General features: G+C 39.4%; 2 protein-coding genes and 2 pseudogenes across 8 annotated transcripts; 1 reads left to right on the top strand and 3 right to left on the bottom strand.

Moving 5' to 3' along the window:
- Positions 1 to 2,342: 2,342 nt before the first annotated feature.
- Aoah (acyloxyacyl hydrolase) lies at positions 2,343 to 217,345 on the bottom strand. 2 transcript variants are annotated; one of them, XM_047562947.1, is made up of 21 exons: positions 216,884 to 217,341; positions 188,563 to 188,658; positions 173,415 to 173,481; positions 148,323 to 148,422; positions 120,349 to 120,408; positions 115,197 to 115,267; positions 111,937 to 111,997; positions 110,553 to 110,623; positions 109,596 to 109,644; positions 106,755 to 106,803; positions 104,745 to 104,839; positions 86,157 to 86,248; positions 66,098 to 66,180; positions 36,567 to 36,603; positions 35,741 to 35,815; positions 29,709 to 29,881; positions 22,922 to 22,980; positions 22,740 to 22,799; positions 21,374 to 21,470; positions 13,011 to 13,087; positions 2,343 to 4,250 (listed from the first exon to the last, which is right to left on the bottom strand). In XM_047562947.1, exons 1-21 carry the CDS (start codon positions 217,023 to 217,025, stop codon positions 4,122 to 4,124), a joined length of 1,743 nt encoding a protein of 580 aa, XP_047418903.1. In that variant the 5' UTR covers positions 217,026 to 217,341; the 3' UTR covers positions 2,343 to 4,121. The 2 variants fall into 2 exon arrangements, with proteins under 2 accessions (XP_047418903.1, XP_047418904.1); XM_047562948.1 differs by lacking the exons at positions 2,343 to 4,250; positions 13,011 to 13,087 and adding an exon at positions 17,929 to 18,032 and having other exon boundaries at positions 216,884 to 217,345.
- LOC124991977 (rRNA-processing protein FCF1 homolog) lies at positions 166,269 to 166,818 on the bottom strand (annotated as a pseudogene).
- Positions 217,346 to 376,706: 159,361 nt separating the features above from the next.
- Elmo1 (engulfment and cell motility 1) lies at positions 376,707 to 942,178 on the bottom strand. 6 transcript variants are annotated; one of them, XM_047560130.1, is made up of 23 exons: positions 941,892 to 942,178; positions 839,728 to 839,878; positions 816,355 to 816,395; positions 815,310 to 815,382; positions 774,509 to 774,559; positions 763,156 to 763,325; positions 753,592 to 753,627; positions 742,394 to 742,493; positions 735,184 to 735,335; positions 732,878 to 732,956; positions 728,460 to 728,504; positions 727,360 to 727,410; positions 723,902 to 724,024; positions 721,954 to 722,085; positions 651,824 to 651,928; positions 623,418 to 623,526; positions 534,898 to 535,034; positions 418,745 to 418,908; positions 410,868 to 410,980; positions 401,849 to 401,956; positions 394,469 to 394,551; positions 383,788 to 383,865; positions 376,707 to 378,077 (listed from the first exon to the last, which is right to left on the bottom strand). In XM_047560130.1, the coding sequence occupies exons 2-23, from the start codon at positions 839,803 to 839,805 to the stop codon at positions 377,877 to 377,879; spliced, it is 2,229 nt and encodes a 742-aa protein (XP_047416086.1). In that variant the 5' UTR covers positions 839,806 to 839,878; positions 941,892 to 942,178; the 3' UTR covers positions 376,707 to 377,876. The 6 variants fall into 6 exon arrangements, with proteins under 6 accessions (XP_047416086.1, XP_047416087.1, XP_047416089.1 ...); XM_047560131.1 differs by lacking the exon at positions 941,892 to 942,178 and adding an exon at positions 941,700 to 941,885; XM_047560133.1 differs by lacking the exon at positions 941,892 to 942,178 and adding an exon at positions 941,513 to 941,531.
- Positions 799,600 to 800,486, top strand: LOC124990291 (60S ribosomal protein L6-like; annotated as a pseudogene).
- Positions 942,179 to 1,131,690: the final 189,512 nt, after the last annotated feature.

Genomic DNA, 1,131,690 nt, shown 5'->3' on the forward strand with positions numbered 1-1,131,690 from the left:
AGACCACATAGGAACCCCACACCTGTCCACCAGGTGTGCCTGGAGAGAAGGGCAACTTCTTAATGGAAGCTTTTCTCTTTTTACCTTTCTTACCACAAGGAACATGATAATTCAAATGTGTCAAAAAAGAGATCAGTTTTCTTAATAAAGCAAAGTATAATAAAATATGACCTGGAGAGCAGCACTCACTCCCCATTCCTTCATTCAATACTATTCTCAAGAACTTGTGGTGGACCAGGCATTGATGCAGAGGCAACAGACACAGGAGTGCATGTGACTGGCCAGGTTTCTCTCCCAGGCAGCTTTGATTCAGGTTTTGGTGAGTCTCACTCCCAGAATGGGGAATAGTGGGGAGAAGGGTACATGCCACCCAGCAAAGCCCTTCAGGTGCCTCTCAGAGGACAGCATTCACCCACCTTGATTCAAAAAACTCAAGGCGGAGGACAGTGGTTTATAGCTTAGAAGTGTGGGAAAAGAGCTATTCCTCCACAATTAGCCTATAAATTCTGGGCACCTAGAAGTTATAAGAAGTACTTAGTGAATCTATGGAATCAGAACACTCCCAAACCATGGGGAGAGATGGTCAAATTTCAATGGAGGAACGTGTCTGGGTTGGTCAGGAGTATAGAAAATAGAGACAGAAGTAGATGGGTCCCCTCATGGCTCCTGACCAGGGCAAAGGGTCTGACTTCAGCCTCCAGTTTTCCTGATGAGAATGTTGGTATTTATTATTTATTTGAATTTAGTACTTATTTTATGCTGTACTGGTGTTTTCTCAAAAAGTGAGGTGGTTTGCCCTTGTTTCCCTTGATTACTTGGTGCTATGCTCTGGGAGTAGGGCCAGGGTTCAGGACTCAGGCATCCTCCATGAGCCTGGTCAGAGATGGAACTGGTTTGCTGTAGATTGGATGCTGAATGTCTCCCAAGGGTCCATGTGTTAAAGGTGTGGCGTTCAGGGTGGTGCTGTTTGGAGGTGTGAAACCTTTGATAAGCGTGGCCTAAGTAGGAAGCATTTAAATTGCTGAGAATGTGTCCCCAGAGGGGAGTTTGGGACCTGGCACCCTTCCTCTTTTTCTCTTTTGCTTTCTGGCTGTAAGATGAGTAGTTTTGTTTTGTCATCTCCTCCTGCCATGATGTGTGGCCTCATCACAGGCCCAAAGCAGTGGGGACAATCAATCATGGACTAGAACCTCCAAAACTGTGGATAGAATTCTTTCTAAAGTAATATAGTTTTAGTGCAGTGTTCTCTGAATTCATTGAGACTGAATGATTAAGATTTCAGAGTAAAAACCATTATTGGTATTTTTGGTGCTTAAAAATAACATGAGATGCTGAAACACCAGAGTAAGTTACAATTACTAAGATCCTGGGAAGAGGACACATCCCTCAGGAGGTGGGTATGCAGGGTTTCCACAGCCCAGCACCTCTACACCTCTCACTCTCCAATTCATTCTCCTTGTTTTTATTTTCTGCTTAAAATAGAAACCTCCTGACAATGTGCTAGTGTCCTTTGTCAACCTGCCTCCGGGGGACTTGTGCTGGTTATGCTGAATCAAGAGTGCTGCCCATGTGACCGAAATGAATGGATGCACCTTTTAAGTCTGCCAGCCCACCAGTCCCCCAAATTGAAGCTGACATACCACCTGGCAAATTAACCTTTGAGTGGAGGTGGATCTACCATAAGTCTAATGAAGTCTTAGAGTATCTTCCAAAGTTGGGAGAAAGAAGCCCCAGAAATGTGTCCACAAGGCCTTATGCTTTGTGAAAGTTGCAAAAGAAAGATATTTTAAACACAACTGCTTTCTCTGTCATATTTTCATGTAAGTGGTCATGGAAATTTTGGGGATTCTGTCTTTGCTTAGCCAATCAGAAGTCAAAATGGAGATCCATGTAGATTGGTTTTATGTGTTAGTCTCCTTTTTATTACTATAACAAGACACCTGAGATTATCAACTTAAAGGGAAGAAAGGGTTATTTTAGCTCATAGTTTCAGAGGTTTCAGCTCATAATTAGTTGGCCCTGTTGCTTTGGGCCTGTGGTGGCATAGTACCTATGGTGGGAATATGTGGCAGAGGAGGGCTGTTCTCTTGGCAGCAGGGAAAGCAAAAAGAGAGAGGGAGGAAGGAGCTGGAGTCCCAATGACCCCTTCAAGGCCACACCCTCAATTACCTAACTTTCTCCCACTAGGCTCCACTTCTTAAATCTTGCACACTGTCCCAATAATGCCATGAGCTGGGAACAATCCTTTAATACATGGGTCTTTGGGGTACATTCAGGATCTAAACTGTGGCAGTTGAAGATAATCTTTGTGTGGTTTGTGGTTATTTCTGTGTACAGTTAAACTATTGCTAGATAATGTCCACGAGTATCATAACAAAGGTGACCAAAGGCCAACAGTCCTATTGCAGTGTAGAAATATGTGGCTCATGGAGGAGAAATGAGACAAGAGATGTATAGAAGCCAGTCAGTGGCAATGGCTTCCCTTTATCTGATGTGCATGGTGAGCAGGAGATGGTTTGCTCTGGTGCTCAGCCTTTCACAGTCAAGAATATATTTGATGATAAATCATCTGCAGTCAGCACTTGGTATCCACGGGTTCCACACCTGTGATTCAGCTAACTACAGGTCTGACCACTGGCAGATTGTGTACTGTGTACTTAGGTCTGTGATGATTGTGTCCACCGTGAACATGTATAGATATTTTTCTTGTCATTATTCCCTAAATAATACGGCCTAAGAATATTTATGTGACATTTGCATTGCATTAGGTATTATAAATAATCTAGACATTGAAATATACTGAAGGATGTGTGTAGGTTCTATGCAATTCCCTTTGAGGGCATGCTTCCAGTGACCGAAAACCTCTCATTAGGACCCACTTCTTAAAGTTTCCAGTGCTTCTCAATAGTGCCAAGCTGAGGTCAAAGCCTTTAATGCATGGCCTTTGGGGGACATTCAAGATCCAAAATATAGCACTTATAATACCTAATGCAATGTAAATGCTATGCAATAGTTGCTATACTGTACTATTCAGGGAATAATGACAGGAAAACAGTCTGTACACGTTCAGTACAGTTACAACTTTTTTCAAATATTTTTGATCCTCAGTTGAGTGAATTCACAGGGGCAGAACCTGCAGTATGGGGGGTCAACCATGCTAGAAATGGAGAGTGAGTCACAGCTTGCATCCAAAGAAACCTGACAGATATCTTCACACTGTGATGACAATCCTGAAGATTCATACAACTTTGCCACTAACGATTTATGTAGCTGAAAGAAACTCTTTTGAACTATCAATGATAAGCAACAAATTTTAGTTCATAATTCTTTCTGTAGACAATGACATCACAAAATCATTGTTGTAAGGAAGAGACAATCAGATTATGCAGCTTTAGAAGGCAGGGAAAGCTGGACTGGAAATGTAGCTCAGTGGTAGAGCCCTGGTCTAGCATGTAGGAAGCCCTCGGTTCCATTTCCAGCAGAAGCTTCCAAAGAAAAGATTTTTTTATCATTTTTATGGACTTATGGTACTTGTTGACTTTTAAAAGTTCTTGACTTGCTCTGATTTCTTTTCTCCTTCTAAATAAGTATTCAAGCTTATGCCTAATTTTGTATTTATGGTTTTGCATGCTGGTTTTAAAAAAGGCCCATGACAGTTGAATTGTCCCTGCTTGTTTAAGTCCTTGGCAGCCATCCAGCAGCCTTTCTAGGAAAAGCCTCAGCTTGCTGGTCCATCTTTAAGTCACCGACAGAGACAGGGTCAGGCCCTGACACACCAAGATCATGAGCAAATTGCTGAACATCACTGGGTGCTTCATGTTTTAAGAAACCCCCTTTTTAAAATGATTCACTGTTGAAGGGCACAGAATACTTCCTTGCTGGAAGTGATCCCCAAAAAGTTTTATTAAGGGTTACGTCAAGAAAAGTTGGAGGGAAATTGGTCCTAGAAGAACACAGCGCCACACTGTTATTCAGCTGTGCTCTTGGGGAAAGAATTTTGCAAAGATGCTGCTGCTGAGGGTCCTTTGGGCCTGTGACACAGGGACCTGTAACAGGCTGCTGATGAGCTGATCCAAGTTTCTGCCTCCTGTGCTTCTCAGGTGTGTATGTGCTTGAGACACTCAGTGTCCACCTTGGTCTCCAAACACCTGCTCAATCTGGGCGTTGAATGGATTCTCCTTTCCCAGGACCTGGGGCCACTGGAGCTTCACCTTCTTCCAGAAATTCTCTGCCAGCAGCAACGAAGACACCTGCAAGAAAGAACCCAAAGGAGGAGGACAAGAGAAATTATAAAAGGGAAATAACTGACCTGCAAGATTTACTTTATTTTTTTCTGTGGTGGGCAGACCCTAGAACAAACCAAGTGAGTGTGAACACAGTTCTTCTTTGGTGAGTCTCCAGATGAGAACATGGCCTGGATCACACACCTTGATTTTAGTTTTGTGAGATCCTAAGGAGAGGACCCAGCTAAGCTATGACATACAGAGATGGCAAGATAATGTGTGTATTGTTTTGAGTTGCTAAAGTAATTTGACATTTGATAATAGATAACAAGGACACATTCTCAGAAATCATTTATGCATTTATCCATGGACAGTTAACATTTGCTGCAGGCCTGAGACTTGGGTTTGGAGATGATTATGATGAAGCCTCCCTTCCAGGAATTCTGAGCCTAGGGAGGGTCCAGGCATACAAAATGACACCACCAAACCCCTAGGATGGGCTGTGATGATGAGGGGCACACCAGAGGGGAAGGGTACCAACCCTGCCAAGTGGGAAAGGGGCATGGCCTCTTGCAAGAAGGTGATGGCTGAGCTGAATTTTCAAGGAGGAGGTTGCCAGAGGCTGCTGTGGGTAAATGGTGAGCGTGGAGGAGGACACAGCCTCTGCCAAGGCCTGGAGGGAGGGAGGGAGTGGCTTGTCAGGGGACTATGGGTGCCTGAGATGAGGCTGGGCAGGGCCCCTGCAGGGATGGGCTCCTGGAGGAGGCTGTGGGTGTGGGCAGTCCAGCTGGAGGGCCTGGGTTGGGGGAGTCCTTGCTTAATGCCTAATGGGCTATAAGCTCTGGCTCTCCTGCATAATGCCCACTCTCTGATTCTGTTGCTGCATGTCAAATTTCCCTTCATCCATGTTAGCAGGATCCTGTGTTGGTTGTCCAGCACTCTGGCGTGTCATCAGCATCCCTTGGAAGAGGAGGCTCTTTCTCTACAGATAATGCCCTCATTTGGCAAATGAGACCTGACCAGGCCTCTGGGTCCCAGATGAGTCCATCTCCACAGTGAATCTTTAATGCTGAATAACAAGAGAAACATGATTGCTGAAGGCCTTAGATGGGAATGCACTGTTGTGGTAAGGAGGTGTCCCTGACTTTATTCAAAAGCACAGGGACACTTGCCCTACAGAGGGGTTGACAGTTCACCATTTTGATAGGCAGGGTTGTGTGACATTGAACATCCCTCTTGGACTCTCTAGGCCCTAGCCCTCTTATTTCCACAGTGAACGAGGTGGAGTCATTGATCTAAAGTCCTTCCTAGGTCTAAATTGTGTGTAATATTTTAGTAGTTGTTAGAAAAAATAGAACTGATTTAGTCACGGCATTAAATATCCTCAGTGTTTTGATGTGTTCCTGGGCCTTCTGAGGTAGACCTAAAATTTCCTCTAATCAAACACATAATATCCACATAGTATCTAACACCCTGTACTCCCTCTACACATAAGCACATACCATACATACTACACACCAGCCCAGCCACATGCTATACTCATATAACACCTGCACAATATACACAGTCCACACACACATACAAACACATCCACACACCCACACAAGCACATTCACACACCCACTTACCACATAGCACACACACCATATACACATCACAACACTGCCCAACAACACAACACCCCCCCACCATACACCACACACACACACACACACACACACACTTTGTGCTTAAAAGCTGGAGCAAGTCAAAGGCTGCCTGTCAAGCTGGTCATGTTTTTCGGGAAGGGTCAGATCTTCTCCCACACAAAGCAATCAGTGTCTTCGAAGACAGAGGCCTGGTCTTGTGTCTGTTTTCCCTGTCATTTCTCAATGAAGGAGGGTGCCGCCAGGTCTGTGGAAAGTGACCAGTTCCTCTGCTTTTGTTTTTTTTGTTTTTTTTTTTTTTTTTTTTGTCTTTCAACTTGATACACCTACGCTGTCTTTCTAAGAAGTATGACATGCCAAGGCATCTGTGGGCATTTATTTCATCTCTGTGTTCATAAGGGAGGAGACGGAGTGAGGATAAGAAGAGGAAAGTGAAAAAGCTCAGATTTGAGCACGTGGCAACTGTTTGGTTTGAAAGCAATTAGTGGGCTGTCACTCCAAGAGATTATAATATTTATGAATGTGCATTGCTAAAATATCGGGTCTCGAATGACAGTGGCTCATGATGAAGTGATCCGCTATAATCGTTCCTTCATCCCTTCATGTGACTCACGTTTACTGAGCACCATGGGGCTTCTCACGTGAGCAATCTCCCATCACGCTCCCATGGTACACCACACAGGAGAGGCCCAGCTGTCCTCTGCTCCCTTCCTTCCAGATCAGTCCTTCTTGAACACTGCTATTTTTTTGTGCTTCTCTATTCACTTTAAAAAAGTAAAACAATATCTATTCCTTCTAGGAAAATTGAAGGAGAAAAATCAGCACAAAGAGAAAAAAACAGACTAAAAAGTTATCTGTAATTAAAATAGAGGTAGCTTCTAGCATTGGGTGTAGGAGCTTGACTGATTTTACACACACACACACACATAGTGGATCCCTCTGTGAATATCATTTTAAAATCTACACACACATGCAGTAAGGTGAACTGTTTTTGGTGACAGATCACACAGTTGTATAACTGCCTTACAATTTTATTTGCTTTGCTATTACCAATGTATTTGTTGGTATATTATCATCATAAAGATAGATCTGCTTCATTGTTTTTATTTGATGTGTGGTATTCCATCAGGTGGGTGCAAACTCATTTATTTTACAGGTGGAAGTATCTCCATAGCATTTGTCCTAAGGCCAGAGGACAGAGACACCTGCTTCTGCCTGTGCACACAGCATTCTGGAGCAGGAGGGGCTCATAGGCTGCCTGGCTTGCTTGCTTACCCCGCTGCACACATGCGTGGAGTGCAGTCTAGTCCAGCAGAATGCCAGGGAGTGGGGTGTTCTGGTTACATGAGGTCTTTTGGCTAAAGGAGTTAGGCCCTTCTGGGTTTCTTCCTTGAGAGCTGAAAGTCCTTCAGGGTTCACTTTCTTGCTTTCTTGCATATAAACATGTCTAGTTCATAACCATAGCTTCCAGAAGCAGCTTCTGAGTTCATCAAGTCAGCTTCTCATAATAGAGCCTGACGTTTTATTTAATTGCTCGGTGATTTGGAATTGTGCTGAGCCATCTTTCTATTGGTCTGTGACCACTGTTGAGAATTTGAGAGGAGATGGGTGGACTCTATACTGACTCTAGGATGCACTTGAGCTGGATTTCTTGAGTGAAATCTCTTTGATAAAAGAATTTGCCTTGTAGTCCTCTTTGTTTGGTCTTTTAGATTGTTTTTTTTTTTTTTTTTTTTCTTTGCACTGGGGATTGAACCCAGGAATACTTTACCACTGAGTTATATCTCTAACCCTTTTCATTTTTTATTTTGAGACAGGGTCTTGCTAAGTTGCTGAGCGCTTCATTAAGTTGCTGAGGCTGGCCTCAAACTTGCAATCCTCCTGAGTCAGCCTCCTGAGTCACTGGGATTACAGGTGTGCCCTACTGCACTTGGCTACATTAAAAAAGAAAAAATGAGCCTAAAGATCTTACAAGAATTTTTTCCCTCTTCCAGAACAAACTTTTCAATGGCTGCTTTTTCTTTTTACTGGGATTACAGCAGTGTTAGTTAGCATTATATTTCCCAATCCAACACCTACATGATATCACTATTTTCCAATGCTTCACACATTTGATATTAAGGGTAAACCTTTACATCACTGAGCATGTTCCCTGGACTCTCCCACAGCCCATTGGGTAGATCTGAACAAGGAGGCAGGGAACATACATTTTTACAGCTCCTCACCCTCACCCCAGGCACAGTACTGTTTGAGCACTACTTCTTATGACTCATAATGTATTTCTGGGTACTAAATCTTAAGTTCTGTGAAGCTAACATTGGTGGCTTTTATTCGATTTAGTATGTTAGCTCAGTTGATGGACCCATTTTGGCTGTGAAGACTGAGAAAAGTAGGAATGATTGAAGATTTTGCAGAAGCTCAAGCTTCCTTAGGCACCTCTGCTGGGGTTAGAACAAAGTCCCTGGGTAATAAGGACACTATTTCATGAACTCAGTTGCTCTGTGCTCTTGCAGAACCTCTGCCACAGGGGCCAGGTGGCTGCCTCATGGCAATGTTCCTTGTATCCTGACACCACTCCCATTTCTACCTGGTGTGGCCCCTTCCTCCAGGGAAACCATGTCTGACAGCCGTGGTACCTCTGTGGGGCATCATCTCCACACCTGTCTGCCACTAATCTGAAGCCAAAACCATGTGGTGGTCACTGGTCCACTGGAAACTCTTGGCTACTCTTTAAAAATCTTGTAGAAGAAGCTATAAAGCAAGACAACTTAAGACCATGTTGTCTTATTTAAGATTTTTGTGGAATGCCTCTTTCAGTTTTTATTCACAGCCCCTGATCTCCCCAGAATGGGGAGAAGAATGGATAATCATGATGTGGCAAAGTTTCTTGGCTGGGCCCTGGTCAACAGCTACTAAAATAGAACTCCTTAGTGGAAGAATCATAAAAACAAATCCTAAATAAGAACGAGCTTTCTGTAATCTTTTAAAAGAGAAAATGCAATTTAGGACAAGATTATACAGATTTCACCAAAAACTTAGCATGGCTTTTGATACCTTTTAAGTTGAACTCTTGCTAAATTTAACTCTGGGCTTCTACCAGACCAAAGGTATAAAATTCGTTCTGAATGTATTTCTCCCACAGGAAGCATGCTCCAGGGCTATCTTGAGAAGACTGCTTTTAAACACCTGCGGGAAGCCCTAACCACAGGAAGGCAGAGCGCTCTTCCTCTGCCCTCCTCATCTGCACAGGAGAACAGTCCACTGAACTTGGTTGTTTGGTCTCAATTGATTTTAAATCTGCAAACTGCAAACTGCAAACATGACAGCGGTGTAAGATGTACTTAAACATTAACATTTAAGGAAAAATATCAATTCCCTATCAGCTCTATCCCCTTGTGCTGACTTGGTGGGTCATTACCAATGGTTGCAAGTTGGTACATAAAGGAAATTAAATAGACATGGTCCCTGCTCTGAGGACAGGACCAGCCTGCAGTGACTGTTTGTGAAGCACATTTGAAGGTCTCCTGGGTCAGACTGTTCTCCCTTCTGCCCTGTATCATTGCCAATGTTCTTTCTTCTTCATCTTTATTTTTATCTATTTATTTTTTTTAGGAGCTCCATAAGTCTTCCCAGGGCTCTTGTTTCCCAGGGGTTTACAAGTTGAAACAAACAGAAATCTGGAGGCTATTAACCTCTTTGAAACAAATCCATTGATTATATGTGCAATGTCTGTCTCCAGCAGCATACAGGGTTCAGGGCTGAACCGGGAGGAGGGAATTGATTCATGGAAACTTCCTTGCTTGCAGTAAGAGTTTGAAGAGGATGGTTTGAGTTGCTGTCGGCATCATGAGAGGAGAGGAGGTTATTTTGCAGGGAGCGTGGCTCCAGCGAAGCTTTCAAGGCAGGAGGTGTCAGGGATGTTGACAGGTGGTCCCCAAGGAGCCAGGGTAACAGTATTTGATCTCGGTCTGTGACTCTTTTAACACTTTCTGTTTCCTGTTGTCTGATTTTAGGCCTGGAGATCTTTTAAGTGATTCTTCAGATGCCTAACTTTACAGAGACTGGAAAAAGTAGATGGGTAAACAGGTAGAATCCTGTAGCTTCCAGGGACAATGAATCTGGGTCTTGGGTCTTTGTAATATTGTTTTTCGCTTAGACAAAATTTCTTTCCATTTTTCCCAGTCCCCTGATCTGATCCCACCAAAGTATTCCTCACTCTGCTACTATGAGTATCTTTTAAGACTATGAGTTTATTTCTTGCTTAAAACCTGCAGTGGCTCCCCATTCCCTGCACAAGAAAGGCCAAGCCCCATGCAGACTTTACAGGGTCTGGCTCCTGATTTCTTCCCTCTCAATCCTACTCTCCTGCTCCATGTCCAGATAGTGCCAAAGCACTTTAGATCCCTCCGCGGTGCTGGGATTTCTTTCATATTCAGGTCTGTGGTCACACAGTTTCCTCTGCTCAAAACACTTTTGCAGTCCGTGTCCACCTCTTCCCTTCACTCTGCTGGTTCAAGATCTTAGTTCTGACGTCACCTGCCCTGGACAACCTTTTCTAACACCTTTTCCTGTTCCCATGCTGCTCCCGGGGCATTCTGTGCTTGCATGGTTGGAGGCATTTACGACATTGTATTTGTTTCCTCATTGTTCACCTACTTTATACTCTAATCTTAAATAGCAGGGGCTTTTTGTTTGCTTGTGAATTCTCACGCTGCTTGACGACTGGGGAGGCACACAATAAGTATTTTTGGATGGAAAGTTGCCAATGTGGACTTTTCAGTTCACCATAGGGCATGATAAACTTTCAGGTTTGGGCCTGGCCATCCATGGTTGCTCACTTTAATGTGGCTATACATCCGCTGCCCACTTTACCATTGGATACCAGCGTGTGAACAAATCTTGCAGGATACACGTAAGCAGCTTCAGCCTCTGACTTTTTTTGGCAGCCAGGAATAGCAAAGTTGTTTGAGCACAAGCTAGACCCACAGTTTGACCCAATATTATTTTAAGAGTCAGGGACAGATTGATTATTTGATAGAGTAGACGAATATGTCTTGAGGGACAAAGCAAAGCTGTCTTTGACAGTTTTTTTTTTTCCATTTTGTTCCTAATTTACACATTACCTATCTTTTCATATGCGCACTCTCTACAGAATCCAAATTCTATTGTGTGCAGAGAATGATGAGAACTGCTATCTCAGCCAGGTGTAGTGGTGATGTGCCTGTGGTCCCAGCTATTCCAGCAGAGCCAGGAATTCCAGAGCCTGGGCAACAAAGCAAGACCTGGTCTCAAAAGAACCACTACCTTTTTCTTCATTATTGGCAGAAAGAAGGGCTTTACATTCACTGTTCTAAAACCAAAGACAACGGTTTTTGGCAGCCAAATCCCTAATATGTAACCAATTTCCAGCTAATCATTCTCCAATCAACTCATCCATTTGATGCACAGGGAAGTTAGATATTCTGAGGTTCTTAGATTTAAAAAAAATTTTTGATTATTTTAAACAGTGAGGTAGGCAATTAATATCCACTTTAAAATTTACCCTACATTTCCTTTGTGGAGTTTCACTGTTTATTCTTCTATTAGGAAGCACCCCTGCTTTTTTGAGAGAATTCTTATCTGTGCCCCCTGGCACTTGTGAAGCGTAGAGCTGGAGAAAGATGAGCTGTGGTTCCATCCAGGATCTCAAGGGGATGACTGACCCTCTCTGTGGCCCAGCTGACCATGGAAACTGAGGCCACCAGGGGGGCACCTCCAGGAGTGCTCTCAGGTTTGTAGCCTTATTATTGCCACACCAAATTTTCCAAAGCCTGGGTCAGAAAGACGAAGGATTGCCTGCCCTGGACAGCCTGTTTCCCCTGTGGAGGACAACTTTCAAAATTTTGCCAACGGCCAAGTACTCCCACACGTTTTCCTCTTCTTTTTTTAAAATAAAGAAATGTCAGGACCAAGTCCAGTATACCTGACAGATGAAAGTGGAGCTCCTCTGATGGAAGCCAGGATAATAAGCTGGGTGGGGACAGGAGGAAAGGGTCCTGCCCTCCAGCTCCCTTGCTTTGTGAAATGGCCTGACTGGAGCTGCTTTATAGAGCTGCACTTTGGAATGCAAAATGAGAAATAGCTCTGACTGCAGGATACTGATAAGGACATTTCCCCTTCTCCTACGGTATCCTTTCTAGAAGGATCCATGGAAGAAATTTCAAACAGCTCTTGCTTTTAAGAATCATTATGCTGGTGGATTTTTTTTTCTAAGTGGTTGGTTTATGTTTTACCTGATGGAGGTCATGACTATCTTATGGAAGCCTTTTGCCCTGGTTGCTCCACAGCCCTGAGTGGATGTTGTAGGTAGGCCTCATCTGGCAGTTTCTTAGGCCTGTCCCACACAGATTCTATGAACTGTAGAAATCAAGTCAGGAACCTGGGTATGATTTCTACCTTATTTTCCTTTGCCCCTAATTTTCACTTCATTTTGATTGCATTTTCTTATACATGTGTGTACATTACCTCAAACCCTTTCTGGAACAAAACAGAAGAACAATGAACACATGCATGATTAAGTTTATAAAAGAAATAACCAAACAGATAGATGTCAGATCTGTGCTTACTGTAAGGTATGGAAAGTGACAACCCCGAAAGAGTGTGGCCTGGGAAGAGGGAGCGAGGAAGAAGGCAGCACATTGATAACACTGATCCTTTCCCAGTGCATCCTTTCCCAGTGACAGGAAAATCCCTGGGAAGGAGACATCCACCAAGCCTAGAATGTCAGGCTCTGGGAGGAAACCAAAGCATTGATTCTTCCCCAAATAAATCCTTCCCCAGTGACGGTGTAATGGGACTCTGAAGGGAAAGAGATAAGCACTGAACACTGACCCCAGACCCTCCATTCTTCCTCAAGTAAAAACATTGTCCAATAAAAACAAATTTCCAAATTCTCACAAACCTGTTTCCTGAGTGCCCAAACTGACACACTCTGTCAATAATTAAGTCACCTCTCAGTGGAACCTATATAAGCACGGATTCCTCCTTTGGCCAGTGGCTTATTTTCTGTCAGGAAAGTGTGTCCACCAAATGTGTGAGTCCACTGCTGAATAAAGGCTTTGCTGATCTGTGAAGTTTGCACCTGGCTTGTGGTAACACTTACCTCATTGGGGTGAAATCCATCCACAGGTTCAATGAGCTGCCAGGGCTGTCCGCCTCTCTTCCGCCACTCCTCTATGACTGCAGAACACATAACCAGAGGGTCACAGATACACTTCCACAAGCAATGGTCAATGCCAAGGGCAGAGACCACATGAGATGTCATCAAGGATGCCCCTTCCCTTCCAGGCCATGGCAGCCTCTCAGCCCTTGTCTTGGGCTGGGAGCTTTCTGAACATAAATGCATGAAGGATCTTCCTATGGTGTGATTTTATTTTTCTAACTCCAAAAGACAATGTGTGAGCTTGCTGGATGAATGTGGTTTGTGTAGCTGGTGTGCAGGGGGAAAAGGGAGCTCTAAAATATTCAGCAATTTAAGTCCATCTCATTTTTCAGTGGACAGAAGCACAGCAGTGCAGGGAGGGAAATTTAGCATTTTGTGAACATCTCTTTTCACAGGCTGCCATTCGCAGATGCTGCCTCCATGCATCAAGCCATCACCTTGAACAATCCTACAGCGTGTCAGAAATACAATTACATAAAATTATCTCAACATCGCTTTTAGAGAGAGTATGGCTACAGCGAAAATATTATGAGCCCCAAAGTGATGAAAAGCAATAAAACTGTCCTTCAACAAGGGTGAGAGACCAAGAATGTCGGTGGCTCCAAGACAACAGTGTAGTTAACTCTGTGTTGTACCGTCACAAAGCCAGTAAGAACTCCTGAAGGAAATTCCAGATCCCTGGAGAGCCTCCAAAGAGACTTGTGCTTCCTGCATGTCACCGCCCTTGTTTCCTGGTGTCCAATGAGGGCAGCTAAGATTCCTCTGGTTCTTTTCTCATCATCCCCCAGAAAACACAGGGCAGAGGTCTGCCCCTCTTTTTCTCCCTCTGTTACTCCAGGGAAGGATGGAGATTCTATTGGGGGCTTTGACTGGACAAGGGAAGCTGGACTTTCCCAGGGCTGAATCAGTACACTGCTGCTTCTGCAGTTACTCCAGATATCACAATTCACCGTCCTCACTTATTATCCAATCTCTGTCCCCTGAGAGACTGCAGATAATGTTGCCCTTCTCAGAGTTTAGGGAGACATTCATGCCACTGGTTTGGAGTCCTACACACTGGATCATCAGTCCCTGGTAGTATTTCCTGGTGGAATGGCCACCACTGAACAGCTCTTGCATGATATGCTTCTAGGTTTTCCTGGAGGCTGATACAAGAAGCAGCTCTCGGTAAGTGGGAATTTGCATTTCTTAACAAAACGCAGACTGAGTTGTCCACTGTGTCACTATGTCGTGTCCCCCACATGAAGCCTCAAGGGAGCATTTGCTTCATGGTCCCTCTCTCTCAAGGAATGGTATGCATCAGCTCCTCTGATATAAAGCTCAGAGCTGTGTTGACACTTGTTCCACTAAGCCAGCTTGCAGCCCTCGACAGTTTCTTCCCTGTCCTGGCCACAGTGTCCTATAAAAGGCAGAGTCTCAGGGAAGCTTATTTGCCTCAGTTCCCAGTTTGCCTGACCTGTTCTGCTGTTTTAAGGGCATCGCCTTGAAATCAGACCTGCTTCAGGTTCAATTCTATCTGCTCTGCCCTTTCCTCTGTATCTTGCATTTCAAAACTCCTGTGTCAGTCCCAGATTGCCATCCCTGGTCACAATGCTGGCTCTGTCTGCTCTGTGACCATACTCTAGCCCATCCCTGGCTCTGACTGACTCATATGCCCTGACATTAACTTATGCTCATTTCAAACTCTTTGTTCTCCCCGTTGTCTGGGAGAGGATAGAGCAGTTTCCTCCTCCTCTATTGGGTCCTCCTTTTCTAAAGTCTTTTTTTTTTTTTTTTTTTCTTTATTCGGCACTGTGGATTGAAACCAGGGACACTTTACCACTGAGCCACATCCTAGTTCATTTTATTTTTTTGAGACAGGGTCTCACTGAGTTGCTTAGGGACTTGCTAAGTTGCTGAGATTGGCTTCAAACTTCTGATCCTCTTGCCTCAGCCTCCTGAGTCTCTGGGATTACAGGAGAGTGCCGCCACGTCTGGTTCCTGCTTTTCTATTTTCTAACTTTATGTTGGCTCTTTATCACAGCCACCTGCACTCCAAATGTCCAACACGTTGCCCTTAAAGGAGAGTCAGATATTTAGAAGGATTTTTGCAAATATGGAGCCAAAGTCACTTCTGTGGAGCTCCCTCCATGCCCTTTGTGCTCTCATGGTATTTGTCTCCTCTCTCCTTGCAGTCCCACGAAAATCAACAAGGACGAGAACAGGCCCTGCCTGGGTCAGATGTCGGCCTCCCAACCAACCCCTCAGAGACATCAGAGGCAACCTTGCCTCCATTTGCCTGCATGCCTTTCTCCTTCACCCAAGTTGTCAATGAGATTTTTAAAATCCCCTTTCCTTCATCCTTTTTATTTCTAGTTTGGTTTTTTAAATTATGCTGTACAGATGTTAACAGAAGAATAAAAATAAACAAAATCCCAACTGTGTCCCTCCCAAATCACTATGTTGAAATCTTTGCTCTCCACATGATGATTAGGAGGTGGCCTTTGGGATGTAATTAGGCCATGAGGGTGGAGCCATCATGGATGGGGACCCCAGAGAGCTTTCGCACCCTTTCTGTCATGTGAGGATAACAAGGAAGAGTTGGTGGCCTGCAGCCTAGAAGAGTGCTGTCACCAGAGCCCAACCATGTGGCACCTTGATCTTGTAATTCCCACCTCCAGAAGTGTGAGAAATAGAGCTCTGTTGTATAAGCTATCCAGTTTATGGTCCTTTATTATAGTGGCCTGACTAAGACAGATGTTAAAAATTCCCAAGCGGTGTTAACAAGACCAGGCCAGTGGGAACTGAGCCCAACTAAGACCTCAGATAGAGCCGGCCAAAAAGTTGCAAAGAATTGGATGAAGAAGACCCTAGGCAGAGGTCTCTTGTATTAAGTAGATCTATAGCAAGTCATGGGCTGACCAGGTTCACCCTAGCATCCTATGATCCAGTGGGATAGGAAATCTCACACAAGACTTTTTGACTTTCTGTGTTTACAGAGAAGGTTGAGTGACAAGTTCAATCACAACCTGTCAAAATTCAGAAAAGAGTTACAGTGATCAGGAGGCTTAGAAACTGCACAGTGGAAAGCAGATTTGAGCCTGTTAAGGAAACACAGCTTAAGCCCAGGTTGTGTTCCATGAGAGAGAGGCTTACTTGGAGCCTAGTATGAAAAAAGGTCAGATTTGCTTATACACGAGTTTCCTCCAGTGTGATTCAGTTTTGGCAGTGTGATTAGTTTATTCTAAGCTATTTCCATTTTGAGGTGAATTTTATTTGTTTTACTAACTACCAAACTAGAAACTATGGTCCTTAGAGAAGGGAGAGGTATTGATAGATATCTCTAAGGAACAGCATAATTCAACCATCAGCGATGATTTTCAAAATGAGAAGAGATGGCCATTCCCTTCTGCTTCCTTTGCAGGTTTGAGCAATTCCATAATTGTGGAGATTGTGACAGAAAAACTCAGGAATAAAAGCATAAAGAAAAGGGAAAGAATATTTACTTGTCAAGTTTTTCCAGGGAGCAGATGCATACCCTATGTGGGGTCAGTGGGAGAGGGCTGATTTTTAGTATCACCAAACTTGGATATCAATTATAGCCCATTCTTCACTACCAGGAATCTTGTTCCTGTCTCTAAGTCTCTCTCCTTTGTATCAGTAGCCACTATGAGGGAGTCTAGCCTTCAGAAAATCTGACTTGCCATATAAAATAATACAACAGGTATTAAAAGAAAATGCCATGAGGTTACCAAGGCTATAATCAGTCCATTCACAGTAGAAAATATCATTTTCTCTGTGTCTATGTGGGAGTATTGGTCACCACATAGTAGTAGACATCAGGATTGTAAAATTTAGAGGTAGCCTTAGAAACTCAAAATCAAGAGTATAAGGTTTTAGTTGTACTTTGACTATTCCTAGACAGACTGATACTTTAAAAAAAAATCTTGGGAAGAAATTCCTCAGGAGAAATGCAATAGCAGTCAGTAGACTTTATTTCTTTTCTGATTGATTTCAGAGTAGGAGGTGCATTTAATCAAGGATAACAGTAAGTTGGTCAGTTTCCTTCCTATCCAGAACCATCATTCAAAATAGGTAAATGAATTTCTAATCATTCTTCAGAAGACATGAATTAAACTGGAAAGATCATGGACCATCTGCTGGGATTGGGTACATGATATGTCTTTAGCTGTGAAGTCAGAGGAAGTCTACTAAAGATCAGCTTTTCAAAGATGTAATAGAGATAGTGGAGGAAGGCTCATGAGACTCTTGGGGGCTCTGATGAATAGCAACACTAGCAGGCATTTTAAAGAACTGGTTAGCATCATGGAGTCACTGGCAGATTTTACAGAAATATCCAGGGGAGTGGGGAACCAAAGACAAGATTTACTGGGATTGAGTTGTCTTGGAAGCTGAGGGCAGCTGGAGGTATATTTAAACTGTTGGTGTAAAAATGGCCTTATCAGCCAGCTGGCATTTCTTTCCTTTGCTGGAGAGGTGTGTTACAAAGAAAAAGGACATCACCTGCTCAAGTTGGCATTTCCTGAAGGGAAAAAAATTGCTTCCTCTGCTTAGTTCACAACAAGTTGGAAAATGAGTCAGCAAAGGATAAAAAAAAGTCTTTGGAGATGAGCAGTCATCTTTCAGTGCTGGACTGGGGCTGTCAGAGTGGAGAACAAATAGGTCTTATGCCTACCCTCAAGTGACAGGGGTCCTCAAGGGCAATTCGCTCTGTCACCAAGATGTGAAATTGTGAATTTTGGAGTCAGGAGAAATGAGGATATTTGTGATGTAATAGTCAGCTCAAATATAGTACTGAAATGAGAAGAGGGTTTCATGGGACTGTTAAGACTGCATATTTAATAAGTGACTATTAGGTATTTATTTCTGATACAGAAAGCAGTGATGAGAAGCTGCATTTCTACCTGTCTTCCGCAAAGTAATTCAACAAATCCTCAGGCATGAATGGTGATAGGCGTTCAGCTGGACAGTGAAAGAGAATAAACATGTATTACCCGGGAGAATGTAGGAGATGCTTTATAAAAGCTGATGACGGAGACAGGGGGAGATGCTGGTTAACAGCCATTGAACCTTATGACTTTATAAGCTTTGTCTCACTTCATCCTTACATAAAGCCTATGGTTTAGTTATTGCTAACTTACATAAAAAGAAACAAAATTTTATTAGTTGTTTAGTTTGCTTGAGTGTATGGAGCTACTCTCTCTGAACTGGGGTAAGAACACAGATGTAAATTTTGGACTCTTTCTATAATAGCATACTACACCCACGTGAAGTAGATTTCCAGGCTGATGTGCTATCCAGGTCTCGTAAGTTACCCACAGAAATGAATCTGAGTGGATGATCCTTCCACTTACTCTGGAAAATGCTAACATTTCAATCTCCAAATGTTCTTGGGCATAAGTCATTGTCACAGTTCCTGAAAACTAGATCAAAATTCTAGCTTTTCCAGAAGTAGACATGGTAGCACCCATCCACTCAGGGTGGGCTGCTGTATCAGATGTTCACATACGCAGGTCCAGAGCACCACTGTTTCCACTGTTTTTCACTCTGTCCATGAGTCTTCCCTAGTGGGGTGCCTACTTACTTCACATAGAGAAGATGAAGAAGGCCCTGCACCAAAATGGAATCTTCACAGTTATTTTTAACAAATGGCAAGAGATTGCAAAACAAGAAATTCCTTGTACTGTTGATGGGAATTGCTAAGCAAGGAGAAATACCTGGGAAGTTGTTATCATGGTGATATAGAATATTCAGCTCAGTTTAATTGAGATATCTATTTTTGTTCTGCATTTATTGTTGCCATGAAGACAGGAAAGAGCTGCTGAGGTTTTACTTCCAAGCTTCCTAGTTCACCACTGGAATGCTAGGTCAAGGATTAAGCTCTTCTCTCTATATTCTCATGGAGATAATTCTGTTTGGTTGACAATGATATTCCAAGCATCTACACAGCTCTTGGCACAGAGAGAACATTGTAAAAAAAAGAAGTCTGATGATTGAATGACAAAGCTCTTAATCTTGGGGTGTTAGAGACCTTCATATAGGTGACCTGAAGATTGTGATTAGGTAGATCTGGAGTAAAGCCTGGGATTTTGCATTTGCAACTAGCTCCTAGGTGGTGTTCATTTTGCTCATCCGGAACCACACATGGAGTGGCAAGGGCATAAGACCATGGTACTCTCTCCTGGGAACAGGTTATGTAGCAAGCATAGCATTACAAGCATGACACATTTTACATAGCCATCACAGAGATTGTTAGGTAGATATGGCATCCCCCTTCCAGGTCTAGAAAGGGACTCTGAACATCTCTAACAAGACATGTTCTGAGAATTGACTATGGTCCCAGAGATAATAAATGACAGGGCTAGGGATCACCCTGGAAAATATAAAAGTCCCATGTGAATGTTAGATATTATTATATTTTTAATAACTTTATTTATATTCAAGGTTGGTGATGATCAAAGATCACTTGGTGGTGCATTTGTTTACACCAGGAATTCATTAACGAGTCTTTAACTCTGCATTTTAATGAGAGGTTATTTATCAAAATGTCTCTCCCCATGAGAGAAATGTGTGTTATGCAGGCAGGAAATCTAGTTAAGGGAGATCAGTCTTGTTGAAAAGATGTTCAGAGTTGAAGTACTAGAGTCTGCAATGCACAATGTGTCAGCTAATGTAATATTTGATAATTCATGATGGCCATCTGCTCTATCCCAGATGCTTGGGCCGGGGGAGGGGTGGCTGGTGGTGGGGGATAGAGATGATAAACTCTGGATAAGAAATCTTCCATCCTTTGCATACACGGTAAAGCTTTTTCATTAGCATCATCTCAGCTGGCAGTCAATCAACAGGGGGCTTTCTCTTGTATAAAAATTGCTTAGCAATGAAAATGAATTTGGAAGGATTACAATCAATAAATAATACTTTTTTCAGAGTCAAGATGTAAAGGATAAATCAGTAGCTCTAGTAATCATGCCTGTTTTTGTGGAGCCTCTCATTAGTGACTTCAGTGTTTGGACAGAACACAAGAAAAGGAAGTTGATATTCTTTCCATAAAGTTGGGATGTAGGTTGTTTATTTCCCCCACACACAAACTCTTTGGTTCTTCCCTTAGAGATTCTGATTAGGTTGAGGATAAGGTTCATCCTGTCTGGGACCTGGGAATCTACACTGCCACTGAGTCCCTAGGTAACCTGGTGCCTCACTTGCCTCACTGTGAGAGGTATGGCCTTACCCCTCATTTCTGTTACACCCATCTTTAGTCTGCAGGTAAGCAGGGCATTGCTGAATTGGTAAGAACAGGTTAGGTGATTCCATTAGCTCCAAGGTTCCCAGTTCAAAGCTTTCTCCAAAGGTCACTGTTTCTGTTGCTTTCAGGATTCTGATGTGATGGCAAGAGTCAGAATGGCAGTCATCAAGAGTACAAACAGAAATCAATACTGCAGAGGATGTGGAGGAAAAGGAATCCTTTTACACTGTTGGTGGGACTGTGAATTAGTACAACCACTACCGAAATCAGTATGGAGGTTCCTCAAAAGACTAGGAATGGAACCACCATTTGACCCAGCTGTACCACTCCTTAGCATTTATCTTAAAGAATTAAAGTCAGCATACTATAGTGATACATGCATACCCATGTTTTAAGCAGCACAATTCACAATAGCCAAACTATGGAACCAGCCTAAGAGTCCATCAATGGATTAATGGAAAAAAGAAATGTGGCATATATACACAATGGAGTTTTAATCTGCCATAAGGAAAAATGAAATTATGTCATTTGAAGGAAAATGGAGAGAATTTGAGACCATTATGTTAGGTGAAATAAGCCAAACTCAGAAGGTCAAGGGTTGTCTGTTTTCTCTTACTTATGGAAGCTAGGCGGGGAAAAGGAAAAGTGTAGGGTGGAAATCTCATAAAAATCAAAGGAGGATCAGTAAAGGAAAGGGACAAGTGAGGGAAGGGTTGGGGAGCACTATTGGCCAGATTATATTGTTATATTGTGTGCATGTATGCATATGTAATAACACATCCCACCATTATGCACAACTATAATGCACCAATAAAAAATGTGGAAAGAAGAATAAAAAAGAAAAAAAAGTGATGAGGGCGTGATGGTGAGCTCTAGCCTACCCAGAAAGAGTCTCACGCATTATCTTTTTTCAATGTGGAGAGCTATTAGTGTCAGAATGGGCAGCAGTACCCTGCCCAACCTGCTGCTTGCTGCTTTATTAACTCAGTGCTCCGGCAGGCTCTCCACTGTAGCTGCTATGTCTGTCCTCTGTCAATACCTAAACCAAGCAACTTACTTTCTTGGAAGGCAAAATCCATGTGGAAAAGATTGAAGTTCGTAAATTTCTCACTGGTTGCAATGTTTTTCAGTGTATTGGAGAGTTGTTCCGCTCTCTGAATAGGAGGGAAATAGGGAGAATTCCATGACACGGAGACTTTGACTTTCATGAGACAATTCAGGCAGAAAAAAGAAATCGATCTTCCCCTCCCCACTCCACCTTCCTTTCTCCAAGCCATCAGCAAAGAACAGCTCTGCACATTAAATTCTATTCATGTGCAAATGACCAATGAGCATATGAAAAATGTTAGCATTCATTAGGAATCAAATCAGTGCAAATTAAAGCAATAAGATAACACTTTTCCCCCATGGGACTAGCAAAGATGGGATGAAAACCTTGAGAACGTGAATGTTGGGGTAGGTGAATGAGAATGCTGGTTAGTTTCACCTTTCTAGAAGCAATTTGATATATGGGTCACATCCTTAAACATGGACATGCCCTTTGATCCAACAAATTTTATAGGAATTTATCTTAAGGAAGTAGAGATGTCCACAAAACATACATCTTTATATGTATAATTATTCATTGCAATGCTATTTATCATAGCAAAGAACTGGAAACAACCCATATGTCAAACACCAAGGGATGCAATAAATCATGGTATATTGATATGTTGTATATTTTAAAGTGGTTGTATTATTATGATGTGGAGAAATAATACATGAACGTTGGAATGCAGAAAAGAATGTGTATGCTCATACTATGTAGGTAAAACCCCAAAGCTTATTTATGGAAGTGATAATGAAAGACATATACACATAGTAACTTTGAATGGTAAAATTTTGGGTGATTTTTGTGGTTGTTGTTTGTGTATTTTTATATTATTCGTGTACGAATTGAAATATTTTTCTTTTTAAAATAAGATTCAATAAGTCTGTTTTAAAGAGGTAGTTCACTATCCATGAAAGTAGTTCAAATCAGTTTACTTGAGCAATGGGTTCCCTCACAGATATCAGGAAGTCCTCATTGACCTCAAGAGAACTCCAGTGATAGACGGGGCTAACCTTGCTCGACTTTCCACTTCTATGACTGTATGTAGAGCTGGCTATGTGTGTGTGTGTGTGTGTGTGTGTGTGTGTGTGCACATGCATGTGTGCACACGGGAGTGAAAATGACCTTAAGACACAGTGAGAGATCCAGACCCAGACAGAGGCAGAGAGCCACCTCAAGTTCTCTTGGTGCCTCCAGCACCCTGGCAGTTTGGTTTCATTACTCATCAGCTTGATGACCATCATGCTTCTAGAATCCCACCCCCAGTGAAAACTGTAGCATAAACAGGAAAAGAACGATCCAAGATGGCATCAAAAGACTGTGCCAGTCTTACCTCTGAAGTGAGAGTCCGGAGCGTCTTGTTGGAAGTCATCCAGCCACTGCAGGGGCTGACCTGAGAGCAGGAAAATACCACTTTGATTAAAAGGGAGCAGCAGTGGGTAACAGGTGTGTGTGTGTGTGTGTGTGTGTGTGTGTGTGTAGATGTGGCCTTGCAGCAAGTGTCTGTGAGCTCACCTGGAGGCAGTTCAGGAAGGAGTACAGTTGTGCATAAGTCACATCTTTATTAAGCTGGCCTGGAAAACAGAGAGGTTGGATATGTTGTATGTGTACTCACACAGCAACACTTAGAGACATTCATAGGTGACTCAATGTCCTGTGTAGAGGCTGGTGCTACCAAGGGGACTTTCCCTGACTTGTCATTTATCATTGCCCATGAAGTTGAAAGCCAGTCTTAGCACCTTGGCGAGGCCCTAAGCAACTCAGTGAGACCCTGTCTCTAAATAAAATATAAAAAAGGGCTGGGGATGCGACTCAGTGGTAAAGTGCCTTTGAGTTCAATTCCTGGTACACCAAAAAAAAAAAAAAAAAAAAGTCTGTGATTTACTTCTTTCTGAGCCCCTAGGGATTCCAGGTTGGGGAAGGGACCTAGGGATTCCAGGTTGGGGAAGGGACTCTAGGGAGTTTACTCCCAATGGAGAGCTCTTAGGATGGGTAGGGTCAGGGCTGGAGGGCTGGCCTCATCTAGACTTCAGAGAAAAGGAATCTGTATGACCCAGAATACCTTCAACAAAGCACTCTGCAGTGCAGAGGCTTTCTCCTGGCAGTGGTATGAAAGGCTAAGTTCCTGTGGGGCACAGGGAACATTCCAGATGGTAGCTGACTGAATCCTCCTTTCCAAGTTTATGAACTACTCAGGTCTGACTCAAGTGTCCCATGCTGAAGACCTGACAGAACATTCTGAGTGTCTGAAGCTCTGACCATGGAGTGTCCTGCGGATGAACCGAAGGCCTCCCAATACACTTGGGGGGAATGGGGGAACCCAGCATATATTGTCTCCCTTCATGGCACTGGGCTGAGGTTTTCCCAGTGGGTATCTTATTTGAGTTCTAATTAGTACATATGCCCTAGGCTTATCTTTGGGTGCAGGTTTCTAATTCGCGTACAACCAGAGAAACCATAGTTGTACCCCATTTGTGTACAATGAATCAAAATAAAAAAAAAAAAAATGAAGGGAAAAGTGTCATATGGGCCCATCCAGAACCTTTCTGAATATCCGCCATAGACCCAGAATCTGGGGGGATTATTTCTCTTCCAACACTCCCCTCTCTCCCTCCTCCCAGCTTATCCACCCCTACAGGCAATCAACTTTCATGCTATGGCAGACACATAAAATCTACTTCCCCCCTCCCCAGTTCTCTGGGGTGAATGACTGATGCTGTATCCATTAACACTTCTCACACTTTTGAAAAAACTCGAAGAAGATAATAGGACATATCTCTGAGTGAAGAGAAAGATTGAAGGTGATGGAACACAGCCTTATTTTTCACTTATACCTCGGATCAGTTAGACCGAAAGATAAATTCAATTTGCTTGTCATAGAGGAAAAATATATTCTGTCTCTGTGTGGGTGAGTGAATCTTAGGACCAGAAAGCCATAGACTTATTACTGCCATTAAAGTCACAGTGACCCGCTAGCTCTCTCTTCAGCACAGGCTCTGCCTCCTCACATTTTAGATGAATCCCAAGCCTCTGGCTTCATTGCATTGGCTCAACATGGAGCTCCTGAGCTCCCATCTTTCCCCAAGTCTTTGCTTCCACCCACTGAGGCCTCTTTTCTCTCTCCTTCTCCCCCTCTCTTTGGGCTTTTTGCAATTTGCCCCTTCCTCTGTGTCCCAGCCTGTCTCAGCCCAGTGCAGTCCAGCTGCAGAGACTGAGGGAGACCTGCAGCTTCCACTCCCCACCCTGGTCTTCCCTGTGCCTCAAAGACTTGGCTCTTCCCCCCAGGGAGACTGCCTCTGAGAAGCAGCCTTACCATCTTGTGCTGCCATCCTGGGACCGGGTTTCCTAAGTAGCTTTGCTGAGGCTCTGACACCTTGCTGTGTCCTGATGTGTTCCCTGACTTTAAGGGATGACCTGCATCTCTTTACTCTGCTCAGCGGCTGAGGTCTCTGAAAGGAGGGTCCACCAGTAATGCTCCTGGACCCTCCCCACCCACTCCTTCAAGATTGGATTGCTTTGACATCCCAAGGGACTGGAGTTTGTCCTGTTCTGTGGACACTGGAGATCTAACCAGTGGATGTTCTTTGGGGGTCAAGCCCAATCACAGCCTGGCTCCACCCTGCTTTACTCACCTGTCCTGCTGTTCTACCCCTGTATCCCAAGGTCCCAGGTACCTTGGGATGAGACCATGGCACGGATCCTCCATCAGGACCTAGTGAAGTTCCTCTCCCATTCCCTTCTCTCTCCCCACTATTTTGGCACTGGCTCCAAATGAACCTGGTTGATGAACGGATAATCCTTAGTGTGAGTAGCTTGGCCTGCTGGTGTATTAGGAGTAATAGAAGTTAATGGAAATGTCAATGAGTCGCTTTCCCATGTCTCTGGGAGGGTGACTCTGGGTTGGCCACATGGAAGGTTGGTTGTGAGTGCTTGTGATGGGCTAATGACTTCAAGGAAGGGAAGAGGAAAGATGACACTTATGCTTTCTCCCTTTACTGGCATTGCCAGTTGGTCATTCACTCTTTCTTTTGGGGGCACTACCTTTAACCCTATTGCTTTAACGCAATTTTTGCATGTTGAGGAGCCTTGGTATAAAGACAGATCCTACCTATATGTTGTACCTATAAAGAGGTTCTGTCTGTGACCCCCTGGTTAGATAATCAAGCCAGTTAAGAAAGCTGATCAAGAAAGCCCAGTGCTGAGTGGTAGAGCACTTGCCTAGCACATGGAGGCATTGGGTTTGATCCTCAGCACTACATAAAAATAAATAAAGAAAATAAAGAAAATTGTGTCCATTAAAAAAAAAAAATGCCCAGGAACAAACAGGGGAGAGGGACTTCACACAGAGTCCAGGGATTATCAGGGGTTGAAGAATTACAGTGTGTGTGTTTGTGTGTGTGTGTGTGTGTGTGTGTATGGGAGAGAAAGCAGTGAGCTGGCCCAATGGCTGCCATATGCTCTCTCTGAAGATTAAAAGATGTGTTCTACTCCAGCTGGCTAGAAGGAGCAGTTCGTGTCTCAGTAATTTTTAAGTTCTTGAGGATAGAATCTTTGATATTCGTTTAATGCCAGGAACATATTTGAAATCTTAGGTACTATAAAAGCTTAGTACCAACGAAGATCAGTCTACCTCCATGAAATACTATCTAAATGTATTTAAACTACATTCATTCAGACTGGGAAGAAGCTGGCAATGTAATATAAACTACAAGGTATTTTTAAGAGACATTGGTTTCAAGTTGAAAAGTAATGGGGCAAGATGGACTTCCTGGCTTGTGGAAGAGACCCTTCAGGGAAGGCTCACAGGCGATTTCTTGGTAAGCAGCACCCTGACTTCTTAGCCACTCTGACCTTTTGGACAACTCCCAGAATACCCATGACTTGCAATGCTGTCCTTGGCACTGGTCCTTGTTGCTGTCAGGATCTATATGCTTTCTCCCTGGTGGGGTTGTCTTTTCTCACTCATTTGAGGATAAGGACTCCTTCTTATGTCATCTTTTGGTCATTTAGAAATATGTATTTCAGACATATTTCTAGAATGATTACCTTCCTCCTATACCATGGCTGAGAAGATTTAAGACCGGTCAAGCTTGACTTTTCTCAAAAGCTCTATGCAAGCAGAATCCTAATATGTGACCTGCTGGCTGGCAACTCCTCACAAAGACAATGAACTCTCACCAGGAATTTCAATTACTGGTGGAGATCGTGGGTTTGTCCCAGCTCTTGGCTGCTAGTCATTGACTGGCAGTGACTCCTGAACATGGTTGAAAAGGAGAGTTGCTAGGAGGGATCCATCACTCCTTCCTCTCTGGCTGTTGTTCCCAGCCTCCAACCCCTGCTACTTGATGCTGTGGCATTTAACCTTTGCACAATGCTCAGACTGTGTTCTGTCTGACCTATCCAGTGGGAAAGGAGGAAGTAGAGAATGTATCATTGACCAGGGTTTCTCTCCCTACTGCTCTGCTGTCTGAACTCCCCTAATCCTTAAGGGGTGGTTAAGGCCAAGTCTATAGACCCATCACCATGCTTCTAGACTCAGATATAGAAATGAATAGAATTCCTTTCCCAACCACTGTTTTTTGCTGTGCACAAGTCTTGGTGCAGTATCCCAGGAGCTGGACTCCAGTGATTGACTGTTGAGTAGGATGAGATCTGCTCTAACCTGGAAAGTGACCAAACCTGGAGGCTGGTTCAACTTTAACCCTGCTTCGTGGCTGGCTCATATCCAGTGGGAATGGATATGCAGAGGTTGAGTTGGAGAGGGAGTAGGGAGACAGCTGGACCACAGTCCTTCCTTCAAGCCTCTCATCTTATGTGAGTTGTGAGCCCTGTCGAAGGAGGACTGGGGAGGCTGCAAGAATTCCATCTACCTCCGCAGTCTTTCTAGGAAGGACCCTGTTGCTTCTTCAGGAAATTTATAACTTATTTCCCATGGCAACCAGGCAACAGGGATAATTTGGGATGTGAATAATTACTTAAACATATTAAACAAATTTTAAATGGTTTTAGCTTTTTCCCTAATTGGATTTTTTTTTCAAAACTGGGGTTTTTATAGAAAACACTTGTTCCACCTTTTCCTTATTCTTCTTTTGTGCTATGAAATGCCACTGCATGATTAGTGGCCAGAGAGAGGCTAAAATTTCTCACTCTAGGTGCTCCTAAAATTCTTGGTTGTGGGGGGCTGTCTTGCATATTTCAGAATGTTCAGCAGCATCCCTGAAGTCTATGTCTTAGATGCTATAGCACTCTTTCCTCAATCCCCCACCGTGACAACAGGTGGGGATGGGCGGACAGTCCCTGGTTGAGAACCTCTAGCTGACATAATCCACAAAGGCGAATGATTAGTCTCCCAATCATCCTTTTTTCTTCCACCACTCCTTTCCAAATTGCAGGGAGTCATCATTATCTACTGTTGTTAAATTGAGTGAATCATAATGGCGCATCCAAAAGAGTTTATGGAGGTAATTTGACGAGAAGTTTATGGAAAGAGAATGCGATTTGAAATCAGAAAACCCAAAGTCAAGTCCATCCTGGTGTGATGAGGTAAATTGGGAGCATGCTTTCCCTGTCCCTAACTTCCCCTCTCCAAGCATTTCTTAGTATTAAAGGAATCTGCTGGAGAGACTGTGATTTTCATAGCTGTTGGCTCAGACACGTTTTTAGCCTGTGTGATTGTCCTTTAAGCCTTCAAGGCAGCCTGGAGTGGAGCAAAGTCCCCCCAGGTGTGTTCACACTGTTGTTGCTAAGGAATGAGGGCAAAACTGTGTGAACAGGAACACTATGCTTTCCTTAGCTGGAGTGGAAGGGTATCCTGCTTGGATAATAGCATGTGTGATCTGCTTGAGGATGTCAAGAGGAGAGTGACTTCATCCTCAGTGATGGGGAGTTGAAATGTAGAGAGTTAACATTTCCTCCCCCATGGAGAGTCTAGAGCTCTTTGAGAGCTGGTTAAAGGATACCTGCTGTTTTCTCGTGTGGGCAAGGGTGGAATTTTCTGAGGGAGGAGGTGGGGAGGTTGGCTTAAACAGGGCTGCAGAAGGACAGGGAAGATGGAAATGACCCCAAATCATATACACCAGGGCAAGCTCTTGATGGCCTCAAGTGTGAAATCCGGCTCTCTACTTCGCTCTCTCAGGAAGCCACAAAGGAATGTGTTGTGGGTTTTTCCCTCTCAATTGCTCCCCTGACTCATAAGAAAGGGCTTAGATCTCCAGCACAGTTTAGCTTGGGTTGGTCTTGGGGGCAGGAATGGTAATATGGGGGAAGGGCAGCCCTTTCTTCACTATTGCTGGACCCAGGTTGCTGTCAGTGTGGAGCTGAGGACCGGAAACCCAGACTTCTTGTAGACGCTCTTCAGAGAGGGCTGAGGCCACCACTACCAGCCCTCTTCCCTCTTTAATTTTCCTCCTGTGATGTTTATCACTCTTTAACATGCTTTTGGAGTCTTTTCCCTTCTGGAATAGAAGCTTTACGTAGGCAAGAATTGAGAACTATTGTGTTCATTGCTGGTTACCCAAGTACCTAGAAGTGTGCCCTGACACATAAGGGGCACTTAATAAATAGCTTTTGAAAGCACATTCTCCCTTGAAATACAGAAAACAGAGTCCTGCTACACCCAGCTTAGTATACATTGCGCTATGCAACATTTGGTGAGCTACCTAACCTCTCTGAGTCATAACTGTTTCATCTATAAAATGGAATTAGTTAATGAAAACATCTACCTCATGGTTTTGTTTTAAGGATCAGCATGCCAACCTTTCTTAATGGGAATGATTACCACTTTTATATTGTTTGTATAGTATCTGAAATGGTAAGGCTGCCATTAGAAGTTTCTAGGGACTTTAAAGTCTTCCAGAGCCTACGAGAGAGATGTAGATGTAGGGAGTTAGCAGCCCAAAGGTCTGTGTTCTACAGAGTTCTAGAAAACTGGTCACCTGAAGACACCTATACTGAAGTTTGGAAAACTCCCTCTCTGACTCAGGGCTTTCTGTCTCCTGTTTGGACTTCTTCAGTTCATCCTACATTTTTGCCTCTGTCAAAGGAGTTTCCTGATTTAAACTGTTACCTTTCAATTCCTCCTAATTCTTCGTGAACCACTTCTGCCCTTTCTGGCTTTGAATCTGACTCTGCCCACCTGTGGATAATGACTGCCAGATACTGCACAGGAGGGCTCTTCTCCTTCATCAGTTCTAACTCATGTTCTGCACTAGCATTTTAGGCACAATCCTGCAAGGTTTTAATTATACGTACATTGAACCATATATACACTGTTAAAGAGTAAAAAGTATTTGCAAACCAATACCGAGAGGATGATATCTGTTGTGCAAATTATCCCAGAGAAATGTGCCATCTGGCAAGCCATATAAAATAACATGGCTGCCATTGGGCAGGTGGGAATTTAGATATTTCAGAGTCTGCATGACGTTGGAGTACAACTTCTCAGGAGTGGTCATTTCTGGAACTGGGTCAGTCTTTCTGTTGGTGGAAGAAACAGAAAATATATTATCTAAGGAGCAATGTGTACAAATACAAGATAAACACCCCCACACACAACGTGGTTATTATTGGTTCCATTTTTCAAAATAATCCTGGCTTTCCATCTTTTTGGCACATGTTCAAATTGTACTTCCTGACTCCCTTGTGGGTGTGTATATCATGTGATTGGTTCTGGCCAATGAGTTGTGAGTAGTTTGGTGGTGTGAGAGTCTCTAGAATGGTCTTTTCTTTACCATAGTTGTGGGCAATGTTCTAGATATCTGCTTTACCAATATGACTCCTGAAGAAGAGTTACACAATGATACCTGATGGACATGTAGTGCCAGAGTAAAGTAAATGTAAATGTTGGTTTATGTTACTAAGATTTTAGGGGATGTTTGTTCCTGTAGCATAGACTCATCTATCCTGTCTTGTGTCATTGGTGTGGTCGCCTGTTAACTTTCGCCTTTCTGCTTTCTCTCTCTCTTTTTGTTCTGCTGACACAAAAACACTTTGGCGCAAAGCAATTATATTGAACTCACCAACCACATAAAGGTAGGATGAATTAAGATGGAGCAAAGTCTCCCAATCTCCCTATTTAATGATTATTTTTTTTTTTTTGAGTCGAGGCACAACGTTGATGATACACAAAGAATCTGAGCTCATTTGTACCACTTATGAAAGGGTACTCCCCCAAATTAAGCAAGCATAATCAAAATGGCTAATTGCTAAGTGAGATCAAAATGGAAACCCTGGTATTGCTAATGGAGCATTTCTCAGATATCTTTGTTCCGTACTCTAGACTTGTGTAATTTATCGTGTGTCAGTTAAATCCTTTACCAGGCATGGCAAACATCAACCAATTCTGAATTAAGGTCACCCAGGCCATATGCATGAAAAGTACTTCTGGTTTCTGTCTCTGAAAAAAACAGTATTGCCAGGTGTGATGGCACATGCCTGTAATCCCAGCAGCTTGGGAGGTTGAGGCAAGAGAATCTCTAATTCAAAGCCAGCCTCAGCAACTTAGCAGGGCCCTAAGCAACTCACCAAGACCCTGTTTCTAAATAAGACGTAAAAAAGGGCTGGCTGGTGATGTGGCTCAGTGGTTAAGTGCCCCTCGGTTCGATCCCTGGTACCAAAAAAAAAAAAAAAAAAAAAAAAAAAAAATTCAGTGCCATTTGATCCGTCTACTCTTTTTCTCCTGGGTGATTTTGGGTAGGGGAGAGTAATTACTATTATTTTGGGGACCAAAGAGTGCGAGTGGTTAGGAAAAACCTCATAGGTTTCTCTTGTCTGCTGAAGGTTTAAGAGGCTTAGCTGAAGATGCTTAATGCTTTTCAACCCAGGTATGTGCAGTGCCATGTCAGGGCCAGCTGGATTTCCCTGCCCACCCCAGTGCATGGGCACTCCTCCCCACACACTGATGAGCTCAACCCAGACACTCAAAGACGGGTGAGAGATTGGGAGTGCACAGCTAGAGAGGAGACCTGTGAACACCAGTCCAGGAACACGATGATTACACTCGGGGACGAAGTGACACCGAAGTCGATGCACACTGTTATATACTCTGGCACATGTCAGGAACACATGGCCAGACTGGGAACAGCTAAAGAGCCTCACCCCTTGGGGTGGCTCAGAAGCCTGTCTTTGTCCTAATGAATTGTGCCTGGTCATGCAAAATAAGCCTGTTTACTTGGGTGCAAGGCTGGCCACAATCATTTCATTATGCTGTCATGTATGCCAGCCAGATTTCACCTGGCTGATGCCAGAGAGAGGTTGCCCCCTCTTGAGGAAGAAGCCAGTCAGTTTCTACAGAAATCCAGCCTCTCAGCACAGAGCCCTTGCCCCGCAGCCCATCACGATCAAGTGGGCCGACCTAACACACAGTTGGCACGTATGCTTTTGCATCATCCAACTGAGATGGTGGCAATTAGGCGATTTCCTTCATACCAGCCACTTGCAATTACATCACCAGGCCCCCCACCCCCTCAAGGAGGCATCATGACACAGACTGAGAATGGGGCGGGGTCTGCTTGGCTTACACTGCCCGCTGCATGGAGATAAATAAAAAATTCCTTAAAAGCAGGCGTGGCCTGGAGAAGACTGGCTGGTTGGGAAATTCCTTAATCATTCCCTTCCTCAGTCATGCCTCTGACTCTGAGAGCACTGCTCCGAGCAGCAGGAGTCCTGTCCATTCCCTTTCCTGCTGGTCTTCCTACCATTTGAATGGACAGCATGGTTTACCCAGTAGCCCGGGTTCCCTGGGGCCTGTGACCTATCAGTTCCTTGGTTGCTTCTCCTCAATGCAGTGCCTGTCACCCATGTAGTGGGCGTAACCTGATGCGTTGGCATTGCAGAAAAATAATGATTGGAGATGGGGGAGCACAGACAACCTGTGTGGGTTTCCTGGCTTTCTCCATTGGATGCAAAATGCACCATTTATATACTCATACATGGCTGATGGGACTGCAGATTGGTGCAACCACTCTGGAAAGCTGTATGAAGATTCCTTAGAAAACCTGGAATGGAACCACCATTTGACCCAGCTATCCCACTCCTCAGTCTATACCCAAAGGACTTAAAATGAGCATACCTCATGCAGCCACATCAATGTTTATAACAGCTCAGTTCACAATAGCTAAACTATGGAATTAACTTAGGTGTCCTTCAACAGATGAATGGATAAAGAAGTTGTGGTACATATATACAATGGAATATTACTCAGCCTTAAAGAAGACTAAAATTATGGCATTTGCCAATAAATGGATAAAACTGGAGAATACCATGCTAAGTGAAATAAGCCAACCCCAAAGAATCAAAGGCTGAATGTTTTCTTTAAGATACGGATGCTAATTCACAATAAGGGGAGTGGTGACTAGGGAAGAATAGAGGTACTTTGGATTAGAAAGAGGTGAATAAAAGGAGGGGAGAGGGTGTGGGAATAAGAAGGAGAATATAATGAATCGAACATTATTACACTATGTGCATATATGATTATATGCCTAGTGTAACTCTACATCATGTACAACCAGAAGAATGAGAAGTTATATCCCATCTATGTATGATGTGTCAAAATGCATTCTACTGTCATGTATAACTAATTAGAACAAATTTTTTAAAAAGAAAAAAATGTACCATTTATCATATCTATGCCCACTGAAAAAAAATGGAGCCATGACAATGTGTGTGACTAGTGTCAGATGCTTGTAAAATTCTGTCTCATTTCCAGCAATTCCAATGCTCTTTCCAGAGATGTCCCGTTAGGATGTTGGGTAAAAGCTGTCATTGGCCTTTTTGATTTGAGGCTGTAAGTCCATTTCCATTTTCCCATCATTGTCTCCACTACCCAAATGTTCTACTGCTGTAGCTCACCCCCATTTGCTGTTTCTGGGAATTTTTCTTCTGTATTACATTAAATAGCTTTTGAGGGCAGTGGTCGGTAAAGCGAAGGAAACCGAGTTAGCATAGGTAAAATTAAATATTGTTACGAGAAAGTTAAATATGCTTGTATTATCTTTCTTTTTGAATTTCTGACACTAGAAGCTATCCTCCAATCATGACCTTCATTCATTTAGCTAATATTTATTAACAAAATGAGTTTAGAGAATTGTGAAAGAAGTGCAGAGCTGCATTATTTCAGTAAGAACTGACCTCATCATAAAAGAAAAATAAAAGAAAAAAGACTAGCAAGTATCCTAGAACTTGTTCTAGGACAGAATTATTATGCAACTCCTGGCTGGCTTGGGCTTTATATGAAATCCCTTTGCTCGTTTTGGGATATCTATTCCACCTTGACGTTCTGGCAGATGGGGAGGTATGTTGCCATCTGTCTTTATTTTTCTAACCCCTCCATAGGACACCACAAAGTGGGCACTGCAGGGACATCTCACGCTGCCAACTCTGTTCTTTCACCCAAATGCTTGCTGCTTCTCTGCCCAGATCCCAGGCAAGGGAGAGGCTGGCACAGGACTCTGGCTGATGTCTTCCTGCTCTTTGGATATTTGGAAAAGAGAAAGCAGGACAGGGCTTGGGGGTCCCCTGGGTAAGCAGGTTGCTCTGGAAAAGTACAATTTCAGGAATTTTGGCTTTTGGAGTGAGAGCCTCTTTCTGCAGGTGCTTTTTTACTCAGTATAACCCATTTGCTCTTTGTTTCTCCCTGGAGGACTATAGATGGGGGCTAGAGGGATAAGGATCTGACCATGGGTTTGTTTTCTTTTGTAATGGGGTCCAGGGGCTACAGTTCATGCTTTTCTTTCTGTGAGTTGATCGAGTTCAGGAACTGTGACAATTTTGCCATTGAATTCAGAGCTTGTCCCAATGCTTGGCATATGGTGGGTGCTCAACAAATATTTAAAAAAATTGAGTAAAAGGAAGCAAAGAAGTTCAGTGTGGACAATAGAAAAAAGCACAGAGTATCATCAGAGTTTGGCATGGATTCAGTCTTGCTACTTAATAGCAGTATAAGCAAGTTCCTTAATCCAGTGAATCTCAGTCTCCTTATCTGTGAAATGTAGGCAGTTCTGCCTGCCTCTTAGGACAGTTGTAGGGATGAAATGTCAGAGTAGCATAGCTCTTGGCTCTGGCAGGCCTTAGTAACATTTGCTGTGTACTGGAAAGCCCCAGGTGACTCACCACACAGGTAAGGACCTTGGATGACTTGGGGTTTTGGGGAAAAGAGCAAACAAACATGGGGAGAGGGCAGGGTTGGCCCATCATCTCTGGATGATGAAGTGGTTTCTATTGTCCTGAACTCATTTCCCTGACTGTGTCTATGCCTCCTTCACCATCAGAGTTCTACAGAGGTATCTGTGAAGGAAAACACATTTTAATATTATTGAACATGGTTTTTAGCACAGGCTTGGGAAAGTTGGTGAGTGAATTAGGGCAAGCAAAGGGTGGGCAGTGAGCAGGGTGGCCCACTTCCTGCTCTGTCATTAATCAATCTGTGTGACCTCAAGTGCCTCATTGAACCTCTGTTGGTCTAACTTCTCTGTTTACTAAATAGTGGGTGGGCGGCCACGGGGGAGTTGCTGTAGATCCTATCTCACCTTTTATTTATTTTTTTGGCCACAATCACAGGCCAGATGGCATTCACACATGCAGCATATTCTTAGGGGAATATGCATATTTTGATAAACCTCTCCAAATGTTGAAGGGGAAGTAAGTCATTCAACATTTTGAAATCATTATTGATATTAACATTTTAACAAAAATTTCCTTTTTTTTTTTTACTCCAGGTTATGGGCATAAATAGGATTGGCTATGAGTTATATGCTACCTTCTTTGCAAATGCTGTAAGTCTATGCTCTATCTTCCACACAAGAAAGTAATCAGAATATGAGTGAGACAGGTGTTCTTATGGGGTAACTATGCTTCATTATATTTAAAAAGTCATCAGTTTTCAATCTTGGATTCTTGGTTAGGAGAATCGTATTTCTTGTGATGTAACTCACGATTGATTCTGACACACCAATTTGCTGTCATCTCAGAATTGTGAATAAATGGATCGGTTACAGTACTTTCAAAAGAGGCTCTCAGCTTCACAGGTTGTTTCTATTGATTTCACATATCTAGGACTTGCTTTTAAGATAAAGAAATTTGGGGCTGGAGTTGTAGCTCAGTGGAAGAACTCTTGCCTAGCATGTGTGAAGCACTAGGTTCGATTCTCAGCAGCACTACGTAAAAATAAATAAATAAAATAAAAGTATCTTGTCCATCTACAACAAAAAAAAAATTTAAAAAAAGATAGAGAAATTCATTAATAGCAAGCCACAAATAGTGGAGTGGAGTTGGTGTTAAATGGGGTTGGGACCAGGGGACCCAAAAACTTTTGAAAAATCTTCTTTCTCAATAACTCACCCATTGCAGACATCATTTCCAATCATGGCATATATGACGATGGCTGGATGGTCCAACAGTTGATTCCTAGACAAGCTGAGAAGCCACAGATAGATAGAATCTGAATGCCAGACACTTGGAAATCCAGCTTTGCAACCAGTAGCAGGCTGGGGCTGGGGGGAAATCTTTGTATGACTGCTTTGGTAAGCTTTCCTCTACATCTCTTTTATTCCAGTATGGTCAATCACTGCTCCTAAATTCCTTCTTCTCTACAATTTTTAGCTCACTTCTCCAACAGGAAAATACCACAGAAATGCATAAAACTGAAGAGAGTGCGTTGAAATCCCAGATAAATAGGCACTACACCATCTTCTTAGCATCTTTCACTGCCCTTTGTCATTAATAAGCACATGAGCAACCTGCGTGACTTATGACCAGGCTCAAGGACATCCCAACAGTTGTGGTCTTGTAGTCAATGTCAAAAGGTCAAGGCTTCCTAAGACTTCTATTCAGGGCCTCACTTCTGAATTTTAAGCCTAAAACGGACACAAAATATTTTCTTACTCATAAAGTAAGAATATGACATAATCTTTTTGTCTTTTTAGTTACTTCTGTCAGACCTAAGTTTTATCCAATTTGTATGCATTTTTATGTTCCTCTTTGAGAAACCTACATAAATTAATCACTTCCTATGCTCACTGGTCCGAGAAATGATGAACTTGTGTTTGGATAATGACTAATGAGTTATTGATGCTCAGTAGAAATGATTATCAGGTAACAGAGAGTTTTCATTCCTTTTTCAAAATGAGAAACCAAAAGCAATTTCTTAGATCCATTTTCCACTTACCTTTCTATAAATCGCTCCAAGTTTTTAGAAGATGCACCTGAATGATTAAAATTAAGAAAATAATAATTGTTAGTGAGTTCAATTTAACACTATGGAATTGAGTATGAGATCTAATTGGCTGAATTCATGGAAGCAGCAGCATTATTGTACAATCTAAGATCAACCAGATCATCACACTGTGCTTCTGGTGAATTTCTGTAGTGTTTTATCCTGTAACTCTCCTTCAGGAGTTTTCTATTTATTTTACATTATATTAAGATCACCAAAATCCCTGTGGATTCATGGGTCTGAAGACATTTCCTAAACATGATTGAATAAACATTTCAGTAGATCTGAGAAAGAGGTGTATATCTACCATCAAAGGGACAAACTATCCCAAATTAAGTAAGGAGTTGAAGGACCGGAGGAAGAGTGAAAAGGATTCTTTGAGAACTATGGATCTCCCTGGAGAGCCCCATTTAAACTCCTCCTAGCATTTCTGCTCACTCCTGAGGTTCCTTCAGGATATGTGGTGAGCGCAAGCTTCAGATTATAGAGTTCCTGTAATGACATGTGACCATCAATGTATCTCTTACATGAGAATCATGTTTAATGAATATTTACTTATTCTTCATACTGTTAAACACTTAGTTCATTTGAGCATCAGAACAATTGCGTGAGTTATGCACTAAATCATTCCTATTTTTAAATTTTTAACTTCTTTTGGTACAGGAGATTGAACCCAGGGGTGCTTAATCACTGAACCACATCCACAGCCTTTTTAAAAAATATTTTATTTAGAGACAGGTTCTCACTGAGTTGCTTAGGTCCTTTCTAAGTTGCTGAGGCTGGCTTTGAACTTGCAATCCTCCTGCCTCAGCCTCCAGAGCTGCTGGGATTATGGGTATGCACTACTGCACCTGACATTATTCATATTTTATAGATGAGGAAAATGAGGGTCACTTGTGACTTGCCCAAAGTCACACAACTACTGATTTGGAGAAATACAATTCAAACCAGACCCTTCTATCTTCAATGCAGAACTCTGGTTTCCTGTGGAACATTGCTCCTCATCCAGGAGGAGTGAACACAAATAGGTTTATTGCCTTTTGTCTCTGGGGGTTTAGTTTGCAAAAGTAAGTGAGTAGTCTTCAATGCAGTGGATGAGAGTTTGAGAAACAACATCCAGTTGTCCCTTTCCATGGGAAGTTTCTCCTATAACCTAGGTCTTTGGAAACTTGGGAGTCAGGTGTGAATACTTATAGATCCACTTGGATAAAAGGGCCATGCACAGCCAGGAAGGGTGTGCCCAGCCAATGCACCCTTAAAGCTGTGTAACCATTCAGTGGTGCCCTCATTATCACATAGAATTAGTTGCAAGTTGTATAAGCAATGTTAATGTTCTCTTGACTGAATCTGGAATATTAACACATTAAGTACCTTCACCTTGTTGTATACCCATCATTGCTATCCAGCTCCAGAACTTTTCTATCATCCCAAACTTAAACTCTATAGTCAGCCTTTAGTGACTGATAGCTCCTAATCAATACCATTTTCTCTCCATGTCTCCAAAGTTAACTATTCTAGGTACTTCATGTAGGTGGGTCATGCAATGTTTGTGTTTTCTTGTCTGGTTTATTTCACTTAGCATAATGTCATCAAGGGTCATCCATGTTGTAGCACATATCAGAATTCCTTTTTAAGGCTATATAATATTTCAATGTAGACCATATTTTCTTGTTCCACTGACAGACATTTGGGTTGTTTCCATCTTTTGGTTATTGTAAATATCAGTTCAGATTTCTGCCTTCAATATTTTGGGTATATTTCCAATTGGAAGTGCTCATTTATTTATTCATTTACTTTTTTTTTTTGAAGACTTCCTCTACTATGTTCTTTATTTCATTTTTGGAGTGAAGCAGTAAATTATTACAAATGCACATGGTCATATAAATTAAGGGTAGTCAGTGCATCTCAGCATACCTGCATTCCTTCACTCACTCCATTCCTTTGTGAGCATTGGCCACATGCCTATCATTTAATAGGGGAGTAAGAGAGGTGTTGGATGCAGCCTCTGTACCTGAGGAGTAGTATCTATGGGGGTAGACACATAATAGAGTGCTGGGGATGATTCTGAAAGGCTAGTTCAAAAGCTTGAAAAGAGAAAAAGTCCAGTGTAATTCGGGGGGGGGGGCAGCTATGATCTCCGCTGGGAGAAGGTACCTGATATTACAACACTGATCCTAAATGTACAGACTCAAAGTATTTCTGGATGTTCAATTGCTCTCTCTTGTCCTCCGGAGGTAAGAGGCGGGTAGTCCCTGCGAGCCACTGTGGTATCCTGTAATGCTCACTCGCCCCAGGTCCTCATTCGGTTCCACTCCTTGACTCTCCACTTCCCATTTTCAGTAGGATAATAAATCAGGAGGTGTTTAATTCTCACTCTTTGATTTTTCTCTTAATGAGAAAAGGAAACTGATGAGAGCTCAAGCCATGAGTGGGAAAAAAATTATAGGACCTGGTTGGGCCAATAATTTTCCTCATTATCCAGAGTGCTGCTGGGAATTTGAGGTGCAGAGCACCCACAGAGCTGGAAGAACATAAAATGGAAGACTGTCAGGGCACGCCATCTCCAGCATCACCTGTGTCCCTTTGCTAATCCAGAGAAGGACAGAGACCAGTGGCAACTGGTTGCAGTGGATTATAAAAACAATTATATATAGCCACCCAAGAAGCAAGGAATTGCCTATTATTTACCAGAGCGACTTATTTTTTTCTGATAGGCATCCTCACTGTGAGCACAGAGTTCTCTTTGCTCCAAAGTTCATTCACCTTCCCTTTCCTTTGGGAAGTCTTGGTTTTATGAGATTATCTAACTTGTTTGTTACTGTCTTATTACTCTTTTATTAATTACCTTTTTCCCCCCTGGTAGTTTTACTATTCTTTTGTCAGACGCATGGACAGTTTTTCTTTCTCCTCCCTAACTTCTCTTGTCCTTCTTCTGCATATAATCTTCTCCCCAACTGCTGATTTTGCTTTTGCTGCTGCCATTTGAGAAAATATTGCAGTAGTCAGAACTGGAGGAAGTGAGCAGGAAAGAAAGAGAGCTTCTAGGCTCTGGGATGTGGCAAAACAAGGCAGACATTTGAAGAGCTCACAGAACTTGTATGTTGGTCTCTACAATTATAGTTCAGAGAAATGGAAAAGGTTTGACCTTAGAATAGGGGCATGCAATTTATTTGTCAAGGTGGTCCAATGGAGAACTTATCTGTCCCCAGTTAAGGGGGAAAAAATGGCGTATGTCAGCCTTTAAAGTCTGACCTCTGGCCCTTTCAGTCTCTTTTAAGTAGGGCACAGCACATTGCAAGCAAAGAAGGGTCTCCCGTGATCTCAGCATTGGTTAGCCCTCTGTAAATGAATTTCAGCCTCCATTTCCACTGCTGGGTCAGTGCTGACCATGCCAACAAGCACCTCCTATTTTGTGCATTCAAATCAATTGGTAAGACAATTTCCATGGTCTTCTAAATGAGCTTGCAACTTTCAGTGCTTGGCTTAGAATAGGCACTAAGGCTCAAATTCTTCATGGAAAGAAATGGGGAATATTAAACATAAGTATAATAAGCCTTCATAAATTAATTCAGTAATATCTGTTAGGTACTTACTATATGCCAGGCATTGTAATAGGTGCTTTGGACACACAGGTATGTAGAAAAGACTTGGGTTCTCTTCTTAGGAAGTTTACAATTATTAAACCAGTAATGAACATAAAGTTTTGGAGTAGCCCTGAAGAAGGGGTGTGTTAAGCTGAATCCCAAAAGGAATTCAGGTGTTTCCTAAAGTCCTAAGACAAGAATTTGTTAATTAGTTCTCAGTGAAATACCTGATGCTGTTTACACAGTGCTTAGAAACAAATTTCTAGTTTAATACCATAGTTGTTATAATTTTCTGTATAGAACAGGGCACATCCAGGTTTTCTCAGTTCTTGTGCAATTTGATGGATTCTCTTAAGAAAAAAAAAATACAAAACAAACCCTGACATTAGCCAGGTGTGGTGGCATTATGCCTATAATCCGAGTGACTCAGGAGGCTGAGGCAGGACGTTTGCACTTCAAGGCTGGCCTCAGCAAGTAAGAGTCCCTAAGCGACTTAGTGATACTTTGTCTCAAAATAAAAAAATAAGAAGGGCTGTGGATTCAGCTCAGTGTAATGCCTCTGGGTCCAATCCCCAGAATCGAAACAAAACAAACAAATATCAGAAGCAAGTCTTGACATTAGTCAGAAGCCAGAGTGGAAAGAAAGGGATCACAACCAATTGTGGTAAAAATATCTTATGTCTGAAAATTTATGAATACATATGGTCAGCAAGTAATTGAGGAACCTTCAAGCTTTAGCATCATTCGCTTCAAAACTCTGCCTCCTAGCACTCTTTACAGTCATGGAGCTTCTAGAACATTAGCCCTGGTCCCATTTTACAGATGAAGCCCTGAGAGGGAAAGAGACTTTGTTGTGATCTTATAGGTATATCTTGGGCAATGTCTCAGCTAGTGATTGATTTCAGAGAGCAATTTGATCATTGTGATGTCTGTTACTAATAGATAGTAATGAGCAGAAGTAGATTATTTTAGTTCTTACAGAAGAATCTGGGAAAAGAACTATGAGACACATTTTAGTTTATTGACTGCAAATGCTCAAACAAGCCATGAAGTGGCCTGAAGCAATGATCTGGATTAAAGATAACAAGCTCAGACACTTGCAGAGCTGGCAGGTGAGGTACATGATTAACCCTGTCTAGAAAGAGCAGCCACTACTCAGTCCCGATAGATTTGTGCCATTCAGAATGGAGGGCCAGCCTTGTCAGGTTTTCTGATTTCACAGTGGAAGGTGGGAATCTGGGACTTCGTGTGAAATCTCTCTATTTTAAAATGTTGGCATCTAATGCTGAAATTATAAAAACTGTTTCGAGTGCTCAGTAAAACATAGCTATGGGTCATGTTTGCCCTTGACCCAATTATGCCCTCTCATGGACAGTATAACATGCAATTTACTCATTAAAAATAAATTTTGAATTTTCCTTAAATTTTTGTTTGAGGATCACAACAGGGTATTATGTAAGATTTTAATAAATTTTTAAAATTAAAAGGTTTTCATTTGATGAAAATTATTAGCAGCATTTTATGATTTGTGTTTAGATCAAAATCAAAAAGCAATAGAATTCAATGATTGATTTTCTGATTCCTCCTCTCCCTCTCCTTGCTTTTTCTTCTTTCTGATAAGATGGTGTGTGCGTGTGTGTGTGTGTGTGTGTGTGTGTGTGTGTGTGTATACAGATGAAGGGTATAAAATGAGAAAAGAAAAAGGAATCAGGAAAATGAGGCAAGACCTTTCCTCTTTCTTTTTTCCCTTCAGCATCTCACTTATCCACCCCCAGATCTCCTCAGGGCTTATCTTCTGCATAAACATGTTTCCAGTTTATATAAGTAAATACTAATTTTCTCCTTTTCTTCATGATTCATAATACTTATTTGGCCTATGCCCTTTGACTTCTGACCCTAGTCTATATGGTGCTTTCTTGTTTATTTATTGCTTATGGTTTTATTTTTTGCTTATTTTTATGTGTGTATGAGAGGTCCTAGAATGAAGGAATTCCTAAAACACTAAGCACAGGATATGTGTTATTGTTTGGATGTGAGGTGTCCCCAAAAGTTCATGTGAGAAACAATGCAAGAAGGTTCAGAGAGGAAATGCTTGGGTTAGGAAAGCCTTAACCCAATCAGAGAATTAATCACTTGATGGGATTAATTAAGTGGTAACTGAAGGCAGGTGTGGTGTGGCTGGGGGAGGTGGGGCATTGGGAGTGTGGTTTGGGGTATATATTTGTATCTGGCAAGTGGAGACCTCTCTCTCTCTGCTTCCTGATCACCACGTGAGCTGCTTCCCTCTGCCACACTCTTCCACCATGATGTCCTGCCTCACCTTGAGCCTTGATGAATGAAGTTGCTGTCTATGGATGGATACAAAATAAATGGTTCCTCCTCTACAATTGTTCTGATCAGGTCACTTAGTCACAGCAGTGAAAAAGCTGACAAAAATGGTATGTGTTCATTAGTGAATTTATTTGGCACTGGTTTAGAAAGGAAACTAGACAAAAGACACTGATGATTGTTTCTTGTGAGCTATTCTCTTCTGTTGTCTGCTAATGGTTTCATGCTTTTTTGGTTCCTCTTAACTCTGATCAAAGACATTCTTTGATCCATTCATCAGTGACCTTTCATTAATTCTCCTGCATACTTCCTGTTCTTCCTGACCCAAGCTTCCAACTTTGACTTTTTTTGTTCATCCTAAACCTTACTACTGGGTCAGACCATTTAATTCCATGATTTCAACTAGAGTCTATATGCCCCTGCTTTCCAATATTCTTATCTGAGCCCAGACTGATGCTTCAACACACTACTCCAAAGATGTCCCTCAGAATCCTTAAATGGAACATGGTCAAAACTGAATTCCAGAGAGATTCAAGATGGCGGACTAGAGGGAGGCTGCTTTCCTTGTTGCTCCGAAACTCGGGTTTCAAGCAGAGGAAACCTGTTTCCCTATGAGGCAGTCTTTGCTGCTTATCAATCCCCTGCTGTTTACCCCATTTGTCCATCTCATCACCTGCAGTCTGCCAGCATGTCGACTACTCTTTGAGGGTAGATTGCTCACTGACTGCCGCCTATCATCCGCCATTTGCCCGTTTACCTGCCTCTTCCCTCCCATCACCTGCCTTTCACCTACCCATCACCCACTGCCTGAGGTCCACCTGCCGATCATCCACTGGTAGCCTGCAGACTGACCGCAGGATGCCCATGGATTGCCAACTGCCTGTTATTGCCTGGAAGTCCACTATCACAATAGCCACAGATTTGGTTACACATGGTTGCCACCATTTTGAGACAACAGTCAGGACCTGTAGGACCCCCCCAGTTTGACTGACAGAGCCCCACCTCCAGGACCCCTCAACCAGACTGTTCATACCCCACCTCCAGGACCCACGATCTGATCATGCCCATGCCCTGAGCTGCAGCTCACCAATTGCTAACACGTTTGAAAGTCAGTGTAGCCATCTTGAATTATCCTGGAAGTGGAAGTTCCCATCTTTAGGTGGGGAAAAATCCCATCTTGAGACGCCTGCTGGAGACTGGAAGCTCATTGTCAGGTACCTCTCATGCATTAGGCTACTGAAGACTGGAAGGTTTGAATACTATATGACTGTTATACTGTAGAATTTTTCTTCTCCTTTTTGAAAATTTTAAAATTTTTACTTCTTTATTTTTTACCTGTTTCCTTAGAGTCTCTTTCTCCCTTTTTTCATGCTAATAACCAACTTCTTTTGATTACACTTTCACTCTTTCTAAGATCTAGAACTTCTATATACTCTTTTCCTATCCCACTAATAGTTACATCCTACACCCCTCCCCATCCTCTTTGTCCTCCATTAGACACTGCAGACCTTATTGCAAATCTATTTGTTATACTGTAGATAATAAATGAACTCATTATCTTTATTATGACAATATTGTCAATGTCTTCATAGGGGCTATTTGGCTTAGGGCTGCATATTATCTGTACTGGGTGCTGATAATATTGATCTTCCCCTTAAAGAAGAGGTTTTAGAGACCTGTAGGGTCAGTATAAGCCATAGGTGGGAAACTGAAATACCCCAGATCTGCACTGCTAGAAGAGAAGATACATGAATAACATGATTACAAAGGGAAGAAATTTTTCCAAACAAACCTAGATTCTATATTAATAGAATCCAGTGACAGCATGGTAGAAGAAATGTCAGAAAAGGAGTTCAGAATATACATAATTAAAATGATTTGTGAAGCAAAGGATGATAAGAGAGCAAATGCAGGCAATGTATGATCATTCCAAAAAGCAGTTGAAAGAGCAACTGCAGGAAGCAAAAGATCATTTTAACAAAGAGGTAGAGAATCTCAAAAAACAAAACAAAACAAAACAAAAATAACCCCAACAAACAGAAATCCTTGAAATGAAGGAAGCAATAAATCAAATAAAAAACTCAATGGAAAACATCATCAACAGACTAGATCACTTGGAAGACAGAACCTCAGACAATGAAGACAAAATATTTAACCTTGAAAATAAAGTTAACCAAAGAGAGAAGATGATAAGAAATCATGAATGAAACCTCCAAGACTATGGCACACCATGAAAAGACCAAATTTAAGAATTATCAGGATTGAGAAGGGCACAGAGATACTAACCAAAGGAATGAACAACTTATTCAATGAAATAATAGCAGAAAATTTCCCAAACCTGAAGAATGAAATGGAAAATCAAATATAAGAGGCATACAGAATACCAAATGCACAAAATGACAACAGATTCACACCAAGGCACATTATAATGAAAATGCCTAACATACAAAATAAAGATAGAATTTTGAAAGCTGCAAGAGAAAAGCATCAGATTACATATAGGGGAAACCAATATGGATATCAGTAGATTTTTCAGCCCAGACTCTAAAAGCTAGAAGGGCCTGGAACAACATATTTCAAGCTCTGAAAGAACATGTTGCCAACCAAGAATCCTATAGCCAGCAAAACTAACCTTCAGATTTGAAGATGAAATAAAATCCTTCCATGATAAACAAAAGCTAAAAGAATTTACAAATAGAAAGCTGGTACTACAGAACGTTCTCAGAAAAATATTCCATGAGGAGAAAATGAAAAACAACAATGTAGATTAGCAAAGAGAGGACGTACCTTAAAGGAAAAACCAAGCAAAGGAGATACCAAGTCAAGTTAAACACCAAAAATAAGCCCAAATGACTGGGAATAAAAATCATATCAATAATAACCCTGAATGTTAATGGCCTAAACTCTTCAATCAAAAGACATAGACTGGCAGAATGGATTAAAAAGCAAGACCCAACAATATGCTGCCTTCAAGAGACTCATCTCAGAAAAGGATACCCACAGACTGAAGGTGAAAGGATGGGAAAAAAACATACCATGCACACGGACTCAGTAAAAAAAGTGGGGGTTTCCATCTTTATATCAGAAAAAGAAGACTTCAAACCAAAGTTAATCAGAAGGGATAAAGAAAGACATTTCATACTGCTTAAGGGAACCATAAATCAGGAAGACATAATGATCGTAAATATTTATGCCCCAAACAATGGTGCATCTATGTACATCAAACAAATCCTTCTCAATTCCAGGAATCAAATACACCACAACACAATGATTCTGGGTGATTTAACACACCAGTGTCACCGCTGGATAGATCTTCCAAACAAAAACTAAACTAAGAAACCACATAACTCAATAACACAATCTATAACTTAGACTTAACAGACACATATATAGAATATTCCATCCATCAATGAGCAAATTCACTCTCTTCTCAGCAGCACATGGATCCTTCTCAAAAATAGACCATATATTATGTCACAAAGCAACCCTTAGTAAATGCAAAAAAAAATAGAGATACTTCCTTGTGTTCTATCAGATTATAATGGAATGAAATTAGAAATCAATGACACAATAAAAAAAAGAAATTACTCCAACACCTGGAGATTAAATAAGATACTATTGAATGAAAAATGGAGAACAGAAAACATCAGGGAGGAGATAAAAAAATTCTCAGAGGTAAATGAGAATGATGATACAACATATCAAAATCTCTGGGACACTATGAAAGCAGTACTAAGAGGAAAAACCATTGCATGGAGCACATTCAAGAAAAGAATAAAAAGTCAACAACTAAATGGCCTAACATTACAGCTCAATTCCCTAGAAAAAGAAGACAAAAGTAGTAGAAGATAGGAAATAATTAAAACCAGAGCTGAAATCAACGAAATTGAAACAAAAGAAACAATTCAAAAAATTGACAAAACAAAAAGTTGGTTCTTTGAAAACAAAATTGATAAACCCTTAGCCACACTAACAAAGAGAAGGAGAGAGAAGACTCAAATTACCAGAATTTGTGATGAAAAAGGAAATATCACAACAGACACCACTGAAATACATAACATAATGAGAAGCTACTTTGAATATCTATATTCCAACAAAATAGAAAATATTGAAGACATCGACAAATTTCTAGAGACATATGCTCCTCCCAAACTGAACCAGGAGGACATACACAATTTAAACAGACCAATATCAAGCAATGAAATAGAAGAAGCCATCAAAAGCCTACCATCCAAGAAAAGCCCAGAACCAGATGGATTCTCAGCTGAGTTCTACAAGACCTTCAAAGAAGAACTCATTCCAATACTTCTCAAAGTATTCTAGGAAATAGAAAAGGAGGGAACCCTACCAAACTCATTCTATGAAGCTAATATCACCCTCATACCCAAACCAGGCAAAGACACATCAGGGAAAGAAAATTGTAGACCAATATCCTTGATGAATATAGATGCAAAAATCCTTAAGAAAATTCTAGCAAATCACCTACAAAAACATAAGAAGATAGTGCACCATGATCAAGTGGGGTTCATCCTGGGGATGCAAGGTTGGTTCAACATCCGGAAATCAATAAATGTAATTCATCACATCAATAGACTTAAGGTTAAGAATCATATAATTTTTTCAGTAGATGCAGAGAAAGCATTTGACAAAATACAACACCCCTTCATGCTCAAAACACTAGAAAAAATAGGGAAAGTAGGAACATACCTGAACATTGTAAAGGCTATTTATGCTAAGCCCATGGCCAACATCATTCTTAATGGAGAAAAACTTAAAGCATTCCCTTTAAAAACTGGAACAAGACAAGGATGCCCTCTTTCACCACTTCTATTCGACATTGTCCTTGAAATACCAGCCAGAGCAATTAGATAGATCAAAGAAATTAAAGGGATACAAATAGGAATAGAAGAACTCAAGCTGTCACTATCTGCTGATGACATAATTCTATATTTAGAGGATCCAAAAAACTCCAGCAGAAAACTTTGAGACCTAATAAGTGAATTCAACAAAATAGCAGGATATAAAATTAACATGCATAAATATAAAGCATTTTTATTTATAAGTAATGACTCATCTGAAAGGGAAATGAGGAAAACAACTTCATTCACAATAGCCTAAAAAAAAAAAATACTTGGGAATCAATCTAACAAAAGGGGTGAAAGACCTCTACAATGAGAACTACAGAACACTAAAGAAAGAAATGAAAGAAAACCTTAGAAAATGGAAAGATCTCCCATGTTCTTGGATAGATAGAATTAATATTGTCAAAATGGCCATATTGCCAAAAGTGCTATACAGATTCAATGCAATTCCAATTAAAATCCAAATGATGTACCTCATAGAAATAGAGAAAGCAATCATGAAATTCATTTGGAAGAAGAAAAGACCCAGAATATCCAAAGCAATCCTGGGCAGGAAGAGTGATGCAGGAGGTATCACAACACCAGACCTTAATCTCTACTACAGAACAATAGTAACAAAAACCGCATGGTATTGGCACCAAAATAGACAAGTAGATCAATGGTACAGAATAGAAGACATGGAGACGTACCCACATAAGTACAGTTACCTCATACTAGGCAAAGGTGCCAAAAACATATAATGGAGAAAAGATAGCCTCTTTAGCAAACGGTGCTGGGAAAACTGGAAATTCATATGCAGTAAAATGAAATTAAACCCCTATCTCTCACCCTGCACAAAACAACTCGAAATGGATCAAGGATCTAGAAATTAGACCTGAGACTCTTCACCAAATAGAAGAAAAAGTAGGCCCGAATGTCCGTCACGTTGGCTTATCCAGACTTCCTTAATAAAATCCCCATATCACAATAAATAAAAGCAAGAATCAATAAATGGGATAGATTCAAACTAAAATGCTTTTTCTCAGCAAAGGAAACAATCAATAATGTGAAAAGAAAGTCTACAGATTGGGAGAAAATCTTCTCCACACACACTTCAGTCAGAGAACTAATCTCCAAAATGTATAAAAGAACTTAAAAAACTTTACGCCCAAAATACTAAGTACCCAATTAATAAGTGGGCTAAGGAACTGGGCAGACACTTCGCAGAAGAAGATATACAGGTGATCAACAAACATATTAAAAAGTGCTCAACATCTTTAGTAATTAGAGAAATGCAAATTAAAACCACCCTAAAATTTCATCTAACTCCAATTAGAATGGCTATTATCAAGAACACAAGCAATAAGAACTGTTGGCTTGGATGTGGGGAAAAAGGCAAACTCATACATTGCTGGTGGACTTGCAAATTGGTGCAGCCACTCTGGAAAGCAGTGTGGAAATTTCTCAGAAAACTTGGTATGGACCCACCATTTGACCCAGTTAGCCCACTCCTTGGTTTATACCCAAAGGATTTAAAATCAGCATAATCAGTGACAAAGCCACAACAATGTTCATAACTGCTCAACTCAGAATAGCTAGATTATGGAACCAACCGAGATGTCCTTCAGTTGATGAGTGGATGAAGAAACTGTGGTGTATATAACAATGGAATATTACTAAGCCATAAAGAAGAATAAAATTATGGCATTTGCTGGTAAATGGATGGAGTTGGAGATTATCATGCTAAGTGAAATAGGCCAAGCCCAGAAAACCAAAGTCTGAATATTTTTTCTGATAAGTGGATGACAATACATAATGGGGGCAGGGTGGCGGCAGAGGGGAAGAGAATGAAGGAACTTTGGATGGTGTAGAGGAAAATGGGGCAGGAGAGGGTGTGGGAAGGAAAGATATAGTAGAATGAAACAGACAGTATTATCCTATGTATATGTATGATTGCATGAATGGTGTGAATCTACATTGTGTACAAACATAGAAATGAAAAGTTGTACCCCATTTGTATACAATGAATAGAAATGTAATCTCTAAAAATAAAAATTAAAAAAAAACCCTGAACACCATTTTCCCCAATCCTAGTCAGTTTTTCTCCACCCCCATACTTTATTCCTGATTTTGGTAATTTGTCTTCTGCCTTTTTGTTGTTAGTCTTGAGGTTTATCAATTTTATCTGTCTTTTCAAAGGGTCAAATTTTGGTTTCATAGGTTTTCTCTATTATCTTTCTGTTTTCAAATTTGATTCCATTCTTACCTTTATGATTTCTTTTTCTACTGCTTGCTGTGGACTTATTTTCCTCTTCTTTTTCAGTTTCTTGAGGTAAGAACTTAGATTGTTGATTTAAGACCTTTTTTTTTTAATATAAGCATTTTAATACTATGCATTTCCCTTCAAGCACAATTTTAGCTGCATCCTAAAAACTTTGACTTGTTGTATTTTCATTTTCATCCAATTGAAAATATTTCTAAATTGTTTTAAGACTTCCTCTTTCACCTGAGTTTATTTACAAATATATTGCTTCTTTCTAACTGATTGAAATGTTTCTATAATTTTCTATATTGAGATCTAGGTTAATTTCATTACAGTGATAGAACAGAGTATGTATAATTTCAGTCCTTTAAAATTTGCTGAAGTTTATTTTATATGACCCAGAATATATTCTTGGGGAATGTTCCATTTGAAGCACATATGCTTAGTTTTTGCTGAGTAATGTGTTTTATAAATGTCAATTAGATCCAAGTGGTTGACAGTTCTATATTGTTATTGATCCTTTGTTTCCTTGATCTATAGATTACTAATGGAGGAATGTTGATGTATTCAGTTGTAATTATAATTGTGTCTATTTCTACTGTCTGTCTTCTTTGTTTTTGTTTTTTTGTTTTTTTTGGGGGGGGTACTGGGGATTGAACCCAGGGCCTTGTGCTTACAAGGCAAGCACTCTAGTGACTGAGCTATCTCCCCAGCCCCCTACTGTCTGTCTTCTTTTGCCTCATGTATTTTGAAACTTGTTGTTAGGAATATATATATATATATTTTTTTTTCAGTATTGTTACATTCTTTTGATGAATTAATCCTTTTATTGTCATGTAATATCTCTCTTGGTTACTGGTAATTGTCTTGGCTTGGAAGTTTATTTTGTCTGATATTAATATAGTCACTGCATCTTATTTGATTAGTGTTGGCTTGGTATATCTATCATATCATTTAATTCATGTATAGCATGATATTTGAAATGAGTTTCTTGTAGACAGCATCATTTGATTTTTCTTTTTTTTTTTTTGGTGTTGGGTATTGAATGCACATACTAAGCCAGTGAGCTCCACCCCCAATTCCAAGTCATTATTTTTTAATCCATTCTGAATGTTTTTAATAGATGTGTTTAGACAATTTGCATTTATTGTAATCACTGATACATTTGCATTTAGATCTATCATTTCATTATTTGTTTTATGTTCATTTCTTGAGTTTTATTCTTATTTCTCTTTTTGCCTTGTTTATTTAAAATTCATTTTTAGTATTTTAACTTACCCATTGTGTTTTTTTACTATGTCTTTGCATTTTTTAATTGTTTGTTCTATTTAGTTATACACAACAACAGAGTGCATTTTGATTCATTGTACACGAATGGAGTGCAACTTTTTGTTTCTCTACATTGTACACAATGTAGTGTCACACCATTTGTGTAATCATACATGTACATAGGGTAATGATGTTTGTCTCATTCCACCATCTTTCCTTCCCCTTCCCCCACCCCTCCCCTCATTCCCCTCTACACAATCCAACATTCCTCCAGTCTTTCCTTACCACCTACCCCCTTTATGTATCAGCATCCACTTATCAAAGAAAACATTTGGTCTTTGGTTTTTCGGGATTGGCTTATTTCACTTAGCATGATATTCTCCAACTCCATTCATTTACTTGCAAATGCCATACTTTTATTCTTCTTTATGTCTGAGTAATATTCCATTGTTAATATATACCACAGTTTCTTTATCCATTCATCTATTGAAGGGAATCTAGATTATTTAATTATACTGTAGTTATAACATCTATATCACTTTGGAATTGACATCTATTTTCTTTTCTGATGTAAGCAGAGATTTTTCTGGTTTTTCATATGCCGAGTAATTTGAATTTCATCTTGGTCATTTTGAATATTCTAAGACTCTGAGTCTTGTTTGAAAACGATAGGTAATATGAATATTATTTCCTTCATCGTCAACCCTGTTAGGTTCAGATGGCAGGTTCTAACCAGTCTTGTGTGAGGTCGTGATTATAATGTCAGTTCTGTTTTTAAAACCTTTGCAATGTTATTTCAGTTTGCCTCATTTGCGTGCCAGAGAAGCTACTCTAACCTGGGATGTTGCCTCAGTTCAGTTCTCATAGTCTTTGGTATGCTTTTTAGCATCAGATCATGCATGTGTGGTTCAGGAGTTCATAAACAACTTTATGCAGTTACTTTCCAGAGAGGCTCCCTCTCCATGATTTCCCTGGTATTTTCTGGTTCCCCGGGGTTCCCTCTGTGGTCCTATAGTTAGAAAGTTGGGACTTCAGTTATCCTACTCAGTTGTGCTCCTTGTACGAATTCAGTCATGATAGAACTGCGTGATGGGGAGAAAGGCAATGGGGGTTCCTGCCATCTCTGTGACCACAATTCTTCAGTTAGAGGGGCAATATCCACCCCAACCCTTTAGAATTTTAGGCACAAACAAGTCTCCACTGTGCTTCTGTCACTGCCAGAAGACACCTTTCCTGTGTCTATACTGATAGCAGAAGGTTTTTTTTCTGAAGTGATCCCTTTCTGTATCACTGCCTACTTTTGGGTCTCAGTCTGCCTGGAGTCCAGATTGAAGATATGGGAGGATAACACAATGTTAACCTCACTGCTGGTTTGATGGAGATCCTAATTCTGGTTTTCTTCTGCAGTTGGTAGACTCTGTTTACTTTTTAGAGTCCTCCAAGATCTTCCCTATATTCTGTTGAAGTTTTATAGTTGCAGTTGGTAAGAGAGACCGCGTGGGTTGTGCATTAACTTTCCATCCATCGTGTGACAAAATACCTGAGGTGATGGAAGTATAAGGAGGAAACACTTATTTTGGTTCACGGTTTCAGAGGTTTTAGGCTGTGGTTGCTTGGCCCTGTTGTTTTGGGCCTGTGGCAGCATAGTACATTATGGTGTGAGTATGTGGCAGAGGAGAACTTTTCACCTGTTTATGATCAAGAAACAATAGAAGAGAGGAAAGGCTGGAGTCCAATATTCCCTTCAAGGGCATCCTTGAATGATCTAAAACGATCTAAATTCCTTCCACCTGGACCCACCTTCTGAGGGTTCCAGTAGCACCCAGACTGGTGACCAAACCTTCATCACAAGGGCCTTTCAGAGACATTAAAGAGCCAAACTACAGCAAGTGTGTTTACTCCATTGTATCTGGAACCAGAGCCCTGAGAACATCAGGGAGTACAAAAAATTCATGGAGAATATAGTGTCATAGTGTCATATGCTGACCTAAAATAAACCTCATAGGATTTAACATGAATTAGATTTAAAATAATGTATATTTTGTTTGCCAATTCATAATTTAGAAAGCATTTTCAGGAGAATGATTTGTATAACTCAGTTGAAAAAAATCCATCATGAGAAATTTAAATTCCTTGTTTTCTCTAAGAATGTTTGCTTGCAATGAACAGACTAATACATTGACCTTGAGTGCGAATAGTAGATATTTAATAATTGTTTGTTGTGACAGTTTCTGATGGTGTTTCTACTACCGAAAATGCTTTTAAATTCAGAAGTGTGATTCCAAATTTTAACAACAAACTAGATAAATGATTCCCAAAAACATCATTTTAAAAAGAATGGAAACGTCTTCCCATTGGGGCTCTACACTACCTCCCAGTCTCAAAACTTGACACAGCCCCACAAGTATCCTTCAGCTATGCTAGGTTTTGCAATCCCTCTTTCCCAAAAAGTAGGCTCTGAGGTTTTGTCCTTGGAGCCTCTGTGCCCTGAGTTACCATCTCTCTGTAACTTTTAATTTCTCCAGGGTTCTCTGCTTACTTATTTCTCCAGGGTTCTCTGCTCAAGCTTTAACTTCTCTATGAAGTCTTCCTCTACTTCTCTGGGCAGAATTAAGTGCCTCTCCCCTCCAGAGACCTCAACCTGCTTCTACCTTAGTGCCACTTTAATAGGACCATAGCTATTTCCTTATTTGTCTCTCTTTCCCTTCTGGTTATGATCTCCTTGAAGGCAGGGGCATTGTCTTACTCAACTTTCTATTTCTAGCACCTATTGCAATACTGAAGAGGAAGAAAAAGAAGACCAGAGGCAAAAGCCACATCCCAGAATGCTTTGGAGCTGATATAAATACTAAGTTCATTTAAGTTATCAATACAAGTAGTGGGTAACTTTCCCCATGATATCTTTTATCTGAAGCTCTAAATTAAAGAGATTATTGAAGGAAACCCCTTAGGATTCAGGAGCCAATAGCTTTCTCTCAGCAAAGGAAACTATCAACAATGCGAAGAGAGAGCCTACAGAGTGGGAGAAAATCTTTGCCAATCATACTTCAGATAGAGCACTAATTTCCAGAATCTATAAAGAACTCAAAAAACTCTACACCAAGAATGCAAGTAATCCAATCGACAAATGGGCTAAGGAAATGAACAGACCTTCACAGAAGAAGATGTACAAGCAATCAACAGACATATGAAAAAATGTTCAACATCGATAGTAATAAGAGAAATGCAAATGAAAACTACCCTAAGATTCCATCTCACCCCAATTAGAATGGCGATTATCAAGAATACTAGCAACAATAGGTGTTGGCAAGGATGTGGGGAAAAAGGTACACTCATACATTGCTGGTGGGGCTGCAAATTAGTGCAGCCACTCTGGAAAGCAGTGTGGAGATTCCTTAGAAAACTTGGAATGGACCCACCATTTGACCCAGCTATCCCACTCCTCGGCCTATAACCAAAGGATTTAAAATCAGCATACTACAGAGATACAGCCACATCAATGTTCATAGCTGCTAAATTCACAATAGCCAGATTGTGGAACCAATCTAGATGCCCTTCAACAGATGAATGGATAAAGAAACTGTGGTATATATATACAATGGAATATTACTCAGCCATAAAGAATAATAAAATTATGGCATTTGCAGGCAAATGGATGAAATTGGAGAATATCATGCTAAGTGAGATAAGCCAATCTCAAAAAACTAAAGGACAAATGATCTCACTGATAAGTGAATAATGACACATAATAAGGGTAGGAGGGGGGCAAGAATGGAGGAAGGAGGGACTGTATAGAGAGATAAGAGGAATGGGAGGGGTGGAGGGGAAGAAAAAAAATAACAAAACAAATCAAAAACTATTACCGTAGGTAAATGTATGATTATACAAATGGTATACCTCTACTTCATGTACAGAGAAACAAGATGTATCCCATTTGTTTACAATAAAAATGAATTTAAAAAAATGTATGTTACTTTATGTATTCATCTGTTGAAGGGCATCTAGGTTGGTTCCATATTTTAGCTATGGTGTATTGAGCTGCAGTAAATATTGATGTGTCTGTGTCACTCTAGTATGTTGATTTTAAGTCCTTTGGGTATAAACCAAGGAGTGAGATAACTGGGTCAAATGGTGGTTCCATTCCTCTGAGGAATCTTCATACTGCTTTCCCACCAGCAATGTATGAGTGTACCTTTTTCACCACATCCTCGCCAACATTTATTGTTGCTTGTGTTCTTGATAATCGCCATTCTGATTGGAGTGAGATGAAATCTTAGGGTAGTTTTGATTTGCATTTCTCCAATTGCTAGAAATGTTGAACATTTTTTCATACATTTGTTTATCGATTGTATATCTTCTGTGAAATGTCTGCTCAGTTCCTTAGCCTATTTATTGATTGGATTATATTTTTTGATGTTAAGTTTTTTGAGTTCTTTATATATCCTAGAGACTAATGCTTTATTTGAGGTGCTAGATGCCCTTCAACAGATGAATAGATAAAGAAAATGTATACATTTGATGGAATATTAACTCAGTTTTAAAGAAGAATGAAATTCTGGCATTTGCTGGTAAATGGATGGAGTTAGAGAATATCATGCTAAGTGAAATAAGCCAAACCCAAAAAAACCAAAGCCAAAATGTTTTCTCCAATATGCAGATGCTAATTCACAATAAGGGAGAAGGATAGGGAAGAATAGAGTTACTTTATATCAGGTAGAGGGGAGTGAAGAGAGGAGAAGGGGTATGAGGGAAGGAATGACAGAGTGAAACAGACATTATCACCTCATGTACATGTATGACTGCATGACCAATGTGATACCACAATATGTGTAATCAGAAAAATGAGAGATTATACTGCATCTATCAAAATGTGTAAATGCATTCTACTGTTATGTACAACAAATTGGAACAAATAAAAAAATTTTAAAAATGTAAGATACTTGCTTCTGAATTCTCCTTCTGTGGTGTGCTGATTGAAGCAGCACAGATGAACACCTTGACAAAACAGAGATCACAAGTCCACATTCTTCATATTATAACCACTGTCATGGATCCTACTCTGACCTGGATGGGTTGCATGAATAAATCCTAAGATACAGTCCCACTTGAATCAGAATATCTTCATCATTTAGCAATACTTTGAATTCTAAATCTTGTAAGAATGAAAGATGGGAATAATATATAAATAATAAAAGGGTGGCTTGTGTCACTCTAGATGAGGTGAGTCATATTGGGATATTTATCTTTTTAAAAGCTTCTATTATAATTATACACTGGATCTTGGAGATAAATTTGATCCTGATGAGAAATAGCAGCTTTTGACACCTGTGGGCATTGAGTGTGTCTATATGCATTTTCTTTTTAGATCAAGCATTTCAAAAATTGTTCCTAAAATCTGTCTCTGTCACTGTGACCACACTGTGTCAAAGCTCCCCAAACAGAAATGTCCTAGTTGTTCTGTTATAAATAATTCTGTCATCACCTCTCAAGGTTTTGGTTTGAGACCAAATACTCAACCCAGTAGTTGGGCTCACCACATACTTTCCAAAGGCCTACTTCAGCTTGACAAAGGTGACTTCTATGCTCCTCTCCAATGCTCCCTGCGGCTCTTAAAAAATCGTTTAAAATTTTTCATTTTGATGTAACTGCTAAAAGTCTGGAAAAATAGAATAAAGGATTTGCACATACCCTTCACCCAGATTCCCTAAATGTGGATATCTGTAATAATCATGGTACAATGACCTAAATCAAGAAATTAACATTGGTATTACTGTCTTATCTATAGACTTCATTTAATTTTCATTAATTGTCCATTAATGAGCACTTTCTCAGAATCCAGGATCTGATCCAGGATTGCATACTGTATTTAGCTTATGACTTTTTAATCTCCTTTAATCTGGATTGATTGCTTAGTCTTTATCTTTTGTGACCTTGACACTTTTGAGTAGTACTGTCCAATTCTTTGTGTAAAATGTCTCTCAATTTGAGTTTGTATTGTGTGTCCTCATGGTTAAACTCAGGTTTTGCAATTTCTGGTGAGAACACAATGGCACAAGCTCAGTTAGCTTGTAAAAGGTACAAAATTTGCTTTGTTCCAGATCCAGATCAGGGGGATGTCTTAAAATAACTGAATTCAGCTAGGCCTGGCTTAGTATATTTTTTTCCAGTTCATTTGCAGTTTGTCTGTTCACTATTCTTTTACTTCTTTTTCTTGCCTCTATTCCTTTCCAAGGAGACAAGACCACTTTTGATGAAGAAAACTGGCATAGAACACTGGGTTAAGGTGTCTCATTTTGACACTCAGCTAAGTCCGGGACAGGTGTTGATTGCTCAAGGCAGCAAGCAAGATGGTGGCTTTTCAGGCCAGAACCTGAAAGAGGGACAGTATGGCATGGTTAGGACCATGGCCTTTAGCATAAGACATATAGAGTTTAAGGTCTGCTACTGATGGGCTAGAGGACTGTAGGCAAGTTACTTAATCTTTCAAGCCTCAGTTTCTTCATTTGCAAAATGGAGTTATTTTGTAGGTTAAAAGTGGGCAAAATATGTAAAGTACTTACCATAGTGTCTTAGAGAAAATACTTAGTATAAGCTAAAATATATAAAATATATATAAAATATGTAAATGTGATAATAATAATAATAGTAATACTCATATATCTCTCCAGTTGAATTCACCCACCCTGCTAAGAATGACCCTAGAGAGTTGGATCCTAATTCATGGTCTCTGGCAATTTTCCTGGAAATATATGATTAACTGTCTAGGTCCTGAAAGGACATCGACCTGTTTTTTTCTGGCGTGCAGTAGGCCTGCATAGTGGTGTTTCTGTGCCCTGGGCTAGCTCCTTTGACAGTACTCTTGCTCACTGTGGAAGCATTATCCTTTGTTAAGTTTCTTTAAGTCTAGCAGTAGGGTGCACTGCTCCTTGCTTTAGTCAGAAGGCTTCCAGAGGCAACTTCTCTCTTTCTGCTGGACACTGTGGGGAAGGGAGAAAATCTCTTCCTGAACTCAGTTCAGGTTCTCCAGCTGGGGCCTTGTCCAATCTACTGGACAAAGACAGATTCACAAGAGAAAATAAGCAGATGTTTATTAACATGTGAACTGCACGTATACATGGGAGCACCCAGAGGACTGGTTAGAACTTGGGTTTATGTACCATTTTAGGTTAAAGGAAAAAGGATTGGTGTTGGTTGGTGGAGGTGGCAAGTTATGGGAAGGTAACCAGGAAGAGCTGTACTTAACTCTTGTTATGTAGGTTTTAGAGGAGGTCTGATAAAGGTTGTTAAGAGTCCTCTTAATGAAAATTTCCTTAACAAATGTACATTTCCTTTGTGTGAGTGTGTGTGTGTGTGTGTGGTTGTCAATGGACCTTTATTTTATTTATTAATATGCAGTGCTGAGAATTGAACCCAGTGCCTTGCACGTGCTAGGCAAGCGCTCAGTCACTGAGCCACAACCCCAGCCCGTACACTTACTTAAGGAAAACTTATGCATTGCTTTAGACTTTTATTTGGTCTGCTAGTTCTCAAATGGCCATTAATTCAAAATAATCCTCATGCCAAAGAGGCACATTTTGGAGTGGCATATCCAGTACCCTCAACTCCCAGGGTCTGGTCCACTCTCTAGACTTATCTTCACCCTTGGAAGCTTTTCTGACTTGCTGGTCCAGAAGTTCTTGTCCTGCTTTCACTTGAATAGCTTCCAGTCACTTTAACTTGTGAGAGGGTTGAACATTCAAGTGACCATGAGACCAGACAGTGAGGTGTACTTGTGACAGCAGAACAGGCCTGCACAGTACACACCATACCTAAAGGGAAACCCACTTCCCAGCTCCTGCCGATGGTTGCCAAGCAGGAGTGTGGCCCAGTGTTGCCAGAGCTTATGATATTTTAAGATGAACAGAAAGCTGAATTTTTAGTAACACTCTTAATTTTTAAATGACAGCAACAAATTAAATTAAAAAGCAAAAATGCATTGTATGAGCCTGTGGCTTTGCTAGCTTAAAATATTCTGACTTAGAAATTCAAATTCATAGACCTTGGATGAAAGTTGAGACTTATCAACTTTAAATCCTTCATTTTACACATAGGGAAACTGAGAAAGAAGAAGAAATGACTCACAGAGTTTATAGAATCAGCCAACAAAAGGTCAGGACTTGAACAGAGATCAATGCATGTATTGACATTAGACAAAAGTCTTTTAATCATCTGTGCCTATTGCAGTTACTGGTGTTCAAAAATATTAGCAGCATGAATTATGCTATAAAGAATTAATGAATTTAGGGCCTGCCTGTCCCCTGATTTTTCACTGGAGAGAGATAAGAGTGAGTCGTCCTATGTTGTGGTTTACAGATAAGGTAGTGTAATTTATGCCTGATGGAAACCTCCTCTGCTGGTAGTCTCCTGTGGCTTGTGATCAGAGCAGTGATGTGTTGGGAAAACAGTTCAGGCAGCCATCAAAAAGGAGTACTGGTTCGATCCCCAGCACCCAAAAAAAAAAAAAAAAAAAAAAAAAAAAAAAGGAGTACTGAGCTGTCCTCACTCAGTCCCCCATTCACGCAGAATCTCCTCTGTTCTGTCTTTCCTTCACTCTGATTCTGCTCCAGGGCCTCCTACTCCACCGGCTTAGAAACTCTCCTTCGCCCTTGTCTGCTCAGGTTTCTCTCCCGACCTTTTCCCCTTACTTAGTCTTCCCGACTGTTTTCTGTACATGACCCAATTACGTATTTCCTAGACGGTCCTGAAATTTGCCTCTTTCCCCTAGTTTCTCTAGGTCTGTTCAATTCTCCCCATTCTCCAGATGGTTTAACCCAAGTCTGAAGAAGGGAACAAGCCAGATGAAGTTTTCTCAGAGGGTGGAGTGCAGGGCCGGAGGAGGGTGAAGAACCTAAGAGGTTCAAGACCAAACTTGGTTTGCGGCAAGGGTCTCAGGGGTGGTACGGATAAGAGGGTGAGGCTGCAAACACGTGCACTTCAGCAGAGTGTTGCAGTTCCCCACTCCTCGCCTCTAGACACCTCAAGCCAGTCCCCTGCCCCCGCTCTCCTTGTAAGTGGGTGCACAGAGAGGGGACGCCTTTCTGTGTGCCGGGAAGATTGGTCCTATGAAAAACATGCCCTTACATGCTTTTGAATTTCTGAAACAAATCCTCTCCCCAAAAATGTTAACGAAACATTTTGCTAAGCTTGCAAAAACAAAATGGGGAAGGTTGTCAGTGAAAAGGCAATAGATTTCAGTGAAGTCTCGTGTGGAAACTAGGGTGTCCGTGCATCCTAGAAACCCACCACAGCATCTTACTCTGCAGACATGTGTTGCAGTGATGGAAGTTCAGGAATGGGGTTTGCTTGCTTTTAAAAGCAGATGAGTCTTATTTATTTTGAAAGGATATGCTTATGGATTATTTTCACTTATTTTATTTATATCCCATACCATTTTGACATTTGTTTTCCTTCTCACCCTTTATTTTGTCTTTTTGTCTTATATTTATCTACTTATTTTTAATTGATTGTGGTAAGAACAGTTTACAAGGGAATCACCCTCTTAACAGATTTGTTAAGTGCACACTACAGTATTGTTACCTGTAGTCATGTTCTTGCACGGCAGCTGTCTAGAACCTATTCATCTTGCATAATGAAATTGCATACCCATCGAATAGCAACTCCCCATTTCTCCTCCTAGTGACTGCCTTTCTACTCTTTGCTTACATAAGTTGCACATCTTTAGATGCCTTATAAAAGTGGAATCATGCAATCCTTCTCTGACTGGCTTATTTCACTTAGCATCATGACCTCAAAGTTCATCCATGTTGTTGCGTATGGCAGAATTTCCTTCCTCTGAAAAGGCTGAATAGTATTCCATTTTGTTTACATACCACATTTTCACTATTCACTTATTTGTTGATGGACAGTTTGGTTGTTTCTGCCTCTTGGCTATTATGAATCATGTTTCAATGAACTGAGAGTGCAAATATTTCTATAAGATCCTCTTCTCAATTCTTTTGGATTAATATTAGAGGTAATATTCTTGGATCATATACTAGTTCAATTTTAAATTTTCTGAGGAATCACTATATTGTTTTCTAAAGTAGATGTACTTTACATTCCCACCAACAGTGCATGAGGTTCATTTCTCCATGTCCTCAGCAACACTCATCTTTTGCTTTTTGGTAATGGTCATCTTAGCAGGGTCAAGTGGATATCTCATAGTCATTGTGCACAGCACTGGGGTATTTAGGTTGGCAAAGGATGAATTATTGTTCACATTTTATTTCTCCACAGAGCTTAAATGTAACCCCTGAGAAATATTCAGATTCAAAAGATGTGTGACCCTACTATGTGCATTAGGTGTTGAGCTGAGGGTTAGAACTACAAATGTCAGCCCCATGTGGCTCCTGTTCCCTGTCCAGTTGAGAAGCCAGTCTTAAAGCAAATAACTCAACCACGAGTTCAAGAAAGTTCAAGAACACAGGCATGAACAAAGGGTCTGGATGGAGCAGTTGGCTCTGTGACTTTGGGAATGATGGAGCATTAAATCAGGCTAGGACAGGGAAGGTAGAATAAGAGCTCATATTTACTGAGTCCTCACCGAATATGAAGCTCAAGACTAACGCCCAGGCCCCAAAGGGCAGAACATGTCGCTCAGGTGTGAGAGACGGTTTAGGGTTCCCGTTGGCCCTGACAGCCTCCTAGGTGGACTGGACGCTCTCTGGCACTGCCTCTTTCACAGTCTGGTCTCTGGGGGTGAGCATCTTTGCTGAAGAGATGAAGACCCTCATCTGCTCTTCCTCCACCCTTGGTCCCCAGCACAGTCCAGAGCTCCCAGTTCAACCAGCCAAGGTTGTCCCCCAGTCTGTTCCAACCCTCAGCTCCTTTACCATCACAGATTCAGCATTTGCTCCTTCCCTCCTTTATCCTGCCCTTCCCTTTGGTTTCTTTGGTTCCTCCAGTGGAATCCTAAATGCCCCAGTCGGCTGCAGCTATGTCCCACTACCCAGGGCTCCCTTCCCTGTCCTCTGCCCCAGCTTCCTCGTCAGTCTCAGTACTGCCATTGCCAGCTTCCATCACTTCTCACTCCTATCCCAGCCCAGCCTTTACCTCTCAGAGGGAGCCCCTTCTTGCAAGATACTCCAAGTCCACCAAGTACCCGCCACTCATCCTGGTTACCTTCCTGCCTGCCATTGTCCCCAAGGGTCTGGATGCCCAACTCTTGATGTCATTCTGCTGCCCTTAAGCACTGGGAGCTGTGACTCTTCCTACTATTCACATGTTCTTTAAGTTTATTTTGTTTCTTTAAAAAATAATAATAAAGAAAAAATGACTCATTTAAAAAATTCTGAATAAATAAAATTTCAGGTAGTAAGAGGGAGCTTGCAACAATTGTTTCAGTGGCACCCCAGTGATGGACATTTAGGAAGCCCTGTGTCTTCTCATTCTGTCTACAGCAGCCCCATGCTGTTCAGGTACATACTGTTATTATCCTTGTGTGTGGTGGCCCCGTCTAGGTCTACGGTTTTGGGATGCATTCACAATGTCCTGTGGCATAGTTTAGGGAACCGGCTTTAACAGAGTAAGCCTGGGTTTGCAAAAGAGAGGGCAATTGTTCCTCCTGTTCCCCTACTCAGTTTGGTGCAACCTCTCCCCCAGGAGGTCAAGTTGAAGAGGACCGTCTCAAGCTGGCTTGTTATCTAGGCAAGCCAGGTGGTCTTTGGAAACTGTGCTTACTGAGCCCGGATCCCCATGTTACAGATGCAGAAGCAGGTTAGAGAGAGTCAATGACCCACCCAAGACACACACCCATTCCAGGGCCTAAATTCAAAGCCAGTTCTATTTTATACTTTAAGAAAGAAGACTTTATGAGGCAATAGGAGAGGGAAGCCTTTGCTCTCTGTTCTCTGGACTTCACATTCCATCTCTGGGAGGTAAGGTGATGCTCTGTGGGGAGTCAGCCAATTCCACAGCATTCCGACTCATTTCCCCTTCAGTGCACTGGCTGCCTCTTGCCCTGGGCTATTTTGTCCTGTTGGAAACTGTAAGAGCCACTGCCAACCATCTCCTTTGCTGATCATAAAGATAACTTGGCAGGAACCTGATCAATCTTAACCCCCATGCCAGGAAATTATTCTCTGAATTAAAGATGACTTCTATATTTTACAGTTTAAAATGCTCTATAATCCCTGACAATGGTTCTCTACATAGAGGTATCTATAGAAATTTTGAGATCTCTTATATAAAGGTCAAATGAAAATAGGAGCTGTTTCCTTTAATTCTTACTATGCAATTTTAAAGAAACGCTTTAATATTCCATTCAATTCTTTCTTCCCTTTTTCCTCTTTCTCTCTGGCTGGTTCTAAAAAATCAGTGCAGCGCCATAAATATGCAGAATGTGGAAAGCTGACTTTTCCTATATCTAATAAAAACCTTGGGGAGTAATTGAAATAACTTGGCGTGGGTAGTCAGGTTACATGCTGCATAATATCAAAAGAAAATCCAGAGCAAGGAAAGCAACAGAAAATAGGAAGAAGGGCTGGAGAATGAAACCAGGGCATCAAATAATGAGTAACTATGAGAATCTAAGAAAATAAAAAGAATCCTTTTAGAATTACATTCTTAGGAAATAAAAAAGTCAAGAAGCATCTTCAAAGAAGTAATACTAGACAAGGTGCACATTTTCATACATTTCTAAAGGTTGCAAATTCAAAGAAAAGGAAAGAAATACCCCCTCCTCCCCTGGCATCTATTCATTAGACGAAGTCTGGCAGAAGTCACAGGTATCCATCACATTTTTGACATATTTTTCAAGATGAGACTGTCCTCCCATCTCCCTTTTTCCTTTCTGTCTCAGTTAGCAGAATTTTAAAGGAATGTAGTCAGGATGGCAGGTCACACAAGGAGAACCCTCCACTCTCAATTGTCCAGGGAAGCTTTTGGAGCATCTTGCTCTGGTCTTTATGATTTTACAAAAGACTGCTGCATTCATTATGGGTAGGAAAGTGACGCTGACATGTCTGGGTCTTGGGAAGGAGAAATGCTTGTATGGAAGCCGTGAGGAGGGAAAAGAACGTTCAGTCTGCGTTTCTCACAGAATCTTCTGTCTCAGTGTTCTGCACTAACTAACCAGCTTGTAACCCTGAGAAAGTCTATTACTGTTTCCAGACTCAACTTCTTTCTAGGAGTTTAAAAAGATTATTGCTACAAATAAATGAAAACTTTTGGAAACAGAAAAGTAGGGGAAAAGAAAGTAATCACCAATAATTTATTAAACATAATGATATTGGTGTATTTTCTATCAATCTTTCTTCTTAGATACAGCTGGGTTTTGTTATTGTTGTTGTTGTTGTTTTGGATTTTTGGGACTGAACTCTGGGGCCTTCAACCACTGAGTCACATCCCCAGCCCTATTTTGTATTTTATTTAGAGACAGGGTCTCACTGAGTTGCTTAGTGCCTCATTTTTGCTGAGGTTAGCTTGAACTTGTGATCCTCCTGCCTCAACCTCCCAAGCCACTGGGATTACAGGCATGAGCCACTGTGCCCAGCTAGGATTTTTTGTTGTTGTTGTTTTTGTTTTTGTTTTCTTTTAGTGTGGCAGAAATTGAACCCATAGTACCAGTTTTATATCCTGAGGTTTATTTTGGCAAAATTTTATCCTTCTAAATAAAAAATAGACAATTAGTCAATGCTTCTAGAGCTGCATAATATTCCACACAGTTGAGCTTTTGCTTCTATGTTTGTTAGTCTGCCTTGAAAGACAATGTTTGACAGCACTGGGAGCTGTTTTAGTTTCTTAATGGAAAAGAGAAAGTACTGCCGGGGTTTGAACCTATAATGATTCACAGCCAGGTTCAATGGTAACTGCCCACTAATAATTGGCTAGAGAGGTTAAGGTTGACTTCTTTCTAAGGAGCATCTCAGGTCATAGACTAGTGGTTGATTATCTTTGTCTGAGTTGAGTTAGACAACTGGGATAGAAGACCCAGCCCTATAACTTACTATCTCTGTGACCTGGCACAAGGTTCCCAGCCTATCTGTGTCTCCATTTCCTCAGCAGCAACAGTGTGAATACCCTTCTGATTCCTCCTTTCTGAGAAATAAGCTTTAACACATTCGATAATTGGGTTGAGTTCTGCGATCAATGTGTACATTGCAATTTTTTCTTTCCTTTGTCCTCCCTCAACACTCCCCAGTGCTCTGACAATCAATGGTGTCTTAGTACTGAGGAAATATAATACTACTTGCCTGACAGTGTTTGCGATGGAAAGTATTAACCGAAATATACATGGAATGTTCTCAGTACTTGGTAGGGACTCAATAAATGGCAGCTACTATTTATTAGTTTAAAAAAATCTGTTATTCTTAGAATGGTAGAACATTTATTCTGAGGAGAATATTTATTTTAGGAAAGACATTAGTTGAAAGTAGCGTATTTAGTTAAAACTCATGCTGCTTGGAAAATTCCTCCACATCTTAAGTTAATTAGAGATGGCACAGGATGGCAAATAGGTTTAACTTCATGTGCCAAGTCTAATCTGTTGATGATGATTGTCAGACATGCCGCGTCATGAGACCTGCTTCAGCAGACTCTGGGTGTAGCAGGCAGGAGTGCCAAGGTTGATTAGTAATGTGTTCCCCAGGCTCAGCAAGACGGAGTGGCAATGCACACACTGTTTGCCGTCTCTGTGTTCTGATGTCACAAAACATTACATGGCAATTCATTAGCATTAGCTGGGCTCTGGTTTTTAACTCAAGACCCTGCAGCAATAGACCACCTCTAGGTCCAAGGTGGGACGTGAAACCCACACGGGTAAAACTTAAAACTCCATCCTCAGCAGACATACAGGGAACTTTGCACCAGAAAGTAGAGTTTTAGCCATGATCTTGACTTTGCTCAGCCTTTGTTTTGCTAATGCTCATTTAGGTCTTGTCTGCTGAGCTTTGTATACCCTGCACCTTGGCCTTTCTAGAACATTGCTGTTGAATTGACTGAACTGCCCCCGAGTCTTCCCCTTGACTGCATCTTGTGCTTGTCCTCCTTGGCTGTAGATGGCTGGCTGTAAGCCCAGGGAACTTTGCTCAGAAAGGGTGATGGTGTTGGAATGGAAATTGTTCATTTTATCCTTATCTAATTCTCAGCTTTTGTAGCACCTACAAAGTAAAACCAATGATTACAGTGCTTTGTTGAAGGCTCACATGGAAAGCCACATACCATTTCTTGAAATATTCTGGTAGTCCCTGTGGTTGCAGTGGTTTCTTCTCCGTAAACGAAGATAAATAGATTTTTCTTCAATTCTGAAACAAATAGATGTATTTATATATTTAATGTCAGACATTTAATGGTGAAATTCAAAGAAACATTATTTTTTGGTACTGGGGATTGAAGTCAGGGGCACTCAACCACTGAGCCACATCTCCAGCCCTATTTTATATTTTATTTAGAGACAGGGTCTCCCGGAGTTGCTTAGCTCCTTGCTTTTGCTGAGGCTGGCTTTGAATTTGTGATCCTCTTGCCTCAGCCTCCTGAGCTGCTGGGATTACAGTCATACACCACTGTACGGGGCAAAGAGACTTATTTTTGACATGATTTGTAAAAATATGGTGAAAAGGAACTCAGAAGATCAAAATTTCACTAACATGTTTTTTTCTAAACTATGAATGTCTTATTGGGAGTTATGAGAAGCAATTCAATGAAATGAGTGCCATCAATATGGTAAGAGTATTGCTGAAGATATCAAATTTCTTTTGTATGAACCTTTGGAATCACCTCTTTCTAATCTTTGTACTAACAGCTGCAATATTCTTTTTGAGGAATTATTCATCTTTATAAATTCTTTTGTTTTGAACCTGACCATATTCTCTTTTTCCCTCTGGTTGCTCTGAAGAGGTGGCGGACTCTTGTGTTCAGATCCATTCTCCCCTTTGTTCATTGTAACAGTTTTAAGCAGGACCTGTGTGTGCTCAGAATGATGACTGCATTCCTCAGCTTCCCTTGCAGCTAGGAGCAACCATGTCACCAAATTCTGGATGATGCAATGAAATTAGAAATATCCAGTGGCAATTTCTGGAACGTTTCTTAGAAAACAATTGGAAAGTAACGCTTGCTCTTTCTTTGACTCATTTCTCCAACCTGGAATAGGAATGGTACCATCTTGGACTATGGGGAGAAGTCCATGTTGGAAAAGCAGAGGGGTCAGTTGGAAGAAGCCTGGATCCCTGGAGAGTGGGTAGAGTTGAGCCCCTATATCAGTTTCAGACCGTGTATCTCTGTACTTTTCTATGTAAGAAAAATAAATTCATGTACTACTTTATTTATGCCACCCATATGTTGAATCTGTTTTACTTATAGTTGAATCTAATATTAATGAACACAGAGCTGGAGACAAATTTGATGAGAGTATCTGGCTATAATTATACATATTTTAAGCAATTTTCTTGGCTTTCCTTTGCCTCATCTTTGATTTTCTAATTTCTTTTGCCAAGCTTTTAATTTAATTTAAATGTAATTTAATGTTATGCTGTCTATATTTTTATAGATTTCCTAAAATTCTTTTTGAAACAAGATCAAGTATAAACTAATGAATAATAATTCAACTTATAAATATTCCATTACTCTTCAAAGGTATCTTTTCTTCATTCTGATAAACTCATATCTCACAACCTTAAGTAAAATCACCCTCTATTTTAAGTATTATGAAAATCTTAATAATTGTATTAAAATGCTTGGCAACTGTCTCGAATATCTCAGAAAGGTAAGCATGTATATGTTTGGGCATTTGGAATGCACTGGTGGTAGAAATATTTTTGAAGTCTGAGAAACTAATGATAACATTTCTTCATAGAAGACCAAGATATCTGAGCAATATTTTAAGTATGAGATTTTTGCTTTGTGATAGAATTTTGAAGTGAATGATATATTTTGTTGTTGTTGTTGTTGTTGTTATCATTATTATCTAAGCTACCCATGCACATAGACTTAAAAATCAAATTTAAGAGGATGTTTGTTGAGCATCTTATATGGTCCAGGTGCAAATTATTGCAGGTAATTGGGTTATATTGGCAAATGAAAAAGACAAGATTCTTGCCTCTGTATTGTTGACATTCCAGTAGGAAAAGAGACGTCAAAAGCACAAAACATTCTAAATAACAAAACTACAGAGTATTCTAGCACGTGATAAATTCTATGAAAAAGGAGGGAAAAGGAGATTAGGATTAGAGTGACCACAGGAAGTCTCATTGGAAGGTGAGTTAGGATAAAGATGAGCCTTATAGAGCCAAAGAGTTTGACTAGTTAAGACTCGTAATGATAAATAGCAATCTCATACTTTACTTCTTTCCTAATTCCCAGAGGCACCCAATTTTAACCTTAATTGACTGAGTCTTTTGGTATTGGGGGAGGGGTGAATTTTTCTCTTTAAGTAACATGCTTAAAAAATTTGATTGGTCTTTTTAAATTCCCTTTGCTTGATTTTTTGTATTTATCATTTTTGTATTTATCATTCACCCTCTAATCTTCTATACTTGTTTGTAGAGCATAATGATCTTTTTTTGATATGCTCCATATGTCAGATTATTTATTAATTTTGTTATCTTGTGAAAATGTCTCCTGGAGTCCGTGTCAGTTTGCTTCAGTTGGACTTGTCATTACCCTGGTGCACAGTGGGTAGCCTGAGAGCTCCCTTCTCTATCCTACTGGGTTGTTAGACATCTGATTTCCTGGAAGGCTATACTTTTCTTATTTTGAATGGAGAAAACTTTTATGTAACACTGAGAGGTGGATGGGACGTAGTTTTATATTTTTAGCAATTGCATATCTGAAAACGCTTTTATTCTTTGACTTGCTGGTGAGGTGTAAAGGTAGGTCTGGAAACATAGCTTACACTGTAATATGAATGTTAGTAGGATTAATGGAATTTGGTGGGAAAAAACAAAGTGAAGAAGTAGCAGAGTTTACCTAGTCCCTAACTCTAATCTTATCTAAAGGTGTCCTAGGACACAGATGAATTAGACCTCTGGGACAAGAACCCCGCTCTTTGGCATAATACATATTATTCAGGAAAAAGGATTGAAGTATATCTAAGTCACGGGGATGTTGAAGATGATGACCATATTGATAATAACAACTATCACCAAGATAATAATAGATTTCTTATGTAGGCTATTGCTTTGTTAAAATGGGGGTCCCTCAAACATGATGGACCAGCTTCTTGCCAAGGTACCCAAAAGGTGAAGGAAATTAGCTTCCAAAACCATCAGAATTTGGAATTTGACTATCTGACTTATGTGGCAGTTTGAAGATGGTCATATTATTCTTAACACTCTACCCTTGAATCTGAGCTGGGCTGGTTTCTTCAGCTAATAGAGTATGGCAAAGTGGCACTCTGCTAATTCTGGCTCTTAAAATTCCTGGCAGCTTTTGCTTTGTAGAGTCCTGAGCTGCCATATGAGAAGTCTGACTATTGTGCTGGAAGCTCTATAAGGAGATCCCACTTTGGAAGAAACCAAGATGTTCCTTGGTAGGTGAACAGATACACTGTGGTATATCCATACAATGGAATAGTCAGTGATAAGAAGAAATGAGCTGTTAAGCAATGAAAAGATGTAGAACTTTAAGTGCGTATTTTAAATGAATATAGTCAACCTGAAAATACTGCATACTATATGATTCCAACTACAGATGTTCCTTGATTTACGGATGAAAACATGTACCAGCAAACCCACTTAAAGTTGAAAATATCATAAGTCAAAAATGGATTTAATATACCTAACCTACCAAACATCACAGCTTAGCCACACAGCACATGATAGGGCATTGGTTGTTTCCGATTGTGATTGTGTGACTCATTGGGAGCTGCAGCTCATTACTGTGGTTTAGCATCACAAGAGAGCATCAAACCACATATCACTAACCTGGGAAAAGATCAAAATTCAAAGTACACTTTCTGTTACATGCATTTTACTTTTGTACCATTATAAAGTTGAGGAAAATCACAAGGTGAAACATGGTAGGTCAGGGACTATTTATTTATGACATTCTAGAAAAGGCAAAACTATGGAGATAGTAAAAAAGATTAGTAGTTATCAGGGATTTGGGTGGGAGAAGGAAAGATGAATAAGTGGAGCACAGTGGATTTTTAAGGCAATGCTAATCTGAATTAATATTGGCTCTTCATTTTTAACCAGTGTACCACACTAATACAAGATGTTAATAATAGGGGAATTTGGGGAGGAGGTGAAGAGGTATGTAGAAACTCCTTGTACTTTCTGCTCAATTTATCTATAAATCTAAAACTGCTAAAAAAGTAGTGTCTTAACTTTTAGTTGCTCCTTCCCAGGCACCAGTCATGTGAATGAATCCTCTTGGATACTCCAGTTCATTCTGGCTATTAGGCGGAATCCCATGGAGTAACCATGGTCAATATCATTTGGACAGGAAGCATTGGCTAGCTGAGCTCTTGAATTCCTGACCCTCATAATTATAAGATAAAATGAAAATGGTTATTTTATTTGAACCACTACAGTTTGTAGTACTTTGTAACATAATGGATAACTAGAAGAGTTTGGTTGTAGAATTTGGTTAAGACAATTTTTTCCAGGGAGGTTTGAAGGAATTAGTTTGTCAGCTTCTAACCTCCCAGTGTTGTCTGAAGCCATTCAGTGTCTTGATGTTTTGAAAGCCTATAGTAGCGCTTTGTTCCAAATGTTCTTGTTATAATTTAGATATGAAGTGTCCCTCAAAAGTTCACATGTTAGACAGTGCAATAAAGTTTAGAGGTGAAACAATTGGGTTATGAGAGCCTTAACCTAAACAGTGTATGAATTCACTTGAATGAATTAACAGGGTGGTAACTGTAGACAGTTAGGGTGTGACTGGGAGAGGTGGGTCATGGAGGGTGTGCCTTTGGGGTATGTATTTTGTCCCTGGTGAGCTGAGCTTACTCTCTCTTGGCTTCCTGGTGGCCATGTCCTGAGCTGCTTTCTTCCACCATGCCCTTTCTGCCTTGATGTTCTGCCTTACCTGGGGCCCAAAGTAATGGAACTGGCCATCTATGGACGAAGTCTCTGGAACCGTGAGTGCCAAATAAACTTTCCTCTAAAATTGTTCGTGTCCGGTCTTTTGGTCATAGTGGCAAAAAAGCTGACTAAACCATTCTGAAATGTTATGATAGCAGGCAGTCTAGGTGTGGTTCTATTTTCATTCAGTTTTGGGCATTTGATGGAGTCTTTCACCTCCGAAGTTCATATTATTCAATTCTGAGAGATGTTCTTGAATTATTTCATTGATGACATCCCCATGTCTTTTTTAGAACTATTAGTTGGATATTGAGTTATCTGAACTGGTCTTCCAGTTTTCCTAGATTTTCTGGCCTATTTTCATTTGTCTTTTTCCTTCGCTTTTCTGGATGATATGCTCCACTTAATCTTCAACTCTCCATTACAATTATCTGCTATCTTGTATCAATTATTCAGGAAGCAGAAATATTCAACCCAACAGCCACCAGAGGCATGGCATCATCACTGCACATTCAACTTATGAAATCAATGTGCTCTCACAAAAATGTGAACCTGTGAAAATGTTATTCTATTGGCATTTTCATTAAAATAGGAATATGTTTCCTTTAGTACATCCAAGGAGAGCCCACAATCTTCAATGATTTTGTCTATTAAAAAATTATCTGCTATCACTAGCATAATTTCCAAGTATTCTTTGTTGTTATCTGAATATTCCTTTAATCTTATCATAGGTTCTTATTTTATGAATGTAATCTTTTATATTTTTGAAGATAATTATAGTTATTTTTGTAAGTAGGCTATTAATTAGAGGATTTTTTCCCCCCTTTGGTACTGAGGATTTAACTCAGGGTGCTTTACCATTGAGTTGCATCCGTAGCCCTTTTTTATTTTTTATTTTGAGACAGAGTCTCATAAAGTTGCTGAGTCTGGTCTTGAACTTGTGATCTTCCTGTCTTAACCTCCCAAGTTGTTGGGATTACAGGATATGCCACCATGGCCCTAGAGCATTTTATATTTTTTTAGGTCCCTCACCCCTGCCACCTTCCCACGCCCACCAGTACCTAGTTTTTCTCTCATTTTTTTGTTTTTATATGGTTTTTATGTTGAAGGTTTCCCTTAGGTGTCTGATGATCTGATGGTCTTGGGTTATTGGTTTAAATTTAAAATATTTAAAAAAATTTTTTTGTTTAGTTGTAGATGGACACATTTATTTAATTTTATGTGGTGCTGAGGATCGAAGCCAGTGCCACGCACGCACATGCTGGGCAAGCACTCTACCAACCTCAGCACCTATATTTAAACATTGAAATTGCACACTAACAAGCTGATTTGGAACTGGGCTGCTGGGTGTGCTTTTTGAGTATGGTCCTGGCTGTAGGGTGAACTGGTTGGGCCTTTCTCAGGGAACCCTGCTGTTAGAATTTGGGGTCTCCTTTTGGGATGTTTGCATTCGGGGGGTGGGGGCGGTGGGGAAAAGTTGTCTAGTCCACAGCCAGGAGAGTACCTGCCAGGGCCCAGAACTTGGCCTGGGCAGAGTTAGGGGTGTGTTCCTCAGTGTTCCATATGCCTGTGCTTTAGTAGGACGTTCCTCTCTTATTTTATGTCTAGTGTCTCCTAGTCCAGACACTAAAAAGTCACTCTTAGAGAATAGACCTCTAGTCTTCTTCCAGGGGAGGTAGAGTGTGGTGGTAAACTTAAGGGATTAGAAAAACTAACTGCTTTTTCTGCAATATTTTAACCAATACTTCTGTTTTTAGCCTCACTTCCATTTCTAGGTCCACTCAGTCAGTCCTCAAGTCTTTTGGGGGTTCTGTAGTGTAAACTGGGTTGTTGATGAGTATTCCCTCCCACCAGCTTGGGATACAGCTATCCTGAATCTGCCATCAACTACAGCTTGTCTTTCTGCTTCTGGCTTCCAACATTCTGTGGCTGTTGGCTCTTCCTGTTCTCTTTGTCCTTGGGGAAAAATTCATTTACTATCGTTTAAGTAGGGTTTTCTCGAGGGAGAGAAGTAAATGCTTCTGTTAATATGCTATTTTACCTAGAAACCTGATACAAATATTTTACACATTGCATGGTTTACGCCCTCTGCCTTGACTATTTTATTATATTTTGGAAAAGCAGATGGGAAATGGACATTAGATCTGAGTTCAATACTGAAATAATTTCATGGTCAATAAAGAAGGTTTATTTTCCTTTGGGAAAGTAATTGTTACCAATACGTGGTCATAAATGTATTTTTGATAATTCTAAAAATGGAATTTATGTACTGAAATATTGTTTTGCTCATGACCTGCTCCTGGAGAGTAAATAGCATGGGTATTAATCTTATAGGTACAGCTTGTTACACTTTTCATTGCAAGAATATCGACATATTTACCAATTGACAATGGATTCATTAATATTTCTGACTAGAAATAGCACCAGAGGGCTAGGGATATAGCTCAGTGGTAGATTGCTTGCATAGCATGCACAAAACCTTGAGTTCAATCTCCACTATTCCCTTTCCACCACAACAGCTAGAATTTGGGGATTAAATTCTTCTGCCAAGCACTAGAAGTATTTTATATAACCAAAACACACTGTTTTCTTTCATCCTCTTCCCCAATAAATAATCACATTTTAGGAATCGAGATCCCATGGAGTGCTCAGGAATCCTGAGCCTACAGAGGATCAATGGAAATTTTGAGATGCCTACGCATTCAGAGGATTACTCAAGAGAAAGTGAGGGTCTATATGCAGGGTCAGTTGGGCTACATGCATAGGACCATCTGAGGATGTCAGGACACACTGCTAAGGAAGTCAAACTATAATGATTGTTCTGGTCTCAAATCCCCCTTTTGTTCACTTATCTCCACTTGGTTTCAAGTGTCCCAGTGTGATCTTTTGTTAGTCTCTTTTCCTTCTGTTGCATAACAAAATCCAGACCAATGGGCCTATAGAAGAGGTGACTGCTTCAACCTGCACTTTGTGGCATGCAGAGTGAGGATACTTGAAAGTTCTCTTCCACACCTTGGTCTGATGCCTAAAGTACTCATATCCTCAACACCAGAAGCAGGCTGGCTGGAGGTTTATCATGTTAAATTTCTGGTTTTATCAGCTCTATCTACTGGAGGGCTCTGGGAAACACAGTTACTGTATGTGAGGACCCACTGGTCAGATTTTGATTACTAGCCAAAATTCATAATTCAAAATATATCTCAACTAGAATGGCTACTTATTGCTTTACCCAACACTGGTTCATATACTACAAAAACTACTGTCTCTGAGAGCCTTCTAATACCCCCATTTCATTAAAACAAATCAAAACAAAGTAAAATAAAAAATGGGTCTCAAGAATAATAATGCAGACAAATTATGAGTTGATTTACAACTAAAATAAATGGTTGCCTCATGTATTGGCTCAAAGGAGAACCTACTTGGAGAGTTTTCCCAAAGAGTTAGTAGCCTGTCAAAAGTCTTCAGGATGAATTGAGTGTGATATGCTTCAAGCAATAGTGACATATCATATTTTGGTTTACTTTCTTAGACCATTTCTGACTCTCTCCAGAGGCACATCTAGTTTGGGCATAAATTCTGAGGTCCTATTAAGTTAAATTTTAGGAAATAAGTCACAGAAAAGAGTGGGGCTTGGAAGGTTAGCAGCAGGGTGGTGAGAGATAAATGGTAACATTTGATGTGAAGGTTTAGGGCAGGGCAGTAGATTAGGATAAAATTGGATAACTTACAGACTAGACAGGCTCTGTCTAGGGACCTTTCCTTCTAGAAAGCTTTGAGAAAAGGGTGAATATTTTTCTTTCTGATGAGGATGGAGTTCAGGCCAGCATGGGGCCAGGGAGATGGATTAAAGACCTTTCAAATTTTCTTCTAGTCCTTTGTTAGTAGCTGGAGCCCTGTGTAACTCCGAACGCACTGCATCATAGAATAACCAAGATTCAGCCTCTGAGAGTGATAAACATGCAGATTGTGACTTGTGTATTCAGAGAGACCAGCGGTGTGCTAATTTCATAGGGTGAGGATGACTGTATCGAGGAGGTCCTGGGAGTTCAGACATGCAAAGATTAGCAGGACAGCATGATAAATTTTGAATTTGGAGCAGGAAAATAGTGTGGGGAAATAGACTTCATGGGCACTGTGTTCAATAATTCATGAGCTTCTGGACTTAGTCGAGGCTGTCTACCTGTTAGGTTTGCCTCTCACTAAGACAGCTTCCTCTGCTGTTCTTTGAGGGTGGAGTGATTTTAACTCTCTCCATCCTGGCTGTTACCAGCTCCAGATTTGATTCTAGGCCAGTGTTTTAAGGTGAACATGACAATGTGATAAAACTAAGAGATTTAAGAAAATGAATGCTTATAAATTTGAAAAAGATCAGCTGTGACATAGAAGATCATTTTAATAATCTAACAGCATTTCTCAAAGGATGCTCTGTGAAGCACCAATTTCTGAAGATCTATCTTTTTCATAAAACACACATACAGAGTCCACATAGTTCTGCAGTGAAATAAGTTTAGGAAATGTTTCATAATAGCAGCAAAAAATGGACTAAGACAATCTTGCACCTCTTTTTTTTTGGAGATATAAAAGCTTTTTGGCATCTAAAAGCTCTGATAAGCCTTACACTGAATAAACTTGTTTCCCTTTATTTAAATTAGCATTTACTCAACTTATTTGACTTTATGAATCTTTTAGAAAATGTGTATAATACCTTTTAACAGTTTGTGGAACTAATAATTCACAGAAGAGTTTTTGAAGAAAATTGATGGATTATCTCTGGGATCTTTGTTTGAAAATTAAGATGTTCTAAAATCTCATGTCCTGTTGGTTATAAGAATTCTGCTAAAGACATTTGGAGGGAGTTCATTTGCTTTGGTCAACCTAGGTTGCAAAATTACATCATTCTGTACAAAAAAAAAAATCACTGGAGGCTTGAATTTATCTATTATTGATCAAATTTACTTACTAGCAAATCTTTCCTTTGTTTTTATTCTTTGTACTTGGCTACTAGTTACTAATTTTCTTTTAAATTCATCTTCTCCAATTTGTTGATTGTAGGATGAATATTTTAATATTGATCTTGTGATTTAATATTTTAGTGAATTTTGCTAATTTCTTGTAGAACAATGACTATAGGACACACTTAGAAATCCAAGAGTTTGTCGTGCTGATTTACTTTTACACGTATCATATCATGCAGCTGGAGATTCAATTCATGCTGTTTATATTCCTCTTTCCTCATCCCTACCATTTCCCGTGAAATGTTAGTTCCTGCAAATCTGATTTGATTTGGGCAATTTGAGAAAATGTATATGAAGGAGGTGTGTAGATTGTAAAGCACTCTAAAATGTAAAATTATATAATGAACTAGTTCAGCAATTCTTTTATTGAAGACCTGCTGTTGTGCTGGGTACTCAGGCCACAAGTCATCTGATCACACTTGAGATGCTCAGAGTCTTGGTGCAGAGCAGGTGGAATGGAAGATGGTGAGTAAGCGGCTATGATAAGTGAGTTGACTTTGGTACCAAAGGACACAGTGAGAGATCAGATGAGAATCATTCAGCTCAATGGAGGTTAGTAGGAAGAGGTTGTCTAGAGAACCTGATACCTGAGCAGTGGGTATTGACCCACAGCAGAGGGTAACTAGATAAAACACAGATGAGGATAGATACGTATGAAGAGATGCTTAACTCAAAATGATAAAATACTGTTAGAGTGGAAAAAAAATTAAAAAGGTGGACAATGTCTAATGTTGGCCAGGATGTAGTGAAACAAATATTCTCACACACTAATTGTGAGAATATAAATTTGTCTAGCCCATTTAGAAGACTTATAAAAAATTAAGATTATATATATTTTGATCAACAATTATTTTTCCAAAGAAATCCTTACACATATTCATAAAGATATAGTACAGAATGTTCATTGTAGTGTTATTGGGAATAATGAGACTTTGGAAATAAGTTGAATGTCTACTGACGGGAAAGAGAAAAATCACACTGTGAAATACTTTGCAGTATAGCACAAGAATAGAAGGTGCCCCAAGAGTCATTGCTAAGTCAAAGCATAACTTTTACTATGTTAAGCATCATGTATGACTTATTGGAGAATCCCAACAAAGTGTTTATTTCATTAAGTACTAATACATGCATGGAATTACCTAGAAAGGGTCTGGGTGGAATCAAGTTAAAATGTGAAATTGGGGGGCTTTGGCAAATACACCACTATTTTTGTAAAATTAAAATATATTCATAATTTGAGTAATTAAAAATATAAAAAATGTAAAATAACTAGAAGTAAGGGGGAGTCAAAAGTAAATAGAAGCAAGGGGAAGTCGTTTGTTAGTATTTGGCAGGGAGACTCTTGTCTTCCAGGAGCCACGGAATCTATAGAAAGTCTTGCCCAGGGGTGGAGCCTCTGTGTACTTGAATTCCATCCTTTCTTGCCTTCTCTAGGGTCGTATTCCTCTCCTTCATCCCTTTTTTCTCTCTCTGGGAGCATCCCATCACCATAGCATGCTGTAGAATTTCTCATTGAAAAATAAAGTCTTCTAGATCAGTTATTCTCCTCCAGCTTTTCTCTGATAGCAAAACTCATTGGACGAGTTGTTCATGCCCACCCGCACTCACTTCATCACCTCCTGACACCTTCTCTCCAACCAGCTTCCATCCCCACCACTCTGAAACATGTCTGGTCTAAGTCTCTCCATGGTCACCTTCTTGCACACCCATCTATCTTCCTCAGCTCTTGCCTTCCTCTGCCTCTGGTAGCATCAGGCCAGACTTCTCCTTTAGAAATACTTTCTTCACCTGCCTCTAGCATCCTAAGCCATTCTAATTTTCTATTTTTTTCAATTAAAAAAAATTTTTTAGTTGTTGATGGGCCTTTATTTAATTAATTTATTTATATGCTGTGCTGAGAATTGAACCCAGTGCCCCACACGTGCTAGTCCAGGGTTCTACCACTGAGCTACCACTCAAGCCCTCTAGTTTTCTTTATACTCTCAAGACTGTCCCTTCCCACTGGTCTCTTCCCAGATCTTTAAATGTTGGAATTCCCCATATTCTGTCCTTGTTCTCTCCTTAGAACAAAGGTCATGAAATTTTGAATTCAGAACCATTCTTAAAATTATTGAGAATCATTTAGAGCTTTTGTTTATGCGACTTAGACCTATTACATTTGTCATATTAGAAATTAAAATGAGGAAATTTGAATGGACATTTCATTATTAATCCATTTTAAATAATGACTCAATTACATATGAGCTTGACTTTTTTTTTTCTGAAAAAGGTATATATTTTCCAAAACCCTCTTTACTTTATATATATATATTTTTTTTTTTTCAAAATCTTAATAGAAGACAGCTGAATTTATCTGCTTTTTTTAGTTTTTTTAACTTTAAAAAAATTTTAAATTTGTTCTAATTAGTTGTACATGACAATAGAATGCATTTATACATTTTGACAGATCATACATAAATGGAGTATCTCTCATTTTTCTGATTATACATATTGCAGGATTGCATTGGTCATGCAGTCATATATGTACATGTCTGTTTCACTCTACTATCTGCTTTTGTATTTAGTCATTGCTATATGTCATTTTGGTGGAAGTATGTAAAGAAACTGGCTTTACACATACATGTAGTTGAAAAGGGAGTAACATTTTAACATACTTTTTGAGATAATTATGGATTGTATTCTCTGATTGTATACCCAAATTCAACCAGTAGTTCCCTAAAAATTGATTAGTTGCAATGTGTACTCTGAAACTGTATCAATGAACTCTTTGTACCTTGTTACATTAAGATGTATTGGTCGATCTTGAACTTTTAGGGGATCTTTTACCCATACATGATTTTATCATACACTTGTCATTTAGAAAAAAATCTGTTATGCAGATTGAATCTTGAAAGTCCCCCAAAGACCATGTGTTGAAGACATAGTCTCTGATAGAGCAATATTCTGAGTTGGAACATTTTTTGGATACAAGGACTCTTAACTTCAAAAGTGGATTCAAAAGCTCATTGATGGATTAGTTATTTGAATGGACTGTTGGGAGGCAGTGGAAAATGTAGGAGGTAGGACCTAGCTGAAGGGAAGGAGTCCTGGGGGGTGTGTCCTTGGAGACTATATCTCATCCCCAGTCCTTCCCCTCTCTCCCTCTCTGCTTCTCAGATGCCATGAGGTAAGCAGCTTTCTCCTGCCATACCTCAGGCCCAGAGCAATGGAGCCAGCTGACCATAGACTAAAACCTCTGAAACCATGAGCCAAAATAAATCTTTCCTCCTTTAAATTGTTCTGTCTCAGGTATTTTGTCTCAGTGATAAAATCTAACTAATATGGCTACATAGTGAAAAGAAAAGTGATATTTTAGTATTGTTGTGTAAATAGTTTTTACCTTGTGGATCCCCTGAAAAGACCTTAGAGACCACCCCCCCTCCAGAGCTACATGAATCACATTGGAAAAGCAGATGGTTTCTATCCCACTCCAATCAGTTGCACCCAGCTTCAGATGATCATCTCTCTGGTTTATTATTTGTTTAGCAAAGTATAATTATGATAGGACTAATCATTTGCAATTATGTCATGTGTAATTTGTGAATAATAGATTTAATAAGGTTATTAAACTCATTAGTGTTTAGTACTTACACGTCTTTTTTTAAAAATATGAAATTAGGTTAAAAAATCTTAGCAGCAAATCCCTACTCTCCAATTTTCTTGTTTTAATGCCCCAAGTGACTTGGTTTGGAATACATACATTGCTTTTCAAAACTCATCTTTCACATAACATCTACTGGGTGGGAGAGAATAGATAACCTTTAACACTCAGATTCTAGGACACCTCTCATCAAAGATGTGTTAAATGTCCTTGAATAGTTTTATTGTGCCACTTATAACAATGGGTTTGTCTAAAGTGTTTGCTGTTTCTGTGGCCCAATATAACAAATTTAAGCCAAAGGCAAGAGGGAGGAACATTTAATCTAGAAATATCCATCTGGTTTGCATTCACATGTGTCGACCTGTTGATCTCACTCCAACCTTTCCAGCTTGATATGGTAACTTTGGTAACTGTTTTTATTTCTTTTGAATTTTATGACTTTTTATGGCTAACTTCAACTATTTTTTAAAAAGCTCTGATTGCCACCCTATCCCCTCAACCCTCCAACTGTAAAGAACCCATCATATTTTTTCTTTTTTTTTATTGATACATATTGCATAATGGTGTGTTTCCTTGTGGGATACTGGTAAATGCATCTAACATTATTTTACTGATTTCACTCCCCAATAACTTCCCTTTCCCTCTTTTCTTCCCTCCCCTGATATCCTTTCTGTATCCTAATGGTCTTCCTTCTACTTTCCTCCCCCTCCCCGCTTTTTTCCCCTGTTAATTTCCACATGTTAGAGAAAACATATAATTCTTGATTTTTTTCCTTCCTGAGTCCAGATTATTTTGTTTAACATAATGCTTTCCAGAACCTGTTTGCCATTTAGCCCTGGCTTGCAGAACTTCCCTGACGGCTGACTCCAGGTCCTAACTTCTGAGGAAGGGGATTTAGACAGCTATACGTGCTCAGTTTAGATATGGTTGGTTTAGGTGGCTATTTTCATTAAGGATTTAGGCTCCTCTGTTTTCCTCTCTGGGATGAAATATTATACACAAGGGACAACAATAATAATAAATAGTAATAACAATGAGAGGATACTTTTATTCACTCACTGGTCAGACACCCAACATCATACAATGGGGGTTCCCTGTGCATGAGGCCATCTGGCACACTAACTGCACTTTGGCCACATGTGGCTCTCTGAATGCTTCAGACTCTGAGCCATGAAATTAGTCTGTCTTGTATCAAAAGGCAGGCTGGTTAAGGAGTGGAGAAAGGCATGTTTAGTGAGGAGAAAATTGCAGGGGCTTCTCTCTCCTAGAATTTCTCCAGTGCTGCTAAATCAATGTTATGGTTTGGATATCGGAATGTCCCCCCAAAGATCATGTATTCAAGTCTTGGTCCTTAATGCAGCAATTTCCAGTGGTGGGACTTTTGGGGACTGATTGAATCATAAGGGCTCTAATCTTATCATTAGATTAATCCAAATGATAGATGTATAATTTTAATGGACTACTAAGAGGTGGTAGAAACTGTAGGCAGGTCGGGTAATGGCTGGAGGAAGTAAGGCACTGAGGAGCGTACTCTTGTCCTGGGGTCCTTTCTCCCTCCCCCTCCCCTTCCCCCTTTCCTTCCCTCTCTCCCTCTCCCTCTTTGCTTCCTGGATGCCATGAACTGGGAAGTTTTCCTTCGCCATGTCCTTCCACTATGATGTTCTGCCTCACTTCAGGCCCAAAGCAATGGAGCCCACTAACCATGAGACAAGTTCGTTTGGCCCAGGCATTTGTCACTGTGAAGAAAAGCTGATTAAGATAGCCAAGTAGTACCATAAAGTAGGGTCACATCACTTTGTAATCATTAAACTTGAACATTGGAGGGAACTTCAGAGATCAGCTAGTCCACCTCAACTTTACCTTATGCATAAGATCAAGGGATGCTAAATGTTTCACCTAAGGTCACACAGAATGAGTTTCCTCATATCTGTAAATACAGACATCCTCTCACTCCACTATGGGGGGTGCTGTGGAATTTTAGATACTACTTTCAAGTGAGAAGTCTCTCCTCTCTCATTGAAGTTTTGGTATGGTTTCTCAACCTTCTGCCAGTGATACTAGAACTTGGTTACTTAAGAACAATTTTCCTGTTACACGAATTGCTTTTGAAAGTGACCTGAACATGAAGTACTATTTTTAACCTTTTAAACATACATTTTTCTTTCCATGTGCAGTTAGAGTTCTCTTCTTCATTGTCAAGCTCCCAACCCCAATGGAGCATATTTTTTTCTGCTTTGACCTACACAATGCCTTCCTTAATCATATTGAAAAAATATAAAAACACATTGTTTTAAGGGATATTACTTATTGAATTTTCTGAAGCTCAAGAGTCAAGAACAGTTTTTGTTAGTGTTGACTCAACTGAAGGAACTAAAGGTTTGTAGAGCCACGGGGTCATGTTTATCTTTTGATGAGTGCACATAATTTCAATTAGTGTTATCCTCTTCTCATGCAAGAAATATTAATTTTGAGAGGCTGAAGAGTATAATCAAACAAAGGAAGGAAAAGAACCATCATCTCTCCTAAACTGCATCTTTGTGCTTTCATGAAATGCATTTTCTGAAGAACATTGCTCATGCTTATGCCGGGAGGCTGATCCCAGATCCCAGGCAGTACATTCTAGAGGTCCAGTTGAATAGAGATATTCACCAGTTCTGTCTTGTGCCGAGAAGTATCTGAACACAAGGAACATCTGCTCAAAATGCCTGTGGGGACTGTGTACACGCCTCATAAGTGCTGTTCCAAAGGCCTATATTCTTTTCATTTTCCTGATTTCATAAGAGGACCTCTATCATATACTAGTTTTGCTCTATTATTGATATACCATATAAGTTTTATTCTCTTAATAAAGAGATTGTCCTAGTATATGTTATCTTCAGGTACAAGTCACATGATGGTATATGAGATGGCTTAATAGTATGACTGATCTGAGGGACATGTTGCATGGTGACATGTAGGGAGTGCCATACCACCTATGCCTCTGCTTAACAGGGGGATCATTGCAAGTCATATTCCAAACAGAGAATTTCCTTTTCTATCAGAGAAGTTGAATATAGTCTTCTGCCTTCCAGCTGAGTGGCACAGAATACAGGCATAGTACACAGAAAGAACTGACAAAAAGATAGCTCAGGGCCCCACAAACCCATAGAGAGAAAAGCCACAGGAAGGTGAACAATCAGTTGTGGTATGCTCCACACCTTAGAAGTACAGCAGATATCTAAGGCAATCCTTAGAGTGGACTGGAGTAAGTTGCATAAGCAGACTGAGCTTTCTGAAAATAGCCATACATAGCTTAATATGGAAAGGTGCTCAGTCAACACAGACAAGTTCAGAACAGGGGATTTTCACATAAGCCACACCTCGGTGACCATTTCCTCTGTGAGACAGTGCTGTGGTTTGGATGGTTCATCTGTTGGAAACCTGATCCCCAAATTCATATGTTGATGGTATTTGGAGGCCGACCTTGGAAGATAATGGAGGGATGATGAGGTCATGAGGGTAGGACCTGTGATGGCATTAGTGGCTTCAGAAGAGGAGGACAGACCTGAGCCAATAGGCTCCTTTGCTATAGGCACGTGATGCCAGCTGACATGTGAGGATTCAGCAAGAAGACCCACATCAGATGCCAGCACCTTGACATCACACTTCCCGCCTCCAGAACTGCAAGAAACAAATTTCTTCTTTTTAAAATAAATTATTCCATCTGTGGTATTCTGTTATTACAGCATCAGAATTTTTCTGCATAATGTTTATGAGTTGCAAATCAGCTTTTCCTTCTTGCTTCTAAAGAAGATCCTGCTGCCCAGTGGGCTCTGATTAGGATGGAGGTGGAAGCTGCTGAATGAGTGGAGAGCTAAAGACCTTTTGCTCTGACCAGGGAGCAAACCCAAGTGCCTAGACAGAGGCTCAGATGCAGAAAGGAAGTGGGAGACTGGCTCTCCCTCTTGTCCCCTAGTAAAAATTAAAAACCGCTGAACAGAGTTTCCTTGGGCACAGGAGCTAACTTTGGGTAGAATTTGGGGGAAAAGTAGACTGAGGAGAGGTAGGACAACTACTGGTGTGTGTGAGCTGTATGTGGAAGGAGAGGAGGAGATAAATTCTCATCAGTTTTTCTGGGCATGGTGAGTGGATTCCTTTTGCATTCTTTGGTAATGATTCCAGTAAAGATGTAGATTACTTGGTCATGAATGTTAAAAGTCAGATTGGATTTCCTTCATGATGTCAAAAGTGGCCAAGATTTATAGGATTCATATGTAAATTTAAACTTCATTGAAAGGTCAGTAAACTGCATTCCTCTCATTTAAAATTCTGCTATTATCAAAATAGCTGTGATTGAGAGAAACTTCCAGATGTTTTTATAAATGGATAACTGGATAGTCATTTCCCTATCCCTTAGGTACGTGCTGAAACAAAGTGGCAAAGGCCAGAGGGAGGCACATTCCTGCACACTGAATGCAAACAGCTTTGGTAGGAGGGCCCTCACCCATTGTGTCACTCTCCTTGTTACAGTTGATCCAAGTTCCATGAGGACACATTCTACCACTTCTAATTAATTACACTACTTGGTCAAGTTTCTTAATCTGTTGACTTAAACTTTAGATTCCTCAACTGCAAAGCACAGAAAATAACACCACTTACCTCACAAGGAGACTGAACGACATCATCTCTACATGACACTCAGTACAGTGCTTGGCATAGAGTTATTTCTTATTTTTAACTTTACTTCATACTCTACCTATTCTTGATAGCATTAGCGTTTTTATACTAAAGCAAGGACTGGCTTTTCAGTTAAGTTTGAAAATGGGACCCAAACTTGAAAACACATCTCTTCTGCTTTCCCTCTATTCACAGATGATTTCTATAGAATTATGAGTATGTTTTCTCGAAGGTTCGTTATCTTTTCCAGTTTCTTCTTTACCCCCTTTCCTCACTCCAATCTCCTAGACACTTTGGGGTTTGGACCCCTTCTCTTATACCCCAAAAGGAGAGGGCTGTTGATGGCTTCAGTGAGTGCCTTCCCTAAGAGCCTGTGGCTCTGTGTGAGGCCTGCCTTTGGCACACCTACGTTATCATTATGAGTACGTTTATCTGGTCTGCCTTACTTGACAGGAATTGACTGGAGAGACAGGGCAAATCTTATTCACCTTCAAAATACCTATGCTTTTGTGATAAGTATTTAAAAAGTTCTTTTAAAGTGAGTAAAGATAATAACCACAAGATTATTTACTATTTGCAATGTCTTTTGTTAAACGAGACAGTTGCATGTTGAAATTCCAAGTGCTTCTCCCTTGGGAGTTCCAACTCTTTACCGATTTGGGTGTCAGGCCCTGTGCACAGTTGCCACAATTTCCATGCTCATCTCATGGTACTTCCTCTCTGTAAGGTGTAGCTACCTGTGTCAGAGAAGGTGAGCTCTGTCCTTTCTTCTGTTTTATACAAGGAAGTCATTCTTATGCCATACTCTTTTTGCTTATTAGTTTTTATACATATTTAGGGGATGTTGAAAGGGGTATTCCTCTCACCCTGTGACTTTCTACCATGTTGGAACACTTCAGAGTCTCCCCAGCATCACAGGTGTGCCTGCTGGGTGCAGGCCCTGGGTCAACACCAGTCCAGTCACACATTACAAATAGACTCTTCAGGTGCAGTCTGTTCACAAAGCCAGAGTATTAGAGCCAGGATGATTCCAGGACCTTGAGACTTTCCAATTAATTTTAACCATTACCTTTGTAAATATAATTTCTGAGAGCAAAAATCAAGTAAACTTTCTTGTTGCTGGAATCAAAAAAACAAACAAACAAACAAACAAACATCGGTGATGTCTTGGAGTGTTTTCCATTAGCAGTAAACCACAGGTCTCCCCTCTCCCCACAGGAGGAATAGTCCCTTCTCACCAACACTAACATATGATGTATGTTAGTGCATGAGAGATGGACTTGATGCCAGCAGTAGATTTCATTACATGTCATTCATATTCTACAAGCAATTCATAATAATTCTCATTTCAACATCTTGGGAATGAGTCTCATCTCCTGTTTTCTTTCATACAGTGTCGGGGTTTCCAGGACCCCCAGCCTTGGGCACGGTCAAGATGGCGCCTGACGCTGAGCCAAAAGCGGCCAGCTATACAGTAAACAACCAGCGAATTCCAATGATTGGCTAGTTAATGATGTGATTAGAGCATGCCCCCCTCGTGTACCTATTCTATGCTTGCAGCTGTCCGCGGTTTACCTCGTGTGCCCCCCCCTGATTGGTTGAAGTGTATATAAGCTTGGTGGGTGGGGGAGTGAGGGGGCGAAAGAAGCTGAGGGCGGCAGAAGCTGAGAGCGGCAGAAGCTGAAGCTGGGAAGCTGAAGCTGGGAAGCTGGGGCGGAAGAAGCTGAGGGTGGAAGAAGCTGGGAGTGTGCAGAAGCTGAGAGAAGAAGCTGAGAGAAGAGAAGCTGGGAGTGCGCGGAAGCTGGGAGTAAGAGAAGTGTAGGAGACGGACTGTGCATAATAAACTTCCAAAGCTTCAGACGTTTGTCGTGTCTCTCTCTGCGGCCAGAGGGAACGCGATAATACAGTGATATATGGAAGTGTTCAGTAGTATGCAAACACCATACCCGTTTGTGGAGTCCAGAAATCCAGTAACACCAGAGAGTTGGGGCCAGTCGAGCTCATTGGTAATTGCCATTGGCAAATTTAAGAAGGAATTCTAAAGAAAAAATAATAAAGTAGCAATTATCAAATGGCCATTTTTTTTTTCTACAGGTAGTAAGACTAACCATGACCTAAGTTTTGTTGTGTAGCTATATTTCTATCTCTCCTTCTCCTTAAGAGCCTTTGGCATTTGAAGCAGATGGCTCAACTTTGATTTTCACTGGAGAGTTCACAATGATCAGTATCACCCATAAACTGACTTTTAGTCAGTTTCTGGGAAACACATCTGGAGTCTTGTACCTTTGAGAAGGATGCTTCACTAGACAGGTAAACTTCCCACTCTTAAATTTTCTGAGTTTTCCCCCATTTTTCAGTTTAGATCATCAGATGATTGCTGGAAAAGTAATTACCCTGAAGAATAATACCCAAGACCCCTGCAAAAATGCCTTTCCAGGATTTAAATGTGCTCTTGGTCAATAAGGTGGTGCCCCTGCCATTCTTGACAGCCTCAGACACTTTTGAGAGTTGAATTATGGTTTATTTCCCCATAAAGATGCACCTGTAGACTCAGTATGGCCTGTAATTTCAGGAGGTTCACAAAGCCTGCTATGGTTTGAATATGGTTTCTCCCCTCTGAAACTCACATTGGGGTTGAATCCCCAGAGAGAATGGAAATGTCATCAGGCTATGGTGCTTAGAGGTGGGGCCTTTGGAAGGTCATCAGGGTGGAGCTTTGAGGAGCTCTGTGATGGAATACTGGTGTCTTTATAAGAAGAGGGAGAGATCACATATTTCCTGTCTCTCATCAGGGGATGCCCTACACTCCCTCAGGAATCTGCAAAAGAATGACATTAGATATAACCCCTTAATCTTGGATCTCCAGAACTATGAGCCAAAATAAACTTCTTTCTTTATAACTGTGGAATTGTGTTATAAGCAACAACAAATAGACTAATGAATACCCCCTGCAACTAATGCACAGTGTCAAGAACCCCTGACTTGGAGTGTTGACAACAATAGGATTCATGTAAGTCACATTTCTATGACTGGTGCAAAACCACAGGAGAAAAATGTGGTCAGCTACAACTGTATATTGTTCCTTTTATAAGTGCCTTCTGGGACAAATCCCTCCTATATTCTAATTTTTTTAAAACTTATCTAAACTGGTGTGCTTGGAACAGGCTTGTTAGAAGTAGTAAATAAAAGTACAGCATGCTCAGTTAAATTTTGCTTTCTGGCAAACAATGAATAACATTTAGCAAATGTATCTCTCGTGCAATAGTTGGGACACAGATATACTAAAAAGTTTATTTGTTTCTTATCTAAAATTCAAAGTTAACTGGAAGTTTTCTGTTTAATTGGGGAATCCTACTTTGATTAAAAACCCTGAAAGTCAATATTCTGTTTTTGTTTTGACTAACAGGAAACCTGCATCTCTCAACATAAAAAAACCTGTTCTTTTCTGGCATAAACATGAAAACCTAAGTCCTCCTTTAATGATATTTTAAGACAAATCACAGATTCCTGTCTCCTGCTCTTTTCCTTCACTCATGATGATTCTCACCCTGTCTCCTATAGAGACTGTGGAGGGAAAGTAGAAAAATGCCTCTTTATAGTTCTTTCTGATTACAAAGAAGTACACGTCTGTTATAAAAACTCAAATATTATAGTAATTTACAATGCAGAAATGAAAGTCCTTCATTACCGTTCCCAAGAGGTAACTATTGTGAGATAGATACTGTGAAGTGTGTGTCACATATATATAAAATAAAATCAACTATAAGTCTTTACACCTGGAAAAACTCAATTTTCCTACTGGAGTGTTAGAGAATTAGAACTCCAAGTAAATAAAATAAAAATTTTTACTTCTTAATTGTGAACTGTTATGGGTTAAATTTTGTCCCCTCTCCCCCAAAGATACTTTGAAATCATAAGCCCAAATACCTTGGAACATGATCTTTTTTTTGGAAATAGGGTCATTGTAGATGTAATTGGTTAATACAAGGTCAATCTGGAATAGGATGGGCCCGTAATCCCATATGACTGGTCCTTATAAGAAGATGAGGAAGAAACAGAAATGAAGACATTTAGAGTCATGTTTTGTGAAACTAAGGAACATGGATTGCCAGACATCGCTAAGAACTGAAGAGGGATGGAGTAGATTCTCACTCAGACCCCTCAGGAGGAACCAACACTGCCGGCATCCTTGTTTGGATTTGTAGCCTCCAGAATGCAGAGACAATGAGTTTCTGGTGTTTGGAGCCACCCAGATTATGGTACTTTGTTAAGGGAGTCCTAGGAGACCACCTGAATTGGACAATTCACTTCTAATTCTTATTATCCGGGGAACTTCAATTTGTACCCTTCTATTATGTTGATTTACTTGTCAAAATAAGTCATATAACAAATAAATGTGTTCCAACGTAGCAGTTATCTGTAGTGCCCGCAAGACCTCCTTGGGTCTCTGAGCTTTCTCTGCTTCTCCTTCCTGGATTGACTCCTCCTTCCGCATGAAGAGATCTCCATCCTTACCATTGTCTGAAGTGTGCGTTCCAGCACCATAGGGGCTGGAGGTGGGAAGGGTGTGGTCAGGAAGGATGGCTTTTCCTAGGAGACACCTGCATAAATTGTGACTTCTCCCCTTCAAAGGAGAGGAACAAACTCTTTGAAAGGAGGCTCAAAAGTGATTTCAGAGGTCCATGGAGTCCCAGTGACTGTGCCTTTCACCCCTTTGCAGTTGGCACCCACCACTATCTGCTCAAAATTCCACCTAATTGTTGTGGCTCAGCTCCTCTCTGTTCTGGTTCTTATTTTTCCTGCCACTTTTCTCTTCCCTTTATCTTACTCCCCCCGCCCATCTTTCTGCTTACAATGTGTGTTTGCTGTAGGAATAAAGAATATTCAATTCTGCTAGAGAAGACAAGAAAAACAAATAGAATGGATAAAACTCATAAGCTGTGTTAGGCAGAGATAGTGAGTAAGCAAGAGGCTTGCGAGGTGTAGGCAGAATTTATGAGCTGTGTTAAGTCAGTCAGTGACTGGTAAAACATGTTAAAAGTTAGGAGAACAATACACTCCTTCCCCACCCAACTCCCGTACCCACTTCCTCTTGTCTGTGCAATGGTGGCTGCAGACTTGGAAATCAGGCATGGAACTAGGGTTCTGATTCTGGATGGGATTGTTCTTTCTACAGGAAGAGGTTAGACAAGAACTCTGCTGGCTTAGGGAGGCATGTCTAAGTTCCTCTCTAGCCTGAAATATTAGTGGTAGTTCTGAAATATGCCAGTAAAGTAGGGAAAGGAATCAGATCTGTCCTTCACATCAGACTCTACAAGTACAGTAAAACTTCATAATTTGGACACAGCACCATTGGACATGGGCTGTATTCTTCATGCAGCTCCCATTCTCAATTAGGTGAGTGATAAAGTTCTTGTCTCTGGTGGTGGAGGGAATGTTGAGGGGAGGAGGGAATTGCCTCCAGTGTTTTCCCAGTTCAATCTCTCTGAAAGAAATGAGTCTTGATTAGCTGGGAGATTCCTGGAAGCCTTGCCACTATCCAGGAATTCTCAGTCAGTGCTGGAAGCTTCCCTGGAGTAGGATTTAAACTGTACTGGACAACGGCTGGTGCTGAATTGCAGCTGGGCCCAGGGTGAGTATGCATTCTGCAGCTGTAGCCCTGGAAGGCCTGAGCGGGCCAGCTGCATAGGTTTATCCTGCTGATTTGATTAACTTCAAAATAAGGCAAAGCTGTGTTTTCCTGATTGAATGTCTTAGATTTCACTTACAGTGTCATGGTGAGGTTTTACTGTTTCTAGCTGTGCATATCAGGGAAGAGGGAGCTTTAACAGTATCTCAGTATCTCTTATGACTACAGGAATGTTACCTTATTTACTTCAATAGGACTGTTGGGAAAATCAAAAGACATAGTCAGCAATGGATTGACAAGTCAGAAGCCCTGTACTATGCAAAGGATTGAGGTTAAGATGGACCATCTAGTGTCCCTTTCCACAAAGATTGTCCTCAGTTTAAGAGGAGTGAAGTTTATGGTCAGATAACAGAAAAGATTTGAGCAGACCAATGGCAGCCTTGACATATTTTTTCTTTCTTAGTAAAATCAGTAGATAAAAATGAAAAGTAGCAGACACTAATAGCAAATGTTTTGTAGAGCCTAGTTAAAAAGAAAAAAAAGAATGTTAAAGTCATATTACATTAAACACTAAAAGACTTATTCACGCAACATTATACCCAAGATATTTCAGGCATTTAAGGCAGGAAAAATGCAAATTAAGATTTCCCTGATCAACTCCTGCTTATTCCTCTTGAGCACTCATGTTTTCTGGAACTCAAATGTATCTTAAATGTACACATGTGGAAAGATTTAATATTTACCTAGAAAAATTTTCCAAGCTTAAAGAGCCTAAGCAACCCAAAGAGGGTGAGGTCAACTATTGCATTGCTTCCATTTTTTCCTCTTTTATCAATGCCATAAATGTGTTTTTATGTCATAATTAGCATGTGTATGCTATTTTGTGAAATATTTTCCTTTAATATGTCTTTGTGTATGTGTGTATGTATATCCATGCATTGAGAAAATCCACTGGCGTTCCCTCGTTCTCTCTTAAAAAATTTTTATTTTTCAGTCCTGAAGGCTGCAAAGTCCAAGGTTGTGGGGCCCATGTCTAGTCAGTCTTCTTGCTGTGTCACCCCCCGGCTCAGTCTTGTGGTTTAATGAATATCTAGTAAATAAAACATTTTGGAATTTGAATATTTTAAGTCATCACTTCAGCAAGCAACTGATGTTTGGGTCCCTTAAAGCTTTGTGAGGTGAGAGAAAGAGTAATGGTATCAATCACACAGTCACCGGGTTGTGCCAGTCTTCCAATGAAAAAGGGAAGATCCTTGGTGGTTTTATTTTACTGTTTACATTTGGGCCCTCCCTGTCCAGAAACGCTATGGAAAATTTGCACAGTGTATTCCCTTTTCTAATACACTTAACTGGGTTAGATCTGAATTGATTATTTCCAAACAGTACAAAGTCATTTGGAGGAATTTGCTGGTAACTGTGGTTGGAAAAAGAAATGAAAAGAATCATCCTCAGTTAAATAAGTCATTTTTATTTATTTCTCAGGAATTAAACTCTCAAAGAATGTAGGGGTACTGTTGTTTTGCTAAAAGAAGAAAATATGTCTTGGGTTGGTGTTTGTATAATTCTGCAAGTCTCAAGGCTGGGGATTCAGAGAGAAAGGCTGGTGTTGGGACTGTAGATCTCCCAGTTCTGCTGCTGTGCGACTCCTTCACTGTCCTGCAGGTGGCGCATGTGAGACTTTCCTGCTGTTTCATGCCTTTCAGTTCTACAGTGTCACATCATGACCTCTTGCCTGCTCAGGTCCTCTTCCCACCCACCTGTCCACATTTTACTAGCTTAGTGCCTTTTCTTTCTTTTTTAAAATGTTTATTTTTTTAGTTCCTTTTAGTATATGAACATCAAAGTATGAAACTTTAAGGACTTTCCTTGACCTTCACACAAACTTTCCTGCCCTGGTCTATTCCTTTAAGCTTTGCTATGGAAAATTATCCTAAAATAAATTTATACCCATTGGTGATGCTTGAAAATGCTATTTCCTAAGTAACTTTTGCATTTTAAGCACAAGTGGGGAGGGGAATCAATATTGAGTTCCCCTTATGTGCCAACCACTGAGACAGGAAGCTTGCACACATTGTATAACTTCATAACCCAACTCTGTGAAGCAAGGATTTGTCTTCGTCTTTCCCTTCTTCCTTCTCTGCTTTCTATAAGCACTTTTTAAGCAGCCACCATTTATCAGATGCTGGATATTACTTCTTCAAAAATAACAACCACCTTCACTTCAGACAAAGGGCAGTAAATTAAATAACCAAAGCCTTAATCCAATGAGAGCTATGGAGAGAGCCCGGTTTATCATGGGCATCTCTGGTTGCTGGATCTGGCCTGAATAGGATTTCTGTACTTTACACTGGTGGAAGAATCTCTCCACCAGAGCAGTGCAGGGCTCAGAAAAGCGCTGTTAATAGAACTCAGAGGGAGTTTGGTTGACTTGTTAAGGTCACAGAGCTGTAAATAGTGGGGCTGGGATTTGAACCCAGGTTCTGGTGGAACTAGGAAGGGAAAGGCTTGGAACAGCCAGGATCCTCATCGTCCTTTACCTTTAGCAGCCCATTTGTGTATATCTGGTTCTTGTCCCCCTACCGCCAACTGACAAATCCCACAAAATCACAAAATTGGCTTAGCTGGGTTTGCTAGTTGTTGAAAATGAGACTTCTGATTGCCTGTTTAGGGGATGATCTCCTAGATATTACCTAGGATAAGAAGTTCAGAAATATGCAAATAACCTGAGAGTTGCCACTGTCTTGTCTTTCTTTGTTTCTTTTTTCTACAGAGGCACTATCTAATGTATAAAAAATGCAGAATGAGTATTTTGGGGATAAATACTGAGGCGATGTGTAACCCTACATAGATACTCATATACACAGTCCCCTCTCAGAATGCCTGGGCCCCTTCTGACCTTACATACACTGGAAAAGACAGCACCTGAGGGTTGCCCACTGCCACTGTCCCACAGGACTGGCAGACAAAGTTCAGGAGAATAGAGAGAGAATAGGTCATCTGGAGTTGGCCAGTGCAATCTCAGGCCTAACTAGATTAGGCAGCACAGTTCTCATAAACTAATGCTTTGAAATAGAAAACTTCAAGAGAGCAATTTAACTCTGTGAGTTTGATTCGTAAACCTTGTAATCCCATGTGGATGAGATGAGTCTCACATTGAGGGAAGATTCCTATGGACTTATAAGTTACAACTTATACATGCATGAGTGCGCGCGCACGCACACACACACACACACACACACACAAACATACAGAGATACACATGGGGAGGGAGAAAAAGAGGGAGAGAAACACATCAAAGACATCAAGGACGAAAAAAGGATTAGTCTGCCCTGGGCACTCTGTTGAATATCTTTCAAATATTGTACCAGGCAGCCCGGGACTTCTTTTTCGTGGCGTTCACAGTATAAAGAGGCACAGACAATGAACGATCCCAACCAAATGGCCTTGAAGACATTCCTTGACCCCTCTATGCCTCAATTTTATTATCCATAAAAATGAATTAATAATGAAACTCATCTCATTGGTTGGTTGAAAGAATTAGAAAAGATAATCCATGTATAAAGTTTAGATTGTAAGTGCTCAATAACAGTTGACTGTTTATAGTATTAACAGGGAGCCCCAAGGTGCTATGGCAGTACATAGAAGGAATACCTAAGTTATATGTGGAGATTTGTGGAAGAGATCTTGGGAAAAGTATTATCTAATGAGAGTGCTGTGTTGGAAGGTTTGTTTCCCCTCAAAATTCATATGTTAAAGCTTAGTACTCAATGTTGGTAATTTCAGAAGTGTGGTATTTGGGACATGATTAAGACACTCGGGCTTCATCCTCATGAATGAGAGCAGTGCTTTTATAGAAGATTCTGGCAAACTCCCTTCCCCCTTCTACATAGCTAGAAAGTGTCATCTTTGAATCAAAGAGCAGAACCTCACGAGGCACTAAATCATTTGTGTTTTGATCTTGAACTTCCCGTATCCATAACTGTGAATAATATATTTATGTTGTTCATAAATTACCTAGTCTTAAGATATTTTGTTACGGCAGCCAGAACATACTAAGACAGTGAGTCATGTAAGGCTAGTAAGAAGAAGCCAGGTCCAAGAGCAATAGGGTGAAAGTAGTTCAAACATTGTAACACCACATACAAAACCCCAAGAATGAAGTCATCCTATTATGTCTAAAGAAGACCAACAAACACTAAGCACATCAGTTATCTACTGATACATAACAAATCACCCTAAATTTAGCAACTGAAAACATGCTACATACAAGCATACGATAACTGCTCAGCTTCTGTTACTATGCACATTTGATGCACATTTAAACTTCAGCTTGAGCTAGATAAATAATTTTGAGGGAAAAGGTATAGCATCTTATCTTTGACCCTATGCCAGTCCACAAACTTAAAAGGCAATGAGGAAGTAGTCAAATAAAGAATTCTAGCAAAATCTGGCCAGTAAATACAGAAAGAATGGCCAGCAAAGCTCAATCTTTCATCATCTTGCTTTCATACAGCTTTTTAATTTTTTTTTAACCTTGTCAGCTCCTTTTAGTTTCTTCCTTTCCCCTCTTCTATTATTTATTACTTAAGCTCCAAACCTATGATTTATTTATTCAAGGAATGAGTCAAGGGATGCATTTATCTAACTGCCTCACATAAAATGAGAACACATTGTGCAGTTGGACTCTTTCTACCGCTTTCCATTTCTTCCGTCACTTTTTTCCCAGAGTGGTCGGAGAACTATATCTAAACTCAGGAAAGAAAGAAAGAAAGAAAAAAGAGTTTTAAATGTCTTGCTTTTGCACAAAGATAATCACAAGTCAGTTTTTTCATGGGGCCAGTGAAACAAATTTTGCAAACAGAAAAAAAAAAAATCCTCCAAGGGCCACAAATGAATTAGGAAAGGTGAATATCGTAAGTGTTGACCCTTCAGATTATCTTTGATTATTTAAAGGTTTGGTCATTTCTAAAGCAGTCAGACTGTGATTTGTCTGGGGTGTGGGTAGTTTTTCTTTTCTGGGAGATGATCTCTGGAACTTGATACCAGATGAAACCCAAGTTCACAGTCAAGTTACAGAGGTGAGAATGGGATTACCAAATAACCAAGCCCACACTGCATGCTCCCTCTCCACTGTCTGGGTCATAAGAAATTATTCCATTTTCTTCTTCTCCTTATCTTCTATCAAGAGGTTGTCTTGTTAAGCCTTGTTGCCAGATGTGTACTTATGGTGGCCCTGGGTCCTTGCAACAGCCTCTGGTCCTCCCTCCTCACTCTCCTCTGATCATTTTCAGCACCATGTCCTGGAATCTCATGGAGAACTTCTTTAAAATATACAGACTGACTCAGTTGGTTTGTGGTGGGGCCCTAGATTCTGGTCAAGTTTAGGAAATGCTGATCTACAGGCTACTGTAGCTATGCACTGTCATGTCCCACATGACCCTCCAACCCACTTCTCCAGCCTGTCCTCCATCCCTACTCCTACCTTACTCAGGTCCCCTGAACCTACCATGGCCCCACCAGACCTCTAGTCCTTGTCACAAGCTCTTCCTTTTACTCACTGTCTTTACTTGCCAGCTGGTCCTCATGAGTCAAGAGCTAACTAAATCCTAACTTCCCCTCTGGAGGCCTTCCTTGGCAGACTGCTCTCCTCTGTTAGGCATCCTTTTTCACATTCCCTCTCTGCCTCGTGCATGTTTAGCTAATTGCACCTCATCTGCTAGCTTTAGGACAGAGTTGGACAGCTTTTTTCTGGAAATGGTCAGATCATAATTTTTTTTAGGCTTTGCAAGCCCATTTGGTCTTCGTTGTGGCTACTCAGCTATGATGTAATATGAAAGTGACAATATGAAATAAACAAACATGGCTGTATTCAATTAAAACTTATTTGAAAAAAAAATTGGTGGAGAGAAGTTGGGTCAGAGTTTCTGACCGCTGCTCTGGGTCCCAAAGACTCAATTTATATTTGGGCTCCATGTTTAACTCTATTACCTTGGTTAGGTTAGCCCATCTTTCCAAGTCTGAGTTTCTTTATTAGATATACATCATAGTAGAGACTTTTTAGTATTATCTTTGCTTGGGCTACTATAACAAAATGCCTTAGGTTGGATAATTTATAAAAAACAGGAGTTTATTGCTTGTTCTTCTATAAGACGGAAGTTCAACATCAACGGCAGTAGAAGATTCAGTGTCTGGTGAAGGCTCCCTGTTTGCTTCATAGGTAATGCTTTATTGTTGGTCCTCACATGGCAACAAGGCAAAGGAGCTCCCTGGAATCTCTTTTATAAGGGTGATAACCCCTTTTATAAGGGTGGAAACCTGATGAATTAATCACTTCCCAAAGATTCCCACCCCTTAATATTGTCAGCATTGCTTATTAACTTCCAAATATGAGTTTTGAGGGGACACCAACGTTCAGGACATAACATGCATTAAATGAGATAATGCTAAACACATTTGGTAAAAACCTGGTAATATTTGCTTTGTAACATTATTATAATTGTGATTTTGCTTATTTATATCCCCAACTAGACTGTAAGTTCCTTGAGGTTAGAAACTTTCACCATGAAAGTCCCAATTGTCCATTCTTATCTACATTCTTTGTCCAATAATAGAGTTGTGATAGTTGGGCATGTGCCTTCCAAGTGAGGGACTGTACTCAGTCTCTGGTGCCACCTGGTGTGGTCATGTGACTAGGTCCTGGATAATGGGGAGAGAGAGAAAGAGAGAGAGAGGGAGAGAGAGAGAGATGATGATGACGATGTGGTGGGAAGACGGGGAGAGAGAGAGAGAGAGAAAAGTGAGGTGCAGGGAGAGATAGGTAGGTAGGATTGTGCCACCTCTGTGCCAAGTTCTCCCCAGAGATGTGTGTCTTTAGTTGTTCCCTTTTCTTACTTCGGGTGGGAAGTGGCAGAAACAGGAGCAGCCAGTTTAGACCCAGGGCATCTTTAGTAATTGTATTTTGGACTCTTTGTTATGGTAGCTGAGTCTCTACCCTGCCTGACTATCACTAGTCTTTTTGAGAAGGGCTGACTCGAAAAACCTGACTCATCCACTCATTCTTCCTGGCTGTCACATACAAGTTACCAACATGAGCTCATGACCTCTTTGCTACTTCCTGATCTATTTTATTGAGCTATCTATTAGGCTTTAAGTTCTTAACATGGTGTTGCTGTCCTATATTTCTGCCTCTGGAATCTTTAGACCTTGTGCTTCATACATGCTCCTCTTGATTTTCCTCTAGGAATTATGGTCTAGCCCATCCCTCTGACTAATCCTCAACCCCTTGCATACCTAAGAACTCTCCAGGAAATCATGCAGAAGCCAGACATTTGGACTAGAGCTCTTCTCTACCTTCCACACCTCCCCAAGGAGTAGCGCAGGAGGAATTAGTTGAAAAAAAAAAACCAAAAAAACCCAAAAACTAATGAATTACAGGCCTACAGCAATCAATTCTAACCATTCCATTTTATTTTAAAATGCCAGTATGTTTCCTCTTTCCACATTCCAACAGACTTGAGATTCTAAGTGCTTACCCTGTGATGAGTTAGTTCCATGTGACCCATTTTATCACTAGCATGGGAAAGAGTGAAGCAAAGTGATAGATATGATTCACCAGAGGGCAAGAGATTATCCTCCAGGTGTTCCAGCATGTGGGGCAGCACAGTTATGGGTGAACTCTTGCTGCCTGCTGATGTAGAACTCTCCGTCTAAACTGCTGGGCAGGCAGGTGTGTGGGCTGGGTAATTATAAATGCCTCTCAGAAGTATGGGGCTTAAAATAATTTCATCTTGAAGTTTTTCATAACAATGGGTATTTGAGTTTTTAATTATTTCCAAAGACAGTGAGGGCTAAAATGATGGATGTTTTCAAAGAGAGCTTAGAACTGCACCCCGCTTTACTGGCACCTGGAGTTGGACAAGAAGGGAGTTAAGTTAATAAGAACTCAGGAAGAGCCTGTCTTGCCTGTGTTCGTGAATAGGGAAAGAGAAGAAAAGAACATTCTGTCTCTTGTGGCCTGAAAACAACAGGAGGAAAGAATTCACCAGTGTGAACACAACTCCTTTTTCCTGATAGAATAAATGAGAAGCAACTAGGATGGAGATTTCTCTTCTCACCAAGTAGCATCTTTAGCCTGCTAGCCTGCGAGGTATACCGAGGAGCAGAAAATGTAATTTTGTCTAGTTTTACCAAACAATAGACTTTCCTCATCTTAAAAAAAATAATAAAAAGTACGCTAATGCTTAAATATTTTTGGAGTTAACTCAGATATAATTTCCATATTTTATGCACTCCACAAAAATCTGCCTTTATGCTTAGTGGAAAATTTAAGTGCCCTGATAAATCCAGAGAGTGGGAAGCAAGACGGGTTAGTGAGAGTAGATTATAGCTCTGATCCTGCCCGTGCTGTTTGTGGGTAATAAAGAGTAGCCGAACCTGATAGAATCATCTCAAAGAGGAATAGGGGCTTGAAAGACGAGAGCTGCTTTGGTCTCGGGTGAATATGCATTTTCTGCCGCCAGATTAAGGATTCATTTTGTCCTTGACACAGCATGAAATTCAATCTGTGCCTACTTACCCTACAGACAACAGCCTGCCAGGGGTCGTGCGAAGATTTTATAATAGGACAGGCAACAATCTTCAGGAGAAAAAATAAACATTTGGGAAATTGTATTTCAGAATCGCTTCTCTCCCTCTACCTCCTTCCCCAACCCATCATGCAATTCTGGTTCAGTGAAATGCGGCATTTAATATTTTGGAAATCATTCTCGAACAGATGGGGGAAGAGGCAGGAGGCAGCATCCGCTGCTGTCCTTCACCGTCTCTCTACCTCCCCTTCTTTTCAACAAAGCAATTCAAGCAGCGACTGTTTCTCCTCTGAAGTGGTGGTGGTGGGGGGGGCAGTGTGATTTACTCTTGGCTTTTCTTTGAGACCCTTCTAAGTTGAAGTCTTCCACGGAGCTCCATTGGAATCTGACTCCTAAGGTTTAGATGTTTGGAGAGAAGTGAAGTAGGTGGGGACAGGAACATCTTTCTGTCCCTAGCAGAATGAGACTCAGAAACCCTGGTTTCTGTGGAACCATGAGAGTGACTCTTCATACTCTCTTTCTTGAACTACAAATATCTTTCCAGATGAAGAAACTCCTAATCGAATTAGCTGTAACCAGGCCTCTTGGGTGCCACACTGTTTAGCTAGAAGATGGCAGGAGCAGGAGAGAAGGGGCTGCAGAGGGGGAAGATGCCCACAGTGATAGATTCCTTTTCAGTGGATGTGGTTGGGATGGGGTAATGGATTCATATTCTTTGTGAAGATGTTGGGTAGTTTCCGACTGGGGGGTGGGTGGTTGGCCTATGATGAACACTTGTTTTTCCATAGTGTTTCCTGTTCCTTCCAGGCAGCATGATCAAGTTCTTTGTGTAGCAAAGAAATACTATCAAACTTGTTTCATTATCCTGAAGGGTCTTGATTTATAATGTGCTTCCCCACTGTCAGACCTCTCTGCTAAGACCACATGGCCTAAGTGTTTGCCTTGGAATAGGAGGTCAGTCACTGTATAGTGCTTCTTGGTGTGGACATGAACTTGTGGAGAGATTACACAGAGTGTGGCGGGAGGGCTCCTTCCTAGTCTCACTACAGAATCCGTATGCAGAACCTGTATCTATGGAAAAGGTCAGGACAAGGTCAGAGGGCCTCATTTTAAAAGATGGCTTTAGTTGGTTGTACTCTTCTGGTCTGTTTGGAAAGGTTTCCTAAAGGATTTGAGGAAGAAGTGAGCTCATTTTTGGCGAACAGTGGCCATTTTGGAGTGAGGCAAATCCCAGGGTAATAAGGTCATGAAGAAGGAGGCTATAATTGGACTGAGGACTTGAGGACAATCAGCCAGGCCTCAGATGCCCACAGGACCACAGGCTGAGTGAGTAATTGCTGCCCTGGACAGCTGTCCCCAGGCCACTTTCCCAAGTCTTTAGCCACCTAACGTGACTGGTGACTCTTCCACCGGCTCTACCTCCCTCTTTTCCGGAACCCAGCGGTGACACCAACAGGCTCCAGGCTCAGTCTGAAAGGGTTATAGCTGCTGGTGGTGCGTAAGCAATCATCTCAACTCTAAGCCTGCAGCTTTGCTCAGTGATACTTAGTGGATGTTGCAAACTACATTTCCCAGACCCTCTGTGGGACACACCTGCCAGTGGAAGGTCCAGGAGGGAGATGGGAAAGCAGGTGGAGGAGGGAAGGGACTATTTCCTGTCTTCCATTCCAGGGCCCCATCTCCTTTGCCCCTCCTGGCTCTATCTCCTGGTTCCCTCTGTGATCCCAGCAGCAGTTGACCTGGGTGCCCTTGGCAGTCAGAGCAGCAGCTGCTAAACCATTATGATTGAGAGTCTGCATAGCACCACTGAGAATGGGTAGAACCAACAGAGAGAAAAGAATGAACATTCATATGGTGCTCAGGGTCTGGCACATTCAACCAGCAGTAGCTGAAGAGCTCAGTGAGAGGGTGACTTTGTTCTTTCCCCACTACCCACTCAAACTGCAGTGTTAACTCATCCCCTGCCCCTGGAAGAAGTCCAGGTCATCCTGATTATGCACGTGCTCATTTTCAGATAACACACATTTCTCTGGTTATGTGAAATTCCATTTCAGGAAATAAAAATGTCCAGTTCTGGTAGTACAGTTTTCATAATTTTAAATAAAATTCCTTGTTCCCAGCCCATTTCCAGCTTAAGGCTGGATAACTGTGCCCAGGAAGGGGAATATGGTCCATTTCATCAGTCTTTCTTTGTATTTACTGGCTGAGGCTTCTGACCTGTGGGGATGGTGGTGGAGGGAGAAGAGGTACATTTGGGGTGTGTGCCTCGGACTGGGTAGATGCCTGCGGTTGGCTGTCTGTAGTGTGAGCTGTCCTAGGGATCTTAACAGAGGCTCCCCTGGTAGAGTTGGTGCCTTCCCTACACCCCATCAGTCACTTTACTCTGCTGTTTCTTCCCTGGTCAGTTGAAGGTGGAGCCCTGTGAGGTCACCTTGCCCTGCAGGCTGTCTTCTCTGGACTGTCCCCATCCTTCCATGTGGTCCTATTCCTTGCCTGGGGCACACTCTTTCTGCTCTGCTGCTTCTGTCACTGCCTTTCCATTCCTCATGGGGTGTCACACATCAGCCCTCTTGGCTGCAGGCTCTGGTCACTGCTATCCAGATCTCTCAGTGGCTTCCTTTTAGTGGTGGGGGGAATGCATCTGCACCTCCCTGACCAGGAGAGCTTTTTCCTAATGCCATCCTAAAACTGGCTGTTCCTAGCCTCAACCCAGGTGGACCTTTGAGGAAGGACTTAAGCAATGGGCTGCAGACCTGGTTTCATTCCCTTCTTTTGCAGGTCCTAGTATTTTGTAGGTGCTCTAATATTTCACTTGGAAGAAATCAGATGGTTAGAGGGTGGGAATAGTTGGTCCTCTATTTTGGGGGCCTCAGATAAAACTTAGATAGAAATAAATATTTCATTTTTTAACATCTGTCATAAAAATTATCCTTGATTTCTGAGAAGGTGCCCATCATTATTTATATTTTATAGAGAAGGAAATGGAGGATCAGAGTAAATAAATAAATGTAAGTGGCTAAGCCAGGATTTGAACCCAGGTTGGACTCAGAATTCAAGATGATTATACTTACAGGTATGTTAAGGACTTGGACTTCCCCTCTGGGCTCTGCTGCTGATTGTGGAATCAGCTTGGCACCTGACTCTCAGGCTGCCAGTGGGGTAACTGTATATTCAGATTTGTCTGGGCTGGTCCAGGTTGTCCTGGTATTATTGCCAGTTGTGATGCCTCTCCTATCAAACTGCCCAGTTTGGACGATAAATTAATTTTGTGCTCACCATAACGGTTGGGGCTTGGGGAGTGCCATTCGGAGGGACCAGAAGCACCAGAAGACCAGAGGTTTCTTAGGGGAGATAGACTATTTCATACTCTCCAAAGCTTGGGTTAAACTCTGTGGGGGAAGATCTGAAGTTGGGGATGAAGTTTAGGCAGCCTCCTCCAGATACAAAGACGCCAGGGGATAGCCCTGGGTCAACCCCAAGCCCCAGCTTGGTGCTGTTGGGACGTTGGAAACTAAGAGGAGGTCCTTAGGTCATTGAGAATGTGCTTCTGTGGTACCCTGGCATCTTCTTTCTTTCACTTTCTGGCCATGAGGTGAGTACCTTTGCTTTGCTCTTTCCATGATGTGCTGCCTCACCGCAGGCCCAAAGCAGCAGGGCCAATAGATCATAGACTGGAACCTCCAAAAATGTGAGCCAAAACAATGCTTTTTCTCTTTATATGTTAATTATCTCAGATATGTCATTATAGTGATGTAACTAACAGTGGTCTCTTCAGCAACAGTCATAAAGGACAGAGGTTGAGGAGGGTGTAAGAGATGTGTGTCCACTCTTGATTCTAGATGACTTTTGTGGTTGTCTATTTTTTTGCTTCCTACTATACTTTTCCTAGTTTAGGACATTTTAACCAGAATTGTAACAACCACCTTGAACTTAAGAACCTTTTATTTGGGGCTGGGATGAGCTCTGTGATAGAGGACTTGCCTAACCCGTGAGGCCCTCGGTTCAATCCCCAGCACTGCAAAAAACAAAAGCAAAACTTTAATTTGAACTTGAGTTATGTGAGTGAGGTCCAACAGGAGAACAGAACCTGTGTGAAGGAGGGAGTTGGAGACTGGCTCATACTGGATCCTGCCTCCAGCCACCTCCCAGGGATGGGTTCTTGGCTGCTGTGCCCTCCAACTCAGTGTCAGCTAGGGGGCATCAGTGAGGGAGGCTTGTATTCCCTCTGCCCCCTGTAGGAACCACAGACAGGGAAAGATTGGGGTCACGGATGTTAGCAGCTGTCTCCTGCCCCAGCTGGCAGTGCTGGCACTTGGTGAGCAGGGTTGGTGAGCTCCGGCCCCTATTCAAGTGTGATGGAAGACCCTTGGGAGTTGTCTTTTGGCAGTGGGCTGGCGGGTGGGCCCTGCACAAGGGAGGTGCCTGGTTGGACTGCAGACCCATTGAGAACTGGCAGGAGAACCTCAGCAGCTACCCAGTCTCAGGGTGGGAACCCCAGTTCCTGTGAAGGTCGGCACTTGCCCCAAGTCGCCCGTCTGAGGAAATATTTAGTTTAGTGATTCCACGCCTCAAGGAAACCTCCATTTCTCCTTCCAGCATCACCTTTCTCTCTTCTGGGTAGCTCAAAGCAACCTCTAGGGACAAGCTACTAAATAAGAGTAGTAGAATTTCAGTGGTTCCATTTATGAGTTCAGTGCCCTGAGAGTTGCATGTAAGACTGGCATTGTATAATACAAACATGAACATAATCTTCATGTGGGTTATTTAAATTTTTAATTTTTTTAGAATGACAGCAAATGGCGAAGAGAAAAACACCTTGACAAGGTGAGAGGAGACTGCTGAAGGGAGCAAAAAGCTTTATGTTTTAGCACCTTTCATGGAACTTCCCCCTTGCTTTTTGAACAAGGGCACCTGCATTTTTAATATTAGCTGGGTTCTGCCAATTGTGTAGCTTGCCCTGAGCACAGGTTTTGGTGCAGTCCCTTGTGACAACTTGTAGCCTCAGGTAACTGAAGCTGCAGATGATCCATCTGCCACTGCTGTACCCCCTGCTTGGGTGTGTGGCATTCAGACTGTTCTTTCCTATTCTCTCCCATGCTTTGCCACATCATTTCCCTAGGTCCTTGCAAAGTCCAAGGGGAAGACAATGGCCCTCTTGATGCTGTTAGGTGTGTTCTCTGATGATGAACTGATAACCTAGAGTTGCCTTCATACTTCCACCCCATACAGTCACTGCTCAGCATCTTTGGGGGATTGGTGACATGCACTCCATTGGATCTCCAAGTCCATGGATGCGCAAGTACCTTATGTAAAATGACATAGATTTGCATATGACCTGGCTACATCTTCTGATGTACTTTAAATCACCTCTAGATTACTTACAATACCTAACAAATGTAAATTGTAGGTAAATAGTTGTTATACTATATTGTTTAGTGAATTATCACAAAAAGTCTGCACGTCTTCAGCACAGATGCAGCCATAATGGGCCTAACTATGCTTTCTATCTGCAGTTAGTAGGATTCATAGATGCTGAACCTGCTGATATGAGGGGTGACTATATATACGTTCATCATCTGAGTAATACACTCGAATCCCTCTCATAGTGCCGGATGCCTGATAAGAGTCAATAAAAGTTGGCTTCCCTCCCCTTTCCTTGCCTTCCATGAGTCTGTCCTTGTGATTCTGCCTTCATTTGTTCACATACACATCTTCCAGGGGCTGGGGCTGTAGCTCAGTGTTAGAGCACTTGCCTAGCATGTGTGAGGCTCTGGGTTTGATTCTCAGCACCACCATTTTATTTATTTATTTAAAAAAATAAATAAATAAAATGAAGTTAAAAAAAAAAAACCTTCCGCACAGTCCCACTGTCTTCAGGGAGGAATGGGAGGCTTGTCTGTCCCCCGCTGCCTTTGGTAGAGCACACTGATGGCCAACAGGAGCCAAGCAGTCTGCTCTGCCCAACCCCATCTTGCTTCCTCAGACAGAAACCCAGCTGGAGCAGCCCCAACCTGCTCTTTGACTTCCATGAGAAGCCACTGTCTGCCTGTGCCCTCTCTGTGCACTTGTCATTTCCTTTTGGACTCTCACCTGCCATCTTTAGGGTTCTGGCAGCAGCCTCACTGAAACTCAAGAGTAAGAGAAACCCTTTGCCTCCATTTGCCTAGAACTAAAATGGTTGGGGATGTGCCTTTCATGGCAGATTTTGCTGATCAGGGAAATCTGCACCTGTTTGGAGTTGGCATCACATTTAGAGAGAGCAAGGGAAAACAGAAACAAAGGCCAGCACATCCGGAATGATTACTGCCAAAATTACTTACCAAAGACATCTGCGAAGCCATGAGCCATTCGGGAGGGATGTGAAAATGAGCCCCAGCTGAGTCTCCCAGCAAAATGATTCCCCTGGGCTGTGAACCTAGGCAGCACAATTTATTTACATTATTTATGCACTCAAGTGGTTGGGAGGCTCCAGCTTGGGTAGTTATGAGAGCAGATAGCCTGGTGTTATTTCGTGCACAGTGCATTGTAACAGTGATACATTGCCACTTTTTGTATGTCAGAGGGTGTGCGGGGCACAGCACTTAGGATCTGAATGAAATTTCTAGGCCATTGGAACTGCGAGCTAAGCTGTACAAATGCAGGTGTGCTTCCCAGCTCAGCATAAAACCAACTGGTCCACAACATCCTGAATGCATGATGGATGAATAAATGAATCAAAACTTCATCTGGATTCAGAAATATGTCCTAAATTTTGGTCCTGGAGATGGCTTTCTTGGAAAACACGCCAATTTCTGTTACAATTCGCTTTAAGAGTTAATGACCTCATGGAGCAATTTTGATTTTTCAAAGATGTTGTGGTCTTTTAAAGCCCTTAATCCATATACACAAAAGCACTGGATGGACGATTCTGGCTGATTAATGGAGAGATGGAGATAGAAAGGTCTCCATGTAGCCTGCATGTCTGGAGGTAAGAATCACTTAATCTGATTCTGAGGCCCATTCACACAAATCATTCATCTATGGATATACTCCTCTGAATCCCTTAAGAGGCTGGGAGAGTCAATTGATGTCTCCCAGTGGCAGAGAGGGAAGCTTCCTTTTCCACCCCAAACCCCTCCAGGGAAGCTAGAGGATAGCCCAGTCTTACAGTGATGGATCCCTAACCTGGGCTTCCATGGAAACTGCAACTTGGTCATACAGATGGGAACCGAGAATGACCAGGACATCCAGAAGGGAACAGGGGCGTGGGATGTGGGAATCCAAGAGCTTCCTTCAGTGGCTCTGGAAAGTCTAGCGTTTCACCTAGATCTGCATTATTCTTATTATTCTTATTATTTTCTTTTTCACAGTGTTGGAGTTTGAACCCAGGGCCTCATGCATGTTAGACAAGTGCTCTACCACTCAGCTACACCCCAGCCCCATATTCATTAATTTATTTGTTCATTGGTTCTTTGATCCATCCAACAAATATTTCTAAGTTGCATACATATGTCTTGGGCCTTTACATTTGCTACCCTCCTTTCTGCCCTTCTGAGAACCTAAAGACAAAGGTGATTGAAGGTGAGGACTGTGTGTTTTTTGCCATGGAAACTAAGCCAAGTCTAGCCCTTGGTGTGTCACTGAAATAATCATCCAGGAAATACTGTGGAATGCATGAGTGGGTGAATGAGGGAGTGAGAAGCTTCTGAAAGTGGGGAGAAAACACTTTTCAACAGTGATGTGACCTCAGGGTCTGTTTCCAGGAACATGTGGGTGGTGAGTTTTCTCCCAACAGTACTGGTGGCCCAGATATTTGTGGCATTTGGGCATTTAGAGTTTAGAGCTTTTGCTCAGCTATTTGGGAAGCTCCTGCAGGTTAGAGTTTGGCAGTCCTCCTCAAGTCATTCAGTGTGCATCTTTAGCTTAGTGGACACAAGAACTTGTTCCATCAGTACAAGTCACAGTGTCTGAACTTGTGGTCCATTGAGAAGGACATGCAAAGGATGAAACATTTCAGTTGGTGCCTCTTTTTGTTTTCTTATTTGGAAAAAAATTCCAGATTTCCATGACTCTTATTATCCATCCTGCAGCCTCTTATAACATTATCATTACAATTTCTAATCTCCAAGAGTCAATGAAACAAATTAAGTTTTGCATTTTATAGACTGCATTCTTTTCTATTTCTTTCTCAGGTCTTTTTCTGATGTGTCATGAAAACGAATGTAAATTGATCACCTTAAAGTAAGTTCTAGCCTCCTCTTTCTCACAGAGATGGTCTGTGCACTTTGACTTCACTCAACCAGAAAAGAACATTCTATTGTGATAAGCACACCGGCTTTTATAATTCATACCTTCACAGAATTTCTTCTCATATGGAATTCCATCTTTGGGATCTACACCCTTTAAAAAAGAAATGATGAGATTAGTAATGTTGTTTTTTTAAAGTTAGGAGAAACCTACACTAAATCCTTCCCACCTGACTTTTAGAAGTACAAAAGCAAATCGATAAAGCCCTTTGAAGTCTCTTATTTATTTATTTTTTGTTCTTTTTAGATATACATAACAGTAGAGTGGATTTTGTTGTATTATACATGCATGGAGTATAACTTATTTTAATTAGGATCCTATTCTTGTGGTTAAACAGATCAAGAACCTAGACCAAAGACCCTGCACCTACTAGAAGTAAATGTAGGCCCAACTATCCATCATGTCAGCCTAGGAAATGATTCCACTCCAAGACTCCTACAAGAAGTAAAATCAAGAATCAATAAATGGGTTGATATCAAACTAAAAAGCTTCTTCACAGCAAAGGAAACGATCAAGAACAAGAAGAGAGTCTACAGATTGGGAGAAAATCTTTGCACCTCAGATAGAGCAATAATCTCCAGGATATATAAAGAACTAAAAAAACCCAACACCTTTAAGGTCTTTTGAGACCCTAATCCAACATAGCAACCCTGTGTGAGTGAGCTGAGTTTAAGAGGAATGGGGGGTGGGAATAAGAAGAGATCCAGAAACTGGGTCTCCTCTTTCAGAGGACTGAGGGCAGTTTTTTGGGAGAGATGCCCAGGCCAAGAGTCTCCCTCCTTGGAGCACTGAGGGCTGACAAGTGACTGTGACACAAGGTCAGGTAGGTTCTGCAATCCCTGAGCTGGAGACCTAAGTGTCCAGGCATCTCCAGCACCTAAATCGATGCTTCTAGAGCTGAAATTTTCAACCAGGGCTGATTTTCCCCAATACATTACAACTTCACACTCAACCCAGGGACAATGCTAATGTCTGGAGACAATTTTGGCTATCACAACATGGGGGGAGTCCCTCTAGGATCTAGAGGGTCAAGGCCAGTGAGACTGCTAAACATCCTACAGTTTACAAGACAATCCCAATAACAAAGAATTATTTCAAATGTCAATAGTGCCAAGATTAAGAAACCCAAAGGGAATGTGGGTCTGTGAGGGGGGCACTGAGTTGCCACAGCTGAAGCTTCTTAACATCAAAAGCTTCCTAACATCCCCTTGCAAAGGACATAAAGAGTGAATATTCTAAAAGAGAAGTGCTTGATAGTCAGAGATGTGCTGGAATTAGCATACCCACTCTCCTGGTCTTTGGGGCTCCCAGTGCATATTAAAACATTAAAGATGCTGAATCCAGAAGGAAAGAGAACTGTTTGACTTAATTGGATCCCATGCTCCCTAAACTTAACAGGATGATGGAGCTCCTCCCTCCATGCCTATTACCACCACACTCAACACCTTGGTCCTGGAGACACAGTTTGGGCAATGTTGGCTCTGAGGGTTGTAAAGTCGCCCCCTTGTTCCTGATTTTGCAATTCTGTGAGTCATTTTTGCTGCAGAAGGGATAGGTAGGAAGGTGAGGCATCTCTCCCATTACTGATGATGAATGCTGAGTTTTGCCTTCCGGAGTTCACACTGGGTTTCCTCTGGTCTTTGCATGGCCCTGTTCCTTATGTAGGGTGGCATGTGGTGAGAACATGGAACGAGGATGGTAGCCCTCCTTGTCGCCCAACATGAGAATGAGACTTGGTTTTATTTGAGTAAGAGTTAAGCTGGGGTTCTTGACCCCTTAAAACTCTCAGGGAGATGTCTTCTCTTTCTCCATGAAAAAGCAATGTGACTAAGGACAGGGTGGCAGACGTGGACTGTGGTATAGTCATCGCCATGCCTTCCACTTCCCAGGAGCCACAGGACTGGAATACACATAGTAGGTGATTGCAAGCCTGGACCATTCATGTCCTGGGGAGAAGGAAATGTTTATGGGAATGTTCTCTTCCTCATCCAAGCAGGTTTCCTTTGAGACCAGGGAATCTTAAGCTTCATGAGTCCTTGTTTACATAACTCCTATCTGTGAATGTTGGGAGTGACTGGGAGCTATAGAATGTTCTAGGTGAAGAGAGGAGGCCATGCTATAATCAGGACACATTTTCGTGTAAGCACTTCTGGTTGACTGGAAAAGACTATCTCAAAGGGACTGTAATTTCTAAGACTTCTGTAATCTTTTAGGATTTCCTTTATTGCACAAAATAATTATTTCCTTTCACAGTTCATTTTATATATGTAAGTTGGGACTTTTTTCCTTCACAAAGATCCCTCAAACTGTGTAAATTAAGACTGCATAACTTGAGTCTTCTGCCATTGCTGTTCAAGGATAAGTACTTGGATGGTTTTCCACCTTCCTTCCCTTTTCTCTACCTGGGAGCTGCAAACCCATTATTCACAGGGAACTGAGACACCAACATCAGGTGCCTTGAAGTGTGGGTAGTGAGGTAAATACAGGGTGATTTTCACTCTGCCTGACTGTGCTTATGAAATAGATAAAAATGGCTGCCAAAAAATGGTGACAGGATGTGATTTACTCCAACAGCTGTGTGGGTTGCTGTAAAACTTTGTGAACACCACTCGTTTCATTTCACGATGTTTAGACAGAATGAAGGGACTAGACATGGTGACCAATGAGCAAAGCTGGGAGGGTTGTGACTGTGAGAGCCTCAGCCCTCATCACATCACGGCTGCTCTTCATGTGTGATGCAAATGCTATACCCTCCCCCAGGAAGCAGGAAGAGTAACTGTGGGCTGTCCTCTCCTTCCTTACCTGTGACTAAAGCAAATGGGCCGTGGGCTTTGGGGGGAGGCAGAAAGTAAGAGACAGTATTAAACTTGAATTTTATGGCTTACCCAAATGCCATTACAATTTGAATCCCGGTGCACATCCCAGCTGTCTGGCCTAAAAAGAAAACATCAGCATTGGTCTTGGTATATGCTTATCCCTCAATGAATGTTAGATTTCATGACTGAATGAATGAATGAAGGCTACACAAAATGCCACTGAAAGTCAACCGTGTTCGAGAGCGCCCCCTACCCCTGGTTGTTGTGACACAGAAGCCTCCATGGGCTCTCTTGCATTATTAACCCTGGATTAGGGTATTTACTGGGAATCCTGAAACAAATTCAGTCTTTTTCATGATTGACTCTACTCGTGGACTGTATTCTTTTGGAATGGCGCTGGTGAGCATAATGAACAAATCTGCAGTCCATTTTATTTAAGTAGTTGAAGCTGTTTAAATAGTACCTCAAAAATGCCCAAACATCTGGTTAATTCAGTCCTGTGGCACTGTAATCACAGTACAAGTGAAGGTTGGCAGACCCATTTTTGAAGTCAGAGAAGTGATTGTGAACATCAGCCCAGGACCAAAGAGTGATGTGATCTCCACTCTTTACTCCAGTGGGGACAGACCCCTATTCCTGGGCCCATCTTGCATGTAGAACTCATGTGGCAGGCTGCATAAATGTCCACATCATCCATCTACTTACTTGGTTCTCCCCCTAGACTGAAAGCACTGTGAGAAGGGATGGATATATATATATATATATAGGAATATATATATGTATATATATTTCATTTACCACCTAACATGATACAAAGTACTTTGCAAATCTTAGGTGCTCAATAAGGATTTCTTGGACAAATCAAGATATGAATGATGTTTTTTTCTTTTCACCAAGCTTTACTTCCATTGAGCATGAGGTCCCTTCTGCCTGAGGGTGGGAATCCCTTAGGCTCCAGGAAGGAATTATGCCTCCTGCCTCCTTTTTGAAGGTCACTTTTAAAATCGGTGACTAGTGGAGAGTTACCTTCTGCCAGGATAGGCCGTCTTGTCATGGTCGTTACAGTCTCTCCCTCGCCAGTGATAGCCCCGCAGCGTCTGCAGTTGAAGAGCACACATGGGAGGGGTCAGGCTTGCTTTGATGGCACCCACAGCAGAGGTTAATCAGAGTTATCTCAGGGGTTTTGACTTCTGCAGTTTTTAATTCAAATAAAGTCATGGAACACTAAAGAACATTAAGAAAATCAAGATTAATATGAGAAGACATGCTATATGAGGTGAGTTATAACACCAGAATCAAAAACAGGTGGTACTGTGAGCTTATATGAATGCGTGTGTTTATGGGTGACACTGGATGTGTGCCTGTATATAAGTATGTTGAGGAGCATATGTGTGCATGTATGTGTATACATGGGGCATGTGTACATGTATGTATGTGTTTCAGATACGCGTACATGTGCATGTGTTTGTTTGTGCACATGTGTTAATGTACACCTCCAGAAACAACAAGACCAACCAACTTCCTAAAATTCCTCTGTTAATCACCAATCTTTTCAGGTTCTAAAATAATTCATTTATTTAACCAAGTGGTTAATTACTTTATTGGACAATTTACAAATAACATAGCTCAACTATTAATTATTTAATTTATATGTTTGATTTGACCAATTTGAAAGGATCAGGAGGTACAATAAACCTGGCACTGGTAGCATACACCTGTTATCCCAGCAACTCAGGAGGCTGAGGCAGACCGATTACAAGTTTGCCAGTTTCAGCAACTTAGCAAGATCCTAAACAATCACAAGAATTTGTTTCAAAGTAAACAACAACAACAACAACAACAACAACCAAAAAAGGCTGGAAATGTGGCTCAGTGGTTTAAGCATTGCTGATTCTATACCCAGTCTCCCCCCCCCCAAATAAATAAATAAATAAATAAAGAGTTACGATTATGGGCAATAATGTTCTTATGTCCTCCATTCTCAAGTGGAAGAGCTGAGAGTCCCCACACTTTGAGGAGTTTGTGACATGTCACTAGCTTGTTTGCTTGACATCCTAAGAGTTCTCAACTGAACTCACACCTACACATACTTTCAAAGAGTAAGTTAAAGTAGGTTCAAGGGTTTCCAAAAAGTGTTTCACAACACTCCTCAGAGTAATCGTAGTCCCATGGAAAATTCCAGCTGGCAATGGCAACAAAGGAAAACAGAAAGCCTGGTCCTACGACTTGCTTTGATGTCCTGTGTATTGTCACAAAGCCAAAATGTCCTTACAAGTCATGAAATGATGGATTGCTCATTAAATTAATAATGCATTCAAATGAAATTCTGCCTTATCTTGTTAAAGGGAAGAAAATTGCAGGACGTGATGTAATATTCAACGAACATCTGGTTATTCTTAACAATACTTACTGGGAAAACACTGTATTTGTCTGAATCCATATCTTTGAATGGCACAGAATTTGATATAGATCTAGAAAAAAGAAAACAAAACATCCAGTGAGCTAAGAAAAAAAAAAAAAAAAAAAGAGGTTTGTGAAGACAAATGGAGACACTTCCAGACATGGCTGTGTTGAGTTTATGTGACAGAGGGCTAATTTAAGAAAAAAAAAAAATTCAGGGTCTGCATGGTGTATCAGAGTGCCAGCTAAAATTTGCCAATCTCTGCTCTCCATTCAAGAGACTGTCTTCTTTCTGTTATTTAATGTGACCCTTATGGAAAGTGAATAACTGAGTTGAGGTTGTAGCAGGGGAGACATTGATGTTGACATTCCCAGGAAATAGGAGACCGTGCTGTGGGTCCAGTCAAGGAACTCAGCATTTCACATTGAATTTGTGACATTTTACACGTCCAGTTCTACAGGCCTTTCCTTTGTGTTCACTCTTCTCAACCACTTATTCTGAGAATCTTGGGCATTTATTGTCATTAGTTGGCAGCTTTCATTTTCTGTTGTAAGTCTGGGTAACCAAGGAACCTGGGGATGACAGTCTGATTCATGGTAAAGTTGAGGACATTCCTCAAGGGGGCACATCCCTGTGCTTTTGCTCCCTGACCCTTCCCGGTTCTCATTTAGGAAAATCACTTAGAGCGTAGCTGAGTAATGTAGTCATGGGGCGGGGTAGAGTGCTTCTTCTTCTTGGAACTTAAATTTAGAGTTAGTAACGAGGCCCTGTCCAGGATTCACTAAATGGTGTTTTGAATCAAGGACATCTCAGCAGTTCTGAGAACCTCAAGGCAAATGAATACAGCCCGAGACATTGGGTCAGGCATTTAACTTACTTACTCATCTAAAGAACAGGACTAAAAGTCCAGGGGGTCAATGAGAACCAGGAGCTGGGTCCAAAGTCAGATTTACCCATCACCAGCTCTGTGACCTTGAGCAAATAGCTTTACCTCTTTTGAAAGGGGATAGTAATGATGCCTGCCTTATAAGATTGCCCTTATGACAGTTTTCTGTGCATAGACACCAGATAATTTTCAGTCATCATTATTATTACTGAGCCACGGGTTGTTTCTATAAACAAATGAGGCTGTCTGTAAGTGTATTTTGTAAATCATAAAGCACTGAGCAAACTGTGATCCAGTGCAAACTACATTTGAAGCACAATGATTTTTTAAAAGAAGGAAAGCATGCTGGTTTTGCTTTTTTTTTTTTTTTTTTTTTTTTTTTTAAATAAAAGAATAATTTTCCTTTTAAATTGGGCCAAGAAAATCCCTGGCCACAAATATTCTTGAATTCAATTTTTCAAAGGTGGTTCAATTAAAGAGTTGTCACTGTGGCACTGTTAAGTCCTACTTGCCTAAGTCTAATACAGGAAATTCAGTGATGCATTCATCAAGGAGGGGACAGCGGTCCTACTTCAAGGGACCAAGACATGATGAAATGATGGGGGTGCCTGGGCAGCTGGCTGCACCTCAGCCTCCCAGTATCTTTGTTCATGTCTGAGATTTCCTCTCTTCATCCCACATTCTGATGCCTCTGCATCTGCCCCATTCACAACAAGGGGTACTGGGACTCTTTCTGGGATCTAAGCCAGCATTTTACACAGCTGGCTGCTGAGGCTCTTGCTGGCAGATGAACCAGGAAAAGTGTGTAACTCATTGGTCCCTAAGAGGGTCTGAATGTGGGTCAGAATCACAGCTGTTTCCTCCTCATATTTTCACAACAGACTCGAGATGTTCAGTGGATTTAGCTCCCATGAAGCTCAACAGGTAAAGGCTGGCAGAACATAGAAAAAGTATTTGCATGAGTTGAATTAGGTTCACCAAAAGAGAGATGTTGACGTTCTAATCCCCACTCCCTGTGAATGTGGTCTTTTCTATTTGGAAATAGGATCCTTACAGATGCAATCCAGTTAAGATGAAGTCATTCACATTCACATTGGGTGGGTCACAATCCAATATGTTTGGTGTCCTTATGAAAGGAAAAGACAGACACCCAGGAACCATGGCCATATGGAAGATGGAGGTAGAGGTAGGACTGAGGCTCATGTAGGAGTTTCCTTCTACATGAAATGGGAACAATAATAATCCCTACTTCATGAAATCGTGAGAACCAAATCAGGAGATGTATTGAAAGTTCAGCACTGGAGACCCAGAACAGCGCCCCTAATATCTGGTAGCAGCAGCAGCATGTTAAATGTAGCTGAGGCTATAGTTTGGGTCCAGAATGTCCCCCAAAGGCTCTTGTGTTAAAGACTTAGTCTTTTGGAAGGTGGAAAATCATTAACGGGTAGGACCTAGTGGAAGGTTTTAGGTCACTGCAGTTGCACTCTAGCAGAGGATTGTGGGGCTCTGGCCTCGTCCTCCTCTTTTTTTCTCACTTGGTCATGCACTCAACAGGTTTCCTCTACCCTGACGTATTGTTCTCCTACCACGATGGACTGGGTCATTACAGGCTCAAACCAACAGGGCCATTTGATCTTGAACTGCAATTTCCAAAATTAACTTTTTTCTTTTTAACCTGATTATCTCAAGTTTTGTTACAGTAATAGAAAGCTGACTACCACACTAGGAAGGGAGAACAGGTGCTATCTTTTACTTTTTGTCCAGTGTTGCTCTCAGGTCACTGTTTGTCTCTTAACATATTAAACAGTGATTCTATGATATCTAGCTTAACTTCAGATGCTGAATGGAGCTAGAATATGGGATTCAAACTGAGATAGTGGTGGTGGGGGGTGTTGGGGAATTGTGCCAGTGTCTTTCTATTTGGAATCCTGCTCATACATATGAGCCAGACTTTTCAGGTTGAACTCTGTGTAAAGCAGTTCCCTTCCAATTTCATGAGTGCCTTGCAACAAAAGATGCTCAAAGACTTCCACCATGACCAATGGTTGACCTACTCTCTATCTTCCTGACAAGAAGGAGCTGTCCCTAGGTGTCATGCAATGAGTTTTAGAGCTGCACAGGAAGCTTCATTGGCACCCTGCATTCTAGCGTGAGATAAAAGGCAAGCTTTCAGATTGAAAGGTACTGGTCAATCCAATCTATTTCTAAAATGGTTTTGTTTGGTGCTAATTTGTCTTCTGGTTTCTGTGCAAGGCATGTTTTGAGTAAGAAACACTGTCACCTTTGGGAAGATGACATTTAAATACGAAGATCATGTTAATCATTAGAAAACAGAGATAAGCAAAGATGTTATATGCTTGGGAGGTAGAAGAAGAATACATACAATTTAATTTTCTGACAGATCTTGGCCAAAAACGGGAGTGAACAAATATCAGAACCACTTCCAGGATATTGCTGGGGAGAGAAAAACAAACAAACAAACAAATGATAAAAAAGACTTGTTTAATTCAAGGAATTGTTCTCCACCTAAGGGCCCTTCTGTAGCCCAGATTTCTGGACCTTCCTTCTAGAATCTGCTGCATTTCACTTATCTAGATTTACCTCTCCTTCCTATCTTCATCCCCCATTTTCATCCCACCTCCTATGCCTTGGTCAGCCTGAAGGTGTCCCCCTTCTAAGCTTCCAGCCAGTCATGCCCACCTTCATGGCTACCTGTTCTTCACCTTTTTCCAAAATTATCTAGTTCACCTCAGTTGGTTCTACAGGAACAGTATTCGTTTGCCCCAGTGCTTTGAAAAGGTTTTGAAAAAAAGAAACACTTTCAAATAAAATATTGCATCCTATAAAGGGGTAAATGAAGACTAAGGAGAGAGATGTGCCTGGAGGCTTGCAATGAAGAAAGGCCCTTTCCCAGAGGAGCCGTGAGTTATAAGAAGCAGGGAATTTTAGATAGTAGTTTCCATAAGAATCCAGAAATGCGATAAATAAAAAACCCTGACTTTTTACTAAGCAGTACTTTTTGAAATATAGCAGTTTCCATGATGATGAAAGAAAGAAAAGGCAACAGGGCGGAAAATGTTGGGAAAATGTTGGGAACGAGCAATTATCAACGAAGGAAAGACGAGTCAATTACCACCAGCCCAAAGAAAACTTTAGATGGCTCTGGGGTGTATTATGGGCACTGGGAATACTCTGCCCCTGGCAAAGGAGAACTGGCAACCTTTTCAGAATACAAATGGAGTATGTAAAGGTCTTAGAGATGCCTGCCCATCTTCCAGGAACAGAAGCAATCCTGACTAGGCCCCCGTCTCTGTGCGAGGTTCAGAGACTTTGTCATCGGCCCAGCATCAAGTAAAGGGTCTGGGGTGTCCCAGCTCTTGGCACTCTCTATGGGGTCCACAGAGGTGGAGGCATTAGCAGGGCTCCCCAGAAACCTGACCCAGAAAACCCAGATAACCCAGAAACGAGGAAGGAAGGAGGCAGGTGGGGAGTAAGACACAAATGCCCCAAGGCTTTGCAACTCCAAGTGCAGCCCACAACCTTGGCCTCAGTGGCCTCCCTCTACCCCCAGATCTACTGAACCAGCAAACCTGGGGTAGGGGTCCCCCCAGTCTGTCCTCTCACAGCCTTTCAGGTCATTCTGAGGTCCACTCTCCACTCCCAATTACCACTGAGGTTTGAAAACCACTGCTGTAGGTCCCAATTGCTGAAGGTGTGATGGTGGACTAGGAGCTTTTAGAGATGCAGAGTTACCAGGTCTCCTTCCCCACCCTCAGACCTACTGTAATGCAACCCCTCTTTCAACAAGAGGGCACACTAAAGCTGGAGAAGTCTGAATCCTGGCAGTGGGAACACCCTGCTCAATGTTGTGGAGGTTTGAGAAAGTCTGGCATCTTTCTTAGGGGATAAACAACATTTCAGCCTGGATGGAGCATTTAAATCACGGAAGAAAGGAGTCATTATGACAGGCCTAGGATGCACCTACAGGTTACCCTGAGGACCATGGGAAAGCCTTGAAAGCATCAGGCAGAGCGATTACATTAGTATCTCAAAAGGATATCTCTGCCTAGAGGTGAAGAGACAGGACAGAGCAGCCCATAAGAGATAAGAGACCGAGGCCTGATCCCAGGGTTCCTAACCTCAGCACTATTGCCATAATAGTTCAGTCTTTGCTGTGAGGCTATCCTGGGTACTGTTCGTGGTCCTCTGACTCTAGACTTTGACAAATGTCCCTCTTGGAACCTTTGAAGTAAAATGGGGTGACAGGTAGAGACAGTGGGAAAAAAGGGTGTTTAGAAGGTTAAATTCAAACGCTTGGGATCTGATTGAGATCAGGACTGTGTACACACTGTAAATCAAACACAGCATTCAATAATGCGAAACATCGGTGGTAGTTCATAAGTACAGACATATTCTGAGTCTCAGACTCCAAAGTCAGGTTGCATTTGAATGTTCAGGCTACTTTTAATATCTACTCCGAAAGCCTTGGTCTAATTAACCTAATAACAATGTAGATTTTTAACACTGATGATAACCAACACAGAAAAAACTATGAACGGCCTTATAATTACTATACAAGGGTGCAATAGAATAAAATTTTATAATTGCACAGCTGTTCACTGTCAAAATCCAGCCTGAGGCTGTCTTTGATATTCACAGTGCAGAAATTGGGGTTAGGATGTAGGAGAAACATAGATAAGACAGATGATGTAGCTTGCTCAGGGACCCCCTGGAACTCCTTCTGTTTAGACAGAGGTTTGGATTATCTGGTCTTTTCTTCACATAGAAGGGGAAAGGCAATTGTCACCAAGCCATACTCCTCTCTCTAGACAATTTACTTGCAAAGCAAACCAAGATGGATCCAGAGCAACATTGCAGAAGTCCTTGCTTACACATTTGCCAGCTCCCTCTTTTCAATTTGAACTTTGTTGGACAATCAAAATATGGGTTGTTATTAACTCAAGAATGGATTTAAAATATTGCATTTAGCTGCATCTGATCCCATCTAAAATGAAACTCTAACCTGGGCTGTCCCTGGGACAGGTGTCCTGCCCCATCTTCACTTTGCAATCTATTTAGCCAGCTCCACTTGCCTCCTGAGCTTCCCCACACATCAGGAAGGTAAATGAATGCAAAACAACAAACAAGGTTTGAATAAAGAAAATTAGTGTGAATGGCATAAATGGAAGGTCAAAGGGGGAAAGTTAACCTGAAATTGAATTTCTGCGTGGTGAAGTGCCTTTCAACCTCTTTTTTTTGTGTGTGTATTATGTTATCTGGATTTAATCGGTCTAGGCTGAGGTTTGGACATCAGCAATTTTTAAAGTCTTCCCATAGGATTCTATTGAGATTTGTGATCAGGGCCTTCATAAATAGCTGCACAGGTTGTTCCCTGAAAGATTCCAGCATCTACACCACCTGTGACCTGACCGATGCTCCCTGAAGTTCAGCCCTGAGGAAACCTGATTGGAGCTATTGGCACAGTAGAAAGGATATTGATACCTAGCTCTGGATTTAAGTGATGGTTTTCTCACTTACTAGCTATGCGAAGTGAGCAAATTACTGAGCCTCAGTCCTATCATCTGTAAAATGAGATTGATAACAAAACTACTTTATGGAAGTGAGAATTAAATAAGATGACTCCATAACTCAGGTGCTCTGACCCCTTAGAGACTTGGTGCTCTTCAAAATCCAGAAAAAGCCCTGAAGAGCCTGTTAGGGCCTTGCTGAAATCAGATCTTTTCTGGAGCATTTAATTCCCTTCAACAATACATAACTTTTCTCCAGTTCGGATTCTTACAGTCTGACAGGCTGTGCTGAAAAGATGTGCAACCTACTATGTGTTGCTTTATATGTCCTGATCAGTATGCACTTATATCAGTCATCACATGGAATTGATTGCAGCCAGTATTTTCTAAGCAGTTTTTCAGAGACCATTATTTGCATTTTGCATTTTCTGATATTTTTCTTAATAGTTTTAATCTGGAGAGTAAATAAATTGAGGGAGGCTTCTAGAGAGGTTTTATTTTTAATTGTTGAATCGTTTAGTAGATTTTTTTTCTTCTTGGAAGCAATTATTGGAATCTTGCCTCACAAATTATTCTTTCAATTCTGGTGACAGAAATAAAAAAATTGTAAAATCCTAATTAGCCTTTGAGTTAATGCCAAGGCAGTTTGTGTTTATAAAATAAACAATGCTCTGACAATAAATTTTTAGATTCACATTAAGAAGAACAAAATACAAATTCTCTTTTTCTCCATTTCTGCTCAGAGTTCTGAAGGTGGTTGAGGGTTTCTTGTGGTATTTCAATTTCTTCTCCAACAATTTAAGCAGTTAGCTGAACTGGCTACTGTCAGCCCTTAATTATTCACTGAATTAGATAATGACTGGCAAAGCAGACATTGTGATGGATTAATCAATTATGTAGAAATGCCTGCATGTTGCCATTTAACAAGAATCAGTCTTGTACATCAAAACCCATATGACCCCCACGCACAGGGCTGCCAGATAAAAATATTGTACCCGACATACTTACACTAAAAATTCAGTCATTTTTCATCTGCAATTTAAATTTTACTGAACATCCTATACCTTTATTTGCTAAACCTGGTAAACCTCAATGTAAGGGATTTTCCTCCCCTTTATTTCCATGTTGCCAAATCAGTAATAATACCTTCAATGCATTCATTGGTGAATGATGATGAGCAGGCTAGCAAGCAGAGGGAGGGACAAGGACCAGAACCTCTGGCTGCTGACCAATCTTTCCTTACTGCCAGGGTCTCCAGCATTGAGGATGATACTCTTCTTTAAAGGTATCCTTTTCTCTTCCCTTTTCAGCGAGGGCTGATTTGCCACCAGAGCCTAAGTCAAATATTTAACTCTGCAACCATTTCTTTAAGTATTCTATTTGCTGAATAAGCGTCATTACAAGGAGGGCAAATTAGGGGGGATGAGTAGTAATGGTGATGGCCTTAACATTTATTGAGTACTTGGTAAGTAACATTTATTGAGTACTGGGGATGGAACTAGGTGCTTGGCATACCTCAACTTGATTAGTATCCCCATGAGAGGACACTATCACCCCATCTTACAGACAAGAAAATTGAGGCTTAGTGAAGTCGAGCACCTTGCCTGAAGATCACATTGTTAGAAAGTAGAGGAGCAGGAGAATGCAACCTCCAGAGGACACTTGGCAATGACAGGAGGCATTTTTAGGCATCATGGCTGGAGAAGGAGGGATGGAGCTGCTGGCCTCTAGTGGGTAGAGGACAGGGATGCTGCTAGACACTACAAAGAGCATAACAACCCTTACAACAAAGGATTATCCAACCCCAAATGTCTGAGGTTGAAAACCCCTGCTATAGAAAGAAGGCAGGAGAAGAAAGTGGAAGGAGCTCAAGTTCCTTCTTCCACCCCAGGGCAACGTAGCACGTGGTGGGCTTGTATCCAGAGTAGCTTTTGGGTTGTGAAAACAGGGCTGTGAGAGGTCAGAATGGCAAGGGAAAGGCTGACATTCTACCCTCTGGTTGCTTACCACGGTCGAGGATTTCTTGACAATTTGTCTTGCCTTCTCTAGTGTAAATTTCCATGCCTCCTATAAGAGAAAAGTTAGATAATATTAAAACTTCTTTCCTAAAGTAAAAATTTTCAAGTCCATAAGTTTGCAATAAATAAATTATTCCATACATTTATGATAAAATAATTCACAAGAAAGCAAATTCATGTCAATAGGCACCTTTATTAAGGACTTTAGTCTATACCAGATGCTGCTCTAAGTTCTTTGCAAACATTATCTTTCTCAATCTTCACAGCAGCCCCAAGAGATAGGACTATTTTATAGATGAGGAAATTGAGATGCAGGAAAGCTAAGAAACTGGCTCAAGGTTGAATAACTAGAGTCTGGCAGGGAGGTAGTCTGAACCTCTGCTGCCTACAGCTGTGCTACACTGATCTCTCTGGGTAGCCTGTTCTTGTGTCTAACAGCCCCACCAGCCTGCTCCAGTGTCCTGTGCCTCCGCACTGAAGAATGGCTATCCAGCTCACACTCATCTCTCACTCACCTCCCCCTTTCCTGGCTCAATATCCTCAGTCCTCTTCCAACCATTTCCAGAGCATCTTTCAAGTATGCATACATTGCAAGTATAAACAGTTAGCTCATTATTACCAATAATGTTTGCTATGAAAAACTCTAAGGACCACTGTGTTTGTGTACTTGCAGAAGGTTGGGACAAAAGTAACCCAGGAGTGGGTTGGGACTGGGGAGGGTTGGCTCCAGCACTGCTTCTCAGAGCTTTTATTCCCTACTCAGTGCACACATAGCAGAACTGTTGTCCCTCGTTGGCCTGCTGCCTGTTAGTCCTAGAGTAATCCCCCTGATAAATAATTGATAGATACATTGGGAAACTGCTTTTTAATTATTTTTTAAAAAATATTTATTGCTTCCTTTTAGTTTAGTAGAATCAATTGTGACATAATTATGCAAGCATGGAATATATTTTATTCTAGTTAGGATCCCAGTCTCATGGATGTACATGATGGTGGAATTCGCTGTGATGTTTTCATATATGTACATGGGAAAATTATGTTGGATTCATTCCACTGTCTTTCCTTTTCCTTTTTAACCTTTACTTGTATCTCCCCCAAATAAGTAGGGAAGCTGGGATTTGGGGTGAATGCTCTAGTTGTCACTTCAGGTAAGCTGAGAATGTTGTCCCTGTACTTTGCACACATCAACTTGATTAGTCCTCTCATCAACTTGATTAGTCCTCTCATCAGAGGCTGTTTTCCAACCAGCACAGTAGTGTTTCAATGTTCTTAGACGCATACCCTGTACCAGGGCATCTGGCAACCAAGTTCACCTAGAGAGTGTCTGAATGTAGGAATGGGGCTTTTGAGATAGAGGGTCATCAAGAGAAGGTCTCTTGGGAGATGTTGGCCTATGCTGGTGATGGATGTGTAGGACTCAGGTCTTTAACTCTTGTCTGTTTCTCATCCTTTGAGCTTTCTTTCTCTGCTCTGGAGCTATGGTGCTCTGATAATATCATCCATGTTGAATGAAAATGTCAGAGGAGTGTTAGGGTTTGGACATGAGGTGTTTCCCCTAACAGCTCCTGTGTTAATGCAGAAATGTTTGGAGGTAAAATGATTAGAGACCTAACTTAATCAGCAAATTCAAGTTTGAATAGACTAACTGGATGTGACTGTGGGTAGGCGGTGCATAACTGGACAAGGTGGGTCATTGGAGAGGTGCCCTGGAAGGGCTCATATTCCCTGCAGCCCTTTCCCCTTTCTCTCATGCTTCTTGGTTGCTGTGAATAGAGCTGCACTCCTCCACCATGCCCTTCTGCCATGATGTTCTGCCTCATCTTGGGCTCAGAGCAATGGAGTCAGCCCACCATGAACTGAACCTTTGAAATTGGGAGGCGAAACAAACTTTTCTTCTTCTAAGTTCTTGTCAGGTATTTTGGTCACAGAAATGAAAAGAAGACTAAAATAAAGAAAGGGGTGACTGCCTAGTGTGAGATGGAGTTGGAGAGAATCTTCCAGAAGGAGATTCTTGAAAGAGGGCCTCAGAGTCAGCCTCAGCTCATCCTCCATAGCAGGCTCTGAAATCATCTCAAATTATATTCCTTTTGTTCAAGCTCAAAGGAGCAGGTCAAAGGCAGCAGGTTGGCTGATAGCCAGAAATGTACAGGAATACTGTGAGAATAGAAGATATTCTCTCCAGGGGAGCTGGTTGCCAGGATGCCCTGGGACAGGGTTTATTTTTTTAGAACATTAAAACACTGCTGTGCCAGTTGGTGAACAGCTGTGTCCCTGAGTCCCTGAGTGTCCCCCACCATTTCCCTGACTACCCAACTTCTTCCTAGGACTTCCTAACCTCTTTGTGATGGTTCAGCTAAGGGGTCAGTATGATGATACCACACACTGGGTGCCTCTAGGCTGGGTTCCAACACAACATCCAGCATCCTTTCTGATCTCTTGGCAGCAGGTATGAAAAAAATTGATGACAATCCTCACTTTTAAAACTTGGATATCTTTAACAGAAAGTCTGTTTTAGGGATTGGCCCCATTCACAAAACTATCTTATCAATTATTTTGACTTTTTCTGGAAATTCTCCTGTTGTATAAAGTAAGCCTCTCTGACATGGACCATGTAACAGAGACCAGATAAAGAGTTAATTTCTCTTTTTGGCTACTTTTGTTAGGCTCCAGCTCATTCCCCACATATGGGATCTTGAAGGGTGGTGTTCATTCATCTTTATTATGTGCCCTTGCCTTTCTATCTCAAAAGGTTCCCTTGCATTCTAAGGCCCCACTTAAACATCCAGTGTCCAGTATAATCCCTGATATATATATATATATATATATATATATATATATATATATATAGTAGGTGCTCAATTTATATGTAAATAAAAAGTGAAAGAAAACATATATGCTATTACCTCAATTAAGGAAAACAGGCCACCAGATTTTATACATCTAGGAAGAAGAACAACAACAAACTTGCAAAGGAATGTGCCATACAAATTTTGGGTGATAATTTTTTCCTTTTTGTTCTTTTCTGTGTTTTCTAAATTTTCAAGAATGAACACCATTTCAAAGAATGAACACTTTGGTCTACATGAAAGGAAGACCATTAGAGTAGAGGAAGGGGATTAGGGGGAGGAAGGAGGGAAAGGAAGAGGGTGATACTGGGAACCAAAATGGAGAAAACTATGTTACTTGCATTTATGAATATGTCAAAATGAACCCCATTATCATGTGTAACTATCATGCATTAAAAATAAAGAAGAGAAAAAATACTTTTGACTTTATCCACGTGGCTTTTATTTCTTATTGATAAATAAAATTATATGCCTACAGCATATACAGATGTACCAGTGAAGGCCCTGGAGATGCCGTGGCGAAGGGCACAGACACCACTGTCCTCCCTAAACTCGTCTGCCAGGAGACTGTCCTTGAGCAAGCACAGAAAATAGAAGTGGGATGACACCAAGAGAGGACCTCAGTATCATCTTCCTTATAGAGGCTGCCTGGATCCCTTTGAAAGAATACATTTGATTTTAACCAGCTCAGTTCTCTGGGGCTCAATGTTTGTTAGGGAATGAAGACAAACCATAAAAACACATCAGGGCAAGAACCACCCTGGAGGCCTTGACCTATCCTTAGTGCCAGGGTGTGATGGGCTCCCTCTGTGGTGGTCCTCCTGATAAGTAGCAGACGGACAAGAGCCATTGGGCATGAGGTTAAGGGGATGATTCTATAAATTGAGATATAAGTCAGACCTCCATACATTTTCTCTTAAAAAAAAAAGTAATTTATCCTAAAAGCAATTTACCTAAGGCCACTCTGGCCCTGCTCTGGCTTAAATCAATGGGATATGCTACATCTCTCGGCAAACAACCTGATATCTGTGCAGCTATTCTCAGGGTCAAGGAATGGTGGTTCAAAGATTCCTTCCTGCCTATGAGGAGAACACAGGTTACTCCGAAGGGGGACTTCTGTGACCTTTATATAGACCAAAGACTCCATGGCTCAGGAACACAGGATAACCAAAAACAAAGCCCATGTGAAATCTGTAAGAACAAGTTCCAGTTAGAACCAGAGAGCCTGGGTCAGAGCAAACTAGAGTAGCCTTTTAATCTTTAGCCTTTTAATCTTTGTCTTTATAATAAGTAAAATTCTGCTCTGGCCAATGGGTTTCACTAGGGTACCTATGGGTAAGACCATGCATAGTAGGAACTTAAAAATCTGAGGCAATCTTACTGTCAGTCAAGAGTGGAGCAGTCGTACCTGGGCAGAACTCTCTAGAAACTTCCCATAGAATCCCCAATAAAACTGGGGAACAAAGGGGAACCAGATTGCTCTCGCCTCTTAGAGACAGCCCACCCTCTCCCTTGAGGGTGTTTTCCTTTCTCTTCTAATAAACTCTACTATACTTCTGCCACATTTCATGTCTTGCCTGAAATTTTCTCCTGAAAGAACACAAATACCAAAAGATGCAACATGACCCCTGAATTACCCTGGTAACATTCCTAGGAGGCTGAGGGCAGGTTGGTACATGTGGGGGAGGTGTGGGGAGCAGGGGCTGGAGCTGCAGGGAAACACAGGTCTTTGCGAAGGAGGGAGTCAAAGCATCCAGGAACAGGAACGGCGTCCTGGACCCAGATGGGGATCCCAACTCACCCATGTACTGAGTACCCACTTACATATTCCAATTACAATGGCCAGAAGGAAAATCTAGATTTCTCTGAAAATTACAGAAGGTCAGGACGGACAAACTAGAAAATTGAAAGCATTTCTGCAAGATGTAGTTTGGGTAACACTAAAGTGAAGCAAAGAGGGAGTGGCTAGGTTTTCAACACATTGAGCGGGGGTAAGTGTGTCACCATTAGGGGGCCCAAGGAGGTCTCCGCAGAGACAGAGGAGATGGCTACTGAAATCTTCCAGGCTTTAGACATTTGCAGGAAAGAATTTAAGAACACATCACACATTCACTTTATTAGAAAGTGAAAGGCAGAGATTCATATGCTCAGAACAGAATGCGGGCTATCTCCAGAGTGAGAAAGAGTGCTTTTGGGGTCTCAGGTTCCTCTTTTAAAGGAAACTTTGTAAGGGGTGGGCATGGGAGGGTATGTGGGAATGGCATCAGCCTGGTGATCACAAGATGATTTACAATGGTCTGGCTGCTCTCAGTAATTTTGGTTGACATAGTGGTCTCTACTATCTGATCAAAAGACAATGGTGGGAATGTACTCCATGTTATAGGTTTCTTTTTACTTATTTATTTATCTTTTAATTTTTTTTTTTTACAGATTGCATTTTGATTCATTGCACACAAATGGGGTACATCACTTCGTTTCTATAGTTGTACACGATGTAGATTCATACCATTTGTGTAATCATACATGTAATGATGTCCGTCTTATTCCACCATTTTTCATATCCCCCTCCCTCTCATTTCCTTCTACATAATCTAAAGTTCCTCCATTCTTCTCTCCTGCCCAACCCCCCCCCACCCCCATTATATATCATTCTCCACTTATGAGGGAAAACATTTGACCTTTGGGTTTTTGGACTTGGCTTATTTCACTTAGCATGATATTCTCCAATTACATCCATTTATTTGCAAATGCCATAATATTATTCTTCTTTATGGCTAATAGTATTCCATTGTGTATATATACCACAGTTTCTTTATCCATTCATCTGTTGAAGGGCATCTAGGTTGGTTCCACAATCTAGCTATTGGGAACTGAGTTACTATAAATATTGATGTGGCTGTGTTACTATAGTTTGCTGATTTTTTAAGTCCTTTGGGTATAAACCGAGGAGTGGGATAACTGGGTCAAAAGGTGGGTCCATTCCAAGTTTTCTGAGGATTCTCCATACTGCTTTCCAGAGTGGTTGCACCAATTTGCAACTCCACCAGCAATGTAAAAGTGTGCCTTTTTCCCCACATCCACACCAACATATATTATTGTTTGTGTTCTTGATAATAGCCATGGAGTAAGATGAAATCTTAGAGTTGCTTTAATTTGCATTTCTGTAATTAGTAGAGATGTGGAACACTTTTTCATATATTTATTAATCATCTGTGTGTCTTCTTCTGTAAAGTGTCTGTCCAGTTCCTTGGTTCGTTTATTGATTGGGTTCTTTGTATTTTTGGTGTAAAGTTTTGTAAGTTCTTTATAAATTTTGGAGATAAGTTCTCTATCTGAAGTGCGTGTGGAAAAGATTTTCTACCACTCTGTAGGCTCTCTCTTCATGTTCTTGAATGTATCCTTTGCTGAGGAAAAGCTTTTTAGTTTGAGTCCCTCCAATTTATTGATTCTTGCTTTGATTTCTTGTGTTTTGGGAGTCTTGTTGAGGAAGTCTGATCCTAAGCCAACATGATGAAGATTCGGGCCTACTTTGTCTTCTATTAGTTGCAGGGTCTCTGGTCTAATTCCTACGTCTTTGATCCATTTTGAGTTGAGTTTTGTGCAGAGTGAGAGATAGAGGTTTAATTTCATTTTACTGCATATGGATTTCCAGTTTTCCCAGCACCATTTGTTGAACAGGCTATCTTTTCTCCATTGTATGTTTTTGGCTCCTTTGTCTAGTATGAGGTGACTATTTATGTGGTTTTGTCTCTGTGTCTTCTATTCTATTCTGTACCATTGGTCTGCCTGTCTATTTTGGTGGCAATATCATGCCTTTTTTTTTTTTTTTTTTTAACTATTGCTCTGTAGTATAGTTTAAAGTCTGGTATTGTGATACCTCCTGCTTCACTTTTTCTACTCAGGATTGTTTTGGCTATTCGAGGTCTCTTGTTCTTCCAGTTGAAGTTCATGATTGATTTCTCTGTTTCTATGAGGAATGTCATTGGGATTTTAATCGGAATTGCATTGAATCTGTATAGCGCCTTTGGTAGAATGGCCATTTTGACAATGTTCTGCCTATACAAGAACATGGGAGATCTTTCCATCTTTGAAGGATTTCTTCAATTTCTTTCTTTAATATTCTGTAGTTTTCATTGTAGATGTCTTTCACCTCTTTTGTTAGATTAATTCCCACGCATTTCATTTTTTTTGAGGCTACTGTGAATGGAGTGGTTTTCCTAATTTCTCTTTCAGAGGATTCATCACTTATGAATAGAAACACATTAGATTTACGTGAATTGATTTTATATCCTGCTACTTTGCTGAATTCATTTAATAGTTCTAGAAGTTTTCTAGTGGAGTTTTTTGGATCTTCTAAATATAGGATCATGTCATCAGGAAATAGTGACAGCTTTAGTTCTTCTTTTCCTATTTGTATTCCTTTAATTTCTTTGGTCTGTCTAATTGCTTTGACAAGTGTTTCAAAGACAATGTTGAATAGAAATGGTGAAAGAGGGCATCCCTGTCTTGTTCCAGTTTTTAGAGGGAATGCTTTCAGTTTTTCTTCATTAAAAATGATGTTGGCTGTGACCTTAGCATAGATGGCCTTTACAATGTTGAGGTATGTTCCTACTATTCTTATTTTTTCTAGTGTTTTAAGCATGAAGGGGTGCTGTATTTTATCAAACACTTTCTCAGCATCTATTGAAATAATCATGTGATTCTTAACTTTAAATCTATTGATGTGATGAATTACATTTATTGATTTCTGAATGTTGAACCAATCTTGCATCCCTGGGATAAACCCCACTTGATCATGGTGCACTATCTTTTTAATGTATTTTTGTATGTGATTTGCCAGTATTTTGTTAAGGATTTTTGTATCTATGTTCATCAGGGATATTGGTCTAAAGTTTTTTTTCCTTGATGTGTCTTTGTCTGGTTTTGGTATCACAGTGATACTAGCCTCATAGAATGAATTTGGAAGGGTTCCCTCCTTTTCTATTTCCTGGAATACTTTGAGGAGTATTGGTATCAGTTCTTCTTTAAAGGTCTTGTAGAATTTGGCTGAGAATCCATCTGGTCCTGAGGTTTTCTTGGTTGGTATGCTTTTGATGGCTTCTTCTATTTCAGTGCTTGAAATTGATCTGTTTAGATTGTGTACATCTTCCTGATTCAGTTTGGGATTCATATGTCTCTAAAAATTTGTCAATGTCTTCGATATTTTCTATTTTGTTGGAGTATAGATTTTCAAAGTAGCTTCTAATTATGAATTATGTATTTCAATGGTGTCTGTCGTGATCTTTCCTTTTTCATCACAAATTCTAGTAATTTGAGTTTTCTCTCTTTTTCTCTTTGTTAGCCAAACTAACAATTTTGTTATCAATTTTGTTTATCAATTTCGTTTACTTTTTCAAAGAACCAACTTTTTGTTTTGTCAGTTTTTTGAATTGTTTCTCTTGTTTCAATTTCATTGATTTCAGTTCTGGCTTTAATTATTTCCTGTGTTCTACTATTTTTGGTGTTGATCTGTTCTTCTTTTTCTAGGACTTTGAGATGTAATGTTAGGTCATTTAGTTGTTGACTTTTTGCTTTTTAACGTATGAGCTCAATGCAATAAACTTTCCTCTTAGTACTGCTTTCATAGTGTCCCAGAGATTTTGATATGTCATTGTTTTCATTTACCTCTAAGAATTTATTTATTTCTTCCCTGATGTCTTCTGTTATCATTGCATCATTCAATAGCATATTATTTAGTCTCCAGGTGTATGAATATTTTTTGTTTGTTATTTTATCATTCATTTCTAATTGTATTCCATTATGGTCTGATAGGATACAGGGTAGTATCTCTATTTTTTTGGTATTTACTGATGGCTTCTTTGTGGCATATCATATGGTCTATTTTGGAGAAGGATCCATGAGCTGATGAGAAGAAAGTATATTCGCTCAATGATGGATGAAATACTCTATAAATATCCATTAAGTCTATATCATTGATTGTATTATTTAGTTCTATCGTTTCTTGGTTCAGTTTTTATTTGGAGAATCTATCCAGTGGTGAAAGCAGTGTGTTAAAGTCCCCCACTATTAATGTGTTTTGGTCTATTTGATTCTTAAAATTGAGAAGGATTTGTTTGATATACATAGAGATGCTCCATTGTTTGGGACATAAATATTTAAAATTGTTATATCTTGATGTTTTATGCTTCCCTTAAGCAGTATGAAATGTCCTTCTTTATCCCTTCTGACTAACTTAGGGTCGAAGTCCATTTTATCTGATATGAGGATGGAGACTCCTGCTTTTTACTGGGTCCATGTGCATGGTATGTTTTTCCCCATCCTTTCACCTTTAGTCTGTGGATGTCTTTTTCTATGAGATGAGTCTCTTGAAGGCAGCATATTTTTGGGTCTTTCTTTTTAATCCAATCTGTCAGTCTTCATATTTTTATTATTGAGTTTAGGCCATTGACATTCAGGGTTATTATTGAGATATGATTTGTATTCCTGGTCATTTTGGCTTATTTTTGGTTTTTTACTTGTCCTTTGATTGGCTTTTCCTTTAGGGTAGTTCCTGCCTATGGTGACTTGTATTGTTGCTTTTCACTTCCTCCTCACAAAATATTTTGCTGAGAATGTTCTGTAGGGCAGGATTTCTATTTGTAAATTCTTTTAACTTTTGTTTATCATGGAAAGATTTTATTTCATTGTCAAATCTGTAGGTTAGTTTTGCTGGGTGTAGGATTCTTGGTTGGCATCCATGTTCTTTCAGAGCTTGAAATATATTGTTCCAGGCCTTTCTTGCTTTTAGAGTCTGGGTTGAGAAATCTGCTGATATCCATATTGGTGTCCCCTTACATGTAATCTGATGCTTTTCTCTTGCAGCCTTTAAAATCCTATCTTTATTTTGTATGTGAGGTATTTCATTATAATGTGTCTTGGTATGGATCTGTTGTAATTTTGTGCACCTGGTGTTCTGTAAGCCTCTTGTATTTGATTTTCCAGTTCATTTTTCAGGTTTGGGAAATTTTCTGATATTATTTCATTGAATAGGTTGTTCATGTCTGGTTTGTATCTCTGTGCCTTCCTCAATCCCGATAATTCTTAAATTTTGTCTTTTCATGATGTCCCATAATTCTTGGAGGTTCCATTCATGACTTCTTAACATCTTCTCAGTTTGTTCAACTTTATTTTCAGGATTAAATATTTTGTCTTCATTGTCTGAGAGTCTGTCATCCACGAGGTCTATTCTGTTGGTGATGCTTTCTATTGAGTTTTTAATTTGGTTTATCATCTGTTTCATTTCAAGTATTTCCATTTTTTTTCAGAATCTCTATCTCTTTATTGAAGTGTTCTTTTGCTTCCTGCATTTGCTCTTTTAACTGTTTACAGGAATGGTCATGCATTGCCTGCATTTGCTCTCTTATCTCATCTTTTACTTCACAGATCATTTTAAATATGCAGATTCTAAACTCTTCCCATCATTTCTACTGCCATGCTATCATTGGATTCTATCACAATAGCATCTTGGTTTGTTAGGGACACTTTCTTCCCCTGTTTTTGCATATTGTTTCTATATATTCCCCTCTAGCAGTGAAGATCAGAGATACTGAAGTTCCCCCGACTGCAGGCTTATTATGACCCTGCAGTTTTCCACTACCTCTCCTTTGAAGGGGAGATCAATACCAGTCGCACTCAATACAGAGAAAAAGCAGCCCTGAACCAGATAGCCCCTATAAAGACTTTAACATTATTAAAATAAACAGGATCAGTTCAATTACTACTTACAGTATTTCTAGTTGTGAACAAGAGGATGGGAAAGGGTGTAGGATGTAAGTGAGTAAATAGACGTACCTGTCAAAGGGCCTCCAGTCTCCTGTAGGTGTCTCAGGAAGGGAGCCACCCTTCCAATGATGATGGCCACGCCCTCAGGAATAATTCAAAATGCCTGCACCAGCCTCCAGAGAAGCTGGGGAGCCCCAGTGAGGGTGCACTGAATCAGCATGCAGGCAGGTGCAGCATCCCTCAGCAGTAGGGGAGCAGGCGGGCAGGCTCAGCTACGACTTCTGTCCTTGGTGTGGGGGCAGGCTGGGGGGCTCAGTGCTCAGTGCCAGTCTGTCGGAGGTGGGGGTGTCCCTCAGTGACAGTGTCAGACTTTGGTATGGGAGGCGGGCGGGCTCAGCGCTGGCATCCAACCTCCCATGTTATAGTTTTCTTAAGCTATCATATTTCCCTTTGCTTATCTATTCTAAAAATATATGTGTTAGCACATTGCATAGGCTAATTAACAGTGTACAGGGCGATTCTCCTAACAGAACAAATTTACAGTAAAATTTAAGATTTACAGATTTCTTAAGGATCTGGGAGCAACAGGCCTGGGAAGAAAAGAAGAGGAACTTCAGCAGAATGCTTTCAGATCAATGCTTTTTCTTCCTTTTGTCCCCTTCCAACCCATCTTTTATTTCTTTTCTGTCCTACCTCAGGGGAAGAGTCCTGTTAGCATTCCTAAGACTGGAGATGCACATAGAGAGATGTGGGGTGCACATCTCCATGGTGCAGAGATGTAGAGGAAGTCTCAGACCCAGAGTCTGCTGCAACCAGACAACTGTGGCACTCACCACTGGCCCTCAGCAGAGGCTGTCCCTGGTATTCTGGAAGGCAATAGTAATGAACTTCTCTTGCAGTGGTTTCTATGTAAGATTGAGAAAGTGGCAGTTGACTTTATCTAGCAATGAAGTAGGCAGTGTAGGGAAGCACCAGGGCCCCCTGGCCCCACCCCTGCTCATCACTTAAAGCTAGAAAGGGCTCCTGCCTGGCTGGCTTGAAGCTGTGGCAGTAGCTTAGACAAGGACCCTCAAGAAGCTCATGGCCTTGAAGTGGAGGAGGCTGGGTGAGGAAATCAGTGATTAGATTCCAGGTGTAGAATAGCAGTGGGCAGGTGCTGGAATGACTATTTACCTCATGTTGGGGGCTTAGGAAAGCTTCTTAGAGGTCCTGCAGCTTAAGCTGGGCTTTTGCTCACCTCTCATCAGCCCCAGAAATTGCACATCCTTCCTGTTTTAGAGCAGCCTGCACTCAGATGCTGGGCAGCTCACTTAAGATCATTCAGCTAGTGGCAAGTCTGGTCAGGAGTGAAGCCCAGAGCTTTCAGTCATCAAAGGTTATGCACTTTCTCCCTTTTCTATTGTAATCTCAATAACAAAAATGGAGTTTCTGGATTTTGAAACTGAGGGCAGATCCTGGATTCAGAGGCACTCACGGGAGGCACCCCACTGAATAATTTTCCAGCTGCAACACTGATATCTTATATCCTCCCTGTCTCTGAAGCTCCTAGGAGCAGGTACTCAGGGCTGTCATTTTAGGGTCTCAGTGGTACAATGTCCAGGTTAGGGAGACCAGGACCTGCAAACCTGAATTCACAGATTACTAAAATGAAGATGACTAAATGGAGACCAGGAAAGGGCTCTTGTTTTCAAACATTTCCTCATCCTGTCGACCTTTCTACTTCCAGGGCAGCATGACCAGTACCAAAGTAAGGAGTAGTACCATTCTCATGGATACCGTGGAGAAACAAGACAGGCACATGCGGAGTATATCACAATGAGGAAAGGAAACAGGAAAGGAAGGCTCTACCAGAAAAAAGGGAGAGTTGAGAAGGCTCCAGGAGAAAGCAATCCTTGTGCTGGGCTTCCAGAGGCAGACGTGAAAGGAAAGGGGAAGAACATTCAGGCAGAGGGGACAGCATAAGAGTCTAGATATGCAACCTTTGGGCCACAGTGTGATGAATAATCCAGACATTCTGGCTTCACAAAGAGAAGCCTGAACAAGTGGTTGATGGTCAGAGAGTGGAGGGTTGGGGCGCCATGATAAAAGAGTGGTCTTTATTTCAAAGGTAGCTGTTTGCTATTAAGAGCTTTTGAGCCAGGGTGTGCCGGGTTTAGTGACAAATACAAGTTAAGAAAATTAAAATTGAAGAGACATCAAAGTACTGTTTCCTCCCACAGTTACTAATTCAAAATGCATTATTACCAACATAAAACAGAAAATATAGATAAAAGCCTCCTCATTTTTTCCCCCAGAAGGAAATGAATGTAAAAACTCAAAAACATTTGGAAAAATTACTTGGTTTGCTTGTCTTAGTGATGAGCACTTTGCAAGAAAAAATAAAAATAATTGTTATCTTTCCTTGGTAATCTTTCAATATTGGCAACTTGATGTTTGTCTTCATTTATAAGGTCTGAGGACTATTATTTCATGTTATAAAAAATAAAAATTTCAGAGAGGAGAGCGTAATTCTAATAAGTGGTTGGAAAGTTTGAGAATGGACTGTGAGCTGGGTAGAAAAGCCTTGGTGCCTGGAAGGTAGAATGATGTTTCCGACCCAGCTAAAGCAAGGTTCTGAGGCATAAGCAGTTTTTCCACCAATAATGAGGGACTTGGTTCTGGAAGCTTCCATGTGATCCTGCCGTTTGTTAATGCAAAATCTTTTCATAATCTCATTATTTTCTTCATTTGATTATCATGTTTCCTTATTCCATCTTAAAATCCTCTTTAGAGTCTACTTACTTCACATCCTTATGTGTGGATCAATGAGAAAGTATCACACAGGTTTATGCCCTCAGCCTTGGGCTTTATGGTCCAAAGAACCATATGTAGATTGAATGTCTTCCAGTCAAGTCAAGAGCTGGGAACATGCCCAAAGGTCCCAGCAGTCTATGAAAGAGAAAGAAGATCCTTTGCCCTTTACCAGTAGCATGTAGCCATGGAAGCATGCTCAAACACTTTTGTCTAGAAGGATTCAAGCATCCATCCAAACAAGAGACATACCAAAATCTTCAGACAAGAGGAGACACTTACTGACTACAGACTGATATTATAGGTTGACGTGTGTCTTACCAAAACTCAAATGTTGAAGTCCTAAACCCTCTGTATCCTAAAATGTCATCTTATTTAGAAATAGAGTCATTGTAGAGATAATTGGTTGAGATGAGGTCATCATACTGGAGTAGAATGGGTCCTAATTTTCTCTGTGACTGATGTTCTCATAAGTAGGACATGTGAAGAGAAAAAGACATATATCAGAGGAAGATGATGTGAAAATACAGGGACATGCCACCTAAAAGGAACACCAAAGATTGCCAGAAGACTACCAGAGTAGAGAGGCACAGAGCACCTGCCCTCTCAGGGAGTCCTGGAGGCTCACTCTGCTGATGCTTTGATCTTGGATTATAGCCTTCAGAACAAGGAGACAACAAATTTCCCCCAGTATGGGGTGGTAGCCCCAACAGACAACCTCAACATCTCTCACTCCATGGTTCTTGACTCTGACCCAAGAGTAGTTTGGATGATGGAAGAGCAAGGGCTAAGCATGTACTGCTAATGTTTTCTTGGGCAAAGGGTGCCCTTGTGGGGTTCATTCTCTGACAAGCATCAGCCAAAATGGCAGCTTACGGAAAGGAGAAAAATCAAATCTAGAAGTTCAAATGTGGATAAAACTTCCATCTTCAGTTGAAACTCTTAAAATACTATATTGATCATTAGGTCACAGTCTCCACCATTACTTGTCGTTTAAAATGAATTTGGATCACAGAGTACTTGTTTGTGAGTTTGAGTCCTGGCTTTATCTTTTATTAGCTGTGGAACTTGGGGCAAGTTACCTGAGCATTCTTAGCCTCAGTTTTCTCATCTGTGTAATGGGGATGAGAACAGCATGGTAGTGAGATTTGAACAGGACACTCGTAGAATAATGTGCTGCATATAGCAAACTTGGCATTAATATTCACGATAATTAGTGTTTTTATTTATGGTTGTTATGTTACCAATATACAATTGGCAAAATTACAATAAAATACAACATCAACCTACACAAATACATGCTGTTTTTCAATGATCTTGAAAACTGCCCTGAGAAGAAAGTTTTATTTTCCACACATCAAAGATGAGAAATCCAAAGCTTGGAGAGATTATGAAATTTAACCAGAGCTTCTCTGCAAGCAGAGCCAAGGTTGATACTCAGGTTATTAGATCCCAGCACATTTCCCACTGTTGTCACACTGCAAGAATAAAGTAGACCTGACATTTTGACCCAAACAAGAAAATATGACCTATGATGTTTCACCAGAGCCCTAGAGAATGGAAAGTATACCTGCCAGGGAGTAAAAATGGTTTCATGCAAAAGGTTGGACAGGGAGAGGTGTGGTCCTGATGTCAAGAGGCCAAGCACCTGAGCAGAGAGTCAGGTGCCCTGGGCACAGGTGTGGTAGCAAGCACAGGATTGGTAATGAAATGAGAAATACATGTCCTTTCCAATAGTCATTTCTTTGCATGACATTCATTCCCAAGTCCTTGTTGAGCATCTTTACAGTGTTGCTCAATGTAGTCTTTGTTAGAGGCATAGCAGTGAATGAGACAGCGAAGATTTTTATAATCAAGGTAGAGAAATCAACAGTAAACAAATTAGAATACAGCGTGGAAAGTGTTAAGTAGTAGTTACTATTACCCCTCTTTTATAGATGAAGTAAGCTGAGGTTCAGAGTGAATAAATAACCTTGCGTAAAGTCGCAGTCAGTGAGATTCAATTCAGGCATGTTTGGCACTTGATCCAGATTTTTAACTGTGGTCTGGGAGATGTTAAGAAGTGCACTAAAAAAGAAATCTTTTTTTCTTTTTTTAAAGTTAAAAATGTTTGTAAACTCTGAGAACTAAACCTGCTCTGGGAGAGCCACAATACACATGAATATAGTCAAGTCTTTTGGCCACTTTGTGGGAATGAATATTATTTAGATTGAGCATTTCTCCCAAACCCGAAGGTTTCAGTCGAAGTACATTAAGCTCTATTGACTGATGGGGGAGCATGAAATGAATGCAGTACATCATGTACAGGACATCTTAGGGACTCATTATTATGTCCCTTGACATTTTAAGAGTATTGGTGAAGTGGGCAAGACTCATGCACTTATTGGTCCTTGGGTTCTCTGATGTTAAAGAATTGAATTCTGGTACATTTAGAGCTAAGGAAGAATAGAAAAATAGTGTTTTTAGGTATGGGTTTCTACAGTGAACAACTTTTAGTGATCAAGTTCTCTGCTATCAATTATAGCAGCAGTAGATTTGAAAAGTACAGAAACTGCCTTCTGTTCACTTCACGCTTTTGACAGCAGTGACAGATTTCCACAAAGGAGAAAGCCCCTGGGAAGTGAAATGATGATTTGAGATGGGTGGGGTTTCTTTCTTTCTTTCTTTTTTAATCATCAAAGAGCAAGTATGAATCAGGGTGGGGACGATTGCTCATTTATTCTGGATCTTTAAGTTTATGAGGATAGGCTGATCCTTACCTTCAAATTAGATGATACAAGCTGATTTTAGAAATGGTGTAAGATTTGAAAAATTCTATCTCCAAGCACTTTACTGTCCCATAGAGGAGATGATTGGGCATATTATTAATGATATAAGACAGTGCAAAGAATTCAATGTTTGTGTCCCCCCCAAATTTGTATATTGAAACCCTAACCTCAGTGCAATGGCATTTGGAGGTGGAGCCTTTGGGAAGTGATTAAGACACAAGGGTAGAGCTCTCATGCTGGGATTTGTGCTCCTCTGAGAAGCCAGTCAGCCGTCTCTTCTCTACATGAGAACACAGTGAGAAGTTGGCAGTCTGCAACCGAGAAGGGAGCCCTCACCAGTCCTTGACAATGCTGACACCTTGACTTGTATTTCCAGCCTCCAGAACTGTGAGAAACAAATGTGTAAGGCACCTAGTCTCTGATACTCTGTTACAGCTGTCCAAACTGACTCAGTCAGGCAGACTGGAAAATGCCATCAGAAAAGGGGCTTTGAGACGGTTTCTATTTAAGTAGAAAGACAAAGGCAAGAAGTTCTGCAGCTTACGAGTTTCTATCAAACATTGGCTTGTCTGGCCTTCGGGTAGAATTTGTAGGTCTGTTTTTATATCTGTGTTCCACTGTATCTTACAGTGACTGTTTCCCAATACCTAGGATTTAGCTGTATCAAAAGTCCAATTTGGTTTTCATGTTCTGACATTTTCCAGCTCCAATGACCAATTATGACTTTAAGTCAAAGGAAGAAAATGAAGTCAAGTTCATGTCATTTTCATCTTTGAAAATGAAAAAAAAAAAGTAGTAAAAGAAAAAAAAAGTCACTCCTTTTATATGCGTTCCCTTTTATTGCTGAATCTCTCTTCTTCACGTGTATTTTAGCACTAGCTGCATTTTCTTCTTTCCTTTTCTAGGCTAATTCTGCACTGTATAGCTATTAATATCATCAATACATTTAATCACGTTATGCTATTTTCTTTTTTCTAGGCAACATCTTTTTAAAAATCTTATTTTATTTATTTATTTTTTCTTTGAACTTTATCTTTTTAGTGTTTTTTTAAAAAAAATTTTCAATGTGTTCTAATTTGTTGTACATGACAGTAGAATGCATTTATACATTTTGATAAATCTTACATAAATGGAGTATAATTTCTCATTTTTCTGTGTGGAGGATCACATTGGCCATGCAGTCATATATGTACATGAGGTAATAATGTCTGTCAGATCTTGCTAAGTTGCTTAGGGGTAGCTTTCTTCATTGCTGTGACTAAATGAACCTGACCAGAACAATTGTAGAGAAGGAAAAGTTTATTTGAGGGCTCATAGTTTCAGAGGTCCCCATCCACAGACAGTAGGCTCCATTCCTTGAGGCTTGAGGTGAGACTGAACATCATCACCCAGTGTGTGGCAGAGAGAAGCAGTTCACATGGTAATCAGGAAGCAGAGAGAGAGAGAGACTCCACAGGCCAGATACAAATATATACCCCAAAGCCATGCCCCAATTCCCACCTCCTCCAGTCACACCCTACCACTTCAGTTACCACTCAGTTAATCCCTATCAGGAGATTAAAGGACTGTTTTGGTTGAGACCCCTACAATCCAATCATTTCTCCTCTGAACTTTCTTGCATTGTCTCACACGTGAGCTTTTGGGGACACCTCATACCCAAACCATAACAGAAGGATAATAGAATGAATCAGGTATTATTACCCTTTGTACATATGTGATTACATGACCAGTATGATTCTACATCATATACAACCAGAAGAATGAGAAATTATACTCCATTTACATATGATGTTTCAAAGTGCATCCTACTGTCATATATAACTAATTAGAACAAATAAAAAAGAATAAATATCTAGCTTAAAAATTCCCCCAAATGTTTAGCCTTTAGTCCTATGCATTTGAATAATCCAGTGTTTTACTACTGATTTGAAATGCTATTTTAATACAAAATGATAATCTCAAATGCATTAGGATTTATTTCTTGACACCACATTCTGTCCCATTTTAAGCTGATTTTCTATATCTAAATGGCTATATTCCTCTGTCATTTGTTTAATTGTTCATAATTTCCTCAGATGTTTAAAGAGGAACTTTAACAAAAACATTGTCAATTAAAACAGCTCCATAACCAACGATTTGCTTGAATTTTTTTTTCTCATCTGTAAAATTAGGATAATGGAATAATCTTGCAACTGTGGGGGAGGATATATGGACGCCAAGTACTTAGTTCCATTTCATGATGGTTGTCACTGCCTTTTACTTTCCAACCCCTCATGTGTCCCTATCATACCATAATAGCTTAGTAAATGTATATTACAAGAATAAAAGAATGACTGTTTTTGCCTAAAATGCCTGTCAGTTTCTCTCAGGACCTTTTGATTAGTGCCATTTGTGGTCATCTTCCAGGCACAGTCATGGGTTTAATTAACGGGGGCAATTTGGAAAACTTCATTAACTCTTCCAGAATATGAATGTTTCAAATAATGTTCCAAAGCTGTAGATTATTCTTTCTTGGATATATGGTCTCTTTGGAAATAGCATCTGATTTTCCAATGGCTTACGAAGTCATACTTGAAATCAGTCATCATTCAACAAGGAAATTTCCTTAGCCCAAAGCTCTGGGGAACACACAAATGGCTTATATCTTATTTAAAAGTTTGTATTCTTCAGAGCCTGGAGGTCTGAGGAAACACTGCTTACACACTCCCCCTAGTTAAGGTGAAGTAAGGTAAGTTAAGAACAGGGGTAGGACACACACAAGCTGGGGAGGTTGATCAGAGGATCAGAAGGGACAGAGAAACTTTGTTTTTCTGTCTAGTTTGGGTTCTGAGCTACCATTTTGCTAAAATTGTGCATAGCAGAAACTATGGAGGCTCCAATGTAATAGATGATGACGACAGAGGAAGCAATTTCCTTTCTTTGACATAAAGAGTCTGCTAAACTGAGAGCACTTATTCATTTTGATTTTCTGTGTGCATGTCACAATAAAGGCAAGTCATAATTACAGGGCTGAGAGGACAAATGCAGACTTCAGAGATTTGAGTCCTAGAAAACAGACATGGGTTAAAGAAATTCACTCAAACACACACACACACACACACACACACACACACACACACAGAAGAGAGAGAGAGAGAAATGGAAACTGGGACGTTTTATTAAGAACAAAAGAGAACAATTGCTGGTTACTATAGAGAGAGCATTGGTTTTAAATAGAAACGCCTTTGGACTGGAGTCTAGACTTCAATCCTAAACCCCAATCCTCTTGCCAATTCCATATTACTTTTTATTCATGGATTCATTTCTTTAATTATCATTTATTGAACATCTACTCAATCCCAGGATCTAGGGAGACTCTGAGAATATGCTTCCAGAAAGTTCTCACTAAAGTGCAAGGCATTTAGTGCACCAGGAGCTACCTCAACAGGTGAGGTGATTAGCAGATCTGTTTCTGGGGAATAAGTACATCCTTGATCAGAAAGGAGGATTGCAAAGGACAGAACGGATACTTACGATGAGATGAGTTTTCCATAAGATAAACAGTGAAGGTCTAAGTCTAGATAATTGGACCAAAACATCTTTAGGCCCAGTTTGAGTCTGTGAAAAAGATAAAGAAGGGGATGTGCTAGGAGTACAGACAGGTGTTATACAGCTTTTTCTTGCTGGGAACAGAATACTTGACAGGAGCCACTTAAAGGAGAGATCTGTTTTGGGCTCAGAGTTTCAGAAGTTCAGTCCTTCGTCGACTTACTCCTTTGCTCTGTGCCTGAAATGAGGCAGAACTTCATGGCAGAAGGGTGCTGTGGAGGAAAGTTGCCAGGCTTGTGGCAGTTAGGAAGGGAGAGAGAGAGAGAGAGAGAGAGAGAGAGAGAGAGAGAGAGAGAGAGAGAGAGAGAGAACGCAAGCGCATAGGGCCAGCGACAAGATATAATTCCCTATATACCCATTGATCTACTTCTTCAAGCTGTGCCCTGTCTACAGTTACCACTCATAGCCCATTCAAATTATTAATCTATCAAATGGATTAATCCATTGATGGATTTACAGCTTTTATAATCTAATCATTTCACCTTTGAACATTTGTGCATTGTCTCACCCATGAGCTTTTGGGGGTAACGTCTCGTATTCAAATCATAACAAGATACAAACAAGTTTTGAGAAAGAATGAAAAGATTAGGTGTATTATGAAGGCATTCCTATCCCTATTTTATGGGTAACACTGGGTTCAAATGTAAGCCCTTTTATTAAATGCACACTTACATGTCATCTTTAGTGTGCTAGCCCCTAGACCAGGTAGTAGGAACAGTCAACTGAGCAGGTATAGTCCCAGCCTTAAAACCTCATAGTCAGGAATTTGACATTTAGGAGACAATTGATGTCCTTAAAGGAGAGACTAGAAATCTAGTAACAGAATTCAAGTTCATGAATCCATCAGGAAAGGTGTGGAAATCAAGGAATGGTTAGAAAAAAGAATGGCATGAGAGAATAAGTAGAGCTATGATTTTTAGGGTTTCTGGGAGGTTACCAGATGACAAAGAGGCCAGTCACAGAAGGGACAATATTTTCAGGTTTGTTGACAATAGCTTTCAGACTTACTGCAAACTGCTTCACACTATAAAATAAGCTAAACATTCTGAACTCTGGTATATTCCATTGAGACCAGATACATTTCCCAAGGTAAGAGGTAAAGCAAGCATATTCAGCAGTGCCTTTCACATCTGATCTCTCCTTCAACAAATCTTATGAGGCCCCTACTGTGTACCCAACCCAGGAAATGAAGGTGAGCAAGAAAAATGTGGTCTCTGCCCTCAAATGTTATGAAAGACACAAAGAGCTGTGAGAGAGAAGGGAGGGAGACCTTCTTCAGACAAGTTGGTCAGAGAAGGCCTGGGCAAAGTGGAGACCCTTCAACAGAGACCTGTAAGAAGGGGAGGTGCTGACCAAACCAACAGCTGGAAGGGTTCTAGGCAAAGGGCCTGGGCAGAGTGCTGAGGAGGCAAGGTCGGAGTGCTGGGCCGGTTCTTATTCTCTGAAAGATACATGGGAAGGCTTAGTAACCACCGCCACCACTGTTCTCCCTGGGAGATCTCAGTCTTCTTCCCCTGCGATTCCTGTTTCTCCTGGAGCCTCCGTTAGCACACTTGTCTCTTTGCAATCATTTGTTTACAAGCCTGCCTCCCTGATAGAATCACTATTTGCATTGTTTTTGCTTGCCACAGTCACTGGAATACTGTTCTACATAATTCATTCTACATAAATATTTGCTGGCTGCAAAAAGAAAAACAATTATTTTGTAGAAACTATGGGACTTATGAGAGAGAAGCCTTCAGTACTCTAGAGATTAGTAGTCCTGTTTATACAACAGTGGAGTCCCATCCTTCCTACAGACTCGGAATGGGATCATTTACTTGGGGAACCTGAGTGTGGGTTGGCATTTGGTAGACTTGCAAAAAAAAAAAAAAATGTGCCTTGAGGCATGATTAAGTGAATGAACGGATACCTGGTTTAATTGGTTCTGAGAAAGTTGGGATACTTGTGCAAGATTCTTGGAAATTAAGCTTTTCAGTCAGTTTCATCAAAACTCTAAAACCAAAGCTGCCTTTACTTCCCATTAGCTCTGAGAAGGGGCTACTCCAAATAGGCTCTATAAACTAAGCACAGGTGGTGCTGATGTGAAGAGGACTGAGGTTCAAGGCCCTGGGTTGAGTTCGGTTTCTACTCACCAGTTATGTGGCTTGTATCAGGACCCTAATTCTCAACTGTAAAATGTGTTTGATGGTGAATATCTATAAAAGAGGGTTTGACTCTGTAGGACTGAATTAAAATCGGACATCATTATGAACTCATGTCCGCGCACATACACAAACACACACACACACACACAGACACACACACATGAGATGAAGAGACACAAGCCAACTAAAAATTCATGTGTACATGTGAGTTGTGTACATACACACTTTACTTAGCCCTACATTAAGAAGTCCTGGGAGCAATGACATCCCAATAGCAATGAGCACTCCAGTCCACCTCTTGGTTTCTAAAAACCATTCTCCAATAAAAAGAACCATAGTTCTATGGAGAAATGGTTGATTCTAGGGTTGGGGGGAACAAACAATAGGACACAACAAGATGAGCCTGGATCATCTGCTGGTACCAGAAAGGAAGGAAGTGCTTAAAAATAAAAGATGGAGGCATGACAGAGGGACACAAGAGCCTATCCAAAAGACTCCCAGTGGTAGCAAAACTGGAAAAGTTGGAGCAACAAAATAAATGATGTAAATTTAATTATAACTCAAAGCATAAAGTACACATGTATGAGTCCATGCTAACATAAATAAATGATTCACTAAAGAACTAAAGGGAGAGAAGAGACACAACTTCTTTATAGAATTCCAAATAATATCCAGGAGGTAGGGCATGGTTCTCCCTGGCCTCCCAGGATGTAGGCTGGACTTAGAGACTCACTTCTAGGGACTGGAGTACAGGAAATGGGGAAATAGGGACTTTACAGTGGGGAACCCATCAAACACCACCTTAACCAAGGGATGAAGTATGACCTCACCAGTGATGTCACGTGGCATTGTGTACCCTTAACAGGCTGTGACAAGAAGGGCACTGCCCATTTGGGGTATTCTTTCCAAAAACCCATTATCTAATCAAGATAAAAACATCAAGCAAGTCCCAACATGATAAATAGTTCACAAATATATTTAATCCAGTATTCCTCAAAACTGTCAAGGTCTTGAAAAACAAGGAAAGATGGAGAACTTGTAACCCACCACAGGTCACCATGGAGACATGACAACTAAATGCAGTGTGGAGGTCCTGGAACAGCAAGAGGACATGGGTGGACGAACTGGTGACATCTTAATCAAGCCTGGAGTTCAGTTACTAGTAATAGATACAAATTAGAAGTGTTGGATTTTAAAGTTTTTGGCAGGTAATGTGAAGATGTTAACATGAAAAAAACTAAATTTGGGTAAAGGGTGCACTCTGCTGTATCCTTGTGACTTTTGTGTAAATGTAAAAATTACTGCAAAAATTTTAAAAGTTTATTAAGAAAACCAGAGTTTGGGGACGATGTTATGATAGCATCTGAAAGCATGTTATGAGCTCAGAGGGCTAAGCACACCATGATGAACACAAGGGGACTCTCACTTGTACAGAATGAAACTTAGTGATTAATGAATTTTATAAATGTTCAATTTCCTCTCCTCTGTGATGTTTTTCCCCTCAAGCCTTGCTACCTGAGACCTTGTATTAAAAGAGATGCCAAATATTTTATTTGATGCCTGACGTTTAAAAAAATAAAAGTAAATTCCTGAGGTCAACTCGTTTATTTCCCAGTCGAACATGAATTTGTCACATGTCACTTTCTCATAATAAGAGTACAAACCCACTCATCCCAAGCTCATTTATGTTTGCTTCTAGGGAGTTTGGATTCCAGGGAAATGAATGCAAAGTCTCTGTGCATATATACACTCCCACACACTCAGCACCAGAGATCTGGGTTCTGCAGAAACTGAATTCACCATGGGAAAAGCTGCTTCATGGTCTGGTGACTTTCCTAAGACAGCTGTTCTCCCTCCCAGCAGTTTAAGTGGGTTGGAAACCCCAGAGAAATGAGGAGAACCTATCTCCATGCAGAACCTACGTTCTAAATATAAATCTCCTTTAATATGGATCAGAGTGTAAGAAGTCAGTCTTGAGGGTGCCTTTGCGATGCTGGTAAACACAGCATTCTCTCCAGCATATTCATTGTTAGGAAGGGAATGTGTCCAAAGTTTCAAGGTCTACCTGGGGATCTCAGGGTTAGGAAACCCAAGAAGTTCCTGCATAAAGTCAAGGAGACTCCGGGATGTTCCTGAACCAACCAGAGCTTTTACCTTGTGACACTAGGATCCCAAGAAGACAGGTTTAAAGAGCCATAGGTATACATAAAGGAGCTGCACTCAATTTCAATTTGTGAATGGTGCTTTTAGAATCCTGCTTTTATGCATATATGTACACATGCAGTGTGCACATATCAGCATCAGTCAGTGTTCTGTGTGCAAATGAGGGGAAGAGTGGTTAAAAATAATTCCTCAAAAGGTAAGTAACACAAAACCATCCAGATGGACTTTGTAATGCTGGCCTGCTGATTTTTTTTCTCTTCCCACCCCTCATCTCCCTCTCTCTTCCCATGTGCTTACATCCGAAGAAGGAAATCTACATAAAACCTTTATATTTCTGTACTTCATTGTCCTCATCTATAAAATACAGACAACAATATCAACCTCATGAGGTTAAATGGATTAATAAATAGAAAGCATTTAGAAGAGTATTTGCACATTGTAAGTACTGAAAAAGTAATTTTATGATAATGGTTGACAGGAGATTTAACATTTTATTGGGAGAGTTAGGAATTGTTTTATGGAGAAGGTGGCAGTTGAGATGAGCTTGTAAATGCATTTACTGCATCTAACCCATCAAACATCATAGCTTAGCCTAGCCTACCTGAACATGCTCAGAACTCTTACACTAGCTTACAGCTGGGCAAAATCAACAAACACAAAGCCTATTTTATTATGAAGTGTTGAACATCTCATGTACACACAGATGGATGTTTGTAGACATGATGGGATGTGAAAACACAATATCCCCAAACACTGGCAATGCAGCTTATTACAGAATATATTCCTGTAGTATGTTTCCCCTCATGACCATGTAGCTGACTAGGAACTGTGGCTCCCAGCTGCTGCCCAGCATCTCAGAAAAGGGTACAAGGTTATATCAAGAGTTATGGAAAATTAAAAATGTGATTTCTGCTGAGTGTGTATATCTTTTGCAACATTGTAAAGTTGAAAAATCCTAAGTCAAACCACCTTAAGTTGGGAACCACTTGTATTGTATAATCCTACTCACATGAAGTTTGAGAATAGAATTTTATATAAATGAGCTAATCTATGGTGATATTTCAGAAGAGTAGCCACTTTGGGTTATTGACTGGGAAGAATTCTGGTGGGTTGGAAATGATTTACATCTGTAACTGTATGTTTACCTACATTTATTGAGTAGGTAGTTCATAAATGCTTTGTAGAAGTGATTTGTATGCTGTGGAAATGGAACAAAAAAACTTCACTATATACCACTTAAACATATATGCTCAAAATGTAAGATTAAGGAGGAAAAGCAGGGCATAAGATTATAAGTGCAACATTATCATAGAAACTCAAAACAACCATGAATGCAACGTAATCTATTTAAAAATTAGGAGAGTAATGAACATTTGAACATTGGTCATTTCTGATGGGGGGATTTCAGCTGACTGTCCTGAAGGGGTACTCCAGAGTTGTTTCAGAAACACTGACTCAATGGTAAGACCCCAGCCAAATTCTCCGAGCACAGCAACAGGGATGCCAGTTCCAGTTCTTTCCTAGGGGAGTAACTTCCATCAAGTTGCCTAAACTCTTCAACTCTCAATTTTCTCAACTTGCAAAGCAGAGTGATACTGATTTGTATACCCCAGGGTTGTATGGGGGACTGAAGATGAAGCATGAACCTCTGCCCAGCACCTGGCACCCAGAGTGCTCAGGACGTGCCAGGTATTGCCATTGAAGGAAATATGGAGGCAGAGGAGAGTGAAGTTGTCCAGGTTCACTCTGACTGTCCCTCTTTTCTGGATCATCTGTAGAAATGGAGGCTGGCCAGGGAGATTTAAGGAGAGGGGGAAAGTCCAAGGCAATCCCAGAGGAAGTGAGGGGAGTTGTCGAGGGAGCAGGTGCAGGCCCACCAGCAGCAGTGATGCTCAGAAGCTGAACATTTCCAGGTGAAATCCTGCAGCTCCCTCTCAGTCAAAGAGGATGGTTGAAATATTCATGAGTTGGGAGTTGTAGTGTAAAGTCCAGGAAATGAAATGTGGGGTATAAACTCCAGAGAATGTAAAAGTAAAGAATACCATTTTAATTGTGAGAGTTTAAAGTTGAGCATTTTGTATGTATATGGCTGGGGTTATTATGTGCATAAAACATGACACTATTTATGAAAATCACAGAAACCCAGATCACTGGCCTTCCTACACAAAGAAACACTTCCTCCTTGTGATAACAAACAGTGATTATTAGAATACAATATTCACATACCACTGAACACAAAAAATGTTTTTTTTAAATTCTAAAAAAAATTAAAATTAAAACTCTTTTAGAAACCAGTAGAGTTCACAGTTTCTCAGGTAGAATTAGGGGAAATTTAATTGGTAGTCAGTGATTGAGGAAGCATGAAATACACACATACTCCAGGCATTTGAATCCTTTCTTCCTGCTTAGGGAGATAGGCTTATGATATTTAACACTGTCAGTCAGTGAAATCATGTGCATTGGTTAGACTGCAAAGTATTAGAATTGACTTCATTTCAACGTGAACTAAAAAGAAAATTATAATTAAAATAGAAACAGAAATCACAATGCTGGGAAAAAGAAATAGAGAAATTTTTCTTATAGGAAGTTTGTGAAAATCAATATTGTGTGGTCTAATAGGATTTCATACTATACTTTCATCTAGAGTGTGGGGAGGGAATTGTGTCAACATTTATAGCCTTGACTCTGACTGCAATCCAATTAAAAGTTGCTCAAAATGATATAATGCACTCAGGGTGTTCTGAACAGCTGTCCCTGAATAATAATGATATTTATAATAATCCTATTAGCTATCATTTTTATTAACACCTTTTTATATAGCAGGCAGTGTGCTAAGTACTTTATGTTCTAGCTCACTTATTTCTCAATGATAAATCTATGAGGGAGGTATTTTATTTTACACATTTTATGGGCAAGGACAATAAAGTTCAGACTCGGGTGACCAACTGTGCAAGTTTTCCCAGGTTGTGGAACTACGAACGTCCCGGGCAACCTGGAATGAGCTGGTCATTCTTTAAGAGTGGCTTCCTTGGTCTATACCCAAAGGACTTAAAATCAGCATACTACAGTGATGCAGCCACATCAATGTTTATAGCAGCTCAATTCACCATAGCTATGGATCCAACCTAGGTACCCCTCAACAGATGACTGGATAAAGAAAATCTGGTTTGTATACACAATGGAATATTACTTAACCTTCAAGAAGAATGAAATTATGGCGTTTGTCACAGTAAATGGATGGAGCTGGAAAATATACTAAGTGAAATAAAACCAAAAACTGAATGTTTTCTCTGATATGCAGATGCTGATCCATAATGGGGTTGGAGGCTAGGGAAGAATGGAGGAACTTTGGATTGTGCAGTGGGGAGTGAGGGGTGGGGAGCGGGTGGTAGAGGAGGGGTGGGAAGGATGGTGGAAGGAGACAGACATCATTACCTTATGTGCACATATGATTGCAGGATCAGTGTGACTCTGCATGGTGGAGTACAGCCAGAGGAATGAAAAGTTGTGCTCCATTTGTGTACAATGTGTCAAAACGCATTCTACTGTCATGTATAACCAATTAGAACAACAACAAAGAAAAGAGTGACTTGCTTGGTTTTTAAGTGGTAGAGAAGTAGATTTAAACTTATTTTCCTGGGTTGATTAACTTTCCTGCCGACTGCCAGCCCAGATCAATATTACTGTCCACAACAGCTAGACAGCAAAGACATCCTTTGGAGCATGAAAGGAGGGGTCTAGGTGGAAACTAGTGAATATTATTTCACATGGAGTAATTGAAAATGTCATCTTACGCTCCTGTTCCCGAACCTCGGAGCAAGTGAAGTTGAACAACCTTGATGACATTTCCAAAGTCCCTTCATGTTACTATAAACAACGTTCAGGATGGAGCCCACATACCTTGGGAAGCGGATAGAGATGGCACTGTGGTTGGCCAGTCTTCTGCTTACAAAATTCCAGAGTGTGACATGCCACATCAGCATTCATACCTGCCTCAAGCCTAGAGGGAAATGGGGCAAAAGCAAAGGCTATTAATATCTCTCAGGAAGGAGAGATTAGGAATCAGAAGCTATTTCAGAGAAAGGTAGTCTCCAGAATGGATTCTAATACCCTCCACTTGGGGCAGCCTGGCCTTTGAAAGCCCCATCCAGGGTAGCTTCTGGATCATAAGAATTTCCAGTCATTGTTCTCTACTTCCATCTAGAATAAGGTCTTGGGGGCAGGGAGGGCATGCACAGCCCCGAGTGGAGGAGTCAGTCTCTCTCACAAGCATTGAGATTCTTTTTAGATGAAACAACAAATAGAATTAGAAAGGAAAAATGGTCATGGTTGCAATTTGATGGGAACAATATTTTGAAATTTACTGGGCCTTATAGCAAAGAATCACTTATGATATAGTCTTAAGCACCTAAAATCATTTTCTTAGATATAATTCAAATCATCTCTTTTCCTTTAAAGTTAACGTACTTCTTCTTATCAAAGAAAATATAAAACAGATTGTTTCTTTCCTTACATCTCTCCCTACCTAACCATTAAAGTGATGACCTCTGTGACTATTAGTATAACTGCCATCTTTTTATCCCTCTCCCTGACCCTCCTCTTCTTCCTCTTGTTCCTTCTTCAAAATCAAGGTCAAAGAACCAAATACCAATAAATAGATGAGTGAAAGGAAGTCTAGTAGGGCAGAGGAAGGAGAACAGGGGAGGGGAGAGAGGACAGGAAGGAAGGAGGGAAGGAAAAGAGGGGCCATGTACTGAAATCAAATTCCATGCAGGTATGAGTTTGTCGGGATGAACCCAACCACCATGTATAACTATAAAGGTCAAATTGAAAAAAAGAACCCAAGGTCAAGTTGTTTCTGTTTCTGTTTCTTGCAACTGCAGGCAGTCATGGTCACACGTGGGCCAGCCCTTGAGAACCAATGGTTAGCAAGGGAACACTTGGCCAGGGCCCAAATGTAAGTTATTGAATCTGCTCTCCACCTCACACCATCACTGCTATATTTCCCTTATACTCATTTCACAGACTCAGGTTGTCTACCCTTCAAAGGAATTTTATACTGGAATGTGCAGAATAAACATCGAGATTTAAAAAGGTAAAGCAAAAATAAAAGCAAACAAAACATTCTGGTTTTCACTTAGTGAGAAGCACTTTTAAAAATGGTTGTTGAACACCATAATTTTTAAAATCTCTAATCATTTTATCTTTGGACTACCACCCCTTCAAATGCTGGAGTGAACTTTGGAATTATTTATACCATGCACCCTCCTGTAGACAGAGCTGCCCTGTATTAATGAAAATGTGTCTTATCAAAGCCCATCAAAGAAACAGGTCCACCTTAAAATAGGCCCACCACTACATGAAGACAGGTTGTGACCATAAGCCTCCAAATTTCATTCCAGCTGGATGAGACCGGCAACATGGTTGGCATGATGGTTTAATCAACCTTCTGTGTGTCACAGAGTTAAGAAGGAAAAACTGTTCATCATGGTTCATCATGAAAGTCACCTGCTTAGCCCCAGAGTCCCTTCATTCGAGGTGTTAAGTGTGTGGGATGTAACTCGAAGTGGAAAAGGAACCAAGTCTTCTAAGCAGCCGGCTAAGCTGTTTGTTATAGATAAAGTCAATTGCCAAACTAATGTCTACTGAGGGTCAGTAAATCAGGAGAGGGTGGCTGTTTTCACACATCTGTTCTCAACTTAATGGTTCATTTGTTTAACTGATGACTGCTGTCTTTACAGGGGTCTGGTATTTAGTGGACTCAGGAGAGTGATAGATGGGTCTCTGCTTAATCTTTGTTTTAAACCAAAGGCCAATATTCCATCTGTGGCAATCCTGGACCATCAGAGCCTACTCATCGTATGGTGTCCAAGATCTATTCTCCTTTTCCCTGCAATAGAGCAAAGTTTCAGGTGCATGAACTTGAATGGGGGAGTGGAGATGGAGACCACTCAGTCAGAGAGGGAGGCTGGCCCTCTCTGAGCTGGAGAATGGGAGAGGGGAACTGGGCATTGGTGTACCTTCAAGATCCTCTAAGACAGGCCTTCATTATCAAAGACTTAAAGTGAGAAGTAATCTTCTTGACAAAAAGAGAACATACTGAGCCCCATAAATCCACACAAAGTTAAAATCATTATAATGTGCAAGACTCATGAAAAGTAACAAGGTAGCACATTTGCTCTTAACTAATCTTGGGACACAATGCATAGAGTACACATAATGCATGATATCTTCAGGAAACATCCAAACTCATGAGAACTATTTTCACCTAACACTATTTCCTTTTTTTCCCAGAGAAGCAAGTAAGACAAAAATGGTTGCATTTTTTAAAGAACTATTTTTAAAAAAAAGTTTTTTGGCTCACAGAAAGTTTGAGAGAAAGTTCTAGAGATTTCCCTTGGCCCCTCCTGCTCTCACACATGCATAGCTCCCTCATTTTCAACATCCACTGCCAGTGCATTTGCTATAATTCATAAACCTACATTGACATTTAGATGGCATCATTATTACCATCATTATTATCTAAAGTTCACTCTTAGTATTGTACATTCTTTGGGTTTGGACAATTGTATAATGACATGTCCAAAAAATCCTTTGTGCTTGCCTATTTATCTCTCCCTCCTTCCTAACCTCTGGTATCCACTAAGTTTTTGCTGTTTCCATAGTTTAGCCTTTTCCAGAATGTTGCATATTTGGAATGTCAAAAAAGAGTTGGGAAAGATATACACCCTTCACTTTGCCTTTTTTCCTTAGTAATATGCATTTGCATTTCCTCCTTGTCTTTTCACGAATTGGTAGGTTATCTCTTTTTATAGATGAATAATAAATATTCCATCGCATGCTTGGTACTGCAGGCTTAAAAAAAGTCCTACTGGACATTATGGTTTGCTTCTAGGTTTTGATGATTATGCATAATGCTACTATAAACATTCATGTGCAGGTATTTACATGGACATAAATTTTCAGTTCAGTTAGGTAAATATTCAAGAGTAAGGAGTTATAGGAAGGGAGAGGGGCTAGGAATAGAAAAGACAGAATGAATCAGACATAACTTTCTTATGTTCATATATGAATACACCACCATTAAAACTCCATATTATGTACAAGAATGGGATCCTAAATTAGAATAAGTTATATTGCATGTATGTATAATATGTTAAAATATACTCTTAACATGTATATCTAAAAAGAACAAATAAAAAAAAGAGAAGAAAAAAAAGAGTGTAATTGCTGGATTGCATGGAAGGCTATAGAAAGTTTTTAAGGAAACTCATTGTTTCAGTTGTTTCAAAATGTGGTCATTCTATGGTGAGTAATGGTATCTCCCTGTTATTTTAATTTGCATTCCCTTAAGAGCATATGATGTTTGGCATCTTTACACATACTTATCTGCTATTAGTATAGCTTCTTTGATGAAATATTTGTTAAGTTCTTTGTATCATTTTTAAAATAGAGTTTTTTTTATTGTTGAGTTTTAAGAGTTGTGTTTGTCATTTTTGGTCACTATAACAAAATGCCTGAGATAACTAATTCAAAAGGAGGAAAGGTTTATTTTGGCTCATGGTTTCAGAGCTTTCTGTCCCTGGTCATTTGACCCTGATGCTTTGAGCCTGTGGTGGCACACTACCATCATGGTGGGAGTATGCGACAGAGTAGACCTGTTCACCTCATGGCTGCTAGAAAACAAGAGAGAAACAAGAAGGAATTGGGTTCCCAATAGCCCCTTCAAGGGTGTTCTCCCAGTTACCTTCCTTCCACTAGGCACCACATCCTGAAGGTTCCACCACCTTCAAATAGTGCCACAGGCTAGAGACTAAGCCCTTAACTCATGGTCTTTGGGAAACATTTAAGATCCAAACCATATCAAGAAATCTTTGTGTATTTTGAATAATAGTTATCAGATTTTTTTTTTTGCAAATAGTTTCTTCATTTATGCGAACAATCTTTTTGTTTTCTTGGCATTATCCTTTGTAGAGTAAAAATTTTAATTTTAATGATGTCTGATTTATCAGTTCATTCTTTTATGGCTCATACCTTTTTAGATTCTCAAATTTTATCACCAAACCCAAGGTCATCTAGATTTTCTCCTACATTGTCTTCTGGGAGTTTTATAAATTTGCATTTTACATTTAAGTCTGTGATCCATTTGAGTTCATTTTTGTGAAGTCTGTGTCTACTTGTTCAATCCTTGAATATAGGATAGTAATTAACTTTTTTATATTAGCCTTATATTCTGCAACCTTGCTATGATTGCTTATTAGGTCCTGGATTTTTGTTGTTGTTGTTGTCATTGATTCTTTTGAATTTTCTTTCGGGAGTGGTGACTGCTTTGAACTTTCCTGTGACAAAGGCAATCCCCTTCTGGAGAACTCTCTGCATGAGGGTGTTGATTTGAGATTGCCTAGTTGCTATGGCGATGCCCTGTTCAAAGGAAGATTCTGTGCCAGCCACAGAATTTATAGTTCTTAACCTTGTGTCCAAACTCCAGCTGCCCTGGGGTAGATAATTATGGGTGCAAGCTGATAAGTTTTAATTGGGCTGTTTATAGCTTCAACTTTTGTTCCATATATATTGAAGAAACTTTCTCACAATGAATCCTTTTGATATTTAAGCCTATATAATAAATGTGCTGAGCTTGCTCATGGTTAGTCTTCCCCCATCAGGGGTTGGCTGAACCACCAGGACCCAGCTTTTTTCTATTTGTGTGTCTGTTTGTATTTTCTTCATCCCCTCATGGACCACTCTGGTTAGCCCTGAATAAACTGTCCTGCAGGTCGTGACAATTTTCAACATAGAAAAGCATGTTGCCTGAAAACAAAAATGATTTTATTTCTTCCTTCCCAATCAGTATGCATTTTATTTTCATTTATTGTCTTATTACACTGTCTAGGACATCTAGTATGATATTGAAAAGTATTAGTGAGAGGGGGATCCTTGCCTTGTGCCTGATCTTAATAGGAAAGATCCTAGTTCTCAGCATTAAGTATAATGTTAGGGGAGAGTGATATTGGCCAAATTATATTGGTATTTTGTATGTATATATGAATATAGAATAATGAATCCCATCATTATGTATAGCTATAATGCACCAATAAAAATGGTATAATGTTAGTTGTAGTTTTCTTGTAGTATTTACCAAGTTGAAGAAGTTTCCTTTTAATTTCTAGTTTACTGAGAGTTTTATAATGAATGGATGTTGGATTTTTTCAAATGATTTTTCTGCATCTGTTAATATGATCGTGTGAGTTTTCTTCTTTAGCTATTGATGTGATAGGTTACATTAATTGATTTTTGTATGTGAACCAGCTTTGCATGCCTGTAATAATTTCTACTTTGTTGTGGAATATAATTGTTTCCCCATTATTAAATAGGTTCTATTTGCTAATGTTTCATGAAGATATTTTTCTCTATGTTTGTGAGAATGGGAATATTATTCTGTAGTTTTCTTTTATTATAATATCATGGTCTGGTTTTGATTTTAGGGTGATGCTGGTTTCCTCTAATGAATTAAGATGCATTCCCTTAGTTTTCTCTTCTGAAGAGATTATCAGAATTGTTATGACTTCTTTCTTTAATGTTTGATAGAATTCACCAGTTAGTCTATCTGGGCCTGGTGCTTTTTATTTCAAAGGTTAAATATCGATTCCATTTCTTTCATAGATGTAGTCCAATTCACATTTTCTGTTTCTTCTTGTGTAAGTTTTGGTGGCTTGGGGTTTTCAAGGAATTGGCCTACTTCATCTTGGTTATCAAATTTGGGGGCATAGTGGTATTCATAGTATTTCTTTTTTGTTTTGTCAACTTTTTGAATTGTTTTTGTTTCAATTTCATTGATTTCAGCTCTGATTTTAATTATTTCCTGTCTTCTACTACTTTTGGTGTTGTTTGTTCTTCTTTTTCTAGGGCTTTGAGCTGTAATGTTAGGTCATTTAGTTGTTGACTTTTTATTCTTTTCTTGAATGCGCTCCATGCAATGAATTTTCCTCTTAGTACTGCTTTCGTAGTGTCCCAAAGATTTTGATATGTTGTATCATTGTTCTCATATACCTCTAAGAATTTTTTTGTCTCCTCCCTGATGTTTTCTGTTATCCATGTTTCATTCAATAGCATATTATTTAGTCTCCAGGTGTTGGAGTAATTTCTGTTTTTTATTTTTCATTTTGTCATTGATTTCTAATTTCATTCCATTATGATCTGATAGAACACAAGGCAGTATTTCTATTTTTTTGCATTTACTAAGGGCTGCTTTATGGCATAACATATGGTCTATTTTCAAGAAGGATCCATGTGCTGCTGAGAAGAAAGTGAATTCGCTCACTGATGGATGGAATATTCTATATATGTCTGTTAAGCCTAGGTTATTGATTGTGTTATTGAGTTCTATGGTTTCTTTGTTTAGTTTTGTTTGGAAGATTTATCCAGTGGTGACTGCAGTGTGTTAAAGTCACCCAGAATTTTTGTGTTGTGGTCTATTTGATTCCTGGAATTGAGAAGGATTTGTTTGATGTACATGGATGCACTGTTGTTTGAGGCATAAATATTTATGATCATTATCTCTTCCTGATTTATGGTTCCCTTAAGCAGTATGAAATGTCTTGCTTATCTCTTCTGACTAACTTTGGTTTGAAGTCCACTTTATCTGAAATAAGGATGGAAACCCCTGCTTTTTTACTGAGTCTATGTGCGTGGTAGGTTTTTTCCCATCCTTTCACCTTTAGTCTGTGGATGTCTTTTTCTATGAGATGAGTCTCTTGAAGGCAGCATATTGTTGGGTCTTGCTTTTTAATCCATTCTTCCTGTCTATGTCTTTTGATTGATGAGTTTAGGCCATTAACAATCAGGGTTATTATTGAGATATGATTTGTATTCCCAGTCATTTGGGCTTATTTTTGGTTTTAATTTGAGTTGGTTTCTTCTTTGATTGGTTTTTTCCTTTCTTTGCTAATCTACATTGTTGTTTTTCATTTTCTCCTCAAGGAGTATTTTTCTGAGAATGTTCTGTAGTGCCAGCTTTCTATTTATAAATTCTTTTAGCTTTTGTTTATCATGGAAGGATTTTATTTCATCTTAAATCTGAAGGTTAGTTTTGCTGGGTATAGGATACTTCGTTGGCAACATGTTCTTTCAGAGCTTGAAATATGTTGTTCCAGGCCCTTCTAGCTTTTAGGGTCTGGACTGAAAAATCTACTGATATCCGTATTGGTTTCCCCCTATAAGTAATCTGATGCTTTTCTCTTGCAGTTTTCAAAATTCTATCTTTATTTTGTATGTTAGGAATTTTCATTATAATGTGCCTTGGTGTGAATCTGTTGTGATTTTGTGCATTTGGTGTTCTGTAAGCCTCTTGTATTTGAGTTTCCATTTCATTCTTCAGGTTTGGGAAATTTTCTGCTATTATTTCATTGAATAGGTTGTTCATTACTGGTTTGTATCTCTGTGCCTTCCTCAATCCTGATAATTCTTAAATTTTGTCTTTTCATGATGTCCCATAGTTCTTGGAGATTCTGTTCATGATTTCTTACCATCTTCTCTGTTTGGGCAACTTTATTTTCTTTCTTTTTTTTTTATTGTAAACAAATGGGATACATGTTGTTTCTCTGTTTGTACATGGCGTAAAGGCATACCATTTGTGTAATCATAAATTTACATAGGGTAATGTTGTTTGATTCATTCTGCCATTTTTTCCCTTTCCCCCACCCCTCCCACCCCTCTTTTCCCTCTATACAGTCCTTCCTTCCTCCATTCTTGCCCCCCTCCCTAACCCTAACTCTAACCCTAACACTAACACCTCCCACCCCCCATTATATGTCATCATCCACTTATTAGTGATATCATTCTTCCTTTGGTTTTTTGAGATTGGCTTATCTCACTTAGCATGATATTCTCCAGTTTCATCCATTTGCCTGCAAATGCCATAATTTTATCGTTCTTTATGGCTGAGTAATATTCCATTGTATATATATACCACATTTTCTTTATCCATTCATCAATTGAAGGACATCTAGGTTGGTTCCACAATCTGGCTATTGTGAACTGAGCAGCTATGAACATTGATATGGCTGTATCTCTGTAATATGCTGATTTTAAGTCCTTTGGGTATAGGCCAAGGAGTGGGATAGCTGGGTCAAATGGTGGTTCCATTCCAAGTTTTCAAAGGAATCTCCACACTGCTTTCCAGAGTGGCTGCACTAATTTGCAGCCCCACCAGCAATGTAAGAGTGTACCTTTCTCCCCACATCCTCGCCAACACCTGTTGTTGCTTGTATTCTTGATAATCGCCATTCTAATTGGGGTGAGATGGAATCTTCGGGCGGTTTTGATTTGCATTTCTCTTATTACTAGAGGTGCTGAACATTTTTCCATATGTTTGTTGATTGCTTGTATATCTTCTGTGAAGTGTCTATTCATTTCCTTAGCCCATTTGTCGATTGGATTATTTGCATTCTTGGTGTAGAGTTTTTTGAGTTCCTTATAGATTCTGGAGATTAGTGCTCTATCTGAGGTATGATTGGCAAAGAATTTCTCCCACTCTGTAGGCTCTTTCTTCGCATTGCTGATAGTTTCCTTTGCTGAGAGAAAGCTTTTTAGTTTGAATCTATTCCAGTTATTGATTCTTGCTTTTATTTCTTGTGCTATTGGAGTCCTGTTGAGGAAGTCTGGTCCTAAGCCGACATGTTGAAGCTCTGGACCTACTTTTTCTTCTATAAGATGCAAGGTCTCTGTCTGATTCCGAGATCCTTAATCCATTTTGAGTTTAGTTTTGTGCACGGTGAGAGATATGGGTTTAGTTTCATTCTGTTGCATATGGATTTCCAATTCTCCCAGCACCATTTGTTGAAGAGGCTATCTTTTCTCCATTGCATATTTTGGCCCCTTTGTCTAGTATGAGAAAATTGTATTTATTTGGGTTTGTGTCCGTGTCCTCTATTCTGTACCATTGATCCACCTTTCTATTTTGGTACCAATACCATGCCGTTTTTGTTACTATTGCTTTGTAGTAGAGTTGAAGATCTGGTATTGCGATACCCCCTGCTTCACTCTTTCTGCCAAGGATTGCTTTAGCTATTCTGGGTTTTTTATTCTTCCAGATGAATTTCATAATTGCTTGCTCTATGTCTGTAAGGTACATCATTGGGATTTTAATTGGAATTGCATTGATCTGTATAGAACTTTTGGTAGTATGGCCATTTTGACAATATTAATTCTTCCTATCCAAGAACATGGGAGATCTTTCCATCTTCTGAGTTTTTCTTTAATTTCTTTCTTTTTTTTTTTTATTGTAAACAAATGGGATACATGTTGTTTCTCTGTTTGTACGTGGCGTAAAGGCATACCATTTGTGTAATCATAAATTTACATAGGGTAATGTTGTTTGATTCATTCTGCCATTTTTTCCCTTCCCCCTCTCCCCTCCCACCCTTCCCCTCCATCTATACAGTCCTTCCTTCCTCCATTCCTGCCCCCCTCCCTAAACCCAACTCCAACCCCAACACTAACCCTTCCCACCCCCCATTATGTGTCATCATCCACTTATTAGTGATATCATTCTTCCTTTGGTTTTTTGAGATTGGCTTATCTCACTTAGCATGATATTCTCCAGTTTCATCCATTTGCCTGCAAATGCCATAATTTTATCGTTCTTTATGGCTGAGTAATATTCCATTGTATATATATACCACATTTTCTTTATCCATTCATCAATTGAAGGACATCTAGGTTGGTTCCACAATCTGGCTATTGTGAACTGAGCAGCTATGAACATTGATGTGGCTGTATCTCTGTAATATGCTGATTTTAAGTCCTTTGGGTATAGGCCAAGGAGTGGGATAGCTGGGTCAAATGGTGGTTCCATTCCAAGTTTTCTAAGGAATCTCCACACTGCTTTCCAGAGTGGCTGCACTAATTTGCAGCCCCACCAGCAATGTATGAGTGTATCTTTCTCCCCACATCCTCGCCAACACCTGTTGTTGCTTTTATTCTTGATAATCGCCATTCTAATTGGGGTGAGATGGAATCTTCGGGTGGTTTTGATTTGCATTTCTCTTATTACTAGAGGTGCTGAACATTTTTCCATATGTTTGTTGATTGCTTGTATATCTTCTGTGAAGTGTCTATTCATTTCCTTAGCCCATTTGTCGATTGGATTATTTGCATTCTTGGTGTAGAGTTTTTTGAGTTCCTTATAGATTCTGGAGATTAGTGCTCTATCTGAGGTATGATTGGCAAAGAATTTCTCCCACTCTGTAGGCTCTTTCTTCGCATTGCTGATAGTTTCCTTTGCTGAGAGAAAGCTTTTTAGTTTGAATCTATCCCAGTTATTAATTCTTGCTTTTATTTCTTGTGCTATGGGAGTCCTGTTGAGGAAGTCTGGTCCTAAGCCGACATGTTGAAGCTCTGGACCTACTTTTTCTTCTATAAGATGCAAGGTCTCTGTCTGATTCCGAGATCCTTGATCCATTTTGAGTTTAGTTTCGTGCATGGTGAGAGATATGGGTTTAGTTTCATTCTGTTGCATATGGATTTCCAAATCTCCCAGCACCATTTGTTGAAGAGGCTATCTTTTCTCCATTGCATATTTTTGGCCCCTTTGTCTAGTATGAGAAAATTGTATTTATTTGGGTTTGTGTCCGTGTCCTCTATTCTGTACCATTGATCCACCTTTCTATTTTGGTACCAATACCATGCCGTTTTTGTTACTATTGCTTTGTAGTAGAGTTGAAGATCTGGTATTGCGATACTCCCTGCTTCACTCTTTCTGCCAAGGATTGCTTTAGCTATTCTGGGTTTTTTATTCTTCCAGATGAATTTCATAATTGCTTGCTCTATGTCTGTAAGGTACATCATTGGGATTTTAATTGGAATTGCATTGAATCTGTATAGAACTTTTGGTAGTATGGCCATTTTGACAATATTAATTCTTCCTATCCAAGAACATGGGAGATCTTTCCATCTTCTAAGGTTTTCTTGAATTTCTTTCTTTAGTGTTCTGTAGTTCTCATTATAGAGGTCTTTCACCTCTTTTGTGAGATTGATTCCCAAATACTTTATTTTTTTCGAAGCTATTGTGAATGGGGTAGTTTTCCTAATTTCTCTTTCTGAAGATTCATCGCTTATATATAAAAATGCCTTAGATTTATGTGCATTGATCTTATATCCCGCTACTTTACTGAATTCACTTATGAGATCTAAAAGTTTTCTGGTGGAATTTCCTGGTTCCTCTAAGTATACCATCATATCATCAGCAAATAGGGATAGTTTGAGTTCTTCTTTTCCTATTCGTATCCCTTTAATTTCTTTGGTCTGTCTAATTGCTCTGGCTAGAGTTTCAAGGACGATATTGAATAGAAGTGGTGAAAGAGGGCATCCCTGCCTTGTTCCAGTTTTTAGAGGGAATGCTTTCAGTTTTTCACCATTCAGAATGATATTAGCCATGGGTTTAGCGTAGATGGCCTTTACAATGTTAAGGAATGTTCCCACTATCCCTATTTTTTCTAGTGTTTTGAGCATGAAGGGGTGCTGTATTTTATCAAATGCTTTTTCTGCATCTATCGAAATAATCATGTGATTCTTGACTTTAAGTCTATTGATATGGTGAATGACATTTATTGATTTCCTGATGTTGAACCAACCTTGCATCCCTGGGATGAAACCCACTTGATCATGGTGCACTATCTTTTTAATATGTTTTTGTATGAGATTTGCTAAAATTTTGTTGAGAATTTTTGCGTCGATGTTCATTAAGGATATTGGTCTGAAATTTTCTTTCCTCGATGTGTCTCTGTCTGGTTTAGGTATCAGGGTGATATTGGCTTCATAGAATGAGTTTGGAAGGGTTCCCTTCTCTTCTATTTTTTGGAATACTTTGAGAAGTATTGGAATGAGCTCTTCTTTAAAGGTTTTGTAGAACTTGGCTGAAAACCCATGTGCTCCTGGACTTTTCTTTGTTGGTAGACTTTTGATGACTTCTTCTATTTCATTACTTGAAATTGGTCTATTTAAATTGTGTATGTCCTCCTCGTTCAGTTTAGGCAATTCATATGTCTCTAGAAACCTGTTGAAGTCTTCGAAATTTTCTATTTTGTTGGAGTATAGATTTTCAAAATAGCTTCTAATTATGTTTTGTATTTCAATCATGTCTGTTGTGATATTTCCTTGTTCATTCCGAATTTTAGTGATTTGGATTTTCTCTCGTCTTCTCTTTGTTAGTGTGGCTAAAGGTTTATCAATTTTGTTTATTTTTTCGAAGAACCAACTATTTATTTTGTCAATTTTTGTATTGTTTCTTTCGTTTCAATTTCATTGATTTCAGCTCTGAGTTTAACTATTTCCTGTCTTCTACTACTTTTGGTGTTGTTTGTTCTTCTTTTTCTAGGGCTTTGAGCTGTAGTGTTAGGTCGTTCATTTGTTGAGTTTTACTTCTTTTATTAAATGCGCTCCATGAAATAAATTTTCCTCTAAGTACTGCTTTCATAGTGTCCCAGAGATTTTGATATGATGTTTCTTTATTCTCATTTACCTCTAAGAATTTTTAAATTTCCTTCCTAATATCTTCTGTTATCCATTCATCATATAATAGCATATTGTTTAATCTCCAGGTGTTGGAGTAGTTTCTGTTTTTTACTCTTTCATTTATTTCTAACTTCAATCCATTATAATCTGATAGAATACAAGGTAGTGTCTCTATCTTCTTGTCTTTGCTAACATTAGCTTTGTGGCATAATATATGGTCTATTTTAGAGAAGGATCCATGTGCTGCTGAGAAGAAAGTGTATTCGCTCTTGGTTGGATGGCATATTCTATAAATGTCTTTTAAGTCTAAATTATTGATTGTGTTATTGAGATCTATGGTTTCTTTGTTCAATTTTTGTTTGGAAGATCTGTCCAGTGGTGAGAGAGGCATGTTAAAATCACCTAGTATTATTGTGTTACGGTGTATTTGGTTTCTAAAATTGAGAAGGATTTGTTTGACATACATGGATGAGCCACTGTTTGGGGCATAGATGTTTATGATTGTTATGTCTTGCTGATTTATGCTTCCCTTAAGCAGTATGAAATGTTCTTTATCCCTTCTGACTAACATTGACTTGAAGTCCACATTATCTGAAATGAGGATGGATACTCCAGCTTTTTTGCTGAGTCCATGTGCATGGTATGTTTTTCCCCATCCTTTCACCTTTAGTCTATGGGTATCTCTTTCTATGAGATGAGTCTCTTGCAGGCAACATATTGTTGGATCTTTCTTTTTAATCCAATCTGCCAGTCTATGTCTTTTGATTGATGAATTCAGGCCATTAACATTCAGGGTTATTATTGAGATATGATTTGTATTCCCGGTCATTTGGTTCATTTTTTAAATTTCATATATTTATTTATTTTTTTGACACAGCTTGGTTCCTCCTTTATTTGACAGTTCCTTTAGGATAATTCCTCCCTTTGCTGATTTGCTACTTTGTTTTTTATCTCTTCCTCATGGAATATTTTGCTGAGAATGTTCTGTAATGCTGGCTTTCTTTTTGTAAATTCTTTTAGCTTTTGTTTATCATGGAATGATTTTATTTCATCGTCAAATTTGAAGGTAAGTTTTGCTGGGCATAAGATTCTTGGTTGGCATCCATTTTCTTTCAGGGCTTGAAAAATGTTGTTCCAGGCCCTTCTAGCTTTTAGGGTCTGGATTGAAAAATCTGCTGATATCCGTATTGGTTTCCCCCTGAATGTAATTTGGTTCTTTTCTCTCACAGCCTTTAAAATTCTGTCTTTATTTTGTATGTTAGGTATTTTCATTATAATGTGCCTTGGTGTGGGTCTGTTGTAATTTTGTGTATTTGGAGTCCTATAAGCCTCTTGAACTTGATTTTCCATTTCATTCTTCAGATTTGGGAAATTTTCTGATATTATTTCATTGAATAGATTGTTCATTCCTTTGGTTCATTTCTCTAAGCCTTCCTCAATCCCAATAATTCTCAAATTTGGCCTTTTCATGATATCCCATAGTTCTTGGAGATTCTATTCATGATTTCTTACCATCTTCTCTGTTTGTTCAACTTTGTTTTCAAGGTTAAATATTTTGTCTTCAATATCTGAAGTTCTGTCTTCCAGGTGTTCTATCCTATTGGTTATGCTTTCTATGGAGTTCTTAATTTGGTTTATTGTTTCCTTCATCTCAAGGATTTCTGTTTGGTTTTTTTTCAATATCTCTAACTCTTTATTGAAATGATCTTTTGCTTCCTGAATTTGCTCTGTTAACTGTCGATTGGTGCTATCATTCAATGCCTGCATTTGCTCTTTCATCTCATCATTCAATGCCTGCATTTGCTCTTTCATTTCATCGTTTGCTTCCCTGATCATTTTAATTATGTACATTCTGAACTCCCTTTCTGTCATTTCTTCTGCCATGCTGTCATTGGATTTTATAGATGTATCATCTAGATTTGTTTGGGGCATTTTCTTCCCTTGTTTTCTCATATTGTTCAGGAATCTGTGGGTCATTAAGATATTGCAGATTTCCTCTATTGACTTATAATGTCCCTGAAGATTGCTAGTATATCCCCTCTTATCCTTCAGTAGCCTGCATTCTTGGAGGAAGTTGATAATGCAGTGCTCCACAAGGAAGCTGCCTCTCTAGGGTTGGTGACCCTCAGGTGGGGTATATTCCCTGATAGTGGGCAGAGGTGCTTCCACTAGTTGACCAATGGTCATCCAAAGGGGAACTAGGCTGCGGGCTGAGGCAAGGCCTGTTTGTGCCTGTGTCTCTGGTTTTACCGACCTTGTGGGAAAATCTCACCCGGCCGGGAAGACTCACCTGGTGGGGAGGTCTCGCTGGTCAGTTCCCCTCCTAGAGGTTCCCCTCAATCTACATCTACCGCCTGGGCTGGGCTGTCTTCCTCTGCAATGTTCCCAGGGGCCTGGACCTACCTCCTGGGCCTGGGAGCCTCACCCTTCGCAGACGAGTCTCCTTAGGCTGCTTCTCCTCAGAGAATCTGCTTGCAGTCCTGGAAACTTCGCTCTGCCCCTAGGCATGTCTCTGTGCAGCTCTTCCAGCAAGAAGCCACCTAGGTCCTGGGACCCTGCTGTGCACCTAATCACCTGGCTATGCGGCTCCTCCTCTGAACCGCCACCTGGAGCCCCGTACAATAGCTCCGAGACCCAGAGACCCACCACACACCTCTTCCTCTGGACAGCCGCCCGGTTTCTGACGCAGTCACTAGGAGTCCAAACAACTCACTTCGTGTCTCCTCCTCCCTCCAACCGCCCGTAGCCCTAGGCAGTCACTCGGAGTCCAAGTGACCCACCCTGTTCCTCCTCCTCCTGGGGGAAGCCCCCCGGGTGTTCAGGAGTGGTCGCTTTTAGTACAAACAACTCACCACTCGCCTCCTCCTCTGGCAACTGCCTGTGGCTCTGATGCAGTCATTCCTAGACCAAGCGACCCACCCCGCTTCTCCTCTTCCTCCTGGCAACCCCCTGGTGTTCAGAAGATGTCGTTCTGAGTCCAAACAGCTCACCACGCAGCTCATCCTCTGGCAGTCGCCCGGAGCCCCAGTGGTTGCTCCGAGTCCAAGCGCTGTGCTGAGCCGCCTCCTCTACGATGATCCCAGTTGTCTGTGTTTACCGCACCAGTGGGGGGAGGGGCGTCTCGCCGAGCAACTCTACTTCACAAAGTTCCCTGCGTTCCGGGACTACCGCCCCATCCGGGATGCCTCCCCAACAGGAGAGACTTACCCGGCGGCTTTGAGTTGGTCCCAAGTCTCTCATTATCTCCTCTTTTGAATCCTGTGTCCTGGAGCAACATGAAATGCAGCCGCCCTCTAGTTCGCCATCTTGAAAACCTCTGCAATTTTATTTTCAAGATTAAATATTTTGTCTTCATTGTCTGGGGTTCTGTCTTCTTCTCCGTGGTCTAGTCTGTTGATGATGCTTTCCATTGAGTTTTTTATTTGGTTTATTGTTTCCTTCATTTCAAGGATTTCCGTTTTTTTTTTTTTTTTGAGAATCTCTATCTCTTTGTTGAAATGATCTTTTGCTTCCTGTAGTTGCTCTTTCAACTACTTATTGGTATGATCATTCATTGCCTGCATTTGCTCTCTTATCTCATCCTTTGCTTCACGAATCAGCTTTTATAATCATGTATAATCTGAAGTCCTCTTCTGACATTTCTTCTACCATACTGTTACTGGATTTTATTAATATAGAATCTATATTTGTTTGGATCATTTTCTTCCCTTGTTTTTTCATGTTGTTCATGTATCTTCCCCTCTAGCAGTGCAAATCTGGGGTATTGCAGTTTCCTCCCTATAGGCTTATATTGACCCTATAGGTTTCCAAAACCTTTTCTTACAATGAGCTTCCAGTCTCCAGCAGGCATCTCAGGATGGGATTTGCCCCACCTAAAGATGAGAGATACAGCTTTCAGGATTATCCAAGATGACCACTCTGGCTTCCAAATGTGTTGGCAAATGGGGAGCTGCAGCTTGGGATGTGGGTGTGGTCAGTTGGAGGTCCTAGAGGTGGGGTGCAGTTGGTCAGGCAACTGGAGGTGGGGTGTTGTTGGTCTGGTTGCGGAATCTTGGAGGCAGGGTGTAGTCAGTCAGTCTGGGGGTCCTGGTGGTAGTGGTCAGTCGGTCTGGGGGTCCTGGTGGTGGGGAGCAGTCAGTCAATGTGAGGGCCCTGGTGGCAGGGAGTGATCGGTCGGACGGAGGGATCCTGGAGACGGTGCTCAGTCAGTCTGACCAGGGGTCCTACAAGTCCTGGCTGTTGTCTCAAAATGACAGCAGCCATGTGTAACCAAACCTGCAGGTACTGTGACAGTGAACTTCCAGGCAACAGCAGGCAGCTGGTGCTCCACTGGAGGTCTGTGGTCAGTCTGCTGACTGCTCCATAGTATTTCTTACTCATCCTTTTAACAACATGGGATCTGTAATTATGTTCTCTCTTTCATTTCTCCTATCAATAATTTGTGTCCTCTCTTGTTTTTTTCTTAGTTGGCATGGTTAGAGGTCTATAAATTTTATTGATATTTTCAAAGAGCTAGATTTTGGTTTTATGGATTTTTTATTTTAATTTATTTTTAATTTCACTTTTTGCTCTAATTTTTAAATTTATACTCCCTACTTGCTTGAATTTAATTTGGTCTTCTTCTTCTCTTTCTCTAAGGTGGAAGCTTAGATTTTAGATCATTCTTCTTTTCTAATATTTGTACTCAATGCTATCAATTTCCCTGAGGTCCATTTTTTACTTATTTCACAAATTTTGATAACTTGTAATTTCATTTTACCTCCTTCAAAATATTTTAAAATTTCTTTTGAAATTTTTTTCTTTGATCTGTGTGTTGTTAGAAGTATGTTGTTTAATTTCCATATGTTGGTATTCCCTGTTTTTTTTTTTTTTTCTTTTGTTGATTTCTAGTTTAATGCCACTGAGGTCTGAGATCAGTCATTTTAATTTCTATTCTTTAAATTTTGTTAAGGTGTGCTTTTTGGGTCAGAATGTGTTCTGTCCTGATGAATGTTTCATTTGAGCCTGAGAAGAATGTGCAGTCTGCTATTGTTGGATAAAGTAGTTTTGGGATGTTTTTCCTTGCTTTGAAATATGTTCCATCTAAAATTAATATAGCTACTCTTGCTTTCTTTGGATTAGTGTTAGCATGGGATAACTTTACTCATTTTTTTGTTTTTCAAAAATCATCAGAAAGAGTATTTTTAACCATACTCAAATCATTATAGAACAAAGGGATGAATAGAATAATTCACAGCATATTTACTGAACTGGCAGCAGAGAAAGTGGGTCAGGGGAAGGCCGAGGAACTTTGTCTTGCAAGAATCAGAACCAAGAGGCTCTATAACCATCTGGCGATCACTTTATGTTGTATCTATAGTTAGAAATGTACATGATAAGAACTCCAGGGATCTTCTAGATCTTTGTTTAAGGTCTGGGTCAACTGTGGCCACGATGCAACATTTGTGCCGAGTTAGTCTTTGTATTAAGCAGTGGCCTGCATAGGTTCCTTTGTGTGTGAATGGTCACTGCTCAAACTGTGGATCCTTGGTGACCTTATACCCACTCAACACTTCTGCCCCAATTTCTCAATTCCAGCTAGTACACAATTCCAGCTTATGTAAGGGATAGACTTGGCATACAGTTCATTGTTGATTACATTAAGTGCAGTTTGGCTTTAATGGAAAAATGGATAAAGTTGTTATCAATCAGGATGTGAGAAGGTGGAAATGTATTATTCTACATTAGAAGAATGTGCAGGAAGGGTGTTGGGGGACTTCCCTTTCCTGCAGTACACTGGGATCTTTCTTCTGTTTCTTTTTAGGTTTTAGTCTTCCTTTTCATTAAGGCTCTCATCTCTGAGACTGAGCATTCATGTCATGGTCACATATATCCTTGCTTTCTTTTGCTTTCCTGTGTTCATGATGCATACCCATTTGTTCCGTATTCCTGTCTATCCACTTTTCATCTACGTGTGTTTTTATATTTATAGTGACCTACTCGTAGATAACATGTATTCGGGTCTTGGTTTTGATCCACTCTGACAATCTCTTTTAATTGGTGCTTTTAGACCACTGGTGTCCAAAGTGTTATTGATATAGTTGGATTAATATCTATAATATTTGTTACTATTTTCTATTTGTTGCTTTTGTTCTTTGTTTTTCCTTTTATTTTCCATCAGTTTTTTCTGCTTTTGGTTGTTTTACTTATTTTTATTATTTATTTATTTATTTGGTACCAGGTTTGAACCCAGGGGTTCTTAACCACTGAGCAACATCCCCCAGACCTTTTTATATTTTATTTTGAGACAGGTCTTACCAAATTGGTTAGAGCCTTGCTAAGTTTCTAAGGCTGGTTTTGAACTTGTGATCCATCTGCCTCAGCCTCCTGAACCACTGAGATTACAGGTGTGAGCCCCCACACCCAGTTCTTTTTGTGGTTTTAATTGAGCATTTTATATAATTCCATTTTATCTCTTCTCTTAGCATGTCAGTTTGTACTTCTTCTTTTTTCCCTTTCTTAATGGTTGCTCTAGAGTTTGTAATAAATGTTCACAACTAATCCAAGCCCACTTTCAATAACGCTATACTACTTCAGGGTACTGTGATTATGACATAATTAACCCCCCTCCAAATCCTAATTCCTCCTTCCTGTACCTGTATCATTGCTGTCATCCCCCCCACCTCATACACAAATACATGCAAGCATACATAATTTAATATATTGCTGCTATTATGATTTTTAACAAACTGATCATTGTTAGGTCAATTACGAATAAAAAAATGAAAGTTTTTGTTTTGCCTTCAATTTTTCCTTCTTTGGTACTGTTCCTTTTTCTATGTGAATCTGAGTTTTTGACCTATAATACTTTTCTTCTCTCTAAATAACTTCCTTTCACATTTTAGGTAAGGCAGGTCTATTGGCAACACATACTCTCAATTTTTTTAAATTTATTTTTTGTATAAGAAATCTTTATTTCTTCTTAACTTTTGAGGACTTGTTTTTTCAGGGCATGGAATTACATGTTAGTGGATTTTGCTCTTAAAACTTTAAATATTTGACTCCTTTCTCTTCTTGTTTGCATTGTTTTGGAGGAGAGATCAGATGTAATTCTTGTCTTTGCTACTCTGTGGGTAAGATATTCCCCTTGCAGGATTTAAAAAACTCTTTGATTTTCTATATTTGAAAAATTTTATATGAGCTTCCTGGATCTGTGGTTTGGTGTCTGACTTTGATTTGGGAAATTCTCATTTTTTCAGATAGTTTTTCTGTTCCTTTTTCTCTTTCCTTCTGGTATTCCTATTACACATATTTTCACAGTACTTGAATATTCTGTTTTGTTCATTCTTTGTTTCCTTTGCTTTTCAGTTTGGGAGATTTCTATTGAGACATGCTCAAGTTCAAAGATACTTCAATTATTTCTAATAAAAATCCTATCAAAAGCATTCTTCATCTTTATTATTATTTGTTTGATCTCTAACATTTTAAAATCTTGTGTAAGCTTTTCACTGTTGTGACAAAATACTGTTGTAGGGAAAAAATACTTAAAGGAGGAAAGATTAATTTTGGATCATGGTTTCAGTCTATTATCAATTGGCCTCTTCATTTCTGGGCCTGTGGTGATGCAGAACAACATGGTGGAAGGTCGTGGAGAAGCAAAACTGCTCAGCTCATGGTGACTGAGAAGCAAAGAAAGAGCAGAAGGGGCTTGAGGGACAAGGAATACCCTTCCAGAGTATTCCCTCAGCAACCTACTTCTTCCAGCTAGTTCCACCTCCTATAGCGTCCCATCACTTCCCAATAGTCCATTCAATTATGAACTCATCAGTGGATTAATTAATTCATCAATGAGATCAGAGCCCTCATGATCTAATCACTTCCTGCCAACCCCACCTCTGAACATTGATGCACTGGGGACCAAGACTTCAACACATAAACCTTTAGGGGACATTCCAGATCCAAAGGGTAACACACCCCCATGAGGGTTACCTGTGGAGTCATAACTCTCATACTTGACAACATCACGCATGGGGTCAAGTATAGTTCAGGCTTTTGTACTCCTGCACTTGTTTCTGTGGCAGTTTCTGTTCCAGGAAGTTGTGATTCTCTATATTCACCTCTCTCTCTCAAGTTTTGGAGCCAGTGGTTTGCCCAGATATCTTATTTCTCTTAAGAATCTTAGATGTACTGTTGATTTCTTAGTTTATTCAAATTTTTACTTGTCATAAGGACCAAGAAGTAACTTCTAAGCTTCATACACATGGAAACACATCCCATATTAATTTAGTTCCTTTTACTACCTTTACAGAGTTGCACAGGAGTGAGGTATGCAGGAGGGGAGGCTTCCACACATTTGGTGGAGATAATTGACAGGTTTAATTAGGATTGTGGTGAATTATATTGATGATGATGATCATTATCATCATAAATCTAAAAAAAGAGAGTTGGGGTTTCCAGATGGGCAAAGTAACAGAACCTACAGAAAGGATTAGGGGATAGGACTTTTTTTTCACTTGAAAATGCTCAAATTCATACTTTTAACATTACTCCCAAATGAAGCTTTATATAGTAATAATAAGCAAAGAGCATGTCAACAGAATTGAAAGATCTTCCTCATATAATTTAATATTTTATCCCATTTCTGTACCACATTCCTTAGAGGATACTATGAACTTAATAGTTTCTATAATTATAATTATCTTGTGAATAACATAGTTACATTGCTTTGTATTTTTGGTGTTTAGAAAAGCCATTAGTTATATTTAAATTGTACCATCAGTGTTATGAGTCCTGCTTTGCATTATTCTTCTAAAAATGTTAATAATTTAGGGTTTCCTAATCTCTGAGAGTTACTGGTCTTGGGGCTCAAGAATTTGTGATTTAGAGGAAAACATCAGTAGATAACAAGAAGCAAAGTGAGATTGGCAGTTTTTTTTGTGGCCACACTGATAACAATGGAGGTCAGGACCAGATACAGAGGGACCTGGTACAAGGACACTGGCTAGAAGTGGACTGCTTCTTATCTAGTCCCTCACCGCCAAAACTCATGCTGAAAACCAATCCTCAATGCAGGAGTATTAAGAAGTGGGGCCTTTAGAGGCAATTAGGTCATGAGGGCAGGGCCTTTATGACGGGATTACAAAAGAGGACCAAGGGAGCTTATCTGCCCCTTTGGCCATGTGAGGACACAGGGAGAGGGTGCCTTCTATGAGCAAAGAGTAAGCCCTCACCAGACACAATCTGCTGATGACTTGATCTTGTACTTCCCAGCTTCCAGAACTGGGAGTGATAAATCTCTGTGGTTTATAAATGACTCCAGTCTGAGGTATTTTGTTATAGTAGTCTAAGCCCACTAACACTGCATGACCCAGGTACTTGTGGGAATGCCTGAGTTTTCAGGTGTCCTACTTCTCTGTAGCATCCTGCGGTTCTGCCTGTGGGTAGGGAATGTAATTGCTGCATAATTAGTCCATGAATTATTGAGAACTGACTAGTGTGAAATAATAGGAACGATGCCCTCTGGGTTAGAAATACATTTAATATTTTAAGACTGATATTCAGGTAAAACTAAATCATGCGATGGTTATTTTCAGGGCCTACATTGACGCAGAGCTGTATCTGATTACTTAAAACATAAGAAGAGCAAACCATATGAAGAGATATTCCTATTAGCACATAACTAATATGGGTACTGCAACATATGGACACAAAAAACAAGTAATGGACAGACCACAAAAAGGATTAATTTATTGCAACTGTTTTACTTAAAAATAGCCTACCTGGTGCTCACGAGAATTATTTATCCTAGAAAGGAAAATAATAACTTCTCCCTTCCCCACCCTACTCAGGAGTAGTTCCTTCTTTTGATATCTTCTTGGGCTCATTCTTTCTTAACAAACATGTATGCTTGTCTGTAGTACAGTTCACCAACTGTAATGCTTGCATCTGCAATACTTAGTACCATGCGTTTCATCTTTCTGAGCTTGTTTGTGCTTAACTGGTTCTCACACTTGCTGCTCTACAGACTGCTGCAGGAGAATACCAGGTTTTTGCATGGCAGCTGCTCTTTGGCACCCCTTCTGGCCATGGGCATGTACTTTTGTACTTCCTTTGGCTTCAGTGCCTGTTTCCAGTTATCTGTCTGGTGCCTTGATCTTGGTGCCCCAGGGTTTCTCTGCCTAAGCTATGTTTCTTCCAACAACTCTGGCTTGTACTAAGTGTGTAAACAGATTCATTGACTAGGATTAAAGGTGTATTTCTATTTTTATATTTTAATACTACTATCAAATGTATTTTCTTTGGAGCAATCTGGTTGCAGCTCATTTGAAGCAATACTTTTATTTATTTAAATAATTTATTAGTTAACAAATATGAGTTGAAGATTTTATATACTCAAGTATTACATCAGATCCTGGAAATGCAAAGTTCTCTCCTCCTTCCTTAACTCCCTCCTCCTTTGCCTCCCCTCATCCCCTCCCTCCCCTTCCTTCCATCCTTCCTTCCTTCCTTCCTTCCTTCCTTCCTTCCTTCCTTCCTTCCTTCTTTCTTTGTATAGTCAATGTTTTGTTAAGTACTTGGAGATGTAAAAATGAGTAGAATGTAGTCCTAGTCCTCATAAAGCTTTCAATCTAGTAGCAACTCAGAAAAGTAAAGGAATAATTAAATTACAAACAGGTGTAATAAATGCCATACTAGAGGTCTGCATTGGTACTAGGAGATTGTACATGCGTGTATGTGTGTGTGTGTGTGTGTGTGCCTATTGCCTCTGTGTGGTGGAGGTATGTTCATATTAGCCTACTTTAGCTTCCAGAGGAGGTGACTTGGATCTGAAGTCTTGGAGTAGAGGTTTTGGCTATGCCAAGCATTGGAAACACCTCCCACAAAAGTCTTAAGGCAAAACCCTCCTGATGGGTAAGGAAAACCATAAGTGGAGTTACTAAAACGTCTTAAGGCAAAACCCTCCTGGTGGGTAAGGAGAACTGTAAGTGGAGAGTGTCCTGTGGGGTAGCAAGGAATGAATCTGGAAAAGTCCTCAGGACCAGTTCATGAAGAATTTTGTGTACAAGGGTAGGATTCCTGACTTTGAGGAATGTTATGCAAAGGGAGAGCCATGATTAGGTTTGCATTCAAAAGACAATACTATAGAAATAGGGTAGGTTATGGAATCGCAGGGCAATGGGCAAGCCTGCACATCCGGGTTCTGGTTAGAAGGCAGTGGCAATGATCAGGGTATTAACTAAAAAGACTAGGTCCCTGCACCCAAACACACTCCAAGGCCCATGATAAACCACTACAATGGGGCAAGGTGAGTACTGGTAGAAGCAGGGACACAGCATGGCAGAGTATTTTTTATCTCCCTTGTCTGTATGATTTTCAGCTCCTTCTGATTTTAAAATTCTGTGGCTCTAGTCTACCTGTTGTGGAGGATGATGCTGTCATCTGAGCCTTTTTACTCTAAGGCTAATGGGACATTGGCGAGGAACCATGTGAGAATGTGAGTACTGCTCACAGAGGGGACACAGGAAACAACTCAAGCACCCACAAATGGGAGAGTGAGTAAACAGAGACACAAAAAGCAATATCATATACAGTTGGAGTGAGTGGACAACAGCCATGACACAAATATGGAGGGGATCTAAATGACAAGATCCAAAAGGTATATAAAATGTGATGCCTTCTCCATAAAGTAAGGAAACAACTAAAAGAACAATATATGCTTTTAAGGGAGATACGCGACATACATATCATGTAATTTACATTTTTGTTTATTAACTAAAGAAAGAGGACAGTAAGAGAAGGATGGATAGAGAATCTAGGATGATGTTCACTTGGGTGGGAAGAGCATAAGAATGAAGGAGAGAGACCACATCATTAGACTAAGTGATTGTCAAGGTTCTGGACTTCATTTTGGGGTGCTTATTACATTATTCAAAGTAGCTAAGTAAATAACTAGATCTCATATGTAGGAAAGCCACATAGGGATCACTGGTAAGAAAGTGCCACAAATAGGAATATGGTTTAACTAGTGCATGACCCTGAGATGAAGACGGAAGAAAGGTTAAAAAAAAAAAAAAGCAGGTAGTGATAATGATGAGGGCGAGGGCCTGGAAGATCCAGAGTGGTCCAGGAAACCAGTCAGTGTGAGGAGAGAAGACCCTGGAGGGGAGAGGGTGGAAGGGGAGGGTCGGGCTGGCACAGGCTGGGGAACTCAAGGGCAAGGGGCAAGTGCTTGTGTCAGTCAATAGAATAGGGTCATCTGTAGTTGGTATTTATGAAATTCCCTCTGAAAGGGGAGGAACTGACCACCTTGCCACACTGCAATTGAAGGGGAACCAAGTGATAAAGGAGCTGAATCAGGTTTCAGTTTTCTACTATTATCAAGACCTGGAATAACAGTTCAAGTCCTTATCTAGTAAACACATAAAACAAAGTCTCTGTCTCCCAGTTTCCATGAAGGCCCCAGCAACTGACCCAGACTTCAATGCCAAGCCATGACATACTCACAGTTTTATGATGTCTGATCCAAACTTGTGAACCATTATGTAGCAGGTGGTTTTCAAGAACAGTTTCTCTAAGAAAAGATAAAGAGGGCAAACAGGATGCATTTTATTATGATGAACTTAAAGCATAAGTCAGTGATGATCTTAATGAGGTACTAAGGTTGACTAATTAATTAATGATGAATGTGAGTATTTAATTATAAGGGTTTGATAGTTTTAAAGTTAATATATTGGTTAAACTATCATTTCCATTTCAGGTTTATGTGAATTCCACTTTATCATACATGCCGAAGATCACCAGTTTATTATGAAGACAGTTTCACTTTGGATTTTCATTTTCTTTTTTGACAACAAGGAATATCTGAATGTTGGCTTAGATCTCATTTATTGAAATTGAAAGAAACATAACTTGTGTGAAAGTAAATAATCTGGAATATGGATCTGACAGGGATATTCTTCTCTGGTCTTCGTTTTGGGGAGAAGACTACACCTTGGCTAGTTAGCTTTTGCTGTTAGTGTCCTGGAGATAAAAGGATACCAACTGTTAATAGGTGTCCCTGCACAGCCACCTGCATCCTGAACACAGACACACATGACAGTTACACCCCTCAACGAAATGTCTTAGGAGAATTCTGGGATGTTTGTGGATTGATCCATCTATACAATGTGACCAGTCAATTCTGGTCCTGTTTCTCCATTTTGTGAGTCTGTTGTGGAGCCCTGGTAATTCAACTTAGGGTCTCAGCATAGTTAGGGCCAGGTGAGCTGTCCTGGGAGGAGAGGACAGGAGAATTGACCTTGCCATGCTCAAACCAGGAGACCTAAGACTTGCTTGGAGGGTGAGGTGCTGGAATAACAGAATAAATATAGGGAACTCTCCCTGTTTCTTCAATTTTGGTTACTGGTAAGTAATGTTAAATATTATTTTTATATAAAATAGATATATTATATGACTTTTAAAAACTAATAAAGCATGATATTTCAAACATGTTATGCCCCTGGAATGGGCAATTAAAACTGTATCACCACATTACTGCTGAACTTAATGAAATAGTGAGTTATAAGGAAATACAATTATTAACTGTGCAGCAATAAATTAGATAACATAGATGAAATGGGGAAATTCTAGAAAGACACCAAATGCAAACAATGACTCAAGAATAACAAGTAGAAAGATTAAATTAGTAATAAAAAATTCATAAAGCCAAAGACCAGAAGGTCTCACTGGTGAATTCTACCAAACATTTAAAGATTAATACCAACTCTTCACAACTTTTCCAAAAAATGGAAGAGAAAGCACCATTTCTTAACTTAGTCTGTTATACCTGTATTACACTGGTACAAAAACCAAGCACATCCCTCACAAAAGGGATAAACCAAATTTTCTTATAAATATGGCCACAAAGATCCTCAACAGAATACTAGCAACATAGAAAAAAGTTTTATACTGTAACCATGTAAAATTTATCCCTCAAATTAATGATTCATTTAACATCTGAAAAATCAGCAAATATATTACATCATATCAACAAAAGACAAAAACCATATGATCATTTAATAGATGAGCAGATATTTGACAAAATGTCACATCCCTTCATGTTTAAAAACCAACAACAGAAAACAAAAACAAACAACTCAGAATAAAAGGGAACTTCTACAAACTGACAAAGGTTATCTACAAAAATCCCACAGCTGACATGATATTTAATGGCAAAAGAATGAGTCATTTCCTTCCAAGACAAGAAAAGAACAGGAATGCCTGCTCTCACCTCTTCTATTCAACATTAATTCGGAAGTTCTATGCAGAATAATAGACAATAAAAAGAGATAAAAGGCATCCAGATTGGAAAAAATAAATAATACTATTGTGAAGATGATATATCATCTTGTATCATCCTAAGAAAAAATCCTAAGAAATTCATTTAAAAGCTATAATAACTACTAAATGAGTTTAGCAAATTGTGTGGCAGGATACAAAGTTTTAAAGCAAACTCAACTATATTTCTGTACAGTAGAAATAAGCAAATAACTGAAATTAAGAAAACAATTCCATTTATAATAGCATCAAAAAGAATTAAAAATTTAGGAATAAATTTAACCAAAAAGGTGTGACACATATTCTTTGAAACTCTATGAAGAAAAGAAGTTAAAGAAGACCTAAATAAATGGAAATACATTCTCTGTTTATGGATTGGCAGACTTAAGGTTGTTACGGTAGCAACAGATCCCAAATTGGCTCACAGATTTAATGCAATCTCTATAAAAATCCTAACCTCTTTGTAGGTACTGATAAGATGATCCTAACCTTTATGGGGACATTCAAAATTCAGAATAGCTAAAACACTTTTGGAAGAGAAAAACAAAGTTAGAGAATTTATACTTTGTAATTTCAAAATTACAACAATAACCAAGATGGTGTGATGATACAGACCAATGAAATAGAATCAAAAGCCTCAAAATAAACCTAAAATGTATAGTCAATTAATTTTTGACAAGGGTGACCAATTTCAATAATGGGAGGGATTTAACAAATGGTGCTGGACCAACAGGAGCAAAAGAATAAATTCATCCCCTTACCTCATACCACTGTAAAAACAATTCAAAATGGATTAAAGACCTAAATGTAAGAACTTAAACTATAACAATCTTAAAAGAAAATATTGATATAAATTGTTGTGTGTTTAGATTGGGCAATAATTTCTTAAATATGATACAAAAATACAAGAAAAAGAAGAAAAAATGTCAAATTTGATCTCATGAACATTAAAAAAAAATTTTAATATGCCTTAAAGGATAGCATTGAGGAAAAAAAATACAAACCACAGAATGAGAGAAGACTTTTATAAATCAGACAATAGATGATCTAGCACAGGGTACTAGAATATATAAAGGACTATTAAAATTTATATCAAATTCGTGGAAGGCAATTGATTTCCACTAGGCTCCTGCACCAATCATCGAGAGATTAAATCAGTGTCGAGTTTAATTGCAGCGACTGAGCATTGGTTAAATGCAGAAGCCTCCATAACCAATTAGCCATTAAACTGGAACCAATTAAGTTGTTTCTATGACACACTTCCTTCCGTTTTCTATAATGCTGTCAGATCACGTTACTAGCTGGGTTCCTCTTGACCTGCTTTTGTTCTGGAGATTGTCTGATTTATGAGGTTTTTTTTTTTTGTTGTTGTTGTTCTTTTTCTATTTGTTATGTATATAATTGCTCAAATAAGCTCTCCTAAAAGGCAAAAGCCTAAGGATTCTTTCTTTTAACAGATTTTGCATAGTCAGCAGGATCCAAAGCAGAACTCCAGGGGCCTCCCAGTAGCACCAGATAGCCAGAGGTAGGCAACTACTGAGTCTAAGATGCTTACTGTTTTCCTGCTGCATCTGGGGATCATGGGTAAATTCTCTTGAGGATTCTGAAGCTGCCCGGATTTGTGCTTTGAGCAGAGTTTCTTTGAGCAAAATTTGGGTTTGGAAGTTGATTCTAGAATCATGAATAAAAGTGCATTGAACCCAAGTCCAAGGTTAACTAACTTGGGCTGTGAGAGACCATGTGACCCTTGGAGTCTGTGGTGGTCAAGCGGGTCAGACAGAAACTAAATTGGGTTTGTTAGGAATAGGTTTGGGTCTTAGGGAGACTCCTTAAATGTCTGACTAGATTGGAAAGAAACCCGACTAGATATATATCATGATTTCATCTGAGTTTGAAGAGTCCAGAACTCCCTGTTTCCCGAGAGAAGGAATTATGGGTTCATCTGGATCTAAGGAGTCTGGAACTCCTGAACTGTAGTCAATTTTCTGTACAGAAACAGCCATTTCCTAGAGAAATGAGTGAGACTTATTGTGGGGTTGCAGTGGCCAGAGAGGAGAGGCAGTAACTCCTTGTGGGCCAGCAGATGCCCAGTGGGTAACTAAAAGCAGGAGGCTGTTACTGGGCAGCTCCCCCCTCCCCCCCGGGGGGAAAGAGGCTGGGTCATAAATACTTGCTGCTCCAGAAATAATCACAAACTGGTAGGAAAATTGGTTTCATTCAAAACCACCTTTGAAGGAAGATAGAAGAAACTTAATTGTTTTGAAGGTTCTGTCTCTAAAACTCCTGAAATTGAGCTCAACTTTTGAAGAAGAGGCAGGGGCCAAGAGACTGCGGCAAGGAAGAGAGACAAGAGGCAGAACAGAATGTGTGCCTATGCAGAGCTAGTCAGCCTGCCTCAGGTAGGCCTGAGGGGGCGTCTCTGCCCCCATCCTCTTTGGAACCCCCACTCCCTGCACCCCCACTCTCAGCATGAGGAAGTCATTTCCAACTTCAGATGGGGCCCCCCAAATTCAGTCTGTTTCAACACAGTGTCACATTTTATCTGTCTCCTTTATTACCTTAAACCTTGTGACCTGCTCAGCTCTACACATTCACATGTTAATCATTTAAGGAGTGATCACATAAAAGCTAGTAGTACACAGTTTATTAGCCCTAAACTTACCTATCTTGTTCCCCTTCAAGACTGAGATGAGATTTTCAGGACCTTTGACTGTTAGCTTTTACAACATCCTGTTTCACGTCCCTGGAGGGGCATCTAGGAGTCTTCAGTCATTGTCCTATACCTTCTAGGAAATCACCCTGTGAGGAGACTGCCCCGCTGCCACTCAGGCAGGAGCGATCATCTCATGGGAACTGAAATACCCACTTCCAGGATCATAGGTCTGACAGATAATCATCCTGAATAACAAGTGGAAATTGCCACCTCAAGCAAGAAGGCTTTCTCTGGACCCACCTCACAGAACCAGAACTGAGAGATGATCACCCAGACCACAGTTTGACCAAGACCACTTAATCAAGCAGACCCTTCACCCTTGCTCCCATTCTTCCTCTTTTTAAACCTAATGCTCCGGTTATCACCCCCAAAGACAGGGCTGAGATGCTGGATCTCAGTTTGCCTTCTTAAGATGGCCGCATCCCTACTTTTTACCATTATCTTTTCTGTTTGGGATTTGGGGCAAAAGGCTAGACCTGGTTGGTTGGAATCCCTGGAGTCAGACCTCTGGCCTAGGACTCTGGTAACAGAACCCTTCCCCTCAAACTTCTGCTGGCTGCTCATACGATCAAGTGCCTTATGATCAAGATCCTGGTCTTGGCTCTCTCCCCCAAACTCTTCCTTGGTTGTAAAAGAAAGAAGTTTACAAAGGAAATCTCCATTTTTAAGGGCAACTCTCTCTCTCTCTCTCTCTCTCTCTCTGATATATATCAGATATATATATATATATATATATATATATATATATATATATATATAAAAATAAATATATATATATATACACACACTGTCCAATACACACACACACACACACACACACACACACACACACACAATCAAGGAAAGGGAAGATCAGATCATTGGAAGTTTTTTCAGTGATGAAGGCAAAGACTTCGTCTGTTGTATAAAGCTTTGCCTTTGACCACTTTCATAACAAGTCTTCCTCTTGGTGCTTGTCATTGTCTTGGCAGATACTGAAGCCTGAACTCAGATTATAATGATCAACCCAGTTAATGCTGATTTAGAGCAATTTTTAGACAGGTTAGTCAAGAAAAGAGTAAGAGTTCTTTGACTCATTCTCTCTTGGAAATAAATAAGGTGATTAGGAAGTTTAAGAAAAAATATTCAGAGTAATTGGTTTTGGGAGAATATGAATCGACCCTTAGAAGAACAGATGATTTGTAACAAGGTCTCTCTGGGTGTGGTCAGTCTTTGTAACTCTAATTCCTTGATAAACCTTATTTTTTCAGGGGATCAATAACAATAAAATTCCTTTGGAGGATTTTTGTTTTTACCGGTAAGGGGAATTCAAGGAGCCTAGCTCTGTTTACCTAGTTTTATTAATATACTACAGTGACATATTTTAGGGTGATATTTCCTGAACTCCTTTAATGGCTAGCTTTGTTTGATGAGCAATTGAAGCAAAATTGTTAAGAAGTAGCAAATTAGTTGACAATAAATTAGATTAAAGTTTGTGGATGAACTTTGAATATAACTCAACGATAAAAGGGTGTAATCTAATTTTTAAAAATTGCAGAAGATCTGAATAGGCATCTTTCCCAGAAAAAATATACAAATGTCCAATAAGCACCAGAAAAGGTGCACCATATCATTAGCTATCAAGGAAATACAAATTCAAACCAAGATGAGATATAATATCATGCTGTCATTGACATCGTAGGCCAGAGGCCTGACTCCGGGGGTACCAACTAACCAGGGAACCACTATCTCCAAATAACAAACAGAGAAGGCTATGGTGAAAAGTAGGAAAGGAAACTTTAATCAATATGACCACATTGGGAAGGCAAAGTGAGATCTTATCTCTGGGGTGCTGACAGAGCTTCAGGTTTAAATAGAGGAAGAATTGGGGCTGGAGTTCAGCATAGTTAACTGTCTTTGTCACATTGTGTTCTGACTGATCATTCTCCTAGTTCTGGTTCTGCAAGGTAGCTCCAGAAAAGTCCTTATCACTTGCAGGAGCAACTCTCCTTGCTCAGGATGTTTATTCATTCACTTCTCATGAAAGGATGGCTCCTGTTGCTCCTGGAAGGGGGTAGGACAACAACAGAGGATCTCTAGTGCCACCGCAGGGGTCTGGAACAGGATGCTGCAAATCTCCTTGCAAATCTGGCCTCAGTCTCAAAGGGGGATGAGGGGTTAGGTAAATTTAGTGCTAATAAACTCATATTAGTAGTTTTAAGATAAACACTCCTTATATGATTAACATGCCTACATGCAGAGCTAAGCAGGGACTTGACCCCAAATTTAAGGTAATAAAAGGAGACAGATTCAGAATGAAGGCAGACATGTCAACCTTATCATTTCACTGTTACCTCTTTCAAAATATTTAAAAATTTCTCTTGAGACTTGTTCTTTGATCTATGTGTTATTTAGAAGTGTGTTGTTTAACTTCCATTACGTTTGGTATTTCCTGTTCTTTTTTCTTTTGTTGATTTCTGGTTTAATGCCACTGAAGTCGGAAAGCAGTTACCCACTGGGCATCTGCAGGTCTAAAGGAAGAGTCACTGCTTTTAGCAAAGGTAGCCTCTCTAAGTCCTGGTTACAATACCTTCTATGATATCCTCTAATAAAAAGAGCTCGTAAGTACTGAGCATGTGAAAAAATTATAAGTTTCATACAATGCTGGTAGGAATACGGTATGGTAACCAGGCTAGCAATTCCTCAAATTGTTTAGCCTATGGTTAAGCAATCTGCTATATGATCCAGCAATTCTTCTCCTACATCAAAACCTGAGAGGATCTTCACACTAAGAATACCTTCACACAAAAACTTGTGCTCAAATATTCATAGCAGCAATTGTTTATGCTAGCCACTCAAGTGTTCGTCAATTAATAGACTAATAAACAAAATGTTAATATACATATAATGGAATATTATTCTGCCTTGAAAGAAATAACGAAATTCTGATACATGCTACAACATGTATTCACATTAAAAACATCTTAAGGACTGTGGTTGTGGCTTAGTGGGAGAGCACTTGTCTAGCATGTGTGAGGCACTGGGTTCGATTCTCAGCACCACATGTAAATAAATAAATAAATAAATAGGGCTGGGGAGATAGCTCAGCTGGTAGAGTGCTTGCCTTGCAAGCACAAGGCCCTGAGTTCGATCCCCAGTACCGCAAAAAAAAAAAAAAAAATAATAAATAAATAAATAAATAAAATAAAGTTTCATCAAAAAGCAAATTCAAAAATTTTTAAATTAAAAACAATCTTAAAACCTTATGCTATGTGAGAGAAACTACTACGCTAAGTGAAAGAAACCAATCACAAAAGACCAAATATTGTATGATTCCATTTACAGGAAATGCCCATAATGGAGAAATTCATAGGGACAGAAAGCAGAACGGTGTTTGTCAGGGAATGGAGAGCATGTGTGTTTGCGGTGTGACAGCTCATGATTATGGAATTTCTTTGGGGGGCAATGAAAATATTCTAACATTGATTGTGGTGATGGAATATACAAATTGATTATGGTGAATATACAGAAAGTCACTGAATTTTACACTTTTTGTGGGTGAACTGCATAGCAATAGACCTGTCTAAAAGCATATTTCCTCCCCTTGAATGACCCCTTTATAGGGGTGCTATTGAGGAGATCATAAAAAAAACTCTCTGATGTCACAGGATTCTGAGACCCCAGTTTCAGTGACAGCTCTTTGACCTCTGACCTTGGGAAAAGTACTTCCCCTCTGTGGACTTCAATTTCCTTAAGTGAAAAATGCTGCAATTATATTTGGTCTCCTTTATTATAGCACCTTGTAAGTTTAGAGAGTCTTGTATGAGACATTCAAAATTAAATGATGGAGCGAGGCAGTTTGGAAGCAAGTTTAAAGTATTGCTAATGTAGAACTAGCATAGCCCAGAGCAGAGCAATTTAAAAAGCGACATTAGTGTGTTCTTTGATTAACTTACATTACCAACTGAGAGGCAGAGAAAATTCATCTTCTTTCTGGTAAGATAAGAGATATTTGTGTGTGTTTCTTAGAATTCTGTTTTTCTCAAGTCAAAGTGAATGACTACAGGGTTCTCCTCACTCTCAGAGCAGGGCCATTTGAACAAATCATTTTCCTCAAGTGGATTCTGTGGTCTTTAGCTTGAGAGGCCCCTGGAGCAAGGGTGGATGTAGGACCTGAGTTGACCTTCTGAGAGCTAAATTCTAAGATCACATGGAAGGGTGGAGAGCAGAAAGATACAGCCTCTGGAAGGAGCAGATATCCCCAGTCAGTCATGATCAGATAGCAACCTATTATTGATACCAGTGAAGAAATGATTGGCATTAGGCTATTGATAGTAATTTATCTTCCATGGTTGGGACATGGGCACTGAATGTCATGTATTGGAAAGTCAATTCTCCATGTGAGAGTGTTGAGAGGTGGAGCCTAATATGAGATGGTTGCTCTCTTGAATGAACTCATTTGTTATTGCAGGAGTGGGTTAGCTATCCCGAGGGAGGGTTTGTTAAAAAAGCAAGTCTGGGGGCCCTCTCACTAATTATCCTCTCTTGCCTTTCTGTCCTCTGCCATGGGATGACACAGCATGAAGGTTCTCATCAGATGCCAGTGTCATACTCTGGGAATTCCCAGAAATAGATTTCTGTTCATTATAAATTACTCTGTGCTATTTTGTTATAGCAGCACAAATGGGCTAAGACACTATCTAAAGTAAAAATTATACTGTTAAACACTGCTTGTGACCGGGAAGGTGCTATAGTATTTGATTTTTACAGATTCAAGAGGACTTGCAATAGCATAGGAAGAAAGAAAAATTTGTCCATTCCAAAGGGCAAAGGAGAGTTCAGAAAGGGTCAGTTCAGTAGTCATCATACATTAGGTGTACACACAAGTGTGCAACAAAACTCAGGACATTTCCATTTTTGTCACCTCCATGTTTACCATTGCTTCATTGCACCTAAGATTCTTTTGAAGGTGTAGCTCATTCTATAGGTGAGAACCTTGAGTCTTAGCTTAAATCACATACATATTAAATGGTTCAGCTGAGGTTAAAGTCTTTTATTCCAAGAGCCAATGTTATTTATAGTGTTCATTTTGACACACTTAGGACATTTTGTTTGATGACTTATCTATCTCAGGTCAAGCAGGTACTGTTATACATTAACTATTAAAGAGAAACTTGAAGCACAGTGCGATCAATTGATCACATAACTAGTTTTGAGGCTCCATATTCTAGGATGCATGAATTACCTTTCTCCTTTTAAGTCTCCAGAACTTTTTAAGTATCATATTCCACAGAGATGAGATTTCTGCATAGGTGACCCAAGGAAGTTCTGGCGAGACACTCAGGGCATATGATTCTGTTGACCCCTAGTGAGAATGATTTCATTAATCATTTTTTCCATTAACAATTCTGAGATTCTTCCAAGGTGTTTACTAATGAGAGCTGGAGGCAAAAGCAGCGGGTGAAATGGAAGGTCAGAAACACTTTGCACAGTTTGAAAAAACTGTCTTCCCAGGTACAAGAAAGGGCAACATGATTTACTGAGTGATTATTCACAAGAATGTAGCTTACATGCTGTCTCTGCTAAGGTTATGTGTTTTATTCTCAGTTTACCTTTAGAGGGAAAAGGAACATTTAAACATAGTTTAAAAACTAATTTTGTGTTTATGCACATAATTTCATCTCCTTCTGGCCCCCATTCTTGTGGCTTATCAGACAGAAGATAATACTGGGGTCAATGAGGCATTGTGGGCCAGGCCTATTATGCTAGGAGAAACCTAAGCTAGGAGATAGTCTATCTTTTTCATCCTGTATAATTCATGTAACCATTCTGGGCAATGTTTTCCATATCCATAAAGTGGGAACCATAATGCTCACCTCCCTTTCCATTGTCAAGGGTAATGAATGACCTTTCAACCTGTGCTGAGTGCTTGGTTTCCATCTGCAGGTAAAGCAGTATTGATAAAATGAAAATAAAACCAAACAGCCTTCTTAGTTTATTAAAACTGTTCCAGTTGAAAAGGAAACCCACCATTGAAAATCCAACTATCTGCCTTGCTTCCCTTAACAAAGTGCCAACTTCCATTTTGTCAGAATTGGACTTTCAGCCTCTCATTTTACCTTGGCAGACAGAAATTTCCTGTTCTGTGTTAGAAGAGTCAACATGGTGCCTGAATACCAGATACCAGTAATCTTGTTTTGGGATGTTTTGTATTTTGCTATGATAGGAAAAAAGAAGGGATAGTTAGAAAATGAGATTTTTATTTAGTCTTTCACTTTGGACAACACAACTTTGTCTAAAAAAGAGAAAACTCAAACTCAATGTGTAAATGATTAAATTTGTCAGGTCTATTACACAGAAACGGCAACCAATTTAAACAAGGCTTAATGATAATTGTGACTTTTCCTCACTTTTTTCCTTGTGTGAAATTGTTATAACATTTTTCCATTTTTCTGTGACTTAGAGATGTAAAAATATAAAGTCAGTGAATTCTTTTGTTTTCTGTTGCTATAACAAAATACTTGAGGTTAGATACTTCACAACAGAAAAGAGGTTTATTTAGTTATCGGTTTGTGAAATCACCCAGAAACCACTCTGGACGTAGGAACTCACACAAGAGATTTTATTAGCAGACAAACAGAATGTCTGCCCTTAAGGGTGAAAGAGAAAGAAAGAGAGAGTGAGAGAGTGAGAGTGAAAGTGAAAGAGAGAGAAAAGAGACCAAATACCAGGGGAATTACCCTTAAATAGTAAAAACCCGCAGGCTAATTGGACCAATGACTGACAAGAACGTTAACAATGTAGATTACAAAATGGCGTGTGGGAAGGGGATAGAATCAGGGGAGAAATAGCTGCAGCTTCTTTCCTTAAAGTTTGAATGAGAGGTTGAGTGTCCAAGATTGGGTGGCCCCATTTGTTTGGTTTCTGGTGAGGACCCCCCCACCCCACTTCCTTGGCTGCATCACAACATGAAAGAGAAACATACAGAAGGGAGAGAGCAATCACATGGTTAGACAGGAAGCAAGAGGAAAACAGGGGCCAGACTTTTTTTTTTTTTTTTTTTTTTTTTTTTGTCTTTTAGGTGGGGTCTAACTCTATTGTTCAGGCTGGTCTTAAACTCAAGGCTCAAGTGATACTCCTACCTCAGTCTCCCAAGTAATTGGGGTTATAGACATGTGCTATCTGCCTTGCAAGCTTGCTTTTTGTAAAAAAATAAAAATTTAAATTGGTACATTATAATTATACACAATTCTGGAATTTTTCGTGAAGATTTGCTCTCTAACAACTTGGTCTCTTCCACTAGACCAGCATTAACTCCTTCCCAGAGGATGCTCCCATGACCCAGTGACCTTGGGCTGAGCCCCACCTTTTACAGATAGCAGTAAGATTTAGAACAGATTGTGAATGTCCAGTAATGGGGGATAAGTCAATAAAATACAAGACATTTATATGGTGATGAACTATAGGGTAATTAACAGACTTGCATTAGGTCCATATGTCTTCTTGTGGTATAGATCTTAAAAACAATGTTGAGTGAGAAAGGTAAGCTTCAGAGCAAAGCATCCTGTTGCCCACTGGTGTAAAATTAAAGGCTTCACAAAGGAAAATGATAGAAGGATGATGGCGGAAGGAGCAAAAATCCCACTGAATCTCCACATACAAGAAAAGTACTTGGATAGCAAAAACCAGAACCCACAGACAGCAGTTACAATAAAGCAAAGTATCTTCATGAACCCCAGGGACTCTTAGATAAGGATGGACATTCACAACCACAAGTCCTGTGGCTTATCAACATCTGTACCAGAGGAAGTAGAGGGAAGCAATTGATGTGAGATAAGCCTAGGAAAAGGTGAATCCCCAAAGAGCTGCCAGGCATGGACTGGACAGCAAGCATGGTGGGCCAATTAGAGTACAGTAGCTGAGACTGGAAGGGGTTTTGCCTACAGCAATAGCAGGTGGGTGCCAGGGGCTTGAGGTCAGAAGGACTAAGGGTTGAGAGTCTTTTGGCATCTACAGGCTCTAGAAACTGACCCATCAAAGCTGCCTTCCAGGACAGGGCTCACACTGAGGAGAAAATGCTAGATATGGAATCAAAATTGAGCTGAATAGAAATTAAGTATAAAGAAGCTCCATATAAAAGTGGGCAGGGGAGAAGAGTCATAAAACCTCAGAAAAGAAGCTCACCTATGTTTTAAACACTATGCAATGAGAAGAGCTCCGTGTATTTAGAAAAACTATCCTCAACCACCTCTTTCTGAGAGTTCTTAAAAACTAATGTCATATAAAAATGAGCAAGAGAAATGTATCTAGGTCAACTCCCATACAAAGTTACTATAAGAAAAAAAAGAAGGAACAGAATAGCAGCCCTACAGATAGTAAAAGTATGCCAGGAAATCAGGCAGAGAGAGAGAGAGAGAGAGAGAGAGAGATTAAAATATAACATTATTTCAAAATGAACTAAGAGGCATTAATAAAACGACACAAGACATAAAAGAACAGTAGAAATGAGAATTAGAATAAAACTCAGAGGTGGAATAAAAGAACTCAGGGAAGAATAAAAAATCATCAAGAAATGAATTTTAAATGGAATGAACATAAGAACAAGTGAAAACAATAGATGATGTCTTAAGAGAACTAGAAAGTGAAAGCAACCTGGTGCGGTGGTGCACGCCTGTAATTCCAGCAGCTGCAGAGGCTGAGGCAGGAGGAGCTCGAGTTCAAAGTCAACCTTGGCCAAAGCAAGGAGCTAAGCAACTCAGCAAGACCCTGCCTCTAAATAAAATACAAATAGGGCTGGGGGTGTGGCTCAGTGCTCCAGTGCCCCTGAGTTCAACCCTTGGTACCCTGCCACAAAATATTCAAGAGACAGGCAACAAGGATCCAACAGATGGGTATAGAAATCCCAGAAGAAGAAAACAAACCAAGAAGCTGAAGAAATATGAGAAATAATAAAACTTTTACTGAAATTAGAAAATATGTGATTTAAATGACACATTGAGAGAGTAGTGCCTGCCCAACAACATCAAAATTCAACAATTAACACCAAGACATTTTCTAATTAGATGGCTAACCTTCAAAGAAAACAAAAGAATACTATTCTTTGAACTTCTAGGAGGAAAATCAAGTGACTTATAAAGGAAAAGAAAATTAGATTATCATTAGGCTTTTTAATAACATATTTAAGATGTTCAGGGAAATAAATTATGCCAAGGATTTTAATATCCAGAGAAATGCTGACTTTCAAGTATAAAAGGCATAGACAACCTGCTCTCAACATGCCAGAATTCAGGGAATATTGTTCCCATGAGTCCTTCCTGAGGAATGAACTTTAGATAGTAGCTCAGCTAGAGAGACATTCCGCGAGAGCTGGGGTTAACATTAATCACAGTTGCAGATGGAATTCAGACTAAATGAGGTGAAAAGGGAGTGGGTATTCTATATGCTTAGGAAAATAGAGCTTAGGTGTGGTGACACATGCCTGTAATCCCATCAGCTAGGGAAGCTGAGGCAGGAGGATGGTGAGTTCAAAGCCAGCCTCAGCAAAAGAGAGATGCTAAGCAACTCAGTGAGACCCTGTATCTAAATAAAATACAAAGTAGGGTTGGGGGTGTGGCTCAGTGGTTGAGTGCCCTGAGTTCAATCCCGGGTACCAAAAAAAAAAAAAAAAAAAAAGAGCTCAATGATTTAGAAGGGTGGAAAATGGGAAAGTCATATAAACATAATTTCAACGGCTCTCAATAATTATGAAATATGTTAATGATGTTAATATTAGAACTCAAGTCTGAGAAAGTTTTGGATGTACTAAGGGATAGGTAAATGAGCAATTATGGGCTATTTTGATTCTATCACTTTGTCTTTGGCAATTAGGACTTTGTGTGGCAAGAGGGACTTTGGAAAGAAGGAGACACAGATAGGATACAGAAAAAAAAGCATTCTGTAGTTTTGGTTTTGAATTTGAAGTGTCAGATGAACTCATTAGTAGTAGAAAAATCTTCATCTTTGATGAAATTGCATTAAATGAAAAAAATTTCACTCTCAAAAAGTATTCACAAAAAAACGTATTCAACGTTGTTCAAGGAACAGTATTCTGTAAAGGAAATCGAATTTTCTTCCTTCGAGACTGAAAAACATTCAACTCATCTGAACCACTGATCAGTTCTTTCTTTTGCAGGGTAGATAGGGAACTTTATTGAGATCCATTGGAAATCAATGAATGTTCCAGATTATTTTCCCATTTGGGGTTTCGAGGTCAGTCATCGTCCCAGGTATTAATGGGGCCATGTGCGTGTCTGGGTATGTGTATACAAGTTAACATAAAATCATTGAAAATTATCCATTATTTTGATTTCTTGGTACTTAAGGCAATGACCCGCAGGTGGGCAAATCCTTAATGTGACACATAGAACAACCCTGGCCATTTGACATTTTATTCCTTAAATGTCCACAGCAATATCATCCTGCCATGATGGAAAATGAATGACAGGGAGAAACTGCCTAGAGTGCCATTTTTATTTTAATTTTTATTAGCCCCATAAGAATATTGACCTGCAGAAATAACACAATCAGATCCCACTCCATAAGCATATGCAGGGTGTAAAGATGACAAGTGGATACACAGCAATGTGGGTGGCTCTCCATACTTACCAGGCAGGTAACTGCACAGTCGCTCCATTGAGGCCTGGACTGTAGAGTTGTGGACTTGAGCCAGCTGTTTGATCACAGATACTACCAGCACACAGCCTGCAGGGAGGAGAAGAGCCCGTCAGTAGTGCACACAGAAATCTGGGCTGGAGGGTGAAGCAAAGGAAGGTGTGCCTGTCCTTGAGAAGACCAGCTTTCCAAAAAAGAAAAAAATTTTCTTTGCTTTTTGCCTTTAAAAATCTGCTGTGTGCATAAATGCACTGTGAGTCCTAGTGAAATGTGAGGTGTGGTGAGAAGATTATGGGGTTCGGGAGTCAGAAAGTCTGGGGTTATTAGTTGTAAGTTTTGCCACTTGTGATCTATGTGACTTTGGGGAAACAATTTGATTTTGCTTAATTTCTGCTCCTGTCTGGTCATGTTGGAGAAAGAGATGGTGTTTAAATGAGATAGTTCAAGAAATAACCCATACAGAGCAGAAGCTTAATAGATATTAGTTCTTCCCTCCTCTCTTTCTCTTTCCCTCCCTTCTGCTGTGGATGGCTTTATTATACAGGATCATCCCCATCCCATGCATTTTCAGCCTGTAACCCAGGGTTAGATTTTTAATTTTGGAACAGTGGTAAAAATTGCCTAGAAGACCTGTCATTAGTTTGACCTTGTAATCTTGGACTCACCAACCCATATTTCTGAATCCTGGCTTCCTCTTTACAAAGTAGGTAATAAAATGTTTCCCATAGGGCTGCTGTGGTGATTAGATGAAATAATAATGCAACTGAGTGTGCCTTGGAAATCACAACACACATTGTAAAATATTTTATCTCAAGCTACAAAGCAAAATACTTGAAAAAGTGTACTAATGTGATAAGTATCTAGATGTAAACTTGGGTTAAATTAGAAATTTAAATTAGGAATTAGAAATTTAATTCCTTTACCTCCTTTGATAGGTGATAAGTGTGAATGCCCACATGTGCTCGGCTGACAGTTCTAGAAGTTTCTATCTTCTGAATCACTGAAAGCCCAAACCTCATTTTTCCAAGGGAAAGGGACTCTCTTGTATACACAAGTATCATTGTTGGTCAAAGATCCATAAATGTGTGAAAATAAATCATTAGATCCCATTGAGATAAGAGAAGTGGGCATTGTTTTAGGCAGAAAGAAATAAAACTTTATAAGTGAGAGATTACCAATAAAGAAATGAGAGAGCTCTGCCTTTCTAGACATTGCAATGCCTAATGATACTTTCTTCTAGATTGTTCTGTTCCTTCTATTGGGCAAAGAGGGGCTCATGATATCAGAGGTAGTGAGGTCTTGTTATTCATGGTCTTGCTGGGTCCTGAGGTTACATATTGCATTTATCACTGTCAACCATGGAGGTTGATTGGCTGCTTTTAACTTAATGCATGACTCTTGAGGGTGTAGCTGATACTTACTAGCACTTTATGGCCTAAAAAGCATTTATATATATATATATATATATATATATATATATATATATATATATATATTTACTTTATATTAAAAATAACTTTTCAACAATATAAACACAGTGCAAATCCATTTTAGAAAATGTTTTAAATATAGAACAGTAGAAAACAGATCATAAAACATTACTCACCCAGATATAACCAATTTTGCTTTATTTTTAATATATTTAACAAATATAAATAGTTCAAGATTTATTATTATAAATATTTATTTTTATACCCTGAATTGTATCTCTAATAATCATTTATTAAATTAGGTGGAGTCAAATACATTTTAACAACTGCAACTGGAAAACAATAAGTCATGCTATTGCAATGTGATAAGAGGATGCAAGGTGGCTTAGCAGGAAAGGGAGAAGCTTTGAAAAAAAGACCAAAAAACTTGGGTTTGAACCCTGGATCATTGAAAACTTTACCAAACCACCTAGAGTAATTACGCAAATTTTAACAGGTTACCTATTCCTCTGAAAATTCCTTTTTAGGAATTCAGAAGAAAACCATAACTTCTCCGAGTTTCACCATCTCTAACTTCAAGTGCCTGAACAGAGGCGAAAATGGCCTGAGGTGAGCTCACTCAAAAGCCACCCGTGTGACAGTTCCTTTGTCAATTGTGGGGGTCTCCCTGGGAGCTGGCCAATGGATCTGCCTACAGTTGCTTCCTGGCTCTGTTATCTCACTAGGGTTGCTTCCTATCTCCACTTGTGGACATGGTCCCATTTCTCATTCTGTGTGAAAAAACCAGGTCCATTCCTTGAGCCAAACAGCAGATTCTGTAGCAAAGGGTCATAATGTGCAGCTCACAATCAAACAAGAGCACAATGGAGACTGGCTGAACCTGCATTGCAATTGCTTCATGAAGCATCTCACCAGTGAGCTTCAGCATTTGGGAAACAGGTGGATTTGCAGGATGGTAAATTTAGGGATTTGGAAGTAATATTAGGAGACCTGGTACAGTCACCAAGCAGAGAAGATTCTCTTAGGAAAAACACCTGACATTTAGCCTGTTACTATTATGATTATAGACACCTTAAAAACAGTGGGAAACCATTATTACTCCAGACCTAGTTTGGTACAATTTTCAATTATCCAAAAAACTTTCAACCTACACCTTTATAGGTGGAAGCAAATGACAGAATAACTGAGGTGATGTAAGTGACTGATAAGGAATAGGAGCATTTAGGAGGTGCCTAGAATAGTCCCGTGTATTGTGAAGGTAGGGTAAATATATGTCAAAGGAACAAAGTCAGGGAGCATCTTGGGGTGAATTAGACCAGATGCTATTTTCTTGTTGATAACAAGATGATGAAGGAGCACACAAAACCAATTACAGGTGGTCACACTGCCCTCGTTCCTCTAAGTGATCAATCTTGGAAACACTGCATATTTGGAGGATCAGAATTTAGCAGATGTCACTCTCCTCAGAGAAGTACCCCACACTGTGTAGTGAGCTCATTTTATCCATCACCCCCTCAAAAGGCACTGGTTTCTATGTGTTCTTTTCTACCTTCCCCCCCTTTGCTGATGATTATCTGTGATTCATTCAAGATGCCCTTCCACAGATGAATGGATAAAGAAAATGTGGTATATATGTATAATGGCATATTACTCAGCCATAAAGAAGAATGACTTTATGACATTTGTCAGCAAATGGATGGATTGGGAGACTATCATCCAAGTGAAATAAGCCAGTCCCCAAAAGTCGGAGGTTGAATTTTTCCTCTGATATGTGGAAGCTAACCCATGATAAGGGGGTGGTGAGGGGAAGAATTGAAGTTCAGTAGATTAGACAATGGGGACTGGAGGGAAGGAAGGGGGAAGGAAAAGGAAAGACAGTGGAATGAATCTGACATAATTTCCCATGTATATATATGAAGATAACACAGTGAGTCCCACCATCATGTTTATCCATAAGAACGGGATCCTAACTAGAATGAGATATATTCCATACTTCTATAATTATATCAAAATGGATTCTGCTGTCATGTATAACTAAAAAGAACCAATAGGTTTTAAAAAATCTTAGAGACTACAGAAATATAATACGTAGTATAAAAGAAAAAAATGAAAATTTCCCTGAATTTTCCTCCTGGAAGGTAAAAACTTCTAAGATTTTGGAATACTATGTTGTTCTTTATTGATTTCTCTGCACACTTAACAAGTGAATATGTTTGGTCCTGAACAGAAATGGTGTATGTATAAAAACAATAACTTGGTGGTAGACAGTATCATTATCTTGTTGTCTTAATTAAATAAAAACTAAACTTCCATATACTCAAAAATTTAAAAAGGAGGCTGGGTTTGTAGCTCAGTAGTAGAGCACTTGCCTAGCATGTGTGAGGCACTGGGTTAAATCCTGAGGACCATGTAGAGAATAAATAGATAAATAAATAAATAAATAAATAAATAAATAAATAAATAAATAAATAAATTGATTCAATTAAATAAAGCTATTGGTGTCTATCTACAACTAAAAAAAAAAAAAATCCTCCTCAAACACCACAGTCCTTGTGAAACCTTACCTTCTGTCAGAACTCAGGGTACCCTCTTCTCCCTTGCCCCAGTACTGTATAAAGTCATCCCTTGGTATGTAAGGGGAATTGATTCCAGTACCCTCTGCAGATACCAAAATCCACAGATACTCAAGTTCTACATAATACAGCATGGTATTGTCAGCATATAACCTCAGTCTACACTCCTGTACCCTTTACATCATCCCTACGTTACTTCTAAACTTAACACAATGTGAATGCTATTGAATAGTGTTATACTGTATTGTTTAGGGAATTCAACAAGAAGAAAGTCTGTGTTTTTAATACTGACAAAAATTTTTTTCAAGTACTTTTGCTCAGAGTTTGGTTGAGTCCACACTTGTGGAACCACAGATACGGAGGCTGACTATATTCATCACTTGAACTAGTTTTAAATCCTACTGTGATTTCCTCCCTCATGACACCACCTTGGAGAGCAAAATCAGTAGCATTCCCTTCCACTCCAGGTCTAGCTCTATGCTTGGTCCAAGAGCTCTGCCCACATTTAGTATGTGGATAAGTGGAAGAAAGGCTCACGGAAAATATGCTCTGTGCTCTCGGGGAATGGGACTGTCTCTTCATAGACACATGCATGAAGGTAACCACATAAGGCTCTGTGTGCAGTTACAGAAACTCTGACAATTTCTCTCTTTTTTCCCTCTTGGAGCAAATCCTCATATAGATTGCCTGGATGTCAGAGGAGTCTTACAACATTGATTTTAACAAAGGAAGCATGTGTTCAACCAAGTTATGTGGAACTTCTTCTTGACAAGACACTGTGCTAGGCTTTGATATGATCCCTGTCCTTAGGGACCTCACAATCTGCTTCCCAAATTCACACAAACCAGATGGTAGGTACTAGTCAAATGCCTGGTGAGATGTGACTTTGCAGAGACTCTGGCAGAGCAGGTGGGAGAAAAGATGTTCCCAGGAAAATGCTTTTAATTAGGGGCAAATTTACTTTCTCCTTGGTAACTAAAATAATAGCTCTTGTAAGGAATGGCATAATAGACAGGATGAGGTACAAAAAACTGGATGCTTGTATTTTGTTTGGTGTAGCAAGAATAATGTGTGAACAGGGGACATAAAGTAGCCCTCTTGGAATTTGACCTGGTGCAGTGTCCCTTCCAGTGACCCTTCCAGGGATCATGGTTCCCTTTCCTGAAAAGTCTCCTCCAGCACACATTTGCATATGTTTTAATCCATTCCTTAGAAGGATGGATGCAAAGAGAGCTGGACTGCTCCAGACTGATAGGCTTCTTTGTACTTAAATATCCAGGCTTTTCTTTTGAGTTTTACTCAGAGAAATACCATCAAAGATTCTATGACTATCGCGGCTCCTTAGTACTGCTGGATAAAACTGGGAAATCTTTAGGCAGATTAAAAAAAAGCCAAGAAACAAGCCAGCTGTCTTTGAAGACCAGGTGAATCTTACCACTGTCACCACTTTACTTAGTGAAGAGTTATTGTGATCATAAGGACCCCTGTGGGAAAGCAGGCAGCGGGTTTGAAATTGTGAATGTCCTGGTTGGGCTCAGCTTTGATTTGGAGTCTACCTCCACCCTTTTCCAGTGGGCTCAACTCCCCTTCCTGTTGAATTCTTATTCCAGGGTCTGCAGCGAGATGTGTCTTGAATCCCTTAGCAGCAAGAATGGAGGAATTGACTTTTCTACAGTTTCTAACAAGAAGTTTCACTGCCCTGACAGGAAAACATTTTCCCTGGGAGAGATGCATGGGTTAACTCCTCTCATTACAGATTATTCTCTGGGTGCTAATAAAAGGCAGGGATCTGCTAAAGTGAGTTTGTCCAAGCTGCTGTTCATTTAAGAAGTGAAGAGAGAGTGAGAACTATGCATTTTGCTCAGTAGTCACCATCTGAAATCTCACATATGGAAAATCTCTTCTCACCTGGTATCTGGAAATAATAAGTATAATAGAAACAGACACTCCTGAGAGTGTAGGGAAAGAAGCAAATGGGCCTGAATAGAACCACCTGCCACAGGGATCTGCTTCTGGCCACCTACCTCAGGTGGACTGCAGACTGTGCCATGGAATCCTTTTGAAATAAAACAGAACTCTTGAAACTAATTATAATCCTATCTGTGCTGGCTGGAAATGCAGCCAACTGCAGAGAGCAGTCTATCAGATTCCCCATTGGTCCGAGGCCCACGCTTCATTGAAAAGCCTTGAAAACAGCTGCAGTTGTCAGAGCCAGAGTCAGCGTGACTACGCTTCCTTTTTGACCCTGAGTAGGGACATAAATAATTCATCTCATTGCTAGGGTACGTGCTACAGTTTTCAAAGTGCTTTTGAATACATTATTCCCTCATTCAAACTTCACAGCAGCTCACGGATGTAGGAATTATTAGTCTCATTTTACAGATCAGTGTATGGAGGCTTAGCGTGGTGAAGTGCCTTACTGAGTTTATGTAGCTGATAAGCAGGGAAGCTGGGACTTGAACACAATATTTGGTGAAAACTAATGGAAGTGAGCAAGAAAAGTATGAAAATGACCCCCTAAAGTTTATCCTACTACCAGTCTTGTCTCCCTGAGAAACTAGTTACTAGGCAGTGATGATAGCTTATGTCCCCAGTATAGGTCACAGTGTACCTCTGCACTTTTATTTTATATCCTCTTATCATATTCTAAACATAGATAGGGCAAGAGAAGGAAAGAGAATGGAAGGTAGGAAAGAGAAATCTACCTGAGATGTGAGGGTATAGTAGGGAGTAGGATTTGGGGGTCAGAGAGACCCAGGCTCAAATTCTGTTTCTATTATTTATAAACTGGTGTATTTGCCAAAATAGTTAATCTCTCTGAACCTATATTTTTGGTAACCTCAGAATGGAATAATAAGGTCCATTTGCATGATATATTAAAAATGTCTGCAAAGTTTTTGCACTCTCACGAAGAGTGATATTTCCCCGAATCTGACTGTTTGACTTATTTTGATCAGGAGAACATGCAGGAAGTGATAGTGTGTAGGATCAGAACCCAGTCCTCAAGAGGCTTTGTAGCTCTGTCTTTTGCCCTCTTTAACACTGCAATATGAGCCTGAGCTAGACTGGTAGGAGAGGTCCCATGGAGGGAAACCAAGGTATCCCCAGCCAATAGCCTGCGGATTACCAGATTTGTGGCAGATTGTTCATCCCTGCCACTCTATCCTCTACCAGCTGAGTGCAACTGTAGAAGTGAGCCCAGGGGAAATCAGCTGAAGAACTATTCAGCTCTACCCAGTCCATAGAATCATGAGCTCATAAATGATTGTGTCTAACTAGGGGTGGCTTGTTATAAGGTGCAGCCAGCCCATAACATGCACTTGGTGCCTGGTGCAGTGTAGACATGCAACAAAATTTAGTTCCTCTCCTACCCACTGAGGCTACCACAGGGGAGAGATATATTCTTCATGAACACTTTTGAATAAATAAACTCAGAAACTCATTTTTGAAAAATGTGTTGCATTATCAACATTGTTTTACTTTTTCTATGGTTGAATTTTCTTTTATTGAGGTGTCTAGTATTTTTTCTTCATTTGGGTGAATTAGGCTCTGTGGCTTAATGTAAACACCACTTGGAATATGATTTTTAATGAATTGCCAAATTTGCCAAGAACATTGGCAATGAGGAAAGCACCGTATTAGGTAAATACTGGTGAAGATGAGGGCGGAAGGCATTGGAAGGCCAGCAGAACCCAAGCAAGGCAGTGAGAAGAAGTTAGTAGGCTATGTTGAAAGACAGAGGAAGACAGTGTAGCTAAGTAGAAATACATCAAAAATTAGTCATAAAGAAATTGGAGTGAAGATGCCAGGAGCTACCAATCCTGTTATTCATTCAACAAATACTTGTGCTCAGAAGCTGTAGGATACAAAGGTGAATAATAGAAGTCTGAGATTAGTAGAGAGGTCTGATGCCTAAATCAGCAGTCCCAGCAACCTGTATATGTTAATGCAGAGATGATGGAAGAAATTAACTCTACTTGGGGTGATTAGAGAAGACTTCTTGGAGGAGCTGAATCTTAAGGGATGAGAGGACCTCATTAATTAGGAGAAATGGGACAGATCTTCCAAGGACAGAGTCATAACATGTTTTAATACTTGCAAATGAGAAAGAGAAGAGTTGACCAAGTGTAGAATTCAGGGTTTGTGGGAAAAGGAGAGTGAGAGAGGTAGGAGGGCTGGATCCCCAGGATCCTTGAAGTACTTAGTATAGAGCTCAGGCAAATAATTTGCTCTATATCCCCTAAAAGAAATTTGAAAAACTGTGTTTTCTTCTATGTTTCTTTCACATTTTAATGGCTATTAAGAATTATTAATGAATATCAATTTAAGAAGTTGCAAATGGTATAAATTTGGGCAGATTGTAGACATTGCAATAGAATTGTTAAATTAATCATCTGTGTAATGCTATAGTGATTTATACTCACTGTCATTCACTTAAAAATATATATGATTGTTATGTTTAGATATGAGGTGACCCAAAAAACTCGTGTGTGAGTTTTGAGGTGAAATGATTGATTATGAGAGCCTTAACCTAATAAGGACATTAATTCACTTGAATGGAGCAACTGGGTGGTAACTGTAGTCAGGTAGGGTAACTGGAGGAGGTAGGTCATTGACTTTGGGGCATATATTTTGTCCCTGGTGCTTTCTGATTGTCAATGTACTGAGCTGCTTTCTTTTTTCACCATGAGTTTTGCCTTACCTTGGGCCCAGAGCAATGGAGCTGGCCATCTATCAACAGAGGCCTCTGAAACTATGAGCCCCAAATAAACTTTTCCTTCTCCAAAATTGTTCTTGTCAGGTCTTTTGCTCACAGAGGTGAAAAAGATGACTAAAATAATTTTATCTTGATAATTCTTCACCCACCTTGTATTGTTTTAGTGAAAAGTCTACTTCCTTGAATTCTTCCACTAAATGATTTTATCCCAATGTAATGTATTTTTATGGTTGAAAGTATTTTATTGATTACAATATATCTCAGAACACTAAAAAAATTCTAAATAAAAATGTAAATTTCCTATAAACACAATGCTCTTAAATTTTTTCTGGATAGAGTTTTCTTTATGGGTAACATTTAGTTATATAAACAATATACTGCCAATTTGATGGCCTTATTGAAAGATGAAGGTTACATTTTATTGTAATCATACTTCTTAATGAAGTGTTTGGTTCTTTTAAAGTAGAACTACATCTTTTTAAGATTGCTTATTCATGCATAGGTACTATATACTCAACATCACTTTTGTTTTCATTTTCAAAAATGTAAGTAAGTTCTGAGATGGGTCTGGTGGTGCACATCTGTAATCCCAGGGATCCAGGAGGCTGAGGCAGGAGGATTTCAAATTCAAGGACAGCCTGGGCACCTTAGTGATAGCCTGTCTCAAAATAAAATATATAAAGGGCTCGGTATGTAACTCAGTCATTAAGAACCCCTAGATTCAATCCACGATACTGCAAAAATAAGTCAATAAATCTGTGCTGAGAAATGTGTGTGAGAAATGGCAGTACTTTCAGTAAAGCAATATCTTTGAACTCTAAAAATCTTAAGAATGATCAATTTTTGCATTGAATCTGTATAGCGCCTTTGGCACTATGGCCATTTTGACAATATTAATTCTGCCTATCCAAGAACATAAGAGATCTTTCCATCTTCTAAGGTTTTCTTTCATTTCATTTTTTTAGTGTTCTGTAGTTTTCATTGTAAAGGTCTTTCACCTCTTATGTTAGATTGATTCCTAAGTATTTTTTTTTTTTGAGGCAATTGTGGATGGGGTAGTTTTCCTAATTTCTCTTTCAGAGGATTCATCACTTATGAATAGAAATGCATTAGATTTATGAGTGTTGATTTTATATCCTGCTAACTGCTGAATTGATTTTTTAGTTTTAGAAGTTTTCTTGTGGAACTTTTTGGGTCCTCGAAATATAGAATCATGTCACCAGCAAGATAGTTTGAGTTCTTCTTTTCCTATTTGTATCCCTTTAATTTCTTTGGTCTGTCTAATTGCTGTGGCTAGAGTTTCAAGGATGATGTTGAATGGATGTACCTTATAGAGAAAAAAATCATAAAATTCATTTGGAAGAATAAGAGACCCAGAATAGCCAAAGCAATCCTTAGCAGGAAGAGTGAAGCAGGAGGCATCACAGTACCAGAACTTGAACTACACAACAGAGCAATAGTAACAAAAATGACATGGTATTGGCACCAAAATAGACAGGTAGACCAATGGTACAGAATAAAAGACACAGAGACAAATCCACATAAATACAGTTATCTCATACTAGACAAAGGCACTAAAAGCATACAATGGAGAAAAGATAACCTCTTCAACAAATGGTGCTGGGAAAATTGGAAATCCATATTCAGTAAAATGAAAATAAACCTCTATCTCTCACCCTTCACAAAACTCAACTCAGAATATATCAAGGCCCTAGGAGTTAGAACAGATACCCTGCACCAAATAGAAGAAAAATAGGCCCAAATCTTCATCATGTTTACTTAGGACCAGACTTCCTCAACAAGACTCCCAAAGCACAAGAAATAAAAGCAGGAATCAATAAATGGGATAGATTCAAACCAAAAAGCTTTTTTCTCACCAAAGAAAACAATCAACAAAGTGAAGAGAGAGCCTACAGAGTGGAAGAAAATCTTTTCCACACACACTTCAGATAGAACACTAATTTCCAGAACTTATAAAGAACTAAAAAAATTTCACACCAAAAATACAACTAGATCAATAAATGGGCTAAGGAACTGAGCAGACACTTCACAGAAGATGATATACAAGTGATCAACAGATATATGAAAAAATGTTCAACATCTCTAGTAATAAAAGAAATGCAAATCAAAACTACCCTAAGTTTTAATCTCACTCCAATTAGAATGTTTATTATCAAGAATACAAGCAAATATAGGTGTTGGCGAGGATGTGGAGGAAAAGGTACATTCATACATTGCTGGTGGAATTGCAAACTAGTGCAGCCACTTTGGAAAGGAGTATGGAGATTCCTTAGAAACTTGGAATGGAACCACCATTTGACCCAGCTATCCCACTCCTTGGCTTATACCTAAAGGACTTAAAATCAGCATATTACAGTGATGCAGCCACATCAATGTTAATAGCAGCTCAATTCACAATAACTAGATTGTGGAACCAAAGTAGATGCTGTTCAACAGATGAATGGATAAAGAAACTGTGGTATATATACACAATGGAATATTAGTTATAAAGAAGAATAAAATTATGGCATCTGAAGGTAAATGGATGGAGTTGGACAATATAATGCTAAGTGAAATAAGCCAATCCCCAAAAATCAAAAGCCAAATGTTTTTTCTGATAAGTGGATGACGATACGTAACAGTGGCAGGAAGAGTATGGGAAGAGTGGAGGAACGTTGGATTGAGTAGAGGGAAATGAGGAGTGGGGAGGGGTTGGGGGAAGGAAAGATAATTAAATGAGACAAGCATTATTACCCTATGTAGTTGTGTGAATTTTACAAATGGTGTGACTCTACATCGTGTATAACCAGAGAAATGAAAAGTTGTACCCCATTTGTTTACAATGAATCAAAAATAAATAAATAAGAGTGATTATTATTGAAAATTATTTTAAATGATTTTTTATTAAACTACCTTTAATTTTGTTGAAAGCAAAAAACTAAAACTCATCCTCCTTACAAAAACGTTATGAATGAATTCTTTCACTTTTTCAATTTTGATAAATATACCCTCAGATTTACTAATGCTTACCTTTTAATTATATCTATTACTATTTCACTTATACTCTGTTAAAACTAATATACTAAGAAAAAATAAGAGAATTGAAATATTGTTCTTTTACATTCATTTTTGCCTAACATTATTTTAAATAAAATTCCTTTATTATTTATTTATTTATTTATTGCATTGTTTGTGATTGAACCCAGAGCCTTCCATATACTATGCAGATTCTCTACCACTGACCTATACCTCTAACCCATAAAATGCTTTTATCTTAATATATACTGTGTGTGTGTGTGTGTGTGTGTGTGTGTGTGCGCGTGTGAAATGTTGGAGATGCAGATTCAGTTCATTCAAGTTTTGATAAATGTCCTTGGTATAAATCTAATTGCAAAGCCAGAGCCTATCCTTAAAGAAATTAAGCAAATCATATTTTTTTGCTCAAAACTGTGAGTTGGTTTTTCAATTTACTTCAATATTTGTATTCTAACATAGAGATAGTTATAGAAGGTGGACAGATTGGGTGAATAGAAAAATGGATGAGTAGGTGGGTGGGTGAGTGGATGAATGAATGAATGGATAGATAGGAAGGATAGACAGATGAAGGATAGGCAGGTAAGTAGGTAGATAGGTAATTAGATAATCTTAGGCTTTTGCCCAACATTATTCAATCTTTATTCACAAACCTCCTTCCTAGCTTAAAATGTTTGCCCCTGCTAGCAATGCTTACTACTGCCAAAGTTCTTATAAATATTTTGTTGAAAGAAAAATATTTGTTTTTAGATTGTCTATTTAATCATCCAAAGTTAGAAATAAAACAAGATCCAATTCCATAAACATATATCTAGGCAAATCTAAAAGGAAATAGGCCAAAATATGATTATGATCATCTGGGTTTTAGGACTACAATTGATTTTACTCTTTAATAATATTATTTTGCATGTAAAATTTCTATGAGAACCATGTTTTTTTATGGTCAGGAAAAGCTAATTGTATTTTATCAAGCAGTTTCTTATTGACTAAGTGTTTAAGAACTGTCTTCTACCTTGGTAAATTTTAGGAAGCCATAAAATGACATTTTTTAGGAATACCTTCTGTGTTTCAGGGTCTCTGCTAGGTGCTATACAAACTATGTCAGTTAACCCTCAAAACACCCTCATAAGGTTTAGTACTTCCCATATTACAGATGAGAAATATGAGATCCAGAGAGGCTAATAAATACACTTAAAGCCTTTCAGATAAGCAAGGCTGAATGGTGATCCGTATCCAATTTATTTTACCTTGAAATTTATATTCTTAGTATCATACTACATATATTAAAACATTGTTGTTTGAAAATGAAAATTATCAATCATATTAATTAAATTATCATTGACATACTGAAGTTCATATGATTTAAAGTGAATGCTTCTCAGTCTGTGATGGTTCTTTTCATTTTCTAATGCTGTTTTCTGGAGAGCAATAGTGTTTGAATTTCATAAAGTATAGCTTTTCTCTTTTGATACTGCTTCTTATGTCATGGCTAAGAAACTGCTTAATCCAAAATTGCAAAAATTTACTTCTAGAAGTTTTATAGTTGTAGCTCTTACATTTAGAACTGTGATCTATATTGAATTCACAATTGTATGTGACTTAAAATAAGGCTCTAAGATTTTTTTCTGTGTTTTTCCTTCTCCTCCTTCTCCTTCTTCTTTTTCATATAGTGATCCCATTATTTCAATGTCTGTTTTAAAGACTACCCTGTCCTCACTGAATCACTTTGGAAACTTGATTGAAAATTATCCACAAATGTGTTTTATTTCTGGGCATCCTATTTTGTTCCATGTATCTAAAACTAGCCTCACACCAATATTACAGTGTTTTGGTTACTGTACTATCAGAGTAGGTTTTGAAATCAGGTAGTGGAAGTCCTCTAACAGTATTCTTCCAAGTTGTTTTGACTGTGGTAACTTCTTTTCATTCCTATATAAATTTTAGGATCAGCTCTCCAATTTCTACCAAAAAAGAAAAAGGAAAGCACATTAGGATTTTGGTAAGAATTGAATTTCATCTGTAGATCCATCCTGGGAGAACTTCATCTTAACACTATGGAATCTTCCAAACCATCAGCATAATACATCTCTCCATTTCTATAAAGCTTTCTTCAATTTCTCTCAGCAATGTTTTGTTGTTTTCAGTGTAATTATATTTCTGTTGTCAAATTTATCCCTAAGTATCTTCATTATACTCCAAATTGTATTGTTTTCTTAATTTCAATTCTTGAAAGTTGGTTGCTAGTATAAACAAATATGATTGGTTTTTTATGTGTTACTTGAATGTATTACATGTGTTAAAATTTTTTTTGTATAAGCTATGATTTGAATTTTCATGTGTTGGAAAGGTAATCCTCAAATTCACATTTTAATGGTATTTGTAGGTGGGGCCTTTGGAAAATTATTAAGATTAGCTGAGATCATGAGATCGGGCCTCCATGATGGCAGTAACTCAACGAGAAGAGGAAGAAGATTCAGGTTAGCATGCTTGCTCTCCCACCATGTGAAGTCCAATATGTATTATGATGCAGTAAGAAGGCCCATTTCAGAAGCTGATGCCACACTCTTATACTTCTTAGCCCCTAGAACCACGAGCCAAGTAAACCTCAACTCCTTATAAATTAACCTTTCTCAGATATTTTGTTGCAGCAATAGAAAACAGACTGAGTATGTTAATTTTGAAACTGAAAACTTTTTAAACTCATTTGTTCTAGTAGTTTATTTTTTATAACTACCTAAGGATTTCCTATATTTAGAATCATATTGTATGAAAATAAAGTTTTATTTATTTCTTTCCAATCTGCATGCCTCTGTTATTTCTTTCTTTAGTCAATTAGATGTACTATGTCTACAATACAATGCTGAATAGAAGTAGTGCGGCTGAACCTCCTTATTTGTTCTTGACCTTAAGAAGAAAGCATTACTAAGTCCTTTATTTTAAGGTAGGATGTTAGCAATGGGGTTTCATAGATGTATTTTATCAGTTTGAGAAAGTTCCCCTTTAATAATGTGTTGAGAGATTAACATGATGGTTTGAAGACTTTTGTCAAATAATTTTCAAATTCTATTGGGATGATAATGTAGTTATGGCCTCTATTCTACTAATTCGATGTATTCTGTTAATTGATTCTCAGATGTTTAAGCATCCATGCATTCCTGGCATTAAACCCCATTTGGTCATAGTGAATTATGAATTTTATATGTTGCTGGATGAATTTTGTTAATATTTTATTAAGGATTTGCTTCTTGCTTAAAAAAATATTATTCTGGGTTGCAGTTGTGGCTCATGGTAGAGCACTTGCCTAGCATGAGTGAGGCACTAGGTTCCATCCTCAGCACCACATAAAAATGAATAAATAAAATAAAGGTATTGTATCATCTACAACTAAAAAATTTTTTAAAAATATTGTTCTGTTAATTTCTTTTCTTGTAATGTCTCTGGATTTGACTCTAAGGTAAAACATAACACAAAGTGGAATAAATGCCTTCTTTTTCAGTTTTATGAAAGAAATTGGTTGAATTGGAATTATTTCTACTTTAAGTGTTTTACAGAATTTACGGAGTATTGGAATGAGCTCTTCTTTAAAGGTTTTGTAGAACTCGGCTGAGAACCCATATGGTCCTGGACTTTTCTTTGTTGGTAGGCTTTTGATGACCTCTTCTATTTCATTGCTTGAAATTGGTTTATTTAAGTTGTGTATGTCCTCCTCGTTCAGTTTAGGTAATTCATATGTCTCTAGAAATTTGTTGATGTCTTCGAGGTTTTCTGTTTTGTTGGAGTATAGATTTTCGAAATAGCTTCTAATTATGTTTTGTATTTCACTCGTGTCTGTTGTGATGTTTCCTTGTTCATTCCGAATTTTAGTAATTTGAGTTTTCTCCCTCTTTCTCTTTGTTAGTGTGGCTAAGGGTTTATCAATTTTATTTATTTTTTCAAAGAACCAACTATTTATTTTGTTAATTTTTCCAATTGTTTCTTTTGTTTCGATTTCGTTGATTTCGGCTCTGATTTTAACTATTTCCTGTCTTCTACTACTTTTGGTATTGGTCTGCTCTTCTTTTTCTAGCGCTCTGAGCTGTAGTGTTAAGTCGTTTATTTGTTGATTTCTACTTCTTTTTTTGAATGCACTCCATGAAATAAATCTTCCTCTAAGTACTGCTTTCATAGTGTCCCAGAGATTTTGATATGATGTGTCTCTGTTCTCGTTTATTTCTAAGAATTTTTTTATTTCCCTCCTGATATCTTCTGTTATCCATTCATCATATAATAGTGTATTATTTAATCTCCAGGTATTGGAGAAGTTTCTGTTTTTTATTCTGTCATTTATTTCTAATTTCAATCCATTATGATCTGATAGAGTACAAGGTAGTATCTCTATCTTCTTGTATTTGCTAACAGTAGCTTTGTGGCATAAAATTTACTAGTGAAACTATCTAGGCTTAGTATTTCTCTACTGGTTGAATAGTGTCTTCCAAAGCATGCCCTTCCTAGAATTTCACAGTGTGAAATTATTTGGAAATAGTGTCCTTGCAGATGTCATTAGTTGATATGAGGTCATACTACTATGGTGTGGGCCCACAATCCAAGATGACCAGTGTTCATATAAGAACACACACAGAGGAGAAGGCAGTGTGGAAGACACACAGAGAGAAGATGGCCATGTGACAGTGAAGGCCGGGATTGAAGTTCCACAACTATAAGCCATGGAAGGCAAAGGATGGCTGGCAGCCCCATAAGCCACGAGAAAAAACTTAATACCTAATTTAAGATGTCTGGTCTCCAGAACTGTAAGAGAATACATTCCTGTGTTTTTTAAACCAACTAATTTGTGGTAGTTTTTAATGGCAACCCTAGGAAGCTAATACAATTTCTAAATATTAATTCAATTTCCTTACCTGATATAGGTCCATTCAGGTTTCCTGTTTACTCAAGTCATTTCTGGACATTCGTACTCTCTTAAGAAGTTGTCTATTTTATCTAATTTCTCTACTTTCTTGATATGAAATTGTTCATAATATTCTCTTACAATCCTTTTTATTTCTTTTGGGATACAATGGTATTTCCTTTTGCTTTATTCTTGATTTTGATTATTGTTCTTTTCCTTTTTTCTAAAGGTCGATATAGTTAATGGTTTATCCATTTTATTGATCTTCTTAACCGTATTTTGGTTTTGTCAATTTTCTCTATTGCAATTCTATTTTTTAAATTAATTTCTGCACATATCTTTAGTCATTTCCTTTCTTCTACTTAATTTGGGTTTGAATTATTTTTCTTTTTCTGCATTCCATAGTTTCTGCTTTTATTTTCACTTAGGCCAACTATTTTCTAATTTCTCTGACTCTTTCTTCCTTTGTATTCTTTAAAAAAAAGCATTTAAATTTACTTTTACATATTTTGACTTTCCCAACTTTTTCCAATTATTGACTTTTTAAAAAGTATTTTTAGTTGTAGATGGACACAATACCTTTATTTAATTTATTTATTCTTTTTTTTTTTAATGTGGTGCTGAGGATTGAACTCAGAGCCTCACATGTGCTAGGCAAACACTTTACCACTGAGCCACAACTCCAGTCCTTATTATTGATTTCTAATTTCAGAAATATTTGTTTGATTTCAATCTTTTAAAATGGATTGATACTTGCCTTATTGCATAATACCTGGTCTATACTGGAGAATGTTCCACAAGTTCTTCAAAATAGTGTATATTTTGTTATTATTGGATAGAGTGTTCAATAGATATTAGCTAGGTCAAATAAGTTGTCTGCATTGTTTGGAACTTTTATATCCTTTATTGTCTAGTTGTATCAATTACAAAGATAGGAGTACTGAAAATTCCAATTACATTGTTGAATTGTCTATTTTTCTTTTCAGTTGTCATTATTTTGTCCTATGTATTTTGAGGTTCTATTATTATTTGTATACATGATTAACATGAACAATCATTATAATACTAATATATAATGTAATAATTCTTACTTGTTTATTGATATAGTGACCACTTTATTATTATAAAATATACCACATTGTCTTTAGGATTATTCAATATCTTAAAGTACATTTTGTCTGATATTTTCCCCTCAATTATCTTACTATTCCTCTTTCTATGGCATATATCTTTACATCTTTTAAATTTTGGTCATCTGTAGCTTTTTTTTTTTTTTTTTTTTTTGTGCTGGGGATCAAACCTAGGGCCTCGTGCATGCTGGGCAAGAACTCAAATACTAAGCCACATCCCCAGCTCCCTTTTGTCTTTAAATCTAACATGTATCTCTAGTAGGCAGAATGTAGATGGATGTTGCTTTTGTGAAACTGCAGTTGATTAGCTTGTCTTGATTGGAGCATGTAATCCATTCACATAAAATGTCATTTTGAGATTGTTCAATTTATATTGGCCTTTAACCTTTAACTATTTCTGCATTTCTTATGTTTTCTCCCTTTGTCACTGTTAATTGTTTCCTTTTGTGAGAAACAAGTTTTTTTTAAATACTATTTTTTTCCTCTGATGACTTTTTCTTTGATTATCTGTATTTTCAGTTGTTGCTGAGATTACAATGTACAACTTTAACCTGTCAATATCTATTTCAGGTTAATACAATATTTAATAATAGCAAAATCACAATCTTGCTTGAATACTCTTTCACTTCCTCACCTCTCCTTTTGGTTGTTTTGCCTTACATTTTTATCTATGTGTGTAGTAAATCACATAATACAGTATTATGATTATTGCTTTAAATAATTTTTAAATAAATTAAGATAAGTATGTGTGTGTAAATATATATTCTTTTATACTTTCTTATATAGGTACAATTTCAGTGTTTCTCATTCTTTCTTATGGACCTAAGACACCATGTAGTGTATTTCCTTTCTGTCTGAAGGGATTCTTCTATTAGTATTTTTTCATATAGCAAATTTGCCAGTAATGAATCTTCTTAGTTTTGTTTACCTGGAGATATGCTTATTTCAACTTCATTTTTAAATGATAGCTTAATTGAATAGATCTTGATTGATAGCACTTTTAACTCTTTTTAGCACATTAAACATGTCTTTCTACTCCCTTCAGGTTCCCTGAGTTTTGATGAGAGGTCAGATGTTGTCACATTATGTTTTCTCATATTTCTTGTTGCTGAATTTAAGATTTGCATGTTGTGTTTGGTTTTCAGAAGCTTGAATATGAGGTATTGAGACTTCCTGTGTTTATCCAGTTTGGAGTTGGTCAAGGTTCTTGTCTTTACCTTCCCCTTTATTTCTTTCATCTCCTTCTAAAAATCCATTTCACAAATGTTGAGATACCAAACACTGTGCTACATGTTTCTGAGGCTCTGCTAATTTTCCCTCAAGCTCAATTTTTCTCTTTCCTTGGTTTGAATAATTCCTATTGACCTATTTTCAAGTTCACTGATTCTTTGCTCTGTGAACTCAAATCCTCTGTTGAGCCTCTTCAGTGAATTGTTCATTTTCATTATTGTTTCTCAAGTTCGAAATGTCTATTAGCTCTTATTATTGCTTTATATCATTGTTGAAATTCTCTATGCTTGTTCAACATTGTCATAATATTTTCCTTTAAATCTTTTACTCTGGTTTTCTTTAGTTCTTTGGATATATTCATAGTAGTACTTTGAAGTTTTGCTAGACTCAGTCAGATTCAATTTCTGTTGATTACTTTCCCCCCAAATTTACTCTATTTTCTGTTTTGTTGCATGTCTAGTAATTTTTTCATAGAAAACTGGATATCTTAAGTAATCTACTTAGTAACTCTAGATCCTATTTTATTTTTCTAAGGGCTTTTAGCTCTTCTTTTCTAGTAACTTTCCTGCTTTCAGTTGTAGATTTGTTTTCCCCAGAGCAGAAAGCCTCTGATGTCTGTTCATTTTTCATTTTTGGAGTTGTTTGGTTCACACCTGTGTCTGTGTAGCTTAGAGACAGTAAGCCATTTGACTGTGCTGAAGCACCTCAAGCTCATAACCCCATCCGCTGTCCATCAATTCATGTTTGGGTTAAAGAACACATCCAAAGTTGCAACCAATTTCCAAGTCTCCCTTGGCTTTTACTTTCTGCAGGGTGCTTTCAGGTCTGCCCTACATATTTATGAACAAAAGGTATAGTATTGGAGCATTTTGTTTTCTTTCCACATTCGCAGAGTATGAAGTTCATGATGAAAAACTTGCACATGTAAAAACAACAAGAAGAACAACAACAAAATACAAGCCCAAACAGAAAACTTATTCAGTCTGAAACTTCCTCTTCATCTATTAATCTCCATTATGTATTCATTTCTATTAATGTTTATCTGGTGAATCACTTTGGGACTTAGCTACAGAAATTCTCTTGCAATATTATCAGAGTGTTTAATTTGATGGCTCTTTTTCCTTTTCTGAGAATTTCTATGCATGGTAGGCAGAATTTTGAGACTTCTGCCTCCTGATATACATGTCTTAGTGAGGGTAGAACCTATGGCTATGGTTAGCTGTCACTTTCCATGATTTTGTTCCATTATATGACAATGACTAAAGAAATTTTTCATATATAATTAAGGATTCTAATCAATTTACTTTGAGCTAATCAGAATTTTCCTGTGTGGGCCTCACATAATTGGGAAAGTTCTTTAAATGTAGTTTTATCATGCTGGTGTTGAACAAGAAAGAAATAGCACACTATTTCCTATTTTGCTAACTTCCTGTGCAGAGAGGCAGCCTCTGCTCATGGGACCTCAGTCTTGCAGCTGGGAGGAGGTGGATTCAGCCAACAAACAGTGAACTTTCAAGAGGACCAAGTCTTAAATCAGTTGCTGCCCCTGCTGACATTTTTATTTCAAACTTGTAAAATCCTGAACAGAGATCCCCATGACGTTATGACCAGACTTCTGATCTGCAGAAACTGTGAGATAATAAATTTGTGTTGATTGAAGCTGGTAAGTGTGTGGTGATTTATTACATAACAATGCAAAACTAAGTCATGGTGAAATCTTTATTTATAAATGAATCTTCCCTTAAGACATCCATGATTTGAGAATTTGTTTTTACACATGATATAGATTGGCATGTAATCATTCAGTTACTCAGAATGCTTTGCTTTGCAATAGGTTTAATTTCAGGACTTCTAGAACACAATTTCAGTACATTTCTTTCCTGATTTCCAGAAGCATAGATAGTCATCACCTCTCTGAGTGCTTATGATGAACCCAGCACAGTTCTAAGTCTACCACATGTATTTACTTGTTCAGTCCTCCACCTCACCCTCCAATCTGACTTTGCAGATTAGGAAAAGGAGGTGCAGATAGAATTATGTCCCTAATAGGAACAGGGTGTCAGAACCAGGGTTCAAACCCAGGCCATCTGACTAAGATCCCAAGTTTCATCACTCTTAAACTTCATGCCTTACTACTGCTTCCACAAGAAAATATGGAAAATTCATAAAAATACTGAAAAGGAAATACAAAATCACCAGTAACCTTGCCATTCAGAGATAACCTTAGCATCACTGTCAACTAACATTTGGGTGTTCATTCTATTTAGGAAGATAGCTACATGGATACAGAGTTGGCATATTATAACTTAATGAGGATTTTACTCTGCTTAATGCTTTTTCATTTTCCACAGTACAGAACGTTTACAAAAAGAAAACAATTATTTACTTTCTTCCTGAAGAAGAGCATGCTGTTATCCTGGATGCTTCTGATTTTGCTCACTGTGCCGTCTTTGCCTAGTCACAGACCCTCTCACCTCTGCAGTGTCTTTATGGTCTTTCTCGACCCCAAGACAATCCAGGAAAGAAAGGCAGATGGAGTGCAATAAATTCAGATGATCAGAAAACTACCATTTGTGCTAAGGTTGGGGTTAGATTCAAGGATAATTTAAAAGTAAACATAAAAGATTGTAGAGAAGAGAGTATGTAAGGACACTGCCTAAGTGAAGGGCTAGTGCAGAGGTGGCAGCCAGGGAATTAGGTGGCCCATCTGGACCTTGGGGATCTATCTGTAAGGCAAATGAGGGTGGAGATAAGGACGATTGAAGGAGATTGTCCAGGTCACTCCTCTCTACTGAGAGGAGTCCAACAGCCATGATACCTCAACTGCAACTGTGGTAGCTGAGAGAGTGGGGACAGAGCCCACTCTACAGACCAAGAGCTGTGACTATCAGGGTGATACTCTGCTCTGTCTGAGGACAGAGATCCGCCCTCAGAGGAGGCAAGGAAGAGGAGAACCTGAGTTATCCCAAGGAAAATAAACTTAAACATATAAATGGCAAGATGAAATGTTTTCTACTATCACAGAAACCGTGTCTTATGAACGAGTGCTCAGTTATAGGAAATAGAGAAAGTGAAATTTTTATCTAAATTGTGATCCTAAATTTGCACCCTTCTGTGCTGGGTTTGTTTAAATCTTTCCTATTTTTAGCAGAGACGTCACTTTTTTTTTCCACTCACATAGACTTGAAACTATAGACCACCTTTTTGTCTTTATCACTCAAACCCTGGAATCATCTCTGACTACTCTGGGGTATATGGCTGGAGAGAGGTATAACCTGACTCTAAAAGCATTTTATACATTTAACATAAAATGAATGAAGGGAAGAATGTATTTTTAACCCTTTAAAAAATTTCCCAAGTGCTTAAAAAAAACCCCAAACTTGATGGATCAAGTTTAAATGTCAATGACTGAGAAACCATAAGGATTACTTTCCCATAAATCATCCATGTAAAGAAAATAATGCTTTACAAAAATAAACTTGCCTTATTATTGAAAAGTGTCAGAAAGGCAAAACCTGCCAAACACAGTGGAATCAGCACTTGTTTAGTGACCAAATGGGATGACCAGCTTGTGGTTATAAAAAGGGGAAACTGGGGAACTGGGATTTCCATAGGTCAGTTCTGATATTGGAATATATTCAAGACCATGTTCTCAGGTCTACTGGTTGGTTCCTGGCTGCAAGGCTTCTCTGGGACTGGAGCTGGGATTGTTTATTTGCGATGGGATTTTAACTCAATATCCTGATAATGTTTGTGGTGGCTCCTTTTGGAGTATCTCTCCAGTCACCAATCTTCACCTCCCCCACCATTTTGGGGAGCCATGTGTAAGGAACCCGGCCTCCCAATCACCTGTCAATCTGTGCTACGCCAGCCTCTCCCATTACAGGAATTTCCGGCTTACATTGCCGTAACCTTCCTGCCTCCCACATTACGTTCTAATATGTCACTGGTCCATCAGTCAGTCTGTAATAATACTCCTCCGGGATTGGTTCCTCCCAGCCCCCGAAATTCCCATAACTGAGGAGAAACCCTGCGCCATTTTCTTCTTTTCCTTCTTCCCTTCCCCCCGCCCCCCAGCAGATGTGAATTGTCCGCATAAAATAAAGTTCCTCGTGTGGGACCTATGTCTGCGGAGTGTTTTTCTGGGAGTTATCTACGAACCAAAACTGCTCCTAACATCTGACCTAACACCATGTATGTACCTTGAGCTCTCCTCATTTCCACCTGCCTCTTACTCAGTGATATAAACACTTCTCCCAGATTCTTTCAGCTGGTAAGTTGGAATTGGCAAGAGAAGATAGGCCAACTCTGAGGGCTGCACTATCCCATGCAAACTCAGCACTGTGGGAATCAATAGGGACTAAAGTGTGGAGAGTAGTAAAACCAGCTCATCTGTGGGACAGAGAGGAGCCAACACTGATAGTCCAGAAGTAAGGACTCCCTGGATTCCTGGTAGTCATATGTCTTTGGCTCCTGGCTTGATTTTTAGGAACAATTATTTTTCCACCTTTGACTCTAAATTTCACTTCTCATATTTGACATGAATGCACAAGAATGAAAAACTAAATAAGACTTCATCAAAATTATAAAATTTTGCTTTTGAGAGGATACTATCATGAAAGAGGAGAAAGCCCATGGAGTGGAAGAAAATATTTGCAAATTGTTTATTTGACAAAGGACTTGTATCTAGAATATATAAAGAACCTCACAATTCAATAACAAAAAGATAAACAACCCAATTAAAAATGGGCAAAAGACTGAAACGGACATTTCTTTTAAAAAGATATGCTAGTGGCCTGTAAGTATGTGAAAAGAAGTTCATCATCACTGTCATCTAGGAAACACAAATCAAAACCACAATGAGATTCCTTTCCACTAGTCACTAGCATGGCTATAAGAAAAGAAATGGTTAATAACAAGTATTAGTTAGAATGTGGAGAAATTGCTACCCTCATACACAGCTGGGAGAAAATGTAAAATGGTACAGCTGCTTCTGAATAATTTGGCAGCTCCTTGAAATGTTAAACATGGAGTTTTCATATGTCCTAGAAAGTCTACTATGGAATAATTGGTATGATGCCTGGAGAAAGTAATAATTGGCATTCTTTTGGGAGTGATAAAATGTTCGGGAATCAGATTTTGATAATCAATGCACAATACATGAATATGCTAAAAACTACTTTATTTTATACTTCAAAATGGTGAACTTTATAGTATGTAAATTAGATCTCAGTAAAGCAGTTTTAAAATATATGAGGAAGAAATATATCGACCTGACTTAATTACTTCAAAAACAACATATTCACTATTACAGTGAGAAATAAGCCAAGATTTAACTAACTGCATAACCTTGAACAAGTTACTTATTTCTCTCCGTTGTTTTATTCACCTAACAAATGGGGATAATAACATCTATCCCATAAGGTCATTGCAATGATTAAATGAGTTAATACATGTAAACCCTTTTGAAGACTGTTCATCACACTGCAAGTGATCAATACATGCTAATACTTACTATAATTATTAACTTATGAATATAATTGGATGGCTAAAGGACACTTGGATGTAATAATTGCTTTTAATCATCATTCCAACTAGCTCAAATTCAACTCAGCAAAAACCTGGAGGGCACCCCACAAAGAAGTGTCGGGTAGTTGCAAATATGACTGCAGATCAGTAGCCAAACAAACTTCATATTTTATGAGTACATATGTGTGTGTGTGTGTGTGTGTGTGTGTGTGTGTGTGTATAAAATCACTAATTGCTCATCTTCAATAAATGGATGGAACTGAATAAGTCAATTGAACTTTTTGAAAAAGGGAAAGAACGACTTCCATGTGTGGAGAAGGTGACTATAAATATTTTATTTCATTATGATATTCATCAAGGCAAGGGCATAGCTCTAGAATCAATGTAAGTCTTTGTATTAGAATGGTGGTTAAGAGATCGAGAATAACTAACAAAGGTGAACCTTTCTTGCTCAGTTGGAATGATAGACATCCAATTCCCTAATCAATGTTTGCCCAACAAGGTTTTGTTGCTGAGGATCTTTCAGGAAAGAGTTGCCTGCAACAAAATCTTGGAGAAAAACAGATGCTTCCTTCTTTTACTGGACATATTTGAGTAGAAACATTTCTAAAATTCTGAAATATAACATATCTCTATCCCTTTGACTCAGGTTATAATGGTGACTTTATAAACATACTATTATCAGTGACTTTGACATACCACCATCAATTGTCTCTTCTAAGCTGTCTATCTTTGACCTGTGCTTTAAGACTCTCTGTCAACTCTACCATTGGCATTGCAGTTTACAGGGTTCTGGAGAAGGGGGTTATTATCAACTTTAGTAAGCTCCTAGTTTGTCATTTATTTCATTTATTTATTTTTATTTTCATTTTTTCAGTATTGGGGATTTAACCCAGGGGTGATCTACCACTGAGCTACATCCCCAGCCTCTTTTAAATTTTATTATGAGATAGGGTCCCACAAATTGCCTTGAATTTGCACTCTTCTTGCCTCAGCCTCCCAAGTCATTGGGATTATAGGCACACCTGGCTTATCCCTCATTTTAAAGGATTGTAAACCAAGGATTCTTGGTTTTTTCTGAGTTGGACAGTGACTTTTAAATGCCAAGACAGGCATTTAAAAAGTTGCTATTATTCATCTTTGTATTTTTGGCCCAGGGCACAGGGCCTGGCATATGGTGTCCATTCAATGAGGTGTGATTGCATGAATGTGTTCTTGAAGAGGTACTTTTCTGCTGTGAATTTAAAGCAGAAATCCTACTTCTTAAATAGAAGGCTGTTAGGGTGTGAACAACAAATGTACAGTTAACAGAATCCCAACCCACAGCTCCATCTCTACTCTGGCCTCCTCCATGATGTTCTTCTTCTTACCACCAGCTATGAGTGAGCTTCCCTCACTACTTCTTAAGACACTGCCCACATTTGGGTCTTTTAGTATGTACAATACAGGAAATCCTTTAAGAGAAACTTGACCCCTCTCTCATTTTTTTGAGTGTCAATCTGAAGGGTCAGATCCTGGCTTCCTTTTCAGGACTTGCCTCCATGGTAGGGAGACATCTCAGACAAAGTTCTGGCACCATCTGTAGAGTCAGTTCATGGGTTTGGGGGTGGTAGTCCTAAGCCTGGACCTAACTCAAGACAACTCTGAAGAGCCCTTATAGCACCAGAGCTCTTCTCTTGTGGCTGTATGACAGACCTCCTCTCCTCCTTCCCCATGCAAGAACAGTCCTTGATAATTTCCCCTGAACACAAATTTGAGTGTAGTTCCCCATGGAACTAACTTCAATCAGTGAGACACCAGCTTGGACCATTTCCAACACCTGGCTCAGTGTACAGTCAGTGCTCAGTAAATGTTAACCACATGCATGGACTCCTCTCAACCCACCTTTGCTACCCAAAGTCACCAAAGTAAGTCACCTAATCATAATTAGCCTGAAGATGTGAGTTGTGGGGGAAATGGAATGGCAGACATGCCAGTTTCTAGATCCAAATCTTGAGAGACTGGTGGCTACTAGTTCCTGCCCTTTGCAATTCTTTCTCTAGGGTCCTTGAGCTACACTGGCACTGCCATGGGTAGGCACTATGATGTATGTTTCACAATGAACCAACCTTCTAGCCATCTCCCATCCCCAAGGTGCCAAAATATAAAGTTGTCTTGGGAAGTTCCAATTCATGGATCTGCCATCTAAATACCACCTAGTCACCTTGGTCATCCCCACATGGTGTAGAAGAATCACCATCCAGACTGAACAAATTCTTGACTCACAAAAACATAACAAAATGGTTATTATTTCAATTTGTTATGCATCAGAAGAAGAGCAGAACACTCCATCCCAGAATGCCCTCGATACCTCCTACTAACTCTCTGTGACCTCGCTGGGAATGAAGCAGGGAAGGGAATAAGTATTTCATGTTCATTTTACCAAGGTGGAGATGAGAGGATCTCAGGGTAGATAATGAAACTAAATCCAAAGATTTAATTAGCAACCAGCTTAGAAGTAGAACTGATTTTACTTGAGCCTTTCTCAAGCATATTTCCATTTGATAGGCTTTAAGGTTTGGTTTTGAGAAAACAGAATGCTAGGAAATAATTACTTCAGGAGAAGAAATACTGAGAGAAGATGATCTCCCAAGCATGGTTCCAAAAGGGCTCCAGACTTCAGTTTCCAGTTTTCTGGAAAATAGATTCCCAGGGACTCTGGATCTTTGGATTTTAATTTAAAGGCGATTTTAGAACCAGAGGTGTTTTCCCTAACAAGTATAATGACCAGAGAGCTTGGGTTTTGGAAAAACAGGGCTAATTTGGCTATTTTCCCATTCTGTTTCCAGAGGGAATTCATGAGTGTCAGAATCTGCATCCACCTTTTCCATTTGTAGCAAGAGTATGACCACCATACTTATGCCGAGACTTCTTTTTCTGGATTCTCAAGCCAGGATTCTATTTTCATGTTAGCTTATTGAACAACTGCTACTCAGTGCTGAGTCTTCGGTGGCTCCATGAACTGTCTAATCTGAACTTCCACCATTGTTACAGAGGCACCAGGTGAAATATGTACATCAAAGATCTCACCCCACCCCCAACTCTCCTCCAAAATAAATAAAAAATCCTAAATCTAAACAATTTTTTTTTTTAAAACTTGGAAAAAAAAAAAACCACTTCAATAAAATGAACCAAGAAGCCAGTTGTTAATCTTGTTTGAGATGTTCATTTGACCAACAAGTCTGGATTCCCCGAGAGACTGAAGGAAGCTAAGATAGTTGAGTCCTTACTGTGTGAAAATACCAAAAATCAACATGAACATTTCAATTCTCACAGTATCTCTGAATCCCCATGAGGTAGGTATTATTAGCCCTGTTTCACAGATAAAGACACAGAGGCCTGGAGAGGGTTAAGTAACTTACTCAAGATTCCTTCCATAGACAAGAAGAGGAGGACATGGGCAGAAAAAACAACTCAGATGTCTGAGGTCAAAGTCCATGAAAAAGAGTAAGAACGTCAGGCTATTATAGTTGTGAATCCGAGAGGAAAAAAATCCAATCACAAACAAGGCAGAAGACTTCAATGACTAATTCAACTCAGCAACTGTATTGTCATACTTCTTTGCACACAGAGGCATATAGGGTGAATGCTTACCCATAGACTCAATATTTGTCTATGTCTGTGAGGTTATCAGTGCCTTATTTGAAATCTCATAACTATTATGTCACTAAACAAGGAATATATTATGCAAGAAAATTATTAGATCCCATTGTTTTGTTTACATAAAAAACATAAAAATATTTACATACCTACACAGGTGTGGCCATTGGAATAACTGGTGCTGTGTTGGTCATTATAGGCTGCAGAGGCCCAGGAGTGAAGGAGCAGGAGAACGAGCAGAGGAGCTGTTATGAGGGCTTTCCAGGGGGACTTCATCTCTGAGCCGTGCATTCTGAGTAACCACTTGGCTGCAGAGTCTGCTGACTAGCTGATGATGAAGCTCAGTCTGCAGAATCAGTCTCTCTCCCCTCCTCTTCCTCTCTCTTCACCACACCCTCCCAACATGCACCTACACACTTTTCAACAAGTATGAGGCAAACAAAAACATACACAAACACTTAGAGGTCCACAACTTGCTATTTCAAAAGGCTGAGAAAGCTGCATGGACCTGGGACTGGGGAGAGTTGGAGGGAGTTCTTGGTTTGCAGTTCTTCTGAGCTGAACACAGCAGGAAAAGAGAAAAACTAAGCTGCACAGTCGTGGTAACAGCACTTCCGCACTCCCTGGCTGAAGTGAGTGACCTTAAACCACAGACCCTTGAGTCTGCCAGTTATTCTGTTGGGTTGGTTAGGAGGCCTTTCCCCTTTCATTCTTGCAAAACAAAAGTAAAACCAATCCTGAAGAAGGAAAAAATTACACCACAAACACACAACTCTTCAGCAATTTATGATCAGCAATGCCCACAGTGTGGAAATTATAATTTGCATATCCAAAACTTAGTTGTGCTTTAAATGGCTTTATATGGTGAAGCTGGGTTCCTTGTTTTGTTTTTAAAGGATATTCTGATCAAGTAGTTACTTTCCTCTGGAGAAGTTGGATTATTTCCTGAAGGGTCAAATTTTCTCAAGGTCTTCCAGTTGGTGTGCAGAAAATAATGGGCAGTTAGTCAGCAGGACTGGATTTTAAATTGAGTGAGAAAAAAAAAAGTGTTAGAATCCACCAACTTGTATTTATTGTGCAGGATGCATCTTTTTCTCCAGAATTTCAAAGTGCATTTACATTTCCCACCTGTGGATATTTGTTCATTTTTAAAAGACTTATTTTCTGCTTTGAAGGTGAGAACTGAATACTACTTTTCAGGGAGAAAAAAAAATCTTTAAAAGATTGGAGAAAGGAAAAGACATATAATTTGAATACTTGGTTCTAAAATAGGATACAGCAGTCATATGCCATTCTCACACAAGATCAGAGGCCAAGGTCAAAGTACTACAGTCTAGATAAGTGTGAGAAATCATGCAGTTCTTTTTCTCCCTGCTTAGGTTTGAAGGAAAGCTTATTACAGACTTTGAAATATTATGGATGCTATCTAAATTGGTAGCATTTGAAAAAAAGAATAACATTTTAAATAGCAGATAAAATTCTAGAATTGTATCCTTTCCAGGGTGTTGGATGTACCAATTTTTATGGTTTGAAGATTTCTTGGGAAGGTATTAGTTTTACAGATGTCAATGGGGCTAAAATTCCCAAATCTGCAGCATAGATGGCCCACATCAGGGTGTTTCTCTCATTATGCCCCCAGCACAGGTTGGGTCAATGAATGCCATGGATAACTTTGAATGTTCCTGGTCACCCATAAACTGCGACTTTCTCTGAGGCTAAGATGTTGCTGCTTAAGGTCAACCATCACAGGAATGGAGTTTAGAGAAGTTCCAGAGGCTTCCTGGGGAGACTGGATAATGGAGTGAATAAGATGGAAGAGACATGTTCAAATCTTGTATCTATTGTTTCTGAGTCATGTATTAGACCAGTGACATAAACTGTCTCCTTTATGTTTCCTCTTTTATACAGGCTAATGATAGTATCCCAAAAGAATAGGCTATATCCATATACAAAATAAAATATCTCCTTTATAGGGTTGCCGGAAGGACTTAGGTAGATGATGTATCCAGATTTCAAAGCAGCCTGCCTGGCAAGAAGTAAGTGCTTAGTAAATGGAAGCTCTGGCTATTTCCCCAGTGGGAGTATGATGAACCTGTGCCCAGTTCAGGCTTCTAGAGAATTTCAAGGTGCCCATGGTGACTGCAGTCAAGCAATGCTATGTGTAGAAGTGGCATGGTTATTAAGGAAGCAGCATTTACTAAATACCTTCTCTGTGCCCTGTGTAATTCCAGGAGTGCATGATCTGCTTTGTCCAGTCAGAGATTGATGAGGGCATCTTCTGAGGGCTTCCAGAAGAGCATCTGGCACAGGCTCTGGGCCTCCTGAGAATCTCCTGGTCTATTATATAGCTGTACAGAATTGGGAAATCTTAAAATGTGGGAACTTTCTTACTGCAGGCTGTTTGCTGATTTTATACCCTCTATCATGTATATGTGAGCCAAGCAGTCCCACCCACAACCATTCCAAGAATGGTAATCCCTGACAAAATCTGTCATGCTCAGATTTGGGTTGGCCAAGAGAATGTCACTGGTTTAGCTCTACAGCATTGAACCTGTCCCTTACTGTTACCAGGGGTGAGACTCCTCCATTGGAAAAGGAGATAAGATAGCTACTTCCCAAAGGTGTGTCTTGGTAACACTTGACACATAGTAGATTTTCAATAAATGGAAGTGCTTTTCATGCCTGGAGTGTGATTCTTACTGGGCAAGGACTTCCTTACAGAAGTCAGCATGTGACTTTGCCAGCTGATGCTGAGAGCAAAACCAAGGCATGTGCCCATGGAATCTTGGTCTCCTGTCTGTCACCTCAGTGGGGTCCTTCCATTTGCACAGGTGTCTGCATGCTGGCTGATGTCAGCTGCAGGAGAGGACTGCCTTTGTTCAATGAATACTGAGTGCAAGTGACCTCAGCCGTCTGAACAGACTTCTGAAGAGCCCTGCACCCACCTGTGCTTTGTAACAACCAGCCAGACCCTATATGAGTCCCCAGAGGAATCCTGCTGTCAGACCCTCCAATTTTGACTTTCTCAAAATCTCTTCTAGAGGATGAGATTCCTTCCTGGAAGCACTTTTTTTTACTTTGCCCATAGAGTTCAGATTCCAGCCACAGCCTTTCTCTCTGCAGTGGGAGGCTAGGGATTTATGATTCCCAAATGTTCACCTGTGGTTCTGGCTTGTTTAGTCGGAATCCGCTTCCTGATTACTTTTTGACCTGCATTGGCCTCTACCATCTCATTCACAGCAAGTTCCTTAACCAGAAAACAAATTAAGAAAAGAAAAAGACCTGGTGACAAAAGACACAGTAAAAGTTGGCACTGTCACGGAGGTGCCTTGAGTCTTGGCTCGCTCCTTTTTCTAATGCCTAAGTTCCTGCTGCTCTCTCCTTGCTCCTGGAGGCTTTCCAGGATTGTCTTCTGCACTCATCCATTCCAACCTAGCAAACCCAGGCCCTTCATGGGCACACTCCTGGTGGCTTCTTATTCAAGTTCTAGTCTCATTCTATTTCTAGTCTATCCTTCCTCTGCTAAGGAAATGGTAAATGAGTCCATGAGAAGAAAGAGTTCCAGGGTTAGGAGGGGAAAACCTACATTGTTATTAATGTACATGATACATGTACCTTGTACCATGGTTCCACCACTGTTGCTGTGTGTCCTAGGTCAACCTACTCTCCCTCTCTGAATATCAGTTTATTTAACTACAAAGTGGGGTGTATAATGTAATATCATAGAAAATTGTGAGAATTAAAGAGATATCATGTGTGGAAAAAACTAATTAAATGCTAGATAAATTTAAAACTAAGAATGTAAAATGTCCAAGGTGATATTTACACCAATTATTCTGACCTCATCATTATAAATTGTATGTATGTATTGAAATGTCACACTGTACTCCATAAATATGTACAATTACTATGTGTCAAATAAAAAAATGTTTAAAAATGTCAAAGCTAACAATGAATTAACATTATCTTTCTCAAGTGACATTGGATTTTAATATGTTTCACATTATATATTACCTCAGAACGCTTAAATGGATTCATTTTAGTAATGAAGTCACATACATACAAGGTTAGAATTCACAAAACTCCAGAGAAATGACATCATTTTTCAATAGGTGGAAGTGATCTTCATGCTTGGAAGGTGAGGTCTTTCTGAACAGGCTCAAAAGATATCAACCATGGGTACTGTTATTGGTGGAGATCTAGGGAACCCATCTCCTAAGTACACTAGCTGCTTACAGAGGAAGAACCATACACCAGTACCTGCATGCCTTATTATTGCTCCAGTAGATTGCACAGCTTGCAAAGTGACTAGCCAGCAACAGAGCTGAGCTCCAATGCTCCAACTCCCACCTGTTCCACATCAAGTCATTCCTGAGCTTTGAGATGCTTGAGATTTGGGGGAGATACATCTGCATCTACTAAGAATAAAAGTCTTAGGACACTTTTATTCAATTTTCAGAAACATGCATCAGAAAAATAATGTCATTTCTAATACAACTACCTTCTAAAGAGGGTGAATTCTATGAAGTAGAAGTTCTTTTGTCTGCCGGGTACCTGATGGTTGGGAGAAGGAACTGTGCAAATGGCTTTTTGTAAGTCAGGCAGAAGAATCGGACATGAGAAGTAGTGGAAAGAGAGAGAGAAGGGGAAGGCAGGGACGGGGCAGGGATACTGGGTTCTTACTTTCTAAGGAGCCACGAGAGAAGTGCTGTGAGGTGGGTGGCAAAAAGACCTGCACTCACAGGACAGTGTGATGGGGTGGGTAAGTTTGTTGGGCCCTTGTGGGAGAAAAGGTACTGTGCCCAGATCCTGAATGGACTTTTGTGGACACCAATGAGGGGCTGCAGTTCATGTTTGGATCAAAGTAGGGCAGAGCTAAGAAGGCAGGTAGAAACAAGTGCACAGGCGGGGAGGACTTCAGACTCCCATTTGCTATAGACTGGGGACGTGGGGGGTTAACCACTCTTACCTAGACCTCCGAGGTGTAAAGTTAAATCTGAATGCAGGTAAGAGAATAAAACAAAGTAAATATAGTTTAAGCAATCATGAAGTTGGCTCATTCATTCATTTGCTTTTAGATAGGAGAAATCCAGAAGTTGGCAGTTTAGGCCAATATGGTAGCCCAGTGATGTCCTTGGGGACCTAAGCTCCTCATTTCTTCTACTCCTCTAGAACTGACTTGCATCTTCAAGATAACTAAAGGTCTAAAATGACTGCTAGAGCTCCAGTTATCATATCTATGTTCCAAGCCTTCTGTAGAATGAAGCAGAGGAAGTCCAGTAGAGCTCACACCTTCCCTTTTGAGGAGTCTCCTCCCCGAATGTCTCTTCCAGCATTTCTAGATGCTGGAAAATAATTTTATGTCACTCCTGACTGCAAGAGAAGTTGGACTGGGTTTTTTAAAAAGGGAGAAAATGAGACATTGGGAGTCAACTGTCTACCAGGTATGTACTGAACTCAGTGTGTTTGGTTACCTTGTATTATGAATTTTTGGAAGGTGAGAGAAGCCTGTTCTTCCCAGTGGGGTTTTCCTCAAATAATGGGCATAGAGATGTCCCCTAAAGTCACATTTCCACCAATCCCCTTGTCCTGGATTGCTCAGAGAAACAATGGTGACAAAAGCCCCCTGAAAATCTCAGCTGAGACTTAGATGAGTGGGTTCACCTGTGGTTGTGGGGGCTACTGTAAGACAGGCTCCTGCCTTATCAGGGTTTGCAACTACATTTTTCTATTTAAAAAATTATGGATTAGCTAAATCTCTTCTGGGGATATTTTCACAGAGGAAGCCCAAGTAACAGGCTGTATACTGCAAATTAGACGTGAACAGAATGCTGAAAATGGCTTCATGTTTCAGGAAGATAACACAGAACACTGAAATTGCATGCAATCCTCATGGGATATGACCAAACTAAGGTGTTCCAGGTCGAATCGTCTGAGAGATGAAGGGGCGAGACAAATGGTGTTTTAATCAGCTTTTCCTCACTGTGACCAGAAGAACTGACAAGAACAATTAGAGGAGGTAAAGTTTATTTTGGTTCACAGTTTCAGATGTCCCAGTCCAAAGATGGTCAACTCCATAGCTCTGGGTCCAAGGTGAGACAGAACATCATGATGGAAGAATGTGGGGAAGGGAAGTAGCTCAGAACATGGCAACAAAGAAGCAGAGAGAGCTCTGCTCACCCAAAGGTACAACCCCCAGTGACCCACCTCCTCCAGTCAAACCCTACTTGTCTACAGTTACCACCCAGGTAATCCATATCAGTGGATTAGTCCACTGATTAGGTCACAACTCATAATCAAGTCATTTAAACTCTGAAAATTCTTGCATTGTCTCACACATGAACTTTTGGGGGACACCTCAGATCTCAGCTATAACAAATTACAGCCCTGAGACCTTGCCTCACCTTTGGTGGACAGTGACTATTTTACTGCATGGACAGGGAGGATCAACTCCTTAGCTGCCCCAGATGCACATGTAAGCTCATGCCAGTAAATTACAGACTGCCGTGCAGTTTCCATATTGGGACTGAAGTTCTCTTCCTAATATTCCAAGTCATCGCCTCAGGAGTTGGGGAAGAGACATGATAAGGGGAGGGGGGGAACGTCTTGAAGTTGCTTCTCATGGTGCTTAACACAGTGCAAGTGCTCAAAACATGGAATCTGAAATCCACACCTAAACACTGCCCAAGTTATTTCCAATGAGAGATGATGGGAAGGAAGTGAGGGTGGGGATGGTACATTTTTATAGGTTTGGGAAATTCAATAACCAAACACATCCTTAAATGACCTTATGTTAAGATAATATGGACTTTCAGAAAAGAGGGAAGCCACAGGAACATCAGTAAAGATGAAATTAAAGTGAAAGAAAAACAGTAACATTAGCCGAACACAATGCACTATATCACCCTCTTACATAAGATCTGTCAAAGCTCTCCACTACTCATCAAATCAAGAGTGAAATCCCCAAAGTCTTCACAGAGCTCTTTGTCATCTGGAACCTGCTCATTTCTCCAACCAGATTTCTAATATTCCCCGTGCTCTGATTGCCAAATTACCTGGGACGTCCCTCAATATGGCCACATGTTCATGCCACAGTGCCTTTGAATGAGCTTTCATCTGTCTGGAATGTCCTTCTCTCTGGCTTCCAGGAGAAGGCCTCCTTTCCTTTCAAGGCCAACACTTCTCAGAAGCCCTCTCCATCCCTTGCCAAGCGCAGGGATTTCCTCTGTCCTCTGTCTTCTAGGACATTTGGGCATCAGTGGGTCCTTCTTCCTCCCCCGTTGACTGTGGGTTCCTGGAGGACAGGTTATTCAGCACCATCACTGTAGGGCATGCAGCTAACTCATGGCAGATGCCCAGTAAATGTTCATGGAGTGGGAGAATGAGGAAAACAAAGCAAAAAGAAAATATGTTATACAATGTTATAACAGTACAGTGGAGTAGGTGAGGATGTTTTGAAAAAATGTTCTTGGAGTAATATGTAAGAGAAATGCATCAGGAGCAATAACTCTGTGACTCAGAGCAAAACCCTAATGCAAATGCTGAGGAATCAGGTCAGCAAAGGATGGAGTAATAGCTGAGCACTGAGATTGGAAGCAGTCCCTGGGCCGGGTAGTGAGAAAACAGGAAGTGAGAGTGTTGTACTTCCAGGATGGAAAGTCTGCAGTTGTGTAACTTCCTCCAAGTCTGTCACAATCTTTGTAATAAGATGGCAAAGTTTATTTCTCTAAAGACTTTGGACCTGACTTGACCCGGGGGAGTAGAGAAGGAAGCACTGATGTCACCTTGCTGAGCTCAGAGCCCCAGTGATGGCTGCCCTGAGGAGTAGGAAGGAGGTGAGCGGCTAGATCCCTGATCACCTGCCGGAGAGAGAAGTCAAAGAGGTCGTGTTGTTTGCTCCTACAGCTGCAGGTCCTCTTTCAGCAGCTCAGGGATGCCTTAATGACCCTTCGCTGGGCCTTTCAGGAAGATAACACAGAAAACTGCCACTGCATGCAATCTTCATAGGATATGGCCAAACTAAGGTGTTATGGGTTGAATGGTCTGAGAGATGAAGTGGTGAGACAAATAGTGTTTTAGTCAGCTTTTCCTCACTATGACCAGAAGACCTGATGAGACTAATTAGTGGAGGAAAAGTTTAATTTTGCTCACAGTTTCAGAGGTCTCAGTTCATAGATGGCTGACTCCATAGCTCTGGGCCCAAGATGAGGCAGAACACCTGTTGCTTCATGCCATGATTAGTGATTAGGCATCAGGTGGGAGGAGAAGGGCTGACTTAAATGTGAATGATAGAACTGGCAAAGGGAATTGAGCAGGTGTACCTGGTAACCTGCTCAGGGCGTCAAAGCAGGTGGGGAATGAGTTCCACCCACATCCCAAAGAGTACTTCCAAAAGTGATTCTCTATCATCTTGCACTCCCTTTTATCATATAGAGTTTTATAATATGAGTGTGTGTGTCCATTGTCAAAGGTAAACAGAACAAGACACTTGTTAAAACATAAGGACAGATTGGAATCGGCAAGGTACTATTTCAACAGGGAGGAGAGTTCAGTATGAACTGGACTCAACCCAGGGTTTTTCATTTATCCTGAGGCATTTTAGAGGGAGAATGGGGACTAGAGGGGAATGACAAGGGCTCAGAGAGCTCGAGAAATGAAAACAATTGCAAAAAGGGGATGAGGGGCTCATCCGGGTAAAACCCATGGGGTCTGCTTCCTGGCACTGCTCAAATTCAGGCTCCTCCCCTCCCACAGAGACTGGGAGGCTGGGACCCTGTCTTCAAGTGTCATCTGGCACCAATCTTCAATTCTTTGGGCATCCTGGAATTTTCTCAGGCAAGCACTTACTTAGTGGGGAGTCAGGGTCACCCCAGAAATGTGGCACTTGTTATGGGGTGCAACTTAAGAACAGACTGTTCACCACTGAGAAGTCCAAATTTGAGAGTCTTTATTAAGCTGGCCGGCTGACTGTCTCACATAATGTCCCAAAAATGGCTATTGGGAGAACAGCCCGGACCACAGGGTTGTAGGGGTTCTTACACCAAAAATTACATTAATCATAAGTGTCTGTTGCTATGATTCGAAATTACACATTAACATCATGAGATCATCGATAGAGGGAGAAGTGGGTCAAAATGACCCTTACCTAGGTACAAACTAAAGAATGGTTACTAACATCCACACCATCACTGTTCACATGGTACATTATTTAGAAGCAATAGGGATCAGAAGAGAGCAATTTTTCTTTACGTAGGAATTATCATTCTGTATTGTTACACATGTCACATTAAGTAACTGATGATGGGCACAGAGGCAGGATGTTCCCATGGGAGAAATTTATTTCCTACATAACATGGAGTCTCAGGGCAAAATGGAGTCTGTTTAGTCATTTCCCTTAGAGTCTGGCCTATAACATTCTCATGGAGCCAGATCTGTCAGCCCATCACACACTGAGCTTAGAAACCATGTTAGCATTCATTCAAGTATTCATAGACCAAGGTGGGACCTTATTTGAGAAGAGGTCTCAGAGGAGCCTGGCTAGTTTCTCACTGTGTGTGCTTATGTTGGATTAAAGATGGTCCCAAGTTCTTTGACACACCCACCATTGGAAGGTAAGATTTATTTGTCCTCCTTTGGAATCTGGGCTGGCATGTGATTGCATCCCTGGGCTAGTGCCAGGTCCATACTGAGAACCAGAGAACTGGTTATTTCTGCCTTGGTCTCTTAGAGCCTGAACTTCCATGTAAGAAGTCTGATTCCTTTGCAGCAGAGACATTGTTCAGACCTTGAGACCACATGGGGAGGCAGGAGGACCTTCCAGCTGTCCCTGAGAAGGCAGCTGACATGTGACTGAGCCCAACTTTGACCTTTCAGACCTGAGTGAAGCCACCCCTGACCCTCCAGACTAGCCCAATTGCCAGCTGAATTCCATCAGGCCCTCCAGTTGACGCTGCTTTGAGCAAAAGAATCACCCAGTTGAATTCTGCCAACACAACAGAGAATAAAAGGTTGGTTTTTGAAGCCTCTAAGTTCCAGGGTCATTTGGAAATTAGGGTATGGTTGGCCAGTCTGTGTTATGTAGGTTGTTAAGGGTTTTGGCCAATGTGACCCATTTTTTGGGTACTGTACTTGGGGGAGCCTTATCATTCATTTTGTATCAAACTAAACCAAAGGTGCTGGGTTTTCCTTGTGATCAGAGGTAATTGATGTGTACCCCTAAGAAATGACAACCCAGACTTAGGAAAGAACCATGTGAGACCTTTAGAGATAAATGTCTTTGAATAGGAGGCAATGGTCGTATTTTCTGACTCACCTTTCCAGTCTCCTGATGATACTTATGCTACTTATTGAGGGATGTGGGTCCAATTACGGTGGAGACAGGGGAGGAGAGCGGGAGGAGGGTGATGAGGTTACCTGTCCAGGGTTTGCAGGGCCTGTTGTAACTGGAGGGGGGACTGAGGTTGTGGAATCTTCTGTCAACATTTGCTCCTTTGAACTGGGTTCGGGATCAACTATTACCTACTCTTTGCACCAGGAGGTTGATAAAATCTCTTTAGAGCTGGCAAGTGAGGCTTCTTCTGCCTTGATTCCTTTCTCCCCAGAAGTCAAGGCTCCCAAATCAGGTTAGAAGCAGTAACACACAGAACATTATACGAACAGACCCCAGCTGTCCTAGCTTGTCTGGGGTCCAAAGTCCAAGGTGGAAGCCCATTCACTGATTCTGAGCCAGAACCCTTTCTGTTATTTCCTTTCACATTCCTCTAAATGCATTTGTCTCCCATGTCTTGCTTTCAAGGGGCCATTACCATATTCATCATTCACATTTTAATTGAATAAATATTTTGTAGGAAGACATAAAAGTAAAAATAAAGAATGTTGGTTGAATAGGAATCATGCGTCAAAATAAAATCAGAATAAAATAACTTTGCTTTAATAGATCTACAGAGCTATTAAATCCCCAAATTTTAAAAATCACTCACGTTTTTGCTAAAACAATGACTCCTTTCTTCTGCTTTTGTATACTGAAGCAGCAGTTCATAAGATAAGGATTTGCCACTGAGCAAAGGTCCAGATGAAATTGGCTTCCGCCTCATCCCTTAGATAGGTCTGGATTTGGCTGAGATCTTGAGGCCAACCCAGATGTTCCAGGGGAGTTGCTCCAGGTTGATGGGGATTGGAGTTCCCTTCTGCATGTCAAATCTTTTCTAAGACTTTTTCCTAAAGAGGCAGCTTCTCTTAGGTCCTCCTCACCTAATTTAATTCAGAAGAGGAGGTATGTCAGTTCTCTTCGGCTGAAGAGGTCTGAAATGAGGAACTAGTCTCTCTCAGGGCTGTGTGCTTCAAGGGGAGCCTGATGCTGTCTATGGTCCTGTGCCATCTGTTGGCTCAGCTCTGGGGACTGATGGTTTCAGTCCCCTGTCACACTCTCTGGGTCCCCATCTGATCTGATTCCCATCCAAGACTTATACATACTAGGCCTCTGCCACCAGCAAGCTCTTGCCCCTTCCATGGAGCTAGAATTTTCCTCAGTCCCTACCTCTCAGATGGCAGTTGGAGCCTCACTGGGGTGGTGAGATTTTCCAGACCATATCTCACTTGTACACCTGACTTGGCATATTCCCTGTTGCTTGCATCTCAATTATACCCTGATTCCTGGACCAGACTTTCAGGGTTATTAGTGTCTGCCTGAAATAAAACCAGATTCTTTGTACCCTGTGGACCCTGAACGATGAACTGTGTTATCTACCCTGATTAGGCCAACCTCAGTAGCTGTGTTTGGGTTACCTCGACTTTGTCCAAGGTCTTGTGACCTTTTCCACCTTCACTGGGCTGCAAGGCTGAAGTTCAGGTGGTTTTGTAGCAGAGGCCATCTGAGTTAGGATGTCCCAGGCTTGAAGTCATTCTAAGGTGGAATCAGAATTTTGAATCTTTCCAAGGCCTAATTTCACTCTCTGGAAAAGATGTAAATGCCATGACTGTAATGAAACCTAAAAAGTAAGTTAGCACCTTGGGTATGACCCAAAGTTACTAATTGTCATTATACCACTGCTACCTGTCCAGTTTGCTCCGACCGAGAATGACTTTGTCTTCAGACCTTAATACCTTGATCCCCAGGAACTAGTCTCGCATGGGTCAGTCAATAGACCATCTACTGCCCCTGGCACTCTGTGCTTTGCTGGAATGCATTTCAGTATGTTTGCACTTCAAAATTCTTGTTCCATGGCTCCACTGCCTCTGCTGTCTGAAAGTTTGAGCCAAAAGACAATGGGATTACATGGGTATTTCCTGTAACCTGATTCAGGGAGTGTCATCTCCCTGCAGACTGAGCCAGGCAGGTAAAATACCCAGCCAGCACCTCACTTCAAAAGCTCTGAGGAGACTTCTTTCTTGGAGGGGGAGGAAAATCTCATGGCTGCAGGCCTTGATATAAGAAATCTTAATTTCAGATTCAGAAGCGTTCCTTCCACTCTTTGATGTGAGAAATTGCTTAGACTTCAAAACAGACCTGTGGATTGAAATGCTGCTGTTTGGTGGGCCTGCCTCAAGATATGCACATAGAAGTAATGCATGCCAGGCTTCTACCAGGTGCACCAAAGACCACCCAATCAGCAAATGACACCTGGAATGACATACTTGAAATCTACCGTGGAGGGAAACTGTTCGTTCCCAAACAGCAACAGAAAGAACTTTCATTCTGTCGTTATTAACTCTGAAACTTAGATATTTTATTTCCATGGGGTCACAGGTCCTAAATGATATGATTACGAGTGGAAAGAATCAGGTAGTGTCTTTTCCTCCTCATTTTCTTTCATATGTGAATTTTTCATATAAATACAAAAAAATAGTACATTGATGAAGGTCAAAATGTTTCAGTGAACAGCTTTCAGACTTTCAGCACTACAGCAATTATTAATGAAATTTATAACTTCATGTTCAATGCTAATATATGACTTTTAAATAAAATGAAATGCATTTCTTCCTAATGGTAAAATAAGCTAAAAAGTCAGCTTAATTTAATTGCACCAACAGTCTTGATAGGGGGCTAGAAAACTCTTATCAATTCATGCTTTCAATGCAGATTTCTGGATCATCTGCAGTCAGGCACTGTTGTAGGGCTGAAAGTTAAGAATATTTCATAGATTTCTTCCTGCTCTGTTGACTGGCCATGTCACCTGGTAAATCAATTTATTTAAATATGTTAAATTGCTTTTGCATTTTGTCATTATTCATCCATATGATCACAGCTGACACCTGTTTGCACAGCCTCTCCTTGGGAAACTCACAAACCCACTATTGCTGTAAGACAGAGAGATGGACTCACACTGCCATGCCCTTTGTGTGGTTGCTGAGGCTGGGATGGGCCTGCATATAGGTGGGTCCCCATGATGGTGACTATTAGCACCTTCCAGGATAAAATGAAACAACTTCTTATACAAGATAATAATGACATTGGGACTTTGTTTGCAGTTGATCACCTTGTATGAAATACCTCATATTAGAGTCACAGACCCCTGTTGAAAATATGATGAAAGTTATGTGTCTTCTGATGAAAAAAAAGTACACAATACAAGCACATTAAATTTGATGTATGAAACTCATGGATTTGTAAAAACCACGAGCACTCCAAACCTATTTATTTATCTTGTAGTGGTTCATGGCCAGTCAAGAACCCATGGCTTGGAAGACCTTATTTTTCTGCTCTTCTTATTCTGTATGCCGTATATATGAAACTTCTATGAACTAAAGTTCTCTTTAAATTTAGCTGCTTGGATGAGACATTGTGTGGGAACCTTGGATCACAGTATTAGCGTGGTGGTGTAGCCCTTCCTGTTGAGCAAGGCCATTGGAGGAAACATTGTGCTATCCCTGGTCCAGATGTTGACATGAGATGATGTATGGGAAACTCCAGTGCAAACACTGGTCTTCTGCCTTCAAGTCGGGAACCACATGCTGGTTTTCATTTCTTCTTTTTAGTTTGTGGCAATAAAACCTACATTCCTTTGCATATTTGCTTTACATCTTTGAGCAAGTTTTTGTGCAAGTTTGTGCTCCTATTTTGCCTTTGACAAAATCCACTGAACATTGCATCTTCACAGTTCAGAGAAAGAACAGGTGGACACCCACCTCTACCAGGGTGGGTTGTCATCATTTCCCTGGCCATAGAAGGAATGCTTTCAAAGGAAAAATGGTGACATTCATTTAGAATTGGTTCTGAAAATCATTGTTCAGTGTGGTAACCCGCGTAGTGGCTCCCCAAAGATGTTTATGTCCTGATCCTGAGATCTGCTGACATGTTATCTTACATGGTAAAAGAGATTTTGCTGATATTTAGATTAATTTATGTATCTTGAGATAGGGAGATTGGGTTAATCAATCACAATGGTCTTTATCAAAGAGAAGTAGAAGGGTTTGACTCAGTTATTCCTACTCTTCAGTATATATCCAAAGGACATAAAATCTGCATATTACAGTGATGCAGTCACACCAATGTTTATAGCAGCTCAATTCACAATAGTTAAGCTATGGGACCAACATAGATGCCCTTCAACAGACAAATGGATAAAGAAAATGTGGTACACATACACAATGGAGTACTACTCAACCATAAAGAAGAATGAAATTACGGCATTTGCTGGTAAATGGATGGAACTGGATACTATCATGCTAAGTGAAATAAACCAATTCTAAAAAAGCCAAAGGACAAATATTCTCTCTGATACATGGATACAACACACAATGAGCGGGGATAGGGGGAGGAAATAGAAGTTCATTGGACAAAGGGGAATGAAGGGATGGGATAGGAAAGACAGCAGAATGGATTGGACATAACTTTCTTTGTTCATATATGAATACACAACAAGTGTCACTCCATATCATGTAAAACCACAAGAATGGGAAGCTATACTCCATGTATGTATGATGTGTCAAAATACATTCTACTGTCATGTATACCTAAAAAGAACAAATTTTAAAAAAAGAGTATATGTGACTGTGGAAACATACAGTTGGATGGGTAAGAGGAAGGGTCCATGAACCAAGGAACGCAGAAAGCTGGGAAAGTCAAGGAATGGATTTTCTCCTGGAGCCTCCAGAAAGAAGGCAGCTCTGCTGGCACCTTGATTTTAGCCTGCAAGACTCATTTTGACTTTCTGAGAATCAGAACGTAAAATAATACATATATGTTGCTTTTAAACACCATTGTAATTTGTTATAATAACAATAGGAGATGAATGTAGTCGTTAACCATTTCATTAAAAAGCAACAGAAGGACAAAGTGGAAGCAAGATCAGAATTCCTAAGGAACCTGCATTTTCTTTGTCCCCTAAAACGTATAAGATAGGACACACTGGAGTTCATTTGAGGGTATGTTGATGTTACTGTCTATGGACTGACTCTAGATTGCTATTCTCTCATAGCCCTTGCTCTTCCTTTCTCCCCCTCATTGTCTTCCTGCAGAGAGTTTGCATGCCTCCCTGATCTCATTTGCTACCTTTGATCTGCCACAGGCTAAATATCAAACAAATTATGATTGACTTTAAAAGAGAGAAAAAAAGCCTTTGAATGGGAACTGAGAATCCCTTATGAAAAGACCACATGATCTTTAAGGGTTGTACTGTGGCATCTATTTTGACCCTGAAGACTTTAATTATTTATCTCATCTACATTCTCTTTCTCCTTCATGTTCAGAATAGTTGGGTGTTCTGGATAAGCATTCCCCAAATAAATTGGGTTATCACCATATTGTTGTTAGATGAAAATCTCACAAATTTTGTTATGGCAATAATTTTATAATGGGTCCATGTCGTGTGTAGGAAGGTTAATTAGAAGACCGCTTACCAGTTGAGTAGCTTTGTGCATTTTGATGCACCCTGCCTCAGTTTCCCCCCTTGTAAGAATGGGCATCACAGTGCTTGCCCTCTCTTCTTTGTCACTTGATCCTCCCAAGGAACAGATGAGATAGCACATGAAAGTGCTTTATTTTTAGCTCTGAAGCATGGTGACTAACACTTGTCACAGTGCAAGTTTTATTTCTCTACCATTGCCTTGAGATACCAAAGATTCTTTATTTTTTTGGTAGAAATCCTTCACCCCTTTTTTCTTCATATGCTTATTCAGTTAGTTGAGCATGTTCCAAGTGCCAACCAGGGCTGTAGAGGGAGCCCAGACGCCACCCGGGGGTGGTGTGCTGAACGGAAACTTGGAAATGATGACACATTTGAGTCTGAATCCCGCCTCTGTGCAGGGTAACCTGTGATCCTGGTTTCTTCATCTTCAAAATGAAACTAAGGATACCTATCAGGTAAGCCTGCTATAAAATATATAAAATAATACATAACATACAACTAATTAGAATAAAATAAAATTTTTTTAAAAAGATATAATTATTCATTAATTATAAAATATATAAAGCACCAGGGCATACTTGGCACTCAATAAATGTTTAATAGTTATAATATTTGGGGACTGTTAAACCAATGTATTTTCATTTGGGGTCATCCCTAACTCCTCATTGTCCTGCAGCTTTGGTATTGATTGATACCTGAGGGATTTAGCACACGACCATGTCCGTGGACCTTTTGCTCAGGGCAGTTAGGCTTGGAGATTTATTGACTAGATAAAGAGAAGGAAATGACGTAGAGTTTTGGTCAGACAAAAAGGGAGAGGGAAGCATGTCCCTTTGAGCCAGTAACATGGAGGAAGAGAAGAGGATCAGAGACAGTGGTCCAAGAATCTATTATGACTTCTCATCCTGGTCCAAACCAATGATCACAGGTGTGAGAAGGCATGAGCAGAGCTCCAGAAGCAAAGGGATTTCCCCCTTGCTTTCTGCTTGGGACTCTGCATAGGGAACCTGCCTATAGGGCAGAAAGAGTGGCGAGGCAGATCTGGCAGGGAGAGGTCCCGAGTTAGCATTCCCAAGCTTCCCTTGGCTGAAGCATGGTCTCAAAGGGGACTTACAAATTTACACTCTGCCTGTGGAAGAAGCAGAAGTGGGCTGGTGAGGTTTGCCGTCATAAGGACAAAGAGATCCCATACACAGACTACTCAGGTTGGAGCATCAGTTAGGGCCAAGTGGGGGTCAGTGCTATGGGGAAGGCTGCAGGGCTGAGATGGAGTCCAGAGACCAGCAGTAAATGCACCAAGTACACACTTCAGCATGGTGCAGGAGCTGTCCTCCTGACATGCAGGTTGCCAAACAATAACCTTTGTTTGGGGGAATCAAACAAATGAAGCAGAATCTACTCCTCTCCATCGCCTTGAAATCTGTCTGTCTTCCACACACCACAGGTCATCTTGAAAAGGAAGGGATTGTAGACACCTGAAAGTTTGAACACTTCTCCAAAAGTGACCTGCTTGCCTGAAAGAGATTGTTCCAATTTACAGAAGCTGAGATATTATTTACTAAATGGAAAGTTTATAGTGTAACCCCCATGTAGGCTTTTAACAAGAGGAAAGGAAGATTCCTACCATAAGTAGAAAAAAAAGAAATCAGTGTCCTGTTAACCTTAGTGATCTGGCAGTGTGTGCAGTTTTTGATTCCAACATCCATGACAGCTACAACCAGAAGAGCAGGGGCTATGAGGAGGATCACTCAGGCTTGCTCTCAAGTAGGGTCTCTTGGTCAGACTTGTGACCAAGTCTGAGACCAAGGCTGAGAGGCTAAGGGCTATGGCAGAAGCATGTTAGGAGAGGCAGGGAGCACAGAGTCAAGGGAGACAGGCTCAGCTCAGGGAGGAGAGAGAACTCCCCAAGGAAGGTAGTGTTGTGAACTGGGCAGGGAACAAGCTCACCTTTTATAGGAAGTAAAGGTCTCCTAGGCCATGAAACTGAGCTACAGAACCTGGCACTTTCCTTATGGCTGCAAGTTATAGAAAAATACTGGAGCTGGCTTGGCCAAACCTAAACCACAACAGGGTACTGCATAAACCCGTGGATTCCAAGAACAGAGAGATCATGGGGCTAGGGAAGGCACAGGCCAGGGGGAGCCTGTAAAGTATCCAAGAAGGTCAGCTTGGATACTAGCCTGCCGTTTCCAGTAGGGAAGGCCTGAGTTGACATGTTGCAAGGTCAAGATTCTCTGTCTTGGTTAAAATTTCTCACAAAGGGACTGCTTTGCCTCCTCTACACCCATTGACTCTAGACTTGAGAAAGGGAGGTCAAGGGTACAAAACTTCATCCAAAGCAACTTTGTGGGTGGTAAGAGAGGGATGATTTATGAGTAAGGGATAAAGGCTCCACCCTTTCAGGCTGCTCAAAAGGGCATGGCATTCTTCTCAGTCCATTAAGCAAATTCTAGAGAGCAGGGCATGATTTGGGGAAGGTGATTGGGAGTAGGTAGAAAATAGCTCTGTGTTTGCCTCCCCTTGGACTTGAGCCAGCACTCTCCTGATCATAAGTCAGGAAACAGGGGAGCAGGGGTGGCTACAGGCTCACCTAGTTTTTTTTAAAAAAAAATTTTTTTTCATAATACCACCTTAAGAAAATTAAGTAAAACTGCCATTAAGTAAAAAAAAGATGGTGGGGATATTACTCAAAGGTAGAAATTGTTTAGACATTACACTGGGATTTCACAACAGGTGGAGATACTGATTTTCTCCCAGTTCTTTAATAAGTCTTGGGTGGGGGATGCTATAATTTTAATGAAGCATTGATTGCTTTATTCTTGGTTCAGCCTGAGAAGTTTCTTGTGACATTAAAATTATTCATTTTTACAAGAAGCTTATGTAAATAAAAGTGTAAGTACTGGGATGTCAGATATGAAGTTTTTGGAACTTGGAGAAAGGGGAAGGAGCAGATGAAAATAAGGGAAACGTGGGAGGTGTGCAGAAAGAGTGGCTTTGTTCATTTCCAGAATCAGGGCATTACGGAGGGCTAACTTTAGGCCTCATATATAATTTGATGTTTGCCTATGCCCTGCAGCATAAGACCACCTGGGACACACCTGTAGTCAATAAAGTTAAACTTATTAATACAGTGGACACTTATTAATGCTACCTACCATGGTGGAGTCAGGGGCATCTTCAAAAGGAAGACTAAGGAAGGGATATTCAATATGGTTTGGGGTGGGGGTTGGAGTTAGTTACTGGATGGTTTTGGCATGATTTGTTCAGATTTTGTAAACTAGGATGTTCCTAGAAAAGCACATGATCTCATCTTTGGGGCACACAAGTCTGTATGGAATTACCATTAGATTAATTTCTCTGTGACCCTGTCTTGGAATAAATGGACCTATTGGGGCTGGTGTTTTGAAACTTGGATCTTAGATGGTCTGATGCACAGTGTGGTATAGTCTGGCACAACAAACCTGTTTTGTGAGCAAGGTTTATGCTTTGAAAGTTGTAGTTTCTATTTCAACTAATTCTCAGTCCTTCCCCACTTTTACCTCCAGTCTCCCAGGCTAGCTGTCAGCAGAGTCCTTTTTCACTGACCCACTGTTTTTTTATTCCCCAGCTCTAGTTATTCTACTGGCTTGATGCATATGTAACATAAAGGGACCTAAAGTCAAATAACCTCCTAAAAGATGACTTCTTCAGTTTCCAATGGAGAGTTGAGAATGGTGTTCACTCACAAAACCCTAACACTCAATTCGGCAAGTTATTTTGTTCAATCACTCCCTCCTCACAGATCTATATCATAACTACATGGCAGATGTTCTGTTTCTTAGGTTTAGCAAACAATTCAACTTAACAAATGATCATAGCAGAAACCTATTAAGAGTTATAAGAATTATCTCCCCTTTCTCCCTGGAGCCCTGGCTAGGACTCTCGTATGGCAAGCTGCTTCCTGGGACTGGATCCTGTGGCAGGTGAGCTGGTCAAGAAATTTGCCAGAACAACAATGAGATACACCTCCCACCCGTTGTTGGGATGGCTACTATCAAAACACCAGAAAAGAACTGCTGATGTCAAGGATGTGAAGAGATTGGAGCCACTGTGCACTGTCGATGGGAATGTCAAATGGTCCGGCCACTGCAGAAAACAGTGTGGCAGGTCATAAGACAAAAAAAAAAAAAAAATAGAATCACCATATGCCCAGCAGTTCCATTTTGGGGTATACCTAAAAGAACTGAAATCAAGGCCTTGAAAAGATATTTGTGTAACAAAGTATTATCCAGTAGCCAAAAGGTGGGAGCAAACTAAATATCTATTGATGCATGAATAGGTAAACAAAGCATGGTATATGAATACAGTGGAATATTATTCAGCCTTAAAAAGCAGATAAACTCAGACATGGTAAAACATGGATAGACCTTAAAGACATTACACTAACTAAAATAAGCCAGTCATAAAAAGACAAATACCATGTGAATCTACTTACATGAGGTACCTAGAACTATCAAATTTTAGAGACAGAAAAATGATTCTTGGGGGTTGGGGATGGGCAAAGGGGAGTTATTGTTTTAATGGAAGTAGAGTTTCATTTTGGCAAGAAGAAAATGTTTTATAGATTAATGTTGGTGATGGTTGCACAATAATGTGAGTGGCACTTAATGAACTGCACACTTGGAAATGGTTAAAATAGTAAATTTTATGTTATGGTATTTCATCACAACTTTAAAATTTTTCAAAGCTTAAAAACAGATCAGCTGAGGGAGTTTCAAGATGGTGGAATAGAGAAGTTCACTTTGCTGGCTGCTCCATGGCATGAAACCAAGAAGGCAAGCAGACAGTTTCTCAGCAAGGTAGGTGAACAAAAATAAGGAGGGGGAACTTTACTGGAATTTAATACTGGGACACTTAAAGCAGATTGGGTTCTCAGGAGGCTGGATATAATAAGTAAGAAATGTTCAGCACCAAAGCCTTTGCTGCAACTAGAGTCACCTGAGGTGTGTCTGGGTTTGGAGACTTTAGAGATCGAAGACACTGCTTGACTAAATGGAAATGTGCACTACACAACATCCTTGTATGGGAAAGAAAACTGCTTCTCTCCCAGAGTCCTGTGGAAGATAAAGGAAGGAACCATTCTGCAACTGTGGCATAGGGGCCAGCAGCTGAGGGAGCCAATTCCTGGCAAATCTGAGTCTGACCTGAAATACAAACCTGGTAAACCCACACTGTATGACATGGAGTGTGCCCAAGTGACCAGGAGAAAATCAAACATGGAAGGAGGTTTACACGAGAACAACTGCTTGTGGAAGCCCACCTGGCTCTCCCCTGCCTCTCCAATCTGGCTGCTTACAGGACCAGCTGGGAGAGATGTGCCTGCCAGGCATTCAAAGGGCAAGGGTGGAAATGACTGAGTTTGAAGACTAAACCCAAGACTAGAAAATGTGGGGTCCACAGGTGACTTACTGGAATAAGAATTGGCTTCTCCATCACATGAGTGGAACCCAGGGGAGATTCCTGGGGTGCAGTCTTTTAGAGTGAACCAGCAATTACTGGGTCATGGAGATGCTCTGATTTAAAATCTCCAGACCAATTGGCATCCAGTGAAGAGCCTGGAGCCTACCTAAGCTTAAATCCCACCTCCAGAAACTCTGCCTATGGGATTACCACTCTCACTCTGGCAAACCCACCCTAAGGGTAGAGCTAGCATCATACTACAGACAACTCCCCAACACTGCTGAGAAGGGAAGTTGAGAATCCTTTGAACTCCAATGGAAACAATTCTCTAATTTTTCATTGAGATCTTTTTTTCCCCTTTTTTCTTTTCTCTACTTAACTGTAACCTTAATGATGTATGGACATTTATACATATTCATATTTGGTTTTTTTTTCTCTTCATTTCTAGTATTTTTGAAACCAGTTATTTTTCATGGATCAGTTTTTTGAGGACTAGGATATTTGATTAGGATATTTCAGTTTTGTTTTATATTCTTTATTTTATTTTTAATTTTTAAGATGTTTACTTTTTATATATACTTTTTCTCACTTATTTGTTTCCTGTGATCCTCTTTATTTCTTTTCTTCTGCTAACAGCCAATCTGTATTGTTCTGTTTTACTCTTCATTTAATTTTTTTGCTTCTATCTTCTTTCCTCCTTCCACATAATTATCACATCCTACATCACTTCTGTTCTCTCCCTGTCTACCATTTGAAATTGTAAACCATTTTGCCAACTTACTGTTTTTATTGTAGGCAATAACTGGTCATATCGTTTCTATTTATTAGGACAACATTGTAGATGTCATAACCAGACTATTTGGCTTAATGCTGTATATTGTTCACATTCATTGTCATTATTATTTGTTTCCCCCTAAATGTTAAGGTACTGGAAAATTTCAGGGATTCTATAAGTCTACTGCCTCAGATCCATATTGTTAGATGGGTAAACACACAAACAACATGAAAAAGGAAGGGAACAAATCACCCCAAACAAACCGAAATACTTCAATAACAGAATCCAGTGACACCACAGTGGAAGAAATGTCAGAGAAGTACATAGTTAAACTAATCTGTGAAGTAACGGACAATGTAAGGAGTGAAAACAGAGAAAATACAGGAAGAGAAAGATCACTTCAGTAATGATTCTGAAAAAAATCAAGCAAAAATCCTCAAAATGAAGGAATCAATAAACCAAAATAAAAATTCAATAGAAAGAGATCACTTGCTGACCACTGCTTATCATCTGTCATTTGCCCATGTCTTAGTCAGCCTTTTTGCTGCTGTGACTAAAGGATCTGACCAGCACAATTGTAGAGAAGGTTTATTTGAGGGCTCATGGTTTCAGAAGTCTTAGTCCATAGAAGGCTGGATCCATTTCTTGGGGCTTGAGGTGAAGTGATGTAGAACATCATGGCAGAAGAGTGTGGCAGAGGAAAGCAGATTGCACCATCAGGAAGCAGAGCAAGAGACTCCACTCTCTAGATACAAAATATATATGCCATAGCCACACCCCCAATGAACCTCTCCCTCTAACCACACCCCACTTGCCTCCAGTTATCACTCAGTTAATCCCATCAGAGATCAATTAACTGATTAGGTTAAGACTCTCACAACCCAATCGTTTCTCCTCTGAACTTTCTTGCATTGTCTCACACATGAGTTTTTGGGGAACACCTCATATCCAAGCCATAACCCATTTGCCCACCTCTTGCCTGCCCATCACCCACCATCCGATGTCCACCAACTGATAGTTCGCTGTTAGCCTGCAGACCGCCCACAGACCACAAGTGGATTTCCTTCTGTCTGCTGTTGCCTGGAAGTCCACTGTCATAGTACCTACAGGTTTAGTTACATGTGGCTGCTGCCATCTTGGGACACCAGCCAGGACCTGCAGATTTGCTACTGCCATTGCCACCATCTCCAGGTGTAGCCACCTTGGTCTGGGGACACAGGTCAGGGCATGGAGATACACTGGGGTACCTGCAGTTCTGGTTGCACCTGAGGTCTTTCTGCTTGGTGTGGTAGTGGCTGCCATCTGGCTGCCTCTTTGCAGGGTCACTCCTTTGTGTGAGCACATCCCTGGTGGTCTCTCTGCAAGTTGAAAGGGCATTGAGATCTTGGGACTGTAGCAAGGCAGGGCCTGGGGAAGCTGAAGCCCAGATCCTTTGGATTGCAGCTGGGTTTGCATGGCCCTGTCTGGGCCTGGCAAGCCTTCAGAAAGCTAGAGACTAGGAGCAGTTCCCTGCAGAGAGCATAGGTTGAAGAAACTGGAGAAAAATGGACTCTCTCCAGCTCAGTGAGTCCTGAAGTGTGCAGGGACGGAGGGGGCCAGCTACAATGGGTGGGAAGACTATAAGAGGGTTTGAGGGCATCTTGCTAGTGGCAAACACGCCCAACCAGTCTGGCACCCACTGGGCTGGAGCTAACGTTAAACTTCAGACAACCCCACATATTGGTAGAGAAGGGAAGCTGAGAAAACTTTTGAAAGCCAAGGAAAGCATTCATTCAATTTTCCATTGAGACTTTCCTTTTTTATTTCCACCCTCTCTCTCTTACCTCTACCATCTTTGAATCCAAATATTTTTTATGCATCAATTTATTGAGGAATGGGATGTCTGAATAATTTATTAGTTTGTTGCATATTCTATATTTTTACTTTTTTAAAAAAATTCTTTAAATATTTTTTTCTCTTACCTATCTGTCTCCCTGGATTCTCTTTTTCACTTTTCTCATACTAACAGCCAGCCTTATTAATTCCTCCCTCACTCTTACTATAAATTTTTACCTCTATCTTCAATCCTTCTCCCTCATAAATATAACATCTTACACTACTTCTGTTCCCTCATTGTCCATCATTTGAAAGAGTAAATCGTTTCGGCAAACTTACTGTTTATATTGTAGACAATAATTGAATACATCATTTCTGTTTATTGTGACATATCTGTAAATGCTGTAATAGGGGCCATTTGGTTTAAGGTAGTATACTGTTTGCATTGAGTGCTGTTAATATAGGTCTCCCCTTCAAAGGTGAGGTACTGGAAACCTTCAGGGACACTATAAGACTACAGGGTAGAATCTGTATTGCCTCAGATCCATACTACTAGATGAGAAGACACACAAACAACATGAGAAAACAAGGGAAAAAAACAACTCAAACAAACCAAAATGTTCCAACAATAGAATCCACAGACAATGCGGTAGAAGAAATGTCAGAGAAGGAGTTTAGAAAATACATAGTTAAATTGGACTTCAAAATGAAGGATGATATCAGAGAGAAAATACAGGAAATGAAAGATCACTTCAATAAAGAGGCAGAGATTACAAAAAGGAATCAAGTGGAAATCCTCAAAATGAAGAAAACAATAAACCAAATTCAAAATTCAATGGAAAGCATCACCAACAGACTAGACCACTTGAAGACTGACCCTCAGACAATGAAGACAAAATATATACTCTTGAAAATAAAGTTGACCGTGCTGAGAAGATGGTAATAAACCATGAACAGAACTTCCAAGAAATATGGAATAACATGAAAAGACCAAATTTAAGATTTACCAGAATGGACAAAGGCACAGAGATACAAACCAAAGGAATGCACAATCTTTTCAATGACATAATATCAGAAAACTTCCCAAATCTAAAGAATGAAATGGAAAATCAAGTACAAGAGAGTTACAGGACCCCAAATGTACAAAATTACAGCAGACTCACACCAAGGCCCATTATAATGAGAATGATTAACATACAGAACAAGGATAGAATTTTAAAGGCTACAAAAGAAAAAAAAATCAAATTATGTATAGGGAGAAACCAATTCAGATTTCAGCTGATTTCTCAACCCAGACCTTCAATGCCAGGAGGTCTTGGAATAACATATCAAGCCCTGAAACAAATGGATGCCAACTGAGAATTTTATATCCAGCAAAATTAAGTTTCAGATCTGAAGGTGAAATAAAACCTTTCATGATAAACAATAGTTAAAAAAATTCACAACTAGAAAGCCTGCACTATAGAACATTCTCAGCAAAATATTCCATGAGAAGGAATGAAAAAAAAAAAAAAAAAAAAAAAAAGAAAAGTGAAAACCAGTAATGGGAGGAACTACACTAAAGGAAAGGTCAATCAAAGGAGAAACCAAGTCAAGTTAAAAATCAAAAATAAAACCAAAATGACAGGGAATTAAAATCATACCTCAATATAACCCTGAACATTAATGACTTAAACTCATCAATCAAAAGATATAGACTTGCAGAGTGGATTTTAAAAAAAAGACCCAACAATATGCTGTCTTCAAGAGACTCACCTCCTAGGAAAGACATCCACAGACTGAAGGTGAAAGCTTGGGGAAAAACATATCCCTCACATGAACTGCAAAAACAAGTAGGGGTTTCCATCCTCATATCAGACAAAGTGAACTTCAAGCCAAAGTTAGTCAGAAGAGACCAAAGAAGGGCATTTCATACTGCTTAAGGAATCATGCATCAACAAGACATAACACTCATACATATTATGCCCCCCAAAAAGGAGCATCTATGTACATCAAACAAACCCTTCTCAATTTCAAGAATCAAATAGATCACAACACAAAAATGATAGGTGACTTTAACAACTTGTTCACCACTGGATAGATCTTCCAAACAAAGAAACTATAGAATTAATAATATATCAATGTTATAGACTTACTGGATTTATATAGAGTATTTTATCCATCACCAAGTGAATATACTTTCTTCTTAGCAGCACAAGGATCCTTTTCTAAAATAGACCATATGTTATGCCACAAAGAAACTCTCAGCAAACATAAAAACATAGAAATACTATCCTGCATTCTATCAAATCATAATGGAATGAAACTAGAAATCAACCATAAAATAAAAAATTGAAGCTACCCCAACAATTGGAGACTAAATAGCATGCTATTGAATGATGAGTGTATAAAAGAAGAACTTAAGGAGGAAATGAAAATACTTAGAGGTAAATAAGAACACTGATAAAACATATCAAATTTCCTGGGCCACTACAAAGGCAGTTCTAATAGGAAAGTTCATTGCATTGAGCTCATACATTAAAAGAATAAAAAGTCAACAAATAAATGACCTAACATTACATCTCAAAGCCCTAGAAAAATCAGCATCAAAAGCAGTAGAAGACAGGAAACAAAATCAGAGCTGAAATCAATGAAATTGAAAAAAGAAAAACCATTGAAAAAATTGACAAAACAAAGCATTCATTGAATAAAATAAATAAAATTGATAAATCCTTAGCCACACTAACAAAGAGAAAGAGAGAAAAACTAGTACTACCCTGATACCAAAACCAGACACATGAAGAAAAGAAAACTTCAGATCAATACCCCTGATGAACATAGATGCAAAAATTCTCAATAAATTCTGGCAAATTACAGTAAAACATATGTAAAAGATAATGCACCACAATCAAGTTGGGTTCATCCAATGGATGCAAGTTGGTTCAACATATGGAAATCAATAAACATAATTCTCTTATCAATAGACTTAAGACAAGATCACATGATTATCTTAATAGATGCAGAAAAAGCATTTGACAAAATACAGCATGCATTCATGTTTAAAACACTAGAACATACTAGGGATAGTGGGAACAGACCTCAATATTGTAAAAGTTATGTATATTAAACCCCAGGTCAACATCATTCTAAATGGAGAAAAATTGAAGGCATTCCTTTAGAAACTGGGACAAGACAAGGATGCCCTCTTTCACCACTGCTATCAATATCATCCTTGAAACCAGAGCACAGCAATCTCTGCTGATTGCTGGAGAAAATCTTTGCCACCTGAACCTCAGATAGAGCATTGATTTCCAAGATATACAAATAACTCAAAAAACTTAGCACCAAAAAAAAAAAAAAAAGTAAATAACCCAATCAACAAATGAACAAGGGAACAGACAAGACACTTTCACAGAAGAAGAAATATGAGTCAGTCAACTAGTATAAGAAAAACGTTCAACATCTCTAGCAACTAGAGAAATGCAAATCAAAAGTGTGGGTTAATCTCGCTCCAGTCAGAATGGCAATTATCAAGAATACAAGTAACAATAAATGTTGGTGAGGATGTAGGGAAAAAAGGCACACTCATACATTGCTGGTGGGACTGCAGATTGGTGCAACCACTATGGAAAGCAGTATGGAGATTCCTTAGAAAACTAGGAATGGAAAAACTATTTGACTCAGTTATCCCACTCCTCTGTATATACCCAAAGGACTTAAAATCAGCATAGTGTAGTGATGTGACCACATTAGTGTTTGTAGCTGCTCAAGTCACAGTAGATAAGATATGGAACCAACCTAGTTGCCCTTAAACAGATGAATGAATAAAGAAAATGTGATATATTATATACACAATGGAATATTACTCAGCCATAATAAGAATAAGATTATGGCATTTGCTGGTAAATGAATGGAACTGAAGACTATCATCATAAGTGAAAAAAGTCAATTTCAAAAAACCAAAGGCTGAATGTTCTCTCTGATATTTAGATGCTAAGGCACAATAAGGGGAGGAGGATAGGAGGAATACAAGTACTCTGGATTAGACAAATGGGAATGAGGGAAGGAAGAGGGGATAGGAATAGGAAAGACAGTAGAATGAATGGACATTACTTTCTATGTTCATATTGAATACACAACCAGTGTTAACTCCACATCATGTACAACCACAAGAATGGGAAGTTATACTCTATGTATGTACAATATGTTAAAATATATTCTACTGTCATGGAAAAAGAACGGATAGAAAATTAAAAATAAGACAGTTCAGCTGAAGAAGATCCTACCCAGCATAAACTGAAAGTCCTTAGATGATGCTGAACACTAGAAGCGAGGAAACCACATTTAAATGCCAAGTGGGACCCAGGGACTGAAGTCAGGAGCTGGTTGACTTAGGACAGGATCATTGGGATGCTCTTTTGGCTGGATAGCTCAGTGTAGTGTGAGGGTGTGTCAGGCTCAATGAGGCAAAGACAGAGCAGGCAAAAGTCAACGTTTTCTTCTTTGATTATTCCCTTTAAGAATGTTTTTTGAATTTGGGTGTTCATCCAAAGGAACTGAAATCATTGTGTCCAAGAGATAGCTGCACTCCATGTTCACTGTTCACCTGCAGCATTATTCACAATGGCTAAGATATGGAACAACCTCAGTGTCCACCAATGGATGAATGAATAAACAGAATGTCGTCATACACATAAAGCAACACTACTCAGCCCTAAAAGGGGGGTGGGGTATCCTGTCAGGTGACAACATAGATGGCCCTGGATGACATTATACGAAATGAAATAAGCCAGGCACAGAAAGGCAATACAACATGATTTTACTTTTGTGTGGAATGGAATAAGTTTAATACAACAGAAGGAAGGAACAGAATGATGGTTACCAGGGAAGGAATGGGGAATTATTGATCAAGTGCACAAAGTTTCATATAGACAGGAGGAATAGGTTTTTGCACAGCAGGATATTACAGTCAGTATAATATATTGTATATTTAAAAATAGCTAAGAAAGCAATTTCCAAGTCTCAACAAAAAAAATGATAGTGAGGTGATGGATAAGTTAGTTTGATTCAATCATTCCACATTGTATGCACATGTCAAAGTCTCACGAGGTACCCTTTTAGTGATATAATTACCATTTATCAATCAAAAAATGTTAATAATTTTTTAAAAGTAGATGGACACAATGCCTGTATTTATTTATGTAGTGCTGAGAATCAAACCCAGTGCCTCACACATGCTAGGTAAGCGTCTACCTCTGAGCCACACCCCAGCCCCAGTAATACATTTTTTGAAAAGAAAAAAATAATTGAAATATTATATGTTTAAAATTGCTAGTTCATAATCACACCAATAAAAAATTTTATATATGAAAAAAATATTTAGTGGAGATTTTAGCCTACAGTTTTCCAGTAAAGTGGATTGGTAGATAGGGTTTATAGACTCTATCCTCTAAGTGCATCAGACCTTCTTGAGACATCATGAGCAGAGCCATATGCAAATGCGGCATCTGTTAGTGGAAAGCTATTGGTCTGCTTAGGAGATGGCCGTGTGCTCGGCTCCCATTTTCCTGGTTAAAGGCATAGACGTTGACATGCTTTAGATCCTAAGCATGCCTCCTGCTAGTTTCTATTACCTGAGACCAGTGACTTATCCTCTCTACACCCCAATTTCCCCATTGATACAATGGGAATGATATTATAATTTATTTTATCAGCATACAACCTCACTAAGCAGCATCTTCTAAGTATTCAACAAATAGTAAATCTCCTTCCACGTTGGCAAGGTAGTTTTTCATAAAATTGAGAAATAAAAGTAGGCTGCATCTTGTGACTGTCTAACCAATTTTCTGCTCATGCCTGTTTACTCATTGTCATCTGGAGAGACTAGTCCTGGGAGAGTTTGCTTCCAGAGTGTACATCTGGGGCCACGAATTTATCATCTGGAACAGCATGCCTTCCAGGATGACCACATGGTACCATGTAGTTTGCATTTTGGATCAGAGCCTGTGAGTTTGCATCAGTCTGTGCAGGTATCAGGGGAGAAGAGGGAGGGAGAGAGGAAGGAGAAAGAGAAAAAAAAAAAAAAAAAAAAAAAAAAAAAAGGAGAGAGGGAGGAGTTGAAGGAGGGAGGAGTTGAAGAAGGGAGGAATGAAAATTGTATTTATGACTTAATTTTTTTAAAGCTTCCCTGATTTTTTGAGAAAATCAACCATTCACTTTTAGCTATTTTTAAACAAACTATTGTGCTGTTTTATTTATTCAGCATTTCCTGCAAATCTGTTCAAGTTTATCACATAAAGTACTATCTGACTATAAGCAGCCATAAACCCAGGGTGGAAGGACCTGTGGTTTCTTGAGTTCTGAGACACGAAGGCAAGATACTGAATTTGCCTGGGTTATCATGTGTTTGCAAATTCCTATGACATGCAAAATTGAAGTGATGGCTGCCTGCATCCATGTCATGATGGAGAGCATTTCAGAAAACTGTCTCCTGTGTGGGTCTCTGAACACAGGTAGGGGCTCCAGGTACCTAACTTCCCCAACCACTCAGCAGTTTGAGGGCCAGGTCACTGTCTCCTCAGCCAACCCAGGAGAAAGTGGGTGAGGCACTAAAACCACAGGAGTGTGGACATGTGAGGAAAGTGCTTTAAGCTCTTGTTGGAGTTGATGTTCTCTAAGGTCTGATTTACACTCCAATCATGCTGGAGCTTTGGTCATTGCTAAAAGTAGCAAGTCTGCTTGTGACCATTATCGGAACAACTGCCTCCATGTCTCATTTAAGTCGTTACATTACATACTGAGAAAATGCCTTTTTTATTGTCCATATATGGATAAGTTGAATGTGTTGTGTTGCTGGACAACACAACATCTTGTCCCCATGATTAGTAAATGTACTGTTGAGATAAATATATTTTCTCTTGTGGGTCAGAGCTGGGTCTGCATCTGCAGGAAGCTCTATTTCCCAGTATAGTACCTGTGTGCATATGTGTACCTTTGATCATATCTATGAAAAAACTCCAAGCATAAACCTGGGTAAAACACTGACCTGCTAATTTTCCTCATAGAGATTTTTAAAAATAATGTAGTCCATTGCCATTTTAGATATGTATCTTGAGCCTCATTTGGAGGGATTTGATTAGTTAACATCACAGTACCAGTGCTTGAGAGGAACTGTAGACTGACCAAAGTCAGAACAATTGCTGCAGTGGTTGGTGGGGTAAACAGAGGTCAAAAACAAATGCATCCAGTCTCACTCACATTCACTTCACTGAGCATCACAAGGGAGTAAGTGCATCCATAAGCCACAGAGAAGTCAAATGTGCATAGAATATGTAGATGCATGGCTTGGTATGCAGAAAGCAGGTGGTCCATACTAGGTCTATGTTTGTTCATTTCCCTTTTTTGGAGGTTTAATGAATGTGTAATATACATAAAGTGAAATCCACGAATCTTGGCTCTATGAATTGAATTTTAACAAAATGAACACATCCTGGCACTTACCACCCACAGTGAGAACACTATTAGCATTCAAGAAGGTTCTCTTGTGACCCATCTCAGATGCTACTCACTCTGAAGATAACCTCCACTCTGACATCTATTACCCTTGATTAATTTGACCTGGTTTGAACTTCATGTTGTTAATAAAGCAGTAGTTCATTACCTTTCCTTCACATATAGTAGTAAGTATTAAATACACCTATCCTTTCCAGTGTTCCTGATTATTTAGATGATTCAAATTTTTAACTTTGTGAATAGTGCTGCCATGAGAAATCTTATTCAAAGCCTTTGCTGCACATATGTACACATTTTTGTCGAATATCTGGAAGAGGAAATGCTGGATCATAGGGAATGTACATAGATATTGCCAGTTTTCCAAAGCAAAGCAATTGAAACCTATTTACAATCCTACCTGAAGAATGTGAGAGCTCCATCTACCTCCTTATCGATTCCTGGGTTTATCAAGTTTTGTTGTTTAATTTTAGTAGTATGTCGTAGTCTTCCCTCCCACCCTGCCCCAAAGAGTGGTGATTTTGTGCACTTCTAAAATTCTCATTCAAATACCCTCTTTTGTGATATATCTAACCAAGTGTTTTCCCATTTATTGGTCAAAACTTTTCTTACTAAGTCATAGGAGCACTTTTTACATAATCATGTATCACTGAAAACCTTGAAAAATGACACTCTGACTGTCCAATGTTGAGTTTTAGTGAAATCCCTCTTTCACCCACCTCACAGGAGCTGCTTGAATCCTGTGTCACAGATCAACTAGGAATGCAGCCTTCTTCTAGCCCACCATTTTGAAACTCTATCCTTGGGAGATCTGTAGTTGTGCGAACATCATAGATTTTGTTGTTGTTGTTGCTGTTTTTGTACCAGGGATTGAACCCAGGGGCACCAAACAACTGAACCACATCCCAGCTCTTGTTGTTGTTGTTGTTGTTGTTGTTTGAAACAGAGTCTCACTAAGTTGCTTAAGGTCTCTCTAAATTGCTGAGTCTGACTTTACACAGAATGAGTTTTACACAAACCAAGATGCTACAGTGCTATAGGTCAATTGCTCAACATGACCTTTAGATGCAATCCTAAAGACATAACAAACATGAGACACTGGCATAACATGGCATACCCTTTTACTATAAACTTTCTTTTCTTGTATAAGTAGAAGTACACTCTAAAGTAATGATAAAAAATATAGTATAGTAAATATATAAGCCAGTCACACAGTCATTTATAATCATTATCAAGTATTATGTACTGTACGTAATTGGTGGTGCTATACCTTTAAACGTCGGGCAGCCTGAGGGTTTGTTTACACAGCATCACCACAAATACACATAAGTAATGGTTGCATGGTGACAATACTGAGTGCTAGGGATTTTTCAGCTCCATTATAGTGTTATAGGACTATCATCATGTACTGGTCAGTTGTTGACCCAAACATCATCATTATGTGGTATATGACTATATTCTTGTTACAAATCCTTTGTTGGGTGTATGTATTTTAGGGATTGCCTTCCATTTGATGTTTTCATTTTCACTTTCTAATAATGTCTTTTGGTGAAAAGTTCTTAATTTTAAAGGAAGTCTAAGTTATCACCCTTTTCCTTTATGGTTAGCACTTTCTGTGTGTGTTTTTGTGGAAATATTTGTATATACCAAGATCATGAAAGTTTTTTTCTTTACCTTTTCTCTTGAAAATGAATTTTGTTTATGTGAGGAAAAAAAGATAATTTTTAAATTGTGAGTATTCATATAATCCAATATCACTTACTAAAAAGATGTTCTTTTCATAGTTGATTTGCAATGGTACATTTATTAAAAATAGGGTGCTTTTATGTGCAGGCCATGTAGCCCATCTCGTAGAGTGCCTGCCTCTCATGCTGGAGACCCGGGTTTGAGTCCCCAGCATTCTGGGGATTGTGGAAATAACAAACAAAAATAGGGTGCTTTTAGACCTTTATTGATTTATCTATCTTTACATGAATTCCATAGTTTTTAATTAATGTAGTTTTATGAAAAGACTTTATTTGTTAGCACAAGTCCTAAATATTTCATTCTTCTTCAAGAAAATTATCTTTGTTATTCTTCAGCATTTGCATTTTCATAAAATTTTACAATCATCTTTTCACTTTCCAGATACAAAACATGCACAACCACTGAGATTTTGATTGGGATTGCGCTAAATCTAAAGACCAATGTGGGGGAGGATACACATCTTTAAAACATCTTCCAATCCATGAACATTGTATAACTGCCTGACGTTTAGATTTTCTTTATTTCAGGAATATATTGAAGAGATATTTCATGTATTTTTTTTATATTTAGTCCTAGATATTTAAATAATTTTTGATTCAGACATATGTGCTACTCCTAAATTTCATTTTGTAATTTTGGTGAAAGTACAATCAATATTCAAAATTTCTACTCTTGTGTCAGTTTTGGAATATTGTGTCTTTCAAAACATTCCATTTTATCTACATCTAAATTTTCTGTTGGTGTAAAGTTGCTCATAGTAATCTTTCTTATCTCGGTAACATCTATTGGATTCATAGTAATGACCCATTTTTCATTCTGGATATTATTAATTTGTACTTACCTCCTCTTTTTTTCTTTATCAGCATTGCTAGTTAACCATCAGTTATATTAGTCTTAAAAGAACCAACATTTGACTAACTGATTATCTTTTAGAGTATTCTTGATTTTTATTTCAGTGCTTTCTACTTTTATCTTCATTATTTACTTTGGAAATGTTATTCCTGGTTAATTTATTGTTCTTTTTATAGACTTTTCTGAAAAATAGTTACTCATTGGCTTTTATTTTCTTTCTTAAAAAAATTTTTTGTAGTTGTAGATGAACAGCATGGCTTTATTTTATTTGCTTACTTTTGTATGCAGTGCTAAGGATCAAACCTAGTGCCTCACACATACTAGGCAAGTGCTCTGCCACTGAGTCACAGCTCCAGGCCTATTTCTCTTTTCTAATGTAAACTTTCAAGTCTACTGATTTCCCGTTTAGTGACATTCTATAAATTTTAATGCTCTATTTTCCTTATAATCACTTACAATATTTATAAGTTTCCATTTTTATTGATTTATGGATTATTTATAAGTATGTAGATACATTTACATATATGTAGGAATTTTCTGATTATATTTTTATTGATTGATTTCTGCATTGATTCAACTATGGTCAGAAAACATACTTAAAATAATTACCATCCTTAGACTTTATTGATCCAGCATCTGGGTATATTTGGGCTGATATTCCCTGGTGTACTAAAAGAGATTGTGCATTTTTTTTAGATATTGGTGCCCTATTTTATATGTCAATTAGTACATATTTTCTATTTGTTATGTAGAAGTTTTATACATATGTGCTAATTCTTTGGCTAATTGTTCTGTTAACTGAGTGAACTATATTAAATTCTCCAAATGTTAATATGGCTTTATCTATTTCTCCTTTCAGTTACATTGATTTCACTCATGAGCTTTTGAGGTCATGTTACTGAGTGCTTAAAATCTTAGTGTTTTTATATATTTTCTCTCCTTAAAAAAATAACCTGTTTTATCTCTAGAAATATATCCTGCTTCAAGCCTAATTTATCTGTTACTAATATCGTTATATCAACTTCTTTTAGTGTATGTTTTCATGGCATATTTCTTTTTATCCTTTTATTTTCAATCATTTTGTAACTTTATAGGAAAGTCTGTCTGTTTGAAGAAGGATATACATAAAAACATCCCTTGGTATCCATAAGGGATTGGTTCCAGGACCTCTAGAAGATACCAAAATTTGTAGATGCTCAAGTCTCTTATGTAAAACCACAGTATTAGCATATTACCTGGGGTACATCCACCTACAGACTCTAAATTACCTCTAGATTACTTAAAAATACCTAATATAACATAATACTGTGTTATACTGTATTGTTTAGGGAATAATGACAAGGAAAAATGTTTGTCCTAGATATTTTCAATTTGTGATTGGTTGACTCCACAGACGTGGAACCACAGATACAAAAGTTCTGACTTAGATAAGCTTTTGGCTTTTAACCCAGTCTATCTGTTAACTAGAATCCTTAATCTATTTACACTTCATGTAATTACTGATCACATTTTGATACGAACATCTAATCTTTGTTTATATTCTCTTATTCATTATTTGTTTCTTCAAAAATCCTTTCTAGTCTTCTGAATTAACGGATTATTCTGTATTACACTTATAACTTCTTTTCGTTCATTAGCCATGCATGTAATTATTATTGTTTTAGTGGCTACGTGTAGCAGGATTTCTCAAGCTATTTGTTGATAAATGATGCTTTGTGGTGAGGACTCTTCTGTGCATCGCAAGATGTTTAGCAGTATCCTTGGCCTTTATACCTCAAATGCTAGTTGGCAGGCTACCAACCTGCCTTTCACCACTGAATGTGACAGTCAAAGATGGCTCCAGACACTTCCAAATTCCTCTGAAGACCAAATTACCCTTGGTTGAGAGCTACTTTCACCCCTTCTTATGTAACATAAGGACTGTCTAACACTTTAATTCCATTTAACTCCTCCTTTTGTTCTAATGTTTCAAGAATTTCCATTATATACTGTATTACACATTGTGTATAACCGAACTGCATGTAAATATATATATATATAATATGCTTGTAATTATACATATTAAATTCCACAGATGTTACTCTTTTATTGTTTCAAATAGTAAACATTTGATTTATCTGAATCTGGTTTCCTTCAACCTTTCCTTAATGTACTTCCTTATGAAATCATTTTTATTCTGCCTGAAGAATTTTCCTTAATATATATGAATCCGCTAGTGTCAAATTCTCTCTATTTTTGTGTGTCTGAAAATGTTATTTTAATCTCCATTTTGGGGGAAAAATTTTCTAAGTTGGCAGTTACTATCTTTCAGCACTTAATGATACTGTCCCATTGTGTTCTGAATTCTATAGTTTCTGTGAAAATGGCCACGGAATGATTGCAATTCATTTGAAGCTAATGTTTCTTTTCTTTTCTCTAACTGCTTTAAAGATTTTGCCATGCCCTTTGGTTTTAGCAGTTTAATTATTGTGCAATGAACTGGTTTTCTTTGTATTTGTCCTACTTAGGACTTGCTGATCTTTTTCAAGCTGACTTGATTTTTTTATATAAGTTTTGGAAAATTTTTCAACCATTCCTTCAAATACTGTGTTTGCCTCGTTCCACTTGGTTCTTCACTTTGGATATTAATTATGTACTTTCTGTGTCTTTTTTGTTCTTTTCTATATTTTTATTTCTCGCCTTGTTTGTGTTCAATTTAGATATTTTCTATTCACCAACTTCCTGGTAACTGTCTCCTTCTTCAGTGCCTGCTATGCTGTAAAATTCACCTACTGAATTTCTAATAGAATTTACTACTTTTTCCAATTCTAGGATTTCTATTTGACTTTTTCTCAGATTTCAATTCTTCTGTAAAATTTCCACCTTTCATAATTTTTGGCATTTATTAATTATAGTTAAATTTAGTATTTGATGACTTAAATATTTGTGTCTTTCGGGTATTCTAGTTTCTGGCTATTGGTCTCTTAGTTTTCCATGATTTCTTCCTATTTCTTGCCATATTTCTTGTCATTTATGCTTGAATAACAGAAATGTGTAATAAAAAAAACAGGGAAGTTCTGCTTGATGTTATTTTCTTCTGGCAGGCAGATAAGAAATGAGCAGATTTTCTGGGACCAGTTGAGTCTGGTCTGTTTTCAAGAGTTTCAATTATAAGCCTGGAAGTTTATCATGGCCCTTTCTATTGTGCAAGTCCTCAACTTATTCTTTTCTTTCTCCAGTACTTCACAAACTTAAAATTTCTATTGAAAATTTCAGTGCCTGCTTTGTTACTTGTCTCTCATTTAGCTCCACACCAGCACAACTGATGGGCAGAAAATGCCTTGAGGGCTACTTCAGCCCAGAATGACCAGCTCAGTGGGTTTCCCTTCTCTGCGGTATCTTCTCTTTGTCTTTGGAAACTTCACTTTGTCAAGGACACTCAGCTGTCTTGGTATCTCTCTGATGCCTTCAAATGGTTCTTCTTGTGGTTTTATTCCACCCCACATTACAATTGTTTCTGTGGGAGGTTCATCTGCTACAACCCACTCCATCAATTTTAAGTGGAATTACTTTGTGTTTAGTTTTAGTTGACTCAATATAGTAGACTTAGAGACCCATTAAAAATTTTAAATAAAAGCCAGGTGTGGTGATGCATGCCTGCAATCCCAGGGACTGGAGAGACTGAGGCAGGAGGATGGCAAGTTCAAAGCCAGTCTCAGCAACTTAGCAAGACCCTGTCTCAAAATAAATAAATAAATAAATAAATAAATAAATAAATAGGACTGGGGATGTGGCTCAGTTGTTAAGTGCCCCTGGGTTCAATCCTCAGTGTCAAAAAGAAAAAAAAAAAAAAGACAAAACCAAGATATTTTGTGTCATTTTTTATGCAAGTTTAAGGTCTGTCTTCATGTTTTGAGATATGATTGCATACAGCAAAATGTGCAGATCTAAATGTGTAGTTGATGACTTTTGACAGATGTTTATACTTGCATAACTGTGATATTTTATTTTAAATATATTTTATTTATATTACCTAACTTAATCAGCACTAAAGTAGCTTTAGCATGATAGTCAAAATTCATAAATCAAAACCAATTTTCATGAATTGGATTTTCACAATGTTTACTTAAGCAACTGTGTGAATTACCACTTTAATACATCTCTCCCAAGCACATCTCCATGTTGGCTGTTGGAAGGTGAATAAGTGTTTTCTAGATTGAAGTAAATTGCTGACTTTATTTTAAAATTAAGTTGCTCAAGTCTTTGCTTTCAATAATAAACAACTTTAAGCTTAGCAATTTTGTTCGAGTTATTTTTTAAACTACTTTTTACCATAGAGTAAATCATTTTATTGTTTTAAAATGGAAAATTATAGACAGGATACCCCAAAATTTCTTCACCAATAATCTATTTTATAATATAATTAATATTTACAATTTGACATATACCCTTCTTGTTGTTTTATGTGTAGACATTTTTTAAAATAAAAATACTGTACATAAATTGTGTATTTTCCCTTAAAATTACCAGTAATAATTGTCTCATATCAGTAATCATACTTCCACATTTTCCTTTTAAATAGGTTCAAAGAATCTATTATGTGCTTTTAAAATATCCCATTGTTAGAACTTTGAATTGTTTCTAGTAATTTGCCATTAAGAATTGTGCTGTGTTATGCATCTCCAAAGGGAAAAAATTTCTGAATCCACTGCTTATAGCCTTAGGATAAGTTCATGTCAGTTGAATTGCTTAGTTAATATTATGGCACATTTTAAAGGATTCTTTTCATTAAGGCTTCTCATGAGAAATTGTTTGCCAATTTGTACTTCACACTTCACAGGAAGGTCTTGATTTCCCTCACTTCACTAACACAGGCAGAAAATTTTAAATCATTGTTTTAGAATTTATAAATCTATTGTTACTATTGAGGTTGGGTCTCATATTTATTTGCCTCATGTGTGTCATATGTATATTTTTAGTGCCTATTTACCTCTTTTATCCTTTTTGGATGTTCATGTTTTTCTTATTGATCTACAATAGCTCTTTATATATTAACTATTCGAGTTTCATATGTATTACAGATACTGTCCTCTGATGTCATTTGTCCTCTAGTTATACTTGAGTTTACAGTGCAGAATCCCAAGTGTGAGGGTAGATTAGGAGGACCTGAGTGGGCCAAGGTTGGAGGTTTAGTCTTAGACTTGGTCACCTAAGGGCTTGTTGGTCCATACAAAGGATTGAGGAAGTTCTACTAAAAAGGGAGAGATTTTTAAATATCTAAGGGGTAAAGTATTTGGGTTATTTTGGTTGGATAAGGAATACGTGAGAGAAAAAGTGGCACAGACAATGCCCGGAGTCTTGACCTCAACAGTGAGGTGGACTTGTTTCCTTGAACTAAATGTGGTTCACCAGGTAGAAGCTGCTTTGGAATGAAAATGATGAGCCTGAGGGTCACTGTCTTTGCAGTGGCATAATTGGCCACCAAAGGCACAGCTGAGTAGTCCCTGGCACAGAGTGGATTGCCCAGAAAAAATTGAAATGAACTCATTACCAGTTTCATCAAGTATGATTATTATGTTCTTTTCTATTGTGACTTTTTTCAATCTCTGGGCCTTATTGCACAAGCAATTGAAATAATTTCAGTTCTGCTTCTTAGGAACCCATATAGAACCCCCAAAAGAATGAAGGTCACAAGTGACATACTCTCTATGTATAATAGATGACCAAGACTTCCCTGGGATCCTTTTTCTTTTCTTTCTCTACTATGGAGTTTGTGTGACTGATAAGGCAAGTATTTCTACATGAATTTCCTTGTAGACTCCAACAAGTTGCTTTCAATCATGAGCAATAGTTATAACACTCGTGGTAGACTACTCTCAGTCCTGGGTGACTCAGACATCATCCAGGAAGGCATTGCTCTGATCCATGGTGGAAATGAGACACTTCTGTCACACAGGCTGGTTTGGGAGACTGCAGACCATCCTGCTGGAACTGGTGGGCAAGAGAATGTTCTAGTTCTGTGGAAAACAAAACCAAGGGATCTTTTGGATGTGCATGGGGAAGTAGTGGATCAGAGGGGGTAAAAAAGTGAAGGATCTAAACAGAAAACCTTGAAGAAAAGTCAGAACACAAAACCCACCTTGCAATCCTATGGTTCTAACTATTTTAAAGTTCCCCTTTGGGCTAATTCCAGAAGTAATTAATCATCTACTACTAGTTGTATTAGACTTGCAATCACATTGGAGCTCCACAAGCAATTAAAAAATTCTCCCTTGGAGAAGTATGGGGGAAGGAAGGATAGTAGAGTGAAACAGACATTATTACCTCATGTACATGTATGACTGCATGACCAATGTGATCCTGCAATATGTACAATCAGAAAAATGAGAGATTACACTCCATTTACGTATGATCTATCAAAATGTATAAATGCATTCTACTGTCATGCACAACTAATTAGAACAAATAAAATTAAAAAAATTCTCCCTAGCATGTAGCCTGCTCTAGTTACAAATCTCAGGAGGGCAGCCATGTAGAAGAGGCTGCTGCATCAGTTCTTTATCTGAGATACCTGGAATGCAAGAGTGCATCTGATCTCTACTCATCCACTCCATGAACACATCTGAAGATTCTGCAGTGACCTAAGCAAACATTGCCCTGAATTGAAGGTAGAGTAAGGAAGTAATATGGGATATCCATAAGCAAATATTTGCACCCCTCTGATCTTTCATTCTATCTCTTCTTTTTCATTCACACTTAAAGCATTATCAGACACCTTCTTGGTGTCATACCATGCAAGGCATGGATAGTTCAGAGATAAATAAACCTTCTTTTCTTGGAAGCCAATGGGCAGGTACATCAAAATTATCTACTTAGTGTTCTTGTTGTCCTACAGATGCAAGCACAGAATCCTGTGGGCCGTGGAAAAGTGCATGTGAAACTGTGTGGTAGGGTGTCAGAAGGGTTTTGTAGAGGGAAGATCTGTGCAATGCAAAAGGAATTTAATGTAAAAGAGATTTCAGCCAGGGTAAAATCTGAAAGAACGCTATGAAGCGAAAGGAACGATCATGTATACAGAGGCACAGAGGATTCCTGAAGATAGTGGCTAGAGCAGAAGCTGGCAGAGTTGAAACTGGAAATTCAGGAAGGCTACATCTTGGAAGAGGTAGGTGCCTTGACTGCATTTTCTGTGGATCAAAAAAAATAAGCACTTTCCTTGGATTACATGAGGTCGCATGTGCAGCGGTGGGATATAGAAAGAACTTAGGCTCTTAACTTTTAATTCAAACATGTTTTCCCATGACCCCAAATAAGAAGTACATTTTATGCTCTGACCCAGAACACATATGAAAAGTTTCATTGAGTAATACAGAGATGCACTCCAATATTTTATATCCTATTATATATAATTTTTAAAAACTGCTGGTTGCTGACCTGTAAATTGATTTCATAACCCACTGCTGGCTTTAAAATTCCTGCCTTCCTGTATCTTTGAGGAGGAGATGTAGGTGGTGGATAAGACTGAAGATGAGGGTGGATGATGGAGTAAGTCGGTAGAGAGGGAAGGGCACTTTGCACAATGACCACAGTAAATTCCTATGCTGAAGGAAGGGCCTTACTAAAAATTTATTTGCCCAAATGAGAAGGCAATTTTCTAATGTCTGGTAAAGGTATAGAGGAGCATTGACAAAACTGTTAAGTGGAAGATTTTGAGATAATAATAGGTATTCCTTTAAAAACATGGTTGAGTGGTAAAATCTGTTTGGGCCAGTCCCGGTTGTGCACACCTATAATCCCAGCTACCTGGAAGGCTGAGATAGGAGGATCACAAGATGGAAACCAGCTGTGGCAACTTAGTGAGATATTGTCTCAAAATGAAAAGTAAAAGGTTTGGGGATACAACTCATAAGCAACCCTGTGCTCAAACCCCAGTACTGCAAAAAAAAAAAAAAAAAAAAAAAAAAAAAAAAAATTAGTTTGGCAGCTGCTAAAATTTGTATCCCCGATGTGGAAGGTCACAATACATATTTAAGGAGTTGAAAACATTTGCAGTAACAAAATCCCTTTTTAAAATAATGATCAAATTTATTTGACTATAGAGCCTTTTTCTTTTTAATTTGGTATCAGACATTGCACCCAGGGGCACTTAACCACAGAGTCACATCTCCAGCCAAATTAAATATATGCAGATATTTTAGTTTGAAGACAGGGTCTCACTAAGTTGCTTAGGGTCTTGCTAAATTGCTGTGGCTGGCTTTGAATTTAGGATCCTCCTGCCTCAGCCTTCTAAGCCGCTGGGATTACGGGCATGTTCCAGGTTCTAAAAGTTTTTTTTTTTTCTTTGAAATACATGTACCCATCTTGTGGAGCACAAGTTGGGAAATTCAGGTATAGATAGTTCACTATAGAAGACAAGTTTGGGGAGAGCTGTCAAGTGGGAGTTAGGGTCTGTGGGAACCTCCCTCCATGTGAAGGGTATCATCAGGCTGGGCTTTTCCAGTCATTGTTCTCTGCTTCAACTGCCCAACCCTGCCATTGTAGTGTGAAAAGCTTTAAGAGGATGCAGTAAGGGAGTGAGCGTGCTATATTCCAATTCATATTTTCAACTTCGTTTATGGAAACTGGAGAGTTAATTGTAATTTGATGTTCCTGTATCAAGAAATCTTATTTTTCTTTGATGTTTTCCCCAAACATCTAAAATATAAAAGTTATGTTTAGCTTCTGGGTTGTGTAAAACTGGTGGTAGGCTGGGTTTCACCCACAGGCCATAGTTTACCAACCACTGGTCTAAATATTGAAGTACTGGCCTCTTTGCAACTCAAAGGGGAGTCCAAGATAGCAGACTGTTCCTTCCCTCCTCCAAGGCAACACCCTACTGAAGTAGCCCGCATCCCGGGGGAGGAAATCCCCACAAGTCTAACCTGTTCTTGCCAGAAGAATTTCAGCTAAGTTTTCAACTTTTTTCCCCCTTTTATGCTGGTGAGAGACCGTGGCTTAGCCTAGGAAGTCTTTGGAAAACTTCCTTGACCCCAGAACTGGTTGATGCCCCCCGCACCTCATCTATCTTTGACCTACGGTGTGTCTTGCCACCCCCTCGTGTCCTGCACCCTATGTCTGAAGCTGCTCTGATGGGCAGCCACCTGGGACTGCTTCTTAAAAATTTCCACCAGAGCCAGAGGGAATATTACTTGGAGTCTCAAACTTTATCTTAAAGAGAAGTTACTTTTCATTTTACATTTTCTTTTATGATACTTACCCTAATATTAAAAATAATTTTTTTTTCTCAGAAAAGTATTTTAGTTAAATCAAGACTCCATGAAGGGCTCTGCTCACTTGGCTTGACTATCCACCCCTGACAGTGCCACTCAGTCTTTTTGTGGCACTTGCCAAACAGATCTAGTTCCAGCCTATCCTCTCGGATTCACCTTCCAATAATTTCTCCCTGTTTACAGATGCCACATAGGGGGCAGCCCTCCAGAAAACTCTCAGGAGTTTTCAAGCTGATGTGAGTTTGTTTCCCATGGATTTTGACATTCCTATTTCATGTTATTGCATGTTTTTTGAAATTTTTAAAATTTGTTCTAATTAGTTATACATGACAGTAGAATGCATTTATGTACTTTGAAATGTACATAAGAGGGGAATAATTTCTCATTTTTCTGATTGTACATGTTGTAGAATCACCTTGGTCATGCAGTCATATATGTACATAAGGTAGTAGTGTCTGTTTCATTCTTCTCTCCTTCCTATCCCCATATCCCCTCCCTTCACTCCCTTCTACCTAAAGTAACTCTATTCTTCCCTAGTGCACCCCCCCTTATTGTGAATTAGCATCCATATTTCAGAGAAAACATTTGGTCTTTGTTTTTTTGGGGTTTGGCTTATTTCTCCTAGTATGATATTTGCCAACTCCATCCATTACCGTCAAAGGCTGTAATTTCATTCTTCTTTAAAGCTGAGTAATAGTCCATTGATATATATCACATTTTCTTGATCCATTCATCTACTGAAGGGCATCTAGGTTGGTTCCATAGTTTAGCTATTGTGAATTGAGCTGCTATAAACATTGACCTGGTCACATCACTGTAGTATGCTGATTTTAAGTTCTTTGCATATAAACCAAGGAGTGGAATACCTGAGTCAAATGGTGGTTCCATTCCAAGTTTTCTGAGGGATCTCCATATTACTTTCCATAGTGTTTGCACAAATTTGCAGTCCCATCAGCAATGTATGAGTGTACCTTTTTCCCCACATCCTCGCCAATATTTACTGTTGCTTGTATTCTTGATAAATTGCCATTCTGACAGGAGTGAGATGAAATCTTAGTTTTGATTTGCATTTTTCTAATTACCAGAGATGTTGAACATTTTTTCATATATTTGTTGATTGATTGTATATCTTCTTTTGTGAAGTATCTGTCCAGTTCCTTACCCCATTTATTGATTGTGTTATTTGTTTTTTTTGGTGTTAAGTTTTTTGAGTTCTTTATATATTCTAGAGATGAATGCTTTATCTAAGGTGCATATGGTAAAGATTTTCTCCCACTCTGTAGGCTCTCTCTTCACATTATTGATTGTATATTTTGCCAAAAGAGGCTTTTTAGTTTGAATCCATCCAATTTATTGATTCTTGATTTTACTTCTTGTGCTTTAAGGGTCTTGTAAAGGAAGTCAGGTCCTAGGCCAACATGGTGAAAATTTGGGCCTATTTTTTCTTCTAGTAGGCACAGGGCCTCTGTTCTAGTGCCTAAGTCTTTGATCCACTTTGAGTTGAGGTTCATGCAGGGTGAGAGATAAGGGTTTAACTTCATTTTGTAATGTGTGACTTTCCATTTTTCCCAGCACCATTTGTTGAATAGGCTATTTTTTCTCCAGTGAATGTTTTTGGAACCTTTGTCTAGTATGAGATAACTATATTTATGTGGGTATGTCTCTGTATCTTCTATTCTGTACCATTGGTCCTCATGTCTGTTTTGGTGCCAATACCATACTTTTTTGATTACCATAGCTCTGAAGTGTAAGAAAACCATGCCAGACACGGGAAATCACATAAGGGAGTTTATTAAGCAAACAGAGTGTCTCCCTGCAGGGTAAGAGAGAAAATGAGAGGAAAAGAGAAAGGGCGTGCACTAGAGAGAGTGGAAAAGTGAGGAGGAGAGAGAAAGCAAGTGAGTAGGAGAGAGAGAGCATGAGAAAAAGATGGTGGAATAGCTACCCTTAAGCAGTTGAATTCTGCTGGGCTAACAGGGGACCAATAATGGAGAAGGATACTTGCAAGCTGACTGATGAACCAATAGCTAGCTGGCATGTTTACAGACTGACAAGTAGTTGGGAGGTGGGGAAAATGGCTGCACGGGGCAGAGAGTAGCTTTCATACTGACAAGCTAGGTTGTGATGCAATGGAAGGGGCGGGGGAGCAGCTTTCTATTACATGTAATGTAACTTAAAGTCTGGTATTATGACGCCTCCTGCCCCACTTTTCTTGCTAAGGATTGCTTTGGCTATTCTGGGTCTCTTATTTTCCAAATAATTTCATGATTACCTTTTTAGTTCTATTAGGAATGTTGTTGGAATTTAATTTCATTGAATCTGTATAATGCTTTTGGTAGTACGGCCCTTTTGACAATATTAATTCTGCCTATCCAGAAGCATGGGAGATCTTTCCATCTTCTGAGATCTTCTTCAATTTCTTTTTTTTTTTTTTTTTGAAAGACCAAATTTAAGGTTTATTGGGATACAGGAAGGTGTGGAGATATAAACCAAAGGAATGTACAACCTTTCAAAGAAAAATTATCAGAAAATTTCCAAACCTGAAAAATGAAATGGAAACCAAATACAAGAGGCTTATAGGATGCTAAATGTACAAAATTACAACAGAGCAAGGCATATGATAATGAAAATGTCTGGCATACAGAAAAAGTATAGAATTTTAAAGGCCACAAGAAAAAGTACCAATTTACGTATAGGTTGAAACAAATTCAGATCTCAGATATTTCTCACCTCAGACCCTCAAAGCTAGTTGGAACAATACATACCAACTCTGAAATGATTTTTTTTTTTGCATTATCACTCTTAAAAATAATCCTCTTTTTTTTTCTTTATTTTGTTTATTATTGTACACAAATGGGATACATGTCGTTTCTCTATTTGTACATGGCATAAAGGCATACCATTTGTGTAATCATAAATTTACATAGGGTAATGTTTGATTCATTCTGTTATTTTTTTCCCTTCCCCCACCTCTCCCACCCCTCTTTTCCCTCTATACAGTCCTTCCTTCCTCCATTCTTGCCCCCCTCCCTAAACCTAACTCTAACCCTAACACTAACTCTTCCCAACCCCCATTATGTGTCCTCATCCACTTATTAGCAATATCATTCTTCCTTTGGTTTTTTGAGATTGGCTTATCTCACTTAGCATGATATTCTCCAGTTTCATCCATTTGCCTGCAAATGCCATAATTTTATCATTCTTTATGGCAGAGTAATATTCCATTGTATATATATATCACAGTTTTCTTTATCCATTCATCAATTGAAGGACATCTAGGTTGGTTCCACAATCTGGCTATTGTGAACTGAGCAGCTATGAACATTGATATGGCTGTATCTCTGTAATATGCTGATTTTAAATCCTTTGGGTATAGGCCAAGGAGTGGGATAGCTGGGTCAAATGGTGGTTCCATTCCAAGTTTTCTAAGGAGTCTCCATACTGCTTTCCAGAGTGGCTGCACTAATTTGCAGCCCCACCAGCAATGTATGAGTGTACCATTCTCCCCACATCCTCGCCAACACCTGTTGTTGCTTGTATTCTTGATAATCGCCATTCTAATTGCGGTGAGATGGAATCTTAGGGTGGTTTTGATTTGCATTTCTCTTATTACTAGAGATGTTGAACATTTTTCCATATGTTTGTTGATTGCTTGTAGATCTTCTTCTGTGAAGTGTCTATTCATTTCCTTAGCCCATTTGTCGATTGGATTATTTGCATTCTTGGTGTCGAGTTTTTTGAGTTCTTTATAGATTCTGGAGATTAGTGCTCTATCTGAAGTATGATTGGCAAAGATTTTATCCCACTCTGTAGGCTCTTTCTTCGCATTGTTGATAGTTTCCTTTGCTGAGAGAAAGCTTTTTAGTTTGAATCTATCCCAGTTATTAATTCTTGCTTTATTTCTTGTGCTATTGGAGTCTGTTGAGGAAGTCTGGTCCTAAACCGACATGTTGAAGCTCTGGACCTACTTTTTCTTCTATAAGATGCAAGGTCTCTGGTCTGATTCCGAGATCCTTAATCCATTTTGAGTTTATTTTCGTGCATGGTGAGAGATATGGGTTTAGTTTCATTCTGTTGCATATGGATTTCCAATTCTCCCAGCACCATTTGTTGAAGAGGCTATCTTTTCTCCATTGCATATTTTGGCCCCTTTGTCTAGTATGAGAAAATTGTATTTATTTGGGTTTGTGTCCGTGTCCTCTATTCTGTACCATTGATCCACCTTTCTATTTTGGTACCAATACCATGCCGTTTTTGTTACTATTGCTTTGTAGTAGAGTTGAAGATCTGGTATTGCGATACCCCCTGCTTCACTCTTTCTGCCAAGGATTGCTTTAGCTATTCTGGGTTTTTTATTCTTCCAGATGAATTTCATAATTGCTTGCTCTATTTCTGTGAGGTACATCATTGGGATTTTAATTGGAATTGCATTGAATCTGTATAGCACTTTTGGTAGTATGGCCATTTTGACAATATTAATTCTTCCTATCCAAGAACATGGGAGATCTTTCCATCTTCTGAGGTTTTCTTTAATTTCTTTCTTTAGTGTTCTGTAGTTCTCATTATAGAGGTCTTTCACCTCTTTGTGAGATTGATTCCGAAGTATTTTATTTTTTTCGAAGCTATTGTGAATGGGGTAGTTTTCCTAATTTCTCTTTCTGAAGATTCATCGCTTATGTATAGAAATGCCTTAGATTTATGTGCATTGATCTTATATCCCACTACTTTACTGAATTCACTTATGAGATCTAACAGTTTTCTGGTGGAATTTCCTGGTTCCTCTAAGTATACAATCATATCATCAGCAAATAGGGATAGTTTGAGTTCTTCTTTTCCTATTTGTATCCCTTTAATTTCTTTGGTCTGTCTAATTGCTCTGGCTAGAGTTTCAAGGACGATATTGAATAGAAGTGGTGAAAGAGGGCATCCCTGCCTTGTTCCAGTTTTAAGGGGGAATGCTTTCAGTTTTTCACCATTTAGAATATATTAGCCATGGGCTTAGCGTAGATGGCCTTTACAATGTTAAGGAATGTTCCCACTATCCCTATTTTTTCTAGTGTTTTGAGCATGAAGGGATGCTGTATTTTATCAAATGCTTTTTCTGCATCTATTGAAATAATCATGTGATTCTTGACTTTAAGTCTATTGATATGGTGAATGACATTTATTGATTTCCTGATGTTGAACCAACCTTGCATCCCTGGGATGAAACCCACTTGATCATGGTGCACTATCTTTTTAATATGTTTTGTATGCGATTTGCTAAAATTTTGTTGAGAATTTTTGCGTCGATGTTCATTAAGGATATTGGTCTGAAATTTTCTTTCCTTGATGTGTCTCTGTCTGGTTTAGGTATCAGGGTAATATTGGCTTCATAGAATGAGTTTGGGAGGGTTCCCTCCTCTTCTATTTTCTGGAATACTTTGAGAAGTATTGGAATGAGCTCTTCTTTAAAAGTTTTGTAGAACTCGGCTGAGAACCCTTCTGTTCCTGGACTTTTCTTTGTTGGTAGGCTTTTGATGACTTCTTCTATTTCATTACTTGAAATTGGTCTATTTAAATTGTGTATGTCCTCCTCGTTCAGTTTAGGCAATTCATATGTCTCTAGAAACCTGTTGATGTCTTCAAAATTTTCTATTTTGTTGGAGTATAGATTTTCAAAATAGCTTCTAATTATGTTTTGTATTTCAGTCGTGTCTGTTGTGATATTTCCTTGTTCATTCCGAATTTTAGTGATTTGGGTTTTCTCTCGTCTTCTCTTTGTTAGTGTGGCTAAAGGTTTATCAATTTTGTTTTTTTTTTCGAAGTACCAACTATTTATTTTGTCAATTTTTTGTATTGTTTCTTTTGTTTCAATTTCGTTGATTTCAGCTCTGAGTTTGACTATTTCCTGTCTTCTACTACTTTTGGTGTTGGTCTGTTCTTCTTTTTCTAGGGCTTTGATCTGTAGTGTTAGGTCGTTTATTTTTTGAGTTTTACTTCTTTTATTAAATGCACTCCATGAAATAAATCTTCCTCTAAGTACTGCTTTCATAGTGTCCCAGAGATTTTGATATGATGTTTCTTTGTTCTCGTTTACCTCTAAGAATTTTTTAATTTCCTTCCTAATATCTTCTGTTATCCATTCATCATATAGTAGCATATTGTTTAATCTCCAGGTGTTGGAGTAGTTTCTGTTTTTTACTCTTTCATTAATTTCTAACTTCAATCCATTATGATCTGATAGAATACAAGGTAGTATCTCTATCTTCTTGTATTTGCTGACATTAGCTTTGTGGTATAATATATGGTCTATTTTAGAGAAGGATCCATGTGATGCTGAGAAGAAAGTGTATTCGCTCTTGGTTGGATGGTATATTCTATAAATGTCTGTTAAGTCTAAATTATTGATTGTGTTATTGAGATCTATGGTTTCTTTGTTCAATTTTTGTTTGGAAGATCTGTCCAGTGGTGAGAGAGGCGTGTTAAAATCACCTAGTATTATTGTGTTATGGTCTATTTGCTTTCTAAAATTGAGAAGGATTTGTTTAACATACATGGATGAGCCACTGTTTGGGGCATAGATGTTTATGATTGTTATATCTTGCTGATTTATGCTTCCCTTAAGCAGTATGAAATGTCCTTCCTTATCCCTTCTGACTAACATTGGCTTGAAGTCCACATTATCTGAAATGAGGATGGACACTCCAGCTATTCTGCTGAGTCCATGTGCATGGTATGTTTTTTCCCCATCCTTTCATCTTTAGTCTATGGGTATCTCTTTCTATGAGGTGAGTCTCTTGCAGGCAACATATTGTTGGATCTTTCTTTTAATCCAATCCGCCAGTCTATGTCTTTTGATTGATGAATTCAGGCCATTAACATTCAGGGTTATTATTGAGATATGATTTGTATTCCCGGTCATTTGGCTCATATTTAAAAATTTATTTATTTATTTATTTATTTTTTGACACATCTTGGTTCCTCCTTTATTTGACAGTTCCTTTAGGATAATTCCTCCCTTTGCTGATTTGCTTCTTTGTTTTTTATTTCTTCCTCATGAAATATTTTGCTGAGAATGTTCTGTAATGCTGGCTTTCTTTTTGTAAATTCTTTTAGCTTTTGTTTATCATGGAAAGATTTTATTTCATCGTCAAATTTGAAGGTAAGCTTTGCTGGGTATAAGATTCTTGGTTGGCATCCATTTTCTTTCAGAGCTTGAAAAATGTTGTTCTAGGCCCTTCTAGCTTTTAGGGTCTGGATTGAAAAATCTGCTGATATCTGTATTGGTTTCCCCCTGAATGTAATTGGTTCTTTTCTCTCACAGCCTTTAAATTCTGTCTTTATTTTGTATGTTAGGTATTTTCATTATAATGTGCCTTGGTGTGGGTCTGTTGTAATTTGTGTATTTGGAGTCCTATAAGCCTCTTGAACTTGATTTTCCATTTCATTCTTCAGATTTGGGAAATTTTCTGATATTATTTCATTGAATAGATTGTTCATTCCTTTGGTTTGTTTCTCTAAGCCTTCCTCAATCCCAATAATTCTCAAATTTGGCCTTTTCATGATATCCCATAGTTCTTGGAGATTCTGTTCATGATTTCTTACCATCTTCTCTGTTTGTTCAACTTTGTTTTCGAGGTTAAATATTTTGTCTTTAATATCTGAAGTTCTGTCTTCCAGGTGTTCTATCCTATTGGTTATGCTTTCTATGGAGTTCTTAATTTGGTTTATTGTTTCCTTCATTTCAAGGATTTCTGTTTGGATTTTTTTCAATATCTCTAACTCTTTATTGAAATGATCTTTTGCTTCCTGAATTTGCTCTGTTAACTGTCGATTGGTGCTATCATTCAATGCCTGCATTTGCTCTTTCATCTCATCATTCAATGCCTGCATTTGCTCTTTCATCTCATCGTTTGCTTCCCTAATCATTTTAATTATGTACATTCTGAACTCCCTTTCTGTCATTTCTTCTGCCATGCTGTCGTTGGATTCTATTGATGTAACATCTAGATTTGTTTGGGGCATTTTCTTCCCTTGTTTTCTCATATTGTTCAGGAATCAGTGGGTCATTAAGATATTGCAGATTTCCTCTATCGACTTATAATGTCCCTGAAGATTGTTAGTATATCCCCTCTTATCCTTCAGTAGCCTGAAGTCTTGGAGGAAGTTGATAATGCGGAGCTCCACGAAGAAGCTGCCTCTCTAGGGTGGTGACCCTCAGGTGGCGTATATTCCCTGTTAGTGGTCAGAGGTGTCTCCACTTGTTGACCAATGGTCATCCAACGGGGATCTAGACTGCAGGTTGAGGCAAGTCCTGTTTGTGCCTGTGTCTCTGGTTTTACCGTCCCTGTGGGAAAACCTCTCCCGGTAGGGAAGACTCACTGGGTGGGAACGTCTCGCTGGTCAGTTCCCCTCCTAGAGGTTCCCCTCAATCTACAACTACCGCCTGGGCTGGGCTGTCTTCCTCTGCAATGTTCCCAGGGGCCTGGACCTACCTCCTGGGCCTGGGAGCCTCACCCTTCGCAGACGAGTCTCCTTAGGCTGCCTCTCCCAGATAATCTGCCCGCAGTCCTGGAAACTTCGCTCCGCCCCTAGGTGTGTCTCTGTGCGGCTCTTCCAGGAAGAAGCCACCTAGCTCCTGGGACCCTACTCTGCACCTAATCGCCTGGCTATGCGGCCCCTCCTCTGAACCGCCACCTGGAGCCCTGTACAATAGCTCCGATACCCAGAGACCCGCCACACACCTCCTCCACCGGACAGCAGCCTGGTTTCCGACGCAGTCACTAGGAGTCCAAGCAACTCACTTCGCGTCTCCTCCTACTGCCAACCTCCTGTAGCCCTAGGCAGTCACTCCAAGTCCAAGTGACCCGCCCTGTTCCTCCTCCTCCTCCTCGGGGTAGCCCCCCGGGTGTTCGTGGGGGTGGCTCCGAGATCAAGTGACCCACCGTGCTCCTCCTCCAGGCAGGCCACCAGTGTTCAGGAGCGGTCGCTTTGAGTGCAATCAACTCACCACTCGCCTCCTCCTCTGGCAACCGCCTGTGGCTCTGATGCAGTCACTCCTAGACCACGTGACTCGCTGCGCTTCTCCTCTTCCTCCAGGCAACCCCCCGGTGTTCAGGAGCGGTCGTTCTGAGTCCAAACAGCTCATCACGCAGCTCCTCCTCTGGCAACCGCCTGTGGCTCTGATGCAGTCGCTCCTAGACCACGTGACCCGCCGCGCTTCTCCTCTCCTCCGGACAACCCCCCGGTGTTCAGAAGCGATTACTCTGAGTCTAAACAGCTCGCCACGCAGCTCCTCCTCAGGCAGCCGCCCGGAGCCCCAGTGGTTGCTCCGAGTCCAAGCGCTGTGCTGAGCCGCCTCCTCCTCGATGATGATCCCAGTTGTCCATGTTTACCGCTCTTCAATTTCTTTCTTTAGTGTTCTGTAGTTTTCATTGTAGAGGTCTATATGTTTTAAGCACAACTTACAAGGTTTATGCCTCATGCATGTGGTATTATGACCTTTGGTATTATGGAAACTTATTTAAAAAGATTTTATGTGTGCATGTGTGTAGTTATGTTCATATGTGTGTTTGTGTGTGTAAATTTTTTTTGATAACTGCAGAATTCTCAGCAAATGACTTAGTCTAAACCTCTGTTCTAAGAGACCACCAAACTCTACAACGGCTTCTAGCATTCCATCCCCAGCATGACTCTAGATCCCACTTAAATGCCTGCTAGAGGAAGCCCAAAACTGCCAGAAAAATGTGCTATTCTTTGTAGACAACACCTGATATAGGCTTAACCACTCTTTCTTGGAGCATTCTAAGCATAAAAAGGGCCTAGACTTGATCATCCTGCATGTACAACATGAGGACTATGGTTAATAACAGTGTATGGTATTCAGGATTCTTGCTAAAGGCATAGATTACAGCTGTTCTTGCCAGAGGCGGGAAAATGGGTAATTATGTGAGATGATGGATATATTAATTTGTTTCACTATGGTAACCTTTTTATTATATATATATCATTATGTACCTTAAATATACACAATAAAATTTATTAAAAAGAGGAAAATAAATTTTAAAAATATAAAATAAAAAGCTTACACTTGTGGAATATGTATGTCCTACGATTCTGAAACATCTTTCTCAAGGACCTGAAAGTCTTTCCTTGAAATGTAATTATCAGGAGGGCAGGACTTCTGTCCTTGGCATGAGTAGGAGGCTAGAGGCTTAACTTTGATAATGAGCAATCCACAAACAACTGGCCTAATAGCATTCCCATGGGCCAGCCCTTGGTCATTTTTCACTTCCCTCCACCTGCTCCCTCCCTGCTCACCCATATTCCCTTTAAAAAGCCCAACTAGGCATGGAGCTCAGCTCTTGCCCTTGTCTTAGTGGTTCCTGAATAAAATATGTTTGACTTCTTTAACTAATGTCCAGCTGTGTTTGTCTTTGACAACATGTGTGTGGGTGCTGGTGTGTGTGTGTGTGTGTGTGTGTGTGTGTGTGTGTGAATGATATGCACATGATTTTAAAGGAGACCAGAGGAAGGGCCTTCCACCCCTGACCCCAGAGAATTGGGACTGGGAAAGACTCTCGGGTCCTTAGCCTTGTCAAAAAGTTCTGTTACCAGAGAACCTAGGAGAAAAACAATTACGTAAATGGCGGCCGTCAAATTCTTTAAGAAAATAAGCCACCTCTTTGTTGGTTTGTTTGTTTTGGATGTTGTTTTGCTCAGCAAATTATTTTGATGGGACAATTTGGCCTATAAGGACAAGTGACCAATTAGAAGTGATTCCAGGAGGAAATAATTGTTCTTCAAATAAAGAAGAGAATATTTTGCGTTTCCAAAGGTCACTCAAAAGGAAGGATTAAGGGAGGTGGGAGCAGGCTGAATCCGAGAAGAAATGAGATGAGGCAGGTAAAAAGGAGGACTGAAAGAGGCAGAAGGCTGGGAGAGTCCATATCAGGGAAAAGTCCTCAGAGGCAGCCAGGTGTGGTGGCCCACGTCTGTAATCCCAGTGGCTCAGGAGGCTGAGGCAGGAGGAAGTCAGCCTCAGCAATTTAGCGAGACCCTCATCAGCTTAGCAAGACCCTGTCTCAAAATAAAAATATTAAAAGGGCTGGGGATGTGGCTCAGTGATTAAACACTGCTGGGTTCAATTCCTGGTATCAAAATAATAAAAAATAAAAAAATACTCTAGAAGCAGGTTGGTAAAAAATGTTAAAAAACAGGAATTCATTATCCAGCTTGAAGTTGTTTGTTGTGTGAGAATTGCAGCCCAAACCTGCAGGATGTGACCAATGCCCCAACTTCTGGTTACACTGTTGGCCCTCATCAGACCTAAAGCATGATTTAGTACTGAATCACATCCCTTCAGGGAAAAGCAACCTCATAAACATCATCTACAATTTCAGTAGAAGATCAGAAAAGGGTTTCCCATCCTGCACTTTTTCAACCCTTCTTCAATCCATTCCTTTTTCTTCAGAACTCACTCAAATGCTTGGCCTGATGGTGACAGGAGGGGAGGAGAGGTGTCTTTTTCCAGGGCCAGAGTCACTGCCCCATGACCTGTGTAGTCACAGAGGGCCCCAAACTAAAAAATGTGAGATTTAATGTCATGCTTACTTTCTCCTAAAATCATTAATATTTTAATCATTGAACTCTGTTTCGTGAGTGAAGCCCACAGAACAAGGTAGCATATGTAGGATCACAGGTGATGCATGTAGTATGCACATCAGATGTTCTTCCTCTGCATTTCCATGGAGCATTGCTGGACACCATCAGGTCCGGTACACCAGGGACCCTCAGTGAGGGAGGTTAGGAACATCAAAGTGAATGCAATAATGTGCATTACAACTACTGCTGATTAAGCAAGGCACCGACTGGCACAGGAGACACTTCTCATTCACATCAGAGCTTGAATGCAGCATAGCAAAAGTCGATGAGGCACTAAGACACACAGATGACCAAGGAATTCTCTCATACTCTTTTTTTTACCTGCACGATGTCAGAGCAAGATGTGACCAGGAAAAATGCAAGGCCTTCTGGAAACCAGGTGTAGGGGCAGAAATGGGAGGAAGAGAGCTCTGAAATTTCCCCTAGGTATTTTCCTTCATTTCGGTCTTTAAAATTAAATATCATGAAACAGGGAGCCTCCAGCTAGAAGATATCTGAGAACTTAACATAGGGGTTGCAGCTGTGTCACAGTCCCCAGAAGGAGAGGGAATATTTTTGGGGGTAGTTGAATTAGTTATGGTAACACTGGCTGCTGAAACAACCCTATAGGAACATAATAAAAGTTCATTTATTACTTGGGTAAAGTGCAGACTAGATGGTCCTGATTTGTATCAGGTGGCTCTCCTCCAAGTATCTATTAAAGAACCTAGATTGTGTCCTTCCTGGGGCCCTATCACCTTTCTTCCATGGCTTTCATGATTGTTCTGGTTATTCTAGAAGAAGCATTGGTAAGAGGTTCTTATGGGTCAGGCCCAGAAGAGGCTGACAATACTTCTGCTCATATTCTATGGCTAGAACTCTGTCACATGGCTACACCAATAGCAAAGAAGGATGGGGAAATGTAGTCCTTTCTGTGAGGAGCAGAGGAAGAAGAAATGGGTTTGATGAATGCCAGCCAATGAAGAAATAGGGAAGGCATTCCAATAGAGGGGGCAGGGAGGGAAGACTGCTGTAGCATCGACAGGGAGCTACAAGCTATTGGGCATTGTCAGAAGCTGTGAAAAAGGCAAGGTTAAAGGTGGAAGGCCCACAGTATAGCATGCAGCCTATCTCCCTGGTGTGGGACTAGCAGTGGTCGGAGCATTGACTTTGAAATCTGAAATGAACACAGATATGAGCTGCATAACAACACTTTAGTCAATAACAGATAACATGTAGGAGGATGGTCTGATGGGATTATAGTGAAACTGAAAAATCCCTATCACCTAGTGGTGTCACAGCTGTTGTGAGGTCATAGAGCAACACATTCATCACATGTCTGTGGTGATGCTGGAGGAAGTAAACCCACTGCACTGCCAATGGTATAAAAGTATATACCACAGCACATAATTCTTTATAATTATCATAAATGCTAATGTTACTGCTCTCTATATTTTCTATTCTATATTTTTATCATTATTTTAGAGTGTACATTTTCTACTTACTAAAAAATGTCCACCATGCTACACTGACAGTAGCCTTGTGTATCTTGTGCTTACACATCTCTTGATTGCATCAAGAGGCCAGTTCAGGTAACTCACCTGGACCATCAAGGTTTAAGTCCATGTTATGATGTTCACACAACAACGACATCATCTCACGATGCGTTTCTCAGAATGCATGTCCATCATGAATGGACGTATGGCCAGGGGAGGGGTAGGAACAAGTCTCTTTTCTATTCTCTTCCCTGCCTTTAAAGTAATAAGTAATAAGATGAGGAGCAAAGGGGGTGCAAGGAAGAGAAGGATGGAGTAGGGTGATCAGGCTGCCGTTGAACTAAAGGACTCTGCACCACCATGTGCTTCCTGACAACTCACCACTCTAGTCAATCAGAAACTCAGAGCTGACACTCCAGGTATAAAGAAGTAGCATTTTGTGGGAGTTTTTATTCTAATTTTCCCAGGAATTTCGTAGGCAGATGTGACATGTGACTGGACCCAGGAAATGGAGGCACAATTCCTATTTTAACATGATCACCAGCAGGCATGCTACTAACCTGACTGTTCTCCCAGGCACACTCTCCTGCTAATGGCTTTCTCGGGCTCTTATTGCACTGCTTTATCTCCTCTTTCAAAATGCCTCAAGAAAGAGCCCAAAGCCTTCTAGGAAATCAGTGATATCCTCCTGAGAATGTAGTCCATGGCGGATGTGAGGTGTATTAAAGGGTAAAGGAATCAGCCATCTGCATTAACTAAGTCTAGCCAAGGAAATTGTTTCTGTCTGCCTGGGCTTGACAAATCAATTGATCTATTACACTATTCCCTGGGTTTCTTGAGAGCAAGCACTCAGCTTTTCCGCACAAATATATCCCAATATTGAACTCAAGTAATAGACGGAAGGTTATCAGTGATGATAAGAGAACAGAACCTTTCTCGAACATCACTTCTTAACACTAAATTGCTCTTAACCAAGCCGTTTTAAGGGAGGAACCTGCCTCTTTGCACCAAGCATCCCTTGTTTAGTCATGCTGTCCCTGTTGTCCCTTGCAGGCTATACAAAGCATACTGCTAAAGGACACTAGCTAATGTCGCCACCTTTCTTCCAGACTACTTTTCCTCTTCCTGAGTCCCCCTTAATAATGTTCATGCAACTTCTCAGCCTTCATCCCTGCCCCCATCAAGTTCTGAAGAAATTGTCCCAAGGTCACATGAACCAACCAGTGGTTCATGCACTCATGGGCAAGGCTAACTACCTAATTTGCAGAGCCCAGTGCAAAAAGAAAAGGTGGTTGAAATAGGAGGGGAAAAGTAGCATTAAGTTACTAAAATGAAGACTTTTATCTTTTCTCCACAGTTTCTCTCTTGTTTGTCATGGTGTTTTGAAAACTATTTGTGTAATATTATCTTGAGTAAAGAGAAATTGAACTTCTCAATTATTATCTTGAATTTTCCTGTTTACATTTGTATTGTGCAACATAATTTTTTAATTTAAATTTTTTGTTCTAATTAGTTGTACATGACAGTAGAATGTGTTTATACATCAATATAATTTTAAAAGCAATTATAAGTTTTAAATGCAAATGTAAAAACACTTAAACCAATAAAATTAAAAAAATAAAAATAACATTTAACTCTTATGTGGAATCACCCAAGTCACACAGTTCATATTTCATAGTCTCTGTAAGTGTATATATTTTCATTTAGACCCCCAAAGTGGAAACACTGCACAAAATTAGAAACCAATAGAAAAACCTCTCTGTTTTTATTTCACTTCTTGAAATGCACACATTCTACTATTACTCCCTACCTTCAGCAAACTGATGAGAAAGGAAGGACTGAGAGGAATGAGAACTGTGGTTGCCCATTTTTTTCCCCTTTTCTTCTAGGTCATAATTTTTTAGTATGTGGTCAGCTGCCACAGGGCACTAACAACAGTAGGAAAAGACACGATAGGATTCCTTGGCAATTCATGTTAGAAAGCTCTTGCCTCTTTTCTACATTCAAAGCAAGCTCTGGTTGGAACAGAGAGCAGGGCTGTCTGCACCTCACTCACTCAACACATTTATTTTGAACTCCCATGCATGTGGCCCCACCAGGATTCTAGGCTCATGGTGCATCTCAAAGGCTAGCTGTGCACAAATGGGGCAGCAGGGCTCCGTGGAAGTGCAGGTTGCATGTGTCTCCTCCATTCCTTGCCCAGGCTCCAGAGTCCCGTCAGGCTTACAATACACAGGATCAAAGAAAAATATAATAAGAATTTCAGAATGGACATAGCAGAGCATGAAACAAAGCATAGAGTCCTTCTGAACTTGGCTCTTGATCTCCCACCCTGGAAGCCAGCCCTGATGGGAGAGCATATCCAGAGAGAAATCAACTGCATGTGGAAAATCATGCCTGCCTGCCTGATATTCCCCACCAGAATTTTGGCAACAGTTACTTAAGGCATGCATACATCTTACATTATCTGGTGAATTTTAAAAATCCTTGGACCTTGTGGAGACACTAAAGTACAGGACATGAAAATCGTGAAGTTACAATACTGTTAACTTAGTTGTCACTGTTTTCAACACTCCTAAAAGACCATCTGAGGGGTTTAAATATTAACTCCAGCAAAGAACTGGTGAAAAGACTTAGTCTAGAATTACCTAGAGAATGATCGTGTTTGTTCCAAACTGTGTTTTGGTCTCTAAGGCCCGATCTGTTCTCTTTCTGCATTGGTTACTGGGAAGTTATTTAGATAACCTGAAGGTTAATAACTGGAAGGTTATTTAGAACATGTGTTCCCTCCTCTCCTCCTTTTACACACTGGTTAATTTTCTAGGATTCATCATTCAAACCATACTTTATCTATAAAGAAATTAATTCTTGGAGAGAGGTTGGATTGGGGGGGGAACCTTTTTCATTTTTAGGATGCTAGAGAGTCATACGTAAATTATTGTTGGTATCAATTCTTGACTGGTTAATTTAAGCAAAAGCATAAAGAAAAACTATTGTTACAAAAGGCAGGTAGCTCATTAAATTGAAGGAAAAGCTGCCCAAACAGACTTCAGAAGGTGCAGGAACAGAATCACTTCTGTGGATTTAATAGGGAAGGTCAAGTTTAGGTGGTGCTATTGCAGTGTTGGCTACACCATCCTTTTTCTAGAATTAAAATTCTAGAGGAATAAAAGAAAGAAAGAGAAGACATTGGTCTAGCTGGATGAAGTAGTGGGCTTGGCTTAGGATGTGGGGATGTCTTAGCTTAGGAGTGGCACTGATTTTGTCATGCCACAAGTCATGGGAGAAGTTTAATCTCTACTAGGGACACTATGACAAGATGCCACACTTTGACTGGCTTAAACAACTTTTATTTTCTCACAGTTCCGGAGGATGGGAGTCCAAGATTGTGCTGTTGACAGGTTTGGCTTCTCCTGAGGCCTCTCTCCTTGGGTTGCTCACCCTCTTCACATGGCCTTTCCTCTGTGCACATCTCTGGTGTCTCTTCCTGATTCTTAAAATATCAACAGTTGACCCAAATTGGGACACCACCCTCATGACCTCAGTTAAAGGCCTTGTCTCCAAATACAATGACATTGGGGGCTGATGTTAGGGGTCGCTGGCTCAGTTTTGGCTCCCCGATAGCTCCCAGAAAAAACCCTCCGCAGACACAGATCTCACGCAAGAGACTTTATTTATGCAGACAATTCACGTCAGCTCAGAGGGAAAAGAAGGGAAAAAAGAGAAAGATGGCGTATGGCTTCTCCTAGATATTGCAATCTCCCGGGCTGGAAGGAACCAATGGTGGAGGAGAATTCTTACAGGCTGATTGATGAACCAATAGCATGTTAGGACATAACGTGGGAGGCAGGAAAATGGCCACAGCTAAGCCGGAAAATCCTCTAAAGTAAGAGGAGGGCAGAGGGCAGATTGACAGGTGGTGGGGAGGCTTGAAATTCCTGTAATGGGAGAGGCAGGCAGCTTTATACATTACAGCTGGTACTTAAGATGTGGATTTGAAAGAGGCACAATTCTGTTCCTAACACCCCATGATAAGTATGCTATTGTCACCAAATGAAGGGGAAGGACCTACCAGGTGGGCAAGAGAAGCAGGTGCCCTTCATCTTGCTCCTCTGAACTGTCACGATAAACACAAAGGTGCTTCAATTTCCTGTACTTTTTTTGTTATTTATAAAATGATAATTTTGTTTTTTAATGGCATAAATGATTTCTGGTTGAGGGAGAAAGTTTAGGAAACTAAAGGAGTTAAAGCTTCCTCCCAATTAACCTCAGCTTCATTCCAAACCCACATCCCATTTCAATATTGTGAACAGAGCAAAGAAGAAGGAGGCATTGAGCACAGGGACACTCAGGGGAAGTGGGAGCTCAACAAATTACACCAGACTGAGTGACCCTTCTCAAGCGCTGGCCAGTTTTCTTTAGAGAATCCTCAAGTTAAATAATATAGTAATACTCTTATGACATTAACTAGAAACAAACATCTTCACTGGCTCTCTCTCCTTTTCTGACATAAACTCTCTCAGTGCCTCCCTCTTTTTCCACCATCCCTTTTCCTAACTCCTACAACACCTGGAGGATTGGAGATCTGTCATGAGCATGTCAGCAATTAGGTTTGCATTATTCTTTATCTCTTCATCTTTTTTTTTTAATGTTTCCCTCCCAACTTTATTAAGATATAATTGACTAAGGAAAATCATATATAATTAAAATATACACGTGATATTTTGACATATGTATACATTGTGAAATGATTAAATTGATCTAATTAATGTATCCGTTATTTTATTTTTTTAATTTATTTTTAAACAAATGGGATACATCTTGTTTCACTGTACATGAAGTCGAGGCATACCATTTGTGTAATCATACATTTACATAGGGTAATAGTTTTTGATTCATTCTGTTATTTTTTTCCTTCCCCCCACCCCTCCAACCCCTCTTTTCCCTCTGTACTGTCCCTCCTTCCTACATTCTTGCCCCCCTCCCACCCCCCCATTATGTGTCATCATCCACTTATCAGCAAGATCATTTGTCCTTTGGTTTTTGAGATTGGCTTATCTCACTTAACATGATATTCTCCAATTTCATCCATTTGCCTGCAAATGCCATAATTTTTAATTTTCTTTATCACTGAGTAATATTCTATTTTATATCTATATCTATATCTATATCTATATCTATATCTATATATCTATATCTATATATATATATATATATATATATATATATATATATATATACCACAGTTTCTTTATCCATTCATCAGTTGAAGGACATCTAGATTGGTTCCACAATCTGGCTATTGTGAATTGAGCAGCTATGAACATTGATGTGGCTGTATGTCTGTAGTATGCTGATTTTAAGTCCTTTGGGTATAGGCCAAGGAGTGGGATAGCTAGGTCAGATGGTGGTCCCATTCCAAGTTTTCTAAGGAATCTCCACACTGCTTTCCAGAGTGGCTGCCCTAATTTGCAACCCCACCATCAATGTATGATCCTCGCCAACACCTATGTTGCTTGTATTCTTGATAATCGCCATTCTAATTGGGGTGAGATGGAATCTTAGTGTAGGTTTGATTTGTATTTCTCTAATTACTAGAGATGTTGAACATTTTTTCATATGTTTGTTGATTGCTTGTAGATCTTCTTCTGTGAAGTGTCTGTTCATTTCCTTAGCCCATTTGTTGATTGGGTTATTTGTATTCTTGGTGTAGAGTGTTTTGAGTTCTTTATATATTCTGGAAATTAGTGCTCTATCTGAAGTATGAGTGGCAGAGACTTTCTCCCACTTATCTCTTCATCTTTGTCCATAATTCATGACTTTCATTCATCTGGAAATGGAACAGATGAAGCTACCTCTGCTAGAAGAGCTTTCTAGAAGGGGTTAGACAACATACCATAACATAAATGTAGATATATCACAAACAGTAGATGATGAGTGCCATGGTGGAAAAAGCAAAGTGGGGTAAGGAGGATGGGCAGTGTTGGAGGCTGGGGACATGTTGATATGCTAGATCTGTTAGGGTGGGCCCTTTGAATCGTCTCCAGTAGACCCTCAAGTTCCATTATCTGCTCTTTGCTCTGCTCTGTGCCCTATGTGGACTACTCAAATAGGCCCTCTTGGGTTGACCTTTGCCTTCCCATAGGATTGAGCTAATGGATGACACTAGCAAGACAATGGAAGACAGTAGCACAAGAGATTAAGTAGCACAAGGTATCAATTCTAGCACTAAACAGTCCCTGCCATTAAACTTCTTCCTTGCTACACTCAGGTCGTCAGTGGCTAGAATCCTTATTGAGGGGTACAGTTCTTTCTGAGCGCCAATAACTATTCCCTCAACCTTGAGTTCCAATAAGTGCCTCCCCACTATTGCTGATCCCTTGGTGTTCCTGTTTCTATTGATTTCTATTAAGTCTGCCCACGCTTTTGTGAAATGCCCCTTTATTACATTCTCCAATTACCTCATTTGAATGTACAATGTGTTTCCTGCTGGAATCTTGACTTACATGGTAATTAGTCCTGAGATAAGTGGTCCCAGGATACAGCCTTCTTCTATGATTGGGTTGCCCATATTTGAGGAGTGTACAGCCTAACTTCTTTGGGAGGAGGAAGATATATTTCATGCCATGAAAAAGTGTATCCTCTTACTTGGTTCTTATGCTGCACTTATTTTTCCACTCTCCCAAAATGTAGTAAAAACTGATAAACTCAATGGACAGAATACTTACATTAGTTCCTTATCCCGTGTAGTGAGGATTATATTGATAGGAAGAATCAAGTGGAAGCTACAAAATAATAAACTCAAAGCAATATGCTCTCTCTGGAGTATTGCAAAGATTAATGCCATGAACAGAGACTTGGGAGATGCAGGGGTGATTATTCCTATCACATCTCCATTTTGCTGGTCTGTTTGGCTGGTGCAAAAGCCAGATGGGTCTTAGAGAATAATTGTGGATTGTCACAGACTTTATCAGGTGGTTATGGCAATTACAGCTGAGGATTCAGATGTGATATCTTCATTGGAGCAAATTAATAACCACTTTATCAGCAGGTTTTCAGCTATTGGTTTGCAAAAATTCTTAATAGACAGGTGGGAAAAGTGACTGTCAACCAGCCTCCTTCCACAGCCACAGTGATGTTTGTTCAATGAGCTTTTTTGTCCAGAGTGGTGAAAGAGACAGAAATGGTGGCTTAACATAGACTTCTCATCCTCAAGGCTGACTTGACTAGAGCCTCAACTAAGTCCCTCATAAAGCACCATTCCAGGAAATGGGCAGCAATTCATCCTCACGGGAATAGATATATATTCTAAATATGCATTTGTGTTTCTCTTTCAGAATTCTTCTCCAAGCATTCCCACGTATTGACCTATAGATGCCCTGTCTTGACATGTATCTCACAAAATGCTACGACTGTCTAATCCTCTTAGCTGGTGGCAATGAACTTTTGACCTTTTTGCCTTTAACTCAGAAACAGATGGATTTACAGATCATCAGAATGGCCTGATGAAGATAATTATAAACTTATGTCTTAAACCAGCAGTCAATAACTGGTGCCATCTTCCTTGTTATCAGAAATTCATGGGCCTAGGAACCAAGGGAAATAGAAGTGGTCGGATGAATGGTGTTAAGCAAAGATCTCAAGATTTGTGCCCTACCAGAAAACAGAATCAGCATTTAACTCAACTGAGTGTTGAGCCTATTCTTGGTTCATTTTTTATCTTCCTGCCCCTGACCTAACAAACAAGAAGGTGGTGGTCACTTTACTGGCTAGGATAACTGGTATAGTGAACCTGTCAAATCAACTTCTAAAAATACTGTAATAAGTTTATAACCAAGTGAAATAAAGGTTTAAATAAACATAAACCACCAACATACCACAAAAGAAGTGGTTAAATGCAAAATTTTAAAAAGATTTCTCCTTCTTAAGAGAAGCAAAGGGCAAAAGTCCTATCTCTTCTCTACCAAGGACAGCATCTGCCAAGATGTCCTCCCATCCTGGCACATATTCTTTGGAATCTGCAAAACTTCCATAACCATCTCTGTAATTTGTTTTTCATATTCTACATAATCTTTATTCATAGACACATCAGTGTTTTATGATTGGCCCATAAAGTGAGCTTAATGCCAACAGCACACAAGCTTTAGCCAAGACTAAAACAATTGCCAGCAATTTTTGTTTGGGGAAGAAGGCAATGTTTTTCCCTATTTGCAGCAATTTTTTACTCCAGGATGTTTAAAGCACCGTGATTATGCAATAACACTGTGCTGACTGGACATTAACAGAAATGACTATCAAAATGCCTGGCCTGTTGTGTCTTCCAGACATAGTGTCATTGCAGTTCAGTAATGTCAAGGTCACAGGGTCAGGAGTGGGGAAGCAGTAAGAGCAAAGAAACAATATGGTTTGTTAGTTGGGGTGCTGTCCATCACCAGAGGCAGAGAGGCTTGGCAAGGGAAAAATCTGGCTGTCCTTTGTCTGAGGGTAGAGAATGGCATCCAGAAAAATTTCAAAGCTGCATTGGAAACTAAAGACAAATGGAACCTGGGATTATACCAGCTAGAATAGAGACCTACAGGTGCAGTGGTTTCAATAGTCACCTGAAGGCTACTGTCAACTTTTAAGAAGAAGGTACCTGGAGCTGGGGTTGTGGCTCAACTCTCAGGTTGTGTAGAGTGCTTGCACAGCCTATGTGAGGCACTGGATTTGATTCTCAGCACCACATATAAATAAATAAAATAAAGGCCAATTGACAACTGAAAGTAATAATAATTTAAAAAAAGATAGAACTACATGCTCAGCTTTACCACAGTGAGCCAGATGCTCCGGGTTTAAATGGCCTTTACCAATTATACCCTCACTGCTCACATCTTCTAATAAAGGCAATCAATGTTGCCAGTTGGTTAGAGCTTGGGTAAAGAGTATAAATCTTAATTCTATCATCTCTTAGCTGTGAGACCTAGGTCCATTCGTATACCTTTTCCAAATTCTTAGTGTTCTCCTAAAGAAAATGTGAATCATATCTACTTCACATGGATGTTATAAGGATTTGATGAGATTATGTTTGTAAAGCAACTTAAAATATAGTTATGCTTATCAAGACTCAATAAGTAGTACTGATGTTGACGTTGTTGTCATTGATGATGATGATGATGATGGTGAAGGCAATTTCTCCAAGGTCCAGAGGAACAGAAGAGTCAAAGTGTCTTGGAGCTATTCTCCTTTGTCATGCATTTTTCATTAACTGAGCTGGGCAAAAACTATACGAAGAGACACCAACATGGTAAAAATGAGAAGTATATATCAAAGTCATCGGCATTAAGTACAGTCAAAACCGGGAGAATGGAAGAGTACCTATATGACAGGAGGAAGAAGTATAATACATGGGAAGAATAGTCACAGGAAAATGATGAGCTAGTGGAACTAGGAATGGAGAAAAATAGAGATTGGTGGGGGTTCTTAAAGCTATTTCCAAATCCAAGAGAGAAGTGATTTAAAGAGGGGATATTTGTAGAGGAGTCATATGGAATGAAGACTGAGAATGTTGTTCGAGTTGGAAGGCAGAAAGTCTCAGTCTCATGAAATGAGCAGTGTCTGTAAGTGGCAGCCTGTACCAGTCAGAACTCAGAGAAGCAAATCCAGTAGAAGATGTACGCGGATTATACACATTAATTATACATATCAATATATTAATTTGTATTAACAATATTGAGGGATTTATTATAGGTAATTGACTTGCACATTGTGGAGACTGGTTTGGCAAGCCAAGAGACTGTAGGAAGAGACCACAAGCAGGCAGGAATCCCACAGGCATGAGCTGAAACTTGTCCATAGTCAGGTCTTGGAAGTGGAAGGTCCAAAGGGAATGGAGAGCCACTGCAGGGTCAGTAGCTGTTTGCTATCCCTACCTCAGAAGGCCTATGCCCTCTTTAAAGGCTTCCACTGATTAAGTTGGGTCTCCTGAGGTTCATATCCTTTTTGATGAACTTAAAGTCAACTGATGAGACAGGTGACAGCTGAAAAATCCCTTCTCTGCAGCATGTAGATTAGTGTTTGATTGTGTAACAGGGAGAACAGTCCACCCAATTCCCATGAAAGAGTGTGCCTTGTAGCCTGCCCTAAGGGGGAACATACTAGAGATACCATTCTGGAGACTAGCTTAGCCCAGTTGACACATCGCAGAAGCATCACACAGCGACTGTGTGTAAAATTTTCAGGAATAAAGTTAAAGAGACATTTGCAGCTAGAAAAAGAAACAGTTAGAAGAATGGTTCCAATGGAGAATAAATGAATAAAAATGTAGTTGGAGAGGATAAGTAGGCATCAAGGTCAGTATTGCCCAGGGAAGGACTTGGTGTGGGAAGAAGTAATCTACTATGGTCCCTGAGCCTCCATACACATTCTTGTTGGGTATGACCAAAATGCAAGGGCCTGGCTGGCCACTTTCTACCTGGGCTGGTTCTCAGAGTTGTGTATGCAGTAGGCAGTCTTGAAGGATCAGGTAGCATCTTTTTTTTAAAATATTTTTTATTTTTACAGACACATTTAGCATCTTATGCAGGCAAAGAATGGGCTTGCTTTTGATTGCTACAAATGCAGTGAATTCCCCAATTTCGATGTTCCCCTCCTGCAATGCAGCTCACCGATGAGCAGGCACACATCATTGGCTCTCTGTGTCATCCTCATGGGACTTGGAGGAATGAGGGTGAAGAACCAACAGACACAAACCAACATGAAGCTATGGCTACTCTTTGGCCATAAAATCTTTTGTCTCTGGCTTGGGAATCTTATGTCTTCTACTAGCATCCATAAAATAGCATCCTAGTTTATTAGTTTCTTAAGCAGGGGAAAATCCCAGACCCTTTACAATTCTTGACACTGGTAAAGAGAAACAACTTTTTAGTAACTACTGAAAGCACTAGACTTCAAATCTAGCAGAAAACTATACACAACTATTTTTTTCTTATTTGTTTGTTTGTTTAAATAAGCTCTGACTTTCTTCAGAACACTGTTGTTTGGTTCATACAATCTAGAAAGAGAACTAAGCATATTTACATCTAATGCCCAAATTGGAGTATCAAATGGATGATATGGACAGTGATAGTGTGGTGATCCTGTTTTAAAATCATAAGATCTGGCCTTGAGATATTGTAAGCTGTGTTCCTTATTTTTCTCAAATGAAGTAGGGACAGTAACAAGTGACTTTTGTAGTGTTGCCTCATGAATGAAGTGAGACAGCACATGTAATACAAAGGGCCCAGGATACGGCAGTCTCCTTGTAAATGCTGGACGTCCTCCCCTCTCTTTCTTACCATTTCTACCTCATACACAGTCTTAAAATTGTTTTCTAGGTGTTATGTGTGTGTTGAATGCATTTTTACTCCAACCAGCAACATTCAGTACAAAGTCTGCCCTTTAGATATTTTTAAAAAGATCCAACCATTGGTTGATTTCCATATTCCTCTCTCAAGATTTCAGCTACTTCAATTCTAATCTTTTCCCTTTACTCTGTTTCAATCCATACTTTGCTTAAATGTGCTGCTTTTTGTGTGCCATTTTTAAGTACTTAACATTTTATAAAGAATACTCACCTTTATTGTCTTAGGTGAACTTCCTTTAATGCACTGTTACATATGGCAGCAATATCATACCCCTCACTCTGCAGACTATGGAACCCAGATTCTACTGCTATGGTTTGGCTCTTACGTATCTCCCAAATGACCATATGCTAAAGGCTTGGTCATAAGCCTGTGGTACTATTGGGAGATGGTGGAAGCTTTAGGAGGTGGAGCCCAGTGGAAGAAAGTTAGGTCATGGGAGGCATGCCCTTGAAGGAGACTGGTCTGGGGACCCTGGCTGCATCTTATCTCTCTTTTTTCCTTTTTGGCCACCATGCAAATGCATCCTCCTCTGCCACATATTCCTACCATGTTGTGCTGTGTTGACACAGGCCCAAAGCAATGTGACCAAGGGACCAGGGACTGAAATCTCTGAAAGCATGAATGAAAACTGAACTTTCCTCCTCATAAGTTGATTATTCTGGGTGTATGTCCTTGTGATGGAAAGGCAACTAATACAGTTTTGGTATCACCCAAGGTCTCATCATAGGTAGATGGCAGAGCTAGCCATAGATCCGAGGGCCCTGACTCTGAGCTTCTTTCCCTTCCCACTTCACCTGCTGCCTGCTCTATCCATTTGTCTTTTCTGCCCCTGTTTTCCCCATCTCTGGGCTTGTTTTTCCAAGGTCTTTTTCTGACATTTTTGCAATGACCCTGTGTTTTTGCTGAGGTTCTTTCCACTTCCAGGGACAGAAATCCCACTCTGAAGAGATTGATTGGCTCATGTACAGAGAAGGGGGAGGTGTTAAGTGGTGCAGGGCACAGCTGGGGCTGAGGACTCAGAGCTGTCAGGGTTTTTTCCTCCTCTGTATTTCTCAACCCTGTCTCTTTCTAGTTTGGGGCTTTCTTCACTTCCTGCAGATGTGTTCCCTTTTTGTGGCAGAAACAGGCACCACATACATCTCCACAGCTTGATATTCCAAAGGAAAGAGAGAAAAGCATGCTCTTCATCTGTCCTTACAAATGAAAGTAGCTCCATCTGGTCTGGGTGTCCACTGATGGGCCCGATCACCAGCCAGGGTCACTGTCACAAATCTGTTCCTTCAATTAAGGTGGGGTTCTGTGTCTGGCAGCTCACCAGAGTCACCTGATCAGGATGGGGGAAGCATGCCTCTGAGGAAAAGAGCAGGGGAAGCGCGGCACCTGACAGTAAAACAAACCAAGACAAAAACCCATAGGCATGCCAACCAAACCTGGCCTGCTCCATTGTCTCCGAAAATTCAAATTCTAAATATTATAAAAACCAGTGCAGATTTTCCTGAAGTTTCACATGAAATTTTATTCTTCACAGTACAGACTATGCACTAAAATTCACGTGATTTAATTTAATACCTGTGAAAGCCTTTTCATAAAAATAAATTTAAACTGAGGAGGGGAAGTATTTGTCAGACCACACGCCCTGATTTGGAGTTTGGGAAGTGTGGGTAAGGACAACAGAGTCTGTGGGCAGCTGTGTGTCTCTTGTTCCTACACCTGCCCACCTACAGGGCTCCATGTCTTGGCAGGGGAGCCAGACTGCTTGAGCACTCATGAATATATATTTAATAGTGCAACATTTTTGCAATGTCAAGGAGATTTCAAAATACTAAATTTAAAGTAAACCTTAATAACTAAAGTAAGAGAGAGAAAGCAGAGGAAATGAAATTCTCAAGTTAAGAAGATACATTACAAAAGTGCTGAAGTCAAATATGCCTACAGACTTCCAAAACGGATGTTTATTGTTTTATATTCTCTCTTTCTCTGTCTCCTCCTCCCTCTCTAATCTAGATGTACTAGGAAAATTAGTGAACAGTGGTAGTAAATGACAATGCTAATGATATTATTATTACTAAGAATAACCATCAATGGAGCACTCATTATGTGCTAACATGTGTATTTTTAAATTATGTAATATCTCATTTAATTCTTATAATCACAGAATATAATCTGTAAATTATAAGAAGAGACTGATTTAGGGACACTAAGTATCTTGTCCATGTTTATTCAATTGATAATACTTTTATTAGTTTCCTATTGCTGCTGCAACACACTACCATAAATTTCATGGCTTAAAAATCAATACATCTATTATTATACAGCTCTGGAAGTCAGAAGCCCAAAACAGATTTCACTAGACTAAAACCAAAGTGTTAGCAGGACTACTTCCCTTTTTGGAGGCTCTCGGTCAGAAATCATTTCTTCGCCTCTTTCAACTTCAAAAGGATGTCCACATTCCTTGACTAGTGGCCTCCTTCCAATATCAAATACCTGACTGAATCTTCTCACTTGACCATCTCCATACTTCTCCATCTTCCACCTCCATCTTCCACTTTTAAGAATCCTGTGATTACATTGGGACTTTGGGAGAGTCCAGGATAATCTCTTTATACTAAGGTCGAACCTTAATTCCATCCACTCCATTAATTGTCCATTGCCATGTAGCCTTACAAATTCTCAGGTTCTAGGGATTAGGATTTGGACATTTATATGGAGCCATTCTGCCCACCACAAGACTGCCCTGGATTACCCTTCTCTTGCCCCTTTTGGTTTCTCCCTTTCTCCTGACCTTTGGACTTGATAATTGAACCCCTAGCCCCAGCTTTACCCTTCAGCACTCTCTAAAGATTCTGGCTATGCTCCCAGCACCTGCACCTGCACCTGCATTTTTAGGCTCCTGATACTTCAGTTAAGACGGCTCAGTCCCAGATGCACATACCTTTTATTTTCTTTTTATGTGGTGCTGAGGATCGAACCCAGACCTCACATGTGCTAGGTGAGCACTCTACCACTGAGCCACCCCCCCAGCCCTCCAGATGCACATACACATATTCATAGATAAATACAAATAAATGTCCTCCAGGGAACCTCAGAATAGCGTGAACTTCTCTGGTTCTTTGTTTACTACACGTGTGTTGTGCCCCAACTACATGTCTGAGGTTAAAGATAGTCCCTGCTATCAAGATGTTCACAAAGGCAAACCAGTGACCTTGTGATAATGCACAGGACCTTGTGATAATGCACGGGGTGCTGTGGAAGGAAAGAGGAGTCGGGGTGGGAGAGGGGTATCTTAGGGAAAGAACCAAATAGTGGGGATGCCTCACAAGATTTCTAAGGTGTGGATAGAAGTTATTCAGGCAGAGTAGAAAGGGGACAGACTCTAGACAGCAAGTGCATGAACATGGAAGTTGAGTGTGCAGCATTTGGAGACTGCAGCTGCCCGGAACGGAGGGACCATCAAGACCCAGTTGGAAAGGGGGCAACGGTGGCTTGAGGAGAAAGCAGGCTTACTAGTTAGGGCCAAGATGAAAATATTAAAAGACTCCAAAATGCAATGGCCCAAAGAAGATAGATTTTTATTTCCTTTCTTACACTTCCTGGCTGACCTGGAGTGGCAGGAGGTTTGCTCTAAAAATACCTGAGAGTCATCTTGTTCTTGTACCTTTACCCAGTAGAGGATGGGGTCACAGCCATTTCTGTGTCCCATGTTCAGTGAGTAGGAAAATGAAACCCCAGTCAAGCAATTTTTTATTAAGCAAATGAAGTGCAAACTTTATCATGTGGCCACCCTTAAACTTATGGGAAATATGATTAATGGCTGAACAATCCCGAGAGAATCAAGAGCAGATTGGACATGGGTGTGACAACAAAAACTGCCACAACAGGAAAGGAAGGCAGGACTGATTAGAAGGATTAGAAGGATAGAGTTACTTTATATTAGGTAGAGAGGAGTGAAGGGAAGGAAAGGGGTATGGAGGAAGGAATGGTAGTAGAGTGGAACAGACATGATTACCTTATGTACATGTATGACTGCATGACAATGTGATCCTGCAATATGTATAATCAGAAAAATGAGAGATTACACTCCATTTTTGTATGATCTATCAAAATGTATAAATGCATTCTACTGTCATGTACAACTAATTAGAACAAATAAAATATTTTAAAAAATTTAAGAAAGGACACTGTAGGTTATGTAACAGAAGTTCAACTGTATCTTGAAAGCAATGAGACATCATTAAGGGGTAACTGATTTAATTTCAAAAATGCAAATTCTAACACAAACAAGGACAGTACACTGGAGAAAAAGCAAAACTAAGAAGTAGGGAGCCCACATAAGATGCATATGTGATGGAGAAATTATAGGAAAAGAAAAAGAGTAGATGGAACTGAGAACTATTTGGGGAATGTATAGACCTTGTGACTGCCTTGCTGTGAGGTGAGGGTAGAAAGAGGAGTTCAGGATGATTCTAAAGTTTCTGAGCAAAAAGAGTGAATGGAAGAGGCACTCACCAAAATGTCTAATATAAACAGAGAAATATAATGAAGCAATCAGATGTATTCTTTAGAGCCCTAAAGAATAGTCTACCCTGAAGACATAGATTGTACTGTGCCCAGTATGTGACTGGTCCTTGAGACCCTGAGAGTCAATGAGACATCTCAAGGAGAAGGGATCAAGTGAGCAAAGGCTCAGAGGTCTGGGGGGAAAAGTAAGAGCCAGCAGTTTGCACAGAGACAGCGTCTTAAATGAGGATGTGCTAAACTGTTAAATACCACAAAGAAGCTGAATAAAATATGCATTGCAAACTCATCCTTTGATTTGGCACTCGAAGCTCATCCATAGATCAGTGTGGGGAGAGCAGTTTCAATGGGGTGTTGGAGTCAAAGCTGGTGGAGAAGTGCAGATAAGGAGTACAGACTGTCAAAGAGTTCCAAGATGTTTGACTATAAGGTGGTGTCTGCTTTTTTTTTATTATTATTATTTAATATGGAAAAGTTGGAGAGAAAGGGGTTGAAGATAAATGAGAGTGGAGAGTAATTACCTAAGAAAGTAGTTAAAAGGAGGGAGAGAATGGGAAATCAATTCAGTGACAGAAGACAGACCCAGAGCCATAAAACAGCATTTCAGTCTTCAATTGAGAGGCATAAAGAAAATGCCAGAGAAGAGGTCAAGCATCAACATAAAGATAGAAGACAGGGGGCAGTAATGCCCACTGTTGGTCCAACGGTTTGAAAAGGTATTGTTAGATGCAGGACATAGACCAAAACCCAAAGAGTCGGGAAAATTTTCTAGGATTAGAACTTAACCACAAGGAAAATTACAATATGAATTGAGTCAAATTATTACTGTGATATGTAATTAATGTAACTAATTCCCTACAGGTACAACCAGAATTACCAGAACAACCATAAAATGATGCACTGAAATGAGGTCAATTTGCTTTCTTCCATTATCTCTCCCCCAACAAATGTATCCCCCTGAAAGAGATTCTGTACTAAATTATCCTAATGATGGACCTGCCCTGACTTGGGTTTTTCCCTCTTCCTGTGGTCTTATCTGATTTCCTAACTCACTGAGTTCCACCTTGTGTCTACAGTATTCCCCTGATGACATTTTAGGCATCTACATCCTAGCTTCATTAAAGTATCCTCACTATACTTTTGCATTACATCAATAGTCTGTTCATTCTAGACTTCTCATTTGGTAGTAAGTTAATTAGTATATGATTTTGAAAGTGTAAATACAAATACACTCCACAAAGTGCATTGGAGTTGAAAGAAGAAAAAAGCAGTTTGTGTTTGCCTAAAGCTGAAAAACCACGCAGTATGCTAAGCATTGAATCTATAAAGATGAATTCAAATTGGTTGCTGCTCACCCAAATGATATATGTGAATTTCCCAGTGCAATGCTTGGTTTATTACAGGTACTTAAATGCTGGTTCTCTCTCTTTCTTCACAATCCTTCACAGACTTCACTATTAAGTGAAGGAGACAAGCATAATTCAATACTTATAAATGAAGAGGAAGTGGACTTTAGAAAAAAATGGAACTTCACATGTGAAGGAATATAGGCACAGAAAAGCACAGAATTCAAGGAAGAATGACAAGAAGCAAGTTCACACTGCAATGTTCTCCAGGATCTTATTAATGACCACATTTATATTTTGGGAAATTACTCCCTCAAATTGTTTGTCTTGAGCTTTCATTTAATAAGAATCTAGGCTGAGCCAGGCACTGCAAGCCTGTAATCCTAGAAGCTTGGGAGGCTAAGGCAGGAGGATCACAAGTTCAAAGCCAGTCTCAGTAATTTAGGGAGGGCCTCATTTACTTAGTGAGACCCTGGCTCAAAACAAAAAAATAAAAAGGGCTGGAGATGTGCCTTGGTGGTAAAGCCCATCATACAGTACAACAACAACAACAACAACAACAAATTTAGATTGAAACATTCTCAAGAGAAGGCAATTTTTTTTCTGCATAATTGCTCTAGCATTCCCATTTGACTACTAACTTACAAAAATTTTAAAATTTTAGTTATCATCTTTTTCAGTTATAAATTTTGAAAATTTGATTCTTTATACCTTTCTACTTCTCTACCTATATCTCCTCTCTTGTAATTCATTGTTTACATAATTTTTTTACTTCACAGAACTGTTATAAATGGCTGCTTCAAGCCCTTTTTTGCTAATTCATATATATGAATAATCTCAGGATTGGTCTCAGTTGATATTTCTTTTCTCTTGAGAATGTGTTCCATTGTTTTGGCTATTTGTAATTTGAATAATTTCTCATTGTACCCTGGACATTGTGAATATAAAGTCACAGAGATTCTAAGCTTTGCTTGCTATTTAGCTTCAATGAGGAAAACCATTAAGTGCAAACTATTTGGAGTGGCTACTTGTGTCTCCATTAAAATCTTTTGTTTTTATTTAAGCTTCTTTTAATCCATGCTTACAATGTGGTTCAAGGACTGGCCAGAGTTGAAGGCAGGCAAATTTGAGAATCCCCTCTCCTTTCCCTTCCTGAATTTTCTTTCTTTCCTATGGCCATGATTTCCTTGGATTTAAATTCTCGTTCCCTAGGCCAGAAAAACTGTGATTTTTTTCCTACTAGGACTCTGACACCCTGTGGGCCACTCCAACTATATTGGTCTATAGGTGAAAAGCTGTCCCTATAATCCCCCTCCTCTGAGTATGTATTATTCCCCCTGAATCTTCTCATTTTTCTTACACTCAAAGACCTGGAAGCTGCTTCTTGCATTATGTCCAAAACTTAAAATTATTCTGTTCAGAAAGGTCAGTTTGGGAAGATCTTATTCAACCCTTATCAGAAGCAGAAATAAGAAAACTGACATTGATCCAGTTGGATTTCAACCTGGAATTAGCATAATCAATTGCATTAGTCATGTTTTCATCACTGTGACCAAAATATGCAACAAGAACAACTTAGAGGAAGAAAAGTCTATTTTGGCTCATGGTTTCAGAGGCTCAGTATATGGTGGGCTGACTCTATTGCTCTGGACCCAAGGTGAGATAGAACATCGTGGTGAAAGGGTGTGGTGGAAGAAAGTTGCTCAGTTCATGGAAGCACAGAGAGAAAGCGGAAGGAGCCTCAAGAACAAAGCTTTACAGGCAAAGTCCCCAGTGACCTACCTCCTCCAGCCATGTCCCACCTGCCTATAGTTACCACCCATTCAAACTAGGAAGAACTGATTAGGTCATAATTTGATCATTTGCCCTTGAACATTCCTGCATTGACACAAGAGCTTTGGGGGGACACCTTATATTCAAACCATAATGACAATGAAAATGGAGACAGAAGAAGTAAGGAGCCTAGCATTGTCTTGCCATGTGCCAATCTTTCCAATTAAAGATTCAAATTCTCATGAAAATCAAAGAGAGATCAGTACAGGAAAGGTACTGGGGGTGGGAGGAGTGGAAGGAGGAGTGAAGTGCTGGGGAGCGATATTGACCAAATGATATAGTTATACTGTGTACAGGTATGAATATGTAACAACAAATCCCATCATAATGTACCTTTGCAATGCACCAATAAAAATGTAGAAAGAGAAAAGACTCTTACAATTATCTGTGAGGTTAGTATTTCCCCCATTTTATAGTGAGAAAACTGAGCCCCATTAAAGGGAATCACCCAACTAAGAAAACACACAGCTAGGAAATGGCAATGCTAGGAATTAAATATAAGAGTACCAGGTTCCAAATGTTTGTGGTTTCCATTATACCACGCTGCATTCCATTCTTTACAAGTCCTATGAAGGTATCAAGTGAAATTTGAACATTTTCCTTTTTTCCTGAAATAGATGATAATTACCTCTATTTTCATAGTAAAAATTAGATTCCCGAAAGATAAACTACTTTGACCAAATCCCTAAAACTTTGTATTGATAAGTTCTCCAGTTCCATTTTAAAGAGATATTTTAAATCCTATACAAATTAGATTTAATTGAACTAAGAAAGCAGAGAATCAGAAAATTATGGGAAATAGAATCCATCTTTCCTCAGATTCATTTTGGGTAGAGCAACCAAATTGAAATACAAAAGGATTAGGAAGGCCAAGACAGTTTCTCAAACATGGTCTCATGTTCTATTTCTTTCAAAGCACTATATGATGGAGTGCCTCATATGTGCTTGCCAAGATTCCATAGGGTTAAAATTCTATGTTTTGTTTATCTTTCCAGTGAATTCCTGCATAGGTGTCTTTCTGTTTGGGCTTCAGATAAGGGCAGAAAAGAATGCAGAAGAAGGTGTTCCACACCAATCAAAGGCACAAAAGAGAAGAGAGTATCTCTCATGGTATTGATAGAATTATGAAATCGTCATACACATAATTCTATACAGGTTATTTGGATTGTAAGGAGCACAGAACTGCTTAGGGCATCCTAAAAATTGCACAGGTAAGTGAATAAACAGAGGAACTTGTCTTAGAGCACAGCTTCAAGAATTGGATCATCCTTCAGTTAATTGTAGCAACTCTACTATCTTCCTGGCTTACCTTCTGTCATTTTTTACTTCTTGGTCTTCTGCCAATGGCTTGAATATGAATAGCTGTGTTAGTCAGCTTTTCATTGCTGTGTGACAAATACCTGAGAAAAACTACTTAGAGAAAGATTTATTTTGGCTCACAATTCTAAAGGTTTCAGTTCATAGTTGTCTGGCTTCAAGACAGAAACATCATGAAAACTTGGAATGGACCCACCATTTGACCCAGCTATTGCACTCCTCAGTTTATACCCAAAGTACTTAAAATCAGCACACTACAATGATGCAGCCACATCAATGTTCAGTGCAGTTCAATTCACTAGAGCTAGATTGTGGGACCAACCTAGATGCCCTTCAATTGACGAATGGATAAAGAAATTGTGGTATATATACACAATGGAATATTACTCAGCCATAAAGAAGAATAAAATTATGGCATTTGCAGGCAAATGGATGAAGTTGGAAAATATCATGCTAAGTAAAATAGGCCACGTCCAAAAAACCAAAGGCTGAATGTTTTCTTTGATAAGTGCATGGCAATATATAGCAAGGAGGGGGTGGCAGAGGGAAGAGAAGAATGAAGGAACTTTGGGTGGTGTAGAGGAAAATGGAGTGGGAGAGGGTGGGGGACAGAAAGATAGTAGAATGAAACAGACAGTATTACCCTATGTATATGTATGCTTACATGAATGGTGTGAATCTACATTGTGTATAACCATAGAAATGAAGAGTGGTACCCCATTTGAGCACAATGAATCAAAATGCAATCTGTAAAAATAAAAAAAGATTTTAATAAAAAATAAATAAATAAAATAATTTTAAAAAATAGGGCTGGGCATGTGGCTCCGCAGTGGGGTGCCCCTGAGTTCAATCCCCGGTACACCCTCCCCCCCAAAAAAAGTCACTTTATATAGTTTATAGGTGAGAGTATTATGAAAGAATTAGAAAAGAATGCCTCTTGCTTTCATTTTGCCACTAGTATTCATCAGGAAGAGAAATATTAAGTAAAATGTTAACTGATTACCCAAGTTCCCAGGCCAACATTGCAGGATGTGGGCAAAAGGACTTCTCAGGTGCCAGGAGAATCAAGGCTCCAACAAGGGCACTAAGTTGGATAAGCAGGCCCTAGTCCTTAAAATTCAATAGCTACTCAGATCCCTATATGCTCTGACCACAGTCATTCCTTCAGTTGTAAGAAGCCCTTTAAGCAAAGACTACTTCTGTCGTCCCCCGCAAAATACCTGTGTTCTTTCCTAGACAACTGTTATGGTTTTTCATCCGTAGGTTCATTTTGCCTGAAATCATGTGATGTATATTATTTTTGGTCAAATGTCTCAGCACACATGTTTGTGAGAGTCAGCCAGGGTGTGTGCTTCAATAATATGCTCCTTTATATTGATGAGTACTGTTGTATTGTATGGATACACCACAATTTGTTCATCCATTTCACTCTTTTTTGAAGGTTTTATGGCTGCATTTGTCAAAGTTGTGGAGTTAATATTTATGACAGTCAATATATGTACATCTGATCTCACCAAAAGATAAAGTGAGTCTGGGCTAGGGAATGGAGAGAAGCACAGAAGACGTGAAAATGGCATGTAATCAGCAGATGTTGAATCTGTGTGGCAAGTATATCATACTATTCACTTTATTATGTATATATATATTTAAATTTCATATAATGAAAAGTTTTCATAAAAATTAAAAAATAAATAAAATGAGTAAAATGGAAAAAAGAAGCCCTTTAAATTTAAAATATCCAGATAATAACAATAACCCTACCACTGAAATAGTGAGGAATTATAAAGATATCTTTTAAAGCATTATTGAAAGTGAAAAATATTGAAAAGACTCTAAATCCCCAACAACAGGGAATAGGGTAGATAAACCATGACAAATTCATACAAATATTTTCCCAGATATAAAAATGATGATGTAGAAGAATAGGCAATAACCTGGAAAGATATTAAAACATATTATTAAATGAAAACAGCAAGTTAAAAAACATGCACATTCGATTAGATTTTCCCTAGGAAATATCCACCTCTCACCTCTTCACTTAGCTAGTCGTCAATCATCCAACTATTGAAGGACACACACCAAACTGCTGAAACTGGTTATCTCTGCGTGGAAAGATGGTGGGTCATTTTAGGTTTTATTTTCTTTTGGCTTATCTTTATTTCTACAGTATTTTTTCCTCTGTTGGATACTTTTTACTTCTAAAGTAAGAAAACTGTGGTGCATTATAATGAGCGAGGGCGAGAGGGCAAAAAGAGCAAATGCCAGCATGCTAGGGCAAGTGTCCCCGTGAGACAGAAGAGATGGTTCTTTTATAGTTCATTTATAGCTCGCCCGGACTCTCCAGTGGTTAGTCATCCACCTTAACCCTGATGATGACTCTAGCTATCAAGCTACCTCCTAAAGTAAAGTGATTCAAGCCAGGTGTTTTAATAGATCCTTTTGATTATCAGCTATCTTTAAATTGCTCATGCCTGTCACTTGAAACCAATCCATGCCTGTGTCTGAGCCCCACTTAGGCTCTACCTCCCTAAACCCATGTAGTTACAATAGAAAAAGATTTTTGTTCTTTGTGAGAAGTTGGACCACAGATGATGTACCCAGGCTGCATCTATCCATTTTATAAAATACTGGCACTCTTTTGAAATACATATACATACATACATGTACTAAGTTTCTACTCTATAATGCATGTACTAGCTAATTGCTAGTTTTTAGTTATCAGGCTCTTAGTAATTTTTCATCTTGAAACCTAGCTCAATTTTCTCAACTACATTACCTGCCCCTGACTACTAGCATATTTTACACAAAAATAAAAGTCCTCTTTGCCAGGCATGGTGGTGCACACCTGTAATCCCAGCAGCTCAGGAGGCTGAGGCAGGAGGATCGTAAGCTCAAAGCCAGCCTCAGCAAAAGCGAGGCACTAAGCAACTCAGTGAGACCCTGTCTCTAAATAAAATATGAAAAACGACTGGAGATGTGGTTCAGTGGTCCAGTGCCCCTGAGTTCAATCCCTGATATCCCTCCCCCCAAAAGTACCCTTTTATTATTATAACATATTTAAATAAAATGTCAGCAATTCAGATTTTGTTGCTTTGGAAAATGAATTTTATGTTTACAGGTTTATTTCTTAATGTTATAAATAATACTCCTAGAAATCACTTTAAATCTGGCTTTCCAAATCTTTTCATAGAGATAACTATTTCATCTATCTATTGTATTAGAATATCTGGCAAAAAATAAAATATAACTCATCTGGTTCACCAGAAGGGTTTATCAAAGGAATGATTTACTGAGATGGGAGTGAGTTTGAAGAAACCGAAAATAATGTGAAGACAGACTGGAACCTATAAGGTAGGAAGCTGTTACTAGGCCTAGAAATAAAGGGGAAAGAAGATCAAAGGATATTCCTGGGACTGAGGGAGAGGAGGCACCAACGAGGAAGGTGTCACCCTGTGGGTGATGCTGTTGGTCAAAACCAGGCCAGAGCAAAGTGCAGAAGCAAATGGTAATGGGAAGAGATGCCCAAAGTGTGTCTTTTTCCACCTTCCAATTTCCCATTGTGGTAGCCTGCAGGTGAACTGGAATGATGTAGTCCCCCAGGACCAGGACAGAGGTGAGCAGGGGAGGATGGATAGCAGAGAATGAATGGCAAAGGGGGAAATGAAAATAGTTTATTAACTCAACAAATATTTTTAAAATGATTGCTGTGTTTCAGACATGAGGTGCGATATACTTGACTCGAGGAGCTTTGTTTGGGGTTTGTAAAAAGATCTATTGGGCACAGCCCTTGAGGCAATTTCTTTTTTCTTGAATATTATTTCTATTTACAGCATTTCAATAGGGACCGCTCTGTGCAGAGTAGACTGCCAATGAGGTTCACTACCTTTGGCGTCTGCTTGCTGTTCTACATAATGGTGCATTTTGAAAAGCCATCTATAGAATAGGCACGACTTCTTATAATTAAGCCTGGGGTAAAAACACAGTTGAATTTTAGAATTTTACATAAGGGAGTTTTCTGGGCTCTTTGTTGGCTTTAAAGGAAAAGCACAAATAAGGTAGCAGAACACGGGAGAGGAGACAGGAGGCAGGAACAAAAGCAAATAACTTAATGAGCTATTCAAAGGGAAATTCACAAACTGTGCTTCCTAGAGCCTTGCTTAAAAAGGTGGAGGCAATCAAGTGAGCAGTTCATATTATTTCTGGGAACGTGTCATAGGGAGGCAGGCAATGGATTACCAAAGAAGGGTTCTGATAAAAATTCGAGGTCAGAAATTGCAGAACATGTGTCTTAATTCAGAGCTTCATAACCCAGTCAGGCTACGAAGGACTCAGTGGTTTACATTTCCCTCTTCTACCCTCTGGCAACTCTGATGGCCATTTCTGGTCTCAGGACTTCCCTGTGCCTTCCCTTCACAGAGGCCAAGCAGAAGAATTTTAATTGTGCAAAGATATCTTTCAGCACACAGGAGGTGATTTCCTTTACTGTTTTATACAAATTGGGCATTTCTAAATGAATATAAAGGCTGTTGGGAACTGGAATATCTGTCTATCAATTCACCTGATTCTCCAAGACCTTTGTGACCCTAAAAAGAAGTATGCAAACCAAATCCTCCCAAGTCCCAAATCCTATTTTGGACTTGAAACTTCTACAACTTTGGTTGTGACCAAGATTTCAGTCCTCTGTTTTTCAGTTTTTCCATTTGTGAAATTGTATTAGTTATGGCAACTAGAGGTGTTTTGGGATTTAACGCAATAGCACCCATTAAATGCTTAGATATTATTAGCAATAATAATAATAGCATCCTACTTTCTGGTTGTCCTGATTATTATGTTTTGTCACATGTGATCCTCTGAATGATTTTATATATAGTTATTCTCATTTGTTAAAGAAAACATGGTGGTAGTCTTATGGGTGAAGTGACATGCTCAAGGGCATGTTTGGTGAGTGAGAAAGTTGGGATTCAGTTTATTCAGCCCCATGCACAAAAAGAACTCTGCCTGATCTCATGTTCTTACCCTGGGTGCCTGTGAGGGCTCAGGCTGTGTGTCCTAGGTATTAGGAGTTTTATATAGTAATCAGGGGTTTATGCAACCTTTGGAAGAACCTAAGGTGCCAACGGCAGAAAAGAGGCCACCAAGGTCTTGTCCAGAATTGCTAGAGCCGGGGGTTCTCAGGAGGACCTGTGAAGCTTCTGTGAAGCCCCATCTGCCCAGGTGTCTAGATTTAGAACTGTCTTCACAGAATAAAGACCTCTGGTCCTCTTCTGCCTTCCAGACTCCTCTCCCTGACATGGCTCCTTAGGGAACGGTCTTCTGGAAAGGTCTTTCCTGCTGTCCCACTGGAGAGACCTCGATGCATCTTGTAAAGATGCCAAGTCCACACTGGAGAACCCAGCACATGTCCAGGGGATTCATTTGGTCATAGCAGACTATAGGAAGCAAAGCAGTATATGGCAAATGTTCTGGGCCCTGGTGCCTCCTTTGTCACCTGCAGTTGTCAGTAGACAAGTCACTTTATCTCTCAGGTTCTTTGCCTGACAGGATCAAATAAACACTCTCTAGATGATTCTCAGAGCATCTGGAACACAGGGCTGCTCAGTCAGTGCTGTTGGCATACCTCCAGCTATAAAAAGACAATTGCATTTTTAAAAATTTTAATTGACACATAACAATTGTACATATTATGAGGTGCAGTGTTATTTTAATACATGTATACACCAGTCAGGGGTATTCTGAGGACTATTTGCCTGCAAGCTCTTGAATATCCTGAAGCAATGCTTTTGTGCGAAGATTGCTGATTACCCCCCAATATCCACTCTTCCTTTCATCCATAGAGACAGAAGTCTTGAGAGGACCCAACTGAAGACCACATTTCTGGCCACTTTTGAAGCCAGGTGTGGCTACATTCTCACCTGTGGCTGTGGGCGAGGTGATGCATGCACCTGCTGGTCTCACTTCTAGAGAAAATGGCCCCATCCTGCACTTCCTTTCTCGCTCTTTCTGGAATAGTCCACATTGATGGCAGCCAGGGAGATGTTTTGGACCTTGGATTGAAGGCAGCACAGCAAAAAGCCAGATGAACAGGACTCCTTATCCCTCTGGGGCCACAGTGTCATCCAGTACAGCTTAGTCTCAGTATACTAGGTAAGTGGGAAATAAACTTTGGTCTTGTTGCAGCCACTGAGGTCTATTTGCTATAGTAGCTCGGTTTGTATTCTAACTTATACCACTGGGTTCAGAAATTCCTACATAATTACACTATTGATGGCATTTTCTTGTAGGGATGTGAACACTCGCTTGAGACAGATTTCAAACCAGAATGGCCAAGATCATACTCAGTCAGTTAATTTTATTTTGAAAGACGGGCCTGAAAACAGTGGGTAAGCAAAACAAGCAAAAGAATATGAAATGGTATGAGCCTGAGGCTCGGACTCTAAACGGAGCTCAGACACCCTTCTGGGGAAGAAGGCAGCTTTGGAAAGCAGCAAGGTGTGCAGCTTGAGATGACGGAAGGGGTGATGGAAAATGCTTCGCATGCAGAAGCCAGTGACATTTCTTGGCTTTCATGAGCATTGCTAGTATTAAAAGCAAACAAACTTGACAGATAGAGCAATGCTTCCCACCACCGATGCCTGGGCGATCGTGCGTGTTGAGCAGAGCTGTGTGCGTGCTTCCATCAATAATCATAACTTAAGGAGTCCAAGCTATAAAAGCTTCACACTGAAATATCTTCCTGCCTTCACCGCAAGGCTGGCTTCACAGACACAAAGCACTGGAAGGTACCGGCCAGTCGTTGGGATCTTGGCATGCACGTTTATTGTGGCATTTACTATGTCGTAATCTCATCAGTTGTATAGATGTCCTTTCTCGACTGTGAGCCCTCTATGAATTATTTGTCCTTGTACTTTCTGCTCCTGGGATGATCAATGAATATTTAAATGAATGAGCCTAGCTCAACCTCTTCACTTTGCAGGGACTTGTCCAAAGTCAAAATTAATTAATAATAAAAAAAAATTTTGACTTTTTTATTCCTAGTAAGTGGAGAGTTCTGATTTTTCCCAGGGCCCAGAGGGTTAAGACAAATCTTTTACCAGAAATCCTATAACCCAGGTCCACATAAGCACATAGATACCAAAGAAAGACCATTTACATATATGCACATATAGTTAGAGACACAATTATGAAAGCACATGAGAAAACACAACACACATAACCACACTTATGCAAAATACACACTAACAAACGTGTTACACATTTGAATTTTAGGTAGCAATGATTAATTATTTAGTGTAGATAAATCATAAGCATTGCATGCACAAACACACATGGGATGTATCTATACTACAGAAATCATTTGTTGCTTTTAAACCAGAAATTCAAGTTTAGTTGTGCATCCTGTATTTTCATTTGCTAAATCTGGCAACTCTCATGCAAACACAAACACAAAGACACAGAAAGACGCAAGCTCATACATCCAAAATGCACACAAACACATTCATACCCTAAATTTAGTTCCTGATAACAGATTCTGCTGCTACCAAAACGTTAGAATACCAGTTTTAGCTTTCACTCAAGGAGTGGGGTAGATTATAAAATAGGGTTGGGATATAGGGGTCGATGCAGTTTTAAAAGGTTCCAGAAGGCTGATTCTTTGCCTGAAGTGGTCCTGTGTGGCACTGGAAAAGGAAGCCCCATTCTGGCATGACATGAGGAGGTGCTTTGGAAGGGCACGCTCCTCCCCCCACACCTACTTACCTCAGCGTCTGCAATCACAACCAACACCGTGAACACTTCCCTCTTCATGATTTTGTGAAGAGATTCAGGATCCAGGGAGAAAGTTCTCTCCCTGGAAACTATGATACTGAGTTTACAAATATCCTTGGTAATGAATGGTGGAGTAGGTTTGCATGAAATTCTACCTCTGTGTAAGGGACAGCCGTGGACCCTGAACAGCATTTGGGTAATTCCTGGCCCTACTTTCTTTATTGCCCCTTTCTATGACCCTTTTCCTTTCCATGCCCACCAGTGTCTGTTGAAATCACCAAAAAAAAATTCTTAGATATGCCTTTCACGTTCATGCTCATGGTCACTGGTCACCCTTAGCCCCTCATCATCTCTCTCCTGGATGGTGACCTCATCTCTACTGCCTCACTCCAAACATATCACTTCATTCATCTTCTGAGATGTGACCAGAATGAGGTGTCCAATGTACAAGTTTGATCACGTTCTCCCCTTTCTTAAAGTCCTTTGATGGTGACCCATTTTCTCCCCAAGAAGTCCAAAACACCTTAGCGTGGCCTCTGAGGCCCTTCACTATCAGAACTCATTGCAGTGACAGTTCCCATCTTTTCTCCTTTGAATTCAGTATGGTTCTAACAAAATGAATTATTTTCCCCACAAAAACCCAGCCGCTTCCATAGCTCAGCCTTTCTCACATCATTCTCTATGCAGGAGGCATCCTTCACCTCCTCCCCTGCCTAGCAATTTAATTATCCTTCAGATCTACTTCAAATATCCTCTCCAACTCCATCTCACACTGCCTTCCACTCCTTTAGAATTAATCACTCCCTCCTCTGTGTACCCACAGCGTTTTGCATAAACTTCTTTCTCCCTTACCATTATCGTTATTTATTGACATTTGTGAGCCTCTCTTTCCAACAAGCCTGTGAGCTTTTCTGCAGCAGGGTTAACTCATATTCATGTATGAACCACCAGTGTCCAAAACAGTGTCTCAGAAAGAGATCTTAAGAAGTGATGTTGTTAGAATTTTACTGGTAGCAGTGTACATTGGGGCTAAGAATAGAGACTTTGCTATCAGACAGATCAAGATTCAAACCTAAAAAATTCCATTTAGTAGCTCTAAGTTATGTAATATCTCTGTGGTAGACAGAAATAATGGCCCCCAAAAGATATTCACATCTAATTCTCAGAAGCTGTGAATATGTTGCGTACATACAAGAGGCAAATTAAGATTGTAGGTCGAATTAATATCACTAATAAACCAACCTTTAGATAGGGAGTGTATGCTGAATTATCCAGGGGGACTGAATGTACAGTTGTCCCTCTGTATCCATGGGAGATTGGTTCCCTGACTTCCTGCAGACACCAAAATCTGTGGATGCTCAAATCCTTATACAAAATAGTGTTTGTGTATAACCTAAACACACTTTCCTAAAACTTTAAATTATATCTAGATGACTTACATTACCTAATACAATGTTAATACTATATAATTGGTTGTTACACTGTAGTGCTTAGGAATAATGATGAGAAAACTCTTAAAATTGTTTTTGATCTTGGTTAAATTCACAAGATGCAGAACCCACAGACGCAGAGAGCCAAGTGTAATCACAAAGGTCCTTACAAGTGAGAGACTGAGATTCAAGAGATTCAGGGTGATGGGATATGAGAAATCAACCCACAATTACTAACTTTCAAGATGGAAAGAGGTCACAAGACAAACAGTGTGGGAAGTCTCTAGAAAGCTGGAAAAGGTAAGGACATGTATTTCTCCCCCTAGAGACTCCAGAAAGAGATCTTCCAACCTTGATTTTAGCCCAGCAAGGCTCATTTCAGACTTCTGGCTTCCAGAATTGTAAGTTATTAAATTTGTGTTTTAAAACATTAAGTTGGTGCACCCAGAAAAGAAAAAGACAGAAACTGAGGCCAATCTGAGTTTTATAAGCAGGCTCTGCAAAAGGATCTTCAAGAAAGCCTAAAGAAAAGGACGGAAAGGAGCTCCTTCATACTTCATATAGATATACCTAGTATAAGAAAAAGGCCCAAAAGGAGCCTCTGGGTACACTCAACAGTGAGAAATTCACTTAAAATTGATGATATAATGATAATGATAAGCAGATAGGTCAGGCTCAAAAATCCTGTGCTCCAATCATTTGAATGCAACCTGGGAGAAAAAGGATTAAGGCATAAGTTTTTGTATGTGGTGGCAGATTGTGTAAATTAAATGCACAGATAACATTCATAAGGATTGTTTCAGAATGTAAATTTAAGAAAGTGTCTGAAACTAGAGCAGATAAAAGAAAGTTATAGGTATGAAAATATATTCGTACAGAAAATTAGAAGGTAAAAGAAATGCTTCTGGATGAGAAAGTATTTTGTCTGGTAAAGTAATATTCTTGTGCTGAAGTCCAAGATGAAAGAGAGCAAAACTAAGGATGTTAACAAGTTGTAAATGTCTAAGTAAGTCACAGAAGGTTTGTGGAAGGTAAATCTCAAAAAGTTTGTGTTTGTGATTAAATTGGCTATATTTAGCACAAAGTTATTTGAACGTTAATGTGCTGATATGAAGCAAAGTCTGAAACCTTGATCATCTCTTAACTATCAAGATAATTTCTTATATCTGTTAGGTTTTATTACTTAGGGAAACTAAGTCTTAAAGGAATTAGGATTTGTACCTGTTTTAAAGTCTTTTAAATGATTACTTTGTAACTAGTTAAATAAACAACTTATTTTAGGTTATTACAATATAGCTGACACCCCAAATATATGTGACTTGATATATGTATGCATCTGAGATCTATTATCTGTCTAAGCTTTGTCTAAGTGTTATGTAAAAGTTTATAAAATGCAAGTTTATGTAAGTGTTCCAGCAGTGTAACTAATAAGTTCTCTCTTTTACACATGGTATCCAACATAGAAGAGCCATATTGTCACTTGAAGACCTGTCTTATATGTTTGTTTTGACTAAGTTGATTTCTGATTATTAACATTGTTTCCTAAAACTATAAGAGATTTAAGGCTATCCTTTGATTTTTGCTAGTTCTGCTAACCCATGCAGAGCTGTGATTATTATTATTATTGTACACTATGGGTTCTAAATTATACTTTAAAAGTTAAACTTAACTAAATGTGAAGCTTTGGGGAGAGCATTTTACCAAGTTGGTGTTCTCCAGACTAAAATTATCTGTTGCAATTAGTCTCAAATTTGTATAAAATTAATAAATTTGGTTAGTATTTATTCATGTCATTTGATGTTTACAGTTGAATAAAGTAACCTGTTGTCAATAAGTTACATATACAACTTTGTGTTTCTCTTCACAGTGGAATAGGAATTTAAATGTATTTTTGGAAGGTAATAAGGAAAGCCTGATGTATTTAAAGGTGGCATTGTAAAACATGGAAGCATTTTGCGATTTTTTTCACAAAAAGAAAGTTAAAAGCTCTCTTAGCTATTGTTTGATTCATGTTTCAGATATAATGTTGTATTGTGTTATTTGTCAACAGTCCCATTTTACCTGAGATAAGGCTCTGCCTCTCACCTTATCCCATGTTAGAATGACTACAAAATAGGCTAGACTTCAGTTCATTTAAAATTGTGTTCAGAAGATCAATTTTTGTTGTGAAGATTACTGTGATCCCAAAATAAACAGGGGATATAATATATAACTAAGTAAAGTTTTAAGATTATAAAAATCCTTTTTCTTGGTTCATAGCTATTACACAAATTGAATATTATTTGCTTAGTTAATTTCATTTTGTATTTTTCTAGTAAACTTTATAACTATTACCTATGTTAGTGTTTTGCAGAGATACTGCTTCTAATAAAACAATTTGAGTCAATTTGAGATACTAACCCATCACCTATAAGACAGATTGTATATAATGCTAACTTAGTACTAATATTGACCCCAATTAAATGAAAGGAGTAATGGCAAAATTACAGATATTAAAGTTATAACCTGTTACTCCCACTTTAAGACTGGTGAAAGTGGCCTATTGGTGAAACTAACCTCCTGCATTGATAAATTCACTGATAATATTATGAGCTACTGTCTTCATGGTTTTCAGAGACTGGCTGAAATACTAATTGCTCTTGTGCTAATTGTTTACAAAAAAAGTAATGCTTTGCTCTCTTGGTTATTGTTGCCTTAGCAAGATCTCTGCCCTACATATTGCCTTGCCACTGTGGACCTCTGAACTGTTCTGATGCTGAACACCCTTAACTGTCCACACCCCACCTGATAGAGAAGAAGGCATTTGGGTTAGTTCACCCAACTTAGCCCTCTTTCATCAGGAAGCAGCTTGGGGATGTCATTGCCCATTTTTTCCATAGAAATGGAATGTAGAAATTGACCATGGGTTTAGTTTCATTCTGTTGCATATGGATTTCCAATTCTCCCAGCACCATTTGTTGAAGAGGCTATCTTTTCTCCATTGCATATTTTTGGCCCCTTTGTCTAGTATGAGAAAATTGTATTTATTTGGGTTTGTGTCCGTGTCCTCTATTCTGTACCATTGATCCACCTTTCTATTTTGGTACCAATACCATGCCGTTTTTGTTACTATTGCTTTGTAGTAGAGTTGAAGATCTGGTATTGCGATACCCCCTGCTTCACTCTTTCTGCCAAGGATTGCTTTAGCTATTCTGGGTTTTTTATTCTTCCAGATGAATTTCATAATTTCTTGCTCTATTTCTGTAAGGTACATCATTGGGATTTTAATTGGAATTGCATTGAATCTGTAGAGCACTTTTGGTAGTATGGCCATTTTGACAATATTAATTCTTCCTATCCAAGAACATGGGAGATCTTTCCATCTTCTAAGGTTTTCTTGAATTTCTTTCTTTAGTGTTCTGTAGTTCTCATTGTAGAGGTCTTTCACCTCTTTTGTGAGAGTGATTCCCAAATACTTTATTTTTTTCGAAGCTATTGTGAATGGGGTAGTTTTCCTAATTTCTCTTTCTGAAGATTCATCGCTTATGTATAAAAATGCCTTAGATTTATGTGCATTGATCTTATATCCTGCTACTTTACTGAATTCACTTATGAGATCTAAAAGTTTTCTGGTGGAATTTCCTGGTTCCTCTAAGTATACAATCATATCATCAGCAAATAGGGATAGTTTGAGTTCTTCTTTTCCTATTCGTATCCCTTTAATTTCTTTGGTCTGTCTAATTGCTCTGGCTAGAGTTTCAAGGACGATATTGAATAGAAGTGGTGAAAGAGGGCATCCCTGCCTTGTTCCAGTTTTTAGAGGGAATGCTTTCAGTTTTTCACCATTTAGAATGATATTAGCCATGGGTTTAACGTCGATGGCCTTTACAATGTTAAGGAATGTTCCCACTATCCCTATTTTTTCTAGTGTTTTGAGCATGAAGGGGTGCTGTATTTTATCAAATGCTTTTTCTGCATCTATCGAAATAATCATGTGATTCTTGACTTTAAGTCTATTGATATGGTGAATTACATTTATCGATTTCCTGATGTTGAACCAACCTTGCATCCCTGGGATGAAACCCACTTGATCATGGTGCACTATCTTTTTAATATGTTTTTGTATGCGATTTGCTAAAATTTTGTTGAGAATTTTTGCGTCGATGTTCATTAAGGATATTGGTCTGAAATTTTCTTTCCTCGATGTGTCTCTGTCTGGTTTAGGAATCAGGGTAATATTGGCTTCATAGAATGAGTTTGGGAGAGTTCCCTCCTCTTCTATTTTATGGAATACTTTGAGAAGTATTGGAATGAGCTCTTCTTTAAAAGTTTTGTAGAACTCGGCTGAGAACCCATCTGGTCCTGGACTTTTCTTTGTTGGAAGGCTTTTGATGACTTCTTCTATTTCATTACTTGAAATTGGTCTATTTAAATTGTGTATGTCCTCCTCGTTCAGTTTAGGCAATTCATATGTCTCTAGAAACCTGTTGATGTCTTCAAAATTTTCTATTTTGTTGGAATATAGATTTTCAAAATAGCTTCTAATTATGTTTTGTATTTCAGTCGTGTCTGTTGTGATATTTCCTTGTTCATTCCGAATTTTAGTGATTTGGGTTTTCTCTCGTCTTCTCTTTGTTAGTGTGGCTAAAGGTTTATCAATTTTGTTTATTTTTTCAAAGAACCAACTATTTATTTTGTCAATTTTTTGTATTGTTTCTTTCGTTTCAATTTCGTTGATTTCAGCTCTCAGTTTAACTATTTCCTGTCTTCTGCTACTTTTGGTGTTGGTCTGTTCTTCTTTTTCTAGGGCTTTGAGCTGTAGTGTTAAGTCGTTTATTTTTTGAGTTTTACTTCTTTTATTAAATGCGCTCCATGAAATAAATCTTCCTCTAAGTACTGCTTTCATAGTGTCCCAGAGATTTTGATATGATGTTTCTTTGTTCTCGTTTACCTCTAAGAATTTTTAAATTTCCTTCCTAATATCTTCTGTTATCCATTCATCATATAGTAGCATATTGTTTAATCTCCAGGTGTTGGAGTAGTTTCTGTTTTTTACTCTTTCATTAATTTGTAACTTCAATCCATTATGATCTGATAGAATACAAGGTAGTGTCTCTATCTTCTTGTATTTGCTGACATTAGCTTTGTGGCATAATATATGGTCTATTTTAGAGAAGGATCCATGTGCTGCTGAGAAGAAAGTGTATTCGCTCTTGGTTGGATGGTATATTCTATAATTGAATAGACACTTCACAGAAGAAGATATACAAGCAATCAACAAACATATGGAAAAATGTTCAACATCTCTAGTAATAAGAGAAATGCAAATCAAAACCACCCTAAGATTCCATCTCACCCCAATTAGAATGGCGATTATCAAGAATACAAGCAACAACAGGTGTTGGCGAGGATGTGGGGACAAAGGTACACTCTTACATTGCTGGTGGGGCTGCAAATTAGTGCAGCCACTCTGGAAAGCAGTGTGGAGATTCCTTAGAAAACTTGGAATGGAACCACCATTTGACCCAGCTATCCCACTCCTTGGCCTATACCCAAAGGACTTAAAATCAGCATATTACAGAGATACAGCCACATCAATGTTCATAGCTGCTCAGTTCACAATAGCCAGATTGTGGAACCAACCTAGATGTCCTTCAATTGATGAGTGGATAAAGAAAATGTGGTATATATATACAATGGAATATTACTCAGCCATAAAGAATGATAAAATTATGGCATTTGCAGGCAAATGGATGAAACTGGAGAATATCATCCTAAGTGAGATAAGCCAATCTCAAAAAACCAAAGGAAGAATGATTTCGCTGATAAGTGGATGATGACACATAATGGGGGGTGGGAAGGGTTAGTGTTGGGGTTGGAGTTGAATTTAGGGAGGGGGACAGGAATGGAGGAAGGAAGGACTGTATAGATGGAGGGAAGGGGTGGGAGGGACGGGGGGAAGGGAAAAAATGGCAGAATGAATCAAACAACATTACCCTATGTAAATTTATGATTACGCCATGTACAGACAGAGAAACAACATGTATCCCATTTGTTTACAATAAAAAAAAATAAATAAAAGAACATATTTTGGCACAAAAAAAAAAAGAAGAAGAAATTGACCATGGGGAAATGCAGTAGTGGTTCACTCTATGCTTTGAATATACCCCTCACTACTCTGCCACTGCAAAAACACAAACAAACAACAACAACAAAGGACATTAGGTTGGAAGTAATTTGTTATAGCACTGATAAGAAATTCATCCAAGTTATTCATCTGTTTCTCATCTGGAAGATGAAGCCAATAAAGCTCCTAGTCTCCCAGGGTGAACATGAGAACCAAGCTTAATCAGCTTTGCATCACTGTGACCAAAATACCTGAAAAGAAAAACATAGAAAAGGAAAGGTTTATTTTGGGTTCATGGTTTCAGAAGTTCAGTCCATGGTCAGCTGACACCATTGTTCTGGGACTGAGGTGAGGTAGAAGGACATGATGGAGGAAAGCTGGTCAGCTCATGGCAGCTAGGAAGGAGAGAGAGAGAGAGAGAGAGAGAGAGAGAGAGAAGTTAGGAACAAGACATAATCCTCAAGGACACACCCTTATGGCCTACTACAGTTACCACCCAATAGTCCATTCACATTATGAATCCATCAAATGGGTTAATCTGATAAGGTTGTAGTTCTCCTCATTAATTAAAAGCACCACCTCTGAATCTTCCTGCACTGGGAATCATACTTTCAATACATGAGTTCATTTTAAAAAATTTATTTATTTATTTGTTTTCATTAACTTTTTTTAACAGTGATAAATTTTTTGAAAAAATTCTTTTCATACATGTATGTATATAGGGTAATCAGGTCTGTCTCACAATCTATCATTCTTCCCCTCCCACCCCACCTTCCCCTCATTCCCCTCTGTACAATCCAAAGTACCTTCATTCTTCCCTACCCACCCCACTGATGGATCAACATTCATTTATCAGAGAAAACATTCAGTCTTAGGATTTTGGGATTGGCTTATTTCACATAGCATGATATTCTCCAGTTTCATCCATTTACCTGCAAATGCTATAATTTCATTCTTCTTTAAGGCTAAGTGATATTCCAATGTGGTTATGTACCACATTGTCTTTATCTATTCATCTGTTGAAGGGCATCTAGGTTGGTACCACAGTTTTGCTATTGTAAATTGAGCAGCTATAAATGTTGATGTAGCTGCATCACTGTAGTATGCTGATTTTAAATCCTGTGGCTATAAACCAAGGAGTTTTTAAAGGGCCATTTCTATACCAAACCAGAGCACCAAGTTGACTGATCATGTAATTCATTAGCAGCATGCTTTGCACAGCAGGGACTCTGATAAAGACTATAATTGAATGGAAACCTATAGCAATAGTCATCCTAGTCACAATAATATTGTTGCTGTTTTAGGTAAGCAGGAGGATATGTTCAGAGTTCAAAGAAACACCTGGGGAGCAGTAGTCTGATTGAATCCTTCATGAGCAAGCAGTGAGTATGGGGGAGGAAATGAAGGGTGGCTATATTGGGAAAGGGGTTTCAGAAAGAGGAGTAAGGCATCGACCCGTGAAGTCATCCACATCTGCAGCTAAGTTGTTGCATGAGCTCAGGGGATGGGGGAGTTGGCCTCATCCCTGCCCTTCCACTGAAAGTTCCCTGGTTAATCCTGCATGGTTCTATAATGTTAACTAGGAAAAGTGGCCAGGGTCAGAGAAGGAAAAGGTCAACTTTCCGAAGGTCCTAATAACTAGGCCTCTGGGTCCTTTTCTATCTATTCTGTATAAATCCTAAGAGACTTCTGGAATGACATCAATAAAAAACCCATCTTCACTGGTACAGATCAGCCCCTTTGACTCAGAGAGAACTGTTTTTGAGATTGGGAACCCAGGTTTCAAACCAGATGGGGCTCTTGACCAACTGGTGACCTTGAACAGGGCAACCTCTCAGATCCTTGCTTTCCTGGCAAAGGAAGATGTGAAGAGATTTATGGTTTCCAATCCCTTCCTTCCTTCCTTCCTTCCTTCCTTCCTTCCTTCCTTCCTTCCTTCCTTCCTTCCTTCCTTCCTTCCTTCTTTCTCTCTCTCTCTCTCTCTCTCTCTCTCTCTCTCTCTCTCTCTCTCTCTCTCTCTCTCTTTCTTCTATCAGGGATTGAACTCAGATGCACTTAACCACTGAACCACATCCCTCAACCCTTTTTTGTATTTTATTTAGAGACAGGGTCTCACTGAATTGCTTAGGACCTCACTAAGTTGCTGAGGCTGGCTTTGAACTCATGATTCTCCTGCCTCAACCTCCTGAGTTGCTGGGATTACAGGCATGCTTCAATCCATGTTTCTTAAGAGGCACCTTAGGGCCTCCCTTTTGTGGGAAGCCTAATTGAGTTTTCTGGCTCCTGCTCCCCAATTTTAACCCCAAAAGCCATTGCATCTCATACAAGTCAGAATTTCACAGATTTAAAGGCATTGGGGGAGATGCTAAAAAGTACTTTGAAGACCACCAGAAACAGATTGTTTCCGGCCTAAAACTTGATAATATTGGGTCCAAACACATGTTGAAGACAGATGACATGAGAAGAGAATCAAGCAGTCTTTTTGGAAGGGGTGAACTATCACTCTTATGTCAGAGAACAAAAGGTGTGGTCAGGAGAAGATATTTTTTTTTTCCCAGAAAGCTTCTGTCTGGAGTTTTACTATCTGGAGAAAATTGTCCTTTAGAATGCAAGAGACTTTGCAGAGTCACCACCTATGGGAGTGACAATGACCCTAGGCCAGTTCTTCCCTTCCCCACCATATGGGAAATGCTGGCAGGTCACCAATGACTGACTTCTCAGGTCCCAGCAGCTCCTCCAGCCTGGATCCTGTCCAGGTGTGTTCCCCATTTAAAAGGGAGATGGAGAGCCCCAGTTCTCAGTCCTGGCTGTGCATTAGAATCATCTAGAGAGTCTCAAATTTTCTGATGCTCAGGCTTTTAGACCTATGAAGTCAGAACCTCTGGTTGCAGGACCTGCCACGGTAATTCAGTTGAGGCGCACTGCCCTGGTACACGAGAGTAGGCTAATCCAGCAGGAGACGGCTTGCTCCCCACAGGGCCCTAGTCTGTTGCCCTGGAGATGCCCCAGGACTGACTCTGGGATTTCAAAAATGTTAAATATATTGCCACTCCCCTTCTCACTCAAATTCTAGCATAATGGTAGTTGTGCATCTGTAGGGTGTCTTAAACACATCACTCATCACATCAGCTTGTAGCTCATCAGATGAAAAGCTATTTTTCATTTCTCAGTGATTCTTCTCCTGTGATCATTTTACTGGAGAAATGTTTTAACTGTCATTTGAGAAAACTTAGCCTCTTGCATGTGATATGTGTCAGGACCTCAAAAAAGTGAAGGAACTTGAAAACTGACTTCAGTTCAGTGAGAGACACTGTATAAGTTGAAAACCATGAACTGCATTATTATTATTTTTATTATCACTCCACAGGAAGCAAAATCTCTGTACAGGGAAATAAGCCAGATTTCATTAGACAGCTTACCCATCACGTATTTGAAATAAACTTAGTATGTATTGTCTTTAATATGACTTCTGAGATTAAAAGTCTTTGTCAAAGTCAATGCCAGGAGAAAACAAGAAAACGAAGACAAACACACAGCTCTCTTGAAGGATTTATTTTCATTAGAATTTGCATGACTATGCCCCCCAGGCTCTTCAGATACCCTGACTTGTAACCAGACAAATACATGGCTTGTCAACCCTTAGACAGAAGTTTGCAGATGGGCAGATATGTTTATGTTTAGGCAAAATCCATACCTCTTAGGTCTGTATTTAATATTTAGATCCCACTCTCACCAATGTGTCAGCCTTCTTAGCCATAGTCATAGAAAACTTTGTTAATGTGGGTTTCCTGCTCTTTCCCATTATCTGTCCCAGTCTCTTTTGGAGGAATTACTGAGCAATGGAGTAACCGAAGGAAGCAAGGAAAGAAAACAGTGAGGGAAGGGTGGAGGGGATGTGAACAGAAAAGAACAATTGTGTATCAGGCTCACACTTTGCAGATATTGACTCTATTGAAACCTCATAATGGCACTGTAAGTTAACCCCATTTTCACACAGCATACTGTTGAACTCTAAGCCCCAGGACATATCTAGTTGGGTTCATCACTACATCTCCAGGGACTAACGCATGTATGCCTGTCAAGGTGACTCCTGTGATTTGGTAAAGACAGTAGTCAGGAAGAGAGCTGAACTTTGAACCCAGGCCCATCTGAAGCTCAAAGCACATGAGCCCACAGCAACTGTGATCTAGACATCTGGACTTCCCAACTGGGTCTGTACGCATGACAATCACACATACCACACAGTATGGGAAGTTAGGATATAAAGTGCTCTTTCCAAACATCTTCAGTCATGGTACAAGTGTGTCTGTGCGTGTTTGCAATAGGCTGATAGTGGGAGAGAATGGAGACATCTTGGAGGTAGAATCATGAGTCCTACCTACCTGCCTCTTTCACTCAATACACACATCTTTACTGGTGTGTGACATTTCTGTCACCATAGGAACATGCGACATCTCAGGACAAATTGAATGAATCTCAGCTCCTAGTTCCTTGCAGGTATGCCCAATTACTACCAAATGGTGCAAGATGAGGGTGCAGCAGGCTCAGCAGGTAGAAGATACTGCCAAAGGAGTGGTTCCATCACTCAGCACACATAGGTATGCCTCGCAACCTTCATTAGCTTATGAGTAGGAAGAATACATTAAAGAGAAATGTCTGGTCCACAGCACAGTTGTGCCAGAGGAGTAGAGTAGGTTGCAGACAAGCCAAAGAAATTGACCTGAGACAGCATGGGGGATACATGATGTATTTGGAAAAGTTTGCAAGAGATCAGCGACTCCTCCAAAAATGGCAGGAGACTCAACAAGTAGCACCTCTGTCCCTCACTGTGCTTCGCCAAGCAGTCTGCTCTCCCTCACAGTGTTTTGTCCAGCAGCAGTTGGCTTGATGAAGGACATATCCTTTCTACATGCCCCAGTTCCACATCTGTCTCCACTCAGAGAAGAGCTTTTATATTTGGCTACAGAAGCAGTAGTATCATCAGTCTTGGCTTGCATAGTGCTGTATCACCAGCATTGCAAGGAGCAATTGCCCTGCTGTATATGCAAGAAAGTAGCTTCCAGGAGATAATGCTAACTTGCCCTAGTTCCCAGTGTGCATAAGAAGAAAGCTAGTGTCCCTCAAGACAAGATGCCCAGGTTCGCTCTCATAGTTTTCTTAACTTGGCTAGGTTTGGGGAACAGAAAGGGGCAATCAGGGACATGGTATTTTACTGTCCCCCTTTGCTTTGAAGATACAAGACGTTAGGGAACATAGGAACTTAGAAATCAAGATCAAATCAACTGTTATGCATTATATGACCTGAGAAGGATGAAAAAATAGGCAAGTAAGTTGGTTGTGGTTGTTTACCTGGGATTTTGTGAGTTTGCAATGAAGGGAGGAAAACTTAGAATAACTCAATAATTTCAGGTTCCCTCCCAAGGTATATATTTATTTTTCACTAGTAAATTAGAGTTCAGTACTGAAAAACTCAAATAAAATCATATTGAATGTTTTTAAATTAACAGATAAATCACCAAAATGGACACTACTGAGTAATCACATTTGAAATTGTGGTGAATATGATTGTAGGATGTGTGTCTGCATGTACACACACGTCTACTGTTATAAACATGGGATTAAAGTGCATATAATATTGTTTAATTCAGGATTACTTTGATGGAGAAATGCAGTCCTGCAATATTTATAGGTTCTTCTCCTCAGTAATATAACATGGATAACCTTGACATTGATTTTTCTCCTTTTGCTCTTCAGGAAAAAATTGGTTTCTTTAGAAAGGTTTAACACATTTCTGATTCAATCTCATCTTCAGAATTTTACATTTGGGTGATGATAGTACAGCTTTTCGGTTATATTTTCCAAGAAGTTAGTGATGGTTTTGTTGATTTGTAGGGAGGCTATGTATTTGTTATTATTATTTATTACTGTTTTAATTAGCTCTTGCATTAGTTCTAATAGCTTTCTGGTTGATTTGCATGAGTTTTCCAAAAAGGCAATTATATTTTCTGAAAATACTGGTAAATTTGTCCCCCAAAGCCCATTGTTCTTACTTAATTTTCTATTAATGCTGCACTCTCAGAACAATGCTCACTGACAGACATAGGTGATTGGGGGCATAAATGTTTCCTGCCTCCCTCTGACAAGTTTCCTTTATTATTTCAGTGTTAAGTATAATATCAAGTATTTGACCTAGGTACTTGGGTGTTTGTTTATCATATTAAGAAAGAAATCTTTCTGATTTGTTTTTTAAAATATTTTTTAGTTGTTGATGGACTTTGTTTTATTTATTTTTTTATTTACATGCGGTGCTGAGAATTGAACCCAGTACTTCACACATGCTAGGCAAGCACTCTTACCACTGAGTCACAAACCCAGACCTCTTTTTGATTCTTATCTGTTAAAAAATAATTTAAGAAAGAATGAATACTAAATTTTATCAAATGCCTTTGGAAGTCTGTTGGGACTATTATATATTTTCCCCTCCCCTTTAGCCTGTTAATATAAAAATTACATTCAATTTTCCTGATGAGAATATATTTTATCCATATATTCCATGGTGATGTAAGTGATAGGAGGAAGGGGGGAGAGAGAGAAAGAGGAGAGGAAGGTGGAATCAGAACTATAATTTCCAGATGGACAGAGGTTCATCTGTGGGGAATACTGGCCTTGGAAGTTGATGAAGTGGAGAGAGAACATTACTGAGGGATAAGAGGACAATTAATAGGATTCCTCATCTAAGTATCCTCATATTTTTAGTATAGTAAGTAAAATAATTTGTTTTTACTAAGGTAAATGTTCAGTAACAACATAAAACAAACAATGCAATCAAAATTCTTGTTAAAAATGGAAAAGAAGAAAAGGGATATTGTTATGTGGCTGGTACTAGATGGCTGGTTAGAGTCAGTAAAGGGACAGAAGCCCAAAGAAATAAAGTCCAAGACTTATAAGAATGCCTTTATGAAGCCCCACAAGCAGTAAATAGAGTCCAAATTCATGAAGAGTAGAGAGGTCTTAATTGATGTGTAGGTTACCAGGAGATTTTTCCAGTTGAACTATCCTTGCATGCCAACCATTGATTTTGCTCGTTTACAGTGCCTTATTCTATTAAGACCCTGCTGGATTCAGTTTGTTAGTATTTTATAAACAATGTTTGCACCTACAATCATAAAATTGATCTTATGTTTTTATTTTTTAGTATTACTGGTCTCAAGTTTTGGTATAAAATTTACATTTTTCTGGTAACATGAATCACAAAATTCTTTCTATTTCTTAAAATAGTTCAAATAAAATGGAACTTACATGTATCTCTTTTTATAAAAAATTCCTATAAAGTTATTTTGTATTTTGGAATAGATGTAGTTCAGTGATTTTGTTTTTCAATTCTTTAGTGACTACCATTCTATGTAAGTTTTCTACCATTTCTTGGAGTTCATGTTCTTCTAGAAAACAAACAACTCACATTCTCAAATTTATTTATCTTTTTATCTAAAGTCTTTTGAAGTTTTAAAAATCACATCCATTTAACCATAGTTAAATGTTCTTTAATTTCAGTGTTTTTATTTCTTTCTCCATCCTTTCTTTTTCTTTCTCTTTCTCCCCCCCCCCCTTTTTTTTAAGGCTGAACCCTTTAGAACCAGGGTACAGGAATAAGAGGGGTTAGGAAAATGAAAGTTGCAGTTGTATTAATAAAGTAGAAACTCTCTTAATTTGCATCTACTGATGGACTATATTCACCAAGGTTTTCATTCACCCTGTAAAATTGATGCCTGATCTGCTGTATCTAGAATGTTCACAAGGATTTCACCTCCAATAGGTTTCTGACCCTTTCCACCAACTGAGTTATAGGCTTATTTGAAATTTGTTTATGTCAGTTATGAATATTTTTGTAACTACATTATCTATTTAAATATTGTAGAAATCACTTAATATGAACTTGTTTTAAAAAGTTGTATGAAAACTAGTTTGAATGTTTTAAAGTCTCCATATTTCAAAAATGACTTAGGTTTTGCTGTTGAATTAGGTGTAGGAGAGACAACTGTTAAAATCTGGAAGAGACCTGCCAATTACTAGGATTTTGTTTTCATATTGCTTCTCAAGAGGTGTTTCAGTTCTTTTCCTACTTTGAAGAAATTAAAGGTAGTAATCAGAGAAGATGCATTATGGACATTGTTGATGTGAGAAAGATGACGGAGCACTCTAATTAGTAGACCCTACTAAAGAAAAACTTCAGTCCCAAAAGATTGGAGAATAACAGTGTATTTATATTTTAGGTTCGAATAAAGTATATGTTAATTTGAATGATCCCTGGCTCTATTTGAATTTTTCAGTTAATTGCTCTTGATTGTGGCAAGAATAGAATTTTTATTGGCATTAAGTACTCTTAATTCTCTGTTTACTTTCCTGTGGTTTATTTTGTTGTATTTTTCTAGCTCTGAAATGGAATGAAGAGTGTAGTGAATAGATCTCCTGTTCCCTTCCTTCTTTTTCCCTCCCTCCTCCTTTTCTTTTTTCGGCTCAGTGTTTTGTTTCTTCTTTAAGAAATGGTTCTTTCTTACACCACCTGTGATTCTACTAGCCCTAAATAATGTGATCCCAGCTTGCCTGGATGAGGTTACCCAATAGAGTACCTTAAAACCTTCTCTTTTGGAAAGTTCAATCAGGCATGGCAACATTCAGAGATGAATAGCAGTTATAATCCAGTTCTCTCATTCAGCATCTTGAAAAAAAAAGGTTCATGAATTCCTGAGGCTGAGATCTGACTTCCCTTTTGTGCTTTTTTTTCCTGTGACCTATTCCAGTGGGAAAATTGGAATTCCCAAATGACCAGGTCATAGAGGACCAGGGGATCTTTTAAATACATTCCATGATCAGTATTTTTATTATTGTTTTTGTTTTATTTATTTTTGTGATTAAAGGAACCTAGCAGACACTTCATTTATTTATCTTAAATCTTGCTTCTCTAATAATAAAATCATTAAATGCTAAGAATTTCCTGAGTACAATTCATTAGAATATAATTATCATTAATATTTTGAAGTAGCATATAGTTGCACTTAGATTTATTCTTTGATTCCAGAGTTATTTTGGAGAAATAGTTTTTGAGTTCCACAAAACTCAAAAGCATGAATATTTTTTTCTGTTAATTTTTAAAATGTTTTTAAACTAAAAAAATATTTTGGCACTATCATTAGCACCTAGCTTATTGCTTGACAACTCAGAGGTTCTCAGTAAATATTGAATGAGTGAATAAATCAGAGAGAATGGGATCTAGAATTTTTATCCTTGAATCAGTTGGTGTTGCATTTGTAACCAAGTTTGGTAAACCTTTGTAAGTGTTTCAGGAATAATTCAGAGTACATTTTGGGGTTATGGTAAACAGGTCTATGTTTATTACAGCAATGTAGGTGTGTATTTCAAAGCCTCTATACATTTTTATATTTTTATTTGATTTCTCAGTTTATTAAGAAAATAGTTCAAAAACCTTATATCATGTTTTAAATGTTAAAAAAAAGTGGAGATGATTACTTTTCTGGATGAGGCTATATTTTGAATCCTTTAAAAACAATGAGATGTTTGATGGCTTCAGAAGACAAAGCTCAATCAATGCAAGACAAGATGAATCAATATTCAGATTTTACCCAAATTGCTTTTATCCTTCTGCTAAGAACAAAATAAATAAAGCTTTTATTCTACTCCCATGTGTCCCACACTCTCGTGTTAGTCTAGTTCCATTGAATTCAAGAGGGACAGTCTAGTTCCATTGAATTCAAGAGTTTGCTTTGACACAAGGACTCAGGTTGATGGGTACTTCCAGGTGGCTGGTTCCAAGGGAGTTGTGTTATGTCCCCTTTTATCATTTCTCCTGGGGTGGAATCCAAGTTCCTAAGGATGACATCAAATCAGAAAGCTATTAGATTTGAAAGGCTAAGGGACCATCTTTATTTGTTTGTTGCTTCTTTTTTTCTAATAGAAACATTAAACAGCAAGCAAGCATCATTTCTAGACAGACAGTGCTCGAAGGAACTTTGCAAACATTACATGGTCTCTCTGGGAAGGAATATGAAGCTTGGAAAAACTGCCACAGTTTATTAATTCCATTTGTTTTCTAAGAGAATGATGTTTTTTTCATACAGCAGTGCTAAAGAGCCCCAGTCCATGAAAAGAGGTTTTCCAAGGATTTTTCTTAAGTGGGTCACAGTTGTGGTCTGTTGTTTTTTCTTGTCTTTCTGTCTTTATTTCTGGACTATGTTATTTGACATATAAAGGTGCATGGTTGCTATGTTTACAAATCATACTCTTACCATGAAAAATAAACTTTTTGGTTTTATTTAATGCTTCTGCCTCAAATTCTACCTTGTCAGACAATATTGCTACCCTCTCCCTTTTTATATATATGTGTATTCACTTAGATCTCTGCCTCCTCTTTGATTCAAAACTTTCTTCTTGTTTGCTTTTAGATGTGTCTCTTGTTAAAAAAAAAACTTACATAATCTGAGGACATTTGTTTTATAGTAGGAGAATTTAATCTATTTATAGTCTTTGTTTGATCTCCTTCCTGTCATCTCTAATCATTTAATGTTTTCTTTTTCTGTACTAATATATGCTTTCTCATTCTTAAGGTTGTATATTGATGTTCTGTATTCTTTGTTTTATTAGTTAACCTTATCAAAATTAAATCTTTTTATTTCTTATATTAATTGTCTTGTTTTGTATATTAATTGTTCTAGTTCATGAATTTCAGTTCAGATATTCCTTTTCTTGTGTTAATATTGGCAAGAGCATGGGTTATGCACTTTTATTCTTTATGAAATGTCTTTGATATAACTTTGTGCACCATTGAAATGGGAGGTTCAGTCTAGCCATTAGAAACACTTTATAAATCATCCTTAATTGCTGTTTCAATTTCTCTTTGATTTTACTATTTGGTGCTTTTTTTCTGTTCCCAAGTAGAATTTTTAAAAACCATGTAGTGTTAATTTCCAATTTTTTGCACTGTGGTGAAAAATCTAGCTAATACAATGTCTCTTTTAGAATTACTGAAATTTGCTTTGTTGCCTAAGAAATTGATTTTTATAAATATTTTATGGATGATCGTAAAATATTCAATTCAAAATAACTAGCTAGAGATTCAAGTTTATTAATCACATTAATTTTTTATATCTGTGGTAATTTTCTCTGCTTACTCTATACTAAAATTCTCTGTTGCATATATTTTTTTATCAATGTCCTCTCCTATTTCCAATATATTTTCAATATTTTGATAATATACAATTCATTGAATAGATTCAACCATAATTCATACTATTATATATTTATAAGAGACATTATTCAAAATATAAAGAAACCTACTTTGTTCTATGTAGTGATTATGTTTCTTTATCCCAACTTTATTTGATATTACTGTTCTGGTATCTATTTGTTTTGTTTCAATGTCTTTATCCATCTCATTATTTTTAAATTTTCTTATTTACTTGAATATCTGGGAAAAAAAACACATATAAATGAATTTTTATTTAACCAAAAAAAGTTTTTTCTAATACTTCCATTTAATATATTTATATTCATCTTAATAATTGATTTCTTTCAACCTGATTGTCAAATTATTTTGTTCTTTTAATCATTTTTCTCATATTTTACTGTTTCTTTTCCTTGGTTTTTATTACACTGGCCAGATTTCTATAATTTTTTCTCCTTTCTATAGAAATTTAATTTTAATCTACCAAGATAATTTTTTTTTGTTGGTTTTTTTTTTTGGGGGGGGTTGGTACCAGGGATTGAACCCAGGGATGCTCAACCACTGAACCACATTCCCAGCCCTTTTTAAAATTTTATTTAGAGACAGGGTCTCAATGAGTTGCTTAGGGCCTTGCTAAGATGCTGAGGCTGTTTTTAGACTTGAAATCCTCCTGCCTCAGCCTCCTGAGTCTCTGGGGATTACAGATGTACACCACTTTGCCCAGCCCAGTGATAATCTTGAAACTGAAAAAAAAAAATATGTCTCATGAATACATCCGTAAATATGAGAATTAGTGACTCATACTTCCTCCTTCCTTCCTTCCAAAAAATAGCAGTGATTCTTTTTTATGTTGTAAATCTGAACAGAGTTATTGTTGACAATTGCATTTTCACTTGAAGCTAATGTTAGTTACTAAGGGTAATTCAAAATTTTACCCATTTTATAACTTCTCATCATTAATTTCCTGTCTGCTGTGCTTTAGGAGTGGTTTTTCCCCCAGGGTTCATGTCTGGAAACTTGGTCCCCAGTAAGGTGGTCCTGAGGTGGTAGAACCTTCAAAAATTGGAATCTAGTGGAAGATTAGGTCATTGGGCATGCTGACCTCGGCAAGGAGTTATTGTAGTGCTTGCAGGGTGAGTTAATTCTCATGAGTTAATTTCTCAATGCCTGTTAAAATTTGACATTTTCCATGTCTTTTGAGTTTATAAATTCTACCATATAGGTGTTCATTTCTTTTTGGATATTTTGTCTGGTACTTGAAGACTCTTTTGCTCTGAAGATTCCAGTTCTTTTCAAAGCAAGCAATTTTTATTCCATTATTCTCCTTTGTTCTACTTGTTTCTAGAATTTCTCTTTTGTGTGAAACACACATGTAATCCTCTAGACTCACTTTTCATCTTTTTTTCCTTATATTTCCACGCTTGGTATTTATTTATTTATTTGTTTATTTGCCTGTGTTTTGGGAGACTCAACATCATCTTCTTATGAACTCATTTGTGTCTATAGTATCTCATAAATTCTGAATGCTGCTTCCACTGTATTGTTTAAAAAATTAAAGTAAGTCGGTAGACTTACTTTAATAATGCAAATTACTGATTGATCCATCTTATTGACAAAAATTAAAGTAATTCAATAAAAACTGACCTGAAGATCTTTCTCAACTTATTTCTCTCTCCTAAAGAAAAAAAGGTATATTCTATCACTCTTTTGAGTATTTACACACATATAGAAATGTATACTTTTGCTTTTTGTAGTTATTTACCTAGAAAACTTTATATTTATACTGTTTTGCAGTTTTCTTTTTTCATTGAGCAATAGGTAGTGGAGGTCTTTCTGTGCTAGCTCAGGTTAGGTTTCCCAGGAAACAGAAGCTGAGTTGGAGATTTGTGTGTAGGAGGTCCATTGGCCACAGCTCTTAAGAATGACACCTGTGGAGGAGTAGTGGGAGTGGGCTTGATCTGAAGGAAAAGGTCTATTGAAATGTCACCACAGCAAGAGGTGTCTTTATCCCTACATGGGTTTGAAAATGGGCGTGAACCAACCCTAGGGAAAGGCCATAAACTTGCACAAGGCATCTTCCCTGGGCCTAGGATAGTTCCTGGGGAGAGATTCAGCTTTTGAGACATCAACAACCCTCTGGGAAACTGGGAAAATATTTTCTTTATCCTGAAGGATGGAGCATCCCAGCATCTATCACACACTAGTGCCCATAGATCTCCTCATATGAAATTCACATGTGATGCATTTCAGAGAAGGTCCAAAAATGAATATTCTGTTCCCAGGCTGCCTATTGTGAGTAGTGTATTGTATGGTGAAGATGATGTCCACTTTGACTGAAGTGTCATGATCATAATAAAATAACTAATATGAACATTTCAAATATACTAAAGGATAGAGAAACTAGTATGATAAACATCCTATAAAGGACTTAAAATCAACATACTACAGAGATACAGCCACATCAATGTTCACAGCTGCTCAATTCACAATAGCCAGTGTGTGGAACCAACCTAGATGCCCTTCAATTGATGAATGGATAAAGAAACTGTGGTATATATATACAATGGAATATTACTCAGTCATAAAGAATGATAAAATTATGACATTTGCAGGCAAATGGATGAAATTGGAGAATATCATGCTAAGTGAGATAAGCCAATCTCAAAAAACCAAAGGAAGAATGATTTCGCTGATAAGTGGATGATGACACATAATGGGGGGGTGGTAGGGGTTAGTTTTAGGGTTAGAGTTAGGGTTAGGGAGGTGGGCAAGAATGGAGGAAGGAAGGACTGTATAGAGGGAAAAGAGGGATGGGAGGGGTTGGGGGAAGGGGAAAAATAACAGAATGAATCAAACAACATTACCCTACGTAAATTTATGATTACACAAATGGTATGCCTTTATTCCATGTACAAATGGAGAAACAACATGTATCCCATTTATTTACAATAATAAAAAAAAGAATTCCTATAATTTTATGTTTCCTGAAGCAGGCCTTGCTCATCCTTGATGCTTTCTGTTATTCCCTCCTCCCAATTCCTCAGTGTAGTAGATCTATATATCTGCCTTATGTAGTTGCCTCCTGGTCCCATGGCTAGATATGGCCATCTCGACTCACTGATACCTGCATGTCACTGAGACCACCTCTCAGTCCCAATGAGAACTTGTACCAGCTTTCTTTACACCCACCAACTAGAACTCCACATGGGAAAACTACCTGGTTTAATGCCCTAGTTCCAGTGAAGGCTGAAGCACTCAGGTGTCCCACCTTTTCTCTCTTCCTCCCCACATGCTGGTTGAGAATGTATGTGTCCAACAACTTCTCCATCTTTGATGGCCTACAAGGCATGCTACCTTCTTCTCTCCAAACTGTATGTGATACACTGCTTCTGTTATTTCATGTGTTTTATTGAGTAGTCTTCTCTGTTTCTGCTGACTGACACATCTGAAGATAACTTCTTTCCCCATCAGGGCTCCCCTAGATGGCAATCTTGGTAGAGATAAACCAGACACAGGTCAGACAAGAGCCTCAGTGGCATCTGCCTGTATAATCAAGTTTCCTATGAAGGGCTCATCTGTTCATGGTTAAACACTTAGACATTAGGCCATTCACTAGGATTGCTGGTTATGGTGGTGCATGCTTGTAATCCCAGCAGCTCAGGAGGCTGAGGCAGGAGGATGGCAAGTTCAAAGCCAGCCTCAGCAACTTGCAAGATCCTAAGCAACTTAGTGGGACCCTTTTGCAAAATAAAATATAAAATACAAACTGGGGATGTTGCTCAGTGGTTAAGTGCCCCCCCGCCGGATTCAATCCCCAGTACCCCCCCCCCAAAAAAAAAGACAGAGAGAGAGAAGTATCCCATCAAAGACACACTATAAACTTCCACTACTACCTCCCCTGGAGAACCACAGCACAAGGATAGAGTTCATAGCTACTCTGCAGAGAGAGACCTCAAGACCAAATCAGAAGAAAAATGTAACATTCCCATACCACCAGCATCCAGATTCAACAATAATCAAGCTTTTGAAACACTTTATTTTTCTCTTTTTTTCTCTTTCTGTTGAGATATTTTAAAACATTCTGAGACATTCTGTCGTTTCACCCCTGAACACTGAAGTATGCATAACTAAAATAAGATGGATATTTTCTTACATGACCATCATGCCACCATTACACCTAGTTAAACTAAAAAAAAAAAAATTCCTTAGTATTACATAATATTCAATTTTGTAATCAAGATTTTCTAAACTTTCCTAAAAACATCTTTTGCTTTGGTTTGATTGAATTGGAATCAAAGCCCCTACCTCATAATTGATCTCTTTTTTCCTTCTAAGTTCTTTCTATATTTTCCCTTCTTATTTTTTGCTTTATGACAGCTGCTCATCTTATAAAATGTCCTGTACTCAGTATTTGCAGAACTGTGGTAGCAATTAACATGTCCGTCTTTCCCTCCTCTCCCATGTTTTCTATAAATCGTTAACTTCAAAGATTTGACTAGATTCCGTTTCACCTTTTCTGGCAGGAGTCCATCAGCAGTGGGGCTGGGTGCCTCCACCGCATCACCCTGACAGAAAGATGACATCAGGATGAACTGCCTTTGGTGCTGCTGCTGATGCTAAGGTGATACTGGTAACAATAGTGATGACTTCAGCCTGAGCTCTCTCCAAAAAGTCCCCTTCCTCTAGTGTTGACCACTACTGACATCATCATTTGAATCATTTCATGCACTTAAAAATCTATTTACCAAGTTTTTCACATTCAAATAATCTTTTCTCTCATCATTTTGATTTCCTTTCAAGGTATACCTTCAAATCCTGTTAAGATGCTAACAGCTTATTTTTCAAATACATTCTTTGTATTTATTTGTCCACTGTTAGTCTGTTGTGTAGGATGAGCTTTTTTTTTTAAAATGTATTCCTTACATAAAGTTCCTTTCTTCTGAACCACTGAGACTTGTCAAATGTTTGGTGATTTTTCTGCGTTTGCTTACCATTACAGAGAAAAGTCTTTCTCAAGTATGAATGCTTACTTGATTTCAGTGCAACAAAAGGGACAGACATTTCAAAGGTGGCAGGGACAAAAGCTGTTATTGGGAGGTGAACAAACGACATTCTTCCTACCAAGTGTTGGTAGCCTGAGAGTTACTGCCTCCTGTGTGCCCCAGGTACTGTCCTGACTTCTGGCTCCTCTCTGCCAAGATTGTGGGAGCTGCAGGGTTCAGAGCAAGTCCTCTCCACCTTCTAGGCTGTTCCCTAATTTTTTATTTCTTTGTCATTGCAATTAAGGAAGAAAGGGAATTAAATACAGGATCTTCCATGTCTCATCAAGTCTAAACAACAAGATATTTATACAAGTGAAACTGAATTAGTGAGCCATCATTTTTACTACAAGGCCATGCAATGCTACAACTAGAATATGTATCAAAAAATTAAAAACATTTTGTTTTAGACAGTTTTTTTTTTTTCACTACACTGACTAAAGGACCTGACCAGAACAATTTTAGGGGAGAAAATGTTTGGATGATGGCTCAAGGTCTCAGAAGTCTTAGTCCATAGAAGGCTGGCTCCATTCCATCATGGCGGAAGAGTGTGGCAAAGGAAAGCAACTCATATCGTGACCAGGAAGCAGAGAAAGAGTCCACTCGCCAGATACAAATATATACTCAAAGCCACCCCACAATTCCCACCTCCTCCAGCCATACCCTACCACTTCAGTTACCACTAAGTTAATTCCTATCAGGGGATTAAATCACTGATTGGGTTAAGACTCTTAGAACCCAATCACTTTTCCTCCAAACTTTCTTGCATTGTCTCACACATGAGATTTTGGGAGACACCTCATATCCAAACCATAACACATCTCCTGTGTACAATAAGTTACATTGATAAGTTTGAGCTTTGCCGTTAACATATTTGCCTATTTCATCTTTCTGCCATTTGCAGGATTTTCCCATAGATTTGTCTCCTCTATAGTAAGATGAACTTTTACTGTGGAATGGAGGTGTCCATGACCTCCTTTATATATATTTATTCCCACTGAGCTCCAAAGTCTTCAGTGGTTCTGACTTTTTTCTTTCCCAGTAAGCAGCATGACCTGAAACCAGAAAGTCCGTCTTCCCAGGTCACTTTTCCCATCTACCCAGTGTTTTGTGTGATAACACACAATGCACATCTCTGACTGCTCCTAATTTAGGTTTTCAGTTTCATCTTGGTAACAAATATAGCATGTTAATAAAAAAAAGTCAGATCTACCTATCTTAAAATATTTTGAAACCATTCATAAAAATGAAATACAGATTTCACCAAGTTTCTACCATCGTATTATTGTGTAGGTGCATCCACTGGAAATTGATTTTTAAATGGGTTCTTTTTAGTTATATATAACAGAAGAATCCATTTTGAATAATTATAAAAGCAAGGAATATATCTTGTTCTAATTCAGTCTCCAGTACCTCTCCTTCCCTTCGCCTCCCCTCCCCGCACCCTCTGTTCCCCTCCCTCTACGAATCTTTCTGCCATTTATCCATAGTTTTTTTTTTAAATTAATTTCCTGTGGATATACACTATAATGAGGTTCACCATAGCATATTCATATATGTACATAGGCAAGTTATGTCATGGGAATATTGTGTCTTGGAAATTGATTTTAAAAACTATTTTTGTAAGTACTTAATATGTGCCAAGTTCTATTTATCTTAGGGTAAAGGTCTTACTCCACTTAATTTAAGACAAACTTAAAGTTGGTATTATTATAATTATCCCTGTGGAAATGTATGAAGACCACTCCATGGAGGACACACAGAGACTATTTGGGGCTTGCTATGGCAAAGGAGTCAGTAACCATCTCTTGGTAGGTACTCAAAGGTGAGTGCAGGAGCGGGAGGAGTCTTGACAGGCAGCTTGGCTTTCTTTGGTTGGAAGGGTGTGTGATTGAGGCAGCTACCCATCATTGCCCACATCCTGACTTTCCTGGACCAGTTGCTCCAAAGACTGTGGTTTGACTTCCCAAGCTGTTGCTGTAGAGGTACAGTGTCAGAGTTCTCTTGTCATCTAAGGTATGTATGGCTATTGGCCCTTTGGATGTTCAGTCTTTTGTCTCCACATTACGGGTCTGTCCTTACTGGATACAATGCTGTAGGCATTGTTACTTAAGATGTCTGTGACCCAGTGTCGTCAGCTGGAATGCAATAATGAAAGACTGACTATACAAAAAGATGATGGCCCTAGACTTAGTGCTCCAAACCACCAGGTGACACCACAACTTCTCCTATCAGACTTGGCCCTCCCAGCACCTTCCCTTCCCTGGCCAACCCTAGGACCCAGAGCAAGGGTCTTCATTCTCTTTGCCTCCCCTTTTTCATCTAAAAGAAGATAAAGGGGATAGGAGTCAACTCTCTTAAAAGGTCTTTTTTTTTTTTTAAATAAGAATCAATGAGATAAGGGTTGTAAAGTACCTGACACAGTTGACCCCTGAATATGCGATGTTCATTTTTTGAGAGAACAAGAAGTCATTTTGTTAAATATACATTGCATTTGCAAGTCCAGTTGGTAATTGGACATCCTGTTACTAATTTACATTTCCAAATTGTGTGTTTTTTTTTTTTTTTTTTTTTTTTTTTGCTTGTTTTTGACAAGGAGATTGGAGAAGTTTATTTGAAAAAAATATTTCAGGCAGCTTTTCTCAGAGAAAAATAAAGTGTTATGGCTGTACCCGCCTCCTACTAAATATAATAACATGTCTAAAACCTTACACATTATTTCTTCAAATTCCTTTCATTGAAATTATTACAGCTTGAAGTCATTTCTGCTATTTTCCTTATTCTGGCAGCCCCCATAGTGGCATCTGCTTTCTATTTACAGAGCCAAACCTACAGACTGTCAGTCGGTCTGATTAATCAGAAATTGCCATAGCAGGATGGACTCTCTTTCTCCTCTTCCCAAACAGAACAGTGAATCTTTTTATTCAGCTTATGTCCCCCAAATTAAAGCATGTGGCCTTCACAGTTGGCTTATTTCAGGCCTCATCAGAGATTGATATCTTGCCTGATGATATTTCTGGTTACTGGAGGGGCTCCATGAGTTACTCTGGGGAGTGAATGACCCAAACTGAACTTTGGAGAACCAAAGTGGGAGAGCTGAAATACAGGGAACCTTAACTGATACTTACTAGGAGCTAGTCCTGAGCTCACAGGGACAAAACACCAAGCAACCAAGGTTGGGTGAGCCATTCAGAGCAGAGTTCTACTTCTGAGTCTGCACACACCTACCGTGCAACCTGTGGGTGGGTTACAGGCTGAGAGGATAGTGCTCACCTTCCAGGGTTACTGTGAGCAAGAATGGTATACTGTTTTACCAACAACCATCTTACCACACTGTCAAACAGTCCATAATTGTAATAGATTTAACTTTAATTATTGTCAAAAGACTGTTTGATGTTGCAGAAAAGAAGAATGACATCAGGCCTTGAACCCTCAGCTGCTTTTCACGAAATGCCATCAGGTCCATCTATCAGTTGCATGAGCCAATGCCAATGGAAACAGGGAGCAGGCTAAGATCAGGGAATTTGGAGTCTTTGCCTGACTGTGAGTCTAAGGCTATACAACTTTTCTTTTATTAGTACATTACAGTTATACATAATAGTTGGATTCATTTTGACAAAATCACACATGAATGGAATTTAATTTACTCCATTTCAGTCCCTGGTTTCCCTGCTACTTCACTCACCTCTTCCCTCCTCCTATTCTTCTTCCTCTACTCTACTGGTATTCCTCTCACTCATTTAATTAATTAATTTATTTATGTGTGGTTGGTGATTTGTAAATATTCACAAAGGGAGAATTCATTGTGGTATGTTTATATGTCCACATAGCATAGTTTCATCTACTCCATTCTTCATTTCCTCCCCATTCCCGTCCCTCCTCCTCCCTCTTGATGTCTTTCTTCTACTCCACTAATCTTCCCTATAGCTTTATGATCTCTGATCCCCTCTTTTTTCCCTGTATTTTGCTCTAGCTTCTGTATATGAAAAAAGACTTTCAACCCTTGGTTTTCTGAATCTGCTTACTTTTCTTAACATGATGTTCTCCAGTTTCATTCATTTAATGGAAATGCCATAATTTTATTATTCTTCATGATTGAGTAAAACTCCATTGTGTATATGTATCACATTTTCTTAATCCATTCATGTATCAGTGGGCATCTGGGTTGACTCTGTAACTTGGCTGTTTTGAATCAGTGACTGTATCAGTATAGTATGCTAACTTTAGTTCTGTGGATAAATATCAAGGAGTGGGATGACTGGTTCCATTTCTAGTTTTTTGAGGAATCTCTATGCTGCTTTACAGAGTGATTGTACTAACTTATGAATCCGCCAACAATGTATGAAGGTACCTATTCCAGTGCATCCTTGCCAGTATTTATTATTGTCTGCCATTCTAACCAAAGTGAGATGAAATCTTAGTGTAGTTTTGATTTGCATTTCCCTGGTTGCTAGAGATGGTGAACATTTTTTCATGTTTTTGTTGGTCATTTATGTTTCTTCTTTTGAGAAATACCTGTTTAGTTCTTTTGCACATTTATTGATGGGATTATTATTATTGTTATTATTTTGTGTTAAGCTTTTTGAGTTCTTTATACATTTTGGATAATCCCTTGTCAGAGGAGCAACTGGCATAAATTTTATCCCTTTTTTTTTTTTTTTTTTTTTTTTTGTGGTGCTGAGGATTGAACCAGGGCCTTATGCATGCCAGGCAAGCATTCTACCAACTGAGCTATATCCCCAACCTGATTTTATCCCATTCTGTATGATTTCCCTTCATGCTTCTAATCATTTCCTTTGTTGGGCAGAAGGTTTTAAATTTGATGCCCTCCCACTTACTGATTCTTGGTTTTATTTCTTGAGCTTTAACAGTCTTTTAAAAGAAGTCAATGCCAGCACCTACATGATGGAGTGTTGAGTCTATATTTTCTTCTAGCAGTTGCAAAGTTTCTGGTCTAATTCCAAAGTATTTGATTCATTTTGTGTTGATTTTTGTGTGGGGTGGGAGATAGAGATCTAATTTTATTCTTCTACATACGGATATCCAGTTTTCCCTGAACTGTTTGTTAAAAAGGGTATCTTCTCCCCAAAAGCATGTTTTTTGGCATCTTTGTCAAACATCAGATGACTGTAAGTATTGGGGTTTGACTGTATCTTCTATTCAATTATGTCTATGTCTTTATGTCTATTTTGATGCCAATACTATGCTGTTACAAGAGCTCTATATTATAATTCGAAATCAGTGTTGTGATGCTTCCAGTTTTGCTCTTCTTTCTCTGGAGTGCTTTGGTTATGCTGGGTCTTTTATTTTTATGAATGAATTTAAGATCTGTTTTTTCCAGTTCTGTAAAAAATGTCATTGGTATTTTGATGGGGATTGCCCTGAATCTGGGCTAGACAATTTTTGAGAGTCTCACAATAAAAAGTCCTATGAGTTTGAAAACCTGTATGTTACAGAAAAGCAAACAGGTTTGTAAAGGCTGAATGAATGTCTAAATTTCAACTTGAACTCACAACTAATTCCTCAAGTTCATAGGCTGTGACATTCTGACTGAGAGGGAATCATCTGATCAAGCTTCAGAAAGAGCAACCTTCTTTTTTCTTTTTTTAAATTTTTTAAATTTTCTCTGTTTAATTAGTTGTTCATGACAGTAGAGTGCATTTATACATTTTGATAGATCATACATAAATAGAGTATAATTTCTCATTTTTTGGATTATACATATTGCAGGATCACATCAGTCATGCAGGCAAACATGTACACAAGGTAATAATATCTGTTTCACTCTACTATCAATCCCTCCTCCATACCCCTTACTCTTCTTTCTCTCCCATCTACCTAATATAAAATAACTCTATTCTTCCCTATCCTCCCTACTTATTGTGAATTAGCTTCCACATATCAGAGAAAACATTCGACCTTTGGTGTTGTGGGTTTGGCTTATTTCACTTAGCATGATATTCTCTAACTCCATCCATTTACCAGCAAATGCCGGAATTTCATTCTTCATTAAAACTGAGTAATATTCTATCATACATATGTCCACATTTTCTTTATCCATTCATCTGTTGAAGGGCATATAGGCTGGTTCCATAGTTTAACTATTGTGAATTAAGTTGCTATAAACATTGATGTGACTATGTCACTGTAGTATGTTGATTTTAAGTCATTTGGGTAAAAACGGAGAAGTGGGATAACTGGATCAAATGGTGGGTCCATTCCAAGTTTTCTGAGGAATCTCCATACCGCTTTCCATAATGGTTGCACCAATTTGCACTCCCACCAGCAATGTATGAGTGTATCTGTTTCCCCACATCCTCACCAACATTTGCATGCACCTCAGATAAAGCATTAATCTCTAGGATATGTAAAGAACTCAAAAAACTTAACACCAAAAAATAACCAAATTATCCAGGTAATAAATGGGCTAAGGAACTGAAGATATACTTCACAGAAGATATACAATGGATCAATAAATATATGAAAAAATGTTTAACATCTCTAGCAATTAGACAAAGGCAAATCAAAACTACTCTAAGATTTCATCTCCCTCCAATCAGAATGGCAATTATCTTTTTCCTTTTGTGTTCCCAGGCTCTTCCACACTTTTTCTTTAATCATCACCATAACCTTACAAGGAAAGTGGTTCTTCCTGGTTTTATAAGAGCTAGAACTGCAGCCAAAAGGGGTTAATATACTTCCCCAAGTCATATTGCAATTAAATGAGAAAGACAGAATCTGAAGCCAGGTCTGTTGGCTTCCAAAGTAACTGCATCTTTTAATTACATCACATGAAACCAGGAAGTCTGGAAAGTGATATTCACTCTGCTCAAAGCCAAAGGGCTTGAACTCTTGGCTACAGCAACTCCCAAGAAGAGGGACTGGCAGGGGAGAGAGGCTGGCAGAAAGCTCTCATTTGGCCCTTGGTTATATCATCTTTTGCCATTTCTGCTCTGACATTCTCTTTTGCTATTAATTTTTCACATATCATTGCCCTGTTGAGCCTGTGAACTCTTGAGCCGGGGAATGTTCTTTTACTTCTCCAGGAATCCCAAATGCATAGAAAAAAACCTGTATACATAAAAAGATTTTGGTATTGAAATTCAGATAGTGATGCATGAAGGGCTATCTCCATAAGCCCAGCAAGTTGTCCTCCAAGAGTGATCACAAGGAGAAAATTGGAGAGGGGGGGGATTTAAACCATCCCTCAAGCTTGGGGGTCTGGTAAAAGATCTGGATTAGTGGACAGACATAAAATGTGATGGCTTCATTTCTCAGAAGCTGAGTCACATAACCACATTTATGAGGTCAATTTATTGACTTAAATGAGAACTCCATGTTGCAGGTACATGAATACTTGATGCTAAGATTCTCTGCCCTTGGATAGAACCACCATTAACTGAAGATGTCCCTTTCTATGCTTCTTTGTCAATTCATTCTTGTCCTAATGGACTGTGTCCCATCTTGGATGTAATTAATGCCTAATTTTTAAACTTTGCTGACCAGGAAGATACTCTTTATAATTTTAATGTAACTTTACATATCTTCCATGGGGCAATTAGGTTTTGATTTTATATTTATATCTAATGTCCATTTCATTTATAAGTTATTGGTGGAGCATCAGGCTGTAGGTTTTATGCACTGACAACACTGAGTACTTTTTTAAATAAACGAATCAGGTTTTAAATAGACCCCACCATCCTAATAGAATTATCCTTGACATTGTAATCAGTGACCACAATGCTGCTAAAACTGTTGATTAATTATCAGCCCCAATCTTATTTGACTAAACAGCATTTGACAAAACTGCTTGCTCTTTCTCACTTGGTTTCTTTACTTGTTTGCTTTATCAATGGTTCCAACTCCTTGGGCCTCTTTCTGCTGCTTTCTTCTTTGTTTTTTCCCAACTTTTTTTACATGGAGTGTCACAAAGCTAAGACTTTGGTTCTGTTCTCTGCCTCACAGAGGGGGATCTTAGTGTCTTGGTTTTAAATATCATATATATATATATGGTAACACTCTCACATTTGAATCTCTAGCCCAGAACTCATTTTTGAATACAAGACTCACAAATGCATTACAAGGGAAATTAGAAAATAGCCTGAAGTAGAAAAAAATACCACAACTTATGGAATGTAGTGCTCGATATATTTTAATGAAGTTCCTTCGTTACAGACCCTTTTTAAAGATAAGATCTCAAATCTTCTTAAGGGTGAGAAAACGAGGAGAAAGCAGAAGGAAATGATAAAGATTAGAATATAATTTAATGAACTAGATAATAGAAAAACAATAGAGAAAAATTAATGAACCAAAAATTGATTCTTTATGAAAAGTTATTTAGCTTTAAAAAAGGAAGGAGATTCTGTCATTTGTGATAACATGGATGAATCTGGAGGACATTATGTTAATTGAAATACTCCAGGCAAAGGAAGACCAATACAACATGATTTATTGCGAAGAAAGAAAGAAAGATTAATAAAGAAAGAATTTTTAAAAACTCTTAAATATCTAGAAATTAAACAAGTACCTAAAATTTGAAAAAAAAATCTATTTTACTGAAAGACTACTTTATTGAAATCTACTTTACCAAGCAAAAATCATTTTTTGAGAATATCAAAATTGAGAAACCTTTATCTAAACTGACCAAGAAAAAAGAGAAAAGACTCAAATTACAAAAAATAGGAAAGCAGGGACATTATTATCAATCTTACAGAAATCAAAAAGGATTATAAGAGGGGCTAGGGAGATAGCTCAGTCGGTAGAGTGCTTGCCTTGTAAGGACAAGGCCCTGGGTTCGATTCCCAGCACAAAAAAAAAAAAAAAAAAAAAGATTATAAGAGAGTAATATGAATGACTTTATGCCAACCAATTAGGTAACCTAGATGAAATAGAAAAACTCCTTTAAAAACACACAATCTCTTGAAGTTGACTCAAGAAGAAATAGAAAGCACAAATAAACCTATAATAAGAATAGCAATTGCATCTGCAGTAAAAGGAAAAAAAAAACTTTTTTGATAAAGAAAAGGGTCAAATTGATTAAAGAAAAAAACCACCAATTATACTAAAACAGTTTCAAAAAATAAAAGAAAGAAATACTTTATAGTTCATTCCATGAGACCTGTATTACACTAGTAAGAAAACACAAAGACATTAAAAGAACAAATAAAATTACAGGTTAATATCCTTTATGAATCTAAGTGCAAATTTCTTAACAAAATACTAGAAAACAAAATCCAGCAACATATTCACAGGTCTATAAATCATGACAAAGTAGGAATTCTTCTGATAATTCAAGGATGTTTGAACATAGGAAAATTAATCAGTGCAATACACCAAATTAGTAGGATGGAAGGAAAAACTCCTCAAGCATAAAAAGAATTTGACAAAATCTGTGATAAAGGACTCAATAAAGTATAAATAGAAGAGACTATCCTCAACTTGATAAAAGGCATTGATGAAGACCCCAATGATAGCATCAAACTTAGTGGTAAAAATACAAAGCTTTCCTTTTCCTTTCCTTTTCCTTTCAATATCAGAAACAAGACAAAATATCCACTTTTGCTACTTCTATTCATTATTGTGTTGGAAGTTTTAGCCAGAGCAATTAACAAGACAAAGAAATAAAAGGTATTGAGATTGGAAAAGAAGAAGTAACATCATCTCTATTCATAGATGACATGACCTTATATATAGAAAACCCTAAAAGATCTTAAAAAAAAACAGAACTAATAAAAATTCATTAAGTTTGTGGGATACAAGATAAATACACAAAAATTAGTTTTATATCAGCTTTATACTAACTGAACAATTTGAAGATGAAAATATCTTCAAAAAGAAAAAATTCCATGTACGATCATTTAGAAATAAATTTAACCAAAGAAGGACAAAACTTACAGAACAAAATTGTAAAGCATTGTTGAAAGAAAGGGCCAAATTTGAAAGAATGTTATGTTTGTGGAAAAATCAAGGTTAGAATGGCAATACTCTCAAAATAATCTGCAGATTTAACAATTCTCTCTTCAAATTCCCACTTTCTGATATCAAAACTTACTTAAAAGCAATACTAATCAAAATAGTGTTTTACTAGCATAGGCTAGACATATATGTCAATGGGATAGAATTGGGAGTAAGGAAATAAGCTTGTATGTCTATATTCAGATGATTTCCATCAAGGATGACAAGATAACTCTATGAAGAAGGAATAATCTTTCAAAAAAAATGATGTAGAAAGAACTGTAAATCCACATGAAAAGAATAAATGTAGACCACTTCCTACATTATATACAAAAATTAACTTGAAATAGATCAATGACCTAAAATTGAGAGTTAAAACAATAAAACTCCTAAAAGGAAATGTAGATGTAAGTCTCTATGATCTTAGATCAGGCAACCATTTTTTAATTATGATGTTAAAAACATGAATAATAACCAAAATTAGATGAATTGGATTTCATTGAAGGTTTTAAAGTTTTCTGTGTCAAGAATACTGTTAATAAAGTTAACAGCTAATCAACAGATGGGAGGAAATATCTGATAAAAGTCGAGTAATAGAAGAAATAAAGAATGCTTGCATTTCAAAATCAAAAAGACAAACTACCCAATTAAAAATGGACAAATGATTTTCATAGTTATTTTTCCAAAAAAGACATACAAATGGTCAGAGACACAGGAAACAATTCTTAATATCATTAGTCATGAGAGAAATACAAATCAAAATCACAATGAGTTACTACTTTACTTTAATAAAGAAACAAAAGAAAAGAAAAAAAACAAATATTGGTAAGAATGTGGAGACTAGAGCTCTTGTTACAAGTCTTGCTGGTTGGAACGTGAAATGTTTCAGCAGCCATGGAAAATTGTTTGGCAGTTCCTAATAGGGTAAACACAGAATTACCATAAGATCTAAGAATTCCACTCCTGTATATACCTGAAAGAACTAAAAAGAGAGGTACTTGAATGTACATAGCACTGTTACTCATACTAGCTAAAAAGTGAAAACAATCTGAATGTCCATCAAGTGAAGAATGGATAAAAAATGTGGAAAACTATTCTATTATAAAAAGAAGGAAATGTTGATACATGCGCAACATGGGGGAACCTTAAAATCAGTACGACATTATGCTGAGTGAAAGCAGATGATCACAAAAGGCCAGATATTGAATGGTTATGATTACACCCTACGAAATTTCCAGAATAGGCAAATCCACAGACTCAGCAAGTAGGTAAGTGTCTGCAGGGACTGGAAGCAGGGCAGAATGTGAAGTGACTCCTCAGTGGGTAAGGAGTTTCCTTTTGGGTGTGGAGACATCCTGGAATTAGTGCCCTGTGATGGCCACACAACAGTGTGAATACACTAAACTGCACACTTCAAAACTGCAAAAGTGATAAATTTCCCATGATCTTCAGTTTAATGAAAAGGATTCCAAACTTAAGGTGAAAACCTAGAAAACAGAATGTAGGGGATCCAGAGAACAGGAGATACAGTGGATATAGAGTTGAGAATTCCCAGAAAGCTGATCTGGGCAGGTGGGGCACAGGTTCCTAGCACCATACAGAGTGCTGTACAAGAACATCTGTCAGAAGATGAAATTGATGTGTTCTACAGTATGGAGGGGAGATTGAGAGATCTGGGAGTGAATCTGAGCAATTCAAAGGAAACCAAGTTTAATAATCTGGGTTGTCCGAGAAAGAACTGATGGGCGCAAGAGATGGATAAACATACAGACACAGATATGAGGTTTACTATAAGAAACGGGATTTATCAAAATGTATAAATGTGTTCTATTGTCATGTACAACTAATTAGAACAAATAAAGAAGGAAAAAAGTTTATAATATAAATATCTACTTTTACAACTGCATACAAAAGTAAAATTATATGTTACATAAAAAAAAAAAAAAAAAGAAAAGGACTTACATGGCTACATGGTTCTGGACACTTAAATATGCAAGCTCTGCAGTCAGCAAGCCAGAGACCCAAAACAGCAGGTGGTATAAGGGCTAGTTCAAGTCTGACTCTAAAGGCAGAAGACCAGAGTCCCAGCATGAAGGTGGTGAGGTAGAGAGCAAACTCTCCCTTCCTTAGCCTTTTGTCTTGTTTAGGCCTCCAAAGATTGGAGAAGGCCTATCCACATGGCAATCTGGATGATTTACTCCACCTATTAATTTAAATGTTAACCTCATCCAAAAACAACCTCATGGACAAATAATAATATTTAACAAAATTACTCGGCCCTCATGACCCAGTCAAGTTGACACATAAAATTAACCTTCACTCTGAGTAAATTTTTTAAAGAATCCAGTTATTAATTTCACAGAAAACAAATAGTTGTGCATAGTCTATGTGGTTCAGTTGAGTAGAAGTTATCATGTCAATGTGAAATATTCAAGTAATCAAACTTTTGACGTAGGATAACTGGAATTTGAGAGGGAATAGAGGGAGACAGAAAGAGAGAAAGGAGAAAGAGAGAAATAAAAAGATAATAATGGTGAGAGGAAGAGTGAAAGAGAGCTAAATGCTTACCTTCCACCATGGGGAATCATCTTAAGCTGCCAAATACTGAAAAAGTTTAAGTATGCCAAAGGAGTATGTTATTTGTTGATAGGAAGGTGGAAAATCAAGAATAAAAAGTGTCAAAAAGTAGCCTCTTAGAAATAGAAACTTGAGATTGTGATGGGGAACAAAAAATGGTTTTATACTTTGTTTTGATTTTGAGTTTGTTAATAATTCTGATAAAACTATTTGAGTCAATATATGCATATGTAATTTTTTTATTGTAAACAAATGGGGTACAACTTGTTTCTCTGTTTCTATATGAAGTACAGGCATACCATTTGTGTAATATACATTTACATAGAGTAATGATGTTTGATTTGTTCTGTTATTTTTTCCTTCACCCCCCCACACCCCTCTTGTCCCTCTACAGTCCCTCCTTCCTCCATTCTTGCCTCCCTCCCACCCCCCATTATGTATCATCATCCGCTTATCAGCAAGATCACTCATACTTTAGTTTTTTGAGATTGGCTTATCTCACTTAGCATGATAACCTCCAATTTCATCCATTTGCCTGCAAATGTCATAATTTTATTATTCTTTATGGCTGAGTAATATTCCACTGTATATATATACCACAGTTTCTTTATCCATTCATCAATTGAGGGGCATCTAGTTTGGTTCCACAATCTGGCTATTGTGAATTGAACAGCAATGAACATTGATGTGGCTGCATCACTGTAGTATGCTGATTTTAAGTCCTTTGGGTATAGGCCAAGGAGTGGGATAGCTGGGTCAAATGGTCATTCCATTCCAAGTTTTCTAAGGAATCTCCACGCTGCTCTCCAGAGTGGCTGCACTAATTTGCAGCCCCACCAGCAATGTATGAGTGTACCTTTTCCCCCACATCCTCGCCAACACCTATTGTTGCTGGTATTCTTGATAATCACCATTATAATTGGGGTGAGAGGGAACCTTAGGGTAGTTTTGATTTGCATTTCTCTTATTACTAGAGATGTTGAACATTTTTTCATATATCTGATGATTGCTTATATATCTTCTTCTGTGAAGTATCTGTTCATTTCCTTAGCCCATTTGTTGATTGGGTTATTTGTATTCTTGGTGTAGAGTTTTTTTGAGTTCTTTATATATTCTGGAACTTAGCGCTGTATCTGTAGTATGAGTGGCAAAGATTTTCTCCCACTCTGTAGGTTTTCTCTTCACATTGCCAATAGTTTCCCTTGCTGAGAGAAAGCTTTTTAGTTTGAATCTATCCCAGTTATTAATTCTTGCTTTTATTTCTTGTGCTATGGGAGTCCTGTTAAGGAAGTCTGATCCTAAGCCGACATGTTGAAGATTTGGACCTACTTTTTCTTCTATAAGATGAAGGGTCTCTGGTGTGATTCCAAGTCCTTGATCCATTTTGAGTTTAGTTTTGTGCAGGGTGAGAGATAGGGGTTTAGTTTCATTCTGCTTCATATGGATTTCCAGTTTTCCCAGAACCATTTGTTGAAGAGGCTATCTTTTCTCCATGAAATGTTTTTGGCCCCTTTGTCTAGTATGAGAAACTGTTTTTATTTGGGTTTATGTCCATGTCCTCTATTTTGTACCATTGATCTACCTGTCTACTTTGGTGCCAATACCATGTCGTTTTTGTTACTATTGCTTTGTAGTAGAGTTGAAGATCTGGTATTGCAATACCCCCTGCTTCACTCCTCCTACTAAGGATTTAATAGCTGTAGCTATTCTGGATTTCTTATTCTTCCAGATGAATTTCATAATTGCTTGCTCTATTTCTGTGAGGTACATTATTGGGATTTAATTGGAATTGCATTGAATCTGTATAGCACTTTTGGTAGTATGGCCATTTTGACAATATTGCTTCTGTCTATCCAAGAACATGGGAGATCTTTCCATCTTCTAAGGTTATCTTTAATTTCTTTCTTTAGTGTTCTGTAGTTCTTTTGTAGAGGTCTTTCACCTCTTTTGTGAGATTGATTCCCAAATACTTTATTTTTTTCGAAGCTATTGTGAATGGGGTAGTTTTCCTAATTTCTCTTTCTGAGGATTCATCACTTATGAATAAAAATGCATTGGATTCAGGAACATTGATCTTATATCCTGCTACTTTACTGAATTCACTTATGAGTTCTAAGTTTTTTGGTGGAATTTTCCAGTTCCTCTAAATATATAATCATGTCATCAGCAAATAAAGATAGTTTGAGTTCTTTTTTTCCTATTTGTATCCCTTTAATTTCTTTGGTTTGTCTAATTGCTCTGGCTAGAGTTTCAAGGACAATGTTGAATAGAAGTGGTGAAAGAGGGCATCCCTGCCTTGTTCCAGTTTTTAGGGGGAATGCTTTCAGTTTTTCACCATTTAGAATGATATTAGTCATGGGCTTACATAGATAGCCTTTACAATGTTAAGGGATGTTCCCACTACCCCTATTTTTTCTAGTGTTTTGAGCATGAAGGGGTGCTATATTTTATCAAATGCTTTTTCTGCATCTATTAAAATAATCATATGATTCTTGACTTTAAGTCTGTTGATATGGTGAATGACATTTATTGATTTCCGGATGTTGAATCAACCTTGCATCCCTGGGATAAAACCCACTTGATCATGATGCACTTTTTAATATATTTTTGTATGCAATTTGCTAAAATTTTGTTGAGAATTTTTGCATCAGTGTTCATTAAGGATATTGGTCTGAAATTTTCTTTCCTCAATGTGTCTGTGTCTGGTTTAGGTATCAGGGTGATATTGGCTTCTTAGAATGAGTTTGGAAGGGTTCCTTCCTCTTCTATTTCATGGAATACTTTTAGGAGTATTGGAATGAGCTCTTCTTTAAAGGTTTTGTAGAACTTGGCTGAGAACCCATCTGGTCCCGGACTTTTCTTTGTTGGTAGGCTTTTGATGACTTCTTCTATTTCATTACTTGAAATGATCTATTTAAATTGTGTATGTCCTCCTGGTTCAGTTTAGGTAATTCATATGTCTCTAGAAAGCTGTTAATGTCTTCTAGATTTTCTATTTTGTTGGAGTATAGATTTTCAAAATAGCTTCTAATTATGTTTTATATTTTAATCATGTCTGCCATGATATTTCCTTGTTTATTCTGAATTTTAGTAATTTGAGTTTTCTCTCTCCTTCTCTTTGTTAGTGTGGCTAAGGGTTTATCAATTTTGTTTAATTTTTCAAAGAACCAACTATTTATTTTGTCAATTTTTTCGATTGTTTCTTTTGTTTCAATTTCGTTGATTTCAGCTCTGATTTTAACTATTTCCTGTCTGTTACTACTTTTGGTGTTCTGTTCTTCTTCTCCTAGGGCTTTGAGCTGTAGTGTTAGGTCATTTATTTGTTGATTTTTTCTTCTTTTATTGAATGCACCCCATGAAATAAATTTTCCTCTAAGTACTGCTTTCATAGTGTCCTAGAGATTTTAATATGACATATCTTTTTTCTTGTTTACCTCTAAGAATTTTTTTATTTCCCTCTTAATGTCTTCTGTTATCCATTCATCATTTAATAGCATATTATTTAATCTCCAGGTGTCGGAGTAGTTTCTGTTTTTTATTCTGTCATTTATTTCTAATTTCAATCCATTATGATCTGATAGAATACAAGGTAGTATCTCTATCTTTTTGTATTTGCTAACAGTAACTTTGTGGCATAATATATGGTCTATTTTAGAGAAGGATCCATGTGCTGCTGAAAAGAAAGTGTATTTGCTCTTTGTTGGTTGGTATATTCTATATATGTCCATTAAGTGTAAATTATTGATTGTGTTATTGAGATCTATGGTTTCTTTGTTCAATTTTTGTTTGGAAGATCTATCCAGTGGTGAGAGAGGAGTGTTAAAATCACCTAGTATTATTGTGTTATGGTCTATATGATTCCTGGAGTTGAGAAGGATTTGTTTGAGGTACATGGATGAGCCACTGTTTGGGGCATAGATATTTATGATTGTTATCTCTTGCTGATTTATGCTTCCCTTAAGCAGTATGAAATGTCCTTCTTTATCCCTTCTGACTACCTTTGGCTTGAAGTCCACATTATCTGAGATGAGGATGGATACTCCAACTTTTTTGCTGAGTCCATGTGCATGGTATGTTTTTTCCCATCCTTTCACCTTTAGTCTATGAGTATCTCTTTCTATGAGATGAGTCTCCTGCAGGCAGCATATTGTTGGATTTTTCTTTTTAATCCAATCTGCCAGTCTATGTCTTTTGATTGATGAATTCAGGCCATTAACATTCAGGTTATTATTGAGATATAATTTGTATTCCCAGTCATTTGACTCATTTTTGTATTTTGACACAACGTGGTTTCTCCTTTATTTGGCTATTCCTTTAGGCTAGTTCCTCCCTTTGCTGATTTACATCGTTGTTTTTCATCTCTTCCTCATGGAATATTTTGCTGAGAATGTTCTGTAGTACCGGCTTTCTTTTTGTAAATTCTTTTAGCTTTTGTTTATCATGGAAGGATTTTATTTTGTCATAAAACCTGAAGGTAAGTTTTTCTGGGTATAAGATTCTCGGTTGGCATCCATTTTCTTTCAGAACTTGAAAAATATTGTTCTAGTCCCTTCTAGCTTTTAGGGTCTGAGTAGAAAAATCTGCTGATATCTATATTGGCTTCCCCCTGAATGTAATTTGGTTCTTTTCTCTCACAGCCTTTAAAATTCTGTCTTTATTTTGTATGTTAGGTATTTTCATTATAATGTGCCTTGGTGTGGGTCTGTTGTAATTTTATATATTTGGAGTCCTATAAGCCTCTTGTACTTGATTTTCCATTTCATTCTTCAGATTTGGAAAATTTTCTGATATTATTTCATTGAAGAGATTGTTCTTTCCTTTGGTTTGTTTCTCTAAGCCTTCCTCAATCCCAATAATTCTCAAATTTGGCCTTTTCATGATATCCCATAGTTCTTGTAGATTCTGTTCATGATTTCTTATCATCTTCTTTGTTTGGTTAACTTTGTTTTCAAGATTAAATACTTTTTCTTCAATGTCTGAGGGTCTGACTTCCAGGTGTTCTATCCTATTGGTTATGCTTTCTATGGAGTTCTTAATTTGATTTATTGTTTCCTTCCTTTCAAGGATTTTTTTTTCAGTATCTCTAACTCTTTATTGAAATGATCTTTTGCTTTCTGCATTTGCTCTTTTAACTGTTGATTGGTGTGATCATTCAAAGCCTGCATTTGCTCTTTTATCTCATTGTTTGTTTCTCTGATCATTTTAATTATGTACATTCTGAACTCCCTTTCTGACATTTCTTCTGTCTTGCTGTCATTGGATTTTATTGATGTAGCATCTAGGTTTGTTTGGGACATTTTCTTCCCTTGTTTTCTTATATTGCTCGGGCATCTACCCCTCTAGTAGTGAAACTCTGAGATATTGCAGATTTTCTCTGTTGACTTATAGTGTCCTTGTAGATTTCCAATAACTCACCTCTTAGCCTTCAGTAGCCTGAAGTCTTGGAGGAACTTGATAATGCAGTGCTCCACTAGGAAGCTGCCCCTCTAGGGGTGGTGGCCTTCAGGTGGGTTATATTCCCTGTCAGTGGGCTGAGGCGTTTCCACTTGTTGACTGATGGTCAGCCAAAGGGGGATTAGACTGCAGACTGGGGCACGTCTGATCTGGTCCTGTTTCTCTGGTTCTACCACCCTGGTGGGAAAGCCTCGCCTGGCAGGGAAGACTCACCCGGCGGGGAAGTGTCGCTGGGCAGTTCTCCTCCAAGAAGTTCCCTTCGATCCAAGACTAACGCCTGGGCTGAGTGAGTCTCTAGCTGGGCAGCCCTCCACTGCTACGTTCCCTGGGGTCCGAAACTATTGCCTGGCCTGGGGAGCCTGACCTTGCAAGGGACTCTTTCGCTGAGCGACCCTCCTCTGTGACGTTCCCTGGGGACCAGACCTATCGCCTGGGTCAGGGACCCTCGCTCTGCACCCAAGCCTCTTGCTGTGCGGCCCTCCTCTGCAATGCTCCTGGTTGACTGGGTACTCGGCTCCAGCAGGGGAGTCTCACTGGGCAACTCTACTCCACGAAGTTCCCTGCGTTTAGGGACTACTGACCTGTCCAGGGAGCCTGACCCAGTGGGAGAGATTCACTTGGTGGCTCTGAGTTGGTCCTGAGTCTCTCAATATCTCCTCTTCTTGAATCCTGAGTCCTGTCAAAGGGCCTCCAGTCTCCTGTAGGTGTCTCAGGAAGGGAGCCACCCTTCTGATAATGATGGCCACGCCCTCAGGAATAATTCAAAATGCCTGCCCCACCCTCCAAAGAAGCTGGGGAGCCCCATGAGGGTGCGCTGAGTCAGCACAGAGGCAAGTGCAGTGTCCCTCAGCAGTAGGGGGGCAGGCGGGCAGGTTCAGAGATGGTGTCCGACCTCGTGTGGGGTAGGGTGGGCTCCGTGATGGTGTCGGACCTCAGTGTCTGCATATGTAATTTTGATAAAAATAAAAACTGATTTTAAAAAGTGCCTGTATTTTCTCTTTGATTTATAGATGCTTCACAGAAGAAAATATACAAGTGATCAACGAATTTATGAAAAAATGTTCAACATCTCTAGCAATTAGAGAAATACAAATCAAAACTACTCTAAGATTTCCTCTCACTCCAATCAGAATGGTAATTATCAAGAATACAGGCAACAACAAATATTGTCAAGGATATGGGGAAAAAGGTACACTCATACATTGCTGGTGGGAATACAAATTGGTGCAACCATTATGGAAAGCAGTATGGAGATTCCTCAGAAAACTTGGAATTGAACTATCTTTTCACCCAGCTATCCCACTCTTTGGTTTATACCCAAAGGACTTAAAATCAGCATAATATGGTGATGTAGTCACATCAATGTTTATAGCAGCTCACACAATAGCCAAATTAGCTAAACTATGGAACCAAACTAGATGCTCTTCAACAGGTGAATGGATGAAGAAGCTGGTACATATACACAATGGAATATTACTCAGTCTTAAAGAAGAATAAAATTCTGGCATTTGCTGATAAATGGATGGAGCTGGAGAATATCATGCTAAGCAAAATAAGCCAATCCCAAAAAACCAAAAGCCAAACATTTTTCTGATATGTGATTGCTAATGCACAATAAGGAGGGCCTAGGGAAAAATAGAGGTCCTTTGGATTAGGCAGAGGGGAGTGAAGGGAGAGGAGGGGATTGGGGTAGGAAAGATAACAGAATGAATCAGACATTATTACCCTATGCACATATATGATTACATAACTGGTGTGATTCTACATCCTGTACAATCAGAAGAATGAGAAATTATACTCCATTTATGTATGATGTGTCAAAATGCATTCTACTGTCATGTATTACTAATTAGAACAAATTTTAAAATATTTTAAAAATTGACTTTCACTCTTAAGCAAAATAAAAAATGTATGGTATTTGGATCTGGAGAAGATCAATGGTGATATCCTATTTTTTTCCCCTGGTTACTTATTGCTCTGTATGGACTGCAAAATTGATTAGGGGAGACAAATTCATTCTGCATGTGGTCACATGAGTATGTTGTGTGTATGCACACATGCGCATGTGTGTTCATGGGTGTGCAGAGTTGTGCTTGTTCATTTACATGTGCCAAAATTAAGGGAGATAACATTCATCCATATTAATGTAGGCTGGCTTATAAGTAGCAGAAAAATAAATAATGTGAAGCTTATAAGAAAAGATAAGAGACAATCTAAAGTAATGGGATTCATTAAACAAACCATAAGCCGACATTACTTTTTTCTTTAAATCTAACTAAATTGTTCTTCTTTAGAATGTAGGCATTCCCTAGATGAAATAATTGAGGATATGGAAATGACTATTGCTTTTTGATTTGTATTCATTTTCTATTAATAGAGAAATCTGATCATCATCATTGTTAAAAACAATCTATTATTCATTATAAAACTTATATAAATGCAATTAACAAGTTCTTGACAGTTTCTGGGGAAAAAAGTCACTGAAAGAAACATTGAATGAAGTAAATCTTTAAATGCCATCTGATTTCTTAAAAATAAAATTTGTATTCAAAATATATAAATTTGGTCTATTAAAAATTAACAACTGTTTTAGAAAGATTTGTGCAGTAGCAAAGCACTGGAGACTTGCATGCTCCCAGAAGAAGGAAATAAGATCTGTCAAGATAGAATTCTGCAGTGGAAAATAATGCACCTGATTCTAACCCTGGAGTTGTAGCTTGCCCTGTCTGCTAGCAACCGTCTAACTCAGAGAATTTCTATTACAATCCTTGGAGAAATGGTTTGGTTCAGACTTAATAGAGATGACCAGGGGGCTACTTGAGAACATCTGGGCCCACCCCATTAGTGAAATCTACATATGGCTGACATACGTGTATGCCTATGTACAATAAGCAAGGGAAAAAAAAACAGATAATGAACTCTGGTGCATTAATCTCTGATTCCTTTTCTCTGAGGGTGTATTACAGCTGTTCTTAGCCTGTTCCTTTCCTGGGTACTACCGTGTCCTTAACTTATAAAGGAGATGACCAGTTGTCTGTCTTTGTTTTAAAACTTGGTTAAAATATCTGAGTATTTGTGCTTCCTAACAGAACCGTGTTTATTCTGAGTATTGCCAATGTCTAGGAAGGACATTCTTTGCTTCCAATATGCTTGGCCAGCACTGGCTGTAGATGTGGATTCTGTGATTTTCTGTTCTGGTTGCTCTGCCTGGCTGGCACTCTCAGCTCTGATGAGTGAGTGCTTGGCATACTAGAACAAGCTGAAGGATATTTTAAATTATTTTTGGAGGGAAACATCATTTGTAGTTTGAAACTAGAGCTGAAACAATCCCCTATTGTGTGTTAACACAGGCACCAAGATATTTTCTCTGCACATCCCTTCAGGAGCAAGGATTGACTAGACCCTGGACAATCATTCCAAACTCACTATCAGCTAACTTTCAAAAGAGGCCTAGGGGGGTAGCTTACCCTGTTCTCCTTCCTCTTTTCAGGTTGAATTGTTAAAGTCACTAAATGGACTGATGAATATATAATGCCAATGTTTGGCAATTTCCCCATGATGGTGTGCTCAGGTGTCCACCTGCATTTGTTTGTCCTGTTCTCCATCCCTCCTCTTCTGAAGAAAAAGAAAAAAGACAAAAACAAACAAACAAACAAAAAACCCCAACTCCTTGACAGTGGAAGAATACATTCCATGAGATTTGGGAAGTCTGATTTCCCCAAATCCTTACCCCTGTTGAGAAAGAAAATATTAGGAGTTTAGGAACAGGGGAGATCCAGTGTGGCATGGGAATTCATTCTCAGGACTTTGCCTAAGTAAGTTATAGAAACAGAGAGCATGTCATTTGCTTCTAGAAGCTCTTGTTAGCACATATGAAATTCTGATATGACTTTAGTTGAAGGTCTCTTTGCCATTTCCTTATGTTAGCCTACCACAAGTGTTTTCAAACTCTGATCATCAGAATCACTCAAGGAACTTGAAAAAGAACATTAACAACCAACCTGAATATTTTGAAATCATATATCAGAAATGGTTTTTAACAGAAGCTACCCACATAGTTCTTCAGATCAACCAAGTTTGGATTTCACTGGCCTGCCTACCTTGTGGCATTCATTGCTTAAACCTTTGGTTAAATGATTAATTCTCTGATCACTGCAAAAAGGCAAATGTTGGGCCAAGTCTTTGTGGTGTTCCACAGCATCCACGTGTTTGCTTTGAAGAGCCTGCTGCTTTCCAAAGAGGGCAGGAGAAACTCTACTTCCCACTCCACAGAGCAAGCTGAAATTAGGACGATCAGTGATGGCACAGAATAGAGATGCTCCAATTAGAGAGCAGAGAGGCTACATCCTGCAAAAGAACCCACTTTAGGACTAAAGTGATCAGTGGCTGATGCTTTTGTAGGGTCTACTTGAGTGACGTACAATTTTTGTATCACTGAAAATGGATATAACTAAAGTGAAGAGGGAACTAGTTCAAAAGCTTAGGAAGAGGGACCCTGCTTCTAAACAGAGACATGTCAAGACAGATAATCCAGAGCAAGAAGAGAACAGGACCTCCCATAATGAGCTGCAGATCATAGACTATCAGGACACACCAGGGAACCAGACCAGAATGGAAAGGCCTCTCTTTGCCAGTTGGGGAGCCAGCCTCCAAGGCAGCCACCAATGATCCCTGCCTCTGGGTATTTGCATACTGGCATGGTCCCTTCACACATTGTGTGTAGTTGGTCTCTAGGCATGTGACACAAGTGGTATGTCCCTCATGAGATTAGGTTGTAGAAGACTGCTTTCTGTTTTGGGTAGCCTCTCATTTGCCTGTGTTCTCCCTCTTGGATTACTTGCTCCACGGGAAGCTGTGTTGTGAGCAGTCCTATGGAAAGCAGCCACATGAGTGAGCTTGGACACAGTTCCGTAAGCCTCAGTCAATTATTTAGCAACTGTAACCCCAAAGGACAGCTTGACTGCAACCTCACACACTACCCTCTAGCTTAGACAGTCCTGGGTCCCAACTCCTCAGAAACTGTGAGATAACAAATGGTTATTATTTTCACCTGTTAAGTTTTAGAGTCATTTATTACAAGGTAATAGATAACCAATGTACCACTCCAACTTCACAGTGTGGAGGTCTGTACATTTATTATCAGAAAAGACTGTGTCTTCAGAACTTGCAATATATTGATGCTTTCATTGTCTTAGTGTGTCATTAATATTCCAGAATGTTGGTCAGTAATTCTTACCTAGTTGTCACTGTCATTCATTTATGTCACTAATAGTTAATCACCCATTACACCAGCTCCAGTTTCAGGCTCCATGAATATAGCAGTGAACAAGTGTCAAAGTCCCTCTCCCATGCAGGGTTTATTTTATTGTTGACAGACCATAAAAGACCATAAAAGGGAAACCAACACTTAAAAAGGTAATTGCATTTGGTGATAATGCACATGGAATAAATACACAGCTGACCTGAATGAGGGTAACTAGCTGCGTGACTGGGATGAGGTAACTTCCCTTGATTGGGTGGTCCAGAAGGTCCCTGTAAGGAATGGCATTTGAGCTGATATCTGAACGGTGAGAAGGAGCAAGCTCTGGGAAGGGATTGGGAAAAGAAGACAAGGCTGTTTTCATCAGCTTTTTTCACTGACCTGACTAAAAGACCCAACCAGAACAAGTGTAGAAGAGGAAAGGTTTATTTAGGGGCTCACAGTTTCGGAGGTATCAGTTCATAGGCCAGCTCCATTCCTCAGGGCTCCAGGTGAGGCAGAACATCTTGGCAGAAGTCACATACATGATGATCAGAAAGCATAGAGAGAGAGAGAGAGAGACTCCACTCTCTGGGTACAAAATACATACCCCATAGCCACGCCCCAAGGAACCACTTCCTCTAGACACACACTACCTGCCTCCAGTTACCACTCAGTTAATCCCTATCAGGGATCAATCCACTGATTGGGTGAAGGCTCTTATAACCCAATCATTTCTCCTCTGAACCTTCTTGCACTGTCTCATACATGAACTTTTAGGGGAAAACTCACATCGAAACCATAACAAAGGCAGAACACAGTAAGAGCAAGGTCCAACTGGTCCTGGCAAAATGGACCAGAAGGAAACTCCTTCCATAAGGAGCTCCTTTCTGAACTCTGGTTCCTACCAGACTAAGGCTCCCCAGACATTGGTGCCAGATAGGCAGCCTTCCCTTCATTGTTTTACTAATTCCAGATTCTGCCCTCCAACATCCCTGACCCTTTTTTTTTTTTTTTCTGGTTCAACTCTGGACTCTGGGAAGTGAAGGGAAGGCCAAGACATGGGAACTCAGAAACAAAACTTGGCTGGTTGTTCACTTTCTCTCTGCACAAACTTCTATTAAAATAATTAAGCCCCAATTAAGCCTTGCATGACTTCTGAGCCCATCACACATAGTAATTGTGGAGGGAGAGGGAAAGTCCTCCCTCAGGGACTGAGGTTCTATAGGGCTTTGCTTCTCCCTGACAGGTGTCAACTGTGACAACTGGAGTCCTGGTGGTGGTTCATGGTAGGTAAGAGCTCCACAAACCCAGAGGGTACAAATGGGACCTGGGAAGCTGCCCCTTGTCAGAAGGACCAGTGCAGAGCTTGTCTGAAGCACAGTCACCCAGGTGAGTGGACCTATGGGTTCTAGAGTCCTCATGGTGCCAGGTGACATTTCCTCAGCAGCACAGACCTTTCTCTCTTTGACTAAGGAAGGGAATTGCTGAAAGGGTCCTGAGCCTCAAACTTTTCCTCTTCCCCTGACCTTTAGCCAAGTTGCTGAGGCTAGAAAGATGGAGGGAACAATTTACTATAAATTTTCCTCCAGAAGGTTCAGGTGTCTCTGTCCCTGAGTTCAGGATCTGATGCCACCAGAGAGCTCAGAATGGGTCTTCATAAAGTTACTTCTTTAAAGATCTGAATGTTTCTTTAAAAATGTTGTTTTCTTCAGCGTCCAATTTCACCTGTATTATAACTCCATCATCATAACTTGCTACAATGATATTAGCACATTTTTGTATTTCCAGGATGGACCAGTGATTTTTTTAAAATTTATTTTTATTGTAAACAAATGGGATACATATTGATTCTCTGTTTGTACATGGAGTAAAGGCATACCATTTGTGTAATCATACATTTACATAGGGTAATAGTGTTTGATTCATTCTGTTATTTTTTCCTTCTCCCCCCACCCCTCTTTTCCCTCTATAGAGTCCCTCCTTCCTCCATTCTTGCCCCCTCCCACTCCCCATTATGTGTCATCATCCGCTTATCAGTGAGATCATTTGTCCTTTGGTTTTTTGAGATTGGCTTATCTCACTTAGTATGATATTCTACAATTTCATCCATTTGCCTGAAAATTCCATAATTTTATTATTCTTTATAACCAAGTAATATTCCATTGTATATATATACCACAGTTTCTTTATCCATTCAACAATTGAAGATATATGAAAAAATGTTCAATATCTCTAGTAATAAGAGAAATGCAAATCAAAACTACCATAAGAGTCCATCTCACCCCAATTAGAATGGTGATTATCAAGAATACAAGCAACATAGGTGTTGGCGAGGATGTGGGGGAAAAGGTACACTCATACATTGCTGGTGGGGTTGCAAATTAGTGCAGCCACTCTGGAGAGTAGTGTGGAGATTCCTCAGACAGTTTGGACCATTTGACCCAGCTATCCCACACCTTGGTTTATACCCAAAGGACTTAAAATCAGCATACTACAGAGATACAGCCACATCAATGTTCATAGCTGCTCAATTCACAATAGCCAGATTGTGGAACCAACCTAGATGTCCCTGACCCTTTTTGAACAGCAATTGAAAGCACTCTTGTTGATTATTTTATTGAGATTCTGTTTTGTTGGTTAGATTATTACCCATGCTAACCCCCTCCCTAACCCTTTATACATGACAGTTTTTAAACAAACATTTCTTATACTCTTAGCTTCTTATTCACTGCTTCCTCCCAAACTTTGTGAGAATCATGTGTTTGGACACAAGATCATGTATATTCTGTCACATCGTCCTAGGCTGTTCTCTTTCCCAGCCTCTGGGGAAGTGATCCCAGGGGGCACAGTCTTAGTGTGCACACCTGCTGTGTGAATTCAGGAGTACCATCAGTGTGAAGGCATGCCATTTTGATGGTACCTCCCATTCTCTTGCTGTCTTAATCTTCCCAGTAGCCCCATTTTGGGAGTCTTGCCATACTTAATGAAGTTTCAGACAATTTCCCATTACTGTGAAATGCAGGTACTGTCCTCTGTGAGGGCACCAGACCCTCTGATGCACTGTCTAGCTGTTCTGAGCGCCCATGAATCAATCCTTCCTTGAAAATTTAGTTGTGCAACTTTGTTTGTACTTAACAGCAATTAATTTGGAGGAAGTTAATTAATTGGGGTTTGCATTTGCAATGTGATGTGTACTATCAGAATTATTCATTGCCATTAGCTCAATGCCAATGCTGTGTTTATTGGGATGAGTTGAGGAAGGTACTGTGACCCTTGGAGAGAAGTTGGCCTGTGTGCAGAATTCTGTTTCATGTGACAGTGCAATGTCATTGCAGATCAGGCTAATTTCTACTTCCTGCAATATAAATTATGATGATGCTCAAAGTGTCACCAGATTGGTAATGAAAGAATGCTTGGCATCTTCAAAAAGGGTTCAGATGGGGAGATAAATCTAAGAGAACAATGTAGAGCTGTCCCTCCCATAAAGTTCCTTACTCCTGCCTGGACTGGTTATAAACTGACTTAAATACAATCATGGAGTGTGGTTTACACTTAGCTGAAAAGACAGAGATTAATGAGTCCAAACTAATTGTCACAAATGAGGATGATGTACAAGTTGGAAAGAAATTAGGGTTACAGCATAGAACTTCAGTTGAAACAACTCTGAATCATGTCCCTTGAATGGCTACCAGGGAAGAGCCTGCAGATTCTGTGAGGTGTTGGCAAATCACATGACTTGTCCCTTTGTTCTTTTTTCATTCACCATATCTCTAAGACATTGTGCCCATAATGGAGGTTCATTCGCCTTATAGCATGGGGTTGAGAAGTAGTAAACATTTCAGTGTCAAACACAATCTCACGACCCTGGGGGAGGAAAAGTTCTCTTAAACATAGTATTAAAAAATCACTAACCATAAAGGAAAACATTGGTAAACTGGATTACATTCAAATGAAGTATAATTTCATTTGTGAAACTAAAAACAATCAAAATGGACCTATGGAGTTAGAAGTGGGAGGGTGAGTAGGGACTGGAAAAGGTCTGATGGCCTTTTGAGATTCTGGAGATGTGCTTTTTTTGGATCTGGGTACCGGTGGCTCACTTGGTGAGAATTCATCAAGGTCTATGTTTATGACTGGCATTTTTTCTGGATGAATTTCATATTTAAAGGCTCTACATTAAAAACTTTCCCTAGATGATGGGATGGCCACAAAGATGAACTATTCATATAATAAAGTTTACTCAACAATAAAAAGGAGTGAAGTACCTGATAATGCTACAACATTGATGAACCTTGAAAACATTATTCTAAATGAAAGAAGTCAATTACCAAAGGTCACATATGAACTGTCCAGAATCTGCTTTAGTGGTTGCCAAGGGCTTAGAGGGGTGGAGAACGAGCCAGGGTCTGGTAATGAGTATGGGGTTTCTTTTTGGAGTGATGACAATATTCTGGAATTAGTGGTGCTCTTTGTACGACGTTGTGGGTATTCTAAAAAACAATGGGATTTTATGGTTTAAAAGAATGAATCATATGATATATAAACTATCTCTCAATTTTTAAAAACCTTCCCCAAAATAGTATATTATATGCAAGACCCTGCCTTTTAAAAATCATCAAGACACATACATTCTTTAGTTTACCAGTTGACACAGCCCTGCCTGGATCATCTGAATTGTGTGTTTCACATTGATTTGTGTATCCTGGGTCATGAATCCTCAATGTCACGCTCACATGACATTGCCATTGAAAGCTTCATGGACTACAATGAACAGTTTTAAACACTTTAAGCCAAAGTAGTAGACTTGGAGAAGAAGTTTTATGAACTTCAAGCCCAGTTATTTCTAATAAGTTGTCACTCGTGTGCCTATAAAACATGTCAGTTATAGAATACTTGTCTCTAATAGGTCATCCATCAGAAAAAAGCTAATATTTCCCTAATGAATGGATGTGAATCGAGGTTCTCAAAGTTGTTCATGTTCTTTGACTTAGTAATTAATTCTACTTCAGGAAGTCTCTCCTAAAGAGACAATTATTGATTCTTATCCAGATACATTTAAAGGTGATGTTTGGCACCAGGTTTTATCAGTGAAACACAAGTGCCTAAATGATAAGGGATGAACAAAGAGGAAAGGAGACAGGGGCCTCCTACACTGGAGGGTGATCCTGGGTGCAGAGTCTAGGGCAGTTAACCCGCCTGCTTCCAACACAACACCCCATATACACACACTTCCCACAGATCAGAGGAGTGTTGATAATGGGATAATATAAATCCATATATGCCCAAGGCACTAGGTGGTCCACCAGATTTGTGATTGCAAATTTCCTCTGTATCCACCCTTTTCAGCTCTCTCTTCCATTTGTCTTTCTTACCTCTTTGCCCAGGTCTTGACCCAGGCTAAAATCCCTGGAGAGAACACTGATCAGCTTTTGGCTTTGATCAATTAAATTCTGCAGGGAAGCTTTGATCTGGAAACAGCTCCAGAAGTGGCATGGGGCTGTGTAAATAAATGTTGAAAGTAGGACAATGAAAGTAGTTGGGGTGTTAAAACAAGGACATCCTCATTCACTCGCACCAATGAGTTCTCTGCCAAAGTGTTTGATCTCTATCCTGTAGATGTGTTTGAGCTAAGTGAGAGGAGGGAAAGGGTAGAGAAACTGGGCCACCTTGCCTCTCCTTGATTAGCTTCCAGTTCTTTGAAGAGGAACATGGCAAGGCCAGAACAGTGTGTTTCCATTAGTGACTCTCAGTGGAATTCTAACTTCTGTCCTCATGTGGCAGGAAACAGCATCCCTATTGGAGCCCATGTTCTGGTAACTTGTTCAGCTTTATATCTTAAAGTCTGAAGAGATTCATACATCACAGGAAGACATTCAAAGGGATTGCATAATAACACTTAAAGATCACAATTAAAATCTCATTAGAAAAGTGGTACCTGCTTATTATTCAGAAAGTGATATTGGTTCCTATCACTCTATCCTGCTCCATGGAACCATCATATGTAATAACTTCTATGTGTTTGCACAAATGTATATACATAGACATGTTTAAGGACAGTAAAGTAATCGTTCTCAAACTTTAGATCATGTAATCATCTAGGAAGCTTGTTAAAAATGCAGATGGAATTCAGATGATTTTGACAAACATAATGATGCACATGATCTGCAGACCAGTCTCCAATGTGGCCCCCATAATCCTTCTATAATCCGCAGATTATGTCAGATACAATGAATTGTGACTTCTGCAGCAAGATTGTAAAAGTCAGTTAAAGGTCTACTTGATGTTCTGTGGGATCACCCTTTCTGGAGGGAGTCAACTGTCCTGAGGACACAGGTGTCCTGTGGAGACATTGCTGTGGCAAGGAACTGAGGCCTCCTGCTGATAGCCAGGGGCAACTCACTCATGGGAGTGAGTCGCGTGGGAAGCAGGTCCTTGGCCCCAGTCAGGCTGGCAGAGAACTGCAGCCTCAGCCAGGATCTCAACTGAAAGCTCCATGAGGGACCCTCAGCCACACGGCCCAGCTCAGCCCTCCTGTATTCCTGACCCACAGAAATGGTGTGAAATGATAAATGTTGATTAAAGGTAATCACACTAAGTTTTGTGGTGATTTGTGAGAGAGCAATAGATAACTAATGAATACTGCTAATAAAGTACACCATTGATCCCATCAGCCACTCTTTAAAAACAGTTCCATACACAAGTTTGTGTCATATATATTATACCAGAGATGATGTTTGGTGACAAATTAATGTCCAATATTATAATATAATATTAATGTCCAATATAACAAGTTTCTATAGAAACCTCCAAATGTTAGTAGTACTAAACATTAATAACTTAAGAAGGGATCATTCTTGCTTCTATTTAATAATACTATAGTTCTCTATTCAAAATTAAGCATAGATCTCAACCTCCAGAGGTATTTTTATTTAATTTTTTAATTAAAATTTTTTCAATTTAATTAAAGCAGCCAGTGATTGAACCCAGGATCTCACTTACATGGTAGGTAAGTACTCTACCACTGATCTATGCCCAAAGCCTAAGGAATTTTTTAAAATGTCAACAATAGGGCTGAGTGTATCTATCTAAATAATTCACTAAGTACTGCCAACCCACCATGTTGGGAATTTACTAATCTTCAATCCTTAGTGCTCTTCACTAGTTATTATTCTTATTTTATAGATGAGAGGACTGAGATTCAGAGAGATGGATTAAATACCTATATACCTTTCAATTAGTAAGAAACAGAGTCAGAAACTTGTGATTTTCAAAGTATCAGACCCATTTCTTGTTATTGACTTTGATTTATGACTCCGGTCACAGCTCTGGGTCAGAGTGGAGATAGGTTAATCTGCACTACAGTGTTCCTTATACATATAGCAATCAGATGGTCAACAACTATTTTGAATGTTCCCTGTGTGCCAGACACTATTCTGAGTGCTAAGAAGTTAGTGGTGGAAAAGTGAACATGCATGGACCAATTAACCAGAATTTATCCTTATTTCAGTGGAAGTCACAGAGGTTAAGAATCTCTTTAATAGCAGATGCCTGATACTTGCAAATAATGAATACAATAAAATGATATGAAGTATTTTAAAATAGCACACAGGGTACTTGGAACACACCTAGCACAACCATCTTGTCTTATAGAAAAATCTGAGGCTCTGGTTGAGGGCTGAGAGGGGAAATGGCTAATGAAAAGGAACTTGAACCTAAACCTGTGTGAGAGACAAGGTCAGAGCTCCTTCCACTGCCATCCAGTAGCTTTTCAAATCCCTAGGGGCACGAGGTAGTCACCCCAATTATCTAGCTTTGTATGACCCTGGAGACTGGATGACTGCTCACCACAAAAGGGTTTTGCACTGTGGTTCTTGATCCTGACCTTCAAAATCCCAAAGCCCAGGATGCTCCGGGAACAATGAACTGAGAATCTCTAGAGGAGAGCCAGGCGTCTAGGTGATTCCACAGTGCAGTCAAGTACAAGAACCCTGGACTAAGATCCTGGTGACAGAGTGTCACAGGCTCTCACAGGATGCTTATCCTACTTTGCTTCTCATATTCTTTGGGTTCAAATAGTGCCCCCAAATTGCTATTCTTCCCAGAATCTCAGAATACAACTGTATTTAGAAATAGGTTGTTGCAATGTAATTAAGAGGAGGTCAAACTGGAGTAAGGCAGGCCTGTAATCTAATGTGACTAGTGCCATTGGAAGAGGAGACTCAGAGGTGCAGGCACAAAGGAGGGTGCCATGTGCATTGTAACTGCCTGGAGGGAAGACAGAGCCTGAGAGTAGAGTCAAGCTGCCAACTGAGGAAGACCAAGGACTCCTGGTAAGTACCAGAAGCTGGATGGAACACAAGGCTCTGCTGATACCTTGTTTTAGGACACTTGGCCTCCGCAAATGTGAGGAAATAAATTTGTGTTGAGTTAAGCCACATAGCTCCTGGTAGTTTGTCATGACAGCCCTAGGAAACTATCCACACTTCAACCAACCTGGGGCTTCCCTGTATGCCATCTCCCACTTTCATGGTATAATTCCAGCAGACCAGGCCTCAGTTCTCCAACCAGTCCTACTGTGGCCCCCTGCCCTCCCTCATGTAGCTTCTCTCTAGTTCATGGTGACTGGTGCTTCTTCCTTCCATTCATCTCCCGATTGCCCTGGCAGCCAATACACCTAGGGGAGGTCCCCTGTCCCTGATTTATAAAATCCTTCAATATTCTAAAGTGCCCTGATCCTGTACTTGGAGAATATTTTCCACGTTCCACTTTTGGATCTCCAAGCTCTCACTCTTTCACCTTCACCCATGGAGGGAGGAGAGGACAGTATTTAGAGCATAGACTTTAGAATCAGAGAGAACCAGTTCATTTCTTGGCTCTATCATTTAGTGTCCATGTGGCCCCCTTTTTTTTTTAACTTTTTTGAAACTCCATGAATTCTTTAAACTGCTGTAAACCTTAGTTTTCTAGTGTATATGGTGTCTGATAGTGGAGGATAATACATTCCACACAGGGTGGAAGCATAGGATGAAGGAGATCATGTCTGCATAGCATTTAGAATGGTGCCTTTTGACTCAGAAGGGGTTTAAGAACAGCTCCCTCACTCTCCAGCTGCTCTTTCTAGTCAACCTTAACTTTGCATTCATATCACCCCCATTGATGGGTCCAATTTCCTATTTCTTACACTCAAGGCATGCATTCTCCCTGAACATGACTAAGGCCTATGGACTTTCTTCTCTTCCATTGTTCTTTGAATTCTTTGGAGTCAGAAGTGAACCCCCACCTCCTCAAGTGGTGAGGTGACACTAGTCCTTTAGATGTGCTGTTGGTAGAGGCAGATTTACTGTTACAGAAGTTAAGAACTGTGAATGTGAGCCCGTGTGTATGTGTTTACACTCGGTTTTAGAATTAATTTCTAAAAATCTATATTGAAAATGTAATGTACAAAGCTGCTCCCCCGCCCTTTCTGGTGCAGCCATTTTCCCCACTTCCCAACTTCTTAATCTATGAACATCCTAGCTAGCTATTGGTTCATCATTCAGCTTGCAAGTATCCTTCTCTGATATTGGTCCCCTGTTAACCCGAAGAATTCAACTGCCATCTTTCCTCTCTTGCTTCTCTCTCCTACACACTTGCTTTTCCTCTTCCTCGCTTTCCACTCTCTCTAGCACGCACCCTTTCTCTTTTCTTTCTCTTTTCCTCTCATTTTCTCTCTTACCCTGCAGGGAGACACTCTATTTGCTTAATAAATTCCCTTATGTGATTTCTCATGTCTGGCGTGGTTTCGTGGGATTTCCTTACAGAAAAATCTATTGGGACCATCCAGAGAGAAAGAGACAGAGTACTCAGCTAAAAGGGGGGAAATGCTTTGTCTCTTTGTGGTGAAACAATTGGGGGAATTGCATTCAAACCCTTAAAACAAAGGCCTACCTTACTATATAATGTGAACAAACATAGCAATAACAGAAGACTGGGAGGAATAATAGACTTAAAGTAAAAATAAATAAATAAAAATGGTATTAAAAAGAGATAAATTAGTAAGATGAGGGTTGAGGGATACAGGATACAATCTTTTTTTTTTTTTTTTTTTTTTCGGTGGTGGTGCTGGGTATTGAACCCAGGGCCTTGTGATATGTGAGGTAAGCACTCTACCAATTGAGCTATATCCCCAGCCCCTACAGGATACAATCTTAAGGGTAAGAATTTTGAAAAACTTTTAAAAAAAAGGAACAGAACTTTCCAATGAATTAATTTAAAGATTTAAATAAAAAGAATTTTAGTAATTGAAAGATTCAATGATTTAAAAACGGTCAATTAAAAATAAAACCTGAAGTTCCAAAGGTAAAATGGAAACCAAAACAAGTTCACATTTACATAAGAAAATGAAAAACAGAATGCTAAAAATGAAAACATGAACAAACACTTAAAAAGGAAGTCCTAGCTCTATAACCAAGAAGGTTGAAGATCAAATGGGAAAGTGGTTAAATAAGACTAGATATGTCAGAAGAGAAAAAAAAAATGTTTTGGCAAAAACATTAAAAAAGATAAAACATACTGTAAAGGCGCGGTAGAAAGGCATTTTAAAGTTGAGATGTCAAAGACAAAAATGTCAATAAGGAAAGGCTAAAAAAAGCCAAGTTAGTTGCTCTTTACAGAGGCTGTAGATTCTCAGAGACCCCAAGGTTCTTCAGGGCTGAGGTCTGAGTCCTCCAAACTGAATCTGGAGATCACAGCTGCAGTCACTTTTCTAGAACTTTAAGGGTTGGTCTGCAATAAAAACAAGAAATCAGTAGCTTCCTTCCACTCCCTCTACACTGCCAAAATCTTATTGTAAGATCCTGGCTTGCCATTTCCCTTAAGGCCCTGCTATGGTTTGGTGTTTTAGTTTGTTTTTTTCACTGCTGTGACTAAAGGACTTGACCAAAACAACTGTAAAGGAGGAAAGGTTTATTTAGGGACTCATGGTTTTGGAGGTCTTAGTCCATAGAAGGTTGGCTCCATTCCTCAGGGCTCAGGGTGAGGCAGAACATCATGGCAGAAGAGTGTGGCAGGGGGAACCAGCTCACATGGTGAACAGGAAGCAGAAAGACACAGATCTCCACTCGCCAGATACATATATATACTCAAAAGTCATGCCTGCAAGGCCCACCTCCTCCAGCCACACCCCACCTGCTTTCAGTTACCACTGAATTAATCACCTGATTGAGTTAAGGCTCTCATAACCTGTCAGGGGCGGGCTCTGAGGGCCCCAGAGCCGCACCCTGGCCTCATCTCTAAGATGGTGCCTTGCAGCTTGCCAGACATAGCTGCACTCATAAACAAGTTTTAGGAAGTAACTCTGGTTGGCTGTTGTACATGAGGCGATCCTGGTATCTGCCTGGAGACAGTTCCTTGATAGGCTGACTTTCCTGGTAGTCTACTCTCTGATAGGCTGATGTTCTTGATGTAAGTCTGAGACTTGCGGAATAAACTCCTTTTGGTTCCTGTGATCAAGAAGAGCGTACGCGTTGTGATTGTCCCCGTGGGCGGTGGGCGATCATAATAACCCAATCATTTCTCTGAACCTTCTTGCAATGTCTCACATATGAGCTTTTTTGGTGGATACCTCACATCCAAACCATAACATTTGGACATTGAAAGCTCCCCCAAACCACTCTGGATGCGGGAGCTCACTCAAGAAACTTTATTAGCAGACAAAGTGTCTGCTCTTAAGGGCAAAAGAGAAAGAGCGAGAGTGAGAGAGAAAGTGAAAAGTGAGAGAAAAAAGAGAGCAAATAGCAGGGGAATTTACCCTTAAATAGTGAAAACCCGCGGGCTAATTAGACCAATGACTGACAAGAACGTTAACAATCTAGATTATAAAATGGTGTGTGGGAGGGGGGCAGAATCGGGGAGAAATAGCTACAGCCTTGTTCCTTAAAGTCGTGGTTTGTCTCCCAAAGGTCTATGGCTGGGAGTTTGGTCTACAGTGTGCTTGTATTTAAGTGATGGAAACTTTAAGAACTGGGGCCTAGTGGAAGGTGACTAGGTCATAGGGACTCCACCCTCATGAGTGGCTTAATGTTGTCTCTAGGGAGTGGGTCAGATCTATGGAACTGGACTAATTCTTGGACAGCATGTTACTGTAAATAGGTCAGCCTGGTCCCTCCCTGGTGTCTTGCATCCTATCTCACCATGTAATATTTCTCTTTTGCACACACTCTTGCCATGTGATCCCATCTGTTGATGACATAGCCAGAAGGTTCTCATCAGAAGTCAACCAGATGGGACTGCCTGATCTTAGACTTTCAGCCTCCAAGAACTAAAGAAATCTTTTTTAAAAGTTCCCAGCCTCAGGTATTTTGTCATAGCTACAAAATATTAAAATAAGGTCATCTTCCCAGTTAGAAGAAATCTGAGTAGACAATGAGGCAGGAATCTTGTGAACCGGCAGAACAAGAAGGCAATGAAAGTCATTGCAGGAAAAACTTTACTCCTCTCATTGTGTATGTTTCCTGAAATGTCCCACAGGTGCTTAAATCCCCATGACCTAAATTAAGATAACCGTTTTCTCCAAGATCTCTTCCTCTAACCTCACCCCTACCCATCTCTTGTTTCTTCAGGTTAATGTCTTGTACCATTAGCCTCATCAACCAAGCAGACGGCCTCTGAGCCACTCTGAACTGTTCCCATTCCCACAGTCAATGGGCCACCAGGTGCTCTCTTCTAACTTCCCAAATCTCTCTTCCATCTTGGTCAACTCTGCACTTTTTGTAGCTTCACTGAAGTGAAGTGGATTTGAAGAGAGACACAGGACTGTAACAAGAAGGGCTTTCACTTTCTGGTTATAACACTAGAAATTTGTGTAAAAGATAATACTTTACAGTGGTATGTTATATCTCAAGGGCAAGCTGTACACAGAAGCTGGGGGAAATTGACATTCAGAAAATGGTTGGTTAGCACCAGATCCAGACGGACATATGAATTTTGGAACTACTTTGATGGCATGGGGCCTGCCCTGTGCTGTTCCACTTGACATGAGTTGGCACACATATCTGGACATGGTACCATCTTCAGCTCCTTCACTGGTGGAAGTGGGTCTGCAGAGACCAGCCTTCACAGTTCCTGTCTTGCTTAACATACATTTTATTCAAATACAGGAAGATCTGAGACAGTGAAAGGCTTTGGGACCAAGAGGCTTTTTAATAATCCGTGTCAATCCCTTTCTGCCTTTATCCCTCCACAACGGAGCAGAGGCCACACATGCCATGTCTTATTGTTATTAATACAGGAGGATTCAAGTCAAGTGACCTCAGACCAGGACCCAAGAGTCTTTTCTCTCACTAATCTGATTAGACCCTCAATCTTCTGTTGCTATCTGATTCAGGTCAACACTTGGACGTCTCGGCATGGCCAGGCTCTTAAGAGATGCACTGGGGCTTTCTTTGCATGAAGGCACTTTAGCTTAACACACTGTGAACTCAGTGGTGTCTGAAGGGGCTTCCAGGGCTGAGAGAGGACTCTGTGCCAGCAGAGACTTCTGGTAATACACCCTGACACTGATATCTCTGGGAAAAATCACTGCTGCTTGTTTAAAAAGCAGCTTCAAGTGGATGCCATGCTGACGGTAATCAGAATTTAAAATTAGCCCTAACATGTCTTCATCAAGGGAAGCTTAATTGCAGGGTCCAATCAGTACGCAAAATACACCAATGACAATTTTGCTGATGAAGTGATTCTAAACAAACTGAAAGATTTCTAAGTGGGTAAAATCTTCTCAGTGAAATGAGTCGGTTTTTGGTGTCACAGAAACCTGTCTCCCTGGAAGCCCATCTCTTCATGTTCCAGGTTTTTTTTTTTTTTTTTCCTTTCTTTGTTTTAATGGACATACAATTATATTTACAGGTTTTTTTTTAACTTAACATAGGTCACAGGTTTTCCGATTTGTAATTTATATACTTAAACTTTATGAGATTTGCTTACTCCTAACTCCAGGAACTATTATTTTTTTCTGGCCAGATATATAATTGCATAGCAAAGTGCTCTGCTTTTTAGCTGCTGTGTGGTCTTGGGTAAGTTACTCATCCTCTCTGAGTCTCAGTTTTCCCTCCTAGAAAACAAGGGAAGTAAGTTCTAATTTGAAGGGTTGTTAAAAGGATTACAATAAATGAGCTATCGTACATTTTTATTTCCCTTCTTTTCCCAAACCCAGACAGCTATAGCTCCTAAATCACTCTTAGCTCTAGGGATTTTTTATTTTTTTGGTGGGGGGAGGAGTAGGTACCAGGGATTGAATTCAGGGATACTCAACCACTGAGCCACATCCCCAGCCCTACTTTGTATTTTATTTAGAGGCAGGGTCTTACTGAGTTGTTCAGTGCCTCACTTTTCCTGAGGATGGCTTTGAACTTGCAATCCTCCTGCCTCAGCTTCCTGAGCCACTGGGATTACAGGTGTGTGCTATAGCACCTGGCTGCTCTAGGGATGTTGCTGCTGAATTTTTTTTGTGTGATTTTCACATAGAATCATTCACATATCTAGTTCAGTGGTTCTCAACTTGCTTCCCAAGGGATATTTGGCAGTTCCTGGAGAAATTTTTGGTTGTCATAACGAGGTGAGAGGGTCTACTGGCATCTAGAGGGTAGAGGCCAGGAATGCTGCTAAACATCCTATAAAGGCAGGACAGCCACCACCACAAAGGTGACCTGGGCTTACATGTGATAGTACTGGAATTGAGAAACTTGGCCGAACATGGTACATTATCACTCACAAGTTCCTTGAAGGTAAGATGTGTTCCTTAAAGCTAAGATGTGTACCTTGTACAACTTCCTCTCTTGAAGGAGGTTTTAAAGAGGATTGGTGGGAGCTGGGGGGGCATGCAAGTGGGATTGCCGTGCACTCCAATTACTGAGCATAAGGGGAACGGATCTAAATTCAGCCTCGACTGAGATTCTAAATCCAGTATCTCTCTCCTCTTTGTTCTTCAAGCTGAAGTCTGTTAACGGTTTTCTAACATCCTGCATTGTCTCATTTCCTTTTGACTTAAAGTATTTCCTTCAACTTTTCCCCATGTGATATGTGGGATTTACTTAATTTTGCTGCACTTCTCGTGTATTAATACTTGACATTGAGAAAGAAACCCAGAGACATTTGGGAGATCCCGAGCCCTGGGAGATCAATAGGATCACCAGATGGAATCCCAAGGAAATCTGGTGAAACTGAGGGCAGTGGACTCATTCTCTCTGGCTGATGCCATTCAGTTGGTTATACAAAGGCATATAAATATACAATATAGTCTCAATTTTGGATACCAGAAAGGGGAAGATATTAAAATATTAATGATGTTTCTTTTTTGAATAGAAATATTTTTTCCCTGCGAACATGCTTTTGGATTTTTTCCAAATTATCCGAGTGTTTTATTTATTAGAAACAATAGACCTGATTTTAAAAAAGATATAAAAAGACATTTTGAATACATCTGCCTAAACCTCATGTTCTGAGGATTTCTCCTCCTCTGAAAGTCGCAGGTTAGGTGTTGGCAAGCTGCTGCTAAGAGATAAATTGCTTTCCCACCTCCCCAGCTGAGAGTCACGTCTGGGTAACAGCTGCTTCGATAATGACTTTATTTGTTGATAGATGAATTCTTGCTTTACAGATGCTGAAATGACTCAGGCTAAATGAAACTGCATGTATGACTGTTCATCTCTCCTCTCTCCACTCACAGCAGGTGTCAAGAATAAATGGCCCCAAGACAGGGTAGGAGAAATGGCGTAGCATCGCTCTCCTCTTCACAGGGGCAAAGTCAGCCCTGGCACAGGCTCCTGGGGAGCTCCATGTACGGAGCTGGAAGCACAGCAGTGTAGCAATACTGTTCCCCTAGCCTGGGAGACTGAGTTTGAAGCACGTCCCACACCGGGCCCTCACTCTCTCTTCCCTTGCATGTGGTGGTGATACCTATCACTCTTTCCTAAATGTAAACAGGACAATGCAAAATTCAGTCTTGAGAAGGGAATGTTCTCACTTCTCAAAGAGCCACTGAAGATGCTTCAAAGCTGCTGATAGGAAGAACGGTGGATGCTCTCTGTCCCAAGGGAGCAACCCACTGGAAGTCAGAAGGCATGCACAGTACTTTGGAACTACAACATCCACTTATACATTTTCTAATCTAACCCTCTCAAAGAGCTATCCTGACAACTTTCAAAGACCACAAAGAGACTGGAGAAGTACCTGAAGAAGTTAGCCAAGAGCAGATACAAAACAGACAGAAGGATAAAAGGAGTGGGAAAACCCCAGATAATCAAGGTTCACAGGGAATGTTGAGAACAGTGAGAAAGTTATTGTACAACTTATGACCAGGTTACAGTGCTGTATGAGACCTGGAGCCCAGGGGCCACACAGGGATTGCAGGCTCCCATGGTATGGGGCACAACTCACAGGGCTTGAAGGCAATGGGTCAGAAATAAGTGGTTCCATTAACAAAAAGAGATGACCTGCATCCCCAGTGCAAGACAAATAGGAGGCTACAAACTTAGGATAAAAGAGAATGAGTGGCATGATCACCAATGGGTAAAAGTCTACCATAAATGGTCTTTTTGAGCACAGTAGTGCATATGGTGCCAGAGAAAGTCTGACCAGGTGAGCTTGGGAAGTGCCCTAAATTTTGACTTTTCAACTGGGAAGTAGGTAACTATACCAACTGCCTGGGGGATTTCAGAGAGGAAAATGACATATAGTAATCCTCCCTCGTCCAGTGGGAATCATGGTATTGCCCATAAGTTAGACCTTCTCTCAATAATTAGTAATTATCATACACATAACCCATGCACACAACCAAAATTAGGTTGAAAGACATTCATGAATTATTTACTACTTTTTACTCTCTTTTGTTCTTTATCATTTTGTTTGTTACTATTTTATTTATTTATTTGTATGTGGTGCTGACGATTGAACCCAGTGCCTCAGCTGTGCTAGGCAAGCACTCGACCACTGAGCCACAACCCCAGCCCATGTCCTTTGTTCTTGAAAATTATTATCATCAAATTTTGCCAAATCTCTCAGTTTGTGGTTCACAATGTTACCTGGTTCCGAATATGAAATTAAGTGAAACAATAAAACAAAAGTGATTGTGTTCTTGTGCTTTAATCTTTGCAAATTAAGTAAAGTCTGGTTTGTGGGACAACCAGAAGGTACTTAGAAAACCATTGGTTTCAAATGGTCTATTTTAAGTGGATCATTGTCAAACTGGAATTGATCCACTGGAGGTGAACAACAAGCCGTCACATAGAAAGGGCTGAAAAAAAAAAGAAAAAGAAAAAGAAAACAGGAAAAGAGAGAACTCAAAAGGGACATAATGTTGCCTTCAAGTATTTAAAGGTTTTATGAAGTAGAAGGATTGAGCATATATATCTATGTGACCTCTCTATGGGGTGCACATGGAATTGTTCAATGAAAACTACTAAATGGAGCAAGTGTTCTGATATTCTTGTATATATTCAGGTTATTCTGTGTTAGGAGCATTTTTAATGACTAGTTGGACTTTTGGCACCATAATTTCCTCACTGACTTGAGGATGAACTTTTTATACTTGGTGGTAGGTCAGATTAATCACTAAAGTTCTATTACCAAGAGTCTATGAAATCTCATCATGAAAATTGAGACTCTTCATCATTGTTGGAAGGTTTGTAAGAATCTAGGATGGACTATCTAAGGATGGGAATAAGGGTACCACTGCCATAGGCTAGGGAGGGGCTGGTCAGAGAAGGGGGAGATGAGGGAAGAGGTGATGAGGTCAGAGGTCGAGTGGAGCCAGTCCAGAGGGCCAACTGTGGGTGGTAGAGCATTGGGCATAGAGAATCAGTGGAGGTAGCGACAAAACAGGAAGCGGGAGTACAATGGGCAGAAGGCAAGGTGGGAGGCCAAGTGGATAAAGGTAGTCTAGAATTGAAGCTATTGACATTGGATTTGAAAACACAAAGTGTTATTTTAAAGTAAAGGAATGCTTATTATAGAAATCTGAAACAATTTTAATTAGAATCAGGCAAAAAAAAAAAAGATTCCCAGAATTCCACCCAATTGGAAAAAAAATTAAAAATATCTCAGTGTATATTCTTCTAGATCCTTCTCTAGGCAAATGTAATACACACATTTATAAAAATACATGTCTATCTCATACTGTTTGATGATCTATTTTTTTCAGTTAACCTCTTTCCCTTTAATGAAGCATTTCATATGATTTTGAATGTTGGTCACATGGGTCGTGGTGTAAATGGGTGTCCCACAGTTTATTTAGCCTGAGGTTTTAACAATTTACTTTAAACACTCTGCTCCTTTTATAAAACAGAATCATACACAGGGGCTTAGCATGTGAGCAGATAGAACAAACCAGAGCTGCTCTGTTTGATGAGTAGAATCGCATGTCAGTCATATTTTGAAAACTGAACGTGTTACAAAATTTTCCTCCAGAGAGATGTGACAGACTGTTCCTTATCTTTCTACCTTCAGTGAACAAGTTCCTTAGCTGAAATTTTGTCTTGAGATAGTGATGTGCTTTTATTCATTTATTTTTAATTTAATTTTTTATTTGTTCTAATTAGTTGTACATGACAGTAGAATGTATTTATACATTTTGATAGATCATACATAATGGAGTACAATCTCTCATTTTTCTGATTATACATATTGTAGGATCACGTTGGTGATGCAGCCATACATATACATGAGGTAATAATGTCTGTTTCATTCTACTATCATTCCTTCCCCTGTATCCTTTCCCCTTGCTTTACTCCCCTCTATCTAATATAAAGTAACTCTATTCTTCTCTAACCCCTCCACCCCATTGGGAATTAACTTCTGAATATCAGAGAAAACATTTGGTCTTTGGTTTTTTGGGTTTGATTTCACTTAGCATCACATTTTCTAACTCCATCCATTTACCAGCAAATGTCAGAATTTCATTCTTCTTTAAAGCTGAGTAATATTCCATCATATATATATATATATATAATATTCCATCATATATATATATATATATATATATATATATATATATCACATTTTCTTTACCCAATCATCTGTTGAAGGGCATCTAGGTTGGTTCCATAGTTTAGCTATTGTGAATTGAGGTACTGTAAACATTGATGTGACTGTCACTTTTTTATATCATTCATAACCTTGTACATTTCCTTTGCTTATTGGTTTCATGGTTCTTTGAGAATTTATTTACTATCTTATATTCACATTTCTTACAGATTGTTCTGCTTTTATTATTGATGTTTAAGACCATATCTACATTGAGAAATAATCTTTATATAGTCATATGGCAATTTGATAGATTAAAAAGATATCTTGTTTTAATCTGCATTTCTTCAAATTTATGATGGTGAATATTTTTGTATCCTGCTTAGCACTTTGTATTTCCTAATCTAAGAATTTATGTTTCATTGGCAGGTTCTCAGCCATTATTTCTTAACATACTGCATTTTTATTGTTCTCTTCTTCTGGAATTCTTATTAATTCTTACCTTCATGATACCTAGCCAATTTTTTTTTTTTTTTTTTTTGTGGTGCTGGGGATTAAACCCAGGACCCTGTGCTTGCAAGACAAGCACTTTACCAACTGAGCTATCTCCCCAGCCCACCAATTTTTTTTTTAATCTCTAATTTCTCAGTGCTGCTTTCTTGATAGTTTACTCAGATCTAACTTTCAGCTCACTGACTCTCTCTTTAGTTGTGTTTACCCTTGTTTAACATGTCCCTGAGTCCTTTTTTCCAATGATTATATTTTATTGCTTTTGACATTTTTATTATTGGAGTTCCAATTTCTTTTAAAAAGTGTATTTATTTTGTTATGTTCATGTTTTTATTCTATTTTATTGATTCTGGGGGTATTTAATCTCTCACTGATTGTAGATCATTTCCATACGTTGCATTGCTTTGGATTGTAATTGTTTTAGTCAGCCTAAAAGACCCAACAAGAGCAATTAGAGAAAGAGAAGTTTATTTTGGTGCTCACAATTTCAGAAGTCTCAGTCCATACAGGTGACTCTGTTCTTTGGGGCCTGAGGTGAGGCATAACATCATGGTGGAAGAGTGTGGCGGAGGAAAGCAGCTGGTGACATGTCACAGAGAAGAAGTAGAGATAGAGAGTGATGAGAGAGAGAGAGAGAGAATACAGCGGTCTGCTCCAGGACAAAATATATACCCCAAAGGCACACCCCCAATGACCCATCCCCTACAGCCACACCCTACCTGCCTACCTAATCCTATTGGGATTAATTCACTGTTTGAGCTAGGGCTCATAACCCAATCATTTCACCTCTAAACATTATTGCATTGTCTCGGCCATGAGTTTTTGGGAGATACCTCACAACTAAACCATAATAGTAACCAGGACTTTTTAATGGTGTTTGGTTTTTCTGTGGAAATTTCTTATAGCCTGGCTTATAGAATCATGCCTGGTATTTTTTTTTTTTTAACCAGGAATTGAACCCAGGAGTGCTTAATTACTGAACCACAACCCCAGCACTTTTTATTTTTTTATTTTGAGACAACAGTCTCTCTAAGTTGCTCAGGGTCTTGCTAAGCTGCTGAGGCTGGTCTTGAACTTTCAATCCTCCTGACTTAGCCTCCTGAGTCACTGGAATTACAGGTGTGTGCCACCACATTTGGCTCTAGAATAATTGTTTAATTCACTTTTGCCAGGATATCCAGCTTTGTGCAGCCTAGGACCTCATGTTATAATAGTCTCTAAAGTGGACATCCTAGGACATATGGAAGTGTTGTAAATTTGAACCTGTAAACAAGTCATAGGCCTAAGGACCTCATGTTATAATAGTCTCTAAAGCATCCTAGGATGTATGGAAGTGCTGTAAATTTGAACCTGTAAACAAGTCATAGGCCTAAGGTATCAAAATTTCAGGCAAGTCTTTTTTGATATAGAGCTTTCATGTTATCTTCCTATGCCAATGGAGAGATATTCTTTTCCCCCCATATAACCTACAACTAAGGCTGTAGCCTTTTAAGGATCCTGGCATTTATGGGAAGACCAGAGTTCTACCGCTCTTCCACTATGCACATGGGCTGTGTTCTCCAACCTCACATGGACATGAGAGTCCATACCTCTATCAAGACTCTGAACATGTGGAAGAGAATATAGTCTTACCTACAAGCCTATAGGTATGGATTTCCATACCTATTGCTGGTACCTGTGGATTTCCTTATTGCTGGTAACTGTGGATTTCCTTCTCTTTAAGAAAATTAAGGTTAAATATTTTAAAATCACTTTTATTGTATCAACATGCTTTTGCTGCATTTAAAATGATTTTTGGAAGAGAATGTTTGAGGTACTACCATGGAACCAAAAATCCTTTATACTTTATTTCTACTTTAGGATGTAAATATTTTCTTTGTGGTTAAATGTTGTGAACATATTCCTAAGATCCATAAAGAATGTACAGTCTTTGCATATATTAAAACATCTATTGAATTCAGTTTAATAATTTTGTTAAAATATATGTGCTATTATTTAAAATTGCTGCCTGAGGATTGGTACTCATCGATTCTCTTGTACATGTGAAAGTTTTGGTTTATATTATTTCAGGGCAATTTTATTTGGCATGTAGATGTTCTTGTTAGTCATAGTACCATGGTAAATTATATCGATGTATATAGATTTAAAAAAATCTTTCTTTCCCATGCCTTTTCATCTTCAGTTTCACTTTGCTTAATATTTATTTTCCTTTCATGTCATCTCCTTTCTTCTTCACCTACTCTACCTGGACTTGGTATTTGCTGGCATATCTTGCTTATCCTGTTTTTTTCAATGATGCTGCCTCATTTTGTTCTAGGTGTCTATCTTGTAACCACCGTTTGTCCAGATTTTGCTTTTTTAGCCCTCTGAGAAAGAATTGGTCTTGTGTATATTTCTGTAATTATATGTTAGATTTTGAAAATCCACCCTTTTCTCTTTTTATTTTTCTATATTTCATGATGATGATTAAGTCTCATCTTTTTCATTGCAGCATCCCATAGACTGGTTGAATAACCCTAATCCAAAAAATTCAAAATCCAAAATGCTCCAAAATCTGAAACTTTTTGAGGTTAACATAATGCTGTAAGTAGAAAATTCCATACCTAATCTCATATGATGGGTCACAGTCAACAGATGCTCAGAGGCATCAAAAAATATTGTATAAAATTACTTTCAGGTTATATGCATAAAGTGTATGTAAAACATACATGAATTTCTTATTTAGACTTGGGTCCCATACCCAAGTTATCTCATTATGGACATACAAATATTCTCAAGTCTGAAACTCAAAACACTTCTGGTTTTAAACATTTTTGATAAAGGCTGCTTAACTTGTGTAATAGATGTTGGCCTTCTATTTATTTTTTTATTTTGGTACTGGAGATTGAACCCTGGGGCACGCTACAATTGAGCTACTTCCCAGCTCTTTCTATTCTTATTATTTCTTAAAAATTCTGAGACATAGTCTTGCTGATTTGCTCAGGGGATTACTAAGTTGCCGGGTTTGGCCTTGAACTTGCAACCTCCTACCTCAGCCTCCCGAGTGAAGCACCCTTGACATATGGTTAGCTTGGACTCCCTGCCTCCAGTCTCACTCATCCTAACCAGTCTTCTGTGCTGCTGCCAGTGTGATGGTGGTGATCTTAAAAAGCAAGTCTGCTTATGCCGCTCACCCAAGCAAAATGCTAGTGACTCCTGGTCACATGAAGGATACACTTCCAACTTTTTGACATGTTATTCAAGGTTCTTTGCCCTGTTCTCTAAGCTCACCTCTTATTTTGTATCTCCCATACTCCTCTATGTTTCAGTCATAGAATTCTGCTTCTGACCCCTTATGCTGTTAATTCTTCCTGAAATGTCCTTTATCAATTCATTTAGAAAGTAAGAGTTGACCCTCTGTATCTGTGGGTTCTGCTTCTGTGAATTCAACCAACTATGGATCAAAACCACTTGAAAAAGAAATCATGTCTGTATGGAACACATGCAGATTTCTTTTCTTGTCATTATTCCCTAAACAAGACAGTATAACAACTATTCACATAGCACTGACATTGTACTAGGTATTATAAGTGATCTAGAGATGATTGAAAATATATGGGAAGATGTGCACAGGTTATGTGGAAATACTCTGCCTTTTATATAAAAGGGACTTGATACCAAGGGACGGCTGTATCTATGGAGCACCCTGAGTGCTGGTATTGTGCTGAACACAGTGCAGGAGTGGTAAGAACAGCTAGATTAGTTCCTGCTCCCAGGGAACTCACAACTAGTGAGAAAGGCAGTGAAATAGTCCATCAGTTACAACGTGGGTAAGTAAGTGGCTATGGAGGCCCTCCCTTGACTTTGATCCAGAAACACCTGGCAGGAAACGGGAGGACTGAACGGAGCCTCCACGGGTGAGTGGTGAGTAAGCGTGGCCACACCCACCAGCAGCCTTCTTTCCTCCGCCCCAGGGGTGTGGTTCCTGCTCATCCTGCCAAGTCAATCAGTCCTCCGTCAACCAGGCAGAGCAGCCACCTTGTGCTCTGGGTGCCAAGCCTTTGTACACTGTGGTCCTTTTAGCCCCGCATTGCATGTATCTGTCTCCAGTTCCTTGAAGGGAGAGCCCACTTCTTATTATTTTTGTGTTCTGGGCACTGTGCCTAGTGCATAGTGAGTGCTCAATGAACGTCCCATTCTTGTCTGCTCTTTGTTCTCCTGTCCCCTGTTCTCTCTGTGCTCAGTACCTGTCTTCTAGCCCTGGAGACACCCATACATTTCTGAACCTCTTTCTCCACCCAATCCTTTCAGACTTCTAATTTCTGATTCTTTAATCACTTGGTCCCTAAATTCACTCTAGGATTCTAATGTCTCCTTCTCAGTTGCCTTTAAATTTTTTTTTAATCCCTCAAAGGGCTGAAGGGTAACATCTTTCATTCTGCAAAGTAGAACAAATAGCACCTTCTGAGAGACAGCTAATGAAGGAGGTAAGTGCTTTCAATAGCTAACCTTCTTCATCATTGGGTGCCTGAGAAAGAATAATTTCTTATGAGGGAATGAAACATTTTTTTAAAAAATAAGAGCTACATATCGCAATTTACTTCCCTATTTACATGGACTTCCAGGAAGCCCAGATTTAGGTTTAACACTCAAGTGTTGCAACTATCTTTATGTCATGTTTCTTGAGGAATTATGGAATTATTTCCCTCCTTCATCTGAGTGTGTGCTTGTTATTTTTCTGAAAAAAAATTTAAAAAGCACTTAACTTGATGTGCTTATTTTACATATATACCATCAGAAAATATGTAGTTACATTAAAAGAAAGATTTAGGGTATAATTATACATTCATATGGGATTATGCCACATACTTCCCTCCTGAATGTGTACTTAAATTGTGGTTTTACTACATTACCTCAAATCCTTAGTTCAAGAAACATGTTATAATTCTTAATTTTTCCATTCTTCCACTCCCTCTCTTAATTTTCTTCCTCATAAAACAGGCTGAATGGGTCGAAATATCTCGTTTAGTTCAACTGTGCTAAAATCCTATGCTTAAACCACCCTGGGTAACAAAAGAAAGGCAGGGAAGGGAGGGGACTCACTTTCTGAACACTGACAGTTTCCAGGCGCGCCATTTACAGCCCCCTCAAGTAATGAGAATTCCATTTCATAAATGAAATAAGAGGCTCACAGTGGTTAAATGACTTGCCCCAGATCTTATTTTTCTGTTTGGAGGAATCCAGCAAATGCTTACTACCTCATTATCTGATTTCATTATCGTTTCCTAAAATCTCCCGTTCCTCCTCTCTTCCAGAATTTAGGTAACAGCTCTGTTATCTCATTCTGCTTACTCACCCATTCCAGAAACTCTGGTGCCATCTGCATTCTTCTCTCCTCTATCCCCTGCTTAATTAGGTTTCTGCTTCCAGCACATTCTGCTATTGTAATAACTTTATCCTCCTTCCTATTTCCATGGCTGATACCAAAGTCTGGGCCCAAATGGTTCTGATTTGGGACTATTTCAATAATCTCTTTGCTAATATCATTGCTTCCAATTTTCTCCTTCTCTAATCTTTGTCCCACATGGCTGTTTTGTGTTATTGCTGGATGGCAAATTTGACATCGCGCCTCTTAATGCACTCTCCTTTCCCCTAAAATAAAAGTCTCTTGCCAACTGGCCTGATCTGTGCCTTCTTCCTCTGAGGTATCATCACCCTTTTTTCTTGCCTATGCATCCTACAACAGCTACACGGAATGGTTCAAGATTCTTGAGTGGCTGCAGGAAGCTCCAAGCTCTGTTTGTACTCTCTGCTCTGCTTGGAAGGTTCATCTCTTGGATGGAAAACATCTCCTTTTCAAGACCTCACTGGATGCTCTACTCCTCTCACTTTCCCCTTACCCCACTTTTGAAAGTGGGGGTCACCACCTCCTTGCCTCTGCTCTTCCTCGAATGTACTTATATAATACTATCTACCATGCTAGGCTGTAATGTTTTAGTTTGATATTTGAGTAAATGACTTAATTGCCATTTCACCAATTTTACAAAATTATGTTCTTGTTGTACTCCTAATAGCTGAATTTTAAGCATGCTTTTTATTATGGATATTTTGTTTCCTTAAAGGTTTATGTTAATCGTAAAATATTTTTATAAACTAAAACAAACTAGATGAGACATATGTATGTCACAGGGGCACCAACTGCTTCACTCATCATTAGTGCAGGTAGGTAGAACATGCTTGAGTTGATCATTGGAAGATGGTTTGGAATGGACTTGCAAGGAGATCGAAGAAACATTCAACTTTGTGCTTTTTCTTTTGCAGCGACCATTAGCTTTCCCTGCCTGTGATGGTTTGGATATGAGGTGTCCCCCACCCCCTGCAAAGCTCCTATGTTAATGCAAGAATATCCAGAGACGAAATGATTAAATTATGAGAGCTGTAACCCAATTAGTTCATCTTAATTTGGTGGACTGACTGGGTGGTAACTGTAGGTAGGTGGGCTGCGGCCAGAGGAGATGGGTCACTGGGGTGTGCCCTGGAAGATTGCTCTTCCCTGTGACCCCTTCCTGTGCCTTCTCTGATTCCTGGCTGCCATGAATGGAGCTCCTCTACCAGGTCTTTCCACCATGATGTTTTGAGTCACCTTGGGCCCAGAGCAATGGAACCTGCCAACCATGGACTCCACCTATGGAACCATGAGCCAAAATAAATTTTCTCTCCTCTAAGTTGTTCTTATTGTTTATTTTGGTCGCACTGACAAAGAACTGACTACCACACTGCCCTTAAAAGTAGTCACAGGGGTTGAGAGGCCCAATTATTTATCCTTTCTCCTATGAGTTCTGAACAAGAGTAAGATAAGAAGTAAAATATCAGCAGATTCAAATTAAATGATCAGTTTTGTTTTTAGGTAAAGCTGAGTTGGAGAACATGACTTAAGCTTAATGACAAAGTCAGGTTTCCTATTTCACTTCTGCCCTGGATGTGGCTGATTTGCTGAGGCTTAGAGAAGTGTGGGAAGCAAGAGCTCAACTTGGGGAGCTGGGCTCACTGCATGCAGAAAAAGCCTTGGGTGCCTCAGGACAGAAGCTGATGTGTCCAAACATGGGCAGCAATCCTTCACCTCATTGCCACAAAAAGAAGGAATACTGAACGAACAACAATCACACACTCTTAAGATCTCACCAGTCTAAGGAAATGTAGGAGAATGATTTCTTTAACAGGTATATTCCCAAAGGAGACATAATCAGCACCTACACTCCCATATTTATTGCAGCACTAATCACAATAACCAGGATATGGAATTAAAAGTCCATCAACAGATGAATAGGTAAAGAAAATGTGTCATATATACATAATGGAATACTATACAGTCATGAAAGGGTGAAATCTGTCACTTGCAGCAACATAGATGGAACAGGAGGACATACATTAAGTGAAATAAATCAAGCATACAAGGACAAACACCATATGACCTCACTCATGTAGAATCTAAAAAAAATTGATCTCATTGATGTTGAGAGTAGAAGAGTGGTTACCAGAGATTGGGGAGAGTGCAGGAAGGATGGAGAGAATTTGGTCAATGGGTACTATGTTACAATTAGGCAGGAAGAATAAGTTCTGGTGTTCTATGGCATAAGGTGAATATAGTTAGCAACAATGCATTGACTATCTCAAGATAGCTAGAAGAGAGGAATTTTAATGTAATGTAATGTAATGATTACATGAAGAAATAATAAAAGCTTAAGGCAATGGATATTCTAATTATCCTGGTTTGTTACCTATTGTATACATTAATCAAAACATCACATGGTATCTCATATGTGTACAATTATGTGGCAGTCAAAAAAAAAAAAAGTCCTGAAAGTGTTCATTTTTATTTAATGAACCAAAGTAGGAATACTAGAAGACCAGGAGAGAGGGGGCAATTCTTCCCATCCAGGGTAGACCATTCTCTTAAACCCAGAGTCGGATATTTCGGTCCAGGGAATTCTCCTTTTCCTGAATGGGTTCTTGTACCCCTTAAGTAAAAAAAAAAATGTCATGACTCTGTGTGTTTTTGCCTACTGTTTATTTTATCATGATGCTGGCTGGGTAGAGCAATGATGTTTTCAACATCAAGGACATGTATGATAACAACATAGAAGTTTAATGATAGAACAGTTGGTGACTTGACACTCAGGTGTGAATGCTCCAATGGGAAGAATGGCCCTGTTGGAATGACTAGGAATTATAAGGGACTCGTTCCTGCAATTTCTGGAGTGCTCTGGACCATGTCATCTCAACCCAGGTCAGTCTGTAATCGTACATCCTGATGGTGGTGAAGAGCGGTCACCTGGATGCACCTAAGAGCTTGTGCTGGGAGCTCAGTGGCTCGTGCTGCCCACGCCGAGTGCTGCATGCTTGGACCCTTGGGTCATCCCTTTCAGCTCATGGAGTTTATGATCCAGATGATGCTTCTAGTGGAACTAAACTAAGACGATACTAGGCTGTGCTCTGACCTGTAATTTATTAATTCAGTTAGATTTTAGTTCTGACTTATTTCCGGTCTGTGGGTTTATATTCTTTTTCATTGCTAAATGTGTTCCCTAAAAATTGGGATTTGTTTAATTTGACCAGTTCTAAAAGTTATAATGGTAAAAGAAAAACAAAATCAATTGAGAAAGTTATGGTCAGGAGGCAACAATGTAAAATGAGTAGATCATATTTTTACACAGCGAGTCTCTTTTTCTAGGTGAGTTAAGGTGATCTTCTTAGAAGTCACATCCTTTGCAGAAGCTCGGAGTCTACAACGGCCTAGCAGTGGAAGAGGGTTGGTCCTTTAGACCAGTGCTTCCCAAACTAATATGCACACAAATCACTGACTCAGCAGGGCGGGGTGGGGTCTCAGGTTTTGCATTTCTAAGAAGCTCCCAGAAGATGCCAATGACTGAGGAGACGGAACCCAAGTTATCAAATCAAAACACCAGCTCCCAACTCATCATGATTAATTTTATTCCACAGCATGTTTAAGGGAATGTTATTCTCAGGAAGATGTTTGGGATTAAAATAATTAAAAAAAAAACTGGAAAGTACACACATTTATGTATCTCTTCTTTTCATTAAATATATATCTGTTTGGCAAAAAATGTTAGACTCTTTTGTACAAAAACAAAGCAAAAAAAAAAAAAACCTTGCAAATTGTAAATACCTGTAATAATTACAACGATGTAAACTTGGATGTCTGACAGCTTGACCATCCCGTGGAAAACCTGTGTTGCAGCAGGTCCCCCAGGAGAAGGTGACACCAAACCCTCGGATAGTGACAGCCCGTCATAGAGGCATTTAGGTTTAGTCTATTAGAGATGGAGTGTGACTACTGATTTCATTTGTGCTTTCAGCTAAGAGGCTGGGAGCATGTGTGGAAATGAGGAAGGCAGGTCTGGGCCGGGGCAGGGAGAGGAAGCCCGAGACTAGGTAGGCGCGGAGGGCAGCGGGAGGCTGGTCACGGTCACAGTGCAGATGCGGAGTAGGCGTGGGCTCTGTGGACTGTTTGGGAGACCCAGTACTGGCGAGGACTACTATGAGGCTACTGCTGCTGCTCTTGGGACCAAATAGGACCAGGGCAAGGCCAAGTCAGGAAAGGGGGAGAGAGATCCCAAAGCAGATCTCAACTCAAATGAACCTGGTGACATAGCTGACCCTTGAGAGAAAGGAAAGGAAGGCGTGGTGTTTATCTTCTCATCAGTAGCTGGGCCATTTCTTCCAGGCACAGACCATGGGGTATTCATTTCTTGTGGTCTGGGGCAAATTTGAGGGCAGTCTGGGGCTGCTGGCTTTCCTACTCAAGGAAGGAAGGACTGGCCTGCCGTGGGGTAGGATAGAGGTGCCAGGTGGCTCTCTTGCTAGCAGTGGTTTTTGCTATTGTCCCACCAGTGAACTGCAGCGATGGGAAGTGATCTAAAGCAGTGAGTCCAGAAACAGATCCAAGGAGGTGGAAGGGGCCAAAACCTGTTAGGGTTAGAGGTGACGCCAAAGGAAGGATGATCTGCAGCTTCCCTTTACCAATAGATGATTCCAAAGCGCGAGTATGCTTTCGTTCCTCTCTCCTGTTAGCTAGATTTTCCAGTTTGGGAGGGGTCGTGTCTGAGCCCAGCCACTTCAGTTACAGTCATAGACGAAGTCATAGTTGCTGGGCTCCTTGGGGATTGGTGGAGGCGCATCAGGGATCTGGATGTTTTCCAGGTCCAGGAGGCGGAGCTTAATTTCCATGCTGAGTAGAGTATCCAGGTCGTTCCGGGTCAGGTCGCTCATCATGTCTTTCCCAAGCAGCGCATTCAGACCATCCGTCCAGATACAGTACTGGAAGGAAAAGGAGGCAATGGCGATCACTACTGTTGGCAATTATAAGAGTAGTAAAAACAGCTAAGATCTAGTGAATACGCGACATTGCTAGGCTCTGCACTAAGAGCTTTGCCGCTCCTGCCATTTAACATTAAATACCTCGCTATACATTTGACACTTCTATTATCATCTCTGTTTTACAAGTTAGAGAATTGAGACAGAGGAATTAGGTAAAGGAGTAGTAGGTGGAATGGGTGGGATTGGAACTCAGGCAACGTGACTCTAGAGGCTTTGCTCTTCCAGGAAGATCTCCCTGGGTAGCAGCTGAGGGTTTGCGTTCTCCATGACTGTGCAGCACAGTATTGCTAACAACCCACCAGTGAGTTCCTGGCTTTGAGGTATGGTGGGATATATTCCAGCACTCCTGGACTCAGCATCATGCCAAGCTTGCTTCTTTCTTAACTCCAACCATAGTTCCTAGTCCAGTAGCTAATGTCTTCCTGTCATGATTCTTAGCAGGCACAATGCCAGCTCCATTCCACTCTACAAAGATGGTCTTATCTGTGTTTCTCAGCAAAAGGGCTAGGAAACAGCCTTCAGCTGCCCAATGTCACATTGGCTGCCCAATGTGGCCAAAATGACTAAAATTATTGGGTGATCTCAATGGGAGGTGGGAAAGAGGATATCTGGAGAAGGAGTCAACTTCTATTACCAGCATCTCAGAAAACTGCGTAAGTTGTCCCTGGTCCTACACAAGGTTCTACAGTAGCATTTGCTCTGCTTCCTGCTAGACTGGTCTTCCTTCTACCACATGCTCTAATTCAGTCCTTTATAAGCTTTACTGGGTCAAGTTGCATTTCCAGATCCTGATTAGTCTATCCTTTGATAGTGGCTACCTGGGCTATAGCCCAGAATATTCAAGCAGATCTCAACATAGCACTAAAAGACTGCAAGCGTTATATAAATCTTAAGTCACTGTGATGGGACGAAAATCTGTCATGATGCATGCCCCTGACATCACATTTTAGGCTGAAGTGCACCCCTGTCTGAGGAGTGCAGCAGTGAACTGTTGGGCTTTGGTTCTGTCAGGGCTGTGTGATCTCAGCCAAAGCATTTAACCCATCTAAACATAGGTTTAGTGCTAAGGGATTTCTGGAAGCATTAGTGTCCTCATGAATACCTCAGCCAGATTCCAAACATGTCTAACCATCTGTTTCCTCACAAATAACCTTGATAGAAATAGATACCTAGTTTCTACACTGAAGATCCTGATTTTGTTGATCTGAGGTGAGAAAACTTTATCTGTAAAAGCTTCCTAGATCATTCTGATGAATATTCAGGTATGGGTACCACCAAATGCCATGTTCTCAAAGGTCACTACCAGCTCTGACACTGTTTCATGGGGAATCTCCAAGTCCTGGGGATTACTGCTCCTATATACAACTTTGCCAGTCCTGTCCAGATTCCTGGTACAAATTAACCCAGAGGAACATTTTTTTGTGAAGCAACCTACAAAGAACATTTTATTAAAAATGATGTTGACTAATAAATTAAAAATCCTGCAATACTTACTTTGAGTTGGACCTATTAGTATAAACTCATGATATATTTTATATCAAAAAAATCATAACTCCTAGTTTTGTCCTCCAAAAGACCTAAAGATAATGACCAAGTGTTAATAATTTCCAGATTCTCCTAGCTACCATTTCGTATTATAAGTAACCAAGGGTCTGGAGAGAAAAGGCAAGAAAGAGGAACCTGGTGTATCTTGTCATAGCAGAATATTATAGATAGCAGAACATTATAAAAAATATAAGGTCATGTCATTAGGATCTATAAGCCAACTTGATGGTGTACCTACTTGCCCCAGATAGAATAATTTGGATGCTAACAATGGTAATAATTGCAACATATTGAGACACAGACATGTTTAAATCTATAACTTCATAATGATACTCAGACAACAAATACACCTCATTGGTCCTAAGACATGCTTATTATTTTGGAAAATGGTGATGAGAATAAAGTATTTGTCCTGCCTATCTTATATTTTATGTAACTTTAGGGAAACCAAAGAGTTGATGAGGCCAGTTTCTCTTTCTATATCCCACTAATAAATGAAGAAGGAATAACAGGATTGGATTGAGATATCAACCTTTTGCAATCTCTGGTGGATTCAAGGATCTGGACAGTGACCATCAGTGGTTGCTAACATTTAAAAAAGAAAGGCAAGAAGTAGAAAATGCTACCTCTGCTGTTTAAAAATTGAGCCTGACTTTGGTTAGTCTTCTAATCACCAATTTATAGGAAATATTAGGAAGAGATGGATATATGAAATGATATTGCAGGCTATGGAGAGCTCTGCTTTTGAAGATGTTCATATCCTATTTCCTGGACCCAGTGAAAATGTTAGGGTATGTGGCACAGGGAATGAAGGTAATTACGTGGGTCCTCAAAAGTGAGAGAGAGGGGAGAGGCAGAGGGAGATCTGACTACAGAAGAACAGGCTGATTTGATGAGAGGGCTCAAGGGGCCATTGCCCCAGATGGATGGATGCCAAGGAATGCAAGAGGAATCTAGAAGTAAAAAAGAACTTGTATTCTCCCCTGAGTCTAGGAATGCAACCTGTGCCATGGTGGTAGCTCAGGCACATCCAACTTTCAACCTCCAGAATTCTAAGATAATAAATTTGTGTTGTTTAATACCAACAATCTGTGGTAGTGATGCAGTAGCAACAGTAACAAATACATGGAATTATAATCAGCACAATCTTAGATTATTGACAACATTTTGAGAGTAATGACCTGGTATCTTCAATAAGTAACTTGCAAGGAATAAAGAAGCACATGCACATTATTGTGAAAGAAGGAGAAACAAAGAAAGGGACCTAAAGATTCAGAAAGACCTAAAATTTGGCAACCAATTACAGTGTATGCATCTGAGTTAGATTGTCATTTGAACAAAGTGTAAAAAAAAAAAAAATGCGACTGTGGCAATCTGAGAATTGACTGTGCATGATGATATTAAAAACTACCACATGAGTAATTTCTTTAGGTGTGATGATGGCATTGAGGTTATGTTTCACATAACTCTATTACTCTATTACTGAGAGACACATGTAGGAATATTTATAAATAAAATGATGTGATCTCTGGATTTGCTTCAAAATAATCTGGGGGAGTGGTGACAGCTGGAGGTGGGGTGGGGACAATCTGGATGGGGACATCAATGAAGCCAGATAAAATGCTGAAGCCAAATGTTTGGACTGGCAGGAAGTGCTGAGCTCAGTCCTGGCTCTGTCCCTCCAGTGTAGGGGTTACTGAGAAAGGGTTTCTGGAACAGGACTGCCAGTGTTCAAATCCCACCCAGCTCTATCATTTACTTCTTGAGTGACCTTGAGAAGTTTCTTTTTTTTAAATGTTTTATTTAGTTGTAGATGGACACACTACCTTTATTTTATTTATTTTTTTAATGTGGTGCTGATGATTAAACCCAGTGCCTCACACGTGCTAGGCAAGTGCTCTACCACTGAGCCACAACCCCAGTCCGAGAAGTTTCTTAACCTCTATATGCCTCATGTCTATTTTGAAAATAGGAATTCTCTTAGTTTGTTTATTGTAGAGTCATATAAGGATTGAGGTGATCCACACATAAAATCATCTAGATATGTATACCTATATATCGATGTGTTTATATCAGTATCTATAGTATCTAATAGGGCCTGGCACAGAATGAGTGAGGCTAGTTATAATCACTATTATCCTTTCTGTTGTTGAGGTCTTCAGTTTGGAAAATCTTTCTCCCTTCATTTGATAAATAATATCTGTAATAGAACTTTCCATTATAGGAGTTATTGTGAAAACAAAATGAGGTAATCAATATGCAAGTGTTTTGAAGAAATTATAAGCATTCATAAAAGTATGCTCTCTCTCTCTCCTCATTGCCTCTAAAAGAAGTGACAGATAGGAATAAAAACCTAGCAGTCCTAGAGCATGTATTCTTATCTGGAATTAATGTACCCACACCAGGGAAAACAGTCTTGTATTGATTTAAATAACAGTCAATGTTCTACTATTTTGAGTAGTTTTCTTTTCTTTTTTTTTTGGCGTATACTTCACATACATTACTTTGTTACATTTTTTAAAAAATCCTGCATGGTAAGTATTATTGTTCCATTTACAGATGATAATCTTAGGCTTTGTGAGATTAAATCACTTGCCCAACATTGCACCACAGAATCCATGGAGTCTGGTTCCAGAGCCCATTGTCTTTGTACTGTGCCAGGTAGGACTGCTAGATTGAGGTTGGGACTTTGTTTGGTGGCCTGTGTATAACCACTCTTTTATTTAAAAACAGAAATAGTAGGACACAGTATCTATTTTCAGAAAGATGAAGACAACGTCTTACCCTTCTGCAAACTAAATGTCAAGTGACACAGAATTATATTTAAGCACCATTTTAAATGCAGGATTTGTGTCTAATCTTTCCTCTTTCTTTGGGATGTACAATTTTATTCAAAAGCTTCAAACCAGTGAAAACCAGATACTAAATACCTTCTAAATGAGCTACATCTCCTAGGGGAAATGAGGAACAAAAGTCAGATTCTACTAAAATGTTCCCTTTCTAAAAGCTGTTTATGCAATGAGATGCAAAACAAAAACTTGAATGGTCTTGACTAAAAATAAAAGTTTCAAGCACAATGTTGGGTTCCAGTTTACAAGAGAAAAAGTTAAATCAACCATAACTGCTACTTTGTCTTACAAATGCATTTTCCTAGATTTATGCTAAATCTTTTAAATATAGCTGACAGTGTGCTTCAAGAAGAGAAACAAATTATACATATAACAAGATGTCAAAAAGGAATAAAAGCATCTTGGAAATAAAATTCCAACAGCAGAGACAGCCCTAAACCTCTTAAAATAGCTTAAAGAAACTTGGACAGAACCTATTCCATCAGATGTTTTAAAGAATAGAGACTAGTTTATCTTGGGAAAATCCAGACCCAAAACTAAACATTCAATGAAAACCAAAGCTCTAGCCAGGGCTGCTTTTTCCTCTGGATTAACAATTATGCCTTTGCTAAGTGAAGCATTTGTATATCCATTTTCTTTACCATTATGCTATAATTTGGACCTCCAATGTCGCCCAAAGGCTCATGTGTTAAAGATTTGGTAGCTGGCCTATGTGCTATTGGAAGGCGGCTGAACCTTTAGGAAGTAGGGCCTAGTTAAAGGCAGTTAGGTAATTGGGGGTTGCCTTAAAGGGGATACTGGGACGTTGGCCCCTTCTTCTTCTCTTTCTTGAACTATGAACTAACCATGAACTAAAAATCTTCCTTTTTCATAAGCGTACTGCCATGATGTTCTGTCTTACTAAAGGCCCAAAGACAATAGATTCAACCACCACAGACTAAAACCTCCAAAACCTTGAGGCAAGATAAACCTTTCTTGCTTATAAGTTGATTATCTCAAGTATTTTGTCATAGTAATGGAAGGCTGACTAACACACGTGAAATATCATTCAAACTACTAAGAAATTGGACTTGTTGTAATTGGCAATATTTTAAGAGGTTTCTATTCTACTTCAAGACAATAAGATTTCCCTTTCTTTATGATTTTTTTCAGTCAGACTTAAAAAAAAATTCTTCCTCCCCAGTATTTTTCCTTCTGCTGTTTTTCTACAGACAATATAAAATTTTGTAATAAATTAACCCCACTGAGACCCTTACCTCATGCTTGTCAGGAGCAATGAAGTTCAGTTGGCAGTTTGAGTCATACAAGATGGAGAAAGCAAGTTCAAGCACCTCCTACAAAGGATTCAAGAAAACACTACATTAAAGAAGATTGGCATGTTCTTTTTATAACTATAAATGGCTGCAGTTTGAACATGGAGTAGGGCTTGCTGCCTGTCTGGATAAGAGGAGCAACAATGGAGTTAACGGGAAGAAGGGGCATGCTTCTCAAGGTTTGTGGCATGAATGCCCCTCTCTATTCAGGAGAGGTCTGTGGGAACCACCTGATCTCTCATGACAGCCCATGTGGTAAGTGCTGTCACTGTCCTTATTTGGGGCAGGGTATAGAGAGGTTAAGGCCTCATGGTCCCAAAGCCGTTCTCTTCTCCTTTCTGCACTATCTCCCTTCCAGGTAGCCATGGTAAATGCTAGACTCTCTCACAAGCAGCAGCATTAAGGGCTGCTCAACCTTCTATCACCCCCAACAGGCAGAGGTCCATAAAGGTCTGACCTCCCCCAAAACACAGAGACTATATCCAAGGCAATGAAGTTTCTGGGTGAACCCACAACTTCAATGTCTATCCTTTGCTCTTTGCATGACTGTGGAGCAAATGCACACACAGATTTTATCTACTAGAGGCTGCAGGATATAAAGGAAAAGCATGGGCACAGGTGACAGACCTGGACTCATTCACTGGTGAGCACCTGTTGAGGGCAAACTGTGGGCCAGACCCAGAGTTCCAAGAACCAAGTGATATTTTCATTTCACTGCAGCTAAATGACTTCAATCAAGGTACTCAGTGTCATGTCTAAAATTAAGTTAAAAACCACTTCTCCAGTCATATGTGCTGTACCAATATCAAGCACCACCATCATCCTACTGGCCTGAGCAGTCAGCAGGGTGGAGCCTCTGGAAGATGAGAGTCCTCAGCATATCTCAACACCCGTGGCTCCAAATCTGGAGGGGAAGGGTCAAGTGCATCCATACCAGCGCTCTGCAATGTTGTAACACACGTGTTCTAGCACACCTTTCTCTATGCCTTTGTTAGGCACCATTGAAGGCTGCCCCTCTCCCTTCGTATGATCTGGGAGCTGCACTGCTCAGTAACTGACTCCCAGAACATTCTTTCCTAGGGAGCCAGACCTCTCCACATCATTGTCTACCTTAATATGTGTCACAGGATTTGTCTTTGGTGAGTGACCCATAGCACAAATGTTGCAGAAAGAAGATGGAAGAAAAAAAAAAAAAAAGAAGTCAATGTCTCCAGATTTTAGAAGAATTAAAGAAGTTTTCCAAAATGTACTCTGAAGATTTATTGTTAGCTGGATCCTCTCCCAAGAGGGTCCTCCAACAAGCTATTTCTGGCTCTCATGGAGTTCTTGTGGCTTGCCTTCAGCTGCCCCTCATTGAGAAGGAGCAGCTTTTGTTCTGCAGTCAGACCTTCCGGTATCTCACACTTGAATGGCTTCCCTCACCAGAAATAGAAACACTTGAAGGAAAGAAGGCTGTCGTGGAATGGGAGCTATTCTGAAGAAACACTCCTCTCTTCATTTTTTTGTTCTTTTTCTTAGGATTCCATGCAGGTCTCTGTCCAGTGAAGATGATGTGTAATGAAGGAGCTCACCAAGACCAATAACAAACAAACAAGCCTGATTTCTCATTAAGTTTGGCACCTGTTTCCATAACCATATCTCTCGGGTCTTCTAATGCATAATGAAATCATTGTGGCTCTACAGTGGTAGTGTAAGTTGATATTATCCTTTAAAAAAAATAAAGCAATACATATTAAGAACCCAGGATTCTCCTCCTGGGGTTATTTCTAAAAGAATATTCAAAAGCAAGCTAAAGTTACATATTTATTATCTGTAAGAAAATAATGACAAAATTAAGTATCTCTCCCTCCTTTGGGAATTAAGGAAATCACAAAAGAGCAACTGAAAGAAATATATGTGGTCAGCCACTCACTAAGGTAATTACAAACACCTTATATTAAGGGGAAAGAAGCAAGAGAAATGAACACTATGTACATACAGATCATAATCATGAACAACTGTAGACAGACTACTGGAAACCAGTCTGTGAAATGAACATTACTTTAAGGTGCTGGGATGATAAGTCATTTCTCCTCAAAAATTTTTTTTACAATGAATCAAAATGCAAGTATGTAAAAATAATAAAAATAATAATAATAATAATAATTAATAAATAAATAAAAAAGGAAAAAAAAGCCAAAACCTTAAACTCTAATCTCATAAATTCACAAAAATCGTTGTTGGGTAAGGAATGTCGTGTAAGTGACTATTTCTTTACTCATCGGAGAGTCATTCATTAGGAAAGCTCTGAGTCATCCCTGAGAGACTAGAGAGAAGGGAGGAGATGGGTTTTGCTTTTGGACAACCAGTCTGGATATCAGAGCAGCATGAGGGACTTTTTCATGGTAAACAAGACAAGGCGAAACTCATCAAGGTCTCTCTGGTTGAGCCTGGATGACAACTGCTGCTTTGCTCAGGGAAATGACATGGCCAGTCACCCCTTGTGGCAGCAGCTGGTGTGAACACCACCACCACGAGGGCTGTGAGCTTCTGACTAGGTGCTGGAGTCTCCTGAGACCAGGGTGTCATCAAGGTCAGCACTGTGACCCTGAAACATTTTCTCCTCTGCAGAGGGATGGATAAGGAAGAGAGAAAAAGGGGTGTGCTGACTCTGGGCTTTGCCCTTCTATGCCTTGCTTAGGACACAAATGATCAGAGCTCTCCTGACCTAGATTGCTGATAAACACAGGCAGGAAATGGGAAATTTGTGAGAATGTCAATCCCCATTTTAATTTCACTCAGGCTGCCTGGGAGGGTGGGAGGAATGAATTCTCTGAACCACAGGCCTGTGTGAAAGAGTGCTATCACTTATAATGGGTTTTATTGACGTCTTCGGCTTGCTGTCATTGAATCATTGGTGGAGGTCAGCTCTGCAGCACTTGGAGCAGAGAGGCTGCAGAGCTGGGAGCAAGGGCACCCTGCAGGCCAACACTCTGGAAGATGCCACCTGTCCAAACTGCCTGTGAGGGAGAGAGGCGCCAGGTGGTGGCTGAGTAGGCTGTCACAAAACTGGGGCAGTGTCCCCCTCAGGGGCTTCCTGCCACGGACCACAATATTCACACAGACATCTAATGCTCTGGGGCTTTGCTGCTCACTTCTGAAGGCCTTTCATTCCCTCTGGATTTAAGTCAGCGAAAAATCACACCCAGGAGCAGCTTATCTCCTCCTGATTTGCCGACACACACCTGCCAGCCTGCCACATTGGAGGAAGGTTCTGGATGGGCTGAGTTCTAGGGAGAGAGGCGAACATCCCTTCATATCGTCAGATCTCTGACTTTGCACTCAAGCCTCTGGCCCTGAGATCAGTAACAAGGCACCCTGGGTCAGGGATGTTCAGAGAAATGGCACCTTGGTGCAGAAAGTATATGAATGTGCATTCTTCTGTGAGTCATGTGATGGACTGTCAATGCAAGAACAGAATCTTCTATGACTTATTTTCAGGGCACAGTGTTGGTTTACACTGCTTTAGGGTGACACAACATATTTGGCCATTTTATTCAGCATTCCCTTAAACAAGTTGGTTCTCCATCTATCCAGGTCACCTTAAGGGCAAGGTATTCTGATGAAAGGCACAGGTTAGAATTTGGCCTGTGTGTGGGTATTAAAATGGCCACAGAAATAATAGCAGGCTTCATAGCTAGGGTATACTGCTGCTCACCTACACACTTGTGAACTTCAGTTTCTGTTTTAAAAAAGGCAAACAAATTCACTCGTAGAAGAGGCCGCCTTCTTCAGGCAGCCATCACTTCCAGGCTCCAATCCAACTTAACAGCATTCACTTTGGTTCTCCAGCCCATTTTCTTCTCCCTGTCCCCGGGTATCCTAGGGTTCGAGTTCACTGGTTCCCAGCCAGAGAATGCTCTTTCACACATGGAGAGGTCCCTGGGCCTTTTTACACGCTGTTTCCTTCTCCTGGAAAGTTTCCCCCTCATTTCTCCATCTGGCCAATTCCTTTTCAAAATCCAGCTCAAGTGCCATTTCCTCCATGAACTGTTCTTTACTCCTGTGTTTAAAATATTTTTTGGCACAGATGATGAATTATAATTGTATGTTTGTACACAAATCATATCAGTGGACACTCAGGGCCCAGGATCAGGTCATATTTACCTTTGGATTCCAGCACCTGCCTAAACAGATGAGGCTGAATGGGAGATGAGTACAGCTAATCTGAATACAAGGTTTTTTACTTAAGACTGAATGTTTCAAGCTGACTCTGAGACATCACCTTGTAGGAGAATCTGTTTCTGATTTAAGATTCAAGAATTTCACTACAAAAAAAAAAAGGTGGGTTCTGGAACATTGGAAGATGGTAGCTTCCTTTCGACCGAATATTGTCCTATCTGAATCAGGATGCAGTGAGATCCGCCCTCTGGTGATTACATGGTGACTGTCTAAGCCCCAAATCCAGTGAGATGAGCACTGAATGCCCAACTTAAGCCACACAACAAGAAGTCAACTTATTTTTTATAAATTATGGAGTTTGAATGTAGAATCCTTAATCCTCAAAAATTGAAAGTCTTACAATTGAATTTCCACCCACCCATGACAATTCCTTTCAAATCTCAGTCAGAAATTTTCCACTCTCTGCAAAGAACCTGGCATTTGTCTCCACAGAGACTTGCCTATTGTACTGACTTTATTGGACACTTTAGATTAAGCTCCAGGAGGCTGGGCCATGTCTTCCCTGTTTGCCACCCCATGCCTAGTGCTGATCAGATCTCAGGCACCCAATTCTGAATGACTAAATGTTTGAATAAATGCCTCTGTAATAACTCAAGGAAAAGGGCCAGATTGCTTCATCTTTCTATTTCCAGGTCAGGGACATTAGTAAATGTTAAATGGGTGAGAGGACTGCTAGTCACTAATATTTTTCTATTAACAAAATGTCTCTTTTGTGGATTCTACTATGTCAGTTTGCCTTGTTCAGCAATTAAGCCAACCAAGTCTTGAGGTACAAAATGTCAGAAACTACAGAGTTTCTGAAGATTCTGTGGGAAGGGCCAGCAGCAAGACTGGGTTGTTGCCAATCCTGTGCCTAAAGATTTCCTATGGACAGATTTTGGTTAACTCTCCTTTGAAGCTGCTGATGTCCCCTCTCTCACCCAGGAGTCCCAAAGGGGTCTTGGGAGAAGGACTATGGGGAGTTGAGGAAGAACTGTGGTTTTCCTTTCCAACTTTTGATGTTTTGCCTAAAGAAGTAGGTATATGAACAAAAAGTTACCGGACAAGTAATTTTCATGAACAAGCAAAGGAAAGATCTAGACTAATGGAGATACTACTGCTCTCAATCAAGTCAGACTGAAAGAAGACAGTGGGTGGATAAAACATCAGGGCCACTGAGTTCCAGGAAGCAACCTCCATTTGCAGTCTAATTTATGTGTTTACCACAGTGTACTCCATCCATCCATCCATCCATCCATCCATCCATTTCTTAAGAGTGCCATTGACAACGATAATAAAGAAATGTTTAGAAAACTTCATTTACTATGTTAGTCTCCTTAAAGGGAAGAGAGTCAGAAGTAAGAAGACCAAATCCACACACATATATTATGCTCAAACAAGATCATCCTCTCCACAACTGTTCTGATCTTGGCGACTTGTGTCTTTTTTTGTTAGGCTAGAAGAGAATCAGTTTTTGGCTTTATTGATTTTTCTCTACTATTTTCCTGTTTTCAGTTTCACTGATTTCTACTTTAATTTTTATTATTTCTTTTCTTTTGCTTGTTTTAGGCTTAAATTGTTCTTCTATCTCTAGTGACATAGGGTAAAAATTTAAAGATTTGATATTATTATTCTTTTCTAACATACACATCTAATGTTATACATCTCCCTACAAGCACCATTGTTACTGCATCCCACACATTTCAATAAGTTGTATTTTTATCTTATTTTGTTTAAAACATGTTATAATTTTTCTTGAAACTTCCTCTTCAAACTATGGGTTATTTAGAAGTGAGTTGTCAGATTTCCAAATATTTGGGGGATTCTTTTTTTCTTTATCTTACTGCTACTGATTTCTAGTTTAAGCATGTTTTGAAAATATACATTGTATGATTGTTATTAAGTTTAAAACAAATTTTATGGCCCAGAATGTGGTCTATCTTAGCAAATATTTCCTGTGAGCTTGAGAAGAATGTATATTCTGCTGTTTCTTGGGTAAATTATTCTATTAATGTCAATTAGATCAAGTTGATTAATTGTGCTATCCAAGACATCAATATAGTTTTTGATTTTCTGCCTGCTTGATCTATTGATTACTGTTGAAGGAATGTTGAAATCTCCAATATAATAATGAATTTGTCTATGTCTTCTTCCAATTCTGTCAATTTTGTGACTGGTACTTTGAAATTTTGTTAGATTCATATGTGTGAGAAATTGTTATATCTTCTTGGAAAATTGACTCCTTGATAATTTGCTTTGTTCTAAAGTTTGCTCTGCCTGAAATTAACATAGCCACTCCAGTTTTCTCTAGATTAGTGTTAACATGGTATATCTATCCTATCCATTACTTTTAACCTGTCTTAGCCTTACACGTAAAGGGATTTCCTGTAGACAACATACAGTTAGGTCTTACTCTTTTTAAAAAATTAATTTGACAATATCTTTTAATTGTTGCATTTAGACCACTTATTTTTAAAGTGATCATTGACATAGCTAGATTAGCACGGACATGTTGGTAACTCTTCTTTTGGTCGACTTTGTTCTTTGTTTCTTCCTTTGTGACCTCTTCCTTTTTTACTTATTGCCATTCATTTCATTTCACTTATCCACATGCTATAATCATCAATACATGTTTACTATGATGATCTTAAACAATGAATAGTTATCTTTTAGATGTATTAACAATAAAAATGAATATTTTTATTTTACCTTCATTTGTTTTTGTCTGATATTCTATCCTTTAAAATGCAGATTCAGGTTTCTGATCCTTATAGTTTTCCTTCTGATTGAACCAATTCTTTTAATATTTCTTGCAGAGTGGGTCTGCTGACAACGAATTCTTATCAACAAGTTGATCTCAGTTTTCATTTACCTGGGGGAAAAAAACCCTTTGGTTTCCCTTCTTGTATATGGTAACTTCACGGGATTTAGAATTCAAGGTAGGTGGGCTTTTTTATTTCAAACTTCTGCTCCACTCTACTCTCCTTGCTTGCACAGTTTCTTACGCAGTCTTCTCTAATTCTTATCTTTGGTTTTAATGAGTATGGTGTTTTTCTCCCTACAGCTTCTTTCAAAAAGTTTTCTTTGCCTTTGGTTTTCTGTAGTTTGAAGATGATATGTTTAAGTGTGGAGGGTTTTTTTTTTTTTTTTTTTTTGTATTTATTCCCCTTGGTGTCCTCTAAATTTTCTGGATTTGTGGTTTGATGTTTATTTTAGAAAGTTCTTAACCATTATTGCTTCAATATGTCTTCTGTTTCAATCTCTTTCTTCTCCTCTGTTCTTGCAATTATAAGTATGTATGCCTTTTGCAACTGTCTTATGGTTCTTTGATATTTCATTCTGACTTTTTCTTTTCTCTTTTCAATTCAATTTAGGAAGCTATATCAACTCAATCCATCTTCAAGCTCACTGATTCTTTTTTCAACCATATTGTCTACTCATGAGCCCACTGAAAGCATCCTTTATTTCCATTACAATGTTTTTAATTGATAGATTTTCCTTCAGACTCATAAATCTTCCATCTCTGTGCTTACATTACCTCTCTGTTCTTGCACATGATCTACTTTTTTCCATGAAAGCCCTTAACATTTTAAATCAGTTATTTTAAATTCCCTACCCAACAATTTAATATTTGTGTCATTCTGGAGTCTGGTTGTTATGACTGCTTTGTTTCTTCAGAATTTTGTTTTCATTTTCTTTTGGCATTTCTCTAATTTTTTGTTGAAATCTAGACATTTTCTATCAAGTAATAGGAAGTGAGGTATTTAGGCCTTTAGAGTGATAATCTATGCTAATTTGGCAAGGAACTGGGTTATGGTTATATTTGTTGTAGTTATTAACTATTAGAGGCTCCAAAGTCTTTTAGTGACCTCGTTTTTGTGTCCTTTATTGTCTCTGGTTTCCCTAAGTACTTCTCTTCAGAGAGTCAGTATCTTACAGATCTTCCATCTACAATTCACTGTTATTATTCTGGAGTCTGATGATGTGGTGGTGGGGTACAGGGAAGATACACAGAATTCTAAAATTTTCCAATTAAATCTCAATCTTTTAGGGGCTCTGTGTCTTGGGGCTGTCACCTTTCCAAGAGTATACCTTTATTCCTCCTGCGACCTCCCTTTTTTCCCAGCTACAGAATTTCCAACTAAATTCTTTGAGACCCTGATTAATATTTTTAACCTCCAACCCCACAGTTGAGATGGGGGTGCTAAAAGGGGTTGGACTCAGATGAATTCCTTTCCCCTAGATGGAATAAAGGCCTGTAGAATAGGACTTTTTAATGAAGACAGCTCTGGAATTTTTCATAACTATTTTCCCCCATCCCTTGCCATAGCTGTGAGGGATCTTTCTCAAATCTTCACTGTGAGAACCTTCTGAGGTTTCTGAAATCCATGAAAGCATGTCCCCCACTCACCCAACTAAAACCTTCAGGAGTTTCTTTCTCTCAACACAAGTTTACACTTAGCTGAAGAAATTCATCTGAAGTATTATGAGTGTTCCTACAGTTTAGGGCTCCAGTGGGTTTGGTTCCAGATAAGCATATCATGGTTGTGACTCTCTCGATGACCCGGACTTCACATTTCAGGGTGATGGTTTGCCTGCATCTTCAGCCCTCTGACAGGTTCAAGAAAAGTTGTTGATTTCCATTTTGCTCAACTTTTTTTTTTAGTTTTTTTTTTTACTGTAAGGATGGGAGTGACAATTCTCAAACTCTTTCCATGTTGGGGATGAAGCAGGAAGTCTCTCTGATTTATTTTACTTAATTCTTTGTCTCTTTTCAGCATGCTTGAGTCTTGGCAGCCTGCTCCACTGCCAGTTATAATCCTCCTGGTCTTCTGTGGGTTAGACTCCCATTGCTGCCAGTTTCCTCTAGTTTTCTGCTCAGCTTCAAATGTTATATAACCAGGGTCACTTGACTGGCTGAGCAGAGCCAGTGCTCTCTGAGATTGTGGAAGGAACACCTGATGTGCACAGCATATGGTAATCCCTACTGGTGTTACAGGAAGGCAGTGCCACAAATCATGAAAGCAAGGACTTGCCGTACAGGTAAGGACGCTTCTTGGAATCTGATGAACTGCACACTCCCTGTTGTCTCACATCATGAAGTGAGACATGGGAATCCCAAGGGGTGCTATATAACTGATAATGTGCAGACCCTGGCCTCTGAGACCCTTGCATCATTATGCTTGCCATTTAAGTTCATTATATAATAGTTCTGATGGGCTTGCCAAAGAAGGAATGCACATCAACTTGAGACGAGTTACACATGGAACATGAGAAGCAAACAGTTTCCCTGGCTGCATTTCTACCCTTCTATCAAACTGAACAATAATTCCATTGTAGTTTTGTTTTTCTTAAGTATAGATAAGGGCATCCCACAAAGACCTGGATTCTCCTTTATCTGATAACATTTGAAATTACAGAACAGGGACTATTTATTTTAATTCTGATTGATACATAGAATGTATGTAATTTTATTTTCTTCTTAGATACTGATGCTGGAAATAAAGAAGCAACCTATTGATCCACGTGACATTTTTGACACCAATGTGTCTAGAGCAGCTAGATAAATCCGGATACTTTTGTTCACCTATTATATATATAATAAATATATATATATATATATATATCACAATAATATATATATATATATATATATATCACAAGATATCAAAAAGAATAAGCAAAGAATTTGCTCTTTGATGACCCCTCTGAGGGTAAATCCATCCAAACTGGGAACAAAGAAAATTATTCTGTCTTTCCAAACAATGGCTTCTCTTGTACCTTCTGTAATGGAATGAGGACTGGTTAGCAGACTAGGGGGTGGGGTGGCCAGAAATGTGCAATGGGAAGCAAGTTTTAGCAATATACAAGCGGCGAAATTTTCCTCCCTTAATCTGGGTTTGAGATTTTTCCAGACCATTTTCCACAATGCTGAATGATATCAAGTCCTTATAGTTTTCTGTACTTCTTTGAATTAGCCGGGCTCTGCCTTTTCTAGGTCCCATTGACTGCCCCCACCCCCAGCAAGGTTCCTGTGGAGGCAAGTGGGGAAGGGAGGGAGAAAGAACACAAACAAAACTTTAGAAGAGGCCCACAGAGTGAATGGGGATGCGGGAGGAGGCTGAAGACAGGACAAATGAGAAGAGCCAGGACAATTCCAAGGGTTGGAAGTCGATGTGAAGTGAGAGAATGGAAGAGACGGTGGGCATTATAAAAGTGCTGGGGGAGAGAAGGAATAAGGGTAAGAGATACAAAATGAATCAGGAAAGGAAAAAGGAGAACTAAGACATGTGGCCCTACATCTCACACACATACACACACACACACACACATACACACACTGCTATAAAGGAGGACTGGGACTATCACAGTCACAGACTGCACTGTGTAGATAGAGCTATTTGCAATAATTTGGAAATCATACCTTGTTTTGTTTAAGGGCACCTTTCTCTTTCATGTGAGGGCAGTCCTTTCCCGTCACCACAGCTTTGATATCTGCCACCGGCACTGCAATTCATAAAAGAAAATGAAAGTAATGACACCATTGAAAGCTTCGACATCAATAAAGAAGCAGGACTAAGCACTGAGTCTGCTTCCATGTTTGCCATTCCCAGAAACAATGGCAAAAATAGAGAAGAGTGCTGAAAAAAGAGAAGTCAGGTGGGGTCCCAGGACTAGAGACTAAAATGCATTCTTATATTCTGGTTTAAAAAAAAAAAATATCTGGGAACAGAGTCTGGTTCACTAAAACAAAGACATTAAAAAAAAAAAATCCCATCCTAGAAGTGTTGAAGTGATGGCATTAGAAGCAGCAATAGATAACAGTGAGATCAAGGCATCAGTGGATGACTACAGTCCCTACAGAGGGCTTCCGTGTGCCAGGGACAATGCCAAGTGCTTTCTCCATGTCAGTATCTCTTTATATAGCATCTGCATATATGTAGTCCCTAAGTTTTGGATAAAAAGGGAAAGCAGCCCTATTTTAACAAACTTACCTGACTTCCAACCATTCAAAACTCTCATTCCCAGTTTCTCCCTCTACCATCTCATTATTTCTTGGGATAATTCTGTGAGGTAGATTAGATTATCCCTACTTTACTGACAATGAAATTAAACTTAAAGGAAAACTTAATTTCTGATAGGGAATTCTGAAAATAATGCTGTCAGATAAAATGATGTTATCTCATGTCTTAGGAGTTGGAGGATGATAAGAAAAGATGTGAAAAAGTTTTGGCATTTAAAATTTTTGTTAAGATCAACCAAGAGGAGATAGTAGTAGGATGGTTTGAAACCTTAAGGTAAAAATGCAAAGTCATCCCTCCCTCTTCAATCCCTAATCCTTCAGTTCCACGAGACTGTGAGTCTATGGGTACATGCAGACTAGCTTGACTTTACAAAAGGTGGGAATTTAGGATCTCTGAATAATCTATTCCTTACACTCCTTCAAATCATGAAGAGAATGAGAGATTTCACAGTTAAAGATTGCATAATTTTATTGAGAAAACTGGTTGTAAAGTTGATAGATAAATATAAAATTAAAGAACATAACAGAATGTTGAAACAACTAAATAGGAAGACTTATGTTTTCTGAGTAAACTAAAATCAAATCTGCTGACAGCCCTTGAGCTCTCTCTAACTGTAAGAGGACTGGGGTTGTAGAAGCCCTTCCATCTCATGTGTTCCTCCATCTTGCAGTCCTGATTCTAGACCCTTTTGGTAGACATTATTTGCTCTCTTCTATCTGCCTTTCTGATTCTTTTGGCTACCTGAAAGACTGCATTTCCCAATAGCCTTTATAGTTAGGTGGGGTCATGTGACTAGCTTTGGCCAATGAAATGTAAAAGGAAGTGTTTCTTTTCTAGATTGAGCCAGTAAAAAGGTCACATTCTCTATTCAGTCCTCCCCAGTCCAGGAACTGAAGGAGCACATGTTCTATCCCAAATGGTGCAGCTATGGATGGCAAAGCAAGCATTGGCTTGTGTTCCTGAGTGACCAACCCATGCAAGTTAGATAACATGAGTGAGAAACAAACTTTTGTTGGGTATAAGCCACTGAGATTTGGGGATAGTTTGTTCCTACAGCACAATGTGACTGTGCAGTCTGTCCAGACTATTACAACCCTTTACTTCAGATGCCTATTCTTTCTCCCTGCCTGGACCCCTTTGGACTAGCATCTTGCCATAGATGGTCTATGGTTCCTGAACCTACATTTAACCATAAATACTGACTTCAGTTCTCCTCAAATCCATTTTTGTAATGAAGAATCAGCTTTATTGCTCTAAGTAGCTGATCTGGCTGCCTAATCAATACTCTAAAGAGGGCAGATTCAGATACTTTGGGAAGTTGATTAAATTTTCAATGGGCACCATGAAGTGAATTTTCAATATGACTAGCACACCAATTCAATAAACCTCAAGATTCATATGAAGTTTGGATTACAAGTACATCATAGAAAGTCTTTGTATAATATGTTACATGGTCAATGAATTACAGAAAGGATCTATGATCTACAAATATTAAGTTACCTGTTGGTTTGAAAACTCATTGTATGGAATGGGACAAGTTTAAAACAAGTCTGTCATGGAGTTAGTTCTTCTCTAATCGAAAGACTTCAGGGAAGAAAAGCTACTTCTCCAGTGGGTTTTGTGGCAGCACACTATTTTATCTTTTAAAATATGTATTGTCCCTTGTTAGGGAGATAAATTGTTTTCTCACTCATAGGATTATGAAACTCACAAAAGAAAATACAAACTTCTTTAAATGCAAAGTAGCTTTGCCTTTTGCATGATTTTTCTCCAGACACCAGAAGATTAAGCCTAGGAAGGTGTGAAAATACCATCCTCACTAGTCCTAGGGGCAGAAACAGAAGGGTCAGCCTCATGCTTCTTGAATCTTGATGACTTCAAAGCCACGCTAGCGTTTTGATCAGATCTTTTTATGTTGGAGCAAAATGAAGAGGTGGGGCCCAGAGATAAGAGAACCAGGAAGGTCACCACTGAAAGGAACACCACCCTACTCTTAGCCTCTGGGACATGGCCTCATTGCTTAGAATTATTCAGTTCAAGTTGGATTGAGATGATCTTAATTCAAAATTCCCGTCTTACAGATGGGAAGACTGAGGTTTCAAGAGAAGAAATCACTTATATAATGTCACACACCTAGTGGAAGACAGAGCTGGGCTTAGTGCTCCATGCTCCTGTGTTAAGCCGTGATTTCTTACTATGGTTAGAAGATGCCAGTACCCCAAATCATTTGGAGCACTGCCCCAAATGTACATGTCACTTCAGACATGTTTAGGAAACTCTTTGCTAGTATCTGTGGAAGAAACTTTAATTGTGATTTAAGAAAAAAATATCACAGAAAAAAAGTAAATGTGGCCAGCATGATCAACAGAATTTCAGTTTTTACTACTGGGAATGGAACAAGGTAAAACTGTCTCCAAGTAGTCGGTAAGTCTTGAATACTTGCTTGAGTACATAGCTCCATAGGAGAAGCTCCCCTGGGTGGAGAAACAGAGAAGGGGCAGGATGATTCAGGAGATCTGAGTGCAGAATCTGGTCTCTCCAACCTGGTAGGCTGGCCAGCAGCTTAGGATGATGGGAAGAGTGTGCCCTGGGTTTTCAGAAACCCAGGGTTTGAATTCTAGATCCTTTTACTGTTCTAACACTTTGGGCTAAAGTTCTCAAAGCCTCAGCTTCCTCATTTACAAGGTGAACCTATAGCATTATCTATCTTAGGGTTGCTCTGAGAATTAACTCCTAACTCTGGAGCCAAGATCAAGGATGACTTTTAATCTAGTCAGTAGAGAGTATGGAGAAAAAATCTGGACCATGATGTTGGATGGTTGCATTTGGATCTTTGCCCTACTATTTATTTTTTATTTATCTTTTAATTTTTTACAGACTGCATTTTGATTCATTGTACACAAATGGGGTACATCATTTCATTTCTATGGTTGTACACGATGAAGATTCATTCCATTCGTGTAATCATACACGTACATAGGGTAATGATGTCTGTCTCATTCCACCATTTTTCATACCCCCTCCCTCTCATTTCCCTCTACATAATCTAAAGTTCCTCCATTCTTCTCTCACCCCCACCTCCCCACCCCCATTATATATCATCATCTACTTATCAGGGAAAACATTTGGCCTTTGGTTTTTTGGAATTGGCTTATTTCACTTAGCATGATTAATCTTGTGATCTTTAACCAAGATGAAGAAAAATAAGGATGGTAATATCTACTTCTTTGTGTGTAAAGAAATTTATGTAAAGCTCTCAGCACAGTGCCTGGCATATTATGTGCACTTAACAAAGGTCATTTGAGATTATTCCCATTATCAGTAATCAAAGTTCATTCTCTCTGTAGATGGAGGGACCCAAATCCTTCACTGTGCTTCCATGACCCAAATGTACCACTTTGCCTGGTCCTGTCAGTACTGTCCTCACCCACCATGACAGGCTTAATCTCCTTCTGGGAGGGCATCAGCCTGTGCTTGTCTGCCTGTCCCTTTGATGTGGGAGTGAGGAGTGTTGGCCTAGATTCTTTCAAAAGGAGGCTGTGAGGGGCCTGGGGCATGGTTGGGAAGCAATAGAACCCCGTGTCTAGTGCTGACAATGACATTCTATAAATCCTGCCCCCTGGGGAGGGGGGAAGGATAAGAGGGATATAAGGACATATGGATTTGCAAGGACCATATTTCCTGGCAAACAAAAAGCTATGAAAAGAGAGATTTCCCAAACCTTTAGGGAAGAAGACAGCCAAGGACAGGCCCTCAATCTTCGCTAGTGCTAGCTGAATTAAGAGGATTCAATTACACTATTGGATTCATCAATATCTCAATATTCAGCCCTGATTAACTCAAGGGGCGGAAGACAATTTTCCCCTTGGTTTTAAGAGAGGGCAATTGTACGTGGCAAGAGCAATGGCACTTAACATTAATTAAAGGAAAGTCTCATTCTCCTAGTGGAATAAGTTTTCTGACTTTTAAGGGCTCCAAGAGAGTAGCTATTTTGCTCCAGGCAGAATGCAGAATTGGAGTGAAATGCAAACCAGGACACTGGTGTGTGTTTTCATAAGGCTAATTTATTCATCAGAAGGGACTGTTCTTTATTCTAAGATTAGGTCCTTCTTACCTACTATTTTGTAATAAAGCGTCCTTTGTTTTGTGAAGAAAACTATGATTTGTAACTTTTGATGTAAATTTTTTAGTTATATTTATTTTTTAAATAAAATATGCATGCTTGAAGCAGCAAAGTTCAGTAACCCAGATCAGGGAAACAGGTGTACACAGATAAAAATCTCACCAACACACACACACACACACACACACACACACACACACTCCCACATGCACAGACCCTCACAACTTCTCATTCTCAACCTATCTTGCAATGGATGATTGTGTCTGTGGAGCAGGCTTTGAATTTCACATTACTGGATTTCAAAGGTAGCAGAGAAAAGGAAGGGACAAGGGACAGGAGTTTTGAGGCATTGCCAGGAGGGACTGATGAAACCTCCCAGAACCAGCATCATTCCATGGCCACTACCAAAAGCTGTGTGGAGATTGGCAGCTCAGGCCTTGCTCCTCTGCAATCACTCTGGCAGGGTGGTTCTTCCTGCCATCGGCATTCCTGGCTCCCAGCTAGTCACTTCCACCCTGGGTTCTTGGAGGTAAAGCCTTAAGTAAAGTGGAAGGGCATCGGCTTGTGTGCAAACCCAGGTAGTGCCAGCACATAGGGCTTCAGTGTTGTTCATAACTGAGAACCTGCTCCAGGAGCAGGGTTGCCAATTGCCTGAGCAACTGGCCAGCTGGAATGGGTGTGCTGCACCTGACAGCTGGCAAACCTGTCAGTCACATGACTACTTTTAGGTTGAGAAGTGAATTTTATCTCTATAATTATGGGGATATATAACATGCTCCCTGAGTGGAAGAGCTGATTCACTGGGCCACATGGAAGGAGTGAAATAAACTGGCTTTTATGTCCAGATAATTTTTTCTGTATTTTGGACAGGTGAAGACTGCCGGTGGGGAATCCTCCTAGAGGGCCGCTGGTTGCTCTGACCTCTAATAACCTCTAACTCTATCGAACCACTGATGAGCAGTGATTCCAAAGTACCAGCCCTGGATGGTCCCTGGCTTTCACCGCTGAGTTTTCATCAATTAATAGTAAGTGGGGGAAAATTAGGACATTCATTTGCATAAAATTAATTTATTCAGCAGAAGGGACTGTCTTTTATTCCAAGATTAGGTCCTTCTTTTTTTTGTTGTGATCAAGCATCCTTTTTTTGGTGACAAAAATTGTGATATGAAACTTTAGTTAGATTTTAATTTTTAACATTCATTTTTCCCCAAATTAAAAGTTGGCAACACACTATCCATTTACTAAAAAAAAATTACATATTGGTGAAAGCCAGATTTGGGGACTCACTATGTGGAGTATTGGAAAATATCTAGCTCAGCAGTTCTCAAACCTGTGTGGGCATTAACTACCTGGAGGGTCTGTTTAAACAGAGTTTGCCAGATCCCACCCCAGAGTTTCTGATTCAGCAGGTCTGGGGGGTGTGGGTCTAAGAATTTGTATTGCTAAGAAGTTCCCACACTTAGAGAACCACCAGCCTGGATTTTTGAACTCTGATCAAAGGGTCCTCATCTATAGGCAGAAACCCAGGACCCCCTAGACAGGTATGCAGAGATACAGCCCCAGAGTCTGCAGTAGATTTCAGATTTCTTTCTCCCTGCTGTTGAGTGGCAATGATGTGGTCCCATGGAAGGAAAATAATTACATGACACTACAAAGCTCAGAGTTCCCATTTTTAAACTGCAGGAAGAAAGAATGTTCTAGGCTATCTGCCTGAGATGTCAGCCCAGAGTCTGAAAGTGTCAGGAAGTTTCCCACTCATGGTTTATTTTTGTCTTTGATGGCCATGTGCTATAAGGAAGGTATTCCAAATTCAACTTCCATGGGCCCTGGGGTGACAAGAGGAAGGAGTGAGATTGGGGGAGGCGGGATAAAGAGTCTGTCTGGGACATGCTTATCTGAACACTGCAGGGTTAATGTGACTTCTAAAGGGTTATGTAAAAGTGTCCTGACTGCAAAGAGTTTGCTTTTTCTACCCAGTATATCCTCCAAGGCTATGCTCCCTTTTTCTCATTTCTCTTCCAAATTAAATCATCACCCTTGTGTATTTTAATGTTTCTGTAATGCTTTGTTTAAATTCGCACTTAACACTGAACTTGCACTTGGTTTGATATAGGGCTAAAAGAATCCTTCCTATAATCCCTCTTCAAAAGCATGCATGTTAAAACAGAAAACATACAAAAAAAAGCAAATAAATATAAGTAATATATATCTTGAGGAATATTTAGCAAATAATAGAATGTCACTGATCATAAATTTTCAAAGAATTTGAATTACTTCTTTGAAGCAAGTCAACCATACTTGGATCTGCCATTGACTCTACATTATCATTATAGGATACATTAAACCATAATGAATAAATATGGTAGAGATCAAGCACATAAGTTATGTGAAATTCTTTTGGGTCATTAGTAAAAGACAACTGACAAAATTAGGCTCCCTGAAATAGCATCTGGATAAATAATATGAAAAGCAGATATCAGAGCTTCAAATTTATATCTTTCAGGAACAATGTCAGCATTCTGTTTACGCTCTGTAGATGCGCCAGATGAAGCAAGTTCAAAGGGTTTATTTGGATAGTTTTGTAGCAAGATATAATGTGATAAAGAAACAATCAACCAACCAAAACTCAGGTATCCTACATGAGAGAGCCACTTACATTTGTCCTGCAAGGAATCGTGGGGCACTTCTCCCTGAGGGCTTTCTTCCAAGTCTCCATAATGTAGGACCTTGTGATTTGGAGAAAGCCGGCAATACCAAAACTTGTCTGAGGAGAAAAACACAAGTTAAAAAGGTGATTCCAGTATACAAAAATATTGGCACAGTTATTTCCTAATACTCTAACCTGGAGGAACAGGTAAGAGTTACAATTCCTTTGATTTTTAAGTCTTGAGAAAGCATGAATTCTAGTGCCCTGGGCAGTAAAACCTCCTTCTGATTTTGATATTTTTGTATCACCTGCCCTGCTTGATATGTATTTGGTAAGCATTGGTAAAGTTATCCAATCCTCCAAGCCCAGAAGATTTTCTGCAGTGGTGGTTTCTAGAGGGTATTTAACCAGTATCTGTAACTGCCCAGGGGACTATTCCTTAGGTCTGACAAAAGTGGATAGGGAGCTGAGTGCAATGACATGGCCTGTAATCTCAGAACCTTTCATGGCAGCTACTTGGGGGTTGAGGAAGGAGGATCACAAGTTCAAGGTCAGGTTGGGCAATTTAGTAAGACCCTCTCTCAAAAATTAAAAAAAAAAAAAAAGGGCTGGGGGTATAGCTCAGTGGTAAAGCATTGTCACGTGAGGCCCCGGATTCAGTTCCCAGTCAGTACCACCACCATCACCAGCACCACCACAGCAACAAATTGGGGAGGAAGATGAAAGAGAAACAGCTTTCTTAAAACTTTTTGACTTCTACTTTCCTCTCTGAGGGTTTCAGACTGCTGAGATAGTTGTCTAAGAGGTCACATCTTGCTTGAACTAACAAACCCCACCCCTCAGGGGTTCATGCACACAAAGACCAATGAATGAATTACTAGGGACTAGTGATACACACAGGTGGCAGGAATCATGAGAGGATCATTTGAATGATCTCTTCCCTAATATCTTAAGTTTAGCTTCCTGAATGGGTATGATCTGGACCTTAGGATTATTCTTACAAATGATTTCCTCAATTTTACCCCCTCAACCCCTAAAGGTTATTAATGAATAGGTCTGTGAGACTGGGAGAAGGAGGTAAGAGCACTTTGTATAGATCTACAGATGTATAGATAAGGAACTTGAACTGCAACATTCCTGTTGCTCACACCACCTCCTCTAGGAAGGCTTCCCTTGATCATTTCAGCAGAAGGGCCTCTCATCCTCTGAACTGCTCCAGCATGTTCTTTGTACCTGAACACAGATTGGACTGGCACTACTGGTGCCCTCATGTTAACCAGCTTAGTATTTCCCTGCATCTGCCATGGTGTTAGGGAAGCAACTCGCCCTAGTAGGTGTGCTGTGAACAATAACAGAAGGGAAAATTGGCCCTGATGGTGTGTAGAAGTCAGGGTCTCTCTGCTGAGAGCCACTGTCCTCATAATTGCAATGTTCCAATCCCTGGGTGCAGGCCTGGCACATAAATGCTTCATAGTTGGTGTTGGCTAAATTGATCAGTGAAGACCCAAGGGGACAGGTTAGAGCACCACAGGGAACATGGCGTCCTTTATCTACAAACCTTTGAAGCTTTACACAGCGGTTAATGCTATGGTTTTGATCAAGTCACCTCATTACTGTGCTTGCAATTCAAATTGTTTTGAAACCACTCTGACAAAAAAGCTCTCTGCTACGTTTTAAGAAAAGTGGAATTACTTTCACTGCAAAATCATGTTTTAACGATATTTCCTCTAATAGTCAAAAACATTTTAAGAATGGAAGTCAAAGCCACAATCAAGGAAAATGCCCCGACTTGAGCCACAAAATCTAAGGGCCTCTGTGATTCCTATCCTCCCTCATCTGCAAAGAGGGCTTGAGAATTCCCGAGCGTAGTCAGAATATGGCAACCCACATATTTAAAGGAATCTGACCTCTGTGGAAAAAATTTGAAATGGTGGGGAAGGTCATTTAATGGCTAGGAAAACATATGGAATTGCTCAGTTTTCAACATTATATATACACAAAGCTTGGGGTTGTTTTTCTGGGAGAGTGCTTCAAAGGGAGAAAAGTTATTCCTGGAGTATCTGACAGCCATTTTCATTAGGCAAATGGGCGATTACTGGTTTTCTGTAAGGAGAACACATTTGGGAATTTGATTTGAAATTCTCAATACAAATTGTGGATTCCAAAGGAGGATGCCATCTTCTCTGAGCATCCAATGTGCTCCTGGGGACCTGGCATGACAGGTTGTGCTGGCTGTCTCCCCACAAGGACTTTTCATCTGGTCTCCATGCCCCATGAGGACCATAATTTTCTATATGGGGTTTTCCCTCCTCTGCTACCTCTGAGGTGGGATTTTGGGCTAAGTGGGTGACAAGAGTAACAGAAAGCAGGAAGTCAGCGAGACATGACACTTGGACAAGGTGATCGTATGCTGAATAAGGTCTTAGTTTGTTCTTTTAGGAATCCTCTTCTCAAGCTGGGAGGGCTCAAGGGTTGTTGAGCATTGGTACTGGAAGACAAGGAGTCAATAAGGCACAACAATCAAAGAAGATTATTTATACTCAGAATATTTTAAGGGGAGAAAAGAAATTTAACTGGCACACACAGTTTAGTACATATATGAGTAAATTGCACAACATTCATTTGTAAGATATATTCATTTGTGAGACTTTGAAATATTTTGCTGCTTATACGTTCAGGAGAAATGTATTTATCCAACAAATAATTGCAGGGTAGCTGCGATGCAGACAGCATTCTACTGGGTGTAGCAAGAAATCATTAGAATGAATGGCAGACATGAGAGAGAAAATAGAGAAGCTCCAGGGAAAGGAGTTCCCTCAGTTCTTCATGGTGGCTAGGAGAAAGATGGCAGAAATACTGGTTTCCCAGGTCTGGGAAGTAGCGATAAAGACAAATCAGGAATTTGGGATGTAGTATATGGAAAATTAGGAAAGACAGGATCTCCCGTGCAATATCTTCTTGTGTTCATAAACTGTCAGGGAACAGTGACTACTTATCAGGGTTCCAGCAGGCAAACAACCATTTTCCCTGCAAAACTGCCATGGACGCTTAGTTAAAAGAAACACAAAAGTCCGCCTGGAACTCTGCCATAACCATCTGGTATGGCATTGACAGAATATCCTTCCAGGAGCTTAAATTCTCTTGATTTATACAACACCACTCTCCCCTGGGTTCCCTCCTACCTCTGGCTAATTCTCTCATCTTATACAAGTTTCTCTTTCTCTGTCATCTTCCAAAATGCATCACCAACATAAGTGAAGTGTTCAGCTCCTCTTCATCAAACAGGAAGTCTTGGAGGGATGACAGAATACTGGAAGAAGGGGCTGCAAGGCTGACAAGCTTGCCTTGACTAGTAATCCAGTCAGCTAGCATGGGGGTTGAAGGCTGGAGTCCAGCTTCGGAAGGTTCAGAGGCATCATCGCCATGCATTTCTACAGAAGGTGGGACTGCAGGAGAGCCCAGCTGTCAGCTACCACCAGCACCGCACACTGACAGGTTGGTGGAGACAACTTTGGTGTCAGCCACCAGCAGCAGCTTGATTTGCAGTTTCTTTTATGGTAAGAAAAATGTACTTTTTCCTTTCAAAACCCAGCAGGATGTTACTAGTTCCTCAATCCCTCTGGGCAATGAAAGAGTGGATTCCGTCACTAAAAGCAATTAGTAGGAAGTGATGAGAACATTATCAAAGATTGTTTACTAGTGTTTAAGGAGAAAATAAGCATTAATATGGAGGTCTTCTAGTCAATTACGAATGAGAGTATGTTAATAGCCATCTCTTCATTCTGAAACTCAAAAACATGGAGACAATTTTGTACTTCAATCTTTTCCTCTGTGTGTGTGTGTGTGTGTGTGTGTGTGTGTGTGTGTATGGAAAGGATCAAAAGAAAAAACTGGTTTCAAAGTTCACAAACCTGGTAAGAAGGGATAATTAAAGCTACCCCCAAAGTCACATAGATTATTATGGAGCTAATAAACATTGACAACTAGAATTCTTGCAGCGTTGTCCAACAGAACTTTCTGCAGTGATGGAAATTCTCTATATCTGCTTTATTCAATAGTGAGGAAACACATTTCAAAATTTCCTTCACTTTAATTAACTTTACATACAGGTAGCTGGCCATCATCAGGTCTTTAGGGGAGACTGGCAATAGCTCCCATTGGTGAGGGTAACATGCTGGCCATTCTGTGAGGCACAGAGCACAGCCAGAATTGAGTCCTGATGGATTCTGCTAGGGAAGCAGAGAACATCCTTGTCTTGGACATAGAGCTCACAGTTGGCAGCTGGCTACTGACCCAGAGGGCCCCTAGAGTCCTATGTTCAGGAGGCAGAGGGTTTATTCAAACTACCTTCTTAGAGCACTTTCACTAGGATTTCATGTTTATCCTAGGCTGACCAAAAATGTGCCAAGTTTCACTGTGTTTAGGAGAAGGTCTGCTTCCTGCCTGAGATAGAAACATTCCAAGTCATAAAATGGGAAGGTCTCAGCAATGCCTTCAAAGGAAAATGTCACCTTCCAGGTGATGAGATGTGCAACTTCTCTGTTGGTCCAGTAAAAGAGAGGCGAAAAACCAAAAAACAAACAAACAAAAAAAACCCACACAGCTTTAGATAGAGATGAAGGTCAGCATACCTTTCAAATCTTTCTCACTTCACTGCATGTTCAAAATCAGAGAATATAGAACTCATTCTCCCTAGAGACAACTGTCTCTTCTCACAGCTCATGAATTCAGAGGCACAGAATACATGCAAATATGACTTGGGATGCCTTGAAATCACACAGACCTGGGTTACACATCTGGTTCCAATACTTATTACCTAGAGGTCTTGGTCTAATTATAAAAATGCCCTGCTTTTCATTTATTAAGTAATGGTCATAAATGCATGAATAAAACACATGTAAAGTACATATGAAGTCATAAATACATGAGTAAAATTCATATAAAGTATCCATCAAGCATCTTCCACAGGGCTGGCTGGTTGGCTCTCAATAAATCATCAAGTCTTCCTGCTTTTCCATTCAATGGTGGTCTCTCTCATCCACACTACAGGTCCTTCCACATTTGAGAAACAGAGGTTATTCATTATTTTGATTTATTGAAAAGTACCCCTTTCCTGAAAATGAACTAGCTTTTTACTTGAAAAATATGCATTTATTTATATCTACCTTTTTGTTAAAATGAGTTACAGTTAGGTTTAATAAAATATTTAAAAGAAATTTCAATCAAAGATAGAGGAAGAAATAGTCTGATGCCCCAAGGGTTTATATGGTACTGTGTCTGAATATCCCATTGAGTTCCAGGTTTTCTGACTGGGCCACAGAAGTCAGGTAAGGAATATCCTGTTGGCACAAGTGGGGAGGCAAGCCTGTTCTTTGGGGGTGGGATGGGGCAAGTTTTATCCAGTGTTGAATTCCAAGGTCATTTTGTCATGCTGCTCACTGAAATGAACAGTGTCCTGGATAAAAAAACAACTTTCATGTTATCATTTCATGAAATGACTCTTAGTGTTTAGACCTCATCTCTCATTAAGACCATTTCAATGCAAGTGATTCTGAAAGACCATAATTTCTGAAATATAGAAAGCAGAAGGCAAATCCCGAGACTACAGATTCTCATAAAGCAAATAATGGCCTCAACACAGACATCTCCTGGGATTTCTTTTTTGCTCTCTTCTATGGGAGTACAGGGAACACAGAAACAAGGTAGAGCCTTGGATTCCATGGTAAGGACAGTATGGGGAATTTGGTATGTGACATCCAAAGCCACTCTGCCTCCTGTGTTTAAAAGTCTATATTCTGAGTTACAACAAGTTAAAATTAAGAATACACATCATTAATGAATGTTTGATTAATGGGTCAAGTACCATACTTAGTGCAAAGGATGTATAATTTTATTTAACCCCTGAAACTATTTGATGCTAATCAGAAGTATCCCTGCTTGATAGGAGAGGAAACAGAAGCACAGAGATGAGAAGCTTGACCAAAGCCACCCAGCTCTTGAGTGAGGAGGCAGGGACTTGAATCCAGCTTCACATGGGTTACTGCCTCCCATTTCTAACATGCCTAGTATTCCCAGAAAACCAGATTTGTCTTGTTTGCACCAAACCATTTAAGCAGCAGAGCTGTGGATGAGAAGGGTAGAATGATGGACAAGAATCAACCAAGGGGTCTCCCTCCACATGTGGCACAGGAAAGGACCCTCTGCTTCTCCCCTTTCCAGGGGCTGGAAGCTCCTTCATACTTTCCTCTATGAAGTTAATTACTTAAATCCACTCATCTGTGTCCTCCTCACTGTTGGACAAGCTTAAAGGGAGAGTGGGAGTGAGGCCCTGGTTCCTACACAGGCAGCACCTGTTCTTTAACTTGTCCTGACTCCTGGCAGGGAGGTGTCCCTCCCAATGTGAGATCTCCTGCGGAAGCAAATTTCTCTTAAAGGGATTAAAGTTGATTTTATGTCACATTCTCATTAATCTGTGTAAATCTAAATGGAATGTTTCGATGGGTGATAGGAAACCAATTTCAGCACAGTCTATTTTGAATCCCTATTTTTAAGCACAGAATCAGTCATCCATTTTGAAATCCACTTACCAAGCATTCAAAAGCCTCCCTTTCTGCATGTGGAAGGATGATCTTGTATTAAACACAGATGGTTGTGTTCCCTAGGGAGCTCAGCTAATACATTTATCATGTAGATGCTAATTTTTGTTGTTCATTAGGTAGCTCATTTCTAGAAAGTTGAAAAAAATTTTGAGATAAGGACTGAACGCTTTTATTTAAACAAAAAAAAAGCTGTAATTATTTCATCTAGAAATAGGATTATTCTGGTAAGTCTCACAGTGAAGCAGACTGGAAGGTTAAATTAAATTTTAAAAATTGGGATTTAACCTGGGCATCAGAGGAGGTGACTATTGGTATTGTTCTATTTGCTATCTCTCATTCCCAGACTTCTGTGCTCTTTGCTCAATGTCAAATAATTAAAAACTTTCTAAGTCACCTTGATGGGAGCCCTATATCCTGAATATTGCTCTTTCCAAAGGCAATATAATCAGGGCATATAATGGACTATGTAGCTGACTGAGTTCTCTGAGCCTCTAGTGCTATCCTCCCTATAGATGGGAACTTGTGGCCCCGAGAGGTGACATGTCCTGTTTGAAGACACTGAGGTGGTTAATTGAAGAGCAGAGAAGTCTAGAACCAAATCTATTCACTCTCAGCTCACTGCTTTTTCCCTTCCTAATCTTCCAGAATAATAGTGGCTGCCTTTTGTGTTGTTTTTGAAAAGTGACATTCGTGAGCACCTTTCTTCCTTGCAATACCCTTAGGAGATGGGTATGATTATCTAAGGTAAAAGGCACCCAAGTTCACATGGCTGGACAGAGGTGGAGGCAAGCCATATCACCTGGTTCCAGTGTCCTCTTCTGGCCACTGTGCCATCTGTCTTTTTGGAACACCAGTTACTCTGACGTGATGCCCAATGCCAGGTCTGCAGTGAGTAAGGAGGGCATGAACTCATCCTTTGGTGGGTGCATGGGAGAGGTGCACCCCCTTCCACTGCTCTTCCTAACGTGAGCCTTTCTTGTCCCAGCTGTAACTTAGTCCTTTATTATTCTGCCCCTTTTTCTCTCCTGTGGCCCAGCATAAGGCTCACTCTGAATCTCACAATTTCCTTCCTCCAGGAAGCTCTGCCTTTAGAAATTCCTCGATGTGATTTTTAACGGCGGCATTAAAATATTTCAAATGTACTTAATATTCAGTACTGAGAAGTTAAAGAGAATGGCCAGGGGGATGGGTTGAACACAAACACAAAACATTGATTGTCATTAGTTGTCAGTTTTGTGTCTGAGCAGGGCATCCGTCGGGTTTCCAAAATATCTGCCAGAGTTTCCCCTGGGCTGTAACCGATGTGCCTCCTTAGTACACCTGTTAATGCCTTCATGCATTCCTGGCTCTTCGTCCATCTCTTTACCTCTCCCCAAAACTTATTTTTCAGTTTTATTTTCTGGCTGCTTGTTTCTAGGGCAGTTTGATAGGGATAACTTCCATTATACAATAAGCAGTACGTCAAGAGAGCAAGAATGTGTTCAAGGTGGACAAACAGCTGGAAATGCTTCCCAGCTGTGGGATCTCATCTACCGGCACCATTTTTACTGGACGTTTTCGGGTCAAGAGATTGTAAAGACAATTCACAAATCAGTCTTGAAAATTATGGAAACTAGTTCTACTTCCCCTAATTCATTGTTACTCATATTCCAAATAAAAACCTCTGATCTGGAAGAGAATCAGTGTTGGGTATTTGAGAACAAGGGCCATCTATGCTGAAAGCTCTTAGTTCCAATTCACTGGTGGGTGCCAACTTGCCTGATAGCACACATTCATGGTAAGGACGGACCATGGAGCTATGGAGGACAAATCCTGCTCTTCTGTGACTTTGGGCAAGTTACTTCACTCCTCAGTGCTAAGTTTCCTTATCTGTAAATGCAGCATTATCACAATAGCTACTACATAGGGTAACTGTGAAGATTGATAGCATTAATACAGTTATGCATTGCATGATAATGGGATATATTCTGAGAAATGTGTTGTTAGGTGGTATCATCATCATGTGAACCTCATAAAGTACGCTTACACACAAACTAAGATGGCTACAATGTTGCCAGTTGATAAAACCTTATGGGACCACCACTGTATAAATGGATCATTGTTGACTGAAATGTTATGAGGCACATGACTGAATAAACAACATGTTTTGAGAGAAGTGTGGCATATGGTAAGCGCACAGTACACATTAGTTATTGTTGACACCAACAGCTTTCTGTCATTAAATGACAAACAATGGTTGTTCAGTTCCATGGGCCTTTTGATAATTCTGAACTTGGTTCTCCCCAGGTGGGCATGGAAACAAGGACTTACCTGGACTGCTATTCCTGTCCTGAGAACAGTACTGCTAAACCAATATCATGCCCTTGTGATATCCCAGGGAGTAGACCACTGTTGACCCAGTTCAAGCGTAGAGTGTCCCCAAACACTACCTTGCCTCCGCCGGGCGTTGAGTTTCCTAAAGCAGGTCCCTTCCACCAGACGGTTCAGGCGTTGTTGTTTGATCAGCTCTAAGATTTCTGGCTGGATCTTCTCCTTTAATTCCCTGTTAGAGGATAAACACATGTTCCACCATGTGCCTTGAGAAAGAGGGATGGTCTGATTGGCCTCACAGGAAGATGGGCAGAAGAGTGTGAGCCTCTCCCTTTCATGAACCCATCCCAGACCTGCCAACTTGGTGCTTTAGAGAATCATTTATTAAGTATCAGTGGCCAGGGTTATGTGTCACTATGGCACTACAGAGCCTCTGACATTTACAGTCTATCCACAAAAGTGCCAATGACTTTAGTGATGTTTTTCCAGAACAAAGTATTCCGTGAAATGCCTTCTTCTATTTTACAAAGGCACAGATATAACTAATGCAACAGTCCAGGACAGTAAATCCCTGGCCATTTTTTTTCCCTTGCAGAAAGTTAACACCTAGATTACATTTGTGATCTGATCAAACAGGATTATCAAGAAACTGTGTGATTGCTATTCCACAGCAAATGTAACTTAGGTAAAACATGGGATTACTTTTTGCTTTCCATTCCATCTCTCACAAGTGGGAACCACATATTGTCCTAGATTCTAGTCCACAGAGATTGAGATAATAATGGGATAAATTAAACATTATTTGCATCTCGTCTCAGGCTAATAGGATGTAATTTAGTTTCAGATGCACTATGCTACAAAGATATTATGAAAGAGTGCAATGGGTTTCCTACTTTTAAAGAGGTTTTTATTTTTCATTTTTTGTTGGTTCGTATTAGTTATATATAGCATTAGGATTCATTCTGACATAAATTATATGTATGGAATATAATTTGCTCCAATTCAGATCCCAGTACTAACCCTTCCCCTTCCCCCTCTCTCTCTCCCTGTTCCCTTTCCTATATGCTATTGATCTAAAAGAGATTTTAAGATAGGAAATTCTATGTATTTGAGCCTAATAAGCCAGAGATGTTCTAGCTGAAGCTGCACATGGAGACACAGAGTCCAACCCTCAGAGCTATGCTGGAAGTATTGACTGGAACATAGAGATAGAACTCAGAAGACTAGAATTATAGTCTAGGCCATGCCCATGACTAGGTTTTCACGTAGCTCATCTAAATCTTAGTTTTCTTATTTGTAAAATGGGGCTAAGAATCTTTCCTGGAATCAGACATAACTTTCCTATGTTCATATATGAATACACAATCAGTGAAAGTCCACATCATGTACAACCACAAGAATGGGATCCTAATTAGAATAATTCATACTCATACTCTATTTATGTGTAATATGTTCAAATACACTTTGCTGTCATATACACCTAAAAAATTAAAATATGATACTTTAAAAAATTAAAAAAAATAAAGGAACATAAGGAGGAAAAAGTTTGAACATAATGTTTACTAACATTCTGAGTTATTTTCATTTTTACTGTCATTATTTATTTCATATGCTTATGCTTAAATTTTGCATTTTTGTTGTCAATATTTTATTGGAACCTATTTGTAGTATTCTATCATGTGAAAAATATAACTGGAAAAAAAATAAAAAAATAAATCTTTCCTGGGAAACTGCTGTGACTCCCAGAGGAGACGGGGTGAATGTGGTGTCTATAAAGTCTGGGTGGGAATGCAAGACATCACTGATTTTGCTTTGGTGATCATCTCTCCTTTCCTCAGCTGAAGCACTCCACATGCCCATGATACACTGGAGTAGAGACCCATTATGTTCATCAGTTTTAGCTTTGACTTTGTACTGGATTACAGACAACCTGTGTGCCTGATGCCCTGCCCAATGAGGAAGGCAATGATGCTCTCCAAGCACCTTCCCTGAGTCTGGTAACATGTTATGCAATCTAACTGACACACCCTAAATAAAACAACTTTTGAGGGCAGGTATTAATATCATCATTCCCATGTAACCAGTGGGGAAACAGGTCATGGAGTTTAAGTGTAGGATAGGGTACAGACTCAGGTCTGCCTCATGCAAGTGTCTTCTCTTTAAACATGAGCTAAAAAAGATAAGATTTACATGAAAGGATTCAGCCATCTAACAGGGTATTCTAGTACTGCACTAATACATATTTGGGAGCTGATTCAACCCTCCTATCATTTGATGATGTTCAAAGTGAATACTTATAAAGCATAATATGAAAATTCTGCCCTAGTAATAATATAGCTTGGAACATTTGTAAAGGTTTCTCTACACAGGTCTCTTAGGGTCTCATCTCGGGCTTTCAAATAGCTGAAACTATTTATCATCGGCCTTCAGCTTTTGTAAAATGGACTCAGTAAATTGCAGCTTTGATGAACCCTGCACTGAATGGAGAAGAAGGTGAGGAATCGCCTGAGTAGTCACACACAGCAATAAATCACTGCTGCTGGCTTCTAAGTCCGGGCGACTGGGGTGGAGGGGAGAGGTAGAGATGGGACCCGCAGATGAAACCACAGAATGAGTTTTCGAATTTCAGCAACTCTTAGGTTATAAATGTGTCTTTAAGTAATAGTTTCACTAGGCTGGGTTGACTTTTTAAAAGGGAAAGGAAGATGCAGAGACTAGAGGAGGAAATTCTCAGTAATTTTAACTGATGGGTAAGACTCAGATATTCTTGTCATGGCATGCTTCATTACAGAACCATCCTCAGGGGATAATACTATCAAAAGTGAATCTGCTGCTATAAGAGTTACCAGTTTTTTTTTTTGTTGTTTTTAACCCCAAAGTCTCCAAAACCTGATTGAGCAATGAGGGAAAATGAGCTAACATTTCTTTTTCTAATGGATTTCTTTTTCTTTTTTTGTGATTGGACTCAGAACTATAAAATTTGCACATACTAAGAAAACAGTACTTCCTACACTATGCTTCTGTGGCTGAGATCTGACCTCCCGGGTAACTCAGGTAATAACAGTATGGGCTGCAAATGAGTTTTGAAATTCTTAGCTTGGGGTTGGTGAGGCTAGGGTCATGGGTTCAGTGACTCTGCTTTGATAGCTACTCCTCTAATTCTACCCAAAGAATTTGTAAATAAAAAAAGGAGAAGGGGGGATAAAATAGTGTATGAAGAGAAATTCAATCTAGCACCATTTCTGGAAAAGAGTTACAAGTCCAGGTCCAAAGAGGTCACTGCAATACACAGAAGACAGATAGCACCATTAAAGCAGTGAATTCCTTCCTCGACCTGGAGTATGTTCACTGAGCTACTACCCACTGTTAACCTAGAACAGGGGTTGGCAAGTTTTTTCTGTTAAGGGTCAGACTGTAAACTCTTTAGGCTTTGTGGGCCATATGGTCAATAAGCAAATAAAGCTTACTTTACAAAAACAGGTGTGGGCACATTTGGCCAAAGAGCCAAATGAGTTTGTGGCTCCTTGGTCTAGAAGCAGTTTGCATAGACTTTGGGCTGATTGACAGTGTCAGTTTCATAGAAATTGATCTGTTTTTGTCTTGATACTGAAGGGACTCAGGATTTGGTCCTTGAACATCTTTTGTTCTTTCTATGTCAGACAGATGACTTTAAATACCAACTTCACACTGACAGCTTCCAAATTTATTTTTCTAACTTAGACCTATCTGATGAACTTCAGATTCATTTGTCTGACTGCCTGCTTAGTTGTCTCACAGTTTTGACATGTGCAGAGCTGAACTTCTGATCCCCTTGTCCAAATCTGCTCTACTCAGTCTGTCTACTCACTCTGTCCTTTAGTTATTCAGGTCCAAACTTTGAACTCATCCTTGACTCCTCTCTTATAACTGCATCTAATCCATCAGGAAATAACATGTCTCTTATCTTCAAAATATATCAAGTTCATAGTAAAGATTCTAATCACTTCTCATCACCTCTTGCTTGGATTATTGAATGAGCTTCCTTAGATCCTCCTATTTCCAAACTTGTTTCTTTACATCTGTTCTCAGTATAGCACATCATGTTAGTCTTCTGCTCAAAGCCCCTCAATGGCTTCCAACAAGACCCTGTGTAATCAGACTCCTGACTACCTTTTAGAGACCTTGCCTCCTATTTCTCTCCTCCTTGCCCATTCTGATCCAGACACATTGGCTTCTTTGCTATTCACTGAACACTCAGATCTGATCTGATCTCAGGGACTTTGCAATGATGGTTCTTTCTGCCAAGAATATCCTTCTTCCAAATACCAACATGGTGTGCTCCCTGAATCCCTTACCATCCTAATTAGACAGATCTACTCTAACTTGTTTTCAAAACTCAAATTCTCCATTCCCCTTATACTGCTTTATTACCCAATGAATGAATTCCTTCTTAATATGATGCATCTAATTTAGCACATGTGTTGTCTATTTCTCCCCATTAAAATATAATCTACATGGGGCCGGGGGTTGTGTCTGAATCATCAACACAGGGACGAGTGGCTGGCATGTGGCAGACCCTTATTATCAGTTGAGTGTTTAAACACTGAACATTGTATACCTGACCAGACCATCAGGTCTGTGTTAGTTATGGGTGAGAAGGGTGTTGGGAGGATGCAGATGGGCAGCATAGGCATTAGCTGTATTTCTGGCTCTGTTTGCTTTCACTTTTCTTAGCTCATCTATGTGTACTGTGTTTCTGAGACAAGGTGAGGTATGTACAAATAAAATCACGGTATCAATTTTACCATTTACAAGTTAACAGTATCACAACTTGTTAAATTTTTATTTAAATAAGAGTGATCTTTCCCTTGAGTGGATATTACATGCTTTGCATGTGCTAAATGCTTTTTATACACTACATTATTGAATCATAATAATGCAATGATGTAGACACTTTTACCATCTTCATTTTTAGAGATGAGGAAAGGAGGCTTAGAATGGGGTAGGTAACTTGCCCAAAAAGACACATTTGTAAATGATGGTGTTGGAATCTGACCACAGGTGTGTCAGCTGCCTGGTCCAGGTTTCAGACATTTTCTTTCCCAGTGTCACTGGTTGATTGTCATCGCCTCTTACTTGCCTCCATAACAGTGTTAAATGATCTATTTTCAGACTATTCAAGCTTTTTATCTCCATTAGTTGGATTAATTGGGTAGATGGACTTATCTTCTCTATTGAGTTATACTAAGTAGGTAATAAAAATATCTCCTCTTTAAAGTAATTAATCAAGAACTAAGAAATAAAACAGAACTTCTTCAACACACTGAATATATATTCCCCAAAGAGTTGTTTGCATGGAGTTTACACTCGTTTTTAGGAGACATACTGTTTTTATAAAAATGGAATGTGCGCAAAAGGGATCTGATGGGGCTGAGATTTGCCACTGTGCTTGCTGTGTGAGGCACACAGAGGCAGCCATGCTAAGGGCAGAACCCCGTGGGGATGAGGTAGTGGTGTTCTGCCCCATGGCCAGTGGAGTTCCACACTGTGTGCTCTGTGGAAACCCACCTATGCTTCCCAGAATCAAGCACTGAGCAGTTTGTGATAACCTTCCTCACCTCCATCCCCCACCCTCAGCTTTTAAAGCCTGGAACAGCAGAGGACCAGGTGTCTCTGGGTGTCTGCCTGACCCCAGCACCTTGGGCAGGGCCTGGCATGGAGAAGTTGCTGAATACCTGTTTGTTAAAGGAGTAAATGAACAAAAGCATGCATGATCTCCCTTCTGTCTTGGGTATCTTGGATTTATCAGATGAGCCATGTTGGCAGCATTTAGATTTTATCCACAATGAGTTCCTATCTAGTAGATCACTGAAATAGACAAAACATACCCTGGTTCTTTCCTGCTGGTTCCAGAGACTGGGAGAACAATCCCTGGACTTCCTGTTTGTGCTACAGCTTCTATCACCTCTTTATTATTTTACTGCAGCTGTATATACCCAGAGATCCAGTGGGGCTGTGGTGCTTTTCAGTCTCAGAGTCAACTAATGATGCAAAAGCCATCTGTGCAGATTTCCTCTCTATTTGCATCATTTCCCCTTACAGAGGCAATGTAATGGGAGTCTAGTAACAAAAAGGAAAGAAACTTCCTAATGTGACAAGTGGAACCCTGGGAACCGAAGATATAAAGGCAAAGCAGAAGCCAAGTGTTTACTCTGGACACGCAGCTGACATTCTTCCTTGGAACCAAGTCATGGTCAAACATTAATTTGGAATCACTTGGCTTTAACTGAAGTGATATTAATTTAGAATCACTTGGCCTTCACTTAAGTGATTCCTCAAGTATCCCTTTAGGTTTTAAGAATTGTTGTTGAAAGCAAAATAAAGTGTCCTTGTGTATGTGCATCTGCTGAAACAGACACTGTGAAATGCAGCATTTCAGGAACGTGGGGCCTAGACAGGCAAAGGCACCACCATCCCTTCTTGCAGGTAAAAAACCCACAACTGCAAGGGGACAGTAACTTATTCCAAGTGTTTCCAGCTGTTGCCATCTTCTGACTGAGGGCCAAGGCAATATCCCAGCAGCCTAGCCTCTGCTAAGGCTGGCTGGCACACAGCACAGGTGTGACAGGGTTTACAGTGATGCTAGCCAAAGCCCTCTGGAAGCATTTCCTGCTCTCTGCTAACTAATGTCCTGCCCTCTAAAGTCTGTAGTTCTACTCTGCAATTTTTAACGGTGCTTAAGGTTTGGAACAAACATATACCTGATATTATTACTGCTTGGCTGTTGTCTTTTCAGACCTGTGTACTTTCTTAGCTTCATTTCAGTCTCACACATGGCAAAGAAGTTCTGATGGGGCAAATGAAGTGGTCGTGGAGAAATTAGCAGACTTGAGTTCAAGTCCAGGATCGCCACTTGTTAGGAAGGCTGCCACCTCTGTAGACTATATCTGAGACTCTGAATGGGAGCAAGACCCACCCATCTCATAGGGATGCAAGGAAGTGAAATAGCATGAAGAACGCTTTGCAAAATTCCCATGCATTAAACAAGCCAAATATGAGAGGAAGAAATACATGAGGTACAGAAAGAGAAGGAAACAGGAACAGAGAGTTAAGGGTAGGTTGAAGGTGGGCTTCTGAATTACACCTATGTTATGAGTTGGCATATATATATTCATATTCATATTCATATATATATATGTTCAGAAGAAGCTGGGCTATTCTGAGGACAGATGAGAATTAATGTCAAACATCTTTCCCCTTTCCCACCCATTCTCTATTTTCTTTTCAATAAAATATAAGGGTAACAAAACTGAGTTCTTAGAAAAAAACATGGCAAGAGATGAGGCAAGCAAAACAGTTCTCATGTTGGAGGTTCAGAATATTTTAAAGATGGAAGTACATGAAATTTTTGTACCAGCTGCTTGTTACATTAGATGAAAAGTCCTGTACAAAGGAGATCTGTTGCCTTCCACTGTGAGCCTGTAGGTTTAAAGCTACAGAGTGACATAAGATGCTCAATGCCAACCAGGCACGGGGAGGGTGGATCTTTCTCTGCCTCTCATGCTCTCTCTCCACTCACTCACACATGCACTACTTTGGGGTTCATTGCTTTAATTATTGGTGGGTTTCACTCTGACTGGGTTGGGATATCTTGCCACTCAAAGGGCACCTATGTAAAATACAGTTTCACAAGCAAACAAATTTGTTCCAAGTGTTGGAAAAGGTCTAGAACTTCTCAGCTATAAATCCCTGGAGGATTGCCAGTAACTGGGCCAACTCCTGGTTTAGATCCATTCTGCCAGCACCTGGTCCCAGCATTCCCTCAGCTCAGCCCACCTGCTCAGCCCTTCCTCAAGGGGCTGCCAAGACTGCTTTACAGAATTGGAGATCATTTGGAAGGTTTTCTGTTGACCTTCCCTAGTGAAGTCAAGACAGCTCATTTGGGTGATAGGCATTCACTCTAGAAACGGTGTGTCAGTGCCTTCGGGGACAAGGATGTCAGAAGTGGGAAACTTACAAAATAGGGCGAGACTGGAAATCTTCCTGGTTCATCCTCTCAGACTGGCGGATTTTCAGGATCTCAGTGTAGCTCAGGTTCTGCAGTTTGCTCTTGAACTGGTCCAGGGAGCTAGGCTTGGTTGTAAGTGCTCTCATAACCTGCTCCTTCACCACCTGCATTACCTGCAGATGAAAAAAGAAAGATCATCACTTTCTTGGGGGCTGTTGTATACTGTTCAGAAATGTCCTCAGGAGTTGATAGCTAGCTTACTGCCTCTCCGCAGTCACTGCCACATGGACTCTCAGCCCCAGCCTTAAGTGTGCTTTTCCAAAGAGTAAACTTCCATTATGTGCATCTTCCATATTACCTTGTCTTTTTTTTTTTTTTTTTTTTTTTTTTTTTTTTTTTTATTAACCACAAGGAAGGAAATGGACTGATTAACTTTGAATGGAGGAGTTGTTGGTTGGAGGCTTGGGAAAGGGGGAGTGCTCCATATGTTCCACACATTATGTGACTGCTACTGAAACACCACTGTAAACAACAGAAACTCAAGAGTCAGAAATGAGCAAAGGTCAAACCATAGCTAGCAAACCTGCCTGCTAACTACTTTTTACAGGAGAAAATTGCTGAGACAAATAACGGTGGAAGTTTGGTTGACATCAGTTGCAATAAATGTGTACAGATACCCACATCTTCCAGTCCTCTTTCCCCATGTTGTTAGGGCCTGAGTGTTCATGAAAATTATGCGGTTGGTTATATGCATGTGGTCTAAACAAAGAGGATTATTAAATTAGAATAGGCAAATCCCATTGGAAACCTCAAGAAAAAAGAAAATGGTAATTTGCTGCCTCAAGACAGGTCTAACTCACACAAAGGCAATTAACCATTGCCTTTATGAATGTGGATTAATCTTCAAGATTAATACAAGAAAGGGAAAAAAAACAGAGAACACACAGGGCATCCACGGAATTTGTAATCTTGTGTAGATCTTTTGATCCTTCATTACAGATGAGACAATTGTTATCCTTTATAAGATGTCTACTATGTGCTGGATGCTATGGTACACACACACACACACACACACACACACACATGCTCTTTGTTTACTCAAATCTATAAGGTGGATATCAACATCATCTCTACATATGAAGAAACTGCTTTGGAGCATTAAGAAATTAGTTAAAAATCACATGGTTGGTATGTGGCTGAGTTGGGATTTGATCATAGATTTTTAAACATTCTACCTACATTTCCACTCATTCCACCATTTTTAATGTCTTTTGGAAACTTAAAAATTAGACAAAACCAGGAACTGGGGTTGTGAGTCAGTGGTAGAGCACTTGCCTAGCACTGGGTTCAATTCTCAGTACCACATATAAATAAATAAAAATAAAGGTCCATCAACAACTAAAAAATATTTTTAAAAATGAGACAAAACCAAATATGTACCTCTTATCCACTGAGTTGTGTGCCCAGCACTTTGCTATTCATCATCTCATATAATGGACCAGGGGTGTGTGATTACTATTTTAAAGGTAAAGGACTGAGAAAAGATTGACAACTTGCCTAAGATCACACATCCTTGAATCCTAAGAGATCAAGTAGCCCAGATGGATACACCACAGACTTGATGTTGAACAAACATGAATGAAGTATGGTCCTTGCCTTCTGTGAATTGATGTTCTAATGAGAGATGAGGGCGTGGCCACAGATCATGACAGGGGAATATGGAAAGGACAGAGAATGATGGATTTTGTTGGTGGTGGGGGTGGGCATTTCATTGAAGATGACATTTGATATGGGTTTTAAAGTAAGAATGGGTATTCTGTAGTGTGGAAATAGATGAATTCCCTGGAATGTCACCACACATTAGCTACTTTGAACCTGGGCTACATTTAAATTGGAACCAGTTACATAAGCATCATTTCATGCTCTCAGCAGAAAGGCATAAAGGAAAATTCCCAGTTGACTTTCCCCAATCTGCTTCTTTTTTTACTCAAGCAAAATGCTAAATTTGGGATGCATGACAAATTTTGAAACAGTGACCATCTTACACCACGTTGCTTAAATGGTGTTCACTGTAGTCAAGTCTGAACTATAACACTTTGCCATCTTATGTGAAGGGCACCACAGGGGAGTCCCTTTCCCCATTTAGAGAGTCTCAGAGTTGAGGAAAAAAAGGTCGTTATTGCTTCCCAATGTTATTTGACCTTCTGGTGAGAGGGAGAACATGTAATAGAGATAAAGAAAGAGTGAAAGGAAGAAGCATTTTTAAATATCAGATTAATATTGAGAGAGCTTTTGAACGCTCCCCTCATTTTATAGACAAAGAAACAGAATTTCAGAGGGCCAACTGATGCCTTCACTTCACAGGTTTCTTAAGGGGTTGTCGCAGGGATGACAGTTTCCATGAATCTAGACTCAGCAACAGGACAAATAAGTGAGCCTGTGACTTAAACTGACTAACTCACATGCTTGCTCAGACTGCTCTGACCTGACCTGAGATGAAAGTATGCTTTTTCCTCCTCAGATTGAGAACTATAAGACCATGTCCCTTAATATAGGGGGGAGTGGAAGATAAGGAGACCAATGCCAATAGAAGAAGATAGAATCAGGATCCTGAGAAAGTGTTCTTAGGTTAAACTTTAACTATCAGGTCACATGAATCTTTTTTTTCCCCCCCTAAGATAGTTTGAATGGGATTCCTGTCACTTGAAACCACAGTAACATATATGCAATGAAGTCCAAAGGAGCACCAAATTGTGGGGCTGAGGTTATCCAGACAGAGGGAGAAATAGGGGGAAGTTGGATAGAAACAACAAAGTACCTCGTGAAGAAAACACCTTTTAAAAAAATCACCTTTTACTTAATGTGTGCCTGCTTGAGTCTTTGCATGGAAAAGATGATCTGTTATGGAATGTGGGGAGCACAACTCCTACTTCTTCTATCTCATGCTTAAAATCCACTCTTAGAACTTCATCACTCTAGCTTAAGACTTTGATCCCTGCTAGATGCAAGAATGCATAGTAGAGAAATCCTTAAATCCCACTAAATCACACACACTTCAATTTGAGGAAAGTATAGAACCTTTCCTAAGAATAGGTTGGGTGATTGGGAGAAGGGACTACACCACCATCAGGTCCCAGGGGTTGGGGGAACTAGCAGTGGGTCTAAAGCACAAAACAGAGGCTAGTGGAATCCAAAGATAACTCTGTATGTCACTTTCCAGTTTTGCTTGGCACTAACTTTGAAAAGGTCTATTGTTACTCTGTAAGCTAAGGAAAGTGACCTCAGTGAAAGATGTTATCGTTTATTTATTTTTAAAATTTTTTAGGTGTTGATGGACCTTTATTTAATAATTAATGTATTCTTCAGTGCTGAGAATTGAACTTAGTGGCTCACACATGCTAGGCAAGTATTCTACCACTGAACTACAACCCCAGCCCTCTGTTATTGTTTATTTTAAGAAAACAACACAGTGTTATGTAAGTCAAACACTCCTCTGTGCCTTTGCAAAGTAATTTCTACAACTCTTATAATAAATGGTGTTAAGTCTCTGTGAATGTTCCATGTGTACAATTTAAATCAAGACATTCACAACCACCATCGTTAACTTTGTCCTCGGGAAAATAGCAGACTTTTTACTATTTGTTTGAAAACCCTGCAGAAGGTGTTGCAGAAGTGTCAGCAAATCAGCGGAGTTATACTTTGTAGTTACAGCATGTGCTTTACCATAGACATCAAAGAAAAGAATGCTCTTAGAATCTGCACTTGCTAGTGGTATTGACGCTTTCTTCAAGCAAAGTCTGCAACATACCAGCGTATGCTTCTGAACTTTTCTTAGTACATGTGTGTCTCTGTAATAATGTCATATGTTACAAAAATGTAGGATTCCCACAAGATGTTTGCACTTCAAACAGAAAAATTTTGGCTGCCTGGAAGACTGGATTAGAGAATGGAATCAAGATTGTTGCTGGCAAAGTAGTTTAACTGTGCACCTGGTTTCATTGTTGTTCTTTTAAATGTGCTCTTGCATCTTATTCCAAGATCAACTGAGCCTCTGTATGTTCCAGGTTTAATCACTTCCCTGATCCGGCCTTAATGCTCACAATCTTCATTCAGCATCATTCATCCATTCATTCAACAAATGTGTTTCCAGCTCTTACTTGGGGAAGGGCACTGGGCGACACAGGGAGACTTGTATGGAATGAGCTCCGAGTCTGGGAAGATGGCTCAGACACACATGGCCCTTACCCAAGGGAGGAAGGGATGTCACAAGGGAGCAAGAGGCTATGTGTTCATTCCACAAATATTGAGCCCCTCTCAAGTGCCAGCAGAGCCTGGGAACTTTGGCTGTGGCTTGAGGAAAGGCCACAGGTAGACACATTGAGGTGGAGGGGAGAGGCCATTCTTGGGAGAAATATTGTGGTCAAAGGCTTGGAGGGAGGAGACACAACTGCGAGTGGGGAGGGGTGCATGCTGTTCTCCTTTGGGTGGAGAAATGAGGTGGGGCTCCAAGGTGTAGCTGAAAGGCAGGCTGGGCCACACGGACAACTATGATGAAAAATTTGGAATTTTTGTTTTCTCTAGGTTACTAGAGGATTTAGGGTGTGTGTGCAATGAATTCATTCAAGCTGGTTAGGTCACCTATGAGATAGTCATTATTTGTGCTCGAGTTGGGGTAAGGAAGCGATGTTAGAGAAGAAGTTTTCAAGGCTGAGACAAAATTCCTGCTGAGAGTTGGAGGATAAATGGGAGTTACTCAGTGAAGGAGAGGGAGAGAATTCTAGGTAGAGGGAGCGGTGAGAGCAAAGTTAGGCAGGTGGGGAGTTCATGCTCAGGTATTAAAGAAAATACGCTTTTTGGAGTCTACACCAGCAGCTTTCCACAAACGGTGGGTTCTGGTTGCATAGGACTTTTCAGTCACTGGAACCTGCCACATTGGCTTTTGAATAAGGCTGTATGTTTCTTGAAGTTGTGACCTTCCACAGGATACTCAAACTCTCCAAGACTCATTGTTACCATCTGTAAACTAGGAATACTAACAATGTAGAATTCATGGGATTGTAAATGAAATGATGCCTGACACTTTAGCCAATGCCATTTCCCCCTTCCTCACTGTATTTAGCTCACTGTAAAGTGGTAGTAATAATAATATGGAATTATTAGAATTATATAACAAAGAATTACTGTGAAACGTAAATAAGATATTAGATGCAAAGTACCTCATACATCGTGGAGAATATCACACACCCAATAAATATCCATTCCCTTACCCTCCCAGAAGGAAATTACTTAAATCAGAGGTTTTTCCTATAAAGATACCTTCTGCAGGGTGTTCTTAGATCACATTTGCATCACCTGTGAACCTGCTAGAAATAAAACTTGTTGGGCCACCTAGACCTGCTGAATCAGAAGCCCCAAGTGTGATGTCCAGCAATCAGTGTTTTAGCAGTCCTCCAGATGATTCTGATGCTCAAGTGTGAGGACCACTGATTTCAGCAACATTCAGCTCCTTGTCTGAGCCTTCAGTATGACATTTATGCCCTGGAGTGATTTTGGGTCATATTCTTCTCATTTACCTTGTCAGAAAGTAGTTAAGTTTATTATTGGTGTGCCCTTCACCCGGTCTAGATCTCTAAATCCCCAGAGTGTAAGATCTGTTTCCTATTTGCACTGTGGCCCATAGTTTTGAACACAGTAACTTCTAGACTAGAATAATATATATTATATATTTAATGTCATTAAAGACTATTTAATGTCAAAGACTCATCTAGAGAATTAAACAACAAATATGTCCTTAAAAGAATGATAAGACGGTTGAGAAAGTTTTGTAACATACTCTTGCAAAGCCCAAAGAATGGTGTCTGTGGCTTGGGGAGGGTATGTTAGGGTACCAGAGGTCATTGTGGACCTCCAAACAAGACTGAGCAGAAAGGGAGTGATGTATGGTTGGGCAGAATGCTTCTGGGGAAGCCACATGGTGTACACTACTGGGTACTGCCATTAATGGGTGCAAAAAAGTATAATTTATCCCCACCTCAGAGGTGCCCATTAAATTGATTTATCTTCACAATGAAGAGAAAAGGTTGTCTAGTGGAAGACAGATGCCAACACAGTCCAGCTTAAAAACAGCTCATGTGGGAGACAGTTTTCAACACTGGACCATTTTTCTTCTCAGGAATGTTCCTTCTACAAAACAAAATGATAAAAAAAAAAAAAAGGAAGAATTCTGCTTGGAGAGAATTCTGGGGGAAGGAAGACCCTAAATGTGTAAAGGATAATTTCCCAGAGGCCGGGGATAATTTGGGGGCTATACTGTAAGTGTGGAATGTGAAGAAATTGCCTTGTTCAGAAAAAGTACTGAGAAATTAGGATAAACATTGGTGAGTCAGCTGGCAGGGACAATTATTGACCCAGAGGCAGGCTATCCATTGATTCCTCCCTGCCTCCCCACCTCCCCAGAGAAATCTTTAAAATGCAAGCTTATTATCCCAGTGACTTAGGAGGCTGAGGCAGGAGGATCACAAGTTCATGGCCAGCATCAGCAATTTAGCAAGGCCCTATCTCGAAAAAAAAAAAAAAAAAAAAAAGGCTGTGGATGTGGCTCAGTGGCTAAGTGCCCTTGGGGCCAATCCCTGGTACTCTCCCTCACCAGCTTCTGGAAAATCAAGGTGGTGTCATTTTGCAGTTTTGCCACCGTTAGGGAAAGGTAACTTAGCCAGGCCCTGTATGCAGGACATTTTGCTAAGTGGTGTCAATTGCATTACAAGGAAGGAGAGCAAAAATAAAAGTGCTCTCTGGACTCAAGAGAAGCATTGGAGTTTTCAGAATTTATTTTGGGGCAGAGAGGCAGAGGGTAGGAGTGGGGGAACTTCTTCTGTTGAAGGGCAGGTTGTCAATATTCTAGGCTTTGCTGGTTCTATGGAGTCTGTTGCAACTTTGATGTGTCAGAGTGAAAGTAGTTGCTAGCAATGAGTAAATGAATAGGTGCAGCTGTGTTCCAATAAAACTTTATTTACCAAACACAGGTGGGGCTGGATTTGGCCTGCAGCAGCAGTCTTGCCAGCCCTGGTTTGAGGAAAAACATGGCTTTGGAGTTAGTGTTTATACTGAATTCTAGCTCTGCTACACACCACTGGGCAAATGGCTCAGCTTCTCTGAACCTCGGTTTCCTGATTGATACAGTGGAGGTGGTTATCTTTAGTTAGGTTTAGGAGATGCAGAGCATTAAGTCCAATACCTTATGAGGTTCCCTCTTTAACCACAGTCCTAAAGACAGCTCATCTAAAGAAAATAAACTTCCTTGAAGCTCGCAAACAAACCTCACATTCTCACGTAATGACTCCATGTGTTCATGGAACACACAGGGCAATTCATGATTACGTGCAGGTTCCATTCAACAGAATTGGTTCCAACAGATTACAGAGTTATTTTCTTTAAACAGTATTCTTAACTCTCACCCTGAATAGTTTCAGGGTTTTGGCAGGTCCATGCTCCCTTCTGCCACACATCCTGTCCTGGATGACCACTGCAGTCTCCTGGTGCAGGGCCCAGCTTGCTCAGGGCCCTGTGGGTCAGGCTTAATGTAAAAGAAGAGAAACTGCTCTGAAATCACAGAGGGTCAGTTCAGCTGGTGCACAACCTCTGACCCCTTCTCAATTTCACAATGTGTCCTCAATTATACCAGATGAATTTGAAACATTTTGTTCATTAATAAATGCAAAATAGCTTCTCTGCATTTCACAAAGGACAGGGTCTCATCTAGTAATAAGACTTAGCAAGTCATTAAATTTCTCTCTGCCTCTATTTCTCCAGTGCATCTCTCATGACCTCTGTGCCCCCAGGTCCTGTGAGCATCTTTCTGAAGGATCAATGAAGCCTAAGTCAGAGCTAAAAGCTAGTGCTAGGCTTGACATGAGTAGAGAGGTCCTTGAAACTCTTATTCTGAAAGATGGCATTCACAGCCCATTAAGTGCTAAGCTTGTAGCACCTTATATCAAGAACTAAGTATGACAAGTTGAGAAGATAACAGTTAGCTGCAGCTGGATCTTTCCAATGGTTTTACTCCTCCTAAATTAGAGTTCTGAAATGCAAACTGCTGACAATCCAAGGCCCAATCTCTGGATGCCATATACCTGCCTGTATTTGTGGCCATCAAGCAACCCTGAAAGGTATCTTTGGAGAGTGCCAGTAGTCTGTGCAGTAATGATTAAAGTAAGGGGACCATGTGGGCTTGGGAACTACATGTTCACGAAAGCTAGGAATTTTGCTCTGCAGATCACAGTTGTCAGAGGCAGTGTGGTGGAATGTTGGCTGTGTCTCTTGAGTACCTGTTCCTTCTGTTTACTTGATGTCATTCACACTGACTCCTCCTGGAGCTACTGCCTCATCACCCTTCCTGGTTTACTCAATAGCCTTAGAGCTTCCACTCTGTTCCTCCTCATCTCTCCTCACAGAAGTCTCCTTATTTCAAACTCATGTCAAACATCATTTGCCTGCTGAAAACGTGCACTGGCTCAGTATTGATTTTGGGGTGCAGACCAATGTGTCTAATATGTGACCTTCCACTTCCCCCTCTAGCAGGTCCATACTTACTGGGCCCAGCCTAGTATCCCATGATCTTGCCATGAGAACTTCTCAGTGCCTAGAACTTCATTCTTGTGCCTTCATGTCTGCTCCTCCCCCCACCTGTGACTAATACTTTCCTTTGGATACCTGTTCACTTGTTGTGTCTAAACTTAGAAGCTACCACCCTTGATAATCATTACCTGACCTTCTGCCCTACCTGCAAAATAGGGGTTCATTCTGCCATCCTCCCATGACAGCACTGACTGTACCGTAATGGAATGACTGGTGTACTCCTTGTTTCTGTTTTATCTCTGGTCCCTGCACAGTACAAGCACACAGCAGTTATTGGGAAAAAAAAAAAATATATATATATATATATATATATATATATATATATATATCTGTTTAATTTGTGACTGATGGGCTCATTGATTGATGGAAGGATGAAACAGCCTCCAAAATTAGTAGTTCTCAACCCTCAGAGTAAAACGGAATTTATGATGTGTCTTTGTGTGCCTTATCCCTGGGGAATAGGTTCTGGAAACAGGTCATATTTTACCAAGCTTCCCTGGGGATGCTAATGTGCAGCTGGGCTTGAGGAACACTGGTCTTGCAAAGGCACAAGGAGGGAGAAGGAGAAAGTACTGCAGATCCATGGAAAAGGGAGAATGGTCTGCTCCTGGCTTCAGGAGCTTCAGAAGGGGTTGAGTGTGACCTACAGATGACACCAGAGGAGACAAGTCCTTAGCTTCCTGAAGCATGGACAGGATCTGTGCTCTCACCAGGGTCATCAGAAATACATTTGGAGGACTGTGCCTGCTCTCAGTCTGCGCAGGCAGGTCCTTGGGTGACCTTCCTGCACTGGGGTCAAGACTACTCTCCCTGGGCTCCTCATGGAGATGGTTCTTGCCTCCATGCAGAAGGCATCTGTCTGCTTCTACTTGGATCAGGGACCACTTTACCAAGGGTGACCAACGTCTTCCAGAGTAGCCCATGGTTCCTTGGGCAGCAGTCAGGATCAGACACCTGATTAGAGCAGGGCAGCAACTTATGTGCCAACCTGAGTGGGCAAGCCTGTAGTTGGCAGGGTCCAGACAGGGCCCAGGAACCCCAGAGAGGGCTGTTATGAAAGAGGATCAAAGGTGACTTTTCAAGTGTGCCCTGAGAGAAAAACAGACGACACCAATGCCATGGGAAAGGGAGCTGCTGCCAAGCTTGGCCACTGCCTTGCTCTGCTTTTGACTTCTGATAAGTCTCAATGTTTGGGCAACTTCAGGAATCCTGAGAATCTGACCATGATCCAAATGGAGACTTTTTAGGACCTTAATGTTAGTTCCTAAAATAATATGATAACAAAATAATATAATACATAATAAAATAATAATTCATCATATAATTCTTGACCCTGGAGTTCAGTATAGGTGCTGCTAACCAGGAGATGGGACAATGCAAAAGCTAAAAATGTAGGCTTTACCAGCTGCCCTGTTCCTCCCAAGATAGTATTTTCATTTAAGGCTTAAGACATTTTTATAGTCATTAAAAAAAAAAATCTTTCAACAAGTGATTCATCCAAGAACCAATTAGGGCTGGATTTGCTGGAGAACAATGGATATACATGCAACATCCTTCTGCCTTCCTTTTGCATCTGCAGGAAGCCAATCCAAAAGAGGAGACAGGAAAGGTGAGGTTTGGGATCACTGCTTTCTTTTTTGCAGCCTGGCCTCAAGGGGAGAGAGATCAGGAGGCAAACAGCTGTGTGACAAACTGCTCTTCCCCACAGAAATGGGGAGCCAAATTAATACAACAATCAGACTAAATTTGCTGGTTAGCTAATTGAAGGCCCCGGTCGGACCACATGAAGCTATTTTCACCAGTGTCTCTTGGAGTCTGCCTCAGGCAGACAGAAGTCCGAGCAAATCACATTAGCGGGTGGCATTTAATCCACAGCTTTAAATAAACAACATGTCAAGTAAGTCAGTCAAAAGATGTGACTCTGTGTGTGTGTGTGTGTGTCTGAGATGGGGGACATTTATTCTTTTTCTTGCACCCTCTCCTGTAGGATTGGGGGTCAAAAGCTTACACATTTTGAATAATCACACTACTTGTTGGTCTTCTAAGGCTAGTTCAGAACATTTTTCCATTCTTTTCCAAGCATGGAGGCTGAAAGTAGTCTTTTCAAAGTTACAATGACCTTTGCCAATAGAAGTTCTCCCAAACTGGAGGAGCTAGTGGGGTACTGGTCTTCTGATGCTATGGCTGCCTGATTATGGGGAGTGGAGTGGGGAAATGATGATCTGACTTTACCAAGAACTCCCCAAAGTCAGGAGAGGAATTTAATTGAAGAAGTAACTGAGCTTCAGTGGATTTTTCTTTTTTAACTTCCATAATCATTGTCTCAAAATGGTGCTAAGAAAGATGAGTGCTGCATTGTCTTTGCTAATGAGTAAACGGTATTCAGTGTCTCCTTTAAACATTTTATGGACTTCTTGCCAACTCATCTGAGAACTGATCACTTGCCCCTTTGTCACTCTCTTTATCAGTAAAGCCTAGAAAAGGAGCAAGTGGTAACTGTGCTGATTTCCCTTAGTATGTGCAAACCTCTCTGAAGGTTGGAATTTACCTACTTCATCTTTATGTTTCCATTATTTAATATCATTTCCTACACATTAGTGTACTGAATGAATGAAGGATCAAAAAGCAAGGTGAAGAAGAGGAGCATTGGTGAGGATAGATAAGTGAGCCTCAAATGATTCCAAGATTAGTCCTTATTAAGAAATAAATGAAATGCCTCTGGTCTCATTTTGAGGGTAAAACCTGAAGCCCTGCATGTTTAGATTTCTCAGCCTATTTCAGATCCATTATTAAACAGTGAAAAATGAAATGGGACAAGTTGCCCCTATGGAAGTGAGATTTAATAAACTTTGCTTAAGCAAACTGCTCAGGCAAGACCACAGGGAAAAAGACTGGGAGGAGCAAAGAGCAAAGTCTGACTACCATGAACCAGCTCATCAGGCAAGGCTTCCCAACCCAGAGCAAATCTGGACAGCTGTTTCACCAAGTACCTCCTCAAGAAGAGAGCAACCAACATGCGACCAAAGGTGGATGCTACTCAGCACACAGATCAGACTGGGGAGATGGTCACATGGTCAGAGCCCTCTGGTCAAAACTCTGACAGAGAGAGTCATCTCTTGGTATCCACAAAGGATTGATTCCAGGACCCTCATGATACTAAATTCAAGAGTGCTCAAAGTCTCTTATGTAAAATGGTATTTTCAGATCACTTCCCCACATCATCACATGTACTTTAAATCACTTCTAGATTATCATACTGAATATAATGCCAATGGTTGGCATTAAGTATTGTTTAGGAAATGATGACAAGGAAAAAGTCTTCAAATGTTCAACACAGAAGCAATTTTTTTTCCTAATATTTTCCACTTGTAGTTGGTAGAACTGGTGGATAGGGAATTCACTAATATGGAGGACTGACTGCCAAGAAAAGGCTGTTATTGTCTCTACCTTCCAAATACTCTCACCCTTCTAGCAAACACCAGACTTAGTATGAGATATCAAATGGTCCATTGTTTGTTGGCACAGTGAGAACACCATGATATGCATTTTAATTTCCAAATAAACATAGCTGAATTATCAACAGAATATCCTAAGAATAAATATGTTTTGATTTTCTAAATTTATCTGACAAGTATTGGTTCCTGTTATTGCCTTAGAGGTTTTAGAAGTATAATCAGTCCTGCATTTGCTCAGCTAACATTTACCTAGCACCCAACATGCTCATCACTGGGTAAGGTGTTGGCAATGCAAAGACCAGACCCAGTGGCCACCCCACAGAATTGCAGACAGCTAAGGGGAACTTACTGTGTAAACAAAGAATAACAGTGGTAAGCACTATTATGGGGATGGACAATCAACAGAATTTGGGGGCAGGGAAAACAAAGTGATTATTAAACACACCACTGGTTTTTTGCTCATATGAATATGTTCCTATTATTACTCTATAGTTTCAACGATCACATTTCTCAGAGTGTATTGAAATTACTTACTCACTACTCCTCTCCCCAGTAGGACCTTTAAAGGAAGGGACCATACTTCATTTGTCTTTTGATTCGCTAGAGGATTTAAAAATCTTTACTACCTGGAAAATATCCCCCTCAGTCCAGCAAACTGAAGGTCAACTAGATGGTGTTTCTAAAACTACACGTTAAAAAAAAAAAATGATTTCTGGCAAGTCTTTGTGAAGGCCAGGGAAAAATTCCTGGGATGGTTTTAAGCAGAAGGAAAGAGAGGGTTTACAGCAGGAGCAATGATAGATTAACTCTGGTTAACACACTGTCACGCCAGCGTCCTGCTGTAATTCTCCCAGATGGTTGAAAATTGGGACACTTTATAAATCCCCAGGCTTTTCCTCTCTCTGGCCAGTTATTACAGTGTCCCAGGGCAGAAGAGCACTTTCCAAAGTAAAATAATTGCAAGCCATTTATTATCTTTAAAGGATGACCTGTCACCCACAAAAGCCACAAAGCTCAGACAATTAAAACTGCACAAAGTGTTCTGACTCTGCAAAACCTGGACAGGCACTTGGTAGTTTAGAGCCAATGAGCCCGAAGGGATCTGAAATGGTTCTGTGTTTCTCTACTTAACAGCCATGCCTCTCACAGCTGTGAAGCTAGCTGTTCCTGGGGTTCCCCCAAGTCCATTGGTATGCCCTGCTTTTGCCTGAATGTGATCCCTTTCTTTACTTATGTGTCCATCACAGCAAACAACACAGTTGGCAATTGGGTGACATACATACCACCATTCCTCCCTCCCATGACAATCTATCACAGCACATTTTTCTGCTAAACCAGGAATCTGCCTGCAAGTAACTATGACCCATCAATTGAAGGTGACATTCACAGTGGCACCCATCCTCCATTTCTGGTGTTGGTGAGCACTAGTTAACTTTACTTAAGGCAAAAGACTGGTCAATAACTTTGGATTAAATTTTCTTGAAAGTCCCAATGTCCACTACCCAAATTTTCTTGAGGATCAACCCAAGTATTCTTAGGACTTGGACTTCTGTTCAACTTTGTGTCCTCGTGAAAGTTGTTCAATCCAATAGCTAAACAGAACTTCTACATTGCTAACCATCTTGGACATTCAAGCCCACACATACCTCTGGAAATGGTGTAATGTTTTTGGTAAGGACAAAATCATGGGCACTATAACAGTGCAAAGCACTCAAGAGCAGCTGACAAATGTTGTTGACTAAAAGAAACAGTGGGCAGATGTAGGTCAAACTGTAGACCTTCTGACTAAAGTCTGGCATGAACATCTTTTTATTTCTTTTAAATTTCAATGATTTTGTTAATTAAAGAAAAATTACTGACTATAATCCATCTCTAAGGAAATTTATTGAATTTATAATTTGAGTGAAATTAACTGAGGATTTCTTTTTAGTAATAATATTTATTTAGATAATAAAAATGCTCTTCCTATTTTTTAGATCAAACATAAAGTTTCTAAAAGGATTTAACTTGTTTTAGAGTTCAGTTATATAGTCACAGATGAACCACATATATGACAAGGTTCCTATAAGGTTATGTCACCTAATTTTATCAAAGCCATCTTAGTTTGTCAAGTACATTCTATGATATTCACACAGTGATGAAATCACCTAACAACACATTTCTCAGATGCCCCTGTTGTTAAGCAACGTGTAACTCTGAGTCAATGTCACGTTAGGTTTTGTTATGTTTTACAAAGAGAGTGTGAAAGAAGGCAAAAAAAAAAAAAAAATTAAAAAGCATGTAACATGAAAAGTGACAACTAAAGCAAGCTTCATAAATAAATAAACATTGAACTAGACTGTGGCACAAATAAATATATGTTAAACAACACCAAGGCAGTTCTCAATTTCTTTTTTAAGAAAAGTATACAAGTTACGTTGGACCTTTCCATGCATCTCATTCTTGAATTAGAAAACATACTTTTTAAATGAAAACAAATTCAAGTCCCACCCAATGTGGCACATTCATAAAGGTCAAATGAGATGACAGCATGTGAAGTCCCTTTTCTCTGCAGGCAACAGTGCAATGACTGTTCACGTCTCCTGGGCACATCCTAAGTACAGTTTAGGCTTGGCTTCTCTAAACTCAATATATTTTCACCACAATACTAACAAATAGAGACTAGCTGCTTCTCTCAGTTTTAGAAACCAAGACTCAGGAAATTTATGTTGGCAAATGACAGGGGAGGTACAGGAATCCAGATTCCTGTGCTTTAGACTATTACAATGAAAATCTTGAGCTTCAGTTGATGTCAGAATTTGAGTGCTGAATGAAAAACGTGTTTCACTTTAAGGTATAGCTAAAGAATACCACTGCACTAGGTAGAAAGACCAGTGAGTAATACAAATCTCCTAGTGAGTAGTAGGCACTCAAGTCGTAATCAGTCAAAAAGAGTATATTATAAATAAAATGCTTTCAACATTAGCATTTAAATTTTTTTTACTATTATTATGAAGGGGTTCACGAATTAACATGAACACACATCAAGTGGAAATTGAAGTCCAAAGAATTTGTGGTGGGGCAGAGACATAAAGATGACTTCTGCTTTGCATATGGCACCTGCAGATGGGATACATGGAATAGCCACCAACTATATTGAATGACTGAGCATCTTGCTGGAGCTAAAAGTGACCAAATGAACTAAAGGGGGACAAATGTCACTGAAGGTGATATGGAAGGTGATATTCTCTTGTAACCAAAATGGAACCTGGTGACTTGAATTAATTGGCAACCATCTATTTTTCTATGAAGGTTGGTAACTATGGGCTTGTACATACAGGTGCCTGGGGATTGGTGAAATGCTAAAAAATCTTTGATGCTGAAAATGTCACGAATTTCTTTTTCTGAGATCTCACATTATAAAGTGACTTCCTTATTTGTTTTGGTTATTAAAAAAATGGAAAGTCCTTATCCTTGAGGACTTAATCCAAACCAATAATTATATTTTTCAAAAGCAGAAGTAAGGCCTCCAGAAGATCTCACAAAAGATCTGGGGACGTAACAGGAAAATTCAATGGCAGCAGAAAATACAAGAATGATTAACTAAATAGACAAATGAGCAAATAAATGGGAGTGAGTTAGAATGGATGGGTGAAAGTCAAGTTCTATCAGCAACACTCAATTGTCCCCTCTTCTGCACAAGGTATTCTACAGGACAATGGGAAAGTAGGGAGAGGTGGGTACAAGTGAGAATAGGACTTATAGTCACTGGCAATTATATATATATCACTTATAGTCACTGGCAATTTTATATATATATATATATATATATATATATATATATATATATATATATATATAATAAAATAACCTTAGAATCCTGGAATTTTTTTGGCTGGGTGGAACTTCAGAGGTCAGGTTGCAATATATGCCAAGACAGAATTAAGTGACTTACTCAAAATCACCTACTACATAGTGACAGAGCAGGGATTGGAACCTAAAGCTCATGACCCCTGCCTGCTCCCTGATATCTGCTCTAGTACTATGTGGTTCAAAGGAGGAAGTCCCAGTTTGGGTGGTTAGAAAATACTGTATGACAAAAGTAGGTTCTGGGTGGGTTCTGAAGGTGGGTATGGTTTAGGTCTAAAGGGAAGTATGAGGGGTTAGAACTTTCTAGGTCAATGGAAAGATAGCTACCTAAAATTCTTTATAGAAAAGTTGAAAGAAAAAATTATAGTCAAAGAAACTGGGTTTATCCTTGGCTCTCTCACTTAGCACCTGTGTGTTCTTGGGCAAATGTCTAAACCTCTTTCTCCGATTCCCAATAAACCAGAGAGTGCAGTACAGGTCCCATAGTGTGGGATATGGAGCCAAAGAGAGGTGTCAAGAGCTTCAATGGGACTAGACATAAATAATGACTGCTGCTTATTAATTTAGTAAGAGGCAGGAGGTAGAAGTCAGGTTGAGATCAAACTGAGGGCATTCATACCTGCCAAAGGGAAGAGTTTGAATTGTATCTAGCACAAAGTGGGAAAATGCAAGACCTTTGCATGGAGAAATTAAATGATTCAATCACAGATTACCAGCTAAGCCAGGACACCTGGTGCCTACCTGGCTTCCCATCTTGCTGCATATTCTACCTCTTGCAAAACCTTTGACACAATTCTTTTCATCCTTCCCAAATGGTTTTGTAACTTGTGACTTGAAGATTGTGGGTGGGCTCTTGAGTGACCCCCCTCCAAACAAGAACTTATTTATCTTTAGGGAACAGATGTTCCTAAAGTTTCTGGCCAGGAGTTGCCAATGGAACTTAAGACCGAGAAAGGTGTTTCTGCCAGGAACAAACATCCACATGGTGCCAGAGAGAAAGAGACTATTCTGGAAAGGAAATTAAAAAAAAAAAAGTTCTGGACTCAGTTTTGGCATATTGTTAAAAGGATAGCACCCCAAGCAGAACTTAGACATTTTCTCTACATTTTCAAAATCTTTTGCTAATTGCTCCACCTAAATAATAGAAAGAGGCACAAAGGAGAAAATTTGTGTAAGGAAATGGGTACCAAACAAACACAGTGCAACAGGTGAATGAAAGGAGGAAGGAAAAGGAAAGAGGAAATGCTTAAGGCAAAATGGGACCATACTGAAACATTTCTCAGTGTAAAATCCATTTGGTAGAGAAAAAGCCAGGCTTTCTTGGCATAGGATATCTAAAGTGAAGCGTCAAGATACTTTACTGATTCAAGTGCATTTTGTCTCAGGGCATGACTGGGAAATAGGCAGTGTCCAGTAGTAAGTTTACAAATGGTGAGACCCAAAGTACAGAGATGTGATACATTTTAATGTATATAGATGTTCTCTAGCTTATGATGGATTGGCTGTTATTTTCTGACTTTGAGATAGTGCAGAAAAGAATATGCACTCAGTAAAATCTGTATTTCAAATCTTGATCTGCTCCTGAGTTCATGATATGTGATATGATACTCTCTCTTAATACTAGGCACTGGCAAATAAACCACAACTTCCAGGTACCTTCACGGCCATGAGAGTAAATAATGGGTACAGTATAGGGCACTGTGTTGCTAAGCTATGGTGTTTGGGTAGGTTAGTGTATTAAAATGCTTTTTTTTTTTTTTTTTTTTCTGAGATGGGATTTCATTATGTTACTAAGGTTGACCTCAAACTCCTGGGCTCAAACAATTCTGCCTGAGATTTCTGAGTAGCTGGGAACACAGGTGTACACCACCTTGTGCACCACCTTGCTCAGTTAAATGCAGTTTGACTTTTGATGTTTTCAGTTTACTGTGGACTTATTGGGACATAACCTCATCATAAGTTAAGGAGCATCTGTACCAAGAAATCAGATCCGAAAACATCGTCTACTATAGAACCTGTCCCTTTCACTAGTTAGGATACCCAGAAATCGTATTGGTGTCTCTGAAGGACTCCTCTTTTGTAGAAGCCCCCTCAATAGCTGCCAGCAACTGACTTTCAGCTATTTATCTTTGGCTAACTGGGTTTCTAAGGTAGCTCTGCAAACTGCATGTTCCCTACACATCATTAATCAGTGCCAAACTAAGCAGGCTCCAGGCCCAGCTGAGAATACAGTGGCTTGGCTCATCACCCCAACACCTCATGAACAAACATGAGTGATGACTGTTGGGTAAACACATTCAGAGAATATGAGTCAGCTAAATGAGTATTGCTTTAGATGTGACACCAAGGAATGCTGTACGGCAAATATTGATATCCAAGTTGTTTCAGACATATAGTAATTTTCCAATGCATTGAAGCTTGCTGACATTTATTTAGAGTGTTAAATTGTGAGAAGGATAAAATCTGGGTCATTTAGTGAGTACATCCAGCAATTTCTGTGATACTAAATAGATATATTAGAGCTGTAATAATCCTCTTCCAGTAAAGGAAGCCACCAGGGTTGGTTTGGTAGCAGTTTTGTTAAAAGGGACACAAGAGGCCCTGAATTACAAGAAAAGGTGTCTGCCATGTCTGTGTCTCAGTGGGAGATACTCATGCTTTAGGGAAAAAGATGGTGGCCCATGGAAAATCACCTTGTAAAAGCAGCATGGTTAATTATCCCTAACTAGAATGCTATCAGGGATTGTGTAAATCACAGGAGAAGACAGAGTTGCTTGTCCATATTTAAGGGATTTCTTTTTTGAAATTACCAGACTATTCATAATAGTTAGAGCTATAGAGGGACAAGCCCTAAGGATGTTCCAGGGTGTATACTTACCTGTACTGAGAAGGAGAAAAGAGAGAAATTGAGAAAAATCTGGAACACCCAGTTGTAGCTAAATGGGTCAAATTCTTTTTCACTTTAATATTTTTCTATAGCATTTTAGTGATATAGAGTAGAAACAGCATAAGGTTTAGAAATAAGGAGATCCTTAGCAACTTGTTTATTACCTCTGAACCTGAATCACCTACTCTATGATATGGGGACAACTTCTATCTCAAAGCCTAGCTAGGGGTTTTAAATGAGATAATGTAATGAAAGTACTAACAATGATTCCTGGCACATAGCATGTGTTCAGTAAACATTAGGTTCCTCTTTTTTCCATTATTTGGCACGTATCATTTGTCTTTCCATTATAGCATATTCTGTATATACTGTATAAGTGCTTCAAAGTTAAGATTTACTTGAGGATCTGTCTCTGAAGCACCTGGCTTGCTTCTCAGGAAGTGTGTAACATTAAAAAATGACTAAGTAACATGGACTATCAGGTAAGGAACAGCACGGCATGGATATTTTGAAATTCTAGGCCTGCCTCTATGTCAATTATACTGTGTACAACATATGAATTACATATTTGCCTTCCTTCATCAGAGTGGATTCTCCAAGGGACACTAGTACTTAATAAGTAATCAGTAAATACACCTTTGTATCTGGGGACTCCTGATCTGAAGGACTACTTATTGCATTAGGGGAGAGGAGTATCAAAAAAATACCTTTCTTGTTGAACAGAATGTGTGAAAAAGCTTATTTCAAGGGAACATGTGCAGAGCTTGTAGAAAAAAAGTCAAAAGATAAATGTGAAAACTACAGAATGTTTATATTCTTGTGTTAAGAAAAGTTAGTTGAGTTCCATGTGCATTCTGACTAGCTCAAGCAAAGGGCAGAATGGATGGTCAAGTGTGTGCACACCCTTCTTACTGTCCTCACAATAGAATCCTGCCTTATACAATGAATTGGGACAAGTAAGACTATTGAGAAGTCAGTGATTAATAAAAGACTGAACATGGGTTCTAGTGTCCCCACCTTGGAAGGAAGTCTTAGAGAAGTTTGTAAATCAGACCAAGAGTAGGGTCATTAGGAAAAGTTTTGGAATAACGTATTGCTGAGTTAAAATGAGGCTGTATGCTATAGTTTCTGGGTACTACAATTGTTTGCTAATCTATGGTCTGCTGTTGATAATAAATCATAGGGCTGAAACTAGACTCCTCCAGTCATATAGCAGTGGAACCAGGTCCTTGACAGTCTTTCAATATTTAACTTGGCAGCTCAAAGATTTGTTTGGAATTTTAAAACTCCATGCCCCATTTAAAACAAGAGTTATTAACTTGAGTTCCAAAAAAACACCCTGAAATTGTATCATATTTATGAACATATACATGTGTGTTTTTCTACCTCCAGAGTTTCTGGGTGTTTGAAATTGGCCAAGGGCAGCTAACTATAGGAAGCTGAAAACAAAACAAAATAAAACAACAACCTTTAATTTCTTTCTTTTTGCCTAACTGCTCTGGCTAGAGTTTCAAGAATGAGAAGTAGTAAAAGTGAGCATCCCTGTCTTGTTACTGTTTTCGTAAGGAATGCTTCCATTTTTTTCTCCACTTAGAATGAGGGTTGCCTTGAGTTTGTCATATATAGCTTTTACAATGTTTAGGCTTTTCTGCTTCTATTGAGATGATCATTGATTCTCAGTTATGAATAGGAAAAGAAGAACTTAAACTATCTCTGTTTGTTGATGACATGATTCTATATTTAGAAGACCCAAAATATCCACCAGAAAACTTCAAGAACTCATAAACAAATTCAGCAAAGTAGCAGGATATAAACTTTAAAAAAATTTTTCAAGGATATAAAATTAACATCTAGGAATCAACTGTATTCCTAAACTCCAATGATGAATCAGCTAAAAGAGAAATTAGGGAAACAATCCATTCACAATATCCTAAAAAATAAACAAATAAAATGCTTGGGAATCAATCTAACAGAAGAGGTGAAAGATCTCTACAATTCAAACTATTGAACACTAAATAAAGAAGTCAATGAGTATCTTAGAAGATGTAAAGACCTCCATGTTCTTGCATAGGTAGAATGAATATTATAAAAATGGCCATACTACCAAAAGCACTATACAGATTCAATGCAATTCTCACCAAAATTCCAATGATGTCCTTCATAAAAAACAGAAAAAGCTGTCATGAAATTCATTTGGAAAATTAAGAGGCCCAGAATAGCCAAAGCCATCCTAAGAGAGAAAAGTGAAGCAGGATGTATCGCAATACTAGATCTTAAATTATACTACAGAGCTAGAGTAACAAAACCAGCATGGCATTGGCACCAAAACAGGCAAGAAGACCAGTGGAACAGCATAGAAGACATAGACAAACCCACAAAAATACAGTTACTTCAATATGAGATAAAGGCTTCAAAAACATACATTGGAGAAAAGACAGCCTATTCAACAAATGCTTCTGGGAAAACTGGAAATCCATATAGTAATAGAATGAAATCTAATCCCTATCTCTCATTCTGCACAAAACTCAACTCAAAGCTTAGTTGACCTGAAATTCTAGGTCAAAGACCTAGACATTAGACCAGAAACCTTGCACCTACTAGAAGAAAATGTAGGCCCAACATTCCAATATATTGGCTCAGGAACTGGCTTCCTTAACAAGACCCTTAAAGTGCAAGAAGTAAAATCAATAATCAATAAATGAGATGATATCAAACTAAAATACTTCTTCACAGCAAAGGAAACAATCAAGAATGTGAAGAGAGAGCCTATAGAATGGGAACAAATCTTTGCCATCTGCACCTGAGATAGGGGGTAAATTTCCAGGATATGGTAAAGAACTAAAAAATTTTAGCACCAAAAAAGGAACCAAACAGGCACTTCTCAGAAGACAAAATGCAAATGGTCAACACATATATTAAAAAAATTCAACATCTCTAGCAATGAGAGAAATGCAAATTAAAACTACTGTGAGAGTTCATCTCACTCTAGTCAGAATGGCAATTATCAAGACTACAAGTAACAATAAATGTTGGTGGGACAGCAGATTGGTGCAACTACTCTGGAAAGCAGTATGGAGATTCTTCAAAAAACTAGCAGTGGTACCACCATTTGATCTAACTATCCCACTCCTCAGTTTATATCCCCAAAAGCTAATATCAGCATACTACAATGATTCAGTCACATCAATGTTTATAGCAGCTCAATTCATAATAGCTAAGCTATGAAACCAACCCGGACACTCTTCAACAGATGAATGAATAGAGAAATTGTGGTATATATTCACAATGGAATATTACTCAACTTTAAAGAAGAATGAAATCATGGCACTTGCAGGTAAATGGATGGAGTTGAAGACTATCATGCTAAGTGAAATAAGCCAGTTCCCCCAAACCAAAGATTGTAGGTTTTCACTAATAGGTGGAAGCTAACCCGTGACAACAGGGGGAAGAGAAGAACAGATATTCAGTAGATTAGAAAAAGGGAAATGAAGGGAAGGGAGAGGGGATAGTAAAAGGAAGGACAGTGGAATGAATCAGAAATAATTTTCCTAAGTACATATATAAATACACCATCCTGAATTCCATCATCATGTACATCCATAAGAATGGGGTCCTAACTAGAATAAGATATATTCCATGCTTGTATCAGAATGAATTCTCCTGTCATGTATGACTAAAAAGAAACAAACAAACAAAAAAACCCAAAATAACAAAAACAACACACAACAACAACAACAAAATGTAGTTCCCAACTAAAGACCTGACTTCACTGAAGAATGTATAGACCTGCTTATTTTCATGAATCCTGCCCCTCTGACACGGACCTGCGAGTCAGTCAACTAAATAACAATTTGGTCTTATCTTAATTTTTCATACAGATCAACTGTCCCAAAGAATACTATAATTTTTTTATTCATTCATCAACAAAAGAGATGAATTGCTTGCATGTGTTAGCCCAGGTGACTTTGCTGAATCCTCTTATGCCTACATTTGTTTTTTGAAACTAATGCTCTATTATACAGTTTAAGACTTTTTGCATATGAATTTGCTTACCTGAAATAGGGATGATAAAATCTATTCCACATAGTCATTATGGCAAAATAGACAATGTACATGAAAGCACTCCATAAATTGCAAGCTGCTATATGAATGTACATTTTTACTCTCCAATGACTTAGAATGATCAGAAACATTTGAGTAAACAACCTCCTGGCTGTTTAAAATACATGATAGCCTCAGTTCAAGTTGTGAAATTCAGGCAGATTTCACTTAACAAAGCAGTTTCAAAAAGAAAAGAAAAGAAAAAAGACTAAGTTTAAATGCACCTATTTTTGGTAACTCCTCTGTTATGCTCAGGACATTAGTCATAATACAGGCATATTTGAAACATAATTTTTCAGCCATGTAATTCAATATGTTTGTTCATTTACTTAAGATGGGAAAAGGAAAAGGTGATTTCATACCTTGAGGGATTTGAGTTGGAAGAGTGAATGAAAACAAAGATAACCACAGATGAGAACACAATGAGCCACTGTTTTGGGTCCCAAAGATGTACCCACGTCAAGGAAGGAAGAGCTTTTTATTCTCTCAAACCTCTTCAGCTTGAAGTACAAGAAGAATTTATGAATGAAGAGAGAAAGCCAAGGAAAGACAACAACTTGGTAAACCAGAAGACTGAACTGCTGCTTTTCAATCTTCCTAATCCAGGCAAACTAAAAATAGCATGGGTTTGTGTTGGCAACCCAAGAAATCAAAGCAGGAAAGATGCTACCAGCTGAGTCATGGCAAGTGACCTCATCTATGAGGAGGATGAATGCAGCTGTGAGTGACAGATGATGTGGCTCGAACCTGGAGCAGAAGGTACTGGAAGCCTGGAAAGGACTGAACTATCAACATGATGCCCAGTGTGAGCCAGAGCTACTTATAAAGAACTTCCTTCCAAAATAGCAGTTTTTTCAATAAAGTTCTTGGGAGGCTTATGTGGAATTATCATTGTGTAGTGGAAAGAGCTCTGATTTAGGGGTTGGAGAGCTTAGGGGGTGGATCTAAGCTTTCCCATTTCACCTTCACCAAGTTCAGTTTGGTCATCTTTACACTGGGTCCAGTAATCAATCTCTCCCAAAGCAGCTGTCAGGATTCAATGAAATGAGGCACTTGTCAATGTGACTACACCAAAACAGGCGTTCAGTGAGCGTGTGAAGTCCTTCCTCCCCAACCCCATCAGATGAGAGGCTTAGTTGAGGTTTTGATATTAATTTCCAATCATCTTCAGATTTTTATAACATCTTTGCACAATCAGGGAGACTAGAGATCACCTAGTCCCATCTTCTACCCAAGCTGGGGAGAATCTCTACCATGCTCCTGATATCTAGCCTTCCGGCCTCTTCTTGGAATAGATTCTGTTATTCAGAGCTTTAATTGTGAGAAAATTTTGCCATAGCTGCTAAAATATGTCTACCTTTCTAGGTTTTATAAATTCAAATAATATAAAAGTGTCTTTTTAAAATGTGAAGCACTATATAAATGTGACATAACCAGGAAGATGGAACTATATCAGTTTATATTAAGTGGTCTAGTTCTCTAAGACAGTGCTTCTCATCCCCCACCCAGGGCTTTGCAGTAGAATCCCTTTTCAAACATCTTACATTTCTCTAATATACAAAACCAATAATGGAGACATTTGTGTGGGTTAAATGGAGGAGGGGGTGTGTGCTCAGCCTCCTCTGCAGTTCCCATTTTATTCCTGATTCCTCTTACACGCTCCACCTCCCAGAACTCCTTAGAGAAAATACAGCTTGAGATCCCTTCCTAAAGAGAGAGGAAATTCTGCTATCGGCCTCGTACTTTCCTCGACAAGGCAGAGACATTGCAGAAAAGGGACTGGTTTACAGTGTTATTTGAGTGAAATGACTCCATTTGGATACAAGTAGTAATTAGCTTAATGAAGGCCAAAGCTATAATTTTGACGAGCCTGGTTGCAATGCAATTTGAGACATTTTACAAGAATTTAGGGGCAGAAAGGAAAATTCAGTGAAATCTGACAGAAGTTGCAGGTTGAAATTTTTGAGAGATCTCAGAATAAAATTCAGAGAATTGTTCAAAACATGTTGAGAATATTGTGATTTCATTAATTAACAGCTAATGATTAATAGTTTCAAATCATGCCACAACAGAGTAACCTTAGGCAATAATACTAAATAAGGAAGAATTTCCTCATTCACAAAAAAAGAAATTGAAATTCTTACTTTGGGTGGGAAATTATTTCATAAAAGAGTCCTAGAATTGCTAACTATAATACAGTAAAAAAAAAAAAAAACCTGTTGGAGTTACTTCATTTAAATGTAAGGATATTTGTTTTAAAGAAGAAGAAATTACTGTTAAGTTATCAAATTACAAACTGAGTTAATTGTTACAGCATCTGAAACGGGTAAGGGTTAATACTTAGATTATAAAAACAAAATTAAAAAGTTGATAAAGGACATGGAAAAGTTATTTGCAGAAGAGAAAAGTGCTCACACTCACCAGTAATTCACAGTACAAAGATTAAAACAACAATGAAATGCTAATTTCTGACATTGAAATCACCAAAAACTTAAAGGTTTTTCTTCTGAATATTGGTGGGGAAGTGGGAGATGAGAATTTTCATGCACTGTTTCCATTCAGGAAACCAATCTGAAATTAAATATGCATATTCTGTGACCTCAGGTTCCACCTCCTGGGCACACATCCCAGAAATTATTCTACACAGGTCCCCATGGGTCACAGATGAGGATGTTAGTTGCAGAACTCCTTGTGGCAGTGAGGAACTGGAGGTTTCATGGGTGTCTATAAACCAGGCAAGATATAAATAAAATGGAGTGAATGCAGACAAGGAAACACTAGATAAGCATTGAAAGTCTACACAGCAACATGGATACATCTGAGAACATAATACTGAGAGAAAAAGTTAAAAATGTTCTTACTTTTTATGGTCTATTTATATTATAGAGATTTATGTAAATTAAAATATAGAACACACACATGTATTTTATAAAGACATGCTGATTTCAGTTCCAGCATATTTAGGTACCATCTATGGAAGAAAGGAAATAGATGTGGGGAACAATGACAAAAAAGAGGAGGGTCATACACAGACTTGCAATGATAACCAGCTCTAAAATAAGAAGTATACACAGTTCCTTATCTGTGTGTTACTTCATTCCTTAAGTGATTCTTGTGAAGATTAAGTAAGATCCGTCAGTCAAATTTCCTGGCAATGGAGGAGCTGCTCAACACCTATAGCAGGGATGGAGTTTCCTTTTCTTATTTTTCCCTTTTGTTGTATTGGTGAAAATACAAGTCTCAAGAGAATGAAGCATAATTAGTTTTCAAACTGGGGTGCAAATCAGAATCACCCAGAGGATTTAGTAAACAATAGACAACCAGGTTCAACCCCCTCCCTCTCTCCTTATGACAGAGTGGAACATTATCCCTAGAGTGAGAGGACCTAGGTTGCAGGGCCAGGGTCAGCAGAGCAGAATTTGAAAGGCACTAGCATTGTGCCTGAAAGTCCACCAGCATCTCAGTCACTCATGTTCTTAGGATTGTTGCTTTTGAAACTTTCAGTGGCTTTTTGCTAAATAAAGCAGCACCAATTTGCTCAAAAAGAAATACATTTCAAAATATATGACTAGTGTATACAGTATGGTACTCCATCTGCTCTTCCAAAATACTTGAGTTTTAGAAAATAATGTGTAGATAGGTCTATAAATTGCTACCTCCCACAAAACAAAGTAGACTCACTTCAAGGGGTAAGGGAAAATATGTTTTCCTTTGGTTTGCCTGTAGCAAGAGAGCTAATCTATAAGAGTGAGCTAGTATGCCTTCATTCATTCAGTCAGCCGACACCTGCACTAACATCAAGTACTTTATTCTGAGATTGGTTCAACTAACTTATAGGAATTCAGCAAGATAACCTGCATGAACTTAGCAATTTTCTTTCTCACAGTTCAATATTCAAACAAGTAACTGTGTGCCTTTGGTTGGAATATTCTAGATGGCTGAGAATGTAACTCTCTGCTAGATGTCACTATGAGTTCTATGGAATTCAGCTTTTAGTTAATATTAACTAGGACAATCATTCACTTCTGTTAAATTTTCCATGGCATTCAGTACCATGTCAGTTTCTGCCTTTTCTAGTGCTGCTCAGATGCAGGCTGGAGACCCTGGAGACTTAAGGCCATTCCTGACAAGTTCCTGAACCAGTCTTTTTGGTCAGCATTTGGAGCTTAGATTGTTTCAAGGGAAGCAGCATAGTAAAACAGGAAAATCAGACACTTTGGGGTCAGATGGTTCTGAATTTGAAGCCTGGCTCCGTCTCTTACTGAATAAGTCTCGGTTTCTCTATCTATAAAATGGGACCATGGCATCACTGTGCTGGGTTGCTGTGACAATCAGATAATGTACATATAGTGCCCAGAACAGAACAGAGTGGGTTTGGACACTGTGGACACCAAGTTGCAGCTGACCCAAGTGTGTTGCTGCAAACCCAGTATTGATTGAGTCCTTTTATGAAAAGCCCTGATGCCCACTGCTCACAAATTTCAATTCAAGTTTCCATGATCTGTGATGAATGCTTTGCTCATGTGGAGGAGATTCTGCAATCCAAAGCTCCCATCAGAATGGGAGCCCTTCCTGAATCCCATTGTCAACCTGGAGGCAACTGGAACAATCTATTAAATCATTTCCAGTTCCTGTTCCTTAAGTCCTAGCCCCTGCATCAATAAATTTCCAACCAATGTCTGAACTTACTGCTTTCAATTCTGTGGACTATTTAGAACTCTAATGTGTCACTATTAGGAACTCTCAATGGGATATCAAAAGGTTCACCCCTTGGACATCAGCAGTGGCTTAGGCCAAGGAAGCTTTGGTCTTTTCCTTTGGGCATTCTAGTATGGACTGATGTCTAATAGCTTTCTCCTCCAAAAGCTAGCCTTAGACTTTATCCCTCCAGCCTGGTCAGCAAGACCCAGCTTTATCTCTTCTGCCCTGAAGTAATATGCTCCTTGGCCAAGGCACCCAAGGGCCAACCTATGGGGCTTGGGACCTACTCAGAAAGTATTTGTGGAATAAAAGAGTCAATGAGTCCATGAAAATGAATGACTGAGTGAATGAAACGAGTCACTCCTCATCTCCGAATGAGATTTGGATTGATTGGCTAGCTGGACGGTTGCCCAGTGCAGGCAGCCGCTGTCTGGCTCTACCTCTAGAGAGAGGCTGACCTCATAGAGCTCCAGAGGGTTTATGTGTTCTCATTCAGCTGATTTGTAGATATTAAAAACAATTGCCACAGTGTCCAAAATTACATGGTTCTTTAAAATTTAATCATAACATGGTTTCTGGTTTATATTCTAAAACATAATCTCTCACCTGATACATTAATTTACACATCTACATAATGGAATTCATGCATATATATGTGCACATATTTTAATGAATCTCAATAGATCACTATGGCTTTATGCATAAAATATCTGGCATAAAACATATTCGAATTAAATCATTGTCCAAAATCATAAGAATGGAATTTTTTCATGTTATTTTCTACTGCTGACTTAATTTTTTCCTTTTAGACTGACCATCTTGCCTCTCCTGAAATGTCATCTTATTCAAGGAGTCCTTTTTGACTCTCGCATGAGGCAGTCTACTCTCTATATACCCCAGATATTTTTTATAGGTCTTTATGTGCACATTTTAGGATTAATTTCAATGTCTGTTAACAAATTCATATGGAATGCAACAGTATTAAGAAGTGGGGACACAGTGGAACAGTCTGTAATCCCAATGGTTCAGGAGGCTGAGGCAGGAGGATCATGAGTTCAAAGTCAGCCACAGCAACTTAGTGAGGCCCTAAGTAACTCAGCAAGACCCTGTCTCTAAATAAAATATAAAAAAGGGCTGGGGATGTAGTTCAGTGGTTAAATGCTCCTGGGTTTGCTCCCTGGTTGCCCATCTGCCCCCCCAAAAAGAAGTGGGGTCTTTGGGAGGCAATCAGGATGGGATTAGTGCTGTTATAAAAGAGGCCAGAGGGAGTGTGTTAACCCCTTCTGCCATATAAGGATACAGAAAGAAGGTGCCATCATCTATAGATCAGAGAGCAGCCCTCATCAGACAGAGATTTGCCAGCTCCTGGGTCTTGGGTAATAAATTTTGGTCTAGGAGGGTAATAAATTTTTGTTGTTTATAGATTACCCAGTCTAATATATTTTGTTAAGCAGCCTGAAGGGACTAAGACAACTTCCTTGAGAAGCAGTGTAGCCTTGTGGTCAAGAATAGGCCCAATGGACCAGAACTTCTGCCTTCAAAACTAGTCTTACTAGTTAGATGGTTTTGGTAAGTTACTTAGCATCTCTTGGCCTCAGTTGCTTCAACCATAAAATAACATCTTTCTACCTTAAAGTATTGTGAAAATGGTGGGGTGTGATCTGCAGTCATTTATGTTCTGGCACTAAAAACAAAGCTGCAAGCATAGTGACAAATGTTGTTATTGTTATGTGCCTTGTTTCTCACCTTGTTTGTGGCTTCCTTTGCACCCAGAAGAGGATCTCTTTTTTGCACTTTGCTCAAGAGTCAACTATTAACTGTTGATATACTACAGATATTTGATATCCTTAGAAACATGCCCTGGAACTCCTTATTTAACACACAGAAAAGATGATTTTGATGTTTTTTTACCCATTAAAAACAAAACAGGGCTGGGACTGTAACTCAGAGGCAGAGCACTTGCCTCACACACATGAGGCACTGGGTTCGATCCTTAGCACCATATAAAAACAAACAAATGAAATAAAGGCATGCCGTCCATCTACAACTACAAAAACAAAAGAAAAAGAAAAAGAAAACAACAACAACAACAAAAATAATTCACTGCAGTTCTGAATTCAAGGAGGTGCCTAGAAAATTTCCCAACCAACCTCCTTCTCTGGGGAAGGCCTCACCAATCTTAAACCCATGTGTAATTCTCTGCTGCTGTGGAGTCAACCAGCACATTTTCCAGAAAGGCAAATCCTAAGATTTTTTTTTTTTAATGGAGAAAAAATTGAGATAGGACTCAGTGCACAAATTCCCATAATTATGGCAGCTTTTTATCTTCCAAATTGTAAATCTCCTGAAAGAGTCCCCTGAGAAAAGAGCACATCTGGGGTACTTTCTGGACTTCAGGTATTAAATCAGGTAAAGTCAAATCACTCCAAAGAGTAATGGACACTCTGCATATGTTTGGTTGGCATTGTGTACATCTCTGTCGCTCTCCCCATTCCCCTTCAAACACTTGAAATTCTAAACATTTGCTCCCTGCTAATTTTTAATTTTTAATTGCCTTATGGGAATGAGACAAATTTTAGGGAAACAAAGTATGGTACCTATTTATAGTAAACTGGTTAAAAGTTCTAATCACAATAAATAGGTACCCAGTTGTCTGACAACTTTAACATAACATAAAGTTGTTAAATAGTAATTATTTTTAAAAAATAAACTGCTTTATGTTAAAGAGCAATTTACCATAAAGGAGAGAAAGCCAGTTGAGGGATGCAGATTTTGAAAGCAAACCTATAGATCCTTTCACTATTTTACTATGAATATATTTTCTGTCAACCTCCAAATTCACAAAAGCTCATGAACTTGTATTATTATTTTGCTTTATATCCTTAAAAGTTTTTCCATTTCCCCCTTTTAAAGCCAGGTATCATAGATATAAAAAAAAAAATCCCCAACTCAATAGAGTTTCTTTTATCAGCCTCCTCCACCAGGCACCGTAAGAGACATTTTATTTATTCCTGGCTTTTGGAGAAATTTCAGACCACAGATTGTCATTTTTCTCATTTTGATCAATTTGTCATTATAATTAGTTTTATTCTTGGATCGTGGAATCTTTTCCCTCTAAAAATTAAGAAAGCTTCCCCAAAATGACAGAGAAGGAAAAGGAAGGAAAACAAGTGAGACAAAGAAAAAAAAAATAATGAAAACCTCCCTGTATAAATGAATTTGACTTGACAATTAACCACTGCTTGGGAATGTAGCAAGGGGAACCAGTGGCTGAGTTCCAGGTAGTAGTAAGTACCTTCGTTGCGGATGCTGTCCTTGGTCGCCAGCACTAATCAAGGTCTCAGAACCTCCACTCACCTTTATATTCCATGATAACTTAAAAAATCAGCCGAGTGCTGGCCTAAAACTTCAATCTAATGGTGCATTTCCTATGAAACATGCTCTCGGAGCCCCTCAGTGTATCTCTTGTCTTTTTTTAAAGGTGATAATGAGTAGGAATGGCCATCATTCAAAGTAGGTTTGGAAGGATGAATGACAAGGCCTGAATCAAGATGCTACAGCACAGGCATGCTGCCAAAAAAGAACCCTTGTGCTGTGGGTTGGCTCCACAGCAGCAGAGAAATATATGTGGGTTTAAGGTTGGCGAGGCCTTTCCCAGAGGAAGAGATTGGGTAGGTAATTTCCTAGGCAACTCCTGAAACTTCAGTGATTGATTTAAAAAAATATATTTTTTTTTCTCCAGAATGGTACACCCTGAATTTTCTTTTCTTTTCTGTTTTAACTTTTAAATATTACTTTATTTTATAGGAAGCCTAGACAACATCAAAAATCACTTGCAAAACTTCAACCTTGAAAATTTTTCACGTATTCATTAACAAAATGGTTATCGTGTATTTATTTTAGAAGTTGGACACGCATAAATTTATAAATTTAATTCAACAATTGTTGCAATGAATTTTTCTTACACAGTGTTATATGTATTAAGTTAAATAGTTTAAATTATTTATTGTCCCCTGAATCTTCTTTATGGGATCATGGTCATGTCTTAATTCATGTAATTAAATTGAGAGAAAGTCCACTTTGTACCAAGTATTGAAAATTCAGAAAAGAACACAAACAAATAATGCCAATATATCATGAAAAGAATTAGAAAATGCCATAAATAATAGGCAGGGAGGTAGTACCAAAGAGATGTTTGAATTGGGTTAAGAGTAAGTAGGAGTTTTCCAGGCAGAAGAGAGGGCAGGGACATTTCAGGCAACAGCATAAATAGTCTGGCTTGTGTGGAACACAGACAATAAGAGTCATGACCAGAGGAAGACTGGCCAGGACATATGCATGGGCAAGTCACAGAAACCTGCACTCCAGGCCAGGGAGGCCAGATGCATCCTGCAGGAGCCACCAAAGAGCTGTAAACGAGGAGAATTTGGTCACGGGAGCCATGAATTAGAAGAACTGCTCTTAATTCTATTGGTTCCAGTCAGCTTCAACTTCCAAATTTAGAACTTATTAAACATTTAGATCTTGGAGTGTTCCCCAATAGCCTTTGCCTTGATTTCATGGCTTATCTCCCCTTTCTTAGGAAAAATGTCTCTCTTCCTTCTACCTGGGTGGCGCCCATCTGGGAGCAAGAGGCTACAGGAGGGAGGCTGTGCCCCGCTCACTGTACACCACCCTGGTTATATGACATGTAGGTGCTTAGACATGAGGGCTTTCTGATGGAAATATAGCTCCCTGCTCTCCTTCCAGGACTCAGAGTATTGGGAAGATCTAAAAGGAAACTAACACTACCAAAAACCAGAACCACAGAGACCTCAGGATGAATGCGTCCTCTTGGCGCTACCTTTAAAAAACACACATAAACAAAGCCAAATGGAAACACTGAGTGGAAATGTGTTTTCTCCTGCTGAAGTAGCACATTTGGCAAACTTTTACTTAAGGAAATATATTTGGTAAATATAATGCAAACATTTCCCAACAAGAACAGTGTGCACTACACTTGATATATCTCATTGGGGCGGGGGAAGGGTGGAATGCATATCATCTGATGGGGGAACAGTGCCCCATGGGAGGTGGCACAGGATGACTGGAAGGAGAGAGGACACCAGGGAGGCCAATTGCCTGAGTGTGCAGCTGAAGACTGCAGAAAGCAGTGCAGGGGCTGGAGGGAAGGTTTCCTGTCTTCACTTTGCATTCTGTTGAGGACAGAAGGTTAATGAAGTTAGAGCCAAGATTTCAACTTGGGATAACCTTGTGCCTCAAGGAATAATGGTAACGTGTGGTCATCCCAACCCGAGGTGTGGGTGCTATTGGCATCTGGTGGGCAGGTGCCAGCATGCTGCTACACGCAGGATGGCCTCCCACAGCCCATCCAACTCAAAATACCAGGAGTGCTGAGACCATCACACCTTTGACACCTCAGGAAATCCCTGCCAGCGTCCACCCTCAGATGCACTATTCTACTCTCCATGGCTGCCTCTGAAGACAACTGTCAGCAGATTAGAGAGAGAGAGAGAAAAAGTAATATCTAAAAATAAAACCATTTTTATACTTCAAGGAACAAACGGAGTGATCATTTCTTCGTGACTCTCTGAGTGCTTGAAGGTTCCCCAAGTCTGGGAGAAGCAGCTCTGCAATCTATACTTAGCTCCTAGCCTCAGATCCTCTCTATTGGTGCCTCAGCACCCCACCCCCCCGGGCTAGCTGCTGCACAAAAGATAAAACCTTAATTTATGAAAGGATGCTATTCTCAGCAGGAAATGGCCAGAAACATCCAGTAAAGATTTCCTTCCTTATGATCAGAAACTCTCTCGTCCCATTATTCAATCCCCAGCTTGCCCCCGACTCATTTCAATTTTCATGGGCCCCTCTGCAGGCCTCAAAAGCCCAGAAAGTGTTTGTTCCCTTTCATTTTACTCTAAGTCCTCCAACTGATTGTGAGGATAGGGTGAAAAAATGAATTTTGTAATGAGCAATTTTTAAAAAGGCAAAAGGTCTAAATGCCGTTAAGAATCCAGCACCCAGCCTGGCGATTACCTCAGACAAATCACCTACTCGTAATTTTCTTCCAACAAATGTCTGTGAAGGCTGCCAGGCTGCAGCCTAAATTTGTTTAATGACAGTCTCTGGAAAATTAAACACTCTGAGCAATGGTGATGGATGTGTCTCCCCTCCAGCCCCACCCTGGCGGCCTCTTTTCCAACCGCAGCCCCAGCAGCCACACAGAGGGCTGAATACAGATGAAGGCCCGCGGGCCAGAGGAATCAATCTCCATTTTACGTGCCCTCTGCTCCTGCCCATTTCCCTCCACGTCTCTTCATCTTCATTCCTCCATCCCCAGAACCCAGCATAGTACTGGCTTGGCTACAGTTGTCGGGTAATATTTTTACCTTCCTGCCCTCCTTTTACTGAACGTGTTACATAAGGACGATCCCAGCTGCCCAAGGCAAGGAGGTGGAGAGAGGAAGCATTCCAAATTCCATATGGAGCGTCCATTTTCATCTCTCCTCTGTTTTGTAGTCTCAGCACAATTTGCCATGGTCAGGACTGTCACATGCTGTCCCCCTCATTTCATGGATGAAGAACCAGGTTTGGGCCCAAATGACCTGCTCAAGGTCATGCAGTGACAAGGTCAGAGCCCAGGCCTCACAGACTTCTATTCCTCTTTCCCATAATTCACAGGATGGCTGAATTTTTAATATGGGGCAAGGTGTGGGTCAGTTACCTGTTTTCCTGGGTGGATAGAATGCCCTGGGGAAGCTGACCCACTCAAACCAAGGTTGGAATCCCAGGTTTGGACTCTTAACTTGCAACACTGCTCAGAACTCTAGTTAACTCACATGATTAAGCCTTTCCCTTCCTCCTTCTCCTCTTAGCAGGAAGGAAAGGAAACCTAGCTACGCAGTGCCTTGCACTCCCTGTGAGGGAGGATGCTGTTATGCCAGCTCTCAAGGTATGCAGTTGCAAACAGGAGCACATGATCTGATGCTGGAGCTTCCTTTCACCACTTGTTACTGAAGCTCAGAGGCCCGCGCTTCGAAGTTCCCAAAATATTACATTCAAATTCCTGACTCTCATAATTTGTATTTTTCTATATTTATAATGCAAATTAGTGCTAGTAATTTATCATGCAATGGAATTCCATAATTTTAGTGTGCTTCCAGCTTTTTGGAATTAATTTTGTCCTAATTACACATATGCTAGAGGAAAAAAACAAGTTCTATAACTTATTTTAAAGCAAACAATAGATATGTAGCCCTGAAAAAAAATTGCTTCCTATGGGAGTTGTCAGTAGGTGCTTAGTACCATTTGAAAAGATGTCCAGCCTTACAGTTTCAAAAATTATAAAATCCATAATATTAACACTTACAGTGTACTTAACATGTACTGCCCTCATCTCTAAATGCTTTAGAGAGTTACATTCACTTAATTATCTCAAAAACCCTAGGAGGTAGGTACTACTATTATTCCCCACTTTACAGATGAGGAAAACTGAGGCACCCTGCCAAGGCCAGACAGCAAGTGAGAAGCTGAGTAGGGATTTGAACCCAGACTGCCTGGTTTTAGAGTCTTTAATCAATATACTCTCCTGCATCAAGAGATGGTCTTTCCCAAATGGGTTTAAAGAACAAAGAGGGATACAAGGGATATACTATAGATTTATAAGCAATTAGCAAATTTGAGATTCTTTGCTTAAACTAGAGTTTCTCAAGTGGGTTGGCCCAGAACACTTTGATGTGTTTTTTAAAAATACCTGTTAACATCCTTGGAACACATATTCCATGGAATCTAATTTAGAATTTGGTGCTCAGGAACAATCCCATATATAGGAATCCTTGTTTAAATTAGTGCCAGGAAAGACCTAGAGCCTTTCTAGGCTGATTCTCACACTAACATGAGGGAGTGAGCTATGATAATCTTTCCTTGAGAGAAATCTGAGTAGCAAAGTTAAAAGCTTATAATTCTTGAGGTATCCCAGAACTGGGGACTCCCCACTGGGGTAACAAATCTTGTTCTACTTTTTGGGAGACAGTACCAAACTATATCCTTTTTTTCCCTTCTCCCCAAGCATTTAGCTAACTCTTAGCTTCAGACTTGAACTAGTTCATGCTATGAATGACTGACAGTGGCCCAAGGCCTATTTACATACTTTAAGAAATTGGTTACTTCCAAGAACTGTTATTTCAACCACTATAACAATAGTGAGAGAGTCAGGTGGAAGAGATTTGGGGGGCTGAATAGCATAAAATAGGTGACTCATCTCTTAATGGTTTTGCGAAGGTAGACTTTCATTTAACCTTAATAACCATGCCAGTCAACCTTTATTCAGACACTCAAATTTTGTCTCTGTGTTTATAATTTACCTTGGGTATTGGTAAACCTCTGAAATATCTCAAAAGGCAAATAAGGGAAAAGAAGATGTGAAAGTCCCCCTGCCACCCTTTTTTTTTAATACCACTCCCTAACCAAGAAGATAAACCCCTTTGATTCAAGTGAAGTTTCAGGATTAACTTCAGTATTCTTAAATGCGCTTCCCTCTGCTCCAGGAAAGAGAAAGCTGGCTGTCTCTACTGCCTGCTCTTCTACCCAAGAAGAGGATTATTTGAAGACATTCTGGATCTCCTCCCCTTCTTTCCTGCAGACTCCATGGGCTTTGACAGCAGTGCTTGCCCTTCCCTATCCAATCAATAAGACTTTAAAGAAATCATTGAGCGTAACCAGTCAACAGGAACCCTCTGGAACTCAGGTGCAGAAGGCGATTACAAGAGCCTCAGTGACACACAGAGGACGACGCTCTTTATTTGAAAAGCCAAGATTCTAAGAATGACATAATGTGCCATTTTTTTTTTTTTAAATCCCCATCCAGGAAACACTGACAAGAAAAGACAAGGGGCAGCGACATCCCGCAACAATGAGTGAGTGTAGACATCTATCTCAGGCCCTGCTTCTTCTGCAGCCTGGTGAGCACTACTTGCCACTGGGGAGTCAACCAGGCATCCCCCAGCTCCCTTCCCAGTCCAGACTGTAAATATTAACTGTGGTCGAAACTGCAGTCAGTCATGCCGCCCACTGAGTTTGTTTGAAGAGGCCCTGGGGAATCAGACAACCCTGCTGCTGGAGTAGGGGCCTCTCTAAACTAGACTGAGTGTGAAACAGTTTTTCTGAATGAGAGGAATGTTCCAAAGTGCTCTATGTGATGCACACTGAGCCTCACAGTGGGCACGGTGCACACGCGTGGAGGTTCACGAGGGGCCAGAAAGACAGGACTGACGGCAGCATCATGGCCGCCATCTAAGGAATGTTTTCTCTAGTCAGTCACTGAGCTAAGTACTTTATCTGCCCTACTACTGGCAAGAAAGAGCAGTTGAGAGCGGTTAAGCATTTTTGCTTAAGGTCACATGGCCTGTAAAGAGCAGACAGGATACAGGAGATAATAAAGACTAGATTCTCTGCTGCTGCCTCTGACAGGGTGACCTCGATCTGGGCACTACAGACTGGGGTGTGGACTCCTGTGGGTTCACTTCCTCATGTCCACAGGCTGGTTACATTGCCAGTTTTGTACCAACTCCTTTGTTCACATGGAGGTGGGATTGAGCTCTTTATCCCTTCCTGTGTGGATTAAAGAGTTGGTATTCTCATCTTCTCTTAGTTCCATAGGGTCACTCCTCTTGTCTCCCAAATCTGAACTTTTCAATTGAAGGCAGGTGATTACATATCAAGATGCTGGATAGAAAATTTCCCACTCTAATTTGGAATTAATACGATCATAACCTACTTCTTAATGGGCCAATATATCATGACCCTCAGCATCAGCCTCCAAACTTTTGTTAAATACCCTTAATGGTCCTCCAGTTCCATGTTCAGTGTGGTCCATCCCAGAGTGGTCAGCACTCAGAAAATACTTGTTGAATGAATGAATGCTGAATGGCTCAGTTTGTCCTGGGCTCACTGTAATGGAACAATATGAAAGTAGCTAGTGACATGCACTGAAATATGAAATATTAAAGTCTGTGATGGTCAAATCTATCATACTGGCTTTCAAATGCACTAGAACACCATCCCTCCCAAGTGAATCTCTTAAATACAGACCAGAGCTTGTCTGGTCAATGAGTTGTTCCCAAAGTTTAGGTAAGGAAGTTCATCAGCTTTGCATACTCTTTTGGGAACAATTGAGAAAATGAACAGACTCCATGAGATCCAAGTGGCCTAATGAAATAATGCACCTCCACAAGGACCTAAATTATGTTTAGTGAGTATTTTGCTCATTAGTTAGTGTCTCTGCAATGAGGAGAACTGGTCAACCCAAAGCAAAGAGAGGCAGACAACACACGCAGTCACTGAGCAGCCATGAGCTGTCTCTACATCATGTGTCTGAACCAACTCTTCTGGTGTGCCCATGCCCCAACTCATGGGCCAGTTGCTATTGACCAGGGAATAATTATATCCTCTGGATGTGTCTAGAAATTCTAAGGTGGCTTTCTGAGCCCAAGGCAGGTATGTTAATAATATCAATAGCAGGCCAATTTTAGGCTAATTCAAAAGCTATATTTTGCTTCCAAATTACAGATTCAGTGAATTTTATTCCACATGCATATATTGTAATATTTTAGGATGTACGTTTTTAAGATGAAAAGAGTAGAAAGCCTAGCTTCGTGCAATTCCCCCATGTTAAAGCTAAAATTTCCTAACCTTTGAAGGTTCGTTTCTCTTAGGCTGTCATTTAAATTACTTATGCCTTTAATTTTCTGGGTTTCACTTAGTGAGAAGCCTCCCAAGATGCATGCCGTGCTCACTCCTGTGTGACTACTCACTCCTGCACTCCAGGGGCATCACAAGAGTAGCCATAATTGAAATACCCCTAAGATGTGAGAAAAATCATCTTCCACAGAACATGCTCAAGTACATCATTTTTTAACATTGTATTTTTAGACAACATGTGACTGATTTTTAAAAAATAAACTTGACTTTGCTTTCTTCCCTTAATGAGCAAGTTTATGGTTTCAACCATGTCATGTTTCCAAGGAGGCAAGTGAAAAAAAAATAGAAATCAGAGCATGTTGTCTAGGGTGGAAAAGACATACTTCTTCCTCTTTGCATACTGATGGTTTGCAGGAAAATCCAGTGGACTTGTGAAGGATCACATGTGAGTTGTGACTCTGGGTCTCCTCAGCAGCCTTTCTCTCTCTACCCACATCAGTCTTTGAAAAGGGAAAGAATGGAAAAAAAATTTCTGGCTTTCCTATTACCCTTGATCCATTAGTGTCATCTTGATAGTTGAGGAACTTAATCTTAAATAATGTAGAATTTAATAAGATGAAAACTTTGGCCACTGCCACACTATTGAGCACCATGTTATAGAGAAAAGGATGGATGCAAATTTGGAAAAAAATGCTTCTTTCAGATGTTTATTAGGTAGAGTTTTGGTTTATTAGGTAGAGTTTTGATCCCAGAGGATCAATCTTCCAGAACCAATACTAGCTGTTTGAGCTGTAATGGATACTCCTGGAAAAGAGGCCTGTCATTTGAGAATTTGTAGCCTTAAATAAAATTCACTTATTTTCTTATGACCTCAATTTCATAATCTCCTTAAACCACAATATGAATATAGACAAGCAGAGTTGTTGTAGGATTAAATTACAAACACACAGACAGCACCCAGTGGTACACCCAACACCTAGTAAGTCCTTAATTTATGATAACTGAACACAAATCCCAAACTTGAGTGATGTGACCTTGGGTCGTGAAAAAGGAGAGGGTATTACCTAGCTCACAGTGTTCTCTTAATGACCATTTGAATTTATACAGTAATTGAACAAATTTTATGTGCCAGGAACTTTTGCATATATATGTGTGTCACTCTTTAAGGATGTGCAAAAAAATCAAAAATTTCTGCATCATGTAAGGTTTTGTTTGACTTAACCACAAGAATTTACATGAGCCCAGATGCCAATGCGCATGGGCTGAAATGTAAGATGGCATGTCCTTTAGGGGGTAAACTTTGGCCATTCATTCATAAAGCATCTGTTGTAGGTGTGTTAAGAGGCAAGCAAGGACCTACTGGATGCAGTTTCATGAGACATGGCTCCCGTGCACAGGTTCCCATACAGTACCTAGCTCAATGTCCTTTATCTGAAGTATGCGTTTTCTTTTTTTCTCTCTCAAGAAGATCCCTGGTTAACTGGGCTACAAATTAAAATCAATTCAGGATTGGATGATAGGTGGCAAAAGAGTTAAATGTACTTAAACACTCTTTGGTTACTTTCAGTTTGATGAATGGAGAAAAAGGTATGTTAGGATTCAGGAATTTATCTATTTACTAGTTGGAATCTTGAAATGCATGAATAATATATCTCACAAATGCAGATCCCACTAATTGAAAGTCTTTGTAATTCAGGAATTGACTAACATTTGCTTCCTCTTGTAGAGGTAAGGGATTGGGAGGGATAGAGCACTAGGAAACACTAAATGAAGAAAAGTTGGTTATGTTTTGTTAATGGGAGAAAGAGCAGGCTGAGAAGATTCAGAGAGAAGAGACACAAAGGACAAAGCCAAGAGCTGATTTCCTTCTCTCTGTGCCTCTAGCTTCCAATAGCCTCATAAGATGAGCTCCCCATAACTCTCCAGTTCTGTCAGGCTGGCAACACCCTCTGTATGTTCCATTCATCACCAAGTGCCCAGGCTCAGTGCCTGGCACAGAAAGGGCTCCATAAATGTTTGTTGAGGCAACAGATGAATGGGAAATGCCTGCTCCCCACAGCTGGAATCCTCCTGGTGCTACAGAGACAGTGGGTGGAGAAAAGCCTTCCCAGAGCTGGTGCTCTAGCCAGGACTCAGGGATTCCATTCATATTGGCATTGAAAAGACAAGAAGAATCAGTTCTGCCCATTCTTAACAGCAACCCAGCACTACAGTATTAGGCAACGAAGTGTCCTTTGACTCAGTTAACTCTTGCCTTAAAGTGGCTCAGATTATGTGGGGCTAGGAAACATCAGCTATGTCATTCATTTCTCCTTTGAGGAGACTGTGGAACTTCAGGATGCGAGCTAGAAATGACTGTACCACAATATACTCAGATGTGACAATGCCACAGATTTTCTATAGGCCGCAACAATGATAGTTACAAGAACACTAACTCATTTGGTCCAGGGAACCCCAGATAGGAATAATGTGTTACTTTCTTCCAGAAACTCTGCAAGGGCTCTTAAGTCTACATTCTTCTCTTGGTACTTGAATGTGGAATAATGAAGGGTAGCTCCTGCCAAGCCTCCCAGTTGAGAAAGGAGCTGTGAAATCACGATTGCCTGAAAAACACTTTAAAAGCTCTGTGTGGAATACTCTGGGTGCTTGGGGTGCCAGAATGAGAAGCGTGCAACCAACACAAGCCCTTGGAGCACAAGAAATCCAGGACCAGGGCAAGCAGAGGAGAGCAACACTTTCCTGCCAAGAAATTCTGCCTCTGTGGGAAGAAGGGCAATCCAATGTCACTCTCCCTGACACATGGAAAAATGGAGAGGTTTGAAGTGTTCGGCAGGGAGGTGGGGGCTGCAGAACAGAACACAGGGACAGGTGGGAGTCCCAGCCAGATGGGCAGCATCCTTGTGGCTCGAGGTCTGTGATATTTCACAGTGTTCAAAAGAGGTAGAGGGATTTCAAAGAGGAGATGTGAACTGAGGGCTCATCTCAGAGGACCAAGTTGCCCGCTAAAAGCAAACTAAAGTTCTGCTTTTTTTTTTCCTTTTGTTTGGTACCAGGGATTGAATCCAGGGGCACTTAACCACTGAGCCACATCCTCAGCCCTTTTTATTTTTTATTCTCACACAGGTTCTCACTAAGTTGTTTAGGGCCTCACTAAGTTACAGAGTCTGGCTTTGAACTTGCAATCCTCCTACCTCAGCCTCAGGAGGCACTGGGATTATAGGCATGCACACCGCCCCCAGTTAAAGCTCTGCTTTGAACTCGCTTACTGAGTTTCCCCTAAACCTTTTTTTGAAGAAAGTGTTTAGCTGAGGAAACAGCCCCAAATTGGGCTGATATAGGTTTTGCTGGCCGGATCCCCAACTTTAGTTGGCTTTCAGGCATTGGAGAGAACCCTCCAGAAATGAAGCCAAGAAGAGGCTTGGCCTGAGGACAAGTCTTGACCTGGAGAAACTGTGGAGCAGCAGGCAGGGAGGTGAGGTTTTGATGAGGCTGGGTCAATGTGGAAGCAGCTGAATGTGGAGAACTGAGGGCAACACCAATGATAAGTCTCATTCCTGGTGAATTTCATCCAGTCTTTCCCTGACCAAGACAGTGAAAACAGGTTGCTAAAGCACTTTCCCAGCAGGCTGAGGAAAGGAAAGGGACATGGGGGCCAACCATAGCTGTCTGTTTTCTAGAAATTCTGCAGGTCAGGAAGAGGGCTGAACTGGATAGTATCCAAACTCGATTGCATTGTTTTGCACACACATGTGACACCAAACCTGGAAGAAGTGCCTTCCAAGGTGAGTGGGAACCTTCAGGCATAGCAAGGCTGAGACAGGTATACCTAATATATAAAGTTAATATCATTAGTGCTGTTTCTGTTTTGGATGCAAATAATTGAAATGATTGAAATGGAAATGAAAACATGTGCTTTGATGATAGGAGATGAAAAAAGAAACAATTAGTGTGAAGGTTAATAATGGTTTTCTTTCTTTCTTTTTTTTTTTTTTTCCTTTTCTCCTTGACAAAAAGTCAAATGTTGATAAGAGGAAATGTCCTTGAAAAACTTTTGGGTGTTGCAGTCTTCCTCTGGTGACACTAGAAAAAGCTTTAAATAGCCGAGGGCCAGAGAAATTCTGAAGAAAACACCTGAAAAGAGTTCAACTCAGGGTTAGAACAAAAGCCCAGGCTGCCCCTAAGGTTTCACTTGACTAAGATGACGGTTCAGGAGGAAATTTCCTCCCACCTTGGAGTATTCCTGTTTCTGCTCAACAATACTGTTAAGAGTACCACTGCAGGCTCCAGAGGCTGTTCATGTCCTGCCTTTTATTCTTATGAAAAAAGACCCATAGGAACTAACTGCAAAGTTGGAGAGACTACCTCTCCTTTTGTTGACATCCTTACCTTGTGAAACAGCCTATTTGGTAATCTTTACCAAAGAGCATTAAAGTACAAAAGGGAAGATAACAATAGCAATTCTATTGAGGAGGGGGAGCTTCCAATCACAAGCACCCCCAGAATTCTCTTGCTACACTCAATGACACTTCAACAGCACAAAATGAGGCTCTTTGTGCTCTTACTAGGAAATGCATGGTCAAGGGTTTCCACAACCAGATTTCCAATAAGCTGAGACTGTGTAACTACTCTCCCCGACCCCAGGAGATGGCTAGCCACTCTGGTACCAATGTCCACTCAGAAACATGTCATGGAAAGAAATCAGGTAGAAACCACACAATTTAAACCACTTGTCTTTTAGAGAATTGAAACTGCTACCAGGTGTCCAGGTTTAGATTGCTAAAAGTCTAAGATTTCCTCTCTAAAGCTTTTATTTGCTTTGTATAGTTATATACGTGACAGCAGAATGCATTTTGATTCATTGTACACAAATGGAATACAACTTTTCATTTATATAGTTGTACACAATGTACACAATGTAGAATCACACTATTTGTGTAATCACACACATACATAGGGTAATGATGTCTGTTTCAATCCACCATCTTTCTAAGTCTTTTTTTTTTTTAATGGAATGAAATGCAGCAGTCAGATAAATAAAGAAGATTAAAACCGGAGCTCATAGAGTTGATGAGAGGTGGGGAAATTCAGACTTACTTCCAGTTCTCTGGGGTAACTTCTGAGGCCTCCTGCCACAGGACCCCCAGGGTTCCCTAGCATTCATGTGAGGAACACTGTCTTAGGGGTTACAAATAACATGTGCTGATGGCCACATTCAGGAGTGCAGTGGGTGTTCTCTTAACTCATTGCCACGTAACTGACATGCTAGATCAGAAAAATCTTTAGTTCTTTCTGTAAAATGTACTGACTGAGGCCCAAGCTGACACTCTAAGCTCACAGTCAAATTGCTGGAATGCTCCCACACTTTTGCTTCCACCAACTGAGATGTTAGATTTAGGAGTCTCTGCTTCCAAATGTATTTCTGCCAGTTACACTTGTTATTGTTATTATGTAATTTGGTTGTGTATTATATACACTGAAGAAATAGGAATGTAAGAGCAAGGCCTGGTAGTGCATGCCTGTAATCCCAGCAACTCGGGAGGCTGACGCAGGAGGATCGAAAATTGAAAGCCAGCCTCAGCAACAGTAAGGTGCTAAGCAACTCAGTGAGACCCTGTCTCTAAATAAAATACAAAATAGGGCTGGGGATATGACTCAGTGGTTGAGTGCCCCTGAGTTCAATTCCCAGTACTAAAAAAAAAAAAAAAAAACAGGAAATAGGAATGTGAAAAGAAAGAGTTGTAAGTTGAATGCTTTTAAAAGACTAGATAAAGACAAGTTGCTGAAACTAAACCAAACCTGCTGTCAACCCAGGTTTGGGTGGGTCAATCACGAAAAACTAGAAGATTCTGTATGTAGGTTGCTTCCAAAGTGTCTTTAAGATCTCATTCTACTTGAAGAAAAAAAACTGGAAGAGACAGATGACATCTTTTAAGCATGGTTTGGCTAAGAATGGTAATTAGAAACTCCAATCAGCAAACCTAAGAAAATGCCTGGGTTCTATAATAAAAAGTGACTGCATAGGCATTTGGATATTTTTAAGTTAAAATGTTTAATGGATGCATGTATCATGCTATAATTAAACATAATCATTACTATGGTTGAATATGGTTAGTTCCCTCCAAAACTCATGTCAAAAATTGCCATTATGGTGCTGTTGGGACATGAGCTATTTAAGATGAGGATTAATGATTTTCTCTAGTTCTTGGAGCATCCCAGACTCCAGAACTGTGAAAATAAACATCCTTTCTTTATAAATTATGAATCCTTGGGTATTCTATTATAGCAACAGAAAGCAGACTAAGACAATCATTTTATTAAATATTCAATGTGCTAAGAGGATCTCTCTTGCAGTTACTTCAATTTGGATGCTGTGTTCCTGGATGGGCAAAGCCATTTTTTTCCCTACCTGAGTTGTCAATATGTCATTTAGAATGAAAGTTCCATGAAGGAGAGTGTTTGTTTTATTCAGTGTTATTCATTTTTAAAAAACATATTGTTTCAAAATTATATTGTTTCATTATATACATTGTAAATTTTATAAAAATGAGAATGCATTTGTCTGTATGATTTTTGAAGCTACTGATACAAAATAACCCATAATTCACCTTCTCATGGATATAATGGTACATCTCAACACATCGCAGAAATGTCTTTGTTGATTTTCTAGTCATATCATATCATAGGGCAAATACTCAGCCACTACTTCCCAGCAACAGAAATTAAACCTGCTCTAAGAACTAACCCAGTCATCCTTGGGGGCCTGAGTACTCTTAGAATATCCTTGTGTAGACTCTGCATGTTTTACCTTTTGCAGATAATGGCCTACAGACAGCAGACCGCACACCAACTTGTGTTTCTGTTTTGATTTCACTCATATGGAGCTGTGTTCTCTCAACGTTCTGGGATGAAGTGGGGGGTAAAGAATGCCAGCTGCATTCCAGTGGTTCCTGCTGTGCAGTGTGCAGACAAGGGTCCCTAACCCTTCAGGTTACAGAGAAATCCTTCTCCTGAGAAGGTGCTCCTGCTCTCAGAAAGCCAGACCAAGAAGCAGAGAGTAGGGAATAATATAATATCCCATTCTCCTACTTTACTGCTGTGGGGACTGTGAGCCAGAGGGGATGAGTGATTGACCCACAGCACACAGAGTAGCATTTGACCCAGAGCAAGAAGTCAAATCTCCTGCTGAACTCATTACCATGCTCTATGCCCTTAATAAAAGCACACCAGGAAGAAGAATCAAAATGAACATGAATGAGTTTGTAATGCCCACCCTGTCTTAGAGGTGGGGCATGTGCTCAATAAATACTGGTCGGTTTGATTTCTGAACTCCACAGGTGGCCATGGACTGAATTTTGGGTATGGAAATCATGAAGACTTTGGAAATGAGAAGAATCTGGAGTGGCATATGTTGTTGGCATCCTCCTAACCCCATTAGCAGCTGGGCAAGTGGAGTGCAAACAGAAAACCATCTCCCAGTTTGGAGGCTGTTCTCCCTGGAGGGACTCTTTAAACTCGAATGCTGCCTAAATTGGCAATTAACCCAAGCTTAACAAGGGCTTACAGTCACAGCAGGGCAGATCTGGTGAAAGCAACCTCAGATAGAATAGGCCAAGGAGAGGCTTCCAAACTCAAACTATGTGAGAAAGAGAATAAAGTGCTAGTGGTCTATGAGCCTTTCATTTCTGGGAGTGATTATCTCTACAGTGGGACTTAAGGGGAATGGAGACCCACAAAAGTTCTTCTGAGGCCACTCTTGGGTTGTGGGTATTTATGTATTCTTTAGTCCCTAAGAGGGCAATTTAGTAATTTGTAACAGACTCAGTGAGATACAGCCGTAATCTGTAATAATAGTTATGATACTGGGCAAGACATTTATAGCTTTTTAATGCCTCAGTTTCTTTATTTGTAAACTGAAGGGAAAAGAGTATCTATTTCAGCCTCGTGTGGGGGTGCACCCCAGTGATCCCAGCGGCTCAGGAGGTTGAGGCAGGAGGATTGTGAGTTCAAAGCCAGCCTCAGCAATTTAGAGAGGTCCTAAGCAACTCAGTGAGACTCTCTCTCTAAAATATAAAAAAGGGGCTATGGATGTGGCTTAGTGGTTAAGTGCCCCTGGGTTCGATCCCAGGTACAAAAAAATAAAAAAAAAAAATCAGAGTTGTGTTATGAATATCAAATGAAATAACTCAAAGTGCCTTGCACATACATAAATATAAGTTAATGAGTAATAACAATAATAATGGCAGCTAAGAAAATTAAAGGGAACAAACTCACTGAGTGAGCCATTTGAGTGTCTAGCACATGCAAGTTCTCTGCTGGGTATCATGGAACTCCATGATAGGAGTTTCTTCATCAGTTAGGGAGATAAGCCATGTATGCAATTAGCTCTTGTATGATGGGAAATCATAAAAGCATGAGATACAGAAAAAGTGTGATAAATGATTAGGAGAAAGAAAACACAACTTCTAGCTGAGGAGTCTAGAGCAGCTTCATGAAGGTGGTTTTGGCTGTCAGTTATGTGTTTTATGAAATATTCCTAAGCAAGGTAAACTGAATTTCTAGTTAGAAATTCCAATTAGAATATACATTCTTTGAATAAGTTCTACCACTTCTTATCCTTAATGGTTCTAGAAAAAAAAAGTCAATTACTGAAATTTCAGTTGAACAAAGAATGTAGGAATAAGAGGCTTAGTGCTTCAATCACCTTTACTTACTCCTCTGTATATTCAGATGTTACACATTTTCTCTTGTTTTAAAAAAATTATTTCATTTTATTTGTTCTAATTAGTTGTACATGACAGTAGAATGTATTTATACATTTTGATAGATCATACATAAATGGAGTGTAATCTCTCATTTTTCTGATGATACATATTGCAGGATCACATTGGTCATGAAGTCATACATGTACATTTTTTCTTTATGTAGTGTTTTGTATTTGGCTTTATTTGTAATACAAGTCCTTTGTCCTAGCACAGATGATCAAGAGTTGGTAGTCACTTTAGGTTTCCTTAATCAGCATTTTTCAGAGTATGGTCTGGGTTGCATTAGTTCCACGATACACTGTGTTGGGTAGGGGAAAGAAAGGGAGTAGGAGATGGAGGGAAGAATTTTAAGATGTAGAGTTTTGAGAAAGTCCATTTCTTACCCTCCTCTTTTGGAGGCTGACTATGATATTAGCATACATAAATCAGACCTACTCAATTTCTTAAACTTAGTACACCACAATCATGTTTGTCCTAATATCTCTTAGAGGTTCATAGATATTAAACTTTCCAGTACCTTGGAAATTGTCACCTTGAGTGACTGACACAGCATTGCCAAAGTGTGATTAGCATGGAATGCCAAACCTAAAGCCTTTCTGTCAATCTAGAAGGTTAAGTCTATGGCGTCTGCCTTGAGACTGTTCCTGGATTAATGATCAAGCATATACTTCCAAAAGATTGAACTCACCTTCTCCCTTTGGAAGACACTATATCTACTCCTCCAGACACCCTATGTGTCCTGCTGTGTCACCCGCTCAGGTGGGCCTTATTCCTTTCCTTACTGGTAAGAAAACTGGAGCTCAGAGAGGAGAACCAACTTGCCTACCATTATACAGCTGGGAAGTGACAGGACTTGAATTGTTTCCTTATTCTGCCTGGTTGCTCCACCCCTGCCCTCTTGATTCACAATAGTGTTGGGAAGCTACCATCACCTTGCCTCCATGCTGGGTAATTCCAGGGAGTAAGAATTTGCGGGGAGGAGGTAAAGACAAACATTAATTTGTAATTTACATAAAAACTAATAGACTATACAGTCATCACCTAACCAACAGCTATATATAATTTTTTTAAAGGAACAACAGCCCAAAGCACTTCCTTATTGGACCAGATCTTTACACACTGATTCACAATCTGATGGACACTGACCACAGAACTGTATAGGTCACTGAGCCAGACCCACTAAATAGCTCCCTCCTCTCTTCCACAGCTAGAAAATCTTTTCTCTTCTACCAGAAAGTGCAGCTGCATGCTACTTTCAAGACCCCTCAGCTATATCTGGAAGAAACAAAATGATTTTACCAGAGCATGTCAACAACCCTTAAAATAGAAATCTGAAGTAATTACAAGTGACAACTCTTGAATTGTAGAAAGACTCAAAAGCAGCGCTTTCTTTGTCTCAGGAGACAGGTTGGTGCTGCCTCCCTCTGAGGAAGCTTACAACACAGGATGGGAACGTCAGGTGAGAAATGGAGAGCACGTTTTCTTTGATGTAGACAATGAATTATCTCAGCTGCATGAAAACCACAGATTTTACACTGTAAAGAAAGAAATCTGGACAAATGGCGTGATTTATTCCACCTAAAGGAAGTGCTCACTGTGATGACAGATTCACTGTTTTTTAGTTGGAGGAATTATAGCTTGAGATTATTCTTGGTTTTGCATGCTAATTAAGAGACTTAAAGCCCCAGCCTGGACATTTTTTAGATTTTGTGAAAAAAAAAAAAAATCTACAGCTATGATGAACACTTCCTAAGAAAAGGAATTCATAGTACAGGAAGGCCATGAGTCCTTACGTGAGTGATAAGATGCTCCTAGGAAGGAGAAGAGATGTCCAAGGAGCTAGAGGGGGGAAAGGCAGTCACTACAGCATGCTACTGACCTGTCATAGTCCAGAATGATGAGAATTAAATTATGATTACAGAAGACTATCAGGTAATTCACTCAACACAGTAGGCACTCACTAAAGATGAGAGATTCCAGACTTCTGATGAAGCAATAAATCATCAGGTGGACCACTTCAGAGCATGGTGGCAGCAGATGGCACAGGGGGTGGCAAACTGTGGCACAGATCACTGCCACCTGTGGAACATGAACCCACTCTGAGAGGACTCCCTGTGAGTGCTTTGCCCTCATTTTATTTGAGTTCCAGTTTCTTTACCTATACAATGAGGTCACACTGACCCCTGCAGTGGTCAGAGGAGGATCCCCATACAAATGAGAAGGGAGCGAACTCACTCAAGTGACTACTATGGGTTGAATGCATGTGTTCCTCAATCTATGTTAGAACCTAATTCCCAGTATGACCCTATTAAGAGGGGGTGCCTTTGGGGAGATGGTTAAGTTCTGAGCACTCCACCCTCATGAGTGAGTGGGGCTGTTGCTCTTATAATAGGTGGGGAAGAACATGCCCTAGTCCCTTTGCCCTCTGTCTCTTCTGTCATGAGAAGATACAATGTTTCCCCCTTCTGCCATGTGAGGATGCAGCAAAAGGTGCCAACTTGAAAACTAAGATTTTACCTTTGCCAGGCACTAAATCTGCTGGTGTCTTGATCTTGGACTTCTCAGCCTCCATGAGAAACAAATTTCTGATGTTTATAAACTATGTAGACCATAGTATTTTGTTATAGGAATGGATGAAGAGGCTCCTTCCAGTCAGGTACGGGGGTGCATTCCTGTAATCCCAGCAGCTTGGGAGGTTGAGGCAAGAGAATATCAAGTTCAAAGTCAGCCTCAGCAATTTAGTGAAGCCCTAAGCAACTTAGCAAGACCCTGTCTCTAAATTAAATATAAAAATGGTTGGGAATGTGGTTCAGTGGTTACACAGCCCTGTGTTTAATTCCTGGTAAAACAACCAACCAAACAAGCAAACAAAAAAGAATCTTCTTCCATTGTACATGTTCATTATTACTTATTTACTTTGACTATGTAGTTCTGGCATTGTCCACAATGCCTTATCTTCTATTGTTGAAATTAAAAAAAGAAGAATTCAAAGTGAAATCAGTGTTTATTCACCATTTAAGTTTCCCCGCTCCCACCTCTTCTGTTGAGTTCTACCTCAGCTAAAGTACTACACTAGTCCTAACACAAGGCTAATTGCTTTCCCCTTTTCTGTACTCTCCCTGTTGGTATTCTGGATATTTACTCATGCATAGTTCTTTGTTCAATTGCTTATATCACTAATTTTCATTCATTGACTTTACTAATTTGATTGGAATACTAATTTGATTGGAATTTCAGGGGCAAGGATAGTCCTGCTATTTCTAGCCCCAGCTCCTGACCCAAGTGTACAATTACTATATAAGAAAGTTTGAATAAATGAATAATTGGAGTATTTATCTTTCATCTTGAATTCATGAGATTTATTACATATCTCTGAAGAGTTTACTCCTTACTCAATAAACATGTTTATTAGTTTAGCTTTACAGAACACTTTGCACTGTTTTTCCATTGAAGAAGCTATTTTCACAAAAACAAAGAGAAATAAAACCTTAACCATTATTCTGAAGAACAGCATACATTCTTTTCTCTCCTGGGGCCTCAAGAGTTTCCTTCTTGGCTTAGCATGGAGCAGGCACAAGGTTCCCTCACAGAGAGGCAACGCAAAACTAAAGAATATTGTGTGCAGTCCTTTAATGAAAATGACAACAATATCCAAATCTGATGTTCCAGAAACTGAGAGGGAGGAGAGCACTGGAGGCAGGGCATCTCTTTTCCAAGACATAAGGACATGCAAAGCACTCGTGTGCCACACAGTTCTAAGAGGTGGCACACATAACTTTCTTCACAGAAACTCTCCTCATTTCATTTTCAATGCTGGGGACTGAACTTGTGGCCTTGCACATGTTAAGCCCAGGCCCACTGAGCTACACCTGCAGGCTCCACCCCATTTTGAACATGATGACAATCAAGCACAGAAAGGTTCAGTAATTTGCTGTGGATTACTCACCTAGTAAATGTCAGAGCAGGGATTTGAACTTGGCAATGCAGCTCCAGAGGCCCTGCTTTGCAACTGTAATATTTTATTAGCTCTTGGATATGACAACCTTGAGAGTTCAGTTATTATTATCTGTAGTGTAAAAATGAAGAAGCTGAGATTCAAAGAGACTCAACGTGACAAAGTCCATCAGTTCACATGAAGGAATGCACAATTCAAATGGAAAGTCTGCTTGATTTCAAAGCCTACATGCTTGTCATGATACTACTGGGGCCTCCTGCACCATCTTTTCTATCCTTCTCACAAGTTTAGTGGAAGATGATTCATTATTTTCTATGCTGAGCATGTTGCTCAGCTCTACTATAGAACATGGGGCTGCAATTTTACTCATAAAGAATTTCTCTGGTCTCTTCTCCATATGGAAATCAGATTTCCAGATAACCAGAGCTCACTGAAGTCATCTCCACAAACATGATCTGTTGTCTGCTGGATGCCAGGCACTGTATAACCCACAGTGAACTCAATGTAGACCTTCCATAAGGTTTTCTCAGCCCTTGTTGAAAACACAGGCCCTCAACCATGGAGATAGGACTTGAAGGAAAACCCTAAATTCCAGAGCCCTAATATAACAGTGGTACTTCTGAACATGGAATTATAACTAGAAGGCAATATCCTGCCAGAAATGCTAAGAAGTCTGTGCTAATGGTGATTAGTTGCCTAGGAGTGGGAATTAAGGGTCTTGAATTCACTCCTTGCGCACAGAGGACTAGGAGATGTGCTTGCTAGACAACACAAAGCCTGCTGACTCACATCAGCTCAGCTGTCCTCTCCCACAAGGAGGCCAAAGAAACCACCAGGACCACTCTGTGTGAGGTGTGGCCCCATCATGACTTCATCGTTCACATGCTATCTTCTGCTCTAGTTCTCAACACTGTGTTCCTTCTAATTTTCTACTATGATATTCTAATTACACAGGGTCTATTCATGTCATATGTTTTATCAAGGCACTTGTTGAAGGACAAAAAATAATACATTTTTTGTTACTATTTGTATCTTACGAATCTTATATAATTGTTTGACTTGTCTTTATATATCTTGTCTAGTTCCAAAAGGGGCGGAAAGGGGCTTACAATGAAATGCATTAAATCAATGAACCCAAAGAAATAAAGAGGAGCAGAAAATAAACATTAAGGAGGAAGGGGAGTCTAGGTGTAACCCAAATCAGAGCCTGGCCCCAATAATAGAGCACATAATTTGGCACAAAGCTTTGTGGACATCCCTAGAGTGATTGTTTAGAAGGCTATCACCTCACTCAGCTTTACTCCAGTTATAGGTTCTTAACTCAGCATTTGAAAAATAAGAATGCCCCTGTGGTTTTTTTTTTTTTTTTTTAACAGTGGCTCATTACACTCCCTTCTCCCTGGATGGGGTAAGATGGCCCTTGGGCCAACTTCCCTGCTGAGATGACCTGCTGATGTGAGGGGCTTCCTGCCCTGTACCTTCCCCACAGGTCAGAGTCCATGATGTGCACAGACACAATGTCTGTCATTCTTCCCAGAGCCTCAGAAGCCCTATTATTAGCAGCACAGCCATATGGCATGCAGACCAGAATGATTGTCTCATCCCACCTGATTTTCTCTTCAGTAGGACCAACCTTAATTAAAAGAGGACAACAAATCCCCAGATCAGACAAATTCCCACTTTGACTATAAAACCTGAGGAAGTGACATTTTTAAGAAACCTTTTGGGATCCTGGAATGAAAGGTAGGTTATTGAAATGATTGATCTCCACCTGCCCTCAACTCCTCCTGCCAAAGGAGGACGGGGCATGGAAGGTCCGCAGCATAGCAGAGGCGGCCTGGGCTCGGAACAGGAACAGCAAAGCTGACAGCTGTGCTTTTCTGCACCAAGCTCCCTGGGAAAAATCAACGCCTGGGCAGCCCCGCTGCCATCTGTGGAGTTTCTGCTGCAGACAGGTTATTTATAGAAACTTGTTTGTGCAAAGCCAATATTTACCTGTCGGGGTTGTCAAAATTTACAATTCATCTGTGCCATTAGCCTGCTGTTTCCCCGTCAATAATGGAAATTTTCATCACCAGGAAGGGAGACTGGGGGCACCTAGGAGGACCACGCTCCCCTCCCAGGAGGTGAGAGGATGAGGGGTATGAATGGTTACAGGATAAGTGTATCTGTTATCCAAGTGGCAACTGGCCACTCCCACTGTGCTCCTTAGATGAAGTCTTGTCAGGATGATAAAATGGAATTCTCCCAATCATTTCTTTGTGGCTGAAGCTTCAAAGACACACCTAGCTAAAACCAGGATGACATTTTCTGTAACAACCTCTGTGTTGTGTTTTTCTATGACTTCCAAAGGAAGATTGTTATTAGAGTAAGCCTGAGGGGCCAGGTTGCTCCCCCATAGAACCCCACTTTCTTCTGAAGCCAGGAGGAGCTTTCATTTTCACTGCAAACAACCATCTTGTCTACCTCTCTGATTATCCTTGTGAGTCTTTTGTGAGTCATTTTCTTCTGTATATTTATGTCTTCAATGCAGGTGCACAGTGCCAGGCCTTCCTTCCCCTCTCCCTCTCTACCTTCTGTCTCAATGTTGCCATTATTCAAAAGACTTATCATTTTACCTAATACTTAAGACTCCAATTTGTATCTCCAGCCCATCTCCCTCAGCTTTCCTCTGTAGACTCTCTAGCTTTGACCAAGACAATATCTTCTATTTGGACTTACTAAAGCATCTCCCTCAAGTTCATATGCTGAACTCATCTTCTCTTTCCCCAGTTCTGGTTTTCTCCTACTTCTCTATTCTCTATCTGTAGATAGAGGCTGACTATCTCTTATGAGGCACTTGTGACCAGAAATGTATCAAATTTCAAATTATTTGGATTTTGAAGTATTTGCATGTACATAATAAGATATCTTAGGGATGGAATCCAAGTCGAAACACACTATTCATTTATGTTTCATTTACACATTATACACATAGGTTGAAGGCATTTGAAACTTTTTAAGGTACCTGTATTTTGATTTTGACCTGTCACATGAGGTCAGGTGTAGAATTTTTCCACTCATGGCATTATGTCAGCTCTCAAAAGGTTTTGGAGATTTTAGATTTTCGAGTTTAGTTTATGGATATTCAGTGTACACCAAATTTCATCCAGAAATCATTCTGAATTTCTTATTCTCCAATTCAATCTCAATCACACCTGAATCTATTGAGTCCACATTCTAACCAACTATTGACCCCATTCCCATTTGGGATTATAATTGATTGAGGTCTCTATCATCTCAAGCTTAGATTTGGCAATAGCCTCCTCAATTGGTCTCTCCTCAGTGATCTTTGTTTTATCAAAGTATTCTCTTTCTAAAGCACAAATCCGATCGTGTCTCTCCTAGGCTTAACATGTTTCTGTGATCCTCAATGACCTCAGGTCAAAGCCTGAACTCCACAGCACATTATATAAGGCCCTTCCCACTCACCCCAGCCCCTCACTCACTCACACTCTGACCAGTGACCAGGAAGTGTTCTCCATCTCTCTGGCTTCCACAAACAAGGCCACTGTGCTATGTCTGCCTGGAATGTCCATACCTGCACCCTTACCTGGAGATTCTTCTCATGGCTGAACCCCCTTCTCCTTTACGATGTGTCCCAAATACATTTAATTAAATAATATGGCAAATTTCATGAAGGTAGAGATCAAAGTACAGAAGATGAGCAAACACTTGTCTATAAAACATTTGTCTATGTCAAGTGAGGCATTGTACATTCTTTGATTTGTTATCCCCAACTTCAATGACAGCATGCAGAAGATGCTCAATAAATGCACTTGGAATACAGAAGTGGTAAAAAACATAACTTAAATCAACAGGTAATTTATTCTATATGAAATATTCATCTTAGATCAGCTTATAAGCACATTAGTGGGCATATACTTTTTTCTTAAAATTGGTAAGATGGACAATGGAAGCTGGGGTTGCTTCCTTGTACTTATGGGGAAACTGAGGGATCCAGAGGCAACATGCTGGACCTGACTTCACATAAGGGTGTGCGGAAGAAGCCAGACTCCTTCAGCCAGCTCCTTCTGGCGTAAGGGGAAGATTCAGTATTTGGTTAGTATGTCCGTCATGCACTATGCACTTTGCATACATTATAATTTTATCCTTACAAAGCTTCTACAAAGCAAATGATTTTATCTCCCTTGTGCAGATGAAGAAACAGGTTCAGAAAAATTAAAATAAATTTTATAAATGTGAGCCACATAGTGACTAGCCTTCTTAAGAACAATAACTTCATCCATAGAAATATAACATCTACCATTTATGGAGCACTCTGTGCTAGGAGCTGTTTGAACCACTTTAGATTATCTCATTTTTTCCTCAGTGTAATTCTATGGATCTCTGCTATGAAGAAGGAAATGGAGATCAAACTCAGTCCTCACTGCTCCTAACTTGCACTCTTAACCATGACTCTACATCAAGATGGAATTTATATCTCACATTTCCATCACATTGCAAGCCTCTAGCACATGTTCCCCATAGAAGACCCTGGTCACTCTTCAAAACCTCTCAAGACAGGGTTTTTAACTCCTTCGCAGAGAGGCCTATTTTAATCTACCGTATATGATGGGGACTCCACCACTGAACTATAAGCTCCCTGAGGTTGGAGACCACCTGATTCCCCTCTGTCTTCCCCACATTGCCTTGCCTTGTAGCTGGCCTGCAGATGAAGGATGATAGACATTTGCTGATTTTCAGAAAGACTTACACAAGAGCTGGAATTTCAGGTGGGATTTTACCTCATCTCTTCATCTAGTTCCTCTGATGATGTCAAGCAGAAGAGCACCCTTTCCCCACATGTATGGCCATCCCCTCTTTTAATGGCAGGCATCAGACTATGCTTTCTGGATCTCTACTCCTCACATGGTCTAGCCCAGCATTCCTCAATCTTGGCAGTACTGATCTTGGCAAAGGTAATTCTTTGTTGTGAGGACTATCCTATGCATTGGATGATGTTCAGCAGCAACCCTGGTCTCCACCCACTTCCTGTCAATGGCCCCCTCTTTCCACCCAGTTGTGATAAACACAAAACCATCTTCCAATATTGTCAAATATCCTACCCCAGGTGAATCCTTTCCCTTATTTCTGAATTACTGGTTGTTTTAGCCAGCTTTTTAGCTTCTGGGACTAAAGGACCCAACCAGCATAACGGTAGAAGAGGAAAAGTTGATTTGAGGGCTCATGGTTTCAGAGATCTTAGTCTTTAGAAGGCCGGTTCCATTCCTCAGGGCTCAAAGTGAGGCTGAACATCACGGAAGAAGAGTATGGCAGCTCACATGGTGATCAGAAAGAAGAGAGACTCTACTCACCAGATGCAAACATATATACCCCATAACCATGCCCCAATTCCCACCTCCTCCAGTCACACCCTACCACTTCAGTTAATCCCATCAGGGATGAATTCACAGATTAGGCTAAGGCTATAACCCAATCCTTTCTCTTCCAAACCTCCTCACATTGTTTCACATGTGAGCTTTTGAGGGACACCACATCTAAACCATAACACTGGTCTAGCCTCATTCAAAACACCCAGATATCATGAACATCCTTCCAAAGCAAATCCTCAGTCATACTGGCTAAGTTGGTTCAACTTCTTTAGATTAGTTCAAGGCTCTTTGGATCAGAGTTTCCATGTTCTATGTTTTCCCCATCTCATTACATTTGCCCTGTATGGCCCCCATCTATCTCACCACTTTTCTCAGATTTACATCTAGAATATGCAGCCTACTGATATCCCAAACATTCACTGTAAACAAGGGACAAGGAGCTGTGCAAGAGGCACCATCAATAAGACATTCTGGACAGTTGGAGATGGCAAACTCCTGACTGAGTAGACTGACTGGTATGCTCATTCTTGATGGGTATGAAAGACAGAGGGGATGTTTCCTACAGCCTCATAAGCAAGACTCAGGAACTGAGCAGTCCACCTTCTCTGCAGGAGAAGAGGAGAGTTTAAAAATCTGTTTTCTTCCCTATTCCCTCCTGCAGTTCACTCTTCACAGTGGGTGATTGCTCGAAGGGTCACTCATCACAGAGCTATAGATTTCTCCAATTTCCTCTCCCCTCTCCTGCCCCTGGCCACTCTTGTCTTCTGCTTCTGTTTTTTTTTTTTTTTTTTTTTTTTTGGTTCAGACCCCACTGAATTCTTGGGCTGTCCGTGCTTCATGGCTCTAGGCAATTTATCTCTCCTTTCTACTTTTATCCATCCTACAGTGAAAATAACAATAGACACCTCAGGCAAGGCTGGGACAAACTCAGTCCTTTCTGAATAGGAATGCTGCTCTTCATACAGACATGAAAATTTAGGTATTCCTCAAATTTCACTGCACAAGACACCATGCTATATAGGGACAGAGCCCTTATAGAATCAGTCCAGGGGCTCCCTTGCTCAGGGGTCTGAGATGGACAGAGGATGTAGCCTATGAACAAATCTGAGGATGGGCTCCAAGAAGCTAATTCCAGTTGGATTATAACCTGAACACATTAGGGAAATTTGAGAGACAGGGTCCTCAAAGCAGAAAATGATACCTCCATCCACCCAGTTACTCAAGTCAGACATGAGTCTCTCTTCAACACCACCTCACCTATTTCCAATCCATCAATGAGTCTTTTTGAACTTCTTTCTAAACAATCCAAGGATTACTTTCTTACTTCTTTTTATACTGTAGCCACTTGGACCAGAACACCAAGATCTTGGACCATGAATTTGCCTCCTAAAAGCCTCTTCAACTTATTGTGGAATTACCAAGATCATTTTAGACCATGGCAGAGCATTGCTTAAAACACTTCAACAGCCTCTCACTTGAACTACGTTAGGTAGTTCTATAAAAACATGTATGCTATGGTTGGGTGCTGAATATTCCTCAAAGGAATATAAAGACTTAGTCCCTGGGGTGGTGGTATTGGAGGGTGTTATGTGCATTAAGAGTTGGGGTCTTATAGCTCATTGGGGTGTGCCCTTAAAAGGGATTGGGGGAACCTGCCCATACTTTGTCTCTGATTCAGATGTGAGGTGTCCCCCAAAAGCTCATGTGAGATAATACAGAAAGGTTCAGAGAAGAAACGATTGGGTTGTAACAGTCTTAACTCAATCAGTGAATTAATCCCTGATGGGACTAATTGAAGTGGTAGGTGTGGCTGGAGAAGGTGGGAATTGGGGCGTGGCTATGGGGTATATATTTTGTATCTGGAGAGTGGAGTCTATCTGCTTCCTGATGATGCAAGATGCTTCCCTCCACCACCCTCTCCTGTCATGATGTTCAGTCTCACCTTGAGCCCCAAGGAATGGAGCCTGCTGTCTATGGATTGAGACCTCTGAAACTGTGAGCCCTCAAATAAACTTTTCCTCCTTTAAAATTGTTCTGGTCAGATCTTTTAGTCACAGGAGTGAAAAACCTGACTAAAACACTCCCTCTGCTCTGGTTCAAGGTGTGACTATTCGTTCCTACATCACTCTTGCCATGATTTTCCTCTGCTTGCTGCCCTCACCAGAGGCAAACCAGTGGGACCACTAATCTTGGACTCTGAACCTCCAAAACTATGAGCTAAATGAACTTTTTTCTCATTATAAAGTTAGGTGTCTTGGGTGTTTCATTGTAGTAATGCATAACTGACTAATATACCACTTGATTTGATAACTGCATCACCACCAATATCTTCTGCCACTCTCTCCACCCACCCAATATGGTCTTGTTTCAGTTTCTTGAGCAAGCCAATTTCTTTCCAATCTGTTCTTCTGTACTCTCTGCCTGGAATGTACTTTTGTACTTATGTGGCTGCCTGCTTCTTATCATACAATTGCAGCCTGAATCAGTGACTCTCAAACTGGTGTGGCCACTAGAACTTCAAGGGCTCACATAGACTACTGGGTCCCACTCCAGGGTCTCTGATGAGTCAACAGTTGAACAGGTCCAAGAGTCTACATTTTGAACAAGTTCCCAGGCTCTGCTGATGGTCCTGGTCCAGGAACAAAAGTCTTCTCTGACAGCACTATTTGAAATCAGATCTGTCCATCCCTAATAATCTGTCTCTGTACCTTTTTTGTTTACTCATAGCATTTCTTATACTTGAGGACTTGTTTACTCTTCTGTTGTGCTTTTGCATCTCTTCTCTGCTAGAATGTTGATTTCATAAGGGCAGTACCATACCTCTTTCATATCGTGTGTTCCCAGATGCTGGTGCAGGTCCTGGTACATAACAGGTAATCAATAAATGTGTATTGAAGAATGACTGAATGAAGGTTAAAGGCAAAAGCAAAGAACTAAACTCAAAGATTTTTATGTGGAAATTGGTAGGACATGAGAAAAGGAGATGGCTGGAAATCAGGCAGGAAGGTCTGTCACCAGCAGGATGTCCCCAGATGGATGGGGGGCAGTGACTGATGAACAGGGCTGTCATACTGGCAAACCCACTCCACACAGATGCTTGGTGGCATGCTGAGGCCCATTTTCACTCTGGGGGGCTGCCATTTGGCTCAGTGTGGAGCACAAATCTTGAGAAGAAGCTACCAGATTTGAAAGGAAATCAGTCAAAGAGGACATCTGAGGGCCTTTAATTAAATGTTCTGCTTAGTAACCTCTTAGTGATCTTTCCCTGCACCCAGTAGGGTAAACACAGCACCTGGCCATGGGAGGTGAGAGACAGTGAGGGAGCAGGTAACCCGAGCAATGGAGGCATTCTAATGAAAACCACGGGAGAATGAGCTGGGTAGGGAGAGGACAGCAGTGAAAGATGACACTAATGAATCTCACCCAGCTGTGTAGGTTTACGTGATTAATGCCCAGCACAGAGCACACGTTTGATTAATAAGGCAGCACCTCCACATCATCAGCTAACCTTCTGAGGCTCCCAGGTAAAAGTGGGCTCTTGACAAAGGGATGGGGACACTTTCAAGCAAGGTTCAAAGAAAGAGAATCACTTTAGACTCAGTTATGAAAATAAAAGGAGGGAAAGTGGGAATTGTAATGATGCTTTAAAAAAAGAAAGAAAAAAAAGAAAAGAAAAACCTCAGTACATTGTTTTCTATCACAGAAAGTCTTACCAGAGGTCAACTTCCATAAGAGAAATTCTATGGGTGTGTGGACAGCTGGGGAGGAAATAAACACACAGAGGACCCAGGAGGCCTGGAGCAGCTTCTGTTCTGAGAGGGGACAGATCTTTCTGTTGTTCTCAAAGCATTTCTGAGGGGGCTTACAGGAAGGTGAACACCCCTGAGAATGTCTCAATATAATGACATCAGGGTGCCAAAGGATGGAAGATACTGCTCTCTCGATATAGAGAAGACATCACACAAAAGCCCCCAATTAGCTGGGCAAATATTTTTAGGGCTGCAGCTAATGTTTAAAAGTTCCAACTGTTATAATCGATTAGACCTATGTGTTCATCACACAAGTAGGTTAAATTCAATGTAATTAAATTAGAATGAATAGATATGCAATATTTTTTTAAAATGATCTCTAATTCTACTATTTACAGAAAACCACTGTTAAAGGTTTTGGTGCTTATCTTCCTAAGTTTTTGTAAGCATAGTTTTAGTATCATATGGTACCTTTTGTTTTTAAACTTTTTAATGTAACAACATAAACACATTTTCTTATATAAGTTATGATGCTTACATATCATTATCTTTTAAATATAACACAGTTTTCTATGTATGGAACTGTTCTCCTATTGTTGAACATGTAGGTTACTTCCAATGTTTGCCTGTAGGAAATGAACCCACTGTGAGACTTGCAGCTCATAGTGTGTATGTACTGCACATCGCTGAATGAATGACCCTTCCATTGCCCATTCCTGTTGCACATTCACTATGATGTGGTGTTGTGTGTATGTTGTTCATTTCGATGGAAATTTTAAAAGGAAGAGAATGAAATGTTATGATCCAAAATTACCTTCTTTATTCAGAAGCTAATGTAGTATTCTCCCCTTATCTGTGGTTTTGCTCTCTGTAGTTTTGAGTTACCTGAACCAACTGCGGTCTGAAAATATTAAATGGAAAATTCCAGAAATAAAAAATTCATGAGTTTTAAATAACTTTCTTTACAATACACCATTAGAATGGTTCTGTTTTATTATTAGCTATTTTTGCTAATCTCTTATTGTTCCTAATTTAATTTATAAATTAAACTTGATCATAAGTGCATATGGAGAGGAAAAAACATAGTGTATCTAGAATTTAGTGGTATCTATGATTTCGAGTATCCCCTGGGTGGGGAGGGGGTCTTGGCATGTATCTCCTGAGGATAACTGTCTTTTAGTGAAAACTTAAATATGGCTTTCTGCCGTCAACTCCATGCCTACACCTCAGTCCCTTCACTTTGACTTCTAGACAGGTTTTCTAAAGACACTATTGTTCCTCAGAAGTGCATCAGTGCACAAGTTCCTGGGAGACCAGAGCTCAGCGTGGTCCAGACAGCAGACCCCACACAGCAGGCTCACACAGAGCATCAAGCTCCCTGCCACAGGGCTTCATCTTCATGGCAAAGCTGTGAGTTCCATATGTCATCCTCATTTACAGTTGAGAAAACAGAGACTTAGAAAGCAAGGGAATTGCCGGAGGTCCCAGAACCACTAAGTATCAGAATTAGAATTCAGGTAACTTCCACTGCATCACAGATGTTTCCTTCAGGCAAGAAGGAGGAGGAGGCAGACGGAGGAGAGGCTTCAGAAGGCAGTTAGATGATTTCCACTCAGGGACACTGCTGACAAAGAAGGGTCCATTGGATGGGATGCAGCAGCTGGGAGCTGGAGGGTCCAAGCCTATGCAGCTCTTGAAAAGGGCTGGGAAGCTAGGAGGAAATCACGTCTTTAATCCTTTACACACACACAACCATAGGAGTCAGGAAATGTGCATGCCCTCTTCCTTTGGTGCAAGATAACATGGCTAACCTCAGCTGTGAAGCCCATCAAAGAAGACCCTCAAAAGTTAAACAGGGGTGTCCGCACTTCCAGAAGGCAAGAATCCAAGGTCTCCTAGGTCCAGCAATTCTTGGCCTGATTTTACCGAATGCATATATCCTTGAAGATCTTTTAGGACAGTTTCTTTAAAAAATTCCACCTACTTTGGAATCTCATGGGATGCTTGCTAAAAATATAGATTCCTAAACCCTATCCTAGTCCTACTGAATCAGAAACCCTGGAGGTGGTTCCCAAGATTTGACATTTTCACGAGCTTAACAGGTAAGAGATGTTTTCAAAGCTTGAGAATCATTCTTAAATTCATCCCACAACCTGTGACTCTGAGGCTATAATAAAGCAGAGTTTTAAAAGTACACTGAGAGATTAGCATGATCATCTGCTCTCATTTCTATTGTGCTTTATGGCACATCAAGGGGTTTTCTCATGTTCCACAACATGAGAAGGGCAACAGATGAGCCTCAGGAAAATTTGTCACCTCCCCTACACAGAGAAAGGAATGGGCCCCAGGAGGCCAAGAGACTTGAATCTAAGGGCACATGGCTCTTAACTGGTTCCTTAGGAAATTAACCCTCCTCTTCTGACTCACATCTCTGCTTCTTTTTCTACACCATCTTATCTCTCTTCCTTTTCATTATTACACCCTTTGATCCCCATTCACCAAAAGTTGGAGAATCTATTTTCAAGAACAAAGTCCAAAGTAAACATCCTTGGAAAGACAAGGAACTAAAGAAGTATAAAACCTTCCTTTACAAAAATATCCACCAGATGAATTACTTCATCATGGAAAAATGGTCCAATTCCAATATTAGTTCAGTATAGTAATCTAATATCCGAATGGTTTAGAGTGTGTAAGTAATGAACAAAAATCAGTGTCCTCCATAATATCTTGAAAACATATCTATTTTAAAAAGTTCTCTCTAGATGTGTCAAAGGTAGGGTGCCAAGAATTAGTCAGGATCTTTTCCAAGGATCCAGTTCACCAGGGACTTCTTTCTGCCCCTTGCTACCTCCCCAGGTTCCCAAAGGCCACCTTAGTCATGCTGTCACTCCTGTGCTCAGGCTCTTGCCTCATCATTGAGTTCCCTTTCTGATGCTCTCTGCCCTGTTCTTATACATAATGGATGACAAATTATTCAATTATGTCTGAAAGTCCGGTTCTAACATCTCAGTTCTTCCTAGGTTCCCAGCTCTTCCTCCCACCCATCTCCCACCCACTCTGCTTCCTCATCAAGGCAACTGTTTCCAAGTCCTCTATTTAAGTCTCAGGCTAACTCAACAGGGTTAATGGATTACATGTCTCTCCCTCTGCTAGACTATTCCCCTTAGATAAGATTCTTTTTTATACCGCTATCTCTTATCACAGTGTCTGATGCACAATAGGTGCCCAGTTCAAATTTATTTATCTCCATATCTGCTCTTTCTAAAAACCTTCTCTTATCTAGGGTGTCCTTAAGGCTATAAACATTTCTATTCAGGAACAGGTCAGGACAAAATCTATACTTCTCTTCAAATTCTGAATTTGCCTTCTTCTCTTTTGAATGAAAATCATTAAGTCAGAAACTTTTGAAACAAGGCCTTGTTCTCTCCTATATCCAGAAGTAATTTTAGACCCAAATGCCATCAAATCAATCAATGTGTTATATGTTTGTAAAGGACAATTCTGAAATGGGCTAGATTGCATATAGGAAAAAGGTCACTTTGTTCAACAAGTTTTATTTTACAGCTCCAAAAGTCACCCAGGCGTACAAGAAAACTAATTAGACTTTAAGACTACCAAGTGAGGCTATCTTGTGACAGCCAGTAGTGATAAAGTCTTTTAGTAGATGCTGAAGAAACCACCATCAAAAACATGTTTTTCCTACATAAAATTCATCAGTTGGGCAATTTTTCAATGACTACTTTGAAATGGAAAAAGCAAGAAAGCTGAACTTATAATAGGTAAGTAATGAGTGGTCTATGGATTTGATTATAATGCAGGAAAAAAAATGGCAAGAAATCATTAGCTGAAGCAAGTTCCCTTCATAAGTATTGCTTCACAAGTAAGCAAAGTATTGCCCTTACATAATAACTATTCCTCTGGTAGTCTGAGTTTCCTGAGTCCAAAATGTTCAGTGGTGAGCAAAGAAAAATATCATTTCCAAGTTATGTTCCATGGTAATGTCGATTTCCCACCAACTGTGATCTCCCAATGAGATAGCCAAAGCTATTTAAGTGCTGTCAGCCTTGTTTCTGTGGAGAGGATGGCACCAGCTCTTTTCCAATGTAAATGCGAAGTGCTCTCCATGAAAACAGTATTTGTTGAAGCATTCAACCAACCTAGTAATTCTGAAATACATTCAGTCTAAGACCCCAGTCACTGCATGGTGATTTTCCAATCTAGAGAAGATAATGGACAATTGAAGAAGCATGGTTTCCGGAAACCTTAAGGTTGCCCTTGACAAAATTGAGGCATTGGCTCTGCAGTCCCTGACAATCATTAAGAGCTCTGCAGCCCCTGCTAGACCCCCTCTCCCTGGCCACCAGAAAGATTACATCCTGCCCTTGCTTCTGCTGCAATTCCTACTGTCTCTCCTCCAGAATTTTCCATCTCCTTGCGAGAACCCACTAAGCAGCTCCATTTAGTACCACGTATTCCACTCTGAGACCTCACCAGAATCAGCTTGTCCTCCATTTCCTGTATATTTCAGCCAGGGGCAGGAGGCCAGGACTCCATCCAGCTCACTCTACAGCACCAATTCTCACAGACCTACACTCCCAAAGACTCTGCTTACTCCCTCATCTAAGCTCTTCTCCCCTTTTCTCCACTATCACCAAACCTTTGCAGGATGACCTCTGGGACTCAGGGCCTGTCCTCAGTAAATTCTCCTGCATGGTCTCCAAGCATTTGCTTCTATTTCTTGTCCTAACAGAAACCTGACTGACTCTCCAGGTGATTGCTGTTGTCTCTCAGTCTTCTCAAGATTTTCCTCCCACACCCTAGTTACTAGTGATCTTGGAAGTTGTACCGGTGTCCTTACTCTTCATTGATCCTTCCAAACCACCATCATTTCTACAACCCAGCTGCTTGCCAGCAGACTTTTCTATCCATGATTCCTCCTTATGTTATATAATCTTCTTTTAATTATAACACAATTCATTGAAGATTTTCTTGCCTTTCCTTCTTGTTATCAAGATTATTAATTTCAGTGTCCTCCACAGATGATCCCTCCAAGGTCTAGCTTCTCAGTTCCATAACCTCCTCCACTTGCCCTTTAAAACTTCCTTCACCAACCTTGGCTGCAACTGGATCCTAAACACTTATTTCCAATACAGAACTGTCATTAAAGTTTCAGGCTTACAACCACCGCCTCATGTCCAATTCACTCTTTCTAGTATCTCCACTGCAAAAAAATCTTTGATCCTAATGATCTGTGCTGTCACCATCTTTTCCCTTGCCCTTCACTTCATTCATGTTTCCACTTTTTTCTTTACCTAACTTCTATTCTATTCTAATCACTCCTATTATATCCACTCCCAAATCCCAGCCCTGCAATCCTTCATATTTGCCTAGTAAAACACTGACCTTACTTAAATCCTGCTCTCTGCCTCCCCTCATCTGAACAACTGAACAAGGCTGAAGGAAAGAATACGATGGTGCCGTCTAGTCTCATTTTAAGTTTATGACCTGAACCACCAAGTGTGTTCTTCATTTGTTCAAAAATCTTACTGTGTTTGCCTAGCTGATTCACTCTTCAGATGATCATGTCATGGCTTCTGCTCTGCTCACAAACCTCCAGGGCCCTGCCTTCCCTTCTCATTTTTCATCACGTAACTTTGATTCTCATTTCACCAAGAAGCTAAAACTGATCATAAGGGAACTCCTCTAATCAAGCAGTGAGTGAGAGCTGAAACTGTTTTAACCATGGGCACAAATGACCTCCCTGAGACCAAATGTGGCAATTCCGATCTTCATTTTACAATAGCCCTTGAAACTGCCTCCTCTTACAGAGGCTTCCTTTTTATGGCATTCATAACACCATGTATTTTCTATTTATTTATTTTTGTTATTGTTGTTTTTATGCTTTCTCCCCTCAGCATCTCCTTCTCAGTCTCCTTTGCTAGGTTTTCCCTCAGCTCTGAGGTTGGTCCTTGGTCCTCTTCTGTCTTCACTCACCCTTTAGGTGATCTGACCTACTACCATCTATGTGTTGATACCTCCCAGATTGCACCTCTAATCCCAAACTCTTCCTTGTATTCAGATTCATGTATTCCACTGCCCTCTCAACATCTGCATTTGGATGTCTATCTATCATCTCAAATCCAACAGCTCTAAACTTGACTCTTTCTTCCTCTTGCCTTGCCTAATCTCTTCTCTTTCCAACTGTTCCTTGTTTCCATTAATGGTGCCATCAAAACCTTGAGTCATACTGACTTCATTCATTCTCTCCCATCTGGCACTCCATCTATCATATCCAGTTAATACAGCCTATCAGCTGTACCTGTAGAAAGCCTCACAATGTAACCCCTCATCATCATCTGTAATCCTTCCACGTTGGCCTAAGCCATCATTCATTTCTCGCCTGACCTGCAGCAACAATCTCTTCTGCTTCATTTCATCCTTACTCCCCTGCAGTCACAGTGTTCCATAGATCACGGCATTTCTGATACTTAAAACCCTCCAAAGGTCCCCTTTCTCACTCAAAATGAAAGCTAGAGTCCTTACCATGCCTTATAAGGCCCTGCAAAATCTGGCCCCTGGCTAGGTATTTGACCCACTTCCCAATCACTCTACTCCTTGTTCACTGCCCTCCAAACACAATCACTAATTTGCTTTTAAATTTTTATTAATTTTATTTTAACTTTTGCCTTGCTTTTATAAAAACAAAAAACAGAAAAACAAAAAACAAAAAACATTATGCTCTTTCCTGCCTCAAGTCCTTTCCAAACATGCTCTTTCTTTCAGGAACACTCTTCTCCACCTGGGTTTCTGTAGCTCTTTTCTCACAGTTCAAGTTATTACCTCCCCCAGAGAAACCATTCATGAGTCTTCTGTCTCAAAAAACAACTTCTTCATTTTTTTCCCATGACACTCTTTCTACCTGACATAATATCTCTCTGTCAAGTTCCATTAAAAAATTCCTTATATCTTAAGTTTTTTTAAAAAAAAAAAAAACATTCAACAAATTGAAATTGACTCCTTAAAAAGGCAATTTGGAGATTCTTTGGACTTTGACAAAGATCAGTACCTATTTAATGCCTAATTATAGATTAGTGATAGTTCATGAACAATTTGAGACAAGTTTACAAGAAGAACAAGAGCTTGCATAAGAAGGCAAGTAATTCACTGCTTCCTTCATCTAGAAAGTCTTAGCAGGAAAATGAAGTGGACTGAACTCAATAGTGCTTGATCACACACTTGATTTACATTTGGTGCAAGATCCTTATTCTGTTACAGGTCAGTCACAAAGGACTTGCTGACCAGCATTTTTAGTAACATTGATGTAGCTCATCTAGCTCTGTCTTCCCTGCAATTCTTTACTATATTTTTGAAAACTATTTTTTAAAATTTCTCAACATGGCTGGAGACAAGTGTAAGAAAGCATGGTTTCCTGACCTCAACACACACATACACATATGATATACATGTCAATGAAAACTTTGGGATACGTGTATTGATGATATGTATGAAGGGTGATGAGAAAAGATAGATATGAAAGAAGAAATAGATTTTCTGTTGAAAAGTCTATTTTCCAATGTGCACAGCATGATAATGATTTGATAAAACAGGCAGGTTAGAACAAAAGGGTGTTTTCTGCTACTATAAGCTTCCTTCAGTTCCAGGATTCAATTTCTCCCTTCTGTTCTTCCTCCTTGTAGGAATATGCTATCATTCACATGGCAGATATTTACCCTGTGCCTACCATGGACCAAGCACTGGGGACATACTGTGAATAAGATAAGAGACTCTGTTTTTGTGGAAATTATATCCTTGTAGGAGGAAAGACAACCAAATTGTTTTGAAATCTCATCTCTATTATTTTAGAATGATATTAAACAGTATTAGTGACCATATAGGGTGTACCCAGTACATGATAGGAAAATTAGGGAATTTCAACCCATCAAATGACTTCAAGATTAGTGAGAAAGATGACAAAAGTAAAATAAAATGTTATTGTTGTAATATCCTTTTTAGTATCTCTCTCTCTCACACACACACACAGACTTTTCTAAAAATGTCACCATTGATCCCAAGGAAATATACAACTGGTCAAAAATGTTTTCTTGATAGTTCGATGGTATTTATAAATTCCCTTTCATAAAAATACAAAGAATTTCAGGTTTTTTTCCTAAAGAACCAAAAATTTAGATGTCTTAATTGAAAAATATTAACATAATGCTTCAATAGAATTTAAGTCAAAATACCCTTTGCCCTTCTGCCCCACAAAACAATCCTCTCTGCTCTGACCTTTGTTGCAGCCTCGCAGGACTGTAGTATTCTGCTGGAGCCAGTTTCTAATTTCAACTACCTGCTTTACTTAGCAGAGAGGCAAAAAAGATCCTGACTCAGCAGGAAAAGCTTTCATACCTCAAAAATTGTGTCACTTAATTAAATTAGGCTTCCTAAATGGAAATGATCTTCTAATCTATACTTGCAAACATGCTGCTCTTTGGCGGAATGCTTTTGAAATTTTTCCTAAAATAACCACATTGTACTGGATAATTTAAAGCCCTGGCTGAGGGAAGTTTCCATCTGTAGCTGGCCTGCTGCCCTTAGAGAGTGTTCCAAGCAGACCAGGGTGTCCACCATGCCCATCTTGGGATCTGTGAAGGGCCAAGCTGCTTGCACTACAATCAGAGAGGAGGTTTACAAAAATATAGATTGTCAGGTCTCAGCCCTGCAACTGGATCCAGAAAGGAAGGCCCAACATGTAAAGCTGGGGAGTTTGAAGTTTATCTAGAAAGCAAGTGGGAGCCACAAAAATTTTGAGGCAGATGGACATTAAAAGGAAGTACAGAGGATGGATTAGAGTGGGAGTCAAACACACATAGAGGACAGTATTCAGGAAATTCTGTAGTGACCCAGGGTAGGTGATCAGGGCCAGATGAAAGGTGTGGGGAGAAGGCTAGCATGTAGAATCAGGACATTTTGCAGGAGGCAGAGCTTAAAGAACTCAGTAACTAATTGGACATAGTAGGTATTGCATAAACAGGAGGAGCTGAAATGCCTTCCACGCCCTGGCTTGATTTAAGGGAATTAACACGGACCCTGGGAGGAAAAAAAGAAAGGAAAAGCAAATGAGAACCTAAACCTGATGAACTCATTAAATGCTTTGAAGTCCTTCCTTCTGTAAAAAGGCTATAGCTTAGCATTGTTTGCAGTTAGAGCCAACAAGCGAAGGTCTGAAATAAAAGCTTTGGATACGTGTGTGACTCATAAGAAGTAGGATCAAAACCCTCTGTTCTACTTCTACATAAGTATTAGAGAAAATTGGAAAAGAGAGAAGAGATGTATTCTAAAGAAGGTTCAGCCCACCATTGCATCTAATAGTGCAATGCTGGGAACAACCTACATGTCTACTCTTGAAGATTGCTGATCCACTTATTAACTAGTGTGTGATGTAACAACTAATAGTGGCACCTTCAAACCTCATGACTCCATGTGAAAACAGGTGAGAAAAGGGTCACAATTGAGATGGAGTGACAATCCCCCACATACACAGAAAAGTGTCTGAGAGCCTATAGAACAAAGTATCAGCAGTGTTTTTCTTGGGGTGGATGGATTACAGATATTTTTCCTTTCATAATACACACATTTAAATATTTTCACCCATAGCATGAATTGACTCAATATAAAAGATGTATTTTAATAGGAAACAAAGCCCATTATTCAAGTTTCACAGTGTTGATTTGTCAATATCCAATGTCCCTCTAATTAGCCATGCAGAATACCTGCCCCAGGATCTTCACAGAGTATAATGTGAATTGAAGGAGGATAAGCTTCTGCATCTGAGACAAGTGATACCAGTGGGTGAAACCCAAAAGAACCTACCCTTGTGCCCTGCCTGTGGGTACTGTGCATTAAGTCCCTGACTACAGAAAAAACATAAACCTGACTGGCTACTTTCACCTCTCCTCATGCTGAAATGTCTGAGTCATGCTTTAGCACTACCTCTATGATTGACAAAAAGTTATATGAAAGCCCATCTCTAGATACTCTGAAAACTAATCTCATATTTGTACTGCCTGCCTTGTAGTAGGGTTATTTGTGCATGTTCGTTATATACCCTATTAAACTACAAACTCCTGGAAGGTAGAATTTATGTCTGATTAGGGTTTGTATTCCCTGAAGTGCCAATAGTTTGCATATATTAGGTATTCAATGTTCATAAAGAGAATTATTGATGTTTCTTATGTAAGACCCAGTGGAATAGGTTATATTTAGAATTTAGTGCTAGCCATTCCTTCCCTTAAGAATGGAGAGCCTTCCTTTATAACTAATCAAACTTATATAAGTCATCATTTTCTTTTCTTTTCTTTTTTCTTTTTACCTGGGCTTTGCAGAACTACATTTTAAATCCTCCATCTTGCTATCTATAACATCCTGCTTCCTTCTCTCTCCATGGTCTTGAGATATCACTTGAATGAACCTGTGGACAGACATACTACATGGGAGTTACCTCAAAGTCATTTTGCAAGTTGATGGGATAAACAGAGAGCTTAGTCACAAGTAATAATCTGACAATTAAAACAAGATTAAAAGTGAATTTTCAATAAAGTGAAGATACCGACTTTTCATCACGGCATGTGGAGGCTCCCTCAGCAGACTTGCTTACCTGTGACCTCTTGTCCTTCCCTAACCCCAGAACTTTCATGTCCTCGAATAGGCTCTGGCCACTTGGCTAGTCCTGGAATACTTCTGTCTCAGGGCTTTCAGGACATTTCTGTGCCTGAAACACTCTTTCCTAAGTTCTCTCCAGCATTCAGGTTTCTTACCCAGGCCCTGCCTGCCCAGTCTCCCACATGAATGCCCTCCCAAGGGTCCTTCTCTGCACTTCACCCTTCTTCACTTTCTCCAAGGCACCAGCACCTGGTGCCTCTCTGGGACCTCCCTGAGGACAGGCACCTCATCTTTCCTCTTCACAGTCAACCCTGTGCCTAGATGAGGGTCTGGCATATAAGGGGCATTGAATAAAGATTTGCTCCATCAGAGAATGAATGAATGCTTAACACACTCCTGCACTAGGTCACAGAGAGAAACCTTGTTCTTTTTCAGCATGACCAAGGGGGGAGTGAGGGAGGCCCTGGGGTCTGGGGGTGGGGTGGGGTGGGATAGGGTGGGGAGGAAAGCTCAGCAGGGGAGTGGCTTAGACCTCCCACATGGTTTCCTTAGCACTACATTCTCTATACATGGCTCCTCTCTGATAGAAAGGTGCGGCAGCTAAAAGAAAATGTGAAAAGCAATGATTGACAGACGATATGCCTGCAAAAGAACACTCTCTCTAGTCAGCACTAAAAATTTGAATCAAGTTTCTATTAAAAACCCAATCCTGATCACTATATGTTGTAGTCCATAAAGATGACAGTGGAAAGGTACAAATTGGACCCAGATCCACTCAAAGCACCGTTTCCTCCACAGCACCTAGAAGATTTGTTAACATTGCTTGGGAGCAGCATGTTTGTCTGTATGTTATGGATTTAACTGGAAGGATGCCTGTCCCCCCATACAAGGATACGCACACCCGATATAATGCTTGCTTTCTGAAGTCTTGATCTCCCCAGACTGCCTGTGTTCCAGTATTTTATTTTTTTCCTTCCTTACAGAATGTCTTTAAAGCAAAACTCTGAAGGAAAAATGAATACACTTCATTTATTTTTAAACTCTGCCAAATCATCACAGGCAGGCAATAGAAAGGAAAAGAGGAAAGTGCGTGGTGTAATAGAGCCATATTTTTTCTGTAGCTGCTTCATTAATTCTCAGGACCTCTGACCGCCTTCCTTTCGGAATGCGACTCCATTCAAATCTTACATTATCTTGCCTTCTTCCAGCCATTCATTATTGCACAAATCATGCCACCATGGCATTCTGCCAACATGAGTTTTAATGTCACTTTTATATCACCTAACTGTAGACCTTGGAAACCATTTGTGAGCTGGGAATCAGACCTGTTTCTAGCTCGAAGGTTATCTATATTTGGAATACTTTGTGTAGCAGCAAACATTAAGACCATGGACTTTTAAATGAAATCCTGAAAACTTGGTCTATATATGCTGATCTCCATCCAAGTAATACTGTTTCATATGACAAGGGCACTCCTTCCTGAGGCAGAATCAGCAATGGCAAGAAACTGTCTATCAGTGATTCCACAACAGAAAATCTATTTCCTTGCTCATTCAATAATACTGACAAACCTAATTTATCAAACTTTACATGTAAATGATAAATGATTGGGGCAATGTGTTGATATCAATATGAACGGTCTCTTTCTTCTTGCAAGTATGACTAACATCCATGAATTGAATTAATGCACCATTTGACAGTTTTGAACATAGAGGTAAAAAGAAATCACAGAAGATGACGGAGTAATAATGAAAGAGGAACTTTGACCATAAAACAAATTATTCTATAAAAGAGACCAGAATAGAAACCCAGTTAGAATTAGGGCCAGTTTTATTTAAGAGACCCATTAGCCATCTGGAAAACATGATAAGCAGCGTGTTGATTACATCAGCAGGCTGTTTCAAATGGGACTGGCTGGCTAGCAACCATCGAGAAAATTCAAGGTGTAGAGGATGTTTAGAAATGTGCATGGAGAACAATAAATCATCAATGCCCTGCTGCAACTGGCTTGTTTGTAATTGACACGTCTATACATTTTTAGGAGCATAAAGTAGTAGCCAGTGTTTCCACAAGTTTTTATTGCAGGAAATTGATATAAGCTAGTGTATGAGAGCCTCCTTATCACATTATCTTCTTTTCTAAAATACATAGGAATATATAATTTTGGTCAACAGAAAACTTGAATATTTCCATCATAACAGGCTTCTAGCTAAAAAAGGTAACATACTTCTAAGTCACATTCCTGAGTTGGATCCCATAATGTGTCATATTAACCATCACCCCAATTATCCCAGGCTGGCCCCAGTTCTCAGCCCTGGCTTGGGGTAGGACATTTTAGGAGGTTTCCTAATCTGCCACTAGGGGGAGTGTTGGCCAAACGTTGTGCTTCTGGGAAAGGGAGGGTACTGCTGACTGCTTCCAGAAGCTCAGACTCACTGAAAAGAAGGACAGGGAGACAAAATGAGGGGGAGAAGTCATGGTCTCTGAGTGAGTAAAACCAAGAGGCACTTCTGGCAGCAGTTCAGGTACCTGGCAATGAACATCTGACTGACTTATTAGGGGTTAATGATAAAAGACTCAAAAGGGTTACCAAAGACCTCAAGTTTCTGGAAAGAGAATGTGTCCTAGCTAATATCTGCCCCCTCTGACTCTCAACCAATATTCCTTCCAGGGAAGTGGAAAGTACATTAACCACTCAGGGAACATCTGGATATTTTGGTAACCTGAGTCTTGATATTACATGTACACATTCTTTTCGTATGTGCTTTTCCTGTTGTTATAACCCTTCCATTGATTTTATATTTAACTTTCTCTGTATTAGCAATTTTACTGTCCATTTCAAAAATATTACAATTTAATTGAAGCATATTTGGAAGATATACAAAAATACAAAGAAGTTAAAAAACATTTGTGATCCTTATGCTCTAAGAGTTAACGTGATCATACAGTCTTCCAGAATTATTTCTGATTTTATAATTGCATGTTTTTTCTAGATGAAATCATTATGTTTGTCTTATGTTTCACCACAAATGTTAAAACCATTAGCACACTCCCATGACAGTAGTCTTCTTAAGTACCTATCTCTTAAAATACCAGACTGTTTATTCTGAGTTTCTGATTTTTTTAGGATAAACTCCTTGTTTTGGGACCAATGATCAAAGATTGGAGAAACTTAAGTCCTTGATACCTACTGCCATTTTCAGGAAGACTCTACTAATCTGTACTTCAAACAGGAGAGTGTGAGACTGCTTTATTAGCAGTTCATATGTTTTTTCCCGAACTCTGAAGATTCACAAGTAGTCTATAGTTATTTTGCTGTGTGTGCACTGATCTGTGTATGTACTGAGCTCATCAAGCACCCTGGCATGCTGACACCCATCACAGCCATTAATAATGTTTCAATCTCCTCTGTTTTCAGATAATTTAGTTAATTCATGTTTCCTCTATATTTGATCTGAGAAATATGTCAATGGTTTATCTTCATTGATTTGTTTAATGAAAATAGTTCTTGGATTCACTTATTGGTTGAATCATTTCTTTATTTTCTAATTTATCACTTTTCATTATCTTTCCTCTTGTATTCTTTGGGTGCTTTTGTGGTTATTTCCTAATATGAGTTAAATCCTGAGTTTATTTATTTTCAGGCTTTCTATGAATAATTTTTAAATGACTGCAGAGCTATAAATGCATCATGTGAAGGCGGCTTTGGCTGTACCCCATAAGTTTTTTTTTGGTGGTACCGAGGATTGAACTCAGGGGCACTTAACCACTGACCGAGCCACATCCTTGCCCCTTTTATATTTTTATTTAGACACAGGGTCTCACTGAGTTGCTTAGAGCCTTGCTAAGTTGCTAAGGCTGATTTGGAACTTGTAATTCTCTTGTCTCAGCCTCCTGAGCTGCTGAGATTACAGGTATGTGCCACCATGCCTGGCTCCCATAAGTTTCGCCATACCATGTTTCAATGTCATTGTTTCTAGATAGTCTTTAATTGTATTTTTGATTCAATAACAAGTCTGTTATTTTCAGAATTTATTGAGGGCCTTTAGCCATATAAGATATACACCTTTTTTCCAGTACCAATGATTGAATTGAGGGTCTTTGGTAGGCAAGTGAAGTGCTCTATGGTGATTGATCCCTTCTTTAAAGTTGTATAGATATTGAAGCATTCTCTCAGTGAAAGGTACCAACTCAATATGAACCTGTTAGTTGACCCTTATTAATAAAATTATTAAAGTATTCTACATATTATTTATTTTTACTGTATGGTATATTGAACACAAGGGTGCTCTACCACTAAGTACTACCCCTTTTAATTTTTTATGTTGAGATAGGATCTCACAAAGTTGCCAAGGCTGGCCTCCAACTTGCAATCCCTCTGCCTCAGGCTTTCCAAGTTGCAAGAAGTACAGGCTTGTTCTACCATGTCCAGCTATATATTATATTTTGACATAATATGGCAATAATGTAATACGTCATCACAACTATGTTTTTGTTCTTTTCTTCTTGCATTTCTAGCCACCCCCCCATATTTTTTGATGATACTGGGTTAAGAATAAAGATTCACCATTGTTCTTTTTCTTATAGTTTGAACTTCTAATCTCTAAAATGACTCTGTCACATTTAAAACATTTTGGCTTCATGATGTGCATATCACCATTCCTACTTTCTGCTATTTTCATTTGTGTGCAATAACTTTCTTTTAATTTTTTTTCTACCATTGAAGTTGTTGTTTTGAGTGGTACATGACTGTATATTTTTAAGTTCAATTTGAGATCTCTGTCAACCTCACAAGAAGTTTAACTCAGTCTGATTATAGCCACAATGTGTTGTTTTTATCCTTGACATTTCCTCTTTAGTGCTATACTATAAGTTTGTGCATATCAGAATCAACCAAGGAACTGTAATTGGTAGTGGTTTATTTGTATAGTATGTGCCATGTGTGTTATTTTTAAACACACTTGCTTAAGCTTCACTACTCTTCAGTTTAGAAACTCTGGGGTGATTCTGGATCTAAGGCTCAATAAGTGAGTATAATGTGCTGCAAAGGATGAGAACACTGCTTTAAATATTTCCAAACTCTTCATTATATTTCTTTAATAATCAAAGTCAAGAGTTAAAAGAGTTCCCTCAGCAAACCTCTCCATTCACTTCCTTATTGTTAGTAATATTGTAAGGGATTTTGTTTTCTTATTAATATTCTAGAAAAAAATTTTAAGAATTCATGTTGATTAGAGTTATTATAGAAGTTGATACACACTGATAGTAAAAGTTAGTACAGAACATTGGATCTTACACATCTACCAAAGGTCCATGTGGTAAAGGCTTGGTCCCCAGTCACAGTACTATTGGGAGGTATGGAATCTTTATGAGGTGGGCCTAGTGAGAGGTCTTCAGGTCATTGGGGGTGTGCCCTTGAAGGGGATGGACCCTGACCTCTTTTTCTCTTTGTTGTTTTCTTCCAATGAAGTCAGTAGCTTTGCTTTGTCAGGTAATCCCTGCCATGATGTGCTGCCTTGTTACAGGTCCAAAAGCAACAGGGCAGACTGATCATGGAGTGAAATCTCCAAAACTATGAGTCATATAATAATCCTCTAGATAATTGATTATCTTAGGTATTGGTCATAGTGTAGCAACCTAACACAAATATACTAAAAATTAAAGTCCTCTCTTGATTCCTAGACTAATTCTCCAACATCCATCCTTACTAGAATTATATTCCTTTTCCAGACTTCCTACATATATGAAAACACATGCACACACAAATATATTCATATACTTAAAACAAGTATACATACACAACACACACAGATCATATATGGTATATTGTCCTACAACTTTCTTTGTTCAAAAATTATTTCTTGGCAATATTTCCATATCAAATATACAGAGATGCACTTCATTCTATGCAATAAATTCATATTATCACAATTTATTTATCCAGATGCCACCATATAGCAGACATGATAACATGGAATCACCATGCAAGCGTGGAGCATGGTGCTTCCAAATGTGGTTACAGAACCCTGTCCTTGGACTTAATCCATTTGAGGTTTAGAACTCTATGACTTAACTAGATAATATTGCTTTCTACCCTCTAAGTTTTCACTGTTTTCTGACATCTTTGGCAGCAAAAGCAGAATCTGTCCTGAGCACTTAGGATGTACCTGACCACAGTTTTATTGAATCAATGATCATTGATAACAATGTAAAATGACCACACTTTTACTACTCTTCTGAAATAAGAATTAAATAGTTTACTCTTTTCTATCCTCCTCAATGCAGGAACAAAAGACAAAAATCTGAGTTTCTTAGGTTGTGGTTGTGCAATGTAAGAGCTGGTCACTCGGTCTGGAATTCCTGCTCCCCGAGAACTCTGATTTGTGGAATCAGGAAGAGGTGGAGATCATTCAGAAGAACTGTTGCTCAGTGTAAAGCTCTTCAGGTGAGGAGATATTGGGGCGAGGTTAGAAGCTTCTGTTGACCAATAGGGCTGGATACCAGAATGGCCACACCATTCTCATTGCTTTTACCAAGGGAATCCTGGCTCACTGGTGAGGCAGTGTTTATGAATGATTTCAGCTGGAGGGGAGCTTGAAAAGGACTACCTGGAAAGGTCTTTTCTACAAAGAATTTAAGGTCTAAAATTATTGAGTTTCCCCAGACTCTATGAAGACATGGTAACTATCTACAAGTACTTAGCAGGCGTAGGACCAAGGTGAAACATGAACTGTTTAAGGAACTTTGCTTCTTTGTGAGAAAGTCTTGGCAGGTAGAGGTAATTAATTTAAGAAAAATGGCATTGTAGCTGGGGATCTAGGGAAACCTCCCTTTGAAAGAGATCTATTAAACAAGGGTCCCAAAGGACACACTTAAGTCATTAAACTGGGCCAGTTATTTGAGGACATAAGAGAAGAAATAAAGAATTTTTTTTTAATTTTTATTTTTTTAATTTAGATTCATTGTACACAAATGGGGTACAACTTTTGTTTCTCTGGTTGTACATGAAATAGAGTCACACCATTTGTGCAAATCATACATGTACATAGGTTAATGATGTTTATCTCATTCTATTATCTTTTTCTTCCCCCCAAAAATAATTTTAATAGGGGTGGGTGATGATAGGAAGGGTACAGAACGCTGTTTAATTAGTTACATTTTTCCTATTGTTTTGGAAGAGTTGTAAACATGGAGTTTCCATTTCTTGCTTGGATTCCAGTGATTAGAAAAACAACATTACCAAGAGATCTAAGCCTGGCATTATTTGCCCACCAAATTTACTCTTTGCAATGTGTTTGGTCAGCTGTGCTTGGCCTCTGTGACTAGCTGTATTTGTTCAAAAGCTAATTAGCTCGAAGGGTAAAAAGATCAGTGAGTTAATCCATAATCTCGAGTGACTGATGAGATCTAACTGCCAAGTGATGCTGGAGCAGACCCCCCCATTTTCTTTTAAAGGATTAATAAAGGATGCTAGCTATTCTCAAATATTAGCCTTTCTAAGAATAAGGCAGGATAAAACAAGAGAAAAGACAATCAGAGATTTTTAAGTACCACCCCCCCATTTATATAGTAATTTTGCCAATAAAACTTCTAGAAACTCAGGGTAGTATGCAAGCCATCCTTGCTGGGTCACTCTGGGGTCTGGTGTAGATTTAAGCAGAGGTGGCTTTTTGTTTCCCAATAATTGCAATGAAGTCTTCTTTGTTTGTGAGCACAGACTGTGCCAAGCACTAAGTGTTTTACATGTTATTAACTTACTTGGTGCTCACGATAATCTAATAAGACAGGTATTATTCTTTGATTTTGCAAATGAGGCCATTTAAGCCCAAGGTCGCACAGTAAGATTTAAATCCAAGAGCTCAGGCTCCAGTCTTGATCTTGACTGCCCTTAGGGGAAGGAAGGAGGGAGACTGGGGGCCAAAACAAACTTGTCCTGGTAGACATTGCCATGCAGTAGTTTCAAAACATACTATAGTAAAAATAAAGATGATTGGGCTTTGGAAAGTTCATTAAAAGAGCCTATGCTTTTGAGTGCACTGTATTAGGCTGCTAGAGCTGCTATAACAAAGACTGAATGGTACAAACAACAGAAATTCACTGTCTCATAGTTCTGGAGGATGGAGGTCTGAGATCAAGGTGTCAGCAGGATTGGTTCCTTTTGAGGGCTATAAGGAAGAATCTCTTCAAGTCTTTCTCCTTGGCAGATAGATGGCCATCTTTTCTCTGTGTCTCTTTATATTAGCCTTCTATGAATGTCTGTCTCTCCAAACAAATTTTTTTTTCTTTTTCTTTTTTTTATAATAAAAACATCAAGTCATATTGAATTAGGGCTCATCTAATGACCTCATTTTAACTTCATTTTCAAATAAGGTCACATTCTAAGGTGGGACCTTTAGCCTACCTTTTTTGGGAGAGACACAATTCAACCCATAACATGTATCAAGGTTACCAAATAGGATTAAAAAACATCCATTTCCATGATATAACCCACAGTCAGGGTGGCCACAGCACAGTGCAAGTTCCCTCCAGCTCTGCAAGCACATCCTGTAAGGTCACCCCTTTGTCTCCCAAAAGGCACTGCTGTTCTTTATCCCCTTAGATGGCTGATGGAAGGGCCAAGCTTTGAAGGGTTTCGCTGATTTCTATGACTGAGCTCACAAGTTGGAAACAAGTCTTTGACAACATCTTGTTAGAGTCTCTTATGTCTATCAGCTTCCCCTCAGGTTGCAGTAGAATTGCTTTAGTGAGAGCTGGGACAATCAATTTGCTCTATGAGAAAGGAACAAGCTCTCTCCCATCCTTAGGATGATCTTGAACTGTGGAGCCACGTCCTAACCTTGTCTTCTAGAGTAGAAGTTTCCCAACTCTCTATTTTTTTAAATCTCTGAACCCCTCACATATTTTTAAGTGGACAGGTGAAATTTTTCATTGAAAGTTTCAAAGAATATAATATTTAGCATATTACAGTATTGGCACTTACAAAAGAAAATGGTCATGTCACTCTTTTAAGTTTTTTCAAAATTTGTTGTAACTAGTTGCTCATGACAGTAGAATGAATTTATACATTTTGATAAATCATACATAAATGGAGGGTAATCTCTCATTTTTCTGATTATACATATTGTAGGATCACATCAGTCATGCAGTCATATATGTATATGAGGTAATAATGTTTGTTTCACTCTACTATCCTTCACTCTTTTAAATGTATCCTTGCATATACATATAGTAATGATATTAGTTCCATATTTACTCATTTAAAAACACAAATAAGCTCTTCTTAAGAGTTGAAAATTTTACATCATCATTTTCCTCCTTGAATAGGGGTCAGTAATTTTTTAATGAAAAAGTTCCAAATCTAAATAATCTAAAAGCAGCCATAGATAGTACATAGATGAATGGGCATATCTATATTCCAATAAAACTTTATTTACAAGAATAGGTAGTGGGCCAAATTTGACCTGCAGGACATTATCTGCCAATGTCTATCCTAGAATGCAAATCACCATCCTACTTTCTATTTTTCCTCTCCTCTCTTGATTCTACTTGTACAGAATTTTATCATATAATTTTATGTTTAAGAATCATCTATTAATCATATCATCATACTTCCCCGAAACAAAAATATGCACATACTAAAATTTCTTAAAATGCATCTCCTATAAACAGAAGGCTCTAACAAAAATTTTCTTCTTGGGCTGGGGTTGTAGCTCAATGGTAAAGCACTTGCCTAGCATGTGTGAGGCACTGGGTTCGATCCTCAGCACCACATAAAAATAAGCAGAATAAAGGCATTGTGTCTATTTACAACTAAAAATATATATTAAAATTTCTTGATTGCATTCAATAGTACAACTGTTAGTATGAACTAATTAAAATATAAGTACATGACATATTTTGATAAATAATTATTAAACCAAAAGAAAGTTCTCCCTGGGCATCTATCTCTTAATGAGATGAAGATCCATGTATGGATCCTTATTTAAAGAATTCACCAAACATCCTTTGTTTGGCTCTCAGTGAAGGTTTACCTACTTTGGGCAAAAAATACCTTAGTAATATCTACTGGAGGTGAGAGGGGTGTCTTTCCTTTGATAAGAGGAAAATGTGTGACTGGCAAAAGTCATTGAGAAAACCCCAGGTGGAAGATCGTCAATTTCAATGTGCATGTGGAAGCTGATAAACTGTAGATGGATTACTTTAAAACTATCCACATCTGCCTTTCCAGTGAATAGTCTCAGGTTGAATGCTACTTATCTAGTGCATTAGCTACCAATTAAAAAACAGGTGGTGTTGAAATGGAGTTTTAGACATCAGTAAAAACATGAACTTGGGAATAAGATGCACTTGGATTTGAACTTCACTGTGCCACTTACTAGGTGGATAATAAGGTAACATTCTAGGTGTCTGTTTCCTTATCCGCAAAAGGGGATATAATGCCTTTTAATATTGCTTTTAACACTACAGAAACTCTTAGGAAAATAAGAGAGACTGAAAATTAGAGTCTTCTTGATTAGAGCCCTTCGTCCTTTGGATATAAAATGCATTCTTTCATAAAACTCGTTTCTTAACAGACTATCTCATGTGGTAATTTAAAAATAATAGGTACACTAAGAATTAAAAACATAATTTAGGAAATTGCACTAAAGGTTTCTTTGAATATGCAAAGTGCTTAGCACACTACACAATTCTAATAGCTATCGGTATATGCATTTCCAAGTTAGGTCTGACCTTCATAAGCAAGTCAGCTTATGAAGGACATTATACTAGGATGCCAGAGAGAGATGACTTGCCACACAGAGTTGGTTGGGTTATTGTATTTAGTTGCAGTGCTCAAATTCGGGGACAAGAGACTTTTATATCCATTATCATTTAAACCTCTACCCAGGAAACATGGAAAAGCAGCAGTTGTAGATTGCCATAACTGCAAAATCTTTCTTCCTTGACAATTCTAACTATTCAGAACCCTTTCAAAAAGTAGAAAAAATTTGGTTCATCCAGACCTGGTCTTGTAGGTTGTTATACAGAACTAGGATAGTGTGCAGTTCTTGAGCTGTCTGTTACAGTTCAATTTCTCCTAGGTATTCAAAGGGGCAGGAAGGCAGAGGGCAAGGACAGTTATTGGCCAATTTGTTTTCATCAGTTACTTTCAGTTTGTTTTCAAGATACTCTTAACAAAGGCCCTGATTTTTTAAAGTGGGTAGTTTTTCTTCATTTAAAAGGGCATGAAAACAAATGCCTAAGTATGCATGCAAATGATTTAGTGAATATATAAATAAATGTGGTTTGTTGGGATGTTTTCTTATTAGAGCCTCCATATTCTGGGAGATTCTAACATTGAGGCTAATTATTGTATAAAAAAACATGCAGGCTAACTCATAGATGTTCACAACCTGTAATCCTAAAGCTTAGAATAGTAACTGATATACTAGGCCTTCAGAAAATATTGTTGAATAAATCAACAGAGCAAGGAAATGGGAATTTTGTCCCTTGTTAGAAGTGGCATATTAGCAAGTCAATTAATTTTTCTGAACTTCTCTTTCTTCCCCAGTATTACAGTAACTACACTGTACTACTGTACTCTTCCTGTCCATGGGCCCACTGGGTCCAGTTATAGAGCCAAACGCAGTCACCGCCAGTGGACCAGGTCATTTCCAGAAGGAATCTATCTGCCACCTCAGGACTCAGATTTCAAGTTGTTCTAGGATGCTATGGGTTTATGTTAAATAGATTCCCAGATGTAACAAAGGAAATCACCTTTTCTCCTGTCTTGACAGAATGTGTAATTCAAAGGTGTGATGTATGTGGGCAGTGCAGGGGTGGGGAAGGAAGCCATCAAGAAAGGGTTGGGAATCTGCATACAGAAGAACTAAAATGTACATGTTTTTCTATGCCTTTATCATGCCTTCACAAAGAAGGAAGACTAGAGCTAGTGTAGAATGACTAGAGCTTGGCTATCCAGAAAGATGTATGGGCCCTTGCAGAGACCAAGAACATCTTGTGACATACAAATGTAAAAGTCACCAATTACTTATGGTAGGTCATAGCCTTTCTGAAGGGTACAGGAAACTGCCTAGAAGCACAATATCATTTGATCTTGACTGGTTTCCAAAAGCAAGAAGGCATACATCATTACCCCGAAGCTTCTGGTACCCTGGCTCCAGAAACAGATTCCCAATAACTCTTCCTCAATAAATCAAGATCGAGTTGTTGAAGATATTAGATTTGGAATGATAAGAGTAATATTTTACTTTACAATTCACAAAGCCTATGTGATAATGTGTGCTCACTAAACATTTCTACGTGTCAGCATAGACATTATCAATATTTCATCTATGAGGAAAAAATATTGAAGATTAGAGAGACAATATGGTGAATCTCAACTTTTTCTTGGTGGCTAAACTTGACCACAGGCTCTTGTCTCTCTCTCTCTTTTAATTTGGATGGTCTCCAGTGCTAGGAGGTCCAGGAACATTGCTGAAGATGTAGGAAGGAGAACCATATGAGAACACAGAAACCCTTTCCTAGCAAAAGAGTAAACTTAGCTATTCTGGGAGATCTGGAAAAAAAAAAAAAAAAGGCTTCTACCCAAGAATGCCATCATGCCATTCTCCCCTCACATAGAAGCTTATTATTTGCTAAATGCTCACACAGACACCATTCTTAATTTTCATTCTTCCTCAGTCCCATGATAAATGTATTTTCACCTCCATTTTTACAGGTGAGAAACTAAAGTTCAAAGAGATGAGGCAGTACATCTACTCAGCTCTAAGGAAAGTTTAAAGGGGGCATAAGGGTGACCATAGGGTGTTCTTTGCAAAGCCCTTGGTGTTGACTCTGCAGAGTTGTTTGAGCCAGGCTCACAGAATCAAGAATGAGTTTTTATGCCTTGACTCCTATTATTCTTTAAAGTCAAAGGGTGTGTCCTTACTTCTACCATTGTGGGTTCTAGAAGAGTACGGAAGGAACCCTTCACATTATGTCATCTTGGTCTAGAAGCAGTACCAGTGTCGCTGGCTTCCAAACCACTTCCTGCCTTGATATCACTCTTTGTATTATGATCAAGCTTCTGAAATGAAGATTTCACAATGTTGGCCCATTAGAAAGGAGTCGGCTCCATTTTGCCTGCTGAGACCATGGCCTGACTGATTCGAGTTAGAACTGAGTTGCTCTGAGTGGATCCTGCTTTGATCTACCAGTGTGAAGGCCCAAGTTCCATTAACTGATGAGTGCTTCTTTCCAACCAGGCAAGTGAATGCTAGAATTGCCCCAGATGCCATCTTAAATGTTGAGCTGCAAGAATTCCAACTGAGTCGGAATGAAACTTTATTTCATTATGCTTCCAGGTCTGGGAATGATGCCAGTGAACAGCTCTCCTTGACAGGTCTCTCATCACTTACAGCTCAAAGGAAAAGAAAAGTGAGCTCCCAAAGTGCCAGGCTGCAGCCCTCCCTGTCAGATGGCAACACCTCCACGGAACAGCTGAGCAAGAGGAAGGGTAAAGAGCTGTCGCTGCCTTATCGCTAAAACCCTGCACACTGATGATAATTCCCTGCATGGTCCTTTTCAAGGTCTTGCACAAGGCACAGAGCTGAGGAAAGAACCTAGGAGAGGAATGAAAAACCAGTTTCAGCTGTAATTCAATTCTGCTGTCTCAGTTGTGCCTGACTTCATGCTGAGTTAGGAAAGATTCTGAGGCCCTATCTGGACACACTGGCAAAGAATGTTAGGATCAATTGAACATGGGCCCCAGTGGGTAGATGGCTACATTATTCAGAAGTTTGAGATATATATGACATAGGAAGCCACCATGTCTAAACTCTTCTTTATAAATGTGAAGATTCAGAGCACAAAAGTTTAGTAACATACAAAATGTAGTTGCTAAACTAGAAACAATAACCCAAGGCCTTAAATTCTAGATTAATTCTCTGTCATCCATATGAATTGTGGAAGTTTCAGATTCCTAGAATATTATAGATTGCTTGAAATAGACTAGCAAGTTAGTAGGTGTCAAAATCCTGTGGTAATTCAAAAGGACACATCATAATAACAACTTTACTTGTGTAATGTACAGATATCTCCCAGTGTCTCTGCACTCACTGAAATCCCAAAGACTTCTTTCTTTTCATGATTGAGGGTATTGGTCTTTGGGTTGACCAAATATCAGTATCTCACAGTTAGATTCAACCTACCCATGGTTTAATCAACTTGGTCCACCAGTGTCACCTTAGTAAAGATGATTACATCATGCTGTGCAAATGAAGGAGTTGTAAAGAACCCTCATGATTGACTCCAGCAAAATATCTCTTGAGCACAGGAGGCATTCTCCCTGGGGATTCTGTCCAAAATGCAGGACATGGGGACCAATGGACCAGGAGGCATCCCTGATATTATAGATGGTATTCCATCACAAAAAATTTTTCTCTCTCTCAATGTTTTTGATAATCTCTGGAAGGAAGATTTAAGAGAACTGAGCTTACAGTGAGTTTCATCTTCCATTTGCCAGATTTGGCCCCAACTGTCCATTTGGGACCTCTTTAAGAGGCTGAGAGTGGATGTTTCTAAGAAGCCTTTGTAGCATAACTTTGATTTAGTTTCTAAAGAGATTGCTTACTCTTGAAGGTTGGTTTTACATGAAAAACATCTTTTGGGCAATAGATAAATAATATGCTGTCAGGTGCTGAAAGTAAAGATTTTGAGACCAAATATTTTCTTGCTAAAATATTTGCAGAATTGAACAAAATAATAGCAATTAAATTGTCCCTTATCCCTAATTTATACTTATTTTCATGTTTATGATAGAGTTACCTTCCCAATCATGGTCTGTTTATTGTTAAAATTAAATTCATGTTCCATGCTGAGTTGAGAGATGCTATGGTTTGAATGTGTTCCTCTCTCCAAAGCTCATATGTTGGAAACTCAATCCCCAAATTCCAAATCTTGATGGTATTTGCAGGTGGGACCTTGGGAGGTAACCAGGTTAATCAGATGAGGTCACAAAGGTGGGGCCTGGCAGGAGTGATGGCTTTATAAGAGGAGGAAGGGAGAATTGAGTTTACACCCTCTCTCATTCCTCAGCATGCGATTCCTCAGTCTTTCACCACATTCTGATATGGCAGAGAAGTCCTTGCCAAATGCTGGCACCTTGACATTTGACTTCCCAGTCTCCAGAACTGTGACAAATATGTTTCTTTGCTTTATAAATGATCCAGTCTTTGGCATTGTTGTAGCAGGAGAAAATGGACTAAGGCAGGGAGGTGGCTTCAAATCACACTAAGAGGCAGCACCAAAATACCTAGGGACTGAAAAATGCCACAGAGATGACAATTGACTCTCTACAACAGGAAGAGACCCACTGTTTCATTTCCCATATCAAAGAGTGTAATGGAGAAGTCAAGATTTAGCTACATGTTGTATTTGCCATGTGCAGTCGTAAGGGAAAAGGTTTGTAAATATTAGCATTTCATTTCTGTTACCAGAGCATTCTTCCAATGACAGAGATAGAGGAGCAACTTGCCTAGGGTCTGAAGAAAGTTCCTTGAGAGTCTAGCTCCACATTGTCCAGTGGAACAACCCCCCAAACATGGGGCTATGGAGGCCTTGGAATGTGGGCTAGTGTGACTATGCACCTGAATTTCAAATTTCATTTAATTTAGGTAACTCGAGTTCAAAAATTGATATTCAATTCAGCTATTGGAAAACTTTTAAGTATGTGTGGAACAACTTGAATATGTGAATCTACTTTTTTAACTATAAATTTTATGAAGTCTAAATACAGATCTTCTGTGAAAATGCAGTATCCAAATCGAGCTGGGTTGTAAGTATGAAACACATGTCAGTTTTCAAAGACTGAGCATGAAAAATTCAATGTAAATATTTTGTTAATAATTCTGCAGCTATATGCTGAAATGATAGCATCTAAGACATAATGGGTTAAGTTACATACATTGTGAATGTCAGTTTATAAAACAGAAGTGGAGATGCTAGCTCAATTCATAATAGTCAACCTATGGAACCAACCTAGGTGCTCTTACAGATGAATAGATAAAGAAAATGTGGTACATATACACAATGGAATACTACTCAGCCACAAAGAAGAATGAAATTATGGCATTTATCAGCAAATAGATGGCACTGTAGTGAAATAGGCCAAGTCCCCCAAAAAAACAAGCTGAATGTTCTCTCTGATATGCAGATGCTAACACACAATAAAGCAAGGGAGGGAAGAATAGAAGTCTGCTGGATTAGACAAAGGGGAATGAAGGGAAGAGAGGGGGAATGGGAATAGGAAAGACAGTAGGATGAATCAGAAATAACTTTCCTATGTTCATATATGAATATACAACCAGTGTAACTCCATGTCACGTGCAACCACATGAATGGGATTCTAATTAGAATAAATTATACTCCATGTGTGTATAATGTCAAAATGCACTCTACTGTCATGTATACCTATAAACAAAAAAGAAGTGGAGATGCTAGGATTGAGTGGGGCTGCTGAGTTCCACATTACATTAGTAGCCCTCAATTTTCTCTAGAACTTTGAGGAGTATGGTCTGAAAATCATTTCACCCAATAATTTTCAAGACCAATCTTCTGTGAGCCTTTGGTTGCTCCATCAATGTGTGGTCACTACAATGAACCAATTTCTAATCTGAGCCTCACTCCTGCTCTCAAGATCTTCAGAAAGCATGGCAGCCCTGACAATTTCTGCAGCACTGTGGTCACGCACACTCCCAATTTGGCTGCCCTGTTGTTTGTCACAACCTTAGCCACTGCTCTGGCTACCTGGAAAATGCAAGCAAAGGAGAGATGTGCCATCCCACCTCTCTCAGATGACCCAGCAGGATTGATCTCCCTATGAAAATGGATCCACTTCATACCAGTCAAGTAAACAGCATGGAATGAAGTTGCCTGTCAGGCAATAACACAAGGAGGTAACCAAAGGGGCTAAGAATTTTGATGATGATTCTTAGCTTAAACCTGTTTTCCTTAATGGCATTATTAATAATTTAACCATCCACTCCAGAATGCCTTTGATTTGATTTTAGTTATTGTAATGATTATTGATTTAACTAAACGTGGCCTGACTTCACTACACAGACTGGTAAGCGGATGAGAACTCTTCCCCATCCACTCACACTCCTCCCATCTACAAATGTGCACTAAAATCCACATATGTGAAAGCCCAGGTTCTTGCCAGTTCCTAGCTACACCAACGTGGGTAAGTTCTTCAACTGTTTGGTGATTCAGTTTCCTTATCTGTAAAATACCAAAATGGTCCTGTTAGGTCCACCGTGAAAATCAAGAAGTTATTACCTCTACATATAAAATGTGTTGAACTGTGCCTGACAGAAAAACTCAAGGCACATCAGCTATTCACGTTGTGATTAATTACATTCCAATTACTGGAAAAACTGGGGAATTTTATCATTCAAGCACTTGACACTTAATTTCAAAGACTGGATTCAACAAATTTATATTCTTTTTGACTTATATGGGGTAACCCTGATGTGCACTTGAAAATTTAAGGGAATTCATCTTCCTTTGTCTTTACATTTGTCTTTTCAATATGTCCCACATCCTACAAATGCCAGGAGGAATCGGTGAGGAGAAGCCTTCTCTTTGAGGAATGAACAGAATATTTACAAGGATGCAGTTCCCACTCTGGCACACGAAAGAGCACTTTCAGTTCAAGTCCTATAATTCTAGTTTCATAAACCCTCCAAGCTCAGCAGTCAGAAAACCATGTTTCAGGATCATTTCCAAGACGTTTTTTCCTCCCAGTGCTGAGGATCAAACTGAGGGTCTCACACATGCTAAGCAAGTGTTACCACTAAGCTACACCTGTGGATTCAAGGCTTCTTCATTTGAGCATTAACTAAGAATGCCCAGAACCTCATTCGGGGATCAGTGCCACGGACAAGTCCTACAGTTGACTGAGGTAGAGCTATAGCATCAGTTAGTGGACCCATTTGAAAAAAAGTTGATGTTGAACTTCAGGGCATAGTAATTTTTGGATATTCCTTCAGGACAGGGATCCTACTTTACTCTGAAATGGTTTGTCATCAAAGTATTAGAGAATTCTGCAAAATACATTTTCTTGTGGGCAGGGAAGAGGTTCGTAGCTTTCACATTCTTAAAGAGTTCCAGGATCCAAAAATAGATTATGAACTCTGGTTTTAGGTTTTTTAAAAAACATTTTTACTGCTTCCATAAAAGGCTGGTTTCTTCTCTCATTCTTGCCAACAGGTGCCAGCACTTCAATGTGAAGCGACAGTACTGGGTGAGAGAAGGGACCAAAAGAGGATGTAGAGTCACCCTTATGAGATGATGGTTACTTAATACACATACACTGGACACCAGACTTCCTCAGAATCCTTCACACATGGGGGTGGTTCACAGAGTGAGATGCTGCAGGGAGAGTTAACCTGCAGCAGACACCTCTAGTCAGGTGCAATTCTCAATGTATGTGACCATCAGAAGCCTCTTGGGACCAGAGGACAGCCTGCATCTCCAGAAAGGTCATCAGCTAACAAACAGGTCACTGAACTGATCAAATGACAGGTATCCCCAGTGCACTACCACCCTGTCAGGAAACTCCCTTTCTCCTCCTGCAGCATAAACCCTGCTTCCTGAATGGTCACAGAGTGGAAGGGCTCTCTCTCCCAGACACCCATTGCCCTTGCCTGCCTTGAGTCTCAGACAGGTAAAACATTCCTAGCTCTTTTGTTTTTTCATCAGTTCATCACAGATCCCCATTTGGGACAATGCAAATTCCATTCTAGAGCATGAAGAAGACCCAAAGCACTCTTCTCTATCAAAAGAACATTTTCAGAAAAGGACAAATCAATAAGAATACCCATGTACAATTATTTTACATGCATTTCTTTATAAATCTGATGATAATGCTCTATCCTTATCATGCAAAACTGTGCTATGTCACTTTCTTGCACATAGGACAGAAAAATCATATTTTTATAAAAAGCACCAGTGAGTGATAAATCCTCAAAATCAGCAGGTAGACACAGATCAGATCTTAAGCAGAGACAGAAACCCAAGTTCAGTCCCCATGCTCTGCACCCAAGGCAGAGGCAATACGTTTCCTCTCATGTCTGGAAAGATTATAGCTCTTCTGGAATCTTGCACTGTGCTTGGGTTCTGCTTTGCCACATATATTTTTAAGTTTGCAGCTAGGAGGATCCCTAAAGGCAAAGAGTTTCCCCTTCCCCAAGCTGTCCCTCCATTGCCTGTTTATAGTATTGCCTTCCCGTTCTTCCTGTTTCTACCCAACGAAATTGAAAATTTCATCACCAGTGTCAGAAAATTAAACCCCAGGGAGCAGAGCAATAGCTCAGAGCATCCTTTCTCTGGCAAACAGCCAATCCTTGAATATAACTTTGCAAACCCACTCTGGTTTCCAGAGGTTTGAAAGGATGCAAAACAGAGTCATATCAAAGCATGCTTTTTGACTGCTCAAATCTTTCTGACTGCACATCAACTCATCTTTGAACATGGTTAAAAAAATATTTCAATTGGAGATGGGTATCATGAAAGAAGGAAGGGACATGACCCAGCTCGGCTGCACATTTACCAAGCAGAGAATAGCAGCGCACAGAGAAGAGATGCTTCGTTGCATGGCCAGGGGTCTTAAGAAGTGCTTGACAGACCATTGTAATAACATCTCTCTCCACAATGCAAACACCGGCAACACAATCGAACAGCTCTGGGCTCCGTGCCTGTACCTCTTTTTCTCTTCCTAGCAATGCACAGGGGTGACTCTCTAATTAATTTAGTTTTAAAAGCATTTTCTTTTTAAATGAATCAATACCCAGGGAGATAAAGCAGAATTAAACAACTCACACTATTCCTACCTAGACCACCAATGTCCGAATATAATATACAGTCAACCACGAATCCAATCAGACCCAAGCAAAGCATGCAGCCTTTTGAATTCAGAGTCTCCACATTATGGGAACTCTTGAATGCCTGTTTGTCCATGTGCTTGCTCCAATTCAGTTTCCTTGGCAGACAATAAGACAAAGCTACATTCTCATTCAGGCTGCTAATACCAATGGACAGATGTGTAAGACTGAGCTTTACTCACCAAGCTCCCGTAAGTCCATCTTCTCCAACTACAAACACTGCTTCCAAGCTGCTGCCACCACAAAATGACTTAGAGTCGTCCCCCAGAAGAACAATGTGCTAGAACACCAGATGGTTCCCGAGTAAGCTTGTTCATGAAACAGGTTTCCAGTTGAGCCATGTGAACTGAGACCCGCTGCACACCTTTGAATGGTATACACTCCAAGTCCAGAAGAATAAGCATGTAGCTTTGCTTATGTTTATGGAGCTGAAGCCCAGGGGTGCTCCGATTGGCAGGAGTCGTGGAAAGATCAGCCAATGAAAGGGAGCCTCCATTTCAGGGAAACTCCTGCTCATTTATTTAGCATCTTCAGAGATCATCGGCTTTTTCTGGGAAGAGCTTTTCTCTTATAGTATCACAGGGAAAAATAATAACTTCACTTCTGTTTCAGTATCCTATGCTCTTTGTCAAGCATACAGCTCCCCTTCTTGGTCCTTACTCAATACCCCCAGTTTTTCTTATAAAGAATTTAAAGAAAAACAGAAAAGAAGAGAAAAAGAAAGAGCTAGTGATGGGCTGGGGATAGTTCATATTCATCAGCCTCCACCTTGTTGGGAGAGAGGGTGGGGGGAGTGCCTGGGCTCAATAATTACTGATTCTGTTGCTATGGAAACAGACTGGCTGCAGCGAGTTGGATTCGTGTAGAACATCTGCTGCCAGACCCATAATCAACTGCAATCTCATCTCTTCCCCTGTCTCTACTTTTATTTGATTGTGAGTTTGCTTACTTCCACCTTCTCTTTCCATACAGTTTTTGTCCAGAAATGTCAATGTAAGCACCTTGCTTTGTACACATTAGGTATGCACACCAGAGAGGCTCCCATACCAAGGAATGCATGCAGGCAAGAGTGTATCCCAGCAGGGATCCCAGGGGATTCCTATTCAGGATGTAAACACACATAAACAGCTTCCACCCCTAATTAAAATTTATGGTAACTTCTAACCTAAAGAATTAGTAGGGATGTCTTTTAAAGTATTTTTCTAACCGCTCAGAAAGTCCCCAAATAAGTTTGCTACGATATTTCTCAGAGGGCACTCTGGTGGTTCCTAGCAAACCTTTGGAGTAAGTGAGTAAGCCAGGAAGCGTATAGAAGACTTTGTAAGTACAACACTTTTAGGCTCAGGTCTTTTCTGCACCAGCACCTCAACAAGGTGCCCTCAATTCCAGGAATCTCCCTGGATTTCCTCAGCCCATTTTCATTCCCTCTGACTCCTCCCTTGTTTGCTCCAAATTTTCCTGATCGCAAGATCAGAATTAATGTCATTGATTTCATGTGCTGCCATCTTTCTCCTTAGCAGCAGGGGCCGCCACTGAGCAATAAAGGGCTGCCTGAATGGCCTGGTCGAACACAGGATGGGGATCCCATAGAGGCCATCTCTCAGAGATGTGTCTGTTGAAGCCCTCCATTCTACAGAGATATGTCAATCTCTGGTAAATGGTAAGTGTGAAAAAAGCTATGATTTGTGTTGACGTTAGGGAGAAGAGAACTCCCATCCCCATCACCAATCTAAACATCAGCACAACTTCAAAGGAGAACCTTCTCTTAACATAAAGGTCTTGCAAGCCAGGGACCCTCACATGTTAGTGACACAGACCAGACTTTTGAAGGGGTTGGGATTGAGATGGCTCATTGCATGTCTCTTGAAAACATACAATGAATGTCTTGAAGCCAAGGTGAACTAACCATTTACCATATCCTCAGTCCTAAAAGCAGTAGTAGTAGCCCTCGGCTTCCTTTATTCCTTACACAACACTTGGTGCAAGTCCCACAGCCATCTATTTCTTAGTGCTCAGCTCCGCCCCTTTGTCCCCAACAAAGGATTTGCTTTTATAAGAATCTGAATCCTGACATTCCATTTTGTCTCTTATACCCCTATGGACTTAGGAAGTCTCACCTAAATTCTGCTTCCCAGGTACTAAATTCAATGCTGGTAATTTTTCTCAACTCTTTTTCAGCTGCCTCCAGGGCTTGGATAGCTCAGATTTCCTCTACACCTCTTTATACCTTCTCCTAAACTGCTCACTCTCCTCTGCCATAGAGATGCCCCCCCCACCCTTTGCCTTTTCACCTTTTTAAAACCATCCAAATGCCCTCTCTTTTCCGACGTCATTCCAATCAGGTCTTCCAGTAATCAAAATACTTTTTTTTCAACAAATAGTCAGTGAGTGTCTGTATGTCAGGAAGTTGTGACTAGTGACAGGGTGAATGGACATGGTTCCTGTGTTATGGCCATAGACTCTATTGTAGGAGGCAAAACTTATTAAAGCATAGCTGTATATGGAGCACAAAGGAGACCTATGAGCTTTACATCCTATGAGTGCAAATAACAGATCTAATGGATTCAGTGACATCAGGGAAAGCATCTTTGAGGAAGTGATATCAGCTAATATCTAAAGGAAAAGAAAGTTAATGAACTGAAAGTGAGAGAAAAGTATCTCAGACATAAGGGATAACACATGCATAGGCTTGTGCTAGGAGGTAGTATGGCACCTCTGAAAACCTGAAAGAAGCCAAGTATGGCTGATAGTGCAGAATGATCAGGAGGACGGTGTGAGACCAGATCAGGGTCCTAGAGGCCAGGTTAAGAGTTTGGTTTTATCCTACAAGCAGTTCTCCATAAATGAATTCTTCACCCCCACCACACCAACACATATCTTCTCCAGTTGGACTCAGTGATGTATTAGCAGAATATCAATCTGATGAAAACCATGGGTTGTAAGACATTCATCATTTGTTGGCTTGATCTAAGTGAACACTGACTGAGCCATTAATAGCACAGGTAGCATTCTAAGAACTTTATCGGAGTTAGTCAATTGAATCCTCAGTACATTCCGTGAAAGATCATTATTATTCCTATTATACAGATGGAACTGAGGTAATAAGGAGATCAGACAACATGACCAGCTCTACAGAGATAATAAGTGGCAGATCTGGGATTTGAACAAAGGGATTCTACCTCCAGTTTCTCTAAGTGTTATATATACGGACCACTTAGATCAGAATCATTTGGAATTCTCCTTAAAAAGTAGATTTTTGGAGTCCTATTGTATCCCTACTAAATCCAAAGATTGAGCTAGTCTGAAAGCATTTTTCAAATACTTCAGAAGATTCTTATATCTAATTCAGTTTGAGAATCATTTCTTTGTTTACATAAAGGAGTAGAAGAATAACCCTAAATTAATATACACACTTTATTATCCCTAAGATCTGCATAATAGGAATAATAATGTATAAATGTGAAGAAGGGCATTTGCGGGGGATGCAGACTCTCACTACTTCAAGTCATCACAAAAGACCCATCCCTATCAGAACAAGGTCACCTTCTTTTGAATGACGGCAAATTCCCATTGCATCTTACAACACAGAAATTAAAGGTAGGTATGGGGCTCAGTAGCTTCCCTACTGAGCAAGTTTATGAAGAAATACAGAAATTCCTAAAAACCACATTCACTAAGGAATTACAGATGCTTTTAAACCCACCAGTTTTAAGGTTCAGTGATCATGTATTATTTGGACACTAAGTGAAATGTCATAAATTTGCTTTATGTAACTTTTTTTTTTCCTGGAAAACTCCTTTTTAAGATAAAACTGCAAGATAGATGGGTAATGTTTTAAACCTTTAGATTGATCCATAACCCCTTAGTTATTCAAAAGCTAGTCAATAAGCATTTTGCTTCACCTAGCTAATCATGGGTTCAGTTTTGAAAAACAACCAACTTCACTGACATTTCCAGAGGGGTCACTTCATACTAAATAGCTACAGTATCTCTGAAGACATCTGCAAAGAATTTTCCCAAGGAATCTTGTCCAATGGTTTACTGAGATCGTAGATTGGGTGCTCTATTTACTTAATTTGGCCTTATTGATTACTCTTTCCTTTCTAGACTGTGCAATGAAAAGAGGATATATACAGAGTTGCTGCTGAACCACAAAAATAGGGAGACCTAGATTTTATTGGTTTGATATTTTAACTACTACCTGTCAAGGTCCCAAGAACTGCTACAAAGGTGTTTGACATATATCTGAACACTCCTGTGGCTCAGCTTGTAGTATAGCATCAAGCTTCTGAACATGTCTAGATTAATTATTTAGTGTCTATAAGTAAAGGATGGAATCACAGGGGACAAAAATTGAGGGGGTAAAAATTACCCCTGGCTATCTGAATATGAGTCAGAAGAAATTTCTTTCCACTTCAACCATACATTAAAACCTATATTTTTTGTTCTGCTCTGCATAGACACTGCCAGTACCATTTATTCTGCATTTCCTTGGGGGCAGATTTAATCTAATGAAATTTTATTCCTTTCTATAAATATGATTTATTACATATATTATTACTAAATCTGGTATAACTCATGTACTTTTATAATACTTTTAAACTAATTCACAAACCAAAGTGTTCTGTTAGGTGATATGCCATGAATTTTACTGGATCAGAAAATAAAGTGACTACTACAGAATGATTTCTAAACTTGCTGTCCAAATTTTCCTTAGCCCACCTACTGGTGTTATCTGAAATGAGCACCTTTTATATCAAGCATTTAAAGGAAGAGCAGAGAGTTTCCATTTACTTCATCCCAGGGAAATGACACTAACAGCCAGCTCTTCCCTTTTTGAACTCATGGTTCCAAAAAGGTTGCTTACATAGTCTGAGCATCTATTTCATCAGGATGCATCTTAATCACAGTGAATAAGTTCATAACATGCCTACATGTACCCCATTACTGCTTGGTTGACTTATTCTTACCATGAGGTCCAGAGGGTCAAATTGAACTTGGAGGAAATTCCAAACAAGTAGGGTGTGTATTACAGGTTAGAGGCTCACCTCTAACTACACCTGGACCTTTTCTTAAGGCACCACTTGCATGTGCATACCTCTCTCTCTGACTGCACTTCTAAAACAGAACTAGGCTCAGTGTAGACTGGACCTAACTATATTCCTTTCAGATATAAAATTATTATGAGACTCTGACATAATGGGTCAGAGACAAAGTCCCTGCTTTATTTCATTCCAGAGGCACTGGAGAGATTTTTCTCTAGTCGTTTGGACTGACCAGTATACTGTTATCTCTGACTGTTTTACATGGTGCATTTTAAAACCCAAACATGCAAAACCTCAACTAAACATGGTCAGAATGACTTTTACATATTTTTGATCACCAAGTGTGGATAATCATAATGTCTCATGGATATATTCCCATAGGTAGATAGCTGCTTTCCTTTTTCTTACTTTCATGGAGAGAAGATCCTAACAATACACAAAGCTTGCTACACTGTCCCTTGATATTCCCAGATGCTAGGCTGTATGTGACAGGCCTGAATATCCGTGGGATTACAGAGGCATCACAGTGCTTACCACTGGTCAATGCTACAAAAGCCTCCATTTCCACATGGAGACATTAAGGTCCAAGACATATAAATAACATGTCTATGGTCACCCTGAGTAGATGGAGGACTCTTAGGACCAAAACACAGGAGTTTATCTATGGGGAACCAAAAGGAGCAAATTATACTCTAGCATCAGACCTCCTCAGGCATGTAGCTAGAGCAAGATCGCTCTCAAAGCATGTAAAGCTGATTTATGAACTATGAGGCATTAATATGAGAACATTTATTTTCCTAGACTTTGCTATATTTATATTGTCCACAAAATGCCTAAAATATGAGCAAATCCTACAAATACTGTGAAATAAAACCAGATCTACAAAATGGAAACCAATTTATAAGCAGATCTCTAGGCCACACATTTCTTCCTACCTCCTCCAGAGCACCAGCCTCTCACAGGTGACCATGATTTGAATTTACAGGGTTGGAGAATCACAGTGTGGAATCTTTGGGGCATGACTGACTTGACCAAATGGAATGAGCTGAGCTGAGAAGCACCCGGAGGCCAAAAAAGCAAGGCCTGATATTATGCACCTCTAATAATTCTGAGTACCTGTGAAGGGATAGCTGGAGAAATTCCGGAAGCTTACCATCTTGCCAATTTGATTTTCCAAATATACCAGGGAAATGAAATAGAGAATTGCAGGCTGATAAAAAAAAAGTTGTGCCAAAAGGAAAAATGAAAATGCCAAAATTTTCAGCTCAGTCCTGCCAAGCATGTCCACGGGCAATATGGTAGCAAAAATCTACTGGAACAGAAGCAGGATACTCTTTTGATGATGAGAAATGGGAATAATTTCTTTACCATTAGGAAAAGGGAAGTTTTTGGGCTGTCATCATATCTGTCTTGGTTTTCAGACCTAACATGAAAGTCTACTCCTGATTCAGAAACACATTGATTTCAGATGGAAGTAATTCCACTTTCCTAGAAAAAAAAAAATAGTTTCTGATATTTCAACCCAAACACTAATTCTATCAAGTTTTAACAGAGATTAAATCCATGGCTCACCATGTTTTATCAAATAGTTAAATATTAAAGGCTATCTGCTTTTTCTGCTTTTTCTACTCACAGATTCACAGGTACTTTGGCAGATGAAAGGCCAGAGATAACCTGCGCATCTTGGTCCTCTATCCCAATAGGAATCACACTGCAACAGAACAAGTCATGCCAGGGAAAAGAGGAAGGGTGAAGAGCACTGAGTGAGAAAGAAACCAAGAAGATCAAGAAGACCTGTGGACTCTGAGCACCCAGGCAAGCAGGGAGGAAGACGGAGATGCTAGAAATTTAGAGTCCATGCCAGGGGCATCATGTTCTGAGATGCAGAAGGAGGCAGGGGGGACTTGAAGCAGATCTGTGAGAGGTCTGCCTAGGGCCAAATCTGGGACCATAAGATGGAGGAAGCATAGGGCTAAGGGGTCACCTGTGGAATTCTAAGGTGAGACTTATTTCAACCCAGTTATTTTTATCTCTTGGTAATGAAAGAGGCTTTATCAGAACTCAGTCACACCACAACTCTGTCCCCAGAGTTTCAATGAGCACCAGAAACAACCCCTTGCTTCTCTAGGAAAACCAACCCAAGAGTACGCCTGGTCATGGTGAATCACCAGTGCCATCATGGGCAGAGGTCTCTTGTTCTCCATCCCATATCAACAGCTCCTAAAAGTCATATTGCTTCACACTCTCACTTCCAAGGAAGGAAATGGAAGTGTGAACCATGACCCCCCTAGGCAAAGAAAATTGATAGGTTAATTCCAAACTCTTGCAGAGAACAAGCTCTACAACCTAATTTGTACAGAAATTAGATTCAGATAAAAATACAATCTTATTTTGTTGCTCTGCCAGTACTTGCCTTCATCTTTAAGTCACTAATTTCAGAAAGGACTTAATTTGAAAATATAAATAAAAATAAGGGCAATAACTAATCCACTAATATGTAATGCAGAAGTGCTCCTGTGCCCTCACCAAGTCATCCCAAGGCAGATATGAAACATAATTTACAAAATGCATTGCCTACAATTCTATCAGCACAGTGACAAACGAGAATGGTGAAGCAAATATTTCAAATAAGCACATCAATTGAACCATGAATAAGTGCTCTCGCTTGTGTTTTGGGAGTCTATTGTGTATTCATTCGACACCTCAGTTATTCTGAACATACACTGAAAAAAATAACTTGCACCAAAAAAGTCCAGTTTGGAAGTAAGAAATTGATGTCTAGCCATTCAAATAATATTTAGGAAGTGTCTATAATGAGCTTTCACATATTGCCTCATGTTTCTTTCATGTCTTAGGAATCTAAGCATATAGACTTAATATCCGGAAAGTAATAAAGTTCTACTTTATTAAGTTTTGTCTTCATGTATTTCATGTCCCTCCCAGCAGAAACTGTTCTGCTCATCTGGTGAACTAATATTCATATGTTAAAGCTCTCCTAATAAGGTCTTTCCTCTAAGTAACTCCTCCCTTTGGATAATATCCAATGGATGTGTTGTTGCTATTGCACATGTCATGTGTTTGCAAACATATCTCTTTCCAGAGCTACCTCCAGTACTGGGAACTCAGCAACACAACACTAGGAATACCGTTTCTAGATGTTTTGATACCTTAGTAGAGAAGTCAAAATCCAATTGCAAACCTTGACACTCAGGCATGTTATGAATGCCTTCTATGTACTTCTCTGTTATTCTACCCAACATCATGGATAAAGTCACGAGGTGAGGATATCTGAAAACATCTCAGTGACTCATTCTCTGTTGTCTCCCAGTCCTCCTTCCTCCCACTCATGAAATCCCAGCCTAAGAGGGAGGAGGCTGCTCTGGAGAGCACTCCTGCACACTCCCCACTTCAGAAACCCATTTCACAAGCAGCTCAGGTGCTGGGCCCAGCTCTGTCAGCAATCTGGCTTATTTTTTCAAGGATGCCACATCTACTCAGAAGCTCCTTCCAATTAATGAGTATTCTTTGAATCAAGCCTCAGAGTGCTTTTGATCTCAGTACCAATTGACTTTAGGATAAGATGCTGGCCACTGTCTGAGTTAGTACTGCTGGCCAAACCCATGCTTTATTTCAATGAACGTTCAACCAACAGCCTGAATTTATAATGTGGAGTGTCAAGACCAAGGAATTCCCCCTGTCAAGACCAAGGAATTCCCCCTCAGACCAGCACCACCAATCAGACTATACCTGGAGCTCAGAGATGGTTCTGAACCCATGTAATTCAAAGTGTTCTTTAAAAATATGATTATAAGAGCATGCATGTTCAGTAGACACAATCTAGAATCATCAAGAAGAAAAAACTACAATCATACTATGTAGAAGAACACACTGTTAAAATCATTCAAAACTTTTTTTGTGTTTTTTAAGTGTTTTTTCTTAGCAGAGATAATTTTGTATCCTGTTCTCACAACATTAAATATAATAAAAAGTGTCTTTTGATTTTTATATACTATGCACCGATTTTCTGAATGAAAAATTCTAATATATAAATAAGGTAACCATACATGAATTTATTAATTTCTATTTTAGAGAAATTTATCAGAATCTTTTTCACTCTTATAACAATGAAATGAACATCTGTATGCATACCTTTGTTTTCCCCCACACCCCGTGAATGTCTTTAATTCTATACAGCTGTATTGTACTGAATGGCTTTATAACTGAGATCACCTGCTATTGGTGGATTTTCCAAGAAGAATGTTGTCCCAACAGATTTCTTAAAATTTGACTTGAAGTGTTGAGTTCTTTGCCGGTAAAGTAAACCAAGGGGTACTGGCCATCAATGTGCACATGGATGCCAATTCTTCCTTTCCTCTTTGCAGAAGGAGCTATGGGTCTTCTGCCCATGCAGAGGTGGGTAATCAACCCCTTACCCAGCGGGCAGTTCAGTCTTAACAGCCTCTGCCACAGTGTGTGTGGTTTAGGGTGTGCATTTGGTCTTTGTACAGCGGGTACATGCCAGCTTGAAAAATCAATTGGCTTTTGTAAATACCACCAAAACAAAACCCAAAGGTCTTTTTAAGGCAAGGGGAAAAAAGCCTTTTCCTTTTCTCTTAGAAATATCTTAATTTCTTTCTGGTCTTAAAAGAAATTGACACTATGAACAATCATTCTGTCTTGGGTCATAAGTTAGCCCACAATGCCTTTCTAAGGTAGCAAAGTTCGTTCTAAAATATGCTTTTTCCTTTTAAAACATTTTATCAGATTGTTTTAAGAAATACACATTAGCTAATTTTTTTCATCAATGACAGCATAAAAATTCAATTTAGGCAACATTTGTTGACTGTCTCTATTGTTTTCTTCTAGTCTGGTGGACACCTTGGGTAAATAAGAATTAGCCCCAGTTCTCAAGAGTAGAGTACAAAGAGAGAGAGAAGAGTCCAGGATAGCAGAATCCAGTGTCTTCCAGGATTCTACAGTCTTGCCTCAAGGCAATCATGAGGTGGGACAAGGAGTGGCCAGAGACCTGCCTCAAGGAAAGTTAATTGGGGAAAGGAAGCTTCTAAGGACAACATTTGTTCAGTGCTACAAGAGGGAAAAGAAAGTACACTAAAAATGGAGCAATCACTTTGTCCCCACAGAAGGGTTCTGCAGGGTCTATGAGCTAGGTCTTGAAGGATGGGCAGGTTTTCAACAGATAGGATGAAGGTCTTTCTTGCTAAGGGACCACAGTCAAGGACAGCTATTAGGAGGTACAAGTTATGCTCAGGGAGCAATCAATATGATTAATTCAGTATGATTACTCATAGATTAGTAGGGCTGTGTTCCTGGGAGTAATAGGTATGTTATTTGGGAAATGATTTGGGACAGAATGTGGAGCTTTATTATCATGCTGTAAGAAGAGTGAATTAAAGCCTTTTTTTTTACTGTGAACGTGTGTTGACAAGAACTGTTATAGAAGGGTAGTTCTGGAAGCTTGGGATAAGAGTGCTTATGGGTGGGCCAAGTCCAGATTCAGGAAGAACAACTAAAAGACAAACATGTAGTCTGTATAAGAGATGGAGGCAGCAGGAAGGATGTTGTATCAGTGAAAGGCAAATGGCCCTTCCTCATACACTGATGGATTGGGGTGACTTGGGGACCCACTATGGAGAAGAGGTAAGGATGTCAGAGACCACTCCAGGATTTCAAGTTCGCATAGCTCCTAGAGTTAGAGAGCACAGGAGAAATAGCCAGGGAAGAAAAGCAATGGGAATGGGGAGCCTAAGTTTGGACCTAGGGGGTTTGAGGGGTCTGTGGATCATCCACAAGATGAAGTTGAGTAGCAGAGGAGATGATGAGGGTGGGCTTCTCTCTGCCTTAGGTGGTGGTTGAAAGGGAAAGACTGGGTGGAGAAGATGAAGTAGTAGGAGAGAAAGGAGGTGGCTTTGGAGAAAGATTGCTTAAGGGATCAGTGAGGGACAGAGGCAGAGTCACCACAGTCCAGGAATGCAGAGCAGGAATCACGGGGGTGGGACATGAATCAATGCCTCAGGGCCGCAGAATGGAATGTCAAGCCTTCTGACTTGACAATCAGGAGCTGACTGCTGACCCAAACAAGCACCTGAAGCACCTGGATTTGGAGACCATCAGAACACAGAGGGGAGTGGAGACGCCATTCTTTCCTGGTAGATCTGGCAGTGTAGAAAAGGGCAGGGATTGAATAAGACCTTGAAAGGGGAACAGGATTAAAATACATTGTTGAAGGATAGGAGTGATTTTGGTATATTTTTAGGCTGAAGAGAAGACGTGGGAGTGGGGGGGATGCAAATAAGCATGAAGGTATAAAGGGATAAAAGATTTCTCATTTTTTGATGTCTGTCTTCTTCACCAGAACAGGGATTCATAAGAACATGATTTCTTTCCAGTCTTAAATTTAGAACAGCTAAATAGCTACTCTCAATACCCACGTGTCTCTTGGAAATCATGTCTTTTAGGGACTGGGGAGTAGCTCAGTGGTAAGTGCTTGCACAGCATGCAAGAAGCCCTGGCTTCCATCCCCTACATTGAAAAATAATCACGTTTTCTGGGGCTAAAGAAGTTTTCAAAAGTTTTACATTGAATTAATGCATTTTGCAGTCATATTTTCCTTTTTGACCTTGGTATTAACAGAAACACACACACAATGTGCTGTTTGTTTAGGTATCTTGTGTGCATTGGTTTAGATATCATTGTGTGTATGTGTTTCCAAACCCACAGTAAGATAGTTTTCAAGGACAGAAGTGGCCAATAGGTCCAAGTGCTACGAAGAAGGTAAATAAGATGGAGATTTGTATCTGCCCATCAGAAATCATCCTCAACTTTGTCAAAGTCAGTGGTTTTTGTGGCTGAAGAGGGTTTCAAGGACCTATAATATATTTTGATGCATTTTAAAGCCGTTTTTCTCTTCCTCTGCTTAGTTGTATTTTTATTGAGGGCATAAGTCAGATTGCAGCAGATTGATAAGGGAAAAGGAGAGGAGGTGAGTAGTGTCAGCCATTTGAGGAAGCCTGGTTTGGAGAGGACCAGGGGTAAACAGAAGGTTGAGAAAGTTATTTGTTCTTTAAAATATGAGAGATTCAATGCATTTGTATGCTGGTGAGAAGACAGCATGGAGAAGAAGAGACTGATGATGTAAGGATTAGAAGTGATAGAGCAGAGTCTCAGAGCAGCCAGAAGGGATAGAATTCAGAGTACCACAGAACCCACCTTAGATGTCTCTAGGGACACCACCTTTGTCCAGGAGAGGGGTTGTGAGTGCAGATACAGGAGAAAGGTCCATGGTTACGCAGTGAGTTAAGGCAGAGCTGGATAGAAACCAAGCCTCCCCACATCAAATCTGTCAATTCTTCATTTTGTTTCCCTCCCAAAAGTGGTCCCAATACTTTTACATATATTAGTATGTGCCATACATAACCTCTAATTTTGCAATTCAGAAAGGCAAATAGTGACCATTCCATATGGTTCTGCCTCATATTGATGTATTTAACTCTCACAACAACTATATTAAGATTCACATTTTCCAAATGAAGAGACTGAGGGACAGGATGGGTTAATTACCCAGCAAGGAAATAATGGAGCTGGGGTTTGAGCTCTATTCTTTGGGTTCAGAGTCAATGGCCTTGCCTGTAAACTGTATTGCAATTTATTTAACAAATTAAATGATTACAGAACAAGGGTACATGAAAGAGACTTTGATACTATGGATAACATACAAGACTAAGTCCAAAAATCAATGAATATGTGTATGGGTAACACTTCTGGAACCCACAGGATATGCAACAATCATTAGGTTGAACCATCTGAAATTGCTGCACTTGTCAGAAAAAAAGTCAAATATTCGCAATGTCATTTGGTACCATCCAATCCTTTATTCCTTCTAAGAATTTCCAAATATCTCCCTAGGATCCTCTTCCATGGGAATGGAGGGAGACAAGGACTGAGGTTGCATCTGTAACAGCTTCAGGTCTCCTTTATCAATCAAGTAGGTCCTATAGTGTTTTATAGCTCAAAAATTTAATGAATACAAAATTCTGGTAAGCTGCATCCAGTAAACATGGATATCTTGTACTCACAGTCTTAATTTTCTGGTACATGCCCAAGTGAATTCTTATCTATCTGAAAAAATTCAAAAACAACTCTCCATTGCTTCCTGACCAGCCTCTGCTTAGCTGAGGCTTGGGAGCACATCCCAGCTCACCAAGTGCCCTGACCACAACAAAACAAGTGAAGCTGCTTTTTCTGACAATCGAGGGCACTAGCATGTCTGCTTCATACATACTTTTTATCATGATAAGTGCATCTTAATAGGAATGGCATCTTTCTGTGATGCATAGCTCTTACCCTTTTCTATTTCTGCTTTAAGAACACAGAACGGCCAGGGAGCTTTCGGACAGAATTCCATGCTCTGTGATTCACAAAATGGAAATCTGGCGTTCTATGCCAATGACATTTACTTCCATGGCAGCTCAAGCGGCAAAAAGCCATATGCCATACACTTCAAATTCAGCCAAGCCACGCAAATGGATGTGTGAAAGAGAAATCAGGAAAACAGGACCCGAGCCGTCCTAGAGAGTTGATTACCTCCAGCAAACACACAGCACTTGTGGCAACTTGGGGGAATGCAAATTTTTTTCTAATTTAAGAGAACTTTGTGAGGTCAAGGTAAAATGCTAATGCATGATGAATTCATGTTTGTGATTTAATATGCCTACTATGCAGGCACACGTTTCTTGGATCTGCTTGGGTAGGAAGCAGTCACCTAAATGGGATGGACAGTCAGAAGCTGCGGTTGTCCTTTGCACTGGAAGGTCTCTCAACAGCCATCCTGGGAAAAGATAAGTGACATTGTAGATATTATTTTCCCCACTGGCCAGGAAACAAGTCAAGTGGGGAAACAGAGTGTTCCCTGAATTGCCAGGGCATGGGCTAAGCATGCCTAAGAGTGACATAATAAACAAGTTAAGGTGAAAAATGAAAGAGGGATTTTCTTCTTATTATTTTTTTAACCAGGGGCTGGCAAAAAAGCTCACTGGAGAAGAGAAATTCAGGTTGATTTTTTTTTCCCCAACAATTCGATCTCTTCAAGATTTTCCATTCACCTTATATAAAGTTATATAGATGGGAAAATACCAGTGTCATTTTTATTAAGAAACAAATGGGAGAATCATTTTATAACTTCCTCAAGTATTGACATCTGAAAATGCAATTTTGAGGGGTGGTTCTAGAAGTGTTTCTCAGTATGACCTATCAGAATTTGGGGCAAGAAAATTCTTTATTCCACTGAACTACAAAATATTTATTAACTATGGTTCCTGGGAGTTGAGTAACAATGACTATCCCATGTTAAAACTGTAAATTGATGCAGCTCATTTGCCAGTTGAGCCATTTTAATTAATGAGTGAATTAGACATATTTAGCCATTCATTCATTCAACATTCAACCCAAAGTAACTGAGCAGATACTAGTTAAAAAGCATCAGGAAGATAGTGAACCATAAAAGTTCTTGCTTCCAATGATATACTGACTTAATTTGGAAAGGTAGATTTATAAATAAATAACTACTATAGAGCTGGAAGATATTTTTCAAAAGAAATTTTGAATTCCATGCTGTGGAGGCAGAGGTGCAAAAATTCATACTGAATGAAAGGGAGATGGTAACCATCTCACTAAGGTGGTGCTTGTGCAAAATCCTAAAGGATAAGGAGAATTTCAACAGGCAGATGGGGGAAGACATTCCTGGCAGAGGAAATGAGGATGAGCTAATTCCTGTGATATGAAAGTGTTAAAGCACACACCAGAAATGATGGGCATTCAGGATGTGCCGGTATTGCCCAGGCAGGTGCAGGGTAAAGATGTGTGATGAGCAGAAAAAGTACCGTGGCTAATTAAGGAGACATCAGAACACCTTGCTAAGGCCGTGAAACTTTCTAAGCCAGGCAATGTACAGAGAGGGAATGAAGGGAAAATCAAGAGTGATATGGTCAGATCTATGTTGGGGGGAATTTTGAAAATGAGATATCAAAGCTGGGAGATGAGTAGTGCAACAGCTGATGTCTTAGTTTTTCCACAATGATGCTGGGTGGATGACAGTTCCTACGGTTAAGAGGAAGTTTTTCTCATACCCACAGGCCTGTAGGTCAGCTGAGATGGCTGTTTCAAGCTGTAATTCTAGGGGATAACTGGGGAAACTGTGCTCCCTGTGTCTTGTCATGGAACCTACACTGAGCACCATGGTTATCCAGGGTATGTCATTCTCAAGATGAAGGCAGAAGTACAAGAGCCCAATCCCACTCGGCAAGTAATAGCCAAGCCTCTGTTCACTTCACAACCATGTACGCCTCCCCAGCTCAAGCATGTTGTTGACCAAGTCAAAAGGTTGGGAAAAAATGCTTCACACTCTATGAGTGCTGGCAAGGAAGTAGAGGTATACTACCACATAGAGCCGTGAGAAACTGTGACCAGTCAGTCACACCATGTTTGGGGTGAGAGGAGAGGAAAACATGAATCAAGGCAATGATGAGAAGGCAAAGGACCAGGTAGTGATTGTAGTGACTTTGTTCAGTGATTGGTTTTGCAAAGAGATAATTACTTCTTAATTTTCCAAATAGAAATGTATCAGGCTACCAGCTTCCTGTCTTGTGACCTCCATATTCCCATGCCTACCACAGTGCTCACCATGCTGTAGACCCAAATAAACATTTGTAGAAAGACTGGATAGCACTGAAAATGTAGATCGAATCTTGACCGCTAACCAAGATATTGACACTGGTGTGGCCGTGCTGACAGTATGGTGGTTGCGGGAGAGTAACTTTGCATGTCTTTTGAATCACAGGCACATTACTAGATTCTAAAATATAGAATATGCAAGGCTTTGCTCTCAGGAAACTTATCACTGTGGTAAGTTCTAGGATATGCACATTCATAGGAACAGAGCTAGAGGGGCACCTCCGGGGCATTTGAGTCAGTTGATGATAGTTGTAGGCTTGAGAACTTCTTAAAAGAAGGTGTTGCCCTGAGGTTGGGGTTGTGGCTCAGTGGTAAGTGCTTGCCTAGCATGTGTGAGGCACTGGGTTCAATTCTCAGCACCACATGTAAATAAGTGAAAAAAAAAATAAATAAAGGTCAACCACTAAAAAAGTATATTTAAAAAAAGAAGGTGTTGCCCCAACAGGGAAATGGTATCTGCCTACTTGATTTCTGCCACACAGAAGCACTGAGCACCAACTATTACAACTTTTTTTCTTTGAATAAGGGATTGATTCTAGGGGTCTTTAAACACTGAGCCCCATCCCCAACTCTTTTTGATATTTTATTTAGAGACAGGGTCTTGCTGAGTTGCTTAGGGCCTTGCTAAATTGCTAAGGCTGATTTTGAACACATGATCCTCCTGCCTCAGCCTCCTGAGCTGCTGGGATTACAGTCATGTGCCACCACACCCAGCTTATTACTTATAATATTACCAGAACAGCGGGAAAACACAGAGAAACAACAAAAGAAAGAGAAGTACAGGGGCACCAGCAATCTGGAAACCTAATATCTCAAATTCAAGTTTCAATATTCATTTTTCTCCCCATAATAATTGCCACAAAAGGGTTGGAGAAAATGCTGGCAAATTTAACCTTCCTTTAATGCCATCTTCTTGCCTTTCAACCTTTGTCCATGCTTCTGACCTGTTTGACTCAGTGGCTTAACTCTGTGCCTGGCAATGGAGCAGGTAAGCTAGTGTGGGTGTTGAACAAGGCACTAATGTTTCAGGTCCTATTTGGCAAAGAGAAAGTGGATAATCTTTACCCATAATTCATTGTTTTTCAGAAACGAAAGCATGATTTTGAAAAAATCTGCACAGACACTTAAGCATGGCAAATTAGCACTTTAATATTTAATGCACATTTAAATAATTAAATGTATATTTAAACTCCTGACCTTCCAGATCTGACATTTTTGCAGAGGATATTAGGAAACCTCATGTGGGATTTCTTCACTTCTCTTGTATTGGAGTTGTTGCAATGACTCCTGGTCCTACTCTTTCATTCTGATTTCTCATCTCATCTTATTCTGGGACCCTCTTTGCCCTCAATCCTCCACCCATCTCATCTGGTACCCTTAGCTGGCAAGAGGAAGCACCCATAAAACAGCACCTATATGCTCTTTCTGTTCTACTGTAGGAGACAGATCTGTTTCTAGTGGTGTGTTCTCAATCTCCCATCTAACATAACTTACTCTGCAATAACAAGATAAATAATTGCTTTAAAATCAAAGAGGACTTACATTTTATCAGAGATCCCCACCTAAAATACCCTTTTTAGCTAAGCAACTCATTCCTATCCACCCTTTAATTTAAAAATACTCAATCTCATTATGCCTTACTTAAAACGTAGGTGATTCCCTTTTAATTGGACATACACTGATAAAATGGTTTCTGTGCCATTATCAAATCCCTCACATAATCCACAATGGAATCTGAAATTCAGGTCATAGGAACCTGTTAACAACTTGTACAGAGTCCCAAAGTGTAGTTAATAAAAGGGAAAGAAGTTTCAGAAGTCAGGGAATACAGAGCTATGTAAAGCAGTTCACTTGGAGAACAGTCATTAATCTCATGTTCAGGGATGGTCTGAAATTGAACCAAGGGACTGGCATATGACCTTGCTACCCAGCAAAAGAGCCTATCAATGATTTCCTTCTCATAATTGGCAAGTCTCAATTTTGCTCATGTTACACATTCAAAGAAAGATAAACCAGTTATAGAAAGGCTTACGTCATGAGAACTCCACCAGACCTTGATCACAAAGCAACACTCCCCAAGCATTCTAACTATTGTCAGTCTTGGCCAAAATTGTGCATGAAACTCACTCATGGTAAACATGATTTTTGTAAATGCTGTAGTTACAGACAATGATCAGAAAGCAAAATCTTTTAGCAATGATTTAGCCAACTAAAATTCATTTAACCATTTAACCATTTTTATGGCAAGTACATGAATAGGGTCAAGAAAACCTAACCCTTCCTGGATAACTCTGGGTCTTTGCATGTTTTTCTTTGTGAATGCTGCGATAGTGTAGGGGGAGGAGTGATGCAAAGCACCTGGGAATGGACCTCTTTAGGGTCATCTCTATGTGCCTCGTAAATGTGGTGTAGACTGTGAACAGCTGGGACCACCATAATGGGTGCTCCATTAAGTTTGCTGCTAAATCCAAGGGAGAAGCTCATCCACCTTTCCTAAAATGCCTGCATTAGCACTGCCACAATGATCCTTTTCCCATTACAGAGGCAATTAGAATCTATGTCACCTGGTCTTCTCCCAGCTCCATATTACCATTGATTGGTGCTGGCTCCAGGCCCAAACTGAGCCAAGCAGTATGTATGCCTGGCATATGAAGGTTCAGAGCCATTGTAGCTGTGGGTAATGTCCCTGTTTCTATGTCACAGATGAGGAATCTGAAGCTGACAGGGCTGAGCCCTTGCACAAGGTCATCCAGCTAGAAGCGAGGACCTGGTTCTTTAATCACTACAGTGTCCAGCCCTGGGTCACCTATAGGGTGTTTGTGGGTGGGCTTGAGATGTGTGACCCTCAACATAAATAAACAAGAGGATTCTCTCACTTAAGAGTTGATTTTCACAGTGGTCAAAATTGTTCAGTGACCAGCCTAACTTCAATGGATCTCAGTAAAAAGGTATGAGAAAATATGTATTTATAGACAGTTGAACAATCTATCTTGGGAACTGAATGCAGCAAATCATACTGAAGTACTAAATGCAATGTACTTTCGATTTAGTTTTTGTCTGTTGAGATCAACATCTCTCACATGTATAGAACCATTTGCAAGGCAAACTTTATAAGACCTAATCCTCACAGTGGCTCTGGGAAATATCACTGTTATTATTATTGCTCCTACCAGTATACAGATGAGAAGGGACTTCTTTGCCAGAGGGCATGCTCAAGGTCATGCTGCTGGTGAAGGGCCAAGCTGGCACTGCCACCAGGTCCTCCTGTTGGCTCTCAGCCTTGCTTCCTCAATGAGGGAGAGATATCTCAACCCTAGGGGGATGAAAATTGGTTCTTGGAGGGGCAATAAAATTCATTCTTTATATGTCTAAAGCACAGATAAACATACATAACATAAACATATAACAATTTTAAGGGGAAGATGATTAGGGGGATAAAGTGTCTAAAAAGGCTCCTGGGGGGGTTGGTAATGTAAGAGGTTGAGAAATATTGCTCTCTCGCCCAGTAGCCTTTCAGACTTGGCCAGGCCCATGTTACCTGTTATTAAAACATTTCTTTTTATAAAGCCTATGCAGTGGGATCTATTTAAACAAATACATTTAAAAAAAAAAAAGTAAGTTAATGAAGTCACTCTCAGTCATCTGTCTTGGATAGTATAATTGTTACAAATGAGGACTATAGGGGACATACCTCTACTGCTTGTCTAACAGAACGTGTCAAAGTCCCTGAGCAAAAGGCTATTGCTACCTTAAATGAGCTGCTTCAATGCAAACACACACAGAACCATTTGCTAGCTATTCTATGGGAAACATCAAAGAAAAAAAATAAATCTATTCATATAAGGCATTTACTTCCAGAGGTCTACCCGTGTGGCAACCCCAAAGACCTGTGTGAAGCTTGAGAAGCCTTTTGAATAAATATTAGTTAATGGCCTCGACAGTTGAAAAATGGATAACCTCAATCGTACGACATAAGGGCTCTTTAAAAACTTCTCCTCTACTTAAATATTCATGTTTCAATTAAAACGTACACCTACTTTATTAGCCACACCAGGCCCAGTTTAGATCAATAACAGCAGTACTAGATGGAATTCTAATGAAGATAAACAACGCTGAGTCCTCCCAGCTTCCCCTGGGCACAGACACACAGAGCTTCCTTTCATAACTTGCTCCAAGATATTTTACAGTCACCTGCCTCATGCAAATGAGGAGATTCATGTTTATTCATGGTGAGATTTACAGACCACCTTTCATTCCCTGGGCCAGCTCGGCTAACCAACAGAGCGCTGTCTGCACCGCTATGAAGTTGAGCTGGCCTAGGAAGGGGACTCCTGAATGTGTAATTGTCCCTTGAAAAGCATGCACAGAAAGTCAGTAAGCTGAAAGCAGCTTGAAGAGCAAACATATTCTCCCATTTTATTCATGCCTTTGCTGACTTTAAGGTTTTAAATGTGATCCCTTTTCTATACCACACCATAATCCACTAGATGTGACTAGTTGGTGGTAATTTTCTATGGATACTTTTCCAGGGGATTTCTCAGGATCTTTTCCTTCTGGCCTGATCTCCAATTCTTCCTAATTGAGATTTTCTCCCATTGACTCGGATGAAGCTCATAGCCTGGCCAGGGGCAGCTGCGTCTTTGTTGGGCCTGGGTTCTCCCATTGCACAGTCTCTGTTCTTTTAAGCAGGGATGGTTTCTCATCTGCAAGCCTGAGATTCTAACTCCATCCTGTGTACTTAGCTTATTATGCCACTGGATAAAGTTTCACAATAGTCTTTTTACACTAGAATGACTACATTTTCCAAATCACTAGTTTCTTCCATTTTGGTAAGTTGAAAGTGTGGCAAAGTCATGTGATCTTGGTTTATAATGTTGATTTTGATAGAGTCTAAAGTAGCACCAATACTACAAAGAAGTATTTTGATGGTCTCTAAAAAGACTCAGCTACCCCAGACAGTAGGTGGTTGTTGAAGAGGCCTTCATTCTGGTCAGCCATAAAGTACAAGAGAATCATGAGACCTGCTGATTTTTAGGCTACTACTCATGAGAAACCAAGGTACCTAATAAAGTTGTTTGAAAGAAGATCATGCCAACATCCATGAAATTTTCAGCTTAGAGCCTAATTTTGCCAAAGTTAAATGGGTTATTAATTCAGTTTCAGAACTTAATATAGGAATCCTAGACAGCTTCACTTTTCTTTTTCTTTTTAGTGTAATGGACAAAATAAGTCTTCTTTTGAAAAGGGCAATTTACTCATACTTCATAGGCAGGATTGATCTTGTGATTATGAAAAGAGCACTTTACACCTGCATATGACATTTTACTTCCTCAATGCATTTTTACATTTATTACTTCCATTTAATATTGCCCCACCATAGGAGAGGAGATGCTAGTCTCCATTTTTTTTTATTTTTCATTAATTTTCTGAGTAGCAGAACGAGGATTAGAATTGCTTCTTACAGACTAACAGACATGCTTCCCCATCCATGTAGACAATCTGTCCTAGTTGGTGGTACATGTCCCATATATCAGCTGATGGTCTTTTTTTGTTTATTTAGCTCAACAAGGCAAAATTTACTTCCACACAAGGATGTGCTTCTGAGCTGACAGTAATTCTATTGACAAAAATCACCAATAGAGATCAAATCTGCCTTAATGAAAATACTCATTGATAGCTTTGCCCCCACTCCATGAGTTAATTATTCTTTATGCAATTGGACCTGAGATAACAGGCCCCAGATAATGCTAATGCATAGTCAAGGATGAGAAACACAGATACACAGAGATCTATTTTTTACATGTACACTCTTGTTAGAATTTTTTAACAGGGAGCAGTCAGCCACATGAGCTTTAAATGAGATTCCTGTACCTGAAATTTCCAAATCACTTGTGTCCTCTTTCCTATCCTGCTCAAAAATGAAGGTTTCCATGAAATGATTATGGGGCCACTTGTGTGCTGAGGTAACCAGCTGCAGTTTAGCCCTTCTCTAATGCCCATAAAAATGAATAATGCATGCTCTAAAATATTGGTAATAAAAGGCAAAAACATAGAATACAAACTCAATGGTCTGAATCAATGGATTATTCTGCAGACTGCTATATTGAAAAACTGAAAGAAAGTACTTTTCAAAGCATAAATATTTTAATCACTCTCCAATTCTACTTCTCTTATATAAATAAAAAACATCCCATCTGCTGCATCCAAAGCCTGGAAGAGCAGAAGACAGCTGCTTTTCCAAACATTCTCTTCTAGCAGCCGCTTTAACTACCATGCATCAAATATCTACAAACTGATGTCCCAAGCAAGGCGGGTTACAGGAGCTATTCCTGTTCTGGATAGACTCTCATATAGTTTGCAGGATAAATTAAATTTTTGAATTGAGGGGCCTTGTATCTCCAGTGAGGAACCCAGGAAGGCAGATTAGTGAGCCCTTCTCACAGGGCCCTGAGTCTCAGAGTTGACAATGAATCTGCCTTCCATACTCTTTCAAAGTGATGAGAGTCTGAGATAGTGTCCAAGAAAGTTCAAAAGAAATTGTTTCATGTTGGGTCTTTTAAGATATTTCTAAATTCGAATTTGGACAGTCTTAGGGAACAAGAGAAAACATTAAATCGACCAGTAACTCCAAGCCCACATTTGTTCCTAAATTCAATCTCCTCTGCTACCAAGTTAATAACAAGAAGAAAAGTGAACTGATTTCAATTTCAGCACTTCTCTCTTCTTCAATTTATTATCGAGTAAAGCAGAACAGTGGCTGATAGGCAGGCAGTAGGAAAAAAGTCAGAAAGATGGACTTCAAACTGAACTAGTGGCTCTTACACTGGGCCCTTCTTTGTTGAAAAGGTTAGTGGAGGCAGAACAGGGACATAAAGAAAAGGGACATAAATATATTTGAATTTGAGTAGCCACTGGCAGAATGTCATAACTAAGATTATGTCTGCCCACAAAAAGAAAAAGAAAAGGCTCATGTTGTCCAGATTTCATTAATTCAAATTGATATACACACTTAAAAATCAAATAGAATTACAAATCAAATATGTGCTGTGATGGGCAGAATAAGGATCCCTGAAGATGCCCTGTTCCAACTCCCAGAACCTGTGAGTATGTTACCTTACACAGCAAAGGGGGATTGAATTGCAGGTGGAATTTAGGTTGGTATCCACTGATCTTAAGACAAAGAGATGATCCTGGATTATCCAAATTCAATGTAATTACAAGGGTCCTTAAAAGTGCATGACCAAGACAGAAGAGGGATGGGATGGAACATCTGAAAGGCTAGATCTGCAGTTTCTGGCTTTGAAGATGGAGAAACAGGACACAGCCTGAGGAAGACAGGCAGCCTCTAGGAGATGGAAAAAGCAAGGAAACAGATTCTCCCCTAGAGCCTCCAAAAAGACACACAGTTCTGCTGACACCTTAATTTTAGCCCAGCAAAACCCATTTTTGGCTTCTGAACTATAGAACTGTGAGATAATAAATTTGTATTGTCTATGCTGCTAAATTTGTGGCACTTTGTTACAGCAACAATAGAAAAATGAAACATATGTGATAACAATGTATATAATGGTTGTACTTTTCTGGTCACAAAAGTAACCGGGAAGGGGGGGGATTATTTCATGTAGAAAATTAAATTTCCTTGTCTTCCTCATCCATGACCCTTCTCTGGTATCTTGACTGATACCAAGACACATGCTGGGTGGTTAGGTCTTCTCGCCCTGGAGAAGCACGTGTCCTCATACATAATGCTGAGGACTGGAGGAATTTCACAACACAGCCCTGGCAAAGTGGAACTGATCCAGGGCAAAGTGGCCATAGTCACTTTCAAAGACTATTGATTTAAATCTCTCTCTCTCTCTCTCTCTCTCTCTCTCTCTCTCTCTATCTATCTATCTATCTATCTCTCTTTTGGCTTGACTGGATGAAGACTATCATCCTGGAGATAATTTGCACCTGAATTACAGAGTATCCCATAATCAACTTAAGTACACTGAAGAGGTTTGGTTATAATCACAGGGGAATTAATGGGCTTCTTTACTCCCATGTCCTCCTTGAGCCATGCCTATCCTCTGACACAGCTGCTCAAGCACACAGAAGCTCTGGACTGGAGCTTCTAGATCAATCAGTGTACCATGAAGGGACATCACTGAGGACTAATTTATTGAAATCAATAGATGGCCCAAGATGCAAAGGAAAGATAGCAGATATGGCTGAGACAGAAAGGTGTAGGTCCTTAAGGGCAGATGAGATCACTGTGCTGAGGGGCAGACAGGTTAGAACCTAAGGATAGAGTCCTTTTCCTGATTTTGTCTTTGTTTCAGTGTTGTCTTTGTAATCAGTGTTGATTCAAGATGCCATAAACCAGAAACACAGTGAAAAGGAAGAATGAGATGTAAGATCAGACAGGAGACAGGGATGCAAAGACTAAGAAGAACATTAAGTGCAACTGGAATTCAGATAGGTTATGCATCAAGCCACAGCCCATGAAGGTCCCCTAGTGTGACTATGAGGCCAGCTTCTCAGACTCTTCAGTTATATTCCTCATACTGGGTGAAGGGGCTATGGTGCTGGTGCCAACCATACCCAGAGCCACATATAACAGCACATTTAAAGCATTAAAGCCCAACATATGTCTGATCCAATCCTAAAATCAGACATTAGTCATGCTAATATTATTAATCAGGCTTTTATTGAAGGATATAGTTTGTTTATTTCTAAGAGCATGGACTGTGCTTCTGTTACCTTTAGGTTGGTCAACACCTTTCTCTCTAGTTGACATTCACATACAAATGCATATGGGAAAGTTGTGCTCTTGGTGTGGAATTATACCATAGAAAAACCAAAGCACACATAATGGGGGGTAGGAGGGGTTAGGGTTAGGGCTAGGGAGGGTGGCAAGAATGGAGGAAGGAAGGACTGTATAGAGGGAAAAGAGGGGTGGGAGGGGTGGGGGGAAGGGAAAAAATAACAGAATGAATCAAACAACATTACCCTATGTAAATTTATGATTACACAAATGGTATGCCTTTACTCCATGTACAAACAGAGAAACAACATGTATGCCATTTGTTTACAATAAAAAAAAAAAAAAAAAAAAAAAACCCAAAGCACAGCTCAGGTCAAAGGAGTAGATGCTTATTATAAACCAAGAATTCTCCATATAAACTTATACAATTCCCTGAAAGATACCTTTCATTTAATAAGAGTTCTTTTTGACACCTGCATAATCCACAAAGAGACAAACAGCTGAGACAAAACTGTCTTCCTGATCCAATTGGCTCTGTGTTTGTCTACTCCACAGGTGGAAGAAGGCACCCTTCCCATTAATCTTATAGAATTGACAAGTGATCCAAAACTAACGCCATGAAGTGAAAAGTTCACCTTGACAAAGTTTTTCAAGAAAGGGTCTCTACTGGTGACTCTGGCTTGGACAAAAGGAACAAATCTACTTATACCTGGGGATTTGTTTTAGTTTTGAAGAAAACTAAAATTGCAGTCTTCTTCTTCCTCTTGCCTTGCCCACCACCTTCTACAGACAGCTAAGGAATCATACCACAGGCAGAGAAAGATGCCCCTCCAACAAGATGGGAAGCCCTTTCCTCTACCCCAGATCCACTTTACCTTATTGAAGTCTTCAGAAGTTGCCCTCATTTCCTTCCATGTCTTATTCAGGAGCTGGATACAGATGCAGAAAAACTCCTCAAAGGATCTGTCGTGGGTGAAGAACATCGGGTGGAAGTCATTGCAGGTCTCACTAGCTAGAGGAAGGAGATGGGAAATAAGGAAGTTTTAGAACAGTGAAATGAGAGGACACCACAAATGTAGGTTCCCCACAAAGAGACAAGGATGGCATCTTTGCTTAAGCTGCCACGGAGAAAAGACATTTTAAAAATGGCAACCAAAGGCTAGCCCTCATGCAGCATAGAAGTATAGGGTCAGATTGACAGATCTACACTTACACACATATTTTGTCTGAAGATCAGTTCCAGGACACAGACCTTATGGCTTTGTTCCAGGACCACATTGAATATGAGCCCTGTATCTGCCTTTTTGACCTTATAGAGATTATTCCAGTTGCCCCCTTGGGCACAGTGCCTCCATCACCCTTAATTTCCCCTTTCTTAACAGAATGACTGGCAGAAGATGGGCTTTCCTGAATACACAATTAATTCCAAGTTTGGAAACGGCATCCATGATTGTGTCTCCAGGGGGCTCTTTTCCCTCTTATGGCAGTGAGAAGGGGTCATTTGCAATCATTAACCATCTGATGCCATTAACCATTTGTTTTACATTTCCAGGCACAGATGGCTGGAGGTCAGACCAACCAAAATGGCTGTGAAGGCTGCGTTGGGTACAGTCCTTGCACAGTACCATGAAATCGGTCAAAATTGCCTTTGAGCCCACTCCTGGTGGGCTTCCTCAGGTCACACCCCATGCCCTGGGCTCTAGGTCTGGCCACCTCTCTCCTCCTCCTTCTCAGACTAGGATCCTAGCCCTTCCCTGCATCTCTGCTACCTGCCCAGTTTATACTTTCACAGCCCTTTTATACATATGACACCTCATTCCATCTCTGCAAGGTCTCTTACTACTCACAAGAACATTGCAGGGTTTAAGAAACTAGGCTTTGAGACCCATCTCCCCCAAACAACTACATATGCTGTTACTTCAGGTGTAAGTGTTTTTATTTATTTGGAATTGCTAAAGACTGAATAGTCCTCAAGGCCCAGGATGATAAAATTTTAGGCACTAGAAGTACAAGAGAGAAAGGGGAAGGGCAGAGTAGGGATGGACAGCAGAGACCTTCTATTGAGGAGAGCCCTGGTGCCTACTGTGTGGATGCACAGCAACTTCACTCATAGAAAAGACTCTGACACAGGCCCCCAGCAGCTGAATGAATCCTGACCAGACCTAAGGGGAACATGCTTTCCTCTGACATAGATAAAATTGTTGTATATCCATCTGGTCTATCTTCAACCTTTCTGAATATAGTGGATTCTAGACTTCTGATCATTGTCAGTCACAACTGTGTGTGTTTGTAAGCTCAACCCTGAAAGGCACAACCAGATCTGAATACAAGGTTTTCTCCCAAACAGCATAAAGGCAGAGGTGAGCTGCCCTATACAGTCATGAAGAAAAAGTTTGAGCACACAAGATTAGGTTCAAGTTCAGTCCATGCCAATAAGAAGCAAGTCACTTCCCCTTTCTGTGTCTGGATTTTCTTAACTAGAAAATGAAAATGAAATCTCCTGTGCCTTCTCCCTAGGCTTTATCCAGGATCAAATGACACAATTCACTGGAAAGAGCTTCAGGGAGGATAAAAGAGGTTAACACAGATGCACAGGGAGGTGGTGGCAGTGACAACGAACGCTGTACCAGCACGGTGGTTGCAGGATCATGGGAGACTGTATGACATTTCCCCTAATTCCTAGTCAAGTCTGTTTATATCTCAGCAATTAGAAGCAAGAACACACAAGTCACCCTTTCCCCCAGTCTGTGTTACTGGCAGTGAGACACTGGCAAATGTGAAGTTTTGACCTGAGACACAAAGCTATTTAGGGAACTTGGAACATCAACACAGGCGGATTGTGCTGTTTGCTGCCCTGGGCAATGAGCTGTCAGTCTCACTTTCATAAGCACTGAAGCCAATGAAATTTACAAGTCTACAGAAGCACCTTAAAACACTATTACCATCCAAGAACTCGTTATTAATCACATTATCACAGTATCATTTTTGGACCTAGTGTGATTATATGTGTACTTTATGCCCCAGATAAAATGTTTATGGGATTACTGGAGCTGAGATTGCCAGACAAAACTGAGACCCACAAGCCCTGTTCTTGCTTAGGTGAAGAGGGAAGAAGTAACCTCATTAATAACAGGCTGTGTTAGCTGGATGCACATTATGTGCCGGGGGCTCTCCAGGCACTGTCTCACACTGTATCCCTAGAAGGCAGGCATCATGAGCATCCTTGCTTTTGTATAAGGAAGATGAAACTTGGAGAAATAAAACCTTCCATCCTGAGCTTCTTTTAGGTGGCCCCAAGTGCACCATTGAAACCCACAGTTTAGCTGACCCAACAGTAGCCTTCCTGCCTTTGTTGACATCAAGAGCCCAGGGCATTTCCTTGTGGCTGCTGCTTTGAAAATTAATTTCTCCACCTACTCTCCTGTCTTCTCTTTCAACAGAAACCCAGACTGTGACCTGCAGTCCAATGGGGCTTCCAGCAAGTGCAGAGCCAGCACCTGCTGACTGAGGACACCTGGCCTGTGGTAACAGTACCAACACCAGCAACACCACTGCCTATGACCATAGTCCAGGTGCTGGATGGCAAACTCTACCTAAATTATGGTCACTTATTGAAACAAGCACATGAGAGAGCTGTGATTAAGCTCCTTTTTTTTTTTTTTTTTTTTTTTTTTTTTTTTTTTTTTAGTGTCAGAAACAGGATATTTAGGAAGGTGAGGCTCAAGGTTGCATGGATTACAAGCCATAGAACCAGGATTGGAACTTGGATCAACTTGACTCCAAAGACCATCATTGTTCAGATGTACTTTATCTTCTCTTCCTGTATCTCAGTGAACTCTGTCTCCATTAGAGATCAGGATAAGGTATTAAGTACTGATGTTTTTTTCCTGTAAAACGTTCAAAATGTAGGTATTTAAGATTGAAGGTCATCTTGCAGGAAGGCGCTGTCCAGATAATTCGATCCCTTTGTAGGTAAGCACTGTCAGAAAAGGCAAAATCCCTCACTCAAGAGATGATGGTGGTAGCAACGTCACGAGGACGTCTGAAGCTATCCTGCTGAGGCTGAAGTCCTGGTTCTACAATCCTAGCTGAGTCATCTAGGCAAGTAATTTCACCTCTCTGTGCCTCTGTCTTCACAGCTGAAAACTGGGGACAGCAAGAATGCAAACTTTATTAGGTTGCTATGAGGATGGGAGGGGTAACTATGAGAGTGAGTTCAATGCAAGTTTGGGCCATGAGGATCATCAGATTCAACATCTATCAAGTGGACTCTATCACAGCCTACGTATTTATAAAAGTGAACTTGTGTCAGATTACAGGGATTACTATGTCTTAAGAACCCTGTCCATTTGAGAGTTTAAAAAATACACAAAAACAAGGAAGGTGAGGTTTATTGGACTTTTAAAGGAAGACAGCACTTATTGAGAAAAAAAAAAGATTAGCAAGCAATGGTTTTATAAATGAAATTTAGAGAGAAGCTTTCAATGAGACAAAAATAGTAAGACATTTTAAAAACCAAATTGTTTTTAAGCACACTATTTTTAACACAATGAGATTCTGTTTTATAAAAAAGAATCAACTCACTGGTCTTTTAAGTCTGGAATATAAAGATATTTTCAGAATTGAGTGTAAAATGGATGCTATTAATTTTCTGACATCTAATTTATTTATAAGTAGGCCAGCTTTGAAAGCAACTAAAACCTACACATATAGGTTTTAAAAATAAAGACAAGAATGCTGTACATTTATGTAGCATTTTTGTTGTTGTATTAGCCCGTTTTCTATTTCTATAACAAAATGCCTGAGGCTAGATGCTTTAAAAGGAAAAGAGGCCTATTTAGTTGACAGTTTTGAATGTCCAAGACCTTGGAACCAGCAGCTGCTGGCTCAGATGAAGGCCTTTTGGCTACATCACAACATGGCAGATGGAATAACTGTGGGAGTGTGTGCTAGAGGGAGAGATCACATGGCAAGAAAGAAAACCAGAGAAAGATTTGGGGACCATGTTTGCTCTTTTATAACAACTCATTCTCTTAATAGAACAAATTTAGTTCAAGAGACCAGCATTAAATCCTTCCAAGGGCATGCCTCTAATGAACTAACTAGCTTCTGCTGGGTTCCACCTTTGAGAAATCTCAGCATTTCTTAATACAGCTACACTGGGAACCAAGCCTCTAGCACAAGAACTCTTGGGCTGTGAACCACATCCAAATCTTAGCACCCGTCAAAGCAGATTCATTCCTCTTCTACTGGATAATGTGAAGTGAACAGGTATTGTTATGAGGGACTCAGAAAAAGAGGGCTGCTACAGGGTAACAACTAAACATTAAAAAAGGAGTATGAAGTGTGAGTTCAGGAGTTGCCCTACAATCTCGAGAAGTTCCTGTCAGTTCTCTAGGCTCTGGGTGTCTTAGCTATAAATGAGGTAGGGTGGTTGATTTCTAAGATTTCTGCCAAGGCTAAAATCCCACCTGCCTACATACACACACACATGCATACTAGATGGTGTATTTTAAACTATCTAGTGTCCATCGAACTTACAGAATTTGGAGACTGGGCCTGCACTGAACTTTAGTAGCTTAACTGTGATTTCCTTGATTGACAGGATGGCTACACGTTTCACTTAGGGTGTTAGGCAGCAGAGTGGTATTTGATAGGCTTAGCAAATGTTGATGAGCTAGTATTTACTCTTCATAAGAAAATTGTTACTCAGTTTTACACCTTTTCAACCTGTTCATACCACCTAATGTAGATCATTACATAAGAAAATTACTGGACTAAGGACAGAATGACATAGGCAAATACAGACCATTTTTTTTCTTTCATGGGAATTTTCTAAGACATGTATAATTTTCCAGATGTTGAAAAGCTTCCTATGACCCTTATTATGCTAAAAGAGATGTTGAACTCGTTTTGAAATGACTAGCAGGACACAGATTTGGGAGGCTCTGGGAAAATTAGAATATTTTTACCACAGCATTATAAGCTATTTTACTAGCAATGGTCTTTGGAAATGGTGCATTTTGAAAGAGATAAGTAGGTTTAATACAAAGGGCACTTTGCTGTAAAATTATGAGTTACAGGAAAAAAGGGGAGTAAATCATACATCCCCAAAGCATTTAATACGTGAAAATTGCCAGAGTAGTCATGAAATCTTATTAGCAATCCACAGCACAGAAATTCAAATTAGAACTATTTGTGGTTCTAGGGTCAGTCTGGATTATGTATTTATGTATTCTTGGATGCAAATGCATATTTATACCTTTGCAGAAAATTCATCTTACCCTACCTAGAAAACCTTGACTTTTCTATTTTTAGACCTGGTATTCCAGAATAGTTTGACTTTGGAGGGCAGAACTGTGGGGGAAGATGCTAAAAGTTCAGAACCTTTTGTAGGTAGAAGAGGTGAAAAGAGGAGAGTGAGGGCAAAGAACTTCAAGTTCTCTCAAGTTCAGCCAATACAGAAGCCACCAGTCCCACTGTTTCAGGATAGGGATCAGAGGCTTCATGCCTCCCAGCTCTTCCCAGCTCCTGAAGCCTGGTTTAATAGGACTCTGAATAGACTTTTCTATCTTTTACCATGCCTATAAATAGCATGAAATCTACACTGAAAAGACACACAGGAGCTAATCCAATGCTTCATTGTTCACTTTCCCTATGTGCCTTATTTATTTCTTTATTTATTTGAGGACACGGAGAGAAGGAAAAAAAAATAACCAAACAAACAAAAGAGTGTCAAGGCTATAAATCAGATACATAGCACCAAAAGTCAGTCCTTTCTGCAAAAATGACTGAGGCCACATCCCAGGTAGGCAGTGTGTGTTAACAAAAGAGCAAAGGTTCTGTAGTCAGGTTGGTCTGAGAACAAATCTTAGTATCACTACTAACAGCAAGGTGACCTTGACCACCTTACAATTCTTCTGGACCTCAATTTCCTCATTTAAAAAAAAAAAAAAAGACAATACTATGTACCTCACTGAGTTACTGTTAGGGTTAAATATAAATGTAAAGTGACTCACATATTATCTGAGAAAAAAATAAGTACTTGATAAATATTGGTTGCTACCAGTTTTAACAGAAAACGAATTATTATCACAATTAACCCAAATGGCAGATTTGGAGGACTTAACACTGCCACGTATAGACTTACAATAAACTTCAGCAATAAGGACAGTGTGGTACATGGCTGAAAAAAACAGAACAATGGAATAGAGTCCAAAGAAAGAGACTTGCATATATAGTCACTAGATTTATGACATAAGTGGCACCATGATCAAAAGGATTTCCAAAAGGTTGGGTTGTGCTAATTGTACATGCATCTGGAAGAAATGATTTATGACTCTCTACCTCACACCATCTGCAAATCAATTCTAAATGGATTATAGATCTCAGGGTAAAAGGAAAAACAGTGGGGCTCCTATCTAATACAGGAGACCTTAAGGTTGGCAAAAGGTTCTTAAACAAAATAGAAAAACCATCAACCATAAGGAAAAGGTGTGACTGGATTATACTAAACCACAAAAATTTCTGTTTATCAAAAGATACGTTAAAATGGCAACCTCAGAATAGGAAAAAAAAACTTGCAATGTTATCTGACAGAGAACTGGTATATATAAATATATCTCATTAATTTGTAAAAATATGCATACTTCTGTAAATAAGAAAAAAGACAATCCAATAGGAACATGGGCAAAATGTAATATGAACTTTATAAAATAGAATATCTAAGTGATAAACATGTGAAAAGGTGCTAAGATTTTTTTAAGTCATAAGGGAATGCAACTTTAAACACTGAAACACTTTCAAACATCCAATAGAATGGCTAAAGTGAAAAAGTTGAAAATATTAATTGTTGATAATACTACAGAACAAATGGAATCATCATATACTGATCATGGGCACGCAAAATAGCTCAACCACTTTTACAAAATAAATTATTTATTTTGGTACCAGCAGTTGAACCCAGGGACATTTAACCACTGAGCCACATCCCCAGCCCTTTTAGCATTTTATTTTGAGACATGGTCTTGCTAAGTTGCTGAGGCTGGCCTCCAACTTGTGATCCTCCTGCCTCAGCCTCCTGAGGTGCTGGGATTACAAGCATGTGCCACAGCACCTGGTAGCTCAACCACTTTGAAAAATAGGTTAGCAGTATTTACTAAAATAAAATATTCTTACTCTATGAAATAGTAACTCTAGCCAAAGATATAAACCCAAGAGAAATGCATGTGCTCTAAAAGAAATGTTCATGAATGTTCACAGCAGCAATATTTATTACGGCCTCAAAGTTGAAACCATCAAAATGTCCACCCAGCAGTAGATTAGATAAATAAATTATGGTTCATATAGCAGCATACTTCACTGCAAAGAAATTATTTTTCAAAATGCTATACACAATATAAATATATTGAGAGGACTTTCACAATAACATGAATGGACTGAAACAAATACACTATTGATGGAAAGGACTCCTAGTAAAAGAAAAAAGAATATATGATTAGATCCTCTTCATTTAAAGCTCAAAACAGCCATGAGTCATCTATGATAGTGGAAATAGGGTAAGTTTCCTTTGGAAGGGAATTGAGAGTTTGGGGGATGGCCCAAGAGAACTTCTGGGGGTTGCATAATACTCTCTTGAAAGTAGCCCTCTTTCTTGATAGGTAGGAGGATGATAGATGGATAGGTATAACCACTGAAAGATGGTTGATGGTTTGAAGGGACAATGACATTGTAGGCAGGGTTAACCATTTCATATGATATATATGAGTTCAGTGGGCTTTTCAGAATTTGTGCTGCATTTGCCTGGCACATTACCTCTGGGAAGAGAGACTGGTGTTTCATGTAGCTAGGTTTCCTAGCTGGATTAAAAAATCATACAACCTATTTATGCAGGCAAACTCATTTACACTTAACTGGTATCAGCTTCTGAGGCTGGAATAGAGGCTACCTCTCCATACCTCAACTTCAGTTTGATTTCATCTGTTGGGTGGATAAGAGTTTATGTGTGCACGTTCTTTTGTAGATGGGGATCCCAACCTTACTGGAAAGTATGCAGAGACTAATGTAAAACTATACCAGATATGACTGATGATGTATGAATTAAAAAAATGTGATGTTTCTGTTAAATAATCACCCCCTTTCTATCCTTCCTCCCTTTATCCATTAATTTATAGACCCATTCTTCCTTCTTTCCTTCCTCCCACGTACATGTTCATCCATCTATCTGTTCATCCATCCATCCAACTAGCAAAGTGTTGAAGAGTGTGTGGCTCTAGAGCCAGCTTTTCTGGATTTGAATCCTGGTTCTGCCACTTATTATCTGTGTGATCTTGAGCTCATGAGCAAGGAGAAATGGGTAAAAGATGAGGCTAAAGAAGCAGGCAGGACTCATACAATGCTTTGTAGACTACATTATGGAGTGTGAACTTCATTCCATCCCCAATGGAACACCACTGAAGAGGATTAAACGGGACTGTGATAAGGTGACAACTTCCCATCTTTTTTTCTTGTTTTTACTTTTTGGCTCTTTTTAACGGAAGGAACATTCTGGTGATTTGAAGAATCTTGTTAATCTTGAATTTAATTAACTGATACTTTAGTGTATCAAGGATGAGTAGTGAACCAGGTAAAAATGTTAGCACAAAGTAGTTAGAAGTATTCATTCTGTACTTAGGAAGATTGGTGGTAAATATTCCCTCTGAAATTTAACTGTGTGTTCTCAACCAGGTCCTTTGAGGTCTCTGGACCTCTCCTGTTATGAGGAGAATAACAATAACTTATATCTAGTAGAAGTGAGTGAATATTATATATATATATATAGTAAGAGGATTCCCATAAAAACACTTAGCATAGTGCCCAGCATGTACTAAGCCCTCAATAAATGTTAGTCATAAAAATGTTGTAAAGAATATAAATATGATATATAAATTTTTCCCAAACATCTTTGGTTTAAGGTTTAACTTGGGATGAAATCTTATGTACTTAACTTTCCATTCCCTGAAAAGTTATAGAGCAGTACTCCCAAGGTCATCTCATGAGATGCTTAACCAAAAGACAAAATATGCAGAAATTCCAGTAAATGAAGATTTCTGATAAGAGGAGCAAAGTGACCCCTGGGAGTTTGCTTATAATTTAAAAATGATCTTGCTGATATGAATCTACTCTTTTTCTTTGTCCTCTAATTGAAACCATCAAGACATGCATACAGAACCTGTATCCTTTACGCCACATCTATTTCTAAAGTAATTGTTTCTGGAGCCACCTACAGGTCTAAGAAATGGATTTTTCTTGGTCAAAAGGAAAAAAAGGTGGGAGGGGAAGGGCAGGAAAAAATTTCCTAGAAAGGAGTATCAAGTTTGTGGTGTGAGTTAGCAAAGGAAAAGTAAGTGTGGGGCACACTTACCTTGCCTTATATACCTGACCTACCTTTTGGGGGTGGTATTGCTGAGCATAGGGAGAGGTGATGGTGAATTCTGTGTGTCAACTTGACTGGGCTAAGAGGTCAAGGCTGGTCTGGAGGGTAGCTCTGGATGAGAGTAACCCTCCCCAGTGTAGTAGCACTGTAGCATCATCCAATCCATCGAGGTCCTCAACAGGACGAAAGTTGGAGGAAGGAGGAATGTGGTCCTTTTTGCTTCCTCACTGATTGAGCTGGGACAAGTCATTGCATCTTCTAGGATGAAATAGGATTTACACTATTGCCACCTCTGGTTCTCAAGCCTCTAGGCAAGGAATGAATGATACCACCAGCTTCCCTGTGTCTCCAGCTTGCAGAGGGCAGACATTGGGAATTCTCTGTTGCCATAATTGTGTGAGACAATTCCTCATAATAAAGCTCATATATATTCATGAATATACATATATTTATGAGATATATTTATATATGTATATATATATATAAATCTGTCATAATATATATATAATATATATTATATATATATTATGCCATATTTATATATATATATATCTATATATCTATATATATATATATATATATATCTCCTGTTGGCTCCATTTCTCTGGAGAATTCTAATATGAGAAGGGATAGTAGAAAAACTAAAAAAATGAAAATCCTGGTTATATGGTAAATACTCCAAGGCAGGTCAAAGGACTGCATATTTAAGAAGTGATTTCTGTGTTCTTGCTCAAATTTTCTTTATGAGGAAAATTATTCTAAGAAGTGGCACATTAAGAGACTGTCATATAGTAAATTTAGCATGGACATAAATAACTGCCTGTCCACCTATGTGAGATGGGCACTTGAGGGTTATGCTGGGATAAAGGCAGATTAATGAGCTTAGTGATGTGCCTCATTGAAGACCCAGTAAGAACTGTGATGTGCAGGATCATCACGTGAGCTTAGATTACACATTGAACTAGGGCTCACAGCATTAGCCAGCTCTGGGGAAACAACAAAAACAAGCTAAAATTAGGGAATCCTCAGTAGGATAGATGTGACTTTAAGGAAAGAGGACTTGCCAAGGCTTGCTCATAGCACATGTTCTTTCTTGTTATCAGGGCTGTATAAATGCCCCCTTAATAAATCATGACCACACAGTGAGCACCTGTGGGTGTCAGGATAAAACGCAAATGCTTCAGCAATGTGGTCAACAAATTTGACCCTGTCCATCACGTCTAACTTTTCTCTGACCCCTGTCCATCACGTCTAACTTTTCTCTGACCTATGAGCCAGTCCTAAAGTCAATCAACATTTCTACTTTTTTATCAAATCAACAACCCACCAACTATCTTCACATGCTTAGCTCATGGATTTCACTCTGCATGAACCCACTGAGCTTTCTTCCAAAGTCCAGCCATTTGCTAAAGGTACTTCTGACTTCCTCTTCCTTTGTGATTACACAGACATTTTATCGTCACCTGTTGGGATCCCCACTCGCGATTATGAGCCCACAAGAAATATCAACCCTGACTCAGTCATTTCTGCACCCTTAATGGTTCTCCCTTGACCAGCCTTTCATGAACACATGACTGCACCCACTTCCTCCTTGGACCTCCAGCTCCACATTTTCCTGCTGTGTGGTTTCATCATGTCTCACTTCAAGCTGAAGAGTGTCCTCCAGCTTACACACGCCTGTCAGAGCAGTGCTGCAGTGGAGCCAGCACTCACCCAGGCGCTCGCTCAAGAAGGTTCTACACATGCCTTCACCTGTTGGTCTTAAAATGACACACCCAGTCTTTCTTCCTGTCTCCCCCAACTTTCTGAAAGCAAGTATAGGTGTTCTCTTAAAAGAGAACAATGAAGACCATGACAAAGAAAGCAAGAATTTTACACAAATTCAACAGAAAAGAAAAACAAATCTGATTACAGAGAAGTAACCTTCCTCTGTAGATCAATAGCAAGCGGTTCCCTTAGCATTCATGTACCCTGCACCAGCTCTGAGCAGGAGCACAGGCTCACTGTCATCCGTAGCCCTTCTCAGACTCTGTCGGGATGAACATAGAGCCCCAAGGTTTGCTTAACAGTGTTAACAACGTGTTAACCCTGGGTGGTGGAATTAAGGGAGATGTGCAAGATATTAAGGGAATAATCCATTGACAATCATGCTTTTGCCAATGTGGGATTTGAGAGGATAGAGATTTATATCAGTAAACAAACCAAAAAAAAGTTAAATCTCTACAATTTTTGCTTTTATACTGTTCTGTTCAGTCCCTTAAGGAAGAAAGTATAAAGACCACGCTCTCTGCTGCTCAGGATCACATGGGAGCATTGTGAAGGGAACACAGAGAGGTCCCCCATGTGGACAGGACACCAGGCCCCACGAAGCATATTCTCAAGCATCATGAAAATAATTTACAAAAAGGTCAAGCTTCACACAGTCACTTGACTGAGAATTACAAAAAAAAAAAAAAAAAAAAAAAAAAGTGGTGGGTAAGGGATAAAGCATTAAAGATCAAACCAGTAACAGCTGGCTAAAAAATCTGAAAAGGACACAATCTGAATAACATGACACTTGGGGAATCTGCTTCAGCAAAGTAGCAACACAGCCTAGAAAGGTGAGCTATTTATTTTAGAGCAATGACATGTATCAGCAGTTATTTTCTTATAAGTATTTTCTTTAATCTGCATAACAATTCCATGAATTTGGTGCTGCTATTATTAGCTTCATTGTAGAGATGAGGAACGGAGGCACAGAGACTGAAGGAGCTCACCCAGACTCACAGAGCTGACAGCAGGAAGAGCTGGAGTTTCACAGCAGTTTGGGGTCAGAGTTCATGGTATCCTGCCACTCACCAGAAAGGGACTCTTTTAATGGAAGAAAGTGAATACTTTCTAGAATGCTTTTTTCTTGTGATTGTTTTTTTTTTTTTTAAATCTACATCTTTCTTTTCTAACCCACCCTTTTCAAGAAGACTTGATCTTGCCAACTAAGGTAAGTTTTGAATATGCAGTGCTTATAGTTGATAAGACAGCACTGCATTTTCCAATTAATCTATGGCAAATATGTATTCCCATAGAAATTTTACTTTTTTTTTTTGAGGCTTGAAAAATAATCAACAATTCGTAGACTCTTAGTTTCAGGGACCTTTTATTTCTTCATTAGCTTAATAGATCCTTATCTTAATAAAGAAAACATGAAATGTACTCCTTTAATGCAAGGGTAATACCCTGAAAAATTAAGAAAATCAAGCTAATCAGACCAGTTTATTTTTTGTTGTGTAATTATGTAGAATTCTGCATATACATACCTCTGTTCTTGGTGCTTTACAACTGCTGAATTATTTAATTCTCATATGACCCCCATGAGATGGGTTTGGTTCTTACACAGCTAAGAAATCTGAGGCACAGAGAAGCTAAGTGACTTGCCTGGTTTATACTATGGCCAGAGAGGCAGAGCTGCCAGGGGGTACGTGCAGGAGGCACTACTTATAACCAAATTTGTGGGTAATATGTGCACTTGGAGGGATCCTGGGCACAGAGGCTAAGTACCCAGATGTAGCAACAGCTTTTAACCGTTATTCAGTAGGAGATAAGAATTGCCCAGTTTCCACAATAGGGACCCAGCCTCCTCGATGCTGGCTGATACCACACATACCCATAATTACTCCCAGATTTCTCAGATTTTACAATCTCTCGTCAATAGTAGTCAAAGTGATGTGCTAATTACCCTGAGCTCATCATTATATTTTGTGTACATATAAAATGTCACCCAGCCTCCCATAAATATTTACAATTACTGTGTGTCCAAAAACAAAAACAGAAAGGAAAAAAAAAAAAAAAAAAAACAGTAGCCAAGTTATATGACTTCCATTCATTAAAAACAATTCCATGGACTCCAATTTTTTTTCTTTAAAAATATTATGTAAGGCCTGGATCTCTTTAATTCTCAGAAAAAGCCTCAAAACAAAGTAAAACAAAAAACAAAATAGGTGTTAGATATTTGGTGATACTTTGGGGTGAAAAAAAATTGAGTAGACCGTGGCCTATTCACTAGTGTAGTCCCAGAATGCATGAAATTGTCTCTATCATGCAGACATCTTAGTAGTATCTGGTTCTGAAGATGATAAAAAATATTTGCACTACAAAAAAGCACTAATAAAGTTAGGCTTAAGCTCTTCTTATTGCTTTAATGAGATTATTTTTTTCATCCCACATGCACTGTAAGCTAATTGGTGTTGCAACAAATGAAACATAGGTTTCTTGTTCTCAGGCCATGGGGAAGGATGTTTTAGTCAGCTTTTTTGCTGCTGTGATTAAAGGACCCAACTAGAACAACTGTAAAGGAGGAAAGGTTTATTTAAGGGCTCACGGTTTCAGAGGTCTCAGTCCATAGACAAGAGACTTTATTCCTCAGGGCTCAAGGAAAGGCTGAATATCATGGAGGGAGAATCTGACAAGAGGAAGCAGCTCACATGAAGATCAGAAAGCAGAGACATCACTTGCCAGATACAAATATATACCCCAAAGCCACGCCCCACCTGCCTCCAGTTACCACTCAATTAATCCCATGAGGTGATTAATTCGCTAATTGGGTTAAGGCTCTCATAAACCAACCATTTCTCTGAACCTTTTTACATTGTCTCACATGTCAGTTTTTAGGGGACACCTCACATCCAAACCATAACAGATGCAAGTGTAGATTTTGCTTTAAAAATGTATGTTTGTAAGAAATTCAGAGTCTTAAATTGATGACTGGACATGATTTTGGTGAAGTGAGTTATCTCCTAAGCTCTTACACTGAATGTCCGCTACTCCTACACTGGTCTTACTAACTTAAAATGATTAGCCTCTGAGGTTTCAATAAAACCCCTGCAAATCTTTCCAGGTGGATGTTATGCAATTACAGACTTTGCCTTTGGTTGAATTGGCCCTAAACCAAATTCAGCAAGGACTGCTTTAGCTTCCAGCTTCTTGACTGCCATTTTTCTTTTTCTCTTTCTTTCTAAACTCCCACCAAGAAGAGAATATTTTAGATAAGGACATGTGTAAGGAAAAAACCTGACTGAAGATGGGACCAAAAATAAGATGTGATTCACCTTAGGAGGAAGATACTGATGGGATTTCTCAGACCTTGCTTCTAGGTAAACGGTCTAGAACACTTTCATCCCCATTCCTTGCAGATTATTTATATTTTATTTTATATTTTAGTTGTTCAATTTGGTGATTGATATTTTGAAACTGTTTCTCTCCCCCCTGACAAATACCTTCTAGACATTTCATTTTGTAAAACCTTCCCAATTCTCTAAAAGCAGAGGATGATTTTGTTATTACTCCTACTCTCTTATATACACCAGACCTAGAACATCTTGTATGGCTACTGGAATGCACCAGAAGATGCTCAAGACAATACTATGCTTCTCACTAAGAAAGGCAATATATCTAGTGTGTGTAAATTATGTGGATTCTTTATAAACACCTCAAAATTATTTGGCAGCCCTTAGTACCCCAGGGTGGAAAAAATAAGAGCTCGCTAACAATGGAAAAACAAAACAAACAAAACAAACTGGATAACTGATCTTTCCAATGTCACTACTCTTGTCTACTTAATGTGTTTTTCCTTTTTCTTTGGTTTTCTTCCCAAGGTTCTGTTCTCACCCTTCTTTTTCTCTCGCTCTTCATTCTTGTCACAGGAGAACTCCTGAGGTCTGTGGTTTCCATGCTTACAGCTGCCAAAACTTTATTTCCAGTCCAGACCTCTAACTCCTAACCAGACATGTTCATTTCAATGTCCCTGAGTCACTTCAAACTGAAAAGGGACAGAACTGAACTCATCATCTTGATGGTCTATCCAGACTTACCATATACCCTGCCTTAGCTCCCATTCAATCAACTGCCCAGCTCAGCATGGACTCTGCCACCTCCATCTTGTAACTGTACCTCTTTCCTTCCCACTGCCACTGCCCTTCGTTCAGTACAGTTCAGTGTAGAGCAGTTCATTGCTGCTGTCCAGATTGACACATGGGTCAATGGTCACCCAACCCCAAGACAGATCCATTTTTCCTGGGGAGGAGCTCATTAATATCTAGCTCAGTCATACCTCCTCTGCATAAAACCCTCCAGCAAAATCCTCACTCCGCTTTCCCTGGAGTGAGCCCACTTCAGAGCCAGTTTTTTTAAAACTGAAATTTCCAGAATGCATCTATCTGTCAGGAGAGAGAAGAAAACAATTTTCAACATTTTGAAAATAAAATAGAATGACCCAAATCATAGTAAACTGTTTTCATATATTTGTTGATCACCTGAATATCTTCTTCTGTGAAGTGTCTGCCTAGTTCCTTAGTCCATTTATTGATTGGGTTCTTTGTATTTTTGGTGTAAAGTTTTTTAAGTTCTTTATAAACTTTGGAGATTAATGCTCTGTCTGAGATGTGTGTGGAAGAGATTTTCTCCCATTCTATAGGCTCTCTTTTCACATTATTGATTGTTTCCTTTGCTGAGAAAAAGTAAACTGCACAGCCTCTAGAGTTTAACATGTGCTTTTCCCTCTGTCTTAAACACTCTTCCTCATTTCTTACTGCTTTAGTGACAAATGCTATAGATATCTGAAGATGCAGTGCAGTTGTTACCAGCTCCAAGGAATCTTTTACTCCCATTAGCTACAGACTGATTCTTCTGAGTGTCTCCGTCTCACATTCTGCCAAATTTCCACCTCTGTTTGCTTCACTGTCTCCCTGTAGAAATTCTAAGATCCTTGTGATTTGGGACTATGCTTTCTCTGTCTTTGTTTACTTAGTACTTAAGGCCTGATAAAATGTGTGTGGAATGCTTGGTTAGATGTAAAATGGTCCTCATCCAATGGAGCGCAGTTACTGAAGTCACTGCGGTGGAACATCCTTCATCTCCTTACTTTGAAATACTGCACTGGAATATTATATTCTTGCTAGTGCCAGTTAATCATTAAACATCCCTCCCAAACATGGCAAAACAAAACATGACCACGGGAGAAGCCTCCGTGGAGACGACGCCCACACATTTCAGGGCCTGGGCTAAAAATAAGCCTGCAAGTGTGTGGGACTCATCATCATATTGTACCAGGAAATGTGCCCTCCCGTATTTAAAAATATACTTGTTTGGCTTGATTCAGGCTCCTCATTCCAGGCCTGCGTGAGTCACTGGAGAAACATCCTATTAGAGCGCACCCTGTGGATTGGCTTCCTTTGTATGTTCATGGTGAGTCACAAAAGATGACTCACAGTTCACACTTATGACAAAAAGAGCTTGCTTGCCCTTCCTTCCCATTACCCAGGGTTTTCAGGCTTTATTGGCACCTTGAAAAACATCTAAGGGAGCGAGGGAAAGGGAAAGGCAGGGGGCAGATGCAGAACTGGCATTACTTATTTTTAACAAGCAGCTCGACTTAAAGTGCCTTTTATCAGAGCAACACAGCTACACTTGGGAGGACCGACACATCCAAGCTCACATTGCTCCCCGGAGGTCAGAAACTGGACACTATTGCTCTGCCCTGTCAATCAATGGAGAGCAGGAAGGCTTAACGGAGGTCTAGAGGCTGCTCAATGTTCCTCTGCAGGTCTCTCAGAGCTGTGGTGACAAAATGGCAGGTTGGATCATACTCTCGGTCATCATATCCGAAGGCCTGGCCAAGGACAGACATTCTCCACTACAGTTAGGCAGTGAACATGAAGCAAGTTGAGAGGACCACCAACAAAGGCGTTCTTCTGCATGCCTTTCAAAGTGCTCATGAAAGAAATGTTTAGGTTCCATGACAGTTGAAAACGATAGAGGTTAATTCCTTTCATTTCATTCCAGAAAACATTTTTGAGTACTTATCCACAGAGGTAAAAAAAGACATGACTCCACTCAGGAGAACAAAAGAATAAAGTACGGTACATGATACCCAGTCCTCTATTATTTACAAGGGAAATGCTCCACGACCTGCAGTGGATGACTGAAACCATAAATAGTGCCAAAATGTATCTATTCTGTTTGTTTCCTGTACATATATATCTATGATAAAGTCAAGACTTTCATCTTTTTACTTAAAGAAAGCACTTTACAGCTTTTCTTTGGTGTATCTGAATTGCCAGTGTCACTACTCTTACACTTTGGGGCCATTATTAAGTAAAATAAGGGTTACATGAGCACTGTGATACCATGACAGACAATCTGATAACTGAGACAGCTGCAAAGTAGCCAATGGGTGGGTAGCATATACAGTGAGGATACACTGGACAAAGGGATCATTCATATCCCAGGTAAGATGGAGGGACATGGTGTCATCTTGCTGCTCAGAATATGTATAATTTAAAATTTATGATTTATTTTATTTCTGTAATTTTATATTTAATATTTTTGGACTATGGTTGATCATGGGTAACTGAAACTGCAGGAAGCAAAACCAAGGATAAGGAGAGACAACTATACCACAAAGGAAGAATAGGTAAAAGATTCAGAGAGTCCAGAGCAAGGGTATGTATATTTTCTTAGAGAACAGGCATTTGAATGGGACCAAAATATAGGTAGGATCTATTTTATGGTTCTGAACGTGCTTTTCTTTCTGAACAATTTTCCAGTCAGGCACATCTCAAAGTCCATTTATATTCAAACTCCAAATTCCATAATCACTGTCACTTGGAAGTCTTTTAAATGCATACATATAAGACTGACTGCAAAGGACACAATTCTGTGCACAGTTCTGTCAAGAGTGGGTTTTTGGTGGCCGATAAACGAAGTAGAATAGAGTCTAGCTCAGTCCAAATTGCTCTGCTTTCCAGGGGATCCTTATGCAGTGAATTCTGCCTCTGCTTTAATAGAAGTGGATAAAAATACTTGCCACCTACCTACCTCAGAGGCACACTGCCAGGATGGATCCTGTTCACAGAACTCTGAATTCTTCAGGAGAAAAGTGCTTTATGAAAACAAAGCTTCATTATCAGGAACGTTGGGTGAAAAATGAAGCAAGGCCAACATCTAGGACATGAGCTTAGGGGGAAATCCACCAGAGAGACACAGGATTATAACTTTCAAGCAAGTCAGCATTCCCAGTCAAGGCCCAAATGTCCACCCCCAGGAAGTAGGGGCTTAATGGTCTAGCGTAATATGAATATATGAAGAAATGAGGCAAATGCATTAACGACCAAAGTTACTGATAAGAATAAAGAATAAAGAATCTGGAAAAGGAATTTCAATGCAAATTCAAATCCCATCATGTGGTATCAGGGACAGAAACACTGGAGGTTGGCAAAAATGGAATTGGTAGAGAGTCCAGAAGAGGACACATGGAGAAGAACGTTAATACCCAAGGCAGAAAGGGGTTGGTGGTCCAGAATATTCAGTGGTGCAGGATAAAGACCACATACAACAAAGGAAATGGGAGAACACTTTGTGAGCAACTCTAATTTAGATCTGAGATAAGAGGAGGGTGAAGCAGGGAAGTAAGATTGAGACTTAGAGGGGTTAAGTTAAAGCTCCTCTCTGGTGCAAAATACATGTGTGTTTTGGGGATGAATTGCTTAATTTCCTCAAACCTCACACAGATGAGAGCATCAAAAGAGAAAATGTATAGTAACATGAGCTGAGTTGTGTTTCTCAAAATCCATATGTTCAAGTCCTAACACCCAGTACTTCAGAATGTGACTGCATTTGAAGACAGGGCTTTTAAAGACACAAGGTAAAGTAAGGCCCTACTACGACACAACTGGTGCCCTTCTTTGATGAGGGGGTTAGAACACAGACACCCCAAAGGGAAGACTTTGGGAAGATACAGGGAGAAGACAGGGTCTACAAGTCAGGGAGAGAGACTCCAAGAAGAATCCAATCTTGATCTTTGATTTGTAGCTTCCAGAATAGTGAAGAAAAAAAATCCCGGTGTTGAAACAATCTAGAGTACTTTAAAGAGCACCTTCAAAGATACCCAATGTCATATAAATGTTAGGATTATTGTTGGTTCTAGGAAATAGTGGAAAATTAGGAGAGAGTTCACAAATTGGAACCACACGTTTTGGTTACGGAATTGTCTTCTCTTTTCAAATAGATGCAACAAACTGGAGTTGGAGAGAAGCTTCTCTCAAGGATCTACTGGTCCAGAAGTGATATGGCTAGGGTTTAAACTCCCACAGCAGGGAAACATTCAAACACATTTTTAAGAAATGTTATACAGAAGACAAAAAAAAACAAAGGTTACTTTGCAGATGGAATTCATAGAAATCATAGGAGAACGAAATCATCAACATAAATAGGGGACCAGATAGAAGGAGAACAGCGATAAATTGGTGAGAAATAAGGATTTTGCTGGTGATAAATACCAATGGGTTATTGTAGAATAGGACAAGTTTCTAATAAAATAATAAAATGAGGCCTTGAAAGTTAATTTGTGGAATTTTCTCCATCCACTAGTTAAACTTGCAGCAAATAAAATGGGAACTGGCCCTAGGAAGAAGAACAGAACATGCCCTTTAATGTTTTAAGGAAAGAAATCTGTGATGAAGAGGTTTCTCAAGGGAATATGTTCGATGCCAACAGTTCTTGTGCATCATGTGGGAGATTCACACATGCTTTTCTGTTATTTTCAATAACTTTAAAAGCTTTTGTTGATTCTAGGTTGACATTTATGTTTACATTTCCTTTCTAGAGTCAGCCAAAATCTGATCAGCTGCTCATTCACTGGGTTCCAGCCAATTTTGTCCACCAACTCCCATGGCAGAGGAGATGGGAAAATAACTGAGCTGCTACCTGGAAGTCACCAACTTTTCCTGTGGCAAGGACTTAGCAAACAGTACCAGGAGTGAGTGGAAAGTGGGTTGGGGCAAATAACATTTCTGTATCAGAAGTCACAGAATCTCATTAGCTCGGACCCGTCACCCATCCAAAATGCAGGTGTGGGTTTTTATGTTTCAAGATATCATCCTGTTCTGTCTGAGTGGATGATACTGAGATGCACATACAGATACATTAATGAATGGCTTCAAGGTATGGTCAGCTTGGGAGCTGACACCTCTAAACTGTTAATCCTGAATAAGAGAATAATGGAAATTTTGGACAAGTCCATCCATTTGAACAACACTGCCTGGAGATTGTATCTGAGAGGACAACAAATGTTCCCAGTCCTGATTTAACATAGATATCATGCTATAGTGGAACCATCTGCTCTGGTCATCATCCCATATATCCTAATAAGATATATTCCTTAAATGTCCTCCATGGCTTCAAGGTTTTCTGCTAAGGAACCAGGCATAGACTACTTCACTGGAAGCCAAACAAAATGAGCATCAGACAGAAGCCCCTAAGGCACCACTATCCTGGAGCCTCCTGTACCTGAACACTTGCCCAGTCCCCTCCTGTTGGTTCCAATGTTTCCCAGATTCACATGTTCTTGACTTTTCTCTGGTTTACTTGGCTTCTATCTCATGGAACACAAAATGCACTCAGTCACATGTTTGTCCTGCCCCTGTATGCTTTAGGTCACAAGTCATGAGAATATACTGCCTGGGCAGGTTCACATACCTAGGAACTCCACACCTGTAGTACCATTGTTCCTGGAACTGTTACTTTTAATTAAGTAGAAGTCTCCTGGAGGTGAGGGAGACTCTGTGTCTGTGGATGGATGTTCATGATTTTGTAGGATAACTTTCTGATTTCCCTTAATTCGTAACATGAAAGTTGTTGGTTTTTCTGAAAACTATAAGCATCACATGCACCTTGAATTCTCAGTAGCTGAGGACAGAAATGGAATGATGATCTAAACTTCTTTGCCTAGAAATTTTCCTTCTAATATTATGTTTACAAACTTATATAAGTCTGTTTGGGATTCCATAATAAAATGCCATAAACTGTAAGCCTTCACCCATCCAAAACACAATAAAAAATTTATTTTCTCACAGTTTCAGAGAATGGAAGTCCTAGATTATAGTTTCATCATGGCAGGCTTCTGTGACATCTCTCTTCCTGGTCTGCTGTTATGGTTTAGAATATAAGGTGTCCTCCAAAAGCTCATGTGTGATACAATACATGAAAGTTAGAGGGGAAATGATTAGGTTATAAGAGACTTAACCTAATCAGTGCATTAATCCTCTAATAGGGATTAACTGGTTGGTTACTGTAGACAGATAGGTTATAGCTAGAGGAGGTGGTCCCTGAGGGCATGCCTTTGGAGTATATATTTTGTCCTGGTTGAGCAGAGCTCTTTCTGCTCCCTAGATTCCTGTTCCCAGCTGCTTTTATCCACCACACTCTTCCATGATGTGCTGTTTCTCCTCTGGCCCAGAGCAAGGAAGTCAACCATCTATAGACAAAGGTATCTGAAACCGTGAGCCCTCAAATAAACTTCTCCTCCTCTCATTTTTCTTTTCAGGTCTCTTGGTCACAGCAGAAAAACAGCTGACTAAAATAGGCCCTATCTAAGTGCTATCCTATTGTGGGTTTGGGCTTCAACATATGAATTTAGTGAGAGGGTCATACTTAAGTCCTTAGCACTGGGGAAAAGCTGAGATTCATGACTTTCTTCAAAGAATTAGAAAAATTTCTATATAATGTTTAGAAGAACCTCTGTTATAAATAAATATAATCTCGTTTGCAAAGGTTTTCACCTGGACAGAATAGATGGTCCTTTACGTTAAATACTAACCAAGAGGCAGGACACAAAGATTGTGACATTCATGGCCTGTGGTTAAATGATTTGTTTCAAAATACTCATGTTTGAGCTGGGTACGTGGCTCAGTGGTGGAATGCTCACCTAGCATGTGTGAGGCTGTGAGCTCCATCCCCAGCACCACACACACTCTGTGGGACATTCTTTCTCTAGAGAGAGCTGCATTGCCTCCATCCTTCCAGAAGCCTCCTTAACACTCTGACCACAGGCCAGGGGGCAGAGGAGATACAAGATGGTTTCCACTCTACCTGGTTCCTTGACGTACGCAATGTGCTCTGGGTGCAGACCACTTGGATGGAGAAGGCATGTAGCATACAGTGTCTTTGATCCTTCACTATTCCAGTTTGTTTTAACACTGACCCAACAAGGAGGACAACTGAAATGCTAAGAGGGCAGTTTTAACTTTCCAGTGACTTCACTATAAGTAAGTATAGCACAGGCACAGGACCATTCCACATCAGTCATTCAGCATGAGAGCTGCAGAAATAAGAAAGCAGAAAAAATGCCACCAGATTCCTGCATATTCTCCTTAGGGGAAAATTCTCCTTTTCATCTAGAGTGCACTTGTGCCTAATCCAGTCTGTAACCAATTCCTCTCCTCACTACTGACAATCAAAACTTAACATTCCTATGTTATATGCCTATCCACATGGCTTCCTGGATACACTCAATTTTGGGTTTTACTTATTTGTGGATATGAATTCATTTCCTTTCTATACCTGATCAACACCTTATTGGTTTAACTTAGAATATAGCTAACCAATTCTGAATAATTAAAAGTGCAGGGCTGGGTTGTGGCTCAGAGGTAGAGCACTTGTTTAGCATGCGTGAGGCCCTGGGTTTGATCCTCAGCACCACATAAAAATAAAATAAATATGTTGTGTCCACCTACAACTAAAACAAAATATTTTTGAAAGTTTTTTAAAAATTAAAAAGTGCAGAGATTTATGTTTTTGCATTTTGATTAGAAAAGGTTACATTATAGTGCTCTTCAGTAGAAATTTCTGTGATAATGGAAATGTTCCCATGTATGTAAGTGTTGGGGCTAGAGTGGGCAAGTTGGCTGAATTTTAAAATTTTGTTAATTTCTCCTTAATTCAAAGTTAAATAACCACATGTGGCTAGTGGCCGAGGTACTGGACAGCATAGCTTTAGGAAGATGGACATTCAGATTAGACACCTATTGACTGACATCATTCTCAAGCCACCAAATGAAAGCCAAGCAGAAATAGTTTGGGATCATTTTCCTCATAATTACCTGCTGGGGGTGATGTTTATGTAGGGGTGACTTTATTAGGGTCAAAAGTAGTTGTGATGCTGTATGCATGATTCATGCATATTAGATCTTGTAGTGCAAGATGAATACAAGGGAACCCATGGATAAAAAGGGTTTAGTAACATTATGACAAAAACATTAATGATAAAAGAATAGCAAGAACATAATCCACAGGGCACCTGGCTGCTATTGCTATGTGCCTGATGTGATATGCAGAAGTCTATAGACGGTAAATCCCCACTCTTCAAGATAAGACATTGTTTACAGTAGGCCCTGGAACAAAAACAGCCAGTCACGAACTTGAAGAAGTGCATATTTTACACACCATGTTCTTATTGTCTGTTGGTGTGTTTCTCTAATAGTGAAGAACAGGACATTATGTCACTCGTCAGCCAACACAGCAGTTACAAGGAACACCCATCCCTTATATCTTCATGATTCTATAGCCTAAAGCTATATGAGAATAGGAAGTTGGCAGATCAGAGGAAAATGTTGCATATATCATAGTTAATGTCAATGTTTTGTATGTGAAAGGAAAGAAGGGAAAACTGTACCCAGGCCTCATTGTTACACTGACCTTGGCTATCCCTGTAATGTCCATACAGAAAGAAACAACACAAAGATTAATGTCATCATTTGTCATTTCATAGCCATAAGCCTGAACAACATGAAGCCCTTATTCATCACACATAAACTGCAGGACCTTGAAACACACAAGGTCTCTTTCAAACAGGAAGGTCCTCACCTGCCTGGCTCATCTACAGTGAGCTCCTGAGCTATGGCTACAACAGGCAGGGGTCCTGGGAGGGCTTCCATGGCAGTCCTATTGGAAGGTGTCTATCATGTCACTTGCATTCAGTTCAGCGCAAAACATTTTCTACTTTTCCTTTGTACATGTGTTTATTCTTCATTGCCTATCCCTACCCTCTTGCTACGAGCCCCATTCAAGCCTCTTGGTCTGACATGTTTCTCCCTGAAGTTCACACCCAGAGTGAGGGAGTGGGGTGTAAGGTAGAGGCATTGTTTGAAAAGCATGATCAAAGAGACAAAATGCTGGGTTTGTGGCATGAGTCCAAAATAAAAAGTTTAAAGTGAAGCGACAGCACCTGGCTAAAGGAAGCAGTTTGACAAGATGAGTGTGGAGCCATGCAGAGCAGTAGCCTTAGTGGCCTGCACACCCAGTTAAAGTGGTGGAGCAGCAGCCACCCAGGAACCCACTGCACCTGAATAGCTGCCCACAGAGTTAACCAGAGTGGTCATAGCTTTTCTAGATTTTTATTTTCTATCTGGATGAAACACACGTAGCTAATTATGCTTTTGAAAATAAAGAGATTCGTGATTTCTGTTTTACAACATGCTCAATTGTTTTTATGTTTTCCTGACAGCTCTATTTCATTCAAGAGAGTTACACATTCACCGAGACTTTGAATTTCATATTTTAGTTTATGTTACGCAGTAAAAGCATATTCAGAGCCTTATCTTTTCAGAAACCCAGCTTGTTTGGGGCATACTGTAGCAACTAATTGAATATTCCTCTATTTAACCTTATTTCCATATTTAACCTTGTGGCTGCACTGATTTTTCTGTTGTAGTCTGATTTCTTTCCTCCTACTGTTAATTGGCAGAAGCACCATAGTCCAAAGCAGATCTGCTCAACTGCCAAGTGAGTGAAATCACAGCTGTGGTTTACATCTTTGGGCCCAATAAGCTAGAATTCCAGGTAGTGACTGGGGATCTGTAGGGAAAGATACAGGTTCTATGGGGTTAAGACACAAGAGATCTGAAATATTCAGAATCTGAGATGTCTTGAATCCATTCTTTCTCTCAATAAGTCTGTGGGACACTCATCCAAAATAGCTGTCTCTAAAGTCCACCTGAATGGACCACTACCCTCCCTCCTAGAGTGACTGACTGGTGGCTGATGCAGTTCACTGTCATCTGTTAGCCTAAACCAATCATCCTCCATTAGCCTCTTAACTAGTCCCGACCCCACTTGGGCTCCCCTCTAACCCTATGACTCATTTTCCACACAGCACCCAAAGGATTATTTTAAACATAGCAAAACATGTTACTTTCTTGTAGCAAAGACAGGCCAATCACACTTAGAATGAAAACTGCTTGGATATCATTGTAAAAGTCACAGGAGACATGACCCCTGCCTGCCTCCTCCACTCACCTCCACCACTCTCCCTCTGCTCAGCACACAGTGGCCTGCTTTCTGTGTTCACTGCCATAATTCTCCTTACCGGTAAGTTTTCCCACTACCTATTCTCTCAGCCAGGAATATGCCTTCACTCTGCATGGCTGCTTTCCCTGTGACACTCAAGGACTTAAATGTGACCAGAGAAGTCCTTCCTGGGCCACCAAATATAAAGTTGCCCTCATACCCTCTCTGTCATATCACTCAGATTCAGTTTTGTAGGTAACATTTTCTAGAACGTATTTTCTTCTTCGTTTTCATTGTCTATCTCTAGTCACTTGAAATAAGCCACACTTGATCAGGGACGTTGTATACAAGGCTCACCATTGTGACCACGGTGCTGTGAACTGTGCTGGCACTAGGAAGGAATGAGAGTGTCTCTGTGTCTACCCTGGCAGGTAATGGATGCAGACCCTCCACAGACAATACCTTGGAGCCTCCCACTCCATTCCTTTCTCCCTTTGAGCCACTACTAAACAAACAACAAACAAACAAAACCAACAACAGCTGATGGTGAACAGTAGAGTTTTCTTCTCTGACTGATAATCATAATGAAAGCCTAAGTCTGAGGTCATCTGACAGCCTCCCTATGCTGTGCTGGCAGAGCCGGGCTGTTCCCCTCCTGCTGCCCTGGCAATCCACTGAAGGCTGCTAAGGCAGCTATACTGAACCTCAGCTGCATACTAGAATCAGCTACCTTTGAAAATTGCTGATGCTGCAGGAAATAGATGAGTGTCCCCAGGGCCCAGGGTGAGAGGAATGGAAAAGATAGGGAGTTGTTTGGAGTGATACAAATGGCAGCAACGAGGCTGGTGTAGGCTGCAATGCTGTGTGCATGCACCAGAACTCAAAGAACTGCACATGCAACGTAGTAAATCATACTATGTGTAAAGTACATCTCAATGAACTAAATGATAAAGACCTACTGCTGCCTGGGTTGGCCCCTAGGTGAATTAAATCAGAAAAGGAGAGCAAGAGTGAGAAGATGGGCACTATTTTACAGTTTCCACTGATTCTGGTATGCAACCAGGATTGGGAAGATGGGAGCCTGGAACTTGGGTCAAAAGGAAATCACAGCAAACAGAGGAGATGAGCATAGAAGGAGCTGGGGCCTAAGACCAGCTTAGCTGCCTGCCCTGGATGCAGAAATCAGGGTCCTTGTTATTCAGTTTGGGTTCCTCTGTCTCCTCCTTGCATGAGGTCATCTCCATTACTCAAAAAGGGGCTGGAAAATCATGAGTAGCCTGTTTCTTAAATAAACATTAAACACACTCAAGAAGGATCAGAATGAAGCATGGGATGTTTACAAGGGAAAAGCTCTAAAACCCACTCACTTTTTAAAATGATGAATTACAATAAACAGGTTTGTTTTTTGGTTTAGTTTTTGTAATATAGCAAACAAGTGATTCTCAGGCCAGATGTTAAATACTCAGGGAAACATGGACAGGGAAGCCCTCTGTCTCAGCCACCTTGCTATTCCCCTCTCTGAGGGCAAGCATTCTCACCAATAATCAAGGACAATGTCTGAAAAAGGCCTCCACTTGCTTTCAGATCATCCAGGAGGCGAAGAACCTATGTGGAAGTGATCTATGAACTTTATCCCATTAAGGCAGCCAACATGAATTGTGTATTTGCTGTGCTCAGCATTTCACATGCGCTGCATATTCAGTCCTGTAACACTGTAGGTATGTGTTATTTCTATGTTCAGTTAAAAATGGGCAACTGTGCCTTTCCCCACCACCTCTGCAATACCAAATCCAAAGGTTCTTGGTAAACTCCATCTTCTTCTGCCTACAGAAGGATTTGACATGGTGATCACCCTTCCTCTTGCAGGTGGAATTTCACTCCCTCTTGGCTTTCTTTGGAGTGTTGAACCCAGGGGTGCTTCACCTGAGCTACATCTGCAGCCTTTTTTATTTTGAAACAGGGTCTTGGTAAGATACTGAGGGCCTGGCTAAATGGCTGAGGCTGGTCTCAAATTTGTGATCCTCTTGCCTCAGCCTCCCAAGTTGTTGAAATTACTGGCATATACCACCACATCCAGTTCCTTTTTATTATTATTATTATTGTAAACAAATGGGGTACAACTTGTTTCTCTGGTTGTACATGAAGTAGAGGTGTACCATTTGTGTAATCATACATTTACATAGGGCAATGCTGTTTGATTTATTCTGTTATTTTTCCTTCCCCTCATCCCTCCCACCCCTCTTTTCCCTCTATACAGGTCCTCCTTCCTCCATTCTTGCCTCCCTCCCACCCCTCATTATCATCCGCTTATCATCGAAATCATTAGTCCTTTGGTTTTTTGAGATTGGCTTATCTCACATAGCATAATATTCTCCAATTTCATCCACTTGCCTGCAAATGCCATAATTTTATTATTCTTTATGGCTGAGTAATATTCCATTGTATATATATATACCACAGTTTCTTTATCCATTCTTAAGATTGGTTGCCTGTTTTACTGGCTCCTCTTCCAATCTTCAACCTCCGAACCTGGAGCTCTGTCCTTCTGATCTTTGCTTCTCTACCTGCATTTACTCATCCTGTATCACAGTTCAAGAGTGATTCTGCTGCAGCTAGATGCAAGCTTTCAACATCTCCATTCAAATTTCTTGTTGACATCTAAAGCTGCGATTCTTATTTCCATCCTCAAATTCCCTGTTCTCTGGCCAAAGAGATCAAAGACTTTGCAGCATCTTTGACTCCTCTTTTCTCAAATTCCACGTCCAATCCATCAACAGAGCCTGCAGGCTTCATTTGCACAATAAATTCAGAATCTTATTTGTCACAATCATCATTGTCACCACAATGTGATCTGTGTCCAAATCATATTGCCTCCTTCCTAAGTGGCCTCCTCCTAACTGTCCTGTTCCTCCCTTTCTTCCATGAAGAAACCAGAGTGGTCCTTTGATAACACTAAGGAGAGGGTCTCGCTGCCACTCTGCCTCACAGATATTCCAGTCTTACTCGGGGAAAATGCCCCAGTCCTTATCTGAACCTTATCTGACCCTCCAACTCCCCACCTTGTGCTCACTCACACCTGCCTCCTGACTTTGCTTCCTACAAGCTGATAAACTGACTCCCAGCTCAGGGTCTCAGGATCTCAGGTTTCCAGAGACCCTCACCGCTCACTCCCCAGTTTCTTCTGTCCTCTCTTCGGGTGTCACCTCATCACAGAGGCTCCCTCTGATATACCCATGGGTCCCTCTGACATGTCCCTCACCCTGCTCCTTTGTTTTTTTCTTGGTTTGGACTGCTGCCTGATATCATGCATTTACACAAACAGAGATTACACTAGAGAACAGAGCTTGGACTCCGGGAGATTGGGCAAGTCCTTCATCTCATGTTCATTTTGTAACTTCAGTGTCTTCATACTGGAGTGCTAGTTCAGTGAACAGAGGAGTTCACAGTAGGTAACTTCCACATCCGATCACACAGCTGATGAGTGGCATAGGCACAAACTTGACCTAGGTTCTGCTGACTCTGTGAGGCTGACCTTCTTCCCAAGGCAGCACTGCCTCTTAGGTGGAATGAGAAGTCACAAGTATTGAGTAATTTGATGAATCTTAGCTTTAAAAGGGGGATCTCCTGGTTCATAGACAAACCCCTCTCGAAGTTCTACACTTTCCTCTGAGATAAGCAGAGCCTAGATTTAGCTTTGCTCTTCACAACTTCCTTGAACACATGCACGCTGTTGTTATTGTCTGGACTATATCCACCTTTACTCTTCTCATCATGTTGGATGCAAAAAAATTAAATTAGCCACTAAAATTAGTAAAAAGATAATACTTTATCCATACTATCTTATGGGTCCTTGGACTCTAAGATGTATTCTAGAATGTCAATTAAACACCAGCTGCTTGTGGATATGGACTCATTCTGAAAGATAAGTCTTCAAAATAATCTTTGGTAACAAAATGGTTAGTTGTGTGTAAAATTAAAAGCAGTAAGTATGAATGTCAGGTGCATTAAATGGTTATTCTTCTTTCATTTGCTGTTGCTGCTCTGTGATAGTTTTTTAAATTTTGTGCTAAGTGTTGCCTGTGTTTAGCTTAGATAAAGGGGCCATACAGTTGAGCTCTAGGATAGAGGTAATATTACTATCCCAGTGTGAGGCTGGTATGATCAATAGAGACTTGGAGAAACAGTAACTAGTTTAATACACAGACACACACTACAAATTGAGACTGAGCTCTATATCACCTACAGACAAATCAACCACTAAATGTAATGTAGTGTTATGGTGTTTCTGAAACAGAAAAGGGGCACTGGATAAAAGCTGAGGAAATCTGAATAGAGTATGAATGAACCTTAGCTAATATTACGATTACTAATGGTAAGGAATGTAACATACTAACTAGAAATTCTAATAACAGGAAGACTGGGTGCTGGGTATATGAGACCTGTTTGTACTATCTTTGTATTTTTAGATAAACTGTACTAAAAATGACAACAAATTTTCATTAAAAAATGTTTTGGTGATCCACAAGTTCAAAGCCAGCCTCAGCAAATGTGAGGCACTAAGCAACTCAGTAAGACCCTGTCTCTAAATAAAATACAAAAATAGGGCTGGGAATGTGGCTCGGTGGTCAAACGTCCGTGAGTTCAATTCTCAGTGCCAAAAAAAAAAAAAAAAAAAAAAAGTTATGGTTTGGTGATTCAATAATATAAGTACTTGCACTGTCTGTTTGTTGCCCCAAATTTACGACAGGTCATTATTACAAAAAAATTTTTTTTTCTTTCAAATCACAATAGTTTAAAGTTTTTTTTAAAAATGTTTTTTTCCCCTTGCTCACTGCTTTTACACAGCAGCAATTTCCCTTTCCTTTATTCTCTAAACTTAGCATAGAAGAAGTAAAAAATACCATTTCTTTGAACTTGAGAAGTAGACTTATGTATTTATATATTTATGCAGAGCCTCGTTCCACAAAGGAACTAGAGAAAACAGTTAAATAAAGTCTCTCTTCCCAGATTCCCTAAAATAGCCTAAGATTATGAAAGTCTTTATTTCCATGATAATAAGTATCTTGTATGCAATAGTTCAGAGTCAACAAAGCCTTTCCCCACACATTTCCATGCATTATCTAGATAAGCACAACTGTGGTGTTTAGAACTTTCTTTAGGGCTCTCAAGTGAAACCTTCCTAGTCATGCAGGGTTGTTTGCTTCCTGAAAATCCCACGTCCTCTCTTCTGCCCTCCTGGTCCTGGGGCCCACTGCTGCTCCACAGGAGGCAGCCACAAGTGCATTATGTCCTCAGAAGCATCTTGCAAAAATTTAAATCAGTCCTAAATTTATAATCGCCATGTCCACCTTTCCAGTCACACAATGTCCCTGCTTCCTGAATAAAAATAAGCCAAGAGTCAGCTGGTTATTTCCTGTCACCTATAACATATATTTACCTCCTCTCCTTTTAAAACTGTAGAGTCTGTATAACTGCTCAGTAATTATATGCAATTTCAACAGACTGAAACAGACTAACACAAGGTCAAGGTTTGAAAGAGAGACTGTTTCTATACATGTGAAGTCATATTTTTAGAAGTCAGAAAGTCACAGATGACTCCACCAGTAACATCAAGCTTTCTTTGCATTTTCCCCACAAGGATTCTCAAGATATGTGCATTTGCTAATGTGAGAAAAAGTGGACAGGCCCAGGCCTCTACCCAGTGACCTTCTTGTTGGAGAATGACAGTGTGGGGCATTCCCCTTGAAACTGTCCTCTGGGGTTAAGGTTGTGCAAGGAAAGAAACCCAGTGTGACTGTTCTCATTAGACCAGGGGTTTAGGTTTTATGTTTTGATGTTTTATAATCACAGATGAATCAAATAGGGGAATAGGAATGATGAAAACAAAAGAAAACAAAAAGAAATCAAAGTATGAGACAATCAAAGAATAAGCCAATGTCTGCAGTTAACCCTGATGCTCTGAAACTCATGGAAGGATCAAGGGGAAGGCAATGGTATGTACCTCACATCAGATTTTGTTAGATCAAGAAGGAGGTCTTTGAAAGATCAAGGGAGTTTGGGGAGCAAAATAACAGCTGACACAAATTCACTTTCTGATTTTTTTTTAAAGGGAACCCGGGAACTCTAAGCAATTCCAGTACAAAGCACAAAGGGATTTTCAAGATCCTTTCAAGCTTGGGGAAGAGACTGGGAGATGCTGGGAACAAATCACTGTGTGTTCCCTAATAAAACAAATTCTCCTTCTATGTTTACAAGCCATGAATTCCAGAATAAGGAAATTATAAATAAGGATCAATCAAACATTATATTTTCAAAGAAACAGATTGTTTTAGGTAGTTGCTTTTGTTGCTTATTTAACTTATAAGGAAAAACAGAAAGAGCTGAGTCACATAAATGAATGTCTCCAGGGGCAGGGCTGTATCTTGCTCACCTTTCTGTCCCCAGCCTCCAGCACTTTGTCTGCAGTATATGTTTGTTGAATACAAATGACCTGGCATTTCATTTTATAGGCCAATTTAACAAAATAGCTTGTTAAATACAGAAATAGCTCATTAATCAGAGTTACCTTCCTGTTGCAACCTTTCCTTGTCTTCATATACCTGATGTTTGCTGGTTTGTACAAGCTTTAAAACATATGACCGAGAGACTTGGGTTGACCACAACACTTGGGTTCAGTTTAAAAAGTGGACATGAATGACAGGCTGGACCCAGTGAAGATTGGACCTATTTTGGTTTATGAGCACTTGAGATAAACCAAAGAGAACAAATATCCAAGACAGTGACTGCAGCTAGCTATGCAATTGTCACTTGTTCCCTATGGGACTCATGCATCAACATTTCAGGATCTTCCCCAGTAAGAAAATACTGGGCAAACACTACAGCTGTGAACTATTCCAGGTTTAGTCAAGACTCATAAGTATAACCCTGGCTCACCACCACAGACATGTCTGAATTATGCCTCCACTAATTATAAACCCACTCTGTACATCAGTTTGAGGGGCACTTCACTGAATAAAGTATGTGAAGATTAGCGCATGAACTTGAATTTTCTATGTGTCAGCCAAAAATCCTTTTGTGGACTTGAGGATACTGAGTAAGTATGTCCAGGAAAAGATATTGTCACAGTCCCCCCCCCTCCACTTCCCTATCTTCTTAGTATGAGCATGTTTTTTTAAAATCTTAACAAAAGGGAATCCTGTTTTTTTTTTTTTCTAAACTCAGATTATGTCACTGTCTTAAATACTTACTATGACAGTAGGTATTGGGAAAAATCTTCTACTTCAATGTAAATCATCAGTTTTGCCTTATAAAACTAAATCTTCAAGTCTGCAACATTTTATTTTAATGACTCAGGCCAGGGTCCCTCAACCTCAGTACTATTGATAGTTGTTGACAGGTGACTGATTGTCTTGTTCATTAATGAAGTTTGGCAGTCTACCTGATCTTTACCCACTGGATACCAATAATACTCTCCACCAGTTGTGATGACACCAAATATGACCAAATGTGCTGTCAATGAAACATTTTATTCCCACTCCCAATAACTAGACTTTCCCTCTATACATTTTGGTGAATGTTTAACACATATTATCTCAGTTCTCCTCACACAACTGCATGAGGCAGTCTGCTTATTTCTGAGAGCTGAGGAAACTGAGAGATGCAGAAACAGTAAATAGTTCTCCCAGGGACACCCAATTATTAGCTACAAATCTATGAGGCTCTAAACTCAAGTACTCTTGTCTTTAATATCTATGCTATTAGAAAATGCCACTCTTTCACTCTCTTAAAAAATTGTTTTATTGGAATCTAATCTACATACCATGAAATTCACCCAGTTAAGTATGCAAGTCAATGGTTGTCAGTGTGCCTTCAGAGTTGTGCAACTGACATCATCATATATACTTTTAGGACGTTTTCATCTTTGCAAAATTTTTAAAAAAAGCTCATTAGCCATCAACAGTCACTTCAGTATTTAAATTTTATTTCCTTATCTTCTGTAGTTTGAGTCATTGGAAATTACTTTGTTTAGCTTAATAAATTTTAAATTTCATATCCTATCAATCTATCTATACCTGCTTCCCCAAGTGTGGCTTCTTTTAAAAGAATGCCTTTTCCTTTTCTTTATGACAACTGGACAAAGCAAGACACTTTACAGAACAAGATATACAGGCAATTAACAAATATATGAAAAAGTGCTCAATATCTTTAGTAATTAGAGAAATGCAAGTTAAAACCACCCTAAGGTTTCATCTTACTCCAATTACAATGGCTATTATCAAGAACACAAGCAATAATAGATGTTGGCGTGGAAGTGGGGGAAAAGGTACATTCATACATTGCTGGTGGAGTTGCAAATTGGGGCAGCCACTCTGGAAAGCAGTATGGAGTTTCCTTGGAAAACTTGGAATGGAGCCACAATTTGACCCAGTTATCCCACTCCTTGGTTTATACCCAAAGGACTTAAAATCGGCATACCACAGTAACACAGTTACATCCATGTATACAGCAGTTCAATTCATGATAGCTAGATTGTGGAATCAACCTAGATGCCCTTCAATAGATGAATGGGTAAAGAAACTGTGGTATATATACACAATGGAATATTACTCAGTCATAAAGAAGAAGAAAATTAAGGCATTTGCAGGTACATGGATGAAATTGGAGAATAATATACTAAGTGAAATAAACCAATCCCCAAAACTCAAAGGCTGAATGTTTTCTCTGAGAAGTGGATGACGACACATAAGGAAGAATGAAGGAACTTTGGATTATGTAAAGGGAAATGAGAGGGAGGAAGGGGCGGGGGAATAAAAGATAGTGAATGAGACATACATCATTACTCTATGAACATGTATGATTGCACAAATGGTGTGAATCTGTATCATGCTCAACCATAAAAACAAAAAGTTGTACCCCATTTGTGTACAATGAATCAAAATGCAGTCTGTAAAAATTTTAAAAAAAGAAATAGAAAAGAAAAGAATTTAGATTAGTGGCTTATCAGTCATATTCAATCTTGGATTGGAAGAGTGTTGCCCCTACCCTCATGGACATCCTCTACAAGAGGCGATGGATCCCTCATAGAAGTAATATGAAGTTATAAGACTTTCAGAGGCAAATGAAATCTACATATTTAAGCATTCTGATACTAATTAGCAGGATAAAAGTTTTCTTCCTTGTTCTCTTTTTGAGAAGTGTGTATCTTAACCTTAAAAGAAAGCCAACAGACACTGTGCCCCTACTCTGTTCAAGTTCCTTATAGCAACTCCATGAAGTCATTTATACAAGTCTAAAGATCTAAAGCATAACATGAGGACTATAGTTAATAATATTATACTGTAAACCAAAAATTCTTTGTGATTTTTTTTTTTTTTGGTACTAGGGTTTGAACCCAGAGGTGCTTCACTACTGAACTACATCCCCAGTCATTTTTATTTTCTTTTTATTTTGAGACAGGATCTCATAAGTTGGTGAGGCTGGCCTTGAAATTTTGATCTTCTTGTCTCAGCCTCTCAAGTGACTAGGTTACAGTTGTGTGTAAGAGACTAGATTTTAGGGGCTTTCCCTCCCCTCCTACATACCCTTAGGAGGTCACTTGGTAAATTGAGGGATGTATCAGTTAGATTGACTGTAGTCAACATTTCATTATGTAAATGTAAATGGAAGTATCATGTTGTATAATGTAAATATATATGGCTAAAAACTAATCCCTATTTGATAGATGTAGAAGCCAAGTTCAAAGGCCAACTTGAAGTGTGTTTATCACAACCTCATTTGTATTTCAGTGGAAGAAACATTGCTGATATTTAGTTTACTCCAACTGAGGTTTAAGTACCATCCAGGAAGGCAATTTACCTGCAGAATACAGCTTAGCTGGAGTGTCTGGTGTACTCGGAGGGATTCAGGTGGGATGCCATATCTTAACCATGGAATTTTCCATGTGTATTACTTCTTCCTTCTTCCTCTGGAAAATGCTTAGTGCTTATTCTGTGAAGTCAAGGATTGAATGCTGTTTTTCCCTAAGAGTAGAAGTAAGTATCACCACAACTTTGGAAAGAATGGCAATGCTTAAAGGACAGGGAAACAATGAGAAATGGGCTTTGTCTACTTGGATTCCTGAACATGTTGGGTGAGGTATGATAACGACAGTTTTTAAATTAACACTGGGACACCTTAGCTCTGAAGAACATTTCATTCAGGGGATAAAAACTTTAAATGAATTATTCAATAAATGGACTGCTTCTTTAGCGACTCTTCCCAATTTGGATAATTTTTCTAAGACTAATAAATCTGACCTTGAGTTTGACCATATGTTAAAAGACTGTTCTAAATTATGAAAGAGTATAAATTCTTTCATTCTTCAAATTCTCTCTATAAAATATTATTCAGTCATAAAATCTCATTGGATGAATTCTGAGAATTAAATGTTTCACTTGTTATATTTCCTGAAACCCTATTTCTATCTTTCCCCTTATTTTTGAAGGAATTTTTTTCCTCTTTTTACTAAACTCACATGAATCATGGAATGCCTTTACTAACTGCATAATTGGGTATAGCAACATTCTATAAATTATAACTAGTGAAGTACTTTGAATGAATCCTTTCCTCAAGGAATTTTGCCATTAAATTATGGCTGTATAATTTATGAATCTGAAATAGTTTTTCTTCTGTGCAGGTTTTTTATATAAGTTAATCATCATTAAATACCAGAGGTTCTCAGTATTTCCCTTCCCATATAATTCACACTCTTTTCTTTTAGTAGATCCTTTTCCTCCCTTTAATGCTGATATTCCCCAAATCCTCTCCTTTGAAGTCAATCCCAGTTTCCTGGACTCAGGGGAAGCAATGCTCATCAGTAAAATCTCTGTCTGTCGAGACACCACAGTAGGGCTGAAGCACCGCTCCCTGCCAGTCCAGCAGTGCCCTCCTCTCCTCTACAGAGTAGGACTGAACTCTGTACAGCCTGAGTTCATCAGATATCTGCTTTGGTTTTTGAGATATTCTGTCCATGTCATTCTTCTGGTTGTCATTTGGTGACCTTTACTGAAGGCTTTTCATTTCATGCAAAGCCATGCTAGTTTAAGGAATTTATATCTCCAGCCACCAAGAACTATGCTTTGCATCTAGGAGATAAATCAAAAGCATAAAAAAATACAATTTTTAAAAAAATATATAGCCTATCAGTGGCCTCATCAAACACTTAAAATGTCTCTTTGGCAGAGGAACCAATGTCCAATATGTGCCTTCATGTCTAAGTTTACTAAGAATCAATGCATAGATGGCTTCGGAGGTGATAAGAAGTGCAATTGCTTATCCAGTTAATACAGACTTGTGAAAGTGATGGTTCACCTGCTACAATTCATTCTCAAATCTCTTCAATAACTCATATTTCTTGACAGACAGGATAGGGGTGCCAGCCAAATTTAAGAAAGGTTGGCAAGCAGAATTATCAGAAAACTTGAGGCAATCTATATGGTTTGAAGTCATAATACCAAGGTAGATCAACAAGCACAAGGTGCAGCCTGAATTGATGCAGAGCAGGAAAAACCAAAAGCAAACAGCCTGGAAAGGAGCTTGAAAGAAGCTTGAAAGGTGCCTCCACTCAGCACCAAGGAGAGCTCCTCCCCCAAGTCTTCCTGTCTCAGAGTTCCTAATGTTTCAGTCTGGCCTCTTCCATAGAAAGCTGGATAGATGTGTCAGTGGCTTATTGAATGTTCAACAGATGCTATGGCGTCAGTCATCAGGCAAAGAAAACCCCCAGCTCTCTGTTCTGTTTTTTATTTTTCAGATACGTTTGTCAGAATATTTCTCTAAGAATCTACATTTCCAGACATGGGGGAAAATCCACAAAATTTTCTTTAGAGGGAAAAGTAGAGTTACTTTATATTAAGTAGAGGGGAGTGAAAGGAGGGGAAGCAGGTATGGGGGTAGGAAGGATAGTAGAGTGAAACAGATATTATTACCTCATGTACATGTAAGACTGCATGACCGATGTGATCCTACAATATGTAATCAGAAAAATGAGAGATTACACTTCATTCGTGTATGATCTATCAAAATGTATAAATGCATTTTACTGCAATGTACAACAAATTAGAACAAATTTTAAAAATTGTAAAAAAGAAACATACATGTAGATTTCCTTAACATATTAGAACTTTCTAATAATTGGAGATCCTCGAAAGTAGAGTAAGTTATTGCTAAGTTAGGATTTCTCTGTATCTCTTACATATGTCTTTTAGAAAAATGAAAGGGTGCACAGATATATCATTTTACTGTTAAGAGGATGTGTAGCACATAATTCACAAATAAAATGCTCTTTTTTTTGTAAATTCGGTGCAAAAGAAAATTCTCTAGATTTTTTTTAAGAAGTTAGTAATTCATGCACAAGAGCAAAAGATGAAAAGGAAACTCTAACCTGGGCCTTAGTGACATCCACTAAAACTCTCCTACAATTTTGTTAAGAACAGGAGCCCCACAACCTTGCAGGATGTTTATTTAGAGATACAGAACAAAAATTGCAAGCAGTTCTCCTAACACTCCCAAATGCTTTGGTTCTGGTTTATCCTCTAAAGTAATATGCACAAAGTCCAGTATCTTTTCACTTGACTTAAAATACCTGAAGAGAGTTATTATGTCTCCTCTTAGCCTTCCCTGCTCAGAGCTTATCATGCCCCATTTCCTCAACTGCTACTTGAAGACATCGTTACTAATTTCTGTATGTGGTTTTCTTTGCCAAAGACTTTCTTAAAATACATACCCCAGAATTATTCCTAGTATTCCAGGCATAGTCGTAGGCAAGTACACTTGCCATGAGACTATTAACTCCCTCCTTGGATCTGGAAATTATTTCTTAGTATCTTGATATGACATTGGTTTTACTTAACAATCATTTATCCTGAGTGTACACTGACTTTGTTGTTAACTAAATTATCAGTTCTTTCACCCAGAGTTATTGATTAAAGTCTCCTCACTTCTATATTTGTGCAACTGACTTAAAACCTAAGTTCAGAATGCTATCAAAGTTAAATAAATCTTGATTTTTGTTCCATTATTTCAGTCTATTAGGACATTAAAAAAATTCTTAATTATGAAATATCCCCCTCTTGGTTTGGGGTATTCTGAAAAAAAGTTCTGGTGAATTCAGTTTGCATGCCTTTATTCAGATTACGAATTCTAGTCTTCACAAACATACAGCCAAGGGTAGACCTGCATTTCTTCCAGAGAAATTATTCTAAGGATTCTCAAAATATGTCCTCACACTAGACTCTAGGTACTCTATAGTTAGGTCACTTGTGTAATTCATCACTTTAGTATTTCTACCCAGCAAGAAAGTGATTTGGGGGTAAAAATTAAATTGAATCAAGCAAACATGACCCCGCATTATGTGTTATTTTCTTCTATAAACACTAAAAACTAGATTTTTCAATAATACATTAAAAATTATCAGTGATACAGTTTTCAGAATCTATTTTTTTAACAACTGTGAAAATAACATGGATCCTTAGTTTCCTAGCATATACTGATTAACTTCCTACCACCAGATGCTTAAGACATGGTCTCTATTTTCAAAGATCTGGGAAGAGTAGGGGATTATTTATGGGCCCAGCTACTACATTGGGAGGAGGAAAGTGATGTTTACTACAATAAAGTAACATACACTTTTTCAAGGAGCCATTTTGCTTTGAGATTAATAATAGTAGGTAAACTGTGCTAATATTTTATTAAATACCTTAAGGAAATATTAGGCCATAGAGTAAAAAATAAAATTCAAGCTTTTCTGCAATCCCAATTTAAGGTTAATTAAGAACCTGTATGTTCAGTGTATCTGAGGAGTTGACCTAATGTATATTATGTGACATTTCAGAGAATCTTAGGATTTTAAGATTGGCAATCATTCCATCCAGCCCCTTACAAATAGCATGCATACTTCTAATCAAAGGTGGGCACTGCTATGTAGAATTCACCAGTTTCTGGCACTTCTTTGCCCTCATTGAAAACCTGCTTTAAAAAAAAAAAAAAATTCAATTTCCATTGGCTGTAAATGTGAAACAGACAAGCTTCTTTGATACAAACATCTCTCCTAACATTCATGTACATATTAGCATATGTATTGCATTTCTTGTCCTAGCAGAAACGTTACTGCTTACAAACAATAGAACTGAGCATATTCCATCACCCAGGGAACAGATTTCTAAGGAGCTAATCATTTAGCTTTCCCAAGATACCCATGTCTCCCTGTCAGCCATGTCAAGATGCAGTTGCAACTCATCTCGCAACAAAAACACCGAACACGGAAGCAAATATGATGTAAATGGCTTCCGTGACCAGTGGATAATAATAATAAGAAACCCAAAGCTGAAACGTCGATTCAAAAAATCCTGTCCAAACTAGAAGCAGCAGAGTACACTGTAAAGAACACAAGCTTTAAAGATTTGGATGAATTCCATCTATACTCGTAGTAGCTATGTGAATTTGGGCAAGCTGAATTACCTCTTGGAACCTCAATTTCTTTATCTTTTGGCAACTGACACTACAGCAGGAGCCAAGCTAAAACTCCTGGGTCCATAATTATGGATTTCAGAATTTCTGATATGACTATGAATCTAGAATCAAGGCTTTAGCAGTCAAGAACCACAGCCCCCCGCAACTTATTGTTCAGTATTGTCCCAAGAACCAGCAAAATGTGGTCTCTAGCCATTCATTGAAGAAAAGACCCAACCAGCCTGTAAGTTAGGGTTCAACCAGGTGTTAGTGCCAGCCCTCCAGCAGGTGGACTCTCTCATTGAAATGTCTCCCAGGATTCTGAGGGTGAGAAGGTGTCCAGGGATGCACACGTTCCCCACATCTGTGTTAAGTCTCATCTCTAGATCTGGCAGTACCCATGACTAGGTGACTGGTCCCATTCTAGGAACACCCTTATCCCCATGATTTTATGTAAATGATATGCCCAAGAGATGGGCAGACCCCACAGTAGGCTGCCACAACCTTTCCAAAGGAGATGTCCTACTCATGCCTCAGCTAAAAGGGCAGCCCTATAACTTGTTAAGATTTAGTGCTAAACTTAAACTTAATTAGGAGTCAATTAACCACGAAGTATTTAGTAAACCCTGGTGTTTTGGAAGGAACAAGAGAAATGTAAAAACACAATCCTACCCAGAAAGAATTTACAATTTGCAATTGCCTGCTTTCCTCGATTATTTCAAGAAGATTTTGGTTCTAGTAAAATTTGTGGAGAAGTTTTTATACTTTGGGGCAAGGTGATTTATAAACACAAGCTATTTTTATTGACTATAGATCTCTAGCCAGTTCATTACAAGGTTGGTGTACCCAGGAGGGAAGAAATGCAGTGATTAAAAAGCAACAACAGTTGCTGTTTCTTCTAAGTGACTTTCACAATAGGGGCACAAGGCAGGGCCAGTTTTTCACGCATCAGCCCACAATGAGATAAGTAATTCTGGGCACACTATCCTTCAGAGTTTCCACTGCAGCCACCTTGCTCAGACCAAATGCAGCTCAAGTTTAAATCATGGTGCATCTGGATAGAGTGTCAGTGCCTGTTAGAAAATCAAACAGGACGTTCCCACCATAAGCTGAGTTTCATCTGTGAGTGTTTTAAGAATTGAAGAAGTTAATTTTGAAAATCTAAGAAACACATTTTTCCTCTGGTTCTTTCCAAGCAAAGAGATCTGACTAGCCAGCCTAGCCTGGGTTATAAGGCACCAAATGTGAAATCCCTTTGCACACTAAGAGGAAAAGTTCTTAGATGACCATATGGGATCATCCACCACCCAAACAGTTGATTTGATGTCTGTGTGGGTGTGCATGTCATGGGGTGGGGGAGGGGAGGAGGAAAGGAGAAATATAATGATATACTCAGGAAAAGTTCAGAGGAGCCTAGTGGTGGTGGTGATGGGGTTTGGGCTGGAAATAGAGTTCTGAGTTCCAGTTGTTATTTGAGTTCTTTTCAGTTATGCAATCTGTTCTAGTTTCTGGACCTCCAAATAAATGCTCTCTTCTATAAAATGGAGATTAAGGCATTACCTGCATGTTAGTCCATTTTCTGTCACTGTAACAAAATACCTGAGACAATCAACTTATAGGGAAGCTCACAGTTTCAGAGGTTTCAGTCTATGGTTGCTGGAGCACATAATAGCAGAAACAGCATAGTGGAAGAAGCTGCTCACCTCACAAGACCCAGAAAACAGAGAGAGAGAAAGGGGTACGGGTCCCACCCAATATCCCCTTCAAGGACCTTCCTAGGGACCTTACTTCCTTCCATTAGGCTCCACATTCTAAAGTTCTACCATCTACCAACAGCAACACAGGTTGGTGACCACACCTTTAATGATGGCACTTTAGCATATTGATCCAAACTATATCAATCTGTCTCATAGGATGGCTTAAGTATTACATGTGATAATAAAGGTCAAAATTTTTAGCAACACAACCAGCACATATTAAGTACTCAAAAATATTCTTGTTTTATTTTTAATACGTCAGGTATAACACAGAGAAGAGGAAGAGGAAGGGAAGGTGCTTAATAAATGAAGTCACATGGATTGAAGGAAACATTGAAACAAGACAGACATTAATTATAATCTCTTTGAAAGAAATTATATTACCAAGGGAGTTTTTACATGATTCTTTCCATGTATATGTTCTTTGGTAGGCTTTGCATCCTGCCTCTGGTTTAAGAGTTAAAGTCAATGATCTCATGCTACATAGTTGTTATATTTTTTGAAAAAAAATTTTAACAACCTTTTTAAACCAATGTCTAACTTTATAGGATTAAAGAGAAGGAGTGTTAGAAGACTAATCTCCTTTAGTGGTCTCCTCAGGCACAGTTATACATTAGCACATTCTGCCCTTTGGAGGTTGAAATCAAGTTCTCCCAAACCATGAGGCTCTCACTGAATTCTTTATTATTATTATTATTATTATTATTTTATTTTTTACAGACTACATTTTGATTCATTGTACACAAATGGGGTACATCATTTCATTCCTATGGTTGTACACAACGTTACCTTTTTCTTTACAAAGCCTTCATCCTTCCCCTCTTCAGAGGTCCCCCAACCATTGAGGCCATATCTGGCTCAGTCACACCCCCTCAGTCCAGCAAACTCAGCACTGCCGAGAAGCTGGTCACAGCTTTTGATGCGAGTTTGTGCACATGTGGGTACACACTCATGCCCACCCTTGTGCCCACAAAGTGCTGGCCTTTGTGTCTATTAGTGAGAATGCCGCTCTTCACTTTTCTGAGCTTAATCTAAACATGGATGGAAAGGAGTGGGTGCTGCTGGCAGTTCTTCTAGTTAATGGTCTCTAGCTGGAGCTTTTTCAGACTAGAAAACATTATCTTTAAAATTCGGACCTTGGCATAATGTTACCAACTTCCTATTGTGTTAAGTAACACTGTGTGAAGATTCTTCTGCCATTACCCCCAATATAAATTAAAGACCAAAGCTTATTTTTCCCCCTAAAGAAGTTGAAAGGACACAATTGCAGGGAAAGGTTAGTCCTTCAGTGACACAAAAAGAAAGATAGATGCCAATTATCCACGGGCATGCACAAACACATGTACATGCATGCATACACAAATTATATATTATATTTTTATACAATATTATATGTCTTACTTTGATTCTGTGGAGTTGGTTTCATATAAATGCTAAGTTGTTTTCTTCAGGATATATCAAAGCAACAGAGCTGTAAAATGTTTTCAAAATCAACCACTCCACACCCACATAAATACAGTTTTCTCATCCTAGACAAAGGCACCATAAACATACATTGCAGAAAAGATAGCCTCTTCAACAAATGGTGCTGGGAAATCTAGAGATGCATATGTAATAGAATGAAATTGAATCCCTATCTCTCACCCTGCACTCAACTCTAAGTGGATCAAGGACTGAGGCATTAGGTCAGAGACCCTGTGCTTACTAGAAGAAAAAGTAGGCCCAACTCTCCATCATGTCAGCTTAGGAACTGACTTACTCAATAAGACTCCTAACGTGCAAGAAGGAAAATCAAAAATCAATAAATGAGAGGGTATCAAACTGAAAAGCTTCTTCACAGCAAAGGAAACAGTCAAGAACATGAACAGAGATGCTTAAGAATGGGAGAAAATCTTTACCACCTGCACTAATTTCCAGGATATACAAAGAACTCAAAAAATTTAACACCAGAAAAATAAATAGCCCAATCAAGAAATGGGCAAAGGAACTGAACAAATAATTCACAGAGGAAGAAATATGAATGGTCAAAAATATATGAAAAAATGTATAACATCTCTAGTAATTAGAAAAATGTAAACTAAAACTACACTGAGATTCCATCTCACTCCAATCAGATTGGTAATTATAAAGAATACAAGTAACAATAAATGTTGACAAGGATGTGGGAGAAAAGATATTCTCATACCTTGTTGGTGGGACTGAAAATGGGTGCAACCACTATGCAAAGCAGTATGGAAATTCCTTAGAAAACTTGGAATGGAACTACTATTTAACCCAATTATCCCACTCCTCATTTTATACCCAAAGGACTTAAAAGCAACATACTACAGTGATGCAGCCACATCAATGTTTACAGCAGCTCAACTCACAATAGCCAACCTATGTAAACAAGCTAGGTTTAATTTGTCCTTAAACAAATGAATGGATAAAGATAATATGGTATATATACACAATGGAATATTACTCAGCCATAAAGAATGAGATTATGGCATTTGCTAGTAAATCAATAGAACTGGAGAACATCATGCTAAGTGAAATAAGCCAAAGCCCCCCCCCCCCGCAAAAAAGGCTGAATATTCTCTCTGATTTGTTGATGCTAACCCAAAACAATGGATGGTGGGAAGGGGAATAATAGAAATCCATTGGATTAGACAAAGGAAAATAAAGGGAATGGTGGGGGAGGGGAATAGTGAAGATAGTAGAATTAACTGGATATAACCTTTCTAGCCTTGTATTTGAATACACCACCAGGGTAATGCCATATCATGTGCAACCACAAGAGTAGGATCCTAAATAGTATAAGTTATACTCTATGTATATATAATTTGCCAAAATACATTCTACTGTCATGTATAACTAAAAAGATCAAATTTTAAAAACATTCTTTAAATCACCCACTCTTGAGGGGAGAGTTTCTAGCTGGCTTATTGTGTTTTCATTGTAGCTTTTAAAATTCACTTTAAAAACCTGGGGGCAAGGAGCCATGTGCCACTTGCTCTGTCTCCTTCCGTCCTCAAGGGCATACCTATGCTGCCCTGCCACACGGAGGTGCAGGAGACAGGCACCCCAACCAGAAGTGATCAGGGAAGAAAGGGAGGAAAAGGAAGGAATCCTGCCAAGCTCTCACGGGACTTGAGGAAGTCATGGGACTTGATTTTGTGCATGTCACTAGAGTAAATCACTTTGGTTCCACAAGGACTCATTTCCTTCTATCATGAGATTCTATCCACAGAATCTCAATTCAGGAAGTCCTGGGGCAGTTCTCCAGGACTAGGACCACTTCTGGACCTGTGAACTCTTTAGTAAAGAGTTTGCAGTTTGATTTCATCCACACTCAAAAAGGATTTATCAGAGATTTCTGGAACTCATGGCAGGCCCCTTCCAAGAAAGGATGGGGCATCCAAGAAGGGATTAAGTACTGTGGGTAGGGGCCTAGGCCCTAGTGAGGTAGTCCATTGGTTTAAGATTTCCCATCAGGGCCACAGAGGCAGTGGAAGGTCTCCCTGTGGTGAGTACTCAGGTGAGAGCTGAATGCTGGAATCTCTTCCTATGCCTAGTGAACCCCTTCAGACAGCTCCTTTACCTTCACTCCTATATGACTCTTTATGCTGATTCATTCTCTCCACAAACCCAAGGAGATCAATTGCAATCCACCTAGGGCAACTAGCACCTCACGGAGGTTTTACACAGATGCTATGAGTACGAGCGAATCACAATGCAATCCTCATCTGAAGTTGGTACCGAATGCACGTCTCTCCTCGCAGCCATCTTTCCTGGTTTCCAACCTCTTCCTGCACTGGAATCACAAAACCCTCGGGAAGTGATGATAACTAAATGCCAACAGTTATCCTATGTGTGGGCCTGTACCTGCCCTTGGGCAAGTCATATATTTACCATTTCTTTCCCTTTCTCCATTGCCAGCTCAGATGGGTAATTTGGAGCCACTGGGAACTAATGAGAATGAAAGGCATTGCTACCATTACTTTTTGGTGCCAGGAGGTCTCTAGTGGGAACCCCAGATTGTGGGTGCCAGCCAGTCACAATCCTTTGCAGCACTTGTCAAGAGTAGTAGCTTAAAATTATTTTGAAGCAAGAATGCAAGATTAGGAACACTGTCTCAGCTTGTGCATATGGAATACCATAAAAATTGGATAACTTCTCCTTGAGGAAAACTAATAATATGTGTGTTAAACTTCTAGTATAGAGTAGTAGAAACTATTTTATGGCCTATTAATTAGCTGTTATATTTTCCCTTTTCCTTGTATGGAAGAAGCCATCTCTCTGTTTCACTGCTTTTCAGTAGGGACTGCCATCAATAGTATCTCACAGAGCCAAAAAATGATTCAGTATTATGTTAATCATTAGGAATTATTTCTAACTGGCAAGGAGATTAAGGCTTTAACTCCCACTTGGGGAAATGTGGCTTTGAAGTCATGTGCAGGAGGCACAAGGCAGCACGGTTTAAATCTGGGCAGGTTTCTCTTTTTCTTTATTATCCTTTTCCTCCCTCAAATGTTCCCACCAGAGACCTCATGGCACCAGAGCAATAATGGTAACAATGCCTTTCATTTTCTCATTAGTTCCCAGTGGCTCCAAATTACCCATCTGAGCTGGCAATGGAGTAAGGGAAAGGAATGATAAATAAATGACTTGCCCAAGGGCAGGTACAGGCCCACACATTGGCTACCTGTTGGTGGTTTAGTTATGACAGTCATCACTTCCAGAGGCTTCTGTGATACCATCACGGGACGAGGATGAAAACAAGGAAAGATGTCTCCGAGGAAAGACACACCTTCAGCAACTACTATGGATTTGACCCTCTGTTAGGGAGTTCTAAACCTATGATTGCTTGTGACCTTCACATGATGTAGGAATTACTATCCACGCTTTTAAAGACCAGTGGAGAGTTTAAATTAAGTAACTTGTCTGCTGTCACAGCAAGAGACAAAATGAGGGTTTAGTGATCTAACTCTGACCCTGCCACTGAGAAAGCGATAGAATTGTCTTTTCTTTATGGTTGGAAATGAACCTACAGAATCTAGAACAATGGACCAAACCATAAAAACCAGAGTCAAAAATTCTTTGGGGTTTTGATACCTAAGGAATATTAAATATTGGTTTTGCTTTATTTGCATCACCTGATTCTGGCCCCATTTGGCAGTGTATTGGGGAGGAGGGAGACCCAGGAGGGAAAGAAGGAGGACTCAGACAGTTCTGACCACAGAGGCTCCGCAGACAAAGATTCAGATTTCCAAGTACAAAAATAAATGACCACTACTGCCAATGTCTATTTTTTTATTTTCCCTAGCTTTTTTATTATTTGCTTTGTATTTTTACAAAGAGAATACCTGGTTGCTATGGTTTAGATATGAGGTATCCTTCATGTGTGAGACAATGCAAGAAAGTTTAGACGTGAAATGACTGGGTCATAAGAGCCTTAACGTAGTCAGTGAATTAATCCCCTGACAGGGATTAACTGACTGGTAACTATAGGCAAGGAGGGAGTGGATGGAGGAGGAGGGTCACTGGGGGTGTGTCTTTTGGGTATATATTTTGTCCTTGGTGAGGAAAGTCTCTCTTTGCTTCCTGTTTCCAAGTTCTGAGCCCCTTCCCTCCACCACATTCTTCTGCCATGATGTTTTGCCTCACCACAGGCCCTGACGAAGGGAGTCATCTGTCTATGAACTGAGACCTCCAAAACTCTGAGCCCCGAAATAAATTTTCCTCTCCAAAATTGTTCTTGTCTGGTTTTTTGGTCACAGCAGTGAAAAAGCTGACTAAAATACTGAGTAACATCAGGTATGTTTTAGCCTAAAATGTTTACCTTCCATTGTCATTGACTAACAGACTCTGGTAGTCAGAGAACCAGATGTAGTTAGATTAATAGGGAGGGAGGCATTTTACATGGAAATCAGGTAGGATGGAAAAGGTGGTTTGTTTTTGAACCTACAAGGAATTTAAAAAGAATAGATTTATATAATGATTAAAAAAAAAAAAACAAAACAGTTGAATTGTCACTCACTGTTTTATACCAGGTAGTTACATAAAGGTAGTCCCCCTTCTAAACACTGGACACAGCCACAATTTAGGGATCTATTCTGAATGAGGAAACTTATTGTAAAGAGAAAACTTTGATTGTTTTTTTTTTTTTTTAAACAAATGGTTGAAGAAAGAAGTGACCAGGCTGACAACTTCCTCCCTTTCTTTCTCCTATTCTTCACTCCTCTCTTCCTCCCTTCTTCCTTCCTTCCTAGTTTCTACATTGTTTCCTTGATCACCATACACAGAATGAATACTGAGCTAGACTAGTGGGGAACAGAGTGCTAAATCAGTCAGTGGTCTTCAAAGAGCACATGTAAGCAGACAACAGAAGAATGAAGGCAAACGCATTTAGAAATAGGGTGTACAATGGCTTGAATGTGTCCTAAAAGTTCATGTGTTAGAAACTGAATCCCTAATGCAGCAGTGCTGTTAAGTGGTGGGAACTTTAAGTAATGATTAGATGGTTAATACCATTTTCTGAGTGGGTTCACCCACGTTCCTCTCTGCCTTGCAAATTAGCTTTTCCTGTCCTTCCATCCTTTACTGCAGGATGTGGAAGCACAAAGTGCCATACTGGAACTTTCAAGCTCCAGACCATGAGCCAGACAAATTTCTGTTCTTTATAAAGTACCCAATGTCAAGTATTCTGTGACAGTAGCAGAAAATGGGTTAAGGTGGGTAACTTAAGGAGGCTCTGCTGTTTGTTACATTTTACAATGATAATGGATTTTTAAATAAAAAAGGGAAGCAAATAAATTATATTCAATTGAATATATTGAAAGACCTCAATACTCATGGGACTTTGTGACTCAAAGAGTTAGATAAAGTACCAACATTTTCACAGTTTGATATTTTACATTTGAAATCTTATTCTTTTAATCCTTGATATTCTGTGACTTGATGAAATCCCAAATATGCTTCATCTAAAAAAAATGGAGACGCACACTGAAAGGTGATGCAAGACTCTGGTTGAAAATAAATGCTGGCAGGGCTATATTTCATTTTATGGGAAGTGTTGAGCATTCAACCTGCAGTGTCGTAGTTGACACAGCAGCATCCTGTAATCACCCCTAAAGGCCATTTGATTTGATAATATATTCACCACCATGTGCAATTTACATAATGTTTTACAATTATCCATTAATATGCAAATGTTAGGCTAAAGATTATGTGGCCTAGAAATGCAATGCAAGTACTTCTCTGACAATCACACTCTATGTGTATATAGATATTTGACCTCAAAGGCCTTTCAATTTTAGGGGAGAAATGACTTGGGGTGATTAAGAAAAAATGTGAATGAGCACAGCGTCCTAAGTTTGCAGTTTACTTACCTTAGTACACAAAATAATGTAAGTGCAATAAACTGTATGAAGATGAACATTTTTCTAACTTTCTGCATAGGTCTCTAAGATGTTTCAAAGTCCATCAAAACTAGCACCCAAGGTGGCAAATAAAGTTTAGATACATGCATCCTTTGGACACCTAATAACTGAAAATGACTTGCCAGGTGAACACTACCACATATGAATCAGATCAAATAGCCTGCGAAATTAAATCCTTTCTCTTTTCCCCAACAATATTCCATCTAAAAAGGGAAAAGGAAATGAAAGTGGGGAAATGAAGAAATACTTATGTCACTGTAGCATCATTGTTGATGTGTTGAATGTACAAAAGCCAGGAAATTCAGTTACTGTTCCCATAGCAACTGCATCCTGCCTCCCAGACCTGGTAAATTAAGTTATGAAAATTAATCCTACATAGTGCATAAGGAAACATGGCCCCTGAGCAAGGGAAACCACAGTTGGGTCGAACTTTATATTAACTGAGTGGCAAACTCTCTTGGAGATGAGGGGCAAGGGAAGCAACACTTTTATTAGCTATTTTTCAGGAAGAAAAATGTGCCCTTCTACTGGTCCCACCTGACCAGGTGAGTGAGAGCCCAGACATTCCAGTGGGAACAAAGAGAGAGTACAGACATATTTCCTCTACATATCAAGGCAAGAGATGCAAATTTATCTCACTCACCCAGTAAGAAAAGAAGTTCCAATACATGCAATATAAATTTCTACTACTTATGAACACCAGTTTTCTTAGGTTTCAATCAAAGACTAAGAGAGAAAAGGTTCAGAGATCTGGAACCTATGTGAAGGTCAAACTTTCAAATCTTCTGTGATTATCATTCCAATTAATGATATTTACACCAGACAAAGCCTGATTGCATTACTGCACTTAAAATCAGTCAGTAGTTTTTAGTGAATAAATCTTGATGAATATTAACCTAATGACTTCTTTATTATGCAGGACTCATTTTCAGGTTCAACAGAAGTCTAAATCTTTGAAATAATTCCTGGCAAAGGTCCTTAGCTTCAGATTAGATACAGTTTAATAAAAACTAAGACATGTAGATGCTTTTCCTCTAATAAATAGAATAAATTTGTTTAAGAAAACTGCAAAAGTTGTCTATGGTATCAGCAATACTAAGTTCAATGACATGCTATTTAAAAATAAATTTTCTAGAGCCATGAGCCCATTCTTTCTCTTCATCTCAAATTCTACCATCACCCTGGACTACTTTCAAATCCACATGTGTGACCCTTGACCTCCTTCTCAAAGACCCTTGCTCCTCCTCATGTCAGCTATCCCCTTCCAAAGTCTCACCTTGAACAAAGAATGAGAAAAGACACTGTCACCAGAATCAATACACTGCAAATTTCAGTTCTCAATGATGACTTCCCCTCCTCCCTCCTTAACTGGCTTAAGTTTTCCAACAGCCACAGATGTTCAACCTCACCTAAACCACACAAACTGGACCTTCTCTGCTTACCTGGGCATCTTTTCGTGTTTCCCTGGTCAGCTTGCTCCCTCTGCTCCACAACATCATTTTGCACATTTCTACTTTCTTTAAACATTGTTCACTGGCTATCCTCACTCTAAGGTCAGGTTGCTGCATTCTTCATAGAGAAAAAGAAACCAGCTCTAGGGAATACAGGTCAGCTTCCTGCTGTGGATTCTGCACAGCCTCTGGGATGCTGCAGAGACGGCAGGAGACAGGTATGAGGCAGAAGCAGCAGGTCATTGTTTTCCAATCTTGGATCTGTGATTTGACACTGTTGGGCACTGGACAAATGACTTTACCTCTCTGTTTCCCAGACCCTTCATTTATGAAGACATAAGGACAATACTTGTCTCAGTGATGTGGCTGTCACAAGACATAATTCAGGCTAGGTACAATGTTTTGCACATGATAGGCACTCAGGAGGGTTAGCTGGATAATTACCACTGTTTAGGATCGTGACCCTCTTTGTGTCATCGTCTTTTCCTTCCCCCCTCTTAAAATCCAGTCTCTCCATCATACTTGATCCCATCTCCTCCCCCATCCTCAGGACCAAGCTCCATCACTCAGTACCTGCTCTCTCTCTCTCTGACACCATGAGTGTCTATGGCTTTGTTATCCTGTCTATCTGCATTTAGATATGCTCAGTGGTATTCTAGTAAATGTTTAACAACCAACTTTTGGTGGTGATGGTGGGGGCTTATTTGTGTTTGCCAATTTCTATGGTATAAATATTCCCACTATGGCCAGTTTTCAGCTGTCAACTATTTCACAACTGGCTACCAAACTTGTTGAAAATTTAATAATTGTCTCTAGTACATCACTGATACACACTGGAGTACTCTCATCTTCATACAAATAAAAAAAAAATACCAACATGAACAAAAATCAAATGAAAAGGCTCCCAGAATTTCAACAGATCTCCTCACTCAACCAGCTATTACTCTCTCTTTTCACTCCTCAATCTTGGAAGAAGATGGCTCCATCAGTCTTTAATATTCACCACCAAACCTCTCCTCCTTTCCTCATATCCACTCTGTCTCCTACCTCTATGCCTCCATGGAAACTGCTCTTGCTGAGGTCTCCAATGGAAATAAGGGCACATTTCAGCCCTCTTCTCATCTGTGTCTGCATCGTTTATCTCTGTGTCCACATCTTCTGCTCTGTACTTCCTCCTCACCCAGTCCTTTATATGGTTGTCCTCTTCTTCCTCTATGAGGCCTTCCATGTGTCTGTATCCTGATCCTCTGTGTTTCTTGCTTTGAATTCTCTTGAGAGAATATTGGCCAATCTCATGACCTTAGCACCAACTCACAGGGCAAGAGGTGCAATTTATTTTATAATATAGGCTTTCCCTATGTTCTCCCATTCCAGTATGTATCTATTTTGAAAGGGAAAATACTCTTATCATAGCATATGGAACCAATAGAACAAGCATAATAAACTTAATAGCTTTAAACAATATCTGGGCTATCTTGGAAAAATAACCCCAAAAGTTGGTCAACTATACAAGCCACAACCATGCATTTGACAAACCTGGAGTGCACTGGATGTGGCATGTCCATCAATGCCCAACTCTTCTGAATCTGGTATTTTGCTACTTGAGGACAATGACAAGAAATGGGAAAAGTGAATCTCCCTCCACACAAATGATTCACCAGGGACAAGTGCAGGCCCCAGTTGCAGCCACTGAGGTGTCCCTCAGAACCTAATAGTCAGGCTTTCTGGGGTTATTCTCCAAAGAAGGTCAATGAACCTCAATGCCTTAAAGAGATATTGATTCTGAGAAAATTGAACTCCAATAGCTCACATCAATTTTAGAGTGGAGCAAAATTAATTTTAAAAATACAGAAACTTGAGGATGCCATGTTTGTGATGTGTTCTGATTATTGGAAATCCACTTTCATTCTCACTTAAGAAATATTATAGTAACTAGGTTACAGTATTCTGCAAGATTTTCAGCTGATCAGACAGACATCAATCAAAAGGACTTGGGGTTAAGTTCTCTGGGCAATTTTAAGGGCAGAATCTGTTTTATATAAGCTGCATTTATGAAGCAAACTTTGTCAGGATTTAAAGAAGATCTCATAAAAATCAGAACCCATGTATTCTCCAGAAACTCTTCCATTCATTTTTAGGTAAAGCCCTTAAATTTGTGGATGCTACTGGTTACTGAGGTGTGGCAGACAGCACAAACACACTTCTGTAGATGTGATGTTTTAGAAGTAAACATTCTGATCAAATGACACTAAGGTTCCAGACCATTTGCAAAGATAGTGAAGCATCAACATGAAGAAGATCATCCAGGCCACAGCCAGGCTGAGAATCCTACACCTCTTCAGAAGGGCCTCTGGAAGCTGAAGTACAGTGATGAACAAGATTTCTGAACATGTGCATCCAAGATTGACAGGAAACGCAAAGTATCTTAGCAATGGCCACTAGGATGATGTTTATTTTCCTTCTTATAACTTCATTTTCTAATTATCCTAATGTATGAAGTATCTCTTTCATCATTGAAAAAAAATAAAAAACAAAAAGTAGAACTTTAAGGAAAAAAATGTCAAAACAGATAATTTCAGAAATGGCTCAGACTGTTAAAACATTAAGCCATTTTTGCTTCTAAGTTATCTCTATTAACTTTGCAATCACAAAATTAATAAACCAGAAATAGAAACATTCTGGAACAGCTTGAAAACTCACATAAATTTTTTTTTTGTTTTGTTTAAAGGTGGAATTTTCCTGTTATTAGCACCATGAAGGTTAAAAAGTTTCCTGGAATTGAAGGTTATCTGGCTGATAAATGTGTTCTTGTAAGCTCTCCTTGGACTGTATTCATTCACAAATCTCAGAAGGATGAGTTGAAATACGAACTCCAGGCAGGTTATTCTCACTCATAAATAATATAGCTCAACTTGTGCTTGATGTTATGAGAATCCCAAATTGATTATTGTGGAGGTGCCCAGAACATTTGCATTTGATCATTAGAGACAAAGTACTAGGCTAAAAGAATGGAGAACAATAAGGTAGTTCCACTGCGGTGGAACTGAATGGGGGTCTCCTCTAACACTTTGACACAAGTGAAAGTTTGCATGCTGAATCCCTACCCCAGGGAGACCTGAAATTAAGGCTGCGGTGACAGAGATGGGCTGTGCATTTCTGCAGTCCCCAAGCAGTCTGGTGAAACCTGATCTCATTCTCTCCATCTAGGGAAAGGTATGTCAACCAGCAGGAATGATCTCTCCAGGAGGCATCCTTAAATTCACTCTTGGAAATCAGCACAAGCTTTGGCACTTTACTACTATTAGTAACAATGTTTTTCTGACCACCAAGGTAGGATAATATCAGTTGAGAGTGGCAAGTGTATCTGATACTTGTCAATGTTAATTTCCAGGACATACCCTCAGTTGCATCCTACTGTAGATATCAGTATACCTACAAGGCCCATTTCAGAAGGCAGATGAATTTAACATAAGCCTGAGCAAACCATAAATAAGCAAATCAATGTCATGAAAGGAAATAACACTTAAAATGCAGGTAACTCAGAAATCAACATGATCCACTATATTTCCAACCTATAGAATTGATGATGTAGAGTACTGTTGTTGGCTCATTACCTGAAGTACTGAAACACTCAGGCAGGCTTACAAAAGGGGAATGTGATGCTCACTCAAGCATGGATCTCTTGAGGGGTCCCTAGAGACTCCTCTTAGAGAAGGCTTGGCCCCACAAGCCAGCCTTGATCATGCCTGACCCCTAGGTCATCAGATGGTTCCCCAAAGTATCTGAAGGCTATTGATTTTAAATATCAAGGTGACTGATACAAATTCATTTTAAGCTAGCAGTTTGAGTGTAAATAACAATTCTATGGCTGAAATATAAAAGTAACCTTATTAAAAATGAGTGGTGAGTCACTTGTCCCTAAATGCCTAGTCTCTTCTTGTAGGTCAGGGCTGGCCCTAGAAGTCCCAGAGTGAGCTCAAAGGTAGTCTGAGAAAACAGGAATCTCCTTTATCCTCCATGATGGCAGCTGCTGCTTCCTGGGGAGCTCCCTGGGCCCCACTTCCACCTGAACCACCTGAAAGCTGTGAGAATCTGGTAACTTTTACTTCCCTGTTGTACCAGTCCTGCCCCCTTCCCCACTGGGTCTAAGGAGGATAGGAATATATATATGTGAAAGTTGGCTTTACCCACATCCTGCAAGTCCATTCCTAAGACTGATCCATTAAGAAGGGAAAAACCTGTTTCTAAATTCAAATCAGTGGAATTAGAAAGTTAATCCTCAGACTGAGAGAGTAAAACCAAATTTCACTCCATCACTTTTCAGCGTCTACACCTATGAGGCAGGATACAAATCTAGACCCAGAGGAACTAAAAGCAGAAAAATTGTAGCAGCTGCAAGCATGAAATGAAGAAATCCCTTAGAAGAGAACTTCTCAAATTGTGCCAAAAATGAATCACTAATAGGAGCTAAAATTTCTAATGTCTCCACTCTCATAACATTCCCAAATTTGTAATTTATCTCATAACAAGAGTTTTTAGCTGAATGTTTGGAAGAATTATTTTAAATGGAGCCCATCTCTAATTTTATACTAAAAGTTAATGAGAAAATGGGTCTCAGACTTAGTAATCAACTTTGCTACAATGTTCCTACTGACTCTGTTAAATATTATGAATTGGAAGAATTTTGGGATCTAATTATGCACTACATTCTATTTTGCTCCTTGGTTCTAGCATAAGTTGGAAAATTTTTTTATAAGAAGTTACTCCAATTTCACCCTTTTTAACTTTGAGAACATGAGTTAATTTGTGTGCTCACTCTGCATATTTATATCTAAATCCTAGATTTGCTTGAAAATGTGAATTTTATCAGTTGTCAGAAGCAACTCAACATGGGATGGCAAGAGGGGGAGAAAATCAAATTACATTCCTATGAAACTTAAGCTGGCTCCCATCTGGTTAAACTTTAAGCTTAAAATATATGCAATTTTCTTTTCTTTGCCTCTTCCTATCAGACATGGAAGATATTCCTCTAGGGGGTGAGGAGATAGCAATCTAGGGAGGGAAACAAGAGGAAACTGCAACTATATTGTTTTGCATCCTCACTAACCCACCTTTGGGGTACCATTGTAGCCCAGCTGCTTAAGACTTCCTTCTACAGCTTTTCAAGAGACTTTTGCATCTTGTGAGAGTATGCTGACCAGACCCAAAGAAGTTCTTGAAAAGACCTTATATGAAGACACATCTTCTTGTATTCTTTATTTCTTTCATCTATAAATTTAGAAGAGGGTTAAGACCTCAAAAAAAAATTACTGATTTATTAATTTGGTCTCACCCTTTCTTGAATTTTGCAGAAATCTGAACTCTCATGCATATAGGCACATTACACTCAGAATATGTGTTTAACTATCAATTTGGGATAATATAAATTAGCAACAGTGATTAACAAATATAGTGGGTTTGTCCCTTATCGTGTTCATGTTTGATCCCTTGCTTTCTTGAGCTGGGACTTTATCTTTGATCCTGCCCATGACTAAAAGATGATGGATGCATTTCATAGTGATGGGTATCAGTTCTACTCCATTGTCCAAGAGGAGTCCTGCAAATGAGATTCAAGATGGTGGATTAGAGGAAGACTGTGTTTTCAGTTGCTCCATGCCTAAGGATTCAAGCACCAGGAGTACTGCTTCTCAGCAAAGCAAGTGAAAGGGGGAATTCAGTGAAATTGAACATGAGACAGTCAGAGACTCTTAAAGACCCACAAAATTCAGGTACATTGAATAAAGGACAATGAGGAGCACATGGGAGCCAAGTTGGTGCCTGCAGTGGTGCCAGTTCACCACAGAGGGAAGGGATAACATACAGAGAAAAATCTGTGGACAAATTTGGCACAGAGAGACATGTAGAGCAGAAATGCAGCCTGAACTTAGCTGATCCAGAGGCTATTCAAAGAACTGGTATTTGAAAAGTGCTGTTTCTCAACTGGTAGTAAAGAGCTGAGGCAGGAGCCATCTTGAGGAGGCTGTGCTGCAATTTTATACTGCAAGAGTCTGAAAGGTTGTAGCAAATAATGCCATACTGTCTTGATAAGCACCTATCATATGGCCTAGGATGCACCTAGCAGAACATGAGTGAAACAGGCAGACAGAAAATTGTATTCATGGGGATTCAAATCAGAATACTGAAGGAAATGCAACTCTCTTTTCTATTGAGTTTGGCAGTTCATGTGACCAGTTGAAGAGGGTCAGGAAACTGAGCATGTGGGTACAATCATACTCAGGGACTGATCTTGGGAAGGTCACAGACCTGAGTGTCAGAGTGTGCAAGACCTGTGGAGGTTTGGCTGCCCTACCCTGTGAGTATAATTCTTGGGAGATCCCTGAAATTGAGACTGCAAACAGAAATCTGCATCTGCCTTCCCTAGGCATGTGCTGATCTAATCTCTCCAGAGCAGATACCACTGGACAGAAAAGTCCCAGAGGCCTGATTAAAGCTAAGCCCCAGCTGCTAGAACTTCCTACTTAGAACTCTATAGCAGCCTCACCCTGGGAGTGCATCCATCTGGTCTGTCCCAACAAAACTCCAATTGAGAGTACTTCCCATCCATCCTATCATATACTGGTGAGAAGAAAAGCTGAGAGTTACTTCAACCAGTCTCAGTTTCAGGCAGACCGGTGAGACACACACACACACACACACACACACACGGGCATAACAACCCCAATCCTTGCTCTAAGTGGTACACAGCCCAAGAAGAAATGGAAAGAAAGCCAGTCTGACTTAGGTAGTGAACATCTACCCTTGTCAATCATTCTGACTACCTCAGAAGAGGCAATCCTTTCATTTCTCATTAAGAATTTTTTTCTCTTTGCTTTTTATTTTTTGAATGTTCTTGCTGTGAGGATTAGCTTTTGAATATATATATATATATATATATATATATATATATACTTATATATTTGTATTTTTCTCATTTTTGTCTCTTGTTATTTTTCTTTGTTTTGTCTTTTAACAGTTAGAGTTTTTCTTTTTTTATGATGCTTTTGTTTTTTCTCTTTTTCTTTTTTCTTCTGCCATGAATAGCCAAATTCTCTTGTTTTCTACTTATTTTGCATCTTTTATTATTTTTCCTCCTCCTTTGTAGCCATTGCTGGCTTCGTATCTTCTGTTTTCTCTGTTTCACATGTTGAACATTCTAAATTTTCCTTAACCCTCCTATCACATTTCTTTTTACAATTATTTAGAACTTTTTGGTTTATATATTTTTGCCCCCACCATTCATATTACTGTGTTTATTAATACTATAGAAGGCACAGTTGACACCTGTTGTTTAATGCCAGATATAGTTCATGGCTATATACTGTTGTTGCTGCTGGCAATCATTGACCCTGCAGTTCTGATTTTCGTGGTAATTAGTATTGTAGATGTCATAGTAAACATGGATATTTATTTTAATGCTGTATATTATTTGCTGCTGTTGTTTGTTTTTCCCTTTTCTGTGAGATGCTAGGAATCTACAGGGACACCATGGTCCACAAGGTAGACTCTGATGCTCAGCTACATACAAAACCCAGTCAAGAGACAGTGTACCTTGGTTCCACACGCAAATTAACCATGCTAAAGCTTCAAAAATACTTTATAACAAAGAATAGGAGAGAAAAATTCCTAAATCCCAACCAGGCCTCAAGTAAGAATGGATAGGGTGGGCCCTCAGGTCACAAACACTCACAGATTTCCACTTCTACAACAAAAACAAGGAGAATTAATGCAAAGACTGTGGGTACCACCCCAATAAAGGAGTCTCAATCTAGATTGCTCCCATACCATTCAGAATGTAAACAGCTGTTAAGTGAAGAAAAGCAATCACAGAGGAGAGGGTATACCCCACATACACAGCTCTACAAAATACAACTGCTGGATTTACAAGAAGAAACCCACTCTTGTAAGACATACAGGGAAAGTGGAATCCTTAAACTCTGACAAAATACACACTGTATTGGAATACACTAATGATCATCAAAGAAACAGCAGGAAACTATACTACAAACCCCACTTAGAAACATACTGAAAAATTCACAAACAACCTGCTACTCCACAACACTTTGCTAAGAGAAGACTGTACCCTAAAAGGCCCTCAAATAAAGTGGAAGAGAAATCCATCCCAACAGATGCACAAAACTCAAAAAAGGAATATAAGAACCATAAACAAAACAAGGTAACATGACACCTCCTAAAAAGTTCATAATTCACCAGCAGATGACTCTAAAGATATTGAAGTTAATGAAATAGCAGATGAAGAGTTCATAAGAATGATTATAAAAATGATCAATGAATTCCAAGAGAACACAGAAAAACAACTGAAAGAATTAAAAAGTTGGTTATAGGACATGAAGGAGACATTCAATAAGGAAGATAGAGATATTGAAAAGATTCAAACAGAAATAGAGAAATACTATAAGTGAAAGGAACAATAAATCAAATACAATGTTCAGTTGAATGTTTAATAGAGTAGACCATGCTGTCCACAAAATTTCAGAACTAGATGACAAAGCAGCTAGCCTTGAATATCCAGACAGTATTAAAGAAGAGAAAATAACTAACCATGACCAGAATACACAAGAACTCTGGGACAATATTAAGAGAACAAAGTAAGCATCATTGAAATTAAAAAGGGTTATAAGAGGCAGGCTAGTGGCATGGAGAACCCTTTCAAGGAAATAATACCTAAAAGAATTCCAAACCTTGGGAATGAGATGAATATCCACATACAGGATGTATTCAGAACTCCAAATAGATAAGATCAAAAAAGAACCTCTCCAATGACACATATGATGAAAATGCCTAACATACTGAGCAAAGATAAAGTAGTGGCAGCCTCAAAAAAAAGATGTCAGGTCATGTGCAGAGGTAAGTCAATCAGAATTATTTCTGATTTCTCAGCACAAACTCTAAAATCTAGGACTTGGAATGACATGATCCAAATCCCAAATGAAAATAACTATCAACCAAAATTGCTATATCTAGCAAGGCTATCCTTCAGAATCTAAGAAAAATATAAAACCTTCCTCAATTAGGAGAAACTAAAATTCATGACTATTAAGCCAGCACTACAGAAAATACTTTAGGAAGTATTATATGTAGAAGAATCAAAACATATTTCAGAGTTCACAAATAGACAAATCTCATTTGAAGAATAGCTAAACAAATGAGAAACAAAACTAAATTAAACATTAGAAATAAATCAAAATAGCAGGAATTAATAAACATCTTTGTATAATAACATGTATAAAAATGGTCCCAACTCTCCAGTTAAAAGACATAGGCTAGCAGGATGGATTAAAATATAAGACCCAACTATACATTGTTTGCAAGAGACTCCACTTACAGGTAAAGACAGCCACAGGATGAAAGTGAATGGATGTAAATTGATATGCTATGCAAATGCACCTAAGCACATAAAATAGACACTAATCTACTTAAAGACTCAGATGCTAGTAAAATAATATTAGGTAATTTCAACACAAATTTCTCACCAATAGATAGGCTATCCAGGCATAAACTCAGTAAAGAGTCTTCAGGCCTAAAAAGTGTTATAAATCAAATGGATTTAGCAGGCATCTATAGAATATTTTATTCAACAACAGCCATATCCACTTTCTTCCCAACTGCTCATAGAACCTTTTCCAAAACAGACCATATTTTAGGCCACAAAGAAAAAAATGTTTAAATATAATTCCTTGCATGTTGTCTGTTCACAGTGGAATAAAATTGATGAAACTAGAAGCAAAAATTCTTAATAAAATATTAGCAGATCATATTCAACAATATATTAAGAAAATTATAGCTGGTCATGGTAGCACATGCCTGTAATCACGGAAGCTCAGGAGGCTGAGGCAAGAGGATCACCAAGTTCAAAACCAGCCTCAGCAATTTATGGAGGCCCTAAGCAACTTAGCAAAACCTTGTCTCAAAATAATTTTTTTTGACAAAAAGGGAGGTGCTGGGGATATGGCTCAGTGGTTGAGCACCTTGGGTTCAATTCCTCATATCAAAAAGAAAAAGAAAAAGGAGGAGGACAAGGAGGATGAGAAGGAGGAGGAGGAGGAGGAGAAGGAGGAGGAGAAGGAGGAAAAAGATAATGGTACATGATGGTCAAGTTGGTTTCATTCCAGGGTAGTATATATGATTTCACATATGTAAATCAATCAATGTAATTCACCACACAAATAAAATTAAGGAAAAAAGTCACATAGACATAGTCATCTCAACAGATGCAGGAAAATATTTCAAAAACTTAGCACCCATGCATGATAAAAATACTGAGGAAATTAGGGGTAGAAGGAACTTACCACAACATCATAAAGGCTATATCTGACAAACACAAACCCAACATCATGGTGAATGAGAATACAACTGAAAGCATTTACTTTAAAAATCTGAAACAAAACAATCACTCCTATTCAGTATAGTACTAGAAACTCTAGCCAGAGCAAGTAGGCAAGAGAAGAAAATGAAAGGGATACAAATAGGAAATAAAGAAGGCAAATTTGCAATGATATGATCCTGTACTTAGAAAATCCAAAAAGCTTCACCACAAGGCTGTTAGAGCTAATTGACAAGTTCAGCAAAGTGGCATGTTACAAAATGAACAGAAAGAAATCAGTATCTTTTCTGTACTCCAATGATGAAACTACTAAGAAAGAAATTAAGAAAACAATCCCACTCACAATAGCATTAAAAAAATGATAACTAGTAATAAATCTAACCAAGGAGATGAAAGACCTCCACAATGAAAACTATAAAACCCTGAAGAATGAAATTGAAGAAAACACAAGATGGAAAAACCTCCCATGCTTATGAGTGGGTAAAATAAATATTGTTAAAATGGTCCTATTACCAAAAGCAGTATACAATTTCAAAACAATCCCCATTAAAGTACCAATGATATGCTTAGAACAAGTAGAAAAAAACAGACCTAAAACTCATTTGCAAGAATCAAAGCAATCCTAAGTCAAAAAGGAGATACTGAAGATATTGTAATACCTGACTTCAAATTATACTATGGAGTTACAGTAACAAAAACTGCATTGTACTACTGGCATAAAAACACAGAGAGAGAGAGACCAGTGGTGTAGAATAGAAAACAAAGAGACAAACCCACATATCTATAGCCATCTATCTGATCCTTGACAAATGTACCAAAAACATACACTGGAGAAAAGGCAGCCTTTTCAACAAATGGTGCTGGAAAACTGGTCATCTATATGTAGAAGAATGAGACTAAATTTTTATTTCTTACTCTGTACAAAAATCAATTCAAACTGTGTCAAAGACCAAGGAATTAGACCAAAAACAATGCAGTTCCTAGAAGAAAATGTACAGTCAACTTTCCAATACACAGGAGCAGGCAATGACTTCCTCAATAGGACTCCTAAAGCTCAGGAAGTAATACTAAGAGTTAGTAAATTGGGTTGCATCATAGTAAAATGTTTTTGCATGGAAAAGGAAACAACTGAGAAGGTGAAGAGAGAATTTACAGAATGGGAGAAATTCTTTGCTAGATATTCTTCTGATGGAGGATTAATACCTAGAATATAAAGAACTCAAAAAACACCCCCCCCCAAAAAAAATTACCCAAATAACTAATTAATAGGTGGGCAAATGAACAGATGCTTCTCAAAAGAAATACAAATGACCAACAAACAGAGATAAAAAATTCAACACCTTTAGCAATTAGGAAAATGCAAATGAAAACTACACTGAGATTTCACTGCACTCCAGGTAGAATGGCGGCTATCAAGAACACAAACAATAATAAATACTAGAGAGAATGTAGAGAAAAGGAACAGTTATACAGTATTGGGATTGTAAATGAAAACAACATGCAACCACTGTGGAAATCGATATGAAGTTTCCCCAGGAAACTAGGTATAGAATCACCATATGACCCAGCTATACCACTCCTTGGTATTTATCTTAAAGAATTAAAGTCATCATACTATCATGATACATGCATATCCAAGTTTATAGCATCACAATTCACAATAATCAAACCAGTGAATCAACTTAAGTGTCTATCAATGAATGAATCGATAAAGAAAAGGTAGTATAGCCAAGTATGGTGACTCACATCTATAATTCCAGCAGCATAAGAGGGACAGGAGGATTGCGAGTTCAAAGTCAGCCTCAGCAACTTAACAAGAACCTAAGAAACTCTGTGAGAACTTGTCTCTAAATAAAATACTAAAAAAGGGCTGGGGATGTGGCTCAGTGGCTAAGTGCACCTGGGCTCAATCCTTAACATCCCCCCTAAAAAAAAAAAAATAGTAAATATACACAATTGAGTTTTATCCAATCATAAAATCATAAAGAAGAATGAAATTACATCATTGGCAGGAAAATTAATGGAACTTGAGAACATTATGTTAAGTGAAACAAACCCAAGTCAGAAAATTAAGGGTTGTATGTTTTCTCTCATAGGTGGAAGTTAGAGAGGAAAAAGGAAAATAAAATGTGTGAAGGGAGATCTCATGATAATCAAAGGGAGATCAATAGAGTAGAGGAAAGAAACCAGGAAGGGAAGAGGAAAGGGGAAGGGGAAATACTGGGGAATGATGCTATCCAAATTATGTTGTTAAATTGTGTGCATGTACAAATATGTAAAAATTGATTTCACCATTATGTGTAATTATAATTACAATGTGCCAATAACAAACATGGGGGAAAAAAACACCAAGGGGGATCCTGGTTCATCCTGTGAAACAAATCAGATCAAGATTAAGCAAAGTGGGGCAATCTAGTTTAGGGGAGCCTCTGCCATTTACTGGGACTTGAAGAATGAATGATTCATTCCTCCCCACTCCAACACACACAAACCTTATGCTCCTTAGCACACCCCCAGTTTAAGGGAAAAAACAACTACATTTTTCCTCAAAGTTAGCCTCATGTTCTCAAGGGGAAAAAAAAAAAAAACTAGCAAGAGATTTCATAAATAAGCTGTATAGTCTTGAGTGGAACTGTTCAAGAGCAGAAACAATTTTAGATGTTTTCATTCAAATCTCCTAATGAGAATTCCAGAGACAGCTCCAGGAGGATGCACATTCAGTTTATATCACTGCCTCAAAATTTTTTAATTAGTTTCCAAACTTCAAGTAAATTCAGCAAGTAAAGAGGACAACCACATGTGGTAATGTTTTATTTCATGCAACTGAAAAAACAAACACCCAGAAAAAGTAAAGCATTGTAGCATATCTTCTCTACATCAGTCTAAAAGATTACATCCAAGGCCCTTCACTCTCTCCATCAGATTAAAATACACCAAACTCCCTGTACTAAACCTAACTTGGTTTGTGATCACATTTCAAACATTATCTTTGGTCAGACATTAATATGGAATATTATTCAGCCATTAAAGATGATGAGTTCTATAACACTGCTTTCATGTGTGAGCACATGCACACACACACACACACACACACACACACACAAACAGATTAATATATGCTATAAAAAAAGAGATAGGAAAGTCCATCAACTGAGAATTGAGACTCCAGAAAAAAAAAAAAAATCAATTTGAGAGTAAGGAATGACATTCTTTATTTTAAATCTCCATTATAATTTAAGTGTGTTAAAATATCAGCTGCTACTCTTCTAATGAAATAAATTAAAAGGATGAAAAACTTTAAGAAGGTAAATATCAATTGAACTGCTCAATAAGCTTTTGGTAAGTCAATTAAGGGAAGAAAGTGAAGTGGATGAAATATCAAAAACAAAACTTCTTAAAAAGGGGTCCTGCTATGGTTTGAATGTGTCCTTCAAAGTTCATGTGGTGGAAACCTAATTCCCAAAGTCAAATGTTGATGGTATTTGGAGTTAGATGAGGCCATGAAGGCAGGGCCCCCATGGTGGCACAAGCGGCTTTGTAAGACAAGGAGGAGAGAGCTCAGCAGGTATAGTAGTACCTCTATTTGACAGGTGACTGATATTCTACACCATGCTATGATACACTAAGACCCTCATCAGGTGTAGCTCCTCAACCTTGGATTTCCCAGCCTCCAGCACTAGTAATCTCTATAAACAGGGTGTGGGCTTCCACAGTTTAATTTCTTAATACCTGAGATTTCAACTCAATTGAGCGATTCTATCTTAATATTTTCAGAATAGCTTGAAATATATAAGTAAAACCACCATTCAGTGTACATTCCCATCTTCCTCATTAATTACTTTAAAGAATCAGCCTTGCTAGTTTGTATGTCAGTGACAAGTACCACTTGCAAACTAAGCAGAGCCTGTAGTAAGGGAATGTCACTTATTTCTTTTATTCACAAAACTCAAGGTGTGTACCATTCATGTGATTAGAACAGAAACAATCATTCTGTTACACAGAATAAAAGCGGCCAATGCATATGTCAAAAATGCTTAACATTGTTTACAAAATAGCTGAGGATAAGACACAACAGTCTGCATTCTCATTCTGACAAAGAGGTTTTGTTGTTGCTTGTTTCTGTTGCCCTTTATGTGCAAATGTGGTGAAACAGGTACCACCACACACCTGCTGGAAAATTTAAGAACTTTTTCAGAGAGTATTTTGGTAATACATACCTAATAAATTCAGGACATACATGCCCATCGACTAGTACTTTCACTTTTAGGAATTTGTAAAATATCAAAGATATTAGTAAAAAAAATTAGTAAAAAAATTAGTAAAATATCAAAGATGAATCCTTTGCATTCATTCTGGTGGTAGACACAAGAGGTGTTTGTAACAAAAAAAAATTGGAAACCTCAACAGGTAAGAAGAGATACCCGTTAAACGTCAGTTATGATATAGCTGTACAATGGAATGACATCTAGTTGCTAAAGACTATGTCCTTGAAGAATATTTTAAGATCTATAAATAAGTTATTGATATCATAATTTTGAATGATGGGAAAAAATAGGACTCCGAATGACAGAGGTAGCGTGATCTCATATTTTTATATACGCATGTATATGCAAACATATGTGTACATGCAGATAATATGAAGAGACAAAAAGAGCAGAGGCCAAAGGAATATATCACTATGCCTATGCTGTTATGCTACAGTGGTTGAATAGGGACTGGCTTTAATTTTCTTCTTTAAAATATCTTTCCCATTTTCTACAATTTCTAAATTTTCAACAATAGATAAGCATTTTATTTTTACATATTTCGTATTTAATCCACTGATTTTATAACATTAAAAATATATTTCTATATATGTTGAATAAAGTAAGTTTCATGCAACTTTTTTCTTGTTTGGGGGTAGAAGAAATGATGGAGAAAGATCAAGGAAAATTGTTATATGGTTGTTCATTAAAAAAAATAAAAATATTAATCCTCTCTAAAATTTCTTATAAAAATGTAGTATAATACAAATAGTATAAACATATATAGAGAATATACACATATGTTTATGTGTAAGTTTACATGTAATATAGATATATAGTGTAATATAATATTATAAAAAATATTCAGAAATAAAATTTATGCTGAATAACATATCCAAACAGCAGTAGAAAAGGATTACTATGAGAAAAAAAAACTTTATTATTACTCTTCTTTTGTTTCTATGGAACTCCTTTTTGCTGAAAAGCTTAAAATGATGTTAGAATATAAACTAAAGAGGAGCATAAGATAATTCCACAATTCACTTTTAGATTATCTTCCTCAGATCAGTCAAGTCTCAGCAACTAAACTAAGGTCTGGGACAAGTTGATATTCAATAGCTATCTGTTGAATAGTTCTGTAATGTGGGATCTCAGGAGACAGAAAACTAAGTCAAGGCTTGTGGCTTTGCTGTCCCATCTAAGCATCACACTTGGAGTATGGTCGATGCTCAATGGACTTAAAATTAGTTGTGAGGGCCCTGAAGGTTTTGTGGCAGGGGTAACCACTAACCTGGGCCATAAGAGCCGGGTTAATATGAAACCAGACTCAGCTGGAGAAAATGATGAGGCAGAAGTGCTATAGTGTGACTTGTTCAGGTAGTTGCAAATGGGCTAAAACTAAACAAAATGCTAGCTGGTTTGGGTCACTAGTTAATTTTTTTTTTTTTTTTTGTATTAGAAATTTATGTCAGAAAGGCAGCTAGAGGCCAGCTTCTGAAGTCTTTGAAGATGCAAAGTCACAGACGTGGCTGAGTGGGAGTGAGTGCCTATTTAATGATTTTCTTATTAGTTGGGGCTGAGAAATTGTTCTCTCATGCCCCACTTATTCCCATTCCCTAGGTTGTGTGTGCAGGAGTTTTAGAGGAAATAAGGGAGTTTATCATTTAACCAACCTTTGCTGCCTGGATTTTAGATACAGGTTTTTACATAAATGGTAGTAATGGGCTTTTTACTGGCAATTATTTGAAATAGAACATTCCTTTCAGATAAAACACTGGTAAAATACTGTTAAAGTTTGGATGTGAGGTCTCCCCCCGTGTGAGACAAAGCAAGAAGGTTTAGAGGAGAAATGATTGGGTCACAAGAACCTTAACCCAGTAAGTAATTAATCACCTGATGGGATTTATTGAGTGGTAACTGAAGGCTGGTGGGAGTGGCTGGAGGAGGTGGGGCCTTGGGAACAAGGTTTTGGGGTATATATTTGTATTTAGCAAGTGTAGGTCTCTCATGTGAGCTGCTTCCCTCCACCACACTCTTCTGCTATGATGTTCTGACTCACCTTGAGCTGCGAGGAATGGAGCCTGCTGTCTATGGACTAAGACCTCCGAAGCCTTGAGACCTCAAATAAACTTTTCCTCCTCTACAATTGTTCTACTCGGGTCTTTTAGTAGCAGTGGCAAAAAAAGCTGACTAAAACAAACACTGAAATCAAAGAGATACAAAATGAGTTTGAAGGTCCAGGTCCTGAAAGATGAGTGCAAAGTCCTATTTAGCAGCTTAGAGGATGGACATTGCTCTTTAAGTTGAAGATACATCTTGTGGCTCCCTCTGATGTACACATAGGAAATGTTACATACATGATTTTTGTATTCTAAATTAGAAAGGAGCCCTTCTAAGAGGAAAAATCCTGGGGGATTGGGGATAACACAAGAGATACAGAAACACTATGAGCAGGAATCGTGCACGTGGCCATGGATGAGAACCAGCCTCGCTGTATCTCTGTGTGGCAGGCAACTCATCCCCCAAGATAAACCTGACGGAAAATAACACGTTTGGATCTAGAAATGCGTAATGTGCACATTAATGTGAAAGCAGACAATGCTCTATTGAGTAAGTAATTTCAAGGTGAATTGCCCTATTATGGAGCGAGGGTTGGGGACTTTTAAATCTTTTCAGCTGTGACCTACTGTACAAAACACATTTTGTCCTGCATCCCAGTACACATGCAGATGAATGTAAAACTGATTTAATGAAACACTTGCCTTTGCCACTTGCAAAGCACTTTAAAAATTATTTCATTCCATTTTTTAAAACACTATTCAAAATTCACTAAAGTGATTTCGTTACCCCCCGATGAGTCACTATGTGCAATTACTTCAAGAGAGCAATCCATTTGACTGCCTCTTTCCAGAGATTATTTTTTCTCCTCTTTCTTGAGATAAAATGCCTACAAGCACATCTCATGAACTATTCAAAGTCAGAAATCAAATGATTCAAGGTCATGACTCTAGAGAAATATTCAGAAATGACAGAAATTACGGGATTATTTTAACTCTAAACACAGATACTACCACATGGCATTGGAACTGGTGAAATAAGAGAGAGTGTAAGAAGAGATCTCTGATCATCCCACCAGCCATGATGACCAGTGTTCTAACAGAGAAGCAAAAGCGATCAATAGCCAGACAGTTAGATGTACTTTGTTTTTTGTGCTTTTAAAATCTGTTTCCTCATCACCCAAAAACCCAAACCTTCGGCCAGCCACAAGAGCTCAATTAGTGTCATCGGCTATGATTCCAACTTTTCCTTGGGACCAGAAGCATGGGCTCCAATCGCACATAAAGAAAACAAAGCTCTTACATACTGTTGGTGAGAATTTAGCAGCAGAAGGTCTCACCTGCTGGTTTCTGACCTCTATATGACAGCTAGTGACATTTACCATGCTGAGGGCTGCCCTGTCCCTAACAGACAGCACTCAGAGGGCAGAGAGCCAACCCCAGGCCAGCCAGATTCCCAACACTACCTCTTTTTGGATGATGGTGACAAGCAAGATATGCTGGGCACTAACTCTGTGTCAGCCTCTGTGGCTAAGCCCCTTCCCACTGCCATTATCACCCCATGTGACATCGCTTTGTCCTCACTGGGAAATTCCATTGACTATTAATTGCCTAGATTATGGTCCCAGCCAAGGGATTCAACTTTGAAAGTGAACTGTCTTCCATGTGATCCAAATGCCACTCACTCAATGCCCCCCATGCAGTTCCTCTGTGTTTATCATATATGATAGATTAATGGACAACCTTATGCTAGAATAAGGATGGAACTGACAGAATGATATGCAAATAGGCAATTTCAATACAGTGTGAGCTATGCCTCAGTAGGGGGTCAAGTCCAACTCTGGGAGCGGGTTATTGGCAGGGAGTAAAGCAAAGGAGTGGGTCTGAGTGAGGCAAGAAAAGGGAAGAAGGAAGCACATTCTAGAATGAGGGGCCAGAGTGGACAACGTTCCAAGGTGAAGATGAAGCAAATCATTGTGAGATTTCTGAAGTGTGGTGTGGTGAAAACAAGTTTGGAATTCATCTTAAGAGGAATCAGCAGGCTATGTGGGGTTTTACACAGATCTTAGAAGAAAACAGGTTGTAGACTGAAGCAGGAATAAATGAGAGGGGGCAAATCTGGGAAATTTTGATGGCAAGTGGAATCCAGATAATGGTGGTGGAAATACAGAAAGATCAGTAGAAATAAGAAACATCCAGATGCTAAACTGACAGCAGATTATTGGTTTGCTGTGGATGTGAGGCTGTGACCGAAGGTGACACCAGATTTCTGGGTTCAAAAACCTGGTGAATGGCACACCAGGGATCAGCAGCAGCAGCAGCAAGCTGGAGAGAGAAACTAGTAAGTTTTTACTGTTTTTTAAAAACTTTTTCTATACATAAGGAGTCAGTTCTTCTCGTACAGCCATTACATGGGATGAGATATATGAGCAACAAGGAATGTAGCTCCTCCCTTTGTAAATAAATGGGAAAAAATCCACTTAGGAACCATGATTATTTATACATTTAGTTTGATATCATCCTCTCTTATTTTCTGTGTCATAAGCAATATCCTAGTCATTATCAAATACATAAAAAATACAGAGAGGACTAATCAGGGTCAGTCTGTCCATAAGGCCTATCAGACCTGATACTTTAAAAGGCCCATGAAAATGTTTTAATTTTTTTTAAGTCAAAAGGAAAACATAAGCGGAATAATAATGAAATATAATAATGAATCCAGCCTGGGTTCTATTCATCTTTATAACAATGCAGTGATAAGTATAAATTTTAATATTATTTTATGGAAGAGGAGACCTACAAAGGCAAAAGTTCCTAAGGCCCATGGAAGTCATGTGGCTGTAGCACAGATAAACAAATGGCACCTATAAACCTCTATTTATAGATCTCCATCATGTCCATATCTATAAATCCCTACCATGTCTCTAACTATTAGTTACCCATTCACGTACCTTAGTATCTCCTGACATGTGATCACCCAAAATCTTCCTTAGGACTCTTCCCCACCCCAATTTTTTCAATATTTCAAAAAACTTGTATCTAGATTCACATGCCTGCTCAGTGGAAAGCAAATGCTTCAATCTTTCTGTGAGTAAATTTTGTAAAGGAATATAAAGCCTTAAAATTTTAGACCATTTGACACAGAATTTCTCCAAGATTAATCCTCAGGAAATAAGCAGAAGGTATTACAAGGATGTTCATCACAGTGCTATTTTTCCCTAAAATTGGAAATATTCTACAATAAGACTCTGGTCAAATTAATCATAGTAGAACCACACAAGGGGTCTGGGTTGTGGCAAGTGGTAGAGCACTTGCCTAGCACATGTGAGGCACAGGGTTCGAGCCTCAGCACCACATAAAATAAATGAATAAATAAAAGGTGTGCTGTCCATCTACAACTAAAAATATATGTACTTAAAAAATAGAACCACACAAGGAGATAAAAAGCAGCCATTAAATAATGAAATCATTAGATACATATGGTTGTGGAAAGATGGTCACAATATATTGAATGTAAAAATAAAATATTTTGCTAGCAAAGCGATAAAACTTCTTTTTTCCTTTTTTTCAAAAAAAAAAAAGGAATATAAAAATAGTATAGTTTAATAGTACTTTAATGCCAAAAAAGTAGAAAGAAATATACCAATCTATCTTGGTGGTGGATAATAGATGATTATTAATTTTGCTTCTCTGCATTTAAAAAATCTTCAGTAATTATCATGTTACTATGGAATTTTAAAAAGGCTAAAAGTATACACTATCTGATTCAGAATTCATTGGTAGACATTTTGCTAAGGAAATTATTAAAGATGTGTGCAAAGATGTAGCAAGAGAGATATAGGTCATCTTCATAATCAATGTCCCCTTCTCTACTGAATCTGTCCCATGAGTATAGGAACATGCTGTAGTTTTTATCTATTTATCTATCTATCTATCTATCTATCTATCTATCTATCTATCTATCCTACTTGATTATAACTTACCCTCTAGCTTCTACCTCACTTTTCTTGCTCCACTGTGAAGCAAATCCCCTTTAAAGAATCTTCTATATTATTTGTGGTGAGAGACTGGCTTGTTTTAATTTTCTAATCTGTTGATTAGAAACCGATACCCTTGAAAAATATAATGAAAATTAATCACTGGAAAACGACCATGTATGTGAATGCCCTGGCAATGTGAAATATACACAAACATTCCTGAGCTGGCTCTGCTCTCTCCTCACAGAGACCCTCGGGCCACACTCACTGTCCCCCATGGCCTCAGTTCCCCCTTGCTTTTAACCCATCGACTGAGGCTATCACCTGCACCACCCCACAGAAACTGCTCTTGTTTATGTTGCCCCTGACCTCCACTTGACAAATCCATGTTCAAGTCCTAGTCCTCATTTAACCCACCACCTACAGTAGTAGATGATAGAGGTAATCTCTCTTTTACATACAACTGAAAGTTTCTCTTGATTTTCTTCTTATATGCCTGGCACCTGACTCAACTCCTTTTCCAGTCCTTTTTACTCTCCCTGACCACTATATTTTGGGGTACTTAAGGGCTCAATCCTGGGGTTTCTCTGATGTTTCATTTAGCTTCATAGCTTTAACTATTATCTATATGCGGGTGATGCTCAAAGTTAAATCTCCAGCCCAGAGCTCCAGGCGCATATGTCCAACTAAAAATCAACATCTGTATTTGGATGTCCAAAAATGCATCTCAAAGCAGAGTGGTTGATATTTGATGCTCCACCATCAGTCTCCATGACGACTCCATGCTTCTAGCTGTCCAACCCTCAACCCTCTTATTTCTCACCTCACATCCAAATAGTTGAGAAAATCCTCTTGACTCTTCCTTTAATGTCTATCTCAAATCCAACCTGATACCCACATTGAAGATACCATCGTCTCTCAACTTATCTATTGTAGCAGAAAATATTGACTTGCCCTCCTACAGTTTAATCTTAGTGGATCAGCCAAACACTTCTTATACAATCTTTTAAATCGAGTACTTGAAAAGAAAGAGGTTGCAATACATTATGTGAAAAGAATCAGGTTACAAAGAAAAACATATAATACTGGTTCATTTCTAAAATAAAACCAAATAGGAAAAAAAAAATGTTTTAAAATGTATGCATTAAGGTAAGCTCTGAATCAGCCAAACAATTCTTTTAAATTTTAAGTTATATAATATCATGTGTATGTTCCATCTGTCCATTGGTTTCCTTTTCAACTCTGAGTAAAAGCCAAATTTGCTACAAGGGCTGAAAAGGCCTGCAGGATCTCTCATCTACTAACCTCTCTTATCTCTTGCTCTTTTCCCCTTGCTCTCTCTGCTTCAGCACACTGCTCTTCTTTTCCAATTTGGACACTTCTGCCACAGAGCCTTTATACAGGCTGTTCTTGTCCAGATACTATCTTGGTTTATGCCCTCATTTCATTCATAGTTCTGATCACCTCTTCAGTGAAGTGATCTCATGCATCCTCCTTTTTCTGTCTGATTTTTCTCCATTTTATTTTCTACTATTGCACACATTTGCTTATAGCCTGTTTTTCTACAACTAAAATATGTGCTCCTTAAGGGAAGGGACCACAGTCTGCTTTTCACTGTGAACGTCCTAATGTTAACATGTTAGGTATATTTAGTGAGCAAACATTCACCTTGCTGCCATTTATAAATAGAAAATTTGCAAACAATGTAAATATGTGTCAATAGGGCGCCTATACTCTTATAAAATGGAATGCATTTACTTTCAGATCCACAGAAAGGCCACATCTATGAGATGGAAAACTATTTGGCTGCTGAAAGTTTGAATTCATCTATTGAAAGCAAAGAGATTTGTAACATACTAAGTGAAAAGAGTCTGGTAATAAATTAAAGATATGGGTGAAATTAGTTCATTTTTAAAATGAAATCCCATAGAAATATTTGTTCAAGTAAGGTAAATTCCTATCCTAAAACAAAACAACAACAGAAATGATCACAGCAACGAACCCACAAGACCTTCAGTTTGAGGACCCCCTATGGCACTCACGACAAGAAAGCAGCAGACCTCAGTGGGAAAATAAGTCTGCATCTGGGACTCCAATGCAAAGCAATTCCTCCAACTATTAAATCACCAATAAAAGCCCAAGAACCATTAGTGCTATGCTTCTCAGGGACAGGTATGACTTGCAGAAATGTTAATAGCACTTAGATTTAGGCTTATTCATTCCTCTGAGTTTTGTATTTATTTAAACACTCCTGTTTACAAATAAAGATGGGGTGGGGCAGCTGTTTCCGTGCCCAACAGCCTGTGGTATCATGGAGTGATAAGAGCTATCAAACCCAGTCCAGAGAATACAGAGCAGGAAAAACAGGGTGGGGGGAAGAAATCGGCTGGGCAGAAAACAAGGAAGAGAATAGACTGGGAGTGAGCTGAGAGGGAGAGCACACACTTAGCATAAGTGAGTCCCTGATTCAATCCTCAGCACCAAAAATGATGATGATGGAGACAATGACAATGACGATGGCGATGACAGCAGCAGCTGCAACAACAATAATACTAATTGTAAAAACCCTACAAGGCCTAAGAGTGTATCTTAGTGGTAGGACATATGCTCAGGATGTAGGAGGCTGGACTTGAACTCCAGCACCTAAAAGGAAAAAAAAAAAAAAAAAATGAAAGAAAGAAAAAGAGGAAGAAGAGAGAGAGAAAGGAAAGAGGTTGCTTTGAGCTTGTGATCCTCCTGTCTCAGCCTCCCAAGTTGCTGGGATTATAGGCAAGCACCGCCATGCCCGGCACAAAATTGTTTTTAAAAATTGTGCAAAATTACCTTCAGGCTAAAGTATAAAGTCTATATGAAACATAAATTAATTTCCTGTTTAGATTTGGGTCCCATTTCTTAAGATAGTTCATTATACATATAAATATTCCAAAATCCAAAAACATCCCAAATCTGAAACATTTCTGGTCCCTAGCATTCAGAAGAGGGATATTCGATCTGTGTTTCAAAGAAGGAAAATATTCCGAGTGACAAAAACACATTTTATCAAATTCTCCATTCAAAAGGTGAGAGCAGTCAAACTTGCATGACAAATAATGGCAGGGGTGATGTAGCTCAGAGGTGGAGGGGAGTGCCTAGCTAGTTATATCCAAGGCCCTGGTTTAGTCACCAGTACAGGCAAAAAAAAAAAAAAAAAAAAAAAAAGGAGGAGGAGGAAGGACAACAAGCACCTCTCCATAAAAGAACAGATAATGACAAAGTTCCATAAAACTATAGTGATTAGAGTCCTGTACTGGGTTACATAAAATGAAGTCTCCATTCCACACCAGCTTTGGAGCTGGCAGTCACCTGGGCAATCACCATGTTGGACCACCTGGAAGAAACTTCTCTAGAGCTCATCAGTATTGAAGCCAGAAGCGGAATAGGTTTTCTAAGGCCCATCATTCCATAAAGGCAACCATTTAACCATGATCCAAATTTCCATGGGAGGGTAGATACAAACTTGGAAGGGGCCAATCAGGCTGCCTAGGAATCAGTTGGAGAGTTTATTTAATGTGCCAAGTTCTGGATTCCTCTGCAAGAATTTGCATTTCACAGAAACTCCCCTAAGTGAATCTAATGCATAGCCAAGGTCAGCAATCACTGGACTAGGTTATACAAGACAGAAGAGCAAAGAAACCAGCAGATTTCCACTTAAAAAAGTGCAAGTCATTCTCCTTACTCACTCTATGAAAAACAACATGGGAATATGCAATTATAAAGCTCAAAATAGCTTCTTCAGGGGGAAAAATATGATTCACACTTCTAAAGATGCTCAGGCCACAGCTGCAATCTGTTCTGGTGGCCAAAACCCTTGGAAAGCCAAATTAAGGGAAGCCACGTATAGTTTGTTTGTTGGGGATCCACACTGTGTTCCACTCCTCTAAGGAGATCAGAAAGACCTCTCTGGGAGTCAGGGAGCAAGCACACTGGAGAGAGAACCAGACAGCTGTGCTCACCTGCAAAGGGCTTCATCTGACAGCGTGGTTTCCTAGACTGCAGCAGTCATCTCATGGCTCCCCTCTAGTTCTGGTGGATGCATGCACCTGTTAGGGGTGGAGGTGTCTTTGGAGATGTTCACTGGCCTCTCTGAGCCCTCTCTGGAATCCTGCCTCAACCAGAGGATAAGCTCTGTGCTGGTTAAAGTTGGATCCATTTCCCATAGCAAGGGGGTGAGTAGGAAAAAAAAAATTAAAACAAAAGCAAGATGAGAGCTGTCTGGAGGCAGTTGGGGATATAATAAATTGGGAAGTCAGACAGCTGTGCGTTCTGCAACTCAAGATTGAAAACAGATCATTTTTTCCTCTTTGGGGAACACACTGTAGTGTTGATATTTTCTAATTCAAATCTGGACTCAGTGGCCCTTCTCAACCAAATTATCCTGAGGAAGAGGGGGAAGGGAAGTATGAAGAGGAGTCCTTTTGTAAAACTCATTCTCATTTATTTTTGAAGAAAAAAAAAAAAAAAAAGAATCTGTTACAGAGTCTTCAAGGTAAAGTGCAGAGTTCATTAAAAAAAAAAAAAAAAAAATGAGTGCTACCTGAAGAATATTCTTGGAAGTGACCCTGAAATAAATAACAAGAACTGATTCATGCAACACATCCTTGCTAAACCCACTTGGTGTGAAATACTAGAGGTTGCGGGGTGGGGATTTGAATTTGCTATGAGTCTAGTCCTCAAGGAGCTTTCAACCTATAAGGAAAAAAAGAACATTCAAGAAAGAAAATGAAAGGAGCACAAGTTAAATGCAAAAGGCGCAAGAGTTGCTTTCATCTAATGGCTGCTTGAACTCAGTCTATTTAACCTCTCTCAGAATTCCCAGTTCCTCATCTGTAAACGGGGTTGTCAGAAGGGTTAACAGAGGTAAAGTGTGCTCAGTGTTGGCCCTCAGGGAATTGTCTGCAATTCAGAAACCATCCAATAAATAGTAGTGAAGTCAGAAGTGGTTTCTTTTTTGTTTTTGTTTTTTTTTTTTTTTTTAAATCAACTCTTTGTACTTATCTTTAAATCAGCAAGTAGTTTTTGATTGAAGTTCAAGTGCCTAGGACTGGGAGATCTGATGGACATCCACCTCCTAATCACCTCCAACCACCAGGAAAATCTCTACACCCAAAGGGCGTAGTTTAAAAATGAAAAGCAAAACTTCCATTTCTAGAACTTTCTATGTTCTGATGCTCCTCCAACCACTGTGGGCTTCCTGTGGGAAACAGGATGTCTGAGGGAAGCCGTTCAAGGACATTGGCTGTGGGCATACCTCTGTTGTGCTGTTTTCTCCATCTGTTTTACTCATGTATATTTTAGTTTTTTAAAAACCTTACAGATTAGTATTTCTTACTATCTCAGTGCAGTGTGACATACTGATTTCTGTTGTATTAATTACTTTCTTTGGGGGAATCCTATTCCATTTCACCATCTCTTCCAAACTTCTAGCCTTCTCCCCATCCTTTTCCTATAATTTCATGCTGCCTTCCACATTAACATTCTACTTTTATAACTTATGAGGACATTTGGAACTCCTGAACTGGTCTAACATGATCCTATAATAAATATGATAAATGCTAAATGCTGGTGATGGTGATTACAGTTTAAAAAAAAAAAAAAAAAAAGACTGTGTGTCTAAGCCAAGGGTTTCAAAGCATCTCTGGGACTAGAAGATATTTTTTTCACTTTACATTTTTGGAGTGATGGTAGTAACTGTAACACTAGATTGATTTTACAGATAAGGTGTAATGATGTCATTCATGCCAATGGTCCCCTTCTTGGACTAGAATCCTGTTACTTTTATCATTTTTGTTTATTTTATGATGTTTCCTCCTTCTATAAAAAGCTACATGTCCCGAATCCACAGTTTAGTTTCTCTTGTATATAATGATGGATTTTAGGCGAGTCACACCCACAGTGCTGTAAAAGACCAGAAGATAAAATGGATGTAAATTTCATCTGAGGAAATAGCCTGTGGGCCTTAGCCTGAGGTTTAGAGGAGAATGGCTTCACTCAGAGTAGGAGAAGATGTTTTTTGCACTTTACATTTTAAAGTGAGGCTACTAACTGTAGTACAAGATTGATTTTCCAGATGAGGCATAATAAATCACACTGAGGAGTACCCTGACCTGCTATGGAGAAATCAAGCAGTGGCAAGCCTTTCTAGACCTCCATCAACTTTCCTCGGCTCTGCCTTCCTCCTCCACAGCTCTCCTCTACAGGCAGGGCTCCTGGCATGTTTTGCTCTCTCAAAGATAAAAGAGGCCAGCACTAAAACCCCATTTGAAATACTTTTTATTTTGAATTTTTATTCAAAATATTTTTTTGGAAACTTTTTTTTCTAGGCGAGACGTAACCTAGTTTCCATATTTTCATTATATCCTACATGCATGTGCACAGGTGCAGAGAAAGACAGAGAATGATAAAGTAAACGTGGCAAAATGTTAACACAATAGTGAGCCTGGGTTGAATGTGCCCACCCAAAGCTCATATGTTGGAGACTTAATCCCCAATGCAAATTATGTGAGGTAGAACCTTTATGAGATGATTAGGTCATGAGGGCTCTCTGACATGAATGAATTATTGTGGGTATTCCAGTAGTAAAGCTAATTAACTTAGGAGCAGGTTCTGATAAAAGGATGAGTTTGGCCCCTTCCTGCCTCCGTCTCTCCTACATGCTCTTTTCCCTTACACCTCCCACCACAGAATGACTCAGCAGGAAGGCCCTTGCCAGATGCCGCCCCTCCATCTTGGACTTCCCAGACACCAGAACCATGACAAATCAGGTGGTCCTTTATAAAAATTCCTAGTCTCAGGTATTCTTGTATAATAGCACAAAAAAGACTATGAGTAAGTTCTTTGGGCTTTCTCGAAAAAATATTTTTCTAAACCAGGGTTTAAACCAGATGCAATGGCACACATCTGTAATTCCAGTGACTGGGGAAGCTGAGGTAGGAGGCTCTCGAGTTCAAGGTTAGCCTTGGTAAGGCCTAATGGACTTGGGAAGACCCTGTCTCAAAATAAAAATTAAAAATGGCTGAAGATGTAGCTCAGTACTAAAGTGTCCCTGGTTCAATCCCCTGTACAAAAAGTAAACAAATGAATAATGTATATATATTTCCTCTCTTTTCATTGTGATTCTTTATTGATTCTTCATTATCAATTTTCACCTCTTTATTCCTTCAGATGAATTCTATAATCTTTCTGCAAAGTTTCCACCTTAATTCCCTTTGGTTCTTTGGAATGAGATATGAATCCCTACACTAATTTAGAACAACATATTTTTTCACAATATTGTTTTCCTACCAAAAATAAAGCATTTTTCTTGTTATTTATTTGAAACTTCTACTGTATGTTTTGGCAAAGTCTTATATTTTTCTTCACCTAAATACAAAATGTTTTCCATTGGGATTAATCAGAAATTACATTTCATTGCCCTGCTAAAATAATCTTTTTTCACATTTTATAATTAATTACTGCTGATGTATGCAAAGCTACTAAGTTCTGTTTATCTTCTATCTACTCTTCTAAATTATATTTGTCCTAGAAGTTTTTCCTTTGCTTCTTCAAGAATTTCTAGAGAGAAAGTATTAATATCTATAATTTATTTTGTTTCTGTCAATGAACTCCCACCTCTATTTGTTTTTGTCTTCCTGACAAAAACAGTAATATATGTGAGTATCAGCATTCTACTTTAGTTCCAGTTTTTAATAGCAAAGCTGTTTTCATTTCTTTATTTTAAAAGTGCAATGCTGGTTTGTTGCTTTATAATGACTTTTTTAAAGATGTGACCCTATTCCATTATCTTTCACAAATGATGCTAAATGTCATCAAACATTAATTTAGCATTTATTGAAATTAGCATTTGGGTTTTTGCATTGAGTTTCTTCATGTGAGACAGAGCACTGATCTGCTTTCTGTTACTGAGTACCTCTTACATCTCTGGCACAGATGAATGTTTGAGCCCAAGTTAGTGTCCACCACCAGCAAACACACAAGCTTCATAGCATGCACTTTGCAAACACTTGCCTTCCTTTTTTTTTTTTTTTTCATTTTAATTTGTATTGGCCTATGTTTTCACCCTTTATTAAAAATTTGTAAAATCATCTTCAAGGTTTTCCTATAAATTGCTGCAACTTTTAGGGAAAATAGGGCCAGGAAAAAAAAAGAGAGAGAGGAAAATATTAGTAAACTGTAGAAGTATTTTAAAAAGGCAAAGATAAAGTGCTCCAGGTATTCAGGTGTTTGTTTGTTTGTTTTCTTTTTCTGGTGGGAGGGGTGATGCCCTCCTGCAGCAAGGTGAGGGAAGAATCAGAAGTCACCCAAAGAAGTGTTTCTAAGGAGAAGATGACAGGAATCTGTCATCTCTCTTCACAACGAGGCTGGGCAAACCCACCAGGTTTACCTCTCAATATGTAACCTACTCCCTTTAAGAGTCAATAGGAATGGATTTTGATTGGTTCCAGCTATGTATCTTTTTAGAAGGAGTAAGTTCTGAAAAAGTCTAGGATAAATATAAATTATTTCCATCCAAACATATTTGAGATGTGCTTGATATAGTCTCCTTTTTAAGTGTCAAGTTTAGTTTCTCTCAGCAATCACTTCCTATGAAGATAAATATTTTATTGCAATTTCAGAAATATTTAACATATGGTCTTTTCAAACACGAACAAACTACCGTAGTTCTTCAAATTCACAAGACAGCAACCAAGTACTGGCTTTGCTATGGAATACAGCTCAGTACCTCTTTTTGTGTGTACTCAGGATAAGGTTATTTCCTGCATGAATAGGACATTTTACAGTTAATAAAGCATTTTTAACTTTTAAATTTCCCTGTTGGGGGCTGTGCCAGCCAGAATGGTGCCTGATCACATCATCGGTGGGGAGGTTAATTAACATAAGCACACTCAGGTGATTTATCACTGGCCGTATTCAGTTAAGTCCACGCCCACAACTTGTGCACACGCGTTCCCGAGCGCGCCTGGTTGGGCCTGCTCATTTTAACCCTTGCGGTGATGAGGCAGCTGGCTCCTCGCCTGATCGCAACTGGCCTGGCCCCGCCTTCCGCCTCCTGGAGGGAATATAAGCGGGCAGTGGGCCGGGGCACGAGGGTAAGGAGCAGCAGCAGGCAGAGAAAAGTGGTAAGAAGAAAAGAAGCAGCGAGTAGGGGTAGCAGCTCGCAGAAAGAAGCAGTGCACCTTTAGCACATACTCCTAGCACGCACCTTTAGTTCACAGGATGCAGGACGCACCTTTAAGAAGAAGCAGCAGAACTAAGAAGAAATAGATCTCTGATAAACGTAGAAGCCTCTTTTTCTCTAAAACTTTCTCTCTAAGCAAAGTCTCTCTTCCTGATAAGCAAAGTTTCTCTTCCTCTAAGCAAAGCCTTTCTTTCTCTCAGGGTCTCTCTTCCTCTATAAATTAGTGAATATAGGAAAAATAGTTTATTTCCAGGCCCCTCCGATAAATACCTGCGCAATTGTTGCCGCGGGCGACGACATTTCCCCACCTGACTCTCAAATGAGAGTGACCACAACAAGGATGTCCCTATGTTGGATATGGAGAGACTGAGGAGCAAGACAAAGGTTGACCACCCAGAAAGAAGCCCTCACATCACTCCACCTACTTGGGGGTTCTGATTCTGAATTCAGGAATCTTACTTGAAGTTCTCCGTCCTGGTACTAGTATAAATCCTGTCATCAGTTTTATAACTATTATAAACAACCATCTCAAGGAGAGATGGTTTATACTCTCTCCTTGAACAGTTTTAATTTGGGCCAAATTGCATATAACTTTCTAAAGCCAAATTCAAACCTTAGACATTTATTTTGTTTTCGTTTTGTACTCCAAAAATTGAAACAATATGAAAGAAGGAGTATAATATAAAAATTCAAAGGAGAATCAAGATCTGAAATTCTTAGGCTTTCCAAGGAGCAAGAGTACAAGCTAGTATTAGAAAATTAGGTTTAATTGTTAAAAGCTAATTTTCTTGAGCTTTCTTTAGCTAGAATGTTCTAAGAATGAAAGTGATGGATGGCATTTCTCAACGTATGAAAACACCAATGTCCCAGAGTTAAGTGTCTATTCTAATTGCTGCTGCACTCCAAAGAGTCCTTCAGCTTGCTCATCTGTGTTATTTTTACTTGCTAAAGCAGAGGTGTCTGGGTGATAAATTGTACAAGGTGCTCCACTCAGCGCCACTGGTGTGTTATAATAAATATTGCCACTGAAAGACGAACTAAGAAACCAGTGAACATTTTCGTAGTGTGGGATGAAAGGTTACTTTCTGACTTTTTTTTTTTTTTTTAACAGAGAAGCAGTTATTAAATTTTAATCTAATTGTGAATGTTCAAACAGGTGAAGATGGTAAAACTGTTTTAGAGAAATATGAAGCCTTCGATCACAAATGTATGTCCATTCCATCCTTCAAAATACACCTGAGAGTAACTCCCACACAAAACCATAATTGAGGAAGTGGAAATTTCCATCTGCTAAATGAAAAGTAATGTAGGGGAGCCCTAGCATCTCAGTAAGGAAAAAAGAACTGTATTATAATCAAATCTCAATTTTCCATTTTTCTGAAACCTTTGCTATTGCTAGATTAAAAAAAAAAAATAACAGTGCATTTCCCCAGTTCCCGGTGAAGACAAAATGACAGAGGGTTATAATCTGACTTCAATTTGCTATAGTTTTCTACATTCATAAGGAAAATGTAGAAAAGACTTTTTAAAAGGGAAAGAATCAAGGGTTCCAAGTTTCTTTCAGCTTAACAGAACTCCAATTTTCTTTTGCTGCAGCTAACATCCTGTTATCATATATAAGGGGAGGCTGGTTTCACCTCCAGTCTAGGGAGTGGGTCATGATGGGCCTGACGTCTGGACCATATTCTGTGTCAATGCCAGGGTTAGGCACGGGCCATGGTGTTAGCCAATGAGACATGAGAGGGGAGTTTGTAGACTGGTTTCTGGAAACATTTTCACACACCAAAAAAAGACTCACTGCTAGAGTCAGTCACTTGTTCCTGGGGACCATGTGATGGTACCTGTCACTTTGCTACCAGCAGAACTGAAATGGAAAGAACCTGGGCCCTGATGACATCACTGAACAATTAAGCTAATGGGCCCAAAGACCTGCTCACCTTAACCTGGGCACCAAGTTGGAATTTCTTTTTTTTTTTTTAATTAATTTTTAATTTGTTCTAAATTGTTATGCATGACAGTAGAATGCATTTGGACACATTGTACACAAATGGAACATAATGTCTAGTTGGGCTTTCTATGACTTGCAGCTGGTTATCAATCTAACAGCTGCATGATCAGGTTAGGGCTTAGTGGAGGCCAGCTTGTCCTTGTTCCTAACCCTAGACATTTTCACACTCACAATTTCTTATCACAACCAGAAAACATAATCCAATTGTAGAATTTGATGCCAGTGACTGGGTACTCCCTCTTATTACTAAAATCCTTCTATTGGTTTCCACAGCCTTTGAGGTAGACTCCAAACTGTTCTGCAAAACAAATACAATGCAGCACTTGTTCCCTTCAGCATCTCCTCCACTTGCTTGCTCCCTCAAACCCTCTGCTTGGACAACACAGTACTAGAACTTTCTTAACCACTGGAGCTTTCCACCTGCAGTTTCTCACTTCCTGCCACTTTCAAGAGCCAAGCTCTAGTGTCCACACAGCTGTCCCTTTACCTTTGTGATCCCACACGTGCAAGTATGTCTTCTTCTCTTTCACACCTTCCAAGAGTATCCCTTCCCCAGCTCTGCCCAGCTCCCTACAAACAGAAGGAGTCAAACACTGTCTCCTAAAGACATTAACATGACTTTAATGCAATGTTATAAATGATGGAGGCTTATAATCACTTATTCATGTGAAGCACTCTCCAGTTAGCATGCAGACTGCTCGAGGGTGGAAAATATGTTCTCTGTCCATATGATCAGTAATTAGAAAGACCCTGGTTCATAAAGAAGGAGCCCTATAGTTATTGATGACTGCAAGATAGAGAGAGACAGATCCTAGCTCTACCCACACTGTAATATAATTGGAATAAGGTGCTACATATTCAAAAGATAATTAACCTGTCTGTTATCGGAAATCAATTTTTCCTTGCATCTGTCAACAATTTATTATGTCTTTTGGGATGAATGTAATAATAACAAAATCAACGTCTCCCTTTTTTTTGGATCCCACTAGGACTTGGGTATCTTCTTAAGGACTTCAGATCTGCAATGAGCATTTGGATATGTCCACGTGATTCCTCTCTTCTTCTGTGAGGCACCACCTCCTGTTTCCCTCTACCCTCACTGACCCCACACTGACAAATATAACTCTTCTTTTGAAAACTTGCTTCTCCTACTTCAACCTTATTCTTCTAACTAGGGCTGCCCATTATACAACCCAGGCTATGGGGATTTGTGCGCACATCCAGGTCTCTAAGTATTCTTTCATGAACATTTTTTTCAACTTTTAGAACTGAACCAGAGGGAAAACACAGGCCTTGCTCTCAAAAGAGTCTTATGGAAAAAGCAGGCTAAAAGGATACAGTTGTTCCTTGGGTTCTACAGGGAATAGATTCCAGAACCCCCAAAGGTTATGAAAATCCATGGATGCTCAAGTTCTTCACATAAAATAATGTAGTATTTGCATACATCCTACACAATCTTCCCTCATACTTTAAAAATTTAAAAATTTTTCCTATCTTTTTATTGGTGCCTTATAAATTATACCTAATGGTGGAATTCACTTACATATTCATGCATGCACAAACTATAACAATATAATTTGTACAAAATCATTCCTGCCCTTATACTTAAAATCATCTCTAGATAACTTATAATACCTAATTCAATGTAAATGCTATGTAAGTGATTATTATACTATATTGTTTAGAGAAAAATGAAAAGAAAAAAAATTTTAGTTACATGTTCAGGACAGATGCGATTTTTTTCCCAAATTTTCAATCCACAGTTGGTTAATCTATTCAGAATCCATGGACATGGAAGACCGTTATACTAAATTTTTGCCAATATGTAGAGAGGGAAGAAAAAGGGACATTGTTCCAGGTTCTGATTCCACCTGCCACTTAAGTATGAATACCTTCCCCACCTCATTTAACCAGTTTATTCATGGAAAGTAAGATTCTATCATGTGCAAAAAATTCAAAACAAAACAAAAACAAAATACTACCCATCTTGCAACTGAGGCAACATTCATTCTCTCATTTAAGTCTCCCATAAACTGCATGCAAAGGTATGATCTTTATTTTATAGATAAGGAACCAGAAACTCAGAACTGAGGGTTAACATGTCCAAGGCATCCACTTGATAGCTGGACTGTCATTCAAAGATGGCTCATTCAGGATCTCCAAATACTACCACACAGTTTCTTCCTACACTGTTCTTCCTTGGGTATCCTCAACACCAGTTTGAGTTCAGTGACTTTAGATGGTACACAGTTAGTGCAAGTCTTCCCTTCATTAATAAACATAGATGGTATTGATCTTAATTAACTCCTGGGAGTTATACAGACTTCAATTAAATAACCTTGATAAAGTGCTCTAAGAATATAAATAGACATTATTTTAGACCACACTGTTAGAGATAAAATTTGCCTCTTGCAACATCAGTAATTGGGAAGCAGAAGAATCGTGATTTTTTTTAAAGGAACCTTAAAAAATACATATTATTTGGAATAAGTAATTTAATTGAACATTAATATGTTTGTTTTGAATGCCAAAATATAAATGGTATTTCAAGACACCTAAAATTAAAATCAAAAGAGAATCCATTTCTAGAAAACTGAATCTTTGTACTTTTGTAAACATTCTTTTTTTTCAACCAATTGGATTCTTAATTGCATGCTTCTTTGGTATCAGCGCTTAAAGAACTAAACTGACCCTGGTCTTCGAGGTCAATTATTAACACAAATCTGAAAAGTGCTCTGAACCAAGAACTTAGGAGTAAGAAAAATGGAAGCATGCAAACCAAAGGAAGATAAATTTGTGTGTGAAACTAATTTTCCTTGGAAGGAAAATAGATATCTCCTTCAACATAGGGGTGCATTCAGATTTGTTTTTCATATTAGTAACTTATTTAATATGGCAATGGGCAAAAGGCAATCCATTAAAAAAGCAATTTTCCTCTTACTATGGGGTGTTTTATCATTTGATGTCTAGCATTCAATCAGAATGTGGCAATCTTTTAATATTTTATGAGCAGAAAACAACTCATTTGGGCATGTAGACTCCAGAAACGTGAAAGTTTTTTTTTTTGTAAGCCTTGAAAAATATCCAGAATGGCCTTTGCAGATGATGGTAAGAAAAAGGCCAAACTGGAAATTTAAACTTCATGCTATCAAAACATTGAGAGAGTTATGCTTTAGAATAACTAAACACTTAGGCATTTATTTAAAAATACAATGAATTTAACTCACAGGAAAAAGTATCAGTCTCAGCTCATTCTTCCACTTTTTAAAGTCTAAGATATTATGGAAGTTCCTGGGGGGACAGGAACAATATCTGGTTCACCTGTACCCACATGTCCATCATGTGCCCCTGGCACATTTTAAGCGTTCAGTAGATTTTTCACTGAACAAATGGATAAACACATTTGTTGTTTTAGATGAAAGGAAACTGGCAATGACAATGCCAGGGCGCAGCTGCCCAAGACCAGCCAGACTGTGGAGACCAGCTTGAGCTGATGCTGCATGAGTTGTGGCAGAAGGTCAGGGACCTTCTTTCCACCAGAAGATGGGAGATGGAGTAGTCTACAGTGCAAAAAGAGCATCTCCATTACCTCCAGTGTTCTCTACAGTATTTGCCTCTATCTCCACTCTGATATCTCAGCCCAGAGGAAAGGGGTTCCATCCTGCTTCCAGGAATGACTACCAAGTCTTCAAAAGGCCAAGAGAGCTGCTCTATATCTGCCAGGGTTAAATCCTGTCCCCTAGTCTGCACCCACCTCAACTCTAGGCATAGTAGGTGCTCACTGGAGGAAGACAGAGCGCAAACTCCTGCCATAGAAGACTGTTTATATCAGGAAATTGTTGGGGTATTTGGTATTACTGGGAAATCATAAATATGCAGTCCTCATGGTTCTCCTCTGCCCACCAGATAGGGCACCACGGACCCAGAGCTCAGCCAAGATTAGGTCTGCCTTTACTCTGTCCAGGCACGCTGTGGAAACTGGCCATATTTTCCAAATTAATCCCCCCAGGTTGAATATTATCTGTCCTCAAGGGGCTCTTCTTCTGGCTGACTCCATGATTTTAGCCCTAAAATGTAGATAACCCACCCAGATCATCACCCAAAATACTACCAATCATTTCTGGATATTTTGCCTTGGGGAAAATGTGGGGCTATAAGAGAGTAGTGAGGTCCATGAGTAATTTCCCAAGGACACCATGCTCCTACGTGGCAGAGAGAAAGAACCCAGCTTTTCTTCACTGACAACATTCCCTTGCACCTACACCGTATCACTTAAGGTAGATAAATGTCCAGAGGGAAAAGGAGAAGAGCAGAAAGCTAGGTACCTCCTGCTGCTCTCTCAAGGACAACAGACGGCCAGTGTCACTGGGTAGGATGGAAAGGGTCCAGGAGAGATAGAGGCAAAGCAAGGAAACAACTTGGACCCAGAAATCCAAGTCTAGAATAAGATTGTTTCCCAGTTCCTAAAAAGTTCAGATGGTCTTAAGATGCTTTTAACCAAGTGACTTTCAACAATTCCCCCTTCTGAAATTGAGATAAACATGAAATTGTCACAGTTATCAGATGGAGAGATTCAGTAGGATTTGTTTGATTTAGGACTTACATCTTAAATTGAATTAACAGTAAGTGTTACTGCAGCCTGAGATCTCAGGAGTTAGTTTAATTAGCGGGTGGGACAGATAACTCATGTCAAAGACTGCACTCTTAACATCTGATGAGCAGTAAATGAGAGCAGATTAACATAGAAACCTCCAGGTTAGGTTGCTACTATCTTAATGTGAAAATGCCCTGATTGGGGCACATAAAAGTAATGAACTTCACACAGTGTCAGATCAAAGGTCAGTTTCTCTTCAGGACCCATCTTCGATGGAAAGTGACAAGGTCTCCTACTTGGTCAAACACAAAGGACCTTAGCCTTTCCTATGTACTGAATTTTCTAAGTTGATCTCAGCAGTACCTACAGTCAGTCCTGCGGTGTATATAAAACATCACCCCCCTCTTCAATTTAATTACTGGATTCCTTCCCATTCATCATTCCAGACCATTATTTTAAGATCTCAAGCAGGTGACTGCTTATTTATGCTTTCCCAGTAATATCAAACACCCCAACAATTTCCTGATATAAACAGTCTTCTCTAGCACTGATGTTATTAAGCCTAAGAGGGAAGATTTATATGTTGGTTGTCTCCATAGATGTGGAAGGGAGTAGAAGTCAACCACTTTAAGAATGTCATCACTGACAAGACATTGGGGCCAGGTTAAGTCATATCCACTTTCATTGGTTAAAGCCAAATTTTGCCAAGAGCAACAGGCAAGAAAATTGTCCTCTCCTCTTTCTCTGGACATCCTCTTGCAACTTTTACAATGTAAGTAAGAAAAAGAGCCATAAGCATATCTCTGAGCCCATTTTTCAATTTCAGCTACCCACTTTCTTCAATAATTCCTTCTCCCTTAGAGAAAGTACTTCATACAACAGAAACACTAGCAGCAAGAGAATTTCATTAAGGTATTCAATTTTTCTTTATAGAGAAAAATGGTTTTGAAAGAAAGAAGAGAAAATGATCTACTGGTAGATTATGAACTGGAATTTTAAAAAAAGAGATTCACATTTTCCTAACCTGCAACAAGGTTGGTGTAATATAGACTCATTTTTAATACATTTAAAACTCAGTCACAATACCTGCAAAATTCTCCACTCTCATAGGTTTCAGTGTTTCCTATCCAGAACAGACATGTGGAAATACGTACACTGGAAACCCCAGCCAGAGAATAATCGATTCACAGTGATGATAGTGAAAAGCAGTCAGCACCTTGGGATTCTTGGGATAGGTTTGGGACCCTGCAGCTGGGTGCTGCCAAGCTTCATGTCATGTGGCAAACAAGAGTACTTACGCAGCTCTCCCACTTTCAAGATCTCACACAGCATCTTGGTCAGCTCTATACTACTGCGGCCAAAGGGACACTCATGCTTATCTTCTCGGCTACTGTTCTCAAGCACAATCTGCAGTGGAAAAGGGAATAGGTCAGAAAGGGAAGTCAGTGGCTGAAAATACCCAGAACACTGGCTCCACTCCAATAGAGAAGCAAGGAGACCCACTCCAGATCCCAAAACTAAAACTGTCAGGGCCAGGGCAAAACAGCACATAATACAGAGTATACAGGACCCTGAATTCTCATGTTTTCCAAATCTCCTACAACAACTCTCTCTGATTCTGTGAGGAAATATTTTGCTTGTTGGTTTCCATTTACACAGAGGTACCTGTAGGGAATTTTTCAAAACATTGCAATGAAGATTTTTTTCACTGAAGTGACAAAACTACACTCTTGTCTTTCCAGTCGGATCTTCCCTTTCTTGGTAACAGCAACATCTTCTGATTAATTCCTATAGCATTTCCTATGGAGGTTTCCCTGTTCTTGCAAGATCTCACCACTGGCTTTAGCTGCCTGAACCACTTTTATAGGACATGTGACACAAAATGGACCAATCAGAGACCCTCCCCGAGCCATCTCCTAAAAGGGGAAAAACTGGTCCACCTAAGCTGATGGTGGTGAGGTCAGGAGTTACCCAGATGTTAGCCTGCAAACAATGAAAACAAGCCCAAGTACAAAGGAAAACAGATGAGAATAGCATTTGGGTCACTGGGTCCACTTATTCTTGTAGCAGAGCTACTTCCTGTCCTCATGGTTTGTTTACTTGGTTCTTGCTCTGAAAATCCTTTATTTCATCTAAGAAATTCTCCTCTTTTCTTTAGCCACCTCAATATGTTCCCATCACTTAAATTTAAGGGAAACATTCTACACATAGATTAAACAAAAGCAGAACACACCAACAAAACACTAAGGTAACTAAACTTCAAATATATATGTCACAAAAGGAACAATACCTAAGAAGACTGGTTATTTCTCTCTCACACACATAATTTATTCATGTCTGAAGCTGTTCCTGAAACTCTTCTTCAATAAGCAAGAGTTGCCTGGTACCTCCACAATGATGCTCTACGGACACTGACTGCTCCTTTGTTTTCCCTTTGCTCTGGCTTGGACACGGTTTTAGCATCCCCAAGGCTTCATGTGTTGAAATTTAATCCCCACTATGAGGTATTAAGAGGGGGAAACTTAATCTAACCATGTTGTTTAGAGATGGACTTTTGGGAAATCATTAGGATTAGATCAGGTCATTAGGTGGAGCCCCATGACTGAATACTGGTAGCTTTATAAGAAAAGAGACTGAGATCAGAGGAGACACACGTGTGCTCCTTTTCTCTGGCCATGTGATATACTGCACCACCTCAGGACTCTGACAGCAGGAGGGTCATTATTAGATGTGGGCCCTTGACCTTAAACCTCCAGAACTATGAGCCCAAATAATTTTTTTTTATATCTCTGTCTGGTTTAGGGAGAATATCTTTGCCAACCATACCTCAGATAGAGCGCTAATTTCCAGAATCTATAAAGAACTCAAAAAACTCTACACGAAGAATACAAATAATCCAATCAACAAATGGGCTAAGGAAATGAACAGACACTTCACAGAAGAAGATGTACAAGTAATCACCAGATATATGAAAAAATGTTCAACATCCCTAGTAATAAGGGAAATGCAAATCAAAACTACCCTAAGATTTCATCTCACCCCAATTAGAATGGCGATTATCAAGAATACAAGCAACAATAGGTGTTGGCGAGGATGTGGTGAAAAAGGAACACTCATACATTGCTGGTGGGGTTGCAAATTAGTGCAACCACTCTGGAAAGCAGTGTGGAGATTCCTCAGAAAGCTTGGAATGGAAACACCATTTGACCCAGCTATCCCACTCCTTGGCCTATACCCAAAGGACTTAAAATCAGCATACTACAGAGATACAGCCACATCAATGTTCATTGCTGCTCAATTCACAATAGCCAGATTGTGGAACCAACCTAGATGTCCTTCAGTTGATGAATGGATAAAGAAACTGTGGCATATTTATACAATGGAATATTACTCCGCAATGAAGAATGATAAAATTATGGCATTTGTAGGCAAATGGTCGAAATTGGAGAATATCATGCTAAGTGAGATAAGCCAATCTCAAAAAACTAAAGGACGAATGATCTCGCTGATAAGCGGATGAGGACATATAATGGGGGGTGGGAGGGGCTAGCATTAGGTTTAGGGTTAGGTTTAGAGTTAGGCTAAGGAGAGCAGTAAGAATGAAGGAAAGAAGGACTGTGTAGAGGGAAAAGAGGGGTGGGAGGGGTGGGAGGGGTGGGAGGGGTGGGGGGGGAGGGGAAAAATATAATAAACATCATTACCCTATGTAAACGTAAAAAAAAATAAATAAATAAATAAATAAAAAAAATTTTTTTTTTATATAAAGTTTTCCAGCATCAGGTATTTCATTATAGTAACACAAAACAGACTGATATACCCATGTAGACACTAGGTAGAGTAATAGCAGGGATGGTGGGTTTTTTTTTTTTAACCAATTATGCACGTATGCACACACACACACACACACACACACACACACACACTTTTATTTTTTCAGAACTAAGAATCAGGGTCTCACATAAACTTGACAAATATTCTACTACTACATTACCTTCCCAGCCCTTAATCAACAATATTAATCAAGTACCTTATCTATCAGGAAAATAGCTGGGTCTCATCAGATAAGGAATCAGGTAGATAAAGATCCTAACCTCTCAGTATTCATTACAATTAAAGGGAGACAGAAAAAAACAAAAGAGGTAACTACAGGTCATAATAGGGGCTAATAAAAAAATAAAATAAATCACAAAATTCAAGGTGATAAAAAGTCACAGGGAAAGCTTTAGGGAGAGAGTTTAGATGACATGATCAAAGGAGGTTCTCTGACTATTGAGAATCAAAAAATGAGAAAAAGAGCAGGCTATGTCAAGGTCTGTAAGAAAGAAAACACTGAGATAGCAGGATCAATGTCACTGCTGCATGAGGGAAATTGGGTGCATTTCAGGGAGCCCAGCACGCTGCCTGATCTACAGCGTCGGGGATCTTAGCCTGGTGCAGGGCAACAGGGCAGCTTTCAAGACCTGAAGGGGCCAGGCTGGAACAGAGTGAGCCAGGGAAGCCCAAACAGAGGGGGAAAAACCTAGAGGGAGCAAGGCGGGCCAGGAGGGGAGGGCATTTAGGAAAGTGAGATCAGAGGAAGACTACTTGGAAGGGAAAAAGAAAGCCATGTGGGTGAGGGTGAAGGAAAAGTAAGCACACGTGCTGTTTTACTGATGCAGACAGGGTGATTACAATGAGAGGAGGAATAAGGACAGCTCGTTAGTAAGTGAGTTATTTAAAACCAGAAGAGTGGAATTTTAATAAAAATGTGTTCCTATTATTTTCTGTAGGAACACCATAACAATCACACACAAACACACACACGATTGCACAAATTAGCAGTACTCTAATAATAAAGTTAACCGTTGCATCTGTGGATGTTCCTTCCACATGACACTTCTACCTGACCCTACTGATCACATAGGCAGCTTGCATACTCTTGATCTGGACATTACATGATGTATCACAGGCAGTTTTCAAAGCCTCAAGATTGTCCAAGCAGCTGATGCCATTTTGTGGGATTTTTCAACCATTTGTAACATAGGCTCACATGAATAATTATGCATCAAATATCACGAACCCAGCCTTCACTCTCCTTGGGATTGATGATAACAACATGCTTCCTTACAATCTCTTTAGGTAGGTAACACATGTTATGGACTGATTGTTCTCCAAGAAAGCTGAGTGGGAAATTCAACTACACCCTTACTCCTAGCAGGCAGTGAAGGGCCATTGCTGGACTCCTGGAAAGCCTTATCCCCTCTTCATGGTCTGTTGCAAAGAATCTCAATAGACCCATGTCTGAATCACCCTCTTTCTCTTAAGGGAATCCTTCCTGGTTCTAACCAGGAATTTCAGTTCAGGGAAAGCAGGGAGAACAAGTAAACCCCTATCAATCAGGAAATCTTATTTATCTTTTAAAAATTCTAGGTCTGAGACAACCAGATCGGTAAGCAAATCTGAATCTCTTGATGATGGAGAAACTAATGGCGGGGGGCAGGAGGGTGACCTGGGGACAACAGTGAAAAGACAGAGCATAAAGAAAAAACAGGAGACAGGTAGTTTTCAGCTGGCTCTGGGATCCCAGCTCCCAGCGAGCACATTCCCTCGTATTTCACATTAACATCCTATTAACATTTCATGAGCGCATCAATATTTAATGAGGATGTGATCCGCATACACTGTAGGTAGAATTACTGCAGCCAATAAATGTTCAGAAAACATTTCCAAGGCACAGTTTATTAGCAGGCACTAAATTAAGTGGTAATTTAAGTAATCAATATGTAAATCTGCTTGAAGAAGCCCTTCTCTTTACTTTTTAATGCACCGTCCACCTTCTCATATTTACCTACCCAAAGAAAAATAAACCCTCCTTTCTGACTGATTTCTGTAGTCAACAAAGACACAGATATTTAATGTTGTTTGTACAAGCTTTAAGATCAAAATTCTTACAAGAATACCTTAGAAAAGACTATGGGTATGTCTATTACCAATCAGATATTATGATAGTGAGAAATCATTCTTAAATTTGATAGCAGATCATATTTTTTAAACACACTGATACATCTATATTCACCTTCAATATTCTGGCATTAACCAGGTCCACTTGAGATGTTTAGAAAAGTTCCATTTGGAAATATCAAGGCTTTTTTTTTTTTTTTTTTTTTTTGGCGGTGCTGGGGATTGAACCCAGGGCCTTGTGCCTGCAAGGAAAGCATTTTACCAACTGAGCTATATCCCCAGCCCTCAAGGCATATTTTTATCCTTATTTCCCCTTTATTCTTCACTCTAAGAACAAATATTCTGGAGCAGAACCCACGAAGAATGAAATACTAACACCTGTTATTATCACTCATCACACACCAAAAGAAGTTGTAACTCACTGCGTGCTTTGCAAAATAAACTTCTATCCTCAGACCCCTTGTCAGTCTCAGCATACTGTACAATGTTGCGTATTTTATCAGGTGCTTTATAGTTTATAGAGGAGTGTATTTACACATTCTCTACCAATTTTTCATTACCAAATCTTTTCCTGCCCCTTTATAGTTTACAAATTGGCTTCACATAAGTACTGTTGTGAAACTCAATGCATTTCATGCCTAAGGAGATTGAGGAAACTTTTCTTAATTTCCTCTGTCTTGAAATTGAAATGAGTATCTGAGTTCTAACTCCTCCTAGACAAAATTATAAGGTTCTTTCTCATCTCATTTATTCCCTAAAGATCAGTGACCAAAGCAGCTGTGGAGTGTCCCCTCAGATTTTATTTCCATAAACTATGGGCTCCCCTTAAAATGCCATGTGTTTCTTCTGTTTTTTTTTTTTTTTTTTTTTTTTTTTTTTTTCAACTGTGCAGATCAGGAAGCCTTTGGCTTGGGCTTAACCATTCAGTGCTGAAGAGAAAGCCAGCCAGCCAGCCCTCCTTTGGTGGCAAGGGCCACACTCTCCCTGTTATCTTTTTTCCCAGCATCACCTTGCTGATGTATATCCAGATGGCTGTGCCTCACCCACTTCCTTTTACGTTGTTGAAGCTCTCTCCACTGGGACAAACCCAATCCGTTCTGTGGTCCCAGGGCCATCTCTAGAGGACAGCACGAAGGCTTCTTCCAACCATTATCTACAGAGGCTTCTCTCCCTTGATGAAGCTTTCTTCATGTTCTTTTGACTCTAACCTGCAGTCAGTGTGGGTAGCCTCCTCACAGGCCACTGGGGTCAGTGTGAGAAGTCATATGGTGTCCTCTCCAAAGAGAAGGGATTGTGGGTATTGCCCAGTTCTGATCCCAAACCTGGATAGTGCAGAGAGCCCGCGCAAAGTTGCCACTAACTCACGGAGGCTTGAGCAAGGCACTGTGTCTCTGTGACCTATGTGGACCTACATAAAACCCACTTCATGGGACTGCTGTGCCTATCAAGCCACACATGAAGGCAAAGCACCCAAACAGACTTTGTGGAGCTTGTGTTTATTATCTCTCTCTTCCCTCCCCCTTCAGTTCCCATGTGGCCCTTGTCTAACATTTCACACAACACACTTACCAGCAACTAAATCAAAATCATGAATATCCTGAGACTGGCTGTCTGGTGACAAGCCTCTCAGGACATTTGAAAGTAAATCAGAGACCTTCTCATCATTTTCCCATGAGAGGCAAAGACAAAAATTGGTGTCCTCCCCTATTTACGTCGGAAGTGCATGACAGGAAGTCCTTGTGCAACTGCATTAAGCAGAAACCTCCCACAGGAACACCAGGTGCAGCCAGCGGAGAGAATGAGTGAGGACCCCAAAGAACAAACCACTCCATGGCATGGTGCATCCAGCAGTGAAGTCCTAAGGCTGAGCAGTCCGGCCAACATCTGTCCTCAGACCCCTTGTCAACCTCGAGAGACCGTAAAACCTGTCTCTTGCTCTAATAGAGGGAAATGACCACCTTAACCCATTTTAAACCAAGAAATAAACTAACAGCTAAAACTAAATTTTTAGCAAGGAGAGTCCCCCATATGCTGACAAATAAGTCACTTTAAATTAGTAACAGAGATGCCCAGAATGAAGCTTCTGCCCCTAGCTCACACCCCCAGACCCAGACCTCTCCCCAGGTCAAAGAGGAAGTCAGTTTTGTTTCTTCTTGCAGAGGCTTGGGAGCCATGAGGGAGTCACTTCTCCTCCGTTCTCCCTTGGCACCAGTACTAATGGTGATTGGTCCCCAGAAAGTCAGAGATGAGCGTTGGGAAGAACACTAAGCTGCCTCCAGGGGGCTGCACACAAGGTTAATTGTGATCATGAATTGTAAGCAAGTCCAGGAAATTAAACAAACATGCCAAAGCCCTAATAGGATGATTTTAAATGGGCGAAGAAAGAACATTAAAATTATAGTAAGTATGCCAACCAGAAAAACAGAACAAATTAGAATAGGCTGCTAGTCTAAATCAGCAGGAAAGGAAGTGAGGCTCCAAAGAAAATAAACCTGAAAGAAAGAAACTTTAAGGGTGCAGACAGATAAGATGGCAGCACAAGATAAATAGCAGCTGATATTTTATAGACAGTGTTTATCCCCCAGATCTGTTCTAAGGGCTTTGCATTGATTGTCTCATTTCACACACATGCACTAACTCAGCAGAAATGCTACACCATCCCACTTTACAGATGGGGAATCAGGCAAAGAGATGTTGACTAACTTGTCAAAGGTCACAGGGCACAGAAATATAAAAAAAAAAAACATCAGGAGAACTTAGGTGGCCTGACCCCAGAGCACATATTACTGGTTACTGATTCCTACTGAAAAAAGAAAAGGAAAAGGTAAATGGTAATGAAGCTTTGATCAGAAAAGGGTTTAACATGAAAGATGAGTAAATAGCATTGTGACTCTGGATAGAAATGAACCTCCTGTATCTCCTTCCAACAAAGTCTATTTCTTGGTGACTGTGCACATTTCTTAACCTCAGTTTTCTTGTGTAAAACTGGAGGCAGGAATTTCTACCACAAAGGGTTATAAACTAAACCCTTTTTAGTCTTACAATTGTTTTAATCTTGTAAAGAGTTTTAAGACTAAACAAAAACACAGATGAAGGCAACAACCTCCCTCAGCTCCAAAACCAGCAAATATTGGATGATGGTGATGGTTGATACCAATAGTGTTATAACAATGACATGAACTTTGTTTTGGGGCATTACCATTTGCATTTCTGAAAAATTCTTAGAGCACTAGGGCAAAGCTGGTGGGAAAAATACAACAGAAAGCAAAGCACAGCTTCTACAGATTAGTAACTGCTCTTTGGCAAAGTGAGGACTCCAGTGGAATAAACATTATTTCTGACTTAGACCGGTCCCCTGAAATTCCTGCAGCACCTCTTTAGAACGGTGGTTCTGACTTCAGTGTGCATCAGAATCCACTGGAAGACTTATCAAACACAGACCTCTGGACAGCTCCTGTGGGGTGATTTAGTTGGTCGAGGGTAGATCCCAAGAAAATAAGTCAGTGAGCCAAACCCCAAATACTTCTGAGCTACCACAGGGGATTGAGGATGAGAGTATTGCAAAAGCATCGAAGAGAATATTTAAAGGTTATTTTTAGCAACATCCTTCACCTTCCCTGAGTCTTAATTGGCCATTATGATGATGAGATCTAATGGGCTTTCAGAAGGTCGGAAACAACTGTGTGGAGGTATCAGTGTAACTGACCACCAAAGGAAAGAACACCCAGAGCAAAGTGTGCAAAACCTTCAGGATCTGTTTCCAGGGGGCCAAAGAACAATGCATTCCAGGAAGAGGAGAAAAAATATTTCAAGAGGTCAGATTGGTGAAAATACAAAAGTAGAAAATGCACACAGGGAACTGAGATAAATAACAATCTGGACAAATGAGAGGAATGGAATAAAACCCAGCTAATGAGGTGAAATGCTTCTAGAATAAAATTAGGCAATTGCACATACAGAGGCATAATAAAGGACATAAATATAAAATGGCAAGGAATTGACTGGGTAATGGTGTAGTAATTAAAGCCTGGAGGTTCATAATAGACCTCGAATTGAACATTAATCAACCAAAAAGAAACGCTCCCTGCACTTTGATATAGAGCAACAAAAGCCAGACGTGTGAAACACACCTAGCAATCACAGCCAGACTCTGCTGAAGGCCCTCCCTTTGAACACCCAGGTGAGTGGAACAAAGAGGATTAAATCACAGCAAGGACAACTTGTGTTTGTGTGTGCACAGTGACGTAACATCGTGGAGGGAGACCCAGGAACCAGCTCTGTTGACCATTCCAAGGCCAGTAGGTAGTAGAGACCATTCCCCAGCAGACTCCTCCAGGAAAGAAGCTGGGCTGGCTTATCTCCTCTCTCAGGCCAGAACAGTGTTCCTGGATCCAATGATGGCTGCAGATGTGGTGGGCATCTACAGGCACCACCACAGGTTTGTTTATTTAAAGCCATGGTTCTCTAAATTGAACATGCATTAGAATCCTCCAGAAGCATACTGAAGTACAGATTTCTGGGTCCCACCCCAAGAATTGTATTTCAGGCATTCTGTGATGGACCCAAGAATATGTTTCCCAGGTAATGTAGATGCTTCTAGTTTAGGACCGTACTTCAGGAACTACTGATTTAAAGACACTTCACATTGGGCTGAGGATGTGGCTTAGTGGCTGAGCACTTGCCTAACTTGCATGAGGTCTTGGGTTTGATTCCCAGCACTGCAAAAACATTAATTTTAAAAAGGTATTCCACATCTATCCTCCCATCATTAGCAAACCTCTGGTTTCTAAAGACATGCAAAGAAATGAGAGTAGGAGGAAAAAGTAATAAATCTGGTAGTTGTTTTTTGGCTGTGACTAATAAAAAATATTGTTAAATTAAAAACCCTAGACAGAGAACACAGATAGTTGGTTGCCAGAGGCTGGGGAGAAGGGAAATAGGAAGCAAACTGCTTGTTGCATATGGTGTTTTGCTTTGTTTGGAGGATTGGGGAACAATGGTAATGTCTTAGAACTAGATAGAGGTGATAGATGGGTAACATGGTGAATGACTAAGTGCTACTGAATAGTTCATCCTAAAAGGGTTACTTTTATGGTATGTGAATTTCAAAAAAATCTTTAAAAAGACTTACTATAGATCAAATGATTACCATGCGTAAACTCTCCATCGTTTTGCTCATTTGTTCCTTACCAGTCGCTGAAGCAGGATTACATTTCACAGATGAGGCAATCAGACCCGGGAGCTAAGTAAATTGGCTATAGTTAAGAAGTGACCAGATAGGATCACGATAGGTGATGGTTTAGAAACAGCCCAGTCAATTCCTTGCCATTTTATATTTATGTCCTTTATTATGTCCCACAGGAGGTCCAAGGACAGGTCATGGGGTGTGTAAGGGTGAAGTCTCACAGTGTCTTATGGAATCTCCTGATGGAGAATTATTCCAAAGCACTCTGCTTTAACACAAATCAAATGTACTTCCTTGCCTTTGTTTCTGAAAATTCACATTTTAAATTACTGCACATTTTCTATCAAACTTTAAAGCATTCACATGTCACTGGGGGAGCTTGTTAAGATGCAACTTCTGATTCAGCAATGTGAGGTGGGGTTTGGGGCCCCACATCTCTAACAACCTCCCAGATGATGCTGTTGCTGCAAGTCTGAGGTCCACATTTTGAAAAGCAGAGCACCACTTCCTCAAATCTCTCAATTGAATATTAACTCTCCACTGCCAGCTCCCCAAATCCCTACATTGCTTCCCCTCTTTCATTGATTCATTCATTGGACAACTATTTTTTGTTTTTTTGTTTGGAATTTCTGCAATCTAACAGTGCTGGGGACTCGAACCCTGGTCTCGAGCTTGAGAGGCAGGCACTCTATGTGATGGGCTATATCGCCAGCACTGGACAACTATTTTTAAGTATTTATTATTGCAGAGTAACTTGCTAGATGCTTTTAAGAAAAGCATGTATGAACAAAATAATGTCTTGAGGAACTTACAGTCTATTTGGAAGATAGAAGGGGATGGGAATCTGTGGGGAAGAGTCTTCAACATCCTAGTCACCTCTTTGAGATGCTTCTGTAGTGTTTGCATTGTTTACAAGAAAGCATCACATAGATGGGATGCAGTGGGCAAGGTTGGGGAGACTTATGGAGAGGGTGAGCTCTCAGTCCCCTCTTGAAGGAGAAGACATGGATGCCAGCCTCTCTCCAGAGGCATCTTTTTAACATTGCAAACCACAGTGAGTGAGGGAGTGCAATAAAGATTAATTACAACTGGGAAATGGATGCTGAATGAAGGCAAAGAAGCCCCTCTGCATCTTGGGCAATATTAGCAATAAATCTCAAGATCACAGGGCTCAACATTCATCACTGAATACAAATGCCTCCCATCTCCTTCACCAGAATGCAAAGACACCAAGACACTGGGCTTTGTCTGACAGTCACTGTTGGATGAAAAATTAAGCTTGACATTTCTCAAGCCTGGTTTCATACTGAGAAATTGTCACCACTGTGTCAACAGTTATAGAAGTCTCAAAGTAAAGTTACCTTGCACATATATTGTCTGAAACACATTTGGATGTAACTTGTGATACTAAACAAACACCTTCCAGGAGAGCTAGTGGCAAAGTGGATTCCTCTACATTAGCTCCCTGCTCCCTTTTTCACTTAACTCATAGAGTTAGAAATTCACTGAGTGCAGAGAACAGACTTGAGGGTATGGAAAGGTGAGTCGAGAGAACCCATTCACTTCATTCTCTTCTGACAAATAATAAAAGTCATTTCAGAAACATATTTCCAAAAGGGAAATGTTACTTCCATTGTTACATACTAATTTAGCTACAATAGGAAAATTATTGACTGAAACCCAATTAAGAAATTAGGCCATAAGTTTTTTTTTTTTTTTTTTTTTTTTTTTGCTTGAAGTTAAAAGCATGTGAAAAGAAAATTGCTTTTTTATTTTTTTACTTTTTAAAAATTAAATCGAACTTTTTAAATGGAGTTCATCTCGTTAGGTCTCGTTCTGTATGAGTCCCAAATCTTAGCTACTTCTGCCAGAGGAAGGAAGCCCAGCTGTGGAAGAGCCCACCCACAGGAACAGGCCCAGATGTGGATCCCTCCTGTGGAAACTGCATCCGTGACACCCTCCCCCCACTTCCCCTCTAGCACCTGTCCCAATTTTCCTTCTCCTTCAGATTCTCCTCAAATGTCACTTTCTCCAATTAAACACCTTACATAATTCCTTCCTCTAAAGCCCCTCTGATTTTTTATCTGTAGCTTCCTTACAGCAGTTCTTCCTTTTTGCCCCAAATGGTGGTGAAGTATGTGTGCTTTACCTTTCCTAATAGGCTCAAGCTATGGCTTCCTTACCTCCAAACCTCTCACCCTGCAGCAGAGCATGGCATAAAATAGTTATCAATAGCGAATGGAAAGCAGAGGACGGAGTCCTGGCCACTGGTTGGACGGGTTGTGCCCCACCGTGAGCATCTCTGTCCTAGATGGTGACCTCCACCTTCCCTGGTTCTCACAGGAGAGTTTCCCTGACTTATTTGTTCTTTATCTTCAGATGCAATGTAATCACAATGAGGCAAAATCATCTTCCTATCCTCTGTCGCCTACCGTCCCATCCCAAGGGCTCAGGTGAGGCTCCCAGACCCTCCAACCTTGCTTGTCATCACGAGGCTGGCTCAGGGTCCAGCAGGTCCTCAGCTGTCAGTGCATGGTATCCGCACATGCTATCCATGCTGTGCAGGAAAGCACACTTGGAATCTACTGGTGTCAACTGCACGTGTCTGGTGCACCCCTGGGTTCCTTGGCTGATGGAAGGGCAAACTCAGAAGTGGATTCTCATTAGGCCACATATCAAAGGCCTATTTGTGGAAACTGTGTGCTCAACCTTCTTTGTGTATTGGGAAGAAATAAACATTTATAGAATGTTGGAATGTGTGGAAAATGTCCTTAGTTGTGTGTTTATGGAAAACACTTGGCAAGTATTTGCTACAAACACTTCCTGGAGATGCTGTGAGTGAGAACCAGCAGGAAAATATAGGGGATGACAGAGAGCCAATTCCCATGGCAAAGGAAGGTCCCCTACCACACATGTCTGCTGCCTGCACTCTACCCTCAGATACTCAGCACTCCACAAGGAGTACAGGGAGCAAAACCACTGAACGTTTCCTAGGTGACAATTCCCTCCCTTCAGGCACAGTGGTTAACCTTTCTGATTCCAAGTGCCCTGTTCCAGCTGGAAACATGCCCTAAACTCCCACTTTGTTTTCCTTGCCTGAAGCCTGGCCTCACTTCCTCGAGGATGCTTTCGGGTGAAAAGGGAACATTGGAAAACAAGAGACTCAAACCATTTATTTAGAGCAAGATGAATAGGGACATTTCTCTTAATTCCTCCCTAAGGCCTCTGAAGATTAGGATGGAGAAGGAAAAGGGGCCACATGCCAAAGCAATGGATGAGTATGGTTTTCCTAGGAAGCAACCCAGAGCAGACCCTCTGGAATGAAGCCAGCACCCTTCCTTCTGCCACATGAGGGACACACTGGTACCATAGAGTGACTGGCTATTTCTGATTTCTCATCAGTCAACATAACAAATAGCACAAGGATTGAAATTTTAGGGAGAACCATTTTCTCAGAGGTTTATATACCCACAGACTACCTTTCTTCCCTTCATTTCAAAATTCTTTCTTTAAAAAAAAAAAATAACAAGAAAGAAAGACACAAATCCAATGTGCTGAAGCTTGTCAAAGCACTGGCCAGATGCTGGCTCTGCTTCTGTTTGCATAGGTAGCCTCTCCCTCACAGCCTGGTCTCCAGCACCCCTCCCTCTGCCCAAGGCCTAACATCCTTCCACAGCAATTTTTATGCTGATTTACAAAGTTATTTCCTTTAAGAACATTTCTAGAAATGGAAAAGTTAAAGTTGAAAGATCTCAGCATTTTTGCCACTGAAAATATGTAGCTAAACCACCATCTAAGAAATGCGTGTCATTTCATGCTCCCCAAAGCAACACGGGAGAGTTTCCTATAAAATCATTTCACTGGCTCATCTGGACTTAGGATGGGTAAAGAAAATCCTGTGTGTCCTGATACTGTCCTCAGGTGGAGAAGGAACAGCCAGCAGGCCCAAAGGCTCTCCCAATCAGCACCACTGCTGCAGACTTGCGGCAAAGCCATCAATCTGATGCAGGCGCTCCCTTCCCCAGGTGGGATTTGCCTGTAGGTGCCTACTGATGCCCTGAGAGAACTGGTAAGACAGAGAGTGTCCCTCACTTAACTCTGGGACTGCTTAGCAATGTGAACTGGACCCTGGACTCACCTACCGAAATTAATCAGGTCACTGCAGTTAATGCCTCAGATTCTCCACAGCTTGCTTACTGCTGAGAGGAGCAAGCAAGACGATGCATGAGAAGGCAGAGGTTCTAGAGGGACAGAGTAAGCCACGTGCTGGAGCAGGTTAACCAGCAACTGCTTGATCTCCAAAAGGCCTGCAAGTCTGGAATTGTTGGTAGCTTGACATCAGCCATGATGGGACTATTTATGCAAGTGCCCCATACTATAGGCAGAATTTTTAAAGACTTATTTATTTTCACTTTCTTGAATTAGCTGTGAAATACATCACCACCAGAACCGCCTGGATCCAAAGTCCAAGTTTGCCATTTACTGTTTATCGTAATAAGGAACAAATGACTTCACCTCTCCGACAGCTGGTGCCCTCATCTGCAGAAGGGGTACAATAACAGTGTCTACTCTGGAGAGTGACTGTCAAGTCAAGAAGGTAATACGTGTAAAATGTTCATAAGGGTGCATGGCACACATTCAGCACTCGATAAATTTTAGGGGTTCTTTTTGTTTCATTTTGTTTTGTTTTATTTTTTTGTTGTTGTTTTTTGTTTGTTTATTTTTTGTTATTGTCAGTTATAGAGTCCCAAGCTACCAGGCTATGAGTAGAATTGACCCTTCTGCTAAAATAATTAACTAAACTTTGGTCTTCTTAGTTATTGGCTAATGCTGCTCATGTCTGCTCTTGTACACGCATATGACTTCACAATTTTAATAACCGAGACGTTGTATAAGGCTTAATACCACACGTAGCTCAAACCTTGGACATTTGATGGTTCCACCACTCATCAAAGAGATTCCTTCCCTAGTAAGTTTCAGTTGTGATCCTTTGGCACTTGTCACTTAGGAACATTAGAGATATCAGAAGGGAAGGAGGAAGGCAACACAGCACACCTTTTGTCACATCAGGGATTCTACACAGCACATCTTTCATCATTCATTTAATGAACCCAAGGATCAAATTAAATTAAATGATTCAATGATTGACAGCCAGAGCACGGGGCAAAAGAGACAGGCTCAAACATTTCATGATTAAGAAAGATAATGATTGGCTAATAAAACATAATATATAATTCCAAACTAATGCTATAAAAGGTAGTAACACAGAAATAAAAACAATGCAAGAGGAGTCTGAAGAATGGGATCTAAGGAATGGGATCTAAGTGGACAAGTGGTGGCTGGAGAAATGACAGGCAAAGGACCTGGGGTATGGGAGTATCACCTTCTGAATGGTCAGCCAGGCTGGCTTCTTTGACCTTAGTAATCACACATTTTTAAAAAGATATAAATGGCATATACAGGCATCTCGAATTCTAATGTCCTTCAAGTGTCAAAACTCCTGTTATAAAATAGTATTTAATAAATTAGCCAAAGAGAAGTTAGTTATTAGTGCTATTATATCTATCATTAAAATTGTTTCTCTTGCTTATTAAAATACAAGAAAATATTGTATATTATTTATGATTTATACTAAATTTTTGAATCTTGGATTTTACCAATGCAGGGGAAAAGTTGATAACATTAAGGTCAAAGTAAAAATAAAATTACCTGACAATGTCAAACACTTCTGGGTGCATCAGGTATATCACACAGTACCTAAGGGGGAAGCTATTTTTAACTAATACAGTGGGACAGTTGGAAACATTATCACCTCAGTTTTATAATACTAATGCAAAATGCCTTCTGAGTTGGTAGGTGGATTGCTAATACTGGCTGGTCTCTAGTCATATAAATACAACTCAAAAATGAAAGTCAGCAGTGATTCACCCAAGTACAAGCATCAGCGTATCTGGGGCAAGGCCATTTTGGGGCATACCAATATAGCTTCTAATTTTGTTTCCATTCCAGGGTGGCCAAAGCCAGAAGGGCAGCTGCAGCCTGGGAGGATAAGTGTGCTCCAGATAGAAATCCATTTCCATGGCTTCCTTCCTTGAGGTCAATCCTGCCAGAAGGCAGAGTACCAGAATCTGGCAGGGTCCAGTCACCCACTTGGTTCCAGCACTCATTTAACAAATGTGTTCTGAGAGCCTTCTGTGTGTCCAGCACTGCTCTGGGCAGGGGGGTGCAGCGGTGACTCAGCAGATGCTCCATGCCCCTCCACACTGGTGAGGGCCACCAGGAAATAGGGTAAACACAGAGCAGTTGTAAAACAATGAACACTGGAGAAAAACCAAGGAGAGAAGGTGGAGAGAGAACAAAGCGATGAAATTACAGCTATTTGGTGGTGCAGAAAGGCTGCACTGAGGGTGAAGGAAATGAGGACGTGAGCCACAGGCTGCCTGGGGAACAGATCAGCAGGAGAGAAGCAAGTGAAATGCCCAGCGGCCACAGAGCACCTGCTACATTCAAGGACAACCAGCATGTTAGGGACTGAATGGTGGTCCCCTCCCCCGAATTCCCATGGATGTGCTAATCCTTAGTATCCCAGCATGTACTTACTGGGAAATCAGACCCTTAAAGAAGGAATTAACCTAAAACAAGGCCATGAGGAAGGGATGCTAATCCAAGATGACTGGCATTTCTCTGCAGAGAGACACCTGGGATGTGAGTGGACAGAGGGAGGACCATGTGAGGAGGCAGCCACTCCCAAGCCATCAGAGGCCATCTCAGGAGGAGCCAACCCTGCTGGCACCTTGATCTTGGACTTCCAGATTCAGAACAATCGCAAAATAAATATCTGTTGTTCAAGCCACACAGCCTTGGTTATTTTGTCATGGAAGCTCTAGCTGACTAATACAAGGAGGTTTCTGTGGCTGGAGCTGAGGGGGAGAGGAGCAGAAGAATTAAGATGATAGGCACGATATTGTAAAGTCTTACCGGGCCCTACTAGGAGATGGGAGCCATGGGAGGGTAGTGAGCAGGGCAGTGACATGATCCACCCAGTTTTGGAAGAATCGCCCTGGAATCTTAAAATTCTGGCTACTATGTTGAGAGCAGGCAAGGGGAGAAAAGGTGGAAGCAGGTAGAACAAATGAGGAGGTTATTAGAGGAGAGAGATTTGATGGGCTGTATTGTTTTAGTTGTAGAATAGGTAGAAAAAAGAGTACAGCTATGGATAAGGTGGAATTAATATGACTTGCTTATAGAGGTTTGCTGGTAATTGGGTCTTAATAAGATGAAGAGCAGAGGTCTCAGAGTCATGGGGGTGGGGTGGCTGTCAAAGCAACCCATGCTCATTACCGTGAAACATCTAAGCAGAACCTCATGAGAGGTCTAGACATGTCTAGTTCCTGCAGAAGCTGGAGCCACTGCTATGAGGATATTATGAGTAGTAAAATAACTGTTGAGTTAAAATGTTGAGCAATAATAGAAAAATATAAAATCAATAATCTAAGCTTCCACCTCAGCAAAGTAGAAAAATGAAGAATAAATTAAATCCAAAGCAAGCTGAATAAAGAAAGTAATAAAAACCAGAGTGCAAATCTATGAAATTAAAACTGGATATAATAGAGAAATATCAATGCAATTGAAAGCTAATTCTCTGAAGAGATTAGTAAAAGTGATAAACCTCTAGCCAGGCTAACAAAGAGAGAAGGGGTTGTGGGAAGGATAACAGAGAGAGAGAGAGAGAGAGAGAGAAAGAGAACAGACAAATTACTACCACCAAAAATTCAAGAGGAGTCAGTATTACAGATCCTATGAACATGATAAAGGAATCTCATGAACAACTCTGTGCTCACAAAGATGAAAACAGATTAAATGCACTAATTCCTCAGATGACATAATATACCAAAACTCAGAAAAGGAGATATACTCTGAATAGGTCATATCTATTAAAGGAACTAAATCAATAATTAATAATCTCCCCAAACAGAAAGCATTGAACCCAAATGATTTCTCTCGTAAATTCTACCAACACTAAGGAATAAAATGACACTGATTCTCTGCAATCTATTCCAGAGGATGGACACAGAGGGAACACTTCCTAACTCATTCTAGGAGGCCAGCTATGCCTTAATACCAAAACCACAGACATTACAAGAAAGGAAAACTGCAGATTAACAGCTCTTTTGAACATAGCTGTAAAAATTTTCTACAAAATATTATTAAATATAATCCAACTATATATACAAAGAATGACACACCATGACAAAGATCAATTTATTTTAAATACGCCAGGCTCATTCAACACTGGAAACATCAATTGATATAATCCACTGTATCAACAGGTTCAAGATACAATATCAATAGATGCAGAAAGAGCATTTGAGAAAATTCAACACTGATTCACAATAAAAATCTCAGGAATTTTTATTCTTGAGAATTAAGAGGGGAAATTCCTTGGTAAAGAACATCTACAAAACACCAATGGCTCACATGATAGTTGAAGCTGAGAAACTTGACTCTTTGTCCCTAAGATTGGGATTGAGGCTGGGATGTTCCCTCTTGTCACTCTTATTCAAAATCTTTCTGGTCATCCTGGGTAATGCAATACATTAGGAAGGGAAAATAAAAAGGGTACAGGGTGGGAAGGAAGAAATAAACCTGTCCTTGTTCACACATGACATGACCGTCCATATAAAAAATTCCAAAGAATCAATACAAAGACTCCAGGAATTAATAAGCAATTATGGGAAGGCTGTGGGACATGGGCTCATTAATGATAACAAAGGTACTACATGAAGACAAGATGTCCATAACAGGGGACACTGTGTGGGAGAAGGGCGAGAAGGGATATAGGGGAGCTCTCTGCACTTTCTGCTTAACTTTGCCACGCACCTAAAATTGTTCTAAAACATTACAGAGGCCAGAAGACGTATAACCTCTGGAGGAGAGAGGATTCCCAGAAACCTTTCCTTTGCAAAGGAATAGGCAGATGTGAGCTGCTGCTCTGTGAACCCCTGCGCTAAGACATGGTTCAGCAATCCGTGCACGGGATGAGGAGTCACGGCACACTTCCAGCATGCAGCTCGGAGCTCTGCACTGCTAAGGTGGAAGAAGCACATCGAGGTGAAAGCTTGATCAGGTTACAGCAGAAAAAAGGTGGGCTGGCCTCCAGGCAGGTACTCAAAACAGATTTGATCTGGATAACACTGCCAGACATAAGAATGGACAATGTGAACTAAATTTGGAGAACTACTCTGGAGAAATAAGATCTTAGTAACTAGGTCTAAGACAGGGTAACCACAATAGCGACTGTTGGCAGAAGGTCTGGTAGGAACTTCAGTGAGGGGGTCATCCACGCATGAGCCTTCTGAAGTTTTTAATCGTATAATTCACCTTGGCCTTGGGTTTACTATGCATCAACTGAATATAGTTCATTATATCACTGGATTTCATTTTTTTTTTCCTTAACCAATCCAACATTGTTTTAAAGTCTGCAGTCTTCTTGGTTGTTGGTTTTCTCTCTTTTTGTTTTGTTTTGTTTTGTTTCTGGTGTTGGGAGTTGAACTCACAGCCTTGCACATGCTCCACCACTGAGTTGCACCCCCGACCAAACCCAGTGTGTTTAGCATTTAAATAATAGCAAGAGTTTTCAGAGAAAGCTAACTGAAAAATTCTAAACCTGATGCCCACTTTGGGTTCGTACCGCGAAAAACTAAAACAGGGAACTACCAGGTTTGAGACCTGCTTCAGATTGCACGTACTGAATCCAGTACCAAGAGAAGGCAGGTGAGGAGGGCAGGTGGCGGGATCACAGCCTGCACCCTGAGACATCCAGCAGTCTGCTGTGTGTGGAGTCTGCCCGCCCTCCCTGGGATATGATGAGTTTTCTGAAATAACACTAAGCCCATGTCTAACAGTGATCTCATCCTTAGGCCTGAAGCATTCCATTCAAATCGTTGGCTTTGGAAGTCAGAAATTGTGCCTTCCAACTCAATTAGTAAATCTAATCACATATATTCACACTCTCAAGGGGTCTCGATTGTTTGGCAGTAACAGCTTGGTTATTCACAATCAACGAAATTAATGCTGCTATTTTTAAAACATGGGGAAAAAAAAACTGTACATAAAAACAAGCCTCCAAGCTGTGGACCTTGGTCAAAGAAAGAATAAAAATAAAAGCCAGGAATAAACTATTTAAATGAATTATTAGACAAAGAATGGTTTAAAAAGTCCCAATGAGGCTGTGCGGGGTGGTCCTTGTTATTCTAAACTTAATCTTTGCTCCACATCACCTAGAAGGAAAATGTCACTCAAATAAAAAAGGTTCCTTTACACCAAACTCTGTGTTTAACTGGCAACATATAATTTTATTAAAAAAAAAAATTAGGAGCAATTGCTGCTGAAGCTGTTTCAGGGACAAGGGGAGGGGAAGATCTGTCAGCACTATGGGAACAAAAAAATGATGTGCCACCAAGCTTTATTCCCATCATTTGCTTCATAGTTAAGTTTAATTACACATTACACACTGTCCTGTAATTATGCCGTTTGGGAAACTGCCAATTTCCCCCTTGAAATGTTAAAAGTTCCTTAATTTACTTTGAAGACTCAGCATCGCCTCCACCAGCACCCTGTCTTGGTGCATACGGACTCCTTGGTTGTGTCTTCTTTTGACACATGCTGGACAGCAAGGGACCCATTTGGTGGTCTGAAACCACAGGGCAGAGGACTGATGGTGCTCAGAACTCCCCGGACTGGACCCTGAATTTATAATAAGATCAGGTGACTCTTTTTTCTTTGAAATTTACAAGAGAAATTAAGAAATATGCCTTTTCCTTTTGTCTTAGGAGACTGGAATTAAAGTCCTTCATTCTCAGCAAGGAAATAAGTATCCAACACACGATGAAGTATCTAGTCTCTGAAGACACATAAAACCCCCAGAAGACTATACATCTACCCAGGACCACTTTATAGACTAGCAAAGAGAGATGCCAATCAAAACATTTCTACGTGCTACCAATGTACTCAGGACTTCCCAAATGACTGCAGACCACCGGTATAGATGCCCACTTACTCACGGATTATCTCAAGCATCAAGCAGATAACTAGAATTCAAGAAGCAGTCAGTATAATAAGGAGTCTGGAGCTAATTGCAAAGAGAATGTGTGCCCTGCCTACAAGAGATGCAAATTCACTTTCCTTTTAAAAATATTGTCCAGTGGAGCAAAGTACATCTGTAGGATTCCTTTGAGATGTGATTGCAACCTCCATATGCATCTACAAGCCCCTAAAAGGAATAGGACATGGACAAATAAAGTAGACCACCTGGACATCCAATTCAGCTCTAGCACATCCTTAGCTGTATGACCTTGGGTAAGCCACTCAACCACTCTGTGTGTCAGTTTCTTCAACTGTAAAATGAAAATACTAACAGTGCCCACTTCTAATGAAAGTGTTTAGCACAGTCGTCGTCTCATAACCAGTTCCAAATGTGTTTGCTATTATAATTATGCTTGTGCTTTTTTTTTGACACAGGAGGAAGAAAAACTTAAAAAGAGATTTCCTCAAATGACTTTAGACTTGAGGTAGGCCTCAATAGACAAGGCAGAGAGATCTACAGGCTGGAAGAAAGGACTCAGAGGTTACCTATCTTCCTGTACCTGGGGGTACTGAAGGGAAGATCATAAATAATGCATGTTAATAATGTGTGTTAAGTACTCAGAGTAAGGCCTCAAAAGACACTAGTTCTTCTCATACTAGGACAACTTGTAACATTTCTAGAGGTTTCCGCCTCAAGAATTAGGCCTCTTTGGCCCAGTCATGAGTGTGGGTCCAACCAAGATTTCTCCCAATGATTTGAAGAAGTTTGTATACTATGTATGTATCATAAGGAGGAAGAACCCACTTAAAGTTTTGAAATAATATAAACATGCTCTAAATTTTTCATCTGTTGGGGGAGGATAGCTTTAATGAAAGAACCTTGAGAAAGTCATTCTTAGGTAGAAATATCCATCTTTTTCCAAGTGTCATTTACTTGACATATTATAAATATTTCCATCTTGATTTGATATTCTGTTAGAAACATATACATGCCCTGGATCACAACAGCTTGAAACTAAAGTAATTAATCTTATTTTTAAAGACATTTCTATGTTTCCCTTTCAGAAAATTCATTATCTTCTATTACAGTCACCCAGAATACAAAGTTATCACAACAGGAGGAAATGCTGGTCATAAATTATGAGGAACCATGAAGCAAGAATTGCAGAGTACATCACCAAATTGCATACATTGATTATGTGAATTGTTTTTGTATACCAATTATACCTCAATAAAGAAAGAATTGCAGGGTATGTAAAGAACATGCCGTTTCCAGGATTTACTTTTTCATTTTGTTCCTGGAAGGCTCCAGATTTTATAAATTCTGTTGGGTAACAGCTTTGTTGGGTAAGATTTTCTAAATCAGCTGGGTAGCTGTTTTATTAAGAAAACCTTTAGGCTGGGGGTGTAGCTCAGTGGTAAAGCACTTGCCCAACATGAGGGAGGTCTTGAGTGCAGGACTGCAAAAAGAAAATGAGAGAGAGAGAGAGAGAGAGAGAGAGAGAGAGAGAGAAAAGAAAACCTTTATTTATGACATGGCACCATGAGAAATAAAACCGTTCTGTTCCACTGACCAACCACCAGTATGTCTGCCTAGGAAGTGATGCCATTGTTTAAAATCAGGTCACTGGGAAAGGAAGCAAATCCTGAGCAAATCTGATTAAAAAATAAAATAATTTATAAAATGGCAAATATTTACCATTTTGATATATTATGAAAAACTGGAAAAAAAAAGTATCAAGCAAAAATTTGAGGATTCATTAGAGGTGCCCAGTATGGATCCCATCTGACAATCCAAAAGGAAACAAGGAATCCTCATTAAAACAAAACAAAACAAAACAAAAAACTGTCACTCTCTTTCACTGCTTGTTTTTCAGACCCTATCTTTCTTCTTCACCACATCCTCTCTGCATGGCCCCAGTGCTTGGTAGTGTTTGATAATATTTCCTGAATGAGTCAACAAATAAATGATTGTGAATGTTAAAGAGATTTTCCTTCCTTCAGTTAGATGCTATTTTTAGCATCCAAGAAGCTGGACTATTTTTGTTTTCTGTATATTTTTTAATCCTCTGAAAAAGATACAAGCAATAACAGAACCATCTCATTTGCATGCATTTGGCTTTTATTGCTGCACATTAAAAGTTTATCTGAATTTTCTAGGGTCTGAGATTAATGCACAGCATGCTTCTGTCTGGCTGGAATGCCAAGAGGGGGGCAGATGACTGGCAATAGTTTCTGAAGGTCTGGAATGCTGCTGCATGCTCCTTCTCATGTCACTAGTTTGAATTGAAAGACCACAGCTGAAATCTAGAAAGCTCCGCAATGATACCTTCACTGGGCTCATTTATTCCTTTAAATAACATTGTTCAAGTGTCAATCAAATATTTGGTGATACAGTGATATATAGGAAAGAGACAACCTCCGTCTTCAAAGGATTTACAATCTAATAAAGACAATTTGATACTGTCTATAAGGTTTGTAATAAAAAGAGGGAAGACACAGCCTTTCAATTTTAGAAACTGCTTCCTGACCAGGATGGATTTATAAAGATCATAACTGAGTACAACCCCTTGTCTGATGGTCCTGTGAACGTCCCATCTAATCATCGTCTCTGACTCTGTCCCCTTTCCATGTCAGGAGGGACAGCACTGCTGTCTGCATCACACTCAACATGGGACAGGAGGCTACAGAACTGAAAATAACTTGAGATTTACATCCAAAGACGTGAGTTTGAATTGTGTTTGTCTACTGGCTGTTTGACAGAGTGGAACTCTGCACATCTCTAGGTGTCAGCTTCTGAACCTATAAAATGATGATAGCAATGCATATTTCCCAGGGTTTCGAGAAGATTGAACTAATCTCTGCATCCTGGCTTGCATGATCTAACCTGCACTAGGCATTCATTTTCTCTAATCAAACAGGAAGTTGGATATTAGCATCAAGAATTACTTTGTCTGAAACCACCCTTTCTGTCAGTTGTAGCCTCTTCCTTAGGTGCCTTTTATAAACCCCATTCCACCTGAGCCCTGGCTATCCTATCTTTGGGAGTCTTAGGTTTCCTTGCCATTACTTCCTGCTTTGTGGTTGAAACTTGGCTACCACAGTGACTAGCATACTGTGGATTGCCATGGATAGGAGGAGCACAGAATCAAAATATGCAACACACCCAGCTCCTTTCTGCTACCTTGTCTCTGAAATACTAACAGTAGGAACACAGAAGTGAGACAATCTTCCGCCTGTCTCCTCATAGAAGAGAGCCTAATACCTATTGCTCCCTTCGTGGGGAGAGCTGGGGAGTGAAGAATCCCCAGAACAAGAGCAATTATGCCCAGAGTAAATAAGACTCAGAAGTTTGAAATCATGCAGTGCCTCCAGATTTTATCCATGCACAGTGGGATGCTCAGATTTGCTATTCCTCCTCATGTTCTGTGCCCGTCCAAGTGTGGGGTAATTCAATTACATCCACAGCTTTCATTAGTACATAGTTACAAAAGTTGATTCAATATTACATAAGAAAGCAAGCCATCCATCAGGAAACACATGTGGCAAAAATATACCTTTATAACTGCTATAAGGAATGAAGGCCATGATTCTCAGATGATTCAAAAAAAAATCATTGGCAAGAGACCACATAAATAATACTAAAGAAACTCCTTACTTGCTTAATTAACAAGAAATTATTGAAAGTTGCTATGTGCCAGGGTCTAGCTATATAGGTGACCTTAGATGCCTGCTCACAAGGAGTTTATAATCAATTAGGAGAGACAGAAGATAAATTCATTTAAAGCTAGAAAAGATTATAGGAATGAAATTGTCATGTGTGCAGGGTGTAAAGAGAGTCGATAATGTCATTCGTGTAGAAGGCCAGGAAGGTTTGTGCAGAGGGATGAGCTTTGCTTGAGGGTTGTTCAATAGGCAGATGGTGTGGGAGGGGCATTTGGGCACAAAGAAAAGTGACAGTAAAGAACAGGCAGTGGGGAACTGACTGGCTAGCTTGCAGTCTGCCATCGTTTTGTAGGGACGAACGAGTTCATGGCAGTATGGAAGTCAGAGAAGACAGAAAGAGGGGTAGGAAGGGAGAAATAAAGCCACAGAGATGGGTTGTGGCCCAGGGATGGAACCTGAAGAATTCCGAAATATGTTTAGAAAGATCATCCTAGCAGCTGGCTTGGAAGGTGGTCTGAAAGTACCAGACTTTGGCAAGGAAGTCATTAAGATCAAATGCAATGCTGCAAATGAACAGATTGGAGGGAACAAGAATGTTTAAGGAGGTGGAATAGATGACATCACTGCTCATCTATTCCTTCAAGCCAGAAATCTCCCTTTTGTTTGGAGATAGTCCAGTTTAATTTAGCCCCAACCAAATGGCTTCTCTCCATGTCCATGCCCACTGCCCTGGTTCAGATTACTTTCATTTCTCTACAATTTCTCCAATTTTATTTTTGCCTCTATTCTGGATTTCTCATGTTGGTTTTCTAATGAAAGAAGGATTTTTCTGAGCTTAATTCTCATCTTTACTTAAAACATTTCAGAAATCCTCCACTGTGTGTAAGTCCAAACAGGCACCTTGATATGGCTTCAAATGTCCATGATGAACTATCCCAACTTTACCTCTGAAGTCCTGATCACCTGTCCACTCCCATCTTAGCAGCCCTATGCTAGCTGGCTTCCTGAGCCCACACCCTTACACATTCACTCACAGGCTTCCCTCCACTGGGGGTATTCTTCAGGCTTTTCCCTTCATTTATTCAACTAGAATTGTCCAACAGTTCTCAGCCTGGACACCACTTCCTCCAGAAAGCTTTCCTGATCTGACCCCCATAGTTGTCTGTGTTGGTGACTCTCCTCTGTCCATTGTCCCCTCCCCAAACAAGATACACTGCAAATGACTTGGAAATTGCCTGGTCTTTGATGCTTCACCCCCACCCCACCTGTACCTGTCATTTCCATCTCTAGGTAGTAGATTTTACCATGTCAGAACCATGAGTAAACTGCTCCTCAGGGAATCTCCATCATCCAGCTCACTGCTGGGGTGCAGTGTGAAAAGCAAGGGATATTTGTGTGTGTGTGTGTGTGTGTGTGTGTGTGTGTGTGTGTGTGTTGTATGTGATACAATTTCTCTTATAAAATATTTCAACTATAAATCTGCCTGGTAAAGAAAGTAAATGGTGAGACTGTAGAGATTCAGAGTAAATGTTTATCAAATGAAGACATAAATAACAAATGAGTACCTGCATTCATACAGAGGATGTACCTTGTCAGGAAAAAAAGAGAGTAATTTTATCAAAATGCAAACTTAAAAAACCCCACTTTATGTTTCAGAAGAGACCATTCCACTCATAGATCAAAACTTAAAGCACTGTCAGGGATCACTATTTTCACTATCTACAGCACTAGTGCTTTATCATTGGGGTGTTTATCTTCAAAGTCACAAGAAAACTCTCTTGCAGAAAGCCTCTAATTTTATACAAGTCACTAATGACATCCATTCATGGAAAGAACTTTAGCTTTCTATCCAGTAGTTAATGCCCCAGCAGTTAATGCCTTAATCTGTGTCAGATAAGACACAGAAAACATCAAGGAAGGATAACTTTTGAGGGAGAAAAAAAAGATATCCTAGGTATAGCAATGTCTAACTAATAAATAAAAGTGCATATGAATAAAAAGGGTCACACTTTTCCTTACACATAGGTTTTTCTTTTAAGTTTCTATTGGATATAAAGTTCCTTTCAGGTTGTCATGGTATTAATTTCACTTATAGCAGTTAGAAAACTCACTGAAGAAAACAGGCTTAAAACATTAAACAGCTTTTCATGAGACATATGCTCCTTATGCAATTAACAATACATTCAGCATCAATAAACTCTAATTTTAGAGACATTCATCTGCAAACATTAATCAGTTGATGGTAAATTCGATTTTTACTTGACTTCTGTTTTTCACGCTCAATTCTCCAAGGATATATACTACATAGTATCTCAAAAATATTAATTTACTTACTATGAAACAGATTGAATTCCTAGAAAATCTCTGTGCAATAAATATATATACATATAAGTCAAATCAAAGTTGTATGAGAAAACAATTTTCTTAGGGAGGACTATGTTATTGACCCAGCACTTTCAAAGAAACAAACCTTTCAGAGATGTGACCATAAAATCCTCCATATCATCAAACTGAAAACAATATTTCAGAATAGTTCAAAGCTTCCCAAATTACATATATAGAAAATAGCATAAATTAAAAATATACTGCCTACAAAGAACATGGAGACCTGACATGACTTTATTCAAGGGGGTCACTGCCAGGGGGCATAATTTTTCTCTCTGCAGACTGTCCCACATAGTACAGGTTTGGCCAGGAGCTCCCTACCAGAACTCCTGACAACTAAAGAAACATGCCCCCACATTTCCAAAAGCCCTTTGGAGGAATACTGTCCCAGCTGAGAGCGCCCTTATTTGCAGAAGAAATTGTAGTCCAGACAAAAGGAATTTCCTGCATCAATATCACTGGAAAATGACAGTGCCATCTCTCAAGCCCAGGTCTCTGGGAGGTCAAAGCCACAGAGACCAGCAGAGAATGTCAAAGTAAAGGATATGCTCTGAAGGGACTTTCAGTTCAGCCTTAGACTTCTGGCCTTAGGTAACTTGTTCATCAAATATTTTCTAAGTTAATATCTATTCATCATACCAATTACTTGACAACCCCCTTGTCCTATTTATTCATATCTCTCCCTGATCTCAATCTTGGACCTAACCTACCCTAACTGCACCTGGGCTCTTCTCTCTGGAGATGAAAGAGAGGGTATCATGAACCCAGAGCTCCAATTGTGCAATCCTGAGGGACAAGCTTTCTATGTCACTGTCACCTAACACTCCCCATTTATTCCATAAGATACTGTCCAATCAGCAGGTGGCATCTTCTATATGAAAGAGAAAACAGAGGACTCCACTTCCTTTTGTCTCTCCACCAACTAATCTAACTTAGTAGCTGGAGTCTGACTAGTCAGCTATGAAATGTGAGAGAAGGCATTTCTCTTACTTCCCTATCTCTCCCATTTTTCTCTTTCCTTTTGCTTATTTTATTGTAGTTCCAGCATTTGACTGAACAGAAGTCATGTGCCAGTGACAATTCTGGGCTTTTACCAACTCATAAGGAATCTTCACTAAACTGGAGGTCGTGTAGGTTTTGTGTAAATAATTCGTTTCTGTTCCTTGTTATTTAAGAGTTTTGTCATAATCCAGTATCAGAGTATATAAAAGGCTTCCAAGTACCTTTTTTTAAACATCACTATGTGGAAACAATTTTAAGTCAAAAATTCCTTTTTCAGACCCCCTGATCCATTTCATCAAGTTTTAATTTTGTAGTTTACCAAGTGAAGAAAGACAAAACTCTGGGGTCACTCTTCTAAAGGTAACCCCTTCTGTATTTGTAGGTTTAAAATTAAAATTCAGTAGTAAACTTACAGTAACTAAAAGGGGCTTGCATGCTTACCCGGATGTATGCATCCTGGTGGTGCTTAGCAAAGTAGAGCATATTGTCTAGAGCCAACATTCCAGGAGGAGTCTGCGTAAAATCCATAGCAGGGTTGACATGATTCTGTAATGAAAACAAAACGTTGCATGAGATTATTATTATTATTATTATTTTTGCTTTCCAAGAACTTATTTAAAAAACATTTTTGTGGCTGCATTAATATTTTAACATTTTTTAATCCTGAAATTTTATACAAGTTAATATTTATAATTTAAATACAAAAGGTTTTCATGGGCTATAAGCATGATATACATGTAAACTTTACTATGTTTTTATTACTGCATTAAAATTATACATAATCATGGGATTCACTGTGACACATTCATAAAAGCACGTAACATAATTTACTCCAATTCATTCCCCAGTGTTTCCTTTTCCTGCTCTGCATTCCTCCCCTTGTCCCCCTTCTTGTACTCTTCTAGTATTTCTTTTATTTGTTTACATGTATATTTTTTCATCATTGCATTATAATTAAACATAAAAGTGGGATTCTTTGTGCATATTTATACATGCATATGTTAGCAGACTTCACCAACCACCAGGGAATTGGTTTCCCTCCTCAGGACAGAAGTACCATAAGGCAAGCTCCAAATAATCAAATATGATAGTGTTTTCTATCTCCTTGTAAGCCTACTAGAACTGGAAAAGGGACTTCTCCCAGCTCTACAGGTTCAGCAAAACCAGTTTTAATATTCAGGGTTAAGAGACCCAGCTGCAGCTAAAAATGTAAGCTTATTCATAGACATGTAACATGTCTTTTTGTGAGAAAAAGAAAAAAAAAACATAAAAATTACATTTCTGGTAGGTATACTGAAGTGAAACCAACAGTATTTGGGGAAAAAGACCTGGATAAAGCCATGTGTCTGCCACTTATCCTAGAAACTGACTGCAGTAAGCACTACGTATGAGCACCTTAATTTCCTCACCCTCATGTGTGAGGTTAAGTATGGCCACACCTGGCCATGGGCTTTGGGAGCTGTCCAAGGTTACACAGTCCACAGGTCTCTAAGTACAAGACACTGAATGCAATTCAAGTGTCCACAAGGTCCCAACATCCACCTGCTCCCAGAGAGCACATCTGGTATTATGGTCACCACAGACAGTGTGATGACATAATAGTTACAAATATGCCTAACTGGGAAGCAGGCCTGGCTGACCTAAATTCTCCATATACTTGAGATGATCCAATAAATAAATAACACAATGACTCTTTTGTGTGTGTTGGGGGTGTGCTTACCAGGGATTGAACTCAGGGGCACTCAACCACTGAGCCACATCCCCAGCCCTATTTTGTATTTTATTTAAAGACAGGATCTCAATGAGTTGCTTAGCACCTCGCTTTTGCTGAGGCTGACTCTGAATTCACCATCCTCCTGCCTCAGGCTCTCAAGCAGTTGGGATCACAGGCGAGTACCACGGCACCTTGCACAATGACACTTATTTAGACACCAAACCACTCTACACATTAGTCACTGAAAATAATCACTAAGCACAGTCTTGAAAATGTAGATCTAAATGGGGAATGATTTAAGAAAAAGCATGGGGGTTTTTTCCATGTTAAAAGATGAAGAGAATTTTGAAGACAATTGCTGTATAGAAACACTACTGTTTTTATTAGTGCATTAAAGTTATACATAATAGTGGGGTTCCTCCTGATATAATCATACATACATGAATATAATGTGCTCCATTCAGTCCCCAGGGCTTCTTTCCCTCACCTCCTGCCTCACTCTATTCCCCTTCCTCTGCTCTACTGATCCTTTTTCTATTTATTTATTTGTTTTTATTTTAGATATACAAAAAAGTAAGAGTCACTGTGGTATATTCTTATATGTAAATAGCATAACCTTTTCAATTTGATTCCTCAGTTCTTTCCTTTTTCCATCCTTCTTCCTTTGCCCTCTGTCCTCTTTATACACTCCAATGATCTACCCTCTATTTTTGCGGGATCACAAAACTATCCCCCAATCCCCACTTTTTTCCTTAATTTTTCTCTAGCTTCCACACATGAGAGAAAACATTTGATCCTTCATTTTGTGAAGCTGGCTTATTTCACTTAGCATGATGTTCTGCGGTTCCATTCACTTACTAGTAAATACCACAATTTCAATCTTCTTTATGGCTGAGAAACACTTCACTGTGTGTGTGTGTGTGTGTGTGTGTGTGTATGTGTGTATGTGTGTGTGATACATACACACACATTTATATAGTTATAGCAGCACAATTCACAATAGCCAAATTACAGAACCAGCCCAGGTGCCCATCACCAGATGAATGGATTAAGAAAATGTAAGATACACACACACACACACACACATACACACACACACATGCACATGTGTTATAAATATTGATGTGTCTGTATCACTATAATATGCTGATTTTAGTTCTTCTGGATACATACCAAGGAAAGGTTTACTGGGTCATGTGGTGATTCTATTCCTAGTCTTCTGACACTGCTGATTTTTGCGTGTTGATTTTGTACCCTTCAACTTCATTGAATTTATTTAGTAATGTGAACAACGTTTTTTAGGTGGGGTCCTTAGGGTTTTCTACAAAAGATCATGTATCTGCAAATAGAAAATTTGGTTTCTATTTCCAATTTGTCTGACATTCATTTCTTTCTCTTGTCTAATTACTCTAGTTAGTTCTTTCTGTCCTATATTGAATAGAAGTTGTGAAAATGGGCATCATACTCAGCCACAAAAATGATGACTATGTGAATAATGCATTTGTTTAATTAGCTACATTTAACCATTCTACAATGTATATATTTCAAAGCACCAAGTTGTACATGATAAAATCATATATTACCTGTTGGTACAAAAATTTAAAATAATTTAAGTACCTAAGGATTATTAAAGAAAACAGCTTTTAACTTATGACCCAAACAACTTGAATGAAAAGACATATTTATATTTGACCCTGAAAACTTTCTAATTTGATTCTAGTTTGAATCGCTGTTTTGCTGAAGAAAATTGTGTTAACAGTAATTTTTTTCTAATTCTGGTACAGGAAGGCCTTTTAATTCCCTTGTTCAAGGTTCAATCCACCTACACTTTTCTACATTATTCAAGAGTACATCAGTTTAGTCTTTGCTGAGCTGCTTTGAAATTTTGTTTATGAGCTAATGAACAACATCTAAAACCATGAAAGAGTGGTACTGCCTACTGGCCAGAGTTCCAGTGCCAAAACATCCTTATTCATCACGTCTATTTAAGTAGGTTGTGTCACTGCGGTGATTTGAATATTTTATTTTAACATTTTATCCTGATTCATTTGTTAAAATGTTGGGAAGTTTTTAAAATACCAAAGTACTACTGCCAATAAGAAAGATAGAGCTCATAAAATACAAAGAATTATAACAAAAATGAAAATCAATTTGTATGTCAAATGCAGTGCAGTTCAGTCTTAATTTGACATTCATTGGAGTAAGAGGGTCTAACTCACATTCAAGAGTAGGGAAAAGAAAAAAAAAATCAAAGTACTGGAAATAAATGACCAAAGATTTAGTCAAAAGAATAAATTGTACTTAAAGATTTTATATTTTCAGCTATTTATCAAGGAATAGTGGAACTTTCCCCATTTGTGTGTAACAAAGTCATAAATTGATGACTTTGCTACATTAGATTTTCATGAACATAAGTAACAAAAAAAGGTTGCTATTTGGTCAGTATTTCTGGGAACTAGCACTATCATGTACTTACATATATTAAGTCTCAAAACACCACTGTTTAGTAGGTACTCTTGTTATCTCAGGAAACTGGCTCGAAGACTCAGAAGCCTACCCTGAACCTCAAACCTTGGCTTTGGCTGAGCAGGCAATGTCCTCTTTGGACAGTACATCTTTGGACATCAATCTTTTGTTTCAACCTTTTCCCTCCTGCCAGTTTAGAAGCTGAGTGCCTTTGCTTTGGTATTCCTAGCATTTAGACTTCACATAGATGGAGAAAATTTTATTTGACAAAAATGTAGACTAAGTAATGTTACCTTCCACACAGCATGAGCCAACAAAGAAGAGTGAGCCAGATATAAAAGAAAAAAACATGACATTTATTTCAGATCTATTTCTATTATTGGTCTATAAGTCTATTTCAAAACTAACCCAGAAGAGTAAATCAAGTCAAAAAATTAGTTTCCCTGAATCTAATTTCAATAAGCCTCTAAAACTATATGTTAGTGAAGATGACCAGGGAGAAGATGCCCACAGCTCCAGAATCGCCCTTTAATCTTGCTTGAATTTTGCACTCAGGATCCCCTGGAAGCCTCCTTCTATCAATCAGATCCTTCCTGAGGCATGTACTGTGGGTATCAAATAGGAAATTGTTGTTTTCAAAAGATCCTTACAATTAAAAAACAATATACACTTGATACTTTATATACATAGAGGATTGTTCCAGGATCCTGTGTGGGTACCAACACCTTGAGATTCCCTATATAAAATAATATAGTATTTTCATATAATCTACACTCATCCTCAGTATACTTTAAATCACCTCTACATTACTTATAATACCTAATATGATGTAAATGCTATGTAGCTAGTTGTTACTCTATAGTGTTTGAGTAATCCTTAAGCAAAAAGTCTGTACATGTTCAGTACAGTTACAATTTTAAAAAATATTTTCCATCCACAATTGGTTCAATGTGTGAATAAGGAACCCAGAGATATGAAGGGTGAACTGTAATTGATTTTTAGCAATCTTCTAAGAATTGGCAAATAACACCTACTATGTGCAGGTATTGTGCAAGGTTCTAGCATATATGCTAGCTCTTTCTCCTCACAAACCCCTCACTGGGTCAATGTTAGCACAATTTTCTTTGACAAGAAAGAACTTGAGGACCTGAGAATTTGGTTAACTAGTCCAAAGTTTCAGAAACATTATGGATCAAACCCAGAAGGTGAACTCAGAGCACAGGCATTGGAGAAGAACTGTGTAGTATCAAGTTGCTGACCAATCTGACCTTGCTGCAGATTTCACAAAGATGTCCAGCGCAAGTCCCCATTTGTTGGAGTCCTCCTCAATCAACATTATTCCCTCAGGCAGAAAGGAACCACAATCCATCCCATTTAATAAAAGCTATAATTTCTCCACCCTTCTCAGACATTATAACAGACATAAGTCTCGCTTGTGTTCAATGAACCATGTCCTAATTGTCTTCAACAAATAGGCTCTTCCTAAACAAAAAGCAATTAGAAAATTGCTTTTGATTTTCAATGATTTACTCTAAATTATGAAGCATTATTTTGTAGTTGGGGGAGAACTATGTCCTTCCTTCCTCTCTCTCTCTCTCTCTCTCTCTCTCTCTCTCTCTCTCTCTCTCTCTCTCTCTCTCTCTCTCTCCTCCCCACCCCCAGGTATCATTTTATCAGTTTCCCAGCATCTCTCCCCTTGAAATGATTGCTTTGTTTTCTTGGTTTTAATAGCTAGTGAAATAACTTTATAACCACGGATGTTTGATAATGGAAAAAGGAAACGAATTACAGGCCCAAATATCTGAAAGCTTTCTGTACTGTGACAAAAATACTCTGAGAACCGGCAAGGCCAGGAGCTCCCCCACTCCTTTCTTATTTATGAGATGCTCTGGGTACAGATTTATTTTCTTTTCTTGTTCCATGTTATTTTTTTCCACCTGTCTTGAAATGGAAGCTGCAAGAGCTTTGATAAATGGCTTGAAATTTCCCCTTGTTTTACTGCAAAGCCTATGTACCTCTGTACATCCTTCTGAAATGTCATTTGTTAGTTCCTGTAGAAGCGCTGCTCCGTGAATCACAGAGGACAGCTCTCAGCCCCTAGAGAGAAGGGAAACGGCTGCTTCCCTTTCCAAAACGCCAGAGTTTGTCACTTTGGGTACATGGTACCAAGCAGCTGAAGATACCATGAGTTATTTTACAGGAAGCACCCTATGTGCAGTTTGGTATCTAGTTCTTGGAGATCAGTTTTTCTCCTGTTACTCACAGGCCAGTTTTTCAATTGAATTATTTCAACTATACATTCAAGGGAAGGTTATAAGCTCTAAAACATAATATCCCTAAATCTCCTGTGGGCCCATACACTAACAGCCATTGAAGAGGAAGGTGCACCATAAATACAAGCAAGGCCAACCCCTTACTATATAGACAAAAAAACCAAACCTGTGGTGGAGAACAGCAGTGTTGAACCTTGAGCAGGCACCCAAATCTCTAGGGACTGTTTGAGCAACACTTACTGGTCCACTTCTGGAATCTCTGATTTCTTGGTCTGGAGTGGGCTCCAAAAATTTGCACCTCTAACAAATTCCTAGGTGAAGCAGATGCTGCTAGTTGGGGACTGCATTTTGAGACCCAGCGAAGCACAGAATGACTCATGTGTAATAACACAGGTAATAAATACCAGGAGATCCAGAACCTGGATCTACCAACTTCTTGAATCTCATGCAGCATCCATTTCATCACACTTTAATTCACTGGTTAAATATTAAATACACATGCTGCTCAGCTGCTTTGTGTTTAGCCCTCTCATTGATGAAACAAACTTCTTTATTCCAAAAAGGGAATCATAATTTAGAAGGCTCTTGCTTATCCTGTTGCTCAAATTTTTAACTAAAATACTATGTATTAGCACCTCCACAGGAAGCTGTAATCTGTCAATATTTTCTACTCTTGAGTGCTTCCTGGTTGGGGAAGTGGAGTTGGCACTAGTCTGAATGATTTTTAAATGATCTGTGTTTTTCAATTATCAATGCCATGCTAGTCCTTCATTAGTGTGGATAATAAAGAGATGATTACAATAATGCCTGCCAGATGGCATATCGTGGGGAAAACCATTGAGGATTTAGGAGTTAATATTTGTGCAATATGAGTGCCTACATTTGCTGAACAAATATAGCATTAAAAGGAACCTTTAAAACAGATCACATTGAGTGAATATTCATTTCATCTACCAAAAAAAAACCAAACCAAAACAAAACAAAACAAAACAAAAAAAAACCCCATTCAAGGATGTTTCGGGAGACTGGCAGCTTAAGATAATGTTCTCCAAGGGGAAGGACAGCCAGCTAGGTGCTCTGTTATCCATACATGGGATGTGCTCCCTCTCACCTTCCCAGCCAGGAGAAATGAGTGTGATGGTGCTTTGACAAGCTCCCAAGTACAGCAGTTCTCTACCTTGGAGGCAACTAAAAATTCTCTGTGGAGTTCTTAAAAATCTTAACGTTGGGCTGGGGATGTAGCTCAGTTGGTACAGTGCTTGCCTCACAAGCACAAGGCCCTGGGTTCAATCCCCAGCAACACACACACACACACACACACACACACAATCTTAATGTCCAGGCTGTATCTCAAATTAGTTAAATGAGAGCCTGCAGCTGGGAGCCAAGCAACTGGATTCCTTTTTGTTGTTGTTTCATTCTGGAAATTGAACCCAGGGGTGTTTAACCACTGAACCACATCCCCAGCCCATTTTACATTTTATTTAGAGTTAGGGTCTTGCTGAGTTGCTTAGAGCCTCACTTAGTTGCTGAGGCTGGCTTTGAACTCCTGTTCCTCCTGCCTCAGCCTCCTGAGTTGCTGGGATTTATAGGAGTGCACCACTGCACGGGAAGCGACTGAATTCCTAAAGCTCTCCAGGTGATTGTGATGCCCAGCCGAGGCACAGAAACCAAACCAGTGTTTCTCAAACTGTAGAATCCACTGGCACCTCTTAGAGCCCAGGTTACTACACCCTCCCCCAGTGTTTCTGGTTTAGTAGATCCGGGGTGGAGCTCAATTACTGCCGCTCACACAAGTTCCCACAAGCTGTTCATAGTCTCTGGACCACATAAGAACCACTGCTCTAAAACCAGTCACCAAATGCATGAGGGGTTAGGGATCTCTGACCTCCAGCTGATGAAGCTGGAATCCCCAGTGCACCTTTGGGTTAGGCAGATACTTACATTGGGACAGCTACTTTAGGTAAGACACACATTCTCTGGGTTGATACAAGCTCACTGTTCTCTTGCATAGTGACCTCACAGATTTCTATAGTGAGGTTCTTGAAAGCATCTGACTTCAAAGTCTCCGGCAAAGATCAGTGTCTCAAAGATCCCTAAAGTAACATGTAGGAATCTTTGGATTCTGGCCTTGGTCTCTCTCCATTACATTTAATACAAATCAATGGTTTGGTTGAAAACACAGAAGACAGCCTATAAAATCTGAGTTAAGCCTGGGAGAGATGGCAAATACACTGAAGAGCAGAAAAACAACTGTGATCGGGTATTGGCATGGGTACAGGTGGGCACTCAGCCAGGTATTCTAAATGTTGAATTTCAGTTGATTTCCCCAGCTCCCCACTGAAGCATTTGTGAAAAGACAAGTCTTATTCTTTTTTTATATACATATTTTTAGTTGTTGATGGACCTGTATTTAATTAATTTTTTTTATACGTGGTGCTGAGAATCAAACCCAGTGCCTCACACATGCTAAGCAAGTGCTCTACCACTGACCCACAAGTGCAACCCCAAGACAAATCTTATTCTTATCTTTCTGATGAGGGTCAGGATTCGCAACTTCCACAAGATCACAACTAGCAGAGTTGCCACTACAATTCCACAGCTTTTTGTCTTACTTAGGTTCAAAGATCTTTGGAGACTAGAAATATGGACCCCATTAGCAAGAAGGAATTTAATCAGAGAAATGTTAGAAAAATCAAAGTCCTATTAGACAGATTTTTAGAAATTTAAGCACACGTCTATGGAATAAGGGAAATGGGCCTTACAAATAATTCATGAAAACCCAGCTCCTCATCATTAAAATGTGATTCTTTGAGGTAAAGCACAAAGGATCCTCATGAAAGAAGCACCCAAGAAGATGCTGAAGATTCAGGCAATAGATTCCAAGCTGCTGCAATGGCCCACTGTACTTGCCTCCTGAGAGCACATTCTCTTCTCTTTGCCTGGCCTCCCTAACACCTCTACTAGTCTGATTCCCTTGGTCCACCTTTACCTCCTGACCTTCAACCAGGCTGTGTCTCCTGGCTTGTAATTTCACAACTAGGCTGTCAGATAACATGCTATGGCTCTATTAAGCTCTGGAACCATCTCAAATTACCCATTGTCATGAAGGGAACCTCTTCCCTGGGAATATTCTTCATCCTAGGACAAATCATAACCATTCATATGACTAAGAACTAAAAGTTAGAGCAGGCAATAAGTCTGAGAGGAGTCAATTTCATGTGGCAGGCAGAGGCTCTGACATCCAGGAGCACTAGCACAGAAGGAGGTTTGCTGTACCCTTTTCAGGGCAGGTCATATGAAGTATACACTTAGGAAGACCACACTACAGGCCAACTCCAGACACACATAAACGTGTGCCCCTTAAATGTCACAATCAAGAAGCCTGTCAGAAAAGTTGAAAAACAACTTTAAAAATTTAGTCCAGGGTAAAAAGAAAGGTGTGTGTAGTATGGTGGTGGGGGTGGGGCAGGATGGGTTGGACTATCTCCTGCCTTCCAACACCTGATATTAAATCCATGCTGCTATAGAAAATGGGCTTAGCAGGTAAGTTTGTCCTATGAGATACAAAAGCAGGGCCTGGAGGTACAGCAAGATCACTGTCAAGAATGGAAGGGCATTCTCCTTCGCAACCTTCAGCCCATTCTTTCTCTCATCACGTAACTTTGGATGCCGACCTCTGTGCAAGGTCCTGAGCCAGACAGAGATGATACATTTCATCTAAAGATGAATTTTAAACAAAACAGTTTCTGATTTCAAGGGACTTCTATTTCAAAGGTGGGTTATTAAAAGCGTTAACAATTCAACTTTGAAATGTGTTTGGTGTGTGCATACACACATGCTTATACACACATGCACAAACATATTCATGTGCACACAGTGCAAATCCCACCCTAAAACTCTGGGTTTAAGGTAAACATCTCTAGGTAAAAAGTAATTTTTTTTTTTTTTTGAAAAATCACTCTCAAAAAGTCAGAAAAGATCACACCTTGCCATGCATACAATTCATGAAATTTCTGGGTGGGTTCTCACTTCATTATCTTAAAGAAGCCAAGTTGAGACTCGCTGAATAAAAGGATAAACTGGAGTACAGTTTATCTGGTGTGTTGATTCAATAGTCAATACACAGAATTACCATAAAAACTCAATTAAAATATGCCTTGGGAATAAATTTCCTTAAAAATGAAGCCAGTTATGGTTTTTAAAAAGTCTTTATGAATAATGAAATAGTGCTGTCAAGGTTTATAAAGATATCTGTGAGTTTTCTACTCCACTGTGCACATGCGAGATTCTGTACACGCCAAGGATTATGACGCACTTTGACAACAGCATCCTTTTCTCTCTTCCCTTACTTTCCAGTTTCTTTTGGGACCACTCATTTTAGGACCCCCTTTTCTCTCACCTCTTATCACTTTAAAACAGCACTGAAGTTACAGCAGTCAAGTACAGACATTTCTCCATTTCCCCTGTTTCCACCCCTCTCCAGGAGACCACAGGCTAAGAGTCCAGTGAAGGACACAGCTCACATGTAACTAACACTCCGGAGGGGCCTCACTTATCTCTTGCAAAACGCCTTCCATTGGATCCCAACCTGCTCTTTGGGCAGACTATGGTAAGAGGCCACCACCAGCACGGGACACAAAACCTCCATGCCATGGTGGAGCTGCAGGAGTCTATCAGCTACTATAGCCAGATTCCCAGGAGGTCAAGAGATGCAGAAAATTGGGCACCGCAGCTTGGTTTTTTCCAGAACCTGGCAATGTCTGACCCTGGCATAGAACTGCAGTATAATTGCAAAAGTAGAAGAGCAAACCTTTCTACATGAAGATGTTCTTCATGGATTTATTTATAATAGCAGGAAGGCTTAGCGGGTGATGACAGGGATAAAGCCCAGTCGTGGGAGTAGAAGCTAACACATTCATAGCACTTTAATGGATGCCAAACACTGTTCCAAGCCTTGGCTTGATAAACCACAGCCCAGGAGATAAACCAGGTCCACCATTTATTTTTTGCACAGTTTGTGAATTTAAGATTTTTTTTCCTTTTACATTTTAAATAGTTGTTTTGAATCAAACAAAAAATAATCTGTAGCATATGAATTACAAGAAATTCAAATTTCTATTCCATAATCAGTTTCATGGGAACTCAGTCATGTTCATTTATTTACATAATTTGTCTACGGCTGCTTTCACACCAGGAAGCAGAATCGAGTAGTTGTGACAGAGACCTGCGGATGGCTCACGATGCCTAAAATAGTGGTTATGCCAACCCCTGTTCTAAGCATTTGGTCCTCACAGTGACCCTTTGAAAAGCTGGTGAGAAAATCAGTCCTCCTTAAACAAAGTTAAAAATCTCAACTAGCAATGAAATTCTCACATTCTGCTGCCTAGATAACACTGTGACCCCTTTAAAAATGTTTCATGTTTTACTCTATTTGAAAAATACTGAAATGATATTAGAGATTTGAAATGTTTAACTGGACAAATTCCATGTTCTCCAAATGTTATCTCGAAAGGAATGCTTTCCATAACCGCCATTCATCAATAGGAGTTCCTCTCCCCGTGCCAGCCACTGTCACAGTGACTCAATGCCCAACCTTAGTGTTTAGACGCCCTTTTCCCCTATTGTCCAACAACAAACCTTGGATGGGGCCTTCAATATATTTAGACATAAAAGACTCATATGACTTTTATGTGTTAGGGATCTGGGTGGTAAGCATTCTCTTCCTTCTTCCCTTCAATGTACCTGTTAAAAATGGTAAAGTATGGCTTTTAAATTTGGATACTATGGTTTCTTTTCCATAACAAGGTAAGTACAATTCTTACATACATTTACATATTAACAAACTAAGGCACAGAGAGGTTAAGCATCTTGACCACATTCACACAACTAGTGTGCTTGGATTTGAACCAACAGTCAAGAATCTATGTTGTAAACTAACACCCTAAAGGGTTAGTTTCTTCACAGAAAATCTACTCAGTGGAATACTTTGCAACCTTTTAAAATTGTGTTCATTACTTGTGAGTAGTTATCACAAGTGAAAAGGATAGAAATATAAAATGTATGTTAACGGTATTTTGTGTACAATTTCCATAGTAGTAGATATTCTTCAGAAGTGTGTATTTTATATGGAATATTCTCCATATTCTTATTACATAAAACAAGACATAGACTTATCAGTTATGTGTTTTTAAAAATGCATTGAAAACTGGAAGGAAATTCACCGAAGTATTAATAATAATGATTTATAGTGGTGGGTAGATGGGTAATCCTTTTTCTATCTGCCCATATTTTCCTAATGAAGATGCATTGATTTTTACTTACATTTGATTAGGGGTGTGCCACTGGTCTCTAACAAGGAAGGAAATTCATTTTGTAAAACATGAGAAACACTTTGAATTCTCATCCTGGATCCTAAGTCTTTACTGAAGCGCTCCCTGTAGATCAGCATCATACTATGACAGAGGGTTGCATCCTGGTTGGAAAGGCTCAGGGCCACTTGCAAGATTAGGGTCTTTACAGACAGGATGAATGGCCTGGATCCTCAGAGCAGCATTTTGGACAGTGTGGCTGGGAAGAGTAGCATTACAATAAAAGGGTGCAGGAAGAGGACCTGTCTAATCCAAATCCTCAGAATCAGGGGCACTTTTAGGTCCTGAGGCCTCTGGGGCTTGGGCCCACATCAGGGTGTTTGCTCAATTTTCTGGCCCTGTCTTATAGGCCTTTGAGGACCTAACTCCTTTATCCTGACCTTTGAAAACAGCATTTCTGAAGCCTGACAGTTCATACCACACTTCCTAGTCTGTAAGAAGAATGCATAATCAGGGCTTGAACCTGGGTATATCACTTTATCACCAAATGAACAATCTAGGCCAGCTGCAGGTGACCACCTGTAAATGCTGAGAATCAGATAATATGATTCTGATGGAATTTTTCTGGCTCCAAAGCCCTCTGACTTATAAATATTCAGGCTTCCATAAACACATTGGGTTGACCCACTGAACTGCCAACATCCAGTCACTTCTGACCTGCAAAAACTGAACTTCACATAGCTCAACCTAACAACACCTAAATATATGCAATCAACCCATGTGTTCTTGAAAGTTGAAAGGCAATGGCTTTTTGGAGAAATGGAAGTCATTATGGAGGGAATCAGTCAGAGTTAGGGATAAAAGATCAGAAGGAGTACTATACTTTTGCTTTGAAAATTGATCATGAAATTAATTTTTTATATCAACATCTTAAATTGCATCTTTTGACACCCCTCTATTAAACTAGCAACAATAGAAGGAATTGGACACTCTCCTTTATATCACTACTCAAGGTCAGCAATTTTGTTTTAGCCATAAAAATCTGCCCATTTACAGACAGTGATGTGCCTTTCTCAGTCCTGAGAATAAGAATTTGAGACAAGTACCAATAGGAGAAGTAATAAACCTTGAAAGAGGATGAGAAATACTGGAAATGTTAGGTAAATAGCATGGGAATGCCAAGTTGCCCCTAACCTTAGCAAACAGATTAAATGGAATTAAGAACTAATATATTTAAAAGGAAAAAAAAAAAAGGTTTGGTTGTCCTTGTGAACCTCATGTGATCATGATCCCATGAAAATCTAGCATGACCTCAGGCATCAAAAAGAGCCGACCTTGAAGTCCGGGTACTACAAGGTAGTCATCCTCTTTCAAACCAGAGGTGTGGTCAGGGAAGGTGCACGAGATCCACAAATGATCACTTGAGTGCTACCAGGGACCCTAGTTCATGATTGTATAGTGGCCTTATTTGCAGCTCAGGTGCCTTGTCTGAGGAGACCAAGTGAGAGTTTTGGCTCTGCCAGATTTATTACACCTTGAGCAAGACTTTCTTTGTATAGCCTTTTCTTAAATGTTTTTCAAATCTCAATAATAACAGCCAATTAATATGTGGAAAGTAGCAAGTGACACAATATACCAGATCCCATTTTTGTATAGAAATGACCAAATGCATTTATGTATGTGTGGGGGGAGGGGAGTGTGTGTGTTCCTGTGTTCAGATGTATACACTACCATACAGCACTTAGAAACAGCAGGAAAAAAAGAACCAGATGGTTAACACACATTACTGGGAGGGAAGGTATAAAGAAAATAAGTTTTATCGACTGGCATGAAAGAGAAGAGGCTGTGTTTAAAAAAAGAAGATGAAAAGAACAGAATTTGCGATATGAACTTATATATAAATACACTAGAAAGTGCCAGATTTTTTATCCACTTGTGTGTGAACATGTCCATGATATACTAAGAAGTAGAAAAGCAAGTTTTGTGTTAAGTGTCTAAATTGGTTGTACTGGGGACAATAGGCCTCTATGTGTGTGTGCAAGTTACATTTCCAAAGGAAGATGGGACACACGGGGGGCTTCTCAGAGGGCAGGGCAGGGCAGTGAGGGGCAGAACCACCAGAACTAAATTCTTAAACTCCAACTCAGTGTTTAGTAGTTATTTTATTTTTAAAAAATCAACCTCCTCTCAGAAGTAGGTATTTCTTAGAAAAATAGTTTTGAAAATATACTTAGGGCTTATGATTATAGTAACTGATAATGTTACTATAAAATACATGTGGGAAAAAAAACTCAGTTAATATTTCCACAATCATTTTTCTAAGTATGAAAAAAGCATGCAGGGGAATAACAGACTTGAGCACCAAGACAGGAGAGAGGGGACAAGAGCAGGGAAGGACTGGACATCATCCATACGGGTTATGTCCTATTTTCTTTTTCTTTTTTAAATTATTTTAAAAATAATTTTCTTTTAAAATTATTTTTATTTGTTCTAATTAGTTGTACATGACAGTAGAATGTATTTATGCATTTTGAAAAATCATACATAATGGAGTATAATTTCTCATTTTTCTGATTGTACCTGTTGTAGGATCACATGGTTCATGCAGTCACATATGTGCATACAGCAATAATGTCTGTTTCACTCTAGTATTAATTGTCATGAAATAGTCACATTTGAAGACAATATGCAAAATGTTAGCCTCTGTTAAATTTGAGTGTCAGGTACATACATGAATACCATTCACATTCTATTTTCCTCCCCACTGGTCAAAGTATTTAATGATGAAAATACTGATTTTTTTAAAAAATCCACATTTTATTCATTTCAAGCATAATTAAACTGGTACAGACTGTAGTAAACTCAAGCAGGTTTGATTACTTCAGGACATTGCACTTGAAGTATTACAGAATAACAAAATGTAAGATCAAAAGTGGTTGTAGCCACAAATGCAAAAAGGGGCATGCATCTGAAAATACTTTCATTCTGAGTAGCCCATTCTCTCCTTCTGCTATATGCTGGTGGGTAAAGGAAAGCTGAAATATATTTTCAACAATGTGGGAGGAAGCAAAATATTAAAGAAGACCTTTGGATATCAGTTTTCATATTACATTTCATGACATCCAGTAGATGCTTCTGTTCCTCTTAGATAAGGAATATTAACAGGAACATTTCAATCCACTACAAATGAATCTTTGCTGAACAGACTTGGTACATAGATGCACAGACTTTGTAAAACCATTCTGAACATATTTATATAAAATACTCCTTTGTCTACCAAAGAACATACTTTCCTTTCCTATTCCCCATTTGCTAGTCAAAGATATTCCCCACCCCCACCTTTGGGAACCCTCATATGAAGGAGTTTTGCTGGCTTCTCACGCAGTCAGACAAAACACTGAAGACAGCAGGGAGGTTTTCCTCATTCACAAAATACTAATGCCCAAGAGAATCCCTCACCTGCGTCTTGTGCCTACCAGGCTCACATAGCCTGTGTACTCCCAGAGAATCCATTCCAACTGGGCTTTCGGACTCCAGTCCTTCAGGCCTGAAAGTGGACAGCTAACCAGTCATAGTGGGAAAGGAAAGCAATTAGGAGGCAGCAGAGCATCGTGGTTAGCAGCACTGAAAATAGACCAGCCTGGGTTCCAGGGCAATCTTCAATAATAGCTGATGCTCTTAGAAATTTCACCTTTCTAAACCCATATCTTCCTCTGGTGGTATCACTTCTCTCACTGACAAGGAATGAAGCTTAAATAGAATGATGCATAGAAAATGGTCTGAAGAGAATCTAGTACCAGGCAACCCCTGGGTAAATGGCCTGGTATCAGAATCTCAACTGTCATTGAACTCTTAGTCTTCAGATGTTAATTTGAAGTTTGGTTTTCTTGCTGACCTCCGGGTTCTGAATCAGGACAGTATTCTGAGTTCACACTGCTGGATCTCACATCATACCAAGGGGCCTCCTTCCGGCACTGCTGATCCATCTTCCTATGCCCAGCATTTTGCCAAAAGGATTGGACAACTATTAAAGAATCAAAAGACCCCCCAAAGATAATGGAGAATGTTCTTCCTTTTCCAACTCCCTCTATTCAAGCATGGAAATTTCCAGTGTCCCAACTGGATGGTAACTTGTTCTATTTATAAGGATTTCTGGCAAAGAAGATTCAGTAGCATTTCTCATTTTTGATGCATTTATACATTCAGCAACATTGTTCCTAACTTCCAGGTGCCAAATTACATAAGACACTGCAGCACTATACTTTGGGTGTTCTGTCAGTTCAAACTTAGTGACCCTACCTACTTCAGATATGAAATACTTTAATTACTGGTGGAGCATCCCTAATTAGAAAATCTAAAATCTGATAAGCTCCAAAATGCAAAACTTTTGGAGCACCAACATGACACAAAAAAGTTTTGGGTTTTGAAGCATTTGTGGTTTCAGATTAAAGATGCTTAGCCAATAAAACTTATGCAGATACTTCAAAATCCAAAAACTTCAAAATATGAAACACTTCTGAACTCAAACATTTCAGATAAAGGAAACTCAACCTATACCATCTTCAGAAAATTGCTAAATACACCAAATACAGAAGATATTTGTTGTCACTGATTTCTATATGTTTCATGGAAAAGCATTTACCATAAAGGATTTCACTAAAACACTGTTAGAAAATTCAATTAAGTAAATATGTATCACAGTTAAGCATGATTTCATCTTCCACACTAAGTATGGCAGCATTTGTGATTGACAGACGAAAGGAAAGGAGAGATCAAAAACAGGAAGGGAGGGAGAGAGAGAAATGGGATTTATGGAAGAGGCAGGAGAAGAAAGAGGTAGCCAGGAGCTCTGAACTAAGTTTAATGTCTCATACACTCAATATTTTCCTTGAGGGATCATTCTAAAGACCCCACTAAGGCTTTCAGGAACCTCTGAAAACAGAAGAATCATCTCACCATGATGGACAAGGGGTAACTGAAGGAACCACTACATACAATATCAAGAGCATAGAAATCCCCATTTCAGGTGCTAAAAGAGGAAACACAAATTCTGTCTGCACGGGTGCCCCTGTACCCACACTCTGCCTTGAGACTGCTTTCTAGAAATGGGTGTCACAATTCTATACGCGATTCCATACCTAAGCCCAGTCCCTGCTCCTGAAATTCCCTCATCCACACAAGGAGAATCATTTTCTAGTCATGATAGAATCACTGGATGAAATCTGTCATGCACAGTCCCAGGAAACTACTTTTGAACATGGTAAACATGCATATCATATGTGCAGGTTCCTATGAATCATGACAAGCACCAAGCACTTTTATCAACCTATACATATGGCTCATAATGACTGGCAACAATTCTGTGTCACTTAAGAAGTTTCTATCTTGACAAAATACATTTTTCTTAAAGTTAAACTCAGGACTCTTAAAAATATAGAATAGATGTGTTGATATTTACACAAGACAGCAATTAAGAACCCAGCAGGATGGTAAAAAGGTAGTTCAAAGAACATTTCAGGGAGAAAATGTTGACAGTATTTGCTAGAAGAATTTTAGTATAGGACTGCTAGGTGACATAGAAAGCTAGAGAGCATTACAACACTTAGGGTTAGTTTTCCAAGTTGTGCTAATCAACTTTTCATTGCTGTGACCTAACCACCTCACAAGAACAACTTAGAAGAGGAAAGACTTATTTTAGCTCATGATTTCAAAGATTTCAGTCCATGGTTATCTGGCTCCAAGGCAAAATCACGGTGGAAGGGTATAGTAAAGGAAAACTGTCAGTTCAAGGCATCCAGGAAGCAGAAAGAAAAGGGCCCAGGACAGGAGATAGTCCCCAACAGCCCCAGTGACCCGTTTCCTTCAACCATGTCCTACCTGCCTACAGTTTCCAACTCCTCCCAGTAGTCCATTGAATTATTAATCCACCCAGTGGATTAATCTGCTCATGAGGTTACAGTCATGATCCAGTCACTTCCCAAAAGCCCTTCTCCTGGACCCAGATGCACTGGGGACTAAGACTTCAACACATGTGCCTTTGGGGGCCATCCCAGCTCAGACCATAACAACGGTAGACTGTTTCATCAGTCAGCAATCCACATGTTAACATTTAATTTACAGTAGTCCAGATACTGTGAACAGTTAGTAACAAAGTCAAACACAAAATGTTCTCCGGAGAATTAAATAATCCTTTGTCAACTTTGTTTTTTTAAAAAAAATTCTCGGCGATCCAAGATGGCGGCCTAGAGGGAGACTGCACCCCCAGTCGCTCCAGAACCCAGGAGTTAAGAAGGGGAGGCATTGAGAGACTCGGACTGAAGTGGAGCCACGGGTGAGTCTGCCCACTGGGTAAAGCTCGGCCCGGATGGCAGGCCCAGATAGAGGTGGCTTATTGGAGCCGGGCAGGGCAGCTAGAATCATCCACAGGCAGTCCTGCGCACTCCGGCGGTGGGCCCCGCCCACACAGCCAGCTTCTCCAGGTTCTCGGAACGGAACTGGCCCGCTAGTGAGAGCCTTTCTGACCAGAGCAGGCTCCGAGTCCCGGAGCCGCTGCAGTGCAGTGTACTCCTGCAAAGAACCAGCGGAGAGCCTCGATCTGCAAGCAGCCTCAGGGATCAGGGCAGGGCAGCCGGAGACCTCTTCAGGTGGCTCTGCCCACTCCGGCTGCGGGCTCTCTTCACGGGGCGATCCAAGATGGCGGCCTAGAGGGAGACTGCACCCCCGGTCGCTCCAGAACCCAGGAGCTAAGAGGGGGAGGTATAGAGAGACTCGGACTGAAATAGAGCCACGGGTGAGTCTGCCCACTGGGTAAAGCTCAGCCCGGGTGGCAGGCCCAGATAGAGGTGGCTTAGCGGAGCCGGGCAGGGCAGCTAGAGTCTTCCCAAGGTAGTCTTCCACACTCCGGCAGTGGGCTCTTCCCACACAGCAAGCTGCACGGTGCAGGCCCACAGTGAGAGCATTTCCGCACAGAGCCAGTTCCAAAACGTGGAACCAGTAGGGGGCTAGGGGCAGTTTTCTTCGAATGAGCTGCGTTATCAGATTCCTCCAAGACATCAGGCTACTGAAGGCTGGGAGGTGATACACTGGAAATCTACTGGGACACTATAAGCCAATAGTGGAAAACTGCAATATCTCAGGGTCCCACTGACAACTGACCAATATGAGAAAACAAGGGAAGAAAATGTCCCAAACAAACCTAGATACTACATCAATAAAACCCAATGACAGCACAGCAGAAGAAATGTCAGAAAGGGAGTTCAGAATGTACGTAATTAAAACGATCAGGGAAGCTAATGAGGAGATGAAAGAGCAAATGCAGGCATTGAAGGAGGAGATGAAAGAGCAAATGCAGGCATTAAATGATCGCACCAATCAACAGTTAAAAGACCAAATACGGGAAGCAAGAGATCATTTCAATAAAGAGTTAGAGATACTGAAAAAAAACCAAACTGAAATCCTTGAAATGAAGGAAACAATAAACCAAGTTAAAAACTCCATAGAAAGCATAACCAATAGGATAGAACACCTGGAAGACAGAACCTCAGACATTGAAGACAAAATATTTAACCTTGAAAACAAAGTTGAACAAACAGAGAAGATGGTAAGAAATCATGAACAGAATCTCCAAGAACTATGGGATATCATGAAAAGGCCAAATTTGAGAATTATTGGGATTGAGGAAGGCTTAGAGAAACAAACCAAAGGAATGAACAATCTATTCAATGAAATAATAACAAAAAATTTCCCAAATCTGAAGAATGAAATGGAAAACCAAGTACAAGAGGCTTATAGAACTCCAAACATACAAAATTACAACAGATCCACACCAAGGCACATTATTATGAAAATACCTAACATACAAAAGAAAGACAGAATTTTAAAGGCCGCGAGAGAAAAGAACCAAATTACATTCAGGGGGAAACCAATAAGAATATCAGCAGATTTTTCAATCCAGACCCTAAAAGCTAGAAGGGCCTGGAACAACATATACCAAGCCCTGAAAGAAAATGGATGCCAACCAAGAATCTTATACCCAGCAAAACTTACCTTCAAATTTGACGATGAAATAAGATCCTTCCATGATAAACAAAAGCTAAAGGAATTTACAAAAAGAAAGCCAGCATTACAGAACATTCTCAGCAAAATATTCCATGAGGAAGAGATGAAAAACAACGATGCAAATCAGCAACAGGAGGCGCTAGCCTAAAGGAATAGCCAAATAAAGGAGAAACCAAATCATGTCAAAAACAAATATGAGTCAATTGACTGGGAATACAAATCATATCACAATAATAACCCTGAATGTTAATGGCCTGAATTCATCAATCAAAAGACACAGACTGGCAGATTGGATTAAAAAGAAAAATCCAACAATATGCTGCCTGCAAGAGACTCATCTCATAGAAAGAGACACCCATAGACTAAAGGTGAAAAGATGGGGAAAAACATACCATGCACACAGACACAGCAAAAAAGCTGGAGTATCCATCCTCATCTCAGATAATGTGGACTTCAAACCAAAACTAGTCAGAAGGGATAAAGAAGGACATTACATGCTGCTTAAGGGAAGCATAAATCAGCAAGACATAACAATCATAAATATCTATGCCCCGAACATTGGCTCATCCACGTACGTCAAACAAATCCTTCTCAATTCCAGAAATCAAATAGACCACAACACAATAATACTAGGCGATTTTAACACACCTCTCTCACCACTGGATAGATCATCCAAACAAAAATTGAATAAAGAAACTATAGATCTCAACAACACAATCAACAATTTAGACTTAACAGACATATATAGAATATACCATCCAACAAAGAACAAATAAACTTTCTTCTCAGCAGCACATGGATCCTTCTCTAAAATAGACCATATTTTATGCCACAAAGCTACTGTTAGCAAATACAAGAAGATAGAGATACTACCTTGTACTCTATCAGATCATAATGGATTGAAATTAGAAATAAATGACAGAATAAAAAACAGAAACTTCTCCAATACCTGGAGACTAAATAATACACTATTATATGATGAATGGATAACAGAAGACATCAGGAGGGAAATAAAAAAATTCTTAGAAGTAAATGAGAACAAAGACACATCATATCAAAATCTCTGGGACACTATGAAAGCAGTACTTAGAGGAAGATTTATTTCATGGGGTGCATTCAAAAAAGAAGTAGAAATCAACAAATAAACGACTTAACACTACAGCTCAAAGCACTAGAAAAAGAAGAGCAGACCAATACCAAAAGTAGTAGAAGACAGGAAATAGTTAAAATCAGAGCCGAAATCAATGAAATCGAAACAAAAGAAACAATCGGAAAAATTAACAAAATAAATAGTTGGTTCTTTGAAAAAATAAATAAAATTGATAAACCCTTAGCCACACTAACAAAGAGAAAGAGGGAGAAAACTCAAATTACTAAAATTCGGAATGAACAAGGAAACATCACAACAGACACGAGTGAAATACAAAACATAATTAGAAGCTATTTCGAAAATCTATACTCCAACAAAACAGAAAACCTCGAAGACATCAACAAATTTCTAGAGACATATGAACTACCTAAACTGAACGAGGAGGACATACACAACTTAAATAAACCAATTTCAAGCAATGAAATAGAAGAGGTCATCAAAAGCCTACCAACAAAGAAAAGTCCAGGACCAGATGGGTTCTCAGCCGAGTTCTACAAAACCTTTAAAGAAGAGCTCATTCCAATACTCCTCAAACTATTCCATGAAATAGAAGAGGAGGGAACCCTACCAAACTCGTTCTATGAAGCCAATATCACCCTGATACCTAAACCAGACAGAGACACATCAAGGAAAGAAAATTTCAGACCAATATCCTTAATGAACATCGATGCAAAAATTCTCAACAAAATTTTAGCAAATCGCATACAAATATATATTAAAAAGATAGTGCACCACGATCAAGTGGGTTTTATCCCAGGGATGCAAGGTTGGTTCAACATTCGGAAATCAATAAATGTCATTCACCATATCAACAGACTTAAAGTTAAGAATCACATGATTATTTCAATAGATGCAGAAAAAGCATTCGATAAAATACAGCATCCCTTCATGCTCAAAACACTAGAAAAAATTGGGGTAGTGGGAACATTCCTAAACATTATAAAGGCCATCTACGCTAAGCCCATGGCTAATATCATTCTAAATGGTGAAAAACTGAAAGCGTTCCCCCTAAAAACTGGAACAAGGCAGGGATGCCCTCTTTCACCGCTTCTATTCAACATCGTCCTTGAGACTCTAGCAAGAGCAATCAGACAAACCAAAGAAATTAAAGGGATACGAATAGGAAAAGAAGAACTCAAACTATCCCTGTTCGCTGATGACATGATTATATATTTAGAGGAACCTGGAAATTCCACCGGAAAACTTTTAGAACTCATAAGTGAATTCAGTAAAGTAGCAGGTTACAAGATCAATGCTCATAAATCCAATGCATTTTTATACATAAGTGATGAATCTTCAGAAAGAAAAATTAGGAAAACTACCCCATTCACAATAGCATCGAAAAAAATAAAATACTTGGGAATCAATCTCACAAAAGAGGTGAAAGACCTCTACAATGAGAACTACAGAACACTAAAGAAAGAAATTCAAGAAACCTTAGAAGATGGAAAGATCTCCCATGTTCCTGGATAGGCAGAATTAATATCGTCAAAATGGCTATACTACCTAAAGTGCTATACAGATTCAATGCAATTCCAATTAAAATCCCAATGATGTACCTTGCAGAAATAGAGCAAGCAATTATGAAATTCATCTGGAAGAATAAAAAACCTAGAATAGCTAAAGCAATCCTCAGTAGCAAGAGCGAAGCAGGGGGTATTGCAATACCAGATCTTCAACTCTACTACAAAGCAATAGTAACAAAAACGGCATGGTATTGGTACCAAAATAGACAGGTAGATCAATGGTACAGAATAGAGGACATGGACACAAACCCAAATAAATACAATTTTCTCATACTAGACAAAGGTTCCAACAATATGCAATGGAGAAAAGATAGCCTCTTCAACAAATGGTGCTGGGAAAACTGGAAAACCATATGCAACAGAATGAAATTAAACCACTATCTCTCACCCTACACAAAACTCAACTCAAAATGGATCAAGGACCTCGGAATCAGACCAGAGACCCTGCATCTTATAGAAGAAAAAGTAGGTCCAAATCTTCAACTTGTTGGCTTAGGATCAGATTTCCTTAACAGGACTCCCATAGCACAAGAAATAAAAGCAAGAATCAACAACTGGGATAGATTCAAACTAAAAAGCTTTCTCTCAGCAAAGGAAACTATCAGAAATGTGAAGAGAGAGCCTACAGAGTGGGAGAATATCTTTGCCAACCATACCTCAGATAGAGCGCTAATTTCCAGAATCTATAAAGAACTCAAAAAACTCTACACGAAGAATACAAATAATCCAATCAACAAATGGGCTAAGGAAATGAACAGACACTTCACAGAAGAAGATGTACAAGTAATCACCAGATATATGAAAAAATGTTCAACATCCCTAGTAATAAGGGAAATGCAAATCAAAACTACCCTAAGATTTCATCTCACCCCAATTAGAATGGTGATTATCAAGAATACAAGCAACAATAGGTGTTGGCGAGGATGTGGTGAAAAAGGAACACTCATACATTGCTGGTGGGGTTGCAAATTAGTGCAGCCACTCTGGAAAGCAGTGTGGAGATTCCTCAGAAAGCTTGGAATGGAAACACCATTTGACCCAGCTATCCCACTCCTTGGCCTATACCCAAAGGACTTAAAATCAGCATACTACAGAGATACAGCCACATCAATGTTCATTGCTGCTCAATTCACCATAGCCAGATTGTGGAACCAACCTAGATGCCCTTCAGTTGATGAATGGATAAAGAAACTGTGGCATATTTATACAATGGAATATTACTCCGCAATGAAGAATGATAAAATTATGGCATTTGTAGGCAAATGGTCGAAATTGGAGAATATCATGCTAAGTGAGATAAGCCAATCTCAAAAAACTAAAGGACGAATGATCTCGCTGATAAGCGGATGAGGACATATAATGGGGGGTGGGACGGGCTAGCATTAGGTTTAGGGTTAGGTTTAGAGTTAGGCTAAGGAGAGCGGTAAGAATGAAGGGAAGAAGGACTGTGTAGAGGGAAAAGAGGGGTGGGAGGGGTGGGAGGGGTGGGGGGGAGGGGAAAATAAAATAAACATCATTACCCTATGTAAACGTAAAAAAAATAAAAAAATAAATTAAAAAAAAAAAAATTCTCCAAAATGACATTGAAAGGATGACACCTTTTTTGGTGTCTTATTTCTATTTCTGAATAATTTTTTTAAATCTCTGGTCATAATACTCAACATTACAAACAAAGGCAAAATCAGCTGTGGCATGAGCCATGCTGGGCTGCCAATACAGACACTTTTCTGTTGTTTTTTCCCATTGTTAATTGGAAGAATATTCTTAAATCAGAGTTTGGGATTTCTTATAGTGAAACAAGTAACTGACTCATTAGGAAAGAAACAATTTTTCAACCTGCCACTTAAATATTCAAACTGAGTCACTTTAGATGTTTCGAAAAAGAAAGGTATTGTGAATACTTGTGAGCATTCTAAAAGAGGAGGGACTCATACTTAGGATACTAAGACATTTCAAATTCTCCAAGTTTTTGACTTACCAGGACCACAAAGTTCACAATTTAGAAAACAATAGATAATTCTAAAAAAACATTAAAAATTCTAGAAATTCTATTTTTAATTGATAAGACCCAGAATTATTGTTACCATCTTTCATTGATTCTAAGAAGCTATTTTTTTTTCCTTTAAATTTTAAACAGTTCTAAATTTGGAGAGAATCAATGGCACCATTCAATTGCTGTCAGGAAGACAGCAGCAATAAAATATTTTTCATTACAGGGGCATATGTGAATACTAAAAAAGCCAGCATCGAATTAGCAGATTGGTATCGAGGTCTAGATAAAGTCTCAGGGACATACCAGAGCAGTGTTCTATCCCAAACTCCAAATGGTTGTGGGGAGCAGAGGGAACCGCAACCAACCTGGCCTGTTTCTGTACATTACCAGACCAGCAGCTGTCAAAGGGAGGCTAACTCTATAAAATCACAGAAGGAAGTCATTTAAGCACAATAAATTTTCATTCTTTTCAGATTCTTTTAAAACTGAATCACCAATGATCTTCATAGCACAAGGGGCCAACTATGTGGTTAACAGTTTTTCAGAAAAGTTGGACTGTTATGGTTTAGAAATGAGGCATTCCCCAAAAGCTCACAAGTGAGACTTGAAGTGAAATGATTGGGTCACCCTAATCAGTGCATTAATCCACTTGAATGGATTCACTGGGTGGTAACTATAGGCAGGTGGGGAGTGGCTGGAGGAGGAGGGTCACTGGGAGCCTCTGGGTTATATATTTTCTCTCTGTGAGCAGAGCTTTCTCTGCTTCCTTGTGCCATGTTCTGAACTGCTTTCCTCTACCACACCTTCCGCCATGTGATCTGCCTTACCTTGGGCCCACAGCAACGAAGTGGACCACTATGGACTGAGAACTGGGAAACCAAGAACCAAAGTAAACTTTTCCTCATCTAATTGCTCTTGTCAGGTCTTTTTGTCACAGCAACAAAAAAGCTGACAAAAACAGAATCCCATGGAGAAAAGTTTTAGGAATGAATTTAGCTGCTCTACTTCCTTTGTAGAGTATTAAATATAATATCCTTTAATGAATATAATAGATTTAAAATACCTAAGTAATGGGAGGCATTAGGTAAAAATTAGCTAGTTTTTTTATTCCTTACCTAGCTGTGTATAAAATGTGGATCTACCAACTGGTGGCATCTTAGAAATGATATATGGCCACATAAAAGTAGATATAACAAAGATTCACCTAGAAGATTTCTAGGTAAACTTATGGGATTAAGCTAAAATAATCCCTTCAGTTACTCCTATAACTAAGCCTTACTTTCTCTTCTAAAACATTTTAGATTTATGGGAACCAATAAAGCATTATCTAGTTTAAAGATCTTGCTTATACCTCATCTGCTTCAGAATACAGTAAGATCCAAACCCAAGACTAAAAATCATCAAAGAATTTGGGGGCAATATTTGCCTTTGTGGAAGAAAAGAGGGAATCTGGAAGAAATGGTGGGACATATCTCATGATTTTGTACTTGTGTAATTTTGAACTATTATATATTCAACATGTGAGTAAAGTTAGTAAAAATATTTTAACAATAAAAACTTGCCATTAGGGAGAACACATGTGTATCACATAAAAGGTACAAATCATTGGAAGATTACTAAAGCCAGGGTTGACAAGAGCCTCTGATGACCAGCCTATGTGAGAAGTCTCAAGGACAGCCAAGTTTCTAGGTCTCAGAGTGAGGACAATGTCAGAGGAAAAGAAAAAAGCAATTCCATATGGAGAGGTTTAATTTTAGATGGTGTCTCGAGTCAACTTCATTTCCGTTCCTCTTCTCCTTTGAAACTCACCGTTCTTAGAAATTTTGTAAAGGGTTGAGGGTGGAGAGAGAATCATCTGTGCTTTCATTTAAAAAGGAAGAGAAAGGTCATTTCAAACTCAAGTCCTCTTCTGAACCATTTAGGATATTTCATTAAAAAAAATTTCCTTGCAACAACTAGGAAATGCTTTCTTAGTACTACTTTTATTATAAGAAAGCCTGAGTGAGATGTTTTAATATATTCCTCATTTCATTTCCTGTCTCCACCCCTGTTCCAAACACCACAGCATCAAAACCAGTGGATGATATTATTCTTTCCATCCTTTTGCAGACCTCATCAGCTACATGCAGAAAAGGCAGAATTTGGCACAGGATTTATGCTGACTGAGGAGCTGAGATGCAACTGGGAGGTACTATTACCCTTAATTAGGATATCAGAGTCTACATCTGCGGTTAAATGACTTGTCATAAGTGGGCATATCACCAACCATACCAGAAGCCAAGCTCAAGTCACATAGTCCATTACCAAGCAGTAAGTGGATTATATGCTACACTGAGAAGGAAAATTGTCACCTTCGTTATGACACTGGAGCTAAACAAATAGGTCCCAAATGTGCATACAAGCACCACAAGCTTGGTAGAGCAAACAGGTCTCCGTTGGTTCTTTTCACTGAACCTAAATGCCCCACCACTGACTCTTCCTCATCTGGGTGGACTCCTAGCAGGTTGACCTTCTCCTGTGGGAGGAGTAGGGGGTAGCACGGAACTTGGTACCTGAAACCATGAGAAAATTAAGTCCAAATGGAGAGGCAGCAGTCTTCCGTTACAGTAAACAGCTTTCACAAGACTTCTTCTCCAGTGAAATGTGAAATACCACTTCCTGTATCTTAATTTAATCTACTAATAAAATGTCTCTCAGAGTTACATCATCTGAAGCAGTTCGGAAGTTAAGATAAACTCATTTAGCTCTAGAGATGCACTCTTTCAAATTAGATTTAGTGACTGCAGCTTCATCCCTGGATTCTACCACCTGACCAGTAGGGGCGCCTGGGACTGTGGCCCACACCTGCTTGTGTGTGCCACACCACCTGCTGGTCCTGAGTCACCATCTGAGTTGCCAAGAAGGGCCATGCGGGGGGCGGGGGGTGGACAGGTCGAGTCATAACAGTCTCCTTTGATGGAAGGAAGCAAAGAAGAAATGACCAAAAACTCTTGGATTTACCTTTGTGTAATTCCTAATCTGCCTTTCATTATACATGGCGCCAATTATCAGGGAATTATTAGAGGTTTATTACAAAACCCCTAACACTTCCTAGGCCATGCTAACATTTTTAAGTGAATGATTAAAGAAATAAAATTGAAGGGCATTCAGGACAGTTCGTGTCTCCCATCCTCTCTGACCTACTCCATACCCCTGGCAGCATCTCGCCTCAGGTAGGCTCAAAGCATAACCCAAGGTGAAATCCTCCTTTGATCTCAGCTTGTTAAATTCAAAACTTACTTATAGAAGAGAAAAGAATTACATTCCTTTTAAAAGGCCTCTGGCTCCCCTCAGGGCTCCACTTGGAATCGCCTGAAAGGCCAACACAGAGGATACCTGCTCAGCTGGTTTTGGTGAAGCTGGACAGAGATACATCTCCATGATGCTGGCTTCCCAGTTGCCAGAAAGTTCAGGACTGCATGGCCACATCTGCCCAGTTCCTGGTGAAAGTCAAGTGATCTGGTTTGTGCTGGGGTTACCTGAGTGGTTATTGATCTGTTTCACTACAGTCTTACGTTCTCTGAATCCTGGATCTGTCTGAACCACCTCTGAACCCTTTGATTTAGTAGATGAAATCATGATTAGGAGGTTAACTCTTCAGTCTTACATCCCTCCCAGCCCACTCCAACTCTGACTTATGGTATGTATCTTAAGCAAATGAGTTATCCACTCCATGCTTTAACACATCTCCTGCTTCTTTCTCCCCTACCACATGGAAGCCATGGGAAGATCTGACACTCATCAAAGGATGCCAACCTATTTCCAAGGATGCAGCTCTGCTCACATGTTTCGGGCTTGGGGAAATCTATTTGGAAGTCTAGCTTAATCACACAACTTGACTCCCTAAACTTCAGTTGAAAAATAAATGGGAATGTTTTCTGATCATTTTCCAAACAGCCAACGCAGACACTATGCCTATGAGGACAGGGTCAGTTTGCCCCTGGGCTTCAGGACAGTCAGTTTGAAGTTTCAGAACTCATCAGCCATCTGTATTGAGCAGCTGTCTGGGGATGCATGTCAGAGCACTCATAACCCAGCATTAGGCAATCGAGTTTAAATGCCACTCCTGGCTAAATATCCAGGCACACCCCATGCCCACTAGATCCCTGGGGCAACACAAATCCCAGGCAACAGAATGTGATATTAGTCATCAAACTGCACTCACTTTCTGATCTGTGGCTGGCATACTGTTAATTACATAGCAAGCAGAGGTCAAAACCCAGCTAAAATGGAATCTGCTGTCACACAACATAATCAAGTCCACCTGAGACACATACACACACTGTCACCCTTACATTACTTCCATAAGCCTCTCCGCTATCAAAAAGCCACAAATGCAGTCTCTAAATCCTGCAGTGTTTCACTATCAAATGGCATTTTCTTAGCATGCTCTAATTTTAAAACCTGTTTTCCCAATGGAAAAGGAAGGGGGTTAAGAATGACAAAACCAAGGGGAAAATGGGACCTAAAGATGAAATGGAAGGAACAGAGAGAAAAGCAATGTAGAAAAGAGAAAGGGAGAGGAAGGGAAAGAGGAGAAGAAAAATGGCATTTAAAACATTGAAAAGAGAGGCAGAAAATAGGTAGGAAAAAAAGAGAAATAGTTTGAGATAAGCATATTCATGAAGTGTCTGTCCCTTCCAAATTTTGAACATGGGCTTCAGAGCAAGCTGTCACTGATGATCATCACCTCGTGTAATACAAAATTAGTCACTGCCCACATCACTTTAAATTGGCTCTGTGAATTTTCACTGTCCAGTTGGAATAGGATGACAATAGTAACCCATCACAGAAAATGCCCTCAGACTGCAAAAGAAGACCTTCAGACAGCAGAAACCAAGCGGGTTGGTCCAAGTGGCCCACCACAGAGCCATACCCAGGGTCACTCCCCATGTCCAACTCAAAACCCAGCAACGACCCATGATCACGTTAGAATGGTCAGTGCCTCTATTCTCAATGCAGAAGGATGAAGCTGCTTTTAGTTTCAAGTTAGACTGTAATGCTCAAAATGATTTTCCATGGCAGCCTGAGATTCAAATTAGACATAAAAGAAAACTTCCAAGTCATGTTCAGAATGATATACAGGTGACCAAGGTGAGTTTCAATAGTCTTCGGATATGGTTGAGAAGATGCTGCTATGTACTAGACATAATTTCAGTGTGGACCACAGTTGGCTACGTGAATTAATTTCAAGAGAGTAACAATACTACAAGCTTCTCCAAAGACTCACGGAAATTCTCTGTCACTCACTAGAACAACTTTTTCAGAGCCCAACAATAATTTCATGTAAGAGGGTGACTTCCTTATCACCATCTCATCTTTAGTCACTGACAAAGCACCTTCATATAAATGACACTGTGCTAAAAACAGAAAAGAAAACAAAAGGTAACTCAAAGACTAAGAACCAGGAAAATCTTCAAACACTTTGATCTATCCCAATGAAGTAACTCCAAAGGAAAGAGAGAGCTGTAAGAAAAAAGATGCACAAAGGGATAATGTTTATAATAGAAAAATACTAAAACTTTCAATGTCCAGAAACTAAAAATACCAAAATCCATGATAATGCTTCAGCTCAATGACATAAAGAGCCACAAAGACGATCATGTTGTAACAACATGAAAAGGTGCTTATGCTTCAAGTAAAACAGAGAATACCCTCTCCTCTGGTAGTACAGTTATTTGATCATTTGGAAAATGATCAAAAATCAGAAACAACACAAAATTAGCTTGTCCATAGAACTAATTTTTCTTTTGTTTCCTTATTCATATTATGCTGATATTTATGCAGTAAGCAAAAATGGGAAGAAAAATTAAAGAAGGAAAAAGGGAAACCATCCATGGCCTTGAAAAGTATGCGCAGTCAGTGTCAGACAATGCTGATGTAAACCAGTAAGGCATACCTAGCTCCTTACTGGACAATGTGCAGAAATGCCACTGCAGTTAAAAGCACACAGGAAGAATTGTGGATGGATAGTCCAGTGGGGACAGTGATCCCACACAAATGAGCATGCCCAGGATGTTTAAAATGTGGGAAAAGGTGGGAAGATGAATTCTCAATGGAGTTGAAATTAAGAGTCTGAATGAGTTACAGATCACCTCTCCCCGGAGACACTCTCAGAGCTGGTACTCTAACGTGGCATGCTCTAGCAGAAGATGGAGAGCTGAGGCAGATCTGAGACTTTCTTTTCTCTGCCCTGTTGGAAAAGAGTCTGCACATATGTGGCTTATGAAAGCTCCTGGTACCCAGCTCTGCAGCAATGGCTGCCAAACACATTCACACATCAAGCAGAGATGCTAGCAATTAAAAACATCGGAAGCACAAGGAAGTACAGAGAAGTGATATGGGAATAGTGCTTATTTCGATAGTTCTCAAACTTCAGAGCTAATTAAATTTCTTTTCTTTTTCCCAATCGGAAGCATAGGTAATTAGTGATATTTGAGTTACAGCACAATAATTTCAAATGTGTTCTGGGAACCATAATTAGAATTAAACCTTAGGAAATAAACGAAGGTGACCTTCTAAAGACTAACCCCATTTAAAAAAAATGCATCAGTTTTCCTCTGTCAGGTGTTTTATTGCATCCTGTCACTCTGATCGAGAGGACAGTACTCTAAAGGTTTCTGAGGTGTATGGCTAATGCACGTGATCGCTAAGCTGCAGAGTGGTCCTGGATTGATTACGGTCTGTGAATGAGTCCAGCTCTCCTTTTTGAATTGCTGGTTAATATTCAGTATGTACTAAGACCTAGAGGGTTCATAAGCAAAGGAAATGAGATAAAATACATATTTATGTTGCTCCTCATGTTTGAAAAAGAGATTTATAATAGAGAATAAAATCGGCTTTCTGAAGTAGCCACTGATTTTTCTGAAATAAATAAAGTCCCTTCTCCCGAACTTGAGACAGTCAGTGTGTGCTTCAGTAGGGGGTCATTGGAATGGTTCAAGTCTGAGTCAATTTTCTGCGTCTGTAACAGAATATCACAGACTGGATAAATTATAAACAATGAAAGCCTATTTGCCTCCTAGTTTTGGAGGCCAGGAAGTCCACATCTGAGGGGCCTATTCTGGTGAGGGCCTTCTTAACAGGGCATCCTAGGCACATGGGAGTCAGGGAGAGAAAAGTGGGACCAAGTGTATCCTTTTCATTAAGAGCCCACTCCTGTGATCATGGACCCACTTTCTCAATAATGACATCAATCCATTCTTGACAGCAGAGTCTTTATGTCTAATAAATTCTTAAAGTTGTAACCTCTGCATGTTGTAAATATGGCACTTAATTTTCAACCTAAATTTAGGAGGGGACACTCAAACTATAGCTGTCAATTTGACTTGTCAACCTGATTGGACCAATGGGTGTCCTGAAATCTGGATAAACATGATTTCTGGGTGTGGCTGGGAAGCAGGTGGACCTCCCCAATGTGGATGGGCATCATCCAGTCCACTGAGGTCCACACAGAACAAATGGGCAGAGGAAGACTGAATTCACTCTCTGCCTAATCACTTGAGCGAAGTCATTAATCTGCCCTCGACGCTCCTGGTTCTCAGGCTTTGGATCAGACTGGAATCTCCACCATCAGCTCTTGGTTTTCAGGTCCCCAGGCCTTCTAATGACACCTCTGGCTTTCCTGGGTCTCCAGTGTGCAGACAGCAGATCATGAGACTTCTCAACCTCCAACATCTTCCATGAGGCAACTCCTTATAATAAAACAATCTCTCCTATGGGTTCTGTTTCTCTGGAGGACTCATCTAATAACCTCACTCAATCACTTCATTTTTTCCTGCATTATTCCTTCTGCTGTATGAGTCCCAGTTCATGATTTCCTAAAAGTATCCCTAAAGGAAATCTCAAGACTTGATGTGTTTTGTCGAATAATTTCTAAATGTTTCAGAAGTGAAGTATCGATGCTCTTCAAGTGGAGATGAAAGGCTGGACAAGGGTTTGGGAAAGAGGAAGCAATGTTCTGATTTGCTATCCTCCCATGTAGCTGCCCCATATCCTGAAGACAACTTAAGGGGTTCTAAGGGTTCTGCATGAAAAACCAAGTAACTGATCTGCGGCATTCTGCTTTTGAATACAGTATCAGGACCATAAGGAAACCACAAAACAGAGGAAAAAAAGGAACATGTTACCCCTTATCTGACATGATGAGAAGGGCACTTTAACACTCTGGTGTTCTTTTCAAAAAAGTATGACCCCAGTCTAATCATGAGTAAATACCAGAGAAATTCAAATTGAAGAACATTCTACAAAATACTGGACCAGAACTCATTAGAAAGCACAAAGGTCCTGATAAACAAGGAAAAGCTGAGAAGCTCTATAGGTTGGAGGAGACTGAGATGAGACAACTAAAGGTAACAGGGAATCCTGGAAAAGAAAAGAGGACTTGGGCAAAAAACCTGGTGAAATTCTAATAAGCTCTCTCTGTAGACTACGTTGTCATACAATATTCATCTTTAGTTTTGGTAATTATACTCTGATTGTGTAAGATGTTAGAGTTACCAGATGCTGGGGACAGGGGACAGGGTGACTCTCAGATGCTGGAGAAAGGGGAAAGGGTAACTGTACTATCACTGCAAGATTTCAGTTCATCTAAAATTAATCTGAAATTAAAAGTTAAAAAATATGAAGGCAATGGAGAACTTTTCCTTAGTGGGAACAGACGGGAGAGAGGAATTTTGTCCAAGTGGCTGAAGAGTTACCCAAATTTAATCTGACATATTTGTGCATAGATTATTCATTTTAACTTTTAAAACAGAAAGTGAAAAATATTTTAGGAATAGATGAGTTATCGAATATACCAGGATGGGGACAGAAGAAGCAACAATTTGGAAGAGGCTGGACAAAGGGAATTGAGAAGAGTAGAGAGGCCAAGTCACTTCTTCGCTGGGTCTGATTCTATTATGAGCTGCAAAATAGTCAAAAGAAATGAACCAAATATCAAAATTGAGATTGTCAATTTGTTCTCAGGGTAGTAACGTGTTTTTTCCTTGGCAGAGGGAAATTGCACTGCTGAGGAAATGAAATGATCGTCCTGCCTGAGAAGGGTGCAGGAGCCCAAGAGGCGGCCTCCAGTATTCTTCACCCTGCTGTGGAAGACTGACTTAATTATCTTAACAATTTACATTGCAAATTGTCACTTTCTTATCCAACGTCTGACAAGTGAATAAACACACAGCAAACTCCATTTGGCTGCATGATATCAAGAACAATGATTTTTACACAGAGGGCTGCACGACATGCTTCTCCATTCCTGCCTTGGGGTTTAAAAGCCATAAACCTCCCATTAAATGATTCCAGCAACCAAAGTAACAGCTCCAGACTTTCAGTGGTCTTAGGGAAACAGAATCTCGTATTATCATAGCCCACAGGATCAGGAGATCATTCCAAGGTAAAAGAAAAACATGCCAACTCTTTTAGTCAGCTTTTTCACTGCTGTGACTAAAAGGATCTGAACCAGCATAATTATAGAGGAGGAAAGGTTTATTGAGGGCTCACAAGTCCAGAGGTTTTAGTCCATAGAAGGCCGGCTCCATTCCTTGAGGTTCGAGATGAGGCTGAACATCATGTCGGAATAGCATGGCAGAGGGAAGCAGCTCACATCATCAGGAAGGAGAAGGAGAAGGAGAGGGAGAGGGAGAGAGAGAGAGGGAGAGGGAGAGGGAGAGGAAGAGAGGGAGAGAGGGAGAGAGGGAGAGAGGGAGAGAGGGAGAGAGAGAGAGAGAGAGAGAGAGAGAGAGAGAGAGAGAGAGACGAGAGAGAGAGAGAGAGACTCCACTTTCCAGATACAAAACACATACCCCATAGCCACGTCCCAATTCTAATCTCCTCAAGCCACACCGGTACTACCACTTCAATTAATCCCATCAGGGATTAATTCACTGATTAGGTTAAGACTCTAACATCTCAATCATTTCTCCCCTGAACCTTCCTGCATTGTTTTACATGTGAGATTCTGGGGGACACCTCAGTCCAAACCAGAATACCACCCAAATACTAACTATTTATTTACTTATTTTTGATACCAGGGATTGAACCTGGGATGCTTAACCACTGAGCCACACCCCCAGCCCTTTATTTGTTTTTTATTTACAGACAGGGTCCTGCTAAGTATTTTAGGGCCTCACTAAGTTGCTGAGGCTGGTTTTGAACTCCTAATCCTCCTGCCTCTGCCTCCTGAGCCGCTGGGATTACAGGTGTGTGGCAAATGCCAATTTTTGAATGGGCAAAATGATGAACAATGTTCACAGGATTAACATTTGCAAATCAGGACTCATGTTTCCATAGGGGGAGGATGGTCTAAAATATAGTGAGAACTTGAATTTAATCATGGTAGACATTAACCAAATCCAAATTGAGAGAAACAATCCACAGAACAATTTTCCTGTGCTCTTCAAGAAGAGTCAAGGTCAAGAAACACAGAAAAGGGCAAGAGAACCATACCAGATTAAAGAGGGCTCAGGGAGTGATGACTAAATACAATGGATTACTATGACTGGAAGCAGCACTGGGGAAAAAAGGTGTACGGACACTCGATGGCACTGGAGTAAGAACTGTAGATTAGATAACAAGGCTTCATTAACCTTCCAGGTTTTATTAGAGCGCCTTCTTAAGAAACATATATGCTAAGACATTTAGTGATAAAGGGGACAATGTCTACACTGTGCTTGCAAATGTATCTGTGTATGTGGAGTTGATAGGGGCAGTCAGACAGACAGACAGACAGAGACAACACTGACTAAACACGAAATGGAAATGGAAAGAGTAAGTCTGGCTGAGGGTTATGCTGAAGTTCCTGGTACTATTCTTGTAATTTTCCCCTAATTTAAAATTATATCAAAGTAAGAGCTAGGCACGGTGGCACATGCCTGTAATCCCAGCAACTTGAGAGGCTGAGGCAGGAGGATCAGGAGTTCAAAGTGAGCCTCAGCAACTTAGCGAGACCCTAAGCAACTCAGTGAGACTCTGTCTCTAAATAAAATACAAAGAAGGATGGGGGATGTAGTTCAGTAGGTAAGTGCCCCTGGGCTCAATCCCCAGTATCAAAAAAAAAAAAAAAAAAAAAAAAAAAAATTTAAATATGATGACTTTTGGCACTAGGCAGAGGGAGGTCACACCACCTTGAGAATGTGCTAAATGAAATGTTTACCTTAAAACAGCTGTTTTTATGTTATACAAAGTTCACTTCAATACAAATAGAAATAATGAGTGGCTCAGGATCCATAATTCCAGGAACCACAGTTGTCCAAAGTCAAAATGGGAACAAGCAGCAGACATGGGCTTCCATGGCCAGCCATCAGAGAACCTGCCTGAAACAGGAGTTGGTGCCATGTCCCGAGAACCACCTCAGAACCTACTCAAGCTCCACCTCCTCCCAGGCTCAGGGTTAGCTGTGGAGGAGTCCCCTACCTACCCCTGGGCTTTCACCAAGGCTGCCATCTCTGGGGATAACTCAGTTCACTCTTCACAGCTTAAATAATCAGGCATTACCTGTGCCTGCTCTTTCTTATAAACTCTCAGGTTGGATTACCTCTGAATTCCCCCATAATTGGGCAGGTCCTTTGACAGAAATACAGATCTAGTTACAGAAACAACGGGCCAATTGATATGCAAGTGAACTGAGAAATAGAAAGACCATCATATCTAGAATGTAAAGTTACATTCCATGTATAAAAGTATTTTCCGTAAATATTTATTGAATGAAACAAGTAGAAATTTTTATAGTGCTCACGTGAGTAATGAGTATGTGATCTTCAGAGAAGTTGGGTAACTTGCCCAAGGTCACACAGCCAAGAAGTGCCTAAAAGGGGGGTTTGAATGCAAACCAGATAATTCTGAAGTCGGTAGTACTTTGAACAGTGACCTTGGAACCCACGGTCAATACTACACAATGGACCATGGTCTCGGTTATTGCCATATTTAAGAAAATAAGATTTAACTTATTCATGAGACAGGCATTGTTGAACATAGCAGCCCAGGATAAGGAATAGTTCGTTGTTCTTTCAGTAGAGCGAAAAACTCTGGAAGACACACAGAACAACTGTTTCTTATACAGTGCCAAATATGTTAAGCGTGTATGCCTACATGTAAGGTATATTTCCTCACTCTCAATTCTGCTTTAAAAAACAAAAACACGAAAACAAATCACACACACACACACACACACACACACACACACACACACGAAACTGTTTTGCATTTGGCTTACTCAAATTGCACCAGCCTGCTTGCAAGATAAGAGGTGAGCAGCTAAAGGGGGTCGGTGTGAACATCCATGACAGTACTACCCACCTTCGGCACTGTGCACCTTCAAAACTATGTGGAGATGCTGCCCCCTGGTGGCAGCGTGAGGCAGTCAGGTCAGCACAGGGAAGACTGCCTTGGTAACCTTGGCAAAGCATCTTATGCATGGGTGTGCTCCCACACACTGGCAAATACAGTTGGGTACAGTCACACAATCCCTATGGCAATCCTGTGCCTGTGCACTCAAATGTGCTCTTGAGACAGAGAGAGAAACGGGCAGAACAGCTCTGAGACCAGACGGAGGGAACATATTGAAATGAGAACCCTAGGAGCTTCCGTGATAGGAAAAAGCTTTACAGTTACAACAGAGGAGGTCAACAGGTTGCTTGTTCTCCAGGAGCATTGTTTCACTTGCATTCGTGAGTTCCATTAACTTTTTATTTCAAAGAGTCGTAATATGATTTTGTGCAAAAAGAAACAAAAAAGCAAACAGAACCCAGAGGCTTAGGGATGAGACAAAATTATCATTATCCCTTCTTTCTATCTGTGAGTCTCTGGGCAGGTTACTGAATCTCAGAATTTCAGATATAAGATGAGGGGAAAACATATGCTTCACCAGGTGGCTGGAAAGGAAGAAAACTATGTCAAACAGGAGAGTCCCTGCCTGGCCTCTGATGATTAGTATATAAAAAGAAATTAGTTCTTTTTTCTCTTCCATGTACCCAATCTGTAAAGAGGGGTCTCCTCTGCTATTCTCTCTCTTTTCATCACAGAAACCTTCAAAAATATCTTCGAAGACAACCATGCAGAAACTACATTTAAAATTCAAGGACCAAGATGCATGTGAAAAAGTGACCAGTGTGTAGACATACGATTATGCAATGATTGTAAAGGGGAGTAATTTAGGAAGAAGCATCATAAAAATCTCCTCAAAGGACTGAGGAAATGAATCTAGTGAAGAGGAAGAGGATATAATACAGACAGGAGGAACAGGAGGAAGAGGAGGGAAGGGTCTATTGATAGTGATCAGTGCATACAGTTTTAGTGACTAAATGTGATTATACATAAATAAAACCTAGTTACTAAAAAAAAATAAACAAACATTCCACCAGCAGACTCAGTGTATCCTATTGTGTAAGTAATCAATGTAATTTCTTGTCAATCATCCTTAAAGCGTTTGCAACAGACATGACAATTGAAGGAAAAGGGCAGAGGATAACAACAGGAATGGAGGAACCCAGAAGCTTTGTCCATTCACTCAGCACACATTCAAGTCCTGTTAGGGGAAGAAATGAGAACGACCTGTGGCTGACCTCCTGTCACTCAAGCCCAGGGGAGGAGAATGGAATGGAGAGAATGGAATCTGCCCTTGGTCCAAGGGCAGCCCAGGAGAAAGAGTAGTCAAGGTCCAGTTCTGTGTGGACCCAGTTCCTCAACTTCATCCCTTCAGTACTTAGATTCTGGAACTTTTTTTTCCTTCAAGGTTAAAGGGAATAAGGCTTACAAGATGAAAACAGAGAATAGCCCTCGATGCTTTTATTTCACTAGTAAAAATGTAACAAAATAAAAATAATATGATTTATGATTTATTCCTCATACATAATAACAATGCTTTACTGCTTTTTATGTACTGGGGATTTCAGAAGTTGTGCATTTCATTTCTGGAGTTTCCAAAGGTTTCTTTGCCACCATTTCTATTTCTCTGTTGAGACTTCTAATTCCTAAGATTTTTCACTACAAAGGTGTGTTCCACTTTTTTCAATGGGGATCATTATCATGGTGGATTTAAACTCTCCATGTGTCAGTTTCAACACCTGGTTCATCTCAGAGTTGGACTGGACTGGCTCTCTTTTGTGTTGGTCCTTCCTCTATCAGGTAAGTCTGGATGTTATAAGTGCTACCTTGTGGAGATTCTGGATTCTGTTATTTTTTCTGATGAGAGTAGCTTTCTTTGTTGTAGCAGAGTTCTGGTTCGTGCTTAAAGTGGAAGCTGTTTCTGAGGCTGCAGCTCTGGTCTCAGCTGAACCCTTTTGTCTACGATGGTCTGCTGAGAGGTGCCCAAGCACGTGTGGTTCAGAGTCAATGGCATGGGTAGATGGGGTTTGAGGAGACTGGGAAGACCAGACACTCAGTCTAAACTGCAGAAGCCTACTGATATGGATCCCTATGAATTGTTCTACATTTCTACATAGTAAAGACAGGTTAAAAAAAAAAATCCTAAAATGTAACCTAAAAAAAGACACTTTCCAGAGGATAAAATGACTGTAATATGTTTTATACATACTAAATATGTAAATAAACATATGTAATATGTTTTAGTCCATCATAAATCACTAGATTGTTATCTTTTTTTGTTCCATTCCACTTATTTGGTCACTTGTCATATTTATTACATAAGAATTCACAACACATAGTGTGCACTATTTCTCTATTCAAAGTAGGTGGACAACACATAGTGTGCACTATTTCTCTATTCAAAGTAGGTGGACAAAACTTTCTAAGGAAAGTGTATCAATAGCTCCCAACAAGTTAAAAGGAAAAAGTACAAAATTTATGCTCTGAAGGTATAAAACATTGTAGAAAGAAATTATAAAGACCCCAATGCAGGCATCCTATGTGCACAGATTGGAAGGCTTGTTGTTGTCAAAATGGCAATCCCAAGGCTGGGGATATAGCTCAGTTGGTAGAGTGCTCGCCTTGCAAGCATAAGACCCTGGGTTCAAACCCCCAGCACCGCAAAAAAAAAAAAATGGCAATCCTTTCTCTAAATTGATCTATAGATTCAATGCAATCCCTATTCTGAATCCAATTCTCATAGCCTTAAGGCAAAGGTGCCAATACTTACATTTAGTTTGTGGTCAATCTGTATGTGTAACATGGTAGCAGCCAACTAGAAGGTTTTTTTTTTAATTTGTTTGTTTGTTTTGGTACCAGGGATTGAATTTAGGGCACTCAACCACTGAGCCACATTCCCTGCCCTGTTTTATATTTTATTTAGAGACATGGTTTCACTGAGCACTTCACCATTGCTGAGGCTGGCTTTGAACTCTGGATCCTCTTGCCTCACCCTCCCAAGCCACTGGGATTACAGGCGTGTACCACCATGCCCAGCCCAACTAGAGTTTTAAAGCAGAAACCATTTCTATACTTTTTAAAGAGATTACGATGGCATTTGATACTGGCCCAGAATATTTAACAGGGAGGTCTAACTAGTATGGTTTATACTGATGGAGACTTCAATATTACTTCAATATTATTTATTTTTTTCCATGTACTTCTTGTGAAAATAACACAATGCTTTTATTATTCACAAGATAAATGAATAGTCCTGAGAAAATAGCAATAAGTATTTGTGTGATATCCAAGTCCTAAACAAAGGTCCATTTGTTGGGCAGGGAGTTGCAATGGACATGCTAATCACACACCCACCACATATGCCCTTTCATAGGGAAAACCATGCTGCATAGAGCAAGGAAGGACCACACAACTCTGGGAATGGTGGGTGGGGCCAATCAGACCAGATTTCTCAACGAGAAAATATTAAGTCTATTTCTTTAGAGATAGGCTCTACAATTCCATGTATGATAGCATAAAAAATAATTTAAAAAAATTAAAAGGAAAAAGGACAAAATTTATGCTCTGAAGGTATAAAACATTGTAGAAAGAAATTATAAAGACCCCAATGCAGGCATCCCATGTGCACAGATTGGAAGGCTTCTTGTCAAGATGGCAATCCTCTCTCTAAATTGATCTACAGATTCAATGCAATCCCTAACAATAGCTCAGTGGATTTCTTTGTAGAAATTGACAAGATGATCCTAAAATTCTTATGGAAATTCAAGAGACCCAGCATGGACAAGAGTCCTTATAGAAAGGATAATAACACAGGAAAACTCACACTTCCTAATTTCAAAACTTACTTACAAAGTTACTCTAATCAAACAGTGTAGCAGTGGCATTAAAGATAGACACACAACACTGGGATAGAACCAAGAATCCAGAAATAAGCCCTCACAATCACAGTCAACTTGATTTCCAGAAGGGTTGCCAAGGCAATTTAATGAGGAAGGAGTAGGCTTTTCAATGAATGATGCTGGGATGACTGAATATTCACATGCAATAAGTAAAGTTGGACCCCTTTTTTATACCATACAAAACTAACTAAAAATGAATCAAACACCTAAATGTAAGAGCTGAAGTTATAAACCTTTTAGAAAAAAAAAAAATAGGTCTACATATTCATGACTTTAGATTAGGTAATGACTTCTTAGATATGATACCCCAAAGCACAAATAATTAAATAAGATCAGAAAAACTAAACATCATCAAATTTAAAAAATTTGGGAGTGGGGAATGCTAGGATTGGACTCAGAGCTTCATGCATGCTAAGCATGCTCTGTACTACTGAGCTATGCCCCCAACCTCAAATATAAAAACTTCTAAGTCTCAAATGACACCATAATAAAACTGAGAGCATAATCCACAGCATGGGAGAACAATTTTGCGATTTGTACCTAGAGTAACTATTATTATCTAGAATAACTCACAACTATTATGGCTCCACAATAAAAAGATAAATAAGTCAACTCAAAAATGAATAAAAGAACCCAAGTAGACATTTCTCCAAATCAGATATAGAAATGACTAATAGGCACAAGAAAAGATGCTGCATATATAGCATCTAGAATATATATACACACATACATATAAATGAATATAAATTAGACAATAAAAAGCAACAAAGCATTGAAGCAAGATGCAACATGGATGAGCCTTGAAAACATTATGCTAAGTGAATGAAGCCAAACAACAAAAGACCACATAGTATAGGATTTCATTCATATGAAGTGTCTGGAATAGACCAATCTACAGAGACAGGCAGTCAGTACACTATTGGTTGCCTAAGGCTATAGGGATGAGCAGATTGGGGGTGACAACCAAGGGTCATGTTGAAATAATGAAAATATTCTAAAATTGATTTGGGAGAGGGCTGCCCAACCATGTGAATATCCTAGGAGCAATGACCCATACACTTCAAATGAGTGAATTTTATGGTATATGAATTTTATATCAATGAAGCTTTAAAATCTAAGAGTTATTTCCTTTTATAAATTTTACACAATTGATTAAATAGAACTGCCTAACTCAATCCATTCTTCTAATGATGTATTTTACTTTTAGTACTCTGCATTCAATAACTTGTTACACTATACATATTACTACATCGGGTTTTCTTTTACTGGTCATCTACTCCAAGGATATTCTGATTTTTAAAAAGGATGACAGCACAGGTAAACAGGACTACTCTAAATACAGGGTTGTAAATGCACTAAAATGAGACAATGTAACTATTTCAATTAAATTAAAAAGTATCTTGGCTAATTTCTAGGCAGAATAAAAACTGTTAAGAGCTTGAAATCACAGTGACTAAGAAGAATTAAAGGAAAAAAAGGCAGAAGCTCATTACTCAAAGGAATGCTCTGAGAATTAAGTTTCTGGAAGTTTTAAGTTTCTATCCCAGCCCCAAATTGAGCATCTGAACAGCCTGCTTGGTTAGCTAATGCCAGTGGGTCTTCTCGGTCTAATCCTTCCGCCACCTTATAATGTGTAAACAGACACTCAGGACGGGAGGGAGACAACAGGGCCTTGGAGCTCTGTTTCCTACCGACATTGCTGAGATGTGTTTACTCAGACCTGGACTACTCTACTAGCATTAGTTAAATAAGGCTTGAGCTCCTAACCATTTATTCAAAGGGAGGAAAGTGCTTAACATTAAGGCAGATTTAAAAAAAAGAAAAAAAGGCAAATTCACTAGCCAGGGGAGGTAGGGGGAAAAAAAACAATACCTAAGAGCAAGAGAAGACTACGCTAGGGAAATGGGAAACATGGCCATGATACAGAGAAAAGACATCTTCAGAGATTTTTTTTTTTTAACTGTAAAACTGATTCAGGGTTCAGTCTCATGAGCACTTTGTAAGACTGATGGAGGGAGGATACATTGTCACAATGGTCATTTTGGAAAATTTTGCAATATGCATTAAAATCCTTAAAAACACATTCAGAGGACAGCTAAATCTTGTTGGGAATGGGAGTATGGAATACTTGGGATGTGGTCAACTTCATGGCTAACCCTTTTACTAGAAGTTTCTATGAGAATATATAGAAAGCACAGGGCTTGTCATTAGTGTAGCTTAGCTCATGTGATTTTGAGATTTTCATTACGTCTATGACAATCGCTCTTTCGTCTGGACACAGTTTGAGAGTGTCCTCCAAAGTTTCACATGTTGGGAGGATGAGCCTTAGTGCAGAGATATGTGAGGTGGTGGGGAATTCTAAGAGCTAGGGCTTAGTAAGAGGTCATTTCTGGCCCTGCCCAGCTCTCTGGCTTCCTATCTTTCCATCATATCTCTCACTGTGTCATACACTTCCATTATGATATCACATACACAAAGGCAGTCTCACCAGAGGCTGAATTAATGGAGTCACCCTATCTTAAACTTTTGGTCTCCAATACTGTAAGTTAAATAAACCTATTTTCTTTATAATGTACCTAGTCTCAGGAATTTCATTATAACAAAGGAAAACAGACAAATAAAATCATCAGTTGTTTTAGAACTTCTCCCTGATTAATTGTATTTATATGAGAAAATATACCTAATCCTAGATCAAGGAACTGCACATCTCAATTTTGAGTTACATGCATTTTGAGTTATGTGTAATTTTGAGTTCACTGTGCCACTATAGAGAATAGTTTGTAAACAGGTAACAATATACAAATTCAAAAATAAGGAATTATTCAAAACAATTTGATTTATCATGTATGGAATACTGAGCCATTTTAATAATGATGATGGTATGTTTAATTACAAGAAAGAGATTCAAAATGCATTGCTATAGGAGAAAAATAATTCCCAATTCAAGATAGGACATAAGCAGACAGAGGAGGCCTAACTTGTGCTTGAAGAATCAGACTTTCTACTTTGAAAAGACAGGATGGGAAGAAAAGAATCCTTCTGAGAAGCATTGGTTTCTGCAACAACATTTCGGCATTCCTAAAGAGAACCAACCCAGTGACTCAAGCAAAAGAGTCATTTGCCTGAACCCTGAACCTAAAGAAAAATGAGTCTCCATAGCATGTGCCATTATTCAAGAAAGACAGGGTAGAGTTCACAGGACCCTGAGGATACAGAGGATAAACACTGAGATCCAGGAGAACTGTGGCTCAGATGATATAAGGACAAAACAGCCACTCTCAAGGGCTACAGGCGTGTCCACCATGGTCATTCAAAGAGCTGATCTTCAGTCTCAACATGGAATCAACCACTACCTAGATCAGTAATAAACTCCTCAAAGAATGAAAAGACACATTTCCAGGGAAGAATTCGGGAAATCTTGCCTAATACTCTGCTAAAAGTTATAAAAGAAAACCAGATAAATGACAAAAGAGTTTTGTGGCATGAATCAAGTACATATGCAGCAAGTTATCTGATCACCTATAAAGCACACGTGAGACCCAAGCCACAATACTGAATGACATATTCTCATTCTACATTTTTATTTGAAAAGGGGCACATTGCCAGTGTGAATTTTATGGATTAACTGGAATGTCAGCCTGGAGAAGACCTTTGGCATTTGTGTGGTTAGAATCTTGTGCTATGAACCTTTCTATGATCATGCTGGACCATCGGACATTTGGAAATTACTCTATGGTTTGTCCTTCACCCACATAAAACAGTAATGATGATATTTATCAGAAAATTTTGTGTTAGACAGAAGAGCAGAAAAGATCAATAGGGCAGACAGAAGAGCAGAAAGTATCAATAATATTTATAAGCCACAATTCAGGTGATAAAAAGTCTGCAGATGCATAAAATAAACATTATGCTAATGATAGACTATTGATCATAAAAAATTGCTTTCTCAAGGGCAACACCTTGTATTTGTTCTGTAGGTTGCATGGATGATAGTCTCAGATGGATATTACAAAATAGTAATAATTATATTTACTAACCCCAAGATTAATGTGGAGAGCACATTTCTCAATATGCTTTCCACAGGGGAAGGATCTTTTTTTAATCATAGTTTTGTACCTGAGACATGAAAAAGAGAAAGCCATTCATAATACTGTGTCAGATAAAGCTAAGCACATTCTCAGAAGGCATAATAAACTCTCCTCTTCCAGGTTTTCACTTAGAATTCTCATAAATAAAATTCAGTGTGAATTTTTTTTAAAAACCTCATATGATGTTTTAGTGGAGGAACAATTATTTCTAGAAGCACAGAATATATCTGGATAACATCTGTAAAGCTATATCAAAACTATAAAAATGTTTTATTTATATATGGATGAGAATGGCTGATTTTCATCTAAATCATTTTAGTTATCTACATTTCTGAATCCTCTTCATTAAGCATATCCTGCTTTCAGAATTAAAATACTTAATTAAAAATGCAAACAAGAATTAGACTAGTTAATTAAAAACACAAAGAGGAATTAGAAGTAGTTAGAAAGAAATATGAGCAAAATTCCATCTCCTGGAAAGCAGGAAGAATAATTTAAAAAATAAAAAGTAGAAATAAGTAAAATTAAAAAATAGGCATTTCACAAAGGCTCTTACATTTTTTATCCAAATTAATATTAATATCCATTAATACCTCCTAAGAATATAATCCTAAATGTGGACAAATAGTTAAACACACATGTTCATGGAAACTTGTTTTGTAATGTAAAAGACTCCCTAAATATACAGGAAAATGCTTAAATAAATTATGGTCCAACCATTTAATGAAATACTATCCAGTCACTGCACCTGTACCAAGGCTTATTGATGACTGATGGGAGTTTTGGAAACTCAAACATTAAGAGCTCCCTCTCAGCTATGTAAAGAAGGCAGTGCACAGAAAAAGGAGCCAAGGAAAATTGTCCATCAATAGCACTGTTCTTGCCTGCAGAGGTGGGATTAGTATGAGTGTTCTCTTGTGTGTCTATTTTGCCTTTTTCATGATTTACTCTCCAAAGCTCCCCCCACACCTCCCCTAGGGATGTAAAACATCGTTTTGCAGAAATAAATACTGGTAAAAAAATAACAAGAAGAAGTCCGTGGGCTAAACATGTGGCAATAAAACCTTGCAGACACTTGCTTAGACTCAAAGAGGGAATTTTTGTGAGGAACTTGAAGCATGTGACCTGAGAGTTACCATTTTCACCAGCTTTGTACTATCTTCTGAAAACTGCTGAGGATTTCATAAGCGCTTTGACTGTTGTCTGCTTGATTTCTTCAGGAGGAAGGTAAAGAAAGCCCGCCAGAAGAGAGGCTCTGGAAACTCAAAACCCCTGGACCAGATGGGGGCCACACTGCCAAACCCACATCATGATGTCAATCCACAGCCCCCTGGCCATCTGTGCTTGCACCAGGCTCCTACTGTCACAAATCTCTTTTAAGGTGGAAGTAATTTTTTCTAATATGTAAACCAAGTGGATCAAAAAACAAAATCAAAAACAAATAAAAAATTAATATCTGTGATATAAACAGCAATGAAGCATAGAGAGATAGGGGAGTAGACCAGTAGGACTAAGGATGTACCCTGCCAGAGGTGATCAGAGAGTGAATGACAAAGAGCCAGGGGACCCACCCAGGGCAGCTCCCTGCAGGGCCAGGAGCTAGAGGTGGAGTCCCCTTGGTAACCAGACGACTTAGGCAGCATACTTACTCATGCTTGATCTTAAAATAGGCAGTGCCATATATATAGTGTTGATTCACTAGGAAACACTAGAAATAGGAGTGTGCCAAGGGTTTTTAATAGGAGGAGCATCAATTTTGTTTCCTAGCTCTTACACACTAATCCAAGTCCTGTGTTACAGACAATTCCATGTCCAACTATCCCTCACCATCGCTTTCTGGCCCACTGGCAGATGGGCCACACATGTGCGCGCACACACACACACACACACACACACACCCTGTGCACACACACAACCATGTGAAACTATTTCACAAGCTCTGCTCACTAGAACACACCTTGTGTACATAACATAGTCATCTCAGAGTACTCCCACTGTGAACTTCTGCATCCCCATGGGGTGCACAGCTCAAAGTCAGAAAGGATATGCAGGAAGGGTCCAATTATCTTTTTGGAGGTATTAGGTTGACAGGAAATTTTTTTCTTTTTCTGTTTTTTTTTTTTTTTTTTTTTTTCTTTTTTCTTTTTTTACTCTGGGGTTTAAACCCAGAGATACTTTACCACTAAGCTATATTTTCTTTATATTTTTAGACAGGGTCCTGCTAAGTTGCTAAGGGCCTAGGCTAGCCTTGAACTTGTGATCCTCCTGCCTTAGCCTCCAGACTTGCTGGGATTACAAGCATGGTCCCTGCCCCTGCCTTTTTTTTTTTTTGGTGTGTGTGTGTGTGTGTGTGTGTGTGTGTGTGTGTGCGTGCGTGCTTACTAACATTTTCTAAGCTTTCCATAGCAGAAATACACTGCCTTTATACTAAGAAAAAAAAGAAATACAATTTAAGGAAAAAAGTGCTCACCTATCCAGAAATCCTTCAAATTTCTAATTGATTCACATTAGCCAGCACCCTATGATCTGACCTCTGCCCCATCTACACTCTTGAAACTATTTTCTCAAAGGTCACCAAAGTCTCCCCTTTGGTGGCTCCTCCAAATGTTGCAGACTCTCTTTGCTTCCCATCTACTCTTTCCCCCTGCTATGTCCAACACACTCTGACTAGTTTCTGTGACAATACTTTCCCCGTGGGCCTACCTAAAATCAGCTTTCTCCGATGGCTTCTCTTTTCCTCCTAGCTGAATGCTGGTGTTGTTGATCTCCAAACAGGCAGCTCCAACCTCCCTTTGTTTCTGTACACTCTCTGCTGTAGCAAACAGTGTGGCCCAGGATTTTTCCATCAACTTGCTTCCTCTGTATGAATCAATCAATGACATTGGCACTTCAGGTTCCCCAAGGCTCTGTCTTCACCTGGGAAGTTCTCAAAACACCCTAGGATTTGAAGGATGAATAAGGGAGTCCCAGATCTCATGCAGGGGACTCACATATTGGCTGTGGGTCCCAGATGATTCTCATTCTCTCCTCCCAATGCAGTTTCTTTTTCTTTAAAATAAGATCATGAAACACTGGCCAGATTATTAAACATCTCCAGCAAAAGTTAAGTGCAAGCTATTATTTTTTTTATTTTGAATGTGTTCTGTATGTCTCCAAGTGAAAGTCTGATTAGTAATCCAAATGGCCCATGTCTTAGTCTATTCAGGCTGCTATAATGAATACTTTAGACTGAATAATCTATAAGCCACGGAAATTTATTTCTCACAGTTCTGGAGTCTGGGAAGTCCAAAATCAAGGTGCTAGCAGATTCAGGGTCTAGAAAGGACTGCTCTGTTTTCAGGGTGGTACCTTGAGCACGTGGTGGAATGGTGAACAAATTATCTGGTCTTTTTCATAAGAACACTAATCATCTCCCAAAGTCCTTACTTCTAAATTCCTTTAGGGAATAGGTTTGATATATGAATGTGAGGTACACATTCAGATCCAAGCATCCTGTATCCACAAAGGAATAAGCCATTTCCTTACCAAAGTTGCTTCCTATATGCATGTTATGGTTTAGATATGTGGTGTCCCCCAAAAGCTCATGTGTGAGACAGAGCACAAAAGCTTAGAGGTGAAGTGATTTATGAGAGCCTTAACCTAATCAGTGCATTAATTCTCTGATAGGGATTAACAGGGGGTGACTGTAGGCAGGTAGGTGTGGCTGGAGGAGGTGGGTCATTGGGGACATGACTTTGAGGTACATATTTGGCCCATGATGAGAGGAGGCTCTCTCTCTCTCTCTCTGCTTCCCACTTTCATGTCTCCCTAGCTTCTTTTCTCTGCCACACACTTCCACCATGATGTTCTTCCTCACCTCAGGCCCCAAGGAATAGAGTTGGCCATCTGTGGACTGAAACCTCTGAAAACATGAGCCCCAAAATACACTTTTCCTTCTAAAATTGTTCTTGTCAGGTCTTTTGGTCACAGCAGCAAAATAGCTGACTAAAACAATGCAGAAAGAGCAACCCTGGCCACATAGGCTGTCCTACATTACACTCAATCCGATACCAAACTCCAATAACTTCATACCTTGTGTTCTCCCTTCTCTTCCTGTAGTCCCTGTTTCTACTTTGGCCAACATGACATCAACTCTTTTCCAACTTCCTACCATCTTCTTTATACTACTGCCAAAGTGAAATCCTCAGCTTCAGTCATAATAATTCAAAATTACCTCCAAATCTAAAATTATCAAATGTCATCTGAACACCCAGCAGGCAGTCTTCCATGACCCAGGCTCAAAGGCACAAACACTGAAGGTAATTTCATATCCTTCAAACTTCTGCTCCTTGTTCCCTGTCCTGGCACCCCTTCCTCCTCCATGGCTTACTCTTATCCAAACATAGATTTTGAGGTTCATTTTCATCATCCACTCCACTGGAAAATTTCATGGACTCCTGAACATATTCTTTTTTATTCCTGTTTGGAATTTCAAGGGTACTTTATAGTCTACCTGTAATTTTCCCATGATATACATCAACCTCTACTTGTTATCCCAGATGCACACACACAAAAGTAAAGATGTCTCCCTTCTTGAATAGTGGAACCATTACTCGACTGATTGACTCATTTAACATGTATTCACCATCTGTCTATCCAATTGTCCTGGGAAGCAGGAATTGCTCTGGGAGCAGGGGATACAGTGGTGTGCAAAGTAGACAAGGTCCTACTGATTGGAGGGATTGTAAGTGATAACAGTACCAGGTGACGGAGGTGGGGAGACCTGGAGCTAGGGAAGCTCCAGGCAGACTCACCCACAAGAATTAACAATGGAAGCAAGAATTTTAGAGGAGAGAAAAGGGAACAGCATGCATGGAAGTTTAGAGTGACATGAAGTTCACGAAGAGTAAGTACCACGAAGGTCTTGGCCTCCCCCTCATTCATCTTTGTGACCACAGGTCATTTGTCTAATGCCTTAAATGTCACAAATGCTCATAAGTATTTGTTGAATTAAAAAAGAATCAATTCATGAGTCTCTTATTTTTAGATTAGATTAAACTCCAATGGGACCTTCCACTGCATGATCCACTATCAAGATGACTTACAGATGACCAGAGGGGATGCCATTCTTCAGTGATCCACTCAAGACAGATGGTTGAAACCCACAGCCCCCTTTTCTACGTATCAGATATCTGCTGTGGTTCCTAAGCCAAGCCAGGCCAGCTGAGGTGAGCTTCCCTCAGTGAACAGTAGCTGCACAACTCACAATGCTCTCCCAAGATAAGGGACAAGTATACCCCACCAGAGAGCTTTCCTATCCATGAGAGCTGGCCTGGCTCCTCTCCTAACAAATCCACTCCCAAAAAATGTTATCTATGGTGGATCACTCTGAACCAGCAGTCAAATTGTGAGGGCCTCCTTCTTCCTGGTCCTTTTTCCTTTTCCCTAATGCTCACAAGGAACAGCTACAGTGGGAAGGTGAGAAAGATCTTCCAGGAGCTACAGAGGAAAAGTCTTAGTGTATGACATCTCAGATAAATACAAAACAGGGCTGGGGAGTGGAGAGAACCCAGTTCAAAGTTACTAACTTCAACTTGACGAATGAACAAATGGGAGGAAAAAACTAAGGCCAATTGCTAGGTTATCATGGATCAGGTTACTATGGACTAGGACTAGGTTGTCACTGCCAGGTTTCAAAACTTCAACCGTCAGAGCAGCTGCCTCCCTTGGTTGCTCTGGTGACACAACAACGTGAACAAGGTATGGTAAAAAAGGCTTCTCTGAGGGGGAAAGGCTCCAAACCAGGAGGAAGGAGGAGATCACAGAAACCTGAATCAATGAAGTTCAAATGAGCATAAAACAGAACAGCAGAGGCAACCCAAGCAGTGAGCAAAAATCATCCCCCCTGTTTTACCAGCATGGCACCAGGAGACCTTGCACCCAGCATTTCACTCTTCCTGGAGGAGCAGGACAGCCCAGCCTGGAGGCCAAGCCAGATGGGAAACCAAAGCCAGGCAGGAATGGAGCCAAAGGCTGGCACTGCCACTTGCCTGCCACACGCATGTGGGAAGGTTTGCCAGCACCCTGGGAAAACTGGAAGCAACACTGTTTCCAGTGACAAGTAAGCACTACTCTGCTTTCTGCCCCCAGACAAGGATGTGGCCAAGATCCCACGGGGTTTACTTTGAAAACCATCTGTACCAGGTCCCCGAAGGAGAAGCCAGCAGGTGGCTGGGAGGGAGTCTTCAACAATGGTGACATCAACCTCAGCATGACAAGGCCGCGATGAAACAAGCGCTTGGTGGTTTCTCAAGGACTCTAAGAGCAGTGTCCTCAGTACCCGCTTAGAGCACCTTAGGCCACAATCGAGCCACACTGAGGTATGCTGCCTTGTCTATTTCACCACCTGGCTTCCATTCTAGCAGTTTTAGTTAAACAACTCAAAGAATGAAAATTAAGTCTGCCTGTGTATCCTCATCCTGCCCCAACGCTGCAGTCTCTGGGGCAGGTTATTTAACCTGTTGAAATTGTTAAAGCCACATTTTCTTCGTCTCTGAAATAGGAATTATAGTACCTGGGCTTTGTGACTTGGGGAGATGAAGTGAGATACTGGAAGGGAACCATCTGACCCAGGTCCCCAAAAGTACCCAAAACACTGTTGGTGCTGGGGTGGCTGCAGCTGTTCACTTAACTGGTGCGAAACCTCACTGGACCATGTACAGATGATCTATTCTCAGCAGGCTAACTAGCTTGGTGATGCAAACATTTAAAGAGAAGAGGCAAGAGTAATGAGAAACCAAAGGTTAGTATATACCCCTTGTGTTTTTAACTACATTGTCCCCAGCATTATCTGAGGGTCACTTAGTAGTTAGTAGGTTTGCAGAAAAGCATGGAAAATTCCTCCTGCATCTCTCCCTCTTCTTCAAAATGAATAAGAACAGGGAATGTGCCGAGATGCCTGCACGGGGACAGTTCTTATATAACTATGTGATTCTCAAATTGGTTCTGTCCCTTCCCATTGGAAAGGTTTTGACAGTCTTCCTACACATACAAAATGCCATCCCCAGAATTAGAATCCCACGCCATGGAGCTAGCTCCTGGTGTATAAATTGCTTCCTTTCAGACACGAAACAGACATGTCCGAGTCTGGACGTCAAGCTCACACCCTCTCTCCCAAGGTCGTATCACACCAAATGCAGAGCTAGGAAGGATACCTTGACAAATGGTGACCACTTGGAAAAGTAGAAAATGAAATAAAATGTATTTCAATTTCACAGTGTTTCTGGAAAAAGATAAAAAGAGAAGTCACACCAAGTTCAAGTCCAGCTGTCCAATACTGCCAAATACAAGGTCGACTGGAAGTCGGGGACTGTTTTATGGATCTCTAATCTGGTGTTTCTTTGCCCTCCTGCCTGTATCCCAGAATACCCAGCACTGTGCTCAGGGGTGTTCCCAGGGAAAAATCACCAGACCAGGAAACTACAGCAAAACATAACAGGTAGAAATGCTGGGTGTTCAAAACAACTCACCTTAGGTGCCAGAACCTCTTAACCGCTCATCCTAGGCTTCACTGATCATACGTGCTGGTCCTAGCATGTACAGTGTAGGTCGGGCATTTGCAAAAGGGTATGGTGGGTGGAATCATCCAAATAAAAAGTGCTTCCTACTGCAGACAGCAAAATCAGTTTTCTATAGGCTGTGGTTTTGAGCCTTACCTACTTTTGAAAAATCCTCCTGAGAGCAGGCATCTCTGATGAACTGGATCAATATAGACATAGTTTCCTACATGCTAGTTCCTGGGTAACAATAGTGCAGAGATAAAAAATCAAAATCACCTCTTTCTTTAGAGGTTTTTTGAGGGGTTTAAAAGTCCTACCCTGCTAAGCACTTTTATGAAGATTCCCTAGTTTGCAGATTTGAAGATATGTCAACCCATCCAGGGTTAGCTCTGATGTTGAAGCCCTGTGTTTTTACTCTTGGACCCAGCTGGTTATGGTCAAATGGAGGACTATTCTAGTCATCCAGGGGGAACATTGCAGACCCTTGGACTCATTTTAACCATCAGATCCAAATGGCAATGTCAATATTAAGAATGTATGAAAATTTTCCCAGTACCTGACAGGTTTCTAAGAAATTGACATTGACTTAGTGTTTGATATATACATTTTAAAATGTGACTAGCTCCAAATAATAGCATACCACTTTGCATGTAGTATAAGAATTTTAATAGTATATTTCCATCCTCTCATTCACTTTTGTGCTATTTTGTCATACATTTTACTATAACATATGCTACAAACACATACTATAGTTTTATAATTATTGCTTTAAATGGAGTTTAAACAAGAGAAAGCAAATAAAATAAATATCTTATGTTCCCTCCATTAAAAAAAAAAAAAGAAACTGACATCTATTAACTCATTAATCTCTAAAACAAGCCTAAATAGCAACTAGCACTATACCCAACTTACCAATGAGGCGTTAAAACATTAGATAAATTGTGAAAGGTCACACAATTAATGAGCAAGGGAGCCGAGATGCAAAATCTGGACTCTGGTGCCAGAGGCTGCTGCAGCCATAAAAGCTCTGCTTTATTTGTGTCAAGTAAAACCAGCTTGCTTATATTTCACTGAGCCTCAGGTTTCCTTGCCCTTTTTCCCTACACTTCACCTTTGCATCTGCTGGACAGTGATTTTTGCTCTAAAGTCCCATATAGAAAGAAAAGATACCAAGAAGATTTATATGATGCTCTAAGAGGTGAATAACTGACCCTACTTTAAGTTGCCTCCTTTTGTCACAGTCATGCTACCAAGGAGACAGAGCCTTTGTGGATTTTAAGCTAAAAATGAAAGGAAGAAGGTTTAAGCTTGGGAGAAGTTCTTTCTGGACCTTTTAAAATCACCCAACCTAAAAGGTTAAGTATTCCACCTTCTCCAGCACATTAGAGCTGCTCTCTATAAAGCATCATCCTGCTGCCAATGGACATGTCTTTTCTCGCTGCGCCCTCTAGTGGCCAAAAGCAGATCTGCCTCTAGCAGCAGATAAATACATGTCCCTCCTCAAGTGCAGCAATGTGTGCTAAATAAGAAAGCAGCTGGGAAAACCAGGAGTGGAAGAAATGTCTCCTCACCCCATCTTCAAAAACTATCCCTGAGAAATTCTGACTAGAGTTAAAATTAATTTCAGTGAAAAATACTAGGAGACTGAAACAAGTTATTTTCATGGCGATGAGTGATAAAATTCACTTGTTTTTAAAAGTCTTCCTTTAAAAAAATATTAAGACATTCTAAAGATAAAATTATTCACATGTCCCCTCTTCAGAGGGCATCCACTGCAGGTGGTGGGTGCTTCTGAAATGAGATCACTTCCCGTGCTTAGGAGGTTCACTGCTCCTTCACCCTGCTGGGATAGGAAGAAGGGCAGGGCAAACCCACAAGACCTTGAGCATCAGTGTGAAGAGCCCACTGGGCGGGATCCCTGGGCAGCAATGCACGATCCTGGTTTGATAACAGGAAATAAAGCTGCACAGTGGTTCTTCTTGGGTTCTGCAGGAGAATTTCCAAAGCTATTGTTGGGAGCTGTGCCATGTGGACTGCGCCGGGATGGCGCCTGGCAGCCAGTCGGAGGTTGCTTTGATCACATCAGCAGTGAGGAGGTTAATTAACATAAGCACACTCAGGTGATTTATCATTGGCCGTATTCAAATTAAGTCCATGCACACAGTGCATGCACAGGTGTTCCCGAGTGCTCCTGCTCATGCCTGCTCGTTTTGACCTTTGCCATGATAGGGCAGCTGGCTCCTCGCCTGATCTCAACTGGCGTGGCCCTGCCCTCTGCCTCCTGGAGGGAATATAAGCGGGCAGTAGGCAGAAGGCAATGAGCAACAGTAAGCAGCAGCAGCTAGCAGAGAGAAGAAGCAGCAGTAAGCAGAAATAGCTAGCGGAAGCAGCTAGTCCTCTGATAGATAGCACCTAGTTCACAGGATGCGGGACACACCTCTAAGAAGAGGCAACAGAACTATAAGAAGAAATAGATCTCTGATAAGCGTAGCAAGCCTCTCTTTCTCTAAAACTTTCTCTATAAGCAAAGTCTCTCTTTCTATAAGCAAAGCCTATCTTTCTCTCAAAGTTTCTCTTCCTCTAAGCAAAGTTTCTCTTCCTGATAAGCAAAGTTTCTCTTCCTCTAACCTCTAAGCAAAGCATCTCTTCTTCTCAAAGTCTCTTTTCCTCTATAAATTAGTGAATATAGGAAAAGAAGTTTATTTCCAGTCCACCTCCAATAAATACCTGCGTAATTGTTGCCGCGGGCAGCGACAACTGCTTTTTTTTCCTACTTGCGCAGCTATAACTTTTGAGACAACTATGGTCACTGTAGATGAATTAAGCATGAAGACAGTGCATGCCATGCTCTGTATGATTTGATCAAAAACATCCAAGAAAGAGCACACCACAGAGTCAACCCTGAACAGAAAAGGCAGAATTTTGGTGGCCTCCTCTTCACCTGTAATGAACATCATCTGTCACTGGCCAATCAGTGAGGTGAACAACCAAGCTGCCTGAACCACTAGGAACCACACAGGCTGGTTTACAGGTTTCTATGCCCCTCTACAGGATTCATGAACAGTATAAATGGAAATAATTGTAAATAAGACACAGGAGATGTGTATGCTGGATCAAAAGCTCATATGCCATGAGCTGCCTCAAATTCCATTTGATAGGAAGGCCAGTTGGGCATCATAGCATGCTTCTAGTCCCTGCAGGGCTCTGAGGAAGGCTTTGAAGCCCTCTGAAGAGACTCTGAGGCCCCCTGACTCACTTCATCCTATAACTTCAAACTCTGCAGGCTCAGAAGCAGGGCTGCAATTTACCCAGGCATTGCTGCCAGAGTTCAGGGGCTTGGCTGCAAGACAATAGCTGTGTTTTGGCGCCACCTGGTGTCTATTTCTGTTCTGGCTTCACTAAGGAATTTACTGGTTAATTCAAGTCAATGTTGCCTCCACCAAGCAAGACATTGCCTAGAAATGATTAGAACTGGGATCTGCAGCATTTCAGATGGATAAAGAGGACACCTGAACAGAGAAAAATACTATGTAGGCAGAGAAAATAAGATCTGGTTCCTACGAAACAGGTCTACACAGTGTCTACCTGAGTTTACCCAGCATGCTTTGTATGATTTGATCAAAAACATCCAAGAAAGAGCACACCACAGAGTCAACCCTGAACAGAAAAGGCAGAATTTTGGTGGCCTCCTCTTCACCTGTAATGAACATCATCTGTCACTGGCCAATCAGTGAGGTGAACAACCAAGCTGCCTGAACCACTAGGGACCACACAGGCTGGTTTACAAGGGGGCTTGTGATGGGTCCAGGACACATAAATGGGTCCTGGTCCCTGGTCACCCCTTCATTAATGTCCCCCATGAGTGGAAGGGATTTCCTAGGGCTGGTGTCATGGCCAGAACACCTAGGGATCTCCTTAATTCTATGCAGCTAAAATTTACAGAATTTTAGTAAATATGGATTTTAAAAAGATGTATGCATTGTCCTTTCACTTTCATGATCTTTTGTTTATTGGATATATCTATAATTCATTTAAAAGCAAAATGTTTTTTTTTTGAGTATTACTATCCCAATTATCAAATAATTCATATAGGGAAAAGTGATACAATTTACAAAATAGAAAACAGAGGGGGTGAACACCATAACATTAGGCAAATGTCACAATTTAATTTCTCTGATTCCCACAAAAGTGTCCTGGATTCTTACTAATGCTGTTGCTGTACTCCAAGAGATGGAATCACATTCTCAGTGGCCAAACATTATGACATTGGCCTGTTAAGAATAATGCTATAATGTAAGACAATTTCACTAAGAGACTTAATTATCTACCTAGAATGATTTTAACGAGAATTCAACAGTTTTCAGGGACATAGTATTTTAGTATAGCAGCAGTTTCAAGGCAATTTCTCACTTTAAAATAAATGAGTCAAGTAAGTTAACAGTAAATTATAATGCGTTCCCCATGAATTCCTTCACTGTCCTGCATAGTGCTAAATAATTGGCAGAAACTCTTTACTGTGTCCTTTTCACATAAATACAAGTCATTTAGGAGCAGCTTCCTCTTGTTCAGTAGTTACTCAGGAATTTCCAAGTATAGTAGATCTCCTTATTAGTAGTAGTATGTTCCATAAAGTCATACAAGCCCTAAATTCACATACACAGAACCACTGTTCCTAGGAGTAATACAGAATAAGAATCCTTGGAGACTTTTCTCACAAAACTTTTGTCCACTGGTCAATAGTATATGTGCTAGTCATTATTCCATTGCTGTGACAAAATATCTGAGGAAAATCAATTTAAAGGTGGAAAGGTTTATTTTGGCTCACAGTTTCAGAGGTTGCAGTCCATGATCTCTTAGTCCCATCACTATGGGCCTGTGCTGAGGCAGAATATCACTGCAGGGAACATGTGGTCATAAAGAAGAGAAATAGAGGGGTTGGGGGTGAAGAAAGAGAGAGAGAGAGAAATGAGGGGAAGGGAACAGGAACAAGATTCACCATTCACATACACAACCTACTTCCTCCAACAAGGCCACACCCCCTACAGTTTACACCACCTACTGGGGACCAGCCCTCCAACACATGAGTCTTTGGAGGATGTTCTAGATCCAAACTATTAATAGTATGTAAGCTTATTTTATGTGTGTTTCTATTTCAAGGCATCTTATTTAATACATATTGTTGACTCACTACCTTCAACTTGAGGCCAACAGCATTTTAACTGACACCTCAAGGAATTTTACCTAATGTGTTCACTCTTGTATTTTCTCTATAAAATAGAGAAAATGTTTAATATCCTAAGTGCACACTGCAGCCCTGCTGCATTTAGGAGCCCCTGACTGTGTGTCAACACCAAGTCATCTTAAACAGCGACACTTACCAGTGCAAAGAAGAGAAGTGGGGAAAATGTGTTCCCAGAGAGACCACAAAAGGACACTCATTTACAGTAGAGAGCTGAAATAAAAGCACTGCCCTGTTGTCTTGTTCAACTCCAGCTGGGAAAACACCGGTTGGGCAACTCCCAAGAATAATCTCCAGAACACCATGAATATTGTTCGGAAGTTACAAGCAAATTTTAATGAATGGGAAATTTCCAAGAAGGGAATCCATGAATAGCAAGGACTAACTGTAGATTTCCAACACTTTTGAATTTATGACTCTCTATGATCTTTCCCGCACTCCTAAAGCCAACTCCACTTCTCTCTCTGGAGGCAACGTAAACACTAGCTGAATCCCGGAACAGCCCCCAGCTTCTCAGGCACACGGTGTTCTTTGATCTTTCACAGCTACTCTGCACCCCGCATCTTCTCACTATCCTCCTGGGACAACCTACTACTCCCACATTTCCCTAACCCATCTGTCACAGTGTCATGGGACTCTGGGCACTGTTCCAATAATATTAATAATAATCACAGCATCATAATAATAGAACTAGATTCATGCCCAAGCACTGCTCTCAACAATTTACAAGTAAGAATTTAATCTAGACAACTTATTGACAGAGACCATTATTATCCTAGCCCTCCATCAGATGCGAAAACAACTGAAAACATCAACTGACTTGCCCAAGTCGCTCAGCATAGGAGCGGGAGCCTCAGAAAGGGATGTGGGCAACCTGAATTGGAGCCCAGGCAGAATCACAGCGCTGCGCTCTCACAATAACTGCTAAATACAGGAGCACTAAGACGAAGGTGCAGTAGGGCACAGGGATGGAAATGGAGGAAGGAATACAGAAATACATGGCTCACTCCATACCTGGCATCCAGGAAAAAAATATTCCAATGACAGCAAGCACTGCGTGTGTAATTATGTGGAATGATATCTGTAACTATGCATAATTATCTTCTCTCACACAAGACAGCAGAAATCCTCTTAAAACTCAGAACATGAAGACGCCACTACCACAGATGCTGTTGCTACCAACCCCATGCCCGGAGGTCTTCTCTTGGGGTGCAGCTACCCCTGGGGACAGTGCTATGGACACCCAGAGGTCTTTCCTCCAGGTGCAGCTGCTGTCTACACTGCTGCTACCTATGCTGCTGCTGCTGCTGCTGCTGCCAGGGCCGCTGTGGACCCTCAGAGGTCACCTGAAGGTCAGCCCTCAGGGTGCCAATGCAGCTGCAGCCACAGCCAGTGCCACCACCACTCACCCGGCACCTGCTGCCAACACCACTAACCCACTGCAGTCGCTGCTCACACCTGCAGCTGCTGCTGACTTGCTACCTGCTGCCACCGACCTCCACCACTACCCAGAGGTCCACTGCCAGGAAGACTCCAGGTTTGGTTGCATGTGGCTGCATCCATCTTGAGACACTGGCCAGGGCCTGGGGGGTTGGGGTGTAGGTGGGTTTGCTGCCACTGCCACCTTGGGGCGCAGTTGCCCCTGTCTGGGGATGCTGACCGGGACCTGGAGGTTCAGCGTCAGGGTGCCTGTGGGTTTGGCTGCACCTGGGGTCTTCCCCCTAGGAGTGCTGGTGGCCTCCATCTAGTTGCTGTTTCTCAGGATTACTCATCCCTCGTGGTCTCTCTCCAAATTCCACCAGCACTGAGATCTTGAGAATGCAACATGGCTGACCCAGGACATCTGAAGGCCAGATTGGTGGGATAGTGACTGGGTCTGCCAGGGCCATTCTGGGCCAGGCAGTCTTGTGAGAAGTCAAGAGAGGGTTGAGAAATTTTCAAATGCCAACAGAAAAAGTTGTTCAATTTTTCATTGAGATTTATTTTGCTTTTTTCTTCTCTAACATCTCTCTATATCACCATAACATCACCATATTTGAAGCAAGGTATTTTTCATGCATCAGTTTGTTAAGGATGGTGATATATGGGTATTGCAGTTCTGTTGTATATTCTCATATTTTCTATTTTTTTTCTCTTTATGCATATTCCTGGATTTCCTTTCTATCTTTTTTCCACCTAACAACCAATCTCTGTTGGTTCCCCTTCCACTCTTGTTGTAGATTTTTACTTCTAGCTTCTATCTTTCACCCCCATGAACATCAACCACTTCCTACACTATTTCTGTTTCTCTTTGCCCACCATTTGAAATTGTAAACCCTTTTAGCAAATCTTCTGTTTATAATATAGAAAGTGATTGAACTCCTCATTCCTGTTTATAGCAAGAAAGCAGTAGAGAGAAAGAAAGAGCAAGAAAGCCTCGGTGAGAGCTATTAGATTTAAGGCTATATATTGTTTGCACTGCATGCTATTGATACTGGTCTCCCTTTTAAAGGTGGGGCACTGGAAATCTTCAGGGATAATATAGGTCTACTATATTATAGAATCTATACTTCTCAGATCCATACCACTAGATGGGAAAACACACAGGCAACATGAAAAAAGGGAACAAAATGACCCAAACAAACCAAGGTGCCCCAATAAGAGAATCCACTGACAACACAGTAGAAGAAATGTGCAAGAAGGACTTTAGAATGTACATAGTTAAACTGATCTGTGAAGTAAAGGATGGTATAAACAGTGAAATCAAAGTATGTGAAGATACAGGACGTGAAAGATTGCTTCAATAAAAAATTAGAGATTCAGAAAAAAAAAAAAAAAAACAAGCAGAAATCCTTGAAATGAAGGAACTAGTAAACCAAATTATATATTCAATGGAAAACATCACCAACAGACTAGACCATTTGGAAGACAGAACCTCAGGCAATGAAGACAAAATATATAATCTTGAAAACTGAGTTGCTCATGGAGAGAAGATGTTAAGAATCCATGAAAAGAACTTGCAAGACTTATGGGATAACATGAAAAGACCAAACTTAAGAGTTAACAGGATAGATAAAGGAGCAGAGATACAAACAAAAGGAATGCACAATCTTTTCAATGACATAATATCAGAAAATTTCCCAAAACTAAAGAATGAAATGGAAAATCAAATGTAAGAGTCTTAGAAGACCCCAAATGTACAAAATTACAACAGACCCACACCAAGACACATTATAATGAGAATGACTAAAATACAGAATAAGGATAAAATCTGAAAAGCCATGAGAGAAAAAAAGCAAATTGCATATAAGGGAAAAACAATTCTGATCTCAAATGAAATCAACCCAGACCCTTAAAGCTAGGAGGTCCTGAAACAACATATTTCAAGATCTAAAAGAAAATGGATGCCAACCAAGAATTTTATATCCAGCAAAATTAAGTTTCAGATTTGAAGATGAAATAAAAACCTTTCATGATGAACAAAAGTAAAAGGAATTCACAATTAGAAAGCCTGCACTACAGAACTTTCTCAACAAAATATTTCATGAGGATGAAGTGAAAAAAAAATAGTGAAAACCAGTAAAGGGAGGAACTACACTAAAGGAATAGTCAAAGGGGAAACTCGTTCAAATTAAAAACCAGAAAAAAAAAATGATCGGGAATACAAATCATATCTCAATAATAACCTTGAATGTTAATGGCCTAAACTCATCAATCAAAAGACATTGACTGGCAGAACTGATTAAAAAACAAGACCCAAAAATATGCTGTCTCCAAGAGACTCACCTCATAGGCAAAGACATCCACAGACTGAAGGTGAAAGGATGGGAAAAAACATATCACTCATATGGATTGTGTAAACAAGCAGGGGCTTCCATTCTCATATCAGATGAAGTGGACCTCAAGTCAAAGTTAATCAGAAGGGATAAAGAAGGACACTTCATTCTACTGAAGGGAATTATACATTAGCAAGTCATAACGGTTGTAAATATTTATGCCCCAAACAATGGAGCATCTATGTGCATCAAACAAACCCTTCTCAATTTCAACAATCAAATAGACCATAACACAATAACGCTGGGTGACTTTAACACACCTCTTTCACTACTGGACAGATCTTCCAAACAAAAACTAAATAAACTACAGAACTCAATAATACAATCAGTAATTTAGACCTAACAGACATATATAGAATATTTCATCCATCAATAAGTGAATACACTTTTTTCGCAGCAGCACATGGATCCTTCTCTAAAATAGACCATATCTTATGCCACAAAGCAACTCTTAGTAAATACAAAAAAATGGAGATAATACCCTGCTTCCTATCAGATCATAATGGACTGAAATTAGAAATCAACGATAAAAGAAAAACATAGGAGCTATTCTAACACATGAAAACTAAATAATACAAAATTGAATTATGAATGGAGAGTAGAAGAAATCAAGGATGAAATAAAAAAAATACTTAGAGGTAAATGAAATGCTGATACAATATACCAAAACTCTCTGGGACACTATGAAGGCAGTACTAAGAGGAAAGTTTATTGCATTGAGCTCATTTATTAAAAGAATAGAAAGTCAACAAATAAATGACCAAACATTACATATGAAAGCTCTAGAAAAAGAAGAATAAAACAACACCAAAAACAGTAGAAGATAGAAAATAATTAAAATCAGAGTTGAAATCAATGAAATCGAAACAAAAGAAAAAAACTGAAAAAATTGACAAAACGAAAAATTGGTTCTTTGAAAAAAATCGATAAAATTGATAACCCCCCCACTAACAAAGAGAAAGAGAGAGAAAACCCAAATTACTGAAATACATGATGAAAAAGAAAATATCACAATGAACACAACTGAAATACAGAAGATAATTAGAAACTTTTGAAAACTTATACTCTAATAAAATAGAAAATATTGAAGACATCAACAAATTTCTAGAGATTTATGACCTACCTAAACTGAATCAGGAGGTCATACATGATTTAAACAGGACAATTTCAAATAATGAAATAGAAAACACCATCAAAAGTCAACCAATTGGCTCATTCTATGAGGCTAATATCAACCTGCTACCAAAATCAGACAAAGAAACATCAAGAAAAGAAGTCTTCAGACTAATATCCCTGATGAACATAGATGCAAAAATTCTCAAAAAAATTCTCGCAAATCACATATAATAACATATTAAAGATAGTGCACTACGATCAAGTGGGGTTCATCCCAGGGATGCAGGGTTGGTTCAACATATGGAAATCAATAAACACAATTCATCATATCAATAGACTTAAAAAGAAGAATCATATGATCATCTCAATAGACACAGAAACAGCATTTGACAAAATATAGCACCCTTTCATGTTCAAAACACTTGAAAAACTAGAGATAGTAGGAACAGATCTCAACATTATGAAAGCCATATATGCTAAATTCAAGGCCAACATAATGCTAAAAGAGAAAAATTGAAATCATTCCCTCTAAAAACAGGAACAAGACAATGATGCCCTCTTTTACCACTTCTATTCAACATTGTTCTTGAAACTCTAGGCAGAGCAATTAGACAGAAGAAAGAAATTAAAGGTATACAAATAGGTAAAGAAGAACTCAAACTATCACTATTTGCCAATGACATGATTCTATGTTTAGAAGATCCAAAAATTCCACCAAAAACCTTCTAGAACTAATAAATGAATTCAGCAAAGTAGCAGGATATAAAATCAATATCCTGTGCAAATCAAGTGCATTCCTATATATCAGTAATGAACCCATTGAAAGAGAAATTAAGAAAACTACCCCATTCACAGTAGCCTCAAAAAAAAAAAATACTTGGGACTCAATCTAATAAAAGAGATGAAAGACCTCTACAATGAAAACTATGGAACACTAAAGAAAGAAATTAAAGAAGATCTTAGAGATGAAAAGACTTCCCATGCTCCTGGGTAGACAGAATTAATATTGTCAAAATGGCCATAGCACCAAAAGGGTTAAACAAATTTAATGCAATTCCTATTAAAATCCCAATGACATTCTTAATAGAACTAGAAAAAGCAATCATGAAATTCATTTGGAAAAATAAGAGACCCAGAACAGTCAAAGCAATGTTTAGCAGAAGAGTAAAGCAGGAGTATACCAGACCTCAAAGTATACTACAGAGCTATAGTAATAAAAACAGCATGGAACTGCCACCAAAACAGACACATAGACTAACTGTACAAAATAAAAGGCACAGAGAAAAAAACATATAAATACAGGTATCTCATAGTAGACAAAGGCACCAAAAACATTCACTAGAGAAAAGATAGCCTATTCAACAAGCAGTACTGGGAAAAATGGAAAGTCACATGTAACAAAATGAAATTAAACCCTTATCTCTCACCCTGCATGAAACTCAATTCACTGTGGATCAAGGACTTAGGCACTAGAACAGAGACCCTGCAACTACTAGAAGAAAAAATAGGACAAATCTTCACCATGTTGGCCTAGGATCTGACTTCTTTAACAAGACTCCTAAAATGCAAGAAGTTAAATTGAGAATCAATAAATGGGATGGACTCAAACTAAAAAGCTTCTTTTCAGCAAAAAAAAAACAAAAAAAAACAAAAAAAAAAAAAACAAAAAAAAATCAATAATGTGAAGAGAGAGCCTACAAATTGGGAGAAAACCTTTACTACATACATGCACCTCAAATACAGCACTAAATTCCAGGATATATAAAGAACTCAAAAACCTTAACACCAGAAAAACAAATAACCCAGTCAATAAATGGGCTAAGGAACTGAACAGACACTTCACAGAAGAAGATATACAACCAATCAACAAATATATGAAAAAATGTTCAATATCTCTAACAATTAGAGAAATGCAAATCAAAACTACTCTGATTTCATCTCACTACACTCACAATGGCAATTATCAAGAGTACAAGCAACAATAAATGTTGGTGAGGATGTGGGGGAAAAGGTACATTCACACATTGTTGGTGGAAATGCAAATTGGTGCAATCATTATGGAAAGCAATATGGAGATTCCTCAGAAAACCTGGAATGGAACCACCATTTGACCCAGCTATTCCACTCCGCAGTTTCTCCTCAGAGGACTTAAAATCAGCATACTATAGTGATGCAGCCACATCAATGTTAATAGCAGCTCAACTCACAATAGCTAAACTATGGGACCAGTCCTTCAACAGATGAATGAATAAAGAAAATGTGGTATATATATATACCACATACAATGAAATATTACTCAGCTTTAAAGAAGAATGAATTATGGCATTTGCTGGTAAATAGATGGAGTTAGAGAATATCATGCTAAATGAAATAAGCCAAACCCAAAAAACCAAAGGCTGAATGTTTTCTTTGACATGCAGATGCTAATTCACAATAAGGGGTGTGGGGGATAGGAAAGAATAGAGATATTTTAGATTAGGTAGAGGGGAGTGAAGGGAGGGGAAGGGGTATGGGGCGAGGAATGATAGTAGAGTGAAACAGACATCATTACCTCATGTACATGTATGACTGCCTGACTGATATGATCCTATAATATGTACAATCAGAAAAATGAGAAATTATACTCCATTTATGAAAGATTTATCAAAATGCCTAAATGCATTCTACTGTCATATATGACTAGAAGAAATAAAAAGTTTTTAATTAAAAAATTAAATTAGAACATGAATCTTAATTCTGAAATAACATTTTTCTCATTACCCATTACCTTTTCTACCTTTACATCTTAGTTTTTTTCTTAAAGATGAACCTGAACAAATTAAGGAAAATGTGTATACAACTTCTTAGTTTAAAGCACATCATATGTTTATAAAAGATTCTTTAAAAAAAAAAAAAAAAAGAGAGAGAGAGAGAGAGTTTATTTTGTCCTCAGTCAAGTTAAATGAAAGGGTTGGAAGCAGTGGTACAGACCTGTAATCCTAGCAGCTCAGGAGGCTAAGGCGGGAGGATCACAAGTTCAAAGTCAGTCTCAGAAACCTAGGGAGTCTCTAAGAAATAGCAAGACCCTGTCTCAAAATAAAAAGTAAAAAGAGCTGGGAATGTGGCTCAGTGGTTAAGTGCCCTTGGGTTTAATTCCTGACACAAAGAAAGAAAAAATAAGTTAAGGGAAATGGAGGAAAGAGAGAACGAGGGGGGGAAAAAAAAAAAAAAAAAAAAAAATATATATATATATATATATATATATATATATATATATACACTTCTTGTCCATTTTAACATATGATGTGGTTCAGAAGGAAAATAAGCTGAAAACTCCATTTTAGAACTTATATGATAAAGTAGAAGAAGTAAAATTCTCAAAGAGGCAGAGACAAATTCAGCAGGGGAACTGGCCAGGAACACAAGAATCACACAGTTGGAAAACTGTTTTCACAGTTCTTGATCATTACAATCAGCAGGGTATAGATTGTACACAGCATGTCATTCTAAAATCCCTTCCTTCCATCATCTTGAGGGACAGGAGTGCCCTTCCTTAGACATTCCACTAAGAGCCTCCTCCCACACAACCCTGCCCCGCCTCCCACAGGGACCTACCAAGCAGCTTTATTAAGCAGTTTTAAAAAGAGGCGCTTTTCTGTGTTTTGATGAATCATACAAACATTTAATTACTTCAGATTGAGATTTTGAGTTATTTTATCAAAAAGCTGTTCGGTTGTGATACTGTGCTGAGAAGGAATGAGAGGCCTATCTGCCTTCTTGGAGGTTCATTATCCTTTAACAAACTGTTCTTTCTGCCTTGTTGGAATAACAGCCCCTTCTACTTTGGAAAACTCAAAAACATGCCTTTGACTACCATAATGGGAACTCCCCAAACGGAAGGAATGAAAATATCATTGGCTAACTATACCTGGGTTTCAGGAGCCATAATAGTCACCAGATGATGGCCTGGCAGGGCCCTCCAGCAACCTTGAAATAGAAAAGTCACTGCCCAGCTTCACAACTGAGGAAACTGATGCCACCCAGGTTAAATGACCAGTGGTTCAGAAGTAGGAGAATTAAAATTAAAATTAAAATCTAGACCCCAAGGACTCTAAAGACTTGTCATTTAACACTTCCTGGCCGTTGCCTAACTTGGAAGAAGTGACATGAGAAATTCAGTTCATCTTATAAACTGAATTTTTCTCCAAAGAGATTCAAAAGATTATCCATACCTCACATTTCTCCTTCAAGTTCAGTGAGGAGATTAAGGGAAGATTATCTTTCTTTTGGAAGCACAGAGATAATTCTATACAGGTGCTATCACCACTTAGAGATTCTGCGGTCAGCTTGCAGTGTTTCTGCAAAATGGCCTCTAGGTGGCACAATGAGCACGGGAGTCCCTGGACAGAGGCTCTTCTACTTCTGCCTGGATGGTTATTCAAAAGTGAAAATACCAGCTTGTCAGAGTGGCTGGCTCACTTCCAGCACAGAAATCATTACTCAACAGTCTTTCCAACTTCTAGACTCTCTGATGCAAGACCATGGCCTGGAAGAAGCTGTAAGGGAAGATCTAAAATTGAAAACTAAGAAGAAACCACAGAAAAAATAAAGGAAACCAATAGTCTCTTATTGTTATTCTCTGTTTGAGGTCTTTGTTTTTTATAAAAATAATTTTTCAGGTCCTTGGGAAGGGGACTCATCAATTCTGAAGTCTTAAAATCACAACAAATTGACTTTGGGTGGGGGGGCGGGAATGCTTCATTAAGTAGAGCACTCAACAGACACAGAAAAACGAAGACTGAGATAAACCCAAGGTAGAAGTGTGGAAGGAATTAGCAATAATGTTAAGACAGATGGAGCTACGTTGAGAAAAATTAATGTTGGCTCATGGAATAAGCTGGAGATTTTGTATAAGAACAGAACCTCCCCCCACCAACACACACACACACATACACTCTGTATAACCTTCAGAGGGACCCATGGATTCCCCAAGCTCTCCCTCTCCTTTGCCCCTTCACACTGTGCACTCTGCTACCAAAAGCCACCAAGACCTGGCACAGAGATACAAGGCAGTGCCTGCCTGGAGGTAATTCATAGAAAGAGCTCAGCATCTGCATTTTTCACATAATTCAAAAGAAATCTAGGCAGTAGCAGAAGGATGATAAAATTGCAGCAACACAAGCGTCCTGGGCCAGGACTGGGTAGCAGAATCAATCCAGAGCATGTTTGAAATACACATGCCTTAATCTCATCTTGGGAAGTCTGATATGACTTGAGGGTAAGAGAGGCTGAGGGATTTTGCCAAATCTCTCAAGTGATATGAATATGTCTTGCTCAGCACACAAAAGTGAAATTAGAAAGAATGGGAAGGGAGGCAGAAGGCAAATGCTGTCCACCTTCCCTGGGTATATCTCTGGGAAAGTGCTCTTCTTACTCTAAATGAGTAAGAACAGGACCTGATCATCAACACATACCAGGTATAGGAAATTCTCACCTGGTCCATCAGTCATGACACTTTCTGCAGAAAGTTTTAAAATTCAATTCAACTAAGAGATCAAAAGTTGAATGTCAAGGTCAAAATACAGGATATCATGGTGTAAAAAACGCTGTCAGAATACCTTTTTAAAGCAAGTTGCAAAGCTGAATACATTGCCACCCAGTATTCTTAGTAGAAAAGACGAGTTGAGACTAACATTATAAAAAAATGGTAACTTAGATTTTTTTTTAAGTTTAAGAGACACTATCAAACAGGGATTAAAAAAAATATATATGGTCAGTGTGATCCACTACTTTAGTTAAAGTGTAAATTACTGGAAGTTAATGGAGAGCAATAAGGCAATATCAAAAGTCTCGAAAATCTATACCACAGATATTATAGCTCCACAAATTTATCCTAATAAGGTGGTCATGAATGTGAATACATATTGGGCTGCAAAAATGTTAATTAGAGACTTAGTGGAAGTTATTGGTAATTTTCAAACACTGAATCAGTAAAAGAACTTAAATAAACTGCAGCATATTCAAATTAAAAAAACATAAACCTCTTGACAATGAAAAACACCTATTAACTGATATGGAAGCATTTATAATGAAAAATTTCTAAGAATATTCAAAAACATTGTGAATTTCAGAGAAAGTTCCTATAGAATACACGTCCTCCTAGGTAACATAAAAAGTACCAGACCACTTTTGTCAAATTAAATGTAAACATTAACATATAAAATCCATACCTACACATAGTGTACATATTAGCATATATTAACATGTGGGTCTGTGTATGTGTACATGCATATATAAATAATTTATAATTTTGTCCAAGAAAGAGTATTTGAAATTTTTTAAAATGCCTAGCAATTTCTAATCACTGAAGCCAAAATCTCATTCATGTCATTTTTTATGCAACTTAAAATAAAAACCCAAATTGACACCTATAAATTTCAAGATTACCTGAAGTGCATCCTGAAACTAATGATGATAGGGTAAGCACAGCGTGTAAGAGGATAAAACAACAGGCTACACTCAGAACAAGTTGTGTTCTAATTTGCAAACTGAGAAAATCTAGGAGTCTACTATTAGCATTTGTAGCAAGATAAACCTTTTAGGAAGATATCAACTGTATAAATCTTATCATCATTAAATTTCAGGAAATTTTGAACTTGATTTTGATATAAAGTCAGTGTATATAAATAATATAATCACTGACCCAATGATAAGGCCCATCCCATCATTGCCAGCATCCAGCATTGAATTTAAACAGACCCTCAAGCATCTTGTGAAGCAGATTTAAGGGAGATGAGAAACAATCCAGGCTAACTACTCCTGGTTACACATAATCAGAACTGAATAAACAAATGCAGTATTAGTCACACTTGTGCAAGTTATTCCATTTCACTGCAGCCAGAAGACTTTCATGTGATCCTGTTTAAACCAGCTAAACATCTGGAAATGTGGAAACTATTCTGTAAAGTACAAGAGGACCACACGCCTGATGCGGCTGAGGTCAGCCACGGGGAGGCTGGAAGGAGAGAGCTTACTGGAGACGGCTTACTTACAATGAAGCCAAGTTTTTTATAATCCCGAGTGTACATGGACTTGCGCTTCTCCATGCTGCCGCTGCTGTTGTTAGGCTCAGACTCGGCATCAAAAGCAATTCTTCGAAGTTCAAATATGATGTCTCTTTGAGCCTAAAGGAGATAAGGAGGGGGAAGAAAAGGGAGGGAGGGAAAGCTGCTTTCATTGTGTGATGTGACATCGGCTCCCTCTTTCCCCAGAGTCTAAATGAATCACTGCATTCAGGCAAAATAAAAACAGATAAAAGACAACCAATGTTCTAAGCTAGGGCTTTGCCGACTTCTCTTCCTCCTGCCACTCTCCCAGCTGGTTAGCCTTGACTGTATTCCACAACTATTCTTGAAGCCAACTCATTTGGAGGGCTAATATCAGTTGCCCAGGGCTGTCCTCCATGAGAGCCCCAATGTGATGGAAGGGTTGTGACTGAAAGAGGTAAAGTTGGAGAACCTGGAAGCACTGTGCTGTTAAAGAGGCACACAGGTTCATGGACAGTATTCGGGTTACAAGGGACCACTACAGAATGAATTTACGGAAGCTAACATGTCATTAAAGCAAAAGAGCCAAAAGGAAGAAACCACCCCAGTGTCCCGCCACAGATAAATGGATAAACCACATGTGGAAGAGATAGACAGTGGTGGGATAGTATTCAGTCACAGAAAGGGACAAGATTCTGACACAGGTGACAATGTGGATGAACCAAAAGATATTTGGCTGAATGAAATAAGACACAAAATGATAAATATTGTCTAATTTCAATTCTACGAGCTTCTTAAAGTTGTCAAACTCATAGAAACAGAAAGTAGCATGGGGTTACCAGGGGCTGAGAGGAGGGGGCAAGAGGGCAGCTATTGTTTAATGGGCACAAAAATTCAGTTGGACAAGATGGGAAGAGTTCTGGAGGCGGATCCTGGTGATGTTTCACAACAGCGGGAATGAGCTTCACGCTAGTGAACTGTACACTTAAAAATGGATTAGATGATAAATTTTAGGTTAAGTATTTTTACCATAATAAAAACACTGTCATAAATAAAGAGTTTGGAAACAAGGAGCATTGCTCCATTTTAGGACGCACTGCTCTCCATCACTCGGAGCAGTAAGATGACAGTCTCATCTCCCTGGGATGATTACACTTGGCCTTGCCAAAAATGTGCAGCATGGTCACTGGCCTCTCTCAGTCTCTCCATCATTCTTAATCGCATGGCCTGGTGCCATGAATGAAGTGTTGCAGCAGCCACACACTCCGCACATGCAGTCCACATCTGCAACAGATCAGGCCCTCACGTGCCAATAATGAGTGTTTTCCTTTCCAAAGCTGCAGCACTGCTTAAGTTGAAAATGTGCTACGTCAGGGGAAGGCTTCCCAGCTGTTTCCTCTCACTCTACCCTCACAAAGCAAAGTTCCCCAAAAGCTTCTGGATGGAGACAGAATCTTTTATGGACACAACCAAAGACTTAGCATGGAGTTGTAGCAAATAGCCAATTAACAAAACTGCCAGTCCGCAAATAAGGTTTATTTAACACAGGATCCACCATTGGCACTGATCATTGGAGAAAGGAAATTACTTTCAACCTGCAGAATCAGTACCACACAGAGCTCTCCTTGGCCCTTGTCATCTGGGAACTTGACCCCAAAGCTATCACTATCTCAGGTACTGTGGCCAAGAGTCAAGGTCTGTGGCCACAAGCTTGCTCTCTTATCTGAAAGAGGAAGAACATGGATGTGTTCAGGGACTAATGGAAGAATCCATTTATTTTATTCTCTGATCCCAGGTTTACCTAAATTTTAAAGTCATGCCACCAAGTTTGAGATGGTAATAAATCAATCATGTGATCATCTAAAACTCCTGGTTTCACAGTAGCTCCAGAGAAGACTTTTGGTGACAGCTCCTCCTCCTCATGTGCTCTCAGTGCTGTCTGCTGAGCACCCACCTGGTCCTGGGGGTCCATCTTGGTCATCATCCTATCTTCCAGGAGGTTGAAGGTGAGCACTTGGAGAACATAGAGCTGATGCGCCATCTCATTGTTAATGGCCCGCTGCGCTCGGATGACGTGCTAGAGAAATGGTTCACAGATGAGACTTTTAAAAATTAAGAAATAAAGATAGAACAAGCAAACAGTAAAAGTTAACCCTTGTTATTACACTAAGTAGAACCTCAACAGTGTTTATTTGGAGGCACAAGGGATGGAGACTGTGGAACCGCCTCTCAGAAGAAAATTCAGGGTGCGCATGATCTCTGAGCTTTCCTTGACATCTCAGGGCCCAGTAAGGTTGCTGATCTTGAGGCCAGAATCCAGAAAAAGACCTACTGTGTGCAGGAGCTCCTGGATGAAGGGGGAAAGGTACTTCAAGAATTGATGTGCCTGAGATGAGTGTCTGGAGGACACTTCTGGGCGTCTATGGCAGATGCATTCCTTGTATGCTACAAGGGACCAGTGGCACCCACCTATTATAAAACCCATGGTCATCTCACCCCAGGATGGCCTCTCCCAGATTATCCCACTTCTAAGTTTTAGAAGCAACACACAACAGCAAAATATTCATAGGATTTGCTGTGAACTCACTATGGGAATTCCACAAGCCCCACCTCCATCCTTGTGCAGTCAGCAAATGCAGCTACATTTTTTTTTTTTTTTTTTTTTTTTTAGCAACTGCTAGTAAATAATTAAATCAAAAGTGGGCTGGGGTTGTAGTTCAGTGGTAGAGTGTTTGCCTAGCACCTGTGAAGCACTGGGTTCAATTCTTAGTACCACATAAAAATAAATAAATAAATAAAATAAAGGTATTGTGCCCATCTACAACAACAACAAATTTTTTTTTTAAATAATGAAATGAATAGTAAAATGGCCTTTCTCCATAGAAACAAAACTAAAAGCAGAACAAACATCAGAAGGGTGACAGCAAGTTGGAAGCGTGGGGATTTGCTTCACCACAGCTCATACAACACCCAGGTCTAACGTGTATCCTCTTCAGAGAGACCTTGGTTATAATTTGAAAATGCCAAATGACCAGTCACTGTAGTGAAACACTATTCCAATTCACGATTTCAGATGTGCTAGAGTCAGCCAGGTTCTGCTATCTGCAAGAAGGCTTTCTTTTGGCATCCCCGGCTGCTACCAGCAGACGGCTGAAAACTCACTTCTAAATGATCCATCGGTGAATACCAGAGCTGCCCAACGTGGAAAAAAAATTATCTTTCAGCCAGGACTGGAGGAAGTCTAGGTTCTTAGGGTGCTACTTGGGTACCTCCTGACCTGGCACACACCACATCTCCACATGGGCTGTGAACATGATATTGATGCAGCCTGCTGCAGATGAAGGAGAGGGAGAAGAATAAAAGAAAGGAGGAGGAGGAGAACGAGGAGGATGTAATTTGAAGTGGCCAAACCAAAATTATGGGAGGGGAAGAAGCTGGAGGATGGGAGGTGGGGGGAAGTCATACCCCATGTCCTTCATTCTCCAAAAGGGAAGGGTAACTTGTACAACTTTAGTGCCCCACGTGTATGGGTATCCATTTTATTAAAAGCCCCCAGATCTCTGCACTTCAATTTACTGCCAGAGACTACCACCCTTGAACTTCCAGCCATCAACATTTCATAAAAGAAGTGACATTGAAGTCAACTGATCTTTGAGACAAGGTGGCTATTGTCATTCCACACACTCATTTCTCTGGAGATTTCAACCTCAAGTGCCACACCAAGGCAGAAAGAAGAACAAGCTAAGTCGTTCTTTATCCATCATTTCCAATCCTTCTTCTCCCACCTGGACCCCTCTCCTTGCACAAACACCGTCTCTGAACGACACCTTAATATTGACTGCAGCTTCCATGTTTTTAAGGGTCAAGATAAAGAATGACCTACTTTGAATCTTTCTGTACTTTCTACAAATCCATAATTAGATGTAGAATCTACGAGGATGCTCTACTAAGACACATTTCAGACTTCAGTTCTGGTTGGGGGGCAATTTGCCATCCTTGCAGAGCTCAAACACCTTTTATTATCAGACAACAAAAATCACACTTCATCCTTGATAACCAGGAAGATTAAAATCAAACTGGATCACCAACTGTGGTCCTTACCATTGGCCTTGAGTTCTAGAATATTTAGTTTCTTTGTCTGAAAAAAAGGTTTTCAAGAAGAGAAAGGGAGGCAAGAAAGGGAGAAGAGAGAGAGAGAGAGAGAGAGAGAGAGAGAGTGAGAGCGAGTGAGAGAGAGAGAATGTGTGTCTGAGCCATGTATTTCCTAACTGACTCTGGAAAGACTGCCCCTCTGAGACCTTGCCAATTTCTAGAGATAACAAATGACTTCTTTCATATGCAAACCAGTTGGAGCTCATGCCACCATCCCTCTGTCCTCATCACCAAGGGACATGTCCCAGACAACTAGAGACAGTTCATAATCCCTAAGGTACACTGAAATTATCCAAACCGACCAATCCTAAACCTGCTTAGCTACTTTGTCTGGCCTCATGTACTACTTTCCTAGAAAGTCACAGTAAAGGTTTTTGGTTACACTTTCCTTTGGCTCCCCCTCTGCCTCCTGACCAACCTGGCTTCCCTGGTCCCCTTGTGGTGTGGCAGGTCCCTCCTTTTGGAAATTATAAGTAGCAAGTTCTTCTTTTCACTGGCATTGACCTCTAGGCCTGTTGGCTTCACCATAACTGAGCCATAATAAAACACTTTGCTTGTGTATGTGGGGGTGGGGGGTAAATTTTAAGCTTGCTGAAGTGAAATCACATTATCAGATTTTTTTTTTTTTCTTTGTAAGCAGCAAACCTGTTTCTCTCAAGTAGCTGGTAAGGCCTCAAGAAACCCTGCCATTTGGTTTAATTATAAACATTCACAGTGCTACTTTGAGGGTTTCTTTCTCCCTGAGGTACAAGGTCAGTTTTGCACTGCAGTGGATGAGTGGTTCCCATGTACTTCTTTCCTTCCTCCCTCCTGAATGGAGGCCAGGGAAATGATGGCCAAAATTTCAAGGCTTCTCTCTCAGGGCCTGGGATGTTTCCAGACAGCTTCTTCATTTAAAAAGTACTAGCTCATTTTAGTGGTTTTTTTGAAACCAAGGAAGCTCCCTCTGTTCTTGACTGCAAAGCCAAAGTCACAGTGTCTGTACTAAACTTGCCACAGAAAGAGGCAGGTCCAGCTCCTCAGGCCCCTTTGCTTCCTAGAGCAGGGCAAAACTCCTCCCGCCAATCACAGGAGGCAATTCCTGTGGGAAAGCCTTAATTACTCCAGTTTCAAACACATGCGTTCCCCTCCTTTACAGTCCCTGCTTCTTAACCACTATTCCAAGTCACAGAGCAACCACAACTAAGGCCAAAAGAAGAGACGTGGAAGTGCACCAGGCTGCTCCTCCCAGCAATGCAGTCAGAGCCCCGAGGTACTCACTGTTAGAATGATGGAGCGCAGCTGCTTCTGAGCCAAAATATTCGCCATCTCCTGTGGAAGAAAAAAGACGCCCACACAAAGGCTTAGGTTAGAAAGACACATTTCAGCATGGCCAAAAAAATGACTTTATCCTGGGGTGTGCTTCATAACTGTATATCAGCAGTATTTCTTAGGAAACAGTGAACTTCAACAGGCAGTCATATTCACATTATTTTTTGCATATTCCATTGAGATTATAAAAGCCAGGTCTAAAAACAAGGAAGGAAAATTTGGCACCTGTACGCTTATTTATCTATTTTTTTCCTTTAGAAAATTGTTCCTTGCAGAAAAAGGTGAGTGCCGAATAAAAATCAAACATTCCAAATGAAAGCAAGGGTTCTCCATTAGAGAGGCTCATCATCTTTTATTAGACTGTGTGCTGAAAGCTTCTGCAAGGCAATGCATGCCTACTGCAATATTGTCCAATATGAAAGAACCATCACGTTAAAGAGCTAAGTCTTCTAACAGCCAGTTCATCTTAATCTGTGCAAGACCAAAGAGGGAGAAGCACATAGCACAGACTGCAAAGTAGGCTCTGCAAGTGAGCCCAGTAGGGTTTTAGCAGATGTTCAACACCTGGGCAAATGTCGAGCTCTAGAGTTCACACTCGGCTTCCACACTGCTAGGGCTCATTCCTGCAGGTTGTGCCTAGTAGTCTGGCATTTCCTGAATGGCGTAGAGAACTTGGGAGTGGATTCACAGACTCTCTTTATAAATATTGACGAGTAGATACTAAGGGAAAATTAAAGAGTCAAGCACAGCCTTGGTGTACTTTCAAAAAGTCAAAATACTGCTCATATTCAGGAAGACACCGGGATGTTGGGTTTTGGTGGGGAGTATATTTTGGTGTTGCTACTCTTACTAAGCAGAGAAGAAACTAAGCTACGATTCAAACAAAACAACCATAAATTCTACCAAGGTTGAAATAAATGTGCAGAAAGCTAGGAGAACCAAGAGCATGGGGAAGGAGCTAAGAGGGGACACAGGCAGGGTGGACAGGAGCAGAATGGCAGAGCGGGGCCTACTTATTCAGGCTCACAGAGGGAACATGGGTGACTTACAGTCAGAGGACAATCAAGGATGTCAACATTGCTCTCTACATCAACCTAACGGCGTCATCGCCACCACAGAAAGGAAAGCAAGCAGGAAAGAAGAAGGGATGGAAATTCAGAGCACTCTGTTAGAGGTTGGCAGCTTTAATGCAATGCCCCTGCTGACCCACCGCAATGAGAAGCCAGTAAATATCGTCAGGTGATTCCAAAGGGCAGATGGCATGGAAGACTAAACCCAGCACTAGGTCTCTCCCCCACTCTTGGAAACACAAAAGCAAGAGCAAGGACACATTCGGAAACATGTTAAAGGGCAACCCAAAAGGAACCTGTCTTTTCACACTCAGGGAAAGCAGCTCTCTCCTCCCCATCTAAACAGGGAGGCCTGTGGGTTTGTCTTGCTTTATCTGCTTTGGTTTTGTTTTCTTGAACCAGATGACAAACAAAAGGTCCCAAAGAATCCTATGTCTCTCAACATTTTCTTTTATAAATTTTATAAATTTCCTTTAAAAGTAAAAGTACTGCCCAACAGTCACAGGAACAGAAAGAGAAAAGAATAAATATTCTTCTCTATGCCTATTTTGGCCTGTTTACAAAATATTAAAGTAGGTTAGAAGGGATTATATATTTATAATATCTACTAAAGCAATCATTAATTGTCTGTTTACAATATTTATCTTCTGCATAACACTATGGGCTTCTCGTGGGAACAGAGAATACATTAGGCTTTGTATTCCAAGCTCAAGGCACGATGTCTAGCACCGAGCAGACAATAAATGTTTGATAAAAGAACAAATGAATATTTTATGTTACCCTCCTAGGGAACAGAAACTGGATCAGAGAGGAAAAAATATATTTTTGTCCACATCATGGAAATTTTTGTCTAATATTAGGGAATTGTGTAAACATGAGAATCCACAGGGAATGTTTTATAGCACTAAAAAAGTCTAAAATCATAGATATATACTAAATATGGATATATATACCAACATTGAAAGATGCCTGCAAAATATTTTTTTAGTGCTTTAAGTAGGTATTTTTCTTAAAAACAGTGCACATAGTATGCTTGCTGTTCATGAAAAAATGATACATGTAGGAGAATATTTGCATGGCAAAAAGCAGGAAGCAGCCCCATGAGCCTTGAAAATCACAAGACTCGTGAGTAACTGTGGTGGTTCTTTTTCTGAGAATGGAATTATGGGAGTCTTTCAAACTTCTTTAGAGTCCGTCTTTTCTGATTTTTCTACCAAGTCCATTAACTAAAAAGATTTGTTTCAAATAAGGCTTATCAAAATCACCAATAACTGTAAAAATTTTTGGAAACAATCTCATCAACACATTTGCTATTAAAGTAATAATTTGAGCAAAAGTAAGTCATTGTAAGGAATTTGCTCACCTACTAGCAACCCCTTTCCCTGAAAATCCAATGTACATCTTCCCACCGTTTGTGCAGGGGAAGGGAGAGTGTCTTTAGTCCAAGAGACATGGGAAAGCAGGGCTACCACCCCAAGGCCAGCCCACCAAAGCAGACAGGAGGGAGAGGAGTTTCAAATTCACTTCATACATTTTGAAAAATAAAGGGAACCCAAATAATGGAGTCCAGTGAATGTGATTAATCCCAAGTCAGCAAAAGAAACTAAAATAAATAAAAGTATTAGACTGAAGTAGGTTTTAAACACACAAACAAAGAGTTCTGTAAATGCAAAACACAAGTTTTTAGATTACATTTAATCTAACTGGAGCAAGAAAATGATCTTCATATCTTCTGCTCTTCTAGGAGGTACTTGTGTGGCAAATACAAGGAAATTCTGTGGGTGGCACCTGCTTGATTGGCATTTGATGGGACTCTGCAGGTAAAAGCAAGGAGGTTGGGCTTCTAACTCTGGCTCTTATAAGCTCAGTGACCTGGTCAAGTGTTTTCATTCTTTGCATCTCAATTTCCCCATTTGTAAAATAAAAATAATACAGCTTTCTCTTAATATAAGCATTAAATTTAATTAAATAATAAAATATAAAACGCTGAACATCATGCTTGGCCCATGGCGGACTATTGATAATACTGTCATTGATGGCACAGTTTGGCAGATTTTCCTATTTGACAGATTTTTTTCTTTGAGAAGTTTAATTTTTCAGAACAAATGCCAATAAAATGGTCATGTCAAAATAGCCCAGATAAAACTTTATTTTACTGGTTTATATTCTTTAGGAGTATAATCTTCTGTTAATATAATCTGTTTTATAGGCCTCCAGTGACCTTCAGGAAAAAAAACAGCAAACTTTTCTTCATTATGAACTTGCAATCATCTTTAGAGCACTCACAGCTCAAAAATGTTTTAAATTTAAAAATCATAATACTTCCTTTGTTTTGATAAACAACAGTCTTAAATTCAATGGTTTATAAAGTCAACATCAATTTTCCACGGGCAAGTAAATAACCTGTGGCTATTTTTATTTCAAGGACTGAATTTGTCATATAATACTTTGTAAATTTTTGGTGGATTATATATATGCTTTCTAGGTTGGATTGTTTTCCTAAATGGTTTAAGGTTATTAGATTACTCTTAGTGGTGCTTTATTACATGATCAGACTGGTCTTATCTATCCATACTGCATAATTTTAAAAAGTTTGTTTCACAAAATCTAAAACTAAAGTTGTTTTGCTATTGCATTATGTTTCCATTGTTATTAATATTCCAAAGTCAGTTGGTGATTGGTACCAGGTTCCCTATGTGCCCATGGCCATGAGAATTTGATTCAATAAACTAACTGTAGTGTTTGGTATAGAGTAAAATACAAAAGTAAGCCAGGTATGTGCATCTCACTCAGGCCTAGGTCCAGAGAGTCAAGTAAAACCACAGGCCTGGGCAGGCATGAGCTTTCATTTCCTCTGATCTAACCTCTTCTTTTACATTTGGGAAAGGAAAGCCCTAAGAGTTCTGACCAGAATGCAGCCCTCCCCACCCCCACACTCTACCCTTAGCATGTGGTTTGGCCAAATATCCTTTACTGGGCCAGTAGAAGGATCGAAGGATCATGTTTCTCCAATGGCCAGTTGAGAGCTGCTAGCCAACTTTCTGGGCTGCCTGGGAGCTACTATAAGCGCAGTACTTAAGTGCAAATATCAAAGGAGTAGCCCATCCATGACCTGCAAAACCACTCTTACAAACCCAGTATAGGCTCCCAGAGGCCCGGTACCTCTTCCTGGTTCTAGTCAATTCAAATCAAACTCACAGGAAACTATAAAGTGACACCACCCACTGTGCAAAAGTAACATCCCCCCATGCAAATGTGGTCCCCGAGGAATGAACAAACAATTCTAAGTGGAAAATGAACCAGAACCCCCTGGCATTTAGCTCCCAAGGTTTAAAGTCTCTAAAAATGAAAAAAATAAAATAAAAAGATTCTTCTTTTTTTTTTTTTTTTTTTTTCAGTGCTGGGGATTGAACCCAGGGCCTTAAGCACTCTACCAACTGAGCTATATTCCCAGCCCACAATAAAAAGATTCTTGACACAGCCTTTTAGTAGTAGCAGGTTAACTTCCTAATTTCTTCTAAAATAATTCTTTGACAACTGTCATGAAGTCCCCCATCGGGTATTCTAATGGCTAAAAGATCTCATATTTCCATGCAGGTTTTAAAGGAAGTGAACTGTGACCTGGGAAATATATTATATGCTATGTTGAGAGGAAAAAAAAATATGAATGGACTTTTAGGAGTGAGTTAAATTCCAAGATACAGTAAAATCAAAATTCTACTTCTTCCACATCCCCCTCTATAATGGTCCTTTCCCTAGTGGAAGAGAATCAAAGACCTACAAAGAGAGCAAAGGATAGACTTCATATGGGCACGCTTAAGGGGGGCCCTTCTTTTCTGCACAGAGGAGGGAAAAAGGACTGCTCATTCCTCCCAGTTACATCCACACATGGACAGAAGACATCACCAAGCAGATTCCCCTCTGACATATGAACATAGTTATCTCACCCAACGGCTGTAATCTGCATCTTTTCCCTCCTGTCTTCTCACCTTTCCATGTCCCCCAACCCAGGGCAAGGTACAACAGCTCATCCAAAACATGGGGACAGCACCTCTTCACCCCAGTGAGCATCTAATGCCACAATGGAAGATAACAGGGGTCCCAATGCTGCCTGCACCATAGAGGCAAAGCTATACTAGTCTACTCTCTGGGCTTTTACACCAGATCAGACTTCACGGGACCAGTCTCCTGTCCCAACATTTCCAGTGTTCATCAGTCAAGGGCTTGCCCATCTCCATCTTCCCCCCACCTCCAGGACAGAGCTGTTCTGGACAGCCACCCGCAGAGAGAGCAGCAGAACAGACCAAGGTGTCCTCAGATGGGAAGGAGAGGACATTCAGTGCGTGAAACGTCCCCAGCCCTGGACACAGTCCTAAGACTAAGGTGATGCAGCTTACCTGCCTTCTCTCATCAGGGGCCTTCAGAAAAAGTGCATTGATCACAGCGATGGTATAGGTTTGGATTTCCTGGTCTGTTCTGTAAAGATATAGAACACAGAAAGTCAGAAGAGGTGAGCCCTGAGGCAGACCTTGATGAGGTTCAGCATCACATACATGCACCCTTTTCCCAGAAGTTAGAAAGGCAGGGCCTAAGAAATGCATTCGGCACTTAGAATGTATTTCAACCACCATGAGCCTGGAAACAAGGTAGGTACACAACTGCTATTATAGGCACCCTGTTGGGGATCACTCAGAACCACAGGCAGCCAGGTAGCTCTCTCCCATCTCTCTTTTAATAGGATTAAAGGCATGTAGCTCAGTGCTAGAGTACTATCCCAGCACATATGAGGCCCCCGATTCAATTTGCACCACTATGAGAGAAGAAAGAAAAAAAAAAGCATGAACCCAGGGAATGTAGTTATAGCCACAATAGTCATTGTGTGTGTGTGTGTGTGTAATTTTCTGTTATGCATGATATATATCAGGGCACAGCTATGGACACCTCCACATTCCTATTCTTATTTAAAAGAAGCTACTTTGTCTCCATTGCTATGATATTATATATTTCCAAAATCTATTTCCAAATGGAAACTTTTAATAGAAGAATGGGTATTTATGTTCATAAATTTGTTTTTCACTGAGAAAAAAAAAACAGGAATTCTAAATGAAGCAGAGACTGAAGGTAAGCCTCATGGTAAATAGTAAATAAAAAGGACCCAAGGCAGAAACAAAGGCAGCCTAGAAGCTCCATTTAGGGATCCTCTATCAGGCTGGTCAGGGAGAGACATCCTGGCCTATGGCAGGATGGGATTCAAAGCCCTGTGCACCACAGGCTGCCTGTGTGGTCTTGGACAAGCTCGTGGGTATCCCTAAGGCACAGTTTCCTCATCTGTAAGAACAATATATTTCACAGTGTTGCTGTGAGGAAGATAAAATGAGATAATGCATGTAAAACCCTCAGCACAGTGCTTAGCAAATAATAAACTCTCTTCTTGGGTAAAGTACATTGTGAATGAGCACATGTGCCCCAGAGAGTAAGAAAACAAGCTGACTGTAAAGTTAATACATTTCACTTTCAGGGACACATGAAACATCTTATTTCTAGAGAGGTTACATAAAAAAAAAAAAAAAAAAATCATCATTCTGGAGAACAAGGTACCATTCACTGAGGCCACAATTCACAGCTTCTTTGACTTAAATTTTAAATTCTTGTCATCCTCCCATCTCCAAATGAAGGTGGAGGGCAAGGATGTGTTTAGGGAGTTTACATTATAAACACAACAGTTAACATTTTCAGTGTATTGAGAGAACCACTGAATACTCCCTCTCACTCCCATCCTGCACCACCAACTCAAATGAGCCAACCAGATTTCCTCTTGAGAATTGGCAAATGTGACCTGAAAGACCAGAGATACAGCCACCAGGAACCTGTCATGCTGGTGCCGGCCAATATGCTACAGAAAAGGTCTGCTGCTGAGGTTTCCACAGAGGCCATAGTTTCTTTCCCAAAGCATTGTTATTTAAGTCATTTCTAGATTCTACAATGTACCCCATGTATCCTTCCAATAAGCTCCCCCTCTAGAATAAGCTAACATAATATATGTTGCACCAGCAACCCCAAATACTTTGTAGCATTATACAACAGAGTCCTTCTTAGGGTGGTACCATAAGAGACAACCCTATCAGTCTCCTCAGGGTGGAGAGAAGGGAAAAATTCCCAGAGGACTGTAGGTTGCTAGGGAAGCTAACTGCCACATTATAGCTCAAACTTCTAGGAAAAAGTAAATTTATTATACTATAAAACACAAAAGAAGAATGTCACTGTTGTCACCTTGAATCTAACTGAGGAAGAAGCCTGCCACTAAAAATTCCTAGTTGAAAATACCTAACATAAAATTTCTAATCAATTATGAAAACATTCATGATATTACAGAAAATACTATCTTATATAGTTAGGGAAAGAATACTAAGAACTGAAGAAAACAAAGGGTCTTATTTTTGTCTTATTAAAAGGTTAACTATTAATATCTACTAAAATTCACCAAAACTGAGAGTCTCCTAAGTTCCAAACACTGGGGACAGACAGTGTCAATACATGAAACTCACAGGGATGGAGAGTGGGTAGGAGGTAGTAATTGTGTTGTTTCAACGTGATGGTGGATGATCTTGGTACATATTACAGGTTACAGGTCAAATCGAGATTCTGCTTTTTTTTTTTCTTGTATAATTAATTGAAACATTATATAAAGTTTCTTCAAGCTTACCCTTGAAGATGAGGAATGAGTTGGCCGATAGTGATCTCCTGCGCCACCTTCTGGTAGAGGTCATGGCTATTGAGCACCATCGACTCCAAAATGGCCAAGGACCGCTGCAGGATTGAGATGTCTATGGCTGACTTGTTCACAAAGCTTGCTATCTGAAAAATCCAAGCGGGACACCATTGATTGCTCATGGTAAGCAGCGCAGGGAAGTAGAGAAGGGAACTGATGAAGCACACCGGGAACTCAATAAAGGAAACCAGACACATAGAACAAAACAGCAAGAAATGTAATGAGCCAACGGTGACTGCTCATGACATCATTACAAAATGCCATTTATCCTCTTCTTTAATTCAACAAAAATTAGACATTTCTTTAAGAGACATTTTTAAAGAACTATTCTGTCTGGTCTTCTCAGCATTATTCTTCCGAGCTTCAGGTTTCATGGGCAAGCAATTTCAGAACATATATTGTAAGGATCCCTGTGTTTCTCTGAGGCAGTAATTTCAACAAACACTAATAGCAACTCCTCCCCCATTCCCAGACCAGTCCTTCACCCACACGATCCATGACTTTTACATTCTTATTATGTTCCCGTTATGTTCTTAAGGGACTCACACAAATCACGCTTGTCAACACCACTACATTGGCAAATTTTTAGTGCCTGGCCATTCTCCTGGCTATTCCTAAATAAAAAAACTCTTTCCCCTATTCTTTCAATTTCTTATGGTTAAAATAAATTCTTCTCATTTCTCCCAAATGTAGCAAACAGGAAATCATTTAAATTAGCAGCGCTAAAAGTGAAAATACTAGTTTTTAAGCTCTCAAATATATTCCCTAAAGAATTAATCACTAAAGCCTCAATATAATAAATCACAATATAAGAGGGAAATAAAATAGGGGTTAGAATAATGGATCACAGCAATCCAAACACATGGGCATCATAAAGGTTTTATTTTAGAGACCTCATTAAAAGTTATTGCTGTCTGTTGACAACTCATACTAAAAGGCCATTATTATATCAACATAACGACTGCTTTCTTAAAAGCTAAATAACTTGGTCCCATGACAAGTAAACACTTGCTGCTTCCCTCTGTCAACACCAATCTCTCCCTTTCTGTTGTCCCACCCCATCCGCATCCCATCTCCATTCCTGTACTCAGTAAAATGCAAATGTCCCCAGGCCAATTCCAGACCACAGACTCCCATGGAAAGTAAGGTGGGAGGGGAAGATAAGGAACCCGTCTGCTCTGGATGCATCTGGAGCTTCGGGGTGGGAGATAGTGAAGAGGGAAGAAGTACAGGGATATCAGTATTTTACATTCCAAAAATTATTATTTTATAAAACAAACTACTGGAAAAGCATGAGAACTTAAGACCCTGAATAGACTGTTTTAGTTCTTCTCATGCCTAATAAACCCCCAACATGTTTACTGTCCTTGGCAAGCGTCGGCACTAAACCTCACATCTGCTCCAATCTAACAAATCCACCATGTGAAGGCCACCTTTGGCCATCGTTCTCTGACAATGCCCTCACACTGCATTCACAATTTTATACTTAACTTAGGCCCCTTCTAAGTAGAGTATAAACTCTTTGACTTCTCCACCTCCAACCCCCTCACTTTTTAACATCCCAGTATGATTGGCACTGGTATTAGGAAAGCAAAGAACTCATTTGCTGGCAATAGTTCTTGTTTTCTCTGTACTAATTCTCTCCTCATTCCAGCCTCCAGTTCTTGTTTCCACTTGTTAAATCTGGATATTCCCTAAGCTTCCCTAGAGTCTTCCACCTGAGCACCTATTGCTGTTATTGTGAAAGTTCCTCCACCCCAGGCCTCATCCCCTCTTTTCATTCATTAGGTATTTACTCATCTGTTAATTGATTCACTCAAATAATAAGTATTGTGTGTGTGTCATGCACCAGGCCTGCACAGACCTACAGACCTGGAAATGCAAGGATGAGCAAGACCCACACAGCTTTTAATTTCAGGACCTTATGGTCTAGCAGAGATAGATCAAATATCATTTACTACAAAATATATTAAATTTATTAAATTATATTAAATATATTAAATTTGTCATACAAAAGGTAACCTCCATTTATATATTTCGACAAAGCCTCAAAATTAAGTGGTGTGAAAAGCAACCCCATATTCTTCTTTCTCTTTCCTTCCCTGTTATAACCCTTTCTTAGGTATCCATCATCAATAGTGATTATCATTCCCAGTTTCCTACTTTTTATCTCTGTGAATACATTTGTAGTACATGCTAAATATACATTCAGTATATACACACAACACTGTCCCAGGGTAATCCCCTACTTCATGGGGATTAAAACTCTATCTTCTTCAGTTTCCTCTATGTTCAAGTTTTCTAATGAACATAAATTTACCCTTTACTTTCACAAATACCTTTTGAACAATATTTCCTTTCTCAAAATGTTCAATTGCTTCTCACATGTTTTCTGATATAAAATACACTTCTTAAAATGGGTCCTTAAATTCTCTACAAACCATTAACTCTCCCCTGTTCAATGATGACCAAATAATTTGTGGTCTCTACTTTAATTCAGAGATATTTATATCCCACATACATATTTCATTTCCATTCACCATTTCTACTATTTCTTTCCTGTGAAACCCATCTTTTATTTTCATAAAATCATTCTTAAAATATTATTTTCTATCACCCCTTCCTTAACAGATAGTACCAATGCTAAAGTAGGTTACCTAATGAGTATTTTGTATAACACAGTGGGCTGAGTGCCTGCCTTTTAGAGAAAAGGTGCTCAATTCCTTAAGTCCTCTGTACAATTCTAGAGTAGGTACCAGTCACTTTTGAAACTAACTTCTTTCTTTTGTCTTTGTCAGTGGTTTTAACCAGACATTTAGAAGCTCCAGGACTTTCACTGAATGTATATTGACAACAAGGTCAGAGCTGATCCAAAAGAATATAAAGATTATCTTGCTCAAGGGAACTTAAGACCAACTCACTCGTGAATGTACAAATCAGGAAATGTACAATGCCTGTGTCCAGTTTGGCAACTGTAGATATTAATATAACTACAGTCTGTTCATTTAAATTTCATTTTCCTCTACCCCTCAAAATATTCATAATGGTTTCCTTTGCCTTCCAGTCACTCCCTGCTCCACGATTGTACTTTGGCAGACATAGCTCAACCTTCAACCTGACAGTCTGTATCATAAAGAACAGGTCAGAGGAGTTAGTGGTACTTATATATCTGACCTCTTCATGCTGATCATTCATTTAAAATGCTACCTTAAAAAACCTGAGGACTATTTTTAAGAAGCTAAAGGGCATCACAGTGCAGGAACCAATAGCACAATAAGCCTTCTTAGGGTCACTAAGAACTCAATCTCAAAAATCTTGTATGTTATCAAAACCAAAAAGAACCAAGGACAGCATGAAGCACCACTCTCAAATTTTAAATTATCTGGGCAGAGGTTTATAAATCTCTAAAGATTGTAGGAGGCAGAACTTACTATATTTCTTTAAAAAAAAAAAAAAGGCTGCATGTTTGTCCAGGCACTGAAAATATGTGCAGGGCGAGCCAGGTCTCCTCAGAGCTAAGGTCTCCAGAGCACATTTATGAAACTTTCCTTTCTAGAGAAGGTGCTAATGTTGTACTTGGCTAGAGGAAAACCAACTCATAACACAGAAAGTTCTTTTTTTTTTCTCTTTCTTCTGCATGTCTTCCTACCCTTTGCCTAAGTAGCCAAGTGTTTAAAAAGCAACCATATTATATATTGGCATCAAGGAATTCCAGGTCTCAGAGTGTTTATGAAATGATGTTATTTATTGTAGCCACAATTTGTAAACCAGAATCTAGATCCATATATAATGTAACAGAAAACGAGATAGGGGCTGGCAGGGAAAAAATATTTCTCCAAAGTGGTATGAATTTGGCATTAATAGGAAGCCAACTTTGGACCACAGAGATAGGCATCTTTTGTCAGTGCATTTCCTAGTTGATTTTTGTGGAAATAAAGCTCCATTTAAAAGACAGTTGCCTGCATACAAATCCGGGGTTGTCAGAGTGCTGAATTTGATCCAGCTAATGAATAAAAAGTTAACCTTATAAAAAATTAAGTAATTTTCTGATGACTATTTTTCAAATCCATGTGAGGAATCTCTAAGTAGTAATGTAAGGGAAATGTAATAACTGAGAATGAAATAAGGAATATATTAAAATATCTTACCTTTTTTAAAAAATATTCAATTTTTTATTTTAATTGCCAGGACTGTTCTTTGCTTCCTTAGATTTAATATAATTTTTAAATTTAATTTCAATGAATGAAACCATTTTCTTAAGTACTCAGAAAACTAAATTATTGTCTTTATTGCTACTCACATCATTTAAAGACACACAGTTTTGTCATTCTTTTTCACTCAAGACCAAAACTTTACCTTTAAAATATATTAAATATGGTACCACTATATTGCTTCTTTTTTCTAAGTTCTATTTTTTAAATGCTTTTAAAGCTCCTAAGAAAATGCTAAGTATTCATTTTATAGAAATGCATGAAGGTCTCACTCTGCACCAGGTCCTGAGGATAAAGTCATGAAAAAAGCCATGTTTCTCCCTCCTAGGCTCAGGGTCTATTGGGAAAGACATTCAAATGAACAAGAAATTCACAAAAATGGGAGAAGTGCTGGCACCAAGTAATATCTGAGATGTGAGGGGCACAGAGAGCAGCAGAAATTACTTAAGTTTACCAACCAGGCCCGGGAGGGCCACAGAGGGGACAGTACTACTTAAACAAGGCTCCTGACAAGACTTTTTGCACCCCTGGAGAAAGAGCTCTGGCGTATGCAACCAAGGATGCCCCCACTCACTATGAACTCACTGGACCCTCCAGTCACAGCATCCTGGCCTCCTAACCAAGGAACAGCAAGACTCAGCTGCTGTGTTCTGGAAACAACTGCTGTGGAGAATCCAAGGAGCTCAAGTCAGTGAGGCATTCACATTCAGGACATTATAGTTATATTTTAGAGCAAGAAATACTCTAATTAGAGATGAGCAAGGCCATTTGAATATAGGAAAGAAAAGCCTGCTGCAAATTCAGAAATGTGTTAAAAATTTGTGGTATGTATGAAAGTCTCCCAAACCCAATATCTTCAGAGTTGGGCTTGCTTCTCTAGAACTTATCTTAGAAAAATGGGATATAGCAATTTGTTTTCTGCTCTCATAATCTAAGGTCTCCCTTCTCTGCCACCAAACAAGGAATGTGCTTATAACACATTAGAATTCCTTTGGTTTTCTCACCTCTAATAGTTTCTTTTCTTTTTAGGAATTCATACCACTGACAAATAAAGACCATCTTTCTTTTTATGCATGTTTCCTTTCAGCTCCCTTAAGTTATCTTCTCTGGCTTCATGGATTTATATAAGGAAAAAAGATCCAGAGTTATGTCAAGAAGGCTCGGAGTTCCCAATAAGATTTTGTCTTAAATAAATCTGCAACTCCACATAGACTTTCATCATGGGGCCTCCGTTCCCAGTACCCTCACTGGACAAAGGAGGGGATTCCTCTGCCCTTCCATTCCAAGAGCATCTTCCCAAAATACTCAGTTACTTTAAAGAGAAAATCAGTAACTCTCCCCAAGAAGCACTACCTCAACCATGTAATCAAAAGACTGATGTGACATAACTCTGAGACAATGCAAGGAGAAGGGTACACCAATCCTGATGTAGGACTATTGTTCAAAATGCATCACCTTTCTTAGGTGAGCCATGAGGGGAAGATGAGACACTCCAAACCTAGACATTCTACAAAATAACTGACCAGTGCTGTCAACGAGTGTCAAAGTCATGCGTGACAGGAAAACACTGATGGACTGACACAGACCGAAGAACACTAGATCTAACAGTTAAATTCTATGTGGGATCCAATCCTTAAAGAAAAAAAAATGGTGAAATCAACTAACCATATAACTGTACTATCATGTAGGCAGCATTGGGGAAAACCGGATGAAGAGAATATAGGGTTCTCCTACTAGTCCACACATTCTATACTATTTTTGTAACTTTCCTTTAAGACCACCATTATTTCAGAATAAATGGTTTAAACTTCAAGTGATCCTTACTGAACTTCACTGTGATTTTGTAGCTTTTGTACAGAGTCACTGAAATTATTTTAAATAACCCTTCTCAGGAATCCATACTTTTAAAATAAAATTTATGAATTCATAACATCTCTTTATTCCTTACCCAACAGCAGACAGAACAAAATGCCAATCAACTTATTTTACAAATATTCAGAATTGATAAGAAATAATAATCATCCATATTCTAATATTGTATTTAAAGAGTTACATGGTCAGGTTTGTTTTGCTTTGTTTTTTGGATTGAGCCCATGGGAGTTTAATCACTGAGTCACATCCCCAGTCTCTTATATTTTTTCATTTTGAGACAGGGTCTTGCTAAGTTGCTGAGGCTTAGCTTTGAACTTGTGATCCTCCTGCCTCTGCCTCCTGAGTCACTGGGATTACAGGCATGCGCCATGGTGCCTGTCAGGACTACTTATTTTTTGTCAGAAGAATGGAAACAGATTTGGAAATTTGCAGGCGTGTCTTTATCATGTATCAATTGCTGGGAATATAGGGATTCTTCGGCTCTTTCTCCTTAATCCCGGTCCACCTTGGCCCACCCCTTTGTCAGATTCCTGTCAAAGGAGGAACCAGTCAAACTGGTTGATGTCTGAGACATTTATTGCCCCGGGATACAATTAGTAGGACCCTCTATCTAAGACATACTGAGCCAGGCATGCCTTGCCTCCTTCTCTTAAATCCCCGGTCCAAGCTTAAGAATGCAGGAAACTGGTGTCCTTTCCCTGTCTCTTTCCTTGTCCCCGGGGATGGATCACTAAAGAATAGTAGGAACCTCATTTAGGTTTTGAGAACTTGGAGTCCTGCTTGGGGCAGTGGCAGACACATATATGGTCATTAACAACATGGCACTTTGACTTCCCTGAACTCTGGGTACCCATACGCAATCCCTTATAATGTCTACAAGGACTAAATGTAATTTTCACAAAGAATTTGGGTGCTCTGATTCCCACCTACCTAATGCTATAAAATACCACAACCACCTGTTAACATAAAAAAAAAAAGAAACAATTATAAAACATCTTCAGAGAAAAAGATCTGTGAAAGAGGAAGTAATGGTAAGTCCAGGGAAGCACAGTTCACATTACCTTCTTAATAAACGCCACTGAAAACGTATCCCACGACACAATGCCATGGTCCATCAGCTCCACAAAGGCCGTCAGAGTGAAGGACAGCATGTCTCCAAAGCTGCAAAACAGAGAGGCCAGAGTCATGGGCCCAGAGCTGAGCACTGGGAAAGATGCAGAAGTGAGAAAGTCTTAGGAAAGCAGAATTTTCAAAGACCACTAGCTTAAGCTGCTGGACACAGATAACCCTCGCATACCAGTGTTGGGAAGGGGCAGATGCTCAAAGTCAGCTGGTGCTTCAGAGTTGGACAGGCCTGGCTGCATGCTGACTCACTCCAGAGAGCTGCATCACACTGAGAAATTCACTTAACCTCTCTGAGCCTGTTTTCTCAGCTGAAAAGCTGGGTAGTGAGTAATAGCTATTTAACCACAAGGCAGCCTGAAGGGCACTTAATAAAGTATGCATCATATAAATGCCACCTTAAAGATAAACTTCTCAGTAAATAAAAGATCTAAGAGAGAGTAATGTGCTTCCTTTATTATCCACAGCTATGAAGGGGGAAGACTGAAATTGTGAAGAGTATCAGTCTTTGGAAAGGATCCAAGTGTCTATACTTACCTCTGTGTGTGTACACAAATACAGTATACATGGAATTAAAAATGCTCACTTTGATGTTACACTGGCTGATACTCCATCTTTAGCCAGTGGGTTTTATGGAGTACCTATGGAGATCACCACTCGGTGTGATGGTTTTGCTAAACCTAAGCTTACTGTGATTCAGAAGCTATAGGAAGGGTCTAACATGTTTAGAAACCAGAGAAAGATTAGGAGGTGCTATGGTTTGGACTAGCATCCCCAAAAAGTCCATGTGTTAAAGGCTTGGACCTCAGCTTGGCATTCTTGGAAGGTGGTGGAAATATTAAGAGGTGGGGTCTAGTGGGAGTCTTTAGGTCACCTTGAAGAGGATTGTGGGACCCCAGTCTCCTTCTCTTTCACTTTCTGGCCATGAGATGAAGGTTGTGGCTCCACCACAAGCTTCTGCCATGATGTGCTGCCTCTCCCAAAGCAATGGGGTCAATCAGTCATGGGGTGATACCTCTAAAACCATGATCAAAATAAACCTTCTTTGTTTATAAGTTGATTATCTCAGGTACTTGTTATAGTGATGGAAAGCTAAAACAGGGAAGCTCAGATAAAAGCACCATCTTTCTTTTTTTTTTTTTTTTTTTGTACCAAGGATTGAACCCAGGGGCACTTAACCACCACTTAGCTATATCCCAGTCGGGTTTTTTGTTTTGTTTTGTTTTGTTTTGTTTTGTTTTGTTTTGTTTTTGTACTATTTTTTAAGTTGTAGATGGACACAATACCTTTATTTTATTTATTTATTTTTATGTGGTGCTGAAGATCAAACCCTGTGCCTCACATGTACTAGGCAAGTGCTCTACCACTGAGCTATAGCCACAGTTCCATCTCAGCCCTTTTTATTTTTTATTTTGACACAGGGTCTCACTAAGTTGCTTAGGGTCACAGTAAGTTGCTGAGGCTGGCTTTGAACTTGTGACACCCCTGCCTCAGCCTCTGGAGCCACTGAGAACACAGATGTAGACCACCATGCCTGGCTAAAAGCACCATCTTTCTATGATAGTTCCATCTTGTACACTTACCAGACAATATTCTAATTTCTAGTGCTTTCCAAAGACATTTTGACAGACACGTATATACTCAGAATCCTTCACAGATAATCACCTTTACCGTAAATGATCACCATCACAAATATTAACTCAAAATCCTCAAGATTGATTTTCTCTCCCCACCCCCCTGAGTACATAAAACTATGCCAATCAGGATTTTTGCACTATATTACATAATTGATTTTTTTAAATAAAGGTTAGTCATATGTTTAATCTATAGGCCATTATTTTTACCTTACGAAGTCTCCTAACAAATTTTGGTAGAATCTGCCTATTTTCAATTAATAGAATAGAAAACAGGTTCAAATTTCTTTTAAAACATCTTCTCAATTTCCCTTCTTGTTACTATTCTACTTAGTCCAGTCTCAAAAACAACCTTTAAAATTCTGCCCCACCTTAGAAGTTGTAATGCTATGAGAAACCTCTAGAGAGGAAAGTAGCCCTTAGGGAAGAACTGTGATGCTAGGCTGCTGAGATCAGAGGGGAAGAGATGCACTAGACCAAAATGGCCAAGGGGGTGGTGTCTGGCCTAGGGCAGCTGAGGTTCCCCTCCAGCTCTAAGTGGGCAAGTTATCCACCATTCCATGCTTCGTTTCCTCATTCATTAAAAACAAGGATGAGGATGATGGTAGCGGTGGTGGCATTCAACTTGGAGACTGCTGGAGAAAGGAAATGAGCTAACATACTTAAATCCCTTTTAACAGCATGTGGCAAATAGCAAGCAGCATGTGAGTGCTAGCTATTAGTACTATACAAAGGTAGCATTTTAAAAGGTGAATGAAGTTCGTAATATCATTCATTTTGCCTTCATTGTGTAAAGGATTCTCTGTTCTTAGAGCCAGAAAGGAAAATGCAAGAAAAGTCAAACCATTCAGGTCACATGGAAAAAAAAAAAAGCACCTCTAACCTTTCAAAGCAGTACGCAGGCAGGACCAATCCTACAGGTGCCCCTAGGTGGCATCAGAGGCCAAAAAGAAAATCCAATGTAGAAAAACAACTTACTGAAAGGAGAGAACATAAAACTAGAAAGATGGGAGGAAAATGAGTTTAACAGGGTAGCAAGAAAGGTTAAATAAATTTTCCAGAGTAACTCTCCTTACAGACAGTGAGTCACAAGAAGATCCACGTCTCAGATTGCAAAAGAAGGTAACTGTTTCAGGAAAATAAGAGCCAAGTAATAAATGCAATTAGTAAGTTTTATTAATAGACTAGGTAAGCATTTGTATTACTTTAAAAATTTATGACATAATAACATGTAATATTATTAGTAGTAATATTAGCAAACGTTTTATTTATCTACTTCAAAACAGAAAAATAGTCATCATATAATAACCATAATTGGCATTTGCTTTTCTCTGGAATGGTTAAAGGGTTTCAAAAACTAAAAGATTCCTATAAATATGCCATGGGATGATGGCATCCAGGGCCACCACCCAGTGCAAAAATTTCTGCCTTGATAATGGCAACAACAGAACCAGCCATGGAACAGTCCGTGGCAGAGGAATACACACACTGTTGGAATCAAGCTCCTTTTCACAGTCACAGACGGCAACCTGAGACTGAATGCAGATGACATTAGTCTTGCAGTCTTCATTAGCTGCTTTAAAAGCAAAAGAGAAGTTACATACATTCCCTCTATTATCTGAAGATAAAATGACTTGGCTCCCTAGCTACCTACTCAATGAAACCCTAATCCAGATGGTTCTAGTAACACCTGGGAATGATTGATCTCTCCTAAAGTGCTCCAGAACTCTGTCTACAGACGCCTCATACAGTCTGCAAGAACCTTGGAAAAAATGATGGAGAGTAGGAGAAAGAATACCATTTGGTTTCCAAATCTCCAAGTTGATTTGGGGCCTAGGACTGCACTCTCTATAGCTCTCCAAGAAGTGAAGCAGCCTTTCTGAGACTACAGACAGGGTTTTCTGTGCTTTTCAGTTTTCCTTGGGTGTGAATGACTGACAAGTGAGAAAAGAGCTTCTTCACACCACAGACCAACCAAGGTGCTCACAGGAAGGATCATTTTCTCTGTTCATTTAATAATATGATTTGTAGGTAGATATATAGAATAAACTGTATAATCCATTATATATTAAATACAAATAGGATATTGTGATAATGCATATTATATAACAAAATATTTAACACACCTATAATATACTTATTATAAAAAAACTATATACTCATATTGTATATGTGACATATAGAATTCATTATGACTGGTTGATTGAATAGCATGGTATATTTCTACAAAGGAAAATTTTTTCAAAATTAAACTTCAAGCCTTCCATTGCAAGGAAAGGATGCCATGCTAAAATTTTATTACCTTTCAAATAAAAGGACCTCTTTTAAATGAGGTGGTTATAAAAGCTCTCATTATACCCTGACACCAGTGTTTATTTCCACTCCTAGAGGAGTAATTCAGACTCCAAAGAGGGAAGGCAGCAGCCAAGACTCTACCTTTGAAATCAATGCTGAGTGCAGAGTATCAAGCCTTAAAAAAATTACAAATATAAAGCAACCGCATGGCCCATTAGGAACATTTTTAATTTTTTTGGTTTATTTGTTTTTGATAAAGTGCTAGGCTAAAGATTCTGCAGTACTGACTGCCACGAATTAAGCCGTCTGCAAACTTTACATGCTGGTCGACAGCCACTGTCACAGCCAACACACCATGTGTGCTGGAATGATTCAAATAAATGTTTCTCATCAACTTAGTGGAGATCATCTCTACTCCAACAAATCCAGCCGATCTCAAAACAAGCATGTAAATTTATGTTGCTAATTTTATAAGAGAATTGTGCTTCCAAATGTTTCTACGTGATGTCATGTCCAATACAGAACTGGAAAAAGGGTAAAAATAAAGGCAATTTGTAAAGTTATCAATAAATCATATTAAATAGATCCTTAATTGCCAGTTAATGGCTATAGTTCTGCCCTGCCCTTTGAGTTTTTCATTATTTTCCACTGAAGACAGGTAAAATTTACACATAAAAGCATCTAGATAACCCCTTAGCATGATTTATATCATGATCAGAGCATGATTTATATCAGCAAACATTTTCAAGGATCCTTTTTTAAAGATCAAAGTGGATTCTACACCATTGATTTTGATTTGTCTCTTCTCTTATATTGATATCATACTTTGATAACTAAATTATAGTAAGACTTGAAATCTGTTAAGGAAAGCTTCCAACTTTGTTTTTTAGACTGTTTGGGTTACTCTAGGTTCTACGCATTTCCGCTTAAACTTTAGGATTAGCTTATAATTTCTTTTTCACACACACAAAAATGACTGATGTTGCACTGAACCTATAGATTCATTTGGGGAGAATTACTTTCTTAAACATTATCTTTCAATTCATGAAATGGTATATCTCTCCACATATTTAGGTCTTTAATTTCTCTACACAATATATTTATTTTTCAGAGGACAGATACTGCATATCTCTTGTTGAATTTGTTCATAAGAATTTGATGATTTTTTATCATCAAAATTATCTTTGATGTTTTATAAATGGAAAATTTTTAATTTCATTTTCCAGTTTTCAGTGGTTAATATATGAAAATACATGGATGTTTATACTGTAATGTTGTATCCTGAGACCTTGTTAAATTCAACCATTAGAATTAGCAGTTTCTTTGTAGATTCCTTAGGATTTTCTATGCACACTATAATGTCTTATGAATACAGATGTGTTTACATCTTTCTTCTGAAATATTTTATTTCTTTATTATTATTATATATCTTATTTCTTTCTTGACTTATTGCAATGGGTAGGAACTGCAGTATAATGTTGAAGAGAAGTGTAGAAAGTAAACATATCTGCCTGATTCCTGATCTTTATGGCAGAATTTTTCAGTCTTCCAGAATTAAGTTTGATGTTCTTAAGTGGCCTCTTTCAGGTTGAGGAAGTTCCATTTATTCCTAGCTTGCTGATAACCTTTATTATGAAAGGATGTTGAATTTTATAAAATGCTTTTTCTCTAACAAGAGGATTGTTCTCTTTATTTTTCTCCTTCATTTTTTAAAAGCTGAATTATATTGATTGCTTTTCTAAATCAATTCTGATATAAATCCTATTGATCGTGACATCTTATTACTTTATATACTGCTTGATTATGTTTGTTAATATGCTGCTGGGGATTTGTGTGCCTCGATTCACTTGGGACACTGATCTATAAATTTTTATTACCTATGTAGTCAAGTTTTGGTACCAGAGTGATACTGGCTGCATAAAGTGATTGGAAAGTGGTTCCTCCCTCCTTTACATTCTGAAAGCATAAGTGTAGATTTGATATTTCTTCTACAAATACCTGATAGAATTCACCATCAGAACCAGTTTTCATTGTAGGGAAGGTTTCTGATAACAAATTCCACTTCTTTAATAGCTATGGGTATTCAGATTTTCTATTTCATCAGGAGTCAGTTTTGTTGTGTCAGCGGTAGTCCTCTGAGAAGCAGAGGCTGGGATGGAGTTAGGAGAACAAGAGGTTTACTAGGAGGCTGGGTAACACCTGTGAAACATAAAGGAGCAGAAAGCAGGAATGGGCATGAAAATGTATAAACACGAGGCGGATCTGATGTCTGTGAGAGGAACAGGGAAGGGAAGTGGATACAGATCTGGTAAAGTCTGTTAACTAATGGGGAACTCCAGAACATCACTTCCTGTTGTAGGAGTCCCGCAGTGAGCAGAAATGATCAGGCCCTGGAACCCCACCATGCTGACTGACTGGGAACTGCCTGATAAGAGTTCAGCCTTGACTTAAAAACTGCCATCGATCTTGTACTGCCATTCATCTTCTTTCCTCATGACCAAGGAACAAGTTCTTTCATGAAGAGAGTTCAAAGCATCTGTTTCCATAATTAATATATTTGGTAACTTCTGTTCCCCAAAACATTTGTCCATTTCATCTAAAAATTAAAATTTACTGGCATAAGTTATTCGCAATATCCTTTACTTTGCTGCTAATGTCAGTAGGATCTGTAGTGATACACCTCTCTTATTCCTACTGTTGATATCTGGATTTCTTTTTTCCCTTAAAAAAAAAAAATTCAAAACTAACTTATTTTTGGCTTTAATTTCCTCTACTATTTGTTTCTTTTCTGTTTCACTGATTGCATCTATTTTTATTCTCTCTTTTCTACTTACTAAGTGCACATTCTTTCCCTGGCTTCCTAACCAGAAACTTAGATCATTGATTTTTTAAAATCTTTATTCTTCTCCAATATAAGCATTTAAGCCTAGAAATTTCCTTCAAACTGCTGATTTAGATTCATCACAAATTTTGCTGTATGTTTTATTTTCAACATCATCCAGTTAAAAATATTTGGTAATTTCAACTAGGTTGTTCCTTGACTCTCAGGCAATAAGAATATCTTCTAACTCCAAATGTACAGAAATTTCCAGCTATATAATTGTTACTGACCCATAATCTAATTTGCTTGTGATCAAAGAACATAACTTGTATAGTTTGAATCATTTGTAAATTCTTAAGACTTTCTATGGTCAAGCATATGATCTCTTTCCCAGGGCCTTCAAAAGAATATGTATTCTGCTATTGTTGGGTGTGATGCTCTATTAATGCCAATTAAGACCTTCAGCAGTATTAATCAGATCATCTACACTCTTACTGATTTTGCCTAGATTTCCTATCAGTTAGGAGACAGTGGTTTAAAATATTCAACTAAAATGATGGTTTTGTCCATTTTCCTCTCTGTCAGTTTCTGCTTTGTGTATTTTACCCTTATTATTAGGTGCACACACATTTAACATTTTTGTTTTCCTAATGAATTGACCATTTTTTATTATTCATACCTCTTTATCTGATAACATTATCTTCAGATCTTATTTTATTGTTATAAGCATCTGCATGATATACTTTTCCATGCTTTTATTTTCAAGTCATATGTGTCCATGTGTCTTTTATAAACAGCATAGAGCTGAGGTCATGCGTTTTGTTTTTTTGTGATTTTTTTTTAATCAGACAATCTAAGCCTTTTAACTAAAGTGCTTAGTTCACTTATGCTTGATGTACTGATATGATTACATTTAAGTTCGTTAATTTGTTTTTTGGGTTTTTTTATTTATTTATTTATTTATTTTTTGACACCAGGGATTGAACTCAGGGGCACTCAACCACTGAGCCACATCCCCAGCCCTATTTTGTATTTTATTTTTAGAGACAGTGTCTCACTGAGTTGCTTAGTGCCTCACTGTGGCTGAGGTTTTTTTTTTTTTTTTTTTTTTTTTTTTTTTTTTTTTCAGACTGCATTTTGATTCATTGTACACTAATGAGGTACAACTTTTCATTTCTATGGTAGTACACAATGTAGATTCACACCATTCATGTAATCATACATGTACATAGGGTAATGATGTCTGTCTCAGTTCACTAACTTTCCTTCTCCCTGCCCTCCCGCCCCATTTCCCTCTACACAATCCAAAGTTCTTGAACTCATAATCCTCCTCGCTCAGCCTCCAGAGCCACTGGGATTACAGGTGTGTACCACTGGGCCTGGTTCAATTTGTTAATTTTTTTTCTTTTTTTCCCAATTATGTTGTGTTCTCCAGTTCTCCTTTCCTACCTTCTTTGGGGTTAATTAAATATTTTAAAACTACGATGGTATAGTTTCTTTTATATCCACATCCTTTGTGTTCCTCTTGCCATATATTTCACATCTCCACATATTATAAACCCTATAAAACAACACTGTAATTTTAGCTTTATATAGTTATATGACTTTTAAAGAAGTCTGAACAAAAGAAAGAAAAGTATATTTTGTCTTTTATACTTATCCACTCCTCTACAGTTTTCAGGTTTCTTCATACTGCTATAGAACCTGATTTCTATGTAGGGCCAAGTCTATTCAGCCTGAAAGACTCACTTCATATTTCTTGCAATATATATCTGCTGACGATGAACTGTCTTCATTTGCCTTCATCTCAACATGTTTTTAGTTCACCATTATTTCCAGAGAGTTTTTGTAGTTATAGAATTCTGGAATGACAAGCTCTTTTTCTTCTTTCAGCATATTTAAGAGGTCCTTCTGGCCCCCGTTATTTCTAGTAGACAGTCAGCCTTCATTCTTGTGTTTGTTATTTTCATTAATAAATTGCTTTTCTCTGACTGCTTTCATTTTATCTTTGGAATTCACAAGTTTGACTATTATTTTCCTAGGTACAGTTTGTTCTGTGTTTATCCCTCTTGGGAGTTCACAGAGTTCCTTAGATCTTTATGGATGTTAACATATGTATGTTAACAAATTAAACTGTTTTTGTATAATTATTTCCTCAAATAATTTCCTTCCTCTCCTGTGGGGATTCCAATTAATTGTATTTTAAGTCACTTCTTATTATCTCGTAGGTCAAGTACTTACTATTCATTTTATCTATTTTCTCAGATTGGGTAATATATACTAATTTATCTTCGATGTTACTGGCTCTTTTTCTGTCATCTTCAATCCTTATACAATGAATTTTTCATTTTAACTCTTCCACTTTCCAGTTTAAAATTTACATTTAGTTATTTTTTATGTTTTCCATTTTTCTGTTAAGGTTCCTCAACTGTGCATTCATTATATAGACATTTTTCTTTGGTATTTTAAGGTATTTTTAAAAGTCGTTTTAAAATTTTCATCTGCTAATTCCAACATCTGACATTGGAGTTCTTACAATCAGTTTCTATCACCTGCTTTTTTTTTTTTTTAACTATGAGTCATCCTTTCCTATTTTTGTATATACAGTAAATTTTTTATTGTATACTGAATATTGTGGATAAAACATTGTCAAGGCTCAGAATTCAGCTTTGTTCCTCTAAAAAGAGTGTTGATTTTTGTTCTAGCAAAAGGTTACTCAAACTCCAAATTGTGCAGTGAGTGACAGCTCACATCTCTGTTCAATTCTTCAAGTTTTCAGATCATTCATTTTACCAGCTCCTCTGGGTTTCCACAAACACATATGCATTCATGTTGCCATGATCAGTAATAGATTTCAACAGAATTTATATGTAGATGTTGGGTTTTATACAATCTGAGCTTTCTTTCTTTCATGGATTCTCCCTACTGATCAAGCTACTCTTACAGTTCAAAACTAGTAATTTAGTAATGCCAGGGCTTTCTGCCACGCCACACTACATGGATGAGCAGGTGATCTGGGCTTCCATCTACTTTCTGCCTTGCTATCCAGTGCCTTCAGATGGTCATTTTAAGATGTTCTGTTCACAATATCTATAAGGTACTATCTGTATTTGTGTTAATCTGATTATACTACTCTGTCATTGAGCAGAACTAGGGCTCTGATAATTGATTTCTGTCCATGATTGATAAATGGGTATCATGGATCACAAACTGTTCGGCATCCCGACATAGAACAGACTAAAACTATTGGCTGGCAAATTTTTAAGAAATTATTTTGGTTTTAGATCCCCAAATTCCTCTACATTAGCGAATTATATGATGCTGATGGAGAAAAAAAGGTTTCCATCCTACCTCCACCATCTGATTTTAACTACTGCATTAAGGAAAAGATGATAGTCATACTAATCTTGTGTGGTGGATATAAGGGTGGGTAAGAAGCAATGAGTGTAACATTGGGATTATGCCCAGGTTAAACTCTCATAAAAGTGGTTTCTGCTGCCTTTACCATTAAGTGCTTCTACTATATTAAAAATGTATGTCAAAATAAAATTTAAGCTTTATCCCAGATGCTTTCTACTTTGGTAGAATTTAATAAACACAAGAGTTCCTGTAACTAATCCTCTTTCTATGTGGGAGGAGTTGGGGAAGGTGAACCCCCTGAGCTCAGTACCATACTAGAGTACACTAACGGTGATAAGCATTTTGTCTGAAGGCTTGAGAAATGAGGTCCACATTTTGAGGTGCTGTTCAGTCTTCCTTCTCAGGATGAAATTATCTGCATAACACCTGGGTGCCAGGGAAATTTATTCAGCCTACTTAAGGGAGTTTGTTAGATCATATTTGGACTCACCCTGATTAAAGGGTAAAAAAGTCACTCAAGGGGGAAGACTCAGATCTCCAGACACAATTTGCAGGCAATTCACTTAATACATAGGTGATTGAGCACTTTCTCAAACCCAGAGTAAATAATTTTCATTCCACAGATCAGTCCTGAATATTTTTTTAAATGTGGATTTTTTTTTCTTTCTGAGCTATTGAAGAAAATCAAAGACTTTTAACTTTGAACATCACATAGGCCACAAAAAAGAAAGTTTTGTTTAAAGTAATGCATAAAATTATGCCTAGTATTGCTTCAGGAGAAGGGCAGCAATCCTGATGTGATCATTTAGTGGTTACAAACATAAAATGCTCTTTCTACTATAAAGGCAAAAGGGAAGGAAAATAAATTTTTAAAGAACTTGTTTATAAGAACATCAAACAGAAAGAAAAAAAAATCACTTACTCAAAATCTCTAGCTGCATAGTTATGAAGTTAGGGGACAGGGCTTAATTATACAGAGGAAAAGGAAGTATTAAATCATCCATATGAATTGATCATATATTCTTACCAGGGCTTCATAATCTTCTGCAATTTCTGGTATCGTCTGCAAAATTTAAAAACAGCCATGTGAGGAGCATGTTTGAAAGTCATGATTTTTACACAAAGAATATATCTCAAAGAAAACTCAGGATTAGCTGGGCTTGGTGGTGCATGCTTGTAATTCCAGAGACTCCAAAGGCTGAGGCAGAAGGATGGCACGTTCTAGGGCAGCCTCAGCAAGTTAGACCCAAAATTAAAAGGGCTAGGGATTTGGCTCAATAGTAGAATACCCATGGACTCTAACCTTAGTACTGCAAAAACAAAGAAAGAAAGAAAAGTAAGGATTAGATATAGGACAGAGAATCTGCCACCAAGTAAAGCCACTGTATCCATTTTAAAACATCATTCAAAGTAACAAATTGGTATTCTTTAATGATAAGAGGCAATCAAAAGATCAGGATGAAACTACTCTCAAAACTCACTGCATTGATGTATTGCTAAAGGTATCAAGATCACTCTCTTTAGATCAGAATGGGTTTATGTTCCAAAGTGGGGGGACTCTCTAGCGATAAGAATGCATACATTTGCAATGAAAAAAGTTCAGCACAAAAGTACTGGACTATGAATAAATAATTTATTATCCTTCTTTGGCAAAATGCCCACTAATTGTACTTTTTCTTCAAAATTTGTGCTTTTTCTGAGGGAAGACACTGCACTTTCTGTGATGAGAAATTGTGTCCGACACCAAGATCAAAACTCCAGTAAGGGGCCTGCAATAGGCAAACCTGGCTTCAAAAAGAGACGAGGTGCTTAAAAAACAAACCAAGAAATGAAAAATACTGAGGGTCCCCAAGGCTCAACAAATCAGGAAACAAACGATTCTATTCTGGTCAAGCCACTTTCCACTCCTCACTTCTGCCAAAAGTCCAGTTTTAAGTCTGCTGTCTATCTGTATTAAGGATCCTTCTATTACTCCAACTAGTAACCTCCTATGCCCAAACTCACCTCACCCTAGGCTCCTGTGAGGAGCCTCCCTGACCTCTCATTTCCCTCATTTAGACTGTAGGGGGCGCCAGTGTCTATAAACCACAGGCCATAGGACATCTCACTGCCCTGACTCCCTGCAGGCCAGGGCTCTATACCATAACGGCATAACATCAGGCACACACAGAGTAGGTACTCAAAATAACATTTGGGGCATGATTTTGTTCTGAAGATTTAGCATTCTCAATCACATAAAATGTAACTCCTTCAACAACCCAAATAGCTGCATGAAGGCTAAAATCTAGTGTTTTGTAAAACTATGAAAAAATGTTCATAAGTAACTTTTCCTCATTTCCTCTCTTCCTTTCCTTTCCCTGTTTTTGTTTTTAAAATATTTATTGTTTTTCTTCCTTCATCAAAAAGCTATTGGCAGAGCGAAAGAAATAGGTAGCCAGGGGGCAGCTAGTCTGAGCAGAAGCTGGGGACATTTGCAAAGGCCAAACATAAGCTTCCACTAAAAGGAACCAGGAGTCCTTGGAGAAATGGCTCATGCCAGGGCTGAGACAAGGAAAGATCTACATATGCTGGGAACATCTGATTGAGGCAGAAGGCAAAGAAATGCTCAAGAAATGATGGGAAAATGGTCAAAAGGACATAAGAAACCAGCTTGAACAAGCTCCTGCCAGCCATGTCTGAGACAAGATGAGGATCCCAATAAATCATAGTACTGATAGATGATAGCCACTGAATAAAACAGGAACAAATGAGTCCACTTACTATCAAGTAATATGTTGATAAAGTTTCAGAACAAAAGTCCTGGGAAAAAAATCACAGAAATCTGATTTGTACCACTTTCCAATGTCCACGGTGTCACTACTCTCCCCACGGCCAATTTAAAGTACCACCATGACATCGGTGAGCAGGGAGCTGGGAAGAGTTGTGTGTAAAAGTGGCTAAAGGAAGTGGTACAAGCCAGCAGCTAGAACACCACTGGAAATCAATATACAAATGAATGAAAACATAGGAGAACATAAGTCTCTTCCAACAGAGGAAAGGCAACTAATAAATGTAGAAAGAATGATAACATCAGAAAAACCTCCTTTGGAAATTATCATACTAATAAGTAATTTAGATAAGCAAATTAGTGTCAAAACTGGTGGGTGAAATTGGGATGAGGAATTGGATTTTATATGGTTTCAAAGTATCTCCCTACAAATTATTCATGACATGATTGTAAAGGTTGGTGGTGAAGGCTGCAATGAAGACAAACTGGAAGATGTTCTTAATCAAGTGGCCAAAGTGAACATGACTAAGACAAAGAGGCATCTTGGGCCAATAACAGGATACAATAAAAAACAGAAGCAAAATCATAAGTGTCAGTGAAATTCCAATCAAGGACATATAATATAGACCTGATCATGAGAAAACATTAGACAAACCTGCCAAAAAAAATGTGGGGTTTAATGGAAAACTGTGCAGTCTATAACACACCCTTCTGGGTTATCAGATTCTAGCTCTGTGCTGCCTTTGAGCTATTTTACAACTCTTGCAAGCTGTAGGTAACTAATGGATATATATTTTCATCCTGTCTGGTAGTGATTTAATTGGCTTCCTCCCTGCTGGTGGAAAACCAGTTTGGTCTCCATTTGCAATTCATCTCAACATTCCTTTGCTCCATATAAATTTGTTCTCTTTTGACTTTTCCCTTTGAAACGATTATACCATCTGCAGGTCCCCTCATATCATATGGGTAAAATAAATTCTTTTAACACATGTTCATTTGTACATCTGTAAGAAAGTCATAGTTTTACCCTTCCCCGAAAATGATTATTATCCAATTAATGGATAACGATCTTTTAACAAACCCAATTGGAGGACGGGCTACCAGATTGCTAACCTATAATGTTAAAAAAAAAATCAAAGTTATGCAAGAAAAGGAATGAATGACTACGGAACAGATCCAAATTGCAGGAGACAGGACAACAGGGTAGAAGGTACTACCTGAAGTTATATCCTTTGTATTAAAAGGTGCAATTGTGACAACAAGAAAAGCCTGAGTGGGGTCTCTCTAGGTGAAGGACAAAGGGAGTTCTGTATTCTTGAAACTTTTCTGTAAGTTTGAAACTATTTTGAAATAAAGTCTGTGCATACATGTGCACATGCATGAGCATGAGTTATATTGAGCAGTCATTGCAAAGTTTCAAAATGATTTTCTAGCTTGGGACCCAAGTATCTTCAGGTTTTTTCATGCATTCCACCTCAACTAGTGGTTCAGCCCTGGAGAGTTCTCCCTGACCAGAGTGCAGAAATCCACCAGGGCTGAGTCAATATTCTTCACATCTCAGTTTGTGTATCCTCACTTTGGCTTCAGATTATGCAGAAGGGAACCATTTTTTGTTGTGATGTGTGTCTGTTGTTCTAACTGGGATACTCTCTCCATCCAGTATATCCATTTAAAAAAAAAAAAGAAAGAAAGAAATGTAAGAAGAGAAATGGTTCCTGGAAAGCTAAGGTTTCACAGTGGCCAGAAACCTCTCGCTCCAGTCCAAGGAATGGTATTCTTTGCACTAGCAGAAGATAATCTCCTCTTGAAACTGGCCTTATGACCCCTTCTCATTTCCATTACCAGTGAGTGAGATGGACAAAGACACAGAGAAAGCAGAGGCGGGTGAGGAGGGGGAAGATCCTGTTTAAGGAATTTTCTGCTGAAGTTGGCCTCCTAGGCCTTTGTGATGCAAATTCTTGGCAGGGCCCCAAAAGGGAGTTCCAGTTGGGACTCCCTTAGATATGCAGCGAGAAGCTACAGAAAAAAAACAGGCAGAGGGAGCTGGGAAGACCAGGCAGTCCTTCCAGCCAGGGTTGACTGTCGAGATCACACTGAGCAGTCTGAGAGCTTATTTGCTACTCCCTGTGGTCTCTGAGGAGGTGAAACTTTCATGGTGTGAGCTGGGGTGAGCTGTTTAGGCAGTGAGCTGACTGATCCATTTGGCCTGGCCTGGGTCTTCCTGAACAGCCTGGGCTTAACAATACACCAGGTTCTCAGAAGCCATGATATAAGTTGAAGCTGACAATCTGACTGTGGCATTTAAGTTTCTTTCAAAAAAGAAATTCACCTTTTGGATGAAGACAAAAATTACAGGAAAGGTTCATATAATCAAAACTGTCACATGCATCTTTTTATTCTTCCCACATACCTTTCTGCACCCCTCACAAGCCTAGCCCAGTATCAGGAATACTGCTCAGCACTCCAAGAACATACACTTTGCTCAACAAATAAAACCTACAAACCTATTCTCAAGCGTGGGTGCTCAGCAACAAAACTACAGAAACGTGCAGTGTGTGTAACTGAAGTCCTCCTACCTCAAGTTTCACAATACCTGAAAAATGAAAACAGCTCTGGTTCAGGTAAAGAGAATTTGAATTATGAATGTTTAATATGACACTGTTCTTGTGTTGTAATGACAACAATCTTTTAAATACATACATACAATATACCTGTATATAGCATCAGCCAGGTTTCTTCCTCTAAAATATAAACATGACAGAGTGGATAGGGGGCTAATTATTTGTACAATTACTTTTGTTCATTTTGAAGACAATTACTTATGAATTTTCCATACCACTAAGGTAATTATGAGACTCTTCGACACTATTCCTGATACAGCCAAACTTTGGAGAAATGACCTCAAACAAATAAATTAGCACTTACATGTTCTCTAGATGAGTGGGAACTCCTCAAACACCTCACTGCTATTTCTCCTAGAAAAACTAGAAAATCTATGGGAATTCCAGTCCAGTATTGATCAGGTATTAGAAATGGAGATAGTCTTACACAAATGATAAATATAAATTAGAACATTCTGGCAAGCTCCCAGGCTGTTCTGATTTTAAAATAGCTTTAAAATGCAGATATCCTCTGAGTTAAGAATTTGAACACAATAAAACAATTTAAATAGTCACACGAATTTTGTGAAAAGGAAAGTTGACTTAAGGATGTTCAGAAAGCAACCTGAAAATGATATAAAGATCGTACAAGAGGGGAATGGTTAACTATACTACCTCCAATTATATTATGCATCAACTGTACCTCAAAAAAACTGTAAAATGAAATAACATGTAGGTGATGATATTGGAAAGAATAATATTTAATGATATGAAAATATTGTTAGATATAAAAAGCAGATAGGTTATAAGGAATATGAATATTATAACTACTTTTATAAATTCTGTGCCTATGTGCATATTTTAAAGAATATTACATAAGGGATATACACCGAGATATTAAAAGTGCTTGTCTGTGGAAGAATAAATGACAGATTATTTTTTATTATTTTCCTTCTGTTTATTTACATATTTTTAACAATAAATCTGATTTTGTGTTAAGGAATGAAAGTTAATTTTTAAAGACTGTCTCTGTTCTTTGGAAAAATGTGGATTTCAACTTCCTTGCTCGGGGCCTCACTGCCCAGGGTGGTGCTAGAGCTTACTCATACCCAGCAGCATCATCTTCCCCATCACATTGCCAAGTGGGAAGGAAACTGCAAGTGCCCTGCCCTTTCGTTCTTGGACACGTTCCACTGTTCTCTGCCCCCAGTGATGACTGGCCATTTAATAGGGAAGGGCACAGAGTAAACTGCCCAGTGATCTCTGTGCATGGAGGCACAAAGAACACCATGCTATCTTGAAACCCAAAGAACAGACCAGAACTTTAAGTTGCAGGTTTAAAAAAAAAATTTTTTTTTCGAATCAAATACCTCATTTCTGAGAATTTTTTGATAGCCATCTTTTTTTTGAAGCTCTGTGTATTCCTTCATATTCCTCACCTTGATTCCGTTGAACATGCTTCCCCCACTTTATTTCCACACCTATGTTTCAATCAGATATGAGGGATGGGATTTTCAAATTCCACAAGGATGGAAAAATTAAATTCAGGCTATAAGTACTCTGCTCTGCCAAAATGACACTTCCCTGTTGCTCCTTGGTGGCTGATTTAGCCCCATGGCTTCTCTTGATGCCAGCGGAAGAGAGACTTTGAAAGCATAGCCTTAGGTCATGACAAGCAGGTGAGAAATCTCTGAATCTCATTATTATTAAAAGTAAGGGAAAAAATTCCAGCTACATTTCTTCAGTGTTTCCTAAAAATTTCCACAGGTCTAGCTCATGAAGTCTCCACCTTCCGGAGCTGACCTCTGCCCAGGAGTCATGACTAACTGCCTTCCCAACTGCAGAATCTAGTAAATTCCGATGCTTTCTATTCCAAAGGTTTCCTACTAATTAATTAAGGCGTTGCTGTGAACTCGATTGAGAAACCAGGTTTCCTTATAAGAAAAATATCTTTCTCTTTTCTTTTTAATCTGATTAAGAGATCAGAAAAATGAGCCACCCCTTAGAATGAGATGCAGCACTGGCAGAAGGAAGAAGAGGCCCAAGGATCCATCCGTCAAAAGTAGCATAATTTTGAACTTAGATAAAACAGTGGGAGGACACCAAAGGTGATCCAGAGAGATGTCATTGCTTTCCACAAACAAGAGTGTGATGAGAAAGTGTGAGAGAAAAATGCAAAAGAGACTTTATCCAAGATCTGGGGTTGTGCTCTGTTTACCTGTCTGAAATGTGGATGGATATAAGAAATTGCAATGGTTTACTGATTTTAAATAGTTAAAATGTCAATGCTCAGGATACTCTTAATGGCATGTTTAACATAAAGAAAATTCAGCATTGATGTTCTCCCACGCTGTACATGTGCCACATGAAAACCTGAGTCAGATCTGCTCTCTACCATCCTGGGTCTTGGGGATGGTGAGCTTTGGGGCAGCTCTATAGGTTGAGACGAGTTATAAGGTAAAACAACAGGGCTGATGAAAAGTATGTGGAGATGGGGCATTTAAAGAGGTGATTAAATTCAAATGAGGGCTTTGGAGTATGTCCTAATCAAATTCAATTGGTATCCCTACAAGAGGAGAAAATTTGTACACACAGAGCCCGTGGTGCACACGCACTCAGGAGAGCCCATGTGAAGACACAGGGAGAAGGCAGTCAGTCTCTTGCAAAGCCTTCAAGAGAGACCTCAGAAGAAGGGAACCCTGGGGACCTTTGACCTTGAACTTCCAGGATCCAGAACAATGAGAAAAAAATGTGTATGGTTTAGTGTCACAGTCTGTGACACTGCTATGGCAGCCTTAGCAGACTAATGTAATGAGAATGTGAAAAAGAAAAATGCCCAGCACTGAAATGACATCTTTGGTGTCAAACTACACAACTGCCAGCCTCTGGTGGCGCTGGAACTCACCACTGTCCTGTGTTCCATGTGCGTGGACCCCTGCTTACATGTCTTTACTATTAAAACTGTAATTGGCTATTCTTGTAAACTCAGAAGTATTTACACAGTTCACTACAAATAATGGGGACCCTAGACACCTAGGCATCTGTGGCAGAGTCACTTACTACTACTAACAGTTGTCATTCCTGTTGGCACATTGCCCATGACATAGCAGTGACTGGTACTTAGATGAATCCATAAATGGCGTAACATTTTTCTATTTTAATTTAATACATTAGTAAATGTTGCTGAGGCTGAAGCCCCCAGGGCTCACCGTCCCACCCAGTCGTGGTGGGCGGATAGCACCACAGCTGGCAGCCACCTGCAGTAATCCACAGTGGAGAGGGAAGGTATTTATAACCACAGCTCATACTCCTCCTGCTCACTAGAAATGAGGACGAAAGGGCTGACATGCTAGGCTTCCCCTGGAGCTTCTGTCACAGACAGAACGCTTTTTATCCTTTTCCTCTGTCAAGTTCCTCGGATCCCTGAACTCATTCTTACTGAACTTCCTCCTGCCTGGTCCAAGCTCCAACTCCAACTTAGAGCAACCACTTTGGATTCTGGAAACACCCAGAATTTGAGTTTCCCTGTCCCACTCCAAGTTGATGTACTCTAAAACTTTCAAGAGCAGACTTCTAGTCACCACAAAAAAAAAAAGGTACCTGTCTAAAATTGACCTTTTCCAGACCATCCAAGCAATTAGCATTTTTGGATTTGATGTTTTCTCACCCCACAACCCCACCCCATTCAGTTCTAGAGATTTTTTTTCTACTTGTCTGTAAGGCAAGATCCCCATTCAAACTCTAAAGATCATCCCTATGTGAGCCATATCCCTGCTATTGTAAAACGTACTGTTTTTGAATAAAAAGAAAAGTATCTTTCACTAGTGCCAATGTGGGGGTTAAACAAGTCTCCAACAGGTGCAGTCATCTGTGGATTCTTCATATCACTAGGTACTGAAGAGAGATGTAAACAACCCATAATCGAACCTCAATCCTAGATAGCATTTATTTTTTCTAATAAATGCCCATCCCAACCCTACACATGATCAATTCTGCATATTAATATGCAAATAACTGATTCAGTCATTTCTCATGCCAATAGCACCCATCCCTGTGACTAGGGCAGCTCCCTGTTCATTGTCCCTCAGCATTTGGTGGACAGGAGAGGTGACTGCCCATACATGTAAGAGCTGGGCCCTCCTGGCTCCTTATTCTTCCAGAGAATCAAAGCCTTCACTGAGGAGGTGAGTTCTCCCACCAGAAAAGGAGTCCATCTCTGTGGTGCTCCTGCACAGCCCAGTTCACCAGTGTATCCTCTTAGAGACCCTGGGAAATAGAACTGCTGCAGCCTCTAGCCTCCTACCCCTCAACAGGAACTATATCTAATGGAGTTCTGTCTGTATCATAGTGTCCATCCTTTTTTGGAAAGCAAGGTTCACATCTTTTAAAAACTTTCCTACTCCCCATTTTTTCACATACAGTAGACACTCAATAAATACTTATCGCATTTAATTTTAAATAATTAATGACATGTATTTGACCATTCAAATGTTAATTAAAAAAATAACTCCAGAGTGGTATGCTGCCCTTTTTCAATACTTTGCAACATTAGTGGATGGAGTTAGGGAAAGGAAGTTTCCTGAAAGGCAAGAGATGTAAGAGATTAATATTCTGTAAATTTATAATTTTAATGTTGTTAAGGACCACAGATGTAATGATCTAATATTTTTTTCCTCCAAAATATGAAACTTCAGGCATTTATGGATTTTTGCTAAGCCTCAGATACTGGCTAGTTGGTGAGAAGAGGACATAGAGCTACTGAAATTACAAATTCACTAGCTATTTTCATGGATGTGTGACAGTATGTGTGTGTGAATGAGAGAGAGAGAGAGAGAGAGAGAGAGAGAGAGAGTGTGTGTGTTGTGTGTGTGTGTGTGTGTGTGTGTGTGTGTGTTACTGGGGATTTAGTCCAGGAGCACTTTACCACTGAGCTACATCTTCAACTTTTGTTTGTTTGTTTGTTTATTTTTCTTCTTTTTGAGACTGGGTCTCACTAAGTTTTGAGGCCAACCTCAATCTTGCACTCCTCCTGCCTTCTCTTCCTAAGTCTCTGGAAATTATAGGCACACATCATAGTGCCTAACTCCTAGCTACTATCTTAAAAGCCCTTTCCCCTGACTCTAGAAAGTTCTGATCTTTAAAAGTAGAAACTGCAAACACAGGAATTTAACAAACATCCAAAATGCTAGAACAATAGGACAGAGTCTGGATAAAGGATGCTTACTCAGTGCCGCTTTCAACCATCTGGGTGAGGAGAGAGATGCCATCCAGGTTTATAAACTCCTGGGCAAACGTGACATCCCGGGAGAGGCTGGCCAGGTCCTTCAGGGCCTCCAGTTTGGCGTCCATACTTGACGACTGGATTCGTTCATGGAGTTGCTGGGCATTTTGAGCCTCACGGAGAGCAAGGGCAAAAACAGAGGGAAGAGTGTTCAAAAAGGAAACCACAACCGCACAACAAATAACATATCCATGAGAAATAGACACAGGGGTCAAAAGCACAAGACCATATGCATACTGGAGAGTGGGCATCTCAAGAGCAGGTTTCCAACTACAGAGACTCCACCTAAGATGCACTGTCCATTCACTTCACAGTGGGACCCAGTGCTTGCCATTTTGATTTCAGGGAAAAGCAGGGCAAGAGCACCAGGATATTAAAGCAGCAGAAAGCGAACAACAGTGTGGCAGAGAGGAGGGAAAGTTATGGTAGAATGTTTACTTTGTAAGTAAAATTATTATCTGGAAGTGACAATTGGCAATCAGAAAAATGCATACAGCATGCTGGGCCCACTCTGTCAGGGCTCCGAATAACAACCAACCACACATACATTCTGAAGTGTTGTCCGGACACCCAAATCACCTTTCCAGGCTACTGAAAATCTTGCAGCAGGATATGCTGCTTGCAAATCCAATTTTCAACAACATGTGTTTCACAGCATCGGCTACATACTGTGCAAACTTAACAAAATAATCAGAGAAGCCAAATGAACAGCTACGCCTAGGACTGGAGTCCTCCTTCATAAAGCATCTGTGTTTGGCTTCTGCATGCAGGAGAGACAGGCAGAGGTGAACTCTGGATGATGTGTAGTTTATGTGTCTCAGTCATCCACATTAAGACAAGGTTTCTATACCTACTTTTCAGTTGGGACAGGAAATAAGAAAAACATTTTTTTCTTAATAGAAATAACTGAACATCAATTGTGGTTAATTCAAAATTGCAGTGGTTTAAGTACTCTGCCATCTTCACATTCTCCTTCTCAGGCAAGGTTTACTATACCTACTTTTCATGGGGCAGGAAATAAGAAAAATAATTTTTTTCTTATTAAAAATAACTGAACATCTGTTGTAGTTATTTAACTCACAATTGCAGTGGTTTAAGTACTCTGCCATCTCATATTCTCCTTCTCAGGTACTCCCTTCCTCCTCCTTTGCAATTCTATTATACTTTGGAGAAAAGGGAAGATGAGGTCTGCTGTGATTTGGATGCAGTTTGACCCCCAAGGGTCCGTGTGCTGGAAGCTTGATTCCCTATGTGGACATGTTAAGAAGTGGTAGGAACTTTAAGAGGTGAAACTTAGTGAAAGGTCATTATTTACTGGCCCCTCCCTACTCATGCCCTGGCTTTCTGTCCCACCATGTGATCTCTCCCTCTCACAGGCTCTATCCTCCACGGCTTCTACCGTGAGGTCCTCACCAGAGCTGAGATGATTGCCAATACCATGCCCTTGAAGCTCCAGAATTGTGAGTTAAACAAACCCCTTTTCTTTGTAAGTTATCTAGTCTCAGGTATTTCCTCAGTCACAGAAAACAGCCTAATATGGAGCATTTGACCCCAGTGATGAGCTATCTCTCCTGAACAGAAAGTGGATGCAAATAACTGAAGGACACCCTGTGGATTAGGAGAGGATTAGATTGCAGAGAAGAGGTAGGGAATCCATACAGATAATGAGAGTAGAAGGACTTATCTCAACAGGCCCCCCAGAAACAGCCTCTCCCTCCCAGCCCATTTCCCTTCACTGTCACCTGTAAGCAGCCCCCATGGAGAGCAGGAGATTTACCCATAATAGCAATGACAGTATCCATGTCAAGGTTGACCCGATGCCCCATCTCTTGTTCAGAGATCTACTGGAGTCTCCCATTTCGTTATAACTGAAGACCAGTATCGGGTGCAGTACTTTGCACCAGAAATTAGAAAAGGAGAAAGAAGGAGGTCCTTACAGAGTTACTAATTCCCAAATAACTGAAAAGTCCCTCAAATTCTAAATGCCCAAATTTCTTAAAGGGGCAGTAGAGAGCTGAATGAGAACTTTATCTTTTAAAATTGTTTAAAGGTATACCATTAGCCAAAATTTTCAAATGGATATACAGCATTCCAATGGCTATTTCAAATGGATATAATAACATTGACCTATAATAGTTGATCCAAGTTTATCACCTTGAATTCCTTGGGAAATAGACTTTTTTCCAAGTAGGAAATCTGCATTTCATATATAGATTATGATAATAAGTACTCAAAAATGCTTTGTTATTATTAACGATAACTAACAGGGTTTGGTGATGTTAATGCTATCAATAAAAATAGCTAGCAGTGACCTAGCACTTTTGATGAGCCACTATTCCAAATACTATTATTAAGGAATTCATTTCACATGCATAACCGTCCTACCACCTAGGTACTTTCATTATCTTCACTTAACAAAGAAAACTGAAGCCATAGACAAGTAACTTTCCCAAGGTCACACAGCTCATCAGTACTGAAACTAAGATAAAATCAAGGCTGTTGGCCCCTGAAGAACCACACTCTGAACAGTGAATTTCAATTGTTGCATGCACAAGAGTTATCTGGACAGCTTCTTAAAACACAGATCCCTAGGCCACCTCTGGAGTTTCTTGTTTCTATAGCTTGAGGTGGAGGACCCCAAATTACACACTGAACAAGCTCCCAGGTGTTGCAGATGCTGCTGGTCCCTAATCATAGGCTGAGACCTACTGCTCTAAATCACTAAGGACATTGCATCTTGCAGAGATGATAGAATGTGTAACTGATTGCGTCTTCCAATTACTACCTCGTTTTCCCCAGCTGGGGCACAATACAGTTTCTGGGTTTAAAAACTGTACCAAAAAAAAAAAAAAAGAAAAAAGAAAAAAAGAAAAGAAAATCTACTTGCTCTTGTAAAGGCCATGCACTTTTCAGGAAGAACTTTTGCTAAGAAAATAATGGGAAAATCAATAAGGTAGAAGCGAGGCAGGATGAATTTATAAATTATACCATGCTTTCTACTTCATTTAACTGTCTTTGATAAGTTACCTACTTAAAGTAAATAAGTAAAATTTAAAATAAGTGAAGAGATACAACAGAAACTTAAAAAGGACAAGTGTCCCAAACAGAGGAATCAAGACTGAACAGTCTCAAATCCCGAGACTGCTAAGGGGTTGCTGGCTATGGAAATAAAATACTTAACCAAGGCAGTCAAACATCAGAGTAGCAAAGCAATACCCTGCCTTGCTGAGGTCTCAGTCAGGAAGTCACACTAAGACCAGTATTAAAGCTCCTCCAGATGGTGTCCAACTGCAGCGTTCAAAGGTCATAATACGCAATAGCCGGAAACATTCCTATGGAACCATTCTCCCCTCCTGGCCCCAGTGTCTGAGAATGTGTCCTGTTCTCGGTGCTGTTTTAAGTGTTCCCTTCCCTTGCTCCTTCCCTTGGTACCATCATTTTGGGAAGCAACTCTTCTTAAAGGTGTAGGGCTCCCCTGGGGTTTGCTTTGGAATATGCGTTCCTCTTTGTTTCAGGACAGGGTGAGCCACTGGAGGGACACATCATAAACGAGGATTAGGTACTGGGTCACCTTGAAAGGCTCCCTGAATTAGGAACAACTTCCAATTCTGTCACTGGCTGCTCTGGAGACGTAGTGAACTTCTCTCCACTTCGCTTGGCCTCATTTTCCCCATCAGTAGGTACATAGAGGAACAGTGATGGGATCACGGTTAAGGTTCCCTGCAGCCCACAGAGTGACAAATTATTTCCCAGCTAGGCAGGAACCCTTATCATGTAGTCTGCCAGGAGAAAGTACTCCAGGTGAGTCTCCAACATGAATTCCAAGCAAAATATTATGTCAAACTGTTGGGACATTGTTAATGCAATATATTTCCAGTTGGAACCAGAACTGATATGCATTCTTTTTGTCTCTCTGGTCTATAAACAATCTGGATAGGAAATTTTTATCATACAAAATAAAAGGGAATGAAAGTTTTTATTATTAAAATATTTGCATTTGCAAGGAAAATTTTTATTTTGGACATCATTTACTATAGGCCACTTTGTATTCAATTTTACTTGGTCTCTACTCAGACAAAACCTTTATAATTATCGATTTGAAAGCATTGCCAAACCTCAAAATCCTCAACTACTAATTTATTGACTACTTCTGGAAAGCTTACTCTGAGCCAGGCACCATTCTGTACATTTGGGATACCCCAACAGAAAAGACAACCAAATTTCTCGCCTTCCTGGGGCTTACCCACCTTAGGGTGGGAGGTGGATAATTTTTTAAATTAGGAATAAGAAATTAATGCAATATTGCTAAGTTTCATTGCAAAATCTAAAACAAAGGGAAGTGATAGTGCCTGGTAGTTTCTTTAGGTGGGGTGGTTTTCAGGGACATGTTATCTAAGGAAGTAGCATTCATGCAGTGATCTCATGGACAAAGAGCCAAGCACACTAGGGAGGGGAAGTATCCTGGGCAGTAGGAATGATCAGCACAGATCTCTTCAGGTAAAACAAGACTGGCACGGCTGGAGGACAGAGGACCAGTGTGTGTGGAGTTGGTGGGCAAGGGGCAGAGTAGAGGAAGAAGAGGAAGGAGAAGTGACAAGGAAAGGTGTTCTAGGGTGTTCTGAAGCGTGCAAAGATAAGGGAATTCTTTCTGGGTAGAGATGTGTTTCCCTGCATGCAAGGATGCATTTAAATGTCTGCAACAGATATCTAGAACACTGAGTGGGATCACCTAAAACAGTATTTATATCCAACACTAGAAGCCCCTGTTCAATAGAACAATGATGAAGCACTCAAGACACAGGATGAAATAAATGGAATTAAAATTCAAACTTTCAGAGAATGTAAGATACCATGGGTACAGCCTCATGACAGAATAATGGGAAAAGGGCCAGGATGCAAATATATTTTAGTATTTGTGAAGGCAAGGGTGTATGTATGCAAGCCTGTATGGATCAATTAGAATCTAGACTCCAGGACAGGAAACTTGTTAGATTTGCTCAACACTATATCCCCAGCATCTAAAACAGTGCCTGGCACTTACTAGGGATTTAAAGAAAAGTTGTGAAATGAATGAATAAGTAAATGAATACATATTCATGTATGCCCACATATACTCATGTATTTGCATACAAATAGACAAAGAAGGCAAATCAAGATGACTTATGCTTATTGATGAATCATAAAATTTTCTTTGTAGCAAGCTTAATTTTTTTCCATAATCTTAAATTTTTTTTTCCATAAAGATTCTGTGCTATTTTTATATTTGAGAGGAACTAAACATTACTAAAACATCAGGTGGCAGCCAGTTACAGTGGTGCACTCCTGTAATCCCAGCTACTTGGGGGAGGAGGCAAGATCACAAGTTTGAGGCCATTTTCAAACTTAGCAAGACCCCATCTCAAAGTAAAAAACAAAAAGGGTTAGGGATGTAGCTCAGTGAAAAAGGGCCCCTGGGTTCAGTCCCCAGTACCAGAAAAAAAAAATAATAATAAAATGACCTTATTTCTGATTTTTTTTCAACTGATCATCACAGAAAGAAAAGCATCTTAAAGCGGTGTGAGTGACCGTATCCCATAGTAAGTTTTCTGGTATTGTTCTAAGGACAGAAAACAAGTATCACTTAGGGTCACTCAAACAGTGGGAGGAGGCTGCCTCCTCTTCAGGAAGGGGAACTGTTCTGGGCCATGGTCCAGGGAGAAGCACCCCACAGGGGACCAGTAGTGGCCACAGGAAGGGGTACTGATGTGAGGGTTCTGAATACTTAACCACCTCTGTTCTTCAAGGGACTAGTAAAAATCACCCCCAGGAACTTATAGCATGAGCCTGGGTCCATCATAACCTTTAAAAAGTGACTTTAAAATCCCTAAGTTCAAGTTTCTTGGATATTTTCAAATATGCACCTGATATTGACCAGCAATCCTATTGCACTTTCCTAGAATGTTTGTAAAAGATTCCTTCAAACCTTTCCTTCTCTCCATTAGCCTCCCCCAGCTCCTGGCCCTGCCCCCACCTTGCCCTGCCAGCTTACATTTCATTGAGGAAATCAGAGCAAGCAGCCAGGAGCTCCCACTTCTAAAAGCACCCGCCCCTGGTGCTTCCCTCACCCTCTGCCTCTTCCAGATACTAAGCACCAAGCAGCCCATTTCCTGCCAGAGATCAGCCCGTCCCCTGGGCTGCGAAATCCTCCTCCTCTTGCTCTCCCAAGCATTCTACTTCAAAAATTATCCCTCTTGCTTCTGTATCATTGGGTTCTCTCTCTGCAGTTGATCACTTCCAGCTGCAAAACTCTCCAATAGCTCTTGTCTTACAAAACAAACTAAAACGTACACACATCCATCCATTCAGTTCCCCTCCGGCTGCCCCTCATTTCAGTGCTCAGAAAATGCTGTGCAGTAAGGAGGGGCTCCGAAGTCCTGCCTCCACTCCTCTCCACCTCCTCCCTCTCCAATGAGGCCTCCACACCCAGCCCTACAGGCAGCATCTCCAGGATACTATCAATACCCAAGATGGCAGGTCTGTGGGTCTCTTCCCTCATCTAGTCTTCCTCGTCAGCTCTGCATTTTCCACACACCTAAGTACATCCTCCTCCCTGAAACACAGTGTCTTCACTTCCTGCTGTGGCCAACTTCCTCTAAACTTGACAGTATCCCCAGGGCTCTATGCTGAGCCCACTCCCCCACCTTCCCTGTGGTGTCTCCTCTAGCCCACAGCTTCAAAGAACATTGGCATGCTTGTGACTGGCACACCTGACTCTCTCCAGGCTGCTCAACGTGGCACATACGGGAACTGCCTAGCTGACATGTCCTCACAGACACAGAACGAGCATCTCAAATTCTTTATCTTTGCACTCTCAAACCTTCTATTCTAGGAAACAGCATACTGTTCAGCAAAATGTCAGGAGCATCCTGCCATCTTTCCTCAAGGCCATATCATGATGCCCTGGTGCTTCACTCTCTCAAACACCCCTTCCAACCCTCCACATCCCAACAAGGCAGGAGGCCCAGGCCATCTGTCTGGACCACTGTCAGAAATTCCCAACATGTCCTTTTGCTGCCCCTACAATCTGTTCTTGGGCAGCAGCCTTCACTGGCTTCTTCTTCCTGAGTTAGGCTTACTAGAGCAATGGCAAGAAATAGAATGTAAGCCATTTTATAGCCTTTTATAGTTTCTCAAGCCAGTAGAGAAAAAAATTGAAAAGTAATAAACTGCTAATGGTCTTATTGTTAAAAATCTCTGAGAACCTGAATCCACAGGGTGACTGAGATAATAACATTGTTCTTATCAACAGAGGAACTAGCCCCCAAAATTCCTATGACAGGCACTCTGACCTAGATAATTCTCTTACTGGTTCCCCAAACAGGAGGGAGCAGACAGGGAGGATTAGGCTTGGAGCTGAGAAAGCAACAGAAAGTTACTTAATGAGCAGCTGGTTCTATGTCCACAGGGGCCGAGGCGAGGAATAATGGGCAAGAAGAATTCAGTTCGTTTACTTCTGAGGCACTTCAGAAAAATCTTAGTTTGGAATACCGAAATAGGCTGTGCCAATTTATACCCTAACTCCACAGCCGCTTTTCCTCACGCCTTGACTACTTTAGAATGTAGATTTTCATCTCTTTTAAGACAGGAGTTGAGTTTTTTTCTTTTACATGTATATTTACCACCTGTCTTTGGGGGCAATTTCCTTATCCATTCATAAAGGATCCAACAAATTAAGGAATTAGTCCTCTATCATGCATAATGCCCTTTTTTTTTTTTTTAACTTTGTGTCAGGAATTCATTCCAATCATAAAGGTTCTGGAGGGTTTTTTTTTATTTTTTGGTAGTCAAATTTATTGATTTTTTTTATGACTTCTGGGCTTCAGGTCCTACTTGGAGAGGTTCTCCCCACTCCAAGCCCACAAATAGATTCATCGTAAGGACTTTTAAAAAAATTTCGGAAAGTGAAAGCAATATTCTGGTAATAGGAACAGTAGTCAAAACCTATTTTAAAATAGGCCTCACATAGCACATGGCCTCAGATTTGACTTCCGTAGTTATGATCACGGCAGGGAGACACGGACCCGGCTCAACTGCCCAGTTCGAAGCTCCCCAGCCCTGAACTGCTTGAAGCCTATACATTCTACAGATGTGTTTCTGGCTATATGTTTATGATACCGTGGAGATAGATAAAGAGAGGATGCCAGAAAGATACATGCTGAAGAGGGTCATTCAAGGGGTTGGCCAGGGCAGCAGAGGATGGTCAGCCAGATGGTCAGCCAAGTGCAAGGCCTTTCACAGGAAAAATAGTACAAGTCATTTGTTTAGATCTTTTTGTATTAACACTCTACTTCCTTAAGAAAAAAACTACTCTGTGATAGAGTGACCAAAAAAACAACAAAACGAAAACTAATTCATCAATCAAAACAAAGACCACTTTTTGCCAAAGTGGAGATAAAACTCAGCACAGTTGCACTTTGCCTAAGAATGGAGCTTGTACATCTGTGTGTGTGTGTGTGTGTGTGTGTGTGTGTGTGTGTGAGTGTGTCTGTGTGTGTGCGTGCATGTGTATGCTCTTATCTAAGTGCAGGAACAGTTCAACTGGGGTAGATATAGGAATTTTAAAAACTAGTATAATACACATCTGCTGGGTTCTTTATGACACTCTAATACTTCCTAACAAATTTGAAGACAGTTTTTTAAAATATATTTTTAGTGTATATGTAAAAACTGAAAAAGCATTTGTGACCTGTACTTTGCACATAATTATACACAAAATAATAAAAAAAAATCTACTAGTAACACATTAAGTTTACAGAATCCAAGCACCTTGCTATAGAGTAATTCCCAGTTCTAGACTCTATGACTACAGCAAAATCACAAGGCAACTGGTCTAAGTGCAGAATTCTGGTCCCCATTCTTAGACATCCTAACTCAGCCTTCCTGTCAAGGACCAGATATGAGCATTTTTAAGTTTCACCACTGATCCAAGTTTGGGGCTATTGCCCTAGGAAATGTAAACCAGTCTTGTATAGATAGATTCCCATTGTTAGGTAGTACTTAATAATCAGCAGTGAAACACAAAACCAATAATGAAGCAGGGTCATGAGTTTCTCTGAATTGCCTTTAATGAATAATTTAATAACTTGTAGAAAAACAACAGGTGTACTAACCCAGAGGATAAACAGGTGGAAACAAAGGGAGTCAATGAAGAAATACATCAAGAAGGAAAGATCAATGGGGCTAACTCTATTGGGATCACTGTACACTTAGGATTTATGGTCATAGGTTTCTCAATGTATTTCAGAAGGAAACTTAGTAGCACTGAATAAAGACAAGGTTTATTGGGTCATTGGCCCAGCACCTGCCTTAACATAGAATTGATGGGTAGATGACCCCCACCATCACCATGGGATGGTCACCATGATGGTTCCAGAAAGGACCAATGAGGGTTCAAAATTCCTCCACCCTATGTGAAGAAGGACTTAAACATGGGATTGGTGAAGACTGCAGAAGATGGACCCCTGTTCTCATGGCAAACATAAAACACTAATAAATTTAAAAGTGGAATTAAGTTTCCTTTGTCTTTCTCTGCTCAGAGATAGCCCACCCTCTTTCTCTCCTGAGAGTGTTCTTTGCTGTCACTCATAATAAAATTGTCTTCCTTGGCTTTTTCTGTCTGACTTTAAATTTTATTTTGTTAGGACACAAAAACGAAGGCTTGGAGCCTTGACTCCCCATGCTCCTGCGATATCATCCTATAAAACAGTACCTTGCACACTGGCTTTCACATCGGTCCATGCACTGAGCAGGGAGTGAGGATCGCCCTCTGCAGAACACCAATTCCACCATCCCCGATGACAAGTTATGCCATGGTCTTCATATGTTCACTTTAGGGACACTGAAAACTTCCCTATCCCTAAACTTCCTTCCAAGAGCAACTTAAATTGTGGAGACTTTGTTCATGAACCCATTGCAGGAACAAAGAGAACTCTCTTGTTCTTTGGCTTTGAGAAGACCTACCTGAAAAGCTGAGTTTTTCTGATACTAAGATGAAATAAAAGACAAGGTGTACTCCTTGCTGCCTGGCAAGCAAATGGGTAATTTTGGATATATAGGGACTACAAAAACTAAATAAAACAATTATCTCTAAGGGTCAAGGTAACATTAACTCGTGCTGACTCAAGAAAAGCAATGTGAAATTGAACAAAAATGGCTCAGGTCTCATTATGTAGCCACTGAAAAAATACAGACAAACTATAATTTCTATTAATTGGCAGAGGCATCAGAAAGCAGCTCCGCCAGCTCCGGAAGTGCAGTCCATTGAGCTCATCACGGTGCTGAGATTCAGGATGTTCTGGGGTAAAAAGTTTAAGAGTTTTTAAGCCTCTCTAATGTAATTTTCAACAAGAAGAATTTGTGGTGGTTACAGTACCCACAGTCTAATTCCAGCCAGATGCTTTTCCCAATTTTTAAATTTATTTTTAGCCTACCACATGGCTTCAGTGGAAACTGAAAACGATAGTTAGACACAGTTTTCATCACATACACAGTGTGAAAATAGTAACACTTTGTGTGTTTTGTGTAGGTTATTTTTTTAGGAAGGCCAAAAATGCACTGTGAAATAATGTAGTTTAAATATGCTGATGTTACTACCCAGAGTCTACAAGGAAGTCTGAAAGATCAAGATAAGTGACACAATCAGCTACCATCATCTAAATACACTGCATCATCTAAATACACTGCAACATCTTATTTAGCGTCTTTTATTCAGAGACTTTCAAGTGTTTTATATAGAATCAGCTGTCAATGGAATAGCATATGTGGCTTGAACTGAAGTTTTATGAATTGTCACAAGAACTGACCAAAGCTGGAAAATGCTTAAATTCTCTTAAATATCTCCACCTCTCTCTCACACACACAACACATAAACATATGCATACAAACACACATGCACACCCTCTGACTCTGAAGGGAATTAACAGGCTTTGGCTTGGTTTTGCTTGTGAACAAATGGATGAAACCAATCAGAACAGCTCAGTTATTCCATCCATCTTATGAGAACTGTTGAGATGACCCAGAAGCTCAAACTTCAAGGCTTCACAATAGATTACTTCCTCTTACCCTGGAAAGAAGTCTTCCTCCTCTACAGTGGGAAGTATGGAGGGAACATTCCTGCCAATTCAGAATCTGCATGTGAAGACTTTCCAGAGCCCTTCTGTTATGCACTAAAGTCATCCTCCAAAATCAGTACCCCCAATTCAAAAACAACTGGAAGGCAAAGAGTGTACTAGTAAGTGATGAACTAAGATGGACTTACTGGAGATGTAGTTAATCGGAGGATAGTGCCATTCTTTATTTCATTGCGATTCTGGAAAAGAAAAAAAAGACAGCCTTGATCAATATTCAAATTAGAAGCTTGGTAAAGAAGAAACAAAGTCAAATATAAGCTGGTATACACACTAGAAAATAAAGTTTTTTGGGGTTTTTGTTTTTGTTTTGTTTTTTATTTTTGGTTCTGGAATTGAACCCAGGGGTGCTTAACAACTATGCCACATCCCCAGCCCTTTTTATTTTTTATTTTAAGACAGGGTCTCACTAAGTTGCTTTAGGGCCTCTCTAAGTTGCTGAGGCTGGCTTTGAATTTGCAATCTTCCTGCCTCAGTCTCCTGAGTCACTGGGAATCCAGGCATGTACCATCATGTCTGATAATCATAAGCTTTTTTTACGCTTCACTTCATTCTCACTTCAGTAATTTTTAATTATTTTTACAAATTATCTAATTTTTAATTATTTTTTAAAATTCTTAATTTTAAAATTAAGGGTTTAATTTTAAATCAGGGTTCCAGATGTGTTAACTTTATATCAAGTCACAGATGACGTTCAGAATGGAGTAAGTGAACAAACCTAAAGAACAGGAAAATAGGGGACTCAAGAAGAGCAAACAAAAAAGAAATAATTTAAAAAGTTTCTTCAGGGAATATGATCTAGCAATCCACTCGTATATCTATACCTGAAAGTACTAAAAACACATATCCACACAAAAACTTGTACACTAATGTTCATAGGAACACTATTCATAATAATCTATGCATGGAAACAACCTGCAAGTCCATCAACTGGTGAAGAGACAAATAAAATTGATCTATCCAGTCAGTCGGAAATTATTAGGTCATGAAAAGAAATGAAGTATCGATACAGGCTATAACATGGATGAACCCTGAAAACAATAAACTTAAAAAGCTAGACACAAAAAGACACATTTTGTATGATTTCATTTATAGGAAATGTCCAGAACAGGCAAATCCACAGAAAGAAGAAACAGATTATGAATGCCAGGGGCTAGGGAGAGGGGGAACCTCAGAGAGTCACTGCTAATGGGTACAGAGTTTCTTTCCAGGGTGATGAAAATGTTCTGATATTAATTGTATGATAGTTGTACCATTCCATGAATATACAAATTAAACAAATTTAAAAAGTGCCATTTGACCCAGCCATCCCACTCCTCAGTTTATACCCAAAGGACTTAAAATCAGCACATTACAGTGATACAGCCACATCAATGTTTACAGCAGCTCAACTCAGCTAAACTAAGGAACCAACCTAGATGCTCGTCAGCAGATAAATGGATAAATAAAATGTGAGATATATACACAATGGAATATTCTTCAACCTTAAAAAAGAATGAAATTATGGCATTTGTTTGTAAATGGATGGAACTGGAGAATATCATGCTAAGCAAAATAAGATAATCCCAAAAAACCAAAGGCCCAATGTTTTCTCTGACATTCAGATGCTAACTCACAATAAGGATGAGAGAGCAAGGGAAGAATAGAGTTACTTTAGATTAGGTAGAGGGGAGTGAAGGGAGGGTAGTGATTATAGGGGTAGAAGGATAGTAGAATGAATCAGACATTATTATCCTATGTGCATATATGACTGCATGACCAATGGAATTCTACATCATATATAACCAGAAAAATGAGAAATTGCACTCCATTTATGGATGATATATCATAGTGCATTCTATTGTCATGTATAACTAATTAAAACAAATTTAAAAATTTTTATAAGTGTTGGTACATTAAGTATATCTCAGTAAAGCTGTTAAACTGCTAAAGTTTATAAGTTTAGTTTTTTAACTTTGGCTGGTTCCTTCTGCATCCCAAGCCAGTCTGCCTACAGTTGTCAACTAAATCCCCGGTGAGCTTGTTGAAGCCAGCACTCAGCATCTTCAGCACTAAAAGCAGAATTACACTGGCAGTTTCTCTCACCGGAGTCTGCACCATGCTCAGTTTCCAGGAAGTGACCTGCCAAGACCCAACCTGGCTGCATCCCCCACAAGAATCCTGAGGCCAGGAGGTTAACAGAGGAGCCTTGAGGATGCTCTCCTGCATCAAGACAAGACACAAGCTGGAATTTGCTCAGGAAGCATCAGGCACAGAGGTGGTAGGAAATTAATGGAGATGTCAAAGGCATGTAGATCCTGTTTCCTCTGCCAATTCTGACTACTTACTGACAATAAATTTTTACTTCCTGTTACCGGGGGTTGAATCCCAGTGGTGCTCTACCACTGAGTTCCATCCTCAGCCCTTATTATTGTTTATATTGAGACAGAAGCCCTGTAAATCACTGAGCCTGGCCTTGAACTTGAAATCCTCCTTCCTCAGCTTCCAGAGTACTTGGGATTACAGGCATGAGTGACAGGGTCCTACTGGATAATGAATTTTCTAAAAAGAACTACCTGAAAGGAGGCTGCCTTCAGGTCAGTAATCCCTCCCAGAGAAAACTACAACTGGAGGTTTCACACCAAGTGCAGGTGGGACTGAAACCCAGCACTGCTGGATGAAAACCCAATGTGGACTGCAATCTAAGGCATCCCTGACACAAGAGCCACCTCTGAGTGAGCCTGCATCTTAATTACCTGAAGTGTGCTGGTCGCTCAGCAAGGAGGCTCAGGATGGCAGAATGAATTCAGGTCATTTGTAAAATCTTTTCCACTCTAAAATTCTATGACTCTAAGAGAACTTTAGAGGAAGATTGCAAACATTAATTAAGGCGAATTAGGGAAGATATATATATATATCTATATAGATATATATAGATAGATATTATATATCTCACATTCTTCCCTGCTCAGCTTCTAAACATACAGAAATCCAGAAGTCAGAAGATAGAGAACTGAAATAGCCTCTTGATTAGTGATTACAGAGAAGTCTGGAAACCTGCAGTCGAGCAAAATGAACCCTCAGGTTTGTTTTGCCTGGTTAGGAAAGTCAAGGCGAGTTCTTTCCCAAGAGGCAGAAGGGAGACGTGTACTTCCCCCCTAATTTTCTAAACAGATAGCAAAGAAGGCCAGGAGATAATTTAGAGATAATCTCTCGTCTTGGAAATCTGGAGTGGAGAATGAGGCATTCCTGATAACAGCATTAGGCTAATCATTTCTTGAAAGGCACTGGGCTGAGGTTTCTTGTTTTTAGTGCTTATTTAACCACCGTAATAACTCTAGGCCTATTTTAAAGACCCAAAACCAAAGCTTCTGAGTTATTTATTTGTCCAACATCATGCACGAGACCAGGAGGGCTCTGACCCAGGTCACCAGAAGCTGTGCTCTATCCACCTGGAGAGGGAAAGAAGATTCAGATCTTGTCTGTATCCTTATGGGGCAATAGTCAGTAAATGTTCTTGAAAGGGAAGAAATAAAAATGGAGTTTATGAATGCTCTGCAGATTTCCATGGCTTCCCTGCCAAGTCCAGGAGTACATACAGGGTCCTGGGAAGGAGTAGGACAGGGTGGAATCAAGCAGGTACATTCAGGCTCCCACAGAGACTCCTTCTATCCTGACTCCTTGCTTCCTGGAACCCAAGCAAGACTGCTTTGAAGAAAGGACCTTCAGGATTATTTGTTTGCTTAAAATCAAAGCAGGATATTTATACTAAAGGAAAGGAGGAGGCATTCAACGAGATACAACAAAAAAAAGCTCGTAACTCTCATATATCTGGGTACAAAACAAAAGCAGAGACAAATGCAATCTAAATGCAAAACCAAGGAAACCAGACTTGCTGGAGTTCTCTTTGAAATGGTTAATTGAATTCTTTGGGGTGATTCATGTTTAAATGCCTACAGCCCTATTTCTACATTTGTGTCATTCTTGTTTCATATTGTTTTATTTCCAACACTGACTTAAAATCTTCTCAAGTCAGGGATTCCCATGTTGCATTCCTCTGGGTGCATATCACCTCCATATTAATGTGAAAGTAGTTATAATCAGTCCTAATAAACAAGCCTAAATTCCAAAAATAAAAATAAAATAAAAGCAGGCCTGGCATCTTGGCATGCTCCTGTAATCCCAGCAACTTGGGAGAAGGATTGTAAGTTTGAGGCCAGCCTCATCAATTTAGTGAGACCCTCAGCAATTTAGCAAGACCCTAAAAAAATAAAACATAAAAAGGGCCAGGAATGTAGCTCAGTGGTAAAGCACCCCAGGTTCAATCCCAAGTACCAAAATTCATAAAAATAAATAAAACCAAAGCATATTAAAACCACTAATTGGCAGAGCTTTCTGCCTCAAAGCAGCTGGGTAGACTCAGTATAAGCTACTTAACTGACCTGACTTAATGTTTCCTCCTCCCTAAACTGGAGTGAACAATTCATTGTTAAAAGAGTGCGGAAGGAACAAGAGGTGCTGTATGTGCAGGGCCTGGTCTGGGACTGGCTGAGAATAGCAGTGACTTTTCCAGAGGGAGTGGCTCTCCGCCCCTGGCTAGGCCTTCTGGCTCCGCAGTCCAGTCACCTTCTCTTCCTTCCTCAACCAACATTTTAAAATCAGTGCTTTGTATTCTGAACAAAAAGAGACTTACAGAAGAGCTACCTTTTTTTAATCTCATATTTTTATTTAGAAAGAGTTAAGTTTCAGGTTCTGCAAGAATGTAAACCAAACTCAGAAAGGCAATGGTGGGCCCTGCTTTGGAGACTGGGCCCTAGTGGAAAGTAAAGGGGATGGAACCTCTTCGTGTGCCAATGACACACGCTCACTCTGTAAGGAAGGCCTTCCTGGGAAGGCAAACCTTTTTAACCAAGGAAAAAGTTCCCTGATGCTCTGATTTCAAGAAGCCCACCTAAGCAGCTCAGAGCCTGAGTAAGGGTGATGTGACCGACAGGACTGGACAAACAAGTTACTTTTATCTAGAGACCTGGTACAGGAGGCACAGCTCCTCTCTGTCCCACCTTCCTCTTATGGAAAACAGGATCGTGCCTACTTCCTGAGGTTATTGTGAGGACCCAGGATAATCCATTTAGAGTGCTCAGATCAGTGCAAATGTGCTCAGAAATAGTTAGCTGTTTGTTATTAAGTGCCAAAATAACATCCCCAATGTGTACTGCTGTACCTTTATGCGTTTTCTACTAGTCCTTGCAAGTCTCCTGTTAAAAAAAAAAAAATCGTGTGATCTATGTTACGTTAAGGCCAGCAGCACACATCCAGCAGAATAATAAATATTAACAAATGTTTGCCTCTTCTGTAAGCAGAACAGCATGGCTAGGGAGGAATTGTGTCTCAGAGCTGCTTCACATCAGAAGCTGGGCACCTGTCACTCATTCTTTCATCCTACTCAGCCTTCCACATCTATTTCAAAGGAGCATTCCTTGATGCAGTCCTTCAAGTATTCAGTAAGTGCTCGTGTGTGTGTGTGTGTGTGTGTGTGTGTGTGTGTGTTTGTATTTATCTATCTTCTTCATTGGCCATCTCCCTCCATCCCCAGAATGTCACCTCCATGAGAAGGGACAATATATCCCTACTGTATCACTTTGTACCAAGAACAGAGTTTGTATGGCCTGGCATTTGGTCAGCATTCAGTAAACATTTGTTGACTAAATACCCTCATCTACTACATGCTAGGCCACAGATAAAGCACTGGGTCAAATATAAAATGAAATAAGACTAATTCTTGCCCCCTAGAAATTTAATAAAGAGAGCATGACAATAATTATACACATACTATGAAAAAGTCAAGGGTAAAATACTTTGAGGGTGACCAACAGAGCTTCCATACAAATGTGTGATGGGGAGAGGGAAAGTGGGGGGAAACTGAATAAATGCTTTTAGTGCAGGTAACATTCGAGAAGACCCTCTTGGGCCAAGTGGAATTTCCCAGGGAAGAGGAGAAAACATGACATCCAAAGTTCTAAGCCATGAGAAGACATCTTCACAGAACACAGGGAAGTCCCTTGCCATCACTTAGAACCCAGGATGAGTGAAGAATGAGAAGATGCAACATAAGACAGGTGACTGACCTGCAGTCATTTAAAAAAAGAGGACAGAAGTAAATTGGGGTGCAATTCTAGCCTTGATGTGGTGTTAGTTAATTTTTCTTCTGGAGAAACCAGTTTGGCAATATGGTGGCCATATCCAACCATAGTAATAAGGGGAATTTCAGGGCCCCTGCTTTCAGAACAAGAGTGTCATGGCCTGCTTCATTCAGGAGTCCAGAGCATCTGGGTTGAGAATAAGACACCATCTACCTCAGCCTCATGCTCAGTTGGATACTGAGACCCAAACCTTATTGTCTACAAAAACAGCACTATGTGCACTTCCTCTGACTTTGGTAGCATAACTTTATTCTCCCAGGCCTCTGCTGCTTAGGCAAATGCCACAACTGATCACTGCAAAAACTTCCTGAAACACCCAGAAACTCTTAAATGGAAAATATCAACTGTTTTTACCCCAAGATTCTTTTAATCCCTCACCTCAAAATTCTCTGCTGTTTCCTAGACTCTAATATCATGATCCACACATACTTTGAAAGACCCACATAAATCAAACTTCTAATTCTCCACAGAGTCAACCTTCTTTGGTGGCCTTTCTTTCTCGTTCTTTGTTTTGTTTGTCTGTCTGATGATGTGTCAACTTGACTAGGCTAACAGCAGTCCCAAGTTATTTGAACAAACACTAGTCTAGATGTTGCTATGAAGGTATTTTGCAGATGTAACTAAGTCTATGCTCAGCAGATTTTTACGAGAACATGCCTAGATCATCTAGGTGTGTCTGATTCAAAAAGTTGAAAGGACTTAAAAACAGGCAGCGAGTTCCTTGAAGAAGAGAACATTCTGCCTGGAGGAAGCAGATTTTCTCAGTGCCCCAGAGTTCCAGCCTGCTTGATGGATTTAAGATTTTCTTGCCTGGCCTCCACAATCACGAGGCAATTCCTAGCAGTAAACTTCTCACCATATAGCTGCCGTTGGTTCAGCCTCTCTAGTTGAACCCTGACTGACATACCTTTGCCCCCAAATCATACCACAGGTTGGCATGATGGTTCTCTCCCTCCTCAACTGGCTGTGTTGGTAACACTCAGGGACCTTGATGTCTCGGAGCTAATCCAAGCAGCTTTCGACTAAGCCAGGGTTGCCTTTCCCAGGGTGGACAAGGGACATCATTAAATGACATATAAAAGTGTGGGGGGTGGCACAGTGGCTGCTGTAATCCCTGCAGTACAGGAGGCTGAGGCAGGAGGATCGCCAGATCAAAGCTAGCCTCAGCAAAAGTAAGGCACTAAGCAACTCAGTGAGATCCTGTCTCTAAAAAAAATACAAAATAGTGCCAGGGATGTGGCTCAGTGATTGAGTACCCGAGTTCAATCCCTGGTACCAAAAAGAAAAGTGTGTGGGTAAGGGAAGAAAACAATGAGTCAATACTACCCTCCTCCTGCAGAGGGAGGGTCTACAAAAATGAAGAATGTATCCATCAACTCACAATGCAAGAGACTGCCACGTGTCCTTTTTTTTGGCAAGTAGTCTTTAATTCTCCAATTCTGGTTATGATCTTGAGACCCCACTTCAGAATCACCAGGGCAGTATTGAAATACAGATTTCTAGGGTTCCCACTCTAGTTACTGAATCAGTGGCCTCAGACACTGTATTTCCACTATGACCTCATGTAATACTGATGCAAAATGAAGTTTAGAATAACCACAGTCTAACTCTTTGTAAGCACAATAAAGGAGACAATCAAGAATGAAAAGAAAACCTGTGGAATGGTAGAAGATATTTACAAACTATAAATTTGATAAGAGTCTACTATCCAGAATGTACCAGGAACTAAAAAAACTCAGTTGCAGAAAAATGAATAACCCCATTAAAAGTGGGCAATAAACCTAAGTACACACTTCTTAAAAGAAGGCACCCAAATAGAAACAAGCATATGGAAAAATGATCAACATTACTAATCAGATCAGACAAAATACAAATGTAAACCACAAAGGACACCACCTAAATCCAGTAAGAATGGTCATCATCAAAAAGACCGAAGATACCAAGTGCTGGTGAGGATGTGGAAAAAACAGTGTAATCCTTGAACACTGTTGGTGGGAATATAAATTAATAGAGTCAATAGGGAAAAGAATGCAAAGTTTCCTCAAAAAATTAAAAACACAATTACCACATATGATCCAGCAACCCTATGCCTGGGTACATCTCCAAAGGAAATGAAATCAGTATGTTGGAGAAACATCTGTGCTCATGTGTTTTCTGCAGCACTATTTATGCACAGTAGCTAAATAATGGAAACAACCTAAGTGCCCACTAACTGAGGAATGCATTAAGAAATGGTGGTACACATACACAATGGAACAGCATTAAGTCAAAAAAGAAAGAATGAAACAGTGATTTGGGGGACAACGTGGATGGAACAGTGAAGCTTACTCCCACATGGAATCTAAAAACGTTGATCTTACAGAGCAGAATGGTGGTTACCAGAGGTTGGGGAGTATGGTGGGGAGTGGGGTACGGGGAGAGGTGATCAATGGGTGCTGCATTACAATTAGACAGTAGTAAGGAACTCTGGTGTGCAATTGCACAGTAGGGTGACTACAGATAACAATTACATACTGAGCATTTTAGAAGACTAGAAGAATGATTTTGAATGTTTTCACAATAAAGAAATGACAAACACGGGGAGATAAACCTGTTTACCCTGATTCAAATATCAAATGATGCATGGAAACATCACATCATATTCCATCAATACATACAATTTTTATGTTTTTATTTATCAGTTGAAAAACAATAAAGCATAAATTTTAACTTTAAAAAACACTAAACCTTTATAAGATTACTCAGCACATTGGAATTAAGTCTTCTGAATTTCAAGGTAATCAAGTCCGAGGTGAACAAAACTAACGACAGCTCTTCAAAAATGAAGAGGAGAAAAGAAGCAGAAAGAACGATTCTGCAAGGAGATGTCCTGCCTGCACACAATGCCCGAGGAGAATGACAAGTGGCCCGGGGTGGGGGTGCCAGCTAGAGCCTGCCGTCATATTTACTCACGCCGACCGTTCCAGACTGTGCTAGCCCCTGACATTCACAGACGTCTCCACGGGATGTCTTTGTGTTTCTTTATAGAACTAGCTCATCCACTCAGCCTCTGTGTGGACTGGATAATAAGACCCTGCAGAAAATGCCACTGTTGTCATAGCTTTCCCTCTGAAATTTATTTTCCTCAGTATGCCAACTTTCTACTTGATCAGACAAATTAAGAGTTACCGCCTGAACAAAAATTCAAGTTATGCTCCCATTTCTGTCTTTCAGCAAGGACAACAGAAGGTCCACAGGGAATGGGACAATTGTGATCTCAGGGGTCCGGGCTCTTAGCGGGCTGGCAGTTCCAGGTCCTTCTGCTTGGCACAGTGTCTTCTCCTCCTCCCTCCTTCCTGGCCTACCTCTGTCTCTCCCTCTCCAGATGTACTGCTACAAAATGATGCAGTTCTTCAGGTTCATTACTTAATGATCACAAGCACTGATTTTGCAGGTAAGCTTCATTCCATCAGTTATGTGTCCACTGCTTGATCTTCACATCTTCAGGCTAATGAAACAACTGAGGGCAGTATATGATACGCTGGTTGCTAGGCTACAGAGCAATGCCTCCAGACAGAGGACTCCGGATCTGACATTTAAGGAGGTATGTTAAAAATACCCTAAAGTAAAATCTGATCCCCCAAAGAGGTGGGAGTGGGAGAAAGGCTGAGAGGTGAAGAAGAAGCATAGAGGAGAAAAGTTGGCAGACACTTGTAAATATTTTCCATAACTGACATTCTGGTTTTCCCCAGGGTTGCTCATCATTAGGGAGATGTGCCCACCACCCATTTAGAGCTGTGCCATTTCACTTCCACCCATTAATGGGAAGATTTGTGGTTTGACTTTTCTACTCATTTTTTCAGGCTCCTAACTGGATTCCATGCTCAGTTTTCATTTTATATTTTTAATAATTTTACTGTGCACAGTACTAATGCCAAAAGCTGAAAATAAAGGGAGAATAAGACAGCTCTTAAGAGATGTCTCTTAACTATCTATTTGTGGTCTGCAAACAGAGACGCTGAAGGTAGAGGGCTGTTCCACAATGAATGGTTTGCTCTCTTTCTATCTGTAATAAGATCTGGGTCAGAAGGAGTGGGAGAGGAGGACAGTCAGCTCCCAGAAATCCAGGAGTCTAGCAAGATCCAGCGAGTCTGAGCAGGACGTAAGGAGACTGACTGTCCCCTTCAGTGTTTTAATCAAGAACCCGTAGAGATAAAGAACAATATGTTTTTCTGGAGATGAACAAGCTTGCCTTAAAGGAATACTCGCCATTCAATGTCCACTATAGCTCAAAAAAGTAAATAAATAAATAAGAGGTCCCTTGTTAGAAGACAGGGAAGATGCTTGCTCCCTTAGCTAATGCCACACAGCAGAAGTAAGCTGAGACCTATGTGAGCCTGGCGCCTAGGCCCAGGATCAAAAGTTCAGGATAGACCTTCATTCATGTCCATGTCCCTGTAATACCCCAAGATGAGATGTTATTGACTCTAATTTGTTAAACAGTGGTGGGAGGTAATCATTTAGATAAGAGTGTTAGAATTGGAATTGAAGTAAGGATAGGTAGTCTCTTCAGGCACAGAAGGGGGACAATTTTTGCATTCCAGACGGTGTGAGAGCACCATCAAAGGCACAGTGTGAACAATGGGGACGAGATCACATATAAATTCCACCTCTCTCATCACAGGTGTTGTGCTAGAGAACAGTGAAGATGCTGGACCAACAGTGGCCTAGCAGCCTGAAAAGTACAGATGACAGAGAGTAAGGAAGTCCCAGGTTGGGCCACCTACCTTCCCATGTGACTCTGGGCAAGTCAACATTCTGATTTCTTTATCAATAGAATGGAGGCAAGGGGCCCAGTCCCAAAGGTCAACTCTCCTCTCTTCTCTTACTTTCAATACAATAAACAAGGAGGGAACATTTCAGATTCTTGAGCAAGATTACTGACAGGATGAAGGGAATGTTGAGGGAAATCAATCTGCTGGCTGCAGAGAACTAGCGTGGGAGGGGAAGAAGTTGAAGCGAGTGAGCCAGGGGAATGGAGGACATGAGCCACGCACTTCTGCCTCCCTCACCACCGTGCTTGGCAATCACTAAGTCAGATTATAGGTTCCAACCTTGGAAATGGTGACTGTCAGCTCCTCCCAGCCCCAAAGTTATCCATCCTGGAGATAAAGCTAAGATCCAAAGCACCAAGAAGTACCAAGTTCTATGACAAAGACGCATTTCCTCCCATCAATAGCATAAAGGAGTCTTTTGGATCTTCTAAATATAGACTCATGTCACAGGAAATGGGGAAAGTTTGAGTTCTTCTTTTCCTATTTGTATTCCTCTAGTTTCTTTCATCTGTCTAATTGCTCTGCCTAGAGTTTCAAGTTTACACTGAATAGAAGTGGTGAAAGAGGGTATCCTTGTCTTGTTCCAGTGTTTAGAGGGAATGCTTTCAAGTTTTCTCCATTTTGAATGATGTTGGCCTTGGGTTTAGTATATACAGTTTTTACAATGTTGAGGTATATTCCTGGTATCCCTAGAACTCATAAATGAATTCATCAAGTAACAGGATATAATGTTAACACCCATAAATCAACTGTGTTCCTATATAGCAGTGATGATCAACTGAAAGAGAAATTAGGAGAAAGACTCCATTCACAAGAGCAAAAATAAAATATTTGGGAATCAATCTAACAAAAGAGGTGAAAGACCTCTACAATGAAAACTACAGAACACTAAAGAAAGAAATTGAAGAAGATCTTAGAAGATAGAAAGATCTCCATGTTCTTGGATAGACAAAATGGCCAAACTACCAAAAGCAGTATACAGATTTAATGCATTTGCTATTAAAATTCCAATGACATTCTTCATAGAAATAGAAAAAGCAGTCATGAAATTCATTTGGAAACATAAGAGGCCAGAATAGCCAAAGCAATCCTCAGTGAGAAAAGTGAAGCAGAAGGCATCACAATACCAGACCTTATATTATACTGCAGAGCTATAGTAACTAAAACAGCATGGTATTGGCACCAAAACAGACATGAATACCAGTGGTACAGGACAGAAGACACAGAGACAAACCCACATAAATACAGTTATCTCATACCAGATAAAGGTGCCAAAAACATGTATTGCAGAACAGATAACCTCTTCAACAAATGGTGCTGGGAAAACTGGAAATACATATGTAGCAAAATGAAATTAGATCCTATTTCTCACTGTTCAAAACTCAAAGTGGATCAAGGACTTAGGCATTTGATCAGAGACCCTGCACCTACTAGAAGAAAAAGTAGGTCCAACTCTCCACCATCTCGGCTTAGGAGCTGACTTCCTCAACAAGACTCCAAAAGCACAAGAAATAAAATAAAAAAATCAATAAATGGGATGGTATCAATCAAGAGCATGAATAGAAAGCCTACAGAATGGGAGAAAATCTTTGCCACTTGCTACTCAGCATTAATCTCCAGGATATACAAAGAACTCAAAAAAACTTAATACCAAAAAATAAATAAATAAATAACCCAATCAATAAATGGGCTAAGAAACTGAATAGACACTTCACAGAAGAAGGAATACAATTGGTCAACAAATATATGAAAAAATGCTCAACATCTCCAGCAATTAGGGAAATGCAAATTAAAACTACATTGAGATTTCATCTTACTCTAGTCAGAATGGCAATTATCAAGAATATAAGTAACAATAAATGTTGGTGAGGATGTGGTAAAAAAGGATCACTCATATGTTGCTGGTAGGGTTGCAAATTCATGCAACCACTGTGGAAAACAGTATGAAGATTCCTCAGAAAACTTGGAATGGAACCACCATTTGACCCAGTTTCCCACTTCTCAGTTTATACCCAAAGGACTTAAAATCAGTGTACTACAGTGACATAGCCACAACAATGTTTATAGCAGCTCAATTCAAAATAGCTAAGCTATGGAACCAACCTAGGTGCTCTTCAACAGATGAATGGATAAAAATATGTGGTACAGATACACATTGGAATAATAGACATAAAAAAGAAGTTATTGCATTTGCTAGTAAATGGATAGACCTGGAGACTATCATGCTAAGTGAAATAAGTCAGTTCCAATAAACCAAAGACCAAATGTTCTCTCTGATATGCAGATGCTGAGTCACAATAAGCCGGGGGCAGGAATGGATAGAAGTTCACGGGATTAGACAAAGGGGAATGAAGGGAAGGGAATGAGAATGGAAATAGGAAAGATAGTAGAATAAATGGGATATAACTTTCCTATGTTTAAATATGCATACATGACCAGTGCAACTCTACCGTCATGTACAACCACAAGAATGGGATCTTGTACTCCATGTATGTTTGATAGTCAAAATACATTCTACTGTCATGTATAACTGAAAAGAACAAATAAAAAAATTTTTTAAATAGCATAAAGGAAAGTCAACAGGGACACATTTTTGGTGGATGGTTTTGTTGTATGTAACAAACAAAGTCCTTTACAATGTTCAGAGTCAAATTTCATTCAAATCTTTATCAAACAGAAACATCAGAGATGCAGACATTTTTTTATGTCCAAAGGAAAAAAATATTAAAAGGCAACCCAAGAATTCCAGTTATTTATTTGTTGTCTCTCAACTCAAAATCAGCCAACCCTGGCCTTGATTTGTGACACCAGAGCTGGCCCAAGCACGCCTTTCATCTTTGCCCCCTAGGGGAAAATGAAGTTTCACCAATAGAAGGCATTAGAGTAATTCTCCCCAGGGAAAAAAAAGGGGGTTTCCTTGTGCATGTGTGGAAGCCCCCGGGTCTCTTTTCTCCTTATCAGGAGCCATTTCTAAGTAGCTCTACATTCTCACCCTCTGACAGCATAGACACTTCTATAGTCTAGCATATGTCAGCTATCCAAGTTTCCTTCCTCTGACCTGTTTTTGCACCACTAGGAGGTGGTGATGTCCCTGTGGTAGACAAACCCTCATGGCAGAGAGAGGCAGGGCCTGCTCTGGTCTTCAACTTCTACATCACCCACTCAAGCTCAGAACAAAGGCCATTGCTACTTTTTTGCAATCGTTTCATTTGGACACGGCTGAGTCCTCTTTCATCTCTTTCCTTACCATTAATGAGCTTCTACTAGTTGCCAATTCTTTCAACTGATTCTCTTTTAAATAATGGTATGGTTTCTGTACCCTGATTGAACCCTGACTGATACCAAGCCTTCCAAAAGCTCCCTAGTATGAAGGAAATTTTAAATTAATTATGGTCAATCAGGTCAATGACATTTAACACAGCTATGAAAGTACTGCTATAAAAGAATATTTAATAATGAGAATGTGGGATATTGTACCATGAAGCAACAAAGTAGGCTGGAAAACCATAGCAGAGTGGGAGTCCAAATGTGGAGAATAAAGTATGTATTCATGCAATAAGAAAAATACCATGTGTAATGCTCATCACTTGCAATACAGAAAAGACAAAAGTAGGAATATGTCTGATGTTGTAAGTATTTGCCCAGTCCAGGTCATGAAGATCATTTTTTTTTTTTTTGCGGTGCTGGGGATTGAACCCAGGGTCTTGGGCATGCAAGGCAAGTACTCTACCAACTGAGCTATATCCCCAGACCAAGATCACCTTGGTTTCTATAGGAAAAAGGAACCTCCCTGGTTTCAGACAAAAGAGCCCTGCCCAAGGTGAATGAACCACATCTAACAGCCTCATTTTACCTTGAGATGGAGACCTGACTGTCAGTCCCTAACATTGCCATCAACTTCAACATACCACTCAATCAAAGGGCAAATGCAAAAAAAAGTCTGTGTAAGCCTGGGTTGTAATGGGCAAGTTCATGCCTGTCGTCTCAGAAAGCTACAGAGTGCTGGAAACAACAGCCGCTCTTACAGGAAAGAAGCTCAAGCTTGCAAAAAAAAAAAAAAAAAAAAAGCACATCTTTCAATGTTTTTATTGTGACATGATTGGCAGAAACCACCAAGGATGCTACTTCAACTGAGAGAAGACTACCTCCACAACCCGTTCTAGGCAACGCCAATACAGACAATGGCCTATGGATAGAGAATTCAATGTCAACCTTTAGAACTAAATGCTATGGAACAAAGTGGATGGAAACACCAGGAAAAGAAGTGGCCAAGCACGAGGCAAGCGTGGTGTCGAGGGACATCCTGAACATAAAGTTTGCTTTGGTAAGAGCCACCGGATAATGGTGTCAGGTCTAATTCCAACCTTGGTTTTGTCACCTGGGCACTTGGCACACAGTAGGTATCAGCAAGTACAGAGTAAATGAATAAAGTTATCCCTAAGTATCGCGTCCCCTCTGGCCGCAGAGAGAGACACGACAAATGTCTGAAGCTTTGGAAGTTTATTGTGCACAGTTCCTCTCCTACGCTTCTCTTACCCCTAGCTTCTGCGCACTCCCAGCTTCCCTTCTCCCAGCTTCTTCCAGCTCCTGCGTACTCCCAGCTTCCAGCTTGGCTTCAACCTCCGCCTTCGCCGCTTCTTCCGCGTCTTCCTCTTCTTCAGCCCCCGCCGCTTCTGCCTCTTCCTCAGCTTCTCCAGCCCTCTACTCTCCCACCCACCAGGCTTATATACACTTCAACCAATCAGGGGAGAGTACATGAGATAAACGCGGACAGCTGCAAGCATAGGATGGGTACACGAGGGGGGCATGCTCTAGTCTCATCGTTAACTAGCCAATCATTGGAATTCGCTGGTTGTTTACTGTATAGCTGGCCGCTTTTGGCTCAGCGTCAGGCGCCATCTTGACCATGCCCAAGGCTGGGGGTCCCGGGAACCCCCACACCTAAGTATCCACAGAGAACTGGTTCAAGGACGCCCTTCCAGATACCCATATCCATAGATACTCAAGTTCTTTATATAAAAATGGTGGAATACTACAGTGATGCAGCCACATCAATGTTTACAGCAGCTCTGTTCACCATAGCTAAAATATGGAGCCAACCTAGATGCCCTTCAACAGATGAATGGATAAAGGAAATGTGATACACATATATGTATATATATATGTAATATATATATGATGGAATATTACTCAACTTTAAATAAGAATGAGGAGCTGGGGAGATAGATCAGTTGGTAGAGTGCTTGCCTTGTAAGCAAAAGGCCCTGGATCCAATCCCAGCACCACCCCCAAAAAAAAAGAAGAATGAAATTATGGCATTTGTTGGTAAATGGTTGGAGTTGGAGAATATCATGCTAAGCAAAATAAGACAAACCCCAAAACAAAGGCCCAGGGTTTTCTCTGATATGCAGATGCAAATTCATAATAAGTGGGGTGGGGCTAGGGAAGAATAGAGTTACTTTATATTAGGTAGAAGGGAGTGAAGGGAGGGGAGGGAGTATAGGAGTAGGAATAACAGTGGAGTGAAACAGACATTATTACTCATGTACATGTATGACTGCCTGACTGATGTGATCCTACAATATGTACAATCAGAAAAATGAGAAATTATACTCCATTTATGTAAGATTTATCAAAATGCATAAAAGCATTCTACTGACATGTACAACTAATGAGAACAAATTTTAAAAAATTTAAATGGTGGAGTGTTATTCAAATAACCTATATATTCAATAACCTATGTGCATCATCTCACATACTTTAAACCATCTCTAGATTGTTTATAATTCCTAGTAAGATGTCAAAGCTATATAAAAGGTTGTTAGATTGTATCATTGAGGAAATAATGACAAGGAAAAAGTATGCACATGTTCAGTACAGACACAATTTTTTTCAAATGTTTTCCATCAGGGTTGGTTGAATCTGAGGACTGAATCCACAGACACAGAAACCACAGATATGAAGAGACATGGCACATGATGTCTCTGGGCCTCCCTTCCCTCACTACTACATGAAGATAGTCATACCTACTCCACACAGTGTCACGGTGAGGAGTAAACCACAGTGTGAATAAGGCCTCTGACACACTCAATAAGTACCTAAGGGCTCAATTATCATTCATAAAGAAGAGGCGGGTTTGCTACCAGATACTGAATGAAATAGAGTCTCTTCATTCTGCCAAAGAAGGATGACAAGACTCTCAGGAAGAACAACTAAACACAGGTCCATTTGCTGCCCCTACCTAAGGCACTGTGGTGCAGAGATTCTCTCTTTTTTCCCCACTCTCCAAGTCACAGATATCTCAGCAGTCTGATGAAGTCCATGGGTCTCTTCTCTGAATAATGTTTTTTAGTGCATAAAATAAAATTCAAAAGCTTGCAAAGAAACCAAAAAGTTATCCAAATATTTTAAAATTGTATCACAGTCATATATATGCTGCTTTATCAATGCAGGTGTGAGCAAACATTTTCCAGAAAGAGCCATATTGTATTTTAAGTATCACTGATAAGAGTTTCTGTTGCAACAGTGATACATAGATAAATGGGTATGACTGTTCCAGGAAACTTTATGTATAAAAACAGGTGGCAGCTTAGGTTTGATCCACAGTCTACAGTTACATACCCCTACATTAATGACTTAGATAACAAGATATGTTACCAGGTCTAATAACTACTATAATTTCTAATCAAGTATAATACTCATAAATGACATTTTCAAGATAACTAATAACAGCAGTAATAGCTCTGTAACAAAGGCACAGATACAGCTTATACCATCATGGCTTATTGCCTACATTCCTGATTGAAGTCAAGCAAAACGACATTTCGGACAGTTGCAACTTTCTTCCTATTTGTATAGTTCATGTACAACAGGTTAAAACAGTGATTTTTCTTCATAGAAGATCCAGCCCAATGTGGCCCGGGCCATGTACAACCATGTCTGATGCCTCCTCTACCTCCAGCTCACTATCTTGCTCTTTTTGTTCTGTAACACCAAGCTCTTTCATGCTTCAGGCTTCCACACTGGCTGTTTCTTTCCTACCACACCATGCTCTGGCTCCTTGCTATTCTCTTCAGACAGTTCCTGACACCCTGCAGCAATCTTGGTCAAGGTGGACAGCTAGGACCTTGCAAAGAGATGCAGATTGCCCTAGAGCTAACACAGAAAGTGAACCCACAGCCCAGACACTGACCTTGGGTAGAGCAAATTCTAACAGCAGAACTACTGCTTCAGTCCGGGTACACATTTATTTCTTGAGAAGACTCACATGGTTGAAGGACTAAAGGCCTTAAGTCCCCAATTCTGGAAACCATGTCCACCCACCTGCAGCCTTATTCGGTCTTATTGTTGTAAAAATTGAACCCAGCCAAGTCATACTTCTGGCCCATTTTTGAATCTATATTCTATGGCCAAGTTTCCAGAATAAATCAAAATAGCACACTCTGCCCCTGTGACTTTACTATCCTGCTTCATTTAAAAATAAATACCTTGTTCATTTTCTAAAATTGTCCTGTTTTCACACCCACAAAACATATGCTAAAGGCCTTTTCATGCTTTGTTTATAACCAGCGCCTAGCACAGAGTCTGGCATATGGGATGTAGATAATGAGTGCTTTTTAATGAATGAAATGGTTATCTTAATCATAGAGCCTGAAGCGATTGTCAAATTCTATCTATAAACTAAAGCTAATGGGTCACTTCTGCCTTCAAAGACAGAAATAATAGTCACTTCTTTTTTCTCACAAAGCAGATAAGTCTCAAACTATTTTTCCTTTCCTTCCCTATTCTGTAACCTCCAGTCAAACAGTGGATATTTATTTCATGCCTACAATGAGGTGCATATATCATTAAGCATTTTTTAAAAGAGAGAAATGAGATATATTTGCCTAAGTTCCTCTATCAATTCATGTGTCTGCAGTGAGACCTGAATACAAATGACCCATATTTCATCCTGGTATTCACCTAAGTCACAGCACAAGACAGCCCTAAGGCCAAAGCAAAGGTACCAATAGCCACCAGACATCTGCAACTATGGTGCCCTGAGGCTCAAAAACAGTCCAAAACCACTCACTCCTAGAAATTCACCTGTTCCAGCCCTAAGAGGAAGGACCCCAATCTGAGAGAAGGCCAGAAATGAGCTCTGAAAAAACAAGATCTGTATTCAGAGCTGGAAGGGAACCAACTCCACAGCACACACCAGAGAGAGAATGGGATTTCACTTAAATCCCACTCAAAGTTCCTTCCTTCCAATTTCTCTCTTTTCCCTCCTTTTGCCAGAAGTAAAATTAGAATCTAAGTCGACTTCTAAAGGAGTTAGCAGTAATGCTATATTTAGGAGGAAAGTTGAACAGTCAAAACTTGGAAAGTATTAAAAACTGAAATGCAAATCAAACATCAAAGAGATACTATCTGACCAGTCAGAATGATTACTAGCAAAAAAGGCAAAAAATAACAATTGCTGGTAAAGATGGGAGAGAAGGGAACACATACACTATTGGTGCAAATGTAAAGTGAGTACAGCTATTATGGAAAACAGTTTAGAAATTCCTAAAAAAGCTGGAAATAGAACTACCATATGAATCCAGCAATACCACAAGTGAGTATATATCCAAAGGAAATGAAATCAGTATGTTAAAGGGATAATACTCCTGTGCTTACTGTAGCACTCTCCACAATAGCCAAGATATGGAATCAACATAGTGTCCAACAACAGATGAATAGATAAGGAAAAAAAACATATATATATATATATATATTTGTGCATATATATATGTGTATTTATATGTGGGGGGTGTACATACATATATATGTGTACAAATAATGTACCTACATGTATATACAGATATGTATCTATAATATGTTATAGATATCTATAATATATATATTTGGCACCAGAGATTGAGTCCAGGGGTAATTTACCACTGAGCTACATCTCCAGCCCTTTTTATTTTTTATTTTGAGATAGGGTCTCGCTAAGTTGCTGAGGTTAGTCTCACACTTGTGACCCTCCTGCCTCAGACCCTAGTAGATGGGATCACAGGCATGTGCCACCATGCCCAGCTCCCAGTGGAATAATATTCAGCTATCAGTAAGAATGAAATCCTGTCTGATCATTACACAATATTTTCATGTATCAAAATATCACACTTTACCAAAAGAAAAACAATTATATATTAATTAAGAAGCAACAGAATGTATTTAAAAACTCAGGTGCACTTTAGCCTAATGCATTAACTTTTCTCCTCCTTTATCCCTGGAGCCCCCATACTGTGCTCTAGACCTTGTTTTCAGAGTTGTCCATCACTTGGGCAGACTCACCCTACATTCACCTAAGCATTATAAGGTAATGAGCAATTTTTTAAAAGGCTAATTTAATTAGGCCTGGTGTTTTCCTTAAGAGCTGATCCAAAGATAGTGGTTGGATACAGCATTTATTTTATAGACTTATTCTTTGCCATGTATGTGTCTATCCAAATGAATTAACTAATTGGTCGTAAGGGACATCTACTTGGTGAATTAAATGCCTTTTTCGCAAAAAGGCTCTATAATAAGACTTCGATTTTTCCTATAAAAAAATCCTGCTAAACAAGCATACATCAGAGATGCATTAGCCAAATTAAAAGGAAAGGCTTTTAGCAAAAAGTAAAGATTTAGATTAAATAGAGTTCAAATTCAGGCTGTAGATATACTCATATACAACCATATTCAAATTACTTCAATTTCTCTGACGCTTAATTTTATAAATCTTTAGAAGAGGGGGAAATACACTGATAAATACATTTCAGTATATTTGCAGAAATTAAGCTCAACAGAATGTACTGTACACAGAAAACAATAAATGGTACATAAATAGCTATATACAATAGAAGTACTTAGGAACAGATACAATTTATGAGGGACACAAAATTGTGAGATAGTTAGGCATACATCTTACTATTTACAAGGACTTAAGCCTTATTGAAAAGTGTTAAAGAACATTTTAATAAATGGAAAGATATGTTGCTCTCATGGATGAGATAGTCAATATCCTAAAGAAAGCAATTTCCCTCCAAAATTAATCTATGCATTAAATTTGACTTTAATCAAATTATTAATGAGATTTGGCAATTAGATGTTATTTCTATGGTAGAATAAAGATAGACTAGGCAAGGTGATTTGGATGATAATGATAAAAAGAAGAAAGAGAGAGAGGAGGAAGGAAAGAAAGGAGAAGAGGAAAACGAGGAGACAGAAGAGGAGGAAAGGAGCCCACAGCAGCAGAGATTCATTCTAGTCTTGTTACTAACTTGTAAGCAGTGAAAGTTGTATAGTAATGGAACAAAATGGAGAGCCACAGAGACTGCTATATTCATGAAAACTTCACATATGACAAAGGTGATCATGCAAACCATGGAAGTGGGGATATAGACAATACATTATTCAGTAATGGTGCTAGGACAATTGACTGCCTCCATTTGAAAATCAAAACTTTCCAACTTTTGAGAAAAAAAAAAAATCACAGAGAAATATCTTTAAAATATGTGGAAATAGAAAGTGCTTTTAAACCAGATACTGAAAGTCCTAGTGATAAATAAAGCCCCTCTATAAGAGGGACTGGGGTTATGGCTTAGCGGTAGAGCATTTACCTAGTGCATGGAAGGCACTGTGTTTGATCCTCAGCACCACATAAAAATAAATAAAAATAAAGGTGTCCATCTACAACTAAAAAAATTTATATGGGATGTGTGGAGATAAATTAAAAAAAAAAAAAAAAAAGAATGTGTCTACATCCTATAAAGAATTTCTGTAAATCAAGGAGAATAAAACTCTCCCACCCCACTGTTGGACCGAGATTGTACAGGCAGTTTGTAGAAGGGGAATTTGAATAGGTAATAAATACAGGAAGTATGCTCAGCCCCAGCAGTTGGGGAAACACTACTTGAAGTCACAAGAAGTCCCACAGCAGTCCCATTCAATTGGATGACATTAGAAGGACAACATGCACTGGTGTAGGTAGAAAGGGAAGAGAAACTCGACACTCTTCAGGTGACCCTGGAAGCTGATAGAATCATTTTGAAAAGTCCTGTGACAATACTTATTAAAGTTCAAGACGGTGAACCTTCTTACCCCAAAGTTTTCTACATTCTGTCCTAGACAAACTTCCAAACAGTCCCACACAAATACAGGTATTGCACAGAATTACCTATGATTTCAAAATTGAGAAAACTGTATCTATAAGAAATAGATAAATCAACTGCTTTATTCATGCCACAGGACACCATCCATAATTCATCTCAAAAATATTACCCTGACTGAAAAAAATTAAATTGCAAAACGTTACCTGTGGGTGGATACCTATAGTTTTGGTTTTAAATACCAAAAAAACGATGTTATTCACAAATACATACATACATATGTAGGAAATCTATCAAACATTCATAGTAATAACACACATCCATTTCAAGCTAGTATTTACCTCTGAGAAAGGATGAATGGGAGGTTAGACAAAGAAAATGAGAAGGAGAGAACATAGCTGTACTTGTAATTTTTTTTTAAAGGTGATGTGAAGCAAAAGACCAAACAGGAGCATTTGTGAAGATCTAGTTGGTAGGGTGTATGGATGTCATTCATATCATTTTCTGTACTTTCTTGATACACCTGAAACATGGCCTGATTTAAAAGTTTAAAATTACTTTTTAAATGAATTCTGCTTTAAAACAATGACAACAACAACAACACTAGCAGTAGCACAAAACTCCTCTGTCTGAATCAAAAGTAGTGTTTGAATTTTTTACTTCTATGCATTACTTTGTAATGAAAGAACAATTAAAGGTAAACATATATTTAAAAACAATGTGCTGACTATAAATTAGCCTTGTAAAATCCTACTCTTCTTCTTCCTGCCAACGGTTACTTTCTTAAAACAACCAAAACACAGTCTTTTAAAAAGTGCCTATTAATCAAGCCAGTGGTTTCCAAATAATGGAACCCTTTTGTTCTAGAATGGAAAAAAAAAAAAAAAGTCAGATCTGTGGGAACTCAGCCGACTCTTAACAGACAGGAACAGGTCAATTTGACCAGCTTGGTCTTAAACAACTAGCAAAACTGTTAAAACCGAAATATAGCCATTCCTGGGCATTTTAAAGAAACAATAGTTAAATGCAACCTAGTTAACCTGCGTTAACCCCCTAGAATAAATAAAGACTGGAAGTTACAAGAGAGATTCTTAGGCAGATGTGCCTGATAACTATCAAGAGAAACTGCCAGAGTCAGGAGTTTTTAGTCAGTTTAAGGCCTACAGATTCTCCTAAGCGACCCAGGCTTAATCGATGCTTGCTAGTATGATTATCTAGCCCTAAGTCACAGAAATATAGAGATCTCTACTAAACACAGGTTATACCAACAAGAGGACTTAGTTATGCAGTCACTGCCACCCAAAAGCTAGAACAGCAACTCCAGAAGGCTGTAGAGGCATCTGCTGCCCACTGACATCCCCACAAAGACAAATAACATTTACTGCCCAAGTTTCCTTGCAGAACCGTGGAGCCCTAGATTCTAAGTCAGACAAAGGGGGAACATGACTTTTCCTAAGAGAAGAATGTTATTACTACATCAATGAAACCATTCTGATGGAAAAATGTTGAAATTCTCAGATATCTGAATGAAAAGTTGAAGCAATAACAATCAAATGACCCCTGGCCAGGATGGCTGAATTCCACTCTTGTCACCTGGTTGACCCCTATCCTTACTCCCATATTTGTGATAGGACTCCTACTAATGATTACTCCCTGTCTTCTCAGGTTCATCCAGAACGCATGAGTGAGGTTGCCTGGGTGACAGACTCCAAATGCTCCTACATCCTTATAGCCGCCTCCCCACCGACCTAGAACCTGAACTTTTCTTTCCCCACGATGCCCCCTAACATGCAGAAAGTAGTCAGATGAACTTGGGCGCCCTATATAACCAAAAAGGTCGAAATGTTAGGTTGGAATTTAAGCGGCTGCATGGAAGGGAGCAGAACAACTAAGGCAGCAGTCAGCCCACTAAAGAGCGACCCATCAAATGCGGACAGATAAACCCCAGTGACCCTTATATCCCACTGATCCTTGTATCCACCTATCACTCAGCAACACCTCCTGCCTATTCTGGCCTATAAAGACCCTGGGCAGCTGGGGCTACGTGCAATTTTCTCCGGCTCTCCACCCTGACCTCTACCCTGGAGGGCTGGGAATTTCGCCCAAGAGCCAAATTCCAATAAAGCTTTCTTCGGCTGTTTTTGTCCACTTTTGTTTAGCTACCAGTCCTCACCCTTGAGCTTACACAGATGATATCTCTGAACCTAAAATAGACAAAGAAGTATTGCATTAATATTAGTATGCTTTATGAGCTTAGGTTTGAAATTGTATATTTTATTACGGTAATAAGCAGGAATAATTAGACTTTCTTATTAACATAAAAATTCAATAACCAGCATTATAGATGATCATTATAATACCAAGATTCCACATTTAATTTATTTTGTGTTTTGTTGTCTTACTCAATGTGGAGAAAAATCTGAAAGCACTCTATTGCTATCTAGCCAATTACCATAAACCTGTCTCACAGTTTCTCTGAGTCAGAAGTTCAGCACATTTTAACCAGCAACTCTGTTCAGGGTCTCCTGGGCTGAAATCAATATGTTAGTTGGTTGAGTTGTTCCTTATTTGGAGCTGAGTCCTCTTCCACGTTCACTCAGGTTGTTACAGAATTCATTTCCTCTGGTTGCACAACTAAGAGACCTCTTCCCCAGGTGTCCTAGTGGACAGCTGGCCAGGGACACACTCAACTCTGAGCAGTTGCTCTCAGGGCCTTAGCCCATAGACCTCTCCACAACACGGCAGTCCTCAGGGCCAATAGGAATCATTTCCTTAATTGTTCTTTCTTTGAAAGACCCACCTGAGGAGTCCCACCAGCATACTCTCACTATTGATTAATCCAAAGTCAACTGATTAAGGACCTTAATCATATCTGCAAAATCTTTTTGTCATACAAATATGATACAAATTTAGGAATGATGTTATTCACAAGTCCAGACCACACTCAAGGGGAGAGCATTATGCAGGGCCTATAACACCAGGGACGGGGATCTCAGGACCTCCTAGAACTCTGCCTACCACACTAGGGGAAGTAGCTGTCCATGGCAACCATTCTAAAAAAAGTCTTCCAGAGGATTCAAAAAGAAGAAAAAGACGCTCTTTCCCATCTTGAAAGATGGCGGGTGAAAAGGCTGAGAAGCCCAACATTAAGGAAAAGAAACCTGGAGCCAAGAAGGCTGATGCTGTTGACAAGGTTAAAAAGGGAGACCCTAAGGATAAGAAACCCAAGAAGGGGAAGCCCCACTGCAGCCGAAACCCTGTCCTGGTTAGAGGAATTGGTAGATACTCCTGGTCTGCTGGGTATTCCCGAAAGGCCATGTACAAGAGGAAGTACTCAGCTGCTAAATCCAAGGTTGAGAAGAAGAAGAAGGAGAAAGTTCTTGCTACCTTGCTACTGTCACAAAACCAGTTGGTGGTGACAAGAACGGTGGAACCAGAGTGGTTAAGCTTTGCAAAATGCCTAGATACTATCCAACTGAAGATGTGCCATAAAAGCTGTTGAGCCATGGCAAAAAGTCATGTGTGAAAACTATGAGCCAGCATCACTCTGGGGACCGTCTTGATCATCCTCACTGGACACCACAGAAGCAAGAGAGTGGTTTTCCTGAAGCAGCTGAGTAGGGGCTTGCTACTTGTGACAGGACCTCTTTCCCTTAATCAAGTTCCTCTGCGTAGAACATACCAGAAATTTGTTATTGCCACTTCCACAAAGATTGATATCAGCAACGTGAAAATCCCAAAACACCTTACTGATGCTTACTTCAAGAAGAAGAAGTTGAGGAAGACCAGACACCAGGAAGGTGAAATCTTCAACACAGAGAAAGAGAAATATGAGATTACAAAGCAGCACAAGGTTGATCAGAACGCTGTGGACTCACAAATTTTACCCAAAATCAAAGCTATTCCTCAGCTCCAGGGCTACATGCGATCTGTTTTTGCTCTAACAAATGGAATTTACCCTCACAAATTAGTGTTCTAAATTTCTTACTAAGAACCTAATTAAATAACTTATACATTAAAAAGAAGAAGAAGAAGAAGAAGAAGAAGAAGAAGAAGAAGAAGAAGAAGAAGAAGAAGAAAAAGACATTTTCCCTTTCAAATTTGTATAACTAACTTCTAATCCCAAATGTCAGTCCTCATAGTAAAGAATGGAAGTCTGGCTAATGTACATAAAACTTACAGAAAGGAGTAAAATTAGGTTTTCACCTTGATGGGACACCTGACATGCTCCCAGCCAATAAGCTGCAATTATCCCTAATCTCACATGAGGACATGGGCTCAGTGGAAGTTAACTTGCTTAGAAGATTTCTCTTGAGTGGGTGGATTCATGCCTGGTTTAAAATAAAAGCAGTACAATCTTCCCAGTCAATGACATATTTATAAGAAGTGTAAATCTATGCACAAGGAGAGGAAGAAATAAAATGCTTCAAATTAAGGTCTGCTCGAAATCAACGTGAGGTGGCAGCGTAAGTTAATGATATTGAAGCTTGCCTTCACTGTGCCACTATTGGTTATTAGAGTCTAGGTTGATCCATTAGAGCTTAGGCTGATTGGTTTATTCTTATACAGTTCAAAACAATTTTTAAAAGGCTGTATATAAATCACAGCCATCAGCAAGTCCTGAACCACTGATGAAGGCTATTGAAAAGGAAATTTCTTTGCAATATTGGAGATCTTGATTTGGGTTCTAATTTTGACATTCTGAAGTTATACTGATTCAAATTCCAAAACTCTTAAGACCTCTGTAAACTCTAAATGCTTAAATGAAATAACCCAAGAATGTGCCCAGCACCTAGGGCTCTTTCAAAAATGGCGGCTACATACACGGCTGGGTGACACAGTTTCTTTGACTTATCATTCGCCATCTACTAATATTTTATAAGGGAATAGTTAAGGAATTATAGAAAAACTTAGTTTTAAAAATGGATACTAATTATTTTCAAAAGGTGTAGGGCAATGGGTGGGGGTAACAGGGAAGAGAAAGACATAAGTCCAAATACAAAGAACTGATTTAAAAAGTTGAGTTGGATATTGTTCAGCCAATAAGAAATTTTGACAAGTAAATAGGAAATGTGACTCACTGAGAGGTGACTAGAAGTTAGATGCCTTGTACACTGTTTTGCTGGCATGAATGCATTTCATCTTCATTATACAATGAAATAGGCCAAGTAAACTAACTAGTGTGTTATAATGCCTGCCATACAGTAAGTTAAAATGCAAGTTATGAAGCATGTGCAAGCTATTTTACACACTTTTCAAATGCAAATACAATCCTAGACTTAAATATTTGAAGTATATTCCAGAATATACATTTTCTCTGAGTAATAGGATTCTAATAATTTTTAAAATTTCCATGCTTCTTTTCCTTTAATGTCTCCAATGTGTCTAATCTGTACAAATTTCAAAAGATATTTGAGAGTTCATATCTGTTTGCTTCAGAGCTGCAGATATTGAGAAAAGAATTTTCATCTGTTATATTAAGTTAGTAAAGTGGCAGCTCATTATTTTTTTAATATCTAAAAATCTGAACCTAATCATGGTGCTTGATAGTCTAAAGTTGCAAGAGAGGGCAACAGAGTGTTAAGAAAAAATGAAGAAGGTTGGAGATTTATAGAAGGTTCCTAGCATGTGGGAGGCCCTGGGTTCACTTCCCAGCACAAAAGAAGGGAGGAAGGAAGAAGAAAGAAAGAGAAGCAGGTGGAAAGAGAAAGGAAGAGAAGTTTAAAAAAAAAAAAAAAAGTTAACAACCCAATACTGGCGAGAGTACTAAGGAATGCATAGAGTGAAGTAAGAATGAAGTCATAAAGAGTGGAAAGAAAGGAAATTAAGTGTAAGCAAAAGGGCCAGAGGAGAAAATAAATAAATAAACATTAGGGAGGAGAGATAAAAGAATTCATTGGAGGCGGGAGGGGGGGCACTCCTAGAAGAGGAAGCTATCCCTCTTTACTTATCTCTTAATGAAATGGAAAACTGTGGATAAGATCACAATGAACCACTTTTGAAGTTTGTTTTTTGTAGCCCCCACCTCCAAGAGTGCAGAGTGAATGTAGACTATGCTAGATGGTGCTTGAGAACCAAGGTTACCTTGACCTATGTCAGACCCAGAGAGAGGAAGAGGCTACAGCTGGGGATTAGCACCCCCTTTCAGTTCTTTCATTCAGAGAGCATCAAGTACTTACAAAAAATTAAGAGCAGTTATTGGTTTACAAGACTTACACTTGTAACAAAGCAACAAAGCACTCACTTTTATCCTTTGACTTTAATTTCATGTATATTCAAGGTGAACCAATTTCCTCAAGAACTGTACAAAGAAGGGGTAAATATCTAAGTACATAATAAATTCTCACGGACGTGTTTACTCTTTTGCTCCCTCCTCCCTGTCCTTAGGAAACACAAGCAAGATGGGTATTGTGGTACACATCTGCAATGCCAGCAGCTCCACTCAGGAAGCTCAGGCAGGAAGATCACAAGTTTGAGGCCACCCTAAACAACGTAGCAAGACCCTCAGCAACTTAGTGAGACCTTGCCTTAAAATAAAAAATCAAAAGGGCTGAGGATGTAGTTCAGTCGTAAAGCAAGCTTGGGTTAAATCCCCTGTGAGAGAGAGAGAGAGAGAGAGAGAGAGAGGAGCAATTGAGCTTTATTTGCCACATTTTCCTTATCGGTTGGAAAATTGCCTCATTGTTGCTCTGTTTTTATCATGCACATTTTCTTCTATTTTTCTTACTTTATCTTATCCTCTTGCTCTCAGTTCTGAAGTTGCAATCTAGCAAAAGACACAGTTTCATCTTTGGATAACTTCTGGAAAATATTATAACTTCCTGGCAACTTGTCTCTGAAAGTGATGATGGATGGGCTTATTAACAAGCCCCACAGTTCCTTACCACTCCTTCCATGGAGAGAAGGGGTTTGTGTCCACCCACTTAAATCAAGGCAAGATCTGAGAGCTTGGAGCAGTACAGCATAGGAAAGGGAGGTGCGGGATCCCTGTGGCTGTGTCATAAGGAGTCATGCAACTTCTGCTGGGTTCTCATGGAACAGTCACTCTCAGGGAGAGCCTTCTCAGAACACTGCCACCAGACTGTGAGGAAGCCCAAGCCACATGGAAAGGACACATAGAGGACACTCCAGTTACACCCACTGAGGCCAACCCTTAAGTCATCCCAGCCCAGAAGTCAGACATATGAGGACAGAAGCTTCCAAATGCTTCCCGCCCCCAACTATTCCCCAGACTATTTGTGTCCTCCCAGCTGTGACTCCAGACATCAAGCAGTGACAAGTCATCATCCCTGCCTTGCTGTGTCCAAATTCCTGACCAGAACCATCAGTGAGACTAACTCATCATCTACACTGGGAATATGCTTTGCTTTATGTCACTGAGTTTGGGGTTATTTGATAAGGCAACAGTCTAAAGAGGTCCAAAAAATGCCAATCATACAAGAGTTATTCTATCTTAACTATGATCACGAAGGAAAGAATGGGTAACCTAGTACCTTAATATGCCACTGACTGTCACCGGCATAAAACAGCCCTGGGCACACCACTTTTCCTAGTGGAAGCAAGATCTCCCTCCTTGGTTCTCTCTCCAGTCTTCCAACCTAACTTTTTACCTTTTCTTTCATTTCTCCTTCTCCCTTCAGACTTGTTCCACATCTATCCAGAGACTGAACTTAGGTGGCTGGTTTATGGTAGTATGGGATATTCATTTTCCCATTAAATGAATATTTACTGGGCACTGTTTCATATGCTAGGATAACAAAAGTGGGGAAATCTAGCTTTGTTTTTGATCATGGAGAGCAAAGAATATAATGAAATGTTTTTCAAACTATGGGACATAGCATCAATAGTCATGAAATCATCCCAAAGGGTTCCAGCAAATATTTTAAAAACATAAAGTAAAAAAGAAAAGACTAAAAATATCAACAAAAAAAGCCATTCCAAGCAGTTCAGTGTCTGTTGTTCCATGAATCTTTATTTACCCTTCACACACACACACACACACACACACACACACACACACACACATACTTACACATAATATTGTGTCTCCATCTCAAAATTTCAACAGTCTAACAGCTATTAAAATATAAATTTTATTGCTTAAGTATGAAACTCACAAATGGGATTGTGCTTAGAAAATTTGCAATTAAGTTTCTAGCAAATGAAACTGATCTTCTCTGATAATGAGTTTTTGTTTTTCACTGTTGTTAGTTTTGTTTGGAAAGAGCTTTCTGGTGTTTCCACTGTCATTTGTGGTAAAGCGCCTGCCTTTGGAGGAAAACCGTGTGTCACTCATTCCATATCTGAGCATTACACAGTTAGATGTTTCAGGACTTGACTCAATCTATTCATTGGTTTAATAGCTGAACTGGAGAACATGGAATTATCATGACCTCTGGCATTTATCTTTGCCTGCAATTCTAGAAACAGTCGTATCTTACCAAACACAAGCTAGGGAGCCCCAGCAAAAAGCTGCCTGTGTAATCATCTTGTTATAGCCTGGATCCAACAGTCAGTGGTAAACATTAAATAACATGTCACAAAGTCCACTGACATCTGAGTAATACCAAAGGCAGTCACTGCCCTCCTCTCTCTCATTCCCTCTCATTTATGTGACTCAACTTAGACTGTCTTTTTTTCTTCATCCTGAAATAAGTATTCTATGCTTCCAACTCCTCTCTAAAGGAAAAACACCAAGTGATTTAAAATGATAGCTTCCATCCAGTTCTCAAACTCTAATTAGAAAATTTTAAAACCACCCAAAATATGTTTTTAGAGACTTCAGAAAGTCTACTGCCAATTTAGTTTGAGTCACTAAGAGTAAAGGCACCAGGATAGAGGTGGGGTGACACTAAGAGAAAAGGGAAGCCCAGTGCCAGGGATGGGTAGTTCCTGGGGGAGATCAAGAGGCATTGCAGTGTGTGTGTGTGTGTGTGTGTGTGTGTGTGTGTACATGCATGTGCATTTCCAGTTTTGCAAGCTGTGCTGGAGGGACTAAGAAAGGGTGAAGGGAGCCCAGAGTACCACTGGCCCCCACATCCCAATCAACCTCCTAGGAACCAATACCAGGCACGCCCCATGGCTCTCATTCTGTCCTGGGTGAATTCATTCTCTGCCTTTGTCTTCAACTACTGAATTGCCAAAATGTTCTTAAAGTAGATAATCCTATGATCCATAATCCAAAAGAATTCCTGATAGGAGAAACCCAAAAGTTAGGGTCGAGGGGACAGCGGGTGATCACAAAACACTCAGTTCACAGTTTACGTGTTTCAAGTTAAACTACAAGAGGACTTATTTCAAAGTGCCTTTTCCTAGTTGGCCAAAATGACACTCCAACTTTTATCCTCAGTGGCTTGCCTTCAACATACGTACGTGGAGTTCTGACTACAAAGAGTCGCATCCCATTGTTCCCCAGTTATTGGAAAATGTGTCATCCAGTGGGGTGTGGCCCTACTAAGCTCTCCCTCATGTAACGGAAAAGGGAATGTCAAGGGACACCAGCAAGGTTTCTGAGTTGGTGCCAATGTTTTTCTTCATGGAAGTTCTGTGTGTGAGCTGACAAGTCTCTGCTATTCTAAGACCACTGTCTTCACAGAGCCAACTGCCTAAAAGAAAGAAGTGAGCCACAGGAATACTAATGGATCCTAGCCTGGAAGAAAATATAGTAAAACCCACTTTCTCAGAATTAAGCCATCATAGAATTTGGGGTAAATTACCTCTCACAACCACCATTTGGCTCTTAGGTCATTTGCTATAATGAGAACAAAACTGGTAATATTAACTTTGAAATTGTATGACTGTTTGATCATCTACATAATGATGTTTATTCGTATATCATAAGGGACCAAAGGGTCTCTTATTTATTTCACTACCCCCCCTTTCACTACTGTGTGTAAACTGGAGACAAATTCCTACAACTGACCAAGTTCTCTGAAATATATAATTTCTAAATAGGGGATGTTAAATCCATGGGACAAGGTTTACATATCATTTTATGACATCCATCTCATGAATCTTTAAATATTTTTGGTTGATATTTAGCACAGCACAGATTGTATGTATGTATGTGTATTTATTTTGGAAAAGATAATTAATCAGTTGTGGGGACTGAAAGTCAAACACAACTTTCTTAACACTATTTTAAAACTCTAAGAGGATCATTAAGATTGATTTATTCACTCTGCAATTCCTCTACTATGAATAATCTGAACACATTAAGTGCACATTCTGGTAATTGAATTAACCAACACCATACATAATTTATTAAGCAACCAATTGTACTTTTTATCTTACAATGAAACTGTATCATATAAAACCAACAATCTTTGAATACCTAGGCATTAGGTTCAAGGAACCACATGAAACACCATCAGTGGATGCAGGGTTGGAACACAGGTGTTTGTTTTTATGGTAAGACACTTGGAATCATGCTAAAGGGAAAATAGCAAATCAACATACATATAGTTAAACAACACTTCAAGGTAATAAGAGATTGGGTCCCAATTAGCTAAAAAGGACCTCAGAGATGGTAAACTAAAAAGACAGTGATTGGTTCAGCAGCAGAGAGAAGTGAATGGAAAGACTTAGAAGAAGGTTGAATTATGAAACTAAATTCCGCTATAATGCCAGTGGCTTCAGAGGCTGAGGCAGGAGGATCTCAAGTTCAACGCTAGCCTCAACAACTTAGTGAATTCAGACCCTATCTCTAAATAAAATACAAAAAAGGGTTGGGGATGTGGCTCAGTGGTTAAGTACCCCTGGGTTCAACCCAGTACCCACCCACCCCTTCAAAAAAAAAAAAAAAAAAAAGGAAGAAAAAGATAATAAGAAAAGAAATTAATCTCCAAAATTGGGGCAAAGATTATTTAAGGAAAAAAGCCAAGGTTTCTTGTAACTCAAACAATTTAGGATTTGTAGGGAGATGAATCCTCAATGCAACAGTGTCAGGAGATGGGCCCAATAAAAGTGATTAGATCAGGATGATTACTATTGTTTTAGTCAGTTTTTTGGTCATTGTGAAGAGGAAAAGATTATTTCGGGCTCACTATTTCAGAGGTCTCAGTCCATAGATGGTCAAATCTGTAGCTCTTGGACCCAAAGTAAGGCAGAACATCATGGCAGAAGGGCATGACAGAGGAAAACAGCTCAGGACACGGCAACAAGAAGCAGAGAGAACTCCACTCACCAGGGACAAAAGATAAACCCCAAAGGCATGCCCCCAGTGACCTACCTCTACAGCCACACCCTACCTACCTATGGTTACTGCCCAGTTAATCACGATCACAACCTGTGTAGGTTAAGGTTCTCATAACCCAATCATTTCACCTCTGAAAATGCTTGCATTGTCTAACACATGGGTTTCTGGGGGACACCCCATATCTAAACCATAACAGTTATCACAGGAAGTGGGTTAGTAAATTGGAGAGTATGAGTGAGTTAGATCTTTTCTTCCCATCTCCTGCATACACTCTCCTGCCCTTCCTTCTTCCACCATGGGATGACACAAAAAGAAGGCCTCTGAAAGATGCAGCCCTTCCACCTTGGACTTGCCAGTCTCTAGAACTATAAGACATAAGTCTCTCCTTTTTATGAATTAGCAAATCTGTGGTATTCCGTTAAGCAGCAGAAAATGGACTGACAGGAAAGGAGGGTAGCTCCTGAAATGTAGCTATTTTAATGACATCGCTTGCAGGTGTGTGCTTGTCTGTCATGCTCAGCCCTGTGGAGCAAGGGGAATATCATGTCATGTTTCATCCTCAGTACCTAATTTAGGGACAACAGAAGGGAGAGTAGGAATGTGACTGAACTGATTCCAGGTTAGTAAAGCTACAGAAGGGAGACAAAGCAGGGATGTTTGGAGAAGACTAAGGCAGTCTGACTAAAGTTGAAGGAACACGAGAAAAAATAAAATTGGAAACGTTGACTGGGGCTAACTGTGAGACATCTTGGCCACCAGTTAATTAAGGAGGTTGGACTTCATTCTCTGTCTAGGCAACAGTGAAAACCAATCAGAATGACACTGGCTTGGCCAGCACAAAGGAAAAGTCAGCCTAGGAGTTGATAAGAACTCAAAATGGCCAGGTACCACAGCACTCACTTGTTAATTTCAGCAGCTCAGGAAGCTGAAGTAGGAGGATCGCAAATTCAAAGCAAGCTCCACACTTGATGAGGCCCTATGCAACTCAGTCAGACCCTGTCTCAAAATAAAAATATGGTAATAATTTTAAAGAAGGACTGGGGATGTGGCTCAGTGGTTAAGTGTCCCTTGGTTCAATCGCTGGTACAAAAAAAAAAAAAAAACCACAAACAAACAAAACCCTCACAATATAGTTTTCCATCTTATGCAGGAATAAGGGAAACTATCCAGAGGCTGGCCACACTTGCAGCAGCGAGGGTTGAGGCATGGTATCAGGACCACATGCAGTCATCAGAAATGCCTGCACCCCAGTCTCAAGCTGCTGGATCCAGATCTACCTTCAAGTTTGAGAACTCTTGCTTTGGAAGGTGAAAATATCCTGGGTAAAAATGTCACAGCTCTGCTATCTAAAACCTAAAGTACTTTAGAATTCTTTGAAGACACTAAAACCCATTGCATTATACAGTTGACATGGTCATATTTTAGGGTGTATGCATTATGTCTCAATAATAACGTTTTCAAAATCAAATGTGTTTTTATCCTATGCAAAAGATTTTTTTAATGTGCACAGAATCAGAATTACAAGACTAAGTGACTCAAAAATCATATCCTCAATAACCTTTTCAAACATGATGACTTTAATCATCAAGTGAGATCAACTAATCTACTTCTAGCCTAAAAGCTCTATAGGAACAAGGAAAGTATCTTAATTATCTTTCTCACTCCAACACATACTGAACTATCAAATCCGGGCAAAGAAATTTCCCTCCCTTACACTGCCATGACCCATTCTATAGGAAAATATTGCCGGGATTTCTGTACTTAATTTCCTATGAATATAATTCACATTTGAAATTAGGAGTGTCTGAATTCTAAATTAGATCCAAGGGGGAAATTAAAATTGGATATGTTAGTCAGGTAACTAAATATAAATATGAACATTATAGATGTAAATTGACAAATTTTCAAGAAGATGTCACTTTGGAAATAAGTAAAATGAGCGGTTTTATTCACCTGTAAAATATCATTATAATCCTTAGCCAACTGTCAAGGAGGTAACAGACAGTAAGCTTTTCAGATGCAGACATTTCAAGACTATTATTTGGTCCCATTTTCTCCTTGGAATCAAAAGTACTACCCAGTATTTGTTGTCAATCTCTCTGCATATTTCAAACCACCCTTGGATTCTTTCTCTCTCCACAGTGAACTATTTTCTCATAGTTTCTGCCATAGATTGACTGCTTTCGACATAGCGCATTCAGGGTAATCCACAATCATTTGTGGTCAGGTCCAGATTTAAACTATCTCAAGGATTACCAATGCTCTGATTAAAGTTTAAAATCTTTAATATGGCTTTTTAAAATTTTTTTTTAGTTGTAGATGGACAGCATGTCTTTATTTTATTTGTTTTATTTTTATGTGGTGCTAAGGATCAAACCCAATGCTCACACATGCTAGGCAAGAGCTCTGCCACTGCGCTACAGACCTAGTCCCTAATATGGCTTTGAGAATCAGAGCTTATGCAAAACTTTCTGGCCACATCTGGCTCATCTCACACTTGGCATACCCTCTAGGTCTCTGTAGGCTGCTCATCTTGCCCATTTTAAAGACTTCCATCTATCCTCCCTCCTTTCTTCTTATATCTCTACCTAATGTTCCTCTAGGCTTCCTTATGTCCAGATACTTACATTTGTAATTGATGACATTTACTGTCCTGCTAATCAATTAATATTTCTCTGTGAGTATCAAGGAGATTGGAACTGTCTCCAGAGCTTAGCACAGTGCCTGATACGTACTGGAAAGACAATTCAATTTTCTTTTATTAAATATACTCATGTATGGTTGATTTTTTGATTTGTTTGTTTGTTTTTAGTTTGTTTTTTTCCTCCCAGTGTAGACACTTGTTTCTGGTAGCCCTGGATATAAGTTGTCCAGGACAGTCCCATTTTGACAAAGACTAAGGACAGACATACAAGTTGCCAACAGGGCATCCATAAAGCATCAGTACAGGTTTGGTCATAGGGCAAGAAAGAAAAAATTCTAGAGGCAAGGCACTTTTTTCACAGAGGGGAAAACAGACATGGAGATGTCGAAAGGGAAAGGAGAGGTAAAAGAAGTAGCATGAAGGAAATGCTTGGAGTTGTGAGACCCAGAAGACCTGAAGGGACAGGGCAAAGAGAAGAGTGGGAAGATTTTTCTACACGCCTCCCTGCCAGGTGAGAGCTGGTCCTGCAGGAGCTGGCCCAAGGTCTATGTGCAAGCATGCGACTGTCACACTGGGATGAGGGGTGGCCTCCTGAGGAAGCAACAGTGGCTTCTTTTGAAAGAATTCAGAATCTTTTACCAGGGTATTTGGCTGGATTAGGAAATTTACAGCTTTCCTGGACTTTGGTTTGCCCAAGTGAACATACCGTTGCTAGGATAGCTCTTTGATTGAGAGTCACAAAAATCAGCAGACTGCTGGTTTCAGTCTAGCAGCAGATCTGATTGACCCCAGCAGGCCCTCTCATGAGGACACACAAGATAAGGGACACAGAAGCCAGAAATGGAAATTGGAACAGGAATCTTCCCTTCTCCATCTCCCTCTGAACACACCCTCATCCTTCATATCTCTGAAACTCCATCCTTTCTAAAGATGGGTTTTACTTTTGCTTGCTTAAGGTTGGGTTCACCAAAGCATGACAATTGAACTAAATTACCCACAATAATCTCCCAGGGTAGAATGCACATGTCCCAGTTCTGTCTGCTCAGGGATTCTGGACAATTCAAGAGCTATTCAAGAACCCTAACTTAGAAAGTGGGGATGCCAAAATTGGGAATCCCCCAAAAGACCATGCTTCCTCCCAGAGGCTCCTGTAGCTAACTTTGCAAAGGACCTGGATGAGGCTTAGTGACTACAAGATAAGAAATTTATGGTAATAGGACACTTGGATATATCACTATGTTTCATCCATTCTGGATCAGTCTTAGCAGAGGAGAGTCAAACAGTTTCCTGCAATCATAATAAAACTTCAATCATCCTGTAGTACACAATCCCATAATGTTTCTTCCACCATGCCCTGCACTTTTGGGGTACACAGCTCTCTGCATGCTTAGGGTTAAAGACGATAGGCAATTTTCTCACCTGCCTAAAAAGAATAATATTAATGTAATTATACACCCTTAAACCGTTATGCAATCCAGAGCAAAAGGCAAATAAAATGCACTTTGCAAATCCCTAGTGAGTGGAAGATTACCTGTTACAACTTCCCCCAATTTACCCTCCCATAGAAGCCATAGACTGAAACAGATAACCAGTGCTTATAGCCTTTAACTTCCTGCATTTAATTTTTCAAGGCAATTACCATCAGGAACAGTGGCCTGATGTCGACAAAGAAAGGGCCTCATAAATAAATGGGGGCTGAGACAGTGGACACAGGGTTTATCAGAGGTGGCAAAGAAAGTTCTGGAGTCAGACCCAACAAGGTCCAAGTCTCAGCTGGGTTATTTCTGGCCCATATGACCTACATAAGTTGTCATGTAAATTCTCATGGTCTCACTTCCTTATTCAAAAGAAGATGATACCTACATCATTAAACTATGTCAAGGGTAGTGACTAAAATGCTGAGTTCTCCCTCTGCAATCCTTATTCAAAAGATGAATCCACTGAAGCACACAATTCACTTTTCATTTTTTAATTCTCTCTCTCTCCCTTTCAGACATCACCCTAAAATATAGATTCCCGGGGCAGAATTTGAATGTGCAAATACCTGAATCTTAAGTAGCAGAATGCTACTTAACATGACATTTTCCCTGCTGCACTGAAAACCCCATGCTAACAGCCCAATAAGTAAATGATCACCATTTAGGAAAATGGATTTTAATAACTTGAGAAAAGTAGGAGAGGTGTCTTCCTGATGATATTAGCAGAGAATCACCAAGCATTTCCAGTAACCACATCTGTTTGCTCATTAGTTCAGGTCTAGAAAATTTTCCCCCTTTGAAATGACAGGTGATTTTTATCTTTGGCAGAGGGAGGGAGAGAATCTCATATGCAAGTGGAAATCAGTAACTAACGGCATGCACAAGTTTCAGAAATTAGTCACTGGTTACCATGGCGATACAAATATTACCTAACAACTTACTGGGCTGTAAGTAACAGAGAGGATGCTAATTACATTATTTTAAGGATGGAAAAGGTCTTTATTTTTAGGAATACTTGTAAGAAATTAGTCGGACCTACACAGCAGACAGAGGACAGCCCAGATTTGACCCTGCGGAGCCAAGATTCACCAATGCCTCCTGCCCTGTGTGTGTCCAGCTCTGTGTCTCACACACACACACAAACAGCTGTGCCAGTAACAGCTGCAGGAGAAGAGCGATGACATTTTATTTACAAACAAAGGGCTATGACTGGGAAGACGAGTCTTCTGACTCTCTAAACTCTTAATAAAAAATAACTTCTGCTGCTACCCACTGAAGAGGAAAGACCCGATGGCAGTCTTAGGTGGCCAGTGCCTTTGAAATTCAACATTAAGAATTTTTCAGGCAAAACAAAGCTTCCCAGAAAATGACTAGGATACCTTGTAAAATGATAAATTTCATCCTGTTCTCAGAATTTTGAGTTTTCTGAGTGTATATGAATTTTAATTAGGAAAAAGGGAAGGCAACATTATATGATGCTGGTAATTTTTAAGTTATTCCAAGAAAGGGCAGTACACAAACATACTCCTCAATCAAATTCTCTGACACCTTCTAGTCAGGGTGCACTGTGCCCTCTACACAGGGGTCCTATTCTTCAGAAAAGAGACCCCAGAGCAGTGTTTCTTTGAGTAATCTCTGGGTATCCTGCATCAGAATTTCCTGGAGGGCTCCTCAAAATGAAACATCCTATGACATATCCAAGGTCTACACAATCTGGATCTCTGCAATTCAGATCTGAAAATCTACATTTTAAAATATTCTCCCCATAATGTTTATGTTCTCTAACGTCTGAAAACCCTGTCCTAAACAATCTCCAATAAACTGAGGTCTCCAGATAATGATGACAGAAGACACAACAGCCAGTGGGCATAGAAGCCCATACACATCAATCAAAGGCAAGGCTACTTGTGACTCAGCAGCTTTCTGACCAAAGGATTAAAAAAAAAAAAAAAAAGTATAATCTACATGTATTTTACATGTGGGTGTGTGAAACAAAGATTTCACAAACACAGGTGAGATGTTCTCTGAACTATTCCATTCCCATTTTTTTTAAATACTCTTGCAGCCAACTGAGTTGATTTCACTATCCATGGTTGATGAATGTAACTCAGAGATAAACATAACTGCTCACGTTCAACTTCTATTTATTTATATCCTTCTTATCTCACAAAGAATAGAATGCAAATTGTAAAACAAATAATTATACTAAGAAAAGAAGCAAAGGAGAAAGAAACAGGAAACTCAATGTTTATGGAATTAATCAAAGGTAAACTAAGTATATGCAACCAACACCCAACAGAAAATGTAGGCCCCTTCTTAACTCTCAGCTTTGTAGCAATCAATGTGAAGGGGGAAAAAAGCGTGATCAGTTAGGAAAGTTGCAGTGTCCATCTGGGAAGAACAAAGCAATTTCTGAGAAGCATTTCCAGGCAACTGGCCAGGCCCCTCCTACTAACTGAATCCCCCATCATCTCCAAAGTAGTGCAAGGGAGGCATAAGTGTGAGTAGGAACCTTTTCACTGTGTCCACTTTCCACCACTTGATTCATGGGTAAAGTATCCAGTCACTGGCAAAGGGAACAAAACCACACGATTCTCGCTCCTCCCAAAGCTCTTTCTACTCGCATACCAGCGCTGGCCACCTTGTATTAGCAGCTGTTCACTGAGCTGTTCCTTCCCTACCCTTCAACCCCACAAGGTTCCATGAGAACAGTACAGGCTCCTCTGCATTTCAGGGAGTTTTTCCCCCAAACTGAGATGAGTGTTAGATTATTCTAAAAATTTCCAAAAGACAAAATCATAGAAGCACAAAGATCTAAACTCGTTTCTTTCCTGAAAAGTCAAGTATGTGACTTTTGGTCTAGCCATTTAACCTCAATGATTCAGTTTCTTATCTATTAACCAAAGCCAAAATTTTTATATCACAAGGTTAGTCTTGAGGAAAAAAAAAAAAAAAATCAACAGATGTTCATTTGCCTGGCTCAGATCCTAGCCCAGATCTCTTAGATATTAATTTTACTTGCTTCCAGGGCCATTCATGGTTCTCATGAATCCCTCCTTCTTATCTAAGCTTATTAAGAAGTTAAAAGCACCCAATAAGAAAGCTAGTTCCCAAGAATTTGGAAAGGTTTCCTATCATTATTTCAAGTATTTTGTATTTTAAGCAAAAAATAAAAGAGGGGGGATCTGAGAAGAGAGTTGCAATGTGCAAAATCCTTAATCATGCAATGAGAAAGAGAAGTAATTAAAATATTCACTTTTAGGAAGCAAAAGTAGTTCGCTAAACAGGACTCAGAAACAAGATTCTTCACTCTTGAATGGGCTAAATATTGTCCTGTTGATACTAAAGTAGCAGTTGTTTGTTTTATAGACCCTATTTCCATAGATGGCAGAGATGTAAAATTCAGACTAGCATGTCTAGTCCTGAGCAGAGGAAACAGGAAACATCAGTCATGATTTACTTTCCTTAAATATAGTGTCCCAGATGCAATAATGTGGCTGACCTACCTTTTCTGTGATGTAGAAGTTTGAACTATCAGCATGTTGCAGTGCAAAATATTCATGGTTGGCAAGAGACCACCTTAAAAAATATAAGCATAAAATGATCAGGAGAACAAAAGTGATCATTTTCATTGTTATTAATTGCACAGAGTGAATGAATTAAAGGCCCTATGATTAGAATGGGGCCAGTCCTAAAATACACCACAATGGAGTTTCTCAAGTAAAATGGTGTTAGCCCACGCTTCATTACCCTAACACCAAACATTCAGTATATGGATTGTCTGGACTTATTCCAAGCCTACTGCTCACCTGGAAGCATTTCATCTTCAAGGACTGAGGTGAGAGATTTAAATATAAATTGGAACCTTCTTCCCCATCTTGAAAGATTAAAGCAGAGAGAGTAAAAGGAAGGAAACACATGCAATTTAAATTTTTGGTAATCAGCACATTTCAATTGTCTCTGAGTTCTATAATTCCCAATCAGTATGCCTGATGCAGATTGGAACACTTCAATTAAGGATTCCAGGTCTTACATAAATTCCAAGTAATACTCTATTCACAGTTGCGCTTTACAAGTCAAAATCTCATGCAACTTTCACATGTGCTTTCCCTTGGACTGTCAGAACAGCCAAAGAGAAGGAGGAAAGTCATAAGAGTGAAACTCCACATGGTAGTCCAACTGCCCACGGGCTGGTCTTCTAAATTCTTTCATCTTCTATGAGGGCCTGAATGATCCTTTAGTTCATACCAGATGCAATGTATATTTAACCTCAGGAATCTTTAACCCAACCCCTGCTGGGTAGGACAAAAGGAACACAACTTTTCAAAATAAATAAAACCAATCCCACTTTGAATAATCCAGTCACTTCACACTTCCTTCTCTTAGCAAAATTTTGGTGGAAAAGGGTGTGCAATTCTTAGGCAGTAATTCTTAGTGACTTGGGATGGTCAAGTGTAAGTTATGAATAATACTTTACTACTGCACTGGAAATATTGTATTTGCCGTCAACTCAAACTGGAGTGTTTTAAATGAATCCTGAGGAACACTTACCCATCACAGACTTCCTTTATTATTGCAGACAGTGGTTTTTTCTGCAAAATAACAAAAAAGGAAATGCTGTTAGTTTCATTTCATTATTTTAAATTTAAAAGGATGCCACCTAATTTTTTTAAATGTAAGCAAGAAGAATTTACATTTGCTATTCTTAGTTGTTGTCAATGAGTCTTACTTTTCTCAAAGTAACAATCTACCAGCCAGTACCACCAAATTCATAAATGATTTATCACCCTTGTGGTCCTTTTTTTCTATACTTAGTATTATTAATTGAACAAAACATGCATCATATTTAATTTCACCCTATTAAAATCAGAATGAAAATAGGGCTTCTTTCAAAGATCTCACAGGCAATAGAAGCCTGGGAGGTCAAGGTAACCAGAATTCCTCAAGTGGTACATGAATCGCAGAGCAGCCATTTGGTTTTATGCAAACAAGGTTGGATTCATGATATTTTTATGAGAGCATGTGGCGAATGGGATATGAGGCAAAATTGTTCCTACAAAGTGCATAGAATTCTTCCCCCAACTGTGGCCCTCATAAATGCCAATCACACAACAGCTTGAGTCAGACACACTGGAGTAATGTGACCATGACACCATGTGCCACCCTGTCAACTGGAGGCTGACTTCAGCTGTGCTCCCTCCCTGACAGCCACAGTTGTGCTCTGCCTGCCCCCCCAGATAGAAGGAATGCAACAAGGAGACACAGCAGCTCGGCCCTCTCCGGAGATGTCGAAACTCTTTCTGCTTCGGATGCAAACTTGTAGAGTAGGGAGGGAGTGGTGTGTGGCCAAACGAACAGATCAGAGACAAGAAATGGATGGGAAGAGAGGAAAGAACTCAGAAAAGTACTATGCAAGATCCTGGATTTTTCAATACACCCATCCAAAAGCTATCTATACAAAAACATGGTCTACACCTGTCCCTCCAAAGGGCAATGTGGTATCTGGGAAGAGATTCTGAATCAGGCAGATCAGTTCAGATCCTAGCTCTATCAACTTGTCTGCAGTATAACTGCCATTTCCTTAATCTGTTGAATTTCACCTAGTTTCTCTGTTAAATGGAATAGTACCAACCATCCCTCAGGGCTATTGTGAAATTATTTTTAGTTTTAGAAGAAATTAATTTAAAGGGGCAAAAGATTTCTAAAAGAGTCTGTTCCTTGCCTTCCCAAGTCACTGAAAGAGCTCTGTTTCATCCTAGTATCTTGCCCTTGATAAGGTGCTGCTCTGACTGGTAATTCTGAACACTGTCTGCATAGTCCTCTTTGAGGGACTCTCTAGCCCCTGCAAAAAGCTCCAGTTCAATGTGCAGTGTCCCCCAATAAGCTCCTCCATTATATCCACCTCCAGGTGTTCAGAACAATGTCTGTTAGGCAGACATTGTATAGGTAACAATGTCTATTGACTATAGTTATCATACTGTGCTACAGAACATTTGAAGTTATTCCTCCTGGGCTGAGTATGTAGTTCAGCTGTAGCACATATGCTTAGCATGTGTGAGACTCTGGGTTTGATTCTTAGCACCAAAAAAAAAAAAGTTATTTCTTCTACCCATCTATCCCACTGTACCCATTAACCATCCTCTACATCCGGGGCCTCCTAAGCTCTGGTAACCACTGTTCTGTTTTTTACTTCTTCAAAATCAACATTTTAGTTTCCACATGTAAGTGAAAACATATGCTATTGGTTTTCTGAATCTGACTTTTCTTAACATAATGTCCTCCAGGGAACAGAGAATTATTGGGGATTGGCAAGATTTAGGGATATTCTCAACATCCTGAGTCTGTCTCCTTTAGAATATGATTAGTGATGGTGACTGGGGTCTACAGTGAAGTTATAGGTTACACAGTCCTGGGCCACTGCAAAGACCTGTCCTCTAGCTGTGAGCTGAGGGGCAAATGCACTCTCAACCCCAGGGCAAAGAAACTACAGGAACAAAACCTGTTCCTGAAGATGAAGATTTTGCACTTCCGGTCACAAGAGACCCCTCCAGGATATCTGTATGTGACAGGACCCTATCAGAAAGTCCTCCCAACCCCAAACTTACTTCTTGTACCCTAAAACATCAAACACATAACCAGACTGGGTTTCAATCTAAAATTACACTGAAGAAACAAATCAGGCCAAAAAGGTATTGTTGAGGCAGGACAAGGCATTGGAAGCAATTATTCCAAGAATTAAACTTCTTGGTTGAGGTCTCTCAGAATTACTCAACTTTGAATTCAGGTCTGATTCACAGATACAGAATCAAGTTTAAAAAGACAGAAGTCTCTGGGGTATTCATATCTAGAACATTCTGAAGTCAGATATGTGAAAGGAACAAAGATCAGGGAAGCACAAAGCTTAGAGACTCAATAGAGAAAGATTAAAGAAAAACTCTAACCCAGAGAGGAAAAGGAATGATAGTTAACTGAACATCCATAATGCAGTTGAACCGATTGAAATGAGCATTACGTAAGGATAGGGCTGGCTCCGCAGCCCACTTCCGGCTCCACTCCTGTCGGCACCTATCAAATGTTACCATGCCCACCCCCAAACCCCAATCCTTCAGTGAGGTCCAAGTGAGATTTTGCAGTGCCTCTTTTACCTCTAGCTGCTATCTCCAGATTTCTGTTCTCTGCTTTTATTTAATCAGTCAGTTCCTCATAGTTCTGGTCCCCAATGCTCTCTGGCAAATCCCTGACTGTTAGAGGCCACGTATTAAATGTACAAGCAAAAACCTACTACCTCACAATTCCAATGCCCTGACCCTCCATCTACCCCAGCGGTTTCCTCCCACTCTCCCATGATCCTCTGCTCCCACTATGGCACCCCCGCTGTTCAGGAGGATCATTAACAGCCCAGTTCTTCAATCTAATTTATTATCACGTTATATGCACTGCACAGCATCATCTCTCATTCCTACCTACTACTGCCTCTATCAATTCCTGCCACCTGATGAACTGTACAACAGACACCCACAACTCGTCCCCAGCTCCAGCACCTTCTTTTTTTTTTCCCAAATATTTTTTAATTGTCAATGAATCTTTTTTTAAATTTATTTATGGTGCTGAGTATCAAAGCCAGGGCCTTGCACATGCCAGGCAAGTGCTCTACCACTGAGCCACAACTCCAGCCCACCAGCACCTTATTTATAACTACTTCCATACATTTCCAATTGCATACACCACAGGTGAATTTACTCCAACTTATCTTCCATGAGTTCCTGCGCTCCACTGGGTCTGCTTTGGGCAGTTCTTCCAGGTGCATTTCCAGAGAACATGGTCTTGCCTTCTTTTTCACCCTGTTCTGTGACGTGGACATTCACAAGACACCAAATCTCATCATTATTTCCTCCACAACTTCTTTCTCCGTTGTCCCTTCCAGACCTTTCCTACCACCTTTTGCCTCAGGATCCCTTCACCAGATACCATCACAGTCTCATTCTCTCCCATCCCCAAGTCAATTATAATTAAACAAAAAGATTTTACCCACAAATATTGTTCATGTCACTCTTTTGCTTTAGTATCCTCCATGGATTCCCAGTGACCTTTACCTATAAAATATAAATCTGAGTTGGATACACAAGACCTTACACAGTCTAGTCTCAAGAAATTATATTCTGCACATGTCACCCATGCTTCTGGGTTTTGTTGGTGATTCATGAAAAAATAAAAATCCCATCTCTACACTTTCATTTATGCCATCTGCTCTGTTGAAATGTCCCTATCCTTATTTCTGTTCCACCTCTAACAATGAACTCTTACCTACCATTTAATATCCATGTCAAAGCCACCTTCTGTAAGCACATGTCCCTGATCTCCCAAGATAGGTATAATTATCCTCTCCGCATTTAGCACATTAAATGAATCACTCCTGTGGACTTTATATATGTGTCTTTTCTTTTTGCCCCTTGAGAACAAGACATCTTAATTCATCTCTGTAACTTCCCCCACACGCCATTCCTCAGTACTAGTTACCAAAGTATGTAGATGCTAAAAGGACCTAACAGGCGACTCAATATATTTCTGCTAAATGAAAAATCCATACGTTCATTAACTTCCCTTTTAAAAACAAAACCAGGGCATGGGGGTACACCTCAGTAGAAGAGGACTTGCCCAATGCCCTGGGTTCAATCCCCAGCACCACAAATAAAATAAAAAAAAGACATAAATAAGAGGCAAACTATTTTAAAGGATAGCCTGGACTCATTAGCACGTTTCCTACTTCCTACCACATATTCCACTGCTGGGTGGCTCTAAGCAGCTGTTGGCCATAAGCTGTTAGACACATGGAAGCTGTTGCTACTTTCTGCACAAAATCAATCTTCTAGAAGTTCTGCAATGCAGGATTTGGAAAAGCTGTGAGCCAGTCAACTCATGAAGAACATAACTCAAAAGATGATAAAAGAGATAGCAATCAAATGACTATCATCACAGTAAAGAGGACCCAAAAAGTGAGCCATCCTGCTTTCAACCAGATGAGACTGACCAAGATACCACAAGTAGAAAGTACTGGCCTAGTACTATAGTTTTCCTCACTTCCTGTTGAAACCCCTCAGTTTTGTTGTTGTTTTTCTCTCTTTTTCTTTTTTTGCGGGGGAGGGTACCGAGGGATTGAACTCAAGGGGCACTTAACCACTGAGTCATATCCCAGCCTTTTTTTGTATTTTATTTAAAGACAGGGTCTCACTGAGTTGCTTAGCCCCTCACTAAGTTGCTATGGCTGGCTTTGAACTCAAGATCCTCCTGCCACAGCCTCCAGAGTCGCTGGGATTACAGGCATGCACCACCCCACCTGGCTGAAACCTCTCAGTTAGACTCTAGCCAGGTGCTGGACTGGTAAGTTCCAAGACAAACACCATCTTCACCCATGGACCTGTTCATTAGCAATCTCCCAGAAGGTTACATAAGGTGTTTCTCTGTCTGTCCAGTTCTCTGAGACCTGGAATGAGGTGGCCTCAGTAATGCCTTGAGATTTTTGTAGGCTCACTGAGTAATTGGTCTTTCACTTCATTGAGAACAAAGACCCAGGAGAAAAGAATACGGAATCTAAAATGAGGAATCCAGTTCTTCCTGTGACTCCAAAAGCCCTAAAGGAACTAATAATTAATTTCTGGCCTTTATTTGAAAATATTTGGATTTAGAATACTGAGGCAAAATTATTTTTACTGTCTGAGTATGTTTTTAGAACTTTTGTAAAAATCATCTGAATTCATTAAGCATCTGGTTTTGAAGGTCAAAATTACCTTTCTCAGACAACAGTGAGCTGAGATCAAAAGATGAGGAATATTGTTCAGGACAACCTAGAGGGAGATGGTGACCAGAGTTCTATGAGGCACAGTGAGCCTCAACTCACACTTTTTGTTCATTCCCTTTACCCAAGGGAATATTAATCTGGCATATTATTAAAGTTTACAAAAACATTTTTATTTGTTAGATGAAGAATGCATTTCCATATGAATCCGATTGGCAAAGTACCATGTAACAGCAGTTATGCTCAAGGATTTAGCCTTTTTAGAAAGAATTCATTCCTCTCTTATCTTAACTCTTATTCTCTAAAAGTGTTCCTTCATTTAATTGACCAAAGGCAGTTAAGTTCAGACAACACATTTCCTATATAAAAAGATTTTTGCTTACTTTTCATAAAATAAGCTCTATTCTAGAAAACAGTCAAGTTTTCTAATAGTTCATTTCTAATCTACATCTCTAGCAATATTCTTTATTCCTTAATATGAGTTTTCATCCTTTGCTTTCCTTTCTGTACTCTTTCTCTCTTGTCTTTAATAGAAGGTCAGTGTCATGAATTCCAAAACCTGTCACTCTTATCCTTCTTCTAAGCTTGACCCTGCATAACCCTTTGAGCAAATCCATGGACCCACATCCACAGGATGTCCCACCATCCCTTCAAAGGTAATATATATTTTTCCTTACTAAACCTTTGCTTCCCTTTTATCTCTTAAAAAAAAAAAAAAAGAAAAAAATCACTCTCCAAATCAGGGCATGTGTCCCTTGAAGCCATCAGAGACCCCCTGAGGGAGTCCTTCATTGTTTATTTAGGAGGTGGCCAGGCTGTCCTACCAGGAGGCTCCTTCCCAGGGGACCTCCCCCCAGCTGCTGCCCCTCATCAGATCCCCTCCCTGGCCTGCCTGTGATGAGCCCTGGCAGCCTATGGCTGCTTAACCACCTGTTCCTGTCTGTTGGTCAAGACACCTGGTTTGGGGATTTCACTCAGCCCCCATGCTCACCTTGCAGCTCCAATCTGCTGCTGTCCACATTTCTGCCTTGACACCTGCCTGCTGAGGCTGGCAGCACCCCAGCTGAGATGCCCACACCTGTTAGTAACTTCCCACTGTGGGTGCAGGGCTCTGCTCAGACATGTGCACTTCAGGCACATGCCTGCCCTAGCACAGGCAATACCCAGGAAAGACAGCCTGGCTGTTCCATGTTTTTAATGACATGGAAAAAATGCTCACAAGATGATATTAAGGACTAAACACAAGAAAAGCATGTAGGATGACAATTTTTTTGTCAATTAGTTGGCTTTTCTCTCTCTCTGCTCTGAACTATGAGCTCTTGAAGGACTTTAATAAAAGACTTCCTGGAATTGAATCCTGGCTTCTACAGCGACTGCTTTGTAACTTTAGATTTATTAATTATTTCTCTCAGTGCTTCTGTTTTCTCTTCTGAAAAGCAGTTTCGAGCCTAAAGTAACATCATGGAGATTGACTTAAGTTTGGAGTAACATCTGGTACATAGTGAAATATTATATAAAGATCACCTATGAATAGCCTCCTTTATTTCTTATATCTCATTTGAACACTTCATAGGTATATTGTTGATTAAAGAAATTAAACAAAGAAATGAATGACTATCTAATTCTTCTTTCTTCTTAAAGTGACTCTGGTCCTTGGGGCTGCCTTCAGCTCCTGACTCAGCCTGTTTTTTAATTTTAAATTTGTTGTGTGTTTTGCCAACTCTAGATTATACTTGCTTTGAAGGGAGAGCTGCCTCTGAGACACTTCTTGGTCTGTGGCTCCTGAACCATCAATAGGTGTGCAATTAGTGAGCATTAATTAAGAACACATCTTTTTCTCACGTTCTAGCTTCTCTCTCCTTTTTCATTCTTTCTGACTGCCAGTGAGGCTCAGATGAGCAGTTGAAGAGGGGACACAGCAAGAGGATAGAAGCAATCCCAATCACCCCCTCAATCCCCTCCCCATACAGCCATCATCTCTCAGTTCTTTAATTGCAAAACTGTTTTCCCAAAAACCTTGGTTTCTAAAGTTTTTGGTCCTCAACTCTTAAAACAACCTTTCTCCAGTATTTTAAAAGAATCTGACAGATGCTTTATTCTGACACTTTGAGGTGGTACAACACAGCACTTGGGATTTTCCTTTGCTTTTATAGACGGAAATTCATTGAACATATTCTGCACAGCAGTTATGAGTAATGTTGGCCCAGGAAGAAAAGAAACCCAGCTTCCAAATGTCAGGACACCACTGAGAAAGGATCTGCATGTTGACTATGACTTGTACTATGTGACTTGGAGAAACTTTAATGTTCAGTAACCCATCTAGATCCCAGAGGGGCTTTGTGACATTGTGTCACTGACACCAGCCACTTTATTACAGTTTTCCTTCTCCAGTGATCCTCCTGACTCTGCTCTGTATTTTTAAACCATATACTTTCAGCATGGAGCAACCTGAAGTGTTCTGAGACGGGCGTGTGCACACAATTTTCCTAATAACAACCTAACTAGTCAGGAAAATAATGACAAAACCACACTTTCCAGAGGCAAATTTAGCTGATTCTTGGAAAGCAAGTATTTTGACAACAGTTGCAATGTGAAGCACTGACACAAGATTCCAGTAATTAATAGAAATGACAGAGGCTCACAACAACCTCTCCAATGTGGTAAAACCATGTTATCACATTAATTTCAAAAATTAAAAGATGACAGGCTGTGCTACCTTTTTCTTGACAAATGATGACTTGCTTCAAAAATGGTTTACTAAAAAGGACTTGTTTCAAGCTTCATAAAACTAATTAAATATGATATTTTGCCAAGATAAAATCAAAATTATGTCTCACAAAAATCACTGGACTATGAAGATAATAAATGAAGACAAAAATAATTAACACTCAAAAGCCCTGGTGGGTTAAAGACAAACAGATAAGCTTTCTCTTTTAGATACTCTAACAAACTTCTATGCAGCAGAAATTGTGTTTTCCTTCCACTGGAAGAGAAACTGCAAGTTTAGAAGAAGACAGAACTGTTAAGATGAACTACACAAAAGTAAAGCACTACTTGCATCAGTTATGTTTTCCTGTGATTCTCCTTCCTCGTCCTTGATTTTTTCATACTGCCCCATAACAACATTAGTATAAGGAATTACCGTGGAGACAAGGAACAATGTTTTCTCCTAAAATTTCATTATCTCCAATAGCAACAACAACCAATTTCCTAATTCATCCCTCTTTCCCTGCTTCCCTGTCACACCTTCCTTATTATAAATCTTTTCCAAGAAGCACCTCCAGCCTCCAGATGATTCTGTATTCACTGGCAGGTCATTTTCTGCTACCAGGCCTTGCACTAAAGTGGTTTTTTGTTTTGTTTTGTTTTGTTTTGTTTTGTTTTCCTTGTGTGTGTGTGTGTGTGTGTGTGTGTGTGTGTGTGTGTGTGGAAATGAAAGATTCATACTGCAAATCACTTCAGGTCTTGTGGTCTGTTCACTTCATCCCTGTGAAATAATCTCCTTTTTTGTCTCAAGTTCATATATGGAAGGCTAACTGTATTTATGTGCATAGTTTAAAAATTAAAAGTCAAACAGGCAAAGTAGGAATAAATAGAAAAAAGCATCCACTCTGATGGACAAGATAGCATCAGACTAGGTGAGTAGATATGAGGAAGCTGGGTAAGTTCTGATGGCAGGTAGGGTTCAGGTTCAATTTAAACACAGATTATGAAGGCTTGGCAAGAACAAAGAAACTGAGATGGGAAGGAATACAGCAATCAAGTTAATACTAAAATGAATTGGTGGCAAAGTGAGTTCACATTTTCCATTTAGTTTTTTCCCACATTTGACTGATCTCTCACCACTGCAGAGCTGGTCTATGTGTTTCTGTGAGGATGCACCAATTCCACTTCATCCTTTTCTGAGTGGTAATGGATGTGCTAAGAATCTTGCCAGCAGATTGTGGGCTTCCAGGTCTCAAACAAATGTCCCATTAATGTGCTAGTGACAACCTGAGGCGGAACCACAGCCACACAGAACAATAAAATAGTCTTTGCAGGAAGGACTTAAAATAAGCCAAAGATGGTCTCAATCTCACATTCTTTCTCCAAACTTCCCTACTTCAACATCATCAACCCCCACTGTCATTATCTAGCATCACTTGGCCAACCCTTCTGAAGAAATTGATAACAGTAGTAGCTCTTTGTTCACTGACTACAACTTATCCCCCACAAAATGATGTCACTAAGTCTATTTTACCAGTGAGAAAATGGCATGAGGATTCTGAGGCTTTAACTCACATGCTCACATCTGGACAGCACAGGTACCAGAATCAGAATTTGAACCCAGACCTGTATGATTTCAGAATTCTTGCTCTTCCATTCCCTCCCAAATCTAGAGTCTTCATAACCAGGAGCATAAAGCTCAGGTACCCAGAGCTAACACCTGAGGGGAAGGATGCTGGAATTCTGGAATCTTGGTCCCTGGCATGTGTTAAGTTTTTGATAAATGTTATCTTAAGCACATGTTTTAGCATTACTGTGAGAATAGTCAATGATCCTTCCTCGTGAATTATCTACACAAATTATAACAAAAGCCAACATTAACAATGAAACTTTAGACACCATCTCCTCTCCCAGGGGAAGAAATCTCTCAGCTCCAGTTCTTTTCTCTCTTTTAATGCCCAAATCACAACCCCCAACTCAGTTTCTCAGTAGTCCCCTTTTATCTCAGGTCACTTCAACTTAAGTGTAAATCTATCCATAAGTTCGAATTCAAAAGTCTCTTCCAGTTTTCAACTTGCTTTCATTTTGTTCTGGTTTGCCACAGTGTAAACCTGCAGTAGATGCTACATCTGTCCTGGCTTTCACATTGTGTTGACTCCCAGTCCTGCCAGTTCAATCAAGGGCAGCTCTCTAGATGTTCCTCTCTAACCAGCCTGTGAGTACAGAGGAGCAATTAAGAGTAGACTCTATTTGGATTGCCCCAGGTGTTTTGGGCAGAAGGCACAGTGAATGCATACTCAGTGAATGTTCATGACGTATATGGAGGAACTAACAATGTCACATGAATGAGAGAGAGTGGTTAAAAAGGCAGTTGAGAGGCAAAAAGTGCCTAAGTCCCATAGATAACTGTTGAAGGTTTGGACCCATCATATGATTTTAGACAGGAAAGTGACATAACTGGGTGTGTATTTTCAAACAATATGGGATTTTGCTGGAGGCTAAGAAACCAGTTAAGTGGACAAATTGGCCAGTGCACCAAACCCAAAAGTAACATGGAAGAGGATTCATATTGATGTCTATATTGATGTCTGACTCATTTTCCTGTACCCATTTCTAAATTTTCTAAGAAAAATGTGAGTCCACTTAAATATTCCTCCAGTGGTATTGCCTAACTTGGTAGATGTCACCACCAGATATTCACAGTGGCTTGGGAGGCTGAAGTAGGATTGCAAGTCCAAAGCCAACCTCCGCAATAAGCAAGGCCCTATGCAACTTAGCAAGACTCTGTCTCAAAATAAAAATAAAAAGAGCTGAGGATGTGGGTAAAGGATTAAGCACCCCTGAGTACAATACCTGGCAACAAAATTAAAAAAGAAAAGAAAAGAATCTTGGAATCATCTTTAACACCTCAGCCTCACCACCACATATAATCATTCACAATTTCTATCAAATCAGTTTTCTCACATGTCTTATTGAGGCATATAACTTCTTTCCATCTCCCCTGTCACCATCCCAGGCGATGGCATGATCATTTCTTGACTGTGCTACTACAAGAGCAATCTAATCAGTCTCTCTCATTCCATCTTACTTCTCAAGGAGATAATTCTCAAACTAGGATCATCTAAAAGTACAAAGCACCATGTCATTACCTTGTTTAGACACCTTTTATTTTCCCACCTCCTAGAAAACAGATCAGTCCACAGGGCTCTTCATGAGAAATCCTTACCTCACCCAACCAGTCAAGTCCAGAGACCCTACTCTTCCTCACTATCAGATTTTTCTTCAGTGCCAAAGAGATACTAGGCAGGATCTCTTTTTAAATATTTCCTCTTTTCCATTCATTCTCTTCTTGGTTAGTAAAGCTGCCAATTGAACATAGGTTGGCATTTTTTAAGTTTATCCTTTTCAACATATTTGGTATTCACATTTTTTACTCCTTTATCATTTGGGCCATGTTCTAGATGAATCCCTTAATTTTACCCTTCAATTTACCAATTCTCTCTTCAGCCAAATCTACTTTATCTGTGCATTTTATTTCTTTGAAATACCTGCTATATTTATTTTACACATTTTACTTGTTTTATGTAAATTTTCATTTTTAAGATTTCTAATCGGTTTCTTCTCATCATGGGTTTTATATCCACCTACTTTGTGTTCATAATCTTCTGTCTGCCTGGATATTATTCTCTCTCTTTAAAGTTCTCCCTGTGAGGAAACTTGATTTTTAAGCTCTCCCTTGCACTCTGTGATCCTCCACACTGACCAGCTAGACAGCAATAGCAGATATGATAAAGAGAGAGTCCAGCTATAGGCACATTTTCTGTGATGACTAGTTAGATAGAAAAGTTGAGGAAGAGAGAATTCTCTAGGAAGACACAGTTTTAGCTTGAGCAAACTTGGTGTATGTTCACGTCCAACACAGAGAAAAGGAAAACATGAAAAGAAGAAAAACTACACAGGTTGAGGCACAAAGAAGACTGTAAGAGTCTGAAATACAAGGGACTCTAGATGAACAAGGCAAGTAGGCAGATGGATATTCATTTATATGGGTCAGGAGGTCAAGGAAAAAAGTGTCAGCAAGAAAGTACAAGCATCTTATGATGATGAACTGATAAATCCAAACACAGCACCACAAACTTGTCCCAAAGAAAAGATTAGTATTAATCATTTTGAAAATGGATACAACTACTCTGAAAATCACTTGGTTGCCTTCTGGTTATAGGAGGCAATGATGTGAGGATCCACATAGGTCTTCATAAAGTCAATTGGTGGAAATGTAGTAACATGTTTAGAATATATGGTGAGGACAAAGGAAGGAATGTGCTCACCAGAGTCATTCCTTTTAATAATTATATTAAATTTTCTATATCAGTAGACAGAGTATAGCCATCACCTATCTCCTCTGTTCAACAAACATTCATTATGAGTTATGTCTTTACCATGTGCCAGACAAAACCCAGCTGACCCATGCAGAGGATCACACAAGGAGTTACAACACTGGCAAATGGAGCCACACAGGATGTTATAAACACAGCTAGCAGGGTTCCTCAACTAGACAGAGGAGTCAGAAAAGATCCTTTCTAAGGAAATTATACTTCATGTAGGATGGAAGAATAAACAGGAGTTAGATAGGAGGAGAAGCAAGGGGTGTGATTTCCAGTTAAAAGAAGTCACATTTAAGAAGACTCAGAAGAGGAAAGGAATTTGTGCTCATGCAGGGAGAAAAAGGTCACTTGATGAGAACCCAGATAAGGGAGCCATAGTGTCTCTAAATGAGTCTGGTGAAGTAGGCAAGGGCCAGGGATAGCAGGGTTCCAGAAAACACAGCAAAATGTCTGGATTCTATTCCAAGAGCAGTGGGAGAGCCACTGAACAAGGTAAGTCTGGGAAAATGGACTGGAGTGGAAGTAGGAGCAGAGTCCTGGAGTCCTGCTGTCACCCAGTGCAAATAAGTTGGAGCAGTGGCAGTGAGGAGGGACAAAAGGTAGAAGGAACCCAGAACCATTTGGGAACTAGGTTCTACAGAATTCGCTATTTGAGGAGGTATGGGAGATGAGAAGGGGGTGTCATGCATGAGGGTGACACTGTTGATTGAGAGGACCCACAAATCCACTTGATGAATATCATGAATATCTAACTAATACAATCTAGAAAAGCATGCATTTTTTTTTCTCTGAGGCTCCTCTCATTTCCATAGAGTTCTGGGCATACTGCACATTATGTCCACATACCTGTAGGGATAAAGTACAAGCTGCCTTTTTCTATAACAAACTGCCTTTTTCTGGGAATCCGGAGTCCTCCTTCATACTGAAATCTACACACGTATATACCCCACCATAAATTTCCAGTTGACTTAGCAGGAAAATAAAGCACATGGTATGACATGCACAGAAGGGTCTGGAAATGTGAGAGGTCTCAGTCACCAAATCAAAACCAAATACAGTTGATACAAGACTCTGCCCTGAGTTACCCAAACTTCCCTCAGTACAGTGCTGTGGAGGGAAGTAGAATGGAAGAGAAAAACCACCTCTACCTACCTAGATGGCAAACTAAACTCTGCAGATCATTTTCGGAAGGAAAAACAGAATGATTGCTGGAGTTCATTCTGGCTCAATTAAACTCACTTCTCAACCAAAGAGACGAGCACATTTGCCATCTTTCTCTTCCAAAGCATGGTGCACTCCACGTGAGGTTATACAGACTATCCCACAAGAAGAAAGCTAAAACCAGAAAAGGAAGTACCCCAGTCACTTTATTTTAAAGGAAGTTTAACAAATAGCTGGTACATTACCAAATCTAACGGTTGCAAAAATCAGATGAGGGATGGCTATTTATCCACTAATGTCATTCTGAAAGCAAAAAAGCAATAGTGCAATACCACACAATTTTTATTTTGCCTTTCTTACATGGGACAGAGTAAGTGATTGAAGATATTATGTTTGTACTCTGGACTCAAAGTTACTGTGGGAACCAGAATTATTGCCAGCAGATAGAGTGAGAAATTTCAAGCCCTCCACAATAGTGATTTCCAAATGTAGGTCCAACCACATGAGTGTTCCACCAGGGGAACATGATAAAAACAGGAATCCCTGCAACTTGAACCCCACTTACAAAATAATTCTCCCTGACATGTTCAATATGCTTCCTGAGCAATTCTAATGCAGGGATGAGCTTGGAAGCCCTGATCCAGTCCATTTTCACAAGAGAAAATTCTGTCCACCTCCCAGGGGACATTTGGCAAAGTCTGAAGACACTTTTTGCTTATCCTATCTGGGGAAGGGGTTATACTGGCATCTAATAAATCAAGGCCAGGATGCTCTAAAATACTACAAAACACAGGACAACCCTCACCACCAAGAATTATCAGACCCAAGATGGAGGGGAAAGGTGGGAGGGGAGGGGGGAAGGGAAAGGGAAAAAATGGCAGAATGAATCAAACAACATTACCCTATGTAAATTTATGATTACACAAATGGTATGCCTTTACGCCATGTACAGACAGAGAAAAAACATGTATCCCATTTGTTTACAATAAAAAAAAAAAAAAAAAGAATTATCAGACCCAAAATGACAATGTGCAAAGGGTAAAAAATGATCTAATCCGACCACTTGGGGGTAAAAACAGTGTGAGGAAATTATAGGACTTCTAGTTTCTGCAATGCAAGGTTAGAACTCAGCTCTCCAGATATTCTGTCCCATTCTCCTGACTCAATGTGATCTTGAAAGACCCATCTGAATTCAAGTCACTTTATTTGGAATTTAACTGTCCTTCACTAGGCAGTCAATATTTAAATGTGCTGGGAATTACGCTTTTTTTCAGGCTAAAGAGCAGGCTTTAATGCATGTAAGGGAAATTTGGTATTATTGGTTCCCATCTTGCCTAAAACATGACACTTATTCTACTCTGTACCAGATAGAATTTACAACTGGCTTTTAGTGGTTACCATTATTAAGCAGAGAGCTGAATGATTATCTCACAGCATCCCTATAACACCAGGAAGGGTTTATAAACATTGCCAATTCTCCTTATAAAGCACTAAATCTGTTCTCGATTTCACAGCAGTTAAGTGGCAGAACCTGATTAGAGTACATATCAGTCCACCCTGAAGTCCATGCTCTTAATTGGCATGCTGAAATGCCTGCCCAAAAGTCCAGCCCTGATCAAATTAGTTTTTCAAGGCTGGTGTCTGCTTCAGAAGGGCTCCCTCTCTACTAACCCAGACCACTCACCAGGTTTCTCCTAATTTTTAAGGAAATACATAAAAGAACGTGTCTATGGAATTCTCATTGTAGCTCTGCAATGACGTATGCATCTGTTCAAACCAGGCGGGGTGTGACTAGTGGGAACCACCATGTAGGACTATAAGATGTGGAGACACTAAAACAGAACTGACAAACAGAAAGACAGTCTGTTTGGTGTCAAACAGTGTGAGATTCAAATCAGCACTCTCCCAGCTGAGTATTGCTAGGCAAATTAATGAATGTGTAAATAATTTTGAAATAGGAAATCTAAAGCCAATCTTGCAGGTCTGTAGCAGGATGATAAAATACTACTCTGTGAAGCACATTGCCTGGGACATAGTGTGTGCAAAAATGTTGCTATTATTATTATTACTATTACTACTATTATTATGCACAGAATGAGCAAAACTCCATAAATGTAAAGTATACAATGTGCTTGAATGTGCTTTACTCAATGAGCTTTCAAAAGGTCTTGTGTAAATTGATTTTATGCATACTGAATCAGATCTAAAATATGCTACAGAAATATGGTAATTAAAAACCACAGACAATCGTTTTGTATTGTGCTTATCTACAAACACATGCCTCTGGGGGTTTTTAAGGAAAACAAAAGCCCATCATTATATGGGAAAGAGGTGCTAATATAATTTATCTATTTGTAGAATGGATAATGAAGAATATCAATGTTTTATTCTTACTGTCACTGTTCAAAATTCAAATTTACAGTAGACCCATAGAAATAGAGATCAATGCAATAGACCACAGGACCCAAATGGCTGTAAACCACAGGCTGACCACCAGGAGCTTGTATTCTATTTCAAGAGATGTGCACACATAAAGAGAAATGTAAATTATATTGCGTGCAAATGTATTAACTGCCAATAAAAGCTACAGGCAAAAAAAATGGTTCAAGAAAATAGAAGGCTGGAGAAATTATTGCATATAATGTGATCAGAAATGGTTTGAGCACAAAGGCAGCTCTCAGCAGGGTTTAGCAAAGCCAGAATTTTGAGCACTGGTGAGCTAGGCAAGGTAAGAGGAATTTGAGCTATTGTACTGTTAAAAGGAAACTGTAAGAGATGAGAAACTCTGTGAATGTGTAGGGATGTATTTCTAAAGGAGCAGTTTCTACAAAACAGGAGGATATTTGAGAACTGCTTATACCATGCAGATACCTTGGACTACAGATAATGCTTGGGAAAATATGGAAGGATGTGAATTTATGTTAAGGAATATAATTCTAAGCAATCTGAAAGATATATAGAACAAAGGCTTGAAACTCTGTATCTCTTCCCATCACCCTTTCTGGGCCTGAATCAGTCACACCAACGACCTCTCCAAGTGTTCATCCTACACACAGCTCAGTAAAGACAATGGGACTCCCTCGCCTGTTGAAATAGCCTGTACTTGCTTTCCTTGAGCAGAGGTGAGATCTGTCTCCTGTACAGAAAGGATGGAGTCCATACACTGGGCCATAAATGACACATCTCATGTTCCCTCTATATGATATAACTTGACAAAGTTGGTAACACCTCTGAGATCCCATTTCTTCAGGCTCATGTATAGGCAGTTCTATTAACCATGTGTCTGTCTGTCTTCTAAAGGCAACTGAAAGACTGTACAAGGCAACAGCATGTCCATTAAGCAGAAAAATGAAACTGGTAATCAGCTAGCAGGTCACACTGGTGATGGGAGCTGGTGTCGTTAGGCATTGTTGATACTTCATATCATGAGAGAACATGGATCTGACACCAAGGGCATGTGTCATGAACCCATGGATCAGAGGACTAAGCAGAGGATGGGACAGATTTAGACAGAAGGAGAGAGACGTGGGGACTATGAAGGAAGCTTACACAGACTAATCAAATAAGGAGAAAAATCTCAGGCACTGAAGCTTAATGAGGACAGAGGTACAGAAGACCTGAACCAGCAGCTTTGCCCAGTGTAACCACGAAAGCAAGGAAACTATGAAAGGCTGAGTGGAGACCATTTGACTGGGAAGATCCATGAGTACTGTTGTAAAGAAAGGTAAATGGCTGTCTGTCCAAAGATTCAGAAGACACTGAAACAACACTGACAGCATGCACTGATGGTACTGATGACATTTAAATAAGTTTGAACTGGGGAAAAAAAAAAAAAAAAGAATAAATTACCTACTAGCAAAAGACAGCTCTAGGACCAGAGAGGATTTTCCAAGGTAGGGGTAGAACATCTTACTGTTGGTGATAGAGAAGAAGACAATAAATGAAGAAGAGATGGATGGGACACAGCTGCAGGAAAAGGATGGGTTAAAAGAAACATGGAGCAAAAGAGGTGTGGGTTAGGATAGGCCAAAAGCCCTAGGGACAAAGGGGAAGTACCTCTTCCCCTCTCTGCTCGTTCCTAGAAAAAGAGGCCATATGGCAGATGCCAAAGGCCTGGAGCAGTCTGTGCTACTGTGCAAATCTACAGACATCAGTGGTGACTTTCTGGTCAGAGTTCTCCTTGGAAAGCAAGGAATGAAGTGACAGGGCATGGGCAGGAGATGCAGGAGATGCAGGAGATGCAGGAGCCTTGAAGATCTGCTGTCCAGAAGTGTTGGTGGGTAGCCAAGAGATAGAAGAAAACATCATGGAGGTGTTCTAGAGAGCCTGTGAACATTCCACAGCATGAACTGGCCTCGTGTCCAGCTGGTACACTCCTTTATTCCCAGTGATGCCTCCCCCCTTGCCCTTTAATCTTCTCACCTTCTTAAACATTTACAAAGTTAGATAGGATAAGAACGGGGTGCAATGGGGGCCTGTTCACAATAGAAGGCCTGGTAAAAAGGAAAACCAGAATATCTAATTTTCCAGTAGAATGAAAACCTGCTTAAACTAGTAGCCATCATGGCTGCCTTACTGAGGCATTATTCTGGGGCAGGCAATCTGCTACATTCTTTTCACACACTATCTATACAAGAACCATAAAAGTAGCAAATTAAATTCCTGCTTTCACAAGACAAAGAAACTGAGATTCAAAGATGCTAACTGAACCTCCCACAGAAATCAGGGCTCTTGAACGGCTATGGAATGAGTGTCCGTGTTCCCCACAAAACCTATATGTTGAAATTAGCTCCCTAAGCTAATGGTTTTAAGAAGAGGACAATTTAGGAGGTGATTAGGTCCCAAGAGTGCAGTCTTGTAAAAGAGACTCCAGGGAACCTGTTTGCTGCATCCAGCAGATCAGGACCACATGTGTGAGGAACAGGTCCTTGCCACACACTGAATCCCCTGGTGCCATTATCTGGAAATTTTCAGCTTCCAAAAACATGAGCAAAAAATTCTGTTGCTTGTAAACTATCCAGTTCTAAGTATTATGTTACAGCAGCCAAAGAAACTAAGACAAGTACTCAAATCTCTATTTCAGTGTCCCTGGAATCTGCACTGTCCACTCTGCCTTTTAGTGGTGCCTCTTCTCAAACTGTCTGAAGATCTATGCTCTTGACTGAGAAATAAACTATTCAGTAAAAGCTAAGTTAAGAAGAACATTGGGCATGGGAGCCTTTTAACTTTAGTATATCCAGACAACCATCATCCTTAGCCTCAAGTGACTCCTGAGGTTGAAACTCAACAATAGAGAAGACCAGAGAAGAAATCAGGAATGAGTTGACAACTGTTTGCAGTGCTTCATGTGATACAGCAAAGTTCATCGATTAAAAAGCTCCTGGGACTTTTCTGGCCTAGTGGAAACAAAACTGTCTCCTCAAAATTAAAGATCAACAAGGGGCTATGCAGACAGCCCCTTGAACACCACCAGTATCTTTTGAGATGGCTGAGTAGAATTAAGAACCCTAAGATAATCACCATTAAAGAAATTCCTCCTCTCACTAACTCACTAATGATACATCTACCTATTAAGTGAGGACTATTAACCAGACACAGGAGAAACAGCAAAAATGAAGCAACTCCTGTCAAATGACTGTCTCAATATATAGGAACCTCTGCTTTAGAATCATCTGCTGCTTATTACAGACCCAATTAAAGGCCCCGGCCCTGGCCCAGAATCAGAATCTCTGCAGTAGAAGTTGGGAATATGCACTTTGTAGAAGCTTCCTGAATGATTCTTGTGCACACTCAAGGTTGAGGACCACTGGTTTGAAAGACAGTAACAACATGTGTGATAAGTAGATGGACACTCAAGATCTCAGAACTCAAAACAACAATGCCTAACCCACACCCTGGAAACATCTTTTAGTGAAACAGTAGCTATCCCATTTAAAAAGAAGTGAAGAGCTTTTTAAATGAGATTAACACGCAATGGGAGAAAGGCAGACAGTGTGATTCTTATGGAACAAAGTAGAAGATGAGGAGAAAACCCAGCTAACAATCATTGCTTCAACTTTTCATTGGACTTACAAGTACATTTACAATTCTCATGCCAAGTTCTGACTCCATCAATAAAAAAATACTTGACATCAACTCTGCCACAAGCTTCCCTCCAACTTTTGCAAATGCAGGCAGTAACAGTCTGAGTTCCTAATTTTTTGTCTATATCTCAATGTGGCATCACAAGGAAGCCTATAAATTTGCGAACTGCTTAAAAGTTCAGTCTTGGAAGGAAGGGGTTTAAGTAAGCTTTATTGGTGCTGTGACTAAATGATCTGACCAGCACAATTATAGAGGAGGGAAGGTTTATTTGAAGGCTCACAGTTTTAGAAGTATTAGTCCATAGAGGGCAAGCTTCACCCCTTAGGGCTCGAGGTGAGGCAGTACATTATGGCGCAAGAGTATGGGAGAGGGAAGCAGCTTGCATCATCAGGAAGCAGAGAAAGAGAGAGAATCTCCACTCTCCAGATACAAAATATATACCCCAAAGTCATACCCCAATTCCCACCTTCTCCAGCCACACCCTACCACTTCAGTTGCCACTCAGTTAATCCCATCAGGGGATTATATCACTGTTTGAGTTAAGACTCTCACAACCCAATCATTTATCCTCTGAACCTTCTTGCATTGTCTCTGGGGGATACCTCCCATCCAAACCCTAACAGAAGTGAAGCTTGGGTTATGTCCTGGTCTGCCACTAACTGTAAAATTGTGTAACTTCTCTGAACTTTAATATTCTCATCTGTAGAGCTAGAAAAATAACCAAGAATGAAAGAAAGCAATGCTGGGTGCCATGATGCACCAAGAAGGACATACCATCATTTCTTTGGTATTTCTTCACAAAATGCAAAACCAGAATCTAATTGGAAGGAATACATTGAAGAACTCCAAACTAAAGAATTTCCCATAAAATAGCTGTCCTGTACCCTACAAAATTGTCAGGAAATATAAAGACTGAAGAATTGTTCCAGATCAATGGAGACCAAAGAGACATGACAATAAATACAGTACAGATCCCACTCAGGATATTAACTATTGAGGAAATTGCTATAAAGGAGCTTATTGCAACAATTGATGAAATATGAATATGGACTGTGAACTAAGCTTCTGACAATACAGTGTTCAATTTCCTAGTTTTTGTACATGTACCATGGTTAAGATGATTTTTTTTTTCTTAGAAAATACACACTGATTCATTAAGGTAAAGGTGAGTGGTGCCCATGTAACCCCCTCAAAAAAGCACAGGTAAAGAGTTCTTTGTAGCCAGGCATGGTGGAGCATGCCTATAAACCCAGCGGCTCAGGAGGGTGAGGCAGAAGGACTGCAAGTTCAAAGCCAGTCTCAGCAACTTAGTGAGACCCTAAGCAACTCAGTGATACCCTGTCTCTAAATAAAAATTTTTTTTTTTTTTTGGGTGCTGGGGATCAAACCCAGAGCCTTATGCTTACAAGGCAAGCACTCTACCGACTGAGCTATTAAATAAAATATTTTTAAAAAGGGTTGGGGATGTGGCTCAGTGTGTAAGTGCCCTAGGTTCATCCCTGATACCAAAAAATAAAAACAGTAAATAAATAAAGAGTTCTTTATACAGTTTTCACAATTTCTCTGTGTTCAAATTGTATAAAAATGGTTACTCTTCAGAACTATCAGGCTATGGAAAAAAAAAAAAAAAAACCAAAGGAAACACCATGAAACTGTCAAAAATTGGAGAAGATCAAGAAAACAGAACAATTAAATACAGTGTGGTTGGTATCCTTGGATTGGATCCTAGAACCAAAATAAAAACCAGGATATTAGTGGAAAAACTTATAAAATCCAAATAAAGTTTGTAGTTTAGTTAATGTTATGTGCCAATGTTCATTTCTTAGTTTTGACAAATGTAGCAAGATTATGTTAAGGTGTTAATGTTGGGAGAAGGGTATATGCATGAGGGTATACAATCTTTGCAATTTTCTATAATTCTGAAAAGATTATCAAATTAAAGGATTATTTTTATGAAAGTATTAAAACACACACATATAGCAAAGAACACTACACCAACTCCCCAAGTACCAGGGAATATATACATATCAAGAGTTGCTATGTTAAAGCAGAGATTCACAAACTCCACCAACCACTGTTGAGTCAAAACTAAATAGTTCATCAGAACCACTAAATTAAGACTCTCTTAGGAGGGAGCCATCAAGAACATTTATAGGAACAGGTGCCCCAGGTGATTCTGATGAGCACCAGCTACCCAGCTCAACACCCCTCAGACCCCCTGGAGATCTTGCTAAAGTACACATTCTGGACCAAAGGTCTAGGAAAGTCCTAAGAATGTGCATTTCTAATGAGCTCCCAGGTGATATCTAAGCATCTGGTCCTCAGCCCCAGATACTAAGAAGGGCAAAGCAAGAAGGCAGAAGGACCAGGGTGCTCACCACTGAGAAGCTTCATGTGAGTTCAGGACAGTGACAAAATGAGACCAACTTCTATCTTCTGGAAGTCATTGTTCTCTTAGATTGTGACCAAACCTAATCCTGAACACATTTAATCTGCACCAAGTATCCCTATAGTTTTCAAAAGTAAAATTTAACTAGCAACCTTTTAAAAATCACACCTACTACCTGACAAATATGTATGAAACTACTAGCCACCTCTACTTTTCTCTAGTTGCATGGGTTGCTTCTAGAGTCACACATGCAAAAAAACAACCCCCCCCCCAAAAAAAAAAACACCTCAGAGATCAGTTAAAATGATAGCAATGTAATGTGCTAATTGGATTGCACCTTTTTTTTTGACAACAATCCCAAAAATGTACCCTTTCTTACATTCAGGTAAGCTCTGATTTGACTAACTCTGATTTGACCATTATCATTCATTTTAATGATTCCTTTGGATTCACAAAACGCCATATAACTCTGGCAGTGGTCTTCAACCAGATAATAAAACCTGACCAAGAAAAAAAGTTGCAAATCATAAAAATAATATAGTATCAGAAACATAAAATTGGAGTTGCTATGGTATTCTAATTTTGAAAATATAGAAGGTCATCTAGAATCCTGCTATATGCATTTTGGAAGCCATAAGTGTACATTAAGTCTCAATCTTTTTTCCTTTAATCATTTCCTCTAGAATGACTACAGTACAATAAACACAAAATACTCTTCCTTAGACTATTTGTAATCAAATAGTGAGAACCACACCACATGATTGTCAACATCCAAGCTAAAGATTCCTTGAGAGGTAAAATCATTCTTATAAACCGCCGTATTTTTTCATTCAATAAATATCTACTGAGTATGTATTACATGTCAGACAGTATGCTAGATGCATAGTGAATTTTATACTAGTAAAAATTACAATTGGCTGGGATCCAAGACTGAGCCCCTCTATCGTAATTTTATTATAAAACTTTTAAAATAACAAAGTTCTAAAGTACCTGTTGGCTGCTTCTGCAAAAAAACAATGAGAAAAAATGATTTAAAAATTTAAGTTGCATGTTACTTATGTGAAAACAAACTGTACATATTCATGTGTCATTGCAAGGTGGGGCTGGGACAGCCATCACAGTGTCAACTGCTCTGAGTCCAATCCACAGTCACTCCCGCCTCTTCTTTGCTTCAGACACAAACCCCGTATTGACACAATTCAAGAAGATGCTGCAAGAATATAAAAACCCCATCCATCGCCACTGCATGTGGTACAGAAATTAAACTACACTGCAACCATTATTGTACATATTTTTCACAACACAGCAACAGAGAGGGAAAAAAAAGGGCTATCCAAAGTCTATAAACATTCTAGTATAGAAAGGAAACTGAAAATAACCACCCCACTGCAGCCCGCATCACTAACCTGATCGATTTCCATGAGCTTGGGGTAGGCTCCCGGCCATTCTATGGCCACCTTGACAATGTCCGCAGGTGGCGGCATTGTGAGCCCCAACAAAGTCCAAAGTCCTTGGAACTGAGGATCCTACAGCGTGGACGGCCACACGTGTCTACACCTAAGGAGGAATGACAAAAAGAGAAAGAGAAGTCGTTCAGTGCAGATGCAGGGCGAATTTTGCTTCATCACTTCCTGTTTTCACTGGTGGTTTAGGTATGAGAAACGGCTCCCCTTGGCTCGGGGTGCTGAAGACGCAGGGGCACAGTCAACGGCACCACAAGCTCCTGAGGAAAGAAGAAAGATGTGGGGGCGACCACACCAATGCCTAAGAGTCAAAGCCTCCAGGGGACGCTGCCCTGGGGGTCCTGCTTAGGCAACTTCTGAGTGGAAAGACAGCAGCCCCTTACCACCGGGTTCTGCTCCCAACAGAGACCAAGGTCTGAATGAGCAGGGCTCACCCTGTCCAGACACGCATGTCAGTGCCTGGTGCTCAGCAGTCTCCGGAAGGACACATTGCCCAGGAAGTCATGGTCAGGAAGCAGTTTTTATTTAAAGCATTTTCTGTGTCACAAATAGATCTCCGCACTATAGCAACCAGGATATCATGAGGAAGGAGAAATGCCCTGAGAGTTCACACACATACACACACACACTCCCCAAGGCCAGTTCACACAATGTGTCTCAGAGGGAAGAAAATGTACATGAGCAGATAGGACCACATTCAGAAGAGACCTTGAATTCTCCTTTGAATGAAGGTTGCTTACACAAAGGAAGTAACAATCATCCTCTACTGCCTTTCCCCATTTCTTTAGTAAACAATTTTTTATTAACTTTTATTTGAACTAATTAGTTACACATGACAGTAGAATGCATTTATTCATTTTGATAAATCATACATAAATGGAGAATAATTTCTCATTTTTCTGATTGTACATGTTGTAGGTTCACATCAGTCATGCAGTCACATATATATACACGAGGTAATAATGTCTGTTCCATTCCACTATCCCTGCTACCCCCATACCTCTTCCCTTCCCTTCAAGAGAGACCTGGTAGGAAACATCCTACAGCGAGTTGCAGTGCAGATGTACAGAGTAGTCCCCCTTCCCCTTCCACTTTTACCCCTTCTGCCCCTTGAGCTACCCCAAGTAATTCATTTTTTATGCCTCCCTCCTGAATATCTTCATGTATGGAAGACAAACACAAAAATATCCCATTACATGTTCCCCTCCCTTTACATAAAAGATAGCATTGCATTGTATCCTATCCTTTTTTTTTTTTTTTTCATTTAGCCTATCCTATCAATCTTTGCATGTGACTACAATGAAGCATCCTCCTCCTGTTCACCACTGCACTGCAAGATGTTTCCTACCGAGTGAACCAGGGCTCTCTTGTGGGTGTTGAAATGATTTCTTACCTTTGGCTATGATAAACAAGACTGGGAGACATTAAGCAAGGCAAACATAATTTCTGCATATGTGAACGTCTATCCTTGCCAAAGATTCACAGAAGTAAAACTGCTGGGTCAAAGAGCATATGAAGTTTTACATTTTGAGAGCTATTTCCAAATGTCCCTCCACAGAGGTGCTACCAATTGAGATGCTTCCTCCAGCAAAGTACGAGATTGCCTATTTACACACTTCTCCAACAGATATCACAGTGTACTTTCAACTTGTCTCTTTCTGACTGTGAATGAGGCTGAATATAGAGGAAAATTCACATGTCCACTTTCCTGTGAACTGACCCATTTTTTTTTTTTAAAGAAAGGGATCTCTTTTTGAAGATTTTGATAAAATAGGTGCCTTTGGTTCTTTATCAGACCAGAGTAAGCCTTGTCAGTCTGTCCCAAATCTCAATGGCAGTTGGACATCCCTGTGATGATAGAGATAGCAGAGCTAATAATGGAAGCTTCAGTGACATAAATGATCAAGTTCAGCAGAGCTGACAAGTCAAGGAAATGAACCAAAACAAACTGCTGCTCCTTTGGCTAAGGATGATCAGGGAGACCTGCTGTGAAGCTAATCAGTGATAACTAGCCAGGGCAAATCTACAAAGCAGTGGCCGAGAATTACTCATTCAACAAATAATCATTGAGCTTCTGCTCCATGCCAGGCCTATTCTCCAGGCTAAAGATACAGCAGCACACCTAGGTGTCAGGCAGCAATAAAGGATGTGGAGAAAAATAAAGCAAGGAAGGAGACTCCAGCGCATGAGTATATCAATGGCAGGATGGGGGGTAGGTTGACAGAAACTAGAAATTCAGGGAAAACTTCACAGAGAAGGCAATATTTGAGTAAACATCTATGAGAGGTGAGGAAGGGACCCTGCAGGGAAATCACATCCCAGGCATAGGGAACAGCAAGTGCAAAGACCCTGAGGCAGGAATGTACTAGATAATAGTGAGTTGTTTAGGCCAGGGAAGTAAGGGCAAGAGTAGTAAGAGAATGAGTTCAGAGAACAGTTGGGTCATAGCTTGGCAGGCTCATCCCCAGGCCCTTGACCCCCTTGACACCTGACCATCATACTCCTCGGCTTGTGACTTCTAAAGAAGGAAATTCATGTTCATGCACTTCTCTTCAGAGTGTAAATTTCCCAGGGGGTCTTTACCAAAAGGCTGAAAAGTTTGCATTCCATTTGAGTAATTTTAATATTCTAGGATGTTATCCTCAAGAAACAATTATTAACCTAACCATAACAATACCAACTGCTGTTTTGTTTGTAACTCCCCAAACCTGAAACAGTTGGATATGTAACAATAGGGACTTGTTAAATAATTATGGTGTCTCATATGTGCAAACACAAACAGACAATTGGGCTTCCTATGAATAGTTTGCACTCTGTTTGAATACTAGAGTTTGAAAAAAAATGCATCCTATCTGTACTGCATCACTTCAACTCAGGATCCAAATTCAGCTCTACACCTTAGAATAAGAATTAAGAAAACAGCCTCTAATGTGCACGCAGATTCTGTATCAGATAACACTATTGGAAACAAAGGGCACACAGTCCTGGGGGTTAAGCAAATAGGTCATAGAAATAAAAATGCAGTTTAAGCACCACGCTCCCCCTTCTGCATAAAACACTGAAACTGCACCCCTGAGAAGGTCATTTAACCTTCGAGGAATCAAAGGCTAGGCTTGTTTTCCTGCCCCTTTAACTGGCATTTATTTCTCAAAGACTGTTCAGGGAAAACCTGCTGAACAGGTGAGAATACAATAAGGAGGCTCTCCCCAGTCTCCGAAGGAGAGTAAGAGGCCAGTGTGCACAAAACAGCCATTGACAGGAGGCGGAAGCAGGGGCTTCCCCGGAGACTCACTCAGCCCCGCCAAGCCAAGCTGACCTTGTGGGCTTCCCCCATGAACAAACAGCAAGGGTGGGGGCAGCAGCACGTCTCCTCTGGGGTGGAGTCAGCTACACAATTGCGGACAGAAAAATCCAGTCCGTATTTTACCCTCAGGAGTCCACATTTCTGTCCTAATTTATATTTCCATGAGGAAACAGTGAGCTCTAAAGGCAGTCCCTGTTGCTTCTGATGAAATTCAGGGGAGAAGATTTCCAGCTCAGGCTTTCTCACCCCTGGCATAATTAGCAGTTGGGGTCATAATTATGGTTGGGGGGGCTGCCCCAAGCATTGTAGGGGGGTGGCAGCATCCCTGGCCTCTACCCACAACTAGAAGTCAATAGGCCCCCTCAGTAACCACAGTTGAAAATGTCTCCAGATTGCCAGATGTCCTCTGAGGGTTACCGAATCTAGTGTCAAAATCACCCAAGGAGATTCCCAGTGTTTTAGTCAGTTTTTTTTGCTGCTATTACCAAAAGACCTGACAAGAACAATTTTAGAGGAAAAAAAAATTTATTTGAAGCTCATGGTTTCAGAGGTCTTAGTTCATAGATGGTCAACTTCATTCCTCAGGACCTGAGGTGAGGTAGAACATCATGGTGGAAGAGTGTGCCTGAGGAAAGTGGTTCAGGACAAGGGCAAGAAGCAGAGAGAGAGCTCTGCTCAACAAGGACAAACTATATACCCCACAGGGACGCCCCCAGGGACCCACCTCCTCCAGCCACACCCTGCCTGCCTACAGTCACCACCCAGTCAGGGGATTAATGCACTGATTGGGTTAAAGCTCTCATAACCCAATCATTTCACCTCTGAACCTTTTGCATCAACTCACACAGGAGCTTTTGGGGGACACCTCACATCTAAACCACAATACCTCGTATTATTTAAATTGCCCAATAAATAATAAGCAATACAGATCTCTGTAGATAGTCTGCTACTCGTACACAAACTGAAATTTAAGATCCACTAAAGGGAGAAGCAAAAGGGAAACTATGCAGCTGGTTGGACATTCCAACCACTTCGCCTGCTAAGGCAACTATCAAATCCCTGGAGGCAGCTAGCGAGGAGGTGGAGAATTCTAATATGCTCCTGCTTTCCTGCTGAATTTACTATATTTCATATTTACTATTAAGATTCAGTAACCTGAATGTGCATGTTCAATATTCTGGTTATAGTGGATGAGTTGAATGAGACAGAGGAGTCCCTTCTTGCTAGAGTATTAGTTACTAAAACCTGCATTATCAATTGCATGTGACTCCAAAAGTCCTGAGCAAGGTCATCCTCCACTGAATGTGTCCTTAGCTTTGAGGCATGTTTCCCAGACAAGGGAAAGTAAGTGCTCCAGTCATCTGTCAGTCTGTTCTCTCTTCTTATCAGTCCATGTCCAAAGATCTCTGTGTCTGTTTATGTCTGAAGCTCATTTCATTCTGGTTGATTAAAGATGTTACATCTCTACATGGCTTTCCAGGCAGGTAGAAAAGATCTTGGGTTTCAGAAGTTTCCCAAATAACTGATCGATTTGGGGATTTTTCCAATTCCCCACATAGTTTTTGTTTGGGAGACACTGTAATAGCTTCCACCCATTTTATTCAACCCGGAGTCTTTCCCTTGCATCCCAAGCCATACTGGTGCAATGAGGACGACACAATACATCATGCCTGCAAGATCTCTGTAGAAGCCCTGTGCTGGGAAAACTAGCACTGGCCACCCCCACCTGACTCCACCTCAATGAAAGAACCTGACAGATAGGCCAATGCAGGACAGGGCAGATCAACAGGAGCAAAAACCAACCAAACAGTTGGGGAAGCAAGTCCTTCAATTCCTCTGTCCCTCTCCTCCTCCCCAGGAAGGTAGTCCTTTGCCCCACTAACGGACATTATCTTTATTGACAGATAATGCATTTATAATGATGATGGGGAAGGGAAGGGAACTGCTGGCCCCATTTTTTTAAATATTAAGTGATCTCTGATAGAAAAAGAAATTGACACCATTTCCCCTTTATCCTGGGTTAGCAAGAGGTGAAAAGAGCCTTGGAAAGCGGTCTTCCATTCCGTCTCTGCCCTACTCAGTCTTCCTGGAGCTCCCTAGTTCTCATTTTGAGGATGCTGCTTTGCATGGAGCACTGTCCTGGAAGACAGAACTGGATAAAGTTTTGTCCTTCATGCAGCACCCTTCTATTCCAAACAGACCAATCTCATCCTACATGTACAAAGGCAAAACTGTCAGCTGGATGTTATTCTGGCTGTACGGCTTATCCAGGCCTCCTGAAACCCATCTTTGTTTCTCTTCTAAACATATGTCACTGAGGGCCAGACAGTCCTCTTGCCAAGTTGGATGTATGAGCAAAGCCTCAGGGAAGACCACGGGGGCAGGAGTGGGACATGTGTGGAAGGATGGTCAGTATATGGTGGAGTACCACTGATTCTGTGTTAGTCAGCTTTTGCATGGCTGTGACCAAAGACCTGACAAAAACAGTACAGAGGAAGAAAAGCTTAATGTGGCTTATAGTTTCAGAGATCTTAGTCCAGAGACAGCCAACTGCATAGACCAAGGTGAGGCAGAACATCATAACCGAAGGGCATGGAGGAGGAAAGCAGCTCAGGACATGGCAACCAGAAAGCAGAAAGAAAGAGAGAGAGAGAGAGAGAGAGAGAGAGAGAGAGAGAGAGATCTGCTCACCAGAGACAAAATATAAACCCCAAAGGTATATACCCCCAGTGACCTATTTCCTCCAACCACACCCTACCTGCCTACAGTTAACCACCTAGTTAATCCATATCAGTGAATTAATCCACTGATCAGGTTAAAGCTCTCATAATCAAATCATTTCACCTCACAAATGAGCTTTTGGAGGACACCTCATATCTACACCATTACAGATTCTGTTTCTATTAGAGACTCTATATCCATTCTGAGGACAGCAGAGGGCTATGGAAGAAACTCTACAGCTTCAGAAAAGAGGGAGCACTGTAGCTTCAGAACAGAACATAGAAGCATTCAGAAAAAAAGTGAGGAAAGGAAAGAACTAAATCAAATGTGGAAGCTCAATATTGCATTTTATGTATACGCTGCTGACAACAGTCACGCATGGTAATCTTAGTAATAACTTGGCCCATTTACTTGCCAGGAAGGGAAAAGTGCTATTGGCTTGCAATATGAAAGAGACCTGAAGAGAAAAAGTCTTTGCTTTCAATGTCTTGAACTCTCATAGAAGCTGTGGAATCACTTCCAGAGGACTATGGGCAGAGAGAACAGGTACTGGGCACTGGATATTGGAGCCTGGGCTGGACACACCTCTCCACTTAGTCCTCATCACAGTCCTGAGTGACAGGTGTAATTATTTGCAGTAAATTAATGGAAATACTAAATCTTAATGCAATTAAATATTTTCCTTCAAATATTTACATACTCTCAGGGTGACAGAAGCCTCTCTGGGCTTCTATGGAATTATGTCTCTTGTTCCACCATCCTTATGTTGAAGTCCTAATCCCCAGGACCTGAGAAGGTGACTGTATTTGGAGACAGGTGATAAGCTAAAATGAGATCTTCCAGGTGAGCCCTATTCCAGCATGGCTGGCATTCTCTTAAGAAGAGGACACAGACAGGTGTGAAGGAAAGATCATGTGAGATCACTAGGAGAAATGGCTATCTATTAACCTAGGTGAGAGGCCTCAGGAGGAACCAATCCTAAAGACCCCTTGATCTTCTGGCCTCCAGCCTGTGGCTTTGTTCTGACAGTCCTAGTAAACCAATAAATACAGCACCAAAGACAGAAAGCATAAGAAAAGATTAATGATGTGATACAAGAGAAGCTTAAAAAGTCTACATTCCAAAAAGCACTGTAAGAACTTAAAGACAATGACCTGAGGAAATATGTGCAATGAATGGGACCCAACCTGGCACAAATATCCTTAATCACAGGCTCTTATAAATTTATAAGAAAAATGACACAACCTAAAGAAAATGGACAAAGCAATCCACAGAGGAGGGAAGGCGTGTTTAATAAACACCCCACCCAAAAGTAACAAAATGAATGCAAATTAAAATAACAAAGCTTTCCCTTTGGCCTATCATATTAGCAAGAAAAATGTTTCTTGATTGTGAGAATGTAGAAAAAAATAATACCTGCTATTGCCATCAAGAAAAAAAAAATACAAGCAAAAGCCCTTTATAAATTTAAATTGCTTTTTTTTTTAAACCACAAAATTTGGAGTGATAAATTTGGTCATTAGAATTTCTATTCTCATAAAACCACTAATGCAGAATTTACAACACTATTACCATTTTAGGCCAGATATTTCTTTGTTACAGGGGCCATACCCAGCACTGTAGGGTGTTGGCAGAATCCCTGGCCTCTTCCCACTAGATGCCAGCAGCACCTCCCCAATCAAGCCTTTTCCAAACATCTTCAGATATTGTCAAACGTCCCCTGGAGGCAAAATCTCCCCTAAGAACCAGGACACTAAAATGACTAACTCTCCCTTTGCTTTTAAAAACATTCATCCAAACTAGGCATGGTGGTGCATGCCTATAATCCTAGCAACTGGGGAGGCTGCGGCAGGAGGATCACAAGTTCAAGGCCAGCCTCAGCAAGGAAGCGAGACCCTGACTCAAAATTTAAAAATTAAAATAAAAAGGGCTGGGGATGTGACTCAGCCGTTAAGCACCTCTGGGTTCAATCCCCAGTACGAAAATAAAATAAATAAATAAATAAAAACCACTCACCCTATTGACCAATTTTAAAAGTGGGCATTAATAGCCGTAAATATAATATGTTAAGTACATAAAAGGGAGGTGAGATGTAAAGCAAGGATCAGTTCAAGAAATTCAAGGTTTTGTTTTTGTTTTGTGTTGCTAAAAATCCAATAGGACAAGGGACTCCATGTGAAAACATGAATACCTGGAGAACAAATGAGGGCAATTTGATAAATTTTTGCTCCAGCACTTTTCTCCCACATACAGTTCTGGGAAAATCTTGTAGCATTAGGTTTTGTTCATCCAGCAAACTTTTCCATCTCTCCCTTTCTAGAAGCAGGTCCCTCTCCACTGGCTCCTGGCCAATGACACTGCCCATCTCCTTGGTACTAGTGACTGATCCAACAGACAAGGACATGACCCAAACAAATTATTTTCTGGAGATTGATGGGTGAAGACAGCATTCTCTCTTCCTGCCAGGGACTGAAGCTAAGCTGCTGCAGCCATGCTCTCTCCATGTGGGGCAGGACCCTCTGCAATAGGAAGGAATGAGGCAAAGAGAGACAGAAAAATGAGAGGAGAGCTAGAAAGACGACAGGAGTCTTAACTACATCAAGCTCCTGGTTCCTATCACTTTCCATTCGGTTCTCTGAGTTACCTAACTTACTTGCAACATATACAAATGAATAAATTCCCCATTATGCTAACTAAGCAAGTTTAAATTAGAGCTCTACTGTTTGTAATTGAAAAACTCCTAATACAGCAACACTAACCTATCTGTTTACTGCCCTGAGTTATAATCTTGTCATTAGAGGACTGGAGCACAAACCGCATATTCAAATTACACAATCTAACCTTGCAGCCAAGTGGGAGTGGTCTGTTGCTCCCCAAGTGCAGGGCCCATATGTCTACTAGTCCTCAGGCTGAGAAGCTGTCTGGGCTCTCTGGTACTGTTAACAGAAGTCATGCATGGATTTCAGGAATTAGTCTCACTACAGCATTTCCCACACAACACTGCTTCTCTGAGTTATTAATAAATGCAATGCAAAAAAAAAAAAAAAAAAAAAAAGAAGTCAAGCCTCTTTGAAAACACTGAATGGAACAGTAGTTACTAATACTTGTACTACCTACTTTTCATGAGAACTTTATGAAACAGACCATACCGCCTATTTTACAGACAAGGAAACTGAGATGCAGAGACATTATGCAAACTGCCATCATCTCCCATTCACACATGGAGCCCAGTCAAGAATGCAAGCCACCCCTGCCTGATTTAATAGCCTATTCTGTAGTCACTACAGAATTTTGGAAAAAAAGTTCTTTTCCTACAGGACTTCTCAGGGTCTTAGTCCTGCATGCATATTGTGAAATCTCTATATGCAATCTACAATATTTCTCAAATGTATCTATCCAGAATTTTTTTTTCTTCACAGAACATCTTGTGGCATTAGTTTCTCATGGGAGATACTGTAGGAAATAATGATTTGAGACTATATGCCTCTTCAGTTTCTCAGGAAAAAAAGAATTGCTGAATAGTTTTGGCCAGAAATGTAGTGGAACATGGCAAAGAAAACTCTTTCCTTTAGTCCTGTATTGAATTATCATCACCTGCATCTAGGGATTGTCTCCAGGAAAGCAGCCCAAATCCTTTAAGTAACTCTTTCCAATCTTTTCCAATAAGACAGCAAAAACTCAATTAACTATAGTGTCTACTGTGCAAATTAGCAATCACAAAAAAAGACAAAAAAAACAGAATTCCTTTATTTGTGGTCATTTTAATCTGAGCATCACACTTCCTGCTTTAAATCTGAGGATGATGGCTTAGACCTGTAGGATATATGCTTTCACAGCCTACCTCCAAGTAACCACCGACCCATCCTTCCTCACCAAGTGCATCCCTGCTCCCCACCACCCATGCAAAGCAACGACTGCAAGTCACATAAGGCAGATTGGTTTTCTCTTATCAGCAGATCCCTTGCAATGGCTGCTGCTAGTACTAATGAAAGAAAGCAAGGCCCCAGACTGCCGAATCAGGACCATTCTCCAGGAATGCCAAGGTCTAACAGCAAAGAGTGAGAAACTTGTGACAGATGTTCTCTGTCTCTTTCTTCATCCAAAGGCTGCTGTTTCCTGAGTGTGCTCCAGCCTTTGTTCATAATGTTCTCTCTACCTCAAAGGTCCTTTCCTCTCCTATGGGTCAGCTTCAAAGATTCCCATCCAGACTTCAAAGCCAATCTCACGCACCAGCTCCTTGGAGAGATTTCCCTCAACTCTTAGCCTCCTATGCTAGAAGTAACGACCTGAATCTGACCTCTTGGGCACTTAGCATGATCTACCAGTGCTCCTTCTCAACCCTACCCTACTAGTTTATGACCTTCCAAAGGGAGGAATCCTCTTATTCATCTCTGTAGTTCTGGTCCTCTCCAGATGGTATGGATATTTCTCAGACAAGTGAATGAATGAATGAATGAATGAATGAATCACTCTTAAAAAAATTTGGAGATTAAAAAACATATGAAGGAATCCTCAAGTCAATGATGCATTTTTTAAATCCAGAATTCTCTGCACAGAAACCCCTCAGGCGTTTCTTCAAGCAGCAGCTATTCAGTTGTCTCATTGGACAGAAATAGAAACGGAGCTGCTCAGAGGTGAGAGCAGTGTGCCTATTCCAGATTCCTTTTCCTCCTGGAAAAACTGTATCAAAAACAGGATGAGACCCTAGCAGAGCTGCTGGGCCTCTTCCCTTCACTCAGTTCTCCTCCACTTTGGGAATCAGCATTTCAACTGGAAAGTTCATTATTTTGCAAACTAAAGCACACACTTCCTCCCTTGTTCTGGTTTTTGGATATTTGCTTTTCAAATTCCTTTTCAGCTGTTATAATGCCAGTGGCTGTTCGCCTCCTCCCAGCAAGAGCTGTCACTCAGTCATGTGTGCACACATTCCCCAGCGGAGGAGGCAGAGCTTGGGCCCAATTCCCTATCGCAGAACCCAGACTCGCGGCCACAGGAAATGCTGGAGCCTTTCCACCATCCTGCAGCCAAGCACTCAAAGTTTCCAAACCTGCTGATCAAAAAACAATATGGGAAACTTCCTTCTGCGCCTCTCTCCAGCAACAGCAGAACTCTAACGGTCACCCTAGGAAATTCGATTGCATCAGATTAGCGGGTAGGCCCTCCGCAGAACACAGGGTGCTGTGCTGTGTCTCCGCTGGCTTCCACCTGATGACCTCACACAGAACAGTGATTCTGCAAACCAGAATGCAGTGCCACATGACACACTCGTACCCAATGGCAATCGCCTCCACTCAAATCCCCAGGTTTCATTCTCCAGATAGACTTGTGTTTATCTAGGGTAGGAGTTTGGCCTGGGTATTAAACCTGATACTGCCACTTCCAAAGCTCTGTGACTCTAAACAAGTTACATAGCATATTTGACACTCCCTATTCATCTGTCCAACTGGAACAACAGGCATACTGCTGGGCTCAGAAATGATACCTTGATACCCCAAAGTACGGGGCTTTGGCATGCTTAGAACTTTGAACTGAAGGTCATCCGGAAGGCCCTCAGGAAGAGCTTCAGAAGCTAAGTCTCTATCTGACCTTCTCCTGCCCTTCTTTCTCCAGCTCCCTCTTCTCCCCTGAGGTAAGTGACAGAAACTAAAACTCCTTGTCCCTAAAGCCGATCATTAAAACAAGAAGTCCTCTTCCCCAAGACAACCATAAAACCTAGAAAGGAAATTCTAAAGAGGTCACTTTATGCCTTCTCCCTTCTTCCTTGAAGACCCTCATTCCAGAGGGGTCCTGTCCTATGCCCTGGAGGGAGAAATGCTTCACAAAGAGGTGAAGAAGAATCTGAACAGACAGGCTTGGCTGGATTGCCCCCTCTGTCTATGACAATTAGATCAGACCCTTTTGATCTAATCACATTTTCACGTGGCTATCCATTCTTCATCAAACCTAATCAAAAAAGTAGACACTTTTCCCTGAGTCTCTGAATGCTTTGGTGCCATGTAAAACTTTGATTAATGAAATGTGCTATGCTCTTCTCTTGTTAACATTTCTTTTGTTTTATAGCAGTGTCAGCTGTGGCCCACATGATGGGTAAGGAAAGATATCATACCTTCCAACCTCTACAGAGTCTTTCTCATGACACTGTTATGAAGACGAAATATCTAAAATGCAGTTAGTGCAGGGCCTGTCCCAGTATTATTACTTACCCAGACACTGGGTACCTGGATGGATGAATCCAAGGTAAGATGTTTGTTGTCTCCTATCAAAAATGCACAGTGGTCTCACTGCCCGGGAATCTTTTCTACTTTTAGACCTAACAGCTTTATGATACTGAAGAAGAAATGATAACATTGCCTTAAGTCCAATGAGGTTTTTAGATTTGAAGGGTTTTTTTTTTTTTTTTCCTCCTGGATTTTAAATGACGTGCAGAAAGTTCTAGGAGAATGGCTGTGTTGGGAGGATCTGGAGGAAGAAAAGTAGGGGTAAGACATGGGAGGATTGGCAGGAGGGAGAAGAGAATTGCCTAAGCAGATATTCAGATGAAAGATAAGAGACCCATTTTCTCTCCTGACCACAGGGAGGTGACAGGGACTAGATTAGTTCTAGATCCTTCCTCCCCAACAAGTGGGTGTTGCCTAGAGTCTGGAGGCAGTTAAGTGCCTGAGGAAGGACAAGGGGGTGCAAAGAGGAGCCCTGACTACCATCACTGCACAACTTTTATGGCTGGGTGTCCTTCCAGTCTTGCACAGTGACATCTGTTCTTTTCTGATCAAGAGACAGATCCTCCCAGCAAGCAGACAGGGAATGGGCATGATCCATCTGGGACCCAGTGAGCTTGCTGCTCTCCCAAAACTGGTTTCGGTGAAGACTAAAACACAGTGATTGTTCAGTACCATTCATACAGTGTATCTAAACATGGCACTAAACAGAACCTCGAAATGTTTCTCAGGAAAGATCAGCTAGAGAACATGAATTTCCCTCCTTCTCCAGGGTCTAAGTACAGTCTACCCTCTATATCTGCAGGTTCTGCATTCATGGATTCAACCAACTTTGAATGGAAAATATAAAAATAAAAATAAAAAATAACATGATTAAAAATAAGAGTTTTTAAAAAATACAACATAACATCTATTTGATAACATTTACATTAAATACATTATTAGGTATTATAAGTAACTTAGAGATGATTTCAAGTATCTGGGAAGATGTGCATAGGTTATATGCAAGTACTATACCATTTTACATGAGACTTGAGCTTCTGCAGATATGTGTACTATTGGAGCCTTGGAACAAATTCTCTAAGGACCCTAGGGGACACCTTTCTTTTCTCCCTCTAATTCTTAGGCACACCCACCAGCAAAGAAAACCAAAATGCCTGTAGATTTTTTTTTTTTAATCTCTTTCACCTTTAAAGGCTCTGTCAAAACCCCACACCCCCTGGATTTTATAACACAAACCTCTTCCATCTAGCCTTTATCTGAGTTCCCCCACAAGTTTGGTACAACTTGTCTTAAGGCAATACAGGCAGGGTATCAGCTCTCAGCATGAACATATGGCCACACTTTGAGAATTTTTTCACATCAACATCTGGATGACAGGAGATCCAAAGGGTCCTGCTTAAGAAAAACAGGACTGCTCTTCCACAGAGGTGTAGATGAACTCAGGAATGCCTAACCATATTTATTGATAAGTAAAACCTGGAGGTGCTAAAAGGCAGTCCCTGGAACATATTTGGGGGAAATGAGGCATGCAGATCTTCTCTAAAAGCCAATATTATTGATTACATCCTGGGGTTTCCCGTCTGCTTACTACCATCCTGAGGATAACATTCTGGATGGCTGTTTGTTTGTTTTTTAATGCCCATTTCCCCCTCACTGCAGCCTGGACAGAGCTTCCCCAGGACCTGTTTTGCATTCCCTGGGAAGTAGTCAGATTAAATCCTGATAGGACAAAAAAAAGAGAGGAACTGCCAATTCAGTGTGGCAGCTTGCTGATTTCTCAGACCTCTGAAAACTTACTTTGGTTTCTCCTCTACCTTCCATTAACAGGATGCTGATAATTTAAAATCCTTTTAATCTGTACTCAGTTCTAGCAAATTTGGACTTTGATAAGGACTTTGCAAAAAAAAAACCATAAAAACAAACACACACACACAAAAAAAAAAAAAAAGAAAAAAGAAAAAAAAACTACTAGCTCTATGAGGGTAATTGTAAAAAAAAAATCAGAAAAACACACTGTGCATCTTATCACTTTGTGATTACAGTATACTTTACCTTGTCTAGAAAAATATATCAGGTATTATAAATCTGTATAGAACACTTGAGTTAGGAGACAGGTCTAGTAATGGCAGCAGATTCTAGGACCTAATTATCTAAGTGAGTTCAAAGAAAATCAGATTTCACTGGACACAGAAAGATATTACTTTTCTCAACCTTTCAAAGGAAGGGTAACTCCTACACTATATCTACAAGCAAAATGCAAAAGAAAGAGAATAAGTTCTGGAGGCAGACGAACTTGGATTTGAATGCAAAAGGGGTGATGTTTTAAGCCAGGCCTCAAGATAAGCAGATATGCATTTTACTTTGGCCCACAGGAAAAACATACTGAAATGGGGCAGAGGTGGCCAGGTCAGATGGTAAGAAAGAAACCAATGGCAGTGGTTTGGGCTGAGGGGGAACTGGAGATGGAGAAGGTGACAGATTTATAATGTACTTTAAAAACTAAGATCCAAAGAAATTGATAATAGGGGCAGAGGGGGAAGCTGGGGTCCAGGGAGATCAGGATTCTGGCTCTCATAACAGAATGTATGGTGATGTCCTTTACTGAGATAGGACTATTCCAAATAGAAGGTGTAATCCCAGCCCATTTGTTGAACAGTATCAAGTGGACAGGTGACCAGATGCACCTGGAGGAATTAGGGGGGAAAGTTCAAGAGTTAATACAAGTCACACCCCTCCTGCTCTCCCCTTCCTGTGGACCTACTGCAGATCTCGAACACATGGTCGTTTACTCCTCAATAAGTGGGAGGCAGCAGAGGACAGCAGTTAGAGTCACAGCTGTAACCATACAGGACTCAGGCTGCGCATCTTCAAATCTTAGTTTCACTACCTCCTAGCTTGATAACTTTGAGAAAATTGCTCTCTGTGTCTCAGTTTTACTCAACTGTAGAATGGGGGAAACTACAGCACCTGTCTCACGGGTTTCTTAGGATGAGCACTGAGATGCTGATGAGGACAGTTAACACATATAAAACTTACCATGTCCCACGCACCCTGCTGAACAGTTGACACTTATTAACTCATTCAGTCCTCACAACAGCCCTGCCACACGGGTGCTCTTAAAATCCCCACCCCACAAATGAGGAAGTCACTGAGCAAACCAATCGTGAACTTGGTTAGTTAGCACGCTGGACAGTCCAAAGTCTGCTGTGATCATTACACTAAACCTTCTCTGACCTTAATACACATGGTGCTTAGAACAGTGCCCAGCACAGAGAAGAGCCAACCACCATTAGCCCTACCTATGAAGCGGCTGGCTTCGATGACCAACATGGATCTCCAGGAAAAAGTGGCAAGGCAGTGGGTTGTTAAACACATTTCCACGACTGATCCCTGCCACTCTTTACCAACTCGTACTTACACGCTATCAACTGAGACTTGCCAATGTGCTTCAGAGTTTGACTTTCTGGACAAGATTCAAGGTATGGCCTGAGATTTTCAGCCTCAACAAAGACATGATTCTTAATGCTGTGATAGAACCTGCAACTTAATACTGCCTCTGAGAGACAGTTCTACAGGAAAAACACCCCACAGCTCAGATCTTAACTTCCAATGTGGTAAAACAGGGATCTTTTCATGACCTCTATCTTTGTACCTTTTCACTAAATGAATGGCTAAACTTCACTGTGAGTTGAATATACTCTCCCACCTCCTAGAGAACAGAGATTCTTTTATAAGCAGATAACATGATTTTATTTCTACTAACAAGGAATAATCTTAATTGACATCTAGCTCTGTCAGAGCACAGCCTCAGAACAAGTACTCAAAACTGAAATAACCACTTTTTGGTAGCAGGTCGCAGCATTTAATGAGCTTATTATGGCAAAGAACCTAAATAGCAAATCAATTCACTCAGGTACAAGAGAGTTCACTGGGAAGTTACACAGCTCAAAATGAAAGTTTATGAAACTTGACTGAAATTTAAAGAAAGAAAAAAAAAAAAAAAGCAAGCCCTGGTTGACATTTCAAACATCTACTTAAAAATTTCCAAGGAAAGATTAACTCAGTCACACACACAAAGCATAAAACTCTGAGGGCCCAGCAGCCCCAAATAACTTTTCTGAATGAAAATCCAGACACTGACTGTGGGTATTCATTGACCAACTTAGGAGACTAACCATTTAAAAGTGCGATCAAATTAAGTTTCAAAAGGATTTCAACCCAATATTCAGGTTAACTAAGTAGGAAGGCCTATCTGGTTTTAAGTACCTGCAAAGAGTAAAAAGTAATTGCACTCTGCACTTTTATCGGTAAGTGTAATTCTGAACTCATTGCCATCTACAAAGATGGTGACAGCATTGACTTCAGTAGGAAAATTTTATAAACAACCTTAAGGTTTAAGAAGAGAAAACTGGGGCTGGGGTTGTGGCTCAGTGGAAAAGCGCTCACCTAGCACATGTGGGGCCCTGGATTCAATTCTCAGCACTACATAAAAAGAAAATAAAGATATTGTGTCCACCTACATATATATATATTTGGAATGAGGAAGTCACTGAGCAAAAAAAAAAAATATATATATATATATATTTGTAGAGAAAACTGGCTTAATGACATATGGTGAAACCATAAGATTGAATAATCAGTCCTCTAAAAAATAACATTAAAAAATCAATAGCAGTAGACAATATTCACAACATACTTTTATTGATTCATTTGTGCCCGTTAACATAAAAATGTTAATAAATATTTATTCAATACATACTCACTACACTGGCAAGAAGTTAGAACTCTCATACTTTATTGATAAAAAGTAGGTCTCCTTTAAAAATCATTTCGCTCAGTTTCTAATCATAATAAATACACATTTACCATACAACCCAGCAATTCTATTCCTAGGGATTGCTCCTAAAACAAATGAAAGCATATATCCACAAAAAGACTTGTATGTAAATTATCATTGTTTTTTATAAAAGTCAAAAACTAGAAACAACTCAAATGCCCATCAATTGATGAATTTCTGAACGGATTATGGAACACTATCAAGACAATGGAAGATTACTCAACAATAAAAAAGAATGAACTACTGATATACATAACAACAGAAATGGATTATGCCATGTCAGGGGTTGGCACATGACACCCTCCAGGCCAAGTCCCATCACTGTCTATTTTCCCAATCAAAGTTTCATTGGACCAGAATGACACCCATTCAGTTATACACTGTTGCACTCAGAAAACAACACCCTGAAGTATGATGCTTTGGCATGCAGAATACTCGGAAATTAAGGAGATTGGAAGGCCTCAGAAACAGCTTCAGAAGCAGTATCTCTCCGCCCGTCTGGTCTCGTATCCTTCTCTCTCCTGCTCCGTCTGTTTCCCAGAAGCAAGTCATATAAATCAGAATTCCTCTTCCCCAAGGCTGGTTGTAGAAACCAGAACTCTTCTCCTATAGAGGGAGCCGTAAAGTCCATAAAGGTCACTTTTCCCCTTCTCTGTTCCTCCTCAGAGGCCCTGCCCCATAGCTAGCAGGAAAAACCGCCAGAGAGGCCAAGAAGAATCTGAACAGACAGGCCTTGCTGGGTTCCTCCCTCAGTCTCTTACCATTAGGTTAGACCCTCTGTCCAATCACATGTCCCCGTGGCTGTCCACTCTTCACCAAACCTAAGCGTAAAAGTAGACTGTTGTCCCTGGTGTTTGGATCATCATTTCTGAAGGCTCCCATGTCACATAAAACGTGGATTAAAGAAATGTGTTGTATTTTTCTCTTGTTAACCTGACTTTTGTTTTATGGGAGTGTTGGCTGTGACCTGTATGATGGGGAAGAAAAAGTGTCTCACCTTTCCACCCCACAATATAGCCTAAGACCTCGTACACTACAAACAGCAGAGCTGAGTAGTTTCAACAAAGACCCCGTTGCCTTCATTCCTAAAATATTTACTACCTGAATCTTTACAGAAAAAGTCTGGCAATCCCTCTGCTGAATAAAAGGAGCCCAATACACAAGACCACATGCTATATGATTACATTTATAGAAAATTCTAGAAAAGGCAAAAATGCATTGATAGAAAACTCATCAGTGGCGGCTACAGGTAGGTAAGGAGAGGGGCTGGGTAGAGCCTGACTGCAGTGGGGTACAAGGGAACTTTCTGAGGGGTCCAGAATGATCTGCTTCTTAACTGTGATAGTTATGACTATACACATTTGTCAATATTTACTAAATGAAAATTGATTATTTTTATTATACCTCAATAAAGCTAACCAAAAGGAATAGTGTATGTACGTGATGAAGGCACATATATAATTTATCAGTTATTACCTTCCGCCAAGTATTGCCAGGTACTGTCGCCTGCCAAGTATTCTTTCAGGTAGTAAGAATATGACATTGAACAAAGAAGACCATGTTTCTTCCCAGATGGAAGCATTATAATGCAGTGGGGCCTCACACTGTCCCACAGCACACAGACAGCATTGTAAGCCTGTGGTAAGCCACTGGGACTTCAAGATTGCCCAAGCCCATAACAGAGCTTAGCCCAGCCTAAATAATACAAGGTTCATTACAAGTCCTTGTCTCTATATTCTCCCTCTAAGCCACCTCAGATAATCCCATAGATGCACTTTAAATGTATAGCCAAAGCCCAAACCTATCTATTTGCTTACTGTCCTTCTTCAAATACCCATCTGCCTACTTTACACAGCTACTCAGTTATCTCACAAGCATCTCAAACTAGACATATCTAAAACTAAACTCTTTTCTGCAAAATCTATTCCTCCTTCTGTGTTCCTCACATTAAAAAGTGGGTTGCTGGTCTGTGGTCCTAGCCTGTAAGGGGGACAGAAGTACAATCCTCTATTGTGTCTGAGAAAGGAGAAATAGGAAAGTTCACGTAATAGTCTACCAAAAACTCACTTGACTAGAAGGGGAAATAACTTGAAGAGTGTCATGAAAGTCACATGCTTGCCTTTGAATCAGAAGACAAGAAGGTAACTCATGAACTTAACACTGCAGAATTCCTAGTATCATAGGATCTACCCACTGGTGGAACTGGAGAGAGAAGGAAGATGCCTTCAGGGCCTGGGAATCAGGAGAAGAACTGAAATGAGAGTGACCAGGAATCCAAAGCAGTCAGTGAAGACTGCCATGGAAAACTACCCCCTAGTAGGACTCAGACCCTCAGGGCCATAAACCCTCCCCCACACTCCTGAACAAGCTAATGCAAACCCTCAGGAATCCCTACTCAATTTAATTTCAACTAAGACCTAACCTTGGGTCAAGGGCTCTCTGCCATAAAGGAATGTCCTTCCCACTGAAGACCAGAGAATAACCCCTCATACACCCCATCTCTAGACCCAAGAGTAGGAAAAGTCAATATTCTCCCAGCATGGCAAAGTGAAACCCTCAACACATTTTTCCTTGGAATGAAAGACTAGAAGGAGTTTTGATCAATGCCTTTATTATTATAAAATGAGCCTTCAGAGAGATTCAAGGAACCCTCATATGGCTACCTGTCTAACATGTACTCTGCCTAATATAATATTAAATAATGACTAAAGGGAGACAACAAGTTAGAATGTGGAAACATACTTATTCTGAAATTAGGGATCTCCTAAAGTGTTTTATTCACACTTGAATATCCTGCCTTCACCTAAATGTTAATTCAGTTGGAGAAAGAGTCTTCTTTGAATTGCTTCTTTCTTTATATGTATATATATTTTTTAGTTGTCAATGAATCTTTTATTTTATTTATTTATATGCAGTGCTGAGGATCAAACCCAGTGCCTCACACATGCTAGGCAAATGCTCTACCACTGAAACACAACTCTAGCCCCTGCTTCTTTTCTTTTTAAAGCCATTAATGTATAGGGAAAAAAATAACTCATAGGTCCTATAAGTCATGCCTTAATTCTGCTCTAGTACTTTTCTTCCCCGACCCCAGAAAAATTATCCTGATGATCAAGGGAAGAAAAACAATCAGGTTAAACCGAATTTCTCCTTTGTGTCATTTCATCATCTTAAAATCTGGCAAGCTTGGCTCCAGGAAGGAGAGCAAACCAGACTGCTTTTGTGGTCACATCCTGTTTCACAGGCATCAGAGGGCTCACAGCATTTGCTGTTCTACCACCATTGATGGAAAATAACACAAGAAGTGAATCCTATTGAAGATGGGTCAGAAGCATCTTAAAAAGCTCAGGATGTTTTTATAAACTCTTGTGTGTCAAGGCACTTGGAACTTGTTAAAGATTACCTCTGAATGGTGCCCAAAATGTCTTTATATTTGACAGTTGTGAATGACTATCACAACTTGAAAGATGAGAAATGTGAGTGGGTTTTTTAGCTTTCATCAAACAAAAAGCTTTTCACTCTCACAGGTTTACATCTGAGCCTGCACAGAACAGGAAAGCAATGGCAGTTTACCTGTCTGCTCCCATCGATTGGAAAACACATCCGGTCTTACCAAAATAACTTCTAATAGCAGGCCACATTTCTACTTTGTGTTTTACATTCTATGATGTGGCCCTTGCTTCTAACCATAATCAAAGACTGGCAAACTTCACAGAGTGAAATCTTTCAAAAGGACACCTGAAAATAAAAGGAGTTGTTTTGAGGAGCACTGATCAATTGCCAAGCTTGTTATCGGAGATCCTGCTAAAATGTGGCAGAGACCACAGTGGAGCAGGAGCTTCAGAGCTCCACAGTGACAACCTGTCCCCAGGCTGCCTCTGGTTAGTGTTGGCCCACACCAAAGCAGCCACAGGAGAACAAGGGCAGCCAGACCTAAGTAATTATCCCGACTTGCCACTTATCTCTTTCCAGACAGACAGAGATGGAGTGAAGTTTCACCATAGCATTCTTCTCCCTCCAGGGTTGTTGCAATATCACATACGTGCAGGATTTTGCGCTTCTCGAGTATAACAATGTTGGAAGACTCATATCCATTGCAAAAGATTACGACTACTATGTTGATAAGAAAATGTTATGGTCTGGAAGTGAGGTGTCCCCCAAAACCTCAAGTGTGAGACAACACAAGAAGGTTTAGAATAGAAATGATAGGATTATGAAAGTCTTAACTCAATCCCTAATAGGAATTAACTGAGGGGTAACTGAAGGCAGGTGGGGTGTGGTTGTGAAGCCAGAATTAAGGACAGGTAGTTAGTGTAGAAATAGAAAATCGGGTCAATTCAAGGAAATGAAGCCATGAAGCCATCTGCCTTTGGAAGTTGGAGACTGCCCCTGGAAGAATGGAATATCAAAGATCTCCGGAGTCCATTGATTACCAAATTTACCTGCCTTTATCAAGGACTGCAAACAAGGAGCTGCTAATTAATGCCCCCTGGCCCTTACCCGCCTGAATCACCTTGGCCCTCCCCCTGCCCTTGGCTTCTCACTTATGCAAAACCGGGCCTAGTCACGAAGGCAGGAAGGAGAGATAAGGGGGGAAAGAACTGGAGAACAAAAGAGACTTTAACCTATAAAAGATGCAGGGTGTACTCACTTCTTGGGACTTTAGAACATCAGCCATGGCCCCCTTCTCCCTGCCGGGAGAAGTCTGTATTATTCCCTTTAAATAAACCTGCTTAATATGCTTGCCTTGGCGTGCTTCTCTAGTGCTTAATCTTCAACATTAGAAGAAGCAGAACTCGTCACCGGTAAACGGCGGTATCAGTTGGAGGAGGTGGACATTGGGGACATGCCTTTAGGGTATATATTTTGTATCTGGTCAGTGGAATCTTTCTCTCTGCTTTCTAATCACGTGAGCCACTTCCCTCTGCCACACTCTTCTGTCATGATGTTCTGCCTCACCTCAAGCCCTGAGGAATGGAGCCGGCTGTCTATGGACTGAGACCTCTGAAACCATGAGCTCCCAAATAAACTTTATGTCCTCTAAAATTGTTCTTGTCAAGTCTTTTAGTCACAGCAGTGAAAAAGTTGACTAAAACAGAAAACATCTGACAGATGAATCACCAAGCTAAGATTTTACTTCCATCAGAGACCTCTCTCTACCAAGGAGAGTTCCAAGGAAAAGAAAATGACCTATAAACTGTTTCAAATTTCCAACAGAAAATTCCATCATATTCAAAAAGGCTAAAGGACAAGAAGGAAAATTTAGAAAGAGTACTCTTACTTTTGAACCTTGTTTTTCATAACTATGACATTCTTCCACAAGAAGAAATCTAGTATATTTTCCTTCAGAGTTAAATTATGTAACATACGACAAAACAAACATTATTTATCAAAACTACTGGATATCATACTTGAGCAGTAACTATTTCTCATGTATTAAAAAAAAAACAAAAACAAAGATTGGGGTTGAAAAAATGATACTCCAAAATATGGAGTCTTTGCATCTGAACACTTTTAATTGAAGGAAATGTTCTCAGAAGCAAGATTCTTTATAACCTTCTCCTGATCTTTTTTCTCCTGCTTCCTTTTCTCCATCAGGGCAGATCACAGAAACTAGAAACCCTCTCTCCTGAAGCCAATCATAAAAGTTAGAAATATTACCCTAACCTTTCCCTGCCTTTTTGTATAAGAGCTGTAGGAAATTTTCTGACCTCTCTTGTCTGGTAGTAGATCATAGGACCTTCATTGTAGAAAGGATCTCATCCTCTACCTGGGAGGAAGAAATGCCACACAGAGAGGCAAAGAATCTGAACCTACAGACCTTGCTGGGTTTCCTTCTCTATTACCCCTAAGTTGGACACTTTTTGTCCAACACAATTCTACATGACTGCCCTATTCTTCATCAAATCTAAGCATACAAACAGTTACCTAAAGGACTTCATTCCTGAAGTCTCCTTAGGTAAAATTTCGAATAAATAAATTTGTTATGCTTCTCTCTTGTTAATCTGTCTTTTGTTACCAGAGTGTCACCTGTGACCCCGGTGATGACCCTTGCACAGACAAACCACCCTTCTCAGCACCCTGAATGTTTCATCTCACATGGAGCCTGTGTGATAGATCCACAGATAATATTCAGTAATCTTGTTTTACAAACAGGGAACTAGGACCTGGTAGAAAACAAGATTCATTCCAATGTCCTAACCTTGAGTGTTTGGAACAGTAGCAAAGCAAGATGAAGCAATGGGACCACACGGGAATCACTGACACATGTCAGTGAGTTTCCATTTGAAGGAGGAATTTAGACTGAGAGTTTCCCACCTCCACACTGACAGCCTGTCATAGAGGAGACTCAAGGCTGAAAAGACATCAAGGGTTATTCTTCTGAAGTCTCTCCTGATAGCATCATCTCCCAACATGATGCAAAGAACGAGGTCAAGTTCGGAGACAGTATTTGCCAAACTCCATCAAGGGAGAAAGAGAGATTCTTGATTCAGTTCACAAATATTAACAAACACCTTCTGCCCATCCTCCCTGAATTTGGAGATTGTGAAACAAAAGTGGAGTAAGCCTGGGTGGTTGTTCTGAAGAAGTTCATCTCAGAAATCAGATACTGGATCCAAGAGTCCACTGAGAAAGTAGAAGAACAAACAGATACCACATGCAACTAAAATAGGTCACATAATTCCATTCCATCAATAAAAATCTAAAGCAAAATTGCTCTGCTCAAGTTGTTTACCGTCCAGTGTTTCCTGGACTCCACCTCCTCCTCTGTCCCTAGCATGTTCCTCCTAGCTTTCCATCTGCCATCCCCACCACTTCCTGTTGCCAACTTGCTCACTATATGCAGGACTCAGCCCAGATGTCATGTTCTCAGAGAAGTTTTTTCTCTGTAGCTAAGCTAATGCCAGTAAAATTGGCATGTCTACCTCCGCACACATACCTTGCTAGCCATCTACTCCCTCCCTCTCTCATTCACTCTTCTTTACTCATAACTTATCACTGTCTGGCACCATACTGAACTCTTGCCTATTTGTACAGATTCTGCTCTAGAATACAAACTCTGTAGAAGCAGGCATATTGTCCTCTCCACCATTATATCTCTAGTTACAAACTAAATGAATAAGTGAATGAAAAAATAAACTATTCAGACTCAGGGGAAATCACTTATTTCTTAAACACTTTCAAAAAACTCCTTAGGAGTAGAGTGAAAAATAACAGGTTACAGATTCAGCTCAATAAGTGTGTGACACCTTTCTGCAATTGGCAAACATAATATCAAAATCACCAACACATACATCATAACTTTGTGTGTGTGTGTGACACTAGGGATTGAACCCAGGGATGCTCTACCACTAAGCTACATCCCCAGTCCTCTTGATTTTTTGACACAGGATCTGGCTAAATTTCCCAGGCTAGCCTCAAATGTGCAATCATCCTGCTTCAACTTCCTGAGTTGCTGGGATTATAGGCATGAACACTGGTGCTCAGCTCAATCATAATATTTTAAGCATCTTAATAAAGTAGGCAAATTAGGAAGAGATGAGAACTTCTTTCTCAAAAAATTTCTACCAAAAGCCTATAGTAATCATCAACCTCAATTGCAAACACTGGCCTTTCCTTTTAAAACAGAGAACAAGGCAAGGAAGTAAAATATCACTACCTTACTTAATTATTGCACTGGAGGCCCAGGCCTACATAATAAGACAAGAAAAATAAATAAATCTTATAAGGACAGGAGAGGCAAAGTTGTCATTACTGAAATGATATGATTGTCCTACCTAAAACCTTATTAGTATTAATAAGGCAGTTTACCAAGGTTTCTGAAAATAAATCAATGTTAGAGTGATTTATATTTCTATACACCAGCAAAAAATCTTAGAATCTTAGTATCTTACACATACAAACCACCAGCTGCTGACTGAAACTATATATATTTTTAATTCCAGTAAGTTTCACAAAGCAGAATTTTAATTTGTCACACAAGGAACACTATGCTGAATCCATATGAGTGACGTGATATATAGGCACACCCTGCTGTAGCCTCCCACCTTTTTATAGACCCTCAGTTTCCAGCATTGAAAATTATTAACCTTGACTCTTGTTCATGTTTTATGTAATTAGGCCTGTGATACTTTTGTCTGTATTAAATACGTACAGACATGCTTTAGTCATTATTGCCTAAACAAGAGTATCACTATTTACACAGCATTTACACTGTATTATATATTATAAGTAGTATAGAGATATGTGATTGGTCTTTGGGAGGATGTACATGAGTTATATGTAAATACTAGGATTTTTATATAGGAGACTTGAGTATCCACAGATTTTTAGTATCTTTGGGGTCCTGGAACCAATTCCCCATAGATACTAGGGGGTGACTATATATAAAACATTTTATAAGATCTTTCTTATAAAAATAACAAAATTTATTGAAAAATACTAATTAACACCAAAATAGATGGAAAGAGATAAAAAGATAATAAATGAGAGGACCCTATATTGTAAAGATGTTACAAAGAATGCATGACTAATACAGATCCAGATAAGAACCTCTACCCACATGGAAACATTATGTATGGTAAAAAATAATACCACAAAGCAGAGTAGGTAGAATTTAATAAACAGCACTGAGACAGTGTAGGGGGAAAAAATAAAATTTGAACCCTATTTCACAATATACCTTACATGAAACAATCCCAGAATTACATATTTGAATTTAAAAAAATGGAAATCTTAGTAAATCATAGGATACAAGAATATCTTAATAAGAAGATGAGAAACATTTCTTAAAAGAAGCATTTCTTAAGAAAACTATAAATAATCCAAAATAGACTGACCAATTCATTTGCAATATAATTAAGAACTTCTGTTTAACAAAAGGAACCATAAGAAAAAATAAGAAATATAAAAATGCATTAAGAAAAAATATAATCCATATATTGAGAGAAGACATTTATAACATTTGTAATAAACAACAATGTATCACACAGCATTACGAATCCATATGAAATCTAATGAATCCATATGAAAACAATAAGTAATAGGAAGGGTATATCCAGGCATTTCATGAAAAAGAAAACATGAAATCCAAGAAGGCTATGCAAAGATGCTCTAACTCATTAAGTCATCAGTGAAATGCAAAGACACCCAAGGTCAAGGTGATACCATTTTACACCTAATAGATAGTGTATGCAATCTGATAATCCCAAGAGTTAGCAAGTATGTGGAACAAGAGGAATCTTCATGTAGTCATGGTGAGAACTTAAACAACTTTGGAAACATGTCAGTGTTGCCTAGTAAATCCATAGGTGTGTATATTCTTCATAGTCTTTGACACATTATCTCCTTTCCTGGGTATAGATCCTGGACAAACTCTTGCCCATCTACACTAGGAGAAGGACAAAAATCTTTTACCATCCTCCTAACAGCAAGACACTGGAAATAAACAAATGTCTATTTCAAGAGAAATTAACCATGCTATTTTCATAAAATGGAATACATTATCAAAAGCAAAAATCAACTACAGATGCACACATCATAGATGACTCTCAGAAACATACTGTTAATGTTCAACAAGTCCATGAAAAACTCAGGCAGAATAATTCTATTTTTATAAAGTTGCAAAATATACTGTTTATATTTCCATAACCACAATGAAAAAAAAAGACATTGCTAATAAAATATTCAGAAAAATCTTTACTAGAATGAGGGAGGGGAATGGAATCCAGATTTTAAAGGTACTTGCAATGTTCTATTTCTTGGGTACATGGGGATTCACTTTGTAATTCTTCATTAAACAATACACGTGTGTTCTAAATTCTCATTTGCCTATAGGGTACACTTATACAAAATTAAAATTTCATCATGACTTATGAAGAGATGTTTAGTTTTGGTTATCATTTACCTGGAAATTTTACTTATGTAAAACACCACACTTACACATGACAAAAAAGAATGCTGGTTCCTACCCTAATACTATAGAAAACTTTCTGGAACATATTTAAATTAGTTATGTCTAGGAAACTGAGCAATGCAGAGGGCAGTCTCTGTTCTTCCAGTCAGAGGTGTGGTTCTCATTCCTAGCCTGAAATTCCCTCTTCTAGTTCACCTTTTGCATAACTCACCCTTGATGAGTTAGTAAGAGCAGCCGATTTCCTTGTCTTGAGATTGTGTAGCAGCTCCTGGGAGATGACGTGGTTGTAGGGGGAAGGTTTGTCCAAGGAGCAATCAGAAAGCAACTGAGATGTAGGCCCAGAAAAACCACCTCCCTGAGCCCCTGTTACTAAAACTAATAAAAATAACTGTCAAAGGCAAAATCCTGAAATGACTTAAATTGCTACAAATACTACTGATAATTATCATTTAGTCATTCTCATGACCTTTGCAAAGAATATGTGATGAGCATTGGTTCTGCTCAGTTTCAGTTACAAAAAAAAAAAAAAAAAAAAAAAAAAAAAAAACCTGCACTTCTAATTCCAAAACTCTCTGATAGATTGTGAAGAATCTGGTCCTAATCCTGTATTTTTAAATTGGGGAACTAACCACAAAAGTTAAATGACAAAAGCACTTAACATATGCAAAGACCATAATTCCTGAGGTTACAGGGCCTGGGTTGAAATCTGGACTTTTTCACTAACCTGCCAGTTGATGATAGGCAAATCCCTTAACATCATGGGACCTCAGTTCCTCCATCTATAAAGTGGGAATGACAATGCTACCTCATAGGGTCGCTGTGCTCACTGAATGTTTCCAAGTAGTTCAGATGAATCCCTGGCAAATAATATATGTTCGACAAAAGATCATCATTTTTTTCTCATTGTTAATATTTTCTTTAATTTGTTCTATTTAGTTACACATGACAGCAGAATGCATTTCAATTCATTGTACACAAATGGAGTTCAACTTTCCATTTCTCTGGTTACGCAGAGACACACCATTTGTGCAATCACACATGTATGTAGGATAATGATGTCCGTATCATTCCACCATCTTTCCCACCCCCTGCCACCTCCCCTCCCCTCATTCCCTTCTGTGCAATCCAAACATTATTATTTTTTAAGGTTACAAGGTCAGGCAGGTTCAAAACAAAATTTTTCATAAATATATCTATTTACCCACCCCTGACCTGTACCTCATTTTTAAAAGTTACAGAAATTAAATAATTAGCCCTTTTTATAACTTTGACTTATATTAATATATTCTTCTTTTCTTCCCAAGGCTAAAAGGAACATATGCAAGTATATTTCAAAGTAATAAAAAATGCAATAATTCAATAGAAAATAGTCACTCTTCTTTCTGCTGATCCCTTCAGTCTAGTTTAAACATTTAATGGAAATTTTCCATTGTGTTTCTAGATAAATCCCTTACTCATTAGGGGATCTGGCAGTTGGTGCTTCTCTTCAGCACTCTTTTTCATAATTATCTCTCTTTCCAACCTGGCATGGAGCAGACGGGAGCGATTACCATGAGAAAACATCTTTTCCAGTCAGATAGGCTCTTAATGATGGCAAATGAAGCTAGAACCAGCCTTGTATCCCAAGCCTCTCAAAAAGAGAGCCAGACTTGCAGTGCTGGAGAAATGTACGCAGGGACACCTACAGGGATGCATCACCCAGGGCAGGTAAATGGTTCCTTCTGAAATCCCCCCACGCCATCTGCCTTGCCAGTCAGCATTTCATAGTGCAGCAGGAGACACAATTAGGTGTAACAACTCAAGATGGCGCTAGCAGAAATTCATCTCAGAAAGACTCTTATTTACCCTAAAGCCAAAAGGAAATCATTTCACTAATCCAAATGGTAAAAGTGATAGTGTAATAAATTTAGACCTTTGTGGAAAATCCCTCTGTTGGGTATTTTGCTTTTATTCCTGTTAAAAGTAGTACAAGACTTATTTGTTCATGGTGCTATTTTAATTTAAACAGAGCTTTCCTTTTAAAGGCTCAATGCATTATCATAAACTCTTAATGGCTGTGCAAACAATTTTTACTTGCTGCAAGCCAACACAACGACCAGTGGAAACTCAAAATGTAAATAGAATCAATCCGTAATTCCTAGTTCTTTTCCTGCTGCCTTTGGAGGCCCACTCTCAGCTCAACAAAGGCTAATGTTTAAGGCAAGAGAAAGCAGGAGCATCCAATCGATGAGCAAATAAAACAGAATTTGTTACTTAATATTTCCAAAAACATACTAAAGTCATCATCATGGGAAAAATGTACACAGTGTTGAACTTCCTTACACTCGTTTTATGATTGTTTCTCATTTTAATTATATATGGGGTGTGGGCACTATGCATGAAGTTCCCAAAGAGCTAATCTGGCAGTGGCTCAGCTTCAGCCTGCCTTTCTCAAGAGCTCCAGTTTATTATACCCTAAGATCATATTTAAAATATTGAACATCAGTTTAGGGTACATAATGTCCAATCAGAATAGACTGTGGCCATTACAGACCAATATGCCAGTAAGTTCTGGCAGAACTCCAGCTCCACGGGTCCCCAGGGGCCCCAGGAAAGAGGAGGAGGGGGAGCTGAGGTGTTGCTTTTTCATGAAATCATTTGTGTCTAACCATATCCGCATAGCTCCCATTTCTCCATGTTGTCCAAGACTTTATTAATAAAATTTTGGGAAGTTTTGCATAAAGTTCAACATAACTATATCCAAGGTAACATGACCACTGGACAGATATTTTTTAAAAAATCTATGGGCTGAGGATATATCTCAATTGGTACAGTGCTTGCCTCAGGGGCACAAAGCCCTGGGTTTAATCCCCAGCACCACAAAAAAAAAAAAAAACTAAGTTGTTTTTTGTTTTTTAATTAGGGCTAAGGACATGCTCAGTGACAGAGAATTTGCCTAGCATGAATGTGGCCCTGGGTTCAATCCCTGGCATTGAAAATAAACAAACAAATCTATATGATTTAATTTTTTTTGTCCTTTGTTTCCACCTTCCTGATTCCTTTATCATCTCCTCTCCTTGGAAGCAAAGCAGTGCTCAAGAGCAGGCACAATCAGATTTTAAAAGACTACAATTCCTCAGCTAAAAATGTGATAACTGGAAAAAAAAAAAAGTGGGGGGGCGGATGGGAGAGACCTCCCTGTTTTATGAACAAGTAAGCAAATATTAAATGTTTCCCACCAGGCCTGGGGATGTCACTTAGAGATTAGCTGTAACCTAGTCTGAATGACTTACCTAGTGTTATGGTTTGGAGATGAAGTGTTCCCCGAAAGCTCCTGTGTTAATGCAGAAATGTTGGGAGGTGAAATGACTGGATCGTGAGCTGTAACCTAGTCAGTCCATCCTAGTCTGAATGACTGGCTGGTAACTGTAGGCAGGTGGGGTGTAGCTGGAAGAGGCAGGTCACTGAGACTGTCCTGGAAGGCTTCATCTTCCCTACATTCCCTGCCCTGCCCACCCCCACCATCTCTCTTTGCTTCCTGGTTGTCAGAAAAGGAGCTGGGCTGTCCCACCACATCCTTCAGAAATGACATGTGGCTTCACCTTGGGGTCAGAGCAATGGACTTGGCCCTCTATGGATTGAGATTTCTAAACCATGAGCCCCAAATAAACTTTCCTCCTCTTGAGTTGTTCTTGTCAGGTATATTGGTCACAGTGACACAAAAGCTGACTAATAACCTAGCAAGCAGGAGGCTTTGGGTCCAACCCCTCCCCCAGGAGGGAGGGGTAATGTTTCCTAACTAAAAAGCCCAAAAGGAAAGGGCTGAACCAACTCAGTTTGCAAGATTTAGGATTATAACTTTGACCCAGTCCTCACCTAGTGACCACTGGTTTTGTTTTCCATTTATCCTAGATCAAAAAGGCTGCATGAAATCTTGAACTTGGAACTTACAGCATCCCTTAAATATTCATTAATCAAAAATCTCTGTATCCACAGGGTGTGATGGTCTTACAAGTTTCAACAAAAGGAAGCTGCCAGGCCATGTGTCCATCTTGGGATTGCCAAAGTAAGCCACTGGAAGCAGATTTTCTTGGTTAGAGATGACCTTACATGGTCATGCAAATGGGGTGCACGAGTACCACTGATGGGGAGAGGAGGGTAACACCACCTTTCCTGACCCAGGGGTATCTCTTCTGAAGCTCCCTGGTAGGCAGAGGTCGCTGAAACCTTCCTGGGCACCTCTGCATAAAGAAAGGAGAAGCTGCCAGGAGCCCCTTCCTTTTGACTTTATATTTAATTAGATTCTCTGGTGGGTTGGGATTATTCTGACAGAGAAAGAAACCTAGGGTCTAAAGGGATTAACAACCCATCAAAATGACATGAAAACTACTTTAAAAATTGAAAATATCCAAAAAATCAGCAGTCACTGAAAAAAAAAAAATTATCTGAATTTAAGTAGAGCCCCTGGCAAATAGAGTTGCTACTAAACTCCCTCCAAAGGAGTTTCTTGTTTGGGAGAACACTAACCTTACAGGCACCAAGAAGTATAAGTCAGCTGCCATTAGCATGAAAGACCCTAATAGAATCTTCCCACTTAACGGGTTGTTGTTGTTATTGTTAAATTGGCATACAAATTTTTACCTCTGGCTATTTAGATATTCCTCACTGAGAACTCCAGTATGCATATACAAATAAATCTTCTCTTTTCTACTGTTAATCTGTCTTTTGTCAGTTAATTCACAGTCTCCATCCGCAAAACCATGCAAACCTGAGTGGGTAGTGGAAGTTTTCCTCCCAGCAGGTCCCAACAGTAGAAGCAGAAGTCAGAAGTAAACCAAGTCCAAAAGCAGAATCCGAAGCTCCCAGTAGATGGGTGGTCAAGCTGGTGGTTATGTCTGGAGCAGAAAGTTTCCAAAATTGTATCCACTACTGACAGGGGACTCTGCCCTGGGGCAGTAGCTGAACCTAGGAGGGAATCTGAAGTGCTGACACCTTAAGAGGCCAGTGCTGGGGAACAGTGGTTGGTGCAAAGATCCTGGCAGATGAGGTCCCCAGTTCTCTCCTCCTTGACATTCTGAAGCAAATGTGAAACCTGCACCAGGTAAACCACAATAGATGACGGATAAGGGCAGAAATGAGTAGATGCACGTTGACTTTCTGACTAATCACGCAAAAGAATGTTCAGAAAACTGATACGAAAAACATGAAAGAAGAGTGACCCAATTTTTATTTCACTAAACACAGATCCTCAGTGAAAGAGTGGAAAAGAAAAAAAAATATGTATATATATATATATATCATTTTTTAAAATGCTACCACCAGGAAAGAAAGGAGCAAAGAAACTATGATTTACAGAAAGTCTATGAAAATACATATATATCTAATTTACTAAAATCCTTGACTCTGATACCCACAATCTCTTTCTCCTTCAATCTTTCCTCTTTCAGAAAACAATATAGTTATTCAATCTGAAAATGATTCCTGATAGTTATATTTTTTTCATTCTGAACACTCATATTCATTGTCAATAGCAACAGATGCGACCTCCTAAGTACCTTTTCCAAACCTGTCTTCTCCTCTCCCGTCCACTGCCATCATGACTTCTGCTAGGATACCGCAGTCACCTCCTTCCTGGTCCTCTGTGCTCACCTGCTCTTCCATCCTCTCTCAATTCCATACACTACAGAGTGTAAAATATCCTTTCCTTGTTTAGATTTCTCCCTGGATTTCCACTGCTCCTAGAATCCTTAATAGGACTTTATCCTGTATCACATTCTCCTTTTTCATTATTTTTAGCCATTAAAGTCGTCCTTGAAAGGTCAGGTCCTACCTAGCCTACTTCATTCTCCACCAGAAGAACTCTTCTGGTAGGATGAAGTTCATCTTCTGACCTTGGTGTAAATGTCATCCTTCAGAGAGATTTTTCACGGCCCAATTTCTAGATATATATTCTTGCCAATAACAGCCTGTTCTTTTTCTTCATGGCCACTGGTCAAAATATATAATGATATATTTATTGGGGGGCATATCATTTCACATCCTTCTTTTCCAGTACACTATAAATTTCATGCAGTCATAGGCCAAGATGTTTTTATTTCCCACAGATAGCCACTGCTCACTACAGCACCCAACTTCACAGGATATGGTCAAATATTCTGCAGGGATGTATTTTAATTTCCTTATCATCTATAACAGAATGATCATATGACCCAGTTTGCTCAACACAGTCCTTAATTGCTCCTATTGCCCTCACATAATGATTGATAATGTCTCACTTTTACTCTCCTGGGCTCTATGACAAGTAATATAGTCAACTTATCTATAAGGAAGCTAAGATGCAGAGAAATTAAATCTGTGCTTACTCATCCAGGTAGTTATGTTCTTTAGAGTCATCACAAACACAGAATTAACCAATACCAAACTCTTGCTCCTAAGGAAAGAAAAAAGTTAGGTCCTGGTGAGAATAAGGATACAGCATTTTTGTCAACTGATCAACACATAACCTTATTTTCTGAGTTTTTACGTAAAGATACCTTATTTTACATATTTTGTTGAACTCATGGCCAAGGGCACTGTAACTCATGCTTGCATAACGTACGTAGTTTCTCACTGACTTCTCACACTTGGGAACACTAGACAGCTCTCCAACACCACGCTTGGGGCCATTTTAAAGGCTGAAATTGTCAACAAAAGGTACAACAATGTGAAAAATGTGGCATTAAAGGACACACGTTCACCATATGGGAGCTGAAACAAGACGCTACCTTGTTCAACCTCATCTGGGAACATGCCCACTGGGAGATTCAAATTTTTCACCACCTCCTCATCTGCAAATAACCACAAAAGCACTGTGAGCAACAATTTGACAGTTATGAATAAATATTATTGGATGCTCTGTGGTGGCCTGCACAGACCCGACTCCCGTGACTGACGCAAGTCATTCTACTTCGTATGCAATCATGTCTGACAAGTCAGATACAGCAGAGATTAAAAAAAAAAAAAAAAAGTTCAAGAAGTTGAAATTGAAGTAGACAGAAAAATGCAAGAGAAAAATGCACGGCTGCCAGGTGTGTGACAGCACATGCCTGCATTCAGGGGGCTGAGGCAGGCGGGCAAGTTCAAGGTCTGCCTCAGCAACTTAGTGAGACCCTGTCTCAAAACAGACTTTAAAAAATAAAAATTGGCTTCAACAGAAATGATCAAATAGAAGAAGTAAGTAGGCAAATCACAGTGAGGTGTGTGCCAGCATTAGGCACTCTCCATTCCACAAGCATGGCCTTCTTAGTGTACTTCTTTTAGGTGTTTAACTTTATAAGATGGAAAGAGGGTGAATCAAGTTTAAATGACTGGGCTGTCCCTTTCACATCAAAGAATCAAGATCTACTGACAAGGAAGACTGCATCTGTCTTTTCTACCTGCCTATCAAGCTGACAGGCAAGGAAAAGAACTTGCAATTGGTAAAGGAAGTAACTGGGTAGGATGACCATAAAATCTAGAATGAAATCCAAGCTAATCCAAGGTGCCCTGCCACCTAATCAGAGTGCATTTTTTTAAAACGATTTTCATTATTGGAATAGACAACTTTCAGTATGCAAATGAAAAACATTTAAAACCAGAAAAAGATACTAGCAAGGAATGGTATTCTCATTATACACCTGCAAATAGAGTGCAATTTGTCTAAGGTTCCACATCCACTGTTAATTGAAAACAGACCCCAGAAGACCTCCAACCTTACCACCTGTGTCCATTCATTAAACAGTATTATGAAGAAAAGAATCATCCCTTCTAAAACAACATACTATTACTCTACTTAGGTTGGTCATAATGACTAACTCCCCGCAACCAAACAAATTACCAGCTTACTAAAGTTCTAGTAGAAGTACAGAGCTTGAGAAGCAAACTTCATGAAGGAAACAAAGGTCTATCTAAAAACAAAGCAGTAATCTACCCTGCCCTTCTGAAGAAGTAAACCACAGTAACTAGCCACTACCTTTGCTGTGATTTGAATGTGTTGGAAACTTAATCCTTTGTGCAACAGTGTTGGGAGGTGGGGCCTAAAGGGAGATGTTTGGGTCACAAGGGCTCCACCTTCATGAATGCTGATTATAAAAGAGCCTGAGGTTTTCAGTTCAGTAACTTGCTTTCTTTTGCCCATAGATGCAGAGAAAATCTTTGACCATTTTTTGTCACTCAGGAAAGCCCCTCTAAAGTGAATTTCTTACTTCCCAGTAAATTTTTATTTGCTCTTTGGAAGCACATTCAGTAACAAGAGTTGGGACACCCCTGCAATCTTATGACTAGTATGAATAAAATATTTTAAATTACATTAGCTTTCTCTAAGAATTGAGTGAGTTATGCATTAGAAAGTCACTTCCTATGATCCACTTGATTCTAACTGGCCCTTTTAGCATGTCAGGAGTCGTATTGTTCTATGGATAGAAGATCATGCTTGAAATATTGTTAGCTACCTGATATAATAAATTGAAGATAATTTCAGAAACACTTGCCTTTCTTTTAAATAGAAAAATTTCCTTCCTACTGTTTAGTAACCACTAGTCTAGAGGCAGTTCTGAAATTTTGGAGAAAATAAAATGTTCTCTCCTGAACTCAATTTAGAGTTGATAATTTAAAATAATTTCAGACTTATATAAAAGTTTCAAGATAAATGTGAAGTATATCCCTTCACCTAGTTTTCTCAAATAGTAATATTTTATCACAGTAGCTTTATCTCTTTTACTTATCAGAATAGCTTTATCTTTGTTTTATATATATATATATATATATATATATTTTTTTTTTTTTTTCCTGGGCCAGGCATATGCCTGTAATCCCTTCGTGAACTCAGAAGGAGTTCTGAGTAAGCCACACCAGTCTGGCATAAAAATTAATTTGAGTTGAAGGCAATTAAAAAAAAAAATAGACACAGGACAAGCTCTTGCCCCCATCCCCACTATCTGCCTGAAAGCAGAAAATAAATTCCCATTGTAAACATGACTCTCACCTTCCCAAACCAGGAAGAAGATAACAACCTAACAACCTGACCACCTGAGATGAGATGGTATGGAGATGGACCTGCCCAACAAGACCTCACTAAATCAACCCTGAGTTTCCTGCAATAGCCCCATATATCTACCTTCCCATAGCCCACCACCTTTGGAAGTCCAATACCCTTCCCCTTTGTCTTGTCAACTCACTACAAATTTATGGTTATGTTCTCTGTGAAGTCCACGTTCTAATCACCCTTCAGAGTTACCCACCCCTGAATTTCCTATACGTACCCACAGGCATGTTAATAAAGTGTTTTCTCCTATTCATCTGTCTTTTGCAGTCTAATTTGCAAGGCCCCAGAGAGAAAACCTAGGAAGGTAGAGCAAAAAGAATAGCTTTTCCTCCTCTAAAACAGTACACATAGAAGTTGCAGCTGTGTTTCACCTTGTCCTCTCAATACTACAATGTGTCTTTCTAAATATTAAAATCAAGCACTTACAACTGATACTTAGTCTTATAAAATCTACCAGTCTCTTTTAATTTCACTAATTGTCCCAATAAAATTGATTATCATAAAAGAAACATGAATTTGTTCCCCTGGCCCAGGAGCCAACCCAGGATTACTTATGGCATCGAGCTGTTCCTTCTCCTTGACTCTTTTAGTCTAGGATAATTCTTCAGTTTGCTAGTTATTTATTTTTTCCTTTCACAACTTTATCATTTTTTAAAAAAAAATATTCTTAGTTATAGATGGACACAATTCCTTTAATTTATTTGTATGTGGTGCTAAGGATCGAATCCAGTGCCTCACATGTGCTAGGTAAGGGCTCTACCAGTGGGCCACAACCCCAGCCCAACCTTATTAATTTTGAAGAGTATTGGAAAAAATCTACAGAAGCTAATCTGTAGAATGTCCCTCCATTTGAGTTGGGTTTATCTATCATCTCCTTACAGTGATTGAGGTTATGCATTTTTGGCAGAAGAATCATAGGAGCAATGTTCATGACTCACCTCAGGAGGCACATGTCATTGGTTTGTCTCATTAATAGAGATGTTAACTTGGAGCACTTTGCTGGAGATTGAATCTGCCTGGTGAGTTCATGAAGTTTTACTTGTCATTTAAGTGACAAGACATTTGAGACAAAAATTTCAAAACATTTCACTAATAAGACCACTTAGATAGTTCTCACTGCCTTCCTTGTTTTATTACATTTTTAGAGATTTTATTTTGGGTCATATTTATTTTATCCCTATTTAATCCTTCCTCTTATTATTGAGTATTATGTTTATAATAACATTATAAGTACAATTATTATTATGTTTCTAGCACTTTTCTTTTTGATATTTTTTTATTTATTTATTTATTTATTTTTTGTGTACTGAGTATTGAACCCGGGGTGCTTAGTCACTGAGTCACATCCCCAGTCCTTTTTTATATTTTACTTAGAGATAGGGTCTCACTGAGTTTCTAAGTGCCTCACTAAGTTGCCGAGGCTGGTTTTGAACTCATGATCCTCCTACCTTAGCCTCCCAAGTCTCTGGGATTACAGGCATGTATCACAGTATCCTGCATTTTTCCTTTTGATCTTGTAGCATGTGTTACAGCAAAGAAGTCTGATCATGGATTACTTTAGGCAACATTTAAGAAGATGCAAGTTTGGGGTTTACTTTGAGACACATAGGTCTTGATGGCTTCTATATTTCACTTGGGATACAGAATATGTTGCATAGACAGTGTCTTCAGTACCAAGGAGTCACACCTCCTTAGTAAAATAGAGTATTATCTGTTTTGGTAACACAGACCAGAAATACATGAAATGATTAAGTTGTTAATATGCACATTTAATTACCTGGACTCAAACAAGATTAATGAGGTGACAGAAGTGCAAATAAAAAGTGTAAGTCAGAAAAGACACAACATCTATAAACAAGAGTAAGCAAAATAATTAGAGGAAAGCTGGAAATTTTCTATTGGTTTATTTGCCAGGAAAACTCAAAATTCTAGATCTCCTCCAGCAACTGTCTCAGAAATTTGACCCTGACAAATTACTTCTTCCATTCTAATCTGTAATCAAACTTGCAAAGGTTGCACACAGCAAGGACATGAATAAAAATGCACACAAACTTGCCTGAACTATTGACTGTGTTCCAATGACACTGCAAACATCACCTCTGCAAACAAACTTATAGGACAAAGAGCAAAAGGTATATATTCCATACTTCACTTATTAGTTCTTAGCATAGTTTACACTGTTAGGGAATTGTTTGGAAGATGTGATTTAATATTTTGCCTACAGCACGTATGTAAAACTCTCGTAGTTGTTCCTTGGACAGAACTTGAAAGTCTACCTACCCCTAGCTGATGTCTTTGATTCTACTCTTGCCCACGGTAGTCGATTCTTCAGTGAGCTATTTAAAACATAAATCAGATCATGTCACTTCCTGCGCAAAACATTCAGACCCATCCCATCACATTTAGAAGAACATTCAAAGCTCTGTCTGCAGCCGGCTGGCCTCTGTGGTCAAGCCTTGGACCCTCTCTGCACCTCATCCTCCTGCTGTTCCCTGGTGCACGAAGCACACAGATGTTTCTCTGCCTGGAACATTCTCCCTAAATGCCCAGTGGCTCTCTGTCCGCCTTCACTCAGGTTTGCATTAACCTGATAACTCCCAGGGGAAGGGGGCCTTGATCCCCAACTCCAATGGGGCTCCCTGTCCTAACCTGCTTAATCGTCTCTATGGTACTTCTCAAAGTTAGAAATGAATTTGTTTACTTGTTTGTTACTCAGAATTTGTTACTTGTTTGTTTTCTTGATCACCTACTAGGAGAAAAGGTTCATGCCAGCATGAGTGTTTGGTTCCCCATTGGCTCCCCAGTGCCTAGAACAGGACCTGGCATGTATAGACACATAGGAAACACTGTTGAACGAGTAACTGAACAAATGCCTGCCTTTCCTCACAGCAAAACACATGCACACACACAGAATATGGGGCTGGGAGCAATTCTGTCCTTGCAACAGAAGTCCCATAGAGCTATGGAAACTATCCATGCCCTAGAGGAGCCAATCACGGTGCTGAGTGCTCCTCAGCCGACTGTCATTCACTGAGGAGTCAAAAATGCCATGCAAAGGGCTGAGCTACCTATTAATTTAAGATTTAGGTCCCATTTCACTCTTAGGGTACCTTGGCATCTTTCAGAGGCTCTGCTTAAGCCTCCTGCTCTTCTCCTGGAATGACTTCATGTACAAAGGAAACGCCTGCAGTCCACAAAGGCTTGGGCCTTTCTCCTGGCTCCTTTCTTGTAGTTCCTTGGCTTAGGGCAGCACAACTCCAGTCTTTACATGTGTCCTCCCTATGTGTGCTTCTGTCTTTAAATTTCCCCTTTTTATAAGGCCACTGGTCTTACTAGACTAGAGTCTACTCTAGTACATTGTCTTCTTAAGTAATTACACATAAAGTCACATTCTGAAGTTCTAGACTTAGACTACAACATATCTTTTTGATTTAATTTAATTGTATTGGTTCTTCTTAGTTATATATTACAATAGAATCCATTTTGATAAAATGATACAAGTACAGTATACATCTTATTCTCATTAGGACCCCATTCTTGTGGGTGGGCATGATGGTAGAGTTCACTTAGGTAATATCATAAGTGTATAAAGGAAAATTATGTTAGATTTATTCTTTGGTCTTTCCTATTCCTATTCCTGCTCCCTTCCTTTCGTTCCCCTTTGTCCAATCTACTGAACTTCTCTTCTTCCCCTCCCCACATTTATTGTGGTTTAGCTTCCACATATCAGCAAAAACATATGAAAGGGTATAGTACTTAGGCCATAAAGGAGAATGACTTTATGACATTTGCCAGTAAATGGATGGATCTGGAGAATATCATGCTAAGTGAAATAAGCCAATCCCAAAAAAACAATGTATCTTTTTTGAGGGAGAAATAAAACAACCCAGAACAGGCAGGCAGAGACAAAGCTTGAGGTCATGGTCCCAAAGTACATGCCTAAGAATATATTCCCTTGGGAAGGGAAACATCTCCTCTAATTAATGCCCTAAAAAGTCAGGATACACTTGCGTATAGTAATAGCTGAGCAAAGTCCTTCAGAAAAGTCATCTGTACAGCCTGCTCATCCTAATGCCTCTCAAATTTACTTCACTATTGTACCCTTTAAATACTACATGTATCAACAAGTTTGGAGAACACACCTTGGGAAACACTGTCTCAAAGTATAGGGCTAGGGATGTAGCTCAGTGGTAGGGCGCATATAGGGTCTATTCACAGCACCACAAAAGAGAAAAAATATTTTCATAGTATGAGAAGAGCCATGAGCATGGGGACAGATGTATGAAAGCATCACATGAGGGTGTAGGTACCAGTCACCACCCCTAGGGAGTGAGCAGTCTGACACAGAGATGGTGGGTCTCTCCTCGAACAAACACTTATAGACACTCAAAACAAAAGGTCATTTATTGTGACCAAAAAAATAGCACATTTTTACAGTGTTGTAATGAAAAATCCTGACTTTGGGTTGTCATTTATCTGTTTTCTGGTGCTTGGGCCTTACACATGTGAAACACATCATTCACCACTGAGCTACATCTCCAACCCAAATCCTGACTTTTTCTTTTTTAGTTGTAGATGAACATAATACCTTTATTTTGTTTATTTATTTTTATGTGGTGCTGAGGATGAAACCCAGTGCCTCACACGTGCTAGGCGAGCGTTCTACCAGTGAGCCACAATCCCAGACCCCCCAAATCCTGACTTTTGATGCACAGTTTATATAGCTGACTTTTGAAAATATTAGAATTCATGTGCCACCACATGAAGGACACCAAAGAAGGACATTTCAGTCCTCTGGGAAACTGAGATGGGGAAAGGAATGCAGAATTATAATTTGGGGCAGGGCATGTTGTGGCTGGAGAAACCAAATGTCATCCTGGCTCTCCACCAGTATCAAGCTATTGCCTAGAACTAAACAGAAGCTGGAGAAAGTGACCTTGGCCTTCTTCACCCCCATCACCCATCAGGAATGTACTCACTGGGTACATGACATGGTACATGCTGTACGGAAGGGACCCTGCAGCACACTGCTGCACCTGTTAACACGAAATCCATTCCGAATTCCAACAAAAGTTTTGGGAAAGGATATTTACGTAGCACATACGATGATCCAACATGCATTTCAGAAGTGTGTCTTCTAAAAATAAAACCACGTAATTTACGTGAGTTTAGAGCAGGACTTCCTCAAACAGTCCCCTGAACACAGGGCAACGGTGGGCCATTTCAATACTGAGTGGCTTATGTTTTCAGGTTTTCTCTTTTGAATAAACTAGATTTTCTTTTTTAAACTTTAATTCAAGGAAAGAAATTACAATGCAACCCCAAAGCAGTACTTTCTGCAGCAGCAAATTACAAAGGGCTAATTTGTGGGCAGGACTGTGCCCTGTTATCTGTACCTTGTCACTTTAATTTAGCACAACCAAAACCCGGCAATTCCGTTCATTTTTACTTCTCCACATAGCAGAATTTTGCCTTCACACTGAGTTTCAAAGAGTCCAAAATAAAACCAGCCCACATTAAGCAAAACAGCCACATAAAACCTTTCCTTTATGTATGGGGAAAAAGACTTTCGAAGTTCAAAAGCAGAACTTTAAAAAAAAAAAAAAAAAAAAAAGCACTAAGCAGTCTTGGTAATGTTTTAAAGGATCTATTTTAAAACATTGAGACTTTTTCCCTCTTCATTGTGCTGATGTGCACACATATATTTCCTCCAACAGAACAATGTGGCTGTTACTTGAAATCTTTGTACTTTAATGCACTGATAACACATCTCAAGTATGCAAGAGTCTCTAAGTCATGAATTGTCAAATTGGAAGACAAACTTTCGATCTTGCCATCTTGTGAAGCAGTAAAAGGCATAAAATGACAGCTTGGGTTCAGAAAGGGGGACACATGAGTTTTCAGATCCCAATATCCAGCCCTTACAATCAGGAATCCAGCTATCCTTCAGCCATAGGAAATAGGCTGTCAAGACTGTAGCAAACCAAACACTTCCACCTCCGCTATGGGTGTGCATAAAGCATGAAGCACAGGCATCTCCCAGATTATTTATTAATTCTCTAGCACATACTACTCTCATTAGGGAGAACTGCTCTTTGAATCAAAAATCAATCACCATAAACAGTCTTGCGGGTGTCACCCAACTTCCCAAATCTCATAGCCTTCCCCATCCCACCTGCTAGTCTCAGCTTTTGAAATTCAGAGCAGATTCTCCAGCACCTTCATCTCCCAAGAAGCAAAGTCTTAAGTATCTATCACCTGCACTCTCATTCTGCAAATCATTGAGTTAGAAATATTAGTAACAGGGGATGGCTGTGTACAGCTCGTCACAGCAGCAAGTTGTACAAATGCATCACAGACATGGAAAGGTAGACTTTTTAAGAACTCTAAAGGTAATTGGAATTCAGCACTTATGCCACCGCCATAAATCTGCACTTGCAGCTGTCACTGGGAGCCAAAAGTCAGCCCCTTGCCTGAGCCAGGACAGAAGCCCATTACAAGGAGCACTTCCTTCCCCAGCTGTCAGCTTCATGCCACTTGTGTGCAGAGTGATCAGTTTCACATCGAGCCCATGCGCCCTCGGCAGGGGGAACGCCTGGCATTGCTGAGGACAGCAGAACTCTTTCTGCAAGCAGGAAAATGTGACTGAGGGAGGCTCAGTCCCAGGAGCACATCTCTCCTTACAGTCCGCCTTTTGTTTCTGACTCCCACATGCACAGAGGCCCGGGAGTGGAAGAAAGTGACAGTTCCAGGTTCCTATGTGAACTGAGGACCCCGACTGCTTTGCATAGCACATGTTTCAGGTGAAATCTATTTCTAATCCTTTTCCCTGGTGCACAGAGTTTGGGGCTCATCACAGTCCAGGGCTCAATCAAGTAGTTGTCAAAGAGTAGTGTGGAATCCAGAAACAGCTTACTATTTTCTTTCATTTGCAAAATGAAAACCAGACTCTGTTCTTTGAGCCTTGGGTGTGGTCACCTCCCCACACTCCAAGCTACTATTTCTGGACCCAGGTGCTGAGGGCCATAAAGGCCTCAGAAGGAAGCACTTTTAGAAAAGAGGATGATCCAGTAAGGACAGCCTCAGGAGCCCAGGTGGCCGAGCCAGAACACCAGGTTGACCTGATGACCCTGAAGGTACTCTTTTCCAGGTCCCAAATGCATAGGTGATCAAAGAAAGTGGACTTCTCCTTTAGTTCAAAGTCAACAGTACAGAAATGCCAAATCAGGCACATTCTGGAACAGGAATGGTTATTTATAAAGGCCTTGTAATGGTATGACAAAGGATAGAACAAAATATAAAATTACGTTAAACTGAGGACTCTTAAGTTGGCCCGGTGTGAGCCACTCTGTATATGATACTTCCTTTCTAAAAATCCTTAGTGTATAGGACATAGGCTAGATAAAGCCCATGTTCTTTCTCACTCACAGATCACTCATAGACCCTCCTGACTGGTCTCTAGCCATACAGAGCCCTCAGCTATAGATCAACTCACAGGTCAGGTTTCTTATCCACCTATACCTCTTCAAACTAAGCTCTAGCACTCAAGTCCCCACGGAACACTTGTCAGAGAACAAATGGATTTTACATGAAGAGCCAAAGGTTACAGGGCAAAGTGCCCAGAGGGACTAACAGAGGAGCTATGACCACCTGTGCAAGAAAAACCGGAATTCCAGGGAAGGGTGGGGTGAGGTGAAGGAAGCTATCTCACCCGAGAGAACACTCAGGTGTAGTGGGAAAACTGTAATCTCCACACACATGCAACAGCCTGAATGAACTTTGTACCAAGAAACTTAAGACCTTTGGTTTACAGCAGGGAAGCACACTGTTCTCAAAGACAAATACACCTATTTTTTACTTCTAAAAGAAAAGTCTGCAACCCTGGGAAGTTAAAGAACTCTAGAGATAACAAAATATTCCAAGTTAGTAAACTTTAAAAAAAAAAAGTTGTTCCTTTTTCAGGGCTTCGGACGTTTCAAAAAAATAAACAGAAAGAGGGAAGTTGCTACTTCAGAGTCAAATATGCCCCTCACCAAAGTTCCCACATGACCAGTGGTCTCTGAGGTGGTACAGGGTGGCAAGGAAAATCTCTAAGGAACCCAAATCAGGCGGTGTTTGCCTCTGAGAGTTAACAGATAAAATCAAAACAGAAATAGCCAAAGCAGAATCAAAAACAGGCAAATATGTTCAAGAGTCCATGGGGCTCCACAGTCACCAGAACTTGGTAACAATCTAGCTGAGACTATTTACCATATGTAGAGAAAGAAAACATCAGTCAGAATCAGAGAGGTGGCCAAGCGTGAAAGCAGACAAAAATTGGAGCCTGCTGGGTCACCCCACTCTGTCCAATGAAGGGTGAGCAACAGTACCATCCAACTCACGTCTCCACACCCCACTGCCAAGTGAGGACTCCATGCAGAGTAGAGGAATCAGGATGCCCTGGCTGGATGCCTCTGGACCTTCTGAGCACACTGGCCAACTCCTCTCCTCTCCTCTTGCTGCGAGTCCATGTTTACCAACCACTCTCCAGATTACTACTCAGCTTCCCTTGAAGTTTGCCTACAGGGAAGAAATCTGCTAGTCAAAGAATGCCAGGGGCCTTGATTACATTTCTCACAGTAAATCATCAATCTGGCATCTTGCTTCCTAGGTGATAACTGCACCTGCCTCTGGGAGAAGGCCCTGCTCTCCTGGAGCAGTAGTTCTCTTTTCTGAACCTGTTTACATGTAAAGCCACCTGCTGAGGGTTACCAAGACAGGATGAAGGGTTGTTTGTTTGTTTGGGGTAGGTGGTGGGGGCAGTACTGGGGATTGAAATCAGGGGCACTCAACCACTGAGCCACATCCCCAGCCCTATTTTGTATCTTATTTAGAGACAGGGTCTCATTGAGTTGCTTAGTGCTTCGCTTTTGCTAAGGCTGGCTTTGAACTCCTCCTGCCTCAGTCTTCCAAGCCACTGGGATTACGGGCATGCACCACCATGCCCAGCAGGATGAAGGAATTTTTATGGCCAGACCCCTCAGTTATCAGTCCTCCACCCTCAATTCACCCCAAGGTCTACCAAGGTACCATCTGTGCACATTCCACCAGTGCACGTGGAAAACACATCACCTGGAAAATTTGTCCATGGAGAAAAGTCCAAGCATGTTGGCTGATTAGTTTTATTTTTCAAAAAAATTATTTTGCAACAATCTCAACTTTACAAAAAATAATATAAACATATGTGTACATAAATATATGTATATGTATATGTATATGTATCACGGCTATAGTACAAAGAACCTCCATTCTTCCTGGACCAAATGAGAGTAACTTGCCAACCCAATGCTCCACCACCCACTGATACTTCAATGCATGTTTCCTCCATAACCACAACACAATCATCTAAATCAACATTTAATGCATATTACATTTGCTCCACAGACATCATGCAAATTTCACCAAATGTCCTAATAATATGTTTTATAGCAAAAGGATCCGGTTTAGATCCACGCAGATCTTAGCTGTTCTGTCTCTTTAGTCCCTTTAATTCGAAAGCACTTCCCACAGTCTTCCCTTGATCTTTCTGACCTTGATACTTATGAAGATTACAGGCTGGCTTTTGAGTACAATGTCCCTCAATTTGATTTGTCCAATGTTTCCTCTGATTCCATTCAGATTATGCATTTTGAGCAGGAATATCACAGAAAAACAGAAGCTGCAAACTTTTTCTTGCAAGCCATCAAATGGTGCCGAATTTTGATTTGTCCCATTGCTGATACTGTTCACTTGTTCCCCAGCTTGTTTTTTTATGTTCAGATCCAAGCTCACAAAGATTGCCCTGCCTACCCTAAGGTCAGGCTGAACAAGGATGACCTTAGACATATCTTGGTCTGCACCTTCTCTACCTTCTGTGGTGTCCTATGTTCTGCCTCCTCCTTGGGGGGAACTGGTCTGATGGTAATGGTAGTTGATTTACAGAGATGGGATCAAGTGGTGGGAAGGGAAGAAGACAGGGATATGCTTTATGGACAAAACAGAAGCAAGCAGCATTCACGTTTGCATGTAATAAAGGTTCCTTTTCAATCACTCATCACTCATTCATTCATGCTACAAACATTTTTGGGGAGCTTCTTCCTCTTAGATACAGGAATATTAATATATATTGGGCAATGCCCTGTCCTCAAAGAGAGCATGATCTCTTACAGAAATATTGTGCCTACACTGATGTGGAACAGTGTTCAGAAGGGGATGCTTGACCTAGGCAGCACAAGTTGGAAAGGAAGCAGTCCAGCACAAGAAATAGCTCCATTCAAGCTGGCTTCTCCAGGAACCTGAAATAGATGGAAATAGGACTCTAGGTCAGAGTGTGAGCAAAAGGGAGCTGCAGAAGAGGCAATCTCTTGTCTCCACAGAGACTGAGCTGTGGATGCCCAGCAAGAGTGTATACCTCATCCATACACCATGGGAACCACTGAAGGGTTCAAAGTCATGTGGGTGGATCATATAGACATTTTAAAACAACCTGAAGAACTCTTGCAAAAGGAGAAGAGAGAAGATCAGAAAGAAAGTGAGGTACACAAGGATACCTGCAAGGAGACAGCTGCAGTGTCTTCCAGACCAGAGGCTGATGGAGGTTAATTTAAGGCAGGAATAGTGCAGAGGAAAGATTGTGGAGAAACACAGGATCCATGGGATATTGTAGGGCTGTGAGAAGTGGAGGGGAGGGAAGCCTCAGAAGAATCTAGAAGAATCTAGAAGGCTCCTGGATTCAGTGCATGGTGGTGGGATACATTTGACCTGGATAAGAAGAGAAGATGCTATTGGTAACTCAGCATTTTTAGCCATAAAACCAATTTTCTAATCTCTTAAATGTGGAGCCTTGTGCATTTATACTCATCCTGATTACTAGAATGTTTCTCAGACAAAATTTGCAGCTATGGATGGGTATCATGACATGCTGGGTTTCATTCCCAGTATTTTAATTACATTTGTGTTCTCAGTGTTACATACTATAGTAATTATTGTGGGTAGAGCTGGGAGCAGTTTTACAGCATTGAAGAGAAAAAGAGAGAACTGTGTTTTAAGACTTGTTCATCCTTACCTCTCCCCCAACCATCTACCACTTACACCTACCTCCCTAATCATTTCCAGTAATGTTGGAGTTGGAGCAGCCTATTGTTGACTTAATTTTAGAGCACATACCTCATATATGTACTTTCCAGTAAAGTAAATTATAATCAACTTCATTTTCAAAACTTCATGAGATCCTTGGGGGGGGTGGGTGGAAAAACTGAAAACACTCGAGGGTGTTAAAAAGCTAACCTTAGAGACTGTTCATATTTTCATTATGTTTATATATTGGAAGATGAAAACCCAATATTTGGTCAGAGTCTAGAAGCAATGATGGCACTTCTCCTCCTCTCCCATCATTGCATTTATTTTGCTAATGTAAAGCAAGCAACTCTATTACTTCTTATTTAAAACCACTTCTCTCTATATATTCAATAAGTAAAATTCAATTCTGAGACAGGTGATGGGGATTTTCCAAGTAAAATTTGTGTGATGCTACAATGAATAAAAACAACCGCACAGTCATTTGCATACTCTATTTCTTACTCATAGGGAGAAAAATGCAACAGTATCATAATTGTTCTATAGGCAATCTCAGTCTTTCTTCTTGCACTTACTTCTTCCTTTTATTTTTTATTAACCTACATTTTTTGTGTACCTCACTGAATCACTCACTCTCAACTGCACATTATCCTTGGAGAGAATCATATTTTTTCATGGTGATATGGCAAAGTGTGATCAACAGTGGGCCTTGATTCAGGTGAACTTGGGCCACCAGGCACCTCCATGGTACTGACTATCCAAACTATGTCAAGTCACTTGAATATGTCTAAGCTTCTTTTCTCCTTAAGTACCGAGGAGACAATCATAATAAGCCCACCTGAGAGAATTTACTTGAAGATTAAGCCACAGAATGCATATGAAAGCCTCAAACTGTGTGTCTAGGGTAATTTTTAAAAGTTAAATGATGAAACAAGATTGCCAAAGTAGATTTGAATCCGGTCAGTGCCCTACATGGCATTAAAATTTTACTTTGAGGCCGAATGTTTTCTCTGAAAAGTGGATGATGATATATAATCAGGGTTGGGGGAGAAATAAGGGGAAAATGGAGGAACATTGGATTGTGTAGAGGGAAATGAGAGGTGGGGAAGGGGTTGGGGGAAGGAAAGAAAATGGAATGAGATAAACATCATCACCCTATGTACATGTATGATTCACAGTGTGACTCTACATTGTGTACAACCAAAGAAATGAAAAGTTGTACCCCATTTGTATACACGGAATAAAAAAGTAAAATAATTTTTTTTTTTAAATTTCACTTTGAGGACTATCTTTTCTAATGAACAACATAAATTGTATCACTATCACACAAGAATTCTTTGCATCACTATCCATTTTCATTGGCAGCCACTTTTCCTTATAAACTTATAAAATATCCTAAATCAAAGAAACAAAGAAAGTTACATATCACAAAGAATTAGCTAATCTTGGCAGTGGGGGTCAATAATCCAATACAACATTGAAGGAACATGCTGTTGTTCTTTTGTCTATATGCCTATTTCCAAGTGTTATATGTATACAATTTCCCTTTGCATTAGAATATTGCTGTATTTAATAAATGTTAGCTAGAAATTAATGATTTAGAGAATGTTATATGTGAAATACCATAAGATTTAAGCAAAGGAGTAATAAGAGGAAAATTCATAGTAATCAAATGCTTCCACTAAGCAAGAAAAATGGGTAAAATTCAATATGACTCTGTCATTTCATGAGAATTATTTATCTATAGCTGATAGCTAAACTCAAAGAAAACAGACTAGTATAGATTAAATAGGAATTTTTTCTCAGAAAGTGACAAATTGGTTGAATTTAGACTCAGTCACAGTTATAAACTCTAATGAACAAGCTACCATGTCTGCACAATGTATATCAACTGAATATTATGTAATTACTTGACTTACATATGAAGACAAGAAACAACATAATACCTATAAGAAATTTGAAACACTTGTGGTCTGCCCTATTATACTTTCTTAATCTCATTTGTCCTTTCTCTTTGCACTCTCAAGAATAACAGCACTTAAAATATCCCATATTCAAAATAGAAAGATTCAGCATATTGTAGTGTTGCAGCCACATCAATGTTTATAGCAGCTCAATTCACAATAGCAAAACTATGCAACCAACCTAGGGTCCCTTCAACAGATGAATGGATAAAGAAAATGTGGTATACACACACAACGGAATATTCTCAGCCATAAAGAAGAATGAAATTATGTCATTTGCAGGTAAATGGATGGAACTGGAGACTATCATGCTAAGTGAAATAAGCCCATCTCAAAAAACCAAAGGCCAAATGTTCTCTCTGACATGCAGATGCGGGGTGGGGGGCAGAACAGAAGTTCATGGGATCAGACAAAGGGGAATGAAGGGAAGAGAGAGAGTATGGGAATAGGAAAGACAGAATGAATGGGACATAACTTTCCTACGTTCATCTATGAATACATGACCAGTGAAACTCCACATCATGCATAACCACAAGAATGACAAGTTATGATCCATGTATGTATGATATGTCAAAATATACTCTACTGTCTTGTATATCTAAAAAGAAAAAAACAGGAAGATTCAGTTATCCAGGGTTTGAGAGAAAACTGTTGGATTTGAGTTCATCTTTGGACCACCTACATAGGAACATGTAGGGTAAAAGGAATGGTCATAGAAGGCATCCTTAAGACAAACCCATTCAGCATCATCCTGTACTAAGTGACATAGGCAGCATGTCTGTCTTTACAGCTGGCCTCATCCAGTGCCCTCACCACGATTTCCCTTTATCTGGCTCACACCACCTCTCTGAGCCTCCATGTTCTCATGACTAAGGCCAACAATGCACATTTCATCAGAACCATTGTGGGAATTAAATGAGCTCACATTTGCAGCCTCTAGCTCAGTGCCTGTCAACTTAATAGATACCAGTAAATATACACTACCCTTTCTGCCCCCAGGGTGATTGGTTTTTATTAGTGTATAAATACATGAAAAAGCAGTACAGAGCTTTTTTTTTTTAAATCTTTTTAGATGTTGGTAGACCTTTATATTATTTATTTATTTATATGTGGTGCAGAGGATTGAACCCAGTGCCTCACACATGCTAGGCAAGTGCTCTACCACTGAGCCACAACCCCAGCCCCTTGTGGGGCTTTTGAACTATATTCTGCATCACCTGTAAAGTAAAAAGTTTGTAGTTTTCCCCTTCCTATCCTTCAGGACTTTAAAATTTCTTTATAATGAAAATTGAACCCACTTATCCTTTAAATGTAAACATTCAATTAATCATTACTTTTCTTTCTTCTGAAGCTTCACCACTTCACTCAAGAAACAGGATAAAGAAACTCAGGAACCAAAAATGGAATGATTCACCCACCTCATTCATCTGTTGGCTTTGTTTCTACTATTTTATTTACCTCCTGGCATTTGAATCCTGGACATTTGAAACAAAAGAAAATCTTTCACTGGAAGGAAACCATGAGGCTACCATTTCCTTCTCTAACAAAGGAGAAGGGACCAGAGGACACAGTTGCACCCACGAATCCCTCTTGGAAAATGGAAAGAAGGACAACCTTAGCTGGAGCCCTCTGCCACAATCATGTGTCACTTAGTGATAAGGATCTGTTCCAAGAACATGAATCATTAAGTGATTCCTACTCAGGAGGCTGAGACAAAGTGTTGCTAGTTCAAGGTCAACCTGGGCAATTTAAAAAGACCCTGTCTCAAAATATAAAAGGGGACTGGGGGAGTAGTTCAGTGGTAGAGTACTAGCCTAGCATGTGTGCAGTCCTCCGTGCTCCATCCCCAGTACCACACACACACACACACACACACATACAAGCATTCTTAGGTGACTTTGTCACTGATCCTTTATTATAGAGTGCACTTACACAAACCTAGGTGCTATTGTTTGACCATTCAATGTGACCTCTGGATGTGACCAGGAAACTCAGTAAACAGAAGATGACTGAGCAGCTCTGCATAGCAGCATACTACTCTATAATAAACTTTTCTTATAAGTAGCAAGAGTACACTCTAATATAACAAAGTACAGGAAAACAAATACATAAATCAGTTAAACCTAGTCATTTACCATTATGATCAAGTATTATGTATTATACATAATTGTATATGCTACACTATTACACAACTGGCAGCACAGGAGGTTTGTTCACATAAGCATCACCCCAAACACATAAGAAAAGCATTGCACTGTGGCCTTATGACAACTACATGCTCTTAGGCAATAGGAATTTCTCAGCTGCATTATCAACTTATGGGACCACTGTCACATATGCACTCCCTCATTGACCCACATGTCATAATGTGCCACTGCACTATACTTCTAGATTGGGTTGTCCACTAGATTTGATGAAGAGGTCTGCAACCTCCCTCACTCCCCAAAACCACAGAAAAACTTCCTTTGAAGCCCCTTATCCTGACAATTGAAACCCAGCTCCATGAACACGACAGCCTAGCACAAGAAGGAGCAGCATCCCACACGTGCCCTTTGGGATGCTTACCAACCCCATGGGCCAAACACCTACCGACCTGAGTAGTCCCTGAGACCCCCAGTCCCAAACCCCATCCTGCCTGTTGGCTGAAGGAAGAGCCTCAGTCTCCTGCTGAATTTTATTCCCCTCCAGGAACCACTTAGTCCAAGTGGTATTCCAGGCTCCGCGTCTCCCTGATCGGCCTCAATGTCATAACCCATCCAGACTCTGCCAAGAGCTGATGGGGGCATTTTGTCTTTTGTTCAACTCAATCAACAAACTTTGGAAGAGAAGGAAAGAGAATGTGCAGCAATTCTCTCCTAGGATTGGCAGGGTAGGAAACAGGCAATTTACTAACTATCAATCTGAACTTTGTGGGCAAATTTTCAGTCAGTGAAACTGACAGTGCTGGAGAAACCACTGATTTTTGCATTCCACCAGGGTCCAAACTGCCACTCAGGAAGCCCTGTGCAGAGCTACCCTGCACCAGGATAGGTAATGCCTCTCCCTCAGCCGGATGCTGGCCCAGTGCAGGCAGAGAAGGCAAGCCAAGTTCAGGCAGCCTCCTATCAGCAGGCTCCACATCCATGGATTCAACCAACTGCAGATCAAAAATATTCAGGAAAAAATTTGCATTTGTATTGAACAAAGACTTTTTTTCCTTGTCATTATTCCTTACATGATGTAGTATAACCTCTATTCACAGTGTTTACATTGTATTAGTATTATAATTCTTCTAGAGATGATTTAAAGAATTCAGGAGGATGTGCATAGGTTATTTGCAAACACCTCTGTCTACATGAGGCACTTGAGTATCTGAGGATCTTGCTTGCTATCCAAGGAGGCTCCTGGAACTGATCCCCCAGAGATATCAAGGGATGGCTGTACTTGCATGATAGCCACCGTGCAACTGTGTAGAAAGGAGAGGAGGGCCTTTTCAGCTTTTTGTTGGGAGACAAACATTCACCACTCTTCTGGATAATGCTTGATGTGCCAGTTATCACAGGAACAAGCTGAGCAACTATTTGGGTGGGGATTTTACAAATGTGCAGAGGCCAAAAACCCTCACCTGAAGTCACCTGTGGCAACATTGCTTCAATATATTTAGGAGATCTTCAGATGCTCTAAAAGGGCCCCTATCTCTACAATTCTCAATCCTCAATTTGATGTGACATAAAATGGGGATAATACTGGACCCTCCATTCCACATACCAGCATAATTTACTTCCCCCAAAGTTGTCCTGAGGATTAAACAATTTCAGACCTGTAAATCATTGGGCATGAAAATGTATTCCAAAATTTGCTAATTCTCTTCCCTTTGCATTTATGTGAAGAATGCCAATTAATTTCAGAGAGGCAGGGCTATTGATTCAGTGACAAAGCACACAGGTTTCTGGGGAGACTGTAGTTCCAGCTCTGCCACTGCTCAGCTACTTAATGTGGCACAGGTTTGACATGTCATTGTATTCCACTGCAAGATGGGAAAACTCTCACTTTGGGGTTGTGGTGTGCTCTCAATAGGACGGTATGTGCACACATAGGCCACCAGAGAGCATATGCTCACTTAGGACCGCAGTCCTTCAGCTGCAAACAGCGGAGTTCCTTTATTTAAAGACTGTGCCAGTAAGCCTGGAAAGCCAGCACGTCTCCAGGATCAGGGGGCTGGCTTAGAGTCAGTACATTGTCCATAAATCACAATGTGCTGTGTGAACCATCAAACCATTGGAATTATTTAAAAAAAAAGCTTCCCCTGCAGTAGACTCCCTTAGGAAGTACAGACCCAGTTTTTATTTTTTACTTTTGTTTTCATGTACTTACCTATTCTTCAAATTTCATAAATCACTTTAGGGCATAAATGCCAATTACAAAACATTTTAACCAAAAAAATACTTTCAAAGTCCTCAGCATTTCCGCACGAATATGACAACAAAATATACAATACCCATCTGAAAAGTTCACAGATTTCACATAAACACAAAAGGGAGATAGGAAAGGGCAGAAGAGATGGAAGGTCATCCCTTCCAAGGCTGCTGGAGGATATTTGATGTTGCGTTTGAAGAGAGCAGGCAAGATCAAGCCCTAGATGTTTCAGGAGCAACACACGAACCGCAGACCACCCTCTTATCTCCACCTTCCAGGCCATCTCCTTATCAAGGAAGAACTAAGATTTAAACCACTTTAAAAATGGCAGAGAATACCCTCCTTCTTTAGCACGAAAGACAAAACCAATATTCTTTCAGTCTAGGCTCAACATGGGCAACGTTTTCAGGGCAAAATCCTAAGGATTTTGTAAGGACTAAGGAGGAGGCTAATAGTCTTGATTCCCCCTCATCCAGAAGTTTGACTCAGAGTTGAAAGAGACATCTCACCTCTAATCTCCAGCCTTTGGTGGGAGCTACAGAGTCCTTCTTCAAAGGAAGTTCTCCATGAGCCCTCAGGGGTGAGGAACTGGGAGTGAGGGTGGGTGTCCAGGAAGAAGAGGGAAGCCAGAGTCCGCTCGCTGTACCCCATCCGCCCTCCCTGTAGGGACCTTTAGCCTCATGTCTGAAACTTGAGCTTAGGGGTCTCCACAAAACTTGAGGGGGCCAAAAAACACAATTCAAAAGGACTGAATAACCCAGCCCACCCACATATCACAGATGAAATAAGGACATAGGGTGATGGGGTTCCAGACACACTACCCCAAAATATGCCACAGCAGAAGCAGGAAGGCCACTCTCAACCTTCCCCACACCCTTTCTCCCCTGAGATGGTTAAAAACCTAGGAAGGATTTTCTGACCCTCCCTGAAGCAGGTCATAAGACCTGTCTGGAGAAGTGTCCTTCCTATATCCAGAGGAAAGGAGCAGAAGTCACAGTGGTAATAAGAAGAATCTGAGCAAACAGGCCTTGTTGAGCTTCTCGGTTTATGACCAGTCGGCAGGACCCCGGTCATCAATCATGGCTCTCCGTGACTATCAAACCTACACATAAAAATAAACAGGTTTCCTGCATCTTCAAGAGGCTCCTGTGCCACACAAAACTTATTTTAAATAAGTATGTATATTTTCTACTAATTTGTGTTTTGTTATACGGGCCTCAAACACCTCCTAAAAGGCCCATGTTCAGGCTTGGTCCCCAGCATGGCACTACTGGGAGGTGGTGAAAACCTTAAGAGGCAAGGCCTTGTGGATGGAGGTTACATCACTGCAGTCATGCCCTTGGAGGGGATTTGGGGAAACTGTTCTGTTTCTGGTTTTTTGGTTTTGGGTTTTTTTTTTTTTTTTTCTCTGTTCTCTCTCTCTCTCTCTCTCTCTCTCTCTCTCTCTCTCTCTCTCTCTCTCTTTCTTTCTCTCTCTCTCTGTTGCTTCCTAGCTACCATGAGGTGAGCATCGTGCTCCACCATAAGCTCACCATCATTACACACTGCCTCACCACAGGTCTAAAAGCAATGTGATCAATTGAACATGGACCCAAACACTCAAAACTATGAACCAAATAAACCTTTCCACTGTTTAAGCTTACAATGTCAACTATTTTGTTATAGTAACAGAAAGTTAATGCAGCCTTATAGGAAGAAACTGTAAGTGGATATTAGAAAGACTCAACCAAGTTATTTTCAGGTCTCTACACAGCTAGAGTGACTCCAGGGCCTATTTGAAGCCAGTAAGACATCAGAGGATATCTGCTGGCGGTTTCTGAGAGGGCTTCCACTTTTCTGATAAAAGGGACAAACTGAGAACAGAGCTGCTAGCATTTCCCCTTCCTCTTTCTTCTTGTTAAGTGTGTGGGGGAAATGATGCCTGGAGCTGCAGCAGGCATCACTGGAGTCTCTGAAGTACAAGCAAAAGACAAAAGGCCAGCATACTTCGGATGGGGAAATAGGAGAGAAAGAGTTTGGTCCTTAATGGAATCCTTTAGTTAATGAATCTTAAGCCATGATGTACTTGACTTCTGGTTAACAATTAACATCCTCAGACTAACAGACACTATCAGGTCTTTGCTACAGTATCTCACCTGGTGCAACATACATCTCTGGATATTTCAGAATTATGATACTACACTTTAAGTAGGACCCACATTTTTTCCACAGATTACATCTAAGTTCCATTCCACATTAAGTATGCAGAAAATTTTAAAGTAAGGGGGAATACACCCTTATCCAACAGTCTGGCACCTTCTTGTACAGGTAAAAACAGTCTTACCATACAAATCCAGCAATTGTGCCCCTAGGTATTTACCCAAATGAGTTGAAAATGTATGTCTGCACAAAAAATATACCCAAATATATCCTTATTCATAACTGCCCAAAACTGGAAGCAACCAAGATATCCTTCAATAGGCAAAAGATGAACAAACTATGGTTGATGTACAATGGACTAGTAGCAATAAAAAAGAAATAAGTTATTAGGCCACAAAGAGACATGAATGAAACTTAAATGTGTATTTTTAAGTGAAGAAGGCAGTCTGAAAGGTACATTACTGTATGATTCTGATTATTTGGCATTCTAGAGAAGGCAAAACTATAGACGGAAATATTTTTAAAAAGTGGGGGGGATACTTGGAGGACAGGAGATAGGTTTGGAAGACAGACAAAGGGAAGGGGACAGTCAGGTAGCCCAGAGGGTGTTTCAGGCAGTGAACAAATTCTATATGATGCTATCATGGTGGATCCATGACATGGCACAATTGGTGAAACCCACTGAATGTACAACACAAAAAGTGGACCTTAATGTCAACCTATGGACACGAATCAACAATAATATATCAAATGCGTGTACTAATTATAACAAGTGCACCACACTAATGCAGGATGATAATCAGGAAAACCCTGTGTGGAAAGGGGACATACAATTGTAACTCTCTGGGCCATCAACTCAATTATTCAGTAAATCTAAAATGTGCTGAAACACAAAATCTAATCATAGAAAAACACAGTAAAAGGAGATGATGGGGGCAATTCCTAAAATGACAATAGTTTTTTTTCTCAAATAAGTTCGGAAAGTAACTCAATTTAGTGAGTTGCCGGGAAGGGTTGGGCCAACTCGTCCACCTCTGCTGGGCCAGATCCACCATCAGTACCTGCCCACTCATTCTTGCTCCCTGCCACTCGCCCAGCTTGCCAGTGCTTCCCCAGGGTTCCATGTTATTTTTACCTCTGATAATGACATCCCTGGCAAGGAAAATATCCTTTAGATGCTTCTTTATGTTTCTGGAAGTAACAACCTGGTAAATAATGAATTCCCTGGGCCCTGGGGCTGTTTCCACAAAGGATCTCATAACTAAGACATTGTGAAGCACTCCCCACCTGCGAGGCCCAGGTGCTCCTAAGTACTGGCTCCACCTCTGCTGTGCATCTATAGCAAGGTTTGAAACCTCAGTACCAAAAGAAGGTTACCGCACCCCAGTCCCAAAGGTTTGCTGAATTTTTTTTTTTTTTTTGCCATAAATTTCTTTGGATTTTGGAAAGCTGGTTTAAAATTCGAGTTCTAAATTGATTTCAGTGGTAGCTGGGTAATTATTACTTGATAAAAATAAAAGTAGTTTAAAAAAAACAGCTATTATTTGGCTGTCATCTCTTCCCCTCTTTTTTTTTTTTTTTTTCTCTTTTATATTTTTCTGAGTAAAATGCTAATGGCTATGCTCAGTAGTCCTCACGAAAGCGTGGACTTCATGGAATTTGCCGGAAGAAGGCATTTGCTGAGCAAGCATTCCCTGGAGAGAAGTCACTGTGGCCAGATCAATGAAGCCTTGGTAATGGAGCCACCAGCTGGGCCACCGAAATGGTTTCGAGACAGCATAATTCTCAGTGATAATGAGATTTTATCTGAACAAATCATTCCCAAGAATGGGTCATGGGTGTTTTTAATACCTGCAGTCTGTAACAGCAACAAAAATGAGTAACTCACAATTCCTCCCAAAGGTCAGGCTTTCTCACGCCTCCCAGGCCTTGTACACGCCTCTGCCTGGCTTAGCCTCCCCTCCCAGACACACCCCCACCAGCCTCACCTCACTCCTATCCCAAGTCTGTCGAACCCACACACATTATTCAGGATACAGCAGGGAAGTTTGTCCCTGAATTTGGATGTTGCATCCAAATTCTCCAAACTGGTTATTCAGCTCTTCCTTTCTGCCCCAGACTGCCTGGTACCCATCTCCTCTCACAGTGACTACAGCATCTGTCTGCAGAGAGCTCGGAGGACAGGGCCTCTCTGTGACAGCACACTGTCTAAAGTGGGTCATCAACAGATGTCTACTCAATACACCATCGCAGAAGAAATGAGCACACAAATGAACTCTATACCCATTCTGCGTGTGGTGGCTTTAGCATGCCTGCATGTGAAGTCTTTTTCGGCAAGAAATGTTTTTCAGCCTGACAAAACATTAACATGTTTCATGTGCCTCGTTTAGCACAAAAATAAGCCCACAAAGTTTAACTCTGGGGAACGCTTGCTTATCTGTAGTTATTCTTCCAAATCACAGAGAAACACAAAAGAAATGCAGGTCTTTTAAGTAAAACAAATACACTTGCAGGTTGCTTTAACCACACAAAAAATACCTGTGATGAGATAAAACGCACAGAATCACAAATGCTTTCCTGGCAGGCAACATCTTCCTTCATTTCACCTCTTTTTGCAACCACAAAGCAATTAAATTTGCATGTGTGCACGAGGCACTGAAATCAAGTGGGGCAGGTTTACTGGGACACAGGACATCAGGCTCTTTAATGGGAATTAGAGAGGCAGGAAGATAGGTTGGTGTTGTGTCCTTTAAGATGCTGTCTGGCTGAATCAGAGCCCAGCCAATCCTCTTCCAATACCCCAGAAGCTTTACAAAGGAAACCAAGTGTCCTTCTAGTCTCAGGGGACACGGCACATGCTGCTCCACCCAAGAGGGTCAACCCAGCTGGCCCCAACAGCTGACCTCTGGGAGGCTGGCCTCACGAGAGTTGACCTCAGGAGCATCAGCCAAATAAAATGGGGAACCCAACCTAATAAGGAAAATGTCAACACTTCCTTTCCTTATCAGTAATTCCCAGTCCACTGCAGTTACAGGCTGAACCGGGAAATGAGGCTCAAGCTGCAGAGATGAGATACCAGTTGGCTTTAGGGGTATTTTTAAATTTCTCTGAGGATGCCATCTTTCACTCATTGCACCTTAGGATTCATTTCATCATTCATGCAAATGCTTGAATGCCCTCCCCAGTTCAGGCCATGTATCAAACATAATCCAATTTATGAGAATGGTGAACAACCATCTTTGTGGGGACACTGGTGAAAAGCAATGGAGGAAGGGGAGAGGTCTTTTCATCATTTTCTCTACTTGTAATTTCCCACGTGTGAAATAAAGATTTCCATTTGGTGAGATACTGAATTCAATATGACAAAACGACCAAAGACACACAACAAGATTAAAAATAATATTCTTAGGAAAGAAAAATAAAAGTAATAAGGAAGTAAGAAAATAGTCTTGTTTTTTTGCATCTTTAAAATGTATTGTTGACTTGAAGATTTTAAGGGTCACTCCAAGTTGAAAACTTGAAGACTCACTCACAAGAAAATGTAAATTAAAACAATAAAATACCACATTCACCCTTCGGATGTGCAAAGATTAAAGAATTTAACTGACAATATCAAGCTTTAATAATAATATAGAGTAAATAGGACCATATATACTGTGGAGTACACATGAACATAGCCTTGTGGAGAACAATTTGGTAATTTATAATCAAGTTAAATAAATCCCATGGGACTTTTTTTCAGTGTCCAGAATAATCACATACATGCTTGGGGTTACCTGCACAAAAATATTCACTGATGAACGATTTTTATAGTAAAATTAGAAACAACTTACATGTCTATTTCATTTATAAAATTGAATTGACACAGTGTTAAGGGGACCCAATGCACTCACCGGCATTTCATTAGTGTAACCAATACCTGAAATAAATCAACTTTTAAAGACAAAGGTTTTGCTTTGTCTCACAGTTTTAGAGGTGCTAGTCCATGGTTGGCTGGCCTGCTGCTTTGGGGCCATGGCAAGGCAGAACATCATGGCAGAAACATGTGGCAGAGGACACTACTCACTTCATGGCAACCAGGAAGCCAGAGATAGAGGAAGAGGAGGGCCAGGATCCCAATGCTCACAATGACCTAACTTCCTTCCATTAGGCCCCACCTCCTTCAGGTTCCTAGAGCTACCAATATACCAAGATTAAAGACTAAGTCTTGAACATGTGGGACTTTTGGGACATTCCAGATCCAAACTATACTGCCAAATATATATCAGTTAAAGGAATAAACACTACTATAAATGTTGTTAAGTCTCAAAAACATAATAATGAATAGACAAAGCAAGATGTAGTACAAGTAATTAGAATAAAAAATTAAAACTTAAAAAAAAAGGATGTAGAACAATATCTAAGTACCAGATTGTTATATAAATTAAAAAAAAAAAACTACATACTGTTATTCATGGATGTGTATGACAGGCTGGGGGGAATGTGTGTGTATGAAATCCATGGTTCCTAAACAGGGGTGATTCACCTCCCCGCTTAAGGGACATTTGGGAATGTCTGAAGATATGTTTCTTTGTCACAACTCAGGTTGGGGGTGCTAGTGGAAAAGTGGGTACAGGCCAGGGATGCTGATAATCATCCAACAGTGCAAAATACAATCTGCCACCAACAAAGAATTATCTCATGCAAAGTGTCAGCAGCACTAAGGTTATGACACCCTGCTTAGAACTCTAGAATAAAGTTGTTTTTACATTTTAATTACTGAACTAAAATCTCCTGGCACAAACTTACCCTTTCCAGTATGTACAAATCTCTTACCCAGCCACTGGCTGGAATATGGATGATCCAACCCCAAACACAAAAGGCCATGTCTCCTCTTTTCAAAAAAGTCACATTGGCTACTGCTGTACACTATTATCCCCTTTGAGACTTTAGATATTAAAATGTTCCCAACATTCTAATGAAAGTCTTTTGTGTGCAACAGCACTACTTGTCAAACATCCTTCATCACTGCCGAAACCCACAATGATGCCTTCACGTCCCCAATTACACCTTCCTGCGCCCATCTGCATCTGCCTCTTCCCATCATTCCCTGGTTTATAAAAGTGGCTTCATTTCCTGGTTAGTGAATACAAACTGACATTTATTTTGGAAAACTGTTTGTAGATTATGTTTTGGTAAATTGAAACATGTTTTAAATGAACTAAACTAGGTCATTCCTTAAAGGAAATTGCTAATGAACCTTGTGTGAAGCTTTCTATCATATAATAATCTTAGCCTAATTTATCCACTGCATTAAGCACTACTGATCATACATCAGGATCTGCAGAAAACAAACATATTAAAATTTCTTTCTATCCAACTCGTAAGAAGAAATTGCTCTAGAGATGCATGTGTTCATTCTGACCAAGCTGAGACTAGATCCATAAATGGGAAAAGTCAAAAGGAAGAACAAACAGTAACAACCCTCAGATATACTGAAGCAGAGACAAAATGGACCAATAATGCTGGAGATGTGTTTCTAAATAATATTCAGACCTGTAGTCACCAGAGGCCGGGTTGGAGTTGAGCCAGGATGGGACTAAAATGGGGTAGCTTCGGGGAATTTTGTGTTGGTTGAACAGTTCTTATCTTTGATTGTGGTAATGGTTCCAAGAATCTCCACATGCAATAAAATTTCAAAGAACTGTAAACACACTCAAACATAGAATGAATGCATGTTAAAACTGGTGAAACTGCTGTAAAGTATACAGTCTGGCTTGCTGTACTGTGAAGATGTCAATTTTCCTGGTCTGGATCATGATCTAGTCACTTAATTGGACACCACTTGGGAAAGTTGGGTTAAGGGGCCTCTTAACACTTTTTTCAAATTTTCTTTTACATTTACAATGAGTTCGAGTTTTAATTTTTTTTAAATAAGTGAAAATTAAATAATAAGTTCAACATCATATATCATTAGTGAATTGAAAATTCCATTTTATACCTATTAGGATAGCTAAAATACAAAACACTGACAACAGAAAGACTAATGAGGGAATGGGGACACAGGGACTCTTATTCATTGGTAATGAGAATGAAAAATGGTACAGTTACTTTGGAAAACAGTTCAGCAGAGTTTTACAAAACTGAACATACTCTTAACTGTAGGATCTAGCAATCATACTCCCTGGTATCTACCAAATGAGTTTTAAACTTCTGTTGAGAAAACTACTTGAAAACTATTCTGTATGTCAGCATAACGGTGGATACATGACCTATTTGCCTTAACTTATAGAACTGCACAAAACAGTGAACACTAATGCAAACTATGAACTACTGTAAATAATAAAGCACCAGGAGTGGTTCCTCAAATGTACCATGGAAATTCAAGATGTTCATAAGAGAAAACTGCAAGAAGAGGGGGAATATATTGACCCTGTACCCCATTTGTCTGTAAACACAGAACTACTCTAAAAAATGAATTATATTAATTTAAAAACAGTTATTAATTTTAAAAGCCACATCAAGTCTATTTGTGAGCAAAGCCCACTCTGATGAAGGACAGGGAATACTGGTTCAGTACAGATAACTGCAATAGCTGAAAGTCCCTCCATGACTGGGCCCTCCTGTTCCCCATCAGGCAGCAGGGGTGATATAAAGTAACACCTGTGAAACTGCTCTGAAAGCAATACAAAGCCCTACAAATAGAGACTTAACTCTAATACTCTCCAGATTATATGTAATGGATATGTATGGATATATGTAATAAATTGAAACACCCAGAAAAAATCTACATACAGGCTCCCTGATAATGTGTCACTAAGATAAGCAGGAAAAAAGATGGCAATGAACCCAGAAAAGCCCCTGCCTCTCTCCCCATTGTATTTCAGAGATTCTATAACTGGTAGAAGGTGGAAAAAATAATAGCAGAACAGTATCTGCCCACTCATGTTAATTGCATCATTATTCACAATAGCTTAGTGGTAGAAGAAACCTAAATGTCCATCAATAAATAAACAGCTAAAGAAACTATAACATATACACACAGTGAAATAGTATATACTCTTGTAAAGAGAGGGATATCCTAGGCTGGGGATGTAGCTCAGTGATAGTGCTTGTCCAGCAGGTGCAAGACCCTGGTTAGAAGAAGAAGAAACTCCTATCTTATGCTGTAATAAGGGCGAACCTGGAGGACATTATTTTGACTGCAGTGAGTCAGTCACATAAAGATAAATACTGTTTGATTGCACTTATATGGGGTATCTAATGTAGTCGTACTCTTAGAAACAGAAAATACAACAGTAGTTTCCAGATGATGAGGGTGAGGATAATGGTAGAGTTTTCATCATTCAAGATGAGAAAGTTCTAGAGAGCTGTAGCACAAACAAATATGCAATTAACACTATTCTGTACATTTAAAATGCTTAAGGTTGTAAATTTATGTTGTGTGTTTTCTACAGCAATTAGATTTTTTAAATAAAATCATAGCAGAAACATGATTTTTGTCACAAAATTGTGAAGTTTAAACACTGTTTACAGTCTGGTCATGACACTGAAGCCTAAGAGAGCTACTGATCCACCTGAAGGCAGAAAGCTCAGCACACCTCAGCATAACTCTAGCAGAAAGGAACCCCAGGAAGCTGACACATAACTGTTTTTGCTAATGAAAAATAAAAAGTGAACAAAATGAGTTCCCTTAAACCTACTGGAAACCAGAAGTTCATAGGTAGCACTTTAGGTTGTGAACACACTTGCAATAATTTTGATTTCCATTAAATATCTTCTCTTTTTTTTTCTCTGCATGTGCTGTTTAATATTCAAAATAGATCTATGGAGTAGGAATTTTACAAAAGAATCTTTAGAAGATTTTCCTTTGCCAGGGACTGTATAACTAAATGTCAGTTACCTGTACACAGGTCTCTCTGATGCTCCAAAGAAAACTTAATCATTGCATTCTTCTATTTATTTGTTCTAATTAGTGATACATGACAGTAAATTGTATTTTGACACATCATACATAAATGGAGCACAACTTCTCATTCATCTGGTTGTACATGATGTAGAGTTATACAGGTTGTGTAATCATATACGCACATAAGGTAATCATGTCTAATTCATTCTACTATCATTCCTACCGCCATTCTCCTCCCCTCCCTGAATTCCCTTCTGTCTAATCCAAAATACCTCTATTCTTCCCTAACCTTGCCGCCACCCTTTATGGTGAATTTGCATCTGCATATCAGAGAAAATATTCAGCCTTTGGTTCTTTGGGATTGGTTTATTTCACTTAGCATGATATTAAATATCTTCTCTTAACCAGTAACAAAAAGAAAGCCATCTATCATTAGAGGAGAACTTGTTCTGGACTGGCTTATATGTATCATTTCACTGACTCTTCTTAGTGACTTTTATGGCAATGGTCATGGTTATTTATTGGTGTGTAAAAACAATCCTAAAGCTCATAGGCAACAACAACAATCATTTTATTGCACTCATGAAACTCAAATTCAGGCAGGGTGGTCGGGGATAGCTTGTCATGCTCATGTACGGTTGACCAGGCCACTGAACTGGGTTGGCTGGAGGATCCTCTTTCAAGATGGTCATTCCTATGGCTGGTGAGTTGGTGCTAGCTGTCAGCCTGGCCTGTGGGCCAGAGGCCTGGTTTCTCCCACTTGGGCCTCTTCATGGGCTTCCCAACTTTCTCACAGCACGGCAGCAGGGTACCAAGGGCAACACTGCAGAGCAAGATGGAGGTGCCCAGCAATCTTAAGACAGTCTTGCAAACCACATAATACGCTTCTGCTAGATGCCATTGGTGAAAGCCACCACAATGCTTCACTCAAGATCAAAGAGAAGAGACATAAACCCAATCAGATGGGAGGGTTATCAAAGGTATATTGCAAGAAGGTGTGGTGAGAGATACTGGTAAAGCCATCTTTGGAAATTACAATCTGCCACTGTGTTATTGACATCATCCCCATTTTGTAGATGAGAAACCAAGTCTTGGAGAGGTCATTAAGTCCTTCATGCCCCCAAAGTCACATAGCTGTGAAGTCATGGACCAAGATCCAAACCCAGATATATCTGACTCACAAGTCAGATCCCTTAACTGCTGTGACTGTCCTGTTTCCCACTTCCTCTACAATTCTCTAATTACTCTAGCGCAAATGGTATCTATTGTCTTTGCATAGGAAGGGTTTATTTCATGTAACTGACATGAAAATAAACTTGAACTGTCCAGCCCTTCAGCAGCTTAGTGGTTGACAACGAAGAAATCTCTCTAATTTTTTTCTAAAATAGATACGTGTCTTCTTTCCACTAAGTATGAACTCCTTGAAAGAAAGCAACAAGTTCAGTAAGACCTGCTATCCACATGAAATCTGATCCTGTTCTTTGAACAAACACAACAGGAGTTTAATAAACACTTATTCAAAATGCACCTACTTGTTTATATCCTGTCTCTTCAACTCCCCAGCAGATTGTGGTTACTAAAAGGCAAAGACAGAAAGCTGAAGTTCTGGATTCCAGGAACTGAACTGCCCCAGACCTACCAATCCCTCAACACTCCCAGCCCTAGAAGGGGGTCTTCAACAAATACATGTCCTGAAAATGAATGAATAAATGAATGATAAATACAGGTGGAAACAGGAAGAATGACATTCCAGGTTTATAATCACTTTCTTCATTCAAATAAGCAAAAGTTAATAAAACGAGTGAACAAAATCCCATTCTTGGACCTGCTGATCCAGCTCTAAAGGAAGGTGACCTGACATTCCAGTGGAGAAATAACAAAGAACAGTGGGTCTCATGTTGGAGAGAAACAGATAAAGACACGAAGCAAAGAAAACATGAGTAGAAGAGTTTTTAGCTGAATGAGGAAAAGGAAGCAATTTATAAGCCCATTCATTGACTCTGACACATTTTGTCACCTTCTCTACTTGGATTCTGGAGTCAAGTGCAGAACACACAAGAAGAGAAGAGGAAGGGAATTAATGTTTACTGAAGTCTACTCCTTGCCAAGCACTCTGCTAAGTATGAGCTGGGGCTTTTACTCCCACTTAAACATTTTCATAATAAAACCTGGGGCAGCTAGAACAGGAAGCAGGAATGAGAAGTAGTGGGGCATTTTACTGGCTTTTAGGAAACCATTTTAAGAAATAATTACAGAGATGCAGCAACTAATTCTACTTTACCAATATTCTAAATGGGAAATCCCACAGGTGCACTGGATTGTTAATGGATGAATTCAAAGAGCAATATTTTCCTTTCCTACACACATCTTTGTAAATGAAGTTCCCTTTCTTTCATTTACCACCCAGCCACTAGTTTCTTTTAGGCTTTCTATATCTACCACACACTTATTTATTTTAAAAAGAAATCACCGCATGAAACTATGTGCTCTTTCTTTTCCAGGAACAAGTGGGCACAATGAATTGTATTGGTGATTAAAGTGGAAAGTATAGTGGAAAAAAAATAATATCTTTGTGCTTTGCATCCTCAGAATTCTTTAAATAAAATTTAATTTTGCTCACTCTTGCCCTTGAAGTATGTTAAGTCAGAGAGAGGTAACATCCTCTGCTTTCCCCATTTCTCTATTGTATTAAGGAGTCTCTTCTCATGTACAGTCTACAGAAATGTTTGGGGGAAGAGGGCAGAGGACCTCAGAAATGTATTATTATGTGGAGAAAACCAGTATTCATATTTTTCCTCATCTGATCCATAAGAATTTCTTGTGCCTTCTGTAATTTCCAAAGTCACTTATGCAAAAGCATACACTCTCCACTTTTCTCAGAAAACCATCTCCAGCTCCACCAGTAGTACCATGATGGCGTGAGATGACATGGTCACAGATGACTTGAATGTTTCCATCACTGAGAATGGTGGCTTACGTCTTTCTCTGCTATAACCCACCACTTTATGATTCAGTTCCAAGTACAGTCATGAGCAGCAGAATGACGTTTCAGTCAATGACTGACCACATATAAGACAGTGGTTCCTAAAGATTAGAAAAGAACTGAGAAATTCCTATCACCCAGTGATGTTATAGCCATTACAGAGCAATGTGTGACTCCTGTGTTTGTGGTGACGCTGGTATAAACAAACCTACTGTGCTACCAGTCATATAAAAGCACAATAGGTATAATTATGTAAGTACATAATACTTGATAATGATAATGCATGACATTACTGGCTTATTATTTACTTTGTTATACTCTTCATCCTTAGAGTGTACTCTTTCTACTGTTAAACAGCACCCTGTCACCCCAGCAGCAGCCTCAGACACCTCGTGTTTGCTGATTGCATCAGGACACTTGATTGCATCAAGAGGCCTCCTTGAGGGATTGACCTAGACTATCTAGGTTCCTGAAAGTACACACTAGGATGTTTGCACAATAGAATCACCTAAAGACTCACTCATGTGAACTTCTCTAGGTTGTTAAGTGATATAAGACTATGTATTTGATGTGTGTGTCACAGAGGAGAAAATTCTGTTCAAATTAAAACCCCCTTTCCCCACTCTCAGCTACTTACCCCTCACCTCCACCCACAAAACAAAGCTTCTGGAAGAAACAATACTAACCATCTTTCAGGTTCAGAGCTCAACTAGGTATTTAAAATACAGAAAAAAATTCTTAGGATGACCATACTTTTTGCAAAGCAATGTTTTTGACATCCTCCAAGAGGGAAAAATTCCTCAAAAGAATAAACTGAATTTCACAGGGAAAGTACAAGAAAGAACAGATGGATCCATGGAATGGCTTCCCAACAGCTCTATTCTCAGAGCTGGGTGGGACCCTCAAGCACGCTGCAGGGTGGGCTGGGCCCCTCCAACTCTACCTCAGCCTCAGCAACTTACTTCTGCTTTAAGATATCTTTTGAATAAATTATCAACTTCTATTTTAACTAAGTGGTTTCCTAGATGAAGGATGCCATATTCTACCAGTCAAAAAACCACAGCATTCCAGCCATGTGCAGAAGTCACAACTTGAAGAAAAACCAATGCAGTTACCACTTTCACTTCTGTTACATTTTTCAAGAATGGTATTAGTTTTAAAATGTGTCCATGTTCTTAGACATTCCTTCCTTTGAAAGATGAGTTCTAACCCATTCTGCCCCTAGACTCACCTTAGTGACCACTACAGTTTGGATCTGGATTGTTTTCCAAAGTCCCATGCATGGAAGGCTTGGTCCCCAGCCTGGGGGCTATTGGGCTGTGGTGGAACCTTTAGGATGTGAGGTCTAGTAGAAGGAAGTTAGATCACTGGGGGTGTGCACCTAAAGGGATACTGGAATCCTGGGCTCCCCTCTTCTTTTACTTCCCAGCCTCTAAGAGTTGAGCAGCTTTGCTCTATCACACTCTCTATTATACACTGCCTCATCACAAGCCAAAAAGCAATGGGGCCATCTCACCAAGGACTAAAACCTCTAAAACTGTGAGCTAAAATAAACCTGTTCTCTTTTTAAGTTGTTTGTCTCAGGTAGTCACAGTGATGGAATGCTAACCAACACATAACTCCTTCCTAACACCTAGAACATGTGGTAAGGGATGCTTGGTGATTTACAAGGCTAGATACAGCTAACCATCTCTACCTGGCACTTGTGCTGTGGAGGAGGGCAGCTGCCATGTCAAGAGGACACTCAAGCAGCCCTGAGAAACGTCCCCAGCCAGCACGGGTTTGCCAGGTGCACATGCATGCCACTTGGAGCAAATCCTTCAGCCCGGGTCCAGCCTTCAAGTAACTGCAGCCCCAGTGACACTGGACTGCCACCTCACCAGAGACCCTGAGCCAGAACACCAGACTCAGTTATCCCCATTCCTGACCTGCTAGAACTGAATTGTAAAAGAGAATAGATGTTTATTTTTGGGTCAAACCACAAGTCTTGGGGGTAACTGGCTATGAACCAATAAATTACTAATAAAGGAAATAATTTAAATGATTTCTGTTTCAACTGCATTACAATATTTAGGCTTCAACCAAACAAGGCCATACTTTGAACACTCCCACTGTCTGAAATCCCCTCCCTTCTCCCTTCCCTGCCACACATGGCTTCTCCTTCCCTCCTCCCAGCTCCCTAGACCTGTTTCTTGCTTTGCACTTGACCCTTTGTCTTTCAATTTTAGTGTGCCTGTTTCCTCCCCCTGATCAAAATGAGAGCCCAGGAAGGCAGCATTTCTAAACCCTCCAACTCTGAATCCACACAAAATACCTTGCACACAGTGGGCATTCAGTTGACTTCCTGAGCCAAAGAGAAAAATACCAGTTGGTACTACATGGCAAATAGGGCAACCACCACATCAGCCAAGTCATCTGAAGACATTTTCACTTCTCAGAAGAAATCCCCATGGCCAAAAACATGTGTCCCCCTGACATGCAAACTACAGCCCTCAGTTCTCTATTTCTTACTGTCTAGAGTTCCATCCTGGGGTATAGTACAACACCCTTCAGCACTTTTCTGAGATCTGAAGGAAACTGCAAACAGGAAAGTGAAAGGTAATGGAGAAAAGTCAATCTATATCCACTGGGATACTTTAACATCAAAATAACAGTAAGTGTACATACAAGTCACACAGCAATGAATCATTACAACATTCATTTTGCTAAGAAAATAAGAAAACTTACTTTGATGTTAGCACAGCCAAAGCTAATATCTTATCAGGTCTATGGGGTTGCTAATGGAAAACTGAAAACTGAAAAATGGTACTTCTTAGTATTGTACTGGAAATGTTTCTATGTTTAGAGGGAACTACAGAAATGTTCACCTAAATATCTGAGGAGGGGGGAGCCCTCCCTATATTCCATGTAGAAATTTTTTTAATTATTTTTTGGTAGTGCTCTGCATGCCAGGCAAGTGCTTTACCACTGAGCCACATCCCAGTCCCTGTGTGTAAAATACAAATACATGTTAGGTGGAGAAGAAAAGGAACTGACGTCTTCAATAGTCTAAATGATGTGTATCCGGGTCACTAGCCACAGTGGACCCTTGTTGGCTGCCTCTAGCATCCATGCGCTCTTCACTTTTGCTAAAAATTATCATATTCTTGTTCTGGCATTCTCTGATCACCATCCTTTCTGTTGACTAGGGAATTTGCCCCACAGCAAGCTCCAAATTATGAAAGACAAAAGAAATCAAACCTTAAATGACCAGAGAGTGACTGAGTCAAATTAATTCTATAGCTCATCAGACCTTTAACCTTTTTAGTTATGTAGGCTTTTCCTGTCTGAGCAAGTCAACATTGGGTTTTCTGCTATAAGATCATCAGAATTATCCTATTGCTACACTGGAAAATTCTAAAACAATACCTCCCTGAGAGTTGATGATGATGAACTTCACCCTTCCTAAAATAAAAATAAAATAAAATAAAACAGAACAAATAAATAAGCAAACAGTTGCCACTAACATTTCAAAAATGTTAATATTCCTTTTTTATTTTATTTTTTTTCTCTCTTGGAGATTTCAATGCATATAGCTTGTATTGAAAACCTTGAGAAAACTATAAAACCTATTTAACTTTGGAAACCACATCCTAAGTTGATTGGATCTTGGTATTGTATTATGCAAAACCAAGTAGCAACCTACATTCTGAAACATACTCTGGGCCACGGTACTTGTTTTGACAGCAATGGAGTCAATTCACAGTGATCTGTGCGTGAAGGCTCTGCACCTTCTCCCTCCATGATCATTTCTCTTGCAAACTGGAGTCCTGGTGGACTATCTTCCACTGCTTTCAGCTACTGCAAGGCCTAATGAGCATGAATGTCCCCCATCACAACAAATTAAGCAAAGTGAACCTACTCCCCAAAATTCACGTCACTTGAAAATGCAGAGGCCTTTAGAATCATTTAAAAATTACAGATTACATCAGCAATTCCCCCCTGAAATGCAAAGATGTGCCTATATCTGCAGTACCAAAAGCACAGGGGTTATGCTGAGTGTGGTGGTGCATGTAATCCCAACACCTCTGGAGGCTGAGGCAGAAGGATCACAAGTTTGAGGCCAAGCTCAGCAACTTAGTGAGACCTTGTCTCAAAATTTTTAAAAAAGTGCAGGAGTAGCCCAACACGGTGTCACACGCCTGTAATCCCAGCGGCTGGGGGATGCTGAGGCAGGAGAATTGCAAGTTCAAAGTCAGCCTTAGCAATAGGCAGGTGCTAAACAACTCAGTGAGACCCTGTCTCTAAATAAAATACAAAAAAGGGCTGGGGATGTGGTTCAGTGATTGAGTGTCCCTGAGTTCAATCACCAATGCCAAAAAAAAAAAAAAAAAGTGCAGGGGTTAGGAGCAGAGAATTCAGAATCAGACCAACTGGGTTTGAAGTCTGGCTCCATCACCAATAAACGTACAACCTTGGCAAGTTCCTTCCCCCAGGCGTCAGGTCATTATTATAACATGTGAATCAAAACAGATAATCCTTAATGTTTCGTATTGACATAAAAATTAAATAATAACCATAATCCATCTAAAGCTGTCAGCACAATGCCTGGCAGATAAAAAGTCCACAAGAAATCTCATTGCTGTGGTTGTAATCATTAATCCTGGAAAGTAAAATTAATACACAAAAAGGTGTATCTTCCAAAAGACACATCAGGGGTACAGGGAAAGGAAATATGAATTAAAGTAATAATAACTCTCAATATAAAGGAAATGGATCCAACCTAAAAATTAATTTTTGATTATTTGCTTTGGGAAGAAGAAAGAACAGAGTATATTAAAAATAAATAGTATCTCAACAACTCATAAACCAATAGCTACCGTATCTTCTCAACATAGCTTAGAATACAATTCCCAGAACATCAATAGAACCACATATAAACCAAGTTAAAAATACATTTCATAATGAAATCTACAATCCTTCTACTAATCAGCACTTCAAAGTATCAGCACCACTAGATGAGCATGCAAATTCAAGACTGTGTTTTCAGATTTGCAGCTGATTTGTAACCAAAATAAGTGAACTAACTATAGATAATTTCTTACATCGAGTTTCAATGTAAAATGAAGCTTTATTTAGGCCTTCAACTTCTAGCACCTACTTCCCAAATCAGATATGCTGCAAAAAGTACTAATTTTTGGCAACTGTCAGTAAAACTGACAATATGAACTTCGCAAAGATAAAGCAGGTAGGGAAACAGTCTGACTTGCAGTCAACTCTTAGATTTTAACTTGATGCATGATATAATACAAGCACATATTGTCCAAAGCTGTAGAAAATGCATTAGAATCTTGGGCATCCATCCATTCCCACTGGCCAGTTAAGCCAGCAGAATATGGTTCACATTTCACACCATCATGCCACTCCCATCCTCACTGAAGCCCCAGAAGGACCCACAGCCACCTCACCCAGGCCAGGCTCATGCAACAGGTCAACATTTGAATGGTGTCCCTGGAACTGAGCAGTGTACAATCCACAAATCTCAGAGGTCAGCCCTGAAAGGAAGGACACATTTTCCCAATCTAGCTCAATTCCTAGAATCCTTGGAACTTCCCCAGGAGGGATTCTTTGCATATACTTTACAAAGCAGCCTGATAAATTTCAATCAAGTAAATCCTTGAGCAAAATCAGCGCTTGACAACAAGCTTTAAGCAAACTTTGTATGCACGTGAGAGAAAATTTGTTTCCCAGCAGACAGGGTTAACATTCCACTCTACCTCAGCATTAATCTCTGTGTGTGGCTCGTGTATGTCCTCAATTTCTCCATGAACTAGCTTGTGAAACCAAAGGATTGGAAGTGACATGTGATCTAAGCTAATCCTTCCTGAGCATTTTCTATGAGCCAAATACTGCCCCAAGGATGACCTCATGGAATTCTCACAACAATCCAGTAACAGAACACTATTAGTACCTTCACTTTACAGCCAGGGAAATGGAGACACAAAGCAGTCTTGCTGGTGGCCCCAGCAGTGAAGTAGGGACAGGGAGGTTGGATAATAGGCAGCTGTTATGGATTGAGCTGCATCCCCCCAGAAAGATCTATTGACGTCTTAACCTATCTATGAATGTGACCTTACTTGGAAACAGGGTCTTTGCAGACATAATCAAATTAAAATGAGGTCAGTAGGGTGGGCCCTATTACAATTGTCCTCCTAAATAGAGGGGAAAGCATGCAAGAACCAAAAAACACAGAGGGGGGAAAAAAACAGCCTTATGAAGACAGAGGCAGAGATTGGACAAGTTGCACAAGCCAAGAAATGTCTGGGGCTTCCAGGAGGTTGGAGGAGGCAGGGCAGAGTTCCACGGGAGCATGGTTCTGCTCCATGATTTTGGACTCCTCATCTCCAGAACTGTGACAATACAAAGTTCTGTTGTCTTACGCTACTGCTTATCTCGGTTTGTTAAGGCAGCCCCAGGACACTCAGCTCATGTCCCAGGCTTTCACCAGGTACTCTCTTCCCTATCTGTACTTCTCCCTTCACCTGACCTACCTGTTAAAGGACAGAGACAGAAAATTCCATTCCCCATTCCCTTCCTGGACTTGAAACTTCAAGTAGAAGATGCAGCACATTTTGAAATGTCTTTAACAGTGTTTTTTAAATTGAAGGTGAAGTAAGAGTATTCTATCCCTAAATATCTTCTAGAGTAGCTCCGTCCTCACTGTTCCCCCAGCCTCCATCCCTCCGGCAGCCTGCAGCTCTCCTTGCACTCAATCAGTTAGCATCTTAAAAACAGATCGTCTTTTCAAAGCACAGTATCTGGTGGCCTGGCCCAGTTCATCACAATGAGGTAAGGCCCATGGGGAGATTCCAGAACCTGGAATTGGAACTATCTAGGTCCCCAGAGTGCACCAGACCTCTAGCAAGGAGAGAGAGCTTCGGTAGCTGGAAGGAGTGAGCTGCACAGTGGAACTCTATCTGGAGAATATCAACACCCTGGACACATCAGAAGCAGCTCAAGTAACCTAGCCAGCATCTGTAGGTCAGACTTGGAATAAGAAGCAGCAGGCAGGGCCAAGTGTGGAGATGGAAAGTCCAGGAACACACCATGTTCTCAGTTACAGGCAGGCAGTCCGAATGCAAGTAGTATAAGGAGGGGTCAATCACCAAAATGGGGGTGGGAGGCAAACTTCGATTTCTACAGTAAAGGATGAGTAAGACAGGGAAAGGGACCGGTAAGAGTCAAGAGTCTGCTCAGGCTAGGATTCTGGCACTTAGGCCAAGACTAAGCTAGGTACAGAACACCAGACACTTGTGAGAAACAACCAGAGTAATCGGGATCCCTCTGGTGTTGATCCCCCAAATCCTAGAGATTCCACTGAAACTACTCCCCACCCTCAGGGCTGAGACTTCAGAGAAGAATGTAGTAGAATAGAATAGCAAAAGGTACTCAGAGAGCGGCAGCCTTTGACCCAGGGTGCACTTCTAAAACATTTCCAGTAGAACATTGCTAGTATTCGACATTAGTCAGTTTTTTGTAAAATACCTGAGGCAGGTTACATTAGAGAGAAAAGCAGTTTATTTAGCTCATAATTCTGGAGGCTGTAAGTCTAAACAGCACTGCACAGGTTTGGTGAGGGTCCCATCGGTGGCATCACATCATGACAGGAACATATGTGGCTCTCTCGTCTCTTGGTCTCTCTCCCTCTTCTTGTACAGCCACCAGAATCCAATTATAGGGGCTCTACCCTAATGACCCCATATAATCAAATCACTTCCCAAAGGCTTCACCTCTAAATGGCATAGTTGGATTAAGTTTCCACCCTCTTGATACCATTAGCATGTGACTTTGGGGATTCAATACCCACAAAAGTTTAGAGGGAAAAAACATATACAAGCCACAGCAGGTTCCAAGTTCTACTGTACAATGTCCATGACGAAATAACCCAAACAAGTGCTGTTAAAATATTTGTAATTAGAAATGGAAATAGAAGAACCATTAATACTAATTGAGAGAGAGCAGGGTTTTCACCTTTGTCCGAGTGCTTGGTGAACAACAGAATATTTATAAGAATATGAGGAAGAAGAGGGAGATTTCTGTGACCCTGCTTTTGGAAACATCAATAAATTCAAGATGTTCAGTGGTTGAATGGGTTTGCTTTGTTTAGCTTCCCTATGAAAAATGTAAGGTGGTTTTTTTGTTGTTGTTTTCATTGTGGTTCTCTTGATGTTGTTTTCAATATGAAAAATAATAGTATGTGATAGCACTTTGGAAACAAGAAAATATTAGGCAAATTTGGACAGCAATATCACTATTGGTATGAAAGGGTCTTTACTCTCATTATTTAGGTGACTGTATACAATTTGCAAGAGGCAGAAAAGTATAAAAATGAGAATAAAGTCTGCCTCCATGTCTAGGATTTAGACATGACTAATCCTGATGTTTTCATATAATTTATCCCAGTGTTTTAAATTCACTCATTATTTACATAATTGAGATCATATTATTTCATATGATGTTATTTTCTTTTATATGTATTCTACCTTGCACAAAATGTTTTATCATTATTTGTGATTGCTGTAATATCCCATTGCATGGAGACAGAATTCAACCTTTCACCTGTCATTGGACAATTTAGGATGTTTTCATGTTTTTACAGATGACTAATGCAGAACATCTTTAAACACAAATCTTTGCCCAGAATGGATGATAACAAAAGCTAGACAACAAACAACTCTTCCTAACATGTAGGTGCTATGCTAAGTAGTTCCTCTGCCTTAACCCAAATAATCTTGATATAAACACTGAGGTATGTGCTCTGTACCCATTTAACAAAGGTGGGAGGGGGTTTAGTTCAGAGAGGTTAAGGAGTAATTCATGGCTGGGTTCACGACACCCAGGAATCTGTCCTGCACCCATTCCCTCAACCCACTGCAGGTCCTCAAAGGCTGGGGTGAGACCAGAGTCAAGCACACAGAGTCACGAGCTCTCAGCGCATACAGCCAAATTGCTTCCCAGAAAGGCTGTAGCAATTTTCTTCTGAAGGGCAGTATGAGAGGTGGCACACCCTCACCAGCACTAAGTGCTCCACGGGGGCACTGAGCAAGGACAGTTTTATTAGGTTGCTAGTCGGAGACAAACACATTTCATATCTGGATGACTAGGAGCAGAGAAGCATTAACCACGCAGCTAAGAAAACCTTCATGTGATTGAGCCCAGCCCAATTGCATTGTGAACACATTTTCACTTCTGTACCTAATTTGTGTTCTTTTCTTAAAGCGAGCTTCACAAAACCCATATGGACCCTTGTCTAGGAAGAACATTCTGAGCTGTGACAGAGGCGATGCTATATGTTCCATATGCCACCGGCATTTTCCACAAGCACAATGCTAAACTACATTTCAGAGACTCTCCCAGCCACAACTGGGATTAAGTCCTGGCTAAAGGAACACAGGTAAAAGGTGGGCTGGAAGCTACCTAGATGGTGATAATCATGGAGACCCCTTGGCCAGTACTGAACTTGAAAGTGATTAAAAAAAAATCACACTTTATCAAGTCATTGCTATTTTGGGGTCATCAGTAATAAATGGTATTTGTTGGAAGTCGTAGATTGGAACTAGGGTCCTGAATTGGGCCCAACAGATCAAACCAATATGAAGTCACTCATGCTAAATAAACTAATTAACATAGGAACACACTTGTGAATGGCTGGGTTTGGTCAGTCGTGGAAGCAAAGCTTCAGTTAATTGCAGAAGGCCAGCTGATTTGAATAATGTAAAATGTCAAGCCATAACTAATTAACCAATTAAACTGTAACCAATTAGATCCTCTTTACAACTCACTTCTGCTTTCTATCTATAAACGTTGCCTGATCATGTGGGCCTGAGTTCTCTGAACCTGTTTTGCATCTGGGGGCTAACCAATTCACTAATCATTTTGCTTTGCTTTGCTTTGCTTTTAATTGCTCTTCTCAAATAAAGTGTTGAATTTAATTAGTCTGAGAATTTTTATTTTTTCCCTTTCAACATTTGTAAGAGCATTTAGCATTAACTAGGTGACTAAAGAAAGCCAAGGTGCCACTCACACTCTGCCCATTTTGATGGCTCTCTTTGTATGTCTGCGTTACAATTACCGTGCTAACTTGGCATCTCTCATTCTTCTTTCAACTAAGTCATCAAGTGTGCACACTAGGATCTGACTGCCTTAGACTTCATTACTGGAAACTAACATATGCCATGTGGTGTAGGAAAGTCAAGTCCAGCACCCGAAGCCACGTCTTCCTTACACAAGCATGCTCTGAGCAGCAGAGGCTTACATCTCTAATGAGAAGGCAGAGTGAGTGGCAGAAATATACAATTTCCACCAAACACTTTAAATCCTGAGTTTTCTGCAAAGGAGCACAGATGTTCATATCTCTGACAAGAGCCAGAAGCTTCTGCCAACACATCAGCCCATTTCAAGAGAAAAACAGACACAAATACCAAATATATGCCAAGTTCTCTCTCGAATAGCATTTTCCCCTATTTTCCTATTCCATCCAACTTGACTCTCTGTCTACCTTGCCCACTAACATATTTTCTGATCTCCCAGTACAAACACATTTGGAATCATCAGCCAGGAGGGCTCAAAATTGCTGCACCCTTTAGAAACACACTGTTCTACATCCAACAACCTTATCAAAATATCATGGTTCATTTGGGTCACATTTCATGTTCTCACCCCAGATGCCATAAATCTTTCCCTGTGAGGATAGTCTTCCAGATATCAAAGCTAAGAACACTCAAGCCTGAAGATTCTCGAGTATAATCAAGACTTTTGAACTCCAGGTTGTTTTGAAGCTATCACCTCAATTCAACCCTGACTTCTTGGGGTTTAAATATGAAGCAAATGGATGAAGCTTCAAAGAAAGGGGTGGAAAATTAAAGGCTTTATCAAAGCTGGGGACTGTGATGGATTTTTTTAAATGTTCTTCCAACAAGCAGGGATAAAAAACAGCCATGTATCATTAAATGCAACAGAAGAGGGCTTGCCGGATGGGTTAACCACTTTTATTGGTCAAAATTTGTAAGTTTGCAGTTTACAAAGACAGTGGGATTTAACCACAAGAAGTCGAAGTCAAAAATGATGGACAGTGGCTTTTCAGACCTGAGTGGGACCAGGAAGCAACCTATCCTCCCAAAATGCAAACAAGGGGTGCCTCTGTCCCCATACAAATGCTGACCTTTAAAGAATGTACTTTGCAATCCAATTGCATTGTGCAACAGAGATATTTGTGGCCGTATCTGACTGGTGAGCTCTAATGCTTAGAACATCTGGCTAACAAGATTAAAGCCAATCCCAGCATAAGAAAAATTAGCTTTCCTATATTTCAACACCACAGACTCATCCTCATCCCAACTTGATTCACAAAGCAAGCAAATGATATTTATTGATTACTGATTACATACATAGCATCCAGAAAAATACATGCAAAGCAGAAAAAAGGAGTCTATATTTATCAAAGTCTTTTGCAGCCCTGAACAAGTCTTATTTTTGTGAGTTTAGACAAGGAATTTACATTTCTCTAGCCAAGAGGCTGGATGTGATTGGCTTAATTCGTCAGGTTTTTTTACCCCCAAAATCTGTGCTTTGCTTTGGCCTAAGGGACCTGGTACAAGTCACAACACATCAGTGGCATTAATAGAGAAGCTCATGTGGCTTTCCTGCTTCTTTTAGAGGATTCAGCTGTTGGCAGGAACAAATAATGCTTTTAGGGAATTTTGTTTAGTCATGGAGCAATTGGTTTTCATGATTTTAAATGTTTTGATGAATTTTAAAATGCTTAAACAGGTATTGGAGCAGACAGAGGAGCAGGCCACACTCACCTTCATATTTTGGAAAAGGGTTTTAGAATTCACTAGCTGATTGTAAAACCTCCAAAATGTGTGCTAGTAATGACATGCCCTAAGGCATCTTTGGAAATCAAAAAACATCACACTAGCATGATGTCACATTGAAGTTATGAAGTATGAAGACACCTCTGAAGGGCATCTAGAAATTCCTTTCTGGGCTTGGTGGGGATCACTGAGATACTTTCTATTAACAATTCATAGTAAAAGTGACAATTTATTAAATACTCTCCCCATATGCCAAGCCCCATATGCACAGCAATATCGACATGTCTGATTATTACCCCCATTTTACAGATGAGGATACTTGAGATTCCAAAACACTATATCACTACATAGGCATGTTTAAATTATCATGTCTAGTAAACAGAGAAGATTGAAGCCTGATTTATTCTAGCTCCAGAGTCCATGCTCTTTGCCCTGCACCAATGTCTTCCCCAATCTAGGTTATTTCCTAAGACTATGTAAGGAAAAAAATTTTTAAAAGACAATATTTCCCATTAGTAACATATGCCATCACTTCATCAGACATTCAGCTTATAACCCACAGTAAACTCCAATTATGATATAGTCTGTGTCTCTTTAGCTAACCTCTAAAATTTGCTTTTACTTCTGAAGCTAAAAAAAACTCATAACCTTCCATTTTATTTTACTTTTTTTCAAACATCTATTTCTTAATTCTAACTTTTCTATATAGGTAATTTCTTTGCATGAATGTTTGATTTTACTAGAATCCATAAAGCCATGCAGAGTGAAACAATTCCTTCTCAAGGAAATTCCTTCTTGGGGAAACCTAGATTTCCACAAAAAACCTAGAAATGAATTTGATAGTTGGTGTCAGATTCATTTCCCTTTCTTTTCTTTTAAATGATGAGTGCCCTCTATCAGAGAGGTTGCACTTGTAATTACTAAAATACCACTCTCTGGAATTGATGATACCTTTCCCCTAAACTAAATGATCTGCTCTCCATGAAGTGTTAGGCAAGGACTTCCTGAAAGCTTTGCTGGGGATGAGGGGGATGATTCATAGACCTCATGGGTAGGGTTCCCTCTAGAACAGGGAAACCCTGGGGAATGCACATCAAGTCTGGTGAAGTACGTTCCCCCTTCCCACCACAAGCCAAACCATCAAGCACGATGTGCATGCCAGCATCAGATCATTATTTCCTCCATAACAGAATGGTCTTCCTCAGTCATGAGTTTCTCAGAGAAAATCATATATAAGTGGAAAAGTCATTTGCTTTGTCAACTTTCTCTACTTTTCCTGCTAGCAGCAACCATCTAGGCAGCCCAGAACCTCTGACTCCTCAGACTTTGCTAACATTGGCCATTTTTCTTAGGCTTGAATTATACAATGCAAGGGAAGCTATGCATTCTTCTATTAGTTCTTCTTGGTATCCACGGGCAGAAAGTTTGAATGCCACAGTGTGTGTGGCAGAAAATTGCTGGAAAATTGCCAGATAAACAGATTACCTGGTACTCTCTACTTCAGGCCATGTAGGACTGACCATCCTAAAATACTCTGGATTTTAACCCTCTGATATCTGAATAGATTATATATTCCCCAAGAAGATGTTGATATTAACAACCTGGGCCAGAATCTAGATATTCTGATACTCTGGTAACCTGATCAAAAGTCCTAGGAATTAAAAAAATATATATAAATAATCTAAAAATTCTAGTCAATGATGCAGTTTTAGCAATGCTGAAAAACCTATAGAGATGATTCTCATAAACAATCTGTTCTCTAATGAATACCTAAGGTCAACGCTGTTCAAAAACTGGGCTTCTTAGCAGAAGTGACCAATAGACCTCCTTCAATCTGGCAACCTCTTAGAACATTTTGTTTTCAACTTCTCAAAGAATAATATACACTAAAACTAATAGTTATTATTATTATTAAATTGACTTTTGTTAAGGATGGGAAAGATTCCAAATCATCAACAGTCTGTTCATTTATTCAACAAATATTTATAGAAGCTGTGTTGTTTCTGCCCCATGCTAGAAACTCAGAAAACAAAGATGAAAGATGAAAAAGGCATGCCCTCTGTCTTGAGAATACCCAGGAAACAAGAGGATTTCCAGTTTCATAGATTTATTGTTTTCTTAGTTAATTCAAGCTGCCCAAACAAAAGTACCATAGTGTGGGTGGCTTAAACAACAGAAATTCACTTCTTTCAGTTCTAGAGGTTGGAAGTCTGAAATCATGGTTGTATACTCACATGGCAGGAAGGGGTGAGAGAGCTCTCCAGGATCCCTTTTAAATGGCCCTAATATCATTCATGAGGGCTCCATCCTCATGGCCTAATGACCTCTTAAAGTCCCCACCTTCTAATATTGTCACATCAGGGGTTAGGATTTCACCATACGAACTTGGGAGAAAGGGTGGACACAAATATTCAGTCCCTTGCAGTTATCCCCTAAAATTATATATGTGTCCTTTTATATCTTTGTCTCCTCCACTTTTTCACTGTGGTCCCTCCATTCCTAGAATAGCCAGCACATGAGCGGCACTGGATGTATCTGTTGAATGAATGAATGAAGGAATGAAGGAATGAATGAAAAACCCAGCTCTGCCAACAACTAGTTCTGACTTTGGCAGAGTTCTCATGAACCTCAGACTATCCATGTGTAAAATTAATTTTAAAAATTATGTCAGGCCCAAATGGACATACCCCAGAATATTGATTTGGCAAAATGTAATAGGTTTTATTGGAGAAAAGGGAATAGGAGGTTAAACAAATTTGAAAACCATCAATATTATAGAAGGAAACAGACTTCTGACCACAAGGTTCCCAATCTTTAGCATACTAATACACAACGAATTTCCCTGGGGATGTCCTATGCAGAGTCTCCCACAACCATGAGGTGACAAAACCCTTCACTCACAAGCGACCCCAGAACAAGCCTGGGACCCCTGGTGTCTGCAGCCCTATGACATACTTGTTAAGCTCTCAATAAATATTTGTTCCTAAGGTCTTTTTAATCTCCTCACAGGCAGAACCATTCAAGTCTTCTTTGATGTTAACTATTCTGGGTTAAGACCCACAGACTGGCAGTCCAACTTTCCACTCAGTTCTGTCCCTCTTCAGCAAGTTATTTACCCTCTCTAAACTTTCAGTCTTCTTATCTAAAAAATAGGAATACTAATCATAGTTGATTCAAAGGAGTGTAGTGAAAACCAAACAAGATAACATAAATCACTTTGCATCCTTCACAGTCAACACTAAAGAGGCTAGGTGTCCTTGCTGCTAGTCACAAATGTACCAGCACTGTAACCTCAATGTCACCACTAAGAGGCTTTGGCAAGTCAGTCCCTATCTAGCCTCGGTATCAGCTCAGGCAAAATCTGTGCTTTGGATTATATCAGTATTCTCCAAACTCAAGTTCTGCAAACACCATTTCCCAGCCGTATAATACTTAACATTTCTCATTATTGCAGCTTAGTCTCACCCAAAGCAAGAAAATCAGTGAAATCAGAGGTCTGATGTGCTTGTTATACTTTTCTTGAATACACATTAAGATCATTAAAATGAATAAAGAATTATTTAAATATTTCTTAAAAGCCAGCATTAATGCCTTACTCATTTTCTCCATATTCTGGAAAACATTAACTTGGGAATCTCCATCCAAGATCCTGTCACTAAAAAGAGTCTGTGCCTTCTCTTCTGAAAAATCACAAACTAACCTTTGCAAACACTCACCTGAGCCACCTAAGGCAATTCAGACCACCAAGGGGCCCCTTTTAGAAACAAATTCAAACCATGTAGTATCTGAACATCAGAGATGACACAGGGCATTTCCATAGGCTGGATCTTGAATATCTCTCAAAGGATCACATGTTAAAGGTTGTTTTCACTATTGGGATAGTGAAATTATATGAGGTTGGATAAATAGAAGGAAGTTAGGTCACTGGAGACATAACCTTGAAGGGGTATTGGAATCCTGGTCCCTTACTTTTTTTATCTTTTTGCCTCCTGGTTGCCATGAGGTGAATAGCTTTGCTCCACCATGTACTTATAGCCATGAGGCAACAGGGTTCAGCCACCATGAACTGAAACCTCTGAAACTGTGAGCCAAAATAAACATTTTCTTCTTATAAATTGGTATTTTTGTCATCACGATGGAAAGTTGACTAACACAGGCACAGAGTTGACTACAGCATACAGAATTCTCCCTCAAGCTCAGATATTTCAGTCCTTTTTCTGTGTCAGGCAGCTTAATATATGTACTTATTTGAATCAAATGGGTTGGCCCAAATGGACAAGTTTTCTACAGTTTAAGTGACAGAATAAAATGACATCTCTGTGATGTGCTATATTAACTGAAAGGTGAAAGGTGAGGAGGTATTTTTAAAGATACATTTTGACCTAAGACATTTTCAGATTCTAAAATTCACAGAAAACATGTAACAGGCATGATGGCACCTGGCCAAGAGCAAGAGTCTCTGCTTCCCCTCTAGGAAAAGTTCATGTTGTAGAGCCCTGGTAACTCTGGACGAAATAACTCCCCCATTACCTCACCCTGGGGTGGCAGTAACCAGCACTGAAAATGTGTCTGAGCTCACTCCAACAGAACGATGCCCTCCTTTAGATGCCTATAATACCAAAGCCCACTACGAGATGGAAAAAAGTAAAAACCAAAAGAAATATCTTAATCTAATCAGAAATAAGATGACCTATGACGATATTTTGGAAACATTTTATGGACTCTAACATTCACTCTTTCATGTACAGCAATAAGTGGTAGTTGATAATATAGTTATCTTTGCTTTTAACTGCAATTATTCTAAAGCCCTTTTAATAGTTGTCACTTACTTGTTTCCAGGCTGTAGCAAATTATAGTCAGAGGAGATGGGAGCTGACAACTCTTTTCTTCTGTGAATGGCGCACTCTCCTATCGCTGCAAGGCCTGCCCTCCTCCCCAAACACACTTATGGCATGTCCACCAAGAGCAGAAAAATGCTACTACAAGGAACAACAAAGAAGGAATGCCCAGGCCTGTCAGTGTAGAGGGGCTGGGCACTGCTAGAGACCCCCAAGTCTGTGGGGACTCCTTCTCCTGATCAAAAGAGGGAAAATATGTTTTCCCATGGGGACTCGAAAGGCGTTTATCGACACGAAGGGTACATGTTTGGAAAGGATGTGTGTGTGTGTGTGTGTGTGTGTGTGTGTTGAAAGAGAACAGGGATGGTGGATTCATTTGAATTAATATCCCAGATATCATTAATATTACAAACTTCATCCTCCAAGGACACACATCCCAGGGAAAAGAGAATTGGGTCAAAGACACAAAGCAGTCCATATAAAAATGAAATATTTTAAAGTTAAAATAGCACCTAATAAAAGAAAAAAAAAAATAGAGTGATCACTTTGGCACCTAAAAAACAGTACAGCCTGTCCCCAAGTATTAAAATTGTATGAATACAAAAATAACTCTTAAGAGGAGCTTTCAGCACTCAAGTTAATGAATTGGGTTATGGTGCTGCTTAGCCATCTTGACTAAATGGAACATTCTAGACCAGACAGGGACTGGGCATAACCAACTCATAAACATGTGTATGCCCACAGCCTAGTTGCTTCTGTATTACCCTAGTGTTCATAAGGAACGGGAACCCCAGGATGACATTTCTTTTCATAACACTGGTTCTGTTTCAAGTCAACACACAGTGGAAAGATCAAAACAATCAAACGAAAAGGCACATTGGAAAGACCCCCAGGAAATATTTTCTACCCTTTATGTTTGCAAAAATTCAAAGACTCAACAGATGAAAGAAGAGCAACACACAAATTAATCACTGCTCAGAAGATGAGCCTTTCACTTTTAATTAACATTCTGTCCTTAATCCAAAAGCAGAAGTAAAACACAAGATGCACAGTGCTTACGTGCCTCTTGCTGGGAAGTGTTACCTCTCTTCCCCAGGCTTTCTCTATTCTTGGCGGAATGTGTTTAAATTTAAGATGCAGTCTCAGCACTGCGTGGAGCTGCGTGATGCAAACAGTGTGGGCTGGCGCCACCCAGAACTCCACGGGGGAGGACAACCAGGAAGTCAGCTCTCCTGCTCAGTAGGCTCCATTCAGTCCCCAGGACTTGGGCACAGATATCGTGGGTTTTTCAATGAGGTGAGGAGGAGGTACAGGGAGGGAATGCCAAATAATACTTTGGAAGGAATTTTAAAACACCTGGGTTTAAACTGTGGGTGTCCAACTTGTCTTCTTCCCTACTCACTTTTCTCAGTGATTCCACATTCGTTCTAGAGGGCTCCAGGGCAATAGATGAAATGGAGTTAAGAATCACAGATTGCAAAGAAAGAGGCTGGCACAGATGAAGCATCTCAATGGGCAATCCCCAATACCATGGAGCGATTTGTTCAAAACATTTCTTTTTATTTAATGATGATAATAATAATGATGATGATTTTGCAGTGCTGGGAATTAAAATCAGGGTCTCATGTATGCTAGGCTAGTGTTCTACCACTGAGCTACACTCCCATCTCTGTCTGAAACATTTCTTAAATCTTCCCTAGAGGTGCTGCTATGGTCTGGGTATGGTTTAAATGTGTTCCCCTAAAGTTCATGGGTTAGGGGCTTGGACCCTGGTGTGATGATATTAAGAGGTAGTGACATATTTGAGAGTGGAGCTTAGTGGGAGGTCTTTAACTCATTGGGGTCACTGAACTTGGAAGGGACTGATGGTGTTCTCATGGGATCCCAGCTGTGCTTTGACTTCCCATCTTGTCATGTGATCTCTCCCACTACATATATTCCTGCCATTGTGAGGCTATCTACCATGTGGCCTTCACCAGAGCTAAGTCCATACGAGCACCATGCTCTCAAACTTCCAGAAATGTAAGCTGAAAAAGTCTCTTTTCTTATAAGGATAACAGGGGCGCAGATGACATCAACATGAAACTGCCTAACAGATATTAGGAGGCAGAGAAAAGGGCTGATCTTCAGTTTCACCACTCTCCCATCCAGCCATCTTTGAAAATTGCCTGGTGGGCATGCCCAGCAGATGAAAAAATTAGTGCCCACCATTAGGTTGATGTGCTTCTGGGTCAGCAGGGAAGACGGAGCAGTGTACAAGCACAAAGTGATGAGTTTTCTTCGTTTTTCTGGTTGTTTCCCTTTTCTTCACAGAGGCATGAACTAGTCCTCTAAGGTGGGGGGCTGATCACTTAGAGGCCAAGAATGCTTTCTGAAGATGGCTGTAGGTTTTGAAGCATGAGAGATAAAGTTTTAGGAAGAAGAGAAATCAAAAGTTACCTAGTAATCTCCAAAGCGGGCTTCATATCACAATTACCTGGAACAGGGTCGTCTTTGTATAAATGGGGATCCTAGGAATCCACAGCAGAATCAGGATTTCTGGCACTGAGAACCCAGATTCTGAATTTGTCAAGTTGCAGAGATAATCCAGAAGCAGTTGATCAATTTACAGATTTCCACTTGGAATACGTGGACCATATCTAGTCCCCTCCCTCAACATCTAAAGCTAAGAAAACAGGGGCCATCAAGGAAACACAGGTGACAGTCACTGGCAGCCTTGAGACTAGGAGACTGGCCCCTCAATTCCAAATTCAGTGACTGGACCACAGACCCCACAGAGCTCCACCTGGAACAACATCTCCCACCAAGCACATCTTTGGTCAATAGCACACAGGCCTCCTCTGAATCCCTTTCTTGGGTTCTGCCTCAGGACATTAGAGTTCACAATATTACAGCTGTGCTCCTAGCTGCCCCTTTGCCGCTGGGGAGTGCAAGATCACTCCTCTATTACCATTTCCCTGGTATTGCATGCTTGAAGAATGAGTTAATGAATGAAGACCATTAATGGGACCCATGAACAGCTCTCCTTAGAGCATCAGGGAAGTTAAAAAAAGTGGGGGAGGGCTTACCTCATCCAGACAGAACTCATTTTCTCTGAGCAGAGAAGAATAAGACCCAGAAAACAAACTCTGGTCCTGAAAAACAGCCCTTGAAATTTAAGTCATAATGCAAAGAACAGAAAATGTAGTGAATTATTTTTGCAGATAAAACCTGTTCAAGTGAAAATGGCATTTTTTTAAAATCCAAAGTTTAAAGTCAAATGAGTGTGTCAGATGGTCTGGATCCTAATAGGCTGCACAGGGAGGGATTTGAGGAAGCAAGTGGGGTCAGGGCTTGCAACAGGCAAGTACTTCCTAGTGGGGAGAGTGACCATAGTAGACAGCAGTCAAGATAATAATGAGAATGGTCTACCTTGCACAGGCCTCATGTGTATCTAGAAGTGAAAAAGATGGAAAGCTGCTATGGTTTAGGTATGGTTTGAGAGTGTCCCCCTAAGGGTTCATGTACTGAAACTTAATCCCATTGCATAGTGTTAAGTTAAGGTAGGGCCTTTGTGAAGTGATTAGGATTAGATAAGGTCATCAAGGTAGAGACCCCATGATTGAGGAGGAGACAAGAAGACACACACACTCACTCTGTCTCTTGCCATATGATGTCCTGAGTCACCCTGGGATTCAGCAAGAAGGACATTACCAGATGCAGACCCTCAACCTTGCACTCCAGAACTATGAGCCAAGATAAGTTTTTTTTCTTCATAAACTTATCTAACCTCAGGGGCATTGTTAGAGTAACAAAAACCAGACTACCACAGAAGCCTCCAAAATTGTCACTTGTTCTGTATAAGCAGAAAAGTTCAAGTTCAAGTAAACAAAAGTCTAATCTGAATGATAAAAACAGAGAGCCACAGCCTCTCAAACATTTTTCAGATCTGAACCAGTTTACAGACCCAGAATGAAGGGGAATTTGGGTTCCTTTGACAAAGAACCCTAGCATACTGACAAAAATGTAGTCAATCTTTCTCTCAGTCCTCCCCAAGTAGACTAAGATACAGCCTCTTCCCAGAGTGACTGTACATTGGGGAAAAGGGACTGGTGAACAAAGGCTTTGAACTGACACCAATTCCAGGAGACACAAAACATCACTGTGGTCCCAGTCAGACGCAGGACTTATGGGGGTCAGATGATCTAAGGAGTTTTAGCTCAGGTTCATCTCACAGTAAGCTTTATGGGTCCCTGTGTCCTTCCTATGGTTATTTCTCCAGCTCCAGAATGCATAATGAGAATAGACATATTCAGCAACTGGCAGCATTCCTATATTAAAGAAGCAGGGAGTTGTTTGGTTACTCCATTGAGGGAGAACAGGGTTGTGGAAGGCCTAAGAATGTGGTTCCAAAGGCTCAAATCTTCTCTCCTTCCAGAGTGAACTCAGAACACTTACGTTTGGGATTTACTGAGAGTGTGCTATTTGGCTTAAAAGAAATGGGCTCAGTTCAGCATTTGAACATCAGGATAAATCATCCCAGCCATGAAGAGCCAAGACACTATCAAGTTTCAATTGCTAGCTGAAACTCCTGATAGCTGCTAGAAAAATAGTGCACAATTATAGCCTAGAAATACAAATTACCAAGGCCACGGGACTCTCAGAATGTAATAAATGAAGTGTGGGTTACCGCATGTGTGGTCAAGATCCCAGCCCCCAGTGTGTGTCACAAATGCCTGGTGACCCACAGGACCTGGAGAGAAAGGAAGAAAAAGACTCTCCAAAAATCCCACACTGGCTGCACTGTGGATAAGAGACAAAAGGGATAGAAGTTTTAGGGTTTAATGCAAGAAACACTCCCTACATTCTTCTGAATTTTATGGTCCTCTAATGTTTATGCCCCATAGGTTCTTTGTAATCAGGAGATCATTATAAGTAGACAGGAGAGTGCCTCTGCATATAGTTATACAATGACAGAATGTGGTTTCCTCCTCTGGAACGTTCCTTACGTCCAGGGTAGACTTGGGCACAGTGGAATGATGCTAAGGCAGTAACCAAGGCCTTCCCAGGATGAGGACAAGCACAGCTAATGCCATGTGTCTCCCCACATCTGAAATATCCAGAATCTCCTCAAGCACAGTGACCTTGGGCAGGGCTGGTCTTCAGCAAAATGGAGGACAAGGGAGTTACATGCCAGGCATTGCTGAACGGACCGCTCAGGGGCCTGACTCAAGGACAGAAAGACCATTTGGAAGGCTCTCCCAAAGAAGCTATAGAACGGATGTAGAGCTCACATGCATGGGGACCAGAGTGTCTTTCTACACTCACTAGGTACCTCTTAAGGGGTCAGCATGACACATGCGCCTTAAGTCCTCCAGTCAAGGAAAAAGACAGGAACCAGAGGGTAGGACAGCACTGTCACCACCAGCACAAGGAAGCCCTGCACACGAGGAGCCCTTCTCTTGGAAACAAGTCCAGAGACAGGGAGCAAGCATGAGGCAGCCACAGAAGGCTCCTAGAGGAAAGGACAACCCAGGTGCCTCATAAGGACCAGGAGAAACTATTTTCCAGGTTGTTCATGTGCAACAGAAGCAGGTCCCTCCCTCTGCTAGCCCTCCAAGCTGTCTGATGCCTTTTGTGTGACTTCTTTTCTGCCTGATTCTTGTCCTAAATATTCATATCCACCCAGTTCCACTTGAGGAATTCTGGGTTGTGATACCAATTCCCTGGGGAACAATCTGAGCCCTTCTTCTCCCTCTCCAACAGCCTCCAAGCAGAATCTAAAGACAAGCATGGGGAACAGGGAAATAAAAGGAGAGGTCCCCAAAATGAAATTTCCTGGTATCCCTGGCCCTTTAGAATGTCTCTGGAAACAAGTCTCTGTTGTAGCAGTTATGGACCAGTCTCTCCCCTGTACGCTGAGCTCGGACTCCTGCTCCAGAGAACAAAGTAGGTAAAGAACCACCAGCCTGCCCCTCTCCCCACCTCCTGAGGCCATCACCTCCAACTCCGAACCTCATCCGGAACTCAGAGTCCCATTAAACAGGAACAAAATGAAAAGTAAAATATCAGAGACACAGAAAGAGTGGGCCACAGAGCTGAGAAAAAAGCTGCATATGAAAGGATTAAAAAATACATTAGAAAGAACTCAAAGGATTTAGAAGTCATTTCAAGTGCACCAGAAGAAAATCCCTCCAGCACTGGGAGAACAGGTCCAGCTTCAAACCTGGGCGCTAAAGAGGTTCCATCCTCTTCTGATGTCTAATAAGGTTTTGCCTTGAGGTTTTTCATTCTCTTATCACTCTACTACTTTCTAGGATGATGCTTCTCAGAGAGGAGGTGGGGGCCACGTGCATCAAAATCACCTGAGACTGGTTAAAATGGAGCTTCCTGGGTCCCCAGTAATTCTGAGGCAATCTGAAGTCTGAGAAGCACAGAAATAGGTCCTTTATCATTCCTAAGTGGTTGCAATACCCAGGCTAAATCACTCATTTAAATGGCTGCTAAAAATCTGAAGGAGACATGAGCGGCTAAATTGATTCTTTTAGAAAATTGTTAGATTCTAAAAGTAATGATAGTGGAGTCACATTGTGACCGGTTTTAAGTGATGTAAAATTTACACAAGGAATCCAAGAAGAACTTTTTCAAAGCACAAATGTGACCACGTCACTTTCTTGAGTAAGACACATCAATGTCCTCCCATTTTTTTTTTTTTTTGGTATTGGGGATTGAACTCACAGCCACATCCCCAGCCCTTTTTTAATATTTTATTTAGAGACAGGGTCTTGCTTAAGGTCTCAGTAAGTTAATGAGTCTGGTTTTGAATTCACAATCCTCCCTGCCTCAGCCTCCTGAGCTGCTGGTATTATAGGCAAGTGCTACCACGACCTGTCCCAGTTCCCTTTTGATAAAGGTCCAGACCTATGGTACCAATCGAAACTGACCCTCCAGCAGCTGAACAATCCATACTTACCTTCCCAGTCTCAGGCAGAAATGGAATGCTCCCTGCCCCAGGCACTCTGGTCTTCTCTTCCTGCAAAAGCCAGGGTCCACCCTTCCCCTGGCCTTCACCTGCCATTCCTCTATATGGCCATCCCTTTGTACCCAGTAAAACACTTTTGCTCTCTTCCCAGACATCCCTACTACATCAATTCTGCCACTGCAAGGCCTCTTAGCATCAGTACATTTCCTCCGCTGCCCTTAGCCAAGTTGAAATGATATCTTCAATTATGTGATCTTTTGATTAATATGTATTTCCTTCACTGGTGTATAAAGCAGCCCAGGAAACAGCAACAGGTTTATTTTTTCCCTAGGAAGGAGGCTCCCCATGTCTACATATAACCCAGCATACCATGTGGTACAAAGCAGGTGATCAATAAATATTTGTGAACTAGCAAATGAATTAAAATGGATTTCCAAATCAAACACTTGGGGCAAATTCAGATGCAGGGCAGCAATGAAGAATTTAAAGTATACCCTGATCCTTCTTCAAAGTTTCCAATATTTCTCAAATAGCCAAGGGCTAACATGCTGTGGTGGCCTCTTCTCCCCCACATATGGTCCTAAATACCCTCTTTTGCATTTTTCAAATGGTTGGGCCCAAATCTTCCTAATACAATGTCTGGATTTTGAAAGAAGGGGGAAATACAACATTAAAACTGTGTATCCTAGCAGCACATAAAAAAAGATTCATAATGAACCCAATTCATCCAGTGACTACAAAAGTGGAATGATGTCTCCCTGGTTGCATAAAGGAATACACCATTAAGTCATCTCCTATCTTTCAGGTAGTTGGCCATAGCAGGGGTAATGGTTTGCTGCCCTAACTGAGTTCATTTACATGTTCCTAAGGAGGCAAAGGTCGTAACACAAATCATTCCCTATAGTTCAACAAGTATTATTACTCACTCAACTCTGTTCTGGTGCAACAGGTCCAATTAAGGCAAAAGTGAATTTTACAAAGTGATGGGAAGTTGACAGACAGTAGAACATACATTTTTCGGCAGAAAAGAGGATCCAATTTTGAATGGGCAGCAAGCCTCTCTGACACCTAAATTTTCCCGTCTATACAATGGATACAAGGTGAGTTCATATGCCTGAAGTCTTTTAAGCTGTTTTATATTTTGGTGTGAATATAGTTCTCCAGTTATTAACTATAAATCCATATTTCAGTACACAAATCTTTTCATGGGTCTTTAAACATATTTAACATTGGATTCTATTTAAAGTTACACACCATCTCTGACACACTAAAAAGAGGCATCATCAAACAACTGACCCTCCAGCAGCTGACCAACCCATGCTTAACACCCTAGTTAGTAAAAGAAAAGAAAGAGACTGGAAATTTTATACACTGAAGACAGTGTGCAATTTGTTCCAATCAATATTTGCATACAGTGCTTAGGTAAGTGACTTCTCGCGAAAGTATTCATGGGAGTGGGGAGTGGAAACCAAACAACAGTACCCTGAGAGCAGGAGTTTGGAGAAGTTTCCATTTGGGACACTGCTCTCTCATACCCATACTTCAATCCACAGTGTTTCAGTGTCTAGATTGAGGTTTATCTTTCTTCAACCAACTTCATAAAAGCCATTATTAAGGGAGTCTTTAATGGATACAAGAGCAACTGCTTAAGGAGCTGGTGAGCCTGGGAGCTGGTTCCTGCCTTTCTGGAGTATCATGAAGTAGAAGAGGCACCCAACACGATCCATCACTCACCAGAAGTAATGAATAGAAATAAAAACTCGTGGCTTCTACTTCAGTGACCATAAAGTGAATTGCCCATCACAGGACACTCTTGAAAGGGAAAGTTGGTGCAATTAATGATGCTGGGACAACAGAGCTATACTGGATCTGCACTAGTAGGACACTCCTCATCCTCCTTTTATTTTCCTGTTTTTATCCTCAGAGTAATTTCTAACCTGGCTGACAGCCTGACAAACTGGCTCAGATTAAAGAAGAAAAATTAATACTTCACAATCTCCCACATGCTAATGAACATTTAAATAGTCTCCTACTTACCCTAAGGTTCCAAGTGTTACTGGAACCACTGAGCCTCCTTTTCACACTATGTAAACCTACAAAACCCAGTTCAATTGAATGAAATTCCTGTCAACTGCTCCTCCACTACTATTCCACTACCAGGATTTCTTACCTGGCTCTTGTCTACACTTGGACAAATGCAAACAGCCCCCAAAAGCCAAAATCAAGAAAAGGGAAAGAGCCCTACTCCACAACCTCCATTCTCTCTCCTGGGAGTAAGATAATAATAGAATAAAATTAGTGAACCCCTGGTTAGTTTGAATTGAACTGGAGATAGACACCTACTTACAAGGGCTTTTATTTGAGGGCCCCAAACTGCCAACATGGTTCATTACATCAATTCTGTTCATTCACAATTGATTGTCATTTATCCTGAACTGTATTTTAGCAGTTTACTTCTCGTGTATTCTTAAAGAAAAGCAAAGTAACAGTCTAGTTGAGATCTCAGGAGGAATGGCCTAGGTCATTTAAAGAAAATGAAAAAATAAATGTATGCCTTTAAATGATTTTAGCAAGACACTTGAATTAAAAACCTGAATAGAAACTATTGAATTAGTAATAATAACATCAATAGGAATGGCAAATCCAGTGCATTTGGAGCACCATTGCAATCATTATTACATTTAATCATCTCAGCAACTCTAAGAGCTAGGGACTTAGATTTACCTTCATTTGAAAGATGCAAAAACTGGGGCTGAGAAAGATAATTACCTTAACCCAAGTCACCCAACTGGTATATGCAAAAATAGACTTCAACAAGTCTGTATTTACTTAGCTTTAAACTTCCAAAACTCCTTCTTTTCCTTTTTCCCCAATCCAGTCACCAATTGGTTTATTTGCTTCATGAATACAAACATCAGGAATGCAGTGCAGGCCCTCCCACTGTCCCTTCTGCTCAAGGCTCTGGCTGGCATCCAGCTGTGGGGTCTCCAAAAAGAAAGTGGGGGTGGGGCAACCTGTCTTCATGTTGCATTTACATAGGGAGCACCCTGCTTTATTTATTTATTCATCTGACCAAGATCTTGTGTTTATTTGGGTAGGCCTTGAAGGCGGAAACTTATAACTCCCATCTTTCCTTGGTTCCTCCCTCCTGCTGGGCTATCTAATCTATCCTCCAGGTTGCCTTGGGACTTAAGAGTTCTGCCTGAAATCTAATTGCATCTTTTCTTTGCCTCCTCAATCCAAACACCCAGAACTGACACAAGGCCTATTCCACCACACTGATTACCGCATTCCCTAGACACATCATGTGCTTTTTTTTAATACTCAGCTTTCTAGCTCTTTCTCAAAAGATCATTCATGAATTTCATCCTCTGTGATCTGCAAACAGTCTAAATACACCTTTGGTAGACTTAGTTATTAATAACTATGTCTTAACAGGTGTCCTCTGATTCAGCCCTCTCTACCCAGGCTCCAAACATGGAGAGCCTGACGACACTGCATGACTGACAGAATGAATAGACCAACGAATGGATGGATGGATGGATGGATGAAGTATAATGATGAGTGCTGTAAGCCCAGCAAAAGTTCAACTTGAAAATATTTATGAATATTTATGTTCATTTTAAGTGTAAGCTCCCCACTTTTCATTTCTTTCTTTACTTATTCATTCATTAATTTTGGTGTTGGGGATTGAACCAGGGCCTTGTGCGGACTACACACACACTCTACCACTGAGTTACATCTCCAGTCCCCTGACGTTTCTTTTCAAAATAAACTACAAATAATAAATAAACGGGGCTTTACTGTGCTCTTCTCACAATCCAGATGAATGTTACTCGAAAGTCCTCAACTGGAAAACAGATATGATTAACGAAGTAGTTCTAATGAGTCGAAGTCACTTGCTGGCAGTGAAATGGGCCTAGAAACGATGGAAACATATTCATTCCTTGATAAAAGTTTTGACCGAATGTGATTTGTGCTGACCTACTATGAAAGTAACGAGCACTAGAGAAAATAAGATTTAGCAGCTGATGGATTTGTTTCTTTGCTTCTAAAACCTTTCATGATTAGGACATCTGTGGGGGGGGCGATGGGTGTGTTTTGTATGTGTATGGGTGTGTTTTGTATGTGTGTGTATGTGTGTGTTTCACACACATACATCACAGCACACATATTGTTTAGTATACGAAAGAATGAGTACAATTTCCCCCAAACCAAAATTTTTAAGTAATGGTAACTTCCACAGAGTGGCCCACAGTTGCAACAATTAGGGTACCAGTCCACTATAAAAATCTAGGGCATGGTGGGGCAGGAGTCAAGTAAAAACCAGCCTTACTGAGTGTTATTGGAATTCACTCTTCATTCGGCCAAAAATGTACAATCTGACCAAAACCCTTACACTGGCTCTTCTACCCAAACCACATACCTTCTGAAGGCCAAGGGCAAAGCCAGCTGTGGTTATGCATTTGGGTTAAAGAGCCCCAAAACAGAAAAAAAAAATTATTTTGAAATGCATTACACTTCAAAATTAAGGGTAATTGTGTGTAGCAGCCTGGAAAATATAGCTCATCCAGTACTACTCGGCCACTGAACACAGAGCACAAAACACTGGTGCTCTAAATGCAATTTCAAACTGAAAATAAAAAGGTACAAAGGGCGGAAGGAAGGCCGGGGCGGGGGGGGGGGGGGAGTGTGCTACAGAGCTGCGACTTTTAACAGGGCTGCTGCCTGGGGAAGACGTGGCCAATACACAACTCAGCAATGGTTCTAAATTATTTAAGCCACTAGATGCTGCTCTGGACCACTACAGCAGTGAAACCAAGAAGGTAAATAAAAGATTGACACATAATGATCTAAGAAAATAAACGTGGTAAGATTAGGACAGAACTCTAAAGGACAAAGTGGAAAAGGACTTTGCTTGGAGCAGTACCTTTAGGGCTTCTGCCTGACCTGCTTGCTACCAGGCCCTGGTCACACTCCTGCAGTATCACTATTCAACTAGCCAAGCAAAGCAGGAGGCCCTTCACTCAGTTAACTCATTCCCACAGGGATACTTCCTTGCATGCAATACCAGCCACTGAAGGAGTCAAGCTGAGTTTGTGATCCACCTTCCTCCATTCATTTGCCTTATTCCCATTATGTAAAGGTTGAAATCAGTGCAGTCCTCAGTAGTCAGAATTCAAACTCTTGTAGGAAACTGAGACATAAACTCACTAGTTAGAGTTTTCTTCTGCTATAGGGGACCAGGAAGAAACAGATAAAAATGAGACTTACAAACCATTCAGTGTAGGAGGACAACTGTGACATAGGAATGAAAGAAGTTAGGTAGAAAACCTGGAAAGAAAATAAATGAACCTAAAGGGGAAGCCCCCATCTACGAATACACCTAGGTTTCAAAGAAAACTGGGGCACTTACAACTGCTGTTGAAAGACTAGGTAATCTAATAACACACAATTGGTTCAACTTCTGCAAGAAAACAAAGACACGAGGTTTTCAATTGCCCCAAGAGGACAATCTGCAAAGTGTACGGGGTATTTTTGATTGTCGCATCTGAGTAGTGCTACTGTTACCTAGTGAGCAGAGACTAGGGAAACTTGTAAACATCCTACAGTGCACAGGACAGCCTTACAATAAAGAATTATCCAGCCTGAAATGCCAACAGCACCTGAGGCAGAAACCACCTGAAATAAATGGTCAATAAAATGGGCAACAGCCTTCAAGTAGAAAAAGAACAACACCAGTAAACTTAGCATCACCCTCGGGAGAAACCACCCTGGTTAACAGACTCCAGCCTCTGGTTCCCTTGGTCCTATTAATCTATGAGCATGAAAAGTAGCAAAGTCATGACAAGGTGGAGAACACTCTGTGAAGTGCGTTCCCCTTCCAGCTGGTTCCCTCCCAACTGGTTCCAGGCTTTTGCCTCCACTATGACTCAGCCACACGAAAAAAAAGCGTTGGCTAAAGAGTATGTATCTGTGCTCCTTAGCAAATATTTCTCTCATTTTTGATTAACAAATTGCACTCTGGCTCACAAGTTTCAATATAATAAGCTTGGGTGATGGACATAATGTCCCCAAGAGAAGGATCCATTAACTCAAGGCCAAGTTCAAGTTGAGAATGAGACATTTAAGGCAGGATCAACTCTGAAAAACTCAAGTTCAGTGGTAGCAGAGATATATCCCTGGGTGCCATGGCAACCCAGGGCACCTCCATCTGAACCAAAGGCATTTCTTTTCTTTTTTTTTTCCATGATGCTGGGGATTGATCCCAGGTCTTCATGTATGCTAAGCACATGCTTTATCACAAGCTACAGCCCCAATGGAACTAAGGCCATTCGTATTTCTTAAACAGCATCTATGTTACAACTTAACAATTTAGGACATTTCTAACAACATATAAGATGGAAGAGCCTCCCTGGATGCCACTGCAGCCTGGCTTGACAGGCAGGTCCTGGCTTCAGAGGCTGGCAAGTCCAGGAAAAGCAATGGGAGAAGGAATTATCTAGTACCAGCAGCATGGTGCAGGGGAAATAGCAATAGAAAGAGTCAGAAAAGTTTAAGACTCAGATTCACCCTCCAAATACCTATGACATTTCATTCCTCCATATCACATCTATAAAACAGGATAATAATACTATGTCGATTATTTTCCATCATTTCCAAAACAGCAGCATCCAGGGAGGAATGGTGTTAGCCCATGGAGGAAGAGTCACATCGAAGCTATGACCCCAACCCCAGTGGGGCAATGCTTAGTAAATGGCTTACCCGATCATCATTCTTTCAAACTACTGCTCCTTATCCAGAAATACAATCTGCCCAACACATAGCAGCCCCAGAGTGGAGCAAGTAGTGCCTTTTCTACTGAGGAAATTTTTGTTCCCTACATTATCTGTCAGAGCTAAAATAACCCAAATGTACCCTCAATTCCTAAAACTAAAGTTCCAATAATAATCCAACTCAGATTCTGGAAACCAGTGTTTGTGGGGGTCCAGAACACTAAGAAGCATCTCCTGCTATTTATACATGTGACTAATTTCTCTACTCAGCATTCTGCCAGGTTGTTGCCGTGGTTAATTCCTTTTGATGAGCTAGCACTCCTTCACCCACACTATTTCTGTATGATACTTAACTGTTCACCTCACTTTAGGACAGTGACAAAATTCTGCTCAATTGGTGCCTGCACTTACTTTGTGAAAGGTTATAAACCAGAGTATTAAGACAGAAGTAGTTAACTGAATCCCAGGTCATGATCTGGCTTTGCAGGTTTCAATTCCAGCTATTATAGATAAGTTGCAATTGTTAATACTCAGACAACTGAAATTATCTAGGGAACTGAGCATAGCAACCAGTGTATGCACGGCTCAAGCACGCTGGTTTTACTGAACCCCAAAGTGCTGTGCTGGCATACTGGAAAGCATTAGGGGAGGCTATGCATATGTCCCAGGGGACTTACCCTGTACGGATGGCATACTCAACCTGTATGGTTGAGTGCTGAACCTCTCAATCACCGACTTTGGATAGTCAGTCTCAAGCCTAGGCCAGCTGAAATCCTTTAGCTAATCATGCGTCACAGCAGTGTGGCTGCCACCAGGAGAGATTACCACTGTCTTTGAAAGTAATTAAAATCACACATATGGGGAATGGTTGGCAAAAAAATTAAAAGGAAAGGTCAAGAAGAGTAAATTTCAAATTTCCAAAGACCTCAAAAGCTCTGAACTAAAATGGGGAGAAAAGCATATGTGCAGAGCATTTCCTAAGTAGAGTGAAAGAGGTGAGAGAAGATGATCCTTCTGCTGCTCCCTATCACTGCAGGGAAAACATGACACTTGGGTTTCCAGTCTCTCCAAGATGACAGCATCTGAGACTAGCACACCATCAAATTCTATTAACAGGAGCATTTTTTAAAGTTAAGTCAATGACTGACGCTTTTATTGCATCTGGTTCAACATTTGGAAATAGCATCTTTTGCAAGGGACTAAACCAACAGTATTTTGTAAAAGGGGGACAAGTTCAGTACTTCTTAAAGTATGGCTCTCTGAACCATTTTCATCAAAATCCCTCATGAAGTGTTTACACAGATTCTAAGAACCTCTAGAATTATCAAAACAGACTTTTAAAAATCACCATTCATCTAGAGCCATACAAACAACATTAATATTCAAAGTCTGTTTTGCAAAATACCCTTTTCCCTTCTGCTCTCTTCTATTTCATGTTTTACACTGCTGGTCTGGACCTACTAAATTGGCATCATGGCCTCCTCCTGGGTTATACCCTTAATCTTAAAAAGCGCCAGTTTTCTTGACTAGGAGGAAGCAGAACAGTAATTGCAAAATTAGCAGCAAACACTTCAGGCTTTGTGATAAGGAAAAGGTTTAGTAATTCCCTACCTTTTTCAAATTCAAAAGGATGTCTTATAAACCAACTCTATCTACTTGGATGGCTGTAGGCATTAGAGAGTGGTTGCAGGCTTCAGTTACAAACCATAATGGTACCCGCTGTCTGAGATCTGGACAGGAAATGTTACCTCCATAGGAATGATCATCTCTAAACCTCCAGCCTTAGGCAAGATAGGAGTAAGTAAAGTGTGTGCTCAGTTGAGTTTCTTGTCAACCCCCAGCCACATCCTCTGGGCAAGGGCTTCAAAGCCCTCCCTTCCTTCACCTCTCCCCACCCATTCACACCAAACACCCAAAGGAGGTAAATTACATGAAAACACTCAAGCACTATCTTTCCTTCAATACTATAATTTCATAAATTTTTATGATGTAGCAGTGCTCCTAGAAGCCCCCATCTGCTATCTTTCTTTCATTTTTTTTCTTATCCTAGGCACTTGTTTCTCTTCTCCCCTGCATCTGTCACCCAGCTTCTTCTGCATCCCCCACCCTCCTCTCCTTTGCCTTCACTTACATTTTCTGGGAGAGTGGAATGGGACTTCACACCATTTACAATGCTCCTCCAAGGGGAGTTTTCTTTGGTTAAAGCAATGCAGACTTTGAAAAGAGTTTCCCCAAGGAGAGGGATAAAATACCAGATCAGGAGTGGAGATGTGTTTTTAATAAAGAAATACTTTTCCAAGAAATCATCCCTCTGCTTCTTTTCTTCAGTCTAAAATTCAAAGGGAGGGGCCTGGGGAGATAGCTCAGTCGGTAGAGTGCTTGCCTTGTAAGCACAAGGCCCTGGGTTCGATCCCCTGCACCCAAAAAAAGAAAAAACAAAAAAGAAATTCGAAGGAAGGAGGCTACCCAAGGCAGAAAGAGATCTGAAAGGACAGTGGCTAAACATGGAGAAGATGCCGAGGAAGTGAAATCCTGGACTTTTTCACTTGCCACTGATGCGGCAGCACTTTCTTTCTCATTCACTCAGTGAACATTTACTGAGCACTTACTATGTACTAGGAATCAATCTAGATATTAAGGTTGTCAACAAGAGAAAGAAAGCAATCAAATAAACAAAAATACGATCTAATGGGTAAAAAAATGCTAAGAAAAATAAATGAGAAACACAAGAGGATCAAGAAGGGCTTGGCTGCTATTTTACATGGAGTAGTCAGTAGCTAGGTAAGCTGACAACTGGGCAGAGACCTGAAGGAAGCAAGGGAGTGAGTCATTTGGACCTGCAGGAGAAATTCTGGGGAAAAAACAAAAACAAAAAAGAGTGTGCACAAAGGCACTGGGGACAGAACTCTGAAAAAGAAAGTAAGGCCCTCAGAATGGCTGCAGTCAACAAGGACATTGTTTGTGTTCTGAGGGACATGGCCATCCATCAGAAGGACCACCCATCCGGTGACTCAGTGCCTGCTCCAGGTTCTGAGTCCCCTTCCCCCCAGTCATGTCTGGGTCTACCTCCCAGTCTGCCCCTTCCTAACACATAACAAGCTTCCTGCTCCCCAGTTCCCTTGCCTCCTGACACCTCTCCCACACCAGTTCCAACACTTTACCAGTACATCTAATTGAACAAAAACAAACCAACAAACAAAACCTGAGTAATAAATGTAGTAGAAAAGAAGGTCACATACACACTTAACCACAGCTCTCAATTGATAGGAAATGTACCACAGTAAAGAGCAGAGGATCAAAAGGTTAGCTGTAAAAGAGAGAAAGAGAGTGAGAGAGAGGGAAGGGGGAGAACAATTAAGTCTGGTGATATGCCTGTAGGGGATTTGACCTCCTAATTTACTAGGCTCCAAGTTCTGTAAACCTTGAAACAACCTTGGGAAGCAGGTATGGAGGTGAGACAATATGAAAACCCATAACCAGAGGAGATCTTAATAATAGATGCTGCCAGCCTTTGTATCTAAAACTGTGAGTGAACAGGTCTCTGTAGATGCTCTCAAATTTTTGGAATTTAAACGCAAGTTATTAATTTTATTTTATGTAAGTTTAAAAAAATTCAAGAATTCTTACATAGTACCACGTACCATACCCCCAAGTCCCTGGCGGCTCCAGATTGGGCGCCTTTGGCTCTAGGAACACAAACTCATCTTAGGTTCTACAAAATCTTACCTATGATCAGTTAGGTCCACATCAGCCCTGGCCAGTAGTGGGAGGCCCAGAGCGCAGGAACTCACAAAACGTGTTCAGTGCGCCTCGGGAGCTGTCCAGAGGCCCTTGGAGCTACCCTACTCCGGGGGACAGGTGGGGGGCGGGGCGGACTAAACCCTGTAGCTTTAAATCAAAGCCCGTCCAGTCGCCAACAACCCCTCCCCAGTTGCCAACTTTAAATGGCCCCCAGATGGGAAAGGCAGTGGAGCCGAGTTCGGGTTGCCCAGCCCTAGCAGTCGGCGACCGACGGACGGACACACACACACACACACACACACACACACACACACACGCCGCCTTGCGCGCGTCCGCGGTATAGCACGGACTTCCCAGTCCCAAGCACACAACACGCACCCCCGGGCCGACTGAGTTCTGTATTTCCTCTTCCTCAAAGCTACTCCTGGAGATCGCGGCTGCCCCTCTTCTCTCTGATTTCAGGGGTCCCGCGCTCTGCTGCCACACTTCTCTGTAGGCGCTCCGGCGCGTCCCCTCTCCCATGCCAAGATCTCCATCAAAACCCCTCGCCGCCTTTCCGGGTCCTCAGTGTGTACCCGGGAGGCAAGTATTTACTAACAGACGTCCCCGGGAATCCCAGCTGCCCGGATCACCTCCTCCCGCCCCTCTGCAAGCCCCCCAACCATCTAGCCCATCACCGCCCGCTCCCAGGAGCGCGCTCGCCAGAGGATTCCCTCCCATCTGCGATGGCCGGAGAAAACCCCAGGGTCCGAGCCGCCAGCCGCCGTCTCGGGCGCAGTTTCTCCGGTCTCCGGCCCCAGGAATCTTGACTCCAGGCTCCCAACCCCACACTTCTCTGTCCCCAACGTCCCCGCGCCAACCGCGAAGCCCTTCTGCTCCCCCCTCTAGCAAACCCTAGTCCAAACGTCTCCGTGTTTCTCGGGGCCCGGGCCCTGCGCTCCATCCTCCCGCGCCGCACCCCCGGAGTCCTCTCCCTCTGCTCCCACTGCCACTCGGACCACCCGCTCTGCCCAGACTTCCCCAACAGCAGAGCGCCCCGACGCGCCGGCAGCCCTCACCCAGCCTAGCGCGGCGGCCACCCCCGCCCGAGCCGTGGCGCCCCCAGGGAGGAAACAAAAGTGTCTCCGCGGCGCCCGGAGTCCTCGGAGCAGGACGCCTCCTCCCCGCCCCAGTCCCAACCCCCTCCCGGGCCGCGCTGAGGTCAGCGAGTCGGGGCTCTGAGCCAGCCCAGGAAACTTTACGAACCTGCCCGGGGTCTCAGGACAGCGGCGGCAGCGGCGAGAGGTCCCAGCTATCAGAACTCTGACGACCCGCGACCATTGAAGGGGAAATCCGCGGCTCTGTCACCCAGCTCTGGGCTGCGGCGGTGTGGGTGGTTCTGCCTCTATCCCGTGCCCATCCTCGCCCGCTCCCGCTCACCCAAACACACGCACTTACACTCTGGGTCGGCCGGCTGCTGCGCCGCCGGCTGCCGCTGCTCTCACTTCCTCTTCCTTCCTCCTGCTGGCCAGAGACACATTTTGCATCTGCAAGGCATCCCAAGAGCAGCCGCGAACTCTCCTCCCGAGCGGACGCTGCGGAGTTACCGCCGCTGCCCGCGGCACCTGCGCCGGGACTCGCGTGGTTGGCGCGTTCTCCTCCCGCCCGCGCCCTGCTGCCTGCCCACCGCACTTTGGTTAGGAGGTGCCCACGACTTTATGAAGTGCCCCTACTTCAAGAAGGAAATGTCAAACACCATGCACGCCTCATATCTGCTATAAATAATGTATGTGCAGAGCATGACTTCTCCGATGAGCTCACACACGGCGTTTTGCAGGCACTAATTAACTCCGTCACCCTCGTAGCGCCACCTCCGGGAGGCCAAAAGCGCGTGGCATCTTTTTATATGCTTTCATTTTTGGCAAGTAGTTTGGGATTTTAAGGGGAAACTTCGGTGGGTTGTTTTGAAGCTACTTTAAGTGGTTGGGATGTTTCATTTGCCTCTCTCTTGCTCTTGGGCAGTGTGGCAAAAATAACCTATGTATTTACCGACTCTAATTTTAAACGACAAGGTTTCTTTCAATGAAGTCAGGGATTCCCTAATTTTAAATAACTTTGCATAAACCAAGACGTCCTACCCCCAATCTGGTATTTAGGAGAAATTATTTAAGTCATGCAAACTGCTTCATTTTCAAAGCAGAAATCAAACATGTTAAATCTCAGCCTTGCTGGCAGGAGGTAGCAGGAGAAACACCTGTCCTCTCCAAATTCAGAAATCTTTGTCATGGCTTCACTGGAAAAGGCAGATAGTTGCTCTGCTTTCCCTTCTAACTGGCAAAGGAGAGCATTTGGGAGGCTGGGAGGCATCAAAATTTAAGGTGGAAAGAAAAGTTCCCCTTTAAGATTCAGCCCCCTTCCAAGGAGGTTAAAAGTTTAACCCTATGTTGACTGTCCATTAACAGCACATAACACTGTGAAGCCTTTGAAATGTGACTAGTCCTGAGATGTTCTGTAGGATAAAATAGGCACAGAATTTAGTTTGAAGACCCGAATGTAAAATAGCTTAATTATTTTATATTCATTGTATCCTCTCAATGAATAATGAAACTATAGGTTAGATATATTGTAAGTCAATTTGGTTACTGTATCAGTTAAGATATAAATACATGTATAATTATACATGTATAATTCAAATTAATTTCTTTTTTATGCATTTTAAAGTGGCTACTAGAAAAAGCCAGGGCACACATATGGCTCTCATCAGTGGCTCACATTATACTCCTAATGAACAGCCCTTATCCAACCCCTTATTACAGATATAACTCTGGGAGGCAGTAATAGTAGTAGTAGTATTGCTTGGGTCCAGATGATTATAAGCCAGTAACTTAAAGCAGGGTGATTCCAGGAAAGTGAACTTCTCTATTCCCTTGTCTATAAAACAGTAATGGAATAATAATAACAGTCAACAGGGCAACTATTAAATGAGGTCATTTAATAACTAATTACTAAGTGGAGACTTTACTAATGAATCAATGAGATGCTTGTAGTGATGAGTATGAATATGATCTACAACTTTCTAGCAGATGCATATTAAGACCTTAACTTTAGTGCAGGTATCTAGAGCCCTCAGTATGTGTGAGATGTCATAACCATCTCCTCCTTGCACAACAATTAGAGAAATATAGTTCCCTATAACCTGTGGTCCCACCACTGCCCTCTGCAGTTAATATAGTGTAGGCCACATCTTTCCTCCATGAGATAATTTTTTTTTTCAAATCTTTCATGATAGTCCCCAGATTTACATAATGATTTCCTTCCAAGGATTAAATATCTTTAGTTACTCTGAGTCCCTCAAATGTGAAATGATTTCTGATTTCTCTTATCTTAGCCATCGTCCCCCTGAAGGACACCATTCTCTGTCCTTAAACAAATTAGTTGTGTTGCAGATTAATCACCTAATTAGCCATTAACAAACATAATACATATGAGCTCTTGTGAATTACTTTTCAACTGTACCTTATTGCTGATCCAAGTGCAAGAGGAAAATGGGAACTCCATTACTATATTATGTTAAGCCATATTCCTTCTTGCGGAGTTGGTCTTTGGGACCAAAATCCACCTGGTTCACCTTCTCTAAGTCTCTTTGGATTGATTCAATTTCAGGCATTCAGTGTCTTCCTGTAGCCACAAATGAGTTGACAATTCTATGATCTCCTGTGGCACTCCACTAAGGACCCCCTAGGACTCCATCTGCCTTGGCGTGGAATAGTATTCTTTGGTTTTCTGGTTCATTCTGTTATTAATTGCCTTCTTACGTTGTCATCTCCAGACCTCACTTTCCTATTGTATCTATGAAGACATCATAGTGATCTTAGAGAAATCTACCTTCTTTCTGGGCCTACTAGTGGTCGGTAGTGGCACAGTAAAGTGGGCAGTGTAGTGTAATCACATATAAAGCCTCCATCTCTAGATCTGGTTGCCGTCAGGTATAAATACTAACATTCCCATTTTCTAGCTGTGTTGCCCTTGCAAATCACTCAGATCATGGGATTGAAGCCACTCTTAACTGGTAGGATTGAGGAATGGCTAAGTGAGTTACTTCATTATGAAGTTCTTAGAGCAAGGCTTAGTACATAAAAATACTCAATGAATGTTAACTTAGCTATTATTAGTATCTACAACAATCCTCCAATCCACCCATCATATGAACAGATTAAAAAATAAATAAAAAGAGCAACATCTACTCTCTCTTTCCACATACAGTTTCTGCCTAGGGTGAAGGGAAAGTGCTAGTATTACTGACCTTTTTCAGCTCCTGGTCAGAGCTTGGGCCATTCAATCATTAGGTCACACTTTAGCAAGAAGGAGGTAAATTCTATGGCAGGGAACAGAATCCAAGTGCAGTTCTTCATTTGCACTTCCAGTAAGCCCACTTGGGCAGGGTTTGGACTCTGTACCAATGGGTCAGTCTCACTGATGTCTCCAGTGGTTAGGGAGGTGAACTCAGGATCTCCTCTGTAGGACCACTCATCTCAATCTCAGGATAAGTAGGAGAAAAGAGAGCAGGGTAGGGACAGATGACCAAAGAAGGAAACTCACTAAAGCATCAACCCTAAACTTCACTCCCCAGCCATGCTTTTATAAGAAGACTTTGCACTGTTGATGGATGGATAGGTGTTTGGGGGAGTTTCTCAGATTTAAATACCTTGATCCTATATTTTCCAGATTTTTATTCTTTGGTACATGTTCAGAACTCCAAGATAGGAGAGGTGAGTGGGAGCTTATCAAAATGTCATCATGAAGCTTCTAAGTGCAAAAACGTCCTGTTGTATTTTTAATCAATGATGACTCATGTTGATCAACTCTTTCTTTTTCTAAGTGCTCACAGATACTCATTTGTAACCCATTAAATAAAAATATTTATTAGGTTCCAAATGGACCTTGTATAGTTACTAATACATTTATTAATATGCTTTGGAATTCTGTCCCAAGTTGTCAGTCAATTTCCCTGATCTATAGCTTGACCGACCTACTCCCTTGTCCTATGTTAGAAACTGGTTCATGCTGGTCTGCCTCCAGTCCTTGACAGCTCTGGGAACAGACAGTGGCTCCAGTTCAAGGAAACCACTGCACCAGGGATAATGAGGTCTGAGCAGCAGGCAAACACCTGTCATCCAGAACCACCAAGCTCAGGACTGGGGCAGCAGACTTCATTTGTGTGCACAGAGTACCTCAGAAGGGAAGCAGGGCAGCTCCCAGGGTGATCAAGAGAGATATGCCATGCACCCTCCTAGCACTTCCATTCTAGATAAGAAGACAGACTTAAAGGAACAAGTAGTAACAACTGAGGAATGTGATCAGGGAAGGGCGGAAGGTTATGGTGCTGGGATCAAGGATACTGATCTCTTCTGCAAGTCAGGAAAAGCCTCTTGGGGAAGCTCCACTTGGGAGACCTGAAAGGTGAGCAAAATGGTATGAGCCTCTGAAGGGGCAAAGGAAGTGGGTCAGTAATAAGCAAATTCTCTTTGCATGAAGTCTGTAGAAATCACAGTGTATACGTAACCTTAAAAAATCAACGTGGCTGAAGCGTGAAAAGATCAAAGTTAGATTATAAGAGCAGTGGACAAAAGTCAAAATATGGGAGCATTTGAGAGTCATTTCACAGAATTTGAGTCCATTAACAACAGAAAGATATTGAAACATTTTTGGTTTGGTCTGGTTTTGTCTTGTTTTTCACTGAAATGTTCTAAGCAAGAGATTCTCGTGGTCACTTTTATTTCAGAAGTCATCCTACTGGATAGAGAGAGGATTAAAAGGTAGACAAAACTCCATGTGGGAAGAATAGTGTCTTCCCATTCTGTTGACTGCCATGCCAAAATTCCATACTGGGTGAAAAAGAACAGAAATTGATTTTTTTTTTTTTTTTTTTGTTTTTCACAGTTCAGGAAGCTGGAAGTCAGAGATCAGAAAGCCAGCATGGTTGAGTTCTGGAGAGAGCACTCTTTCTGGCTTGCAGACTGCCTCCTTCTCTCCTTGTCCTCACATGGCACAGAAAAGAGAGAGAAGGAAAGAGAAACCATGAGGTTCCTAATAGCATGACCTCATCTAACTCTAATTACCTCCCAATGGCCCCATCTCCAAATACCATCACATTGAGTTTAGACTTCAGTGCATAAATTTGGGAAAGTGAACACAAACATTCAGTCCATAACTCATAGGAAGTCAAGGTCAAGAACCAGCACAGGAAATGAAAGGGTCAACAGACATGACAGCTTGCTTGACTCCTGATCATTTCTGTGACACCATCACCCTGAATTCATCTCCAGGATGTTCCCCATTTCTTAGTCATTATATTACTGACATCTACCTTGAAACAACATTTATTCCCTCCACCCCCTTTGTTCCAGTCATCCCACACTACTTTAAAACAAAAATATTTTTACGGACTTCCAACTCACCTGTTAACCAAATGTGATATCCTGTTTGGAGTTTTGTTTGGTGGGTTTATCAAGCCTTTTCAGATTATACCCATGTATCCATGGTCTACCTTCCATTATCCAAAGACCAATGGCCAAAGAAGTAGCATTGATAGTAACTCCAGGAATCCTTCCAACACTACAATAAATACTAACCAAAGGATTGACCTGCCAGTCTCATCAGAGCAAAATATGTAGAATTTTTTAAAAAATTCTTTTAGTTGTAGATGGACACAATACCTTCATTTTATTTATTTATTTTCATGTGGTGCTAAGGATCAAACCCAGTGCCTCACGCATGCTAGGTGAGCACTCTGCCACTGAACTACAACCCCAGCCCAAATGTGCAGAATTTTTGAACTTCTGTGCACTGTAGTTTACAGGGATGACAATCTCAGCTCTTCTTCTTACAACCATGTAACCATGGACAAATTATTGTATTTATCTCTAAGTCTCTAAAGTGGGGATGTTGGGATACTGACACCTCTTTCAAACAGTGCCTAGAATGTACTAAATGTTCAATAAATTGAGCCAATATGAATGTTAACCCCTATGTACTCATAAGTTATTAATGTGTTACATGACAGGTAAATATTAATGTTCCTTACTCTGTCTTTTAAAATGTTTAGAGAAACACATGTTTATTGTAAAAGAAAAAGAAGAAGAAGAGAGTATAAAATAGTAAATACAAAGTGAAACTTCCCACATTTATCCCTAGGTCTAGTCCCTAGCAGCAAACACACTTAATCATTTTTGTTTTGCATTCTTTTGGTGATTAATGATACTGTTCTAATTGTTTACACTTCTTTGTTTTATCAGGTTCATATGGTATCTATTATCTCTGTTCTACAAAAGATATTTTAAACTTTTGCTTCTTACCAATTCTTCTATCAATTTTTCCCAATTCTTCTATTGCTTCTTTCATTGCATCATTGTATTTTTTTATTGATGGATTTTCTGTCACGTGGGCCTTCTGATATTTTCATTTGTGTGACTTATCTTCTTTCTCATTTTTCTATCCTTATTAGAAAATCTCCAGGTTCTTTTGGCTCATTCGGTCTTCAACTTTTCTGTTTTTTTCTTTTTATATAGTTTAGCAAGGTTCAAAATTTTTTTTGATGATCGTAACTTAAAATTTTCAATTTTCAATTGGCCTTATTGCATAGTTACTTCTAGTGGGTGTATGTGCATCTCTCAGATCTCAGTCTTGCCAAGTCCAAAGTGCTATTGTAATCACTCTCCCACCTTCACCCAAGCTGCTGAGAATATTGACTGTTGGCCTATGCCTGTGTATGCGTGTTTTCATTTCTAGCAACATTGAGAACCTCCTCTTTATCCTTGGCATCATGGACTCTTACCAGAATGGAAATGGGAGTATTTTGTCATTGTTCCAACTTGGCCCTATACAGACCTTTTCAGTGTAGACCTCAGCCTGAGGAAACTTTTCCCTATATTGTCTTTACTTCACTCCATTTCTCTGTATTATTGCTCCTGGAAGTTCTATTTAAATCATCCCAGACCTTCTGTCTCTTATTTTCCTTCCCTTTCCTACTCTATGTTCTTCTAGAAGATGCCCTTGGTTTTACTTTCTGACCCTTGTTTTGAATTCTTTTAGTTATTAGCCCTGAAGTTTTAGTAGTATTTCTGATAGTCCCTTTTTTCCATAGCAGCTCATTCCTCTTTTAAGGATATAATATCTTCTGAAATTTCTTCTGAGATTTTAATTAGAAGCTGTTGGTAGTTTTGTTGTCATTTTTAATTTCTTAATTCTCTGTTTCCTGAATTCTCTGTTGAATGAAATTCCCTATTCTTTTTTGCTTGTTAGCATTGGTTCTTATCTCTGGCACTGAGGGTTTTTATTTTATTCTTTATAGTCTTGTGATTCTAGATCATTAGTTTATATTTCTTACCATTTTTATCCATGAACATAGATGATGTATATGTGTGGGTGTTTCAGCTATTACGAAATTCCTTGTACCCAGCAGACCTCTCCTCAGTGCGTGAGGATTGCCTGGGAACCCTGTGTTTATGGGATATGAGCAATCCTCTCTTTAAAGTGTCCATACAAAACCACAGGCCTGCTCCCAAACCCTCAGATCACTGCCTCAGTTTCAGGGATGTCAATAGTAAACCTAGAGCCCCAACCCTTTTGGTTTCTGCAGACAGCAGCTCTGCATTTGTAATTAAGTGGTAAACAGTGTCAATGCTAGTCACCTAAATGTGGACAGGACCCAGAGGCCCGGTGCTTCTGCACCCTGTTTCTATCACTGTCTTCCTGGATGATTGCTTCATATTCCATTCTTGACCCCAGGGCCTGCAGGCTCTGAGCTTGGAGCCTCGAGGTGTCTGATGAACAAATTTGTCCAATGGCTTGATAACAGCCTTCTCTTGTATCTCCACTAGCTTCCATCTCCCTCCACTATAATAAGACAGTCGCTAAGATCCCATCTGCTTTCTATACTCACAAATTCATCAGGCTCTGGACTGTGATCCTCCCTTTCCATTCTCCCTGTGATTTCCATGTAGCCCCCTTTGAATATATTTATTACTGTTTTAGTGAGATTTTTGGAAGAAGATGGGAAAAGACAAGTGTTCACATTACCACTTTAATCCAAACCTCCTTTAATTGTCTGAATCTATTCAATCTAACAGCACCCACGTGCTGGATTGACTAGAGACTCAATCTTAGTTGATTTCACAGATTCATTACCGCTTCATAAGTAAACCAGTAAAGTGGAATATTTATAGGTGACTGCCCCCTGCAAAGAAATTTCTTTGGCTTCATCATGATAGAAATTCCATGTTGAGGGCAAAAAGCCCAGCTAGTGTCCCCTGCTCACTCTCAGCTACATGTGGCTATGACAACCTCCCTTATTGGGATTTCCAAAGCCCTGGCACCCAGTTCTCAGTACTATGGTTTCCTACAGCCAACCCTCCCCTCCTTATGGGCAGAAAAGCTTTCCCAGATTCTTCAAAATGTCAGTGTCATGAAAATCTTAAAAAGAAAGAAAAAAGGCAGTAAGAAAAAGTAAAGAGTCTGTTGTAGCTAAAATGAGCTTAATCACACATAAAAAAGTGCACTGATCCTGATATGTGGGGGGAAGAGGATTTTCTATTTATTATATACATATGCATATATTATCAGGCCAATTAGATAAATTTAAATATTTACTGTATATTAGACAATGTTATGGGATTAGTTTTCCTTAGATATAAAAATGGTATTGTTTGTATTAGGAATGTTCATATGCAAGTATATAAATCAAAAATGGCAAAATGTAAACTTCTTGAACCTAGGAGGAGGGAACATAGGTATTCATATTTGAACATTCCTTCAAATTTTTGTATGTATGAAATTTTTGATAATACATTTTTGGAGTCAAAGTCATATTTATTGGAAGGACAAGTTCTGAGTTATTTTATCAAGAGCTACCTGGGACTGGAGATTTGCCTGTATCGACCAGCTGATGAGAATACTTGGGCCAATTCCACTGAGCAAATAGATTTCTCTTATAACTCCCTGAGCCTCAGAATCTGTCTACTGGAATGAGTTGGAATCTAGCAGGTTCTTATAGAGAGCTCTAAGAATACCTGCAAGGCTTTCACTAGAGACTCCATAGATAACAAAAGGACCATTTGGAAATGACTAAACTCACAGATTGAATTAAAACAGAATAAAATTGAATAAAATATACATTTAATTATTTAGTTAACTTAAGTTTAATTATACTCTTAATTATGAGACTCTGGTTTTCATCTCCAACCTGTTTTCTCATTAAACAATTGTTCTAAGAGTCTGTCTGGAGTTTCTTCAAAGTCATCATGTTTCTACCTGCTCGTTAACTTTATATATAGCCTCCAATATTAGAGGACAAAGTACTCCTTTTTCTTGAGAACTGGATTACCAATTACTATCACCAATAATTTGTAGGGTCCAGGCATGTTGTCTAATGGAACATCTCACACCCTGGATTTATCTGTTTCCTGTATATGGTTGTTTATAGTGCTGTTCTTTGGATTTCCATAGGAACTAGGTCTGATGAGCTTCACATTAAACATTCTTGGTGAGAACACTTCATGAGTGACATGGTGCTTCACACTGCATCACATCACTGTCAATCAGACCCACTACTGGTGATGTTCACCTGACCACTAGGCAATATTGTCACCATTAACTAGATCTCTCCAGTGAAAAGGTACACTTTTTTCTTCACAGTTGAGAAATCTGTGGAAGGATATTTCATGCAAATATTCAATTCTAGAACAATCTCTACCCTGATGATTTTAGCTGCTACTGATTATTCTTCCCAATTACAATTTTATTCAGCTTGCTTCCTAATATTTTAGTTTATTTCCCAATTCTGACTTCCAGTAGCCATACCATATCTCACTTCATTCCCGCCTCCAGGCACCCCTGGAATTGGTACTTTTCCTATGTTTAGCTGTTTTTGGAACCCTATTCTTTTGTATTAGTACAGATTCAACTCATGTCTCCAGTCCTGTTGTCTTTCACTGTTTTGGCTTCAGTTTCTCATGATGTATGACCCAGAGAAGTACTTTCTCCTTCAGGGATGGAGGGAATTGGGCCTTTTTAGTGAGATGGGTGGGAGGAATTTATTTCTGTCTGGCTATAATGTAATACTATATCAATATTACATACTTTCTGGAGATACAGAGAGAGCTCCCAGCAGGTCATTGGTAGAAAATAACATGCTGTAATTTATCATGAAAGTATCCCAAGAAAAGGAATGGAATTGTTCTCTCTTTGTTTTCTGCAAGTAATAGTGTATTTGTCTACTATAATGAAAACTTGAGGCTGGGTACTTTATAAAGAAAAGAGGTTTATGTAGATTACTGTTATAGAGGCTGAAAGTTCAAATAGTATGGTGCTGGCTCAGATGAGCAGATCCTGCTTCCCCACTGTGGAAAATGGCATCGTAGTGGGAGTTCATGAGAGAGAGAGAGAGAGAGAGAGAGAGAGAGAAAGAGAAAGAGAGAGAGAGAGAGAGAGAGATCACAGGATGAAACAGGGGGAGCTGCTGCTAGTCTTTTTTTTTTTTTAATTTAATTTTAGTACTGGAGATTGAACCCAGGAATGCTATACTGCTGAGAGTTACTCTTCCTATCTATCCTTTTTTTTTTTTTTTTTTTTTTTTTTGGACAAGGTCTCATTATGTTGCCCAGGCTGAACTCAAACTTGTGTTCCTCCTGCATCAAATGCCTTAGAAGATGCGATTACAGGCATGTACCACCAAACCTAAGTACTCCTAGTCTTTTATAGCAACCCTTTCTTGATAGCAAGAACTACCTTAATCTCTTCCCAGAAGGAAGCTCCAAATGATCTAATTACCTTGCACTATGATGCACCTCTTAAAGGTTCCCCACCTCCTATATCACTACATTGAACACCAGGTCTCCAATGCATGAAACCTTAGGAAACATATTTATCCAAGCGATACCAGAGAGGTAATTCCATGTCTGAACAATGAAAGGAATCAGATAATTTTCTTCTTAAAGACTATTCCTATGATCTTGACCTTCTTTTCTTTTGCATTTATTGGGCCAAGTTCTCCCACAGGACCTAAAGACCGTATAGGATCATAGCACACACAGCTATGTGAAGATGATGGGCCAAGTAGAGGGAAGTTCATATAATATAAACTTGATCTCAGGCTCACTTCTCTGGTGTTATATTCTACAATCAGCTTTCTGAAGTTTGGAGTTTTCATGAGTTTCTTTCAAGAGTCCTCTATTTTCCCTTTTGGCATTCATTTGTCTTCTATACTTTGATTCCTTATGCCTTTATTGTTCTACTTTACTCCATTTTCTGTACTGCATAAAAAATTTATTTTCTATCAATTCCTTCTCTTCTGTGAAAGTAAGATCCTTCTATCCTTATTCTTTTAATTACTTTAATGGTGCATTATACTTATATGTAATAGTGGGATTCTCTATGCCATATTCCTTCTAGTCTAAACAACAAATCTCTCCACATTTAGGATTAAAATGTTCTCTTAAATCAGAAAAGGATTTTGTGCCTCTTTGTAGTCAATCCCATCCTCTCACAACCCATTCACTCACCCAGTCCTAGGCAATCACTTATACACTGACACCATAGATTGATTTGACCTTTTCTAGAATCTATATAAATGGAATCATGTACTCTTTTTTGTCTTGCTTTTTTTCACTGTCTGATATTTTTGAGATTCATCCATATTGTATATATCAGAAAATCATTGCTTTTTATTGCAGAGTGGAATTGCATCATATGGATATCTCATAATTGACTGGTTCATTTATTTATCCATCTGTGGTTGGACATTTGGGCCGCTTCCAGTTTTTAGGTATTGCCAATTAAACTGCTACAAACTACAATTCCTACAGTTTGTATGTAAGCAAACGTTTTCATTTTTCATGAGTAAATGCCCAATTAATTGATTTTGGTGATGATTCCATGAGTTATCAGTTTGTTAAAACTCATTGAAAATGTAAACTTAAACTGAGTACATTTTGTCTTTCAGTATGTCACCGAAAGACAAATCCACCCACACTGTGTATTACTACTCAGCAGTAAAAGGAATCCACTTTTCATACAACTTGGACCAATTTCCAAAGAACTGTACCACATTTAAAAAAACCTACCCTAAAAGGTCGTATTCTGTATGATTCCATTTCAGTAACATCCCCAAAATGAAAAAGTGTAGAAATGGCTAGTGGGGAGAGGAAGAGTGTGTGTCTTTATAAAGGCTCCATGAGGGATCCTTGGGGCCTTGCAACTGCTCTTTATCCTGGCCATATGGATGTCAATATCCTCCTGATGGTGCTGTGATATTGCACCATATGTAGTGATATTGTGATCCTGGTACGATACGGTTACTATTGCATCACCATTAGGAAACTGGATAAATGATACATGGAATCTTTCTCTATGATGTCTTACAACTGCACATGAACATTCGATAATCTTAAAAAGTTCAATATTTTAAAGTTTGCATTTTATCATTTGTAAATTATGCCTCATTCAAGTTGTTTCTATTATTTTTGCAAAACTCAGAATTGAACCCAGGGTCTTGCACATGGTAGGTAAGCACTCTGTCACTAATCTACACCCCAAACCCTCAAGTTGCTTTTTTAAAAGTTCTCCTTTCAGAATGTAGAACATACACTCCAATATAGTGTCCAGAGCCACTCAAAAATTTTCTGAAATACATTTCCCTCATTTTCCAGGGATAGTCACAGTAATCTGATGCTGTGAGCCGTATTACTCTTCCATCTTTTCTCTTAATCAAATACTCTCCAAGATCAAATCACACCTTGTAACTTCCCTGCCTGGGTTACCACATACAATTCAGGAGATCAGCATACTAGCTGTGCCTCTCCAAAAACATAAACATCTAGAGAAACTTAACTTACCTATAATTGTACATCCATTGATTTTTCAAAAAAATTTAGTCCCCAGATTGATGAAAGTTTACTCTCAACTCTAACTCTCAAAATATGTACCTGGACTCTGGAAAGCAGTGTGGAAATTCTTCAGAAAGCTTGGAATGGAACCACCATTTGACCCAGCTATCCCACTCCTTGGCCTATACCCAAAGGACTTAAAAATCAGCATACTACAGAGATGCAGCCACATCAATGTTCATAGCTGCTCAATTCACAATAGCCAGATTGTGGAAACCAACCTAGATGTCCTTCAATTGATGAATGGATAAAGAAACTATGGTATAGATATACAATGGAAAATTACTCAGCCATAAAGAATAATAAAATTATGGCATTTTGCAGGCAAATGTATGAAATTGGAGAATATCATGCTAAGTGAGATAAGACAATCTCAAAAAATCAAAGGATGAATGATCCCACTGATAAGCAGATGATGACACATAATGGGGGGTGGGAGGGAGGCAAGAATGGAGGAAGGAGGGACTGAAAAGAGGGAAAAGAGGGGTGGGAGGGATGGTGGGAGGAAAAAATAACAGAATGAATCAAACACCATTACCCTATGTAAATATATGATTACACAAATGGTATGCCTTTACTTCATGTACAACCAGAGAAATAACATGTATCCCATTTGTTTACAATAAAAAAATATGTACCTGACATTATTTTTAAGACCAATGTCCTACTTTTTGCAATTTTTTGTCAATACCCTATGTTGTTTATCCCCAAATACCACCTTGTTTTTTCTTTATTTTTGAAGGAAAATGACTGAAAAAAAATATATTACCAGTGAAAAGAAAATTTAAAGACAGGTAGAATTTTACTATCAATTTCCATTCTGGAGATTTTGGACATGAAATGGTCCTTAAGTTTTGTTAGGAAAAAAAGAAGAAAAAAATTGCTATATATTTGGATAAAACTCAGAGGAACAACAACATTAGATTTCAAGTTAGTAATATAGCCTTTATGACCAGGTATGCTTGCTTCCAAGCATGTGAATTTGTTCTCCTAACAAATCTAGTATTTAGGGCATGAGTTAGGAAAGTAAAGGGTAAGTAGAATTCCCTGTTTCTTTGCCTGAAGGCAAAATTTTAAATAGTATTTTGTATCTATGAGCAAAATGTTTTAGATTAACCTAAAGAAGGTAGGCCTTTTAGAAAAATACACTACAGATTTGGATATAAGATCAAGATAGGTTGCATGAATAACATAATTATGTTATCTTAAGTACTCATAATTGAGGTAAGATTCTCTAATTTGCATATGCATTTATGAAAATAGGAAAGTTTTGTAATACTTGGGAAAGATGATTCTGTGGTTTATTCCAAAGAGACTAATTATAAAAGGAAAAGTATCTCAACATTTTAGGGAGCGAGTTGTGGGTATGTTACTTTTTAATTAAGATAAAAAATTATCTACTTTAGATACTGATTTTCTCATCTGAAATTCCAGATACAGAGAGACAAAAATTAAGTAAAGAAAGGAATTTTCTTTGGGTTCAATTTCATCACAGCCAAAGGAAAGCTCTTCTTTTATTATCCCCATTTACAAATGAAACAGAAAGTCAAAAAGGTTAAGTAACTTGCCAAATTCATAGTGATCAAGTGGCAGATTTAGAATTGAAAGCAGATTTCTCAATCCACAGTCAATGATCTTTGTGCTACAACAGAAATCCACCCAGTACCTCTGTAGCTGATTTTATAGGTTCTGCTGAGGACTTAAATTCAAAGATTACCAGATGATCAATTAGATTTTGGGGAAAGTATCTTTGCATATAACTTGAGCAGAACTGAGGTATTACTGCATATTTTAGGCCTATATGATACTGAATCTGTACTAACTTAACATGAGGCACATAGTTGTGGAATGCCATTTTGGAACAGAGACTATGCATAAAGAGAACCCAGTCCCTGCTTGATTTTGCTACATTCCATACAGGAAGGAAAGAGAGGAATGGGATGATTTTATTTAGTTAAACTTACTTTCATTATGGTTTGCTTTAGAAACCCTTACTGTGATGACAGTCCTTCAAGTGTCACTTGGATAAGACTATGCAATAGCCTGGATATTATAGTTTAGTACCAGCCTATGGGGCTATTGGAAGGTGGTGAAATCTTTAGTAGGAGGTAAGGACTAGTGGAAGGAAGTTAGGTTATTGGAGGTCATTGGGGGTGTGACCTTGAAGAGGATATTGAGATCCTGGCCCCTCTCCTCTTTCAATTTTTGCTTCCCAGCCACTGTGAGATGGTCAGGTTTGTTCCACCACATACTCCCTACCCCCATGTTCTGCTTCACCACAGATTCAAAAGTGACAGAGCCTGCAGAACATTGATTGAAATTTCTGAGACACCTGAGCCAAAATAAGCGCTTCCTTTTTAAAGTTGTTTATCTCAGGCATTTTGTCACAATGTCAGTAAGCTGACTAACACAGATGATATATATGGACAGTTTAAGTATATTGCTTTTTGTCCCTCTGCTTGCATGCAGATATATTAAAAAATCATTTCAAGGTGAATAAATGCAAATTTTCATCATGATATTTAATCACTTCATAGTATTTAATGTATTCTTTTTGGATATTTAAATTTTAATTATTTTTCTTTTATAAATAACCATTTAGCGAATATCCTCATGCATCCATCTTTAACATTTTTTTTCTATAATTTTTAAAAAATTTTTCTAGAAGTGAGCTGGAGATGTAGATCGTGGGTAGATCACTTTCCTACCATGAGGGAGACCCTGGGTTCAATCCCTACCCACCTCCCCCCACCACAACATTCCTAATGGTAAAGTTGTTTGATCAAAAGATGTGTTCTCTAAGTTCTTATATATCACAAATTGTCTCCTGAAATTTTACCAGAGCAATAAATTCATAAGTGGCCTTTTTGCTTCTTTTTTTATTTTTTCTAATTCTTACTGCATATTTATAGGTCAATATTCCAAATAAGCTGCTTAATTTATGCCCCAAACTTTCAAGGCTACCCATTGTCTGCAGATGATTTTAAGCTTTATGTAATACTCACTGCCTTCCAAACCTAGGTCAGTCTATTTCTAATGGTTTTATCTCTCCAAATTTTCCATATGATTTCCAGGTTTTGACTAAATAGTTTCACCAGACATAAAAGAAGGATCCTTTTTTTTTCTTTTAACATCAGTACCATACATATTTTGAATTTATTGATCTTTACTCTTCTCCACCTATTTAATTTCTTTCTGTGAGAAGGAGGCGTCCATTCTACTCCATTCTGTATATAATTTAAATTTAACTATTCAGTTCAACATGAAGAAAATTAAAAGTCATGCAAGTCAAACCTAGAAGACAAGTGAGAAGACTTAAGAATAGACTTCAAGCTGCTAATGCACTTCCTTCCCATCATTAGATCTTGATTTCTTTCTATTGCTTTTTTCCCTTATTTACTTTTTTATTGTTTTGTTTTGGTTTTTTAGTTACTTTTTTTTTGACATTCTGGGGATCAAACCCAGTGCCTCTCACATGCTAAGCAGGTGCTCTGAGCTACAATTCATAAGACATGGATGAGATTATGTCAACTCCTTTTTTTTTTTAAAGCCTGCAGTAATTCATCACTGAATACTAATAAAAATCCAAAGTATGAACCATTCACAGTCCTTAACACCCCACTTTTCTAGCCTCATTTGCAGCAGCAGCTACACACTTGTGTCCAGTAACTGCACACCAACTCAAATGCTCCTCAGCAAAGCCTAGTGGAAGAAATTTAGGGCACTGGAGGCATGTCCTTGAGCTGGCTTCCTGCATCTCTGCCTTGCTTCTGTCCATCCTTCTGATAAAAACCAGAGGTACTATTGAAAGACTATTAGTAAGGAAGATATTTGGAAATGTTTGCTACAAATAAGATCATGGATTACTGTTCTTGACATACAATGAACTCGAACACATCACTAAAACACTAAAACTCCAAAATATCAAATGAGCAAAGGATGGTAATAGATAATAAAGGGGGAACAGTGGATGGCTTATGGAACATTAAAATAATGCAGATAAAGAACAAAAAATTCAAGTAACTATTAGATACAGTCTTGTTCATCAAATGAATGTGTATAATATATTAATATATACACCGTATATTTCTATATGTACACACACAAACACACACAGAGTACAATTTTCCTGGTCACAGTTTGGTGAGGCAGATACACTTACGCATTCTCAGAAGAAGTAGAAATTGCCGTAGTCTTTATTTAAAGTGATTTGCCAAGAGCCTTTAAAGGTTCATATCCTTTCATCCAATAGTACTGTTCACTCCTGGCCATTGGAAATAATGAAAAATGAGGACAAGATGGTTTGCACAAAACTGTTTATCCCAGCTTACTTTATTAGCAATCAAAAAATTTCATGGAATCCAAATGGCCAGGAATAAGGCTACGCTTAAATAATTCGCAGTTCGTCCGTATAATGGAACTAAACAGTCATTAAATTGGCGTGCATACATGAAGAATTTTTAATGATGTTGGAATTTACATAATGTAGTATGAAACACTGCATACCATTGAATGAAAACAAGGGAAATCTGTCTGTGCATTATATCTCAACAGTATAAATGCATAACCCAGGGATATCCGTGGGTTCTGAGTGAATCGTGTGTTTTACTTCTTTCCTTTGCAATTCAAACAAGGGACTCATATTTTCTTTAAAAATTGCAAGATTAAAAGATGATTTATATCTCACCTTTGTCATGAGTCTTTCATGCCATGTCATTCATCTCTTCTGTCCTTTCACTACCCTCTTTTGGTGTCTGTTGTTTCTATGGCAGTTGGCAAATAAACCAAGGAAATCATCTCCCTTTGAAGACCATAAACTCTTCAAAAACTTGAACTGCTTCTTTTTCTTTATTTATATATTTTTTGGTACTGGGGATTAATAATCAGGGGTGCTCAACCACTGACCCACCTCCCCAATCCTTTTTTATATTTTATTTTGAGACAGAGTCTTGCTAAGTTGCTAAGGCTGGTCTTGAACTCGTGATCCTCCTACCTCAGCCTCCTGAGTCACTGGAGTTATAGGTGTACGCCACCATGCTGAGCCAATGCTATGTGCTTTGTAAAACTCAAAATAATTTAGAAAATGACTAAATGCATGGGTGACTGAATGCCTGTCAGCTTTAAACTTTTCACAGAGTTGAGTTGTACCACTTTGCTCTTGTAAGGGAGCAGTTATGGATATAGAAAGCTGAATGGATTTTGTCTTGAGGGGTATCCATCCAGTGTAGAACTCATGCTCCATCTTCCTTGGTCTTTTCCTTATGTATGCATATTTAGTGATCTCTTAGGCAAGGAATGAATCTCAGCTTTCCACTGGGAATTTGCCTTCAGCACTGATGCAATGCAGGGCTCTGCTTAGTCAAATGTTTGGGGAGCCTACTTTTTTTTTTAAACAAGTCTAGAAGCTATTTCTGTGAACACATTTTCATAAATTCAGTAAACTAGAATAGACACTTCCTTTATGAATATCTTGGGAATATTGTCAGAGACCTTATTTAGAACATTTAATCTTAAATATTCCAGATTTAGTGGAGGTTGATGGCATTTCCTAAGGCCCTTTCCCACTTGCATTAAAAAAAATTTACACCTAGGGCCTCCACTCATTTATTCTCAGCTTCCAGCAAAATGATCTAAACTACTAATGAAGATTATTCAACAAAGACATTCATCTTATTACCAAAATTATTAGTGAATTGAGAAAGACCATATTTCTTTATGTGGAGGTGGGTAAGATTCTAGTTTTTATATGATTGATACAGTCTTTCTTATCTTTTGGTCTTGTTTTGCAAAGGATGTGAAAATGGACTCAGAAGTTGGAACTTGGATCCTAATCCTGCTTCTACCAACGGGTACTAATTGTGTGGTCTGATACAATGTCTTAACTCTTCAAGACTTGGAGTCTTCATCTATAACATGATTATTTGCCTCCCAGGGTAATTTCAAATATAAAATAAAATAAAATAATATATTTTAATTGGAAAATTTTCATTGCTGACAAAGTGTCAGCTATTATTAATGCATTTATGTAGGATAATACAGAAATTAACAAAAAGTAATGTGATTAACAGAATGCTTCTCTCACACTCATTCCATTTATTAGAAGCATTGCTATTGATCAATTGATTCTTCTTTTATTTTAATAGGGCTTGAAAAAGTATTACAGTGTGTTTAAAATCTTGATTGTGGAAATGGCGGAAAGTGATTTCTGTGCTCTCTTTCACAATAAATCTTCGTCAAGGTCCAATCTTCCCTTCGTTACCCCTGGTCCTCTCTACAATCCTTTCAATCTGAGTCCTGTCCCCATCTATTATGGTTTAGACATTAGGTGTCTCTCAAAAGTTCATGTGTGAGACAATGCAAGAAAGTTTAGAGGTGAAATGATTAGGTTTAGAGAATCTAACTCAAATCAATGCATTAATCTCCTGAGAGGGATTAACTGGGTGGTGACTGTAGGCCCGTAGGGTGTGGCTGGAGGAAGTGGGTCATTGGGGGTTTCCCTTGGGGTACATATTTTTCTCTGGAGAGTGGAGTCTCTCTCTCTGCTTCCTGGTACCATGTCCCCAGTTGCTTCCCTCCACCACACCCTTCCACCATGATGTTTTGCCTCATCTCAAGTCCTAGGAGTGGAGTCAGCCATCTATGGACTGAGACCTCTGAAACTGTGAGTCCCCAAATAAACTTTTCTTCCTAAAATTGTTCTTGTCTTTTGATCGCAGCAATGAAAAAGCTGACTAAGACACCATCACTCCTTTGCAACTGCTCAAAAAGCCACCAACACACTTACCAACTCAAAAGGACACCTGCTTATCCTCATTTACTCACTTTCCCAGCAGAATTCCACACACAGGCTGTTGCTCTTTCTAAAATATTCTTCTTTTGTTTTCCTTTAAGCCATGCTCCCTCACCTTACTGGTTCCTCTTTTGGGGGCTTCTTTGCTGGTTTTCCCTTTTCCATCTAACCTACAAATGTTTGGGTGCCACAGGACTTGGACTGGGTCCTATTTCTTTGAGGTCATTTCTTCCTATTCATAGCGTTAAATACCAGCACATGTGAGTATCTCCCAACTTAAATCACTGATCTGGATCTTTCCCATGAACTCATAAATCTGCCTGCCTACTTGATTCTTCCATGTTCAGATAAACTATGTCTAAACACCAACCCTCTGCAAACCCCATGCTCCATCTTCTTCCCCATTTCAGTAAATGGCACCACTGGACTATCAAAATGACAATCCACTTCCACATTATAGCCTTTAAAAAAATGGAAATGAGGTAATACAGCTTCCTTATTTAAAATTCTTGAATGGGAACCCATGGCTAACCCTACTATAAATTCCCCACCAACTGTAGGACTAACGGTATCTGCATCCCTCTGCCTAACTGATTCAGCTGGGCACTCTTCTCTCTTTTGAGGACTCCCGTTCTTTGTTCCAGTCACTCGGACCTTCTCTTTCCTTTGGACAGAGCAAACTCCTGCCTACCTCAGGGCCTTTGCACACATCCTTATATCTACATGGAATGACTTTCTGCATGACTGCTCTTTCTCATGCTTCAGACTGTGCCCTTAATTTCCCCTCAGTAGGTCTGCCTTGACCACCTTATCTAAAGTAGACTATCTCGTACTGCAAGTACATAATTCCATTTATTTTGATTACAGCTCTTTCAAAATGAATTATTTATTAGATAAGCTTGGGAACTCCCTGAAGACAGTACCATATTTACCTGTTCATCACTTATGTCCTGGGAGTCTGAGAGAGGGCCTGTCACCCAGTCAGCTTTCAGTAAATATTGCTTTATTGAATGCACGCTTTTCATAGTGTTCCAGGTGAAGGGGCTGAATATGCAGGAGATGCAGACCCTGTCCTACTTGATAAACACTGTCATAATAACTGTATAATGTGCAATGGAATCCATGGGTGATGGAGAAACTCCAATGAAGAGGTAACATCTGCATTAGAATGAATGTAAATATGCTGGGATGGGGGAGGATGTTTGAGCCAAGAACAGCATAAACAAAGACCTGGAAGTGGGAAGAAGCTTGCTGTGCTTCAGTTGTTAGCTTGCATAAATTTTCCAAAGAAAGTAAAATTATTGATGATCCATAAAACTTGGGGATGAAAGTCAAGACCCTAAATAAAAACCGATTATGAAAAAAGAGTTTTACATTTAAGTAGAAAATGCAATTTCACAACTATGGCTCATTTAAGCTACTGGTAATTAAAGGCATATATAGTAACAAACACCACCTGGATTTTGCAGGTGTGAATAAACTTTAAAAAATATGCAGGAAGAAATAGTTTGAAATGGCTCAACATACAACTAGAGAAACACAAGACTCTGAGTTGAATGCTTTTTAACCACTAATGACAATGACTATTCTAACAGCAATAATCATCTTGCAGGATAATTTTGTCAATATTGATTTATTTCACATCAATTTGACAAACATATAGCTAGGCTCTGGGCTGGGTAGCGTATATGCTGGAATAACAAAGAAATCTTGGACCTTCAAGAGATCATGGTCTAATAAAAACCACAGGTGCATGAAAGACTGTCATTCTAGGATTTTTCTTTTTTTTAATAAAAAGAATCCCCCAAAACCTCAGTAAATGTGCAAAAAGTGGTTGAAGGCAATGAACATTATTTTTTTCAAAAACTCTGACAAGTTTGCACTAAACCCATTTTATTATGGGATGCTTAGTTGTGTTTGCACATGAGAAGGACATTTCTGATGGTGAATTTCAGAAAGCAAATGCTAGTCACTGGGAACTGACAGGAGAGTTGGTTTTATGTACCTCTTTCCATTTATGTAGGCATGATTATTTTTGTATTTAAAATTAATAGATGCTTATTTTTGAAAGCACTGAAAATTAAGAATAAAATAAGCAAATATTTTCATGTGTTGCATACAGATTTTTAATAGACATGTAGAAACTAAAAATAGAATCATGTTATGATGTATTTGCATTTATCTCATTAATTTAAAGCTTATATACTGTGTATTTTATTTTATCATTGGTTAACTGTTTTCCTTAAATGCAAAGCTATAATCATCTTGCATCACTGTCAAGAATGAAAAGCTCCAGACATGGTGACGCACTCCTGTAATCCCACCGGTTGGGGAGTCTGAGGTAGGGGATCAAAAGTTGAAAGCCAGCCTCAGCAACTCAACAAGGCCCTAAGCAACTCAGTGAAACCCTGTCTCAAAATAAAAAGATTAAAAAAAAAAAAAGGAGTGCCAGGAATGTTGCTAAGTGGTTAAGTACCTCTGGGCTCAATCCCTGTACCACAAACAAACAAACAACAACAACAACGACAACAACAATGAAAAGTAATTGTTTGAATCTTCCATCCTCCTTATATGAAATATGAGACTTGAAAACACTTTTTCTCTCACATATCACAATCCCCCTAAGTCCTGGGTTTTGTGACACAATTCTAAGTTTTTGACTAAGATTTGGATAAATAGTTTTTTGTGTATATGCCTTCTTTTTTTTTTATATTTATTTATTTATTTTTAATTGTATACAAATGGTATACATGTTGTTTCTCTATTTGTACATAGAGTCAAGGCATACCATTTGTGTAATCATACGTTTACATAGGGCAATGATGTTTATTTTTTTTTCCCTTCCCCCCCACCCCTCCCACCCCTCTTTTCCCTCTATACAGTCCTTCTTTCCTTCATTCTTACCGCTCTCCTTATCCCTAACCCTAAACCTAACCCTAAACCTAATGCTAACCCCTCCCACCCCCCATTATATGTCCTCATCCGCTTATCAGCGAGATCATTCGTCCTTTAGTTTTTTGAGATTGGCTTATCTCACTTAGCATGATATTCTCCAATTTCGTCCATTTGCCTACAAAGGCCATAATTTTATCATTCTTCATTGCGGAGTAATATTCCATTGTATAAATATGCCACAGTTTCTTTATCCATTCATCAACTGAAGGGCATCTAGGTTGGTTCCACAATCTGGCTATGGTGAATTGAGCAGCAATGAACATTGATGTGGCTGTATCTCTGTAGTATGCTGATTTTAAGTCCTTTGGGTATAGGCCAAGGAGTGGGATAGCTGGGTCAAATGGTGGTTCCATTCCAAGCTTTCTGAGGAATCTCCACACTGCTTTCCAGAGTGGCTGCACTAATTTGCAACCCCACCAGCAATGTATGAGTGTTCCTTTTTCACCACATCCTCGCCAACACCTATTGTTGCTTGTATTCTTGATAATCGCCATTCTAATTGGGGTGAGATGAAATCTTAGGGTAGTTTTGATTTGCATTTCCCTTATTACTAGGGATGTTGAACATTTCTTCATATATCTGTTGATTACTTGTACATCTTCTTCTGTGAAGTGTCTGTTCATTTCCTTAGACCATTTGTTGATTGGATTATTTGTATTCTTCGTGTATATGCCTTCTTAAAAAAAAAAATGAGATTTGCTTTTGTAGTTGCAAGTCAATGTTTTCAGTTGTTTGAACTGGACCCAGTTCTTACAGCCTGACTCTGACACAAAAAATTCTACATTCCTATTTTTACTTCAGTTTTTCATTCAGATGGAATATACCTCTTCAAATAAGGGTAAAAGGCTAAAATATTTTCAGAATCCTTACAAATCTGGAACTATTTTTATGTTGATTTCACACTGCAAGAAGACCATCTTGCATGTGATAAAATTCTTATGTTACAATTTTACTCCTCAAAACGCTGCCAATATTTTGTCTTTAGTATTTAGTGTCACTGAGGAAAAGATTGAGGCCTGCCTGATTTTTTATCCTTTGCACATAACCCACTTTTCTGCTTATAGACTTTTTTTCCTCCTTTCTTTGCAGTTCTTGTAAATCAAGTATTTGTCAGAATCTAATCTAATTATTGTAGGAATGTGGTGAAACTTATTGAGTTGCATTTCCTAATATATATGTTTTTAAATCTAGGGATGAATTCTCATTTATGTTTATGTCCCATCATTCCATTTTCTTCACCTGGTATCCTGAACAATTTTTCGGTGGATTCTCTATTCTCTGTCCTACCCAATTATCATCTTCATTCTTATCATTTTTCATTCCTTAATGCCCTTTCTCTGGGTTCCTGAGAGCTTTTTAATCTTGTCTTCCAGATCACAGGTTTGATTTTCTGATGTTGATTTTCCCCCGTCAGTGCTGTTATTTTCGCTTCTCCTATTACATTTTTAACTTTTCCTGAATGCCTTCCTTATCTTACCCATTTCCCTTTCCATTCTCTATTTTTCTTGCTTCATTTTCCCCCCATCCTGTTGAGATTGGCAGTTTGTACCATTCCTATTACTAGATGGTTTCTATAGGCATGTTTTGTGTCTGCTTTCTGGTGCTTGACTATCTAACCCTAGGGGAGAGAGGTCTGTATAACTCCAGAGTTGGGATTTTGGCAGCCAGGGCAGAAGTAGATCAAGATGAAGGCGATCTCTTTTCATCTCATGGCAAATTGGTATCCACTGGATGACACAATAGTATTTTCTAATCCAATCCCATCAGCTGTAGTGTTCCAGAAGATTCTTTCTAAACTTCAATATTAGGGAAGTAAAATACTAGTTTTTGATGTGGTTGAACATTCCCCGCTTCCTCTCACATTTTCATCGGTATTTTATTTTTGTAAGTTAGAACCACTTTGGGACCAAAAACCTGATTCCATTTTTATTCTCCTCCATGAGAATAACTTCCAACAGACTTATTTCTTCAACGCTCTGAAGTTTTATTGAGTGATAAGACCTTCTTCTATGACCCAATAGGTTGGATTTCCACCATCAGATATCGAGAGCTTCCTGCTGTCATCAGCAGTCCTAAGCCAACCTTTTCCATCTTGTGACAATTAATTAGAAATAAAACTTAACGCCTGCTTTCCTAGATGTATTTTCCCTAGTGCTCAGAGAGGGCAAAACCCCAAGTCATGATAAGAACGGTTCTGAGGTCACAGAAGCAGTTTACTCACATTTAGTTTGGGATCACTTTTCTTGGTTTTTGAGTTTATGTGTAGCCGGGCATCCCCAAACTGGAACCCCTGCTGTGATGGAGCCCCCGCCACCCCACCCCAAGCAGAGCAGTCACTTTACTAATCTGGTGAGCTAGAATTATGCAAGTGCTTTTAAGTGAGGGAATTAAAATCATTTCAGTCAACTACCTCGTGGTTATCTTTCGGAGCTGAGGAAGTGATGAAATAAAGCAATTTAGATAGAGGGATCATGGGAGTTGGGTGCAGGGAGAAAAGAGAAATTTGAACTTCATGGTCATTTGTGTCTCCAATTAGTACTCGTGATTTCAATGCCTATTCCTAAAATGAGTAATTTTCTACCTCCAGAATCAGCTCCTGGAGGTTAGTGACCATTCCCTGTGTTGTCTGGACAGAGGGAAATGGGTAGGTGTAGGTGTGTGGAACCCAGTGCCTCATTCCCAAGTGTAGCCAGTCACGTGGCAGTGTAGTGTAGACCCCTTCTTGGGTTCAATTCACCATCTTTCCATATGCTTCATTTTGTTGACCAAATTTCCATGTCTAATCCTCTAACCTGATATCAAGCATTACTGCTTTTGCTCCCATTTTATTCTTTATTTTTTACTAATTGAATATCTCCAAGTGCACAAATTAATGCATAACTTTAAAAAGTGATTATTTCTCCTTGCTTGCAGTGTCAACAGCATTAACAGCAGCCTACTCTGTCCTGACAAATGACCCAGCTGGTAAGCACTCGCTTCAGTAAGAAGATGAGTCCTGAAGGTCACCAGTAAACAAAGGCAACTTTTGGGTTTTTTTTTTTTTTTTTTTTTTTTTTTTTGCTATTAAAGGGATTACTCCTTCTCCCAATAAGCTCTTGCTTTTATTCTTCTAAACTTTTGATGAATTTCATGATAAATTTTGTATGAAATTACTTATTTAGCAATTATTTAAAATACTGTGCCTAAATTCCCTTCAAAAATCAAATTGCAAGTGTGATTAGCAGCCAGTTGTGGTCTTATTGATTTTTAAAAACTAATTATATACAAACATTTAAAAACTGAATATTAATTGTCTACTGAGTACCAGGCACTATTCCAGGTCCTAGATATGGGCCAGTGAATAAAATAGATTTTCTCCTATTATGATTTAAATCTAAGATTATTTTTGCCATTTTGTTGGCCCATATAAAAGTAATAACTGCCTAAAACATAAATATAGAGATAATAATATCAATATTTAATCTTGTTGCCTAGTTTTCATCCAAAAAAAAAAAGTTTGTTTCTTCCTCCCTCTCTCCCCCTCTCTCTCTTCCTTTCTTTCTTTCTTCTTTTTGTTCTACGGATTGAACCCAGGGTCTTATACCTGCTAAACTCAAATTCCATCACTGCACTACACTCCCAGCCAAGGTTGGTTTATTCTAACGCTTTGATCCCCCAGAATGGATAAGGCACTTGTCCAGGTGCTAGAAAAGGAAAGACTCAGGCCCTGATCCTGGGTGGGAGGGATAGAGTTTTTTCAATCACAAAATGTATTGGTTCCTCCACATCTGGTTTCATCTTTACAAATACTGAACTCCATTAATGAGCTAACGCCACTGCCACGCATGTTCTGGTATTAGATGGACCATCTGTGCGAGGGATCCTTTCCTCTGAGTCTTCATGGGAAGTTGGGTGAAGACAGTGCAGAATCTGCTATTGAGATGCCATGTGAAACCAGTGATGGCTTGTTCTGAGAGCCTGATTTTCAAAAGCCTGTTTTTTTTTCCTGCAAACAGGTAATAGACCGTTAATTGTTTTTTAAAACCCTGTAATATATAGTATGTGACAAAAAAAATCTAACCATTATTTTTGATCTTAGTACAGATTTTTTTTTAATAGTCATAAAATCTTGTTCTTGTGTTTGTGCTGCAAGGATTAGGGGAAAATTTTCCCTCCAGGTATTAAGGGATATTTAAAACTAAAAACAAACAAAAACAACAACTCGTCAAAAATGACTAGAAAGATGCTCTGTCCCTTGTGATTATAGGTGGTGATCTTATTGACAAAAATGAGGGTTAAGGGTGAGGGCAGGGCAGGAACTCCTCACCAGGAGGCCTAGAGGATACTTGCATTGTACCATGCTGCATGCTTGTTGAATGAATGCATGATGACTTGTCCTTGAGCTTATGCAAAAGTGCTCAAGGGCACTCCAGGATACTTTCAGAAATACCTGGGGTGGGTATGGGATCTTAAAGGAAGCAGGTCTTCTGTGAACTGGTGAATTTTTCCTCTGTGAATGAAATTCAGTCCTTTACTGCAACCCATTTTTTTCCCCAAAATCTTTATGACGATGGAACAACTCAAGATATTTCTGTGAATTAAAATGGTCTAGATCCATAGGTTTCAACACTTGTTTTAGCTGCAGTACTCCTTCTGTAAGAAGAAACTGCATATTTAAAATAGGTAGACATGGGGTTTCTCTAGTGGAGGCAGAGGTGGAGGACTTGGAGCACATCCTACCAAGCTCCCTCTCCTCCCAAGAGTCCTCTCAGGGTACAATCTAAAAAACAAACTAACAAACAAACAAAAACAACCAAAAAAAAAAAAAAAAAAAAAAACTAGCTTATGGATCCACACTGGGCTAATTATCTGTATAATGTGAACATGTTGAGATATATTTAGTCTTTGTCCTGACTATGCCTGATCCCAATATTAAAATTTGATCATTTGATCTCATTCTCATGATCCACTAATTACCTAATCAAATTCTGGAAGATCTCTCAACCTATGTTCTTGGCTTTATGCAGAAGAGAAAAACTATCAACTTAAGCTCAGAAGACAAGTGCCATTTATAGTCTGTCATTTGCCACCAACTTCACTTTGGGGCTTCGATTTTTCAAGGCAAATGTATAGAAGATCAAAGTTCTATCAGAGATTAGTAGGTCGTAGGGAATCTATGTTTATTGTTAATAATACGGTGGAGTATACTTTATCACTAACAGGGTACATCTTAGGTTAAATAGTCTTATGAAGCTGGGTGCAGCGGCACATGCCTGTAATCCCAGGGGCATGGGAGGCTGAGGCAGGAGGATTGCAAGTTCAAAGCCAGCCTTAGCAATGGCCAGGCACTAAGCAACTTGTCTTTAAATAAAATACAAAATAGAGCTGGGGATGTGGCTCAGTCATTGAGTGTCCCTTAGTTCAATCCTCAGTACCTTCCCACCACATCAAAAATAAGTCTAATGAAGATAGCACAGGAAAAACTTTTGGAAGCGATGCACATTTATGAATTTGATTATGGTGATGGTTTCATAGGTGTTACTTATTTTCAACCTCATTAAATTATATACATTAAGTATATGCAGATTTTTGCATATCCATAAAGTAAGTTCTTCAGGAAAAATCACTCATGTAAGATTCACCATTAAAATGTCATATCATGGGGGAATAAAATTTATGGTATAGATTAGAGATTGGAGTAGAAGTTTCTTTGTATAATTTTTGTTTCATTTCTTTCAAAGTAATTATTTCATTGATGATTTCATTTGATAAATAGCTTGGGCTTTCTAACAGAGTCCAAGATGCTGGCAAATAGCTTCCATTTTTATTCTTTCTCTCTCCTTTTTTCTTTTGCATCAACATTTTTACTGATGCATAATTAATTATACAGAACAACGGTGTCATTGTGTCATGTTCTAAAATACATATAAATGTAGTTTGATCAATTTAACTCTCCAATATCTCCCTTACCCTTCTCTCTTCCTCCCCGCATTCCCTTCCTCTACCCCAATCATGGTTCTCCTACTTTCATGGCATTCCTTTTTTAAATTCCTGTTTTTTCCTCACTAGTTTCTACATATTAAACCAAACATATGATACTTTTTTTTTTTTTCCTGAGTCTGACTTATCTTGCTCAAACTTATGGTCTCTGATTTTGTCCATTTCACTGGAAATGACATAATTTCCTTCCTTATTATGGCTGACTAAAACTACATTGTGTATATATACCACATTTTCTTTATCCGTTCATTTGTTGATAGACATCTAGGCTGGTTCCATATCTTGACTATTGTGAATTGTGCTGTGATAAACATGTGCATGCATGTATCTCCAAAGTATGCTGACTTTAATTCTTCTTGGATAAATACCAAGAACTGGTATAGCTGGATCATATGGTAGTTCTATTTTTAGCTTTTAGAGGAACCCCATACTGATTTCCATCCTGGCTGTACTAATTTATGTTCCCACCAATAGTGTCTAAGAATTCCTTTTGCCTTGTATCCTTGCCAGCATTTATTGCTATTTGTATTCTTGATGTCTGCCATTCTAACTGGGATGAGATGGAATCTCAATGCAGCTTTGATTTGCATTTCCCTAATGTTAAAGATGTTGGACATTTTTTCACATGGTTATTGACCATTTCTCCTCCTCCTCTTCTCCTTCTTTTGAGGAATGTCTCTTCAGGTCATATCTTTACTTATTGATTGGGTGATTTAGGTTCTCTTAACCTTGAGTTTTTGAGTTCTTTATACATTCTGGGTATTAATGCTCTGCTGGAAGACTAATTGGCAAAGATTTTCTCTCATTCTGTAGGCTATCTCTTCACTCTGTCGTTTCTTTTGTGTGCATAAACTTTTAAACTCGATGCCAACTCATTTATTGATTCTTACTCTTATGTTCTGGGCTATTAAAGAAGTCTTTGCTCATGCCTATATATTAAAGTGTCTTTCCTACTTTTTCTTCTAACAGTTTCTATTCCTAGGTCTTTGATCCATTTTAAGTTGACTTTTGTACAGCATGAGCGATAGGGAACAAATTTTATTCTTCTGTATGGATATTCAGTTTTCCCAGCATCATTTGTTAAAGAAGTTCTTTTATCCAATTAATGTTTTTGGCTCCTTTGTCAAGACTCAGATGACTTTAACTGTGTAGGTCTGTGTCTTCTCTTTTGTTCCATTGGTCTTTGTTTTTTTGGTAACAGCTTTATGGAGATACAATTTGCCCACTTAAAGTATTGTATACAGTTCAGTCGTTTTTAGTGCATTCATAGAATTGTGCAATTATCACCACATTCAACTTTAGACACTTTCATCACTTCTAAAGAAACCCTCTCACCTTTAGCTATTGTTCTGTTATAACTTACATAGCCCAAAGTAACCATTCATCTACTTTATGTCACTATAGATTTACCTGTTCTTAACATTTCATATTAAAGGCGTATTGTGGCTTCTGTATATTCTTTCACTTAGCATAATGTTTTCAAGTTTTATCCTTGTAGTAGCATGTCTCTATTTCTTCCCTTTTGTTGACCAAACAATAATCAAGAGTATGAATAAACCATGTTTTATTTATCCTGATGAATACTGAATATCTAGATTGTTTTTACCTTTTGACTATTATAAATAATGCTGTGTGAATATTTGTGCGCAGTTTTGTCATATGGACATTTTTTTTCCCATTTCTCTTGGGTATATACCTGGGAGCAGAATTACCAGATCAAACGTTAATTCCTATTTTTAATCATTTGAGGAATTTCCGTTCCCGCCAGTGAAGTATGAGGGTTCCAATCTCTCTACTCCTCACTGACGATTTTTATTATTATTTTTCATTATAGACATTCTAGTAGGTGTGACAATGTATCACAGTGTGGTTTTAATTTGCTGTCTCTAATGACTATGATACTGAGGATATACTATTGGTCATTTGTATACCTTCTTTGGAGAAATGTCTATTCAGATTCTTGGTTCATTTTTAAATTTGATTATTTTGGTGTTTTATACATTTTAGATACAATGTCTCTATCAGATATATGATTTGCAAATATTTTCTCCATTCCATGTGTTGTTTTCATTTTCTTGTTAGTGTGCTTTGAAACACAAGTTTCTAATTTTGAAAAAGTCCCACTTATATATATTTTATATATTTTTCTCTCTTTGGCTCATGCCTGTAGTGCCATTTAGTCAGAATCCATTGCCAAATCCAAGGTCGTAAAGATTTACCCCTATGTTGTCTTATAAGAGGCTTATGGTTTGAACTCTCACATTTAGGCTTTTGATTCATTTGAAGTTAATTTTTTTTCTGTGTATGGTTCTTACTTTTGTTATTTTGTTCTTAAATGTATAGGTCTCGAGAGATGACAGATTGAAATTTGTTTAGACAAATTGGCTGAACAACATGTGGAACTATTAATAAACTGGCTATTGATGTGTTGAAGAAGGGGAAAATGTAGACAATAAGATTAGCTAATTTTGTGTTTCTGTGACATGCTGTATGATCCGCACAATGCCTTCTGGATAATATTGTGGTCAAACAATATTCAGAATTTATCTCCACTTCCTCCTTGCAAATGAACACTTCTTCCGTTTTACTTATGAATATTCATACCTTGTTTCCGCTCTTGCTATACAAGCCTTTTCAGTGTTGCTTACATAACCCAGTCTTTGTTCCCCATATTTTAATAAAATCTGCTTCCTCTACAGGCACACAGTTACACACGCACACATACACGCACACACACACACACACACACACACACACACACACACATTGCTACCTCTTCCCAATATGCTTATGTGTTTGCTAGCACAGATGTCCCTGCAATTCACCTTTTCTTGTCATCCACCTTTCAAGTGTTTCTCATCTAGGTTTTTTGCTTATTCTTACAGGCACACTTCAGCATGAGGGCAAGCAATCTGGATAATAAAAAATCACAATGGAAAGGAAGGGCAAGATAACACACTATTTAGTCATTCCTTTGTGTTTTAGTTTAAAAATGTAAGATTTAGCCACAGAGTAAGCATAATGCATAATTATCACATTGGGATGCTAAACACAGACACTGCATTCACTCTGTGCATAGAGAAAGATCTGGTTCTCTCTAAAAATGCAGGTTTTGCATTTTTTTTCCAGCAAAATAAGTGAGTGGGTGTGGAAGGAGACTGGCATTCTGAGGATTATTTCAGAATACGAATGCCTACCAGGGGCAGTGGCAATGTTGCATTGACCAGTCTCCTCTGCTTCTTGTTGCAAAGAAGGCTTCTGCACCCCCTTTAGATGACAGCAGCCCAACAGGTCTTATTGATTAACCAACAAGTAATTGTTTTGCACCTGTGGAAGAAAACATTATCCAAGTGCTCATGGAGAATCTGATCTGGAAAACCAAAGCCATACTCATGTAATAATTAGAGAGGAACTAAGTATCAGATTGTGTGACCCTGAATATAAGGGCTTTAGGACTGCAGAGGAGGGAGGTCAGTGTGCCTTGGTGGGGTGGAAGGGTGCTGAGAAACTGTTATGGGGCATGTGGGCTGGGATTGGATTTCAGAGAATGAAAGTAATTTTACAAAGGAAGAAAAGGGAGGGTGCACCAAGTGAGAGGGAGGAAGGACAGAAGCTGAGCCTAACATATCAGTTACGGAGGACCAGGCACTGACCAGAGGTCTTATTATGATCTAATTTTGAGCATTTTACAATTCTGAGAGGGAGATGTAATTAGCCCTTTGAAGAGTTTTGCAATTTACTCATGGTTTCATAGCTTCTAAGCAGTAACATAGTGTTTGGATTGAAAGTTCGGAGTCTTTCCTGCAGCAACACACCCTAAATATGCTCTCCTCCAGCACAGACATTGCAGCTATTATCAATTCTGTATGCTTCAGCTCTAATCCCACCCTCCTGTTTCCTCTCTGATCTATGAGGAAACACTATGATTGAGACTCACTACATCAGATCAGTGAATTCCAAACTTGCTGATCCTTAGCATCATCTCATGAATGGAAAAAAAAACTTAACCTGCTTCTAACCTCCACTCCAGACCTGATGAAATTGAATGCCCAGAGACAGGTGCTTAGATCATTTCTGATTGCCCTCCAGTACCTCACAAACTACCTTGGATAAAGTAGGTATCAATATATATTTGTCAAAAAAATGAACAATAATACATTATCTAAATACTTTTTCAACCACTGGTATGATGATTGAGTTCCTTGTTTTGATTTATTTCTTTTGTGTTACAGCATGAGCATCCTTGTGTGGAAATGAAAGTGAGGACCTAGGAACTTTCCCAACCAGGAAGATGTTGTGAACCAACCCAAAGAGCACTTGACCAGAATTTGCAGAAAGTCAACATGTGTGTCCGGCATAACATTGGGGAAGGTACACACACCAATTTGCCCCTCCTGGCAAACCTGGCTTTCTTTTATCTGAATCTAAAACATTTTGGAAAGACCAGTCTCCTTCCTGAAATTACACATTTTTAAAATACTCTTTATGATTATTTTCCTATGGAACAGAAAAGTGATGGATAGATCCTAGCTGACTTTCCAAAAGTAGCCCAAATCAACACTAGCTGCTGAACGGAGTGGGGGTGGAAGTTGGAGGTAGGCAAGTAAACTTACTCAATTATTATTAATTCTATTTGTAATCTGATTTAATGTCAAATTGTAGATGTACTTGGGGTGGGTGGTGTACATCAGGATAATTTAAAACATTGCTTGATTTGGTTCCAAATTGAAGTGCTTGATAAAGTGGTTCTGTGATTTTTCTATCCCTTTCTTTCTTTATCCATCCACTTCTTCAACCTGCTGCCAAAGGATCATCTGATCTCATTTATCGATAGGTGATTGGAGCTTTGTGACAATATGATTAGAAATACTGGGGTTCTCCAAATTTTAAGAGTGCTTTAGTCATAGACATAATTATTAGTGTAATAAAAACAGGAAAAGTCTAGTTGAGATTCACCTTCTTTTAGTATCCAGGAGATTTGAGATGGTATTTCAGCCTTAGTTCATTTTTCCATTTTGCATTTATTATTCCATTATTATAAAATGTCACTTTGTCTATAAAATATTTTGCTTTGCTGTCAAGTTTTATTTGGTTCAGCTTTTAAGACAGGAGTGTTTGGCTGAACATTCCCACGTGTGCCAAAGGAATTTTCCAAGCTATAGCATTTGTTATTTTTGTAAATCCATAAATTACTTTTAAGGTGGTTTGAGAACAAACATTCACCAAAAAGCAAAACAAACAAGCAAATAAACAAACAAAAACAATCAATGACTCCCCCAAAGCCATAATATGCAAAAGATGCAAACACAATTTAACTCAAGTCTGTTGGGGACATCCTTTATGATACAAAATGAAAGTTTAAAATTGCCATTAGGATTGATTTGGGCAGAAGGAAAAAATGGCAGACCATCCGGAAAGTTAGTCACTGGAGAGAACAGCGAACTGTTTGAAGTGTAAGGGAAAAAGTTTCTTAAAAGCTTTGACATGCAGGAGATGATTCAGTTTTGCCACACTATCTGGGCCTGCTCCACGTCCCCACCCACCATTTCAATTTCCCTGACCTTTTCCTTATCATTCATCTTTCAGAACTGTCATCCACCTTTTAAGCTGCTTCTCTAGCTGTGAAACATCAGCAACCCTGGTGGAAGCTCCAATTGTTGTCTTCTCCTCCTACAGTTTTTTTCTAAATAGAAACTCTTCATTAAATTAATTCTCCCCATATAGTTTGATGAGCAGGAGCCAGTTGCCAGGAGCACATTCTGTCCCTTAGTCTTTAAAAGGGGAACAAAATAAAACACTGACTGTCTTGAGACAAGCAGCAGGTTTTGTAGACATGGTCCAGTAAAAGCCCTGGTTAATGGATGCTTTCAAAGTTCTTGCTTACCAAATATTTGTATGACCACACAAATTTAGTGTTCTTACTATAATCTACCAGAATGTTTTTAACCATAAAATAAGACTTCTTTATTGCTAATATTTACCGTGCATCCCCTATATGTATAAGAACAGGCAAGAATTATTTTTTAAAAAAGCCAACACATCTTACATAAATTCAGTTTTCAAGTGTCTGTTAGTAGACAGTGTGGTTTGCCATTGCCTCCAAGGACATAAATGCTTCTGATAAAAGAGTAGTAAGTTAACAGATTTTGCTTACTTTTATGGAAGAGATTTCTTTTCCCCCCATTGTTTTATTAGTGCATTATAGTTGTACTTACTGATGGGATTTATTGTTACATATTTGTACATGTACACAATATGCAATGTAACACTATAATTTGTCCAATATCATTCCCCAACACTTCCCCCTCCTTCACCTTCTCTTACTCCTTGGTCCCTTTCCTCTACTGATCTCCCTTTGATTTTCTTGAAATCTACCCCATCTTATTTCTTTTTTTCTTTTTCCTCCCTAGCATCCACATATGAGAGAAAGTATACAACCCTTAACCTTTTGAGTTTTGGTTTATTTCTCTTAAGATAATGGTCTTTAGTTTCATCCATTTTTTGCAAATTATGGAAGATGAGACTTTGACTTTGCCTTACCCGTCATGGTTTAATTCCTACCTTTATCAAAGTTCTGGGCCTGGTGCTTGGACCACCCATTAAAATGCCTCACAATGACCTCTGTCAACTTTCAATAAAGACAACAGATGAGGATCAGTGATTTATGGAGAGAGTCACGCTGATCTGCATGTAGTTAATGGATACTCTCTGTTTCAGACTTCCTGGCAGTCACCCCCTTGCTTCCAGTGGCACTAAAGATGATTCTTTATGTTTAATTAATGGAAATTTAAGTTTCAATTTTCTTTCACCAAGAGACGGATGGGCAAGGAAGAGTCACCATTCTGCAGGAATTGACCATGATCCTGGTCCAATCTAGGGTGGAACCCTAACCCTAACCCTAACCCTAACCCTGTATGAATGAAGGCTAATGCAAAGGAAGGAACCAGTGGGGAAGGAAAACCAGATCTGGAATTTCTACAGTTTTGGTCAACTTACAATAAAATTTTGATGCACTCTCACTGAAAGGCACTAAGATGTAAGGATTGAGCTTAGAAAGCATTTTAATCGGTTATTACCAATACCCAGAGTCCATCCATTGGTTTACAGAGTGGCAAATGATAAATAGCAGAGGAAAAAAAGTAAAGAAATGTGGTGCCAGATGAAGGAAGGGAAAGAAGCTGAGAGGATTTTAATGACATGGAAAATAGGTCACGTGCAAAATAATGGGCACACACACTCTTGCTCAATGAACCTGCTCCTCTACTTATGCCATCCTCTCATATGCAAGTCTTTGAGATATGGAGGGAAGTGGAGGAAAAGGGATTCTGCCATTTGCAGATGATCGCAGCCAGGAGAAAATACGGTAGGTCTACAGATGGGTTCAGTCTCCAACAGGCAGCAGACATCCCCAGTTCAGTCAGCCCCCTTAATGGCAATTTGCGAAGGTGGTTTTTGTACCAGTTCCAATTGTCCTGATAAATAATGGAACTGGTGAAAACCTCCTGGCAAGGAACTTACAGTAATTGAATAGATCTCCAGGCTGGATGCCATCTGGGAATACAGCCCCAGATGCTTGCTTGGCAGGGTCACCGGGCTGCTCACCCCGTCAGCAGGGACCCTGCTCTCTGAACTGAAGGAGGTACTTACTTTGAAGGAGTCTCATTTCTCCATTTCCCCAGAACAATTGCATTTAGCCTTCAGTGTTCCTGTGAATCCATGGAGCTAGCTCACTCTAATTCTCCTATGCATCGGATAGACTCTGATTTAACTTGGATTTTCCTTTCCAACAGAATGGGTTTCCTGCATGAATCACCTTGATTGTGGTTTTATCCTGGGTCACTTAGCCATGCTATAAATGATCTTTATAGGCAGGAGATAAATTTTCTGCCTCTTTGCTTCACCATTCTACAAACCAAAAAAGCTTAGGCTTATTTAGCTATCTATTTGCAATGTTGCCAACAGGGCTTTTGGTAGGGTGACAGCAGAAGATGAATGGGTGGATTCAGGGCAGTCTATGAAATGGTTTGTGCAAGAGTTCCTTGTATTCCCTGTACCTTCATTTTTCTTCACAAATTCTGTTAACAGATCTTCCACCTCCAAATTGCTCTGTGTGTGGCTCTATCTTTTCAAAGTTTACCTTTCTCACAATATTACCTTTAACAGATTCCTCTGACTGAAGACTAGGGAGAAGCATCCATTATTTGATATAGCATTTCTGGTCAGTTTGGACTGAAGTGAGTTCCAAGAACTTCCAAGATCAGTCTCATTAATGAGGCAAAGTGATTGAATCCTTTGAATTTCCCTGCACGCCCCCAGGAGAAAACAAATGTAAAGATTGCATTCCAGGTAGATGTCTTCAGAAGAAGATCTTTTAAATTTTTCTTTATATCAGTGGTTCAAATAAGTTTCTTATTTTGGAAATAGTCCCTAGGTGTTCAAGATATTTTACAGAAAGTAGATTCCTTGGGCAACCATGTGAACATTCTGCTTGATGACAAAGCACCTGTACACTCTTGGGGCTCTGCTCTTGCACAGCTTTGCTTTTCTCTTTACTGCTTGCTTCTCTCCTGGAACCCAGCATTCCTGTGATCTGTCCCTGTCAGGATTTGGCATTGACACCTCTCAGTTAATATCCATGGCAGCAGCTAGACAAGGAACACAGTCAATTCTTTCCTAAATACTGAAGATCTCATCCTGTTACCTGGCGAGTTCATCTTGTTCAGGAGATTTAGTACCATCAGAGGCATTTGGGATTCTTCAACAAGTTGACTTTCAGTTTTTAATGAGACTTCTCTGAGGCAGCCTGCCCTCACATAAATTCCTGGAGGAAGGCAAGGGATCGAACCTCTGACACTGGTTTATGGATGTGGTCCATTGTTCCTTGCATAATAGCAAATAGTACCCCCATCACAGATGAATGCTTCTTCAAATTGATGGTTAATTACCCAAGAGGAAACTTGATTGGTTGTAAGTTAACAAATGCAAAATTCAGACATTCATTTTCTTGGCAAGATGAAATTTGACTATAGTTTAAGCTGGAAATTGGCAATATTTTTGTGGCAAGAGAGAATAGGCATCAAATTGCCAGATGTGTGCTTAGGATTTGAAATTATGGTCAGCTAGTTGCTTAAAAAATGGTTATAAATGAAGCATACACCTTCCATGCTCTTTGAAAAGAAAGGGTTCCAGAAAAATCATTCCAGGTCATGTTCACCTCTACTGTCACACAGCAAAAGGTTTTTTGCAAAGGGTGGTGAATTATTCAGGAAGGGGGGACTTTTAAAAATAAGGCACCTTCAAACAATCTTTGTTACCTAAAATAGGTGTTTGTGACTAATGGAGACATTGCAGGCATCTTTTTGTAGAACAAAATCCCTTAGATATTTTGAACATTATTTTGACTAAATAAAAGCTTAGAATAAATTGAAAAGCTAGTTTTATTAATATCTGTGTGCCTAGGTTTGTTAGCAAAATGTGGGTGACATTTATTTATCCCATAGGAGTTAAGAGCTTGGGTCACTAATTCAGAAAGGTCAAGTTTAAGTCCCAGCCTCCCCTTGCCAAAATGTTGACTTTGAGCAAGTTGCTTGACCACTTTAAGGCTAATTTCTTGTCTATGATATGGGACAACAATAGTATCTGATAAATGTCAATTACTAACTCTTGAGTTTATATAGTAAGTGAATAAATGTTAGCAATTGTTATAAATAATTACCTGTGACCAGAGTATTCTGGAAAATAATTGCTACTCAATTCAGTTTCTTGGATGTATTTTCCATGCTGGTTCAGATAATTTTTAAAATACCTTCTAACCTTGTGTTATGAAAAGCAATAGGAAGAGAGTGAATGCTCATTATATTTGAAACATTATTTTGACTCTCATTATAGTAACTAGTTTAAAATACCGATTGCTCAATATACTGTAATAATATTATAAATCATTGTGTAACTTCCTGATTAACTGTTTGTTGATAAATTACTTGTAACAGAAAACAGACTAAAATTGGATCAAAAAGAGTGGCAGGATTTAAAAGTGTAAAATTAATATAACCTAGGCTTATATAATTAGTCTTATGTTAATATAAATAGTGTTTCATCATTACCTGGACATTAATTTCTTCAAAGTGTTGGGATATCTGTAACAAACAGTTGAGCATATACATTTAAAGAACATTAATTGGTTTTGGAAGATTTTATTTGTTGTAAAAGTGAATCTGTTACCATGTTTGCTTGTGTCTAGTTTTTAATTGTAGGTTGTCCTTTCCTAGAAATTGAAGACTAGTTTAGTGATCAATGTCAAATCAACCCTTTTCAACATCAGTCCTACTTTTAGCTGATAGTTCATTAATAAATCACTGAACATTGCATGTCAATAATTTCAAACTTAGAATTTAGAGTGGCTAGAGAAGCTTTGCATGGTCTCCTTAAAACATTCTCATGCTTCTCTTTAAACAGAATATTACACTCCCAATTATGATGGTGCAAATTGGTGGAATAAGAAAAATACAGTTTATGTCAAAGTTTTTATGTGAAGAGTTATCAGTAAATAACATTCACAAAATGAAAGGAGTTGTGATTGAGGAATTTGGAGGTTTTTTTGCCAAATAGATAATATAAAGTTTTGTAAAAAGTTTTGTGATCCAGCACAAAAGGCAAATATCTCTGTTTGGAAGCACTTCCTTTTAGGGTTTAGATTTCAAAGGCAACACTTCATGAATGACTCTTGATTTCTTACACTGAGCCCCAACCCAATTGATCGCTAATGTCTAAGATTAAAAAGTAAAAGCAAGGGGAGATCCAAGATGGCAGACTACAGGGAGGCTGCGTTCCTTGTCGCTCTGTAACTCCGGTTTCAAGCAGAGGATATCTGCTTCTTGGTGAGGCAGTTTTTGCTGCTTATTGATCCCCTGCTGTTTACCCTGTTTGTCTGCTGTGATCACCTGCAGTCTGCCAGCACATCGGCGCCTTTTTTGAGTGCAGATTGCTCACTCTCAGGCACCTATCATCCGCCATTTGCCTGCCTCTCGCCTGTCCATAGTCTGCCTTACACCTATCCATCACCCACCACACGAGGTTCACCTCCCAATCGTGCGACAATAGCAAACCGATCGCCGACTGCCAGTGGAGCACCAGCTGCCTGCTGTTGCCTGGAAGTTCTCTGTCACAGTACCTGCAGGTTTGATTACACCTGGCTGCCGCTATTTTGAGACAACAGCCAGGCCCCATAGGACCCCTGGCCAGACTGACTGAGCCCCGTCTCCAGGATCCCTCAGCTCCACCGATCACTCCCTGCCTCTGGGACCCTCACATCAACTGACTGCTCCCTGCCGGCAGGACCCCCAGACTGATTGACTGCGCCCTATCACTGGGACCCCAGACCGACTGATTGCACCTGGCCTCTAGGATCCCGCAACCACACCAAACAAGCCCGACCTCCAGGACCCCTTCCTGACCAACCGCACCCCACCTCCAGGACCTCCAGCTGACCACGTCCACATCCTGAGCTGCAGCTCCCCATTTGCCAACACATTTGGAAGCCAGAGCGGCCATATTGGATAATCCTGGAAGCTGTAGCTCTGATCTTTAGGTGGGACAAATCCCATCCTGAGATGCCTGCTGGAGACTTGAAGCTCATTGTCAGGTACCTCTCATGCATCAGGCTACTGAAAACTGGGAGGTTTCATTACTATATGACTGTTATACTATAGATTTTCTATTTTCTCCTTATTGAAAAGTTTTAAGTTTTTATTTCTTTACTTTTCTTGCTCTCTTTTCCTTTTGTTTACCTGTTCCCTCAAAGTCTCTTTCTCCCTTTTTGCATACTAACATCCAATTTCTTTTGATCACACTCTCACCCTTTCTATTATCTAGATCTTCTTTCTTTTCTTATCCTATTAACAGTTTCATTCTACATCCCTCTGCATCCTCTTTGTCCTCCATTAGAAACTGAAGACCTTATTGCAAATCTATTTGTTTTACTGAAGATAATATTTGAACTCATTCTGTTTATTATGACAATATTGTTATTGTCCTCATAGGGGCTATTTGGTCTAGGATTGCATAGTGTCTGAATTGGGCACTAATATTGATCTCCCCTTAAAGAAAGTGTTTTGGAAACCTAAAGGGCCACTATAAGCCTATAGGGGGAAATCTGCAATACCCCAGATCTGCACTGCTAGAGGGGAAGATACATGAACAACATGAAAAAACAAGGGAAGAAAATGATCCAAACAAATTTAGATTCTATATTAATAGAATCCAATGACAGTATGGTAGAAAAATGTCAGAAAAGAACTTCAGATTATACATGATTAAGATGATTCGTGAAGCAAAGGATGAGATAAGAGAGCAAATGCAGGCAATGAATGATAATGCCAATAAGCTGAAAGAGCAAGTGCAGGAAGCAAAAGATCTTTTCAACAAAGAGATAGAGATTCTCAAAAACAAACAAACAAACAAACAAACAAACAGAAATCCTTGAAATGAAGGAAACAATAAACCAAATAAAAAACTCAATGGAAAGCATCACCAAAAGACTAGACCACTTGGAAGACAGAACCTCAGACAATGAAGACAAAATATTTAATCTTGAAAATAAAGTTGTCCAAACAGAGAAGATGGTAAGAAATCATGAACAGAATCTCCAAGAACTATGGGACATCATGAAAAGACCAAATTTAAGAATTATTGGGATTGAGGAAGGCACAGAGATACAAACCAAAGGAATGAACAACCTATTCAATGAGATAATATCAGAAAATTTCCCAAACCTGAAGAATGAAATGGAAAATCAAATACAAGAGGCTTACAGAACACCAAATGCACAAAATCACAACAGATCCACACCAAGGCACATTATAATGAAAATGCCTAACATTCAAAATAAAGATAGGATTTTGAAGGCCATGAGAGAAAAGCATCAGATTACATATAGGGGGAAACCAATACAGATAGCAGCAGACTTCTCAACCCAGACTCTAAAAGCTAGAAGTGCCTGGAACAACGTATTTCAAGCTCTGAAAGAATATGGTTGCCAACCAAGAATCCTATACCCGGCAAAACTAACCTTCAGACTTGAAGATGAAATAAAATCCTTCATGATAAACAAAAGTTAAAAGAATTTACAAATAGAAAGTCTGTGCTACAGAATGTTCTCAACAAAATATTCCATGAGGAGGAAATGAAAAACAACAATGTAGGTCAGCAAAGGGAAGAACTACCTTAGAGGAAAACCACTCAAAGGAGAAACCAAGCCAAGTTAAAAACCAAAAATAAGCCCAAAATGACCAGTAATACAAATCATATCTCAATAATAACTCTGAACATTAATGGCCTAAACTCATCAATCAAAAGACATAGACTGGCAGAATGGATTAAAAAAAAAGACCCAACAATATGCTGCCTGCAAGAGACTCATCTCATAGAAAAAGACATCCACAGACTAAAGGTGAAAGGATGGGAAAAAACCTACCATGCACATGGACTCTGTAAAAAAGCGGGAATTTCCATCCTTATATCAGATAAAGTGGACTTCAAGCCAAATTTGGTCAGAAGGGATAAAGAAGGACATTTCCTACTGCTTAAGGGAACCATAAATCAGGAAGACATAATGATAGTAAATATTTATGCCCCAAACAACGGTGCATCCCTGTACATCAAACAAATCTTTCTCAATTTCAGGAATCACATAGACCACAACACAATAATTCTGGGTGACTTTAACGCACTGCTGTCACCACTAGATCTTCCAAACAAAAACCAACCAAAGAAACCATAGAACTCAATAACACAATCAATAACCTAGACTTAATAGACATATATAGAATATTCCATCCATCAACGAGTGGATTCACTTTCTTCTCTGCAACACATGGAACCTTCTCGAAAATAGACCATATGATATGCCACAAAGCAGCCCTTAGGAAATGCAAAAAAATAGAGATACTGCCTTGTGTTCTATCAGATCATAATGGAGTGAGAGTAGAAATCAATGACAAAATAAAAAAGGGAAATTACTCCAACACCTGGAGACTAAATAATATGCTATTGAATGAAACATGGATAACAGAAAACATCAGGGAGGAGATAAAAAAATTCTTAGAGGTCAATGAGAACGACGATACAACATATCAAAATATCTGGGACACTATGAAAGCGGTACTAAGAGGAAAATTCATTGCATGGAGCGCATTCCAGAAAAGAATGAAAAATCAACAACTAAATGACCTAACATTACAGCTCAAAGCCCTAGAAAAGGAAGAACAGAATAACAGCAAAAGTAGTAGAAGACAGGAAATAATTAAAATCAGAGCTGAAATCAGTGAAATTGAAACAAAAGAAACAATTCAAGAAATTGACAAAACAAAAAGTTGGTTCTTTGAGAAAGTCAACCAAATAGACAAACCCTTAGCCACACTAACAAAGAGGAGAGAGAAAACTCAGATTACTAAAATTCATGATAAAAAAGGAAATATAACGACAGACACCACTGAGATACATAACATAATGAGAAGTTACTTTGAAAATCTGTATTCCAACAAAATAGAAACTACCGAAGACATTGACAAATTTCTAGAGACATATGCTCCTCCTAAACTGAAGCAGGAGGACATACACAATTTAATCAGATCAATATCAAGCAATGAAATAGAAGAAGCCATTAAAAATCTACCATCCAAGAAAAGCCCAGGACCAGACGAATTCTCAGTCGAGTTCTACAAGACCTTCAAAGAAGAATCATTCCAATACTTCTCAAAGTATTCCAGGAAATAGAAAAGGAGGGTACCCTACCAAACTCATTCTATGAAGCTAATATCACCCTCATACCCAAACCAGGCAAAGATACATCAAGGAAAGAAAATTTTAGACCAATATCCTTGATGAATATAGATGCAAATATCCTTAACAAAATATTGGCAAACCATATCCAAAAACATATTAAGAAAATCATGCACCATGATCAAGTGGGGTTCATCCCTGGAATGCAAGGATGGTTTAACATCGTAAATCAATAAATGTAATCCATCATGTCAATAGGCTTAAGGATAAGAATCATATGGTAATTTCAATTGACGCAGAAAAAGTGTTCAACAAAATACAACACCCCTTCATGCTCAAAATACTAGAAAAATTAAGGATAGTAGGAACATACCTAAACATTGTAAAGGCTATTTATGGTAAGCCCACGGCCAACATCATTCTTAATGGAGAAAAACTGAAAGCATTCCCTTTAAAAACTGGAACAAGACAGGAATGTCCTCTTTCACCACTTCTATTCAACACTGTCCTCAAAACTCTAGCCAGAGCAATTAGACAGACTAAAGAAATTAAAGGGATACGAATAGGAAAAGAGGAACTCAAACTATCCCTATTTGCTGATGACATGATTCTATATTTAGAGGATCCAAAAACCTCCTCCAGAAAACTTCTTGACCTCATCAATGAGTTCAGCAAAATAGCAGGCTATAAAATCAACACGCATATATCTAAAGCATTTTTTTACACAAGTGATGAAACATTTGAAAGGGAAATGAGGAAAACAACTCCATTTGCAATAGCCTCAAAAAAAAAAAAAAAAAAAAAAAAACTTGGGAATCAATCTAACCAAAGAGGTAAAAAGATCTCTACGATGAAAACTAGAAAACATTGAAGAAAGAAATTGAGGAAGACCGTAGAAGATGGAAAGATCTCCCATGTTCTTGGATAGGCAGAATTAATATTGTCAAAATGGCCATACTACCAAAAGTGCTATACAGATTAAATGCAATTCCAATTAAAATCCTAATGATATACCTTACAGAAATAGAGCAAGCAATCATGAAATTCATCTGGAAGAATAAGAACCCCAGGATAGCTAAAGCAAGAATGAAGAATAAAGGAAGAATGAAGCAGGGTGTATCGCAATACCAGAACTTCAACTATACTACAAAGCAATGGTAACAAAAACGACATGGTATTGGCACCAAAGTAGACAGGTAGATAATGGTACAGAATAGAGGACATGGATACAAACCCAAATAAATACAATTTTCTCATACTAGACAAAGGGGCCAAAAATATGCAATGGAGAATAGATAGCCTCTTCAACAAATGGTGCTGGGAAAACTGGAAATCCATATGCAATAGAATGAAACTAAATCCCTATCTCTCACCCTGCACATAACTCAACTCAAAATGGATCAAGGACCTTGGAATCAGACCAGAGACCCTGCATCTTATAGAAGAAAAAGTAGGTCCAAATCTTCAACATGTCGACTTAAGATCAGACTTCCTTAACAGAACTCCCATAGCACAAGAAATAAAAGCAAGAATCAATAACTGGGATAGATTCAAACTAAAAAGCTTTCTCTCAGCAATGGAAACTATCAGCAATGTGAAAAGAGAACCTTCAGAGTGGGAGAAAATCTTTGCCACCCATACTTCAGATAGAGCACTAATCTCCAGAATATATAAAGAACTCAAAAAACTCTACACCAAGAATACAAATAACCCAATCAACAAATGTGCTAAGGAAATGAACAGACACTTCACAGAAGAAGATCTACAAGCAATCAACAGATATATGAAAAAATGTTCAACATCTCTAGTAATAAGAGAAATGCAAATCAAAACTACCCTAAGATTCCATCTCACCCTAATTAGAATGGCGATTATAAAGAATACAAGCAACAATAGGTGTTGGCGAGGATGTGGGGAGAAAGGTGCACTCATACATTGCTGGTGGGGTTGTAAATTAGTGCAGCCACTCTGGAAAGCAGTGTGGAGATTCCTCAGAAAGCTTGGAATGGAACCACCATTTGACCCAGCTATCCCACTCTTTGGCCTATACCCAGAGGACTTAAAATCAGCATACTACAGAGATTCAGCCACACCAATGTTCATAGCTGCTCAATTCACAATAGCCAGATTGTGGAACCAACCTAGATGTCCTTCAATTGATAAATGGATAAATATACAATGGAATATTACTCAGCTATAAAGAATAGTAAAATTATGGCATTTGCAGGCAAATGAATGAAATTGGAGAATATCATGCTAAGTGAGATAAGGCAATCTCAAAAAACCAAAGGACAAATGATCTCACTGATAAGCAGATAATGACACATAATGGGGGATGGGAGGGGGGCAAGAATAGAGGAAGGAGGGACCGTATAGAGGGAAAAGAGTGGTGGGAGGGGTGGGGGAAAGAAAAAATAACAGAATGAATCAAACACCATTACCCTATGTAAATGTATGATTACACAAATGGCATGCCTTTACTTCATGTACAAACAGAAACAACATGTGTCCCATTTGTTTACAATAAAAATAAATTAAAAAAAAGTAAAAGCAAGACTTTCTAATATGTGTGAGAGATTGGTACTATCTCAGTCTATACTGAGACCCAACGCAAGTGAATTGCAGTTCCAGGAGAAGGGATTTTTGTTGGGGACACCAAAGCAGGACTCCAGGACCCAAACCCAATCCTCTGGATCCAGTTGTCATTAAAAATGTGAACCTATGCTTTCTTTGTTTTTCCTTTTTGTCAGGGGCTTAATGGGGCAGGGCAAAGTTGTTGCTTTGAAATTTCCATGAATTATGTTTTCACAGAAATGTCAGACAGTACTTGTTTCCACTTGGATTATTATAGTATGTTATCAAATAGAAGAAATCCATGGCCAACAGCCAGATTTTCTGGGCAAAACAGACTAGTGATCAACACAGGGAAGTGCATAGTTTTTAGAAGAAAATTTAACGTAATATTGGTTTGATCTCTGGATATGGAATGGCTGTTTGAGCATGAAGTGAAGGAAGCGGATGAGGAGAAATATCAATATATGTGACTGCATAGGAATGAAGCACTCTCACACGTTCAAAACAAATACAATTAAATGCCAGATAGCAATAATATTTAGCCACTAATAGGCATGTAGGATGAATGCTTTCAGTATTTAACAAAGTCATATAGTAAGAGTCACTAAATAGCAAGTGAGAGAAACAGATGTTTTTACATTGGAAGAAATGAAACAGGCTCATAGCTGTGTCAGGAAAGCCCACAGAGTAGCTAATAGGAAAATAATGAACTTGAAATCAACGATTCGATACCATTTTTCTTTTATCAAAATATTAATACTGAATGTATCATTATCTTTCAATGCTGGCAAAGTTTGCTGCAATACAAAGAGGACTCAGGCCCTAGAAGTAGATCATCCTTGTTTTATCACCTTGGGTGAAAGTTAGGTAATTTGTCTCGGCCTTGGTTTCTCCTCTGTAAAATGAGTATAGAGTAAGTACTTTGTATTGCTATGGATAAAGTTGAATGAAATAACATATAAAACATTTAGTGTTGATGCCTGGCATATAATACATCAAAAAACAAACAAATAAAAAAGGTAGTTGCTACTAATTACAGTCTGATACACTGCTGGTATAACCATAATCTACAAACCATAGTAAAACTAGAAGGTAAAATAACAATAATTAATCAAAAGCCTTAATAATTAAGTCTATTTCTGGGACACTATTTTGAAAGAGTCGTAAACATTATGTGCACAAAGATGATGCATAATGATGGTAATAAAGATAAAATACTTCAAATAATTTAAATGTTCAACAATAGAGAAAAAGAGTTTCAAGTAAAACAGGGCATATCTATGATACAGCAATTTGACTATTAATATTGTTTTTAAATGAGGTCTTATTGATATGGAATTCATGTAAGAAATAGTATTAAATTTAGAAAGCATAATATGAGGAGCTGGGCACAGTGGCACTTGCCTGTAATTCCAGTGACTCAGGAGTCTGAAGCAGGAGGATAACAAGTTTGAGGTCAGCTTCAGCAACTTAGTGAGGGCCTAAGCAACTTTGAGAGACCCTCTCTCAAAATAAAAAATAAAAAGGGTTGGAATGTGGCTCAGTGGTTAAGCAACCCTGGGTTCAGTCTTCAGTGCCAAAAAAAAAAAAAAAAAAAGCAGAATATGAAATTATATGTATATCCCAATTAGGTTGACATAGACATAAATTGAAGATATTAAACATAGAAAACTACAAAGGAAATGCAGATATTTCAGTTGCTGTTACTTCTGGGTAGTGAGATTATGGATATTTAAAAATTAATTTTTCTGCACTTGCTTTTTCAATAGTGAACCTGTCTTACTTTTCTATGATGAAGATGAAACTTGAATTCAGGAAAGATTTGAGAAAGCATACTGTAATGTGTCATTTACTCCTCATAAAATTTAAAATATGTTTCAAAGATACATGAGAGGGAGCAAGAGTAGAGAAATCTGTAAGAGACACAAATAAAAATATATTTATATCTTCATCTGACTTATCCTTGTACATGCTAAACTTAATCCTCACCCACAAGTGAGTTTCTGTTTGTGACTGGTTCCTCCGTTGATCAGCAAAGCTTATTGTAGGTCTACTTTGTGCCAGGCGTGTGAGGCCACCCTAGGAGGACCCCCACCGAGTTCTATTCAGATGACTATTTAGTAATCCCAGACAAAAGCTGGTGCAAAGAACTCAGGTCCCCATGTATTTAGAAATTTATGAATCTACTGGAGTCATTCTCCAACTAAAATGTATAAAATGCTTTCTTTTTATTCTTCTCCATTGGAAGGAATGATTTTTAAGATCCAAAAGAAAAAGTACGGGTTTCCAACATGTGAGAGATGTTGGCATTGCAGACTTGGCTGGAGGAAATGTTTAGCATGGGTCTTAGCGAGGGAGTTGATGTTTGGGAACCCAGTGTGGCCAGCTGTACTGCAGGTCACAGAGAAGGCCATTGTCTGTTCTTGGAAACTGTTGCTTTTGTTCACCACTCCTCCACCCTGTCCCAGAGAGAGCTCACAAATAGTTACAGTCCAGGGGTACTGTTTATTTGCAAAATACTGTCATTCCTTTTTTGTTGACATTTCTACCATTCAATGATCTTGATAAAAATAATTAAGCGTTGAAAACAATTAAGCAATAAAAATAACTCAAGAACAGATTCAAATATGGGAAAGCCTTTTCCCAAAATGGAAGAATGAGCCCTTTCCTCAGTCAACCTCATATTAAAACAGACATTCACATATGTACATTTGTATATGCACACACACAAGCATGTGCACACACACACAAACACACACATGCACACAAACACACACGTCTACACAGTAATCTCCCTTATCCTTGGTTTCACTGTTTGAGCTTTCAGGTACCTGCAATCAACTGTGGTCTGAAAATATTAAATGAAAAACTCCAGCAATAAACAGTTCATAAACTCTAAATAACTTTTTATTATAGTTTCTTGTTAAAATTGGTCTATTCTATTATTAGTTAATATTGTTAAACTCCTGCCATGTTGACTTTAAAATTAAACTTTATCAAAGGTATTTGTGGGTAGTAAAGAACATAGTGTATGTAGGGTTTGGTACCATCCCTAGTGTCAGGCATCCACTGGGGGTCTTGGAATGTATCCCCTGTGTGTAAGGAAGGACTACTGTAAACACAGACACACAAACACACGCACACACACACACATGTATCACAATACAGATCTGCTTTCTTATAAGTAAACTCTCTGAAACACATTTAGAAATTTTTGTTAAGAAGGAAAACACACTATATTATTAGTGCATGAACAATAAAATACTTAAGAAGATTTATATAACTTGAGGGGCCATCAAAGCTTTTCTATAAATGTTATGATTATAGCTCCTAAGTTAGATTAGAAAGATTTGTTTGAAATAACAGTTCAACTACCCACAAGTCAACCACCTGCAGTTTTACCTTTTGGGAAATAATCAAGAGTGAAAAAGTAATTAAAAAGCAAAACTAGGCAGGGGCATTGTAAAGTACCTGCTACTGGGCAGATGGATCAGCCCTTGTCCCAGTTTTCCTTCTTGTTTTCTCTCCCCACTTTCCCCAACCCCTCCCTACTCTCTCCCCTCCCTCCCCCTTTTCTTTCTTTCTTCCCTCCCTTCCTCCCTCTCTTCCTTCCTTCCTTCCTTTCTCTGGTACAAGGATTGAACCCAGGGACTCTTAACCACTGAGGCTGTACACTCATTTCTAACAGATGTGTGGCTATCAACCTTCCAAGCCCTCTGCAAATCAGAAATAGAAGGGGTCCTCCAGAATGCATTGGGTGTTTATAGCAAAATGAAATAACAGGTCAAATTAAAAAAGATAAAAAGAAAAGAAGGAAGGGAGAAAGAAAGGAAAGATGAAAACCATAAAACAGGTGCGACAATTCAAAGAGCAGAATTGCCTGGGTCCACGTGCTGTAGGTGCCAACCTTCCTTCAGCACCTCTGCGGGTGTGGAAGACATGGCTGCCTTCAGACACTGGGTGGGAATACATTCTCACACTGATTGTGCCAAGTCTTTATAAAATAGTCAAATTTCTTCTTTACTTAATTGAAATCAGAGTGTGAGAAATATGTTTTAGACAACTACCCACTAAAAATATTTTCTTAAGAAGTGAGTTTAAAGAAGCAGAGTAGAGTTTTTGACTCTCTAAAAAATCTGGTTAAAAATATAGATATTGGATGGGAGATATAGCTCAGTTGGTAGAGTGCTCACCTTACATACACAAGGCCATGGGTTCAGTCCCCAGCACCACACACACACACACACACACACACACACACACACAAATATAGATATTAATTTCAAGGGATTTTAGAGCATACACACACATATACACACATGCACATATGCACACACCTGTATGCCTGTATGACAATTAGCTGCACTTCAGAAAGATAGTTTCCTTTGTGAATCAAACTAGGGGAAAAAACTGTTTTGGTTTAAAAAATAAGTTTCTTGAAAACATCCACAGGGAATGAGCAATACATTTTAAAACTCCACAGATCAATGTAATTACTTCAAAAGACAAATCAATGTGGTTCAACTTTTGAATATCTAACATAAATACCACTCATTTCTCCCTGAAGAGATTCATTTTCATCACATTGTATAAAATACATTCTCCCCATTCTGCAAAGTTAAAACTACTTTCCAAACATTTTATTACATACAGGGCTGAAACTGATACTTTGAATTTTCTTGGATTGACAGTAATTTAGCAAAAATTCGTTAGGAGATATTGACAGTGAAATCTGTGACCTCTAAATTTTTTAAAAATATTTTTTAGATTTTGATAGACCTTTATTTTATTCATTTATTTATGTGTAGAGCTGAGAATTGAATCCAATGCCTCACACATTCTAGGCAAGTGTTCTACCACTAGACCACATCCTCAGCCCCTAACTGCTGGCCTTTGTAAGATACAAGTTACAATAAACTGGAAAAATTGACATTAGGAATTTATCCACCAACTGGAATTTCTTACTGATAGATTTAGAGCAATTAAGTTCTCTGAGTTTTGCATAAAAATCAAGTTGAGTACATGTTAGGAAAACAGATTGGGCTCCCCACTCCATCCCCACCTTTCTGGCACATTCTGGAGCTGGTGTGGGGCAGTGTATCCCAATGTTCATTATGAACGATTCTTTAAGAAACTCTGGCTATTTGAACAAGGGTTTCCTTCTCTTGACATCTCTCAGTCTATTTTCTTTATCAAGCATGTAGGAATCTTGATATAAAGCAGTTACCATTTTTCAAGTTTAAAATTATGCTTTCCTGTTCTTTTGACCTTGTGGAAATGAGTGTATTCATCCATTTTGTAGTACACCACCTAGCGTGAAGAGAGGTAACTGCAGGTTCTTTTGAAAGTGCCGAATGATTTGAACGCTTCCACAATTCTAGGTAGGTTTGGCAATCAGCCTTTTTTGTTTGACAATTAAGGAGAGGTGGATGGTCTATAATCTCTCCAAACCTCCTTTAATTCCTAACCATTTAGAAAAATACACTTAATCAAAGGTTTAAGAGTATTTATTGTTGCTGGAACAAATATTTTATTCAGGGTAAAATTTCTTGAACATGGAGATTAGTATTTCATCCTTTTTGATATGTGTATGTTTTATAGTACAATGGGTACCCTTGTATAAACAGTATGTTCAACATCTACAATTTTAAGTATAATATAGTTAGTTGTGCTTATCTTATGGAAATTGAGATAGAGTGTTGATGTTCTGGATTTTGCATTTGGTCAGAGATGGTTTGCTTCTTACTTGGTCAATATTATAACTTCTGACTCTCGCTCTGTTCCTTCTCTTTAGTGACAGCTAGTTTGGTAACGCAGAACACTGTGGTTTTAAAGGTAGACTGTCTTTGTAAGGGACTTGGGGAAATGATTGCTTTAAAAGCTTACTTGACAAATGACACCAGGTTTAAAAAAAAATCCTTAATTTTATGCCGAACATGAAGCCACAAACATAAATGGATGGTGCAGCATTTCCTATGCTAAGATTTCATGAATAAAATAGGAGAAGTCAAACTCTGTCCTTGTTCCACCCAAAATTGTAAATTAGGAGTACATTTTGATACACACTTAAAACTATGTCCTAACTTTAAAAAACCTACTTCATTGGAATAAGTGAGCAAGATGATACTATACATACATACATATGACACATATAATACTGTAAGTCAATTTGACCGATAGAGAAAGGGAAGACCCCTTTTCTTCCTTCTTATTCCTGAGACGTTATCATCTTTATTTCAAGTTGTCTTAATTAACTGCTGCCCATAAGCATGACTGTTGTCACAGATGGGTGCTATTCAAAACAGCTAGCATTTCATTTATTCATGTCCCAAAAGGAGAAAACATTATTCATTGAATTAAAAGGACTGCCTGTGACAGCAGAGTGCTTTGAGGTGGAAAAGAAGATGGATGATCCCCTGTGGAGTACTACTCAGAATGTGTCTGCTGTCTCTGGTCCTGGCACAGCAAGAACATGGCCCATTCTAACAGGAAGTGCCCTTCACCATGCCATGGTGTCTAAGTGTGATTGGTTTGCCATCTTGGCAAAAGGGCTGGCTACAATACATCAGGCATCATTTCTCAAAATGTGTTTCCTCAGAACTCTTCTTACTCTGAACACTTGTACGTGAATTTGACAAAATCATGTCCTGGTCACGTAATTCCCAGAACCATTGTGTTCAACAGTATCAGCAATGCTCCTAGCAAAGGGTATCTCAGATTCTCTAAATTTGTTACTCTTGGAGGGACCCTTTCTCTCTCTCTTTTTTCCTTTCTGCCATGTGGGTATTTGAATCCAGGGCTTGTACATGTTAGGCAAACACTACCATGAGCTATATCCCTCAGTCCACTGAATCACCTTTTCACTGAGTAGATCCCTTTCACTAAGTAGGTCCTCCAACTAGTGTTTCTGAGAACTTGCTTCAGAAAATGTTGACTCCATGGGGTATTTTATATTTTGTGCACATGCACATGTGTGATATGCATGGAAAAAAGCAAACCAGTGCTACCTGTGCTCCATAATTTACTACATACTTTCCTGTTAATTTGAGAAATATATACATAAAACTACCCATTATGAAACTGAAATATTCATTTCACAGTGAATATTTCAACATCATGAGTTTTATTGGAGTTTGTCTTCTCCTGTTTTATTCATTTCAATATAATGTGGGGAAGACAATTCGGAGCTACTGCTATAGAATGCTCTGGGAGATTGAAAGAAGAGAAATTTATTTCCTGACACATGAAGCTTTTCATTTGTTGGACATCCTTGATTTGATGGACAGTGGCTCTTGGAGGAGATACACTTCATCTGAGGACTGAAGAATAAAAGGGGTTAGTAATCAGACCATGGAGTGAGGTGGAGCTTGTGTTCTAGGCAAAGGAATGAATTGAGGCAGGGAAGAGCATGTCACCTAACAGGAGGGAAGTCATGTTATGTTAGGAAGAAAAAAGGAAAGATGTGACTGAAAGATAGGGAGGAGCCAGGTCATGGAAAATGTTGGGACACAATTGTTTCCAAATATGACACAGTAAAATCAACCAAAACTTGTGATTCAATGGGGCCAGATTGACTCGAGAGGATCTGTGTTTCTGAGAAGCTCTTCAGTGATTTGATCTTGCCAGTCAGTATAAACGCCATTAAGAACCATTGCTCTAGGATCTTGAATGGTTTTAAGTTAGTGAGTGGATCACCTTGCACCTTAGAAATCTACAATGTATTAAAAATATTGTGATGATTAATACATGCTCATTCCAGGGAAGAGAAAATGCACACACACACAAAAAAGAGGATAGAATTCTATCATTTATCCTTCAAATCCACTTCTCAAAGAAAACCATTCTTAACTGTTTTATGTAAACAAGCATGTGTATAATCTGTACACAGGCATATTACCAAACCAAAGTAATACTAGGTAGGACCATGTGCCTAGCCCGTTCTAATTACATTACATATGGTAATGTCACTAATTTTCACAACAACATGGTAAGGAGTATTATGATTGCTAATTAGCAGATAGGGACATGATGGCATAGGGCAGTAAATTTCCTAAGGTTACCAAGTGGTGGGTCACATCCCTGCTGTTCACCTCCATTTCTTTCTACTGCCTCTCATATTATAACACACTTAATTCCTTTGCTTAAAAATATACTTTGCATCTTTAATAGGTTAAACATAGAATTTCACAATGCAAAAATTCTACTATGTATATACCCCCAAAGAGTTGGAAGCAAGTATGGAAACAAATCTACCTACATGCATTTCCTTAGCAGCTCTATTCACAATATGGAAAAGGCAGAAAGAACCATCAGAATATGAGTGGATTAGCCAACTGTAGCCTGTCCATCTGTCCATGAGATAAAATATTATTCAGCTGTAACAAGTAATGAAGTACTGATTCCCTGCTACCCATGATTGACTCTTGAGACAATGATATTGAATGAAAGAAGCCAAACAAGGCCATGTCATATGATTCAACTTATATGAAATATCTAGAAAGGCAAACAGAAACAAAAAGCAGATTAGTGGTTTTCAAGGACTGGTAGAAAGAGGAATGAAGAATGACAGCTTAGCGAGCAGGGGGTTTCCTTTTGGGATAATGAAATGTTCTAGAACTAGATAGCAATGAAGATTTGTTTAACAGTTTGAATGTGTTAAATGTCACTGAATTCTGCACTTCAAAATTGTTAAAGTGGTTAATTCTCTGCGATGTGTGTTTTAGCAGCTATTGCCATTTTAAAGTACAGAATTCAATGACATTTAATATATTGCTATGCTATCAAGGCCTGGAATATGTTTATAATAAAGAAAAATATTTTTATGATTTTATGATTTTAAAAGAAGTTGTGTTCATTAAAAATATTCAGAAATGTTTTAGTTGTAAGAATTGTATAAAGACTATAGCTAACAGATTGTTTACTTGATTCCAGACACTTTACAGAGGTTTTGTGAATATTAAACATTTTATCCTCAAAACAGCTCTATGAAATAGGTTGATACTTATTCCTAAATTACAGATGATACAGAAAGATTCAGTAATTTGTCTAACATCACACAGTTCATAAATGGCAGAGCCATGAATACAAACTACAGAGCTTGTCTCTATATTGCTCATATCATCAAGTGCCACCTTCTCCCATGACATCAGAAGTCCTTTCTTGCTCGTACTTGGGGAGGTGGTGGAGAGGGCCTCCTATTCACCCCTCAGTCCTCCACTTGAGCCGAGCTCCTCTGTGGTGCCAGTTCCATACTGCCATGGGTGGCCTCTTGTGTGACTTCTCCACCTGGTCTGGAACGCACTGCTGGTGTGATCCTTTCTTCCCAGGTCCTTGACTGTGGGTAGATGGGATGGGAGTCCAGGGTCGTGACCTCACACAAAACTGTCCAAAGGTTCAGTAGAATTAAAGAGTTGTACCACACAAGGAAACCAAAAACTTGAACTTGAATGTGAGCATTTCCTGAGTCTGTGACATAAACACTCCTGTAGGCTTCTTGGTTTTAAGGGAACCCTGAGCTCCCAGCTGCCTCCCATATTCACAATTCTCTGAAGCTGTGGCATCTGCCTGTGAGTATTATGAGGAGAGTTATTCTTCCATTTTCAGCCCTTTAATTCCACTGCTGTTGATATTTGGCATATATCATTCAAATTTGTGATTTTTGTGCTTTTAAACACAAAAACACATATGAAGACATCTAAGGGAACAAATACAGTATAACTGATTTTAATACTTTGGCTTTACGTTTAATGTGTGCTGTGGGCACTTATTAATGTCAAACACTGACCTCCATAACTCCTACTGCTCTGTAGAGCTCCTCTGTGTGGTTGAAATGTTGTTGGTGCAGGATTCTATCTTGACGAATGAAGAGGTTATTGTCCTCTGTTGTCCCTCGAACCCTCATCCTTGACACACATTCTTCAAGCACTTGGTCTATTAATACTTTAGGATCCCTTAGAAGTGGAAAAACTGTGTGTGAAGGAAGATGATCAAGAAAAGTAATATTGTTTAAAAAAAGCTTCCATTTAGGAAGCAGCTCTTGCAAACATCTGGGATTGCTGCAGGGCACATTGTGAGCTTTTGGACATTTTTACCTTTCTCCTGAGGGCATCTGGAAGGACCAGATAATTACATGGTGTCCAGGCAGTCAAAATGTGTGTCGAGGTGTTATTTGACTCTTGTTTGATGGACATTTCTACTATGTATATACTTTTTATTCTTCATCTTCCATCAGTCATTGTTTTCCAACTTCAACAGGAGTTTCTCTTCAAATGATGTTAATTATCTTGCAATGATTTCAGAGCTTTCTACCTACATATGCTATTTCTTTTCCTGTTTCCTTTGGAATACTCATTCAGTGCCATGTCAGTCAGTGCATGTCAGTTTGTGACTCCTGGCTAGCAATTCGAAAGACCCCAAATAAGTTCTTTTACTTTACAGTCTCAGAACTTGAATTGATTGACAAGTATCAGAAGGGCCCACAACCAGCATTTTCATACATTTTGCCTAATTGACTTCCAGACAATTTTTAATTGATATCTTATACTTTTACCAATAATGGATACTTAAAAATCTGATACAAGAAGAAATAACAGTTCAACTTGAATTTTTAAAGAATTTATTATTTTTAAAAAGATATTTGTTTTTTGTGTTTTCATTATCATTTATGCTTACCCTAATATCACATTGATGAATGATGTAATTTAACAGAGGATTTAATAAAGGGCAATTCTACAGCCTACTTCACTTTAATTTGATTTTTTAAAAAAAGTTCATAAGCCACAGGCATCTTTTCCTGTCAATAGATGCAGATATGCCACATTCTGAATTTACAAAAGATTCTACAGTGTGGCAATACTTTATGTACTCAATTCACTCTTGATATGTTTAGATAACTTCTTTTAAAAAAATTTAAACCACAGAAAAATAAATAGAAATGTTAAAAGCAAGCACTCTGTTATAGTATTGATATGTGGTTTCCCCTCAAAGCTCCTGTGTGAGACAATTCAAGAAGATTCAGAGGTGAAATAATTAGATTATGAGAGCTTTAACTTCATAATCCAATGGTATGGATTAACTGGTGGTAACTATAGGCAGGTAGGGTATAGCAGGAGGAAGTAGGTCACTGGGGCATGCTTTGGGGTTGATATTTTTCCCCTGGTGAGAAGAACTCTCTGTCTCTATTTCCTGGTTGTCATGAACTGAGCAGGTTTTCTCTGCCATGCCCTTCCACCATCAAGTTCTGCCTCACCTTAGGCACAGAGCTCTGCAGTTGGCCAATTATGAACTGAACTTCTGAAACCTTGAGTCAAAATAAACTTTTTCTCCTTCAAGTTGTTCTTGTTGGGCCTTTTGATCACAGAGATGAGAAGCTCACTAAAACATACACATATATAATTTTGTGCTTGTGTGTGTTTGTGGAGTGTGTACATACAGACATGTTAAAGACTACGCATTTCAAATTGAAAAGAGGATGAAGACAATGAATTGGTTAATAAATGGAGTTGAAAATTTGATGGATATTTGTCACCCAGTAGCATACAACTTACTTAAGTACATGCTAGGTGCAATATAAAGGTAAAGAATAGTAGATATAAAACACTTTAAAACTTCTGTACTTTTAAAGAACTGTAAATGAAAGTACAAGACAAAGGATACACTTGGGAAACATTTTCAATTTCCATTAAAAAGAAATGTTATATTTAATATGTTAGAATGGCTATTTATGAAAATGAACAAGAGCCCAATGGAAACCTGGGCTAAGGATATGAAGAGGCAATTCAGAAAGGAGAAAGTACAGTCTGCAAGCATGTACAGATTCAAGGGGTGATGTAGGCAAAAACAACAGCAGGGCTCCATTTTTGTCTACAAAATTAATAAAATAATGTCACCTGTATTTGTGAAGGTGTTGGATTGTTGTAAGGTTGACTCTTTCACTCGTTTCTGGTGGGAATAGAAATTAAATAACCATTGTGAAGAGTTAGTTACCGAATCTTTCTTACCCAGGTGTATTTTTTAGCATAGGAAACTACATAAAGCTGTACATGGGTTGTCCCTCTATTCCACTGAAGACATGGTCACCATTGCCCTCTTGTCATCACCACTTCTACTCTCTTCCATTCCCTAAGAGCTGTATATCTTCAGCACTTCTTTACATTATTCTTTTTTTTTCTTTTTCTTTTAAGAACTGGGGATTGAACCCAGGGGTGCTTAACCACTGAGCCACATCTCCAACTCCAGTCCCTTTTATTTATATTTTATTTAGAAGCAGGGTCTCGTTGAGTTGCTTAGGCTCTTGCTAAGTTATTGAGGCTGACTTTGAACTCCTGATCCTCCTGCTTCAGCCTCCCCAGCCCCTGGGAGTACAAGAGTGTGCCATGATGCCAGCTACATTATTTTTAATACATGTAAATTCTAAATATGATCCTGTAAGAGAACATAATTGTATTTCCATTTTTTTTCCCTAGCATAGAAGTGAAATTTGTCCACGGTAATATAGCAAGCAAGATTTGGACTCAGGTATCAGGTACTCTAACATTGTAGTGAAGCTGACAGAGTACTAAAATGATTTTTTACTGATTCCTTCAGTAAAGAGTTTTATAAAATTGTGATTTGAGTATTCAAGATATTTCCTTCCTCCTATTTGCATTATTTTCCCCCCATTCATTCTGCCTCAAATGAAGAGTGTCCTGGTGGTTGGTTGTGAATATTAAACATTTAACATTATTATTTAAGTTCTACACTGTATGTTGAATGCACAGTTCCCTGTCCCATGTCTAAATGGTTCTCCCTCACATTTTATATAGTTTAATGGCATACTTCTTAGACTTTGATGGGTTTTCATTAGGGCCATTTCTGTTGGCCTGAGATTCCCTGATACATTGAGCAAATGGAGAAAATTGAAATACCCAGGATGTCATGTCATCCCTGTGAGCCTTCTGCCCTAATTTCTAGTACTTCAGTTCATAGTGACTCTCGAGATGCAAAGAACTCAAGTTGTTATGGATGCTGCAGTTTCTGACTAGATGTTGTTCTTTAACAACAACCCCATTTTACAACAGGTACCCTGGGAAATGACTAATAATATTTGGTGACTTAAAACCTCCACAAAAGCATTAGAAGAACCATTGAATGAAAGAGTCTGAATCAGGAGGTGGTAGCTGGAAAATATGCAGCACACCTACCCATATTTTATAACAAAAGTCTCCATATTATCAGAGGAAAAGCACCCATTAGTCAGTTACCTGTAGTTTTGTCAACTGGTTGACTTTGGAGTTAGAGCTGGAAGAAATTTTCCCAGATTCTGACAAGCATATTTTTTAAAAAATTGCATTATAACTGTCATTAAAAATTTTTAATGCATATTTTAATGGGAAAAAAGAGAGGCTTTATCAGGGATTGCTATCCAGAATGGATTTTAACCAATTATTTAAAAAATTTGTAACACGTAATGAAATCCTGTAGCTATTTATCTCCTTAGGAATGAGCACAGCTAGTTACTTGACAATTTCCACAGGAAAAGCTTCATTTTTAGAAGCATGTTATAAAAATTTTCTGTGCACAGAATACTTTATTCCAATGTTTATATTCACTTGGACCTTGTTAAAACAATTTTGAAGTTAGTAGTTACATTGATGGATTACTTTAATCTTTTTACTTAGGGAGGGATGTAAGGTTGGGTACAACTCTTTATTAAGAAATCTTGGTTAAATTAGCAGATAAATGTCATGTCTAACTGAGTATTACCTGACCCCAAATTAATCCATTGTCAGTCCATAAACATGATGGGGGCTCTGAGATGGTTAAAGAAGTTGACATTTCTGGTTTGACCCATGGAAATAACAGTGCCAGAATTTTGAGCACGTAATGTTCTTTAACAACAACCCTATTTTACAAGGTCACCATGCTTAGGGACATCCTTAATAGCTATTGTTTATTTCAGTAAGGTCTCTGGCTTTTATTTGACTCCAGTTTTTCAAAACAGGATTGTCTCTGAAAGGACAGTATTGATGCAAGCTGTAGCCACTAGAGTGACTAAGGATGAATGTCAGCTTAGCATTCCCTGGAGGTAAGTTCATATGTACTTTTTCACCCTAAGTTTTCAAGTTTAACCATCATCTCTTTCTCTTGATTTACATGAATAAAATGTCAACTTATTTATATGATTGTATTCATACTGTTTTAACATGATTTAATCTAACATAAACTTTTGTAAACTAAACAATTTTCCAACCTACATGGATGTTATTCAGTTTAAGACACATGCAAATTAGATATCATTATAACTTGAAGGTGAGGAAACCTAAGGACTAGCTGGTCTCTGTCCCTGGGTAGGGGAACACAGCAGGCAAACATTGTTTCTGTGATGTGTGATACAGCAGAGAGGTCTTTGAGCTTCTAGTATGGGACTTCTTCCACCACAACAATGGTCTCTGAATTTAAAGTGTGCTATAATTTTCTTCCCTTGAATTAAAAAAGTCTTCTTTTGTCTTGGTTTATATGAAAATAGCTTAGAAAATAGCACTTTATCTTAAAATTTTATAAAACTTGACTAACAGCATTTCAACAGGTATGTTTACTACACAGAGGGAAAAAAGGTTTAATGTCACTACCCCAAATCAATTTCTTATCATTTTTATTGCACTAAAAACACATGACATAAATTAGATTCTAATCATTTTTGTATATTCAAATCTAGTCCTTTGTAGGCATATTTCATGGCATTTGTAATAAGCCCAAACTTCTTTCATATGTAATTATTCTTTTTTAAAAAATTTTTTGAAGTTACAGATGGACAGAATGCCTTTATTTTATATGTTCATTTTTACGTGGTGCTAAGGATGGAACTCAGTGCTTCACAAGTGCTAGACAAAAGCTCTGCCACTGAGTCACAGCCCCGGCCCCCAAAGGTAATTATATTAGATATGATTTATTGAGCACTACTCAGTGCTAGTAACTGGGATAAGTTGTTTTGTATTTAACCCGCTTAGTTTTCCAAACTTTTAAGATAAATGTCAGTTTTACACATTCTGCAAGTATGAAACTGGAAATTTAGAATGGCTACCTGGCTTGCCAAATTTAACACAGTTAATCACCAAAGTGAGCCTGGAAGACTTGTTTCCTTCAAAATCACCAATTTAGTATCAATATACATGTCAAACAAGGGGTCCTTCTGTAGTACATCCACACATTTCTTGGACCCCTAGTTTCTGTCCAGGTTTTTAGGGAAACAAATATCAGACTTGGGAAGTGTTTTTTTTTTTTTTTTTTTAATTTTTTTTAGTTGTCAATGGATCTTTTGTTTTATTTATTTATATGTGTGCTGAGTATTGAACCCAGGATCTCCAACATGCCAGGAAAGCACTGTACCACTGAGCCATAACTTCAGTCCTTGGGAAGTATTTTGAATATAGCTTTTCCAAATGTTTTGTTTTCTTCCTTAGAATAGAGCCTTAGAATACAATTCTGGTGTTAGTCAGCATCCCATTACTATTACAAAATACCCAAGGCAATTAGCTTATAAAGAAAAAATATTTATTTTGGCTTACAATTCAAGAGGTTCTACTCCCATTGCTTTGGGTGGGGGCAAGGTCAGCACATCACTTGGTCAGGGGTTGGGGGTGCTGAAGCAAACTATTTACCTCATGAGTCCAGAGGCAGAGAAGAGTCTGGGGTCCCATAATCCTCATGTACAAAGGACCTCCCATAAAACTCATCTCCTAAAAGTCTCTTCCGTCCCTAACAGTGCCACCCTGGGGGCCTTCCGGGGGCATTCAACACCCAAACTCTAGCATTTCTTTTTTTCTATTCTCTTTCTATTGGGCGAAGAACTCAGCGGTGCTTCACCACTAAGTCACATCCCCAGTCCTTTTCATTTAATTTTTGTCACAGGGTCTTGCTAAATTGCTGAAACTGACCTTGAACTTGTGATCTTCTTACCTCAGCCTTAGGGCTTGCTGGAATTACAGACATGTGCTACCCTATCCAGCAATGTAGCAGTTCTTAGACATTACAGATAGTTTCATTACAGATAGATTGTTCTTGATGTATATTCCCAAATTGATTTGTAAATGTGGTTTTTCAATTTTTGCTACAGCCACTGTTGAATCTATGCTTGCATATGCTTTGCTTATATCTTACCTTCCTCCTATAGAGTCTTTTTTGAAACTTATGACTATACAACAAAGTGGATCTTTAGAGACGTTTGAAAAACTACTTCACATGTAACTCCCAATGGCAAAGGACCAGTGAAGGATAGAATGCACAGTTGTCCCTCAGGATAGCAGGCTTGCACTTGTGTATATCTAAAGACAGATATGATGTGTTCGTATCGTGTATTTAAAGACAGAAATGATGCTGTGTGCATGTAATAAGATAGTGCAATTCCCCCATTTTTCCCTTGCCAGCAAGGTTCACATTGGACTTTTTATGTGTGGACAAAAATTAGAAAATGTTTCAGAGGAGAATTTTCAGTATAGAATCAGAAAGCTCTTGAGTCAAGATTCAAAGAAATAAAATGATTCACCTGGGAAGAATCCTTGTAGAGGCAGAGGGCCAGCTCTTTTGAAAGTAGGCAACAAATAAAAAGGGCACAAATTTCAAATAAGAACAAGTTCAACTTGCTCAAATCTTTGACCTACTCCCTGTGTGATCCTGAGCAAACACTGATCTCCCTGAGTCTCAGTTTCCTAATCCATAACATGGGGACAATATCCATCCCAAACAGTTGTTAGAAGAACTAAATGGAATAATGTGGATAAGCAGCATTTTGAGGATGATATTCACCAAATGCAGGATGGTTGGAGGGAAGCAGGAGAATGGGTTTGAGGAGGATAGCAATGACAGCTTGAATTTTAACTGGGATATTTTGCATCTATTATTCAAGCTCACAAAGATCTGAAGCAAGTATAACAAAGTGTTGGCATTTATTAATTTTGAGACAGTGTCTGTTATGTGATTTCCTGCTTTGGGTTTTTATTTTATTTTTTAATTAAAAGAGGTGCTGTTTGGCACGCACAGAACACAATACAGACTCAGATTCTTTTCCACACTCCTCATCACAAACTGAAGGTCACAGCCTCCCTTATGATGAATTCAGGTGGGACGCAAGGAAAGAAATACTGGTCGCCAACTTGAGACTGGAGGAATGTGCCTTGAGGGCGGGGCTGTAGGGTGTGGGGCGTTGGGGAGGAGCTGTGCATGGGCCCTTGGTGATGGTGCTTTTTGTGCTGGGATGAGCATGTGCTGCGTCACCGGCACCGCCTGCTTTGACTTGACTGCGCAATCCAGAGACCAATTGTTGGTGACCTATTCTCTACAGCCGGATTCCATTTTCTGTATGGGATTTTCTATCAAAGAAGGTTGTTTATATTTTAATTTACTGTGGCATTCAAGTCCTGCCAAAGCATGTGGCACCGTGATTTCCATATTGGAGCCCTTCCTTCCCCACAAGGATGTTTATTTAGTCTATACAGTTTGTTTAGAGTCTCTGAATGGAAATTTTGGATTTAGGGTTATGGAAGTAACTCTTACAGAGTTCCTAAATGTGGTGAACATGAAAGCTTAGCTTGTCATAATGAATCACCATGCACAGGAGGGCAGCTGAGCTTACAGATGACATCGACCTATTTTTACATTGTAGCAAATATTCACATAATGCGTAACACATGGTTCATTAACTCAGGGTTTTCAGATGCTGAAACCACAGGGCATTTAGCTGTTGAGTTGTCCTTTTTTGATCTTCTATTTTCCCATCTCTCTTCCCTCCCTCTCTCTCCACCTTGACTCTTAGTATGGAAAAGGGAGCATTTTTGGAGAAAGGAATTAAATGAATGAAGCCCATCCTAGCATGCATTGTTACAGGATCCTCCATCATTTCTATAGAAAAAGGCTCATTGTTCATACATGCTGCCTCTGAGAGCAGTGTTCTTCCACTGCTAGAAGAAAAAAATAGTCTCCATCCTTTTTTTTTCTTTCTTCTTTTTGTGGTATTGATGCAGGAGACACATCACTATCAACTCACTCAGCAATATGCACAGAGGGATTTCAGAATGTTTTCACTGTTGTAAAAATGCATGTTAACAGCAGACCTAGGTATTTACCGAAATTAAACAGTCTTTCAAATCATTTATCAGAGTGCTTGCCCTTCCCACTTCAAGGCAGGTGAAATAATAATGGCTATTTGAGACTTGAATCATATTCAATGCATGAAAGAGAAAGGCTATCTGCATCCAAATTATTGGAATAAATGGAAGAACCAGATTTGCCGGGCAGAGGCTGCTGTGGCTGCCACAATTGCCATTTAAACTTGATGCTGAGTGGCAGTCAAGGGAGAATGTGAAGAGAGCTAATACTCATTGCCATTAAACAAAACCTTCCACGCGAATCCTTATGCTACCTGTGTGGCTCACAGACTGTTTGGAATGAGAATTTAAAAATAATCCCCAGCCTTAAATGAGATGGGGAAGGGTTGGCTTCCTTTGAGAGAGTAAGCCCCTGTCACTAAAATGCTGCTCCTCTCATTGTATACGACTCCCTTGGAGTTCTGAAATAATAAAATGATAATATTCTTTTAAAACCAAGAAGAAGTGTCCTTGAAGTCGTTATTGTGCATTGAGGCCAACTTGAAAATATGTTTTGGGAAACCAAGGTTGAGAACAAATCAAGAGAAGGAAATGATATTTTCTCAATTAACAATGATGCAAATGGTGGTCCTTTTGTGACGTTTGGTTATAGCAATATTGCTCAACTGGAAGGAAGGACACCTAAAAACCTGAATCCTGTTAATTTTGCTGTTGTGTTTCAATAGGTTTTCCACTGAAACTAAGCATGATTCTCAATGTCCATTTGTGAGAACACCAGTAAAATCATTTGTGTACCTTGCAAAATGATCTGAGTAAATGATGTACAACCAAATAAATAAAAAAATGACTAGTTAAGTTGGAACTCTATTACCACCAGATAATCCAGTTCAACTGGGCAATTGCTTTATGTGATGATTTAAATTTTGTGATAATTTAACCAAGATATTCTGTGGGAAAGTCATTTATCCTTTGTCCTCTGAAGTGGCTATCTTGGAAAGACTTTCATTTTAAACAACATTAAATTAAGATAGCACATTAGAGAAGCGTGAAGAATGAGCATAAAAATTTCAGGGGGAAATGCCACCTGGACTCTTCTGCCCTCTGCTGGATATTGTTTAAATATCCTCTGAGTCACACACACCAAAGTATTTATTCATCTCCATTCTTCTAAGAGTGTGTGTTTAGGTAGGTCTGAATGTGACTCATATTTCTATTCTGTTGGCTTTTGTAGGTAATCTATTCTGTTGGCTTTTGTAGGTAAATATGGTGAGAGTGAGTCATATTTTTTCTGTTTTTAAAAATTTGGAATTAAGTATATATAATGTTAAATTTACTATTGTAACTCTTAAGTTCAGTGCCATTAACCCCACTCCATTGTTTAGAAACCACCACCAGCATCCATTCCCAGAACTTTTTTATCTTACAAAAGTGAACTCTACCTATTAAACAATAACTCCTCCTTGTCCCCTTCCCTCAGTGTTATGGTTTGGATGTGAGGTGTCCCCCAAAATCCCACATGTGAGACAATGCAAGAAGTTTTGGAGGAAAAATGATTGGATTAGAGCCTTAACCTAATCAGTGAATTAATCCCTGATGGGGTTAACTGAGTGCTAACTGGAGGCAGGTGGGGTGTGACAGGAGCAACTGGTTCATTGGGGATGTGGCTATGGGGGTACATAGTTCGTATCTGGAGTGTGGAGACTCTCTCTTTGCTTTCTGATCACGCTGTGAGTGGCTTCCCTCCACCACTCTTCTGCCATGATGTCCTGCCTCATGTAGAGCCCCTAGGAATGGAGCTGGCTGTCTGTGGGTGGAGACCTCTGAAACCAGTAGTTCCTAAATAAATCTTTCCTCCTCTACAGTTGTTCTGATTGGATCTTTCAGTCGCAGCAGTGAAAAAGCTGACCAAACCCCCAGACTCTCTCTTTATGAATATGAGGACTTTAAAACAATCTTATATTGGAGAAATCATACAGTGTTTGTCCTTTTGTGATCAAGTATTTATTCTAAAAGCTATAATGAAATATCTCAAGAATATGTAGGCAACAGTGAGGGGAGATGAACTTAGGGAGTGAATAAGAATTTGGGGACAAGCGGAGAAGGCAAGGAAGTTAACACAAGGAACAAAAGAGAGAGAGGACTAGGATAGGAAATCCTGGCAGTGCACTTGCCTGTTAAAACTCTGATTCAAAATAAAAACAAAATTAGTCATTTGCACCAGGGCATACAACTACTCTGTGGTGGGGCTCTGTTAAATCTACCCTTTCTTGCTCCAAAAATTTCACTGGTAAGTCAACACCTTATCATACTAACCAATTTCCTTTAGTGCAAGTTACTCCCCTTTTACAGCTTTAAGGAATTCTCCAGGGGTAAAGAACATGATCCTTGTTCACTGCTCATCTCATGCCTGCAGTGATCATTTATCAGTTAATTTTAATATGCTTGACCCCTAAGACCTCGAGTTCCAATTATCTGCCATTATCCTATCCTTTGTCTAAAACACTTTAACTTAAGAGTAACTGCTGGCCTAGAGTGTGGACCTACTTTAAGCTCCAAGACCATGACAGTAATTGCCACTTGGTTCTTCCTCATTTAAATAAGATTCTTGAAAGGTACCTGAGGGGCTTCCAAACTGGAGACTCCTTAAATCAGTAAAGGGATTCATTGAGACAAACCAAAACTACAATGTTCCTTTTACAAAGCACAGGAATAGTCAGCAACTAACCAACCAAAAGAAAACAAATTAATTTTGGTGTGCTTACAGGGAGCAACTCACCAGAAGATTGCAGTGGTGAGAAATGCCCATGGATTCTACCCCTCACTCTGTTCTGCTGACCCACTTACAGCAGGGCTCTCCTCGTGGGACTTCCGGTGTCTAGATTAATGTGTGTCTCCTTCCCTCCCAGGGCAGTTTTCACCTTCGCACATAAAGTCACTGCAGCCTTTAATACCTGCAGTATTTCTATTGCTCTAGCTGTGGATGCTCCCATTTGCTCTTGGCAAGTCTCTGTAACTGCTGGAGAGGAGATGTTCTCATTCTGTAAATCTACAAGCTGTTTAAACACAGCAAACAAACGAACAGAGTATTCTTCTTGTTTCTGGTGCTACTAGTGTTGGGGCGGGGGTGGACTTTATAGTCCTACAAGACTTTGGTGGGAAGACATAAAGTTCTGGTCTGAAAGAGTCACTTCTCAGATCTGTTCCCTGGAGGGAATTTGCTTGGGTTGCTTCCCAGGCTAGACTTTCATTGCTTCCCCGCCTGCACAGCAACAAGGCTGAAGGAGTCCATTTGTGGCTTCTATAAGATTTTATTTTGCTATTTGTTTAATAGTCTAATATCCAAGTAATATCATGCTATCTTATTATGACACTTAGGATTAAGTCGTAGTTCTTTAATCAGTGCTGAGTGACTGAATAACCCATTAGAAGGACTTTAGTTAAAAGATTCAAAGCAAAATTTCTCAAAATACAGTCAACTCATCCTTTTATAGGACAATAAACTAGTTCATAGGAATCAAAAATAATTATAGAGATTTTTCTTTAAAATTAGATTTATAGGCATAATACTTAATCTTTAATATTTCATTCTTATTTGCTAAGCCCAGAAAATTTAGTATAATTATAATAGCAAACTTTACACAAACCCATAAGTGGCTTTATTTGGTTTTGGTAAGACCTCCACTGGGAGGGTTCTTCCTGGAATGAAGATAAGTCTGCACTGGCTCAGAGGGAGCTGGCCCACTGAGACTCACTTGTTTGTTCTCTGCTGGGAGATGGAGCAAAGCTTGTATTCTGAGCTCCATTAGCATGCTCCTTGCCTCCCAACCTTAGGTTTATTTTGACACACAGTTTTGTAGCTCCAGTCAATGATCAGTTTTGGCACTGTTGCTCTGGGTCTATGGCAAAGCAGCCCATCATGGTGGGTGTGTGTGGCAGATTAAAACTGCTTCTCTCATGGCCAGGAAGCAAAGAGAGAAAGAGAAAGAAGAGGAGGAAGAGAGGGGTGTCCCCAAATCCTCTTTAAGAGCATGCACCCAATGACCTAAAATCCTTTCACCAGGTCCATCTCCCAAAAGTTCCACCACCACCCAATAGTGCCCCTGGGGACAATGCCTTTAACTCATGGATCTTGAATGCTTTGAGGGGACATTCAAGATCCAAACTCTTCTATCCCCAGCCCACACAGATTCACATCCATCTCACAATTCAAAATGCATTTGGGTATCTTCAAGAGTCCCCCAGATTTTACCTGCTCCAACATTACTCAAAAGTTCAAGTCCAAACTCTTCTCTGAAACTCAAGGCAGACTCAAATGTGAACCCCGTGCAAAAAATTGAAAAGAAAGTTAATTCTTTCCAAGATGTAATGGTGGGACAGGCACAGGGTAAATATTCCTATTCCAGAAGGAAGGAGTAGGAAAAAATAGTAAGGAAAAATTAGTCCAAAGCAAGACTAAAACTCAGCAGGGCAAACATTAAATCCTAAATCTTTGTGTCTAGTCTTCAGAGCATTCTGGGGCAGGAAGTGGACTTGGGCAGCCCTTCAGCTACAGTTTTGCTGGTGGTATCTTACATGGCCTCATTCTTGGGCAGATTTTGCATGCTGCCTTAGCTTCCCTTGGCAGGTGTTACATATTTCTGACATCTGTTTTTGTGGGTCATTACTGTAACTTGGACTTCAATCCCATAGTTGCATGCCTTGCTCTTTTGAGGATGCTTGTAAGGGTTCCGAGCCCACAACACACTTCCTGGCTTTTCAGGTTTTCATTTGAAATCTTGGTGGAAGCCAGCATGACCCTATACCTCCTGCATTCTGCATACCTGCAAAACCAGCATCACATGTACAGTGTCCTAGTCTACTACAAATGCAAGCTGTCTGGGCCTTCTCCATGGCTACAGTGCCTTGCTGGCTGAACAAGAAAAATGAATCCTTAGGCAGTGAATCCTGGGCAGGCAGGATGCCCTGGGGCTCTTTTCTCCAACAATTCTACTGAGGAAAGTCTTTGAAATAAATTTGCATTCTACACCTTTGAGGTTTTCAAGTAGGGGATGACCTTGCTGATTCCTGAGATGCCAATGTAGCATCCTTTCCCCTTGTTCCTTTGCAAAGCACTTGACTTCTTATCTGTGCTAATAACCACTCTTTTTTTTTTGGCCAAAACTTTGTAAGGACTCCTTTTCTGGCCAAGATGCAAATTCTTCAAATCTTTCTCCTCTGCTGCTGCTCTTTGCTCCTGATTCTCACTGTAAAACTGCCTTAAAGAAGCTGGTACTGCCCATGCCACTGCCCGAATGCTTTGCCTTAAAATTTCCTTTGCCAGATACCCTAGTCCATCACCTCTTATCTTGACCTCCCACAAAGTCTCAGGGCATGGACAAAATGGAGTCTAATGCTTTGCCATTTCTAACAAGGGTGTTCTCTTGTGCAATTCCCAATAGAGTCCTCATTTTCTTCTGAAATCTCATCAGCATCACTTTCATTTTTTAATTTTTTTAAAGAAATATTTATATTTGACTGAGTTTGTTGGCAGTGTTTAAGTTTTCTGATATCAGGCAGAAATAGAAACTTTAGTTTTAGGAAAACAAAGATATATTTTTATACTGATTTTATGACTTGAGAAAAACAGACTTGCTACTACTATTATGCTTCAATATCCAGTTCAAACATGGTATCTTCTTGACATCTTTCCAGATACTTGGCTGGTGAGAATTTATTCTTTTATTTTTTAAATTCCTTTTAGATACATTTGACAGTAGAGTATATTTTTACATATTATACATACATGGGGTATAATTCATTCTAATTCTAATTAGATTAATGGGTTTAGATTAATCTAAATACCATTCTTGGGGTTGAACATGGTCACCATCACTTTTAATGTCTACATTTCTACCAGTATTCATTCCTCTGAGTCCCCACCATTAAACTCTACTTGCAGAATTGTTCGCTTTCTCTAGCCTGCTCCTCCAAGTTTTTACAAATTCCTTACAATTCCAAATGCTTCTGGCACATCATCTGAGGTATAGCTATAGTTAATGGTCCCACTTCATAGTACCAATTTTCTGTGTCAGTTAGCTTTCCATTACTGAAACAAAATGCCTGAGATAATCACTTATAAAGATAAAAGGTTATCCTGGCTCACAGTTTTAGAGCTTCTAGTTCATGAGTGGAACACCCTTTTTTGGGTGGGGACTTGTGGCAAGGTGCTACATCATGGTAGGAGTGCATGGTAGAGGAAAACTGAATACCTCCTAGTTGAGGATAGAGAGGAAGAGGAACAGACTGGAATCTATAATCCCCTTCAAGGACAAGCCCCAGTTCTGGTGAGAGCACTAGACTATACCTCTCAAGGTGCCTCCCTTGAAGACCAAGCCTTCAAAACATGGGCCTTTGGGAGATACTCAAGATACAAACTATAGCATTTTCTCATTGACTAAAATACTTATGGCAAACATCTACTCGGAGGTGTTGGGAATATCCAAGGAAGGGATGCTTTGAAGACCCATCTCAGTTTTTCATCCCAAATACTCAATTTATACATAATGGCCCCCATTATATTGTTTAAAGGGGTCTGGACTTGTAGACTCCACCCTTAATTCTTGTTTTTGCTTTTCTTTTTAAAATAGCACATATTGTGGTGAAACCCTGCCACTTTTTTCCTTTGTAATCTAATTCTAGACTCAACAATACTTAATTTTCTAGAGACATATTAGCTTATGACTACGTTTCTTGCATACTTGAGATTTTCCAGAATGAAATGACTTTTTTTATGATAACTGAAAGAGTCTCTGAAGCAGCATAATAAATGTCCTGGCATACATTAGGCATTCAATAAATGGTAGCAACATTCCAGGGTGAAAGGGTGAGAGGGATGAAGTGGGAGGGAAAATAAATCTGGTTGCAAAGGTTTCATAGGCCAGGGAATATTTATGATTATTAAGAGCCTATCTATTTTCTGAAAACTATCTCCCATCTTACAACTTAATCTGGGTTACAAATTAAAAAAAAAAAAAAAAAAAAAAGACCCCACTAAATACATCTTTCCCAGGCCCACCATTAAAACGACATGTGTATTTATAGGTAAGGAAACTGAGCCCACCCTGTTAATGCCCATCTGTGTTCCAAGGACACTTTCAAGCAACTCTGTAATGTAGACCATTTCCTAGGACACCCAGCAGAAAGCTATGGCTTTATAGTGCTCCGTTCTCTCCATTTATAGCTGCCCTGATTTTTTTTTTTCTTCAGAAGAAAGATGCATACGGCCATGCAGGTCGGAGTGCAAGGTGATCCCCATGGCTGGGAGCTGATGCTCCTCCCATTCTGAAGACAAGTAGATTGGGTTCCAGGGCTACTACCCTCATACCTGCCTAGGCAAGAGTACAGACATGGATAACAACTTATTCTCTGAGTAATTGTTCTGCCATTCCTCTTATGGAGTTCTTCCTGTGTTGAAAAGTGCTTTTAAAACTTCCATTTGGGATAGAAATAGTTTACAAGATCGAAGAAAGAAAGGGCATAGAAATATACAACAGTGGGGGAAGAACTGTCTTGGTGGGTGGAGGGAAGACAGTGTGGAAGAGGGGAATGTGCAGAGGACTGTGGGATGGATAATGTGACCCTCCCTCATGTCCCTCTGAATCTTAGAAATAAATATAAAAGCTATAAACTGCGTATAGAAAACTGTGATGGGTCAGTTCTGGGTTGTCACCAGGTGATACACAGGAAAGGGGGACAAAGGAACTGGAAGCAGCAGGATGGAGAATATTAAGTCCAGAGGAATTTTCATATTTTGAGGGAGGGCTGAAAATTATCTAGACATGGATGTTACTAGGTTAAAGAAAATGTCTTCATTCAAAGGCAGGATTGAACCCATCACTGTAGCTCTCTCCAAGCCTGAAGTTGGTGTGCTTGCTGCTCCCCAAACATTGCACATTCCTCTGAGTCCCCACCATTAAACTCTACTTGCAGAATTGTTCGCTTTCTCTAGCCTGCTCCTCCAAATTTTTACAAATTCCTTACAATTCCAAATGCTTCTGGCACATCATCTAAGGTATAGCTATAGTCAATCCCACTTCATAGTACCAATTTTCTGCATCAGTTAGCTTTCCATTCCTGAAACAAAATGCCTGAGATAATCACTTATAAAGATAAAAGGTTATCCTGGCTCACAGTTTTAGAGCTTCTAGTTCGTGAGTGGAAAACCACAAGACAAGGTCTCCCCTGAAATGCTTTGTCTCTCCATCCTGTACCTCTTCCTGTATCCTGGGCATGACCCTCCCTGAGAAGGTTGCTGAGATGACACTGCTCTCCTCTGACCCATTCCTAATATAACTTTTTCATAGCTCTTATTGCTCTGGGACATCTGTACCAGTTCTTAAAAGTTGTTGGTCTTCCCTAATAGTACTTCACTTTCTGGGGCTGGGGGTAGGGTGCTTACCTTTTGTGTTTACTGCCTTGGCTTCAGCTAGAGAGCACTTCATAAATATTGGTTCAAAGGTGACAGCTGAATGATAGCAGAGTGAAACAGACATTATTACCTCATGTACATGTATGACTGCATGACAGATGTGATCCTGCAATGTGTATAATCAGAAAAATGAGAGATTGTACTTCATTTATGTATGATCTACCAAAATATATGAATGCATGCTACTGTCACGTACAACTAATTAGAACAAATAAAATTAAAAAAATTTAAAAACTGGTGTCAGCTGGATGGCACAGTACTGAGCCCAGAGTCTCTCCTTAGGTAGCTCAGAATCAGCCTGGTTAGGCTGGCACCAGACACCTTTCTCTAGGGCTGCCTGCTGGCCTTCAAGATTTTGTGGTTCTTTCTTTCCTTTTTTTTTTTTTTTCAGGCTAATAAATTTATTCAAAAATATATAATGCCTTTTAAAGTCAGTAGATATTGGGATAGGTGATTAATCACAGTGCTACCACTTAAAAATGACTTTCATATACAAGTAAAAAATAAATATTACATTTTAAACTTCCCTTCCATATTTTGAATATTTTTCATATTTTTTTATTTATCAATTTCCATATTTTTTATTTATAAATTTTGAACATTTGCCTGACCCCAATCTTTGTTTCTAAAGAAATGTGTAATAAAATCCCCAATCGTTAAGATTAAATTTAATTCCAAATTAATTTTATTAATGTAATTTTGAATTAGGGAATGTTTTTTATTTTTTTATTTTTTAAATTTGTTCTAATTAGTTGTACATGACAGTAGAATGCACTGATACATCATACATAGATGGAGTATAATTTCTCATTTTTCTGGTTGTACATAATGTGGAATCCCAGGGTTGTATAGTTATATATTTACATAGGGCAATAATGTCTGATTCATTTTACTATCCTTCCTGCCCCCATATCCCCTCCCCTTCCTTTATTCCCCTCTACCTAATCTAAAATAGCTCTATTCTTCTCTATTCCCCCACCCTTTATTGTGAATTAACTTCCACATATCAGAGAAAACATTGGCCTTTGGTTTTTTGGGATTGGCTTCGCTTAGTATGATATTCTCCAACTCCATTCATTTACCAGCAAATGCCAGAATTTCATTCTTCTTTAAGGCTGAGTAATATTCCATTGTATATATATGCCACACTTTCTTTCTCCATTCACCTGTTGAAGGGCACCTAGGTTGGTTCCATAGTTTAGGTGTTGTGAGTTGACATTAATGTGTCACCATAATATGCTTGTTTTAAGTCCTGTGGGTAGAAACCAAGGAGTGGGATAGCTAGATCAAATGGTGGTTCCATTCCAAGTTTTCCGAGGAATCTCCATACTGCTGTCCATAGTAATTGCACCAATTTGCATTCCTGTGGTTCTTTCATTCTTCCTCTTATCTTCTTCTCTCCTTAACCTTCTTTCTGCTGTTAGACTTTCAGGACCCTTTTCTTTCCTTCTATTCTCCTGTCTATCCCTGCAGCATACAGACCATGCCATTCCTATTCTCTGCACAGCAGACCCCATGCTGCCCAGAGTTTGTGCTGAGTATCCACATGTTTCAAGGGCCTCCTGGTGAGCAGTTGGGTTTGGGAGTGACCTGGTCTGGTTTTGAATTCTGATTCTTATCTGATTGACTGTAAGACCAAAGAATGTGATTTACTATTCTGAGTCTCAGCTTAGAAATCTGTGAAAATGGGGATGATTTTATTAACTTGGAGGATGAGTTTGATCCCCACCCAGAGTTCTTTCTTTCATGTAGCATGAATACCTACTCAGTGAGGGACAGTCATTGTTGTCATTCAGTTCCTGGAGCTCCCACCCACTCCTCATGGCTCCTGGGGAGTTCTGGTGCAGAAAATCAGAACAAGGATGGCATTTTAAATCTATCTTTAAAAATAAATTTCATCATAAAATCTGCTTACATGGGCCAGGCGTAGAGAGGGCTGACTCAGCTTGTTTTCTCAGTGTCCTTAAGCTCTTGTCTTTTCTAACTCTCCCACTCACCTGGCCTGGTTGCCCACGAGCTCTGATCCCCAGGAAGCTGAGTTTACAAGTCAGAGAAATAAGGATGCCTTCATTTCTGTCACCCAGAAACAGACCCTGAGGCAAGAACTTGGGTGCTGGTGGCTTATTAGGAGGTGATCCCAGGAACCACAAGCAGGGAGTGGAAAAGTGAGTCAAAAGAAAAGTCAGGAAAGGGGTGCATTGCTCAGGGGGTGCTGTGGGGCATAGCTAAGTTTCACTTCCTCTAGGACTCTCTGAGAGATGGCAGCATGCCTTAGGCATGCTGGACCCTCAGGCAAGGAGAACCTGGAGCTTTTATCTGCAAGTTACCATCCTCCCCAGGTTGTGCCTACCTGCAACCTGCATTGCTGAGAAAACCTCAGGGAGACAAGTTTGGATGAACAGGTGTTTGAGGTTGGAGGCTGGTCATGTGCCACAGATTGTCTGGCACAGCTGTGACAGAACTCAGAGGTGGGCTGAGGGGATATGAAGTGAGGCATTGCAACCTGTTGGGTTTTAGGAAGGAGGCCTTAGGATGGATGTTAGCAAGTGGGAAGTACTTTAGGAAGTGTTCTTGGGATGAACATCTGTAGAGGTGTTTTAGTGGGCTTTTTTACCACTGTGACCAAATGACCTGACAAGAACAATTCTAGAGGAGGATAAGTTTATTTAGGGCTCACCATTTCAGAGGTCTCAGTCCATAGACAGCTGATTCTATTGCTGTGAACCTGAGGTAAGGCAGAATATCAGGGCAGAAAGGTTAGGAGGAAAGCAGTTCAGGACATGACAATCAGAAAGCAGATAGAGATTAAACTAGGCTCACCAGAAACAGAAATATATGCCCAAAGGTATGGCCCCAGTGACTCATCTCCTCCAGCCATACCTACCTGCCTAAGGTTATCATCCAGTTAATTCAACTGGATTAATGCACTGATTAGGTGAAGGCTCTCACAAACCAATCATTTCACCTCTAAACTTTCTTGCATTATTTAACACATGAGCTTTGGGAGGACACCTTTTATCTCAACCAAATCAAGGGAGAAGGGAAGGAACCAGGAATAGGCAGAGGAAGAAGTTTGAATGCAGCATAGTACCAAAGAAGGTCTTAGTTAACCACAACAGGGAGATTTGAAGCAGAGAAACTCTTCAGAGTGGCTCTGAGTGGAGGGTCCCCACTGTGGATCAGTCACTGGATAAGGACTGCCTTGGGCAAGTAGTTCTCTTTAGTGAGGCAACTCCCAAAAGAGTTGAGAACTGAGGGATCTTGGTCAGTATTCCACAGGGCAGCTGGAGAAATAAATCCTTTATTTCTGAGAGGATGTCAGGGGAGTACATCATATCTATTGCAGACATCAACAGTGTCCATATCATATGGCTTGAGAGAGGAGTGGAGATGGAGAAATCTGTAAGGTCACAATGCCCAAGTCTTGAATCATTAATCTGGGTTGGAGACCAGGATTTGAGAACTTGCTCTTACTTTTAGGACATGAAAATTACCAAAGCTCCACTTCCATCCCAACTCTAAAATATAATATACTCACTCTTCCAAAGATCCCTAAAATTAATTGGACCTACCATTTCGTGTGATAATAACAGAAACAGTTTTTCTTACTCTGTTGTCAATTCTGGCAGTAGTCTGGCCTACTATAAAAGTCCTGAGAGCCATAGGTAAAGACCAGGCTCCCCAAATCCACCTGGGTTGGCTTCTAATAAATGTATTTATAGCAGCAATTGAGGGAGATACTGGAGTGAAGATCTGAAAAGGTCGAATGGTTACAGATGGTCAGGAGATCTTCCTGATGGCACCAGAGATCCAAGAGGATGACACCATAGCCCATGCTTCATGGGTCATGAAAAAGGATCTTAAAGTCATTAGTATGTTCATTCAACTGCATAGAGGAGACAAAATCCTACATTCCCTGGGATTCTTCCTTGCCTCACCGGAATCCAAACTGGATTGATTCAATTTAAAGATCATTTTGAGCATCTTATTGATCAATGAAAAACTGATTCTGTTAATAAGAAGAGTAGCAATGATGATCCAAGTATTTCTGGGTCTTGAGCCTTTCATGACACCTAGGTGTCTATGAATCACTTCCTTAGCTTTCTACATCTGTCTTCTCCTCTGTCTACCCAGAGTGCTTTTGCGGTTTTGTGTCACATTAATGGGTTTCTTGGCTAATTTTTCTTGAGCTCTATGCTGCAAAGTTGCCATGATTCCAGAGCCTGAAAAAGCAGTTGACAAATCCACTAAGGTAAGGTACCACCCACACTGAACACTATTTGAGAAGTGGTAACTCTCACCGTTTGTGATTCATTCAGTGATGTTTTGACCAAAATGCCATGTCACAGGTGAGTGGAGGATACAGTGGGAAAAGATGGGCAGGAACCATGCTCTATTTAGCAATCATGCGTTCATAGAGGTGGGAGTGGGGGCGTTCTAGGAGAGAATATAAATGTGTGGTATTCTTTGTGGCTCACAGTGGGCTTTGTAAAATAATAAGAATTATTTTGGCTTTGGATAAAGCCTTAGGATGCCATACTTAGAATTCTTAGCCCTAGAGATACAGGTTATTTCAACACCCTAAGAAGGAGAAGGGAATGGTTGTTTTAGTCCACAGCCAAGCATTGCAGGATAGCTCAGAACAGTTTGGATCTTGGCTGTTGTGCCCTCAAAGATATTAAAGACACTTGGGTTTATTTTATTTTAGCGGGTACTTGGGTCCTTTCTAGAACTGTAGGTTTTGGGTAGACAAGGACAAAGTGTCTACAGTATAAAATAAAAGGGAGTTGATGTGAATAGTCCCTGGCTCATCTTCTAGGCATTTGCTGCACAGTCTCCGACAAAGGAGTTTTGGGGAAACTGAATACCCTAGAGTCCTTGAGAAGACATCTGTGCTCCACCAGCACAGCCCTGAGTAATTATGGAAAGGGAGGGAGAGGGACTGGAGGTGACAGCTCGGGGAGGCACTTTCTCTCCATCATCATGGTCTCCTACACTCTTGATTGTTCTTCTGGAGCACTGTCACCTACTATGGTGGTCGATTTTATTGTGTCAGCTTGACTGGATCATGGGGTCATCTGATATTTGACTAAATCTTGTTTTCTGTGTGTCTTTGGCTATTTCTGGACGAGACCAGCATTTGAATTCATGGAATGGTTAAGGCAGATTGCTTTCTCCAATGTGAATGAGCATCATCCAGTCTGCAGAGGGTTCGAATATAACAAGAGATAAAGAAGAAAGATTTCACCTCTTCTGCCTGACCATTTAAACTGGAATATCAGTCTTTTGGTCCAGGGACTGAGATTTGTGCCTTCAGCAATCCTGTTTCTAGCCTTTAGTCTCTGAACCCCACCACTGGCTTTGCTGTGTCTAGAGCTTGCTGGTGATTGATTATGGGCCTTTTCAGCCTCCATAATTGTATGAGCCAGTGCCTCTATCTATCTATCTATCTATCTATCTATCTATCTATCTATCTATCTATCTATCTATGTGTCTGTCTCCTTTTGGTTCTATTTCTCTGGAGAACCCTGACTAATACTGATTTATTTCTATGAACTTGCTGTTTTGCCTCCCTCCACCCAATTCATATATTGAAACCCTCATTATTATTATTATTATTATTGCCCAGTGGAGCCTTTGGGCAATAATTAGGTTATGAGGATAGAGCCCTTGTGACTGAATAAGTGTCCTTATGATAAGGGACACAAGAAAGTGCATGCACGTGTTCTTTCTCTGCCATGTGAAGATACAATAGGAAGTCATCCATCTCCAAATGTGGAGGAGGACCCTTATCAGACTCTAGATCTGCTGGCACCTGGATCTCATCTTCACATCTGTGAGAAATAAATTCTTGCTGTTGAAGTCACCCAGTCTAAGAAATTCCTACAACTATCCTAAATTGCTAAAATACTTACACTTAAATATTCCAACACTATTGCCAGGGCAGTGAACTGTGATGTTCTCTACCACAGGTATAGAAACAGACCTGCAGAATGGGTCCAGATATTTGCTTTGGGTGAAGAAGTTGTAAGTGCCTGAGCAGGATGCAGAACTAGGTCTCAGATCCTACATGTTGGGCTTTCTGCCTGGCAGTACTGATGTCTTATCTCTTGTGTGCTTCAGTCCAGTCTTCTGTTTTCTATGTCAGCATCCTAGAGTTTTCTATCCCCTTATACCTTTCTATCTCTCTTCCTCAGGCCCTCTCTCACTAACCTCTTTATCTATCTATCTATCTATCTATCTATCTATCTATCTATCTATCATCCTTTTATTTGTGCGCCCATGAAGGAATAGGTCCACCATCCAATTTAGACTTTCAAACAAGGAAGAAATTGACAGGAACCAAATAGTTATTACTGGTGAAACATTTAAAAAAAACTTCGAGCTACATAAATTCAGAATTTGACCATAATTCACCTAGAGAATAACATGAGTTATCTACTCAGGTGGAAATAACTAGTGTGAAATCAACAAAAGGAGACAGTTTTAATTTATTAAAAAAACAAATCATTTAAGAACTTCAGACGTTGGCAAACTCTCACAATTAATGTTTGTTGCTGTATATGAAAAATTAATGTATTAAATACTCTGTCCACTAATGCCAGCTTAAGAGGGTCTTAATTTGGAAACACTGTTGATTTTTCATTTGGGTAACTCTTGAGTATTTGAACAGAGAAAATTGAGAAAATAGGTTATTGTTAGAAATGATGAAGCACATATGAGCTCTTCATACCTGGAAGTAGAGAAGGAGAGGCCTAGGAGGCTGAGAAATGGCACCATTTGGTCTCCAGGGAAGGAGCACAGGATATCAAGGCCCCTCTGCATTAACCCATCCTGTTCTGGATCAGAGGAGTGCTAATGAGGAAGGATATTGAATTTGGGCTCTTGTAATCAGAATTTTGAGAAACAAGGAAAGAGGTTCTAATCCTAGGTCAGAATGGAAAACTTTTGCTTTTAGTTTCCCTCTCTGCAAATGTGCTCTTTTCTCCTTGGACTACTTCCCTAGAAGGGGTGAGGGGTTTGGTGAAGGAGCAGGGGTCTTCTTCCCCCTGCTACACCCCTCCTTGTCCTTTTGGCCAAATTCAGATTCCCTTCCCTTCTTGCTTGCTTTTCTTTGGCCTGTTTTGTCTTGGGCTGACCTTACCAGGCATTCTAGTGGCAACAATGAGAGGGCCAGTATATGAGTCTGGGCCTAAAGGAAACATGTAGGGGAGGCATCCCTGCTGACGTTGACTCTAAGTTCCATAGCTGCCTAGTTTAAGGAAGAGAGTCATTGATCCTCCATTAAAGGTTCCATATTGGAATCTGTGCTCAAAGCCCCAGTTAGTGGTAAGGTGCTAGCAGCTTAGTCTTCGTTTATACATGTTGCTCTATACTGTATTAATTACATGCTGCTGCATAACAAATTACCCCAAGGCTGATGGCTTAGAACAATAAGTGTTTATTATTTTGCACAGCTTTTGTGTGTCAGGTGGCTTAGTTGGGTACTCTGGCTGCGGTCTCTCCTGACCAGAGCCAAGCAGAAGTTGGCATCATGTTTTTGAATCTCCAAAATTGCCAGCAAAACATACATCTTTTCTTTATAAGTGTCCCAGCCTCAGGTATTTTGTTTTAGCCACTGAAAATGGACTAATACAATTATGTAGTCTCAGAAGTCACACATTATCTCTTCTATTGTATTCTATTCATTGGAACTGAGTCACATTTGAATTTGAGCCCTTAGGGAAGGAGAATTAGACTTCACCTTTTGAAGGGAGATATATTAGAGAATTTGTGAATGCAATTTAAAACTGTCATATATCTCAAAGATGGCTAATGCTCACTGATATGTGTGTTTCCTGATATTTAGAGCACAAAGATAAATTTTATATCTCCTGAGGATGTAGTCATGATGTTGGCTGGGGCCATAGTATATGAAGGCTGACCTGGGGTGGGAGGATGCTTTCAAGCTGGTGCTCTCACATGGTTGTTAGCAGGGGTTCTCTGTCAATGCATTCCTTTCTATTGGCAGGGGTCTTAAATTCCACATCTTCTCAACGTCTCTGAAAATTTGAGTATCTTCATGACACGGCAGCTGGTATTCCTCAGAGGAATGGATTCAAGGAAGAAGAGTGACCAAAGAGGAAGATATAATACTTGTTAGGACTGCTAAGGTTTGAATGTGGTTTGTCCTCGGGGGTTCAAATGCTGGTGGCTTCGTCCCAGACATGGCATTATTAAAAGGTGGTGGAAACTGTAAAAGGTAGGGAAGTGGTTAGGAGATCACAGGTGCTGTCCTTGAAAAAGATTAATGTAGTTCTTGTAGGACTCCAGTGAATTCCTCTGAGAGTGTGTTATTATAAAAAAAGCAAGGTTGGTCCTTCCATGTTTGTTTTCCTGACTTACCATGTACTTTTTCTCTCTTGCATCTACTACTTCCATGATGTGCACAGTGTGATGCAGTCAAGGAGGCCCTGACCAGAGCCAAGCAGATGTTGGCATCATGTTTTTGAACCTCCAAAATTGCCAGCAAAACATACATCTTTTCTTTATAAGTGTCCCAGCCTCAGGTATTTTGTTTTAGCCACTGAAAATGGACTAATACAATTATGTAGTCTCAGAAGTCACACATTATTCCTTCTATTGTATTCTATTCGTTGGAACTGAGTCACATTTGAATTTGAGCCCGTAGGGGAGGAGAATTAGACTTCACCTTTTGAAGGGAGATATATTAGAGAATTTGTGAATGCAATTTAAAACTGTCATATATCTCAAAGATGGCTAATGCTCACTGATATGTGTGTTTCCTGACATTTAGAGCACAAAGATAAATTTTATATCTTAGCCCCTTTTCAATTAGATGGGACATAGTGATTGAAATTCGGCGAATAGAATATACTCAGAAATGATATACACTTCTTTGAGAGTTGGCCCACCTCAAAGAAAGATACCTTTCTTTCTTCCTTTCCATGGAGACCTTGGAGACATATTGCAGATATTGCCTTCAAGCATCTAGCATCATGAGCTGGAAGGGGCCTCTGAATGGAAAGCAAAATCTGTGGTCTGAGGAAGACATGTGCTCTAAACATGTTAAGATGAAGATTTCTGGGCTTCTCTCTCACAGTAGCTAGATTTACTTACTCTAATAAAATGTGACTGTCAAGGACTTAAAGGTGGTGTAGGGTATGTGTATGTAGGATATGTAGTGACCATGTGGTAACTACATAATTTTTGATGTATTAATGTGGAAAGATTTTTGAAATAATCTATATGACAGTGTTGGAAGTGCTAATTTGGGGACAGTGGGAAAATTCTTTTTAATACTTGTTTTAGGACATTTTCTAAATATTCTAATGCTTGTTATAAACATAAAACTTTATTTGGAAAAGGGAAATATGTATTTTATAAAGAAAATGAGTCCTTACCTCTATTTCTTTCTCTACTGCTATTTTTATTTTTGTTTTCTCTTCTCTCACTTTGAAGACCTATTTTCTTCAACTTTTTGGCATCTAGTTGCCAAGATCTAGCAACTACTTCCCCAGGAAAGCTAATTACACACCCTCTTGTCACCTACACCCTCAGCTGTGATTCCTCCAGACAGTAAGGATTGGAAGTTGTGTGTCATAACTAGGGAGGGCTGGATCTGAAAACCTGCTGGGACTCCTGCAGCTCAGACTGAGCCAGAGGGAGAAGCCTAGTGTTCAAGGTGGAGAAATGTGACTGAACTATAAGAAATAGCTTTGTATGACTCTAATTCAGTCTTGGTTTTGTAATTATTATTTTTTTTAAGTTCCACAAGCTCTTATCATATTTCTTTGTTCATCTCAATCTCTTCTGTCCTTGTGGTTTCCTTGTTTGTTTACTGAAGGTCATACCCTCTATGACCGTTTGACCAATATACACTAAAAATTTCCTCCCTCTCTTCTTCTGTTGTTGAAAGTTATTCTTAGATACATATTCTTTTAAGTTTTCAGGAAACATTGTCTTTTCCATAGGCTTCAGAATTTTTTTTGTATCATTTTTAAAAAAATTATTTGTTTGTTTTCCCATATTTTAATAGGAAAAGATCTTTCTAGGGCAATAAATAATATGCTTGACTTAGAGGGTATCAAAGAGATTCCAAGAGAAGGAAAAAGGGCATTTGCCTACTGAGCCTACTGTTTCTACATGTGTCAAGAGACTAACAAATGATCACAATGCCAAATACTAACCTCATGACAGACGGTGATGTACCAGCAGTGTAGAAGAGGGGTAAGGCTCACTAGCTGGAGCTCTCAGATAACCCTGGAAAAGAAGGACAAGTTTGATGCGTAGCTTGAGGAATGGATCAGAATTCACACAGTAGAGGATAAAGCAGTATGTGTAAAGCTAGACAGATGAAGAAAGTGCAGGAGCCAGTAGTTAGGAATAGGGAAAGTGAAGGGTGGTTCCCAGAGGCAAGAGATGAAGACAGAGCGGTGGGCAGAAGGCTATCATGAAGGAACTGATAGACCATGTTGATGCTTCTAGATTATTCTTTGAGGACAAATGGTAGTAATGGAGGGGTGTGGAGTTTTGCATTTTGAAAAACTCCTGGCAGCAGTGTGGGTACCGTAGAGGACCTAAAAGGGTGGCCCTGGACACAGGTGATTTCACATACTCCCTGAAAGTCTCCTGGAGATTCATGTGTGCATGGACAAGATGATACCAATTATAAGTGCTCTTGAGTTAGGACAGGGTGACATCCTGACAAAACCCCATCATACCTTGAAAATCTAAGTCAAAAGTGCATTTACTACACCTACCCTGACAACACAGCATAGCCCAGCCTGCCTCAAACCCTCTAAGCACTCTCGCTTTAGCCTACGGGGGGCAAAAGCATCCCAGTTGTTACAAAGCCTATCTTATAATACAGTTCTGAATCTCACACAATTTATCAAACCCTGTACTGAAAGTCAAGAGCAGAATGGTTGTGGGTAGGCTTTTGTGTCATCATAAAGGCTGAGCATCTTAAGTCGAATCGCCATAAATCTGGGATGGTCTTTATTGTAAAAATATGATTTAATGGTCCTTTATTGCCAAGAGTTCAAATAATTCTTTTTCTCTCCTACTATTTTAAAATAATTATTTTACTATACGAACCATTTAAAATATCCTTGGATTGTTCTCCTTCAATTAAAAACCTGTTTTATGATCTTGAACTTTGTTTTTAAGCTATCTTTGCCTTTAAACAACCTGAAAATCTGTGCAGGGTTGAGAGGCATTTTGCTATACTTTAAGACACTTCCATATGACTTTCTCAGAGGCGTCTCCCATGTTTTGTTCTCCACAGGCTGGAGGAATTAACATGCAGCTGGGTTTGTGTCTGTCACTTTCTGTCCGCCTGCTGGGACTTAGGGAGGTGTGAGAACCTGTCAGTCTGCTTTCTGGGGCCTTGTATTCTTGGGACCATTGTGGCATCTGCCAAGCTATGTTTGTTTGCTGGGCCATTTTGGCAGCTCCAGTTGCCTGTGAAAATAGTATGATTTGTATAAGACAAACAACTGCTGCCAAAATGTCAGGGTTTATGCTTTGTCGGGTGGCTGCAGGTGCTGTATATGGAATGGTAGGTAGCCTTTGGAAAACCATGAACAATCAGGGCAATTTTGTTAGGTGGGGTAACTTCTTTTTTCATCAACTCCTTTTTGCATAAAAAGATACCAAGAAAGTAAAATTCTCTTCTGGTGTTCCTTGGTCCCTCCAGTAGTTTTTCTGTTGTTGATGTTAGGCAATGTCTCTTCTGTGAATAATCATTGTTCTGTAGGATGCTCAAAGGCAGAGGGGAGGAAGTCTTCTCTTGGAAATGGAGTAGCCAATGGTGAGAAATAACCAACGGGGCATAAGTGTTCCAGAAATGTATTTCTCTAAAGAAACCTAGGGGGAATTTTACTGCATTAAGTTTTCTTGTAATTGTCTAGTGGACCTCTTTGGTGCTATCATAGACTGTCTTAATCAGTATGGTCTCCCTAACAAAAATCTTACAGACCATGAGGTCAAACCACAGGAACCAACCCATCTTCTTAAAGTTCTGAGAATTTGGGAGTAAAGGTGTTGGAAGGTTTGCTCTATCCTGAGATTTGTACATGGTCACCTTCTTGCTGTGATCTCATGTAAGCTTGTCTTTGTGCCCCATTTTTCTAGCCCCTCATTTGGCCTAAATTACTTCCAAATATCTCTGCCATATCTCCAAATACAGTCACAGTGGGAGTTAGAACTTCAACATATGCATTTTGTGGGATGAGGGGACAATTCAGTCTATAACTGACCAGAAAAATGAACACAGAGTCTAGAGACCAAGAAGGCTAGGAACTCAGAATTGGAGCTTGGACTTTATACTAACTGAATTCTTGGGAATTTTGTTGCATAAAACCCAAGGGCAGATTATCTACCACTCTTGAGATTTTTGCCTAAGAGAGGTTACCCTGCTAGTCCTTGGCAGAGCCAAAAGGCAGGATTGCTTAGGAGAGAGAGGTGTGGTCTGGATAAAAGATCACATTAAAAGAATCAGAAAATGGAGCCCGTGTTGGATATAACCATGGCTCCCAGAGCTCAATGCAGCCCTCTCTCACCTCCCTTTCTTTCTTCCCTGATGTCTCTAACCTTCCTCTTGAACTCAGAATGGCCTTCTGGATGACTAACTCTCCTTTCTCTCTCGTCCCTTGCCTTATGGTGTGGAGAGACACTGAAATTTTCAAAAATGTTGAAACACTCCCAATACCTGATAGAGCCAGTATTAAACTTTACTTAAAGGGCCTAACTCTGTGTTTTTTTTTTTTTTTTTTTGGAAGAAATGCATTTCATTTCTACATACATACTCACACATTAGATCAAGAACAATGTTTTTCCCCAAGTACATTTTGTGAAAATGAATCCTACAAAACACTTGAGGTAAAAGAAATTTTGTGGAAGAATAATTGAGGAAATTGGGAACACTATTTCTTTTGCATAAAGATTCATATTGCTCAAGAGCGAAATCTTTGAGGAAATATTGCAAAAACAAAAAAATAGGACTAGGGTTGTGGCTCAGTGGTAAAGCACTTGCCTGGCACTTGACTCCAAATTTCCTAAAATTATGTGACCAAATAAGTTACTCTTAAAAAATTTTTAAGAGTAGAACTTTCTTTGGAAATGTTGCTCCAGGTTGTGGTCATGCTGGGAACATTTAAAAAATCAAACAAACAAACAAACAAAGCAATAAAATCACAAGATTCTGGGGGAGTGCCTCTGGTCATGTAATTTATGTCCCTCTAGGAGAGCCCTTAAGCAATCCCAGAAAGGTTAACCTCAGTCTTCATTTTAAACTGTCAGAAACTCCTTCAGTATCTCCATTGGTTGACTTCATCATAAACTCCTTCTACACACTGACTCCAAACCCTCAGGAATACAGTGTTTGAAGCATTTCCTTTAGTTTTGTTTTAAACTTAGAAAAGGAACATTTGGTCCTAATCAAGCTACTGGTTAAGAGTCTCTTGTGTAATTGAAGTTGAAAACCATGATTTGAATGACTACCCAGGTTTTTCTACCTATGCTAAACAGCTGGATCTTTGACTTTTTTCAGGAATCATGTTTTTTTTCCTGCACTTTTTCATTGCCTGTCTGTACTTCCTTGGAGGATTTACAGATTGGGGCAGTTAGTAATACCAGTCATGCTTATCTCCAAGGTTCCCAAAATAGATTAATATGATAAAGTACAAGGAGACACTTTATTTGGAAGAGAACTATAAAAAAAAAAAAGCAAGGTGGTGTCATTATCTTCAGATATTTACAAGGAATGCCAACATTCAGAAGGACTTCAGGGTCAAATACAAACTGAGTCTGGTACCTGAAGCAGAGGGAGGAGATGGGTTCTGAAGGGCAGGGATGGAGAATCCATACTGGGGACAGGTGAGTGGTCTGACAGTTGGGTCTTTAGATAAAAACTGAAGGAACTGGTTTTGGTGAATCTTTGGTAACACTGGGGAAATCAAAAATTACTTTGTAGTTTAGAGTATCCTAAGGGAAATACAAGAAGGCACAGGCATTCCTTTGTCCTCTACTTGAACTATAAGGTTTTGGTGAATTGAGAATACAATATTTTCAGTGACAACTGAGGTGGTCTTAGCTAACTTCATCCAAGGTGACCGGAATGCAGGTGAAGAGAATCTCAATACCATGTGTCAGTTGTCAACACAGTCTTAAAATGTGTGATATTTTAGGATTTTCAGGATGCCCTGAAATAAGCAGATTGAGGGAAGACTAGACAGAGGGTTCTAACTCCTATCATAGCAAGTGGGAAAAAGAGCTCATGAAAGTATTACTGTTAACTTGATTCTGCTTTAAACTCCAGCCTTCACTTTGGCCCAGGGAAACATTATAAATTTGAAACTGACTTTATGTATGTCTATATCTACATCTATATCCATATCCTCTATATCTGTATTGGTGTGTATGTATATATTTGTCTGTCTTATATTCCCATGATAATAATCTGAAAAAGAGATTGATCGTTCGTCACTAAAATATCCAAGGGTTATGATTTATGGAAATTGCTCATCTTTTTTCTTTTTAATAATTTGTGCCAGTCTAGCACAGCAGTGATTTCAGAGAATGTCACTGTATCTACTAAAGTAAGTTAGTATTGCCTCTATTTGCAAAGTGTTCCAGAGCATTTGTTCTGGAGCCAGTCCAGGTTAAATTCCTGGTTTTTCTATTTATTAGCTTTGTGGGTTTGGAAAAATCACTTAATCTTTCTGGTCTTCATTTCCTTATCTATGGAATGGATAAATAATAATGTAAAGAAAAAAATGTAGTGATGTTCTGAGGATGTGATGAGAAGGATGTAATTGATTATGATGGGGCATTTGGAAAGTGTTCTTGGACTGTTCAGTTCTCGGGAGGCAGAAGGAGGATCCAGGAGAAATGAAATTTCAGTTTGGATATGTGATGTTCCCCAAAAGCTCATGTGTGAGACAATGCAAGAATTTTCAGAAGTGAAATGATTTTATTATGGATGTAACCTAATCAGTGGATTAATCTACTGTGTGGATTAACTGGGTGGTAACTGTAGGCAGGTAGGATGTGGCTGGAGGAGATGGGTCACTGGGGGTTTATATTTTGTCTTTGGTGAGCTGAACCTTTCCTGTTTCCTGTTTGCCATGTCCTGAGCTGTTTTTCTCCTCCACAATCCTCCACCATGATGTTCTCCCTCACCTTGGGCCCGAGCCATGGAGTCAGACGTCTGACTGAGACCTCTGAAACGGTGAGCCCCAAGTAAACTTTCTCTCCTCTAAAATTGTTCTCATCAGGTCTTTTGGTCACAGTGATGAAAGAACTGACCAAAACAGGGAGGAAAGCTGGGGTCAGATCAGAGAGGACTTAGAACACCTCACTAAGAGTTTGCACAACCCTAATATTTATGTATTCCTCAGATATGGAGTTGAAATTACCTAAACTCTGGACATTTGTTTCTATATTCTGCTTGTATATGCACCAAGGAGGAAAGGGTTCATTATTCACAATGTAATAGAGTAATGCACTGTTTACTCAGAAATGTGTTGCAGAAGTCATTCAACACAACTGAAACCATGGGAGTTAGATGGGAAAGAGTAGTCTCCAGCTCTCCACATCTGTCCACAGCAAGAGGGTTTTGGAGCTCCTTCTGTAGGCATCTATGCATTCTCCTTTTCTCCCACCCATCCAACAATTCATTTATCCATCTGTGCAACTGCTGGCTCTGGGCCAGCCCTGCCTGGACTGCTGAGACATAGATAAAAATAAAATGATACCTGTCCCCAAGGAATGGGCAACATACATGTAAATGGATACATGATGACTCAGTGAGCCAAGTGCTTTAGAAGAGGTAGGACTAGAGCTATGGGGTCCATAATGGAGAATGGGGGGACATAACTAAAGGGGCCGTGACATTCAGCTTAGTCCTGAGGGGTGAGTACAGATTGTCTGTGACTCACATGTTGAATGTGAATTGTGTAAAATAACAATCTTTCTTTAGTTATATGGACTATTTGTTTTAATAGCATATGAGAGAAAGCATATAGCATTTCCTTGGGGTCTACATGTGGTGGGTACTCTCACCAGGGATTTTAACAGATCTTCTGATTTTACTCTCGCTCTCCTGTAAGGAAAGTGCTAGTCTTATCATCTTTTTCACTGATGAACAAACTGAGGCTCAGAGATGGTAAATTTGCTCAAAGTCTTAGGGCTGAAAGAATGGATTAAGAATGAAAGAAAAATGACTTAAACTCTTCTGTCTGGATTTAGATAATCATTATAGTAAGAGTAGATAATATAATATAGTAAGAGTAATAATATAAATTATTAATAAAAATAATTGTAATAATCTAGCGAGCACTTACTGTGTATCAATCATGGTTCTAAGCTATATACACACATATAAATCCATGTAATTATTGAACTTACCCTGAGAGGTAAGTGCAATTATGATCATTGCCATTTTACAAATAAGGAAACTGAGGCACAGAGAGTTGAAATGACTTGTGTGGTGTCATTCAGTGACACAGGCAGAGTTAGGACATGAGCTCCTGATGATCCAGCTCCAGAACACATGTTCTGACCTAAGTGATATGGTCCAGATGGGGTCAACAGAGCCCAAAGGTGATCTGAGCACATCTGCACCTGCCTCTCCAGTCCTCACTCATCTTTCTAACCCAAGGAAAATTGTAATTTTGAAATAGATACAAAGAGATGTGTGTGGATAAAAATAAGTCAAAAAAGTACCATTTAGGGGACATGCCGGAGGAAGCACATGCGTGATTTTGTAACTATGATTGCAATGATCTGCATGGCAATAGGACTGACAGGGCTTGAGCGTGTCTTAGGTTATTTTTTGGGCCATATTTTTTCCTATCAACTGCCTCCCTGAGTTACTGCTCCAATGTCAGTACAGACTCAGTGTGAGGAACAATGGTTCTAATTCAACTTGAGAATTGTTCTGTACTGAGGAATGTTAACTCGCATGCTGGTACACAGGCCTTCTAAATTAGAATTATATAGATAGGATTTCAGGCTTCATTCTGGTATGAATTGACATCTCCTGGGGATGAGGCTGGGACTCAGTCTGGTTCTGGAAGCACTGAACCTACAACAATACTTTTCCAACTTCAATGTACTCATGAATCATCTTGGGAACTTGATAAGTGTAGACCTAGTGGGTCTTGGAGGAGTCCAAGACTCTGCATTTCTAGAAGCTCTTAGCTGATGCTGATGCTACAAGTCCATGGAACATACCTGGATAAGCATAGATAACTTGGTATAGACAGGAAGGATGGGGGTACTGCTATTGACCAATAAGCTAGCAGCTGTAAGAGAAGCTGATGTAAGGAAGGAGATGGAAGATCAGGCAGGATGAGTTAAAATCAAGTCTTTCTTCCCATTTCTCTATATCAAGATAGTTTCCAGAGCTACTGGATAACATGGGATAATATCTGATACTCTAAAAAAGGTAAGCTTCTTTTGTGAATAGGGTCATTGTTTTCTAGATGATATATTGAACAAGTTACAAAAATGTGAAATACATGATCAGAATATTTCCATTAGGCATTGTTAAATTAAAACAAAGGGTGGGAGATGCAGGTAGTGAACATCTGTTACGGAAAAAAATATACTTATGCTTATTTCCCAAAGGATTAGGCAAATAAAGTAGTAAAACCATTTCCTATGTTCTTGCAATGCCATGGCTTCTGCTGTGGTGGAAAATTTTGTTTGGAATTTTATCCAAGAAAACAACAGATGTTTCTCTGTTCCCCAGTGTGTTTTTGCCCCTAGCCTTCTACCCAAAGAGTCATTCACTGCTTTGAGTGATGATGGATTCAGAAACAGGTGAGTTTATGAATAAAATCAACTATTTGGAAAATCAACTATTTGGAAAACGACCAGGGTCATTTTTAAAAAAATATTCTTTTTAGTTGTTGATGGACCTTTATTTTATTCATTTATTTATATATGCTGCTGAGAATTGAACCCAGTGCCTCACACATGCTAGTCAAGCGCTGTACCACTGAGCCATGACCCCAGCTCCAAGAACTATTTTTGAAAAAAACACGAGTATTTGGAAATGGTCTAGAGTAGTTAGAGAATTCAGGATGAAAGAACTCATGAGATATAAGATCACGTTTGATTTGCTGGTAGAAGGATGTTGGAGGAGGACATGAGTACTTGGACCTCAGGGGATGCTTGAGAAAGGAGAAAGTCCTCTTTACCCCTAGGCTAAGCCCTGGGCTTGAGAAGAGAAACTTCGAGATGAATTTGGAGACTCCCAGAACGTCTTTCTTCTGGGTGTAGTCTGAAGAGGCAGCAGTACCAGAGACCAACCTGGGGGATATGCAGGAAAGATGGAATGGTGTGAGGAGCATGTGTAGAGAGAAAAGCTTTGCATTCCCCTTCCTGGATCTCTTGCAGCTCTAGAGTGGTATAGGCAAATATCTGGAACCTGCAAAATCCCCTAAGAGGGACTCACAGCTTGGCAGGAAAAACAAAAATAATCAGTGATGTAGGCTGCTCTGGTGAGCAGCAGGTGGAGGTGAAATTGGAATATTTCAGCAGTGATGCAGTGGGGACAGATGCTGGTGAATCTATGACTGGATAAGTCATAGATGTCACAGATGTCAGCAGAAGATGGAACTTTGTCGAGAACTATGTACTGTAAGCTCTTCCTCACATAGAGAGGAGCCCAATGCCCCAGGAGCTAAGCTCACCTCCAAAAAGAATGGAACAAAAAGGGGCCAGGTGGTCAGTGGGGTACAGTGTTCTATTTATCATTTATCTTAAAAAGAACCAAAGGAAAAACCCAGAAAGAGATTGTGTACCTTGAAATGGAAAGTTTCCAACCAGTGAAAATTGGGGTTGGACAACAAAATAATGAAATGATAGCCAAAAAAAAAAAAAAAAAAGGTTTCATTTTTATACACCCTAGTTGACGACCCCAAAGTTTATACTTGCTAACCTGGAATTTGGTAGACTGGGACAAAGTGTTCAATAAATGCCCATTTGGCTCAGATAACTATCTATTGAACTCCTAGTATGTACCAGTTATTTTTGGTACTAGAGAGATAGCAGTGAACAAAATAAGTTATGGTCTTCTTGAGTGGGAGGAGCAGAGGATAAACAAATACATGTCAGGTGTTAAATTCTATGAAGGAAAGTCCAGCAGAGAGGCTAAGATACATGGTGCATATCTGTGGAATGTTTGTGTATCCAGTGTGTTTTCTCTTGCTTGATTTTAAATTAGTTGGTCTAAGAAGACTTCACATATAATATAGGATTTGGACAGAGACCTAATTGCAATGAAGAAGAAGTCAAATAACTCTGGGGAAAAAGTATTTCAGGAAGAAAAAAGAGTAGGTGCATTGACTGAGAGGTCTGGCTATACTTGAATGAATGGTTTTATCTTCCCTTAAAAATACCTGTATCTTCTCTCCTTTGAATTTATTGTTTGGCTTTGCATATTTTTGAATTTTGTGTGTGCCTTCAGTGACTTGCTTTTTTTCTTGCTTCATAGGAGGGTTTTGAGATAATCTCATATTGACATGTCTCTGTAGTTCACTGATTTCCCCTGGTGCTCTTCATTCCACTGAATGAGCCCCCTGCTATTGATCCATTCTCTTATCAATAGACCTCTGAGTGGTTTCGAGTGTCGTTCACTTTTAAGGACAATGCTACTATAAATATTCTTGCACATGTTTTATAAAAATTTTTTTAAGGGTCACTCTTCCTGTCCCCTCATGGCATACACAGAAAATAATGACCCTTGGCTAGTGCATGGAGATGAACTGGAAGGAATTTGGGGGCATTTCCATGGGTCTTGGTGAAGAAAGAAGTTTTTATATCACATGATAATAATAAGGAAATGAATTTGCATAAAACTTCAACATAGAATCCTTTTTTAAAAATAGTTTTAGTTATAGATTGACACAATACCTTTATTTTATTTATTTATTTATTTTTATGTGGTGCTGAGAATTGAACCCGGTGCCCCATGCCTGCTAAGTAGGCACTCTACCACTGAGCCACAACCCCAGTCCCTCAATAGAATCTTTGCACATTTTATTTTATTTATTTATTTATTTATTTAATTTGTTCTAATTAGTTATACTTGTCAGTAGAATGCATTTTGATACTTCTTCCTCTGGCAGAACATGGTGCAGAGTCACAACTGTAGTGTAATCATACATATATGTAGGGTAATAATGTCCATCTCATTCCATCTCATTCCACTGTACTTCCCATCTCTACATCCCCTCCCTTCCTCTCACTCCCCTCTGAACAATCCAAAGTTCCTTCATCCCCCCCATAATCCATTATGGATTAGGATCTACTTATCAGAGAAAACATTTGGTCTTTGGTTTTTTGGGTTTGGTTTATTATGCTTAGCATGATATTCTCCAGCTCCATTCATTTACCTGCAAATGCCACACTTTCATTCTTCTTTAAGGCTGAGTAATAATCCATTGTTTTTGAACATTTTTTAAAATAGGTCACTTGAGCTTTCCTGTTTGAACATATTTTTTGAAAAATCAGTTTTTGTGCAGCAAATGATTATATGCCACTTCTGGTCAAGATTTTAAATGATGATCTCTTTATATTCTTGATAGTTGCCACTGGCAAAAGCATTGCTCCCAAGGTAGGTAATAAAAATTTTAGAACCATTTAATAGCAATTCAAAATGATACTTCAAAATAAAACTTTTTCCTTTTGTTTCATTGACAGATGTTAGGTTAAAAAGACCTGATAATTCATCTCTATTTCAAAGTCAGCTTTTTTTTTAAACATAAACTATTACAAAATAATGAAGAAGCTCTCATTTGCTGAGTAGGTTTACATGGTTAGAGTAGATAGCCTGCAGAAAAGTGGATGTCATGAAGGGAATATCAACTCTAAATTGCTGGAACTGTATAGTTAAGACCTCTAACTAAAGCTACCTCTCCAGGAGTTTTGCCTGACCTCCCCAGTCCCTGGCCCTTTAGTCCAGAAAGACCACTCCTCAGTTTGTACTCTTTGAGTATGGCTGCCCAACTCGTGTTTGGGGAGATCATGGCTGTGCCTTGGGTCAAGGGACTGTTGGAAGACTTCCTTTTTTTATGTGTCAAAAAAGGTAGATATTCAGGGTGGAGAGGACTTCTTTCCTGAACACTGTGTTATAGACAGGAAGTGTGTGCAGGACTTTGTCCAATAGGCTTCTGGTCTCCTAGATGTCCCACTAATTCTGGGCCTCCTCAATCAAGCACCCACTAAAGAGAGTCCAAAGACCATGGCTAGCGGGTGTAAGTGGCTAGAAAGCTTGACTGTATGTTGGACTCATGTAGATGTATTAAAAAATACACTGCCTGGGTCTTATCCCTGAAGATTCTTATTTAATTAGTTTAGGTGTAGCCTATGCATCAGGATTTCTAAAAACACACCCAGTGATTGTGATCTGTAACAAAGTTTGGGATACATTCTTAGTAGTGGACTTCCTAGAGTGCAGGGTCATGCATTTTTCAACTTTCTATTTCAACTTTACTTGGTAATATCTAATTTTAAACAAAGAGGTTGCACCTGCATATGGGCAGTGAGTCTGAGCCCCTGTGGGTTGCCCTCTATCCTCCTCTGCTTGGCATTTCACCTTGGTGGTTGTGAAACAATATCTCATTGTGATTTTAACTTTTATAACTTGTCTGCTAATGACATTGATCATGTTTTCACAAGGCCTTTGGTCTTTCCTATCTTCTTTTGAAGAATATCTGTTTAGGTCTTTTCTCATTATTTCATTGGGTTGTTTCTTTTTTCCTTATCAATTCGTAGTTATCCTGTTATTCTGGATATTAGTCTTTTGTTTATTAAATGTTACAAATGTCTATTTCCAGTTTGTGCCTATCTTTCCAATTTTGTACGATATCTGAATGAGGATTTCTTAGTATTAATATAGTCGAAATTATTAATAGATTTAAAAAATAATATGACCAATTTTTTTTTAAAGTAATTCTTGCTAGGCACAGTGGTGCATGCCTATAATCTCGGTTACTTGGGAAACTGAGTCAGGGGATCGCAAGCTTGAGGCTAGCCTGGACAACTTAGCAAGACCCTGTCTTCAAATAAAATAGAAAGGAAAAGGCTGGGAATGTAGCTCAATGATAGAATGGTTGCCTAACTTGCTTAAAACCCTGGGTTCAATGCACAGTAACCCCTTACCCTCCTAAAAAAAAATCCAAATCTGAAACCATCATGGTATTCTTTTATGTTTTTTGATTTAATGTTTTGTCTTTTATATATATGTCTTTAACTTATTTCTATCTGTAGTGTTTTTTTTTTTAATTTTTTCCTTTTTTTTTGTTTTAGAGATTGAACCCAGGGCCTTATGCATGTTAAGCATGCACTCTACCACTGAGTTATATAGTTGATTTTTGTGTATGTCTTGACATGGGGTGTATTTTCACTCTTTTCTCATAAGGATTATTGACTGCACCAGAACCATTATGAATTTATTCATCCTTCCCTCCTTGAAACCTTCAAGTCAGGTGAGAGAATATTGCAAGTTAATCTTACAACACACATGATTCAAATTTGTGCCTCACCAAATTATAAATGTGATTAGCTCTCAGTTTTACAGCATTGTTCAGGTTCTCATAATAGCTGTGTGAAGGAGTACTTTTCTTCTGCCCATTTTACAGACTGAGGATCAGAAAGGTTAAGTCAATCATCTAAGGTTACATAGTCAGGATTTAAATGCAGGCTGGCTCCTCAGTTTGTGACTCTCAGTCACTGTATTGTGCTGTCTGTCTAGACGACAACATGTTCTGAACCTATATGGTTCTTCATTATTAATTATAATATCCCTACTCTTACTGTGTTGATAAACTATATAGAGGTTAAATACAGCATCCCTCTGTATTTGTGGGGAATTGGTTCCCTCATCCCCTACCCTGTGGATACCAAAATCTGAGGTTATTCTAGTTCCTTGCATAAAATAATATAGTGTTTGAAAAAAAATCTGTACCATTTAAATAATCTCTAGATTACTAATAATACCTAATAGAATGCAGATGTTATGTAAATAGTTGTTATACTGTATTATTTAGGGAATAACAACAAGGGAAATGTCTGTACATGTTCAATACAGCTACAATTTTTAAAAAATATTTTTTGATCCACAGTTAATTGAATTTGTAGATATGGAACCTAGGGATATGGGGGCCCCTTGTATACATATTAGGAAGTATAATATAGTTAAATGATTTCTAAATGATGCCCTTAAGAAAACACTCTATTTTTAAATATTTAAAAAATCAGGAAATTCACAGAAAAGGCTTCAATTCTCTAGAGTCTCCTAATAACTGTAAACAGCTTGTCACTCGAGCTGGCAGTTCACAGAGTCTACAACCACCACTCAGTAGTCCAAGTTCACCTTGAGAGTTAGCACTGCAGCTCTTGGTTATTTTAAAAGACCACCGTCTATCTGTTTTAAATAAAGGAAAGAACTCAGAAGAGCTCTGGTTCCTCTTAATTATTGATTGGGTTTGAGAGGCTGGCAGTGGGTGAACCAGATCCCAGAGGGCTCCTAGGTGCCCATTTGGCTTCAGATCAGATCTGTGTTGCTGCGGGATGGGGGGTGGGGGGGTTGGAGGCAAGCTAAAGTCATAGCTTAAAGCACATCTGTTTCTTTCCCTTTTCTGAAGGCAAGCAGGCAAGTAAACTGGTTTGAGACAAGAGGGTTTCATTTCTGATATGTGGTTTCTCTTGCCAACAAAGTTGGCATGCAACACCAGATGTTTGCAATTCTAATGACCTTTTGGTGGAGTACAGAAATGTTGCCAAATGACACTAAAATAGCCATGTGTTCTGACCTCTGTCAGCTCTCTTTTGAGCAGTGTTACCATAAGAAAATGGGTAGAATGATATTCATGTCTACAAGAATTTTTTCTTTCCCGGGAAAATATTTGCTCCACTGTACCTTGCAAAGGGAACACCTTGTTTTTCTAACTTCAACTTTTGGGTTTCAATATTCAAATCAGATCTAAGCGAAACCTGGTTCACAGATGTTGGAATCCCAACTCATTTCCCACTATCTTTTATTGATATCAGAGAATTTCAGTGCTGTTGGGGCAGGAAAGAAATGAGGATTTAATGCCCTTTTCTCTTCATTCTTGCCCTCAAAAGATGAGAAACAACATAATCAAACCAATCCAGATGTTAAGCATGAAACCCAAAGGTATAATCCCTAGCCTTTTTATGAATCGCCTCTCATGAAATGCTGTGAAAATAACAAGCCTTCATTCAATGAATGGAATGAATTACATAGAAGCTCTGAAGACCCAGAAGAGATGTGCTCTCCTGTTTATTTTTCCATGAGGCTGAAAAGGGGTTTCTTCCTTTATGTAGAGAGGAAAGGATTTTCGAAAGAAGAAATAGGGTTTGGCTATGGAAAGCAGCATACAGAGTGGCATGGCAGGGGAAGAAGGATTCCTATTGCTCACTAAAAAGGGAAAGTGTTGACCATGCGCCATATTTGAGATTTTCTTAGAGAGATGAACCTGACATGATTTGGTTCCTTTTTGATTAAGACCATCAGTGGTTTAACAAAACATGATTTGATTTTCATATTTTTCAGATTATTTTATTTTCAAAATTCACAAATCTCTTGTGAATCAAATGATGTGTTTTGATTTAGAAAATATGGACACCATATTTACTTTGGATTTGTCTGCCCAGGAGCTACTGGGAGGTCAAGGTCAGGGTCAACCCCCATACTGGCAAGATAGCCTTTTCTTCCCTACTGGGGTATGGGTTGCAGGTGAAGGTGTAGACTAAAGCTGCAGGCAGAAGCAGTGGGTGTGGTCATTTCTGCTGAGACAGGTGGCAAAACCGGGGAGGAGTCCAATTGCTATGTGGACAGGTGAGACCTCAGTACCTCAGGGAACTCAGGAAAGCCATGGGCGGGAGATGAGAGGGCTCATGATTTGAGATCCTCATCACATGACTCAACCTTCTCTATAAAAGAGTAGTCAAACATTTAGTGTGTTGCCTTTGGCATTCTACCAATTTAACAAAAAATGTACAGAACCATTTACTACAGGGAAATAGAAACCCAGAGGAGTTAAACAAATCATTCCAGGAAGTGTAACTAGTAAGTGGCAGAGCCAAGACTAAAAGCCAAGTCTTAGGACTCCCTGTCCCTGGCCGCCCACAACACCACACTGCTGAGTGTTTACTGCCATTTGCTTTTAGGTCGTTTTGTTTTAGAAGCTGAGAACTTATACAGGGATGACAAGCCTTTCTCATGACTAGGGTCAGGACAGGCCAAAAGAACAGCCAGTAGAGTTAATATTTTTTTTTTTGTTGTTGTTGTTGTTAGTAGCCTTCAGAGCTAGGCAGACAGGACCATGCAATTAATAAAATGAAGACCAAGGACTAGAGGAAAGCTTAAAATTCGTTGACATCTGAATCAGCACAAGATTGGCCTCTGTATTGACAGACTGCTATCTGCTCTACCTTGTTTCCTCTGGGTACTTTACGATTTTTCTTACTGAAGGAAAGGTGCTTGTTATACAGTACAGTGACATTTAATGCAAATTTGAGCCATGTGAATTTGAAATAGTTTACCATAAAATATTAACAAACCCTTATTTATTTTCCATTGTTGGAAATTGAACCCAAGGCTTCATGCATGCTAGATCAGCACTCCATAGCTGAACTGCAGTCCCAGACCTAATGCACTCTTAACTGGTTACTCAGAATGGAAAAAAACAACAGCAACACCAAAAATACTCCATAAATCTTCTAAATTAAAAAAAAAAGTTTAAAAATCCACACAATTTCAAAGCAGTGGCCTCATATGATTGCATGTTGTATTTGCACATTGCCTGGTACCAGTGCCAGCTTCAGTGGGTTAATGGAAATACCTTGCTTTCGTTGCTAGTGGCTTGTGATCACCCTCGTGTGTACATGCATCAGAATTTCTGCAAGGGATTTTGGTCACTTTTGTGTTCTTTTAATATTCATTGCTATTTAAAAATTTAAAACTTTTTATATCACATAATATCATCCAAGATGCCATTAGATCATATTGCTTGTGCTTGTACTGAAAATCAGTAACTTTGTAATGGAAGTTACATAAAATGCCATTATACAAGCCAAGAAACCACTGAGATACACCAGGCAGTAAATTCAAGTGAGTGCCCAAGGGAAATTTTAGAGAAAACACTTAGAATAGAAAAAAAAGAAAGAAAAAAAAATTCTTAAAGAACAAACACATTGCATGTTTTTGAAGAAATGCATTTTGAGATAATAGTCCCTCCCTCCTGCAACCAATTATTATTTGTCTTTCTAAAGAATTAATTTTATATTATAAAAGTTTTAAATTATATAAGGTCTTTAGGACTGTCTCTTGATACAAATAAGAACATTCTGTACCAAAGTGCTAAAGGTTCAAATGTGTTCTTCCAAAATATGTTGGAGTCCTTGCCCCTGGTGCCTGTAAAGGTGACCTTATTTGGAAATAGGGTCATTGCAGATCACCATGATAAGATGACACCATTATGGTGGGATCTGATCCAAACATGACTGATGTCCCTACATAAACTGGAAGTCTGGGTACAGAGACACATAAGTAGAGGGAGATGATGACAGAGAGAAGGCCATGTATGAGCCAAGGAGTGCCCAAGGCTACTGGGAGCTGGGAGTGAAGCATGGAACAGATTGCCTCTCACTGCCTTTGAAGGAACCAATCCTATTGATGTGTTGATTTCAGACTTCCAGCTTTCAGGCCTATGAGACAATAAATTTCCCTTGTCTAAGCCACATAGTTATTGATGCTTTGTTATGGCAGTCCTAGTCAACTAATGCACTAAGTGACTGACCTGATTTGAAATAACTCATCGTTGAGGATGCAAAGTTGTGATCTTAATGTTTTGGCCAACAGAGGACCCTGAGGAAAGGATTTTAGGGGGAGGGAATGTCTACCCTGTGGTTACCTGTCCCAAGTGGAAACCTAGTTTTCTCATCAGTCACTACCCTAGCAGTGTTATTAGTTCATCAGGTACATTTCTAGGAGATTGGTGACCTTGATGGTGGAGAGTAGGACTTTGGTTGAGAAAATTGCAGGGGGTTCTTGGAGGAATGCCCTGATGATCAGGCACACCTCCTATCTTATAATCTAGTGGGGTAAATGGTTGGGAGCAATCAAGAGAGCTGAAGTTTGTCAAGGAGGTCAGAGGTAAAGTTCATTACCTGTATTTTTGCTGTAAGCCAGGACTAGACAATAAGGACAGGTTAGACTGAGAAGCAAGGGCAGAGGTGGGCAAATTGAATGGAGGAGCCAGGTGCATAGATGAGTCAGTGAGAGTTGAGGGGTAAGGGTGCTTCAGGGAGAGGTACCAGGGTTTGAAGTGCTGCATAGAGTCAGCATCCCAAGAGGGCCAGGCTGGGGTTCTCCATGGACAATCATTAATTCTGGCAGGGACAGAAACAGAAACCCTTCCTCTGTAGTTGTCCATAGAAAACTGGCAGTGCTACTTTGTTTAGAGGGGAAGGATCAGGCAGCTGTCTGCACAGGAAAATTTTGGAGACCCATGTCCAGTCATTCACAGAACAAGATGATTTCTTGGGATAATGCATATTTTGTATACAGGTTAGAAATTTTGGAGACAAAGCCAAGTGTCCGTTAGGCTGCTGTGATTTTGTATGCTGTAATTTCTTTTCTGAAGCAAAAGTGTCTAATGATGATTCTGTGTACTGAATATGAAACAGTTAAGCAAAGTAGTTTATAGACAAACGTTCTCTAAGTCCTTGAATGCTGAGGCCCTTTCTCTGATCCAGCAGGAACCAAGTTTTGCTTATATTTCTTTCACCATCTTTATCCCTCCCTCAGACGTATGAGAGAATATGGAGAGAAGTGTAAATGTTAGAGTGGGAGACAGAGGATGTAGGGAAATAAAGTATACGTATCTTTGGGGAGTGGATATAACATCAGACACAATACCCAATATTTCACTGTAACTCATATTTACTGTGACTCACGGTAGTTAATGTTTACTAAAGACTCTGTACATGCGAGCCCTGAACTAGGTGTGTTGAGTCCCACTATCATCATGAAAGGAAGCTATGATTATTCCTTTCTTATAATGAGAACTAAATGTCTCCCAGATTTTCAGTAGGAAGTCTACATCATACAGATGGTAAAAATAGCCTAGAGTAATACACAGTATTAAAGAATAATATATAACAAATAATAGAATCTATAGCTTATTTTTTTCTCACATTTTCATCAGAAAACAAGAGGCTTAAGCCAGATGACATATTAGTCCCTCACTGTGTTCTGTGACAGCGGGGGAAGGGATACCCTGTGGAGGCAGAGCTCACAAGATAGCTAGCTCTGTTTTTCCTAGTGAAGTCTCCTGTAAATACGTGGCTATGGAATGAAATAAGAAGTGGAGCTGGAAAGTGCAAGTTTCCAGGTGGTGGGGATGGTTTGCTATATGGTGAAATTCAAATTGCCTTGGTAGGTGCCAATAACATCAAAACAAATTAAGGATTTGGATCACTTATTCATAATGTGACTTCTTGTTACTATAGATTATAATTCTGAGTCCATAACAATGAAATTTCAGAAATGACTCCTTTGTCTATATTACAAATTGGAGAGGAAAGTTTCTTTATTAGACACTCATAGCCAGCCTGTTTGCTGTGGCACTCCTTGTCTTGCTCCATTCCTCAGCTGCCAAATGCTGGCAGAGTTGGGCTGTATTTGTGTGTGCAGTTTACGTTATCATTTGGGTAATAAAGGGGAGGAAGTCTAGCTTGGCAGTATGATCTCCAATGTGGCCATGAGCATGCTGTGCAAGTAGAATTAATGATGGATGATTAGGCTGGTAGCTAAGTTAGATTGTAGGACTTGATTGGCTGGTAGCTGAGTTAGATTGTAAGATATGGTCAAGGTCAAGGTAGTATTGAGAGTTGGCCTGGATGAGGCCATCAAAGGCAAGATGGTACAGGTTAGTGGCAAGATTTAGAGGAATTCATGCCAGGGTTCATTGTTTGAGAGATGCAGAGACAACTCTGGGTAAGAAGGGAGTCTGAAGGGCAGAGGAAGGGGAAGGAAGGTGGGCATCTGTGCCAGTGTCCTCTGAACAAAGCCAGCTTGGGCCACTCTGTGGCCACCACTACTCTGTAGGTTGCTGGATTAGTTTCCTGTAGCTACTATAAAGTTTTCTCAAATCCAATGACTTTAAACAACAGAGAATTATTCTCTCACAGTTCTGGAGGACAAAAGTCCAAAGTCAAAGTCATTGGCAGGTGCAACCTTCTAATGCTCTAGAGGAGAATCCTTCCTTGCCTCTTCCAGCTTCTAGTGGTTGTCAATACTCCTGGGCTTTCTTGGCTGCATTACCCCAACTTTCTCCATTGTCTCAGTCCCTCCCCTTTTTCTGTCTCTTATGAGAACATTTGTCTTGGATTGAATACCCACTAGCATGATCCAGAATGATCCAATTTTTAAAATTACTTCTACAAAGACCCATTTTAGAAATGTCACAATTGCAAATTCTGGGATTTAGGAAATGGGTACACCATTTTGGAGACCATTACTCAAGTCATTATAGTTGCTGAGAGAATGAGAGACTTGTGAGAACCTACATCTTTTGTTTAAAAAACAAGCGAACATTTTTTAACTTTTTTTTTTTTTTTTTTTTTTTTTTTTTTTTGTTCTGTGTGTCACACATATTGCAGGGTCAACTTTCAGAAAGTCTATTAGTCAAAACTATACTCTTCAATGATCTCTATGTAACTCTATGCTCTCTTGGGCTTCCCAACTGTTAGGTTTAGTTATAAGATATTCCACAAAAGTTCCTGTGTGAGATGATGCAAGAATGTTCAGAGGTGAAGTGATCAGATTATGAGAGCTGTAATCAGTGCATTAATCCACTAATATGGAATAACTGGGCAGTAACTATAGGCAGGTAGGGTGTGACTGGATCAGGTGGGTCACTGGGGATGTACCTTCAAGGTTTATATTTTGCCCATGGTGACTTGTTCTCTCTCTCTCTCTCTCTTTCTCTGCTTCCTGGTTGCCATGTTCTGAGCTGTGTTCTGTGCTGCTTTCCTCTACCATGCCTTTCTGCCATGATGTTCTGTCTTATCTGGAGCCTAGGGATGTGGAGTTAGCTGACCATGGACTGAATCTGTGAAACTACGAGCCAAAATAAATCTTTCCTCTTCTAAGTTTTTCTTTTCAGGTCTTTTGGTCACAATGATGGAAAGCTGACTAACATAACAACCTAATATTCTATTTAATATTCAATTGCTTCCCTTCTACATGTGCCCTTGTCTTGTGGAGGATAAATTAGGTCCAATAACTATTAAGAATGCAAAGAACTTCAGCAACTATCTAATTCACATGGGCTGCAAGCATTTGGCTAAAACTAACAGATTCTACTCTAGATCCATGACAGATACAGTCATATGCTACATAACAATGTTTGGGTCAACAATGGAACACACATATGACATGGGATCCATAATGATTATATTGCTTACTGATATAGCCATCTTAGGTTTTCTAAGTACACTCTGTGATGTTTACACAATAAAATCACTCCACGGTGCATTGTTCAGAACGTATTGCTATTGTTAAATGACACATCACTGTATTGATTATTGTGACATCAGATAGAACCTATAATGGTTAATTTCAATTGTCAACTTCACTGGGCCATGAGATGACCAGATATCTGATTAAATATTATTTCAGAGTGTTTCTGGAAGGGCATTTCCAAAGAGATTAGAATTTGAATCAGCAGACTAAAAGTAGATGATCCTCCCTGATATGAGTGGACTTTATCTGATCTATTGAGGGATTGAATAGAATAAAAAGGCAGGGGAATGTTGGCCTCACTCTCTCCTTGCCTGCCTGCTTGAGCTGGACATGGATCTCCTGACCTTGGTGATTCTGGGTCTCAGAATCAGCTGATGTACACCATTAGCTTGCCTGCTCTCAGGCCTTTAGATTTTGGTGCTGGCTCTCCTAGGTGTCCCGCTTTTAGATGGCAGAATTCTCAGGATTTACAATAATGTGAACCAATACCTTATAATAATTGAATGTGTGCATGTGCATGTGTACCTGCAGACACACACACCCGACTGCCCTATTGGTTCTTTTTCTGGTGAAAACTAAGACAGAGCCTCATGCCTCTCAGGCTAGTCCTAATAGCAGCAACTGCCATGGATAGAGATAGCACATAAAGTGAAATCTCTTTGCTGTCTTTGGCCTAAAATAAGCCTCATTTTATGAATGAGAAAACTGGGCTCAAAGAGGTTGAGATAATGGAAATGCTATTCTCTATCCAAGTGATATCTCAACATTTCATTTCCTCTCAAAAAAAAATCAGATCAACAGTCCCTAGACATCCAAATTATGATTTTTTTCACTTTAAAAACACCTACGTATTAACCTGATTTTCTTTATATTTTTTAATATCTCCCTAAGTTACACAAACACATGGAGCCTGTCATCTACCAGTGTGACTTATAACATACTGTATAGCCATTTCGCTCTGTAGCTTTCAGGCCCCATCTGTTAACCCAAATAAAACAAAATTTATATTAAATAGGATTTTAGAAACATCATCATGGCCTAAATGGAACATCATTTGATGGGAAACAAAACATATGTTGGCAATTTTGTTTTTGATTCTTGGCTCAAGGCTATTAGAGTTCTAGGGGAAAAGGGGAGTCCCTATCCACGTCTCATTAAACTCTGCCAGAATGTTACTCCTGATACCTCCAGCTTTTGAAAGCAACTTCCATTAGAGGCTGAGTAGCTGAAATGCTGCCCCCTTAGAAATTTGAATTTGCCCTGTTTAGACCTATTGTTTAAAAAGAACAGCTCTAAAACATATTCAACTCAGCTTCTCCACTATCCATCCTACGAATTGCTGTGGATTGGGGAACAGTTAACAGCATTAACTTGGGCAAGGGTTGAAAGAACAGAAGTGGACATTTCAAGTTTGGAAAGACATGAGGAAATAAGGTTAGAATCAACCTTTAGCTTGGTCTGTTTGCTCTTAAGGAACATGTCCATTAGATACAAGGGACATTGATGGGGGTTCATGCAGAGAGATTACAATTTACAGTGAAGGAGTGACCACATGCAATATTCCATTGAAGCCTCACAACGACCCTTGAGATAGCCATCATTGCTTCTGTTTTAGACAATAGAAGACCAAGAGTGAGAACACATACTTGTCCAAGGTCAGTTCCTAAAGGGCAGGTGAAGTATTCAGTTTCCAGTGTTGCCTTCTAATTAAGTAAGCTATCCCAGTAGGAATCTATGATAGCTGCTAGTGTTTTTTTCTTCTTGAATAAGACATTTCCCTAGTAGGTTTTCACTAGGGAAAGGACAAAGCATCAAATAAAGGAGTGAAAGAAGATCATCATGAAACACAAGATAGAGGAGGAAAAATGACAGAGAAAGAGTTGGAAAACTGAGTAATTGACTGTGTTCCCTTCACATCCCTTCCTGCTAATTGGAATTTTTCAAACTTTACAGGCATTAAATACATTTTTGACTGCATTTGGAGTAATGAGTAGTTACCATACTAGATGTTTAGCCACATCTAAGATTAAATATTCCATTCTTAATCCTCAGGGTACGATGGGATAGGCATTGTCATTTCCATTTTACAGGTTAGGACCCAGATGTAGAAGGCTACATAATCGGGCTCCAGTCTGCGGACAGAAGTGTGATTTAGCTCCAAGGCTGTAACTTTCCAGTGTGTTGTGAGTGACATCCTCTGATTTGAAGTTCCTGTGTCTTCATTTTTTTGTTTGTTTCCCTTTTATCAGGGAGGATGCGTCACCAATGGGTTCCTTTGTTTCCTGCTGACTTTTTCCTCTTAGTATCCACAGTCCTAACTTATTCCATTTTGGTTTGGATTTCAACCAATTGAAACCTAATTCCTGATACTGTTAGCTGAGAGAGAGTATCAAATATTAATCCTCCAGGGAGAGCACTTTTTAAAGGAGACTGTAGAAGGGCAGAGGCCTTTCAGACCCAGAAGATCCTCTCTCTAATACTGAAAATTGAAGCAGGATGATAGGGGAGATCATTTTGAGAGGAGGGATCATCTCAGAGCTTTAGGAAAGGTAGAGGAAAAGTGTGGTTCAAGGACTAGCAGCTTCGGTGTCACTGGGAAGCTTTTTGGAAATGCAGAACCTGAGGCCTCCCTCAGACCCATACCTTGCATGTTAACAAGATCCATAGGTTATTTGGGGGCACGTCATAGTTTCAGAGTCACTGTTTCATTCTATACTCAGACTTTTTTTTTTTTCTGCACTCAGGCAGTGAGATGAGCTCAGTGCTGGAACTAAAAGGTAAACTCTGAAGCGCTTTTATCAAGTGTTCAGGTGAGAGGTGACTTGAGGTAAGAGCAGCAGAAAAATCAGATCTGGGCATATGAGAGTTGGTAGTTTGTTGGGAAATACAATTGATTTGATTCAAAACTGAATAAATGAGCTCACCTCAACATGGGGTGCTGAGTTAGCAAAAACTCTACCAGGTGAAATCAAATCCAAAGTGTTTTAGGTTTAGATAAGCAATATCTAGACCCTTCCCCATGAGGGCAGATGTAAAATAGCCTAAGACTTTTATTAGCGGTGGGAGAGTTGGCTGGATCATTTTCCTCTGGGATCCAGTGCAATCATTTTTCTCACAGCTCGGTTCATGAATTAACTACTTCCCCTGGAACTGAAATTGGAAGAGTTTCCCTGAGCAAAAGCAATTTTGTTCCCCTCTGATTTCTTTTCTAAGTGCAGGTTAGCTTGAAGCTCAGCGTTGCCCTGCTCTGCAGATGCTCAGAGCTGACCTCTTCCTCTCGACAATGTCATCTTGCAGATGAATCGAAGCTTCAGAATCAGGGGGAAAAAGCAGCCCCAGAACTTGGCGTTTTCTCAGCTTATCACACTGAGTTTTTGGCAAGTCTTTCAAACTTTAAGTGTTTCCAATTTTCCCCTAATATAATTTACCTTGCCGTCTCCTACAGAAATGGTGAGTGGAAGGTTAATGAGATGATGCAGTGACTTTGGTCTCCTGGGGAGAAAAAGAAGCATATGAATATATCAAACATGATGACTAGATAGGGGCAAGATTTTAAAAAGCAAACTAATAAATCATTAACACAATGATCTGTGCACATTAACCATGCTGTTACCAGGCTGCTTCTCTTTGTGGGTTTGGACCTCAGTTATTCTGATAATCGAGGTGTAAACAGGGCGATTGCTTTGCCATTCTCTTGGTGCAGACTTTGTAATTTCTCCCCACTGCCTTCAGAAATGCCTCTCAAAATTTCAATTTCTGTGTTTTGATGCTGGCCTCTGCTAGTTCTTCCTTGCTATAAGGTCTTTTTTATGCTCTCCAACTCACCAGGCTCACTCTCCTTTCAGGGTGCATTCTTGGCATTTACTTGCTCTTCTTTTTGACCAGAACTTTCTTCTCCCATCTTACCAACATCATCAGACCCATTGAGTCTGTGCTGAGATGTGCCTCCTCTGGGAAGCCTCTTGTGAGGCCCTCATGTAGTTCTATTTCATCACGTGCTTAATCCTTTGCTAGTAATTCTCCGCTCATTCTTCCTCCACTCCCCTTTGACCAGTGGCTCTCAACATTGCCTGCACATTAGACTCATATAGGGGTGGGATCCAGGGACCAATATTTTTTAAAGTTCTCCAGGCAATTCTAGGGGACAAGTCTGTTTGAAAACTACTAGGTTGTAAACTCTGGAGAGTGGGGACAGTCATGACTATTACAATAAGGCTTGACACACCATTGACATGCAATAGAGTCTCCAGAATGAAAGAATGAGTCCTTAGCTTTGTAGATCCTCAGATCCTGGACTTCGATTGCCAGCTCACCATTGAAGGAGCAGGTCATTCTCTCCCTGGGGCCCTGAGATGACTCTTCAGCACATAGGAATTTGTGTTTTCAGAAAACGGAACCAAGTTGACCAGGTTCTTTAATACCCTTTTCCCTCCCTAGTTCCCAGTCATCAGCTCGTTCTTTTCCCAGTGAGGAAGCTTATTTAAAAACCCAAATTAACATTAGATAAAAGAAAAAAATGCTGAAAGCTTTAAAGGATGTTTTTACCTGACTGTGATACATAATAAATGACTTTCTATTATAAATAGCTCCTAACTGAGCATCCTTGATATTTTATATAGGATAGCTGAAAGAACTTTGAAATCACAAAGTACCATTATTGTTTTTGTTACTACATGCCATGTGTTTTAATGAATTTTTTCATTGCTATAACCAAAAGACTAGACAAAAACAACATAGAGGAAGGAAAGTGTATTTAGGGCTCATGGTCTCAGAGTTCTCAGTCCATAGATGACCAACTCCATAACTCTGGGCCCCAAGTGAGGCAAAACATCACGGTGGAAGGATGTGAAGGAGGAAAGCAGCTCAGGACATGGCAACAAAGAATCAGAGAGAGCTTTGCTTACCAGCAACAAAATATAAACCCTAAAGGCATGTCCCCAGTGACCTACCTCCTCTAGTCACACCCCACTTGCCTCGTCACCACCCAGTTAATCAATATCAGTGGAGTAATGAATCACAGAGTAGGTGGAAGTTCTCATAACCCAATCATTTCACTTCTAAACTTCCTTGCATTGTCACACATGAGTTTTTGGGGGACACTTCACATCTAAACCATAACACCACCTATTCCCATAATAAGTCTTCACTGGGTCTTTATGATTGCATCAGATGGTAGAAATACAAGGGGCCCAGGGCAATTGTTGCCCCCAGGAAACAGATTATGATGGCACACTATCTGCATGAGTCTTCGACACACAGGGTGGGAACTCTAGGAACCTGGAACTCAGAGGAAGGAGAGCCACCCATCTGCCTCTTCCCCCTGGATTCTGAACACCTTAAGGGTGGAGGCCATCCTATTTATTTCAATTCCCTCAAGGCCTGACACAATTCCTGGTGCCTAGTAATTATATCAAAGATCAAGATAAATAAATTATGGGCCATTGGCTAGTTAGGCTTCTTGGAGTGCAAAGGGATAGCTTGAGTCCATCCAAGCATTTATTGGTGTAATTAGGGTCGTTCAGAAAGTCACAACCAACATCAGGTAAGGAAAACACCACCTCACAGCAGAGCTTTGGGGAGGCTGAGGGTTTCTGAAACTGAGACCTCCACACTGTGGATGTCACTTACCTGTGTTTCTCTTCTTTGTGTTGGGTTCATTCTTTTTGCAGGTGAGCTAGGGACATGCAGTGACGATAAGGATGGCTGGTGACACCGGACCTATAGTATTTGAATCTTACCTCCAGAGAGAAGAAAGATCTCTCTCTCATGAGTTGTTATACCAGCCTAAGGAAAGGACTCTGACTGGCCCAAGATGAAGAGATTGCAGCCTGGGAATAGCCACTGAAGAGACCACAGGGGTGTGCCCATAAGAGCATGGGGCAGGAGGAAGTTTTCTTAAACCATGATACCCTTGCTCTTAGAATAATGACACTTTCTGGCATGTAATTATTATAGGAGACCTCCTGGCTCCATTGGGGTAGGTGAGATTAACAGACCATGGTTTAACTGCAGACCTTTTGAAAAGATTCAATGAGGTCTAAATTCCCCCTGCAGATTAGACTAAATTACAACAACAAAGGAGAACATGTAACTTTGGCAAATCCTGGAATAAAAATGTTTAGAAATCATGCTTATTTGCTGTCATATTTCACCAAAATTAGGATGAAATTTGTCCCAGAGTGTTCCAAATCTGGTAAAATAAATTTATGACAGTAAATTTTGGTCTAAATAAAATAATCAGTGAGTGGAGACTTCTTGCCCTGGTAAGAGTTGCACAGGCTACTCATAGTTTTGGTGGCTTTGCCCACTGTGGTGCTGTGCAGTTCTGGAGCTGGATTGTTCTGTGGTGGAAGAAGCCTACCTTTATTCATGTGTGTTTGTGCAGGTGTTACGTAGTAGTCAGGCATGGTAGTACACAATTGTAATTCCAGTTACTTGGGAGGTCGAGGTAGGAGAATCCAAGTTGAAGACCAGGGTAGCTTGGTAACATAGATGAGACCCTGCCTCAAAAAAATAAAAAAGGGCTGGGGATGTAGCTCAGAGGCAGAGTGCTCCTGGGTTTAATCCGCAGTATTGCAAAAATTTTGAAAATCAATAAATAAAATGTTGTCTGGTACTTCATTTATTAGGGCACCGGAGAGTGAGACCTTTGAATAAATTTCTATTTCTTATTCTCCTGAAGTTTCTATTTCATTGCAACAAAAGACCCCAAGATAATCTTGGTCAGAACAAGGAGCCTTTCACTGGTCTTAAGCCATTAATACTTTAGTGATTCTTTCTGGTGGTCTAAATTTCCAGAAGTGAGGAAGAGAGGGTACTGGCCTCTTCCCAAATCGGAGAATTGAAATTAGACTCCTTGGCAAGAAACATCCTGTGAGAGTTGTAGTGGTAGAGGAAGAAATAACAGGAACAGGGACCTGATCCTGAATGTTGCTTGTGAAGGTTTCGGATGCCAAAAGCCATATGAGGAACAGAGGCCACTGAGTCCTGTTCATGAGACCGAACCTTGGAGGTGATGCTCAGAAAGCAGAGATTCCCAGGAGAGGGTGAACCTAGAATAGGTTCTGCATCCTGACAAAGGAAAGAACCAAGTAAGGCCCCAAAGTCGGGGTGAGATCTGGGTCCAAAAATACTGAATAGACTGAGACTGAATAGTGCTGTCGGCAGGAGGGCTGAGTCAAGAATACAGATGATAGTTGGGCAGATAACTGGGTTGGGAAAATAGACTGGAGGTGGACTCCTTTACATTTTCTCAATTGTCCTCTCTCAGGTCAGCGACCCAGGAAAATACAATGGCAGTTGCATTCTTATAGCTCATTTTAATAGGACTGCTTTCCTGTGGCAGTCTTCCCAGACCAAGTTCCCATACAAATTGGTACTGAGTGCCACATTTTAAATAGGGTTCTTTGGTGAAGTTACAGTTTCGAGTAGCAAGAGTTTAAAAAATTGCTATTTAAAACAAACACTGCATCGAGGCTTCTGCCCTCTGCTAGCATAATTGCTCTCAGGGGGCACATGAATTTTCCCTTAACCAAATGAATTAATAGATATGTAGCTCTATAGGGGGCAGCTCCCCTCCTAACTTACACACAGACACATGATTTAGAAGCAGAGGGCAGAATAGAGAGAGAACCGAGTGGCTCTGCATAAGAAATTGAGTCGAATTCAGAGTTTGTGTGGACACAGGGAGGTGGGGGTGGAGGGGGCAAGAGAACCAGCTGAATGGCATGATAACCACAGGGTCTTGAGAAGAGATGACCAGAATAAACACAGTTGGACCTTCTGGTGCAGGAGTGGCAGGGGAACTTCAAATATCAGCAATGACTGCCCTTCAGTTTTTTCAGTTTTAAAGAAATATTACCATAAGAATAAGATGTTAAAGTATGTTATTCATTTTTAAACTATAAGGGCAAACTGAGGTTTTGTAAGTTTTGCTTTCAAACTACATTCGGGTTCCATATCTATAGATTGAACCAATGGTGAATTGAAAAGATTTAACAAACATATCTGTACTGAACATGTACAGACTTTTCCCCCCTTATCATTATTCCCTAAACAGTCCTGTTTAACCACTGTTTACATAGTGTGTATATTAACTGCAGTAAGTAATATGGAGTGATTTAAAGGATACAGGAGAATGTGCATGGGCTATGTGAATATATTACACCATTTTTATAATAGGGACATTAGTATCCTGGATTTTGGTATCCACTGGGATCCTGAAACCAATCTCCCTACAGATACTATGGAATGACTGGGTCACTTTTCATTTGTCCTTTGGTGTTCTGCAAGGGAGAAACTCCCCCTAGTCATTGCCTTGGAATTGTTAGTAAAAGTGATGTTGCCAATGCTGTGGGTGGGGGCTTTGTGTGCAGCAAGGAAGAAGAGGTTGTACTCCACGCTGGGGTCAACATGGGTGGGGAGAAGGCAGCACCCGCAAATGCAAAATCAAAGAGAGGCAGCAGATTTGGCAGCCTGGTGGAAGGGTCAAGAAGAACTCCAAACACAGCATAAACAACAGCGGAAGAGAAATAGGAGAGGGAGCTGGGTTCTCACCCTCTGGGTTCCCACCCTTCCTGGGAAAATAGGCTGTACCCACTTTTTTTCTCATTTTTATTTTTTTTTCAAATGTCAACTTAAAAAATTCTTTTAAAATTTTATTATTTAAAAATAGGGATAGATACACAATCCATTAAAAAGAATGAAATTATGGCATTTTTTGGTAAATGGATGGAAATGGAGACTACCATGCTAAGTGAAATAAGCCAAAATCAGAAACCCAAAGGTGGAATGTCTTATCTCATATGTAGGAGCTAGAGTAAAATAAAGGAAAGGGGGAGGGAGGGATAAGATTCCATCAGAGACCTATCAAATACAAATTGAGATGGGTGAAGGAAGTCTAGCAGAGGAGGGAGAAGGGAAGGAGAATGGGAGGGAAAAGTGGGGAGGATTGTGAACTGAAATCAATCTCTGTGCATGTGTGAGTCTGTCAGGATGAACTCAACTACTCTGTATAACCATAAAGCTCTAATAAAAAAAAGGTCAGCTTTATAAAGTTCATTTAAAAATTTTAATTGACATAATATTTTTACATATTTATGGAGTACAGTATAAGTTTGAAAACATATATACATCATATATATGTTTATATGATGTATATATGATCAAATCTGGGTAGTTGTCATATCCATCACCTCAGACATTTGTCATTTCTTTCTGTTGGTAACATTTGAAATCCTTTCTATTAGCTAATTAAAATTTAAAATGAATTATTTTCAAGCATAGTTATCCTATGTGCTATAGCATTAGAAGTTATTCTGCTTATTCAACTGCATCCCTGCACCTATTAACCATTTTCCTTCCTCTTCCTCCCCTTCCCTGCCTCTGGTTAAATGCTAGTGTACTCTCTACTTTTCTGAGATCAACATTTTAAACTTCCATATGGAAGTGAGAACATGCCCTTTTGGTCTTTCTGTTCCTGTCTCATTTCACTAATATAATTTTAAGGCTCACTCCTTAACAGGCTCATTCCTATTGTTTTGAATGACAAGATTTCAATCTTTTTCATGGCTGAGAAATATTCCACCTGTGTATTTACATTGTATTTTCGTTATCCACTCATCTGTTGATGGACACTCAGGTTAATTCCATATATTGACTACTGTAAATAGTTCTGCATTGAACATCAACTTGAAGGTACCTCTTTGACATACATATTTCCTTTCCTTTGGATATATGCCCAATAGTGGAAATGCTGGATCATGTGGTAGTTCTATTCTAACTTTTTATTAATGAAAGCTAATCCTAAAATATTAAAAGCATAGCACTCTGACTTCCTATATGTCTACCACAGTCATGCATTATTAGCATATTGTCATATTTTATTTATTTTTCTCTACATGTTTTTAAAAATTTATTACTTATTTTATTATTTTCTTATGGAATCATTTGCAGGTAAGTTGCAGGTTATTGTGACTTAAGCATCTATTTGCTGACTCTAAGTCAACATCACTTGAATATTAGAAGGAAGGATCAGCCTTATGGATGGGGGACTCAGAGGTCTCCAGATGGCTGGCATCAGGGTTACAAAGAGAAATAGGGAAAGGCCTCTTGCTCACCTCCTGAGAAGTCTGGCCCCATGCAAGGGAAGCCCCGTGCCCATACCCACTCTTATCACGCTTACTCTGCAACATGAAAATGGCTCCCTAGAGATACCGTCCTTGTCACAGCAGCAGTCCATCTTTTCCCCAGGACCTTTCTGTTCCTGTGCTCTCTTTTCTGGAGTCTGTTTCTTCCTCTGTCACTTTGAGAAACCTCTCCTCATTGCTTCCACTCCAGGCTGGACTCACTCGGGCACTTTGCCTTGGAGGGCTGATATGTTTTGAGAGAGGGAAGAGGACAGGGAGTGGCAGGACAGCAGAGGGAGAGTAATGTTCAGGAGAAAGAAAAAGGTCTTAGATGCCATTGAACCCAGGGCAGCCCTGGGGCTGTGATGGAAGCAGTTCTGAACCAGCCTGGGTAGTCTATCAGCTTGCTCTGCGGTACATCCTTTGTGTATCCTTCTGTACGTCATGCTGTCTCCATGTATGCCTCTGACTCCATTTCTCTCTCTCCCTGTTGCTATCTTTTTTGCTGTCTTTCTTTCCGGACTATCCGTCTTCCTGTCTTTCTTCCTAACTCTCTAGCCTACCTTCTTGCTTCAAAAACTTCCTTTCTCAAGTTCAAGTAATATTGAACTTGAAGAAGCCTGTTAAAGCAAGGACACGATATAGCACTCAGAAGTACCCACTCTATTGTTAGGGATGTTTGTGTCCGGATACCATCTGTGAAGTTCGTTGAGGCCTTTTAAAGAAGAAGTGCTCAGCCCTGAAGAATAATGTTGGTCATAGCAAATAAGGGAGAGGACGTAAACCACTTTGTAATTTTATGTTTGCTTCCTTTTGGGTGTAAGTGCTCACTGAATAAATGGATATCATTTCATTTGGTGGGGCACTTCATTTATCTTACTACTCTCTATTTCCATCAGCACTTCCTGAGAAGATGGAATCTTCTCTGGGCGAGTGAAAGCATCAGGAAGAGGCAGGTGCTGTATTTCTAAGTCCTGAGCACACTTGCTACCCATAAACCCGAGGGACCTGGAGTCTGCTGGAGTTGTGGTTTCTTCCAGAGTAAAGAGGACCTTGGCCAAAAGACTAGAATCCCATAGATATCTCCCCATGCACATCTTCCAGGGCAACTACTAAGCCTCTGTCATGTGCCCACCCAAGCTCATGACTCACTTCAAAAACTCAGTGGTCTGGTTATTGTTACACAGGAGCTGGCTGGCACATGGCCACCACTGATGAGCTGCCGTATGAAGCAAGATCGATGGCACTTTAGCCTTTGGTATATCATTCCATCCTTTTAGTTGAGTCTAGTAGAAACACATTTCTGGTTGGGTAGGCCATTTCTGAGTCAGGCACCAGCATTTTAGGAGCTGCTTATAAACCAGCCATGCTGGTATTGCAGTGTCTAAATTCAGTGTTAGGTAATTGCAATAGGACTTTCTCTGTCTTCCAGGAGAACTTTCTGGAGGGAACACTTTGTAGAGACAAATTATTTAGGTTTGCTGCAAATAAATTCACAGGCACATCATCTTTAAATTCAAAGAGACCAATATGCTTTGGGATCCAATTAGGCCTCTACACTATGCAAGGTCTATAAGGTGCATGCCACAGATGACTTAAAGTGACTGAGACATAGAGACAGGCAATAGATGTGCAGAGAGCTAGGAGAACTGGAAGAGAGTTGGGAGCCCCGTCCAGAAGGGGTGGGATGATGCATGCAGAGACTTGAAAACTGTGAGGGACACTGGCCACCAGAAAGTGAGGTGAAGGGAAGTTGAGAAGGAGACAACCTACATGAAGTGATAGACTAGACTGTTCCAGGAAGTAGAAAGTAATGTTAGGGCAATAGTATCCAGTTGTTTGATGAGAGGCTGGGAAAGTTTCCCTGAGAGTTCAGGTGTTTTCACTGTGTCATGGGGAACCATTTATGTTTTCGCTGTGATGTGGTTTAGATAATTAATGTCCATCAAAGGTTCATATGTTGAAGGCTCAGTCCCTCGGGTAGTGCTAATGGAGATGGAGTTGGTGTGGATCTTTAGGAGGTGGGACTTATGGGAGGTTCTTATTCACTGGGGATGTGTCCTCAAAAAGGATCGTGGGAACCTGGATCATCCTCTTCTTTATTGCTTTCTGCATAACATGCTGCTTTATCAGATGCCTAAAGCAATGGGATTAATAGACTTTGAACTGGAATCTCCAAAACTCTGAGCCAAAATAAACCTTATCTCTTTATAAGTTGATTATCTCAGTCATTTCATTATAGTGATGGAAATCCGATAGAAAGCTGATTAATACACTCTGTTCTCTGAAATCAGCACAGACTGAGTTTTGCAGTGAATTGACTTTTAGAAAATGAGGATTATGTTGTATGCATACAGTGTAGTAGAGAATACAAAACTTTGAGGCTGGAGATACTTAGGCTCAATTGTGAAACTGCACATCCAAAGAGAAATGAAAAAAACCCTGTGGGCTGCACTGCTCGCTTCCTTCCTCCCTCTCTTCCTTCCTTCTCTCTTTTTTTCCCTTCATTTTCTCTTTTGCTTTTCTTTACCTCCTTCTCATCATTCCAGAACATTAGAATCTTGACTCAAAGCATGATGAAGGATATTTCCCCCACTGAAGTGCCCCACTTCTCTTGAGGATGCCACCTCTCTGAACTTCTGCTTCTGTACCAACCTGGACACCAGCTCAACCCTTGATGATCCCAGATAAGAATTAATTAATGGAAAAGCATGGGGGGGTCAATACACACTTTATTCAAGAGACTTAGAGGGCAGAGTAGGATGTCTGCACCAATTTTATACCAGAAAATAACTTTAAGTATTTCTGTTTTTCCTGGTAGTTTGGTCCCTGGACATTGGTCCCGTACAGTGTCTCTGTAGGTTCCCTTCTTCTCCATTTCCTTTCCTTCCATTAAAATAATTTCCTTCCAAACTTGCCCCAATCACCAGTTATAGCTTATATACTCAGTCACCATGGTGAATAAATCAAGGACCTGTTCTTGGAGGCCACCTGTTAGTATCTCTTGCTATTTGAGTATTCAATGAGAGGCATGAAACACGACTTGCATTGGGGTATTTTAATTTAGGGCCTTATGAAGATGATAACCAGATCTGAAGATAGAAAGAATCAGCCTTCATCTGTGTTAAAAACCAGGTACAAATTGATGGAAAAACTATGGTTATATTTAATTAGCGCTAAAAGAAATGCAAGATATCCAGATATTAATATCCAGAACCTGCTTGCTATGTGATTGATACCTCATGATCTATCTCTGGTGGAGTCTGATTCCTTTTCTTTCTGCACCTGGTTGGTCTTGTCCCACATACTTTTGAGTCTTGTCCCTCCTTTCCATAATCCTTAGCTTCTACTTGTTAGCTCAGGAGTGGCTTGAGATGTTGCAGCTGGCTCACCACCTCCCTGTTTTCTGCTGTTTGTGGTTGCTCTGCCAGCTGTGTTCTGTAGGATCTAAGTTCTGGATGATCTGGTGACAGGAGTGGGAAGATTAATGTAAAACAGATCCCCTAATTGTATCATTATGTGGCAGTTCTGAGGAGCATCATTAAATTCCACCCTCCTCCGATGGTAGCAGACTTAGATATTAAACTGCCATAACTTCATGCCAAATACTCTGTGGGTTACCCGAGTTATATGACATTGGTTTTGAGTGTCTGTTTCTCCAGGTGTAAAACGGTGATAATAATACAGACTTCCAGTGTTGAAGGTGTTGTAATGAGGATTAAATGCTCTCTCCTTGCTCATGCAAATATCTTGGAAGCTAGTATTTACATATATTTCTTTTCTACACAGATACTAAATTGATGTGACATTATAATTGATCAAATGTTTGTCTAGGAAAAAGAAAAATCAAGATAGTAAACTAATATTTGTTAAACATGTAATGTGTGCTATTATGGAAATGAGGATTAAAACTAATTAAAGAGATGGGAGCATTAAGAAGCCAACCACAAGGTTCTCTTTGAAGAAAAATGCAAGGTCATTACCCATCCATCAAGATTCTAAATCAGAGATGATTACCTGGAGAATTGGTTACATTAAAATATCATATAGTCCATTACTTCACCTTGGGAATAATTGGTTCTGTCTAAAGATGTGTGACTTACCAACCTCTCGCTATGCTGACGGTCCTCTGTGACCAGAACTTAGGACCTTTCATCCCTACCGGGGACCTTCTCCATGAACCTTTCCTGCCATCACTAAAGAACTCTGAATTTTTTATCATGCATTTAATTTCAACATTTTCTACTTAAGTGATGATATAAAAAAATTCTCGATGAATGAGTTTGAATTTAGACTGTCACTCAGAAGACAGGGGACCTTGGACAAGTTTTGGGTTGTGTCTTGCAGTAATTGCTATAATTCTGTAAGATGATACTTCACCTGTTCAAAGTCATTCAGAACCTAACACAACCTCACTAAACCTTGAATCCAATCCATTCCCAAGTTCACTGTCTGTCTTGACCATGTCTATTTACATCATTTTTTTTTCTTTTACTTCTGTTCTTTCTGTGGCTTGAATTTTTCCTAGATGTTCACAGGCATCTTGCTTCATCACTCTTTTCCTAATATTTCTAATTAAGTGTATACATTTTACAGGAAGGGTGTTTGTATGAAGGTGCAAAGGGAGTTTATCTGTGAGTAATAAAGAAACAGGACAGAATTTTCCAGGAGCACCAGCCCATTGCTGCTAAAAGCCCCTGGACACTCCCACATTACCCTGCCATGCCATTATTGCGCACTCTCCCCTACCTGCAGATACTTCAACTCTTTGGACCACACATCCTAAATGAAGCATTGGGGGGTTGGCAGCCACTCCAACACGAAACTTTGTTATTTTGAATCTGCAAATATGATGTTCTTCAGTGTCAACAGCAGAAGCAGAAAACTCTGTAACTGGACAAAGCTCTGCCATTTAAAATTCAGGTCAGATCAGGTCTAGAAGGATTTTACCTCAAGCATTTAACAGGGAGAATGTCTGGGTATGATTACAGACAGGACAGGAATCCCACGACTTGCCAGGTACTGCAGTCTAAGGGTTTAGAGGAGTGTGTGCCTGAGTGCAGAGAGTAACCTCCAGGTGAGGGGCAGAGGGCAAGATGTGTTAACTCTGTTTCAACCTTAGGTCCCAGCTCAGAAAAGTTCCTGTGCTGTGCTCTTCATCCTTAGGACACGCATCATGGTTTATAATTATCCATGCATTAGTGCGATTTCATCTTCTTCCTCCCAGCCCATGAGATTAGGGACCAAGTCTAGCACAGTGCCTAGCACATGGGGACTTTCCATTGTAGAAATAAAGAGATAGGCACTTGCAAGCGTGTATTTATAAGTTAGTGCTAACTGAATGCTAAGTAGAAAACAAATAAATCGTTATCAAATGTAGTCAGGGAAGAACATTACTAATAATTGTATAATTTGGATTCATAAATTTTATATCAAACTCTAATTAACTTTTCTTATCTAATTGGTATTATAAATAAAATCCCTTCATTTGGATTGTGAGTTTGTTTGTCTTGGTACTCTGGTAACAACCTGGCAGGCAATTGGAATTTGCATATACAATATGAGAATGGGGCTGTGGATTTTAATATTTTTAAGATATTAAGTATAGGCTTCACTTTTAAAAACACGAAATATTTAATTACGCTGGAACATAACTGTTTTCTCAGCCCTAGCATAATTAAAAGGTATTATTTTTTATAGAAGGAGATGAAATAAATATATGGAGGCAAGCATAAATTAATCAGGAATCACTTGGAAATTGAAGAAGACTAAAGATAGGGAACAAAGGATATGATTGGGGAAAGAAAAATATCTTGAATTCATTGATTCTGTGCTGAATGAGAAATCGAATAGTGATATGAATTGACAAAACACGAGGGCTACTGCAATAGAAGGAAAAGTCATGGTATGAAATCGAATACAATTCACTTTGTGCTGAAAAACAACCTTTAGAGGCAATGCTTCATAGCACAGTTAATATAAAATAAATCATTATTTGAAAAGAGAGAAAGAAAGCTCTCCTTATTATAGCACATCAATAATGCATTTTCTAGGAGCTCATCATGGCTTATTCTATAAAGGCCAAGTAACACGCAGAAATCATCTTTTACGTCTGCTTCTGCCTCGCTGCCTGGGAGGATTCAGTTCATTATTCTGCTTTGGTCCAACCTATACAAATTCTCAAGGGTTTTCAATGCAGATGAATCCAATCACTCTATGGAGCCATCTGAAATAATTCAGGACACAAAGGAAAAGGTAACATAAATAACATTTCCTATTTCCACTCCGATTCCCATCCTCCTAGTAAGGTGCCTTTTGTTTAAATGATCTAGACACTTAGTTCAGTTCTTCACCTAGTTGTCTTTAAAGAAATGACCATGGATTATGCATGCACTTTTATTACATTATTTTATTACATTATTTCTTGTACCAAATTATGTGTTTGGGGTTGTTGGGGTGATCAAATTCCTCAATTATTTGGACCTTGATATCCTTCCCTGGAAAGGGAGGGTTGTATTCTTGGTTAGGATTCAATGAGATAAAGTAAACAAGATGTACAAGGCACATGGGGGACAGGTTCCATCCCTTGTCTTATTGTTGATTACCTCCATTAGCAATAGTAAAAATTAAGTGCTCACTAGTGTTGTCCTGTAGGAACTGAGATAGACAAGCAAAATTTGCAGCAGGATAGGTTGCAATTATTACAAGGATGCAGCTGTGCTCAGGGGGCCTAACTGTAAGCTGTGTGGAGGAGCATGAGGTGGGCAGAAGAGTGGAGAGAAGTCAGGAAGATGCATATAGGCCAGAGCAAAAACCCAGAGGGCAGAGTCGGCTTTGCTGGTTTCAGGGAATAGAATGGTTCTGTTCAACCTTGGACTACAGTAGAGGAGGTAGTAGGAGAGATGGTTTGCAGTGAGCAAGGGTCAGATAGTGGGGGAACTTACTTATTTTCTACTAAACATTGGACTATATAATGAGAGCAACAGAGAGTGTCTCATTGCTGTTTTTAAAATAGCATTGTTTATTCAGATTACAAAATTTTTACTTTCTCATTACAGAGAGATACTGAAAAGCCTATGAAAGTAAATGAAAATCCCCACAGCCCTTTCATCCAGAGGTAACCACAATTATTTTGGTGCAATTGCATTCGTGATTGGGATCACACATTTTATTGACTTTTGTTATTATTAAAAACATCACCTATTCATTGTATAAAAAAAAAGGAAATACAGCTATTTAAAAACACAAAATAAAACACAAAAATCTTATACATTCTTAATCTTGAAGTGTGAAAACTATGCTTTACCTAAAGAAAGGGAAGATACAAATATATACATATATGTCTGCATTTTCTTACACTTAAAAACCACTGGAGGGGCCCGGAGGGTTTGTAATTCCAGTAGCTCAGGAAGCTGAGGCAGGAGGATCGAAAGTTCAGAGCCAGCCTCAGCATCATAGAGAGGCCTTGAGCAACTCAGCAAGACCCTGTCTCTAAATAAAATATAAAAAGGACTGGGAATGTGGCTCAGTGGTTAAGCACCCTTGGATTCAATCTCTGGTGATGAAAACAAACAAACAAACAAAAAACGATAGAGTGCTAAACCTAGTACTTTGTTTTCTCTAGGTGGATGGGACAAAATAGAGTGGAAGGGATAAAGATGGAAGATTGAAGTCTTAGCACATTTTATTTAGTAGATTTGACTTTGGAATCATATGTACTGTTTACATAATTATAAACAAGATTTAATATAACTAACAAAAGGCAAAATGATATGAATGAACTTAACTCAGGGTTGAGTTGGTGATTTTACCAAAGAGAGAAAAATTAAAGTGATTTTAAAGCAATGATTTGATAGCATACTCTGTGGAATATAACCTCAGGACAACAAGAACAATATAAACTGTTTTTAGCAATCATGGTGTTAATAATATTATTGAGATTGTTATTCTTTTAAATCAAATATGTGTTTATATAGGTGTGTGTCTGTTCACGTACATATGTTTTAGAGTACAGGAAATTATGCTAATAATTAGGCTAATTATAGGAAATTATGTTAATGCTGTTAGGATTCAATGTAAGAGGAAAGAAATGCAAATTAAGAGATATAAATATGAAGAAAGAGTTACAAATAATAATGTCAAAAAATTGCACAAAAGTTAGCATTCTCAAATTTTAATTGTATTAGTGTGAACTCTATAATAAACACCTGATGGATTTTTCTCTTTAAAAAGCTACATATTTTCAAAGTTTGTCCCCTGAAAAGGGTTAGCAAAATTACCAGCTCAGAGCAAGTGATCATTCCAAGCATCCAGACTATTCCCTAAATCCCAATTCTCATAAAGAGAATCAGGGACCCTGGGTGAAATTGCTGATTCTAGGTCTATAGTAGCAATGTACAAAATAAGCCTGAAACTTCAATCTTGAAAGTAAAAAAGTCATTGGAAACCACTGGGATCAGATCTAAAGGACCCTGACTTGAATTGGCTCCCACTCATGGGTAATTGAACCATTAGCAAGCCATGATAACTGTGCAAATATACTCAAATACGCTCAAATGTGTTTAAATCCATAAGAAAAAAACAATGAAACTCTGTGAACACCATTGGAAGATGTTTAGGGAACCAATCATTCTGACAATGGGCAACCGAAAGGAAAAACATTGAATGTGCAACTCGTAGACAAGTTATAAGTAAAAGTAATCAACACACACAAATGCATTTTCATATTCAGTTGGCAAAAAATTGTTCTTCATAAGAAACTCCAGGTGATGAGATTCAATGACCTATAGTCATTGGCAGAAAGCTAACGAAAAACTTTATAATGGATAGCAAATATTCACAAGGACCTGTTCTGGGTGAATCTACTGACCAACTTTAACATAACAAAAAAGACAATCAGGTATCATGTGCCATCTGATGGGATGTGAGAGGAAGCACACAATACTAGCTATGAAGCATTCTTCAGAACCTGACTCCTGTCCAGCCTCTGACTCTAACTACAACTGCACAGGAAACCCAGGAGCTGGGATTGATAGGTCACCTTGTGACTTATCAGTGCAATCCAGTATGTATAAGACTTTACAGAACAAATAACCCAAAAGACAAATCACAACATTCGAATGTGGCAGCAGGGGTTGGACTATAGGTTAAAGGAGACATAGGAGATGTGGACCTTGTTTGGAGTGGATTCAAAGAAGCAAACTGTAAAAATAAAATAAAAACCAATCAACCAATAACAATAAAAACATTTATGTACCATTTTTGGAAATCTGAATACTGATTGGGTATTTGAAGATTTTGAGAAATTACTATCATTTTTAAAGTGTGATAAAGGTATTGTTGTTGTGTTAAAATAATTCTTATCTTTTAGGAATGACACATTTATGGATGAAGTGCTGTAATATGTTTGGTTTTCTTCAAAATAATCTCATTTTAGGAGAAAAAATGATGATGTATAAATGAAACAGGAAATGTCTGATTTAAAATTATTGAAGCTGAAGTGATAGGTACATGGCATTCATTGCACCATTCTTTATATTTTTGTACTTGCTTGGAATTTTCCTTTGTAAGCAATGACAAGAGATCAAGGCAGCATTCCTATTGTAAAGCGCAAGGGATTTTTTAGGGGATGTTTCCAGAAGTTCCACATAACTGAGATCCTTTGTCCTGACCCACTGAAATTTGGTGATCTTACCTTTGCATAGTTAGCTAAGAATTTAGGATTACACACATTCCTAATTGCATTTTATTTCAACATTTTCTGGTGAGGTATAAAGGAAACATTTGTTTATCAATTTTCACAGTTTTATTCCAGTTACCATTTTCTTTTCTAAATCACATAAATATAAAATGCATTCTCATAAGCCAACATTGGTTCTGCTATAATTGACCAAATGGCATAGGCTTCCTCTTTTCAATAATTTGACAAGCATTCATAAATGCTTGCTATGTGTCCTGGACTGACAGATGCTTTAGGGGATGTGGAATAAGTAGAGATGTCAGTCCTTTCCTTGAAGGAACTGGCATAGGTAAAGTACTCTGCATATCACAGAAGAGCTTCAGAGATTGACATGTTTCCCTTTTTGTGTGTCTGTTGTTTAGAAAAGCAAGTTACTTAGTCATGAAATAAAGAGAACAACTTGTGTTTTACTGGGTGTTCTTTGCATGCTAGCACCATTCATAATGTGTTAAATAGGTTAAAAAAAAAAAAGATTGACCATTATGGAATCTTGCAACCTTGACTTTTCCCAAGACCTGGCTATTTTACTCATTGTCCCAGTTAAGACTTCCATGGGGACATATTCAGCATCAGTCTAAGGAGAGCCACATCTTAAGAATACTTATGGGAATGGTTCTTTCTGATGGACCATTATTGAACCTTTATTCAACAAATGTGTGTGTGCCTACCGTGTGCATGGTACTCAAACTACAGTGATACCTTAGAGAAGAAAACACATAAAGTTTTGACCAGTCTGCAGCTTATGGCTGTGGAAAACATAGATATTTATCAAATATCCCTTTCTCACAGACATATACACAATTGCAACCTATAACAAGTGCTTAGAGAAAAAAGTATAGGGTTTTGTTTTTGTTGTTTGTTTTCTTTTCTTTTTTTAGAACATAACAAGGAGACCCAACTTCCTGGCCAAGATCTGAAGGCTGATCATGACTTCACTGAGGGTGGGGTTGTATGACTGGGACCCTCTGGGGCCAGTGGCAGTGCTGTGGATGGGTATTCAGAGCACTGGAGATGGGAGGTCACTGAAGCACAGAAAAAGGGGAGAGTACCCACTGAGGCCATTTTGGGTCTCATAAAAGGCAAGTCATAGACAAACAAATCTTCTGCAAAATGTAATCCTTAACATAAAGGTAACAACAAGTCAGTGAGGCTATTTAATATTCATAGGATGAGGCGATATTGTAGGCTGATGGGCGAATGAGGTTGTTGGAGGCAAAGACTGAGTTTTCAGAAAGCAGCTTGCAGTCAGAGGAAGGCTGTGTCACTCATCTCTTGTTTTTCCTTTGTGTCTGTGACTCACAAGGTGAGGTAACAAACTTGCACTACCCTCTGATGCCAGCTGTTTACTGTCTGGAGCTGTAGGGTACAGAGGTGACAGAAACATCTAAGTCATCATTCCCCTAATAGCAGACAGCAGATGATGATTTCTGTAAACTATCAAAACACACTTTTAATCCAAATGAAAATAGAAAAAGGAATTTCAGACTGGTCTCAAGCATTTGGACAAAAATGAGGTTAAGGAAGGAAAGAATTGAGCAAAAAACTGAGGAAATAAGCACTTATTGTGTGTTTGAATGAACGAATGCATAAACACTGTGCTAAGTGCCTTATATATAGAGAATGTATATATTACCTATGTGTACATAAAATACATGTTTTGTATGTATATGTTCTGTATGTATTAGTCAACTTTCTGCCACTGTGACAGAATACCTCAAATAAATTATAAGGAGGAAAGATTTATTTTGGCTCACAGTTTCTCAGGTTTCAGTCTCTGGTTGCCTCGTCCTGTTGCTTTGGGTCTGTGGTGATGCAGTACCTCATGGTAGGAGCATGTGGCAGAGGAGGCCTATTCACAGTACCTCAAGCATCTGGGAATCAGAGAGAAAGAGAAGAGATCAGGGTCCCAATATCCATATCAAGGGACATACCCCCAATGACCTAACTTCCTTTCACTAAACCCCACCTCTTAAAGGCTCCACCACCTCCCAATAGCACGACAGACTAGAGTTCACACCTTTAACACATGTACCCCTTTGGAGAACATTCAAGATTCAAACTACAGCAAAAAATGCTTATATGTATGTGTGTGTTTGTATATATACATATATGTATTTAGTATACTAGTTTAAATTTATATACTATATATAACATAAATTTATATATATATACTCTATATAAATTTATACTATGTGTACTGTATATAGAGTATAAATTTAATATACATACTATAGTTATAAAGTGTAATATATATACTATATCTGCATGGTTTTATATTCATACACTCACATGTATCTTTTACTCTTTCAAAGAGATTTGTCAAGTCATAGTTATCATTGTTACTACTTTTTGTCATCATTTTACTGATCAGGCAAGGTGAGTAGTTCAGATTAGCACGTTCACTGTGTTGCTATTTTTACTAAAGTGCATAGAAGCAAGGTGTATGTATGTCCTCAGCTGTTCTGTCTACCTCGTCCACTTGGTGTTAGAGCTCAGCAGAGTTACTGTCCTGCTTTGCTCTCCTATAGCAGTGCATGTTACCCATATCATGATAAGGGGAGCCATCTGCTCCCCCGTGGAGGCTAGCCAAGAGCTAGTCTTTGTGTTCTCATACACAGGTATTCTCCAAATCCTGCTCTGCAAATCACTTCTGTTTTCTTCCTGGGAGCTCACATGTATGTACTGATTAAACTCCATTTCTTTTTTTTTTTAACATAATAACTTTATATTTTATTTATTTACTTTTATGTGGTGCTGAGGATCAAACCCAGGGCCTCACACATGCTAGGCAAGATTTTAGCACTGAGCCATAATCCCCCAGCACCCAAACTCTGCTTCTGAGTCCTTTATCATGGACTTTCTAGTCAGGTTTCTATATCTTTGGAGACTCTATTTACAGGTTGTAAAATCAGCCTAGTTTTTGAACTGAGGGTAAGCAACATATTATCCCCCCAAAATGTCTTTTATTAAAATGTTGCTTTTAACAAACACATACACTCACACTTGTGCTTGCATGCGCATACGTACCCACATACTAATGAAAGACAGGAAAAAACCCACAGTGCTAACAGACCCATCATGGTCTTATCACATTAGAAGACAGGCACTATTTCTACCAAGTGGCAATCTCTGGATCTCCCTGGAGATCACCAGGGGCAGAAAAGCCTGGACAAAAGTCCTGAAGACTCCATGAGCCTTGGAATTAACAAAGGATGATTGCAGCCTCTTCAGGTGTGGAGCATTCCAGAGAAATAGTATGACTGAGACCCAAGAGCTATAATTTTGGCTTTAACACTTATTGCCTAAGGAGACTGTCTAAGTCACTGAATTCTTTGTGTTTCACTTGCCTCTAGAAGGCGTGGGGGAGATACTGTTCTTACCTTCCTGTGCATCGATTGTCATAATTCTTAAAAGTAAAGACATAATTTTGCAAATAATCGGATTTGTAAGGTCCCCAAGGATCCCAGAGATTTGACAGTCATGAAACAAATGTTTGACCTTTTTGAGTCTCATCTATAAAATACTACTTAGCTCAAGTGAGATCATTTATTTAAAACACATAACATGCAATCAAAGTGTAAACACATTGGAACCCAGTAAACATTTTCTTTATAATTGTTAATATTGTAAGTCAGAGCATGATGTAATGATTTTCAAAATGCACAAGACTTAGAGACAGAAAACCCTGGGTTGAATTTTTAGTTTGTCCCCACTTGACCTTGGTATAATAATAAACCTCCCTCTGAAAACATTTTTAAAATGAGGGAAATAGTTCTATTATGAGGAGTAAATTATGCAAAACACCAGGTACAATGTCTGATGTCAATGAAGTATATACTTAAAAATAGTGGCTTCAATCTATTTAAATATTCATCTACCCATCCATCACATATTTATATCTTAAAGTGTAGTTTATCATGCTTTCTAATACTTCCTTTTCTGAGATTCAATCACTGGAAATATTGACCCACTGAATTCATGGTACTCCTTTTGGAATATAACATTTTTCCAAAGAGGGATATATGATGAGAATATGCAACGAAAGTACCTCATCTCCTGCTTGAAATGCTATCAGGGTAGAACATTAAGGGCTCTGTGCAGTGTACTATGAGTGCTTGTTATTAGTAATATATTTGTGGGTAATTATAAACATTTTTCATCTCTGTTTCTTTGCACTACTATCTTAGCTCTTTGCTATATAGCTGTATGTTTTATTTTCTTATTTGTGGTAATGACTTGGCCTGGAATCTTTGGAGTTAACTCTGTTGTTATTACTGTTACTGACACTACCACTAGGAGGCAAAAACCAAACCAAACCAAAACAAAACAAAACCACAAAAAAACAAAAAACAAAAATCACTTTGGAGTTTTTGGTGTCCTAAATATCTGAAAACAATTTGTGAAAATGGACCAAGCCCTATCATAAGCACAAAGTAATGTTAATGTTCTTTCTACCCAATTTAGTTGTCATGGAAAGAAATGTAGAGCGATTTAATCAAAAGGGTTATTATCTAAATAGGTGGAGTCTCCTTCCAATTGCTGTAACACTCTGGTTGTATCTGGAGACTACTTAATATGGATATATATTGCAATAATGTACAATGTACCAGATTTTAAAATTTTTCCACAGAGAGTTTCATGTAAGGTCCTGCTATTTTCTTTAAATTTATCAATCTTTACCTGATTTTTACCTACCTAGAATTTAATTTACTCTGCTATATTGTATTTTGGAAAGCTATATTAAATTCTTTTTGGAACAAAAAGCTATCTGTCCTAAAGCTATCTGATTTTCAGATCCTGAAATTCCTATAAACACTTTGCAGAGCTTATCACATTAAAAAACTCTTACATTCAAATGCTGCTACAGTATAAATGTTAAAAGTAAAGGTGCATTAGTTTTGATATTAGTTTTGAATTCAACACCAATTTAGCAGAACTATGGAGAATAAAACAACAAAATAAAGCACTATCTAGTAATAATGAAATAACTAGAACATGGGCTTTGACTTCATGAGTATAAAATCCAGGGATAATCACAGTCAACTAAAATTTTTAATAACCCATATCAATTGCATTTTCCAGAATAGGATTGAAAAAAAAAAAACACTTTTATTGTTAACTCAGCAAAGCTTTTTCCCTTTAGGCTATCTAATTCTGAAAGCACACTAAACCAGATGTTAAAATGATATTTGGAAAAATGAGTTTCAAATGACACAATCTCAGGTATAGAAGTAGGGTTTGGTACATTATGTAAAGAAATCAATAATTAAAAGGAAAGCCATGAATTAGAAGGATGAATTTTGCTGATTGAAACAAAGCAGACACTGAAGTATAAGGTATGAGCCTAAAAGTAAAAGGCACCTCAGCAGATGTGACTTGTGACCTGAGAATGAACTCATATTTACAGAAAAACAATGACTTATCCTTTCATTTCTTTCTTGTTATCTATTGTAGTACATGGAAGATGAGAGATAAAAAATGTTTAAAATTCAGATTTGTGTTTATTGAATCCCGTTAGTTAATAATGTAATAGTCTCAAACCTCTATTATGAAACGAATGACTTTCTACTTGCTATTAAGAGCCCTGAGCACCTGTGTTGGGCTTATTCCCCTCTATGTCCCTCACAGGGAATCTACTTGGCGGAAGGAAGTTTTAGAAGAAATGGCAAAACTTCCTGCTCCACAATAAAACAATTAAATGAGAAGTTCTGAGCAGTTGCCAAGAGCAATCAAGAAAGATGTAGCTTTTTATGCAGAACACTCACCGAAATGCTTTACATCTTAGTCAAAAGAGCAGATTCTCATTATTTATTTAGATTTATCTGACAGTTATTCTCTGAAGAGCTCATTAGAGTAAATTATTCCAATGCCATGTTCATTTACAGACTCATGCTATTTATCCCCATGTTTATTTTCCTGTTTTTGCAGATTTTCCCTACTACATGTCTCTTGAATCCAGTCACACCTGTTCACTTGCACCTCTGCATGCCGTGGCCAGGAACTCAGTGCCTTTCCCTTAGATAAGTGGAAATACCTGTGCACACGGCATCCCGCCTCCTCTCTGGCCTCTCTACTCCATAGTGCTCTTTGTTTTAACAGCTTTATTGGGATATAATTCCTACACCAAATAATCCAATAGTTTTTATTATATTTGCATTATACAGTCATCCATAACCACTATCTAACTTTAAAACATTTTTTATTGTTCCTCAAAGACATTTTTGATAAACTTCAATTTACCTCTTGTGTGTGTGTGTGTGTGTGTGTGTGTGTGTGTGTGTGTGAGAGATTTGTGTTTTGGTGTTATATCTAAGAATCTTTCTCTAACCCAAGCTTCTAAAGAATACTTTAAACATTAAAAATTCATGTAATGTAATATTCACCTTTTTAAACTTTTTCCAAGTGTGTGTGTGTGTTTTATTTTTAGCATATTCACAATATTATGCAGCTGTCATTGCTATCTGTGTCCAGAACATTCCCATCAATCCAAAAAAGAAGCCCATCTTGTTGACTCAGTCTCACTCAACTCTCTCCTTCCAACCACTGGCAGCCATAGCGCTCCTCTGACTGCCTGTCCCGACGTTTCACATACAAGGGATCCTGGAATATATGTGACCTTTGGTGTCTGACTACTTTCACTTCCCACAGCATTTTGAAGCCTCATTCATTTTGTTGTGTGTACTTTACTCCTTCTTATGACTGAATATTAATCTAAGGTTGACTAGAGTTTGTTTAGTCATGTTTTAGCCATCTTTTTTGTTGCTGTGACTAAAGGACCCACGCAGAGCAATTGTAGAGGAGGAAAAGCTTAAGGGCTCATGGGTTCCGAGATCTCACTCCATAGATAGCAGGCTCCATTCCTTGGGGCTCGAGTGAGGCTGAACATCATTGTGTAAGAGTGTGGTGTAAGTAAGCAGCTCACATGATGATCGGGAAGCAGAAGAGAGACTCCACTTGCCAGATACAAATATATACTCCAAGACCGCCCCCAATGCTCCACCTCCTCCAGCCACACCCCACCTGCCTTCAATTACCAGTCACCTGAGGTCCATCAGGTGATTAGTTCACAGATTGGGTTAAGGGTCTCAATCATCTCTTCTCTGAACCTTCTTGCATTGTCTCACAAGTGAGCTTTTGGGGGACACCTCACATCCAAACCATAACAAATCCATTTATCAGCTGACAATATTTGGATTATTTCCAATTTTGGCAACTGTGAATACTGCTCTGCTAATGTACAGTCTTCTACACATATATATATTTTTTTGTTCTCTTGGACATAAATACACCTAGGAGTGGAATTGCTAGATTGTGCAGGAACTCAGTGCTTAACTTTGGTGGAACTACTAAGTAGTTTTCCACAGTGGTTGCAACATTTTGTATTTTCACCAGTAATATAGCAAAGTTTCAGTTTCTCTACATCCTCACCAGCACTTCTGTTTATCCTTTCCTCCTTTCCTTCCTTCTTCCCTTCCTTTCCTTCCCCTTTTTCTTTTCTTTCTTTATTATAATCAATCTAGTGAGTATGAAGTGGTTTTGATTGTATTTTCCTAATACATAATGATATGAGTGTCTTTTCATCTGCTTATTGTATATATTTGTATATCTTCTTTGGAGCAATTCTATTCAAATTCTTTGCCCATTTTGAATTGGATTGTCTTTATTATTGAGTTATAATAGTTCCTTCTATATCTTGAATACCAGGCTGTTGTCAGATATATGATTTTCTTCTACCACACATCTATTCACTTTCCTGATAGTGTCTTTTGACCTAAAAAAATAAAAATAAAAAAGCTTTTTACCTTGACAAAATCTAATTTAACATTTTTGAATTCTGTTTCTTAGGCTTTGGGTCTTATACTTAAGAAACTATTTCCTAATTCAGGGACTCAAAGATTTGTAATATGTTTCCTTCTGTAAGTTTTATTTTATTAATTAATCCATTTTGAATTAATTATTTGTATATGATGTCAGGGTAGGGCATCTAACTTCCTTCTGTTTTACTTGGATTATCCAATGTTCTCATCAGCATATTTTTTCTGCCATTGAATGATCTTGACACCTTTTCAAAAAATCAATTGACTCTAAATGTAAGAGTTTAACTCCAGATTTTCAATTCTATTTTACTTATCTATCTCTCTATCCTCATGCCAGTACCATGCTGTCTTGATTAGCTTTGAAATTGAGGAATATGATTGCTTCAAATTTTTCAAGATTATTTTGACTATGATATTTATATATAAATTTTATATTGAGATTGTCAGTTTCCTCAAAAAAGCCAGCTGAACTCAATAATTATGAGGATCATTCTAAAAACAAGAACATAGCAGATAGTAATTTAATGCTTACATTGAACTGAGCCATGTGCTATATTTGGATTCATTATTTCATAAAGTAATGCTTTGAGGTAGGTACAGTTGTGCCATGCTCACATGGAATTGTTTTCTTCTTTCTTGTACTGGCTATTGAACCCAGGACTTTGTGCATTCCAGGTAAATTGCTCTACCATTGATCTACATCTCCAGTCCTTTTTAGTTTTTATTTAGAAACAGGGTATTTCTAAGTGCCCCAGGCTGGACTTGAGTAAATGGGATTATAGGAATGCACCATCACAACCAGTTCAAAGGGAATTGTTTCCAGGGCCCCTGTGGAGACCAAAATCTGTGGATGCTGGAGTAGTATTTGTATATAATCTAGATACACACTCCTGCACACTTTAAATCATATTTAGATTATTTAATGTATACAATGTATATGTTATATAAGTAGTTGTTATACTATATTGTTTAGGTCTGGGGTAAATCATTTAAAAATAGATAAAAATAGTGACAAAAAATCTGTGCATTAAAAAATTAGTTTTAATCTGTGTTTGGTTGAATTTGCAGATGTACAGGACATAACTGTGGGGGTTCATCTGTATCAATTTGTGGCTGCTAGAGTGAGTACAGAAAGGTTAAGCAAGTAAACTCAGGGAAGCAACAAAACCAGCAAAAGGCAAAATTGGGCATCTAGATGGGGAAGTTAGCCTACACTATCAAGTAAGCTATGATATTATGCCCAAACATACCTGATATTAGGAGGGAAAGAAATGATTAAAAATTAAGAAATTAAAATCAGCATCCTCACAGATACCCAACAGCTGTGGGTAAAACTGATACTATGTCAATATATTATTTCTCAAATTATTTTGGCCTATACCCTTATCTCTTGGGATATACCCTCAACCCCCTATGGAGTCCACTTTCTGAAGACCCCTATGAATATTCTGAGGGAAACTCATAAGGGATCTCATTTGTGCTTACAATAACTACAAGGGTGGACTAAATAATGCTCCTTTTCTTTTATTTATTTTTCTTCTTGCCTGTCTGTGCAAAGATCCACTGTGCCCCCACCTCCTCTTGTTGGACCTCAAGGTTTCCATGGGTATCTTGGCACTGCTGTGTGGTCCCTGTCATCGATACATTACTAGATGGGGCCAGAGTCACAATGGTTACTGAGTCCTGAGCACAAATGGGAACCATGCCCATGACACTCACTCTACTATACTTAGCTACCACCTGGGAAGTCAATACAGTGCTCTTACCCAAGTCTGAAAATACCTTGCAAAATGATTTTTCACCCTCTATAGGATTTAGGACTAGGCCCATGGACTCAACTTTGAGAAGATACTTGGAGATACATTCCATTAGTCCATCCTAGGTCTTTAGGTACACAAGTATTCCTGCACATACAGTCTTCTTCTTTCCTCCCAACCCAACAAAAGCCCTAACCAAGTTGATTTATATAAGCTAATTCCTTTTAAAAAAAGCACTGTGTGCTAATCATGTTCAGACATTGTTGAATTCTAGCATTAGTGCAACTTCAGCTTAAACCAGTTGTTACTATTTGTCTCCCAAGCTGATGTTTCTGATGCTAAATTCTATTTTTAAATCTAGTTAACACAGAAAACTTGTGTATTAAGTTTGATGAACACTAGGGAAGCGATTAGAAAAAACAAAGAACAAAACTGAGACATATTGCTTGCCCTCTCCAGGGCTCCAGGCTCTAGAACTCATTGCTGGAGACAAGTGTCCCCAACAATTATGGAATGTACACATTATCTCTTGGGGGATATCTCAGGCTGGAGGAAGGGGATTATATTAGTATGTAATTTCTTTCTTTCTTTCTTTTTTTTTTTTTTGCTTTGTGTTGGAAGAGAATGGGGTCTTATCTCTAAAGAATAGAAACATTTGTTTGATCTGATGGTGGAGTGTGGTGAAAACAGTGTAAGCGCTGAATTCAGATACACTTGGTTTAGTATCCTAGCTCTTTCACTTCACCTGAATCCAGCAAACATGCACTGACTACTGTATAAGCCACTCTTAGGCAGCAGTGGCAGAGATGAACAGACCATTATCCCATAAAATAGAATTTAAGTCTAAGGGGGGTAAATCATTTAAAAATAGATAAAAATAGTTAACAGGCAGTAGATAAGGTACAGTATGGAGTTTCAAATCTAATTATTTGAAATTAGATTAAGTTCATTAAAAATACTTGTGCCTCAATTGAAATTCTTTATCTATAAAATTAATGACAATAATATTTTAAAAGATCATTTCAAGTTTGGAAAAATATGAAAAAATATAAATAGAGAAAGAGAGAATGAGAGAGACTACAAAGAGGGGGGAGCAAAAGATAAGGCAAATCCATATGTTTTTACCAAGAGCTTTCTTCTGTTAACAAGATTAAGTAATCTTTTGACATTTCTACTTTAAGTTGGAGGATGCAGCACTTTTATCTATCTCCTCTTCTGTCCAAAATTTCTTGACAGATCTGAAAAATGTATTTTAAAAGAAATCAATCCTAACAGTGATGAGAAAATATGAAATGCTGCAATCATTGGAGCAGAAATCCTGAGGCATTGCAATTCTGAAGGAATCAGAGCTAAAATAATATAACACAAAATACAGGCTGGGGGAAACATCTCATGTGGGAAACTTTTTGCCCTAAAGAGCTCTAGAGAAATTTGAAATTCGGCCAACAAATTCAAACAAACAACCATCAGGGTAATTAGTTAAAGACCTTCCTTGAAAACAGCTGAGGTAGGTGCTCCTTCTGCTTGCCCACTTTCCACTGTGCAACAGGGGGAGCTCTGGGGAGAGTGTGGACTGCACTGAGAAGTAGGGTAGAGGTGGAGACTAGACTGCACCTTGAGTGACAGACGGAAATTAAATGGAAGAGGAGCAAAGGACACCAGCCAGCCTCTGTCCCCAGATGAGAGCCATGGCATGAGTTTCTGCAGAGAAAGTTCTGAAACAGAGACTCCCACAGAAGAATTTGGTAATTAGGAAGAATGGAGACCCTCTTCTGTATGCGTGTGGCTGCCTGCACTCTTTGCCCAGTCTTATATCTGAACTCTCTTCTCAAGAGACACCATCTGTCCATTGTCAAGACTTCCGATCACAAGCAGGTAAAATGGAATTCTCTTTTGAATTAAAAAAATAGATTTTTGCCCAACGTTATTTCAAATCTAAAACCATCAACCTAAAATCAGAAAGTAGATTTCTAAATCTTCACAATTTTTAAGTGTGAAACAGGGATGCCAATATTACAGAAACACAAGAATTATGTGACGAAACATGTTAATGGGGAAACAACAGAAAATAATAACAAAAGAGGACTCACAACTCAGAAAATGAGATAGCAATCTTAGAAATTTATGAGAAAATAATAGATAAATCATGAAGTTGACTTGACTAAAGATGAATCCATAGTTCTGAGCAATAGGAGAATTTCTTCTCAGAATTCACTGTAAAAGAAAAAGTAGGCTGAAGTTGTTTGTAGAGGTTGCTCCCTGAATTTGTCAGCTTTCTACTTTTGTTACAAACTACCTGACATAAACAGTGTATTAGTCAGCTTTTTATCACTGTGACTAAAATACCTGCATAGAACACTTAGAGGAGGAAAAGTTTATTCAGGCTCACAGTTTCAAAGGTTCAGTCAGTGGTTGAACAACTCATTGCTCTGGGTCTGAGGTTAGGCAGAACATCATGGCAGAAGGGCATGACAGAGGAAAACTGCTCAGACCACGACAGCTAGGAAGGAGAGAGAGAGAGAGAGAGAGAGAGAGAGAGGAGAGAGAGAGAGAGAGAGAGAGAGAGAGAGAGAGAGAGGGGAGAGGGAGAGTAAACAAGAGAGGGAGATATCAAAGTACCGGGGACAAAATATAAACTCTAAAGTCCCCAGTGATCTACTTCCTCCAGTCATGCCCCATCTGCTTACAGTTAGCCCACAGTTAGTCCACTGAAGTTAGTAATATATCAAAGGAATTAATCCAAATTAGGTTATAACTCTCATAATCTAATCTTTTCACCTCCTGCATTAACACAGGAGTTTTTTGGGGGGTACTCCTCACATTCAAACCATAAGATTCTCTTGAAACCCCAAATTTCTTATCCATATCACAATGCAAAATGCATTCAATTATTCTCCAAGACTTCCAATAGTCTTAATAGTTCCAGCATTGCCCCAAATTCTAAGTCCAAATTCACCTCTGAGACTCAAAGCAAGCTCTTGATTGTGAGCCCCTATAAAAATCAAAAGCAAGTTACATACAATGTATAACAGCACAGAGTAAACATTTCCATTCCAAAGGGGAGAAACAGGGATGAAGATAGAAGGGATAGGACCAAAGTGAGACTAACACCCAGTTGATTAGGCATTTCCTGTAGCTCCCTTTCCAATTCTGGGGCACATGGTGGTGCCCCAAAGAACTTGGGTAGCTCTGCCCCTATGGCATTGCTGTGTACAACCCACATGGCCTTTCTCTTATGTTAGCTCTGTCCTCAGCCAGCAGCTTTCCTTGGCAGATATTCCATGTCCCTGGCATACGTTCAGTCCTTGGTTCCTCAGCTTCATTGTTATGGGCCTGAGGTGAGGCAGAACACAGTAGCAGAAGGACGTGGTGAAGGAAAGTTGCTCAGATCATGACAGCTGGCAGTCAAAGAGAGAGAGAGATCAAGGCACCAAAGACAAAAATATAAACCCTAAATTTATGCCCCCAGTGACCTATTTCCTCCAACCTGCTGACTGTTACCACCCAGTTAGTCAATTGAAATTAGTAATACATCAAATGGATTAACCCACTGATTAAGTTACAGAGCTCTTAATCTAATCATTTACTTCATTAAAACAGGAGCTTTTGGGGGACATGTCATATCTAAACCATAATAATCTGTTTATAAGAAGAGATTTATTTTGGCTCATAGAGAAACTTCAGTTACTTGGCCTCATTGTCTGTGGGATGGTAGTGTGTCAGAACATCATGGTAGGAGCATGTGAGAGAGGAATTGGCTCATCTCATGGTAACTGGGAAACATAGAGAGGGAGGAAGATGAGGGTCAGGATCCCAAAATTCTCTTCAAGGCCTGCCCCTAATGACCTAATTTCCTTCCCTGAGGCTAAAGATTCTATATCTTCCCAAAAGTGCCTTGGACCGGAGACCAAACCTTTACCATAGAACTCTTCAGGAAACTTACTCAAACCAGAGTAACCTCTAAACTTTTGCAAAAAAAAAAAAAAAAAAAAAAAAAAAAAAAAAAAAAAAAAAAAAATTATCTGGGGCATTGATACCATCTGCAAAACTAGTGTGTGCTATGTATTTAGGAAACTGGTACCAAGAAATAAGGGGCAACTCCAGTCAAGATGGGTTTTAGGTATTGATATAGATGGCATAATTTTGTATTTCATAGGAATTCATTTTATTTCATGTTATTCCTTCTCCATCCTAAGGTTTCATGACTGACCAAAGAAATGAGGATATAGATGTATTTGCCACTGTGAATGGGCCATCAGCCTTCACTATCTGCTGCTCACCATTCTTTTCTAAGATCAGCTAGGCAATTTATGAGCTGGATGTGAAAGGCCTCCTGTGGTGGGTTATTTCTAAATGTCTCCTGGTAGATGGTCTAAAATTTATATAATCTGGGACTCAGAATAGCTTTCCTGTACTTAGTACCAATTGAGGAGGAGATGGTACTCTCAAAATACTTGCTCTGCTGGGGGTAATGTTAGATATAAAATGCAGATGTTGTGTTTTATCAGGGAAACTTAATTTTATGATAGCAACTCTGAACTGTTTATAAGATGAAAAATTCATAGAGGGGTTTGCATTGGTTTTACACTCCAGTTTGATGCTTTGGCAGATGTTATGGGATTGTTTCTGTAAGATCATTAAAACAGGGCTGGGTAGGAGTATGTGTCCCCAGGGAGCCACCTGCCAAACCAGCTGTGTTAGTGGCTTGTTTAGACTTGTCCCTAAGATGGGTCTTGTGCAAAAAATCTTTCTCTGATGTAACTAACTTGTGCTTTTCTCCTAGACCTTGATAATGTGAATAAAAGAGATTGCTCCTATGAAAAAGTACACTAAAGTGACTGTGACACAGATATTTTTGAAAGAGATATACTGTTTTAGGGCAAGTAAATGGCACCTGTACATTGAAATTCAAAAACACTAAGTTGGATTTGGATTTTCTAAAGATAGAACTTATATTGTCATGATTGGAAAATGTTCGAGTTTTGTTTTCAGAAATGGTAAAGATGATCTGAAGACGAATGTTGCTCTGGTTTTTCCACTCATAGAAAACTGTAGCAATTAAACATGTAAAAGGAAATTGTGTGGCTCTGGTGTGCACTCATACCACTGCCATCAATTGGACCAGCCAGATTGTGGGGACCTCTGAGCCTGCACTCAAATCAGTTGGAGTGAGCACTCACCATCACACACTCTGCAGTGAGTAAATTTTGCTGTGATGGCTCTCAGTTTGTTAGTGCCTCCTTGGCCCTGGGAATTTTGGCTGTCAGGACATTAGTGATGGAAATCATGGACAGTTTTGAAAAGTGATATCACATTATATTTGCCATCTCTGTGATCATGTGAACAAGCTAAGCCTGGCCTCCCCGACTATGACCAATCACTAGAATAAACATTCCAGTCATCCTCACAATCCCAGTTAATCCAGCAGAGCCCCTGAAACAACCAGCATGCCAACCATGTGCCTGTCAATGAGGCCATTAATGACCATCCCATCCCAGCCAGGCCACCAGTTCACCATAGTAACAAGCCAAGCTGGACCAAACCAGCTGACTCATCACAAGGACCAAACTAAACCTGATAAATAGTGTTTGTTGTTTAGAGCCACTGAGTTTTACCAAGTTTATTATGTGGTAAAAGGGTAACTGACAGAACAAAACAAGAAGAAATTCAGATTCTTAGAAACATTCATATTTGGTTGCTAGAAGGAGATAGACCTCACCCTTTGGGTCTTCTGCACAAACTGTATATTTTCAAGAAAAAGTCATGCTAAATATTGCAGTTATCATCAATAAAATCTATAAACTGTGCCTCTTTTCCACTTCTCTGTTTATTAAGTGGACCTGATGGGTCTTGCTGAACTTCTGTACCCAGCCAATGCTATGTACTTGGTGGACAGTGAAGACATGAAGGTGCTTAGCTTATTCAGGGGATGAGAATGTACACAGGAAAATCTGTTTTTTGAAGTAGTTGCTAATAGAACTTGTGTGGGTTCTGTGGATAATGATGGCATTAGTAGGTATTATTATAAAAATCTTAACTGTACACATTATGGTATTGATTTCAGGTCTCTGGGTGTGGATGGGGTGCCCTGGAACTGAACCAACGGATGACTTCCATGCAGGCTGCAGGACTACACCAAAAGGAGCAGGTGGTCTCAGGAAATTATAAAGAATGAAGTCAAGACTGCATTTTTTGTCTTTGGAATGTCTCCTGAGCTGCCCTGTCTCCTATCTTCAGAATATGACTTTCTGCTTTAAATGGGCAACTGAGAGCAGGAATTTGGTTTGCCAGAGCTTTCGATAACAGTGTCAAAATGCTCAGCTACAGTGGTTTGGACACTATCATAAAAGTCACCCATAAAAGAAACATGTTATTTCGTGGATAACATTTCACTGCCACATACTTGGAACTCTTCAAACATTGGGCAACATTTTAGGCATTTTCTCTGTGCACTGTTGACTGAGAGATGGACCAGTAAGGTGATTGGTCATCTGTGAAAATGCACACTAAAAAATTGTTACAATTGGTAGCAGTAGAATTACCAATTATAATTTTTTTTAACTCTGCTATCGATTTTATCATCTCTCCTCCAAATGCAAATTGATGGTGCCATATCTCAATTTTGTGAATAAAATTTTATAGGAGCACAGCCACACTATATGTTTATGCATTGCCTATGACTACTTTGATTCTTCAGTGGCAGAGTGGAGTAGTTGCAATAGAAACTGGCTGGTCATGCAAAGCCTCAAATATTTATTATTCAGTTCCTAAAAGAAAAGTGTTTACGACTCCTTCTCTATACTCACCATGAGCACAACCCACACCATTTGCCATTATCTCCCTGTATTATTAGTTCATTTTTTGTTTCTATAACAAAATGCCCAAGATAGGCTCTCTTATTAAAAATATGGCTTATTTTAGCTCATAGTTTTGGAGGCTGAAAACTCAGAGGCATAGGCTCTGGCAAGTGTCCCTTTTAGCTGCATCACATCTTGGTGGGAGTATGTGTGTATCTCTGTCTGGTCTCTCTTCCTTTCTTTATAAAGCCATTATGATTCAATCATGGGGATTCCACCCTAATGACCTAATGTAATATAACAACTTTCCAGAGGTCCCACTTCTAAGCATCATGGTTAGATTAAATTTCCACCCTCTTTATACAATTAAGTTGTGACTTTAGGGATTAAACTCCTGTGTGAGTTCAGGGGGGACAAACTATATTCCAACATGGCTCACCCTGATGTGATCCCCAGCATGTGCCCCCATGACCCATGTTTGTACCCTTGTTCTTTTTCTTTCCTATTCCTCCCATTTCTTTCTCTTTTTCTCTATTTTTTTCCTTTTAAAGAGGATAGATAGAATGTTTACACAACTTTTATTTTTTTAAACAAAACTTTGTTTTATAAAGTAAGCCATGCTTTTTTCTTCAAGATACTTGGTCTGTAACAGGATGATCTTTCACTTTCCCAGTGCTACTGTTCTAGGCATTTTGATTTAGAAGCATGTTGCCTGGTGATTTAAGTTCTGTCTGCTCCAGTTGATATCACTAAGTATGTTTCCTTAAGATACAAGATGGGAAGTTGTGTTCTGATAAGATTTTCGTAACTATTTCCTACCCTTAAGCTTGTTGCTTAGCTGTGCTCAACTCTTTAGCAAATGCAGACCAAGTCTCTGTTGCTACAGATGGAAGCTTAGTGTCCCTGTGTTGGACCCTTTAACTGTAAAGTAACCTCTGTACTTCCTTCATATTGTTTAGAATCAGTTCTGTACTTTTTTATATGGCGGATTCATGCTGGGTGAAGTAGAAGCTGATTCCCCTTTCAATTTCTTCCTCTCGCCCTCTTCCTCCCTCCCTCCCTCTTCCTGCTTCTTTCCCTCTCTTTCTTCTGACTCTAATAGAAAGTTCTGTTAAAGCACAATTTCATAACATTAACATTATGTATTTCCAAAATAATTTTTATAAACACTTCAGTATTTGCCATTCCTTTTGTGCTCATATTCATGTGATAGGGTAGACTCCATTTTCTTCAGCAGGTATATTCAGTTTTTCCTTAAATTCAGCTTTCTGCCCCCTCCCTCACTGATGGCTCAGGGACTGGAAGAGAAATTAAGTTGGGCAGAAACTCTACAGGGATGTGATAAATGTCTCTTGTGCCCAGTGAGCACCTTGCAGTTTTAAGAGGACCCTATTACCCCCTTTGGTTGTTCTTGTCTTGATTTCAAAATCTGAATCCATTGTGAAACTTGGGAGATGTTTCCCTTTGGAGTGTTAGGGACAGTCTCAAGGGCTGTAAGAACTAGATCAATTGATAGGTTTGTCAGTATGTCTTTCCTGTGTCTTGGGATATTTGCAGAAGTAACTTCAAAGGTTCAGGTTTTTTATCAGTTGCAAGACAAGCAGCTGTGTCATGGGTCCAGGAAAGGATGGGGCAGTTCCCTGGAGAAGACATTTAGGCCCACGAGGGAGGTGCAAATAAGTCTATTTGCAGTTACTGGCAGCCTGTATACACGGAACTGGGTTTAGTCCACCCTAGGAGTTGGAATGGTGGCCATCAAAGACACGTTTACCCAGAGCCTTAGAATTTAACCTTATTTGAAATAAGAGTATTTTGGGATGTATTTAAGGTAAGATGGAGATGAGATTATCTTGGATTACTTGGCTCTCAAGAAGAAGATGCACAGAGAAGGTTAGGTACAGACAGAGGTGGAGATTTGCATGAAGCACCCACAAGCCAGAGCATTCCTGGATCCCCCAATGTTGAAAGAGGCAAGGAGGGATTTACCCCCAGAGCATTCAGAGGGTGATGGTTCTGCTGACAGCACGATCTTAGACTTCTGGCCTCTAGAAATGTGACAGGATGTGCTTCTGTTCTTGTAAGCCATCCAGTTAGTGGGAAATTGCAATGAAAGCTTCAGAAACAAGTACAGCTATGGATAGGTAGTCTTGGAGACTGTGGTGACATCATATAAGGGTTACAGAAGGAAAAGTGCCTGGGACAGGGACATCTGTGGGTCAGTGTTATCCCTAATTAGTCCCAAGGGTTTTGAAGGAGAGTCATGTCTTTTTCTTCTCATTAACAGAGCAGTTTCCCTTGCCCTGAAAAAATACTTTTTTAAAAAAAAATATTTTTATTGTAAACAAATGGGATACATGTTGTTTCTCTGTACATGAAGTAGAGGCATACCATTTGTGTAATCATACATTTACCTAGGGTAATAGTTTTTGATTCATTCTGTTATTTTCCCTCCCTCCTACCCCTCTTATCCCTCTGTAAGTCTCTCCTTTCTCCATTCTTGCCCCCTTCCCACCCCCTATATATGTCATCATCTGCTTATCAGTGAGATCATTCGGACTTTGGTTTTTTGAGATTGGCTTATCTCACTTAGCATGATATTCTCCAATTTCATACATTTGCCTGCAAATGCCATAATTTTATTATTCTTTATGGCTGAGTATATTCCATGGTATATATATACCACAGTTTCTTTATCCATTCATCAATTGAGGGGCATCTAGGTTGGTTGCACAATCTGGCTATTGTGAATTGAGCAGCTATGGACATTGTTCTGGCTGTATCTCTGTAGTATGCTGATTTTAAGTCCTTTGGGTATAGGCTGAGGAGTGGGATAGCTGGGTCAAATGGTGGTTCCATTCAAAGTTTTCTAAGGAATCTCCACACTGCTTTCCAGAGTGGCTGCACTAATTTGCAGTCCCACCAGGAATGTATGAGTGTACCTTTTCCCCCACATCCTCACCAACACCTATTGTTGCTTGTATTCTTGATAATCACCATTCTAATTGGGGTGAGATGGAATCTTAGGGTTGCGTATGGATTTCCAGCTTTCCCAGCACCATTTGTTGAAAAGGCTATCTTTTCTCCATTGCATATTTTTGGCACCTGTGTCTAGTATGAGAAAATTGTATTTATTTGGGTTTGTGTCCGTGTCTTCTATTCTGTACCATTGATCTACCTGTCTATTTTAGTGCCAATACCATGCCATTTTTGTTACTATTGCTTTCTGGTATAGTTTAAGGTCTGGTATTGCGATACACGCTGCTTCACTCTTCCTGTTAAGGATTGCTTTAGCTATTCTGGGTTTCTTATTCTTCCAGATGAATTTCATGATTGCTTGCTGTATTTATGTAAGGTACATCATTGGGATTTTAATTGGAATTGCATTGAATCTGTATAGCACTTTTGGTAGTATGACCATTTTGATAATATTATCCAAGAACATGGAAGATTTTTCCATCTTCTAAGGTTTTCTTTAATTTCTTTCTTTAGTGTTCTGTAGTTCTCATTGTAGAGGCCTTTCACCTCTTTTGTGAGATTGATTCCCAAGTATTTTATTTTTTTTTTGAAGCTATTGTGATTGGGGTAGTTTTCCTAACTTCTTTCTGAGGATTCATCACTTATGTATAAAAATGCATTGGATTTATGAGCATTAATCTTATATCCTGCTACTTTACTGAATTCACTTATGAGTTCTAAAAGTTTTCTGGGGAATTTTCTGGTTCCTCTAAATATATAATCATGTCATCAGCAAATAGGGATAGTTTGAGTTCTTCTTTTCCTATTCATATCCCTTTAATTAACTTGGTCTGTCTAGTTGCTCTGGCTAGAGTTTCAAGGACAATGTTGAATAGAAGTGGTGAAAGAGGGCATCCCTGCCTTGTTCCAGTTTTAAGGGGGAATGCTTTCAATTTTTCACCATTTAGAATGATATTGGCCATGGGCTTAGCATAGATGGCCTTTACAATGTTAAGGAATGTTTCCACTATCCCTATTTTTTCTAGTGTTTTGAGCATGAAGGGATGCTGTATTTTATCGAATGCTTTTTCTGCATCTATTGAAATAATCGTATGATTCTTGACTTTAAGCCTATTGATATGGTAAATGACATTTATTGATTTCCTTATGTTGAACCAACCTTGCAACCCTGGGATAAAAACCACTTGATCGTGGTGCACTATCTTTTTAATATATTTTCATATGTGATTTGCTAAAATTTTGTTGAGAATTTTTGCGTCAATGTTCATTAAGGATATTGGTCTGAAATTTTCTTTCCTCGATGTGTCTCTGTCTGGTTTAGGTATCAGAGTGATATTGACTTCATAGAATGAGTTTGGGAGGGTTCCCTCCTCTTCTATTTCATGAAATACTTTGAGAAGTATTGGAATGAGCTCTTCATTAAAGGTTTTGTAGAACTCGGCTGAGAACCCCCATCTGGTCCAGTACTTTTCTTTGTTGGTAGGCTTTTGATGATTTCTTCTATTTCATTACTTGAAATTGATCTATTTAAATTGCGTATCTCCTCCTCATTCAGTTTAGGCAATTCATATGTCTCTAGAAACCTGTTGATGTCTTCAAGATTTTCTATTTTGTTGGAGTATAGATTTTCAAAATAGCCACTAATTATGTTTTGTATTTCAATCATGTCTGTTGTGATATTTCCTTGTTCATTCCAAATTTTAGTAATTTGGGTTTTCTCTCGTCTACTCTTTGTTAGTGTAGCTAAGGGTTTATCAATTTTGTTTATTTTTTCAAAGAACCAACTATTTATTTTGTCAATTTTTTTGATTGTTTCTTTGGTTTCAATTTCATTGATTTCAACTCTGAATTTAACTATTTCCTGTCTTCTACTACTTTTGGTGTTGTACTGTTCTTTTTCTAGGGCTTCAAGCCGTAGTGTTAGGTCATTTATTTGTTGATTTTTTCTTCTTTTATTGAATGCGCTCCATGAAATAAATTTTCCTCTAAGAACTGCTTTCATAGTGTCCCAGAGATTTTGATATGTTGTTTCTTTGTTCTCATCTACCTCTAAGAATTTTTTAATTTCCTTCCTGATATCTTCTGTTATCCATTCATCATACAATAGTGTATTATTTAATCTCCAGGGATTGGAGTAGTTTCTGTTTTTCACTCAGCTATTTATTTCTAATTTCAATCCATTATGATCTGATAGAATACAAGGTATTATCTCTATCTTCTTGTATTTGCTAACAGTAGCTTTGTGGCATAATATATGGTCTATTTCAGAGAAGGATCCATGTGCTGTTGAGAAGAAAGTGTATTCGCTCTCTGTTGGATGGTATATTCTATAAATGTCCATTAAGTCTAAATAATTGATTGTGTTTTTGAGATCTATGGTTTCTTTGTTCAATTTTTGTTTGGAGGATCTGTCCAGTGGTGAGAGAGGCATGTTAAAATCACCTAGTATTATTGTGTTGTGGTCTGTTTGATTTCTGGCATTGAGAAGGATTTGGTTGACATATATGGATGAGCCACTGTTTGGGGCATAGATATTTATGATTGTTATGTCTTGCTAATTTATGCTTCCCTTAAGCAGTATGAAATGTCCTTCTTTATCCCTTCTGACTAGTTTTGGCTTGAAGTCCACATTATCTGAAATGAGAATGGATACTCCAGCTTTTTTGCTGTGTCCGTGTGCATGGTATGTTTTTCCCCATCCTTTCACCTTTAGTCTATGGGTATCTCTTTCTATAAGATGAGTCTCTTGCAGGCAACATATTGTTGGATCTTTCTTTTTAATCCAATCTGCCAGTCTATGTCTTTTGTTTGTTGAGTTAAGGCCATTAACATTCAGTGTTATTATTGAGATATGATTTGTATTCCCGGTCATTTGGCTCTTTTTTTTTTTTTTTTTTTTTTGGCACGACCTGATTTCTCCTTTATTTGGTTTTTCCTTTAGGGTAGTTCCTCCCTTTGCTGATTTACATTGTTGTTTTTCATTTCCTCCTCATGGAATATTTTGCTGAGAATGCTCTGTAATGCAGGCTTTCTTTTTGTAAATTCTTTTAACTTTTGTTTATCATGGAAGGATTTTATTTCGTCGTCAAATCTGAAGGTAAGTTTTTCTGGGTATAAGATTCTTGGTTGGCATCTATTTTCTTTCAGAGCTTTAAAAATGTTGTTCCAGGTCCTTCTAGCTTTCAGGGTCTGGATTGAAAAATCTGCTGACATCCATATTGGTTTCCCCCTGAATGTAATTTGATTCTTTTCTCTCGCAGGCTTTAAAATTCTGTCTTTATGTTGTATGTTAGGTATTTTCATTATAATGTGCCTTGGTGTGTGTCTATTGTAATTTTGTGTATTTGGAGTCCTATAAGCCTCTTGTACTTGATTTTCCATTTCATTCTTCAGATTTGGGAAATTTTCTGATATTATTTCATTGAATAGATTGTTCATTCCTTTGGTTTGTTTCTCTAAGCCTTTCTCAATCCTGATGATTCTTTAATTTGGCCTTTTCATGATATCCCATAGTTCTTGAAGATTCTGTTCATGATTTCTTAATGTCTTCTCTGTTTGGTCAACTTTGTTTTCAAGATTAAATATTTTGTCTTCGTTATCTGAGGTTCTGTCTTCCAGGTGTTCTATCCTATTGGTTATGCTTTCTATGGAGTTTTTAATTTGGTTTATTGTTTCCTTCATTTCAAGGATTTCTGTTTGGTTTTTTTCATTATCTCTAACTCTTTATTGAAATGATCTTTTGCTTCCTATATTTGCTCTTTTAACTGTGGATTGGTGCGATCATTCAATGCCTGCATTTGCTCTTTCATCTCATCATTCAATGCCTGCATTTGCTCTTTCATCTCCTCATTTGCTTCCCTGATCGTTTTGATTATGTACATTCTGAACTCCCTTTCTGACATTTCTTCTGTCTTGCTGTCATTGGATTTTATTGATGTAGCATCTAGGTTGTTTGTTACATTTTCTTCCCTTGTTTTTTCATATTGTTCAGGTATCTACCCCTCTAATAGTGAAACTCTGGGATATTGCAGATTTCCTCTGTTGACTAATGTTGTCTCTGTAGATTTCCAATAACTCTCCTCTTAGCCTTCAGTGGCCTGAGGTCTTGGAGAAACTTGATAATGTGGTGCTCCACGAGGAAGCTGGCCTTCTAGGGGTGGTGGCCTTCAGGTGGGGTATATTCCCCAGTGGCTCTGAGTTGGTCCCGAGTCTCTCAATACCTCCTCTTCTTGGCTCCTGGGTCTTGTCAAAGGTCCTCTAGCCTCCTGTAGGTGTCTCAGGAAGGGAGCTGCACTTCCAATGATGATGGCCACGCCCTCAGGAGTAATTCAAAATACCTGCACCAGCCTATAAAGAAGCCTCTGGCTAGCTCTGTGATGGCGACAAATCTCCGCGTGGTGGTCGGGTGCGGTTGTTCAGTGATGGCGCCTGTCTTTGGCCTGGTGTTTGGGTGGGTTGGCTACCTGCCACCCAGCTCCGCAAGGCAGATGGGTTGGGTGCCCGCCTGCTACCTCCGCCATGCAAGCAGCCTGACTCACTTGCCAGCTCGCTCTGCGACTGCAACCAACCAGTGATGGCACCGACCTAGGTGCAGGGGTCAGGCGGGGTTGCTCAGTTATGACGTCTGTCCTTGGCCTGCTGGCTAGGCGGGCTAGGTGCTGCCACCTACCTCCCAATGTAGGCGGCCTGGCTCACCTGCCCACTTGCTCCGCACCTTGAAAAAATACTTTTTTGAGCAGTGTTAAAAAGGTTGAAATTCGGGATGACATGGTTTGTGTGATTTGTTTTTAACTTTATTCTTGTCATGAGCTCTGTTAATGTGAACATCCCCAATCACAGTGTGTGTGCTCACAGGCAGGAGTTTATCATCAAGTGCTCCAAGAAGATCACCCATAAAGTACACATGTAGGAGGCTGGGTCAGACTCCTTGTCCCTAGATGTGCTGGCCAATCAGTTGATCATTTTATTAGATGCCACCAGCTGATTTCCTTTGACACTCTCAATAATATCTCATTTCTATTTTTTCCCTGTAGGTTTTTACAAAACAACTGTACCTACCTCCTGAATTAGAGCACCTGTCCAGTTTTATGTGAAGTTCAGTCATCACTGACTAAATCTCAGTAGTATGAGGAAGTGTTTTAAAACCATGAAGTCATTTGTTGGAGTCCATTGCTGATGTTTTTGTCACATGGTTTGTCTCAATTTGTCATAGCTTTTTGTCACAGTGTCTTGCTCTTTTTCAAACGTCTTTAGACTTATACACCCATTTGGGGAAGTAGGCAATTTTTTAAGCCATTAACATTGATTTTGGTGGTGCTCTCACCTTTGGGTAATGCATCTGAGTCTGAGTAAATGCTATCCTGGATGGATTTTTACTCCTGATGGCTCAGGGTCCCTGAATAAGTCTCTGCAATGTTTTCTCGTGTGCCAACCCACTAGACAGTTCAACCCACTAATCAGCTCCAGGATGATCCCAGTCTTTCTTCTTTGCTACTAAAAATAATGGAATCCTTTACCAATGATTAAGCATGTTAATTTAAGAAATCAAGCAGATTATGCTTCTTTGTAGGTGAATGCTAAATTAAAGTAAGCAATGCTGACATAAACACTCTTCTGTATTAGGAAGGTACTTCAAATAAAATTATCTTCCAACAAATGATAGCAGTATAGTCATTTATGAATTGGCATCAGGATACGCCATAAGAAAAAGAAAACAGGAAGTGGTCAAGCTCTGTAGACATCCTCCCTAAGGGGATATTGGAAAGATTTAACTGTTGGGCAAATTTATAACCCAATGAAATGAGAAATAACTTGGCAATCTGCCTCTTGTGGGTTCTTATGCATCTGTTGGGGATTCAAAACAAATCCCCTACAGGGTGATAATCCTCAGGACATTTGTGCTTTCTGGCTTAGAGTCCCATACATCTGGGAAAACTGGAAGCCTCTTGTTTATGGCTTAGGTGTGGTCACGAGGATTACTGAAGAGTTCTGTAGAAGTTCCTTTTAAATGCCAAACTTCTTACATCTCAGCACCACATTCAGGTTCCTGTCCAGCAGTTCTCCTTGTTTCTGCAGTTACACTTGCTCTGCTGGGGACCTCAACACAGGTAAAGCAAAATGGAAACAAACATGTTTTCCACATACCCTGATGTGGAATATGAGAAAAGAATAGCCAGAATGCAATTCTGCTTTTAACAGCCTCAAACGGGATTTCTGAAGAGCTTCAAAGTGGATAGAATTTGTTTGTTCCTGCCTTACAAATATTTCTTGGACTTAAGTACAGAAAGAGATAGGTTCATAAGACATAATAGTATAACTTCTCCTTGGATCTTTAAAACATGATATAGATAGATATTGTTTGTTCCATTCCCAAAAAGACTCCCAAAGTGGTCTCTAGTAGCAAGAGTGGGTCTCCCAGATAGAACCCACCTTAAACCTCAAGCTGTGAGAATGTGTCATTAAAGTGTGTGGGACAACAACCCTAAATATTACAGCCTTAAAATTTAAAAATCACCATCATTATCAAAATAGTCTGAAAGATTACCCATACCCCAGAACTGTGGCATGTCAGTATCCCATTGCTTCACAGGCTTGGGTTTAGTGTCATTTTTGGCACTGAAAACAACTTTCAGGAGGCAACAGTGCCAGAGTGTCTGGTTCCCTGCCTGCATGTAGCTGTGCAGAGTGGCTGCCAGCTTCACATACCAAAATCTGTCCCTGTGTGCCATGGAGGAAGTGGCGTTGCCCTTATGTTTGTGCTGAAACTGCAGAAATGCCATGGAAATAATCTCTTTTAGACCTTCCAAATCTAACTGTCCACTATAGAGTAAAGTGACAATTCTTCATAGATTAAGTACTCGCTGTTTTACTTTTTCAGTACCTTTTTCATCATGAGAAGCATATAATGAATTGGCACCAGGATACAACATAAAAGAATCACCTTCTGAGAGTCATATTCTATTAGGACCCACAATAGAAATCACATAATTTTGATTCTGAACCATGTTTAGAAGCGGGGGAAGTTTTATCTTACTTCTTAGAAATTGTATGGCTTATGAAAGTTTATTTAGCTTCAAAAGTAAAAAAATATAAATAGTTGCACAAAACATAAAAGAGTGGTATTTAACTCCTTGACCTCTCTGAACACAAACTTTCCATCTGGATCATAAAGTTTGGGAGCATCTTTTAAAATTATCCAGCATCTGTCACTGAATAATGGATGATAAATGAATGCAGCAGAAACTTAGCAGTCATATACAATCCTCCAAGCATAACCTATAGCCTCAAATTCCCACTTGTTCTTTGTCTTAAACAGGTGTACAGTGTACATCTAGTTTGGGTATTTATTCTAGTATCTTGCATATAGACAAGAATTACAGACATTGGAATCCTTGGGGAGTTTAGGGTTTCCAAGCTTAGAGGCCCCAGAAAATGGATGTTTATCAATTTTGAAAGCACACTCTTTAGAGACACCAAAAGAAGGCTTTTTTTTTTTTTTTTTTTTTTTTTTTTTTTTTTTTTTTTTTTGCGGGGGAGAAAGAAAAATCCTAAAACTCAACAGAAAATACACTTTCTCTATTTCTGCACCAGCACAGCAGCCTTCACTTTCTGCCTTTTTAAGCAGGGCTCAGAGCAGCAGACGGGCTCAGACTGAGAGCTACCAGTTATAGGTTTTGTGTCCTTCTCACCCAGCACCAACTGAGCACGATCTTTGGGTATGAGTCCATGAACTCTGTGTCACTGGTCATAGATGGAATTATCACCTGAAGACATTATATGCTCATATACAAAACCATACTGCATAACAGCACAAAAACCACTTGTCTCATTATTAGCTGGGAACTCCATGTAGCAATGTTGGGATCTTAAGCTCCCCTTCTCGACCAGCGACAAGGGAAGGGAGCACTCCCCAACAAGGTCAGACCGGGATAGGTAGGGCCGACTGACCGCCTGCTCCCAGCCCTCGGGGGGGAGGACAATCAGACGCGTCAGGGAGACCCGTCACAGTAGGAACTCGTTTATTGAGGAAGTCACACAGCTTTTATGTAGAGTGGGGGCTAGGCGAGAGCCAATCAGCTTAAAGGTCAGCAAGGCATGGGTGTTCACTCAGGCAAGAGTCCCATAGGACTATATGGCAAGCACGAGCTGATCACGTTTGCGGAACTGTTGTTAACTAATCCCTGATGGTGGTCCGGTTTATCGTCATTAACTATTGAAACCACCTTTGATGACTTGATCCTGCTCACTCGCCAGGGAGTAAGGAGTCAGCCTGAGTTAGTTAACATGTCATTAGTCCCAACATAGCAACATGGTCAGTCTGGCATACCTGTTACAGGAAATGATCACAACAAAGTCTCAGTGGCCCTTAAACACAGGCAACTCTCAACTGGAAATTTTTTTTTAAAGGATGCTAGTATGCCACGGTTTTTATTCTTTTTTTTTTTTTATTCATTGTACACAAATGGGGTACAACTTTTCAATTCTCTGGTTGTATGATGTTTGTGTAATCATACGCGTACATAGGATAATGATGTTTGTCTCATTCCATTATCTTTCCTTCCCCAAGTCACCTCCCCACTGCTCATTTCCTTCTACACAATCTAACATTCCTCCATTCTTCCCATACCACCATCTCCCCCCACCACCCGCCATTATGTATTATCATCCACTTATCAGAGAAAACAGCCGTTGGTTTTTTGGGATTGGCTTATTTCACTTAGCATGATAGTCTCCAATTCCATCCATTTACCTGCAAATGCCATAATTTTATTCTTATTTATGACTGAGTAATATTCCATTGTGTATATATAGTACAGTTTTTTATCCATTCATCTGTTGAAGGGCACCTAGGTTGGTTCCACAATCTGGCTATTGTGAATTGAGTTGCTATAAACATTGATGTGGCTGCATCACTGTAGTATGCTGATTTTAAGTCCTTTGGGTATAGGCCGAGGAGTGGGATAGCTGGGTCAAATGGTGTCCATTCCAAGTTTTCTAAGGAATCTCCACACTGCTTTCCAGAGTGGCTGCACCAATTTGCAATCCCACCAGCAACGTATGAGTGTACCTTCTCCCCCACATCCTTGCCAATGCCTATTGTTGCTTGTATTCTTGATAATAGTCATTCTAATTGGAGTGAGATGAAATCTTATGGTAGTTTTGGTTTGTATTTCTCTAATTACTATAGATGTTGAACATTTTTTCACATATCTGTTGATCGCTTGTATATCTTCTTCTGAGAAGTGTCCGCTCAGTTCCTTAACCCATTTATTGATTGGGTTATTTGTGTTTCTGGTGTAAAGTTTTGTGAGTTCTTTATAAATTCTGGAGATTAGTGCTCTGTCTGAAGTGCGTTTGGTAAAGATTTTCTCCCATTCCGTAGGCTCTCTCTTCATATTGTTGATTGTTTCCTTTCCTAAGAAGAAGATTTTAGTTTGAATCCATCCCATTTATTGATTTCTGCTTTTATTTCTTGTGCTATGGGAGTCCTGTTAAGGAAGTCTGATCCTAAGCTGACATGTTGAAGATTTGGACCTACTTTTTCTTCTATAAGATGCAGGGTCTCTGGTCTAATTCCAAGGTCCTTGATTCATTTTGAGTTGAGTTTTGTGCATGGTGAGAGATAGGGGTTTAGTTTCATTTCCCTGGGTATGGATTTCCATCAACTGGATAATTTTTTAATGGAAAACCCCACAGCCTCTTGAAAATGATTCTGTTTGGGGCATCAACTTTGCATTCTTCCCTCATAAAGGGCTGCTATGAAACTACTAAATTTTGGATAATTAATACTAAATATTAATTATCCAGATAAATTATTAGATACTAAATTCTAGGCCTTCTGGTTGTCAAAATGGCTCTGGTTCTTCAGGATGAACTTTCTGCCCTCACTCCCTGCAAAACTCTTTTAACTGTCATCAGTGTTAACATTAACAACTCAGAACAAATAAACTCCATGTTGTTCTGCACTGCATTAGCAAAACTGGTTAGAAATTCCATGGCATTTAGCTCAGGAGTCTTGGGTCTATAGAAGAAAACCTTCTCAGTGATACAGTTGTCCAAAATCTTCCCCATAAAACTCATAAGTGAATCTCCAATTAATTACTTCCATGAATTTCAGAAATGATGGTACCCTTGAAAACTTATAAAGCAAGCTTCAGTATTTATTATACTATTCAAAATTTAGGAGCTGTCTCGTATAACTTGGTACTCTTTCAAGGTCTGCCTCCTATCATTGTTTAAACCACCTTTTTTTTCTCAGTGTTTTAAATCCTCTTTCTTGGATTTTGGAAAATTCCAAAGGTCTATTTGTTGGGGAGTTTCCATGGTGAGGGACCCTTAGAAAGGTATACTTCAGCTGCACTGTGGCTCTGTGATTTACCTGTAGCTACAGGCTGTCCCCACCCTGATGTGGGTTTCAGGGGTTGGAGGTGGTGAGCAGATTTCTTCCAACTATATGGTTGCTGAACATTAGGGATTGTAGGCATCTGACCACACCCTGTGGAGGACTTGATCTATGTCCTTCTGAATCTATATTAATACTTTGTCATTATTATAGCCCACTGTACCTTGAATAATATCATTTTCTCACTTCCAATTTTGAGTCTGTAAGTCAAGAGCTATATTCTTTTAAAACTAGATATATCTACAGTGTCATCATACTATGTTCTTTTTTGTTGTTGTTGTTTGGTTTGGCTTTTTTTTTTTTACATCATCATCATCAATAAATTTACAACTTAGATTACAAAATAAAGTATCAAATTCTAAATGTTGCATTTAGCAAATGTAAACATCAAGTGCACACAGGTCTATGACATTATCACTGTTTTTTAGACCTTTTTGCAGTGGTGGCCAGTTCTGGTGCTGCTTTTCCATCCTAGTTTTTCCCATATTCACATAATAGACAGTTGTAGTCATAACACTGTGGAAGTGGCCATTTGGATAAAAGGGAACAATGAGGTTATTCCTAGATTTTTTTTTTTTTTACAATAAATTGCATCACAGAGATTTCATATAAAACCACATATACATATTTCCCATTGTCCAAACCACCCTTGAAAAGGAAGTAATGATAATAAATATAATATAAAATTTAATATAATACATAATACAACATAGCCAATAAGAATATTTTCTTATGCCTATGCAATAATTTTTACTTAAGGACTTAGCAGAGCATTCAGAGAAGTCAGAATATATTTTTGAGCTAGCTGATGGGTGTGAGGGTATTCTTTTATTAATTTTTATATAATTAATAATAATTCTATACATAGTATTGATATCTGTTTACATTTACCAAGGCAATATTTATTTACATTAGGTAATAACAGTACATGAAAATCTGAAAATTCTTTTTTTAGCTCTCAGATCTCCTTTTTGAACCTCCAATATTGTGGTCTTTCTGACTCCAGATGGATTTCTGCAGATAAACATACAATTTTACATACACACTCAGAATTTTTAACAGTCAACATAGGCAAAATAAAAGTATAATTATCAACTGTGATTTATTCTTTTCTTATTCAATAAAGTATCTTTGTTTTCTTTATTCAGCCACCTACCATTCTTTAAAAATAGAGTTCTATGATTTGGATGTTCATAATCTATTTAACGCTTTTCTGGCTAGTGGGCCTACATATTTTTGATAGTTGTTAAACTGCAGTCTGTATATGGTTGGGGTGAATTTGAACCCAAGCCACAAATTTAAACAAATGAACTTGAGAAAAGGAGTTTACCTCCCTGGGCTTCAGTTTTCTCAACTGGATAATAATAGTGCCTAACTGTATTAATGAGTCAATATAAGTAATGCAGTCAGAATAGTTCTTGAACATTGTGAACAATATCTTTTCTTTTGTTCCTTTACTTACTTTCTTTTCTTTTCCTTCATTTTATATCTTCTTTCCTGCAGTACTGGGGATTGAACCCAGTACCTTTCATATTCTGGGCAAGTGCTCTGATACTGAATTATAATATAACCCTAGCTCAACAGTATCTTTTTGTATATGTCTGGATTCCTAGAATTGGGATCACTGTATCAAATACATTTAGATTTTGATGAATTCTGCCAAATTTCACCAACTGTATGTGCACTAGCACTGTGAGAATGGATCAATCTATATCTAGTCTAATAATAGATAATATCAGTCATTTAAATATTTTCCACTGAAGAGGAAAAACTGGTACTTCAATTTCAATTTCACTGAATGAATAGTTTCTCATGTTTGTTGGTCATTTGAATTTATTCTGTCACCTTCCTGTGAATATTCTTAATTATCAATAAGGCTAGTTATTAGAGGATCTTTTAAAAATGTGGTTTTTAGCATCCTTATTAATCCGTTACTTATAAATATGGCAGTCTTTATCTTTAACCATGATTTTTCATAGACAAATTTAAATAATTGCAATGTAAAAAAATTATCAGTCTTTTAAGAAATGAATTCTGACCTTGGGGTCTTCTTTAGGAAGACTTTAATCATAAAAATACACTACTAATTTTCTTCTAAAATATAATTTTATCTGGAATTTGTTTTGAATATGGTATCAGGAATCTACTTACATTACTTACCTCATAGATATCCAGTTTTTTTCAAAACTGTTTTTTAACTGATTCAAAGTAAATCACTTATTTATTCAATGAACACATATGGCGAACCTGATGAAAACTGTGTCCATTCTAGGTGCCGGACTTTCAGTGATGAGTAAGGCAGCCCTGGCCTCCTCCACTTTCATGGGGACTGACTTCTTGTGGGCAGAGGAAGAAAAGGAGCAAGCACACAGGTAAACAAGAACATTTCAGATACTAAGATGCATTTCAACAAGACCAAAACAGGCTTTGTGATATAGAAAGCCCAGGTGGTGGAAAATCATGGGATGCTGTCATCAGGCAAGAACTCTTGAGGAGGTAGTTACAAGCTAAAGAGCAAGAAGTTGCCAGTACGCTCAGATCTGCATTCCACACATAAGGGCCAGGAAGTACAAATCTCCTTGTCAAGATCAATGATGACACCTCCATCCTTAAATCTGTATCATTTCTAATCCTCCTAGCACTCCTTAGAATACTAAAAACAATTAGAATTTGACCCACATGATCATACTGTCTTGAAATATGTCCTTCTCTTGGCTTGCAGGACACATTTTCCTTGTACATCACTGAATGCACCTTCTCAATCTACTTTTGGGATCATCCCCATCCCTAGACCTTAAATTGTCACAGTTCCTTGGAACTTAGTACTTAGGTATCTTATTTTTTCATTCCCCATTTGCTTCCTTTGGTCCAGGATCGTGACTTTAAATGTACTTTTGCTTCCTCTTGTCCAGGATCGTGACTTTAAATGTATTCATGGCTCCAGAGGTATACGTCTAGTCCATAACTCTCTTATGAATCAAGACTTACATATCTAGTTGTCTAAGCAACATCTACACTTGGTTTTCTAATTAGTATCTTGTACTTAGTATATCCAGAACAAAACTCTCAATATTTTTTCTCCAAATCTGATCATCCTGGTAGTCTTTCTTATCTCAGTTAAGGATACTTTTATCCTTCCTGTTGCTTAAGTCCCAAACCATGGCACTGACTTGTCCCCTCTCTTTCTTTCATATTCTATATCTGATCTGGCATTAAATCCTTCAGCTCTGCTTTTAAATATCTTTCCTGAATCTATCACTTCTTACCATCTCCACGGCCACCATCCACATTTAGCCATGATCACTTCCTGCCAGGATGGTTATCTCTTTCTCCATCCTTACCCATCTTCAGTCAGCCGAACAGCCAGGGTGATTCTGTCATCACAGTCTCCAGAGGTCAGATGATGCTATTCTTCTCAAAACTTCCATGACTCTCCATCTTAGAGTAAAATTAAACATTCTTATCACTCATGAGATCCTTCATGATCTTCTTAGGCTGCAACAATAAAATACCATTGACTGGATGGCTAAACATAGGCATTTAATTCTCATTGTTCTGGATGATGGGAAGTTGCCATCGGATTTCATTCCTATTATAGAACCTCTTCCCATTTCCTTCCCATGTCCTCATGGAAGAAACAGAGTTCTGGATTCATGTCCTTTTTTTTTTTTTTTTTTATAAGGACACTAATCTCATTATGGTGGTTCTGCCTCAAAATACTGCCACTTTGGGACTTTGGGGGTTTGGGTTTTAACGTACTAATTTTTGGTGGGGAGAGTACCGGGGATTGAACTCAGGGGCACTGGACTATTGAGCCACATCCCCAGCCCTATTTTGTATTTTATTTAGAGACAGGGTCTCTTGAGTTGCTTAGCACTTCGTTTTTGCTGAGGCTGGTCTTGAACTCACTATCCTCCTGTGTCAGCCTCCCGAGTTGCTGGGATTACAGGCATGTGCTACCTCACCCAGCTTAATGTATTAATTTTTGGCAGACAAAAATTTCAGTTCATAACACAGATGGACACCACTCTTTTATTGTTACCTCTTTGACATCATCTCTATACTTTTTCTCTCCCTCACTACAACTCAGCTTTTCCTCACTGTCCTTAAACATAATAGGAATGTACTATTTGGGTCTCTTTGGGTCTTTTAACTAGTTTTATCTTTGTCTTGGTTTTTTTTTTTTTTTTTTTTTTTTTTTAGATTAGCCTCCTCCCCACTCAAAGAAATCCACATGGGTCGCTTCTTCTCTCCCTTCCTTTTTTTCTTCTCAAGTCTTCTCAGTAAGGACCTCTCTACTTACCCTATTTAGACTTCGAGGCTCTACTCAACTAAAGACGTCATGTCTGACCCCTGCTTTATTTCCTACTCTCTGATATATTGTGTTTTGCATTTTGATTTTGTTTCTATTTGCATCAACCACTAGAATGCAATTTGTTGGGCCATACACTTCTTTAGGTGAAGGAATATAGCAAAGAACAAAAGAGAAAAACCCTTGCCTAGAACTGTACCTGAGCCATATTAAGACCTCAACACATATTTATATTGAATAAATGAAATTTGATTTTTCTTCAGAGGTCACTTTGATTGACATGGGAGAACAGATTATAGATGGCAAAAGTAGAGGCAGGAGAAAAATTATTAACAAACTACTACAGAGCCCAGATGCCAGGTAATGGTGGCTCAGACTAGGCTAATAGCAATAGGGTGGTTGGAATTAGGATTTCATTTAGAGGTGGGATCAGCCAGACTTGCTTAAAGATCCTCGTTGAGAGGAAAGTGGGTATCAAAGATGACACCCAGATACTGATTTTGAATAGTTGAATAGATAGTGTTGTCATTTCTTAAAGGGAAGAAGGTGGAGTCAGGAACTGGTTTTCTAAAGAACTGTATTTTTTTTTCATCAAAGTTCTGTTTTGCCTTTTGAATTGGTTATTAGACATTCACTGAGACAACTGGGAAAAATAGAATTGAAGATATAAATATGGGACTCCGTGTCTAGATAGAAAAGATGGATAACTAGAAGGCAGACATGATTAGAGGGTTATCTTTAGTATGGAATGAATTGTCATATATATTTAAAGTCTTAATTCAAATTCAGTGATCTATTTGTTTATGCATCAATACTATGCACAGTGGTTTCTTAACTCCATAGGATGTTTGATACTTGGTTGGGCTAACTCCTGTGTGTTTTAAAAGCTGTCCTGAGTATTTTTGCACTTTTCTTCCTGATGGAATTTCTAATCCATTCATCAAACTCCAATTGAAAAATTGTTGGTAGTTTGATTTGAATTGCTTTGAATTTATAGAGTTATTCAGTAAGAACATTTAATCTTTTCACACAAGATCATGTTAATTCAAGTTTTACTTTATCTGAAAAGTTGACATTTGGTAACCTTGTACATTTTTTCCAAGTCTTTTTATTCCTGGGTGTGTTTGTTTCTTGGTAACTTGAGGTTTTATTTCCGTTTTGAATGGGGACTTATAAAATTCTACTTTCAGATTGGGCTATTGCTTATGAATAAAGAAGCCTGAACAAGCTATAGCTTACTTATTAAAACTCTTGATTTTAATAGTTTTCCAGCTGGTTTTCTTGACACCCTGCAAGTCAGGTGAAAAGTTTAAAAGTTCCTTTTCAATCTCTATGCCAGTTATTTCTTTTCATATTATTGCCTAGTAGCAACAACAATAATAGGTATCCTTGTATTTCCTGACTTTGATGTGAATACTTTCACTATTTCATTGTTGTGACTCTCTCTAAAAGCTAATTATTTTTTAAGTTAAGAACTCTTTCTTTTTTCTTTTTTCTTTTTTTTTTTTGGTTGTTTACTAGAAATTTACACCAGTAATATATTGATTTTTTTCAGTCTCTATCAAGACAATTGTATTTTCCTTAATTTGGTAGTTTATGAAAAGAATAACTACTTAAAAAGAATTCCAAATGTTGAATCATACTTGTATTCCTTATATAAAACCTTATGGATCATAATGTATTAGTATCTTAATAAACTGGGATATTCAGTCTAAAACATTACATGTAAACTTATTAATGAGATTTCCCTATAGGTGTATGTATGCTGGACCAGAATGGTGTAATAACTGTGCTCTCCTTGTCTGATTTTGGTGTTGGGAGTATATTATGAGGTGTGAAGTTTCTGTTTTCTCCCTTGCTCAGGAACAGTTAGGTCATAAAATATGTATTACTGAAGGTTTAATAAAACATGCTGTAAACATGCTTTGGCCTGTTGTCATTTTGCGGACTATTATGCTTTTTACTTTTTCTTTTAAATTTCCTGTAGGATTATTATTATATTCCTGTTTACTCCTTAATCTTGATTAATTTTGTTTAAAAAACATTCATCAGTTTCAAATATACACTGCAATTTTATTGGCATAAGTCAAACATACAACATACATATCATTTAAAAATTTTTGTTCCGTCTGACTTTTTATGATGCAATTATGTACTATTTAAATTTTATTACTCCTGCATTTAAAAATCAAAAAGTTAAAACACTTTAAATTATATGCAAATGCTATAGTCACAAAGCAGATTAGCTTACTCTTACAATAATTATTAAAGTTACATTGGACTAACTAAAGTTAAACACATATAGAAGAGCCACATATTTAATTTGAATGGTATATTCAGAATTCCAGTTGCATAATCAGTTAATATACGGTACTTACAAATGGTATATGCATTTTCTGTTACAAATTCAGGAATAAACATTAAATTTAGAACTTCATTATGGAGAGGTTGTGTCTCATTTGTCTTTGCAAACCTAACATGTTACTCAAGTAAAGTTCTCTAGGTAATGTAGCTTAATTACAGTTTAAATAAAAAGTTTACTCCATAGACACTTATGATTTTTTTCTTTGAAAGAAAAGAGAAGCAAGGAAATACTTTTGTGCTTATTATAAAATGTTAGGGCTTAAGTCTGACTATATCCCTTGTATAAGTCACAAAAAACATACATCATTTAAAATTTCCATTATCAAATTCACTTTAATAAAGCACAAACATTCATGCACTGTACTTTTTCAAGGATGTAAGAACAGCTAGGACATTTGGGAGCAGTGATAATGAGATTTTAACTGAGAAAATATCAGCAAATATTCTAATATGCAAATGGATAGATCCATGACTTAAATGTTGAACTTGTAAGATATTTGAAAAAATTACAGAAAATATCTGATTACTGTTAACTTATTTCTGAACAAATAACAATTTTAAATATATTTGGAAAACTTCATTGATTTTAATATTGTTTGCAAGTCATTTTTTTCTACAAGTAATTTTCCCAAGTAGCAAGTAGATGGCATTATATCACTATTCTCAGTACAATGGTAATGTTCTAGAAGCCAATTTTGCCAAATATTTCTTCCATTGAATTAACTAGGAAGATTAATAGATTTATTCTCACTAAATCATACTTAAGATTATTATATTTCAAGAACATGATATGGCCAATGATTTCCTCAGAATAATTACAGTAATGGATAAAAATAAAATATTTAACAAGAAATGGAAAATAACATGGAAACAAAATATCCTGAATTGTTTCACATTTAACAATACAGTAAAAATTAAGTGGTTCAAAGGTCTTGAGAAGAGATAATACATAGTTAATTGTGATATTCCTTCAAAGAGTACAATGTCAAAATAGCAGTGACAGCACAGCTAATCATAATTGTTCCTTAAATTTGTATGCTACTTCTAAAATGCTTGGCCTTATTAGCAATGTGTTATGTAATTGTAAGAATGTGCTTAATCATATTAAAAGCACTGAAATCTTTAGAAAAATAATGTGATCCTAAAAACCTTGGCAGATAAAGGCTCTCAATAAAAGATTTTTCTAAGTAGTTTCTCTAGTTTATTTTTTAATAAAAACATTTAATCTGAAAAAAAGTATATATATAATGTATATGTATGTGTGTCTGTATATATATATAGTCTGAATTCATTTAGGGTGAACATAAACATGCCTTCATTACAGGGATCATGAATAGACCTGGGATTTATTGATTTCTACTTTGTGAGGTGATCCTAGATGTCCAACAATAATTATATACATGTAATTATACACACACATTCTTTTTTAAAAAAAATTGCCTTTTTATTTTGGAAGTATTTTAAATTGGCATTTAGTTATAGGAAATAATAGAGATCCTATGAAAACTTTAAAAAATTCCACCTAGTAGTAACAATTTGAAAAACTAAGTAGAATATCACACCAGGATACTGACACTGATAGATAATCAGGATACAGAACAAGTCCCTCAACCCCAGGATCCCTCATGTCACCCTTCGATAGTCGTATTCACTTCTCACCTGACCCACCCTCTCCTTAACCCCTACAACAGCTAATCTGCTTCTCATTTCTATACTTTTTCACTTCAAACACTTTATATAAACAAAACAATACAGTATATAATATTTTGGGATTGGCTCTTTCCACTCAGCACAGTTCTCTGGAGATTCATCCACATATGTGGATTCAATTAACGTGTGTTCAGAGTTTATCTATTTATGATTGAATAATATTCTCCTATATAGACTACCAGTTTGTTTAACCACTCAGCTTTTGAAGGAGATTAGGTTGTTTCTAATTTTTGTTTATTATGAATGAGGCAGCATAAACATATGTATATAGATTGTATATGTACAAATTGTCATTTCCCTGAGATAAATAGCCAAGAGTGCATTGCCAATTGATGATAGTAGCATCTTTGTTTTTTTTTCTTTCTTTCAAAATGGTTATTTTATCTTATATTTCTCAATATTTAGGTTTTTTCTTTTAATGAAATTGCCAAAATGTATTTCAGAAAGGCTGTTTCATTTTACTTTCCCATCAGCAATGTCTGAGTGATCTAGTTTCTCTGCATCTTTACCAAAGCCACTTTATGAATTTACTTTGCATTTTCCTAACAGCCAATGATGTTGAACAACTTTTCATGGACTAATTTGCTATCCATTTGCTGTCCTTTTTGGTTAAAATTCTTTTGAAGCTTTGTAAAAAATTGTTGCTGTCCTATAAGTATAACCTGATCTTAACTGTTGTAGCTATGCTTTATGACTTGAAATCAGGTAGACTGATTTCTCTCATTTAAAAAATATATTTATTTATTTATTCATTTTTATTACCTGGAGATTCTTCAATACTACAAATTCTCCTTCTCCAACCCCAGAACTACAAAATCAGAATCTCTGGGGCAGGGCCAGTGATTTTTATGATTAACAGGATTTAACAACTACTGCTCTATAGAATTATGCAAAATATATTAGATCAAGATAGGGTAGTTAGTCAGGAACAACACAAAAATGGTTAATGAATTGAGAAACAGTATTTTAAGAAATCAGATTCCGCTCATTTTTATTCTTTAATTTTAGAATTGCTTTTTATCTATTCTGATTCATTTGCCTTTCCATGTAATATAAAACATATTGTATTTGTCTACAAAAACTCTTGCTGGGATTTTGATCCAAATGGCTTTAAACCTGTATATGAATGCAGGAAGAACTGGCATCTCTACTATGTTGTCCTCTAATCAGAACCATAGTAGGTCTCTTCATTTGTTTAGATATCTTTGATTTCTTTCATGGATATTTTGTAGTTTTCAGCAAAACCTGTATATATTTTGTTAGATTTAGACCTAGATGATTTATTTTGTTTTTGGAAAATTAGAAGTGCCATTGAGTTTTTAATGTTGGTGTTCAAATGTTCACTTATATGAAAACATGTCTGTGTATGCGTGCATGTGTGTGTGTGTGTGTGTGTGTGTGTGTGTGTTGCCTCATTAATGCAGGTTGGGGTGGATGTCCAGGCTCCCCATGTGGCTACATGATCACAATCCCACACCCTACTCTTTTCTCTGGCACTACATAAGCAGTGGGCAGGCAGCAATGGCACCTGGCTACAGCCGGGCAGTGGTGGAAGTCTTGGCTGCCCACACAGCTTTCATTGGTGTGGCTGAGGATGGAGGTGCTGTCTTTATTCTGGTGTGTTTGGCTGCCATAGAGAAGTGATATTCTAAAAGTTTTCTGTCTTGCCAGAGTGCCCCTTTCCTGGTCTACTTGCTAAACAGAGTATGCTTTTGCTGGAGAATTTTTGTGTGTGTGTATGCATTGGCATTTATGGGTTACCACCTCTCCCAGCACCCAGTCTAGGAAATATGAGGCAAAAATAAAATCCAAGGAACTCACTGCAATGCCATTGTTTGAGTCCTGAGGTTCAAAGCCAGTCTGCCTTGTTTCCACCTTTCAGTGCCTACTAATGTCTTTTTAGTATAGAATAACAAGGATTTTAATCTATACTGAGTGGGAAGAATGGAGAAAAACATATTTATCTTCCCAGAAGCAAAAGCTCCCTACCTTTTCCTGAACTTAGTTTTGTATTAGTCATTAAGTAGTTTTTAGATTTTCAAATATGGTATCTCATTATCAGAAATAAACCTGATCCTAAGACAGATCCATAAAAAAGGAACAAATGGCTATCTAAAACTCAAGAGTTCTATCAATAGGTACCATAGAATTGAAAAGCAAAGAATACCTATAAAATATAAAAATACAAAGTATTTTATACATGCATACCTACATGCATCTACCTATCGATCTCAAGTGCTATGTATATCAACATGAAAACTTGATATGGGAAACAAGAAGACTGAAAAATAGTCAATGAAAATGTGTAGACAATTCACAATATTAATTATTGCTAATCTTGGGCAATAAACATTAAACATTATTAATCTTATTAATAAAAGAATACAAATTGAAACTAAAATTATCTTTTGCCTCTCAGTTTTTCAACAACTAAAATGGTTCAACAACACCATTTTTGGTATGGAAAAAGATATTCTCTCATGCAGTATTGGCAGGTACACATGCCACATAGCTTCTGAGAGACCATTTCGTAATGTCAACATTAACATATCTTCTGATTTAGTATTTCAAACTTAAGGGTTTATTCTCAGGAAATAGCTAAATATACAAAGATATAGCTGGGTTTGGTGGTACATACCTGTAATCCCAGCTGCTCGGGAGGCTGAGGCAGGAGGATCAAAAGTTCAAAGCCAGCCTCAGCAACGTAGCAAGACTCTGTCTCTAAATGAAATATAAAAAATGGTTAGGATGTGGCTCAGTGGTTAAACACCCCTGGGTTCAATCCTTGGTACCAAAAACCAAAAAACAAAACAGAAATCTAAGCCCCCAAAATAACCCAAAGATGTATGTATTATGTTATGAGTGTACATTTTAGTTTTATTCATAATTATAGGAAATTGTGCATTGCATTTTTTAATTTAAAAAATTTAAAAGTGATTGAGAAATTGTGCCATATCACTCTACTACTGAACATTCTGTATGTTGTAATAGTGTGCAAGTGTTTTAAAAGAGCTAAATGAACACATCTCAGAAAGATGCTATGCCACATTATTAAATATAAAATTTAGCTATAGAATGGTACATTCACAATGACTTGATTTGGTGCATGGCCAGTGCACTGAAGTTTTCTAGGGGTAGTCACAGCCAAGGATTCAGATCCTCCTCCTCCACGCAGCCATGCTGATGTAATTGTTCCTTTGCCTTCCTCACCCTGCTGCCTCCATTCAGAGGCCTCCGGGCAGATGGCCTTGACCAAACCACTTTTCCTTATGCAGATGGAGTACTTTTCTACTTCTAGCCTTCTCTCTCTTCTTTCTTCTGGCTCATGGGGCTCCTCAAGAGCGAGGTGTCCCTGGTACTTGCATGGTATCCACCGGCACCTCTCCTAGTGGCATTCTGTAAGGGACACCCTGAACACTGAGAGGCTGGAGTTCCTTTGAGCCTCTGACTCACTGTGTCAATCAGTGACTTACAGGCTGGATCGTTACTTTCAGTTTGTCCTGTTGACAAAATTAGACACTTAACACTCAACACTTAATAGCCTGACAGAATCAATTACATTTTCTTAGATTTTTTTTTTAAGTAAAAGAAGCAAACATAAAATATCTTAGATGGATCTAAGAAGTAGAAATGATTTTTTTTTTTGAAAGGACCGAGACTTTCAGAGCAAATGAAAGTGAGAAATTTTTAAAAAATCTTAGTTGCAGTTCAAGTTATATTTTGTACTTTTTCTAATTCTTCTCTTTCCTCTCCCTCTAGGATTAACCATTACAAATTAGGAAGTATCATTTCTGAATGTACACACATACAAATAGTATACATAAACTTTTAAACAATATTTTAATCAGAAAAGTATACATATTTTCATTAATAAACTATTAAGTATTTTTTATTTTCTTCAGATAAAGATATTATAATTGATAACCCAAAGACTACCTTACTCAAGGATGTGCAAAATGTCCAAGATATAAGTTTGATCCATTAGTCATCATATGTCAACATGGGTGAGTCCACAGAGAGACTACTCAATTGATGTTCTGTTATGATAAGAGAGAACTCCTTAGATGGTGTGGAGGGCCTCACACACTGGCCAACTATTCCTGCACAATGTCCTTCTAACCTGACCCTCCACCGATGCTGAATTTCCTTTTGACCTAATATTCTGCTATTGTTCATCGTTTTCCCTCTGTATGTGTTCTGCTCCTTTGCAAGGAATGCTTTCCTCTATATACTTTCACCTGGAAAGCTATTTTTCATTTTAATTTTTAGTTCAAGTATTTTGTTAAGTATCTAACATCTTAAAGATTTTGAGATATGAAATATCTAATGTGATTCTTTATATAAATGAAGTTCACTGGAGAACTAGAAAACATGGATGTAATTTTCATTTGCAGCATAATTTTGAAATCAAGTCTAAGCAAGAAAGACTGAGAAGTAATATAATCGCCTCTTATTCTTCACAGAGTAGGTAGGTATTCAGGATGAGAGACAAGCTGTGCTAGGAAGACTACATTGATGGTTTAGCACATTTTCAGTAACCCCACGGAGCAGAGCTGGTACCTCATTTAACACATGAGGAAAATGAAACTTAAAACTGTTCAGCACAGACTTCAGTGTGACAGAGCATAACTAAGCCAGCCTTTAACCACCTCTTCTAGAAAACCAACAAAAAGCAAAATGGAGATAAAAAAGTAACAGGAATGTACATTAAACAACAATGACAAAACAGGAGACAGTTGAAATACCAAACCAAAATTCAAAACACGTGGAGAGGAACTCAGAAAAGTAGAAAGGGTAGGAAATGGGAAAGGTAGAGCCCACTAGGAGCCACAGTTATAAGACAGAAATTTGAAGTGAAGGACAAACGATTCTCAGGTAGGAGGTGGGAGCTCTGGAGCAGTCAGGGATACAGATGTAGAGGGATACAGATCCTAAACGCTGTCCTCCACGAGGTGGGGACATGGAGAAACTGCCTTGGAGAATATTGCTCAGTTGCCTGGTTCCATTTTTGGAGGAGAAGAAAGTCTGAAAATGTAATAGAAAAATCATGAGAAATAGTTCCTAAAATAAGGCCTGTCACTTCCTACTTTCCCTACTTTCCTCAGAAAGATATCAAATCATAACAAAAAGATGTAAAAGAGAAAACTCCAGAAATCAACAGTGTCCATACAATAACACTACATGGAAAAAAATGTAGGGAAAAGTGAATGGTCAATGAGAGAGTTGCCTGAAAACTTTGCCATGGAGAAGATTTTGAATTATGACCTACTACATAGCCATGAATTTAAAACAAATATTTTGGAAGAAACTGCCTGTATAAAACAAAAACTAAAGGTAGCGATCAGAGATGTTGAAGCCAAAGGAGACAGTGTGTTTCCTAGTGGAACTCAGAAATATGTAGAAGACTAAAATAAAAGTATCACAGAAATAAAAGCAATAAAATTGGAAATAGTTATAAGGAAAAAATACTTTGCTGAATGAAAAAGAATATAGAATATAAAGGACAAGAACAAGAAAACTCAGAAAAATTAAATAGAAATAAAGAATTAAAAGAGATTAGAGAGAAATTTATTGATAGAGAGCAGGGACTGACAACATTTTTCTGTAACGGACCTGATGGAAATTATATTTTCAGGTTTGAGTGTCACATGTCCTTCATCACAGTGACTCAGTCCTGCCATTGTGGTATGAAAGTAGTCATAAACAATACCTTGTATTCCAATAAGCTTTTATTTATAAAGAAAGGTGGTAGGAGGAATTTGGCCCATGGGCCATGGTTTGCTGGCATCTGACACCAAGCGCAGGCAAAGAAGATTTAATATTTAAAAAATCAGAAACTCAGAGGAAGAAATAGAAGTGTACAGATATTGTAAAATATGATTCAAGATAATATTTCAAAATACAAAAGGTGACTTGAATGTGCACTTAGTAAGGCATATCATAACCTAGGCAAAAATAGAGGTATGTCAAAATGGAGAAATATTTTAGTAAAGTTTTAAGATTTTTTAAAAAAAGAATTTTAGGAGAGCAAAGCTAAAGGGATCTACTGATTTATAACTTTAAAAAATCAGTCTGACCTCAAATATTTATACCATGATATTTAAAATTAGACTAAATGCTTCAAGTTGTTATGAAAGTATGAAAACATTTTTTTGAAGCCAAGTTAAGCTGCCCTGTCAGTGTAAAGTTGACATGTGCTTGAACACACAAGTGTTCTTAGAATCTTGTCCCTATAGGTCCTTCTCTCTTTTTCTATAGTTCTGGGGATGGAACCCTAGGCTGTACATGCCAGGTAAGCACTCTACCATTGAGCAACAGCACAGTTTCCTGTCCCTTTCTAAACATGTCCTGCAGACATAACAGATATAAAGCACATATGAGCACATTAAGATATAAAACAGTATGGTGAAAGAAGAGAAATGTGTAAGTCTTAAACTCTGACCAATTAGCATGATGAGGTGGTAGGTGGTCTAAGTTCCTTGATGCTGTTATATTTTCATTACCTGGAGTCAAAGGACATCATTTAAAATTAATAAATCAAGTAGTAGAGGAATATGTCTATTTAACAACAAAATATATACAAGGAGAAGAAAAGACTAACAACTGAAGTGTCATGACATAGGAAGGAAGTGGGAGCAGAGAACAAGGATATCAATTAATGACTGATCAGAATAGAGAATAAACAAAATGTAAGATTCCTGATATTATTGTAGTATTAGTAAATAGAAGGTTTATAATGTTACTGACATTACATAAACTCAGAAAGAAGCAATTAGAAGAAAAATAAAGACTTCTCAATTATCACAAGAAGTATGTACTCCCAAACTAAATCCAAAAATAGTTCAAGATTAAAAAACAGTACTATATAGCAGAAAGCATTTCACAAAGGAGAACCAAATCCTAGCATAACTATCATGTCAATAATTATAAACAAGATAAACTTACCCTTTAAAAGACAGAAAATTTTAGATAGGATCATTAAATAAAACTCAACTCAATATCATATATTTGAGCTATTTCAATACAAAGTGATTCATAAAGGTGAAAATATGGAAAATGAGCTGGGTGTGGTGGCACACACCTGTAATCCTAGTGGCTCAGGAGGTTGAGGCAGGAGGATCACGAGTTCAAAGTCAGCCTCAGAAAAAGTGAGTCATTAAGCAACTCAATGAGACCCTGTCTCTAAATAAAATACAAAATAGGGCTGGGGATGTGGCTTAGTGGTGAAGTACCCCTAATTCCCCATTACCATCCCCTCGATATGGAAAATGATATGCTAGTGAAATGCAAACTAAAAGCAGCAGGAATCCTTATGTTAATGTCAACTCAGTTTGTTCTTAGGGCAAAATCTTAAGTAATTTTGAAAAGGCACATTATATAATAATAGTAAAATTAACAATATAGAAATCTAAATATATCAGTTATCTTTGAAGAAATAAATTTCTCTATGAGCTGCCAACTTCCCACAAGAACAAACAACTAAAAATACAAGCAAACAAAGCAAACCAACACAGTTTCATACCAAACCTTTAAGATTAGTTAATTCCAATGCTTCAAATGTATAAAAGGAAAAAGAAGGGAAGTTTCTAAATTCCTTTGAAGAACTGAAAATAATCAATACTTATTCCTAACAACAATTGCTTAAAATTGAACCTTCCTTTGGAATATTGATGGCAAATTACCACACAAAGTATTTAGCGGACAGGTTTCATTAGTATTTTGTAGAGAAAAATATTGACCATGTAGGTTTTTTTTCCAAGAACATGTGAGTTGTTTAACTCTCAATTAGAAAATCTATATTACAATTTGTCATAACAATGCTACTGTTTTATTTAGTATTTTTATTTGTCTTTTTTAGATATACATGACAGTAGAGTGTATTTTTTACATATTATACATGCATGTAGCATAAATTATTCTAATTAGGATCCCATTCTTGCAGTTGTACAGGATGTGGAGTTTCACTGGTCATGTGTTTACATAAGAACATAGGAAAGTTATGTCCAGCTCAATCTACTGTCTGTTCCCATCCTCACTCTCTTCCTTTCATTCTCCTTTTTCTAATCAAATGAACTTCTGTTCTCCCCTCCCCCTTTATTGTGTGCTAGCATACACACATCAGAGAGAACATTCAGCCTTTGGTTTTCTGGAATTGGCTTATTTTACTTAGTATGACTGTCTCCATTTCCACCCATTTACCAGCAAATGCCATAATTTCATTTTTCTTTATGGCTGAGTAATCCATTGTGTGTATATAGACCACATTTTATTTATCCATTTGCCTGTTTAAGGGGACTTAGGTTGGTTCCATAGTTTGCTATTGTGAACTGAGCTGCTATAAACATTAACATGGCTAGACCCACACCAAGGCACATTATTATGAAAATGCCTAACATGCAGAATAAGGATAGAATTGTAAAGACTGCCAGAGAAAAAAATCAGGTCACATTTAAAGGGAAACCAATCTGGATCTCAGCTGATTTCAACCTAGACCCTCAAAGATAGGAGGTCTTAGAATAGTATATATCAAACTCTGAAAAAATGCACATAAACCAAGAATACTATACACAACAAAATTAAGCTTCAGAATTGATGATGAAATGAAAGCCCTCCATGATAAACAAAAGTTAGAAGTATTTACAATGAGAAAGCTGGCAGTATAAATCATACTCAGTAAAACATTTCATGAATGAGAAATGAAAAATAAAACGGAAAACCAGTAAAGGGAGGAATTAAACTAGAAGAGTAGTCAGTAGAAGGAGAAAGAAATTAAAATTAAAAACAAGAAATAAATCAAATCGACAGGTAATAAAAATCATATCTCAATAATAACACTGAATGCAAATGACCTAAACTCATAGATCAATAGACATAGACTGTAGATTGGATTAAAAAACAAAATCAAACAATATGCAGTCTTCAAGAGAAATACCTCATAGGCAAAGTCAACCACAGATTGAAGGTAAATCATGGAAAAAACATGTTATTCACATGGATCTTGTAAACAAGCAGGGGTTTCCATCTTCATATCAGATTAAGTGAACTCCAAGTCAAAGTTAATCAGAGGGACAAAAAGACCATTTCATACAGCTTATGGGAAATATGGTCAGCATTTTTATCACTGTGACCAAAAGGTCTGACAAGATCAATTAGAGGAGGAAAATTTATTTGGGGCTCATGGATTTAGAGGTTCAGTCCACGATCAGCCATCTCCATATCTATGGGCTGAAAATGAGGCAAAACATCATGCAGAAGGGCATGGTGGAGAAAAGCAGCTCAAAGCAGCTCAGCTCATGATCTGGCGATAGGAAGCAGAGAGAGCTAGTTCTGCTCACCAGGGACAAAATATAAACCCCAAAGTCACATACCTGCTAGACCCCGCCATGATCCACCTCCTCCAGTCACATCCCACTTGTCTACAGTTACTGCCCAGTTAATCCATATCAGTGGATTAATCCACTTATTAGGTTACACCTCTCATAATCTAATTTCAACTCTGAAATATTATTGTCTTACATATGAGCTTTTGGGGGACATCTTTCATTTAAACCATAACAGATACTAACTGATAAAAATAATATAATGTTCTGAGTTTATATTGTTTTATTTCTTTTTACAAATTTCTGTGGATCTATAATTACTCCAAAGTAAAATATTTAGAGTGGTTCTTTGCTTCAGTGCTGTAAAAATAATTGATAAAAGTTTTCACATTGCTTCCTGGAAAACATATTTTATTTCTTATAATTCTACTTTTTTATTAGTTCATCATAGATGTATACAATATTGGGATTCATTTTGGCAAATTATACAAGCATGGAATATAATTTTCTCCAATTCAGTCCCAAGTATCTCCCCTTTCTATCTCCTGCTTCCTTCCCCTGCTCCCTTTCTTCTAGTCCACTGATCTTTCTTCTATTTATTTATAGATTGTTTAAAAAAATAGTGCATTATGGATCTACAAAATGTGAAAGTCATATATGTACATAGAAATTTTGATCAGATTTGTTCCACCATTATTCTCTTTTCCTGTCCCTCCATGGTCTTCCTCTAATCCATTAATATCTCTTCTGTTATCATGAAATTTCCTCCCACTTTTTTTTTTCTTTTTTTTTAGACTGTTTTTAGTTGTTGATGGACCTTTATTTTTATCTATTGATTTATTTGTTTATATGTGGTGCTGAGAGTTGAACCCAGTGCCTCCCATGTGCTAGGCAAGTCCTTGACAAGTGAGTCACAACTCCAGCCCCTCCCCCCACTTTTTCACTTCCCATTTTCCTTATTTTGGTCTAGCTTCCGCATATGTGAGAATACATTCAACCCTTGAGTTTTAGAATACAGTTTATTTCACTTAGCATAATATTTTCTAGTTCCATTCATTTACTGGCACATAATTTCTTTCTTCTTTATGGCCGAGTAAAGCATACACACACACACACACACACACACACACACACACATACATACATACATGCCACATTTTCTTTATCCATTCATCTGTTGATGTGCATCTAGGCTGGTTCTGTTCTGTAGCTTGGCTATTGTGAATTGCACTGCTAAACACACTGATGTGACTGTATTCCTATAGTATGCTGATTTTAGATCTTTTGGACAAATATTAAGGTGTGAGATAACTGGATCGTATGGTGGATTCCTAGTTTTTTCAGGAACTGTCATACTGCTTTCCAGAGAGGTTGCATTAGCTCTCAGTCCCATCAACAATGTATGAGTATACATTTTCCCCCATATCCTCACCACTATTTATTATTATTTGTGTTCTTGATAATTGCCATTTTGACAGGAGTGAGATGAAATCTCAGTGAAGTTTTGATTTGCATTGCCCTGATTGCTGAAGATATCAAATGGTTTTTTAAATATATTTATTGGTCATTTTTATTTCTTCTCTTGAGAAACGTCTCTAATTCTTTTGCCTATTTATTAATTGGATTATTTATCTTTTTTGGTGTTAAATTTTAAGTTTTTGAATTCTTTATATATTCTGAATATTAATCCCCCATCTGAGGAGCAGGTGGCAAACATCTGGTCCCATTCTATAGGCTTTCTTTTTACATTCTTCTTTCCTTTACTAGGCAGCTTTTTAATTTGATGCCATCTCACCTATTGGTTCTTGATTTTTTTCTTGTACTTTAGTAGCTTGTTAAGAAAATTGATGCCTGTGCTAATGTGTTGGAGTATTGAGCTTATATTTCTGAAAAATGCTTTCGATAAACCTTGTAGTAAGCCAGGAAGAGGTGAGTTTTTTCTCCCTCCCTGCTTTCCTTTCTTCCTTCATTCCCCCTGACTTCCTTTTTCTGTTATCAGCAGTGTTGTTTTTCACTTTTGTCTTACAAAAACTTGTGCAGTTATCATATACAGCTTGACTTTAGAGAGATATACCCATGAAACTACCAGCACAATCTATGCCCTAAGCTTGCATACGCATCCCCTCCAAAAGTTTCCTTCTGAGCTCTTTATTATTATTATATTAATGCTTTAGTTGTGTGTATGACAAGAACATTTATGACCTACTTTTTTTTAAATTTTAAGATATAATACAGTATTATTGACTTTGTAGTAGTCTCTATGCTAGATATTTAGGATTAATCTTCTGTATTAATCTTCTATAACTGAAACCTTTCACCCTTTGACTATACTTCCCTGTTTCTCACTTTCCCAACCCCTAGGGACCATCAATCTACTCTCTGCATTTATGATTTTGACAATTTGAAATTCCTCATGTAAGTGGTATCATAAAGTATTTGCCCTTCTGAGTCTGGCTTATTCTTTTATTTTTTACAGCATAATATCTTTCAGGTTTATCCATGTGGTCACAAATGGCAGGATTTCCTTTCTCTTTAAAGGCTGAATAATATTCCTAGGTAAGTATATGCCATGTCATGTTCATCCATTCATCTGCAGATGGAGATTTAAGTGGCTTCCATATCTTGGCTACTGTGAATGATATTGCAATGAACCAGAGAGTGCAGACATCTCTTTGAGATCCTGATTTCAATTCAATCTGATATTACCCAGAAATTGGATTGTTGGATCAGGTAGATATTTTACTCGTGATAAAATGCACTTATTTTAACTGCAAACCCTGAACCATGTTGAACAGGGAAACAATGAATCCTTCCTTTAAAAGTAAGAACAAGTAAATATTATCAACAGTTCCTTTTACTGATTTTATGAAATAAGTACAGTGCCAAAGAAATTAAATGAGATATGTATTAGATGGTTTTGTGTTCTCCCAGAATTTTACTGTTGAACTCCGAACACCTAGTACCTCAAAATGAGATGACATATTTGTATGTGCCATAAAGAAAAAGAGACTTGTACCTTCATTAGAAATACTTATGTGAAGAAAAATGCAAATGCTTAACAGTGACATTGACAGAAGATGCAGGGAAAATTTTCCTTGGATTAATTTATTCATTAGATATGAACAAAGGAAATGTTGAAAGTATGTATATTTTTAACTAGAGAAGATGGTTCTAAAATTCAAGGAAAGAATAAGCTAGAATAGAAATAAAATCTATGTGTAGAAAATGTGTAATGAAAGGAAATTATTCTTACTCCAAACTAAAATATGTCTTAAATCTATAACAAGTATGTGATTAATTAAAACAGTCTGGCCATGTCAACATGAATAGATGGATAAATAGAATAAAACAGAAGAATAGATATAAGCCCACACAAATATAAAAAAATGCATACATGATAAAGTGGGTTGAAGAATCAGTAGAGAAAGTGCAAATTATTCATGAATACTGTGAAGATAAATGGATATCCTTCTGCAAAGAATATTATTGGATTAACACCTCCCTTTTAAACCAAGCTGCATATGTAGCAAATATTTCCAGGTGAACAAACCTGTGAGCTCTGGAGGAAGCTATGTGAAAGGTGGAAATGGTCTTTTAAATTAGGATACAAAACCTAGAAACCATAAAACAAAATATTTAAAAATTTAACACCTAATAACCAAAGTTTCTGGGGCTGGAAGTATAACTTAATGGTAGAGAGTCTGCCTAGTATGTGTCAGGACCTGGACTTGATTCTCAGAACTGAAAAAAAAAATCAAAATTTCTCCACAGCCAGAAGTACCATAACTCAAGTCAAAAGTCACACAGCAAGTTGGAAAAATTGTTTCAACACATTTAAAAAAAAAAAAACATGAAGGAAAATTTCATTAATGTAGAAAAGATTTAATCAATCAATAAGAGAAAAAATCAGCAATGAAAAAGGAAAGATGAAGAACTGAGATAACAGTTCATGGGTAAGCAAATAGGAATGGCTCTTGCATGCATTGGGGATCTTGTACATCATTCACGGTAATGAGATATAAACTAATACTCCATTGAAGTAGTTTTTCTCCTATCATATTGACAAAAACAGAGTTGGATAGCACGAGTTGTTGATACAGGTGTGGAGAAACAGCACTCTCATATGGTTAAGGGGAGGTAAATAGAAATTAATCTCTAGAGTATTTGACAGCAATATTAATCAAAATAATCGGTGCATACACTTTCTCACTTGCAGAAATTTATCTTACAGATTGCTATGGTTTGTGTATTAGGTGTCCCCAGAAAGCTCTGTGTTTATGCAGGAGGTGAAATGATTAGATTATGAGAGCTGTTATATAATCAGCATATTAATCCACTTGATGGATTAATAATATGAATGGACTAACAAGGTGGCAAGAGTAGGCAGGGAGGATATGGCTGGAGGAAGCAGACCACTGAGGGTGTGCCCTGGATGGTCTTCTTTGCGCCCTCTGCTACCCCTGCCCCTGCCTACACTTCTTATCCACCATGAGGTGAGCAGCTTTCCTCAGCTACACTTTTATGCCATGATTTTCTGCCTTTCCTCAGGTCCAGAGCAATGAAATTGACTGACCATGGACTGAAACCTCTGAAACTATGAGCCCAAAATAAACTTCTTCTTTTCTAAGTTGTATTTGTTGGGTATCTTGGTCACAGCAATGAAAAGTGGACTAACACACACCTATACCTGCATCCATGCCAAATGATTCCAGAGCAAACTTATTTATTGAAGAATTTGAATAAGAATTTTCAAAAGCATAGAGTTAACAACGAATGTCCATTAATAGTCTACTTTAATGATTAATTGCACATCTGTACAGTAAAAAGCAATGCAAGAGTATGAAAATTTGCTGAACTCCTTTATATCCTAATAGTGAACAATCTCCAAGATAGATTATTATGTGAGAGAGGGAAAGTGCAAGACACCATATGCATTATGTTCTTCTGTCCCCTGTAGGGAAAGGGAGGGCAAGAGAGAAAACAAGAGAGGAGGAGAAAAGAGAGTGATAGAGAAATAATGTCAGTTAATAGACTGCTTTCATTGCTATCTTCTGAGGAATGGGAGAGGGAAAGGGGGGGGGAGCTTGTCAGCCTATATCATTTGTATGTTTTGAATTTTTTTATTTGGTCATAGAATTTTATCATAAATCCCATGGCTCAGTGTAGAATTCTATCTGTTGTACAAAAAGTCCACTTTTTAAAAAATTTGTTCTAATTAGTTATACATGACAGCAGAATGCATTTCATTCACTGTACACGAATGGAGCACAACTTTTCATTACTTTGGTTGCACATGATGTGCAGTCATACCATTTGTGCAATCATACATGTACCTAGGGTAATGATATCAATCTCATTCCACCATCTTTGCCACTCCCTTGTCCCCTCCCCTCCCCTTACTCCCCTGCACAATCCAAAGTTCCTCCATTCTTTCCTTGGGCCCCCCATCCCCCCATTATGGATCAGCATTCACAGATCAGAGAAAACTTCTGGTCATTGTTGTTTGGGAATTGGCTTATTTTACTTAACATGATATTTTCCAACTCCATCGATTTACCTGCAAATGCCATAATTTTATTCTCCTTTAAAACCGAGTGAAATTCCATTGTGTATATGTACCACATTTTCTTTATCCATTCATCTGTTGAAGGGCACCTAGGTTGGTTTCATAGTTTAGTTATTGTGAATTGAGCTGCTATAAACATTGATGTGGCTGTGTCACTGTGGTATGCTGATTTTAAGTCTTTTGGATATAGACCCAGGAGTGGGATAGCGGGGTCAAATGGTGGTTCCATTCCAAGTTTTTTAAGGAATCTCCATACTGCTTTTGAGAGTGGTTGCACCAATTTGCAGTCCCACCAGCAATGTATGAGTGTACCTTTCCCCCCACATTCTTGCCAACATTTATTGTTGCTTGTATTCTTGATAATAGTCATTCTGATTGGGGTGAGATGAAATCTTACAGTAGTTTTGATTTGTATTTCTCTAATTACTAGAGATGTTGAACATTTTTTCATGTATTTGTTGATTGATTATATATCTTCTTCTGTGAAGTGTCTGCTCAGTTCCTTAACCCATTTATTGATTGGGTTATTTGTGTTTTTGATGTAAATTTTGTGAGTTCATGATATATCATGGAGATTAGTGCTTTAGGAGTCTTGTTAAGGAGGTCAGGTCCTAAGCTGACATGATGAATATTTGGGCCTACTTTTTTTCCCATTAGGTGCAAGGTCTCTGGTCTAATTCCTAGGTACTTGATCCATTTTGAGTTGAGTTTTGTGCAGGATCAGAGATTGGGACTTAATTTCATTTTGCTGCATATGGATTTCCAGTTTTCCCAGAACTATTTGTTGTAGAGGCTATCTTTTCCCCAATGTATGTTTTTGGCACCTTTGTCTAGAATGAGATAACAGTATTTATGGGGGTTTGTCTTTGTGTCTTCTATTCTGTACCATTGGTCTATCTGTCTGTTTTGGTGCCAATATCATGCTGTTTTTGTTATATTAGCTCTGTAGTATAGTTTAAGTTCTGGTATTGGGATGCCTCCTGCTTCACTCATCTTGCTAAGGATTACTTTGGTTAATCTGGGTCTCTTATTTTTCCAAATGAATTTCATGATTGCTTTCTCTTTTTCCAAGAGGAAAGGCATTAGGATTTTATTTTGAATTGCATTGAATCTGTATGACACTTTTGGTAATGTGGCCATTTTAATAATAGTAATTCTGCCTATCCAAGAACATGGGAGATCTTTTCATCTTCCAAGGTATCAGGGTGTTGTAAGTTTTTGATGGTGTCTTCTATTTCATTGCTTGAAATTGATCTGTATAAATTGTGAATGTCCTCCTGATTCAGTTTGAATAGTTCATATGTCTCTGGAAATTTGTTAATGTCTTTGAGATTTTCTATTTTGTTAGAGTTCAAATTTTCAAAATATTTTCTAATTACCTTATGTATTTCAATAGTGTCCATTGTAATATTCCCTTTTTCTTTTTTTTTTTGATGTTTATTTTTTTTCCCTTCCCCCCACCCCTCCCACCCCTCTTTTCCCTCTATACAGTCCTTCTTTCCTTCATTCTTACCGCTATCCTTAGCCTAACTCTAAACCTAACCCTAAACCTAATGCTAATCCCTCCCAACCCCCATTATATGTACTCATCCACTTATCAGCGAGATCATTCGTCCTTTAGTTGTTTGAGATTGGCTTATCTCACTTAGCATGATATTCTCCAATTTCGTCCATTTGCCTACAAATGCCATAATTTTATCATTCTTCATTGCGGAGTAATATTCCATTGTATTAATATGCCACAGTTTCTTTATCCATTCATCAACTGAAGGGCATCTAGGTTGGTTCCACAATCTGGCTATGGTGAATTGAGCAGCAATGAACATTGATGTGGCTGTATCTCTGTAGTATGCTGATTTAAGTCCTTTGGGTATAGGCCAAGGAGTGGGATAGCTGGGTCAAATGGTGTTTCCATTCCAAGCTTTCTGAGGAATCTCCACACTGCTTTCCAGAGTGGCTGCACTAATTTGCAACCCCACCAGCAATGTATGAGTGTTCCTTTTTCACCACATCCTCGCCAACACCTATTGTTGCTTGTTTTCTTCATAAAGGCATTCTAATTGGGGTGAGATGAAATCTTAGGGTAGTTTTGATTTGCATTTCCCATATTACTAGGGATGTTGAACATTTCTTCATATATCTGTTGATTACTTGTACATCTTCTTCTGTGAAGTGTCTGTTCATTTCCTTAGACCATTTGTTGATTGGATTATTTGTATTCTTCATGTAGAGTTTTTTGAGTTCTTTATAGATTCTGGAAATTAGTGCTCTATCTGAGGTATGGTTGGCAAAGATATTCTCCCACTCCGTAGGCTCTCTCTTCACATTTCTGATAGTTTCCTTTGCTGAGAGAAAGCTTTTTAGTTTGAATCTATCCCAGTTGTTGATTCTTGCTTTTATTTCTTGTGCTATGGGAGTCCTGTTAAGGAAGTCTGATCCTAAGCCAACAAGTTGAAGATTTGGACCTACTTTTTTTTCTATAAGATGCAGGGTCTCTGGTCTGATTCCGAGGTCCTTGATCCATTTTGAATTGAGTTTTGTGTAGGGTGAGAGATAGGGGTTTAATTTCATTCTATTGCATATGGTTTTCCAGTTTTCCCAGCACCATTTGTTGAAGAGGCTATCTTTTCTCCATTGCATATTTTTGGAAACTTTGTCTAGTATGAGAAAATTGTATTTATTTCAGTTTGTGTCCATGTCCTCTATTCTGTACCATTGATCTACCTGTCTATTTTGGTACCAATACCATGCTGTTTTTGTTACTATTGCTTTGTAGTAGAGTTGAAGTTCTGGTATTGCAATACCCCCTGCTTCGCTCTTGCTACTGAGGATTGCTTTAGCTATTCTAGGTTTTTTATTCTTCCAGATGAATTTCATAATTACTTGCTCTATTTCTGCAAGGTACATCATTGGGATTTTAATTGGAATTGCATTGAATCTGTATAGCACTTTAGGTAGTATAGCCATTTTGATGATATTAATTCTGCCTATCCAGGAACATGGGAGATCTTTCCATCTTCTAAGGTTTTCTTGAATTTCTTTCTTTAGTGTTCTGTAGTTCTCATTGTAGAGGTCTTTCACCTCTTTTGTGAGATTGATTCCCAAGTATTTTATTTTTTTTGATGCTATTGTGAATGGGGTAGTTTTCCTAATTTCTCTTTCTGAAGATTCATCACTTATGTATAAAAATGCATTGGATTTATGAGCATTGATCTTGTAACCTGCTACTTTACTGAATTCACTTATGAGTTCTAAAAGTTTTCTGGTGGAATTTCCAGGTTCCTCTAAATATATAATCATGTCATCAGCGAACAGGGATAGTTTGAGTTCTTCTTTTCCTATTCGTATCCCTTTAATTTCTTTGGTTTGTCTGATTGCTCTGGCTAGAGTCTCAAGGACGATGTTGAATAGAAGTGGTGAAAGAGGGCATCCCTGCCTTGTTCCAGTTTTTAGGGGGAACGCTTTCAATTTTTCACCATTTAGAATGATATTAGCCATGGGCTTAGCGTAGATGGCCTTTATAATGTTTAGGAATGTTCCCACTACCCCAATTTTTTCTAGTGTTTTGAGCGTGAAGGGATGCTGTATTTTATCGAATGCTTTTTCTGCATCTATTGAAATAATCATGTGATTCTTAACTTTAAGTCTGTTGATATGGTGAATGACATTTATTGATTTCCGAATGTTGAACCAACCTTGCATCCCTGGGATAAAACCCACTTGATCGAGGTGCACTATCTTTTTAATATATATTTGTATGCGATTTGCTAAAATTTTGTTGAGAATTTTTGCGTCGATGTTCATTAAGGATATTGGTCTGAAATTTTCTTTCCTTGATGTGTCTCTGTCTGGTTTAGGTATCAGGGTGATATTGGCTTCATAGAACGAGTTTGGGAGGGTTCCCTCCTCTTCTACTTCATGGAATAGTTTGAGGAGTATTGGAATGAGCTCTTCTTTAAAGGTTTTGTAGAACTCGGCTGAGAACCCATCTGGTCCTGGACTTTTCTTTGTTGGTAGGCTTTTGATGACCTCTTCTATTTCATTGCTTGAAATTGGTTTATTTAAGTTGTGTATGTCCTCCTCGTTCAGTTTAGGTAGTTCATATGTCTCTAGAAATTTGTTGATATCTTCGAGGTTTTCTGTTTTGTTGGAGTATAGATTTTCGAAATAGCTTCTAATTATGTTTTGTATTTCAGTCGTGTCTGTTGTGATGTTTCCTTGTTCATTCCGAATTTTAGTAATTTGAGTTTTCTCCCTGTTTCTCTTTGTTAGTGTGGCTAAGGGTTTATCAATTTTATTTATTTTTTCAAAGAACCAACTATTTATTTTGTTAATTTTTCCAATTGTTTCTTTTGTTTCGATTTCGTTGATTTCGGCTCTGATTTTAACTATTTCCTGTCTTCTACTACTTTTGGTATTGGTCTGCTCTTCTTTTTCTAGCGCTTTGAGCTGTAGTGTTAAGTCATTTATTTGTTGATTTCTACTTCTTTTTTTGAATGCACCCCATGAAATAAATCTTCCTCTAAGTACTGCTTTCATAGTGTCCCAGAGATTTTGATATGATGTGTCTTTGTTCTCATTTACTTCTAAGAATTTTTTTATTTCCCTCCTGATGTCTTCTGTTATCCATTCATCACACAATAGTGTATTATTTAGTCTCCAGGTATTGGAGAAGTTTCTGTTTTTTATTCTGTCATTTATTTCTAATTTCAATCCATTATGATCTGATAGAGTACAAGGTAGTATCTCTATCTTCTTGTATTTGCTAACAGTAGCTTTGTGGCATAAAATATGGTCTATTTTAGAGAAGGATCCATGTGCTGCTGAGAAGAAAGTGTATTCGTTCTTTGTTGGATGGTATATTCTATATATGTCTGTTAAGTCTAAATTGTTGATTGTGTTGTTGAGATCTATAGTTTCTTTATTCAATTTTTGTTTGGACGATCTATCCAGTGGTGAGAGAGGTGTGTTAAAATCGCCTAGTATTATGGTGTTGTGGTCTATTTGATTTCTGGAATTGAGAAGGATTTGTTTGACATACGTGGATGAGCCAATGTTCGGGGCATAGATATTTATGATTGTTAAGTCTTGCTGATTTATGCTTCCCTTAAGCAGCATGTAATGTCCTTCTTTATCCCTTCTGACTAGTTTTGGTTTGAAGTCCACATTATCTGAGATGAGGATGGATACTCCAGCTTTTTTGCTGTGTCCGTGTGCATGGTATGTTTTTCCCCATCCTTTCACCTTTAGTCTATGGGTGTCTCTTTCTATGAGATGAGTCTCTTGCAGGCAGCATATTGTTGGATTTTTCTTTTTAATCCAATCTGCCAGTCTGTGTCTTTTGATTGATGAATTCAGGCCATTAACATTCAGGGTTATTATTGTGATATGATTTGTATTCCCAGTCAATTGACTCATATTTGTTTTTGACATGATTTGGTTTCTCCTTTATTTGGCTATTCCTTTAGGCTAGCGCCTCCTGTTGCTGATTTGCATCGTTGTTTTTCATCTCTTCCTCATGGAATATTTTGCTGAGAATGTTCTGTAATGCTGGCTTTCTTTTTGTAAATTCCTTTAGCTTTTGTTTATCATGGAAGGATCTTATTTCATCGTCAAATTTGAAGGTAAGTTTTGCTGGGTATAAGATTCTTGGTTGGCATCCGTTTTCTTTCAGGGCTTGGTATATGTTGTTCCAGGCCCTTCTAGCTTTTAGGGTCTGGATTGAAAAATCTGCTGATATTCTTATTGGTTTCCCTCTGAATGTAATTTGATTCTTTTCTCTCGTGGCCTTTAAAATTCTGTCTTTCTTTTGTATGTTAGGTATTTTCATAATAATGTGCCTTGGTGTGGGTCTGTTGTAATTTTGTATGTTTGGAGTTCTATAAGCCTCTGTACTTGGTTTTCCATTTCATTCTTCAGATTTGGGAAATTTTCTGTTATTATTTCATTGAATAGATTGTTCATTCCTTTGGTTTGTTTCTCTAAGCCTTCCTCAATCCCAATAATTCTTAAATTTGGCCTTTTCATGATATCCCATAATTCTTGTAGATTCTGTTCATGATTTCTTACCATCTTTTCTGTTTGGCCAACTTTGCTTTCAAGATTAAGTAATTTGTCTTCAATGTCTGAGGTTCTGTCTTCCAGGTGTTCTATCCTATTGGTTATGCTTTCTATGGAGTTTTTAACTTGGTTTATTGTTTCCTTCATTTCAAGGATTTCAGTTTGTTTTTTTTTTCAGTATCTCTAACTCTTTATTGAAATGATCTCTTGCTTCCTGTATTTGGTCTTTTAACTGTTGATTGGTGCGATCATTTAATGCCTGCATTTGCTCTTTCATCTCCTCCTTCAATGCCTGCATTTGCTCTTTCATCTCCTCATTAGCTTCCCTGATCGTTTTAATTACGTACATTCTGAACTCCCTTTCTGACATTTCTTCTGCTGTGCTGTCATTGGGTTTTATTGATGTAGTATCTAGGTTTGTTTGGGACATTTTCTTCCCTTGTTTTCTCATATTGGTCAGTTGTCAGTGGGACCCTGAGATATTGCAGTTTTCTGCTATTGGCTTATAGTGTCCCGGTAGATTTCCAGTGTATCACCTCCCAGCCTTCAGTAGCCTGATGTCTTGGAGGAATCTGATAAAGCAGCACATCCGAAGAAAACTGCCCCTAGCCCCCTACTGGTTCCACGGTTTGGAACTGGCTCTGTGCAGAAATGCTCTCACTGTGGGCCTGCACCGTGCAGCTGGCCGTGTGGGAGGAGCCCACTGCCGGAGTGTGGAAGGCTACCTTGGGAAGACTCCAGCTGCCCTGTCCGGCTCCAATAAGCCACCTCTATCTGGGCCTGCCACCCGGGCCGAGCTTTACCCAGTGGGCAGACTCACCCGTGGCTCTATTTGAGTCCGAGTCTCTCAATGCCTCCCCTTCTTAACTCCTGGGTTCTGGAGGGACTGGGGGTGCAATCTCCCTCTAGGCCGCCATCTTGGTTCGCCCCGTGAAGAGAGCCTGCAGCCGGAGTGGGCAGAGCCGCCTGAAGAGGTCTCTGGCTGCCCTGCCCTGATCCCAGAGGCTGCTTGCAGATCGAAGCTCTCCGTTGGTTCAGGGGCTTGTGGCTGGTTCTATGTAAAAAGACTCACTGGGCGGTCAGCTCCGAGAAGCTAGCCTTGAACGGCACCTCCCACCGCAGGGGTCCAGGCTACTTGGGGAAGTCTCTGGTTGTCCTATCCTGGTCCCTGAATCTGCTTGCGTGCCGGAGTACGCTGTGCTCCACTGGCTCCGGGACTCGGAGCTTGTTCTGGTCAGAAAGGCTCTCACTAGCGGGCCAGTTCCGTTCCGAGAACCTGGAGAAGCTGGCTGTGTGGGCGGGGCCCACCGCCGGAGTGCGCAGGGCTGTCTGTGGATGACTCTAGCTGCCCTGCCCGGCTCCGATAAGCCACCTCTATCTGGGCCTGCCACCCGGGCCGAGCTTTACCCAGTGGGCAGACTCACCCGTGGCTCTATTTCAGTCCGAGTTCTCAATGCCTCCCCTTCTTAACTCCTGGGTTCTGGAGCGACTGGGGGTGCAGTCTCCCTCTAGGCCGCCATCTTGGATCGCCTCCCTTTTTCATCATGAATTTTAGTAATTTGAATTATCTCTCTCCTTCTTTTCATTAATGTGGCTAGAGGTTTATCAATTTTATTTATTCTTTTAAAGAACCCACTTTTTGTTTTGTCAATTTTTTGATTGTTTCTTTTGTTTCAATTGCATTGATTTCAACTCTGATTTTAAATATTTTCTTTCTTCTGTTTCTTTTGGTATTGATTTGTTCTTCTTTTTCTAGGACTTTGAGATGTAATATTAGAACATTTATTTGTTGAGTTTTAATTGTTTTAATGAACAAGCTCAATGTAATGAACTTTCCTCTTAGCACTGCCTTCATAGTGTCCAAGAGATTTTGATATGTTTTATCAGTGTTCTCATTTACCTCTAAGAATTTTTTAATCTCCTCACTAATGTTTCTGTTATCTACGTGTCATTCAGTAGCATATAATTTAGTCTCCAGTTGGAGTAGCTTCTATTTTTTATTTTATTATTGGTTTCTAATTTCATTTCATTATTATCTGGTAGAATGGAGAGTAGTATCTTTATTTTTTTGTATTTGCCAAGAGTTTCTTTTTGGCATAAGATGTGGTCTATTTTGGAGAAGGATCCATGTGCTGCTGAGATAAAAGTGTATTCCCCATTGATGGAATATTCTATATATGTTTGTTAAATCTAAGTTATTGATTGTATTATTGAGTTCTATCATTTCTTTGTTTAGTTTTTGTTTGGAAGACCTATCCAGTGATGAGAGGTATGTTAAAGTCACACAGTATTATTGTGTTGTGGTCTATTTGATTCCTGAAATCTAATCTATTTGATATACATAGATGCTCCATTGTTTGGGGCACAAATATTTAGGATTGTTCTCTCTGGTTGCTCTCTGGTTGATGTATGATTCCCTTAGGCAGTATGAAAAGTTTTATTTATTCCATCTGACTAACTTTGACTTTAAGTCCACCATATTTGGTATGAGGATGGAAACCTGTGTTTTTATATGCAAACAATGAGAGTGATATGTTTTTCCCATCCTTTCACTTTCAGTCTGTGGATGTCTTTTCCTATGAAATAGGAAAGGCAGTATATTGTTGGATCTTTTTTTTTTTAATACAATCTGCCAGTCTGTGTCTTTTGATTAATGAGTTTAAACTGTTAACATTCAGAGTTATTATTGAGATATGATTTGTATTTCTGGTCTTTTTGGTAATATTTGGTTTTTAACTTGACTTGGTTTCTCCTTTGATTGACTTTTACTTTAGTGTAGTTCTTCCCTTTGTTGTCTTTCATTGTTGTTTTTCTTTAGCTTCTCATGGAATATTTTGCTGAGAATGTTCTGTATTGCAGACTTTCTAGTTGTAAATTCTTTTAACTTTTGTTTATCATGGGAGGTTTTTATTTCATCATCAAATCTAAAGCTCAATATTACTGTATATAAGATTCTTGGTTGGCATTAATCATTATTCAGAGCTTGGTATATGTTGTTCCAGGCACTCCTAGCTTTAAGGGTCTGGGTTGAGAAATCTGTTGAGATCTGAATTGGTTTCCCTCTATATGAAATCTGATACTTTTCTCTTGTGGCCTTTAAAATTCTATCTTTATTTTGTATGCTAGGCATTTTCATTCCAATGTACCTTGATGTGAATCTGTTGTAATTTTGTATGTTTGGTGTCTGATAAGCCTCTTGTATTTGATTTTCCATTTCATTCTTCAGGTTTGGGAAATTTTCTAATATTATTTCATTGAAAAGATATTGCATTCCTTTGGTTTGTGTCTCTGTGCCTTCCTCTATCCTGATAATTCTTAAATTTGGCCTTTTCATGTTATCCAATATTTCTTGGAGGTTCTGTTTATGGTTCCTTACTATCTTCACTGCGGTCAACTTTATTTTCAAAATTTGATATTTTGTCTTCATTGTCTGAGGTTCTGTCTTCCAAGTGATCTAGTCTGTTAGTGATGCATTATATTGTTTTTAATTTGATTTATTGTTTCCTTCATTTCACTGAAGGAAACAGTTTTTTTTTTCAGAATCTCTATCTCTTTATTGAAGTAATATTTTGTTTCCTGCATTTGTTCTCTTACATTATCCTTTACTTTGCTGATCAGTTTAACTGTGTACATTCTGAAGTCCTTCTCTGACATTTCTTCTATTGTGCTGTCAATGAATTCAGTTATTGTAGCATTGTGGTTTGTTTGGGGCGCTTTCTTCCCTTGTTTTTTTTCATGTCATTCATGTGTTTTCCCCTTTAGCAGTGCAGATCTGAGGTATTACAGTTTCTACCCAATAGATGTAGAGTGTCCCTACAGGTTTCCAATACCTCACCTTTAAGGAGGAGATCAATATTAACAGCACACAATGCAAACAATATGGAGCTTTAAATCAATTATCCCCTATTACAATGTTTACAGTTTTGTCACAATAAACAGAAATGATGTGTTCAATTATTATCTACAATATAAACAGTAGGTTTGCAATAGTGTCTACAGCTTCTAATGGTGGGCAAAGAGAGAATGGGGGAGTGTAGGTTGTGATGGTTATGAGGTAGGAGGTGAGAATTTAGAGGTATTAGATCACAGGAAGAGTGAAAGAGGAATTAATAGAAGTTGGCTGTTAGCAGGAGAGAAGAGAGAATGAGACTCACAGCTGTAATCAAGCCTGCAGGGACCATGCAAATGGTCTTCCAGGTTCTGGTTGTTATCCCTAGATTAAGGGACCATGTATCTATTTGGCAGTGGTGACAGAGTCTAACCTGTAGGTATCCTGGTTTTGGGCTTACTGGCTGGTGTCTCATGATGGAAGCTGCCCCAACTAAAGGTGGAGGTGGCAGCAGAGGTAATCCAAGATGGTGGCAGAGGTGACCTAGGATGAACTTCACTGCTTTTAAATGACTGTGTGGGTGGGCTGTGTCGTGGCATTGGGTGGTCTTTTGGGTTATGTAGTGCTGTGGAGGGTGTTGTTGTGGCAGGCAGCTGCCTCCAGGCCCTGTCTGTTGTCCTAAGGTAGAGGCAACCTCATAGACATGGGGAGGCAACCTCATGGAGAGGGGACAGCTATGGTGATAGCTGCAGCATCCCAACATGGAGCTTGGCCGGGGAAGCCACGGGGAGCTGCAGCAGGCTCACTCTCCTCCATGTGGGCAGAGTTGTTCTCCTCCACCTGTATGTTTTGAACTTTGAATTATGAGTCCACATTATCTCATAAAGAACTTTTAGAACTATAAAAATATAGCTTTCTATATAGATGTGTACCTGTGTACTTATTTTTAACCAAATAATTCAGATAAGAAAATGACAACTTGAAGGTGAGAAATACAGGAACTCCTAAAATAAGACAGTCATAGGATATTTTAGCCTTTTAAAATGTCTTCTTTAATATGGCAAAAAAAGTGTTAGATCTGTCAAAAATACAAAAACATTGCAAAATCTAAAGAAGAGTCTACATAAACAAAGAATATTTTTCACACCATTTTAAAGGATTATTTAAGTTTGACAGGCTGATAATCCATAGGAAGAGGAGCCTCATCAGTGCCACACCTAACATATCAGGCTAGTTATTTTCAGAGTAGTACATGACCTCTGTACTTTTCAATGGCTTCTTTGACATGCTTCTTTTGTAAGACCTCAGTGTTAAAACTTCCTATTGGTCTGAGGGGTTTAGTTCGGTGATAAAACACTTGACTTGTATTCATGGAATCCTGAATTTGATTCCCAGAATGAAAAAAACAAAATAAAACAAAACAAAAATCTTCCTGTTGTATTTTTTTAAATTCTTTTACATTTATCTTGAATGCAATTAATGTTTCTCTTTCAGTGTTCAAAAACTAATATGCTGTTGGATATAACTAAGGTTACGGATTCATGCCAGTTGAAATAAAATCTTTTCAAACAGGTAAATTTACCCTATCTTGTTATGAACATGGAATTTGAATTTCTGAAAAAATAATGAATATGAAATCATATATGTGTAAATAATACACAGAGAAATCACATATATTTTAAGCAGCCAGGATGTATTTATCATTTCATCTTTCTCAATCTTCTTCTTATAATAAAAGCTAGCTCTGGGAATTCATTCATTCATTCTATAAATATTGAGTGAGCTCCTATTTTGTGTTAAGGTCAGCCACTGAACTCAAGATTGTTTTAAGTTTCAGTAATACTTCCACATTTACCTTCTTGGTTTTATAATTGAGAAACTTATCAATTTAAATGAAGTATATTTTAGTAAAAAAATATTATTGCTAAAAAATTTAAGCAGTTAAGTAGCATCATAAATGAATTGTTTCTCACACAAATCATATGAGAAATAAATTAAATTTTAAATTTCATTTAAAGCCAATTATGTAATTTTTATAATGATACAATCTAAAGTATTGAATATTTTCAAAATTTCATTTCTACTACAGTACTTTTTATTGGCAATGCTCTATGCGGGCATTTCCCTTTAACTCCTTATTGTATTGCCAAAGCCTAAAATGGTGCCTGGTATAGAGTAATGATTCAGTATTTTTTGAGTAATGAGTGAAGGAATATTATTTATTCCATTGGTTTTGAATCCAGGGATTCAAATATGAGGAATATCATTTCGTCAAGGATATCATCAATATATACAAATGAGGTTCATCAGGGGAATTGCTATAGCAACAAACTTGAAGAAACAATTTTACTCAGAAGGGAATTGAAGTTCCAAAAAGGAGGTACTGAAATGTCTTGAGGAATGAGTAAGAACTTTCTGGTTGGTCAGGCAGGGGAGTATACTTTTTGAAATTTGAGCAAAATCATTAAGATTTAAAGTTCGGAGTTTATTTGGAAAACTGTAAATAAACATATGTGGCTAGTAAGATGGTGGTGGCCAGGACTGTAGAGGAATTGGAGACAAAATGGCAGATTTAGGAAGTACAAAATAGTCTGTGTCATGTGTCAACTGAGATGTACCAGACTCGATTCTGTAGACAAAAGATGGGAGAAGACATGAAATTATGAATTATTGGTCCTGCCAGATCTTTCACTTAATGTGAGGGAAATCTTTCCTTGTTTGCAAATTTATTTGACTTTTGAAAATATACTTACCTTTAAGTAGTCATATTAACTTAATGTTTGGAATTGGTAATCCATAACAATAAGAGTATCTAGATTTAAAAAAGTCTAGTGGTGAATGTTCCTGATCTGGTAAGATGGGGTAGTCTTTTCTTTCCTTCTTTTCTTTTCTTTCTTTTCTTTTTTCATATCAGGGATTGAAAACCAGGGGTGCTTAACCATACAGCCACATCACCAGCCTGTTTTTATTTTTTATTTTGAGACAACTATGGTCTTGTTAAATTGCTTAGGCCTCACTAAATTGCTGAGGTTGGCTTCAAATTTGGGATTCTCCTGCCTCAGCCTCCCAAATCACTGGAATTACAGGCATGCACCACCACTCGTAGCTAGGAGTGTCATAAAATAAGTTGTGTCACAGTGAGATCGGGTTCTCAAACCAATTCTGTTTCTTCCTATTAGTGAAATGGGATCAGGACATTTATTGCTAAAAACTTCACCAGGGCATCAATAGATCTACCTCATCTTATGACTCAGGCTAGACCTTACAAAGACTAATGTCTATATCCTCTTTTACCTGTTTTGATTTTAATGAGAATCTCTACAGCATTTTTCCAGTAAGTATAATGCTGATTTCCAGCTAATCATGTTCCTTATTCATGATAAAGAAGCATAAATTAGTTAGTGAGAGTAAGACGAAAATGACAGGGACATATGTGTCATGAATGAAGTGGCCTACTTAAAACACAGACGACAAATGAAGATTTTAAAACACAGGCAGCTAGAATTATGTCTAAAATAAAATTCTGATATTAGGAAACCACAAAGAAAACCCAAGACAATTTTAATTTTAAAAACACATTCAGACAAACACATTTGAGAAAATAAAGAAGATAATTTTATATTATATTAGTGAAATGAACATTCTATAATAAAGATAACTTCATGAGACATTAGGCTCCAAATTAAGTATTGAAGTATATGATGCATAACTAAATAGAAATATTGCTTGTAATATTTCTTATACCTGAGAGAAACAAATATCTTAATTTCCATTTCAGCTCTTCTGTCACATAAAACTGGAAATCACTCAAATATACATATCAACTCCTTATCTGTTTATTACTGGGTAGTAGCATTTTGGATCATTATTTTCTTTAATACAGTTTTAATAATTTTCTGAAGAGTCTGAGGGTAATATGTATCATTTTTAGAAAAACATAATTGTTCTTTAAAAAGTCTGTATTTAAGTTATTTATCCACTAAAATAAATTATCAATTGCAGAAACCAGCAATTGAAGTTATATAAAATTAACAACAAAGCTACTGGACAGATGGGCAGGCAAAGATAAGAGGAGAGTTTTTGTGGTTAGGACAGAGAGTAGCTGGCTAACATTTTGTAATATCTTTTGCTTCTGATATGAGTATTTTTCTTTCACCACATTGAAGCATGTATATTAAGAAATTTGTCACAGGATGAGAAAGAAAATTTTTATTTTGTTTATAATTCTATGTCCTTGGAGAGTTTATCTGTGTAAAGAGGAAGAGTGACTTGAAGAGAATTCAGAGAAAGATTCCCTAGTTTTAGGTCTTTCCCTGGTTGGGATCTAAGTAGAAGCCAGAAAGT

This window comes from Sciurus carolinensis, chromosome 8 (genome assembly GCF_902686445.1).
Source record: "Sciurus carolinensis chromosome 8, mSciCar1.2, whole genome shotgun sequence".
Classification (NCBI taxonomy): domain Eukaryota; kingdom Metazoa; phylum Chordata; class Mammalia; order Rodentia; family Sciuridae; genus Sciurus; species Sciurus carolinensis.

Coding starts and splice junctions, on each gene's coding strand:
- Elmo1 (XM_047560130.1), bottom strand. CDS start 839,805: ATGCCGCCACCTGCGGACATTGTCAAGGTGGCCATAGAATGGCCGGGA. Junction 722,086..723,901: donor AGATGGACCCCCAGGACCAG/GTGGGTGCTCAG, acceptor TATCTCCTTTAG/GCTCAAAGAGACATCATATT. Junction 401,957..410,867: donor CAACGCCCGGCGGAGGCAAG/GTAGTGTTTGGG, acceptor TTTTCTCCTCAG/ACAAGTTTTGGTATTGCCGG.
- Aoah (XM_047562947.1), bottom strand. CDS start 217,025: ATGCACGGCTCAGAGATGAAGTCCCCCTGGAAAGCCCTCATAACAGCT. Junction 106,804..109,595: donor CAAATTGTAATGGCATTTGG/GTAAGCCATAAA, acceptor TCTTTTTTAAAG/GGTGTAGATCCCAAAGATGG. Junction 29,882..35,740: donor GGAAATGATGTCTGCAATGG/GTGAGTTATTGA, acceptor TTCCACCAACAG/AAAGACTGACCCAGTTCCAG.